The 1,153,433-nt window shown below is 46.3% G+C and overlaps 1 protein-coding gene across 1 annotated transcript; it reads right to left on the bottom strand.

Moving 5' to 3' along the window:
• Window positions 1-321,285: 321,285 nt before the first annotated feature.
• SLC16A2 (solute carrier family 16 member 2) lies at window positions 321,286-1,125,049 on the bottom strand. The gene is made up of 6 exons (XM_069612570.1): window positions 1,123,337-1,125,049; window positions 619,111-619,255; window positions 529,246-529,693; window positions 474,792-474,932; window positions 413,152-413,380; window positions 321,286-323,505 (listed from the first exon to the last, which is right to left on the bottom strand). The coding sequence occupies exons 1-6, from the start codon at window positions 1,123,704-1,123,706 to the stop codon at window positions 323,285-323,287; spliced, it is 1,554 nt and encodes a 517-aa protein (XP_069468671.1). The 5' UTR covers window positions 1,123,707-1,125,049; the 3' UTR covers window positions 321,286-323,284.
• Window positions 1,125,050-1,153,433: the final 28,384 nt, after the last annotated feature.

Here is a 1,153,433-nt window from a genome sequence, read left to right as displayed (position 1 = left end):
GATACTATGCCCCAGTACAAGTACAGGGGCAGGGTACAATTTTGGCACTGGTGGACACTGGATCCCAAGCTACCCTTCTGTCCAAAAGGGCCTTTGAGGAACTAAATTCAGGAAGGGGGGAGAATTACCGTATTCCTCTCACCTCTCTTCCTGGACAACTGCAGAACTTTGATGGGAAGGAAATTCCTGTCGAGGGGACTGCAGATTTGGACATCAAAATTGGGCGACACAAGGTGAAACACCCGGTCATAGTAGTGACTCCAGAGGGCACCCCTTGTTTACTAGGGAATGACCTCCTGAGAAGGTTGTCACCCCTAATTGATTGCGTAAACAAGTTCCTCTGGACCCAGACTAGCCGACCAATAAAATTAAAACAGAGTGTCAACCATGTTAGTTTAAATGGCACCTGCCACATGGTTGAACAAAAATCTGACCAAGTAGAATTTCACTTCCAGAACAACCAAATTCCAGACGTGACAGTAATAGCAGTAGGACAACAGACTGATGATGGGGGGTCCTCTCTATTTCTGAAAATCAACCTTCCTTCCAGTTTAAGGTGGTATTCCACACTGGAAGGAAACACCCTGAAATTCTTTACTAATCCACAATCAGAAACTCCCACTCCTATACTCCAGAAAGATATGAAATCAGCTCAGTCAGAGCCTGGCTGATATTCATTAAATTGGAGAGCAGTTGTTCATCCCTGTTCAGTTAAATGATGGGAAGGACTCTGTTCTCGCTCGAGTGTGAGTGAACAACGGTAAGAGCTTCATCAGCGAAGCCATGTTCCGCCAACTCCCAAAAGATCCAGCCATTCCCACATTCAAACTGCTAGACAAATGGGAAATGGACCTGGAAGCACCTAATTCCAAACATCTCCTGCCAAGCAGGTGTATTCTCAAAATATCCATTGGCAACAAGAACATAGTCCATAATTGTTGGGTCGTGCGAGACGTCACTGCCGCCTTTTACTTAGGTAGTGACATTCTCAATCGCTTTGCCATTATTACGGACCTAATAAACTTCAAAGCTTGGTCCCGATTAGCGGATAATCCCATGGGCTTTGATGATCCAGAAAAAGCATTTAGGTCAGCTCAATTGCTACCTTATGCAGTTGAAATTCAGATTAAAGAGGAAGTCACCATCCCAGAAAGGACCCGACAATTCTCCCTGGAAGTGAAGGTTAAAAGAGGACAAAAATTGAAAAACCCTGATGCTTACATACATCTAAATGCTTCTCTCCAACAGCAAGGGTTGGGGGTAAACCCAACTCCATTAGTCAACATAGAACATGACACCATTCCAATAGAGGTGGATAACAGCGACTTAAAGAGCATTACTCTAGCCGCAGGCACCATTATTGGAATGGCGGTTGATGACCAACATTTCTCCATTGATTTAGGAAATGAACTGTTAGGACCGATCCCCAAGGACTGTTTTGACAGTGACAGTGAGGACAATACAACACCAGACAGGATTTTCACCCGGCATGGGGGGAACTTCCTGGTGTACACTTCTTGCCCTTATGGTAAGGAAGATGTGACTTGTGACTTCAGGAGGGATGAGGTGATTTTCCAGGTCCATGAGGGCTGCCTTTCCCACCTGAAGCCTCCAGTCCAAATCAGCACTCTAACCAGGGACTTCTCCACCCAGCTGGAGGAGGCCGCTGAGATAGCCAAACCAGAAGTCTTTCCCGGCTTCAGGCAGATGGTGGAAGACAGGGTCAACCTAGCTGATCCCTGCGTGACTCTGGAACAGAAGCAAAAGTTGAAAAGAAGTTTTCTTGGATTTCCAAGATCTCTTTGCGGTAGACTCATATGACTGTGGTCGCACCGACATCCACACAACAACAATTCCCACGGACCCTGGAATGACGCCAGTGTTTGTGAAGCAATATCGTTTGCCTCTTGCATCCATGGAGTCCCTTACTGAAATAATTAAGAACCTTGAGTCCCGGGGAATAATCCGTCCAGTCCACAGCACTTTCAATAATCCGGTGCTGGGAATATTGAAGCCAAACGGCCAGTGGAGACTCTGCGCCGACCTTAGGGAGCTCAACAAACAGGTCCATACTTCCCGATGGCCTCTGCCCTACATTGACCAAGGGCTGGCCCAGATTCAGGGGTCACAGGTATTCACTGCAATAGACCTGACCAATGGATACTGGACCGTGCCTGTCAGTAGGGAGGACCAATACAAACTGGCTTTTACCTTTGGGGGCCAGCAGTACACATGGACCCGGTCTCCCTTCGGATACCTCAACTCCGGCAATGAATTCAACATTTTCCTACATAAGGCCATGCCCGACCTGGGTGCGAGGGGTAACCTGGCTTATGTAGATGATGTCCTCATCAAAAGTTCATCTGTGGAAGAACACATAGTGGAGATCCGTTATGTTCTGACACAGTTGAGGGCCGCCGGAGCAAAACTTTCCTTCCAGAAAGCACAGTGGTGTAGAACCCGTGTTAATTTCTTGGGGCATGAGATTACTCCTCAGGGTCTCTGTCCCCAAGAAAAGAAAGTGGAAGCACTCCAGAAACTGAAGGATCCTACAACTCTGCGGGAACTAAGGAGCCTCCTTGGACTGACTAATTACAGCAGAAAGTTCATTGAAGGCTACGCAGAGATCACTAGACCCCTGATTCATCTCTTGAAGGGGGGGTCAAGTGGGAATGGGGTCCAGAACAATCTGAGGCAGTAAGACAACTCAAGAGAAGCCTCTCACAGCCTGTCAGAAACAAGGAGTTCTTCCTGGAGACAGGGTTCTCTAATACGTGCTTGACGGAAGTATTATACCAAAAGCATGACAAGGTCAATAAAGTAATCTCCTATGCGAGCAAAACTTTATCCTCTGTGGAGGAAAAATTCAACGATTGTGAAAAGGCACTCCTGGCAACGGTGTGGGCATTGAAGAATTACCGCCCGTTCATCCAGGTGGAACACATCATAGTAGAGACTCCACACCAGCCTCTGCAATACCTCCAAAGTGACAGAATCCGGGCCGGAAATGTGAGTAATTCCCGAATTACTTCCTGGATTCTGTCAATGCAAGGCTTTCCTGTAGAGGTCAGATATGGCCAAAACAGGAAGAGTCCCCTGGTGCATGGTCTGGCTGACTTGCATGATTGTGCCAGAGAAAACTGCCTCGAGGACGAAAGTCTTAAAATCAAGGACAACATGGAGGCATACCCTAATTCCCCACACAAAGTCTTTGAAGAAGACAAGTGTGAGGCAATGCCCACTGTCTATGTGGATGGATGCTTTTACCATGTTGACAACAACGGGGAGAAAGAACTGGTGGCCGGCGTAGGGAACGCATGGGTGAATGAGTCCCCAGAACCCTCTGCTGGATACAAAATTGGTCCCCGAAGTAGTCAGGTGGCAGAGTTGATAGCTGTGCATCAAGCCATCCTCACTGCCGTCCAACATCAACTCCACGAACTAGTCATAATCACAGATTCGGATTATGTACGGAATGGGTTCGTGGAGCACCTGGTTAATTGGAAAACCCGATGCATGTTATGTGCTAATAACAAACCCTTGAAACATGGGAAGTTAATCCAAAACATTGATGATCTGGTCACATCGAATGGGATGACCATCTACTGGAAAAAGATCAAGGGTCATTCCAAAGTAGAGGGACCAGACAAAACTGGAAATGACTTAGCTGATCAGCTGGCCAAAACCGGGGCCATCCAAGGGGATCTAATAGAAATAGAGTCCCTGTTGGGGGAAATCAAGGTCACTGCTATCACTAGGTCCCAGACAAATGCTCACAATGATCTTTCAACTGTACAATGGAGTAAGGAGACCCCTGATGCTGATTTAATTACAGCTCATAAGGGGGATCCAATAATTGGTAAGTTTTACCAACACATTGAGGACCCTGAGAACTTTCCCCTGACGGATACCGATTACATTGGGAAAGAGGACCTAAGAGTGTTGATGAAATGTCCAAAAATGTTCCGAATCCAAGACGGTTTGTTGGTAAGGAAATCCCAAGCTGGCCATGATCAGTGGGTGGTCCCTACCTCATTCCGAAGCCTGATGTTAAGTCACGCCCATGATGCGGCCACCGCCGGTCATACGGGGTTTCACACAACACTGGAAATTTTAAGAGAGGTTGCATACTGGCCACACATGGGGCAGGACCTCGACCAATACTTGAAGGGGTGTCTTGTGTGTGCACAATTTCAGCCATCATCCCTCGCACACCGTGCGCCTCTCCAAAAGAGGGGGATGACACTGCCATGGTCAGATTTGCAAATCGACTTTGTAGGCCCTGTAATTCGCTCGTCTAGAGGAAACAAGTACATGTTGACTGTTACATGCTTGTTTACCAAGTGGGTGGAATGTCTCCCAGCCCCAAACTGCAAGGCAGAAACAGCAGCTGCCCTGATGATTAACCACATCTTTTCCCGTTTTCGTCTACCTCAAAGGATTGAGTCAGACAGAGGTAGCCACTTCACCAGTGAAGTAATGACAAAGATGTGGGAGATACTGGGGGTTAAAAGGAAGCTACACATTGCTTACAGGCCAGCTTCTTCGTAAGCAGTAGAGAGATATAACCGAACCATTGTGAGCATCTTAAAAAAGTTTGTGGTATATTCTGGGCCAAGTTGGGATATCCGATTACCTCTGGTCCTAATGGCCATCAGATCTACCCCTTCATCTGCAACTAAAATGTGACCATTTGAGTTGATGACTGGACGCAAGATGGTGCTTCCCCAGCATTTGCTCTACAGGATCCAAGAGCAGACACTGATAAATGCCTCCACAACTCATGAGTATGTGGAGAATTTAAGGAAACACCTTCAACATGCTTTTGCCTATGCTCAGCGGAATCTAGAAAGATCAGCCGAGAGCATGAAGACCCACTATGATTTGAAAACTACCCGAAAGGAATATAAGGTGGGTGATCGGGTCTATCTATACAATTTCCATAGGAAACAGGCCAAACAGTGAAAATTCTTGCCTACATGGAAGGGACTGTTTGAAATTATAGACAAGATCTCCCCTGTTGCCTATAAGATCTGCATCCCCAAAGGCAGTTTGGCAGAGGGGGAAGATAAGTGGGTCCATATAAATCAGCTAAAGTGTTGCCATCCCAGGCACACTCTGCAACAACTGGAGGAGTCCTCTGCAATACCAGAGGGGACCTCTCCAGAGTAATTCAATTCCAACCCTAAAATATCCCACATATAGTCTCTAAAATATTATGATTTGGAAAAAAAAATGTCTTATAATTGTATCTTGTTTTTTATTAAAATAAGAATGCCAGTGTTTTGACTATAAAATGTATATGCCACCCCACTATATCAATGGTGGGGAAGAAATGTCTACGAATAGGTATTGCCGCTTTCCTTTGTCGTCCTAGGAGAAAGAAAACCTGGAGACAGGCCAAGGAGGACAATCCGGGGACCCGGAGCAGAGACCCGAGGGGACCGGGGTACCGCCCAATATTCCCATCAGGACCGGCGAGGAGAACCGATCGATCCAACTGGGTGGAGGAAAAGATGCTAAACTGTGCCATCTACAGAATTGGAAGAAGATAATGCGGACATACCAGCGCAAGGGCTCAAAACCTCCTTTGCACCCGACTTCCCCTCGACTTGAATCAAAGTGCAGTCGGGCGGGGGGTTTTGTCAAGGGTTTTGACCCATGTTGAATCAATAGACTGGGTACATGTGGGGATGAGCTGTCGCCGCCCATTATTCTATCCCAGAACAAACTAAATCAATAGACTGGGTGGATGTGGGGATGAGCTATCGCCGCCCACATTCACGCCAAAATAGGAGAACTGCGCAGTTGGCACGAGACCACTCCAAAGATACAACCTTCTTGTGGGGGGTCCACATCACCACTCTACTGTAAGGATGCCATCAAAACAATGTTAAGCAAGGGTCCTATCCTATCAAGCAAAAGACCACTCTATTGAAATGCAGTAATTCAAGACAACTCGAAAATGGATGCAGTACCGACAAATTCCCCAAGGTGGCGCTGGCGGTCTAAACTCTGTCAGGGAAACTGTATTTAGGAGTTGCAAGAGGGGCAGGGATTTCAAAGCTTGTTGGTTAATTGAAAATCTAGCCACCTGCTGTTCCCAGAGGCCAAGAGGCTGAGAACTCTTAACAACCCAGAGACTCACCACAGGAGGCAGGATATCACATGGCCCTTCTGAGTGAGAGGGAGGGGGTTTCCCCTTCAGCCTGGAGGAGAGAGACAATAGCCCCTTTCTGTTGAATGGGGTATGTTAATTTTGAGTGTTTCCTGTCAACAGCCCTCTGCCAGCAAGGAGAGACATGTGATCACTGACCCACCCAGACTCCTGGAGGCGGACCCAAACACTTGGGGGAGTTGAATTGCAACAAATATATATTTTATAGAAACAGTGATAATTTATTGTAACCAAATGACAGGAATGTACAACTTTGAGAGTCTTAGTATGGAAAATGCCCTTACGATTTGAGTCAAAACTCCAATTTGTACCATGTTCTGGGACAAATCCCTGCTAATTATGATTATTGTAGACAATGTGTTTAGGCTAGACACATGGAAAGTTACTGGGATACATGTGGAAGGGAAATGTACCTTTGTATAATTTTTGATGAAAAACCCATATTGCAAAACCCACTAAAATCGAAAATAAGTTGCCATTTTTTAATGCAAGCTCCTAGAAACGCCAGAGTCGGGACAGGGACTATCTTTCGTAATATATGATGTGTGTATGTGATGTCAAGCAACTGTGTACCTGGGAAATATGTATTTGGATCAGGTATAGATTTGTGGGCAAATTGACCAGGGGAGGATCCTCTGACCCATAAACAGACCTCATCACTCTGACTCACAACCCAATTCCCCAATCATGGGAGAGGGGAGAATTGGGCCAATGACAAGTAGAGAGGGGCAGGCTCAGTTAGGCCACGCACACACCCACTTCCAAAACACATAAAAAGAGACTGCTGGGACAGGTAGGGACATTCAATTCCATTTTCTGCGGGACGCTCTGCCGGAGACTCCAGACTTCACATCCATCAATCTTCAGAGACCAGAAATTTACTTCAGAACTTAAAGCAAGGGCCTAAACCCACAAACTGAGAACTCTTCTCAGCAGGCCTCAGCATCCTTAAAATCATTTGCAAACTATTCCACAGCCGGGCGAGCTGTTTGAATTCTTTGCCAAGAACAATTGCCAGAGACCAGACCAGAGATCCAGAGAAACACAGACCGCTGTGAGCAGAACCGGTGCCTGATTGACCCGCCTAGCAGAGAGAACCGAAGTCCAGTCCAGTTGACCAGATCCGTGACGAGGCCCATTCATTTCAAAATTAGGAGTGAGTATCCGCCAGAACTGTGCAGAACCCAATCTCTTAGTTAAAATAATCTAATTCAAGCTATTTTAACCTAATTAGAACAGCCTCCTAGAAATCGTGTCATCTGTCATTTTTAAAGCTGCACAACTGTCACATGTCAATTCTGCAGCTGCAAGCTGTCACCTGCCATTTTGAGTTTTACTTTAAATCCGAAAATCTACCTTTATTAAATCATCCGTATCCCCGGAACCGTTTGTGCTAGGAACGAGATTTAACTTTCATCTCAAAGCTTAGAATCTAGGCTTTCCAACGAACCTAGAACCGACTTCCTACTCACTATACTTTTTCTGTAATTGCGAGACACGCACTCGCGAAATTTACAGCGATTTGCGATTTGGCCCGATTTCTTCATCTGTAGAAATCAGCAGCTTTTTGCTTCTCTTTGCTAAAATTCGTTTGCAATCTGCTAATCATTCATAGAGTATTGTTAAAGTGAGCCTGAACTAATATAAAGTAGCCATCACCTACCCTGAACCTCTAGAGGGAATTAAAAGCAATTTTAGCACCTTTTCACTTCCTTGCAAACCACATTAAAGTAATTCGCCTGTGTTTAAAACTCATCCCTGTTTTCCCTAAGCTTGCTGGGAGAACTGGAACTGTGTATTGCATTATAAAGTGTGATTTGTTGGGATTCTTGAAGACTGCGTGCTCCCCTTCCATTTCTTGTATTGCATAGGGGGGAGTGAATTGTCAAAAGAAAAAGTGATATAACCTTTTGCTAAAATCATAACATGTTATTTCTGTACTGCATTTTATTCCACCTTGCGTTTCTTTGAACCATATAAAGCATTCTTTCCCACCTTATTCTTCTGTTCCTATTCATAAGTTACCTCTTGCTGATTACTGCTCATATTCACAAGTGTAATATCCATTATCAATTTAATTATAGAAGTGTGATATATATATATATTGTTTATATTTCCAAATAAACCTTTTAATTTGCAAAACAAACCTACTTCTTGGCTCAGTGGGGTCAGGGGGATTCTAAGAGGGGGGTGTTATACAAGGGTTGTCATCCAGAGTACTGAACTGGATATAAAAATACATCAATAAGGGTTTTCCTCGGCATCCCAGACTAGGCATTGACTTAGCTGTAGTGTTGATTGAATATCGCTTACATTGTGGTAGGTACATCTGGGGTTTCTCTATCGTCCCTATTTTGTACTTTGTCAGGCTCTGTAAATTCATGCATCCAACCATAGGTGTTTGATGTTGGCCTGATCCAATAATCTGTATTTTAGGTTCTTGTGGCATAGTTCGTTAGGGTCTGAGTTCCAGCATTTCTTTAGTTTATACATTTTCTCTCTGGAAGAATTTGCAGAGATATAAATTCATTGGCCTTTTTTCAGTAAAGGAATGTTTTCTTTGGCCCTAAGGAACATTTGTTTGGCATGTTGAGGTTTTAAAGAGAGGTTAAGTTGTTCTCGTCTTGCTCCTTTGAAATCTATATACCATTCCTCTGTTCGCTTACTCTGTCTTCTTTCCTATCATGATTCTATTTCAGTATCACTTGCATCTCTTGGATGGTTACCTTTTCATTCTCAACTTAAATTTCATTTTCTCTGTCTAGTCTTTATATCTCTCTATGGGCTAGTTCCAGACTATCTTGCTGCTCTCCTGTCCTTTTATACTCCTTCTCGATCTCTTTCGTTATCTTGTCTTTTTAAGTTGACTGTTTTCCATCGACCCTGCGCTCAGTCTCGCTTACGTTCCTTACAGCTTCTTGCTCCTCTTCATTGGAACACTCTTCCTCTATCTTGTTTTATTTATTTCTTTATTTAAAATGTTATAGTTTACACAAGAAACTTTTTATTTGATCACATCTTAACTTATTTCCTTTTTACATCTAAAATCGTTCCAAATTAATTATTGTTTTTCTTAATGACAATCTCATTGCTTCTCATAATTTTGATCCAAAATTGAATGAGGGTATAAATCAAGTTTATGTCATGGCCTAAAAGGATATGTGCCCATCTTGTTTCAACACTTATTGTGTCTTCAATCTTAAAGTAGTTTCTGCAGAGCGTTTGCTCTGTTTGTAACTCAGGACACTCCATGATAATGTGGTAAATTGTCTCAATAGTTTCTGTGTTTTTACAGAATCTGCAGAATTGCTGCGAGCCAGCTGTTTGTTTTACTCTTACTAATCTGGATCTTGTAGGTAGTATGTTCAGCCGTAATAAAATTCAACTTGATCAGATTGATATTCGTCCCTACTTTCCGAACAAAGCCTGTTTGTCTTATCGCAAACCGGTTTGTTTTTCTGGCCCAGGCACATAAGTCCGTCAGCAAAATTGTCCCAAAATGTTTTCCCAATGGATCAAGCAGGGCAATAGGCCTATAGTTAAGCAGATTTTCTTTATTGCCCTGTTTGTATATGGGAATAAGAGTGGCATGTTTCCATGTAGTTGGGATTTGATTATGCAGGTTGATTAACGTCATGATTTGCATCAATATCTCGGACCATGTATCAGGCGCTTGCTTGATAATTTCGTTTGTTAAGCCATCTGGGCCAGGGGCGCATGAATTGTTCAGTTGTTCAATGTTATTGATGATATCTTCTTTATTGCAGCTCATTTTCCAGATCTCTTTCTGGGTCACTTCGTCTTCTGTCGTGGAATCCGGTCTTTTATGAAATAAAACAGAAAAATGATCTATCCATCTTTTTTCGGAAACGTTCTGTATCAAGTGATGTTGTTTACTGTGCGTCATATTCTGGAGACTCCGTAGCTCTTGCGTGTTTTGATGTTTGAGAATTTCAAGGATTCTTTCTGCATCTACTTGGTATAATGTGCTTCTGGACATTTTTGTCCAGTTTCGATCTCGCTGGTTGGCAGCCTCTATTTGCTTCCGATTCTCTTCAGTATTACTCTTTCTTAAATCTCTCACACATTTGCGTTTGATTTTCTTTTCTTTAATTTGCAAGTTAAAGTGGTGGTTATGATTCAAGGACTGTTTCGTGCTGGTCTTTAATTGATGTTGATAAGGGTCTTCGATCCATCACTGTCTACTCTCTTTTTCGGGTCTCCTCTAAAAAATCATCTTCCCCATTGTCCATGATTGTTTGCTTTCAGAACTGATACTTGAATTTCCTTATATTTCAATATGTTTGTATTTTTTTATAGCGCTTTGGACAAAAGCGCTATATAAGTATTAATAAAATTAAATAAAATCATATAGTCTCCAACTAATGCAACTTTTACAGTTCACCTCTTAGAGAGTGAAGCAGAGTCAGGCAGGTGCTGCACCTTGTGTCTAGGATCATGGGTGCATAAAAGACTATCTACTTGAACACACCTCTATGTCAGGCTCTCCACCTCCAGTGAGATTGTGGCCAGGGCCAGCACATGCATGTGCAGATGACAATAAGCCATCTAGTTGTGAAATAATAAATCACATCTTAGAAAACTGCATATGGCAGGAATGTGGGATAAATTGAGCCCAAAATAGTGCTAAAATGTGTCAGTGATCGGGCCAATAAAAAAAGAGTGATATGTAGAAATGTCTAACATGCCAATGCAAATCCTTTTCTTCCTTCCAATGTGTCACCTTTCTAGTTATGGAAAATCTGGACAATGTCCTTAATGGCCATGCATTGACTAATGTGAAGCCTCAACAGGAGGGAGCACATTAGGTTAGCTCTATGATCACTCCACTGGCTACTTGTCAAGAAAGGGACTCTGTTCGAAACCCTCTTCATCATCCCTAGAACCCTACAGAGCCACGGACTGAATGTATCCAATGAAAGATCATCTTGTACCAATCAAAGTGACTCACTAAGGAAAACACTGGGATCCAGCAATTATCTATTCTTAGAAACCACTTGATATGCATGAAAAAGATACATGGGTCCGGCTTTCTCTATCATCATGGCAAAACTCTGGAACTCCTTCCCAAAGGGTGCCTGCACAATCCAGGATCACTTGACTTTAAGGAAAACCTTGAAGAACTGGCTTTTTAAATCACCTAACTCGCCATGGCACCATCCTGGCAATCTATCACCAACAGACCTGTTGTACACTTTAAACCACCCAACGGGCTCATTACTAATCTCCCACACTAGCATCTTCAAACACTTATGCTCAAAAGCCATATACGCATACTATGCCATGTGCACAGGGGTGGACTGACCTACAGGGAACTTTGAAGCTGTCCTGGCGACCCTCTGCGCATGGGCCTTGTAGGTGGTTACCAATATGTTTCCAAATGTTCTTGTAGGAAAAACCCTTCTTAAAACGGTTGCGCTTGCTCACATGGTCTAATATTGCGGCCACTTTGAAATACATTTCCAGGGCCACTTGTGGCATCCAGTTCACCCCTGGATAAAGATTGTATTGCATTGGATTTGTCATTCATATAGCGCCCTTTCCCCATTTGTATGGCCTTTGTGGTTGGAATGCCCTCTGTGACCGCAGTCCATGTGTGGGTGGTTCTAAGAGTTACATTAAAGATGCATGTGTGTATTTTGCAAGGTTAGGACTTAGGTGGTTTGACTAGGCTCCAGTAATCAGCCACCAAGTCAGGCACGTGGGTGGCTGCTGCTGATTGTTTAGGATAGAATGCTAGTGCCAGAGATGTGATGTGTGCCCAGCTTAACTGACATTTTTTCATAGGTTGTCGCTGTACACTAATGGCAGAGGTGTTGAGGTACGTCAGGGGTTTCAGTGTGGACAGCTATGTCTGCTGCTAGAACGGAATATCATATCCATAGCTGCAATCTAGGGTGCATGTATGGGTGGCCGTACTTGTGGCCTGTGTCCACAGTTGTGGTGCAAGGTAAACATACTGTAAGTTTGGATGGAGTGCGGCTTCACTGTCATTTTTCTTGGTCTCATGTGATTGGCTGGTCTCGCTAGCCATTGTCTGGTGGGAGAGGGCCCAGGAGGGATGGGGGGGCAATTGTCTGTCAGTGAGGTGTGGGGGAAGGAGGGTAATTTGTCACGATATGCGGCTGCTAACGCTGCCGCTATCTGTGGGGGTAATGGTGGATAGGGGTGTTGTTGTGTTTGGGTCAGTGTTTCTGTGCGGCTATCAAAGTATAGAGTGTGAAAGGGTTTCAAGTGGAGGAAGAGAAGAGTCAGGTTTTGAGGTCCTTTCCGAATGCCATGTGATTGTCAATATTGCATATGTACAGGGGTAGAGAATTCCAGCTGATTGGCGCTTGGACGTAGAAGGTGGATCCGCACAGTCTGGAGGAATTGTACTGTGGGACAACTAGCAGAGGTGCTGTGCCAGATCTGAGTGTCCTTGAGGCGGGGTAGTGAGTGACTTTGTCTTGCAGGAATGGTGTTGTGGATGGCCTCGTGAGTGATGCAAATGGCTTTAAAGGTAGTGCATCGACCAATAGGGCGCCAACGGAGGACTCTTAGTTTAGGGCTGATGTGTTCTCTTGGAGGTAGGTTAATGAGCAGGCGGGCCATAGCGTTTTGGATTCTTTGCAGTTTCCTTAGCTCAAACGCTGCTGCGCCTAGGTAAAAGCAATTTTCATAGTCTAAGTGGGAGAGGATGATGGAGATGATGGCAGAGAAACGGTGAGGATAGGTGGGGTATGGGAAGTTACACCTGAAGATGTGTAGATGGAAGAAACAGGCGCTGGATCCAGATATGAAGTGTTGGGAGAAGGATATATCCATGTCCATCGAGGTGGAGGTTGCCAGTGGGGGGCTTAGGGATTGAGGACAGGCAAGAGGTTGGGGAAGGAGTGCTGTTTTCCCAAAGACTAGGATTTCTGTTATCCCAGGATTTAGGATGAGGTGGTTGGTCGTCATCCAGTAGTCAATATCCGAGAGGCATGATGACAGAGCAGGATGGTTGGAACCTGGTGATTTTGGGATTTTAACGATGATCTGAGAGTCATCTGCATAGTTGTAGCAGGTTAGATTGTGGGAGCGGATGAGTGTAGGGAGTGGGGTTAGATAGATGTTGAAGATGAGGAGAGATAGGGATGCTACTTGTGGAACCCCTTTTGTTACTGGTCGTGAGGTGGAGGTGAATGGTGTGAGGAGCATGATTTGTGAGCAATGTTATTTGAGGAGGGGTTTAATGTAGGAGGTTTTTAAGGCTTCCGGGAAAGATCTGATGGTAGGGAGTGGTTTAGGATTGAGCGTGGGATACTGATTGCACAGGTTAAGGCTAGGATGTTTTTGAGGAGGGTGGGTGGACAGGGGTGCTGAGGGAGCATGATGGGCAGCTTTGTGCTACGAGTGAGAGGAGCTCCTGGTGTGAGATTGGAGAGAAAGAGGTGAAGGTTTGTATCGAAAGGGGGAGTGGATAGGGGTTGGGATGTGGATGGGTAGAGGGCAGGGAGTGTGTTCCAAGTTAGAGATGATGGCAGCGTGTCTGTCGATAGCAACATTGTGGAAGTGTTCTGATAAGTTGACAGAGAGATGTGGAGGTCCGTGGTGGGTAGGTGTGGCCTTGCACATGGCCCGTGGTTGTGAGTGGTATGAAGAAGAAGATTGCTGAGTGATATGTCCATGAAAGTGGGCGCGGCGGTAGTGTGCAAATGATGTTTGTGGTGCTGAAGATCGCATCAAGGGTGTGACCTACAGTGTGGGTGGGCATGGAGATGCGTTGTGTCAGGTTGAAGGCTTCTAGGTTGTATGTGAGAGATTGGGTTATAGAGTTTGCAGGGGAGTCAAACCAGATGTTGAAATCACCTAGGATGGTGAGTGTTGGTTGTAGGTTGAGGTTAGTTGTGTGTCTGTGTCTGTGTGCATTCCAAGCAACCAGATTGGTTAAGGCACACACCTGGGGTGCATATGTATAATACTGGAGAGTATTGCAGGACTGGTTTATACCCAGTAGGTTCGTACAGAATTAGTATGCTGTAGCAGAGATGCATTTTCCTCTGTAAGCATAAAATGGCAATGTTTCCTCATCTGGATTCCAGGACTCACTTAGGGTGAAACCCCAAGTGATTCAAAGTTAGAAAACAATGTGAGGAAATCTCTAATGAGAAAAGTTAAAATAGCTTATTCTTTGGGAAGTAACTCAGGGAACTGGCTATGTTGTTACTGGGATTTATACCACGCACCACTGTCATTTGCATGGTCTCCAGGTGCTCCGGTGGATCAAATACACAAGGGAAGAGGTTGGGTTATAGGGAGGAGAGAGAAGAGGCAGATAGTGTTAGTGTTGGGTTGATAGGGCCAGACTGGAAATACCCTGAGTTGGGTGTGACGGCCTATTTCTAAGCGTCGTTTGAGAAGGGAACCTCGCGTATCTGTTGTGCTTGGATGCAATCGAATCGTGTGTGGTATGCTCGTTGGTTGTAGAGGTATAGCACTGTGTTGTATGAAGACTGGTGTGAGGGGTCGGGTTGGGTCACTACCATTTCCTTTCTTTTTGCGGGTATAACTAGAAACCGTTGATGGGGAGGCATACTTTTTCACGCATTATGTCTGTATTTTGCAGCATTGATTTGGTGTTCAATTATACATTAAAACTATTACTATCATTTGTATGTTTTAGCATTATTTTCTCCTTCACTGTCTGCAAACTGCTATTTGGGATGCTTAATATATTAGCATTTTCTACCTGATATATACCCATAGAATACAGCTGAGTTCCAGGAAAAAATGTGTCCAGCTCCAAAATAGTCCCTGACATAGCAGTCATAACTGCGCCTGAACACAATGCACTGCATGATTTTCAAAATGTTTTAAACTAGCCTTCTCTGGCACTGCTAGTAATTGAATAGTCACTAAATTGTAAGAACTATTTGCATGCAATTAGTTTAATGCTAATTTTTTCATGTTTGCACAGATCACATTCTTCTGAAGGTCCTTCATCTCAAACATGCCTTTCTTCGAGAAACCTCTGGAAAACAATCGTATATCGTTAACTCTGGGATTTTATAGAAACAAACCATCACTGAATGGAGCAGAGCACAGATTTAGGCCGTCCATCTGTGATACGCTTAAAACATAATGTGGATGAAAACTTAGAGAATGCGCTCATCCTGCTGGACATCTCAGCTGCTTTTGACACCATCAGTCACAAGATCCTAATGAAATGACTGGAAGATATTGGTATTAAAGAAACAGCTCTACACTGGATCGCCTTCTTCCTCACAGGTAGAACAGAAACCACTATCTCGGGCACCTATAATTCCCAGCCTCACCCACTTAACTGCAGAGTACCTCAAGGAGCTACACTCTTACCTCTACTTTGCAACATCTATATGACACCCCTACTAGACATCATCAATATATCTGGTCTCTTCTGCTACAGCTATGCGGATGACACACAAATAATCTACACATTTCTGAATCCCCTATCACCAAACACTGCAGACATAGAAATAAAACTACCTTGCACAGGTGGACACATGAATGACAGCAAACAGACTAAAACTCAACCCTAGGAAATAGAGCTGATGCTCTCTAATCCTACAGGATCTAACTCCACCACAATCCCTTGGCCGGACATAATAGGTCCATGCCCAAACCCATACACAATAGTAAGGAATCTTGGAATCATAGTGACAACATCCTTACTCTTGATCCACAGGTCAAAGTCATCGTCTGAAGCTGGTTCTCCCAGCTGTGCATGCTACACCGCATCTTACATTACTTAACATTCACCAACAGGGCCATGGGCACTATTTCTCTAATATCATCCAGACTATACTATGCAAACAGCCTCTATCTCGGACACCCAGACACCTAATGAGGGATCTCCAAATATTTCAAAATGCAGCGGCAAGACAACTTCTCGGAATGAAGCAATTTGAACATATCACGCCAGCATTACGTACTCTACAGTGGCTGCGCATCAAAAAAGGGTTAATTTCAAAACCTTGTGTATCGTTCATACCACAGGGGGACACTTCCTCCTTAAGAAGTACATTTCAATACTACAATCCTTCCAGAACACTTAGGTCCAGCAATGCTGCACTAGTAATATTCCCTAACTTCCTCAAGAAATGGTGAAGAGGATCCTTTTTTTAATTTCTGGACACAAAATGGTGGAACGCCCTACTCAAATCTCTCCACCTGGAAGTGAACCACCTGACTTTCAGGAAACAGCTCAAGACTTGGCTTTTCAACCAACCACTTTGAAAGAAATGAAAATAATAGCAATCAACTAAAAACTGTGCACAAGAAACGTGGGTTAATTTGCGACCTGCATTTTTTAAAACTCTTGGCACTACCTCTGTAGGAAACCAATTTAAGTCATGGAACCTCTGCTGCGTGACACTGGTCCGCACCTTATTCTCAGTGAAATTTACCACCAAGAGCAAGGAAGTGACAACACACTCATGCCCTCTCTCAGACCTCCATTTTCCCCAACTAACTCCTCAATTCTAAAATCTTGCATCCTTGCACCTCCCACATTCCTTCAGTTGACCTCCTAGGTCTAGTGTACTTAACAGAGTCAGACCCTATCTATCTTCTGTATGCAACCATGCTGGCTAACCAAACCATAAACAATCTAGAGATTTTCATATCGACACACAGCTAAAAGGTACTTCCCACTTGCATCCATCAACACCAATGTTTTCTGCATCTGCCTTCTCGCTATCCCACTAACTAACTCTTCTTACAGAACCATGTGCAGCAAGGGCAACATTATTGTCAGAATGGCACTATATAAGACCAATTTACATTACATTACCCACCCATGGGACATGGTAGGGCATTCCATAGGCCAGCTGCTACCACTGAAAAGATGCAGCCACCAATGCAGTAGTCAATAGAGGAGGAGACAAGAGCAGACACCACTGGTGCGTGAAGGTGCACAGGAATAAAAGGCAGAACCCAACATAGGAGTTTGAGTTGAACCCCATTGACAAACCACACAAACCATTGACAAATCAGAGGCATGCCCTGAAGTGGGGCAGAGCAGGAGGGAGGAGTGGGCAAGGTAGCCGAGGAATGAGAGGAGGGGACAACCAGAGATGAAAGGAAGTTGATGAGGCGAGGGAACCTCCTATCGAAGAGGATGAGATTGGCTTGTGGACCTTGGACTATGACAGTGCTATTTAGGTAGACATTGAGAATGACTCTGGAGGAGTCAAAGGAAGCCATGAGGACTTCCCAGCGAGTGCCACCATTAATGGGAGAGGAGGAGACAGGACAGAGCACAGAGATCATATGTGGGGTCAATAGATCCGGTGAAGGGACGACAAAGAGAATGTTGGTGAGTGTTTGTCTGGAAGAGGCGCTGGAATAGGTGTCAGCGATAGGGAGACCTGGGTTGGAGGCCCGGATATCCTTTTTAAACTTCTTGTTTCCAGACTTAGTGAGAAGGGAAGGATAGTTGATAGAGAAGCAATTGGAATAGATGGGAGAAACAGAAAGCGCCATGAGTGGGAAGAGATAGGAGGCAGAGGGAGGAGTATGCAAGTACAGCGGTATGGAACAGTCACTGGGCTACTGGATTACAATCAATGTGCAAAGTTAAATGCAGAATACACCCAAGTTTGATTTTCAATTCAAAATTCAGAATACACCCAAGTTTGATTTTCAATTCAAAACGCAGAATACACCCAAGTTTGATTTTCAATTCAAATGGTCTCATTGGTGGCATGTGGGTGGGAGCATCCTTTATTGTCAGGGTGGTCCTGGATGCTGAGGATATTTTGTTTCTGGTCACAGAGCTTCTGTGTAGGGGCCGCATTGATTGCAAGCCGTCAGGTTTTTCAATTCTCTGATGATCTTATGCATGCCCCTTCCTCTGTGATGCACCGATGCGTTTGGAGTAGTGTGCTTTCTTTGCTTTGAGTACTTCAGCTGTGTGTGTGTGTGTGTGTTAGTTTTCTTTTAAAAAAGAAGAACAATGAGCATGTGGTCCTAGACCATGTCCTTGCCCAGTTTGCAGGGCATCATGAGAAACCCTGTTTTCTCCTACATGTGCTGTGATTCCTGTCTGCACCGATCGGCTTCAGATCCCCACATTCTAGCAAACGTGGACATACTTCTTAGGAGTAGATTCAAAACAAGACCACATCAATAGTGCTCTCACTGCATAACAGGAAAACCAGAGCTTATGCAAGTTAATTTATCTGTAGGTGTTCTCTATCCTATAGGTAAAGTCTTCCCTCTGATTGCAGTGTTCGTCCAGGTGAAAAGTGCCTCCTGCACCCCCTCTTCCCCGTTTGAGAGCAATGCCTGTGTACATGGTGCAGAGAATCATGAGCGAAGCCCAGCCTCACTCAAGTCAAAAGTGGCATCTTATTTTAAAAGGGGAAAGAAGAGGCATTTGAAATCCTTCTGGCAGCTGTCTCGAGACTCCATTAAGCAGACAGTAGAGCTGCACTAACAGTGCAGGAGAAATCATATTCACCGATAAAGATGGTTATTGCGTAACTCTTGCACCAAATGTCCACTCGTATGATGCCTCTTTAGTCGTACAGTTCCCCCCAGGGATACTGAAAGTCATCATGTGGAGTCCCCCCGACCCAAACCTGCGTCGAGAATTGGATTGCTTGACTATTACAGTGGAGCCTAGATGCTCTCTCATGTGCCAAATATTTTGGTTGTTTCATATTTCTTTATTAGTATTGACCTGCAACAAGTACAGAACACTTGCTCTAAAAGTGGTATAAACAAATATTTCCCCATTACAAGTGTATATTACATTCCCCAACAGGTTAACCAACGAGCATTAATCATCCTGCATTGGTCAACACATCCATCACCTCTGGCCAATCACAATGTGAATAATCGTAGTTCCCTGTTGCTCTCCCGCCTCCTCCTTGCTGCACATGTGGGACTGAGAAAGGCTCCCACCGGTTTTCATTCCCCTTCCTCCTTTTATGGTAGTCGCCTCCGATAGTGAATGTTGTCCCTTATTGTGGGGTCTCACCCACATGCTTACCTAATATCTGCACTGTCCCCCCTTCAAGGTGGCCTTAAGTCAGGGGATTCAAATAACTCCTCTATGTATTCATCTCAAATAGTGTAGATCCTCTTCTCTTCTCCCATTGCAGTTTCATTCATCCTTGAATTCCTCTCTGCAGCTCTAACATACCCCTAGTCAACCTGTTTAATGAGAGGTGGGGACTTTGCAACCCCCCCATTGCTATTTGTCTTTTAGTCAGCGTCGGGCCTAATAAAGCCAACATGGGTAGTGCCTTTTCCATAAACCTCCTAAGTATATCCAATACCCCCTGCCACAATTTCGTCACCTTGGGACATTCCCACCACATATGCATGAAGTATATTCTTTGCAATGGGGCCTGCAAAAGATTTGCGCCCTGCAGCCACTTATAGTGTATCAACTTGAATTTCATTTTCCGTGACGCCAGGTTAGTGTTAAAACAGGCCCTCTTCCACTCTGTGTCCTTTAACTCCTGCCCCAGGTCTCTTTCCCATTTGATGTGCATCTCCTGAACCCGTCTTGGTGCTCTTCCCCACCATTTCCTTGTACAGAGATGTGATACATCTTCCCGATTCCCTCAGCTACAATATTGCTTGATTAATTGCATGTATCTGGGGTTCCTTATGGAAACCGTCCCATTTCCTCCTGCTATATATAGCCAGTCTTGCGTATGTCAAACAAATCTGTCCTATCCTGCATTGCTATATCTCCTTACCACTCCATCTATAATTTTCATATAATAGACCCCATTGCACATTATCCTGTTCCGGGCCACTCTTCCCCCTCCCTTCCACCCAAGCGTCAGAACCAGCTATGGCACTTCATATAGGCAACTGCCCCAAGTACATGCCCCTCTGCCCTTCCAATGTAGTCAATTTGCTCCAGAGAGCATGTATCGCTCTAACTTGGAATGGTCATTCTTTATTTGTTTGCCTCTCATTTGCGGTTTGTTGAGCAACTTATACAGCCCAACCATGTGGCAAATGTTTTGGTGTGTACAATCTCGTAAGCTAAGCAGATCTATCAATATGGATTTCAATGCGGGTCATTGTAATGCGTTTTCAAAATGAGCTAAAAAAACATGGCACAGTGTGTGGCCATTTTGGACATTCACTTCCAAACCGCAATGAAAGTCTACGTTTCTGTGAGCTCAGTTAGCAGACATGAGTTCTGCAACCGGCGCGATATTATATTATGAGGCAGATGAGCTCACTGTGGAGGATAGCTGTTGTATTGTTTGCTCAAGGACGAGCCAGGAAGGGAGTCAGAGCCATGCAGGTGCAGTGGTAAGGGGCTCTGGGAACGAGCGTGCGGGAGACGAGCTGTTTTTTTTCCACTTCTGTCTGGATTTTTCCACTCTTTGCTCCCCATGCTTGCTGTCTGTCCCTCAGCCGGGGGCAGTTTGCAACCCCTGACGGGTGGGGATTTGTCCTCCATAAGAGGAGAGGTATTCCTGCTGAGAAATCAGAGAATTGGAAGCCCGGGTAATCAGGTTGCGCTGAGAGGGAGGACGCTCCGCTCCAGACCCCGTTAGCACGTATGGTCTATCTGCCCACCTGACTGAGTAGTGTAGCTGTGGCCGAGCTTACTTTTTCTCCTACAACTGCACTAACAGTGATGTAGACCCAGTGTAACTATCCTTGTTTGTGTGTTTATGCATAACCAATTGCATTTATTTCATGGTTATTTGTGTGCTTATAACTTTTGTGAATAAAGGGCCTGTAAAGAGTCATCTATATTTTAACTATTGGTCTAAGTGTGTATCATTGCCTCCCTGCATCAAGAAATGTTGGTCCGTGTAATAGGGTCAGTAATTCTGAGGTCGTTACACGTGTTTGAAAAGCAAAACAGTCATTCATTGAATAATCAATGTATTTGTGAAGTTGATGGAGGCATGTTTATAAATGTGTGACCCGGTGATGAATTGCTATCTGCCAAGCGTGTTAAAGCCCTGGCCTTTTTAATTATTAAATAATAAAATGATGCAGGTAATTCCATCTCTGAAAGGGACACCTGATGTCCAGGTTTCCCCTTAATAAGTTCCATGCCAAAAGCAAAGTGTGAACTTATGCCTTCCTGCATCAGTACCCTTATTCGCAATGCTTGCTTGACAAGTGGCACAGGGCAGGTTCAGATGCCCTCTTGACAGCTGCAGTGACACCCAATTGTTGGCATTTAAATATGCACCCCTGTTCCAAAAACTACATACCTCTGAAGGTGTTAGCCTTGTGGCACATAAAACTGGGAATATAAGCTACACCATAGTTAGGGTATGGTAGCCAGCATCTCTGTTATCTCAGCCACATTGATATTCCACATGTGTCATCCCTGTGGGTCCAGTTCAGCTGTGGAAGGTGTGAGGGGTCATACATGAAAGCTGGTCGCAAATTTGTCCTGTTTTGATCAAAGATATTTATTAAATAGTAATGGTTTGGGAAAATGCCTCTCTGACCCTGTTCTAAAGAGGAAGTACCCTACCTAAAACCAACACTAACGATCTGTCTATGTCGGGATGTCAATAACTGAAAAGCTATCCTTGTGACCGAAATATTGTATCCTGAACCTCACACTACAAACAAAAACAATAACATGTGTAAGGACATATCTTCAACTTGATATTTATCAAAGAAAGTGTTCACAACTGAAAATAAGAATAGCTCCAATGAAAATGTTCTCCAAGGTGAAAGCCCTTGGATCCAGAGGGTGAACCCCTTCCCCTGGATTCTTAGGTAGGATGGCAATTGTCTCTTTTAGTAACAGTTCCTTTGTGTCTCTCCTTGATTCGCAAGGTTCCTGTTTAGGAAAAAAGTTCTGTAACAGTCTTTATTTAACACACATTTCTCCTTTGTTTAGAAAACACTGTCTTTCTTAATATTTCTGGAAGATTTGCACACTGCTTGGTCTACTCCCCTGCCAGAACTCTTTATGCAATTCCAATTGCCTGGTATACTCTCCAGCCAGGACACTTCATGCAATGTCAACTGCCTGGTTTACTCTCCTGCCAGGACCTCACTTGTGGTTTCCACTTGCGTACTATACTCCCCTGCTAGGACTTCTTGTATGATTCAATTGCCTGGTTTACTTCCCTTGTCAGGACTCCTCTTGTGGGTTTCACTTGCCTGGTTTCTTTTCCTTGCCAGGACACCACATGTGTTTCAATTTCCCCAAGACTATGGAACCTCCTCCCCATCAGCATTAGACTAGCCCCCACACTCCTACAATTCAGAAAAGACCACCCACCTCTTCAAGGAGTCTCTCCTCATCAACACCTAGCCCATCACGTTGCCCCTTGTGCCACCTGACTCGCTATACGCCACCTGCCCATCTCCTCCCCGGTAACCAATACTGCTGTACCACTCCTTTGTGCCCCTCTGTATTCTACCCCCGCTGTATATCTGTTGTTACCTATGAAAAACGCTCTGTTAGGCATAAAAGAAGGGGTCTCACACCACTTCTTCGAACCATCTAGACTCATCTTGAACCATCCTGAAGATTTCGTTGGACCCTGCTGAGAGATCAGTCCTTTCTAAAGTCCTCCAGTTGTGCGGTGTAGGCAAAGGTTCCAAAGGCAGAAGCAAGATCTGGCCCCTAATCAACCCCAGGCACCACTGGGGGTGAACGCTGTGGCTGGACCATAAACCTGCCTCTCTGCCAGCCATGATGTGCGTAGGACCGCATCATGCTACAGGTCCCATGAAAGTGTGTGCCAGCCTCCACCATATTTGGGAGCCAGAGAAATGGATTGCCATTGGCCCTCGCACCCTGTAGTGGTAAATTCAACTCTTGGTAGCCAGAACAGGTTAGATCCCGGGTGTCAACAACAATCCACTCCGAACTGCGATTTGAGCATACCTCGATACCGAGCGATCCAGCAAGACATGTTGATGCTGCCCTTTAGGTACCATTGTTCTCCAAGCCGCTGTCCAAAGTTCGACTTCATTCACCACCACACCAGCAAAAACACTTTGTTGCCCCGGCTCGAACTCCGAAGTACCACTGCCTTGCCTTGCTTGAGTAGCAATCCAAAATGCCAGCTTCTTCACTGCTGCTCCTGTGAGTTGAACAACCCGACCCTGGTGTGCCCTGAAACCATGACCTCCGAGCCTTCCCGTTGAGCCGACTCACCTGTACATCTGTGTTATGGCTCGGCCGTCCTCGAACCTCGATCGCCGAATCAGACTTGGTAACCACTCAATCCGCACAGTTTGAGTAGACGCTTCAAGACTGCAGCTCCCCTTCCATTTGACCCTGCCTCGATGTAATCCAGTCCACAAGATACTGCAATCGTCCTCTCCTGTATCACACAACCTAGACACCTCATATTCCAGTTGCTGGTTGATGGTGATCACAGGGGCGGTACTCGTGCCCTTCTGGATGAGGAATGATAAGGCTTCAGAAGAGAAGTGTGAAACACAGGATGTATGTGTGTCCAAGTAGCAGCTATTTCCAAACAGAAGGCTACCGGGTTGATGATCTTGTTTACAAGAAATGGACCATAGATGTGAGGGGAGAGTTTGCTTGGACATAAATGTCTGATAAATATTTGAATGATAACCAAAGCAAACTCCCGCTGCATAGGGACAAGACTCTCAACGTTTCCGGTGGTTTCTCTGGCCTTCAATAGTTGTTATCCAACCAATGTGTGTATGGATGACAACTCCGAGACCCAGGAATTAACAGTAGGGAAAATTGAAGATTCAGTGGTTATCGGAGGTAGAACGGAAGGATGAAACCCATATTTGCACAAAAAAAGGACTAGTCTTCAGAGAAGTGTGATTGATGTTGTTATATGCATATTCTGCAACCGGGATAAGCGCATCCCAGTCGTCATGTACTTGGGAAGAGAAACAATGAAGGAATTGCTGAAGGGTCTGATTGGCCCGTTCAGTAAGTCTGTTGCTCTGAAGGTGATAACCAGGTGATAGTGCTCTTTGGACTCCAAGTAAACGGCAAAGCTGGGGTCAAAATCGTGAAATATATTGACTACCTCTGTCCGAAATTATGGTGGATGGAAGTCCATGAAGTCGAAATATTTCTGTGAGGAAAATATTTGCCATTTCTGAGGCAGAGGGTAGTTTGGCCAATGGAGTGAAATGGGCCATGTGGGAATTGGCATCTATGGTGACCATTATGACAGTACATCCCCGGGAGGGGGAAGATCTATTATAATCTCTGTAGCTATGACTTTTTATGGTTATCATGTTTATTTTGAGCACAAACTACACACAAATTAATGTGTGTTCTAATGGATTGTGCCATTTTTAGCCACCAAAATAGCGTTTGGAGAGTTTGCAAGGTGACCCTTTCCCCTCAGTGACCCGCAAACTTAGAATCATGACACAATGAAAGAATCGTTCTTCTAGTAGATTCCATAGGTAGAAACAAACAATTTCCTTTGAAGAGCAGATCGGCAGCCCATCTTTGATAGTGAAGCCCTGATTATTAGATTGGAGGTACAACTGCCAGTCCTCGCTGATAACTGTGTCTTGACGATCCTGCTCTAGGAAATTATCAACATGACATAGAAACACTGTCTCAGGAAACATTCTGGGAAAGACTATTGATGTCTCCAAAAGAAGATCCGGGTGACATGAAAGAGCATCAGCAATGATATTCTGTTGTGCTAGAGTATGAGTCACCTGGAATTGAAACTGGGTGAAGAAATAAGCCCAACGGGCCTGTCTGCTATTTCTGCATTCCATGGATTGGAGAACTTGGAGATTCTGGTGATCCATTCTAAGTTCTACCGAATGTTTAGTACCCAACAATAAATGCCGCTGTTCAAGAACTGCTCATCGAATATCAAATAGATCTTTTTCCATTACGGAATAATCCTTTTCACAATCTGTAAGAGTTCTTGGAAGTTAATCCACAGGATGTTCTTTCGAGTCCTCTTGAAGTTGTTTAAGTACTGCAACTATAGCGGCATCTGAAGCGTCAGTCTCAACAATGAATGGTTTAGATATATCCGGTTGTCGAAGTACAGGCCCTTCAGTGAACTTCCTTTTCACAGGTTTCTATGGCACAGTGCTCAGGACAGTGCGAAGGTAGTGTCTGCACAAGAGATTCTGAAAAGATGTCAGCATATTCATGACATTCAATGGGTACATCATTCAGATTGGAAAGGAAACCTTACGGTCTTCAGAGCTGCTTATTGAGAGGTCTTGAGATGCGTCAAATATTTGAGAAAGACAGTGGTTCAGACAGTATTCAGAGCCCAAGAACAAGGAACTGATGTAGGGATTGTGCCTGTGTAGATAGGGCATTCCTCAGGCCACTGGCTAATGAGCTGCCTTGATGTCAAAACACAGGCATTCACAATGGTTGTTGATGGACAACAGAAGTGGTTTGGATCGTTGGGTGATTGGCCCGGATGTCAAGGGGCTGCCATCAATCCCTTTAACAGTTTGGGCTTGTTCCTTATCTTCTCGAGGTATTTGATGATGACATGCCCATTCATCATCCAGGAACAATCCCATGGCACTGCATTTTACCAGGGCATGGACAGTCAGGGAAACTCCTTGACTGGACTGCAAGGACACCTGCAGAACCACTAAAGAGGAACGCATAGGGGGTCTAAGGCAAGTGGAAAAAAGGAGCAATAGTCGTCCTCCCATTTCTCAGCTCCAATAAGGAATGGGAGGTGGTGTTTTGCGAATGCCGAGGAGGTACAATCGGGCAATTGCGGACAATGTGCTTTGGGGATGCACAATACAAACAAAGTCCTTTCTCTAGACATCTACTCCTCTCTTCAACAGTAAGTGGTCCCCAAAGAGAACCCATTTGCATGGGTTCAGGATCTCTGGAAGTAGTCAAGGGTGGTTCTCTAGGCGTGGGGTACACTGGTGTGGGTTTAGAAGTCAGTGTGCAATTCTTCCTCTTCTCAGCCTCCCTTCCTTATATTCTGAAGTCGATCTGCATGACCAGATCTAGGAGACTGTGAAAGGTGTCGGGTCTAGCAAACCAAGCCAACTTGTCTTTTATTTCTTCATTTAGACCCTTCCGAAATAGAGTAAAACAGGCATTGGCTGACCAATCTGCATTCTTATCTAACTGCTTAAACCGGGTTATGTAGGACAGCATATCCGGGGACCCTTGTTAAAATTCAAGCAGTTTCTCTTGGGCTGAAAAGACCACGTCCAGTCTATCATTGGCCTTAAATGAGGTCATAAATCCAGCATAGTTGTTCAAAACTGGGGTCTTCTGAGGCAACCAAAGGAGTGGACCAAGAAAGGGCACTGCCATCAAATTTGAAGATAACAAACCCCACCTTAGCCCTATCGGAGGAGTAAAAGATTGGTTTGAAGGTGAAATTAACTATACATGAGTCAAGAAATGCACAAAGATTCCTTGGGGATCTGTCATATTTGTCCAAGACTCCTCCCTTTGTTGAGCCTTCTTGGGCAAGTACATCCTGTGACAGGACCAGTTGTCGTAGGGCGGCATTCTCTGCCTTGAGGTTCTGTACCTCAGTAGAAAGCTCCTGCATACTACGTAGAAGACATATCCACAGGTTCAAGGGTATTTTGCCATCTCAAACTATCAGGATCTGAGGGTTCAGAGGTATGGCTCACCTGTGTTTTCTTATGCATTGATTTACTTGTTTTTTCTCCTTGCGTGGTTTCTGTTTGGTGTGGGTCTCATGAAGAAAGGGGTGAGCCTCCCCAGACGCCACCCTGCCTGAGAGATAAACAATCTGGCAAGCGGACTCCTGGAACACTGCCAAACAGGAAAAAACCTCAAGAGGGAAAAAACCTGTAGTGTGACCCGGCAGCAGTGGCTTGAAGAACTCAGCTGTTTGAACGGCTGGATCAAAGAAGAACCACGGAAGGAAGGGAGCACCACAAGAAGCCAGGAGGTCAGAGAGAAGAACGGGAAGCGAAGCAACAGCAAGCAAGGAACAAGCTACGGTAGCGCTGAGCTAGGTAACTGGATACCAAGCAATGAGACACGCTGAGCTATGGCAGCATCTGACTAAGGATCCGCGGGTGTGGTTGAATGAGCTAGGAGACTAGACCGTTGTGCCAACTTCCAGGAGTAAACATCGGGCACCATCTTGGATGGAAGAATGGCACCCAAGACTCGCTAACGGTGTCTCCAGGCTGCCCACAAGGACCAGGGTCGAAAAGGTATGACAACTAGTTGCTTTTTTGCTCCTTCATAATAGGTGAGAGGTCGATGGCCCATTGCCCATTAAGAATTAGCCATCTCTGAGTTCCGTGTACGTGGACTGCTGCTACCAACAGCCCGTGTATCACTTATCACTCCAAGCCAGATGATCATAAACAGAGAAACATCGGCTTTTCAGACCACCCGATGACTTTCTCTGTCTTTCTTTGTTGCCTGCCATGTAGCTCCCCTGGCAGCCTAGCCGAGTTTCACACCATATTCAATATAATGAAATATATAATGCAATAGCATACAATAAATACATATTGCTTAATTTACATAATTAAACAGAACAAGTATTACAAAAGCTGAGAAGAACCCCATTTATCACACATTTGTTAAATATAATGCACACGCAGAGCTGTAGTAGTGTCTGATTTGGTTGTATTGTGTCCATATATTAGATCAAGGTCTCAACGCCTGCTTAGTATCTGCTCTTCTCCTGGGAAATTTTGGGAAATTGTGTATCTTATTTGTGTTGTATCTTTCTACCAAAGATAATCTGTATTTTCTGTTCGTCCTTGGTTTTGGAAGTATGCAATCTTTTTTTCAAGGTCTCCAAAATAGTGCCTTCTCATTTCTTCGGATTTGCTGCACTGAAGAAGAAAGCAATGCTTGTCTTATGTGACTGTTATGTTGCACACGTAGCATCTCTAGTCTTCAGATTTGTCTGCGTCTGCTGGTTTCAATCTCTGGTCTACGATTGCTCATCCTGTATTTGGCCATTATTTGTTTATACATGTTAGTAAGCATTCTGAAAGTTTGTATCCTCTCTTAACATTTCGTTTTGTTCTTTGTCCCTTTTGGGGATCTTTCGACAGTGTTCTTTAGACTCAGGTTATATGAGTTTATTTTCTGGTTTTGTGCCCGTTGTATTTTGTGGGGTGGTTGTTTGATTTTATTTTTGCTTCATTGTGATATGATCTAACATTGCTTTCTTTGAGGTGTTTCCAGAACTTCAGTGATAAACCTTTTATGTCTTATATTAGGAGATAACGCCCCTTTTCAGCTCTTCATGCTTTGGTGCGTGAGTAGAATTATTTGGCTAAAGAGAAACCGGTAAAACTAGCAACTCCTCCAATCACAAAGCCATGATACAATGGGCCGATGAGAGACTATTGCCAAGATGCAAAGGACCGATCAGAAGCACTCTAAACTTCACGCAATAGCATAAGTATGCAGTAGGTCTGTGAGAGAGGAAAAGCTTTCTCTTGTAAGATCTAAAAAAGTATTGCAACTGTTTGAAAAGCTGCAGTGTTTACTATTTATTGCGCCCTTGCTGGGCTCAGTGTTTGCTGCAGTGCAGCCAATTTACACTGCTCTGCACCCTGTGTAAAATCAAAGCATTTAGGCCACGCAATTGTGCATACTGTTTAGTCACTGACATACTTTTGGGGGATGTACATTGACAACAACTATGTTTACTTACATAATATAGATTACCCCTGCTAACTGCGCAGGGAGTATTAATTCTATTAAAGACTAGGAGGCGAGCATTATGCTTCATCTTCATTTATTCTACTCTTCAGCAGTTCAACGAAACACATAAAAAACCATGAGAAAGTGTATAACAAAACTTTTCTCCTTTCCAAAACTACAACATCCATGAGTCCCTGTAGTCCATGCTCTTACCACCAGTCACAACCCACTTCCTGTGCTTGGACTCCTTCTCTGCTTTTACTCGCTCTGATAGTCTCTCATGGTCTTTAACTCCTCCTCGCTAACGGTGCAAAGGCCCTCCTAAACTTGAAACTCAACTGCCGGTGTGCTCCCGGCCTCTTGCCATACTCCGCTATGGTACTGGCTTCAGCTATTCTTCTGATCTTCCCCTATGAAAAAACAACAATAGGATATTTTAGGGTGGTGCGTATGTAGTGTACTCGCTCATATAATGCATTGACATTTTATACATAGTAAAATACTCGGGTGGGAATTTAATGCTCGCCTCCTAGTCTTTAATAGAATTAATACTCCCTGCGCAGTTAGCAGGGGTAATCTATATTCTATGACAAGACTGGAGGCGAGCATTATGCTTGTTCAAAGCTCCCCCAACACCGTACTAGCCAAACATTCTGCTGGCTTAAAGTAAAACTCTTTAAATGTACAGTCTGCTGCCAACATTATTTCACTTAAGGATACTCCTGCCCTCACGGCTGACGAGGCCATTGCCCCTCTCACTGAATGAGCTCCATACGTATTCACATTCACACCTGCTGCATGCATGACCTCCTTTAACCATCTAGCGATGGTAGCTGACGCAACTGCGTGATGGGGCTTCCTGCGCGCTATGAATAACTGGGTAGTATTCGCTGCCCTATTCTCTGCCGTTCTATTCTCGTACTCTTTAATACATCGTGCTACGCACCATTTCGGGTTGTTAGAGAAATACGGATAATGTACCGATGAGGTCCCTGTCTTGGTCCTCCTTACGATGAAGAATGTGACTCCCTCCGGTCCAAAAGACTGTCTGTTAATCTCGAGCGCTCTTACGTTTGACACTCGTTTGCAGAAAATTAAGCATAAAAGCATAGCTAGTTTGCCTGACAATTGTTTCAGCGAAAGGTACTTATCTGTCGGCCAACTTGACAATAAGTGCAGTACCGTCACCACGTCCCACGTTGTGTTGTACCTGGGCTCTGGAGGAACCTTAAATCTTGCTCCTCTGATGAGCCTCACTACTGCGGGATGTTCTCCTGCTGGGGCGCCCTCTATCGGTATGTGACCGGCTGAAATTGCCGATCTGTAGACTCCTATCGTACGGGAGGCCCTCCCGTTCTGCAACAGGCTTGCTAGGAAGCTCAGGATTTCCACTACAGGGGCTGAAACGGGATGAACACTTCTGTTCTTACACCAGCTTGTCCATTTTGCCCAAGCTGCGTCATAGCTCCTCGTAGTGGACGGAGCCCAGGATTCGGCGATAAACTGAGCAGCCTGCTCTGAAATTCCTGGCAGCACTCAACGTCTCCTGATATCCTGCATGCGACTAGCGGGAGTGTCCCTCTCACTCTCAGAGGATGACACGACCCAGCTGGGTCAGTGAGCAGTCGCTCTCCTTCGGGGAGAACTCTGGATATGTCCGTCACCAGTTCCACTAAAGTGGGAAACCAGACTTGTGATTTCCATAACGACGTCACTAACACCAGCTCCGCTCTCTCCCTCCGACATTTCGCCAGCACTCTGCTCAACATCACGAAGGGGGGAAAAGCGTAGTGCAGACCTCCTGTCCACTCTTGTAGGAACGCATCGGTTCCTTGCGCTTCCGGGTCCAGCCTCCAGCTGTAGTAGAGGCTCCTCTGCGCATTGAGCCGGGAAGCGAAAAGGTCCATCTGCAACGGTCCCCATATCATGTTCAGCCTCTGAAACACTGCTGGATCCAGTCTCCAATCGCTGGAGTCTGTCAGGTACCGAGAGTTCCAATCTGCTACTACGTTCAGTGTTCCTGGCAGGTACTCTGCTGTCTCTGATGTCCCTGATAGAAGGCAGAAATGCCACAGGTCTTTCTCTAGCTCTGCAAGCATCTTGGATCTCGTACCACTTAAATGGTTGATGTATCGCGCTGCTGATATGTTGTCCATCTTCAGCAGGACACAAGATCTTACTCTTTCTTTTCTAAAGTTCATCTTCGCTCCACATGCCCCCTGTCTGTAGATACCCACATCTCTAGCTCTGTAATGGAGTCTTGATCTAGAGTTATTGGTTGATGGTACCTCAGACCTTGCTGCAGATGCTTTATCTTCAGTCTCTGCAGCGCTCAGTAGTGTAGGGGGCCAGGGAATATGGCCTGGATAGAAGCTGCTAGTAGCCCCACTATTCTCGCTAATGTCCTGAGAGATACTTGCTGCTTTTCCAAGCATACTCTGATCTCTCTCTTGATGTCTCTCATCTTCCGAGCTGGAAGTTCCAATGTCGCCTTCCTGGTGGCTAGGACAAACCCTAGGAAGTCTAACCTCTGCGCTGGGGTGGTATCTGACTTTTCTGTGTTCACCAGGAAACCTAGTGAGGTCAGAAGGTCCTGCACCCATCTCGTTTGGTACACTAGCACTTCCCGATCTTCCGCCAGGAGCAAGAGATCGTCCAGGTAAATGATCATCCTGATGCCCTTCTCCCTGATCGCTGCTGTTACTGGCTTTATTAACTTCGTGAATGCTCAGGGTCCAGAGGCAAGCCGAATGGCATTGTCTTGAATTGCCAGAGTTGATTCTGCCAGCGAAAAGTCAGGAATGACGTGTACTCCTCGAGCACTGGAACTGTAAGGTAAGCGTCTTTCAGATCTAGGCGCGTCAGCCAGTCTCCTTCTCTAAAGGAGTCTCTGAACTGATGGACGCCCTCCATCTTGAAGTGCCGATATATAATCCAGCTGTTTAACTCCTTGAGATTTATAACCGGGCGCACCTTTTCTTTCCTGTGCACCAGGAACATATTGCTCACGAACTTCGGGGGAGTCTCGCATTTCTCTATCGCCTGTCTAAGCACGCTTGTTATATTTGTGCTAATCTCTGCTCTCGCGGCCTGCTCCGCTGAACCGGGGTCTCTATGAAATCTAACTGAAGACCTCTGACAGTCTGCAGTATCCAGGAATCGCTTGAAAGCTTGCGCCAATTTTCTAAAAACATGCGCGTCCTCCCCCCACTGGAGGGTACTGAATCGCTCTCACCTGGTGTAAATCCTTGACCTCGTCCTGATCCTCTGGACCTACGGCCCCTCGGGAACCTCCCTCTGGACGGGAAGAATGTGTCTTGACTTTTGTTCTCCCAGTATTGTGCCCTGGGCTTCTGGGGTTTTCTGCCTCCCTGGTTGCAACCGGCAGCACGACCTCTGAAGCGGCCGGTCCCTCCAAAAACTCTACTGGGGAATATCTTCCGGATTTGTGCCTGTGCTTTTTCTAATGAAGCGTATGTTCCGACAAAGCGGGCCATCTCCTTCCCAAAGGTCTCTCCGAACAAGAAGCCCTGGGCTCCTTCTCCTGCTTCATACAATGACAAATCGCTCAGCTTTGAATCTATCTTGAGTAATAGCCCCTTTCTTCTTTCTGACGCAATGGCAGAATTCGCGTTTCCGAGAAGACAGACCGCTCTCTGAGCCCACCTTGCGAGGGCTTCAGGGTCAACCTCTTCTCCTGTGTCCTTTGCCCTCTCTGCGAGGTCCATAATCTTGGTGAGAGGTCCTGCCAAATCTAACACCTTTTCCTGGCAGCTTTTCCAGGATCTATCAATACCCTTGCGGGGGTCCTTACTCGTTTTCGATACAAAGGTTAGCCTTTTCGGGTCGAGCTCGGGGGCTTTCGCCACTTTCCCTGGCAGGTCTGGTCACGGGCACTCCGCCCGTAGGCGCTGTCGTACCTCCTTGTCTAGTGGCTTGCGAAGTCTTGCTGCCATATATTGAGCTACCCAGGGGGATGGTTGCCACCCTCTTGAGGGCTAGCTTACTCCCCTTATGTCCCTCTTTCAAGGGTTCCGTGGGCGTGCGCTTACAGAATTTGGTGCTACTATCTGGCTGCGAAAGCATGGCTTCCAACGTCTCCAGCCTCTCCTGGAGGGGTCTCACCCCCTCTGCCACTGCGTCAATAAGAGAGCTACCCAGCACTTGTTTGAAGCTGGCAGCGAGGTCTTGGGATTGCTCCTCCTCGCTCCACTCGAATTCTGACATTCTTGCTGCTGTGCTGTGTGCCTAAAATACCTGGATCAGGTGTCTTAGCATGCCCACTGCTCTCTCTTGATGCTATTGACTTCCAACCCCTTTTTTTCTTTCATTTTTTTTTTTTGTGGCTGCACCTCTATAACAAGTCTGCCTTCTGGCTCTTGCGAGGGTCCTCGCTTTCATTGCGCCGATCTACTGCTATCAGCAGTGTAGGGGATCCACAGCCCCTTGCTTCTTAAGGCTCAATGTATGCTTGAATGAGTGTTATTTCACTGAGCACGGCGCGCAATCTAATCAATCGCTGGAATCTTAGACAAATGTTCTGTAATCTCCGGTTATTGAAATTCGTGATGCGCGTACGTGCGATTTGCAGCAGAGCGGGTAGTAAGGAGCCCGGCTCTGCGTCGTATTATTAAGCGTGACTCATCGCGCATAAACCCCTCCCACCCGCGGGTGGGTGCTAGGTCTGTGGAGTGCTGTACTCCGCGCTTTGAACACGCTGGCTCCGCCCACCCGCGGGTGGGGACTGCCGACGCGAGCATGTGTGACTCGGCGCGCTGCGAAACTCGGGGCTCTGGCTCCTCCTCCCCGAAGGTGGGTGCCGGGCCCCACGAGCGCCGCTGCGAACGAAGTCTGCGAGGCTGAGAGGAAACCCCTGGAGTGCCGGGAATACGGCACGGGGCCGTCAGCCTCACGGCCCATAATTTCTCAATAAAAATCAATTTCTAAAGCGATACGCGACTATCTAATGCTGCGGGTTACGACGAAGACGCCTAATCTTGAGCGCAAACGCGCGCCAATAAAACACGTACTGTACACTATTAACAAATGCTGAATAAAATTCTCTCACACACAATGCGCTGCGTTATCCTTCCTAAAGGGTTTTAGCTCCCTTATAACGAAATTTTCCACTCTCACACAGTCACTTTATCACTGGCATACAGAGAGGGAAAAATGTGCACTTATCTGCTTGAAGAGCAGTAAAAGAAGAGGAGGAGTCCAAGCACAGGAAGTGGGTTGTGACTGGTGGAAAGAGCATGGACTACAGAGACTCATGGATGTTGTAGTTTTGGAAAGGAGAAAAGTTTTGTTGTACACTTTTTCATGGTTTTTTATATGTGTTTCGTTGAACTGCTGAAGAGTAGAATAAATGGAGATGAAGCATAATGCTCGCCTCCAGTCTTGTCATAGAATTCCCAAATTATAATAACTTGTTCTGAGTCTGCAGCAGATAGGTTAAAAAGAAAACCCATGCACTGCCACCAGACCTAAATTACACAGCGCGAAAGCTCTGCCCTTGCCTTTTTTTTCCATATCCTACATTTGTGAGTTCCAGTTTGGCCGTCTGCCTCACAGTGCAAATAACAAAATATATTAAAGAAAGTCGTTGAAAAAAAAATAGTTTTATTGGAAACATAAATATCATTGTTAGCGTTGCATAACAACGAACAACCATTGTGTTTTCTTTTGTAATAGTCGTGCGAGCAAAGAGGAGGAAGTTGTAAAAAGCGCGCGTGGGAAGAGGAAACTCCCCGGCGTCGCATGAACAGGAAACCGGTGCCATATGGCGAGGGCTCGATGCATACAGCAGGCAGGAGGCGGCTCTCTCTGATCTGCGCCCTGAGGAAGAAAGAGAAAGGGGCTATTTTTCCCCTGGCTTCGAGTCAACGTTTTGTGATGGTCTACCACGAGGAGGCCTTGTATGCGTTTCCTGTTGCATTGTACTATTTTATTCTATATATGCTTTATTTTTGCATTCCATGAGAAGCGAAACGTGCTCTGCTCTTGTTGTGTACAGACTACTGTCCAGAGCATGAGAGCTATATACGTGTGGCTGTTGCTGCTTTGCAACACCTGTCTCTTACAAGTCAATTTGCCTTTAACGTGTGTTAAGTGAAGTACTTTTTTTTGTTTGTATCGGCTGTTCATCTTTGTTTATTGATATGCAGCCTCCTAGAGACTGTGATGGCCAGCCTTTGGGATTTAAGGTCCTGTGATGTCACTTCCTGTGTGCAGCATGCGTGAAGCCAGCACTGAATTAATGACAGAGACACCCATGTGTGTGGGAAGTTAGTTACATCGAACTTAGCCTAGGAAATGTGCAAACACGCTTTCCCCTGTAATCTTTGTTTCAGTGCATGAAAGTTAGTGAAGTTTCATCCATTTTTTCTTTCCAAAAAGGATTGCTGAGCAAAACCTGTTCTTTTCTGTGGGCCTTTCCATAGAGGCCAGAACATGCTCTTTTTAGCACACAGTGGGCCTGATTTACAAAGTGTTTTTCAATGGGATGTTTACGCGTTTTTTAAAGGGGGTTTCCCATTGAAAAACATATTCGTTGTAACAAAAAAAATAGGGCAAATATCTCAAAATTGGCAGTTTCCATTTTCAAAATAGTTGGTACAGGCCTAGTTATAGACTAATGTAGTGTATGCCGTAAATATTCTGAAAATCACATCAGCCAATCTTGAGATAGGACCAAAAACTATCCATCATTTTAAACATGTTCAGTAGGTGTGAAGGAAAAAACACAATGAAGGTTACACCTCCTAAACATGCGCGGTACGTATCAAGTAACAAAGTAAATGAAGTGTGTAGTGCTGAGTGCTGGACATACACACACATTCAGAAACAGCACAGCCAATGTGTGACACATGCTCAGTAAGACGGTCTGGATGAAAGTAACTCGGGGCTATAGTGAGCAGTGCATACAATCGTCAGCAGCAGGTAACACAAACTGAACAAAATGCAACACAGCACCACACACAACGTCCCTCATTTTTGCACCAGACAAAAGTAATCCAGAGCTAAACTATGGCGCACATTCAGTCATCCACAACACACTTAAAGTGTCATTTCAAAAGGGGTGGAGTGCAACGGGGAGGCTCAAAAGCAAGGAGTAAGCTGCTTAAATCCTACTTTTACACCCCAGCGTATTTTCAATGAATTTGCAGAAGGAACCGGGCATGGAACTTAATTAGCATTTACGCCATGTATTTCTCCTCTTCCTTCGAATGCCTCCTGGTTTGAGTCATGCATTTTCATTCAGACTTAAAACCAAGGGATTCCTATGGAATCTGCCTGCATTTAAGACCTGATAAAAGCAGGAAGATTACATAAGAATCCATTGTAGATGCTGTCCTCAAAGTATACATTGCAGGCGGCATCTACATTTTCTTCCATAGTAAAGAGTAAAATAGAGGAGTAATGGCAATTTTACCTGTTTTTACACTTTTATTCTGCCCTCTGGTTTGTAAAAGTGGGACATTACAGACAGGAGACCCGACCGTATGTGCTCCGTCTCGGTTTTCTTGTTTCTTTTGTGCCGAAATTGGATGATTGCCTGAAATATTATGCCAACTATATACGATGTTTAATGTGCTAACGTTAGTCGTGCCCTGCCTGCAATTACCACTATTAACAAAATGAACCCGATAGAAGAAAGTACAGACCATGCAGCTGTACAAGTTCACACACAATACACACACACACCCACCCATCTTGTTTGCTCAAACGAATGCATGGTTATCGGACCAAGATCAACTGCGCATGCTAAGGTGAGAGCCAGGAATGATGTGTCAGACACAAACACACAATGGAGTAAGTAATCACTGATCAATTCCTTTGTGTAACCACTCCCTCAAGTTGAGTCTGTGCGGTGCTGGTCACATGTATGCATATGTATTTTTCACAAGTCATCTGAAAAATGAGAATAATCCTGCACAACTGTTCCAAACATACCTTGTCTAAAGAATTTAAATAGAGCAAGGTTCCTATTAGGGTCACGCCTGAGTACCCAGACTTGAATCCGATTCAGATGGTGTGTATGCATCTGAAGGGAAATTTAAATCGGATTTATAAACTCATGAACTAGACCAGGGGTCTGCATCCTTTGGCTCTCCAGATGGTTTGGACTCCCATCAGCCCCAACCAGCAAAGTCAATGATGCAAAATCATGGGAGTTGTAATCCGAAATAGCTGAAAAGCTGCAGGTCGTATGTAGTTACCTGAACTAAACAGAGCACATTAATGACATCTGCAAGTTTTGGTATCAAGTACTCAGACATGTGGTTTGCTGCCAGAAAACATCCCAAAATGTAAGAGTACTCTCAGTGCTCACTGAAAGGAATGAGGTATTGTTGTAATGTAACTTTAGTCTCCTGTCTGGCCTGTGTGTGCAGCTGAGCTCTGGAACCTTGTGTGGAATGTTGATTGAGTGTTTTCCCTTGAGTGTTCCTTGGATGTCAAGAACAAAAGAGGTCCCAGTCGATCTGCGCCAAGTAATTGGAATTTATTGAAGGTGAAACGCCTAACATGTGTTTCAAGCTGCGTACAGCTCTTCTTCAGAGGCTTGAATTACAGCAATTAGTCGTCAAAATTAAACGTAGGACAATGCCAGGATGAATTCTCAAACTGCCTCGCTATTGCGGAAAGCGCGACGATCGTAAGTTTGTGTCTGCTCAGGATTCCATAACTTACCTCGTGGATTTATACTGGCAGTATACCCACACCACCCAGACACCTGCAGCCTTGGTTGATCTCTTTAATTGTTATACAAGCGCTGTGGACCTTGTGACTTTATCTGCCATAACCTCATTGTTTGTTCCTTGGATGTCAGTTGGAGGTTAGCTACCTCTGAGAGTGTGGACCGCTGTATATCCCTGGGTTCCTTTTAACACAATGTTCTTACCCGTGGCCTGTACTGATAACTCGTACCTGGAACCTGTAGTAAAGAAGTTGTCAGCTTACCTGAGGCTACAATGTCATCCTTGAAGGAACCTCTTTATTCCCTTTAACATTGGCGGCGAGCTGGCTGGAAACCCATGGGACCTGAAAGGAAGGACAGAGAGAAGAGGTCAGAAACCAATGATGGCTGTTCAAGTGGAACAGCAGAAGACACCGAAGGAGACATTCACCGCCCCCTACCCCATTTGAGAAGACCTCCTTTCCGGTGAGGTGGCAGGAAAGCAGGGGGAGGTAATACCAGGAGAGGAATGGTACGTTCAGACACCAGGAACCCGCACCTTGGTTTGCGTTCTTTCTCTGAGGATTTTTTCTTCTGGCCTCTCTGGGTTGGTTTCTTTCTTAAAAAGAGACCTGTCTATTAGATTCTTCTCCCTCTTCTTCTGTTTGCTCTTCGATCGTCTGTTCAACCCCTTTCTCCGGTCTCCCTTCGGCATCGCCACTGCAGATGTCTGATGAGACAGTTTTAGAGGTGCTCCGTCTCGGTTTTCTTGTTTCTTTTGTGCCGAAATTGGATGATTGCCTGAAATATTATGCCAACTATGTACGATGTTTAATTTATAATCCACCATGTTCCTTCTAAGCCTTCTGACTTTTTTGCACTCCCACCTATCAGTTTGGAACGGGTGGCGTATTGCAGAACGAACTGATGGGATGGTTTGCCCCCCTCAGGTTCACCTGCATGCGGCAACTCTGTACATGTTGACAAATCTGTGAATGAGAGAATGTAAATCTGTGAATGAGAGAATGTAAATCTGTGAATGGGAGAATGTAAATCTGTGAATGGGAGAATGTAAATCTGTGAATGAGAGAATGCAAATCTGTGAATGAGAGCATGCGAGCCTACGAGAAGGTGGGTACCGATCAGAGCACTACGGAATCTGTGGTTTTGGAAACGTGGAGGTTGGTTAGGTAATGAGTCGGTATATGGAGCTTGAGTTCCAAGGACTAGAGGCTAGTGACTGGGTGATCTGTTAATATGTAAATATATGGTGATATAGAATGAACATGGAACGATACAAGGAATTGTGTTTTCCTTATAGGCAACGATGTCTGTTGAGATTGATTTTAAAGCAACATTATAGCACTTGAAGAAGGATGTGACATGATATCCAAAACATGTCGACAAGGATACAGAGTCAGGGTGTATTGACTATATGTATTCAAAAATAATGTTGTCTGTGAAAGTTTTGTAATCACCTGTGTTTTTGAAAAAGAGTTTGGGTTTGAAAAATTACATGTAATAGATGTTATTTACATTTTGGTCTAAATTGAGATTGACCGTATATCTATTCACTGCAAAATGAATGCTTGAGTTTTCATGTATGAACATTTCGCGTATCGTTTTTAATGCATTACATAATGTAAATAGAAGGAAGGGGGGGGTCCCCTTTGAGAGTGCTTCGGGATTACCTGTGAGCTGTTTTGATTGGTAGCCCTCGGCTGTGGCTTCATCCTGATGAAGCTGACGCTGTTTCACCAGTAGATATGAAACGTATGGAGTTTAACACCAAGTCGGTTGTGCACCTCCATTTTTTTTCTCTTTATGGCCAAAAGCCCTGCCACAGCCTCTGCACCACTCGCATATCCTCAAAACAGCTCCAAAGTGACACCCACATACTGCTCCTGGATACAGGATCACGTATTTGCTGCAGGCCCATATCGTCCAACAAACTGTAGACCTCGAAATTCATCAGTAGGTTGTACATGGGTGGGGAACGAGGGATGAGAGAAAGGGGTGCAGCTATCACCTTGAGAGAGCTTTTGAACAAGCTGATGATGTGTTGGTGGGTTCACAGTGAAGTGAGCATAACTTCTGTGTTATGACAAAGTCCTGTGCCTGGTATTTACATCGAGGGCTTCTGAGGGCTCCTCTTTAAACCATACACCAACACCATGCGAAGATATACTGCAAACTAAAACACACATTGCAATGTAAACAATAGTCATAACATCGATATTAAATCACTTAGCAGGAAAACATTACACAAAGGATTATCTCACAAAAACATATGCTCTTACTGCTGTCGTCATGCTATATTTCACATCAAACAATAACTAACATTCAAATGCAAATTGTAAACAAGCAGACACACAACCACAATATACAAAGAAACCTATAGGTATGCACAGCCTACCTTTAGGATAGGTCGGGCAACATCCCATTTGTATTATATACTACTGAATGTAGAGAGCTGGCACATGGCAGAGTGTCTTGAAGTCATCATAAGACCAGAAAGTGACCATGATCCTGTACGTTTAATTATGCATATGTGAGATAATGGGCACGGGTTAGGGAGCGATCGTATTAACAAAAAGTCCAAAAAGTAAATCTTTCAAGAATAGAATTAAATGGCAAAACCTAAACCAGAATATTATCATTCCTAAAATGTATTAATTGAGACCTACTCCACAAACCGAACACAGGGATGAAGAAATATCAATAAATCTTATCATGATCTCTGTAAATCAATGATACCACATGTAAACGGAATCGGAGTCCGTCCCAAACTTAGAATTGAAACATGGGGGCTCATTACAGGGTTGCTGCTAATTACTAGCGGGATACCGGCAACCCTACTTTAGCGTCTCTGCCGGTAAGGCAGGGTTATCAGTGGGACATTACGGACGGTGTAGTGACAGGAAGTTCCCATTCCCATGGCGTCCATGGGATGGAATTTACTGAATCACAGTGCCAGTGATTCCGGCATTTGTTTGCCGGTACGGGCCTGAACTCCCAGGAGGCCAGGCCTGGCAGGAGAGCCGTGGCCCCCACCAGCAAACTTGAAGTGAGCCAGTCTGGTCAAATTGGCAGAGACGGAATTACCAGCATTTATACCGGAGCGGCACACTTGTAATGAGGCCCATGGAGTTTGTAATGGTTGGTTTGATATAGACTTTAGAAATATGAAGACCTGGTTCCATGCAGAATTAAGAAGATCCAATGATATGAACAAATACTTGGTTAAAGCTTTCAGGATTGAGTGTAAATCCCTAATTCCTCAAAGGAAAAGCGCCCTATCCAAGAAAAACTGGGAGGAAATCTTAAAGGCAGTGTATGGAAAAGACTCAACAGTGCTCTGGAGCTTAGTGTCGCAATTAAGTAGTCTGAATAAAACGTTGCAGTTACCATCAGATATCATAGGCGAGGATGGATAAGACATTTTTCCAGCATTTATTTTGACGATGTAACCACTAACAGTAGGGATCCTGAATCTAGAGCATGAATGGGGAAAGTCACTGATGTTTAGGAATTCCATCGACCAGAGTTCAGGAAAGCAATCTCATCACTGAAGTTAGACAAAGCCCTGGGTCCTGACATGATAGCGGGAGAAATATTTTGAAGTGACCTACAAAGAAACCCCAAAACCCTATTAACACACCAACACATTAACAGCAATCCAAACAAAAGGGTAAGTTAAGGTTCCAACAATGTTCGTTTTATTTTATCTGTAGTATTTAATAATAGGTTAAACCTTAACAGTGGCATTCAGAACATTTTAGATTTTTGCTTTTCGGCAGCGACTCAAAGGTGGCCCCATAATGATGTCTGAGGATATGGCTTGAGTCTATTCCCTGTTGCTCCTGTGCAAGATCCAGCAAGATTCTTTGGAGGTGCCCGGGAGCTACCGAGACAGAAAGGGGGCAACGTGGGTGCTACAGTGCTTGCTCAGCAGTCATAGCGGTCCCTTAGCGGAACCTTTGCCAGCTTCTGAGCTCTGGTCCGAAGACTAGATACTGCTGGTGGATCAAGACAGTTCAAAGTGGCTCAAGGTACCTTGAAGTTTCTTTATTTCCCTGACTTAGCCTGGGAAAGCCAGAAGATATTCCCGTTAAGAAGAGCGGGTTGAGGACCAATGGCTTGTGACAGTGAGCTGTGACGTGCTACCATGTCTGGCCTATGCCCCTTTAGCCTTCTCTATCTGTAATTATTTTCCAGCATCTTGTTTTCTCACTATGAATTCCTCTGCTTTTGTTTCCTTTTACACCAATCGTGTCTGTTGTGCCTGTTGCGCCATACTGCTCTAGCACTTTGTTTATGCTGTAAGGCCATTTTGCTGGATTGTGGGGAACACTGGCCTTTGGAAGAGCCGGTCTGTGGTGCCACATTGTGTAAGTAACTTAAGGGGGCTGAGGCTTGTAGCGTTTGATTCTCAAGTCATCAGGGATCATTCTTAAGGCATGTGATCTTGGGGATGGCTAGATAGCTGTGGTAAACAAACTTATAGCCCAACAAACTAGGTGCTGTAGCCTGCCATTTTCAGCAAATAGTACACTGAGTGCGAATCCAGTATGGTAATCAAAAGGAAAGCTCTTGGAGGTCTCTCGCCAGAGTCAAAGATGAGAAGATAAATCCCAAACAATCAACTTTCGACAAGGCCCATTATCCGCCATTATGTCAGTGCATGAAAGGGATCCCTCTGAACCTTCAATTCCCATTTATAGGCCCAATCCATTAAATGGTCTCCAGACTGATGATCCAGGAGAGGGATTGCTTACATTGAGCTCCCTAGATGTGTGCAAGAGAGAGGGAGAGGTCATCTTGCTCACTTGTGGCATGGTCGAGAGCCAAGGACTTACACCAGAATCCATAACGGGATCACAAGGGTGCAATGGAGCTGGTGCTTGGTGGTCATACACCCAGAGAGTAAGTGTGCAAAACAACTGTATTAATTAGCCTCCTTAAAGAGTCTATGGATAAAATGACAGCCAGAAGTGATCTGCTTCAAAGTCGGTTGGACTAAGAGGTTGGCAGTGGTTTTCGCAGTAGAACCAAAGCAGCCTCTGACATCAATCATTTATGATTACTCATCCTCAACCTATGCATGCCCTTAGGCCTATCAACGGGCATGTGGTTTAGCCGTAGGCTGTTTCCTGGGTTGACCCGTGTTGTATCATCCCTGGATAAGTGTTTGAATATTGCTCACAACGCTGCAAGACAGAGGACAGGCAGTGGTTCTTGAAACATCCAGCCACAGTACCAGCCTGATAAGTGCCTGATAAGTGTCAGCCCTGAGGATACTTGTTAGAGGGGGTCTTAGGACACCTGCAGGGTATCAAGTATTGTCACTGTATCACCCTCCAGCAGCAGTTACACTGGTGACAATCATGACAAGTTGGGTATCATTACCAGTTGGGAAAGCGGTGTCGAGTCTACCCACTCTCTAATTAATACATTTACTTACTGTGTAAACACTAGAAGAAGCTCCGGTGCTCAAAACTGACCAGATGCACTAAGAGAAAGGAGGGTTGCCCCAGTTGGGTCCAGCCTGAGAGATTATTGGGGGATTACATTGTGATAACATTTAGGTCATCCCATCTGGCTGCTTGGATCCTGACTGTTGAACCTACCTATCCCTCTAAGAATGGCATCTCCCAGACAATCTTGAGTTATTTTTACCCACCCTCCATCCACCTTATAGCCTAGTTGGGCTATCTCAATTAACAAACGATTGCAATAACCCAAACAGGTGGCTCAGCTGGGGATGTGGGACTCATATTTCCCAGTCAAGCGATATAGGAGGCTATCCAGTTGAGTAATAGGGGGGAGGAGTGCTGGAAGACCTGGATTGTTAATTCAGCAGTTTCTTACGAGGCAACTGTGTTGATAAGGGTCAGTGGAGGTGCATCAGGACCTTACATATCATAAAAGGTCATGTTTGCACCAAAGGCAGCGTAGGTACCTATGTTGTATGTTGGAATATTTCAAGGCTTGCTTATCGCTTCTGGGACCAAGTTGTTCAGACCTACCTCGAGAAGTTTGACATTGTTGTCAAACAGAAATCCCAGTCCTTCTATCCAGTTTGAAATGATAACCATTCAGCTTTCCCTTCTGCAGCCAGCCAGTCAAAAAATTGGCGTTGTCAGGGCAGAATTGCATGCATGAGTAAAATTGGAAGTCATCTGTGAGCAGGTTGAGACAGGTTCCACCGCCATAATGTCTGCACTCATTTGGTGTATAGACAATCCACTGGTGGAACTGTTTAATATTTACAATGGTGGCCTGATAGGAGATGCACCTCTGAGATATTCGGCAAGGCTCCCCTTTTGGAGATGTGGCACTTTAACTACTCTATGGTGTGAGATCGATTTAGTATGGAGTATTCCTGTTATGAGATGCCCCTTGTGTTATGGTGGATGCAACACGTTGGGACTACCAGTGTGAAAATAGGATCTCATGAAAAAAGTATGAGCCCTCAATGATAGTCAATTGATGACAGTTGACGGCTCCCTGGCCGCTTTCCCCTTTAAAGCCCATCGAAAAATTCGGGCCACGGTAGTAAGTGTTAGAATTGACCCTATAATTGAAAGTGCTCATGATCCCTTGATTGTTAATTTAGACCTACCGTACTTTGGCAGGAAAGTTCAACACCAGTGGCCACATTGTAATGGAAGATCTATTGAATTTATCTATTGACAGATCTATTAGGCTGATCTATTAAATTGTCTAGGGTAAATATGGAGTCAGTGCTTTCAGGATGATATAAGGGCATGTTTTCCCAATCTGGAAGTTTTGCTGGATCAGGGGCGTTCAGAGGGAGGTAATTACCCACCTGCGATGAATGTCTTGTCAGATACTAGTAGTTGTGCCACCTAACACAAGACATAGAAAGTTAAAGTACGTATCTAAGATATCCAAGTACTCGTGGTTCAACCAGATCATCTGAGCAAGAAAGGAAAACACCTATCCCAGATGGCCATGAGGGAAATGTCTAAGGTGTGATCACTGCTGATGGTGTGAAACTGGCCAGGTGACAATATTGTGCCTTGTTTAAGAGGGAAGATAATAAATCAAGAAACAAGGCATGGGAGGATCTTGAGTCCACCATTCTATCCAAAGATGTCAAATCATTGTGGTCCTTGGTTACTGTGGGGGTGAAGAATTATAGCCCCTAGCCCAGGAGTGTTATCTATGCTGAAATCAGTGAGGTCCACTTTAAAGCCTGTTAAGGCTGAGGGTCGTATGGGGGGAAGGATACCGAACTGAGCTATTGGATTGGGCCAGGCCGATGACCACAGCAGTGGATTCATTCGGCCAGTTACACCTGCCGAGATTACAGTTGGGCTAAGCTCATTAAGGTCCTGGCCCTTATCGAGTTGCAGAATATCAGTTTATGTCAGCACCCATTATTTGGATTTCCACCTCTCTAAATTCTTGTATGTCATTATATCTTCCGGAGGAAAATTGACATCATGGAGGGTGGCGGTAATAGTCCCTATGGAATTATCGACCCATTTCGCTGCTTGATGGCATATAATAGATCTATGGTAAGGTGATCCTGGCTAGAATCATGAGTTGGGTAGATGAGGCCTCATTTTTATTTCTTGTGCAGGGTGGCTCCAGGCAGAGGGCGGAGACAACACAGCAGGGTCTTAGAATCCTGGACTAATTATGTGGACAAGGACATTTCTGGGATACCACTACTAAAGGAAGGGATGGATAGTCCCCAGGTGTTCCTCATTCGGGAGCTGTTCAAAAACATCAAAGGCATGGGTGTGGGGAGTGGAGGAGGGCATTTGGGTCTAGATGTTAGGTAGAAGCCATTCCTTGAAGAGGAGGGTTCTGCACTTCTTTCTGAAATGTCGAGTCGAGGGGGGTCGAGTCTGGTGCTGATGGGGAGGTTTTAGAGTGTAGACAGAGAAGGCCTGTTTTCTGGTTCTTTCCTTCCTGAACCGGGAGAGCTTATACTTGCTTCTAGTGGAACGTAGGCCTCTGGAGATGCTGAGTTTCTCACTGAGGTTGTTTGCGTACTTGAAGGTGACAGCCCTGTTGATGATGCAGTAGGAGTTGAAGATAAGTGCTTGCAGCTGCAGCCAGTGCAGTTTGTTGAGGGTCGTGGTGAGGTGGTTGACTTTCCGGAGACCTTTGATGAACTGTGCTGCATCATGTAAGATGTATCAGGGTCCTCCCACGGAAGGCCTTCCAGAAGGGTATTGCTGCTATCCTGGTGGGAGAGGACCAAGGCTTGGACAGCAGATCTGAAGTTGTTTTCTGGGAAGTAGGGCTTGATTTTCCATAAATTGAAATGTTGCTACCAAGCCTTTTGTGTCTTCCTTGCTATGTGCTCCTTGAATGATAGGTGTCTGTCGATGACAAACCCAAGGGGCTTAGTGCAGGTGGTCAGCTGGGGTGTGAAGCTCACAGGGTTAATAGCGGAGAGCCAGGTGTGGATGCCAGCATGGAGTCACCCGCAGTTTTCCAATTGCGAATGGTGCCAGGCAGGTCTATGTCTTTGCTCGCATTTTGTTTGATTTTTTTCGTCAATGACCTAGATAGCTGGACTCAGGAGAAAGAAGGGGACTCCCCGTAGGATGGGAGCTGGAAGATTCTCATCCACCTGTTCATCTGCAGTGCAGTTTTCGTTTTGCAGACAGATAATAGCTTCATTAGTCTGATGAGCGTCTTTGAGCATTATTGTGCAGCCAAGACGCTGGAAATTAATAACGGTAAAACAAATGCGAAGGCAAAATATAACTGTACTGGGGAACCTTTGGAAGTTGACCAATGGTTTGTTTACTTAACTTGTTATGAGCAGGCTTACCATGAAACCAGTAGTTGAGATATCCTTTGTTTCAACTACAAGTTTGGGGATCGCTTGTTCTTGGTCCCCTTAACTGCTTAGAAGTTGATGGCTTCTTGGGGCGCCCTCTATGTGAGTAAGTGGTGAGGATAAGCCTTCAAGCCTCCGACAATTCCTTCAATACGGATTTGTTGAAACGCCCTGCGTCCTCTTTGACTAGTTTGGTCCACAAGGAGTTTGGCCAGAGGCCTATCAGTAAGAAAGCGGCCTTGGGACCTGCATTGCTCTGGGCTGCAGAACAGAAAGGGATACTATGTTCAAGACACATTTGCAGGAGTGGATGGCACTGAGGGGTGAGTTATCCATGTCTTGGTTTGGGCACATCACAACCATGCTAGCTTCCCTCCATCTTGGCCACCTATAGCACACACTTAACACCATTGCACTAGCTGATTTAAAGGTCTTTAAGGCATCATAGTGCCCTTTATAGAATGTTCCGTGGCTCAGTGAATCAGAAACGAGGATTTCAACTAAATTCTGGGCAGTGTGACCGGGTATTTGGTGAAACCCTAGACAAGAGGTGTATTATGACCTCCGGTACGATGAGGCCCGGGGACCAAATTTAGATAACTTCTGGCTTCTAGACATGCTGACCCTCGATATAAAAATGTTGCTTGTTTTTTTGGCCTCAAAAATCGATAAGAGGTAAATGAGCTAAGCTTGAGTTTCACAGGAGCTTCTGCCCATGTGGTCTGTGGCAGGAATCTGTGTCCTAGTTCCTCTTTTGCTGAAAAACACTTGAAACACTTGTGTATAGATGCGTTATAAATGCCATATCATATCATCTCAAAGATCACGCTGATAAGGGTTGGTCCATGCTTAGGCATCTCCCTGGTGGAAGCAAGGATAACACACCTGCATTGGGTCTTTTCCCGCTGCAAGTGCAGTCGTTTTTTCTGCAGCTATTCCTGATGCATGGAGACATCAGCAATTCTTGTTCTTGAGGTAGGGTGCCATGTAGCGCAGATGGACTGTGAGGGCAGTTCCTCCTTCTGTAGCGTTCTTCCCATTTTGCCCTCTGCCTTTATCAGGGCCATTATTGTACTGCTGTTGACCTGAATCAGGACGCATTATATGTTTGTATGTACTGCTCATCTCCGTTTTTATAAATCAGGGATTTAATGATGGGGCAAATTCTTCCCATTGTATGTACTATATTTTATCATATCTTAATAAAAGTGCGAAGGACGAGTATGCTCGTTCTTTTTGCATAGACTTGCATAATAGCCTGGCACTTAAGGGGTTAATATTTCTGCTCGTGTTTTTAACTGTTGTAATTGTCTCTGTGCTGAGCTACTACACTGGAATTGAATGAATTTATAAGTTTAGAGGTTTATACCTAGAAACCTGTTTTTCTTCTTTTGTAGAAAGATATTTCCCAGTGACATATAATACACACGCACACACTGTCAACCCTACAGTGTGTATATATTCGAGGGTGACAGTCGTCACACTCTAGTTAAGATGTAACCTATGATCCATTGACTTTGCAAAACACCTGTTGCTAATAACTTATGACTCCTTTGACGTATCTTTATGAAAGTTACCGAGCCCCACAAAAGCGAAACAGTTAGTACAAATTCAAGAGTGGTTTAAAAGTTATAAAGAGTTTTAAAAAAGGGGTTGTTTTTCAACTTTTGCCTTGGTTTTCTCACAGGGAAAAATGTGCGTTCGTTGAACATGGGCACAGTGAAAACAGGTGCAGCAGTTTCTCCAAATTCAAAAGAAATTTGGCAGAAAGCAGTGCAGATGTGCATTTTGTTGTGGCTTGGTGTAAATCCGTCTAGTAGTTTTTAGACGTATTTTGAGAATGAGAAATTACAACTTTCTCAAGCGCTATTAAAGGATGCCATCTGTGATGCGGCCATCGGCTGCAAAACGGGGCCTTATAGTTAAGGTGGTGCAGCTTCCAGTGCTCAAGAATTTTAAGGGTTTTACTTTGTTAAGTCATTACCTTAGCTTCACTTCAATTAAAGTTTTTGCAACCTTGCGGTTATGGTTAAGTTACACTACCCATAGAAAATGTTTTTTTTTTGGGAGGCTTATAACTTTGGCGCTGTTTGACGAATCCACCCAAGCTTTCCACAAACAAAAAATATAGACCTTTCCCTGAAGTTTCTGGGAAAGTTGTGTGCGGTTTCGTCAAGGGGATGGGGCAAAGTTATAGAAGGCGCCGCAAACTTTCTTTTCGTCATGAGTAAATTTGTGATGGTGTGGAGTATCCAGACCAATTTCATACTCCCACAGTGCTGTGGACTTTGCACATGCCATGTGGAAGTCTTTTTTCCAGTCCCTATTGAATGGGAAAATGTCAGCACATTGTTAGTTGATATTCCGTTCCTGAAGAAAAAAGCATGCAATGAAATTAATGTTGCCATGACAGCCACCATGTTGGCTACAGCGGACTGTTATTGCAGATCTCCGCCGCTCACACGCCACAGGTTCATAGCATGCACACCGTGAAAGCCACAGGAACCGGAACAGAGCCCAGGTTCCAGTGAATCTCACCTTATTTGCATTTTTTTAAAGCGCTCACACATCCCAGGGGCATCAAGGCACTGTTACAGGAATATGTCTTGTTGCGTATTTATAACACGCTTAATACCCAGAAGTTTCTAAGCCCGGACCAAACCTGTGTTGCTTCGTGTTGTCTTGTTTCCAAGGCGAGCATGTTGCCGCTGAGCTATCAGTAAACACCCTGATCTGCCTCCGTCATGTGTAAAGATGGATCAGAATTGGAGGTAGGAGCCCAAACACATGGATAAGCTAGCAGTGGACCTCCTTCCTCCTATGAGTCCTCAGCCCTCTGAAAGAGGCCGTGTTCTGCAAAATAATACCTGTTATTACGCCAAGATCCCGGTCCATGTGTGGTTTCCACTACATCAATATTGATTTCTTTTTAATACTCTATGGTAATTCATTGGGTTAACAGATGTAATGCAGACATCTGTGTGCAATGTGTAGATTGCAGATATAAATGTGGGGAGGACGAGCTCAGCCTTTTTACCCTTCTGAAGTCGGCAGAATAGTACCAATGGGAAAAGACTGCGAATTATGGGCCAAGGGAACATTCCAGCTGCGGTGCATACTATGTCAATACAACATTCCCATTACTGTTTCCATTTCAAGGCACATAAAAGAAAAACAGAAATCTCAATGCATAACTGTTCTTGAGTTATGGCCCCCAAAGAGCTTGTCTGTCCCCTGCTTCAACTATCTACTTAGTGTCATAACTCAAGAGTGTATTTGCTTAGAGTCTTCTGGATTTCGTAGCCACTGCTGCTGCACTGCTAATGTGAGCCTTTTATTCTTTCGCCAATTTAGTTCCTAGTCACTCCAGCTTGACCAAAAAAGTGAAATATCTCCGGCCAGGCTGGATACACTGTACCGACGACATACAATGGTTGGAAGGACCTGGGAAGAGTAGCCCAAATGCGGGTTATGATGGATGCCATCAGACCCCATGGACCCTACGGGACGAACAGTACAGCAGAAATCCTACAACAAGGGTGGATGCAGGGAGAATAAATGCCCAAACAGTAGTGAGTGCCTAAATGGGACAACACCATTAATACTTAGGGCTCAAATGGCAAAAGCTGTGGCTGAAACAATGATACACAAGCAGCAAACATCATCGATTTTACCAAGCTACTTTATAGATGCCCTTTTTGGTACTTAGAAATATTTGAAAAGCAGACTGAATTACAGTAAATATAACCATATGATCATAATTTTACAGAACAGTATAGAGTCCTGATGAAGGTTGGTATACAACATTGAGCCATCGAATGAAACGCTCAAGAGGCCGAAACATGGTTTGTCAACTTTTGAGCAAAGATCCAACCCTTTCCAGAATGCACAATGTCTCACAATTGCTGCTTTAGAAAGTTTTTCCAGATGTCCTGAGAATTAGGTCTATTATAATCACTGTCAGATATCTACACATTATGTTATTTTCTATCTTAGAGGAACTGAATGGCATACAAGATTTGTGCTAGTTTGTCTTTTTAATCTTTTATGACACACTTCATCACTTGCTAACGACATCACTGCAACAAGTTATCACCATCCATACCTTTTGCTATGCCACCTGTAAGTGATTTCAACCCGGCACTCCACCTAAGTCAATGGCTAGCGTGTGATGCACAACTGGAACCCTTAATTATATATTTGTGTCTATAAGTTCTTTTATTTCTGAATGATGTACCCTTATATCACGCCCCTCTCTTTGAATAATCCCCCCGGTCTCACTGAACCAGGAAGCAGGCTGTTTTGCAAAGTTGAAAGATTTATTTTATGAATTTGAACAATATATATATATATATAATTATATAATTATATATATATATATATATATATATATATATATATATATATATATATATATATATATATAACACACAATTTCATATTTATAAAAGGATCACCAATGGGTGATGTCACAACAATTAACAATCTCTTTAATCAGAAGGAGAAGGGGTGGGTTCTGTCAAATGCAATGTCACTTTTTCCCCCTGCACACTACTCAATCCCCCCAATATGCAATGTAGAGATGGAAGGAGAGAAACCAGGTTTTAGGAATAAACACTCCACAAATACGGTTTAATTTCTGATTTCAAACGGGTCAAATGCGTCTGAATGTGGCTTTGAATGAATGGGAAAAAACACTGACAAATGGATTTAATTTACTAAATTGAATACAAAACTAGTGGGAGCCGCTTTGTATAATTTCAGGTAAACACTAGCAATGATGATTGAATAACTAGCAGATTGAAAACTGAATTCTGAGGTCAGATGCAAAGAATAGCTGTTTTACACGTGATGAAATTGAGCCAAATGAAAAATTCACGGCAAACTTTTCCGCGCGTGAGAAACGCGATTGCGTAAAAACTATAAGGAGTTGGAATGCGGTTTGGGTTTGTTGGGAAGCTGGGGATGTTAGCTTCAATTTGACACTTTCTAGCATATACGGTACGGAAGTTACAGAGGTTTTAGTAGAGGTCGGTTTTTCTCAGAAAGAGTCAAGATTTTCAAATGACAGATGCACTTTGGAATTACAAACAGGATTTCTTTACACTAAGGAGTCTATGAAGCCACAAGCTACACAACAGCACAGCCACCAATCCAGCAACGTCTCCGGATGGTTTCTACCTGCCAAGACGCTTGTCTTTCTTCAGCAACTATATTAGCGCAAAGATGATATTATCACTACCATTACCAAAGGACTATATGGATGAGGGAAAGATTCAGGAAAGAGAAAAGAGATTTTCTATAATGCAGTTCTGAATATGATAGAATGGGTGGATAGCATTACTTAAGGATAAGATATTGGCTAGGGACAATTCTATGCTATAGATACTCACTACTACAGTTTGGAATAGACCCGTCAGGTATCTGGTCAAAGATTTCTGGACTGGAATTCTGCTAGCCCACCGGACAGGATTCGGGACGCTCGGATTCTGCACTCAGCACGGCACTCTGGACACTGCACAGCACTCTGGACTGGATCTGACGGGTTGGTTCTGGTTCACAGCTATCTGGTTACAGCTCTGCTCTGCTGGTTTGGATCTCTGGATCCTAGCAAGAGTTCTTGGCAGGAAAGCAGAAACAGCACAGCCAGGCTGTTCTTTTTGGTGTTCCTCTTGGAGGTCTGGGGTAAAATCTGTTTTCAGGATTTTAAAAGGCCAAGCCGAGAAGGGTTCAGCTTTGGAATTGGGCCTTTCTGCTTTCAAAAGTTCTGGAGTCTTGGATATGGGTTTCTCCTGCAGATCATTCGCCAGCAATCAGTTGATGGGTGAATCTGTGTGTGTCTGTAGGTCCTAAGCTGTCCCTATTTATGTATTTCCCTAAGGGGTGGCTAGGCTGAATTATACTAATCACACCCTCTAGGAATCCTATTGGTTGGTTAGGGTCTGTCCTCTCTCCTGATTTGAGAAGAACACATGGTGTCATGCTGATGCAGTATTTTACAATCCAGGTAGTACCCCCCTCTGTTTCTGTACAGTAAATCTATTTTTCACATAAAGCATATTTACAATATAACCAACTTGCTAACAATACATATTTACATCACAGATTTAGTAGAGCAAGTATCCGTCCGAGTCCCATCTCGGTGAGGGCTTTAGTTCAGATTTGACATTTTTTTGCGCCTTTGGTTGTGTACCTAGTGTCAGATTTGTCCACATGTTTCTACATATATGCGCATGACATCTGGGCATAATCCTGTGAAGTTTCATATTTCTAGCATCATCACAATTGCTACAAAATCAATATTTCAGTAGTCATGTCTCTGAACATAGCACAGAGTTCAGAGTAGTTTCAAACTGTGAGCAGAATTTTCATGTTAACAACCTATATTTTACAGATTTTTTCAAATTTTGCACAGTTCTCTGTGAGTCTTTTCCAAAAGATACTTTTTTGTGGTTTACAGATACACATATCTGTCTGGTCCCGCCCCATGGTTTTGCTGGGCCAAGAGCAATCCAGGCCTCTCTTCCTGCTGGCAGTATTTTCTGTTGACACTTGAATTTGCATTCCCTTTCAGTCCAGGAAGTCTATTGTCTCTCCCCAGAGAAGCAGAGCAAAATCTCCTCCCTTTCATTAGCATCTAACTGAGAGTTCCTGGGCAGAGAGCAAAATGAAGGCACCTTTGTTTGGGGCACGCTGTGGAATTTGACTTTGAAGTTCTGTGGTTGGCATCAGTTCACTTTAAAACACTTTGTTTAAATTGTCTTTGCTAAAATAAACCTTACATTTTCAAAAGTAGACACACAGATTTCTAATTCCAGTCTTTTAAAACATAGAAATTGAGCAACCTATATTGCTTTTGATAGCAAGTCTCTTCTTTTCCACAATTTGATCTTAATGTACAAGTTTAAACTCCCAGTGTAAGTAAATGACAGCTTTGACACAGGCGGGCGGCGGTACTGCGCCCATATTTGACAGATTTTTCTCAGGCAAGCACTTTTTTGAATGTGGATATTCTTGTGATGAAATTTGCTTCTCCTGACATTGTGCTTATGGGGATTATTTCAATAAGGTGATGGTTAGCACCCAACAAGGATGTTGGATCTTTTCGGATGTTTGGGAACCATTATTTTGCAATTTCAACAGCCAAGGAAAAACTGATTTTAGAGCACTTCTGGGTTTTCCTGGCAATGCAGCACTTGCTTTTCAGGTAGTTCCATTTCACTCTGTGGGCAGCCCAATGACACACAGTGATGTCATAGGGCAGAGCCTAGTGGGTCAATGCATCCCACAAGCCCCGCCTCGCGATTTGGCATTGACCATCCGTCAAGAGAAGTCACGAGACTGGGATGAACAGTTTCTTTTCTTTTGGTTCAATGTCAAAATTCATCAGCTTTTCTTTTGGTTCAAATGGCAAAATTCATCAGTTTCTCCCATCAGGGGTGGATTGACCAGTTCTCCTCGCCCAGTCCTGATGTGAGTATGGAGCTATACCCCGGCCCCCTGGATCTTTCCTTCCGTTCCCTGGGTGGTCCTCCTTGGTTTTAATCTCCATGGTTTTCAATTCTAGGGTGACAATGCAAAAACATATTTGTAGACATTTCTCCACCACTATTAATGTAGTGGGGCGGAAACATACATTTTGACAAATTAGAACACATTTTTCTATTTGCAATTTATTGATAATATAGATGGAATATTTTTATAGTTGGAATTCTAGGGAGCTGGAGTGACCTCCTCTTGGGTTCCAGAAGACTGCTCCAGTTGCTGCAGAGCGTATCTAGGATGGCAACACTTTAGTTGGTTGATATGGACCCGCTTATCTTCCCCCTCTGCCAAACTGCCTTTGGTGATGCGGATTTTGTAGGCGACTGGTGAGATTTTGTCTACAATTTCAAAAGGACCCCTCCAGCTAGGCAAAAATGTGCACTGTTTGGCCTGGTTCCTTTGGAAATTGTATAAGTAGACCTGGTCTCCTACATGGTATTCTTTTCTAGTAGTCTTTAAGCCACAGCAGGTCTTCATGCTGTCTGCAGATCTCTCTAGATTTCGCTGAGCATAGGAAAAAGCATGTTGAAGGTGTTTTCTTAGATTTTCAACATACTCATGAGTTGTAGAGGCATTGATCAATGTCTGCTCTTGGGTTCTGTAGAGCAGAAGCTGGGGAAGCACCATCCTGCATCCAGTCATCAACTCAAACGGTGACACTTTAGTTGCAGATGAAGGGGTAGATCTGATGGCCATTAGGACCAGAGGTAATCGGATATCCCAACTTGGCCCAGAATTTGCCACAAACTTTTTTAATATGCTCACAATTGTCTTGTTGTAACTCTCTACTGCACCACTAGAGGCTATCCGGTAGGCAATGTGTAATTTCCTTTTAACCCCAAGTATCTCCCACATCTTTGTCATTACTTCGCTACTGAAGTGGCTACCTCGGTCTGACTCGATTCTTTGGGGTAGTCCAAAATGCGAGTAGATGTGGTTGATCATCAGGGCAGCTGCTGTTTCTGCCTTGCAATTTGGGGCCGGAAGACATTCCACCCATTTAGTAAACAAGCATGTCACGGTCAACATGTACTTATTCCCCCTAGAGGAGCGAATCACGGCCCGATATAATTGACTTGTAAATCTGACCATGGCAGTGTCATCCCCCTCTTTTGGAGAGGCGCATGGTGTGTGAGGGATGTTGGCTGAAATTGTGCACACACAAGACACCCCTTCAAATATTGGTCGAGGTCCTGCCCCAGGTGTGGCCAGTATGCAACCTCTCTTAAGATTTCAAGCATTGTATGAAACCCCCTATGACCGGCTGTGGTCGCATCATGGGCGTGACTTAACATCAGACTTCGGAATGAGGTAGGGATCACCCACTGATCATGGCCAGCTAGGGATCTCCTTACCAACAAACTGTCTTGCATTCGGAACATTTTTGGACATTTCATCAACACTCTGAGGTCTTCTTTCCCAATGTAATCTGTATCCGTCAGGGGACAGTTCTCAGGCTCCTCAATATGTTGATAAAACTTACCAATTATTGGGTCCCCTTTTTGAGCCGTAATCAAATCAGCATCTGGGCTCTCCTTACTCCATTGTGCAGTTGAGAGTTCATTGCGAGAATTTGTCTGGGACCTAGTGATAGCAGTGACCTGGATTTCCCCCAACAGGGACTCGATATCAAGTAGATCCCCTTGGATGGCTCTGGTTTTGGCCAACTGATCAGCTAGGTCATTTCCAGTTTTGTCTGGTCCCTCTACTTTAGAATGACTCTTGATCTTTTTTCCAGTAGATGGTCATCCCAGTCGAGGTGTCCAGATCATCAACATTTTGAATTAATTTCCCATGTTTCAATGGTTTATTGTTCGCAGATAGCATGCCTCTGTTTTTCCAGTTAACTAGGTGCTCCACGAACCCGTTCCGTACATAATCCGAATCTGTGACTATGACCAGTTCGTGGAGTTGGTGTTGGACAGCAGTGAGGATGGCTTGATGCACAGCCATCAACTCTGCCACTTTACTATTTCAGGGACCAATCTTGTACCCAGCAGAAGGTTCTGGGGCCTCATTCACCCAGGCATTCCCTACGCCGGTCACAAGTTCTTTTTCCCCATTGTTGTCAACATGGTAGGAGCATCCAACCACAAAGACAGTGGGCATTCCCTCAAACATGTCTTCTTCAAAGACCTTGTGTGGGGAATTAAGGTATGCCTCCATGTTGTCCTTGATTTTAAGACTTTCGTCCTCGAGACAGTTTTCTCTGGCACAATCATGCAAGTTAGCCAGACCTTGCGCGAGGGGACTCTTCTTGTTTTGGCCATATCTGAACTCCACAGGAAAGCCTTGCATTGACAGAATCCAGGAAGTCATTTGGGAATTACTTACATTTCCGGCCCGGATTCTGTCACTTTGGAGATATTGCAGATGCTGGTGTGGAGTCTCCACTATGATGTGTTCCCCCAGCATGAACGGGCCGTAATTCTTCAATGCCCACACCGTTGCCAGGAGTGCTTTCTCACAATCATTGAATTTTTCCTCCACATAGGATAAAGTTTTACTCGCATAGGAGATTACTTTATTGACCTTGTGATGTTTTTGATATAATACTGCAGTCAAGCATGTATTTGAGAACCCTGTCTCCAAGAAGAACTCCTTGTTTTTGACAGGGTAAGCTAAGCAAGGTGCTTGTGAGAGGCTTCTTTTGAGTTGTCTTACTGCCTCGCTTGTTCTGGATCCCACTCTCACTTGACCTCCCCTTCAAAAGATGAATCAGGGGTCTTGTGATCTCTGCTTAGTCCTCAATGAACTTTCTGCTATAATTAGTCAGTCCAAGGAGGCTCCTTAGTTCCCGCGAGTTGTGGGGTCTTTCAATTTCTGGAGTGCTTCCACTTTCTTTTCCTGGGGACAGAGACCCTGAGGAGTAATCTCCTGCCCCAAGAAATTGACACGGGTTCTACACCACTGTGACTATTGAAAGGAGAGTTTTGCTCTGGCAGCCATCAACTGTCAGAACATAACAGATCTCCACTATGTGTTATCCACAGCTGAGCTTTTGATGAGAACATCATCTACATAGGCCAGGTTACCCCTTTCACCCAGGTCGGGCATGGCCTTATGTAGAAAAATGTGAAATTCATTGCCGGAGTTGATGTATTCCGAAGGGAGTCTGGGTCCATGTGTACTGCTGCCCCTCGAAGGTGAAAGCCAGCTTGTATTGGTCCTCCCTACTGACAGGTACAGTCCGGCATCCATTGGTCAGGTCTATTGCAGTGAATTTAGCAAAACAGAAAGGTGATGGCTGGAAGGTTTTGAATTAATCATAAACATGGGCAAAGCTCTGGGCAACCCTCCAGACCATCGTTTTTCAGCCTGCTAAGCCATTACAGAAGGGGAAAAACCATTTGCAAATCAGGCTTGGTCCTACCCCAAAAGGGGCAGTCCAGCCCGAACTGCTAGGCCACATACCTTCTGCACGAGACCACAAGCATCCCCAGACATGTTTCAGCCTTGTTGGGCGTCATCAGTGAGGAGTAGCTTGGGTCTCTACGCCCGGCATACTCGGGACCCACATCTGGGCATACACGTCCCGCTCGGGGTGACTTTAGCAATACAGAAAGGTGTTGGCTTGAAGGTTTTGAATTAATCATAACCACGGGCAAAGCTCTGGGCAACCCTCCAGACCATCGTTTTTCAGCCTGCCAAGCCATTACAGAAGGGGAAAAACCATATGCAAATCAGGCTTGGTCCTACCCCAACAGGGGCAGTCCAGCCCGAACTGCTAAGTCACATCCCTCTGCACGAGACCACAAGCATCCCCAGACATGTTTCAGCCTTGTTGGGCGTCATCAATGAGGAGTAGCTTGGGTCTCTAGGCCCGGCAGACTCGGGACCCACATCTGGGCATACCCGTCCCACTCGGGGTGACTTTAGCAAAACAGAAAGGTGATGGCTGGAAGGTTTTGAATTAATCATAACCACGGGCAAAGCTCTGGGCAACCCTCCAGACCATCGTTTTATAGCCTGCCAAGCCATTACAGAAGGGGAAAAACCATATGCAAATCAGGCTTGGTCCTACCCCAAAAGGGGCAGTCCAGCCCGAACTGCTAAGTCACATCCCTGCTGAACGAGACCACAAGCATCCCCAGACATGTTTCAGCCTTGTTGGGCGTCATCAGTGAGGAGTAGCTTGGGTCTCTAGGCCCGGCAGACTCGGGACGCACGTCTGGGCATACCCGTCCCACTCGGGGTGACTTTAGCAAAACAGAAAGGTGATGGCTGGAAGGTTTTGAATTAATCATAACCACGGGCAAAGCTCTGGGCAACCCTCCAGACCATCGTTTTTCAGCCTGCCAAGCCATTACAAAGGGGAAAAACCATATGCAAATCAGGCTTGGTCCTACCCCAAAAGGGGCAGTCCAGCCCGAACTGCTAGGTCACATCCCTTCTGCACGAGACCACAAGCATCCCCAGACATGTTTCAGCCTTGTTGGGCGTCATCAGTGAGGAGTAGCTTGGGGCTCTAGGCCCGGCAGACTCGGGATCCACGTCTGGGCATACCCGTCCCACTCGGGGTGACTTTAGCAAAACAGAAAGGTGATGGCTGGAAGGTTTTGAATTAATCAGGAGGAGGTCCAACAAGGCCGAAACATGTCTGGGGTTGCTTGGTTTTCTGTGCAGAGGGGACCTTGCCTAGCAGTTCGGGCTGGGCTGCTACCATTGGTGACGGCAGCTGACTGATTTGCACATGGCTGGAACCCTTTTGCAATGGCGCAGACGGGCTAAAAAACGGTGGTGTGGAAGGTTGCCCAGAGCAATTGCCAGTGGTTCAGATTCATTTGAAACCTTCCACCCATCACTTTTGTGGTCACAGTTTGTCTCTCCATGTGAGAGAGGGTATGCCCAGACGTGGGTCCCTTGCTCGCTGCGCCATAGGGAACCAGGCTGCACCTCACTGAGGAGGTCCAACAAGGCTGAAACATGTCTGGGGTTGCTTGGCTTTCTGTGCAGAGGGGACCTTGCCTAGCAGTTCGGGCTAGGCTGCTACCATTGGTGGCGGCAGCTGACTGATTTGCAAATGGCTGGACCCCTTTTGCAATGGCGCAGACGGGCTAAAAAACGGTGGTGTGAAAGGTTGCCCAGAGCAATTGCCAGTGGTTCAGATTCATTCGAAACCTTCCACCCATAACTTTTGTGGTCACAGTTTGTCTCTTCATGTGAGAGAGGGTATGCCCAGACGTGGGTCCCTTGCTCGCTGCGCCATAGGGAACCAGGCTGCACCTCACTAAGGAGCTCCAACAAGGCCGAAACATGTCTGGGGTTGCTTGGTTTTCTGTGCAGAGGGGACCTTGCCTAGCAGTTCGGGCTGGGCTGCTACCATTGGTGGTGGCAGCTGACTGATTTGCACATGGCTGGACCACTTTTGCAATGGCGCAGACGGGCTAAAATACGGTGGTGTGGAAGGTTGCCCAGAGCAATTGCCAGTGGTTCAGATTCATTCGAAACCTTCCACCCATCACTTTTGTGGTCACTATTGCAGTGAATACCTGTGACACCTGGATCTGGGCCAGCCCTTTGTCAATGTAGGGAAGAGGCCATCGGGAAGTATGGACCCGTTTGTTGAGCTCCCTAAGGTTGGCGCAGAGTCTTCACTGGCCAGTTGGCTTCATAATCCCCAGCACCGGATTATTGAAGGTGCTGTGGACTGGACGGATTATCCCACGGGACTCAAGGTTCTTAATTATTTCAGTAAGGGACTCCATTGATGTGAGAGGCAAGCGATATTGCTTCACAAACACTGGAGTCATGCCAGGGTCCGTGGGAATGGTTGTTGTGTGGATGTCGGTGCGACCACAGTCATATGAGTCCACCGCAAAGAGATCCTGAAAATCCAAGAAAACTTGTTTCAATTTTGTCTTCTGCTCCAGAGTCTCACAGGCATCAGCTAGGTTGACTCTCTCTTCAACCATCTGCCTGAAGCCTGGAAAGACTTTCGGTTTTGCTATCTCAGCCGCCTCCTCCAGCTGGGTGGAGAAGTCCCTGGTCAAAGTGCTGATTTGGACTGGTGGCTTCAGGTGGGTAAGGCATCCCTCATGGACCTGTAAAATTACCTCATCCCTCCTGAAGTCACAGGTCACATCTTCCTTACCAAAAGTGCAGGAAGTGTACACCAGGAGGTTCACCCCATGCCGGGTAAAGATCCTGTCTGGTGTTGTGTTGTCATCACTATCACTGTCAAAACAGTCCTTGGGGATTGGTCCTAACAGTTCATTGCCTAAATCTATGGACAAATGTCAGTCATCAACCGCCATTCCAATAATGGTGCCTGCGGCTAGAGTGATACTCTTTAAGTCGCTGTTATCCACCTATATTGGAATGGTGTCCTGTTCTATATTGACTAGTGGTGTTGGGTTTACCACCAACCTGTGCTGTTGGAAGTAAGCATTTAGATGAATATAGGCATCAGGGTTTTTCAATTTCTGTCCTCTTTTAACTTTCACCTCCAGGGAGAATTGTTGGGTCCTTTCTGGGATGGTGAATTCCTCTCCAATCTGAATTTCAACTGCATAAGGCAGCAGTTGAGCTGACCTAAATGCTTTCTCTGGGTCATCAAAGCCCATTGGATTATCCGCTAAACGGGACCAAGCTTTGAAGTTTATTAGGTCCAAACTAATGACAAAGTGATTGAGAATGTCACTGCCTAAGTAAAAGGCGGCAGTGACGTCTCGCACGACCCAACAATTATGGACTATGCTCTTGTTGCCTATGGAGATTTTGAGCATACACTTGCTTGGCAGGAGATGTTTGGAATTGGGTGTTTCCAGATCTATTTCCCATTTGTCTATCAGTTTAAATGTGGGAATGGCTGGATCCTTTGGGAGTTTGCGGAACATGGCTTCGCTGATGAAGCTCTTACCGTTGTTCACACACACTCGGGCGAGAACAGAGTCCTTCCCTTTATTTAACTGAACAGGGATGAACAACTGCTCTCCAATTTGCTGAATATCAGCTAGGCTTTGAGCTGATTTCTCATCTTTCTGGACTATAGGAGTGGGAATGTCTGATTGTGAATTGGTAAAGAATTTCACAGTATTTCCTTCCAATGTGAAATGCCACCTTAGACTGGAAGGAAGATTGATTTTCAGAAATACAGAGGACCCCCCATCACCAGTTGGTTGTGCTACTGCTATTACTGTCACGTCTGGGATTTGGTTGTTCTGGAAGTGAAATTCTACTTGGTCAGATTTTTTTTCAACCATGTGGCAGGTGCCGTTTAAGCTAACATGGTTGACACTCTGTTTTAATTTTATTGGTCGGCTAGTCTGGGTCCAGAGGACACAATCTATTAGGGGTGACAACCTTCACAGGAGGTCATTCCCTAGTAAACAAGGGGTGCCCTCTGGAGTTACAACTATGACCGGGTGCTTCACCTTGTGTTGCCCAATTTTAATGTCCAAATCCGCACTCTTCTCAATGGGAATTTCCTTCCTGTCGAGTTCTGAAGTTGTCCAGGAAGAGGGGTGAGAGGAATTTGGTAATTCTCCCCCGTTCCCGAATTTAGTTTATCAAAGGCCCTTTTTGACAGAAGGGTAACTTGGGATCCAGTGTCCACCAGTGCCAAAATCGTACACTGCCCCTGTATTTGGACCGGGGCATAGTATCTTCCCTCCTTCTCCTCAGATAATGCACATTTTTGGACAACTGGTGGGTTAGCTTTCTAGTTTTGGACACTGATAGAGAAGAGATTTGGGCAGAATTCTGTGGGGAGTCTTGGGAATCTGAAAAGAAAAGGTGGCAACTAGAAATGGGAGATGTTTTGGGTTCCCCTGGTTCTGGTTCTGGGCTGCCCCCCCCTTTGGAGGCAGTCACCAGGATGGGTTTGAACCAGGGGATTTTCATGTTGTTGTTTCTGGGGTTGGATGATGGGCGGTGCTAGCTCAGTCCCCACATCTACCCAGTCTGGATTTGGATCTTTTGGGACCCATTTTTCTTTGGGAGGAGTTCCCCCATCTCTGAAGGAGAAGATCTTTTTCCCAGAATCCTCTGAGGATCCCTCTCCTTCAAATTGGAAGATTTTTACCTCCTCCTCAAAATGGGTCTGTTTGGGTTCTTTGTTTCTCCTACCCCCCTCTGCTCCTTGGTTGGCAGACTTTCAGGGGCAGAATCTTTTGGTTCCGGTTCCTGGGTTTCCAGGAGCTTTTTACAAGTGGGGAAGGAAACTTCCTCCAAGGCTTTTCACCCCCCTTCCCCTTGTGCCGCCTCCCTGGGAACAGGTGGATTGTCTGGGTTCTTCCCCCGTCATTGCTCTGGAGCACCAGGTCCGGAGTTTGAGGCATTCTGCGCCGGCATGCTCATCTGAGGGTTCTGTTGAGCCCTCAGCATGCGATCCAGATTCTGTGCCATGTTCTGTACTTGGCGCTCTAGTTGTGACACCCGCTCAGGTTGATACGGGGTCCTGTTGTCTCCCCTGGGCTGATCCCAGGCTTGGGATTATTCTGAGTAGGCAGGTTTTTAGGCCCCCCATCTCCAAATCTAAAATGGGGGCAAGCTTCACCTCTGCCACCTTAGCAGCAGCAGGGGTGTTGGTTGGTTGGGGGCTTTTTGCGTTATTTTTGTTTTCTAGAGGTTGTGCACATCATAAATTTGTGTGGCCTGTTCAATGACCCAGTCTAGTGATCTTTTCTCGTGAAAATCTCTCACTAGCTGGATCATTATGTACTTGGGGAGAGCGTGGAAAAAAGTATTCACAAATTCTTTGCTGTCCGTGCGCACCCTTCTGGTGGTCTGCGCAAAGGCACGCTTTAATTCCTGAACAAATTCTTGTGGGGCCTGATCTTCCCCACATTGCAAGTTGTAGGCTGCCTTGTGAGCCTCCTGAGGATTTCTGTGCACAGAAAAATGTTTCCAGATGGCCGCCCTATAGTTGGACCATCTTAAATGATTTTGGTCCTCCAGCCCCGCAAAGAAGCTGGAGTATTCTGGTGAGAAGGTCCATTTCACATATTGAATACAGCTTTGGCTGTCCTTCAAATAGAACGTTTCCATCATCTGCTCAAAGAGCTCTAAGTGCTCCCAAACAGAATACTTTGCGTTCTTATAGTAGGGCGTGATGACGCTCCTTATCTCTTTGATTTGTTTAAGGGGGTCCTTGAGCAAGGCCCTTTTTGCCTTATTGAACTTTTTGGTTCGGGCAACCCTGGTCCACTCCTCCTCTGACTCAGAGGCACTGCTCCCAGGGGTGCCCATCTGGTCTTCTAAGCTCTCCTGGATTCTGCAAGCCTGGGAATGGCTGGAAGAATGTGGGGACCTAGTCTCCTGTGTCCTGGGGCGCTGAGAGGAGTCTTCTGATTCCTCCTTGCTCCCAGGATTTGATGAGTACCCCCCCCCACTGTCCTAGCTGGGCAGAGGGTTTCAGGGGTTCCATGTAATAATGTAACCACAAAAATCTCGCCATGCAAAAAAATCGCCGAAAAATGCCGGTTTTTTGTGGCGACATTATTGCATGGAACCCCATTTTTTGCCCCTGTCCCCATATATATGGTCACCCATATAATATTGCCACAACCTTTTCCCGGCGATATTATTTACGGTGACCATATATATGGGGATAATATTACCTGATACCGTTTCAGGATGCCCTTGGTGGGCCTACTCTCATGGAGTTCCCCACTAAATTTTACAGTACTTCGGAACCCATACCCAGATGCCCGCCCATCCATTCCTGGGAGGTGCTGGTCTATGAGCCCCATATTCCTGATTGGATTGAAATCTGGCATCCCCGTGGCCCTTGGCTCATGTGCACCAGTGGACATGGGGGTGGCAGAGTCCAGGGATTGGAAGAGATGAAGGCCTCTGGTACTAGGGTTCCTGAGGTTATGCTCAGGTGTTTCACTTTCCCAGCGAACGTCATCTCTCTCAGCCCCTTAATTATATATTTGTGTCTATAAGTTCTTTTATTTCTGAATGATGTACCCTTATATCACGCCCCTCTCTTTGAATCCCCCGGTCTCACTGAACCAGGAAGCAGGCTGTTTTGCAAAGTTAAAAGAATAATTTCATGAATTTGAACAATATATATATATATATATATATATCACACTATTTAATATTTATACAAGGATCACCAATGGGTGATGTCACAACAATCAACAATCTATTTAATGAGAATGAATATGGATAGGAAAAATAATGCAGCATATAATTAAACTTTGGGTGGGTTCAGTCAAATGCAATGTCACTTTTCCCCCCTGCACATTACTCAATCCCCCCAATATGCAATATGGAGATGGAAGGAGAGAAAACAGGTTTTAGGAATAAACACTTAACAAATACGGTTTCATTCCCAATTCCCCACAGCAAGCATAGAGAGAGTAACAGGAATGATTTCAAACAGGTCAAATGCTTTTGAATTTGGCTTTGAATGAGTGGGAAAAAACACTGAAAAATTGATTTAATTTACTAAATTGAATTCAAAACTAGTGGGAGCTGCTTTGTAAAGTTTCAGGTAAACACTAGCAATGATGATTGAATAACTGGCAGATTGAAAACTGAATTCTGAGGTCAGATGCAAAGAATAGCTGTTTTACATGTGATGAAATTAGGCCAAACGAAAAATACACGGCAAACTTTTCCGCGCGCGAGAAACGCGATTGTGGTAAAACTATAAGAGTTGGAATGCGGTTTTGGGTTTGTTGGAAAGCTGAGGATTTTAGCTTCAATTTGACACTTTCAAGCATATACGGTACGGAAGTTACAGAGGTTTTAGTAGAGGTCGGTTTTGCTCAGAAAGAGTCAAGATTTTCAAATGACAGATTCGCTTTGGAATTACAAACAGGATTTTTTTTACACTAAGGAGTCTATGAAGCCACAAGCTACACAACAGCACAGCCACCAATCCAGCAACGTCTCCGGATGGTTTCTACCTGCCGAGACACTTGTCTTTCTTCAGCAACTATATGAATGAGGGAAAGATTCAGGAAAGACAAAAGAGGTTCTACAATGCAGTTCTGGATAGGACAGAATGGTTTGGATAGGATTACTTAAGGATAAGATATTGGCTAGGGACAATACTATGCTATAGATACTCACAACTACAATTTGGAATAGGCCCTTCAGGTATCTGGTCAAAGATTTCTGGACTGGAATTCTGCTAACCCACCGGACAGGATTCAGGGCGCTCGGATTCTGCACTAAGCACGGCACTCTGGACACTGCACGGCACTCTAGACTGGATCCGATGGGTTGGTTCTGGTTCACAGCTATCTGGTTACAGCTCTGCTCTACTGGTTTGGATCTCTGGATTCTAGCAAGAGTTCTTGGCAAGAAAGCAGAAACAGCACAGCCAGGCTGTTCTTTTTGGTGTTCCTCTTGGAGGTCTGGGGTAAAATCTGGTTTCAGGATTTTAAAAGGCCAAGCTGAGAAGGGTTCAGCTTTGGAATTGGGCCTTTCTGCTTTCAAAAGTTCTGGAGTCTTGGATATGGGTTTCTCCTGCAGAGTGCTTTGCCAGCAATCAGTTGATGGGTGAATCTGTGTGTGTCTGTAGGTCCTAGGCTGTCCCTATTTATTTATTATTTATTTAGTTGATTTAATCAATTCAATGAGTTTTACAAAACATTGTAGAAGTAGAAAGAAAACTGACAATGAACAATGATGTGGGTAGAAGTTGGTTCGAAGAAGAGAAGGAAAAGAACGAAGAGAAGAGAGTTGAAACAAGCAGAAGAAGAAAGCAGAGGTTGAAAAGTAGAGAGCAGAGAAATGGTGAGGATAAAGGTGAAAATGAGGAAGAAGAAGTAGAAGTGAAGGAGAAGCATTTTTGTAAAGAAACGTTTATGTAAAGAGACATTTCTGTACTTTACTTGTCATTTAGCAGCTAGCTCTACTGGGTTTTGAGTAGCTGACTCTGCTGGCCATTTTTAACAGAATAGCTTTAAGAGTTTGTGTAGTGGCAATTGTCCAGGTTGTTCTTTCTCCGCTCATCAGGCAGCTCCACCATACTTCCTCTTCCTTCGTATAAGATGCCGAGAGGTGTGCTGACAAAAATTTCTCACCTATTTCTTTTGTTGCAGGGCAGTTTAGTAGCAAATGGCATATAGTTTCCACCTCTGCTTCGTTTTCACAGAAACGACATGAGTCTGAGGTGCTTTGACCTCTCAGCTTTAAAATCTCATTTGTTGCCAACAAGTTTAATCGTGCTCTCAAAAACAAGTTTCTGGCTGGTTTGCTAGGGAACTTGGTCAGGTAGTTTGGGACCGAGTTCAGTTTGGTTTCATATGGCCGAAGGTGGCTGACTGATTTCGCTTTTGTAGCAGTGTCCGAGGTTTTAATTCAGTCAAGCTCAGCCATTCTCCTTTTTATTTTTTTCAGGTACCGGACAAGGTCATCCTCTGAGAACTGGATTTCTAGCTTTTTTGCTTTGCACGCTGCTTCCCAAGAGTTTAGCACGTTGCAGCGTGCGGCTGTTATTTCCGCTCGTATTGTGGCTAGTAAGTGCGGACAATCCGGGAGCAACGTTTTCCTGTATAATGACATTGCTTTGATCTCTGTAGTCCCTCCCAGAGAGAGAAGACCTAGCTCTCTTCTGATTAAAGGCATAGATGTGGACTTTGGGAGGCCTAGTACCGTACGCCAGAAATGACCCTCTAATTTCGGCCACAGGTGTCCAGGTGTGTGTGGCAGGGCTTCCGCTGCGTAGGTAAGGAACGGAACCACTTTTGCGCGATAGAATTTGATCACTGGAAGCAAGGAAAATCGTCCGAATTTCTTATCCAGAGCGCATTATTGTGCCGCCAATTTGGCTGCCTTGGCCATTAACGAGCTCTGTAGGGTTGAATTTGTGTTCGAACAGTCGGGCATTATTCCCAGGTATTTAAAGTTGTGGACTTTTTCTAGGGCGACCACCTCCAGATGCCAGGACGTTTTTTCATTAGGTTGTTTCCTTTTTTCTAGGACCAGGATCTTTGTCTTCGATACATTGATGGTAAGATTGTTTTCTCTGGTGTAAGTAGCCAAGTTGTCTAACTGGCGCTGAAGGCCAATCGGAGTCAAGTCCATTAATATAAGGTGGTCTGCGTATAATAACCTTGTAGTTTTCTGGCTTCCCATGGAGGGGGGAAAGAGCGAATGGGTAGTTCAGATTCCTTGAAGTCACCAAGATATGCGATGAAGAGGGCCGGGGCTAATGGACAGCCCTGTTTTACCCCTCTTTCCACAGAAAGTTCCGCTGACAACAAACCCGCTTGGTTCAGCCTTACGCGGAGCTTAGTGTCTTTGTGGAGCGCTTGGATCGGTTGAAGGATGTCAGTCGGACATTTCCAGAGTCTCAGCTTTTGCCATAATTTTGCTCTGTTTACCTGATCAAAGGCTTGCGCCAGATCTACAAATGCAAGGAAGACACGTGGCCCACCTCCAAGAACTTTGCTTTTTAAAGCGCTAAGAAACAAGATGTTAGTCACCGTCCCATTGTCTTTGGTGAAGCCCGTTTGAAACGGGTTGGCATACACAGCGTGCTTTGCCCATCGCTGGAAATGTTGTAAAAGTAGTGCCCCAAAAACTTTGCCGATGGTATCAAGTAGCGCTATAGGGCGGTAGTTTTTGGGATCTTCCTTTCGCCCTTTTTTGAATATGGGCACCACAATAGATGTGGTCCATGACGCCGGAATTTGTCTGGATTGTTTGCAGCGTTTGAAAATCTCAGTGATCAATGATGTCCATTCTTTTACATTTTGTTTTAAGTCAAAGTTGGTGCTGCCGTCCGGGCCCGGAGCTCGCGATGGTTTGAGCCTTTGGAGGACCTTTGTTATTTCTGCTTTGTCGCTCAAATCAGCCCAGGACTCCAATTTGGTGTCGATTTCGAGAGGAATTTGGGCCAACGGTGACTGGAACCGATTTTTGTAGAAATGTGTCCACTCTGCCTCGCTTATTGCATTAATTTGAGCCGTTTCCAGTGGAGCAGATGACGATCTTAACACGGCCCAAAACTCCCGTGGATGATAGCCACTTACCAGCTTCAAGATAGTTTCCGCGTCCTATTGGTATAGATGGAGCCTGTGTTGTCTGATCCAGGTTTTGTAGGCTTTCTTGATCTTTGTTAAGCTGTCTTGATTTTCTGGAGATGGATAAATGCGGAGCTTTCTTTGCGCTTTCCTTACTAATCGCCTTTTTTCCACTAGTTCACGGCTGTACTCGTGTGGGTGAGGTTGGTTTCTGCATCCAGAGCTGTTTGATTTTGATATAAATGGTACCAGTAGAGGTTGATAGTCTGGTACTAGAGGGGCTTGCTGTTTACAAAGGTCAGTTCCTTTTTTTTGATAGTAGTCCTGTATCTTTAGAATTGAAGCCGCCGAGAGTTTTAGGAGGTTTTGCTGGTTATTTGTCTCCACTTGCGCGATCATGTGTAGATTCTCCTTTGGACAGCTCTTCCACTTTAAGGCCAGCAGGTTGTGATCACTGGCTGTAGACTTTAGGACATCAAACGAGTAGGTTAAAGTTGCCAGTGGTCTGCTTACGAAGATGTGGTCAATATCCGCTTCAGAGTTACCTCGTTCCCAAGTCGGTGGTCTGTTGTCTCTGGAGAATAATTCGCCGGCACAGAGCAGGTCTCTAGAGGACATCAAGGTCAGCCTCTTTGATCCACATCTTTTCCTAGGCGATGGGTGAGGTGTAGCGGAAGAGACTGTCTCCTGCGGGGACCACGTGGTGTTAAGATCGCCGCAGAGGATTAACAAGGCCTCTGGACAGTTTACGAGAGCTTCGTCAATGGTCTCTCCGATCAGGGCTATGAAAGCGGAGTCGCTCAGAGCTACGGGGTTCCAGTAGACATTCATAATAATCAGGAGTCGCTGGGAGGGGGTCCCCATTTCCCCCACTGACTGCTCCCAGCTTATCTCGATGGCTAGAAGGTAGGTAGTGGAGCGCAGTATTTTCTTTAGATGTAATCCACAGCCTCCACGAATGGCTGTTATGAGACCGGATGATGGCCGGCCAAAAATACCTTTAATTGCTGGAGCGCAGGTGATGTCGTATCCGTCCATGACTGGGCGTGCTGTCATCCAGGACTCTTGTAAACGAATTATATCAAAACCTCCAAGGTTTAGGTCTCCTTTCTTTGTTAAGTGTTGAAAACCACATTTGTTCCTTGACCCCAGGGATAGCTCTCCTTTCCCAGCAACTTGTCTGGTAGAAAGGGGAGTGCAGGGGTATTTGACGGATTGCTATTTATTCTTGCTAAGCATCAGGGCCTTCGGTAGCCAAGCCCATAGTTGCGCTAAAGGGGCAGGTTTAGAGGGTTGTTGAAGGCCTGGATCGTTTGCTTTAAGAGATTGAGTAACGATGCGTTGGATTTTTGACGTGGGGCCTGCCGGGACTCTTCCTATTCCCAGGGGATCTTTATAGGTTGGTTGACTTCGTTGCACTTCTTTCGCAGCTGAATGAGTAACTGTTTCTAGGCGAGGACTCGGAGACGTGCTCTGTGTGTTACTGGCCGGGGAAGGTTGCTCTTTGGTTGGGAATTGTTGTTTCTGGCGCGTCCGCTCCGTGTTTCTCTGGGGCAATTCCAGTTTGTGGCTTGATTTCGTGAGGAGAGAAGATTTTTTGGACCGAACCGTCTCAGATGTTTTCCTTTTTGAGGTGGAATCAGCGCTCTCTTCAAGTTCGAACAGGTCAAAACCCAGCTTCAGTAGGTTTTCGGATGCTTCCGAGATCCTGACTTTTGCCCAGTTTGTGTGGACATAGAGATAGGCACTAGCGATTTTCCCTTCATGAAAAGGCTCTACTCAGGCAAGATCTTTGGTTTCCACACGTCTGAGCGATGGGACACATTTGAAAAGTTGTAGCACAAACCCTCTATTTAGTACCACGTATTTCTTATTGTCCGGCAATTGTTCAATCTTAAAGCTATGTTCTGTTTTGGGTAGGCGAGCCACTGTCCGGGGAGTTTGCTTAGGACTGGATTTGAAAGTGTTTCTAGTCCTGTTTTCCTTTCTGGAAGGTTCTGGGTGTATTTGCCTTTCTGATGGCCGTTTGGCCCGAGTTGCGTGTACCCATCGTGCTGTAGAGGCGTTTTCAAGAACAGGGGCGAGGCAGAATTTGTTTTACGCCTGCAGGGGGAAAGAGAAGAACTTTGCTGTGCTCCTTCCCTTCTTTTGTTTGAATTTGGTTTGTTGTCCTTTGATTGGTTCCTGATGGGGCACTGCCCCCAGCAAGGCTTTTTTGTAAGCTTCTTGCATCGATTTTCTAGGGTTTGGAAGGGTGAAGACACCTCATTACCAAACTGAGGTTGGCTGCTGTCTTCCTAGTCATTGGATAGCGAATAGACGCTGAAGTTTAGCAGCTCTTCGACCACTTCGGGGCCTGACACCTTGGCTCCTTTTGGACTGCCTCTGATGGGTTCTCCTCTTCTTCTGTGTGAATTGTCCTGCAGAGCAGATAATTCTGATGGTTTTCGGGCAAGGGTGGTTCTCTGTCCAGATACGAGGGGCCGCATTCTTTGTGGGGAACTCCTCTTGGGTACCATTTGATTGAATGGAGGTAATGTTTACTGCTTTCCCAGTTTGGAGACTCCTGTGTCCTTTATTCGCAGGAGTTTTTTCTTTTCCTTTAGTTTCATTAGTCGGCTCGATCTCTGATAAAACGGAGATGTTTTCATTGCAAATAGCACCATTTGTGGTAACAGTTGTCTTCTTTTGTTTCTTCCCTGTGGTGCCTCTCTCAGAGAGACCTGCCCCTGATACTTCCGAGGATAGAGGAGTCGGCCTTACCTTTGGGGTCTGGGCATAGGCGTCAAATAGTGGGGCTAGTGTTGGTCTATTTGGGCTCAAGCATCTGGGAATTTCAACACCGTCTTCAGCTAAGGGGGGCAGCTCGTCCATTGAGAGTTTTTCCATTTTGTTGTTGAGCGCTTTTATATACCCTTCTAGGAAGATCAAACGACTGTTCATCATAGCTATGATGGAGGTGTGGTCTTTCAATGAGTCGTTTATCGTCTCGTATAGTTTACAGAAGGGCGCCATGGCCAATGTTACTGTGGACATAATTAACCTCAGGTCGGTCTTCTTTGACGGGGAGTCTTTTGGAGGGTTACTTGGCCGCTCACTTGTACAGCGAGTTCTCATAGGACTAGGTGTGGTCTGAGAGCTTGAGTTTTGAGCCCCTACTGAGACTCCGTTTGGGGCTGGGCTAACGTGGACCGAGGCCACGAAGCCCACGCTCAACCTTTCGGTTTCTCTGGTATCGGGTTCTTGCACTCGCAGGATTTGTGGAGAAGCCTCTGAACTTGTCTGACCATCATACCCGGACATCCCCAAGGAAAGAGGGGCCCGTGCTGAATCGCGATCGCAACTTCTTTTATTTGCTGCTCGGGTACAGATGGGGCAAGCCGAGCGGCATGCACTCTGAGTCTTTTTGAACGTTTCTGACTTTTTCCAAAGGTTGCTGGAAACCCATGTTCCCTGGTACAATCGTGGGTAAGGATGGTGTGGCCATCGGTGCACAGGGAGGGACAACTGGCCCCCCGACTTGTGGTTTTTGATATGGAGTGACCTTCTCGGGCATCTCAGAGCCTCTCAGAAGAGAAGAGTTAGTATCCTCCTCCCTGTCGTTCGGCTGTTTGTAGATTTACTAGGTGGGGGGAGGCTCTGGGTTGCGGCGAGCCAAAATGCCATCTGACTCTAGCATCGGGTACCATATTGGAGAATAAGAAACGGGCTGGTTCCAGCAAGAAGGCTGGGATCTCAGCGATGGTTCTCCCACATTTTGGCACAGTTGTTTGATTTAACACTGCGTTAAGAATCTCAGCATCCGAGAGTTCCTCCGAGACTGTTGGTTTATTTTTTAGGAAATTTGGCAAAAATTTGTTACTAGTCGCCGACAAGGTCGAGGCCCCCTTTTGGGGGGATTTCTGTACACTTTCCGTTTTTTTGGGGGGTCTTGTACATAGAGTCGACTGAGCTTTAAGTCCTGGCTTTTGTCGCTGATGGGCGCAACGTTTTCTGTGTGCGGGCGCTGCCTTTTTCTTTTGATGGAGGGCGTTCGTAGAAGCGTGCAATGGTTTTGCATTTCTGCCCTTTGCTGGATTTCACAGGGACATTGGAGACCGATCGGACTCAATTTTCTCCTTCGGCACCGATTTCTCCGGTGACACTTTCTGCTCGCCCCCCTCTCTGGTCAGACGGGGGTGAAATCCCCCCCTTCAGATCCTCCACCAGCTTTGTGCTAGGGTGGTGCAGAATTAGGGCCACTGTGATGGTGTGTGGGCCTCCATTTGTTTTGGCTGTATTTGGCAAAGTGGGTGGTTCCTCCTCCCCAGCTTGATCTAAAAGTCCCTCCATTATGGAGGAGGTGGCGGCTGATATGGGCAGAGATTGGGATGTGATCGCAGGAGCCGCACACACAACAGGTGAAAAGTCAAACTGTGCAGCCCGTTCAAGGTTGCCTCGTCTCCCAGTGCTCCCCCCGTCCCCATGGACCCCTCACTGTTTGTAGGCGGCTTTTCCTCTCCTCCGAGGGGCGACGCTAGACCCAGCTCACATGGCGAGGGGCGGCAAGCGGGCGTGAGGAGCTCGGGCAGGACAGGCCTTCGAGTGTCGCGATGGGGCTCCAAATGTTCAGAGTCTTCCAAGTCTTCCAACGAGCGGTCAATAGTGGTGTGGGGCACCTGCCGCGCTGCTGGGAGATCTGCCTCTCGACCACGGGGAGACGAACTTATCCCCGGATGGGCCATCTCCTTATTGGCACTTCATAGACGCGGATCCTTCACCTCGGACTGAATGGTGGAAAGGTTTACTGAGTCAAAAGGCAGCTGTAGCTGTTTGGCAGGGGCCGGGGCCGAAAGGACGCTAGTCTTCCTGTTTGTAGCTATAGCTACCTTAGCTGCCATAGACTGCAGAGACTGCCACTCTGCAGCCACTCCACGGCCGCTCCGTGGGAAAAGAGGGTTTTTGATGGTAAATCCGCCCCCAGTTTAGCAGGCAGTGTAGAAAGACTGCAAAACACACCACCAGGGAGCACGTAGGAAGCACTGCAGAGACTGCCACTCTGCAGCCACTCCGCGGTCGCTGCACGGGAAAAGAGGGTTTTTGATGATAAGTCCGCCCTCAGTTTAGCAGGCAGTGTAGAAAGACTGCAAAACACACAGTCACCAGGGAGCACGTAGGAAGCACTGCAGAGACTGCCACTCTGCAGCCACTCCGCGGCCGCTCGGCGGGAAAAGAGGGTTTTTGATGGTAAGTCCGCCCTCAGTTTAGCAGGCAGTGTAGAAAGACTGCAAAACACACAGTCACCAGGAAGCACGTAGGAAGCACTGCAGAGACTGCCACTCTGCAGCCACTCCGCGGCCGCTCTGTGGGAAAAGAGGGTTTTTGATGGTAAATCCGCCCTCAGTTTAGCAGGCAGTGTAGAAAGATTGCAAAACACACAGCCACCAGGAAGCACGTAGGAAGCACTGCAGAGACTGCCATCCAGCAACGTTTCCGGATGGTTTCTACCTGCCGAGACGCTTGTCTTTCTTCAGCAACTATATTAGCATAAAGATGATATTATCACTACAATTACCAAAGGACTATATGGATGAGGGAAAGATTCAGGAAAGGGAAAAGAGATTTTCTATAATGCAGTTCTGGATATGATAGAATGGGTTGTATAGGATTACTTAAGGATAAGATATTGGCTAGGGACAATTCTATGCTATAGATACTCACAACTTCAGTTTGGAATAGGCCCGTCAGGTATCTGGTCAAAGATTTCTGGACTGGAATTCTGCTAGCCCACCGGACAGGATTCAGGGCGCTTGGATTCTGCACTCAGCACGGCACTCTGGAGACTGCATGGCACTCTGGACTGGATCTGACGGGTTGGTTCTGGTTCACAGCTATCTGGTTACAGCTCTGCTCTACTGGTTTGGATCTCTGGATTCTAGCAAGAGTTCTTGGCAAGAAAGCAGAAACAGCACAGCCAGGCTGTTCTTTTTGGTGTTCCTCTTGGAGGTCTGGGGTAAAATCTGGTTTCAGGATTTTAAAAGGCCAAGCTGAGAAGGGTTCAGCTTTGGAATTGGGCCTTTCTGCTTTCAAAAGTTCTGGAGTCTTGGATATGGGTTTCTCTTGCAGATGCTTCGCCATCAATCAGTTGATGGGAGAATCTGTGTGTGTCTGTAGGTCCTAAGCTGTCCCTATTTATGTATTTCCCTAAGGGGTGGGTAGGCTGAATTATACTAATCACACCCTCTAGGAATCCTATTGGTTAGGGTCTGTCCTCTCTCCTGATTTGAGAAGAACACATGGTGTCATGCTGATGCGGTATTTTACAATCCAGGGAGTACCTCCCCTCTGTTTCTGTACAGTAAATCTATTTTCACATAAAGCATATTTACAATGTAACCAACTTGCTAACAATACATATTTACAGCACAGATTTAGTAGAGCAAGTATCCGTCCGAGTCCCATCTCGGTGAGGGCTTTAGTTCAGATTTGACAGTTTTTCGCGCTTTTGGTTGGGTACCCAGTGTCAGATTTGTCCACATTTCTTTTTTTACATATGTGCGCATGACATTGGGCATAATCCTGTGAGTTTCATATTTCTAGCATCATCACAATTGCTACAAAATCAAAATTCAGAGTAATTTCAAACTGTGAGCAGAATGTTCATGTTAAAAACCTATATTTTACAGATTTTTACAAATGTTGCACAGTTCCCTGTGAGTCTGTTTTAAAAGATACTTTTTGTGGTTTACAGATACACATATCTGTCTGGTCCCGCCCCCATGTTTTTGCTGTGCCAAGAGCAATCCAGGCCTCTCTTCCCGCTGGCAGTAGTTTCTGTTGACACTTGAATTTGCATTCCCTTTCAGTCCAGGAAGCCTATTGTCTCTTCACAGAGAAGCAGAGCAAAATGTCCTCCTCCTTTCATTAGCATCTAACTGAGAGTTCCTGGGCAGAGAGCAAAATGAAGGCATCTTTGTTTGGGGCTCTGTGGAATTTGCCTTTGTAGTTCTGTGGCTGGCATCAGTTCACTTTAAAACACTTTGTTTAAATTGTCTTTGCTAAAATATACCTTACATTTTCAAAGGTAGACACACAGATCTCTAATTCCAGTCGTTTTAAAACATAGAAATTGAATACTAGCAACCTATATTGCTTTTGATAGCAAGTCTCTTCTTTTCCACAATTTGATCTTAATGCATATGTTTAAACTCCCAGTGTAAGTAAATGACAGCTTTGACACAGGCGGGCAGTGGTACTGCACCCATATTTGACAGATTTTTTTCAGGCAAGCACCTTTTTGAATGTGGATATTCTTGTGATGAAATGTGCTTCTCCTGACATTGTGCTTATGGGGATTCTTTCAATAAGGTGATGGTTAACACCCAACAAGGATGTTGGATCTTTTCGGATGTTTGGGAACCATTATTTTGCAATTTCAACAGCCAAGGGAAAACGTATTTTAGAGCACTTCTGGGTTTTCCTGGCAATGCAGCACTGCATTTTCAGGTAGTTCCATTTCACTCTGTGGGCAGCCCAATGACAGGTTTTGGCAGTGTGATCTCCTGTTCTACCACTGACACAGGCAAAGTAGATTTGCAGCCTATTTTTCCGGTTTCCCTGCGCACTTCTCAGAGGTTTTCAGCACACATAGGGCTTTTTTGCGGCCATTCTGTTGTTTCTGGTGAAAGCAGCACACAGTGATGTCGCAGGGCAGAGCCTAGTGGGTCAATGCATCTCACACTGTGACACATATTTGAAGATTCAAGGAATATGTACTAAAAAGTCAATTGTGTCTGCATATAATAACGGTGAATGTCCGTAGAGAAGAGGAAATTAATACTTACTTTGAAAAAAATCAATGCATATGATCATTGTGATGAAGTCCCCTGTCTGCTCCTGGGAGTCACTAGTGCAGTGATTCAGGGATCCGGGTGACACCAGTTGATGTAGAGCACAGGGCAGGTGTGAGAAGGATCCCCTGATCACTTTGCCCTGCTCCCCACACTTGGCCGGGGGCAGTCACATTGTCTCACCACAGGTCAGACCCAGGTGGCCAGTCCCTTCCCACCTCACTGGCCATTGCTGCAGACCAGCCTTAGAGGCTTAAACCATGGCATATACCTGTGTAATAGCAAAAGGCACACACCTTCTCTCCAATTGAGAGACCCTAAACTTTGTACTAACAACACTGAAAATTTCCATACTGAAAATAAGTTTTTCTCTTGATGGGAAACCCTTGCAGTATTACCGATTATGGCAGTGCATACTTTTCTACTGTTGCTAGCTCGCCTGGCATATCAAAGAGTTTTTCTTTGAAGGTCCGTGGTAACCACATCAAACACTGTGGTCGCACGGATACACTATTCCAAACCAAAACCCTCCTGAATGTGGGGAAACTGACGTGAAAAGTGATGTTACAACTCCAGTATGCCCTGGCAACAGAATCTTAGGCTGGAGGATCAAAGTATTGCACTCCCTACTGGCACAATGCTACCAACTAATTAATCAGAAATCATATGCCCAGCCTGCAAATCACATGCTGGGAACACTACACATCCCACCTCAGCACAGGCAGCCCCAGCGAGGGTCAGAGAAATACATCTAAAATCCAAGATGGTGGACAGGCCAGATATAGGCTTCGTCCAATCCCCTTAAACCGAAACAGCCTCAGATCCACTCAGGGAAGATATCCTATCCCAGCCCTCACACAATCACCTTTCACAGTTACAAACCCTCAGTGAAAGAGCCACCTGTATGGAGGAGGGAACACACTATACATGCCACCAGCTCTGGTTGCTGAGTGTGAGTAGAAGGAGCAGGCCGCATACATTTGAAGAAGGATGAAGGATGGAGCGTAGTGGAAGAAGTGGAAGCTGGAGAGACGGCAGAGACTGGAGAGATGGCAGAAGTGGAGAGAAAGAGGGGGTGATGAGAGCTAAGAAGGTCATGCAGGAGGAAGGGGAGAGTGGACAAAAGGAGTGAGTAGTTAAGAAGTGCAAGGAGGAGTCATTTGACATAGGAGGGGAGAGTGGAAAGAAGACAGTTGTGGTAGTGAAGACGGTAAAAGAGGAGGTGGTAACATCAGGAGGGGAGAGTGGATAGCTGTAGTTGGTGAGAGTGAAGATGGTATAGGAGGAGGTGGTATCATCAGGAGAAAAAGTGGACAGAAGAAGGCTGTGGTAGAGAAGAAGGTCCAGGAAGAGGTGGCAACATCTTGAGGTGAGTGTGGACACAATGATGTGCCAGTAGTGAAGAAAGTCAAGGCAGCATCAGGCGGATCAGTGGGCAGGCGATGGTGGGGTAGGCTTAAGAACCAACCTTTTTCAAATCAGGTAAGTTTCAAGCAATCGATGGGTTCGATCGCTTCAGTTTGTGGTAGATGCGTTCAATCGGGTGCTGTCGTTTCTATGAAACGACTGCTTGAAACTTACATGATGCTCCATAAAGGGAACACAAATCTATTAAGTGACAATAATGCCCTGATTTGAAAAAGGCTGGTTCTTAAGCCGAAACACGTGTCATAAGCAAGGGCAATTGTTTAAATAAAACCAACAACTGGTTTTTCAATACTAATTTGGCGCAGTCTCATTTCTGAGTATTCTTCATACTTGTATTCAAAGACAACGTGTGTTACTGGTTGTACATTTACCCTATTGCTGTACCAGAAGGAGATCCAAAGCCGATAAGTCATGGTTACATGTTTTTCAAAGATTTCATGTTTTTATTCTTAGGCCTTTACATTGAAATCTGGTGGGATGCATGCAGGATATGACATCTTGAAGAGTTTTGTCATTAATGTAGCATTTATAGTCAGTTTTTTTAATTATTATATTAGATTGGTCCGGTAGATGATTATGTTCGTTTTTACTGCGCACATTTGTTCCCTCAGTAATAGCCCGAGCGCTGCATTTATTTCTTTTATATTCGGCGCATTTCCAGTATACACGCTCATTCTTCTCATATTCCTTATGGTAAACGTATCCATTTAATGCCAGCTGTTTTCCTCCCTTTTGGGTTTTCATAAATTCCATTTTGTATTCTAAAAAAAAACAGAAGAAACATTTTCTGTCATATATCTCTAAGTAAACATTGTTTTTACTGTTATTCCACCTGGTGTTTTGCGAAGTAAACTCAAGCGATTTCCTGCAGTACAGCATCAAATGTCGTCCTGTCAGGTAATGACGGTTTGGCAATATCGTTATTCCAATCGTGGTTCCTGAACAAGGTTCTTTACTCTTGCTTTTCACCTATCATTTTAACCCCTTCTAAACGCTTGATTCTAATACGTATGTTGATAGTACAGTGGGGGGGGGCGTGTGGGGGTAGTGGGGTGCCGGGTAAGGGGGTGGTCGACAGGGGGCGGAACCCCCCCATCATAAAATGCTAATTTCGTTTTTTTCTTTATTTCTATTTATGCACGTTCGGGGGTTTTTTTTCGACATATAAGTATTCGAGATATTGACCCTTTTATTGAGATGTATATATTTTCGATATTTTAATTTTCGATATTTTTTTTTCGAGATTTTGGTAGTTCGAGATTATGTTTTCGGTATTTTGACTATAAACCGTCTGTTTCTTATACGTTTGACATAGCGTTATGTAAATTGGATATACATTTAACCCCAACACCAGCACGATCCCCGAGAGCTATCATTTTGGCGTAAGAGTGTACTACTCGTGAGAAACAATGGAAGAATATCTGACTGCACTCGCCATTTGACCATGGCATGCACATTTTGTAACATGTTGGATGAGCGTAGAAGATACCAAGTTAGGATTCATTGTAGTAGAGATAAGATTAGAGAAGGGTTTTGGCTGAAGGATGAGCCGTGTTTGGATGAAGTGATAACGACAGCAAAAGGTGTGGAACACTCATTGGCTTGTGTGGAAAAGGTATCAAAGAAGGGAAGCAAAAAGAGTCATACCGAGATTATTAAAAAGGGATAGAAGAAAAAAAAAAGAAAGCGTGGTGGGACCGCCCCCGAAATAGTTCTTACTTGAAGGGTGAAGAGCATTGTGTTTTTGGTGTGCAAGTGCCTTGCATTCTGCAGGTTCTCCTGTCTGCACAGGAAGAAAGCTAACTTGTGTGCAAGAAGTGGGGCCATTGTGCCAACTGCTGTAAAAACGTTTCTGTGGGGTGACGGAAATACTATATGTTTCAGAGTAAGGTCAACCATCATTGGATGATGATGAAGAGCAACTAGAGTTAGTAACAGTGAACATGGTGCAATGTTTGGATGATGGTGCTTGTGCGAGCACATACACGAAAGTAAAGATTGATGGGAAAAAAGTGAAAATGATGCCTGACTCTGGTGCCAAGATTCCTTGATGTCACAGAAAGTGTTGGAACGAGATTTTGATGGACGGATCAAAAACCTGTCACCTCCGTACATAAGGCCTGTGGGGGTATCATTTCTCAAAAACTGAACTGTTGGGCTATTTTGCTGCCCTGTTGGAATTCAAAGGAAGGCACGCGTCTGGTAAAATATATGTCACTAAGGAGGGGGAGATGTTATTGGGATAAAAGGAGCAAAAGAAATTGAAAATAAGAATCGATCCAAATACAGTGGAGCAAGTGTTGCATGTGGACGAGAATGTGAGTGAAGTTGACCATTTTAGGAGTGTCTTTGCCAACAAAGTTGGGGGCTGTTCCTTTGGCATTGAGGGATGGTGTGAAAAGGAACTGGAGAAATTGAGAAATGCAGGTATCATTTACCAGGCAGGAAGTGTGGAGTGGGTGTCTCCTTTCGTTATTTTTAAGAAGCCCAGTGGGGAGCTGAGGCTATGCATCGATTCGCGAGAACTAAAGAGAATTGTAGTGGAGGGGCATCCTCTTCCTAATATGACAGAAATGTTAGCGATGGTTGGGAAGGCAAATACGTTTTTGAATCCTGACATGGCATACAACTACCACCGGATTGAATTGGATGAAGAGTCTCAGCAATTGACGGCTTTCATTATGCATGAGGGAATTTTTCAATATTGTATAAGGCTGTTTGGACTGGTATTAGCTTGGTCCAGGTTTCAAAAGATGATGGAAACATTCTTTAAAGGCAGGCAAGGTGTGCACTGTTTCCAGGACGATGTGTTGGTGTGTGGGGAGATGGTGGAGCTTCATGTGTGGGCACTAAAACGGGTGCTAGAAATTCTAAAACAAAGAGGCATGACTTTAAAGTAAGAGAAGTGTGTATTTTGAACGAGGGCTGTAGAGTACTTAGGTCATGAAATCTATGTGTTGGGGATAAAACCAAAAGCCAACATGGTAGATGCCATAAGTAAAGTCGCATTGCCCAAAGATAATGGAGAGCTAGGGTATTTCCTTGGAATGATTGAATTCCACCAAATCTTTGTCCTGAATTTTGCAGACAGAGTGGAGCAGATGAGGAGGCTGTTGAAAAAAGGGGAATAGTTCATATGGGATGGAGAATGCGAAAAGGTATTTGCAGGAATAAAGAATGAAATTGATTTGGCAAAGCCACTTGGGGGGTTTGACACAAATAAAAGATGTGTTGTCACTGTAGAGGCCAGTGATACGGCTCAGGACTGTTTTGTCCCAGAAAGGTAGAGATGACAGAGAATGTACACATGGCTCAAGGATGTTGAGGAGGCAGAGAAAATCTTTTCTGTGCTGGAGAAGGAGGCCCTAGCATGTCACTGTGTGGTAGAAAAGTTCAGGAATTGTGTTTGGGAGCAGAGTATACCATTAGAAATGATCATAAGCCTCTGAAAGGGATTTTTTAGGAAAAAGGCATTGATTGAATTTCGAGAAGGGTTGCATTATGGGTTGTCAGTATTCAAGGGCAACCATTTCCCATGGAAGTCATCCCTAGAAGGGCAAATTTTATGGCAGACCACTTATCGAGAATGCGTGGTATTGAAGAGGGCGACAATTTGGAGATAACTGATACAGTATTTGATACCCATGATGGGATAATATCTAAAGAAGAGTAGATTGAGGCTGTGAGGATAGATCCTGCGATGAGCAGGGTGATGGAATTTGTAAGTGAAGGATGACTGGAACAAAGAAGGCGGTTCAATGGAGATGAGAAGGCATATTGGGAAGTTCGAGCCGAGTTAAGTGAGAAAGGAGGTTTGGTGTATCGGTGGGATCGTGCGGTGATACCAAAGTTGATAAGAAGGAGGTTGGTTGGGATTGCTCCTGAAGGCCATATTAGCATCGCTAAGACCGAAGCAGTTTTGAGAAGTGAATATTTCTGACCTGGATTTGACCGCAAAGTTGAGAGATGGCTGGGAGAGTGTGTGGAAGGTGAGAAGTATGGGAAGGGGTTTGTGGCGCGTGTAAACCCTGTGGTTAAGGTGGATGTTCCGGAGAGGGTGTGGTGTGATTTGGAAATTGATGTTTTGGGGGCCAGTTGATCTCGGAGGAGGTTGTGGAAAGTTTATTCTGGTCATGATGGACCTTTTGTCACATTGGACCGAATTCAAGATTTAGCAAGAAGCAACCAGAGAAACAGTTGTGGAGTTTATGCTAAGTGTGTTTGCGGGAGAAAGCTTACCCAGTTTCATCCTTATGGATAATGGAAGGCAATTTATTGAGGGCTGTTTTGAAGTGTTTTTGGTGCAGTGTGGAATAAAACCAAAAAAAAGATTGCTGTTTATCACCTGCAAGGGAATGGAATAGTGGAGAGGATTAATAGATGTGTGATGGAGGCCGTAAGGATGGCTGGTGCATTTGGGAAAGATAAAAAGGTTACTTTGAGGGAGGGATTGAATGCCCTTCGGATGTTGCCTCCCTGGCAGAGCGAGGGAATCTGATTGTATGTGGAGAAATTAAGGTAAAGTCTTAAGAACGTGTGAGTGATGAAGGAGAATGAGAGAAGTGGACAGAGAGCGGTGGAGGTACGTGCCGGGAATTGCTTACGAATAAAGAAGGGTGTGGTGAAAAAGAAAGGGGACTTGTTATATTCAGAAACTGTACAAGTGAGAGTGGTGTTGAAGGGAGCTGTGAGAGTTAGTGGAGGCCAGGTATCGAAAAGTAGGGAGATGTCTTGCATTGCGTCTCCATAGTTACTGTTCCAAGTTGTTGTCAGACTGTTAGTGTTCAACCAGTTGCCTGCTGGAGTTGGTGGAGCAGGAAGTTGGGAGTCAGTTCTTATTCTGCAATAAAAAAGACAGAAAAACACTGATCGTGCATTACGTCATAACCCAAATGCACGTAAGTGCTAACGTTGACAGACCCCTGCACGTAAATAACACTTTTACAGACTGATTTTAAGGGGGCACAGTGGGAATGGACACGTAAAAGCGAGGTGCAAAGCTCTGCTCCATTGTGCTGCAGAGACAAGGTGGAAGCGGGACATGGAACAGAAGTAAGATCTCCGCCATACCGTCCTCTTCCGTCTTGCCAGTGCGTTTCATTTTACGCCTGCATGAGATAGTCTTTTTGGCATAAAACAAATGGCTTCCTATGGAGTTCACCTAACTTTCGCACCTACTCAATCCTGGTGGATATCTCAGGGCTCTACTAATAACTGCCACTTGCAAAGAGTCATTTGCAAGCGATATTGATTTCTTCACAAGACAGAAAGGAAAAACAAAGAGTAAACAGGAATAGTTTTCTCCGCTTTGTGAAATGTTTAAAATTGCATGCATGAGACCCGACAGGACGAAGGTGGCAACAGTGGTGGTCCAGTGCATGCACGTAACACTTTTGCAGCCTCATTTTAAACGGGGCGCAGCAGGAAATGGACACCTAAAAGAAAGGAGTAATGCTTGCAGGCCTCCCATTTTCCCTTCTGCCCCCTTCTGCTGCAGTAAGAAGGCAGAGAAATGACATGGAGTGGAGATCAGACCATTTTCATCAGTTTCATTTTACCCCTGCATGACATTTCCCCCCCACCTTGTGAATGTTTACACATGCATGCAGGTGACAACATAACAGCAAGCAAGTGCAAACGTTGGTGGTCCCCAGCCCGCACTTACCATTCAATAGAAAATACCCCCCATAATAAAATGAGCCCCTCTGACTCCGAGACATTTTTCTTCTGTCCATTATATTGATAGCTCCATTCGGGGTAAGACAGAAAATCCCACAAAACCTTGACGAACGTCCAGTTTCAATAATCAGAATGCTTGAAATCAGATAGCGGGATTTCTCTGACAGCCCCATCAAAAAACTTGACAACAAGCCGGCCAGTAAGGTTTAATAAAACAGACCTGAGCCAGCGAGCCAAACACTGCCTTTCAAGTATTTTGTTCACTGATTATTTTGGCATCAGAAATGATAACAGACGTTACAAATATTTCAGTGGCCACGGCACTAAAACAACGCGACACAGCAGGGGGGGCAGCCGGCAGGCATCCCTCGGTAGGAATATTTCAGTGAAAAAGCTGAGCCCAACTTTTTAGGAGAGTGAATGCTGTGTTTTGAAATATATAGGAACGCGCTGCTATTTCTGTGCACACTGAGTCTTTTGTTGCCTTTTTCAACCCTGCCTGGTGGACTCAAGGAGGGCGGGCGGAAGCAAAGTTCACCCCCAGACCAGCATGATGATAGTATTTATTTTCAAGTGGGTGGGAGGAAAGACGTGCCAAGGGTTTCTTTGGACAATCTCTGCCATTTAGCGTCTGCAGAGCAAAAATGCATCACCTGCACTGCAAAATGATGCATGCAGTGTAGGTAATGCAGGCTGCCACATGCCAGAAATACTGGTAACAAGAGGGACAGCCCGGGAACGGGCAGGACATAAAGGGCTGGAGAAATATTGTGTACAAGGGGGTTGTCCTGTCCTCAAAATATTTAGAACTGCAATAATTTGTTGCAGTAATTATTTTAAACCTTCTGAAACGCCCAGCAAAACAATAAGCATGTTTGTGTCACTGGGAAAGGAATGATCAACCACTTGGATTTAGCTACTGCTGCCTTTTTTAATTTGGCTAGACATGTAGGTTTCATATATTTTTTAGAAAAAGCAAACAATTAAATAAAAGTAACAAAGTTCTGAGACAGTATGTGAAAAACAAATCAATACACACAATCAGTTGCAAAACGTGTACCCACATAAACACGGTTTGGCTCAATAGTGCTTCATATTAGTCCATAAATTGTGCAATCATTACAAATTCAAAGGGTACTGTAGGTATCATAAAGTTGTTTTAACAGATATTTTTCAAAGATAGCAGACCCTTGATATCTTTGGTGTAGGAGTGTCACCACAGGGCCACGGACTGGGCCGAGTATGTTTTTTTTGGGGGTTTTTTGTCTGATGACGGGGTGACAGGTATACAGGAGTCTGATGTGATAATCCACTTCTGGGTTGAATTTAGACCTTATAAATAAGATTCACTATAGCCTGGCATTGGAGGGATGACCAAGAAACTGGTCGACGTCTGGATGAAAGTAGTAAAAGTTCATGTGGTCATAGTTCATGTTTGTCCCGGCGGGGACATGGTGACTATTGACGTTTCGGCTAGATTGTGTAGCAGCCTTTTTCTGGGGACAAGTGTTAGCAGGTCTCCCTAGAGATGAAACAAACAATATATGTGTGTGCAATTTTTCACAATGATCTGACCAGAATTTACTAACATTCATGATTTTTACTGTGACGGTGCTGTGAGAGAAACAGGGCACTCAGACACAATTCAACACTTTATTTATCATTAAAAATCTATGGGATTGGCAGCAAGGCTAATAAGGATTTTCTAACAGACACAGTATGACCACTTTGGCTTGCCTTAAAAACAGTGAATGGAATGCTTGAAACCACTGGCCATCACAGTACAAGAAGACGTCAAATCAGAAAAGTAAAAAAATGCACCTCACTATCGGGGGTCCTCCCTCAAACTCGCAATAGTTCATTCTCTGCCATGCCCGCGAGTTCATTCTGCCCGCCCCCGCGCCATTGCCTCTGCCAATCTGGAAGACACGACCCATGGCCCACTACCAGGCCATTTCCTCTCTGTCTTTTGAGTTGGCCCCAGCCCCTGCAGCCCATTTCACACACATATGCCACCCTTTAACCACTTTCTTCACCATCTGCCTATGTGCAATTTGGGATCTATGCCTGCCCCTACCTTACCTGCTTCCTGCAGCCTTTGCAGAAGCAGATGTTGCCTGCGCCATGCACCTAAGTACTGTCAATGATAGTGCCAACGAGCACTGTGTCTCTAGCTTTAAATAGATAATGTCTTCATGATGTTGGAACTTCTGTATTATTTTAGTAACTCACTATTTTGACACATTTTGAGTTTACTGAGTATTATTTATTTATTTGCTTGTTTGTTGTGCTTTTATAAGGTGCTTATACATCAAGTAAATTGTGTTTCAAAGCACCCACAAGTCCAAGAGGAGGGATCATGGGAATGAATGGCAAATATGATAACAATGAAGAGAGAGAAATAAGTGGACCTACTAGGCCTTGTGAGCATTCAGAGCGCGCAGCTGCAATATGAACGCGCAAGTGCATTATGAGGATACATACAGAATTGGTATAGTACTTCTTACGTGCTTAGCCTTAAAATCTCTAAGGCAACATTCAAACACACCTAGATCTTTGTTCTTGACAATAACTAGGCTTCCTCGTACATTACCTCCATAAAATACTACAGAGACTCCCAGAGTGTCCCCCATGATAATATCCATGACCACTCAGATCTTAATCCAGCCATTGCTCCTACTAATAATGCTGGCACTCAACCAGCCATTTCGGAACGGTGCTGATGACCCAGCCAATCAGCTTTCTGGTGTTCAGGCACTAATCTCTGTGTGTGTCTGCAATGTGGTCCTCACTGTAGATGGGCAGTCAGCAGCATCCTCAGCGGCTCTCTGCCCCCACTGCTGCTTGCGTCTTTCCCTCTCTCCAGGCTCCTCTGCTCGCCCCAGTATAGCCAGACTCTTTGCCTGTGTGCTGCCAGCGGCTTCCAGGGTCGCCCCAAATTCCATGGCCATGCATTGTTACCCCACTCATGCCGGACATGTCCTCCTGAAAGCATCACTGCCCCCATCAGGGCTGGGAGGTAAAGTCAGGCATCAATCAAATAACCAGAACCTTCAACAGTCCTGGCTTTTCTCTGGGCTGTTAAGGAGGATTTCCAGGCACAGAATGTAGGACATTGGTCCTCCTGGGGGCACCAAAATCTCATTCTGCCCCTGATAATGGAAAGACTTCGTCAGAATTCAATACCAGAGATTCACTCAAAGCGTTCATCATCATGGCATCCTGTAAATTCAGGGCTTATTCAGAGCTCTGCTCCCGAAAATACCAAGATGCGTTCACACCTGTAATCTCTGCTCCTGAAAATACCAAGATGCACTCGCACCTGTAATCTCTGCTCCTGAAATACCAAGATGCACTCGCACCTGTAATCTCTGTTCCTGAAATACCAGGATGCACTCGCACCTGTAATCTCTGCTCCTGAAATACCAAGATGCACTCGCACCTGTAATCTCTGCTCCTGAAAATACCAAGATGCACTCGCACCTGTAATCTCGGCTCCTGAAATACCAAGAATCACTCGCACCTGTAATCTCTGCTCCTGAAATACCAAGAAGCACTCGCACCTACAATCTCTGCTCCTGAAATACCAAGATGCACTCGCACCTGCAATCTCTGCTCCTGAAAATACCAAGATGCACCCGCACCTGCAATCTCTGCTCCTGAAATACCAAGATGCACTCGCACCTGCAATCTCTGCTCCTGAAATACCAAGATGCACTCGCACCTGTAATCTCTGCTCCTGAAATACCAAGATGAACTTGCACCTGTAATCTCTGCTCCTGAAATACCAAGATGCACTTGCACCTGTAATCTCTGCTCCTGAAAATACCAAGATGCACTCACACCTGTAATCTCTGCTTCTGAAATACCAAGAAGCACTCGCACCTGTAATCTCTGCTCCTGAAATACCAAGATGCACTCACACCTGTAATCTCTGCTCCTGAAAATACCAAGATGCACTCGCACCTGTAATCTCTGCTCCTGAAATACCAAGAAGCACTCGCACCTGTAATCTCTGCTCCTGAAATACCAAGAAGCACTCGCACCTGTAATCTCTGCTCCTGAAATACCAAAATGCACTTGCACCTGCAATCTCTGCTCCTGAAATACCAAGATGCACTTGCACCTGTAATCTCTGCTCCTGAAATACCAAGATGCACTTGCACCTGTAATCTCTGCTAATAAAATACCAAGATGCACTCGCACCTGTAATCTCTGCTCCTGAAATACCAAAATGCACTTGCACCTGCAATCTCTGCTCCTGAAATACCAAGATGCACTTGCACCTGTAATCTCTGCTCCTGAAATACCAAGATGCACTCGCACCTGTAATCTCTGCTCCTGAAATACCAAGAAGCACTCGCACCTGTAATCTCTGCTCCTGAAATACCAAGATGCACCCGCACCTACAATCCCTGCTCCTGAAATACCAAGATGCACTCGCACCTGCAATCTCTGCTCCTGAAATACCAAGATGCACTCGCACCTGTAATCTCTGCTCCTGAAATACCAAGATGAATTTGCACCTGTAATCTCTGCTCCTGAAATACCAAGATGCACTCGCACCTGTAATCTCTGCTCCTGAAAATACCAAGATGCACTCACACCTGTAATCTCTGCTTCTGAAATACCAAGAAGCACTCACACCTGTAATCTCTGCTCCTGAAGTACCAAGATGCACTCACACCTGTAATCTCTGCTCCTGAAAATACCAAGATGCACTCGCACCTGTAATCTCTGCTCCTGAAATACCAAGAAGCACTCGCACCTTTAATCTCTGCTCCTGAAATACCAAGAAGCACTCGCACCTGTAATCTCTGCTCCTGAAATACCAAAATGCACTTGCACCTGCAATCTCTGCTCCTGAAATATCAAGATGCACTTGCACCTGTAATCTCTGCTCCTGAAATACCAAGATGCACTCGCACCTGTAATCTCTGCTAATAAAATACCAAGATGCACTCACACCTGTAATCTCTGCTCCTGAAAACCAAAATGCACTTGCACCTGCGATTCTTCTAATACCCAAGCTACCACTCATCTCTGCTTCTGAAAATACAAAGATGCACCGGCACCTGTGATTCCTCTAATACCCAAGCTACCACTCATCTCTGCTCCTGAAAATACCAAGATGCACCGGCACCTGCGATTCCTCTAATACCCAAGCTACCACTCATCTCTGCTCCTGAAAATACCAAGATGCACCAGCACCTGCGATTCCTCTAATACCCAAGCTACTACTCATCTCTGCTCCTGAAAACACCAAGATGCACTTGCACCTGCGATTCCTCTAATACCCGAGCTACCACTCATCTCTGTTCCTGAAAACACCAAGATGCACCAGCACCTGCGATTCCTCTAATACCCAAGCTACCACTCATCTCTGCTCCTGAAAATACCAAGATGCACTCGCACCTGTGATTATTCTAATACCCAAGCTACCACTCATCTCTGCTCCTGAGAATACCAAGATGCACTTGCACCTGCGATTCCTCTAATACCCAAGCTGTCATGAACCGTCGGCTGCGTCCCTTCTGGATTTCCTGGTCCCTGACCCATAGGGGATTGAATACAGTGATCCTTCCAACATGCCGCTTGAAACAGAATGCTGCTGGCCAGTCTCTACGCTCCACGCTGTACGCTCTCCAAAACAGACACGCCCCGCGGCTCTGCCCATCTCAATGCTCCCGCTTGCTGTAGTTGGACGTGTGTTGCCGGAGTTCGCTCGGGGCTTTCTTCTGATTCCTGGTTCCCAGTTCCTTGAATTCCCCTTCCTTCCTCCCATTCCTCTACCTTACCTCCGAACTTCCTGGATTTTCTTCCGCGCTCGGGTCATGGCGTTCCGTGCCTCCGAGTGTGAGCATCATTCCTTCCTGGTATCCGCCTTGGACTTCTGAACGTTCCCGAAAGTTGGATTCTGAACCTCACGCTGGAATCCAAGGACCAGCGCTCGGGTTTGTACAAATCCCGGACCGTGAGAAAGAAGACATCACAGAAGGTCGCAAGCAAACAACAAAAGCAGGTGAGAAGGGGAGAGACTTGTGACACAAGCTACCACTCATCTCTGCTCCTGAAAACACCAAGATGCACTCGCACCTGCGATTCCTCTAATACCCAAGCTACCACTCATCTCTGCTCCTGAAAATACCAAGATGCACTTGCATCTGCCAGTCCTGTAATACCCAAGCTACCACTCATCTCTGCTCCTGAAAATACCAAGATACACTTGCAGCTGCGATTCTTCCAATACCCAAGCTATCACTGATCTCTGCTCCTGAAAATACCAAGATGCACCGGCACCTGCGATTCCTCTAATACCCAAGCTACCACTCATCTCTGCTCCTGAAAATACCAAGATGCACCGGCACCTGCGATTCCTCTAATACCCAAGCTACCACTCATCTCTGCTCCTGAAAATAGCAAGATGCACTCGCACCTGCGATTCCTCTAATACCCAAGCTACCACTCATCTCTGCTCCTGAAAATACCAAGATGCATTCGCACCTGCGATTCCTCTAATACCCAAGGTACCACTCATCTCTGCTCCTGATAATACCAAGATGCACTCGCACCTGCGATTCCTCTAATACCCAAGCTACCACTCATCTCTGCTCCTGAAAATACCAAGATGCACTCGCACCTGTGATTCCTCTAATAACCAAGCTACCACTCATCTCTGCTCCTGAAAATACCAAGATACACTTGCACCTGCGATTCTTCTAATACCCAAGCTACCACTCATCTCTGCTCCTGATAATACCAAGATGCACCAGCACCTGCGATTCCTCTAATACCCAAGCTACCACTCATCTCTGCTCCTGATAATACCAAGATGCACCGCCACCTGCGATTCCTCTAATACCCAAGTTACCACTCATCTCTGCTTCTGAAAATACCAAGATACACCGGCACCTGCGATTCCTCTAATACCCAAGTTACCACTCATCTCTGCTTCTGAAAATACCAAGATGCACTCGCACCTGTAATCTCTGCTCCTGAAATACGAAGATGCACTTGCACCTGCAATCTCTGCTCCTGAAATACCAAGATGCACTCGCATCTGTAATCTCTGCTCCTGAAATACCAAGATGCACTCACACCTGTAATCTCTGCTCCTGAAATACCAAGTTGCACTCACACCTGTAATCCCTGCTCCTGAAATACCAAAATGCACTTGCACCTGCGATTCTTCTAATACCCAAGCTACCACTCATCTCTGCTCCTGAAAATACCAAGATGCACCGGCACCTGCGATTCCTCTAATAGCCAAGCTACCACTCATCTCTGCTCATGAAAATACCAAGATGCACCAGCACCTGCGATTCCTCTAATACCCAAGCTACCACTCATCTCTGCTCCTGAAAATAGCAAGATGCACTCGCACCTGCGATTCCTCTAATACCCAAGCTACCACTCATCTCTGCTCCTGAAAATACCAAGATGCATTCGCACCTGCGCTTCCTCTAATACCCAAGGTACCACTCATCTCTGCTCCTGATAATACCAAGATGCACTCGCACCTGCGATTCCTCTAATACCCAAGCTACCACTCATCTCTGCTCCTGAAAATACCAAGATGCACTTGCACCTGCGATTCTTCTAATACCCAAGGTACCACTCATCTCTGCTCCTGATAATACCAAGATGCACTCGCACCTGTGATTCCTCTAATAACCAAGCTACCACTCATCTCTGCTCCTGAAAATACCAAGATGCACTTGCACCTGCGATTCTTCTAATACCCAAGGTACCACTCATCTCTGCTCCTGATAATACCAAGATGCATTCGCACCTGCGCTTCCTCTAATACCCAAGGTACCACTCATCTCTGCTCCTGATAATACCAAGATGCACTCGCACCTGTGATTCCTCTAATAACCAAGCTACCACTCATCTCTGCTCCTGAAAATACCAAGATGCACTTGCACCTGCGATTCTTCTAATACCCAAGGTACCACTCATCTCTGCTCCTGATAATACCAAGATGCACTCGCACCTGTGATTCCTCTAATAACCAAGCTACCACTCATCTCTGCTCCTGAAAATACCAAGATGCACTTGCACCTGCGATTCTTCTAATACCCAAGGTACCACTCATCTCTGCTCCTGATAATACCAAGATGCACCGGCACCTGCGATTCCTCTAATACCCAAGCTACCACTCATCTCTGCTCCTGATAATACCAAGATGCACCGGCACCTGCGATTCCTCTAATACCCAAGTTACCACTCATCTCTGCTTCTGAAAATACCAAGATGCACCGGCACCTGCGATTCCTCTAATACCCAAGTTACCACTCATCTCTGCTTCTGAAAATACCAAGATGCACTCGCACCTGTAATCTCTGCTCCTGAAATACCAATATGCACTCGCACCTGCAATCTCTGCTCCTGAAATACCAAGATGCACTCGCACCTGTAATCTCTGCTCCTGAAATACCAAGATGCACTCGCACCTGTAATCTCTGCTCCTGAAATACCAAGTTGCACTCACACCTGTAATCCCTGCTCCTGAAATACCAAAATGCACTTGCACCTGCGATTCTTCTAATACCCAAGCTACCACTCATCTCTGCTCCTGAAAATAGCAAGATGCACTCGCACCTGTGATTCCTCTAATACCCAAGCTACCACTCATCTCTGCTCCTGAAAATACCAAGATGCACCAGCACCTGCGATTCCTCTAATACCCAAGCTACTACTCATCTCTGCTCCTGAAAATACCAAGATGCACCGGCACCTGTGATTCCTCTAATACCCGAGCTACCACTCATCTCTGCTCCTGAAAATACCAAGATGCACTCGCACCTGTGATTATTCTAATACCCAAGCTATCACTGATCTCTGCTCCTGAGAATACCAAGATGCACTCGCACCTGCGATTCTTCTAATACCCAAGCTACCACTCATCTCTGCTTCTGATAATACCAAGATGCACTGGCACCTGCGATTCTTCTAATACCCAAGCTACCACTCATCTCTGCTCCTGAAAATACCAAGATGCACTTGCAGCTGCGATTCTTCCAATACCCAAGCTATCACTGATCTCTGCTCCTGAAAATACCAAGATGCACTTGCAGGTGCGATTCTTCCAATACCCAAGCTACCACTCATCTCTGCTCCTGAAAATACCAAGATGCACCGGCACCTGCGATTCCTCTAATACCCAAGCTACCACTCATCTCTGCTCCTGAAAATACCAAGATGCACTCGCACCTGCGATTCCTCTAATACCCAAGCTACCACTCATCTCTGCTCCTGAAAATACCAAGATGCATTCGCACCTGCGATTCCTCTAATACCCAAGCTACCACTCATCTCTGCTCCTGAAAATACCAAGATGCACTCGCACCTGTGATTCCTCTAATAACCAAGCTACCACTCATCTCTGCTCCTGAAAATACCAAGATACACTTGCACCTGCGATTCTTCTAATACCCAAGCTACCACTCATCTCTGCTCCTGATAATACCAAGATGCACCAGCACCTGCGATTCCTCTAATACCCAAGCTACCACTCATCTCTGCTCCTGATAATACCAAGATGCACCGCCACCTGCGATTCCTCTAATACCCAAGTTACCACTCATCTCTGCTTCTGAAAATACCAAAATGCACCGGCACCTGCGATTCCTCTAATACCCAAGTTACCACTCATCTCTGCTTCTGAAAATACCAAGATGCACTCGCACCTGTAATCTCTGCTCCTGAAATACGAAGATGCACTTGCACCTGCAATCTCTGCTCCTGAAATACCAAGATGCACTCGCACCTGTAATCTCTGCTCCTGAAATACCAAGATGCACTCACACCTGTAATCTCTGCTCCTGAAATACCAAGTTGCACTCACACCTATAATCCCTGCTCCTGAAATACCAAAATGCACTTGCACCTGCGATTCTTCTAATACCCAAGCTACCACTCATCTCTGCTCCTGATAATACCAAGATGCACCAGCACCTGCGATTCCTCTAATACCCAAGCTACCACTCATCTCTGCTCCTGATAATACCAAGATGCACCGCCACCTGCGATTCCTCTAATACCCAAGTTACCACTCATCTCTGCTTCTGAAAATACCAAAATGCACCGGAACCTGCGATTCCTCTAATACCCAAGTTACCACTCATCTCTGCTTCTGAAAATACCAAGATGCACTCGCACCTGTAATCTCTGCTCCTGAAATACGAAGATGCACTTGCACCTGCAATCTCTGCTCCTGAAATACCAAGATGCACTCGCACCTGTAATCTCTGCTCCTGAAATACCAAGATGCACTCACACCTGTAATCTCTGCTCCTGAAATACCAAGTTGCACTCACACCTATAATCCCTGCTCCTGAAATACCAAAATGCACTTGCACCTGCGATTCTTCTAATACCCAAGCTACCACTCATCTCTGCTCCTGAAAATACCAAGATGCACCGGCACCTGCGATTCCTCTAATAGCCAAGCTACCACTCATCTCTGCTCATGGAAATACCAAGATGCACCAGCACCTGCGATTCCTCTAATACCCAAGCTACCACTCATCTCTGCTCCTGAAAATAGCAAGATGCACTCGCACCTGCGATTCCTCTAATACCGAAGCTACCACTCATCTCTGCTCCTGAAAATACCAAGATGCATTCGCACCTGCGCTTCCTCTAATACCCAAGGTACCACTCATCTCTGCTCCTGATAATACCAAGATGCACTCGCACCTGCGATTCCTCTAATACCCAAACTACCACTCATCTCTGCTCCTGAAAATACCAAGATGCACTCGCACCTGTGATTCCTCTAATAACCAAGCTACCACTCATCTCGGCTCCTGAAAATACCAAGATGCACTTGCACCTGCGATTCTTCTAATACCCAAGGTACCACTCATCTCTGCTCCTGATAATACCAAGATGCACCGGCACCTGCGATTCCTCTAATACCCAAGCTACCACTCATCTCTGCTCCTGATAATACCAAGATGCACCGGCACCTGCGATTCCTCTAATACCCAAGTTACCACTCATCTCTGCTTCTGAAAATACCAAGATGCACCGGCACCTGCGATTCCTCTAATACCCAAGTTACCACTCATCTCTGCTTCTGAAAATACCAAGATGCACTCGCACCTGTAATCTCTGCTCCTGAAATACCAATATGCACTCGCACCTGCAATCTCTGCTCCTGAAATACCAAGATGCACTCGCACCTGTAATCTCTGCTCCTGAAATACCAAGATGCACTCGCACCTGTAATCTCTGCTCCTGAAATACCAAGTTGCACTCACACCTGTAATCCCTGCTCCTGAAATACCAAAATGCACTTGCACCTGCGATTCTTCTAATACCCAAGCTACCACTCATCTCTGCTCCTGAAAATAGCAAGATGCACTCGCACCTGTGATTCCTCTAATACCCAAGCTACCACTCATCTCTGCTCCTGAAAATACCAAGATGCACCAGCACCTGCGATTCCTCTAATACCCAAGCTACTACTCATCTCTGCTCCTGAAAATACCAAGATGCACCGGCACCTGTGATTCCTCTAATACCCGAGCTACCACTCATCTCTGCTCCTGAAAATACCAAGATGCACTCGCACCTGTGATTATTCTAATACCCAAGCTATCACTGATCTCTGCTCCTGAGAATACCAAGATGCACTCGCACCTGCGATTCTTCTAATACCCAAGCTACCACTCATCTCTGCTCCTGATAATACCAAGATGCACTGGCACCTGCAATTCTTCTAATACCCAAGCTACCACTCATCTCTGCTCCTGAAAATACCAAGATGCACTTGCAGCTGCGATTCTTCCAATACCCAAGCTATCACTGATCTCTGCTCCTGAAAATACCAAGATGCACTTGCACCTGCGATTCTTCTAATACCCAAGCTACCACTCATCTCTGCTCCTGATAATACCAAGATGCACCGGCACCTGCGATTCCTCTAATACCCAAGTTACCACTCATCTCTGCTTCTGAAAATACCAAGATGCACCGGCACCTGCGATTCCTCTAATACCAAGTTACCACTCATCTCTGCTTCTGAAAATACCAAGATGCACTCGCACCTGTAGTCTCTGCTCCTGAAATACCAAGATGCACTCGCACCTGTAATCTCTGCTCCTGAAATACCAAGTTGCACTCACACCTGTAATCCCTGCTCCTGAAATACCAAAATGCACTTGCACCTGCGATTCGTCTAATACCCAAGCTACCACTCATCTCTGCTCCTGAAAATACCAAGATGCACCCGCACCTGTGATTCCTCTAATACCCAAGCTACCACTCATCTCTGCTCCTGAAAATACCAAGATGCACTCGCACCTGTGATTATTCTAATACCCAAGCTATCACTGATCTCTGCTCCTGAGAATACCAAGATGCACTCGCACCTGCGATTCTTCTAATACCCAAGCTACCACTCATCTCTGCTCCTGATAATACCAAGATGCACTGGCACCTGCAATTCTTCTAATACCCAAGCTACCACTCATCTCTGCTCCTGAAAATACCAAGATGCACTTGCAGCTGCGATTCTTCCAATACCCAAGCTATCACTGATCTCTGCTCCTGAAAATACCAAGATGCACTTGCACCTGCGATTCTTCTAATACCCAAGCTACCACTCATCTCTGCTCCTGATAATACCAAGATGCACCGGCACCTGCGATTCCTCTAATACCCAAGTTACCACTCATCTCTGCTTCTGAAAATACCAAGATGCACCGGCACCTGCGATTCCTCTAATACCAAGTTACCACTCATCTCTGCTTCTGAAAATACCAAGATGCACTCGCACCTGTAGTCTCTGCTCCTGAAATACCAAGATGCACTCGCACCTGTAATCTCTGCTCCTGAAATACCAAGTTGCACTCACACCTGTAATCCCTGCTCCTGAAATACCAAAATGCACTTGCACCTGCGATTCGTCTAATACCCAAGCTACCACTCATCTCTGCTCCTGAAAATACCAAGATGCACCTGCACCTGTGATTCCTCTAATACCCAAGCTACCACTCATCTCTGCTCCTGAAAATACCAAGATGCATCAGCACCTGTGATTCCTCTAATACCCAAGCTACCACTCATCTCTGCTCCTGAAAATACCAAGATGCACTTGCACCTGCGATTCCTCTAATACCCAAGCTACCACTCATCTCTGCTCCTGAAATTACCAAGATGCACTTGCACCTGCGATTCTTCCAATACCTAAGCTATCACTGATCTCTGCTCCTGAAAATACCAAGATGCACCGGCACCTGCGATTCCTCTAATACCCAAGCTACCACTCATCTCTGCTCCTGAAAATAGCAAGATGCACTCGCACCTGCGAGTCCTCTAATACCCAAGCTACCACTCATCTCTGCTCCTGAAAATACCAAGATGCATTCGCACCTGCGATTCCTCTAATACCCAAGCTACCACTCATCTCTGCTCCTGATAATACCAAGATGCACTTGCAACTGTGATTCCTGTAATACCCAAGCTACCACTCATCTCTGCTCCTGAAAATACCAAGATGCACTTGCACCTGTGATTCCTCTAATACCCAAGCTACCACTCATCTCTGCTTCTGAAAATACCAAGATGCACTCGCACCTGCGATTCCTCTAATACCCAAGCTACCACTCATCTCTGCTCCTGAAAATACCAAGATGCATTCGCACCTGCGATTCCTCTAATACCCAAGGTACACTCATCTCTGCTCCTGATAATACCAAGATGCACTCGCACCTGGGATTCCTCTAATACCCAAGCTACCACTCATCTCTGCTCCTGAAAATACCAAGATGCACTCGCACCTGTGATTCCTCTAATAACCAAGCTACCACTCATCTCTGCTCCTGAAAATACCAAGATGCACTCGCACCTGCGATTCTTCTAATACCCAAGCTACCACTCATCTCTGCTCCTGATAATACCAAGATGCACCGGCACCTGCGATTCCTCTAATACCCAAGCTACCACTCATCTCTGCTCCTGATAATACCAAGATGCACCGGCACCTGCGATTCCTCTAATACCCAAGTTACCACTCATCTCTGCTTCTGAAAATACCAAGATGCACCGGCACCTGCGATTCCTCTAATACCAAGTTACCACTCATCTCTGCTTCTGAAAATACCAAGATGCACTCGCACCTGTAATCTCTGCTCCTGAAATACCAAGATGCACTCGCACCTGTAGTCTCTGCTCCTGAAATACCAAGATGCACTCGCACCTGTAATCTCTGCTCCTGAAATACCAAGTTGCACTCACACCTGTAATCCCTGCTCCTGAAATACCAAAATGCACTTGCACCTGCGATTCTTCTAATACCCAAGCTACCACTCATCTCTGCTCCTGAAAATACCAAGATGTACCGGCACCTGTGATTCCTCTAATACCCAAGCTACCACTCATCTCTGCTCCTGAAAATACCAAGATGCATCAGCACCTGCGATTCCTCTAATACCCAAGCTACTACTCATCTCTGCTCCTGAAAACACCAAGATGCACTTGCACCTGCGATTCCTCTAATACCCAAGCTACCACTCATCTCTGCTCCTGAAATTACCAAGATGCACTTGCACCTGCGATTCTTCCAATACCCAAGCTATCACGGATATCTGCTCCTGAAAATACCAAGATGCACCGGCACCTGCGATTCCTCTAATACCCAAGCTACCACTCATCTCTGCTCCTGATAATACCAAGATGCACTTGCACCTGCGATTCTTCTAATACCCAAGCTACCACTTATCTCTGCTCCTGATAATACCAAGATGCACCGGCACCTGCGATTCCTCTAATACCCAAGTTACCACTCATCTCTGCTTCTGAAAATACCAAGATGCACTCGCACCTGCGATTCCTCTAATACCCAAGTTACCACTCATCTCTGCTTCTGAAAATACCAAGATGCACCGGCACCTGCGATTCCTCTAATACCCAAGTTACCACTCATCTCTGCTTCTGAAAATACCAAGATGCACCGGCACCTGCGATTCCTCTAATACCCAAGCTACCACTCATCTCTGCTCCTGAAAATACCAAGATGCACTCGCACCTGCGATTCCTCTACCACTCATCTCTGCTCTTGATAATATATACAGAGTGGCGTGGACAGATTTCTGCTCCTGAGATTTCATGATAATGGTTGTCATCTGTACATTAAAATGTTTTTTACCCCCAATATATCACTTTTTTTCCTCAAAATAAAGCCATAATAAGTAGTTTCTTCTTTTAGTTTCTTCAAAGACACTATTAAAATAACTTCCACATAATCAGTTGTATCAGGTTGTGCGATTTAGGAGAAGTCTTCTCACTTGGAAATGCTTTTTCCCCATTGGCTGGTCGCAGTGGGGGTTATTCTGCAGCTTATTGGGGCAGCATCTAGTCAGCCATGGGAGCAGCCGCACTGGATCTGTCATAGGCCTGCTACGTACTCTTACTAATCCTACCTCCCGTAAATAAAGACAGGCCATTGATGTATTTTGTCCACTGTTAGCTATGTTTAACAGTAAAAATGGCTCACTCAGACTTGTGTTGGTAATGTTTTAGATCTCGCCACAGCAGTAAACTAGGTATAACAACTATGCAATCTTGAAATGTTGCATGGTTTTCTGCCCTACTCCATAGTGATGTGGGCAAGGGAGCCAGCAAGGGAAAGTAAGATGGGGTTCAGCGTTGATGCGCTGCTGTACCGGGCCACAGGTCTGCCTCTACACATCACAGAAGCCGGCGGGCTTGCGGCAAAGCCCAGGTGGCTAACGGAGTTGGCAGGGGAATTCGCATGGGCACATTGACATACCTGGCCATGCCCCCCACCTCTGCCAGAGTGGTTACGGGTGCCGGCAGGGTGAAGCAGGATGGGGCTCAGCGCTGATGGACTGGCATGCTGGCCCACACTCCCGCCTCTACACATTGCAGAAGCCGACGACCTAGCAGTGGAGCCCACGCGGCTAAGGGCATCGAAAGTTGGTCAGTTTTGTGGCTTTTGTGAATCTGCCTAGAGAAAGACCGGCCGGTCCACCTGGATCACGTCAGGTACTACTCCTGCTCTGGTGCTCAGCACCCTGACGTGTTTTATACCTGAATGAGTTGATGCCGAATCGCTTTGGTGCTTCTTTTATTTACTCACACTCCCAGTGGGTAGTAAGCACCCGTTAACGCCAAATACAGAGAAAACATTGGAATCATTTAATTAAAAGACTAATCTTCTGGACCTATTTATGAACTCTAGTATATTTCAAGCTTTTTAAGGCCTGGCAATTTTTAATTTTTTCAGTTTCTTTTTTTGCACATTTGATTAATAGACCATAAGCTAGTTGAAGAACTGGGATACTCTACAAGCAGACTTTCATCTTCGAGTAGCAGCACGTACAGCGACTGAGGAAAGGTAGATACACTCAAAGGCTGCTATCTCTCTGAATTTTCTCACATCTTTCTCTTAGTCTGACGTTCCCTCCCATCTCCCTCTTAGTCTGACATTCCCTCGCCTCTCTCTCTTAGTCTGACATTCCCTCGCATCTCTCTCCTAGTTTGACGTTCCCTCCCATCTCCCTCTTAGTCTGACATTCCCTCGCATCTCCCTCTTAGTCTGACATTCCCTCGCATCTCTCTCTTAGTCTGACATTCCCTCGCATCTCTCTCCTAGTCTAACGTTCACTCACATCTCTCTCCTAGTCTGATGTCCCTTCATATCTCCCTCTTAGTCGGACGTTCCCTTGCATCTCTCTCCTAGTTTGACGTTCCCTCGCATCTCCCTCTTAGTCTGACATTCCCTCGCATCTCTCTCCTAGTCTAACGTTCCCTCGCATCGCTCTCCTAGTCTAACGTTCACTCACATCTCTCTCTAAGTCTGATGTCCCCTCATATCTCCCTCTTAGTCTGACATTCCCTCGCATCTCCCTCTTAGTCTGACATTCCCTCGCATCTCTCTCCTAGTCTAACGTTCCCTCGCATCGCTCTCCTAGTCTAACGTTCACTCACATCTCTCTCTAAGTCTGATGTCCCCTCATATCACCCTCTTAGTCTGACATTCCCTCGCATCTCCCTCTTAGTCTGACATTCCCTCGCATCTCCCTCTTAGTCTGACATTCCCTCGCATCTCCCTCTTAGTCTGACATTCCCTCGCATCTCTCTCCTAGTCTAACGTTCACTCACATCTCTCTCCTAGTCTGATGTCCCCTCATATCTCCCTCTTAGTCTGACATTCCCTCGCATCTCTCTCTTACTCTGACATTCCCTCGCATCTCTCCCCTAGTCTAACGTTCACTCACATCTCTCTCTAAGTCTGATGTCCCCTCATATCTCCCTCTTAGTCTGACATTCCCTCGCATCTCTCTCTTAGTCTGACATTCCCTCGCATCTCTCTCCTAGTCTAACGTTCACTCACATCTCTCTCCTAGTCTGATGTCCCCTCATATCTCCCTCTTAGTCTGACATTCCCTCGCATCTCTCTCTTAGTCTGACATTCCCTCGCACCTCCCTCTTAGTCTCTCTGAATTTTCTAATTTATGATGATCTTATTACTCTGCATAATTTGCACAGCTAGCACAATGTACATATTGACAAGGGCTAGACTCTTTGCTGGCTGATATGGCGGGGATGGGAGGAGGTGACAGACTAAGCATCCCCCTGAGCGATTTGGCAATTCCCCATCACAACAAACATGTATATTGCTGTATACAGGACCCGGCTAGTAGGCGCTACATGCTTAGCGACCTTAGAAATATAGATATAGACACCAAGGTAATAAAAGTACTTTATTAAAAATGAAGTGTGTTTTTTATTTATTTATGTGGGTGGTGTGTTCATGCGTTGTTTCGTTGGATTAAACCAATCAGCCCATCAAGGGGCTGGATGGAATGTTTAAAAGTAAAAAAAAAGTAAAAGAAAAAAGGAATTCACCCCTACCCAAGAATGGGCTGGGTAAGGGAGAAAATAATTTTGAAAAGAGTTTGAAAGGAACAAAGGAATGTTAGAAAAACTGTTGGAAAAGGAGTAGGAGAGATATCTAAATCTATCGATGGTGCCGGGCGGCATGTGGGGGAGCCCCTTGGAGAGTGAGCCAGTCTGACGAGCTGCTTAGGCCAGTGATAGATCCGCTGCCCTGAGCTGTGGGGGGTGTTTACCCGCCCGGGGGCTAGATTGGATGGTACAGCTTTATAAAGGGCCCATGCAGCATGCCCAGCTGCTGCCTAGGCCAAAAGAATAAACAGTCTAGCCCGGGTCTCATGTGGGGGATGGCCCAGACCAAAAAACGAAAAGCCCAACAGAAAGTGAGGCGGGCCTGTTCTAAGATGTCCTCCTGGCTGCAGCCCGAGAAGTGAAGAGCGGGGAAGTAAATTCGGAGGCTGGCTCGCCGGGCAGCCCGTGTGAGGAGGAGGGAGAAGTCCCGGGCTGCTATATTAGGCAGCCTGGGTGAAGGAAAGTCCTGGGATACCTAGTGGAGTAGCCCAGGTGAAGGCAAGCAGCCCGCCACCTGCGTCTAGAAATGCATTGCTTAGGAGGCGGCTCAAAGAGCCCAACGGGCCATGGAGCACGGTGGTGAATGTAGCAGCGTCCCCGTTGCCTTTGGGATGCCACCTGAAGTTAAGATGGCCACAGAAGTGGTGGTGAAAACAGCGGCATCTCCACGGCACCGGGGACGCCACATGAAGCTGTAATGGCGGCACGAACCACATCAGTGACATGGGGCAGCTCCCACACTAGCAGGGCCTCACCAAAGATTTAAATTAAGCCGCTAGTGTGGCGGTGAATACGGGTGGGCCCCACAGCCTACACACAGAAGATTTAGAGGCGTGCGGGCCGTGTGGTGAGTGTGGGTGGCATCATGTGGTGGACGGGGCCACTCTGTAGAAAGAAGAGGGGGCAGGGCGCAACTTAACATCAGGGCACAGGCCATAAGCTTTACAGCCAGCCCTGAAGCAAGCCCGGCAGCCAGCCCTAAAGCCAGCCCTGAAGAGCCACCATAGACAGACCCATGGAAGATAATGTGAAGGAGGTGACTGACTGCAGCAGTCCCCCCATTGTGATATAGTGTTTATATATTTGTTAAATGTTAAATGTTAAAGGTATTTGTACCGCGCACCGTCATCAACGGGATTGGTCCCCAAGCGCATCTGTAAACGATAAGGTGGGATGGGTTAGTAGGTGAAGAGGGCGTAGGATAGTGAGAGGAGTGGTGTTCTGTTGGCAGCTTCAACTCGGTGTACACCGGGTGCTGAGCTTTGGTGCAGGTATTGGATCGGTGTCAGTCCGCGTGTGCTGTTGCTCCGGCTTATGTGTTGTTGCAGTGTTGTGAAGTGCGTGCGGCTTGTTGTGCGAGAGATGGTTGTGTGAGTTTTTTGAGTGAGATAAGTATGCATATTGTATATTTGTTGTATGTTAATGTATGTAGATATATGTATATATGTAAGTATTAAATGTTTACTGAATGTTATGTAGGGAGTAGGTGTTTTTAAGGCGGAATGCTTTGTAGGTTTAAAGTTAAGTTGGGGTAGGGTGTTAAATATACATAAGGACATTAGCAGAACGACATTAAGTAGAAAAAGGGGGCAGAGGGGAGGTAGCCTAGCGTGAGGTTTCAGGATAGTGTGACGGGCCTGCCTGACGCCACCTAGCAAGATGGGGCCACCCACAGAGGCCATCCTCTGGCCTCACACTCCGTGTGGGTGGTACCTGGGTTTAGTTAGGGGGTCTGCAACGTCAGACGTACCCTAAGGGTCACCAAGAACCCTCCAAGGAAGGTTGAGCTGACATAATTGGTCTCCATCTAGTGGGAGCGCACATCAAGGGAATCCTAGGGAATTGTAACGGGAAAGGAAGTATAAGTGTTTTTATAAATAAAGAGAGGTTCCATCGGGGTCCCTACTCTGGTGTCTGTGTCCAGTTAGTTATTCAAGAATTCAGGGTGTAGCCCATCGTCTGTAACAGCAACTTTATTTGGCAGGTGCATCGTTCCTCCCTACCCAACGGGTCTGAGGGGGGGGGGGGCTGGCGTTTTTAATGGGAACTTTCCCTGGTTTGAGTTAAGGAAGTGTACGCCTTTAGCCGAACCAAGCCCGGAAAACAGAGTCTACTTTGCCCATTTGCTCATTTGCTTTTTGGAGTTTCATATAGCCCTCCGTTTCAGTCAGAAAGCATATCCAAGCGCAAAGCAACAAGCAATATTACACCAGTCCCTGGGCCCAAAAGGGTTGCTCGAACCATTGCACCAATAAACGAAGTTAAGCTACTTATTGATGAGATTGAAAGCTTACTGAGCAACATCAACCATGAAGATGGTGACGCTATCCTGGATGGGATGGCGTTGATGAAGCAGGATAAAACCAAACATTGAGCTCCCTCAGCTGTATTAATTCTAAGAACAGTAGGATTTCCTAATTACCATTCCCTAAATTCAATGAGCCAGCTAAGCCGGTTGAAAGATTCTATGACTGTGAACCTGCTATGATTACCAACGCACCTGGCCAAGAAGGGCTGTCTAAATATGCTATCCCAGTGGAAATCAACAATGTTAAAGCAACAGCTATGACCCAAGCAACCTGGAGAGAAGAAAATGGAAAATGGCTTATGGGGTGTCACATTGATACTACACCATATGATTGCGTAATTGCGGAGGAGAGGGCGATATGGAACAGATGTGAATCATTAGCCCAGTTAGAAGCTTCAACTTGTGGAAACGTTGAGCCATCCACTGGTGCAAATAATAAAGAGATTGTGCTTATTTCGAGGGACTGGAAAGATTGTAGTTTAGTACCCGGCAAGGGGGGTGGCGGCCTCCAAGCTAATGAGGAGGGTCAGACCGTGGTCTTTACCACATGATATAGATCCCAGTCTGAGTCTCCTCAGAACGGGAGGCTGCCATCTTCCCTCGCTGGGAATCAGGTAACTGCACTCCCCCGTGTCCCTGTCCCCTTGCCCCTCTCCTCCACTGGGGCATTACCTGCTCGGGTTAAATGGCTTCAATAATAGATACTTCACATTTTACATGTTGCAAACATTGCTTTAGTTTACAACGAGACGTACTAGTCCTACGTTAGCAAGTTGAACATCTGAAAGTAGAATTTGTTTCTATCAGAAAGATGTTAAGGACATTAAGAATTCTGTGACAGAAGCCAATACACCCAGGGTCACCCTAGGTACAATCTCAAATTGAGTCAATAAGTAAAGTCATAAATAAACATATAAAAGGGTCCCCACCATCAAATAGGGAAGTGTATACATGACTGCGTGAAACAGTGGCTGCCTGTCTTTTCCCCATGTGTTCATCACCATGCAATATATACAGGTGAGAGAAGAAAAGCGTACAGGCATGTCCCAAAATCCACAAATATCTATCCCCCACCAGCAAACTCCTCAAATAAAGTGGGCATGATATTTCTGGTAATGCCCAGATATGAGAATCCGGTAAATATGAAGGAAGAGATACTCCAATAAACATACGCATACATGGTTTACGACCAAGGAGAAAGTGGGGATCATTATAAGTTTGCCACCCCCAGGATACTGGCAAACTGCAATACTGGTAATGGCACTCGGTCTGTTGCAATGTCCAGCGGATTACGAGTTACGGTATGCAGCATTAGTTCACATTCATGGAGTCCCGTAGGACTCCACGGGGGAATTTGCCGGTATTACACACACCGATATTACCGACGCCTGTCATACCGGTGATTTTTGCCAGTAGGGTGGCGGAAGTACCTCCAGCTGTTAGTTGGAGGTAAACCCTCCACCCCACCAGCATACTTGTAGTTGGCTGGTGCGGAAACGTGCCGGTATTTATTAATACCGGCATGTTCGTTCTGCACTGGCCAACTAATAGTGAGGCCCAGTACCTGTCTGTAATCAGAGATTTTATTTGTGATGCCAATCGTTTCCATGCTCTGGGGGGCCATCGAGCGAGACCATATTGTACTAGCCTTTAGAAATGCTCAGTTTGTTGATGATTTACGTTCCATTGATCTACGTGATTTCTCCCCGTTGAGGTACAAATTGAATTGATTAGTAAACCCTCATCCTTTGATTGCCCCTCTAATAGTTCAAAAAACCATGGACCACCCTAATCAGGCGGCTACCACGAATAAAGGCAAAGGAAATGTATGTGATTCAACTATTTGACATCCCGGGCCTCCCGTGATTGACATCTCTGTGGAACCCAATCTTAATCCTAAGGTCCAAAACATCTATAAACAGATATAGGTTAAAGAAATCATATGACGCCCAATTTAGCAGAAATAGCCCATCAATCATCGATATAATATTAACATTAAGAACAATATTAAGAAAATATTCACTTATCTAATTACACCCATAAATGCAATTCACGGAGGCATCGCAATTACTCTCAACCTGTAAAGAACCCAAACCATCTAAAAGTGCATTCGACAGTGGTTACATTAACGATTGTATGTGCTAGTGAATCATAATGTGATAGTTCAGTGTGGAAGGTAGCTTACTTATTATGTGCATGTTGATGCCTACACAGGGCCAATAAATGACTAAAGCATGGCAATTTCATGCTAAATCTGCATCTACTTTTGGGAGAAATAGGTCCATTGACCGTGTAGGATTTCAATGGGTAAACTCAATGCAGGAATATTGAATTGACATGTATGGTCTACATTTGAAGGATGAAAACACTAGACTGCACATGTGTATTGACGGTATCAGACCATATTGGCATCATCTTAGAGTGGTATCTATATAGAAATTAAATTCTTCCACTATATTTCTTACAAGTGAAAATGATATTACATTAACCAATGTGTAAGCAAGAAACACAATGAAATCAGAAAAGATGAATGCAGTTTCCAATCCCAGTATGTGCAGGGGATATTGTATTTGTATTTGTATTTGTATTTATTTATTTGTATAGCGCATCAGGCCCGAGGGCAACCGGGCGCATATCTTACAGCAAATAGGTACATGAATGGCAAGGATACAGTTACAGTTAGTCAAAATGCATTCACAAGGGCAGTATGAGACAGTAACAGTCAGTCAAACAGCATTCACAGGGGCAGACTAGTGCACTGTAGTGCAAGTTGGCAGGCAACGTAGAGGGCGTAAGGAGGGTGGAGAGGATCAGATGGCCTGGGAGGGTAGTTGGTCAGAAGTGGCAGAGACTCAGATCTTGGCTTTGTGTTTGAAAAGGGTAGGTGAAGGCAAAGTTCTAATAGTGAGTGGCAGTAAGTTCCAGGGTTTGGCTGCAAGGACTGGGAAGCTAACACCACCGGCTGTCTGTGCTTGTATCTGGTGATTGTGAGACAGTGTGCTTGGGAAGATCTGAGTGACCGTGCAGGAGTGTACTGAGAGAATCGAGAGGCTAGGTAGGTGGGGGCCAGATTGTTCATGCATTTGTGAGTAAGGGCCAAGGATTTGAGTGATATCCTTTGGGCAACTGAGAGCCAGTGTAGGCTCTTCCGGGTTTCAGTGATATGTGCAGATCTGGGAATATTGAGGGACACTCTAATCACATTGTTTTTAGTGATCTGTAGTTTGTTGAGGTTGCGTTGGTTAGTGCCTTGATAGATTGCATTGCAATAATCCAGTTTGGACATAACCAGTGTCCTAGCAAGGATGATGCAGTTCTGAGTGGAGAGGAAAGGGTGGCAGGCTGTGATCAGCTTGCTTGTGTAGGCTGAGGCAGCGACGACTGCATTGGTTTGTCTGTTTAGGGAGAGTGTAAAATCAAGGTAGATTCCCAATGTTTTAGTATCTTTGGCAACTTTGATGGAGTTGCCATTGATGTTGAAGGTGCTGAAAGAGGGGTCAAGCTTATTGAGTCTTTGTTGGGTGCCCAAGATGAGGAGCTCTGTCTTGTCATCGTTAAGACAAAGCTCATGTTGGGCCATCCAGGCTTGGACAACTTGGTAGATGTTGTTCAGTGCTTTGGAGTCTATGATGTAGTCACCAGTGATAGGGATGAGTATCTGGGTGTCATCCGCGTAGTTGGTGTAAGTGACACCCAGATAGTCAAGCACATCAAACAATGGTTTGGTAAATACATTGTAGAGTGTACGGGATACACACGACTCCTGTGGCACTCCACGGGGGTCCGGGATGGGTCAGCCGATGAGGTAGGTGAGAATACTCTCATATGTCTGTTGTCCAGGAAGGAGCTGATCCAGTTAGTGGCATTATCAGAGAAGTGGGAGGCTGATTTCAAGTGTCGGCAGAGGATTTGGTGGTTGACTAAATCGAAAGCTGCAGAGAGATCCAGAAGTAGTAGGAGGGCTAGTTTGCCATTGTCTTTTAAATCCTCTATTTGGGTTTTGAGATCTAAGAGAGCTGTTTCTGTCCCGTGCTTAGGTCTGAAGCCAGATTGTCTTGTGCCGAGTAGATTGTTGGTTTCTAGATACTTCTGTATCTGTAAGTAGGCTGCTCTTAGAAGGAATGGGACCGTGGTTATGGGTCTGTAATTGGTAGGTATTGACCGATGCAGTGTGGGATTTTTCAGCAAAGGGATGACCCATGCGTCCTTCAAATTGTTAGGGACAATTCCAGAATGAAATGAGGAATTGATGAAGGTGGTGATGTATGGGGCAAGGTCATGTGCCGATTCCTTGATGATCGATGCAGGGCAGGAGTCACCTTGGCAGTTGGATAGCTTAAGATTGCTAATGATTTTTTCAACCTCTGGTATGGTGAGGGGTACAAAGCCGAATGGAGTCTGGGTGAAGACGGTGGCTGTCTTGGGTGTAGGGAGTTTAGTTATGGAGGAGGTAAGGAGGGAGTTTTGTTTGCAATTGATTTTGGCTTGTAAGGTGGTCATTTTGGTGAGGAGAGCATTTTGTATATTTTTGCACCAAGTGCTGTCTTTGTTGCATGTATCAATGATGGGAGAGGGGGATTCTAATTCTTTAAGAATTTTAAATAACTCCTTTGTGTCGGATTCAGCTTGTGAGATACGCTGGTTGTAAGTCTCTTTTTTAGCTTGTATGATCGCTTCCTTGTAATTGAGGGATGCAATGAAGTTGTTGTCTTTGTTGGAGGCACAAGGAAGACTTTACCAAAGTGCTTCCGCTTTGCATTTTTCTTTGCGCAGGACTCTGAGATGTGGTGTGAACCACAAATTCAAATGGGCTCGTTGTTTAGCTTTCCGTACTTTAAGGGGGCTATGGTGTCACTAGCTTGAGCAATGTTTGGTTGAATGTGTCCACCAAAACAGTGGGGTAGTTATGCTGTGCGACACACTTGTTAAGAATGGGTAGGATGAGTGGGAGTAACTTGTCCCTAGTAATGTCCTTTTTGCTCCTGGTGGGAATAGGGGGCGCTATAATAGGTTTGTGGCATGGGTTGGTGGCTGGTAAGTGGAAGATAATGATGTGGTGATTGGACCAGGCACAGGCAGAGTTGGAGCTTATCGATGTATTGCAGTTTAAGTCTGCAATCCAAACAAGTGTTCTACCCTTGTTGTGGGTAGGTTCGAGGATGCGTTGCTGAAAGCCTAAATTAGTGATGATACTAGCAACCTCAGAAGCCATAAGATCTTTTGGGTCTGATAAGCCGAGATTGATGTCGTCCATTAGTAGCACTTGTGAGTTGGGCTTAGTATTGTCGGTAAGGATGGAAGTAATATCCTCTGCGAAGGAGGTGAGAGGTCCTGGTGGTCTATAAATGAGGTGTAGAGATGCTGTGTTGGTTGGAGATAAGGATAGTTTCACTGAGAGAGATTCAGCAGAACTAAATTGAGTGTTGGGGATGAGCCTCATATTGATATTATCCCTATGTATAAATGTGACGGCGCCCCCTTTGGATAGATTGGACTGGCAGTCGTTTCTAAGCATTGAGTAACCATCAGGGATGGCAAGTGCTAGAAGTGGGCCTGAGGCAGCATGTAGACAGGTTTCCGTGATGGCAATGAAGTCGAGGTTTTGGACAGTGATGAGATCTGTGATATCAAGGGCGTGGGCAGTGAGGGTTCTGGCATTGATGAGAGCTCCCTTTAGTTCTTTAATAGGAGTAGTCACGGGGTGGCCAGGTGAGGTCGGTGAAGTGGGCCATGAGCTGGTCCTGTGGAGGCGCTGGGCGCACGGTGTGCAAAGCTGTCTGGTTCTGAGTCTGGCATTCCTAAATTGGAGTGAGCAAGGTTGGTTGGGTGTGGGTTTTGTGGCAAAATGTTGGAGCCACAAGGCGGGTGCATTGAGGTAGAGGTTGGTGGAGAGGTTGATGGTGGGGTTAGTTGTAATGTTGTGCGTAGGTGTGCGGGGGGAGAAGGGGTGGGTCAGTGGAGATGTGCTGTGGAGCATCGTGAGGGAATATGTATTGGGGATGCGGTGGTGATTCTCGATGGTGCTGATGGATGGGGCAAAATGTGTATAGACTAAATACCCAATGAAGACAGGATGTATGAGAATAATGCTGGCAAAGGACCACAGCAGCTTGACGTGACACAGGGGCCTAACAATTGGATTAGGTAGAGTGCAGTCATTGCAGCGGGTCTGTTATGTGTGTTTGGAAGGTGCCGACGCGCAGTAAGGTCCGGGGCAGTGCAGTGATACAGTGTAAGTTCTCAATGTGCATGCTAGGCAGGCATAAACAGGCTCAAAGTGGCAAATCAATGAGTAGGGTGGCACAAATCAGATTTGGGAGGACTACGCGGGCACACAGTGGCAATACAAAGAGTAAGGTGGTACAAATCAGTGCGGATCCCACATGCATATCTCGGTATGGCAGAACATGGAGTCCAAGGGTACAATTCACATCTATCTCCCAATTCCAACAGTCCAAAGTGTGGGCAGTGCACGTCTGCAGGGATCTATGTCTGACTTGCAAGCCATGATTTAGTCCAATGCCAGAGAGCCAGAGCAGTGGGCTAGAGGGCCTGCTTCAGAGATGTGTATGTGTGTTAGCCCGCAGGTCACAGATTTGAATCTGATAATTGCAAGGCCAGCTTTTCATCTACCTAAATGTCTATGAATTCTTTAATACTTTAGAGCCTTATGAATAAGCATGTTTTATTTGTGTTATTCTCGCTTAAAATTACCTTTTCGTCTTTCCTAAATTGGGAAGTAGGAGCATGTGGCTGTTTATCCAACGACCCACCCCCACTTTCCGACAACAGAAAACCATGTCTCCCCCACACTGGAAAGTTTAGAAGGGAGACGTGTGGATGGATCATCCACAATGGGCGACAGGGCAGGCAATCTGACTCCACTGTGCATATGCAGCAAGCAGGAAGCTCTACCTGTTCTTGTCTGCATGTTGTGCGGGAGCTGGTGGCCTAGACAGCAGCAGAGGCAGCAGCTTCAAGACAGAAGTTGGAGCTGAGAAGGTAGGAAAATAATACGTTTTGTATGTGTGCGTACAAGCATGTGTATGTATTTATACATGTGTGTGTTAGAGTGAGGCCGTGTAAATGTGCCTATGTATGGGAATGCAGTGTGCATGGGTGGGATTGCGTGTCTGGATGAGAATACACTGTGAATGTTCTGTTTTTTTGTGTGAATGATTGAAAGAGATCTGTAGGGGTGTGTTACTGTGTGCATGATAACTGGTTATGAATGTGTGTGTGCAAGTAGGCTGGACGGAGCGTTGAAGCAGCATTAAAACTTGCTGGTGCATGGAATGTTTAATGACATTAAGGCAGAACCAACTTGATTAGTGTTATTACATGGAGAAGGGGGTGGGTGGGCAGTAGGGTACTACATTGGGCAGCTAGCACACATTTATTCTTACTGTGGCATAGCAGTTTTTACTGGCGTTAAAAGCAAAGCAAACATGATCAGTGTACTTACATGTGATGGATTAACTATATTTGTGCAGCCTGAAAGTACATATTTTCTTACTGTGGCTGGCGTTAAGGAAGAAGCCAACATGATCAATGTTCTTACAAAGGCGATTGAGTACTATATTTTCGCAGCCTGCAAGGCCATGTTTTCTTACTACGGCAAGGCATTTCTACTGGCTTTAAGGGTAAATCCTATGTGATGGGTGTCCTTGGATTGGGGGTGCATTTCTGCAGCCAGCAAGGACATGTTTACTTACAGTGGTAAGTATTTTTTTGCTGAAGTTAAATGTAAAGCCAAATTGAAAAGTATTATTATATCGGTGGGTGGAGGAACATTTGTGCATCTAGCAAGGACATGATTTCCCACTGAGGTTTAGGACGCATTATTGCTGGCATTAAGGGCAAAGCAACCAGAGTATGTTCTTATGTGGGCATGGCCTATATTGGCACAGCCAGCAGGGACATGTTTTCTTATAGAACCATTACTAGCATTGGAAAAACAAATAGGATTATCTTCATTTGACGGAATACTGGCATATATTGGTGCAGTCAACATGGACCTGTATGGGCACAGCCAGCAGGAAACCATGTTTTACACTGGAAGAATACTGGTATAGAGTTGGAAAGGGCATCATGAAAATGTGTTGGAAAATGGTCTGTGCACTCATGATGACTTTTTATTCTGATGGATTCTTCCATGACTCAATGCTTCATTTTAACCAATTTCTTAAAATTGTTTATCTTGGTGAGAGCCCTCTGAAACCTGTTTGATTAAAATGCATTGCATAGAAGGAATTGTTAAGAACACAAAGAAGCAAAATACATGATCTCATGTCCTGCCCTCCCAGTCACAGGGCATGACATCATGGTCCCACGAAGTGATGGGTTAACGGGAACATGGCTGTTATTGCAGGGGTTACGGCACATGCTTAGATGATGATGTATGGGCACAAAGCCTGCAAGGTGACACTAAGCAGTCAAATAAGTGGTCTGCTCTGAATAGCAAATAAAGCATCAGCTTTTTTTAACGATTTCTTGGGGTAACACCGTCTGGGGATCTACGTTGTAATACCAACACAACTACATCATTCAGATCCCATTTCCTTGCTCGCATCACTCCCAAGATGTACTCCCTCTTCACAGCTTGCTCCATCTTCCAGGTGCATGTATTCCCTGAATTCCTCGCATGGGCCCTCCTCCTACCCCTCCCAGCAGGATATCCCCATTGGCCCTTTCTCGTCAGCTGCCACTCCGCTTTGAGATATCAGAATCCAGCAACCTGAGTCCTCGTTGGTCTTGCTGGATGCAGGATTTCAAGGTTCCTGTCTCTGCCTTATACCTTGCCTGACAAAGAGTGAGCTGTTCTTACACCGTATTGGACTCGACATCAGAGACATGCCGCAAAGGCTTTCACTGCCACTTCTTAAAGGCAACCTAGATGTTTACTTCAAGCTGAAAAAGACCATTGACTACGAGCAGTACACTTTTTATTCTGCACTTCAGGCAAAGGAGAACTCCATGGACAGCTTTATGCTGAGCTTGTTGATCAAGCATCGTGATTTTCACCTGTTCCTAAAAGATGATGTGCCCAATTCTCAAGTTAGCGCAAGCAGAGTCTTCCACTCTCGAGAGGAAGATTCTGGAGAAACATATATCCCTTAAAGAGACCCCTGCCATGGCAGGTAATTCGATTACTGATAATCTCTATGATTAAGCAATGAAAGGATCGCCCACCACAAACGTCTCCTCTGACACTGATTCCGAAGCTGACAACAACTACCACATAATAGTACATACCCTGTACTAGGAAATCCTGGTCGCAACGGAAGCCCCTTTCAAAATGTGTGTCCATCTTCGTTGTGAGACATTAGTTTCAATTCCCGAGAAACACTTTGGGGCCGGGCGTGAATTTAGCTCAACAGGAGCCCAGTATCAATACTACGAGAACGATTGTTTCTTCTCACTGACATGGAACAATCCTACTCCCAGGCTGTCGAAGAAAGTTTGACCATTGTGTGGGCATGTGAGAACCATCAACGTGTTCTCTATGGAACGTCCTTCTCTTTTAGACGACCAGGCTCTGTTCATCTGATATGGAAATTCTCGTGCCAAGATACCACCTTGCATTGATAGAACATATCTGTGTACCCAAGACCACTGGTTTATGACCTTTCTCAAACAAGGTAAGGAACATAAGCCTGATACGTTATGCATCTGTACTGTTGTATACCTCTGTAAAGTGCTCCATTGCTTCTCGAAGCTAAGTCCGAACTCAATAAATACAATAATAATAATAATATTAATAATAATCATCTCAATACCGGTCATCTTGTCTTAAACCCATCCACCAGCTCATCTGTTGCTGGGAATATATCTCCTACATTTTCTGTAATTGCACACCCAGAAGTCCTTTGTACCCAAGCACTGATTCAATCATATACAAAAGCACTAATATATATCTATTTTAAAGATACAGTATATTTCACATTGCTAATCATAGACCAGCATATCCAATGTGTAGACTTAATACACGATTTAATAATCAAAACAAGGCAAGAAAATGAATAACAGCCTAACAGCCGACGCGTGTTTAAAATAGAGATATATATTTGTGCTTTTGTATATGATTGATTCAGCGCTTGGGAACACAGGAGTACTTAGTGTAAAATTATCCTTTACTCAGTGGTGTTGGGCATGGCCACCTAACATCTGCGTCCTAGAGGCTTAAGTCACCCTTTAAAGTATATGTGGACTTGGCGCAGTTAGAGAGTGGTCGGTGTGCCCCCGGTAATTGCCTTGGTACATTTTCTGAAATGCTCCTCTTCTATCCTTGAGGACATCATTGCTGCTGCAGCACTGGACCTCAGAGGGCTTTGACCATGCATCTGGTAAACGATCACTGGTTATGATACGCAGTGAAGATCAGTGCTTTGACTGATGGTATCAGCACAGATGATCGGCTGGCATTCAATCTGATTGAAGTGGAACTGTCAACCACATGTTGGGTTCCGACTCCCAGGTATGCCAGAGGGACACAGGAAGTCTGCGGACATGGAGAGCCCAACTCCCTCCTTCCCAAGATAAACAGAGGACTCAGTCAATGGCAAGTTCAAACTGTGGTTTATTACAGGCAAAACCAACAGGGATCAGCACAGAAACAGAGAAAATCCATGCACATCTCACTCTTCCTTGGCTCGCAGGCCGGTTTTACAATACAATTACATCAGAGCGATGTCACAACCTGGGCCTTTTCCAGGAAACTTATCAGGCCACACAATTTGGTATTGAGTATTTTAACACCTATAGTGGACTATATAGATGTTACTCTACTGGATCTCGCATTTCAGGTGTCTGGCCTGATCCATCCGCAAGTTACTTTCTATAACAATGTTGCAATGTGGTGGACTTACTATTGGTTCTTGCCCATTGCTACCCACCCCTAGGGTACTAAACTGTGATTGGCTAGAGCTGACGCCCACAGGCCTGGGACCTGCAAATGTTCTCAGCTCTCTGTGTACCTCTCCAAGGTAACAAGAACGACTATGTGTCTGCATTGTAACTTGTGTACACCACCTTAGCTTATGTGAGTGCTCTCCTCATTGGCACAATACTTGTAGCACATTGTTGCAGACCTGGGACCAGTGCTGCTTTCTCACCGCTGCTCGCTGTCCATTGTCTCCTTCGGCCGCGTCACGTGTTCAGATACCACAGATTTGAGATGTGCGGCTCTGAATTATGAGGATTTATTTGCATTTTCTGCAGCTGGTCCCCTTGTCGTTTGTGGATTGGAATTGAAGAGGAGGTCCCAGACATGGCCTGCACCCCTTCCCCTCATTTCGAGGTACCAGGAACGCGCTCGCCAAGGTATGTGACATATGAAGAGCAAATGAACCTACAAAGAGCTGCACTGGGACTGTGCCCAGTATGCATCAGAAGATCCATACCGGTTGAAGCACCCATAACCAGACAACCCTGGGCAGCACGGTACCCTATCAGACAGCCATACCAGCCACTGATATGAAATGAGGAGTACCTACACACGGTCCAGGAAGAGACCCCAAAAGCCTTAATGGAAGGCCAGTGAAAATGACACAAGGGCCTGAACAGATCCGAGAATGAACAAGAGCAGCTATCGAAGATAACATGCCAGTGCGATTAACTACGAAATTGAATGGAATAGGCACAGAGAGGAGACAATGTTACAATGTGAGGAAACAGTGTTACGAGACAAGATGGAAGCAACCGTCCTGTTAAACGTGTGTAAATAGGCTTGAAACGCAAGATGCTAAGAAATCGATACTGCTTGCAATGCTTAGTAGAAGATAGAGCGGCAAGCGCCAACCGTATATCTACCTCAATAAAGCACATTATACAGTGTGACTCCATTTTGTAAAATCAGAAAGGTACCCAGGAGGCCAGAGGCCTGACAGGCCAAGTTTCGAAACCCAGCCAAAGGCAAGAGAAGGAGCGGAATCGAAACTCAACAAAGAGTGGCTCATGCCTAGGAAATCGAGGTCAACCAGAGAAGGGAAGGAGAGCGTCATCTCACAAGACTCCAACTTCAGAGCATAGCAGCCTGCCTCATGAAGGTCAAGATAAGGGGGGCCCATGCAGGTGGCTGGGCCGACATAGAATTAAATGCACTAAAATCTGGAAACTGAAGCAGATTCATGGTGAACTAACACGTGACCAGCCAGGCACGAAGAAGTACCATCGCCTGATGTCATCCAGGACCCGAGGATGCCATAACTTTTCCCGATAAGAGACTACAGTTTCGAGGCCATCCTTAGCCGACTAATTGACACGTAGCCCTAAAACAATGATTGATGGAAGGGAGGCAGGGTGAAACTTGGAACACCAGGCACAGGGGTGTCCATTCTGCATGCTGCTAATTAAAAGTGGAAATTTATGTCTAGGGGTGCAACCTGCCCAATCACAATGGACCAAGTTATCTGGAGTCCTATAGATATTCTAACCAATAGGACATTGTAGTTGTAGTGACGTCTATCACACGTGATGTAGAGGGATGGGCGTAGACGCCCACCCGATAAGAGTTATCCAATCCGCATGCCCTATTATCATATACGGACATAACACCTATACTTAAGTTACCTTTCCTAACCAATTATATTGCATGTCAAATTTTGTAAAGTTAGACGTCAGCAATGACGATTTCTGCCTATAAGAAGTTCTGTCCGACTGAAGTTCGAAGAGGTCGGAGCAAGACCGGTGATCGCACTACAGCTGATTCCCATTTGTTTCCCTGTTTGATGTATGTTTCATTAAACGGACTTCCCTTTGCCAAACAGCTGAGTCCTCGTTATTGAGTCCTATCGGAGTAAGTGAATCCTGCACCCCCTTTCCTCACATGGTGCAGCTATCTTGTTTTACAAGTTCTAGAGTGTGAGTGCTGATTAATGGGCCTGTCAGTGAATTCCTCTCCTCGTGAACACTTGATAGCGTGAGGATGGTTCCGGCCATCGATTATAGATTATCGATTGATATAGTGTAAGAAACCCTTAGACCGAAGGCACAAAGTAACTCTGGGCCTTCGGTAAGATCACAAGTCCTTTCGTCATTCCGGCTGAGTAGACTGAGAAGCTTTCCATGGATAATGATAGAGTAACATTTCAAAAAATCTGCAATGGGTCTGAAGGAACCCGCCTTTTCAAGCATAACCCTTCTCATTCCCACGGGCAGCGGATCGGACAAAAACCTTAAAAGCAGGAAGAGGAAGGGGCGGTGATCCCGAAGTTCCAGAGAGGAAACAATGCAATTGGTGAGTAAAGCAATAAAACTCATTACTTTGGCAAATGTCGTGTGGGCATTAGAGCCAGTAAGGGAAAGGTAATGGAGGGTGGTGGAGAAACAATAAAATAGTTAGAAGTAGAGAAGACTGTATATATATATAGGGGGTAATGACTCGAGCATAAGAAATAAAACATAAAGAATATCAGGGGGGCACCTGAAGTAAAAATGTAAGGAATACCAGGAGGGCACCTAATATAAAAATGTAAAGAAAATCAGGGGGGCACCTGAAATAAAACCGTGAAGAATATCAGGGTGGCACCTGAATAAAAACGTAAAGAATATCAGGGGGGCACCTGAAGTAAAAACGTAAGGAATACCGAGGGGGCACCCGAGAAGAATAAAACGTAAGGAATACCAGGGGGGCACCTGAGCAAAAACATAAAGATTTGCCTTGTTCCTGTGCTTTAAAGAGTGGTCAGAAGGAACGTGAACCCAGAGCCCACAGTGGGGGGGACAATTTAGGCTACAATGACGTTTAAAGACGTCATAAAGAGGGTTCGTTCAAATCCCATGACGGGGTATTAATTAGAAGGCAGGTATACGTATGACCAGCTGGTGTCTGTCTAGTCTGTCAAACGTCTGTCATATGTGTTCTGTTGTAGGTCGAATGTAAAATAATTGTATTGGTGATTGTTTAAAATGCATTTTGGATTTACGCGATTCTGTGACTGAGAGGGAATCGCCACTGAATTGATGAAGTTTTGAGTAAATTGTTGGTATAAAATTTGGAGGGAAGAGATTGGATTTGAGCTTGCGTATTTGGTGCTCGCTCATACTAGTAAAAGAGTAAAAGAACTGTATAATCATTGTTGGTGACGAAATTAAGAATGGAGGAAGTTACCCTGCTTGCGCATTCATGCAAGCAACTGCCCAAGCATGCAACAAAGCTGAAGAAATATAGCCAGGAGTGGGTTAAGGGCACCGCAAATAAGATGTTTATGCCGTGGCCCAGAATGGGTCACTCTCTAAGGCTGTTTTACAGCACATGACCACCTTCCTACATGCCACATATACAGCAAAAGGCTAGAGAAACATCTTGCTGCGCTGGAACTGTGGAAAATGTTTGAAGAAACGAAGGTGGAAGAACCACCCACAGATTGGATATTAAATGTATGTACAGAGGGGGGTGAGACGGCTACCGCACCACCTGCCCCACCTGAACCAGTGATCGAAGGGAGTAAGTCAGAGGCTCTTTACCCGGTAAGAGAACTTAAGGCAGCCAAGGGGTACAGCAAACCGGGATATGAGTCACCTGCATGCAGTGGTGACAACATCAAAGAAAAAGAGCAGGAAAGTAATCTTGCCTCCGTAGTCTCGAGGGACAAGGAGAGATGCAGTGATGTAGGAAAGGATCAGGCACAGAGTTGTGCATCTCTTTAGAGAGAGGGAAAGAATCAGAAAAGAAGTAGCGAGTTAGCCTTCGCAAAGGACGAGTGGATGGAGGTCAGATATTACTAAAACTTGATGGTAAAGGGAGCAATGACATAAGACCGAGGGAATGGTCTGATGAGGTGCTGAGAAAGGGAAAAGAGAAAGAAAAGGACATGAGAGACGAGAGGATAAGAAAGAAGAATAGGTTGAGGCGAGAACAACTATATCGCGAAGAGCAAGGAATACTGCTCAGTCGCACACAATGCGCAGCCTACGAGAAGTACAGGCAGAACATGCTAAAGCTAGAGGAAGAAAGGAGAGTGCAAGAAAGGAAAGTAAAGAAACAAGAAGACGAGGAAAGTAGAAGGGCAAAGGAACGTACAAATGAACGGATGAGGGAATTATATAAGGCTAGAGAAGAAGCAAAAGGAAATAGATGAGGAAGTGGAACAACGGGAAGTTAAAAAACCCAATCCTGTTGTAGAATGGGAAGACATAGAATAATTCTTTCCTTCAAGTGATGCGGTACCAGGTACAAGCGGGACAAATATTGAAGATGACTTCGACACCAGAAGCATCAGGGAAACGATTGATAAAATCTACGATGAGATGGGCTGGAACTAATTTCCCAAGGGCGAAGGGAGGATGAGCGCTTAGAGACCACTCAGCTATATGACACTGAGGATGTCACCCGAAGTAGTGGGAGCAGGGGACTGTCCAAAGATGGGCTAGAGATTGGGCAGAATGAAGAAGATGCAAGAAGTTGTGTATACTGGGAGTATTCAGGATCTGACTCCAGTGAGGAAACGGAGGAAGTGGCACATGACGAAGGGAGACGATGCAGAAAACGGCTCCCAAGGGATCTAGAGGTACGATGGTTGGATGCTAGAGGGTCCACAAGTAGGGCACCGAAGTCCGCTGGACAATCCAGCCGACATGAAGAAACACCCCACGGTCAGAGGGGGGGCGTCAGCGCCTGCCTCTGCGGACAGGTTAAGGGCATTGCCGGGTAGATGGCAAGGCAGGAACATAACCCCGGCGATAGACCCGAGAACTATGGGGAAAGAGAAAGGGGACTGTGCATGCCAATTCCCGTTACTAGAAAAGGGGGGAGCAAGACCACAATATATTCCATGGCCACACATGGACCGAGAAAATCTTAAAAATAAGCTTCCAATACTGACATTGGGAGCCAGAAAGTGGGTACTTGAGTTAGAGAAAATGACGGGGGTGTCACCCTAGCCATAGGGGACATTAAGGGGCTCCTAATTGCTATACTGGGTGAAAGAGCAGACGACGTGTGGAAAAGGGCGGGCTACCCTATGGTAACCATAACTGACATCTCCCACGATGGAGCACCATTTAATAACTGTAGGTCAGCAGTGTGGAAAGCGCTGCGTACACTATATCCAAACACTTCTGATATGGGATCTATAATGACTCGGAAAATGAAGGAATCTGAGGATCCGTTGATTTATATCCAAAATGTTCAAGACGCGTGGGTACTTGAAACGCATGAGTCTTGGACGAAATCTATCCCTGCATTCTACCATATATTGTGCCAAGGGTTACCAGAACCAGTGCAAAAACAGCTCAAGAAATTGGTAGGAATAGAAGCTAAACCATGGGCCAAAATACAATTGACAATCGCGCACTATTGTAGATTGCTACAGGAAAAGAATCGGAAAAAGGTGGCAACGCGTAAGGGAGAGGAGGCAAAGCTGGTGCAAAGGAAGCTCTCAAAGTATGCTCTTGAGGGAGCAATATTCACCAGCCCGGCTGAACCAAGCATACAGCAAGCGACTGACCCATCGCAGAATAATCAAGGTAGCACATGATTTTACCTGAGGGGAAGAGGTTTTGGAAATAGAGTATGGCAGAGTAATCAGGGAGGGTTTCGAGGTAACCAAGGAGGGTTTCAGAATGTTCAAGGTGGCTTCCAGAACACACAGATGGGCAATCCAACTATGCCAGATGGACAGATGGCCCGACCACTGCCAGTATGTTGGCTGTGTGGAATGACTGGACACGTGGCGTGCATGTGCAGAAGTCATGGCATGTGGCAAAATAACCAAGGGATGGGGGCAGGCATGGCGAATCAACCTGCCATCCCGCAACAGGGCGGGGCCCAAAATTACATAATGCAGCAGCAGGCAGCAGGCTTGCAGCAAGGTGCACAGCAAGTGGTTCACCCACCGAACATGGGGAATATGCCATAAGGACAACCCCAGCAGGCACCGCCGCAGATGGCTCAGGGCAATAATCCCAGAGGGGGAATTAACCCTGGAAATGGGGGGAAACCCACAAGTGTACAGTGGACCGAACCTATATATAAAATAGGACAGCTCATGGGAGACTCTGATGTGTTCTATCCTATCAATGACACCAGGCCCTAATAGGTAACCTAGGGTGAATGTCACCATAGGGGGTAAAGAATATTCCTTCCTCGTTGACACAGGTGCAACGCGTATGGCATACGAGAAGGCAAATTTTCCTTGTCCGGCAAGGCCATAGATACCCAGAGTTTCACTGGAGCTCATAGTAGAGCTCCCTTTACAGATGCACTCCCTGTCTCAGTGGGAGAGCGCAAAATGAATGTACCTCTATTATTTTCACGCCAGACCCCAGTAAATATTCTGGGTCGGGACCTGATGACTAAATTAAACATGACCATCTCGTTTACCGAGGATGGTATAATATGCTCCACCCCAGGAATGCATTATTCAAACATGTGTGAAAAGATCAGAGCATACTCAGGACGTGTAGCAATGAGGGCTACACCATTGTAACCAGAAGTTTTCGCATATGGCGTGCGGTTGCTTATGGCGGAACTGCCAGGCCTTGCAGATAAATCTATGAGGACACCTGATGAGTTTCTATTCAGGCATAGAATATCCATACACGAAGAAGAGGGACAAGTATTTCCCTTAGTAATGCGATCTGCCACAGTGTGAGGAAAAGTGGTATTGGTTGAAGGATATGATGATGAAGGTAGACAATGGTGTGCGATTATTGCGATTGAAGAAGGGTATCGAGTGACTGACGTTACCGATGACAATCTGTTCGAAGAACACCCTGACCTGGAAGAGACAAGGGTGGAGGTGAGTCTCATATTTTGGGTCAAAATGATCAAATGAGAGGTGCCACAGAGAATGATGTCGGCACTGGTACAGCCAGAATACTTTGAGGACGACATGGCCCAAGTGCCTGCCGCAGTATGGACTACAGGGCCCTATGATGTAGATCTCCTGAAAGGGGCGGGTGAAGTGAAAATAAAACTGAAACCAGGAGCAATTTTACCACAAGCACGACAACATCCCATGTCCAGAGAGGCATATGAAGGAATAGCGAAGACAATCTCCGCCATGATGGAGCAGGGTATCCTAGTGACGTCAGAATCACCTTGCAACACAGTGATTTACCCAGTCAAAAATCAAAAGGAGGGTTTTGGCATTTAATCCAAGATTTACGAGCATTAAACGATATAGTTGAAGCCAAATTCCCTCTAGTCCCTAATCCATCCACAATTCTGTGCAACATACCCACTGAGGCAAAATATTTCAAGGTGATCGATTTGAAAAATGCGTTCTTCTCAATCCCGTTGCACCGTGACTCTCAAGACCTGACATCATTTACTTTCAGACAAATGCGCCTGAAAAGTATGAGGTTGCCACAGGGGTACTGTGGGCCTCATTACGAGTCCGGCGGTAACCGCGGTGGTAAAACTGCCTGGTTACCGCCGGACTCGTATTACCATTCCGCCTCCGTGACTCCCGGAAATACCAGGGCATTACGACCCTGGTGTCCTGGGAATACCGGAGGCGGAATGGTGTAAATCCCCATTCCCATTGAGTCCCATAGGACTCAAAGGGAATGGGGAAGTGGAAACACAGGCACCATCTTGTGATGGTGCCGATGTTTCCACGTCCACCTGCAGGCGGGAGGTGTTCAACCCGCCAGGTCAGACCTGGTGGGAAGATCACCTCCCGCCTGCAGGACTCGGGATCGGGCGGTCCGGAATTAACAGGGGTGGCGGGTTTACCGCCACTGTTAATTCCATACCGCCTGACCCGTAATGAGGCCCAGTCTCCATCCATTTTCAACAGAGTCCTGCAGATGGACCTAAGCAATATTGCGGTGGACAGTGTTGTTTTGCAGTATGTGGATGACATTCTGATCTGCAGCACCACTGAAGAGCAATGCAGGCATGACTCTGTGCTGCTATTGACTATACTGGCTGAGAAGGTTGATAAGGAGAATTTGCAGTACTGTCAGCCAGAAGTGTTATACATAGGCCAACTGATCTCTCATGAAGGGAAAAAGGTAACCCCAGAAAGGGCTGAAGCCATCATGAACACGGCCGAGCCGCGCACAATAAAACAGATGCAAAGCTTTTTAGGCCTGTGCAATTATGTCAGAGCAAGGGTCTTTGACTACAGCTCATACACCAAGCCCTTGCTTTAGGCCCTAAAAAAGGCCCAGACAACGGGGAAGAACCTCATCACATGCAGACAAGATCCATGGTGAGGAAGAAGGATGCATGAGCAGCAAAAACAGCGGCAAAGGAATCTGATAAATTGTGGCTTGCAGAACAAGGCATTTCCTCAAACCAAGTGAAAGGTGATAAAAAAGACAATGATATGGACATTCAGTACAGCCAAAGTTACAGAGCAAGAGAAGAGAGTTGCACATCCAAAGCTGCAGTGACGCTACTCATATGAACATTTAAAGGCACACAAATTATTGAAAAGACCCCAAGACTCTTTTAATCAGAGAATAAGACACTCTTGAAAAAAAAAAACGATATTTGTTCACCAGACTCATGATATCCCCCAGTAGGAATATTATAAAGGATTTGCTATCCTGTTTCCGGTTAGTATTAGAGACATATCCATCATTTGTAGGGAGAGACACCAGTATCCCAGATTTCATCCAAAATCCAGCTAACAAAAAGGTAATACAGCGACTGCTGACTGTCCTTGCAGAGGCATTTTCCGAAGTACCAGAGTACTGAAAATAAGAACAAATGCTCCCACCTCAAGTAATCATTGATGAACTTACATATACCCTATTTTTCCGCATCATTGAGGAATGCCCAGGACTCGTCGGAAGAACCACAAATACCCTAACCTTCATCAGAGATCCAAGAAACAATGAACTCCTTAACCAAGTGTGGTACAAATTAAATTACATGGTTGCAATCCACGCAGCAGGAAAGTGCAAAAACTGTTCACGTCGGAAGAAAGGATTGCGATCAGGACCCCTGCAAACAGGGCAAATGTCCCTATCACCCGAGGACACCCGGCTGGCACAGAATGTCCTTTTCAGATTAGTCACAGATTATCCAGAAATGGTAGGAAGACCTGCAGATGTTGACGTCATCACCTTCCTTAGAGATCCCGCCAACGCCCCATACATGGGCAGACTTCTCCATGGAATAATGCTCCAAGTGGAGCTGTCCAACTTCCAGCGAGAATTCCTAAGGAGATTCCAGTGAGACCTTTAGCCGAGGGACAGATCGAGGAGACAAAGATTGTTCACGCTGCAAGAAAGGCCTGTGATCTAGAGGCTAGAAAATCAGAGCAAATGTCATTAACACCAGAAGACAGCCAATATGCATACCGTGTTTTCTTCCACCTCATTGAAAACTTTCCAGAGCTAGTGGGTAGACCCAGCAATGTTGACATACCAGAATTCCTCAGAGATCCAGCAAAAAACGCACAATTAAACAGGCTCCTGAGGGCTATCATAGCGCAAATAAGAAGCAATTATGGACATCCACTGCTGAGGAGAGCCTTAGAAGGAGAAAATCCAAAATAGAACTTTGTCGTCATTGTTTCACTGTGGAGCAGATAGAGAAAAGAGACACTGTTCCTCAACTTGTCGCCGAGAGACCAAACGAAAGGAGCAGACACAAGAACTTCGCCATCGTATTTTTCCTGTTCTGCATCCTTCTCATTTTTCTATTTTTTCATATATATTGATTTCTGCTTTTATTTTTGTTCCTGTTGGTACAACATCTTATTTTTGCGATTTTGACTTATTTTCTATTTTTCCATATTTTTATTTCTTTTATTGTTGTTCCTATTTTTACAACTTTATTTTTGTACGATTAGCTCATTGTTTCCTATCTTGCCACACGTTCGCTTTTATTTTTATTTTTATTTTTTCAGCATTCCATTTTTTGTGTAATTTGTAGCAGTCCTTTCAGTTCTTCTTTCACATTGAACTGTCACCAGCATGTCCTCGGGACTGAGGCAAATCCGAGGCATCCACTGGCACCTCACCTACTTTACGCATAAATAAATGTGATGTATCAGAACTGCTAGCCTAACCCTTTTCCTTAGTCTAGCACAGGAACTGTACTGAGGACCTAGAGACTACCGTCGTCACTCACGTGAGGGGGGACATTGGAGAAGCATTCGTCCCTCTAAAAGTAACAAACTCTCGAAATACGAGACCAGAGCAAAAGAAGGAATAAATAATTGACTGTGAACTCATTCAAAATGGGGGCCCAGAACAGTAACTTGGTTTTACCCCCAGCAGAAGGGCGCCCCCGCTTTCCTGGAAGAAAATGCTGCAAACTTTCACTCAGAACGATTATGTGCATATGTACAGTGATCATAATTGTTTTTCTATTATTAACAATCAGACCTGCTTTCTTTATTGGTGCACAAAGTGTCCCCCTATCAGTACACCCACTGGATAACGACCGTGAGGGGCCTACAAGAGCACCCAGACCTTATATAGTGATTCCAGTTCCAAGAAAAGCTAATGATGAAGCAAATGACTTAAATTTGAATGTAATTAGCAGCGATACGTATACACATGAGGTGATGAATGAGATAAAAAGCTGGAGACAGGGTCAGCACAGAATGAATGATAATGTAGCACTTGCCTCGGCACACACCCACACACAGAATGCACACAAACAAGGGCAAGTGTCAATGGCTACACGGCCTCCAACGAAGGCAGCAGAGAAGGAGAAACTGCCTGCCGAACATTCAATTCCAGAAAATAGTGGAGATAACCAAGAAAAGCCAAGTGAAATGCCAAAGAAGGAGGGAATAGCAAGATCCCTCAAAAGAACAGAAGTGGCCACAAAAGAACTCACAGAGAAGACCCACATGCTAATAGAGTATTTGTTCCCATTCATAGTCCAAGCAAAGAAACTACATGAGGAGCTGAAAAACAGAACTATAGAAACAATAACTGCAAGCACACCTGCTCCAACGCGAGGAACAAGCCGCAGGCCTACAACACAGCCACAAGTTGGGAGGTTGATGAACCAATGGTAGTTACGGGAAGTTTTGGCAGACTGCAAAAGGGAAGGAAAGGAAGCACAAATCCTCCTCCTACCACAGCGATGCAGTCGAGGCAGCCTGCTGTATCGAGATACCCGAAGTGGAAAACCAGCACAGATGCATTCAGAGACGTAGTCATAGAAAACTACAGACGAACGCTGAGAATCAAGAGAAGCCCGCATGAAGATAACAATGAACTTAATGACTACCTGGACAGCACAGCCCATCTCGGAAACAACATATGGTACCAACACATGAAGGAAATAGGACAAAGGCAGTCAGAAGGAGATGCTTTGTCTGTGCACTCCTACCATACAGCATGGGAAAATCCAAGATCTTTGTGGCTGTAGAAATTGATGTCCCTACAGCACACTGTATGTCACATGTAGCAATGTGCAACACCAGGGGACAATTTATGGGAAGAGATGCCTTGTTGATATGAGGCAATGAAAAGGATTACCCGGATGAAGATGGCTATGTCCAGGACATTAAAACAAGAAACCAAGCGCACACCAGAAATCATGTGATCAGGTACGAGAACCCTGGCGTCAAAGGATCAGGGATTGGATGGGAAATAAACCGAAGACTGAACGTTCAAGGAAAAACTGCAGAAGAGGCTCAAATCTGGAAGAATAGAGGCCAAATGCAGATCTGGGGTCAGTGGTCTCCCCAGGTGGATGGGAAGACGGAGTAGTAATCTGCTGAGCGTGGATGGACCTTGGAGCCTGCAAGGGAGCAATAGAGAATTCACAGAGGTTATGAAAACCTCTGTGGCCAAAGCTAGTAAAGTTACTAACATGGGTCGAAGCTAGAGGGGGACTCCTGCAGATAGTGACACTGGAGAGCCCAAAACTATGCTTCAGAAACAATGGCACAATGAAGATGGGAGAGAATCAAAACTGCAGACGAATGACACAAGGAACCACAGTTATTATGGACCATTACTGGGCGTGTGGATCCAAGGCATACATAAGGTTGCCGAAAAACTGGGGAGGCATATGCACACTAGTAAACGCCCATGTTCCCGCACTAGTGATTCCTAAGAATGACCTAAAATTAGACAGTTTCCCGAAAGCAGATGCTCATCTAAGAAGAAGAAGATCTGTGGAACTGGTATCCAGGATGAAGAGGGAAAATAACTTTTCTCCCAAATCAGAAGGGCCATTCCATGCAATCCCGTACGAACACAGGCTGTTCAGCCTCACCTCAACAGTATTCACAACACTACTCCTGCCCCACATCCAAGTTGGAGTGAATGCTAAATGGTTGCAGATAACCAGATGGGCGTTATTGCAGAACATCAATACCACTATAAAATGATTCAACGCGATCAAAGAAGAGCTGAGAGCAATCAGACTGCTGACCCTGCAAAACAGATATGTGCTTGACATGATCACAGCAATGGATGGAGGGGATTGTGCAAAAATCAGAGAATCATGTTGCACATTTGAACCATCACACGATGAAGAAAATGGAACCCTAACAGAGGCCATAAGCATGCTGACAAGCCTGAAAAACCAGATGATCGATGAAAGTGATGAAGTAGACGATGACAGCTGGTTTGGAGACCTATTATCATGGGTCCCACAATGGATGGCAGATATATTCAAGTTTCTGGGAGCTCTACTAGCAATGGTCTTGCTAGGATTCTGGGTTATCAAGATAATCATGACACAGTGCCAGAAAACTGAAAAGAAAGCCATAGGGATAAAAATAATGATTGATGTCGAACCAGGATGGAAGCCCAGAGACCAGACTGATGAAGAAATAAGAGACTTTGTGAAAGCCAGCAAATTTGCACCAGAGGGAACAAAGTTCACATACCCTAAGAAACGAAGAAGGTATGAAGGAAAATGTATCTACTGCAGCCCAAATGGACACTGTCAGATAATGACGTGGAACAAAGATGAACATGTGAAGAGAGCAGGGAGTTTGAAGGGAGTGATAAAAATATGGACTCCAAAGGCTCACACATTCACACCATCATGTACCAATGCAGAGGACGATGAGCATGACACTGAAGAAGCAAAAGAAATGAATGCAAAGGAGATTGCAGAAGTGGTTGATGAACCGACCAGAGGGGGGGTGTGTAGAGAAGGTCCCAGACATGGCCTGCACCCCTTCCCCTCATTTCGAGGTACTAGGAATGCGCTTGCCAAGGTATGTGACGTATGAAGAGCAAATGAACCTACAAAGAGCTGCACTGGGACTCTGCCCAGTATACATCAGAAGATCCATAGCGGTTGAAGCACCCATAACCAGACAACACTGGGCAGCACGGTACCCTATCAGACAGCCATACCAGCCGCTGATACGAAATGAGGAGTACCTACAAGTGGTCCACGAAGAGACCCCAAAAGCCTTAATGGAAGGCCAGTGGAAATGACACAAGGGCCTGAACAGATCTGAGAATGAACAAGAGCAGCTATCGAAGATAACATGCCAGTGCGAGTAACTACGAAATTGAATGGAATAGGCACAGAGAGGAGACAATGGGCCTCATTACACGGTAGGCGGTGAGCCATGGCGCTATTAGAGCCATGGCTCATGCCGGTAAAATACCAGCACCGCCTTGGTGGAAAGGGGATTTACCGCTCCATTCCAAGGTTGGAGGGGCAGTAAATCCCCCTTCCAACATTGCCCTTCCCCATTCCCATTTCTGCCCCATAGGGCTCTATGGGAATGGGGAAGGTGCTAATTACGGCACCGCAATTTTGCGGTGCCGTAATTAGCTCCGAGGTCCCTTTGCGGGTTGGATTTTAACGCCTGCAAAAAGCAGGCGTTAAATCCCCCAACCCGCAAAGGGACCTCGTAGTAAGGCGGTAAGGATTTACCGGTACCGGTATTTTACCGGTACCGGTAAATTCTTACCGCCATCCATGTAATGAGGCCCAATGTTACGAAAACAGTGGAAACAGTGTTACGAGAAAAGATGGAAGCAACCGTCCTGTTAAACATGTGTAAATAGGCTTGAAATGCAAGATGCTAAGAAATCGATACTGCTTGCAATGCTTAGTAGAAGATAGAGCGGCAAGCGCCAACCGTATATCTACCTCAATAAGGCACATTATACAAGTGTGACTCCATTTTGTAAAAGCAGAAAGGTACCCAGGTGGCCAGAGGACTGACAGGCCAAGTTTCGAAACCCAGCCAAAGGCAAGAGAAGGAGCGGAATTGAAACTCAACAATGAGCGCTCATGCCTAGGAAATCGAGGTCAACCAGAGAAGGGGAGGAGAGGGTCAGCTCACACGACTTCAACTTCGGAGCATACCAGCCTGCCTCATGAAGGTCAAGATAAGGGGGGCCATGCAGGTGGCTAGGCCGAGACAGAATTAAATGCACTAAAAGCTGGAAACTGAAGCAGATGCATGGTGAACTAATACGTGACCAGCCAGGCACGAAGAAGTACCATCACCTGATGTCATCCAGGACCCGAGGATGCCATAACTTTTCCCGATAAGAGACTACAGTTTCAAGGCCATCCTTAGCCAACTAATTGACACGTCACCCTAAAACACTGATTGATGGAAGGGAGGCAGGGTGAAACTTGGGACACCAGGCACAAGGGTATCCATTCTGCATGCTACTAATTAAAAGTGGAAATGTATGTCTAGGGGTGTAACCTGCCCAATCACAATGGACCAAGTTATCTGGAGTCCTATAGATATTGTAAACAATAGGACGTCGTAGTTGTAGTGACGTCTATCACGTGTGATGTTGAGGGATGGGCGTAGACGCCCACCCGATAAGAGTTATCCAATCCGCATGCCCTATATTCATATACAGCTATAACACCTATGCTTAAGTTACCTTTCCTAACCAATTATATTGCATGTCGAAATTTGTAAAGTTAGAAGTCAGTAATGACGATTTCTACATATAAGAAGTTCTGTCCGACTGAAGTTCGAAGAAGTCGGAGCGAGACCGGTGATAGCACTACAGCTGATTCCCATTTGTTTCCCTGTTTGATGTATGCATCATTAAACAGACTTCCCTTTGCCATACTACTAAGTCCTCGTTATTGAGTCGTTTCGGAGTAAGTGAATCCTGCACCCTCTGTCCTCACATGGTGCAGCTATCTTGTCTTACAAGTTCTAGAGGGTGAGTGCTGACCAATGGGCCCATCAGCGAATTCCTCTCCTCGTGAACAGAATGTCACCCGTATCTCTTGGCCTTGGCAGCAGTCCAGTCTCACACGTCTTGCTCCCTGTTCAGACTGAATTACAGCTCAGCTCGTCTCTTGCTGGGGTGGCCTGTGCCCTGTTGTACTTTTCCTAAACCTTATAAAGTGTCCATACTATATGATATTTCCATAGGTTAGTCACACTTGGATCTGTCAGGTCCCATAGCTGCTCCTGCAGTTCCATTGGGTTATTCGCATGTAAGCATCTGCAAGCTGTGCTGCAGATCTCTTGGCTCTTGCGCATTCTGCGTTGCTGCGTTTGGCTAATGGTAAAATAATAACAGTAATGACAGTATGTATATGTATCTGTCCACTAACTATAGAACTGTACGCTTGTATTCTTCATGTATTCAAGTGTGTTTTTGTGTCCCGAAGTGCGGATGGCACGTGTGCTTCATGTCTAATGCTGCTATGTCGTGGTGTCTCTAACAACGTCAGCAACATGGTTGTTTGGTGCTTAGTCCAGGCTGTATATAGAGGTCTCCTTGATCATGGCCTGTGGCTCTTCATCCACGCTGGGATAAATCCATACAGCAACTGGTCTATAGGGTTAGTTAAGGGGATATGGTTGGCTGAGGGTGTCCCTCTCAACATACTTGTCAATCATGGGACCACTGGGAATCGGTCCAATATAGAATGGGTGCTTGCGGTTTTTCTTGGCCTTCTTCCATGTCATGAATTTTGTAGGAGGGGGAGAGGGTGGTATGCTTCCCCATCCCTCTTCAGTCCCCCCCTGGTTGACCTGTCGACCACATTCTTATAGGACAGTCCTTTTGCTCTTGGCTGCCATATCTTCATTATTCCTTCGAGGTGCTCATAGTAGTTGGTGTGGTCATCGAACGACCAATGCATGTAACAACACACTCATAGTAGTACTTGGGATCGAATGGGTTGTCCAGCTTCATGGATTTGGTTGGGAATAGTTTCCATTGAGCAATTCTTTCCCTGAGCTTATCCCTTTACGTAACAATCTTGTTCTTTTCTCCCCTATGTTTACATCCATCAAGATCTGAATTCCAATAGCCTCTTCTGCTGTTTTCTTGCATTTGGCCAGGCACATTTTGATCCCACACATTGACGTTGCTGCCAGTAAAAGAGCTCCCATTATCCCCTTCAGTCCATCTGACAGCCATGATGGCATCCACAATCATATATATGCTTTCCAGCTCTGGTCCTTCCCTGTCCCCCTTGCTTCATCTTCCATTTTGGCATGCATCTGTGCCAGTTACGCCACTGTATCTGATAGAGTCCCGTTATCTTCGTCATTGGCATGTGTGAATGTGCAACACAAACTCCCCATCTTTGCACAAACTCCTCCTTCCATAGCCATGAGGAGGTCCAGAACATATCTATTCTGGAGCACCACCAACCTTATCACTCTGAGCTCTTCCTTTATGGCATTGAACCCATTGACAGTAGAATTAATTGTTACCATCAGCTCCCAGCGAGTGATCTGTAACCACTTGGCATTTGTGTATGTCTGCACAGAGGGGATTATTGATGCGAAGTACATCTGGGTCCTGCTGAACAGACTGTGTTCTGCTAGAACCGCATCTAGTTCTGCTTACGATGCTCCTGAGAAGTAATTTCCTCCTCTCTTTACTCTGCTCAATCCTGCTTGCTTCTCTGCCTTCTCTATCTTGGCAGTTGGTGCCACCTCAATTGACCTCTTTCTTTTGTTGTTGCCCATTTTTGGGAACTCATCAAGCTTCGCATTCTTTGTTGGCATGACTAACGAAGACATGTTGATGTGTACCAATGAGCAAACTTCTCCACAATCAGGTGGCAGCTTCTCATATGCCTTCGATCCGCAAGCCCAATAGTAATCCATCAGTACTACTGTTCCCGCCTTCATGGTTGTGAGTTGTTCAATGTGTTTTTGAATCCGACATTCTCGCAAACTTCAACTTCGCCATTGTTCTGATAGCACAGTTCTGGTGTCTTCAGAGGTATTAACGGCATCGGACCAGCTTAATTCTCCACCCATGTCAAAAACTTTGCACTTGCTTCCTATTCTTTCAGGCATTTGTCATTTTCTTCCTGTTCACTGATGACTGTGTTATTGACTGTGCTTTGCTTCCCACAGCTCTATTTTGCCATCCATCGTTTGTGTATACATGGCCATACACTAGTATCTGTGGTCTTTCCCAGCAACCTGGCTCTTCTCCTGTCTCCCTCACTCTTGTCCAGGGACATGGTAGTTCCTTCAAGGTGATAGTCTTTGTCTCTCCCTTCTCAGGTCCATCAGTGATGTACTGTAACCCTTCATGTAGCTGCCAATAATTGTTCATCATGCCCAATGTCTTTATGTAATTATCTTCATATGGGAATGTTCCCTTTTACATCATCTCAGAGTGGCTGTCTTCCCTTGAAATCTTCCTCAAGTTTGCACCATCAAGAGATACATTAGGTAGTGTGCTCTTGCTGCAGGTATTTCAGTTTCTATAAACGTTCTGGAGGCACTCATTGCATAGGGGATTAAAGAGCAGACATAACAGCTCTCCCCAGTGGTTTCCTAACCTACTTTTGTCATGTGTTTGTACTACATGTTATTAGACACTCAAACGGTGTCGGTTTGATACATGTCAACCCCTTTCATGTCTGTGTCAAAACTGTGCTTACCTCTCATTACCTTGTCAGCAGTGTTCTCTTGTCCACCTGACATGGTCGTTCCACCTGCTTGTGTTGTAGAGGGTACAGCGGTAGCAGTAACAACAATATATATTTGCCAGAATACAAATCCTGCCAACCCACTTGGAAATAATAGATATGACGTAATAATAATATTCTTTATTGTTTCCATCATTTTCACGTACGCTGCTCGATCCTTGCAGCCTGAAGATATAGTTGCTTGCCTGAAATGCACAAAGAAATGCGTAACTTTGTTAGCATTGTAAAACACTCTTAAGCCCAGCGGACCATATAATCACTAATGGCAAAGGCAAACACTTCTTCCCACAGCTTTCTTACTGATGGGTCTCTTAGAGTGGCAAGTACTGGGGGATCACCGTGCTGAAGTGGAGGGTATGTTTGGGCCAGATACTCTATAAAGGCAAGATAATATACTCCGGGGGATGGGGCTGAGAATCTGCTGGGTCTCCAATGTGGACAAATTGGTTGGGGAATGTATCTGGGTGACGTGTGGAGGGCAACATGAATATATACAACAGTAACAGTTATATCGGCTTGCACGTAGACTGTGTGTGGAAAAGGAAAATAACAAACTGACAGTGTGCCCTAATCTATTTTCACAAGAGTTCCAGTCTCTACTTCTGCTGCTCGGGAGCATGTGACCATTGGATTCCCCGGTCTCTCTAGTCGTGTGAGTTCAGAATGCACTTTTAGCTCTCCTAGGTGCTGAACATTGGCCCTGTCAGTCACAGAGACTTTGTTGCCAGGTGAGGCTGCTGCTTTGTAGGGCTTGACATCTGACAAATGGTACCAGACTGTCTTACCCTCTAGTTTGACAGCCTGGTCGGCCACCTTTTCCACGATATGTGGGCCGATGAACCTGGGCGCATTCCAGCACCTCACAAAATTCCTGAGGAGGATGATATCCTCCACACTCACAGGATGTTTGAGTCCAGAGTCTTGTGGTGCGCTATCCTCTTTGCTCTCTTCGCTGTCTTCAGGGCCTTCCCGGTGTCGTCGTATCTGGCGAGAGATAAAAGAAGTGCTAGCCACCAGAGAAGTAATGTATTTATTCACTTCCTGACCTAACACATCTGCACTATTCTCACAGTCTTTCAGTGCCCTTGTGGGAGGAGCCAGGGGAAGATGCATGCACCGTCCATTCACCACCTCATGGGGCGTTAAAAGGTGGTCGGGCCCAGGCTTATTGAGCAATGCAAACAGTGCAAGACTTAAACAGTGCAGCTAATTCTTCTTGGTGCTCTGCTGTGTCTTGGCTATGCACTCTTAGAGAAGGCCATTCACATGTTCACACACCCCATTCGCTTGCAGGTGGAACGCACAGGCAAATTTGTGTTGGATACCTAACAATGCTGTGATATGCTGAAACACTTTGTTGGCAAAGTGAGGGCCGTTGTCAGACCGCAGGACCTCACACATGCCCCATCTTGGGAACACATCCCTAACTAAGAACTTGGCTGCTCTAAGGGCATCAGCATGTGAACAGGCCCCAGCCTCAATCCACCCGGAGAATGGGCATACAACCACTATCATGTAGCGGTATCCTTGACCAAGTTGGATCATGTCTCCATAATCCACATGTAAATGCTGGAATGGAGCCACTGGTCTTGGTATGGCTCCTCTCATCACTCTCAATATATGCCCTGCTGTAAGCTGTTGGCAGGTCAAGCAGTTGCTCACAAAGTCCGCCACATGTTCAGGTAGGTTGGGACAGAACCACGTTTCTCCAATGCATGTAGCAATTACCTCCTTCCCAGTGTGTGTAGGATAGTGCAATTGTGTTAATGCTGTGTTCAATAATGCTAGTGGAATCACCACTTTCCCCGTGTTATCTTGTCTCCATAGTACATCTGTGGGGGACATTGAACATCCTCCCCTTACCCATAGCTCCTTCATTTCCTTGGGTGCATCTCCCTGCAATTCCATAATTTGTGCTTCTGGCAGCACATTGTACCCTTCCTTGAGTACCATATTCCTGGTGCATTCTTTCACATTTGATGTTCCTCCCAGCTCCCACTGTTCACCAAAATATGCTGCACACTTGGCCTTAAAATCTGCTGCTTCATTTCCTCTTGAGATAGGATCTCTTCCTTTTGTATGTGCTTGGTGCTTAACTATTGCTATCTGTGTTTGATAAGCAATTAATTCAATCAGTCTGCCCAGTAAAAGTGCATGCTGTACTGGAGTCCCGTCTGCTCTCCTGAACCCGCTCCTGAGCCATCGTGCCAGTCCTGAATGTACTGTTGACGTCACGTAGGTGGAGTCAGAACAGATCGTCACTTCCTTCTCTATGCTGTTTTCTAGTGCTAATATGAGAGCCACTAGTTCTGCTGCTTGTGCTGAATAATGGGATGGCAGCTGCGCACTGGCTACCACTTCACTTGTCCCATCTTCCTTCAGTTTTACTACTGCAGTCCCAGTATGTCTAACCCCATCTGTCTGGTCAATTGTTGAAGGACCATCAATATAGAGCATGTCTCCACCCACAAGCGCATCCTCCTGTACCTTGGGAGTGCCACTGTACATCTCTATGTTTGCTGTACAGTCGTGTGCATAGTCTCCTACCTGTAGGACATCTGCCAAAAATGTTGCCGTGTTGACAGTCCTGCATCTCACTATTTTCAGGCCTACATTTGATACTATCACCTCATATCCTGATGCCCTTTGTGTTGTCAGTGTGCTCTTTGGCTTCTGCAGTCTTGCAATGAGAGCGTGCTCCATGTAAAGAGTAGTGGTGCACCCCATCATCACTGCTGCTGATTTCTCCACTCCAAATGCGACAGATGCCAAAGCTTTTTCGCACAGGTAGTGTCCTCGTATAACTGGGTCCATCACTACAAGGTCAGTGTGAGAAAATAGGAAAAAGTCCTTTGTATAGTATGGGATCCCTTGCACTGGTGCTGTGCTTATTGCTTCCTTCAGTTCCACAAAGTCCTCAGTCATCTCTGTGGTCCATGTCAGTGTCATGTTTCCTTTCTGTGCTTCCTTCAGTGTGCCCAGTAGTGGCCTTGTGTATGTTCTGTAGTCAAAGACCCATGCTCTGCAGTAGTTACATAACCCTAAGAACTGTTGCATTTCCCTCACTGTCATGGGCTTGGGTGTCTTGCGTCTTGTCTCTGCTCTCTTTGGGGTGATCTGTCAGCCATATTGTGATATTGTCTGTCCAATATATACAGCACCTCCTCAGTACTATAGTGTGGCCTTGTCCACCTTGCATCCCTTGTCAGCTAACACAGTCAGCATGTGTACTGGATCTTCCCTACACTTATCCTCTGTCGTGCTGCAGATCAAAATGTCATCTACATATTGCAAAACTGTGCTCTCCGTCTGTATGTTGCTTAAGTCAATCTGTATCACTCTAAAGATAGATAGTGACTCGCAGTACCCCTGTGGCAAATGAGTATGTCTCCACTTCTGGTTTCAATACATAAAGCTGGTCAAGTCTTGTGAGTCTGGGTGTAATAGCACTGACAAGAATGCATTCTTCAAATCAATGACCGTGAAACAGGCAGCGTCCAATGGAATACTGCACATAATTGTCGCTGGATTTGCAATTTATGGATACTCTGCTTCTACAATGTGGTTAAGAGGTTTTAAATCCTGTATGAAATGCCATGACTGCCCTGTGGCCTTGCACACTGGATACACCGCAGTGTTACATGCGGATCCTGATGGTACAAGAATGCCACTTTCAATCAGGGGTGTGATTGTCTCATACATGCCCTCATCTGCTTCTTTGGTTAGAGGATACTGCTTTACTCTTGGTAAAATTGCTCCTGGCTTCAACTTGATCTTCACTCCCCTATACTCTTTATGAAATCCACGTCATAGGTACTTGTAGTCCATAGGTTGTTGGATACCTTAGCCGTGTCCTCCTCCCAGAATGCTCGTGGCACCTCCAGTGCCAGTGCCATTCGCTGTGGCACTTCTCTGTAATGGATTTGTAGCCAGTAGGTCACACTCATTTTTAAACACCATCTCTATTTCTAGCCTTTCTTCCCTGAAAAGCTCTTTGTCTGTCACTGTGGTCAACCTGCATCTCTCTGCTACAGTAATCACTGCTTTCCATGCCCGTCCTGCGTCATCAATCCCATGCCATGCAGTCCAATCTTCCCTTGCAACCAATGCCTCTATTTCTATTGGCACTATTGTTCCCTCTGGCTCGTCCATGGGTAGCTCTGGCCTGAATAGGTACTTGTTCGGAACTCGCCACATTTTCCCTGCAATGCCCTGAAGCCATGCAATGGCAATTTCATTACCATACTGGAACATCTCTGGGTCCACTGGCACCCCCCTCTGTACCGTGTGTCCACAATATGCTCGAACAATCTCTCTTACATTGAGCATGTGTATTCCTGGTGTGGAGCACACTATTCCCTTGTCTGTGAATGAGATTGTCATGTTCATGCTCTCATAATATCTCGTCCCAGGATATCTCATCACTGCTGCAATTAATGCATCGTTTTTAGAGGGACTCATTCCTAGCCCACTGAAACATGCTCTGGTGTTGCCTCTGCTCAAAAAACCCACATTGGATCCTGGGTTGCCTGAACATTTCTGCCCCATTTCCCTTCTCCCTGTTCTTATGAAGGTTATGGAGACTCTTGTCTCACCTTTGTTGTCTTCCTTCCTAGAATCCTCTGGGTGTTTTGACATCTTTCAATAAGGCCTTCGGCCGGGGAGAGGCACTGAGTCGGTGTTAAATTCCGTATTAGATGACCTTGCCCACCTAGTCGAGTGGGAGCGGTACTTTTGTTGGACACGGTTGATCACACTATCTTGATCTCTCGCCTATCGGGTGCTGGGATATCTGACCAAGTATTGAGTTTTGAGCTGGTTTTCGTCTTTCTTGGCTGATCGCTCTCTATCGGTTCCCTTCCCCCTTTCTGCTCTGAACCGGTAAGGCTTACCTGAGAAGTCCCTCAGGGATGTGCACTTTCGCCTATAGTCTTCAATCTATATATTAGATGCCTTTTTCTCCTGTGCTCATGGGTTTTGATATTATTCATACACAATGATACACAGCTGTTGGTTCATTTGGACCTTACCTGTTTGGAGACTGCTTCCCGGCTGAGGAGTTATCATGAGGATTTGGGAGCTTGGATGGCAATCAACTCACTCAAATTGAACGGGAATAAGACTGAGGTCCTTGTAGTGGGCACCACCTGCCCCCTTTCCTTTTGAACCCCTGAATTCTGGCCTACTTCCCTTGGCCATTCCATTTACCATCTGTCACTGTGAAAAATCTGGGGGTCAAGTTATCCTCCTCCCTTCTGAAGGATGAGCAGGTTGCAGCTGTCAGCAAAGCTGGCCATTTTAAACTCTGTGTGTTAAGGAAAGTTCTTCCTTTCATTCCTTCTCAATTTCATGCCCCAGTAGTCACCGCACTGGTTCTTAGTACGGTAGACTACTGTAATTCGCTTTATCTTGGCCAACCTGTCTATTTGATAAACAGACTCCAACTGCTTCAAAATGCTGCGGCTAGAGCTATTCTTTGTCCCCCTTCACAGGCTCATATGACCCCTTTGCTCGGACATTCGCATTGGCTTCCGGTGGAGAAGCAGATTTTGTTTAAGTCACTGTGCATCGTCCACCGTGCCTTTTATAAGCAGGGAGCGGAATATCTCCAGCAAAAGTTCCCTCAATACATTCCTTTGCGTTCACTCAGGTCTCAGTCTACTCTCCTGTTATTGGTCCACCGGGTCAGACTATCCCAGACAGGGGGACATGCTTTTTCTATAGTGGCTGCGAGGTCCTGGAACAAGCTACCGCTCACTTTAGGAGCTACTGCTGACCATCCTTTTTTCCGTCGCTCGCTGAAAACATTGCTCTTCTCTTTCTTCACTGCTGATCCCCCTCGGGCGATCATTCGCTCTAGCAATAATTGTAACATTTACATGTTTACAGGTGTCTGTCAAGAGTTTGATTATGATTATGATTAGAGCAAAGAGTAAAGCAAAGGTAGTGATAGATCGTGATCTCCTATAGAAAGTGAGTTATTGTCTGTGAAAGGAACCACTCCCCGAGCCCCAGAGAATCCTTGAGTTTTCATGGCATCACCTGACAGTGTAAATGCTCCTTCCCTAATACAGGACCTAGCCGCCCCTGTGTCAATGAGAAAGGAAAACGTCTTGTCACCTATCACCACCCCCATGCAAGGTTCCTCCGCAGGATTGGGTGTGATCAACAGGATGGGACACATCAAGTTCATCTGTGGGCTGTCCTATTTAGGGTACAGGGACATCCCATTCCCTGTAAAGGGGTTGTGCCCCACCATGGTCACTCCACCCAGTTGTCTGATGGGTACATTCGTCACTGTGTCCACGTGTCCTGGTGTGTCATCGTTCTGTATCTGTGGTAATTGCTGTGCACTCCTTTGAACCTGTGGTGCTTGTAAATACTGTGGTACCACTGCTGGCATCTGTGGTATCGGTACATGTGCTGGTAGTGCTTGTGTTTGTGCTTGTTGACGCTGTTGATGTGCACCCTGCATCAGTCTTTGCTGTTGTTGATCCTGAGCATAATAGTCATCCTGGTCCCCTTGATAGGGCTGCTGGCCCTGGCCTCCTCAATTCTTCTGCATCCCTCTATATCTCCACACTCTTTAAGTGTGCCCTGTCTGCCCATGGTCCAAAACTGTGGTGGCTCCCTACCTTGCCACTGGAAACCCCCCAAAAAATCCCCTGGATTCTGCTGCATCGGCTGCCCATACACACCACTGGGAAACCTCCTTGGTTGTGATGAATCTGTGGTCCAAATCCATGCCCTCTCTGTTGGCCTCCGCTTCCTCTGAACCCTTGCTGTGGGCCGCCCCACACCATGTACTCTCCTCCCATGGGTGGTGCAAACTGCTGTGGTTGTGGTTGTAGCTGTTGATGCGGCAGCAGGTATGTGGGACGGGGCTGGTTATTAGCCCCCCCTCCATTGCATACTTTGATGGTTTTTTCTGAACTAGTTTCGCTTCATCTGCCTTCCTGTCCTCTGCCTTTTTCTTAACCCTCTCCTGCCACAGCCTGCAATGATGAACTATGGTGAGCTGTATTTTTGGCCATCCTTTAATCTCCATCCCTACTAATTCTCCAAATCTGCTAACCTGCGTTTTTTTCTTGCTCTGCTGCCTCTCTTCATCTTTCGTTCTTCTTCAGCTCCCTTTCCTCCCTCATCTCCCTTTCCGCTCTCTTCCTTTCCTTAAGATCTCTCTCGATACATTTGTAGGGGAGGAGCCAAATGCCTCTACCGGAAGTCCCGCCCCCAATTTACCTATATGTGGGGAACTGGAAATTGTTACCAGAAAAACACCAGTAATGATGCCTATATCACGAAAAGCCTTTGAGACAAGGTATCCACTGAAAAAAACGTATTTCATGTATCCTCGGAGAGCTGAAGATCTCCTAGGGGAGATCCATGAAGACGGTTAAAGATGAGCGAAAGAGGAGATTGGTGATGTCACATGAAGCAAAGATGATGCCCTAAGAAGAGGTGGCAAGAGAGAAGATGAGTAGGCCGAATAGAACCTGATGACGAAGTAAAGAAATACGAAGACTTTAGCACGCGGAATAACGATTGCACGTTTGAGGATCATTGAAGAAAATGAAAAACCTTTTTATAATAGTACAGATGCTGTAACGCAAGTAGACTAAGTAATCATAAAGGCTAGCTATACATAGTAAACAGAGTGCAACTGGTGCCGCCACTGTATAAATGCCAGTATATAGAGTCTGGATATTCAACGTCGCATTTTAGCAAGCCAGGACCCCTTTAACTAAAGGGCTGGAGGTGTGGCGCAGCAAGCAAAAACAGCTGCAGATCATGGAAGGATCGAAAAAGCTGTCTGGCCCAGTGTCAAGAGCTGGGGCAGCTGAAGACTGGTTATCTATCATGGAAATATACAGAGGGCGAGAGGAGTGAGGCAAGCCCCTGTTAAGGTGCGAAGAAAAGACACCATGAGTGCCAAGGCTTTTTCATCTAATATTATTTAATGTGAAAAAGGAGCCCAAACATGGTCTCCTGTCACATGGGCAAGCTACACCGAGACTTGCAGATAAGAACATGCTTGCACTCCCTTTTATTCTCAGGAGCAATGAAACTTTGCAAGGCCAAGTGCAAAGACTATTAAATTGGCAGAAGGCATGAGTGATGATGGATGATGGGCTAATTGGGTGGGAAGACATGGTCAAGTCCACCAACTGACAAATGGGGTACCAGCTTGCATTCTGCTAGCGAGTGGAATATTCCAGAAGGGTACAAGCGTGCCAACCAATTATAGAAGGCCACGTAGCAAAGAGCCCTATAGTTTGAGAGCCAATGAAACATCATGTATTTGATGACAATGAAGATGATTTCCACTAGGGGTGGGAATAGCTGTCCACCTGACTATAGAGACCCAATCACAATCCTATCCCGTATAGAAAGTATACCTAGATGTTCCCCATAGACAAATCACAATCCCAAGTAAGTTTTCTTAGTTTGCCACGTAGTATGATGTCAATGATGATGAGTTTTTACTATAAATGTTTGTTTTTTCATGTGATGTGTAGCGATTATTCTGGGAGACATCCGTTGAACTCCCTGTTTTAGATTATTGTTAATAAAACAAATTAACATTTTTCAACGTTCTGAGTCAGAGTTATTGTTTGGTGCAAGAGTTATTCTGCTTCCCCATCCATGTAATAAAGTGCTACTACATTTAAAGGGCAATAACGGTTCACTTTCTTCCCGTACCTTTTCCATTTGCTCCTTCTCCTCCTCCTTCCTTCGCTCCCTATGCTCCCTCTGCAACTTCTCTTCTCTCCTTCTTTCCCTGTTCTCTCGTGCCAATATCTCTTCCCTGTCCTTTTTCCTCCTGTCCTCTTCGTCCGTTATGTATGGCCAGTCTATTACCTTGCTGCTTCTCTTAAGGCCCTCCATTGCCTTAGTCGGCCCTTCTGCCTCCCCATCTGTCTTCCATTGCAACTTCAAGAGTGCCTATCCTCCTATCCACTTGTTTGTGGCTATTCCCTCGAGCCCCTCCTTTGTGCCCTGCTGCGCCTCACTGCTCGCAGCTAGATCAGTAGCTGATTACCCTGCGCCTTTCGGGGTTGCCTCTTTAGTATATGATGGTGGCTTATATGTTCGATTTGAGTACCCTTCTGCTGCCTTTAATTCTTGCATCAGTAACATCCCCTGCTCATCGTCTATGTCATTGGATGCTATGCTTGAGGGAACATGGGAAGGGGTGTGGAGGGATGAGTACCTGGGTCCTTCACCTGCTGCTGGCTCAGCATCCACTGACGCCTTGCGGCATCCCCCTCGCCCTCCTAAAACATGCGCCACAACTCAAATATGGCCATGCGTTTAGTTAATTTCTTCCTCTTATAGGTACCCTGTATATGTGCCAGTAATGATTGCTGCACATCTTTGGAGAAAGTTCAACAAGGTGGCCATGGTTTAGTCAACTTCCCCTCTGTACTTTTGGACCATTGTATGCTATACTTGCAAATCTTTTCTCGATAAGGTGGTAATGTCTTAGACAAGTGCTGAAGTAGCATGTCCCCCCGCATTTTCCCTGATACAGTATTCAGTACCTTTACCTGACGTCGAGTCGGGGCTTTCGATAGTCTGCAGTTAAGGGAGAAAAGCACAATATAGTGACAATACTCTTTAGTTTCCACAAGCTTCTCTTGCTCCGCAACTTAACAGGCGTGCTCACGCACCGCCCTTCCTTCACACGCATTGCCTCCTCAGGCATGCCCACAATCCTGCGCATGCGCCTTCCGCACACCACCGCTGGTTCACCATGTCTGCCAATCCCAAGTTTCCAATACTAGCTCCTCATCATCTCAAACTCTCTGTGTTCTATGTGCAAACCTAAGGCTGATGTCACCAGTTCTAGACAAGGTAGTATACAAACGGATACCGCATGCACACCATAGTAGCCTGTTACTCCCAAACCATACAAAAAAACCACAGCTGTCTTCCTGCACTCCAGGTGGAGTATACCAATATACTTTTGTGATCGAAGTGCATCCACTGTGTCACCTAACGTGCAAAACATCTCACTCCAGGAGACATAACCAATCAACTCACCTTCCACTATTTAGGCCAGCTCCCTTGCTAGCCCTTACGGGGATACCATCATCTATGACCCGAGGTAAAACTCCCAACCCACAGGAATACCTTTATTTACATATCTTCTGTCATCCCAGCCTTTGAGTCAATAGTCTAGGTTATTCCCAGGAACCTTTTACCTCTAAAGCCGAATGTTCCCTAAACATAGAAAAGGAACTTCCGACTCTGCTCCTGTCCCTACTGTTTGACTGTGCTAGACAATACTTTGACAATACTCACCACTACTAATACTAAACAATACTTCACAATACCCAATACCGTCCCACACCTACAGTTGCCATTAGACTGGGACAATACTTCCACTCCATGGTCTGCTGGCACTGCTCGGCTGCCGACTCCTCTCAAGGTGCTCACCTCCCCGTCCTGGTCTGCCCGGACAACTCGCTGACTTCAGGCAGGATGATTTCCAAGGAGCACCTGACAGCCTTTACACAGGCACGTGTTTTCCCATTTTCTCAAAACTCAAAATATGCAAGGGTCCTGCAGCCTCTCAGGTTCGAAGGCAGCGAAGGAGACATCCCATAGGTGCTCCTGCAGTTCCATTAGGTTATTTGCATGAAAGCCTCTGCAAGCTGTGCTCCAGATCTCTTGCCTCTTGCGGTTTCTGCATTGCTGCGTTTGGCTAATGGCAAAATAATAAAAGCAATGACAGTACGTATATGTATCTGTCCACTAACTATAGAACTGTATGCTCGTGTTCTTCATGTATTCAAATGCGTGTCTGTGTCCGAAGTGCGTTGTGCATGTGTTTCATGTCTAATGCTGTTATGTCGTGGTGTCTCTACCGACGTCAGCAACATGGCTTTTTGGTGCTTAGTCCAGGCTGTCAATAGAGGTGTCTTTGATCATGGCCTGTGGCTCTTCATCCACTCTGGGGTAAATCCGTACCGCACCTGGTCTGTAGGGTTGGTTGAGGGGATATGGTTGGCTGAGGTGGTATCTCTAGACATACTTGTCAATCATGGGACCACTGGGAATCGGTTTGAAATAGAATGGGTGCTTGAGGTTTTTCCTGGCCTTCTTCTGCATCAAGAATTTTGTAGGGGGGAGGGGTGGTATGCTTCCCCATCTCTCTTCACACACATGAATTTTCCTACTCAGGAGTAACTGCATCATCCTTTCTTCTAACCTCAGACAGCAGCAGGTCAACAGGTCAGCATAGCCTCAAAGCATTTCAAGCATCAGTAGATGGGGTTCACTACACTTGACGAAGTGGTGGAATCCACCTTCAACCAGTGTCACATTGTCAGAGCAAGTGGACGCACCAAACTCCAGAACCCCTACAACTGTGGCCTCATCTGAAAGGTATTTAATAGTTTACATTCAGGTTTACAGACCTCCGAGAGCAGGAACCTATATTTTGATTGTCCCACTAATCGCCAACCCTGACAATGTTCCTCAATGTTCCTCCATTCAGTGGAAAGGATTTCAAAGATTTTGCCACCTATCTTGAATACCATCATCTGAAAATCACTAAACTTTGGCCCGCAGCAAATGTACTCATAGAAAGGTTCCTGGAAAACATCAGAAAAATCGGCCAGACCTGCAGATTCACCAGTAAACCGCTAGCTCAGGGTCTATGCCAGCTCTAATGAGTCTACTGGAAAACCTTCCACATCACCAACAGGGTCCCCTCGGAAGTCATCTTTTGGTGCACAGTCAGAACACGGTTTTCACATGCATCCAACAATAAGCAAATCACGTGCCATGGGACTCTCCCTCAATAAAATTCAGAGATTTTAGTCAGAAATGGTAAATAACACAATATGCAGATCTTTGTCTCCAGGCTGAGCATGGCGATATCATAGTGGGCGACAGCATGCTACTGTGTCAGGTTCCCACACATAATAACATGCCTGCATTTGATCCCTGCTTTCTGATCATCTCTCATGTCACGGGAACCATGGTTACGGCCCGAAGAACTCAGGATTCCTTTCACTTTCATAATTTTGCAACCAAAGACGAGTCAGATGGTGAAGATACTCAGATAGCTTCCACCCCTGCTGTGGAACTTATAATGGGGGCTCTGATGCATGCAGCCCCTTTTATGGTGCAAGGTTTCATGTCCCGTCAGGTTAATTGACACTATGGACTGATAGCATGGGCGGTGCCAGCGTAGAGCTAGGAAGGGCTTAAGCCCTCCCACTTTGTGTCAGAAGGCATTACTCTGATGTGAAGCCCAGCCTGTGGCTCCAACGGCAAGAGCCTGTCAAATTTCTCACTTGGGACAGCGGTGTATTTACTTAAATGTAAACAATTCTTAACATAAAGGCTCAGAAGAAAATGTACAGTGACAGAGAACAAAGACATGCCCAGGCAATTTCAATAGACCCTCGAAAATGAAGCTAAAGGCTTAACTACTGCGCTCATCTTTTAGATGGCCACGCCTCCAATGACTAGTATATCTGTGAGACTAAATAGCCTCTGAATTTGGGCAAAAGGTGCATCCATTGGTGCAAAGGAGGATCAAATAGTTGGGTGGGTCAACAGCGGAATGGGCTCAAAGACCCCACTTACTACCAGCTTTCAAAACTGACATCCATCCTTCCCAAAACCTTTGAGGCTGGCTCTGCCACTGACTGATAGGAACATGTTGTTTAAAACTCCAGGGCTACGCCATGTCCTGCCCACCCAGTTACAAAGCATACTGTTACGCTCACTTGTTCTCTGCGGAAGTGTTGGGTAACGATCGCAGCCTCCCAGGGATGAAACTCCTCTTGTCTTTTCCTCCCTCTGCGTCTGTGTGGAGAAATGCAGTGATGAGCAGTGCGGTTCCTGCTGAATAATTATGTTGAGCTCTCCGTCCTACTGCTTCTGGCAGGGGCGCTTGTTGAAAGGAACCAAGTTCTTTCACTGGTCCATTGTCGTGGAAGTCCAGGCCAGCTGCGACTAGTCCACTTCTCTTGTGGGTAAGTGTTTCCCTTGTTTCCACTTGCCTGCTTGTCTTCAGACTGTTGTAATTGTATTTGTAAAGTTTGTTCTCTGTCCTTTGTATGTAATGTCTCTTTTCTCTGCTCTCTCCCCTTGCAGGTGGTGTAGCGGTGCCAGCGGTAGCTGGGGTAGAAGAAGCAGAGCCAGTGGAACGGTGGAGCGGGGCTGAGATGGTCTGATAGCTGGTAAGTAGCCTTTAATGGTGCCTTAGGCTGCGCGTTGGGTTTTAAATGCGGCGCGACCCTGGGTTGGGTGTTTTCGGGAGTTCTAACCTTGTCTTGTCTTCTTTTCTCGTTTCAGGGCTCTGGCTTTGTGGGACAGAGAGCACAGGTGCTGCGGCGTCGGTTCGGGATCTGCCAAGAAGATGGAGCGTTGCCGTGAAATGCGAGCCAGGGTCCAGGTAAGGATGCTGTTGTTGCAGGATCACAAGGTAAGTAGCTGGTCCAGGGGGCAGTGAGCGTCACGTTGCACGGAGTTGCAAAGTAACACAAAGTGTTTGCTTGAGGGATTGGTGGGTTTATATAGTCTTGTTCCTGGCCACGCCCAGTAGTTCTGGCCTGCTTGCTGCCACGCCCTGCCACACCTGATGAGTCAGCGCCTGAAGACCAGGCCTAGGGAGCCACGCCCGATGAGTCAGCACATGGGAATGTTCTCTGGAATAAAGGCTTCCAGCACCTGGAAAGTTCTTGTAAAATAAAGGCACCCCAGCACTGAAGTAAAATAAAAGCACTCCTGCACTGAAATCAAGTGTGCACTGAAGTAAAATAAAAGCACCCCTGCACTGAAATCTCTATATGAGCCTGGAAAGGCGCCAGGACTGAGTCCAGCCAGGGCCCCTGTGTTTATGAGTCCTAAAGGGACATAACTGAGTCAAGTGACCCATTGCCCCTGTCACTAGATGGTGTGGTTTTTGTGTTCTGGGCCCGTGGTCATGACAGCACTCCCCCTCAAGGCCCCTCTCAAGGGGGGTTCCCCTCCTGGCCCTGGTTTAGTGGGGCTATTGCAGTAGAACTGTCTGATCAATCCTGGGGTGTGGACATGTTCACTGGGCTCCCAGGTCCGATGTTGGGGTCCATAACCTTTCCAGTCTATAAGGTAGTATAGCTTGGACCGGACCATTTTAGAGTCTAGAATCCTTTTAACTTCGTATTCGGGTTCTCCTTCAACTATTTCGGGATGCGGTGGAGTATCAATCCGTGTACCTGGTCTCAATGGTTTTAGGAAGGAGACATGAAACACCGGGTGGATCTGCATGTGGCCGGTAATTCTAATTTCATGGCCGCAGGATTGATCATGACTTTCATGGATTAGGGTCCTAGGTATCTGAGATGGAAGATTTGTGGCCCCTTCAGAGAAATGTTTTTGGAAGCTAACCAAACTTTGTCCCCGACCTGATAACTTGGAGCCTCCTTTCGGTGTCGGTCTGCAAACTGTTTCTACTTTTCTTTGGCTCTGGTCAAATGTTCAGCTGCCTGCTTAAGGACTCGAGTGATGGTTTCATGTAAGGTCGATACCGCTGGCATCTTCAGTGCTTCAAGCAAATCAAAGACAGATGTTCGTGGATGTCGACCATATACTGTGTAAAATGGCGTTTGTCCTGTACTGGTGTGGATGGAATTGTTGTATGCATATTCGGCCAACCAGAGTATGTCCTTCCAGGTATCTTCAGTTTGTTGTAACATGCACCTTAAGTACTGCTCTAGAGTTTGATTGGTCCGTTCGGTCTGGCCATCGGTTTGGGGATGATGACTTGTGGACAATCGAAGGTCGATTTTGGCGATTCTGCAACATCTTCTCCAGAGAGCTGAGACAAACTGAGTTCCGCAGTCTGATATCAATATTGATGGGAATCCGTGTAGTAGGACAATTTGTTCCAAAAAGACGGTGGCCAGAGTAGAGGCCATCGGGACCCCTTTTAGAAGAATGAAATGGGCCATCTTAGAGAACAGATCCACAATGACCAGGATGGTGTTCTATCCGTTGCACGGGGGAAGATCAGTAATAAAATCCATACACAGCGTATGCCAAGGTGCCAGGGGCACCATCAAAGAACATAGGATGCCTGCAGGACCTTGTTTTTGAGACTTGTGCTGAGCGCAAACACCACAGCACAGGTCAACTGGCAGATATGCACTTTTAAAGGAGGTATCTGCTGACTTGATTGAGCATATTACCACTGCTGTTAATACCTCTTTTTCCACTGGGCTCATTCCCCCTTCTCTTAAGCACGCTTTGGTAGTTCCTCTTCTTAAGAAGCACTCCCACGATCCTGATGTTCTGTCTAATTACCCTCCTATATCACTTCTCCCTTTCCTTATGAAGCTGATGGAGGCACTGGTGTCCCCTCTTCTCTCCAACTTTCTTGAATCCTCTCACTTCTTTGACCCTTTTCTGTCTGGTTTCCGTCCAGGGAGGGGCACTGAATCTGTCCTGAACTCGGTACTCGATGATCTGGTATGTCTGGTGGACAGGGGTGGTGTCGGAGCAGTCCTGCTTTTGGATCTGTTGGCTGCTTTCGACACTGTCGATCATTCCATCCTGCTTTCTCGTCTCTACGACGCTGGTCTCTCCGGCTGGGTCCTTGACTGGTTCACTTCGTTTTTGTCTGATCGCTCCCAGTCTATTTCTCTTCTCCCATTCTGGTCCGATTTGGTTACGCTCCTTTGTGGCGTTCCTCAGGGTTCTGCACTGTCCCCTATTCTTTTGAATATTTATATTAGATCTCTTTTGCTTCTCATTCAGTCGCATGGTTTCCGTTACTATTGTCATGCGGACGACACACAGATCCTCGTCCGCCTTGATCTTACTCAAGCCGAGACTGGAGCACTGCTCAGGAGCAGCCTGGAGGATCTGGGGCAACGGATGAAGACTAACTGGCTAAAACTTAATGGTAGTAAGACTGAGGTCCTGGTTGTGGGTATTTCATCTCCCAACTTTTTTGGACCTCTCAATTTTGGCCATCGAGTCTTGGCCCTCTTCCTCTTCCGGTCCAATCGGTCTGAAAGTTGGGTGTTAAAATCTCTGCCTCTTTGTCCCTTGATAATCAGGTGGCTAGTGTATGTAGTGCCGGGCACTTCAAACTATGCATTTTGCAGAAAGTCCTACATTTTATTCCTGCTGAATGCCAGGCTCCGGTAGTGGCAGCCCTGGTTCTCAGAACTCTTGATAATTGTAACTCTCTTTATTTGGCCCAGCCTCGTTATCTGATCCAAAGGCTTCAACTGCTGCAAAATGATGCCGCCCGTTTTATACTTCGCCCTCCTTTTGGATCTCACCTTTCCCGTTTTCTTAAGAAACTGCACTGGCTTCCTGTGGCCAGCCCGATTCTGTTTAAATCTCTGTGTCTGGTGCACCGTGCCTTCTATGGTTTGGGCGCCACGTTTCTTCAAGCCAAGTTTCCTCACTACATCCCTCCCCGTTTGTTGAGATCTCAGTCTGCGTTTCTTGGCGTATTTCCCCGCTATCACCTGTCGCGCAAGGGTGGTCGTGCCTTTTCTGTGGCTGCTGCCAGAGCATGGAATGAGCAGCCCACTGCTCTCCGTGCTACTGAAGATCACCTCACTTTCCGCAGGCTGCTGAAAACCACTCTTTTTTAGGCTGCTCTTCTTCTCTCTGCTGTCAGTTTCTGACACTGATTCCCTCTCAGTAGCCAGTGCCAAGATGCCTTTGTGTGTACGTGCACTTTACTAAGTTCATATTATGTAACATAACATCTTTTCGCCAAGTGGGCCCCCATTAATTTTTCTTTATTTTAGCTTGAGTTTTAGCTATTTCTGGATGTCCTTCTATTAAAGAGTCATGGTAGTTTGCTATAATTTGGTTTTGCAGGTCTTGATCCGGAACGTACAGTCTCCCTTGAAAGTGCAGTAGATTGTTCACAATAGTGTATTGGTCTCCTCTTGACAGTCATTCCTGCTGTTCTGACACTTCATCAAGTGTTGAAGGTCAATTTTTAGGTCGTCCAAAGTGGCAGTTTCTGCAATCGCGTTCAGGATTCGTTCTTCAGGGATGTTTGCCATGGGGTCTGGTGTATTGAACGCCTTTTCGTCTTCGCTCATTCGTGATAGGGCGTCCGATTTTCCATTGCGTACTCTGGGTGGGTCTGTAGGTAATGACAAAGTCATATTCCGCAAAAAAGAGAGCCCAGGGGAATTGACGTGATGATTGTGCTTTTGCGGTTTTCAGATATTGTAGGGTACGATGGTTCGTAATGACGGTGACTGTGTGCTTGGCTCCAAGAAGGTAATGCCTCCATGCCTTGAATGACGCTTTTGTTGCTAACAGTTCTTTATTTGTGATTGCATAGTTGAATTCGGGAGCGGAGATCTTACGAGACCAGAAAGCCACGGGTCCTGTTTCGGGATCTCGCTGAGACAAAACCGCTCCCATTGCTATATTGGAAGCATCGGTTTCGACGACATATGGCAATTCGGGTCGGGGATGCTGTAAAATGGGTGCTGATGTGAATGCTCGTTTTAGGGTCTAGAAGGCTTCTTCAGCTTCTGTGGTCCACTGAAATCGTTTGTTCTTTCGCAGCAGGGATGTGATGGGGTGAACAATCTGGGAGAATCCTGGGATGAACCGACGATAAAAATTGGCGAACCCGAGCACACTTTGTACACCTTTCGTGGAAGTTGGTGAGGGCCATTGGAGGATGGTATCTACTTTGTGTGTGTCCATGTGTACCCCTTGCGGTGTGAGTATCAACCCGAGGAATTCAACCTCCGTCACGTGAAAGAAGCATTTCTCCAACTTGGCGTACAGCCGATGTTGTCGAAGTCTTTCTAAAACAGCCCGGACATGTCTGACATGATCCTGCTTGGTGGTTGAGTAAATGAGGATGTCGTCGATATGGGCGAGTGCGCACACGTCCAATAGTTCACGGAGCACATCGTTCATAAAATATTGGAACGCTGAGGGGCATTAAATAGCCCAAAGGGCATAACCTGATATTCGTAAAGGCCATATTTTGTGCGAAAGGCTGTCTTCCACCCATCCCCTTTTTTTGAATCTTACCAGATGGTAGGCCCCTCGTAAATCCAAATTGGTATAAATTTGCACGTTTTTTACTTGATCCAGAAGTGCTGGAATGAGGGGCAATGGGTACCGGTTTTTTACAGTGATCTGATTGAGGGCTCTGTAGTCAATGCAAGTTCTCAGGTCTCCCTCCTTCTTAGGCATGAAAAATAAGGCCGAGGAAGCAGGGGATTTTGACGGGCGAATGAAGCCGTTGGCTAAATACTGATCCAAGTATGTTTTTAAATGTTGGTTTTCTTGCTCCATTAGGACATAAATCCGACTGCAAGGAATCTGGGCTCCAGGTACAAGATCAATTTGGCAGTCGTACGTTCTATGTGGGGATAATGTATTTGCTTGCTCCTTTTGAACTACATCTTGGTAATCCAGGTTATCAGAGAGTAAAGAACTGGTGAGACCTAATACGATTCCTTTCTTTGAACTTGGTTTAGTGTGATCTTTCACTAATCATTCTTTGTTGAAACAGGTGTTAGCACAGTCTGGGGGAAAAGTCAGAACTCTTTTACGCCAGTCGATCTTGGGATTATGGGTTTCCAGCCAAGGCATCCCTAATATCATTTCGAACTGAGGAGCGCCAATGAGATCAAAGGTGATGTCCTCTTGGTGACCTCCCTGACACAGAAGCGTCACTGGGCCAAATGATAACTGAGATACATCAATCGCTGTAACATTTTCCGATCTCTGCTTCTGTCGGAGAGGAAGACCTATCCAGATAGCCAAATCTTGGTCAATGTAATTCCCCACAGATCCACTGTCAATATATGCTTCTAAAGCATGCATTTTCGATGGGTGTTTGTGGTCTACCAAGAGCACTGGGATGATTAGGTGTGAGGTCTGTATTGGTTCCTTTTCATCGCTTGGCAATTGGAGCCCTGCGCTTGCCAGGCGTTGGAGTTTCCCGAGTCCAGTTCTTCTGTCTTCACTCTTGTCAGTTTCTCCGACTGTTCTCCTGGGTGGTTTCACCGGACATTCTCGGAGAAAGTGTCCTGCTTTGCCACAGTACAAGCAGAGCTGCTGCTGTCTTCTTTTTTCTCTTTCCACCTTGGAGAGAGGGCTCCGCAAGACCCTGATCTGCATTGGTTCCGACCGTTCATGCGGCTTGTCCTGATTCACACGGGTTCACACATAGACCGACCGCCCTTCAGCTCTGGCTCTATCCATTTTCTGATTCTGCAATCTATGATCGAGTTGAACTGATAGGTTAATATATTCAGCACAGCCTTCCGGGGATTTACTACTTGGGCTAAAACGTCCTTAAGCTCCCCTCGTAATCCATGGTGAAAGAGCGTAGTTCTTTTTCCCTCTGGCCAATTTGTTTGGACTATAAAATGGTTGAAGGAGGTGATGTAGGTTAACAAATCTTGTTTACCCTGCCGGAGTGACAATAATTTGTTTTGCAGATCCTGACCTTGGGCATACAGTGCAAATAGTTTCTCCATTTTGCGCTGAAAACCCCCAAAGTCCCGAAGCAAGGGGTCATCTTGAGTTACCAAGGGTATAGACCAGTGCCGCACTTCCTCCCAAACATGAAAGTACAAATGCCACCCTAGATTGATCATTGGGGAAGACCCAGGTCAGAACAGGCGGCATTGATTCATGAATACAGCGTACTTATTTGGATCACCAGTGACGCGTTCGAGCGGAGCTAAGGGAACCGCCCCTGGAAGAACCACCTGTACGAGCGTTGGCGTCGACTGTGGTGGCGGAATAGGATGGGCCAGCCCCGGTAATGGGGCTTGGCCAGCCTGTGCTTGGAGCATCTGCCTTGCTAAATTGTCAGTGCATTCTCGATTAACTGGGCCAACTGGTCCGTTTCTGAAGTTTCCATAACGCCCAGGCAGAGATTCATAGGAGGCTTTGACTTCTGTTACGCTCACATGGTCTCTGCGAAGGTGTTGGGGCACGGTCGCAGCCTCCCAGGGATGAAACTCCTCTTGTCTGATCATCGCTCTGCGTCTGTGTGGGGAACTGCGGTGAGGAGCAGTGCAGTTCCTGCTGAATGATGATGATGTGCTCTCCGTCCTGCTGCTTCTGGCAGGGGCGCTTGTTGAAGGGACACGAGTTCCTTCACTGGTCCCTTGTCGTGGAAGTCCAGACCAGCTGCGACTAGTCCACTTCTCTTGTGGGTATGTGTTTTCCTTGTTCCATTTGCCCGCTTGTCTTCCGACTGTTGTAATTGTATTTGTAAAGTTTGTTCTCTGTCCTTTGTATGTAATGTCTCTTTTCTCTGCTCTCTCCCCTTGCAGGTGGTGTAGCGGTGCCGGCAGTAGCTGAGGAAGAAGAAGCGGTGCCCGCGGTACGGAGGAGCGGGGCTGAGATGGTCCGACAGCTGGTAAGTAGCCTTTAATGGTGCCTTAGGGTGCGTGTTGGGTTTTAAATGCAGCTCAACCCTGGGTTGGGTGGTTTCGGGAGTTCTACCCTTGTCTTGTCTTCTTTTCTTGTTTCAGGGCTTTGGCTGTGTGGGACAGAGAGCGCAGGTGCTGCGGCGTCGATTCGGGATCTGCCAAGAAGATGGAGCATTGCCGTGAGATGCGAGCTAGGGTCCATGTAAGAATGCTGTTGTTGCAGGATCATCAGAGGTAAGCAGCTGGTCCAGGCGACGGTAAGCGTCACGTTGCACGGAGGTGCAAAGTAGCGCAAAGCGTTTGCTTGAGGGATTGGTGGGTTTACATAGTCTTGTTCTTGGCCACGCCCAGTAGCTCTGGCCTGCCTGCTGCCACGCCCTGCCACACCCGATGAGTCAGCACCTGAAGACCAGGCCTAAGGAGCCACGCCCGATGAGTCAGCTCATGGGGATGTTCTCTGGAATAAAGGCTTCCAGCACCTGGAATGTTCTTGTAAAATAAAAGCCCTCCAGCACTGAAGTAAAATAAAAGCACCCCTGCACTGAAATAAAGTGTCCCTGCTCACATCTCTATAGGAGCATGGCACCAAAGGCGCCAGGACCGAGTCCAGCCAGGGCCCCTGTGTTTATGAGTACCAAAGGGACATAAGTGAGTCAAGTGACCCATTGCCCCCGTCACTAGATGGTGTGGTTTTGTGTTCTGGGGCCCATGGGCATGACACATACCATTCTGGTACAGGCCCGCGCTCCAACAGTAGGGGACAAGGTAAATGCTGAAGCGTGGAGGCACGGGCACTAAACCCCAGTGATTGAAGTGAGCGGGAACGGTCGGGAGGGGTATTCCACTACTTTTATTTTTTATCTGTTTACCATTCCTCTACTTTTTACGACTGTATTCACCATTCAATATAGAGGACTTATCCATTCATGTCCCTGTGCAAGTGTAAAGTTGTAGTATGAGCCTTAGTTACTAGTCACTTAGACTTTTGCAATTCCCCGACCGCAACACCTTGTCACATGTTGCACTATGCTTCCACCTACCCTTTCCCCATCCGAGACCACAGTTCCACTTCTTTTTTCAGTACAATTCTACCACTGCAAAGCCATGAGACTGTCAATAAGCACTGGCATTGGCAGTCTGCTTTGAAAAAAGAACAAAGCTTTGTTTTAAATTCTTTCACTCGTGTTCCAGTTGATTTTTATGTTGAAACATGGACAGGACCCATAAAAACCTTTGTAGATCAGATGCATCCCTCCTAAATTGATAGGCATCTGGGGAATACAAAATCACACACATGCATACACGAACACACAACATGTACCATTCAACTAGCTTCTCGTAAAACATATACAAATTAAAACATCTTCTCTTTTTTAGGATAAACAGAAACCGAGCAATGTTTTAGTGTAAAGGCCTGTGTTTCATGGCCTCCTGCACTGAAAGCTCAACCCTCCCTCAGAAAGAGGTGAGACCGGGATGTGTTTGGTGCAGTGGTGTTTCTGTAGAGAAAGGCGATACCTGTCTGTGGACTGGAGGAGGTCTCCATCTGCTTGGAGCTGGACTGCCATGTCAAGTTGGGCCCCCTTTAAGCCCTGCTGCATATTTCTAAGATGCTCTTACAGATAAAACTCTTCTGCCTCCTAGATGAAATCTCTCTCTCCCCAGATCAGGGAACTGCCACCCATTTTCAGAACCACCACCAGCCTTCAAGGATTCTGGCACTAGTTGTGACCTCCTTCACATAATACACATTCAAAAAACTGTTTTGCAAAAGCAAGGTGTAAATTAAGAGTAGTTGCACTGGCATACAGTGGAGTAACTTTGCTGAAAATGTTGCGGGCAGCACATGACATCTAAAGGAAAGGGGCCCTTTCAAATGAGGGGGACAAAATGGTGTGCCACCCTTGTCACTGCCTAAAATGATGCCCATGCTGGTGTAGCACAGTCCCTGCCAGCCCTGGTGGTGTGGGGGCCACCGCTGCTCCTGCTCCATGTGCCATGGGGTGCCGCCTCAAGGCTCTGACTTTAGAAAGAAATATTGTATTTCTGAAGACATAGTGTGAGCAGCAGTTGTGGTTTCAGCACGAGATGGAGGTGCCCCCTCTCCACTGTGCACGTCAAGGTCACTGGTTCCTGTCTGCGAGGAGCGCTGGAGACAGAGGCCTGCCTGTAGAGCAGCGCCCCAAATGAGAACTAGGTTAAGATTTGGGGTAGACTAGCATAACTTGGAGATGCTCTGATCCTGAGCCCCACCACACCTACTACATCACACTTCCTCTGCAGCGACTCAGACTTTGTCTCCTTCCTCTAATATCATAATCTATGATGTTTAAATGTTCTCGACTTATTGTAGATCTGAACCATATTCTTAACCCCCATTGACTTATATTTCAGCATGATTTCAAATCTGATATCATATTTACCAGCCATGCTCCTCTTGGGTTAACCCAGAGACTTGCAATGGCTTTTGGACAAGACTCCAACCCAACTTCCAAAGTGGACTGCGCAGTCATAAAGTGTTTCCTGCTAAATTGATCTTGGGTCCAGTGTTTAAGGTCTGAGAAGAAGGCGTTGGACATATGGTCCTGTGGCTTATGCTCACCTTTCAACTTTAAGACCTGAGTTTTCTATCCTGGCTTTGCCACCTCAAGAAAATGTTATGTTACGTTATGTCATGTTGATTTATAGCACACACCACTACCATTTGCATGGTCTCCAGGTGCCCACATGGCTATGTAAGAAAGCGGGTGGGGTAGGTTAGTGAGGGACGAAGGATGGGATAGTGGTTGTGTTCTTTTGTTGATTGGAGAACCAGGAGAAACTGGCCTCTGTGCATGTCAGCTTTCTGAGTGGGCGTTGATTCTGTGCACTCGGCTTGTAGTGTCCGGCGGGGTAACTTCTAGTGTCTGGGTTGTTTGTTCTTTGCAGCTGTTCTTTTGGCGGATGTGTGGCTTGTGTGTTTTTGTGTGTAGTATGACTGGCCCTTTGGGCGTGTGTGGTGCGTGTGTGGTATGATGGAGTGGAGCAGGAGCAGAGGGTGTTTAGTAGGTTGATCACAGCTGGGTTATGCCTGTAATTCACAGCAGTCTCTTCCTGTGCCTAAATTGCAAATATGTTGTAGCAGTTGTATCATGTTCTGATAGCGTCACAGGTATGTGTTCACGCCCATTTACTCCATCACATCCTGGTTCTTGAAATCCCGAAGTTCTCCTGGGATTTGTTCTATGTGTCGTACTGCACTTTTACTTCTGTGTGTCCAACTGTACTTTGCTCGCTGTGATTGTGCTCCTGGGCAAGAACAAAGTAGCCGTCAGGAATCTATCTTCAGAAAGGAAGGTGCAGAAAAGAAGAAACATTAGTTTGTGATATTTGGGCGAATGCAACCAAAATGGCCACCTGGATGTCTAAGAGCAAGTCAGAAAATGAAAGACGGAATGACTATGTGACAGCCATCATCCCCAGCAAGAGGTAAAACATGGGGGCACAAGGGGCAATAAAAGGAGATGTATTAAGAGATTGTGGATGGTACTCATGGGAGATACTCCACAGAGGAGGTGTTGCCTGGCAAAGTTAGAGTTGTTGGAAACTGAATGATGTGGTCCAGAAAGAGCACAAGAAACGCAGTCTGGTGCCTTGCCAGGATCCTCCGGTGTTAGCAATTGTGAAAAGGGCAGCATGCGTAAAACGATGCCCAAGGCGGCTGGCGTGATGGGATTCTCAGAAATCAAACAATTGCTACTTACAAACTGCTTTCGTGAGGCCGTGGATTGGTCCCTGGAGGAAGGAGCCGCGTTGACAGACCTGGAAGTTGACGTTTCCGACTCTGCAGATGGAACACTCATTAGAGTCCGTCTCAATTTCCAGTTCCAGATGAGAAGGATGCATTTCACAAAAAGAAAATGGCCGACAGCGGTTCCTTAGACATGGAAAGAGGCGGAGAAATCTCGCACCAAGGCCCAAGCTGCCTCATTAGAGCCCCTGACCTGTGTAGCAGACTGGCACCGCACTGCTCTGAGGACTGAAGTCAATCAGACGAAGATCTGACATTCCATTGCATTTAATCCATGATAAGCAAAGCACTTGTATTGCCAAGAGGATATCGGCACCAGTTAGCATAATATTATTTCTTATTTTCAAGGTAAAAATGTCATATGTATAATATAGAAACAATGTTATTATTGTCAAATGTATATAGCACAAACCTACCCCGAAGCATAGAGCGCTGTAAAGTGGGATTAGGCGTATACCGTGGTTTTAGCAAAGTAAATTACTCTGTGTTAATTTACTTCGACAGAATTACTTTTTGGAGAAGTGATCTTTATATCTATATATGTATGCATGTGTTTTTAATGGTTAGGGGATATGCAGGAGTCGTGGGGTGGTAGGTAGTGGTGGTAGTGGAGGAGAAGGGAGTATGAGTGGAGCCCCCTTTAAAAAATAAATAAACAAACATGGAAGTTACTTCAATAAAACCACATACATCTGGATTAGGGTAACATTCACAGGCAGGCGTGTTGAGGGGCAGACAGTAATGCAGAACTGTGTGTGTACACAAAACAACAGGGGAGCACTGTGTTGAGTTGCAGATGTACGACATAGAAATTCCTGTGATTACCTTTGGTGAGAAACAGGTACAACGTTTTTTTCTGAGAGTCAGAAAGAAACCTATGGTCTGGCTGGACTTTTCAGAACTTTTAAGGATCCAAAGACATTTTAGGTGGTAGCCGGGGTCCCTGCTAGTCACATACTATAGACAGCTTTTTTCATGAAGCCAGTCTTAATCAGTGTTCAACAGGGGATCAAAGGTCCCAGCTAAATTCCCTATTAATCTGGTACATCTAACCCCTTTGTTTGTTAAGCCTGTTGCAATCAGCGTGCATGCAAAGGACCTTGTGGCCCAAGTCACTCTCCCCTGTCAAAAGATGTTTTTGACACCCTTGGTGTTAGAGATAGTGGTCCTCATTACGAGTTTGGAGTTAGCCATGCTGTTTTTAGTGGCATTGCTACCCCTAAACTCAGGCCCCCATAAGGCTCAATGTGTATGGGGAGGATGCTAACAACGGACCCATTAATGGGACCCGCTGCAGAACTCGTAATGTGGCGGCGCGGTATGAACGGTGCCGGTACCTTACCGGCACCGTTCATACCCTGGCCGCCACAGTCGTATTGAGGCCCTGTCTCTTTATGCTGACTAATAAGAGGTCTGAGGGAAGCAAAGTTATTCAAGGTGCAAATAAAGCCAAATTGACTGGCTGAGTGAGAGGTTCATCAGGATCATGGTTTTTCTGTATGGTCTGCTGTCTGGAATATTGTCCTGGTTCTCCCATGTAGAATAGTTGCTATCTGAAAACCTATCCTGGCTCTATCTTGTAGAAAAGCAGCACTATGAAACATTGGTTCGGGGTCTAAGCCCTGCAAACAAAAGGCCAACTTTGCAGAAAGCAGCCATGAAGGCTTGCCCCCGCAAGGTTGGTCTTTTGCCTGCCCCCTCCTTTCCTCTGTCTATTTCGGCGAGCCCGCCTGGCAACCCCTTATCCATTGCGGCACTCCACCATCCATCCCCACCACTTATCCACAGCGGCTCTGGTTGACTCCCCTGACCGTCTCCATCAAGCTAACCCGGAAACCTGACGCCCTGAGTGGCGTGCACAGTGATGCAGCGTTTAGTGCCTTTGACTTCCGGGCGACGGCATAGAGATCTCAGTTAGAAAAATTGTTCATGCTCTCCCTCACTGAAAAGCCTCTGTCTGAAAATTGCTCTGACTCAGGGTCGGACTGGCCTATTGGGAAAGAGGGCAATGCCAGAACCAAAAACGCAAAATGCTAGTCTGAGCCAGTTTTTGTGGGTCAAAGTGGGCCACTTTTTCGGCCATTATGGGCCAGTTTGATGAGCTACTTCACTATGCGGCTAGTAGTTTTGACCAGTGTTGCTGAATACATATATTTTTTTAAATGCACAATTTGCATCACATCTTATCAAAAAACTCCCCCGTGGGTGCTATTCAAACAGGCTGTTACAAAAGGAATGAATTCCCATTTGCAACTGTGGGCCTCTTTTTATGCCCTAGTCTGACCCTGCTCTGGCTCACCTTTGCACAAAAAATGAAATGGTCTGTGTTAATTGTAAGGTCATGTTACGACAGGGCCAAACCTGCATTTCGATTAAAATTATATTTTACAATTATGTGTGGTGAGTTTAGTAGACCTCTTTGAATCTTTCTCATACTCAAATATATTTTCTTGGCTTCCATCAACAATTGCAAATGTCAATCTCCTCCTCAAATATAGGCAGTGTGAGAGCATATGAGCCAGGGTTGTATGACTTATTAGTACCCAATGTAGGGGGCGTGGCAGCCTAACAGCCAATGTGGAGGCTGGGTAAGGAGGCATTACCAGACAGTAATCCTGCCGCTCCTATCCTCCTCAGGGCTGGAGGCTGCCATCTTCCCTGCTGGGGAACAAGGTAAGTGCTCCCCTCTCCCGCTACCCACCCATTCAGAGATTTCCCTCCCCACTTACCTTCTTTTTGGATCCTTTTCAGGAGCAGACACCGGAATACTTCTATCCCCTGCATGTCCGTTCTCGATCTATGACACAGCGCTATGGAAAGGAAGAAGGGACTATGTATAGTCCCTTCTCTCCTTTCCTTGGTGGCCAGATTTTTGCCTACTTTTTTCCCTCCTTTTTTAATGGGTGCCATGGAAAGGGAGAAGGGACAACCTGTATTATTGTTGTCTTTTTTCAGTTCTGTAATGGCAGAGTGTTTCACAACTGAAAAAAATAGCTTTTAGTACAGCAAGTGCTAGGGAAAGGTCGTATGGCTCACGACTGAAACATCAGGGGTCTCGAATTATAGACTCATTGGACAGGCTTCATGAAAAATCAGATGCCATAGATGTGAGGATGGCAACCTTGGTGACTAAATCAAAATAAAATTAGAGTCTCTTGCTACCAGAATGGTGACAACTGGAAGGAACGTAATAGAGTAGAAGTCCCTTTATAAACAGAGGGAAGAGTTGAACTTTGGGACAACAGAGCTTGGGCAAGAAACATGTGGATTCTGGTGGCGCCACCCAAAATTTCAAACAAAGATGTGGGCACATTTATTCAGGATGTATTCTGCAAAGATCTGAGCCCAGGGAATTTAGAGTGAAATACAAAAAAAACAATTGATTGCTAATTGAAGGCCCTTATAGAGCTCCCAAACATGGTGGTACGGCTCTGACAATGTTGCGAGCCCCAGAAAAGAGAATTCGGGTTCATCCAAAATAAAACTTAGCCACCATGGTGATATGATATGACATTTGTAACGTGGCTATACACAAGTGTTTCAAGGCGCGACGAGGCAAGGGAGGGGGAACAGAGGGAAGAAAGACAACGATCTTACTAGGCCAAGTGTCAGTCAGATCGCACCAGTTCATGGGTAGGTGGAAGGGGTACAGTGCGGTATATGGGTTAATAGAATAAATAACAGTAGGTAAAGTACGGACATCAGGTGGCAAGTGCTGGTAGTGGAACTGAGGGGGTTAGAGAAACAGTTCCCAAGTGCGAGGGTTGCCAGGAAGGCAGTGCAGGTAAGCGCCTGGCAGGGGAGGGACCTGGCCCCGAAATCAGAGGGTTAAAGATGATTATGATGTTTGCCAACTTGTGTCTTCAATTAAAGCAGAAAAGGCGAGAGTTGCATTTAATTCTCCATCGATGATGCAAGAATTGGCACTGCAATTGGACAGACTGAGGGTACGGTATGAAGGCAAAACCTTCATGTGTACATATGTGGTGGCTGCAAGGGCAGTTTCTGGGACAGAAAGTGGGACATTGCATTATAGTAGCAGCATGGCAGGATGCTTACTAAGACTATAGTCATTGCTGAGTGTTGACCTTAAAGACTTGATTGGGTTTCAGCCCTGGAATGCACCTGCATATTTTCTACCTGTATTTTGTTAGACATGTGTTTGTTGGAAATATTTCATACAGCATTCAGCTTCACCCAGCCTCCACCCCCTCCGACCCACTTCCCCTCTGCCTTGGAGCAGGAAATGTAAGAGTAATGAACTATTCTTCATATCCGTATTGGCCACTGTGATGGTTTTACTGGAATATCTATTAGACATTGTACATTTCATGTTCTTCTGTCCCCCAAGACTGCCAGCATTTTATTCAATGCTGGATCTGACAGTCGGATTGGGCAGGAATTTGCGAGGCGCGGCTGGGTTAGAGATAGGATGTGAATTTCTAACATTCCATCTCCCTGTTCTCCACTCTAGCCCACTTCATTACCTGCCAAACCCTCCTCGTCTTCCAGAGTAATGAGGGATAGGACTTTAGTAGGTGTTTTTTAGGTGCGGTGTTTCTTAGGTGCCTTATATACACGACTAGCCGAAGTACCCATTTTCTGAACAGGTTATTTAGACAGACTGTAAGTGACTTCAATTCAGCACTCCAACTAAGTCAATGCCTAGTCTGGGATGCCCAATGGAAGCCCTTATTTATATATTTTTATGACAAGTTCATAAATCTGGATGATGAACCCTTATATAACGCCCCTCTCTTTGAATCCCCCTGACCTCACAGAGCCAAGAAGTAGGTTTGTTTTGCAAATTAAAAGATTTATTTGAAAAATTAAACAATATATATATATATATCACTTTTATGAATTTATGAATAAATTAATATTTGATAGCACTCTTATGAATATGACAGTGATCAACAATGGATAATATTATAGTAGCACAATTCTTTAATTACTTAGGAGTTGGTATAGAAAGGATAAGGTTGCAGAGAATACTTTGTATGGTTTCAATGAAAAGCAATGATGGAAAGAATGCAGCACAGAAATAAACTGATATGGTTTCAACAATAGATAAGATGATCACTTTTTTCTTTATGACAACTCACTCCCCCCCATGCAATATGAAGAGATGGAAATGAGGGCACACATGTTTTCAGGAATACAATCAAAAGCAGTTCAGTTCCCCCCTAGCAAGCTTAGAGCAACCGGTATGCTTTTAAACAGTCAAAAATACTTTTACATGTGATTTGCAATGAAGTGAAAAATATGCTAACAATGATTTTAATTCCCTATAGGAGATTCGGGGTAGGTGATAGCTAATTTGAATTAGTTCAGGTCAACACTAGCAATGATTCAGGAATGATTATCAGAGTGAAAACAAATTTCAGCAGTGGAAAGCAAGAAGCAGCTATTTTTACAAGTGGTGAAATTGAGCCAGTTTTCAATTCGCGGCACTTTTTCCGAGTGCGTCGATCGCGATTACGGAAAAACGCCAGAGCCTGTGCTTACAGTTCCTCAATCAAGGCCTTACTAGACTCTATCAGTCTCTCCTGCATGGCTACCTGTTGCTGGAGCCTATCATTGTGCTGGCAGAGAGCCTCATTCTCTCTCTGTGCTTCTTGGTTAGTCTTGGAGTACTGAGCCAGTCTTTGCTGCAGGAGGGTTACCTCCTGGGTACCGTCCCTACTGGCCTGCTCCTTTCTTGCCAGAATATCTTCCACCCTCCTGGTGTGCTCTATAAGGAGTTTGGATGTAGTATTAGGTTTGTTGGAAAGCTTAAGTTCTTAGCTTTAGAATGATAGTTAAATCTCGCTTCTAGGATATACGGTTCAAAAGAAACAGACGTTTTTGTGGAGGTAGATTTTCAGAAATAAAATCAAGATTTCAGAATGACAATTGCGCTTTGACAGATTCTGAAATCACAGAATGGACACACAATTCTATGGTGCAGTTCTGGACAGGTTTAAATGGTTTAAATAAGATTATTTTAAACTAAGAGATTGGTTCTGTACAGATCTGGCTGGATACTCACTCCTAATTTTGGACAGGAAGGGGCCTCAGACTGCACTCTCGCCACGGGACGGTCTCTGCCACTGGTTCTGCTCACAGCGTCCAATCTGGGTCTGCTATCGGCACTGCACAGTGGTCTGGTCCGGGTCTGCTACCGGCACTGCACAGCGGTCTGGTCTCGGTTCTGGAACAGAGTTCTAGCCAGAAGCAAAACAGCTCGCAGCTGTTGAATAGTTTGGTTAGGTTGCTGGATTCTGAGGCCTGCTGAGAAGAATTCAGCTTTTGGTTCAGGCCTCTCTGCTTCAGGTTCTGGAGTCTATATGGAGTCTCTGGTCCTTCTGGATATTGCCTGGTCCGGCAAAGTGCTGCACAAGAAAGTGGAAAGAGCAGTCCCTATCTGGCTTTCAGTGGTTCTTTTTGTGTCTTTTGAAAGTGGGTGGGAAGGCTTACTTTCTATGCCCAACCCACTAAGGGTTCTGATAGGTTAAAGGATTTACTGTCCTCTAACTGGAGAACGGAGCAGTGAGTCATCCTGTGTCATCAGGTATCATTTTTATGGCTTTAAGGAAAGAACACTCCCCTTTGGTTTCTTATAGAAAATCAATTTTACCCAAAACGCATATTTCCCAGATACACAAGTTGTTGAAATTACACGTACACATCATAGATTAATTAAGACAGGTCTCTGTTCAACCCTGATCTTCCTAAGCGCTTGGGTTCAGAAATGATACCATTTTGCACTTTTAGTGGGTTTCACCATATTGGTTTTTCATCAAATCTTTCACGGAGGTACATCCCCTCTCTGCACATATTACTGTAAGTTTGCATTGTCCTAGCATAAACACAGTGTCTACAATATCAATAAATCCAGGGTTTTGCCTCAGAACATCCCACAATGTCCAACTTCGTCTTCAACTGTGAGTGAATTTTTCATATTAAGAATCCCCAAATTGTACATTTCTGTCAGCTTGATACAATATTTTATAAGCAATTTAATAAAACATACATTTGCTCTCAATTCAGTACACCCATTTGTTTGCCCCCGCCCCCGTGAACTTGGCTTGACTCAGAGATCATTTGTCTTGTCTTCCCCAGAGCAGTGTTGACAGTTCACACCCAAAATCAGCATATTCTATTCAGCTGAAGGCATCCATTGTCACTTTCCTCCAGGCTGCAGGGAAACTCTCCTCCCCTTTTAATCAACAGGGCCCTGTGTTATCCTGTGCTGTTGGTGTAGGACCTGGTAAGAGTGGGTGTTAAGAATTCTCATTGACCAGCAAGCCTTTTGAAGTCTCAGCTAACTTAGGATGCTTTTTAGCTTCTGAAATACAGGTCTCCTGTCAGAATTTAGATCGCTAGCACCGGTTAGTGTCAAGCACTGGTATTGCAGCCATTTTTGACAACTGCCTTACCAGTAAGCAATCCTCAAATTATACTTTGTCAAATATAGATGCACTTCTGTGGATCTCAGATTCATGTAGATTCTTGCGGGAGAATGATGTTGACCCTCCCAACAAGGAGGTGGGACCTTTTTAGTGGTTCTGTGAGCCAGGATTTTAGCAATTTTTGATATCAATTAAAACGGATTTTGACCAGCACTATATTCCTTTGCACTGATTTTGCTCTGTGGGCAGCCAAAGGATGGGGCTGGCAATGGTCACCTGTATTAACACTGACAGAGGCAAAAGTGGATGGTGGCCTATCTGTCAGGTTTTCACTGCGCATTATTGGATGATCTCTGGCGGGCAGCATGCTTTCCGGCGCCCAGTATGATGTTTCCCATGTCAGTAATGCACAATGATGTGGTAGGGCTTTGATGCGTGAATGAAAACATCCCACAAGACATGATACCACTCTCATCAATTGTTGAAAATGAATGATCCTGTAGGTCGTTGTTCCGCCTCACCCTGGCATGGTGCAGTTTGTTATAGTGCAAATATCTCAGAAACCATGCATCCTAGGGCCTTGGAACTTGGTGAGCTTTTTTCTGCGTGTTGGGACTGGTTGAGAAATATAATGATTTGTTTCCCTTCCTTCTGAACATGTTTTATGGCTTTGTCGGCAGGCACCATCTTGCAAAGATCCCCTGGAAATCTAATTTCACCAAACAGTTGTGTTTCCCTTCCAGGTGAACATGATTTATGGCATTGTAAAGCTTGTTTAGAAAAAACATTTTTTGTTTCCCTTTCCAGCGAACATTGTTTACGGCTTTGTCGACTGGCCACAAACCTACAAACAAATGTTAACTTTGACTGAAATCCAAAAAAAGGGGCGAGGAGTCCAAAGAACATGTAGCCAGTAATGGCCAGAGGGTGTTAACAGGTAACTATGCAACATATGGTACAGATTGTTGAAACCATGTGGAATTGTATAAGTAGCAATGCTTTGCCAACCCACAAACACATTTTCACTTTTTATGAAATCCAGGGAAAGCGGTGGGGTGTCCAAATGTCATGTAGCCAGTACGTCCGGAGTGTCCCAACAGGAAAGTACGCAACATTTTGTGCAGATTGGTGAAACGGTGTGGTATTGCAGAAGGAACAACACTACGCCAAGCCACAAGCCCACAAACACATGTTGACTTGTGAGGGAAGCCAGGGAATGGGGTAAGGCATTCAAATGTCATGTAGCTAGTATTGTCCGCAGGCTCCTAACAGGTAACTATGCAAAACTTGGTGCAGATTGGTGAAACGGTGTGGAATTGCATAAGGAACAATGCTTTACCAAGCCACAAACCCACAAATCCCGCCACAAATCCACAGATACATTTTGACTTTTTACACAGCACACAGTAGTGGCAGTGTAGTTATGGTTAAGTTGCTAAACCCATAGGAAGAGCACTTTCTGGGCGGCTTATAACTTCGCTCCCCCTGGACGAATCTTCACCAAACTTTGCAAAAAAAGTATATGGCCCACTCTGAATTGTAAAATTGCAAAGTTTGGTGAGGTTTGGTACAGGGTGGGAAAAGTTATAGGGGGCCCCAAAATGTCTTTATTTCCCATAGACTGAATGGAGAAAAAATTTCTGTCGCCCCTACAGCCTAAGCACTGGATGGATTTTCACCAAATTTGCAGCAGGAGTGGCGGCTTTGGTCCGAAAGCGTGCTTTTGTAAATTTGGTGAAAATCCGACCAGTAGGTGTTTTAAAACGACCAAGAAGTAGGTCTAAAGAAATTGGTGATATCTATGTCCGCTTCGCGGACGCACTTCCCTCTTCGCTCCGCGGACAAGACACCAATTGGATAATCGGCTTGCGTCATGTCCACGGACACGCAACGTGTTCTCTGATTGGCTGGGATGAGGAGACCGGTGTGCCAAATTGTTTCGATGCGCTCGCCATATTGGATGCGCGGACATGCGCTGGAAGTGAGCATAAATCCAATTTTGGGGAGTGTGTTGGTGTATATGAGTGCTTGGAGAGAATGGGGGAGTAAGAGATGGGTCAAATGCTGTATTTGTTTAGGTGGGAGAAGGCAGTGATGTGTTTGCGGTGTCCACGGTCACTGTGGTTGTCCGCAGACATACTAACACTCGGACATACTAACACTGGATGCACTACTGGCTATTTTACTTTAGCATGATGTTGGTTTTTGGTTGTTAGAAGAGCATTGGGTGAAGAGGGTATGTATTGAAGAGTTTATACGTTGGTTGTAATTCTTTTTTAGAATGTTTACTGAAGTGGATAGTTTTGAGGTAGATGTATTATGTTTTTGGGTTGTGGTCATTTGGTAGGTGTTTGTTTCTATGGGTGTGTTATGCTGTGGTGGTTGTGGCCAGGGCCTATAGTCTTGGGTGCATGGCCTACGGCCTTATGTTGCAGTGTTTGTGAGTTTAATTATTATATACTTTCTGTTTCCTTTGTTGAGGCTGTATGAAGAGTTTTGGCCAGGCCATGCAGTCAAGAGGTGGATGTATTATGTTTTTGGGTTGTGGTCATTTGGTAGGTGTTTGTTTCTATGAGTGTGTTATGCTGCGGTGATTGTGAAGGTGTGGGAAATAAATCAGAAGGATTTGATGGGGTCAGCACGCTATTACTGAGTAGGTGATTATTAAAGTACTGGGTGATTCTGTGGTGCTTGGAGATGGGAGAGTCTGAAATAAAGTAAGGGTTGCAAGGAAGGACCTGGTGCTAGTGTTGCAGACTGAAAGGAAGGGGGGAGATGTTGAATGTCTTGCTGTACAACACTGTACATAGTTGTAGATGATGTGATAGATATGACTGCACCTGTACATAGTTGAATGCTGTTTTGAAATCTAGAACGGAATGGGCAAACAGCTGGAATGAGAGAGCTGTGTGGATTGGAAGAACAGTTGTAGAGGCAGTGGTGTTGTTTCGACTGGGAGCCTTTCAAATGATATTGGCTATCTGTGTGCATAAATAAAGATACATGTACTCATCCTGGCTGCATGTAATTTTATAACAAACTAGAAAACCTTTTTCCATAATTATATTGTTATTTCTCCTATCTTTTAACATGAAATGACACTTTGTTAGATAGCTGTGTGTGTTGTGTCTGATTACTAATATAGTCATTTGTAAAGGAATTTGAAATGATAGAATGTATGTGAAACATGCAGAATGTATAGAAAGGACATTGTATATACTATAATGCATTAAATGCTATCATGGTTCAAATGTGGTTAAATATGTGGCACTGGTTACAGAAATGATAGAATGAATGAAGAAAATAACAGTTTGCACATTTCAGTTAATAATATGGGTAAATAAAAATTTGGAGAGCAGATAACTTTGCAAGTGACACTTGATCATAGCAGATGGGAGAAATGACAGTAAGCTTGTTTTACAGGTTGCAAAGCGTAAGTGGCAGTTACTCTTTTTATACTCTGTTTATATGCATTTATACAAGAGATGTACATGTACCATACATGCCAATCCTCCCGATTTCGGCCAGAGAGTCCCAATTTTTCAGTAAAAAATATGGTTATTTTTTTCACGTTCTCCCGCCGAAAATACATCTTTGCCAATGCATTCTTAAGACACAAATGTTGTGTGCCGATTTTTCAGAGGAAATGTCCCTCCCAGGTGGGTCGGAATGTTGGCATGTATGAAGTACTGTGCAAAAAATATTCATACCTGTACTTTGTGTTCATGCATGTGGATGTGCAGAATCTGCAAGTAGAAATGTTGGAGAGTTTACTATTAGTTGCTGTAGGTGCTTTGCAGTCACAGCGCAATTGTACTCGGAGGGATCAACAGTACATCTAAAGTCCTGAATTGTGATGATGGAGTTAGATGTAGAGGTCTTGCATGTGATTGGTGGATGGTTCTGTGACTGCTTAACAGTAGCCAATTAGCGAATGGTGGAGAGAGTGAAGTGGAAAGGGTAGAATGCTGCCCCAGTGTTACTTACATGCTCCGCGGACAGCGCGGCTATTCGCAGACAGGAAATGCCACATCCGGGGCTTCCGAGCATGAAGTGGGAGTGTATTTTGAGGATTAGCCAATCAGGTGTTGAGGTTCTGCTTCGTATTGAGAGAGGCTGTGTGGAGTGAAGATGGCAAAGGTGGAAAAAGTCAGGTTGGTGGTGCTTGGAGATATGTTTGTGAATGGTTTGGAGTAGTATGCAAAATGTAGGAATGTGGGAAACAAGTTTGATGTAAAAGAAGTGGAGGTGGTGTGGAACACTGTGTCTGGTTTCAATTTGCAGCCAATGGTAGAAGTTTGCCATGATATGGCCAGGGCTAACAGTCCACATGTGGTTGTCCTGCACTCTGGTGCTTTTCATTTGGGCTATGTCTGTGCCCCTACTTTGTTAAAAGATCTAGAAAACTTGGTTCAGGCAGTAGTGAAACTACTTCCAAATGCCAAGGTCATATTTTATGGTTTGGTACCTGGGGCAATATGGGACAATAGTTCTGTTTTTTGTCCCTAGCAAAATATTGCTAGGTGTTTAATCAACCGAGGCATGTTTGCTTTTATGCTTAGAGCTGGCATGTTCTTTTGCAACAATGACAACATTGACTTTGGTAATGTTGATTACTGTAAAGAAGATGGCATGTCATTATCTTTTATGGGAAATACCTTTTGTTTTGGAACATAAGGGTTGCTTTGGAGAAGGTAATATGAAGATTTTTGGAGGAAAATAAGGAAAAAATAAAAATACAAAATAAAAGGTGTTTCTGAAGCATCTGCAAAAAAACCTCAAAGTGGAAATCAAGCACACTATTTCAATTTTAATTCCCCACGCTCAGATTTTATGATATGTCCGTGGACATCACGGTAGTCTGCGGACAGCGCGTATTACATACAGGATTGTTGAGGTTGAGAGGGATGCAAATGAGACGTAGCAAAGCACTTGATTGATTAATAGGGTTTACTGGGTGTGATGTGTGAGCAGAGAGTTTGTTAGAAAGTCTTTTTCCTGAGAGGAGAGGAGACAGCTATGGCTGTGTGTTTCAGAAAGCAGATTGTCTGGATTTTGGGAGATTTGTGGATAAATTGGTTGGAGGTGCATGTAGATCGCTGCTGAGTGGCTGTACATCTTGGATTACTTCATGTGGAAGTGTAATGGCATTGAGTGCGTGGAATGAAGTGGCTAGATTTGGTACTTCTTTGTTCTAATTTGGTGACACAGTGTCATCCAGACATTATTATTATTGATTGTGGAGGGAACAGTTTAGGACATGTGTCTGGAATTTATTTGCAATTTACAATGAAAGAAGGACTTGGGAAAGTCATGGAGATATATCCAAACACCAGAGTAATTTATTCCCATATTGCGCAGAGGCAAATGTGGTTGCGTTCTTCTTCATTTGGTCCACAAATAGAGAATGCAAGGTGCAATGTTAACAAGGCTGTCTGTGCCTTTTTGAGAGATGTTGGTATGTCCTCTTTTCACAATGAAAACATTATGTTTCGTATTGCACACATTTTTTTCGCAGAGATGGAGTACATCTTACGTATGCCGGCAATCAGATTTTTCTGCAAAATATACAAAATGCATTGCAACCTTTTTTGGAATTACAGAAATCAATTTACAGTGGGTGTTGACCACTTGAAGTTTTCAAAACACAAAAAAACTCCACAAAAGGCTCTTTTCAGAGCCACCACTTCCTCCCAGTGAAAAATGCAATGGTTGTGACAGGGCAGCACTGCAACGAATTTAGAGGTCCACGGACAGTGCGCAGACTTCTAAGAATACACAAGGCCCTGCGCATTTCATTGACACTTCTCTTTTTGAACTGTGAAAGGTGGCTCTGAAAAGAGCCTTTTTTTCTTTTTGGTTTTTGTTCTTTTTTTTTTTTTAAACACAACACACAAGGGAAGGAAGGGAAAGGAGGGTAAGGAAGGGACACCAACCACGGGGATAAGAAAGGGCAAGTGGAGAGAGTAAGATGTAGGGTGCAGTTCTTCTCATGCTCCTTGACCACATTCTCAAAAGCACTTCGAAGGTTCTCCCGCTGAAGAGTACTGTTTCGCAGTACATGCACAATGCTGTGACCCTCGAAAGGTAAGGATCAACAGCATCATGTATGGGCTGCGAGGCAGCTGGAGGGATGCGCTGCCCAACAGGAGTGTCTCTTGTGGTGGCAGGAGAGGAAGTGGAGGATGCTGCAGGGGAACTCAACCTACTACGTTTATCGCAAGGTACAACCTTACGAATAGCCCCACCGTGGGACGATTTTAGGTGTTGCTAGGCCATAAAGACCACATATGGAAACTAAGGCACACTAACCATATATTCATGTGATGCGATTGGTTTCTGGCCAACATACTATCCATACTATAGGGTCGTTTCTGGTCTAACAAACCCTCCTTTTGGCCATAAACCAAGAGCACCATCTATAAATTGCGCCTTCATCGGACCACGTGTCCGATTCCAAACTACCCATACTGCTGTAATCGTCATCAGAAATATGAATTGCCATGAATTCTTTAATTATTTCATTTTCGTGTTGTACACCTTCACTTAGCATGCAAGGAGGTTTTGTTTTGATTGCATGTACACACTCATTTGTAATTTGAGAGCAAAGGACTGGCAGGCATTGTATGCAGCAACAGCAGAACATGAGGATTCCAAATATCATAACCAAAATTGCAGTTAGTTTCCATCCCCATGATCCCAGCAGTTCCCAAAACTAAGAACCTATATTCAGATTCCAACCACCTGTAGGGACATGAATTTCAGAACTTCGGACATGTAATTTCTTGATCGCTTCAAATATCATGGGGGAGGAGTCACATACGAATACACAGCACACTGATCCCACCAATTTGCATACCGCTCCACGATCAGCCAAAATTATATCAAGGACCATTCTATTCTGAAGTGCAATTAATCTGATTGCTTTTTGTTCTAATGTCATATTATAGAGTATATATGTAGTTCCATGTATCGTTTTTTCTAACACCCTGGACAGTTTTCTTATAAACCATGAATTTATTGCTTGCCCCCAAAAATGGTATAAGTGATTTCGCTATATCCCCTACTATTTGTCCTGCCGTATCATCTCGACGTGGCCGAGATCTAGATAGTTTTGCTATCTCAGAGGTTTTGGAAAGAAATACACCAAGCAGAAGTATACCTAAATAACAGGTCTCTTCCCAAGTTCTAGGTATCCATGGATAGGCCTGATTTCCACATACAAAAGAGACAGAACCTCCTATATATAAAGGTTTCTCTTCTTGCTCAAGTACGGCAGTATTCATGCATCTAGTGAATGTTTTCCACCGGGTGGGAACCCTTTTTCCGTAAGCAAAATGGGACAGAACGTGGAATATGATTAATAGTATAGGAGGGAGGTACAGCATCTTTGTTTCCTACTGGAGCCATTTGAAAAGTGATTAGGGATTTGTAAGGCCTACAGAGCCTACTGGACTCGTTGTTACCATGTTTATTTTGCTTCTGCTTGTAAATACGGAACAACCCAATGGTCCCAATACCACTCTTTCAAACTTATTTATGTTTGTTCCATCAAACTGACCAGTAGCACTATCGTTCCACTTTCCATAAAATAACGCTCTCAATGATGCATAACAGGCAGTATTAAGTGGCAAATTATGTACATACTAACCCATTCCTCTTTCCCCAAGCTGGGGTAAATGGGAACAGACCCAACAATTCAACCTATTCAAGATAGCATGAGTCATATTCATAATCAATAGCAATGTATTATTATCATGCCCTTTTCTATGTTTCACTTCTTGTGAGGGGAGACTATAAGAGAGCACATGTACTGGGCTGCTCATAGTAGGAGCATCGGTAGCAGTCAAAAGGGAGTTCAAGGGATGTATAGTTTCTAGATACCAAAATATTGGGATCAGTGTAATCAAAATGCAAAGCGGTATCATAATCATTAGCATATTATTATTTCTGAACCAAGTCTTTCTAGGAACAGGCTTAGGCTCTATTTCTATATCATCAACAGCATTGGTGCAGGAGGGAGCAGGAGCGAATTTAGGCATTGTTTGTAATGTTTATCTCAGGCAAAGGCTTCAGTGTCCATCGGGGAAAGTTCTCCACAGCAACACATGTTAGCAGCAAAGCATTCAGGCCAGTTCAGGCTAGCCTGCTTGGCAGATGGCAGCAAGCTGATGTGAATTTGCACAGAGCTCCAAAAAAGGCAGGAGCTAATATCAATTCGATAGTGTCGGTACCTATTGCCCGCTTGTTCACACTAGGTTGCAATGGTCCTTCAATTTTCAATGGTAGCACCGGGAAACTGCGTGTCAGAGCTTTCAATTTGATCCAGCTTGATACAACTCATACACTCCTTTTCCCTAGGCCTCCGTTCCCACTTCATCCATGTTGGGAACAAAGGCAAAACAAAATGCTGATCACTTTCGATTTTGTGAATGTAGATTGTACCTTATAGCTCCAGGTACAGTATGATCGATGAACAATGCACTCTCATTTCCAGATGCAGGATCAGTGCCGGCTTGTGATGCAATGAGTGACGAGGCAGCAATCGGACAAAGTTGAGGCACCTTTGGCCTTTCGATCTTGGTTGCAATCTCTCCAGGCCCTTTCGTGGGGTTAGGAAGCACTTCTGGCAGAGAGCTGGCGATGGTATGTTTGTGATCAGGTGCAGCTGTATTTCTTTCGGTGTCAGGATCAAGCAGCTCTTTCAAAGGAAGTGGAATTCTTTTTGTGTGTGTTGCGTGGATCCAGTGCTTGGGGCCTTCCACTGCAGTCTGCATAGCCAGCAAGACCTGCAAGGGCCCCTTCCATCGTGGTGCGAGTGAGGTTTTTCTCTCAAAATCTTTAATCAATGTCCAGTCCGGAGGCTGCAGACAATGTCCTGGACCAGTATATCTGACAGGAATAGCCTCCTGCAACTGCTGATGAATTAAATGCAAGTTTTGAGTGAACTGTTTACAATAATTAATAAGCAATGGGTATTGTATGTCCCTCAGCCGTTTCGGTTGCAGAGCATTCCAAACATTTTCTGGTCTCCCCATCACGGTTTCATAAGGGGAGAGACCAGTCCTCGCCTGTACAGTTGTGCACATGCACAATAAAGCTAACGGTAATGCATCGGGCCATTTCAAATTGCTCCCTCAGCCGTTTCGGTTGCAGAGCATTCCAAACATTTTCTGGTCTCCCCATCACGGTTTCATAAGGGGAGAGACCAGTCCTCGCCTGTACAGTTGTGCACATGCACAATAAAGCTAACGGTAATGCATCGGGCCATTTCAAATTGCTCCCTGCACAGATCTTACTCAATTTATTTTTCAAGATACCGTTCTGAAGTTCCACCAAACCGGCACTCATCGGGTGTCTGGCCGAATGGAATCGTTTGTCAATTTGGAGTCCTGCACAAATATGTAATAGCACGGCTGCAATAAAGTGCAGACCGTTATCTGACCATATGACACAGGGTAGGTCAAAACGGGGAAAGTATTCTTTTAGCATGACTTTAGCTGTAGATGTAGCTGTGCAATCTTTAAGGGGATAGGCCTCTACCCATTTGCTGAATGCGCAGACCACCACAAGGACATATTTATAGTTTTGGCACCTTTCCATTTCTATGAAATCAAAATGGATTACTTCAAATGACATAGAGGAGGGGTCAAAACTTCCTACTGGTGTCGCTGTTCCCTTTCCAATGTTATGTTGTAAACAAGTCATACAAGTTTGAGTGATTCTTTCAGCAGTTTTTCTAATATGAGGATTCTGCCATACAGAATCCAGATGTTGAATCATTTTTCTAGCACATATGTATGTTGGACTGTGGGCCCTTGTGACCATTGCCATTACATAGGCATTTGGCAACATCCATCTTTTATTCTGTTTGTCTCCCCAACAACCTTCAGAATCTAATTCTGCTGGACCCTCAGACCAGGTTTTTATTTTATCTGCAGTAGCTTCTGCTTGCAATTCCTTAACTGTGCCAATGCCATTTTCTATCATGCAGGGTACTTCTTTAATTTTTTCAACATACACTTTTGTGTGTAAATCAGTGGCAGTTTGTTTCACAATTCTGTCTGCAAATGTGTTTCCATTTCCAACATTACATGTTACTCTTTTATATGCTTCACATTTCATTTTTGCTAATCGTTTGGGAAGCGCAAGTGCTGACAACAGTCTCACTATCAAAGTGCCATGTTGGATTTTGGTTCCATGCGATGTCAGGAAACCCCTTTCAGCCCATAACCGACCAAAATTGTGTACCACTCCAAAGGCATACTGACTGTCAGTGGCCCTCATTACGACCCTTGCGGAATTCGGAAAACGATGGCGGAAATGCAATACCGCCATCGAATAGCGCTCGGTGCGACTATGACCCGTCACCGCAAAGTACGAAGCCATTAGCGACACCGTAGTGAACGCCAACGCTAACTGCACCAAGCACGCGCGCGCGCGCCATGCCAAACCGCAAACACCACCATGGCGCAAGGGTACGCCAATTCCGACCCTAGCGGACATGTACCTAACGCCATCAAGCATGGCGGAATGTACCATTCCGCCATGGTGAGAAGTACGGCATCGCGAATCAACCGTAAACGGCCCCACTGAGTGCCTGTACACCGCTCCCTGCCCACAAAGTACAACTCCCCGTAGGTGCAATGAAGTCACAATGCAACCATTGAAATGTACAAGTCACCCATGCATGCCAACGAACAAAAGAAACACAACAGGGGCCAATGGGAGCTGCAGGGCACAGATGGCACGAATACAGAAGCCATCCCAATGGACATGACCACAGTCCCCCACCAAGAAACGCACGCAAACACAGGCACCTGTGACCAGCAATATTCCGAGAATCACATCATTCCACCAGTCCACCTGGCTGACCGGCATCTGTCACACAAAACCCAATCCCCCGCCCCTGAGCATGACAACATTCAAACTGTCATATTGGCAGCCCCCATCCCTGACCTCACGGGCTTCGTAGGCAAACGCGCCCAGTACAGTACCACGCAACTAAACTCCGAAGCTGGAACCCAATGCAGATCTCCTCACAATACATCGCCCCCCAAATAGGCATATGCCACATCACTTGCAAAGAAAAACGCTACACGGGCCAAATCAGAATAGAAATTTAATGCACATCAAAATCACCAAGCCCATACAGCCATCAGGCCATGAACTCCAAAACACTTTTCACCATTGTGGGCTGCATCCGCAAGAAATGACCAGCCACTACTTGTGTGACGCCCTGTTCCCTCATGGTACACAGAGCCACATTCACGTACGAAAAGGCAACATGGAAGCGCACTGAACCGCAGGGCCGTCCCAATGGGGAGGCACTAGTCCAGCTGAAAGGCCGAAATGTTGCTCGAGCCACCAGTACTGCGTAAGGGCATGTGGGCCATTGGCGATCGTCCCATAAGATCGTAATGCTGCTCCACTGATTAACACGAAGCAGCAGGTGTCGGGAGTAAAACCCATCTGCAGGAGTGGCATACAGATGGCAGTGGCAAAAGGGGAGGAGATACCTGTCAACCAAAAGAAAAGAAAAAGAACAGAATGGCCATCAGAACTACATTCGAACAACTCACTTCAATGATCACACTAAATCCACAGCCATATGCATGCTAGCCCACTCCAAAGGATCATCACCACCCCAAAACCACTTGCGACTCATAACCATCTATATCGAGGTGCAAACACCATCACAAACGAGTGTACCTGTGCATGCGTCTGTCAAAACAGAATCCATCAGATGGGAATGTTAACGTGCATGGACACAAGTGTCTGAGGGCGCGTCGAGACAGGGAGGGCTCAACAAGGCCAGATAGACGATGGTCCCACTATGGCAGCCCTGCATCACATAGCGTAGGGGAGGCGGAGAGATCCCAAGAAGCCCTGTACATGGCAAACTCTGTATCAAATCACCTGCCCATGCATCCATTCATCATTCCCTCATCCCGGGATCAAAACGCCTGAATAATTACTCACATAACATTAGAAACATCCATTGAGTCTGTGCGTTATGCAGCCTGCAAAATCCACAGTGCCCCAGCCCGTAATTCCAGTGTCGTGAAGTAACATGTATTTGGGAACGGCCGGCCTCATCGCCCACGTAGCTATTGCGCATCCCAAACTATTCATATCAATCATTGCTTCCTCGCCATGGCCCCTGTCTCAAGGACATTGAACAATAGAACGTTATATTTGCAGTCAGACCTGTGGGCATCTCCTCGCCGCTAGCTGGAAACCGAAAGCGCCGCCCTTCGAATTCCTCATTTGCAACATCACGTCGAAAAGGCATCTGTGGCCGTTTGAAATCACTAATTATTCCATCGAGTGCGGCTGTGTGTGAAAATGGCAACTGCCTTCACCCACAAATGGGACGCCCCGCCCGTCGTTGCAACTCGGTACAGTGATGCATGAGGGCCCACCGTTACTCGAGTACTACGTTCCACTGACCCTTCACAAGTCTGTTCGCGACTGCACAGATAGTATGGGAAACAATGGGACCACAGCAGAATGAACATATCAACCAATCTTACACGGCCATCGGGTACAAATACATGATTGCAATAGCAAGATGCCATTCCCCGAATTGCAGCGTTGTGCGCGGGACGTGCCCGGCCAAAGGGGAGAGCAGTTTGCACAGGTGGAATTAATCACCACAGGTGGAGGCCATACAGCCTGAAAACACATAAATTGCACACCCAGTCTCCTCCCACAACCACACCGAAATGCTACCGGCAGGACTCGCGATGTTGGCCCTGGGGGACCTGATAGCACTGCAAGTACCCCAACTCCAAGAAGAAGACGAACACCAACTACAACCGGCCGCACGGAGGAGACGCAGGAGGAGGAGGAGGCCAAGGCAGGGCCAGCAAGGGCCGCCAGCACAGCCACTACCACCACGCAGGCAGCCCGCAATCCCACGCCTCCGAGCACATCCGTTCAACCTCACTGATGAGCAGATCCACACCCTCTACCGTCTGGACCGGGACACCATAGCCGCCATTGTGGACATGACACAGGCTGACCTTGTCAGCATGATAGATAGCCCAACCTCCATCCCACCCCTACTGAAGGTGGTGTCTGTACTCCACTTCCTGGCCACAGGCACCTACCAGCACACAGTCGGACAGTTGCATGGCATTTCTCAGCCACTGTTCTCACGGACACTATTGCAAGTGCTCGATGCCCTCCTGCAGCACGCAGACGACTACATCTCTCTACCACGCTCGGAGCAGGAAATTACCAACACAAAAGTGGGATTCCATGCACTTGCCGGCATACCGGGTTGCATTGGTGCCATTGACTGCACCCATGTTGAATTGGTCGTCCCACATGCCATGGAGGCCCAGTACCGCAACCGAAAACAATTTCATTCCCTGAATGTACAAATGGTGTGTGACTCCAACAGGATCATTACACATTGTTGTGCCCGATTCCCTGGATCAACCCATGATTCTATGGTCTTGAGGAACTCTACAATACCACGCTACATGGAGCGACACGCAGGGAACAGATCCTGGCTACTCGGTGAGTCTCATTACATGCATGATTATGTGGGGTATGTGATTTGGCAATGACCTGGCAGGAAGGGGGGGGTGTGCGTACGTAGCAATGGCATTCCACATCATGCGTTTCTCGTCCACATACAGGTGATGCTGGATATCCACTGAAGAGATGGCTCCTCACACCAGTCCGGAACCCACGGGACCAGCATGAGGAGGACTACAACCATGCCCACTCACGTACCCGTGTAGTCATTGAACAGGCATTCGGCCTACTGAAGACTCGTTTCCGCTGCCTCAGCAGGTCTGGCGGGGCACTCCTGTACCGCCATGAGAAGGTTGCAAAGATGGTCATGGCATGTGTCATGCTCCACAACATGTGCGTACGTAGAAATGTGCCCATGCCCCCTGACGCAGAACTGCAAGCACCTGATGATGGTCATGATGAGGGTGGGGATGTGGCAGCACCTCATGGAGTCTGCGAGGCACCGGAGGCCCGTGACATTCGTCAGCATCTCATTGATGCATGCTTCTAGCACTCACGCCTGGTGGCTGATACATGGACACGGGACTCGTGGCACTGTGTGTGTCTGGGACATGCACAATATGGACTGTACGCCTATGATGGCCTAGTACACAAAGATCAATGTCCACACATCTCATTGGTTGATCGTGCACTGTTTATGGCATATGTGATATCATGTTGAACACCCTATCGACCCGCCACCCAAGTGAGCCCAACACACCCCCTCCACCCTCCTACCTCCCCCCCGAACACCAGTGTCCAAAGATGCTCATTGTCAGTGGGCAGTCGCTATTGCAAGCCCCCTCTGCGGGTATCAGGGGCACCCCTGCCTGTGGAGCGCAGGTTCCTCCCAGATCTACGTTGGGGGCTGCCCTGGACGGAACTTGCAACGGATGATGTGTCTGCCTGCTCACGTCCATGCATGTCCCTAAGGGTTTGCGAGAGCTCAGTGAGCACACGGCGCACTGCGGCAAGTTCGGCACATACGTCTTTGGACGTCGCATGCAGTTCCCCCCTCAGGCTCTCGGTGCTTCTCTCCATTTGGACTCTCAGGCTTTCGGTGCTACTCTCCATTTGGACTCTCAGGCTCTCGGTGCTACTCTCCATTTGTGCCCTTAGCGTCTCTGTACCTCTCTCCATTTCTGCCCTAAGTGTCTCAGTTGATGTTTCTATGTCTGCCTTAGTGCCCCCACATTCATCGGCATGGTCCTTGAGGAGCGTGGCCATTTGCTGCTGTTGCACGATTAACTGGTCGAGGGACTGTTGCCTCTGCTGGGCCATGGCCATTTGCGGGGGTGTCACAGAGGGGTTGTTGGGGGATGGCCAGTCGTCGTCTTGTGGGTGCCCCTGCGTGGTATCCTCATGTTGTACGGGATGGGACAGACAGGGGGATTGGGACAGGTCATGGATGGATCTGACTTCGACATCCCCGTCTTCGGTGTCCGAGCATGCTGCCATCAATGGGGTGTCACCTATGGTGCTGCTGCCACCAGGGGCAGTGCCTTCTGTGGCATCCATTGGGGGGACCTGTGGTGGTGGTGGTGTGGGCATGCTGGCTGCTGGGGTGCCTGTTGATGTTCCCTCCTCTGTGCTGCCACCTGATTTGTGCTGCTGCCGTGTCTTGATGCGTGCAGCTGAGGTGGAGGGTCTCTGGCCGTTGGTCTTGGCCCTCTTTGCAGGTGTGCTGGTAGGGGTGTCCTGAAGCTCGTCGTTTGGATCGGACCCTGTGGTGGAGTAAAGGAGGGCGAGGGTTATTGATGGGTCTGTGGGAATTGGAATGGCATTGTATCACATGCATTGGAGTGGTACCTGAGGGTGATTTGGGTCGGGGCCTTGGAGGTGCTTTCATTTGTGTGTGGAGTGAGGGTGCAGTTGTTTGGCAGCCTGCAGTTAGGGTGTGCCTGCTGCACGTGTAGTGCGTGTTTTAGGGGTTTTTAATTATTTATGTATTTATTGTGGGTTTTAACGTGCGCTATCAGGCCGATGTGTGTGGACGTTCTCCTGGACATGTGTTTCTGTTGCACTATGTGGACGCATGGTACTTCACATGGATGGACTGTGTGGATTTGGCATTGTTTTATTTGGCCCACCTACCTGAATCTTCGGATGTCTGCACTCCTTTCTCCATCCCTCCGACTCCCTCTATGCTCTCCATTCCGATGGTGGAGGCACAGATTTCTTCCCAGGGGGTCAACTTGATGGGTGATTCAGGGCCTCCCCCGGTGGCTGTGGCAATGTTGCGGTTGGCAGAGAGTATGCTGCGGACGCGTATCCGCAGGTCGTCCCATCGCTTGCGGCATTGCTGTGGGGTGCGGGGTGCGGTCCCCACCGCACTTACCCGCTGTGCCACCAGAGCCCATATGGCCTTCTTGTTTGCAAGTGCCGTTCTGGTCATTTGCGTGGAGAAGACGACGGCAGCATTCTCCTGGAGGGTCTCTGTTAGCACGGTGAGTTCCTCACGGGAGAAGTGGACCTGCCGCTTGCGGTCGCACGCTTTCTTCGCTACTTTTCCCATTTTTCTTGGTTTCGCTAGGGTGGATGACGGGTTGGGGTGTGTTTCAGGGTAGTGATTTTAGTGGTTGTGTGGTTTTAGTGGTTTTATAGGTGTACGGCGGGATGTTTCCCGTTCCGGGCCCATGTTTTAACTTCCGTTTCCGTATATTTCCGGTCACCGTACTTTCCGGTAGGCGCACACTGCGGTGACCGCTAAGAGGGGTGGCGGTATTGCACCTAGGGCGCCGTACGGCGGCGGTGTGGGCCGTTTTGGGGTCATTTCCGCCATTGCGGACTTTGCACTTCCGCCATGGCGTGGTGCTCGTGCCCGATGGGTCGGAATGGGCCGCACTTTGCTCCTTCGTGCAATGGCGGAAACGCTATTTACGCTGTGGCGGTCCGGTCAGTCACTTTCCGCCAGGGTCGTAATGAGGGCCAGTGTATATGTTTACATTGAGGTTTGCAGAGATTTCACATGTTCTTGTTAACGCTGTTATTTCTGCAGCTTGTGCTGAGTTATATGGAATTCATTTGCTCTGTACAATACTTTTCAGTGTAGTGATGGCATAATCAGCAGTTGCTGTACCATCGGGTAATTTAAAACAAGAACCGTCACAAAACAGTTCTCCATCTGGCTCTTTCTGTGGGGTGTTAGTGTTAGGGAGAATTCTCATGTTTGGCTAATTTCCCTCACCTAGTGAGTCCCTCAGCAGCTTTGCTGGATTACTGGGGTTTATTATTTCCACATGATAAGAGTGTGAGCCCTTTTCCCACTTTTACATGTGTTTTGTCATGTGTTTTCCTGCTGTTTGTGTGATCTTGGGCTCTGGAGCAAACCATTCCATGAGCCCCACTTTTTGTGTGTGTTACACAGTACCTTCAGTGCAGTGACACAGGGTTGTCTTTTCGACTTCCCAGTGAGTCAATTTTTCTGGGACTGTCTACTGTCCCCCAGAAACATGTAAAATTGCCATTGACTTTATATAGTCACTTTAAAGCTACAGACCCAGTACACCCTATCTTACATGGAATATTGGAAAGGGTTAATCCCTATCCCTTTTTGTCTGTGCCTTTCTGAGCTTTGATTTGCTCTTTTAACATTTAGACTTGGCTGGTGGCAGTGGTATCTACCCTTACTTTTCTACCGCGAATTTACTATATAAACGTGGTACTGTTCCAGGCTATTGTGGTAGCCTCGAACATAAACCCTGTGCCCAAATACTGTTTATTTCGGCTCCAGTCGGGTTTAGTCGCCATTTCTTTTTGTTAAAGTCCTTCTTGTGTTTTACTTTGCGCGGCAAGGTATCCGGTTACATTCTCGAAAACATATTTTCGAAATACCATTTGGTGAAAAAAAAGTGCCGAAAAAAAATGCAGAATGTATTCTTTTTTATTTTATATGTTTTATTTTTGTTTTGTAAGTAAAAAAAGTGTCAATAAAATAAAAAAACATTCACATTTTATTTTCAGCAATTTTGTGTCGACAAAATGGCATTTTGAAAATATGGCATTCGAAAATGTCACTATAAACCGTGCGGCAAACCAGGTTTTCCTTCTTTGTTCACTGTTTTTTGGCGGGCTTCTACGAAGAAGCCCTCCTTTGGCAACTGGGTTTCTAGGTGGGCTGAATGTGAGGGAGGGGTGTAGTCACCCCTGCACAGGGTCTCATTGGAGACCCAAGTCGCACTTTGTAATGATTGGCTGAGGCAGTTGTCTGGGCCAGACAACCCCCCTGATGAGTGATTGACAGCCAGGCTGTGTGAATGGGGGATTTTCGCATAAAAGGCAGGACTCTTGGGCTGGAATTCAGAGTCGCCACTGGAACTGCAAGGAACCGAAGAGAAGCGGAGAAGAAGACGGCTGCCGTCCCGGTGGAGCCCTGCTGCAGTCCTGAGCTATCTACCCTTCAAACGACCAGAGAAGATTCAGTCCGGAGTCTTCTTCCCTTGAGCCTGGTGGGGTCAACCAGCTCATCTTCCACAGCCAGAGGATCCTCTTCGTGGTCGAAATCGCTGCACACTGCTGTAGTGGTTCGGATAGCCATCTGAAGAGCCTCTTCTGTTTTAAAGGAGCGCATCTTTTATTCACTGTCGCTGATGCTGGCCTCATCCCTGGGTAGTGCAGATCACTCTGGGTGTCCTCCTTCTTGTCTCCACGTCTGAAGCTCCAGGAACCGTGAGTCTACAGGAAACTACCAGGAACAACTGCCGTGGCACCAATGTTCTGCAACTAATAAGATACTGTGTCCGACTTCGAGGAATTGGGGTAAACCCTTCTTCCTCACCAAAGGATCGTCCTTTTCTTCCTTCCCTCTTATAACTTTTGCCTCCTCTTCTGACAATATCTAAGTACTCCTGGCAATCTTGAATCGCAAACTGTTCTAACTGTGTGATCCTCGGCAACAGGAACCCTGTTCCACTTGACACTGGCGCAGGCCTATAGACTTTTATTTTCATGTTAGACAGTGCCCTCTGATTCTCTCTGCCTTGACAAAAGTATTGCCTATGGTTTTTATCCCCAACTCTCTTGTGTTAATTCATGTGCTAAGTATGCTTGACTACGGTTACATCTCTTCACGCGGGTATGCTTATCTTTAGTAAGACCGAACTGTTATTAGTGTCAAAAAGTGATCGCATATGTGCTCCCGGTAACATCTTTGTTTCATAACACCTGTCTGTCAAATCCTAAGGTACTTACCTTGAATTATTCTGCACAAGGGGAATTGGTTGTGTGTAGTGTATTTGAAGTGTGGTTTTATTTTACTAGGGGTGAAGTGTTTTGTGAACAAATGGTTTAAAAATAAATGTACTTATATTTTTTAACCAGAAACCTTGAGTCAGTGTTTGTTTGAGTCACAGCAATTATAGTCCTTTGTATAATCTCTACTACTGCTCATTTTCTCTTGAGATAAGTCTGGCTGCTCAGTCACTGCCACAAATCTTCCTGTGTAGTACAGGCTTGCACCACATGTGAACTTGTATTACCACTTGCAGTCTTAACTCTGTGCAGTGGTCCCTAAGGGCACTGCATAGTATTCTGCCTAACAGGTCAATTCTTCCTTTTGTCTTTTGTTCAGTAATCATTAAGCAATCATGGGGATATTGTTTTTCACCCCCTTTGTCATTCGGAGTGGGCATTAACTCGGCCGGATTTAAAGTACAACACCTCATGTGGTGCAAATAGGACAATTTTGTATCTTGTTAATCTGGCTGATGTAAGGTGTTGCGTCTGCGTTCTATTTAAAAGAACGTCCAATGAATGGGGTACCATAACGGTTAAAGCGTGACCTAAAACCATTCCCTCGGTTTGTTTTACTGACGCGGCGGCTGCAGCAACAGCTCGCAAGCAGCGTGGCAAAGCACATGCAACAGGATCCAACGTGGAAGAGAAGTAGCCGCATGGTCTATTTCTCCCTCCTTGTTCCTGAGTCAAAACAGCCAAAGCACATTCATTATTTTCATGCACAAATAACTTAAAACTTGTGTCGTAATTTGGCGTGCCCACAACTGGAGCTGAACATAATGCAGCTTTAAGCAGGTGAAATGCTTCTTGATATTGCATGCTCCATGGGAAAGTTAAGGTAACATCTTTCCTTGTCAATGCCACTCTCGGTTTCACAATCATAGAAAAATTAGCACTACAATATGAAGTCATGCCAATTAAAGCCCTGACCTCTTTCTGTGTGTTTGGAATAGGCATATCAGAGATACTTTCTATTCTTTCTGGTGTCAATCTCCTTCCCTCCTTCGAAAGGAGGGAGCCCTAGTAGGCCACTTCCTTTCGACAATATTGGAATTTATTTAGCAAAGCTTTGTGTCCATTTGCTGCTAAATGTGTCAATAATGCAACTGTATTTTCTTTACATATTTCTTCTGTGTCTGCTGCTATTAATAAATTGTCAATGTACTGTAATAAAACACAACCTGTCGGTAGTTCTAGGATATCTAATTGTTCTTTTAATGCTCTACTGCAGATACTTGGACTTTCAGTGTAGCCCTGCGGGATTCGTGTGACTGTAAATGAACATCCTCCTAAAGTAAAAGCAAACAAATATCTGCTATCTGGATGTACTGGAATACTAAAAAACGCATTCTTCAAATCTACAACACAAAAATATGATGCAGATGCTGGAATCATAGTCAAAATTGTAGTCACATCTTGGACTAATGGAAATGGCGGATCAATCAGTTTATTTACTCCGCGTAAATCAATTATAAAACGGTAAGGTATCGCATTACCTCCTTTCTTGTAAACCAGAAGAATCGGACTATTGCAAGTACTACCAGAAGTTTCTTCAATTACGTTTCTTTTAATCAAATCTGATACAATGCATTTCAACGCTTATTCTCCTTCCGCTGAAATTTTATATTGTGGAATTCACGGCAATGTAATACCTTCTTTCAAAACAATTTTCACTGGCTCTATTTTCAAACAGCCAACATCATTATTGTTCACTGCCCATATACAAGCTGGTACTTTACTCAATTCAGTCGGTAATGGCTTAGATAAGAATTGTGATACAGGAGTCTTTTGTGGCGATATTGTCAAATACACTCCATCAGGAGAACAATAAATGACTGCATTCAATTTCTTCAACAATCTTTAATACCAGCAAATTTTCGCCGCAATTTTTCGTCAAAAGAAATGGCCAAGATTCAGTGAATGGACCTAGTGTTATAGGTAGTGGTTGTGTCACTGGACTCATTACTGGTGTACCTGAGAACCCTACTGAGACATGTTTATGCCCTAACAGTGGTATATCTGGAACCTGCTGATGGTCAATCGAACATTTTTGTGCACCTGTGTCCACTAAAAAAATGTGTTCCCTATTCCCAACCTTCATTTCTACATAGGGCCCTTTCTGGTCTATGGGAATAGATACTGGTTCCAACCCCTGCCTGGTGCTGTCCTAGTAAAACAATACATCGTCAGATGTAAAGTCGCAGTGTAATGTGCATTGGACTGATTGTCAAAAATATTCCCATCACTTGTACTGTTTCACTGTTGGTTCTGATTTGGGTTCTGATTCTGGTTCTGATTACCCTGGTTATTCTGAAATTGTGGCGCTCTTTGGTTTCTATTCTGTCCTTGTATCCCCGGACGACCTCTATTCTGTCTTCTTGGTAAGGTCCCATTTCTATTCTGTACATGCGAGCACTGTGGTCAACCATGGCCTTCTGTCTACAATAGGCACATTGATTCATTCCTATTGGACCCCCCTGCATGTTGGATGTTAATGCAAATTGGACTCTGGATGGTGCATTCCCACCGCCTCTATTATTGTTCGCTACTTGCTGTAGCAATACTCTTGTCTTCAAATTTCCGTTGTCGCTCAGTTCTTTGTCCTTTTCTGAATTTACTCTATTTTCATAATACTGGGCCATGTGTAATACTTCATTTTGTGTTTTTGCTTGCCATGCACTTTCAGATGTCATTATTAAACTTTGAATTTTCGGTAACAACCCTCGCACAAACTTATCAACAAACAATCTCTTCCCGGGTTCAGTGCTCAAGTCTTGACCACTGAAATCTGCAAATATTTCTTCAAATCGATTAAAATAATCAGTCGCTCCTTCTTCTTTGCCCTGTAAATAATCAGTCAATTTCTTTATAGAATCCTGACGGGTTTTTCCTAATATCAGGGATCGTCTGCTTTATAGTATTTACCTCTTGTCTAGAAAAAGGGACATCTACAAACTGTGCAATATAAAGGGCTTCTATCGTTCGTGCTGGAGTTCCTCCAGAGGCAGCAACTTCTACTTTTGGGACAAACGTGGGAGGCACCTCCCTCATGGGTAATTGCAAACTGGGCGATTCTACATTTGTTCGTCTATTAAGCAACAAAGCTAAATCAAGTGAAAAAACAGCCGTTCCAGTTTTAGGCGAAAATGCTCTCTTATAAATTGTCATTAAATCAGCGGGACAACATATCTTATTCTTCATGCATTCATCTTGTAGATACTCTACCATAACTTGTAATACCTTTCTCTGCATTTCCGGTGTATACTGACTAAACGTATCATGCACTTCAATTGGGGAAATGGCCGCATCACTAATCCATCTAAGCGCATCTTGCGTACAAATTCTCATCCCTTCAGTAACGGGTTTCAACGGCGGAAAAAATCGCTGTTGGACATATGACATATGCGGTTTACTTTTTTTCAGTAGCTCTTTATGCAATCAATCAAGTTCTCGCTTAAACGCAAATATTGGGCCTACGTGATCTCGTACTTTCATCGCATCATCTCGCAAATTTGAAAGAACAACCAAATCGTGTAACTCTTGCAGTACCACTTTATCGGTCAAATCACCCCATATTTTCACAAGATAATTCCCCATGCATTCTAACAATACCTGTTGTTCACCAAGGCCTCTATGATCAGATATGGAGCTCTGCACAGCCACTTCATTCTCATCATTCATATACGTTTTGGCCCACTCTTTCCGGTCTTCTTTCCTTCCTTTGCTAATCGTGCTACGAGTCTGTCTAATGCTTCCTCGCGCAGGACCCATCTCTGTAGAACTGCCTGCTAAAGCGGATAACTCATGCTCTGGCGGTGGTGGAGGAAATTATGTCACAAGCACAGGGGGAGAGGAACTTATTACTGGTGCAGATGGAATAACGAGAATGGGAGATACATAAGGAGGAGGTGCACTGGGTCAGTACTTTGATGTTCATTTCTTCGCTCATTCAATATTTTGTTTATTAGCTCATCTGATGTATGCAAATCTTGCTGAGGATATATTTTCTGTACATCTAATTGGAAAGCCCTATCCATGCCCTGTCTGCTGATGATGATCATGCTCTAGCGCTTTCTCTACATTTGTTTTATGTCTGCGCGTGTGTTTCTCTCTACTTCTCAAATGGAGATTAGCTTCCTTCCTCCAGTCTCTCACAATGTCGAACGCTGCTGGTTTGGCCTTCTTGCGTAGCAATACTGATTATAGGTGTTCTATATGTGCTAATTCAAAGATCCCATTATTAGGCCACTGTAGGTACGATCCACGTCTGGTCTGCCTATGCCAAATCACATTAAACACTATTGCCCCTATACCATATTTTATGTACATTTCATGTGCCGGCGACCCCTCGGGTGGCGCGACCTGGCCAGTTTCCAAAGATTGTCTACCACAGTGGAAAAATCTCACTAGACAGGAAGACAATTTCCCAGGCATGGTTAATCCTTCCCCTTTTCTTACCCTGGGCATTTGATCTTGCAAAAGCAACACTTGACCAATATCAGGACATTTAAGAATCGGGGCACGACTCACCTGATCAACCAATTCGTCACTCAGGATGCAATTCGTCCGTATACAGACGCAACCAAGAATCATCGTGACTGCGTGTCTGGCTCAATCTTCCTCATTCCAGGACCCTTGCCTTGATGCTCTCTGGGTGCTGCGGCTGTGTACAGATCTGCAATGGAGTCTCTCATCACTTCTACAAGGGTGCCCCAAACACCTTCTGATCCCGGCTCAACAGCTTCGTCCTCGACTCGTTTTTGCCTTCTTCAACTTCAACGTAGACGATGGAGCATTAGTGGGAGGGTCCCTGTTCGGGTGCCATATTTGCTAGGCCATAAAGACCACACATGGAAACTAAGGCACAATAACCATATATTCAAGTGACACGTCAGACACGAGGTTCGTTTTCCAAACAAGTCTGGTTTATTTCAAAGTATTCTCAGTCGGCCGACTGGGTCTCAACGTCTCGCAACGTGTGTTTGCAGACCTTGTGAGACGCAAGAGAGTGAGCAACGCTCAAGCAGCAATATATATACTTAACATACAATGTTTACAAAGGCAATTCGATCCGCCCATAATCGTATCATTCAGGCTAGGGTTCAGTGATCGACTGCAGTGACAAATATGACACATTATGACAAGTCTTCATTCAGTCTAAACATAGTTATTCTAGCAATGGCAGCAGAGACAGCTTTCTTGTTATGGCGAACATAGAGCTCTTAGTTCGGCAAAGATATTATGTTCGTAGCAGAGAAAAATTCCTTAACACGTTATCTGTGTGTCTCGCTTCATGAGCTAAGGGTCAGACAGCTCTGAAACAGAAAATATCACTCTCCGCGAAGGAGTACTGCTAGAAGAATGTAATTCAAGCTTTTGCTGCTTTTTACTACAGCGTTTACAAGACAGGCTGCCACCTGGACTACTGATTAGATATGGCTTCTGCTCAACTTCAAGGACTTAGTGCGAGAGAAAAACAATGTATCTCTGTATAGTTTGACATTCCTGTCTGTGTTATTATTTCAGCATTCAGGCCGTGGCCTCGCACCGTGTGTGAGTTCGAAGCATAAAATACATTTGCAAAGCGTTTTGACAGAAAGGAAAAAAGCAAATGGCTGACATTTCACAAAATGGACGCCCTCTGGTTACATTGACGATTCTGCGATTGCGATGTTTGTCACATGATGCGATTGGTTTCTGGCCAACATACTATTCATACTATAGGGTTGTTTCTGGTCTAACAGTGTCGCTTCATTGAGATAGTACCATAGTTGTACAAACCCGATTTCCCATGACTCAGCACCATCTTGCACTGTTTGGAGGTCACCTTGTGTGCACGTGCTTTTGGTACTCCATCAATGGTGGTAAAAAACCTCCACACCCATGATTCGCGGTGAGAACCAGTAGTAGGGACTTCCACTACCTCATCCTCTTCATCACTCTCCTCTGTATCCTGATGCCTGTTCCCCTCTGCAGGCCCTCGGGGAGGTGTTGGTGGTGGAGGGGGTGCTGCTGAGACAGCAGTAGCACAAGCAGCAGCCATGGATGCCATCAGGATAGCTGTTTCAAAGAGCAAGAGCAATCCAATGCAACAAGGAGCAGTGTCTGTCCTGGAAGCCCAAAAACAGAATAAGGAGCAGCTCTGGGGTGTGGGCTTTTATAGGGGTGATGGGTCGTGCTTTGCAGACACTCGCGCTGTCCCCGAACATTTCAAAAACCAAGAAAGGGCTCAAAAAATTCCAAAAAGTAAGCAGATCACCAGGGACATAGTGTGGGACATGTGCAAAGGTGAAATTTCCCAGGAAAATACCTTGGATTGCTGAAAAAAACACTTATTTGTCCGGAGGCCCGGACAGTGTTCGGTACGCCTAGCGCGGGTGCTGTTGCATGATGACATCGAGGACACGTTGGCGAATGGGACGGCTGTCCATAGGACACCAAATGTGCGGGGTCGGGTCTACACATGCGTGCGGGTGTTCTACGGACGGTGTTCCAGTCCCCAAACTAATTAAAAGTGTGACACACATGCGGCGGACATTTGTGATGTCATCTTTGATGTCCTGAGTGTTAGTCTTAGCAGTGCACGGTTGTGGCGCGAGTTATGGTTGCTTAGCTTACCATAACTGGTGAATTTCAGGAGGTTTTTGGTTTTACTTGGAACCATAAGGTCCCTTTAACAAAGTTTTTTTTCACTGAATTTCATAGGTTTTTAGTAGTGCAACTTAACCATTTTACTGAATATATATATATATATATATATATATATATATATATATATATATATATATATATATATATATAGATGAAATGGGTAGCAAATGCAATGCATAGAATCCCTGGTTATTCTAGCATTCTTGTTTTGAGGGGTGATATGTGTTTGCCTATGATATGCGGGTGCTTGGGTTTGTGTTGCTAGTCTAATAAAAATGCTTTGGACATATTAAAATAGGAGTATTGAAGTCCCTGTGGGGAGCAAGATAATACTAAGAGCGCTATGCTTTTTTCTGTTGTATCGTGCGTACTCAACGGGCCATTGGTATGTTTTCCAGCGAGCTGTCACATGGACAGTAGTGTTCCTTCAACACTATGCGGTGAAAGCAGAGAACACAGCATCTTTAGTGATTGTGCAAAACATTGTTCATTTTAAGTGTAACTGTGTTGCTCAAGCCTGCTTCGTGCATATACTGGCGCTGAATCAAAGCTTGGTCATGCAATGCTACTATAAGGTTAAGCAGTGTGATAACTGGGGTTAAGATACACAGATATCCATGTTTGCCGGTGTTCTCTAGTAGAGGGAAGCACCCATTAGCAACATGGCTAGCCCTAAAATAAAGAATGTTTTGCATAGGCTCTAAACCTGTTGAGTCCTCTGCATTCAAGAACAAATCATGCCCAGTGTTTAGCAATGTACATATTTCCACGTGTGCCTGTTGATTTTATACAGTACGATAACTTACTCCAAAAAATGCTGATTTATGGTGGAAACACATTTTTCCACTGAACCTATTTTGGAAATCTCAGAAAAAAACATTTTTTATGCTTTTGGTGCTGGTTGCCAAAACAGTCTCTTAAAAATGTCCATGCATAATACACCTGAAGGGGAATGAAGCCAGCTTCTGAGACTCTGTCTCCTGTTGTTTTGCCATCAGGAATTCCATCAAAGTAATTTATTTCAAAGAAATTTCAATGGAAAAACTCATCGTAATATATAGGTGTGGGAATAAGGGGTAAAAAGGGGCGTGGAGGGGTTTGGGGTAGGAGGGCTTGTGTAGGGAAAAGGGTTGTTTGGTTGGGAACTCTTGCTCCAGCCTTGGCTGATTTTTGCAATCACTCCTTTGCCACTACTCGTCAAGCACTCCCTTGTGCACCCTGTCCTTAAAAAGACATCTGCCGACCCTTCCTGCCGAGATAGCTACCATCCTATCTCCATTACCCCCTTTCTGGGCAAACTCTTGGAGAAGGTGGTCATATCCACCACACTGAATCTGTTGGCTGTCACCACGACCACAATTCTGGCTTCAGAGCAGCCAGAGGCACAGAAACTGCTCTCCAAGACTCCTGTGAAGACTTGCTCTCAAAACACGATTCCAACTCTCCCTACATTCTCATCCTTCTTGATCTTTCCTCTGCCTTTGATAGGGTTAATCATGCTACCCTTATAAATTGGTTCAGTGATACCCTTGGCATCATGGACCTGGCACTGGTCTGGTTGACCTCCTTCCTCTAAGACTGACCAACTGGGCACTTTTCTCTTCACCATCACACTCTCCACCTGCAGCGTCCATCAGGGCTCTATCCTCTTGCTGTGGCTCTTCAACATCTACCTTACCCCTCTAACCCACTTGGTCCACCTTCTCTCCACACTTACAGTGTTATGCGGATGACACTCAGCACTCCTTCAAGCTTCCCTCCACTTCCTCCTCTTCTTCCACTCTTGTTCCTGACTATCTGACTGCTATCCTGGCATGGTCCGCTGCTAATGATCTGTGCCTTAATGCCAGTAAGACTGATATCCTTCTGATTGGGACCCCTGATCCCTCTTCCCTCCTACTCTCTGGCCGGCCTCCATGGGTGCCCCTTCCCTCACCCCCAAAAAACCTTGACGCAATCTTTGACTCCTCTCTCTCCTTCTCTCCTCACATCTTGGACCTTGCCAAGAAGGCCCACTGCAACAGCCTCTTCCTCAATCTGCCTTCATCCTCCCTTCACCCCCTTCAACTAATCCAGAACAGGACTGCAAGATTTATCCTTGGCCTCAAGCCCAGGGTTAACATCTCTCCAGCCCTAAAATCTCTCCACTGACTCCCGGTGGCTGCGAGGATCAAGTTCAAGACCCTCTGCATCATCCACAGGGGTTTCTGGGGCATGGGCCCCCAATACATCCAACTCTCTCACCCTAAATACCTCCCTGCTAGAGCCCTTCCATCTTCTAGCTCCAACTGTATGCAGAACAGATGATTCTCCAAGCAGAGAGTAGGGGTAGATATCTCTCTTTGGCAGGAGCTTCCTTCTAGAATGACCAGCCTGCCTCTCTCAGGCTTGAGTCGGATCTCTTTAAGTTTTGGAAGCTTCTCAAGCCCCTCCTTTTCTCTTCTACCTTCCCTCTGCCCCTCCCCTGCTAATTCTCCCCTTTGCCGGATTGACTGGCAGCCTGGTCCCTTTTGAGTCTTACAGGGCACCAGGCCCTCCTCGTCCAGTCTACCCCAGCACGCCTGCCTCCCTCACGTTTAGCATGTAGTCCTCACTCCCTGCCCTCCCTGCATCCCCTTAGCACTTTCCTGGCCCAAGGGGCCCTCTTCTTCCACTCCTCCTCTACCCACTTGTATCCCTCCACTCTGTGCTACACGTCCATCCCACGCTAGCATTATACCTTGCCCTCCGACCGGCACTCCCACCCCTCACCACTTCCCTGCCCCTGTACTTCTTGTTACTGCGATTTGAGGTTATTTTTCCGCGAATTAAATGTTCGAAGGAGAAACAGCCAAAGATTATTTGTTCAAAATAATCTACATTTGTTTCTCCCCTGAACATTCCTGATGTATCCAAACCCCCACCCACACTGCTACCCGCCCACCAACACACCCCCACCAACACACCCCCAACCCCTTACTTACCTTCAATTCCGTCTCGCTGGTCCCTGCAATGCCAGTTCCCTTTCACTTCCATGCTCGGGAGCCGGCGCCGCAGGGTCCTCTCCTTTTTTCTTTCTTCGGATCAGCTGTGGGGGTGCCCCCTACAGCCCCTGCTCACGATACAGTGCAGTATAGTGAGCAGGGTGTTCCGGGGGACACCCCTTCAGCACCTGCAGCCTTTTTCTTTCTTTTTTGGGTCTGATCAGCTGCGGGGGTTTCCCCCGCAACCCCCGCTCACTATACTGTATAGAATAGTGAGTGGGGTATGCGGGGGACACCCTTGCAGCCCCCGCAACCTTTTTTTAAATTAATGTATTTTTTGGGACTGCGAGACAGCTGCTCTGGCCTCACCGCAACCCATGCTCATAGTATCGTAAGTGGGGGTTGAGGGGGTCACCCCCGCAGTCCTAAACCGAATCCAAATGACCGACCCAACCAAAAGTCGACCTTTTAGAAGGTCCAACATTTGGTGGTACCTTCTTTCGGACTTTTGGTTGGTTAGGTAATTTTGTCCGAAACCATTATTGCACTTTCAACATCCGAATGACACGAGGACAGTTTAACCAATATTGTTTTCTGTACCCCCACCCCCCCCCCTTTTCTGTCTTGGGGCACCTTGAAACCCAATTTGCTGTATAAGCACTTTATAAATACCTAGTAAGTAATAAAAATACCCCCCCCCAAATAAAAAATAAATAATTGATTCCTTTTTTTTCCAGTAGAGTTCCTTTGAAGTAAATTACTTCGATGGAATTCCTGTCGGTAAAACAATATGGAACCTGTGACTCTCATTGGATTTCATGCTCGAACCCCACCTTTTAAGTTCATGAGGAGGAAATACACTGTGTGCATTCGTCTTTACATTTCACTTTTTCACCATGTAAGTGAAAAAGTGTAAATGCTGCCACTAAAGTACGCCTGGCAGGCGGCATTTACAATGAATCCCTGTGGAATCTGTCTGCTTTTACTGGATGGTAATTCCAAGCAGACTGCTTAGGAATCCATTGCATTAGCGGCTCAGTGAAAGTTCATGCAGCCATTCATGCACCCGCATTTTTAATGCTGAGTGAGAAATGGAGACCGTGGCATTATGCCTTACCCAGCTCCCCCAAACCACTATACAAATGCACCAAAATGATGCAGATCGGAACATATGGTGCTAAACACATTTGCCACCCACTTTACCAGGCCCATGAACCCCAATCTCTCTCTATGGATATGGTCAAATTATAAAGCAGTGCAGATCCCCCTCTTCCCAACCCTTGGTCATCAAGATGACATGCTTATGAAGGGTCTGTTTTGAGACAGCTGGTGCAGACTTTCTGCAGAGTCTGCGCAAGATCAGTAATTAAGAAGGGGCCAGGGAGTTTACCCCGCTTGTCGCACCCTACTCTGCCTCATTTAATTGAGTGTGGTTCAGTAAATCGTGACACTAGGATACATTTGTTATGCAGAACTTGGAAAAACAATACTTTATTTATTTATTTATTTATTTATTTATTTATTTATTTATGTATTTCATTTATAAAGCACACAAACAACCCGGAGAGATTGAGGCGCTGATACTATAAACGTATATGAATGATGAGAATGAAGTGGCTTGTGAGGAATATCAAAAGCAGCTCAATGACAAATTGGGATATTGACGAGTGTTGTAAAGGGATTTAACATGACATTGGAAGCAAAACCAAAGGGAAGGGCATTGCGAACGCGTCAGGAGTTGGCCTAGAAGAGAGGGCATTAGCATGCAAGAGAAGGAAGAATGGAGTGCGGGTTTGGTGTAGGATTGGGGCAAGGGCTGGAGGATAGAGTATAGAAATGAGGGGTTGGGGTGCATATGTTGGGTAAGAGGTGAGGAAAGACATGGACAATGTGAGGGTGTGGTCTGAGGGTTACAGGTAAGGTTAGATGGGAAGTGGACAGCATAAGGAATTAAAAGAATACAAAATATGTGGGGTGAAATAAAGCAGAAGAAACAGGGTCATTACGGTAACCTACCGCTCCCCAATTTTAAAAAAAGACACAAAAATATATCAGTAAAATAATCATCCAAAACATGCTTTAAGACATTTGTATCAGCAAGTTGCTGAAAAAAGTCTAGCTCAGAATCTCAAATGCACTCTCATTCATTTGGACAGACTCAGCAGCTATAAAACACAACAGATGGTAGAATGTGAATGGCTCCTGCCTCTGCCCTGGGGTGGCATGACTGGTCTCTGGCCACAGCATCCAGGCCCCGCACCCTCCCGCCTCGCTTCCCCACTGCCTTGGAGCAGGACATACACAAGTAATTAGCTGCTGCTCATATCCGTTGGCCGCAGTGACGGTTTTACTGGAATGTTAAGTAGATCTTGTCATTCCATGTTGTACTTTCACCCAAGGCCAGAATTCAACACCGCCGCGTAGCATAACGGATGACACACGTGTGGCTTCTTCCATAACAGGAAGGCTCAGGGGAAGGCAGGAAATGTGGAGGCAAATGCAAGGGGCCGGACTTACAAAGCGGTTTTCAATGGGATTTTCTCAACTCTGCAAAGCGGGCCGAGGGACTCTTTGAGGTCTGTTGTTTGTGAGGAGAGGAAGGGAAACTGGAAGTAGCAGGACTGGGAGAAACAGGAAGCAGCAGCACTGTTACACGCTCTTCCTGCTCCTTGTAAGATTCCACTTCTTTCTCTACTTCTCTGCACGCCTTGGCCCCGTAGGAGGTCAGAAGTATCAAACAAACACCTGGCCAACAAGGGCAAAATGGCTTCCCAGTGTTCTGGTGGCCGCAGAAACCATATTGTCTAAGTGGCCCTTAAAACCATGGACAAGGAGTTTCTCTTAGAATCATCAGGAATTGCAATCTTCTCAAAAGTTGGCTAAATAGATGGGAAAAATCAGAGCTTGATTTTCAGGAGCAAAGTACTGAAAAACAATAGCTACCTAACAAAGTACCCAGAATGCTTCCTGGTCTGGAAGTTACAAGTCATTGAAACTCTACTCATCTATGACCTTTTGTGTTAGGAAATCAAAGACGTGCTCAGTAACCTGTCTTTTCTTGGTTGTGTATATTATTCTTTGTGACACTTTGTGACACTTGATGCCTTGCCCAACACAAATCCAAAGCACATGCATTGTATTCCGCATGTACCTTTATTACATACCATGACGTCTGTCGTGTGTACTCTGTGTTCTATTCAGAACTGGAAATGGGCTCCTAAAGCATTGCCTACACCTACTAATCTTCAGGGCTGCTAAATCCAAACACTGACACAATACTGTATTACAGTTCGACTTTAGGATAGCCTATTGTCTGGAGTATAATTAGGAAATGATGGGTACTTTTTACACCTACGTATATCAATTGTCTATATATTACAGTTCAGTCATTCTAAAGAGTGAGTGCTAGTTCATGGCCAACTGTATAAAACCGAGCTTGCCTGCACATGCATCATGAGAAACCAAATTAATAATTGAGCCCTGAGGAAGGGCCTAGAGCACGAAACATGTGTAAATGTAAAGGTAAAAACCGGAGCAGACAAAAAAAATATTATTAGCATGCACCTTTTGACTGCCTTAAATTGATGCCTATTAATGATGCTAACAAAACTCGACAAAAACATTACACGACACCTGTAGCATGCACAAGCCATATGTACTTAACCCATGCAGGAAGTGTTTCACTTTTACTGCAGCGGGTCTAGGCTGCACGTTGAACTTTCCTTAAGGTCAGGGAGCACACTTTTTTTCTGCAGATTCCCTAAAGCGTTCAATGTAAAAACCACAGGCAACAATAAGCAAGCTTAGAAAATGTAGTGAAAAGCGCGCAGTGGTTGAACACATGCAGGCGGTGGAAAAAAAACACTTCATTAACATACATCTATAAAAGAACTCATACTTTCCAGCAAAAACCATGCGGCAACATTTTTCTTAAAGGTTCACAAGCCTGAAGGGAAAAGTTTGATGAAGTGCCTCTGACCTGACAGCAGAAATGTTAGTTACATATTGGACCCATTCAAGATTTATTAAAAAGCAATGCAAACATAAACATGCATGCAATGCATAGGCTGCTTTTAGATCTTGCACAGACGAATTGGCCTGTGATTGACACAGGCCCTGCTGTGGTCGCGTGCAAGCACCTCATGAAGAGAGTTGTATTACATGTTATTCTCCATAGATAGCCATCACAGGGTAAACTCTATTTTAACAATGTCGATTATTTGGGAATAAAAAGGCCCCATTAGCCCACTAAGGGGCCTCCCCTTTAGGCCTCAGTATTATGGATAGAGGGATTGAAAACATTTTCAATTTGGAAATCTCCATAGATTGTTTGGTGCTCAAAGATATCTTTCCAAAGGCTTACAGGAAATTACACGTTTGACGCGCGCCATATGTTTGAAACCGAGGAATGTGCTAGATACTGGTCTGTTTCCTTTACACCTCAGAGCATTAGGAAACCCCAAATAAATGATCAACTGGGGCAAAGGAAAACTGGCATTGCCCCTCAATTACATTTTATAGATGAATCCAAAATCGAAATTGTCTTTGGGTGGTAAAATCAGCAGAGCCCAAATATGTGTTGGAGCTGTGCACGTGCTACTAGCAAGAACATGAATGCATTAAAAATCCACAACGTTTACTCAAAAAGAAAACAAATCCAATTTCAACACGTATGGGGCTCATTGTATGTTTGCTGGTGCCGAAATAACGTGCCGATAATAAAGTTTACTGGGCCTCATTACGAGGAATGCAGTAGAGGGATAAGGGGGCCGGTATGGATGCCGGCCCCGTTATCCCTCTACCGCCCCATTACTAGGTCTCCTCGCGGGATCCGCTAAGGACATCTTGTAAAACCAGGCATCCTTAGCGGGTCCCGCGAGCACACCAGGATGCAAACAACGGGCCCGTCATTAACGGGCCCGTTGTTTGCATCCTCCCCATTCCCATTGAGCCCTATGGGGGCTCAAATGGGAATGGGGATGTGCAGGGTCTGGGTTCCCTGAATGGGGAAATACCGGGCCCTCCAACGTCGGAATGGCCCGGTATTTCCCCATTTCAGGGAACCCGGACCTGGTACCCGTTATGGGAGTAGCCATGCTGCAAATAGCAGCATGGCTACCTCCATACTCGGAATGAGGCCCACTGTCACGTTTCTGCACCGGCATACTATAAGTTTGCTGGTGGGGGGCCTGATTTACCTCCAGCCAAGGGCTAGCGGTAAATCAGGCACCCCACCAGTAGAAAACAGCCAGTATTACTGGCACTGATATTACCAATGCCAGTAATTCCAGCCAGTCCTATGCAACTCCTTGGAATGGGGATTAACATCCCTTCCAGGCACTTTTAATGTGCCGGTATTTCCAGCAGACCAAGTGGCAGGAATGGTATTACCGTGTTGTGGTATCCCGCCGGATTTACTGGTGGGATACCATCAAACTTGTAATGAGAGCCTATGTTAATGTACCCAAAAACACCAAGAATACTGTACAAAACGACTGGGTGTCATTACATGTTTCCCAGTGTGGGAAAAATATGGGAAAAGTGGCGGTAATACCACCATCAGCACTTTTGCCGCAGTGGGAAACTACAAGTTTGCTGGTGGGAGTGAATGATTTACCTCCAGCCAAGAGCTGGAGGTAAATCGGGTCCCCACCGGTAAACAAATGCCGGAATTGCCGGCACCGGTAATACCATTGCCAATAATTATGGCTATTCCCTCCATTGAGTCCCCAGGGACTCCATGGAGTGGGGAATTACTTACCTTACTGGAACTCGGAATTTGCTGGTAATTCCGACAAACCAAGCGCTGGTAATGGTAAATCAGTTTGTTGGTATCTCACCACGAATACCAGCGGGATACCACCAAACTTGTGATGACCCCATTAACATCAAGCTTGGAAATAAAACATCCAATTGGATAATTAAAAACAAAACCAAAACACGTTATTAAAAAGATAATTATCTGAAACATTAGGGTTTCAAATCTATCAATGCATTGACTAGGATTTAATTGAAATTATGCTAATGGTCCAATCTGAAATTAGAACAATACTGCAATTATCTCCGAATGCATTGCTGGTGACAACATACATGATATCCCTTAACAATAGATGCCATCAATTAATCCAGATTGTGAACAGATGTTTGGGTAAGTGATTGTCATGTGACTACGAGAAAGCCCCGGCTCTGAACTAATCAAAAGATCTCCCGACAGTGGCCAAAGTCAAGGGTAGGTCTGTCTGCATCAGTCTGTGATCTAAGGAAATGCCAGCAGTATGGAACACTGTGCTTCAGATTCCAGTAGTTGGCCAAGATCATTTGCGTCCAGTACTGAGTCCTGTATTAAAGGGCATCCAGAGATATGGAAGAAATATGGGCTGCATTGTGGATAGTGACATGGCGCTGCCACTTCTTGCATGAAGAATCAGAGTAGCTTGCATGCGTGCAAGGAAGGCACAGTGGTTGTGTCCGTTGGGAGACACAAGAAGAAAGAGGAAGTGGGAGCTGTCACGAGCCGAGGGATCAACAAAGACTCAAAGTCTCAGACCTGGGAAAGCTCTTTATTCTAAATTTATGAAGATCAGGCCAAATAACTTTCGGGATTACCAAAAATGAATAGATTACGTTCACGTTGATAGCCGATGGTCATAGGTACTCATGACCACCTTCCCTCGACACCACAACCAAATGGCACTCACAGTCCTTGGACTTCTTGTCCCAGCAGCATTACTAATTTTCACTCCGATGGATGATGGGCACATGCGGATCCCCAGGTTCTTTGGTCTGTTCCACTGGGCCCCTCTGGATTGAAGACTTGCCTGGCTCAGTGCCTTCTACCACCAGAGGGTCCTTGGGAGGACACAGCCTCCTAGCATACCATCTAATGTTTGTGGTACTTTTCCTGGGAAAACCCCTGCTGTGTGATCCACCGCACTGGCATTCATGCCCTCAGTGATCCCCTCTGCTCCCTTCGCCTCTAGCCAGGATTGCAGCTATACTTTGCTAGGGATCATCATTTCCCCACAGCTCTTGCTTTTTTGGGCCTCTACACATTTCCCCCTCATTCCTGCTCCTTTGTCCTCACCCCTACTTTCTTCTGTAAGCTCACTGCTTCTTTCAAATTACCTCTTAGTTCTCCTTTCTTCTTCTTTTCTCTCTCTGTCTCTTTTCAGTCCCTCACAAAAGGCAGATGTTTCTAACTCACTCTTGCCCTTGATGATGCCGCTCCACTTCTGCTTCTGTTTCTATCTCACTCTAGCTCTTGATACTGCTGCTCCACTTCTGCTTCCGTTTCTATTTCAATCTTGCTCTGGATACTGCCGCTCCACTTCTGCTTCCGTTTCTCTCTCACTCTTGCTCTGGATACTGCCGCTCCACTTCTGCTTCCATTTCTCTCTCACTCTTGCTCTGGATACTGCCGCTCCACTTCTGCTTCCATTTCTCTCTCACTCTTGCTCTGGATACTGCCGCCCGCTCCACTTCTGCTTCCGTTTCTCTCTCACTCTTGCTTAGGATACTGCCGCTCCACTTCTGCTTCCATTTCTATCTCACGCTTGCTCTCAATACTGCCACTCCACTTCTGCTTCCATTTCTATCTCACTCTTGCTCTTAATACTACCGCTCCACTTCTGCTTCCATTTCTATCTCATTCTTGAGCTTGATACTGCCGCTCCACTTCTGCTTCCATTTCTATCTCACTCTTGCTCTGGATACTGCCGCTCCACTTCTGCTTCCTGTGAGACTTGTGCTTGTTTTGTTTGGCTGCCCAGCGGATCTGCTCTTCTCCTCTCTATAACTCCCCCACAGTTGCACAATGCCGTGAGCTCTCCAGGCCTGCTCACACTTCAGTATCCCCACGCCTCTTCAAGCTGAGACATGCCGCTTATACACAGCTTCTACCCCTCATCTGTCAGCATTGAATCAGGATGGAAGTGCACCTGATTTGAGCAGACATAGTCAGGACTTCATTGGCTGGGTGTTAATGGGACTTCCAAATGTCTATGTTGTTGAATGATGCCAATGGAGGAACGGGTCGAGCCTTTTATCCAGATCATTTGCCATCTCAGATTATTAATGGGAAGGTGTGGTCTGTGTATGCGCTTGCTGGCTGGATCGCAAGATGGCAGTCTCTTAGCTGGCCCTGCTGATTTTATTCCAACACTCATCTGCGAACAACCCCACTGACCTACAAATTCTCCTGTGAGGACCATTTCAACCAATCATTTCCTTTAGCAGAGTGTGAGCCGTGGAAGTGACATATATTGGGTCCTCAATGTCAGATTCTCCCTCTGGTTGTGAAAGCAGGTCATCCTGCTCTTTCTAATTCTCTGGACCTATGTGGAGGTGAAAGGTGTTTATTCTCGGGAGGATAGCTCAGGGGCAATGTGCTCGCCTTGGAAGCAAGACGACACAAGCAACACAGGTTCGATCCCCGGGCCCGCTCTTAGAAACCTCTGGGCATTAAGCACGTTATAAATAACCTATCGCATCATATCATATCATATCATATCATTAAAGGCAGAAAATCCATCCGAGGTTATGAAGGGATTCACCTTCAGACCACCATATCCAAAGCTTTATGCCCGCCGTCCAACAGGTAACCTGCCACACAAGTACAGCAGCGTGGCAGTGGGAGCCATCTGGATAACCCTCAGTTAATCAACTAGAGTGGTCATTGCAGGACTGTCCCTCTCCTTTACCACAGGTGAGGGATGGATTGGACTGGGAAGCCTGGGGACCCTCACATCTGGGCTGACATTGCGTAACACCTGACTTGGTTCCCCATTTCAATATGTCTGCCCTTTTTGTGGCCTTAAATTCTTACAAGTTGTTAGGATGGGGTTTCCTGCAATCGGTATGGTAGTGGCGTTCCTCCTTTTTCTGACATAGCTCTGTGCATTATAAAAAGGCTGCTTGTGCTCACTTTTTCTGTGTGTCATAAGACCCGAGAGACAAAAACACTTATGTTGGTGAGTGTGAGAGGAGAGCTGGCACATGTGAATGCGGGAAAGGGTGAATATGGTGGCCCATGAGACAAATCTGGGTGTAGAGGGAATAGACATGTCACGTGGCAGTTAAACGACCAATGACAGTGTAGTGGGGAAAGACTGGAGTGATAGGACATCAACTGAGGATGTATTTAGGGCAATGAGAGTAACATGGGGTAAATGAGAGCGATAATGGGCTAATCGTAGGGGAGTGGGTCATGATATGGAGAACATTCTTGGGCATTGGACTAGGGATTTTTCTTGGGGCTATGGGGCAGGATGTGGGGTAGTTTTTCAGGCAATACGCGTAATAGGAAGCCGTTCTGGAGCAAAGGCACTTGACATGGGGCAGTTATTGGGGCATTAGAAAGTGAAATAGGACATGTTTGGGTTCTTGGGGCATGACATGGAGCTGTTCTTAGGTTATTGGGATGTGACAGGCAGTTTTGTGACAATGGTATGTAGCATGAGGCAATCTTCAGCAACTGGCAGTTTCTGCAGCAATGAAAGCGATATGAGGCAGTTCCTTGGACCATGGGATTTGTCAGTGGAATATCATTGATAGTTATTGAGGCAATGAGGTGTGACATGGGACAGTTCTTTGGGCAACAGTGCATTTTAGGAACAGTTATCGGGTCAAAGACCGGGATATGGGACTTTTCTTGTGCAACGACATGCAACTTAGACGACATGTCACAGGTCAGGGGCCTAAGGATGTGATATGGGGCCATTCCCCAATCAAAGCGTATCACATGGGACATTTCGTAAGATAATGGGATGTGATAGGGCCAGTTGTTGTGGTAACCACAGTTTCATTAGTAGTACATGGGGAAATGGGACACAGCTTCCTGGAGTTCCTCGGGCAATGAGAGAGATACAAGAAAGATGACATGTGACAGTTATTGAGGAAATGGGATGTGACGTGGAGCAATTCTAAGGTCTATGGAACGTGTGCTGGTGCCATCAGACGTAGCATGCAGCAGTTCTTGGGCAATGGCAGTGGTCTGGGACTTTCCTTATGTTAATGATAAGAAATGATATGGGGTAGTTAGTCTAACATTGGGCATTTATTGGTGAAATGTGGCATGACATGGGGGAGTTGTTTGGCAAATTGTATGTGACATATGGCATTTCCATGTGTAACGATTGACAGATGACGTGCGGCTGTTTCGGTGCACTGTAATTGCCAGCTTGACAATGTGCGTAACTGGGACACATGAATGGCACTGTTGAGGCTGGCATCACTATTTTCTGTGAGCAGTGTAGATGTATCTATATTGTCTATAAAAAATGGTGATGCCAGTTCAAAATGCCATGCAGGTGTTGCCTCACTAAAACATATCACAACTGGTATGGCTGCAATACTAGCAGTATTGCGTTTAGACAGAATCACAATTATTTAGGAACAATGGGGTCAACACAAGGCAGAGCGGTAACAATTTGGCAGAGCAGTAAAAATGTGGCGGTAACAGGGCTTCTTGTTCTTCCTCTGACAAACTGGCCTGTCGCCTGCTCCAAAGGCAATACCAACTCTCTGTCCTCACCAAGAAGAGAGTCCACATTCAAGGTTGTGTCTCTGCGGCATCTAACAACTTGGCCGAACTGTTTAAAATCTGCAAGGAGCTAGCCAAGCCTGCTGCAGTCTCTACCTCTCCTGTTGCCACCGAGGCTCTTTGCAATACCCTTGCCTCTCACTTTATCTCAAAAACCCAGGACATCCTGTCCACCCTCTCCACCTCTCCCGCTCCTCTCCCCTCTCCGTCTCTGCTTGCTGACCCTCCTTCTCGTCCTTTCCTCTTTTCTCCCCTGACGAGGTCGCTAGACAAGTCCGATCTATGAATGCCTCATCAAAACAGTTTCATCCCTGTTCCTCTAAAACCATCAAGGACCACATTGACACCCTCGCTCAGGCCCTTGCTGATTTTTGCAACCACTCCTTTGCCTCATGATCCTTTCCCTCCCCTCTGATGCACTCCCTTGTGCATCCTCTTCTCAAGAAACCCACAACTGATCCTTCTTGTCTGGCTAACTATCACCCAATTTCCATTACTCCCTTTCTGGGCAAACTCCTGGAAAAGGTTGGCCATCTCTCAGCTTAACCTTCATTCCAATTCTGTTGGCTGTCTCCATGACCACCAGTCTGGCTTCAGAGCTGCCAGAAGCATGGAAACTGCTCTCCTGAAGATCCGTGAAGATCTGCTCTCCAACCTTGACTCTAACATTCCCTCTGTCCTCATCCTCCTCAATCTCTCTTCTGCCTTCGACATGTTTAACCATACCATCCTGCTCAACCTGCTCAACCGTCTCCGTGATAACCTGGATATCACTGATCAGGCTCTGGCCTGGCTGATCTCTTTCCTATCATCTATCTTCAACTCTACCTATAGTGTTCCCCAGGGGTCTAACCTCTCGCGCTGCCTTTTCAACCAATACGTGGCAACTCTCACTCACTGCATTGCCATTTTCTGCTCAAATTTCCAGTACTACGCTGACGACACTCAACTCATTTTCAGGCTGCCCTCGGCCACCTACTCTTCCTCTCTCATCTCGGATTGCCTAACTGCCATTCAAGATTGGTGTGCCGCCAATGATCTTTGTCTGAATTCCAGCAAGATGGAGATCTTCCTCATCAGCACACCTTCACTATCCTTTCCCCTCACTCTCCGGCCGGCCTCCCTTGGCCATCCTCCTACCCCCACCTGCGAGGCTAAGAACCTCAGGGTCATCTTTGACTCCACACTTTCCTTCTCTGCTCACATCTCTGATGTCTCTAAAAAATCAAACTTCCTACTGCAACTCCTCAGAGGTACTCTGCCTTTCCTCTCCTTCCCCCAGAAGCTCATGGTCTACCAAGCTCTGGTTCCGTCTAGGTTGGACTATTGCAACAGCCTCTTTCTAAATCTACCTGCCTCTACTCTCCACCCTCTGCAACTAATCCAGAACAGGACTGCAAGACTTGTCCTTGGCCTCAAGCCCTGGGATCGTATCTCTCCATCTCTAGAATCTCTCCATTGGCTCCCAGTGGATGAAAGGATTAAATTCAAAACCCTCTGCATTGTCCACAAGGCTTTCTGGGGTCTGGGTCCAAAATACCTTCAGCTATCCCTTAGCAAATACCTCCCCTCTCTAGCTCTTCGCTCCTCTACCTCTATCTCCCTCAGGTTCAGTCGTTCTTCAAAGAAATGAGCTGGGGGTAGATCTCTGTCTTTGGCTGGGGCTCCCTTTGGAACAGCCTCCCTGCCACTCTAAAACTTGAGGAGAACCATCTCTGGTTTCGGAAGCACCTCAACACCTTCCTCTTTGCTTCTGCCTTCACTCCCCCTGTCCCCTGCTGATCTGTTCTCTCTTGGCAGCGTGCACCTGGCCCCCCTCTGTCCTTTGGGCCCACGTACCTGCTGACCGTGCAACCTTCCCGCACTGCCTACGGGCCACCCCTTGCACTGGGGTCTGTATCTGTACCCATACAGCCCCCCCTTTTTCCTCCTACACTTATCAGACCTACCCTGTTTGCTGCCTTAAACCCAGCACTTGCCAATTGCTGGCTGCACTATCACTGATTGTTACGAATTTATTTATTTATTATTATTTATCTGTTTCTCCTTTGCTCCACACTCTCCACTTCTCCACCCTTCCATGCACGTTTCCCATCCCCTTCTCCCATGCACTTGCGTGTTCTCAATGTCACTGGGCCTAGTAAGATCGTTGTTTTGTTCTCCCCTGCTCCCCTCCCTTGCCTTGTCGCGCTTGGAAACACTTATGTACGAGCGCAATGGAAATAAAATATCAATATCTGTATTACCACCACATTACCTCCAGCTTTGAGCTGGAGGTCAATCTGGCCACTTTCTGCCCATTTTTGGTGCTATTACCGAGTGCTATTAGTGCTGTGGTAATAGAACTGAAAATGCCCCATTGGGTCCAATGGACCCAATATGAATGAATTAGTGCCCCACTGCAACTCGGGATCCAGGCGCTAATTACACCGGGTTGAGTAGCAGTAACGCTATTTGCATTGGGCGTAACCCGGCGGATTAACCTCCTAGATACCACCCGCTTGTGACTAGGCCCAATGCAGGTTCTAACATGATCATTTGTTTTGATGCCTTCACATTACCAAAGTTTCTTCAGTTTGCTATTTCTGAAGGATGATGCAGAAATATGCATGAAAATGTATTTTACTTGGGTAATACTGCCATGGACATATTTTATTTTATTTTATTTATTGTTCATTTGTAATACACGCCAATACACAAGTCTTTCGAGGAACAGCAAGGCGGGGGGTGGGGGGGCAGGTAGGAAAAAGTAGCGATCCTAATAGGCCTTATGACATTCAGATTGTGCAAGTGCGGTAATGAGAAAGAGCATGGGGAGGATGTGGGGAAGTGCAAGAACTGGGTGGAAGGACCCATGAGAAGGAGAGTGCCAGGGAGGCCAGGTGGGCAGGGTCAGGAGAAGCGGCGAGTGGTGGGTCCACAATTAAGTGCAAGTTAGGGGGATGGGTTGGCTCCAAGAAGTGCAAGCCAACCAGCCAAGTGTAGGCAGGAGGGCCCAAGGGCAGGTGAAGGAAGACACTGTTAGAAGGGGGGGGGTCCACGGAACAAGTGCAAAGGTGGACTTGGCAGGGTACGGCCTGCCACCCTGTAAGACTCTGAAGGAACCAGGCTACCAGTTTCATGCAGAGGGGGCATTAGCAGGGGAGGGAAAACTAGGCAGAGAAAAGGAAGGTCTTGAGGAGCTTCGGGAACTTAAGGAGATCTGGCTGAAGTCTGTTAGGGACAGGGAGGGGAGTCCATAGGGTGGCACCTGCGGAGGAGAGAAATCTACCCCCCACTCTCTGCTTAGATAAATGTCTGATTTGCAGAGTTAGAACTGGAGGAAACAGGGAGGTATTTAGGGAGTGAGTGTTGGATATAGAGAGGTCCCAGACCACAGAAAGCCTTGTGGGTGATGCAGAGGGTATTGAATTGGATCCTCGCAGCCACAAGGAGCCAGTGGAGAGATCTAAGGGATGGAGTGATGCAGTCCCAGGGCTTGAGGTCAAGGATCATTCTTGCAGTCCTATTCTGGATTAGTTGAAGGGGACAAGGGGAAGAGTTAGGCAGATTGAGGAAGAGGCTGTTGCAGTAGTCCAGCCTAGAGAGAACCAGAGCTCTAGAGACAGTGAGTTTCTAGGGAAAGTGAGGAAGGGGAGAATGCAGCTGAAAGTGGGCCTTCTTGGCTAGGACCACGATGCGAGGAGAGAAGGAGAGTGCGGAATGAAAGATGACGTCAAGGTTTTTTGCTTCACACTAGAGAGAGGGGAGGCGGCCCAAGGAGGGTGACAAGAGGGTGGGAGTGAAAGAAGGAGCAAGGCTCCCAATGAGAAGGATCTCTGGCATTAAGGTAGAGAACGTTAGTAGTGCAACATGACTGAATAGCAGTCAGACAGTCAGGAATGGGAGAGTACGAAGAGGAGGTAGAAGAGAGTAGCTTGAATGAAAACTGCATGTCATCTGTCTAACACTGAAAATTAGGAGAGAAAGAGGGGATCCGATGGGCAAGAGGGGCCAGGTATATATTGAAGAGCCAGGGCGAGAGGATAGAGCCTAAGGGACACACCACACATGGAGAGTGATTTAATGAAGAGGAAAGGGGACAATTGAATTGGAAAGGATGGTCGGAGAGGAAGGAGGTGAACCAGTCCAGAGCCAGGTCTGTGATGCTTAGGGTGGCGTGATTGACCATGTCAAAGGCAGAGGAGAGGTCAAGAAGAAGAGCCGGAATTGAGATAAGTGAGCAAGTCTTCACAGGTGTTCAGGAGAGCAGTTTCCGTGCCTCTGGCAGCTCCAAAGCCATACTGGCAATCATGGAGGCAACCAACAGATTCAGTGTGATGGACACGCTGGTAGATGGCCATCTTCTCCAAGAGTTTGCCTTAGACAACGGTAGTGGAGATGGGGCATTAACTAGGACAGGAAGGGTCCGCAGGCGGGTTTTTGAGGAGATGGTTCACAAGGGAGTGCTTGAGGAGTGAAGGGAAGGATCCAGTGGCAAAGGAGTGATTGCAGAAATCGGCCAAGGCTGCATCAAGGGAGCCAATATTATCCTTGATAATTCTGGAGGAGCAGGGGAGCACTGGTTTGTAAGAGACTTTCATAAAGCAGACTTGTCTAGAAACCTTATCAGGTTTTATGGGAGAAAAGAAGGGGAATGGAAGGGGGAGCGATAAGGGAGCCAAGGGAGGACTGAGAGAAGGGGAGGGAGAGGGAAGTGGAGTAGAGGTGACTGAGGAGAGGATGCCCTGAGTTTTTGAAATGCCTTGAGAGGCCAGAGAAGTACAGAGTGCCAGGGAAGGCAGTGGGGCTTGAGAGTTCCTTGCAGATTTTGTTCAGTTCAGTTGTATTTTTAGTGGCTGTGGAGATGCAGGTCTGGATAACGACCAGATGGAAAGTCTGTATTGCCTTTGGAGAAGGCGACAGGCCAGTTTATCAGAAGATGTGCTCTCCGAATGTTGAGATTTCCATTCTTATTACGTTTGACACCAGCATAAAAAGGTGTTTTTATAGGGATACCAGTAGTATGGCGTTTACTATGGCACCGAACGTAGCACAAGTGTAATTGCAGTCTGGCAGTATGATGTTCGCAGCAGGAGCTCGAGTGCCATGGTGATTGCTTTGAGCTGGACGATTGGCCCTCCACAATCCGCCTTCTTTGGATATCTACTACAACGCAGCGCAGAGGCGTTGATAGGGGGGGCTAAGGGGGCTATAGCCCCTGGTCTTTTGGTTGTAGCCCCAGATAGAATCTCAGGACCTGCAATCAAAAGGCTAGCTAGCCCCCAGTCTCGACAGTTCTGACATTAGTGTAGCCCCGGGTGTTTTCCAAACCTAGCAACACCCCTGACGCAGCGCATGTTGTGCGTGCTTTGCAAGTGTGTCACAAGTAAAATTGCAGTCTGGCAGTCTGGAGTGAATGCAGATGAGATTTTATGGCAGGAGAGACAGAATCACCCTTATTTGTTATGGAGCGTAGCCTGCAAGCAGTAAGTAGACTAGAAGACAGTTATTCTGTTTGTACATTACTTTGTGGTGGTAATTCTTTCCAATATGCCTGGAAAATAGAAAAAAAAGAAAGGCACCTATAATTTACACTCCAAAAAAGCAGTAGTAACTAGTTCAAATAAACAGGATGCTAGATCATCTAACATCAACCCCCTGGTGTGGTCAAAGAAAGTACACATAGGCAACAAACTGTGGTGAATAGGGATTCAAATGGAAAAATTACTGATTTCTTTGAACCAGCGGTTGGGGACGGGTGTGAGGGGAAGGGGCACTCAGTATTCCGTTAATAAACAAACCCTTGAGGTTGCACATATGAGGAGCTTAAATCGCTCCAAACCAAGATTCTGTATAACCCGTAAAGGGAAAGTACTCAAGAGGGCAGTAACTGTTGGGGGGGCTGCTCCGGATCACCGGGCAGCCCCAGGCACAAGTCGGAATGACCCGACGGGGTCACACAGGGCGGCGATCACGCCGTGGATTCGTGGGTGGGGGTCACCCCACCCACTCCGGATCACCGGAGCTACACACGTGGCTGGGGGCACCCGGCGCATAGTGGCCCCGGCTCTGGAGGCACCCAGGACGGGGTTGCGTCATTGGCCATGGTCACATGGTGTTGGGATCACCCAGGGACGGCGTTGCCCAGCAGGGACACCGTCCACAAGCTGGGCCCCTTCCTTGGGCCCAGCGCATGCAGTGCTGCACCAGCAGGGTGCTTCAAGAACGACACTGGAGTCTCGTGATGGTCAGACTGTCGAGCCGGAAGCAGCTCGTAACTTTTATTAGGTTGGTCACGTGGCCACTGCCATGTGACCCATTACACCAACATGGGAGCTACCATGCTCCCAGGAGGGGTGCCATGCAACACTCCTCCTTTTCCATAACAACAAAACAAACCAAACCCAAAGTCTCAACACACCCCACACACTAATACTACTATCACCACTCTACTAGTCTACAGAAGACCCTTTATTAACCTGGGTGAGCGGTTCAACTAACACACAAAAACACCAGTGCGAGCCACTGGCACCGCATGAAGCATTCTGCATGTGCGGGTGTGCAAAACATCACTTTGCCCACCAACTGGGCCATTTTAAGCAAGTTCATGTGTGCAGGCCCGAGTCTTCCTGGGGGCGTCACTGTCCTTCTTCTGCCATCTTGAAGGTGCAGAAGACCAGGTTGAGTCCTCACTAGTGTTTGCTCTGGACAGCTACGCCAGAATCACAAAAAGGCCGGCAAAGCCGCACATGGGGAGGCCCAGGCGCCACATCGGCCCGGTCCACAGTCTGGAGGGCCCGCCTCATGGCAGGATGGCAGCGGTGGCCAGATGATTGCACTGTCTGGGTCTGGGATGATCGCCACTGGGAGGATCAGGGGCCGCATCTGCCTCCTTTGAGGCTGGTGCACCGCTCACCGCTGCACGATACTGGTGGTGGGATGGCAAGCCACTTAGACATCTCTCCTTTCACCCAAGGGCTGCTGACCGGGAGACATTGGGAGCCAGTGTCTGGGGCCACCCATCCTCATGTTGCTGTGGGGGCCTGCAGCACATTATGGCTTTCACTGCCTGTCGGGGACTGTTCACCCAATTGTTCTTCATCTGGGCACCTAGGGTGTTTATGCTGACCCTTGTGAGGGTGAAGTGCCCGCTGGATGACCCTCAGGTCTGCTGTGCTGTCTGTCCTCCTCATTATGGGGTTGGAGACTGTGATGGATCACCGCTGGGCCTATGCTTCGGAAGGACCACACTCTTGGGCCACACCTGTTCCCTTTGTGGCGGATGCGCCGGATGCTGCTCCACTCTCTTCATGAGGGCACGCACCTCCCCTCCCCCACCGCGGGCGACAACTTGCTTCTTGGACCACTCGGTGGGGGAGGGGCAGCACGCCACGCAGCCAGCACCGCCCCGATGCCACACTCGAGCCCGACTAGCACACGGGCCAAGCCTCTTCATGGTACGCGGGCCGCGGGTGGAGGCAAGGCAGCTCACCTCCATCTCGGTCTTCACCCAGCCGCCGCCGTTCCTTCTGCTCCGCGGGTAGCGGATGGGAGTGGCAGCGCCACCTCATCGCGATGCGGCTGCCCGCATGTTCCTCGTCCATGGGGGAAAAAGGCGCAGATCCACCCTCCGGGGGGGGGGAGCCGCATCAGCTGTTTGGCGGCCCCAGCACGGTGGAAGTTCTGCGGCCGACACTGCTCGTAGTTCAGGGCCGTCTCAGCTGTACGGCGGCCCCCTTCCCGGCTGACTCCTTCGCGGCTCGCGCCGCCTCTCCTTTCGTTGTGGCCGTCCTCCCCCCCATGGGGAATGGGGAGCAGCTCACGCGGCCACCGCGGCCGAGATCACTTCTCCTCGGATCGGAGAGGGGGGGCAGCAGTTCACACGGCTGACACCGCAGACCCTCTCCCACATGGGGGAAGGGTAGTCGCTCTTCTTTTCTTCTTTGCGGGCCCAGTTGGAGATGGGCCTGCCTCAACATATCATCTTCGGAGCACGCGGGGCCCCTTACCTCGTCGCCATTGTTGGGGGGCTGCTCCGGATCACCGGGCAGCCCCAGGCACATGTTGGGATGACCCGACGGGGTTACACAGGGTGGCGATCACGCCGTGGATTCGTAGGTGGGGGTCACCCCACCCGCTCTGGATCACCAGAGCTGCACACATGGTCAGGGGCACCCGGCGCACAGCGGCCCCGGCTCTGGGGGCACCCAGGCCGGGGTCGCGTCATTGGCCATGGTCACATGGTGTTGGGATCACCCAGGGACGGCCTTGCCTAGCAGATGCATCGACCTCAAGCTGGGCCCCGTCCTTGGGCCCAGCGCATGCAGTGCTGCACCAGCAGGGTTCTTCAAGAACGACACTGGAGCCTCGTGATGGTCAGACTGACGAGCCGGAAGCGGCTCGTAACTTTTATTAGGTTGGTCATGTGGGCACTGCCACGTGACCCATTACACCAACATGGGAGCTAGCATGCTCCCAGGAGGGGTGCCATGCAACAGTAACCATCATGGTGCAGTAGCTGACTAAGCTTTGGCCTGGTGGCTACTCCTGAGTTGATTTGTGGAAAGATCATGTGACGATAACGTCTGTCGGACCACAGCGGGTTTCGTGGAATCAGTGTCTACGATGGGCACATTGCAGTTTGCCATTTCAATTCTTTTGAAATTATGCAAAAAGATGCAACTGGACATCTGTACACATGGAATCATTTTATAACGTATTGAAAAGACACAGGCAAAACCTATTGCGACTAAAATCTAAGTGCTGGTGCTACCCCCAAATCTCAGATGACTGGTGGGGCTGTTGATATTCCCGTAATGGCTGAGGGGTCTCTTGATGTGGCAACCACGTCTTCTAAAGAGATTCTGGCAAACGATCATTTTGGCTGAAACCCGATGGCAACCCAGACAGCAGGAACATGGTACCCCCATTGCAGAAAAGTGAGGAAAAAGACCAACATCAGTTAAAAAGATAGTCCAAAAAAACGGGTGGTTTAACAAATTGGATGGTCAAAACGCATGAGGTGATTGCTGACACCAATGACCCCGAGACAATCGGCACACTCATTGATGAGTCAGCATATTTCATGCATTGCCTCAAAAGGGTCTGACAGGACGCCCAGAAGGAGGCTTACTGATTGGGATCAACAAAAGTACTCCTGCTGCTGAAATAAAGATGCCTGACAACGAAAGCAACGTCCAGGCTGTCGAGATTACGTTAAAGGATGTGCTTCCTGGTGAGAAACGGTGGCTCTTGAACGTTTATGACTACCTTGGTGGTCCTTTAATGGAATGTGTATCTAGGAGTCTACATCCAAAGTGTTGGTTAATTGGCAGTCAGACAACAGCGACATGGTGTTGCTGGGTTGGGACCTAAATGCTAATTTCCCTGACAAACAAGTAGCTGAAGAGATAGACAACGTTAAGGCCACGACTGCTACGCTCCAGAAAGACTCTACTAGGCAGGGAAGGTCTTGGTCGTGATCGATGTTCATCATGTTGAATGGGCGTTTGAGGGGAGATACTGCAGGCAATTATACATGACAAGGTGATGTGATATGATATGCCATTAAATGCGCGCCTGTACACAAGTGATTCTAGCCGTGACAAGACGAGGGAGGGATGACAGGTGGAGGACAAGACCAACGTTCTTACTAGGGCTTGTGTCATACAGATCGTGCAAGTGTGCAAATGCAAAGTGCACGGGTAAGGGAGAAGGGGGAAGTGCCAGGGAGAGGGATAGGGGGAAGTGCAATCAGGGCAGCATTGCTCTGAGTAAGTGCAGCCTGGACAGCGCAGCTCTGGGTAAGTGCAAGAGGGCAAGGGATTGTAGTGTTACAGTTACAGCCCCTAAGTGCGTGGTAGGCCTAGAGGTAGTCGAGGGGAGACTGATCATGAAGGAGCCTGCTACCCAGTGAGATTCCGAGGGTAGCCAAGCAACCAGTCAGCACAGTAAACAGGTAATTCAGCAGGGCGGAGAGAGAGAGAAAGCAGAGGAGAAAGGAAAGGTCTTGAGCTGCTTCCGGAATTTCAGGTGATCCGGCTCAAGCTTGAGAGGGCCAGGGAGGTGGGAATAAGAAGGCCACTGTTAGGAAAGATTTCGTAATTGTAGGGAATTTTCCTTCCATGTGGCAACCCCTAAACTTTTTGCTATTGTTTTTAACCTTGTTCTTGACTTTGCCAGAGAAGTACAACCTTCTGCCGCACTTCTCTGGGCTTTCGCTCCTTTCTTACGGGGAAACTGACATGCCCTTAAGACAGTCAGTACCGGGGAACGTGGTTTCCCGTAGTTTCTTTTATCGTGTCGCAGCTTTAGTGCAACACGACACAAGAGGGCACTGTAAGCTAAGTTACAGCTCTCTTGGGTCTTTAGCCTTCTACAGGCCCTCGATACTCTTTTAGGATGGTATTTGATCGGTGCAAGTCATTCAGGGACTCGAATGGTGGCAGCGATCGTTTTGTTTATTTTGAGCTCCTTTTGGCGTTCTGAGCACGTTTTTGCACTGAACCCAAAATGGTGGCCTGGCTCCCAAAATGGCCAGGCCGCGAGGCTCCTTTGTCTTGTCCACTGACCGTCTTGCTCCCTTCACCTTCCCCAGGTCCGGCGACCCGGGGCCTTCCTTATTTGGGCATGTACTTTCCCGCGAAACGTGGTTGCTTTCGCGGGCTTCTACATGTCGTTTGTGTGCCTCCAGGGTGTGGGCTGGGATGTCTGGTCCCAATACACATCCTGGGTGCCAGAGAGTCTAGGGTGGTGTGAATGCCTGGGACCACCGTGGTCCGTGATTGGTCCACGTATGGTATGTGTTTTGATGAGCGGATCTCCCATTGGCTCCCCTCCGTTTTGGCGCGAAGGGAACCGTGGATAAGAGGGGGCTGGAAACACCACTACCATGTCGATCTCCTGAGTTCTCACGAACGAAGGAATACAGGAGCCAAGTATCCTGCAACTACGAGGCTGGACCGAGGAATCGCTGGTGACCCGCTGAAGGAATCCTCCTTTGCACTGCTGTCGTCCGGAGAGCCCCTGTCCTCCTTTGATCGAACCAGAAGGCCTGTACTGGTGCTTCGACCTTTGGAATAGCAGGAACAGCTATTCCCGGCATCTTCAACCATCTCCTGCCAAGTAAGCCTTCGGAAGCGTCTCTGGGCCATCCAGTTGACTGACCAGTTTACGAAGGAGTTTGGCTCTGCAACCGCCGCCAGGTTGTGTTGTATTGCGAGTCCTTGTCACTCTCCCACGCTTCGTACGCTTGGCGTCCCCAGGTCTGAAGGGAGGAGTGTTCATTTGGCTCGAATACACACGGCCGCTCCGTTGTCCTGTGCGGCAACAAAACTGTGCCGGTTTCGTCGATTGGGACGTCTTTTTGCTCTGCACGACTACAAAGCGTTCCCTGCTCTTCTGAACCTGCCAGCTGCTGAAACTATCGTGGAGAAGCCTGGGTCTGCTTGCTTCGGGGACCGGTGAGTAGTATATCTAGGATCTGGTCGCCCTCCTGCAGTATCCCATTGCTTTTCCCTGCTGTGTAAAAACAGCACCCTTTTGCCGCGCTCGCGCTCTGCTTCTGCTCGCTGTGGAGGCTGCGCTTGAGTTGCGGAACCTGTTCTTCTTCTGCTGTGCACTAACCCGAACTGCCTGACTTCCTCCGAAGAGCTTCCCCTTTTGCCCGTTGGCACCGGCGTGGCAGGTACTTTGAGCACAAGGCTCCACTCTTCGCAGGGCTCGGACTTCCATCTAGTTAGGTGCCTCTGAAGGCGAACTGAGTCTAAAGCATTATCGCACTGCCTGTTTTCCTTCCCTGGCAGGTGGACTACATATTTCGTGCTTTAAACGCTTGCGACTGTGTATTTGTATATATATTGTGTTGATATGGTATGTGTTGGTTTAATATTGTGATATTGTGATTTTCTCGCTACGGTCATTATTTTAAAGGCCTTAAAATAAATGTGTATCTATTTTTGATATAACAACTGTTTGGAGTAGTTTGTAAGCGCTCTTGCTTTGTGTGCTCATTGCGGGCTTTCAGTCACCCTCACCCCTCTTGAGACCTAGTCTTGACCGCCGCGATCGCTTCCTTGATTGGTCTGGCTTGTCCAGAGGTTACCCTGTTCCAAGTAATTAGGTTGGCCTTCTGAACTTCTGCGCCACCAGGACAGAGTTCAGAAATCCGTCTTAACAAATTGGTGTACAGCGGTGGGATACGACTGAAGGTATCCAGTGTTGCGCTCGAACTAAGGCATTTCAGGTTATTCCAAACAGTACACGTAGTGAATTGTTATAGTATAACTTTAAAAAGGCCATAGTCCTATCAAACAGTATGGAAACAAGTACGTTGTTAACTTTAAATGCTTCCAAATCAGAAACGCTGAAAAAGATGTGTGCGGAGAGAGGTGTTTCCTCTCAAGGCACGAAATTGGAAATGATCCAAAGAATCGTGGCGTGGCAAGAAGCGCAGCTTGACGCTATTACTTCTGAGGACAGTGCGGAAGGTGGTGGGGCTGCTCTCACTGGTAGAACCGACGGTTCTGCCGCCGCACTGTTCCACCGCGACCACGAGGACGGGGAGGATGTAATGTCTAATGTTTCCTCTGCCAGTGTTGATGGGGAGGCTATGGTTGAATTCAAGAAGCAAGAGCTGCGGTTTAGGCAGCAGGAGCTTGAATTCAGCATAGCCAAACTAAAAATCGAACAGGCAGAAAAACAAAAAGACAGGGATCACCAGTTGGAACTGGCCAAGCTTCAGGTTGCAAATGGATCCAAGGGTCCTGGACATGGGTCTGGGGCCTCCTCTCATCCACGGTTTCCAAAAGATCTGCTCAGTGTGTATGAAGAGAGGAATGACATTATGGACTGGCTGAATGCGTTTGAGTATGCATGCGAGGTCCAGGAAGTTGACAATGCTGATAAGATTGCGTGGTTGCTCAGTAGACTGCCCCATTCTGGCTGTAGTGCCATTATGGAAATGTCGAAGGCTGAGCGGGCTGATTTCGCAATGTTAAAGCAGACTCTCATTTTAAAGTTTGGGAAGACTCCGGCCCAATATTTAAAGCGTTTTCGAGAGTATAAGAAAAAGGAAGGTGGTACTTGGGTATCTTATGTCGCTGAATCTTTGAAAAACTTAACTGGCTGGGTCGAAGGCTATAAGGTTTCTACCTTCGACGGCATGATAAATCTTGTCATGCTGGAACACATTTTTGCTTCTTCTTCCCCGGAGCTTAAGCAGCATTTGGCCGATTCGAAGGAGATAGATCCTAAGAAGCTGGCCATTGCAGCAGACTTATGGGTGTCACATCGAGTGTCCCATAAGGACAAAACTCATCCTGGTAAGCAGGAGGAGGGGAAAAAGTCCAAAGATATGGAGGGTGGGGAATCTGCTAAATCTTCTTCCCAAAAGGGCCACAAAAAGAAAAACAAGGGTAAGACACAAGAGAACTCACAGGGTAGTGGAGGTGCGCCTCCGAAACAGAACTCTGGTTACAATAAGCCTCCCTACGTAAACAGACCCACTGGGGCTTGTTTTTCTTGTGGAGCAACTGACCATGTGAAGGGGGATCCCCGTTGTAAGGTTAGACCTTTGGGGGTCCACTCCGCTAATCTGGCCTTCTCCTCCTACGAGGAAGAAGAGATTACAGGAGCATCCTTCTCCTCGGACTCATTTCCCAGCGGAATAGAGGCCGAGGTAGTTTTAGTGTCCCTGGGTTCCTGGGAGCCTAAAGTCGCAGAGGCGTATGCTAGGATTCCGGATAATACCAAGCACTACTTTAAAGACAGTGTGCTGATCAATGGAGTGGATACTCCAGCTCTTAGGGATAGTGGGTGCAGTCGAACTGTAGTGGATTCTACCTTGGTAGACTCAGAGGAAGTTGCCAGAGCTACTCTGATGCCCACTAAGTTGGCTGACGGCCCCCTCCGTATGTTTCCCGTGATCCCTGTTAATCTAACTTTAAATGGTACAGCAGTCAGGATTCCAGTGAGCATTCAGAGAAACGTCCCGGGAAAGGTCTTGTTGGGTAATGATCTCAGAGCTTTAGGGCTCGTAGGAGACACTGCCGAAAGACCCTACACACGGTCTCAAGCACGGGCAGCATTGGCCAAGTCCAATACGTCGCCCCAGCCAAAGGGGAAACCCAAGGCGAAAGGAGTCTACAAGTCAAGACGGGGGAAAGAGAATATTCCCCCGAGCTCGCCTACCACTGCGGTGGAGGAAGTTGGTCAATCGCCCGGGCCTGACGAGGAGGTGGCGATGCCTGAAGTATTCGACCCCAACGACCATCCGGAACTAAAAGACTTGTTAGTTGAAGGAGGTCCTGATAGGGACGAATTCAGTAAAGGCCAACGTGAGTGCCCATCTCTGGAAGGCCTAAGGAGACAGGCCTGCTCCCAGCTTGAGGGTGAACCTCCTGGGAAGCATAGGATTTATTGGGAAGGTGGACTCCTGTATAGTGAGCCCACAGAGTCTACAGAAGGAGACCATAGGAGGTTGGTGGTTCCCCTTGCTGTTAGACCCTTCCTCCTGCAGTTGGCGCATGAAGTTCCCCTTGCTGGTCACCTTGGTATGAAGAGGACCAAGCAAAGGTTATCCATGCACTTCTACTGGCCCAAATTGGGGGTGCAAGTAGAAAGTCACTGCAGGAGTTGCGCCTCCTGCCAGTTGTCTGGTAAGGTTGGCGCGACAATCCAAGCTCCGTTGGTACCGCTCCCAGTTGTGGGGGTACCATTTGAAAGGGTAGGGATCGACATCGTCGGTCCCCTTGACCCGCAAACATCCTCGGGCAATAGGTTTATCCTGGTGCTGGTCGACCATGCAACCAGGTATCCTGAGGCCATCCCATTGAAAACTGTAACTGCCAAGTCAGTTGCAAAAGCTTTACTCAGCGTATTTACTAGGGTTGGCTTCCCTAAAGAAGTTGTGTCAGATCGTGGCAGCAACTTTATGTCGAAGTATATGCAGGCTATGTGGAAAGAATGTGGGGTCACCTACAAGTTCTCTTCTGCATACCACCCCCAGACCAATGGTGTGGTGGAACGTTTCAACAGAACGTTAAAGAGCATGATTGGGGCTCTGGAGGAGCCCCAGAGGAGAAAATGGGATCTTCTTTTACCATGCTTGCTGTTTGCCTACCGAGAGGTACCACAGGAGGGTGTTGGCTTCAGCCCCTTCGAACGTCTGTTCGGTCATCCCGTACGGGGACCCTTAGCCATTGTCAAGGAGGGATGGGAGATGCCCACTCCCCCTGTTACTACCAATGTAGTCGACTATGTGCTAGGGCTCAGAAAACGGATGGTACTTCTGATGGGCTTGGCTAGTGATAAATTGAAGGCAGGGCAAGCGCTGGTGAAACATTGGTACGACCAGAAAGCTTCCCTCATCAACTTTACACCTGGTCAGCAAGTCCTGATCATGAATCCAATAAGGCCTCGCGCTTTACAGGACAAATGGTCAGGCCCTTACACAGTGGTGGAGCCCCTGGGTGAGGTAAACTATTTAGTGGACCTTGGAAGGCCTGGACAGGCTCCAAAAGTGTTCCACGTGAATAGGCTGAAGGCTTTCGTCCCAAGAGTCGAAATCGCAGCACTGCTACTGGCGTCAGACGTTGAGGAAGAGGAGTCTGAACCTCTCCCCGACCTGTTCCAGAGCGGTCCTTCAGATAGCTCCGTTGAGGGTGTCCGAGTGGCCCCTCACCTGACTTCTGATCAGCAGGCTGAGGTGAAAAGTTTGCTTAGGCAGTTTTCCCCCCTGTTTTCACAGTCCCCTGGTTTGACACCTTGGTGCAAACATAACATTGACACAGGAGACAGTGTACCTACCAAAAGTAGGGGATACAGGATGTCGGATAAAGTACGGTCTTATATTAAGACCGAGGTCAACAAAATGTTAGACCTTGGGGTGATTGAACCCTCTAGTAGTCCTTGGTCCAGTCCTGTGGTTCTGGTTCCAAAGGCAGGCACTTCTGAATTGAGGTTCTGCGTGGATTACAGGGCTCTGAATGCTGTCACCAAGACAGATGCCCACCCCTTGCCTCGAACAGATGAGCTGGTGGATACTTTGGGTGCCTCCAAGTACCTCAGCACGTTTGACCTCACTGCTGGCTATTGGCAAATAGCGTTAGCAGAACATGCCAGGGAGAAGACGGCATTTTCTACTCCAGACGGCCTTTACCAATTCCGGGTAATGCCGTTCGGGTTGAAGAATGCACCTGCCACTTTCCAGAGGCTTGTGAATCATGTGTTGAATGGGTTGGACGAATTCTGCCTTGCATATCTGGACGATATAGCAGTTTTCAGTGCCACCTGGGAAGACCATGTGAAACACCTCGGGATTGTGCTCCAGGCTCTTCGGAAAGCCCACTTGACCATAAAGGCTAGTAAATGCCAGATTGGACAAGGCTCAGTGGTTTACCTTGGACATGAAGTAGGTGGAGGGAGGATACAGCCTCTACCCAGTAAAGTACAAGCAGTACAAGACTGGCCTACCCCCACTACGCAAACCCAAGTGAGAGCCTTCTTAGGACTCACGGGGTATTATCGCAATTTTGTGGCAGACTATGGCACCATAGCTGCTCCTCTGACTGCCCTCACAACTCCGGAGAAACCCAAGAAGGTAACTTGGACCGACGAGTGTGAGAAGGCCTTCAATGGCTTAAAAGACTCCTTGTGCCAGGCCCCTGTGCTCAGGGCCCCTGATTATCAAAGACCTTTTATCGTGCAGACGGATGCCTCTGACACTGGGATAGGAGCTGTACTATCACAAGTAGATGAGAAGGGTAAGGAACACCCTATCGGTTTTATTAGTCGCCAGCTTAAGGACAGAGAGCTCAGGTGGTCCACGGTAGAGAAAGAATGTTTCTCTGTTGTGTGGGCCCTAAGGAAGCTGAGGCCCTACCTCTATGGGACCCACTTCACTGTGCAGACTGACCATAAGCCGTTAAAGTGGCTAATGAACATGAAGGGGGAGAATCCAAAGTTGCTTAGGTGGTCCATAAGTCTTCAAGGCTTCGACTTCACTATTGAGCATAGGCCAGGTGTCCAACATAGCAATGCTGATGGGTTGTCCAGAATGTTTAACCGGCCTGAACAAGAGACTCATCCAGGGGTGGATTAGTTCCCCCTGTCCATAGTCTGGGAGGGGCGAGTGTTAGGAAAGATTTCGTAATTGTAGGGAATTTTCCTTCCATGTGGCAACCCCTAAACTTTTTGCTATTGTTTTTAACCTTGTTCTTGACTTTGCCAGAGAAGTACAACCTTCTGCCGCACTTCTCTGGGCTTTCGCTCCTTTCTTACGGGGAAACTGACATGCCCTTAAGACAGTCAGTACCGGGGAACGTGGTTTCCCGTAGTTTCTTTTATCGTGTCGCAGCTTTAGTGCAACACGACACAAGAGGGCACTGTAAGCTAAGTTACAGCTCTCTTGGGTCTCTAGCCTTCTACAGGCCCTAGATACTCTTTTAGGATGGTATTTGATCGGTGCAAGTCATTCAGGGACTCGAATGGTGGCAGCGATCGTTTTGTTTATTTTGAGCTCCTTTTGGCGTTCTGAGCACGTTTTTGCACTGAACCCAAAATGGTGGCCTGGCTCCCAAAATGGCCAGGCCGCGAGGCTCCTTTGTCTTGTCCACTGACCGTCTTGCTCCCTTCACCTTCCCCAGGTCCGACGACCCGGGGCCTTCCTTATTTGGGCATGTACTTTCCCGCGAAACGTGGTTGCTTTCGCGGGCTTCTACATGTCGTTTGTGTGCCTCCAGGGTGTGGGCTGGGATGTCTGGTCCCAATACACATCCTGGGTGCCAGAGAGTCTAGGGTGGTGTGAATGCCTGGGACCACCGTGGTCCGTGATTGGTCCACGTATGGTATGTGTTTTGATGAGCGGATCTCCCATTGGCTCCCCTCCGTTTTGGCGCGAAGGGAACCGTGGATAAGAGGGGGCTGGAAACACCACTACCATGTCGATCTCCTGAGTTCTCACGAACGAAGGAATACAGGAGCCAAGTATCCTGCAACTACGAGGCTGGACCGAGGAATCGCTGGTGACCCGCTGAAGGAATCCTCCTTTGCACTGCTGTCGTCCGGAGAGCCCCTGTCCTCCTTTGATCGAACCAGAAGGCCTGTACTGGTGCTTCGACCTTTGGAATAGCAGGAACAGCTATTCCCGGCATCTTCAACCATCTCCTGCCAAGTAAGCCTTCGGAAGCGTCTCTGGGCCATCCAGTTGACTGACCAGCTTACGAAGGAGTTTGGCTCTGCAACCGCCGCCAGGTTGTGTTGTATTGCGAGTCCTTGTCACTCTCCCACGCTTCGTACGCTTGGCGTCCCCAGGTCTGAAGGGAGGAGTGTTCATTTGGCTCGAATACACACGGCCGCTCCGTTGTCCTGTGCGGCAACAAAACTGTGCCGGTTTCGTCGATTGGGACGTCTTTTTGCTCTGCACGACTACAAAGCGTTCCCTGCTCTTCTGAACCTGCCAGCTGCTGAAACTATCGTGGAGAAGCCTGGGTCTGCTTGCTTCGGGGACCGGTGAGTAGTATATCTAGGATCTGGTCGCCCTCCTGCAGTATCCCATTGCTTTTCCCTGCTGTGTAAAAACAGCACCCTTTTGCCGCGCTCGCGCTCTGCTTCTGCCCGCTGTGGAGGCTGTGCTTGAGTTGCGGAACCTGTTCTTCTTCTGCTGTGCACTAACCCGAACTGCCTGACTTCCTCCGAAGAGCTTCCCTTTTGCCCGTTGGCACCGGCGTGGCAGGTACTTTGAGCACAAGGCTCCACTCTTCGCAGGGCTCGGACTTCCATCTAGTTAGGTGCCTCTGAAGGCGAACTGAGTCTAAAGCATTATCGCACTGCCTGTTTTCCTTCCCTGGCAGGTGGACTACATATTTCGTGCTTTAAACGCTTGCGACTGTGTATTTGTATATATATTGTGTTGATATGGTATGTGTTGGTTTAATATTGTGATATTGTGATTTTCTCGCTACGGTCATTATTTTAAAGGCCTTAAAATAAATGTGTATCTATTTTTGATATAACAACTGTTTGGAGTAGTTTGTAAGCGCTCTTGCTTTGTGTGCTCATTGCGGGCTTTCAGTCACCCTCACCCCTCTTGAGACCTAGTCTTGACCGCCGCGATCGCTACCTTGATTGGTCTGGCTTGTCCAGAGGTTACCCTGTTCCAAGTAATTAGGTTGGCCTTCTGAACTTCTGCGCCACCAGGACAGAGTTCAGAAATCCGTCTTAACAGCCACACTTGACAATTTTTACAGCAATGCTGGAGTAGTCGCTTATGGTCTTCACTCCACCTACGACTATAGTGACCACGCTGCACTTACATTGTATTTAAGAGCGGACTGGAACAGGAAAAACAATATAAAGGTCGGAGACACTGATCAACAAGAGGATCGGAGGTAACATCAAAGCTAGGCTCCAACTGAGTTATGTTATGTAAAAACGCACCACTTCGGTGGATATCTGCCGCAGGCATGACGTTCCATCCACCACGCACTCTAGAAGGCAGCTATGACTATGACAAATTCGGTCTAGCTGGTCACATAACCATTTTGCACTGAAACACCAGACTTACCTCAACATCACTGTCATTAGAATAGAGCGACAACCTATGAGAAATTATTGGGTTTAGCTGGCTACATATTGAGTCTCCTGGACTAGTGCTCTGTTGTGACCACCCTCTGCACCCACCCACGTGCCTGACCTCTTGGGCTGCTTACTGGAGCCTCGCCAGCCCTCCTAAATCCTAATCTTGGCCAAATGCACACACGCATCTGAAGCCTCCTCTTAGAACTTTCCCATACCTGGACTACGGGCCCAAGGGCGTTCCTACCACAATGCACTTTGAGGCCATACAAATGGGGAAAGGCGTTATAGAAATGACTAATACAATACAATACAATCCATTCATATTGGAGGGAATAAGATTATATGGACTGATAGGAACTTAAAGGGACTCAGTGACCATTGTGTGGTGCTGGACGACGCCTCTATATCGCCACTTTACTTTTACTTTACTTTTATAAACTTGTAATGCGCTTCAATGGACCCGGAGGCATAATGGCGTGGACTAGATACGAACAGATACTTAAATTCAAATAGCCAGAACAGAAACAGCCATAAGAAGACGTCAGGAAGCGGAATTTAGGCAAACAGCCAGGTCTTTAGCTTTTTCTTAAATGGCTCGAGTTGTTGTTCAAGTCGTAAGTCCAACGGAAGGTTGAGCCAGGCGGTGGGAGCCGCTGCTCCAAAGGCTCCCTTTTCTGCCTTTTTTGTTGTACTTCTTGGAATGGTCAACACTTGATGTTTGTTGGATCTAAGCAATCTAGAGGGGATTTTATACACTAACAGATCCCTCAAGTAGTTTGGCATGTTCCCCTAAAGGCACTTAAATGTGATCATGATAAAACGGAAGCGGATTCTGGCCTCCACAGGGAGCCAGTGTAAAGCTCTTCTTGCCGCTGAGACATGATTATGACTCATCAGACCCATAACGGTCCTGACGGCCCCATTTTGGATCACCTGCAGGCGATTGATTTCGGCTCTGATAATGCCAGACAAAAGACTACAACAATAGTCCATTTGTGCGCCTATTGTGGCTCTCGCTAGTGTTTCAGCATTGGCCTGGGAGAAGAGGGGGCGCATGTGAAAGAAGAGTCTAAGATAGCAGGCTGCTCCCGACACCACAGCTTTCATAGAGAGATGTTAATCTAGAATGACCCCGAGGGATTTTACCTTTTTGAGTGTGTTGATCTTCACGTTGCCTAGATGGAAGCTCCCATAAACGGAGTCCTGTTTAGAGAGTACGCTGGAGGATCTCACAATCATTAGCTCAGTCTTAGATCTATTAAGGGCTAGACCGTTCGTAGCCATCCAGATTTCTATAGAAGTATAGGCCTTGTTCAATCTGGCTTCATCTAATGCGTGGGATCCTTCCAATGGGATGACACACTGGGTGTCATCAGCAAAGATGGTGACCCAAATCCCTTCCTGGTCCAGCATATGAAAAAATGGGACTGTGAAAATATTATAATAGCAGGGAGAAAGACTGGCTCCCTGAGGTACTTTGTATTTAATTGGTATTGCAGTAGCTTCTGCAATTTCTGAACAGACACAGCTTAACCTATTCTGAAGAAATGATGCGACCCAATGAGAGGCTGCAGTAGAGAAGAAAGCCACTCCTTCGAGCCTGGCGACCAACGTATTATGGTCGACCAGGTCGAAAGCAGCGGCAGAAAGATCTAAGAGCATAAGCATATAAGACAAGCCTTGGTCCATACGCGATAGAAGCCTAGATTTGAGTTCCAGCATAGCCGTCTCAGTACTGTGCTGGGCCCTAAAGCCTGATTGTCGGCCGTTAAGGATGGGAAACGTATTGAGATGTATGGCTATCTGGTTATAGGCAACCTTATCCAAAATCTTCAGTAAAAAGGCAGTGTTGGTTATGGGTCTATGATTCAACCGATCTTCCATAGACAGGTCAGGTTTCTTTAAAAGTGGTGTGACCCAAGATCGCTTGAGGTCGTCTGGAACAATGCCATCTCTAAATGATGCATTAAGAAACTGGAGAATAGCATCAAGGAGGGGGGGCAAGTTTTGATGATAATAGCCGAATATGGGTCCCCTTTGCAGCTGGTGGTCTTGAGATGCGCAACCACTTCCATCAACTCCACCAGGGAAAACGGGGAGAAGGTAAATTCGGGGACTGTAGGACAACGTTTAAACTCACTACAGCTTGAAGTATTAACCATATTGTCATCAGTGTTTTTTTTCCCCAGGATATTAGACTTAATGCCCTGTAACTTAGCACCCATTGTGTCCTGAATCCTTTCACACCACATCGTGTCTTTCACTACAGCACCCATATCGGGAGCTGAAGTGGACTTGAGCTCCTTAAGTATTTTAAATATTTCTTTTCGTCTCTGATTTTGCTGCGACAATCCTGTTGTTAAAGGAATTCTTTTTTGCTTCCAGAAGGGCTGTCATGTATGCTCTGGCGACCATTTTATATTTAATTAAACGGCTAGGAGTAGGATTCCCTTTCCAGCTGTAGTAGAGCTTAGACAGACCAGATTTAAGTCTGTGAAGAGCTGGTGTGAACCAAGGTTTGTTCTTAGGTTGCACTATTGCACTGAAGGATTTGACGGCTAACTAATGGCTTAAGTATTTCACCTCCACTACAGCCGTTGTCGGGGGACCTTATTTTGTAAAACAAGGTCAGCAACACGTAAAAGTGTATGACAAAGAAATACGCGATGCCAAACGCTCCTTAAGGCAAGACAGAAGACAAATGAATAGGAGACAAATTGACAAAATTGAGAGGGCAGTACTGACTAAGAAAATTCAAAACCAGTATAATAACTGGGTGAAGAGATGGCGTTTTTCAGTTAAAAATGCCCAGTGGCAAACTATGCGGGCGATATTATGAAAAAGTTAACTAAAATGAAATGTGCAGCATTTTAAAATCAGAGAAGGGTAATAAAGCAGGCATGATTACTAACCCCATTAGCGAGTAGGGATGGAAGATTCTAGGGCACTGTGGCCAGATGGCCTAGCCAATGCAGTTTTGCTGAGAGATCCAGAGATCTGGGAATCTATATTAGTGGAACTCTTTAACAAGGTCTGTGAAGAAGGGATAATAGCAGAGCCATGAAGAACAGCAGTGATTATTCCAGTATATAAAAATCCTCCCGTATGGACCCCTCCAACTGCAGGCTGTTATCCTGGCTGGATGTTTCCAGTAAGATGTTTGCAACTTTCATGCTAAAAGCAGTGGTCGAGGTGGGATTTTACTGGTCCTATGCTTTGAATTAAAAAAAAAAATCATTGAGGAATGGCTTTGTTTTTGAATAAAAGTGTAGGAAAATGTTTAAACTTCGAAGTCAACATTCCCTTAAACAGCAGGTGTGTTTGTTTGGGGGTTTGGATTGTGCGTGAGAGGGGGTATGGTGATGGGGTTTGTGTGGAGTGGGTGCAGGCCAGCAGGGAACATAGTTCCACTCCTTCTTTTTGTACACTTTGACCACTCACTATGAGTAGAAGGAGAAATGGAGGGAACTCCAGATGCATGATGGAGGGTAGACGAAATAGGCAAGTGAAGACAAAAAAAGAAAAGGTTCAGCACAAGAGAGAGAGAGAGAGGGTAGGCTTGTGAGTGGAAAGTGAAGGGGCGGATGGCTGGCTGAGAAGAAGCATGTTTCCATTCTGAGTTGGGCTAGCATGGAGCTATAGGTAAGCAAATGACAGGTAACAGACCCAGCACAGCAATCTTGCTCCTGTGCAGTAACAGAATCTCTGCAGTAAATTCATAGTCAATGGGTAAAAGGATTCCTGTGCATGAAAGCAGAAGCCAGGAAAAGGGTGTGCTAGTTGAAGCCATGACTTGAGCAGGGGTCCTGGTCTCAGGTCCTCTCTGGCCTCAACAGGCCCAAACAGGGAGCTGCCCTTTGGTGCTTTGGCCCTTGGCTGCCGATGCCAATGCTGGACGTCAAGCAGCATCTGAATCTTGGAGCTAGTCACAGTGTTCCAGATGGCTTCACCACTTGCAGGCAACGTCTAGGGTGTTGTAGGCCCAGGGAGCTTAGTTTTACAGGCAGGACCCTCATATGGTGCACAGAGTCTTCTGGCAAAGCAGGATGTGGCTAAGGATTAAACAAACACATCTTTAGTGAAAAACAAACATTCAGACCATCACATGTCCCTCCGGGGGTCAGTCACAGTGTTATAGAAGGCTTCCACAACTACAGGCAGAGTCCTTAGTGTTGTAGGCACAGGGAGATTCGTTTTGCATGCAGGACCCTACGAAGGTACACATTGTCCTCTGGTGCTCAGGTCCTCAGGTCTTCCATCCTCAAGTATTTTGCTCAGCCCACAAGTTTTACATCTTGCTTCTAACACCATCATTTCCAGCACCGCCCCAAGTAAAATGATCCCCTACCCTTGAGGTGGAAACTGATCATGGGCTACATGGTGGAGTGGAAGTTGCTTTTTGGTGGGGAGGTGGGGTTTCTTCCATCACAGGGTCTCTAAATGCTAAGCAATTGGGCATTAAAAATAAATGATGTGCTCATGGAAAGAGATGAGGAAACCTAGTTATTTGGAAATTGAAAGGGTAGGGTTGAAGGCTTTAAGATACACATAGGTTAGGCAGCCCGAAAGCTGGTGTTTGCCTCCATTTCAAAGGATGAGCGCAGACATGGTGGGGTTCAGTTTGAGATAGCATGTGGACATTAATATTTGGGTGCTATCCAAACAGGAATTGAGAACACGAATGCTATCAACTGATAACACCCTAAGTTCGATCTATATGTCATCAGCATACTGGAGAAGCAGCGTTCTGCTTCCAGAGGATCCATGTGTAGGACCAGTAAAGTAATATTGAGGTTAGGGACCAAATGCTTAATATTATGGACCAAGGTTTTTCCGGCCTCCTAATATTGCTGGATTTGGCGGCTGCATTCGACAGCCTAGATCACGCAATCCTTTTGGCTAGATGACTTGAGGTTCAGGGACGTCATTTCACCAAAATGCCAGGGGTAGCGGAAGTAACATCACATGATCCTTGACCCCTGATGACACCACAGGAAGTGATGTCATTTGACCCCACCCCAAAGTGATATCGCGGGAAGCGATGGAACACGAACTTTCGCCTGTTGACAAAACAGGAAGTGGCATCACATAGCATTGTACACTACGAAAAATATGGTTACGATATCACTATAATGTGATGCACATTTCATACAATAATGGATCGCCATACGTATCGTTAAGATCAGTGTGTATAGGCCCATATTACCAAATTACTGTGAATGCAAGCAGACATCCATGACCAAATGATAATGATGTTTTATTATATAGCACTTACCCTTAAGCGTTTTACATAAAAGAAGTATATACCCAATATCACCCAACCTGTGTGGGTAACCATTTATCGACCTCAGAAGGATGAAAGGCTGAGTTGAGGCGTTTAAGAACAGACTAAATCAGTGACTCACCACCTGAAGTGTGCCTGAAATAAACCTTTAAAGATTCTAGCAATTATTGCATAGAATTCCAGAAAGACACATGTTTTGGCATTCCTATTCTTTCTTATTTAGGGTCAGTGCTGAAAGTGTTAAACTTGTGGCACTCCTGTTCTTATTTTTCTTCTTTTTTAAGGGGCCTGAACAAGAGAGCCAGCCACTCCCAAAGTAAAGAGCCACATGCTGCTGGCCACAGCCCAGGAGCTTGCATTACAAATTACAAAAAAAAAACGTTTTTTAAAATCATTTTTTTTAGAGGTTGCAAGGGAGACCACAGAGGTCGCACTTGAGACCTCTGGCGACCCCCACATGACATCCCTAGTGAGGTTACTGGAGTGTCGGTCAGCACCATCAAAGGGTTGTCCTTGTTCCTAAGAGGCGGAATAGCTCATGTTAGAATCCATGAGTATATACCTCAAAGCATTAAAACAGAGTGCGGAGTCCCTCACGGAGCATGTTTATTACCTCTGTATGATTGGCTAGTGTTGCTAAATGTTTAATTGCAGAACTACGCAGACAATTAATGTTCTAACTGCACAAAGATGGTGAGAATTACTTCAAACCTATACAAATATTCTGTACAACATTGAAAATTGGATGGCCTTAAATTAGCTGTTTTGATCCCAACAATACAGCGTGTTTATCACTTCTCATAGCGACACAAACCCAAAAGGTAAAGCGCAGTATGAAAAATAATTTCTCTTAATAATCCCAATATTAAAATTCAAAAGGTAGTTCACAATTCATGAATTTACTTTGATTCTTCATTGACTATGAGAAATCAAGTCAACAAAGTGCTCAGTGGCACTAATCACCATTTGATGATCCTCAGGCAGATAAGCCATTTCCCACTGCAGGAACACAGTGCTGCCACTGTCCCAGGAGGATAGCTCAGCAGCAACGTGCTCGCCTTCAAAGCAAAATGACGCAAGGCAACACAGGTTCGATTCTCAGGACCACGCTCAGAAACCTCTGGGTATTTAGCGGTAACTTATCATATCACACAATCATAGCTGCTCCTCTTGACTATGGAACTGGACTTTCTAGACGACCCCCAATATGCTTTAGATTATCTACAATACTACGTGTGGATTGGGTCTTTTCTGAGCCATACCACACAGTATTCCTGTGTACGTTAGTGCGTTCCGCGCATGCTGGGTACTCTGTTCACGGCGAGGGGTGTGGCAGCCCCTTAGCCAATGAGGAGACTTGAAATGGGGCAATCCTCGCTCCGAGCCTCCCCATGGCTGGATGCTGCCTTTGTCCCCTGCCGGGGACTAAGGTAAGTTTTATTTTCCTCCACCTACCTCCCCTGCAAACTATTCCCGCCCCACCCTCCCAACCCCATGTACCTTCTTTTTTCTTCTTTTCTTGGGAGCGAACGCGCTGGAGACACTTCTGTTCCCAGCTCGTCCGCTCCCGATGGCCGCCACGGAAAGGGAAAATGGATATGTTTTCCCTTTCCCGACGGCCATTTTTTCCACTTTTTTTTCTGTTTCGAAACACGACTGTGTTTCAAAACAGACAAAAATGCCATTAGTACCCCGGTCTAACGGTATTGGCCCGCCGCCTCGGGTCTTATTGCCACAGTATAGCCATCACAATGATCACTCATGCCACGAAACAAGCACACATTACTCCTAAACTTTGCAAACGACACTGGTTTCCAGTTTCAGTCCGAGTCAAATCGAAAGTGGTAATAAGTGTGTGAGACCGACCCGCAATACCTTCATCAGAGGTTCTAATGCTACTGCCCTTGCAGATTTCTCAGATCTTTGGGCAGTAATACCCTCTGCCCCATTTTCTGTAAATGCGCTCGAGCACTCGGCAGATCTTTTCAAGTGTCAGTAGCTAAGCTTTGGGACTCACTTCCTAAAGAGTTCTGCAACATTAGGTCTCTTAGACAAGGCTTAAAACATTTCTCTTCTCTCACTGAACTTATTTCAACCTGATCAATGGCTTTTCAGATTGTATAGGTGCTTTGCCAAACCTAAAGTTAGTTAGTTGTGATTGGACCATTGGGGAATGTTTAGCATGCAAGAATAATCTGCTCCTATCTGAAATGTGAGTGTAAATTAAGCCATTTTTTATATCTCGAATGCTAATGTTTAATGTGAAATGTGAAGATGGGCAAAAGCATAAATATGTGTTATAGCTCAGCTAAAAATACAAAATTCTGTCTAGGCTGAAATAAATTGTTCCTTCATAAAGCACATCTGAAAATACATCTGAAATGGCAGCAACAAGTACAACATTCTGTCTCAGCAGCAGCCACAATGCAAACCCACTGCCACCATCCACACCATCAGCTTTCCACCATCCACACCCTATGCCAACATCCAGCCACTCCGTTCGCAGTATCCCCATCCTATAACATCACTCACAAAGAGCTAATGCAGCCTATAAAACCAGCCACACGGAGCTAATACATGCACCATTTCACTCGAGGCATGCTGATACCATACACACCCTCTTATTTTTTATTTATTTATTTGTATTTGTTGAGCGCACAGCGCCCGTGCGCATTGTGGCGCTTGTTACAGTTTTGTGCTTACTTAGTTACATATAGTTAACGTCCGTATATGTTACATTGGACGAGATGGCTTGGTTACATACATATATTGAAAGGTAGGTGTATGGGTACGAGTAGTTCATTGAAAAGAGCAGTTTTTAGTTTTTTGCGGAAGGTGTAGAGAGAAGTTTTGGCTCTGAGGTCACTAGGGAGACTATTCCATAGCTTAGGGGCGAGGTAAGGGAAGCCTATTCCCCCTGCCTTGGTCCTGTTGATGCGTGGTACCGTTAGTTGATTGGTGTATCGTAATCTAGTCGGTCTGGTAGATTGTGATCTAGATATGGTGTCCGATAGGTATGAGGGTGCTGAGAGGTTGATGCATTTGTGGTTGTGAGAATTTTGAAGGCGATACGGTCCATGACTGGGAGCCAGTGGGTAGTCTTTCTTGCTTGTGCAATATGGTCTCTTTTCGGTATGCTGAGGGCTGCTCTAAGAGCATTGTTTTGGGTTGTTTGGAGTTTGGCTAGAATTGTTTTGGAGGTGCCAGCTTGGAGCGCATTGCAATAATCGAGATTGGCTCCTATAGTTGCTCTAGCGATGGAGAGGCAATTATCCTTGGTTAGAAATGTTTTTATAGCATTGATAAGTTTTGTACTCAGTGCGGAGGCAGAGACTACTCTGACGCTGACTTGTTTATCCATGGATAGAGTCGCATCAATGTGGACATCAAGAGTTTTAACCGAGGATAATACTGGGATGACGCAGTCATCTATGCTGAAATTGAGGTAAAGCGGGTCAAGATTGGATAGTGTGGATTTCTGACCAAGAATGAGGATTTCAGTCTTGTCCCCGTTCAGACAGAGGCCGTTGGTAGCCATCCATGCTTGTGTGGTGGAGTAGATTTGCTGATGTGTTGTAGCGTCTTGATGATAGTACCCCGTTAGGGGAAGGAGCACTTGGGTGTCATCAGCACAGTTTGTGTATGTAGTCCCAAGTGCATCCAACTTATCAAAGAGAGGCTTGGTAAAAAGATTATATAAAGTAGGGGCAGTTCATGATCCTTGGGGGACACCGCAGTGGATGATAGAGGGTGCTGCATGAGCTGTGTTGGAGAACACTTTCATAGCTCTGCCCTCTAGGAAGGCGGTTACCCACGTCGCTTCTCCAACCCACATTGGAGAAGTGCGCAGCATGCGTGAGATGACTGGTGAGTGTGTTGTGATCTTCCAGATCAAACGCTGCTGAGAGGTCTAGGAGGAGGAGAAGTGCAGGCTTGCCTTTGTGGAGGATATTTGAAGGGCAGTTTCAGTTCCGTGACCTTTGCGGAACCCTGATTATCTTTTTCCTAGGATCGAGTTCGATTCAAGGTATAGTTGAATCTGTCTGTGGGCGGCCTTATCTAGTATTTTCAGAAGGAATGGGACTGTTGTTATGGGTCGGTAGTTATTGTGTTTAGAGGTGTCTAGCGTAGGTTTTTTTAAAAGAGGGCGCACCCAGGTCTCTTTCAGACTATCCGAGACTATGACTGTTTTGAATGAGGCGTTGATGAATGCCGTAAGGAGATGAGCAAGTGGGACTGCACATTCCTTAATGATTTTGCCACCATCCATACCATCAGTCTTCAACCCCTTGTTCACCACCATCCACTCATACACAGCATCATTTTATGTCACCATACACACCCAACTCACCGCCCACACACCCTCCTCTATCAAATGCCATCACCTATAACATGAGCCGCCAACACCATCCACACCAACTTCTGCACTTGCTCACCACCAGCCTGCACCACCAAATACACCAACATATGCATACCCCATCCATACACACATACTCACCATCAGCCTATGCTTCCATATGCTTCCTATACCACTATCCACACACAAAGCCACCATTGACACCCTGTGCAACTATCCACACAGAACCATAACATTCCCCATTCCACTCAACATTCTTGGCTGCCTTATGCACCTTCCGCATCCATCCACACCATTAACCTTTGCAACAATCCGTACCCTACGCCGCAATGCACACAGTCAAAACATGCCACATTTCCACTTATCAGCCTTTGCCATAATATAAACCATCCTCTATCATCCAACAATCATCCTCCAACATCATATGCGCTACCTTCCCACCATCAGTCTATGCCACTACATGCAATAGCATCCACACATACCCACCATCAGCCTACACCACCATACACACCGTACACCACAATCACACACTCCATGCCACTTACCAATCTATTTCACAACCCGCACCCTCTGCCACAACACAAACCCATGCACAACATCAATACCCTTTGCCACAATCCACACCATCCACCTCAATTTAATTCACATTATTCATAACCTCCACGACAAAAGGCCGTATGCACCTACACTGTAATTTAAAAATTATAGATACCAGTTCAATTGTGTTTTTTTCTTCAAAGGTTAATTTTACTAGCATTCAAAAGTATAGCAAAGTCCACAAACATTTAAATCCCAACATTTGCTATAAACACTCAATATAAATTAAATAGTCATATATATATATATACATGTAGTCTCACACAACAAATAAAACATTAACTTGTACTAGAGGGCGGAGCGGCCTCTGAAGGGGCCCATGAGATTCAGGGTAAGCCCTCCGGCACCTTAAAACGAGATAGCTGAACCTGAGGAGGATGGGGTGCAGGATACTCTTACTCCGACACCAATCAATAAGGACAAGTCAACGGTTTGGCAAAGGGAAGTCTGTTTAATGGCAAGTACAAAAAACGGGGAAACAAATGGTAATCATCAGTGATGCGATCGCCTGTCTCGCTTCAACTCCCAAATTCTTCATGCAATCAGTAACTTTTATAGTGAATTCTCGTCATCATTGACGTGTAAAACTCCTAAGTTTGACATGCAATTCTACTGGTTGGAAAAGGTAACTTAAGTATAGGTGCTATATCTGTATATGATAACAATGCGTGAGGATTGGATAACTCTTATCGGGTGGGCGCCTACGCCCATCCCTCTACATCACTCGTGATAGACGTCACTATAACTACAACGTCTAATTGGCTCTACAAGCTATAGGACCCAAGATTATTTGGTCCATTGTGATTGGGTGGGTTACAACCCTAAGCATACATCTCTACTTTAATTAGCAGTATGCAGAATGAACAGCCGGGTGCCTTGTGCCCCAAGATTCACCCTGCCTCCCTTCCATCAATCAGTACTTCAGGGCTGTGTCAATTAGTTGGCTAAGGATGGCCTCAAAACTGTAGCTTCTTATCAAGAAAGGTTATGGCATCCTCGGGTTCTGGGTGACATCAGACAGTGGTGCCTCTTAGTGCTTGGCAGGTCATGTGTCTGTTGACCGTGAATCTACTTCATTCTCCTTCTTTTTGTGTATTTGATTCTTTGTTCAGCCTCGCCACCTGCCTGGGGCCTCCTTATCTCGACCTTCACTGGCTGGCTTCAATGCTCTTAAGTTTTGATTCTTCCGAGTTGCTGCTCTCCTCCCTTCCTTGGAGTTCACCTCGAATTCCCAAGCATGAGCTACTTCTTGCTGAGTTTCGATTCTGCTCTTTCCTTCTAGCTTTTACTGGAATATAATTCTCGGCCTTGTTGGCCCCTTGCAGCCTGAGCTTAGTTCTGCTTTTACAAAATGGAGTTGCACTTGCATAGTGTGCTTCGTTGAGGTAGACATATAATTGGCGCTTGCCACTCTATTATTCTACTAAGCATTGCAAGCAGTACCGTTTCCTTGGCTTCTTGCGTTCCAAGCCTATTTATATGCATTTAGTTAGTTGCATATTTTCATCTCACTTCATGGCTACGTTTCTTTATATCAACATCGTTTTCTTCTTACACGTCCATTACATCATTATTCTTTACATTTCCCACTTGTATGTCAGTTTTCATTTGTCATTTAAGTTAATTTGTACATCTATCTGGGTTCTCTTGTTGTCACCATTTGTCCTCCATTAAGGCTCTTTGGGTCTCTTCAGGGACAGTTTGTAAGTAGTCTTCATTTTGTGTCAGCTGCTGGTACGGTTGTCTCAGTGGGTACCGAGCTGCCCATGGCTGTCTGGTTATAGGCACTTCGACAGGTATTGCATTTCTGATGGGCACTGGGTAGAGGCCTAAAATTGCTCTCTGTTGGCTCATTTGTTCCTCATACGTCACATACGTTGGCGAGTATGTCCCTGGTACCTCAAAATGGTGGGCTGGGATGCAGGGCATGTCTGGGACCTCCTCTACACTCCCCCCTCTGGTCGATTCATCGACCACTTCTGCATTCTCCTTTGGGTTTGTCTTATTTGGCTCTTCTGCTTCTTGTTCATCATCTTCTGCGTTTGTGCACGATGGTGTGAACATATGCATCTTTGGAGTCCATATTTTTATCACTCCTTTCAAACTTCCTGCTGGCTTTACATGTTCGTCTTTGTTCCAGGACATGAGCTGACATTGTCCATTTGGGCTGCAATAGATCCACTTTCCTTCATACCTTCGTCGTTTTCTGGGATACACAAACTTTGTTCCTTCTGGCGCAAATTCGCTAGCCCTCACACACTCTCTAATTTCTTCATGAGTCAGGTCTCTGCACTTCCATCCTGTTTTGACATCGACCATGATCTTCATTCCAATGGCTTTCTTCGCAGTCTTCTGGCATTGTGTGACAATTATCTTGAAAACACAGAATTCTAGTAGTATCATCATTAGCAGGGCTTCCAAAATTTTGAATATGTCTGCCATCCATTGTGGGACCCATAGTAATAGTGTTCCAAACCAGCTGTCATCATCAACTTCATCGGTTTCATTGATCATCTGGTTCTGTAGGTTTGTCAGCATACTTATGGCTTCTGTTAGGGTTCCATTTTCTTCATCATGCGAAGGATAAACATCTAACACGATTCTCCCATTTTTGCGCAAGCACCTCCATCCATTGCAGTGATCATGTCAAGTACATATCTGTTCTGGAGGGTCATCAATTGGATTGCTCTTAATTCTTCTTTGATTGCGTTGAATCCTTTTATGGTGGTGTTGATGGTCTGCAATAACTCCCATCTGGTGATCTGCAACCATTTCGTATTTACTCCAACTTGGATGTATGGCAAGATTATTGTTGTGAATACTGATGAGGTGAGGCTAAACAGCCTGTGTTCATATGATATTGCATAAAATGCTTCTTCTGATTTGGTAGAAAATTAATTCTCTCTCTTCATTCTGGATACCAGTTCCACAGACGTCCTCTTCCTCATGTGAGTGTCTGCCTTTGGGAAGCTGTCAGTACTCAGGTCACTTTTTGGGATATGTGGACGTTCACTAGTGTGCATATGCCTCCCCAAATTTTCGGTAGTTTATGTATCCCTTGGATCCACACGCCCAGTAATGATCCATAATTACTGCGGTTCCGTGAGTCATACCTGGAGCTTCAAAGATGCGTCCGCAGTTCTGATTCTCTCCCATCTTCCTCGTGCCATTGATTCTAAAGCACAATTTTGGGCTTTCAAGTGGCACTATCTGCAGGAGTCCTCCTCTGTCTTCGACCCATGTTAGTAACTTCACCAACTTTGGCCATAGAGGTTTGCACAGTTTTGTGAGTTTTCTATTGCTTCCTTGCCGGCTCCAAGGACCATCCATGCTCGGCATATCACTACTCCTTCTTCCCATCCGTTTGGAGAAAGCACTGTTCCCCAAATCTGCATCTGGTCTCTATTTTTCCAAATTTGAGCTTATCCTGGGGATTTTCCTTGGACGTTCAGTCTTGGGTTTATCTCCCATCTTGTTCCTGCTCTTTGCACTTCTGGCTTTGCATACCTGATTCCTGGTATGGGCTCTGTTTTTTGTCTTAATGTCCTAGACATAGGGGGTCATTCCGAGTAGGGCGGTAAGGGTTAACGGTCACCGGTAACGAGACCGGTGCCGTTAAACCCTTACCGCCCTATTCCGAGTTCCCTTTGCGGGTTGGTACTTAACGCCTGCTTTTTTCAGGCGTTTAAAAAACCAACCCGCAAAGGGACCTAGGAGCTAATTACGGCACCGTAATTTACGGTGCCGTAATTAGCGCCTTCCCCATCCCCATTGAGCACTATGGGGCAAAAATGGGAATGGGGAAGGGCCCATGGTGAATGGGGAATTACCGACCCCGCCAACCTTGGAATGGGGCGGTAATTCCGCCATTCACCATGGCGGAGTCGGAAAAATAACGGCGTCAACCAAGGCGCTAACAGCGCCTTGGTTAACGCCAGGGTCGCAATGAGGCCCATAGTCATCTTCATCGGGGTATGCTGTTTCTGTTGCCCATATCAGTGAAGCATCTTTTCCCATGAACTGTCCTCTAGTGTTGCACATTGCTACGTGTGACAAACAGTGCGCTGTCGGGACATCGATTTCTACAGCCACAAAGAGCTTGGATTTTCCCATGCTGTATGGTGGAAGTGCACAGACGTAGCATTCTCCTTCCGATTTTCTTCTTCCGACCTCTTTCATGTGTTGGTACCAAATGTTATTTCCTAGATGTGCTGTGCTGTCCAGGTAATCGTTTAGTTCATTGCTATCTTCGTGTGAGCTTCTCTTGCTTCTTAGTGTCTTTTTGTAGTTGTCTATAACTACGTCTCTAAATGCGTCTGTGTGAATTTTCCTTGCTGGTGGATTCTCGGACATGCTTGTCGGTGAAGCAGGTTTCCTTGTTCGAGGTTCTGCAGCCATTGACACTTGCCCTTGTTCGTGTGCATTCAGTGTGTGTGTGCGTGTCGTGGTGAGTGTTGTATTTTCATTCATTCCGTGCTGACCCTGTCTCCAGGTTTTTCTTCATTCGTTACCTCATGTGTGTATGAATCACTGTTAATTACATTCAATTTTAGTTAATTTACCTTATTATTAGATTTTCTTGGAACCGGAATGACTATATAGGGTCTGGGTGCTTTCGTGGGATTCATGCGCACATTATCTGGTGGGTGCACTGAAATTGGAGCACTTTGTGCACCAATAAAGAATGCAGTTCTGATTGTTAGTGACAGAAAAACTAAAATAATAATTATGCATATACACATGATCGTGCGATACGACAATTTGCAAAATTTTCTTCCAGGGAAGTCAGGGCATCCCTCTGTTTGAGGGAGGATCAAGTTACTGTTTTGGGCCCCCATTTCAATCATAGTAGCTTTATAAAGGTTCATACTTTTCACTTACTCCAATTTTGTCTCTCAGAAAGTTTGTAAAATAAAGAGTCTTGTGCTTCGTAAGTGTCCCCCTCTTGCGGGTGACAATTGTCTCGGATTACAGGATGCAGTTCCCTTGCTAGACTATGGGAAAAGATTAGACTAACATCTTTGGTGAGGTAGGTTCATTATGCATATTCAAAATAGGTCGATTCCCAGTCCACCTCCCGAATTTGCTTCAGTCCTGAAGACATGTTGGATACTGTTCAATGCGAAGAATGGAAAGATGGCAGTCAATCAAAATCAAGTAAAAAAATAAAATAATAAGAAAATAAGGCGGTGAAGTTCTCGTCTCGACTCTCTCGATCTGTCCCTCGACGGAAAGATGAAGAACTGTGTCTTTGCCTCCTGGATCTGTCCCTCATTGGAAAGATGAAGAACTGTGTCTCTGTCTCCTGGATCTGTCCTTCAGCGGAAAGATGAAGAACTGTCTGGGTTTCGATCTGTCCCTCGGCGGAAGATTTCACTGGAATCTTCGTAGATATTCTCCTTGAAAGTTCGACAGCTCCACTTGGAGCATGATTCCATGGTGGAGAGTTCCCATGTGTGCAGCATTAGCTGGATCTCTGATGAAGGTGATGACATCAACCTGGGCAGGTCTTCCCACCATTTCTGGATAGTCTGTGACTAGACGGAATAGGACATTATGTGCCAGGCGGCTGTCCTCGGGTGACAGGGACATTTGCCCTGCTTTGCTGGGTTCTGGATCACAGGCCTTTCTTTTGGCCTGAACAGTCTTTACAATTTCCTGCTGTGTGGATTGCCACTACGTAGTTGAGCTTGGTTCAAATGTTCAGTGTTTCTTAGATCTCTGATGTATGAAAGCGTATCCGTGATTCTCCCGACGAGTCCTGGGCATTCCTCTATGATACGAAAGAAAAGCGTGTACGTTAGTTCATCGAGGATCACTTCTGGTGGAAGCATTTGTGTCCTTATCACCGTACTTGGGCAGTACAATGAAGGCTTCCGCGATGACAGTCAGTAGTTGCCGGATTACTTTCTTGTTAGCAGGATCTTGAATAAAGTCTGTGACACTGGTTACTCTCCCTACAAGTGATGGATATGTCTCTAGTACCAACTGGAAACAGGACAGCACATCCTGTGTGTTATTTCTGCTGGGCGATACCATAAATTCTTTAAACAAAGTCTGGGTGCTGATTGCTTCTGGTTACTGTGTTAAGTTCTAAATGAACGGTCCTTGTTTATAGTCTATCAGAGTCTTCTCTTCCAATAATGGTTAGGTATGGTTTGATTCAGAGTTCGTATTATCAGTATGCTGTGGCTTAGATTCGCAATTCTCTTCTTCACCCCGCAACTATAATGCACAGAGTGTTTGTTATGTCCTTATCCACCTTTGCTTGGAGGAACTGTCCAGCTTTAAGCCACAACTTGCTAAGGGGTTCCTTTTGTCTTGGCTTTGCTTCTCATGCATCCTTCTTCCTCGTCCTGGATCTTGTATGCATGTGCTGAGTTTCTTCCTCGTTGTCTGTGATTTCTTCGTGGTGGGGTGCAGCTAGAGGGATCTCACCAATATAGGGTTTGATGTCATTAAGGAAGATCCATGCTCGCCTGCCGTACAGTTTGACGGCTGACGGAGTGCAGTCCACTACGATGAAAGGGCCGTTGAATCTTGGCTCGTCCCACCTTTTTCTCGTGTGGTTCTTTACCAACACGGCTTCACCAGGGAAGATGATAGGTGCACATAGACCTTGAACTGCATCTGTTTCAGCACTTCCTGCTGTATCTTGTGCTGTGCTACACCCTTTTCGTTGTCGCTGTACTTGGTCTGAAACGATAAGAAGGCTTGATGTCATGCAGCTCAGGTACTCCGACAATTCGGTTCCCAGGACCTCTCAGGTTTACTGGGCATCACTTCTAGCTCTATTTCGAGGGGTAAGGGGGGTCCTCATTCTTCTTCCCGTGACTATTTCGTGCGGCGTAAGAAGATGGTCGGAACCTGGTTGTTTCCGAAGCGCATACAATGCCAGTGGTAGACAGTGCAGCCGTCCCTTCTCTAGAGTAAGCTTCAACTTGGCTATCCTTTACTTTAACAAGCTGTTGAGCCTCTCACAAATCCCATTACTTTATGGATGATACGCCGACGAGAACTTGTGCTTTATACCAAGCAACAAGCTAATCTGCGCGAAGACAGAGTTTACAAAATGAGCCCCATTGTCTGACCTCATCGCCTCACACACTCCCCATCTAGGGAACACTGCCCTCACCAGAAATTTGGCAGCACAGGTTGAGTCTGGGTGTGTACAGGGACCTGCTTCTATCCATCTAGAGAATGGACACACCACTACAATTAAGTACCTGTACCCGTTACACACTTGAATCATGTCAACATAATCGATATGTAAGTGCTAAAAAGGCCCATTTGACCGCGGGATGACTCCTCTCACTACTTTTAATGTGTGCCCAGTGGTGAATTGCTGGCAGATTATGCAGTTCACCATAAAGAATGCAACATGCTCTGCTAAATTTGGTATAAACCAGTCTTCTGCGAGCGTTGCAGCAAGATTTTCTTTTGACATGTGGATTGGGTAATGCAACTGTTCTAATGCTATTTTTAGTAGGGCTACAGGCATTACTGTTTTACCAGTGCTGTCTTGCCACCACATCCCATCTGAGGGGTTTAAAGAACCCCGTTGACGCTTCCACAGGTTCTTTTCGTCCTGCGGTGCCTCCCCTTGAAGCTCCATCAGTTGAGTCTGCCCCATATTACTGTAGGCCTCTGGTGTGGCTCGAGCTACCATCATTCGTTCATGGTTGTGTGCCACTTCTACTTCCATGATCGTTTCACTCTTGGATGCCATACGTTTGGCTTCTGTGTCTGCCGTGTGATTTCCGCATGACACAAAATCTGACCCGTGGGTATGGGCGGCGCATTTCACGACAACTATGCCCACTGGGAGCTGTAGTGCCTTTATCAGCCTGTCTAATAAGGCTGCGTGCTGTGCTGGTGTGCCGTCTGCTCGGAGGTAGCCCCTCCTTTTCCAGCGTGCAAGCCCTGCGTGCACTGGTGATGTCACATAGGCGGAGTCACTGTACACCGTTACTTCCATCATTTAGCTCACGTTAGAATAATGCATTCCTGAGTGGAGCACACTATGCCCTCCTCCGTGAAAGATATTGGCAAATTCAATTTGGTCATTAAGTCTCGACCCAAAATGTTCACTGGGGTCTGACGTGAATATAATAATGGCACATTCATCTCGGACTCTCCTACAGAGACTGGGAGTGTGTCTGTAAAGGGAACTCTACTGCTACTGTGAGCTCCTGTAAAACTCTGAGTATCTATGGCCTGCCCGGATAAGGAAAACTTGCCATCTCGTATGCACGAGCGCGTCAAACCCGTGTCAACCAAGAAGGAATATTCTTTTCCCCCTATGATGACATTCACCCTAGGTTCCCTGTTAGGGTCTGGTGTCACTGATACGATCAAACACATCAGAGTTCCCAGTGAGCTGTCCTAGTTCATATATAAGTTTGATCCACTGTATATATTTGGATTTTCTACATTTCCAGGGTTGCCTCCCCTTCCGGAGTCTGCGCAGATTCCCCATGTTCGAGGGTTGAACCCCTTGTTTCGTACCTTGCTGCAATCCTCGTGCTTGCTGCTGTACTGTGTGATTTTGTGCACCGCCCTGTTGTGGGATTGCAGGCAGATTCACTGTGCTTGCTCCCATTCCTTGAGCATTTTGCCACGTGCCTTGGCTTCTGCATGCACGTGCCACATGTCCTGTTATTCCACACAGCCAACACACTGGCGGTGGTTGGGCTATCTGTCCATTTGACATATCTGGACTGCACATCTGTACATTTTGAAAGTCTCCTTGATTATTCTGGAAACCTCCCTGATGACTTTGAAACCCTCCCTGATTACTCTGCCATCCTCTTCCTCTTAATCCCCTTCCCCTCTGGTAAAGTCCTGCGTTACCCTGGTTGTTCTGTGGCAGGTTAATCGCTTGTACGTTTGATTCACCTGGGCTTGTCAGCATGGCTCCTTCGAGAGCATATTTTGATAATTTCTTTTGCACCAGCTTCGCTTCTTCACCCTTACGAGTTGTATCCTTTTTCCGATTCTTTTCTTGCAACAGTCTACAGTAATGTGCAATAGTCAACTGCCCATGGTTTAGCTTCTACTCCTACCAACTTCTTGAGCTGTTTCTGCATCGGTTCTGGCAACCCTTGGCACAATATATGGTAGAATACAGGGATAGATTTCATCCAAGATTCATGCGTTTCGAGCACCAACACATCTTGAAAATTCTGGATATAAATCAACGGGTCTTCTGACTCCTTCATTTTTCGAGTCATTATAGCTCCCATATCGGAAGTGTCTGGGTACAGCACTCGTAGCGCTTTCCACACTGTGGCTCTACAGTTATTAAATGGCGCTCCATCATGGGTAGTGTTAATTATGGTTACACCAGGGTATCCTGCTCGTTTCCACACATCATCTGCTCTCTCACCAAGTATGGCGATCAGGAGACCCTTAATATCCCCTATAGCTAACGTGACGCCCCCTGTCATTTTTTTATAACTCGTGTATCCACTTCCAGGCTCCCGATGTCAGCATTGGAAGCTTGTTTTTCAGGTTCTCTCGATCCATGTGTGGCCATGGAATATATTGTGGTCTTGCTCCTCCTTTTTCTAGCAGTGGAAATTGAAATGTGCAGTCTTCCTTCTCTTTCCCCATGGCTCTCCTGTCTATCACTGGGGTAACATTCCCGCCTTGCCGTCTACCTGGCAATGTCCTCAATCTGTATACATAGGCGGGTGCTGACACCCCCCTCTGACCGTGGGATGTTCTCACAAGTCGGTCTGACTGCATGGAAGACTTTGATGTCCTGGGTGCGGACTCGCTAGCGCCTGACTATCATACCCCTTTATCCTTTAAGGGGCGCTTTTCGTGCCGTCTCCCATCTTCATTAGTTTCGTCCTCCATTTCCCCTCCGGAGTCAGACATTGATCGTTCCGAATTCACACAACTTCTTGCATCTTCGTTGTTCCTACTAATTTCTAGCTTGTCCAGGGACAATCTCCCGCTCCCACTACTTCGGGTGACATCCTCTGTATCATATAACTGAGTGCTCTCCAAGCGCTTGTCTTCCCTTTCCCTGTGGGATATTAGTTCCAACCCCATTTCATCAAATATTTTATTGATTGTTTCCCCAATGCTTCTGGTATCGAAGTCATCTTAGCTATCTGCCCTACTCGAGCCTGGTACTGAGTCGTATGCAGAAAAGAATTCTTCGATATCTTCCCATTCTACAACAGGATTAGGTTTTTTAACTTCCCGCTTAAAATATTCGAGATTGTGTGCCCTCTGTCTATGCTTACCGTATCATCATCAACTTCCTAGCGCTATCTCACCTCTTCTCTGCCCTTATCTTCTTCCCTTCTTCTTTCATTTCTACGTTCATTTGCCCTTCTAGCTTCCTCATCTTCTCGCCTCTTTATTCTTCTTTCATGTACTCTTTGCTCTTCTTCCAGCCTTTTCAGGTTCTGCCTGTATTTGTCATAGGCTGCGCACGGCTTGCGACTGAGCAGCTTTCCTTGCTCTTTGCGATATAGCTGTTCTCGCCTCAGCCTATCTTTCCTCTTCATTCTTTGTTCCCTTACTCCCCTTTCCTTCTCTTTCTCCCTTCTCTGTGCCTCATTAGACCTCTCTCTCGGTCTCACATCATCACTTCCTTTACCATCGAGTTTCAACAATATCTGTCCTCCCATCCATTCGTCTTTTGCGAATGCTATCTCATCAGTTCTGTCTTCACTTCCTTTCCACTTCTTTCCCTCTCTCTCTTTATCATTCATCTCTCGATAAAGAGAGAGAGGGAAAGAAGCACTCTGTGCTTGATCCTTCCTTTCCTCATTGCGTCTCTTCTTGTCCCTCCGAACTGTGGAGATAATATTTTTATCCTGACCCTTCCCCTTCGTTTCGCCTTGAGCTCTCTTAGCAGGTAGAGTCCCTCTGACTTGCTCCCCTCGATCTCTGGCTCAAGCGGGGCTGGTGACGGGGTAGGTGGCTCACCCCCTTCCGTGCATACGTTTAATATCCAGTCTGCAGGATGTTCTTCCTCCTTTGGCTGTTCGAACATTTTCGAAAGTTCCAGAACAGCAAGGCGTTTCTCTAGGTTCTTGCCTGTATATGTGGCATGTAGATAAGTCGTCATATGCTGTAAGACTGCATTAGATAAGGACCCATTCTATGGCCACGGCATAAACATCTTGTGGCCGGTACGCTTAACCCACTCAGTGCTGTATTTTTTAAGCTTGGGTGCATGTTTAGGCAACTGCTTACATAGGTGGCCGAGTGGTGCAATATCCTCCATGCTTGATTTCTATTTCCAACAATATTTTCATGTGATTTCAAACTTCCAACAATATGAGCGAGCACCAAATACGCAAGCTCCAATCCAATCTTTTCCGCCAGAATTCTATATCATCAATTTACTCAAGAACATCAATCTATGTGCGATTCCCTCTTAGTTACAGAATCGCATAAAATCCAAACTTAATTTCAAACAATCAATGATACAGTTCTTTACATTTGACATATAGCAGAACACGCATGACAGACACTTGACAGACCTGACAGACACCAGCTGGACACATATATCTCTGCCTTCTAATCACTACCCCGACATGGAGTTGAAACAAACCCCTTTTGCGACATCTTTAATCGTCGCAGTAGTTTATCGTCCCCTATTATGTGGGCTCTGAGTTCAGGTTTCTTCTGACCGCTATATTAAAGCGCAGGAACAAGGCGAATCCTCTTACTTTTTTTATCTCAGGTGTCCTTCCTGGTATTCTCTGCTTTTTCTCTCAGGTGCCCTCCCGGTAACCACTTTTTCTCTCGGGTGTCCTCCCGGTAACCACTTTTTTCTCTCAGGTGTCCTCCCGGTAACCACTTTTTTCTTTTGGGTGTCCTACCGGTAACCACTTTTTCTCTAATATATTCGAGTCATTATCCCCTTATATATATACATTCTTCTCTACTTCTGACTATTTTATTTTCCGCCACCCTCCGTTACCTTTTCCCTTACTTGTTCTAATGCCTACACAACTTTTGCCAAAGTGCTGAGTCTTTTCATTCACTCAACGCTCGCATGGTTCCTCTCTGGATCTTCAGGATCACCTGCCCCTCTGTTGCTGCCTCTCTGGTCTTTTCGTCCGATCGGCTGCCCATAGGAATGAGAAGGGTATGCTCTGTAAAGCAGGTTCCTTCAGACCCACTGCAGATTTTATGGATTTACACTATCATTGTCCAAAGGAAGCTTCTCAGTCTACTCAGCCGAATGGCGACGGACTTGTGATATTGCCGAAAACCTAGAGTTACTTCATGCTGTCGGTCAATAGGTGCCTTATCAATAGTTAATCAATACTCGATGGTCAGTAAACCATCCTCTTCGCTACCAAGTGTACTGGAGGGTGGAGCAGCCTCTGAATGGGCCCATGAGTTTCAGAGCATGCCCTCCGGCACCTTAAAACGAGATAGCTGCACCTGAGGAGGATGGGGTGTAGGATACTCTTACTCCGACACCAATCAATAAGGACAAGTCAACGGTTTGGCAAAGGGAAGTCTGTTTAATGACAAGTACAAAAAACAGGGAAACAAATGGTAATCATCAGTAACGCGATCATCTGTCTCGCTTCAACTCCCAACTTCTTCATGCAATCAGTAACTTTTATAGCGAATTCTTGTCATCATTGACGTATAAAACTCCTAAGTTTGACATGCAATTCTATTGGTTGGAAAAGGTAACTTAAGTATAGGTGCTATATCTGTATATGGTAAAAATGCGTGAGGATTGGATAACTCTTATCGGGTGGGCATCTACGCCCATCCCTCTACATCACTCGTGATAGACGTCACTATAACTACAACCTCTAATTGGATCTACAAGCTATAGGACCCTCGATGATTTGGTCCATTATGATTGGGTGGGTTACACCCCTAAGCAAAAATCTCCACTTTAATAAGCAGCATGCAGAATGGACGCCCAGGTGCCTTGTGCCCCAAGATTCACCCTGCCTCCCTTCCATCAATCAGTACTTCAGGGCTATGTGTCAATTAGTTGTCTAGGGATGGCCTCGAAACTGTAGCTTCTTATCAAGAAATGTTATGGCATCCTTGGGTTCTGGGTGACAAAAGACGTTGGTGCCTCTTAGTGCTTGGCTGGTCACATGTCTGTTCACCGTGAATCTACTTCATTCTCCTTCTTTTCGTGTATTTGATTCTTTGTTCAGCCTCGCCACCTGCCTGGGGCCTTCTTATCTCGACATTCACTGGCTGGCTTCAATGCTCTTAAGTTTCAATTCTTTGGAGTTGCCGCTCTCCTCCCTTCCTTAGAGTTGAGCTTGAATTTCCAAGCATGAGCTACTTCTTGCTGAGTTTTGATTCCGCTCTTCCCTTCTGGCTTTAGCTGGAATCGAATTGTCAGCCTTGTTGGCCCCATGCAGCCTGAGCTTAGTTCTGCTTTTACAAAATGGAGTCGCACTTGCATAGTGTGCTTCGTTGAGGTAAACATATAATTGGTGCTTGCCGCTCTATTCTTCTACTAAGCATTGCAAGCAGTACTATTTCCCTGGCTTCTTGCGTTCCAAGCCTATTTACATGCATTTAGTTAGTTGCATATTTTCATCTCACTTCATGGCTACGTTTCTTTATATCAACATCGTGTTCTTCTTACACGTCCATTACATCGTTATTCTTTACATTTCGCCCTTGTGTGTCAGTTTTCATTCGTCATTTATGTTCATTTGTACATCTATCTGGGATCTCTTGTTGTCACCATTTGCCCTCCATTAAGGCTCTTTGGGTCTCTTCTGGGACAGTTTGTAAGTAGTCTTCATTTCGTGTCAGCTGCTGGTATGGTTGTCTCAGTGGGTACCGAGCTGCCCATGGCTGTCTGGTTATAGGCACTTTGACAGGTATTGCATTTCTGATGGGCACTGGGTAGAGGCCTAAAATTGCTCTCTGTTCGTTCATTTGTTCCTCATACGTCACATACCTTGGGGAGTATGTCCCTGGTACCTCGAAATGGGGGCTGGGGTGCAGGCCATGTCTGGGACTTCCTCTACAAACCCACACTACTACTTCACAAGACTCACTTTAGATACAGGGAAGTAAACATTGGGAATAGACCAGAGTTAGATACACATTGTGGATAGTAAGTTTAACGTTTTGAAAATATGTTGAACATGTTTATTCACTGAAATATATTAATTATGGAGTCGATGTTGCAACACTTTAGTTAAGGTGACATTTTTACATCGCAACATGCTAAATGCGTTCTTCTGTAACTTGTGTTCCCATCCATTAAGGTTCACCAACTTTGACTGGCTACTGATATGGGCAAATTCAATAACTCATGGCAAAGTTGGTGAGGTTTTAGCAACTTTTTAATTCCGAAGAACATTACTGAAAAAAAAGGGTTTTTTGTATGGGGCTTTCTATAGGGGCTGACACATGCACCATTTCGCTCTATGGCCTGATTCTGTTGCCCAGATGTTTGACAGATATACAAGCGCTGGGCAAAAGCAAAAAAGGTGCACCGTCAAACCCCCCCCCTATCACCCTCTCCCATCACCCCTCTCAACCCACCCAGTGATGCACTGTAGGATCGGACAGATGAAAGTGAGGAATTAATATTTTATCACAAAATGAAGACACCCGCCGCCTCCAATACACACACCCATACAGGAGAATCGCACACAGTGTCACGCTGCAACACAGGAACAGGAGACCAAAGCAAGCAATTTACGCTCAGAAGGAACCCAGCTACATATAGGAAATGTAAATACATGTTATCGTCAACAGTGACAGCTCATCACACACTTTTTACTGTGAACTGTGTCTACTGCCTTGTGCTGACATCTTGTTTTTTGTAATAAAAATAGCTCTGCAAAGTCTGGGGAATGTCATCCTCCGCTGGCAGATCTCGCCAAATCCGTCTGTTGTGTTTATTTTTCATCAATGACATATCCCTCGAAGGCACTATATGTTCTTTGCGCTTCAGACTCGTCTTGAAAACAAAAGAAAGAATGCTTCCCGTTGTCCTGTTTGGCCAGGCAGTACAAGCTGTTCCTTGTGCCCTGGCGCAGGGATGGGGGAATCTGGGCTTGCAGCACCGAGGATGCTAATGAGTCGACGACCCAGAGAACCACGCAGAAGGCCGCGTCCCCAGATGTACTCAGCCCAAAAATCCCTTTGGCGTTTCCGCTCCCAGTACATCTGATAGCCTCCATGAGGATGTCTTAGTAGAGATCTTGGTTTCAGAGCATGCCAGACCTTATCGGATTGTGTCCAAAAACCTGCTGATTTCTTTAAACATCAATTCATTATTAGTTTACAAAAGGCAACGCATCCGATAAAAAGAAAAGCGCGAACATATTTGAAAAAAATATAAAAGTACAAAGTGTTACAAAACGAGAATCAACATAATGAGGAGGCATTCACGATCTAATGAATACATTATGAACACTACTTTCTTTCCTAAAAAAGCACGCAGGTAATAACACAAAGATAGGGAAAGACTTTAAAGAAAGTGAATAAAAGTGAATGAAGATAGATCCACCCACAGGAATGGGAATCTGTTCACCAACACTACATTTCCATAATGCCAGAGTGTCAAAAAAGGAATGCGCTCTTTCCATTTGCACGCATTTCAGAAAGGCGCAGGTCACCTTATTCTCAATGGGTATCTGCACAATTCAAGCGCGGCTCCGCAGCGGCGCAAAGATGTGCTGTGTAGCCAACGTGCCTACATTAGTCTCTGGAGTCATGTAGGACTGGCTCCCAGCAACCATGTCGTTGGTGGGAGCGCTTGAGTGCATTTCAAAGGGCCTGTCTCTGTGAAATGCTTAAAAAAAATATATATTAGATCCATGTTTGGGGGTGTACATGCAAGTGTGACAGTCGCAGTTTAAGCCCTCATTCGGATTGCTTTCAGTATCAGCCTGCTCCTGTTTTTGGCCCTGTTTGGGGTTGCACATGCAAGTGTGACAGTCGCAGTTTAAGCGCTCATTCAGATGCCTTTCAGAATCAGCCTGCTCCTGTTTTTTGGCCCTGTTTGGGGTTGCCCATGCAAGTGTGACAGTCGCAGTTTAAGCGCTCATTCAGATGCCTTTCAGGATCGGCAGCTCCTGTTTTTCGCGCAAATGATGAGATGTGCTGCCGCTTCTCATTGTGTCTGCCTAAAAAAGTTGTGAGAATCTGGCTTATAGATTTTATTGTAAGACAAATGCAATAGCGACATACTTAAGAAGAACAAACTCCCTTTTACACGCATTTTCCTTATATTTTGCAAGCAATTTTCAAACCGGAATCACTCTTCAGTCCTGGGTACACACTTGAATTTCCAAGCCCCCTGTTTATTTGCATATTTGCGCCGGGTTTTAGAGCACCATGAGCGCAGCGTGGACATAGTACAGCTTGGTTTATAGCAAAATCTAACATGTTCAAGTATGTGTGTGCCTTATTCACACATTGTTTATCTGCACATATGCTGACCCGCCAACATTGCACCTTATGTCATCTATTTGTCATCTAGGTTTGTGGTAAAGGAGTCTTTAGTATTGATAACGGGTAGTTTGCTGACTATGTTTTTAGGATGCTCTGGTTTTCATATTATTGTGTAAGATTTTAAATTCAAATTGTCCCTGTGGACATTTTACGATCTTATGATGTGATTTGTAATAATGTTGTTGAAATGTGCATATATTTAAGTATTGTCTTTTGTGAAGATGATTTGTAAAAAGTTATTTTGGCTAACTACAATAAATAAATATATAAAATATCGTCAGAATCTGTTTTTTTTAGTTACAATTAAAGCCCCTGCAGTCCATTGTTTTTAATGCCGTGAAAGGCAAAGTGGTTACTTATGCAAATTCAATATTCTGTGGCACAGCACTGAGGATTTCGACTATGATGCAAACTCTTCTTGTCTCTGTTAGAAACAGCAGTAATAAAACCGAACATTTATTTCCCATAACCCCCGCTTCCCTCTATTCAAAGTTCACCAATCCTGGGAGAGTAGGTCCTATAAAATGGCTCCTCCCACACATTCAGACATCTTGTATAACTGCTTCAAAGATTTTAGATGAGTGGCAGAGGTCTTGGGGCATCTCCGTTACTTTATTCACTGTGTTTTGTGCATTTCATGGGGGAAATATGCCTATGGCTTCAACAAGGAAGCTGGCGTGCTGTGCATCTCGGTGCACCATGCCTGGGGGATCAAATCTTCCCAATTGATGCATTCGTTTGTGCATTTCACAGTGTTTGAGACGCGGGCTGGGTAAGAATAAAAACCATGGTGGCACTGAGCGCGCATTTTACTTCTACTCCCTTCTGAGTTCAATCTTTTCAGTGGTGAGTTTATTTAAGGCCTGAGTGGGTCATCCCAAACAAGGCTTGAGTAACTTGCCAGCTTAGGGAAAATTACCGGGAGGAGCGGGACATGCTTGCTCTCCCATCTCCCTTATGCCTTTGGATTATTCAACAAGGATTGTGTTTAGTACAGGCAAGCCTTCCTCTTGTTCATGAGGCAGCAATCTTCAGGCAGGAGCCTCATAGGATGCCTGTGGCAAATCCAGCTGCAAAACACAAGCCGTGATTGCTGGAAGCTTTAGAATTAATCTTAACCTCTGGTGTTGCTCTGGGCAACCTCCAAGACTATTGTTCTTCACCTGCCAAGCCATTATAAAAGGGGAAAGACCATATGCAAAGAAGACTTAGTCCTAGCTCAAAAAGTGCAGTCCAGCCCAAACTGCTATGTCACATCCCTTCCAGCCATCAACTCTTTGTCTTTGCTTTGTCACCCTGAGTGGGATGGTTATGCCCAGGCATAGGTTCCGTGCCTGCTCGGCCGAGAGACCCAACCTACTACTCACTGATAATGCCCACTGAGGCTGAAACCTGTTTGGGGATGCTTGTGGTCTCATGAAGAAGGGATGTGACCTAGCAATTTGGGCTGTACTGCCCTTTTGGGGTGGGACCAAGCCAGATGTTCATATGGTCTTTCCCCTTTTGTAATGGCTTGACAGGTGAAGAACGATGGTCTGGAGGGTTGTCCAGAGCAATTGCCAGAGGTTTAAGATGAATTCTAAACCTTCCAGCCATCAACTCTTTGTTTTAGCTATGGCAAATCCTACAGAAAATGATTTCAGCTCGCAGCCTCAGGCCCCGCTCTGTGAGGTGACCCCATACTCTGAGGGAGGAGGGGCATGTTTTTACTCTTCATTGACTCCACAACGAATACCTCTGTGTACAAAGCCCTTGATGTCCTCCGCATACCCCTCTCCTAGTCTGCTAGCCAGATATGGGGAGCGGTGCCTAGATCCTTGTCGGGGGAGTACCCAGTCCAAAGGAACCGCCTGGCGAAGGAGGGAGTCACGTGCAGTGATTTTACAGAACTCATGCACCCCAAGGTGATTACATAGGGTTAATCCTCCTTGCCGAAAGTGTTGCAGGCACTGATGTGACCATTAGTCTCCTCTGGAATTGTATCCTTGCTCTTCTCATACTTGTTCCTAGATCTCCTCAAGTTCCCAAAGCTCCTCAAGACCTTCCTTTTATCTTCTTCCTTTCCCCTCCACCTCCCCTGCTAATGTCCATGTGTGCCCTAGACTGGCAGCCTGGTTCCTTCAGAGTCATACAGGGCACCAGCCCCCCCCTTGCTCAGTCTACCCATGCACTTGGTCTCCCCTGATCCCCCATCATCCTGCACTTGCCCTCACAGGCCCCCCCCCCTGCCTGCACTTGTCTGGCTGGCCTGCACCCGTGGAGTCCTTCCAGCCCCTTACCTTGCACTTAGCTTGTGCCCCCCCATTCCCCTGACTCTCTGCTTTCCCCTGGCCCTGTCCACCTGGCCTCCCATGGCACTCTCCTCTCATGGGCCCTTGGGCCCTGTTCCTGCACTTCCCCCCTCTCACCCCTCCTGCATTTCTCGTTACTGCACTTGCATGAGCTGAATGTCGCAAGGCCCATTCGGATCGCTACATTTTTGTCCTCCCTGTCCCCCCTTCCTCTTGCCTTGCTGTGCCTCAAAACACTTGTGTATAGGCACATTATAAATGACCAATACAATAAAATAAAATAAATAAATCCGGTGAGCAGGAGGGACAGACTATGGCTTGGAAAGCCTGGATGGCTCTGCATTCAGGCTTGTTGCCAGAATAAGTAGGAGATCCCCTTTTACCACCTTTGTTCACTAGAAGGGGACATTGATTTTGAGGCTTTCATCCGGTTGCCTCCGGTTGATGATGAGGCAGAGGAGGATGAGGCAGATGAGGATGAAGCAGATGGCTGTGATGAGGAGTTAGTGGCAAATGGGCAGGCAGGCCTGTCGGGTCTAGTAGACTGTTTGGCAAACTGTATGGTTGTACCCACTTCCAAGGTAGAATGTAAATGCTAGTATGCACCACTCTTAGATACAATTCTTAACTTTATCCTGCATCACATCTAGATAGAAATGTGAATTTTAGCATCTGCCACACTTAGATGGAATTCTGAACTTTAGCCTGCGTCGCATCTAGACGGAAATGTGAATGTTAGTATGCACCACACTTAGATGGAATTCTGAACTTTAGCTCGCATCACATCTGGACAGGATTATGAAGGTTGGCATCTGCCACACTTAGATGAATTCTGAACTTTAGCCTCACGTCTAGATAGTGCTCAGTTGGAATAGTGAATGATAGCAAGCATCTACACCTAGACATAATTACAAGGACAGCAATGCCAACTAAGCAATCCACTAACAATTTCACCCCTCTGCATACACCTCTCAAATTCTAACCAAACACAACCACAAGCCTCTAACGCAACAATCCGCACAAACTTCACTACACTGCAACAACAAAACAAATCACACGTAGACTTGCACAACAGCACACAACGACTACCGACCGTAAAACACTGCAAGCCTAGCCAACGGACCCACCGAGCTTAGGCCACCAACAGCACATAACTGCTCTCTCCCACTTTTCCAGCTTATTCCCCCTAACTCACTCCCCCTTTTCCTTTTTCTGAGCCGCCAGAGCGCCAGGGGACCACTCCGGTGGTGATAGTGTGCGGTACAAATATCCTTTAACATTAACATTAACATTTTACATCCCAATTCCAAGGAATATGGTCCTTTAGAAAGAGTAGCTAGATATATAAATCATTTTTTAGGGTGCAAGAAATTAAGATAGAATGATCTCACTCCAAAACCCCCTTAAACCAGTCATGCTTCCTTCTATTGAACCTAAGGCATTGGTGTTTTCCCCAAATATGGTATGGATGTTTCTTAAGCAACTGGCGGACCCTGGCCTTTTTGCTGGGATCATAAGCTTAGTGCTACAGGGCAGCTGATAAAAATCCTACACTTCGCGGAGGAGGCCACTTTCTAGGAAACTCTTTGGCACTTTCTGAGGTTAGCAATTGGTCAATGTGAAAGAAACGAAGTGATCTACCTTAAGATTAACACGAAAGCTGGGTGATTCTCTTACTGAAGCACAGTTTTATCTTCAGGGGCGTTGTTTATTGGTGACATCTATGTTTAAGGTCTCTGGAAATATACAACTACTTTTACTTGGACAGGTTGCTTAAAGAAATATTATTAGCCGAGAGGTTTCTTCCAAGGCCGGTAAAAGTAGGGGTTGCTTGGCAGGCCACTTCTCCAGAGCTACATGTCTCTGAACCAGTCAGATTAACCCCCACAGAGGCCATCTTATTCCCCCAAAGAGGCCAATAAGGCAAGTCCAGGGAATTCTTAGGGAACAGAGGCCATGGACAGTTTACTGTGTGTAGGTATCTTTCTATTTTATTTCTAGAGTATATCTTTCTCTCGGACGTTTGGATTCAGTTTTTCTTTCAAAATTAGTTAGCTGTTTCCCAAGAGCCCTGTTTTTTTTTTTTTACCATTCAGGGGTTTGTGAACAATATATTTTTAGTCGAAGAAAGTAAAGGGGTTCCACCCAGTAATCACTCTTCGCAATCCCAACAACTTCATTGTGCGTCAGCATTTCAAGATGGTGTTCATCTTGATGCTACGGAATGTGTTGAGGCTAGCAGTTTGGTAGCTCAGATTGGACCTCGAAGGCACCTATCTTACAGTTCATTTTAGCAGCACAGGAGGTTTCTAGTGTTTTTATTGGCAGGGAAAGAGGTTTCTGTTTTTCTCCTTACTCTTCTGTCTCGCTTCAGCCCAGTGGTGTTTCACCAAACCTTAGAAATGAGAAGCTGTGTTTCTGAGGCCCAAGGAAATCCGTCTACTCATATATCTGGACATCATTCTTATCATGGCTCGGTCCCGGAAGGAATGTCTTTGCCTCTTGACTCTTACCATTCGTCTTTTGATGTGGCATCAATTGCAATCAGCATCAATTGGATTCAGGATCATTTGGGAGAAGTCTGTCACCTGGAAAAGAAGATCCTGTTTTTAAGCTTTGTGGTACATTGTATGACCTTCACATTATGTCACGCAAGGGCAAAGAGGACCTTCATCTGGAAGGAGCTGAAGAGGAGATTGAAACTTCATGCCTTCTCATTCAGGCTGCGGGTGAGTCTCATGGTCATTCTTTCATGACTAGGCCCTTCAAAATCAATGTCATTCCCAGGTGCTTATGTTACTCAAGTACGGTTTTACTTTCCATAGAAGCGGGGGAAGACATACGTGAAAACTAGAGTTCCACAATAGATATTCTATGATTGCTTCTGTCCCAGATGTTCACTTAGAGTCCCATGCCATTCTAAGCAGCGGGCGAAGGGCGTACAAGATGCATTTGTTCTTTGACTATAGAGAGGGGGTCTCATTAGGAGTTTTCCTGGCAGGCCAATCATTTGGAGATGCTTTCTGCAGCCTCCCAAAGGAGTGGTCCCAGTGCATTGCCAGTCTGCTTATGAAAAACCTGATGGCTGTCTGCTACATTAAGAAGATGTTGGGTACAAGAGACAGACATCTGTAGCATCTGTCAGTTCTTGCTGGGACATCTGCCTTTGTTCACACATCAAATTAAGGCAAGAATACCCCCTGAGAGTCTAAAACACAGGGCCGTGCTGGCGTTCCTGGCATTGGAGGGATGCCAGAAATGGGAGACTTTGCCGGTCACTCTTCAGAGAATTGTACCAGAAGTGGGGTACCTTCATGGTCGACCTCCTTACCCCCAGGCTCAATGTACAACTTCCCCTTTATTGCAGCTTGTGGCCAGATATGTTTGCAAAGAACAGAGGCACCTTCTTCCAGATGTCGTGGAGGGTTCTCTTTACGTTTTTCCTCCATTTACCATGATTGGGAGGAGCCCTTTTCAAGCTAAGCGTCAGGTTTCCTCTTTGGTTTTTAGATTAATTTCCTGGGCATGGGAATGGAGCTTCTAGTGTTATTGCTGAAATGTCAGTATCTTCTACTGGACTGCATTATTAGGTCCACGGGTGTGCATGGAACGCTTGGCTCTGTTGGTGTGATTCAAAGGGTTCTGATCCCTTATAAATAGATGGAACTGGTGGTAAACATTTTAACAACATTATCAACAAAATGTGCCTACCGTACTGTCAGCGCTGCTATCTCCTCTTTTGATAGTTTGATAGAAAATTGGGCTATTGTTTTTTATCGGCTGGTACGGAGGTTGCTTCAGGGTTTGTGCCATTCGCATCCTCCACTTCCCAGGCATTCTGGTATGGGATGTAGGCATAGTCTTGTCCGTTTTTTGGTGTTAGCCAAATAAACCTGATTGATCACTACAACAGTTGTGGGCCAAGTTGGTCATGTATTTGATGTCCCTTTTGAGGGTCTCAGAGGTCTGGGCGTAGGACCTGACAGTGCACTCTTATACTTTCGATGGGGTCCAATTCCAGTACTAATCCTGATTATTCTGTCATTACTCAGTGTTTTTTCTGTCTACTCCCTTGCTGTGTATGGTGAGATGTGCTAGGAACTATGAGGTTGGCACTGCTTCTTTGAACCTGACTACTTAAGAGCTGTTTTGCACAAATCCTACTCTAGCTCAGTGGGTTCGGAGGATCATGTCCTTTGAGGTTATTGACTTCTCTATCTTTGGGGTCATTCTTTGGCGGCCAAAGCCCTATGGGCAGGTGCAAGATTGGAGGACATTTGTAATGTACCAGATTGGTCTAATGGGCATGATTTCAATCAGTTATATTGCATGTTATTGTTTCTGCTTTTGTAATAGTGTATAAGAGGTTTTGAATTGGCATAATTGGGTCACATCTAGACAGAATTGTGAAGATTAGCATTGCGTCACATCGAGGCAGAATGTGTGAAGGTCAGCATTGCATCACATCTAGACAGAATTGCAATACTAGCTTGTGTCATATCTCGACAAAATTGTGAAGATTAGCATTGCGTCAGATCTAGACAGAATTGTAATACTAGCTTGCGTCACATCCAGATACAATTGTAAAAGATTTGCTTGCATCACAACTAGACAGAATTGTGAATGTCAGCTTGCATGACATCTAGATATAATTGTAAAGATTAGCATTGCACCACATCTAGACAAGATTGGGAAGATTAGCATGCATTGCCTTAAATAGCAATGCCACTACCCAACCGCACTAAACAATCTCACCCCTCTGCATACACCTGTCACACTCTATACAAACACACCCACACCTCCAAAGCATTACAAACCACACGCATGTCACTACATCGCAACAACAAAATATAAGACACATGGGGCCTCATTACGAGGTTGAAGGTAGCCATGACGCTATTATTAGTTCCGACTCCAGTCTGGTGGATGAAGCAATTACCGGTCCATTCCGAGGTCGGCGGGACCGGTAATTCCCCATTCACCAGAGCCATTCCCCATTCCCATTTGAGCCCCACAAGGCTCAATGGGAAGAGGGAAGGCGGCAATAACGGTACCGCAAATTGCCGTACCGTTATTGACCCCGGAAGGGATTTTGATCCCTTTGCGGGTCCCGTCTTTAACGCCTGGTAAAACTAGGCGTTAAGGAAGGACCCATAAAAAGGAACTCGTAGTAGGGCGGTAAGGGATTACCAGCACCAGTGCCCTTACCATTGCTGGTAATTCCTTACCACCTACCTCGTAATGAGGCCCATGGTCTCGCACAACAACACATGATGGCTACTAATGGAGAATCACACATAAGCTCAGAGAACAGTGTTAATCGAACTGAGGCTGCTAACAGCCCATCACAGCTCTCTTGCTCTTTTTCCCTGCTCGAACATTACTAACCCATCCTTCACACCCTCTTTCCTTTTCAGATCCGCCAGAGCGCCAGGGGACCACTACAGTGGCAATAGTGAGTGGTATAAATATCCTTTAACATAACATAACATAATTGAAAGCCTCTGTGCCATAGAATTTCGATTATCGCCAATACCTATAGATCATATAGGGGTTAAACATTGGATTGGGCTAGGCCTATCTGATGCCTCCACCTGAAACCACCCTTACTTCGATAAAGGTAAAAATACATAATTTCTATGTTACAGGATTGGTTGGCGTATGATCCGATGGGAGGCATGACTCTACGGATTTTGATAGGTTTTCATCTTACTAGTCAACCTTGGACACTTGACAGGTTGTCAAGATATGAGCCAGACAGGGTGCAGGTGGAGAGAAGCACATGGATTGTTCATTTAAAGAATATACCATGCCTCATCCTCAGGCCTATGTCTGCATGTACCTTTAGAGAGTCTTGTAGGTGTCCTATCTCATGGTGACGCCTAACTAACAGCCAGTGTTCACCAATTATAAGTCACGTGTTAGAGAACCGTGAATGAAATCCTATTTATTGGAGATTTAGCTAATATTAATGTGAGGGTTGTATTTTCTATTTCCAGGGACACCCCTGAGCTATTCCTCGTGGAGTTTATTGGCTTGCTATTCTACTGCACCTGGTTGACAAATACTGATTGTATTCTTATAAACCTCTAATTAATTTGGAAGTACCCAGCTTTTGTCTTGGGAATTGTTATGTTGTGCCTTTGTTCTTCTGTTCCCATCCTCCCTATCTCATTTTAACCTTGCCTCTAATTACCAGCTACCGTCGGAGGACTGCACAGCTCTGTATTTCTGTGGATTCAGCTTTTCGAGTTCTCTCAAAGTCTTGAGGTCTTTGGTCAATTTAAAAGCATACTGTGGTTCTATGCATTTTCAGTGGTGCTGGAACAGGGTGGCGTTCCCACCGTTGTTTCCCAAATCGGTGTATGGCCCTCTCCCAACGTACAATGTAGAGCTTGAGGGAGGAACCACCTTACAGGACCAACTCTCTCAGGGTTGGTGGACTTTGGATAGAAAAAAGAGGGGGTTATGGGAAATTACATTTTCATTTTTCTACTGCTGTTCATAATAAAGATACAGGTTTGCAGCATTATACTTGCCTCAGTGGCCTAAAGAGAATCTCCACTCTCTGTCATAAAAATATTAGCCGTTATTGAATTTGTCAACAAAGAAGTACTAGCTAAACATACACCAAGGACTCATTATATTCTGTACACAACCACCACTCTCTCACACTCCCACATTACATGTATCCAAGTACCAGGCAAATGACCGAATCTCAGTAAAGAGGTCCATTACTGCTGAGTTCTAAGGCTCATCCTGCAAACTTTCTATTAAACAACATATGGGGAACCGTGCATTTTTGGCTTCTTATTTGTATTTGTACTTTTTGGAGAAAGAATAATGGTATCAGTGTGTAGATGAGTGGACAAATCAGAACCTTGTGCCCCTCGCACAACTCTTGACACAATGACAGAGAAACAAACATTTTGCCTGGTTCTTAGGCCCATCACCGCAATCATCGATGTATTACATGTGTGAATAACAGTATTCTCTTAGACAAACATTCAGACCATACCCAATTGATGATTTGGACGATTTGATGATTTGGAAATGACATCAATAGACCAGGTTGACTGACTGGGAAATTAGAAGCCAATTACGTCATCACTGACATCACAACGTAACCACGTTATACATGAAGTACATATGCATCCATTCATGAAGCTACACAAACCTGCACTAGTTTATTGCATAAAGGCACAAAGCACATGCTTATGACACACTTAGGCAGGGGACGAACACACATACATATCTCTATATTCATATCTTCTGCCAAAGCTGAAACCGCAAGATGCACAGAATTCATATATTTAACTTTCACATGCTTAACTGCTACTAACATGGAAAATCAATAAGGAATACTATAGAAGTTGTAGGCCTCTGAAACTAATGAAAAAGGGGAGACAGATTCTGACTGCACAGACATGCTGGCAAGATTGCCGCTGCTCGAGGTGCGCAGAAACCCAACACCCAGCAAAGGAGAAAGGGGAAGCAGGAAAATTCCAGCTCCCGAGATAGTGATGCACCAGCAGAAATTAGGTCTAAAATCCTCTTAATTACAGATGAGAGGGCTTCATTTCATGGTCTCAACACATGTGACCCATACCGAGAAGATCGTTCCCAGAGAACTAGCGAGAAGAAGATACAAGTGTTGCCCACATTTCATTAACTGACTGCACTCTTACAGGTTTGGGTGATCAGAGAATAGCAACATTAGGGAATGCCTTGCACCTCCATGTTCTTTCTCATTATCTTGAAGAGGTACATTAAGTCTGAGAACTGTCTAGGATGCTAGGGCTGGGAGGACACGCTCTGCCCAATTCAAATTCAACTTTCTCAGGGGGATATGATTTGTTGCATGGGTCAATGGTTTGGCGGCGACCGTGCAGCATTGTAGACGGGTGCAGTAGAGTTGGTCCTAGCAGGAGCCACTAGATATGGCCAGCCAATTAGAAGATTAACCTATGGCAGTTCTATATGTAACCTTAAACAAACTGACCACTGTAAGTGTGTGAAAGTTTTTTGGGATGGAACCTGAACTTGTGACATCACAACAGAACAAAACTGGGTGACATACATGCATAGAAGCTGAGAGCTCTAGATGGACCTTGTTTTTTGGTGTGATCCCTGTTATGTTTATATGCTAATAAACAGTAGTAACTTTTCCCCATGGTTGTGTCCACCGTTCTTGTTGCTGGGAGTTTCTGAGGGGCCCAAGTGTTCTATGCAAATAATTGGGGTGACTGCTAAAGGAACCCGGCCATGCTTTACAATTGGGTCAATATTAGAAGGAGCGATGAGGGTAGATAGGAACAAAAACTAGAAGGGAGGTATTGAGTAGGCAAATCATACCATTACAAGACTGACGTACAGAAAGCATAAACGTGGTACGGATTGAGTGGGCCAACCAGGACCAGAATGGGGAGGAAAGATTGGTGGAAACTAGGACCAGCCAGTGATGGAGGGGGAGGCAACCAGGACAAGCCATGTTATGTTATGTTGTTTTATACCGTGCACCACTACCGTTTGCATGGTCAGCAGCCTCTCACATTATTCTGTAAGAATGTGGGTGGGGTAGGTTAGTGAGGGATGAGGGATAGGATAGAGGTTGTGCTCTTCTGTTGATGATTGCAGAACCAAGAGAAACTGGTGCATGTGTGTGTCGGCTTTCTGAATGTGCTTTGATTGTGTGCACTGGGCTTGGCGTGTCCGGAGGGGTAAGGTCCAGTGTCTGGGTTGTTTGTTGTTTGTGGTTGTTTGTTCTTGTGGCAAATGTGTGGTTTGTGTGTTTTTTGTGTAGTGTGGCTAGCCATTTTGGGCATGTGTGGTATTTGAGATTTATGCGGGAGAGGAGCCAGAAGCAGGAGTGTCTAGTACAGTGGCAAACTTCAGAGCATAGCCATCCTTCAACACAGTGGTAAGTTTCAAGGCAGTAGGGTTTACATCAGTGACAAATAGTGGTATATTTTAAAGGGCAGCAGTATTCTTCCTTTTGGCTATACTATATAATGCTGCTGAATTTAAACATGGTGCCATTACTCAAAGAGCACCTAAAATTACTACAGTGGTTATAGTTAAAATGCCCCTAAATTCAGTACTGCGGCTACCGATTCTCTGCTTTTTACTTTTAAGACAGTCTCTGAAGATGAGGTTATGGAAGTGGTTTGTGAGCTCAAACCTTCCCCTTGTAAAGGAGTTATGTTTCCTGCATCTCTGTTTCAATAATTTATCTCCACTCTCGTGCCATGGGTAACTAGATTTATAAATCAGTCTTTTCAGGAGTCTCTCGGTCCGGACAATATTAAGGAGGTGTGGGTAACACCTTTGCTTTAAAAGGATAACCTTGACGCAGCAGAAGCTGGTAACTAGCGACCGATAACCAATGCCTCTTACAGTCTAAAAATATTGGACAAAATTGTCTACTCACCGTACCAGGTATTTGTGGAGAACAACGATATATTAGCTGCTCAGCAATCCGGATTCCGCCCTAATCATGGGACTGAGTCTGCGTTACTTGATTTAAAGCCACATATTGCAGGCATCATAGATGAGGGCAACACAGCACTATTGTTACTATTAGATCTTTCTGCCGCCTTTCATCTTGTTGATCACCAACTTCTGACAGACAGATTGTCTACAGAGACGGCTGCTTGGTTCAAATCTTTTTTGGGACCTAGAAGTATGGATGTTACTAAGGACAGCGCCTTCTCTAACAGTTCGATTCTAACATGTGGTGTTCCCCAGGGGTCTTGCCTCTCGCCATTGCTTTTTAATATATATTCAAGACTCCTCTGCAATCTTCTCTCGGTTTTGGACAAATATTTTGTTAATTATGCCGATGCTATGTAGATAGTTATTAGGTTGTCTGGCATCTATATTGATGACTTGGAGCTTATCAATTATCTTTGTACTCAAATCCAGAACTGGATGGCTTTGAATTCATTTGCACTTAACCATGACAAACCAGAGCGCCTTATCTTGGGAACTCAGTAATGGCTTAAGAAGCTTGATGCAAGCTACGAGAAATGTATGATTGGCCAACATAATATCCAAGTTTCTAAGACTGCCAAGACTTTGGGAGTCTTTTTTGACCATCAATTGTCATTTAATCAGCAGACTAGCTACTAAAGATCTTCCTGATACTATTTTATACAATTACTTTGGAAGATCTGGCCTTTTCTCTCCAAAGAAATTCTTGCCATGATTGCTGCAGCTATTATAAAGTGCAAATTAGACTATTGCAACAGTCTGTTAATTGGCACTTCTCAGGCAAATATCAAGACTCCACAGGTCATTCAGAATGGTGCCGGGCGTGCAGTGAGTGGACTTAAAAGCAACGCGCATGTCTCTGAAGCTAGACAGAGTCTACATTGGCTTCCTGTTAAAAAAAGATTACAACAAAAGGGTCTAACAATTGTGTTTAAATACCTTCATGATGAAGCTCCACCCTATCTCAGTTCCAGGCTCAAAAAGAGATCAATTGGGCGCTCGTTGCGATCCAATGATACCGTCTGCTTGGTTCAACCTCTCTCTTTACTGAAAATAATGTGCGGTGCCAGCTTTAACCTCTGGGCTCCCTCTTAATGGAACTCAGTGCCTAAAAACTTTGCCAAAAGTGGCACAACGGCTCTTTTTAAGAAGCAGTTAAAAACGTACCTGTTTCATGCAGGACCTGGTTAATTGTTAATTTACACTTATATCTCTGGTGTCCACCCTCGATATTTGCCCTCTGTTAAGAATACCTACTGATTTCTCTGGCTGCTTTGAGGACGGTCCTGAACGTCCCCTTTTCTGTCTTTTTCTGGCTAGTCTTATTTGTCTGTCTGTTTTTTCTGTTGTGAGCGCCCGGAAGCCTTCGGATTTGTGGTGCACAAAAGCACAGAGAGACAGACAGATAGATATACTCAAAATGCACCTAAATTCAATACAGTGGCAATGCTCAAAATGTGAGTAGGGGATGGGACAACCAGCACCACTTGGTGGAGAGAGGGGCATCCAGGATCAGCTAGGGTACAGGGGGTGCTAGCAACTAAGACCAGTCAGTGAATGCAGGCAGGACCAGGGTAGGAGGGCATGGGGGCAACCAGGACTACCCAGGGGAGAAGAGGGTGGTGGCATCAAGTTCCTGCAGGGGCAGAGGGGAGAGACATTTGTAAGAGTTGGTTGATCGGTACCATCTGGCCAGTGCAGGGGATTAGTGAAGGATGAAGGGAGAGAGAACCAGGTGAATAGGCTAACAATGATGTTCCTTTGCATGTGCTCTTTGCCAGTCTGTGCAGGCTAGGATGTTCTAATCCAGATGTACAATGCAGAAGCAAGAGTAGGCAACATGGGCAGCAGGCAGCCAATACAGAGGTTTCCTCAGGTCTGGGTGATGGTAGGGAGCAGTGTGACGCCAGCAGGGACATGGGCAGCAGGCAGCCAATACAAAGGTTTCCTCAGGTCGAGGTGATAGTAGGGAGCAGTGTGACGCCAGCAGGGACTGTGCAGCTGCTATGCTGCAGTTACCATGGTCATCTGTTCCACTCAGTCATGGAAGACCACAGGCAGCTGGCATCACCTGTGATCTCAAAATGGTAAAGAAAACCCACATCCCGGTATCAGGGAGAAGGCTGGGGTTGATTGAGGGCACAACACAGAGTCGTTTTGAGCTCCGACCTAGGTTAAGGAAGCAATAGAGAGTCTACAAGTCATGGGGGGAAGCACATGGCGAGGAAAGCAGTTCACAGGGGATCGATACAAGGGAGTGTGTAGGGGCAGGCTAGGCAATTGGCAATAAGCAATTCACAAGCGACCTGGGGTGGAAACAGTGCGGAGTAAATACATTCTAAGGTTAGGTGTGGCACGGTGGGCTTGAGGACCTACGTGCTAGGAAGGGAACCATTCCTTGAAGAGGAGGATCATGAACTCCTTCCTGAAATGTAGCACATGACCATGACTCTAATTCCCACAGTCATTGAGGCGCACAGGCAGCTGGCATCCCATGCGGCTTTAGGATTGTGAATAAGATGGGCATTCATGCATCAAGGGGCAAGCCAGAGCGGATTGAGCATACAACAACAGAACACCTGTTTATTTATTTAGGATATGGGATGCTGGCTAAGCCAAATGTCTATTGGCTGGGCAGCAAAGAGCTGGTTGAGAAAACAGAGCACTTTTGCCAATGTAAGGGGAGATGATTGGCCCAGTCCCATGGTCACAGGACTCCTTAGGTCAGTGCTTGCGGTGGATGGAACGAGCAGGATGATGCCAACTGGGACTGTGTTGTGGCTGACATGTTGGATTGGTACTAAACAAATGATCCAGAAAGCCATGCAGGGCCGCAGGCAGCTGGTATGGTCTGTGGCCTCATGGTGTGAGCAGAACACGTAGCTAGGCATTGTGAGAAAGCGGGCGCAGACTGCTTGGTCCCATGGAAAGTGGACAGGAAATATACAGGTCTTCTCAGGTTCATGTTTTGGGTGGTGGGAGGCAGAAGGGTGATGCCGGCAGGGACTGTGTTGAAGCTGCATTGTTGGAATGGCTGTGATCATCTACTCCACAGACCATGACCCGCACAGGCAGCTGTCCTCTCACGTGGCCTCAGAATGGTAAGCGAAACAGACATCCTGGCATCAGGGAGAACACTGGAGTGGACTAAGAGCACAACAGAGTACTTTTTGTTACTGCTGTTGGCAACCCTCGGCCCGGTCACATGGATAGTGGCCAGCCTGAGGTTTATGCTGATTGTGGTGTGGAGCAGGGTGTCACACTGGCAGGGACTGTAGTGTGACCACCATGTTGGATTGGCTGCAGTCATCTGATCCATGCAGTCATGGTTGCCCATAGGCAACGGGCATCAGATGCAGCTACAGGATGGTGGCCTTAATGAGCAACAGGGAATCAAAGGACCCGCTGGTGTGGACTGAGAGCACAATAGGGTCCTTTTGTTGCTGCAGATGACCACCATTGGTCAATCAGTGGGTCTCTTCAGGTCTATGCCCGGGGGTGGAGAGTGGGAAAAGGATATTACCAGAAGGAACTGAGGTTTGGCCGCAATGTTGGAATGGACGCAATCACCCTATCCTCACAGTCCTTGATGCCCACAGGCAGCTGGCATTCCCTGCAGTCTCAGGCTGGTGAACAAAACGAGCCACCAGGAATCAAGGAGAAAGCTAGACTGAACTAAGGGCCCAACAACAGAGAACTTTGGTTACTGTGGATGTCCACACTCAGACACTGCATCTGTTGAACCTATTGCTCATGTTATTAGAGAATGGGATGCTCCATAAGTCAAACACATGTTTGCTGGTTGGCTAGTAGCTGGGTATGTTTGAATGACTAAATCGTTAGTGAAATAGTGGCGCATGGGCGCGCTGCAGTTGGCGGTCTTCAAGCACCTGTCTTGTCTCAGATATGTTAAGATGTGTCAGCATTTGACTTTTGTCTCTTGTAAGTTACCCAGAAAACTCTAAATATCTCTTTCCAGGTCACAATTTTATTTTTCTCAGCTATTTGTTATATTTTCCTATATTCAATTGCACAATATATATCGCTTGACAATGGACTAACAACATTAGTCATATTTTACACTTGAACAATGCTACCATATGGGCCATTGCCATTCCTATATGGTAATTTAAAATCAAAGCCACCATTACAAAAAAAGTCTTGAAATCTATTATTCAATGAATTCGTCACACAGCACTGGCATGGTCATTGCACAATGGAACAGCCTCCCTGCCTCTCTGAAACTTGAGCAGAACCATCTCTGGTTAAGGAAGCATCTCAGGACTTTCCTCTTTGCTTCTGCCTTCTACCTTCCACTTCCCTGCTGATCTCCTGTCTGATACTGCACTGGTTACCTGGCTACCCTCTGAACTAGGGGTCCAGGTCTCTGCCCTCCCAGCTGCACACCTGCACTGCCTTCTGGCACCACTGCTCTTGGGGCTGTATCTGTTACACTATAGTCCCCCTACCTGCACTATCACTTGCTGTTCTTCACTAAACCTTGCACTGCCACCTGCTGGCCGCACTTCTTGTTTCTTGATGTTTAGATCCTATGTCCTGCACTTCTCCCCTCCCTCACCACTTTCCCCCTTTCCTCTTTCCTGCACTTGCACGATCTCAATGTCTCTGGGCCTAGTAAGATCGTTGTCTCGCCCCCCCCCTGTTTCCCGTCCCCTGCCTCATCGCGCTTTGAAACACTTGTGTATGGGTGTGCTATACATAAAAGATCATAGCATATGATATCATATAACAAATTTGTACCTGACTAGTAATTGGGAGTCCAGGAGCACGAAATATAATTTGGAATAGTTCCCTAGGACAACAAATAGAGTACTTTATTCGGGTTGAAACCATAATCTACGATTACAGCGGGGCATTAGTCCCTGAAAAGGATGCTGTTGTGCACTGGGGGAGTGTGGGAGAGCCCTCAGGAAATAGGAACCAGGAAACGCCAATAGGACGTTGGATGTGGGCCTCTGCTCAGCGCTATGCATCAAAAGGTCTTCTGCCAAGCATGTGCAAAATCCCGCGCAAAGGCAGCTGTTGTGTGCTAGGGGCATGTACAGGAGAGCCCAGAGGAGAAAGGACCTTTGGTGCATGGTGCCCAGCGGTACTCAGTGTCCAACATTCAATTGGCTCCTCTGGCTCCTTTCTCTTCTGGGCTTTCTCTAGTTGCCCCTAACACACACCAGTGGCCTTTGCTCAGGCTTTTCCACGTGCTTCCTTCGGTAAGGAGCCATACTGGCGATCAATCATATGTACCTCAAATATTTGAGTGCTGTATATGTAGCTGATGTGTTACTCCCGAAGTTCTATTTCTGGCTTCCAGCTATTGACCAGCTGTTTTGATGAAGATTTGGATTGTAGTGGTGCCTGTCGGTCATTAGACCTCTGAGTCCTGGCTGTAGCCCTGTCGTACTGAACTTGGCAAGTCTGTGATCTTGGTATGGTGCTACATCTCTTGGGACTTTGTGATTGGATACTGGCTGGAGGACAGGGATGCCTGCTGACCTCTTGAATTTTGAGCCCCTGCTGCAGTTTTTAAACCACTGGGTTCGTTAAGTTTGCATATTCCAAATTGTCTAGTACGGAGGAGTGTGTGCACTGATATCATGTGTCCGTTCTGCAGCTTTATGGATATTCAGTCTCGTCCAGTGATTCTGACCAGACTCTGATCATTGTCTCATTTAATATACCGGGTCACCTGGAATGGAGGGAACTGTGCGGTATCAAGGAACCTGGAGTTTTGCTGGAGGAGTTTTGCGTGGCTGCTTGATATACTAGGGTGGTAACACAATGATCGAGTTTCAAAGTGTAAATCCCTTCTCTTCTTCATATGTTATCAAGATAGATTACATCTATTGGGAAGCAAAGGGGTGTTAACAAACTGTCTCCAGAGGATAAGGGAAGTCAATTAGCCAAACAGACAGTCCCCATTAAGGATGCCAATAATTTGATCAATGAAATTGAAACATTGTTATTCGATCTTGAGCATCCCTCTAGTTCTGTGGAACTCATAGAGTCTTTTGAGTGATCTGCCCTAACTACAATGGAGAGACCAGACCACAAACATAATGTACCCTCCCATGGCTGAAATATTCATGCAGAGCCTGATAAGGACCCACCTATGGTTGAACTACCTAGGAAGTTTTCTCAAACTGGAGGGCACATTATTGTCACCTGTCAATCCTAGAGACCTCTTGAAGACGAGGAGATTCCTCGGGAGCCACGGACATAATTGCTCTCCAACCCGGGAGAAAAGGCCAGCCAGTGGCATAGAATCCGACGGCATGGCAGTTCCCTAAAGGCAAGAGTGCCACTTGACACCCCCACCCCCCACCTGAGATTTGAATAATCAGGGCACAGGAGCTACAGTGAAGGAGACAAGACCAAACATGAAATAGTAGGAGTACAAAAGTAATGCAGTCACCCAAAGGTAAGGGCTTGCATGTATGCTTGCACTGCCCAGCCTTGAACCTGGAGTGTTGGGTGACAGTGAGTTACCAAATAATGCCACCAGGAATTAGGGAAGCCCTAAAATAAAGAAAGTAACTACTTATCTATAATAACCTAAGTACCTAAAGAGGCTTTAACAAACTAACGTAGCACTATGAGCAGGGTCCTTAAATAGGAATAAATGGTTAGTGTAGTAAGAATCCTGGTCTTATGATTCTTGCGAGTACAGAACACTGTCGTACTGGTGATCATTTTATACTTTGTACTCAGTGGGCGCTACTGGTGTCTGATGCAATGTGCCTGAAGCAGATCAGAGAAAGGCACCTATCCACTTCAATACCCACAACGCCAGAACTGGATATGGTGCTCTGTTATGCCGCTGCCCTGAACACTGCAATGGAACGAGTGTTTATCTTGCCCCCAATCTCCACAGTAAGCGGTGGGTCCAGGTTGTACTGGAGGAAGTCCTAACATCACCACAAACATAGGATTATACCTCGGCTGTTCCATCATTAAATGTGGCTGAGCCTGGTGTTCATGAGGCTGCGCGTTATCTTCACTTGGGACTAACAGGAGAAACTTCAGGCCTCGACTACGAGATAACCAATGATATTGTTATGAGGCGGAGAATGAGGGAGCTGCTAAAGAGGACCAAGAAGCAATAATCCATGAAGTTGTAATAACCACAATATTCACAACTGATCTATTATAAGGTAAGAATGGTTGCCTTACCAATGTTAACATCATCCATATTTCCCCTGCCATCCAAGACAGGAGCATTTGTCCCACTGCGGTAACTTCTACATCTGTATTCCACCCGAAACGTGAAGCATGCAGTGACGGAATGACTTATTTTCAGTCAGAAAGGATATTAGCCCGTTGGCTACTTTAGTCCAGGGTTTGTCAACACATCTTTGTGTAGTTGAGGTAGGAATGGCTACCCCAACTATTTTAGATAAGGGATGCACATGACTGTTAGTAAAAACTCAGGAATCTAACAGCACTGAGGGTGATTGATAATGGGATGCTCAACCTCCTGCGGAAAATGCGGGATCACCGAAAAGCCCAATAACCCATTCTTCCCAGTCTAAGGTGTCCACTGTCATTGAAACTTGTGTTCAAAATAATCCTTGTACCAGTAACTATGACAAAGCAATGACTATGACAGTTGGCCCCAGGTCTGCAATCTTCGAGCTCTGTAGACAGAAGCTGATAACCAACTTATGTAGATCCACCATTGCCTTCTGCATGTGCACCTAATGGAGAGGAATTGCACACTTTGTGTACGGTGGGAGAGCCCAAATTGCCCGAAGTGAGACTAAGACCTTATCCCTTGGATCCACCATCGAATAACTAAACGTCATTCAGAACAGAGCAGTCACAGCCATCATAGGGCTAAGGAGATCTCACCGTGCAAACAAAGCAAGAAGAGACTTGCATTGGTTACCCATTGTAGATAGGGTCCAATTTTGGGTACTTGTTATGACACATAAGTGCATCACAAGCACGGGACCTGTATATCTTTCAAGGGAAGTGCATGTGGTGCATGTGAAGTCGAATACAAGAAAACTCAGATCAAATAGCAAACTACAGCTCAAAAAGCCGAGATGCACACTGTCAGAGGTTAAACAGAGGGCTTTTTACGCAGCGGTCCCGAAGGCCTGGAACTCTCTGCCAGAAAAAATTAGAAAGATCGTCTGGTGGAAAACTTTAAGAAAAAATGTAAAACATATCTTTTCAACTAACCTGCTAGCTGCCTCTATGATAACCATGTCCCCCAGTTTCCCATAAGCAGAGCTCCATGTTTCTCTATTTGATTGTTAGTCCTTGTCGCGCCCATATGCCTCCGGGTTCTGAGGAGCACGTTATAAATTTGTAAAGTAAAGAAGGGTTATATATATCGATTTTAAGATCTGATATCAATAAACATTAGCTGTATTCCTGAGAACGTTTCCAAAACTGCAGACTTCATATTAATCTCCTTTACTAGCTTGATGCTAGCCAAAGGCCTGTTGTCAAATGATTTGAGAATTCTACTTCCACCAGATCTTTGTAAATGTCACGTCAGGTAACGTGAGGCCTGGAACGTTGCTGTGGGAAAATCCTGCACAATTCTGCGAGGCTCCTTATAAAGGGGAAGCTAATCTAATCAACCTTGATTTGCCCGCTACACTCGCCCCTGAGTTTCTCCGAGCGCGTGGCTAATATGGCACATCTCTTTGTTGCCACCACAAGGGATGTAGTAAAAAGCATTCCTTTTCTAGGTATACCCAGTTTAATAAAGACTGTAAAATTGCTACAATTGAATTGTTGCAAGCTTTAAAATGGGAGAAATCTATCCGGAAGATTAAATTAAGGATCAAGTACAGAGATATGGTAGCATGCAAAAAGGGTGAAGGTCATGGAGGGACATGGGAGTTGTTAAGAGTCTGCAATAAATTCTAAAACTCCAGGGCAGTTTCGCAGATTCTGATCACGGGTGAAGAGCCGGAATCCCCCCCGCCGCCCCTAGAAATATTAGTGAGGATAGTTAGCTTTCCTATTTTGAATCACATTATAGGTAACTTGTAATTGACAATGACGGTAGTAGGTTAGGAATGAACATTGAGTTATACGCAAATGATGAGAATGTTATACTATTCCCATCACTTGGATTTATATAATCCCCAGAGTCACAATTAACGATCAAAATGGGGGCAAGACGATCAAGCCAGCGCATGATATTAGTGCAGGGCAAAGGCCCTAACTTATACTCTATAGGGGGCTGATCCATGGGGGTTTGAAGATCTAGCCTCCATGATCAGAAGCGAGAATGTGATTGTTCAGTTGCTTTTCCGTCTGCCTCAAAGTACACCCCTAGTTTCTTGATTGAGGGGCCTGGAGGGTGAAGTGTAAGGCTAACCTCTGAGCTTAGGATAGCTCAGGGGCAATCCGTTTGTCTTGGAAGCAAGACAACACAGCGCTACACAGGTTAAAATCCCAATCCGATGTTTAGAAGCCAGTCATTGGTATTAAGCATGTTGTACGTTAACAACTAAATAAATTAATTGGATCAAGCTTTGGAGCACCCCCTTAGCAGGTTATAAATGGTGATTATTGATTTTATTTATTTTCCAGATGCTAGGGATTTGCCATGGATGACACTTGTTAAATATTTTGGATGACTGGAACTGTATAACGAGCTGCGTGTTAATCAAGTTGATGGAATGCCTGGAACATTATAGAAAATGTGAGACTTACCTAAACAGGTAGTTTGCTATCTTAATATATGACATACACAAAAGATTTGAAGAGAAAAGAATTGAACAGTATGTAAGTAGATTGAAGTCTTTTCATGTGAAAATACTTTATCCTAAAATGCGATTGGGAATTCTCCACTGGGTTCCTTCTTTTGTAAGTGGTCTTCTAGATCGCCGGTTGTCCATTTAGTAAGAATACGGAGGAACATCTTAAACAGTTTCTTTTGTGTTCTGTCCCACCAATGTGCTATTGAGTAGAGCTGCCTGAAACCCATGTGGTTGAAGCACAATGTCAGTTCCTGTGAAGGTGCACTTGCGCTTAGCTGGAGAATCCAATATCATCCTCCTTGGTGTTTCTTATTTCATCCTAAAGGCATGGCAAGCAAGAGTGAAGCTTATGTGAATCAGAGAATGCACTAAAGAAGGGCAGCAGACCCATTTTGTGGACATGGTGATAGCAGGAACAGGAACAGGAAGAGGAACACTCTGTATTTTAACTTTTTGATAATAAGAGTAATAGGAAGACGAACACTCTGCATTTTAACTTTTTGATAATAAGAGGAACAGGATGATGAACACTCTGCATTTTAATTTTTTGATAATAAGAGGAATAGGAAGACGAACACTCTGCATTTTAACTTTTTGATAATAAGAGGAACAGGATGATGAACACTCTGCATTTTAACTTTTTGATAATAAGAGGAATAGGAAGACGAACACTCTGCATTTGAACTTTTTGATAATAAGAATAAGTGGAATAGGAAGAGGAACACTCTGCATTTTAACTTTTTGATAATAAGAGGAATAGGAAGAGGAACACTCTGCATTTTAACTTTTTGATAATAAGAGGAATAGGAAGACAAACACTCTGCATTTTAACTTTTTGATAATAAGAATAAGTGGAATAGGAAGAGGAACACTCTGGGCCTCATTACGACCCTGGCGGAGTGAGTTTACGCCAGCGTTATTCGCGGCGGGCCCGTCCGCCCTACTACGAGTTCCCGTAGCGCCAAGGAACGTTTTCCGCCTGGTTTTTCCGGGCGGAGAAATCCATGGCGCTACGGGACCTTGATGTTAATTACGCCACCGTATTTTACGGTGGCGCAATTAACGCCTTCCCCACTCCCATTATACCCTATGGGGCAAAAATGGGAATGGGGAAGGGTAAAATGGGGAATGGGGATTTACCGCCCCGCCAAGGTCGGCATGGGGCGGAAAATCCGCCATCCCCCATGGCGCTATCGGCAGCTTTCCGCCGTGCTCCGCGGTGCATTTAGCACCGCGATTTCCGCCAGGGTCGTAATGAGGCCCTCTGTATTTTAACTTTTTGTTAATACGTGGAATAGGAAGAGGAACACTCTGCATTTTAACTTTTTGATAATAAGAATAAGTGGAATAGGAAGAGGAACACTCTGCATTTTAACTTTTTGATAATAAGAATAAGTGGAATAGGAAGAGGAACACTCTGTATTTTAACTTTTTGATAATAAGAATAAGTGGAATAGGAAGAGGAACACTCTGTATTTTAACTTTTTGATAATAAGAGGAATAGGAAGACAAACACTCTGCATTTTAACTTTTTGATAATAAGAATAAGTGGAATAGGAAGAGGAACACTCTGTATTTTAACTTTTTGATAATAAGAGGAATAGGAAGACAAACACTCTGCATTTTAACTTTTTGATAATAAGAATAAGTGGTATAGGAAGAGGAACACTCTGCATTTTAACTTTTTGATAATAAGAATAAGTGGAATAGGAAGAGGAACACTCTGTATTTTAACTTTTTGATAATAAGAATAAGTGGAATAGGAAGACGAACACTCTGCATTTTAACTTTTTGATAATAAGAATAAGTGGAATAGGAAGAGGAACACTCTGTATTTTAACTTTTTGTTAATAAGCGGAATAGGAAGATGAACACTCTGAATTTGAACTTTTTTGATAATAGCTCAATTTCTATAATTATGTTTCCAAACTGCAATTATGATTTGCATCTTAGAAATTGTAATTAACATGAACAATTCTTTAGTTATTTTTAATATGTGAGATCATTTAGTGAAACCCAATTGGTTTCTGTACGATGTTTGTTCTTGTCAAGATGCGCTGTGCTTACCTGGAGAATCCAACGTGATCCTCTTTGCTCTTTTTGATAACATTTTGGAGGCTAGTGAGTAAGAGATAAATTCATCAGAATGGGCCTACGTACTAAAGATCGGTCCCAAGCTACTTGTTTGGGCATTGTGATAGCGGAAGACAAAGGGGAATATTCAATATGTTTTATTTTTTAAAACAAAAGTTTTCTAATCATGTATTTAAACTTCAACCAAAACATTTTCTTTCGATTTTCTAATTAATGTAGAAACATAATTTTGTTATTTTCATTATGCAGGTGGATTCAGTGATCATTTTTCAATGATGAATATTTTATGGATTGTTTTATCTAAAACAAACTATATAGAATTACAACGGTGCAATCTTGCAACGTTCTGACATGTTGCATATATTGTTGACTCCTGAAAATGATGCAAGCAAAGGGCCTTCTGAGGTTACAATGCACCACAACCCGTAATAGCAATGGGTTGCGGCATCTGAAGCAGTCATGGCAAGTATCGGAGTGCTGTATTTTCATGTCTACCTGTAACTTTGAAAGCCTTTCATTTATGCCACACAAGTACCGACCCCACATATTGTGTACTTCCAATATGAGGAATAAATGTTCACTTTACGTTGACATACATGTGCTGGTAACACATGTATACACCTAAAAATCATATATATCAGAAGGATGATATATATGTTAAGTATGAAGGTAGTATTGGAAGCAAGACGATTCGGAGCAACACAGGTTTGAATCTGGGTCGGCGCTTAGAAACCTCATTGGTATTAAGTGCGTTTTTAAAAACAACTGCGATATAATTATGATTATACAAATACATGTGACATTTACATTCATAACACATATGTTGGATATGGTTTCTGTTGTGGGGCCCTAGTCGTGGAACCGTCCTTGCTGAGCTCTGTTGTTTGCTATGCTCTATTTTCTGATTAAATGCAAGGTCACAGGGTAAGTGTTCTGAGGTGCAGCCCACACCTCCTTTGTTGTACAGTCAAGGAATATCCTGGGTACCCTGCTTTGTTATTTGTCTTGCCAATAATTGGATCTGCCACACCGTTTATTTGGTGAAAAGTGCAAGTAGAGTTCTTGTTCTTTATTATTAACAGTTTGTACAGGGACTCATGGTCCCAGCAAGGTCAGCCGACACATGTTTCTGGTGAGTCACACCATCCAGGACGTATTAACTAGGATATCTTCATTTTCAGGGCCCATCTAGGAGCCCAGCTGTAAAAAAACAAGACGGAACACGTCTACCATCCCAGGACCCCATAAGGGGCTATTTCTAATACGCAACTAGCCTTGATAAAGACCCACAGGTCGAAACACGTGTCGGCTGACCTAAATGGGACCATGAGTCCATGTACAAACTGTTAATTATAAAGAAAAATAACTCTTCTTGCAGTTTTCACCAAATAAATGGTGTGGCAAATCCAATTATTGGCAAAACAAATAAAACCGCAAGGTATCCAGGATATTCCTTGACCATGTTGTATATGGTGCCCATTACTTGTGAGCGACGTCTGAAATTTCGTGTTACTCATGATTTACCCTTTGCCAAAATATGGTATCATTGGTCTTGCCAAGCAGCTTCCGCCACATAGATTTCATCTTTCCCCAATGTCAGTAGCCTCACGGCAATCTAACTGCATCTCTTCGCTCTCTCCGTGCTATGGCACTAGACAGAAACAACGCTGCCTATGCGCATGATTTGGACATAACCAACATGCCCAATGATCTACTGTATTGCAAATTGTTTATACAATGCCTGCCTCAAGATGGGGCTGAGTGCATAATGACATGTTGTTCTGGCAGTGTAGAGGTTTGAACACTCAACTTTAAAGAAAGGAGAAGCATTGGGAAGCCGGGTTTAAACCACTCCTTCAATGTCTTTATTTAATTGTGAACTGAAATGGCCCAAAAAAACCAACAATTAAACTAATGATAATAATAATAATAATAATAATAATAATAATAATAATAATAATAATAATAATAATAATAATGACTGTTGTACAAAGTATCATTTTCCAACTTAGATACAAATAATGCTAGATTGAAAGGTGCGCTTTTAGTAGAGCAAATTCATAGACCATATGTTTTCTTTAGAACTACAGAACTTTAGAACTACAGTTTCTATAGAACTACAACTACAAGTCCCTTAAACATTTGGCAAAGAAATGAAAGCCCATACTACTGCAGTGCTCTTATGGTGAGATAAGCAGCGACTAGCTACACCCAAGCCCATCGTCAATTGCCTAATGAAGCCTGAGAACACCCATACAATACTTCCACTGCTGACAAAAGAAATGTCAGGCCAACCACTCAGGCCTCATCCACTTCCGGTCTGAATTCAATGACAACCTACTCACTGTCACACTACAATCTGCTCTGATCTGGGCATCTGCTCTGGCCCGGGCAAGAACCGAGGCCCTTAAATGACTATGAAACCAGATCAGGTCAATACGAAACGGAATCTCAATAGCAATCCAAACACCCTATGTCCTCACCAAACCCCTTCTTAAACCCAGTTGCGCTCACCTTGATCTGATCCCCCAAACCTTTTGCTCTTGAGCGGGAACGCTCACCCTCGCCATGAAATGCTCATGCTATCTCTTCCTTTCCTTCCTTCTCTCTGCACTCTCCTCAGCTCAGAACCATCTCAACTCTCTTCCTATCACTATCATCTCTTCTCCTCGACACCACCCATCTTCTTACTCCAAAACTCTCTCCATTCCAACCCCAGCTTTCATTACACTTCCTCTACTCGCATATACCCCCAGCGCCTCGCTGTGTCTCAGACTCAACTTAGCTATGCTTCTGCATCTCACTCTCTTTCTATTGCTCTTTGGAATGTGCAGTCTGCAATAAAATGACCTTTACCTATGACTTCTTCCTTTCTCATTCTCCTTCTCTTGACCTTATGAACCGTACCAAAACATTCATCCCTCTCTCTGATTCTGGAACCCTTGCTGACCTTCATGACTCTGCCTACACCTACACCCACTCTCCCTTCCTCACTGGTGCAGTGGTGGTGTAGGACTGTTTTCATTTTCCAAACTTCCTAACTCGCCCACTCCCGCTAATTCTCCCTCTTTCGAATGCTGTATCTCTACAATCACTGCCCTGCACGGCATACATATTATCTCTCTCTATTGACCACCTGGTCCAGTAGGTCAATGTTATTTTTTATATATTTATTTATTAATTTATTACATTTGTTAGCGTGCCCAAGACCCAAAAGTATCACAAAGCAAGTATCAGTTACAAGACAATAGGTCATATAGCTGAGGCATCATGCAGCCAGTGCAGGGGACAATAGGTGAGACAGAGAGACATGTGGGTGTAAGTTTGTTGTAGTAGGCATGTCACTATACAGAGCCTCAGTCATACTTGTTGAATTCTTTGACCACCTCTCCCAACTAATTGACTCTCTCTCCCGATCACCACCTCATTGTCATTCGTGACGTGTATCTCCCCGTCTCTCTGCTGCTCTTTCCACTGATTTTAACTCTCTTCTCCTTACTCACTCACTTCTATCCACTCTCTACCCACCCATTCAAATGGAAATCCCCTCAACCTTATTATCATCTCTTCTCAACTCTCTGGCTCTAATATCTCCGCCGCTGCTTCTCCCTCTGATCACTCCATCGTCTTTGCCTCAATCTCCACGCCTGCTCTGTCCTCATTCTCTCCAACTAATGCTACTGTTACTAAGCACACATTCCCCTCCTCCAAACTCCCTGACTACCTCTCTGACCTACACCATTATCTCTCCTCCTATGCTGAACTCACTTTTCCATCCACTGGCAAAGCCTTCACTTACTTTACTGCTCTTAACACTTCCTTCTCCTCTCCTCTCACTTCCCTCTTTCCACATGTATTCCTAAATCCTCCACTCCACGGCCTTGGATTACACTTCTCATCCACAGCCTGATAAAAACAATGTGGAAAAAGCTTCACACTTGGCAAGGGTCAAGATACTCCTCAGATCTCTAACTCTACCTCACTGCTCTTCAAAACTATGATTTCTATCTCTCTATCCCTCTGTTTCTCATTTTGTCTCAATATTCCCAACCCAAACGCCTCCAAAAATCCCTCAACTCAATTCTCTCACCTCCTAAACCCTCCTCTATCTTCTCCACTATTTCTGCAAATGATCTTGCTCTCTACATTGCTTCTAACATCTCTACCATTTGCAGTACTCTCACTACTTAGCTTCTATCCCCTTCATCTGCTCACTTATCTCCACCACTCCTACCCTCATCTCCTGCTATGTCTTCCTTTGCCCGTACCAACTCTGATAAAATTCTTGACTTGCTCCTCATGGCTAACCCTTCCTGTGACCCCATTGACTCACTGTCCCTGCACATTGTGAAGCAATTATTTCCCAGTGTTGGTCCACATCTTACTTCCCTCTTCCACTCCTCCCTTCATAATGCTACTTTTCACTCATCCTAAAAGTCAGCTAATGTCATCCCTCCCCTTAAGCAACCTGGCCTTGATCCTAACTGTCCTGTCAAACTTCGTTCTGTGTCTCTTCCACCGCACTATTCCAAACCCTAGAGCAGGTAATATTCAATTAACTCACTGAGTTTCTTGATACAACCTCCGGTAACCTCTTCAATCTGGCTTCCGACCTCTGCATTCTACCGAGACAGCAAGTTCATCTTTTCCACATGACATGCAAACCCTTCATCTATTCTTATTCTTCTCGACCTCTCTGCTGCCTTCAATGCTGTTGACCATTCTGACCTTCTCTCTACATTATCTCTCCTTGAGATCAGAGATAAAGCCCTTGCTTGGTTTGCTTCATTCCTTGCCCCTAGACACTTTTAGGTGTCCTGGAACAGCCTTAACTCCCCACTCATCCTTTTACTGTTGGAATTCCCCAAGTGTCTGCCCTTGGTCCACTTTTCTTCACTCCTGAGCTTCCGTTTTAGCATCCTGATCTCCTCTTACCACTTCTCCTATCAACTCTTTGTTGATGAATCTCAGATCTTCTTCTCCTTTCCCTCCTTATCTGTTGAACTGTTGTCAAAAATGTCTAACTGTCTCTCCACCATCAGATATTGGAAGGCGTCTCACTCACTCATGCTTAACTCCACTAATACTGAAGTTGTTTACTTCCCAGCCAAACAGATTATCTCTCCCCATCATCATCTCTTCTCTGCTGACTTACTTCCTCACTCTGCTTCCGCTCATAAGCTTGGTGTCATCTTCGACCCATCACAGAACTTCGTGCTCTTCATCTCCAACTATGTCATGGCCGTAGACTCAACCTCCTCAATATCACAATAATCCATTATCTTCTTCCTTTCAAGACTGCTAAACAGCTACTCTCCTCCTAAATCCGTTCTAGCTCTAACTACTGTACCAGTGTCCTCTATGACTTCTCAGCTATGCTTTTTGACTTCTGGACAAAGTCCTCAACTTCAGGGTCCCCACACTTTTGAACCTTTCTCACTTTACCTGTACCTCCTTTGCTTGTCGCTAGATTGGCCTGCTATCTATGAAACAAAGACCTTAGTATAAGCTTCTTCTCATCATCTTCAAAACTATCCATGGACTTGCACCACCTTACCCATCTTCTCATCTCACTCCCTACTCTCCCCCTTGCTTCTTAAGGTCATCCTCGGCTCACCTCCTTGCCACTACTTAAGCCCCGAGCTCCCTCTCATTTTGGCTCTCTCCCTTTCATTGCTCCCCTACTGCAGAATGCTCTTCCTCTCCCCCTCCGTATCTGTTCTACTCCAACTCTACCACTATTTAAATCCAATCTCAAAGCCCTGCTCCTTTCTGAAGAACCTGTTTAGCATTCTACCTTACTCCATCACCCTGCTTATCTCTCTCCTTGCTCTCACAGGCAACCGTACAGCACTTTTCCATCACCGCATCATCGTTAATTTAGCACTTCCTCAATCATCCCGTTTCTATGTCATTTTGTTCTGTCCTGGCCCCTGGTTTATGTTTCCACCTTCCCCTGCAACATCTGGTCTTCAAGTCACATTAGCGCACCGGGAAAGACAGATTGACCAATCACAATCTGCCTTTCCCGGACACGACTGTGCCTTCACCTCCAGCACCCGGAGGGAAGAAAAACGGTAAATAAATGGCCACCATTGAAATAGAAAAGGCACAACATCCCTTTACGGATGCCGGCGGCCATTGTGGAAACATTTTTCCATGTCCCTTTTCCATGTTAATGGCGGTGGCCATTTTTTTAACCATTTTATTTTCTCTGACGGGAGATGGGGCCGCGCAGAGTTGACCTCCAGTCGGATGAAAAAGAAAGAAAACGATCTCCACCCTGGTAAATCCCAGGGTGCAAATAGCTTTCATGCCCCAGCTCCAGGGCGGACATGGGCTTTAACACCCAGCAGCCCGGGCAGCAGCCCCCAGCCAGGCATGTTATGTTATTTTATTTTATTAATAAGGTGCCAAAGCCCAAGGGCATCCAGGCACCATGAAAAAAAGATTAGGGCCCTATCTAATACAACCAGGTAGCTGGATCAGAACATTATGAGAATAAAAAGGTCTTCAACTGTTACCGGAAGATCAAAAGATTGGTTGTATTGCGTAGAAGAGCTGGTAGGGCATTCCAGGCCTGTGCGGTCTGCACATGAAAAGCGCAGCCATTTCCACAAGCTCTTTTAACTAAATCTACTTGTAGGGAGCAGGTCTTAGCTGAGAGAAGAGATCTACGAGGTGTGTATAGTTTCAGCCTGTTCTTAAGATATATAGGTGCGTCACCATAGACATATAGCTTGAAAGCCTTATTCTCTCACATCGTTGTCAAGGACCCATGCCCTCCACTCTGTTATCAAGTTTACATTTTTGAAAGGTTGCTGTGCCAAAAATGCATAGCTTTCCCTTTGATTTCGATAAATAAATAAATGTCCTGATGTTATCAACTCCTCACTCAATTGCCTTCCTTCAGATGTCACCATGTCCTCTGTCACCCTTTTAACTCTTACCAATGCCTTCTGTCTTCTTTATACCTCGTCTGTTGCCACCCCCTTCACCTTCATAACTCTCACCACATCCTCCTGTCCACCCTATCCCTCTGATGCTACCACCTCCTCTTTCACCATCTTAGCCCCCTCCACCTCCTCATGTTCCTTATTGTTGCCACGTCTCTGCTCTCCACTGTCTCTCCAGCCTCTTCTTCTTCCACCAATCTCCAGACTCCACACTTTGCAAGCCTCCTTCTCTTGCAACTCGTGTGGAATACCTGGGACTAGGTGCTTTGATCATGTGTCTCCTCCTCATGTGTGGTACTTTCAGCTAATACTTTAAGTAACTTCCAGTTACTTTCAGTTAATACTTGCAGTTACATTTAGCTAATCTCAGCCCTCACAAGCATGAAGCTTGTGAGGGCTGAGATTAGTTACCTGTCACCTAATACACCTTCGGCTGCTTTGGGTTCACAGGTCTGGGCATATCCTATGACTGGTCTTTCAGCCATCTTGGATGTTAGTTTTCCTCCCCCGACCCTCCCTTCTGCTTCCTGTATGGGCTTGTGTCTCCTGTGTTTCTACTGTGTGAATTGGGTGTGAAAACACGCTGGGAAAGCTGGCTAAGCATTTTGTTTCTATTTGCACATTGTGGGTGTGGTGATAGTGAACCACTGTATCTTTGACATGAGAATCTCTTGCTGCAGAGTTCACTGTGTGTCCCATAATCTTTATCATCATCATCATGTTTATTTTGGATATGCATGAAAAACAATCCATAAAAACAGTGCAAAATACAAAAATACACATTAATTATAACACAGTAAAACATATGATCATATAAACCTTGCCGAAATGCCAGCTAAAAAGAATCTCAAACAAAGATCATTAAAAGGGTGTACATAAACTAATTTCTAGGCGATATACTTTGCAATCATTTCTAGAGAAAAAGTGCTATTTTCAGGTATGTGAGTAGTGACCAACCCACGCAGGGCAGGCCGATAATGTGCGCAGCCCAATGCCTGCAATATGGGTCGTTTAAGCCGTCCTCTGGCTTGTGCATAAGGACGACAAAAGAAAACGAAATGGGACAGGTCCTTGTAAGGTGCTTCGCACAACAGGGAAAGACTGGTCTGCACCGCCATACCCCCAAACCCCCGAACCACGCTGCCACCACAGCCCTTAGGGAGATAGAGTTAAACGTTGCCCTAGATACGAGAACACGATCCGCGGGGAACTCCGCCCATAGCAAGTAAAGCTGGACACCCGGGGACATGATTGTCTTAACCCACGGTTCTTTGGCTTCAGTATTTCTGTACTTTCTCTATCCATTCTCACAGACTCATAGAGGCAAGCAGTCCATCGGTTTATCTCTCCCCAAGAAAGCATACTAGAGGTTTGGTATAGGTGCATGGTGTTAATCCCCCTGAGCTGTTTCTTGATATGGGACAGCCATGAGACCTTTGATTTCTATAAATAAATAAATGCCCCAAGTCCTTGTCTATCAGGAAGATGTGGGTGTGTGATGCTTTACCATTACCCCATAACCTGAGCTAGTGCAATACTGGCTGTAGGGAGACTATGGGGGTCATTACGACCTGGGCGGTAAGGGATACCGGGCACTGGTAAGGAGACCGGTGCTGGTAATCCCTTACCGCCCTATTCCAAGGTCCCTTGGCAGGGAGCGTAAGGAACGTGTGGTCTGACCACACGTCCCTTACGGGTCCCGCTAAGGGGCCAGGGTGCTAACAACGGGCTTGCAAGTGGCGAGCCCGTTATTAGCACCCTCCCCATTCCCATTGAGCCCTATGGGGGCTCAATGGGAATGGGGAATGGTTTGTGCAATGGGGACTTACCGGTCCTGCCAGGGTCGGACTAGACCGGTAAGTCCCCATTGCACAACACCGGACACGGGCATGGTATGGGAGGCAGCCATGGAGCTAATAGCTCCATGACTACCGCCCAGGTCGTGATGGCCCCCTATATCCCCGATTGGTGTGCAGCCCAATTCCATGTGTACTCCAAATGGCAACCCCAGCAGATTCTTGAGGAATTGACTCTCCAGAGTCTGGACCATACTGGCATTTGAATGGCCCCAAAATTCCATCCCAAATCTGGCAACCACGGCCGCTTTCCCCTTGTACAGCTGCAGCAATGGAGCAATTGGTTTAGCTCTAAACAAAGACATGGCCCTGGAAACCCCACCCAAAGCCTGCTTAAAGTACCAGGCCTGTTTGGTCAAATGGGCTGTGGCACCAACATTAGCAGAGAATCTTACCCCCAAGTAGTCAAAGAAATCGACCCTGGGAATAACACTGTTCCCGCAGTGCATGGCCCTAAAATTGATCCTCCTTCTCCCCTTCCAACAAACCATCAACGCCGCCTGTGCTTCATTTACCACCAGATCCAACCCCCCCATAATGTCAGCGTAGTTTGAAATGAGGGCCTGCAGATCTCTTGGTGTATGGGGCATCAGAGCAGATTCGTCTGAAATACACTAGGACCAGTAAAGGCCGGCCGCCCATTTTTGGTACGTCTGGAGAAGATTTTAGGAGGTACTGGTGGAGACCATTTATATAAAGGCAAACAAGTAGGGGCTGTCAGGAACTACAGAACACGCCCCTTTTGGACTTCCTGGTCCTTGTCTCAACGGGGCTTACACTCCCTTGTACTTCCAACATGGCCGTCCACTGTGAAACACCTTCCTCGCTCTACACCTTGGACGTAGCGTGTTCTATTAATAGACCACACCTCCCGCGGCTCTGCGCGTCTCAATGCTATTGCGAAGTAGCGACCTGACGTGTGCTCCGTAGCTCGCGGTATTGTTTTCCTTGCTTCTTTCCAACCAACCCCATTCCTAGTCCCTTTCCTTCCTTTTTTGATTCCTGGACTTGTGTGCTAGTAGCGCACTCTGTAAATTTCCCGGATTCCTGGATCCTTGCATTCTGGAACTTTGACCGCACGCTGGTGTTGGAAGAGACTGGTGCAGCCTTATTCAAGACTCGATCCGTCCGCAAGAAGGCATCGATCAAGAAATCCAGCAAAGATCGAACTCAGGTGAGAAGGGGGGACTCCTTGACAGTTTGAGACGCCACCCGACCGAACTCGATATGGACATGGAAGCGGCTGTCCAGGACCTGAAGCGTGGCATGCGAGAGCTATCAACCGAGGTGCAGAATCTAAAGGCTGAAAACTCTGCTCTCAAACAATTAGTTCTATCCCGTGATTCTGCCACATAAGCAAGTGTGTTGCTGGGCGGCATAGTGGTCAAATACGATGGGTTGGCAAAAACCCTTTGCGGATTCCTGGATTCATATTTGGCCCACTTTACTTTTAAGCCCTACTACTTTTCAACTCCCAGGGCTGAGGTGGGGTTCATAATTTCCCACCTTTCAGGAAACGTCTTAACCTGGGCTACGCCCCTCGTTAATTCCGGCGATGCTCTCCCAGATGACTATGATGGCTTCATACAAGCCCTTAAGACCATGTTTGACCGTCCAGAGCAGTTCTATAGTGTCCAGGAACGCCTGTTAGACTTTCAGCAAGGATCCCAGGATATGCTCACCTACGTTACACGATTCAAGCAATTAGTCAAGGAAGCTGATTGGTCCCCTGAAGTGAGTTTTACCCTTTCCAGGAGAGGACTGAATGAGGAGATTAAGGATGAGTTGGCCAGAGTGGCTCGCCCAAACTCATTCCAGGCACAAATGGACTTTGCCATGCAAATAGATTTCCGTATCCAGGAAAGGAAGGCAGAGAAGAAGAAATCCAGAGGTAATCCTCCGAAGCTGTCCTTTGAGAGTACCACCAAGACGGACAAAAACCCAGGCTCAGTCTCTGAACCAGAACCCATGCTGATAGGAGCCTTCCGTGGACCTATATCCCCGCAAGAAGGGATGAGAAGGATTCATACGGGGTTGTGCATGTACTGTGCCTCAGACAAACACTTGGTTAGGGAGTGTCCTCTAGCCCCTCCTCGGTGTTCGGGAAACGCCAGCTCCCGATCCTAGATGGAGCAGAGCTTCGGGAGAGAGATGTTTGCTCCACATCAATTCCATCCTTGAATTCTCCTGGACAAAACAATTTGGTGATACTACAGGCCTTCCTGTCGCCCTCCAAGAATAAGACCTATTCCATTCTGGCCTTGGTAGACTGCGGAGCTATGGGACTTTTCATTGATCAAGACTGGGTTGTTAGTCATCATATTCCGTATGAGACACAAAGCACCATGCAGCCGGTGGAAGCAATCGACGGAAGACCCCTCACTTCAGGACCCATAAGCCTGCAGACAAAAGAGATCCAGCTTTCCATAAACCATCACCAAGCGGATTAACATGGTATTGGGTATGCCCTGGTTACAGATGCACAATCTGTATATCAATTGGACAGCAGGATCACTATTCCTAGACTCAGAGTTTTGTATGTCCCACTGTCTATTCCTGGATCCCTCCACGACACCCTCTAAAGAACCACTAAGTGACCAGCAAACACCACTCATGGTTTCCAATATCATACAAGTCCCAGAGGCCTATCAGGGATATGCTGATGTATTTTCAACTGCCATAGTCCAGGCCTTATCCCCTCACAGACCTGAAGACTGTGGTATAGAAACAGATCCCTCAGCAGTGATTCCCTTCGGCAGAATGTTCATCCTTTCTGAACCAGAGAAAAAGGCCCTCCGAGAATACCTGGATACCAACCTTGAAAATGACACCATAAGACATTCAAAATCTTCAGCGGGTGCTTTGTTGTTCTTTGTTCCCAAGAAGGACACCAAGGAACTCAGACCTTGCCTCGACTATCGTGGCTTAAATCAATGCACCCTCAAAGATCGGTACCCACTGCCCCTGATCTCGGATATCCTGGAAGCTGTGAGAGGCGCTGTAATATTCACGAAGTTGGATCTCCGGGGTGCCTATCATTTGATCCGTGTCTGGGAAGGAGACGAATGGAAAACAGCCTTCTGAACACCCTTTGGTCACTATGAATATCTAGTCATGCCCTTTGGACTAGCTAATGCCCCCTCAGTTTTTCAACGTTTTATGGATAGGGTGTTTTCTGACATGTTATTCCTCTTCGTCATTGTCTATCTGGATGACATATTGATCTTTTCCAAGGATCCTCTAAAGCATGAAGAACATGTAAAGGCAGTATTACAACGACTCTGTGTACACAAACTTTTAGCCAAACCTGAAAAATGCTTGTTTCACGTCACTTCTGCTCACTACCTAGGATTCATCCTTAGCCCAGAAGGAATTGGTATGGACCCTTCAAAGGTAAAGGCCATACTGGCATGGCCCGCTCCCACGTCCGTGAAACAAGTTCAATCCTTCCTGGGGCTTGCCAACTTCTACTGGAAGTTCATTTCTACCTTTTCCGAGATCGTTCAGCCGATCGTTGCCCTCTTGAAGAAAGGCACCCCCTTTATCTGGTCTACACCGCAAGATAAGGCATTCCAACATTTAAAGACAGAGTTCACGCAAGCCCCCATCCTGGCCCAACCCGACATAAATCGGCCATTCCTAGTGGAAACGGATGCCTCTAACTACGCCATAGGAGCGGTCTTGAAGCAGGAACTTGAGGATAAACTGGAACACCCCATTGCTTACCTCTCACGAACCCTGACTCCCAGTGACACACAGTACTCCGTTCTGGAAAAGGAACTGTTAGCCATCCGCCAAGCCTTCACTGAATGGCGAAATCTACTTCTGGGTTCTAGATATCCAATTCAGGTCCGCACGGACCATCGGAATCTTCAAATTCTACAGTCGTTGGAGTGCAGGAACAGTCGTCAGGCGCGTTGGGCCTCCTTCTTTGCCCAGTACCAATTCCAAATCACTCATATTCCCGGATCACAAAACCTGATTGCTGATGCCTTATCTCGACGTCCTGACTATGTAACTACTGAAGACAGTGCCTATCCTAAGATGTTTCCCTACACGATCTTTGTAGCTCAAGCAGTCAACCTCCTGGAAGAAATTCGAGTGCAAACCCAATCCTCTGACCTCTGGAAGGATATTTGAAGGAAGAATCCATGGAACCTAAGAGTTAAGGAAGGATATTTATTCAAGGACAATGCACTGGTCATTCCCACACAGAAATTACAACAAAGAATAATAAACCTCTGTCGTGATACCCTTCACTGCGGACATCGTGGCATAACCAACACCCCCCGTCTCATACAAAGAAGGTTTTGGTGGCCTGGAATAAAGACCAACGTACAGCAGTACATCAAAGCTTGTACTATCTGCAGTCAAAATAAACATGATAACAAGAGACCGACGGGTCTTCTACTGCAACCTACACTGCCAACAATGCCATGGGAATTCATTGCTACAGACTTCATTGTGGAATTACCACCTTCCCGAGGATACACGACCATCATGGTTACCATAGACTTGTTCACTCATATGGCTCATTTTACACCCCTGTGTAAGCTACCATCCTCGTCCGAGCTTGCTGGAATCTTCCTGGAACACATATTCCGTTTATATGGACTTCCTTCCAAGATCATATCTGATCGAGGACCTCAATACGTCTCTCAATTCTGGAAACATCTCTGTCGCATTTTGGGAATCCAACGCGCCCTCTCATCTGGTTATCATCCCCAAACCAACGGGGCCACAGAACGTGCTAATCAGACCCTGCAGCAGTATCTTCGATGTTTCGCTACCAAGGTTAAGGATGACTGGTCGCTCCTGATACCCGTGGCTGAATTCGCCTACAACAATTCCGATCATTCAGCACTTAAGACCAGTCCCTTTTATTGTAGCCAAGGTTTCCATCCATCAGTTCTACCCTCTGTTCTCCCTCGTCCTACACCAGTACCTACTGTCGACTCCTGGAAAGAAACCCTCATCAACGTACACCAGGAGGCCAAAGAAAACTTAGAGAGGGCCAGAACACAGACTAAGAGGTATGTGGATTCCAAAAGAAGACCAGGTCCTTCTTATGCAATTGGTGATCAAGTCTGGTTGTCCTCGAAATTACTACCCCGACATCTACGGCCAAACCAGTTGGCCCCTCGGTACTATGGTCCATTTCCCATCAAGGAAATTATCAATCCAGTTTCATACCGGATCAGACTACCAGACTCCTGGAAGAAAATTCACCCAGTATTTCACACATCCTTATTAAAACCCTACACCCAATCCTCCCAGAAATCCTGCCGACCTCCTCCTCTGCTGGTCGACAACCAATTGGAATATGAAGTATCCCGAATATGTGACTCAAGGTATAAACGGGGTCAGCTTCAATACCTGATTGAATGGAAAGGATATCCTCCCAGTGAAAGAACCTGGGAAACACTTTCTAATCTCAAGGCCCCTCGACTGCTCAGAAGATTTCACCTTATACACCCGGGCAAACCCGGAGGAACGGGTCTTCGGAGGAGGCATGCTGTCATGAACTACAGAACACGCCACTTTTCAACTTCCTGGTCCTTGTCTCAACGGGGCTTACACTCCCTTGTACTCCCAACATGGCCGCCCACTGTGAAACACCTTCCTCGCTCTACACCTTGGACGTAGCGTGTTCTATTAATAGAACACGCCTCCTGCGGCTCTGCGCGTCTCAATGCTATTGTGAAGTAGCGACCTGACGTGTGCTCCATAGCTCGTGGTATTGTTTTCCTTGCTTCTTTCCAACCAACCCCATTCCTAGTCCCTTTCCTTCTTTCTTGATTCCTGGACTCGTGTGCTAGTAGCGCACTCTGTAAATTTCCCGGATTCCTGGATCCCTGCATCCCAGAACTTTGAACGCACGCTGGAGTCAGAAGAGACTCGTGCAGCCTTATTCAAGACTCGATCCGTCCGCAAGAAGTCATCGATCAAGAAATCCAGTAAAGATCGAACTCAGGTGAGAAGGGGGGAACTCCTTGACAGGAGCCAGAAGACATCCCGGGCGTACCCCCAGTTCAACTGGGAAGAAACCAGTGCAGTGTCCATTAGTACCACTCCTCACACATGCCTGTTAGGAGCCATGCAACCTGGCCAGAAGATTTATCAGGGCCCGAGGACAGTTCATGGACCTGAGCATATCCCACAGCTTGGTCCAATTGACTTTACCAAATGCCGTGAACTCAGATTCAGTAATGCCAAATAGATGGGCTCCCCTTTCAAATGAAGTGAGTGTGCCATTACCAAGTAAAGGTTGACTACCTGCTGAGCTGTACCCAACCCTGGCCGAAATCCTAACTGGACTGGAGAGAGGACCCCCCTGCTCACAACCCAGTGCTCTAGTTGATCTAAAATGGCACAACCTAATATTTTAAACAGACAATCCAAGAGTGATATTGGTCTGTAAGAAGCAGGGGAAGCCCGAGATCCCTTCTTCTAAATTGGGTGGATAACCGACATGGACCATGAAGGTGGGATGGCCCCGCCTGCCCATATTGCACTGAACCCTTGTGTTAGTACGGGGGCTCACAGGTCCGGAGCCATAACAAATAAATCAGTCGGGACATTATCCGGACCTGGAGCTCGGTTACAATGCTGGCAACCTACAGCCTTCTTTATTTCATCCACTGAGAATACAATTCTGGCCTTATCTGATACATTATTAATTGCGGTATCCATATTAAATGTATACTCAGAGTCAAAACACCCCCCTTCTCTTTCCTCCACATTTAACTGGGGTACCAGAAACCCTGCGGGAGAGCTGGGTCAGCATAGATCCAAACTCCTCTGTGATGATATCACTGTCCAAATTCCCCGACAGCAAATTCTCAAGTTCACGTGAGCTTGTTTGAACTGCCATTCTTAGTAGATCCTCCTTCTTATCCTCCCTCTATTTGAGCCTATGCAGGGAGGTATCAAGGGACACTTCCAGGGGATACACTTGTCTCAACATAACCACCCTAGTTGGAGCGGAGTCAATCTCAAGCTTGATGGGAAAATGGTCGCTATAGATGTTATCCACCACACCAAACCCTTTTATGAGGCCCCAGTGCTCAACTGGCACACAGAAATAGCCAATTGTTGAGCTACCCATAGTAGAAGAGAAAGTAACCCTACCTGGAATGTCCCCACCCAGTCGCTCATTTACTTTCTGCAGTGCCCAGTCATAGAGATAGTGCCAAAGGCACAGCCCTTCCCCACAGAATGGGAGGGGATATCCCTGCCACAGCAACTTCTGCCTCGCTCGTTTCTCTCCTCCAACCTCTGATGGGAAACAAAACCATCCACGTTAATATCATCCTGGGACCATCTTCTTGGAGCAGTATGATATCTACTTCACCAAATGTGATCTATGTCTCTGATTAGGCCAACCTTGTTTTTATTGTGGCCACATCACAACACAATAATACCACATGCTCCCCCACCCCGCAATCCCCATATTGGGAGAGCCCAGAGCAGCACTTAGTACCCCCTCTTAAGACTGTCTACGGACCACCCCAGGGGACTGGCACCATTCAATATCATCCATATCGGTAAAACAAGCAAATAGATTCCGGACATACACAGAGTCAAATACATTACCCTCGTGACCAGTCACACCCTCCTCCATGCGACCCGGACCATATGGGAACTGAGCCACTTGGAAGGGGGTCCGACATGGACCCACTGGCACTTTTGAGCAAACACGTCCCATGTCCCTTGGTACTAGTCCTCTCTTCTTTCTGTCCTGGGGGTAGAAGACGTTTAGCGGGCCCAACAAGGCCCTGAGATTATGGCTGGGGGTGCCCAGGTTAGACTCTAACAAGTACTTAGTCACCTGTGCATATTTGAAGGCTACCCACACACAGTCCCCAGCTATCGACTTGGCCATGGAGCCCACCCACGGTACTCTACGGCCCATTAGGATTAGACAAAGATCCATGGAGCCATCCAAATGTTTGAGTTAACCCATTGAGCTGATTTATTGATTGGGCCCCACAATCTTCAGAGAACCTAGTTTCCAAAATGTGAACATTCAGTATTACACCAACCAATGGTAAGGCTTTCAGGGGCAGCTGGAGCGGATACCGCCTTAATTTTACCTTATCCTGCACCGGCGGTGGCACCCCTCTTGTTATGGCTTGTTCCCTACATTGGGTACCTGAAGGTCTCGAGCGCTGGGGTAGAGTCAGGGGTCGTTCTAACATCGGGGGCAGCATTCGCTGGCTGGGAGGATGTTTAGAAGAGGCATGTATTTCCACAGGAACCACTAATTCTAGGCTCAAAGCACTCTCTCCACACACCCCCAGTCCTCATCCTGGATTAGCAAACTGCCCAGGGGGTAAACTATCAAATCCCTGACCGGCCCCCTTCCCTGATGAGTCGCAATCCAGGCATTGTCTGATCTGGGTGCTTAGTGCCTCAACCTTTTATTTTAGCGACCACACCTGGTCATCCAGGATCAGCAAGGTATTCATCAATAAATTCATCAAGGGGAAACATTATTTCACTATTTAGTTCCTCGCCACCCGACCCTCTTGCCGCGTTCTGAGATTAAAGACGGTGGGGAAAAATCCTCATTACTCTCATAGAGAACATTGTCCAGGCCAGCCTGGTTAAGGTCACCCGTGGCAGGGGATAAGGAGGGGATTACTGGTACAGCAGCCAGCCCAGATGCCGGACGAAGCACGATCGATAGGCGTGGACCATCTCTTGCCCTGGGTACTGGTCTGGCTGTCTCTTGGGTGCTTGCTGGGGTGGGCTTGCGCATGGTGGCCCGCCTCCCCCATGGAGGTAATTACCAGCTCTGCCACCCTGATCTGCTCATCCAGTCATATGGCTTTTTGCAAATATGAATCCAAGGTCCGCCACCCTTTGGAACCCTGCAACACCCCGGGTGCACCCTCTGCTAATTCCACTATGATCACCAAAAGAGGGTTTTTTTCCTTCTCCTTGGCTTTTCTAAGCTTCTTCAAGCCCTGGGTAGCCAAGAGGCTTGTGGTCGCTTTGCATTTCACCATGGTTAGCACCCCCTTCCCCCAAGGCACACTCACACAGTCGCTCTTCTCTGTAGCTCCTGCAGTAACCTTAATTTACCACATGCCAGATGCTATGAGTTTTCCTGGTGACCAGACTCAACAACAATAATTAAAAGAACAAAATACCAGACAAAAAGCTGTCTGGGAGAGTCCTAGTCAGTCGATGGGGGGCCAGTAAAATGTTCAAACAAAAGGGGAGAAAATGAGCAATGAAACACAGCAATAATTCCCTATAGCATGACGAACATGGCTGTCTTGTCGGCCCAAAAATGCTCTTCCGACATTTAACTATGATATATCACAGACTTGCACATGTCGGGTAAGGGGGTATGATCCCAACCATGAACCAGGCCTGGTTTACTCCAGACTTCCCCGCTATGGCCTAGGATTATTGCAGATGATGTCATTAAACAGTGCACACTAAGCACAGAACACATCCAACACCATGCTGTGCCTTTGTGAAACTGCAGGTGGACTTCGTCCAGCTGCCCCAGTGTAATAACTTGCAGTATCTGCTGGTGGTTCGTGATGTCTTCTCCGGCTGGTTAGAAGCGTAGCCATGCAGGGAAACCGGAGCTATATCTGTGGCCAGGGTGTTGCTAAAGGTGTTTATGTCCCGGCTTCGAATCCCAAGCACTATAAACAGTGACAGGGGCAGCCACTTCCGCAATCAGCTCATCAATGAACTGTGCTCAGCGCTGAATATACAGCAAACCTCCCCTGCCCATGCCATCCTCATTCAGCAGGGGCAGTTGAATGGCAAAATGGAGTCATTAAAAACAGACTTCAGAAGATTTGTGTTGAGACCGGTCTCATGTGGCCGGAATCGCTGCGGTTAGTCAGAATTACTGCAAACAGAAAGACAGGAATGAACACCCACGAGAATCTCTATGGCCAACCAGTGCGTCTACCAGCCTCACCACCAGGGAAAAATGTGCATGCCAACACTCAATTGACTGATGATTCATTTACTGATCATTGTAGAGCATTAATTTCTACTACCCAGAGTGCTCAGTCATATGCAGGTGTGAGAGGTGTTGCCAAAGGAACCAGAAGAAGACTGTCATTCCCTTCAACTTGGGCATTATAGTCTGATCCGACAGATCCAGTTTAAGGGACATTGGCCCTCATTACGACCCTGGCGGAAAGTAACCGACCGAACCGCCATAGCGTAAATAGCGTTTCCGCCATTGCACGACGGAGTAAAGTGCGGCTAATTCTGACCCATCGGGCACGAGCACTACGCCATGGTGGAAGTGCAAAGTCCGCGATGGCGGAAATGTCCCCAAAACGCCCCTCACCGCCGTCGTACGGCGCCCTAGGTGCAATTCCGCCACCCATCATAGCGGTCACCGTAATGAGCGGCAATCGGAAAATACGGTGACCGTAAATATACGGAAACGGAAGTAAAAACATGGTCCCGGAACGGGAAACCGCACGCCGTACACCTATAAAATCAGAATTTCCACACAACCATTAAAAATACTACCCTGAGACACATCCCAAACCGGTAGCCACCCCAGTGAAAACAATTAAAATGGGAAAAGTAGCGAAAAAAGCGTGCGACCGCAAGCGGCAGGTCCACTTCTCCCGTGAGGAACTCACCGTGCTCACAGAGACCCTCCAGGAGAATGCTGCCGTCGTCTTCTCGACGCAAATGACCAGGACGGCACTTGCGGACAAGAAGGCCATATGGGCCCTGGTGGCACAGCGGGTAAGTGCGGTGGGGACCGCACCCCGCAACCCACAGCAATGCAGAAAGCGATGGGACGACTTGCGGATACGCGTACGGAGCATACTATCCGCCAACCGTAACATTGCCACAGCTACCGGGGGAGGATCGGAATCACCCATCAAGTTGACCCCCTGGGAAGAAATCTGTGCCTCCACCATTGGAATGGAGAGTATAGAGGGAGTCGGAGGGATGGAGAAAGGAGTGCAGACATCCGAAGAATCAGGTAGGTGGGCCAAATAAAACAATGCCAAATCCACAATGTCCAATCATGTGAAGCACCACGTGTCCACATAGTGCAACAGAAACACATGTCCAGGAGAACGTCCACATATATAGGCCTGATAGCGCACTTTAAAAGTCACATTAAATACATAAATAATTTAAAATCCTAAAAACACCCTCTACACGTGCAGCAGGTACACCCTAACTGCAGGCTGCAAAACAACTGCATCCTCAATCCACACAAAAATTAAACCACCTCCAAGGCCCTGACCCAAATCACCCTCAGGTACCACCCCAATGCATGTGATACATTGCCATTCCAATTTCCACAGACCCATTAATAACGCTCGCCCTCCTTTACTCCACCACAGGGTCCGATTCAAATGACGAGCTCCAGGACACCCCTACCAGCACACCTGCAAAGAGGGCCAAGACCAACGGCCAAAGACCCTCCACCTCAGCTGCACGGATCAAGACACGGCAGCAGCACAAATCAAGTGGCAGCACACAGGAGGGAACTTCAACAGGCACCCCAGCAGCCAGCATGCCCACAACAGCACCACCACAGGTCCCCCCAATGGATGCCACAGAAGTCACTGCTTCTGGTGGCAGCAGCACCATAGGTGACACTGCATTAATGGCAGCATGCTCCGACACAGAAAACGGGGATGTCGATCTAGGATCCATCCGTGACCTGTCTCAATCCCCCTGTTTGTTTCATCCTGTACACCATGAGGATACCACGCAGGGGCACCCACAAGACGACGACTGGCCATCCCCCACAAGCCCTGTGGCAAGGCAACATGAGGTGACCAGCCCCTCTGTGACACCACCGCAAATGGCCATGGCACAGCAGAGGCAACAGTCCCTCGACCAGGTGATCGTGCAACAGCAGCAACTGGCCACGCTCCTCAAGGACCATGCTGATGAATGTGGGGGTACTAAGGCAGCCATAGAAACATCAACTGAGACACTTAGGGCAGAAATGGAGAGAAGTACAGAGACACTAAGGGCACAAATGGAGAGAAGCACCGAGAGCCTGAGAGTACAAATGGAGAGAAGCACCGAGAGCCTGAGGGGGGAACTGCATGCGACGTCCAAAGACGTATGTGCTGAACTTGCCGCTGTGCGCCGTGTGCTCACTGAGCTCTCACAAACCCTTAGGGACATGCATGGACGTGAGCAGGCAGAGACATCATCCGTTGCAAGTTCCGTCCAGGGCAGCCCCCAACGTAGATCTGGGAGGAACCTGCGCTCTACAGGCAGGGGTGCCCCTGATACCCGGAGAGGGGGCTTGCAATAGCGTCTGCCCAATGACAATGAGCATCTTTGGACACTGGTGTTCGGGGGGGAGGTAGGAGGGTGGAGGGGGTGTGTTGGGCTTACTTGGGTGGCGGGTCGATGGGGTGTGTAACATAATTTCACATATGCTATAAATATTTCACAATCATCCAATGAGATGTGTGGACATTGATCTTTGTGTACGAGGCCTTTATAGGCGTACAGTCCATATTGTGCATGTTCCAGACACACACAGTGCCACAAGTCCTGTGTCCATGTATCAGCCACCAGGCGTGAGTGCTAGAAGCATGAATCTATGAGAATCTGACGAATTTCACGGCCCTCCTGTGCCTCGCGGACTCCTTGAGGTGCTGCCACATCCCCACCCTCATCATGACCATCTTCAGGTGCTTGCAGTTCTGCGTCAGGGGGCATGGGCACATTTCTACGTACGCACATGTTGTGTAGCATGACACATGCCATGACCATCTTTGCAACCTTCTCATGGCGGTACAGGAGTGCCCCGCCAGACCTGCTGAGGCAGCGGAAACGAGTCTTCAGTAGGCCGAATGACTGTTCTATGACTACACGGGTACGTGAGTGGGCATGGTTGTAGTCCTCCTCATGCTGGTTCTGTGGGTTCCGGAGTGGTGTAAGGAGCCATCTCTTCAGTGGATACCCGGCATCACCTGTATGTGGACAATAAAGGATGTTTGTGGAATGACATTGCTACGTACGCACCCCCCCCCCTTCCTGCCAGGTCATTGCCGCATCACATACCCCACATTATCATGCATGGAATGAGACTCACCAAGTAGCCAGGATCTGTTCCCTGCGTGTCGCTCCATGTAGCGTGGTATTGTAGAGTTCCTCATGACCATGGAATCATGGGTTGATCCAGGAAATCGGGCACAACAATGTGTAATGATCCTGTTGGAGTCACACACCATTTGTACATTAAGAGAATGATATTGTTTTCGGTTGCGGTACTGGGCCTCCATGGCATGTGGGACAACCAATTCCACATGGGTGCAGTCGATGGCACCAATGCAACCCGGTATGCCGCCAAGTGCATGGAATCCCACTTTTGTGTTCGTAATTTCCTGCTCCGAGCGTGGTAGAGAGATGTAGTCGTCTGCGTGCTTCAGGAGGGCATCGAGCACTTGCAATAGTGTCCGTGAGAACACTGGCTGTGAAATGCCATGCAACTGTCCGACTGTGTGCTGGTAGGTGCCTGTGGCCAGGAAGTGGAGTACAGACACCACCTTCAGTAGGGGTGGGATGGCGGTTGGGCTATCTATCATGCTGACAAGGTCAGCGTGTCTCATGTCCACAATGGCGGTTATGGTGTCCCGGTCCAAACGGTAGAGGGTGTGGATCTGCTCATCAGTGAGGTTGAACGGATGTGCTCGGAGGCGTGGGATTGCGGGCTGCCTGCGTGGTGGTAGTGGCTGTGCTGGCGGCCCTTGCTGGCCCTGCCTTGCCCTCCTCCTCCTCCTGCGTCTCCTCTGTGCGGCCGGTTGTTGTAGTAGTTGGTGTTCGTCTTCTTCTTGAAGTTGGAGTACTTGCAGTGCTATCAGGTCCCCCAGGGCCAACATCGCTAGTCCTGCCGGTAGCATTCTGGAGTGGGTGTGGTTGTGGGAGGGGGTTGGGTGTGCAATTTATGTGTCTTCAGGCTGTATAGCCTCCACCTGTGGTGATTCATTCCACCTGTGCAAGCTGCTATCCCCTTTGGGCGAGCACGTCCCGCACACAACGCTGCAATTCGACGCATGGCATCTTGCTATTACAATCATGTATTTAATCCCGATGGCAGTGAAATATTGGTTCATATGTTCATTCTGCTATGGTCCCATTGTTTCACATACTATCTTTGCAGTCGCGAACAAACTTGTGAAGGGTCAGTGGAATGTAGTACTCGATTAACGGTGGACCCTCATGCAGCACTGTACCGAGGTTCACCGACGGGCGGGGCGTCCCATTTGTGAGTGAAGCCAGTTGCCATTTTCACACACTGCCGCACTACATGGATGAATTTGTGATTTCAAGCGGTCACAGATGCCTTTTCGACGTGATGTTGCAAATGAGGAATTCGAAGGACAGCGCTTTCGGTTTTCAGCTAGCGGCGAGGAGACGCCCACAGGTCTGACTGCAGATATGAAGTTCTATTGTTTAATGTCCTTCGGACAGGGGCCATGGCGAGAATGCAATGATTGACATGAATAGTATGGGATGCGCAATAGCGTAGTGGACGATAAGGCCGGACGTTCCCAAATACATGTTACTTCACAACACTGGAATTCCGGGCTGGCGCACAGTGGATTTTGCAGGCTGCATTACGCACAGACTCAATGGAAATTTCACATGTTATGTGAGTAAATAATCAGGCGTTTTCATACCGGGATGAGGGAATGATGCATGGATGCATGGACAGATGATTTAATAGTGAGTTTGCCATGTACATGGCTTTTTGGAATCTATCCACTTCCCCTGCGCTATGTGATGCAGGGCTGCCATAGTGGGACCATCGTCTGTCTGCCCTTGTTGAACCCTCCCTGTCTCGACGCGCCTTCAAACACTTGTGTCTATGCACGTTACTAATCCCATCTAATGTATTCTGTTTTGACAGACGCATGCACACAAACACTCGTTTGTAATAGTGTTTTCACCTCGATTTATATAGTTATGATTCGCAAGTGATTTTTGGGTGGGATTAATCCTTTTGAGTGGGCTAGCATGCATATGGCTGTGGATTTAGTGTGATCATTGAAGTGAGTGATTCAAATGAAGTTCTGATGGCCATACTATTCTTTTTCATTTCATTTGGGTGACAGGTATCTCCTCCCCTTTTGCCACTGCCATCTGTATGCCACTCCTGCAGATGGATTTTACTCCCGACACCTGCTGCTTCGTGTTAATCAGTGGAGCAGCATTACGATCTTATGGGACGATCGCCAATGGGCCACATGCCCTTACGCAGTACTAGTGGCTAGGAGCAACATATCGACCTTTCAGCTGGACTAGTGCCTACCTAATGGGACGGCCCTGCGGTTCTAGGCGCTTCCATGTTGCCTTTTTGGACGTGAATGTAGCCCCTGTGTACCATGAAGGAACAGGGCGTCACACAAGAAGAAGCTGGTCATTTATTGCGGATGCAGCCCACATTGATGAAATATATTTTGGAGTTCATGACCTAATAGCTGTATGGGCTTGGTGATTTTGTTGTGCATTAAATTTTGTTTATGATATTGACCGTGTAGTGTTATTCTTTGCAAGTAATGTGGCATATTCCTATTTGTGGAGCGATGTATTGTGAGGAGATCTGCATTGGGTTCCGGCTTCTGAGTATAGTTGCGTGGTACTGTGCTGGGCGCGTTTGCCTACGAAGCCCAGTGAGGTCAGGGATAGGGGCTGCCATTATGACTGTTTTAATGATGTCATGCTCAGGGGCGGGGGATTAGCTTTTGTGTAACAGATGCCGGTCAGCCAGGTGGATTGGTGGAATGATGTGATTATCAGAATATGGCTGGTCACAGGTGCCTGTGTTTGCGTGCGTTTCTTGGAGGGAGACTGAGGTCATGTCCATTGGAATGGCTTCTGTATTCGTGCCATCTGTGCCCTGCAGCTCCCATTGGCCCCTCTTGAGATGAGCCTGGCTGCTCATTCACTCTGCCAACTTGTGTGGTACATGCTTATGCTGATGGTTGGTTTGTTTACTGGCAGGAGTACAGGGCTGGTGCAGTCTCACTCAGGATACTGCTTTGAATGTTGCCTTACACTGGTGTCAGGCGATGGGGGGCCTGTTTCTGTTTGTCTCATATTTCAGTTCATGTTGCTGTACTTGAACCTTCACATGCCTGTGCTGCATCAGTACGGCAATGGTGCCATGGCAAATATGGATGGCCACTCACAAGGCACTTGGAGCCCCTAGATTCATTTGTCCGTTGGCATGCATGGGTGACTTGTACATTTCACTGGTTGCATTGTGTGACTTCATTGCACCTACGAGGAGTTGTGCAATGTGGCCAGGGAGTGGTGTACAGGCACTCAGTAGGGCCTTTTACGGTTGGTTTGCGATGCCGTACTTCTCACCATGGTGGAATGGTACTTTCCGCCATGCTTGATGGCGTTAGGTACATGTCCGCTAGGGTCAGAATTCGCGTACCGTTGCGCCATGGTGGTATTTACGGTTTGGCATGGCGCGCGTGCGCGTACTTGGTGCAGTTAGCGTTGGCGTTCACTACGGTGTCGCTAATGGCATCGTACTTTACGGTGACGGGTCATAATCGCACCGAGCGCTATTCGATGGCGGTATTGCATTTCTGCCATCGTTTTTCGATTTCCGCCAGGGTCCTAATGAGGGCCATTGGCACGCATGTTGAAAGGACTGGTTCAGGTATTGTTGGTTACTGGGTCTGCTGGATAAGTCAGTCTGTGGCGTGCACCCCACGTGGGTGCATGCCTCACAGTGTAAGGGAAGAATAGCACCTAGACATGAGGCCTAAGTGCTGTTTGAACTACATAGGCCCTCATTACGACCCTGGCGGAGAGGGGTTTACGCCAGCGTAATGCATGGCGTACCTCTCTGCCTTACTACGACTTTCCGTAGCGCCATGGTGATTTTTACGCCCGGATTTTCCGGGCGGAAAAATCCATGGCGCTACGGAACCTCTTGTTAATTACACCACCGTAACTTACGGTGGCGTAATTAACGCCTTCCCCACTCCCATTATACCCTATGGGGCAAAAATGGGAATGGGGAAGGGTAAATGGGGATTGGGGACTAACCGCCCCGCCAACCTCGGAATGGGGCGGTAAGTCCGCCAACCCCCATGGCGGAGTTGGCAGCTCTGCGCCATGGTCCATGGTGCAAATTGCACCATGGATCTCCGCCAGGGTCGTAATGAGGGCCATAGTCTTAGGATTCTATAATGTACTGTACATTGAAAAGGACTTTGGTCTCTCACAACGGTCACCAACTAGGCATGGACCTTGCAGGAGGCTAGGCCTCGCGTATGCCGTGCCCACCTCAGAAGTACGCTCTTGACCCTGGTATAAGCACTGAAACGTCATAACCTGGCAGGGATGGACAGGTGACTCGTGGGGGTCTCTAGATGGTGGGGGGCTTTATTTTGGAATTTCTTCCGAAACAAAGTGCGTGCCAACCAGGTCAGGTAGTTGACGTCTCCCATGCCCACCCCAATTAGATGTGTGACACAGACTTGTGAAAGGCTTGGCAACTGGTATCTAGCCCCTAACTCCAGCCCTAGTGTCCCAAGTTGAAACACAGACTGTCTCTACCTCTGTCTGGACCCTTCCGAATGAAGTGAGCGGGTCTAAACCGTTACACTTGTCTAACTTGCTCCTGTACTCTCTTTCTAATCTGTATTTTGTAGATTTGATTTGAATTATTTATAATTGCGCACCTGACAAAATTAATCGTATCTGGGCGCCGATGTTAGATGGTACCAAATCTCCAGTCTGTAAGTCACTTATCACTGAAAAAGGTTTCAGAATTTAAACATAGATGGTGGTTCACCTATGGAAAGGGAGTTATCTTGGTTCCATAATGCCTGTTTTATGTCCTGTTTTATATGTTCGGCCTGTGCCTGTCCTTTGTGTTCATGTCTCTGCGCCCGAAGCTTGCGAGCTACCGGCGCAATACAAATAAATAAATTAATAAATAAGTTAACATGTGGGATGTGACACCACACCGATCAGGTGGCCAAACAAATGATAGGAAAGTAGACCTCCCAGACGGAGTGAACATGGGGGTAACAACTAGAATGTCAAACATGGTTAGGGGGAGATGGAAACTGGGAATGAAACTAATCACTATTTTGACAATTACTGTTATTTGGCATTCTATCTGAATGCAAAGAACATGACACAAGTGCACTGAATATTTGTAAATGCCGATGACGGGCGATTCATGTATTTATCATATAACCTTCAGTATTACATGTACATTTATGTCTCTGGATTCCAAAGTGAAATTAGAATAAAGTCTCAATCCATCTGGTATGATACATTTAACAGGATAGATAGGTTAGGCGATAGAGAGTTCATTGTAAGTGCTTCATTGGGTGTTCCAACCTTCAGAGGAATTAGAGGCTAGAGCAGCAGCAGAAGGTATTCTTGGCTAGTAGGTGTAAGAGGGAAGTCTCTGATAAGGTGTAGGATGGACCAAAAATAGCCCTAACAGCGTGGAGTCATAGGACCCAGTCTCCCATTGACCTCTTAGGTCAGCTCGAATGAACCACATGGCGTATTCCTGGCGCACAGCCCACAAACACAGAGGCAAACGTTGATGAGCTTTGAGTTATTTCCTCACGCCTCTCCACTACCATAGACGTTCTGACTCAGCTCATGGGAAAGTCACAGCTTTAGGAACAGCACTGGAATTGCACTTTGCCCGTGCAGAGGTGCAAGATTTCCTAAACAGTCAACTCCTAAGTATCAGAGAAGGTGTGAGGCTTAGATGTGGCTAAGAGAACTCTGCAAGGATTCCATTATCTCAAAAGATTCATGGCCATGGAAAATGAAGTGTAAGTACAGCAGCAGCTGGCGATGCCGAGGACTGCGTTGCACCGTTCATGCCAAGGGCCCAATCGATGATGTGTGGGCCTCAACACATCAGTGCACAGACTGCATCATGATTGTAGGAGGTGCAACCTCCCGGAGGTCCAGCTCCATACATGACAACTGCCACAGGAATAAACCATGATTTGTGAACATGATCAATTGGATATTGTGGCCATTCCTGCCTCCACCGCTGCAATGGCTTAGCAGGTTAGCTAGATGCCATGTTTTGCTAGGAGGACATTGAATATGTTGGCAAGGATTCTGTTCAAGGTAGAGATTTCTTTTCAGGCAAATCAGAGTTGCAAACGCATGATTGCAATGACATCAGATGATGTCAATTTCTATTTAAAACTAGTACAAGGATGCGCCATGCATTCTGGTTAGAGGAGAGGACCCACATGATAAGCCTGCACCCAGAGTTTGTAAAGAATGGGACCAGTTCCATCTTTTATAGTTACTGCCACAGGTAGAGAACATTGAAGAGGTTAGACAAGAGCTAGTGTTGGAGTTTACATTCAACGAAGTGAAACAAGCATTTCATATCGCACACAGGTATACATACCATCGTGTGCACCCTCTCAGGTGTGTTGTGTCTTTTCACTGAAGTTGTTAAACATAATGCTTTAGTTTGAGTTGGATACTGCTCTCTGCCCTCTTGGCAGGTGTACTGTTATGCGGCCTGGTGTAAATGTAGAAACAATGGAAAGTCCATAACAGTGGTATCCTCCAGGCCCCTGCCATTTTCTGACAGCAATTTGCAAGGTTCCAGCATATGGTTTGATGATAATACACTTGATGTAGTAGATAAAGAAATTGATGCCCTGATGAATTTTGAATGTTCGATTGTAATTTATTGGAGATTAAAGACCTGTCTGTGTAACCCTGGTTCCCATGAAACCCATACAGGGCGTGGGACTAGTTTTGAATTTGAAAGAAAGTGTTGCTGCTTTTCTATAAATGGGTTATATTGAACAGTAGTGCAAAACAGGTGAGTGTGAGCCAATGAAATAAAATAAAGGGAAGAAAACCAAATGTTAGGCCACACCCCAATGACATCATGTGGCAATATTGGCTGAGCCGGCGGGCCATTACCGCCTATGGTAATGCCTCTGGGACTGAAGTTATTGCCATTAGTATTCTGGGGTTTGCAGTCTGGGGATACTAGTTTTCCCGAGTTTGCAGCCCCTGAACACTAATTGGCTGACGAAACCTTTTCAAGCAGCATTTCTTATGCCATTTGAAAAGGTTTTGTCGCAGTATGTGTTGGTTCTAGGACCACTAGAATGCGCGTACTGCTTCATTAGTACGGAGCAACAGGGCGCCATGTTGGCCCAAGTTGCTCTGTACTAATGAATGGGAGAAAAATAAAAATAAAAAAGGTCACCTTGGAAAAGGGAGAAGGGGCTACGTGTGGCCCCTTCTCCCTTTCCAAGGGTGCCTTGAAAAAAAAAAGAAAAAGAGTACCGGGCACACGAACGACATTCGTGCATCCAGGGGATTACACTGTGCTATGGGTCGTAAACGAGCCAATCCACGTTTGCCGTGGACGCACAGTGCCGGGTACTAATGTTATTAAAGTCTTTATGATGTTTCTATCCCACTAACAGACATTGTGATGCCCAAAGGATTTATTAAAGCTGGATTAGCTGCTACCTGTTTTCCCGAGCAGGCCCTTGACCATGCATACAAAGTAGGGCTGGAAAAAATCGGTTTTGCAGGAGACCAGCCAAGGACTTCTAGGTCCATGTGACCTCATGAACTGGTTAGGCCCTGTTTAGGCAAAGGATCACTCACAGAGCCCAAGTGACGACTCGATGAGAGGGGTGCCTACACCCATCTATGCCCTTGAGAAGAACTTGGTTGTGTGAGGCAGTAGCCGGAAGTTGATATCGAGTAAGGACTAAATCTGAATGACAGGATGAGTTGTATTGGTGGGATGCGGGATATGGCGGCAGAAGGGCTAGTGACGGTTTACAAAACATTCTAAGGTTTTGAATCTGTCAGGTGACCAGTGACCTATAAATATGGGCAGTCTGGATGGCGAGTTAGGGTACAGAGGTCAGTTCCAAGGAGAAGTAAGCTGCTTCTTTCCTTGTCTTGCAAGATAAAAATGAAGCTGTCTCTGTTTGAAATCACCCAAAGTGATGCATGAACCTAGTCTTTCCAGCACCCCACTTTCAGTCCCATTTTACTCAAAATGAACAGCCTGTTCTGATTTACATGCTGGAACCCCATTCTAGACTCCAGATACATATCTGTCATGCCTTGATTGAATTTACTGGGCATTTCCCAAATCTCTTGGAAACATTTATGACCTCTCCTGATCGGCCAAGATCTTGTCTTTACAAAAATGGCCTCAATCTCTCCAACATTATTCTCCATTTTGTACCTCTTCCTCCCTATGCTTCGACCTTCAATCAGACGCTCTTCTGGTTTCCCTCGATAACATGTATCCCCTGGGTTTAATGTTAATAACAAGGGACACCATGCCAATGCGTCATGAAATGTTTGTTGTTAGTAAGCTATTCATTAGCTGCTGTTTCTCTAACAAATCTTGTGTTCCCGCATGGGGGAGGGGCTTCTATCACTCTAGTCTCATTCTCTTAGGTTGGCCTGCAGGTGCTTGATAGTTATATGAATTTCCCCAAGTGCAGGCGCTTGAAAATCCTTCCCCCTTTCATTTTTACCACAGCTCTCTGTACTATGTCACATTCACCTGCTAGCATGCTCTTTCATCTTCACTCATGCAACAACCTGGCATTTTGTGCTGCTTGTTGCAATGACTGCGGGCCAACTGGGGGGGGGGGAGTATTTCGCCATCATCTGTCCCTTTATCTAGAAGTCTCATGGGAAGACAGGCAACGGGGTAGGTCATTGGTTTTGTCAGGGAGTAGAGCAAAGGGCACAGTTTGCTACAATTGTTGTGCTTTCGTCAACTTTTGCACTTTCCAGTGAGCACGAAGCACTTTCTTTCTACAATACGCATTCATACGGATGACCCCTCTAACCTGATACGGGTAATATCGCTCAGAGGCAACGCGCTCGTTTTGGAAGCAAGATGACACAGAGCAGCACAGGCTCGAATATCGGGTCCGAACTTACAAACCTCTGCATAGCAACACAGGTTCAAAAATCTCCAGTCCGCGAAACCTCTTCCGTATTAAGGGTGTTATAAAAATACAATTATCCCTCCTGTATCCGCCCCCCTCCCTCCGCCCGATCCTGCGGTTCATCTAGCGCATTAAGTGTCAAACCTTCAACTCCCACGGCTGTACTACTCAACCGCGTCATTAGAACTCTTTCACAGTGTTTCGCTATATCTACCTTCTCATGTCTTTTAATCTGCAACCCCTTCCATAAGGCTTGTATTATTAGAGTTTCTCTGCCCCTTTTGGGCTACTCTGAGTCTTGCGCATATACAACCTCTACAAATATTCTATTCTCAGACTCAACTATCAACATTGTGCCCTGGAAGACTGCCGGCCTTTTTGCTATTAACCCCAAAATGATGCCCCAAACCTTCTGTTCATCTTTCCCAGTGTGGGAAAATAGTAGCAGCAGATGCCATTCACTTATGGGTCACCAGCATACAACCTGCTGGCCAGTCTCTGTGCCTTTGCCCCTGGGACGCGTTGAAACAATTGTGTATATCACGCCTTGAAATACTTGTATATAGGTGCGTTATAAATGCCATATCATAAGACCTAGGATGTTCAAAGACAACACAATATTCTTTCTTCAATAACAAGGTCTCATTACATCACTTCAGTCCCTTTGGGAGGTTCAACATAAACGTTTATCTCTCATCTACCAATCAGAATCACTCACATGACCTATGTCCCTGCTGAGCAAAACTCAACTCAACAGACTAGTCCAGCATATCCGAGTCTTCCGTGAAACTAGTTTCCCTGTGGGACATTCACAAAACAAGTCAACAGAGTAGTCCAAGTAATCAAGAGTCTCCCATGAGGCTTGTGACCCCAAACAATGACAAGGTAAATCCGCACTTACCTATCACTCTCATGCTGGCCTCATGAGCCTGCCACCATGGCAGACAGTCTATCAGCTCTTCCCGCCACTACCACAAGATGGCATCGTGAAATGCCCACTGACAAGGTCACTCCTATTCAAAAGTGGTCAGCGGGCTTCCTCCTTCACAGAACATCAAGGCTGCACAGTCTGCAGCATGTCTACTGCCTGGTTACCAGGGGCTCATTTCGTGCCTGGCCAATACACTTTAGAGGAGCCACCATATTTCATCCCTCTCTCTCACTCTCTCTCACTCTCTCAAGCTCCCTCTCTGTCGTGCTCTCTTGATACCGGACCAAGAACCAAGATGAGACGATATCCACCGGGTGGAGCAAACATGATTTATTACAATAAGGAGATCTAAACACAGATCAAAGGCTAGCGGGAATCTCTACCCCACCCCTTAAACTGCTTACAACTTCATCTAGGATCATTGGGAGGTGCTTCCTTGTGCCGCCCTCTGACGTTTCTATCTTTAACAGCCCTGTGAGCAGAACCGACAATGAGTCAAGGTTGCCCAGAGTGAAGATGCTACTTTCACAGAATAATGACATAGCGCAAAGTGAGTACTTGGATAGCTCTGAATATGAGACATCCTTCATAGATGAAGGAAGACAAAAACATCTAGGAGAGTCAAACTGTTGGTCAATTAAAAGTACATAAAGTTATAGAATGAGCAAGTCTCTTTAGGCCAAAAGGAGCAACAGCACTTTGCATAAATAAATCAAATAGCAGTAAATGGAAGGTTTAAATGGACACATTTGTGGTCAACTCTTGCATGACTCAGATGTCAAAAGCAAAAGCTATTCATTAGAGCCTCGAGTTAAGATAGTGGTGTACCCACACTCCCTTGAATGTTCCAGGACAGTGAGCAACACTGATGGCCAACTACAAACAAGAGACTTTGGCTCGTGGCCTGCCGATGAGAGATGATGGACTAATTGGGAAAATGAACAGTAGTCTGATGGGATTCAAACGCCTAAGTTTTGTTGCATGTACGTGCTACTGAGGAGCCGAAAGTCCAAGGTTTGGATAGTATGCCAACCAAATAGTGGGTTTGGGGGACAACCTAACAAACAATATTGCAGGAGCCAATCCGCTGATGTTTTGTCTCGCTATTTTCAGTACTGCATCCATTGAGAGATATTTCAAGGCATGCCCTGCCAATAAGGGCTAACCAATGAAGCACTAATCCTTATATAGTCTATAAGTAGATATGTTCACTTCACCAATCTCTACAATTGATAGGTTTTGTATTTTGCCACGTAGAATGAAGTCATAGGTGGTGCATATTAGGGTATAAGACCTCCACGCAATCACAGTTGGATGTGAGTGTGCATGCATCAGTCTGATATCTGCCAGTTGACCCTGCTTTTATTAAACTGAAAATAAAGTAGTACTTTGCCATATTATTTGAGTCTGTCCGGTTATTTGGTTTGTGAACATTATTGTAATTCCATATTGCACAAAATACACTCCAAGGTTCTACAGCACTACACAGTACTTCAGTGACTTCTACCTGGTTCAATCACCTGCCAGGTCTACCACTACAAAGTCTCTGCCCAGCTAAACTCGCCTGCCAGGATCAATGAAAACCTCTAACACTGCTATAAGTACTTCTGTGGTAAAGTTTGCTTCAAACAATTTAGGAAAGTCTTTTGATTTTTCCAAAACATCAAGTTTGACTAATTCTTCTGGGAAGACATGGAACACATTGGTGCTGTTTGTTGCACACTTGTGATTGCCACCTTGTAATGCAGGTTATGCTCCTTTCTTCCTCAATACTTTATATGAGGAAGGCAGCTATCCTGCCACTCGTGTTTATTCCCAAAGCTCTTATTCTGACACTTTAGCTTCTTTGCACCAGTTTGTTATTTAAAAGCATTATTATTCTGCCATTTCAAGTTCTTTATATCAGCTTGTTATTCAAAAGCATTAGAAATGGCCAGTGGGCGATCACGGAGCGTTCCGCTGTCACATAACACTGCTGAACTCACTGGGTATCGCATGCTTGTCTGTACGCTCCGCTGGGTCCGGGTCATCTGCTTTCTCTGCTGTGCTCCACCCGGCAAACTGCTTCTTTCCATTTCCCGTGGCTCATGCTGGTCTGGAAAGGAGCATTTCTCACTCCAGGAACACTCCGGTACTCCAGTGTTCACCACGCAATGGGGAAAGCCTTTCAATTTAACGCTTCCTGCCACGTGACCTTTGCATTTATGGTTCTCAGGGGGGAGGCTTTCACACACAATGCTTTCCATTGCACAACTTCTGCAAACAAGGTTGTTTGAAGGTACAGACCCTCTCAGAAACGGCATCCGATTTGTGAATCACAGCAGCTCCGGCATCTCTGCTTTCCTTCAACTTCTAATGGAACTGCAAGGTGGAGTTACTGCAATTACTCCACCTCCCACCAGTGCACTCTATGGAATGCACCTGACAGGGTCTTTTATACTTCCCAGACCCCCTCAGGTGTGGGTCTTTAGAACAATTAAGGCTATATGACCTGAGGAAGGGGGCTATTATTGGTCAGGTAATGCCGCTGGGCCATAGTTAGAAGCCCTTGCAACCAGTAATGGCCCCCCTCTGAGGGTCAAATTGCCATTAGTGCCCCAGGAAGTTGTACCGGGGTACTGAATGCAATTGTTCTCGAGTGAGAATTGGTGCTGTGACCATTTCTCGACTCAAGAAAACCTAAGCAAAAAAATGGCCACCGGGATCGGGAGAAGGGACTGCATGTAGTCCCTTCTCCCTTTCCATGGCAGCAATTCAGACAAATGGAGAAAAAAAAGTAAACAAAATAAATGGTTGCCATGGAAAGGGAGAAGGGACAAAACGTTGTCCCTTCTCCCTTTCCATGGCGGTCAGTTACGTAAGGAACGCCGGAGCCGCGGTGGTGAAGCAGAGCCTTCTCAACCAGGTACCAGGTAAGGTCCGGGAGAGGACAATGAGCTTGCTTCTTACAAATGCATTGACCCTTGCAAGGTACTAATATACTGTAGCTTGCAATCCAGTGCCTCTGCATCCCTCTTCTTTGTCCAGGTACTTTGGGCATTATAGGACTTAAAGTCCATGATGTTCAAGTTACCTTTTCTATTCTGAATGTTGTTTTCAAATGTAACAATTTCATTTCTATTCTTAATTATATCTATCCTCTAAAGGAGTTTTATAAGAGCTTAATGAGTCGTTCTGATTTACAGGGGAATTAGAGTTTTCAGAATCTAAGATGTTAATGGTTTGAGATTCGCATTTAACATTCCCCTGTGGATCCCAGTGACTTTCACTCCCCTAAATATGGGTGACTTTATGAGGGGGGTTATTCCCAATAAATGATTGATTATGACAGTTTTCACAACGATCAAGACAATTACCTTTGGCAAAGAAAACTTCCCTGCGACAACAAGCCATTACATATCCTGGCATCACTGATATTTTTCCTCTGAGGAAGACAAATACTGTGTCACTCCCAACTGAGTCCTCCTGTTCCCCTTGGGCCCTTCTACTCCCAGGTGATCCTCCCGGCTAATACCACTCCCAGGATCAGATAGCGGCGGCCTTCCCCTGGCCACCTGGGAGGAGATTTTCGGTAGAGACTTTGTGAAGAGTCTGCAGGATTCATCACAGAGGGGAACCTCATATTCGGTCACATCATGATATATCATGGAAAAACATGGAAAAGTTGGCAGGTATTTTCTACTCACTGTGCACAGGATCCCAGGATGGATGAAATCCTGGACAGGTAAAGTATGATTTATGAATCGAATCACAGTTAGACTGTACCCAGCAAGTTCACCTGCGGAGAGCCTGGAGTGGGAATAATGGGAGCAGTCTATTTAGAATCTAACACAATAGACAGTCAAATGTATCATTTGAACATGGTACGTATTGAAAATGACAATCTTCATGATGCGTCTCCCTCACCTGCTCAATATAGGCTGGTACTAAAGGAAATATCCAGGAAGCTGCAAATGGACGATGATGATAGCATGACCCGCACAGGGAGTGGCTATAAGTAAAAGGAATCTCCTGATTCTTACAGCCTCTGCCTGTCTCTGAGGTAGCTTGGTTAAAATTCGACATGAACCGTCGTCTATTTTCCTGATGTTTCAAAATATTTTTTGTTGGCATTTTGAGATTTGCATTACATCAGTGTCAATTTCCCTTCCTACTGATTATCTCTGCCATTCTGCAGTTCGTCTATTTTCCTGATATGGCCTTCCTTGCTATGTTATATATTTCTCTATAGCAAGCTTCTATACATTTTCTTTCTACATTGCATTACTGCGTATTTACAGTTATTGGTCAGTAAGTTACGTAGATCCATGATTACTTTAGCTTCCGGTACATGTTACTCTTAGTGCTTCGGTTACATTGTTACTTAGTATTTTCATATTGTTTCAGCATAGGTTCATATATCTTCTTCATGAGATCATTTTGTCCTTGTTGGATTTCACTTTAACATCCATCCACGATATTCATTGATGCATTCTGACATCTTGGTAGACGACATCCTTCCTTGTAACTTTCTTCCATTCGATCTCCTTCCACACTTTCAATGCAAGGGTGTATTCTATATGGCTGTCTGAGTGCATAGCGTCTCTCATACACTCGATGCGGTATCGAAACGAAGTAGGAGGTACCCTCTATAGCATTTCTTCGACTGTTCCAATATGGCGGCAGTGAGGGGCGGGGACTGGAAGGATGGTGTCTACCTGCTCCTCTACATTGTTACGGTTAAAGACTGTGAAAAAGAAGAAGTGGCAATTCACCTAAAGTATTTTGTGAACTGGTGTGAAATCATCCTGACAAATCATTATTGCTGATTAAAGTATATTGTGAACTGTTGTGGAACAACCATGACAAAAGCATATATGTTGAAACAGATGAACTGTGGATGTACATTGTTTTCAAAGGAGAAATTATGTTGAAGCTTCTGCTTCAAGTGGAGGGATAAAGACGTGTTGAATATTTTTAACTGTTGGTCAATTCCAAGTGAGAGACGTTCTGGTGCACGAAGAACTTTACCATTAAATTTTGTTACGAGACAACACTTACCTATTTTGAACTGTTGATTCAAAATCCTGTTTGAATCTGGGGAAGGGGTTTGCACCCATCTTACAAGGAGAAACAGTTATTAGGCTTATTCGGAACATAACTGTTATTTCTGTTATATTTGGATTGCCATACAGTACCTTGTTACGTTTGTGCTATGAATAAGTGTTATGGACATAATCCTTTTGTTAGAGTGTTTCCTTTAGTTTATTTTAATAGGCAGGGAAATCCCTGTCAGGGTAGAGATAGTGAGGCATTTGTCAAACCCCATTTTGAGTTAATAAAATGTCATCTTATCAAAAACCTCTACAAAGTTGTCCACCTCACATTTCGGACCCCTCATATATGGTGTCAAGGTGGGATGAGGATCGGTTGCTAAAAACTAGGAACTTGCTCAAATTAAAATACATTTCTATCCATTTTCCCATGAAATTGATACTACAACCCATAGACGCAGATGAGTTTGTTCTGCATGTTAAACCACAGGATAACATTTTTAGAATTAAACGACAAATAGTCTTTAAATACTTTTCCTTTGAACCAACAAAAAGTTTTTGTTCATCATAAACTATTGAAAAACCTAAAAACAGTATTGGATTATAATTTAAAATCAAATAGTAAACTTACTGTAATACTTACAACTAGGACCACATTTTTATCTTCCTTTTCATCCATTAAGCCCAATTTCTCTGAAGATAGACAAGTTTCAGCAGAATTGGCAGAAGCAGAGGAACCAACAGAAATAGATTAATTATCTAAATCAGAAAGAAGTGAAGAATTTCAAACTCCGCCCGATGAACAAGAGTTAAGTCTCACAGAAAGGTCAGAGACCTCTCCAGAAGAAATCACAATGGCTACCTTAGAGGATCTTTTGACCAAGTTAACAGAACATCGAATACAGGCTGAAGTAAGTTTTCAAGAGGGTTTGAATAGAATAGCTGCCACCTACCAAAGACATATAATACCACACTGAATACTAGAACCCTATAAAGAGGGGAAAGACCTGGGGAATGTATTTCAAAATTGTGAGTGGTTTGCCCATCAACTAAACTGGAGTCGGGAATTAAAAACATGTTATCTGGTTATTAACTAAAAGGAGAACTTCAGAATTCATGCCATCTTTTGAAGCACGAATGCATAACACCATTTTCTGAAATCAAAGAAGGGTTGTTGAAAACAGTAGGTCAAACAGAAAACTTTTATAAACTAAATCTTAGGAATATTAAATTGAATCCCGAAGATAACCCTGTAGTATTATCCGACAGAATTCAGAACACGTTATCTTTATGGTTAGGAAAAAAAACATTAGAAGTAGTTCTGGAAATTCGGACAATAGAAAAATGTATTAATTTTGTATATCATTATTTACAAAGGGCTATAATACAACTAAATAAACCTAATTTAGCTTTGGTTGTTGAGAATGGGCCAAAGTGTTATGGAAGCTAATGGTATTGTGAGAAATCTACAAAACGGCGAGGAGATAAAAAGGGAACCTAAAAATACTTATTTTTCTTCTCATGTGGCCATTAAACCAAAGAATGATGGACATTTCCCTAAGCTAATAACTACAGAAAATACAGGTGGAGATAGGAGAACTAATTTTGTTAAAGAATAGGCTGAATTAAAAACCGAAGACACACAGGGTAAAAAAAACACTGACTGTATTATGATTTTCGTGCGGTCAAGGAGGGCATTTAGCAAAACATTGACATTGTCCTCCCAGTAAGCAAGAGGAGCCTATTAAAATTATATGAAAGGAGATTAATTGGAAGAAGAAGAGAAGAAAGCTAGAGAGGATGTAGACACCATAACTAATCTGTTTCTTGGAAATAAGAGCTTGAAAATTCATGATACATCCTTATTTAATAGAATTCCAGTCAAGGCTATGATCAATTCAGGAAGTAAACAGACAGCTATACTATCTAATTTAGTAACTCCAAAGAACTATAATAAAAACATCAGATCAAAGTAAAATGTGTACATGGGGATGAGGAGGTTTATCATAGAATCCCTATCACTATTGGGATTCAAGGAGAAAGTACTAGGATAAATGGCGCCATCATCCCAGGCTTAGCTGAGGAAATGAATATTGAAACCGACTTCACAAATTTTGAAAAATTACAGCAGAATGCAAATAGACCTTTTCATTTTTTCCTATTCTCCTCAAAACACTTGCCTACACGAAAAAACATTCCATGAAAGTCCAGTATGGGATTGGAAAATGTTTGAACACTCTTTGAATGCTGAGATGTTTAGAAAGGGGAAAGGAACCTGAATCGGGAGGTCAGGTCTTTAGGGAAAGGGTATGTGATGAATTCTGCAGCACCCTCACAAAGACCCTACCTAAAGTCTCTGCCCAGGTAACCAGGCGAAGGCAGTCGCTACCTGATCTGACCCTGGGGGTGGTGTTACCTGGGAAGATCACCTGGGAGCAGAAGGTCCACAGGGAACAAGAGAACTCTGTTGGGAGGGACGTGATATTTGACTTCCTCAGAGAAAGAAATATCAGTGATGCCAGAATATGTAATGGCTTCTTATCGATGGGAGGTTTTCTTTCCCAATGCTAATTGTCTTGATGGTGGTGAAAACTGTCATAATGAATCATTTATTAGGAAAAATTACCCTCATAAAGTCACCCATATTAATGGGAGTGAAAGTCCCTGTGATCAACAGGGGAATGTTAAATGTGAATCTCAAACCATTAACATCTTAGATTCTGAAAACTCTAATTCCCTGTAATTCAGAACCACTCATTAAGTTCTTATAAAACCCCTTTAGAGGATGTGATTAAGAATAGAAATGCATTTTTTTGCATTTGGAAACAACATTCAGTATAGAAGATTTAACTTGAACATTAGGGACTTCAAGTCCCATAATGCCCAAAGTACTGGAGCGAAGAAGAGGGATGCAGCAGCACTGGACTGTATCTTGCAGTCTAATAGTGCTAATGAACCACACCAGAGGGATCCTGGGAAGTATAAAGGATCCCCTCAGGTGCAGACCATAGAAGCAGTAGTGGGAGGTGCAGTGATTGCTGTAACTCCATGTTGCAGTTGCAGCAGAAGTTCATGGAAAGCAGTGACACCAGAGCTGCCGTAATTTACAGATCGGATGCTGGTTCTGAGAGGGTCTCTATCTTCAAAGACCTTGTATGCAGAAGTTGCGCAGCAGGCAGCTTTGTATGTGAAAGCTTTTCCCCTGTGAACGTAAATGCAGAGGTTGTGCATTGGGAAGAGTTAAATTGAAAGGCTTTCCCCGTTGTGACGTGCCCTCCGGTGGCAGGTGAGCACCGGAGTGTCCCTGGAGTGAGAAAGGCTCCTTTCCAGACTGGCGTGGGCCACAGGAAAAGGAAAGAAGCAGTTTGCCAGGCAGAGCGCAGCAGAGAAATCAGAAGACCCGTAGGCAGCGAAGCGAGTGGACACGTATGCAAGAGTGGCAGGATAGCTGTCTTCCTTATATGAAGTATTCAGGAAGAGAGGAACATAAGCTGCATTACAAGTGACAATCACAAGTGTGCAACAAACAGCACCAATGTGTTTCATGTCTTCCCAGAAAAAGTAGTCTAAGTTGATGTTGTGGAAAAATCTAAAGACTTTGCTAAATTGTTTGAAGAAAACTTTAACACAGAACTACTTCTAGCAATGTTAGAAGTTTTCACTGGTCCTGGCAGGCGAGTATACCAGGGTAGGGACTTTTGAGTGGTAGATCTGGCAGGTGAGTGGACCAGGTAGAGGTCATTGATGTTGTTGTTATGGAAGAAGAAGAAGAAGAAGAAGAAGAAGAAGAAGAAGAAGAAGAAGAAGAAGAAGAAGAAGAAGAAGAAGAAGAAGAAGAAGAAGAAGAAGAAGAAGAAGAAGAAGAAGAAGAAGAAGAAGAAGAAGAAGAAGAAGAAGAAGAAGAAGAAGAAGAAATAAAGATTTGTTGAATATTTTGAACTATTAGTCAAGTCCAAGTGAGAGACTTTCTGGAGGAAGAAGAACTTTATCACTATAACTTTGTTACGAGATGGAACTTTCCTATTTTGAACTGTGTATTGAAAATCCTGTTTGAATCTGAGGAAGGGCATCTCAACCATGTTACAAGGAGAAACAGTTATTAGGCTTGTAGGGAACATAACTGTTATTTCTGTTATATTTGAATTGCCATAGATTGCCTTGTTAAGTTTGTTGCATGAATCAGTGTAAGTGACAGAATCCTTTGGTTAGTGTTTCCCTTAGGAAATTTTAATAGGCTTGGAAATCCTTGTCAGGGTATGGTTATTGAGGCGTTTGTCAAATCCTTTTTGCGTTAATAAAATGGCATCTTATGAAAAACTTATACTGCATGTCTAGCATTTCTGACAACTCCCACCTCTTCCATGGGCATGATGCTATAGCTAACTCCACTTAACACCTGCATTTCCTGGTGTATTTTTGTCTCAGTGGGTGCTATTGACACTGAGTAAAAGGTAATGTAGTCTGGGCATTATGTAACAGATGCCCCTGGCGGCATGGAAATATGGAGAAAAAAGGTACAAATGTGGCCCTCATTACGAGTTTGAGGGTATTAGCAGTGCTACACTGACCACATCGAATGACTGTTCTCACTCTCTGATTATGGGTTTGATTACTCCACCATTCTGATGACCTATTGGACTTGATTATGTAAAGGCGGTATTATTATCACATATGTTAAAACGGCCTGCAACGTTACCACCATTGTCAGTCTAGCTAATACATCCACACACAAGAAGTCATTTATTTGGCAGATGGGGTGAAAAACCCATAATCAGACTGAGTGGTAAAACTGGCAGTACTTGGAAAAGCAGTCTGTTTAACCATTATTGCATACTCATAATGAAGCACAAATGTGTGCTTACCACTCTTGTCCCTGGACAGGCTTCACCTAATATCGTCCGCTGGAGCCACCATCACTAGCAAATGCACAATCGACAGGAAAAACGTGCGCACCTTCGGTGTCATTGCGTAATGTGGGAGCAATCATGTCCCGTCTGCACTTACTGGATGAGCCAGGTGTTAGGTTCCTTGAGCACGGCGGTCGGTCTGCCAGATGTTCCATTCACGTGCAACCAGCTCCACCCCGGCTCACATAAACGATCATCGCATGGATTCAAGGACGAGTACGCTCGTCCTTTTTGCATAGACTTGGATAATAGCCTGGCACTTAAGGGGTTAAATGGTGGAAGTGCAAAGAGGGGTGCATTGTAGCAGCACATGATCTGCTTATGATCTTGATTGGTTTCAGTATTTCCCTGATAGCTTGTGTAGGAGGCAATTGGTTCATGCCCTTGCATATACGCTCAACAGATTCCGGGATATTAGAAAAAAGGGCCGTTTCAGCCGTGCAGTGCTTAAAATGCACACAAAAAACAAATGTTATAGCGCTCTAAAGTATTTAAGTCTGCCATGCCAACAGCATCTTCAAGGTCGTACCGATCCGGTTTCTCGTCTCCCGCCAATGCAATATCAAAATCAAGAAGAGGTGTCATTCCATTTATTGCGTCACAACCTGCACATCCACCTTAAATGCATTAGAAAAATATACAGATATATTTTGATTACATGGTACTACAAAATATATATTTAATTTCGATTGCACATACGTTTCAAGCGATATTAGGCAGTAACAAGGTTCCAAAAAACATATATTTGGCAGAAGAAAGAAGAAGAGGTTATAAATCAACACTGTGGACCAAGCTCCCTAAGAAGGTGGCATCACCTTAAAATCTAGAACAGATTTTGTTTTCCTGTACTTGCCGTTTGACGGTTTCTAAAAGTGGGAAATTTAAATCAAATGTTTGTATCCATTTTCTCCTCCTCACAAAAAACGAGACGTTTCTCCTCAAGACAGGATTTTGGTTACCTTGTCTTTCCTTTTCCCCTCTTCAGCGCTTCTACAAGCTTTAAGCCACGCCCCGACTTTCTACAAGCTTTAAGCCACGCCCCGACTTTCTACAAGCTTTAAGCCACGCCCCGACTTTTTATGTGGTGGCCCTGGGTTGCAGAACGAAAGAACAGGCAGCAAAATACTCTGGATCTGACTGACACGCCAACTACCAAGTGATCCCGGATAATTTCACAGCTTTCTTTCTCTTTCTCTCTCTCTCTCTCTCTACACTGTTCCAAATCTCAGTTTCATCTGCCACACATTTAATTATCCACAGAATAAAACGATTGGGTATTGTTTACAAAAGTGGGCATATATTTGCAGAATCAGGTCATGTGTAAGTTATATCTACGCCTGGTTGAAAATCACTAGCGTTCATATTGTTAAAAAAAAGTCGTGCCGGCGTACACATAATTTATTCATAGAATACAATGCAAGTGTGAACGTCAGAATTCAATGCATATATCCAAACTTATCACCCCTTGTGGTATTAAGCTCGGAGCTGGAGGCAATTCTGGCACCCCACCAGCAAATATTGCTGGTATTACTGGTGCAGGTAATACTGGTAACTACCCCCATGGAGTCCTTACCGGCACTTGGAATCTGGCGGTAATTCCACCAGACTGACTGGCAGTAACGGTAATCCCATTTGGTGATATCCCACCAGATTTACGGGCGATATACCACCAAACATGTAATGAGGCCCTATGCTACACAGATACTTGATGGGAAATGGTTTTTGTAAATGTTTGCGAACACCCATGTAAGTTATGATTTCAAGGGTGGTTGCCCTCTCTAACGCCTCCATGGCACAACCATGGCACAACCACTGAAGCATTTTTTCATCTATTAATGAACTTCAGTAAAGTGATTGAAAAACACCTCGTGTTAATCCTGCACTGATCACTGTAATATGATATGATAGGTTATTTATAACGCGCTTAATACCCAGAGGTCCACGGATCGAACCTGTGTTGCTCTGTGTCCTTTTGCTTCCAAAGCCGAGCACGTTGCCCCTGAGCTATCCTCCCGAGACTGTACTGCACTGATCACTGTAAGAGGTCAATTACCCAAATCACCCAGTACAATAAAGACAATGAACAGCTTGCACTCTCCGATTCACGTACAACTTGGTGCAAAATGCATGTTGTGGCACACTTTCCTTCAGGCAAATTGCACGGCCATACCTGGTACAGTCAATCATCTACAATGGTGTGCCAAGGGGTGTGCTGGTGAATTTGTGGATGTGCCAAGTGGGGGCCGGAGGGGTGTCTTGAAAATAAGTACACACCCACAAAGGTGTAACTAAAACATGTAGGAAAAAAGACCACTATTGACAAAACACTATCTTCTGCTGCTTTACTGCCGCATACATGCTATTGGTGTGGTTGTGGTGTGAGACGCGTGAATGTTTAAAGGGTGCCTTACAAATGTATAGAATGTGTGTTGCAAGTGGAAATACGTCACGGATAAATATTCTGCAGTGTTGTGTTATGTTATGTTACTGGTTTATCCTGAGCCGCTGAGAAAGTATATTAGTTAATTGGGGCTTGCATTTTTTTCCACTTAAATTGGCATCAGCACAATTTGTGCCAGTGCAAGTAATGCTGGCACCATCACTAACAAATGCCACGCCGGCTATTGATTGTGAATAAGGTGAAACGTGCACTGTTTACGCCCAGATTCACTTGCGATTCATGAATCTCGTGTTCAAGCAATAGCTACAACCAGAGGTTGGTGTAACTAAGGAGAGTGTTTGGCTGCAAACAGGATTTTTTTGGGGGGGAGAGGGGGCTGGAGCGCAAAAGTGGTGAGCCCTAATGTTTCCTCACAAACTTCATTCTATACGGGTGGCCAAGTTCCCATGTGTTGTGTAGCCAACCACCACTATACAAGGGACGCTTGGATAGGTTATTACACTCTCCACAGTCGCTTCCCCTTTCGCCTTCATGGGAGCAAATGGGAAGCTGCCCACATCCATTCTGGGGCCAGACTAGCAAACCCTCTGGTGAGCAAATGAGAATCTGCCCACATCCATTCTGGGCCAGATTAGCAAGTCCTCAGGTGAGCAAATGGGAAGCTGCCCACATCCATTCTGGGGCCAGACTAGCAAACCCTCTGGCGAGCAAATGGGAAGCTGGCCACATCCATTCTGGGGCCAGACTAGCAAACCCTCTGGTGAGCAAATGAGAATCTGCCCACATCCATCCTGGGGCCAGATTAGCAAATCCTCAGGTGAGCAAATGGGAAGCTGCCCACATCCATTCTGGGGCCAGACTAGCAAGCCCTCTGGTGAGCAAATGGGAAGCTGCCCACATCCATTCTGGGGACAGATTAGCAAATGCTCTGGCGAGCAAATGGGAAGCTGCCCGAATCCATTCTGGGGCCAGATTAGCAAGCACTCTGGCGAGCAAATGGTAAACTGCCCGCATGCATTCTGGGGCCAGACGAGCAAGCGCTCTGACGAGCAAATGGGAAGCTGCCCACATCCATTCTGGGGCCAGATTAGCAAGCGCTCTGGCGAGCAAATGGGAAGCTGCCCAAATCCATTCTGGGGCCAGACTAGCAAGCGCTCTGGCAAGTAAATGGGAAGCTTCCCACATCCATTCTGGGGCCAGATTAGCAAGCGCTCTGGCGAGCAAATGGGAAGCTGTTCACATCCATTCTGGGGCCAGATTAGCAAGTGCTCTGGCGAAAAAATGGGAAGCTGCCCAAATCCATTTTGGGGCCAGGTTAGCAAGGGGCCAGAATAGCAAGTGCTCTGGAGAGCAAATGGGAAGCTGCCCAAATCCATTTTGGAACCAGGTTAGCAAGCGCTCTGGGGAGCGAATGGCCAGATTACCAATTGCTCTCTCTGGTGAGCAAATGGAAGCTGCCCACATGTATTCTGGGGCCAGGTTAGCAAGCGCTCGGGCGAGAAAATGGAAAACTGCCCAATTGCATTCTGGGACCAGATTAGCAAGTGTTCTGGCGAGCAAATGGGAAGCTGTATGAATCCATTCTGGGGCCAGATTAGCAAGCGCTCTGGCGAGCAAATGGGAAGCTCCCCAAATACATTTTGGGGCCAGGTTAGCACAGGGCCAGATTAGCAAGTGCTCTGGCGAGCAAATGGGAATCTGCCTGAATCCATTCTGGGGCCAGATTAGCAAGCGCTCTGGCGAGCAAATGGGAAACTGCCCAAATCCATTTTGGGGCCAGGTTAGCAAGCGCTCTGGCGAGCAAATGGCCAGATTATCAATCGCTCTCTCTGGCGAGCAAAGAGGAAGCTGCCCACATGTATTCTGGGGCCAGGTTAGCAAGCGCTCTGGCGAGCAAATGGAAAACTGCCCACATGCATTCTGGGGCCAGATTAGCAAATGCTCTGGCGAGCAAATGGGAAGCTGCCCAAATCCATTTTGGGGCCAGGTTAGCATGGGGCCAGATTAGCAAGTGCTCTGGTGAGCAAATGAGAAGCTGCCTGAATCCATTCTGGGGCCAGATTAGCAAGCGCTCTGGCGAGCAAATGGGAAGCTGCCCACATCCATTCTGGGGCCAGACTAGCAAGCCCTCTGGTGAGCAAATGGGAAGCTGCCCACATCCATTCTGGGGACAGATTAGCAAATGCTCTGGCGAGCAAATGGGAAGCTGCCCGAATCCATTCTGGGGCCAGATTAGCAAGCACTCTGGCGAGCAAATGGTAAACTGCCCGCATGCATTCTGGGGCCAGACGAGCAAGCGCTCTGACGAGCAAATGGGAAGCTGCCCACATCCATTCTGGGGCCAGATTAGCAAGCGCTCTGGCGAGCAAATGGGAAGCTGCCCAAATCCATTCTGGGGCCAGACTAGCAAGCGCTCTGGCAAGTAAATGGGAAGCTTCCCACATCCATTCTGGGGCCAGATTAGCAAGCGCTCTGGCGAGCAAATGGGAAGCTTTTCACATCCATTCTGGGGCCAGATTAGCAAGTGCTCTGGCGAAAAAATGGGAAGCTGCCCAAATCCATTTTGGGGCCAGGTTAGCAAGGGGCCAGATTAGCAAGTGCTCTGGAGAGCAAATGGGAAGCTGCCCAAATCCATTTTGGAACCAGGTTAGCAAGCGCTCTGGGGAGCGAATGGCCAGATTACCAATTGCTCTCTCTGGTGAGCAAATGGAAGCTGCCCACATGTATTCTGGGGCCAGGTTAGCAAGCGCTCGGGCGACAAAAATGGAAAACTGCCCAATTGCATTCTGGGACCAGATTAGCAAGTGTTCTGGCGAGCAAATGGGAAGCTGTATGAATCCATTCTGGGGCCAGATTAGCAAGCGCTCTGGCGAGCAAATGGGAAGCTCCCCAAATACATTTTGGGGCCAGGTTAGCACAGGGCCAGATTAGCAAGTGCTCTGGCGAGCAAATGGGAATCTGCCTGAATCCATTCTGGGGCCAGATTAGCAAGCGCTCTGGCGAGCAAATGGGAAACTGCCCAAATCCATTTTGGGGCCAGGTTAGCAAGCGCTCTGGCGAGCAAATGGCCAGATTATCAATCGCTCTCTCTGGCGAGCAAAGAGGAAGCTGCCCACATGTATTCTGGGGCCAGGTTAGCAAGCGCTCTGGCGAGCAAATGGAAAACTGCCCACATGCATTCTGGGGCCAGATTAGCAAATGCTCTGGCGAGCAAATGGGAAGCTGCCCAAATCCATTTTGGGGCCAGGTTAGCATGGGGCCAGATTAGCAAGTGCTCTGGTGAGCAAATGAGAAGCTGCCTGAATCCATTCTGGGGCCAGATTAGCAAGCGCTCTGGCGAGCAAATGGGAAACTGCTCAAATCCATTTTGGGGTCAGGTTAGCAAGCGCTCTGGCGAGCAAATGGACAGATTATCAATCGCTCTCTCAGGCGTGCAAATGGGAAGCTGCCCACATGTATTCTGGGGCCAGGTTAGCAAGCGCTCTGGTTAGCAAATGGAAAACTGCCCACATGCATTCTGGGGCCAGATTAGCAAGCGCTCTGGCGAGCAAATGGGAAGCTGCCCAAATCCATTTTGGGGCCAGGTTAGCACGGGGGCAGATTAGCAAGTGCTCTGGAGAGCAAATGGGAAGCTGCCTGAATACATTCTGGGGCCAGATTAGCAAGCGCTCTGGTGAGCAAATGGGAAGCTGCCTGAATCCATTCTGGGGCCAGATTAGCAAGCGCTCTGGTGAGCAAATGGGAAGCTGCCCAAATCCATTTTGGGGCCAGGTTAGCAAGCGCTCTGGCGAGCAAATGGCCAGATTACCAATCGCTCTCTCTGGTGAGCAAATGGGAAGCTGTCTACATGTAATCTGGGGCCAGGTTAGCAAGTGCTATGGCGAACAAATGGAAAACTGCCCACATGCATTCTGGGGCCAGACTAGCAAGCGCTCTGGCCCTAGAAAGTAAAGAAATTATTTGCTAATACGAATGGGGCAGACACGAGTTCTCACAAGCCGTATTATTGAAAAACTTTAGACTTAGACCAAAAATGAATCTGACTGGTTTTACTCCAGATTTGCTACATAATATAAAACGGAAAGGTTTTTTTACAAAGCGTGTTTATGTTATGCAGAAAACACACTAAATAAAGCAGGCTGCTTCATGTTTGTCCTGTTGTGAACATTTTTAGATAATACAGATTGGGGTCTGAAACGTTTTGCTCCATTCTGGGTGACCCAAGGAGAAACGGTATCACACCAAAAGCTCATGAATAAAAAGCCAATAGGCTTGGTAAAAAAAAAAAGAAACCTAGCCCAGCGGCGGTTGCGGGGGTGTCCCGCATATATCAAATGTAAAGCGGGGGACAAAAAGGCACATTTCGAAAAGCTCGAGTTACAAAATGCCAGCAAGTCGGCTCCACTATTTTGGAAATAGAGCTTTTCCAGTATGATCTGGTGACCCACACGCATCCAAACTGGGGAAGTGCTATACATCCTGGTCTCCGCCTTTCGTGACTTGTCTGATCAGTTGAAGGGTCTTCTCCCTTGCATTGCTCTATGTCCAAAACTGCACCGACCTGCTATAACGTTTCCCCGTGTGAAAATGATTTTCCTACAATACCTTGCTGGTTAAATGCACACGGCACGCTGCAGGCATCCTACCCAAGATTCACCTCGCAGATCTCCGATGAGACATGCGATCAGCAAATACTGCTGGCCGTGGGAAACACTTCCAGGTCACAGACCCTGCTCTGCGGCAGATAAATAAGGAAGTCATAAAATCAGTGTGTGGGTCCACTGCCAGCAGAATGGGATTACCGTCAGCGGTAAATACCACTCTGGGAAGACACATTTTATCATGTTCTGCAATGGTAAAAAATCCACTAATTCTCTTCAAGGGTGAAATCATACAAAATGACAATTGCTGGAGTTGCCTTCATACTCAAGACTCCTTCAAACATATTATTTCCGAATGTGCCCATGTTAAAGTATTTTGGGAAAATGTTTGGAAAACTCTTAAGCGTATTTTTCTTCTGCAACAACATTTCTGCCTTAGCTTTCTATATCCTGATAGTACAGTTATTCAGCCAGAAATTGACAAAAATAAATGATATGAGTTTGACATTTTATTGGTAGTAGCAATTCCAACTATGACCTCTAACTGGAAAGATCTGAAGCGTTTACATGTTCAAATATGGTGGAACTCTGTGTGTAATATCCATAGAATGGAAAAATGTTATGCTACGTCCCCATTTTTACTGCTGAAACATGAATTAAAATGGCAGCCGTTTTTAGAATTTTTAGAAAACACAACTTCTAGTCAGTAGAAAGGATAATATAGTCTGTTGTCATTGTTCATCTCGGTAAACACATTCCCCTCCCCTCCCTTCGTTCATTTTTGTCCTGTATGTCTTCTGTTTGTTGAGTTTAGGAAACATGTTTTATACAACTATGATCTTATCTTAAATTGCATTTTATGCTTTAGCTTATAGAATGTATATAACACCATACGGGCCTACGATACCGTTTAATCTACTTTGGATGATTTATTAGTTCTATCATCTGCTTATCTTCACTTGAGCTTGTATATGTTGTAAGAGCCTTATGTGATTATCGATCTCAATAAAATATTTAAACAGAAAAAAAATCCATTTGCAGTAAACTGTATTTTCCGGTGGTATTTTACAGCTAATGTTTAATTTCTGAGGCTGGGCCCCTGCAGGAATAGACACACTGCCCCACGATTATATGTGTGTTAAGCAACAACAAAAATACACAGTATACATTGGTAAAAAAAAGTTCAACAGTGAGATGATTTTTATTATACCATTTCCATATGTTATATTTTTCTGTGATGCAATTGCGTGTGGTTCCTTTCGCCTTACCACCAGGGCAGTATTTTGGCTGCAAACTGATGGTAACCCAGAGGTTCGGGTTTTGGCCATATTGCAATCTGTATTTACCACTTACCAAAGGCAGTAGAAATGACACATTCCAGAATGAAGCACAAGATATTGTAATAATCCATCTTAGTATAATTGAACACACAGGTGCAGTCGATGACACTTTTGACATTTGGAAAACATTTGGTGACCTTATTGCTATTTCTCTTTATTTCAACCATCTAGATAATCAAATGTGCCTATTAGGACAAAGCAATTTTCCTTGAATTTATTTTCACCCATTCAATTTCTTGTAGCATCATTAAGAGCTCCGTGCAATGAAGACAGCATGATGACACCAACCAGTGGGTGTGCCCAATGAGGTTTAGACTTCTATGATACTCCTAGGACAAAATATATTTAGTTATTTCTTCAACATAATTTGCTGTAAATTTAATGTCCATCTGCCACATCAGTACTCTTCTCACCGCAATGTGATACAATGTGTTACTATGCCACTCGCTCGGATATCCACAGATACTAACTTTTAAAAGGCTCGGCCCATCTTGGTCTGAAGAATTTCTAATAGGATGAGAAGAACTACTCAGTTGTCACACAAGACAAACATGGATCACCAACCACCAGTTTTTCAGATCCTTTGGATGACATCTCCCTCGTCATTGACTATGCTTGTGACGGCTGATAGGAGTTTCATCCAAAAACATCTGGAGAGCCAAAGGTTGCACACCCCAGTAGGACAATGGATTAAAATAAGACTTTGTAATACTTTTGTATTGAAGGTTGCCAAATGCATAGCTCAATGGTAGATATGTTGCAGATCTCCCCGGCCCCAACACTATATTCATAAGCAAACAAGATACTGAGACGCTATCCTAAGGGAAAAGAAGACAAGATCAATGGCCATACAAGCCACATTCGTTTCGTAGATGTCTGCAACCATAAGATAATGCTACACCACATAAAAAAATATATATATTTATAGGATCCTTGTGGCACAATGGCAAACCAATACAATCAAAAATGTCTCCTTAAAATGTCTCAGTCGCTGGAGGATTCCCATCCTCCCCTTCCCTGCAGAAAATGTTGTGAAAATGGGGGAAAGCGGGGTGTCATCTCCATAAACCTAGGGCGGTAAGAATGTGGGTATAAGCCCCACTCTTGCCCCGAGAGAAGCCAGTGCTTGGTTAAAAGGAAAGAGGCGGGGAAATGTTACACGCAAGCATCTGTCACGGGACTTCCGGGCAGGAGCTCGCCGTTCATGACCACCTCGGACGTCAGCATCTTGTCTTTGCCAGACTCCAGTTGCTGCCTCTTCATTTCTCTTTCGTGGATCAGTGGCACGAAGAATAGGACCACGGCCCCAACGATTGGGGGAATGCCGGCCAGGTAAAACGACACGTGGTAATCTCCAAAGTAATCACGGAGCAATCCTGCAAAACAGAAGTCAGGGCGATTACCTTTAAACATTCAGAGTGCAGGGGGTAACTCACAGTGTATGCCTGGAGGGTCAGAGTCCACTTTGGAGATATATTTACAAGGCATGCAGATATGGTCTGAGCTATTCTGCCAGTTAGGGCTGACCCCTTGGCTATACTTTTTTTTCAACAAATTTAAATATTTGTATTAACATGAAAATAATCATACTGTAAGTACAATAATACAACAAATTCAATCGGGAAGGACACAACCAACACAAAACAGAGCAGGTCAACACAAAACAAAAAAAATGCCGGGAAGATCACATGGCTGTGACCAGAGATCAAAGCCGCCAAATTCACTCACTTATATCACAACATGTTTGCAAATCATAGCCTGATCTCCCACTCTTCCAAAAGCACGTATCGACTTTGAAATACAAAGAATAAGCGAGGAGCATGTAGAAAATACACTGCACACACATACGAACGTAAGGAGTGGGTACAGTCCAAATAGACATCCTGGTGGACCCAAAAATAATAACATGTGTACAAGCTTACCACTGGAACCCCCACATGTCTCCCACTGCCCACCACCTTCCCTGACCCACCCAACTATCTCCCAATAGGGAGTCGGTGGTACCGACCCTGAGGACTGTTCAAATATACTGTCCATATAGCTCCCAATCTGTCATGCTTTCTCCATTCCACGCCGGTTAACATAGGCTTGTCTTTCCTGTCCACACAAGCTTGAGACCAGTCCTTCCCACATACACACAAGAGGGCCCTCTGGGGATTTACATTTAATAGGAATGGCTTTTCTGGCAGCGAACAGCAAGGTATGCACCGATCTTACCACATTACGTCATCATGCCAATCCTCCACCCCTTCCCCCGAACAGCATAGGCCTAGGTTCTTGTAACACCGTCACTCTGGGGATTGTACACATCTTCTTTTGAACCATACCCCAGAAACTGTGGACAATCGGGCAGGGCCAGAACATATGTCCCAATGACCCTTGCTGCCCACACCCCTCCAGAAGTCAGTGCACGTCAGCTTCATTGCGGCCATCTTGACCGGAGTGTAACAATATTTTTGAATGATTTTATACTGAATTTATCTATTTCCCAAGCTAAAGGACACCTCATTAATCAACAAAAAGAATGTGTATATATCTCCACAATTCAGGTGGATATCCAATTCTGCTGCCCATTTTTCAGCTATTATCGCCTTCCTCCACACATTATTTGGGATGCTAAGTAGCTATAAAGCCTTTAATTTGGGAAATTCTAACGGGTCGACCTCCAATTTTAGTTGACAGTTCGAAGGGCTGCGGGCAAACATGGTCACCTTAGTCTGTTCTCGGATCAGAGACATCAGTGGTCTGTGCTCCATGCAAGCCGTTTCCTCCAGTTCCAGCACTACTCTGGCCTGGTAAATGGTAGTGGAGCCACACCCTTGAACAGATCCATTATGCGCACATGTCGCCAGGTTTCACCTCGGGTCCATCTCTCTCCCATCATTGGACAGCCAAGGCGGCTCTGATTTTCTATCTATCCCAGTTATTCTGAGCATCTAGGCCAATATCACAGTGTAGAGCCCACAATGGGGTGCCAAGAGAAGTGGCATGGCAGGTGGGCCTGCTGTAAAGCCAGGGCCTCTTGCGGAGTGAGGGGTTGTAATATCGCCAGCTCAGATGCATGCCAGCTGGCAGTCTCAGTTGCCTTCAGCCATCTCTTGATCCAGCATGCCTGTGCCGCCAAGAAGTAAGAGTTCCACGAGGTAAGAGCTAGACCCCAGTCCTGCTTAGAGGCGTACAACCACTCTGATTTTAGTCTGGTCCTTCTATGTGCCCATATGAATTCCCCAATATGTCTACGAAGCTTACGTCATATCTTTGGGGGCATAAGGGATGGGATCATTTGTGCCGGATGCACCAATTTAGGTAGTGTATTCATTTTTACAATGTTAACCCTACCCTTTAGGGACAAGGGCAGCATGTTCCATTTGATAAAGTCCACTTGACTCTTCGATATCAATGCAGGATTGTTGTCACGGACCAAAGTAGCCACTGAGGAGCCTACTTGAATCTCCTTAATGGTATTTAGTTGTAGCCTAAATAGGGCAATCCCCCCAGGATCCCATGGGATATCAGTGCAGCGTTATCATATTTGACTTTATGTACTGCAATCAAGCCATGGTTTTACTAGATGGATTGGATCGGGGGGAGGTTAACGCACAATTTGGCCAAATATAATAGGACGTCATCGGCATATAAAGATATGCGATGTTCGATCCCCACTCTGGAGATACCCTCTAGCTCAGAGTCATGTCAGATCCTTGCTGCGAGTGGCTCAATGGCCAAGGCATATAGGAGTGGTGACAAGGGGCAAACCTATTGTGTGCCCGAATATAGACGGAAGGGGGCCAAGGTATATCCAGTGGTGACCACCGATACCTGAGGGTTACAGTACAGAAGCCCCACCATATCAAGGAAGTATCCCTCGATGCCAAAAGTCTGCAATACTGAAATCATATAGTCCCAATTGACCTTATGCTTTTTCGGTATCGAGGGATAGCACAATATCATCCTGGTCTGCCTTCGCTGCCACCACGTTCAGGAGTCGTCTTATATTGTTGCACGAATGCCAACCTTGGTTGACGACTGTCTGGTCTGGGTAGACCAGTCTTGGAAGGACATGATCTAGTCGCTGCACTAAGCATTTGGCCAGTACTTTTGCATCCGTAATGATGAGGGATATTGATCTATATGCACTACAGTCGGTAGGATCTGTTCCAGGTTTAGGGAACACTATGATATCGGCCACCAGCAGTGAAATGGGTAGTGACCCCACCTCGCTCGCTTCATTAAAGACTGTCGTCAGCCTCAGAGCAATTTTATATACCAATACCTTATGTAGATCAATTGGAAGACCATCAGGGCCAGTGGCCTTTCCTCCGGTCAGTCCTGCCATTTAGCAGCCTTGGATCTTTCTTGGATACAGTAGGTAGATTAACCCCATCCAGAAAGCTCAATGCCAATCCGGATGCGGAGAGCAGACGGTTCGACATAGATCTGATGATAGAATTCAACAAAACGATAATTTATTGCTTTAGAGTCTGAAAGCAAAGTCCCAGCCCCAGAATGAATGGCATTAATGAGCTGTGCCCGCTGTCGTCCTTTCAAAAGGACAGCCATCAGTTGCAGGGGGCGATTATTATTTTCAAAAAAGTATTGAGCACATTTGGGGGAAAACTCTGAGCTCTCATTGTGGTGCAGCTCTTAAATTCCCTCCGGCATCGTTTAATGGTACCCAGTAGAGCCCAATCACGTGTAGCTTTATGCACTCGTTCCATTCCCTGCAGGTCCCCCTGGAGCGGTTTTTCCATCGCTTCAACTTAAAGGCCCATTTAGTATTACATCGCCCCCTCAGGGAGGCTTTGAAAGCATCTCAACATCTCACCACTGTGAAGCCCTCAATCACATTTTCATCCTTGAACGTATCTATATGTTGCCCCAGATGCTCCACAAAGTCGGAATACTGCAGGACCGCAAGGTTCAGTTTCCAGGGCGGGCCTTGAAGCTACGCTGTCGGCAGTGATATCTGTAGAACTATTGGGCCATGATCCAAAATAGTGATAGGTCGGATCTCACACCTATCTACCATGGACAGCATAGGTGAAACGAACATCCAATTATTGAGATGAGCATAGCACCCATGATGATTTGAGTAAAATGAGAATCTCTTTGCTATGGATGCAACTCCCTCCACGCAGTCCACAGTCGGAGCTTGTCTATCAAGAGCAGAAGAGCCCTAGTTATTCTGGGAAGTGCAGCATGGGTTGGGGGAGGAGGCTGTCGATCCATGGCAGGCGCTAAAGAAATGTTCAGATCCCCCCAACAGATGTGAGTGGGCCCATGTAAGGGGCGCTCTGTTTGAGAACATGAGAAAAAGTCAGCAATTTCATCAGTCACACATAAATATTCAAGAGGGTGACACATTGTTGAACTAGTATGTCCATTAGTAAGACAAAGTGCCCAAAGCCAGCCTGGGTATTCTGTGGGGCAAAGGGCAAGCACTTGTGAATGAGGATAAACACCCCCCTGCTGCAAGTAAAGGTGCATGAAAGTCTTGTCCAACCCACCCCCGAACCAGCTTTCCCAATTCAACACCATCCAGATGGATCTCCTTAAGGAAGACAATCACTCCCTTCATCCTGCCACAGGATCAGCATTCTGTGGTGCTTAATTGGATCACCCAATCTTTGAATATTCAGGATAAGAAGCCTAACCGTAGTCCTGTCTGCAATCTAGCCCAACAAAGGCACATCTCAGCAGCATCGGCCTGCCAAGAGATGCACATATGGCCCACCAACTTCAGGTCAGTGCCCCCCTCTCCCTACACCAGCAAACCTCCAATCCATCAAGGGGCAAGATCAACCTTAGAATGTCCCACCAGTCACTTCCATATTTCCCCTGTAGCACCACCAAAGCACCAAAAGGCACCCCCAGCCTGCCCACCCTAATGTAACAGTACAAAAATATGAAAAGTAAGTAAACATTGAGTACTCAAGTTGGGACCCAATAAGAAAGAGATAAAACCAATGCGGAACAAGTGGGTGAAAATCTACAGATGTCACGTTTCGCAAGCAACAAAGAGCAATTACTCAGTCAAAACATTTGCTACATTAGAGGGGGAAGAAAAGCTACCTAGCTGCAAACAGAAATACTGGTTCAAATTATACCTATAACCGTCTCATAGAAAGTGAAAGAAAGCATGGGAGTCATGATACCCCAATACCATAACCCCAAGTGTCATGCATTGAGTGAGGGCATCCAGAACTTCATGTCAGTGATTTGTCCTGTACCTCCACACCCGCTGATCGCTGAGGGTCATTGGGTCATCTGCCATTTTTCTTCTGCCACTCCTTCTGGGGGGGTTGCACCCAAAATCTCCCTCCTTAGCAGGAGAGACCTGCGAGTCCAAAACAGGAATGCAGTCCGGGCCCAGAATATCATGTTCGCCCAAAAACTGCCATGCCTCCAAAGAAGAGTCAAAGGAGTCCCATTTTCAATCAAGTAAAAAGAACCAAATAGCTGGAAATCTCAGATAAAAGTGATGCGACAATCACTTGAGTGTCTCAAAGAGTGGATTGAACTCCCTGCGTCACTTGGATACTTCCACCAAGAAGTCGTTGAAGAGCTGTATCTGCACTCCATCTAACCAGATGGGACCATGCTGTCGCTAAGCCTCAGGACAGCTAACTTATGCTGGAAGTTCAGGAACGGTATAGTGATGACTAAGGGATGAACATCGTTGGCCGGCTTCAGGATTGGCGCCCTGTGGTCTGCTTCATTAAGGAATTCTCTGAGATTTTCAAGATGAAGAAAAGACTGCCATACAGAATACCGAAATCCATCAAGGTTGCTGTCTTCCACATCCTCCTGCAATTCGACCATCCGGACATTGTTGCAGCGTGATCGATTTTCTTGGTTATCCAGTTTGGACCCCAGACGCGAAATCTCCTAATTCTAGTGCCATATCCCATTGGTCGTCCTTCACTGCACTCATCCGCTGTTCATTATTAGTGGTCCGCTTGGCCTGGGCATTGAGATGGCTATTTGTCTTTAAGTTATTTCGCCACATCTTGCACCACTAAATCCGTCTCATGTGTGCGCTCGTTCGGGGTCTTCATTTCCATCAAAATTGCCTGAAACTGCAGTTGTATCCATGTCACCCTTATCTGCAGAATCTTGTGCCGAAATACAAGACCACGTTCTGACCTGCCGCCCTTTCGAACTGGTGGTACAGCGCTGTGGCTCTGATGTGTACCTTCACTGTACTCCACACAGTTCCCACTTCAGGGAAAGCACTATGCACTTTGTGGAGGACTATGCAATTAGGGTGGCAGTTTTCTTAGCCACTCTCCATTCTGAGCAAGGAGCCCTATCCGAAAATGCATGTAGCAAAGTTGCAGGCTCGTGTCCCCAGGGAGTTCACAGCTACAAAGCAGCATGTTGGCCCAGGGCTAGCAAGGCTCTTAAGGTACTCAGCACATGGAGAGAAGTGGCTATGCCCACTCAGTCCGCACTGGTCGTCAGGGCTCCAGCAGCATGCAGTTTGCTGGCTCACTCAATCATACCAGCACTGATACACACTGCGATCACCCTTGTGGGAAGGAGGCGTCTAATCCATCAGACCAAATCCCGATGTCGTGATAGGGGCCACCTCCAATCGCTTCTAGCCCTCCGCTGCAGTCTCAGCAGGAGTGCTCTGGCGTCCCAGGGCAGGGCATGCCGTACAGTAACGGCAGGGCGAAACACACATGGTCCGCTGTCACACCACCTCAGCACGCCGGTGGGTTCTGTGGCCCCCGCTATCCTTCAATGGCGCCCACTGGGTGTAGCACCTGATCTACAGCGCACTGTCAACCCAGAGTTGGAGCCGATCCCTCTCATTCCTTGGGGTGCTCTACTTGCCAGTCCCACGCCAGTAATGGACAGCCCACTTTGCTTCGGCCGGCGGCGTCTCTCGAGGTTGCGCCAGGCCTCCTGCAGGGCTCCAACGGTCGTGGTGATTGCGGGCAGCATCAGAGCACTCGGATAGGGGGATCCATGATAAATACGATCAGAGGCAGAATGCCTCCCGTTAATGAGCCGGGCATAATGTTAGTTACACAGCTCCATCATTTGGAGCTTCACATAAAGGCAGTCACCTTGCTTGGGCTCTCGAGCGCCACCCCTTCACTATTCTTTTTAAATAAATTATTGTGTTGGGACAGTGTTGCAAAAAAACGCAAGAGCTGTACTATGTTACCCAAACTGTAAGAGGTTCTCTAAAGTTGAAAGAAGAGGTCTCTTCCAACAGTAGCCCTTACCAAGGATACTAGCAAGGCTTTTCAAACCTACAACAATAAGCAAAACAACCTGCTTGAGGAAAGCACCCTATAAAGATGAGCAGCAATAAGAAAGTGGGGACAGACCATGGCTACAGCTGGTGCACCAATGCACTTATTGAACACAAGAAACAATTGATCGACATGCCTTTATCCCTTTGCTATAAAGCAACAGTAATCAACATTCACCTTCGAGTTGCCACTATGTGGAGGACAACAATATACAAGATTCAATCAAAGGTGACTTCTACTCATTGTGCAGCCCACAATGACTAGAGATCTCTGTGTTGGGTGACACACACAGAGTATTGACAGTGCCATGCCAGCATCTAGGTCTTGAAAGATGCAACCGGGGCTTTGACAATATGGATCATGCAGTTCTGCTGGGACATGTGATGAAACCCTTTCGGTCCTTGTCAGAAGGACCTGGGAATAATATGATCAGGTGCTGGTGGTCAGGAATTTCTGTCCAGATGACATGGAAGCCGAAGCGTATTTAGGATTTCTGCTGCTCTTGGCCCATCAAAGTTCATGCACCCCCACTCACTTGACTACACCTCTGTCAGAGTCTGCCCCTTCAGAAGATTATCTGCCCCTATGTCCCTGCATCATCATCCTGTCACAGTTTGGCTCCATAACAACATAAGGACGTTTTCAAGGCTGAGGCGCTGTCTTCCTCAGACTGTATTCACTCAAGCATGTTATCATCTATGTTATAACAGCTGAAGAAGCATTTCCAGACTCCTGCTGGATAAGGCAGGATGTCACAGTTAGGGTTCAGTGCACTAGAGCTACTTGTTGAGGCCATTTGCCTACTTTTGGTTAGGCCAGAGAATCATCTTTGTCCAAATCCAGGCCTCGAGGGCTGGATCCATGTCGGGTTTTCAGGATACCCCTCAATCATTTTCATGAGATACATTTGCATACACTGATTCTAAATGGATGCAATTTTTTCCCCATGAATATTAATGAGGGATATCCTGAAAGCCTGTCAGGATTCCGGCCCTCGAGGCCTGGTGTTGGACCACCCTGAACGAAGGTGATCAGAACACAAGTGTTCTGCCAACTGGACACAAATGAAGTCGGGGTCAACAAGGAATTTTAGTTTCAATGCTTATTCCTAGTACCTCATGAGTAACCTCCTGTTATATTGTAATATAAATGTTTCAGGCAACATAACTACCAATTTCTGCATGTGATCTTGTCAAATGGTAAGGTGGACGGAGGAAATATATGCAGGGGCTACAGGGTCATCTTAAAACAAGCATTGACAAAGCCAATAGTTTGGGCGTTTACTGTTTATTGTATTTTAGCTTTTTAGGCAAGAATGCAATAACCGCTGGGCACCCATACCCAGTATATTCTAAACATGTCTGCAAGTTAGTGCTTGTTTACAGACACATAACATTAGTGATGAGATAGTCAAATAACGTCATTTCACTGCGGTGCACAGATGTCTTTTTGCGATTCTTAGCACCAAGGGTGTGCCTGCAAACACCAACTTGCAGAAATGCTTGAGTCTTTACAGGTAATCATTGCACGTGTAGGGTCTATTTAAGTGGTCATGGTGAGTTTAAGTGTGAGCATGTGTCAGGGGAAGGTAGGGTTGGTAAAGGTAGGGTAGGTGGCTGGCTGGCTGGGGTAGGCAGGTTTCAGAGGAAGTGAGACTTGTGGTTGGGTAAGGTAAGGACGGCTGGCATGGGGTGGAGTAGTGTGATTGGGGGTAATAAGGAGTGAGGTGGGGTAGGGTGGGTGATGGCGGGGAGCCCTAGGGTGGCGTTGCATGTGTGGGTGAAAATAGACCAGCCTGGGGGTGTTGTGGGTAGGTGGGCGGGGTAGGCAGGGTTTTTGTAGACAGGCCTGTGGTTTGGTGGGTGTAGGCATGCATTAGGTTGGGTGTTTGGGGGTAGGCAAGTGGAAGTAGGTGGTCTTGGGGGTACTCTTATGGCTTATGGGGAGTGACCACAGAGATCTTTGGGAGGCACCTTCCTGCTAAGATTGGTTCCAGTGCAGCTAGGTTCCCAGTGCCATGGGCAAAACCATTGTCCTTTGGGAGCATGGAGAGACAGACCCTACCAATCATGGGGAACGCGTGCCCTGTAGGACTTCCAACTTCAGGAATCAAAGGGGCCTGAAGAATGCTTCCTGAGGAGGAAGTCAGGAATCACTAGAAAGAGGCTGAGACTGGCTTCCGTGAGTGACGAATGCAGGCCGGCCAAGCTTCCCATGATTACCCGGCAAGAGCCTCCAACTACATCAGGACATGTGTGATATCAGCATGGTGGTCTGCTCCGGCTCACCAGGTGCAAAGGTGAACTCCACTCACCTTCAAAAACATCACCTGGTCCACCAACCATAACATTTCAAGATGGGCGCTCTTGTCGTGAACTAACCTTTGCATGTCATCTCCTACTGTCCAAAGTATCTTTTTCAACCTGTACATCAAATGCCATCCTTCGCCCTTTAAAGACCTGGCAACATTATTTTCAACTAAATGTAATATTGATAGTGTGAACAGCAGCAGACATTATCTGGGACGAGTTTTTCTTACTGCACTTACGTGTAATATGAGGGCCCTCGTTTTTTGACGTTGGGATGTTTCACAGCGTTGGCCGAAGTAAACACACAACCACAAAAAATTCCCCTGTTCAGCTTTACAGTCCATTATCACTTGGCCAACTGTGTCGTAACGGAAAAGGAAAAAACATACACACATAAGCATACTTTCCAACATGACCCATTCCAATATGTAGGAGCTTATCCAGTCCGGGTTTTTTCTTTGCATTCTGGGACTCGTAGTACAATTTTTCCCATTAATAAACACAGACTGTACGTCCCAGAATGCAAAGAAAGAAACAGGACTGGATAAGAACCTACAGATTCGAATGGGTCATTTTGGCAACTATGCATAAATCCCAGTGCAACTTTAATAGTGTTAGCCAACTTCAAACCACTAGATCTCATCTCGGCTGGACAAGGCTACAACTACACTCAGGCATTCCATGGTCAAAACTACCTGGCCACCCTGTCTGATCTCGAGCGCAGGTACTGCCAGTTGCACACCTGTGCTGCCCCCTGGCAACCCTTGCACCTAGGGACTGTTTTTCTGTCTCCCTACAGTCCCCCTACCAGCACTTATGTCTGCACTTACCTTGCACTTGCCACCATCTGGCTGTTTTATTATCTTATGTATTCTACCACCCCTTGTACTGCATTTTCCCCTCTCCCTTCCCCCCTCACACTTTTCCCCTTTCCCCCTTCCCATGCACTTGCGCGATCTGTATGACAACTGGCCTAGTAGGATCGTTGTCTGCCGTCCCTTATTGTTCCCCCTCCCTTGCCTTGCCTCGTCGCGCCTTGTAACACTTGTGTATAGGCGCGTTATAAATGCCATATCACATCATATCATATCATAACATGCAGCCCAGCAACACGGAGACAGCCAGCTTTGGACCCACGTCTGGATAGACCAATACCACTCGATGAGGCTGCAACGCTAAAATGTGAGGGATCGAAATGTATTATTTATTCATAACCACAGAATATGATTCGTCTCTTCGGTAATGGCACATAATCTAGGAAAAAATATAATGACTGTTGCCCGCCAGAATCCCCGGTGGTTAGGAATAATTCAAAGCTATCCAGTCTTCAATGTTGAATGTTTACCTGTGAATCAGACACACGTCTCAGCAGTGTGCACTGCCTTGCCAGCTGCAGTTTCTGCTGACCTTGCCCATCGGGCATTCAACCCTGTCTGCCAGGCATCATATGCAGCAGAAGGATTGTACCCACTGCACTAACTAGAAGCAGAGTTCTTTCTTCATGTCCCTCCCTTACCCAGCGTTATTGGTCTGATTAATTACATATAATCCTCATTACTCCTAGTCCTACTCTTCCTCGTCCCAGTACTTTCCACATGAGGCCCATGCCTCCGACACAGGGCCTTCTTCTATTTATTTTATTTCCTATAACTCCTCCCCTAAACATACAGCATCCAGTTTAACATATGCAAGCTGGAGCATGGGACCTTCTCCTCAGGGAGGGAGAGGAGTGTCATCAGTACTGTGACAAGGAAGAGTAGGACTAGGAGTAATGAATATTACCAGTAAGTAATCGGATCATTACCTCCAGGTCCACTCTTCCTCGTCTCAGTACTTACCTCATGAGGCATACCATAGCAGCAACGGGGAGAGGTCCCAATGAGACACAGAGCCAGAAAAGTGCAGAACAAAAACTAACATCCCAACAGACAAAACCCCAACCCCCGAAGGAACCATCCCCAGAGCGGGAGACAGTCAATTGAAAGAGGGTGCTCTGATCTGCCCAGGTGGCCGCCCCAAAAGTCGCCTGCAGAGAAAACCCCCTAGCATCCGCCCAGGCCAAACCCCTAGTAGAGCAGCCCTGCGTGGGCCAGCCTGCCAGGAAAACCACAGAAGCCATGTAGAGAACAATACAGAGCCACCAGCTAATGGAAAACCACAGAGGTATTCCCATTGGCAGCAGCGGGGCAAAAAAGTAACCAAGTGACTACAAGACCGCCCGACAGGAGCAGTCCGAGCTAAATACACCAAAAAACCACCAGCCGCACAACAAAGGCAGGCCAAGCCACCCCTTCCCGTGACTGTGGGAACCGAAAACGCAGGGACAACCAGATCCTGAAAGGGGCGAAACCGAGACACAACCCTAGGCAGTAACCTTGGAGCACATTAAAACCACAGAGTCCGGGAGAACCCGCGAGAAAAAAAGGGGGGGCGACACAACAGAGCCCCAATCCCCCCCAGCCTACGGGCAGATGTGATAGCAATCAGGAAAACAGTCAGTAAAGTAAGGAGCTTGAAAACAAACCAAAGGTGGCCCCGAAGGAACCTCAAGACCAAAGGGAGATCCCAAGGGGGAAGGCCACTATTAGTGCAAGGACGGGAAGAAGAGACCTGTAAGCAACTTCCCCACCCAAAAAAATAAACCTGAAGTACAACAGGCCCCAGAGAGTGGCACACAATCTCTCCAAGTGGATGAACGACGGCCCTCCTTCGGAGCCCACAACCGCTGGGCCGAGAGGACACCCAACATGCCTCTCCCCTGCTGGCGCCTGGAGAAAAGAGGGGTCAAAGCAGGACGGACCAGGGACAGCCCCATCTGGAGATACGGAACCCGCAACCACCACAGTAAGGATGCCCACAGAGCCTGAGATACCAGGATCAAGGCAGCATAAGCCTGAGAATACAGCAGCCAGTGGGAAAGTAGGTAAGACACCCGAATATGCAGATTACTACGAGCCCACGGAACCAGAAAGATGTAAGACGGCATGGACCCCTGAAGCATGAACAACAGGTGAGTTGTGACACACCGCCACCTGAGAACCCTGCCCAGAACAGACAGCAGGTGCTGGACTCCATGAGCAAACCTGAGCCCTGACAAAAAACAGATCCCGAGAGGATTCACAAGAGACAAATGCCAGTACCCCAGAAAAGACCCAGTCAAGCAATGCCTGGAATACCAGCCAGAGACCAATCAGGATCGACCACCGGAGGGACACCTCGACCAACCAGGTGTCCATGTAGGGAAAAACTGAAGGCCCATCAGGCTAAGATCCGCCACCAGGGGAGCCACCAGCCCGGGGAACACCCTGGAAGTGCAACCCAAATGGAGCATTCAGAACTGAACACCGAGATCCCACTGTAAAGGGGATGAACTACATTTGGCGGGGGCGGAGAGACATGTGGTAACATGTAACACAGAGAACCAGGGAAACCAACCAGACCCCTGTGCACAACATCTGGAGAATGTCCTGCAAAGGACCCATCTTGAAGTGTTCCTCCCGGACGACACAGTACAGATCCTCGAGGTCCAAGATGAGGTAAAAAAAACACCCGAAGGATCGGGGACCAGAAACACCCACAATTAAAACCCCCCAACCCCGCTGTGGAAAAGGAATGGCCTTCCAGGTTTTTTCTTTGCATTCTGGGACGCGTAGTTCAATTTTTCCTATTAATAAACACAGACTACACGTCCCAGAATGCAAAGAAAAAAAAGATGACTGGATAAGAACCCACAGATTGGAATGAGTCATTTCGGCAACTATGCATAAGTCCCAGTGCAACTTTAATAGTGTTAGCCAACTTCAAACCACTAGATCTCATCTCGGCTGCACAAGGCTACAACCACACTCAGACATTCCATGTAGCCCGGCAACAAGGAGACAGCCAGCTTTGGACCAACGTCTGGATAGACCAATACCACTCGGGGTGAGGCTGCAACGCTAAAATGTGAGGGATCACTCGGTCTCATCTCGGGTCTTCAAACCACTCGTTTTCCATATGAAAAGTCGCCTTCAAAAGTAACTCGGTCAGAACCGTTGCCATCGCCAACTACTTGGGCTGCGAGCGGGGAACAGCAGTACGAACCATGCAAACCAGGACAGGGGGAGACAGGAAGTTCACCTGAGAACCCCTGCGGACAGTGTCTTGAGCCCAAGACTCCGAGCACCACTGGGCCCATATCAGAAAAACACTGCAAGCAAATCACCAAAAAGTTTGTAACCGTCAAAAGGAAGCTAAAGGGCAGCCACCCACTGAGACCTCTCCGTTTTCCAATCCCACAGACGAACATGCCTGCGGGCCGATACACCGCACTCCATCAAATGCCAGATTGGACAAAAGGGCGACCTGCCGTAGCATGTCAGCCAGCAGCGGGGCACAATCAGAGCCACCGTCAATGGCCACCTTCAACCTCCTGAACCACTCAGCACATCCTCCACAGTGTATGAACCATAGATATTCACCCGAGGGCCAGATGTGCACCAGCATGAACCTATTTCAGGCTGCAATCCACCCTGTGGTCCTGGACAGCTGCCTCCTCGGACGACCCAGAGGAGCTACCCACCAGGCTAGCGAGGACATCATTGATGGTAAAGTACAAACAAAGGAGTGCAACTGTGAGCCCCGGAGGGGGACAGAGTAGGAAGGAAGGGAGCAACGTGCAACACAGCATTCCAGGGCTGCAGCCATGCCAATAGACAGCCAATCGAATTGAAAACAGAGATTAGATTAGCTGCAACAGACATTGTGAAAAAAGGGTGCAAAAAGTAGAGGAGCTGTGAACAGCGTAACAAAGTAGCAGAACATCAGCGCCTGACCGTCCCCGCTCACTTTGACCACTGCACCCCCCTTTCCTTTCTATGTCCTTCCAGGTCAAACAACATATAGCCGATATTTTCTTCCTCCTCTTGCGAAGCTCAGAAGAGGAGGAAGATGAGGTAGAGGAAAAAGGGCAAGGGGCTGAAGAGGGAAAATCTGAGTGTCCCTTTCCTCCCGATGTGCCCCCCAACAGGAAGAAGCACCCCCGACAGAATAACCACCGACCGAATGAGGTTGCACCAATCTCCACCGCTCCCAGCACAAGCACGTACTACGAACAGTACCAAGCTACCCGACCATATAACCCGGCAATGGTACAGACTCTATCCAAACCAAGCAGCAACAGCCAAGACCGGGCTCGGGATGATTATCCTTCAAATCATGTTGCAGGTCGTTAGAGGCACCATGACAACATAGCAGCATTAGACAGGAAGCGCATGTGCAACCAGCACATTTAGGACATTCACACACCAATCCACATGAAGAACACACGCGTACAGTTCTATGAGCTAGAGGACAATGACATATACATACTGTCTGCATGTTTATTATTTTGCCACTCAGGCTCACTACAGCACCACAGATACGCAAGATGACAGAAGAGCTTGTGCCTATGCTTGCAGATGCTACACGCTATTAACCCTGTGGATGGATTGGAGCATTCAAGGAACCATGTTATGCCCTAGCCCTAACCCTAAGGACCATTATGCTGAATGCTTAATCGGGGCCGAAGTAGGCCTTAGGAAAATCCAGCAAGCCAGAGTAATTCACAGACATCCCAGGCCGCTAGATGCTGTGCAAGCAGAATAGCCCTGGCAGGGACCGCTGCTGCCAAGGCCATGATGTTGCAAGTGACATTCCTCCGCCACAGTGAGACAGGCTACAGGAGAGGATATTCCAAGCCAAAATGCAAATTAAATCGAAGTAATTCGGTCTCACCGACGGTCTCCTTACGAGTGACTCGGCCGAACTGACATGGTGCCAAGGCCTGGAAGCTGGGAAGACGCGGCCGTCTGACGACGAGGACCGAGCTTTCAACAAATTGCAACAATCCACCTGCAGCATGCGCTGGGAATGTACCGCTCTCATGGCATTAGTAGAAGCACCCCATTGTTATACACTGTCACATAGTCACACCTTGTTGATATACACTGTACGAGAGCATGTGTCTTGCAGGCTGGGAACAACGTTAGTCCCAGGCTTGGGGGCCCACAGCCTGACCAATGAGGACATTGGGGCCTAGGGGCTGACAGCTGGAATCCCCAGCCAATCCTCAGGGTTTTCAATGAACATTTTTTCACGTAGCGATTTTTAGGGATGATCCGAGTACACCACCTGACCCAGTGACCACCAATAACCTTACGCCCTATATGTCCCCATACTGGACCTACCACTCTGGGAGCCAACCCGGAGTGGCACTAGGTTCTGGGAAGGATTTTGGTAAGTGACGCTGATTGTGATGTCAAAAGTGTACAAAAGCAGCCTGCGAGCCCAAAATCGGCATGTCAGATTTCGAGGTGCGTGTACTCAAACAGGGTTCCAATGTGTATAGCGGGTTGCAGGAACATTTTACATGGGTGTGTACGTACATTTCCAGAGTTATTGCTGAGTTAAAAATGTTCATATGCTTGTTGTCGGGGTACCGGGTACAGTTACAGGGGACCCCGCGCAGGCTCCCTGAGTCGAAGGCCTGCTTACGGCACTGCTTGAAGGGTGTGTGTATTCGCACCCGGGGGAGCGCGCAAAGGTAGCTGATCTGGCAGTTTCCTGCTTTGCGTGTGGACATGTCAGGGGCGTTCCAGCCGTGACTTGCAAATATGGTTACTTTGCGCAAACAATCCCATGAATATGTGTTGTGCACAGATTCACTTAATCGCGCAGGATCACGCAGTGGCCTTTTCGGCACACAGAGTTTGCGCGATTTCTGCACTTAATTCCATTAATCTGCCCCACAATGCACACTGGGTTTATCCAAATTTCCTAATATTTACACTAAAGCATTTGTAAATATTACATATGTGAGAGAACATGACTGCCAATTACTTAATCTTGTACTTAATCTTAATCTTGGGCCTGCTGAGTGGGTTCCCTTCTTCATAAGAGAGCCAAAAAGCAGCACAGGTGCATACGCGCTGCCTGTGCGCTACTAAGCCTAATAGTAGATAGGCTGTCAGAACATTGTTGTGTATTGGCTAGACTTAGAGCACTAAAGGTAACTTTAATTATAAGATGACAAATCGTAAATTAATTGTAAAGTAAGTAAATATGACATTCCTGGGACAATCCGGTGCCCTAGGTCACGACCTAATTATATCTACACCGCTGCATAGAAGGCTTCACTTATACAAATACTTGGGTGATATGGTATAGTTCAGTTTAAAACTCACTTAGTAACCCTCAAGTACACTAAAGATAGGAGGCACACACCGGCCACCTCCCTTAACCTACGTCAGACACAAATAAACAACACACTGAAGAGTCACTCTCTCGCCATTCTCTGCGCTAGCCTTCACGCTCCTTCCTCTTTATTCAATCACACATTCACAGTACCAGGACGGGCACCAAAACCCGACAAAGGACTCTTAAGAACATATCCTAAGGGCAAGCTTCCCAGACCATGTTGAAAGACCAAACATATAATGACAACGGCCCTCATTACGACCCTGGCGGAAAGCAACCGACCGGACCGCCATAGCGTAAATAGCGTTTCCGCCATTGCACGACGGAGCAAAGTGCGGCTCATTCCGACCCATCGGGCACGAGCACCACGCCATGGCGGAAGTGCAAAGTCCGCGATGGCGGAAATGACCCCAAAACGGCCCACACCGCCGCCGTACGGCGCCCTAGGTGCAATTCCGCCACCCCTCTTAGCGGTCACCCAATGAGCGGCAATCGGAAAGTACGGTGACCGTAAATATACGGAAACGGAAGTAAAAACATGGTCCCGGAACGGGAAACATCACGCCGTACACCTATAAAAACACTATTTCCACACAACCATTAAAAATACTACCCTGAGACTCATCCCAACCCGACATCCACCCTAGTGAAACCAAGAAAAATGGGAAAAGTAGCGAAGAAAGCGTGCGACCGCAAGCGGCAGGTCCACTTCTCCCGTGAGGAACTCACCGTGCTCACAGAGACCCTCCAGGAGAATGCTGCCGTCGTCTTCTCCACTCAAATGACCAGGACGGCACTTGCGAACAAGAAGGCCATATGGGCCCTGGTGGCACAGCGGGTAAGTGCGGTGGGGACCGCACCCCTCAACCCACAGCAATGCAGAAAGCGATGGGACGACCTGAGGATCCGCGTCCGTAGCATACTTTCTGCCAACCGCAACATTGCCACAGCTACCGGGGGAGGATCGGAATCACCCATCAAGCTGACCCCCTGGGAAGAAATCTGTGCCTCCATCATTGGAATGGAGAGTATAGAGGGAGTCGGAGGGATGGAGAAAGGAGTGCAGACATCCGAAGAATCAGGTAGGTGTCCCAAATAAAACAATGCTAAAACCACAATGTCCAATCATGTGAAGTACCACGTGTCCACATAGTGCAACAGTAACACATGTCCAGGAGAACGTCCACATACATAGGCCCGATAGCACACTTTAAAACTCACATTAAATACATAAATAATTAAAAATCCTAAAAACACCCTATACACGTGCAGCAGGCACACCCTAACTGCAGGCTGCAAAACAACTGCACCCTCACTCCACACAAAAAAGAAACCACCTCCAAGGCCCCAACCCAAATCACCCTCAGGTACCACCCCAATGCATGTGATACATTGCCATTCCAATTCCCACAGACCCATCAATAACGCTCGCCCTCTTCTACTCCACCACAGGGTCCGATTCAAACGACGAGCTCCAGGACACCCCTACCAGCACACCTGCAAAGAGGGCCAAGACCAACGGCCAAAGACCTTCCACCTCAGCTGCACGCATCAAGACACGGCAGCAGGACAAATCAAGTGGCAGCACACAGGAGGGAACTCCAACAGGCACCCCAGCACCCAGCATGCCCACAACAGCACCACCACAGGTCCCCCCAATGGATGCCACAGTAGGCACTGCTTCTGGTGGCAGCAGCACCATAGGTGACACTGCATTAATGGCAGCATGCTCCGACACAGAAAACGGGGATGTCGAAGTCAGATCCATCCATGACCCGTCTCAATCCCCCTGTCTGTTCCATCCCGTACACCATGAGGATACCACGCAGGGGCACCCACAAGACGACGACTGGCCATCCCCCACAAGCCCTGTGGCAAGGCAACATGAGGTGACCAGCCCCTCTGTGACACCACCGCAAATGGCCATGGCACAGCAGAGGCAACAGTCCCTCGACCAGGTAATCGTGCAACAGCAGCAACTGGCCACGCTCCTCAAGGACCATGCCGATGAATGTGGGGGCACTAAGGCAGACATAGAAACATCAACTGAGACACTTAGGGCAGAAATGGAGAGAAGTACAGAGACACTAAGGGCACAAATGGAGAGTAGCACCGAGAGCCTGAGAGTAGAAATGGAGAGAAGCACCGAGAGCCTGAGAGTACAAATGGAGAGAAGCACCGAGAGCCTGAGGGGGGAACTGCATGCGACGTCCAAAGACGTATGTGCCGAACTTGCCGCTGTGCGCCGTGTGCTCACTGAGCTCTCACAAACCCTTAGGGACATGCATGGACGTGAGCAGGCAGAGACATCATCCGTTGCAAGTTCCGTCCAGGGCAGCCCCCAACGTAGATCAGGGAGGAACCTGCGCTCCACAGGCAGGGGTGCCCCTGATACCCGGAGAGGGGGCTTGCAATAGCGACTGCCCACTGACAATGAGCATCTCTGGACACTGGTGTTCGGGGGGGGAGGTAGGAGGGTGGAGGGGGTGTGTTGGGCTCACTTGGGTGGCGGGTCGATGGGGTGTGTAACATGATTTCACATATGCCATAAACAATGCACGATTATCCAATGAGATGTGTGGACATTGATCTTTGTGTACGAGGCCATTATAGGCGTACAGTCCCTATTGTGCATGTTCCGGACACACACAGTGCCACAAGTTCCGTGTCCATGTATCAGCCACCAGGCGTGAGTGCTAGAAGCATGCATCTATGATATGCTGACGAATGTCATGGCCCTCCTGTGCCTCGCAGACTCCTTGAGGTGCTGCCACATCCCCACCCTCATCATGACCATCTTCAGGTGCTTGCAGTTCTGCGTCAGGGGGCATGGGCACATTTCTACGTACGCACATGTTGTGTAGCATGACACATGCCATGACCATCTTTGCAACCTTCTCATGGCGGTACAGGAGTGCCCCGCCAGACCTGCTGAGGCAGCGGAAACGAGTCTTCAGTAGGCCGAATGCCTGTTCTATGACTACACGGGTACGTGAGTGGGCATGGTTGTAGTCCTCCTCATGCTGGTCCCGTGGGTTCCGGAGTGGTGTAAGGAGCCATCTCTTCAGTGGATACCCGGCATCACCTGTATGTGGACAATAAAGGATGTTTGAGGAATGCCATTGCTACGTACGCACCCCCCCCTTCCTGCTAGGTCATTGGCGCATCACATACCCCACATTATCATGCTTGAAATGAGACTCACCGAGTAGCCAGGATCTGTTCCCTGCGTGTCGCTCCATGTAGCGTGGTATTGTAGAGTTCCTCAAGACCATAGAATCATGGGTTGATCCAGGGAATCGGGCACAACAATGTGTAATGATCCTGTTGGAGTCACACACCATTTGTACATTCAGAGAATGAAATTGTTTTCGGTTGCGGTACTGGGCCTCCATGGCATGTGGGACGACCAATTCCACATGGGTGCAGTCGATGGCACCAATGCAACCCGGTATGCCGCCAAGTGCATGGAATCCCACTTTTGTGTTCGTAATTTCCTGCTCCGAGCGTGGTAGAGAGATGTAGTCGTCTGCGTGCCTCAGGAGGGCATCGAGCACTTGCAATAGTGTCCGTGAGAACAGTGGCTGTGAAATGCCATGCAACTGTCCGACTGTGTGCTGGTAGGTGCCTGTGGCCAGGAAGTGGAGTACAGACACCACCTTCAGTAGGGGTGGGATGGCGGTTGGGCTATCTATCATGCTGGCAAGGTCAGCCTGTGTCATGTCCACAATGGCGGTTATGGTGTCCCGGTCCAAACGGTAGAGGGTGTGGATCTGCTCATCAGTGAGGTCGAACGGATGTGCTCGGAGGCGTGGGATTGCGGGCTGCCTGCGTGGTGGTAGTGGCTGTGCTGGCGGCCCTTGCTGGCCCTGCCTTGCCCTCCTCCTCCTCCTGCGTCTCCTCCGTGCGGCCGGTTGTTGTAGTAGTTGGGGTTCGTCTTCTTCTTGAAGTTGGAGTACTTGCAGTGCTATCAGGTCCCCCAGGGCCAACATCGCTAGTCCTGCCGGTAGCATTTCGGAGTGGGTGTGGTTGTGTGAGGGGGTTGGGTGTGCAATTTATGTGTTTTCAGGCTGTATAGCCTCCACCTGTGGTGATTCATTCCACCTGTGCAAGCTGCAATCCCCTTTGGGCGAGCACGTCCCGCACACAACGCTGCAATTCGACGAATGGCATCTTGCTATTACAATCATGTATTTGTTCCCGATGGCAGTGTAATATTGGTTGATATGTTCATTCTGCTATGGTCCCATTGGTTCACATACTATCTTTGCAGTCGCGAACAGACTTGTGAAGGGTCAGTGGAATGTAGTACTCGAGTTACGGTGGACCCTCATGCAACACTGTACCGAGGTTCACCGACGGGCGGGGCGTCCCATTTGTGAGTGAAGGCAGTTGCCATTTTCACACACAGCCGCACTAGATGGATTAATTTGTGATTTCAAGCGGCCACAGATGCCTTTTCGACGTGATGTTGCAAATGAGGAATTCGAAGGACAGCGCTTTCGGTTTTCAGCTAGCGGCGAGGAGACGCCCACAGGTCTGACTGCAAATATAACGTTCTATTGTTCAATGTCCTTGGGACAGGGGCCATGGCGAGAATGCAATGATTGATATGAATGGTATGGGATGCGCAATAGCGTAGTGGACGATGAGGCCGGACGTTCCCAAATACATGTTACTTCACAACACTGGAATTACGGGCTGGAGCACAGTGGATTTAGCAGGCTGCATAACACACAGACTCAATGGAAATTTCACATGTTATGTGAGTATGAAATCAGGCGTTTTCATTACGGGATGAGGGACTGATGTATGGATGCATGGACAGATGATTTCATACAGAGTTTGCCATGTACGGGGCTTCTTGGAATCTATCCACCTCCCCTGCGCTATGTGATGCAGGGCTGCCATAGTGGGACCATCGTCTATCTGGCCTTGTTGAACCCTCCCTGTCTCGACGCGCCTTCAGACACTTGTGTCTATGCACGTTACTAATCCCATCTGATGGATTCTGTTTTGACAGACGCATGCACAGTAACACTCGTTTGTAATAGTGTTTTCACCTCGATATAGATAGTTATGATTCGCAAGTGGTTTTTGGGTGGTGATGATCCCTTGGAGTGGGCTAGCATGCATATGGCTGTGGATTTTGTGTGATCATTGAAGTGAGTAATTCAAATGCAGTTCTGATGCCCATACTATTCTTTTTCATTTCATTTGGGTGACAGGTATCTCCTCCCCTTTTGCCACTGCCATCTGTATGCCACTCCTGCAGATGGATTTTACTCCCGACACCTGCTGCTTCGTGTTAATCAGTGGAGCACCATTACGATCTTATGGGACGATCGCCAATGGGCCACATGCCGTTACGCAGTACTAGTGGCTAGGAGCAACATTTCGGCCTTTCAGCTGGACTAGTGCCTCCCTAATGGGACGGCCCTGCGGTTCGAGGCGCTTCCATGTTGCCTTTTCGTACGAGAATGTAGGCCCTGTGTACCATGAGGGAACAGGGCGTCACACAAGAAGTAGCTGGTCATTTATTGCGGATGCAGCCCACAATGGTGAATTATATTTTGGGGTTCATGGCCTAATGGCTGTATGGGCTTGGTGAATTTGTTGTGCATTAAATTTCTATTCTGATATGAACCGTGTAGCGTTCTTCTTTGCAAGTGATGTGGCATATTCCTATTTGGGGAGCGATGTATTGTGAGGAGATCTGCATTGGGTTCCAGCTTCGGAGTATAGTTGCGTGGTACTCCGTGCTGGGCGCGTTTGCCTACGGAGCCCAGTGAGGTCAGGGATTAGGGCTGCCAATATGACTGTTTTCATGGTGTCATGCTCAGGGGCGGGGGATTAGCTTTTGTGTAACAGATGCCGGTCAGCCAGGTGGATTGGTGGAATGATGTGATTATCAGAATATGGCTGGTCACAGGTGCCTGTGTTTGCGTGCGTTTCTTGGAGGGAGACTGAGGTCATGTCCATTTGTGTAGCTTCTGTATTTGTGCCATCTGTGCCCTGCAGCTCCCATTGGCCCCTCTTGAGGTTCATTTGTTCGTTGGCAGGCATGGATGACTTGTACATTTCACTGGTTGCATTGTGTGACTTCATTGCACCTACGAGGAGTTGTGCAATGTGGCCAGGGAGTGGTGTGCAGGCACTCAGTAGGGCCGTTTACGGTTGGTTCGCGATGCCGTACTTCTCACCATGGCGGAATGGTACTTTCCGCCGTGCTTGGTGGCGTTAGGTGCATGTCCGCTAGGGTCAGAATTCGCGTACCGTTGCGCCATGGTGGTAATTGCGGTTTGGCATGGCGCGCGTGCGCGTACTTGGTGCAGTTAGCGTTGGCGTTCACTACGGTGTCGCTGATGGCATCGTACTTTGCGGTGACGGGTCATGATCGCACCGAGCGCTATTCGATGGCGGTATTGCATTTCCGCCATCGTTTTTCGATTTCCGCCAGGGTCATAATGAGGGCCAACATGTTATAGACTCCTCCGCTCTCATAGAAAGTAAGCCCAGAGCAGGTTATGGAAACTCCATTACAGATCCAATGGAAGGAAAACTATGAGGAACTCTAGTCTATCCACACTCACACCTTACCCATAATGACGAGAACAATTAAGGGACACTCACATCTCTTCGACATTTGACACCCAATGGAACGGGGCAACTTCCTCTATGCAAGAATCAGTCCCACAGTGAGACCTCCAATTATTCCCCACACTACAGGGAAACTTGAGGGAAGCAAATCCTATATGCTCCCTACTCTGGTAGAAAGAGAATCTCTTGCAGCCAACACTACTTCTGAAATCAATGGGAGAAGCACCCACACAACATAGAACACAAGGGGAATATCTGTGGCGGCCCTCCGCCTCTCTCTCTCTCTCACTCTCTCTCTCACGCTCTTTCTCTCGTTCTCTCCCTGCCTCTCTCTCTCTCTCTCTCTCTCTCTCTCACGCTCTTTCTCTCTCTTTCTTTCGTTCTCTCCCTGCATCTCTCTCTCTCTGTCTCTCTCTCTCTCTTTCTCTCTCTCTCTCCCTGCCTCTCTCTCTCTCCCTGCCTCTCTCTCTCTCTTTTCCTCCCTCTCTCTCTCTCTCTCTCTCTCTCCGCCTCTCTCTCTCTCTCTCCCCTGCCTCTCTCTCTCCCCCCCTCCCTCTCTCTTTCTCTCTCTCTCTCTCTCTCTTGCTCTCCTGTCTTAATAAGCACCTCCTGCCTGACCCAGGTTGGTAGATATAGAAGGTTGACTCCTACTGAGACCTACTGTTCACATTTCTGTCACCCTATTGGATTCAATCTTTCTACCAGATTCACTCTCACCCCTCCCTCTCCTGCTCTCCCTTCTACTACCTTTCCTCAACCCTAGTCACTTCTTATCCCTCCCTCATATCTTCTGACCCTCCAATGACTTCCACTCGTTCCAGGCCTTGCCTCAACTATTTGATGTTAATCCTCCCTCCCCCGTACTACACTCTCCTTCTTCACACTACCACACCCTCCTACACAATACTAATCCCTCCTACACACACTACTATTACTACTACTCCACCCTCCCCTCTACTCACTCAGCATCATAAACTTCACATCCAGTCCTTACAATCTCATGACTCTTGGCACACACACACACATGCACTCTCATAGGACAGCACACAGCAGTACCACTTTCTCTCTCTAGCCAATAACTCAGCTTCTTCTGAAGTCCCCTCCACCAGGTGCTGCCCCTTCCTCCCTCCTGCTAGTCTCCTGATCGTCCACCTCCTCCTCCTCTGACCTCACACGAATAACCCACACTTCCTGCTTCCTTTTGCTCCCTTGTATGCCCCATTCTCTCCTGGTATTGGTCTTTTTTCCCTGACCAATCTGGCCCTGTCCACCACAGCCGGGGCATGTTAGAAAAGTGTTAGGTCATAAGTAGAGGGCTAAGCCCCACCCACTTTTTCTAAGTGGGTCTGCCACGGAACAACAATGGTGGGTAAGATGGGCACGTGTTCACGTTCCGGGGACCGAATCTGTGTGCCCCTGCGGTAAGTACACATGGCAGGTGTTCTTGGAGCTCCTTCTTTGGTCCCAGGTGGTCTAGGGACCTCCTGAGTTGTTGCATGATCTCACTGGTATCCCCCGAGAAGCCCTGCGTGGTCCTTGTGCTATCTGCGTCAAAACGTGGCATCTCTCTGAAGTTCTCATTTCCTTTGCCGCGGTCGCCTAATGTTGCAGCGCTAGACCGCACCGGTGCTGCAGCTCCTCTTCTGTTTGTGCTTCTCTTTCTCTGCAGCTGATCAATGTTGATCGATGGGGGTCAGGTGTCAGGCTTCTTAGTAGGAATGCACGGCAGATTCCCTAGTTTCTTGCTTATGTCCAAGGTGGACTGCACAGAAACATGCTTGCACAAGGGGGGAAGGGGTAGGCGTTGGGGCCATCACAGGGTGAGGACTGGCTCTGGACCTCTCCCTCCACCTCCAACCCCCGGCTGAGAGGGTGCCCTGGTGCATCTTGACAAGGTCAGAGTACTGGCCTTGTCGCACAGGTGTATCGTTTGTGGATGTAGCGCTCTCTCTTTCTCGCCCTCACTCGCTGCTCTTATTCTCTGCGTGGCTCTTGCTCTGCCTGTCTCGCTCTATCTCACTCCATGCCTCTGTCTCTCGGTGGGTGAGAGCATTGTTGTCCGCCGTGCTTTTGCTAGCGACGCCCCAGCTGTTGCTGACAGCAGGGCGACCAGAGAAAAATCAGAGATATCTTGAAGGAAAAAGGATGCTGTGTTCTTTTATTGTTAACATTAGAATGAAAGTAGCAGAAACAGAGGCGTCCCTCTAGGCGAATGGCATACAATGGCTTATGTTTGGAGACTTACTTTGTCATTGCCTGTGTGATACAGCAACACTGATATCACACCAAGGGTGAATTGTCCCTATAGAGGAATTAAGACGGACACAAATTGGTGATGCTCAGAGTGAGGGGGTTCTTAAAGACCTTGCAAGAATGACCACATATCTTTATATCTCTAACATGCTGTGAGAAAACAAGTACATGCTTCAATGACTGTGCACATAATACACGCTAGGCCTGATGTTTTCCGAAGACTCACCCTACCAATAAAGCGTTTGTAACATGTGCCAAGCGAATACATTTGGACAGCATCAGGATTCGGAGGCGAGCATAAAAGGGCTGCCACCTCTTTCCCTCTATGGAGGGTAGTGACCTGCTTCTCATTTGCAATGTTAAGGTGTTCTCTCCCATATGAGTTCATCTCAGAATTTAAGAAAAGGGGGTGCTGGGTCTTAGTGTAAGTGTGGATGTGTGCATGCACAGTTCCCAATGCACAGACATCCCCAGAGACCTATATGAAAAAGAAGTCGGTGAAAGCACATAGAACGCCTGGGATGTCCGAGTGGATGGACGGGACTAACTACTGCTTCCCGAAATGTACGCAGTCTATGCATGGTCCATACGTCAGAATGGAGACTTTGCATGTGCAGCAGGCCAGCTACGAAACGACGACACGCACGTAGACGCGCAAATCCCGAGATTGCACGACCCCCATGCTCCAGCAGAGAGCAGTGCTCGGAAATGCCCGTGCAATGCCTACAGAAAAGCCACATCTATTGGCTATACTAATGCTTGTTTACTTGCAGGATAACCGTTATCCACCAACGGTCCTGGGGACCCGGATGAGCAAAACATAGATGCGTTTGTCCTAACAGTTTACTTGGCCCCATTGCCGACTGAGCTAAGATGGCTGCCATGGAAAGGGAAGGCGTGGCACCATGTGGAGCTCCTCTTCTCTTTCCATGGCAGCCGACACCACTGCAACAAACTGGTATGTGGGGTTGGGGATGGTGGTGGGAAATGGGGAAAAATAAAAAAGGCAACGGAGGGTGGGGGGAAGCCAAGCTGAAGAAGCTTGGGCCTAGAGTCTTCTTACCCACTCAGACCTCTACAAATGGGTTACTCTATAACGGCAATGGCCCAAACATGCTTCATTTGTGGATTTTTGGGTTTGCTCCATGCAGCAAATTTATCATGGTTCTAAATTATTCTAGAAGTGACAAAATCATGAATTCTCCATTTGGTCCTGATTTAAAGAGGCAGGTTGAACTTGAAAGCCACCCCAAAGATTGTAGAGATGCAGAAATGATATCCGACGTGTTCAGGCTATGCTATGAAAATTGCCTTTATACTGCACCGCATCACCGCCACAGTAGTCTCAGAGCTCCAAGGCAATTCCACGAGTTGGCGCACTGTTCCCACACTAGAGGTATCCAGACCTTAGACTGCAGAAGGAAAAGGAGCCGGGAGACGTATGGGCGAAGTGGGAGAAGGGAGTGAGTGTTTAGGGATGGCATGGGAGCAAGTCAGTCCTGTTGTATAAACCACAGAATTCATGATGAAAAAGATGGGATGCTTGTAATGAGTATTGGGTTAAATACAGTGGTCGAAATGAGCGGGAACAGTCAGGAGCGGTGTTCCACTGCCTTATTTCTTACTGTTAACAGATCCACTACTTTTTTCACACTTCTCCACTTTAACATGCGATAGCGTTACAGCTAAAATTAGATCTGTTTCAAATCAATTGGATGGCAACGACCCTTGAAAAATGTGTTGCACGTTGCTCTCTTCCTGCCTACTCTGTCCTGTGCAGGGGTCACGACTCCCCTTTTTCTTTGGTACGCTTCTACCAGTGATTAAATGAGTGACAGTGCAGGTGACCAGGTTTCCTACCTAAAATTGCCACAACATCCTGGCTGCATTAATAATGTCAAATCGTTACACATTCCGGTTAAATGAAATAACACATTAAGCACAGCGCAAGGAATTGTACTTTAAACGTTATGGAACAAAAGCTCAATTTATAGCTGCCCAAACACGTAGGATAAACGCTCTATGCATAGCTGCCCAAACACGTAGGATAAACGCTCTATGCATAGCTGCCCAAACACGTAGGATAAACGCTCTATGCATAGCTGCCCAAACACGTAGGATCAAAGCTCTATGCATAGCTGCCCAAACACGTAGGATAAACGCTCTATGCATAGCTGCCCAAACACGTAGGATAAACGCTCTATGCATAGCTGCCCAAACACGTAGGATAAACGCTCTATGCATAGCTGCCCAAACACGTAGGATCAAAGCTCTATCTATAGCTGCCCAAACACATAGGATAAATGCTCTATCTATAGCTGCCCAAACACATAGGATAAATGCTCTATGTATAGCTGCCCAAACACGTAGGATCAAAGCTCTATGCATAGCTGCCCAAACACATAGGATAAAAGCTCTATGTATAGCTGCCCAAACACATAGGATCAAAGTTCTATGTATAGCTGCCCAAACAAGTAGGATAAACGCTCTATGCATAGCTGCCCAAACACCTGGGTAAAAGCTCTATGTATAGCTGCCCAAACACGTAGGATAAACGCTCTATGCATAGCTGCCCAAACACATAGGGTAAACGCTCTATGTATAGCTGCCCAAACACGTAGGATCAAAGCTCTATGCATAGCTGCCCAAACACATAGGATCAAAGCTCTATGTATAGCTTCCCAAACACATAGGATAAACGCTCTATGCATAGCCGCCCAAACACATAGGATAAACGCTCTATGCATAGCTGCCCAAACACATAAGATAAACGCTCTATGCATAGCTGCCCAAACACGTAGGATCAAAGCTCTATGCATAGCTGCCCAAACACATAGGATAAACGCTCTTATGTATAGCTGCCCAAACACGTAGGATCAAAGCTCTATGCATAGCTGCCCAAACACATAGGATAAACGCTCTATGTATAGCTGCCCAAACACATAGGATCAAAGCTCTATGCATAGCTGCCCAAACACATAGGATAAACGCTATATGCATAGCTGCCCAAACACGTAGCATAAAAGCTCTATGCATAACTGCCCAAACACGTAGGATCAAAGCTCTATGCATAGCGGTCCAAACACATAGGATAAACGCTCTTATGTATAGCTGCCCAAACACATCGGATCAAAGATCTATGCATAGCTGCCCAAACACATAGGATAAACGCTCTATGTATAGCTGCCCAAACACATAGGATAAACGCTCTATGTATAGCTGCCCAAACACATAGGATCAAAGCTCAATGCATAGCTGCCCAAACACATAGGATAAACGATCTATGCATAGCTGCCCAAACACATGGGATAAATGCTCTACGCATAGCTGCCCAAACACGTAGGATAAAATCTCTATGCATAGCTGCCCAAACACATAGAATAAACACTCTATGTATAGCTGCACAAACACGTGGGATAAAAGCTCTATGCATAGCTGCCCAAACACGTAGGATAAACGCTCTATGCATAGCTGCCCAAACACGTAGGGTAAACGGTCCATGTATAGCTGCCCAAACACCTGGGATAAACGCTTTATGTATAGCTGCCCAAACACATAGGATAAACGCTCTATGCATAGCTGCCCAAACACATAGGATAAACGCTCTATGCATAGCTGCCCAAACACATAGGGTAAACGCTCTATGTATAGCTGCCCAAACACGTAGGATCAAAGCTCTATGCATAGCTGCCCAAACACATAGGATCAAAGCTCTATGTATAGCTGCCCAAACACATAGGATCAAAGTTCTATGCATAGCTGCCCAAACAAGTACGATAAACGCTCTATGCATAGCTGCCCAAACACCTGGGATAAAAGCTCTATGTACAGCTGCCCAAACACGTAGGATAAATGCTCTATGCATAGCTGCCCAAACACATAGGGTAAACGCTCTATGTATAGCTGCCCAAACACGTAGGATCAAAGCTCTATGCATAGCTGCGCAAACACATAGGATCAAAGCTCTATGTATAGCTGCCCAAACACATAGGATAAACGCTCTATGCATAGCCGCCCAAACACATGGGATAAACGCTCTATGCATAGCTGCCCAAACACGTAGGATAAATGCTCTATGCATAGCTGCCCAAACACATAGGATAAACGCTCTATGCATAGCTGCCCAAACACGTAGGATAAATGCTCTATGCATAGCTGCCCAAACACATAGGGTCAAAGCTCTATGTATAGCTGCCCAAACACATAGGATAAACGCTCTATGCATAGCTGCCCAAACACGTAGGATAAACGCTCTATGCACAGCTGCCCAAACACGTAGGATAAATGCTCTATGCATAGCTGCCCAAACACGTAGGATCAAAGCTCTATGTATAGCTGCCCAAACACGTAGGATAAACGCTCTATGTATAGCTGCCCAAACACATAGGATAAACGCTCTCTATGCATAGCTGCCCAAAGACATAGGATAGCTGCCCAAACACCTGGGATAAACGCTCCATGTATAGCTGCCCAAACACATAGGATAAACGCTCTAGGCATAGCTGCCCAAACACATAGGATAAACGCTCTATGTATAGCTGCCCAAACACATAGGATAAACGCTCTATGCATAGCTGCCCAAACACATAGGATAAACGCTCTATGCATAGCTGCCCAAACACATAGGGTAAACGCTCTATGTATAGCTGCCCAAACACGTAGGATCAAAGCTCTATGCATAGCTGCCCAAACACATAGGATGAAAGTTCTATGTATAGCTGCCCAAACACATAGGATCAAAGTTCTATGCATAGCTGCCCAAACAAGTAGGATAAACGCTCTATGCATAGCTTCCCAAACACCTGGGATAAAAGCTCCATGTATAGCTGCCCAAACACGTAGGGTAAACGCTCTATGTATAGCTGCTCAAACACGTAGGATCAAAGCTCTATGCATAGCTGCCAAAACACATAGGATCAAAGCTCTATGTATAGCTGCCCAAACACGTAGGATAAATGCTCTATGCATAGCCGCCCAAACACATAGGATAAACGCTCTATGCATAGCTGCCCAAACACGTAGGATAAATGCTCTATGCATAGCTGCCCAAACACATAGGGTCAAAGCTCTATGTATAGCTGCCCAAGCACATAGGATAAACGCTCTATGCATAGCTGCCCAAACACGTAGGATCAAAGCTCTATGTATAGCTGCCCAAACACGTAGGATAAACGCTCTATGTATAGCTGCCCAAACACATAGGATAAACGCTCTATGCATAGCTGCCCAAACACATAGGATAAACGCTCTATGTATAGCTGACCAAACATAGGATAAACGCTCTATGCATAGCTGCCCAAATACGTAGGATAAACGCTCTATGTATAGCTGCCCAAACACATAGGATAAACGCTCTATATATAGCTGCCCAAACACATAGGATAAACGCTCTATGCATAGCTGCCCAAACACATAGGATAAACGCTCTATATATAGCTGCCCAAACACATAGGATAAACGCTCTATGCATAGCTGCCCAAACACATAGGATAAACGCTCTATGCATAGCTGCCCAAACACGTAGGATCAAAGCTCTATGTATAGCTGCCCAAACACGTAGGATAAACGCTCTATGTATAGCTGCCCAAACACATAGGATAAACGCTCTATGCATAGCTGCCCAAACACATAGGATAAACGCTCTATGTATAGCTGACCAAACATAGGATAAACGCTCTATGCATAGCTGCCCAAATACGTAGGATAAACGCTCTATGTATAGCTGACCAAACATAGGATAAACGCTCTATGCATAGCTGCCCAAATACGTAGGATAAACGCTCTATGTATAGCTGCCCAAACACATAGGATAAACGCTCTATATATAGCTGCCCAAACACATAGGATAAACGCTCTATGCATAGCTGCCCAAACACATAGGATAAACGCTCTATGTATAGCTGCCCAAACACATAGGATAAACGCTCTATGCATAGCTGCCCAAACACATAGGATAAAAGCTCTATGCATAGCTGCCCAAACACATAGGGTATATGCTCTATGTATAGCTGCCCAAACACGTAGGATCAAAGCTCTATGCATAGCTGCCCAAACACGTAGGATCAAAGCTCTATGCATAGCTGCCCAAACACATAGGATCAAAGCTCTATGTACAGCTGCCCAAACAAATAGGATAAACGCTCTATGCATAGCTGCCCAAATACCTGTGATAAAAGCTCTATGTATAGCTGCCCAAACACGTAGGATAAACGCTCTATGCATAGCTGCCCAAAGACATAGGGTAAACGCTCTATGTATAGCTGCCCAAACACGTAGGATCAAAGCTCTATGCATAGCTGCCCAAACACGTAGGATCAAAGCTCTATGTATAGCTGCCCAAACACATAGGATAAACGCTCTATGCATAGCTGCTCAAACACATAGGATAAACGCTCAATGTATAGCTGCCCAAACACATAGGATCAAAGCTCTATGCATAGCTGCCCAAACACATAGGATAAATGCTCTATGCATAGCTGCCCAAACACATAGGATAAACGCTCTATGCATAGCTGCCCAAACACATAGGATAAACGCTCAATGTATAGCTGCCCAAACACATAGGATCAACGCTCTATGCATAGCTGCCCAAACACATAGGATAAATGCTCTATGCATAGCTGCCCAAACACATAGGATCAAAGCTCTATGTACAGCTGCCCAAACACATAGGATCAAAGCTCTATGCATAGCTGCCCAAACACATAGGATAAACGCTCTATGCATAGCTGCCCAAATACATAGGATAAACGCTCTATGTATAGCTGCCCAAACACGTAGGTTCAAAGCTCTGTGCATAGCTGCCCAAACACAGAGGATCAAAGCTCTATGTATAGCTGCCCAAACACATAGGATCAAAGTTCTATGTATAGCTGCCCAAACAAGTAGGATAAACGCTCTATGCATAGCTGCCCAAACACCTGGGATAAAAGCTCTATGTATAGCTGCCCAAACACGTAGGATAAATGCTCTATGCATAGCCGCCCAAACACATAGGATAAACGCTCTATGCATAGCTGCCCAAACACGTAGGATAAATGCTCTATGCATAGCTGCCCAAACACATAGGGTCAAAGCTCTATGTATAGCTGCCCAAGCACATAGGATAAACGCTCTATGCATAGCTGCCCAAACACGTAGGATCAAAGCTCTATGCATAGCTGCCCAAACACATAGGGTCAAAGCTCTATGTATAGCTGCCCAAGCACATAGGATAAACGCTCTATGCATAGCTGCCCAAACACGTAGGATCAAAGCTCTATGTATAGCTGCCCAAACACGTAGGATAAACGCTCTATGTATAGCTGCCCAAACACATAGGATAAACGCTCTATGCATAGCTGCCCAAACACATAGGATAAACGCTCTATGCATAGCCGCCCAAACACATAGGATAAACGCTCTATGCATAGCTGCCCAAACACGTAGGATAAATGCTCTATGCATAGCTGCCCAAACACATAGGGTCAAAGCTCTATGTATAGCTGCCCAAGCACATAGGATAAACGCTCTATGCATAGCTGCCCAAACACGTAGGATCAAAGCTCTATGTATAGCTGCCCAAACACGTAGGATAAATGCTCTATGTATAGCTGCCCAAACACATAGGATAAACGCTCTATGCATAGCTGCCCAAACACATAGGATAAACGCTCTATGTATAGCTGACCAAACATAGGATAAACGCTCTATGCATAGCTGCCCAAATACGTAGGATAAACGCTCTATGTATAGCTGCCCAAACACATAGGATAAACACTCTATATATAGCTGCCCAAACACATAGGATAAACGCTCTATGCATAGCTGCCCAAACACATAGGATAAACGCTCTATATATAGCTGCCCAAACACATAGGATAAACGCTCTATGCATAGCTGCCCAAACACATAGGATAAACGCTCTATGCATAGCTGCCCAAACACGTAGGATCAAAGCTCTATGTATAGCTGCCCAAACACGTAGGATAAACGCTCTATGTATAGCTGCCCAAACACATAGGATAAACGCTCTATGCATAGCTGCCCAAACACATAGGATAAACGCTCTATGTATAGCTGACCAAACATAGGATAAACGCTCTATGCATAGCTGCCCAAATACGTAGGATAAACGCTCTATGTATAGCTGACTAAACATAGGATAAACGCTCTATGCATAGCTGCCCAAATACGTAGGATAAACGCTCTATGTATAGCTGCCCAAACACATAGGATAAACGCTCTATATATAGCTGCCCAAACACATAGGATAAACGCTCTATGCATAGCTGCCCAAACACATAGGATAAACGCTCTATGTATAGCTGCCCAAACACATAGGATAAACGCTCTATGCATAGCTGCCCAAACACATAGGATAAACGCTCTATGCATAGCTGCCCAAACACATAGGGTATATGCTCTATGTATAGCTGCCCAAACACGTAGGATCAAAGCTCTATGCATAGCTGCCCAAACACGTAGGATCAAAGCTCTATGCATAGCTGCCCAAACACATAGGATCAAAGCTCTATGTACAGCTGCCCAAACAAATAGGATAAACGCTCTATGCATAGCTGCCCAAACACCTGTGATAAAAGCTCTATGTATAGCTGCCCAAACACGTAGGATAAACGCTCTATGCATAGCTGCCCAAAGACATAGGGTAAACGCTCTATGTATAGCTGCCCAAACAAGTAGGATCAAAGCTCTATGCATAGCTGCCCAAACACGTAGGATCAAAGCTCTATGTATAGCTGCCCAAACACATAGGATAAACGCTCTATGCATAGCTGCTCAAACACATAGGATAAACGCTCAATGTATAGCTGCCCAAACACATAGGATCAAAGCTCTATGCATAGCTGCCCAAACACATAGGATAAATGCTCTATGCATAGCTGCCCAAACACATAGGATAAACGCTCTATGCATAGCTGCCCAAACACATAGGATAAACGCTCAATGTATAGCTGCCCAAACACATAGGATCAACGCTCTATGCATAGCTGCCCAAACACATAGGATAAATGCTCTATGCATAGCTGCCCAAACACATAGGATCAAAGCTCTATGTACAGCTGCCCAAACACATAGGATCAAAGCTCTATGCATAGCTGCCCAAACACATAGGATAAACGCTCTATGCATAGCTGCCCAAATACATAGGATAAACGCTCTATGTATAGCTGCCCAAACACGTAGGTTCAAAGCTCTGTGCATAGCTGCCCAAACACAGAGGATCAAAGCTCTATGTATAGCTGCCCAAACACATAGGATCAAAGTTCTATGTATAGCTGCCCAAACAAGTAGGATAAACGCTCTATGCATAGCTGCCCAAACACCTGGGATAAAAGCTCTATGTATAGCTGCCCAAACACGTAGGATAAACGCTCTATGCATAGCTGCCCAAACACGTAGGATCAAAGCTCTATGCATAGCTGCCCAAACACATAGGATCAAAGCTCTATGTATAGCTGCCCAAACACATAGGATAAACGCTCTATGCATAGCCGCCCAAACACATAGGATAAACGCTCTATGCATAGCTGCCCAAACACATAGGATCAAAGCTTTATGTACAGCTGCCCAAACACATAGGATCAAAGCTCTATGCATAGCTGCCCAAAAACATAGGATAAACGCTCTATGCATAGCAGCCCAAACACATAGGATAAAAGCTCTATGTACAGCTGCCCAAACACATAGGATCAAAGCTCCATGCATAGCTGCCCAAACACATAGGATAAACGCTCTATGCATAGATGCCCAAACACATAGGATAAATGCTCTATGTATAGCTGCCCAAACACGTAGGATCAAAGCTCTATGTACAGCTGCCCAAACAGATAGGATCAAAGATCTATGCATAGCTGCCCAAACACATAGGATAAACGCTCCATGCATAGATGCCCAAACACATAGGATAAACGCTCTATGCATAGCTGCCCAAACACATAGGATAAAAGCTCTATGTACAGCTGCCCAAACCCATAGGATCAAAGCTCTATGTATAGATGCCCAAACACGTAGGATAAACGCTCTATGCATAGCTGCCCAAACACATAGGGTAAACGCTCTATGTATAGCTGCCCAAACACGCAGGATCAAAGCTCTATGCATAGCTGCCCAAACACATAGGATCAAAGCTCTATGCATAGCTGCACAAACACATAGGATAAACGCTCTCTATCCATAGCTGCCCAAAGACATAGGAGAAACGCTCCATGTATAGCTGCCCAAACACCTGGGATAAACGCTCCATGTATAGCTGCCCAAACACATAGGATAAACGCTCTATGCATAGCTGCCCAAACACATAGGATAAACGCTCTATGTATAGCTGACCAAACATAGGATAAACGCTCTATGCATAGCTGCCCAAACACATAGGATAAACGCTCTATGCATAGCTGCCCAAATACGTAGGATAAACGCTCTATGTATAGCTGCCCAAACACATAGGATAAACGCTCTATATATAGCTGCCCAAACATATAGGATAAACGCTCTATGCATAGCTGCCCAAACACATAGGATAAACGCTCTATGTATAGCTGCCCAAACACATAGGATAAACGCTCTATGCATAGCTGCCCAAACACATAGGATAAACGCTCTATGCATAGCTGCCCAAACACATAGGGTATACGCTCTATGTATAGCTGCCCAAACACGTAGGATCAAAGCTCTATGCATAGCTGCCCAAACACATAGGATCAAAGCTCTATGTACAGCTGCCCAAACACATAGGATCAAAGTTCTATGTATAGCTGCCCAAACACGTAGGATAAACGCTCTATGCATAGCTGCCCAAACACATAGGGTAAACGCTCTATGTATAGCTGCCCAAACACGTAGGATCAAAGCTCTATGCATAGCTGCCCAAACACGTAGGATCAAAGCTCTATGTATAGCTGCCCAAACACATAGGATAAACGCTCTATGCATAGCTGCCCAAACACATAGGATAAACGCTCAATGTATAGCTGCCCAAACACATAGGATAAACGTTCTATGCATAGCTGCCCAAACACGTAGGATCAAAGCTCTATGCATAGCTGCCCAAACACATAGGATAAACGCTCTTATGTATAGCTGCCCAAACACATAGGATCAAAGCTCTATGCATAGCTGCCCAAACACATAGGATAAACGATCTATGTATAGCTGCCCAAACACATAGGATCAAAGCTCTATGCATAGCTGCCCAAACAAATAGGATAAACGCTCTATGCATAGCTGCCCAAACACGTAGTATAAAAGCTCTATGCATAGCTGCCCAAACACGTAGGATCAAAGCTCTATGCATAGCGGCCCAAACACATAGGATAAACGCTCTTATGTATAGCTGCCCAAACACATCGGATCAATGATCTATGCATAGCTGCCCAAACACATAGGATAAACGCTCTATGTATAGCTGCCCAAACACATAGGATCAAAGCTCAATGCATAGCTGCCCAAACACATAGGATAAACGATCTATGCATAGCTGCCCAAACACAATGGATAAATGCTCTATGCATAGCTGCCCAAACACGTAGGATAAAATCTCTATGCATAGCTGCCCAAACACATAGAATAAACACTCTATGCATAGCTGCCCAAACACGTGGGATAAAAGCTCTATGCATAGCTGCCCAAACACGTAGGATAAACGCTCTATGCATAGCTGCCCAAACACGTAGGATAAACGCTCTATGCATAGGTGCCCAAACACGTAGGATAAATGCTCTATGCATAGCTGCCCAAACCCGTAGGATCAAAGCTCTATGTATAGCTGCCCAAACACATAGGATAAACGCTCTATGTATAGCTGCCCAAACACATAGGATAAATGCTCTCTATGCATAGCTGCACAAAGACATAGGGTAAACGCTCCATGTATAGCTGCCCAAACACCTGGGATAAATGCTCTATGTATAGCTGCCCAAACACATAGGATAAACGCTCTATGCATAGCTGCCCAAATACATAGGATAAACGCTCTATGCATAGCTGCCCAAACACATAGGGTAAATGCTCTATGTATAGCTGCCCAAACACGTAGGATCAAAGCTCTATGCATAGCTGCCCAAACACATAGGATAAAAGCTCTATGTATAGCTGCCCAAACACATAGGATCAAAGTTCTATGTATAGCTGCCCAAACAAGTAGGATAAACGCTCTATGCATAGCTGCCCAAACACCTGGGACAAAAGCTCTATGTATAGCTGCCCAAACACGTAGGATAAACGCTCTATGCATAGCTGCCCAAACACATAGGGTAAACGCTCTATGTATAGCTGCCCAAAAACGTAGGATCAAAGCTCTATGCATAGCTGCCCAAACACATAGGATCAAAGCTCTATGTATAGCTTCCCAAACACATAGGATAAACGCTCTATGCATAGCCGCCCAAACACATAGGATAAACGCTCTATGCATAGCTGCCCAAACACATAGGATAAACGCTCTATGCATAGCTGCCCAAACACGTAGGATCAAAGCTCTAAGCATAGCTGCCCAAAAACATAGGATAAACGCTCTTATGTATAGCTGCCCAAACACATAGGATCAAAGCTCTATGCATAGCTGCCCAAACACATAGGATAAACACTCTATGTATAGCTGCCCGAACACATAGGATAAACGCTCTATGTATAGCTGCCCAAACACATAGGATAAACGCTTTATGTATAGCTGCCCAAACACATAGGAGTAAAGCTCAATGCATAGCTGCCCAAACACAGAGGATAAACGATCTATGCGTAGCTGCCCAAACACATGGGATAAATGCTCTATGCATAGCTGCCCAAACACGTAGGATAAAATCTCTATGCATAGCTGCCCAAACTCATACAATAAACACTCTATGTATAGCTGCACAAACACGTGGGATAAAAGCTCTATGCATAGCTGCCCAAACACGTAGGATAAACGCTCTATGCATAGCTGCCCAAACACGTAGGGTAAACGGTCCATGTATAGCTGCCCAAACACCTGGGATAAACGCTTTATGTATAGCTGCCCAAACACATAGGATAAACGCTCTATGCATAGCTGCCCAAACACATAGGATAAACGCTCTATGCATAGCTGCCCAAACACATAGGGTAAACGCTCTATGTATAGCTGCCCAAACACGTAGGATCAAAGCTCTATGCATAGCTGCCTAAACACATAGGATCAAAGCTCTATGTATAGCTGCCCAAACACATAGGATCAAAGTTCTATGCATAGCTGCCCAAACAAGTAGGATAAACGCTCTATGCATAGCTGCCCAAACACCTGGGATAAAAGCTCTATGTATAGCTGCCCAAACACGTAGGATAAACGCTCTATGCATAGCTGCCCAAACACATAGGGTAAACGCTCTATGTATAGCTGCCCAAACACATAGGATCAAAGCTCTATGCATAGCTGCCCAAACACATAGGATCAAAGCTCTATGTATAGCTGCCCAAACACATAGGATAAACGCTCTATGCATAGCCGCCCAAACACATAGGATAAACGCTCTATGCATAGCTGCCCAAACACGTAGGATAAATGCTCTATGCATAGCTGCCCAAACACGTAGGGTCAAATCTCTATGTATAGCTGCCCAAACACATAGGATAAACGCTCTATGCATAGCTGCCCAAACACGTAGGATAAATGCTCTATGCATAGCTGCCCAAACACGTAGGATCAAAGCTCTATGTATAGCTGCCCAAACACGTAGGATAAACGCTCTATGTATAGCTGCCCAAACACATAGGATAAACGCTCTCTATGCATAGCTGCCCAAAGACATAGGATAAACGCTCCATGTATAGCTGCCCAAACACCTGGGATAAACGCTCCATGTATAGCTGCCCAAACACATAGGATAAACGCTCTATGCATAGCTGCCCAAACACATAGGATAAACGCTCTATGTATAGCTGACCAAACATAGGATAAACGCTCTATGCATAGCTGCCCAAACACATAGGATAAACGCTCTATGCATAGCTGCCCAAATACGTAGGATAAACGCTCTATGTATAGCTGCCCAAACACATAGGATAAACGCTCTATATATAGCTGCACAAACACATAGGATAAACGCTCTATGCATAGCTGCCCAAACACATAGGATAAACGCTCTATGTATAGCTGCCCAAACACATAGGATAAACGCTCTATGCATAGCTGCCCAAACACATAGGATAAACGCTCTATGCATAGCTGCCCAAACACATAGGGTATACGATCTATGTATAGCTGCCCAAACACGTAGGATCAAAGCTCTATGCATAGCTGCCCAAACACATAGGATCAAAGCTCTATGTACAGCTGCCCAAACACATAGGATCAAAGTTCTATGTATAGCTGCCCAAACAAGTAGGATAAACGCTCTATGCATAGCTGCCCAAACATCTGGGATAAAAGCTCTATGTATAGCTGCCCAAACACGTAGGATAAATGCTCTATGCATAGCTGCCCAAACACGTAGGACAAACGCTCTATGCATAGCTGCCCAAACACGTAGGATAAATGCTCGATGCATAGCTGCCCAAACACGTAGGGTCAAAGCTCTATGTATAGCTGCCCAAACACATAGGATAAACGCTCTATGCATAGCTGCCCAAACACGTAGGATAAACGCTCTATGCATAGCTGCCCAAACACGTAGGATAAATGCTCTATGCATAGCTGCCCAAACACGTAGGATCAAAGCTCTATGTATAGCTGCCCAAACACGTAGGATAAACGCTCTATGTATAGCTGCCCAAACACATAGGATAAACGCTCTCTATGCATAGCTGCCCAAAGACATAGGATAAACGCTCCATGTATAGCTGCCCAAACACCTGGGATAAACGCTCCATGTATAGCTGCCCAAACACATAGGATAAACGCTCTATGCATAGCTGCCCAAACACATAGGATAAACGCTCTATGTATAGCAGACCAAACATAGGATAAACGCTCTATGCATAGCTGCCCAAACACATAGGATAAACGCTCTATGCATAGCTGCCCAAATACGTAGGATAAACGCTCTATGTATAGCTGCCCAAACACATAGGATAAACGCTCTATATATAGCTGCCCAAACACATAGGATAAACGCTCTATGCATAGCTGCCCAAACAAATAGGATAAACGCTCTATGCATAGCTGCCCAAACACATAGGGTAAACGCTCTATGTATAGCTGCCCAAACACATAGGATCAAAGCTCTATGCATAGCTGCCCAAACACATAGGATCAAAGCTCTATGTATAGCTTCCCAAACACATAGGATAAACGCTCTATGCATAGCCGCCCAAACACATAGGATAAACGCTCTATGCATAGCTGCCCAAACACGTAGGATAAATGCTCTATGCATAGCTGCCCAAACACGTAGGATAAACGCTCTATGCATAGCTGCCCAAACACGTAGGATAAATGCTCTATACATAGCTGCCCAAACACGTAGGGTCAAATCTCTATGTATAGCTGCCCAAACACATAGGATAAACGCTCTATGCATAGCTGCCCAAACACGTAGGATAAACGCTCTATGCATAGCTGCCCAAACACGTAGGATAAATGCTCTATGCATAGCTGCCCAAACACGTAGGATCAAAGCTCTATGTATAGCTGCCCAAACACGTAGGATAAACGCTCTATGTATAGCTGCCCAAACACATAGGATAAACGCTCTCTATGCATAGCTGCCCAAAGACATAGGATAAACGCTCCATGTATAGCTGCCCAAACACCTGGGATAAACGCTCCATGTATTGCTGCCCAAACACATAGGATAAACGCTCTATGCATAGCTGCCCAAACACATAGGATAAACGCTCTATGTATAGCTGACCAAACATAGGATAAACGCTCTATGCATAGCTGCCCAAACACATAGGATAAACGCTCTATGCATAGCTGCCCAAATACGTAGGATAAACGCTCTATGTATAGCTGCCCAAACACATAGGATAAACGCTCTATATATAGCTGCCCAAACACATAGGATAAACGCTCTATGCATAGCTGCCCAAACACATAGGATAAACGCTCTATGTATAGCTGCCCAAACACATAGGATAAACGCTCTATGCATAGCTGCCCAAACACATAGGATAAACGCTCTATGCATAGCTGCCCAAACACATAGGGTATACGATCTATGTATAGCTGCCCAAACACGTAGGATCAAAGCTCTATGCATAGCTGCCCAAACACATAGGATCAAAGCTCTATGTACAGCTGCCCAAACACATAGGATCAAAGTTCTATGTATAGCTGCCCAAACAAGTAGGATAAACGCTCTATGCATAGCTGCCCAAACACCTGGGATAAAAGCTCTATGTATAGCTGCCCAAACACGTAGGATAAATGCTCTATGCATAGCTGCCCAAACACGTAGGACAAACGCTCTATGCATAGCTGCCCAAACACGTAGGATAAATGCTCGATGCATAGCTGCCCAAACACGTAGGGTCAAAGCTCTATGTATAGCTGCCCAAACACATAGGATAAACGCTCTATGCATAGCTGCCCAAACACGTAGGATAAACGCTCTATGCATAGCTGCCCAAACACGTAGGATAAATGCTCTATGCATAGCTGCCCAAACACGTAGGATCAAAGCTCTATGTATAGCTGCCCAAACACGTAGGATAAACGCTCTATGTATAGCTGCCCAAACACATAGGATAAACGCTCTCTATGCATAGCTGCCCAAAGACATAGGATAAACGCTCCATGTATAGCTGCCCAAACACCTGGGATAAACGCTCCATGTATAGCTGCCCAAACACATAGGATAAACTCTCTATGCATAGCTGCCCAAACACATAGGATAAACGCTCTATGTATAGCTGACCAAACATAGGATAAACGCTCTATGCATAGCTGCCCAAACACATAGGATAAACGCTCTATGCATAGCTGCCCAAATACGTAGGATAAACGCTCTATGTATAGCTGCCCAAACACATAGGATAAACGCTCTATATATAGCTGCCCAAACACATAGGATAAACGCTCTATGCATAGCTGCCCAAACACATAGGATAAACGCTCTATGTATAGCTGCCCAAACACATAGGATAAACGCTATATGCATAGCTGCCCAAACACATAGGATAAACGCTCTATGCATAGCTGCCCAAACACATAGGGTATACGCTCTATGTATAGCTGCCCAAACACGTAGGATCAAATAGGATCAAAGCTCTATGTACAGCTGCCCAAACACATAGGATCAAAGTTCTATGTATAGCTGCCCAAACAAGTAGGATAAACGCTCTATGCATAGCTGCCCGAACACCTGGGATAAAAGCTCTATGTATAGCTGCCCAAACACTTAGGATAAACGCTCTATGCATAGCTGCCCAAACACATAGGATAAACGCTCTATGCATAGCTGCCCAAACACATAGGATAAACGCTCAATGTATAGCTGCCCAAACACATAGGATCAAAGCTCTATGTACAGCTGCCCAAACACATAGGATCAACGCTCTATGCATAGCTGCCCAAACACATAGGATAAATGCTCTATGCATAGCTTCCCAAACACATAGGATCAAAGCTCTATGTACAGCTGCCCAAACACATAGGATCAAAGCTCTATGCATAGCTTCCCAAACACATAGGATAAACGCTCTATGCATAGCTGCCCAAACACATAGGATAAACGCTCTATGTATAGCTGCCCAAACACGTAGGATAAACGCTCTATATATAGCTGCCCAAACACATAGGATAAACGCTCTATGCATAGCTGCCCAAATACGTAGGATAAACGCTCTATGTATAGCTGCCCAAACACATAGGATAAACGCTCTATATATAGCTGCCCAAACACATAGGATAAACGCTCTATGCATAGCTGCCCAAACACGTAGGATAAATGCTCTATGCATAGCTGCCCAAACACGTAGGATCAAAGCTCTATGTATAGCTGCCCAAACACGTAGGATAAACGCTCTATGTATAGCTGCCCAAACACATAGGATAAACGCTCTCTATGCATAGCTGCCCAAAGACATAGGATAAACGCTCCATGTATAGCTGCCCAAACACCTGGGATAAACGCTCCATGTATTGCTGCCCAAACACATAGGATAAACGCTCTATGCATAGCTGCCCAAACACATAGGATAAACGCTCTATGTATAGCTGACCAAACATAGGATAAACGCTCTATGCATAGCTGCCCAAACACATAGGATAAACGCTCTATGCATAGCTGCCCAAATACGTAGGATAAACGCTCTATGTATAGCTGCCCAAACACATAGGATAAACGCTCTATATATAGCTGCCCAAACACATAGGATAAACGCTCTATGCATAGCTGCCCAAACACATAGGATAAACGCTCTATGTATAGCTGCCCAAACACATAGGATAAACGCTCTATGCATAGCTGCCCAAACACATAGGATAAACGCTCTATGCATAGCTGCCCAAACACATAGGGTATACGATCTATGTATAGCTGCCCAAACACGTAGGATCAAAGCTCTATGCATAGCTGCCCAAACACATAGGATCAAAGCTCTATGTACAGCTGCCCAAACACATAGGATCAAAGTTCTATGTATAGCTGCCCAAACAAGTAGGATAAACGCTCTATGCATAGCTGCCCAAACACCTGGGATAAAAGCTCTATGTATAGCTGCCCAAACACGTAGGATAAATGCTCTATGCATAGCTGCCCAAACACGTAGGACAAACGCTCTATGCATAGCTGCCCAAACACGTAGGATAAATGCTCGATGCATAGCTGCCCAAACACGTAGGGTCAAAGCTCTATGTATAGCTGCCCAAACACATAGGATAAACGCTCTATGCATAGCTGCCCAAACACGTAGGATAAACGCTCTATGCATAGCTGCCCAAACACGTAGGATAAATGCTCTATGCATAGCTGCCCAAACACGTAGGATCAAAGCTCTATGTATAGCTGCCCAAACACGTAGGATAAACGCTCTATGTATAGCTGCCCAAACACATAGGATAAACGCTCTCTATGCATAGCTGCCCAAAGACATAGGATAAACGCTCCATGTATAGCTGCCCAAACACCTGGGATAAACGCTCCATGTATAGCTGCCCAAACACATAGGATAAACTCTCTATGCATAGCTGCCCAAACACATAGGATAAACGCTCTATGTATAGCTGACCAAACATAGGATAAACGCTCTATGCATAGCTGCCCAAACACATAGGATAAACGCTCTATGCATAGCTGCCCAAATACGTAGGATAAACGCTCTATGTATAGCTGCCCAAACACATAGGATAAACGCTCTATATATAGCTGCCCAAACACATAGGATAAACGCTCTATGCATAGCTGCCCAAACACATAGGATAAACGCTCTATGTATAGCTGCCCAAACACATAGGATAAACGCTATATGCATAGCTGCCCAAACACATAGGATAAACGCTCTATGCATAGCTGCCCAAACACATAGGGTATACGCTCTATGTATAGCTGCCCAAACACGTAGGATCAAATAGGATCAAAGCTCTATGTACAGCTGCCCAAACACATAGGATCAAAGTTCTATGTATAGCTGCCCAAACAAGTAGGATAAACGCTCTATGCATAGCTGCCCGAACACCTGGGATAAAAGCTCTATGTATAGCTGCCCAAACACTTAGGATAAACGCTCTATGCATAGCTGCCCAAACACATAGGATAAACGCTCTATGCATAGCTGCCCAAACACATAGGATAAACGCTCAATGTATAGCTGCCCAAACACATAGGATCAAAGCTCTATGTACAGCTGCCCAAACACATAGGATCAACGCTCTATGCATAGCTGCCCAAACACATAGGATAAATGCTCTATGCATAGCTTCCCAAACACATAGGATCAAAGCTCTATGTACAGCTGCCCAAACACATAGGATCAAAGCTCTATGCATAGCTTCCCAAACACATAGGATAAACGCTCTATGCATAGCTGCCCAAACACATAGGATAAACGCTCTATGTATAGCTGCCCAAACACGTAGGATCAAAGCTCTGTGCATAGCTGCCCAAACACATAGGATCAAAGCTCTATGTATAGGTGCCCAAACACATAGGATCAAAGTTCTATGTATAGCTGCCCAAACAAGTAGGATAAACGCTCTATGCATAGCTGCCCAAACACCTGGGATAAAAGCTCTATGTATAGCTGCCCAAACACGTAGGATAAACGCTCTCTGCATAGCTGCCCAAACACGTAGGATCAAAGCTCTATGCATAGCTGCCCAAACACATAGGATCAAAGCTCTATGTATAGCTGCCCAAACACATAGGATAAACGCTTTATGCATAGCTGCCCAAACACATAGGATAAACGCTCTATGCATAGCTGCCCAAACACATAGGATCAAAGCTTTATGTACAGCTGCCCAAACACATAGGATCAAAGCTCTATGCATAGCTGCCCAAAAACATAGGATACACGCTCTATGCATAGCAGCCCAAACACATAGGATCAAAGCTCTATGTACAGCTGCCCAAACACATAGGATAAACGCTCTATGCATAGATGCCCAAACACATGGGATAAACGCTCTATGTATAGCTGCCCAAACACATAGGATAAACGCTCTATGCATAGCTGCCCAAACACATAGGGTAAACGCTCTATGTATAGCTGCCCAAACACGTAGGATCAAAGCTCTATGCATAGCTGCCCAAACACGTAGGATCAAAGCTCTATGTATAGCTGCCCAAACACATAGGATAAACGCTCTATGCATAGCTGCCCAAACACATAGGATAAACGCTCAATGTATAGCTGCCCAAACACATAGGATCAAAGCTCTATGTACAGCTGCCCAAACACATAGGATCAACGCTCTATGCATAGCTGCCCAAACACATAGGATAAACGCTCTATGTATAGCTGCCCAAACACATAGGATAAACGCTCTATGCATAGCTGCCCAAACACATAGGATAAACGCTCAATGTATAGCTGCCCAAACACATAGGATCAAAGCTTTATGTACAGCTGCCCAAACACATAGGATCAACGCTCTATGCATAGCTGCCCAAACACATAGGATAAATGCTCTATGCATAGCTGCCCAAACACATAGGATCAAAGCTCTATGTACAGCTGCCCAAACACATAGGATCAAAGCTCTATGCATAGCTGCCCAAACACATAGGATAAACGCTCTATGCATAGCTGCCCAAACACATAGGATAAACGCTCTATGTATAGCTGCCCAAACACATAGGATAAACGCTCTATGCATAGCTGCCCAAACACATAGGATAAACGCTCTATGCATAGCTGCCCAAACACATAGGATAAACGCTCAATGTATAGCTGCCCAAACACATAGGATCAAAGCTCTATGTACAGCTGCCCAAACACATAGGATCAACGCTCTATGCATAGCTGCCCAAACACATAGGATAAATGCTCTATGCATAGCTGCCCAAACATGTAGGATAAACGCTCTATGCATGGCTGCCCAAACACGTAGGATCAAAGCTCTATGCATAGCTGCCCAAACACATAGGATCAAAGCTCTATGTATAGCTGCCCAAACACATAGGATAAAAGCTCTATGCATAGCTGCCCAAACACATAGGATAAACGCTCTATGCATAGCTGCCCAAACACATAGGATCAAAGCTTTATGTACAGCTGCCCAAACACATAGGATCAAAGCTCTATGCATAGCTGCCCAAAAACATAGGATAAACGCTCTATGCATAGCAGCCCAAACACATAGGATCAAAGCTCTATGTACAGCTGCCCAAACACATAGGATCAAAGCTCTATGCATAGCTGCCCAAACACATAGGATCAAAGCTCTATGTACAGCTGCCCAAACACATAGGATCAACGCTCTATGCATAGCTGCCCAAACACATAGGATAAACGCTCTATGTATAGCTGCCCAAACACATAGGATAAACGCTCTATGCATAGCTGCCCAAACACATAGGATAAACGCTCAATGTATAGCTGCCCAAACACATAGGATCAAAGCTCTATGTACAGCTGCCCAAACACATAGGATCAACGCTCTATGCATAGCTGCCCAAACACATAGGATAAATGCTCTATGCATAGCTGCCCAAACACATAGGATCAAAGCTCTATGTACAGCTGCCCAAACACATAGGATCAAAGCTCTATGCATAGCTGCCCAAACACATAGGATAAACGCTCTATGCATAGCTGCCCAAACACATAGGATAAACGCTCTATGTATAGCTGCCCAAACACGTAGGATCAAAGCTCTGTGCATAGCTGCCCAAACACATAGGATCAAAGCTCTATGTATAGCTGCCCAAACACATAGGATCAAAGTTCTATGTATAGCTGCCCAAACAAGTAGGATAAACGCTCTATGCATAGCTGCCCAAACACCTGGGATAAAAGCTCTATGTATAGCTGCCCAAACATGTAGGATAAACGCTCTATGCATGGCTGCCCAAACACGTAGGATCAAAGCTCTATGCATAGCTGCCCAAACACATAGGATCAAAGCTCTATGTATAGCTGCCCAAACACATAGGATAAAAGCTCTATGCATAGCTGCCCAAACACATAGGATAAACGCTCTATGCATAGCTGCCCAAACACATAGGATCAAAGCTTTATGTACAGCTGCCCAAACACATAGGATCAAAGCTCTATGCATAGCTGCCCAAAAACATAGGATAAACGCTCTATGCATAGCAGCCCAAACACATAGGATCAAAGCTCTATGTACAGCTGCCCAAACACATAGGATCAAAGCTCTATGCATAGCTGCCCAAACACATAGGATAAACGCTCTATGCATAGCTGCCCAAACACATAGGATAAACGCTCTATGTATAGCTGCCCAAACACGTAGGATCAAAGCTCTGTGCATAGCTGCCCAAACACATAGGATCAAAGCTCTATGTATAGGTGCCCAAACACATAGGATCAAAGTTCTATGTATAGCTGCCCAAACAAGTAGGATAAACGCTCTATGCATAGCTGCCCAAACACCTGGGATAAAAGCTCTATTTATAGCTGCCCAAACATGTAGGATAAACGCTCTATGCATAGCTGCCCAAACACGTAGGATCAAAGCTCTATGCATAGCTGCCCAAACACATAGGATCAAAGCTCTATGTATAGCTGCCCAAATACATAGGATAAACGCTTTATGCATAGCTGCCCAAACACATAGGATAAACGCTCTATGCATAGCTGCCCAAACACATAGGATCAAAGCTTTATGTACAGCTGCCCAAACACATAGGATCAAAGCTCTATGCATAGCTGCCCAAAAACATAGGATACACGCTCTATGCATAGCAGCCCAAACACATAGGATCAAAGCTCTATGTACAGCTGCCCAAACACATAGGATCAAATCTCTATGCATAGCTGCCCAAACACATAGGATAAACGCTCTATGCATAGATGCCCAAACACATAGGATAAATGCTCTATGTATAGCTGCCCAAACACGTAGGATCAAAGCTCTATGTACAGCTGCCCAAACACATAGGATCAAAGCTCTATGCATAGCTGCCCAAACACATAGGATAAACGCTCTATGCATAGATGCCCAAACACATGGGATAAACGCTCTATGTATAGCTGCCCAAACACATAGGATAAACGCTCTATGCATAGCTGCCCAAACACATAGGGTAAACGCTCTATGTATAGCTGCCCAAACACGTAGGATCAAAGCTCTATGCATAGCTGCCCAAACACGTAGGATCAAAGCTCTATGTATAGCTGCCCAAACACATAGGATAAACGCTCTATGCATAGCTGCCCAAACACATAGGATAAACGCTCAATGTATAGCTGCCCAAACATATAGGATCAAAGCTCTATGTACAGCTGCCCAAACACATAGGATCAACGCTCTATGCATAGCTGCCCAAACACATAGGATAAACGCTCTATGTATAGCTGCCCAAACACATAGGATAAACGCTCTATGCATAGCTGCCCAAACACATAGGATAAACGCTCAATGTATAGCTGCCCAAACACATAGGATCAAAGCTCTATGTACAGCTGCCCAAACACATAGGATCAACGCTCTATGCATAGCTGCCCAAACACATAGGATAAATGCTCTATGCATAGCTGCCCAAACACATAGGATCAAAGCTCTATGTACAGCTGCCCAAACACATAGGATCAAAGCTCTATGCATAGCTGCCCAAACACATAGGATAAACGCTCTATGCATAGCTGCCCAAACACATAGGATAAACGCTCTATGTATAGCTGCCCAAACACGTAGGATCAAAGCTCTGTGCATAGCTGCCCAAACACATAGGATCAAAGCTCTATGTATAGCTGCCCAAATACATAGGATCAAAGTTCTATGTATAGCTGCCCAAACAAGTAGGATAAACGCTCTATGCATAGCTGCCCAAACACCTGGGATAAAAGCTCTATGTATAGCTGCCCAAACATGTAGGATAAACGCTCTATGCATGGCTGCCCAAACACGTAGGATCAAAGCTCTATGCATAGCTGCCCAAACACATAGGATCAAAGCTCTATGTATAGCTGCCCAAACACATAGGATAAAAGCTCTATGCATAGCTGCCCAAACACATAGGATAAACGCTCTATGCATAGCTGCCCAAACACATAGGATCAAAGCTTTATGTACAGCTGCCCAAACACATAGGATCAAAGCTCTATGCATAGCTGCCCAAAAACATAGGATAAACGCTCTATGCATAGCAGCCCAAACACATAGGATCAAAGCTCTATGTACAGCTGCCCAAACACATAGGATCAAAGCTCTATGCATAGCTGGCCAAACACATAGGATAAACGCTCTATGCATAGATGCCCAAACACATAGGATAAATGCTCTATGTATAGCTGCCCAAACACGTAGGATCAAAGCTCTATGTACAGCTGCCCAAACACATAGGATCAAAGCTCTATGCATAGCTGCCCAAACACATAGGATAAACGCTCTATGTATAGATGCCCAAACACATAGGATAAATGCTCTATGTATAGCTGCCCAAACACATAGGATAAACGCTCTATGCATAGCTGCCCAAACACATAGGATAAAAGCTCTATGTACAGCTGCCCAAACCCATAGGATCAAAGCTCTATGTATAGCTGCCCAAACACGTAGGATAAACGCTCTATGCATAGCTGCCCAAACACATAGGGTAAGCGCTCTATGTATAGCTGCCCAAACACGTAGGATCAAAGCTCTATGCATAGCTGCCCAAACACATAGGATCAAAGCTCTATGTACAGCTGCCCAAACACATAGGATCAAGGCTTTATGCATAGCTGCCCAAACACATAGGATAAACACTCTATGCATAGCTGCCCAAACACATAGGATCAAAGCTCTATGTACAGCTGCCCAAACACATAGGATCAAAGCTCTATGCATAGCTGCCCAAACACATAGGATAAACGCTCTATGCATAGCTGCCCAAACACATAGGATAAACGCTCTATGTATAGCTGCCCAAACACGTACGATCAAAGCTCTATGCATAGCTGCCCAAACACATAGGATACACGCTCTATGCATAGCTGCCCAAACACATAGGATAAACACTCTATGCATAGCTGCCCAAACACATAGGATAAACGCTCTATGTATAGCTGCCCAAACACATAGGATAAATGCTCTATGCATAGCTGCCCACACACATAGGATCAAAGCTCTATGTATAGCTACCCAAACACATAGGATAAACGCTCTATGTATAGCTGCCCAAAAACGTACGATCAAAGCTCTATGCATAGCTGCCCAAACACATAGGATAAACGCTCTATGCATAGCTGCCCAAACACATAGGATAAATGCTCTATGCATAGCTGCCCAAACAAGTAGGATAAACGCTCTATGCATAGCTGCCCAAACACCTGGGATAAAAGCTCTATGTATAGCTGCCCAAACACGTAGGATAAACGCTCTATGCATAGCTGCCCAAACACATAGGGTAAACGCTCTATGTATAGCTGCCCAAACACGTAGGATCAAAGCTCTATGCATAGCTGCCCAAACACATAGGATCAAAGCTCTATGTATAGCTGCCCAAACACATAGGATAAACGCTCTATGCATAGCCGCCCAAACACATAGGATAAACGCTCTATGCATAGCTGCCCAAACACGTAGGATAAATGCTCTATGCATAGCTGCCCAAACACGTAGGATAAATGCTCTATGCATAGCTGCCCAAACAAGTAGGATAAACGCTCTATGCATAGCTGCCCAAACACCTGGGATAAAAGCTCTATGTATAGCTGCCCAAACACGTAGGATAAACGCTCTATGCATAGCTGCCCAAACACATAGGGTAAACGCTCTATGTATAGCTGCCCAAACACGTAGGATCAAAGCTCTATGCATAGCTGCCCAAACACATAGGATCAAAGCTCTATGTATAGCTGCCCAAACACATAGGATAAACGCTCTATGCATAGCCGCCCAAACACATAGGATAAACGCTCTATGCATAGCTGCCCAAACACATAGGATCAAAGATCTATGTATAGCTGCCCAAATACATAGGATAAACGCTCTATGCATAGCTGCCCAAACACATAGGATAAACGCTCTATGCATCGCTGCCCAAACACATAGGATAAACGCTCTATGCATAGCTGCCCAAACACATAGGATAAACGCTCTATGCATAGCTGCCCAAACACATAGGATAAATGCTCTATGCATAGCTGCCCAAACACATAGGATAGACGCTCCATGCATAGCTGCCCAAAGACATAGGATCAAAGCTCTATGCATAGCTGCCCAAACACATAGGATAAACGCTCTATGCATAGCTGCCCAAACACATAGGATAAACGCTCTATGCATAGCTGCCCAAACACATAGGATAAACGCTCTATTACATGGCAAGGCTATTGTAAGGTTAGAGTCAAGAGAAGAGAGGCAAGCAGTCCTTATCCTGCCACGCCCGACACTCTGGAACGCAAGCCTGGCAGAGGCTCAACGCGTCCAACCGTCCTCCAGTTCCCCAACACACTAGAAACGTGTCAATTTCAACAATACCTGGTGGTCGAATACAAATCCCAGCCTCCCTCCACCAACAGTACTGTGTTACTGCATAAAGTGCCAAGCCCAATTCTGGCACAATTCTGCTGCCACGAAGCACCCCACTGCTCCGGAGCAAACTATGCGCTATAAGCAATGACACACATTAAATGTTCCTTTCTTTGGCTCTCCCAACTTCCGTCCCACATAGTTTGCTGACATCCAAGTCTAAGAATCTGGTTTTCTCTTAGGCTGCGATATTCAGGTTTTCTCAACAAAAAGAGCATTCATTTGTCCAAGGCCATGTGGAAACGAAACCATGTACGTGTATTATCCTTCAGCAGTAAAACGCATTCGCTAAGATGAATTTTGTCATGTCTCGGCGAGTGGTCTCTGTTCTTTCACTTTGCCCGTCACGTGATTCACAATGGGGGAGGTGCAGTTCCAGTAAAGCAAACACCAGTCTTTCCATTTCAGACCATACAAAGAGTAGTGTATAGCCTGGACCGGGGCTGCCTGCTGTGTCTGAAATAGGCTGTGGGATTTGGGCCGTAGAGTGTATGGCAGCTTGGCCCCAGTGATGAAAAGCAAATACAGAATATAGACCTTAAACAGAAGTACAGATTTCTCTGAAAAAACTCCAGTGTCACAAACGACACAACATATGCCGACGGAAAGAAAAATACAAGGCGATTCCACTGGGCAGACTCGCCAAGTAGACTAAGAAGACGACTAAGGGCCTCATTACGAGTTGGGTGGTAAGTGGTAAACTTGGTGGTAACTGAGTTATCACCAATTTTAACACTACGCCAAATCATGAATTTTGGCTTTCAGTGGAGGATTTACCTCCAACATAACCCTGGAGGTAAATCTTATCACTCAATGTAAAAAATCGGCAGAATTGGTGGAATTACTGCAGTGGTACTTCCACCATAGTAATTCTGCAACAAAAAAAAACATTGGGTCCGAATGGACGCAAAATAAATGGGCAATTACACTGCCACCAGCACTTGTAACCAGGCGGAAATTCCACCTGTCCAAGTGGTGGTAACAGTAATTCGTTTTCCACTGATTTATCGCTGAATTACCGTCTAACTCGTAATGAGGCGCTAAGAACTGAGCCTCTCATCCCCATTACAAGTTTGGTGGTATCTCAGCAGTTTACCGCCAAGATACCGTTGGTGTTACGCTACCACTATCAGTGTCAAGGGAGGAAGAGGCCAAAACTCTGGGTGGATAATCAAAAAAATGGATTAAGAGCAAATGTAGTGGGTATGACTGTGCATTAGTCGGGTGGTCTTTCTATGATTAAAGAGTGGTTCATTTAAGTGACAAAAGAGAGGGAGAGAAAGAGAGATAGGGTGAGATGGCCCTTGAGATACAGGGATGACATGCGTGATAGTGAAGGAAGAGGGAAGACATGGAATGTGAGAGGGTGCCAGGGAGGAAGTACTAAATCAGGATACATTATGTTCCAATGAGTTCATTTTCAGCAGACAAAATGTAAAGAGCATTTTCTTCAGGGAGAGAACGAGAGTGGGTGATTGAGTAACGTCAGGCAATGGAGGGAGGCAGAGGTATGGTAGACGCCAGGAGCAATCAGGGGTGATTCATTGGTTGAAGAGCGTCATTTGAGTTTCTTTGATCGAAGAGGCATGCGAAGGGAGGAAAGGAAACACAAAATGGAGCGTGAAAGCGAAGGTTTGAGGGATTTCAGAGGATCGTGGGAAAAATGTGATTCAATGGGGCAGTAGTTTGGCCAGTATTGTGGCCGTAGTATTGAAAGAAAGGCGAGAAAGCTACGGAGATGATGTATAGAGAGAGTGGGAGAACCACAGGGCACACAGCTTGAGTGTCTTGAGGCCCACAGTCCTACTCTAAATCCCAGTCATGAGTATTCATATTCAGGTCAATATCCCACAGAAGCACCCACAGTATCTGGGAGTATGCAGCATCTGAGTAGACTTCTAGGTCTTAGGTTGAGTCTGGTTCTCCGAGCAGGTGTCTTCCTGTTCTTGTCTTGTCATGCCTTTGGCTACATTGGGGGTCATTACGACCCTGGTATTAAGGGTTTAAAAGCGCCATAAAAGGTTTCGGCGCCGTTAACCCCTTAACGCCTTACTACGAGGTCCCTTTGCGGCTCCTGGCCTTAACGGCTGGTCTGGACCAGCCGTTAAAGTAGGAACCCGCAAAGGGACTTCCGAGGCGATTTGCGGTACCGTAATTACCACCTTCCCCAGTCCCATTGAGCCCTATGGGGCAAAAATGGGAATGGGGAAGGGCCAATGGTAAATGGGGAATTACCGCCCCGCCAACCTTGGAATAGGGCGGTATTTCCCCATTTACCATTGGCGGACTCGTTACAATACCGGCAGCAACCATGGTGCTAATAGCGCCATTGGTTACCGCCGGTGTTGTAATGAGGGCCATTGCCTTTGGAGGGTGGCCAGGGAAGTTGTTTTACCCCTGTGATTTGTTCAAACCCCTCTCACAGCAAACATATGTCCCAGAGTGTGAAAAGTAGGAAGGAGGACTCACAAAGAGAGCAACATGTAAATGCCAAAATGTCCCGTCTATCGAAAAAGGTATGGGCTCCAATAGTCAATGAAGGCGTCCAGTCAGCAAAGCCTAGATGCCTCCGGGTTCAGTGCGCTACATAAATGTCCAAACAAACAAACAAACAAACAAACAAACAAATAAATAAATAAATACATAAATAAATAAAGCAGCAGCCCACGGTGAAGTAGAAACCGGGTGACAAGAACACAGGAATAACAGACTTGAAGCAGGGTCAGGGACAACAGACACCAACAATCCTATGTTGGGGTTTATGGCCTGTGAGCAAGCTGCTGAAATGAAAACCAGATCAAAGAGAAATAGGCTTCCTATGTAGCGGGCAGCGGGCCATATCAAGCATGGACTAGGCATGTTTCCAGGCCGCCAGGGGCAACTGTGGAAAGGCACCTTGCAATGGGAGATGCAAGGGGGTTCCAGAGGATGACCTGTGTGTGCGGTTCTCTCCACCACACTGCTTGCTCTTGGTCATATGAATGCTAGCTGGTTCTTTCTGAAGGGCTGGTCTGGTTTGGCGGGTATTACTGGAATATGGTGACGCGGCAAAGCTTTTGCATGGTGAACTTCGTGGTGGAGGCACAAGGTTTGGAAGTGGGCGCTTTCTCTGATAACGAGACAGTGCTGGAGAGATGTGACCGGCGGAAAAAAGCCCAACGATCACGAGGACAATATGGTCGCAGTCCTATTGGAGTGCGGCAAAATCGGCAAAGAAGACATCGGCAAAGTTACTATTCGGCAAACGTTCACAGAACCAGTACAGCAGCTGGTACCATGGCACGAGAAGAAAATGGCCAACCGTTTGGTATATTTCCAAAATACAAGCCCCGGTATGTCTCTTATGAATGCTGTGCTTTATCAGCTAGATTCGTGTAGTGTTCAATGTCTTTGAAGGTCCTTGTTCTTGAAATATACTTATTTGTTAGAATCTGACCAGGTACATGTGTCCTTTTTCCTGTCTTTTTTTGGGAAGTATTGTATTCCTTGGTCAGCAAAGCATCTTTATTGTTTTATTTTCTGCTTTTAACACTATTGTTTCTTTACTTTACCTTAGAGCAGGGATCTGCAACCTTGGACCCTACAGATTGTATGACTACAACTCCCATCATCCCTAACCAGCACAGTCGGTAGCCTTATATCATGGGAATTGTAGTCTGAAGCAACCGGAGAGCCAAAGGTTGCAGACCCCTGCCTTACAGTAATACTCCTCATGCTTCTATTAGCATTCTGTGTCCATAGCAGACCTGCCTACACATGCAAAAGAAAAACATGGAGGGTGATGTCATCGGACGTCCTCCTTTACTTTGAGACTAGGGCCACCGGCACTGCCCCAATTTTTACAAAATTCACAACTTCATAGGGGGCCAGTCTGAGTGGGATTTACTTTGTCTCTGCCCAGATCTCGCTGTGATTATTCACTATCGGTCTATTTGTAGCCAATCAAGTTGAGGTGTGGGCAGAGTTTCTCGAAGGGCCAGAAATCCTGCAGACTCCAGGCTCTTCCCCGGAGACCCGTAGAATAGCGTAAAACCCCAGAGTAGGCAGGCCTGGTCCATAGTTTCATTGGGTTGTTATCACAATTAAGAGACAGTGGATCTTTCTGGATGTATCCTGTGTGAAAGTCTCAAGGGGCGTGTCTTCACATAGACCTCCGTTCACTGAAATGCACCCGCATACCCTGCCCCGCCTGCACGCTGCCACCTGGGCAGGCAATGCAAACGGCTGGCCTTGCTGTGTCTTCCTCTTCGGACCACACCAGTCCTCGTGGTGGTCTCCTCGTGGTGGCCTACTTCGACCGCGTCTATGCCAGGCTCCTGACACCTTGCTTTTTCGTTCATTGAATCTTTGTCGACCAACTTCGCCGATTTATTTTACCACAAACAGCGGGTGTGGTGCGGTGGGACCAGGCATGCAGGTGCAACTCTGTTCAGCCCATTGCTTATTATGGAAGATGCAAAAATGGTGCAAAACCAATGCACGGTTTTTTACGAATGTGCACATTTCAATGAACCTGTTAATGCAGCTACTTGTCTGTTCATTTAATTTTAACTCCTGAACTGCTGGGAGCTTGTAGGCCACATGGCTGCTTGTGTTTCCATGCAGAGAATTCATAGCATAGGAGTGTGAGCTGAACTGTCCCTCTTGAGGGTTCAAGACTAAAGTGCATATTCTTGGTCCCCTTCTGTAACGGGGCAGACAAGATGCAAATGGTGGAATGCGCACAGGCCTTGGTGCGCTATACAAAAATAAATAAATAAGACTAAAGTACATATTCTTGGTCCCCTTCTGTAACGGGGCAGACAAGATGCAAATGGTGGAATGCGCACAGGCCTTGGGGCGCTATACAAATTGCAAAAATAAATAAATAAATAAGACTAAAGTACATATTCTTGGTCCCCTTCTGTAACGGGGCAGACAAGATGCAAATGGTGGGATGCGACACAAAGGAACTCCCAGTGTTTGAGAAACCTTGGCCCGAACCTTCCCCCCATCACATTGTGCTTTCCTATCTGAAGAGGCAGTTAAGAAAAAAAAGATTAAACAACACATTTAAAAACTTGGAATGGAAACAGATGTAGCTTAATAATAAACATGACATACGCTTTCTCTTAATGGTCCCAGATGCTGACTTATTACACAGCAGAAAAGGGGACGGGAAGCCAGAACATATAAGATCTCCACTTGGGAAACACCGGTGGTCATTGTAGCAAAGCTGTGGCAGAGAGACTCCCCGGGTACCTGCCACGGTGCACTGCGACTCTTGCAGCCACTCCACATCGTTATGTGGGTGGCTCTCACTGCTTAGTTTACCTGCATTTCATGAACATGCTTCGAGTGGCCCCTTTTTGTGGAGTCACCATGCCTCCCACCGCCCGGTGAACTGAAAGCCAGGAATGATGAGAAGCGAGGCGGCCTAATTGCGTGTTCGTTATCCTCAGGCGGATGCAGTGATGCTGTGACATCACGTCTGGGAATTGATGGAATTGCAAGGCCAGTAAAAGAGCTTTGTGTGCCTTCGCATGGCAGGTGGCAGTGAATGCGTCTCATGCTCTGCCCCGACACCCCCCCCCCGCTTCCGCCCTGGGAGCAAGAGGGCCGCTAGAAAAAGTACGGATGAGCAACACACACGTAAAGTGCGCAAAATAGACCACCCGGGGCACGATTATCAAAGATTTGCACCAGTCTAAAAAAGCAGAGGACATGAATTTAGCACCACTTTTGCGGCTTTGTTAATAGAGAATGGTGCAAAAAGGTTTAGCCCCAATCGGTATTATCTAAAATGCTTTCACCTGGGGAATACAGAAGGAGAATGCATTTATGATGTCTGCCGCGTAACATGAAAAGACGTTTAGTAGACACCTTTTCTTGTCTGCTATGAAGCAAACATAGTAAAAAAAATCTTCATTTTTGCACAAGTGCACATTTATTTAGATAATATGGATTTTGACCAAATCTGCTGTATTTTGTATTATGAAAGCATTTGCTCACTTTTTAGCACCGGTGCAAATCTTTGGTAGTCCAGCCCCTGATGCTCACTATCACACAGTGGGGGGTAACTTTCCAACTCCCGGGAGCGCCAAAAGTCTCATTAAAACTAGCCCTCGAAGCGTTACCCCCGTTTTCACGCCGTGTCTGTGCTCAAGGGAATTTTCATGGGTTTGGCAGGTGGAGTGCGGCACGGATTAGGATTGGATTCCCATTCCCAGCTCCCCATCCCACTCAGCCAGCGTGCTTTTCATGCCGGCGCAAAAGCATTGGATTTCACAGTACGTGGCAGGAGGCATACATGTTTCTTTGCACTGCAAAGTGCAAACTTCTGTGTAATTCCTAATTAGTAGAAACATTGGAAAGTGCACAGAGGGGGCTGCGGTGCACATAAATGCACACTTTGGCGACCCCCTCCGTGCCATTTAGAGTTTTACTAAATGGTCCACCATGGCTGGAAACAGCAGTAAATTGTGCACGTGTAAATGACCACGATTCTCAAAAGATGAAATGCGAGACTTAGGACACTTCATTAACGACAAACCAGTTCGGTGGTCATTCACAAGAGGTGGTGTTTAGGCAAAGCCCAAAGAGTGCAAAGAAAATGTTAGTGTACACCGATAGCCTCGTACCGTGTGTGGTTACTCTGGTAGCGGCCGAGCCCGATATGGCTCAGGCCGGCTCGGGCCGAGGGGCTGACTCGAGTCCGACCTGAGTTTCACTGCAAAAAAAAGACCTAGAAAGAACATCTTACCTTGCCTTGTCTAGTGGTCGATGTCTGCCCAAAGACCTGGCCGTCCGCACAGAACAGAACCTCGCTGCAGGGGGGCCGGCTGCCCTGCTTGCCTTTGGAGTCCTTTCCTTCGGTGAGGATACACACATCGCAGTGGCCCCAGCAACCCCAAGCACGATTTCACACCTTTTGTTTTTGCCAGTCGACGAGAAATGTGCAATGGTATTTGTAAGCCCCCTGCTCTGTGTGCCATTATCCGCTAGTCTCTGTAATTAAACCGATAGAGCTTTGCATGCCATAGCTGCGATGGGGGTTCCACCTGCATGCTTTCTTCCGTGTGATGGGGTTGGCATTGTTGCATACCTGCCTACATCTTTGTGGGCATTTCAGTAAAAAACATGGAGCAGCGCCAAACAATCCAAAACAGCGTGCTCCGCGCAGCCACTGGCATCCCAGGAAGGGACCATATATCTGCTGCTGCCAGGAAACAGGCCCACTGGCTAACCATCAAAGAACGCATCCTCTTTAAAACCCTAGCTCTTTATTTTATTTATTTATTCTCATTTCTAAAGCGCTCACACAGCCCGCGGGCATTGAGGCACTGTTACAGGAATTGTTTGTTTTTTAGTTGCGCAATTGTTTTTTTTTCCTAGTTGCGTATTTATAACGCGCTTAAATACCCAGAGGTTTCTAAGCACGGACCCGGGGATCGAACCTGTGTTGTTTCGTGTCGTCTTGCTTCCAAGGCGAACACGTTGTCGCTGAGCTATCCTCCCGGGACAACTCTAACTCACAAATGTGTCAATCACACGGCTCCTCAACACCTGATCCAAAGAATACACAGACCTGTATCCTCCAGACCAACCAGAACAGCTATGCCAACATGCTCACAGTACCCAAAATGAAACGAGCTAGAGCAGGTGGCACCAGCTTCCCTTGCTTAGCAGCCCTGCAATGGAAAGCACTCCCACTGCCCCTAAGAACGGGAACCTCCCACCTTGCCTTCTGCAAAGCCATCAAGACACTACTATTCGCCTAAATACTATATGAACACATGGTTTCTACTGTGTCTGCCCAGACTAATGGTATGTAATTGTTCTACAATGTGTTTGCCCAGGCTAGCTGCATGCAAGGTTTATACAAATGTTTCTACATATGTCTGATTTATGCCTCATGTAACTAAATTCATTAACTGTAACAGCGCCTCGATGCCTCTGGGCTGTTTGCGTGCTTCATATATTTAAGTAAATAAATAAAAACATTTAAAAAAGTAAAGCCCGGAGATTTGCATCACACAGCGCCCCACCCACATCCACTAAAGACTCCACCCACTGCCACGCCCCCAATGTTGCCCACCGGCCCCACCCATTTTTAAAAAGAAGCTATTAGCCTGATATGGCTGTCTGTTAATTGAAAGGACAGCACACACACAGACCTCACTTGCAGTCGCTTTCGCCGACACCTCCATATGATTGGCCACTAGCAGTCTGTTTCCAGCCAATTACTTTGAGGCGTGGGCGGAGTTGCTGGGATCTGAAAGGAGCCTCTCCTTTATGTTCACTTTACCTAAATTTGAACAATTTGAGGAAACAGTTCAAATGTTACCACCACATTGAAAGCAGACATGTACATGAGTTTAATATTTTTTGGACACAAAAGATCCCCGTAGATTGCGGCAAATGTCCGGCGTGAAACGTTTCACCTCTGATCCAACAAAAGGTCGCGCTACACTGATTTAGGAGCATATTTTTTGGAATACAATGGTCTTGCATAATTTAGTCTAGATGAGTTTGGCAAAAACTGACCCATTTAGTAGCTAACATTATTTTTATTGAAGATTTGTTAGTTTCCATGGGTAAGGAATGGGTTTTCGGTACCGATAAATCCTGGGTCGAACTCGCAGTGGACTTCCGGTTATCATGCAATGACTCATTCTCCATCAGGACCCTCGAATCTTGGGTTTATTCAATGGGTGTGTCCAGCCAATAAGAGCCCGCTCTAGCAGATACGTCAAGCTCGTTCAGAGGTTCACCCCTCGATACAAGGCCCTGCTCACTTTCCTGTTCCTGTGTGGGTTTTGCTAGGCTGTGAATGTGGGAGTACACAGGGCAGGTTCACACATGTAGAGTGGAGGATGCTTGGAGCACTGGACCAGTGTGTTGATGAGTTTTGTGGATTTCTAGCTGTTTGGTGTTGCTTTTGATCTAGTTTCTTGGTCTCTATTGGAGCCCATTTGTGCGCCACTTAGTTTTAGTGTTTATTCAGTACAATAGTGTGCTGTTAATTTCCTCCACACAAAAACATGTTGTCCTCCATTCCCTTTTACCTTCAGAGACCCCCTTTAAATTGGAAACATGCCAAAAAAGCTCCCTAACCCCAATCCTAGCCACAATACAATCTAATAAACCCACCCCCCAAATTTTGTTCGTTCGTCACACCAGCCGCTAGCTTTCCTATTGGTTTGTGGTGCAGATTTGTTTGTAAGAATATAGGGTAACACGACAGCAATTACTTCCAAGTAATTCAAAGTAATTTCTTGGAAGAAACTTCGAAAACAAAAGGGGTTGTGGGATAAGAGGTAAAAAGGGTGTGTGGAGAGGATTGGGGTAGGGATAGTAGTGTAGGGGAAGGGGGTAATAAAGGGTAAACCACCCACATTTTAAAAATCGTAGTTACATTTTCGAAGTAATTACTTCGAAGTAAATTACTTTGAAGTAATCACTGTCTTCAAAATCACATGGAACCCATGAGACAGTTCAAGGATTCAAAAACATTACTCATCCCCCAGTAATAATCAACTGGTCAGGGCATCGTAGTCGCCACTAGAGCTACAAAAACATTATATTAAAAAAAGACAGTCACAAGGGGGCTATCTGTTTCCCTACTCCATGCACCATGAAACAACCCTGCACCACTTTTCAGTATCTGACATGTACCGGTTGAAAAATCACCCCCATCGTCCGAGCTGGTGCTGGCTATGGGTAGGAGCCAGTCCACAGTTTCTGAAAGGCTTCTCTCTTGCGGTTATGAACAAGAACTCCAGCTACACTGTGGGGGCAGCTTAGTGATGCTACAGCAACTTGCAAAAGTGCCATTAGCCAGATGTACGGCTGAAAGAATAGCTTCTGGGCCAATTAGACCATTTCTTTACAGGCTCACAATTAAGAAGCATTTACCATACGGTAAAGCGCATGCGCAAAGGAGAGTATGTCCATTGCCCCCCCCCCCGCCCCCCCTTCATGAGGCAGCAAGGTTATATCAGTCATTGATTTCTGTAACAAAGCTGAAATGCAAACTATGAGTTCAAGGGCAACCTTTTCCCAGATGTGAACTTCCCCATGGCTTCTGCATGCATACTATTGCCTGGTGTCAAACTGCATACACCTGCCATCCTCTGGAATTACTCTGGAAGCCGTGGCGACCCCTCCAGTGTGCTGTGACAGCCATGTAGTCAATATTCACTCATCCACATGTCCATGGTGAAGTAACTGTGTGTCCCACTGACTGCTTATTGCCTCCCTCCCTCCAGCCATAACCTGTTTGTACAATTCTGGTACTGCTTTGGGAAAAAAATAAAAAAAACACCAGCTGGGACCTTCCCAGTGAGGATTGGCTTTTTGCCGCAAGTTGTTGGAATCCACACACACTAACGTATCCTCCACCCGAATCTCTGGTGCTCCTGCCCACCAAAGTGAGGTGAGGGTGACTCTTTCACAAGCTGCCCCCCGGCATTGCCAGCCGCACCTAGCCCTCAGGCATGTGAGGGCACGTGCTCATCTCTTCCACTCGTTTCAAGAGGCGGACACTGACTGGTGCATCCCCTGCCTCCCCGAATGTCTGGTGCGCACCCCACCAAAATTAAGTGAGTGTGTCTCTCCCACAAGCTGTCCTCAAGGAGTCAAACGTCAAAGGTGGGCATTTCTAGCAGTCCCCCACGCTGCTCTCCATCTCAGGGATTCCCTCTCCACGAACTCTCTGCAGGTGGCACTCGTGTCGTTTGGTCACTTCAAATCACCGAATGCGTCACACAGTACAACTCTCACTGCATCCCAGTCACTCATTATCTCGCAATACCCTTCTTCCTACTGAACCACTCTAACTTCCGTGCAGCTTGTTCCCCCTTCCCCAAATATCGAGGCCACCTCCAGAAACAACCTCCTGCCTCTCTAAAAGCGACCAGAGACTGAAAATGAGTTCCAGCCACCTTTTCCTATTTAAGCCATGTGGTCGAACTTCAGACAAACTTAAAAAAAAGTTTACCATAAGTTAGCCCTGTTTGAATCTCCAGAAAAGTGGGTGATTCGCGGTTCATCCTACTTGCCATAGTGTCTAAATTCATAATTTCTAGAATTTGGAACTAAATATAATCCCCCTTTTCTATCAAGTACCTTGCACACTCGGTGGGCTTTCACTAATAATATCCCCTTCTCCCCTGCTGCTCTGTTTACATGCACAGCTGACAAGACTGGCAACCAATGGCATTTGGGAGGCTCTGTGTGACTCTAGACTCGAGAGACAGGCAGTGCTGCCACGCCCCCAGCAGCTAGACTCGGTGCTGAGGGGCAGGACATGCCGCCGGGCAGATCCCGGCGGCTCCCAAGGCACCAGTTCTTTACTTTGCTTTGTGGTACTTGTAGTCTTGCTTTGGATGGGTAATCTAAAGCTCAGTCGCACCTCTTCCTTAAGGTAAGTAGTGTTAAGCTCTTTAAAGCCATGCATTAACACATACATGTATACTCAGGAGCGGTGAAGAAATATGGCTGCGTGTCTAAAGTGAAAAATGGGTTAATTGCACAGCTTCACCTCTTCACTCACTGTGTGATACTGGTCAAATCATTTGATCTCAGTGCTCTATCTGGCCAAATTAGGCCCACAGATAGGATGTTATGATGTATTGGCAGGGCACCAAGAAATGTTCGTATCCAGTGATAATGTTGCCGTGAGAATGGCCACTAGGTGGCAACATTTCCCTAAAAATGAACCCTTCAGACAAAGACTCTCCCCGATATTTTAGGATTGTGGATAATAATACATGATTATACCTCTCCTAGAATATTTGTGGAAAGAATTTTAGGGGTCAGGAAAAGAAAGTCGCCGATCTAGCGTCTTTTTCACGGCGCCATGATCACATGGGTCCGTATTTCTTTTTGTGGGCTCTGTGGAGGCAGAGACCAGGGATGGGTTCAGTTGTATGAGTTGGGGAGCCAGGATGACAGGCTTTGGCTCTGTTTTTTGGGGTGGTAGGCAGAACAGAAAGATTGGGTGTTGTGGGGAGGCATGACAGAAGGTGCACATGTTGTGGGGGCTGGCAAGGCAGGACAGCAGGTATGGGTGTTGTACTGTGAGCATTCAGGAGGCAGGATGCCAGGTTTCTGTTTTGTGCTATATAGTTCGTTCTGGAGGTTGGTTGGCTTCCGTTGGGATCTTAGAGGCAAAGCAGACCCCTGGCTTCGATCTCACCACACATGTCTTGCTCCCCCACATCTAGGGAATATACAAACACTTTCAAATGCATTTCCCACACTTCCCCGTATGAGTTACTTATATTGGAGTGATTATTATTATTCTCATTATTATATATTTATTGGGGCTTTACAAATCATACAGGCAAGTACACAGTGAGGGAAACGGAGATACAAGGGAATAGTAGCTAGCAATGGGGGAGAGGGTGGGCGGGCAGGACATTTGGCACCAAGGTATCACCAAGCAACTAGGGGGCAAGACCAAGGGTGAGGGGGCAGATTGCCCAGTCTCAGGTTAGGTGAGGAGTGCTTGTGGACCTCAGTGCTAGGGAGCAACCGTCTCTTGAAGAGGAGGCTCTTTGAGCTCCTTTCTGGAATGCAGAAGCAAGGCGGCGAGTTGGCGGGGAGGAGGTTCCAGATTCTGGGAGCCTAGACAGAGTAGGCCTGTCTTCTGGTTCTTTCCTCCTGCCCGCACCAGAGGAGATGTATGCACATCTCCTTACTTCTGGAATGATTAAAGTGTAACTGGTGCAATAGGTGGGAAAATGCAACAGTTGGTTCAGAATAGGCAGCAGATTGGTAGAAAGTCAAAAGTCCCTTGGAAAAAATATCTGCAGTCTCATTCTCGTATGGTGTTCCTATGCACACAGAGTACGCACTGCGTGAAGAGGACACAGAGTGTGCACTGCATGCAGTACACACACGAAAGGTCACAAATTCAGTTATGAGTGCATTTTCTTTGTGAACTCCTGCCAAATGCACTTGCTCTCTCCTAACATGTGGAAGTTACACAATTGTATATGGTTTTAAATGACTGCCATACCCAGTCGTAATTGATGGCCACGCAGAGGCGTACTTTGCACGTGCCATTTTCTGGCTGTGTGAATTTGGTGTAGCTGATTAAAAGCTATGAACACACATGCTGCACCTTGTAAAAAAAAGAAATGGGCAATTAAAGAGTTAGGAAATGGGCTGGCTGAACCCGCAGCATTTATAATTCATGCAATACATGCGGAAGTGGCCAATACCTCTATCAGGGTAATTATCCATATTCCGGCATTGCAGCGTGCAGCATGTGAGTGAGTGAATTCTTTATCAAAGACCTTCTTGAAAAATTCATGATTCCTGAAGTGCAAGAGCCACATAACATTAACTATGCAAGTGCTCAGGGAATATCATACATCAGTTATATTCGGAAAACTAGATATTGCAGGCAGAGTGCAAATTCACGAAAATACTGGCACCGAATGTGAGGGGGCCCTTAGATTCTGTCTGTATCACACTACATGCAAGTCCCCTGATTCACAGAGGGTACACTTGCGTGCAGCAGTTGGGACAGTCTGCAGGTGTACCAGAAACCGTCCATATAGGCGCGTTATACATGCCATATCATATCATATTATATCATATCAGTTAAGTGTTGGCCTCTGTGATGAATCTGAGTATCCCTTCTCCCCAAGGGGGAGACCATTCCCAGGGGGCATGGGCAGTTTGTCCACAGTTCAGAAACCTCCCTGTGGGCGGTGCACAGCAGGAGGATCACCAGGGATCACCAATATTGACATCGACTTATTACATCGCAAACCATGCACTGAGACGAGGAGGAGGACTGCAAGGATGATGATCACTCTGATAAACCATGCACTGAGACGAGGTAGAGGACTGCAAGGATGAAGATCACTCTGATAAACCATGCACTGAGACGAGGTAGAGGACTGCAAGGATGAAGATCACTCTGATAAACCATGCACTGAGACGAGGAGGAGGACTGCAAGGATGAAGATCTCTCTGATAAATCGAAGTGAGCAGTCTAGTTCTTCAACACATATGGTAGGCTCAGAACAACTCCCCATCCCACTTTGGGGGTTTAAATGTGGCACAGCTAAGAGCCAGAGGAGGATCCTTCCGGGTAGCGGTGACCAGGGAAGCCAAGTTGTCAGCTGGAAAGCAGAGTGCAGAGATGCCAGACCAACATGGAGACAAGACGCTGTTTACCAGGGAAGGAGAGAGAACCAATGTAGCCAAAGAGAAAGCTACTCTGAAGTTCACTTACCAAATAGAGGTGTGAAGAGGGATGGGGATGCCTACCCTCACCTCCCCCTCCCACGAAATTCATGACCTGGAAGAAGGCCAGGAAACACTGCAATCACCCGTTTTATTTTGGACGCATTCCCCTAACGGACCGATGGTTGACAAATATGTCAACAGGTACCCCCTCAGCCAGCCCTACAGACCAGGTGCGGTACACATTTACACCAGAGTGGACGAGGTGCCTCAGGCTGCAACTAAAGACACCCCAATTCACAGTCTCAATTAAAGCACTAAGACGCTATGTTGCTGACGTCGTTAGAGACACCACGACCTAGCAGTGTTAGGCATGAAGCACACGTGCCAGCCGCACTCCAGGACATAAACACACTCCAATAAATGAAGAACACAAGCGTACAGTTCTATAGTAAGAGGACAGACACATATATATATATACTGTCATTGCTTTTATTATTTTTGCCATTAGCCAGATGCAGCAACGCAGAAACTTCAAGAAGCAAGAGATCCCGAGCAAAGCTTGCAGATGCTTACATGCAAATAATCCTATGGAACTGCAGGAGCACTTATGGGACCTGACAGAAATAGGTATGACTAACCTATGGAGAATGTAGTATAGCACGAACTCTGTGGAAACTGCATTATAATGGTTTAGGAAAATTACAGCGGGCCACAGGTCTTTCAGCAAAAGCCACGTTGAGCTGAATTCAGGCTGGGCAAAGAGCAAAACGTGTGAGACAGGAACTGCTGCCAAGGGCACAAGATACGGATGAGATTCCATTCCTTGAATGTCAAAAGCACCAGCGGCAGTAAATACGAATAATTCCTCATACTTCAGAGCTGCAGAGCTCCAAATCATGGTCTCCAAACACACATGACCCGGCCAACGCAGGCAATGGACAGCGACCAGCACTGGGAAAGGGAGCCGATTTTAGGCTACCAGACAGAAGACTGCAACAAAGCCGTTACAATGTGAGATTAGTGTTGCACCAAGCAAAAGAGAACTCTCATAGACTAAGGTGGTTTCACACAAGTGACAATGCAGACACATATGGGGGTCATTCCGAGTTGGGTGGTAAGGGGTTACCGGCACCGGTAAGGATGTCGGTGCCGGTAACCCCTTACCGCCCTATTCCGAGGTTCCCTAACGGGACCCGCTAAGGACGTCTGGTCAAACCAGATGTCCTTAGCGTGTCCCATTAGGGGACCAGGGCGCTCATAACGGGCCCGCAATTTGCAGGCCCGTAATTAGCGCCTTCCCCATTCCCATCAAGCCCTATGGGGGCTCAAATCGGAATAGGGAATGGTTTTCTGAATGGGGACTTACCGGGTCCTCCAAGGTTGGAATGACCCGGTAAGTCCCCATTCAGAGACACCGGACCCAGACCTGGTTTTGGAGGCAGCCATGGTGCTAATAGCTAGCCAACCACAGTTCAGTATCCTAGGGGTGGGTAGCAAAGGGCAAGAAGCAATGGCAAGGCCCTCACACTGCAACATGGTTATAGTCACTTGGGGATGGACCAGGCCAGCCACCTGACATGGGAGAGCCAGTACAATAACACATATAGGTGACCATGTAGGTTATTAGGCTCCTGACGGCCCATCCCACACGTCAATAGGTTTTTGGAGACAGGCCAAAGTAGTGCCGGAGCAGTGACATCATTTTGCATCAAAACTGGCCTGCGAGCCAGGAGAAGTTGAGACGTCCACGGATTTCTTATGTCTCTGTGCTGATCCCTGTTGGTTTTGTTTGTAATAAACTGCAGTTTGAACTTGCCGTTGACTGAGTGCTCCGTTTATCCTGTGGAAGGGCCTTCTGAGGGTCTGAAAATTTCTAGTAGCCCTCTAGCATACGGGGGAGTTTGTCCCAACAGGCGGGAGTGTCTTACTGTGTCCACAGCAACACCTAGACTAAGGCAGACCACAAGAAGGGCGTGCATACCACAGATGAACAACCAAAATACGAGCAACCCCAAGGGCTGCCAGAGCATCGACCTGGAATCTCATTGACCAGATGACGCTAACCGAGAACAGAGGTACACAGGCTGGTGGGGATTAAAAGGGGGTCCGGGGAAGCCAGGTGAAGCACAGAAAGGAGCAAATAAGGGTCACTACGTATTATGGACTAATACACAGAAAGATATATGGAGAAGCACCAGAGCAGATACCCCAGTCATTAATAAATGCATGACAATTGAAAACATTGCTTGGCAGGAGAGTGAACCAGGCTCTTACAAAGAGCGATTGCGAATCTGGGACCCACACACATATAGCGCAGAAAGTATAAGGGAGTCAGAGACTCCATGTGGAAGCAAGATTGAAAACATGGAACGCTACGTTTAGCAGGAGAGTAAACCAAACAAACCAAAGGTTTGATTGCGAGTTGTGGACCCGCACCCATATAAATCAGAAAGTATAAGGGAATCAGAGACTCAATTTGGAAGCAAGATTTCAAACAAGGGAGCCTATGTTTGACAGGAGGGTAAACCAAATGAACCAAAGGGAAAGGCGACCCGCACCCGAAGGATAGAGAAAGGAGAAAAGGGTCTGGAACCCTAATCATAAGTAACCGGGGCTTGAATAGAGATAATATATGAGATAACTGGGTCTTGGCAGGAGAGTATACCGAGACCCCTCAAGTATTGCAAGTCTGGGATTCACACCCAAGTAAAAGCTTGGAAATAAAGGGATTCAGAATCCTGGGACCATAGAATGTGCTGTACTTTTGGAGAATCCTTTTTGTTTTGAATAAGAAGAAACTGGAAAGACACTTGTTCTTTAGAAGTCTAGGGGAAATGAGCAACCCCCTAGTGTTGGAACATTATCTTCTCTTGAATTCTTTGGAATCCTACCCGGCTGAGAACATTTATATTTCCTTGACGAACGCTATTTTCTTTAGAGAGAGCTCACCCTTAGCACCGTTTGTTAGTTTATAGAGTGAGGGAAAGAGATAGGTTTTGGAGACATGACTGGGACAGACTTTATACTTCTGGACATCCTGCCTGTTTTCACTAGTTCTTTTGAGGCAGGAAAAACCTATTTAGCTTCAGGGAGAGGTAGGGTATTCCCCAAACCCCACTATTTTAATAAAAGGTTCATCACAAGTTTGGTGGTTACAGAATTAGTGCCGCCAATATTGCTCCTCCGGATCATGACAGTAAAAACAGCCAATGCTATTACAGCCGGCACAATTACAGCCAGCGCTATTACAGCTTGCACTATTACAAACGGTCACACGAGGTGCAAACACAGTTGAATGACAAGGCCAGTTCGGCAGAATTAGCGCCGAAAACCGGCGGTAATACTGCCAAAAACACAGCACAGTTACTTCCTGCTTCCAGCTTTCAGTAAATGAAAACATGTGCCTGAAATGTAGCCACAGGTGATCCCAATCCACTCCAGAGAACTACATAAGACGCACCCCAACCCCAAACACTGTTTCCAACAGCATGCTGGCACTTGCCACTTTGAGCTGGGTCAGGCAGCTGCGCATGCTTCGGATGGAAGTAGAGGCAGGACAACAAGGCCAGGGCACAGGGAGTACAGGGAGTGGATTGGGGAGGAGGAGATGGATGTGGAGGAGAGCCCAGGCAAGGTGTGCACCAATCCCAAGGGTTAGGCCCTCAACCTGGAACCTCACCGACAGCCAGTTGTTCACCCTGTACCGCCTCAGCAGGGAGACCATAACAGAGATGCTCACCACAATACAGGATTGTGCAGTGTTGGGCCAGGTGCTTTAAGCCCTCTTGCGGCAAGTGCAACGCCACATCTCACTGCCTACCACCACAGCCCAGGTCAATACCATGGAGGCACAGTTGTATGCCGTTGCCCTAATACCAAATGTAATTGCTGCCCAGGACTGTACCCATGTCGCACTGGTGCCCCCCCTCCCGAAGGCCCACAAAGTAGTGTACTGTAACCGCAAGCACTACTACTCCCTGAATGTGCAGGTAACCTGAAACCCCAACCTGTACATCACTCACTGCTGTGCCTGCTACCCTGGTTCTTCCCACAATGCCATAGGGAGATGCTAATTACTACAGAAAGGATGTCATGACAAGTGAATGCGAAACCCGTACTTGACCACCTCCCGCACCAGCGTCACAGTACAGGCCAGGGAGCATGCACGTCAGACTTACCTACATGGAGAAGTAGTACTACACATACTGTAGCAACGATTTACACCAACATAACTACAGGTACCACAATGCAACATGCACTTATCAAAGCAATGCTGACAAATGGCCACATTGCAGCACACAACAACATCCCTGCCAGTGCCACAGCCATGCACCCATGTGTGGCCAGCCCACAATGCACATCTGTTGACACCAGATGTACAGGGAAGGCCCATGGGAGACCCAGCATGCCACATTCACGGTGTACATACACAGCCACATGACAGCCACCATGTCCGCTGAACATGTCACCAGCATACAACTTACATAAGATATGCTGCAAGGGAACAGGGTGCATGTGAAGCACAAACAATGCATGGCACGAGTGACACTGCATGCACAGACATAGAATAGACGCATGCGTGAAATGAAGGCCCATTCCCATGCACAAGTTACCTATTGACCTGAAATCGTGTAAATACACCCCCACACCTTACACCATGACTAATGCCTGTGCCTCCCCCATGCAGATGACTCCGGCTACCCACAGCTGCCCTGGCTAATGACCCTTGGGCGTGATCCACATACACTTCAGGAGAATGCCTACAACCGCAATCACAGCAGAACCCGTGTGCGCATCAAGCGTGCCTCTGGCCTCCCGAAGGCACGTTTTCGCTGCCTCGACCGGTCCGGAGGAGCCCTGATGTACGCTCTAGAGAAAGTGGGCAAAATTGTGCTTGTGTGTGTCATGCTGCACGATGTTTGCCTGAGGAGAAATGTTCTGCTACCCCCTGATGTAGACATACCACCCCAGAGGAAGAGGAGGCAATGACTGTGGCAGAGGCAAATCAACGCTTTGCCAGGGATGACGTGAGGGATGGGAGATTTGCGCACCAGGGACTGATAGACAATTTCTTTTGACACTTTCACATGGCACAAGTCATGTACAACTGTGACACCACCTCAAACAATTAACACAACAATGACACAATCAGGAATGTCCTCGCATTGATGTAGTTCAATGGTTTTTATGGAATGAAGTGTCCCAGCTATCCCCCCTCCCACCACCAACTCCCCATCACACTATCCCCACTCCCCCCTCCCACCACCAACTCCCCATCACACTAGTCCCCTTCCACCCTCCAACCACTAACTCCCCAGCATGGCCACTCATGGCAATTAGTGTCTCAGAGTCCTTTACAACCATGGCTTCTTTACCCCCCTCTGTGGGAGTGGTTGATGTGGAAGGTACAGAGCCTGTCCGCGGGATTTGTTGGCGTTGCACCTCTGTGCTCTGCCGGATGGCCTCTGCCAGTGCAGAGATGCATTCAGTCATCTCCCTCACCCTCTGGGCGAACAGTATCAGGGCGGCCACACTGGCAGTTGTCTTGGCCCTGTTCCGCGCGATGGCTTGCACACTCCTGCAGATGGCCACTTGGATGCTGTCCCTCATGATCTGCAGGTGTTCGTAGTGCGTGTGGCCAATTGCCTACATCTCCTGCTGTCTCTATCTCTTCAAGCCTCTGTAACAGCGTGCTGTGTGTTGGTGTTTGCTGTGTGGGAGAGGGGCTGTGCACTGTCCCTGGGCTGTAATCCGTGGAGCCATGCAAGGGTGTATCAACATCCAGCTCAGGTGACACTGTACGCCGGTGGCGAGAAGGGCTGCCTCGGGCCTGTGGATGCTGGTGGTGTGGGGGTGCTCTCTAGGGCCTGTGGACGCTGGCAGCGCGGGGGGCTGTCCGGGGTCTGTGGATGCTGGTGGCATGGGGGGCTCTCTGGGCTCTGTGGCCCTTTGACATGCGGTGACACCGGGCTGGTGTCCCCCTGTGACTCCACAATCGCCCTGCCAGCAGGGGTGGCCTTGGTCTCGGTGTCTGAGCCTCAGGCTGCTGGAGTGGGTGCAGTATTTCTTGGGCTGCTCCTGGTGGCCTGTGGTGTAGACGTTGACTTATCCCTGCTGTGTTGCGGTGTTACACAGTGGGACATCCGCCTCGGTGTAGCCCGGCTGGGCGTTTCCAGGGTGGTGGCAGAACTTGACGGCCTGGATGCGCCACTCCCAGATGGGCCTGCAACCTCCTCCTTCTCTGATGCCTCTGGTGATGCGCAAGTGCCTGTACAGGGACATGGGAAATGTCGTCAGGTATGGTTCCCCCATGTGTATTGGCATGCGAGACACATTTGCTATGGTATAGAGTGGGACCCCATGCATATGGGTATCCCCTCCCCGGGTGGCACTCACATGGTGGCGATGGGGGTGTTGGCTTAGTCCAGGGCACTGGCATGGTTCTATGGGGCACTGCTATGCAGCCAGCAAGGCTGAACGGTGGTGCACAGTGATTTGCAGGCTGAGCACATGTCAGTGTGGGGGATGTGTATTTCCCTGTGGCTTGTCTGCCATGCCAACATGGGGCAGGCCAACTGGGCCGCAGCAGGCTGGTGTGACTCCTGCACAGTGTTGTGGTCACTAACGCACCTCAATCCCGCTGGCACAGGGTGTGCCAGTAGGGCTGTGGTGTGCATGGCATTTGGTTAGGTCACTTGCAAACCCCTTCCCCTGCTGTGACGCTCAGGGGTGCCATTGATGCCCTGTCCCGTGGCTGCCGTGGAGGGTTGCTGATGGGCCACACCATCATTCCACCCTGTTGGCATGCCAAGCTTCTGGGTCTGCTGATATGTATTCCTGTCCACCCGGGCATCTTATGCTGGGCTGCCATTTGTGCTAGCACTTGTGTTGGGGGCAAGAGGGTTGACTCACCTCCTGCCTTCTGGCCCCCGCCTTCGCACTCCTGAATCCCTTCTATATCCACTGACTGCTCGCACTGCCACCGTGACATTTATCATTGATCCCATTTGCTGACAAATCATTCTGTGCATTCTGAAGCTCGCTTTCGCCCTCCCGCACCCCACCTTCTTCCTGCCTGCCCTGAAGTGTGGTGATGTCTTCGCTCTCCATGGACACCATGACGCCCTCGATATCGCAGACATTGCTCGAACATTCTAATGGTCTAGTAACATATGCCAGCCTTCCTTATTCGCGGGCATTCGAAACGAACTGTGTCCACTTTACTACTCTATAGCATCGCAGTATCATACAGTATGGCCGACTGCTTTCCGTATGCCTTGTTTGCTGCTACCCCCCGCAGTCTAAACATACTTGTTATCTAAGTGCTTCCGTAATGTTGCTGCTTGTGCCTCACCTGCTCTATACATCGCGGTCTCGCACGTTGTGAATGGGATGCCTTGCAATGGCCCTTGACTCGTCTTAAATGTACTTCTTCACTTGTTCATTCCCAATCTGTGCTGCATTGAGATTTCGAATCTAGATGCTGTTTTAAATCTGTGCATTAAGCGTCCTCTCTGAGTGAACAGTGCACTCTGCTATAATGTGGAATTTAGAAGTGACGTTAAACCTGCACATTGAATATATCTGCAATGCTCTATTTCCGTCCCATAATGTCTGCATGACTGCTGCAGCCCCGTAACATGAGGTGTGGCTTTGCCAGTCTATACACTTTTACCTATTTTTATCCTATGATGTCTGCATGACCGCTGCACCCCCGTAACATGAGGTGTGGCTTCACTTGTACCTAATTTTGCCCTATGATGTCTGCATGACCGCTGCACCCCCGTAACATGAGGTGTGGCTTCACTTGTACCTAATTTTTCCCTATGATGTCTGCATGACCGCTGCACCCCCGTAACATGAGGTGTGGCTTCACTTGTACCTAATTTTGTCCTATGATGTCTGCATGACCGCTGCACCCCCGTAACATGAGGTGTGGCTTCACTTGTACCTAATTTTGCCCTATGATGTCTGCATGACCGCTGCACCCCCGTAACATGAGGTGTGGCTTCACTTGTACCTATTTTTTCCTATGATGTCTGCACGACCGCTGCAGCCCTAGTAACATGAGGTGTGGCTTCACATGTACCTAATTTTGCCCTATGATGTCTGCATGACCGCTGCACCCCCGTAACATGAGGTGTGGCTTCACTTGTACCTATTTTTCCCTATGATGTCTGCACGACAGCTGCAGCCCTAGTAACATGAGGTGTGGCTCACTTGTACCTAATTTTGCCCTATGATGTCTGCATGACCGCTGCACCCCCGTAACATGAGGTGTGGCTTCACTTGTACCTATTTTTCCCTATGATGTCTGCACGACCGCTGCAGCCCTAGTAACATGAGGTGTGGCTTCACTTGTACCTATTTTTCCCTATGATGTCTGCACGACCGCTGCAGCCCTAGTAACATGAGGTGTGACTTTGCCAGTCTGTACACTTGTATCTATTTGTCCTATGGTGTCTGCATGCCTGATGTAGCCCCCCGCAACAGTAGTTGAGGCATGTCAGTGATGGCTTTCACCTACACCGTTATGCTGTAATCCCACTGCGTGTTCTTGCACCGAAGAGTTGTAACAATCACTTAATGTAACTAGCACCTAGATGCCTCAGGGTTTTGTGCGCTGAAATAAATGCAAAAAATACAATAAATAAATATCCAGCACCGTACCACACTTTTACTCCAAGGCGGTGAGGACCAGTGGCTCCACAGTGCCTCCTCCAGTCGCCATGGACTCCTGGCAGTGTTGAGGCAGCAGTCCCCGCACCCTGACCCTCAGGTCCTTCCACTGCTTGAGGCAGTCCTCTCCATCACTGGATACACTTCCCGCTGCTGTCACCTTCTGGTGATGGCATGCCAGATGGCTGTCCTGCGCTGTCTAGTGGTCTTCCGCTGCCGACTGCCAAATAGTTTGTCACAGTGGGCAATGACCTAATCTGTTAGGACCACCAGCCCCCCTCACTACATTTTGGTTTGCGCAGTCGATTTTCTACAATTTCCCTCTGATCCTCTCATGGGAAATTCTGGCTTCTTTCCAGGACGGGATGGCTGCAGGAAGTGGCGATAATTGATGGACTGTGTTTTTCAAAATGGCCAACGCAATGCTTCCCGTGCTGGCAATGCCGCAATTTCCGACGGCACCATTAGCGCCAGGATCGGTGGCGATAGCGCTATTACCTCTGTTTTTTTGGCGGTAATCCTTATTTCAGTGCAGTTTCCGCCAGGCACTAATAGCGTTACCACCGGAGTCGGGGACACCAGGTTTTGATACAGCGCTAATACAGACACATGAACCGGCGGTAGCGCTATATCTACTCTGCGGAAATTGCGCCAGATTACTGGCCAACTTGTGATGAGGCCCCATATTCAAAAGATACCGCCCTTGTGTCCAAGCTTTACTACTGGTACTTCACACCACACAGACCAACAGATGTGAAAAGGATATCTGCACCTACATGGTTGGAAGGGGCTGGGGCAGACCACATACAAGGCGATGCAGTGTTCACATTGGCAGTAATGGCCCATAAAGTGCAATAAAGTGCCAATCATTGCACCTCTACTTTTTATGTTTCCACCCGTGTTTGCACGAGCATTCATATTAGGCACTATAAAATGCAGATTGTGTCCATCCATATTACCAGTTTAGCGGTAAAGACAGCTGACTAATTCCGCTGGACAGAATTACCATTACCGTTGTGGCGTGAAACAGAATTAGCACCAAGTTGTGAGTCCCCATGTGCGCGACCCACCTGTAGAATCAGGCAGCAAGCAGGAGCAACGCAGGACCCAGGATAACGTAACAGGAAAGTAGTGAATAGTGACAGGTTACAAGGTAAGTGGTTAAGAAGGAGAGTGGGATATCAGCATCCACCGGCTATCTACTCCCATCCTGAATCCTTCCCGCCCCCCACTCGTGGAATGTAGAAAGCCCCAGATTCCAGGTCCCATCAGGCATTCCACCAGTACATACCAACTCATGCACCCAACACAGAACAGCCCAGCCACACAAGATAACACGCCGACAATCAACGGCCATCCCATGCAGCAAAACCAGCGCCAACAACCGATACCAATCTGTAAATCGCCCCCGTTACCACCGGAAAAGTGGTGGAATCACAGACCAGTTACTCCCCAAGTATAACATCATAAGATCATTCAGCAAATGGAAATCTCAACGGTGGGCGTCTTTGAAAGCTCAATCCATTTAGAACCACCCCATTCACTGTTGCCCTGACACCCTACAAGCAATGCCAAGCATCCCAGGAGGAAAAGGCAAATGAAAGTTGCTCGAAATGTGGGTCACGAAACCATGATTCAATGACTCAGAGCTCCGGGTTCTTGGTGGAGCGATGCTCAGCTGTGCTGATGAGTTGTTTGGGGCGCAGCAACAGACAACAACTGTCCAGAGTTGTTTGGGGTGTAGCAACAGAAAGCATCTTCCTTAACCTAAGTAGGTTTAAGCTCTTTAAAGCCATGCATTAACACATACATGTATCTGCTACAGCAGATAAGAGTGTCTTAAGTGGAAAATGGGTCAATTGCACAGCTGCACCTCTTAACTCACTGTGTGATACTGGCCAAATGAGTGTATCACAGTGCTTTACCTGGCCGAATTAGGGCCAAAGATATTTATTTATTGTATTCATGTGTATTTGTATAGCACACTTACAGCCAGGAGCCCAGAGGCCTGTAAATGATTTTATGATTTATTGGTTGAAGAGGCAGGAAACCAAGTATTGTTTTTGTGGCCTGGGCAGAGACCGGGCACGGGTTCAGTTTTACGGGTTGGAATGCCAGGATGACGGGCATTGGTTCTGTTTTGTGGGGTGATAGGCAGGACAGAAAGATTGGGTGCTGTGGGTAGGCATGACAGTAGGTATGCATGTTGTGGGGGCTGGGAAGGCAGGATACCAGGTATGGGTGTTGTACTGTGAGCATTCAGGAGACAGGAAAAATTCCTTCTGACATACATACGTGACAAGCTGGTAGCAAGTTGGCACCTGGGACAACAAAAACTGCCCGAAGAGGTGGAATGTCCTGAAGGTTAGGGTGCAGGCTCTAATTTCCACCCACCCACTGGAGACAGCTGCCACAGGAGGTGGCCCAGTAGAGTGTCTCACATTCATGCTCTGGGAGGAGAAGGTCAACAGTATCCGCCATGTGGCTGGCATAGAGGCAATTGGTCATCAGTTACCAGGGCGGAATTTCAAAGGTGTTGTTGCGTTAAATCTTATCACCTTCACTCTTTGTTAACTAAAGATTTTTACTGAATATCAAGGTTTTTGCTGTAATTTAGTTTCTTTGGGACACACAAGCGTTGGCCTTTGGGCATGGCCAGTGCCTACCAGAGGAGGCCCATAAGTGCCTAGCAACTTCAGAGTCCACTGCCCATTGGCCATTTCCAATGGCTCACTAGTCATAGTCTTCAGCGGTGGCCACTGTACATGTTACACCAATATGTTTAAAAGTGGGAAGGCCACAAAACCCCCTTTGGCCATGCCCACTGTCCCTTTTGCCCCAATTTTATGTAAACACAGAAGGCCTTAGCCAGAGTCCTCAGGGTCCACTGGCCATGACCTTCAACCGTGCCCACTGTCCATGTTGCCTCAAATGTGCACCTTTTAACTGGCAGGCTCAGTGTCCATTGGCTATGGCCGCGACTACTGTACATGTTGCATCAATTCTTTTTACCAAAGACCCATTGCCTCTTGCCTAATAGATGTCTACTCTGCAGGTGGAAAATCATTTGTTTCCACTTCCCATTCCTGCAATAATTTCCCAGGAATCATTGCTGCCCTTGCTGTTTTTAGCTCCGCAGTGTGACGATTTCTGCAAAAACACCCAAAAAGTCCTTAAATTAAAAAGTCTTCCCTGTCGCCACATACACTCACCATGTGTCTCCCTACTCTCTTCTTGGCCACCCCAATCCTTGCAATTGCCTTTTCTCTCCCTGGCCCTTTCCCTTTACCCCATCACTCTTCATTTTGTGTGACACATTTATTTTTTGAGTGCCTCTTGCAAAGTTACCACAGCACTCTAGCAACATTCCACGGATAAGCCAAACATTTTCTATCCAAAACTGGCTACCCAGCCCACCTCAACCCAACCACATTACATGTTGTCCTCTTTACCTCGTGATATGAATACAGCCTTTTTTTCTCCCCCAAATAGCATTTTAAGCATTTAGCTTTCCCTGGTATTATCGGGATTGCTTGCATCGATCAAAAAGACGAACAATGTGGCTTTTCATTTCTGAAAAGTCTCTCACTCTCTCTTTTGCAAAGCACCATGTGAGGTATATAAAAAGAACTGGGAGCAGGGGGCACTGACTTATCCATCTCATATTTCTTATGGAAACTACTGGATGGATTTACCCTATGACAGCAAAACAAATATCTACAATGCTTTATGCCCAAGTTGTTTCTTTTTTAGTAGAAATTAAATTGATTGAAAAGACAAGTTGAGGGGGATATGCCAGCAGCAGCTACTTGGAAACGCTGATCTACATCCTCCACAATTGATCATTTATTCTAATTTGTACAGTGTGCAGATGATTATGGATGTATCATTTAATGGTTACAGTGACCATGACATCCTCTGACAGTGGTAATCGATTCACCTATAAGGACAAATATGGATCGAGTAGGTGGCATTCAGACTAACAATGGCAAAAACAGGATTGGATGGACAGATGGGATGTGAGAGCCATTACCGAGTTTATGTCCACACTCGAAGATGAGGATAAGTACTTCAAGGCTAAAATCGTTAAATGTGTGGCCGAAATTACGGCTGGTTTTCTCCCCATAAGAGGTACAAAAATTGCCATTCCGAGAGGAAAGAAATAATAAGGCTAATGACAAAGTAATTAGAGAAAAGGAAAGGGAGTTAAGGCAGAAATTGAGAAGGATGTGCAAAAGTGACATCCTGCTCACTGAGAAAAACTGCTGTATTAGAACATTTGAAAGTTCTTATAATAATTATGTTAGACACTATAATGCATCCTGCAATTATAAGGTGTAGCAAGAAATGTATGTGTTCCTTAAAGAGGGTAGCTCGAAAAAATTGAGGGAACGGTTTAGGAATAGGAAAAATTAGGAAAGTGACATGTTCGTCAACAAAGCCACTTGGAGCAATTTCCTTGTCGAGAAATGTAGGACTGATCATACGCCACCTCTTTGAATGGGGATTATCAGAGTTGATTTTGATCCTTAAAGTTTCGCTGAGTTAATACAAAGACTAACGCAGTTGAGATCCCTGGGCCCTGATGGGGGCTCAAACGCCGTAATGAAAGCCAATCCTGTGGCCTGGACAGGCATTATATGCTGTGTGTTGGAGAAGGTGGACAAGCAAGGAGTTATCCCTGAGTCGTGGTATACGGCGCATCTAGTCCCGATTCACAATGAGGGCAAAAGAACGGACCCTGAGAATTAGTGCTTATTGCCACTACGAGACGGTGTGTTTTATCTTATGAGGACTGAATAAGTGGGTTCAGAGTAACTAGATAATGTGTGCGTACCAGACTGGGTTCAGAAAGGGACTGTCTACAGAGTACAGCATATTCGTTTTAAATACAGTGATACAACCAGCTCGAAGAAAGGTGCTGCCCATTTATCTGCCCTATTTGTTGATTTTTCAATGGCATTTGATGCTGTTGATAGAGGTACACTGTGGGCCAAGTTAACGTCTATGGATGTCCTTGGCGGTTTACTCCGTCCGTGTAAGATTATTCACCAAGACAACAAAGCCAGAATTCGCCTTAATGGTGCTGGAGAGCTTTATAGACCAGAGGAGATAGGAAGGGGGGGGCAGACAGGGCTGTGTGCTAGCCCCCTTCTGTTCAATCTCTATGTATCTGATCTAGGTGCCGTGTTCATGAAGGTCAGAACTTATCCGCCTAGGAAAGGTCACCCAGAGATTGGATGGCTTGGCTACGCGGATGACGCGATAATACTGGACAACACCTTGGTGGGCATCAGCAGGAGTGCACAGGCTGTTTTGAACTACGCTAAGAATAACGAAATATCTGTAAATATGCATAGAACCAAATGTATGTGCTTTGGTAAGTCCAGGATACTAAGAGAACGATTTGCACTGAGGGAGGAATTAATGAAAGAGTTAGTAATTGCGTATATTTAGGTTAGGAGATAGAGGAAAGGATGGGGGAAAGTGAAAACTGAGATTTAGAGCATGGTCGACTATGCTTATGATAAAACAGCTTGTGCAATGTACCGCTAGGTATAGTCTTGTTAGTATAATGAATATCTATAGGTGGCAGGTATATTATACAACTTGGAAGCATCCTAAATTCATCTTGACGAATATGCAAAAATAGTAGAGGGTCATCTATGTCAAACTTCTAGCTCTAGCTAATGGAGCCCACATAGAAGCGATACAGGTTGATCTGAGTCTCACGCCTCTGGCAGTCCGCATGAAGATCAGAAGAGGCAATCCATATATAAAAATGATGACTGCCGACGATAACTCTCTATTAGCCATAACAAAAAATCTTTGTTGGATGATTCTTCTTGGCTCTGTATGGCAATCCAAGGTAGTGTGATTAATCCTTGGATATTCATCACTTCTCTCTGAGGGGGAGCCCCTTTTCATGAGGCCAGGGAGGTGAGGCTGCTACTTCATAGTCCTCCTGAGGGTGGCACTCAGTGGGAGGATCTTATGGGGAGAGATTTCCCTTTAGGGACAAGGGAGATACTGTATAATAGCCCTCACCCAAAACCCTATACACTTCTCCAATGGGTAAGCCCCAGTCATATACCTAACCAACCCATGCATAGTTCCATAGACATGACTTCCACTGAGACGAAGAAGAACATGGACTACCCAGGCGAGAGTGATGATAGATATACTGGGACAACGAGGAGGTGCAGACAAATAAAGACCATTAAAACATAATACCAACCTTTGCCAACCAGTCGACATTAAAATAGACAAAGGACTACATGAATGGAACCAGCCAACCAGCAGGAGAGGCAGTGCAGCCTGGGAAGTTCAATGAGAGGACGTCAAGGAAGCCGCGAGCAACCCACTCTCCAAGGCAGAGGCTGGAGAGGGGAATCCTTGGTCCAGTGGTGTGGAATGAGTCCAGAGCAGAGCTGGGAGCTGGAAGGCAGAGGCGAACCCGAAGTGGGTGGACCGAATGGTCACTGAAGAATGCTGTGACTGCCAACAACATCCTGCAGCAGAGCCATGCAGGAGAGTACAGAATGGAAAGAGACAGCGCGAATCAAGACCCGCAGACCTTTCAAGAAGTGGTGAAGACCCCCGAAAATGAGGTAACTGGAGAATGAGAAAGTCTGGGTTGGTACCGAGTGTGACAGCAATAGTGAAAGAAGCGAGAGAGCGCCTCAGGAGCCACCTCCCTTGGCACAGTGGTTGGTTGCATACCACTACTAAAGATAAGCCTAATAGAGAGTGCCTAAGGAGTCATCCTCATTGGCTCAGTGGTTGATCGCAAACCACTGTGGAAGCAGACAGTACAAGAAATTATATTGCAAGACAATTTTCTCATGGCAGTACCTGGCAGGAGAGTGAACCAAACCAAGTCACAAAGAAGTATGGGCCTGGGACCCACACTCAAAAGAAAAGGAGATTGTGAACCATTTCCTACACTGCAGCACTTGGCAGGAGAGTATATCAAGTACCCCTGGTGAAGAAGAGAAACCTGGGTCTGGGATCCTCTTCACAATTGGATCTTTGCTTTATCTTAAAGGCCAGCAGGAGAGAGTCATTCCCCAGGGTGTTGTGAACTGTAAAGTAGAGCCTGAGAAAGGCCAGGAGAAGGGAGTCATTCCCTCTGGTGTTGTGAACTGTAAAGTAGAACCTGAGAAAGGCCACAAGAAGGGTGTCATTCCCTCTGGTGTTATGAACTGTAAAGTAGAGCCTGAGAAAGGCCAGCGGAAGGGAGGAGTCATTGCCCCTGGTCTTGTCAACGGTAAGGTAGAACCTGAGAAAGGCCAGGAGAAGGGAGTCATTCTCGCTGGTGTTGTGAACTGTAAAGTAGAGCCTGAGAAAGGCCAGCGGAAGGGAGTCATTCCCCCTGGTGTTGTGAACTGTGAAGTAGAACCTGAGAAAGGCCAGCAGAAGGGAGTCATTCCCCCTGGTGTTGTGAACTGTAAAGTAGAGCCTGAGAAAGGCCAGCAGAAGGGAGCCATTCCCCCTGGTGTTGTGAACTGTATTTTATTTATTTTTATTTATTGCATTTGTTGCAAGCCCAAACCCTTGGGTGTCACGGCGTAGGTTACATATATCATTTTGAGCTTATACAGTTACAAAGGTGTTAACGCTAGCAACTGTTAGGGTGTCTTGGTTGCTACTAGGGTATGTGCATAACAAAAGGGCACAAGATACAGGAATCATTTACCTTACATTTACTTTACATACAGTTACATGAGTTACATGAGTGGAGGGGGCAAGAGGATAGGATAGGAAGGTTAGTAGTTGTTAAATAGCCAGGTTTTTAATAATTTCTTAAACTGGGAAGGAGGTTTCTTTGCTAAGGTGGGCGGGGAGAGAGTTCAAAATGCAGGGAGCTGCTATTGGGAAGCTGGTGTTACCTGCTCGGGAGGTTGTGAAGCGAGGGATGTGGAGATGTGTGTTGGCACTGGATCTAAGGGTTCTGGTGGAGGTTTTGTGGGAAACGAGGTGGCTGAGGTAGGTAGGGGAATTGTCTGTAATGCATTTGTGGGTGAGGGTGAGAGTTTTGTGGAGAATTCTGGCTTGCACTGGAAGCCAGCGGGCATCCCTTCTGTGCTGGGATATGTGTTCTCTTCTGTTTATACCTCAAGCTGCTCTAAGGGCTTTATTTTGGAGGAGTTGAAGTTTGTTTAGGTTCTTTTTTGAAGTGCCTAATAGTAGGACGTTACAGTAGTCTATTTTTGTCAGGATGAGGGCTCTGGCTAGTGTAAGGCAGTTATCAGTGGAGAGGAGGGGTCTGCTAAGCGTGATGAGTTTTGCAGTGTATGCTTTGGAGGAGGTGAGTGTGCTGATGTGATTATTCATGGTGAGGCTGGAATCAATGTGAACTCCTATGGTTTTGACTTTACGGGAGATGGGGATGGGGCTGCCATCTATCATTATAGACGAGTAGTCAGGATGGAGTTTGCTGAGTCTGGCTGGAGAGCCAACTATGAGAATCTCTGTTTTTTCTCCATTAAGACAGAGACTATTGTTGGCCATCCAGTTTTGGATGAGAGAGTACATTTTGTTAATGGCAGCTGTGTCCTGATCGAGGTTGCCTGTGATTGGTATGAATATTTGGGTGTCGTCAGCGAAGTTTGTGTAGATGACTCCGATGGCATCAAGAGCCGTGAGGAGTAGTTTTGTATAGGCGTTGTAAAGGGTGGGGGAAAGGCAGGATCCTTGCGGTATGGGGTCAGCTGCTTCTTCTCCTATGAAGACTCTTGAGGTGCGGTCAGAAAGGAAGGATTTTACCCATGTGGTGGCTTTGGTGGAAAAGTGGAAATTGGTGGAGAGGGTTTGGAATAGTTTGTCGTGGTCGCCCAAGTCGATGGCCACCGAGAGGTCTAGTAGCAGTAGTATGCACAGTTTACCTGAGTCTCTGATGGAGTCCATCTGGTTTTTGAGGTCTAGGATGGCAGTCTCAGTACTGTGTCTAGGACGGAAGCCTGATTGTCTGTCTCCTAGCAGGTGGTGTTGTTGAAGGTGGGTTTGTACTTGGGTGTATGCAATTTTGTTGATGATTTTAAGGAGAAAGGGCACTGTTGTAATGGGTCTGTAGTTCGTAGGGATTTCTGGGTCTAAAGTAGGTTTTTTGAGCAGTGGGGTGACCCATGCTGTTTTGATGGAGGCTGGTATTTCGCTGGTGTTGAAAGACATGTTCACAAATGGGTGATAGAGTGGCTCTGCAATCTTTGACAATTTTGGCTGGGAAGCCGTCGCCTTTGCAATTGGAGGGCTTGAGGGATGCTATAGTTTTAAGGACCTGGTCATTAGTAACTTGGGTGAAATGGGACTCGGATACATCCAGTCTAGTAGATGGAGTACCTAGGGGGTGGGACGGGTTGGCTATGAGTTCTAGGAGTTTTTTTGTGAGGCAATTTTGCCTTGTAATGTATTTACTTTAGCAGAAGGTGCATCCTGAATTGTGGTGCACTAGGCTTTGCTCGTATTGATGGGGCCTGAGGGTAATATGGGGGATTCTAGTTCTCTGATAATCATGAATAGCTCTTTGGTGTTGGAGGCAGCGTCAGAGATGCGTTAGTTAAGCGCGTCAGCTTTGTGGGAGAGTACGCTATTTTTGTAATCTTTGGATAGTTGATGGAGTTTGGATTGTAGTTCGGAAGATGGGCTTTTCCTGTAGAGGTGTTCTATGGCTCTTTTTTTTCTGAGTTCTAAGAGTTCATCATTAAACCAGGGTGAGTTGCGTTTAGGTTTTTTGGTTTTAAGTGGGGCCACTTCATCTATAGCGGTTTTCAGACATTGATGGTAGTGGTCTGCGATACTTGCTGTGCTGGTGCTTTGTAGTGGTGTGGTGTTTATTAGGTTGCGTAGTAAGGGGTTGAGATTTTCTGGGGTGAGTTTGCGAGAGTTCCTGATCGGTATGGGTGCTGGGTTGCACGTTTTGGCTATTGGATCTGTGTCCAAATTAATGTTAAATTTAATAAGGTAGTGGTCTGTCCAGTTCATGTTGAGGATGTCAATTATAGTAACTGTGGTGTTAAGTGTGAGAATCCAGTCGAGGATTCTGCCTTTGGAGTGGGTGGGGGCATTCACAATTTGAGAAAATTGCATCTCTTGGAAGGCATTGTGGCAGGCCGTTGCTTTGCTGTCTGTGGAGTCATTATAGCCTAAATTGAGGTCTCCTAAGAGGATGTATTTGGTTTTGGGTTTGAGTGGTGGTGTAATTAGGAGAGGTACGTCTATGACTGGGCTGCTCAGGGCATTAGGTGCTCTGTAAGTAATAAGGACATTTATGGTGGTTTTGGGATTGATGGCTAGCTTAAGTGCGAGGAGTTCATAGCCTATGAGTTGTTCAATTTTGCATTCTCTGAAATGCACAGTGGCTTTGTGGATGATTGCTACTCTGCCACCTATGCCTTCTAGGCGGTCTGCCCTAAGAAGGGTATATTCAGTGGGGATTGCTAGGGTGATTTGGGGGCCTGAGGCTGAGTGTAGCCATGTTTCGGTGAGTACTACGAAGTAAAGTTTGGATTCTAGTATGTTGTCGTGTATGCCAATGACATGTGCTCCGAGGGATCTGACATTGAGTAGGGCTCCCAGTAAGGGTTGTATGGTAGTGGGAGTGCTCAGAACAGGGGTCAAGTTGGTCTTAGTGTGTGCCGCTATGGTGTTGGGTGAGTTTTGAAGGGTTTTGTTAGTGGTGGTGGTCCACTGGGGGTGGGTGATGTGGTTCTCCTGTGTCTGGTGGAGTTTAGATGTGGTCAAAGCGTTGGGACAGGGAGTGGTTATTTGATTTTTGGAGAGTGAGTGTTGGTGGTGCATACGTGTTAACAGTCTATCGTGTCTCTTAGCTATAGTGACGGGTCTGGTTAGAATGTATTTGTGTGCAGTTCTATTGGAGAGGCGTAAGCGTCGTGTTCTGCCTAGTAGTGGGAGGGTTTGGATGTGGTGGTGTAGTGGGGTAGGGAAGGCTGGGGTGTTAGGGAGGAATGGTGTGGGGCAGGGGAGAGGGTGGTGTCTAGAGCAATGTAGTCTGGCCAGGCCTGTGAGGTGTGAGATAAAGGCACCATTGGTAATGGGCATGATACTAGGATAATTGGAAGTAGTGTTACAATGACTATTGTTGTTGTTGGTAATGTTGTGGGTTGGGTGAGGTGGGGTGCAGAGTAATAGGATGAGGTGACTGATGATGGGAAGTGTTAAGTAGCATGTGTTGAGGGCTCTAAGGAGTAGGGGCTTGAGCCTGGTGGTAGGTGGTTCTATAGTGTGAGATTGGTATACATTGGCATTGGGTGGTGCGTGATTTTGCATTTGCGCGGGTGCTGTAGTGGGTTGCAGGAAGTGCTGTGTAATGCAATTCAAGCACCATGGGTCATGGGCACATGTTGTGGATGAGATGCACTTGACAATAGGGCAGTTGAATAAACAATGCTGAAGTACATAAGGGCTGGTTCAGGGGATATTCTTGCGTTTGGGTGTAAGGGTATCGAACAAATATGGGTAGTGCTAGTAGTATGTTATTTAGCACTATGGTGTTAGGTAACAAGCAAGAGGTCATGGTTAGGGATACATGAGGAGAGCTGGCAGTGAGTAAATCACAGTTTGACTTTAAAATCACCTGCAGAACTGACAATAATGTAGGTTATAGGTTCAAATGTAGAGTGTGTGCAGATGGTAGGTATTAAGCCAGGTGCACTGACTACTAGTATGGGAGACAATAGTGCTGTGACTGATTAAGTGCAGTGTTTTCCAAGCAGTGTAGTTGCTGCACCGGCAATGTTTTATATTGGAAGATGCTGCAATGAGAATGTTGGGTAATGACAGTGTTTCAAGTTGCTCCTCTTGTATGCTACAGTGAGGAAGTCCGTGTGAGATTACAATATTAGCACTTGTGGCAGCTTGGTATCTGCAGATATGAATGCGGCAGGCATATGATCATCATCGCCCATGCCTTGCAGTGTAGGTTTACCATGCAGGGCAGACATGCAGCGTGGATCGCTACACCGTGAAGCGGTGCAGTCTTCACAGATATGGCGAGAGGTCAATGTTGCAGTATAGGGTTATAAGATGAGGTGAATAGTTTAAACATGCCAACGGTTGAATCTTAGGGTGCGTCGGGATCGGATGGTAAAGTAGAGTCTGAGAAAGGCCAGGAGAAGGGAGACATTCCCCCTGGTATTTTGAACTGTGAAACAGAGCATAAGAAAGACCAGGAGAAGGGTGGCATTCTCTCTGATGTTGTGAACTGTAAAGTAGAACCTGAGAAAGGCCACGAGAAGGGAGTCATTCCCTCTGGTGTTGTGAACTGTAAAGTAGAACCTGAGAAAGGCCACGAGAAGGGAGTAATTCCCTCTGGTGTTGTGAACTGTAAAGTAGAACCTGAGAAAGGCCAGGAGAAGGGAGTCATTCCCTCTGATGTTGTGAACTGTAAAGTAGAACCTGAGAAAGGCCAGGAGAAGGGAGTCATTCTCTCTGATGTTGTGAACTGTAAAGTAGAACCTGAGAAAGGCCACAAAAAGGGAGGAATTCCCTCTGGTGTTGTGAACTGGAAAAACAAAGCTGACGAAGGAGAACTTTCAACCAGAACAGTGCCACCTAGGAGGGAGCATTGTCCTGGGCCAAGAACTTTGGTACAACTGTTAAGTTTAGTTATAAGTGTAAGGGACTTAGGGATATTTTGACACGTGACGTGGACACATTGAGTTACTAAGACATCCTGACAAACCCAGTTGCACTTTAGTTGGGGCAGAGAAACCCCTCACAGATATAGGGAGAGGTAGGCTTTCTCTTTATTTTCATCACAAATAATCTATAGCAACCGCCATGTCACATGCGTCTCAGTCTCCTCCTTCTGTGCCCTCTAAGTACCCTTTGATTATTTCTTTTATTAAATTAATTGGACCACATTGGGTGAAGACGGTGCTGGGTCACTGATAAACTGAAAAACAGGACTGGGCGGAAAATCATGATTATGTTGTTATGTTTGGAAATTAAAGTCACTGAGTACATTTGCCAGAATGTTTTTCCTTTAACAGTATATCTACCAGTTCCCTTCAACGAAGCTTAGAAAGGACTTTATGTTAATAAGATTTAATACATTGAAGGTGTTAGAGATCAGAGGTTTGGCATCCTCAGGGAGAAATGTACTTGTCGGTTATGCTGTGACCCTGAATTAGTAGAGACAGCACGGCATGTGTTAGCTGCCTGTCCTACATTCCCAAACATGTATGCCTGGCCTTACGCTCCGTATGTTGAGGATTTGAATGAGATTCGGAGGGAAGTCTTTTGGTTGCGCTGTGTCTCAGGCTTAAGTCTATCCCTATGTTGTCAATAACAAGGGTATGTTCATTGGTTGAAGATAAACTGGCCACGCTACCTCGATTACAGTCTTCGTGCATTTCAGTGGAGCCCTCTGTGTAGTTCTAAAATACACACGCTCTCGTAATATGCACTAAAGTGAAGTCCATTGTATGATTTTAATGCTCGACTTTAATGGGAACATCAACATATAAATTGATGTTTACAATGATCGATTATTTTGATAATGTGAGATTTTTATATGAATTCGACACGGAAATGTAATGCTTCTTTTTATTGCATTTTATGGTGATGTCTTTATCAATTACTGTGTGCGTAAAATTGTAATTAACGGAATTACCCCAATAAAAGTAAAAAAAAAACATTTGGTAGAAATTATACAAGAAGATTTCGTGCTACGTTTGTTCAATTGATGCACTTTTTCTAGATCGGAAAAAGAATTAGACTATTCTGAAAACAGCATTTTTTTGTTTTCTTAATAACTTTTTCATCTTTTAACAAATTTCGCCAAAACCACCCAGCGAGCCAAAATCTATTAGCAATAGATTTTTGTGAAAAGTCTATGTACACAGGATTCACCTTAACTATCGAGAGACGACCACCGTCTCATAGTCTACGATATATTCTGGAAAGTGTGTCTCTCTGTTTATCCACTAAATGAAAGGGAAACTAAGAGCTAAGAGATAAGGGGAACTAAGAGCGAAGAATTGGAAGTAATTCCGACCCCTACTGGCAAAAAACTGCTGGTATTACAGGCACGGTAACACCGTTGCCGATAATACAGACCAAATCACCCCATGAGGCCTATGGGACTCACCATTGAAGCTGGCACTTGCAATCTGCCGGTAATACCGGCAAACAAGTGCTCATAACGGTATCACTGTTTGCCAGTATCCCGGCGATGTTACCACCAGGATTCCAGCAAACTCGTAGTGAGGCTCACTGGGTGCTTACCACACATTTGTTTATGTAATGGCATTCACACTTCTCCTAGACTATTGCTTTATGCTTGAAGGCTCCTGAAATATAAGGTCCTAAATGTGTTTTCAAGGTGGCATTTAGAGCCTAACAAATCACCAAATAAATACATAAGAAAAACAGCAAAGAACATTTCCAAAATGTAAGACTCCCTTAAATGGCTTTCATCCTGGGGGTACTCCTACTGACCTGCGATTGGCGGGCCGGCTGTCATCGGAATCGCCATGAGGCCAAGGAGGAACCCAATGGCCTGTGATGCCTTTGCTGGTCCAACCAGCTCAAACGCGATAGGGCCCATGATGCTGATGAAGAATCCGTCGCAGAGTCCGAGGAAGAGGCAGACAGTGATGAGGGCTGCGAAAACCTGGCACTGCGGGATCATCATGCTCATGAGTCCGAGCAACGTAAATGCAGCGACCTGAGAAACCGGAAGTAATGCAGGCATTGAGATACAGGCGGGAAAAGGAAATACTTGCTCTAGTAAATACAGCGACCTGAGAAACCGGAAGCAATGCAGGCATTGAGATACAGGCGGGAAAAGGAAATACTTGCTCTAGTAAATGCAGCGACCTGAGAAACCGGAAGCAATGCAGGCATTGAGATACAGGCGGGAAAAGGAAATACTTGCTCTAGTAAATACAGCAACCTGAGAAACCGGAAGCAATGCAGGCAATGAGACGCGTGCAGGAAAAGGAAATACATGCACTAGTAAATGCAGAAACAGGAAGTAATGCAGGCTGTGAGACAAGGGCAGGAAAAGGAAATACCTGCTTTAGTAAATGCAGCGACCTGAGAAACAGGAAGTAATGCAGGCAGCGAGACACTGGCAGCAAAAGGAAATACATGCACTAGTAAATACAGCGACCTGAGAAACAGGAAGTAATGCAGTCAGTGAGAAGCAGTCAAGAAATGGAAATACATGCACTGGTACATGCAGTTATGTGTGAAACAGGAAGTAAATGCAAACAGTCAGACTCAAGCAGGAAAAGGAAATACATGCTCTAGTAAGTGCAGTGACTGTAGAAACAGGAAGTAATGCAGGCAGTGAGACACGGGCAGGAAAAGGAAATACCTGCTCTAGTAAATTTAGCGACCAGACAACCCGGAAGTGATGCAGGCAGTGAGAGGCGTGCAGGAAAAGGAAATACATGCACTAGTAAATGCAGCGACTTGAGAAACAAAGTAATGCAGGCAGTCAGACGCGGGCAGGAAATGGAAATACATGCACTGGTACATGCAGTGACATGAGAAACAGAAAGTAAATGTAAACAGACAAACGCAGGCAGGAAAAGGAAATACATGCACTAGTAAGTGCCATGACCATAGAAACTGGAAGTAATGCAGGCAGAGAGACGCGCGCAGGAAATGGAAATACATGCACTGGTAAATGCAGCAACCTGAGAAACAGGAAGTAATGCAGGCAGTGAGACACGGGCAGGAAATGGACATACAAGCACTAGTACATGCAGCAACCTGAAAACTGGAAGTAAATGCAAACAGTGAGAAGTGGGCAGGAAATGGAAATGCATGCACTAGTAAATGCAGCAACCTGAGAAACAGGAAGTAAAAGCAAACAGTGAGATGCGAGCAGGAAAAGGAAATACATGCACTAGTAAGTGCAGCAACCTTAGAAACGGGAAGTAATGCAGGCAGTGAGACACAGGCAAGAAATGGACATACAGCCACTAGTACATGCAGCAACCTGAGAAACAGGAAGTAAATGCAAACAGTGAGAAGTGGGCAGGAAATGGAAATGCATGCACTAGTAAATGCAGCAACCTGAGAAACAGGAAGTAAAAGCAAACAGTGAGATGCGAGCAGGAAAAGGAAATACATGCACTAGTAAGTGCAGCAACCTTAGAAACGGGAAGTAATGCAGGCAGTGAGACACAGGCAAGAAATGGACATACAGCCACTAGTACATGCAGCAACCTGAGAAACAGGAAGTAAATGCAAACAGTGAGAAGTGGGCAGGAAATGGAAATGCATGCACTAGTAAATGCAGCAACCTGAGAAACAGGAAGTAAAAACAAGCAGTGAGACGCAGGCAGGAAATGGAAATACATGCACTAGTAAATGCAGCAACCTGAGAAACAGGAAGTAAAAGCAAGCAGTGGGATGCGAGCAGGAAAAGGAAATACAAGAACTAGGGATTCTAAGCGGATAGACAGTAACAGACAATGGCATGGCATTGAGAACTTTTATATTGGTATGATTAACTCCTATTATAACAATACTTAGGAGTGTGAGAAAATATGATATTTACATTATTATTGACTTTGCATGATCGTTTTCAAAACCTCTTATTTTGGGCACCTGATGCCTTATGAGAGCATCTAGGTACCAACTCTGGTAGCAAGTACCTGTCACCATTGCAATAAATACCTGTAAGTACTTGCAACTATAACAGCAGGGAGCTTTGTGGGTGTAGTCCCTTCTACATCGGAGAGTGGTGGGCTGGGCATATCCTGCGAGTGCCAGGATTGTATGTCTTGTCAGAGTACTAGATTTTGGTCAAGGAGGTGTAGCGGTTTTTGATCATGGGCACTGAGCAACTTGCCATGTTATGAAAATGCTCTTGTATGCCATTTTGGTGGCTTCTTGCTGGGGCGTGATAGTCACAGTGTCAGCGGGACAGGAAGATTCCATTGCAGTTTTTTCCATTGAGGGAGAATTTGCCAAATTCTTTCCACTGCATTTTACAGCAAATGTTTGTGGGGGATGAGTTAGGGTAATAATAAAGGTAAGGGGAATTGGGGGGGGGCTCCTGGGCGTCTCCCCCGCATCAAGTTGTGGTCAAATTTCCTACAAAAAAAGATTTGAAGAAGTCTTCCTCAATAAAAGAAAACCGATGAAATCAGATAGAACCGTGCCAGGCATGGTAAAGGAAGTCAATAGATTTGATGAACTAGCAGCGGGCATCAAGGCGACAATTACTTTTCTCTTCTTTGAGCATAGGGATGGTGACATATATCAGGTAAACAAACAACACGTTATGGAAAATGTAGTGTCAAAACAACTAATTGGCGCAGGGTTGAAGTAGGATATACTTCAATCATGGCCAACAAGCTTTTTTTTGGCACCATTGTTTTCTTTTCTGTGGCATAAGATCAGATTGCAGTGAATTCATTTTTCCTTGCCCTTTCACAGAACTGTTCACCCATTGTAGGAAGCTGCTGAGTGACCTTGTGGGGATTGGTCACCTTACAGAGAGGTGCCATGGAGGGGAGTGTCCAGCATTGCAAATGTGGGGCGGAGGGGGCAAACCATGAAAAAAGTCCTGCTACTTGCCCCCCAAATGCAGTGCGCGCAAATCCAAATGGTCTCATTTGCGCCCACAAACCGCCCACCCCTTCCCCAATCTACTTTTTTGATAACATTAGTGGTAGATGGCATTTTAACACAAAAAAATAAAACTATAGAATCATTGCAGATGCGGGAAACGTATCTATTAGAGCGCTGTCCAGGTGCTATGGGGCAAAATTCATACAAACCTCCTAATTTGCATATGGATTGCACCAACAGAAATGACTTTACAGAAAAGTGCATTGTAAGGAGCATCATCAGTCTTTGATACTTGGAGGCAACATGGAAGTGACTTTAGAATAAGTTGCCACGAGTAAACCAAGTGGCAAATAACTTTGTGGTGAAAAATACCTACATTGTACTATCGTTATTTAAGGAGCAACTCTATAGTCAGGCCTTTTTAAAATAACAGCATGATATATTAACATAAGCTCTGAAGTGAATCACAGAGCTGCAGATAAATAGGCCTCATAACGGGTCTGGCGGTAACCGTGCCGGTTATATCGCTGGGCTGCCACTGGACCCGTACATATTTACCGGTGCCTGACTTCCCGGTAACACCGGGGGATTACAACCTAGAGTCCTATGGGACTCTATGGGAATGGGGACCACGGAAGCACCAGCACCATGTTAACGGTGCCAGTGCTTCAGTGAAAACTCTGCGGGCGGGTGCCATCCAGACTTATCGGCACCATTGTTTCCGGACTGGCAAACTTATAATGGGACCCAATGAGATTAAATGATCTGCCCAGGATCACACACTTTGGTTAAGTGGTGAAACCGGAATGTGGACAATTTAAAAAACTGTGCACATCTTCACAGGTTTAGTTGATATATTTATTAAGGTTTCCCTTTGCATTTAATGTGCTTAAATAATACTTTATTTATAGCAATGCAGTGGAAGCAAAGCACATTGCATAAGAAACTACCCTTTCAAAATCAACTTTACACTATATACATCATTATGGAAACATATTGAGTAACAAGAGGAGGGCTTTAGTTTAATCCTCCCCCTCCTTCATGCAAAGTCACAAATGCATCATGCAGATTAATGTGAGTCTAACAAATCTGCCTTGGGTAAAGCCATAGTCATAATTTCATAAAGCCTGCATCATTTTGCACCCTTCTCACTGCTGTTCACTCCCTCTCATGCACATTTCTAAAGGGACAGCAGTCCCTGCTAATAGCCCCCCTCACTCCCATCAGTGCCTAAAGGCTCACATTAGCTCACAGAGCTCCTTGGGACATTATCCTGGCAGCAGGACAACTCTCCCGTTCAGAAAGGGTAAGGTATCCTGCTGCCAGGACAATGACCGTTTCCCGTTGGACACCCACATTGAAGTGCCGAACGGGAGAGGTGTCTCAGTCAAGATCTCAAAAGAGCCTGAGGGGGGTGGGGAGGCAACTTGCACCCCTGCCATACTCCCCCCCCCCCAGCCTTCGCTCTTTACGCCAATGCTGCCATGCACTATGACTGTGTTTACATGTTTCAGCCAACTGCATCCTGAAATGTTCAACTACTTCCCAGGACTTGTCAGTGATTTTGCAATTAATTGGCTGCTGGTAGTGGGCTGGTGGTTGGTGCTGACGGGTTGAGATGACCATGTGATGCTCAGCCTCTGACCTGACCCATTGGGTCTTCAGGAAAAGGAGAGGAGCGGAGCCAAATCCCCTAGGAAATTACCTCTTTGCCCCAGAACTGCCCTAGGACTGACTCTGCAATCCCTGCCCTCAGAGGCTCTGGCAGTAGGTCCGGTGCCTTGGAAATTGCAACCGAGTTTTTTTCTAAGCTCTGTGCTGCATGAAATGACTGCACAGGTCTGACTGCATGTCAGTCTCTCCAATACAAATAAAAACTCAGAATATTTTTATTTTCACGTGTGTGTGCACACTGCGTGACTTCATGCAAGCGCGGTGTGCACTATCTTCTATATACGGACATGCAAGAATAAGGTTAAATTATGGTTGCGCTGATTAATACGCAGCTGCTAAGGACAAGAATAGTAAAGTTCACGTTTTATTATATAAATGAAGGGAACACAAAGGACTGTACAGTGGTAGTTTAGGCCCCTACCGGCAGAAAATTCTTAACGGTGCCAGTGCTTCAGTGTTCCCATACCCACGGAGTCCTGTGTAACTCCATGGGAATGGGAACTTACCATTCCGCCGCTGCCCGTACTACCAGCGGCCTACCACCAACCTCATAATGAGGGCCTAACATCAATAATCTGCTACTTGTAATATGGCGGATTGATGGCCAAAACAAGTGGAGGTAGTGGTGTATGAGTTTCGCTGAATTAGCAAAGGCTGCCACACTAACCGAGACCCAAAGCCTTTACCTATCATTTCTTCTCAATACATTATAAAATACGCTATTTATCCATGTTAGTGCTCGTATGTTCAATTTGTATAATGCGTCATATGTCAGGACACTTGGCATGTGTGGGTTGAGTATATCGTTGCACTTGATGACACTACCTGGCATGTGGTTGTTGTGATGGCAGGGGATGTCTATGGGCATTTTGAGACTGCATTTGGACAATGATTGTTGCACCCGAGTCAAAAAATAGGTACCGTGCAAGATGACCATACCTCACTAGTCAGGCATTACCTGGCATACATTGGCATTAGGTGGCCATTTGAGGCTGCAGGCGCACTGCACCTTGCATATGCTTGCTATATCTGGAATATGAGGCTGTAACTGAAATTGCACTGGTTACCTGGCCACCCCCTGATCTCGGGCCCAGGTCCCCTCCCCGCCAGTCGCACACCTGCACTGCCTTCCTGGCAACACCTGCAATTGGGGACTGTTTTCTGTATCCCTAAAGTCCCACTACCAGCACTTGACACCTGATGTCTGCTCTTACCCTTGCACTTGCCACAAACTGGCCGCTCTTTACTTATTGTTTATTTATTTTTTATCCCATGTACAGCACTTTCCCCCCTCCCCCGTCCCATGCACTTGTGTAATCTGAATGACACCTGGCCTAGTAGGATCATTGTCTGTCTTCCCTCTGTTCCCCCTCCCTAGCTTCGTCGCGCCTTGATAAAACTTTTGAATAGGCACGTTATAAATGCCATATCATATCATATCATATATCAAATCATATCTGGCATAGGATGGCAATATTTGGGTATTTAAAGCTGCACTTGCAGTACCTGGGCATATGACTATGCTGTACCCGGCATGTGATGCTATGGGCTTCATAGGGGATTACTGGTAATTCTTTGGTAAATTCACCAAATTACCACCAAACTCATTAACTTTACTGCCACTCGGTCCTGAGTTTACAAGTGGTTGAAAGGTGGTCTAAACACCAATTTCTGGAGTCTACCCATGGGAATTCTGACAGAATTTGACGGTGCAGTAAAAATTGCAGTAATTCTGTTGCCACCAAAAATGTGCGTTAACAATTACTGCCACTCTTCTACGGCATCACTGAACCATTTGGCCATTGGAAGCTGCACTACTCCCATTACGGTATCACCAGAGAATGGGAAGCTTTATCACGCCTATGAGAACTGCAGGCGTATGCATGTTTCCCATGAATATGCGACCCAACAAAGAGGGGCTCAGAAGGGGGGTCTCCTCCCGAGAATCAGTAGTGGTTTAAAATGGTGCATTTTACAGCAAACTATCTGTGACAAATTGCATGAAAAGACACACAGATTTGTAAGGTAGCACATGAACAAATCCAACAGATGCCAAGAGATGCCATATCTTCCACAGTGCACAGGAGCATTTTCTTACTCATTTCATGATGCCTTTCTGCCCTCAATATATGCAAGTACTTTTTAAAGCTGGCTGTGCTCCTTCATGTTCATGCTGGCTAAACCAGTACATGCTAGTATTCCCATGTATGTTCATACCCATTTTGGTTTAGCCTATAATTAAAAAACTTACAGAGGACTGGGTTTTTTTGGGAGACTCTGGGCCTCATTACAACCTTGGTGCTAAGTGCACCAACTTTACCACCATGGTGTAAACTCTGTTTACACCATGGTGGATGGCGGATTTACCGCCCCATTCCAAGGTGAGTGGGGCGGTAAATCCCCATTTCCCATTTTCCCTTCCCCATTCCCATTTTTGCCCCATAGGGCATAATGGGAGTGGGGAAGGCGCTAATTACGCCGCCGTAAATTACGGCGGCGTAATTAGCACCATGGCGGGTTAGCGCCATGGATTTTAACGCCTGCTAAAAGCAGGCGTTAAAATCAGAATCAGGCGTTAAGGGTTAACGGTGGCGTTAACCCTTAACGCCTGAGTTGTAATGAGGCCCAGAGGCTTAAGACAGTGTCCGGTACGAAGTGTTTAATCTACAAACAAAGGGCCTCATTACAACCTTGGTGCTAAGTGCACCAACTTTACCACCATGGTGTAAACTCCGTTTACACCATGGTGGATGGCGGATTTACCGCCCCATTACAAGGTGAGTGGGGCGGTAAATCCCCATTTCCCATTTTCCCTTCCCCATTCCCATTTTTGCCCCATAGGGCATAATGGGAGTGGGGAAGGCGCTAATTACGGCACCGTAAATTACGGTGCCGTAATTAGCACCAAGGTGCCTTAGCACCATGGAACTTAACGCCTGCAAAAAGCAGGCGTTAAGGTGGGAATCAGGCGTTAAGGGTTAACGGTGGCGTTAAACCTTAACGCCTGAGTTGTAATGAGGCCCAAAGGGTCTTAACTCCTCTCGAAAGCTCACCCTTAAAGATCCGAACTCATCTATGGGGAGACATTATGAACTCACCTCCTCAATTGCAACAAATGACACTCACAATCCTGATTGAAAAAATATATATATATCTTTTTATTTTATTATGATAGATTCTTAAACCCCTTTTATTAAAAAACTTTTTTTTAAAAAAGACAATGGGCCTCATTACGACCCAGGCGGACTTCGCGGTGCTAAATGCACCGCGAAGCATGGCGGAAAGCCGCCGATAGCGCCATGGGGTTTGGCGGATTTACCGCCCCATTCCGACCTTGGCGGGGCGGTAAATCCCCAATCCCCATTCTGCCCTTCCCCATTCCCATTTTTGCCCCATAGGGTATAATGGGAGTGGGGAAGGAGTTAATTACGCCACCGTAAAATACGGTGGCGTAATTAACAACGAGGTCCCGTAGCGCCATGGTTTTCTCCGCCTGGTAAAACCAGCCGGAAAAGGCCGCCATGGCGCTACGGGAACTCGTAGTATGGCGGAGAGGTACGCCATGCACTACGCTGGCGTAGAACCCTCTCCGCCAGGGTCCTAATGAGGCCCAATATATCAACCACAACAAATCCTAATGTGCTAAAAAATGAAACTAACAATGTAAAAATCAGCAGAAAAATTGCTTGGGAAGCAGTCCTAAGGTAGGACCTGGAAGATTCTATATACTTGTGAGATAGAAATCTACACCATTAAAAGATGAAAAAACAGAAACCCAATTATTACAGACAAAAAGTGTTTCTCTCTGTGGTTGCTATTGGAATTACAAGACAAAACAATCAATTGTATACCGAACAAAACACATGACATGAAAGAAATATAACATTAGCATCTAAGGTAAAACACACATATGATGTCTAATCTGGAATCCCTTATGTAATTACTGAGATACGTTCACTAGTTCTAAGTACATAGCAGCTATTAGTGCCTTATTATTCTTGCGACAACATTCTCACAAAAACATTAACCCGACATGTTTCATTCCCATTAACCTTAGAGAGGATAAGTAACGGGAAATTCATCAAGGGAATATTTTACAAACACCAGTTAGCATGTCAATTACTGATGAAATTCTGTATACATTCTGTGAAACTTGATGCAAAGGAGTGAGGGTAGCTCATTTAGGGTGGCTTCTTTTACTATGAAGTTCCAACCTGAGGGATGGAAAGGAAAACACAAGGGCGAATCAGTTGTGTACCTTCGGAGCTAACACTAAAAATAGTAGTTTGTTTACCTTTAAAACTATTGACAAATTAAAGGCTCATCTCTCTGCCAACTTATGAATAGTAGCAGGGGTAATTGCAAGGTCTACTTTAGAAGGAGGTCTGCTCTCTGAAAAGAAATGATGCAACAGGAGACCTGGTCAATGGTGGTAGGGGGATAACTAGGTGCATATAATCTTAAACACAACTTCAATTTGGAGTAAGTTCTGCAAAGTTGTGAACAGCAAGTCGGAAAATAAAGCTTCTATATTTTACTTATTTCTGCAATAAGATGTGCACTAAAAAAAGTGTATTGGGCTTTTAATATTGCGTTTTCGCGCTTGTATTCTGATTCTCTAAAACCCTGATTATTATGTGGGAAATAGCATTTAAAGCGAACAGTGGACCCAAATTGCGTCTGGTTACTTTATTTGCGGTGCCCAGGACTGAGCAATAAAACTCAAAGAACAAACACTAGTCATTTATACTATGGCAGCTGGTTAAATTTTGGGTAAAAAAATTGGGCTAACCTCTTGTTGAAATCCTTTGTGTTTACATAACGACTCGTACGTCGGTTTGATAATCAGCCGTGGCTGTATTAAAGTGTGCAGAGTTGGTTCATGTTCGCCGTGCTGTTTACATGCACGCCCTTCACTCCACCTGATAAAATGAAAAGAGTAACGAACGGTCTCTTACAAAAAGTGGATTTTTCTTAGGCACCCTTAAAATCTTCATGTGTACAGTGGCTCAGAACGTTCGGTGACGCTCGTGTGTGTTGTTAATGTACTTACAGCGTAGTTTTTTTGCTGTGTTTCATCGCTCCCCCGATCTCTTCTCAGTCGTACGTCTGCATCAAGACCACGTGACTGCTAGAAGTTGCAACGTGTCAGATTTATTATGCAAGTGCGTACCGACGGGACATGGAAACTGACAAAGGAGAAACAACTCCAGTGTTCGTGAGTTGTTTGTTTATTTATGGGGGCCATCTTGGATTGAGTCGAGTATCGACTGTGTTCTTTTTTCGGTGCTGCCCATAAAGCGAGAAAAAAACTCATCGCCATACTCCTAAACCACCGGTATGTTAATTATCTATATCCTTTAAATACCTTAGTGCTCCTATGACTCACTGTAATTATAAAGACATGTCCTTAAAATGCATTAGTCTCTTAATTAAAAACCGAAAGCTCTTCTATTTCGGTATGGATTTTCCACATGGATAACTATTCATACTGGAAGATGTTGAAGACGCCTTTCTGCTGCACTAAAATACAAACTTGAGGAGTGGACAATTCTTATTTTCTGGAGGTCCACAACTATGACATGCCCGACACAGTTTATATCTTCAAGGCTTTTCACTCGTTGTCCTTCACAGTCTATTCCAATCTATGGATTCATTAAGTCATGTCTCTACAGAGTTGCAGAGATAGATTAATCTTTGTTCTTTGTCAAATAGTCTCTTCTTGTTTAACACTGTGTCTTCCTTGTGATTTATTTGTGATAGAACACTCCACGTTAGGGATTCGGGTGTACGATCCATGGACAAAAAATGTCCCACCATGGGAGCTGTTATGTTCTTATTTGTGATGCAGCTTTTATGTTCTGTGATCCTTGTTTAGCCTATAATGCCAGTAAAAGATGTCATGGCACTGTAAGGAAACATGTTCACAAGGATGCCAACATGAGACCTGTTAGAACAGATGTTCAGAGGGCCACCTTTGTTTAGTGAAAAAGGGAACACTTCTGCGAAGTTAGCCAGGACAATTTCAAGGTAGCTTGCAGAGCTGGCAAGGCTAAGTCTCAGGAGTAGTGGGGGTGATCTGAGGTCTTGGAGGAGCACACACAGTAAGAGGACATGAATGACCCTTAGACAGTAGTATCTCAACAATATACAATTTATTAGGCCCAGAACAAGCACAAGTGAATAATGAAGAACACAGTAATACTACTACTTAAACGCACACTAGGTCAAATATATGCACAGTAATTTTTGTCCGGTCAATGCGGTAAAGCGCAGATTCCCACCAAAACCTGTGAGGAGGTAAAACAAACAAACTTTAACACAATGGTCAACTCCAGAAATGGATATCCCTAACTTAAGAAGTCCAGCCCTACAAAGATTGGAGCCTTGTGCTAATGTTATGTTAGAGCGTAAAAATGCTTGTTGATGTGTAAAGCTCACAAAGGACCAACTTCAATAGGAAGGAAAAGTTAGAAGAGGACACTGGACTGTGAGGAATTCAGTTCCAAGAGTCAGAGGGGAGTCTGCTATGTAGTATAAAGCTGTCCACAACTTTCGGACGAATATAGGAAGCAAGAGCCACCCAAGTCAAGACAAGGACCACAAGGGATCCTTTGTGCATAAAAACCGGATGGATGAACTAGGGTCCACCGGTGAGTGGTACAATTACTCACTGCCCTTAGCTCACTCCAGGTCCAAACTTGGCAGGTTTGAAGAGGTTGCCTGCACTACGTAATCCCCTCCTTGGTCACGCTTCAAAGTCCAGAGGCGCTGCAGGTGTGGATGCAGGTCTGATTTACATCTGGAGCCAGATCTCTCGTCACAAATGCAGGCCAAGGAAAGCACTGATGCAACTTGAAGGAAGGCGGGAAAGTTGCCAGCAGCGACCGCCACAGTCGCACAGTGACATAGTCTCACTGACTGATGCACGCTTCTCTCTCACGGCACAAAGCAGTAGCGATGACCAGATTTGGCAAGAAGAGGCTTTGCAGTGTGAACTTGCGTTCTCCTAACGCTCGAGCAGAAACTGGATGTAGAACGCCAAGGTACAAGCTGGTCTGTTCACCAGAGGGCCCTGTGATGCTTCCGGGAACGCTCATTTGCAGGGCACCAAGGAGTTGAGAGTGATTTGTCCCACCACTCCATAGGGTTGAAGCACCTTTGCAGGTCTTCGAAGATCGATTGCAGAGCAGGGCTCTACCAGGACAAAAGCGGGCTCAGGGTGCCAAAGCTTCTCTGCGCAGTTTCGGCCAGTCCTTGGATCTGCTTTGCTTCTCAGGATACTTTCCTCATATATAGGTTGATTCCGACCTAAGGGTGATCTTCGTGTCTGCACTCAGAGCCCCTCCTCATATCCTAAAATTCCAGGGTGGGCTAGCTTCCGGCTGGCCAATGAGGAGATCCGCCCACTCATGCCCACCAACAGGAATCAAAGCAGGGACTACTGCGGCTCTCACATACACAGGCACACTTGACATTCTGGCACCAGTAGTGTGGATTGTGACCAGACAGTCCCATCCCACTCTCTGGGTACCCACCCTTGTGACATGCATTAGCCTGCGAAAACCACTGGCTTTCACGGGAGAATGCATGCCCAAATAAGGACTCCACAGGATACAAAGAGCAAGGGGAAGGCCAACGGACAAAATGGCCAAAGGAGAAGACAAAATACCTCATGGAACGGCCATGACGAACACTGGCCACTGTCATGAGCCACATGCGGTAAGTGTGGTATGCTTGGTAAAAGTTAATAAAAATACAGGAAAAAGCTTTTGCTGCCACCAGTCTACTCCTAGGCACATTTCCAGCTACCAAAAAATCCTTTAAGGAATGTCTAAGGTTCGAAAAAGCAAGGACCCCAGTGCGCAGTAAAGTAAGGTACTTTGCGCACTGATATCCAGTTGTCAAAAGTGACAACAAAGTCATAAAACAATGTTTCCCAATGTTGACTGTTAGTAGGACAAGTCAATTACCCCAGAATGATGAGCGAAAGCCCAGAGGAGCAAAGCTGGCGATTGTGCTTCACAGGCAGAAAGTCAGGTCAGGAGGCTGAAACAAAAGCAAAACTTGGGGGACCACAAATATAGAAGTAAAATAGCAGTAACTGAAATTTTACCTAACAAGACCCAAGCTACTTCTCAGTGATATGATACGATATTTTATTTGTATCGTGCTCATACACACACATTTCACCCAATAAGACCGAAACATCTCTTGGGATGCTTGTGGTCCCATGCAGAAGGGATGTGACCTAGCAGTGCGGGCTGCAATGCCCCTCTAGGGGTGGGGCCAAGCCTGATTTGCATATGGTGTTTCCCCTTTCTGTAATGGCTTGGCAGGTGAGGAATGATGGTCTGGAGGGTTGCCCAGACCAATTGGCAGATGTTTAAGGTTAATTATAAACCTTCCAGCCATCACCTCTTTGTTTACATATGAGAACACTTGTCATGTTGGCTTTGCCATATTGCCAGTAGTAAAAAATGACATGCCACTGGAACAAAAATATGTGTATACTCGCTGCACCAATGTAGGCCATGTTTCTGCACGAATGTAGGCCATTACCACCATGTAACAACACTCCTGTTGGTTTTGTCCAGGATTCCAGTAAAAATTCCATGCCACTGTAATGTCGATGCTTCTTGCACCAATGTAGGCCCTAACTCAGGCACCCTTATGCAAGAACACTGATCATGTGGGCGTTGCCAATAATGCTTGTAAATATGTATTTCACTGTAAAAAAACACACACACACACAGATGGCCCGTGCCCTCGCCGAAGCCCATAACACCCCGAATTACAATGATCAACACCTACACTTCCGAACCCTGGCTTTAGTAAATCGGAAAACGATAAAAGCCCCATAATTGATGATCTAGCTCTGGTCTCCCTGACTTCACACCTGGGAAATACTGTGGAAACCAGCACCCTAAGTCAAGGGACACCTACCCCAGACCCAAAGGTTCTAAACAAATGGAACATAGTAGAACCCCCTGGCTCCTGCTCACCAAATATTCTTTAGCTAGCTCTGTTAAAAACTAGATCCCTTAATAAGCACTCTCTAGCTAGCCACGATTACATCATGAAAATGGATCTAGATATTTTGTGCCTAACTGAAACCTGGATTACTGATGCTAGTGGCCCAATGATCAACCTGACCAATCCCGAAGGATATATCATCACCTGCCAAAATCTACCCCCTGCTGAGATCCCCAGCTTCAACGAGGAAATCATGCAACATTTTGATTGTCTAAATGGCCCAAACAGCTCTACCTTACTTGTTGGGGAATTAACCGGTGGCGTAGTAACACCACCGATAAAGAGGTAATTGCACGTGAAATGGCCCTAAATATTGTTTACATTCTTAAGAGTGACCTTACTACAGCAAATGGTAACTTCCATGGAGGTTATACCTGGGAAGGAGAACAAGCTAGCCGACAATCTTTCAAGAGTAAGGGTTGCAACCCAGGAAGGGTTAGATGAGGAGATGGAAATGGAAATGGTGTTTGTTAACACAGAGGGAATTGTATCTAGAGAAGAGTGGCTGGTGGAGATTGCAAGAGACCCGATAATTAATAAGGCGATCACATATGTATCAACGTCTGTTGCAATCTCCACTTATATGTTTATTACAAGTACTTAAGTCACAGTATTTGTACTTGACTGGGTATTTGCAAGAAATCTAGCTTTACACATTAATAACCCCACAAGCATATGGTCAGACCACTATGTAATAGACTTTCAAATTCAATTACAATATCCCCCCACGAAAATTAATAACCCCCTGAAAAAACTTACCAGCTGTTACGTCAAGAAAGTACAGATTACGGACTTTCAGAAAAGTATGGTTCAGATTATGTCCTCTACTTGTGAACTTGAACCTCCCCAGATACCCTAGTTAACGCTTTGAACTCCACTGTGGGTCACCTGTTGGGCAGATTGGCCCCACTCAGGAACAAATCATGTAGGGACAATGAAGTTTACTCAAGAGTTTAGCTGACTGAAAAAAGACAAAATAAAAGCAGAAACTAGAAAATTCCTATAAATCCGCCAGTATGGATCCCAAAAAGAACTTTTTCAATAAACAGATCAATTGAGGACGAATAACAACTCAAAAAAGCATTTACAAAAACCCAAAGCCCAATTGGTATAATTTGTCCCAACCTACCAGGATTGCACCAAAGTACAGCTGGTGTTTGAAGCAAAAGTATCCAAAGCCGGGCAAAGATCAAAAGTCACCTGACTTAAGATAGGCAAGATAAAATCCCTACGTCCAAATCACCAACAAATGAAGACCAATCAAAATTCACATTTTCACCACTTTGGACCTGGTTGAAATCCTGGTTACAAATCATCCCCTCATTCCTGCCCAAGAAAAACAATACCTCCTAAAATTATTCTAGACAACAAAGAATTATTGGCCAGGTTTGTCATTTCCTCTTTCTGAAACAATCAGGTCCCTTAGTCCATCAAGGTGGTCATGGTCACCCCCCAACCCCGGTAAAGAAACTGGAACTGGAGCCAAAAGATACAAATAACCTAAGACCTACTACTAATTGCAATGTTGTGCTGAAAACCTTAGATAAAGTAGCAATGCTCCAACTCCAAACATTTGTGGAAGGTACTGGTATCTTACATCACAGACTATTCAGCTTTCAGGTATCTCACAGCACGAAATGGCCCTTATCAATCTCCAGTCCCACATGCTTGAAACCTCGGACAGAAGAAAAACAGGACTACTCGTCCTACCAGACCTGTCAGCAGCGTTCTACCTCCTTGACCACGAGCACCGCCTCCAAACCCAGAGTGAGGTAGGGATATGTGTTCAGGAAACAATTGATTGGTTCCAGTCCTTCCTATCACATTGGGTGTTTAGAATCTGTTGGGGGGGCCTCTTCTGCTCCAGCCCCCATTGATTGTGGTGTACGCCAGGGGGGTTGTATGTCCCCAATACTCTTCGATCTATAGATCAGGACCCTCTGTACCCTCCTGAAGGAGATATGGGTCTTTTTTACCAACTATGCTGACAACACCCAGTTAGTCCTAGAGATCACTGGTGACTATGATCTCGATGTGGCAAACCTGGAGCACACTTCCATCTTGATTGAAACCTGGATCACCCAAAAATTGGATGTTCTTAAATGGAAGTACAACAGAGCTACTTATTTTTGGATCATCCCAGGCTAGGGCCAAACTGAAGCCTAGTTACCAGTCTTTCTCAATCCCTGATTGCAGTATTTCAGTACTGGGAAAGGTCAAAACGTTAGGCGATTATCTTGAATCCTAACTAAGTGCTGAAGCCCATGTCAACCAGGTCTCCAAAAAAGTTACATACTACCGCCGCCAGCTGACAAATATTTGTCCTTTTCTCTGAGAGGCTAACTGTGCATCTGTAGTATGGGCCATTATACTATCTAGGCTCGACTACTGCAATGCCCTCCTAATTGGGGCTAATAGGAAATGCATGCATAAACTCCAAATCGCACAGCACAATGCTGTGTGTATAATAAAAGGGAAATCAAGGTGAGAACATATCTCCATCAGCCGGCAAACTGCATTGGCTTCCCGTTACCGCCCGCGTACAATTCAAGACAGCTGTTCTTGTTTACAGATCTCTTCAAGGAACAACTCAAGCATATCTGAAAACACTGGTGAACCCTTAAGTGCCAACAAGAACTCTCTGCTCGTCAAAAGTGGCAGAGGTTGAATATCCGAGCTTCAAACAAGCCAATGCTGTAGGAAGGTCCTTTCCAGTCCTTTCGACAAAGATCTGGAACTCGTTACACTTATCCCTGAGACAAGAAGGAAACACAAGAAGGTTCAGCCGATTGGTAAGTGGTTTGGCGTAAGCGCCATATAAATAAGAAATCATTATCATCATTAATGCCTCTAGAATTCAAGCAACTTTTCATCTGGACTCCAGTTACATACACCCCTTTGCCCACTCTTCTATATTCTCCTTCTGACCTCTTTAACTCAGCCCCAAGGACTCACTGTCAGGGAGTTCTCTTTGACAACATTTGAAACTTGAGCACTTCAGACTACTGCCCCAGCCTCCCCATGGGACTCCGCCCCCCTACACGGTCCCCATAAACAAGATTGAACTTTGATACCCGTGGCCTGAACAACCTACCCTGATCCTCGCCCATTTCCATGCACTGCCTAAAATCGTACTCTATTTTATCCATCGAGTAGCCCCAACAACCTGGCTGAATTTATCGCCAAATAGTCACTTCTTCACAGACCACTCTACCAAGTTGTCCTAAACTTAATCATCCCATCCTGAGTGCACCTTGTGCTGTCTGCTGCTTCGCTCCATCCCTCGCTAGGTTGCCCATCTGTTGAATGCCATCTCCTGAAATTGAGAACCTCCAAGAACCACCTTCTATCACTGGAGGTAGCTGCAGGGTCCTAACTGCTATCACCCCCCACAATTGATCCCAACCACTGCTACCAATTGATTACATATCGGAACTTAGCTGCAAATAGGGAAGATATATATCAACTCTGTATTGTGCGGTGCCAGGTTCCTTCTCCGCCATCATGGGGCAAAAATGGGAATGGGGAAGGGCAATGGAGGAAGGAGGAATTACCGCCTTCCCAACCTTGGAATAGGGCGGTAATTCCCCTTTCCTCCAAGGCAGTACCGGTAAATTACCGGCATGAACCATGGCGCTAATAGCCTACCGTGGCTAATACCGCCTACTGTGTAATGAGGCCCTATGATCGATATTCCATGCTAAAGTTGTCGACATATGTAAAGATACAGAACCGACTATTGGACAGTTGGAGTTTTGCATCACCTAGCAGTATCATTGTGCAAATCCCGAATTCTCCTCTGCCCCTTAAAACAGAGATTCCAGAATTCCACTCCTGTTTTCCACAATCCGAATAAGGGGACTCAGCTGGGCCATCGTTGGCAGAAGTGCCTATTATTCTGGCTGAACCTAGCAACGGAAGTAGACAAAGTTTTCTGGCTTGATGTTTAGTTGGCATCCTGGACTATCAGGTCATGTGGAAAGATCCGGACCCCTGATTGGCGGAAATCTTGCATGACATTATTGGTTGTAATGTTTCGCATCGTGATTGGGTAGACATAAGCAAAGGCAATACATTGAGTACCATTAATCCTCGCCTAGCAGGTGTAATATACTGGTAAATGGGCAATTAATAACAATATCTGTTTCATTATTATGACAATAACATGACCTTGTGGACTGTAATATTCTGTCTTGCTCGGGACCATTCAGGCATGGATGATCACATTTAATCTCAAACGTAGTCCAGCAAAAAATTACTTTTTGTTATTTTCTCTATTGATATGATAGGTTATTTATAACATGCTTAATACCCAGTGGTTTCTAATCGTGGACCCAGGGATCGAGCCCGTGTTGCTCTGTGTCGTCTTCGAGCACGTTGCCCCTGAGCTATCCCCCCGAGACATTCATCTACACCCTAAAAAATCTAGGACTAGATTTGCGCCTTTGATCTTAATTCCGTGCAGGCTTACACCTGGGTGTTTGAACTATGCCACTGGGGTTCCTTCTGGACCCCTTCATGAACTTAAAATCCCTAATTTCTAATAGAGATGAGGATGCCATGCTGGAGTTTACAAAGTAAAAAGACATCAATAGTAGTATTCCTCCACAACCTACTTCTTCCAGGCTGTCCAGTCGTTCGATCTTCCGACACTTATGGGAGGTACCTTCCCCACTCCCGCATTGAGCTATCCTGCACTCAGAGGCTTGCTGGGTCACGGCAGTCGGGACGTTTTCACGCATAGTCTTTATACACTTAACTGGCCCCCTTTGCCGGCATTTATTAAATTCAAGACTTGCTGCCTGATGTATTGTTTTTCTATTCATTGAAGAAGAACTGGGTGCCATTTCAAACAGAAATGACTTGACTGTAAGCAGCGTGGAGGCAGTCCTTAGGTAAGATGCCTTTACATAAGAGCACTGTTGGATTGAATGACTTATACCAGCGGGTGAAGAGGCAAGTGTAGAAACTGAGGCAGATTGGAAGGAGATGCACACTCGGAAGACATGATTCAATTTCTTTTAATGAAAAATATAAGTTGAAGGTCTAACATTCCCTATCACTAAATGGAGTACCCTACCTATATAAAGAATTAATGGTGCTTGTCCATTTGTTATTAAGTTCAAAAGGAAACATGTCCTCCGTCCAAACAATCCTATCTCGCTCTAACATTCACTAACTTAAATAGAACAAAGGAAGGATTTGTCTTCGCCTGATCTCTCCTCCAGTTCATTCAATAACTTGAAATACGCCCTGTTGCTAGAACTGATAGTCTCTGAGATCAACTCTTGCAGTTTCTCAAGAATACTTTTCTTTCTCATGCATTCTGCAGTCTCCTTTTTTGAATCTCGTCCAAGGTAACCTGTCTTAATGCTCAGATTGTTATTTGTACTTTCTACCAGGGCTTTCCCTCTAGGAGTACTTGGAAAGGGTTTTCCTCTGATCCTCTCTAACCTTCTGTTATCATCAGTAATACTCAGTCTTATAATGTCTCTGATCTGACTGGGTATATCTCAGCCGTTTTGATTCAGCACCTCTCTTCTAGGCTTTTAACCTGTGGGTTGATTATGTCTTGGCTTATTGGTTATGCAACACTAGTGATGACTCAGCCCTTCTCTTCTAGGCTTTTCACTCGTGACTTGGCTTTGTTGCGTACCTGATAGCTTGCCCTTTGTACTGGGACAAGGTGACAAATTCATGTAATAACTCTCGTCCCTCTATCGGTCACTGGTTATTTCTCTCCAGCTCCCATCAAATACCTTTAGCCCTGCTTTCTCATTCGTGTGACTGGGACGGGTTTTCTGTGAGTGATAGCGATATCCAGCGGGCCTCTCACTTCTCCCGGTCTCCAATGTACCTCTTACTTGGTAGGAGCTGGTGGTCGGGCTCGGCTCTCGCTCCGCAATGTCCTCCCTTTCTCTCGGCTTCTCACCTTCACCTTCTCTGGTCTGCGTGAGACTCCTGCTTCGCACTGGCGCTGCTCATTGGAAGCGTGCCTCAGCATTATTCTTGGGACATCTTGCACACCATGTCCAGCTTGTAATCACGCCACCACCGGGTTTCTTGCTTCTCTCTAGGCCGACCTTAGACTCTGCCTACGTCTGCACAGGCTGGCTCTCTGGCATCTACTCCTCATGTTATCTTACTCTCCACAAGCCGGTGGGTCCGTGACTAGTTTATGTTCTGCCTTCTGCTGGCCTAAAGATGTCAGGGGGCTTCCCCTTCGCATCACGTACCTCTCTCCTCTTCCTCCTCGTCACAGTTAAATATGCGTCTCGCATTAAAGAGGCATCCTCCTTTTCTCATGTCACTGGGTTTTTCTATTGCATTGCCTTCAGCCAAAGACAAGGATGCCACATTCTTAGGCTTCTCAGGTAGTCATATGTATGTCATTACATTCATTTGTGTAGGGAGTTCCTCACAGGAACGGGAGTCCTTGTCCCCAAAGTGGGAGTCTCTCTTGGTAAGGTCCCAGTTTCTTCGATCCATAGGGAGGGTTTTGCAGAGCAGGCTCACCTCCCTAGCTTCACAGGGAGTGGGAGGAATTCCCCTTGGGGAGAAGGAGAAAGTTGCTTACCTGTAACTCCGGTTCTCCAGCAGTGGTATATTTCATAGATTCACATCATGTGAATATTCCCTGGTGTCAAGCTGGGAATCCTCAGTTACTCTTTTAGGTTGACTTGTCTAAATATAAATGTTGGTCTATTTTGTATGCTATCTCCCTGTTTTTGGGTGCTTTTGGTCCTATCTAATGCTCCTCTTCAGATTCTGACCAGTCATGCTGGCTAGCTATATACTGATCTATGAGGCTTTTACCTTGTAGGGGTGCATGGAGGGCACCTGTGAATCTATGAAAGATACTAATGCTGGAGGACAGGAGTTACAGGTAAGCAAATTACCCCTTCTCCAGCATTCAATCGTTCATACATTCATATGCCGTGAATAGAATATGTAGCAGTAAAATCACTTGTGGCTCTAAGCTGGGATTACACCTACCTTATTGGAACAGATGCTGTAGGACGTTGTCATGATGCCTGCCCCCGGGAAGCCAGACCAGGCCCAGCAACCCCGGAAGCAGGCATCATGCCATTTGAAGTATGCCCAAAAACCACAGTTAGGGGCTGTTTGGGTACACTCCTGGCGCTTATGGCGCCAGGCACATAAGGATAAAGTCAGTCCTGGCGCCATGGGCGCCAGGCTCATTACAGAAAACGTACCTAATGCAGACCATGCTGCATACTCACCTGGTGCAGACCATGCTGCACGAAGCCACAAGCCAAATGGGGCCTAGGAGGGACTATTTTACCTAAGGGACTATTTTTCTCGGGTGGGGGCTGTGGAAGAATACTTACCTGGGACTTCTTCCTAGGCTATTTAAACCACGCCCGGACAGCCACACGTGCTTCGCGTTATTCTGCATTCAGCAGCGTAACGCTCACCGTGCCTCCAGCATCTTCCAGTCTTCAGCCACGCCCGCTTCAGTCCTGGACCACCTGGAAACGTAAAGAAAGAAGGAGAAGAGGTTCAAACTTGAAACCATACCTGAATTCTTGATCCAACGCGTCGTCGATCTTGAAGAAGGAGTCATCGCACGCGCATCGTCACGCACCTCGCAGCGCCGCACTGCACTCACCATCCAGTGCAGCTTTTCCTCACTCCATCGCAGACTCTGCATTTCCACACCGCTCTCCGATATCTAAGGGGACAAGAAAAGCCAGGTGAGCACGGGAATGCAAAAGGGCAATACAAACAACCCCCAAAGACTTACCGGATTACCACGGGGAGTACTCACCTCATCTCGGGTCGGCGCAGTTAACTCTGCATCACCGCCGCATCCCGGCCCCTAAGGTGAAACCACTGGACATTACAAGCAACCCCCCAAAGACTTACCTGATTTACCGCAGGGGGTATTCACCTCATATCGGGTTGGCGCAGTTAACATTGCATCATCGCCGTACCCCGGCCCCTAAGGGGAAAACCACCATAGACTTACCTGACTCTCACCAACTGCCCTTTGGTCTCTTCGTGGTGGTTACGTCGGCAACCTACAAAGAATCGGAAAGAGTGAAGATCAGACATTTGAACTCTTACAAACTATTGGATCCTAGAGTCAATACTGGAACTCACCAATTCCTCCACGCCAGTGAAGTAACTGGTCGTCTACACACCCCTGCGCTCCATGCAGGATGGAGAGCCCACCTTTCTAAACCATCAGGTGAGAACAAGAGGGAACATCGGGAGTGGTCAGTGGGCAGACAACGGGAGTGGAAGGTGGGTTAACGCTCGAATTACAGGAGGTTAATTCCCTTTCTCCTTTGCAGAAAGACATTCATACGAGCTGACAAACGAAGTAAGTGGGGGTGTCCAGTCAGTCATCTTGGCTCTACGTGGCACCAGGCCGGTCCAGATCTACGTCCCCGTGGGAACCAGGTGAGCGTAACAGACGTCTCTCCCTGTCTGAGCGTCCACTGCATGCTGTCCTTCCAGGCAGTAGAACCTTGGAAACGTGTGAGGCACTGCCCAGGTCGCTGCATGACAAATGTCCGTGAGCGGGATTCCCCACATAGGCCTGCCAACGGCGCTGTTTCTCTTGTAGAATGAGCATGGGGCAGCTTAACAAATGGCCTGCCTGCCTTTGCATGGCATAAAGAAATTTCTGATGCAATACACCCAGAGATCTCCTGTTTGGATAGCGCTTTGCCTTTGTTGGCAGGTCCAAACACTATGAAGAGCTGTTTTGTGGCTCTGAAAGACTTCTGTCCATGTAGTACTTAATGCCTCTTTTAACATCCAAATAATGTAATCAATCTTCCCCGGGGAAGTGGCATTCTGAAAGATAACTGGCAATGCAATGGTTGCATTCTTATGAAAATCAGTGGGAACCTTGGGAATGAACCATGGGTTGGTCATTAGCATAACCTTATCTTTACAAAAATGTAGGTAGGGCTTGTTGATGGCCGGTACCTGCTGCTCCGACACCCACCTGGCTGACGTGATAGCCATTAAGAATGCAACCTTCCTTGAAACATTTTATGTTCATTGTGGCTAGTGCTTCAAACGGTTTTCTCAGCAGCCCTGGTGGGCCTGTACTCAGGCTCCAATCTGGCAGAGTTTCCTTGTTGGAGGGAAAGCTCGAAAAAGGCCTTTTAGGATATGCTTAACCACTTTTTCACTGAACAAGGGTGTGCATCCCCTTTTTCTAGTGTATCCGAGGATGGCTGCTAGATGCACCTTGAGGGATTTGTGACAGATTTTCCTCTTTTGCCAGAGAGAGTGGATATGGGAGAAGCTGTTCGGGCTGAACGGTGAGTGGTTGAACTGCTTGCTGTTTCATGCACCATGCACAGCACGGCTTCCACTTAAAGCTATATGAACAGTTTGTGGAGGGTGCTCTGGCCACTGCAAGTATGTCTTTTTACAATCTTGATGAATGTCTAGTGTGACGAATCCTTGGATGTTGTCAATTCTCCCAGGGAGGGGGACCCTTCCCATGGGGCTAGGGAGGGGAGTCCGCTACCCGATAGCCCCCCTGTCAGTGGTACTCAGTGGGAGGATCCCATGGGTGGAGACCCCCTCTCTGGGAGAAGTGAGGACTGATAAAGGGAGAAGGCAGTACACACACCATCATGGTGTTAGATAGGAGGCATCCAGCCCTATTTATAGGACTCAGATACCCCCATCCTCTCTTTCTCCTTTTGCCTCCACTAATCTCCTTATACATAGTAATTGTGTTTATCGGGAAAATAACACTATGACAAGGAAGAGTGTGCGAAGAGTGGATATGGAAAACTTCAAAAGTACTGTCATGAGGAAGAGCGGTTGATGCAGAGCCCTATCCGGGATCAATATGAACATGCTAGCTATTGAAAGCTAGAAAGCAGTCAGGACATAAAATCTGACAAGGGACCACCCGCAGAGTCCGTCCTGCCCCAGAGTAGCATTCTGCCGGGGAGTGCAATGCTGAGGAGAGGTCCCGCAGCAAACTCAACTGCCTGGAACAGAGAGGCAGAGAACGGCAAGGCAGAGAAACACCACGACTTGCCTGGTTGTGGGATCCAGCATCCAGTGCCAGAAGCAAAGTCGCTTGAGTGGTCCAGGCAAGACCCGACACGCAGAGAGAAACCAGCATGGTAAAGCCAGCGAACACCGAACGAAGACTGCAAGAGCCCAGGGGAAACCTCAGAAGCTGTCCGGTGTTGCAGAGGAATGAAACCCTTGCAGAACATGTACAAAGGTACGCAGGGGGAACCGGGACGGCACAGAGATACCCCAGAGACTGTGGTTGGGAGGAAGTGCAGAGCTTTCTTCCTCATCCCAGTAGGAGCGAAGAGTTGAGAACAGAGGGGGTAAAAGAGCACCCCAAAGAGACTGAAAGAGAGGTCTGGCAGGATAGTGAACCAGGCCTAGTTAAAAAAGATTGCAGCGCTTAAAGAGGGGTCAAGGACCCAAACATCAAGATAGACCAATTGAGAATGAAGGGGGAGCAATAGCACCACAGAGAGAATGAAAGAGAGGCTTGGCAGGTTAGTAAACTGGGCCTAGTCAAGAGACATTACATAGTTGAACCAATGGGTCTGGGGCCCACAAAACGAGACAAGATGTCCAGAGCAAGAGAACCTTTGGCATAAAGCATGAGAAGTCCAGAGGAAGAGAACCTTTGGCACACAGCACGAGAAGTCCAGAGGAAGAGAACCTTTGACACACAGCATAAGAAGTCCAGAGGAAGAGAACCTTTTGCACACAGCACGAGAAGTCCAGAGGAAGAGAACCTTTGACACGCAGCACGAGAAGTCCAGAGGAAGAGAACCTTTGGCACACAGCACGCGAAGTCCAGAGGAAGAGAACCTTTGGCACACAGCACGAGAAGTCCAGAGGAAGAGAACCTTTGACACACAGCACAAGAAGTCCAGAGGAAGAGAACATTTGGCACACAGCACAAGAAGTCCTGAGGAAGAGAACCTTTGTCACACAGCACAAGAAGTCCAGATGAAGAGAACCTTTGGCACAACGCAAGAGAAGGCCAAGGGAAGAGAAATGGCACACAGCACAAGAAGTCCAGAGGAAGAGAATCTTTGGCACAAAGCAAGAGAAGGCCAAGGGAAGAGAACCTTTGGCACACAGCACAAGAAGTCCAGAGGAAGAGAACCTTTGGCACAAAGCAAGAGAATGCCAAGGGAAGAGAACCTTTGAATGGTTAATTTCAATGTAGTTAAGACAACTGTGATTAGTACAGATGTTGGACAGCCGCTAAAACCCTTATGCCACAAGGAGATTCCATTCAAATAAGTAGCATCATGTACAAATTTAATTAAAAAGAAATCTCTTTGGGGCTGAATCGCGGGACATTGAAGATGTATGTGCCTGAAAGATTCCACAGCCTGACGGCCGAACCTGCACTTCTTATCTGCACGCAGACTCTTGAGAAATAAGATTCCTCAAGTGTGTATAGATTCAACCTCCTTCTAACATAGTTTCTCATTACACGCTCGTCAGGGCATCGGGTAATATACGGAGGGAGGATTCCCCTGCGTTTGTTCTCAAGGCTGAGGTCATCAAACAATGTGTAAGAACCCCTTTAGTTAAACTCCAATCCAGTTCGTATATTTTCTTTTTTTCTTCTTCCGGGTCAGCGATAAGAAGCTCAAAGCTAATTATCGATTTGGCAACCCCATCAGTGCAGATGCATTGGAAACTAGTCAAACAGCCCGGATTGGTATTTTCCATCTGTATGCAAACCAGTTGATGTAGGGTATTACCAGCTTCCATAATGATTTTCCTGCTAGGGAAGTAGCTTTCCAAACAACTACAGAGTGCATTGATATCCCATCTGAAATGTAACCAATTCAACTACACAGTTTGGCAACTTCAAGGCCTTACTCCATATTCTCCCTTCAAGTTTTTTCAGAAGTCAACGCTTTGGTAAATGAGCTTGTTTCAAGTCCATAAAGGACTGCAGGGCGAACTTTAAGTTCATAAAAAGTTCTAAGTGGGGTCAAAGAAAATCGGCCACTCGTTATCACAAGCTTTGGCCCCTTTTTGATTGTTCCATGGTGAATCACAAGACAATAGCCATGGAAGAAAGACTCTCTCTATGTTGGCTGTTCACATGCTCTGATGGGTACTCGCATCCTAGGTGCATGACCAGATCCAAAAGATGTCTAGATAATGATTGTTGTGAAAAAGGCAAAGAGTTAAGGGCACATACAACCCATGGTTCATTAGATATACCACTTCAATGACTATCACTTAAACATGCCACATGTTTTACACTCCTGTGGGATCAGTGTCTGGGGCATATGGCAGACACTGTAGCATTATTGGCACCGATCCAGGCAGAATTTAGGTCTGTTTATATGTAAACCAAAACAATTTAACTTACTGTATTACTGAAGGATTCGGGTTTTTTCTGTCATTTTGTTGAGCAACTGAACAAAACTTAGAAACCTCTGGATCTTGGAGAATTTAAGATTTTGCCAAGACGCAGAGGCTTGGATTCGGCCCTTAATATCACTCCCCAAAGACGCGACTATGCCTGCAGTTCATTACATCCCTGTGGGTGTTATTAATAAGGCAGCTGTTTCCACTTGATTGCAATGGGAACACGGCTGCAGAAAGTCATGGACCGCACTGCCAAAAACTGGCTCCTTGTGAAAAATACATTACACATTGAAATGCTTTGCATCATCCATCGTGGACCCCAAGCAGGGGGCCCTTGTCTTATCTCTCTAAAATTCTCCCATTCCATGTGGAGGTGCCGGATTCAATCTTCTTTCAGTCAATGGGGGGGTCATTACGAGTTAGGAGGTAACCATGCCGCTATTAGAGGCATAGCTACCCCCTTACCAGCTACCTGGTCCGGGATCCTTGAATGAGGAATTACTGAGCCATTCCGACCTTGGAGGGCCCGGTAATTCCTCATTCAAGGAACCCATCCCCATTCCCATTCGAGCCCCCATAGGGCTCAATGGGAATGGGGAGGGTGCTAACAATGGGCCCGTTAATAACAGCCCCGTTGTTAGCACCCTGGTCTGCTCGCGGGACCCGCTAAGGGCGTCTGGTAAAACGCCCTTAGCGGAGTCCGTGAGCAGACTCATAATGGGGTGGTAAGGGGTTGACGGCTGCGGCACCTTTACCGGCGGCGTTAACCCCTTACCGCCTCACTCGAAATGACCCCCAATGTCTTGCCATGTCCAAATTAATCAGGCCAAGAACCAGGCTTTCTCAGTTCATGTCATTCTACTCTGGAACACTCTACTTAGCAATACATGCACTGAAATTAAATATTGCCATTCAGTGCTTCTTTGAGGCACAGATGCTGTGTGATTTGACTGATACATTTTTATTTTATTGGTCATATATTCTGCGCCTATACACGTGTACCTCAAAGCGCAACAAGGTAAGGGGGAGCAGGTAAGGGAGGAACGATCCAGCTAGGCCTTGTACATTCAGATCGTGCAAGTTCAGGTTATTTATAACGTGAACTCGGTGCGGATCCAGGATTCGAACCTGTGTTACTCAAAGTGGTCTTGCTTCCAAGACCCATGCATTGCCACAGAGCTATCCTCCCTTCACAAATGTTAGGAGTCCAAGGCACAGGCTCTGCGGAGATGGCCAGCATGCATGGGTCAAAGAAGCCCCACACAATAGAGGCCCTTCATGGGCTGCAGGTGGGAGCTGCTTCTGAGACACAGAACAAGCCTTGAAACCCAAACTATGAGGAAAAATGTGGAGGGACTCCCCCGGCTGAAGGAAACCAATACTGGGAGACTGCAACAAGAAACAGCCATCATTGGCAAAGGTGAGCATTTGGGGTGTTGGATAGTGGATTTGTTTTCTGTTTCTTTAGATGTTGGAAACCAGCAGTGACGGGACTCAAATCTCTTGCACTCGCATCATGTAGGGTATCCCCATGAACTGCTCGGATGCTCAGTAAATCAGGTGCGGATATTACCATAACATGCCAGGTACTAAGAGCACATGCTGGGTATTGCGGTCAAATGCCAGTTTCATCAAATTGAAGGATTTCTCCTGAAATAGCAGATACTCAGACAATAAGGTATTCCCAAGAAATGTGGAGGGGCTCACACCATATGCCATGTATTGCTGTCGAATGCTAGGAACCCAGATCTTATATCAGCTATTTGGATGAATGCATATGCCCTTTCATGTTGCCAGGTGTACCCATAAGATGCCAGATACGCTCACCTGACGGTTGCCATCACCAAATAGGAGGCATTAGAGCATATGTCAGGCTCTTCCACCAATTGGCAAATATGCACATTATAGCACGAATGTGGAAAAAGCAGCCGGATCACCGGTCGGGCTTCCACCCTTTTTGATGGACTGCATCTGCACCGCTATTAGTGAAGGATACACTTTTAAAGGCTCTTGATATCAACACTCCAGCCATACTCATCTTCATTCCTCTGTTGGCAGTCTTCGACGCAGTGATCCCCTCATCCCCCTTGATCATCTAAAGCATGCCTTTGGCATTGGTGGAGTGGGTCTCAACTGGCTTGCCTCATTCCTCTCTGATAGAGTATGTTGGTTCTTTTCTTCTCCGTGGCTAAAGCTCTCAGCCTGCAGGTGCCAAGTCTCCATTCTCTTCCCTGGCTTTTCTAAGTGTTCCCAAAATCTCTAGATGACAATGTATTCCTTCGCTACCATTTTTAGAAATGTATGCTCCTTTCTGGTCTCCACTGGCATCTGAAGACTAGATCAACAACAATTCCATTTGCTTGATTGCTTCTAAAACCAACATCATTCACTTTGGTTCTTCCATCACCTCTGAATCTTACATTGGTTGAGTTGTCTCCCCCGCTTGCTACTACGGGTTCAAACCCGGCATGGTTTTGATGGGCTTCTGTCTTACTCCCAGCTGATCCATGCAGCCACGAAATAAATCTCTTTTCTAGCTCCTTCTTTTAGATTGCATACGCCCTCTCTTGAACTAGTTCATTGCATTGTATTGTAATCGGGGGAAGAAAATGGCCGCTTAATATTTTCTAAGTGCTCTGGAATAGGCATATAAGTGTGACAGATGAAGAACACAGAAAGGGAGGACTAAAAGAGTTCAGAGAGAGAGCAGAACAGCATTACGTCTCATTTGAACTTTTTGAACGTGTTGCGAAGAGTGGAGGTCACTTCAGCTATGATCATCTCTCATGAAGACCACAGCAACAGCCTCCCGAGATGCCTAACCCACCGATTACAACATGAACCTTCTAAGCTGGTCCTTGGCTTGAAAGCCTGTGACCACAGGGCACAGACCCCTCGTCAACTGGCACTGGCTTCCAGTAGCTACTTCCTTTGAATATGAAATCCTTTGCATTCTACAAAGTCTTTTGGAATCAGACCCAATCCGAGCCGTAGGAATCCTTCATGGTCAGGAGTATGGTCATTCCTCCTATCAGAGGAGAAGGTCCAGTTTAAAAACACTAGACCATGCAGGCGCTCCCACTTCAAATGGTCTCCCTCAGGACTTAAGAGTGGAGAAAAACCACCTTTAATTTTCTGTAAAATGTTCTTTTTAAAAACTGTTTCATACTTGTTTTGTGATATGTTTTTCACCGGGCTGATGGCAAACCCGTTCCTCCCTTTCTCCACCTGTTTGTCCTTCGAATGCCCTTCTGACTGATTGCATCCTTTAACCCACCCTTCGGCACCTACCTATTATTTTTTGTTGCCCTTGTCTGATCTGAATTCTCCCAGAGTTTGCAAATGATCAGTTGCCCATTTCCCCTTCCCTTTTGTTTTAGTAGGGGTTCAAAGAGGTGGCTGGGGCTCCTGCACGCGAGATATCCGACTGGTGTGGCGAGACGGAAAGCGGAGCGAGGAGGCTGGTGACAGGTGCTAGCAGGCACCTCCAGGATAGAGAGTAGGCCCAGTGCCTGCAGGGGAGTTTCACTGAGCACAACCCTTGTCTGTCTCCACGGGCTCCCCCCAGTGAAGATCTCAGGTCTTCCCGCTCTTTGGGTGGGGGGTGCGCTCCCACTGACCTGTGTGTTGCCAGTCCCACGGGTCGCTTGCACTTGTTGGGCCCCTCTATCTCAGCGGGGGTCGCCTGCAGGTTCCACAGTGCCAAGGCTCAGCCACTCCCCAGCAGTCTCCGAGTGGCCGGGTTACTTCTCCGGCTCAGCTTTCGCAGCCTCCGTGAGGGCAGGAGCCGCTCTTTGTTTGTCCCAGTCAGGCAGTGAGTGCGCTCCCAACGTCGGGTCCCAGCAGCTCCAACCGGCTCTGTCCTTGCCCGTGGCCGCAACCCAGCCGGTGCCGTTCCCGCGGGAAACACGGGCGTCTCGCTGCCCTCCCGCTCAGAGATTCTGCGCCGCTGGGGCAGCGCGCAGCACAACCCGCCGCTCCTCTCCTCCAGCGATGGGAGCCCACAAGCGCTCCCGGGCGTTCCCTCACTGCGGTCGACAGCCGGGCACCAGCTGTTCGTGCCGCGACTGCTCCGTGGGTCCGTCCCCCCGCAGTCAGACAACGGAAAACGCCGGCGCCATTTTGAGGCCGCAGGGGCGTCTCAGTGAAGGAAACATTTCAGCAGTTTCCGGTTCCAATTCTCCTCAGGGCACGCACCGGATAGTTGACAAAAGGTTTATGCTAAGTATATTGGAATTTGAGGCCAGGTATCTCGCTTTGGGCGCTACCATAGGATCGTGTGTAGGATCACGGACGGGAGCTCAACCAGGCTGCATCCTTACTCCATGCGCGCTAGCCACGCCCCCCGGGGGTGGGGTATTTAAGTATGCCTGTGTGAAGGCTTTGGTGTGGGTTAGTTTGGTGAGGATGGGAGGTGGTGGAGGACATCTGAAAGACCAGAGGAGGCGAGATCAAAAGGAATGTGTAAACTATTATAAGAAGGGGGTCTGTGGAGTGAGTTTGAGTACTGGAGGTAGAGTAGAAGTAGCAGAGTGGTAATGGTAGTAGCAGTGGAGGTAGTAGTGGTAGTTGGGTTAAAGACAGTAGGTAGTAGGAGTAGCAGAGTAGTGAGTGAAAGAAATGGGTAGTAGAGTGGTAGTGTGTAGCAGTGGGCGGTAGTGCACACTCGTGATTAGAGAGATAAATAGATTGACCATAGTTGCAGTGGGAGGTAAAAGAAGCAAAGGGGTGAGCAGGGCACCATATCCCTGAGTGTCTTGGGGAAGTAAAGGTAGTAAAGGAATGCTGTTAGTAGCGAAGTGAGAACAGTAGTAGAAGAAGAGAAGTTAACACGACAGGGAGTGGGAGGACAGGAGTAGCTTTTCATAAGTGTAGAGAGAGGAAATGACCAGAAGAACAGCAAGCAGAAGGGAAGTAGAGTGGAAGGAAGGAGGGAAGAGATGACAACAGAGATAGAGGAATAGTTGGAAGTGTGAGCGTTAGTAAAGACAGGAGTAGGAAATGAAGAATGATCAAAGGGTGGAGGTGGAAAAGCAAAGTGAGAGGTAGGAGGGAGATTGAGGTGGTGGGAGGAGAACAGTTTAAGAGACCTATAAAGTGAAGGGTCAGGCACGAGTGGGTGTGAAAGACTGAACGTGACATTGGGCATTGTGAAGAAGGCACGACCCCTCCTTCCCTGAGGAGACAACTAAGTGGGGTAGCAGAGGGGAAGTTAGAAGACCCCTAGGGAGTCAGGTAGCCAATGATATAGAGAAAACACATAAAGCCCAAGAAGTGAAGGACAGATAGGGGTTACTGATCCCAGAGCTACTAGCATCCCATTAGGAACGCCTGGGTTAGGGAGGCCGGGACAAGGCCCTGGTAGACCAGAGAGAGGACCAGCCCTAGTGCCAAATTTCCAACTCTGTTAGGCCCAGACAACGTTGCCCAGAAAATACAGCCATCCTATCTGTAATTTTAAATAGTCATTTCTTGGAATTACTCTGAGAGTCAACATGATTCTTTGTGGTGGGCCGCCCCGTCACAGTGGATAATATTATTTAAATTAGAATATGCAATGTAACAAAGTTAAACCATTCAATAGGAATCCCACTTCAAAAAGCATATGTCACAGAAATTGTTTTCATTTTGGTAGAAAGTGAGTAACACATATGTAAGGGAGGGTTCGACTAAACACCTTTCTATAGTCCAATGTATTATAGTCCAATGTATTATTTTGTATTGAATCATACAGCTTGTGAAAACCAAACCAAGTGTTTTAAGTCACATAATGATTTTGCCTGCCAAAGCATTTTCCCGTGGACTAAGCGGTAATGATCTGACCTTAATATTCCTTTTTTAGTAATCACTTTATCACTTTTTCCTTATCTCTTTTTGTTGTCTGCTACCAGGCCATATTTTATGCAATGCAATGTTCATGTTGCCACCACTGTAAAATGCACCTTTCCTTTTTAGAGGATTTTCCCCAGCACCCCAAATCTCCCCTCGTTTCGCTTGCTTCCTTTGCACCCACTCATAATGAGATCCCAGATCCAGCCTTTTGGCCCACACTGCTTTTCTCCACTTTTAACCTTCTCCCCTCCCCCCATACCCGCCTGTGACGGGTATGGGGTAACAGGAGCCATTGCTCTGATGGCCTGCTACTACATAAACAGCCATCTATTTCCTGCTTGGTGTCTCCCCTACTCCGACAGTCCTGGCCTACTTTTCCGCTTATCCTCTGCAATCATTAGGGTACGTCCCGGGGTCGCAAGGTGGCCCACTCACTGCTTTGATAGCCCCCTCACATGCCAGCCTTTATCCACACCATGTTTCCCTGCTTGTCTTTTAATATGATTTCCGGCTATGCCACCAGGCTCCTAAATGCGCATGCGTCACGCCTTCCTTTGTAATCCTTTCTTATTTGGGAAGGCAGGTTAGTGTAAATGTGACCAAAGGACCATTTGCACATAAATCCATCTCCAGGTCTGCCCCCTCCCCCCTACTTAATGCGGAAAGTCACCATGTCCCAACTTTCCCGGCCCACCAGAACCCCTTACTCTCACAGGCTCGTGCAACCTAAATTAAAAACGTGCGAAAGCAGGAGGCACAAGCTTCCCAGTCTTTGCAGCCAAGCACTGGAACTCAATCCCGCCCACCCTCTGAGCTGAGGGTTCCCTCTGGGCCTTCCGCAAAGCACTGAAAACCTGGTTGTTCAACAAATCTGCGGTGTAAACTAAACAGTAACCTGCTTGGTACCGCATGAACGTTGTACACTGACTGCTCCTCTGTAACCTTACGACTTTCGTCTTCGGACCCCATGTAACTGGTTCTATGGCGCCCGGATACCTGTGGACTTGTGCGTGCTTTATAAGTGAAATAAAATAAAATAAATAAATAAAGAACAAAAACCAAAAGCTAGATTTAACACACCTCTATCGAGTAATTCACTGTTTGCATCAATTACCTTTATGTAGGTCCTTCATGTTCCAAACACATGTGTCGGTCCTTTCACTATCAGGAGACTGTCAGCTGCTTTCAATAACTGATGGTGGTACTGCCACATGACTCCTCCTTTACAGACGACATGGAGATGCCTAACTTTGACCAGTGTGCAATGCGAGTTGTGTTACTTGCTTGAAGAGCTGCATGCTGGAAATAAATAGGAAGCTGGTCTTCTCCTGCGGAAATATACAAAAATGTTGCCCTCAGTAGTGCGCCCCCGCAGTTACTCCGACTTTGTGGGCGCACAAAATATTGACTCCCATTACTGCACCCAAGCAGAGCAGTTGTTGCGGTAGTGTCACCCACTCTCCTTGCGTGTAGTAACGTCAGTCGGGGTTTGTGGGGGACAAGAAAGTAAAAAAAAGACAAGAAAAGCACCCTGTGGCGTCAGCTCTGACCAGGGGAGTTGCTAGGTCTGGAAAAGACCCGGGGACAAGCTGATGTCGGAACTGTTGGGACTGGGGGCTAGCTAGTCTTTTGGCTGTAGCTCCTGAGATTCTATCCGGGGCAACAACCAAAAGATCAGGGGCTATAGCCCCCTTAGCCCCCCCTAGCAACGCCCCTGGCTCTGACCTACGTAAGTGGGACGAACCAACGCCACAGGGATATCAGGGAGTCGGCGTTGCACACAAAAGTCTGCCCTCGTAAAGGCAAGTGGAGTGGTGGGGTCGGGTAAGGGAATTTGAGCCGGGGACGTGGGTAAAGTGATGTATTTGTTCACTGTGCTGCGCCGTAATTGGCGCCCACATTTTCATTGGCACAGGTATGGTGGGCGCAGTGATCACATAGATTCTCTCCTGCTATACATCCTATCTCTGAAACAGGTTACTAATGCAGATCAGTCTTGACCCATCCGTCCTGCACATCAGGAAGGAACAGAAAACCTTACTCTTCTCAGAACAGAACAGCTTGCCATTTGCTGATCACTGAACCCTACTTTGCTTCTCTCCCTCTGGGGTTCCCCTATCCCTGTACTTCCGTACCCCACCCCAGCCAACGCTGGTATCCGCTGGTTGCTGGGGTGATGTTGATTGGTGGGGCACTAGGGTTAGGTGCTGGAGTGTGTGGGTGGTGTGGGTACTGGAGTGAGCCTTTTGGATAGGTTGGTGGCAAGGATCTGTAGTGATGTTGGGTAGTCGAGATCTGGCCAGAGGTATTGGAGTTACATCTGGTCGTTGGGTGCTGGGGAGGTTAGCTGTCAGGGACCTAGGGTGACATGCACAGGTGATGTTGGGGTGTAGGAATGGGGTACTGTGGTGATGCCGGCTGGTGAGGGTGCTTGGATGAGGTTGAGTGATGGGGCACTAAGACGAGGTGCTGAGTGAGGTTGGATAGAGGGGAACAGGGGTGAGGTTTTGGAATGAAGTTGAGTGCTGGATGAGTCTGAGGGGATTTGGGTGCTGGGCATTCTTGGTTAGGTTGGCTGCTGGGGTTGCTGTGGCAAGGTTAGATATGAGGGCACTGGGGAGAAATGCTGCAGTGATTTTGAGTAGTGGGGTTGGGTGCTGGGATGAGGTTAGTAGGTGGAGGTGCTGGGATACTTGGGCTACTATGCACAGTGGGTTAAGGTGCTGGAGTGAGGGGTACTGGAGTCGGATTTTGGTGTATCTGAGTGAAGTGCTGGGATGAAGGTGGGGGTGGTGGGGTGAGGTTGGTTATTAGTGTTTGGGTGATTGGCTTGCTCGGGTTAAATCGGGTGTTGTGGGTAGTTGGTGCTGGGTGGCAGGGGTTCTGAATGAAGTTAGTAACAGAGGTACTGGCAAGCAAGCACTCTACGGAGGGTACTTTCTAACGCAGGGTACTTTTTTATCAACTGTATTTAGTCATCAATGTGCACATATCATCATCAGCAGTATCAGGTATCATCAGCAGCAGTATCAGGTATCATTGCAGCAGTATCAGATATCATCAGCAGCAGTATCAGGTATCATCAGCAGCAGTATCAGGTATCATCAGCAGCAGTATCAGATATCGTCAGCAGCAGTATCAGGTATCATCATCAGCAGTATCAGGTATCAACAGCAGCAGTATCAGGTATCATCAGCAGCAGTATCATATATCATCAGCAGCAGTATCAGGTATCATCAGCAGCAGTATCAGATATCATCAGCAGCAGTATCAGGTATCATCAGCAGCAGTATCAGATATCATTAGTAGCAGTATCAGGTATCAGCAGGAGCAGTATCAGGTATCATCGGCAGCAGTATCAGATATCATCGGCAGCAGTATCAGGTATCATCATCAGCAGTATCAGTTATCATCAGCAGTATCAGATATCATTAGCAGCAGTATAAGATAGCAGCAGCAGTATCAGGTATCAGCAGCAGCAGTATCAGTATCATTAGCAGCAGTATCAGGTATCATCAGCAGCAATATCAGATATCATCAGCAACAGTATCAGGTATCATTAGCAGCAGTATCAAGTATCAGCAGCAGCAGTATCAGATATCATCAGCAGCAGTATCAGGGATCATCAGCAGCAGTATCAGATATCATTAGCAGCAGTATCAGGTATCAGCAGCAGCATTATCAGGTATCATCGGCAGCAGTATCAGATATCATCAGCAGCAGTATCCGGTTTCATCAGCAGCAGTATCAGATATCATTAGCAGCAGTATCAGGTATCATCGCAGCAGTATCAGATATCATCAGCAGCAGTATCAGGTATCATCAGCAGCAGTATCAGATATCATTAGCAGCAGTATCAGGTATCATCAGCAGCGGTATCAGATATCATCAGCAGCAGTATCAGGTATCATCGGCAGCAGTAACAGATATCATCAGCAACAGTATAAGATATCATTAGCAGCAGTATCAGGTATCAGCAGCAGCAGTATCAGATATCATCGGCAGCAGTATCAGGCATCATCGGCAGCAGTATCAGATATCATTAACAGCAGTATCAGGTATCAGCAGCAGCAGTATCAGATATCATTAACAGCAGTATCAGGTATCAGCAGTATCAGATATCATTAGCAGCAGTATCAGGTATCAGCAGCAGCAGTATCAGGTATCAGCAGCAGCAGTATCAGGTATCATCGGCAGCAGTATCAGATATCATCGGCAGCAGTATCAGATATCATTAACAGCAGTATCAGGTATCAGCAGTAGCAGTATCAGATATCATTAGCAGCAGTATCAGGTATCAGCAGCAGCAGTATCAGGTATCATCAGCAGCAGTATCAGATATCATCGGCAGCAGTATCAGGTATCATCAGCAGCAGTATCAGGTATCATTAGCAGCAGTATCAGGTATCAGCAGCAGCAGTATCAGATATCATTAACAGCAGTATCAGGTATCAGCAGCAGCAGCATCAGATATCATTAGCAGCAGTATAAGGTATCAGCAGCAGCAGTATCAGGTATCATCGGCAGCAGTATCAGATATCATCGGCAGCAGTATCAGGTATCATCAGCAGCAGTATCAGGTATCATTAGCAGCAGTATCAGGTATCATCAGCAGCAGTATCAGGTATCATCAGCAGCAGTAGCAGGTATCATCAGCAGCAGTATCAGGTATCATCAGCAGCAGTAGCAGGTATCATCAGCAGCAGTATCAGGTATCATCAGCAGCAGTATCAGGTATCATCAGCAGCAGTATCAGATATTAGCAGCAGTATCAGGTATCATCAGCTGCAGTATCAGATATCATCGGCAGCAGTATCAGGTATCATCAGCAGCAGTATCAGGTATCAACAGCAGCAGGAGCACTTATCATCAGCAGCAGTAGCAGGTATCATCAGCAGCAGTATCAGGTATCATCAACAGCAGTATCAGGTATCAGCAGCAGCAGTAGCAGGTATCATCAGCAGCAGTATCAGGCACAGTTACCGGACATCGTCACATCTCATGGTCGGCTCTGGCGTTGGCCTCCCTGGTAGGATTACGCATGGGCAGCAATCCTGAGACGCTTTAGACATGCAAAAGCGCAAATTACACATTAGCAACAAGTCTTAAGTTTACATTGCGCCAATAGGCCTGCTATGCCTTCCATATATTCTTGGGGCGACAGAACAGTGGGACGGTGAAGATAAACGTCTCTTCCCTCGCGATCAAGTACACTCATTCTTTCATCCATAACCCGTGTGCAGGGGCTAAGTGAGGCTTTCACGCTGTGAGGATCAATTTCTTGGCGATTATACAAGCAAGATACACACGGAGGTAATTTAAAATATTACTGATAATAAAAAACAGTATTGGGCTTAGCAGTGCATTTTATGGTCGTTTTCAGAAAGAATTGAGAAAAAAATAGTAATTACATGCTCAACATGACAAAATAGCAACAATCAAACAACCTGCTGAGCTACCCTTCTAGCTTAGAGATTCTATGGGCCAGATTCATGGAATATTTGCCCGGTTCAAAGTGACTTTGCACTGCTGACACAAACCCTGATTCATGGAACCGTGCAAAGTGTATTTTTGGCGTGCCAAGTCCGGGCAAAGTCAGCGCATAGTCATTCTTTGCAGTACAAAATGACTTGGCCAGGTAAAAATACACTTTGCACAGTTCCATGAATCCGGGTTTGTGTCAGCAGTGCAAAGTGCCTTTTCAGTAGTGCAAAGTCACTTTGAACCGGGCAAATATTCCATGAATCGGGTCCTTTTGTGTCTGCTGCATGTGAACGTTATCTTGATAGTTCCACTCTGCCTGGACGGAAACATTGTTTTCTCGGACTGAGCACAGGTTTGTAACTATTCCGAGAGTAAACTTTGTGTGCTGTATTAACAGAAAAGTGAGCTCCTAAGCTTAAGTCTGCATGAGAAATTCAGTAATGGCAAATATATGTGCTAAAGAAAAGTATACGACTGTAGCCTTGTTTGTCCCATTTTGAATGGAAACTACAAGTCCCACAATGCAAAGTGCTGTGCAAAGAAGCAAAACTAAGGCTAATGTGTACTATTAGTTTGTAATTGGTTGTCAAACTGTCACCATTAAAGCTGATTGGCCTTTATGTAATTGGGCTATGTTTGTGCTAAGTTTTCAGGCACAATTGGGCTATAGATGAATCTCCATTTTATTTAACAACTAACTCTGCTGCCAGCCTGCATACAAATGACCTGGTTACTTGCCAGTAATCTTCATTACTCCTAGTCCTACTCTTCCTCATCAAAGTACTTACTGTTGAGGTCCAAACCTCCAGCCCAGGAATCCATTCCATCATTTAATTAGTACCCTTACCTGCCACACCCCTCCAGAGAGTACAGTACACCCCCACCCCGACAACATGCTAGTTTTATTACCCCTTAACACATCATGGAAGGTTTTTCACACTGCACCAGGGCGGGTGAGGAGGATCGTAAGTACTGTGACGTGGAAGAGTAGGACTAGGAGTAATGAAGAATACAGGTAAGAAACCGTGACATTACCTCTACATCCCTCTTCCTCGTCCCAGTACAGACTAGCGAGGCAAAGAAAGCGGTGAAAAATGGATCCAAGAACACAAAAACAGTGTGCAGATGCAACGCCCCATCACCATCTTTATTTCAAAACACCATGACAAATTACCACTGAGTCTCATTCCCAGCACTAAACACCCACTACACAAAGGAGGAAGACCCTTGCATGTGTAAATAGAGGCGATAGTGTCAGGTAAACGTATTTGGGTCACCCCAGCTAGTCGCTCTGCAGATCTCCTGAATCGACACTCCTCTTTTCTCTGCCAAGATGCTGCCATGCCTCATGTAGAGCGACCCTGAACTGAAGTCGCCAAAGAGACCTGCACACCAGCATAGGCTAAGGCTAATCCAATGGCTAATCGTAGGCACCAATGCCTTTAGGCCAGGCTTCGAACCCCGAAATGTCACAAATATACTGTTAGACTGTCGAAAAGATGGCCTTCTGTCTAGATGAGCCAATTTCACATCCAAATTATGCCATGCTCCTCCTCGGGAGAGGTGGGACTGGGAGAGGAGGACGGAAGCACAAGATTCTGTGCCTGATGGAACTTTGAAAGGACTTTAGGAAGAAAACTCAGAGAACCAGAGAATCTGGGTGAACTCACAGGAACAGAGCGATGTACAACAATTCTCCAATTTTACCCAGCCTCCTTGTGGAGGTAATGGCCACCAAGAACACTGTCTTCCGTGTGAGAAACGTGATATTATTGGACTCCACTGGTTCAAAGGGAGAGTCCTGCAATACATGCAAAACCAAAGGAAGGTCCCAAGAGGGAACACCAGCACACACCATGGGTTTAGACAAGAGGAACAATTTTAACAGCTGGGAGCCAACGGCTCACACCCAGAACTGAGAACCCAGGGCTCCCTCAAGGCCCTGATCGCCGCCCACTGAGCCCTAAAAGACGACACTGCCAGCCATCCTGCAGAAACGGCTAAATCAAAGGTACGGTACAGCCCAGAGCCCTCAGAGACTTCCTAGCGCACCATTTTGTGTGATTATTCCAATGTGCCTCATGTACGTTCAAAGTTGAGGGACGCCTGGACTTCTGAATCACCATCACCAACTGCAGAGTCCTGCTCTGTCTACGTAATCCCTGCCTCTCAACACCCAAACCCCCGATTCAGAGTCCGAGAGGCAGGAGGACCCAGCCCCATCCAGAGCGGGCATGGGAACAAGGGCAGGAACCATCCTGGAGCCACAAGACAGGTCGAGAAGAAAAGGGTACCAAGAGCGCCTTGGACACATCAGTGCCACCAGAACCACCTCTGACCGGAGTCCTGAATCTTCAGCAGAAACCTGGGAAGCAGCAGGAGTGGAGGAAAAGCATAAAAAAAGCCCCTGCGGCCAGTCCAGTGTCAAGACATCCACTCCCCAAGCCCCTGGAGATGGGAACCTGGAGCAAAACTGGGGCAGTTGAGTATCCATCAGCAATGCAACCAGGTCCAGCAACTGCAACCCGAAACAGATCAGGAGTAACACAGACCTGCACAAAATCCAATTGGATGCAGGAAAATCCTTCTCAGGCCATCGGCCTGGATAATGTCCTCCCCCCTGAAATAAACTGCTGACAAAGACAGCAGGTGGCTCTCTTCTCAGCATCCCAACCAGAACGCTAGAGACTCCAGTCGCTGTGACTTCGTACTACCCTGTCGATTGACATACGCCAATGCTGAGGTATTGTCTGTCCGGACCAGAGCAGTCGGCGCCTGGATGGAATGTGAAAATGCTATAAGAGCCAGGAAGTGCGCCGCCAGCTCCCTCAAATTGGACATTTGTGAAGTCTGCCTCAGCATCCATGGGCCCTGGGCACTAAGGCTCTAAAAACCTACCCCACCTGAGGCCACTGGCACCGGTAGTAACAATGTTTAATAAGAGAATAAAGTGAAAACCCTGTACAGATTGTCCAAGCCCATCCACCACTGGAGCTGAACCCTCAGATCCGGGCAAATGGCAATCCGTGCTTTGTACATCTGGGAATTCGTCCTCCAAGAGTGTTGCAAGTGTGACACCAGCAGACGGATGTAAAGCCGTGCACACAGAACCACAAAGAAACATCTTGCCATGTGAGCCTGCACCCCGAGAACTTCCCTGGCCGTACCCTACTCCTTGCTCAGCAGAAACCCCAAAAAACACGGCAGAAAACCCGCTCCTGTGCGGTCCAGAAATGGGCCGATATATAGTCTAGATCCTGAGAAGGTTCCAAACAAGATTTTTCCCAATTGATTAGGAACCCCAGAGATTTCAACACTTCACAGACAATGGCCACATGCTCCACCAACAGTTCCTTGTAAGAAGCCTTGATCAACCAGTCGTCCGGGTACGTAAACACCTACATCCCCCTGGCATGAACGAGCACCACCGCTGTATCCAACACCTTCATGAATACCCGGGGAGCTGTCTTCAGGCCAAAGCAAAGGACCTGGAACTGGAAATGACTTCACAGAAATCACAGATACTTCCAGTGCGAACTCTGATTGGGCACGTGAAATTATCAGTCCTGGTGATCCAAGGACGTCAAAAAGTCAACATTTTCGATCAATGAGATGATCTCCTGCAGCCACTCTATCTTGAAATGCAGAGACTGCACAAACTTATCCATCTTATTAAGGTCCATGTTTAGATGGAACCTGCCATTGGGTTTGGGCACCACAAATATAAGACTAGAACCCGATAACCTCTCCTTCCTGGGATCCTTCTGGATTTTCACCTTTTCCAGTAGTTCCAGGACACTCTGGGTCATGATCAGAGCGCACTATGCCCTCCTGGGAAGCAGAGTCGCCAACACCTCTGAGCACGGAGGAGGTGAGACAAATTTGATCCGTTATCGCCACCGAAAAATCCTGTTCACCCACAGATCGGCAGAGACAGCCCTCCAAGCTGGCAAGAACCAGCAGAGCCAAGCCCCAGAGAATTACCAAACAACACCATGCCCTCAAATGTAATCTTCAAAGCCAGTGCCTCCTGATGTCCATCAGAATGCCAGTCTCGGAGGTGCAAGTCACAGAGGCCCGAGACGGCAGCACCCACGGCCAATGCTGCAGCACGGACACCATCATATGCCAAATTCGACAGGAGCTCCACCCATGACTGCATAGACTGCAACAGCGGAGCACAGGCCTCCCCTTCCTGCACAAGCTGAGCCAACTTACAAAAACCACCCAAAGCAGTCTCAGTGTGTAGGAGGCATATGCTGCAGCCTGTTAGAGTATTTGTGACCCAACGTAAGCCCTTTTTAGAACTGAATCCACCTTTTTGTCCACAGGAGCCTAGACAGCCACCTCCACAGCCGCCAGCGATGAGTGACCCACCAGGCTCGACAGGATAGTATCCACCTGAAGCCCCTGTGCAAGTGGAACATCCTCTCCATATAAGGGATAAAGCGAGGAATCGTCACCTTTTCAGGTTCCCACCAATCCTTGAGGGCTTCCTCCCAAATCTCAGGAAGCAATAGCAGTCCTGCCCTGATAATGTGTTTAAACAGGCATGGAGGAGGACTGGCACCGTACGCCACACTAAGCGCGGCGGGCGGTTGATGAAACCCATGTATTCCGCCACCTGCACCAACACTGCAGCCGGCACCTCCTTATACAGATACTTCCCTCTCGGCTCCTCAGCATCAGCATCACCCCAGAAGAAGACAATGAGGACTCCGGGACAGAAGAAGAATCTGATGACAGCACCAGAGTCTTGGAATTCCTGGACTTCTGCACACTGGTCTCCTTCCTAAGGACCTTCTGGCAAATGCAGACCACCAACCTGACAGTACAGGAGCCATCTTACGCTTGGAGGAGGTATGTCGATCGGATTCCATAGAGGTAGACAGTGAGCTGCTGTGTCGCCTTTTTCCAGGAGCCATGGCAGCCAGGCAGAAAACTTCAGGGAAGCAGCAGCAAAAACTGCCAACAGTCTGCAGCAGAGAGCAAATAAACCTGCAGCAGGACCCGTACAAGAGCAGAGCACCAGGCACCAGCACAGAAAAACACCAGGAGCCAAAGGAACCTAAGGGGAGATCCTTAAAATAAGACCGCAAGGACAACCCAAGCTGTGGCCACCCCTCCTTCACTTGGGCCAAACACATGAGCAGCTGACCCAGTGAGGCAGCTGTGGGGCGTGCAACTGCCTGCCAGAAAGAATCAGTACACCCTCATGCCCCCCCCCCAGCATCCAAATGCTCGTAGGAACGAGCTGATCACACACCACTTTGTTTGGTAAACACCAAGGAGGGACCACACGGAGACATTGGGCTATGCATGCCTCCTCGAGAGGTCCAGGAAAAACGCATCGCCTGTAGAGGCGGCTGTGCACACCGTAGCCCCATCCCTGTCTCCGAGCAATGAAAATCAGCGTCAGAGACGGGGACCAGAGTCACCCGGCACGGCAGCACAGAAGAGGGAGGAGGAAGCCCCTCCCACCATTGACTTAATGACGACCGAGGGGCCCACCCCTATCCCCCACTCACTGTCACCCTGGCTCGGAGGGTCGGTCCGTCCTGGGCAGATTAAACAAGGCCATCCACGCCAGACTGCACAGCAGGGCCAGAAGTATAGGTGCAAGCTCAACCAGGCACCCTGCTCAGCAAAGGGGCCTGGAAGACCAACGTCCCAATGCCCAAACACCCACAAGCAGCACCTGTGTATGTTCAACGAAAAGACAATGTGGATCAAAATAAGTCAGGATGGCTGTAAGTTTCTCAGCAATGCCCTTCCCCTGTGGATAAGCCACAGGTCCAGAGAAAAGCTGCAAGGAGGATGGCTGGTACAGGCCTGCTACTTTGGTATCCTTCCAAGCAGCTAGGGGACAATTAATACAATTAACTTCCCAGGGCAACTTTCCTGGGCCAAGAGTCAAAATATCACAATAGGCTTCTATTGCCTCTTACAGTATTCACTCAATACAATTCTGTTCTCGTTATCTAAAATGTTTTCCCCTCAGGTTGCCTTCACCCAAGCTTCGACTTTCTTTGCATAGTATTCACAAATGTCACATAGGCCCAACCGGTTCACCTCGTTCGGACTTGAGCCTGTTAGTTTCAATAGACACCATTCACGACATGCTTCCCTCTGCCGGCTTCACACACATGAATTACTACCGACTTCTCTTTGTCGGACGCGGGCCTGCCACTTCACTTCAGGTTGTCCTCAAAGACTTTTGATACTGCACAAGCTGGCACACAGGTCTGCATGACAACTTCGAAACGGGTTTAACAAAGTTCACATAGGTTTTTCTCACAGGCCCCTCAAGTTTCTGGCTACGGAAACACTATGCCCTTGTAATGCTTTCACTTCACAACTCACAGTTCGCCACTTCACAGAAACCTTTGCCAAAAACACTATCAGAACATGTTGTCACCTTACTGCACTGCATGTTCCACAATGCACCTCTTTGTAGGGTCCTTTTTGGTTCTCCTGGGTCACTCCCCTCCTGGATAACCTCCCAGCCTAGGTGCTCTTCTGTGGTGGGGTCCTCGCGGTTGGAGGCCTACCCATGCAGGTTTCAGTCTCTTGGCTCTGTGTCTCCCGCTTCGCTCTCCTGATGCTGCATGCTCCCGAGTGTCTCTTGCCTTATTTCTCCGGACTCACCGGGCAGCGTCAGACTGAGAAGCGGGTCCCTGTGCATATGCAGGATTGGGGTCAGGGTCTTCACTGCCTGCCTCTCCGACCCTTTTTGGGTTGGTTGTGGAGCCAATGGAGTGCGCCCTCCCCTGGGCTTGACCAACAGAGTGCAAGTTGTGCGATTCCGGGTCCCTGGAGGCTCGGCTCCCTGCCACGCTATAGCCCTTAACAAGTATTCAGCCAGCGTTTCTGCGCATCACTCTCCTGAGGCCACCAGCTCCTGCTTCTTCTGTTCCTGGGTCTCCTGCCTGGGCAGTAACCCCAACTTGCTCCCACAGATTGCATGGAATTTAGGTAGAGATCCTCTGCCGGTCTCTTCCTTGCAGTCTCCCTCCTGGCTTCCCAAGAGCAACTGACCGTTTCCCCTTAACAGCCTCCTTTTATACACCTGTGTAGTGTTAAGGGTTTGCAGGTGTTTTGTCAGGGTTGGGTCTGCCTGACCTTGCCTGTCCTCGTTAGCGGGACAGTATGAAGAATGTCCATAGGAATTCATGGACTGTTTGTTTGTTTGTTTGTTTGTTTTATTCACTTTTTATGCGTACTAGACCCTGGGGTAGCAGGGCGCAATGGTAAAAAAATGCAAAACTTACATGGTTACAACATAGCATGATGGGCAGTATACAATAAAGGTATCTAGATCACAAATAATTACAAAACATACAATGTTCAAGGTATGGTCAATCAGAATTACAGAAATATACAGTAGAGATTGACGCGAGTGATTACAATGGGAGGTAGGTGACACAGGTCAGCTAAGGTCAGTGGAGGTGAGGAATTGAATGACATTTTTTCTGAAACGAAGGTAGGGCAAGTCCACTCTCAAGTCTTGTGGCAGTGAATTCCAAGTTTTTGCAGCCTTTACAGAGAAGCTATTTCCTCTGATCGTGGTGAGTCTAAAGCAGAGGTCTTCAAACTGAGGAGTGTGCCCCCCTAGGGGGGCGCGGCCGCATCCCAGAGGGGGCGCCAGAGCCCAGCATGAAAAGTGTAAAAAAAAAAAAAAAAGAATAATATATTCGTTTTTTTTTTTTTTTAGATGATTGGAGGAAATGGGAAGGGGCAGCTGACAGGGTAAGACTGGACCATAAAACGGTCTTAGGCACCAATGAAAAAATGGCTAGGAGTTGCAAATGGATATTCAGTCCTTTAGTCACAGACTGTTTGAATAGTACCTAAGGGGTGTTTTTTGTTCAAATGTAAACAATTTGTGATTTTTAAAGAATATTTATTCACAACAATGGTCAAAACTACTAGCTGCATAGTGAAGTAACTCCTCAAACTGGCCCACATTGGCCAAAAAAAGTGGCCCACTTTGATTGGCCTACACTAGCATTTTGCATTTTTGGTACGGTCATCGCCCTATTACCCTATAGGCCAGACCAAGCCTGGCGGCTCATCCATGATGGGCGAGGGGGCATCCACCCACTGGTCCGCCTCAACCATTATGGAGGAGCCAGCCAAGTGAAACACTGAGCACTCCCTCAGCTGCTTCTTCCAGCTGAGGGAGTGCTCCTGGGCTGGCTGAAATGTCAAAGGCAAACGCTGTTTGCCTTTGACAGTTCAGTTCCCCAGCCGCACATGACCACTGAGCCATGCAACGCTGGGGGCGTTTTGCTTCGCCAGCCTTGCATAGCTCATTGGAAATGCTGGCTGGGGCACTGCATGTATGTATGTGCGTGGGGGTGCACCTGCACCTCCTCGCACATGCGGGCAGAGCAACCTGAAGCGGGGCATTTTAGCAACCACGCGCAGGCCCCTGCAGAAGGTACGTTTGTGGTGATTTCTTTTTTATTTAAATATGTGTATGGATGCGTGTATGCTTGTGTTATGGGACTGTGGTGGGAGCAGGATGGGCGGGAGCACTGGAATAGTGGTGGAAGTAGGGTGGGGAGTGCCCAGGGTCTGTACTGGTAGTAGGGTGTGGTGACGGCACACAAAAATGAATCTGGTACATTTGGGGGGGGCAGAGCCTGCACAAATTTTGCTCAGGGGGGGCCGAGGCCTAAATAGTTTGAAGACCACTGGTCTAAAGTTAGGTATTGTCAAACTGTTAGAATTGACAGCTCTAGTCGGTCTGAGAGATGTTCTCCTGTGGAATTTGTCTATCAGGTATCTAGGGGCGGAGTTATTAAGGGCTTGATGGGTCAGAGATAGCATCTTGAGTTTTATTTTGTTGTCCGTGGTCAGCCATTTGTGATGGCGTCTGGCGGAGGAGATATGGGATCTTTTGTTTATGCCTAGTGCTGCTCTCAGGGAATTATTTTGTAGTATTTGTAATCTATGAATGATTGTTTTATTGGCTCCGGAATATAGTGCATTACAGTAATCAATTCTGGAGAGTATTAAGGCTCTAGCCAGGATTAAGCAACTATTATTAGAAAGGAATGGTTTACCGGCTCTTATCAATTTGCAGGTGTAAGCCGTAGAGGAGGCAAGGGATTTTACCTGTTTATCAAGTGATAGGGTGGAATCAAGATAGAATCCAAGGGTTTTTACATCCTTGGACACTTGGATGATATTCCCATCTATATTGAATAAGGAGAATTCCTGGCCTAGTTTTTTGATATTGGCTTGGGTGCCCAGGATTATCAACTCAGTCTTATCATCGTTCAGACAGAGGCCATGAGTGGCCATCCATGCCTGGATGATAAGATATACCTTGTTCATCAATTCCGTGTTGATTTCCATGGGCATTCGTCATACTCTCTGTTGCTCCTTCTTCCTCTCAGTACATATGGGAAACGGGAAAAGGGAGACGGAGTTCAGATGGAAATATCCCCTGGGTGTTAGTTTACATCTCCCTTGATATTCTAAGAGAAGAAGGGGATTATGGAATTTGTAGTGTTGTGGAGAGGCAACATTCATATTGGGGTTTAGAAATAATCTTGAGTTCCCCTGTTGTTTTCTCCTTCTTTTCCCTAACGGAAAAGGTTGGGGAAGGACAGGATGTTGATTCCAATGTCCAAAAACGACACAGGGGATGTCGGGTAGGGGTGAGTCAGAAAACAGAGGATACCGTATCTCGCTTGAGGGTGCTCTGCCCGCAGTCCCCAAAGACCCCCCGTCCAGGTGATCCTCCCCTACTCTCCCGCTCCCAGGGTCATTATCCAAACGGGATGGCTCTCCCCTGCCCCTGAACAAAGGATTCATGAGGTCTAAAGGAGAGAAAACTCTCAGGTTTCTCACAGGGTAGAGTGTCTGCGTGTGGGGGGGTGAGTGTGTGTGGGGGGGTGGAGTGTGCTTGTCTCGGAGGGTGGAGTGTGTGTGTGGAGTGTGTGTGTGGGGGGTGGAGTGTGTGTTTGGCGTGGACTGTGTGTGGGGGCTGGAGTGTGTGTGGGGGTGGAGTGTGTGTGGGGGGATAAAGTGTGTGTGGGGGTAGAGTGTGTGCAGGGTGGGGTGTGTGTATGGGGGTGGAGGGGTTGGGGGTGGGGGTGGAGTTTGTGAAGGGGTGGAGTGTATGTGGGGGGGAGTGTATGTGGGTGAAGTGTGTGTCTGTTGAGTGGAGTGTGTGTCGGGGGTGGAGTATGTGTGTCTGTATGGGTGAAGGGTTATGTGGAGGGATTGAGTGTGTGTGGGGGGTGGAGTGTGTGCGGGGAGTGGAGTGTGTGCGGGGGTGGAGTGGGTGGGGGTGGAATTTGTTTTTTGTGTGTGGGTGGATGCATGGAGGTATGTGGGGGGAGGAGTTTGTGGAGTATGTGTGTGGGGGGTAGAGTGTGTGTGGGGGTTGAGGTGTGTGTGTGGGGGTGGAGTGTGTGGTGAAGTGGGGTGTGTATGTGGGGGGAAAGTGTGTGGGGGTGGAGTGTGAGGGAGTGGAGTGTGGGTGGTAGTGTGTGTGGATGGGTGGAGTGTGTGTGGGGGGTGGTGTGTGTAAGTGGGGGGTGGAGTATGTGGGGGTGGAGTTTGTGGCAGATGCGTGTGTGTGGGGGTTGAGTGTGTGGGGGTGGAGTGTGTGGTGGGGTGTGGGTGGAGTGTGGAGGGGTGGAGTGACAGGCAGTGGAGTGTGTGGGAGTGGAGTGTGGGTGAGGTGTGTGTCAGGGGTTGGAGTGTGGTTGAGGGGTGGAGTGTATGTTTGTAGGTGGGAGAGTGTGTGTGTGGGGGTGGAGTGTGTGGTGAAGTGGGGTGTTGTATGTGGGGGGTGGAGTGTGTGGGGGTGGAATGTGAGGGAGTGGAGTGTGGGTGGTAGTGTGTGTGTGGATGGGTGGAGTGTGTGTGGGGGTGGTGTGTGTGGCAGAGGAGTGTGTGTGGGGGTTGAATGTGAGGGGTTGGAGTGTGTGGTTGGGTGTGGGTGGAGTGACAGGCAGTGGAGTGGGTGGGAGTGGAGTGTGGGTGAGGTGTGTGTGAGGGGTTGGAGTGTGGTTGAGGGGTGGAGTGCAGGTGGGAGAGTGTGTGTGTGTTTGTTTCTCCTGTGTGATGCCTGGTATATTTTCCAATGTTTTGCCCCTTTGTGACGCAGCCTATACCCCTCCTTATTTTGCTATATGGTCCACAACTGGTATTGTGTGCTGCTTGACTCGGGTTGATGCCCCAATTTTTGCAATACCTCATAAAAGCCCAAAACGTTGGCATGGCCCATAGGCGTGTGCCGGAGAACGCACTACAATAAACTAAATCCCCCTTAGTTACCTACCCCTTTTGAAGAAACCTCCTCATTTCTCTGCCTGTACAAATTGCAGATTTCTGTTGCACACCATGTAAATCTCCCAATATATGACCACAACTATCCTTACTGTTCTGTAATCAGTGTGTCGGTGATGATGCTTGCATTACTTATCGGAAAAGTTCATTAATCATACTTTTCCTCACCACAGTATTTTTGAAGTAACTCTACCTCCCATGCAGGAATCCTCATCTTTCCATGAACTATCTGGATGTGTACCCCCTTCCCTGGTTATACACACACCCTCGTTCCATCAGGAGACAGTTAGATACCACCTTTGAGTAGGTCTCTTCAATCCCAGATGTCTGGTAGAGGCAAGACATAGTACTATGACAGGGATGAGTAAAACTAAGAGTAATGAAAATGACTGGTAACTAAAGTAAGCATTACCTCCATTTCCCTCTTCCTCGTCCCAGTACTTACTTTTGAGGACTATCAATTTTATGTGGTGACTGACCCTACAACAAACCTAGCGCAGGATGCTTGATGCTATGTCCGGGGAGGATAGCTCAGTGGCAACGTGCTCACCTTGCAAACAAAAGGACACAAAGCAACACAGGTTCGATCCCTGGGTCCGCACTTATAAACCTCTGGGTATTAAGCGCGTTATAAATACGCATCTAAGAGACATATTGCTGTAACAGCGCCTCAATGCCCTGGGCTGTGTGAGTGCTTTAAAAATGCAAATGAAATAAAAATAAAATATGCACACTCCACCAGCATTCATTCATAAGCCCCAATTAGACCTGAAAGAGGTAGTGAGATGAGGCACTCAAAACCGCAGTGTAAAAAGCCTCTTAGATCATTGTTTCTTAATAAAGGTGATTGGGTCATGTTAAGTGGCCACCATACAAATGCCCTGCATGGAGACCCACTGTGCTTCTGCCCAGTAAGGTGTCGTAGCCCTTGTCGACCTGTGGGTGGAGGGGAGGGGAGGAGGCCAGACCCAGGGCATTCATGTGCCCGGGTGGTAGCTCTCTAAGGCACCAGCAAGCCAGGGGCACTGAGGCCTTTACAGAGGCCATCCGAACTGCGAAACCTGATACCTTTCCAGGTGATTTAAAACTGCTCTGCAAACATCTAGCTTGTCACATTCAGCCTCTTCAGGGCAGGAGGGGCCAGGAAACTAGGACAGGAGAACACTATCTCTTGGGACAAACACAGAGGAACATCTTTGTTATTTCACAGTCCTTTCCCTCAGTGAGCAGACTGTAAGACTCATCCAGGACACATTCTGAACGGGGCTACTACTCCACAGGGGTGTCTTGGATCACTGGCACTGCCAGCCAGTCCACAGAACTCTACAAGCGTGCCCGGCAAGCCCATCTCATGGTCCTTTCCCTGTAGGATCCCAATGCCAAAGGCCAAGGTGACCAGCAGGGCACTTACTCATGAAAAGCACTGCTTACCTGCTGTAACTCTCCTGCCATCGCTAACATGCACTGTTATTACTGGTGCACAGCATCATATAACAGGCATGATCATATAACAGGCATGATCATATAACAGACATTCAGATGGTCTGCACCATGCACTGGCAACTCGCAAAGCCCACCACGCCATAGCTGGGACCATGCTGCACAGTTTGGGATAGTCTGTTCTGCAAATGTATGCTCATCTGCACGCACTTTCAATGGCAATGCTCCCAGGATGTGTGTAACTAATGTGTACACTAGTTTTCCTACACTGTTGGGCAGCGGTCCTCGGGATACCAGAACTGTGGAAGTTGGGACAGCGACTGCCCTAAGTACTACAAGGTAATGCCAGTGGCAGGCGAGTGCTATGCAAATGACAGGTAACTTAATACAGCACTTATTTTCACAAGCAAAAGTATTTTTCCCTCTACTGGTTGCAAGGAAAAATACTGAAGTTTTGGTTTAATGACACCGCTACCTCACCTTTTCGTTAAAATAATAATTTGTTATTTATATTGAGCTTTCACCAAAGCACTATAGATCAGACATTTACATAAAATGATTGTCTCGCAACTGAAGTTTCACACACAGATCTCAGCAGCGAGCGCTCAACCCACAGAGCTATCTTATCCATTGCTTTTGTCCTGGCATCATGTTTCCCGCTGGGATGGCATGACAATACCTCTGCTAAACAAGCACCTCACTTTCCCCTGTACCCCCATATGCCTTAAGTGTGGTTTTAGCCTCTGGCAATAGCAGTTTCTTACCTGAGCCCATGCGCGAGAGCAGCGTCTAAAGGAGAGGTTTCCACACCTTTTCATGCTGAGCCCCCCCTTTGCAAAAATTCTGTTGTTGGAACCCTCTCCACCAAAAGCCAAAATTGCATATAGTTTCCATTAAATCCAGCTTCTGTCTTCCCATTTGAGAGACTGCAGATTTTCGAAAGTCTGGGTGAACTCTGTAAAATTAAGAATTGTGACGACTCCAAACAAGTTATAATCAGCAACTCAACACCCTCTGTGATAGACACCTGCTAAATCTTATATTTATATATTTAACAAAGAAGAATGAATGGAAAGCAGAAAAGTGAATTCCAATTGGCTAGTGGCTGTCTAGACGCTGTGAAAGCGCCATAAAGTACAGTTCAGAAAGAATGTTTTGAATAGGTCTGATCGATGGGGGTACAGTGGACATTCCTCTTTACATTTCTCACAACCGTCCCCGTAGCTGGCACACGTCTTCTCCAAATTCCAGTAACGTGTCGTCCTTTTCTGACTGGCTGTTTTAAACAGTTCTCTCACTTCCATTCTATGATATAGCTTTATAGACCTGCAGCGAGGGCCGTACTGGGCGTTATGGGCCCAGAAGACGGAGTTAACGAGGTATGAGGGACTATAACGCCCGGTACGGCCCAAACTGCAGGTCTATAAAGCTATTAGAACACCCCCAGTGTTTTATTAAAGTAGAATAAATGAGACATGTTTAATTAAAGCAGAAAAAATTGAAAATGCTACAATGCTGCTGCCATTGCCTTGGTCTGCTTTTTTATAGGGTGCTGGAAGGTGATTGGGTGGGAGGAGTATGCAATTCAGGAGTCAGGTGTGTGTATGTCTGCTGAGTGTTCTAATTAAGCACATTTCAGGTGTTTTTTTTTTACACACTACAAAAAACATGCATTCAAGCATTGAACATTCACATAGAGTAGCAAAACATTTCCAACGTGCATCTGAACACACATGAACTTATCATGCACAACTTACATTTTCAAGTTCTTCTCCATTACTCATTCCCCTGCAACGGTGCACGGAGGACGTCAGGGCAAGGTTGCACGTTCCTTTATTGTGGTGCGATATGCGAGAGGGCACGCTCCACTTTACTAAAACATTCAGCTTCTCCTTCTCGCCAACTTGAAACGCTTTCCTTGATAATGGAAAGCGTTTCTTCCAGCTTCAAATGAATGGGCGGGGCTACATGGCACACGTTGGTTTAGAACATGTCATACGGAACGGAACGTTAACTCTTTAAGTTAACTCATTCCGTTCCGAAATTACAAGGACATCAACGCAGCCACTTTACAGCCTTCAATGGGCGGCGGCAGCAGCGGCAAGACTACAGGTCAGCACCTGCAATTCAAATTAATACCAGTTCGTATAGGCCGCAGATTGACCAATCAAAAACTTCAAACGCCCTTCTAGAGTGTTCTAATGCTTGTTAAACACTGTTCCTCCAAGAGCTCCCTATTGGTTATACGTGTCTTACTTGATCTTTTGAAACTCTTTCAACAGCGCTTCATTCTTGCATTTCAGAGATATTCCCATTAAATAAGCAGAGAGTGGCTCTGCGGTGCTCTCCTTTGGATGAGTCCCACAATTACTGCAACAAGAGAAGTACGAGCCACTGAACGAAGCAGAAGGCACAATGTTGTTTTTTTTCTATGCATGTTAAACCACAGACCTAAAGAAATGCACTGTTGAACTACAATAAGATGGAGTGCCATACTGTATTATCATAAAACCGACCCGCACCTCGCACATCTTAAACCACCCCCAAGTCGTGTTGTCATGTTTAGTACAGCTACCCAGGCGGTTGCTGAATGCAAGGTGACCGAAAAAGGAATATTTTTCAAGGTGGTGATTGCGTGCCTTTTAAATGGTTAAACGTAGAATGAGAGCAACAAGGTCACCTACCAAGATAGGGACCTGGTCTGGTATTGGGCGAGGCATATTGTCACTGCAGCTGTTCTGCAGGAACGTTGCCGTCACACTGAGTTGCAGTTATTTTCCATTGATTCGTTTTCGTGTGCGTTCTTAGAAAAAATAAGGGTTTATGGTCATTTCATCTAAAACCATTGCATATAATGCCATTCCATGGACATTTTTCCATCAAAAAAATGTCCATCAACTTTTTGTCTATTTTTTGTTTCTTTTTTATCTTTTTATTTGCCCCCCCAACTGCCGTTTTTACCCTTTAAAACACACCTGAACAAAAATTAACGCTTTACCCCCCAAAAACATGCATTAGATGGAAATTATTGAGATGGAAACATTTCGATGGAAAGAGATTAGATGGAATGGTTTTAGATGAATTGACTAGATACCAAAATAAGCTATCTCGAAAAAAAAACTCTAGCCTTTTTTATTGTACAATGTTCATTTCTAATGATCACATTCAGCATATATTGCTGTTGTAATTGGACTAGAAAGCACATGATGCAAACCTATACTAAAGATATGCAATATTTTCTGATATACTGTTATCCTTCTAAGATGTACAGGTTGATTAAGACCTATTGTACTTTTTGTACTACCCCTATGAGATAGGGGAATATGGATAAATAGCTCCAATGAGGGTTCCTGGCTGTTTTTGGTAACATAAGAATTATTTTTTTTTAAATATATTTGACCAATGCGTCTGTTAAAAGGGATTTGGTTGCTTTTATCAGTGAGTACATAATGCTCACTGCTCATTTCATTGTTCACACCAAGCATAATTGTTTCAACATTTAGTATCTAATTAGGTTTTCTCCACTTTCATGGCCCTCTTCCAGCATACCATTGTCCTGTGCAGCTACATCTAAGCAATCTTTTTTTGGGTAGGTGGAAATGCAGTGTTGTAGTTAACATTGTTTTTCGATTTTAAACTCTGCAGTAATAATAATTGATCGTTCCTCTGCATTTAAACACCAAGTGATAAAAAAAAAATAATTACTGATTTATTGTCCTTGGATTATTAACCTATAAGGATTGCTTATTAAAGCACAAGTGATCCTAAAACAATGCACGCTGATTTTCTTAGGATTTTTTAGGGATTCCATTGTTTTTGGATTCTTTTAAAAATCCGAAACCATTGAGTATTGCCAATTAACATGTTTTGGGTGCATTAAGCCAAAAGTAAGACACTTGCAATCCAATGAATACAAAAAAGCCATTTCTGCATTGAAAGTGGATTTAAATAGAATTTTAATTGTTTGAAAAATTAAGTAGCACTGCACTTTCACACCAGATTTATTTGGTAGGGAAGGTGATAGAGTTCACCGCACAGCAGGGGACACGCCAAGGTGACCGTCGTCCTGGTTATGCAATGTCCAGCCAATACAAAATTCCTAGACAGTCAAGGCTACCGCCGCACAAGCAGTGTTGTAAATTGAACTTGACCGCCATCATGTCTAGCCGACATGTACACAAGGAGATAACCCTTTGGACATGAACTGTATTGTGAAATATATAGGTGGTTTTGCAACCTGCTTCCAGCTACCTTTTCTGTAAACAATCTCTCTAGATAAGAGTAACCAGGGGTCAAGTCCTAATAAAAAAGTGGGGCGACTCCTTCACACACCAATTGAATGTGGCGTCAACAGAAATTTGCATATCAAGATGCCCTCTGAAAAATGTTGGGGGAGCTTCTTAGATGACCCAACAATTCTTTACACATGTGATTCTCTGATATGAGAATACATATTTGTTTAATACAATTTGCAGACGATTTTGAATACTTTGAATCTCCATTTTACAGTCGGTGGGGCACCGTGGGGCGCCCTAAGGGTGGATCGTTAACAGAGTGTGATCCTCCACATTGCAGATAAAAAACGTGCCCGCGACTTCATATTCAGGCTACCAACAAACTGTTCATGCTACAATGTGCACAGAAAATGAGCTGTTTGTGATAAAATGTGCATGGAAAAGGAGCTGTGTGTGAGAGAGAGTGTGCACAGAAAAGGAGCTGTATGTGAGAGAGAGTGTGCACAGAAAAGGTGCTGTATGTGAGAGAGAGTGTGCACAGAAAAGGAGCTGTACGTGCTAGAATGTGCACAGAAAGGAACTGCACATGCTAGAATGTGCACAGAAAAGGAGCTGTATGTGAGTGTGCATAGAAAAGGAGTGTTGTGTGAGAGCGTGTGCACAGAAACGGAGCTGTATGTGATAGAATGTGCATGGAACAGGAGCTGTGTGTGAGAATGTGAACAGAAAAGGAGCTGTATGCGATAGAATGTGCATAGAAAAGGAGCTGTGTGTGAGTGTGCATAGAAAAGGAGTGTTGTGTGAGAGCGTGTGCACAGAAAAGGAGATGTATGTGATAGAATGTGCATGGAACAGGAGCTGTGTGTGAGAATGTGAACAGAAAAGGAGCTGTATGCGATAGAATGTGCATGGAAAAGGACCTCTGTGTGAGAGTGTGCACAGAAAAGGCAATGAATGTGCTACAATGTGCACAAACAAGTATCTGTATGTGTTAGAATGTGCACGGAAATGGAGCTATGTGTGATAGAATTGTGAACGGAAAAGGAGCTGGGTGTTTTAGAATGTGCACATAAAAAGTGTTGTATGTGTCATAATACTCACAGACAAGGAGCTGTGTGTGTTAGCATGTGCACAGAAAAGGAGTCATGTGTGCTAGCATGTGCACAGAAAACGATCTGTGCATGCTAGCATGTGCACGGAAAAGTAGCTGTGCTTGAAAGAATGAGCACAGAAAAATAGCTGTGTGTGATAGCATGTGCACAGAAAAGGAGCTCTGTGTTATAGAATGTGCACAGAAAAGGAGCTGTGTGTTATAGAATGTGCATGGAAAAGGATCTGTGCGTGATACAATGTGCACGGAAAAGGAGCTGTGTGCATGATAGAATGTGAACGGAAAAGGAGCTGGGTGGTGTAGAAGGTGCACAGAAAAAGTTCTGTATGTGCCATAATGTTCACAGACAAAGAGCTGTGTGTGTTAGCATGTGCACAGAAAAGGAGTCATGTGTGCTAGCATGTGCACAGAAAAGGAGCTGTGCGTGATAGCATGTGCACGGAAAAGGAGCTGTGCTTGAAAGAATAAGCACAGAAAAATAGCTGTGTGTGATAGCATGTGCACAGAAAAGGAGCTGTGTGTTATAGAATGTGCACAGAAAAGGAGTTGTGTGTTATAGAATGTGCACGGAAAAGGAGCTGTGCGTGATAGAATGTGCACGGAAAAGGAGCTGTGTGTGAGAATGTGAACAGAAAAGGAGCTGTATGCGATAGAATGCGCATGGAAAAGGAGCTCTGTGTGAGAGTGTGCACAGAAAAGGTACTGAATGTGCTACAATGTGCACAGAAAAGTATCTGTATGTGTTAGAATGTGCACGGAAATGGAGCAATGTGTGATAGAATGTGAACGGAAAAGGAGCTGGGTGGTTTAGAAGGTGCACAGAAAAAGTTCTGTATGTGTCATAATGTTCACAGACAAGGAGCTGATGTTGTTAGCATGTGCACAGAAAAGGAGTCATGTGTGCTAGCATGTGCACAGAAAAGGAGCTTTGCGTGATAGAATGTGCACAGACAAGGAGCTTTGCGTGATAGCATGTGCACAGAAAAGGAGCTGCGCGTGATAGCATGTGCACAGAAAAGGAGCTGTGCATGATAGCATGTGCACAGAAAAGGAGCTTTGTGTGATAGAATGTGCACAGTAAAGGAGCTTTGCGTGATAGCATGTGCATAGAAAAGGAGCTTTGCGTGATAGAATGTGCACAGAAAAGGAGCTGTGCATGATAGCATGTGCACAGAAAAGGAGCATTGCGTGATAGCATGTGCACAGAAAAGGAGCTGCGCGTGATAGCATGTGCACAGAAAAGGAGCTGTGCGTGATAGCATGTGCACAGAAAAGGAGCTTTGCGTGATAGAATGTGCACAGAAAAGGAGCTTTACGTGATAGCATGTGCACAGAAAAAGAGCTTTGCATGATAGAATGTGCACAGAAAAGGAGCTGTGCGTGATAGCATGTGCACAGAAAAGGAGCTTTGCGTGATAGAATGTGCACAGAAAAGGAGCTGCGCGTGATAGCATGTGCACAGAAAAGGAGCTTTGCGTGATAGAATGTGCACAGAAAAGGAGCTGTGCGTGATAGCATGTGCACAGAAAAGAAGCTTTGCGTGATAGAATGTGCCCAAAAAAGGAGCTGTGCGTGATAGCATGTGCACAGAAAAGGAGCTGTGCGTGATAGCATGTGCACAGAAAAGGAGCTTTGTGTGATAGCATGTGCATAGAAAAGGAGCTTTGCGTAATAGAATGTGCACAGAAAAGGACTTGTGCGTGATAGCATGTGCACAGAAAAGAAGCTTTGCGTGATAGCATGTGCACAGAAAAGGAGCTGCGCATGATAGCATGTGCACAAAAAAGGAGCTGTGCGTGATAGCATGTGCACAGAAAAGGAGCTGGGTGGTTTAGAAGGTGCACAGAAAAAGTTCTGTATGTGTCATAATGTTCACAGACAACGAGCTGTGTGTGTTAGCATGTGCACAGAAAAGGAGTCATGTGTGCTAGCATGTGCACAGAAAAGGAGCTTTGCGTGATAGAATGTGTACAGAAAAGGAGCTTTGCGTGAGAGCATGTGCACAGAAAAGGAGCTGCGCGTGATAGCATGTGCACGGAAAAGGAGCTTTGCGTGATAGAATGTGCACAGAAATGGAGCTGTGCATGATAGCATGTGCACAGAATAGGAGCTTTGCGTGATAGAATGTGCACGGAAAAGGAGCTGTGTGTGATAACGCTTGTAAAGAAGCTAACTGAAGCTTACATGCGCTCAATTGAACATTTGACTGACCCGCCATGAGAACATGAGTGTGCCACCTCTGAGCCATGTTTCCTGCAGTTCTCCATATGAAAGAAAGATAATGTTGAGCCTATACTTGAGCAACAAGGAACCCTGTGCTACTAGCCCCAGTGCCCGCGCTGTAACACTATCAGGTGTCCAGTCAGAAAGTAGATGGCAAAGGGCACAGCTCACAGCTAGTCATGCTCCAGATATGAAGTATTATAGGCTGGAGGCAAGAGCGAGGCCCACGCTCCCCACCTGGCCCTTCTCATGGTTTCTGATCACACCCACAGATACGTTCCTGTTCGTCATGCGCTACAGACGTAAGCATCCAGGGACTGTAATTCTGAGCGCTGTGCACTCTTCTTCCATATCTTCTAGCAACCTACAGTCACAGGTTCGAATCTAGGCAAGGCGGCCCAGACCACAATTCTTCAGTCATTGATAAATTGATTACCATTATTTAAGGTAGTGACAACTATGTTGATAGTGCCTAGAAGTAGGAGGAATCTGGCCTTAAGCACTATGAAAAAATGTGATGATAATAATATGTGCGCAGCATTTCGGATAGAGAAGTGTAACCAATAAATAACAAAAGCATGAACACCAAAAACTGTGTGATTTACATAGAAAACCATATGATATGATATGTTAGGTTTCTAAGCGCGGACCCAGGGATCGAACCTGTGTTGCTCCGTGTCTCTTGCTTCCAAGGTGAGCACGTTGCCCCTGAACTATCTTCCCGAGACATAGCACTATGCAGAAACATGAGCGCCTCATTGAAATCTGATTCTGTTATTATTATTGAAGACAGAAGCACTATCTAGATTCATGCCATAGTGTTGTCACCAGAGTTTAAAATATTGTCTAAAACATATCTGGCTTTTGCAGATTCCAAGACATAAAATATTTCGAATAGGGATTTACCTAACATTTTGTGAGCGCCTCGCTTGCCCTCATGATAGGTCTGTAGTTGGAGCACAAACAGGAGTTTTGACTAGTAGCATTTGTTTTTACCACCCACTTGGTTATGGTAGATACCGTATTTACTGCATCCAGCACTACTAAGAATACCGCTCGTGGTAAACACTTCCTGATTGTGAGGACAAATACTACATCAATAAATCTTCTTATTTTTCCTCCACCCAAAATGTTGAGGTACATATTTAAACAAGAACAGAAGTGTAAACCCTGTGTTTTAACTGCAGTGAGGGGGTGTGCTTGTGTATTAAGGGAGATCTTCAAAGGGGGGTGCAAAAGGCGGCATGTCTTTTTGGGGATTTTACAGGAATGCTCATTACTCGTCTGCTGAACTACTGTGCACAATCCATGCCCATTCTGATAGGAAGCCTTTGCAACTCAACTCTTATTCTGGCTTTTCTCTTCCTCTCCCCAGCTGATCTGTCTGATTTGGCACCGTGCACCTGGTTACCCTCTGATTTCGGGCTCAGCTCTTTGCCCTCCCAGCCACACACCTGCACTGTCCCCTGGCAACCATTGCACTTGGGTCTGTATCTGTTACCCTACAGCCCCCTTCCTGCACATATTTTGACACCCATTGTCTACACCTTATTCTTGCACTTACCACCTGCTGGCTGCACTACCTGTTGTTGTTCTTTCATGAGTTCACCACTTTCCCCTCCTCCCCTGCCCCTCGCTCTTTCCCCCTCCCCCTCCCCTGCACTTGCACGTTCTCAATGTCACTGGGCCAAGTAAGATCGTTTTCTGTCCCCCCTTGTTCCCTCTCCCTTGCCTCGTCACGCTTTGAAACACTTGTGAGGGGGGGCAATACAAATAAAACATTATATCATAACGTGCTTAATACCAGAGACCAGTCGTTAAGCGCAGGGCCGGGATTTGAACCTGTGCTGCTCTGCGTTGCTCTGCCACTGAGCTATCCTCCCGGCCCGGTAGAAACAGATTAAATACCATGTAATGGATATAATGCAGGCAGATTTTCAGAAACACCCTGCACAGTATTTCTGGGGCTCCACATCCGTTACCACTAACCCGGCAGAAGTCTCACAGCCCGGCGCAGACTCAATATGCCTGCATGCGGTAGCAGAGATTTCGGTCAAAATTCAGCAAATCTATAATGATCCCCTCTTTGTTTCATCTGTTTCAATACTTCTTTTAACAGAAAGAGGAATACATTAGCCTCATTACTTATTGAGTCCAAACTTAGTGCATACTCAAGCTCTTGAAGCCGCTCAGCTGAGGACTCGTGTCTGGCATTTGTGCATAGCCTGCTGTTGCCGGTTCTTATCCCGGCGGGTGCCCAAGGTAGATATATTGAGTACCACACATTGGGTAATGATATCAACTAGTATTACAGTGCTTTGATGCCCTCGGGTGAGCTATTGCCATATAGAAACTGGTAATATTATCATTAAAAGAGCTCCAAGAATGGATGTTATCGCTCTACTGCTACTCTTCCCAAATCTGCTGATAGGCGCTAAACTCTGGAATGTGAAGCCTCATCCTCTTGCAATGTAAAGGGCATTTCTTTAATAGATTCAGCGCCCAGATGCCTCCGGGTTTGGTGCGCTATACGAATTACAAAATAAACAAATAAGTAAATAAATATAAAAGCAGTAGATCTCCTTAACACCTGCAGTGCCTGATTCTCATAGATGTGCACTGTTGGAAATCAGAAGATCCCCATGAGGGATTCAGATTTGCCCCTGCTGCCTTGTAGCTGATTCTATCGAGTGGATGTGTCACTGGTTCATTGCTGGCCCACCACATGGGGGCAGCCTGCACTTTGCAAGTGGGATTCCTGCCAGAGATACCTCAAGACTATGGGCCTCATCACGAGTTTGGCGGTAACGCCGGCGCTAAAAGCACTGGCATTATTAGCCCTAACGCCAAACCCACCGACGCTATTAGTGCCGGATCACGGGTTTGGCGGAACGGGAATTGTCCATTTCCCATTGAGCCCATTCCCCATTGGGCTCAATGGGGACATTTTGCACTTTTACCGCTGGCGGAATTCCCGCCGAAGGTAAACGCGCCGAAATCGGCAAATACTCGTCAGATTTCCCCCCAGCTCAGAGCTGGGGGGAAATCAGCCGAAGCCGTGATTTGGCAGACCCTTAAATGCGGCGGTAACAGCGCTACCGCCGCATGTAAGGGCTACTGCCAAACTCATGATGATGCCCTTTATCTTTACAAAGGTCAATAGACTGACTGCTATTACATTGAATTCAATTAGCAGTAACACGCTTAGGTGAGGGAGGATAGCTCAGGGACAACACGTTTGTCTTGGAAGCAAGACAACACAGCAGAACACAGGTTTGAATACAGATCCTGCACTTAGAAACCACTCGTTGGCTTTAAGCACGTTATAAAAGAACAATTATAATCCAGCATAAAGTGGGACATGAAAAGCTGATATTTCTGTTACAAGCCAGAAAGCCTAAACCTGCAAATCATTATGTATCGCATTTGCACAAGAACATCTCCGAGATGCCCCAGGCCTCTCCAGATGTGTTCCAGTTGAGGGTTTGCAAATCAGGTACAAGCTAGCAGGTGCAAACCTGAGATACTCACTGGCCTCTCGTTATTTACTCCAGTGCAGGTCATTGTAAATTAGGCCCCGAGCGATATGCCCTGAGGGCCCCAAACCCGGGCACTCAAATCGCGGGTGCCCGTTTTATATTTGCCCTGAGGATCCCGGGTTTTGGGGAAGGTGGAGAGAGCGAGAGTAGGTTAAAAACATAACAAAGCGTGATATTTGGTGCAAACGATGTTCGACGAACTTGGAACTGCTCCGTCCAGCCCACTCCCCATTGCGAGATTGGCTTTAGTCAGTAGTAAGAGCAGCATGCGCGCAGTACCTGCAAGTAAATCTTTCTTAATCCAGGAATGCAGTCCCCGATTCTGCCTGAAGCCAGCCTTCCGATTCCTGAAGTCGCTCCAATGCATACCAAAAGGATCCATTCTGGTTCTCCATGAAACCTCTGCTCAACATGTTTCATCTAAAGGGAAAAGCAAAAAAGTGAGTACATTTTTTTGCCAAACGATTTGAACCATGCAGTTTGGGCAACGGGCAAGCAAAATTGGTTAGTTGGAAATTTGAAGCATCCATACTTGGAAAATGCACCCCAAAAAAAATCAGCAGCACAGGTTGTGACAAATTGACTTATGCTCTACAGGAGGTTCAGGGCGGGTAGTGCCTGAACTGTCTACACAGTACCCGCACTTCTACAAACCTACAGTGATCCCAATCATAAAAGTAAAACAGGCAGAGCTAAGAGATACAGCTCCTTTGCCTTTTGTGGTAATGTGGGCCGATGGGAAGGCTTTGGGAAGGTGATCCAGTAGCAACCCTATCACCAATTGTACAACAGTTCCAAAAAAAAAAAGAATGTCCAACTAAGATTCTATTAAAATGTATATTTTAATTACACAAATCAACTGTACACTCAACTATCAAAAATACTATAAAGACCCACCCATATAAAAGGAAGTCAGAGAAATGCAGAATACTTAGCAAGGAGGAAAAACAGGTTGGAAATGCAACAAGGAGGTCAAAAGGGATAAACCATTCTCTAGAGCCCTAAAAGTTGGATCTGGGGCACATGGTCACTTAAAGGGCCTGATTCCAATCTTTGTTGCTTCAATAGTGTTGAACCGGAGTTCGGACAGTGGTGCTTGCTGGGTTGAACAGGGGTTAGGGTGCCGAATTGCACCGATCCCAAATGAGTGATTACAACGAGTTTGCTGTGCGTTTCAAGGCGCTGTTGAGTGATTCAGTTCAAATGGATCACCAGGAGGGATTTGACGATCAAGCGTGATTCTAAAATACCCAATGGTCGAAGTTGGCGGGAGTGGTCGGGAGCAGTGTTCCTCTACTTCTTTTAATTACGTTTTACTGTTCCTATACTTTTATTTGAAAAAGAAACCGTTCCGGATCGGTTTCGTTTTAAAAAAAAAGTGTAGGAAGAAGTTGAATCTTGCACTTTCGGTGCACTGCACAGAACATTTCCTGAAAGAGCAGGCACATGTGTTTTGGGGTTTTTATTGTGCATGGGAGGGGGCGCCGTGATGGCGTCTGTGGGGAACGGTGCAGGCAAGTAGAGAACAAAGTTCCACTACTTCTTTTCGTACACTTCGACCACTGTGAATACCGCTGGGTTGAGACAATGTGTAATGCAATGGTCCAGTGGTCCGAGTCGAGCTGCAATGCAAAGTCCTGGTGATATGATATGATATGATATTTTATTTATATCGCGCTCGTACACAGGTGTTTCAGAGCACGACCAGGCAAAGGGAGGGGAACAGGGGAGAAAACAAAAACAACAATCTTACTAGGCCCAGTGACATTGAGAACGCGCAAGTGCATGGGGAAGGGGAAAGGGAGAGGACAAGATAAATGATAAGTAAATAAATAAATAAGGTGATCCAAAACAGTGGTAGTGCAGCCTGTGAGTGGCCAAGTGCAAGGTTAGTCAAATAGGGAGTATCTGATAAGTGCAGAACAAGAGTGGGGGGACCTGTATGGGTACAGATATAGGCCCCAGTGCAAGGGGTGGCCCGGAGGCAGTGCAGAAGGATGGCAGGGTGAACAGGTACCTGGGCCCGAAGGACAGAGGGTGGCCAGGTGCAGCATTGCCGAGAGAGAAAGCAGATCAGCAGCGGAGAATAGGGGCAAAGGCAGAGGCGAAGAGGAAGGTCTTGAGGAGCTTCCGGAACTGTAGATGGTTCTCCTCATGTGTCAAGGTGGCATGTAGGCAGTTCCAGGGGGAGGCCCTCACCGAAGACAGAGATCTACCACTAGCTTGTTTCTTTGAAAAACGACTGACCCTGAGGGAGTTAGAGGTAGAGGAGCGAAGGGCTCTGGAGGGGAGGTATTTACGGAGGGATAGTTGACGGTAATTTGGATCCAGGCCCCAGAAAGCCTTGTGGACAATGCAAAGGGTTTCAAATTTAATCCTTTCAACCACAGGGAGCCAACGAAGGGATTTCAGAGCTGGAGAGATACGGTATAATGATTCAGTGATTAGTACAAGGCAGCATTTCTAAGTTATCTACACTTGGCGCTCATGCTCAAGCCGGACAAGTGGCAGGTGTGAACGAGAGGGTGTTTCACTGCCTACACCCTGGGGATCCCTTACTCAGGTGGCCAGGGCACAGCCATCACCTTTGGATCCAGACCCTGTGGGTGAACAAGTGTGGGAGGATCACCTGGGTGAGGGGTCCTCGGGGAGTGGGGTAGGAATGCCTAATGGAGAGACATGGTATCCCCCCTTTCAAATACACCCATCCCATCCTATTTTATAGGATATTCCAACTTCCTAGAACCCCCCTTTCCACACAAACACTGAGCCGAGGAAGAGGAGGTTTGAGGCTGAAAGGAATACCATCCATGCAATACATTGGACTTGTCCCACTAATAAGATCAGGCAGTATCACGCACTTGACCATAATTACAAACACCTGGTACCTATTAACTCTCCCCACATGATTAAAAGGTGGAACACTGAGACACACTCTGCGCATGGTTATGTACAAGAAGGAACAGTTCTTCTAGGGTAACGATGAACCAGGTGGAGCAGAAAGACAGGCTGAGGGACGGAACAGAGGTACTGAGAAATCTTGGCCACCCCAGCGAGAGATCGTTACCTCCGAAGGGCCATGAAGGTTGTGCAAGGAAGCCCAGCCAGAGAGAAGAGACAAACCTCTTTTGTGTTTTTGTAGCAGCCACCCTCCCAGGTGAACGGCAGAGTTGGGGAGGTGCAGAGGCAGTTGTGGTATCAGCCGTGACTTCAGGATCAAAGCCACGAAAGATGAAAATGACTTAACACAGCCGGAGAGTGGTTTGAAAGCAATACAAGTCTGGTGTGTGTTAATGAAACTTGATGGCAACAGTATCCTACGAATCAAGGTTGCATGAATGCCGATAAGATGCAAGAGAAAGCAAAGCATTGTAAAGAACTGTAAATTAAAGATACAAAGTAATAGAGTGGTCCGGCCAAAGAATATTGCCCAATTGAAAGTCTCTGTGAAATGTCTGATGCAGTAGATGCGGCGTGAAGAGAAAGAAACTTAGATGCAAGAGTTGAACTTTAGTTAGGTTTGATCCTTGAACTTTGAAATAAGTACTGTGCTCAAAACTACATTTACCAAGGGGCCTTGGTGTAGGAGATGAAAAGTGATGTTTGAGGAAAGAAGGTCGAAGTGGTCATGCCGAGGTAAGAGCAAAAGCCTTGCAGTTTCAAAAGTCTTTGACAGCAGAAGGAAAGTGAAAGGAGGCTTGAGCCCGATGGAGGGAAGCCTATCAAGGTGTGATTGAAGCTTGGGGAAGGGAACCCCCACAAATTGTGATTGAAAGGTTTGAGCCCGGCGGAGGGAAACCTGTACTGAGTTGTGGTAACCAGAAGGAAAAACACTTTTGTTGATTTGTATTACAAGGTAAAAGGTGACCTGGGCTGGAGTGAGAGAAAGCAGAGAGGTCCAGCGGATAAACTAGTGACTTTTACTGAACTAAAAGTCACTAGTTTATCCGCTGCAGTAAAAGTCACTAGTTTATCCGCTGGACCTCTCTGCTTTCTCTCACTCCAGCCCAGGTCACCTTTTACCTTGTAATACAAATCAACAAAAGTTTTTTTCCTTCTGGTTACCACAAGTGAGCCCTTATCCACAAAACAAACAGCATCCTTGTGTCCGAAGCCAAAGTGTGTCACAAGGTCCAAGTGTGCCACCTTTCCCCATGCTACAAAACGTGCGGAAGGGAGTTTACTCAGCCATAATGACATTTCTTTTGAACACTGATTTTCCTTTTTGCATTACACATTCACTTTACACGTTTATAGTATTAGAAAGAGGGCATGCATTAGGTTTATTAGTATAGGCCATTTTATTTTGACTAAGGATTGACTAGGACTGTAGTTTCATTTTGTTTGATGGTCGAGAATACTCCAATGGCAAGATAGGAGTTTTCCAACCCCTTTTCAACCATCAATAAACGTTTTGAAACTTGCAGCGCTCGTGTCAGTTTCTACTTGTGATACCATGCCTGCCTCACACAGGGTTCTGGCGGGTTGATGCAGTGTTCCGCTTATTTTGATGATACGAACACAGAGGATTGAAGACCAAGTGAGTGCCAAAGGCATAAATGTTGGATCCTTCTGGTTCAAATTTGGTGAACATGGCTTGAATGCAGTTCGCTCAATGTGATGAAGTGAATACAGGCATCCTGGCTGTTCTGGCTCTCAGGATAATCTGAGATCCACTACAGACAGTTTAAAGGACCAGGTGAATCTTTTCTGCCTCTGTTCTCACAGCCAAGAGTGGTTTGCAAGCAGAATGGCAGGCCTTGGTCTACAGCAAGAGTCACCCCCAATGGGTGTTTTTAGGGATCAGAGGCTGTCCCTACCTTAGAGGACTCCGTCTTCAGCTCAATTGCTGAGGACTTTGGAATGATCAATGCTCCTAAAATAGACCCACATGAATTCTTTCTTAAATCCTAGATTGTCCAAAGGGAACAAATGAAAGTATGGGATACCCCCTCTTTTACAGGCAAAAAGCCACATTGGAAGAAAGCAAGTCTGCTTTAAGGTGTCCAATCCCTCTCTTTGTGACAAGAGGTCCTTGCCTGGCTGCATCAAACCCAAAGAGCTTTTTGCTAAAAGAAGTGTAGGAGACAAGAAGGAAGGAGAGGTACAGAGAAATGCAAGATGGTGCAATCCGTCCTCATTCATGCTGAACTCCTTCTTGCTACACTCGTAGCATTAAAGCTCTTTTGGTATGCCACACCCTGGGAGAGGCTAATCCTTGTGTTTAGTGGGTGTCCTCTAAAGCATGCTGCTGCTGAGAGCCTTTTGGGGTGGAGAGAGGTGTTACCTTTCCTCACAAAGGATCAAAGAGAGGCAGCTCCCACTGGCTACTGTCCTGCTAGTTGCAGCAGAGACAAGCCAGTGTAGTGAGAATTCTCACATCCTCTCCATGGCTGGCCTAGGTCTGCAGTGTTAACAATATGTATGATGCAGATCTGAGGTGGTTATAATAATTATGTAACGTACCAGCCGGGAAACCCAAAACTCAGGTAGGGCTGTTGTTTTTTGATGATCAAACTGCCACCAGGATTGTAGCCCACAAAAATATGTAGTATTGGAACAGAGGTGTAGATTTTAAATGCAGACCCTGCACTTCATTGCCTTTGCTGTCACCGCAGCTATCGAACAGGGCACCTGTGACCACCTAACTTGCTCTCTACCACTAAAGAGCAGGCACTGCCGATCAGGATACTGATGCAGAGGGACAGAAGTGTACACCAAGCTTTTGGCACAGAGTTTGATGAAAAGTGGGTCTGGTTAGCAGACCACCCTTTCTGAGATGGAATTACCTGCATCCTTTTATTCTTGATAAAAATCAAAAAGAGAGAGGGCTTATACACCCTTGCCAGATGGCAATCCTTCACACAAGTATGACACCTTTTACTCTTCCGACGATTTGGACTATAATGGACTACAATTGCCATCAGTCTGCATTGGTAATGGTGAGGTATCTTGGGAGTCAAAGTCCAAACCATCTGGCAAGCTGAATGTTACAAACTCCTGCGCTTGAGAAACGGGCACCATTTGGAGGTAGTTAAGGGCAATGATCACTACCCATCTGTTCCTACACCCCCCTGCAAGATTCTATGGAACACTCTGATTAAGACAATCAGATGAATGACTTCTTTATTAATTAAAAATGGCTTCAACTTGTTTCCAGTTTTAGTAAATGGTTGGTTTTGCCAATCAATAGCCAGTTAACATATGGAAAGTTTTCAGATTCATTTATTCTTTAACAAGATGTTTTTATTGAATGAAAAAAGTTGTATAGTGTTTGAAAAACAATAAATTGATGTGCTGTGACAGATTTGTATTAAAAAAACAGTTAATTAATGATTTCAAGGAATATATTCCACAGACACTTCATGTCTTGGGCTTTTAAAAAATAAAGGACATGTAGACAAGAGAATGAAGGCAGGTCAGTCAGTTTCAAGATAACCACATCTTTCACGTATATAAGGATATGCATAACCTCACTCCAGAATTATCTTAAGCGGAGTAGTCTGAGGTCAACACAATTTCAAAGCACATTATCTAGCTGCCAACCCACTAGTAAGAAATCCTGAAGCATGTAGTCTAAACATATCCGATTTGTTGTCCAATATGATATATGGGCTCCTTATTTTCAAATATTTAGAGAATCCATTTTTAATGATATAATATGATATGATATGATAAGGCATTTATAACGCACCTATACGCAAGTGTTTCAAGGCGCGACGCTACTAGGCCAAGTGTCATTTAGATCGCACAAGTGTATGGGAAGGCGGAAGAGGAAAAGTGCAGAGAAGGGTGGAGACAGTGCAGTACATGGGGGAAAAAATAAACAATGTGAGAAGTAGGGCCAGCTGGTGGCAACTGTAAGGGTAAGTGCAGACATCAGGTGTCAAGTGCTGGTGGGGGACTGTAGGGATACAGAAAACAGTCCCCAAGTGCAGGGGTTACCAGGGAGGCAGTGCAGGTGTGCAACTGGCAGGGGAGGGGACTTGGGCCCGAGATCAGAGGGTGCCCAGGTAACCAGTACAGTTCAGCCAGGAATTAAGCAGGGGAGAGGAGGAGAGAAAGCAGAAGCAAAGAGGAAGGTTTTGAGGTGCTTCCGGAACCGTAGATGGTTCTCCTCAAGTTTCAGGGAGGCAGGGAGGTTATTCCAAAATAGTCTCAATTGTTTCCATATGCACCACCTGCTGAATTCCAGTCCATCCTGCAGTGATTGTAGGCCGTCCCTTTGTCTTGCAAAACTGAGCCAGAGACACATGCTTAGCTACCAAAAGATGCCTGACCAAAGCACTCCTCGTCAACCCCAGGGAAGTGTCCTGTGTCCTCATACATGTGTCTCGGGAGACCCACCAAACAGCTGAGAGGAAGGTCGACCCCAAATGTGTTTCCAGTATATGTTTATAACCGGGAAAGTTTCCGATTACACAATAATACATGCATTGGCAGGCGTGATTGGCCGGTCGAATTGAAAGGCCTGAGCAAAGAGAGGATTATTACCGGTTGATCAATTCCTCTGCCGCGAGTGTTATTGCTATTAGCATCCGGGGTAAACTCCTGAGGCACACATTGCGTATTTACCCGAAAGAATAAAGTGCAGTAAGCACGTGGGTTGTGATATATATGACTGGCATTAAAATGGAAGAAGGAGCTCAGAGCAGAGGCACTTTTTCATGTCCATGGCCAGGCACGCTGAAGAAAGCGGATCAGAGGAGGAAGCAGCAAATAACATGGGATCACGTGGGAAAACCCCAAAAACAGAGGTAAGGAGGTGTGAGTTGGGGGAGGCAGCCGGGCGGTCAGAGGATAGGGATAGGGCCATTGAAAGCGTAAAGCAGGGAAATGCAAATGGGTGCGTGAAGCTCTCCACTCTCTTTGAATGCTGGCTTGGATTGTTAGTTTCAGCCCAGGATCCGAGTGAGCTGATTGGTCCGCGCTTTACCCTGGGTACTAATAAATATTGTTTCAAATAATCCATGCTATTATAGTCAGATTTCATGTGATTGGACTTCCTATGTTTTCATGGGGAAGAGAGGAAGGACTACAATACCCCTAGAGATTACAGGTGTTCCGTATTTTGTAGTTGTTCATTCTGCATAACATATTTCCTTCCCTGGACATTTCTTTTACAAATCATTGCTACCTAGTGCTAATTTAGGACTTCAATTCCCAGAATGCATTAGTCTACTAAAAGGAAGCCCCACCTGAAAACATGGGGCCTCATTCCGAGTAGGGCGGTAAGGGATACCGGGCACTGGTAAGGAGACCGGTGCCGGTAATCCCTTATCACCCTACTACGAGGTCCCTTAGCGGGTCCCTTCCTTACTGCCTGGTCTGACCAGGTGTTAAGGACAGGACCCGTTAAGGGACTTCAGAGCTAATAACGGTACCGCAAATTGCAGTACCATTATTAGCTACTTCCCCATTCCCATTGAGCCCTATAGGGGCTCAATTGGGAATGGGGAATGGTTTTTTCAATGGGGACTTACCGGTCCCACAAAGGTCGGACTACACCGGTAAGTCCCCATTGAACGAGACCGGTGCCGGTACCGGTATTGGAGGCAGTCATGGCACAAATAGCGCCATGACTACCTCCAATCTCGGAATGAGGCCCATGGTGTCTCTGTGGTATCATGTTTAAAGATGTTAAGGCAGGTGCTCTTTTACCAGTCTTTAGCTCCTCCTCCTAAAGCACGTTCTCATGACTTCATCAATCTTCAGGGAGGCTGAGTTTCTTAGTTATTTCAGGCAGGTCTGCATTTCTTTTTCAGGTGTGGCAAGTTAATTAGTTCTGAGGATTCTGGTACTTGTATTTTTTGCACTTGATTTTGCTGGCAGGTGACTGGAAACAACTCCCTCCATAGCACATAGCCTGTCTATACATTTATTAAGTGAACCCAATTGACTATCGGTGATAGTTGAATTTAGAAGTGTGCTCAACAACCTCTCTGTGAAACTCAGATTTAGAAATAACCAACAGTATAGCTGTGTAATTTAGAATCTAAATCGGTGACTAATAATCTACAAAGTTGATTTATATCCATGCCTAATACCCTCCCTGCATAAAGATGAATTGAAAGAAGTCCACCACTACCGTGCCCTATTCAATCCAAATAGTATAACTAACAGTGTAGCTGTGTAATATAGAATCTAAAATTGTGACTAATAATCTAATACCCCCTCTAAGCAAATTGAATCTAGAGGCTGACCGAATATCTTCTCTGTGTACAGGTGAACTTAGAAGTGTACCCAATAAACTAAAATCACCTCTGTTTACAATTCTATCTAGAAAACCACCAATAGTCTAGTATCATCTTCAAGCAATTGAACCTTGAGGTGTGCCTAAAAGAGTGTCACCACCACCGCTCCTCAGAACTACAATCAGAAAGCCCTCCTAAATCAACCTAAAAGCTCGCACCAATCATGAGTGCACCCACTCCTCAAGAGTCAGTCAGAAACAAACCCCGTGGACCACCCCCACTCTCCTATCTGCCTTCCCTCCCGCCCCCCCCTCCCAAATCTCTCCAACCTCCTTCGCACTCCCTGCCTTTCCCCTCTCCAAACACCAAGCCAGGGGGGCACGATGGCGAACCACTCACCCCAAGACCACTCATCCCCTGAACCCAACCCACCTCCCACCAGCATTACCCATACCCGCTCCCCTCACTATAATTCCTGGCACACCCCACCCTGCATTCTCCCACCTCCCACCCTCCCCTCATACCCCTGCCACCCTCCCCCCGACCTCACCCTTTCCCCTCCCTAAAAACTGCACGCCTAGCCCTAGCAAGAACTGAAGCTGCATTCCTCTCCCCCTCCGACCCCCCTACTCTCTCCCACACACCAGTCGCAGCAAAGAAACTAAAGAGGAAACGTTCCTTGTCCCCTTCAATCTCTCAGCACTCCTCACCTCCCTTGTCTCGACCCATCACCTCTATCCCGCAAACTCCTCCTTCCCCCATGGCTTCTCCCTGCCTGAAACCCCTCTCCCTCGATTTCACATCACCTGCAACTGAAACTCATAACCGCCAACACCCCTCCTTCAAATCCCCCAACCCAAACCCGATCATCCCATCACACGCAGCCTTCCAACCCCACCCGAAGCCTGCCAATCTCTCTGCTCGCCCACTATTCCCATCTATCATCACCCACCCTACCCACCTCCGTCCACCCTCTCCTCCATCGCCCCATCCCGCTCCAGCACCAAGACCATCCTTGGCTGCCGATGTGAACTGCACCCTATTTAACGCCCGATCTGTGGCAAAAAACAGACATTGCATCTTTGATCTCCTCGTCTCAGTCAAACCAGACCTAGTTTTCATCACTGAAACCTGGATCTCTGACGACTTCGGCCGAATCGCTAATGAAGCCTTTCCGCCTGACTACTCCCTCATCCCACTGAACCATCCGTCCAGGGGAGGGGGGATAGCATTCGTCTTCAAATCTCTCTTCCGCGCCTCAATCATCGACAACCAACCCTCCATTCCATCCTGCGATTCTCTCCTCGTTAAACTATCCCTCTCCCCGTCGCTCTCACACAGCTTCCTAATAATCTACAGGCCCCCTGGCTACGATAGACACTTCGCAAACAACCTTTGCGACTCTATTGCCACCTTCCAACTAAACCATCCCAACCTCATCCTTCTTGGAGACTTCAACATATGGCTCGACATCCCCACCAACCCTATGACATACTCCCTGGTTGACGGTTTAGATGCAATTAATCTCCAACCCCACATAAACGGCCCGACTCTCTATAAAGGACACACCCTAGATGCCATCTTTAGCTCCAACTCCCTGACCCATCTAATGCCGCCCACCCCTGTCATCTGGTCCGATCACTTCATTCTCTCGTTCGCCATCCACTCACCCGAACCCCTTCCTGTACTCGCATCTGAACCTCCAAACATACGCAAATGCTGGAAGAAACTAATAATCATCCCGGACCTAGCCGAGGCACTCCTCCAGTCTCCACCACCTACCTGCTATCTCAACAACCAACTAACCCCTGAGGCCTTTGATTCATGGCTCAACGCATCTCTGATGCGGCTCACCCCCTCGTGCAAACCATCAACCCGCCGTGGCCTTTTCCCCAGATGGTTCACCCCTGAGCTGAAGACCACTAAACGACAATACAAATACCTAGAACGCAAATGGCAGAAAGAGAAAACCCATGAGAGCAAGACCTCCTTACCCCGACACCTGTATCGGTACAAAGCCGAAATCCGGAAAGCAAAAAAGGCACACTACAACTCCCGAATCCTAAACTGCAAAAACCAAAGCAAAGAACTTCACAAAATTATCTCTGAATTCACCAATCCGGCTTGTAACACAACCATCCCGACCGCGTCACAATCACTGTGTGACTCTCTCTCCCTCCACTTTTACTCCACGGCTATCGAAAGGACAAAAACTCTAACCACCAAACTGGCTCTCTTACAGCCACCTGGCAATCCTCCGCCCGTACCGGCCAGCCCATCAGCTGCGACCTCTACGCAACCAACGTTCGAATCCTTCAGTCCAATATCACCAGAAGAATTCCTCAAGCTCCTATCCGCCCACAAACCATCTGGATCACCATTGGACCCCTGCCCAGCCACAACCCTAAAAGAAATCTTTGCCTCCACCTGCACAGGAGAACACGCAAGATCTATCATAAATGCCTCCCTTTCCGCTGGTATCTTTCCAGACGCATTCAAATTGGTGCACGTCAAACCTCTAATTAAAAAACCTTTGCTCGACCCTCTCGAGCCCAAAAACTACCGCCCCATCTCAAACACCAGGTTCCTTGCAAAACTCATTGACCGAACCGCCTACTCCCAACTAAATGCCTTTGTTGAAGCCAACAATCTCCTGGACCCCGCCCAATCAGGATTCAGAACCCGTCATGGAACTGAAACCACCCTAACCTCGATCTGGGATGACCTTAAAATGACAGCTGACTCCGCGGGATGCGCCGCTCTAATCCTTCTCGACCTATCGGCCGCCTTTGACACGATCAATCACTCAATCCTCCTGGACCGCCTCCACTCCCTAGGGATACGTGAAACCGCCCTTAAATGGATAGCTTCGTTCCTCAAAGACAGGCACCAAATAACGACACTCTCCGACTTTACCTCCCAAGCCCAACCAGTCGACACAGGAGTCCCACAAGGAGCATGTCTATCTGCCCTCCTGTTCAATCTCTACCTGATCATCCTCCCACCAATAATTCGTTCACACAACATCCTGTGTTACAATTACGCCGACGACACTCAACTAATTCTAAAAATCCTGAACGCAAAACCCAACTCCCGACCTGATATTGCATCCTGCCTCCTGAACATAGAACGCTGGATGACCCAAAGCCACCTCTTGTTAAACCCATCCAAAACAGAAATCATGGTTTGCGGCAACTCTGATCTTCTACCGCACCCACTACCCTGGCCACCCGCCATGGGCAACTCACCGACACCCTCCAACACAGTAAAAAATCTTTGATGCACCCTTGACTCCGACCTAACACTCTCGCGCCAAGTCAACAATGTCTCAAAGTCCTGCCACTACCACCTCAAAAACGTTAGGCGCATCTTTCCATATCTCTCATTTCCCAACAGAGTTTCCGCGGTCCAATCAATCGTCATATCAAGACTGGACTACGGAAACCCCCTATACCTCGGAATTCATGCCTACCAACTGAATAAACTCCAAAGAGCACAAAACGCGGCGGCCAAAGTGCTAGTCGCGCTCGGTCCAAGAGACCATGTATCCCCAGCCCTCAATACACTGCACTGGCTTCCAGTAGCCCGTAGAGTGGCCTTCAAAACCTTATGCCTCACCCATCGAGCACTACATAAAACTGGACCGCAATATCTTCAAGAAAAATGTATACCTTATCACCCCACTCACGCCCTTAGATCAAGCTCAGCCGGCCTCCTAGTAATTCCCAAGACAAACTCAGTCAGGTTAGGCGGAGCATCATTCTCAGCCCTGGCCCCAACCCTATGGAACTCGCTCCCTCCCCACATCCGCCTAACTAAGGACTTAACGGCATTCCGCAAACTACTAAAAACCTGGCTCTTTCCCTAAAACCAACCGGTTCCAAACCAGCAACATCAATCATCACAATAACACCGACCCAGCAAACCACAAAATAAATAAATAAATAAATGAATAAAGTACAGCTAAACTAACCAGACTGTAACCTACAATGACAAACAGAACTAAAACGAGTAATGTAGATCTAAAACAGTGAAGTGGACAATAGGAATAAATCACTGGGAATGTAGAAAGTGGAGACCGGACGAGCGTGGAGAGCAGAAGAGTGTGGAGGGCGTGATTGGACGAGTGGGGAGTACGAATTACTGTGATGAGTATAGATGAGTGTGGATGAATGTGGAGGATGAATGCTGTTGGCGGATGAGTGTGGAGGGCAGTTGAGTGTGTAGGACGGTTGAGTGTAAAGAGCGGACGAATATGAAGAGCAAATGAATGTGGAAGACGGATGAATGTGGAGAGCTCATAAATGTACAGAGCGGTTGAGTGTAGAGAGCGGATGAGCGTGGAGAGCGGATGAGCGTGGAGACCCGATAAGCGTGGAGAGCGGTTGACTGTGGAAAGCGGATGAGTGTGGATGACGTGAGCGGATGAGTAGGGAGAGCGAATGAGTAAGGATGAGTGTGGATAAGTATAGATGAGTTGTGGATGAGTTTTGGAGGATGAATACTATTGGCGGATGAGTGTGGAGAGCGGATGAATTTGAAGAGCAAATGAATGTGGAGGACGGAAGAGTGTGGAGAGCCATCGAGTGTAGAGAGCAGTCGAGTGTGGAGAGCGGCTATGTGCAGAGAGCAGAGGCAGGTGGAGAACGGAAGAGCGTGCTGAGCGGAGGAACGTGCAGAGTGAAGGAGCGTAGATAGCGGAGGCGCGTGGAGAGCAGAGAAGCATGAGAGCGACTGAATGGGGGGAACGACTGAGTGGGGGGAGCGACTGAGTGGGGAGAGCGACTGAGTGGGGAGAGCGGTTGAGTGTGCAAAGCGGTGGGGGGAGCGACTAAGTGGGGGAGCGACTGAGTGGGGGGAACGGATGAGTGTGGAGAGCGGATGAGTGTCAAGGGCGGATGAGTGTCGAGGGCGGATGAGTGTCGAGAGCGGATGAGTGTTGAGAGCGGATGAGTGTCGAGAGCTGATGAGTGTCGAGAGCGGATGAGTGTCGAGAGCGGATGAGTGTTGAGAACAGATGAATGAGGAGGGCAGATGAGTGCGGAGGATGAGAGAGCTGAATAGGAGACCGAATGAATATAGATGAGTGTAGATGAGCGTGGAGGAGGAGCGCTGCTGGCGGACGAATGTGGAGCACGGATGAGTGTGGAGGTTGGTTGAGAGTAAAGAGCGGACGAATATGAAGAGCCAATGAATGTGGAAGACAGATGAATGTGGAGAGCACATGAGTGTAGAGAGAGGTTGAGTGTAGAGAGAGGTTGAGTGCACAGAGGGGAGGTGCGTGGAGACCTGAAGAGCGTCCAGAACAGAGGACCGTGCAGAGCGGAGGAGCGTGGAGAGCGGCCGAGCGTGCGGAGAGCGAACGAGGATGTGGAGAGCGAACGAGGGTGTGGAGAGCGAACGAGGGTGTGGAGAGCGAATGAGGGTGTGGAGAGCGAACGAGGGTGTGGAGAGCGAACGAGGGTGCGGAGAGCGAACGAGGGTGCAGAGAACGAACGAGGCTACGGAGAGCGGACGAGTGTGTGGAGAGCGGACGAGTGTGTGGAGAGCGGACGAGTGTGTGGAGAGCGAACAAGTGTGTGGAGAGCGAACGAACGTGTGGAGAGTGAACGAGTGTGTAGAGAGCGAACGAGTGTATGGAACGAACGAATGTTGTGGAGCGGACGAACGCATGGAACAAATGAGTGTATGGGTGAATAGTGCATAGAGCGGATGTGAACCAAAACACATAGAACGGACCTGACCGCTCAGAATTGCGCGAAGTGCATATTTTGTTTTGGAATGCAAGGAATCTTTCAAAGAGCATACTGCATATCACACCCCACGCTTACTCTCTCCTTACACCACCATTCAACTAGAACACAGAGATACTATGACACCATTCGGTATAACTGTTCTCATATCAACATCTGCCGCTCACCCCCCATCACTCTAAGTAAACATGGCTGGTCTGACACCTCCAGCCAGGCGTTTTTCCTCAGGCCTAACGCCGCCACACTCGTTCTGGATAATTCCAGCCAGACCGAACACATATCCCTGATCTCTCAACCACCACACCTACCGCTAAGAAGCAGCTACCACATGAATTCCGCACCAGCTGCACACATACCGGTGCGCACACGCACCTTTGGACTCTCTCTAATCTTTCCACTGACCCGAACTTCGGTTCCCAAGGGCGTTCAACCTACCAGCGCCTTCAGACCATACCAATGGTATATAAGGCGCTATACAAATGCATAATAACAATAACAAAAACAATAACACAAATCTTCCCCTTGATGGGGTGAGGGGGAAAGCCATGGTTGTGGCTCTCCAATGTAAGGCAATCTCTGTGGTATCAGGTAATATTATCCCCATCAAAAATATCGCGGTATATATCGTCGTCGGGAATGGCCATAGGTGATATTTTTAGTGGGGATAATATTAGGGTGTTTTGGGAGCGGGGGGTGCCCCCCACTCCTTTTAAAATAATACAAGGGTTGCGGGGGTATCCCCCTCAGGTTCCATGCCTTAATATCGCTGCAAAAATATGGCAATATTTTCGTGGGCGTATTAACACATGGAACTGTCTCTGTGACATTAAGGGGGTCATTACGAGCTTGGAGGTAGCCCTGGTGCTTTTAGCGCCATGGCTGCTTCCAAAGTCGTGTCCGGATCCGGGTTCTCTGAATGGGGACTTACCGGGTCATTCCAACTTTGGAGGACCCGGTAAATTCCCATTCAGAAAACCCTTCCCTGTTCCCATTCGAGCCCCAATAGGGCTCAATGGGAATGGGGAGGGAGCTAATAACGGGCCTGTTATTAACAGGCCCGTTATTAGCTCCCAGGTCCCTGCGGGACCCACTAAGGACGTCTGGTCTGACCAGACGTTCTGAGCGGGTCCTGCGAGGGAACCTCACAATGCGGTGGTAAGGGGTTAACGGCACCGGCATCCTTACCGGTGCTGTTAACCCCTTACCGCTGCACTCGTAATTACCCCCTAAATTTTCTGGTCAGCATATTCAGACAATGGTAAGGCCTATGAACCTAGCTGGACAAGATGGTCCATTGAAACTATGAGGAAGGAAAGCTCAAGATTACAATGGTAGTATTATGGTCCATATTTCTGTTTTTACTACGAGCTTTTACGGTGAGCTATGTCGAGGGCAGACTAATATAACTTCTGGCTATCCTTCAGACCGATATATAGGTTCGTATTTTTTGGGATTATTTAGGCAATATTACCTGAGCAGGGGGGGCATTACTGGGCCAGGTAATGCTACAGGCCAGTTAGAACGCAGAGCGAAGCGGGGGCTTTTACGAAAGTCCGGGGCATTATGTGCCACAGTAATGCTCCAACTGTGAGGGTAATATTGCTATTAGCGTCCCAGGATACTAATAGTGTTTTTTTGTTAAGTTGAGAAACAACGTGCTCGCCGTTTCTCAACTTTAAAAAAAACTACAAAATAAGATGGCCACCATGGATCAGGGAGAAGGGAACTTGTGACAAATCAACTTGCGGGCACCAGTGGTCCAGGGATGAATATTAGCTTCTAACTCATCAATCAGCCCCACACCTCTAGTACACCAGAAGGGATCCGAACAGATTGGAAACAAGCAAATTATGAATCTCCTTGCCCGATTTTGGTAATATGGACTGAACGGCAGGCTCATCTCTGAAACGTTGTGGATCGTTGGTGAGTTGCAATACAGCGAAAATACAATTATTACCCAATGATAAAAGGGACTGTCCAGTCAAGGTTGTATACAAATATCTACTTTATTATTATCACAACAGACAGTTCTAGTTCACTACAAAATACAACCCACCATGTATAGAAATGCAGCGGGCAGACAGTTTAAAAGAAGGAAAATGTTTGTACTCTGGATACTGACAGGAGGGCAGTGGGTATAGTAATAATCGCAATAGTTCAAGGATTCTTGGTTTCAACACAAAGGGAGCAATGGGTCATAAAATGTCACTAGAGGTCTTTGGAGAAGGACCAGCGGGACAGAAACAAAATGTAACTTGTGCTGTAGGAGTTCTTGGTGCTCCACAGGGTCGAGTCGGTTTCAGGGCACTTTACAGCTTCTGCAACAGAGTTCAAGACAGGCGAGAACTGCATGTATCAGGCAGGTAGGCATTTCAGCCAGCGAAGCTGGATGGACGGCTGCAGGCTGGCCTATACAGCGGCTCGGGGACAGGAATCGCTGTCTCAGTGCTGGTCGGCGGTTCTGAAGAATAGTCCGTTCTCGCTTTCCATGGTGGCCATGGCTGGGTCAGGGATGGGCCGGGAACACTAGTGTTTCCTTCAATGGCGAGGGACATATCAGGGCCAGGTAAGTGGGGTGAGGGCAGGGGGGGAGAAGAGATGTGGAAAAGGGGGTTAGAGGGAGTGCAATGGGACATGCGGGAGGCACACTTACCTTTGCCCGATGGGGGAAGATGACTGCCTCTAGCTCTGAGGAGGCTTGGAGTGGTGGATTTACCATGTGGTAAAGCCCCCTCCGTTCTGAGCCTCCTCATTGGCTGTGAGTTTAAAGCCACGCCGCCGCCGGGTACTAATTTGCGATAAGGGCGCATATTTATTTTATTTATCTGTTTGGATTGGAGGAGGTTGCGTCACTCCCATCCTTATGCCAACTGCAGGCATTATTAAAGAAGTTAATGCCAGGCTAGAGATGGGCCCTTCAACCAGCTGAGTAGTATGGCACCGGATTACCAGATCAACGGGTACATTATCACAGCTGAAACCCATTATACCCATATTTATTTCAAACATATGCACTGTCTATTGGAAAAGTAGACTGGATTGGGTCGACGACCTCCAATGCAATATCAGGTATTATTGACCATTTAGAAGGTATTATTGCCAATTAGCAAGAAGTGGCCCTTCACAGGAATGCGTGGGAATATTCATAGAAAGAAGTCATTTGAATATTGTGGACTCGTGTCCAATTCTTTTCTGCATCTGTGCTGAAAGAGAGGGACAGAAATACACAGTGTACAAACACGCACAATGGTGGCACGTCGTGCAAGTCCTCAATTCGAAAAGATACTTGAGCACTGTTACAGAATGAGGCAGTGAGAGGAAAAGTTGCTGGGCTGCTAATTAATGGGCAGGAGCCGAGCCATTGCTGAGCTCCTGGCTTGCCCTGCACTCTTTGACTGAGGGCATGTTATTGTCCTGTGATGGCAGTCTTTAGTGCAGGGAAACAACACAACCACTTAGAACTATTTATTTTTAGCCTTCTCAAAGGGGTAGCTGTGTTTCTGCCCCCTTGAGAAGGCTAAAAATAAAACCACTGGCAAGGGCAACAGTTTTTGCCATACTAAAATAAACTCCTTCAGCCTGCACTGGCGAAGGGGGGGAACTAAGGTAGAGGAGTTTAGCATCCCTGCTCTCTCCCAGTCACCCCCTCCCCTGCTGCCACATTCCATATATCCCAGATATAGAGGGTCATTCAGAGGTTGGAGGTAATGGAAAAACGATGCCGGTAAAGGATTACCGGCATCGCATACACCTCTGGCCTATTCAGACCTGGTACACAGCTATTAGCGGTACCGTAATTAACGGAACCTCTAATAGCGGCATGGGCGCGGGCACGCGGCGCATCATACCGGCAATACCGGCATGTCGTAAATCCGAGGAAATCACAAGGTAGGCGGACAAGCAAATACCGGCATCATGAAGGCGCTAATTGGCGATACTGGCATGCCGGTAATACCGGCATTGCGAACCAACTGTAAAATGCCATGTGCAGTGTTCCCAACTGCCACAGATGCACACAATCAGCACAGGTGGAGGCAATGGAGCCTGGCCCAGTACAAAAGGAGCACACCCACAGACCACACCCCCTCCCACACCAAGATGATTCCAATAGTTGTAGCAATACTGGAGCTGGAGGACATGCTTGCATTGCCACACCAGCAACAACAACAGCTGGCACCATAAAGGAGATGCAGCAGGAGACGGAGGGTGAGACAGGCCCAGCATGCCCCACCAGTACAGCCAACGTTACCACGCAGGCAGCCCCCAATCCCTCGCATCAGAGTTAGTCCTTTCAACCTAACCCCTGAGCAGATCCACACCCTGTACTGTCTGGACCGGGACACCATCACCACCATCATGGACATGATACACAACGACATTGTCAGCCTCATTGAAATACACACCGCCATCAACCCTCTACTGAAGGTAGTGTCTGTGCTCCACTTCCTTGCTACAGGCAGCTACCAGCACACAGTGGGGCACATGCATGGCATATCACAACCCTTATTTTCTCGCATTCTGAACCAAGTGCTGGATGCCCTCCTGAAGCACACCAGGGACTACATATCCCTACCACGGACTGCCCAGGAGATTTTTGATACAAAAGTTGGCTTCCATCCACTGGCAGGCATGCCAAATTGTGTAGATGCCCTTGACTGCACCCACGTGGAGTTGGTGGTCCCGCATTCCATGGAGGTGGTGTACCGCAACCGCAAGCAATAGCACTCCATCAATGTGCAGATGGTATGCGACGCCAGCAAGGTCATCACACATTGTTGTACCCAATATCCTGGATCAACTCATGGCTCTATGGTCCTGCGGAACTCCACGCTGCCACGCTTCATGGAGCAACATGCTGGATGACGTGCCTGGCTGCTTAGTAATATGCATTACTGGCACATGGCATTGAAATGTGGGGAGAGATGCACACACCACCATGCTGTCAATGTTGATGTGACTGCACGATGTGCACATCACCAAACACTGTGCCCCAAAGCATCACAAACGGTACATGACACCCAAATCCCATAGGAATTAAGTAAGGTCGACACCTATCACCACATGACTATCAATAAACCACCCCACATCCCACAACACGTGCACCACTCATCAGCGGACCTCACCCTACGTAACGCCATCCAGCAACATGCAGTGCATATGCACTATGTTGCTGTCTCCAGCAAATCATCACACAGGACAAGCATCCCTGGGAGTGCATTGAACTGAACCAACAATGGAATCCACTGTCTGTCACAGGGCCACCACACCCACAGGAATGCTGCATGTCACCTGTGAAAAACCAGCGCTGAATGCCTAATATTGCACAGACTACTGCCAACGCCCCCTGTAAGTAAATCTCACAGAACACAACACATCACAAATTTGACACGAACACAGCTGTATGCGTACATGATGCATGTGCAACAAGACGGCAGTGCACACCGTGTATCATCTTGAAGATGCAACCCACATCATTAGTCCATGGCACAGGACACACTGAGGGCCTAAAAATGGAGTGCATACAACCAGGGACATGTGCATGTGACCAACGATAATCTGCAGGCATGTGTGACTAGCAGCTGTCCATCATGATTCGACTGACATGTACTTTTTGTTGCCTCCCATGCAGGTGACAGTGGCTATCCCTTGAAGCCGTGGCTCCTCACCCCTGTCTGAAACCCACAGAACAGGCATGAGGAGGACTACAATCACTCCCACACCCGTACCAGTGTGGTCATTGAGCAGACCTTTGGCCTGTTGAAGGCACAATTTCGCTGCCTTAGCCGGTCGGGTGGGGCACTCCTCTACAGGAATGAGAAGGTGGCCAAGATCATCATGGCATGTGTCATGCTGCACAATATCTGTATCCACCGGAACGTGCCCCCGCCCCCTGACATTGAACTGCTACTACCTGGTGATGATGAAGGGGATGAAGAAGATGGGGCTGGACATCATCATGGTGCTGATGCACAGGAGGGACGTGCTGTGCGTCAGTCAGTGATTGCACAATAGTTCTGACACACATGGGTGCAGAGGGTGACATGATAGTTGGACAGAGGGCACTGGGTGTGGGGGTTTTTCATTTAACACAACGGGTGTATTGAATTTTTGCAATGATAACTAAAGTGCACTAACCCACCACCGCCCTCACCCCCTCACCCTCGCCCCACAACTCCCCCACACATCCTCAACCCCCTCCCCTCCCACACAACTCCCCCACACATGTCCCAACAAGTGTCTAATGCCTTCATCAGGCTGGCCAGTCTACTTTTTTGCACTCCCTGGACCTGGTGGCGGCATGTACGGCCGGCGCAGGGTGCGCGATGACCTGCGCAGTGGGCTGGTCTGGGTTGAGCTTGATGAGGATGGTGTGGCCGCCTGCTCAAACTGGGGTGCCAGACGATCTGCCTCCATGGCATCGGCAATGCGGCTGAGGACCTGCCGCAGGGCGGATACCTCCTCACACAGTCGAATAGTATTGTCTGCAATAATCTTGCCCAGGGAGGCGGTGTTGTCAGTAATTGTCTTGCCCAGAGAGGCGATGTTTTCCCACCACTCCTGCCTTGCCTGGGCATTGTCTTCCACAAACTGACACATAAGGGCAGTCAGTTCCTCATGGCGCTGCGGCCCGGCTGGTACACCTGTGGAGGTCGAGGGTGCTTGTGTGTCATGGTGGACCTGGATGTGCGCCACTATGGGGCTCATGGGCCCTTGGGTAAACTCCCCCCCCAGACTGCTCCGGGGTGGTTGCGTGGTCTGATTCCAGAGATGTGATCTGGGGGGATGGTGCAGGACTTGGTGTGCAGGGATGTTCCGAGGATTCGTCCTCCACAGGCACCTACACGTCTTCCTGTTCCTCCGCCTCAGCCAGGGGTGCTGTGGCTGCCACTTCCCAACCGAACTGGACTCTGCCGAGTGTGGAGCCTCAGCTGTCTCGTGTGGCGGTGCGACAGGTGTTGGCGCTTCACTCTCAATGGCCCTTGGCAGCACCGGTGCCCTGACAACTTGAGGTGGTTTGATTGGTGGTGCATGGTGGGCCTTGGGTTGGCCCTTTGAGGTGGAAGGCCTGTTGGCCTCATCCCGGGCCCTCTTCCGGGGTGTGGTATGCTGTGGGGGTGAGTCCTAGGCATCGCTGTCATGGTCTGAGCCTGTGGGGGTCGAAGAGAGGGACGTCATGAGTGATGGTTTGATAGACATCATGCAAACATTTGTACAATTGATCATCTACACAATCGAGGGTAATAGGCATTTCAGTTTGGATGACCACGTTGCTTGCTACATGGGTGGGTGATGCAGGCATACATCGGGGTCACTCATGTTGGGGCTAACGTATGGTATGTGACATGCATATTTGTTGGGGCCTGCATGCAGTGTGATTTATGCCATTTGCATCTTTGTGTGGTATGTGTCATGTATGGCATTGCCTTGCTGCAGGCAACTACTTGTGTCTGTGCTGCGTCTGACAAATTTGCTGGGAATGTGTGTGTGTTGGGCCATGGCTTGCCTCTTTGGACAGACATATTGGTGGACTTTCATCAGACTCTGCATTACAGTTTGTCTTTAGGACACTCACCTCCATCCGCCGATGTTGTGGCGCCACACTCCATGTCTCCGACACCTTCTATGCCCTCCATGCCAATCAGGCAAGCACAGATGTCCTCCCATCGGGCCAGCTTAATGGGGGAGCTAGCTCTTCCGCCAGTTGCCATTGCCTGGCTCCTGTTGGCAGAGAGTATGTTGTGTACTCGCAGCCGCAAGTTGTCCCACCGCTTCCTGCAGTCTTTTATAGTACGTGGGGTGTTCCCGACTGCACTTACTTTCTGCGCCACAAGTGCCCAGATCTCTTTCTAGCGGATAATGGCCTCCCTCTTCATGCTCTGGGCAAACATGATATCAGCATGTTCCTGCAGGGTCTCAGCTAGCATGGCCAGCTCATCTTCACTGAAGCGCTCCTTGCGCTGGTGGGAGGCACCCTTCTTAACAGCCTTAGGCATTGTGGTGTGTTAGAGGATGAGTTTACACGAACAGCAGTATCCAACAGGTCCTGGCTGCTGAGGATGGCAATGGATTGTGTTTTTAAAGATAGCCGCCGTGCTCCTTCCCATTCCTGTGCGATGACGCTACTTCCGGTTCCGCTTATTTACAGTCATCGCTAATAGCGGTGACCGCTATTAGCGGTGGCCGCTAATGCTGCATTGGTTCATGCCGGTAGTGCAATCTGCGCTATACATGATGCCGCTAAGGGCCTTTTTGGGGCCTTTTACGGCATGGCGGTAATGCCCTTACCGGCATGGCACAAAGCTCGTGCCCGCGAAGTTGTAACAGCCCTCTATTAGCGGGCTTGTGACTACTCGGACACACTATTTGCGCCATGCCGGTAAGGACGGTTACTTACCTCCAACCTCAAAATGACCCCCATAGTCCTGGCTCCACCTGTTTGGCTCTAGAGGTTAACACATGAGCCAAAACTAATGGAGATGCTAAAGCTCAACCTATGATACCAGGAAGCGCTTCCCGAATATTAATGGTGGGATTCACCGTGGTGCTGAAGCTAAACCAATAAGTCAAACTATGCAGCCGGGGGACACCTGCACACTGTTTCTGCCTCTTCAATTCCACCCTCTCTCCCTGCACGCTCTGCACCACTATCTGTGCTTCACTAGGTGGTGCTATAGTAACACATATGGGCCAAAACGGTGGAGTGGATGTAAGTACTCAAAACACCCTTGCACCAACCCAAAGGCAGTCCAATGCCCCATGAGATGTAGGGGTGTGCAAAGAGAGCAGATCTCCTTCAGAGTAAATCATGACCTTCCACTGGGGGAGAGAATTACATTCCTGCATATCAGCCATCACTTGTGGAAAAAGGAAGATTGTTTTGCTTCAGTTCCTACATGTGGTGGTATTGTTTATGTTAGCGAAAGTTGCTTTTGTACAAGAATACTATTGTTGTAAAATGTCTCTAGTATATTTTGGCTATTGCTGGTAAATCTTCTACAAGTAAGTAATTTCTTCAATAGCAGCATTACTCTTAATCAAAATGGTGCATTAAAGACATGAACAAAATGGCTGCTACCGGCTTACTGTTTATGACATGCTCCTGCTTGAATGTGTGCAGTTTCTCTTGATGCGAATTCCACAGTCATCCGCCAAATTTAAAGCACTAGGGTGACTGGTCCTGCCACAGAGATACTGCAGCTCTGGTCCAGGGAACAGCAGCCCAGCCAGCCTGTGGGTGGGGGGCGGGGTCAATTGCCACCGTTTCCCCACTTCACAGCCCGCCCCAGCCTGCCACAGGAGTACTGGCTGATATCTGGAGGCTCCGGAATGCACAGCAGAGGTTTTATGAACTCCAAACAGTGTGGCAAAACAGATACTCTTCCATGACACACATGATGATATAAACTGATGGGTGCCACTAAACTGATAGTGAGATTTGCATGTGGCAAAGATAAGGGTCAAGAGAAGTGGAGAAGTTTACAAGACATGTCAATCACTCTGCATCCTGTTCTACGCAGCAGTCATTACAGTGTGAGGCTGTAGATTATGCCTGGTATGGAAATCAGGGTTTGTGTTTTGGTGGTCTAAAGGTCACACAAGTGACTGCATGTAGGGTGTGTTGGAGCTGGCCTCACCCTTCTTGTTGAATATTGCTGACATTGTTCCTCCCTAGGGCATTGAGGATGGGCTGATGGCTATGATGAGTCTTTCAATGTCCTTCCCACCGGTATGGGCACCTGTCTAATGAGATTATTGACCACAGAGATTAGGTTATGAACATACATGTTCTTGCCCTCTTCAAACTAAATATAGGCTGATTTAGTTTGGCTTTAAAAGACAAGCTCCTTTTGATAAGGACGGGAATTCTGGCAAAGTGGGCCAGGACCTCATCTGCACAACCCTAGTCTCTTGTCCTGGTTGCTTCTACTAGTCCCTTGTCCCAGTTTATCGCCCAAGTCCCAAATCCTTTATCCTAGTTCTTTGTACTAGAACTTTCTTCTTCTCCTAAAGAACGGGCAGCTAGCTCAGGGGCAAAGCACTCACCTTGAGAACAAGACATTTCTGTACAACATGGGTTTGATTCCTGGTCCGGTGCTTAGGAGTTTGCATTAAGTGTGATATAAATCAAGAATACAAATAATAATAATAATAATAATACTTCTTCTCTTTAAACCTAGTTTTTAACCTTTATTCTAAGTCTTGCTATCAATTTTTCTAGTACTTCATCCCATACACATTGTCCAGACTTTCTACAGAGTCTTTCTCCCTCCTAGCTGTTTTTGTCCATCTCTTTCATCATAGTCCTAGACGTTTTCCTCAAATCCTCATCCTTCAGCCAGGTCAATCTTCTTCATACTTTTTCTTCAGACTTCTCCTTCAACCTTCTCCATCATTTTATTCCTTTGTAATTGTATTAGGCCTCCGTCAATTCCCTAGCTATCATCCCAGTCCTTTGTCATAGTCCTTTGACCTAGTCCTTCGTGTTGTTCCTAGACCGGCATTCCCAATTCCTTCTTCATCCTAGTCATTGATCTTCATTCTAGTCCTTCCCCTTTTTCCAGGTCCTTTAAAATGTGTACCTCTGTACCCCTCTATCATCATATTCCTTTGTCTTCATTCTTGTCCTTTGTTCTCATTCTTCATCTAGTCCTTCTCCTTCATTTTAGTCCTTTGCTATAGTTCTTCTCCATCATTTTAGTCCTTTTTGTTCATACTTGTCCTTCCCTTTCCTAATATTCCTTTAGTTGTTGTTCTTTGTCTTTCTCCTTTTGTGCTAAACCTTTATCCTAGTCCTCCCCCTTCATCCAAGTTTCATCCAAATCCTTCTCCTTTATCCCTGTCCTTTTTCTTCATCTTCGTACTTACTATTTGTCCTGGTCTTTCACCTAGTGTTTCTTTTGTCCTAATTATTAGTTCTACTCCTAAACATTTGTACAAGTCTTTAATCCCAATTCTCCTTCTTTCTCCCACTCCTTCATCATAGCCCTTCTCTTTTGTCCAAATACTTCTACTTAATCCTTCCCCCCAAAACTCTTCTCTTTTGTTCCAGATCGCTGTCCGTGTCCTTCTTTTTCATACAAGGCTTTCCTTCTAGTCCTTCTCTTTTGTCCTAGTCCTTCTCCTTTGTCCCATTCCTTCGCTTTCATCCTGTCTCTTCTAGTCTTTCTCTTTCACCCTAATCCCTCACATTAATCCTAGTCATTCATCATCCTTCTCCTTTGGCATACTTCTTGTCCTTCCTGCTAGTCCTAGTCCTTCACGCTAGTCCTATTCCATAGAACTAATCCTACTCGTACTGCTACTCCTAGTTCTTCATTCTATTCCTTTGTCCCATTCCTTCAACGCAGCTCTTCTCCTTTGTCCTTCTCCTACATCCGACCCCTTCTCCTATGTCCTTGCCCTTCATTCCAAACCTTCACCCCAATGCTTCCCCATTGCCCTTATCATGTGTTCAAGTCCAGGATAAACCTAGTCCTATAGTTTGGTCCTTCTAATTTGCCCTAGACAGCTGACCCACAATGTTTCCTTTGTCCTAGTCATCTCCTTCATCGTTCGTGTTCATCATAGTCTTTCTTCTTCACCCTTCTCCTTCATCCTAGTATTTTTTGTACTAGTCTTCTCATACTCCATATTACTATTCCTTCTTCTTAGACCTTGGTCCCAGTCCTTCTCCTTTGTCGCAGTCCTTCTCCATTGTTCTTTTCCTTCATCCCAATCCTTTGCCTTGCTTTGCTCCTAGACCTTTGTGTTAATTCATAATTCTAGTCCTTTGTATTAGTTCTTCATACTAGTCTCTCTTATTCATCCTAAACCTTCAATGGTAACGTTCCTCTTCAATGTAATAACTCTCCTTCATTCTTCTCCTTCTCCCTGTTCTCTTTCATTCAGGGAGTCTCCTTCAGTTCCCCTTCCCCTGTCACTCCACCTAGACTCTGTTCTCCACTACCTCTGTGCAGCACCACTCCCAACCACACCTATACCCACTCGCTGTTACTCCTGCTCTGCCACCCGTCTCTTCCCCAATTATGACCATACACCCACTATACATTACACTGCCCACTCACCCCATCCCTCCACACATTACAAGCATATCCCCACCATACAATGCCCCAAACCCTTTCAACCTCAGCCTCTCCCCCACAACTACCATGCATACACCCACCATGCATTTACCTGCACACCTCACCTTGTAGATTTAGGTACCTACTTGTCACTAAATTGTCGACCAGTTGGACAGGTCAACCTCTTTAAAGGGTCTACCAATCCAAACTGGAAACCACTTAATGATGAGATGTTGGAGGGACGATCAGCTAGGTTCAAGTAATAGACCTGGTACCTTATCTGTCTCCTTCACTCTAACATGTGTCCATCATATTGGTTATTTGTCTGGGTTCTAAATTCTTCATCCTAGTTCTTCTTCCTAGTCCTTTGTCCTAGTCCTTCCCCTGTGTCCTAGTCCCTTCACCCTAAATCTTTCATTCTAGTCCTCGTTCCTAGCCCTTTGCCTAGCCCACACCCTCCATCTTCGGTCTCCTCACTCCTCTCTCTCTCTCCATCATTTAAGTCCTTCGTCTTCATTCTTCTTCTTTCTAATTCTTCGCCTTCAGTCCTTCTCCAACCCAGATCGTCTCCAACCCAATCCATCTTAGTCTTTGTCCTAGTCCTTTTCCTTCATACTAGTCCTTCTCATTACTCTCAACTCCTTCATCATAGTCATTCTCTTTAGTCCAAGTCCTTTTCTTCATCTTTCCTTTTCATCTTAATCCTTCTCCTTCATCTTAGCCCTTGTCCTAGTCTTTAATCCAAGTCATTCATCCTAGTCCTTCTCCTTCCTCCTAACTATTTTTCTATATCTTTCCTCTCCATCTTACTATTTCTTCTTCATCCTGGTCCTTTTCTTTCATCTTAGTCCTCTGTCCTAGTCCTTCTCCTTCATCCTAATCCTTCATTTTAGTCCTACTCCTTAGTCCTTCTCCTTCATTCTTGCACTTTGCCCTATTCCATCCTAGTTCTCCATCCTAGTCCTTCATCCTAGCACTGTTCTCTCCCTTTTGTTCCTCACATTGGTGTTAGACCTTACACCATAGTCCTTATACAATAGAGCTTCCATTCTAGTCCTCCATCCTAGTTGGTTGTCCTAGACCAGTTCCTTCATTTAAGCATTTAAGTCATTCTCGGGGGACGCTGTTGAACACCGAACAGCATGCAAGCCTCTGCGTTCGCTCTGTAGGCAATCCGCAGGGACGGCATGAATGCTGCATTAAATCACCCTGGTTCGCTACAAAAAGGAGAGGACAGCACTATAAACCGGTGGTGCAGGCACAGACCGAAGGCAGAAGAACTTCCCCCACCCAAGCTAGAGAAAAACATCGAGAAACATCGCCCCCCTGGGCCGGGCGCAGGAGGGCAGCAGAGTGGGTGGACCTAATTGTGCATGAGACTGCTGTTGCGGCCAGACCCATTGTGGCCTGGTGGTGAGGAGTGGGCCAACTGCACCGCTGTTGCTGAGACCGATGTGCCCCTGAAACACTGGGATGCCTCCCCTTACAACGCACCTCATCTGGATAAGACACGCAGACCCACGTATGCTCTGAGGATGCGGCCGCCTAACATGGAATGCGGTGCTGCTGCATACTGCGGAGACCCCAGCCTGCTTGTGAGCTCCGAGTTCGGGGTGCAGTACGGCGCAGCATAGGAGACCCCTCTGCCTTCATGAAGCACTGGCAGTAAGCGGCAATTAGGCGGTGGGCGGCCAATGGTGGAACCGACCAAGTGTGGCACAGATCTGAGCTGCGGACATGCACCCCCCACCCTGTCTGAGGCAGGACCTGGTAAGCTCACACGGATAAGAAGTCAGGGGGCCAGGGCCACGGCCCACGCATCCGGACTGCTTCTTACTCCATATGGGCCAGGGCACACGCCGGCTGTACGCGCTGCCGTCCTGGGTGCTAAGAGACGTGCAGCATCAGAATCGGGGGACGGTGGACCTGGGGTAACTCCTGAACTGTATTGGCAACCTGCACTAAGGTCATCTAAGGTAGCAGTGTTACTGGGAAACAGCAGATCCTCACGGATCAGGAACACAGAGGCTGCGTATTGTGAATAATAAAAATAAAAAAACAAAAAATAAAAAAAACAATCCTTGCAGACACCGTTGCAGCATGCACGGGGGCACCAGACCATGGTCCCGCTAGTGGATGTGGACTGAACCCGATGCGAGAGAGGAAGGTCCACGAGGACAGGTGGACATGGAGTACATGGAACTAAGCAACAGGTATTATTGGGTACATCCCTAGAGCAGATCAAGACGGTGGACTGGCCCACATGATAGCTGACGGGATAGCCCGGTCAGGACAGGCTGGGTGCATCACTCACCACATCTCTCATGGATTAACAACACTGCACGCTGCAAGCCCTGGGGAACACTCCAGATATAGCTGGCCCACAACCCTGGCACTGACAGCCATTTCACCCGACAATTAAGGTGCACAAAATTGGGCAATAGACTGCATATCATAAAGCACTGAGCATTTTTACAAGAAGTGCGCCCAGCAATCCGTTGGGCTCACTGCCTGTGGCAGGCGCCCCAGGCCTGGACAAACTAGGTGCATCGTTCACCAAAGTTTGCATGAACAATAAAGCTCCACGTTGTAAGCTCAAGGGAGCTCTGTAGACATAACTGGCCCACAACTCTGAATTGGATAGCCACTGTACCCGATATGTAAGGTGTGCAAGAGGGAGCAACGGTCGCAGTATTGTGTATTAAGTGTGGCCTGTGGGAAATACGCCTGGTGCTCCAGTGTGCCTACTGGTTGGGGCTGGTTCCCTGGACCCCCCTCATACGGTCAGGGCAGCAATGATACACGGAATGCCGGAGCAGTGTGCTGTACAGTAACGCCCACCAACCCACCTGACAAAACTTATAATCACACCCTCTTGATTGATAAGGATAATGTCCAAGAAGGCGCCTAACAAACAGAAAAGCAGTGCGATCGAACGGTACGACGTCCACCTCTAAGCTATCAGCTACCCCAGCTGGAACCACTGGCGGCCTGGAAATGGAGACTTTACCATCACCTACGGACCTACAGGGTGTTATTGATGCCATACAACAAGGATTCGCAGAGATGACCGACAAACTAGATGGAATCAACATCAATATACTGCGGACCCCTGATGGAGAAAGTGACAAAACGCATGGAGACCGAGACCTGGATAGGCACAGTGGTAGACGCAGTGGAAAGTTTGCAGTCCACTGTGACTGCCATGGCTAAAGACCTGGGTACCGTAAAGCTGAAGTGTGAGGACCTGGAGGCAAGGTCAAGGAGAAACAATATTCGTATAGTTGGGATACCCAAGGACGCTATGAAAGGTCCCATGGAACAAGAGGTAGAGGATTTCCTAAAAAGAACGCTGGGCGATACGGGATGGTCCCTTATGTTTGCAGTTGAGTGAGTGCACAGATCCCTTGTAGCGAAACCCAAACCTGATGCCTACCCTAGGCCTATCATTGCACGCTTGATGAACTACAGAGACAGAGATCTAGTACTAAGAGCAGCCAGAGACAAGAAAGAAATCCGGCTGGGATCGGATGTGATAAGAATATTCCCAGACTTCACACTGTCGGTACAGCAGGAAAGACGGACATTTATGGGTGTGAAGAAACTTCTGAGAGAGCGGCAGGTCCAATATGCTATGCTGTATCCTGCGAGGCTGCGGCTCCAGTTCAAGAATAAGACTATTTCTTCACATTTCCGGAAGGAGCCGCATCATTTGTGGAGGCTAATATCTCCTTGCCTGGGACCCGACCCGAAGCAGAAGCGGAAAGATGTAAAGAGACAAGCCACGGCCAAGATCCTACGGGTCAGATCTGACAAGATGGTCCTCTTAGCTTTTGCCATTCTGTCGGTGCTGTAACCATGCTTTTTCAGAGGTATACCTGCAACTAACAGCGGCAGCGGCGACCATGGTGTAGTCACTGAGACTATTTCATACGGTTGGGGATTATGGACATTAATGATATTAGTAGTAATATATGACATTAACAGGTATACGCATAGTGTGTTAAAAACGTATGTTAAGATTTCTGACCTGGCGAACCGGGGAAAAATGTATAGGATACCAGTAGCCGGTGCCCCCTGGTTGCCATGGAAACAGAAGTCCCCTAATGCAAGAGCATCGTTTAGATATGTTGGGTTTTGGGATGGGAAAGTTGTTGCGGGGAAGGGGTTGGAAAGTTGGAGTTCGGGGTACTATGAGGAAGGGGGAGGGAAGAAGGAATTAGTTGGGGCAAAACTGTTAAAAAAACTGCACAGACGAGATAAAACAGTTACAATTCACAGAATACACAGACACACACTGATGACATGCACACCTCAATACGTGAAGGGTGATGGCTAATGTCAAATGTGCTGGGGTTAAACTGATGAGCTGGAACGTCCGAGGCCTTTGCCACCCGATAAAAGCATGTAAGGTTGTTGCATATGCGAATCGGCAAGGGGCACAGATCCTATACTTGCAGGAGAAACATCTACAGGAATGCCAAGCCCATAAATTATCCCCTGGCTGGGGGAACACAGATATTATACTTCATATTCTACTATGGCCCGGGGCGTCTTGATCCTGATACACAAAAGTCTCCCCTACACACATAACAAAGCTGAAACTGACGACCAAGGCAAATATGTACTGGTACATGGTATTTGTATTTGTATTTGTATTTTGTTTATTTATATAGCGTGCCTGGCCCCAGGGTATCTGGGTGCATATCATAAGTTACTTGTTACAGAAAAAGGTAATTTACAGACATATCACATATGAGAGTACAGTAAGAAGACATGTTTACAGGCATAAAGAGGCAAAAGTACAGAATGGAATGTACAGGCATGATACGTATTGTACAGATGCAGCGATATGTAAATGGGCTAAGATACATTGACATTTACCAGTTACATATAAGTAGGATACAGAGTACAGTCCTGATGCAGGTCTGACATAAGAAGCAACAGGGTATAGTGCCAAGCTGTCTCAAATGTCTTGAGCTGTAAGCCACAGTTTGGTTTTGCACTTGAAGGTGTGAAAAGATGGCTCAGCTCTCATATGTTAGGTAAGGTATTCCATAATTTAGTAGCCAGGACTGGGAAGCTCACCCCGCCAGCTTTCTGCAGCTTAAATCTAGGAAGGGAGAGGTTATGAGCTTGGGCAGATCTAAGAGGTCGGTAGCAATGTGAGGGGTAAGTCGTTTTGGCAAGTAGGGAGGGGCCTGATTCGCTAGGCACCTGTGAGTGAGGGCAAGGGTTTTCAGTGAGATTCTTTTTGTATGTTAGAGCACCATATGCTATCTTTAATGCAAGAGTCAGGTGGGGGTGCTGGGGATTCAGGGTCTTTTAAAATCTTGAACAATTCTTTAGTGTTAGAATCCGCCTGCGAGATGCGCATGTTGTAGGTATCTTTTTTTACTTGGAGGATAGCATCTTTGTAGTTAAGGGAGGCTAGGAATAGGCTATCCTTGTGGGCATCAGAATGGTGACTTTTCCATCGGGCTTCAACATTTTGTTTTTCCTTACGTAGCACTCTCAAATGTGGTGTAAACCATGAGTTGAGATGTGCACGTGGTTTAGATTTCCTGAGTTTAATAGAAGCGATGGAGTTCAATGCAGCGGCTTTGTTACGAGAAGGAAGAATAAGTGGAAGTAGATTATCACTAGTGATGTCCTTTTTATTTCTAGTGTGTAGAGCAGAATCAGTATCCTGTTTGGGACGTTGGATTGCTTTAATGTTGAAGGTAATAATATGATGGTCTGACCAGGTGCAGGGTGAATTGGACTATAGGCTGATCTTACAGTTGGAATCAGCTAACCAGTCAAGTGTTCTCCCCTTGATATGGGTAGGTTCTTGAATGTGGTGAGTAAAGCCCAGGTCTGTTAGGGTGTTGGCAATGTCAGCTGCGGTGGGGTCGTTGAGGTCTTTGAAACCCAGATTGAGATCCCAGAGTAAGATAATTTGCGATTTATTTAGTTTTAGATTTGTCTACTAATAGGGATGTAATGTCATCCGAGAAGCTGATGATAGGGCCAGGTGGTCTGTATATAAGGTGCAGAGTGGCCGTTTAGTTGGTAGAGATAGGAAGTTTAACTGAGAGTAACTCAGCTGATGGGATTTGTTGGTTAGGCATTGCTCTGAGGCCAAGTGAATTTTTATGGATAAAAGCGACACAGCCGGCTCTCGATTTAGTGGTATTGTGGTCACACCTGGAAATGGCATAGCCTGAGGGTATGGTAAGGGAAAGAAGTGGGCCAGAGGCTGCATGTAACCATGTCTCGGATATGGCGAGGAAATCAAGATTTTGAGTAGTAATAACGTCTGCAATGTCCAGCGCGTGGGCAGGACGTGACCTAGCATTGACCAGGGAACCTCTAATCACCGTATCTTTGGGTGTGTTGGTAGAGAGGTCAGGAGTGGGTCTAGAAGAGAAGGTGGTAGGCACATGATTTCTCAGATTAAGTTTGGGCGCAGGTTGAGCAGTGGTGCAAGGCTTCTGTGTGTGGAAGGCTGCGTAGGGGATTCTCAAGCCCAATCTATTGTTTCTTAGGTGCAGTGCACAAGGTTGATTGGGTGTAGGTTTCATTGCAAAGTGTTCTAGCCATAAGGCTGGAGGGTTTAAATAGGGGTTGGTAGGCTGGGCACTGCGGAAGTGTTATTAGTCCCCAACATAGACGACCCCCAGTTCTATGATCAGCAGTTTCGGAGGTGTGCGGCGTACCCCATGGCTCAGATAATCTGCACGGGCGATTATAACACTATCCTAGACACGAACCTCGACCGCACTTCATCTATTCCCAGATCCCTAACTAACGCAGCCCATACGCTCCAAAAGCATATTGCAGACTTATCTGTGAGAGATGCCTGGCAAATTCTGCACCTGACACAGAGTGCCTTTACGTTTTATTCTTTAGTGAATGACATGCAGTCTCAGATAGACCTATGGTTGTTGTCCGACACTGCTATGGCATGGGTGACTGAGGCTCGGATTCTCCCCCGAACACTGTCAGATCACTCCCCTTTGACACTAACCATGGATATCCCAGAACGATCACCTAGAAGGGCACAATGGCGCTTCAAACCCACCGCACTAATGGACCTGGTCTTCAAGCTGAATATGGCATAATAGATTTCAGATTATTATGACAATAACGACTGCTCAGTGGCCAAACAAAGCGCCCTCTGGGAAGCTTTCAAGGTCTATATGAGAGGGATAGCAATGGCCACTGAATTCAGGGTCCTTCAGGACATCAAACAAGAACTCAAAAGAACCGAAGAAACCATAACCTGATTACAGCTATAATACCTAGTCTCTCCAACACCCCAGGTCACTTCTGAGATAAAAGTGCATTTAGACCGCTTCCGAGAAGCAGCAGATAGAGAGCTTTGCTACTCATGGCGGCGCGAAGATACGGCAAACAGAATAGAACGGGTAGGCTCTTGGCACGACTGGTGTGCACCGAACGAGGCAGAGTGACCATCCGATGTATCACTAGACAGGATGGGAGGTGGTCACTAAAATAAACGAGGTCACTGAGGTGTTCCATGAATTCTATAGTAGTCTATACTCTCCCCAAAGCGAAGCCACAGAAAGCAAGATTGATGACTAACTAGAGGCGATACCGATGACGTTATTGTCGGAGGAGACTCGCAATGCCCTTGACATGCCCATAACGCTGGGAGAAATCAAGGCTGCTATAAAGGACCTCCCTGGGGTCAATACGCAGGGATCTGATGGATTTGGGGTGGAATTCTACAAGGAGTTCGCCGAGACACAGGCCCCTCGACTCCTGGCAGTGTGGACAGAGGCCAAAGATACTTGCATTCTTCACATGTCAATGCATGAAGCCATTATAACCCTGCTCTTAAAGTTAGGGAAACCCCCAGAGGACTGCAGATTGTTCCGTCTGCTATCGCTCATCAACACGGACATGAACAGTTTCGCCAAGATCCTAGCATTGCGTCTTAACCCGGTGATGCCATATATGCTCCACGAAGACCAGGCTGGAATTGTCCTAGGCAGGTCAACTGCGTCCAATGTACGCAGGTTTTACAATGTAATGACAGGGATCCCAGCAGATTACGAGATCCCTAGATACGAGGAAGGCCTTTGACACGGTATACTGGCCATTTCTTTTTCGGCTGCTCCACAACTACGGCTTCGGTCCTAATTTCATTAAATGGGTACAACTCCTGTACATGCAACCATATGGAAGGCTGTTGGTAAATGGCACCCTGTCAGCAATGTTGGAATTAGCAGGAGGGACCAAGCAAGGATGCCCGCTCGCGCTGTTATTATTTGCTCTTGTAATCGAACGTTTAGCAGACTTCTTGAGGACGCGACACACTATAGCGGGTATCCCATTTGCTGGGCGGGTGATTACTCTATATGCCGATGACATTTTACTATTTGTCAGGCACCCTGAGAAAAACCTCTGTAGAGTACGGGAGGCAGTCCAGGACTTTGGGCGGTACTCAGGCTTGAGACTTAATGTGACAAAATCCGAGGTGTTTCCGCTAACAGACAGCATGAACCGCCCAGGGGACCTGTGTGGCCTGCCCTGGGCACTGCAGCAAATTAAATACTTGGGGGTGGAAATGTCACGGACAGCTGGATCAGCCCGAGCCCTCATTTATGAAGCATTGGCCATGGCACTTTGTACCAAACTTGCGTGTTGGAGCTTGCTCCCAATTTCACTCATGGCCCCAGCAGCTTTGGTAAAGATGATAATAATACCCAAAATGTTTTAACTCTTCAGGACGTTACCGTTGTGGCCTGGTAGATCCTTTTTTAAGACAATCTCCGCTGCCTGCTTTGCCTTCATGTGGAAGGGCAACGTGAGGCCCAGCTGGTGTCGTCTCATGCAGACATATGTGAGGGGAGGTCTCTCTGCTCCCGATTTTGAGATATACTATTTGCTGGCCCAAGTCCAATATGCCATGCACTGGGTCTCGGGGGCGTCGCGTACCTCTTTTACTGAGTTAGAGCTGCAGGGGAAACCTAGAGCCATACTACTACATGGGATAGCAGCTTGAACACTGGGAACGGGGACCACCTGAATCCGAGACTAGCCACGCAGCAGGCATGGGCAAAGTTCATGCAACATCCCAGTGGCACGGTACTGTGTAGCCCCCACATGCCGATCTGGAATGCCCCCTACCTGGCCCTCACAATGGACACTGAAATATCTACGTACTGGGAGGAGGCTGGTGTCATACAGTTCAGGGATCTATATCACGAGGGTACATTTAGAACATTGGAAGAGGTCAGACTCCAGGTGGCTGACACTCTGCTCCGTAAATTGCAATATCTCAGACTGAGGGCGGCAGTGGCTGCAAGGTGGGAAGGGTTCCCCAACCAAAGTCCGACCCTTGTCTTAACTATATAACCTCTGCAGGGGTGGCCAAAAAACCCACCTCACGACTCTATAAAGTGTCCCTCAAAACGAGGGTGGTACAACTGCTGGTTATTAAAGGGGAGTGGGAGAGAGACCTGGGGCATGGGCGTAATTTTGGGGGGGACAGGGGTGTTTGTCCCCCCAACTTTCATGGCACACTATTTTGTCCCCATTCATTTGTTTGGGGCACCTTTTCTTCGGATGTCATGTCCCCCCCAACATTTTCAGCAAAGTTACTCCACTGACCTGGGGGTCGAGTTCTCAGACACGCAGTGGACACACTTAGCCTCACGAAACAAGTGTCCTTCAATTCTAGATTTAGGTTAAAACACTTTAAAATAATAAACAGGGTACACTTCACCTCTGCACGATTGAAGAGAATGTATCTAACACACACAGGAAAATGTCCTAGGTGTGGAGAGACAGATGCAGACTTGAAACATATGCTGTGGTCATGTGGGAAACTCTCTGTATATTGGTCTGGGGTCTGTGAGGCACTGGATGTCATGGCAGAGCAACCTGTGAATTGGGATCAAACTACGGGTGTGTTGGGGTGTATACTCAAAATGAACACTCTGAAATGTAAACCTGTAAGTATTGGACTCCTCTTGGCCAAGAGTGCCATTTTGAAGCGATGGAAGATGGGAAATCCTCCCACGATAGATAATTGGATACACAATATGGCGTGGGCGAATGAGCAGGAGGAAACTTACTCCAGCCTACTACCTAGTACCAACGGGCCACGTGACATCTGGGGGCGACTTTCGCTGATATTTAAGTGACAGAACCGAAACTGCCAGCAGTGAAAGTGAAATGTGATAATTGCTCACTATGCAATGTCTGTACATGTCGTGGCATATACCATCTAAATTACTGTGAATTGTTCTGATGATGTTTAATGTGTTCAACTGTGCAATTTAAATAAAAGAAACTTTAAAAAAAAAAAGTAATTCTCATTACTCCCTCTCCTTCATTGAAGTTCTAATCTTTCATCCATATCTTTTGTCTTAGGCATTACTTCTAGTCCTTCGCTTTCATCCTTCTTCTTCCTAGTTTGTAGCCTTTATCCTTCTCCTTAATCCTAGCAATTCATCCCAGTCCTTCATCCTAGTCCTTTGCCTTAGTCTGCTTTCTTCATGCTAGTCAACTTTCTTCCTTTATCACCGCTCACGCTATCCTTCCCTGCTTTCAATCTGGTTTTTGTCCATGTCATTCCACTGAGAATGCTCTCCTCTCTGTCCGTGAATCATTCCTTTCCGCACGTTATGCAAAACGTCCTGATCCTTCTTGAATTGTCAGCAGCATTTCAAACTGTAGACCACTCTCTTCTTTCTTCTCTCTCCTCTCTTGGGTGTTATGGGGCTGTCCTGCGCTGGCTCCAGTCCTACCTCTCTGATCATACCTATCGTGTTTCTTGGGGTGGCAAATCTTCCCCCACCCTCTTCTTCGATCATGGTGTCCTTCAAGGCTCAGTCCTGGGCCTGTTTCCTTTCTCCCTCTACACCTGTCCCCTTGCCTTGGGTCTGTCTCATCATCGCTATACTGATAACACCCAGCTTTTCCTATCTGGTTCTGCATTCTCCTCCTCTATGCATAGCTCCTGCCTTCTGGCTATCCAGTCTTGGATGTCAGACCATTACCTCATTCTTAATTCCTCCAAGACAGAGGTCTCCTTCTTTCCTGCCTCAAGCATCCCTCATCCTCTGCACCCAGCTACAATCCATTTTCATCCCTCTTTGCTTCCCACCTCTCCTGAAATCTAGGCGTCTACCTTAATCCCTCTCTCTCTTCCTCCACAAAGATCTCATCTCTTTCTCGCTCTTGCAGGGTTCATTTGCTTAACATCCACAAAGCCCAGCCTTTTTTCCCTTTCCATGCCTCCACGTTATTAATCTCCTCAATTATTTTCTCTTATCTCTCTATTGCTCCTGTCTCTTCTTTGGTCTTCCTATCTCCCGCCTAAGCCCCCTAAAATCTATTTATAACTCTTCAGTTTGTCTTCCTTTTTCACTTCCCCCGTAGCATTCCATCCCTTCAGCTTTGTCTTCACTTCAATGGCTATCTTTTCACTCTCGGCTCAATTTACGTTTCCTATGTCTTGTCTTTAAGTCTATACATAATCTTGCCCCCTTGCCTTTCTTCCATGCGCTCATTTTATTTCCCCACATGATCAATCTGCGCCCAGTGTCAATTCCTTCTGTCTGTTCCCCGATGTCCTTATGTCCAATTCCGCTTTCGTTCCTTCCTTCTCTTGGCCCCTCTTCACTGGAATGCACTCCATCTCTCCCTCGCTCTCGTGCCCTCTCTCGCGGTCTGCCTTTAAGGCTCATCTTCATTCCCTGTAATTGTTGGTCACTGTGTCATTTTATCATTTGATGTGTACCGTTTTAAGAAATGATTATTACGCGCTTTGGTGTGAAGCTGTATAAATGCAAATAAAATAGCAAACAATACAAAAAATACTAGCCCTTCTTATTTCCTCTTCTCCTTCATCCTAGTCTTCTCCTTCTTTCAAGTCCTTCTTCTTTCTCTTTCCTCTTCATCCTAATCGTTCTCCTTCATCCTAATCCTTGTTTAAATCTGTCATTGTCATCCTAGTCATTAAACCTAGTCCTTCTCCTTCCTCCTAACCCTTCTTCATTTTTCTTCTTTGCCTTAATCCTTCATCCTAGTCCTTCTGCTATATAATAATACTTCGCCTTTACCCTAGTCCGTCATCCAAGCTCTTCATCAGAGTCCTTCATCCTACTACTTCTCTATTTCCTGTACCTTAATCCTACTGCTTTTCATTTGTCCTTTTCCCAGGTCACTTCCTTAATCCCAGTCCTTCTTTGTCTGAGTCCCCTGTTATAGTCTTTCATCATAGTTCTAGTCCTTCTGCTAGTCCTTCATCCCAATTCTCGTCCTTCATCTTAGTTCTTAACCTTCATCCTAGTTCTTCTCTCCTCTCCTTTGTCATGTGGCCCTCTCCTCCAACCTGGTCCTCCATACCAATGTTTCTCCTTTAACCTAGTCATTTGACCGAGCCCTTACTTCTAGTCCTATATCCTAATCCGAATCCTTCATTTTACTCCTTCACTTTAGCCCTTGTCCCAAACCCATTTGCCTTTCCTTCATCCTACTCCTGGTCATTCTTATTCATCATAGTCTTTCTTCTTCACCCTATCCCTTTGTCCTAGTCCTTTGATATAGCACTGACCCAGCCTTTGTCTTTCATCCTAGACTTCGTCCATCATCCTTGTTCTTCATCCTAGTTCCTTGTCCTACTTCTTCATTCGAGTCATTCTCCCTCAGCCTTGTTCTGTGTCCTAGACCTCCTCCTCCATCCTAGTCCATAGAGGAAGTCCTGGTACTTTATTTGAGTGCTTTGTCATAGTCCAGTGCTTTCATCCTAGTCCTTCTCTTTCATTCTAGTCCTTTATCATATCACTACTCCTTCATCCTATTCTACTCTTTCATCCAAGGCCTTCTCTTTCACCCTCGTGCTTCTCCTTCATGCTGGTTCTCTCAACCAAGTCCTTCAACTTCATCACCAGCACCTTCGAGTTTGTCCTAGTCCTTAGCCCTAGTCCTTCTCCTTCATCTCATTCCTTGTCATTCATCCGACTCTTTCTTTTTCCTTCATCCTAGCCCTAAGCCTTAGGCCTTCTCCAGTGTCTTAGTCCTTCTCCTTTGTCCTATCCATTAGCTCTAGGCCTTCTCCTTCTTCCCCTTACTTCATCTTCATCTATGTCATTCTCCCTCACCCCAGTCTTCCTCTTCTTCTGAGTCCTTCATTGTTCTCATTCATCCATCATCTTTCTCCTTTGCCCTCGTCCGAGTCCGTATCTCAATCTATTAGGCGCAGTCTAACAGTCACAGGAACAGTCTCGCTTTCTCTCATCAGACTCGCCGGTTTCACTTTATTGACCATTTCTGTTCTTTTCCTTTCCGTATGTCTCTCTTAGCCTAGTTCTCTCTGACCTCTTTCCCTGCCTTCCTCACACTGGGGAGTGTGGAGCCTGTTTGGATGGAAATGTTGAAAGAGAAGGCGAGGAGGAAATGAAAGTCTGACCTATGGAAGGTAAGGAGTCTGGGTGCAAAAAGCTGAATGTTGGTGTGTTCTGATCAAACAGCCATCTCCTAAGCTCGCAAATGGATATCCATGTGGCATTTCTACATCACACAACAGAGGGTTCTCTTAGTTGGAGAGTGCGAGTTATGCATGGAACCTACGCTCTGTTAAGCGCAAACCCAGGGTTCGAACCTGTGCTGCTCCTTGTTGTCTTGCTTCCACAGGGAGTACGTTACCCCTGAGCTATCCTCCCTTATGGGCCTTCGTAGCAGGCTGTGTAGGTTGAAGGTTTGGTGCCTCAGCCACAGATTCTAAATGTTAGAAGAATTCAATGAACCAGGAGACGCCCGCAGCCCACTTTCTAGTCATGCGATGACTGTCTCTTCCGTTTGCATGTTCATTGAACCGGGCCTGTTCTTTATGGGACTGACACAAATGAAAAATTCAAGGCTGTAAATGTACAATGCGATGAACACCTGACAAAAACCAAACGGGTTGGATTTCCCAACACTGGCTTTGCTGTCACCGATCTTCCCTTGATCTTAATTTATCTATCTCTATGGTCACCGAGCAGTTTGTGAAAAATAACACTCAACACTGCGACTTTAGAGCAATTATGTTGATGGTAGACATACAAAGAGTGGCCTTCAGACTTATTACTCAAGCATCATCGTTCTGAGCTTTTAGAATCTTTCAGAAAAGTGCCAGTCCTACGGGAGTGGTGAAATGGGTCCAGAGCGAAGGCGACATTAAGCTCTGTTCAAGGCTGGCCACGTGGAAGAGCATCGACATGGCGGCCATTTTGAATCAGGGTGTTCTAGTGAGGGGAAGGGATCCGTCTGCTTCACTGTTTGGCTCTCAGTCGGCGTGCACGCTGCTGACCCGCACATGCGCCTTTAATATATTTTCCTTTGTGGCGAGGGGCTTAGTCATCGTGGGCTCAGCTGTAATGACTTCACTGGGTTGCTTAAAGCGCAGACCACAGTGTGCTCGAAGGCATCGCCTTAGATTTATGAGTGCGGTTTCCTTTGCACTCAACCTCCTGTTCACTGGCCTGTGCTACAGCAAAGGACTGCAGCCAAAGGGATGCAACACTTTCTAGTATTTCACCAAATGTTCCGGACAGGCCAGTAAGCACATGTCCCTTTCAAATGTGCAAATAGGTTTGGGGTTTTGCAGCCAAGAAACACAATCGGTGAGTCATGCAACTAGGCCACTGAAGCAGTCTGTCGAGTGCCGGAGTAAATATTCATTTTAAGGCCCGCCTCCCAGTCTCCCTGTAACTGGAGAAACTTGTTGCATGCCTAATTGACTGTTCATCGCAATTAGGACAGCATGAGACAGCAACAATACTTTCCCCTAAATAGCAGTGGTCGAAGTGTACGAAAAGAAGTAGTGGAACTAGGTTCTCTGCTGGTCTGCCCCCGCTTCCCACAAAACCCATCGCCACGCCCCCTCCCAAGCCAAATCCAAACCCCCAAACACATCTGCTGTTTAAGAGAATATTCAGTGCAGTTGCACTGAAGCACAAGTTTCAACTTCTTCCTACACTTATTTCAAAACAAAAGCATTCCGGAATGGATTATTTTTAAAATAAAAGTATAGAAACAGTAAAACCTTTTTTCAAAAGTAGAGGAGCATCGCTACCCAACCACTTCGACCACGGCTAAGTACATTTTCTTCTTTGCGTTGTCAGATTTTCATCAGTACGGCATTGCGTATTAAGGTTTCAGTGCACTGAGAACTACATAAACAATAGTCTGAATGTATTATTTCTGTGTGGTGGGGCTGGTCGACGAGACCCGTTCAGAATAGCAATATCTGGGGTCAAAGGTTATGGCTGCCCAAAATGTGTGATAACCCTCGATGCAAGTCATGGACTACCTTTGTACATGTCACAACTTTTGTTAAACTTCAGAAGGTAAAAACATTATTACATTAGAAACATCTGCCTAATTATCGTGAGAAGGAAGACTACCATTCCCAAATCAAACATTAATAAGATAAATCATTATGGGAAATAATAACCTCAATGAGAAATAATTAACTGGGAAATTGGAAAATAAAGAGATTGAGAGAAAAATTAAAAATTTGACTGTGCACTTGATTTACTAAAAACTTTGAATTCTGATCAGTTGGGGCATGAGGATAGTACCCTTGGAAACGACAAATCAAACATTAGTTTGTCAGACGGCATCACAAATAGGCTTTATTGATGAACCTGGAAACCGCGCTCCTGATATTTTCCCGGCTCCGCCCCTTACCTCAGATATCTCCCTCCTCTAACGCGCACTCCTCCTTGGCAGTCACACTCTAACTTTGCGTGTTCTCTGTGTCATCACCGGTTTGTACGGTCTCTAGCAATGTCTGTGACTCAGTATATGTCTACCATACCCTGAAAAGAGCTGTGGGCACGGGAACTCGCCATATGAGAGGAGGTAGGGTCTATAATTGCAATCGTTATTCACTTTTTTTGTATTAACTATCAGTGACGTACACTGTAACAAATGCAGGGGTACCGCAACATTACCAGCCCATCAGTGGCCATTATGCACCATCGCTCCGATGCTCGCAAAAGATCAGATTGTTGGTTTAAATATGAGCGTGACTCTTTTGCAAGAACATAGGGCATTTTGAGAGTCAGAACAGGGTGTATGTTCGACAAAAAACGCTATTTAAAAAAGCACATTCTTGAATTGTATTAACATTGTAAAAAGGCTTTTTTAAACTTGTACAATTTTAATTTCTAATGAAAAGCACATTATGAAAACATAGAATAACAGTATAATGATTTTTTGATAGGTTATCATTGAAAGATGGACAGTCTGATACACTATTATTGTGCTCTTTCAAAAGAAAGCTATGAGAAAGGGGTAGGACACAAATAGCGCCAACAAGCTCCTAATATGCTGGTCGTTGGCGACTTTAATTTGACCTCTAATTCTCCCACTATTGGGCAGGTTGCTAACTTTTTGGCTGCCATGTCTGGTCTTGGGCTCCCTCAGAGAGTGACTGAACCCACCCACTCTCTGGGTAACATCTTAGACTTCATCTTTGGTCCTGAGACCATAATTGACACGGCCCCTCCCACTCCATTGGCCTGGTCCGACCATTTCACTGTTCCATTCTCTATCTCTATGAAGGTATCTCCCCCGCCGCTCTAGGCTCGCCATCTGCAAAAGCAGCTGGCGTGGGGTAGCTAACCATGAAGTGGTTGCGTCTGTGCAGGCGCATTGCAGCCTCACTGACATATGCTCTTTAGCCACTTTAGAAGCTTCTCCCCTAGCAACTACCAGCTTGCTAGCTCCTGTAAGAGCATGTAAACAAAAAAAGTGGACCCCCTGAACCTTGGTTCACTAAAGGACTCAAATCTAGTAAACTTTAGTGCAGACAGGCTGAAAGGAAATGGCGCTCCTCCTATTCTGAGGAAGCTAAAATTGCCTTTTGCAACGATCTCATCTCCTACCATAAAGAAATTGTTAATGCTAAGAAAGTCTACTTCAGTCTTATGGTCGAGAAGGCTCTGAACAAACCTAAGGTCCTTTTCGATCTGGTACATTCGCTCTCTACTCCAGAGACAGCTTGTCCTCTAGTGCCACCTACACAGGATGTATGCGATTCACTCTTCTCCTTTTTTGTAAACAAGATATCCACTATTAGAGACACCATTAAAGCTGAAGCTGATGCTTCCCCTTCTGGAAAGATACATATTGAACCTCCTCCCGCCTTAGGGGCCTGGTCCTCCTTCCCCCATTTCTCTGATGCTGACATCCTTCTTGCTATTCAGCACCTTAAATCGGCCTCCCCAGCGGACGCCATACCCCTGGCTCTGCTAAAGGAACTATCTGCCGACATGATCACCTACATTTTTTCTGCGGTTAATCATTCCTTTGCCACAGGCGTCATTCCGCCTTCTCGTAAACATGCCTTAGTCATTCCCTTATTGAAAAAGGCCTCCTTGGATCCTACAGTATTATCTAACTACCAACCTATCTTCCTCCTGCCCTGTATGATGAAAGTTATGGAAGCACTGGTCGCTCCTCTGTTGTCTAAATTCCTTGAGTCTTCTCAGTTCTTTGATGCTTTTCAATCTGGTTTTCGTCCCGGTCGGGGCACGGAATCCGTTCGTAATTCCATTCTTGACGACGTGTTACACTTGGTGGACCAGGGCAGTGTCGGAGCCGTCCTGCTTCTAGATTTATCGGTGGCTTTCGACACAGTGGATCATCACACCCTGATCTCTCAACTGTCCGCCGCCGGCTTGGCCGGTCATGTCCTTGACTGGTTCACCTCATTTCTTGCCGACCGCTCCCAGTCGGTCTCTCTTCCTCCTTTCCGTTCTTCTCCTGTTTCCCTGGTTTGTGGGGTTCCACAGGGATCGGCACTCTCCCCTATTCTTTTCAATATCTACATTAGACTCCTTCTTCTTCTTCTTCTTCAATCTCATGGTTTCCGCTACTATTCCTACGCGGACGACATTGTCCGGCTTGACCTGACTCAGCCGGAAACTTCTGCCCGTCTGTGGAAATGCTTGGAGCATCTGGGCAGCTGGATGTCATCCAACTGGCTGAAGCTCAATGCTGGCAAGACTGAGGTACTGGTTGTCGGTACATCCTCCTCCCAGCGGTTCTGGACCTCTGACTTCTGGCCACTCTCCCTACGCTCTCTCCCCATGCCAGTATCATCGGTCAGAAATATAGGGGTTAGACTCTCTGCTTCCCTGGCCTTGGAAGAACAGGTGGCGGCAGTTTGCAAGGCTGGCCATTTCAAACTTCGGAACTTACGCAAGGTACTCCCCTTTATTCTGACGGCCTGCCAAGCCCCTGTGGTGGCTGCCTTGGTATTGAGTAGCTTGCACTACTGTAACTCACTCTATCTGGGCCAACCTCTTTATTTAAATAAACGTCTGCAGCTCCTTCAAAATGCAGCTGCCAGATCTATCCTCCGCCTGTCCTTCGGCACTCATATGTCCCCGCTACTGAGGCAACTGTACTGGCTCCCCATTGAGGCCCGTGTCATGTTTAAATCTATGTGTATGGTCCACCGAGCTTTCTACGGTATTGGAGCTGAGTACCTTCAAGCCAAATGTGTCCACTACATACCTCCCCGCCCCCTACGTTCTCATTCAGCCCTTCTTCTTGTGGTTCCCTGTCACAGGCTGGCTCGTTTAGGTGGTCGTGCCATTTCTACTGTAGCTGCTAATACCTGGAACAAACTTCTGCATGCTCTGCGGAGCACTGCTGATCATTTCTGCTTTCTAAATTGGAAACATTATTATTCTAATGGCTCTCCTCCCTGTTCGGTTTCTGCTAGCTGCCTCTAGCGCCATGATGCCTTCGGCGTACGTGCGCTCAATAAATTCTTATAACAAAACATATGTTTCTAGCTGCTTGGCCAAAATCCAAGAGCATTGTGGGAACATACAAATGGTCACAGATCTTTATAGCTGGAAAATTGGTCTATGATAAAAAGAAATGGCATTATGGTTTAAACACAGAGTACATCATGAACACTACGCTTGGAGTTCATTGGATTTTCCACAACACACGCCCTAACATTAAAGTTTTCCTACCCATGAACTCTTTGGGACAACCTCAGAATTTTAAGAGCCTCACAGAATTTATTTCAGGTATCAGGTTAAGCCTGTGCATGCACATGGCCAGTTCCAAATGCACAACCATTCATAGAGAATTATATATATATATATATATATATATATATATATATATATATATGTATATGTATATATATATATATATATATATATATATATATATGTAAGATTTGTGTAAAGTGCTCACACTGTCATACAGTGGCTACGGGGTACCATGGGGGCATCGCTGAAAGGGAGAGATTGAAATAACTGGTTAATCCCAGGGCAGGCCAATGTTCGCTGTGTGTTAAGAAGATCTGCCAGTGTACTTGAATTAAACTGTCAGGAAGGGAGCAGAGCATGGCTGGCAACAATAGGAGGGTGACAGTCTCGGGAGGATAGCTCAGGGGCAATGTGCTCGCCTTGGAAGCCAGACGACACAGAGCACCACAGGTTCGATCCTCAGGCCTGCGCTTAGATACCTTTGGGTATTAAGTGTGTTATAAATAACCTACCGTATCATATCAATCGTCTAAACTCTTGAACAAGAGTCTCCAGGTTTGGTCACTGAGAGCACCAACTACACCAGGTGTTCAGGGTAACCATGGATGGCATAACTATCTCCCACTTAGTTTCCCAGTATCCAAACACATTTTTTTTGGCTATCTTGAAAAAACGAATTGAATTTCACGCTTAAAGATTAGACCTGGTGACCCTTGAACAACCTGAGAGACCATGGAATGCATAAAGCATGAATTGATATGCTTTCCCCTGGACTGCATTGGATGTGTGTCCCCTTCACTGGTTTCCCTGCTGTCAATTTCTGCGCTGTAAACAGCATGGGAACAATGCATTGGATGAGATTGCCTGTCCATTTGGTAGTGGTAGAGCTAGAGTAATGCTGACCAGTCTATTGAAGCCCCCTTTCTATAAAGTTACATAGTGCAATGCTGCGTTTCACTGTGTCAGTAACATAGTTGTTCCATATAAGTAAAAAAATAACCAGTGGATTCATGTTATTGTACTTCTACTCTAGGATCATTAATCTTGCAACCAGGGGCCCTATATTTTGTGCTGACCATATAGTCTTCACGCCCCAAAGTCTGGAGTCGCGGTCGCCCCTCTTTTACTGTATTTTCTATATCACAACTTTGTTTGACCTGACCCTAATCCAAATGTAAGTTACAATACCCACATGATTACATACGAAATAGGGACACTGTGATAGCAACAAAAAAGAGGTGATGACTGGAATGTTTGTAATTAATCTTAACCTCTGGCATTGCTCTGGCCAGCCCCCCGCCCCCCAGATCATCGTTCTTTGCCTGCCAACAGCGGTGTTGCTAGGTCTGGAAAAGATCCTGGGCTACACTAATGACAGGATTGTCGGACTCAGGGGTAGCTAGTCTTTTGGTTGTAGCTCCTGAGCTTCTATCTGGGGGTACAACCAAATGATCCGGGGCTATTGCCCCCTCAGCCCCCCTAACAATGCCTCTGCCTGCCAAGCCATTCCAGAAAGGGGAAAGATCATATGCAAATCTGGCTTGGCCCCACCACATAGGGAGTAGTCCAGCCCAAAGTGCTAGGTCACATCCGTTCTGCACAAGACCACAAACATCCCCCGACATGTGTTGGCCTCATTGGCATCATCAGTGAGGTGTAGCTTGGGTCTCTAGGCCCGGCAAGCATGGAACTCACGTCTAGGAATGCCCTGCCACTTTTGGAGTGTGACCAAGCCTGATTTGCATATGGTCTTTCCCCTTTTGTAATGGCTCAGCAGGCTGAAAAACGATGGTCTGGAGGGTTGCCCATAGCTGCGCCTGTGGGAATGATTGATTTAAAACCTTCCAGCCATCACCTTTTGGTTTCACTTAAGTCACCCCGAGTGGTACGGGTATGCCCAGACATGGGTCCAGAGCTTGCTGGTCCTAGAGACTCAAGCTACTCCTCACTGGTGATTACCAATGAGGCTGAAACATGTCTGGGGATGCTTGTGATCATGTGCAGAAGGGATGTGCAATAGCAGTTTGGGCTGCACTGCCCTTTATTTAGGGGTGGGACCAAACCTTATTTGCATATAGTCTTTCTAATTCTTCAATGGCTTGGCAGGCTGAAAAAAGATGATCTGGTGGGTTGCCCAGAGCTGTGCCAGTGATTAAGATTGATTCAAAACCTGCCAGTCATCACCTTTTGGTTTCAGGGTACTGTGATGACAGCTGTCACCTATTAACTCTTTGTGGATACAGATGAGTAACATAATGAAGCTATGGGCATCCCGCAAGATTGTCCTCATGGACTGCTGTGGCTTAGCGTATGGAATAATAGTAATAATGTTAATTGCGCCAGTATCTGCAAAGGGCCACCTAAGTCGTATTTATAGCTATGGAGTTGTCAGTGTACATTTTGCGTGTTTCTTTAGATAGCGAATGGCGACTCTTTCTTATCAAACAAAAACGTGAAAAGCTCAAACCAGTGAAGCACCTCATGGGCTCTGATGAAGAACTTTAAATGGTTGATGAAAACATTTGCATTATACTATTTTGCTGTTTTTAAACACCTTAATTGTCATATCTTTAACTGTGCAAAACTATAAACTAAACCTAAACTCTGCCATTGACATTAAGAGCTGAACCATCCTTCTGGTCCTTTAGAAAAAGCTTGACAACCTGGCTTTTTAAACAGGAGCGGTAATGTGCCACTGTTGTCATCGACAATCACACGATTTACCTGAAGTTACATGTAGACCTACCGCTATGCACTTCCATGTTAGCCCTCCACTGTAATTATGATGCACATGTAAACTGTACATACTGAATTTGTAGCTATCTACTCTGCTGTTCTAACCTTAACGTAATGTCTGTTCCCACTGTTAACTCAATGTATTCTCAAGAATTGTGCCTAGATACCTCTAGGTTATGTGTGCTTTATAAATGCATAAATAAATAAATAAATAAATACAACAAACTATGTTACTCATACTAGTGTCATGCGCCCTTGTCGTGGAGAAAAAAAGAAGATCACACAATGCCTCTTATTCTCCAAATTGTAAGCTTTGAGCTTTTAATTGTACATGAAATCAAGGCGTGCCCTTTGTGATTACACATGTTTCGACATCTGCGTCTTTTTCAAATCAGGGCTAATCAAGTTGCATTAACACAATTGGTATTGTCATTGCAAAAACAAAAAAACTAATGAACAATAGTTGTATACACATTCCAAATAAAACATAACAATTGCATGCATGCATGTTAAAGGATGACCGTTGAGGGAGGGGAAAAAGGTGGGATTGTTAGGGATGGTTGACAAAGAGAAAATGCAACAGATAATGAAAATAAAAGTAAAAAAGAAAGACATGAGAAAGTCATTAATGAATGATGTCCCGTTGCACTTTTCAAAACCTTTTCAATACTTAATCAACCCAAAAAAAGGGGGTGGTGTGTCTCTTCTTACCTAATAAGATTGATTCAAGGTTCCTGAGTTGGTAGTTTAGGTCAAATAGTCATGGGTTAAATCCCTAAAATAAAAACATCATGTGGCCCATTAATGAGCTGCCTTGCTTACAATTAGTGAAGTGCACTTTACCAGTGAATAGAGCGAGCTATAGATTGTTTAAAGAATATAATAATATAATTTCCCGGGCGACTTTAATTTTGAACTCAATGTTGTGAACCTACTAACTGGGCTAATCTGTTGGAGTTCATTTGTGAAAAACAGCGTTAGACCGGGTCTTCATATAAATCAACCATGGTCATGCAAATTGTGTTTGCACGCCATGTGTGCAAGTGTTTAACATAGCTACTTGAAACTAACGTTACGCTAGCACTCGTGCTTATCGGTCTTAAACATTAAACATTGTCGATCGTGCCAACACGTGTTTAACACGTGCGGTAGCATTATGTGAAATAAGCCCCCCTGCGGGAGCTCCTCCAGCACACTTACCTGTGTAAGCGTGTTCCGTATCAAAGAGTCCCCGTTCGCTCTGTGCCGTGTTTCTGTTATTATTGTGGCCATGGTAACTGGTCGGCTAAGTCCTACCTTTGTTTTAACTACGTTCGTCTAGTTCGTTTATTTTTAGTATTAGAATGCTAATATTACATATGTGGTTAAGGGCTTCCTTATGTGTTAGATGAATTTAGAAAATTAGAAAGCAATTGTAAATTGCTGTCTGGATCGAATCACAATTTATTAACGTTTCCAATTAAATTACATGTTCGGACACTACAATTTATCTTGAACTACAAATATATATTTCATGTTGTATATTATTACCAATTTTGGTATTAAATGTTAAAAATGCAAAAATCAAAGTGGATGCCTAAGCATCTGTGGTAGTCCTTTTGTAGTTTCTAATGTCGTGGCCATATTTTGGGAAAAACATGATTGTACATCGTGGGAGTCGTGCTCCCTTAATACATTTTATGGCGGATGCCCATCTAAAAATATTGTAGCTTGAATGGAGTGGGCATATGTTTTTTTGGGGTTTTTTTTGCGCAGGGCGGGTTTCTTCATTAACCTGTGTTTAGTGTTACAAAGACTTAAGTCTGACTGCAAATGGTACAAAACCTGGTATGTGTCTATGAGCACTTCTCAATAATATGAGGCATACATAGCTTAAGGTTGTCTGTAAAAAAGTAAAACAAGTTCAAACCCAGTATATAAAGCATGCTTTTGTAACATATTAGCCTCCGTCTAAATAAATGTTAGAAATTACAGATGGAAAAATCAATTGTTGACCAATTCTTGCTAACTTTTTGTACAAAGTTTGTTCTTTCATTTGTTATTAAAGAAATGAGGCCATCTCATGGTCTGAGTTCAAGCCTCTTTCCACTGCACGAAATGTGCAGATTAGTTTCGCTTCTTCTTGCCTCAATTTGATTTCAAGGTCTCCTCCTCTTGGTCCCAGGGTCACTTTTTTAAGTCCAATAAATTTCAATTGTTTTTTATCAACTAATTGGTGTTTTCTTTGCCAATGTTGGGCTAAAGGTAAGTTGGTATCTTGACTTCCGATGTTGGATAAGTGTTCCCTTATTCTTATCCTGAGTTCCCTAATGGTACTGCCTATGTAGATTTCTTCACAACAGCAGATTATTGCATAGACCACAAACTTGCTTCCACAGTTAATCTGATCCACTATCTAGTGAGTTATGTCATGTTTGTCTTTGAAGATCGCTGTATTATTTAAAGCATGTTTGCACATTGTACATGTCCCGCATTTCCAAAACCCTGTTGGTAATGGCGGGAGCCATGTAGTTGGGGTTTCTTTTTCCTCTTCTGGAAGCAGTGAAGGGCTTAAAATATTTTTCATGGTTTTGGCTCGTCTATAGGTTAATGTGGGATTGTCTCCTATGTACTTCCCCACATTTTCGTCCAATTGCAACAAATGCCAATTCTTCCTTAAAATCTTTCTCAATACTTTGTTGTCTGCACAGTAACTGGTAATGAAGCTGATTTCTTGTCTTTCATCTTGTATGGGTTTTGTTGTCTTGAGGGTAATCGTCCTATTGATTTTGGAGGCCTTATCCCTAGCTTGTGCTATTGTTTTGTTTCCATAGCCTCTTGTTTTGAATCTGCTGGTCAGTAGTTTGCATTCATCTTCAAAACTGCTTTGTTCAGAACAGTTTCTACGAGCTTTGTTCAGAACAGTTTCTACGAGCTCTCCCTTTGGTATATTCCTGATCACGGAATTGACATGGCAGCTTGTGGAGAATAAAGTAGAATTTGCCGCCGTGCTTGTCCTGAAGGTTTTGGTTTTAAGATGGTTATCTTCCACATGAATCTTCAAATCTAAGAAATGTATTTCGTTAGTGCTGACAGTTCCTGTGAATTCTATCCCCATTGTGTTCTGATTTGCTCTCCGTTTGAAATCCTCAAGGGATCCCTCCTCCCCTTTCCAAATGATAAGTACATCATCTATGTACCGCATCCATAGTATTCATAAATGTGTTTATCTTTGTACCTTGCCATCGTCAGATTGGCAAGGGCTGGGGCGTATTTAATCCCCATTGCCACCCCTTGTGTCTGCTTGAAAAATTGGCCATTGAAAATGAATACATTGTTTTGTAATGTCAATAAAAGCATTTCTTTCAACATACTTACAGATTGGTAATTGGATGCAGTTTGCTTTGAAAATGTATAGTCCATAGTTTCTATGGCGGTGTCGTGTCTGATTGATGTATATAGGGAACGTGGTTACCAGACATTTCGTTGAAAAAAATTAGCCGACAGGACATTTGGTCGAAACCATTTGGTCGAAAACCAAATGGTCGAATTTATTTTATTTTTTATTGTCACTATTTTTTTTTGGGGGGTCCCCCCAACCCCCTTTTTTAAAAAAATACAACTTTCTTTCCCTAAACTACAACCTAAAATATATATATATATATAAATTAAAAAAAATTCGACCATTTGGTTTTCGACCAAATTACGTCGACCAAATATCTTTTGATGAAATGACTTTCGACGAAATGTCCGGACACCAGGGAACGTACGTCCCAGGTGGCCAAACGATAACCTTGCTGCCATTCTATCATTGCTAATTTGTTTATTGTCTCAGTAGTATCTCTCAAATAGGATTTGGTTTTGATCGCCATGGGTCTTAAGATGTTGTCAATGTAATGTGCCATGTTCATGGTTGCCCAACCTATTCCACCTAGAATGGGTCTTCCTTCTGGAATCTTTGCATATTCTTTGTGTATTTTGGGTAAAAAATATACTGTTGGTAATATGGGTTGTTTGAGTTCCAAAAAGTATTTTTCTTCATCGGTGATGAGTCCTTGTCTGTGCCACATTGTGATCGCTTCTTTCAGTTCTAATAGTATCTCCAATTTTGGATTTGTTTTCAGTTTGATATAGCAATGCGGTGTGTTCAAATGGTTCATTGCCATTTTTACATAGTCCACTCTGTCCATTACTACTATTTTTCCTCCTTTGTCAGCTCCTTTGATTACCAAATTATGATCTTTTTTGAGTTGAAAAAGGGCTTTTCTTTCCATCCTTGTTAGGTTATCATATTGATATTTCAATTTGAATCTGTTTGAGAATTTAGCGTCATTGTAGTCATTTAGATCCATTGTAACTGTTTTATAAAAGGTGTCAACTAAATTATCTGGCATGAGCTGTGGCGTAAACTTAGATTTGGGTTTGAGTTCCTTTGCGGAAAGGCTTGTTTGTTGTATTTGAAGCTCATGCAATGTTTCATGAATTGGTCTTTCTTCTGTTTCTTGTAAAGATCTAAGTGCATTTATATTGGCCAAATCTTCAATAGTTATCACACTTTCCTGTACCGGTGGTTCCTTGGTATGGTGTACCTTAATTTGAGTGTTTCAAAATATTTCTTTAATTTCAACTTTCTCACAAATTTGAATAAATCTATATGTACTTCTGTATTGTTGAAGTTTGTGGTTGGTGCAAAAATAAATCCTTTGTTTAGTAGTGATGTTTCCTCGGGTTTGAGTTGATGATTCTTTCACTTGTTCTTTTTCACTGCTTCTCTGGCTCTTGCTCTTGTTAGTCTCCCAAAGTCTTCTAACCCCCGATAAGACTGATAAGCACGAGTGCTAGCGCAACGTTAGTTTCAAGTAGCTATGTTAAACACCCGCACACATGGCGTGCAAATACAATTTGCATGACCATGGTTGATTTATATGAAGACCCGGTCTAACGCACTTTTTCACAAATGAACTCCAACAGATTAGCCCAGTTAGTAGGTTCACAACATTGAGTTCAAAATTAAAGTCGCCCGGGAAATTATATTATTATATTCTTTAGACAATCTATAGCTCGCTCTATTCACTGGTAAAGTGCACCTCACTAATTGTAAGCAAGGCAGCTCATTAATGGGCCACATGATGTTTTTATTTTAGGGATTTAACCCATGACTATTTAACCTAAACTACCAACTCATGAACCTTGAATCAACCTTACTAGGTAAGAAGAAACACACCACCCCCTTTTTTTGGGTAAGTATTGAAAAGTTTTTGAAAAGTGCAACGGGACATCATTCATTAATGACTTTCTCATGTCTTTCTTTTTTACTTTTATTTTCATTATCTGTTGCAATTTCTCTTTGTCAACCATCCCTAACAATTCCACCTTTTTCCCCTCCCTCAACGGCCATCCCTTAACATGCATGTATGTAATTGTTATGTTTTATTTGGGATGTGTATACAACTATTATGCATTCATTTTTTCATTTTGCAATGACAATACCAATTGTGTTAATGCAACTTGATTTGCCCTGATTTGAAAAAGACGCAGATGTCGAAACACGTGTAATCACAAAGGGCACACCTTGATTTCATGTACAATTAAAAGCTCAAAGCTTACAATTTGGAGAATAAGAGGCATTGTGATTTTTTATTTTTTTCTCCACGACAAGGGCGCATGACACTAGTATAAGTAACATAGTTTGTTGTATCCTGAATTCAAACGGAGTAAGGGAGCCAAGGAAACTCCGTTGTTACACAGTCATGCGACCGTGACTTGTCAGTCAGCAATCATTAAGGAAAGGGCGCTGAGGTCCACCTGGAAAGGAACCCAAAAAAATAGGCTCCTCACACACAAAAAAATAAATAAATACATTAATTACATATAACTTTGCATAGCGCCAGTAGTCTTAAGTCTATGACGGCTATTTCAATGAGCAAGACAAAAGCTAAATGAATCATGAAGATACATTTACACATACAGAATATTCTTACCAGGTGAATATAGGGTACAAAGTACCCAAGGACCACAGTAGCAATCCCAAATGCCCAAACCCGATAGGTCTTCTGCCGGAACACTCTCAGGTTGAAATAGTTCCGAGTGTAGGCGAGGCATTTGCTCTTGGTCGCCTTCTCAGTTTCGCCACCATGTCCAAAAGATGCCGGCATGATAGGCTTGAAGGTCAGCGATAAAAGGACCTGGATGAACATGAAGACACTCAGGATCTGGAAGGTGTGGGCAAGCCCGATGGCTTGCCCGATGCTCTTCATGAAGAAAGGGAGGGTCATCGTGAATAGGCAGCTTCCGCCGGCCACTATGCCATTCACCAGGCCCAAGCGCCGTCTAAAGTAATGGCCAAGGATCACCAGGGAGGGCTGAAAGGCAAAGGAACATCCACATCCAAAAAGGATTCCATACGTAAAATATCGAACCTCAAGAGACCTGTCGGAGACAAAAGATTCAAGTGTGAATGGCATCTCTAGGTACACACATAAGTGCGTGATTCAGTCAATCAAGCTGCAACATCAAAGTCAAGCAGGATTTATGATTATTCTTAAACAAACAGCGATATTTGTAATGTATTGGGGAAAAGGGCTATCTAGTGAACAGTGCCACAATAGGATCCGAAGTCCAACTAGATATCACCCAGCCAACGGTCAACTTACAATCATTATTGGTGCCGATTATTGGCGAAGCAGTATTGTGTTATAAGAGATGGGGTTCTAGCGTTTACTAAAGGATCCTTTCAGGAATTAACCATGTTTAGCAACAAGAATAAACTACAATCTAGACAAGTTAGGAGTCTTTATACATTGCCGGATAAAAGCAGAGTAATTTCTTTTCAGGATTGCTAATGGCAATCAGGTAGACTATATATCAAGGATGGTAAGGAACTAGAGAGCCAGTGTGTCCAAAGGGTTTCTTAGCCAACTAACCTGTGAATATTACCCTCGCCACAATTGATATTGGAAACGCAGAACCCTTCCCCTATCCCTGAGAATTGCATGTCTACCAATGAGGCGTGAAACACTCTTCCGCTTTCCTACTATCAGCATAAGAGCCACCCATGTTGCAGCAAGGTGAGGTGATGAAGGCAGTGGTTAGGCTAATAATGTGACTACAGCCAAACCGGAAACCATGCACAATCTGAGGGCTGGGTTATTACACTGGAAATAAATACATTGGCATTCATTATGAGGTTGGCGGAATGGGTTTACCGGCACCAGTAATGGTGCCGGTGCCGGTAAACCCATTCCGCCCTATTACGAGGTCTCCTCGCGGGACCCGCAAGGGACGCCTGGCGTCCTTACCGGGTCCCGCGAGGAGACCAGGGAGCTAACAACGGGCCCGTTATTAGCTCCTTCCCCATTCCCATTGAGCCATATGGGGGCTCGAATAGGGATGGACCGGGTCCGGGTTCCTCGGACGAGGAATTACCGGGTCTGCCAAGGTTGGCATGGCCCGGTAAGTCCTCATTTGAGGAACCCGGGCCCGGTATGCGGTAAGGAGGCAACCATGCCGCTAAATGCGTTTCCTCAAACCTCGTAATGAGGGCCAATGTCCTGTTTAAAGGGACAAAGACATAAGCTTTTTATTTTTTATTTATTTGTGTTGTAGTAAAAAAATATGACTTTTCACAATTCGATATATGCACAACATTTCATTATACAAAAAATGTAAAAACAAAAGAATACCATCAAACACATAATTAATTCAGTTAAATATATAACATACAAAACAGACAAGAGAGCGAGTGCAATGGAAGCTGTACATGGCATCAATCTCATAAATGTCTATCCCGACCAGAATTAATGTGCATATAGTTTTATCAAGTTCAGTTCATTTAAGACTCTTAGCAGGTCAAGTGACAAAAAAGTGTCATTTCCGGCAGAACTCTTCTGATCCAAGCCATTCCATCTGATGTACAAACGAGCAAAGAATCTGTGTCTGAGAGATCCTGTTGACCCACATGAAATTAGTAGATGTTTAAGGTCTTGGGGCACACCTTCCCCTTGAGGTTCCATTTTCTGATGAACCCTCTCCTCTTCTCTTGTAACTGTAAGATCTACGCAGAATCTCAAGAGTTCCGATCTCCATTGAATCTTCGCAAGTTTGGTAAGATGGAGCACTAGGTTTATTATTGATCTGGGATGATGTAAAGGATTTCATTTCGATGAAAGCCGACCATGTCAATATCCAGTCTGTTCCCATCAGGGAATGCTTTACTTTGTCTGTATTCTCTGCCTTCTCTCAGATTGGTCACAGGATTCAAGAATTCAACAAGCATCTAATTTTAGACACGTCAGGAAAGTACACTTGTTTTGAACTAAGTGCTCTTTAATTTTTTAATGTAATGAGTTCTTATACAATGAGTCCCAGGAGTATAGCTCAGAGGCAACGTGCTTGCCATGGAAGCAAGACGACATGAAGCAACACAGGTTTGATCCCCGGGTCGATGTTTAGAAACCTCTGGGTATTAAGCACGTTATAATTAACCTATCATATCATATCATATACGGAAGCATCACAGGTCTGTACATGGCTTGAGTCTTCCAATCCCAGTAGGCTCGTAATGACTGTAGGCCAAACTCATAGCGTAGCCGGGCAATGGGAAGGATTATTGGTAGACTAAGTACCGTCTTCCATAAATGCTCATCTAAACGAGACCAGTTACGCTTCCGTGTCCAGAGATTCTATTCCAAACCATATAAAATAACCGGAATAACCTTCCCCTTATAAAATGTTAAAATGGCAATAGTGGGACTCTACAATACGTACTTAGGATCTTCTTCATTTGGCAAGTCAGTTGGAAGATTTTGCCCTCCAAATAAGTTTCCAACTCCTTTAATGACGGAAAGGATCTAATTTGTAGGCCCAAATATTTGAGTTTCTTTGTCACTGGTAGCAGTTGATTATTTAGCTTCCAGCTGAATCTTGGATTTTATTTGTGGTTTGCTAAAGGTCATAACAGTAGTTTAATCAGGGTTTACTATTAGATCATTCTGGTCTGCATGTTTCTCAAAAGCTGTAATCCTATGCTGCAGCCCTACAGGAGTATAGTCTAGTAAAACTATATCATCTGCATAGCCAGTTTATCCTACAAGCTCCTATTGTGGTGCTAGCCAATGCTAGTAGAGGCCAGTCTTCGGCCAGAACTGCAAGATATAAATTAAAGAGACAGGGGTCTAATATGCACCCCTGCCTCACACTTCTATTGTTCGAAATCTCTGAGGATAGATGCCCATGCAGATCCAGTGTAACCTGTGTGGTAGTATCATCATGTAGGTATATGATTATTACCAGCAGACCCTCCGGTATTCCCCAACCTCTTAATTTTGACCATAATCTTCCCCTATTCACAGAGTCAAATGCTTTGGAAAGATCGATCCATGCTGCATGAATGGACAATGAGCCTTTCTTCCCCACTTTGTCATTGATTATTCTCATTACAAGACCATTTAGAGCTGTTGAAAGCCCTTTCCTAAAGCCTATATGATGCTTATATAGAATACCAATGTGTTCTGCCCAGTCCTCCAGCTCTTTCAGAATTAAACCAGAGAAGACTTTGCTGTCTGCATCCAGAAGGGTGATAGGGCGATAGATCATCGGGTCAGACCTATCGCACTTCTTATAGAAGGGAGCAATCCTCTCGTTATCAAAATATTCTTGAACACATTGTGCAAAATATTTGCCTTGGTTTCAGTGTTTTTCTTTAGGATAAGGTTCACTAATCCATTCGGACCAGCTGCTTGCGACCTAGAGGCATGATTTATTAATCCTTCAATCAGTTCCACATCTATCTGGAGTTCCCAGCCTATGTTCCCAGGGGGTCTAGTCTTTAAATTATCAACATGTTCCACCACAACATTAGCCTCACTTGAACTTTGGGAGTGGTCCTGGGAGATTATTAACGGCAAATGCTTTTTGCACTGTCCGGCATTACCGTCTCTATCATACTCTGCCTTTCCTGTAGAGACGAATTTCGATATGCATTGTGCATTTATTTGAGTCATTTCAGATAATCCACTGTACTTAAGGTAACAGACCTCCTTTCTTAAAGCTTTTTTCCGCAAACAATTCTCTTCATCAAAATTATGTAGGTGTTTGCCAAACGGGGAACTTCGTTTAGGTCTGGGTGTACCTAAATCTCAAAGAAATTCCATGAAACTCCCTGGGCTTAAAAGACCTTTCATCATGATTCTCCCCTTAGATTGGATTATGTCCCCCAATCTAGCATTCAGAGTGGAACCATCACGTGTGAATAGTACCACTCGATTTCTTTTTATGTTAACAGCTATCTTTTCTGGAAAGGTTTCTTTCCTCTTGTTTGATTCAAATAAGAAGGTTGCCCGTAACAGGCAATGATCACTCGTACTCCGTTCATCAACTCTCAAGTTTCCACATAGTTGGAAGACCCCAGGGAAAGCCACCAAATAATCAATGGTTGATATCGTTTTGCCATTCCACCAAGTTACTGCTGGTTTTAGATCTCCCTCCATATTCCCATTCATGATTTGTAGGTTCCAATCTGAGAAAAATCGAACCCATCTCTCACCATGTCTCCTGGGAGAGGCCTCATATGCCTTATTAAAAATCAAAATAAGATCGACATTTAAATCACCTGCTAACAGAACTAGGGCATAGCCTGATTTGATGTAAACCTCGGTTTGCAGGGTGGATAGATCCTCCAGGAAAACAGGCAGAACACTTTTACCAGGGTCCAATATAAATGTATTACTACCAGACCATGAACTGGCTTACCCCCTTCAAGCTTATTCTAACCGACAATATGCCAGGGCTTGTTGAACAGATGCAGTCAGAGTTTACCACCAGGGAGTTCCGTACAGCGTTCATCAAACCCCTGATGGTCTATCCCGATTCGGGCACACTGCCACTTGTTCAAAAATTCTGAAACCATCTATTTTTATATTAAGCTGCAGCCAGGTCTCCTGGAGGAGTATCAAATCATGATTTAAGAATAAGAAACTACTAATGTTATCATTTCTGAAAGAGCTAGATCCTCGAGTATTCCAGCTATTTACTTTTACACACTCCTCAACTAAAGTAAATCATCCCGATCATTCATTTTCAGAAAGACCTGATTTCTGACATGATTTCTGTGAGAAGTGACCAGATTCTAGACTTACCATTTCCACAGGACTCATTCTCACCCCCATTTACGCTTCCCCCCTTTTCCTCCTTTTGGTTCTGTGAAGTATTAAGATTGCCACAGTTTCTATTAAACTCATCTTTTCCTTTCCTCTCATTTTGCCCCCTATCAAACCTAGGGAGGGCATCTGACACCACTGTACCCATGTTTGTTTGTTTGTTTGTTTATTTATTTGGTAATGCGCACCAAGCCCGTGGGTAGACGGGCGCAACAGAAACAAGAAATCTTAAAGCTTAGTTACAGTGCAAAGGTAGCAATACATAGAGCAGTGCTTGCAATCGGAGCAAAATACAATATACACGATACATCACGTACATAGCAATGGTCTTAGTAAGTCAAGGAAACATTCACATGAGTGTCAGTCTATGCACACATACATATACACATATGTATGTACAACCTTACATGTCAACGCCATCGTGTATCCATAGTGCATACAAATATGACAAAGCAGACAGCCATGCGTGCATGGTTAACCAAAGTACAGTGTAGTTTGGCAGAGCAGGGGTTTTGCGAAGGGCCGGAGAGGTAGAGGTGCAAGTCGTCAGGTATCATTGGTGTGTAGCCAATTGAGTATCTTATGTCTGAATTTAGGGTAGGGTTGTTCTAGTCTCAGGTCAACTTGTAATTTGTTCCAGCATTGTGCAGCTTTAACAGGGAAGCTGGTTCCTCCTGCTGTCGAGCGTTTGAACCTGGGAATCTTCAACATAGATGAGTTGGCAGATCTCGTAGGACGGTTAGCTGTTCTCCTAGTGTATTATCCATTAGGTATGGAGGTGCTAAGTTATTCAGGCATTTCGAGGTGAGGGATGCTGTTTTAAGGAGAATTCTGTCTGTTATTTTCAGCCAGTTAACCTCTTTCCTAAATTCGATAATATGCTCTCTGTACGGGATGTTCAATGCTGCCCTCAGGGCGTTATTCTGTAGTCTTTGAATTTTGTCTGTAATGTATTTGTTGGCTCCTGAGTACAGGGCATTACAATAATCTAATCTTGACATGATAAGAGCATTGGCAAGTGTGGTGCGGCTCGCTCTCGAAAGGTATGGTCTGGCAGCTCTGATGAGTTTGCAAGTATACGTTGTGGATGAGGCGAGGGAATTGACATCACCTTGATAGGGTTGTTATCAATGTTAAAGGATGTGTAGTTTGGGCTGAGTTTTTGGATATTAGCTTCAGAGCCTAAGATTAGTAACTCAGTTTTTTCGTCATTTAGGCAGAGGCCATGGGATGCCATCCATGCCTGAATGAGGGTGTATATTTTGTTCACCAGGGCTGAGTCTGCCTCCAAGTTGCCCGAAGGGGGCATGAGGATCTGTGTGTCATCTGCATAGTTAGTGTAGGTGACACCCAGTCTGTCCAACTTGTCGAACAGAGGCTTGGAGAAGATATTATACATGGTAGGGGAGACGGCGGAACCTTGTGGGACCCCGCAGGTGATTTTGATAGGGTCGGCCGAGGCTGAAGTAAAGAAGACTCTCATGGTCCGGTTAGCTAAGAAGGATTGGGCCCAAGCTATAGCATCTTTGGTGAAGTTGGCGGCAGATGGGAGGTGGTTGCATAACACTGCATGGTCCACCAAGTCGAACGCTACCAACAAGTCCAGTAGGAGTAGCAGAGTTATTTTTCCATTATCCTTTAATTCTTCAATTTGTGTCTTAAGGTCTATCAGCGCTGTTTCAGTGTCATGGAGAGGACGGATGTTGTTAAAGTCTATGTCAGAGTTTAGCATTGCTTGCACCCCCATATTTGTCTTTAGGGCAATTTCCACTATATGCGTTACTTCTTCATAGGGGAAGCGTATGTGGTTGATATCCTGTGTGGAAAATAAATATAAGTCTGGAATTTTCCTGACTAAGGTGAGGATTGTTCCTCGATTTAGAACTCTCCATCCTTCTTTTAGATCGAGCTGTCTCAACCAAACCTGTGGGATTGCAAATGGCTTGGAAGAGAGATTCCTTTGGTCTACCCTGTTTGTCATTTGTTGATCATCAGCATATTTATTTCATTTCGGCCCACAATGGCTATTGCTTTGCTGGATGACACCACTCAACGATTTTGGTTTGTTTGATTGTACCCACGTGTCATCAACTGTATAATCCGTCTTGTCTCTTTTTAAGCCTGATGATGAGGGTAACGAGCCATCAATATTGGTTACAAAGGCTCTTTCCGTGGAGAATATATCCTTGTGATGCTGGAAATACATTGGAGGGACAGGGCCTCCGTATCCTTGTCCTTTGCTGTTTTTATCGTATTTTCTGTCGTGTTTTCTGCGCAGGAGTTCATGTGGGACTCCTGGCGGTGCAGCTCTCTCTCCTATGGTTTGGTGAACAGACCCGTGGGATACCCTTATGGCACGCATGGGTAGGGGTACAACCCTGTGCCCTTAGTGTATGTTTTTGGGCACCTGTGTGTGACCCACAGAGCAGGGTATGGGCTGGTGGCAGCTCTGTGCTGAAATGACTGGTGCCCTGAGTGTCCTCCATTTTGGGATGCCCAGGCCCTGTCATTGGAATCAGTAGATTCCTGATGAAGACAAAATGGCCCCCATGGCCTCTTCCTTCCATCACCAGTTACCTTATCTTCTCGAAGTCCCGGGAAGCCCTGCCTCTGTCCCTTCCCCCTGACTGGCTGCTAGGTGGAAGTTCCATATATGGTAGTGTGGGGAAGTGCCGACCAGACTGGCTGGAGCCTTCTCAACGACTGTATGTTGTGGGTACGCCTGTGGGTGGGACCTGGGTGAATGGAGTGTGTGACGAATATACATTCGATGTTGTGACTGTTTAGTATCTGGTGTTTGACACAATGGTTGAGACAGCCCTGCCCGAAACCGATGTGAATGCAGCTTGGAGTGTTGAATGGCTCGGTACTTGTCCCAATACACATAACTTGTTGTGAGTGTCTGGAGAGAAGTGAATGGCCTGAATACCTCGTGTGCCTGATTGGCTGCCTGCCTGCATGAATGCCCGTAGATGCTTGAGTATGACCCAGCGGAATGAATGGGAGATCAACATTATATCTGGGGACCTCTCACTGCTAGGAATCGTGTTCAGAAGCTGAAGTCCACTTCGACGAGTAACTGGAGTGAAGCTTAACCTTGAGCCCTGCTGGACGAGAAGAATTGCTGTTGCTCTCCTTCGCAATCTGAAAGCTGCTGTGCTTCAAGAACTGACCCAGAGAGGACCTGGTAAGGCGCCCTCTTCCCGAGCCACGAGGGACCATCGTGCACAGCTGATCTTTGCCTAAGCTCCCTGGTAGACATACCTTCGACAGGCTGCCGACCCGATACTGGGACTGCTGCGGAACTCAAAGGAGAGGCGGCTGGACTGTTGTCCGCCACTGTCGCCGACCGCCGTCGCCCACCGGAGCCACTGTGATCCCGTTGCTTAAGAACTTCATTGATCCACAGACGCTCTCGTCCACATCGTCGCCGCTGTATCCTGCTGGAGAAGGCCTGACCGTCGACGCGCCGAGGAGCGTCCACCGGTGGGTTTCCCGCCACCGAAAGACCACATAGACGTCGACGACTCGAAGCCCTTGCTGGGCCACAGTTCTTCAACTCTTTGCGGTCCAGAACTATCGACACCGAGGTGCCCCGCACGCCTCTTCCTGGCAGGACGTTTACGCTTCCCCGTCAATGAGCACCGCTAGGAACGACGCAGCCCCTTCACTGCCGTAGCTCGACCTGTTCTCCGTCAGACGTTCGAGGACCCGTGACTCCTGCCTGAAAGGGAGGACACTCAAGAAGGGTTGTCAATTTCCCTGACGCGGAACGCTACAACACCAAGGTACTTTGGGGTTGCAGAACTATTGGGAAGAACAATATATGGACTGGGCTTGTATCTTTCTTCTACAGGTTGCCCAGGTGGGGGGATCTCCACACAGAGATGTGTTTAACGGTAGTTACTGGTATTCTGCCTATTGCTTGTCACGACCCACTTCCTGAAACACCGCCGGCAGGCCAATGGGCCAGGAGGGGTCTCGGCTCGGGCCCCCAACAAGCTTAGGCATCCTTTGCCTAGGCCCTCTTGGGGCCAGTCCTGGCGCCTTTGGCACCAGGCTCATACTTAATCAAGACTTGTGCTTGGGAACTACTTTATTTCAATGCCAGTCAACATGGAGACATCCAAATAGCTTGGCTCCTTGGAACCAAGCTATGCGGTATAGTGTTTTGGGTGTGGTAGCCTAGGGACTATTTTACCTGGACTACTTTCCTGATGCTATTTAAACCACACATGACTTGGAGAACAAGCTTAGCGTTACTTTGCAATCCTGCAACGTGACGCTCATCCTGTTCAGCAGCATCTGTGAACCTCGGAAGAACAGCACCTGAAAAACAAAAAGGACATCGTTATTAGCAGCAGTTTACCTGTGATTCCACCGCTAGCTGCCCTCTGCTCCTGCAAACAGCATCCAAGGAACAGCGAGGCTCCCGGACTGTCGGATCTGCAAAAGGAGAGAAACAAGACATTAGACATTTACAATTGTGCCGTCAGCTTACCTCTCAAGTCGCCCATCGACCAGCACTGCCTTGGGACTTCTTGCTCCGGGTGAGCACCGCAAGCTATGGGAACAAAAGACAACAGGTTAGCAAAGGCAATGCATCATAGCGATGTGCATAGCGCCTACTTACCGCATCAAGGTGCTCTCGAAACACCATCACCTGCCGGTGAGTCCAAATTCAGCCAACATTTCACAGTGAACTTCTGCGCACCTACGGAGAGAGAAAAGACACTATTGAATCCAATAAAGGCTTACAGTATAAGAGTAATAAGACCTACCTGAAAGACTCTAAAGGGCAGCATCAGTGAAGTAACTAGATCGCACTCGCCCACAAAGGACAAAGCGCCCCTGCCAAGAAGGCAGAACTGAGAGCACGCCAAAACCCATAACAAGGTGAGGAAAGGTCCGGGGAGGGGCTGCGGGCATATGGGGTGTTGGGAGGCTCTTACCCCAGTTACCCAGTCTTGAACATTGCCCACCTGTTTTCCAGGCAGAACTTCCCCGCTGATTATACCAGGGAGCGGCTGAGAAGGGCACCAGAGTCCCCGCAGCTGGGTGGCGTGCCCGTGGATACCAGGTGAGCGTAACAGAACACAAATCCTGCCAAACCAATCCACCTGGGCGCCATGGAAACATCAGAATTAGACCAATAGGCCCAATTGTTGGGAGAACTTCGTGCCGAGGTTCACTCTGCCAGACAGGAGACTAATGCTCTCCGGAGAGACTTATTGGTGACTAAAGAGCATACCGAAGATATCAGCAGGCAAGTCTTGCAATCACAAGCGGGTCAGACGCCTCTAACTGGGAACAGCCCACTGATGCAAAATCCTAGCATGTCATCCACTGTCTCTACTCCGGTACAAGGTGTGTTGCCAGGTACAGTTCCTTTGGCACCACCGGAGAGGTTTGCTGGTGATCCACGAAAATACGCAGCTTTCATGAATCAGTGTCGCCTTCATTTTCTTTGCAGGCCGGGAGCATTCCCAAATGACCAAGCCTGGGTAGCCTTTGTTTTATCATACCTAAGTGGCAGCGCCGCAGATTGGTCGATACCATTGGTGTCCCATGATGACCCTTTATTACATAACTTTGGAGACTTTCAGAGGGAGATGGAAAAACTCTTTTCTCGCCATACCCGAGAACAAGCTGTGGACAATGAACTCCTTTCCCTCCGACAGGGGAATCAGGATTTGTTAACATACATTCCTACTTTTAACCGATTGGTTGCTGAAGCTAGGTGGCCTGAACCTGAAAACAAAAGAACCACGTTGTTTCATTGGGGCTTACGAGGCGAATTAAAAGACTTTCTAGCTCAAGTGGTTAATCCTCCCAGAGATTGTTCTGAATTCATAGACTTGGTTGTGCAACTGGACCACCGGTTGCAAGACCGAAAAGCAGACCGTTCTAAAATGGACCCTCGGCCAGTGTATGTTCGGCCTAGAGACAATGTAACTCGAGTGCAAGAAAAAACTGTGGTTCCCATGCAAATCGGAGGGTACGACCCCCACTAACAAAACAAGAGTGAGATAAAAAGAGACAACAACAACTATGTCTGTATTGCGGAAAGTCAGGGCATTTCCTTAAGGGCTGCCCAGTGAAACCTCTGAGGAAGATCGTTGGAGCCACGGAAAAAGATGAAGAGAAGGAGTGTCAGTCGGGAAACTGCCCAGCTCGGCAAACGTAGAGGTCAGTTTGTCGAGTGAGGGAAAAGAGCCACCAACCTCACACTTTGCAATTCCAGTGATATTAATTAATAACCAACGGTCGTCAAGAATGCATGCCATTGAAGCATACATCGACAGTAGAGCAGTTGGGAATTATATAGATCTGGACCTAGCTACAGAGATGGGACTTCCCCTGTGTTCTAAGCCGACTACAGACAAGGTAACCACGGTGGATGGGACAGAAATCGCTTCCAGACCCGTAACGCAGCGCACAGCCGAGATAAACTTGTTGTGCCAGGACGGACATCGGGAACTTATTTTGTTCGATCTCATCAAGACACCTCAATTCCAGCTCATACTAGGGATGCCATGGTTAGTTGCTCACAACCCTTTGATTGACTGGCGGGTAAGAAAATTAACCTTTCCCAGCGACTGCTCTCCAGCCTGTTATTACCAAGAACAAAAACCTGCTTTCAGTATCTCTACAACTCCTGAAGTGGCAACTTTGGGAGTGACTAGTACCTTGCCTGAGGAATACCAAGATTTCCAGGATGTATTACAGAAGGACCAAGCAAACACGCTGCCGCCGCACAGGCCCTATGACTGCCAGATCAACCTTCTTCCCGGTGCTCAGGTTCCTTGCGGCAGAATCTATGCTCTCACGGAACCCGAAAACCTTCATCTGAAGGCTTATTTAGACCAGTACCTCGCAAATGGATTAATCCGCCCATCCAAGGCCCCTGCAGCTAGTCCTTTGTTCTTCGTACCAAAAAAAGAAGGGGACCTAAGAACCTGTATTGACTACCGCGCATTAAACCAGATCACTGTAAAGAACCGTTACCCCTTGACGCTCATCCCAGAAATGCTGGACCAGGTCAAAGATGCCCAAATTTACACCAAACTGGACCTTCGAGGAGCATACCACCTGGTGCGGGTCAGAAGCGGAGATGAATGGAAAACTGCTTTCCGCACCAAATATGGTGTGTTCGGATATCAAGTCATGCCCTTTGGGTTATGCAACGCTCCTGCAGCGTTTCAGTATTTTATGAATGACGTTTTGAGAGAGTTCATTGATGTCTGTGCCCTAGTGTACATAGATGATATCTTACTGTACTCAACTTCAAAACAGGATCACATCAAGCACGTCCGTTCAGTCCTCTCCAAGCTCCGGGCACATCGTTTATATGCAAAGCTGGAGAAGTGCTTTTTTCACGTCACCGAAGTTGAGTTTCTAGGTTTTATTCTTACTCCAGGAGGCATCAGAATGGACCTGCATAAAGTGGACGCCGTTTTGAAATGGCCATCACCAACGTCAGTAAAAGGGGTACAGAGCATGTTGGGCTTTGCAAACTTCTATCGCCAGTTCATATCAGACTTCTCACAGGTCGTACACCCGATCACCATATTGCTTAGAAAAAATAACAAGAAATTTGCCTGGACCGAAGAAGCAGAGAAGGCTTTTCAGGAATTCAAGAAAAGGTTCACCTCCGCACCAATCCTGCGATATCCTCGCCCCGATCTTCCGTATATCGTGGAAACAGACGCTTCCAGCATAGCAATGGGAGCTGTCCTCTCACAAAGAGATCCAGTAACAGGCCAGCTACATCCAGTGGCCTTTTGGTCGAAGAAATTTTCTCCCCCGGAGATGAATTATGCCATCACGGACAAAGAACTCTTGGCGATCGAATCCGCCTTTAAGGCCTGGCGGCACTACCTTCTGGGGGCCAGACACACCATAACAGTTATCACAGACCACCGAAACCTGCAATACCTTAAGACAGCTAAAGCCCAGTCTTCACGCCAATTGCGGTGGGCCCTTTTCTTCGCTGAATACGACTATGTCATCACTTTTCCACCAGGGGTCAAGAATGGAAAAGCTGACGCACTATCTCGTACAGGCACTGATGAATTGGTATATACGCCCCCAGATCCAGTCCTCATCATACCGGAAGACAAGCTCTTGGGCCTCACTACGGCCTTAACCCAAGTTGAACTGAGAGATAAGATTCAATGAACCATGAACCCAGATGCCTTCCTCGCATGGCAAGCGCAAGGAGAACAATATTCCATTAAAGATCACTTACCCTTTTTTAAGGATCGGTTGTATGTACCCACCAAAGACTTACAACAACAAATTGTTGCTAGTTATCATGATTCCCTGATCGAAGGGCACCCAGGAATCACCAAGACGCTAGCCAAGGTATAACAGAACTTCTGGTGGCCTGCCTGGCATAAGGATGTCATCCAATATGTTCAGTCCTGCAGAGTCTGCGCGCAAAACAAGTCGCAAAAACAAAAACCATCCGGTCTTCTGCAACCTTTAGACATTCCTCCCACTCCCTGGCACACTCTTTCCCTCGACTTCATCACTGACCTACCTCTCAGTCAAGGCTTTAACACCATCCTGGTAGTCGTGGACTTGTTCTCAAAGATGGCACACTTTTTTCCACTCAAAGGCCTCCCTGACGCACCCACTCTAGCCAAAGTGTTCCTGGATGGTATTGTAAAACGGCATGGCTTCCCATCAGTCCTGATCTCTGATCGAGGTAGCCAGTTCATCTCCAACTTCTGGAAAAAATGTTGTGCAATGGCACAAATTGACGCCAGGCTATCCACTAGCCATCACCCCCAAACGGACGGTCAGACCGAGAGGACCAACCAGACCCTCGAACAATACCTACGGTGCATGTTACACTATGAATTAAGAGACTGTAAAGATTTGGTATGGATAGCCGAGTACGCATATAACAACTCCCTGCACTCCAGTACCGGACAAACACCCTTTTATACCCTTTATGGTAGACACCCACGTACCACAGAACTAGATGTCCCAGCAACTTTGGAAATGCCAGCAGTAAAAACTCTTTACACCAACATCACTCAGGCTTTCAAAAAGGCCAAAGAACATCTTATTTTCGCCAAAGAAAAACAAAAGCAATTTGCCGACCAACACCGGAAAAATGCCCCAGACTATCAGGCAGAAGACAAGGTTTGGCTGGCTGCCAAGTTTGTACCCATCAAGGGAACCCGGACTTTTCAACCCAGGTACTTAGGACCTTACACCCTCAAGGCAATTATCAATCCAGCGGCCGTCAAACTAGACTTACCACCTAACCTACAGATTCACCCAGTATTTCATGTGTCCCTATTAAAACTGATGCAACCCGGTACACGGATTGGGACACCACCAAAACCCGCACTTATTGACGGAGAACCAGAATTCAAAGTCAGAAGCATCTTGGATTGCAAGTATTCGAGGGGAAGGTTATACTACCTAGTCGATTGGAAAGGATTTGGACCCCAAGACAGATCCTGGGAATCCTGTGAAAACATTCATGCACCACGTCTGATCAGAACATATCATCGCAACTTTCCAATTAAACCAGGGCCGGACAGAAGGAACACCTTGAGAGGGACCTTGGGGGGGAATGCTGTCACAACCCACTTCCTGAAACCCCCCCGGCAGGCCCATGGGCCAGGAGGGGTCTCGGCTCGGGCCACCAACAAGCTCAGGCATCCTTTGCTTAGGCCCTCTTGGGGCCAGTCCTGGCACCTTTGGCGCCAGGCTCACACTTAATGAAGACTTGTGCTTGGGAACCACTTTATTTCAATGCCGGTCAACATGTAGGCATCCACATTGCTTGGCTCCTTGGAACCAAGCTATGCGGTATAGTGTTTTGGGTGTGGTAGCCTAGGGACTATTTTACCTGGACTACTTTCTTGATGCTATTTAAACCACACCCGACGTGCAGAACAAGCTTCGCGTTACTTTGCAATCCTGCAACGTGACGCTCATCGTGTTCAGCAGCATCTGCGAACCTCGGAAGAACATCACCTGAAAAACAAAAAGGACATCGTTATTAGCAGCAGCTTACCTGTGATTCCACCGCTAGCTACCCTCTGCTCCTGCAAACAGCATCCAAGGAACAGCGAGCCTCCCGGACTGTCGGATCTTCATAAGGAGAGAAACAAGACATTAGACATTTACAATTGTGCCGGCAGCTTACCTCTCAAGTCGCCCATCGACCAGCACCGCCTTGGGACTTCTTCATCCGGGTGAGCACCGCAACCTACGGGAACAAAAGACAACAGGTTAGCAAAGGCAAGGCATCATAGCGCTGTGCATAGCGCCTACTTACCGCATCAAGGTGCTCTCAAAACACCATCACCTGCCGGTGAGTCCAAATTCAGACAACATTCCACAGCGAACTTCCGCGCACCTAAGGAGAGAGAAAAGACATTATTGAATCCAAGAAAGGCTTACAGTATAACAGTAATAAGACCTACCTGAAAGACTCTAAAGGGCAGCATCAGTGAAGTAACTAGATTGCACTTGCCCACAAAGGACAACGCGCCCCTGCCAAGAAGGCAGGACGGAGAGCACGCCAAAACCCATTTTAAGGTGAGGAAAGGTCCGGGGTGGGGCTGCTGGCATACAGGGTGTTGGGAGGCTCTTACCACAGTTGCCCAGTCTTGAACATTGCCCACCTGTTTTCCAGGCAGAACTTCCCCGCTGATTATACCAGGGAGCGGCTGAGAAGGGCACCAGAGTCCCCGCAGCTGGGTGGCGTCCCCGTGGATACCAGGTGAGCGTAACATTGTCCAACCATCCTGCTTTCCTTCCTCTCTCTACTGCTGGTTTCCTCTTTATTTTGATCTATGTGTCATTCTGACCGTATGCACTTGAATAAGATCTAATAACGTTAGTGGTACCAGTTTAGAATTGTACATATTTAACATTGTTGATTTTCGGAGTACAAAGTGAATTATCGTGATCGTGTATATGACCTTTAATATTAATTATATAAAGACTGTGTTTTAACCAATACAGTGTGTGGACATTCCTTCGTGGGTGCTCGGGGGCTACACTGTACTTAAGAACCAGCTTGCATCTCCTCCTGAGAAGCTAGGCCTTGATTGCTCAACTACGTTACCATAATAGACAATCTTGGCAGGGGTCTCTGTGCCTCCCCTCTACCATATAGAGAGCGGAAGTGCAGACCCCCTCCGGTATTTACAGCTGGTGGCAGCGGTGGGATGCTTATGGTTTTAAGACTCAGTGTATAACCGTGCCACTTACGAAGGATATCTGCACTTTGTTAAATTAAGGTTTAGTCGTGCACAAGATAACTGCATTACAAGCGATGGAATCTATTGCGAATGGTAAATTGACTCGGATGAGCTTAGAGGCTCTCCTGAGTACTTGTGAAGCCAGGGAATTAGACTTTGTGGATAAGTCTAGGGCTGAGCTGATAGCTGCCCTGGTGGACTACCAGATCGATTGTGAAACTCTTGAAGGGGGGGATACAACCAATGAGGGCTCTACCCCGGTGGTTGTCGCCGAAACTGATTCTGGGAATTCCACCATTCCTGCTGCTTCTGGTCCGAACCCAAGCAATTCTTTAGAGCTTGAGTTATTGAGGATGAAGTTAGCCTTTGAATATCGCAAGTTGGAACTAGATGCTGAGCTTAAGAAAGAGGAGTTGGCACAGCAAGTGGAACTCAAAAATAGGGATCTTGAACTCAAAGATAAGGACACTGAATGTCAGCGAATCCAGCTAGAGAAAGCTTGAGTGGAGACTTCAGCGAAACCAGTTGAGAGTGTCAGGTCCCCAGCAACCAAGTTTATGAAAGATTTGGTTGGTGTGTATGCGGAGGGTTCTGATATCCTCCAATGGATTGAAGCGTTTGAAATGGCTTGTGCAATTCACAATGTTGATAAGAGAGATTGGGCTAAGTGTTTGTTAAGTAGAATGCCTCAAACTGGATATGACTGTATTCTGAAACTGAGTGTGGAATAAAGGGGTCAGTATGAGTGCATCAAGTCTGCCTTAATCGCCAAGTTTGGCAAAGCGCCTACCCAATACCTTAAACGGTTCAGGGATTTTAAGAAACAAGAGAATGTGTCTTGGATTGACTGGGTGAGTGCTGCGCACATGAACATGATGGGGTGGATTGATGGTTACAAAGCAAAATCATTTGTTGAATTGTCTCACCTCCTGTTTTTTAGCATTTTTCGGAAGCCTGTTCAACGGAGCTGCGTCAGAATGTTGCTGACCACAACATTTTGGACCCCTTTAAGCTGGCTAGATTGGTTGACAAGTGGGTCTCCCACCGGGTGTCCCCTAAGGACTCCAGTGGGAAGGACAAGGACAAAGAAAAGGGGCCTCTCAGAAAGCTGAGGAGTCCCAAAAGCAGTCACAGTCGGGTAAACCAAAACCTTCCTCTCCAAAGACCCAAAAACCTAGTGGGGATAAGTCTGTTGTGGGTGGGAGTAAGAGTAGTGGTCCGCCTGCTGCAAAGCAGGGTCCCAGTGGTTCCAGTACCATACCCCGCACGCCCGGCATATGTTGGGATTGTGGGGCTCTGGATCACCAAGTGTAACGGTAAGGCACTTGGAGTCCAGGCTGTCAGCCTGACCTATCCCTACTCTGTACCTGAGGTGGAGGCTACCGTCCTCCCCTCCTCTACTGGGGTCACCTTCGGTGCTCCCGTAGAGATTTCCTTAGTGTCCCTTGGGGCCTGGGACCAGTATGCAAAAGTACTGGTGACTATACCGCAAAAAAGTTTTTGAGAAGTGTCCTCTTGAATGGCCAGCCTTCTACTGGCTTGATAGACTCTGGGGCAAGCATGACAGTGGTGGACAGGACCCTGCTCAAGCCAGAGGACTATGTAGGTGCTCCTCTAAGAACCACCAGGTTAGCTGGTGGGCCTCCCAAATTATCGCCTGTAGCCTTAGTCAACATTACGATTGGAGACAAGACAGCAAAACTTCCGGTCCTGGTTCAGGACAACGTGCCTGCAAATATTTTGTTGGGAAACATTTTGGTCGAATTGGGGATGATCACGGATGGTCTACACATGGCTGCTGTGGCAGTCACCCGATCGCAGGTCGCACAGATTCCGGCTGCCAGCACGGTATCCTTGCCGATGGGGAAAGCCAAGGCACAAAAGAAACGGAGGATTAAGAAGGCTGCCTCTGTAGAGGGAGCCCCTACTCCTCTCGCTGTTCCGACAGCACCCATTGGGATCCATGCTCCAGACGGGCTGGGTCCAGTGGTAAATCCCGGCTCAACTCCTGTGGGAGACGAGCCAGAAGACTTTCCTGTGGGAGAGGCTCTTAACCCGGAGGATCATCCCGACCTTCAATGCTTGTTGGCTGAAGGGGGACCCTCCCGGGCGGACCTCTGTAAGGGACAGAGAGAGTGCCACTCTCTCGAGGGTCTGAGGACACAGGCCCTGTCCCAGGCACAGGGAGAAGTGCCTAGGTCATTTCCGATTTATTGGGAGGGTGAGCTCCTTGTTAGTGAGCCCACTAAGCCTGAACCTGGTGCTGTAAAGAGGTTGGTGGTACCCCAGGTTTACCGGCCCTTCCTGCTGCAGTTGGCACATGAGGTGCCCTTGGCTGGTCATCTTGATACCAAGAAGACTAAGCAGTGGCTCCCGGCCCATTTCTACTGGCCACAGATGGGAGTAGAAGTGGAGTCCCACTGCAGGACCTGCCCAACTTGTCAGTTGTCTGGCAAGACTGGAGGCAGAGTCATCGCCCTACTGCAACCGTTGCCAGTGGTTGGCACACCATTTGAGAGGGTGGGCATCAACATCGTCGGACCCCTTGACCCTCCCACGGTGGGTGGACATCGGTTCATCCTAGTTTTGGTAGATCATGCCACCAGGTACCCTGAGGCTATACCCCTTCGGACGGTTACGGCCAAGCTGGTTGCCAGGGCTCTCCTGGGCATTTTCATCTGGGTTGGATTCCCTAAGGAGGTTGTCTCTGATAGAGGATCCAACTTCATGTCGAGTTACATGAAAACCATGTGGAAAGAATGCGGAGTAACTTACAAATTCTCCACCTCTTACCACCCCAGACCAACGGTTTGGTTGGAAGATTTAACAAAACTCTCAAGGGCATGTTAGGCACTTTGTAAGAGCCCCTCAGGAAGAAGTGGGATCTTCTCCTGCCATGCATGCTGTTTGCTTACAGAGAGGTACCTCAAGAGGGTGTTGGTTTCAGCCCCTTTGAGTTACTCTTTGGACATCCCGTGAGGGGGCCCCTCGCCTTGATCCGAGAAGGTTTGGAGGCCACCCCTCCAGGTCCCGCCAAGCAAGTGGGGGACTATGTGTTAGGCCTCAGATGGAGGATGACACAGATGATGGGTCAGGCAACAGCAAATCTTAAGGCCAGCCAGGAATTGAATAAGTACTGGCATGACCTTAAAGCATTGCAAGTGGATTGGACTCAGGGACAGGAGGTCCTCATGATGGAGCCTACCAAGCCTTTGGCTTTGGTGGATAAATGGACTGGACCCTTCAGGATAATCTCCAAGATGGGCAAGGTCAATTATCTGGTTGACATGGGAGCCTCTGGGGTAGCCCCTCAGATATTCCATGTTAACAGGCTCAAGCCTTTCCACAGGCGGTCCAAAGTCTCATGTCTCTTGCTATCTTCAGGGCAAGAAGAGGATGAGAGTGAGCCCCTTCCTGATTTGCTGCATAGCAACCCTCAGGATGGCTCAGTGGAGGGAGTGCATCTCTCTCCCGATCTGACGACAGAGCAGCAGAAGACCTGCCGGGCTTTGGTCCGGCAGTACGCCTCTCTGTTTTCACTGACACCAGGCCTTATACCATGGTGTAGGCACGATATTGACACTGGTGACAGTGTGCCTGTCAAAAGCAGGTGCTACCGAATGTCAGATACCATCAAGTACCACATCCAGGCTGAGGTCGCCAAGATGTTTGATCTGGTTGTTATTGAACCCTCAACCAGTCCCTGGTCCAGTCCCGTGGTCTTTGTCCCCACGGCAAGATCCCAGGCATTTACCAAGGATTGGAGGTTCTGTGTGGACTACTGAGGAGTCAATGCCGTCACAAAAACTGACGCACACCCTTTGCCCCGGGCTGATGAGCTCGTGGACACCATAGGTGCTGCCAAATTTGTGAGCACCTTTGACCTTACCTCAGGCTATTGGCAAATAGCTCTGATGGACAATGCCAAGGAAAAGACGGCGCTCTCAACACCAGAGGGACTCTACCAGTTTAGAGTCATGCCTTTCGGGTTGAATAACGCCACTGCCACTTTCCAGAGATTAGTCAACCATGCGCTCAGTGGGCTGGAAGCCTTTTGTGTGGCTTACTTAGACGACATTGCCGTCTACAGTTCCACTTGAGAAGAGCATTTGACTCATCTGGATAAAGTGTTGCAGGCGTTAAAAAGGGCTAACCTCACTATCAAGGCCACCAAGTCCCAGATAGCTCAGGGGAAATCATCTATCTTGGTCATGAGGTAGGAGGGGGTCAAATCCAACCTCTCGCAGTAAAGTACAGGATGTACATGACTGGGAGACTCCCACTACTTAAACCCAGATGAGAGCCTTTCTGGGCCTCACTGGGTATTATCGCAATTTCATGGCAGACTATGGAACCATAGATGCACCCCTGACAGCGTTGACTTTGCCCAAAAAACCTAGGAAAGTTAATTGGACTGAAGACTGTCAGAGGGCCTTCGATGGCTTGAAAGGAAGTCTGTGTCGGGCACCCGTGCTGTGTGCTCCTGATTACAGCAAGACCTTTATCGTTCAAACTGATGCCTGCAACACCGGAATTGGAGCTGTCTTGTCCCAGTTAGATGACAAAGGAAGAGAACATCCGATCATATTCATCAGTAGACAACTTAAGGGTAGGGAACTTAGGTGGGCTACTGTTGAAAAGGAATGTTTTAGTATTGTTTGGAGCCTTAGGCGTTTTCGACCCTACCTTACCGGGTCTACCTTCAAGGTCCAAACCGATCATAAGCCCCTGAAGTGGCTTATGCAGATGAAGGGTGAAAACCCGAAACTGCTCAGGTGGTCCAGTAGTCTGCAAGGACTAGACTTTACCATTGAGCACAGACCAGGGAAGAGTCACGATAATGCAGATGACCTTTCCAGAAGGTATGTTGACCGTCTGGATGAGGGTGTCTATCCTGTGGGAGATTAGACAACTTCCACCTCAGTCTGGGGGGGTGAATGTGATGCTGGAAATGCATCGGAGGGACAGGGCCTCCGTATCCTTGTCCTTTGCTGTTTTTATCATATGTTCTGTCGTGTTTTCTGCGCAGGAGTTCATGTGGGACTCCTGGCGGTGCAGCTCTCTCTCCTTTGGTTTGGTGAACAGACCCGTGGGATACCCTTATGGCACCCATGGGTAGGGGTACAACCCTGTGCCCCTAGTGCATATTTTTGGGAACCTGTGTGTGACCCACAGAGCAGGGTACGGGCTGGTGGCAGCTTCGTGCTGAAATGACTGGTGCCCTGAGCATCCTCCATTTTGGGATGCCCAAGCCCTGTCGTTGGAATCGGTAGATTCCTGATGGAGACAAAATCGCCCCCATGGCCTCTTGCCTTCCATCACCTGTTACCCTGATCCTGCCGAAGTCCCGGGAAGCCCTGCCTCTGTCCCTTCCCCCTGACTGGCTGCTGGGTGGAAGTTCCATATATGGTAGTGTGGGGAAGTGCCGACCAGACTGGCTGGAGCCTTCTCAATGACCGTATGTTGTGGGTACGCCTGTGGGTGGGACCTGGGTGAATGGAGTGTGTGACGAATATACATTCTATGTTGTGACTGTTTAGTATCTGGTGTTTAACACAATGGTTGAGACAGCCGTGCCCGAAACTGGTATGAATGCAGGGTGGAGTGTTGAATGGCTCGGTACTTGTACCAATACACATAACTTGTGTGAGTGTCTGGAGAGAAGTGAATGGCCTGAATACCTTGTGTCCCTGATTGGCTGCCTGCCTGCATGAATGCCCGTAGTCGTGAAGGGATGCTTGAGTATGACCCAGCGGAATGAATGGGAGATCAACAGTATATATGGGGACCTCTCACTGCTAGGAATCGTGTTCAGAAGCTGAAATCCACTACGACGAGTAACTGGAGTGAAGCTTAACCTTGAGCCCTGCTGGACGAGAAGAATTGCTGTTGCTCTCCTTCGCAATCTGAAAGCTGCTGTGCTTCAAGAACTGATCCAGAGAGGACCTAGTAAGGTGCCCTCTTCCCGAGCCACGAGGGACCATCGTGCACAGCTGATCTTTGCCTAAGCTCTCTGGTAGACAGACCTTCGACAGGCTGCCGACCCGATACGGGGATTGCTGCGGAACTCCAAGGAGAAGCGCCCGGACTGTTGTCCGCCACTGTCGCTGACCGCTGTCGCCGACCAGAGCCGCCGTGCTCCCATTGCCTAAGAACTTCATTGATCCACGGACGCTCTTGTCTGCATCGTCGCCGCTGTATCCTGCTCGAGAAGGCCTGACCGTCGACGCACCAAGGAGCATCCACCGATGGATTTCCCACCACCCAAAGACCACATAGACACCGACAACTCGACGCCCTTGCTGGGCCACAGTTCTTCAACTCTTTGCGGTCCAGAACTATCGACACCGAGGTGCCCCGCACGCCTCTTCCTGGCAGGACGTTTACGCTTCCCCGTCCACAAGCACCGCTAGGAACGATGCAGCCACTTCACCGTCGTAGCTCGACCTGTTCTCCGTCAGACGTTCAACGACCCGTGACGCCTGCCTGAAAGGGAGGACACTCAAGAAGGGTTGTCGATTTCCCCGATGCGGAACGCTACAACACCAAGGTACTTTGTGGTTGCAGAACTATTGGGAAGTCTAAGGGTAAACAATATATGGACTGGGCTTGTATCTTTCTTCTACAGGTTGCCCTGGTGGGGGGATTTCCACACAGAGCTGTGTTTAACAGTAGTTACCAGTATTCTGCCTATTGCTCAACCATCCTGCTTTCCTTCCTCTCTCTACTGCTGGTTTCCTCTTTATTTTGATCTATGTGTCATTTTGACCGTATGCACTTGAATAAGATCTAGTAACGTTAGTGGTACCACTTTAGAATTGTACATATTTATCATTGTTGATTTTCGGAGTACAAAGTGAGTTATCGATATTGTGTATATGACTTTGAATATTAATTATATAAAGACTGTGTTTTAACCGAAACAGGACATTCCTTCGTGGGTACTCAGGGACTACACTGTACTTAAGAACCAGCTTGCATCACCTCCTGAGAAGCTAGGCCTTGATTGCTCGACTACGTTACCATAATAGAGAATCTTGGCAGGGGTCTCTGTGCCTCCTCTCTACCATATAGAGAGCGGAAGTGCAGACCCCCTCTCCGGTCTTTACAATCCTTCTCTAGATTATTCAAGATCTTTTTACCTCAGCAAAATATTGGTGCAAGTCGGAAAGGCTTGCTAACTACTGTAGCTATTCATTGTCTGTAAGCCACGGCTGACTTTTGCTGGAGAGTCTGGATCTACACCACATTCTGCACTCATCAAATTATGTCCAGCATTCAATTCTGTTGAGTAAGCCAATTCCATATTCATATCTACCTGTTGAGAAAAGGTCTTAATTTTGGCTTTAGATTTTGATTTGGTTGGTCTGTTAGTCGTTGATGATTTTATTTAAATCATTAAAATAGTTATTTTTTCTGGACTTCTATAACTTTATTGAATTTTGATTTTCCTGCACATCTTCTAGTCTCTTTTCTTCCAATTGCATTTCCGCACTTTCTTTCCCCGTCTTGTTTCTCTTTTTTACATTTTTCTTCCTTTACTTCTTAGTCTCTTGAGCATCCTTTAAAGTCAAATGGATCCCGGAGGCAGTCTGAGGTAGTTCCTGGACTAAGGTATGAAGTGTTATTAGATCACAAGCCATTTGCGGGTTACTTTTGTTGGTATCTTGATCACCCTCAAAAATGGCTTGCCCTCCCGCAATGTCACCAATTTGCACCAATCTTATACATTCTTCCATCACTGATTCGGACAGCGGCGTATCATCAAATAATTGGTCAGCGGCCTCAAATTCACTATGCGTTATTATAATCTTCTCTCCAATTGCTTTTGAAAAAATGATTCCTTTACACTTTTCCATGTCTGAACCCATTCCATCTAGCCGTTCATCACATGTACTAAGATTGTCTTTCAGTGCCTTCATGGATATGGCCTGAATAGAGCCGAGAACTGTTAACGCTCTTAATGGGTCAGATACAAGAGTATTTTTCGCCCCTCTCAGGCCCATTAGGGAAAATTCACAGCCCCCACCTTTTTGGTAAGTTCCAACGGGATACCCAAATGTGCTTGCATTTCACTTTTAAGTGACTCAGACACCTTCACCAAAGAATTGAGGACAAAACTAAGCGCTGTCAGTGTAGACTCGGGGGCTTCTAAGGCTCTGTGGTTGTTACCTGATGCGGTGGACGATTATTATTTTCTGTAATATGGGTGCTTTCACTGTTGGGTATGAAGCCTGTAGCTGGCGGCGATATTGAGCTGTATTGATAACAAAAAGGGCCACTGCTCTTACTCTGACTGCTCATCACTTCCTCCCTTATATTTTGTGCATTATTTATTTCAATGCACATTGGTGCCTGAGAGTATTTAGATTAAATTCCAGATCCTCAAGTTCGTCTAGGCTTGGGGCCCTTTCTTGCCATTAGCCATGTTGATTATTGTTCTTTTTATGGAAGTTGTAGAGAGCGCATGCTCCTAGTTGTTTTTAAGAGTCTCTCCCAGAACAAAAGCTGCAAGCAGAGATGTCAATCGTAGTGGTGAATCAAAACTCTCTCACAATGGCTGTGTTTCAATACCAGCATACAGCAGTTCAACGGGGACGTTCAGAGAGCATGAATGAGTGGCTGAGAGTACACTCACCCATGATACAGTGTACTACTTCCACCTCTGGGGCTCTTAGATCATCCCTCAAATGTGAGCTTCTCAGATTATACAAAGTGCACAACAATCATTCTTCACCCAGTTTTATTTATTTAGATCTTGTTAAATTATTCGTGGGCTCAAGTCAGATGGATTTATCACAGGCTGAATTCAGAATGTCGGCAACCAGCTAGTACAAGATGTTAACTTTAACCAGAGTATTTATTGGAAGTGGAGAGCGTGCGAGCTGAGGACGAGGGATAGGGATAACACTTTGGTGAAAATTAGGTTCCATGTTTGTTTGTTTGTTTATTATTTATAATGCGCAAGCGTACCCGAGGGTATCAGGGCGCAGCCTTTACAAGGATTTGCGAAGCTTGGTTACAGAAGTCATAGGGTATACAAAGAGACAGTAAGGTACACCGATATTATATACATATCAACAATGAGGTACATGGATATTATATACATATAAACAAGTGGGCACACGTGGTTACATTGTGTGCGGGTAGCATGAAAAGGGAACAGCCTGGCACTGGAGTATCTTTGACGGCCTACGTTTTCAGCCATGAAACTACCTTGGATCGGAAGTTCTGGTAGGGCAAGTCCACTCTGAGATTGGGAGGTAAGGAGTTCCACAGTTTGGCTGCTTTCACTGGGAAGCTGTTGCCCTCTATGGTGGCACGTTTAAAGTTAGGGACAGAGAGGCAGTCTTTGTAGGCAGTTCTGGTGGGTCTCAGGGAGGACTGTCTATGGAATCTATTGATCATGTAAGTAGGGGCAGCGTTATTGAGGGATTTGTGAGTGAGCGATGCAGTTTTTAAGAGAATTATGTCATTGATGGAGAGCCAGTTGTTCTGTTGACTAAGTCCTGAGAGGTGCTCTCTTCTGGATAATAGAGAATTTTGTCGTTGATGGAGAGCCAGTTGTTCTGTTGACTAAGTCCTGAGATGTGCTCTCTTCTGATAATATCCCCGTATAAATATCGCCATACAAGTATGTCGCCATATTTTTGCGGCGATATTACCCCATGGAACCTGCAGGAAACACCCCCGCAACCCCTATATATTTTTAAAGGGAGCGGGGGCCACCCCCCTGCACCCATTTACCCCAAAAACGATCCACAATAATAATATTGCCTATGGCCATTCCCGACGACCATATATGTGGCGATATTATTAGTGGGGATAATATTACCTGATACCGAAAATTATAAGTCAGTTTTATAAAGTATCAATTGGTCCCAGACTCACCAGATTCATTTCTGGGCCCTCCAGTCACCAAAGGATCCCGTAGATGGTATAGTGTCACTCGTCGTAGCTGCCGCTAGTCACTGAGGTGCCCCCTCAATGCCTCAACACGATAACACAGCAACACACTCACGGCACTTCGCCACACTCCGCTAAGGAGCTATGTTGATAAAGGCTTTGACTTCCTCCTCAAAAGTATAGACAACAAAAACAGACTCTTCCAAAATCCCACCAAGACTCTCCCCACGGCCACACACTCGTTGCACTCTGCCAGATATATGCTGGTTGGTAGAGTTCTCAGGAAACTATGCATCAATATTGGCCTTTCCCTTGAGAGATGTAAACATATTGATGATTTATCAGCCACCCTACATGACTTGACTGTCAAACAGTATCACCTCCCTCTGACTAGACTGATAGATTGATTTTCTTGCGTTCATAAGCCTATTTGTGCGACACTAGAAGTATTATTCTGAGCCTCAAACTCAATAATGGCCCAGGAGACAACAGCCCTTCACAATTTAGTAAGGAATGTGTGGATGTTTTCCCACTTATTATTACTTCTACGCGCAATGCTTTACTTCAAGATTCGGACATCCCAGGTAGCATTAAGGAAGACCTGATGACTCCTTTGCTTAAAAAGCCTTCCTTGGATCCGGAAAACTGTGCTAAGTTTTGGCCCATAACTAATGTGCCATTTTTTGTTAAATATTCTGGACAAGGCTGCAAAAATCAATTCTCAGATTCATCTGGAATCTTTGCGTATTCTGGATGATTAACAATCAGGCTTCCGTCCATACAGGAGTAGGGAATTGGCCCTACTAGATATAAACGATACCCTCCTGAAGATTCCTGAGGATTTCAACACTGGCCTCTTTATGCCGCTGAACTTGTCTGTGGCTTCTGATGCCTTGGGCATCTCCATTCTACTACAGTGCCTCAACAATGTGACGATAACATCAGGGAGTGCCATTTCCTGAATAAACTCTTTCTTTAATCTATGAGACTATGTAGAGTCAAGATGGACGACTTTACACTGGAGCCTGCGAGCCTGAAATGGTGTGTCCCTCAGTGACTCAGCATCTCTCTGCCCCTTTGTAATATTTACATCAAAGCCTGGCATGACTTTTTGTTGGATCTGGGTGATAGTTTTCAGAATTTTGCAGGTGGCACCCAGATTCTTTTCCATTTAGAACGACATCCCCAAGACAATGTGTCTCGCATCCAAACCTTTTTTTCTTTATAGAAAACTGGATGTCTAGGAATTGGCGTGGGTTAAACCAGGACAAACCGAAGACTTTGTAGATTCTTCCGTCAACCATAACACCTTGGGAAATTGGGCAATTTCTGAAGTTATACTTTCGGACCGCGCCATCCCAATTCTTGGCCAAGTTCAATATCAAGGGATGATTTTAGATCCATCTTTGCTTATGGAACACCAGGTTAACAGTTTAGTTCGTTTGGCTAACAACTATCTTATGACACAGAGACAGCCAAGGCTGCTGTTATTAGAGGCCCATAGCATCACTATTGCCGGTGAGATCATAGGAGCCAAATATCTCCCTGTAATGCACCATGCACAGGATCTCCTATATATGTCATATAATGCTTGCAGGTTCTCCAAAGTATGTCTGCATTATGATTTATACTTATAAGGGAGACCATATATCACCAATTCTGGAGAAGCTACATTGGCATCCCATCAACACCAGAATATAATTCAAATGACTTATTCTGGTCCACAAAGCCCTTTATGGCTTTACTCCCTGTTACTTGAAGCAGAGTTTTTTATGGCACGCGTCACTGCGCCCACAATGCGCTGCAACACGGTTATGAGTGGTTAATCCAAGGTTTCAGAAAAGCAGGGCCTTTGGTAGATGTGGTTGCATCCTACCGGCGAAACTCTACAATGGCTTACCAGAAGAAATCTGTGGGACCGTGAATCGACTTCACTTTAGTGGGAAGATAAAAACATCCTTATTTAACCGTGCCGCAACACTTTAGCATATCTTACCTCTACTCTGCATGCTGTGATACCCTAGGGTTGCTGTACGCATGCGCTCATTTAAACAGAACAAATAAATGGTGACTGCATTTTTCTTCAGGAACCGTGGAAAAAAGAGAAGGTTAGAAACCTCGGCCTAAGATGAAGTTATGGAGTCAAGGCTAGTTCTACAATAGGGCAATTCTAGGGAGTTGCATAGTGTGCCACCCTCAAAGCGGCACCCCATTTTTAGTTCTAAAAACCTAAAATCTGGCTCCATTGTACGAGAGGAGGGGGTGTCAAAACAGTGCTCCGCCTATGGCGGTATCATTCCAATTAGAAATAGTTGGGGGGGACAAGATCTAAAGGAGGGGGGGCCCTGCCAAATAAAGGGGACAAAATGGTGTGCTACGAAAGTTGCGCGGACAAACACCCTCCACCCCCTATAATTACTCCCATGAGTATAGAAAGCAAACAGAAGCTCTATAAGCAAATGGGGGCTCTGATGTGAAAACAAAGGTTTTTGACATTTTTGAAATCTCAGTAACGAGGTAGCAGCGATAATCAATATATTTCTGTTTTCATAGATGCAAGCCGCGATCCGGCGGTAATGCATCGCTGCCGCTGTTTTTGCGAAAGCCGCGGGGCACTCTAGATCAGAAAGTGGTGTCATTTGAAACCTCTTTGTGTATGTTTCCGCCCTTTTCTGTTGAGACCCAGCTCTTATTCTGACATTACACTGATAATTCCCATCTGATTCATATTCCATGAGCGCCAGCTGCGCCTGCGATTATACCTGCACAAGGCATCTGTACATATTGATTCACAGCGGGTCAGCAGGTGCAAATGTCTATTTATATTCCACAATCCGCTTGTACTTCCATCTTGGCCATTCTCATTGGCTCTCAAGAAGTCATGTGACCTGTCATGTGACCTGCACGGCATTTCATCTGCAGCCTGTTTGGAAGGACACACTGTAATTTTACGTGATGCTGAGTGAACTAAAAGGCAGCCGCCCTGAGTGGAATCCTTGCAGACTAAATATTCAAATTTCAGACGAGCAAAAACATCGCAAGCAAACCTTTTTTCCCTGAGGTTCCCTGCTTGTGGAATTACCCGGCTGCGCTTGTCCATCTCTTTCCTAGATCATTGGCTTTCATAAAGACTTTGGAAATGTATTTACTTAGGGTGAACTTTCTAAAATTACAGAGTATGTTTATTTTCCGGTACAAGGGATTGTTTGACAATGGCCTTGATTGTTTTTCTCTGTCTTTTTTGTGAGAATTCGGCTTGCACAATGTCTGTTTATTTTTATAATTGTGTCTCTATTATTGATACATATATGGCATAATTCACGGAGCGTTTTCCAATGGGGTTTTGCCATTATAAAACGATCATGAGAATTAGGCCCATGGCCACTTGAGGTACAAGCATAATTGCCACCATGGTGCATTCCAATCTTTAGGTGCTTATCCAATCTATTTTTTTCTGTGCATTCCGGGACTTGTAGTCTGAGTTTTTAATGGGAAAAGCAGAACTACGATTCCCACAATGCAAAGAAAAAAACAGAACTGGGCAAGCACCTGCAGATTGGAATGGATCATGTTGGCAACTATGTACAGTGTGCTTTAATATTCTCTAGTTTACACAAACTAAAATTAAATAAACTAAAGTACTAATGGGAAGTAACTAACACGAAGGGCCTCAACAGCTGGGTCACATCCCTTCACAGTAAAAGCTTTGCTGAAAATCAAACAAACCAAGCACAATATGAGACTGCTGTGGGGTATCTCAAAGCAGAAAAGGAGTCGCTATGGCGCAGATTCTCAAAAACATGCGCCTCGCAATTAGACTCGCAATGGCGCAAGGATTTACTTGCGCCATTGCGCATCTCATTGTGACACGTATTCACAAATCAAACATTTTAAAAAATGTCACTTGCAAAAGTGCGTAAATTGTTGTGCAAAAAGAGACACAAATAAGTGTTCATTTATTGGCGCATCTGATAAGAAGTGCATTTTTCTGGCACGTCTGTCCGATGCACACTTTTTATGTTCACATGCCGACATGAGCAACGTTTTACACCAAAAACCTTGCTCATGATTTGGGAATTTAAAATGCCCCAAAAATGAGTGCATCAAACACAAGCAACGTATTTCAGATAATTTGCTTGATGTTTTCATTTGCATTACGCGCAGAATAGCCTTAAGAATAATACAATAATGCATATTGTTTTAAACTTCAGCTGCTTGGTGAGTCTACTTTTTAATGTGCATCACTTCCTCTGGGGGGGGGGGTAATATCTCAGGTGGTCGTTTTTACATTTCATTCAGAAATGTTATTGCGCTTTTCTACGACTGATGATGTAGCTTATACATTTAATTCTCATAATTGTGTTAAACTTTGCGATTTCTAGACAGCCACCTGGAAAGTGATCTATTTCCCAATGTCCTCATTCTTTTGACCGTAAACATTGCAAGATGAGGAAACTCTGAAATGAGGACAGGGCGTGTGCGCTGGCATCATGGATTGCCAGGACCCCCATGAGGACACTTGCAGGTCATTTACACTCAATGGCCATCTTTCAGTATAATAACCTGCCTCAAACTGATGCTCTGTAGTATAGCACCGATAAATGTAGCTGTTGGGTGTAGCTCTATAATACCAATTGCCCTCATGATTAGGTAGCGTGCATCACACATGATCTGTACAAGCAAGGAATGCCAGTGTCTCTTGTTCCTGTACATGTGTTCTCTGGCCACATGGGAATGATATGATATGATATGATATGGCATTTATAACGCGCCTATACACAAGTGTTTCAAGGCGCGACGAGGCAAGGGGGGGGAACAAAGGGATAACAGACAATGATCCTGCTAGCCTAGGTGCCCTTCAGATCGTGCAAGTGCATGGGAAGGGGGGAGAAGGAAAAGTGCGAGGGGTGGGAGAGGGGAAAGTGCAGTACATGGGAAAAGTGGAATAAATAAGATAAATAAAACGGCCAGCTGGTGGCAAGTGCAAGGAAGTGCAGACATAAGTGCTGTTAGAGGGACTTTAGGGATACAGAACAGCGGTCCCCAGGTGCATGGGTTGCCAGGGAGGCAGTGCAGGTGGGCAATAGACGGGGCCTGGGCCAGGGATCAGAAAGGGTGGCCAGGTAAGCAGTGCAGTTTCGGTCAGGAATTCAGCAGGGGAGAGGGGGAGAGAAAGCGGAAGCAAAGAGGAAGGTTTTGAGGTGCTTCCGGAACCAGAGATGGTTCTCCTCAAGTTTCAGAGAGGCAGGAAGGCTGTTCCAGAGGGAGGCACCTGCCGAAGAGAGTGATCTGCTACCAACTCGTTTCTTGGAGAAGCGGCGGACCCTGAGGGAGTTGGAGGCGGATGAGCGAAGAGCTCGAGAAGGAAGAAATTTAGGAAGAGAGAGTTGAAGGTATTGCGGCCCCAGACCCCAGAAGGAGGCACCACCTGGGTGCAATCAATGGCACCCCAAACACACTGAACAAAGCTATGTAGTAAAATGCCCTCAGTATTCCTGCCCTGCTACATATATAATGAGGAATGCCTATAAATACCCTGGCTGATGTAAGGATCACATTGAGGACCTTAGGTAGGGCTTATGACTGTGAGGATTATGATGTCACCACTGCAACACCAATGGTCCTCTGAAGGGAGCCTGTGGCTAAGAAAAGCATCTCTAACAGTACCTTGACTAGTGGTGGCAAGGCATGGGCTTGCAGTGTGGGTGTGGCAAGTGTCCCCTTCTACTGACTCACCATCTCCAGTATATGGGGTGTAAAGTGGTACCTCTGGGGGAACCTCTTAAAATAAGTTGATCCTTAGATATATAGATGTCGTTTACCTCAACAGCTGGATCAGCCAGTTTGGCAATAACCTGTCTCTCTGTGGTGGGCTTGTGTACCATGTTATTGTTTGTGATTGGGGTGCACTGTGTGCTTCTTCGGCTTGACAAATGAGTTGCGCTCTTTTCTTGGACACTTGCTCCACATTGTAAAAAGGAGCAAATGTTGAAGGACATTTTTGTAGCAAATCCAGGGGCCAGTTTTGTGAATCAGGGGTTCGGTGCATCTTTGCACACTTTCTCTGTTCACGCTACCTTGCTTAGCTAACAGTATTATCCATAATATAGCCTTATAGCTTACAAGAGCAGTTTATTCCAGCTGTTAAATTCCCAGAAGCCCAAGTCAATCAGCTGAGTGACGTGACAAGTGAGGGCTTTAATAAAGGATTTGGGAATTTAGTTGTCAACCTTTGTGGGATAAAAGAGTATTAGCACTTGTCCGGCTGCCGACGTGGCATATTATCATTCTGGAAACATGTCCGCGCACCAAACACACTGCGTTCAGAGTTTAATCATGTTCTCCAGACCCAGGAAAGAAAAAAAAAGATAGGTCAAATTCTAAAACCACATCAAGATGGCCACTAAGAAAAGGGAAACAATGCAGAGTGAGGGATCACAATGAGCTCCCTTTCTATTTCTAACAAAAAAAGGAATGCGGTTAAGGCCATGCTGTCATTATCCTAAGTAATACAGTCCTCTCGCGAGGCCACCTATCCAAAACACAAAATTCAGTCACACATAATTCTAGGTAACCTCAACACTCACACCTGTATTCAGGCTAGATTATAGGAAACAGATATCACTCTCTGCCAGTGATCTCAAATGTGTATCTCGAGAGCAACACGTTGCTTGCAGCACCCTAAATTGCTTGCCAGCTGCTCTGGACCGTGTGTGGAGAACCTAGAAGGAGGTGGGATAATACCTCAGCAGTATAGCCAGGACAGAGTCCTGGACTGTGCCAGAACACTGAACAATGAGCCTGCTGTGGCTCCAGTTGGCTTCGTTTTGCAGCTGGAAGATTTCAGTTTGTTGCCACCATGCAGATACTTTTTCAGCAAATGTCCTTACTCATTATATGAGTGTCATTGCTAAAACCCTGTCATCTTCAGATACTTTGCTCAGCTGACTGATGTATTAATGAGCAAAATAAATGAGCCATGTTCCCATGAATGTGGCCTGGGGAAAGCTCTTCCTTCATACACCTAGTAGGAGACTAATGGACTGCATACCCTCATTTCCTTTATTAACTAATATGCATGGACTGCTTTGTGTACAAGTGAGTTTCACGTTTGATGCCACCATGCATTATATTTATCTGAAATATTACTTTTAGTGTCACCTATATTTATCATTACAGAGTGGCCTAGTGGAACGATTATCATCGTTTGATACTCTGCCCATATGACACGTGGATAATGGGCAGATAAGGCAAATGAAATGCATGCCTCATCTTTCATACTTAATTTGCCCTTTATTTAAATCCAATTGGTTTGCTGTTGAAATGTTTAAATTAACAAGCCACATAATTAACCCAAATACGTAGTTAACCCCACCAAAGCCCTCTATGAAGTGATCGTCAAATGCTCAATGTTTGTCGGGCAGAGAGAAGAGACTCCACATCCTTCAAAAAAATGTTATTCGTATTCCTAACAACTTTTCACCAATGTAACAGGCCCCAGATGCTTTCAAATACATAACTTCTCATTATGTGCCACAGGAATTCATAGGAGGTACGCTCCAACGACCCCCCAGTAAAGTGGTCTGGAATGCCTACCGTGTAATGACCAGTATTACTCCATCATATTTCCCCATGATGGTGCTCAGAGTGAGGCAGTGGTCTACTGTAATAAGCTCCCCTGAAGCCTGATTGGGAGGGCTTGAATATATTGCTACTCCTACAGTCTGAGTAACAAACATTTGGAGAATATGTAACTGGCAATATTGAGTAAGGAAGTTGGCCTATAACCATGGGGCAATTGGTTCAAAGACTAATTGTCCAAGGAGATGACATAATATCTGTCTCGACAATTGCATTAAACATAAAACTATTTGGTGTCATTGGAAAACAAGTCCCTTTCTAAAAGCTCCCATTGTTTCACAATACATTTTTCTTGTCTTTTAGCAATTTTTATATGCCCCATTGAAAGTATTAATCTGGGCAGTCGTGTACACACCACTCATTAAATCATGGTTCTGTTTGCATTTGGAGATTCTGCATTCTGCATCGAACCATGGGGCATCCCTTTCTATAACATCAAACTCCTGAACTGGGCACTGTCGTTTGCCTATACCTGTGTCCGGGATAGTTTCAACCAAAGACTCAAATACACAGACAGTTTCCTTTGTGGCCTCTGAACTCTTCTAACAGTTTAAAGAGAATATATTTTAACTTCTTGTGAATTAGTAATTCTTTCCAATGTCTCCATGTTGAGCTTAGGCATCGCCAACCAGCCCTTCTGCTTGTCAGACATCTTCTTCACGATGCCTACCCCTGGCCATACGAAAATTAACTCGAAGATAGTGATCACTATGTGTTCAATCAGAAAGGCAAAATTTCATAACATTCCTGAAGAAGAAAACAGTCCACATTGACTGAGGAACAGTATTATTGTTCTTGTATGCTTAGGAATGCAGCGTTTGCTCTCAAGATCCCAGAAAATCCCAGGCAAAACCACAAAGTACACCTGAAAATCAGTACTCCATTTGTAACCAATTTTACTGTCCAAACATTTGCACCAATTCCTTTAACATTTTCTGCTTGAGAACCCAAAGCCCCTGGCAATGGTAATGTTTTGTAACCAACCACTTAATGTCAAATGAAGTTTAAAGGCCTTGCTAATTTTCTTTACTAGAATTGCTTGTGGTCTAGATAACTGTTAAGTACTGCAAATTTAAATGTTCTATTAGCAATCTTAAGTTTATTACATTCGTAATTTGTATTGCAATCATTTTTCCAGCAACTGAACGGCAATATGTTTGGTCGAAGAATGGATGTGGCCCACCATTTTAAATGATACGCACCATTTTGCTCATTGCGCACAAAAGGTTGGGGTCCCCTGCTCTATGCCATAGGTCTGCAACCTACAGCTCTCCAGATAATTTGTCACCATTGACTATGCTGGTTAGGGCATGTGGGAATTTACGTTCTAAGCATCTGGAGAGACATATGTTGCAGACCCTTGCTTTATGCACATCGGAGATTAAGAGAACCCCAATGCTGGTGTCCCAGACATCACCGGTCATCAGATGCCCCACTCTCCCCACAGTTTAGCTCAGTTCAAATTAGTTCAAGCACTAGTTTGGAGAATTCCTCTGACCTCCCCATACAACTGCAAGGTACCATGTATGGTTAATCAAAATTGAAGACAGCTGTCAACCAGATGCCACGTTCTGTTCATCAAACACCTGAGCAGTGCAGTGAGTACAGTTTTGAACAAAGATAGGGCACTGCAAAGCCATAGCCATGGCAGCTGTGTGCTGTACAAAACACCTTTGTGATGGGCATAGCACATTGCAGCCAACCCTATTTAGCCCCCAGTGGAGGTCTCAGCCTGCTCTGCTCTCCCTACCTTTGCCAGCTGCCTCTTCTCCTCGAGCATCCTGCCTGTAATGCCTTGGACATGTTCGATATGTTTAGAGCTCTATTGCTTGCAGATTCGATTTTTGTTGTTGTATAAATCTCCTACATACATATATACAAACATAGTTTGTTTGCTAGATATGCTGCTTTTACAAAGCCATTCCTTGTAAATACATAAGTAATTCAGTGACAGGAGGGGACTGAATAAAACATTTCATAGAACTCTATACAAATCCCGGAAAAAGTATGGTCAATCTGAAGGATAGCGTACAATGGTCATTACATCTGATAATTCCCTTAATAAAGGGAATTAATATCATAAATATAAAGAAGTCGTCGACCTGAAGAGCTGCGGGACCTAACGGTATTACTGGCGGCTTACCGACAATCTCAGTTTACGCTTTATGCTGTCTGATATCCCGGTATTCCCAGGATATTACGGGCGGCGGAGTAACAGTGGTAAGTTCCCATTCCCATGGAGTCCCATAAGACTTCATGGGTTGGGAACCACTGAAGCTGTGGCACCGTTGTTAACTGGTGCCGGTGCTTCAGTGAATTATCTGCTGGTAGGAGCCTAAACTACCAGCAGGTCAGGCCTGCCAGTAGTTTACTGCCCCTACCGGCAGACTCAGAGTAAGTCGATTCGGTAACAATACCAGAGCCGGTCGTACAAGCATTATTTCCGGCGTTGTCAAAGAGACCAACTCACTTGTAATGAGGCCCTTAGAGTACAACCAGTGCCCTATTTTCAGATGTTTTCTGGTAAGTAAATAGTTAAATGTGTCCAAGGGGGATTTTGATCAGGGCATACTGGCATACCCCAGAAACAAAACCTTCCAGCCATCGGCCTACAATTTTGCTTAAAGTCACCCGAGTGTGACAGGTATACCTAGACATTGGGCGCAAGACTTCTGGACACCTATGAGCTGAAAACCTCTTCGGGGTTGCTTGTGGTCCACTTCAGAAGGGATGCAACCACGCAGGTCAGGCTGGACAGCACCTTTTGGATTGGGACCAAGCCTGATTTGCCAATAGTGTTTCCCCTTCGTAATGGCTTAGCACACTGAATAACGATGGCATGCAGCGTTGCACATAGCAATGCCTGTGGTTACAATTAATTCAAAACCTTCCACCCATCACCCTTCAGTTTTGCTTAAATACTCCCGTCAATCAGCCTGGTCTGTTCGAGAAAGGTTATGGAGAAACCCAACTCAGAAGAGTGTCCGGCTCAGGAGAAGGCGTAAGAACCTGACGCCCGAAAGTATGTGTAGATCCATTTGGGCTTCTTCATTGTAAGGGCTTGCAAACGTTCTCTGACTATTTCTGCAGCAAAGAAATAACACCTCGTGATAATCCCTGAATGGTGGACTTCCTAAATATAGAGGGCCCAGACCCCAGGTGAGATAGTGCATGGAGGTAATCACTCCTCATACCATGACCACCTGAGGGCATGGCCATGCCTCACCGTAGAGCCACCCAAGAGGGAGAGACTGTTAGGGGTTTGTCATGCTTGAGTTTATGGAGGGACTCAGGTACTCGGCTTGCAGTGAAAATATAACTCCTGTTATGGTAGACTGCCTCGTTACAGAGTGCCTAGAACCCCTCTCTGGTGGTGCATGGAGGTTTTCACTCTGCATGCCGCGACCACCTAAGGGCAGGACCACGACTCACTGGGGAGTCAGCCAAGAGGGAGAGACTGTGGGGGGTTTGTCATGCTTGAGCTTGTGGATGGACTCAGGTACTCGGCTTGCAGTGAAAATATAACTGCTGTTAGGTTGGATGGCCTTGTTACATAGTGCCTAGAACCCCCTCTTCATGCCATGACCACCTAAGGGCAGGCCCACGACTCACTGGGGAGTCAGCCAAGAGGGAGAGACTGTTGGGGGTTTGTCATGCTTGAGGGACTCAAGTAATCGACAGAGATAAAGGACTGAAACTGGTTGGTGATCGAGTGCTAAGTAAAGGAAAAGAAAACTGTGCGAGTATTTCCACAAGACCATTCCCCTCTAGGTCTACCCTTCATATGCAAACGAGGATATGAATAACTGGTTCCCATCTTAATGCTTGTTCGTTATAGTTGGGTCAGTTCTATCCGATTTTATCAGTTTTATTTCATCAAATACATTTTTTATAGTACATTCTACCACACATGTATGTGGGGGGAAACCCCCACAAACTCCCGTAGCTTTATTATTACCCTAACCCACCTCCCACATACATGTGATGGAGTAACCTGCGATGGAATCTTCGTATCCCATTAGGTCTCCCGGTTTTCTGTTTTTACTGATAAATACAGACTGAACTCACTCTGAATCCTTTTAGTCTTTACATGTTTGTAACAAATCAAAATAAAAAGTGGACATTCATGTGTCTTCATTAGCTCTTCGGGTTGTCAATTACGCCTGGCAGGCAAATGGCAGTGCAAAGTATCACAATGCAGAAGCTAAACAACGGATTTATTGCCCTTGGAAATTGTTTAGTGGCCTATGGAGCTGTTTATTAATCACAACATTATAAGGGACAGCTGTTTGTTTTTAGGTTGAGCATGGATCTTGCCTTAACTGCTCTTCCCCAGCACCCGTACCAGCACTTGCCCTCGGGCACCCTTCCCTGACTAGCCTACTGAGTCGGGTCCTCCCCCGTCCTCCCACTAGTTGACCCCTAACCCTGTTCCCTTAGCACTTGCCCTCCTGTGCTCCCCTTAGCTTTTGCCCAGCCCCTGGGTCCCTCGCCTCCTGCACCTCTTCCTATTCTCCCTATCCATCTCTTTCCCCTTTCTACCCCCTCGCCTCCTGCACTTCTTCCTATTCTCCCTATCCATCCCTTCCCCTTTCTACCCCCTCGCTCTGCACCTCTTCCTATTCTCCCTATCCATCCCTTTCCCCTTTCTACCCCCTCGCCTCCTGCACTTCTTCCTATTCTCCCTATCCATCCCTTTCCCCTTTCTACCCCCTCGCCTCCTGCACTTCTTCCTATTCTCCCTATCCATCCCTTTCCCCTTTCTACCCCCTCGCCTCCTGCACTTCTTCCATTTCTCCCTATCCATCCCTTTCCCCTTTCTACCCCCCCGCCTCCTGCACTTCTTCCTATTCTCCCTATCCATCCCTTTCCCCTTTCTACCCCCTCGCCTCCTGCACTTCTTCCAATTCTCCCTATCCATCCCTTTCCCCTTTCTACCCCCTCGCCTCCTGCACTTCTTCCTATTCTCCCTATCCATCCCTTTCCCCTTTCTGCCCCCTCGCTCTGCACCTCTTCCTATTCTCCCTATCCATCCCTTTCCCCTTTCTACCCCCTCGCTCTGCACCTCTTCCTATTCTCCCTATCCATCCCTTTCCCCTTTCTACCCCCTCGCCTCATGCACTTCTTCCTATTCTCCCTATCCATCCCTTTCCCCTTTCTACCCCCTCGCCTCCTGCACTTCTTCCATTTCTTCCTATCCATCCCTTTCCCCTTTCTACCCCCTCGCCTCCTGCACTTCTTCCTATTCTCCCCATCCATCCCTTTCCCCTTTCTACGCCCTCGCCTCCTGCACCTCTTCCTATTCTCCCTATCCATCCCTTTCCCCTTTCTACCCCCTCGCTCTGCACCTCTTCCTATTCTCCCTATCCATCCCTTTCCCCTTTCTACCCCCTCGCTCTGCACCTCTTCATATTCTCCCTATCCATCCCTTTCCCCTTTCTACCCCCTCGCTCTGCACCTCTTCCTATTCTCCCTATCCATCCCTTTCCCCTTTCTACCCCCTCGCTCTGCACCTCTTCCTATTCTCCCTATCCATCCCTTTCCCCTTTCTACCCCCTCGCTCTGCACCTCTTCCTATTCTCCTATCCATCCCTTCCCCCTTTCTACCCCCTCGCCCTGCACTTTTTCTTACTGCACTTGCACGATCCGAATGTCACAAGGTCTAGTAGGATCGTTAATGTGCCTTAATGCCCCTGGGTTGCATGTGCGCTTTACAAATGAAATAAATAAATAATGTTGTTTTCTCCTCTGCCCCGCGTCCGCCTCTATTGTCACGTGGCGCCTGGAAACCCTTTTTGCTGTATAGGTGACATGCACATGTTCAATAAATAAATAAAATACATATGTGCAAGAACCCACCATATATACGAGCTTGCCATTACACACATCAAAGCAGCATATGTTTATTCTGAATACATGCTTTCTATGTCCATTCATCAACATTCCTTTTTCAATGGGTTTTTTGTCAAAATCTCTTTTTCTTGAAAAAACGAATTGAAAATGTATTTTTTTATCATTGGGGGTCGGGGGTCCCTCCCAGTCTTTTTTATTATTGGGGAACGTTTCCCCTGAGGGTCACTCCCAAGCTCCCCATCCCTATTTATTTTACACTGTTCACTACCCCACAGCCCTATATACGCCTGCCCACATCCCCATATATTTTTCGATTCGTTTTTTCAGACTTTGTAAAAAACCATCAAAAAATGCCAGTTGATGATTCAAAGTTATACTGAATACATGCGGAAAAGCCCTGGTTGCAATGTTTTCTTTTTTTTACAGAGCAAATATAAATGTGCATATATAAAGATGAAATGACAAAAAAATGAATATGGATACATTCAGATGGAAATGTTCAAAATATTTATCATAAAGCCGAGAGCCTTCATTACAGGCCACCCACACTGATCTGAACGCAGTAGTGCTTAAAATTCTTTAGCATAAGACTACTCACATGTTGGACTGCAGCTGAAACTGCCCCATATGTAACCGGACTGCGAGATTTCCCACAGAGGTCTGGCAAAGCATGGGGGTTCTTCCAAAATGGAAATAATATTCAGTTTGGAACTCCGACCACCCTTCCTCCATCTGGGTGTCCTGAATTTCAAATCTAGCACAGAGATTGAATGTCATGTTTCATATGTAAGCGATAAAGTAAGTTCCTCCCACGGGGATTTGAAGGCCTTAGATAATTGGAGACAACTACTATAATTGAAGGTCACAAACAACTCTAAGATTGACTATATTCATATCAATGGTTTGTACATAGTTCTCCTGGGGACCTTCCCCTGTAAGGGTTATGTCTATCCTCAAAATGATAAGGCAAGTAAACACATGTAAATCCCTGTACCTGAGCCACCCTCACATCTTACAGGGACGCGGTCCGCCCAACGTGACATTGGCCCACTTGCAGCTCACATCTTACAGGGACGCGGTCCGCCCAACGTGACATTGGCCCACTTGCAGCTCACATCTTACAGGGACGCGGTCCGCCCAACGTGACATTGGCCCACTTGCAGCTCACATCTTACGGTGACGCGGTCCGCCCAACGTGACATTGGCCCACTTGCAGCTCACATCTTACAGGGACGTGGTCCACCCAACGTGACATTGGCCCACTTGCAGCTCACATCTTACAGGGACGCGGTCCGCCCAACGTGACATTGGCCCACTTGCAGCTCACATCTTACGGTGACGCGGTCCGCCCAACGTGACATTGGCCCACTTGCAGCTCACATCTTACATGGACGCGGTCCGCCCAACGTGACATTGGCCCACTTGCAGCTCACATCTTACGGTGACGCGGTCCGCCCAACGTGACATTGGCCCACTTGCAGCTCACATCTTACAGGGACGTGGTCCACCCAACGTGACATTGGCCCACTTGCAGCTCACATCTTACAGGGACGCGGTCCGCCCAACGTGACATTGGCCCACTTGCAGCTCACATCTTACAGGGACGCGGTCCGCCCAACGTGACATTGGCCCACTTGCAGCTCACATCTTACAGGGACGCGGTCCGTCCAATGTGACAGTGGCCCACTTGCAGCTCACATCTTACAGGGACCCTGTCCGCCCAACGTGACATCAGCCCACTTGCAGCTCACATTTTACAGGGACGCGGTCCGCCCAATGTGACATTGGCCCACTTGCAGCTCACATCTTACAGGGACCCTGTCCGTCCAACGTGACATTGGTCCAGTCGCAGCTCACATCTTACAGGGACCATGTCCGCCTGTTGTGACATTGGCCCACTCGCAGCTCACATCTTACAGGGACGTGGCCCACCCAACGTGACATTGGCCCACTTGCAGCTCACATCTTACAGGGATGCGATCCGCCCAACGTGACATTGGCCCACTTGCAGCTCACATTTGACAAGGACCCTGTCCGTCCAACGTGACATTGGTCCACTCGCAGCTCACATCTTACAGGGACCATGTGCGCCTGTTGTGACATTTGCCCACTCGCAGCTCACATTTTACAGGGACGTGGTCCACCCAACGTGACATTGGCCCACTTGCAGCTCACATTTTACAGGGACGCGGTCCACCCAATGTGACATTGGCCCACTCGCAGCTCAGATCTTGCAGGGACCATGTCCGCCTGTCGTGACGTTGGCCCACTCGCAGCTCACATCTTACAGGGACCATGTCCGCCTGTCGTGACGTTGGCCCACTCGCAGCTCACATCTTACAGGGACCATGTCCGCCTGTCGTGACGTTGGCCCACTCGCAGCTCACATCTTACAGAGACCATGTCCGCCTGTCGTGACGTTGGCCCACTCGCAGCTCACATCTTACAGGGACCATGTCCGCCTGTCGTGACGTTGGCCCACTCGCAGCTCACATCTTACAGGGACCATGACCGCCTGTCGTGACGTTGGCCCACTCGCAGCACACATCTTACAGGGACCATGTCCGCCTGTCGTGACGTTGGCCCACTCGCAGCTCACATCTTACAGGGACCATGTCCGCCTGTCGTGACGTTGGCCCATTCGCAGCTCACATCTTACAGGGACCATGTCCGCCTGTCGTGACGTTGGCTCACTCGCAGCTCACATCTTACAGGGACCATGTCCGCCTGTCGTGACGTTGGCTCACTCGCAGCTCACATCTTACAGGGACCATGTCCGCCTGTTGTGACGTTGGCTCACTCGCAGCTCACATCTTACAGGGACCATGTCCGCCTGTTGTGACGTTGGCCCACTCGCAGCTCACACCATGTCCGCCTGTTGTGACTTGACGTTGGCCCACTCGCAGCTCACATCTTACAGGGACCATGTCCGCCTGTCGTGACGTTGGTCCACTCGCAGCTCACATCTTACAGGGACCATGTCCGCCTGTCGTGACGTTGGCCCACTCGCAGCTCACATCTTACAGGGACCATGTCCGCCTGTCGTGACGTTGGCCCACTCGCAGCACACATCTTACAGGGACCATGTCCGCCTGTCGTGACGTTGGCCCACTCGCAGCTCACATCTTACAGGGACCATGTCCGCCTGTCGTGACGTTGGCCCACTCGCAGCTCACATCTTACAGGGACCATGTCCGCCTGTCGTGACGTTGGCTCACTCGCAGCTCACATCTTACAGGGACCATTTCCGCCTGTCGTGACGTTGGCCCACTCGCAGCTCACATCTTACAGGGACCATGTCCGCCTGTCGTGACGTTGGCCCACTCGCAGCTCACATGTTACAGGGACCATGTCCGCCTGTCGTGACGTTGGCCCACTCGCAGCTCACATGTTACAGGGACCATGTCCGCCTGTCGTGACGTTGGCCCACTCGCAGCTCACATCTTACAGGTTCCATGTCCGCCTGTCGTGACGTTGGCCCACTCGCAGCTCACATCTTACAGGGACCATGTCCGCCTGTCGTGACGTTGGTCCACTCGCAGCTCACATCTTACAGGGACCATGTCCGCCTGTCGTGACGTTGGCCCACTCGCAGCTCACATCTTACAGGGACCATGTCCGCCTGTTGTGACTTGACGTTGGCCCACTCGCAGCTCACATCTTACAGGGACCATGTCCGCCTGTTGTGACGTTGGCCCACTCGCAGCTCACATCTTACAGGGACCATGTCCGCCTGTTGTGACGTTGGCCCACTCGCAGCTCACACCATGTCCGCCTGTTGTGACTTGACGTTGGCCCACTCGCAGCTCACATCTTACAGGGACCATGTCCGCCTGTCGTGACGTTGGTCCACTCGCAGCTCACATCTTACAGGGACCCTGCCCGCCCAATGTGACAGATTGAGGCACTAAAGCAGTATCTACCATGCCAAGCACTGTTATACCAGATGAATGTTTCTAACCCTGTAAATGGCCATATCTGCAATTTACTGGGTTAGAAAAGAGCCTGTAGCCCATCTCTAGTGCTTAGAAATAAGGAAGACAATGCACTTAAACAAAAAGAAAATGTTTACAGTTGTATTTCCATATAGACAGGTTGCACGCTGTATACAGGACTCAATGGGGTTAGGGAGGAGGCTGACAAGTCTTAATAGTGCACTGTCATCGAATTGCGCAAGACCAGATCCAGCACAGTGTTTTGGAAACTATCATCTGGAATACATGATATGATAAGATATGATATGATAGGTTATTGGGTGGTCTTGCAAACTAATTAAAGCTGATGCCATGACATTGTCTCTGCATGTGACATGTGCTCTTTGATCCCTGTGATTCTGAACACTACACACCATTTGGAGAAAAGAGCATTTCTATCACACACCAACACTCCACTCCTCAAACATCCACCTAACGAAGAGAAAGAGAGGCTATCCAAACTCAAACAAACTTTATTGTTTACAGAACAAGGATGATGGCAACCACAAGGAAAAGCGGCAGGACGATAGGGTCTGAGAAGGAGAAAGCAAACTAAAAAAAAAGGAAGGAAGGAGCAGAGGGTAACGTGATAAAGGGAGAGTGGATGCAGTTGTTGGGGTGATGAGAATGGCAGGTGAGAGGGAGGATATTCTTATTTACATGAAAACACTACAAAGGAAAAAGAGCTGAAACTAAAGGACGACAGAGAAAGAGGGTGGAGAAGGGTGAGGGATGAAAGACGGAGCGTTCTAAAATCCAATAGATAAAGGAAAGAGGGTGGAGAAGGGTGTGGGATGAAAGTCGGAGCGTTCAAAAATCAATAGATAAAGGGAAAGAGAGTGGAGAAGGGTGTGGGATGAAAGACGGAGCGTTCTAAAATCCAATAGATAAAGGGAAAGAGAGTGGAGAAGGGTGTGGGATGAAAGACGGAGCGTTCTAAAATCCAATAGATAAAGGGAAAGAGGGTGGAGAAGGGTGTGGGATGAAAGTCGGAGCGTTCTAAAATCCAATAGATAAAGGGAAAGAGAGTGGAGAAGGGTGTGGGATGAAAGACGGAGCGTTCTAAAATCCAATAGATAAAGGGAAAGAGGGTGGAGAAGAAAATAGCAGAAATTAAAGGGAAAGGGAGAAAGGTGGTACACAAACAACTCAACAAAAAAGGATATTGACCCAAAAAATCACTCGGGGAATACAAGCTGTGCAATGGCAAATTTTGTCAAGACTACTCGGCAAACGTAATTTGGGGAATTGGACATTCGATGGAAAACATGAGGCAAGACAATCCTTTTAGATGCCTGTAAGACAAGCAAATGATCATATATGTGACATGCTTACAATTTGCTAGCAGCATAAACTCCCTTTGTGTTTGGTCACGCTTGAGTCACGCAGTCTAGGTCCAGACATCTATGCACCAGGGGCACCTCTTGACCCAATGCACGTCCTCAGTAGATGGCACCATAATATATTATTGCCTGCCCTGGGCATATTGGTGGATGCTCGGGAGGATAGCTCAGAGGACTCGGGAGGATAGCTCAGAGGCGACGTGCTCGTCTTGGAAGCAAAACGACACGGAGCAGCACAGGTTCCGCTGGGTATTAAGCGCATTAAATAACCAATCATATCATGTCATGCACATACCCTGGCCATCTACTAGACCCAGTAGTGGCTACATCTAACGATTAAAACTCGAAGGGAACACTCTTGTCCCATGTGAGACTGAGGATGTGGAGGGGGACTGAACTGGATTACACCTGGAAAAATTGATTTCGATGTAACCACTACAGAAATGACAACTCGGTCCTTTCAACCTGATTAAAAATCTCCCTTGACTTCAGTGGCTGCTGGCCGATAGTGCCCGGGCAGCAACAGAAAGCTGATTAAACCTGTCTCAAAATGATGCCTGGGGGCGTTCAGAAAGAACCCCCCTAAGTATGCTTTGCCCCCTGCCCTGTTCCTCATACAGGCTGGGCTGGGTTCAGAAAATATGCAGCACGCCGATTCTTGCTGTGTATATATAAGAGGGAAAAAAAACATGTTTCTACAGTTTTTTAAATGCTAAAGACTAGACTGAGTTTAAGGCAAAATTAATTTCATCCTTTTTTTTATTTAACCATCAAACAGGTGGCACAGCGCGTGCTCCCATGAGGAGGGTATTCTTTTTTTAATCTCTATTATGCAAGGAGCACGACAATCCTAAAAATGATCATTTGCTATCAATGCTCGAAACAATTGGAAAGGTCTTCGCATCCTTATTATTAAGAGATCTAAAAAGATGGGAACAGTTAAAGCAAATCTTTTCCCCTTTCCAAACAGGATTCAGGGCTGGTTGCTCCACATTAGACAATAATTGAACCCTAGATCTGTTAGTAGCTGCAGCACGAATGCATGGTAGCCCTCTGCTTTATATGGTCTAGGTGGACTTTAAGTATGCATTAGATACAGTAAATAGATACTGATTGTGGGCCAAATTGAAGGCCTGGTGAGCTTAAGGAACTTGGAATGTGCATATGGTAATAGATGGGATGACACCAACATAATTCTGAGCCCAAACAACCAGACAAACTCAAGAAGATGGCAAGTTACTATTTTATTAACAAATATCTGAAAAAGGGAGGTTACAACGAACATCAACGGATGTATGCTCAGTCTCTCAATGATCTCCACAGAAAATATGATTATTAAACTTCATTATGCGTCAGAGTGACGTCATACTATGTGCAATAGTGAAAAACCTATCAAAGGTCGGGATTGGTTAAGGGAAACATCTAGAAATACAATCATAGAGCTAGGATTGTTATTGGCTGTCCTTTATCGGGTGGACAATTTATGGCTACCTCTTAAAACATGTCATTTTCGTAACATCAGATACACAGTTTCTCATTGGTCGTACAAGCTATAAGGTCCTTCATTATGTTGACTAATACAATTGGTTGGCACGCTTGTTTTGTTCCTCGCCTTCCTTTCTCACCCCTCTCCCTCACCTTTTGTTTTTTTCCGGCTCTACCAGAAATGTCATCAGGCCTAGTACGGTAGTCGCCTGTCTGTTTCCATTTCCTTCCCACTATCCCCCTCCCTTCCTTATCTATGTCTTAGCTCTTGCAATTTCTGAAATGTCATCAGACAGAGTACAATAGTTAATTTCACATCCTTACTGTTCATGGCCTGTAAGGATGTCATTGTATATTCCCTTGTTCCCTTCCTTGCCTTGAAGTGCTTTGAAACACATTGTGTATAGGCACTATATAAATAAACTATCATATCATATCATATCTGGAACATTTGGTTAATTTAGCAGCACGTAAGCCCAGACTCAGGTTCAGGGAGATAGGACATGACACTACGTCAACATCCAATTACCCCAGCATCTCTCATCAACAATGCCTTCTGCCATGAAATTGTCTTTGTACCTGGACTTGCAGATTGTTCTCGTCTTGGGAATGCACGGGAGTGAGGGCACTCGCTGTCGTGTCTGGAACTCCAAGTTCAAGCTCTATTTCCATCCTTGGCTCACATGGCAAGCAACCACGGTCTGGTCCATTTTGCAGCTTTTAAATACTTTAAAATGAAATAAAACTTGCCATCTCTTGTGTTCTCTCTTGCACCTTAACGTGAGAAGATTTATCCTACGCACACTCCTTCTTCAGACTAGATAGCTGACCTTGATTTCTTCGATCTTGACTTCAGGTCATGTCTCGCCACACAGCACCACGAACCTGCTATTCTGCTGTGACACAGCTTTTCCATTCCCCTTTCATGGTTTCTGGCTTATTTATTTCATGATACCAATGTCCAGTTTCTGTATAATGGCGGCTCTGCCTGCATTCTATATACTACTCATAGCTAGCCTATACGATGATATGATCTACCTTGCATTTCAGCGTCCATACTTTTATTGAACATCTGTTTTCTGCAGCACTTTGTTAACATGTAATCTTCTTCTTTTCCACATTGATAGTTCACTCGATTCTTTACTTCGTTATTTGTCCTCTTAGGATCCATACATTGTCTTCACTCTTAGGACGTTGTGCAAGCTTTCTTATGAATTCATCATTTCCTTTTCTTTCCTCTTTCTCATATCTCTTCAGGGAGTTCCTCATGTATCACTTCGAGTTCAATAGGGTTGTCTCAATGGGTATCTCCTTCTGAATTCTAGCTGCGGTATTGGCACGATAGCTGGTGTCAGGCAAGGCACAGTCTCATGTCTCCAATACAGGGGAGATGGGGGGGTGGGATCTCCTGTGGATGTATACATCTGCTCCTCTACATTGAGAAATGAACCAGTATATAGGTCAGGTTGGGCAGCATGGAAGATTGCATGCCTAAAATTCTCACTAAGAAAGGATTGAAACAGGGCTGCGTGCTTGCTCCCATGTTGTTCAATCTTTACCTAGCTGACGTGCCTTCCAGACTGGCCACTATACGCACCTTTCCACTTAGGATTAGCATTGCGAGGGTCCACTGGCTATTATATGCCGATGACATGGTCCTTATGGACCACACGTTAGTTGGGATCAGAAGGGCTTTCTGTTAATTGGTTACATATGCCCAGGAAAATGAACTGATCATCAACACAGAAAAGACCCAAGCTATGATAGCTAGTGGTTCCCGAGTGGTGATCAGGAGAGTGACTATGATACTGGCTGACATAAAAAGGGTGCCAGTATACAGGTATTTGGGGGTCCCGATGAGGGTGGACAATAAATAGAGGGACATGATTGAAATGAAAACTCACAATACAGTAGCCCGAAATGTGATACTCAGGGCCTAGGTGGACAAACTTCAGGATATACTATCGAAGAAGTCCTCCTGGTGTATAAACAGAGTATAGTGCCTTCCACTGTTTATGGTCTAGAAGCCACTCAACTGGCAGATATGAAATAGCCTGCAAGGGAAGGTATGGTGGTCCCTACTCGCTCTACCTCACTGTATACCAGTGGAAGCACTGAGGATAGAGCTAGGGTGGACATCAATGAAGGGTCTGTAACTACAGCGAAAGGGACTATCGTATAAAAAGTGCATAAAGACTCTTTATGTCCCCTCTACAGAATTTAGTAGGACTACAAATGTCAGTGAGAGGTAAAGCATTAAGAAGGGCTTATGTACTTCAGGTTGAAAGTCTCTTTGCGAAGGTCGGTTGGGCACCGTGCTGGGAAGATGACGTAAACACTATCACAAGAGCATTCAAGAACAAGCTTAGATTATGGGATTGGGGCTTCAACGTTGACCATCTGAGCTCATTGAGGTCCTACCATGAATACGTCAGAATCCAGTGCGATTATATGCACTCCCAAAGGTATCTAACTTGGGCCCCTTCACCTCCATTGAGGAGATGAATTCTTCTATTTCATATGAAACAACTCCCCACTCGATCAGTTACTGTCACTAGAATAGTTGTCCCTAAGAGCGAAGGATGGTGCCAATTGTGCAGAAGTAAAGAAATGCTGGAAACAAACAGACACGTTCTTACACAATGTAGCTCCGCGGGAGGCACTTATATGATGTAATTGGGGGAGTTCACTCATTAATTGAATAGAATAAAATCAGAATCTTTTCAGATTACTTGCAAGTTTGCAGTTAATAGTCATAGGAACATGGCCCTTTTTAAAATGTGGTGTAAATTAAAGGTATCATTAGTAGCATTCAAGTTTAGGAGAAAGGGAAGTTAGAGTAGGAGTGTTTAGTGACAGAATGATGTACTTGGAGTATGTAAAGATTCTTGGGCAAACGTGTTTCTTCTTTGTTTCTTTTGTTGTTTTATTTGATTGTTTTGATGAAGGAAAAGTAATGTATGAATTGGTTTATGAATTCCTTTTATATATACGAATATGTGAAAGGAAGAAAGGAGAATGTAATGTATGGATTTGTCTTATATATATAGAAATATGTGAAAAGTTATTTGAACTGTGACACATAATTAAATAAATATTTAAATAAAATGTTACAAGTGAAAGGATTCACAAGCAAAAGAGGGTTATATTGGACCTGTTGAGCAACAATAGGCCTATTATATATTTCCGTGGGAAACGGGCTTGCTTCAGCAATCTGATTGCAAATTGCAGTAACATCTTGGCCAGGTTGACTCAGCCCTTCATTCTTTGAGGAAATGGGTGCCATTAAATTGGATAGTAATAACACAAGTAGAGGGTGTGTTATTACAGTGCTTCTTGTAAGGAAGGCATGGTATCAAATAGTGAAGATAGACACAAGTGATCACAGTTCAATGGTGTTTATTGAAATTCAATGGGTTGGTTGAACGCCTATCTAAACCTAAATCTAAGGATGGGAGCAAGCTACGACCATCAAATAATAATAACGCAGTCCTAGTCGGGTCTGTCAAAATAATAATAAGACTTCCAATCCTTACTTCTAAATACAAAATGGTGTGTGACAATAGTGTATGCTAAAAGAAAAGTGTTCAAGAAATCATATGTCAGGATAGTTGAGCCGTTAGCTTTCCTTCCCCACGTTTTCAGCACAGGGCAAGGCGGCAGGTTCGAGCCTCACACACACTCTGGCTTCTCTGCCACAAGGATACGGTTCAAAGCATAGGTATCAAGGCTTTTTGCCAACGTCTCCTTTCCAAGAACAGTCTATTTCTGCAGAGCCCCCGCCGTAACTAATAAGAACCAAAGTTCCTTTCTTATTAAGGTTTTCACATATAGGAATTCTCGTTTCCAATATTCATCATGGGTTTCCTGCCTTCAGGCTTGGACCCCTTTTTACCACAATGTTCACAACTGGTCTCCCTCATTCGGGCTAGGACCATGAATCTCCATATTTCAGGCTTGTATCCCTTTAGCACAATATTCACATTTGGTCTGCCTAATACGGGCTCGGACCATGTAATCTCAGTTTCTATATTTTCCTCTTGATATCAAAAATCGAAAACCTTTGAATGTGCGATGGGTTTTGCTTAACCGTTGCAAGACCACTTCGATTCACTTCACACAATGTTCTTACTTTCGTTGCTGCCACCTCTTTCCTGGATACCTTCGATTGAGCATCCACGCAGTGCCGGAACACTCTGTCACTGGTATCGTATATTTCCTCCTGAAAGTTCAAATATTCCACAGCAATTTAGCTTTACTTGTGTCTTTCATCACAGGTGTTTAACAATGTTTGTTCCTGCGCTCGTTATACAATGTTGCTGCTTGCAACCTTGACTTCCACACAGACCGGTCTTGTATTGTCCTTCCCAACTCACCGGCACTGTTGATCTCTCTGGTGCTACTTTGTTCTTTGAACCAAGGACGATACCACAGTGGCTGCTGATCCTCCCCGACTTGGTCATCTACGTAAGAGGGCCTCCGATATCTTCGACACACAATGCAGGATTCTTTAGCCTGGTTTCCTGGCTTTACACTTTTTGATCATCTGCAGGGTACTTGAAAGTAATGGTTTCCTGCCAGAAAGGTCAAGGGCATTTCCCTCCATGCAAACTCTTCTTGGTTTGTCATCTTTCTCCCCTCGTTCAGCTGCCTTCTCAAAACTGCTGTTCCTTCATGTGCTTTGCCTCACTCAGAGCGCGCTCTCGTGCTCCGCCTTTTATCTGTGTGGGAAGTTTAATGGAAGTGACGTGTGAATGATTACCATTAATTGCCTGACCTTGCATGACCATAGTAATGGAACATGTCAGGTACAATGCTCGGGTGTGAGTATGTTTTCTTCCAGAGCGGGCTGTCCATGAGAAAGTGTTTGTGAAGGGAAAGGGGAGAGGGCTGCATTTCTAAATATCCTATCGAGTAGGATGGAGTAAAGGTGTTACAGGGAGGTGGATACCGCGTCTCACCATCAGGTGTCCCACTCCCACAAGACCCATCACCCAGGGTATCCTGCCTCACTGGTCCACCCCAGGCTCTGGATCCAAAGGTGATGCCCGTGCCCTGGCCACCTGAGAGAGAGATCCCCGGAGACTGGCGGGTGAGACACCTTCTGGCACATTGGAAGTGTACGTGTAAAGATCTGTTATTCGCACCCGGGGAAGGGCGCTCAGACAATCACATGGCGAGAACACACAGAGAGCACAGTGTATCGCCCACGTTTTTCCAGCTACGATTCCTCGGGTGCTGCCATCTTGATTGTGGGGAGGCAAGTCTGAGGAGGCCTGTAGGGCGGCCTCTCTCTGTTGCTTCGCCATGCCTCCTTCACCCCAAACCCCTCAAGACATACCACACTGCTTTCCCTCCCCCTCCCTCTCTCCCCACTTACCTCCTGGACCTGAGGTTTGTGCTTCGGTCTTGGTGCTCCTTCCCTCCTGCGCCTGCCATCATAGTAATAGAAAAGGGACTATGTCACTTTACAGATTTGTGGGCTTGCGTAATATGTAGAGAGGCCACATTCCTTTAGCAAAACTATTTCTTTTATTTGCGACCTGGATTATCCCTGAAGTGAGAATAGCAATCACCCTACTGGCGGCCCTGAGCCCTTGTCGAGACCGTGCTGGTGGGCCGTTACTGGCTCTGGACACACCCCTAACAGGGATGATTGCTACATTATTGTTATGCCTTTTTTCCATTTATGACTGGTGTTTAAATATGTCTTCTATATCGACTGGAACAACATATGCTTGATTATTGCAAAAGCAGGAAACATCCTGTTTGACGAATGGGGGTTTGCAGGCAAAATGGCACGCAAATCCCTGTTTTACACGCAAATAATTCCATGAATCAGGGTCAATATGTCCAATTCTGCAATTTCTAGTGATGATCAATTTAATATCCACATGAAATCTCAGGATGCAAACATGGAAATGGGTCAATTAGAAGCATTTACGCGGGAAAATACAACATGCCACAAAAGCACAACACAGACACAGAAATTAACGTTTATGCAACTGCTAAAGGAAGACATGTGCTCTGTCCCTCCAACAGCACAGCACAACACAGCACATACCATAAACTCCAGAGTGTTACTTCTGACCCCGATGCAGTTCTCTGCTTCCAAAACGTTCTCAACAATTGGCACCACATCACAGTTATTTGGGACGCTATGCAGCTGGTGGTGCTGTTCCTCAAATTATAAATAAATACTATGTAAATTGGGAAAAAAGTGTATGTTTTCCACTGATGTCGCAGATACCTGTTGGACCCCCCTTCCTTCCAGCCACATCCTGGTTTCTGTAATTCGTACTCAACCGCACCGCTCCCACTCTACTGCTCTATGCGCTGTAGCTCATTTCATGGGTAGCCTAGGACAGCAAATGCTCTCTGTATAGCGTTCACCTTCTTCTCCTTGGGGCAAGGCCAGCGCTACACCAAATGCCTTTAATTGACAGTGCAAAGGCTCAAATCCTGCTTCCTAATCCAGGTCCACCGGTCTGTCTTCCTCATTCCACAGGTCGTTTCTTGAGGGAGGGGCCGCATTGCCAAGCTGGTCACCCAAGTGCGCCTCTATAAGGCAGTTCATTTAAAAGCCCCCCAATTCATTGCCATAGTGCACACATATGCACTATATGTAGGTGTTCATTGTAAATCTCAACCGGTACTTTTCTGCTAGTACATAACCTAAGCGTGTTGGGAGCCCAATGGCGTGATATGTGATAACACCCCTCCAGACACATCTCCAACATTGCCATGGAAGCACAAGGCACCAGGCCACTCAGGCCTGCAGTGTCAACAACAACAATGCTCACACCCACACAACTACCCTAAGCTGCCTCAGCATGACACACAATTCTACAACCTTGTATCCTCACCTCCCACCATGGTCGATTGACACACACACACTTAAACACACCCACCCAACCCCCGACACACACACACACCTCTATCCTGTAAGACCCTTACTGCCCTGAACACACTGCCCTTGACTATTCTATAGGAGCTGAGGCAGCCCCCAGTCCCTCTATGCTGACCCTCCACCGAGCTATGGAACATACAACTGGTAGAGACATTTCAGCCACAATCTATGTCTGTGGAGTAAGACTGGACGATACAACCCCTCTGGGGTACATTTCAGTAAAGTGACCCACACCCTGCAGAAGCCATGCCGGAATACCTTTCCGGCATCCATCAGAACGAAGGGTCTGTGTAAATAGCAGACACTGCAAATGTATTAATTCTGTGTAACATATCAAAACCTGCAGACCACAGACTGGCATACTGTCCTTGCCGGTTCCATTGTTTAAACAAATCAAATAACAGAGAATTAATTAATAGCGAAGCTATAACAATGAAAAATATCAACTTATTAGCCCATCAAACCCGCTCCCCATCAAGTTTAACCCCTTTGCCCCCACCCCATATATATTTTTACCAAACCAATTAGTTATTTTTCATTGTTTTGGACTCGTTGTGAATTCATTCGTTATTTTGGATTTGTTTAAATCACTGTATACCTCCTTGCCGGCTTACCCGCCCTCTCCTCTTGTTAATCTCCGGCTCTACCAGAAATGTCGTCAGGCCTAGTAGGGTAGTCGCCTGTCTGTTGCCATTTCCTTCCTATCCGTGTTTTTCTGAAATGTTGTCAGGCCTAGTAGGGTAGTCGCCTGTCTGTTCCCATTTCCTTCCTATCTGTGTTTTAGCTCTTGCACTATCTGAAATTTCATCAGGCCTAGTAGGGTAGTCGCTTGTCTGTTCCAATTTCCTTCCTATCTGTGTTTTAGCTCTTGCACTATCTGAAATGTCGCCAGGCCGAGTACGATAGTTATTTTCACATTCTTGTTGTTCATGGCCTGTAAGAATGACATTGGCCCTCATTACGACCCTGGCGGAGAACCATGGTGCAATTTGCACCATGGTCCATGGCGCTAAGCTGCCAACTCCGCCATGGTGGTTGGCGGACTTACCGCCCCATTCCGACCTTGGCGGGGCGGTAAGTCCCCAATCCCCATTTACCCTTCCCCATTCCCATTTTTGCCCCATAGGGTATAATGGGAGTGGGGAAGGCGTTAATTACGCCACCGTAAATTACGGTGGCGTAATTAACAACAAGTCCCGTAGCGCCATGGATTTTTCCGCCTGCAAAAAGCAGGCGTAAAAATCACCATGGCGCTACGGGAACTCGTACTCAGGCGGAAAGGTGCGCCATGGTTTACGCCGGCGTAAACCCCTTTCCGCCAGGGTCGTAATGAGGGCCATTGTATTTTCCCTTGTTCCCTCCCTTGCTGTGAAGCGCTTTCAAACACATTGTGTATGGGCGCTATATAAATAAACTATGATATCATATCATATCCATCCAAAGCTGATGCCATGGGCACCATTAAGGTGAGGAATAGGGCCACTATTCATCATGGCATACATGCCACCTAAGTGATCAATCAACAATGTTCCTTCAGGTGTGACAGCGCAAACATTGATCGTGTGTGAAGCCATCGTGGAGAAATCCTAGACAGCAGACGTCATCGGGGTGCCAGTGAGCACACGTCCCTGTAGGCTCGGATTTCTTATTTACGAAAATATCCCAGTCATTTTTCTGAAGAAATGTGCATAAATCTGCGCTTACAGCAAAGACACTGAGGCAGGTGATATTTAGAGAGAGGCGTGACGCAGGGAAACCCTGGGCCGGCAGACTTGGAATGTCGCTCGGCGTTCCAAGGTCCGTACAGCGTGCACCATTTCCAAGTCTGGAATCTTCCATATTTCCCAAGGGCCGTGCAATGATGTCATCATTAAGCAGACCCTCCAGGATATTGCCCAGGAAATGTAAAATGCTGTGTCATGAATGCACATTTTGCGGCACAACATTGTATGTATTGCAGCATTTTTGTAGCACATTTTTCGACTGGAGGGTGTGAGATTGGCACATTGCAGGAAAGAGTCAGTGTGGAGGGCAAAGTTGTACATTTCCTGCCACAGTATCCTGGAGGGTCTGAAAGGATAGCACTGTTTAGTTTCATTTGTTTATTATAGCGTTAAAACCAATATGTGTTTTATTTTATTTCTGGTAACTTAGGGACATTACTGGCCGTGACCATCCCTGAATGCAGGACTTAATGCTTCTAGCACCTGGCACTCAGCCCTAGGTTGTGGGCCACCATGGCACGAAGAGTGATGGATGCGTCAGGGACAGTAGATTCCACCTGGTGCCACAATTTACCAGGGAGGATCCAGTGCAAGACTGTGGGAGAGTGGGCTGTTTGGTGTGGGGGGGAAGCAGAGCAGGACAAGAAGATGGCCCACTGTCACTGACTGGAAGACCACAAAATGCAGGTGTACACTGCGGCAACGGTACAACCAGCCCAGGTTCCCCGCAACCGGGTTGCTCAGCGCTGAGTGCTTATCGATGCATTGATTTTGTGGGGAATGTGTACATCCTTAAACGGAAAGGGGGGACAAGGGGAAGTTTAAGGGTCAAGGAAGGCAGAGAGGAAGGTACCATTGAAAGCTGAAATTTCAGGTGCCTTCCTGGATATATGGGAACACCTTTAGCAGGTACCAGCTATAAATCCCTTATTTTAAAGCATTTTTGGCTGGAAACATTTTGGCCCAAAAACCTTAGAGAAAGATTTTGAGCTTGAGAGAATTGAACGATGTTGGTGCATTTCTGAAGTCGATGATGTCTTCTTAATGATGAAAAAGTTGGAAAAGTTGATGGGCCTTTTCCCAGCTTTGGTCCCACTGCTGCCAATGTTTGCCTCCCAGGGTTCTATTTTTAATTTAGAATCGCAGATGAGCCACTCGTGTGGCGATGGGGGGTAGTTTGATGGGTTGTAAAGTTTGATCTTCTTCAGAAGGTAGTCTGGGCGAGTTGGCCATGGAGCCCTCCGGGTAAGGCACCAGTTTCCATTTTCATAAATTGAATTTCTCACTTACAGATACTGGAGCACATTTGGGAATCTGTCTGTTGTTTACCTTTCCATTGATTATTTGAATACTACAGGGGATAGGCCCTAGCGTGCAAGCACGATCCAGGTGTTATATGTGCCTTACCAAATAGTTTCCTTCAGTTCCAAACCTTGATCAAAAAGTATTGATTGTTGAAAGGTTTCCAAGAGCCTACCGCTCTGGAGACTCCTTCAAGGACCACTGAATGCATCACATAAATTGATTGCATTCACTGAAACAGGTCATAGAAGTGTTTCTTATAGTTGCATATCTAAAAGCGGTCACCCTCCTTTGCTGTTCAGATAAAGGAAACAAAGAGAATGACTCAAAGATAGTTTACTCTCCTTCAAAGACATCAGAATCCTAGTCAGATCATTGTCGGAGCGCGCACTAGCATACCGTTAAGGGACAAGATATAGGGACCAGATATTGAGACCACCAAACCTAGAACATCAGACTAAGAATAACAAGTACAATAAAAAACACATACATATCAAATACTTGAGCCACGCCAAGAAAAAATTGAGCTATTTCATATGTGAAAGAAGGGAATGATGTAAATCCCACATGTATTTTACCCCCATGATCCGTTCCTTATGTATACAAATATACAAATCTGGTATTGAAATGCATTACCTTGTCAATTGCTAAGGAAGTGAGGGAGACTGAAGGAAATCAAGATTAAAAAAATAATAATCTAGGACGGGACCCAATTGAGTAGTGGCTACACACAAATATTTCTGCAGTGTCTCTGCAATAAATAATGGGATGAATATTAGTGAGCCACAGACACAAGGATTGCATGAACCAAGGCAGGGCTTCCATAGTCCTTAGTATACAGCAATTGAGACAAGGCCTTCACACAGCTATATATTAATTTGCAATCTTTCGACAGCCCTTCCATGAGAAATTCATGAAATCTCTCTTCAGACAATCTTATCCAGTTTTGAGCTTTGAAAGTTTAGAAACAAAAGGGTTGCGTGCCATGGATCTACACATACAGAACTGAGATTTTCCAAATCTGCTGATGGGGGCCTTACAAACTACAGTATTACAGTAACTGACCAAAAAACCAGGATCAGCCATCTGGTAATTGACCAGTATAGGCATTGAAATTGACCAATTTTTGACACCTGATGTCATGTAATAAGAGCTAAATGAAGAGCACGAAATAAAATAAAAAGCCAGGTGCTGGGATGTGGGGTCTGGACAAAGGTTTAGGTTAGCACCTTTTCAGACGTCAAATTAATGAAAGGAGTAAAAACCCTTAAACAATGTACACAATCATATTTCATTTTGGAAATATGCCATGCTGGAAGTTCTTGATGGTTAACAACTCTCCTGAAAATTCGCAAGTTTCCCAATTGTACCAAAATTGGGGAAACCATTGATTATCTTGGTTTCCTTGTTTTCACCGACACACTGAAGGCACAGTCCTTAATCCTCTTTGGAGTTTGCAGCTCCTAAATAAAATCGCTTTTTGCATATTATTGGGTGCACATTTGGATCTGTTTTTTTCCCTCAGTATTTATTGCCGCTCTATGCATTTTCCATTGTTTGCTTTCATTCCTGCTACGTAGGATCGAACCACAAGCAACAAACACAGAATGGATGAGTCTTTTAAAGTTGAAACATGCCATCACAACTACAAGGCACCATACCATACAAAAGTTCGGAAAATGTATATCATACATTTATTAGCATTTTACATCAGTACATTGAATAACATAGGAGTTTGGCATGGTTTTGAAACACTTGCCACACAAAATGTCTTTTAATATTCCTACAAATAGCTTATAAGAACTTGCAAGAAACTGGTGAGATTTTGGAATCAATACTCATATAAAACACATTTTCATATTCAATTCTTACAAATATTTGTAAGATCTTAAAAGAGCCTGATAAAATCTTCATGAGAAAACCAATAAGAAGTGCTTTGATCACTTTGTCCATCATCCACAGAACATTGAGCCTTGGAAAAGGAACGGTGTTACAGGGTTCGAAACACTTCATAGACCTAGATGGAGTGGTTGGAGTTTGACATGGCTTTTGAGTATTTCATGGAATGGATGAACAACAGTATGATATGATATGACATTTATAACGCGCCTATACACAAGTGTTTCAAGGTGCGAAAACAAGCCTTTCCGTTAACTTTTTGTCCGAGTAAGTCATACAATTCCACGTCTAAAATCTTGGTAGTCAATTTATTTTTTTGTCAAAATACTTATTTGCTTAAAGTTTTGGGAGCAAATGGTATCCTTGAACAAAGGACATTTTCAATATTTAGGTCCAAGGTGAGATTTCTTTTGCCTTAGGTTTTCTGTTACAATGGAACAGAAAGTATCAGGTGCATTTATAAAAATGACAGTCTGTCACAGAGACTGTAAGGAGGGGCCCGGGAAGCATACAAAGGAAATAATACTATTGGCATGTCTAAAAATACTTCTGATGCTCCGAATGGGATGTAATAGTTTAAACAGAGTCCAATCTTTGGAATCCTTTGACTTCCTGGGCATAATTGTTTGGAGGTATATGGCTTTCTCTGGATTCACCCAAAAGACATGTAAGTGAAGCCCTGAGTTTATTTTTGTTTAAAAGTTCTAAATAAGCAAATACACTCCCCGTTGCTTGTAAAATCCCTTAATTGCTACCAAATTAAAAACAAAAAAATCAGAGTGACCATGCCACTATTAAGGGCCAAATATATTAATTTACAAGTATTGGTCCTTTCAATTGCTAGACCTATATTATTACTAGTCACTGATAGGTTGCAATAACTTGAATTGGATGGTATGTGAGCATGAAAAAATAAGGGCAAGTAGAAACAGTAACTCCATACAGGCATAAGCATGCAGTAGAATAAATAGACGCATGGCTGTTAGTTGAAACATTTTGAAGACATACATCATAAATCAAAAAAATAATGCTGGCATAGCCACTATAAGAACACACTCATGATGTTTTACTGAATAATTGCCAGTATTCACCAAAGCAAATACACACTTGTGACCGCTTTTCCAGAGTATTGCCAGCATTTTCCCCTGTAAGGACACACCTGTGATGGCTTGCACACATATTGACATCATTTTCCATCTAAAGATACACCTGTGATGGCCCAAATATGACCAGTATCAGCCCCTGAAAGACCACAACTGTGAGGACCTTGCGCCACAATTCCTCTATTTGCACCTTTTAGCACACAACTGTGATTGCTCTGATATGCTTTGAAGATATGCAATAGAGACAAAAGAAATAATGCCAGTATTGCGGATGTAAGAACAAACTCATGATTGCTTTGTCCAAATATTGGCAGTATTGTCCTCTTTAAGAACACACATGTGATGGCTTTGGCCAAATACTGCCAGCATTTGCTCTTGTAAGGACACCCACGTTATGGTTCTGTCCAAATATTGCTAGTATTTGCCCATGTAAGGATACATCAATGATAGTATTCCGCCAAAGTGCCGACATGTTTCCCCTGTAAGGAGATACAGCAAGAAAACAAATGGATGGCTTTGCCGCAACATGCCAGCATTTGTCCCTTTAAGGAAATATTTGTGATGACTATGCTCCATCATGCCTGTGTTTGTCACTCTAAGGACACATCTTCACTAACGGTGCCCCAATATACCAGCATTTACCCTAATGCTCCGCCCCAACATGCCAGAAATTGCCCCTGTAAGAACATACCTGTGTTGGCTTTGCTCCCACTGATCAGCATTTTCCTCTGTATGAATATGCAATGTCTTACATTAAGCATATACAGAGTAGACACTCATAACTATTTTATTTAATGTTTTACTATGCTTAAACTGAATGTAATAGTGTGCAAACCCTAACGTGCACACATTATTTTCCAGAGATAAAGAGATTTACTGGGTGTTGGCTTTTTCAAGTACTCGCTGTCAAATTACAGTAGGTTCTAAGATAGTGACATCACCACCTCAAAATGGTTTCTACAGAACCAACTTCAGTTCAGAACATCTATGAACAAAAAGTCTTTCATGAAGGTCAGCAACAGTTTTTTGAGATCATCTCAATCAGGATCAATTAAAAAACTTTAGCTGTGGCGCGTTTTCCTGCATTCAGATTTAGCACGGTTGGTAATTTTCGGTAATCGTCTACTTGTCCCATGACCCTTATCTTGTATGGGGGACATCCAACATCAGCCCCTCCCCAGACCCACTTCCTGCTCCTCTGTTGTGTGGTGGACACTCTTACAACCCACGATCTCCTGCTAGACCCCGCTCACTCCCTGCCCCAGCCCCTCCCCTCACCATGTTCTCCCTCCCTCACTCCACCCCCATCCCACTCCTTATCTGCTACTCCACCTTCCTTCCTGACTCTCCGCCAGGCATCCGTGAAAGGTGCTTGCAGCAATTTCCTTTCCTGAAAGGCAGATGGCAACAAAGCAACCTCTTGAGAAAGTGCCTGTAGCAAAAGCGGGCAGTCTACTCAAGCACACTACTCACACCACATGAATATGTTATTTGATGTGACTACGGGAACTTAAAAGAAGCTCAAACCGAGAAGAATGGATCAACAGCCTCTGTAACTACCATGTCATTGTCCAAATCACCTGACATTGTTTGCTTTGTAACCAGAAAGCATTACTGTAATCCTGTAATTTACCCCGTGATACCGCCGGCTTTGGGCGTATAATCAAATGTAATAAAATAAAATAAACAAGCTGGCAATAGAGACAAGTGACGTTCTCAGCAGAGGCCCTTCCAGAGCTGTGGATCTTCGGATGAGATAGCCTATTTCTTCATAAGCTGTAACTTGAGAGAATGTGGGCTGTGCAAGGCACATTGACCACCAGAAATCTTTCCTGTATCGAATAAATAGGATGACGAAATGAGCAGTCAATTCTTACCCAATAAAGTTCTGATTTCCAAAAACTTTTTAGCTCCATTAATTTAATTTTTAAAAACAGCATCTGATTAAGTACACACAGAAATAGGATCTTCAGAACTAATCACAGTCAAAATGCATTGCTGCAGATTTTTGACTAGGAAAAAGATGTAGCAAGTCACCGGCTTCTTTAATTTGATCCTTTCCCACCATGGAACAAATATATTTGGTGTGCAGTAATAAAATCGCTGCAAAAAAGTTATCTGTGCAAAAAATCGCAGAAAAAATGCTGTGGTTTGACCCGGTAAAGTTGTACCCCATTATAGCATTTAAGGGAAGCAGGAGTTGCGGGGGTGTCCCCCACTCCACTTAAATGGTATAACGGGTCCAGGGGTTGCCGGGGTGTCCCCAGCATCCATTACATGGATTGCAGCGGCAAAACCACAGCCTTTTTGCCGCAATTTTTTGTGTAAACGGCCATTTGTGCCACGATTTTAACACATGGAACCATATATTTGTGACCCGGGCAAACGAGCACAAATTTGCTTTTTAAAAACATCTTCCACTAAAAATGGTTCACTTCCCCGTCCATTTGACAGGAAAAACATGTAAATATTTGTTTCACTTTTCACCGTGCCATGTTTAGGTCAATTTCCAGGGACTTGGTGATTTGCTCTTTTCAACAATCATGGATACTTGATCATGCAAAGTGGGGCAGGTGCAAATTGCACAGGGTGCGTTTGAGGAGGTTTGTGAATCACGATGCACAGGCAATTTCCACGTGGTCGCATGTCCAAATTGCACCGACCACACTTGCAGTGCGCAAATTGTTTTCTTAGAAAATTGGCCAAAAATTCCTTGAGCACAGGAGCAAATCCTAAAATATTTATGTGACAGTAACCTGATTAGGAGCTCACTGCACTTGTGTGTTTTGCAACCATGGAAACATGGGGGAAAATAACACTAGTAGAAAAAGATTAGTGAAAACAGCCAGGTTCCCCATTATAAGCATGAACACTCTAGGGCAGTAAAATAACCATGCGGGGGTGAACATGCACTCTACAAATACACCAGTTATGTCTGCCTGCCAGAGTACAACAATCCTGAAACAGTCAAACTCAAAAATTCAATGTGCTAATGCAGAGAATAAGTATGGATGCCTGGAGAAGCCAAATAACTCTAGAGAATGGGGCACTCGGGCAATATGTTAGAACCCATACTGTAGAACCATTGGAAAAAGCCATGGCGCTATCGTGGTTAGATTCTGGTCAGAATAATAACTATGGTGAGATACTGACTGTCAATGCATACATTGTGTATTCCAGAATGCAGCGTCTTACTCTTTTTTGCTCCCATTTGACTCTCAACCTTCCAACGAGTGTGTAGAGGCCCAATGGATTCTCTCTTACGGTTAGCAGGGATCATAGTAGTGTCGGTCTCTCTGGTGATTCGCGCTTCGGCTGAGTCAGGTTTCTCGCTCCTCTACTTCATTTCCTCCTTCTGGGGCTCTGGGGTTCATGAGCTCCCTCGTACACCTCCCGTACACAGAAGAGCAGCCCGGCTCTTTCCTTCATTCTCCTGGTCTACCACTCCAGGCTCAGATTCGCCGACTCCCTTTCCCAGTCAGGCCTTCACTTTGGATGCACTGAGTGGTTGGTTCTCTCTGGGGCGGTCGGGCTCCAGAGGGCACACTCTTTGTTCTACCCAAGTTTATCCAATTGCTGCACAATCACTCTATGGGCTTTACATGCGCTGGGAGGATAGCTCAGGGGCAATGCGCTTGTCTTGGAAGCAAGACAACGCTGAGCTTCGAAACCCAAACCCGTGCTTAGAGGCTGGACTCTGGCAGGAAGCACGATATAAGAACCCAATTTTCTTTTCTTTTTTACATTCTGCCTCACTAGGTGGTCAGGTGCCTGGCACAAGTCTTCTCCCTTGTTGATTTTATCTGTGGTGCTGGCTCCTTCCCAAGCCAGTTGGTCTCCTGGGCACCTCCCTCTCTGTTCACCTGCTAGCTTAGGCCCCCAGCTTCGCTTCCTCCGAGTACCGCTTTCTTGACAGATGATAGGTTACTCCTCCTTCCACTCCTCTAACTATGCTTCTGACTATGCTCTTCACCCTCTATGCCGCATGCAGGCACACTAATCTGACCACTGTACTGCGTAGCACCTGTAAAGTACAGGGATGAGGTTTTCTCCTGTTCTCCCAGAGATAGTTTGTTCTTCTCATTTGATTTCCTCATTCTTGTGTTATACCTTATAAGATTCTTATGAGTAGCTTATAAGAGCCTGTGAGAGGCTATTGGGTTTTTGAGAACCATGATAAGAACTTTATAAGAACTTATATGACACCCACATACTTAATGAATTATTAGACTATCTTAAAGGTTTGACGTAGGATTCATGTAAGATCTTATAAGATTCTGAAAAGATACTTATTAGAAAATCAATAAGACATTTGTGTCTGGGATGTGGAACACTTTGCCGCTGTGCACGCCATTCAAGCTGCAAGGAAAAGACTAGAACTGGGGATCAGAGTTGCTATTGGAAGGTTTGTGAAATGACTAGTGGGTTAAGAAGCTCCTGTAACACCTATGCTGTTCCCCATGGCATGCTCTTCAACTTCAAGAAGCTTGCCCGGTGTAGTGGAGATCAGCTTTCTGGCTGCAACAGCTCCTTCTCCAGTGCGCTTTGAGGCGCAGGGGCGAGTAGCGCGTTACAAGAATTAAAAAATAAATAAATAATAGAATAAATAAATAAATAAGACCCAATCCTGTGCTCTGATTCTTAACTCTTCCTAGCCACATGGTCTTGAAATATTTCATTTTGTTTTATTCTGTTTGTCAGATGGAATAGACTCTTAAGTCCATAAAATCCATGGGGTCGATTGCTTGCCTTTAATCCTTGAGCGCATGATGTTTCAGTGTCATAGTGCAGTATTGCTTAAAACAGCAGCTCTGCCTTTAGCCTGGCCAAGAGGGTCACAGATGAAAGCAGAAACATAGAAATTCAATGAGCCGTTTTTTGTGATTTCAACTCGGTTTATGGTTGGCAGTGTGAGATTGGTATATATGCCTATTGGCACCAGGAGTTCATATACAACTGAAAATGTGCTCCTATCCAGGAAAATCTAAGACAAAGGGCAAAGGATAGGCTGCCCTATAAAGAGTCAGGGTTTTCCTTCTAATGGGGATACTGCTCTCCATCTAGCTCACTACTGGGGATTCGGTCTCAGGGATGAAGTGCCCAGAACTCTTCTTTGCTCTATTCAGATTCTCTGGTATGAAGTGGCCAGCTCACTTCTTAATCACAGTCTCTGGGATATAGATGCCAGCTTGCTTCTTTGCCACAATCACCCTTGTAGGAATGCAATTCCAATCTTGCTTCTTTGCCACAATCCTGCTTACAGGAATTCAGTTCCAAGCTTGCTTTTTTGCCACAATCACACTTAGGGGAATTTAGTTGCAAGCTTGCTTTTTTGCCACAATCACACTTAGGGGAATTTAGTTGCAAGCTTGCTTTTTTGCCAAAATCCCACTTACAGGAATTCAGTTTCAAGCTTGCTTTTTTGCCACAATCACACTTAGGGGAATGTAGTTCCAAGCTTGCTTCTTTGCCACTATCCTGCTTACAGGAATCCAGTTCCAGGCTTGCTTCTTTGCCGCAATCACACTTAGGTGAATGTAGTTCTAAACTTGCATTTTTGCCACAATCACACTTAGGGGAATGTAGTTCCAAGCTTGCTTCTTTGCCACTATCCTGCTTACAGGAATCCAGTTCCAGGCTTGCTTCTTTGCCACAATCACACTTAGGGGAATGTAGTTCTAAACTTGCTTCTTTGCCACAATCGCGCTTAGAGGCATGTAGTTCCAAGCTTGCTTCTTTATAACAATCACACTTGGGGGAATGTTCTAAACTTGCTTCTTTGCCACATTCATGCATACAGGAATGCAGCACCTAGCTCACTTCTTTGCTACAACGTAGCACCTAGCTCAGGTTTTTGCCACAATCACCCTTACAGCAATGTAGTGTCAAGCTTGCTTATTTGCCACAATCGCGCTTACAGGCATTTAGTTCCAAGCTTGCGTCTTTGCAACAATCAGAGGAAGAATGATATAGCACTTAGCGTGATAGTTGTAATCCATCCAAGGTTATAGTGCCTGTCTCATTTTTGTTATGCCCCAAGACATCTACTGCCCAGCTCACTACTCAGGGAGCTACTCAGTCTAGCTTAATCTCTGGCATCCCTCCTTCGGGTTCACTCTTGCCATCTCTTTTAACTTCTGCTTTGGAGTGATGACTTTGAACCTTGGATCCCCCTCTGCCGGGCTCCGATCCGTCTCAATTCTTAGCCTCCCTTCACTGGGTTTACTATGGTTCCCGAGCAGGGTGATAGTGGCTCATCCTTCTTTGCTTTCCTTGTTCCCTTTTATATCTTTTATACAGTTCAAAGGTTTTGGGATTCACTTCCCTTTCTTTCACAGTGCTTGTAGATGAAAGTCTTTCGATTGTACAGGGATTTTGCTTGACCCTCTGTATGACCAATTTAACCTACTTCGCTGGCCTCCCTACAGCCTTCTGGTATTTGCAGTTTTTCTCAGATGGGGCTCAACCAGAGTCTCTCGAGTTAGCACTCGTGTGGTGCCGCTTTCCCTCTACAGCTGGTCTCCCCTTCCCTTTCTTTCACACTTTAATTCAAAGTTCATTAGCCTTGGTTCGATGCTTGCCACTCCTGCGATTGTCACTCAACAGAACCCAGTCCTTATCGGTTCTCCCCTCGACTCACTGGTTGTAATGAACTGATTGGTTCCTGTCTTCTCTGGAGTCAAGGCCGGTACCACGGGCGCGGGAGCTTTCCTCGCTGCTGCTTATCAGCATACGCTTCTCCCGTGTACCGCTCACATCTGCTGCAGGACACTTGCGTTATTGTTTGCGGTCTTTGATTCTCCTTCATGAAGGTTACATGGGCCTCGGACGAAAAGGGCTAGGTTACTTCTCTCCTCGTGACCCTCTCGCTTCCTGACGCTTTTCTCCTTCTCTTGAACTGCCGCCTGGTAGCCGTCTCGTCATGATCTCTGCTATGCTTGCCGCTCTCACCTTGCTCATACTGCACTCTCCTGTTCCACCTTTTATCCCTGTGGGCAGAAGGAAGGGGCGGCAGGTGTGTGTGATTTGAGTAAATTGCCTGACTTTGCCAGACCCTCGGGTTGGGACATGTCAGGTATACACGTTTATTATAAGTCAGTTTTCTATCACAGTAACAAAAAGTAGTTGTGTTAGAAAAAGATTGTGTTAGAGGTTTCAAGTGTCTACGGTGTAGGATGGGGTAGTTTGCCAAATCGATGAGAATGACCAGGATGCAGAATGGAACATAGGGGATTGTGGGACCAGTAGTATTCTGTCATGAAAGATTGGGGTTCCAAAAGATGACAATCAGAGCGACAGTATTGTTAGGGTTTGCAAGGTAAGCGGGAATAGCAGGGATCGTAACATGAACCAAGGGGATTGTGGTAACCGTAGTGAGTTGGCAAAACAGCCTGGGATTTTGGAAAATGATACTCAGAGTGACGGGATTGGTGAGTTTTGTGAGGCAAAAATAAACAAGGGGGATTGTAGTATTTTACCTGAGTAGGTTGGGGACTTACAAAAGAGTGTCCGGGAATGTTTGGGGCAAACGTAGGAAAACAGGGATTCTGAGGGGGGGTTCGTTTTTGGATATAAAAGGATGCTGGTTTGGTGCGGAAGGATCATTGGATCCAGACGGGAGGGATGGAATGGAAGGAAGCAGGGCAGATGTATGATAGCCTATAAAGGTTTGAGGGAGTTCGCCCTCGTCTCTTCTCCATGGCTTCTGCCATACCGCATCTCACCTGGAGTATTTCCCCGGGCATTACCCCAGCCTCCCTTATCCAGGTGATCCTCTCCCACTGGTCCACCACCAAGAACTATATCCAACAGTGATGGCCATGTCCTGGCCGCCTAAATAAGGGAATTCCAGTGTATTACTGAGAGAACACCCTCAGGTCTCTGACATGACCTTCCCCTATGCTGGTTGGGCAAGGGGTTTTCATGTGGGAATTCCACCATGGAACACCTATACTGATGGTCCAGGTTTTCCAGCATACAACCTAGATTGGTATCGCCGGATTGCGTAGGGGATGTTTTAAGGTGTTCTTTCACCTCTCTTTTCCTTTGTAACCTTCTCTCCCTTGCTTGGATGTCCCTTAATTCTTCCTCTATAGCTTCCGGGCAAATCTCTTTGCTATGGCCCCTCTCACCACACAATAGGCATACCTCTAACTGCAAGATTTCTGACATACAGTAGATATTGATTCTCCCTTGTTCTTAATCAGGGAGCTAAAAAGATTTCTGAGGTATTAGGCATCTCTAGTTTTTGTCCCTCCTGGTTAAAGTAAGTTTATCCTCGCATTTCCTTGCTGGGGTACACCTCATTCTCTCTCTCTCTTGCACACCCTCTACTGTACCCCTTGGATAGGAAAGAAGAAGTTCTGGGGTTCTATTTTCAGCAGAAGGGATCTCGAGGTCTCCTCTTGATGTTTTCTCAGGGAGCATTACCCTTAAGGATTCACATATGAGGCTCTCTCAGGAGGTTTTCCAAGTGGTCTCATATGCTAGGATCCCTACTCAGCCTCCGCTATTGATTTTTACAGTGCTTGGGGAAAAGTTTAGACACACAAAAGTTAATTCCTCTTCGCGGGAGATAAGAGGTAGAATTTTTAATCTACATTCCTTATAAGACAAGATAAAAAAGGACAAACCTAAGGGATATTGCACTCTTATTTTTAACAAGATTAGAACCTTGTCCTTTCCCTGTAGGAAACAATCCTGAGGGCAAAAAAGATAGTAGCTATTACCCTCAATGCTCTTTCGGAGAGGTGAAATGGCTTCAGAGGTCAAGGGGAGAAATTGAATTCCCATTTTCTGTTCCATGGATGGAAAGGGTCGTCTCCGGCTCTCCGTTGATTCCTTACCATTGAGGGTGTGCTTATTGCTTCTAGATTTTCTGGGGATGTGACATGGACATTTCTATTTGGATTATCAACATGTAACAGGCTCTCCAAATATGATCAATTGCATCAAATCCCACTCTGCCACCATATGTGAGAAACTCAGGGTGACACAAGCAAGATCACAGTACAAGGGTGCTTATTGAACAAAAGAAATGGTATGCGGGTTGGATGAATGCCTAATCTATGGAAGGAAGCTGGACTAAATTGAAGCAGAGGCACACTGTCTATGCTCGCCCACCCTTTACTCCTATCCTTACTTGTTTGGGTCAGATCAGACTTTTCTGTGATGCTACTTCGGGTTCAGTAAAAGCGTGTGCTTATGGATTGAGTGCCCTCCCCTAAAACGAAATCTAGTAGTTGGCACTAATGTACTAGCTTAACTCCTGTCAGACTAGTAGTCAGGCATGTTATGTTGATGCACAATTAAGTATGTAATGGGAGAATGTGTAGTTTAAAATCAAAACAGAAAATGTGAACTGCGCATCAAGAAAAACCTGGGCTCGTTAGTATGCGTTCTCAAATATATGGAATTCTGGGTAAATCACTCTACCTCTTCAATTACCAACATTGATATCACTGATAAGTGATTCTGATAAGAGTGACATACACAAAGACCTCATTACAAAATTCATTATACTCTAGTGTATTGCTCTATATGTAATAATCATTGGGATAACATTTGTAGCACACGCCACAGACTGAATTGTCCATTATCTTGTTTCATGGTTCCGGTTTAACAGAAAGTGAAATACATTGGGCCTCATTCCGAGTATGGCGGTCCAGAAATAAGGGTGCCGGTAGCAATGTACACACCCTTTCTGGACCGCCATACTACAATGATACCAGTAGGGGTAACGGATCCCCCGGCAGGCCTGACCTGCCGGGTTTTCAGGCCCCTACTGGCATGGTTGTCACAGAAGCACCGGCACTGTATGGAACTCCATGGAAACGGGGAGTAACGGTTACTGCGGCCCTTGTGATATCCCTGTTTTACCGGGATATCAGGAGGCGGTACAGCTGTTACAGGGTTGCCGGAAACCCGACACCCACCGGCGGCCATTGTTATGTTATATTGCAGGGTTTTCTACCATGCTCCACTGCGATTTGCATGGTGTTGTGGCACTACTGCACCTTAAAAAGAGGCAGGCTGGGTTTGATTAGCACCGATTTAAATCATTCACTAAAATTTGCTCCTAAAAGAATATCAGTAATTTTAGGAAACTACTGGAGCTCACTTTAGAATTGCATGTGCCTAACCTTGAGAACATGTTATATTCAACAGTTACATGTGAGCAAGCTTTGTTTTCTCAAAATGCAACAATCAGTTAGAAATGTTGACTGTTTGCAGTGACAACTGCTGTGAGGCACCCAGTGCTTAATTTGTAAGAAAATAAGTGACAGTCCTCAAATATTTTAGAGCACGCTTGTGACACTGTCGGCGGGCAATTCCCTACCATTGCTGCAACCACCCACAGCTGCTCCTGACAGTATGGACATATTTGGGGTTTAACTACAGCTCACACCTGCTCATTGGGGTTGATGGATGCTCTGGCTATCATGACTTCATAATCAATCTGAGTCTGATACAATAAGTGCCGGGACTCAGAAATAAGTCCTGGGGCTGAGCCCTGGCAAACACCCAGACAAATTAAGGGCTGGTGTCTCCTGCTTCCCCAAATGTCTGTTCTTTAGATAAGGTAGCCATATCTGATATACATTCCATGCATACTATTCCTTCACCAGTTTAAGTTGGAAATGTTATTTATTTTTTGCTTTAAGAATGAGCAGACCAGTGGGTGCTTCATTTACAATCATCTGACTCTGCACCATCTGATGAAAAACTGTATGGGACTTCAAAAGCTAATGCATATTTCCAATTAGTCCAATAAAATGTTTACAAATCTGCATGGTTGTTATTTTAACACTGGACTAACACAGTGCCAAACTGTACCTTTACATTAAGGAAGAAGGGAAGGTGCAAGGAAGGTTGGATGTTGGTGTGCGTGCTATTTGGAATAAACAGAGCTCTGCATGTGGGTATGTTTCTAGGTGATGTGGGTCTGGGTCACTTGAGGTATCTGTAGCCAGAAGGGAATGTGTGCCTACCGTGTGAGGGTGAGTAGGTTCACATTGTCCTGCATGAGGTGATGGGTGCAAGTGTAGTGTTATAATGTTTTCAGGGAGTGTGGAGAGGGTTGTCAAGTAGCCATGTGTGGGCGTCTTAGTCAGAATGCATATTATGAGGTGGAAAGGAGAATGTGTGTGTTAGTGAGAGGAGAAGGTAGCCAAGACCCCACTGTGCATGGCTGGTGTAGCTGTAGAACCGTCCTACTGTTGGTGTGCCTTGGAGCAGAGTCATAGGTTCTTAGCCCACTAGCAGCCATGTTCCTCTTCACACCAACAAGAGGACATGAGCCATCTCAATGTTACTCATGTTATCAGCCTCAGAAGGATGACGTGCATTGCCAGCTGATCCAAGATACACGCATGTGACCATTAGCTTACACACAGATCCCTGAAGTAGGTTTAAAGTACCTATTCTGTGGGTTTACCTAGTGAAGCATAGGTAAAAGAAATGAAGTTGGTATGAGAAATGCAAATCAGGAGGGGGGAGCAGAGTCAAATCAAAATATGATGGATGCATGACCTTTGAAGTAATCAGTAACACTGTTATTTCTCAGGCACCTCTGCATAGCATGCTTTTCTATATAAATTGCGCCATTGCAGAAGGGCAGCAGCCATATGCAAATGAGGCTTGGTCCTGTATCCAAACAGAGCAGTCCAGTCTGAACTGCTAGGCCACATCACCTCTGCATGGGAGCATAAGTAACCCCAGTCATGTTTTGGTATAGAAGTCCAGGCCAGACTGCTCAAATTGGTGGCAGGACCAATATGTATTTGCATACAATAGAATAGAAGGTAGACCAGAGCAATGCCACTAGTTATGATTAATTCAAATACTTAAATCTAACCCTTTTTGGTTTCGGTTTTCTTCCTTAAATGAGTGTATGAACAAACACTTGCTTATTATACTTAGAGAATGGAGCTGCATCTCACTTATTAGGTTTAACAAGTCCCTGTCAAGGCTAAGATAATGAGTATGGGTCAGAGACGTCATTTTCATCAAAACGTCATCGGTGGCAAAAGCAACATCACACTCTCAATGCCATCACAGGGAGTGACATCACATAACTTCTGACTGTTATAAAAAAAAAGAGATGGCACACGTTGTTTGTCATTAGAGCAAGTGATGTTTCAAAAGTTAAAAAGTAAATAAGTTTAACAATAACATAACAAATAGTTATTAAATCAGCCAAAACTCTATTTCAATTAGCAAGCAATTTTTAGTAGGGGGCTGCCTTCATATGAAAAGGGTAGATGTATGATATGACTGGGTACACACGTCAGGAACAATACAGGCCTTGGGAACTTCCTTCATATGCCAGTTCAGTTTCATTTGGTAAATTACTACAATAATATGAAATGTGTAGGCTCTGTGCCGAACTGCAGGGTATTTTCACTGCTTCCATGGGGGAAGCCCGTTCCAATGAGGCCAGGGAGGTGAGGTCATTATCCAATAGTCCACTTGGGGGTGGTACTCAGTGGGTGGATCTCATGAGGAGGGAAACCCTTCATGGGACCAGTGACGATCATCTTGGGAGAACACAGTATTCCCCTCTCTCATTTCTGTCCCCTCCTTCCTTTCACCCCACTCAGTACCCTGTGGTCCCACACGTCTAGCTGTACAGAGTTGAGGAAACCAAGTCCCAAGAGACTACTGAGACAAAGTGGAATGCTACTGAACTCTATAATGATCATCAATTCAGTACTGTGATGAGGAGGCAGGGTGGAGCAATGAGAAATACCTATAGAAACCAAAATATGCAGTTTAGTTCATGCAGACTGCCTATTGGTCATCCGTGGTACAAATCAGAAGAAGCACTAACCCATTGGCCAAGCCTGCCCCAGAGGAACCGAGAACAAAATTTGAATGCTGCAAATCGGGAAACAGAGGAAGAAGCTGCAGACTGGGATGATGATGGAATGAAGCCGCTGTCTGAAAGGATGCTGAGAAGAACCGGCAGACCATGATAAACCAAAGAGAGGGTGCTGCCAAGAACTGGCAGACCACAAGAAACTGAAGAGAAACCAGGTATGTGGAAAGCGTGGGACACTTCCTGGAGGAATCCATGCAGCCGTTTTGCTGTTGCTGAAGGCAGAGCCGGGATGGGGACGAGAGAGCGAGCTGACAAAGGAGTGTCAGAAGGTCACTCAGAGAGTTGGAGGGTCCCGAGCAGGATCCCAAGCAGCGGGAACCTGGAAACAAGGCACGGGTGCTGCCTGCATCCATGAGAGGGGCTGGCAACCTATCAAAGGATGCCTAAAAGGGTCAGGGCCCAATACAAACAGAAACTGATAATAACTGGATCAAGGACCCTAAGAGAAAGATAAGGACATAGACATATAGCACATTAATAGGCACTTGGCAGGAGAGTAAAACAAGTATCTATGAAGGCCAATACCAAGGGGTCTGGGCCCAAAAAGGAAAAGCCAAAAGGTCTGAGACCAGAAAGAAGTAGCAGCTAAAACAGACTTTGTAAAGTGTCCTATGTGGAACAGTGCCTAGCAGGAGAGTACACAGGTCTGTTCAGTTGGAAATTGAGAGAGGCTTGGGTAGAGAACCTGCAGAAGCAACATACCAGGTTGTAGAACTCATATGAAGTTGGCCGAGTCCAACAAAAGCAAAGCACACATGCCAGGGACCCATAAAAGAGGGAAGAAACCAATAATCAAGGGGCTGAGGCCCAGAGCAAGTTGGGGAGATCCCAATAGAATATAATGGGGTCTGGGACCCACACAGAAGGAGTCAGAGAACAAGTCTGGGAGATCCTGACACAGCCCAGAGGTTTCTGGGGCCCATGTGAAAGAGAAAAAGAAGTGCAAAGAGCAGAAACAAGGAGTTGAGAGCCCATTGCCAAAGGAAGAGACATGTTATGGAATTCTGAGTTCTATGATCAAGTCTGGCAGGATAGTGCACCAGACTTGGTGCTACAATTGTTAATTGGAGGAAGAAAGAAGGGGAAGAGACCCTCACCCCCCAATAAGAAGAAAAATATGATTTGTGATAAAGAGGTTTACAGATAGGTCTGGCAGGATAGTGAACCAGACTTAACACCACGCTTGGAAGTTGAAGACAAGATCAAGGGGAGACTCCCCCTTGAAACTTGGGTGCTGTGTTTAAAGAGTCACTCATTGTGTTTTCACACCCCAAACTGAACTTTAAAGGTCTGTATCCAGAGGAAGAGATGCCTCCTTCTGGATCAAGAGGGCAACCAGTTTTTCCTTAGTTGGTGAAATAAAGCCGGTCCGCAGGCATTTCAGGTGAGTTACTGGTAAGTTGCTTTATTGTAGATATTTCAAGTATCTTGAAGCTATCTCATATGAGCCTATTGGCACCCATCACCCAGCTAAATTCTCTTCAACTGCAACATTCTCACAGCATTCTCTGTTACATCACTAATTCTATGCATCCATTCAATCAGATTGCAACAGTTGGTTTAGTGTAAGGGATGGAAATAGGTCTGGACATAGGGCCGTGGACATTTTGCTTTACAAGACATCCTGACAGAGTCCTTAGTGTAGGGTAACCCCTAATACAAATAGGACAAGATAGGTTTTTCCTTTTCTTTACCTTTATGATAAAAGTCTTTGTCAACAAGCATGCCACCACTGTGTCAGGCTCGTACTTCTGCACCCTTATATGTGGTGTCAGGAGTGGGATCTGACCTGGCTGACAGAAACCAGGAAACCCTAAAGTTTACAAAACATAGTGACATGCCTCCACCCCTCAGTGGCCACTTCAGCATCAATCGACTTTGATTTATCCAGCAGTCAAGATCTGATGAGAGAACCAGGGAAAGACACATTATATATACTGGTCTAGTCTTGTAGGCTCCCACGGGTACCTACATTAGGTTAACCTCCAAATTGGGGATAGCTTGGAAATATAGTTTGGATGTATTAGCTGGGGTGGTGGACCCCAATTATAAGGGAGATGTTAAAATCATTTTGCAAAATAATGGAAGGTATGCCTACCATATTAAGGTCGGATATAAAATTGCACAAGCAGAGATGTTTTTATGGGAGGGCAAAAGGTGCACTTGCTCCAGGTCCCCACTTTGGAGGAGCCCCACAATGCTGCCTGATCTAAAGAAGTCAGTTCCCATTGTTTACCAGACTTACAGAGCATTCACCAGGAAATGTTATGGCATGCTGCTCAGGCTCTTAACCTATTGCCTGTATGTTTGTGTCAAGTACATTCTGCTCTGATCAATTCATCCTGTAATGCATTCTGTGTTCAGTCCTACACATAGTTTGTGCATTCACTAGGATACAACTCCAGTGCATTCTCACCTTTCTATGGGAATGATATTGATCATGTGCAATAGCCAAAGTTCAAACGCATACTGATACATTAAATGATGTCTGGTTCAAAAGTTAGCTCAGAGTGTTAAAACACTCATTGCAGAGATATATATTCATATGCAAGATTACAATACTAATTTCCAGCAAGGTCAACTCAGCCTTTCCTATGTTTGAAGTTGATAAACTTGATATATATGTACTACGTTTTGTAGCACAACAGGTACTATTATCAGCAATGGTCCTGCGCCAGATAGTCCAGATAGTGGTTACTATAAATATCTAACATAGGATCAGTGTGGTGAAGGTCTCTAAACTGGTTTGTTCAGATGGAGACTTGTAAAACCTAGGCAGCCACCTCCAAGGAGCATAAAGTGTTAGCCAGAGAGCTGATTACGTATTCTAATTCAAGACTGTGAAACCAATGCGTTCATGCTTGTATCCTGGCTCAGCCAGCAGACAATAAAGTGATCCTGGAAAATCATCTTATATCACTGACATTAATGTTTTCCTGGAAAAAGTTTGTCTTCTGACATGCTGGTGCTGCTGGCAGGCATTGTTTAGCCTATTACCTGATCAGTCTTTTTGTGTAGGCCATTTCAGTGAAAGACCCTCTGGCATATTGTAAGATCTGCTCATGCTCATTTGGCACAAAAAACGGTTTGCTTTTCTGTACAACTCAAATATTTTACTTATGCTTATAAATAACAATTTTAAAAACCTGTGTTTTGGGCATATTTAAATCTTTAAAATATAAAAGAGAAACCCAGATGTAATATTTTGAATTCACAATTAGTATGATGGTAGTTATATACTTCACCTAATGATGGAAACAGGGAAGCTAGGAGCATTTCCCTTTTTGCCTAATACACTTCTATAACATTTTGTTTTTCAAAATTGTCATGTTAGGTCATGTGAGTTGTCTACTTTCCAAGCCAGTTCTATACAATTTACAATATTTGAGTTCATGGTAAATGCTAGAAAAGAAAATGGCAAAGTGTAGGAATTGCAAAGTAGGATCAAAACCAGGATCATCTCTTAATCAATGTGTGATCCTGGACATCTCATGTAATCTAGTATTACCTAACCTGTCAAAATTGTCACTCTTCAGAGTGATGTTATTCTCATGGTATGATCTTAAAAACAGCTTCACTCATGGTTTCTGTGACTGTAGTGTTGCCTCCTCTATAATATTATTGAGGTTTAAAATATTGGACACCCCAGCAACGTCTTTATTTGCTAGCTAATGGAAACTCTACTTGTAAACCATGTCCCTCTTCTAATCTCAGTCTGTCTGGACATGGACACCTTCCTGTGAGCTAATCGTCACCCACTATCTATGCTAGGGTATGTGTAGAGTTCTCCTTGCTGCCAGTTGATCTCCTGTATCCATGCTTGAATACTTTTGCATTCTGCGAGACAGCTAATCTGAGTTGTCTGTCTATTGTGCAATATGTGGACCTTTTTCATGCGATCTGTGTCCTGCATTTATACTGTGGCCGGTATACCTTCTTCGTGGCTGCTATTGGTGAAAAGGTGTCCTGTATCTATGCTAGAATGCAAGTGCCCTTGTTGTGGACTGCTTATGTTTGCCCTGAAATGCCACTTGTTTATCATTATTATTACAGCAAGAATAAAGAGTGTAAGGGCACTAACAGGGAGGATGCTTGGCTATTTTGATTACTGCTGGTAACATATTAATCTTTGTGTTTTGATTGCAATGAGTGGATGCACACAGATATTGTGGATCCCTTAATTCCTTTGGTTCGGTGGAGGGGGCCCCAAAGGTGTGTGTGCCCCGAGCCCCAAAAGTGCTTAAGATGTCCCTGTGCATAAGGGATATTAGAAAAGGCCGTATTCCCTGACCTACTGGAACTCCCTGTTCAAAATCAATCCGAAAGAGGGGAAAAGAGGTTTGGTGAAGCAGACATAAGAGAGGAGCCCTGCCCAGAAACACCAGCCCACATCGGGCAAAAGCAGAGGAGATTGAAATCATGCCAGATTTCGCCTTTGCTCAACACAATGATCCCATATTAGCCTAGGCCGTCCCCAAGGTAATAATGGAAGAAGGAAGGGAGATCCTCCCTTCTCTTTTCTCAAACAGGGCTTACTATATTGGGGAGCTCCAACCTCGAAGTTGTTATACGATCACAGTTTGTGGTTCCAAAAAGTCATTGTATAGCAGTCTTGGAGATCGCACACGCACACCTGATCTTGGGACACTTAGGGGCAGCTAAGACCCAAGGGCAAGTACTGAGTAGATTCTACTGTCCAGGGATTTTTGCGGAGATAACACATTTGGTCACAACCTTTTTCCTGTGCTAGAAGACAACCCAACACCTTCCCCTCAAGCCCTCCTTCAACCCTTGGCTATTATAAATAGACCATGTTCCCGCATAGGGGTAGATGTTGTAGTTCCACTCGAACCAACCTGGCTTGGAAATATATACATCTTAGTCATTTTAGACTATGTGACCCGCTACCTAGTAGATTTCCAAAGGCGGAACAGTTCAACCCAGAAAATCCTCAAACACCTGTAGAGGAGCAGTTGTGTGCATCTGCAGGAGATCCCGCCCCCCTACCTTCCGTGCATTGGAGACATGGAGACATGAGATCGTGCCGTGTCTAACACCCGCCATAATACCAATACCACAGCGATCTACATTCTGATTGGCCAAGAAATCTTGTCCTTGGTCCAGTAACAGGCGACTCTCGGAGGTCCTGTGCAGTAAGAACGCACAACAGAAATCAATGTGCCAGGGGGATTCTTATATCTAATGTGTGGTAAAATTAACCAGAAACCTGAAGAAATGTCAGGGTGTTCACTGTTCTAAGGGCATTCTGTAAAAGTAACGCCTTGCCGTGAAGGCTTGGCGACACCTACGAAAAAGCTACCATACAAGTGTAAGAGAATATATATCGCTGTCCCAAGAAACAGACCCACATGGTCTGCTATCAATGGTTATGGTAAGTCCACTTGTCTTAAAAGTCAATTAATTAAAATAAATGTGTTAGAATGAGCTGTCCTGAGTGAGGAAGTACTCTAAAGGCATGCTGGAAAATCCTGTTCTAAATGCCTTAGGTTGATTGGCTTAAACGGGGGAGTCCACTCTTTGCACGCTTTATGGAGACCCCACAGCTCTGTTTGCAATGAGTTCAGCTGTCTACTCGGACCAGACAATGAACGAATGATCTTGGAAAAATGACAGCAACTTATCTGTGTGGAAATCCCAATTCCCAGCGTGGGGGGAGAGGGGTCTGGGGCATGGCAGGACGGGAGATCCAGAAGGAAAGTGGTATTTTTTCCTGTGCAAAGTTTTTAATAGGCCAAGGCACACGCTGTGCACTTAGCCTCATTAACAAATCACAGCAATAACAATATAGAAATGTACAAAATGTTCTGCAAATGCAAAAATGTGCTCGTTCTTCATTCTGTAGTTTGTTCATTTAAAAAAGAGTGGGATTGTTTCTCCCGTGTGCATTCACTATTTGTGATTGAACAGGTTTAGTGAGCTGGGCATTGGCAAGTTCCTATTCGTGCATGTGCTGTCTTGTGTGCTCATCTGCTAACCCTTTGTGACCATGGCCTCATTTGTGTATTGCTTCATAGATCTGAGGCAATGAACACAAAGCCAGAAGCCAGTCCAATGCCACAAGTGACTGGCAGCATGTGCCAGCAGGTCATCTTAGCTATTATTCCATAACTACAGCTGGCGCATTAAAAATATTTTCATCACACAGAACAAGAACATAACAGGTCCTGAACAACTGCTACAGGATGACCCCGGGTACCGCAGGAATCTGGCAGCCACAGAAAACGTGAGCAGACCACCTGAGAAAAGGAAACAGCCCCAACGTCAACCGACGTCAAACCCAGCCCGGTGTAAGCACTAGGCAAAGCAGGCAGCTGCCTACGTTCCTGGCCAGCCGGGGGCGCCAAAGAGCAGTTTTCCTGTGCTTTCAAGAATTAAAAACGACGTAAACCAACCTGAATTAAAGAAGCTGCTGCATAATGTCTTCCTACAATTAGGGGGCGCCCAGCAGCACAACACAGTGCTCACATTTCTAGGAGCCTCTCACATGGCAGAGGAAGCAGGGCCATTGCCTAGTGGCAAATGTTTCTGAGCATCACTGTATAGTCTGTTTCAAATGAAGCATAGTGACCTGGCAGGTAAAACAAGGTGGCCAGGGCATTCACTCAGACCATGGGAGTCATTGTAGAACTCTCCTGAAACATCTGGCGGCAGATCATGGATCCAGCAAAGTACCCCTCGCAGGCAGGAGCCAGAGGGAGAGGGGGTGGGTATGGGGGACTCGTACGCCTTATCCACATAATCTCCGAATAGGTCAAAGTGTGCTGTGCTTGCAGCCCTTTTACTCAGAAGCACTTTCATTAGTATGAGCAATCTGAAAGCTATAACCTTTTAAGCAATGCTGGAAGGGCTGACTCCAAGAACTGACCCCATAATTGACGTGTTGCCGTTTTTTGCCCTAAAGTGGAATTCATGCAACTTTAAAACGACTTCATGAATAGACTTTATTTTGGGCGTACACAATATTTGAAAGTTGAATTTGTTCATATCTGTGATAATTCACAGCTGCAAGTATTATCTAGTATTTCTTGGAAAGTTAACCACGATGCCCAATTCATTTGCAATTTGATGTGCTTTCAAAGAAATACTGAATCGAACCTGGCCGTCTTTGCCAGTATATTTATATCCATTCCAGGTTATAAATTCAACATAGGCATGTTGGCGGAGAACATGTGTGCATTTTAAGGGTAAATGCATATCACTCCACCTGTCAGAGTTGTATGTGTGTCTTCTGATGTTAAAATGCTGGTCAAACTTTTAAGGAAATTGTACAGTTTGGAAGGTCACACTAGCAAGTTGATGATGGAACACGAGACTTGAACCTTCAGATTGATGGCACTTAAGAAGCAGGGCTGAAGCAACTAATAATCCACTGGTTGTGCTACTGAACACAGAGGACACTGATGACACTTTGCCTGCCATGCACTTGCGCTCCAAAGCGCCACATATGCGCAGCTACGCTGCACTGCCCTGAAGTCTTAGAACATGCACCCTGCTGCCCCCTCCCACCTCCCTCAACAGCCTGGGATTGGCTAGTGGCCATACTGGGCAGACTTGGGAGTAGAGACTTTTTGCAGTGGGCAGTGGTCGTGTGTGTATCTTCTTCACATCGCCCTTCCACCCACAACCAAATCTGACTGGTAAGAGACTGTGGAAAGCAGGCAGGCGTGCACAGTGCAGCCCCTGAACTTGCCCCACTGCCCATCCAGCACACAGTCACTGGTGGGAGCTGCTTATTGGGTTAGAGGGGCATATAAAAGGGGAGCTCTCCTCGTGCATGGGAGCGAGCAGGCATGGTCTAGAGCTCATGCTGTGCCTGTTCTTTGTAAGAGGAATGTGAACAGTCCATGCCTGAGCTGTGCAGCCTGTCTGTTCTGTTTGCGAGGGAAGCCTGTGCTGGTCCAATGGATCTCATGACTGTATGTGCTGTATTTGTGAGGGAATGCACTTTTGGAAACGTTGCAGCACTGTGATGTATGGGTGTCTGTGAGGCCATTTGGACCTGCTGCGTCCCATGCTGTACCTTCTTTGATGCGTGACAGTAACTTGCAGTGTTACTGACCGTCGATGCATCAGTCCAGTGTGAGACGGAAGCTTTCAGTACTGCTCCCTAGGTGGTTCCCGTTCTTTGTGTGAGGGTGACTTATTCTGATACCCATATTGTACGTTTCCTGCAGGTCAGGGAAGTTTCAACTTCTGCTGCATGTGTTTTCTTGTCTTTTCTGTGTGTGAATAACAGAGGCAGAAATATGGCACGCATAGCCAGTGGTATTTGTACTTTGTATTGCAATTTGAACTTATACAGCTTTTTGCACCAAAGTGCTGAACAAATTAAAGAGGTACATCAAATGTCAGTAAATGAAAATCAGAAGGTAAGACATTTAGGAGGATAAAATATAGTTTTTGAGAGGTGTACAAAAAAGAGAGTAAGAGGGAGGCGAACAAAGAACCAGTGGGAGCCAGGAGAACAAAAGCGCAAAATCAGGATGAAGACAGTGGTAGTTAAACCTTGAAAATCATGGGTACTCACAGAGAGCCAGTGGGATTGGTGGAAGGAAGCAATGGCCTCCTTCCAACAACCTTTAAATAGATGCCTTCTGTATGTAGATTAAGTGGTTCACGACAGCCCCGAAAAACGCCTCACAGTGGCAAACATGTGTGTTTGGGGGATGGGAGGGTGCAGGAAGGCGATGTCTGAGAGTCACTATTTTCACTTCTACCAATATCATAGATTCTGTTTTGATTCTGCCTATTTGTATTGCTAACCCTTCCCGATCTGGACATAGTTTGGAATACAGCCTCCATATCATGTATTGTGCGTGTAAGAGGGAGGGATTTAATGTTGCCTTGCTGTATAAAGGTCTAAAACATGATAGAGAAAACTGCAGCTTGTGAACATGGTGGGCAGGACACGCATGTGTGAGGTATTGAGGACACATCGGGGAAGAGGGGATTGTATTGGCAGGACGCATGGGGTTGGTAGTGTGGGCGGCAACATTACCATTTGCCTACGGTGCCAGAAATGCTTGCACCAGCCCCGCGTCAGACCTGGAACCACCACGTCAGGAGCTGCAATGAGGTATCTGGATGACGTGGAAATAACCGAGCTTCAGAGCAGAGATCACAGATGCAAGGCCATCCATCAAAGACAAAGAGAGAAAGAGGAAGAGACTGAGGAAGAGAGAAAAGGAGCAAGAGAAAGAGAAAGGGAGAGAGACCAGTGAAGAGAGTGACAAAAAAAGAGAGAGACTAAGGAACAGAGGAAGAGAGAAACAGAGCAAAAGAGAGAGAGCAAGAAAGAGAGACAGAGAAAGGGAAAGGGACGAGGGCAACAGAAAAAGTGAGAGAGAGCGAGAGAGAGCAAAAGAGAGACTAAGAAACAAAGCAAGAGAAATGGAGAGTGAGATGAGGGGAGAGAGAACGAGAAACAGAGGAAGAGAGAGAAAGGAAATACAATTGAAAGCGAGAGAGACAACTAGACAGACATAGAGAGAAACAGAGGGAGAGAAAAATAGTGTGAGAGAGAAATAGACAGGGGAAGAGAGAGGTAGAGAAAGGGGAAGAAGAGAGAGAGAGAGAGAGAGAGAGAGAGAAAACTTGAGAACGTGAGAGGGATAGAGAGAGAAAGAGAGAGAGAGAGAGAGAGAGAGAGAGAGAGAGAGAGAGAGAGAGAGAGAGAAAGACGAGGAGAAATCAAGAGAGAAATAAATGGGGAAGAGAGAGAACGAAAAAGAAAGAGAGGGCAGGAAAGCGAGAGAGAGGGGAAGAGACAAAGAAAGAAAGAGTGACTGTGAGGGAGCAAGGAACAGAGGAAGATAGAAAAAGAGAAAGAGAGAGAAGTAAAAGCACACTAGAGAAAGAGAGAGGGAGAGAGATAAGATATATCAAGAGACAGGAAGAGAGAAACCGAGAAAGATAAAGCAATAGTGAGGGGGAGAGTGATTGCGAGCAAGAGAGTGCGAACGAGAGAGACAGAGAGAGTGTGAGAGAGCAACAGCGAGAGTGAGAAAGAGCGAAAGTGAGAGCAAGAGAGTGAGTGTGAGAGAGAGACGACATGAACCTTGCACGGAGTGAGCAAAGCTGGCACGGACGTCAGTAAGCCAGTGACAAAGTGAATGCAAGCAGTTCACCTGGATGCTGGAATATAAAGTCACAGTTCCTAAAAGACCTTGGCCCTCATACGACCCTGGCGGAAATCGGAAAACGATGGCGGAAATGCAATACCGCCATCGAATAGCGCTCGGTGCGACTATGACCCGTCACCGCAAAGTACGAAGCCATTAGCGACACCGTAGTGAACGCCAACGCTAACTGCACCAAGCACGCGCGCGCGCCATGCGAAACCGCAAACACCACCATGGCGCAAGGGTACGCCAATTCCGACCCTAGCGGACATGTACCTAACGCCATCAGGCATGGCGTAATGTACCATTCCGCCATGGTGAGAAGTACGGCATCGCGAATCAACCGTAAACGGCCCCACTGAGTGCCTGTACACCGCTCCCTGCCCACAAAGTACAACTCCCCGTAGGTGCAATGAAGTCACAATGCAACCATTGAAATGTACAAGTCACCCATGCATGGCAACGAAGAAAAGAAACACAAGAGGGGCCAATGGGAGCTGCAGGGCACAGATGGCACGAATACAGAAGCCATACCAATGGACATGACCACAGTCCCCCACCAAGAAACGCACGCAAACACAGGCACCTGTGACCAGCAATATTCCGAGATTCACATCATTCCACCAGTCCACCTGGCTGACCGGCATCTGTTACACAAAACCCAATCCCCCGCCCCTGAGCATGACAACATTCAAACTGTCATCTTGGCAGCCCCCATCCCTGACCTCACGGGCCTAGTAGGCAAACGCGCCCAGTACAGTACCACGCAACTAAACTCCGAAGCTGGAACCCAATGCAGATCTCCTCACAATACATCGCCCCCCAAATAGGCATATGCCACATCACTTGCAAAGAAAAACGCTACACGGGCCAAATCAGAATAGAAATTTAATGCACATCAAAGTCACCAAGCCCATACAGCCATCAGGCCATGAACTCCAAAACACTAATCACCATTGTGGGCTGCATCCGCAAGAAATGACCAGCCACTACTTGTGTGTCGCCCTGTTCCCCCATGGTACACAGAGCCACATTCACGTACGAAAAGGCAACATGGAAGCGCACAGAACCGCAGGGCCGTCCCAATGGGGAGGCACTAGTCCAGCTGAAAGGCCGAAATGTTGCTCCGAGCCACCAGTACTGCGTAAGGGCATGTGGGCCATTGGCGATCGTCCCATAAGATCGTAATGCTGCTCCACTGATTAACACGAAGCAGCAGGTGTCGGGAGTAAAACCCATCTGCAGGAGTGGCATACAGATGGCAGTGGCAAAAGGGGAGGAGATACCTGTCAACCAAAAGAAAAGAAAAAGAACAGAATGGCCATCAGAACTACATTCCAACAACTCACTTCAATGATCACACGAAGTCCACAGCCATATGCATGCTAGCCCACTCCAAAGGATCATCACCACCCCAAAACCACTTGCGACTCATAACCATCTATATCGAGGTGCAAACACCATCACAAACGAGTGTACCTGTGCATGCGTCTGTCAAAACAGAATCCATCAGATGGGAATGTTAACGTGCATGGACACAAGTGTCTGAGGGCGCGTCGAGACAGGGAGGGCTCAACAAGGCCAGATAGACGATGGTCCCACTATGGCAGCCCTGCATCACATAGCGCAGGGGAGGCGGATAGATCCCAAGAAGCCCTGTACATGGAAAACTCTGTATCGAATCACCTGCCCATGCATCCATTCATCATTCCCTCATCCCGGGATCAAAACGCCTGAATAATTACTCACATAACATTAGAAACATCCATTGAGTCTGTGCGTTATGCAGCCTGCAAAATCCACAGTGCCCCAGCCCGTAATTCCAGTGTTGTGAAGTAACATGTATTTGGGAATGGCCGGCCTCATCGCCCACGTAGCTATTGCGCATCCCAAACTATTCATATCAATCATTGCTTCCTCGCCATGGGCCCTGTCTCAAGGACATTGAACAATAGAACGTTATATTTGCAGTCAGACCTGTGGGCATCTCCTCGCCGCTAGCTGGAAACCGAAAGCGCCGCCCTTCGAATTCCTCATTTGCAACATCACGTCGAAAAGGCATCTGTGGCCGTTTGAAATCACTAATTATTCCATCGAGTGCGGCTGTGTGTGAAAATGGCAACTGCCTTCACCCACAAATGGGACGCCCCGCCCGTCGTTGCAACTCGGTACAGTGATGCATGAGGGCCCACCGTTACTCGAGTACTACGTTCCACTGACCCTTCACAAGTCTGTTCGCGACTGCACAGATAGTATGTGAAACAATGGGACCACAGCAGAATGAACATATCAACCAATCTTACACGGCCATCGGGTACAAATACATGATTGCAATAGCAAGATGCCATTCCCCGAATTGCAGCGTTGTGCGCGGGACGTGCTCGGCCAAAGGGGAGAGCAGTTTGCACAGGTGGAATTAATCACCACAGGTGGAGGCCATACAGCCTGAAAACACATAAATTGCACAGCCAGTCTCCTCCCACAACCACACCGAAATGCTACCGGCAGGACTCGCGATGTTGGCCCTGGGGGACCTGATAGCACTGCAAGTGCTCCAACTCCAAGAAGAAGACGAACACCAACTACAACCAGCCGCACGGAGGAGACGCAGGAGGAGGAGGAGGGCAAGGCAGGGCCAGCAAGGCCCACCAGCACAGCCACTACCACCACGCAGGCAGCCCGCAATCCCACGCCTCCGAGCACATCCGTTCAACCTCACTGATGAGCAGATCCACACCCTCTACCGTCTGGACCGGGACACCATAGCCGCCATTGTGGACATGACACAGGCTGACCTTGTCAGCATGATAGATAGCCCAACCGCCATCCCACCCCTACTGAAGGTGGTGTCTGTGCTCCACTTCCTGGCCACAGGCACCTACCAGCACACAGTCGGACAGTTGCATGGCATTTCTCAGCCACTGTTCTCACGGACACTATTTCAAGTGCTCGATGCCCTCCTGCAGCACGCAGACGACTACATCTCTCTACCACGCTCGGAGCAGGAAATTACCAACACAAAAGTGGGATTCCATGCACTTGCCGGCATACCGGGTTGCATTGGTGCCATCGACTGCACCCATGTGGAATTGGTCGTCCCACATGCCATGGAGGCCCAGTACCGCAACCGAAAACAATTTCATTCCCTGAATGTACAAATGGTGTGTGACTCCAACAGGATCATTACACATTGTTGTGCCCGATTCCCTGGATCAACCCATGATTCTATGGTCTTGAGGAACTCCACAATACCACGCTACATGGAGCGACACGCAGGGAACAGATCCTGGCTACTCGGTGAGTCTCATTACATGCACGATTATGTGGGGTATGTGATTTGGCAATGACCTGGCAGGAAGGGGGGGGGGTGTGCGTACGTATCAATGGCATTCCACATCATACGTTTCTCGTCCACATACAGGTGATGCTGGATATCCACTGAAGAGATGGCTCCTCACACCAGTCCGGAACCCACGGGACCAGCATGAGGAGGACTACAACCATGCCCACTCACGTACCCGTGTAGTCATTGAACAGGCATTCGGCCTACTGAAGACTCGTTTCCGCTGCCTCAGCAGGTCTGGCGGGGCACTCCTGTACTGCCATGAGAAGGTTGCAAAGATGGTCATGGCATGTGTCATGCTCCACAACATGTGCGTACGTAGAAATGTGCCCATGCCCCCTGACGCAGAACTGCAAGCACCTGATGATGGTCATGATGGGGGTGGGGATGTGGCTGCACCTCATGGAGTCTGCGAGGCACCGGAGGCCCATGACATTCGTCAGCATCTCATTGATGCATGCTTCTAGTACTCACGCCTGGTGGCTGATACATGGACACGGGACTCGTGGCACTGCGTGTGTCTGGGACATGCACAATATGGACTGTACGCCTATGATGGCCTAGTACACAAAGATCAATGTCCACACATCTCATTGGTTGATCGTGCACTTTTTATGGCATATGTGATGTCATGTTGAACACCCTATCGACCCGCCACCCAAGTGAGCCCAACACACCCCCTCCACCCTCCTACCTCCCCCCCGAACACCAGTGTCCAAAGATGCTCATTGTCAGTGGGCTGTCGCTATTGCATGCCCCCTCTGCGGGTATCAGGGGCACCCCTGCCTGTGGAGCGCAGGTTCCTTCCAGATCTACGTTGGGGGCTGCCCTGGACGGAACTTGCAACGGATGATGTGTCTGCCTGCTCACGTCCATGCATGTCCCTAAGGGTTTGCGAGAGCTCAGTGAGCACACGGCGCACTGCGGCAAGTTCGGCACACACGTCTTTGGACGTCGCATGCAGTTCCCCCCTCAGGCTCTCGGTGCTTCTCTCCATTTGGACTCTCAGGCTCTCGGTGCTACTCTCCATTTGGACTCTCAGGCTCTCGGTGCTACTCTCCATTTGGACTCTCAGGCTCTCGGTGCTACTCTCCATTTGTGCCCTTAGCGTCTCTGTACCTCTCTCCATTTCTGCCCTAAGTGTCTCAGTTGATGTTTCTATGTCTGCCTAAGTGGCCCCACATTCATCGGCATGGTCCTTGAGGAGTGTGGCCAGTTGCTGCTGTTGTACGATTAACTGGTCGAGGGACTGTTGCCTCTGCTGGGCCATGGCCATTTGCGGGGGTGTCACAGAGGGGCTGTTGTCCTCATGTTGCCTTGCCACAGGGCTTGTGGGGGATGGCCAGTCGTCGTCTTGTGGGTGCCCCTGCGTGGTATCCTCATGTTGTACGGGATGGGACAGACAGGGGGATTGGGACAGGTTATGGATGGATCTGAATTCGACATCCCCGTTTTCTGTGTCCGAGCATGCTGCCATCAATGGGGTGTCACCTATGGTGCTGCTGCCACCAGAGGCAGTGCCTTCTGTGGCATCCATTGGGGGGACCTGTGGTGGTGGTGTTGTGGGCATGCTGGCTGCTGGGGTGCCTGTTGATGTTCCCTCCTCTGTGCTGCCACCTGATTTGTGCTGCTGCCGTGTCTTGATGCGTGCAGCTGAGGTGGAGGGTCTCTGGCCGTTGGTCTTGGCCCTCTTTGCAGGTGTGCTGGTAGGGGTGTCCTGTAGCTCGTCGTTTGGATCGGACCCTGTGGTGGATTAAAGGAGGGCGAGGGTTATTGATGGGTCTGTGGGAATTGGAATGGCATTGTATCACATGCTTTGGGGTGGTACCTGAGGGTGATTTGGGTCGGGGCCTTGGAGGTGCTTTAATTTGTGTGTGGAGTGAGGGTGCAGTTGTTTGGCAGCCTGCAGTTAGGGTGTGCCTGCTGCACGTGTAGTGCGTGTATTAGGGGTTTTTAATTATTTATGTATTTATTGTGGGTTTTAACGTGCGCTATCAGGCCGATGTGTGTGGACGTTCTCCTGGACATGTGTTTCTGTTGCTGTGGACGCATGGTACTTCACATGGATGGACTGTGTGGATTTGGCATTGTTTTATCTGGCCCACCTACCTGTATCTTCGGATGTCTGCACTCCTTTCTCCATCCCTCCGACTCCCTCTATGCTCTCCATTCCGATGGTGGAGGCACAGATTTCTTCCCAGGGGGTCAACTTGATGGGTGATTCAGGACCTCCCCCGGTGGCTGTGGCAATGTTGCGGTTGGCAGAGAGTATGCTGCGGACGCGTATCCGCAGGTCGTCCCATCGCTTGCGGCATTGCTGTGGGGTGCGGGGTGCGGTCCCCACCGCACTTACCCGCTGTGCCACCAGAGCCCATATGGTCTTCTTGTTTGCAAGTGCCGTTCTGGTCATTTGCGTGGAGAAGACGACGGCAGCATTCTCCTGGAGGGTCTCTGTTAGCACGGTGAGTTCCTCACGGGAGAAGTGGACCTGCCGCTTGCGGTCGCACGCTTTCTTCGCTACTTTTCCCATTTTTCTTGGTTTCGCTAGGGTGGGTGACGGGTTGGGGTGTGTTTCAGGGTAGTGATTTTAGTGGTTGTGTGGTTTTAGTGGTTTTATAGGTGTACGGCGGGATGTTTCCCGTTCCGGGCCCATGTTTTTACTTCCGTTTCCGTATATTTCCGGTCACCGTACTTTCCGGTAGGCGCACACTGCGGTGACCGCTAAGAGGGGTGGCGGTATAGCACCTAGGGCGCCGTACGGCGGCGGTGTGGGCCGTTTTGGGGTCATTTCCGCCATCGCGGACTTTGCACTTCCGCCGTGGCGTGGTGCTCGTGCCCGATGGGTCGGAATGGGCCGCACTTTGCTCCTTCGTGCAATGGCGGAAACGCTATTTACGCTGTGGCGCTCCGGTCAGTCACTTTCCGCCAGGGTCGTAATGAGGGCCCTTGTGATAATAAACCACACCAGTCATTGAGGAAGGGATGGCAAGGAGTGAAGCTGGCATCCAGGTCACAGCACCTATAGCATGATATTAAGATAGTACACACTAGGAGTAACGCCGCACCCTGGAACTGTGAATCCCAGCTCAGGGCGCACCTCTAGAGAAAGAATATGTATTTGATTTCTTATTTATTTGCATTTATAAAGCGCACAAGCGGCCCAGAGGCATTGTGGCGCTGTTACATGGAATCGGCTTAGTTCCAGGTAGGTGTACATACTTGGGTACATGATGTGTTACATGGGTAGCAATATGGTTATATAGTCAATAATACAGGGAAAGAACAGCAGTACAAAGGTTGCCAAAAACCCATTAAGCCAGCACAACCCCATGGGACTGTTACAAGGTGGAACCTGGAGTCAAAGTTCCCGAAAACCTGCAAACCCTCACATCTAGTCAACTGCTGCATGCTGGAACTTGGAGAATAAATCCCCTTTAGACATTTCAATTACCAAGGAGTCAAAGTGGCCAGCACCCCCACTGAGAAAGCATACTTACACATAATTATGGTGTGCTGTACCTGGAGGTCACTGTTCCCAGAATCCACTGCTGCATGCTGGTACTCAGAGTCAAAGTATCTAGAATCCCACTGAGAAAGTGTACTCCCAAGAACTGATGCATGCTGATACTTGGGAGTCAAAGGGGCCCACTGTATCCATTCTTATTGAACTGAATGCCTGCATACCAAACCAAAGTTACCAGAACCCCACTGGCAAAGTTCATTTACGAAGAACTGTTTCTCTGTGGAAGCAGTAGGAAGCGACATACAATAATTAGTGTGGCAACCACCGAGAGACAAAATGGAGTTCCCCACAACCTTACACTTTCCAACTGGATGAATGAAACGGTTGAACTCTATTTCCATCTCCCTTCTTATCCTTGTTTTACCACATTCTACAAGTTAAAGAAAAAGCCCAGACCCTTGGTGCAAGCTCTTCTAGCTTACCTTGTGAAGGAGCTCGAAAGAAGTCCAAGACAAGCCACTGCTGCTCCTCCGCATGACGTCAGGCGGCAGCCAATCCGGTCTGTGAAAATGCTCACAATAGGCGAGCAGAAGAATATCATTCCCATGGCCAACGCTCCAACCCAGGCTGCAAAGAGAGAGTGACAGAGTCTTAGGCAATCCCTTGAATGGATGAAAGCCAAAATAGAAGAGCATCTATGCCTCTATATAGCTATGAGATTCCTTTCTAAAAAAGAGTGCAGATTTATACCCAGACTGAAGCAAATGAATAACACATATGCATTATGAAATAGTAGGTACTTAGGAATGCAGGCATTAAGTTAATTGAAACATGTATAATTATCACAGTGTACAGTATCCACAGGTTGTAACACATTGAGGATATTAATACAATTCCATTCCTTTTTCACAGTGAAACCTCAGAAGATGTAAACTGAAGGAAAAATGCATCTGTCCAGTGCAATGAATAAAGGCAGAAATGATTAGTCTAAAAAGATGCCATCCTGCAGAATGTCCAGAACAGCAGCAGGAAAGAAACATGTTGATGTCTAAATAGGATGATAGAAAACTGTCAACTTTGCAGCAGGGGACCAAAAGAAGAGGTCCTCCACTTTTCAACTACCATGAATGCAAAGTGTGAAAATAAACAAAGACAATGCATTGTGGATTGGTTTATTATTAGTGCTTTAAACATGTTTTGTACAAAGTGCTAATGGTAGAGCCTCAAATAAATATACATGACCAATGCAAAATTATATATAATCAATCTTTGCTCCCGAAAATAGTAAATGAATACCTGATGTACCTGGTGTATCAAATGAGGGTCTACTCTCTCTGTCGCTGTCTCTGTCTCTCTATCTCACCCTATCTTTGGCTCACTCCTTGGCCCTCATTACGGGTGGGCCAGCCCGGTAAGAATGCTGGTAAAATGGCCGGTACTACTGGCTCTGCCATTATTACTGGACCGGCTCACTCTGAGTCTGCCAGTAGGGGAGTTCAGGCCCCTACCAGCAGAGAAATCACAGAATCACCGGCACCGTTTAACAACAGCGTTGATCAGAGGTGGGGCCTGTCCTGGCATTTGAAGACATACATTACAATTGAGTGCATAGTACCATCACATTGCATTGTCTATATGGGGTCATTTTGCACAGTTCCATGAATCAGGGTTTATGTCGGCAGTGCAAAGTCATTTTTCAGCAGTGCAAAGTCACTTTGAACCGGGCAAATATTCCCTGAATGGGGCCCAATATGTCCAGGACCAAACTTGTCCTACACACTGGCTTCAAAGAAGCTTCCGTTGACCGGGAGCCCTTTTCACTCTTCCGTCCGTCGCCTCTCTGCTGGGGACTGTGTGCTCGTTCTTCCTTTTTTGAACATGTCGTAGGAACCGGGAACCCTGGTTCGAACCCTCATAAACCAAAGGACTGAAAAGTGGAGTTTCAAGTGCAGAAAAGTCCCCCGAGGTGCCACATCTGCCAGATCCAGCGGAAGGTCGCTGATCGGGAACTTTGGGCTTGCCCTGTCCAAGTCATTCATTGTGGGGCATCCTGGGGAAGAGGGCAGACAATGTGTACTCCTCGCAGAAGGAAGTCCTCTTTAAAGCTCCAGGGAAGGCCTAGCCTTGGCATTCAAGACTTGAAAAGAATTGACGGGAGGGGCGAGATGAGGAAGGCCTGCATCCTGGCTACCTGCCCATGCCAGGCTTTTTTCCATTTGTTTTTTCAGTTTATTTCCCTGTGGGTGCCCTTTTCACTAGGATTTCATCCTTCCACAAATCATAGGGAAATAAGCCATTCCTGAGGGAGAGAACTTCTCAGGAAATGCATGTGTGATAGAAATGAGTAAGAAGGAGGAGCAAAGCACCAATACGTGTGCTTCCCCTAACTCCCTTCCTTGATGGAGTAGTGATCAGGGGCGTTCCTGCGCTTCAGCCATTATATGGGAGCCTCGTGATCCCCTTCATGATAGCTCTGTGAGTTAAGAGCTCACCATGGACATCTCAGAGTAAGCTGCAGGACACGGGTTTAAATGCCATCAGCGACTACCTCAGCCTGTTGATTTGATTTGTTTTTATCACGCACACCTGACGAACTTAATCATACTTGGGCGCCGATGACTCAACAAATAGTAATCAGAAAGAACAGGAGCACCAGAGTTTGAACCATGGGCAATGAGTAGGGTCCAGTGAAACTGAACGCAACCCCTAACAAGTGTCGAAATTAATTTAAATAAGTGGGTCTTTAACACTGTTCGAAAGAGACTCAGTGATTGGACTGATTGAGGGGTAGTCTGTTCCAGATTCCAGGTCCGTAGTCCGCAAAACACTGGTCGGCCCTGGACACACACGAGGATGATGTTACAGTGCTTAAAAGCAGGAGGAAGCCAGAATGAAGCGCTATATATAACAGTGATATTATCCCTATTAAGATAATATTGGGCTATCCAAATAATGTCAATGTTATCCATAAATGGTGTGACAGCTTTGGAGATACGTGATTTGCCATAAATAAAGATCAGATATCATTCTACCACCGTCCAATGGGGGCGACATTGGACTTTTATCGACGGGTGGCCCTTACGTATTGGATTTACTGTTTATGTTCTTAGAAACAGTACATTACATCCTGATGCAAATTGCATTTCCAGGAACATTGAGAAAGGGCACTACTGTCAGAGGAAAAGAGTTATGGCAACCAAAAAAATAAATAAAACAGTTGACACAGACGACTACAAACACAGTGGGCCTCATTCCGACTTTGGAGGTAACCACGCCGCTATTTGCGGCATGGCTGCCTCCAAAATCGTTCCGACTCCGCCCTGGTGAATGGAGTAATTACCGGTCCATTCCAAGGTTGGAGGGACCAGTAATTCCCCATTCACCAGGGCCCTTCCCCATTCCCATTGAGCCCCCATAGGGGGCTCAATGGGAAAGGGGAAGGGCCCTGGTGAATGGGGAATTACCGGCCCCGCCAACCTTGGAATCGGGCGATAATAGCCCCATTCACCAGGGCGGAGTAGGTAAGGATTTGGAGGCAGCCATGGCGCTAATAGCGCCATGGTTACCTCCAACCTCGTAATGAGGGCCATAATCAAGCAATCAGTTATCACAACACTCTAATAAGGAAAGATGACAATGCGGGCATTGATAAAAACATTTTAAAATACATTTAAAGTACATGGCATAATTCACCATTCCCTCAAAACACATACATGTCTTTAACTAGAGATTTTAAATGTGGAAAGGTTCTTTACAAATAAAAAACAATTAAGTCAAAATGGAAAGAATGAAAGAAAAAGAGCTGTAATAACATTTTTAGTTAATATTTTTTAGGCCCTGACTTTAAAAAACAAATCATCCTACTCTATATTACGAAACAAAGAGCAATGTTTATATTAGGCCAGACTATTTCCCAACAGAATTAAAGAAAACGCTTGGTTCCACGGAAAGCATTGTTACAAAAATGAAAATTTAAAACATAAACTGTACATATAAAAGTGGGATTTGGTGAGATTGTGTGATGATGCAAAGCTTTTCTTCATGCTGCTGTTTGTCATGAGCTGTTCTGGCCCCAGTTTCCTTCACCTGAGCCTTCGGCTTTGGACTATCTCTGGCTCCGGTGCTCTTCTGTCTCGCGCAGCACCACCACCTACTCGCCCCTTTTTTCCTTGTCCCCTCTGTGGCTATTTCCTCCTGCTGCTCCAGGAGTACCTGCACCTTCCCTGCCAACACCACGGTCAAGGCAGCCACCCACCTTCTGCAGGTACTCCTCAAGTGTCTCCACCACTACCACAAACTACTCCACATGTGTATCCTCCTCCTCCTCCTCATGCGCTGTCTCCTCATTCTCCATTTCCTGCTCCTCAGCCACTGTCTACTCCCACCTCAGCCATCATCTGCCCCCTACTCAAAGACCACCTCCTTTGTCAGCCATCTCTCGCTTCCTAAACAATTGGCTTTCCCATCTCAACAATCGACTCCCCCTTCCCAACCTTTCGTCACGACCATCACCTGCCCTTCCTCCTCTGGTTCTCTCTCTCTGCCTGCTGGTTAACTCCCTGAACTCTAACAGAGAGGAGGAGAAGTCAAGCTCCTCCTCTTTACCCCCACCACGCCCTTCAATTAAAGGGCCATGCTTTCCTAAGGTCCCCATGAGAAAAACAGGAATGTGCCTAATGGGAGTGAGGTTTCAATGGTAAAACATGAAACAAACAAAGGGATTTTCGCAAGACTCACACAATGGGAACGAGGTGTAAAAACACACACACACTAGGGAAGGTGAATGCACTGGAATACTTCTTGGATTCACAGAGAGAGACTTCTGTACAAATGTTGGAAGGGAAAGTTATTTTTGGTGTAGCACCAAGTCATCAAAGAAAATAATAAAAGGAACTTTGTTATACATTTATTTTTAAAAGGGAGCAAAGGTAAAAAGGGAAGATTAGAGAGAGAGTCTAAAGAATACAGGTGATAAAACGGATCTACGTGATCCGACCGTGGCTGATTTAACTGCGGCCGGAAAGTTCTCATGAGAAATGTGTGAACCACCAAAAGTTTGCACATTTCCCATGCAAACACACGTTGAAACCCCTACATATCCTCACCTCCAACCACACGCACAACACACCCCCACCCATACCCTCAACACACCACCACCCAGGCCCCCAACATACACAAACCCTACTTACCTTTTTCTTCACGCTGAGTCCCTGCAGCGCCAGTTCCCATTCACTTCCGTGAACGGGAACCGGCGCCGGAGGGTCCTTTTCTTTTTTTTTTTTTGTTGGGTGTGCTGCGGGGGTGTAAAGTATAGTGAGCGGGGTTTTGCGGGTGACACCCCAGCAGCCCCTGCAATCTTTTTTTTGTTAATACTTACCTACAAGACTACCACCAAAGGTTTGAACTTTTGGTGTTCGAACCTTTGGTGGTAGCATTTTTAGGACTTTTTGTACATGCAACCATTTGGATATGATAAAATCGTACAATACCGATAAAACAGGGGTCAGGAAACCCTAAGGAACAAAAAAAACCAACTAAAACTCCTTCACAATACCCCAAACTCTCCAAAACTCGCCAATAGCACTCCAAATCTCTTCCAAAACCAACAATTTGGTCAGCCTGTACTGTTCAGGTGGCTGCTAGGGCACCTGCGAGCAGGGCTCGTAGTATGGTGGTACGGAAACAACAGTGTCGGTAGCGATACCGGCGATGTTGTTGCCTTACCGCCATACTCGGATTGAGGCCCAATGTATTTTGTACAATGTTAGCTGGATAACATTAAAAGGAATGTCCGCTATATGCATTTTCCTTTCACACAGAAAATAAAGCAAATAAACTAATGTGCATCATTTTCCCCGGTGGAAACCTTTTTGGATAATACGAAATGGGGTTAAACCGGATTGCACCGGTTCCGGATATCTCAGCAGCACACATGGTGCTACATTCATTTGCTCACTTTCTTTGCATGATAATCTGCCCCTGATATTTGGCATTGAGAAACAGATCTAGGTTTTCCCACCTCTTTATTTCTGAGGCAGCAACAACTATGCAAAAGATTGTGCCATTTTTGCCTGGGCAATTATAAAACAAACTTACACTAAACTACTGTTTTCTGATGATGGCCCTGTGTTAGACTTGGAAGCTGCTCTAGTGCATGCAGGGCCCCCATCATTGCTATTACAGGCACACACTACTGTTAGAAATGCTCTAGGCACAGTCCTGACACTTACTGAAATAACATTAGCACTCTGGCGGGGGAAGCCAGCCAATCAGGTCACTAAGAACGTAGGCTTGAATCGAAAGTCAAAGCCTGTGTTCCATCCCACCTGACGACCGGCTCCCCCCACCACCATCTACCTCCACCCTCCATCCCGTTATTTTTTTTGTCCCCTCGCACCACTCACTTACCTTATTTCTGTGGTGAAGGCACTCCCTGCCGCCGCTACTCATCCCACTCCTGCTTGCCGACATGGAAAGGGAAGCGGGACTCTGTGTGGAGCCCCTCTTTCCTTTCCATGGCGGCCATCGTGGAAAAGTATTTTCCTTCGTTCAACTGGACGCCGCGGATGTCCCGTTGAATGAAGGAAAATATTTTTTTTTAGAACCCCGGCTTACTGCTTTGGCAGCCGGGGTGTTAATGGCCTTCAGCCCCCCTTCGATCGGGCTATTAACTTGGGCTGCCAGGCCGTTACCCCTCATTCCAGCTCTTGGAACGAAGGCTTAATGCTATAATAAGATACCTGAAGAATACGTGCAAAATATTATGTTTCCAACCCAGATTTAAAGATGTATATTTTCACTTCCTAAAGATGCAGGTGCCAGTGATTGCCCACCTTCAAATAGACCACTTGGACACCAAAGCATCCCTCCAACCAGCTACGACTGGCATCCAAACAACAATTTGGCATCTAGCGTCTTTATTCAGAAGTCAGGTAGCTCAGTAGGTTAAGCGCTCTCTCTGCTGACATCTCATTTACCTTTCAGGTCAGAGTATTAGATCCCAAATGTTCTGACTCAGCCTTTCACCATTCTGGGGTTGATAAGTGGAGTTCCATGAAAGGGGCTAAATGCATCAGTTATCAATTACATCGGCCAAAACAGAAGCCATTTTAAGGGAAAGATATGATTTGTCACAGCGATTGCATGTCTAAATAGTGTATTAATGAAGGCCCAGTTGGGCTGCCCTGTTAAGTACTTGCACGTGGCCTGCCCGTAGCTAATTTCATCCATAATGGAAAACCAGATGCACTCACCCGCCAGCTGCCTATTAATCCCTGCGGTTCAATGAACCAGCTGTTCCATCATTTAATTAAGAAATGACAATAAAATGCGGTATGCCAGTCTGTCGCCAGCATTATGACACGTCCGGCCTGCAGCAAGAGCTACTGAGCAGCCTAAATCCTTCCTATTTGCACAAAACAGGTCCTTAGCATATGTCTCCTTGCCACCCTTCCCAGTGCCCCATCTCCCTCACTACCACCCAACACTACTACCCCAAAGCTGCACCCCTCTCTCTGCCCCTGCAGCCTCTTTGCCTGGCTAAGATGTTTGCAGGCATCTGTGGGAAGTGCAGAGCCAGGTGGGAATCAACAGTGTCCTCTACAAAGAGGATGCATCCAGGGGGTTACACGTAGGGTCCTGGGGGTAACAGAGGAGCTGGGATGAGTAGCGGGAGCAAGGGCAGGAGGGAGCGATGGAGGGCGAGAAGTGGGGTTGAGTGGATCTATCAGCGATTGGCCAGTTTTCATGATCATTCACAACCTGAGATCCACAGTCGCTGCTTACTGTTGGCAATGGCCCATCCATGATGGATCATGAAACTTAAATAGCGCCCTTTATGTTAACTGTCTTTTATACTGCGCACATCACCCCCGTAGTGGTCTTATAGCACCAAAACCTTGTCCGTTTGGGCAAACAGTCACTCGCACCCAGGCTGTAAGCCAAGCCATGGTCGGTAGAGTCAAAAAGAAACCGGGAGAAGGTTAGCGGGAAATATTAAAGAGGAAGAAAGTGGCAGAACAAAACAGACATGTATGGGTCACAATGTTTGGTGATATGGGTAGAGGTCAAGAAAAGAAACAAGAACTTGCCATGTCGGACAGGGTCCCAAGGCTCCTGTCCTCCACCGTTCAAAGAGGCAACTGTTTCAAACTCCTTTTATTACGATAAACTTTGTTTTTGTGCGGGTCACCAACCCAAATGGCCAGTACATTTTCATCACCATAAAAATTGCAGACTATCTAGACAGCCCGGCCAGTAAAAGCTCAGCTGTGAGATAGGCCTGCAACCTTCACTCACAGGTTCGAATCCCGGCGCGGCCGACTGCGACCTTGACCCTTCCAAGCTTGATAACTTGAGTGCTGTTAAACTGGGTAATAACAACATCTATTGGTAGAGCGTTCAGACGGTGACGGAAACGGTCACATAACGCCCTGGATATTGAGATGGTATTGTGTGACGGAGCACTTAAGTAGCACATTTTGCAGCAGAAGATTCATTTGAGACATTTTTCACGAAGGATTGGAAAACGTATTCCTTGAAAATATTTTCAACAACTGTATCAAAAGAGCGTTTCACAAGCATGACGGTTGCCATGAGGTGGGCTTCTGAGATAATTTGACATAATTAAAATGAAAGCATTCTTTCAGACCGCGCTAGTTGGAATCCTCAGACGTTCCTTCAAATCGTTGGACAGCCCGATCGCAAGTCGCGTTGGATCCAATGCATTCCTCCGGAAAAAAGAGATCATTTTGAAACGTGAGTGGCCAACTTTGAGATATGCATTTCCCACCGGTGGCATCACATTGGCACCACCAGGACTTTCGGGTACTGGGTAGAAACACTAAATCTGCCCTGCCTAAGCCTGTTCTTGTTCCCAGTGGAAATCAAGGCCATCAGATGCAATCCACTCTTGAAATATAACTGTTGCAAAGTGACTTCCAGGCTTACTTGGATTACTTGTTAGGTTTATTACAGGAACTTAAGACACAGTTACATAAGGATAAGTACATGAGAGCATGGACTATAATCAGCACTGGCCCCATCACCCAGGCAGGGGAGCTCTGACTGCCTCAGTATGGAACCCTTGGATCAACATTCCATCATTCACACAGCAACACTCCATGTGACATCACAGACTCACATCATCACACAGACAGCCACTACATAACAATAACACACCTCAGAAATGCTACTGTTGAGTAGCTCCACCAAGATTTATACTGCTCTGTCTTTCATGCTTTTGCCTCAGCTCTCTGTATGTGCCCTGATGCCTGTGGGCCGTGGTGTGTAATAATAAATACATAAATGATCCAAATAAATAAAATGCTAGTGTTACATGGACAAGGAGATGTGATGCAAGTAGTCATTGCTCACATCTGTATTCATGCCTGGAGCGAATGCCCACATCAAGATTAATATCATAATGTGGTTGTGTGTTGCGATAGATTCCTCTTAAAAATGGATCCCATCAGGATAAATGCCGGCATACATTGCCCACATCAAAACTAATACCAATTCCTTTGTAAGAATTGGGGTTTCACCCTAAGTAACCCAAGGTAATCCAGACGTGGACCCCTTGCTCACTGTGCCTTAGAGAAGCACAGCTTCACTTCACTGATGAGGCCCGACAAGGCCGAAACACGTGTCTGGGGTTGCTGATGGTGCTCTTGTTCAGAGGAGACTTGCCTAGAATTTCGGTGCTGGACTGCCCAAGTGGGTGGGACCAGACTGATATGCAAATGGATATTTCTTCTCTGTGAAGGGTGCACTAAGCGAAAACGTAGTTGCAGACCTTCAAAAGTGGAAGAAATTCCAATAGAACAGGTTATTTGAACCATGTTCGTTCTCCGAAGAGGGGCTCCCACACTTTTGTTTAAATTGTTTTCATCAGTGCTGATGCCAGTAACTATAGCCCACATCTAGATGGATGTCAATGTTCTTTGCTTATATTGAGATTGCTGTCCTCTCCAGGATGGATGCCAGTAGGCATTGCTCATACTAGAATGCATGCCAATTTCAATTGTCCCCATGCGGAAAGATTCACATATTCAGTGCCTGTCCTAGGATTGACGCAAGCAATATTTCTCCTTGGTAGGACTGGAACCAGTATAACCACTGTAGCTCTCATGCTGGAGGCCTGTATTCATTGTGTATATCAGAATTAAGGCCAGGATCCATTGCCCAGACCTGGCCTTTACATGCAGGTAGTCCTACATTAGGACTGGTGCTGGTATGCATTGGTCGATTGAAGCCAGTATACATTTGCCATACCAGGATTGACTCCTCTTTCAGGACAGATTCCATTATTCATTTCCCCTTTGAGGATTATCATGTTTTAATACTGCCAGCACAATTTGTATTGCCCCATCTGGAACTACTACAATGATGATAAGCTCTCCTAAAACAGATGCTGCTAATTGCCCCCTTTGGGACTAATGAGAGCATTAACTTTCCAGATCAAGACAAGTGGCAGTATTAATTTCCCGCTTCCAGCCCTGCTCAGCTCCCCCTGAAGAAAACCACTTGAGGGGTGAGATCCCCCTCCCACCCACCATGTCTTTGCTCTGCAACAGTTCAGGAGGCAACCATTGGCACCTGCCTACTGAAGCAGGGAAGAGCAACAGGGAAGAGCAACATTGGACGGGCTATGTCCTGGTCAGCTGTATGTGACTATTATTCTCCACTTACATAATTGCATCAAACTCATAGCGGGAGCAAAAGTGATATCAAACGCCCGCTGACCACCTGATGACATAACAGAAGGAAGCATAGCGGATGGATAGCTCAGGGGCGAGGTGTTTGTCTTGGAAGCATAACAACATGGCGCAACACAGGTTTGAATGCCGATCCTGCGCTTAGAAACCACTCGCTAGTATTAAGCAAATTATAAATGAATAATAAAATAAAAATAATAAAGCACCAAATGACTGTTGACTCTGGTCATATGACAAGAAGGGACACCACCCAGCCTTGACCAAAGCTCATGATGTGGAAATACCTTGTAATACTTGTAGATGTTGGAAATCAGGGGAGGGAGTCAGGGATTACATTTGCAACCTTGGGTGAATCATAAATGGCAATGCTGTTGCTGTTTATTGTTGCTAAAAGAGTTATGCCACAGAATGCTCACAAGGTTTGCTACCCCTGGCATGATGGTGTACCGGGGTACCAGCAGTCCTAATCATATGTGTACCAGAATAATGTGTCAGTAAAACATTCCACAGGCTTTACCAGGGGCAAACGGACTGGCAGTCCGAGTTAATGATCGAGCAAAGCAGGGTGGTTAATAAGTGCACCGGGATGTTTACACGTGGTATAGCCCATAAAACGCGTTAGTAATGCTATTAGCTCCCCGGGTACCAAAGCGGTAACCCGGGGTGTTAAAAAAAAGCATTTTCAGTCATTGAACAGGAGGCCGCGTATCTCCCGATCAATGAATGAAAATACTTTTCTAAGATGGCCGCCATGGTTGTAGAAGGTCGGGCTCCTTAAGGAGTCCCTCTTCTATCTCATGGCGGCTAGAAAAGCAAAGCAGCAGCAGTGGAGGTGGGTGCACCATCACAACCAACTGTTAAGTGGGGTTGCGGAAGGGGGTTGTGATTTATTTTAAAAAATATTTAAATAAGGGAACGAAGGGTGGGGGTAAGATGGCAGGCTGGCGAGTGGGCCATCAGGTGGCCTGAAATGTGGGCTAGATCTGGAGTATCTGCCAGTGTTTCAAGCCTCCTGATTGGCTGGCTCCCACGTGCCGGGTGCTAATTTCAGGTAATGACTCATCTGAAAGCTTGGGTTCTCAGGCACATAGGGGTCGCGACCCCTGGCAATTCCATAATGACGTCTATAGTCGCTCATTGATATGCTCTTGACCATGTCAGTGCAGGGAGCTGGAGACAGGGATGAGGCGGTGAATCCAACTCTGCGGTAGCCATGGGCAGCGTAACAAAAGGGGACCTGTACAGGATTTTCACTAAAATGTAGTGTAGAGCTATTGTTGCTAAAAGAGTGTGCAATCCTACCTAACTCCCACCCGTTAACAACTAACTTATTCCTTCTCCACGTCCCCACTTCCTGCTGCCTGTCTGCATTCTCTTCGACCATCCTAGTGCAAGAGTGCACAGTTTAAGAAAAGTCACCTGGTTTGGCGTCATCAGGATAAAACTGTCAGAACCGATGGGCGTAGCCAGCCAATTTATGTAGGTCCATAACTTTACTGCACACCCTCATTACACCTCCGGCACGTGTTACAGGTGACATGCACATACAGAGCTTTGCTTCTTGTCTCTTCAGAGAAAGGAACATGAACTTAAAGGCCCACAGGCCCCGGGATTCTTGAGCCCCGTAAATCAAGCTGCATAAAGCTGTTGCGGCGCAGTCTTCTCACCAACTGCTTGACATTAGGACATTTACATCAATCGTATTTCATGTATTACACAAAACTTTTGTGTGATTTTCACGTTCCATCACAATTTTAAGAGTTCATTCAAATACTCAAGCCCCGCCATCGGCCAGCTGTCTAAGCACTCTAGAAAGAGCGCCACTAAATGTTCACTTACAGGAGGGAGCTGTCAGCGAAGCATTGGTCATAAATTTCTCACAGCCTATTCTTTATCCGGGGGAGCGAGGACACAATGAAAACTGAGTATGATCTTTTTTAAGTGCCGGGTAGCTCAGGAATTGATGAGAACAGTAGATCCAAATGGAGAACCTGTTCCCTAATCATCAGTGACACCCACACACCTGCTTGAGCTCTCCAACAACAGGACTGATAGTTCCATGAACTTCTTGCGGCCCCATGGTTCCTTGCAAGAGGTTTCTCCTGCTTGGCCCTTCACTTGAATCCAGAGCTGGGCCTAAAGTATTGGCGACTACGGGTCTAATTAGATGATCTCTTTTTTATTTGAAAATGAAATGTTCTTGTATTAATTCATTTTTCACATTCTACAAGTAGTTTATTGCAAAGATGCAAGGTTATTGGTCTTTGAGATCTTGGAGATAGAAAGAAAGGCTAGACCTTGTGACTGCTGCAATAGTTCTAGTCACTTGGTAAATCCATCTTGCATATTCGAATAAACCATTTTCTTGCATACCGATTTAATAAGCCTTATAAGACACGCTTTCCAAATACACACCCAACCATGTATATGCTAATATTTTTTAATTATTTAAAGCCAAATGAGGTACTTGCTGCATGTAGCAGCATTAACAGAAACCTCTGCCTGCACAGAATCTGAAAAGATGGTGTCTCGACAGAAACTTTCAAACATTTCTATTTTCAAGGTACAGCATTAGAACAACTCATGATATCACACTTTGGTCACTTTCTTCATGACATTTACCCAACACACTCTGATCATTTTTAGTTATGAATATTCAGTAAGAAACAGCGAGCAAGGCATTCTCTGCTGTCACGGTTGCATTGGTAATGGAGAATAGCTCAGGTAGGCAGCCCAGCATGCAGAATGTGGAGTTCTATCCGAGCTGAAGCAATGATTTCAGCTGTTGGTGTGGCCAGCTCCGGCATTTCCTCAATGTAGCCAATTTGTGCAATGCATCTCTGTATGACCAGCTGGTTTATGTTGCCTATGGGCTGGTAATCGCTGATAACATGTATCATACCAAGGGTGAGGTTATGAGTGGGAGTATGGGACCTTCATATCTTAGCAATCCTGTGGGGGATGTAACCACTCAGCCACTCCTGCTCCACAATCTCCAAGAGGTCAAATCACCTGTGCACTTAGCCATCAATACCTTGCATGCACAAAGTGGCCTAATGAAAAACAACGTAATCCTCCGTGATTAGTCTGTAGTCCTGTTGACTGGTAGACAGGGATGTCACCAAGAAGAATGGAAGCCCATCTAATCAGAACGTTAGCCAATGGGCAACATGCCGATAGGTAATTGGGGTGCTCCGGCCATCCAAAGGGCTAGAACAGCCTGGAATGTTTGACTCAAGGGGCTGGATGCTTATACTACCCTCAGCCAGTGGACGACAGGCTCCAAGTGATATATAGGAAGGATCCCCTGGTCACCTGCTCTTGGTCTCCGTCCTACGACAGGGGGCAGTCACAGGGACATTTTCAACAGATCTCTCTCTCAATGAGGGAGCCTAAAGCTCACACCAGCCAGACCCACAGTCCCCAAGAAGAAAATCAAATGCACTGCTGCAGTGAGAAGCAGCGTGGTAAGTAGAATACTCCAATGTAATCAGTCTAATCAATTCACTCAAATTGAAGTTTCCAAGGAGTAGGAGGAAATAAAAATGTTGATCCTCTTGGCAGGAAAGCATGCTAGAACTCGCTCACACCTTAAAGTGAAAAGCTTAACCGGGTCCAACTGAGCCCAATGCTGGCAGTTCAAACTAGTTAATCAGCTAATCAGCAGTACATGCAGATTAATGTGCTTGGAGGAGTTACTATGAAAAGCAATCCCTGATGGAGCATCATTTGAAGAGCACAAACCTGGATACAGGTCTCTGTAGCATGAAGGCAAAGCCGATCCCTTTCGGATGAAATATCTCCATTTGCCACTGCTACCAACTGACTACACCTGCCTCGGCTCCCACGACAGACCCATCACATTCTAAATAGGCCAACTCACTATGCCACTCGGCTCTTGTACTAATACTACAATCTCCAAATTTAATGTAAATGCCCCCAAGCAATTTACATAGTAGATCTAGAACACTTAACATGAGCAAACAATTACACGGGAAATTTCAACCTCAAATTTGACAACAGAACTTGTCTTCATGCACCTTAACCTACAATGCAATCCTTTAGGAATTGTACGGTCGGACCGAAAACAAAAGGTCCGACCGTACAAAAAGTCTGAAAAATGCTACCACGAAAGGTTCGAACACCAAATGTTTGAACCTTTGGTGGTAGCATTGTAGGTAAGTATAAAAAGAAATGACTGCGGGGGCTGCAGGGGTGTCCCCCGCAACATCCCGCTCACTATACTGTTTGATATAGTGAGCGGTGTGTTGCGGGGACACCCCCACAGCACATCCGAAAAAATAAAACAGGGGCTGCGGGAATGTCCCCTGCAACACCCCGATCACTATACTGTGTGGTATAGTGAGTGGGGTGTTGCGGCAGACACCCCCTCAGCACACCTGAAAAAAAAAAAAAAGAAAAAGAAAAGGATCCTGCAGCACCTTTTTTTTTGGTTCAATTTTATTTTTTGGTAGACCATGTCGGGATTTAGCAAAAAACTGCTCTTATTCGTCCCTGCATTCTCCAAAATCAAGTCACAGTCCTAACTAAAATCCTCTCATGGACCAAAGGAGCCTGCTTCAAGAGCTGCCTTTAATTCCCCGAAAAGAGAGCCAGGGCGGCAGGGGGCAAAATCTTACCAGTGGTAGTCTGTGATCTACAAGTGCCAAATAACACAAAACATTAAGTGGTTGTTGATGTCCTTCAACCCAATTCCGTCAATAGCATATCACGCGTGCGTGCACACAGTTAGACACACTGCTATTAACGCAAGGCATCTATCAACGTGCCATCAGATATGGCAATGCATCCTGGGATGTTTGCATCGTTGGCATAATTTGCATAATCAGTTTCCTGCTCCTGGATAGGTTGCTCTGATTTGGTTCTTACACTTGGTACGTCAATGGTCTCGCTTTCTTTGCTCCTAAACTTTTCAGGCGGTAACTGGATTTGCCTTCTACCTTTGAAGTGGTTGGGCAAGTATTGGGGTGAGGTTCAACCGTCCCAAAAATTACTAAATTGATTGACAGTTAAAATGCGGACCACAACACCACACCTGACCAAGGGACTATAATCAGGGCTGGAGTCGGAACCAGATGTGGCCCTGCAAATGTGTTTTGAAGTGTCTTCAATTTACACCGTGCGAGTAAGACCTAACCTCACAACACAGAGCCTGGGGGTTCTCGCCCCACAAAAATGTGCTATCATTTCTCCCTATGTAGGCATTAAAAAGGTGTTAAAAAGTAGCTAAAGTAACAAAAATAGGGGGAGTTGTTCAAACAATTCATCTGAAGGGGACGCAGTTTGTTGGGAAAGTTGGTCTTGTGCCCGACACAACTATGGACTGGTGGACACGCTTCCGGTGCAACATTTAAATGATACATCAAACTCCAAGTGGCCCTGTGTAAATTTACGCTATTGTAAGTTTTTTACCCTCTCCAGAGGGTGTAATGAACGTGTTTGCTAAGCTTTACTATTTGACGGGGGGTTGGTTTGGGAAATGGAGGGGTTGGGCAGGGGCTAAATTGACTTGTCGACAGGGGAGTCGGGAAAGCCACTAGACAGAGAGACTTTTTGACAGGATGTTGGTCCATAAGCTTTACAGTTGTCTGGGGCAAACCTGTGTTATTGACCAAGAGCATTTTGGCCTGTGCATGGATTATTCTCCCGCATTGTATTGTACCTCCTGTCGTGTTCATATTTTGTTATCAATAAAAAGATTTAAATCAAAACTCAAATTTATTTACAAAAAGAGTGGGTGACCGGCACTCCCTCCCCTCCCACTTCTTGTTTGCACTTGCACGACCCGAATGTCACAAGGCCTAGTAGGACTGTTATTGTTATCTTTCTCCCTTGCCCCTCTACCCTTTTTTTTGTCTTGTGATGCCATGAAACACCATTTCTTGTATAGCCGCCTTACAAATATATAAAATGATAAAACATTCATTAAGATTGAGGAAATACATACAGGAATGTGTATAGCACAATCTTTGCTTCAAAGGGATGGGAGAAATCAGGAGAGATGGCAGGAAAGGGAGAGAGGGAAAGAGGATCAGAAAACCAGGGCACTCACACAAAAGAGGCTTATGGGGTAGAGGCTCACCGGGAAATCTCCAGAGTCCACCGTGGAGTAGAAAAACTATTTTCATGTCAGGCAAAATGCCTACTTACTTATAGAATGTGCACTTTGCGCCTGGAAGCCTATTCTAATATTATGCATGACAAGATAACTAAACGTTAGCCCATAGACACATAGCGGCCGCGTTTCCAAGTTCGTGCAGAATCTTAGAGCCAGTCCTTTGTTTTTTTCTCACACTGCATGCTGGGATGTGTAGGCCCACCCGTGCAATGGGAAAAAGAAAACTACAAGTTCCAGCATGAAAAGGGACGCAAAAAGCAGGACTGGCTCGAGGCGTCATGCATGGAACTGGGAAACTTGGCAGGGAGTTAGACATGCCTGTCATGTTATCCGAACACATGATAAATTAGCGCTACAGCGGAGTAAGTCAGATTTTGATCACACTGAGCAGTGTCTTGTGCCTGTAGGGGCTGAACATCTGGGTTATCAAGGGAAAAGGAACGATAAAAAAAAATCTAAGTGATAAACGATTTAGTACATCGAGGAATGGAGAGCCAGAGCCACGGGCTATAGCTTGACTGGTCGCTGGATCGTAACTACTTCGCGACTTGCCACGTACATTGCTCTAGCAATGCACAAAAAGACAAAATCGACTTTACAGCAATGAAATGCAATGAAGCAAAATGATGTTGCTTCAAAGCTTCCCTAAGGGCCCGCCAGATTCATGGAATATTTGCCCGGTTCAAAATGAATTTGCACTAATGAAAAGTGACTTTGCCCTGCCGACACAAACCCTGATTCATGGAACCGTGCACAGTGTATTTTTGCAGTGCAAAGTCCGCACAGAGTAATTTTTGCAGTACAAAATGACTTTGGCCGCACTTTGCACGGCAAACCCTGATTCATGGAACCATGCAAAGTCACTTTTCAGCAGTGCAAATTCACTTTGAACTGGGCAAATATTCCATGAATCGGGCCTTAAGACTCTGGCCAGAGTAAAACAAATATGGTAACATTTATTTTGCTCTGTTTTTCCTGTTAATTTAATAAGGAAGATATAATTTGCCTCTTTTCAAGTTTAAACGATGTGACTAAGGTTGTGGCCAAAGTAATTTCCTACTTGCTAAGAAGCAAATAAAGTGCAAAGCCCCGTTTGGGTCAAGTAACATAGAGCGGGGCACTGTCTTCCATCTGCACTCCATATTACAGCAGCAGCAAAGCATTAGCAAAACCAATGTGCTCAGGCTATGCCCCAGTGCAGGTTGTATGCATTATGCCACGTTCATGTGCTGATCTAAGAGAGTTGTACACGAAAAGAAGCAGTGGAACGATGTCCCCTACTGGCCTGCCCCCACTCCTCACAAACCCCATCGCCACACCCCCTCACACACAATGCAAACCCCCAAACACACGCACCCGTTTAAGGAAACGTTCAGCGCAGTGCAATAAAAGTGCAAGTTTCAACTACTTCCTACTAAAAATTAAAGCATTCCGGAATGGTTTCTTTTTTAAAATAAAAGTATAGGAACAGTAAAACTTAATAGAAAACAGTAGAGGGGCACCAGTCCCAACCACTCCTGTCTACTTCGACTGTTGGTTGTAAGCCAGCGCTTAGAAGTGTGGCCGGGAAAGTGTTTTTGTTGGAGTGTGGCGTATGTCGAGCGAGGGGGCCAAGGATGCATTCCAATCGTGGTGGTAGGTTCCGGTCGCTGCATCCAAGGCACGCCAGTATTGGTGACACTGGTGCTAGGCGCCTCACTGGAGTGAAAAACACCAGTTATCGCAGCGCTTAGAACTGGGAGGTCTCCACCACAGAAGGGCACCCAATTGTTTTCGAAGTCTATCTTAAGGATCGAGAGGGGTGGGGGGCTGCCTGACTGTCAGGCATGAGTCCGGGGGAATTTCCAATACCGCAGTAGTGATGTGTGCATGCATGCATGGCATGTGTCCGGGCTTTATAATTCGCGCGTATTGCCTGTGGGCATCGAGGTGGTGCTCAGCAGGTCACTCATTAATTAATTCATTAATTCATTCATTCATTCATTCATTCATTCATTCATTAAGTGACGACGATTTAGCCTTAGAGGGGGTGGTAGTGCACTACACCTGGACAAGAAAAGAACCTGCCATCAACTTTTACCTTTCTGAACCTGACAGACCATTGGGCATCATTAAGAGTGCAGCAGTGCGGCAAAATGTGGAAGTTACTTGGCGGTAATTCTGTAAGCACCATGTTCCCACCACATTATCTCAATGAGTTTTGGCAGTAAGGTAGAGGATTTTTCTCCAGCAAAAACCTGGAGGTAAATCATCCACCTTACCACCATGAGTCTTTGTAATTACCGCCCATGGTAATTCCCACATATTCTCCATGGAGTCCTATAGAGTCTGAAAATGGGCACTGAACAGCACTTTTCCACCTCTGATAAGCTCATGGTAAGTCCATAGGACCGAGTGGCGGTAACGGGAATCGATTGTGGCAGTGAAGCTTCAGATTTGCCACCAATTTGCCACAGAACATGTGTGATGAGGGCCCTTGTCTATATCCATAGATGGCCTTTTGATCCGCGTCACCTCTTGGCTGCGTGTTATTGGATGCCACATCCCTTTTTGCAGTGGGCGCGGTGCCAAGTGGCATTGCTGAAGTTGCCGCATTATAAATCACCAACAACCAAACAAGTAAAAAAATGAGCCCAAGGATAGAGTCTTGGAGAGCACCCTCGTTCTCACTGCCAATCAATGCAGGGCGGCCTGATATAACCAAATAATTTTAAGGCTTGTGCCGAATTCTGGACCCTGAGTGTCATGACCCGGGATGTCATGAGTGATGTCCGGATGTTCGTCGATCATGGTGCGGGTCGTGTGTGCCTGCTGGCTATGCAGGCTGGGGCGGAATAGGTCAGAAATTGAAAATGAAAGCCAAGGGCCAGTTAAATACCTTTTTCTGTACTATTTCTTTTGTTTTTCATAACTCTGTTTATTAACATTTCTGTGAATAAACAACAAAACAAGATAATGCAGCACCAACATACACATTGTCCCGGGAGGATAGCTCACCAACAACGTGCTCACCTTGGAAGCAAGTGGACATAAAGCAACACAGGTTCGATCCCCGGGTCAACGCTTAGAAACCTCTGGGTATTTAAGCGTGTTATAAATACGCAACTAAGACAAAAAAAAAAACTATTACGCAACAAATAAACGAATAATTCCTGTAACAGCGCCTCGATGGCTGTGTGAGCGCTTTAAAAATGCAAAAATAATACAAATTGTGGTCTGTTTTATCCCCCCTTCTTGTAACAGACCCAAACCGTCCCCTCCCATCCACAGGGTCGTATTCCAGGCAGTTTGTGTCCGCCCCGACTCACAGGGTTGCGCTCTCTGCGTCATCCCAGAATTCCCTTCTACTTCCCCCATATTGTCCGATGTTTCCCGGGCAACCCTCTGTTTCGCTATATTATTTCTTCCATGCTGCCACAATGCTCCATGCCTATTTCCCAGTTGCCTATCTTGGTCATTTCCATAGGTACCCCCTTTATCGCTAGGTCTCTCTTAACCACCATTGCCGTGATGGAAATCAAACTCTCCATTGGTATGCAAGAGTAGCATTTTGGGATCCTTAGGGATTGTTTTGCCTAGTACTGTGGACAGTTTTCCGTGACCAATCGGCACTCCCAAAGCAGGTGGTAGAAGGTATCTCCCTCGCACCCTCACAGCTCCCCCATTCTGTATAGCCTGTCCCTCGAGTAGTACAGCCTGTGGAGTATCTTGTACTGTATTAACCTCAATACCTTTTGTAATTCCAGTTTTTACTATAATGGTAAAATTGGCACAAATGCATGACTTGTGTCGCAGGCGGGGACAGTTTGTGAGAATGCAACATTTTACATGTTGTGCTGCAATCCCAAATGAAACCGAATGCATATCTTAAAGTAGAATTCCTTCCTCTGGGAGTTAAATCTCTTCTGATTCGCCCAACTCAGAGGCGCTTCTCTTCCGGGCTCTCAGTTGCAGAGAGACAGGGGGAGAGTAGGTACTGCATGCATATAATACAGAGGCCCGTTCCTTCTCTATTGCAGGTATATTGACCAGGGCTGGACTGGGAACTAAAAGAGGCCCTGGAAATAATTACTGGGGACCAAAAGAGGCCCTGGAAATAAAGTTCAAAGTGGCCCCATATGACACATTTTCAGCAAGCCAAATGCTTTTCCTATGAGAAAATTTGGAAATACCACAGAAAAGAGGCCCAGGGTGCAGAGGCCCACCGGGAAATCTCCAGAGTACCCTAAAGGCCAGTCCACCCCTGATATTGACTCTCCTTTACAAATTCTGTATAATTTGCCTTCAGTCCGCCGCCCACATTTTCTGCAACACGGGTTGACATCTTGTCGTTGGCATTCCAGCTCACAAATCATACATTTGTGCCAATTCAACCTATATAGAAACTTGTCTAATGCCCCAAAAATGCACTAGGAAATTGTATTTTTTTTGTTAGCAATAAGGGACAGTGCTTCCACTAGAATGGGTTTACAATCACAAAGCATATAGAACACAGGTTAGTTGGGTGCCTTGCAGTAATGTGATATGTCAAGAGGTCAAGGAGTGGTCATTCTGGCCAGACATTCGATCAGGATATAATGGCAAGACATTACTTGGTGGTCAACAGGTTTAGATCTCCGACCGCTGGGCTCCTCCTTAAAACTCCTATCCCTGCCTTGTGTCTGCTTATTTGAGATTCCGAAGTTACTTTCTAGTTTTAAGGACATTCTGCTGAATTTTTTTATCCGCATGCTTCGAATCAAAAAGGATCAAAGGCTAAATGACGTCACATATTGTGATTTTGATTGGGGCCAATGTAATTTCTAGTACATTTATCTGATCGACAGTGAGCATTATTTATGAATTCTGGGGCCCAGAAAAATGACTCTGGCTTTGCCAGCTCTTGGCAGCAGCCATCTCTATCTCATCCAGTCTTGAGTGCAGAAACACAGGGCGGTGAACAGAGTATATGGCCTGGGATGGCAAACACGTCAATCCTGTCACTTGCATAGAAATGACATTGAAGCTCACAAATTGTGTAGAGCCTAGAGATCATAAGGCATGTAGATGCCAAGCAGTCAGCGGTGCGGTGAGTGCTGAGGACAGAAAAGAAAAAGAAAGGCAAACAAAACAGTCTACCTTCCCCATGGAGCAGGGACACTTAGGGGATGGTGTAATAATAGAAAGTCTGTGACTCACTCGGGTAGAAGAAGGTTCCTTTTAGGTAGGTCTTAATCCATAGGTGACAAGTAAAGGGGAAGGATAAGACCCACCGGTCCCCACCACCCAGGTAGCTCTCTCCAGCTGTAGCTCCTCGAAGCTCTTGGAAGGAACCTTCCATAAGATGCATGTATTCCATCACTCACGCATGACATCAAAGCAACAGGGCTAGCACACACAATGAGAAGGGAAGAGATCTAAGACACCATAGGTGGCTACATGAAACATGAGGCTATGCAGGATTTTAATTGGTTGTGACATGCCTTAGAGCAGCCAAGACCGTTTCCGTATAAGAAACCGAATGCAATTAGGCCGAATCCCACGTTTAAAAAAACAAAAAACATTCGAAATATACAATGCGCCCCATTACAAGTATGGCGCTAAGGCAACAACGGTGCCAGTAGCGCAACCGGCACCGTTGCTACCGTACCGGCATACTACGCGTTCTGCTCGTGGGTGGCTTTGCAGCCACCAGGTGTGACCTGGTGGCCGTACCGGCACCCGCGAGCAGAACAGGACTGTAGCACCGGTACCGTTATTAACGGTACCGGTGCTACCACCTTCCCCATACCCATTGAGCCCTATGGGGCTCAATGGGAATGGGGAAGATTTTTTTCCGGCTCCCAGAAAATGGCAATTACCGGGTCTGGCAAGGTCTTAATGACCCAGTAATTGCCCTTTTCTGGACGCCGGAAAAAAATTGAATACCAGCGGCAGCCGTGCCTGTACTACAGGCATAGTTGCCGCCAGCCTCGTAATGAGTCCCACTGTTTTTGAATATTCACCTGCTCTTCTATTGCAAGATAATGCATGCTTAGATTGTGTATGTTTCTCTTCTGCGCTTATACTCTTAGAGGACATTTGCATATCGAAACACTTTAACAGATTGGCAGACAAATGGGGAAAAAACAAAGCCGTAAAACCACACTGCATATAAGGGCCAAGAAAAAAAAAAAAAAAAAACGTTACCAGCACAACTATAGAGCTATTTTGCATCCCATGTACTCCCCCGCTAAGGACATCTTGAGTGGGTGACTTGTGGGGGGCAACACAAAAATGTTTTTTTTTGTAAATGAAGCTTGACCTAAAATAACCATTCCTTCAGTACATTCTTTTATCCACACTTCCAAATGTAATGCTATTTTTCATCCCCCATATCCTGCCCGGTTACTTGCAGAGGCAATGCAAAAAAGTGCTTTTACAAAAGCAGCTGGATGCCAAATAATCAGTCTATCAATCAAGTTTCCCCTGAAGAAGGATCAGCCATTCAAGGGCCTGTAGAACTGAAACACGTCACATGTCGAGAATATGGGCCTCATTACATGGTAGGCGGAGAACCATGGCGCTATTAGCGCCATGGTTCATGCTGGTAAAATACCGGCACCGCCTTGGTGGAAAGGGGAATAACCGCCCCATTCCAAGGTTGGTGGGGCGGTAATTCCCCCTTCCACCATTGCCCTTCCCCATTCCCATTTTTGCCCCATAGGGCTCTATGGGAATGGGGAAGGTGCTAATTACGGTACCGCAAATTGCGGTACCGTAATTAGCTCCACTGGTCCCTTTGCGGGTTGGTTTTTAACGCCTGCAAAAAGCAGGCGTTAAATTCCCCAACCCGCAAAGGGATCTCGTAGTACGGCGGTAAGGATTTACCGGTACTGGTAAAATACCGGTACCGGTAAACCCTTACCGCCTACCGTGTAATGAGGCCCTATGTGTTTTTATGAGTTGTTTAATTTTTGATGTTGTAATGTATTGTCATTCCGTGTCTAATGTTGGAGGTTTTATGAAAGAACAGTGATCTCTATGTATTAGACATAACCAACTTATGTGTGAGTCTAGGGTCTTGAAAACATTCATATATTTTTAGATATGTATGAGTATTAATAAATTATATTTTTTTGATACGTTTTATGTTATATTGTAGTATATCCTCTATTTCAAGATATAAGTACTGGATCATCACTTAGAGAGGTTTATTTGTTCTAAGAGAATGCCAGGATCTGTTCAAACATTTTTCACCTATCTCTTTTAGATTTGACATAAATGCATTACCCCTGATGGTAGAGATAGGAGATTTTTTGAAAATAGGGGAATTTCTTTGAACCTATTGAAAATCACTATCAATCTTACAGCACATATTTTTGTAAATACCTATTTGACTCCCTGTTGACCTCTGCCCACGCTAGGTTTGCTCTGACATGCATATGCCTTCTACGATAATTGTTGTTTCTATTTTATTGTTGCAGTTTTTATCGAACATGGTCCAGGCCCTACAGGTTATCAGAGCACTGTACATGTGGGGGTAGGGTGACATGGAGTTCTTATATCAGAATCGAGAGGGAGAGTAACACACAGAGAAGAAAGTGGTTTAGATATTGTACAAGGTAAACAATAGCACACTCGCTGTAGTCCTAATCCGGGACACTATTAGCCCCTTAACTGCAGAGGTTTAATCAAGTCTATGCAATACACGTCCTTAAGAGTGGGGCTTTAGAGGAACCAGCTGAAAGGAGTACAGGGTGAGGATTTGGGAATGGTGGCAAGGACGAGAGACTGCAATCGATGGTAGGTTACATACTAAGGAAGAAAAGGAAGAAAGAAAAGGCAAAGATATAGTAATTAAACCAAGAGAGCTCTATACTTTAGGAACATATCTCAGAGGAAATATCTGTTGTAAGGGGGAGGAAGGGAAGCCATAATGATGAGCCTTTTTTGGGGGCTCCGAGAGATGCCCTGCGTTTGCTGTCCGAGGGGAAACTCTACGACATTATACAGGATATATGAATATAATTGGTGGATGTCTTCTGTAGATTTAAATTCCTTAATACGCATGCAGATTAGACATTTCAAACACACTTTGTGTAAAAGAATAAAAATGCAATGAGGGCTAGGATATTTTCTTGAGCCGGTTTCAGAAAGAACTGCGAAGTGAAGATCATTTACGAATTTCAATTGGACATCAAAATTAAAAACTCAAGATTACATTCTTTTGTTTTATAAGAGATAAGCAAGAAATAGAACCAATATTTTTATAAAAAACATCTTCCCATTTTAGGAAGTACAACAGGGTTTCTCTATAATGTTCATTTAAAAAGATTTTTTTGGAACAATAAGCCTGAGAGAATTTGTTGAGCCGAGGTTTCCCGACGGGTGTGAGCGTGTCTCAGGCTAAGATCCAAATTAGTAGTCAGTATAGAAATAGTTAATAGTTTGGTGAACAAAAATGGCTCTTTTGAGATGGGTATCACATTGACTTTTACTGTTTCCCACTTGCCTTTGGCCTTCTGAACAGCTGTAGCACATCTCAGTGGTTCAGTGCATCCACTGCAGAGATCTGTGTGCAGGTAAAATAGCTACAAATCCCGGTCTGTCAGCATAAGCTTTCACACCGCCCTCCGCGATTAGTTATGAGGTGCTTTCCCCAAAGTGCTTTCCCCAGAGCGCTGCACAAAAGGGCTAACAATAAAGGGGACAGAATTATAAGAAACCAACATGGAGCCACATTTTTCTTCAGAGACAGCAAGAAGATGAACATTTAAAGAACAACAACAAGATAAAAGAATAGAGGCGGAATGTACAGAAAATGGAAGAGAATTCAAGCATTTAGGAGTGACAAGAGCAAATTATCGAAAGTGAGACTGAGCACAGGGAGGGCGTGGGAAACAAAGAGCGTGATTAGGAGTATAGACAGACACAAAAGAAGTAAGAAACGAGGACATGGACACATTATGGCAATAATAACTTGTTTTGTGGGTTTCACTGGCCGGTGCCGTTACTGGACCAGTGAAGCCCATGGAGCACGTTAATATTGCCATTAGCACCTCAAGGCAAACCCCTTGAGGTGCTAATAGTAATTTAAAAAAGAAACACAGCACGGCCGCCCTGCTTTGTTTACACCTCTGGCCAAGCAGAGTCAGGATTTTCATGGACATAGAAGGCAGGGCTCCGATCAGAGACCTTCTCCCATTTCCATGGCAGAAACAGGAAGACAAGTATTGCCGCCCGGACGGTGGAGGCCTGTTCAGGTAAGGAGAGGGACGTGGTGGGTGTTGAGCTGGATATGGGGTGGGGGGGTGAGAGGCAGGAGAGGAGGGATAACAACAGTGGTGGGGAGAGGGCGGGTGCACAGAGAGGTCGGGTTGCTCCGTACTCTGGCTGCATCGTTACATTCCGCCTGGGTTTGGAGCAAACTGATTGGCTGAAGCCAATGGTGCTAGTTGAAAAAAGAAAGCAAAGAAAGCAAAGGTCACAATAATAGGAACTAACAGTAAAATAGAGCTAGCTAAGAGCAGTGAGATGGATGGATCGGGGAACGCAGAGGGAGCAGACAAAGAAGACGTAACTGTATTAATAGTAAACTGAAGAGGAGCATGAGCGTTGGAAGGGTTGACTACAAGAAGAGCAGTAGTTGCGCCATGAGAAAACTTGGACAGATTTTACAAATTTTATAGAGTTGGAAACATCAAGAACGAGAAATAGAGAAAATGTGATTAGACGAAGAAAGTGTGGGCTTAAAAATAATATGAAAATTACGAGTAGATGATGAAAACGTAGAGAGTCAGGATGGAAACATATACAAGGGCGAAGCAGGCATATTTTGCTACTGTTTTCCGCTGTCATACTTGCTTTTCCTCCCTCAGGGTCCAGGTTGTGGGTTTTCCAACTGATTTTTGCCACTATTTTTCCACAGCCACACTTGTCCTCTTCCCTTAGGGTCCAGGGTGTGGGTTTCCCAACAGTATTTGCAACTATTTTTCCACAACCATACTTGCTCATCTTCCCTTGGGGTTCAGGGTGTGGGTTTCCCAACAGTATTTGTTACTATTTGTCCCTAGCCATACTTGCTCATCTTCCCGTGGGGTCCAGGTTGTGGGTTTCCCACCTGTATCGTGCTACTGTCAACAAAGGGGGACATATCACTACCCCCATTGAATGCATTCCAGTCAAGCCTTTATGATAAGCACTGCAAGATCCTTTGCAACCAGGAGTCAGTCTCTCTTCAATGGAACATCAAGCAGGCCTCCACAACAAAACATAACCGTATCCTGTACGGGCACGGTCCGCTCTCCTGCATTCCTTTCGATAAACACTACTCGATTACACACACTCAAAGCATGCATCACCTTCCCCAATAGAATACAGCTGTGACACACGCAAAATTTGGACCAGCCGTTCACACAATCTGACCCATCTGACTCTCCCTCTGCCCTGACAATTTGTCATGGCACCCATTCTCTCACCTGATAACTATGCGCTGCTGCTATTGACCTAGCCACTCCATACCCACCTTCGTGCTGGCTAAAAATGCACACATGCCTTTTAGTAATCCTTTCGTTAACACATCTCTGAAAACGATCTTCCGATGACATACCAATCGCAGTAGGTGCTAAACAAGTGACATATAACATAACAAGAAGAAAAAAGAGAATCTCAGCTTTAGTCGGATTAAGATGAAAGGAATGGGTGCTAACCATGGCTAAATGGTCGAGAGACAGTCAGGGACAGAAAAGTAATGTTGATCAGGAAATGTGGGGAAAGAGAAAAAGATCTGAGAAGCACCAGCATAAAAGTGACAACGAAAACCAAATAAAAAAATAGCAGGCGAGGGGGATTTATACAAAGAGAAAAGTACATAGCCAAGGACTAAGCTGTCTAGAATCCAAAAATGCTAAATACAGAGCAGGGAGAGTCACCAGCCCACAAAGCAGAAAAGGTGCGAGTCGAAGGGCAAAAGGAGAACAAGCACAGAACAGCTTCCGAGAGACCAAGAGAAGAAAGAGAAGAGCAAAGAATAAAATTACCCACACTGGAACATGCGTGCAGATCTCTGAGGTGATCATTGACCTATCATATCACCTTATTGTCGCCGGGGCATTACTCAGTAATAATGTTGTGCTACATAAGGGCACTAATGTAGTGATTATTTCATGAAATAGCTCATAGTCAGCTAGCGCATGCCGAATCAAGAAAAACAGCCGCAACCTTTAGAGAATTGATCAGGGAGTTCTGAAAAGGCCGTCCATTCAAACGTGTTCCGGGAACGAGCGGGGAATGGTAGCCATTATGGAGAAAAGAGGAATGAAAAGAGGCTAATTGGAACTTGGCGGGGGCGAGCGCACCCACATTGTACCCAATGCTTTCTTGGAAGGCTGTTTCTGTTGCCGATCGGGAGAAAAATCTTCTGGACACGGGCCACAGCCTATTAAATGGAGGGCATTGTGCAAGGAAAGTGTCTCTGATGGGATTTGAGTGCATAGAGGTGGTGTGACTCCAAGCAGGTCTCTGCGTTCTTATCACATTGCATATATGTTATCTGCCTGCTGTCAAGGTTGCATTATGCGATGTTCTTTGATTTCCGGTTGTTGACGCTCAATCTTCATAGCAGAGGTTAATGGCAAATGTGGTTGCCTTCCCTGGCCAGAACGCGACATCATGCCCTCCATTTTAAGCACGGCGGTAGATTGGACCCTGCCTACCACTTCTACAATAGGGTTTCCCCATACCATTACATTGTACAAAAAACCTACAGCCTTGTGCCCTTTCTATTTGATTGGATTGGCACGACACAGTGAATTGGCATGTTTCCTCCAACACAACTCAACTGTAGTTCCCCCTTGACAGACCACAGAGACTGAAATGCTTAAAGTTGCCAACCCTGCCTTATAAACCTCTCCCTCTGCCTACTTCAACAACCTCATCACGGCACTGAAAGTTGCCTTTTTATCATACACTCTTACTATAGAGTTGTGTGGCGTCAGTAGTACACAAATATGTAAACTGTGTGATTGACGGGCGAACCCCGCCCATGAAAAGTGGTCCTCTAGAATCATTGCCAAAACCTAGCTGTCTTACATTGGCCCTGATGGTTGCCAATTTGCTTTGTCTCACGCTCAGCCCCGAGCCTTTTCCTTTGCCCTAACTCTACCTTGGAATCTTTCCAGAATTGTTTTTCCTTTGTTTGTCAATGCCCCCGGGATTTAATGGTAAAATACCTTATTTTATACACCATAACATCACATAGTGGTAAATTTCATTGCGGGCATAATACTGAAAACACTGATTTTTTATTTTTATTTGGGGGGTCCACCTCAAGCCCCCATCTCATAACCCTTATAATGCCACCTCAATCCCATCCCAATCCATTTTAACCCCTTTACCCCACTACCCTTTATATATTTATTTAACATTTTCAGTTTTTTTTCGGTAATTGGGTCCTCAGTGAAATGTACCACTCTGTAATGTTTTTGGTAAATTGACTGGGTACCATAAATTAGCTCCTGGGGGTTGGTGTTTATGTTCACAAGTGTTTTTTTTGTTGCCCTTGCATTTTATGGAACCATCTCCATTCTTAATAAGATTGTTTCTTTCTTAGAGTGTTCTTGCTTGATGGGTTGAGTTTTAGATCAGCAATTCCATTTTAGTTTTTGTCGTGCAATGGGTTCTATCTGGGCGCCCACTCCATTCATTCATTGTCCAAGGTCTTCATACAGGCTTGCTGGTCAGAAAGTCTTAACCTGTTTATTTTAGTGGGATGTTGGCAATAGGATTCAACCCGATGGAGCTACAGTGAGAATGAGAATTATTTTCAACAATTTATGACCACTTTCAATCCAGTTTTAGATTTTAAATTCTCTAAATCTTTCCTAGACTTTCCCCACCCCCCATTGCAATGTAATATAGATGGGCTGCTGGTACAAAGTGCCAGCCAATCAGCATGCTGGAATGCCAGGTCAGATCTGTGAGTATATGCCCATATTCCAGGAGAGCTGACGGAGCTTCCCCTTGCTCTTGGCTCTTCCCGGCACCTTCTGTTCCCCACACAGTCCTCCATACTCCACCAGACCCTTTCCTCATTTCACTTAACTGCTGACCTGGGCCCGTCCTTGTGGCCACACCTCCCTCTGTCTTCCTTTGATGTCGCTGTTGAAAGAGAGATGGGGCTAACTCCCGAGTCCCATTTTCATTTCTATGGTGGCAATCTTACATCTGGCTGATGTTCCCTTTATAGGATGGGTGTAGCACTACATGTGGCCATTTAAAAAAGAAACTTTTACCACTCAACAAAATGAGCCGTGTGCTAAACCCCAACTCACGCCCCATCGTGGCTCGAGCATGTGGGCTGTTACTGCTCAAGCCCACCCCGGAACACTTAATGCTACATTGTTGTTCCTTCATATGAGTGAGGAAGGATAGCTGAGGGGCAAAGTATTTGTCTTGGATGCAAGACAACGCAGCGCAACACAGCTTCAAATCCCAATCCCGCACTTAGAAACCACTACTTGGTATTAAGCGCACTATAAAAGAACAATTATAATTTGAATTTTATGGTGTAAAGACCCTAATAGAAATGATGAGACACTTTCATTGTTACAATGCATCTTCTTCGTCATCTTTCCTTTGGAATCACACACTGATAAACTTTGCTTTAAGATTGGCCCACCACTACCCGGTAGTCTGTAGACTACACTGCATCTTACAAATTCCTTTAATTTGGTATGAAAGCTATCACATACAGTTGTTTCTCTTTAGTTTGTTCCCATCCTTAAATCCAAGGCACTTTTGATTCTAGTGTTTTTTTAAAATGCGTGAAATTCTTTGGCTGTCTTTAGAGGTTATAAATCATTCGTTAATTTAAACCTACTACTTCAGTACCCTGTGTGAGAAACCTGAAAGTGGCTCCTTAGCTGGTCCCAGGGGATCTGTCATCCAGGTGGCCAGGACACAGCCATCGCTATTGGATCCACTTCCTGGGGGTGGACCAGTGAGGGAGGCTCACCTGGATGGGAGGTCCTCAGGGAGTGGAACACCAATGGGTGAGATGCGGTATCCCCCTTCCTTCAAAACCTTTTCCCCATCCTCTCACGTAGGATAACCAAGAACACTGCCCTTCCCTTTTCTGACACAAACACTTTCGCACAACACAAAAGACAACGGACTAACATCACAGCCATTTACCTTGCATGACCCAATACAAGGGTCAGGCAAAATCAGGCAATTGACCACAATCACACACACCTCACAGTCCTTTCCCTTCCGCATAGGGATAAAAGGTGGAGCCAGAGAGCACAGTGTGAGAAAGGCAGACCACACGATGAGACAGCTATCCATGCACAGCAGTTCAAGAGGGGGAGAAAGGTAGCGAATATCGAAAGGCTGACAAGGAGGGACACGACCTTGCCCTTTTCGAATTAGACACGCAAAACCTCTGCAGAAGGAGTCGTAAGACCGAGGACAATAGCCCACGTGTATTGCAGCAGATGCCGGAGTAAACGGAGCATGCCTATGCTGATACGCAGGAGCGAGGGAAACTCCTGCTGCCGTGGTACCGGCCTTGACTCCAGATACAATGAAACTGTGATAATTGAAAGGTTGCAAAGTGGCATATTGAGAGGACTTCAAAGAACTATAAAGTGTAAAGGGAAGTCCAGCTGCAGAGGGAACTGGCACCACGTGGGTGCTAACTTGAAAGACTCTGGTTGATCCCTTGTTGAGTAAAACTACTGATTCCAGATGGCCATAGGAGGGCCCCCAAGACCCCAAAGGGGTCATACAGAAGGTCTAGCGAAATCCCCATAGAGTCGAAAGCCTTTGACCTAAGAACTGTAGAGAAAGCAAGGGAAGTGAATCCCGCAATCATTAAAAGCAAAGTGAACTGCAAAACAGCAAGGGTGAACCCGACAGAGGGATACCAGTAAAATGATATGATATGATAAGGCATTTATAACGCGCCTATACACAGGTGTTTCAAGGTGCGAAAAGGGGAGAAAAGTCTAAAGTGCTAAGAAGCAGAGCATCAACAAAGGTGAACCAGGCTGAGGGAAGTCCATTTGAACTGACATTAAGATGCCTGAAAGCAAGGAAACCAATAGTGAACCCTGCAGAGGGAGGCTGAAGGTAAAGAGGGGTCAGCGCCCGGAAGAGGGAGAATCAGGGGCGAGGATTCCCCCCATCCTAAGGAACACAAGGAAACAAACTTTCATTTGTTAAAGGAACTTTTATTTTGTTATCGTGAATACATGAGGTCCTCGAAGGAAAGAGACTTTCAAGAGAAACAAGACTGCACCATTGACAGCCCTGATAACTGAAAGTGGAACTGTCTTCTCGTGCTGGGGAAGTTCGAGAGTGTAGTGTGCTCCACGATCCCTCCTTACCCCGTGCTCAAAATGTCGGGAAGGGAGACCCAGGCTACCACATCCTGACATATTATTTGTAAACACTTCTTTCTTTTCTTGAAAACTATCCCACACCCCTTTTGTATTCGCTGTAAGGATTGGAAATAGGTGTAGTATAGGCCCTTTTATTTGACACAACGCCACTAGGACTGCCTTATTTTTCATTTGATGGTCGATGCTTGCTCTCATCATAGATTTAGGTTTAGATTAGGCATTTTTCCACCCCGCATACAGTTTAATAAACACCCTTGAACTGTGATCACTTGTGTCTGTCTTTACTGTTGCCACCATGAGTTCCTTACAACTGTCATATTGCAGATATTGTAAACCCATTTCTTGGAGTGTGAGTGGGATCCTATTTTCCATGCAGCAAATGGCTGGATGGAGTCTCAAATGTCCGCCCTTTGAGTTTGACTGTGCTTCGATGACATGCATGAGGAAACCCTTGAATGTAATACCAATGTCCATTGTTACTGCATTAACTCCAATGATATTAATCGTAAGCTAAAATACTGTAACTTATCCCCAGATTCTGTCTATGTGTAGATGAACCTGTGCTTCGATGACATGCATGAGGAAACCCTTGAATGTAATACCAATGTCCATTGTTACTGCATTAACTCCAATGATATTAATCGTAAGCTAAAATACTGTAACTTATCCCCAGATTCTGTCTATGTGTAGATGAACCCAACATGTGTTGGGGGTACAGATAGTTTCGGTCATAAACAGGTGACATGTATGTTGGGTATCTCCAAAGCCAGAGGGCTCTAAATGCTCTACAGGTCCATGGCTAATGACTGTGCAACCAATGGGAGCTGCGATATTGACCTAAAATGTTTGGCACCTCTGGATCCAGGTCTGATTTCAGAAACAAGGTTGTAAACTGAGGCCATGTGTAACAATGCTGAATTAAAGTGACACATTGAGAGAGCCGATTAGGGACGGGGCTGTAGAAACATTGAGAAATGTTGACTGCACGGAGTGGATTGGATTTATCTCTCCTGAACAAGTGAAGAGAGACTCCCAGAAGCTTTGTACATTTGTATCTATTGGCTGCATATCATTCAGCGCACAATCACTTTCTTTGTTTCTGCACACGGCGGCCCACCCTGTTAAATGCAACCCCCAATTACACTCCTTGCACACGATCACACATCAGCCACGGGCCTCCTTAGGTCTGACTGGTGCGCTATGGTTACCGGTATACAATGGCTCACAGTCTGATGGTACCTTGTACGTTACCACTGAAATATTTCTGGAGGGCCGGTCAGGTAATGAACAATGCACTTAGGTTGCGTACTTACTTCCGCCTCGGCTGCACACGACCCCTACTGGTAGCCCTCTCATTTCAAATATCTAAGGGGCTTGCCCAAAGCACTCAAAATGCTTGATTAGATGGATTGCTGGCGGTAGGAAATGTGGTGCGCCTAGATGGAGTTTTTGGGGGTAAGAACAGTGACGCAATTAGATGGATTTTGGGGGGAGGAATCGTGACGCACTTAGACGGATAGTTGGGGTGCGAAATGTGCCGCACCAAGATGGTTTTTTGGGGTAGGAAACATGACGCACGTGGATGGATGTTGGGGGTAGGAAATATGACGGACTGAGGTGGATTTTGGTGGTAAGAGGTGTGACGCACTTAGATGGAATATTGGAGGTAGGTGGTGCACTCAAATGGACTCTAGGCGGCAGTATATGTGACACACTAGAAGGATTGTAGGGGGGTTGGTACGCTGTCGCTAGTCTGTCCTTTCACGTAGATGCATTCTGAGGATATCCCAGCACTCTGAAAATCACAGGGAGATCCGTCCCAATACGCCTGAATTCCTCTGAGGACAGACTGCTAATTGCATCAAGAAGATGTATGAAGATTGCCCCTGCTATGCATATAAGACCTGTCAGGATAGCTTGCCACTGCTTAGGGTCCTTGGCACTGGACCTCTCAGTCTATTGATACCAGCCCGCTCATACACTTAGAACACCTGCAAGTATAGTCATGGAATTGTACTGAGCTATGCGGGAAACCGGGAAGTGCAACTAGAAGAAAACAAATTCAGGTTAACACATGTGTCACACTTAAACCATCTATGCCTTTAATGTTTAACCCCCCATTGACGCTCGAAGACACATGGTGGCAAGGCTCCATTGCACTGATAACTGCCATTATAACGCACAGTGGTAGTATGCAGGTATCCTTGATATCGCACCTAGTAGACTCCTGTTGCCAACACTTGTAGAATTTGCAAGATATGCAGTATGATTATAAAGGTAACCTGTCGATTGTGCTTAGAGATTCTCATCATCATAGTTTTTAGGGCAACCTGTCTGTTACACCGCATAAAATATAGGATCTGGGATCTCATGCCGCATCTTATATTTTATGGGAGCAGGTGCATCCACACGAGAAAAGGAGATTAATTAAATCAATGCAAAGACATTACTGTTTTGTAATACTGATGAGTTTGCACTGATGTTTTAACAAATTACCCGGCCCTATGCTTGCTGCATTAAGAAAAAGAGTTAAAGTTAATATTCCATCTTAGATCCCCGAAATGTATTTTTGAATTCCTAAAATATTAAATGAAGCGCCCCAGTGGTTTTGGTATTATTTATTTTATTTATTTACTACAGCACAGTTATGTTATTTATTTTTTATATACAGGAAGAAATATTGATCTTTTTATCACAAAAGAACAACAAAAGATGATTAATAAGATTCGATGGAAAGCAGTGAGCTTCTTACAATGGGGTGAGGTCAATCCTGTGGTGCTGCGAGAGCTGAGAGAAGCCGAGAAGTACAGCGTGCAGAATGTGAAGGCAGCGGGCATGCGAGAGGAACGCGAGAACAGCTAGAATCTGGAGAAACTGGGGAAAGGGAACCCAAACGTAGAAGCCGAACAGTGAGTGGTGGTGTTGCCGCGATGCTGTGGACTGTCCAATCCAGTAACAATGCTGAGACCATGGACCCTCCCACCTCACAAAATGGGCACCGAGGGAGAGAGCAAGAAGGAGAGAAGCCAACCTGACAGCGCAAGAAGAGTTCACGTCCTGCAGACAAGCCCGGTGAGACTAACCCCGAGGAAAGGCAGTAATGGGGATAGCAGGAGACCTGCGAGGGATAACGAATATAGGGAGCATATGAATCATACTCGTCCCAGTAAGAGTGAAGAGTGGAAGGCAAGTGACAATCATTACTGGAACCTTCCTACTCCTCCCAGTAATAGAGAAGAGTGGAAGCAAAGCAAGAAAACTGTTGAAGGTGTTGTTAACTGACCCAGCCAGGGGAGAGAGTGGACATTAAGTCAAGAAAGAGCAATAAATATAGAAAACCAAAAAAGAGAGAAGGAAGGAACCTCAGAAGGGAAAAGCGCAGTGTCAAGGACATGTTAGAAAAGCTGAAGAATCCTATTTCTGAACTCTATCAACTAGTGAAAGTAGTTGGCAAGAATTACCTGGGAATCAACTACTAAAGCGACTTTGCAGAGAAGCAGAACACAGGAGAAGGGAGTCATTCTCCTGCGCCTTCGTTCTCTGAATCATGGTGGGGACAGAGTAGGTTAGATTTGGATAGTTCTTCCTTTTGGAGTTTAGGGATAGCAAGAAGTTTACTTACTTTATTTTATAAAATGAAAACCCTTGAAATGGAAGACATTCATCGCTGTCCTTATTCTGACCCGCCACAGAGCCCACTACACAGGTTTAGATCACAAACCAGTATCTAAACCACTTCCATGCATTCACACCAACTCACGTTGTCGCTGGGTCCATATTACCTGCTGCAGCCACAGTATCCTCACCTTTAAAGAACCCCACAGGCCCGGTCCACTCCACTCCAAGAATCCATACCAGCACTGTATGCATTGCACGGCCCATGCCAATACCTCTCCTGTGTCCAGCCTCCTACATGCATACCAACCCAATGATCCAAAAAAAGTACCATGACCATCCAAAACACAAAGGCATGTGTGCACACACATGTATTTAGCCCACCACACCTCCCCTACTAAACCCCACACCCAATCCGCATCCCTACTGCACTAAAACATCTTCACTGGCTCCCGGTTGCTGCACTGATTAAATTCAAATCCCTCTGCATCATCCACAAGGCTGTTTGGGCCGGGGACCCCAATGCCTTCAACTTTATCTCACCAAATACTCTCCCTCTACACCACTTCGCTCCTCTGGCACCAACTCTTTGTGTGTACAGCGTTTTGCTAAACAAAGAGCAGGGGGGCACTCACTATCCTCTGTGGGCTCCCTCCTTTGGAATAACCTGCCTCTTTCCTTGCAGGATCTTCTCAAATTCCGGAAGCTCCTTAAGACTTTCCTCTTTTCCTCCTCCTTCCCTCCTTCTCTGCTCTGCTAATCCCACAGTTGCCTGAATCGGTGTCCTTGGCCCTTATGCATCTGGAGGGCCTTCACCTCCCACACCAATTCTTCCCAGCTCCTGTCTTCCACAGCTCTTGCATCTGCACCCCCCCACCCCCGCTCTGGAGACTCGCACTTATACCTCCCGTGGCCCAGGCCGTGTAGCATTCAACGCTACTAGCACTTCGTCCAGCGCTCACCCACAACTCGGACTCCCCAGCACTTACCCCCTCTTCCCTCTTCTTTTCTGCACTTGCATGCTCTGAATACTCACAAGGCATAGTGAGTTTGTCCTTCTCCCTCTTCCCTGTCTTCTCTCATTATTGTGTTGTAATGTATTTCCCTCCCTCCCTGTGGCGTTTTGAAACAGTATATTCTTATTGAATAAGCGCCTAACAAGCCAACAATAAAAAAATAAAAAACAAATCCCTATGTCCAAACATCCTTCCCCATGTCCATCACGCATTCCCACCACACACCATTTCACACATCCATTCCTTTCTGCATGCAGCACCCCACCCCCACATCCACGATTCTCAGTATCTACTGCATCCACCTCACATTGCATATCCAGTCCTCCCACAAATGCCTAAATCACCATTGCCCACACCTTTAATTCTCCTCTCATCACAGCCATATTGCTGCCAACAACACCTCCTCCATACTATATCTCACCATTGGCCCATCGGCTGCACATGGCACCATAACAACACACCTGAAGTTGGTAACCACCTCAAGACACCAATACATCTGCTAAAATACACACACTTACTTCTTCCCAACTTGATCACAACACCTCAGCTGAGAGGCATGAACAAATGCACAAACTAATCCACCGTAAGAACTGCACACGCCATCTCTGAGACCCAGATCTCACGGAAAGTCTTGCAAAGTCTGCCCCACCTTGCCAATTGCCATGCCCACCAAAGATCGATCAGATTAGGGTAGAGATATACTTCCTAGTTATGTCACCCACCATTAATACATTCCAATGTCAGGAAAGGTTGCAAAGCCTGCTCACCAGACGAACACCCTGACACCCAAAATAAATTCACAAACGCCTTTACATAGACTGACCACCCTGAACCACCCTAAACCAAATAACCCCTTTCACCACCACTATGTGGTGTTGGGTAACAAACACACTGCAACCCCCCCTCCGAAATGCATCCAACACTAACCGACCTTGGCCACAAAGCTCCACACAGTCCACACCCTGTAGTTGCCAAGAGCGCGCGGGACTGACACCTGTTGTACTTTAGAATGCTCCCCATTATAACCATGTGCAATACATCCCAGCCCCCCCACCCCCCGTCCACAGCTGCAAAAGAAGTCTAATGAAATTCAACACATGTACTGTGCACCACACAGTGCAGTGTATGTATTACAGACCCATATGTGCTTAACTAAATGAGAAGCAATTGGGGGAGTTACATACAGGCAGCCCAGACCTATGTGCGCAACCTGTCTTAGAATGGCTGCTTCAAAGTAAACAGAAAGAATGGTTTCCTTGGCCCCCATTCCTCAGTAAATTTTTGAGACATTCCATTCACTTGATAGATGAGGAATTCAACCAAACCATTGGCAGTGTCCACAAAATGAATTCTGAGAACCGCAGTATTAGTCAAAGAGATGGTTTTAATAGCCCCCCCATGGAGACATTTAATCCGATGTGGCGGGCACAGTCAAACCCAGTGGGGGTTTCACTTTTGCTTCCACATAAGCTTTTAAGCGTTCAGAAATGAGAAAATGGATGTAACTGAGAGTGCGCAGACTATCAAGCTGTTCCCCCACTTGGAGTGGTGCTGGGCGATGGTCATGGTCAAGCAGGCCTCTGCTGTGTGCTGCAGCTGTTGGCTTTAAACAAATAGACTCATTTCTCAATTTTGTTCAAGTGGATCATTGAGAACGGGTGCACGATGCGGTGTCCGTGTTTGGGATGCTTGCTGTCGTGTTCAGGCAGGCATGCTCTAACGCGGTGCTACAGACTGTAAATTAAAGTAGCACCCCCTTCACCCCGAGGCATCGCTGGGGGAGATCAACGGGGGTTATAGACTCGGATAGAAGCTCAGGGGCTACAACCAAAAGGCTAAGCTTGCCCCGACTCCCGAGTAGCCCCAGATCTTTTCCAGACCTAGCAACACCCCTGCCTTCACCTTAGTCTTTACAGCATCTGACATGGCCGTTTGTGAAAGCTTTTGTGCACTTTGCTTAACACCACAATGGAGAAGAGGCCTGCTGAACTCTAGCTACCATCGCAGCCTCGCCATGGCTATAAAGAACTGTGATGCTTCTGGTCGATCTTATTCACCCGCTACCGGGATCTGCCTACAGGATTCTAGTGACTGCCACCCTCTGGAAGGACAGTGAGCCCACCTCTGACACCATGGCAGGACATAGCAGAGGATATCCGAATCACCCATCCTGCTGGTAAACCAATGCCGCCATACCAGTGAGCCCACCTCTGACACCATGGCAGGCCACAGCAGAGGATATCCGAATCGCCCATCCTGCTGGTAAACCAATGCCGCCATAGGGCACAGGTCCCTCTGCAGCACCGTAACTCGGTATATGTAAGTCTAAGCAGCCTGGCAGCTCTGCTCCAACACTAGTGATGCCCCAGATACAGAGTCACCCATTGTCAGGACTCAACTTTGAGCTCCTGGTGAAATCCCCTAAAGCTCTGGACCTACCATGCTGATAGGCTGCGGTTGGCTCCAATTGCACCTCAAGATCCCACCCCAATGATGCAGCCTGGCCAGCAAACCTCGTCAATACGACCTAGATGGGTTCCATAATCCTATACCAACACTTAACCACCAACACCTCGGACTGTGTCACCTCCAAGGCTGCATGTGCCCAATGCCCACTAGCAGAGCGTTCTTGGAACTAACCCTCCCAATGCATTTCATCTGCACACAACACAAACCAAGGGGTACAATACCTCCTCATCTGATATCCGGAACTGCAAAGACATGCTACCTGCCACATTACATATGTCAGGAAAGGATCCAGCCATCTGGCAGCAGATGTGGGCAATCCCAGGGGCCTGCGGGCAGCACAGGCCCTAAGAAGGAGATCACCTTTCATGTAGTTTCTGAGGTCTAATTAGGCTCTGAGTGGCCTGAGGAGTTACCCAGAACCATACTGGGCCACCCCATGCAAAGGCTTAACCCACATAACACTTAGGAGCCAAGCACATCCTTCAGACACACTAAACAGACCCATTGCAAACTCATGAACCCACACTCCTCTGCCATATTCACCAACAGGCATACCAACGCAAAGGGAGCAAATCCCTATGCAGACTGGAAGAACAAGCCGCAGACAACCATGGCTCTAGCCGAAAAGCCTAAAAAGAACACTGCAAGTGCTACTTAAGGCTCTTCCATCTTTCCTCCACCACCAAAGGTCACCACACAGCATGCCACAGAAGCCAGTATCGCTCAACCACATCAACTGCAAAGCTTCACACAGGGCCCACTAGGCCATGCGGCCCATACCCAGTTTTCCACTGGGTGTAGAAATGTAGGACCTGCATACATGACAAAAGGGTGAGCAAACCTTATGAACTCTTCAAGTATGAGTTTCTACCAACAAGGTCCACTAAACATATGCTGCATTACAGGGCAACAGCTTTGACCACTCAGCCAAAACAGAGATCCAATCAAAAGAACCTTGGCCTTCACATTGCCCCATCAGACAGCCCAGGTCTAGAACACAGGCCCTACATCAAAAACCCTGGCACACAGGTGGTCCATGGCAGGCTTTAAAGTCCTTGCTCCCAGACACTGGAACTCTTTACCCACCAATATCAAGAACGTAACATCCTACCCACAATTAAAAGAAATCATTGAAAACTTGGTTATTCAACCAATATTAACTAAGCCATGATCACCAACCCTTCCCGACTTGACCCCCCTCATTTGTATATACACTGCATATAATATTTTGTAATGTTTTATTGTATCTCTGCTACAATATAAAGATTTTATTTACCCACTGTCTGTAACTACGCTGTGATACCTCCGGGTCTGCGCATATAATAAATGTAATTAATAAATAAATGGTGTCCACATGTGCTCTATGAAGTGGCTGCGCACACAGGTAGCCACTGATGACCCACCACAGGGCTCAACATGCAGCCTCACAAAGAAGAGCATTCTTGCATGTGGCCTTGTTAGGAAGGGAGCACCACAGTCGACTTGAACCCACAACAGTACTGGCGGACACGTGACCATCATCCTTAATAAGACAAGCACAATCACAGCCTCCGCGAGCATCAATAAAATAACAAGACAACAAAACAGCCCTTCTACACCCTACTTACATATATGCATGTACCCATGTATGTATACAAATGTGTTGTGCGCAGACCAAGGCCAGAATGCATCTGGGTGGTAAGAAGCCAACACATGAAGGATCAAACATAACGCTACACCACCTCAAAACAACAGCGTCTTAAGGGCCTTCCGAAAGCAGAAATGGTCCGAACTCTCCCCGTTATGTTGTTAAGGATTTCCAAAATATCAGTACCAGGACCGATAAAGAACGATCCACTTCTGGGACTTTACAAAAATGCTGAATCTGCAACAAATTTGCAGAGTCTGAGCGTAAAGCGCGAGAAGGGACGTAGTGAAAGAAAAGCCGGCCTGATAAAAAAGAAAGGCCGATGGGCAATACACAGAGCCTTAAACTTTATACGGCTTCTTAGAGGCAGTCAATGGACTTTAGCCAGTAGAAGCGAGGCAGAGGGCCGTCTAGGCGCATTCAAAACCAGTCGTGCTGGAGAGTTCTGTAGTATCTGAAGCCGTTGGATCAGGAAATCCGGCTGTCCCAGGTAGATACCATTACAGTAGTCCATTGCCCCCATTATGGCGGCTGGGACGACTGTAGCACGAAACTGCAGTGGAATGAAAGGAAGCACCTGCGTAAGAAGTCTCAGTTTGGCAAAAACGGTTTTGCAGATTGCTGCAATCTGCCCTACTCTAGGGCCAGATAGGAGATGTTTGATTGGACCCCTAGGCTCTAGACAGATGGGCTAGGTGCTGGGCAGAGTCCTTAGGATTCTGGCCAGAAATCATTATGCCAAAGTGAACTGCCCCAAAGCAGACTGACTACTAGGATCTCAGTTTTACCGCCATTTAGACTCAACCGGTTTTGGGCCAGCCAGCAGCCGATCTTCAGGCAGGATTTCAGCTCAGGGGAAGTAGCTTGAAGATGAATTGTGTATCATCGGCGTAGGTATAGAAACATACACCAGACTATGCAATAAGGTCGGCCAGGCAACCAGCGCACCTAGTCTGAAATGGCCAGGATGCCTAATCTGCGAAGCCACAGTCCTTAAGCCAGGGGAAACAAGACGTGCCAGACCAGTGTGTGCCTCAATGGGGTACATCCATGAGGTGTAACTCGTTGCCCCAGCAACACTGCTGTGTGCAAAAAGTCCCTGTCATTATTTAACACCTTCAATTTAGAAGGGCTCAGGAAGTATTCGAAACGAGGACACAATATCTAAAATGATAACTGAACTATGAAGTTTGTATTTGCCCACAGAAAATCATTCCATATTTTCAGCTCATCTGTACCACGATTGAAAGCGAAGAGTCCTGCTCGCTCCAACCTTTCTCCTTTCTGTAAAGGCTTGGCAGGCTGAAGAACAATGGTTTGGGTGAGTTCCCAGAACTGTGCCAGAGGTTCAGATTAATTCAAAACCTTCCAGCTGGCACTCCTTTGATTTTGTTCTGGTCACCCCGAGAGGGACGGATATGCCCAGATGTGTGTCCCGGGTTTGCTATGCCCAAGACACAAGCTTCACCTCACTGATAACGCCCAATGAGGCTGAAACATGTCTAGAGTTGCAATTTATTAAAAATATGCTTGTATTCACAGGCATGAACTCCCTTCTAATCCTGTCAATGGGATAGTCCCTTACGAAGATTGATTCACACATTCAGTGATTTATATAGATTACGTGTTTCGACCTGAGAAGGTCTTCTTCAAGGCTATTGAGATTTATGATCCATACTTAAAATTCTGATTTTGATTTCTATTGTGTGAGAGTGTAACTTTTTTTCTTGTTCTTCAGTTAATAGACACCTATATATTTGGACATACATAATGCATTATACGAATACGTTCCTGAGGTTCATTACTTTCTTCAATGGTCTATATAGGTGAATGGGGGTTGTGCAATGTCTACATGCGTTGAGATATTTTCTTATATATGTGCATGGACTTATTGTTCCATCACAAAGGGTCTACATGCAATTTGAGTATATGCCATGTTCGGCACATATGTGTGTTTGAGTAGATGCTATGTTCGGCACCGGGTGTGCCGCGCGTGTAGAAAATAGCTCAACGCATGCAGAAATTGCACAGCCAAAAAGCTCTGCTATTTTTAGTACATGAACCAGGGCCAATTCAGTCACTGCTCCAACAATAAGCAAACTGAAAAGCGAGTAATTGTTTTAGTGATACGTACTGCATGTATGCCATGAAGATGTTCCCAGCTGTAACTGATGTCAGAGGACCCACTCAGATGTGCCTGCAGGCAAACTGGCTGGAGCCGTCCAGATCTGGCAGGCCAGCCAACGATAGCTGTTTACAAGTTAAGAGTGGGGCCTGTCTGCAGGGCACAGGCGCTACTGCTCTACCCACTCATCTATTTCCACCTGCAACAAAAATTAAAACCTGCCTGGTGAGGGAAATTGGACAGTGAAGGGTTAAGTGATCATAATGGACATTGGCAGCAAGGTGAGGCTTAATAGAAACTGGACATTATTGCCAATGTGGACTTACTATAACCTAGCAAAGATATGGTAAGTGGGCATACTGGAAATCATCATTCAGATGCCAGCTGAGAAAAAAGGAAATGGACAATGATGTATTTAGTTGGCATGAAGTCATTTCATAACTAGGCATATGACGTGCAAGTGGGTGTGCTAGAAGCTGGCAATGATGTGCTGCCAAAGGATAATGTAGACTGGCAATGATGTGCTGCCAAAGGATAATGTAGACTGGCAATGATGTGCTGCCAAAGGATAATGTACACGGGTAATGGTGTGCTGACAAAGGATAATGTAGACTGGTAATGATGTGCTACCAAAGGATAATGTAAGCTGGCAATGATGTGCTGCCAAAGGATAATGTAGACTGGAAATGATGTGCTGCCAAAGGATAATGTAGACTGGAAATGATGTGCTGCCAAAGGATAATCTAGACGGTTAATGATGTGCTGACAAAGGATAATGTAGACTGGCAATGATGTGCTGCCAAAGGATAATGTAGACGGGTAATGACGTGCTGACAAAGGATAATGTAGACTGGCAATGGTGTGCTGCCAAAGGATAATGTAGACTGGTAATGATGTGCTGCCAAAGGATAATGTAGACGGGTAATGATGTGCTGACAAAGGATAATGTAGACTGGCAATGATGTGCTGCCAAAGGATAATGTAAACTGCTAATGATGTGCTGCCAAATATACTGCACACACACCAGAACCTGGAAGAAAAGCATGTATTCATTCAAATACGTGTTACCTCGGTTTGATGTTTAAAACAGTCTTTGGCTTCAGTACCTTCAGGGGTGTTGCTAGGTCTGGAAAAGACCCGGGGCTACGCTGATGTCAGAACTGTCGGGACTGGAGGTTAGCTAGCCTTTTGGTTCTAGCTCCTGAGATTCGATCCGGGGCTACAGCCAAAAGACCAGGGGCTATAGCCCCGTTAGCCCCCCCTAGCAACGCCTCTGAGTACCTTCAAAAGCATTTGCTCACTCGCTATGTTCTCTCAGACGGTGCCTTCTGTGGCAGGAAACCTAGGGCCACTTTTGGGTTCCATTTCAGCCTGCGGTAAGTGCGGGTGGCTAGCGTAATAGTAAACACGTATCAAAACAACGATCGCCTCTGTAACTAAGTCCTCAGACGGGGAAACGGATGCACTGCGCTCTGCCCGCTCGTCGTAGGCTGCAAGGAGCAGAGGTCAGCAGGGTTTAAGCCAATCAATGGCTCCTAGCTTTGCCTCTAGTTAATGGAGGTATAATGGACCTCTACTTTCATCCGGGCCCTCTTAGGCCTAGAGTACTGGGAAATCCACTTCGATGCACGGGCGGATCTGGCGTGAACAGGAAACATCGCGGCGACTTAATGTATGGGTCCCCGTTTCAATGGCTGCAGAGTACAGAGAAAGTGAGAACTATTTCTCGGCTCCCGGATATCTGTTTAAGTAGTGTCCTATATATATATATATGATCGAATTGTGGACACAATGTTATAGTTACGGATACATGACCTAGGAACATGCTAAAATGCTTTCATCTATACCGTCTTCTACCTTTGGCTCTCCAGACGTTTTGGACTGCAATTCCCACCAGTCCATAGCAGCATAGTGAATGGGGAGGGATCGTGGGAGTTGTAGTCCAAAACATCTGGAGAGGTACAGGTTGCAGACCCCTGCAAGTGAGGCAGCAGATCTCAAGGCTAATACAGTCGGGATGAAGTTTCATTGATGCTTCCATGCCCAAAAGGAAGAAAAAACAGGATATTTTTATTTGCATTGATATTTTCATCAAGCCAGAAAAAATCATACCTTTTCTTTCGTTTATTTACTGGATATTTGTTTGTACGGCGCCTAAACAACAACTGGTGTTTCAAGGCGCTACAAGACAAAAAGAGGGGGGACCAAGGGAGAAAAATAACATTGACATTCAGATCGTGCAAGTGCAAACAAGAAGCGTGAGGGAGAGGCGGGTGAGGAGGGGTTAAGTGCCGGGCTGCACGAATGCAAAGTGTTACAGTGGGAAGGGACGTGCAGGGTGGAGAGAGAGAGTGCACGTGAAAAAGGGGGGCGGTGGGGGAGAAGGGCCACAGGGGCTAGGCAGGTGCTAAGGGGAGGCCAGGAGGGCAAGTGGCAGGGATTGCATGGGTGCGGTGGGTGAGGGTCCACGTGCTGAATGTGTGCATTGCGTGGACTGTGTGGGGGGGGCCTGGTGCCCTGCAGAACTCAGAGGCAACCAGGCAGCCAGTCACTGCGGCCGATGGGGGTGTTAGCAGGGGAGGGGAAGAGAGAAGGAAGAAGAGAAAATCAGGGTCTTGAGGAGCTTCCGGAACATAAGGAGACCCGGCTCAAATCTGAGAGGGGCAGGGAGACCATTCCAGAGGGAGGCTCAAATGGAGGAGCGGGAAATCTCACATGCACACGTCATCATTGTCTGCTTTGATGTTTAGACATTTTTGGCACATGCCCTTATCACAAGGTCGTGCAAACCCAAATTATTCTGAAAATTGGGTCAGCCAAATTTCTAATTTAAAAAAACTGAATACATCAATAGAAGCACAATAGGGTTAGGGGGACAAAACAAAACGGAAAACAAACCACAACATGTACAAGATGATCAGAAGGGTCAGAAAAAGGAAATTTAAAATACAGTATGAAATGGAGAATATACTCTGAAACACGCAACATGGTCAGCAGTGTAAGGTGAGCGGAACACATGTAACACCAAAGAGTGAAATGTGCAAGATGATGCACCACAACCAACGTGCAGAAGATTGGGAGGGGCAAGACGAAATGAAAATACACACACAAAATGAAAAATATATAACAAAAAGTGCAACATGGTCAGCAGTGTCAGGCGGGAGGAACACATGTAACACCAAAGAGTGAAATGTGCAAGATGATGCACCACAACCAACGTGCAGAAGATTGGGAGGGGCAAGACGAAATGAAAAATACACACTTAAAATGAAAAATATATAACAAAAAGTGCAACATGGTCAGCAGTGTCAGGCGGTAGGAACACATGTAACACCAAAGAGTGAAATGTGCAAGATGATGCACCACAACCAACGTGCAGAAGATCGGGAGGGGCAAGACGAAATGAAAATACACACACAAAATGAAAAATATATAACAAAAAGTGCAAAATGGTCAGCAGTGTCAGGCGGGAGGAACACATGTAACACCAAAGAGTGAAATGTGCAAGATGATGCACCACAACCAACGTGCAGAAGATTGGGAGGGGCAAGACGAAATGAAAAATACACACACAAAATGAAAAATATATAACAAAAAGTGCAACATGGTCAGCAGTGTCAGGCGGGAGGAACACAGGTAACACCAAAGAGTGAAATGTGCAAGATGATGCACCACAACCAACGTGCAGAAGATTGGGAGGGGCAAGACGAAATGAAAATACACACACAAAATGAAAAATATATAACAAAAAGTGCAACATGGTCAGCAGTGTCAGGCGGGAGGAACACATGTAACACCAAAGAGTGAAATGTGCAAGATGATGCACCACAACCAATGTGCAGAAGATTGGGAGGGGCAAGACGAAATAAAAATTATACCATAAAATGACAAATATATCACAAAATTAAAAATATGCTGTGAAATGTGCAAGATGGTCAGTAGTGTCAGGTAGACAGAACAAATTTAGCAATACACAGTGAAATGTGCAAGATGGTACAGAAGAGCTGGAGGTGCAAAACAAACTGAAACATTATACCATAAAATGAAAAATATATAAAAAATGAAAAATATACCATGGAACGAACACGATCATTGGGCTCACCCAAAACACACCTCTCTACACCCGCTCCAAACACATACACAAACACACACACACACACACACACACACACACACACACACACACACACACACACACACACACACACACACACACACACACACACACACACACACACACACAAGCATCTTACTCCTTTACCAATGCTCTCTCACTCAATATGGTACAAGAAAGCATGATACACTTGGAATAATGTATGTATGTAGGTGATGTAGCGCTCAACCCTATCTAGAAAGCAACACCGCATTGTACAATGGTGGCAGTGGTACAAAGTGCGGGGGGGAGGATTGTTTCTCCAGTCTATGGTCCCCATTTGTCAGTGAAGCGTTCCTTGAAGAATAACATGCATGGGATACAATTCAGCACAATAGTCATACAACAGGCATGTTATACAAACCCACACCATGAGGACACCATGGCTAAGAAAAGTAGCATAAAAATATACATCCCATAACAATAAGATGGAAACAACACGTACAGTCCATTCAAACAATAAACCAAACATAACACACTTACAATGACAGGGAAAGAACACAATTGAGCACACTAGCCATTCACAACAGGCACTGCATCCCCGCCCACACCATGAACACCCTAGGACCCATACAATATGTTAGAACACAACACACTGAAAACAAAATCCTTAAAACAATACCTTGAAAACAATACACTAAAACGTGCATGTAATTTTGCACAACAGTCATACACAGCACGCGCTGCATGGTTCACACTGTGCGACAACATTGCCCACACGAATACTAAATTTGGAATAATACACTTGGAATAACATGTGTGTAATACAATTCATTAATAAGAGGAAAGCCATGGGAAAACACGTTTTAAAGAAGTGTTAGCGTTAGTACATCTAAATGATGTATACAAACCATGCCAACATTAAAATACAAACACTCAGTAGTATCTAATATTTCCTCACTACAAAGTCACCCTGTAATGCTAGAAGTTAAACCTTAACTCACACTCCCATACCACAAACACTCAGTACCAAAGAAGTATGTTCCTAGTACAAAGTCGATCACACTGCAAATCACACCTTAACTTTGTGAAAAGGTGGTGCCCTGTGGCATGACCAACACTTATTTGATTTTAGTTGGCACATGGGTAGAAAGGTTAGGAAAGGGTGGGCTTAACCCCAGTGAGGAAGCAGAAGGCATGCCGAACTACGCATTTGCACCCACCTGTTATTCTCTTTTGAAATAAACCTATGAAAAGGAGAAATGGGGCAAATAACACCAATGAAGGTTCCATCATGGTTTGCATAAAAAAGCAGTTGGGGAACATTTTCTTAGCAATGACCACTCATTTTTAGAGTTGACAAATATGTCTGTGATAAAAGGGTAATTTGCTTGAATCACTAAGTACATAATGCACGTTGGACCTGGTAAACATTTTTTTTTCACAGCACTTACCATTACATTCAAATGTTCGTAATACTGAACCATTCATACTGATTCAGACAGCCTGAGGCAAAAAGAATGTCTGGTACACCAGTCACTCCATTGAGGACCAAAAGATTTGAGAGAATTATATACAAGGTATTTGAGAAATAAATTATAGTTTTGTATAGACATACACTGTGCAGAACAGCAATTGCAAATTAGAGATGAAGAAAATGAGTACCCGGTGGATGCGAGGCCTAGTACTCCCAGCCAGTGTGGGGCTCGAAGAGGGGGCATTACCATAGGGAAATCCCACCACTCTGAGCCTCCTCAGTGCTGGTGGCCGCCATCTTCCCCTGTCGGGTCCTCAGGTAAGTGCTCCCATGTGCCCCGCGTCCTCTTTCGTCCCAACCCCATTTATAATATTTTCCCCCTCCCGCACCACTTATCTTGTGCTGCCTGGTCATGCGCCAGCGCTGGGAACAGCAGTGTTCACGGCCCGTCCCTGCGGCTGTGCGAATGGCTGCCATGGAACGGGAGAAGGCAGCCATCTTGTTTTTTTCACTTTTGAATACTCACCATGGAAAGGGAGAAGAGATTATGTGTAGTCCCTTCTCCCCGTTCTATGGTGGCTGTCTTGTTTGTTTATTTCTTTTTTACTTTTGAATGGCTCTATGGAAAGGGAGAATGGACTACATGTAGCCCCTTCTCCCTGTTCCATGGCAGCCATCATTTATGTTTATTCTGTTTTCAATTGTGAAACGCAAAATGGTTCTACTAGTACCCCAGTTAAACAGGATGGTGTACTAATAGCAATAAGCCCCTCGCTGGGGGGGCATTACCTGAAGCCGTAATGCCCCCCAGCTCAGGGATTATTGCTTAATTAGTACCCTGTGGGGGGGGACAGTCTCCCAGCCAATGTGGAGACTCAGAACTGGGGCATTGCCAGATGGTAATCCCACTGCACCAAGCCTCTTTAGGGATGGCCGACATTATCTTCCCCACTGGGGAACAAGGTAAATGCTCCCCTCCTCCGAATCCCCCTTCCCCCTCCCATCCACAGATCTCCCTCCCTCCCCTGACTTACTTTCCTTTTGGTTCCTTTTCGGGAGCAGACGCGCTGAGAACACATCTGTCCCCAGTGCGTACGGTCCCGATCTGCGACATGCTGCCATGGAAAGGGAGAACGTACTCTGTTTCCCCTTCCCTAGCAGCCATTTTCTTTTTTTTTTTCAGTTGGGAAACGCCAGAGCTACTGAATAAAATAGCTTTTGGTACCTCGGTCTTACGGGCCGGGGAACTAATAGTAATAAGCCTCTCGCAGGGGGGGCGATACTGCTTCAGGTAATTACCCGGGGCTTGCGTTAAGGCCCTCGCTTTGCTTGGGTCTGTATCTATGGGCCTCGGGCATTATCTGACGTGGTAATGCCCCCCTGCTCGTAGCTTATTGCCCAAATAACAATTCCTAGACCTCAACAGTTGACTATGCAACTTTTGTGCAACAGCTAGAAACTTTGATGTGCTTGCATACTGAAAAAGCACAATGAGAATACTAAGATATGCTAAGAGATACTTTACACTCTTTTCATTAAAAACAATATCGATTGCATTTTTCGGTGCATACAGAACGGTACCTTTCCCGTCGGGAGGTCAATATTCCATCCAAGAGCAATACCGCCCTGGCTCGTGGCCACAGGCGAAGAAATTGTGGGAATTATCAGATACACTAATAAGGGGTGCATCTCTCGGATCGCTTGTTATTTTGGTTGCTTGCCGTAAGAAATGCAACTGTTGCTTGATAGATGGATAGATAAACACATCAAGGGGGAGAAAGGCCGACTGACAAGCAGGCAGACAGACATTAAGACAGAGAGATAGAGATGTAGATGATAGACAGGCAGACAGACACATCAAGAGGGGGAAAGACAGACTGAGAGCACTGGCGTAACAGGGGTCCCGCAGCCCCCGTGGTGCAGCGGCCCCGCTAGCCCATGTCCTGGGAGGAGGCCCCATTAAGAGAAAATAAAATGAAAAAAATATATTTTTTCAAATATTCTTTTTTTAAAATCTTTTCTCTTTTAATTCATTCTGTATTCATAAAGAAATTATTTCTTTATGAAGGCAGAGTGACTACAAAAAGAAACTTTCTATTTGAAGTCTGAGGGCTCCCTCCACCCCATGACATTGAAGACCCCAGGCTGGAGGCCTCCATGTCATGGGTTGGGGGAGCCCTATGACTTCAAAAAGAAATAGTTTATTTTTGATGTCACTACCCCTTCATGAAGAAATTATTTCCATTATGGTTTGGTCCTTAACGTAAATAATTTCTTCATGAAGTCGGAGTGATTTAAAAAAGAAACAATTTCTTTTTGAAGTAATAGGGCTCCGCTCAACCACATGACGTGTGCGTTTGTGAGTACATTTTGAAATGGTGTATACTTAAATGTATAGGTGTCTGCCTGTGTGAGTGTATGGTGAAAGGGTGCATACAAATGTATGGGTGGCTGGGTGTGCGTGTGTGCGTGTACGTTGAAAGGGTGCACATTTAAATGTGAAGGTGGCTGCCTGGGTGTGTCTGCATGGTGAAAGGGTGCACACTTAAATGTATAGGTGGGTGCCTGGGTGTGTGTGCCTCTATGGTGAAAGTGTGCACATTTAAATGTGTGGGTGGCTGCTTGGGTGAGTGTATGGTGAAAGGGTGCACACTTAAATGTACGTGTGGCTGCTTGGGTGTGCCTGTATGGTGAAAGGGTGAACTCTTAAATGTATGGATGACTGCATGGGTGTACCTGTATTGTGAAAGAGTGCACACTTAAATGTATGGATGGCTGGGTGTGTGTGTGTGTATATGGTGAATGGTGTCTGTGCTTGTGTTCAGGGGTGCAACAAAACTTACATTTCGCGGGGCTAATCCTTGAAATGTTGAGATAGGCGCTAACTTCACGGGTGGTGGAGGAGGGGCAAACTTATTTGTGTGGGGGAATCTAACTTCTTTACACATTTTAATTAGACTAGTCTAGTGCTGCTTCAATGTTACAAGCAGTTAACTCTCCTTTATGTCTGAAAGCCCCCACTTATGGACTGCTCTCAAGTACTAAACCCACATCACAATTTAAACTGCCTAAAAAAATTGGCATTTGAATGGAGGTACTAGCAGTGAAATGCTTTACGCTAGTAATTGCTGGCCCCTTGTCAACAGCGAAACCCAGGTGCCGTTTAACATCTATGTCCTGTTCTGTCCGGCAACTGCTCTGAAGGTCAGCCAGGTTGAGTCAACATAGCCCAACATTTCAGGGGGGCAGTGCTGAAGCCCAGTCAACTCAATGGTGATACGCCACTACTTGTGTTTAATGCCTTGATTACTTACTGGTAATCATCATTACTCCTAGCCCTATTCTTCCTCGTCCCTGTACTTGTGTATGAGGCAGTACTTGTGTATGAGGCAATTTGCCTCATACACAAGTACTGGGATGAGGTAGAGGTACATGGAGGTCATGCCTGACTCAGCTAACTATAATCTTCATTACTCCTAGTCCCACTCTTCCTAATCACAGTACTTACCTATGAGGCAAGGAGTCTAATATGTAAGCTCTGGAACAAGCAAGAGGAACGTGAAGGAAATTCTGGGCAAATTAGCTGATTTTGGAGGTTGGGGTAGGGTGTGGTAGGCAGAAGGGATGTGTGGGGGGAAGGATTGTGCAATAAATGATAATGGTTGTCTATGTCCACACTAAGCAGGCATGATATGTGGTATTAGTGGCTAGAGAGGCATTTTGGTGCAGCCAGTCTGGTCATTCCTCTGTTTGGTATGACTGTTTTTTATCTGCGCATTTCTGATAAAGCAGTCCTGCTTAGTGTAATTACCTGGCTAGATTGGCATTTGGGTGCTGCCAGTCTATCCGTTTCTTACTGCAGCACTGTATATTTTTTTGGGCATCTGTGATAAAATTATATGATGTGATATGATATGATATAAGTAATTTATAACACACCTGTACACAAGTGTTTCTAGGCGCGACGATCTTACTAGGCCTTGTGTCATTCAGATTGTGCAAGTGCGAGAACGAGAAATGAAAGTTGAAAGGGAGGGGGAAGTCCAAGGAAGAGAGGAGGGGAAAACAGGGTAGTAATGCTCTGAGTAAGTGCAGCCAGGGCAGCATGGCTCTGGGTAGTGCAAGGAGAACAAGGGTCTGTAGTGTTACAGTTACAGCCCCTAAGTGCGTGGTAGGCCCGGAGGCAATGCAAGGGTGACTCATCAAGAAAGAGCCTGCACTCAGTGGGACTCTGGGCGTAGCCAAGCAACCAGTCGGTACAGCAGACAGGTAGGTCAGCAGACAGGTCGGTCAGGACGGGAGGAGAAGAGGAATGTTTTGATCTGTTTCCAGAACTTCAGGTGGCCCGCTCAAGTTTGAAAGGGGAAGGTAGGCCATTCCAGAGGGAGACACCTGCAGTGGAGAGATCAACCCCCCACTCTCTGCCTGGAGATGCCTCTAACCCTTAGAGAGTTGGAGGTAGCTGGGAGAAGGGCTCAAGAAGGAAGGTATTTTGGAAGAGAGCATTGGATGTATTGTGAGCCCCAACCCCAGAAAGCCTTGTAGACAATGCAAAGGGTCTTGAACTTGATCCTTGCAGCCACTGGGGGCCAGTGGAGAGATTTCAGGACTGGAGAGATACGATCCCTGGGCTTGAGGCCAAGGATAAGTCTCAAAGTCCTGTTCTGAATTAGTTGCAGAGAGCGAAGAGTAGAGGAAGGTGGATTGAGACAGAGGCTGTTGCAGTAGTCCAGCCTAGAGAGAAACAGGGCTTTGAGGAGGTGCAGCTGATAGTGGAAATTATTGGTGACATCCGAGATGTGAGGAGAGAAGGAGAGTGTGGAGTCGAAGATGACACCAACGTTTTTTGCCTCGCAGAAAGGCGAAGGAAGAGGACCCAAGGTGGGCGGCCAGAGTGAGAGAGGGGAAGCAGGGGCAGGGGTCCCAATGAGAAGGATCTCTGTCTTATTGGCATCAAGGCAGAGATAGTTGGAGGCGCACCAATCCTGAAACATGGATAGACAGTCAGGAATGAGCGAGAGAGGAGAGGAACCTGAAGGAAATCTAAGTGTCATCCGCATAACACTGAAAGTTAGAGGAGAAAGTAGAGATCAGGTGGGCCAAAGGGGCCAAGTAGAGGTTGAAAAACCAGTGTTAGAGGATAGAGCCCTGGGGAACACCACAGGTAGAGAGAGAGGTGGCAGAGAGAAAGGGACCAAGTTGGACCTGAGAGAGGCAGTCCAAGAGGAAGGAGATCAGCCACTCCAGGGCCTGATCCGTGATGCCCAGGTTCTCACGTAGTCGATTGACCAGGATGGCGTGGTTGACTCTGTCAAAAGTAGAGGAAAGCTCAAGGAGGATTAGGGCAGAAGGAATGCTGGAATCAAGGTTAGAGAGAAGATCTTCACAGGTGTTCAGGAAAGCAGTTTTCATGCCTCTGGTAGCTCTGAAACCAGACTGATAGTCATGGAGACAACCGATTCAGTGTGGAGAGTAAGCTGGGAGATGACCAGCTTTTCCAAGAGTTTTCCCAAGAAAGGGCTGATGGCGGATAGTTTGCCGGGCAGGTGGGATCGGCACATGGCTCCCTGAGGAGTGGGTGCACAAGGGAGTGCTTAAGGGAAGAGGGGAATGTTCCAGTGGCGAAAGAGTGATTACAGAAATCAGCCATGGTTGGAGCAAGGGTGTCAATACGGTCCTTGATGGTTCTGGAGGAGCATGGAACACCTGTTTGGATGACAATTTCATAGATGGGACTTTTCTAGAAACCTCATCAGGTGTTGTCAGAGAGAAAGAGGAGAAAGGAGGAGGAGAGGAAGAGATGGCCAAAGGGGCACCAAGAGAGGAAGAGGGAGAGGAAGAGGAGATAGAGGACAGGGTGTCCTGAGTTTTAGCGGAGAAGTGAGAGGCCAGAGCCATACAGAGAGCCTGGGAAGGAAAAGGAGAGGTTGAGATTGTAACAGGATTGACCAGTTCCTTGCAGATTTTAAAGAGTTTTGACTGTGTTGTTAGAGGCCACAGAGACACAGTCTTGAATGTGTGCTCTCTACTTGATGAGTGTTATTTCTTCGACTGGCATTTTTGGTGCATCCGGTCTAGGTATGTTTAAATGTGGCCTGGCATGCTTTACTGTGATGTTATTACGTGTCTACACTGGTCTACATTGTGCAGCCAGTTGGACATGTTTTCATTGTGGCATGGCATTTTTAATAGCAACACATTAATGTTCCTGTGCACTGTTGGTGACTTGCATGTATTGAATTGGTATTACCCTACAAAACAATTGCAAACACTCTGGCTTTTAGGTGATTTTTCTCAGAAACTGTGCTGTATATTGCATTAAAACACATAATTATATCCTTCTCCTAGTACAGTGTGCAGCATACCCCTTCAGCAGCACGTTCATGCGTATTGTGCAAGGGTGATAATCTAGGCCGGTCCAGAGTGTGGCACGACCCGTGATATGTGGCTGAGTTGGAGGTGGGGGGGGTCTTCAGCTTGGCTCGCAGGGGGGCCCCCACCTTTTGTGTTACGCCACTGACTGGCAGCTAGACAGATGGCCAGACAGATATTTAGACAGAGAGATAGCGAGATAGATGATAGACAGGCAGACAGACACATCGAGAGGGGGGAAGACAGACTGGCAGGCAGGCAGATAGACATTTAGAAAGAGAGATAGAGATATAGATGATAGACAGGCAGACAGACACATCGAGAGAGGGGAAGACAGACTGGCAGGCAGGCAGATAGACATTTAGAAAGAGAGATAGAGATATAGATGATAGACAGGCAGACAGACACATCGAGAGGGGGGAAGACAGACTGGCAGATAGACTGCTGGACATACAGAGCCTCATTACGGTGTATGGAGGTAGCCATGCCGCTTTTAGTGCCATGGCTACCCCATACCGGGTACCGGGTCCGGGTTCCTGGAATGGGGAATTACCGGGCCATTCTCACCTTGGAGGGCCCGGTAATTCCCTTTCCCGGGACCCGGACCCAGTATATCCTCATTCCCATTTGAGCCCCCATAGGGCTCAATGGGAATGGGGAGGATGCTAACAACAGGCCCGTTAATGACGGGCCTGTTGTTAGCATCCTGGTCTGCTAGCGGGTCCCGCTAAGGACGCCTGGTTTTACCTCAGATCAGTTATGTGCCAGCATACCTTATATATATATGAGAGCTATGTTCCAGGTATTGAAAGGCTGCCCTCTGCAGCTAAGTGCAATGGGAGATCCCATCTGCGGTACTCCAGCCGCCGCTGCTCTTCACTTTCAAGCATCCGTCAGTGCGGTGGTGCAGCGGTGCACTCTGGATCTATCAGTGGGACGGAAGGGGTCAGGGCAACCCGTGCAAGAGAAATATACATTCAAGCTTTTTTTTTTTTTTATTTCTTTTTTTTTTCAGTTAACAACATATATACATACAACATACAAACATACAAACTTCAACTGGCATTTTGGCTTCCGGCGGATTCTGCTATGGGGTCATCATCCTGGAGTGTCCAACAGCTTTGTCTTCTCTGCCTGTGGCTGCTTCCACTGGCTGCCTCGGTATCCATGCGATGTTGTCTATTCTTCAGTCCCTTGTGTCTCCCTGTCCTGGGCGCTCTGGTATCCCCCAGCCTCCTCCGGGTCCTCTTCGTCAGTTTCCTCTTCTTCTCGTCCAAATAGATTCTGCACTAGGGAGTTCCATGCTGCTATTTTTCCAGCCGTTTCCCCCTCCCCTCTCTGCACTGCTCTGATCCACACCGCAGTCTCTGCTAGTGTCCACTTTCGGAGGTCCGCCCACCATGCTTCTGTGGTCGGGCCTTCTCTAGATTTCCAGGACATGGCTATCCTTCTTTTGGCTAATATGCATATCAAGTCTTTCATTTTTGCTAGATGCACTCTGTCCCTCCCTCCTCGTGGGAAGAGGCCCAGCAGGTACCACTCGGGGTGCTCTGCCTGTATCTGAAGGCCGCTCTTCGCTATTTTAATCCTAATGTCTTCCCAGAAAGTCTGTACCACCGGGCATGTCCAAAACATGTGCACCATGTCTGCCTCATCGGCCGAGCACCTTGGGCACCCGCTGGGGTCGCCTCCGCGTATCACGTTCATCCTTTTAGGTGTGAGGTACGCCCTATGTGTCACGTACAACTGTGCTTGTTTGAACCTTGCGTTCCTGGACACTGTTTCTGGGTATCTCAGCACCCTGTTCCACTCTTGGTCACTGAGTGGCCTATGGAGTTCTTCTTCCCAACGTTGTTTTACATGCAACTCTTGTTCTGTGTGGGGTCTCAGCATTTGCTCGTATAGTCTGGAGGTCGTGTGTGTCCCCTCTGAGATGTCATACCACATATTCAATGCACCTGCTGGTTCTTCTTGGTCATCCCATTCTGGCCATCTATCTTTAATTCTGAGGATTAGTCTGTTATACAGGATGAATTGGCCCTCATGTATGTCGTATTCTTCCATCATCTCTTGGAAGTCTGCCCATCTCCCTTCTCTTCTCATATCTCCAATTTGCGCTACACCCTTGGCTTCCCATTGTGTTCGGAATGCTGCCAGCAAACTCAATCTTACCGCAAATAAAAATAACCCATCAGCCTGCTGGAGAAAGTAAAGAACATATAGGGACTCTGGACAGCATGTATGACAGGGGGCGTTAATCAGCACCTGCCCTTGGATTGGTTCATCAATGTGTGGGACTGCGGTGCATCCGCTATGAAAGCACCTGTGTCTTGGCTTCTCTGGAGGAAAGTGACCCATACACTCTCCGTAGCCTGAATGAAGTGGAACTTAATGAACAGTGGGCAATTTACAGCCAATGCGGATCTTAAGATACAGTTTCCAAACTTCGTGTTACGCCCCCTGCGCGGTCCTTCTGATGGGCCCTGAGGGAAGGAGGTATATCCCGCTGTGGGGGTTGAAGCCATTCAAGAACTAGGGACATGAGCGGCAGTGGCAGATTTAAGGCAAAGGGCCCTGTGGGCAAAACTGACAGAGGGTCACAAGTGGGCGGGTCATGGAGGCACCTTCTGCCCATGGCCCCAATGACCGCAGCCGCTGCCCCCCCCTAGTGCAGCCACACATGCTGCACACCAGCGCCAACCCTGTTCCAGCTCTTAAAGTACAATCTGATGAGTGTGGGAAGGGAAGGGGTGGGGAAGGGCACAGGGGCACGCTTGCCATTTGTCTGCATGGCGACTGTTAAATCCACCTCTGATGAGCGGGTTGGACAACTGGCATGCAGTGGACGTCACTCCCTCTTGGGACGGGGGGCTGAGAGGGTCTGTTTTCCACCCACCTAAGTGCTGCTGGGTGCACCTTGGCAGTTACAGACATTTAAAGAAATGAAACATATAGAAACTCTCAAGCCTTGCATGAGCATTTCTATTGATGGCACTGGAATGCATTTGTAAGTTTTAAAAGATGCTTCTTTGCCCTGGGACTGGGTCAGCGCGGAGCGTGAGCATCCTGGAGATTTGTCCACCAAAGATCAAAGCAATAGGATGCCGAAGGAGTCATTGGTGAATAGGAAGTTGTTTCAAAGGTGTTTTCTATTTCTTTGGATACAAAATCAAATTCTTCAGAATAAACAAATAATAATGTTGGTGGGGGTCTGGGCAAAAAATTACAAGAGAACTTTTTAAAAACCTATTCAAAAAGGGAAAGCTACATACATCTCATAAGTATGGCTTAATCTTTATACATCTCTTAGTCTATCAGTAAAGTATGGAAATCTAATATTTTCTATTAGTCACATTACGTTGTCATTATTATTATAATTATATTATTATTGTTTACATTAATAGCACTTGATGACGACGTTACGTTTCCGGTCCAATCAGGGCACTCAGAATGCGGGCATTACCTCTTGGTAGTGGGCACATATCCAGCTCCCTGATAGGTCCTTGCCAGGGGACACCAGCACACTCCACCAGGGCCCCTTCACCAAATCCACTCTCAGAACCCACTCACCTTCCTTTTGCAATCATCATCCCTGACACATGGCAACCCCTGCGCCTCCTCTGCACGCCATGCCTGTTGACCGCCCCTCCTCCTCCCCGGTCTGGATAGCCACCATAGAAACTGAGAAGAGACTATGAGTCGCTCCCTTCTCCCATTATTATCATTACCCATTTTGGAGTGCAGGGTTCTTTTAACTTTTCAAACGACCCCCTCACCATTTCACAACTTTAAAGCAGCTAGTAACACTGCCAAAGGCATGCCAGTGTGCCAATAGCTGGATTCTTCTTGGTGGGGAGCACTGGGGCCCTTGTGGACCCCGGCCATTACAGAACGTCACCTTCCCATCTCAGGGGTTATTGTTTAAATGATAACAAATAATTGCATCAATGTTATCTGAATGGCACAATCTTTTTCCCCTTGTGTTATGTACATCATTAGTACAATGGGCCTCATTGCATGTTGGGCGGTATCACGGCAATAAATCTGCTGGAATACAGCCCAATGGAATAACCGCTACTGCCACATGGTCCTGCGGATTAAATGCCAGATTACAAGTGATGTGGCGGTGTTAGTCTCCCTTGATTTGGAGTCAATCGGACTTCATTGGGGATTTCGGTAGCATTACCACAGGCGGAATTATTGCTGCAGTAATTCAGCCTATTTTGCCGTTTTTGTGTGGAAAGTGAGAGGATTTTCTTCCAGCACGATACTGGAGGTAAATCCCCATACTCGTAGCATGGCAGAGCGGGAAAATGTGGTTGCAATTCTGTTACAGCCACTTTTTTCCCACACCACCATACTCAATGAGCCCCAATAACTATTAAAAGAGCATTTAAAAACTGTAAAAGGTGGTGCGAAGAAAAGAGGTTAGGATGCTTTCAAGAGTGGCAAATAAAAGTAACTTGTGTAAGGATCGAAAAAATGCTTGTAGGGAAAAAAGGAGATATAAAAACTGGCGCCATCCCATCAGACTGTTAATGTATCAGAATGACTCTGACTCAATGCTTAGGGCGCTTGCAGGGAAGGGTTTAAGGGCTTTCTGGTCACTTGTAAAATCGGTGGGAATCGCGCCTGATGACGAGTAGATTAATCCCATAAGTGAAGCTGGCTGGACAAATCATTTTGAAAAACTGTACGCCGCGGAACAAAATAACAACTTAACTTATCATTTTATTTATTTATTTAATTCTAAAGCACTGAAAGCCTGCAGGCATCGGGGCACAAACATAAACACAAAGGACAAACATAATTACGGGACAATGGGCAAGCTAGTGCGCCCTTGATCTAAAGACAGAATATGGGATTTTGGGGCATAGAGCCCTAGGAATTTAGATGAAGAGGTGTGTTTTCAAGGTGTTTCTTAAATAACTCAATCTGGGTGTCTCTCTGATTGCTAACGGCAGGGAGTCCCAAAAGGAGGGTGCCAAAGCCCGGAATGATCTACCGAGGCCTCTGACTCTTTTGATTCTGATTACCTGCAGTTGGGCGAGAGCCGATGATCGCAGATCCGTAGTCGTTTGTATGGCATGATCATTGCTTTAAGGTATTCCGTGGCCTTTCCATAAAGGGAGCGATGTATTAATAAGCCCATTTTGAACATAATACGTTGCTTAACTGAAGCAAAATAAATAATAATAATAATACGTTGCTGTACTGAGGCAAAATAAATAATAATAATAATACGTTGCTGTACTGATACAGCTACGAGTGTAGCTCGTTCCTGATATTGGATATATGAGCTCTTCTTGGGATGGCCATTGCTACACAGATTGCGTCATTCTGAATGGTCTGGCATATCCGAAGATTAGATTTTGAGGCTCCGCTTAACAATATGTTGCAATAATCTAACCTCGACAAAATCATCGCACAAGCGATGGTCACTGAGTTATTTTTGTTGATGAATGGCCGTATAGTCCGCAGCAGCCTCAGATGGTAGTTACATATCTTAAGAAGATTTTGTACTTGGGCATCTGAGTTCAGGGAGGCCTCTAGGAAGACCCCCAGGGGCTTCACTTTCGATTGGGTCACGATCGTGTTGCCTTGTAACATAAAGTAGGCATGTGCAGGATCCAACTTGGCACGAGCCTGGGGAGAGCCAAAAATCAATAGCTCGATCTTATTCCTGCTCAGGCACAGCCAATTAGATGACATCCATCTCTCAATGGCATTGTAAATGTTATTTAATGTTAGCGAATCCTGGAGGTGACCGCTACTCAGCTCGATGACCAGCTGCGTGTCATCGGCGTAGTTGGTAAAGAAGAACCCTAGATCTTCCAACAATGTGCAGAAACAGCGCATATACAAATTGAAGAGGAGAGGTGATATTGATGCTTCTTGGGGGGTGCCATTTTTGATAGGGGAGACCGTGGAGGTGGCTGCACCCCATTCTATCTGGGACTTGTGTTGGATAAAAAAGACTTGACCCAATCGACCACTTGCAAAGAACAAGCCCCTTTCTATCATAAGCACTCGAGAAGACACAACGAGATTGAATGCTGTCGACAGATCTAACAGGATCAACATCCCGGCTTTCCCATTGTCTACAATGTCAAGCATAAGGGTTTGGAGATCCACAAGAGCACTCTCAGTGATATAGGAGGGGAAAACAACGGATTTCTGGCTATGGAAATTATTTTTGGTTTCCATAAAAGCTTGTAGCTGAAACGTGGCAGCCTTGTCCAGGATCTTTAAGAGGAACTGTCTGTTAGTTATTGGCCTGAGATTACTGGGGTCTGAGTGGTCTAGATTCAGTTTCTTAGGGATTGGTGTGATGGTGACTTTCTTGATGTCTAAAGGGACCTGTTGATCTCTAAAGGCATTAACAAACTGTGTTAGAAAAGGTCCAGGGGGATGGAGCCTTGGGTCTTTTCTAGTGACATCAGCGACATTCAGAAACGCATCCAAATGTTGAACAGTTCATAAGCACCTGGACTGGACGGTTTGTCAAACTGTATGTTGAAAGAACATCTGGAAGAATGGGCCAGTTTTATATATGCTTTGCTGACTCAATTAATCACAGTCCACCAAATCCCAAGTTCACGCAGGAGGGCAATAGTGGCCCCAATCTTCAAAAAAGCAGAGCAGGAGAATCCCAAGAACTTTCGACCCATCGCCAATCCAACCCATGTATTTCTGTAGGTCCAGAGACTTTGCTTCTACTGCGACGATGAAGAACAAGGACTGCCAAAGGGAAAGTAATAGTAGAAATACTGGGATAAGGAGGAGGCTTAGAGGAATAACAATTGAAAGGCCAAAGACACTGAAAAGGGACTTAGTAATTCATGCCAACCACTGCCAATCAGCCGATATAAAAATAGACGATATAAAAATAGATGAAGGACTCCATAAGAGGAGCCAGCGAACCATCAGGATAGACCGTCCAGCTCGGGAAGTTCAACTTGTGAATGCCAAGGAAGCTGCGAGCAAACCCGCTCCCAAAGCCAGGAGGCTGGAAGGGGATACCGCTGTCCCAGTGGCGTGGTGAAACTCTGAAACAGATCTTGGGGCTGAAAGACGGCAATGTAACCCAAAGCAGATGGACTAGGTGTCCCGAGAACAACGCTGTGGCGGTCAACAATATCCTACCACAGAGCCGGGTAGGATCAACAAAAGCAGTGAAGAGCACCAAAAATGAAGAGCCACTGTGCTGCAAAGAACCGAAGAAGAGCTCCCAAGACACAAGTAAAGGGAGAAGAAGAAAGTCTAGATGGGGACCAGATTTCATAGCCAAAAGTGAGGAAGAGTGATATGACATGAGTGCATCATGAATCATCTTCCTCTGCAAAGTGGTTGCACGGAGACCACTTTTGGGGATAAGAGTGAGAAAGAGTGCATCAAGAATCATCTTCCTCGGCACAGTGGTTGGTTGGAGACCACTTTTGGGAATAAGAGTGAGAAAGAGTGCATCAAGGATCATCTTCCTCGGCACAGTGCATGCTTGCAGATCACAATAGAGAACAATATTGAGAATAAGAGCGTCACAACAAACTCTGAAAACCCAGATGAACCTTGTGTGTCCTCCATTTTGAGGTACTACACCTTCAAAGTAAGGGGTTTCTACTTTCTGATAAAGTAAACCTTAGAAATTGTGGATAGGAAAGTGAGTTGTTCATAAACCTAAACATTTTAAAGGAGTTTTAGAAAAATTCTCACATTGAGTTAATGGAGTATGGTTATTTGGGAAAAGAATTGTGTTACAACATACCATGCCATGTGATGAAACTGTGCAGTTCCACACCTAAAGGCCAAATTGTACGACATATTTCAACTACGGCCACACTTACATCTGCCCCAATGGTTCTCCATTGTCTCTCAACGGAGTACAGAATTAATTCTTAAGATGACACATTACCTCTCTGCGAAAATGCACGCCTAGCTAAAAAAGCAAGGACACACCTCCCATCTAGGCCGCCCAAACCGCCACCAGACTCCAAATTGGAAGAACAAGGAGGCGGATCATGTGTGCAAAGCCCCAGGAGATGGAATGCTCTGGGACACTCAATCTAAGTACTTGTCTTCAGAAGTCCCCTGAAAACCAAGCTATTGAAAGAAGACTTGGAATTCTAGGATGGAATACGTGGATGCAGTGATGGAGTGACGTCAGGGAGGGGATCGCAACCCAGACCTGCTGCATTGACCAGATCTATCCCTCACAGAATGTGTGTCTCCCAGGGTTGTTACTTTGGATACTAAAGGTTTATAAGCTGTAACCTCCCCTTCCACCCTCCTCGCTTATCCTCAAAGTACTTATACAGTGCTCTGTCGCTTCCCAGCTAACTTCGCACTATATAAACCCAAATAGAAAAATCTGCGCTGATGACTGACTACACATTTCTTGCTCAATATTCCTTTTTTCTCCTATCATTTTACACTTAGCACACATTTGTCTGTTTTGATTTTGGGGGGGGTATTAGTGACAGAACCACCTATAAGCTGAAACTATTGCATTAGAGTACAGTTAGTTTGGGCTAGTCGGTAGCACTTGAGCACCAACTATAAGCAGAAACTATTGCATTAGAGTACAGATAGGGAAATGGCGTATGAGGAGGGACACACAGTCTGTAGGTGTTGTTTGGTTATGTGCCAACCCTTTGACTGGCCATGCTAATACTCTTTCAGCTTGCTTTAGTCAAGCCTTACCATCAAACTTTCAACTCAACATGCCTGCCAGTCTTTCTTCAAAGCAGTCTTCTGAGACATTATTATTATTATTATTATTATTATTATTATTATTATTATTATTATTATTATTATTATTGTTGTTGTTATTATTGTTATCATTATGGTATTTATTGACTTAATTGGAGCTGTAAACATTCAACTGGTGGAATAAAAATGTCTACACCAGGTCTGCCTTCAGCCACTCGATTTCTAAGCACCCTGTCTGTCCATTACTGAAGTCCTGTTAAAAACGAGCATAAGGCAAAACCGACAATTTTGGCTTTTGTATAGGTATTAGAGAGGCATTTACCAGGTACTGCTATTATATGCCCAGGCACTCGTACCATTTTGCACCTTCTACCAGCAATGGGCAGTTAGTTTAGTTTAGTTTAGTTTAGTTTAGTTTAGTTTATTAATTTGTATAGCGCGCCATACCCTGGAGTATCAGGGCGCAAGCGGACAAGGATATGCTCAACTTAGTTACAGGTACATAGAAATGGGGGTACAAAGATGTGCTGAGCTTGGTTACAGATATGCTCAGCCATTGCAAGTACAGAAAAAAAGGCAGGAAGTGTAGACATAGGCAATATTACAGCAATGGAATGTGAACAGGGAGACATAAGCAGAATTATAGCAAGCAAATATGAACAGGGAGAGATCCAGGACAGGGGTGCGAGGAGCATGCTCCTGTTCACGTAATATATAGTTATATACAGTATTGTACAATGTGACAAGTGGACTAGTTATTTGTCATTGGCTCTCAGCCACCTGGTGAGGTTTTGTCTGAATTTAGCAAAAGGCTGAGGTTCTCTGACGTCATGGGGGAGGGAGTTCCATAGCTGCGCCGCCTTAACCGGGAAGCTGTTACCTCCTATAGTGGCAAGTTTGAAACGCGGGACTTGAAGGCAGTTTGCGTTGGCTATTCTGGTAGGTCTGGAGGAGGTTCTTTTACGTAATCTATCCATGAGGTAAGGTGGAGCTTTGTTGTTGATACATTTGTGGGTGAGGGAAGCGATTTTAAGATGAATTTTGTCTATGGTGGTGAGCCATTTGTGTTCTCTTCTTGTGGAGGATATATGTTCGTTTCTGTTTATCTTGAGTGCTGCTCTCAAAGCATTGTTCTGGAGCACTTGAATTTTGTGGATGGTCTGTTTATTAGCTCCAATGTAAAGTCCATTACAATAGTCTAATTTGGATAGTATCAAGGCTCTGGCAAGTGTAATGCAACTGTCTGTGGAGAGGAATTGTTTGCTCGCTCTGATAAGTTTTCATGTATATGCTGTGGCAGAAGCTAGAGAGTTAACTTGTTTGGTAAAGTTCATGGTGGCGTCTAGGTAAAATCCTAAGGTTTTTACTTCATGGGCTACTCTTATGTTGTTCCCATCGATAATGAAGTTGTCATAATCATGGCTGAGTTTGGATATATAGGTAGTGGTGCCCAGGATGATAAGCTCAGTTTTATCATCGTTCAGGCATAGGCCGTGTGTGGCCATCCATGCCTGAACGATGCTATAAATTCTGTTCACTAGGGCCAGGTCCTTGGCGTAGTCTCCTGATAGCGGGAGGAGGATCTGGGTATCGTCTGCGTAGTTAGTGTAGGCGATACCCAGATGATCCAATTCATCAAAGAGAGGCTTCGTAAAGACATTATAGAGGGTAGGTGATACACAGGACCCTTGTGGAACACCGCAGGTTATGGGGACTGGATCTGCTGAGGCTGATGGCGCGAAGACTCTCATGGTCCGTTGCTCAGGAATGACTTGATCCAAATTATGGCCTCTTTTGAGAAGTGGGCTGCCGAGTCGAGGTGATTACAGAGGACTTTGTGGTCCACTAGGTCGAATGCCGCTGATAGGTCCAGGAGGAGAAGTAGGGCCGCTTGGCCATTGTCTCTGCAATCGTCTATTTGGGCCTTAAGGTCTATTAGCGCTGTCTCGGTCCCATGTTGCGGCCGGAAGCCTGATTGACGGGTTCCAAGTAAATGGTTAGTCTCTAGGAAGCTTTGAATTTGCGAGTAAGCCACTTTATCTAAGATTTTTAGAAGAAAGGGCACCGTCGTGATGGGCCTGAAGTTAGTCGGAATGGCAGGGTCAAGGGTTTGCTTCTTTAGTAGTGGCAGTACCCAGGACTCTTTTAGGTTGATCGGTACTGAGCCTGAGGTAAAGGAGGAGTTGATTAGTTTGGTTATAAATGGCGACAGTTCTCTCGCAGCATCCTTGATGAGTTGTGCTGGGCATTGGTCGCCTTTGCAGTTGGACGGTTTAAGTCCCAGGATGACCTTTTCTACCTCTATGGTCGATACCTTAGAGAAGCAGAATCGGGCTCCCAACTTGGGCTGGGGCGGTGGCGCTGAACTCTGAAGGATGTGTGGTGTTAGTGATGCCTTCTTGATGGCAATTTTGGTTTGTAGGTTTGCTACTTTGTTTATTAAGGCAAGTTGTATGCTAGAGCACCATTGTTTATCCTTGGTGCAATTTTCTTGGGGTACAACGGGTGTCTCTAATTCTTTCAGAATGCTGAACAGTTCTTTGACACTAGATTTTGAGTTGGATATTCTAGTATTGTAGGTTTCTTGTTTGGCTAATAGTATTTCTTTCTTGTATTGGGAGGAGGCTTTGGAGAGGTTGAGTTTATTTTTGACTGATGGGGAAAGTCTCCAAATGGTTTCAAGTTTTCTTTTAGCCAGCCTAAGATTTTTTAGGTGGGGCGTGAACCAAGAATTGAGGTGTTTTTTAGGTTTGCTGTTTCTTAGTTTGAGCGGGGCTATGTGATCCAAGGCTGAGGACATGGCTGCATTATAATGTTCGACTAGCAGATTAGGGTCCATGCAGTCAGATAGTGCGTTTAATTTAGGTAGTATAACGGGCATCAGATTTTCTGCTGTCATTAGTTTTTTATTCCTCGTTGGCATAGGTGGGGCAAGTGAGGGCGGGGCAGTGACCTGATAGGTTGTCACTGAGAATAATAGCAGGTGGTGGTCAGTCCAGATCTGCGGTACAGAATCTGTAATATTTACATCGCAATTATGTTCCGCTATCCAGTCAAGGATGCGACCTTTGTTGTGGGTGGGTAGTTTAACTTTTTGGGAGAATCCCAGCTCTTTCAAGGTCAGAGCAATCGCTGACGATTGGGTGTCCTTAATGTCATTGTACCCTAGATTAAAATCTCCTAGCACTATTGTTTGGGATGTATTTTTTAGGTTGTTGGACAGGGATGTCGAGATGTCCTCAGAGAAGGTTCCGATAGGACCTGGTGGTCTGTAGATGAGGATGATGTTTAGGGTTTGGGAGTTGGCGGTGGCTATTTTGACCGTGAGGGATTCACAGGATTGCATATTGGTAGCAGTGATGATCCTCATGTCCAGGCTAGTTTTAGCTATAATTGCTAGACCTCCACCTCTGGAGGTAAGTCTGTCCGCGCGTAGGATTGTATAGTTGTCTGGGACTGCTAGTGATAAGGCTGGGCCAGCCGCATCATGTAGCCAAGATTCTGAGATGGCCAAGAAGTCTAAGTTGTCTGTGACAATGATATCTGAGATCTCTGTAGCGTGTGCGACTAGCGACCTGGCATTTATAAGTGCGCCTTTGAGATGTGGTTTGTGGTTGGTTAAGTTAGGGCTGGAGATGTTGTGACTACCTTTGGTTGTCTGTTTGGAGTTATATATTTTAGGTCTGTTGGGCTTGGGCTGTTTCCTAGTGGGTTCCGCAATACCCTTCAGGGGTAATTGTAATTTATTGCGGGATTTTGATAGTTCAACCTTCTTGGCTGGTAGCTCATGCAGTTTGGACAAACGAGCACGTAGTCTAAGATTTCTGTCTGCAGTGTTACAAGGCCTTTGTAGAGTGGTGCTATCTGGATGATGAGTCATTTTAAGTTCAGTATTAGGTTGTTGTATGTTGAGCATGATATGGCAGGCGCGATGGATGGAATAAGTGCGAAGACTCAGAGTGTTAACTTTGGTGCTTATTTTAGGTGGTTGTATTCCTAATGTGAGGAGGAGGGCGATATATACAATGGTAGCCAAGGTGACCTGTAGGCAAAACCTAGGGAGTACATGCTAAGTGACTGGATAGTAATCCGGTAGGAGTAGTTTCGATGGCCGTTTAAGTGGCTAGGACTAGGCAGGCTAGAGGCAACTATCAGGTTGAGTACAGTTTCTGTAGGTGAGGGTTAGGAGAGTTCAGGCTATGGTCCCACGTGGGAGTGAGACGCCGGTAGTGGTGTGCATAATGTGGGAGCGAAGAGGTAATGCTTGTATTAGGTGAGATTGGAAGTGCGAGTGTACTATCAGTCTAGTTGGTAGATCCTGTTAGTATCTGTAAGGCGGATATGCTACAGCAAGGGTTCAGGCTTGGGAAGTCCTAAACGTGGCTAAAAATGCCAATATAGTGGGGCATGGCACATGGAAATTGACATGGGCATGGATCACACATAGTTTTGAGTAGTCTGAAAGCGACCATAAGGCACAACGCAATTTAAGAGTGGTCTGAAGGCGACCATAAGGCACAACACAATTTAAAGGTGGTCTGAAAGCGACCATAAGGCACAGCACAATTTAAAGGTGGTCTGAAAGCGACCATAAGGCACAACACAATATAAAAGGTGGTCTGAAAGCGACCATAAGGCACAACACAATTTAAAAGTGGTCTGAAAGCGACCATAAGGCACAGCACAATTTAAAGGTGGTCTGAAAGCGACCATAAGGCACAGCACAATTTAAAGGTGGTCTGAAAGCGACCATAAGGCACAACACAATATAAAAAGGTGGTCTGAAAGCGACCATAAGGCACAGCACAATTTAAAGGTGGTCTGAAAGCGACCATAAGGCATAACACAATATAAAAGGTGGTCTGAAAGCGACCATAAGGCACAACACAATTTAAAAGTGGTCTGAAAGCGACCATAAGGCACAGCACAATTTAAAGGTGGTCTGAAAGCGACCATAAGGCACAGCACAATTTAAAGGTGGTCTGAAAGCGACCATAAGGCACAACACAATATAAAAAGGTGGTCTGAAAGCGACCATAAGGCACAGCACAATTTAAAGGTGGTCTGAAAGCGACCATAAGGCATAACACAATATAAAAGGTGGTCTGAAAGCGACCATAAGGCACAGCGCAATTTAAAGTGGTCTGAAAGCGACCATAAGGCACAGCGCAATTTAAAAGTGGTCTGAAAGCGACCATAAGGTACAACACAATTTAAGAGGTGATCTGAAAGCGACCATAAAGCGACCATACGGCACAACACAGTTTAAAAGTGGTCTGAACGCGACCATACAGCACAATGCAGTTTGGAAATGGTGAGTATGCTCAGGTCACACAGTCATACATTGACGGTGCAATACGGTTGAAAAAAATAGTTGGGGAAGTATACTGGTATTGAGTTTCTTACCCTGAGTAGGTGCCGGCATAATCAGGAGGTTGTAAGTAAGTTTCAGAGGGAGCATGAGAGCTGGTACTCGGCACTTGATAAGACCTGGATTAAAGGTAATGTTGGTGGGAGGCAAGTTCTGTGGCAGGGTTCGAGGGGGGCGAGCGCCTTGCGCCTGCCAGCGGCGAACAGGGGCTAACAGGGTAGCTTGGCCTTAAAGGTGGCCACCGGCTATTCCTGTAGGTTTGTGCGCGTTGCTTAGCAACTAAAACGATGCCAAGCCTCACTTTCACCCCGCATCGCGCCCGACATTTTGTTTTTTTTTTCCTTTTTTTTTTTTTTTTCTTTCGTGTCGGCGCGAGCGGATTAGTGGGGCAGAGAAGGTGGTGGACCTGCAATGGTGGCAGGAGGGGTATGGGCTCCTACCCGCTCCGGTGGAGGGGTTCTGCTGGCTGGGAGTGGGGACTTACTTGGGCAGGGGTTCTGGCGGAAGGCTAGGAAGGCCAGGACAGGCTTGGACAGGCACTGGCCTTGCTGTTGAGGGCCTTCCTGGAGGTGGGCCGGCTCACGCCTCCGGTCGCGGGTTGGTGGCCAAGAAGGGGGCCTCAGCCAATGGGGCGACGGTGGGCAGTGCAGCTTCAGGCTGTGGCTGCCGATCCGAAACAGGGAGCCGCCATCTTGGAGCGGGTCAGGCCGCGTGTAAGCTGATGGTGGTGTTGTGCTTTCGGGCACATTTGCTTATGCTTAAAGTTGTATGGGCGGCATGTACACTAGCCTGCAAAGACTAGTGGTGAGGGTGATTACCGCGCTGAAGGCGCTAAGAGTAATCCAAATTCGGTGCGGTCACGAAGCAATCACGCTGCGGTCGGGGAAGTAGCCAGCAGGCTTACCTCGTGCAGCTGGTGCGGGGAAGGTGCGCGATGCTGCTCCTGCAGCACACCGGAGCTCCTGCTCCCACGGTGATCGCGGCCAGCAGGCTTGGACAGGCACTGGCCTTGCTGTTGAGGGCCTTCCTGGAGGTGGGCCGGCTCACGCCTCCGGTCGCGGGTTGGTGGCCAAGAAGGGGGCCTCAGCCAATGGGGCGACGGTGGGCAGTGCAGCTTCAGGCTGTGGCTGCCGATCCGAAACAGGGAGCCGCCATCTTGGAGCGGGTCAGGCCGCGTGTAAGCTGATGGTGGTGTTGTGCTTTCGGGCACATTTGCTTATGCTTAAAGTTGTATGGGCGGCATGTACACTAGCCTGCAAAGACTAGTGGTGAGGGTGATTACCGCGCTGAAGGCGCTAAGAGTAATCCAAATTCGGTGCGGTCACGAAGCAATCACGCTGCGGTCGGGGAAGTAGCCAGCAGGCTTACCTCGTGCAGCTGGTGCGGGGAAGGTGCGCGATGCTGCTCCTGCAGCACACCGGAGCTCCTGCTCCCACGGTGATCGCGGCCAGCAGGCTTGGACAGGCACTGGCCTTGCTGTTGAGGGCCTTCCTGGAGGTGGGCCGGCTCACGCCTCCGGTCGCGGGTTGGTGGCCAAGAAGGGGGCCTCAGCCAATGGGGCGACGGTGGGCAGTGCAGCTTCAGGCTGTGGCTGCCGATCCGAAACAGGGAGCCGCCATCTTGGAGCGGGTCAGGCCGCGTGTAAGCTGATGGTGGTGTTGTGCTTTCGGGCACATTTGCTTATGCTTAAAGTTGTATGGGCGGCATGTACACTAGCCTGCAAAGACTAGTGGTGAGGGTGATTACCGCGCTGAAGGCGCTAAGAGTAATCCAAATTCGGTGCGGTCACGAAGCAATCACGCTGCGGTCGGGGAAGTAGCCAGCAGGCTTACCTCGTGCAGCTGGTGCGGGGAAGGTGCGCGATGCTGCTCCTGCAGCACACCGGAGCTCCTGCTCCCACGGTGATCGCGGCCAGCAGGCTTGGACAGGCACTGGCCTTGCTGTTGAGGGCCTTCCTGGAGGTGGGCCGGCTCACGCCTCCGGTCGCGGGTTGGTGGCCAAGAAGGGGGCCTCAGCCAATGGGGCGACGGTGGGCAGTGCAGCTTCAGGCTGTGGCTGCCGATCCGAAACAGGGAGCCGCCATCTTGGAGCGGGTCAGGCCGCGTGTAAGCTGATGGTGGTGTTGTGCTTTCGGGCACATTTGCTTATGCTTAAAGTTGTATGGGCGGCATGTACACTAGCCTGCAAAGACTAGTGGTGAGGGTGATTACCGCGCTGAAGGCGCTAAGAGTAATCCAAATTCGGTGCGGTCACGAAGCAATCACGCTGCGGTCGGGGAAGTAGCCAGCAGGCTTACCTCGTGCAGCTGGTGCGGGGAAGGTGCGCGATGCTGCTCCTGCAGCACACCGGAGCTCCTGCTCCCACGGTGATCGCGGCCAGCAGGCTTGGACAGGCACTGGCCTTGCTGTTGAGGGCCTTCCTGGAGGTGGGCCGGCTCACGCCTCCGGTCGCGGGTTGGTGGCCAAGAAGGGGGCCTCAGCCAATGGGGCGACGGTGGGCAGTGCAGCTTCAGGCTGTGGCTGCCGATCCGAAACAGGGAGCCGCCATCTTGGAGCGGGTCAGGCCGCGTGTAAGCTGATGGTGGTGTTGTGCTTTCGGGCACATTTGCTTATGCTTAAAGTTGTATGGGCGGCATGTACACTAGCCTGCAAAGACTAGTGGTGAGGGTGATTACCGCGCTGAAGGCGCTAAGAGTAATCCAAATTCGGTGCGGTCACCAGTACCACTAAAGCAGTGCCTGACAAGTGCCTTTCCCATGCCTACACAAAAGCCCAAACTGTTGGCATTGCCCTTGCTTGTTTAATAAAGGTGTCTGAAGTGGGCCCTAAGCAACATGTTTGGCACTAAACAAAACCGTGACAAACGTTAATAATAATGACTGTGAGACTCCTGCCCGCCTGCAACGCTTGGCACCACCAGCATAGGCTCAAATGGATCTTGCTCCCTCCTATCAGAATATCGACTTTAAGTGGATTGCAAAAATCATCCAAGTGAAATGACCGATTATTTTGTCCACAATATGGACAGGCCAGGAAATATGAACTTGTAATCAATAGCGAGGCTCCTCAAAAGCGACCACAAACGCTCCTCCAGCCCGGCCAACTTAGAAAAAAAAACGCAGCTAGTGCTTATTTAAAAAAAAAAAAAAACAGCACTTACCGAGATGCAGCTGCAGCTTTTCTGCCTGTAGTCTCCGGTCCACGTCCTCCGAGTCCCAGCACAAATGAAGGAAAAGCCACCCAGTGGTAGCTTTTGTTTACTACAGCTGGATGGCTTTTCCTTCATTAGTGCCGCAAAAGCAAAAGCCAGTACAGGCGGGCATCCATTTCACAAAATGGACGTGCCCATGTGCTTGCTTTTGCAAATTTTGAGCTTGAATTGCTAAAAATTTTACATAGGAACTTGGAGAAAAAAAAATGCCAATCGTTTTTTTTTAATATTGCCTATCTATTTTTGAAATAAAACATTTTTGGGCAAACCATCCCTTTAATACCCAGAGGCGTCTAAGCGCGGAACCTGGGATCGAACCTGTGTTGCTCCGCATCATCTTGCTTCCTAGGTGAGCACGTTGCCGCTGAGCTATCCTCCCGAGACATGCTTGCGTGTTCCAGGCAAATGTAATTGCGAGTGCATAGAAGGCTCCATCTAGGTACATGACGTACGGTCAACTGAGGAGATTTGGAAAAATAGGATCCAATTTCTTGCTGGTTGCACAGACACACCACTAATTGGTACATATCTCAGTGGGCAGTGTATGGGAACACCATGTGGAGGCGGGAGGAATTTGCTTCTTGTGTACAACAAATTAGGATCCACACTTGGCTAAGTCTCCATGTACTGTCACAGCAATGACTTTATGCCCGAAATCTACTCTCCATCCACAAAACATATTACAAAATTTCAGTCAATAGTTTTTTCTATACCCTTTTTGTTTTGGACGGAGAAAAGTCAATAGCTCCTAAGGGATCCTGCTGGCATTTTATTTTTGCCCAAGATAAGAATCAACAGGAAATTCTTTATGTAATACCACAGAATTCTCCAGTGCTTATTGATGGCAGAGGAGGATGTTTACACCTCTCGGGCTTGAATGATCCTGTTTGGGTTTCGTGACTATGTTGTTTTCAATCCAGGCAGCGACATAGGTTTCCCGTGACGCTGAGAAGGAAGGTGTCAAATCTCGATGCGGCATCCACAGGACACCCAAGCGACTCTAATTGTCAACAAACAAACTCAGCTAGATAGAAGGTATGGTGGCAGTATAGAGAAAAGAGCACAATGTTCAAATCCAAAGATACTGAATTGGCACAAAAACAGATGACATTGATTCTTGAAAATTTCAGATACAACTAATATACGTATTATAGCAAACAAGAGGCACATGATCATTATTAGCATATGGAGATTGTTATTGACCTCCTCTGATCCAATCAGAATGTTCCAAGTGCATTCAATAACGACTGGTATTGAGCCACAGCTTTCTACTCATATACAGACCCCTTGGCTACAACAGGAACTTTGCAGAGTCTCTTAGTGACACACTATCAACTACCTTCATCCAGCATCGTGCTCTCACCATACTTGGAGACTTCATCATCTGGTTTGACTCCCCGTCAGTGGCTTAACACAAAATTACCACACTTTCACAATATGAAGGAACGTGCCGCTGCAGGGGCAAGCCGCACCCTGCACTAGGAGAAATATATAAATATGTGTTTTCATGCATTAAGCAGCATACTTTCTGAGAAAAATTGGCTAAAAGGCCAGAGCATTTGCAATTGTTTTGTAGGTAACACCAATCCAAAGATCCAATGCATGCAAGACACTAACGGTTCACAGGAACATTAATGCTTTAATTGATATAATTGGCTTCATTACAAGTTTGATGGTCCAGTAACAACGGTACCGGTAAGCTTGCTAGTACCGTTGTTACCGGACCGGCAAACTACGAGTTTTGCTTGCGGGTGCCATCCCGCCCGCCAGGTCTGACCATTCTGAATGGTGCCAGTGCATCTGACCTCCCCATTCCCATTGAGCTCTATGGGGCTCAAATGGGAATGGGGAGCATTTTTTTCTGCCGCCCGCAAATGGGCAATTACCGGGACCAGTGGGCCGTAATGACCCGGTAATTGCCCATTCGTGGGCGCCGGAAAAAAAATGATCCCAGCGGCAGCCGTGCCTGTTATACCGGCACGGCTACCGCCAGTATTGTTATGAGCCCCAATGCTTTGCTATTAAAAATGCCATGCCACAATGAAAACATGAACAAAGTATACAAATGAATAGGTCCCAAGGACGTTATGCTCAACGATACACTCCCAGACAAAAACAAACGAATTGGCCTCTGCATATATACACAAAGAATCACTCTTCACTACTGTCTAGTAGAGATAAAAAACACTTGTTTTTATATTCAGAATAAATTATTCAGAAAAAAGACATCACAAACAGGTTGGCTACACCTGAACAAGGAGAAAAGTTTTTTTGAAACACACACTGAACCAAAACCTTTTGGAACGAACTCCTAAAAGTGTGTGTATAACATAGACCAAAAAACAAATGGAGTTTGTTAACAGATTCACATAACAATGTCTACAGATTTAACATATACTTTTAAAAACATGTAAGACAAAAATAGTAACACAGATGAATGTTTTGCTCTTTGTGATTCTTTGTGTATATATGCAGAGGCCAATTCGTTTGTTTTTGTCTGGGAGTGTATCGTTGAGCATAACGTCCTTTGGACCTATTCATTTGTATACTTTGTTCTAATTTACCCCACTGGGTAGAATAGGTCCCCAACCAGGAGCCCTATTTTTGCGTCTACAATGAAAACATGTCCAACTGGCTGCAGAATGTAGACCAGTCTAGACACGTAAGAAAATATTACAGTAAAGCATGCCAGGCCACATTTAGACATACCTAGACTGGTTTCACCAGAATGAAAGTCTAAGCAGTAACTCTTATCTTGGTTATTTTATCACATATGCCCAGAAAAAATATACAACGCTGCAGTAAGAAACGGCTAGACTGGCAGCACCCAAATGCCATTCTAGCCAGGTAATTACACTTAGCAGGACTGATTTATCAAAGATGCCCAGTTAAAAAGAAAATCAAGCCAAATTAAGAAATGACTAGACTGGCCGCACCAAAAGGCCTCTCTAGTCACTAATATCACATATCATGCCTGCTTAGCCTGGACATGGATGACCATTATGATTTATCTCACAATCCCCATCTCACCCCTCCCCCCACAGATCCGCTCTCCCTCCCACCACCTGCCCCAACCCTCAAAATCAGCTTCTCAGCCCAGAATTACCCCCATGTCCTTTTTCCTTGTCTCAGTGCTTATGTATGAAGTTCCTTGACTCATAGGTAAGTACTGGGATAAGGAACAGTGAGACTAGGAGTAATGAAGGATACAGGAAACTAAGCCAGACCTTACCTCCATGTCCCTCTACCTCATCCCAGTACTTGTGTATGAGTCAAAGTGCCTCTTACACAAGTACTGGGTCAAGGAAGAATAGAGCTATGAGTAATGAAGATTACCAATAAGTAACCAAGGGATTAAACACCAGTAGTGGTGCAACACCATTGAGCTGACTGGGCTTCAGCCCTGCCGCCTGCACCACCAACCGACCCCCTCCTTGACATTTTTGGCTATGTTGACTCGTCCTGGCTGACCTACAGAGCAGTTGCCAGACAGAATAGGACACAGATGTTAAACGGCACCTGGGTTTTACTGTTGACAAAGGCCCAGCAATTACTAACGTAAAGCATTTCACTGTAAGTACCTGCATTCAAATGCAGCATTCTTTAGGTAATTGAAATCTTGATGTGGGTTTAGTACTTGCATGCCAGGAAGGGTAGAGAAGGGACAGGAGGCCGCTTATTCTCACAGCAGTCCATAAGTGGGTGCTTTCAGACTTAAAGGAGAGAGTTAACTGCTTGTAACATTGAAGCTGCACTAGAATAGTCTCATTAGAATGCATAAAGAAATTAGGTGCCCCACACAAATAAGTTTGCCCCTCCCCCACTGCCCGTGAAGTTAGCACCTCTCCCAACATTTGAAGGTTTAGCAGCCCCCCGAAATGTAGCTTTCTTTGCACCCCTGAACACCAGCACACACACCATTCACCATACACACACACACACAGAAACACCCAGCCACCTACACATTTGAGTGTCCACCCTTTCACCTAACAGGCACACCCAAGCAGCCACCCATACATTTAAGTGTGCACCCTTTCACCATACCGGCTCACCCAGGCAGCAATCCATACATTTAAGTATGCACCCTTTCACCATACAGGCACACCCAGGCAGCCACCCATACATTTAAGTGTGCACCCTTTCACCATACCGGCTCACCCAGGCAGCAATCCATACATTTAAGTATGCACCCTTTCACCATACAGGCACACCCAGGCAGCCACCCCTACATTTAAGTGTGCACCCTTTCACATACACTCACACACGCACACGTCATGGGGTTGAGGGGAGCCCTATTACTCCAAAAAGAAATGAAAGGACTGAACCATAATGGAAATATTTTTGTTATGAAGGAAGAGTGACTTCAAAAAGAAACATTTTTTTATTTTTTATTTACTTGATTAAATTGGTTTACAATTTTTCTTTTTGAAGTCATAGAGCTCCCTCACCCCATGACATGGAGGCCTCCAGCCCAGAGGCTTCCATGTCATGGAGTGGGGCGAGCCCTCGGGCTTCAAAATGAAATGTTTTCTTTTTTAGTCACTCTGCTTCCATAAAGAAATTATTTCTGTTAACAGAAAGAATTTAATTATGTCCAAGGGCCCCCCCAGGTCATGTGGTGGTGGGGCCCCCCACAGCATGGCGTCTGCGGAGGCACCCGTTACAACAGTGCTCCCCCTCAAACCCTATGACCCGCTCCCTCACAGATAACCTAAAAGCTCTCAACCAGTGTTAGAGGATAGAGCCCTGGGGAACACTACAGGTAGAGAGAGAGGTGGCAGAGAGAAAGGGACCAAGTTGGACCTGGGAGGGGCAGTCCAAGAGGAAGGAGATCAGCCACTCCAGGGCCTGATCCGTGATGCCCAGGTTCTCACGTAGTCGATTGACCAGGATGGCGTGGTTGACTCTGTCAAAAGTAGAGGAAAGCTCAAGGAGGATTAGGGCAGAAGGAATGCTGGAATCAAGGTTAGAGAGAAGATCTTCACAGGTGTTCAGGAAAGCAGTTTTCATGCCTCTGGTAGCTCTGAAGCCAGACTGATAGTCATGGAGACAACCGATTCAGTGTGGAGAGTAAGCTGGGAGATGACCAGCTTTTCCAAGAGTTTTCCCAAGAAAGGGCTGATGGCGGATAGTTTGCCGGGCAGGTGGGATCGGCACATGGCTCCCTGAGGAGTGGGTGCACAAGGGAGTGCTTAAGGGAAGAGGGGTACGTTCCAGTGGCGAAAGAGTGATTACAGAAATCAGCCATGGTTGGAGCAAGGGTGTCAATACGGTCCTTGATGGTTCTGGAGGAGCATGGAACACCTGTTTGGATGACAATTTCATAGATGGGACTTTTCTAGAAACCTCATCAGGTGTTGTCAGAGAGAAAGAGGAGAAAGGAGGAGGAGAGGAAGAGATGGCCAAAGGGGCACCAAGAGAGGAAGAGGGAGAGGAAGAGGAGATAGAGGACAGGGTGTCCTGAGTTTTAGCGGAGAAGTGAGAGGCCAGAGCCATACAGAGAGCCTGGGAAGGAAAAGGAGAGGTTGAGATTGCAACAGGATTGACCAGTTCCTTGCAGATTTTAAAGAGTTTTGACTGTGTTGTTAGAGGCCACAGAGACACAGTCTTGAATGTGTTCTCTCTACTTGATGAGTGTTATTTCTTCGACTGGCATTTTTGGTGCAACCGGTCTAGGTATGTTTAAATGTGGCCTGGCATGCTTTACTGTGATGTTATTACGTGTCTACACTGGTCTACATTGTGCAGCCAGTTGGACATGTTTCAATGTGGCATGGCATTTTTAATAGCAAAGCATTCATGTTCCTGTGCACTGTTGGTGACTTGCATGTATTGAATTGGTGTTACCCTACAAAACAATTGCAAACACTCTGGCTTTTAGGTGATTTTTCTCAGAAACTGTGCTGTATATTGCATTAAAACACATAATTATATCCTTCTCCTAGTACAGTGTGCAGCATACCCCTTCAGCAGCACGTTCATGCGTATTGTGCAAGCGTGATAATCTAGGCCGGTCCAGAGTGTGGCACGACCCGTGATATGTTGCTGACTTGGAGGTGGGGGGGGGTCTTCAGCTTGCCTCGCAGGGGGCCCCCACCTTTTGAGTTACGCCACTGACTGGCAGCTAGACAGATGGCCAGACAGATATTTAGACAGAGAGATAGCGAGATAGATGATAGACAGGCAGACAGACACATCGAGAGGGGGGAAGACAGACTGGCAGGCAGGCAGATAGACATTTAGAAAGAGAGATAGAGATATAGATGATAGACAGGCAGACAGACACATCGAGAGAGGGGAAGACAGACTGGCAGGCAGGCAGATAGACATTTAGAAAGAGAGATAGAGATATAGATGATAGACAGGCAGACAGACACATCGAGAGGGGGGAAGACAGACTGGCAGATAGACTGCTGGACATACAGAGCCTCATTACGGTGTATGGAGGTAGCCATACCGCTTTTAGTGCCATGGCTACCCCATACCGGGTACCGGGTCCGGGTTCCTGGAATGGGGAATTACCGGGCCATTCTGACCTTGGAGGGCCCGGTAATTCCCTTTCCCGGGACCCGGGCCCGGTATATCCTCATTCCCATTTGAGCCCCCATAGGGCTCAATGGGAATGGGGAGGATGCTAACAACGGGCCCGTTAATGACGGGCCTGTTGTTAGCATCCTGGTCTGCTAGCGTTCCCGCTAAGGACGCCTGGTTTTACCTCAGATCAGTTATGTGCCAGCATACCTTATATATATATGAGAGCTATGTTCCAGGTATTGAAAGGCTGCCCTCTGCAGCTAAGTGCAATGGCAGATCCCATCTGCGGTACTCTTCACTTTCAAGCATCCGTCAGTGCGGTGGTGCAGCGGTGCACTCTGGATCTATCAGTGGGACGGAAGGGGTCAGGGCAACCCGTGCAAGAGAAATATACATTCAATCTTTTTTTTTTTTTTTATTTCTTTTTTTTTTCAGTTAACAACATATATACATACAACATACAAACATACAAACTTCAACTGGCATTTTGGCTTCCGGCGGATTCTGCTATGGGGTCATCATCCTGGAGTGTCCAACAGCTTTGTCTTCTCTGCCTGTGGCCGCTTCCACTGGCTGCCTCGGTATCCATGCGATGTTGTCTATTCTTCAGTCCCTTGTGTCTCCCTGTCCTGGGCGCTCTGGTATCCCCCAGCCTCCTCCGGGTCCTCTTCGTCAGTTTCCTCTTCTTCTCGTCCAAATAGATTCTGCACTAGGGAGTTCCATGCTGCTATTTTTCCAGCCGTTTCCCCCTCCCCTCTCTGCACTGCTGTGATCCACACCGCAGTCTCTGCTAGTGTCCACTTTCGGAGGTCCGCCCACCATGCTTCTGTGGTCGGGCCTGCTCTAGATTTCCAGGACATGGCTATCCTTCTTTTGGCTAATATGCATATCAAGTCTTTCATTTTTGCTAGATGCACTCTGTCCCTGCCTCCTCGTGGGAAGAGGCCCAGCAGGTACCACTCGGGGTGCTCCGCCTGTATCTGAAGGCCGCTCTTCGCTATTTTAATCCTAATGTCTTCCCAGAAAGTCTGTACCACCGGGCATGTCCAAGACATGTGCACCATGTCTGCCTCATCGGCCGAGCACCTTGGGCACCCGCTGGGTTCGCCTCCGCGTATCACGTTCATCCTTTTAGGTGTGAGGTACGCCCTATGTGTCACGTACAACTGTGCTTGTTTGAACCTTGCATTCCTGGACACTGTTTCTGGGTATCTCAGCACCCTGTTCCACTCTTGGTCACTGAGTGGCCTATGGAGTTCTTCTTCCCAACGTTGTTTTACATGCAACTCTTGTTCTGTGTGGGGTCTCAGCATTTGCTCGTATAGTCTGGAGGTCGTGTGTGTCCCCTCTGAGATGTCATGCCACATATTCAATGCACCTGCTGGTTCTTCTTGGTCATCCCGTTCTGGCCATCTATCTTTAATTCTGAGGATCAGTCTGTTATACAGGATGAATTGGCCCTCATGTATGTCGTATTCTTCCATCATCTCTTGGAAGTCGGCCCATCTCCCTTCTCTTCTCATATATCCAATTTGCGCTACACCCTTGGCTTCCCATTGTGTTCGGAACGCTGCCAGCAAACTCAATCTTACCGCAAATAAAAATAACCCATCAGCCTGCTGGAGAAAGTAAAGAACATATAGGGACTCTGGACAGCATGTATGACAGGGGGGGTTAATCAGCACCTGCCCTTGGATTGGTTCATCAATGTGTGGGACTGCGGTGCATCCGCTATGAAAGCACCTGTGTCTTGGCTTCTCTGGAGGAAAGTGACCCATACACTCTCCGTAGCCTGAATGAAGTGGAACTTAATGAACAGTGGGCAATTTACAGCCAATGCGGATCTTAAGATACAGTTTCCAAACTTCGTGTTACGCCCCCTGCGCGGTCCTTCTGATGGGCCCTGAGGGAAGGAGGTATATCCCGCTGTGGGGGTTGAAGCCATTCAAGAACTAGGGACATGAGCGGCAGTGGCAGATTTAAGGCAAAGGGCCCTGTGGGCAAAACTGACAGAGGGTCCCAAGTGGGCGGGTCATGGAGGCACCTTCTGCCCATGGCCCCAATGACCGCAGCCGCTGCCCCCCCCCTAGTGCAGCCACACATGCTGCACACCAGCGCCAACCCTGTTCCAGCTCTTAAAGTACAATCTGATGACTGTGGGAAGGGAAGGGGTGGGGCAAGGCACAGGGGCACGCTTGCCATTTGTCTGCCTGGCGACTGTTAAATCCGCCTCTGATGAGCGGGTTGGACAACTGGCATGCAGTGGACGTCACTCCCTCTTGGGACGGGGGGCTGAGAGGGTCTGTTTTCCACCCACCTAAGTGCTGCTGGGTGCACCTTGCCAGTTACAGCCATTTAAAGAAATGAAACATATAGAAACTCTCAAGCCTTGCATGAGCATTTCTATTGATGGCACTGGAATGCATTTGTAAGTTTTAAAAGATGCTTCTTTGCCCTGGGACTGGGTCAGCGCGGAGCGTGAGCATCCTGGAGAGTTGTCCACCAAGGATCATAGCAATAGGATGCCGAAGGAGTCATTGGTGAATAAGAAGTTGTTTCAAAGGTGTTTTCTATTTCTTTGGATACAAAATCAAATTCTTCAGAATAAACAAATAATAATGTTGGTGGGGGTCTGGGCAAAAAATTACAAGAGAACTTTTTAAAAACCTATTCAAAAAGGGAAAGCTACATACATCTCATAAGTATGGCTTAATCTTTATACATCTCTTAGTCTATCAGTAAAGTATGGAAATCTAATATTTTCTATTAGTCACATTACGTTGTCATTACTATTATAATTATATTATTATTGTTTACATTAATAGCACTTGATGACGACGTTACGTTTCCGGTCCAATCAGGGCACTCAGAATTCGGGCATTACCTCTTGGTAGTGGGCACATATCCAGCTCCCTGATAGGTCCTTGCCAGGGGACACCAGCACACTCCACCAGGGCCCCTTCACCAAATCCACTCTCAGAACCCACTCACCTTCCTTTTGCAATCATCATCCCTGACACATTGCAACCCCTGCGCCTCCTCTGCACGCCATGCCTGTTGACCGCCCCTCCTCCTCCCCGGTCTGGATAGCCACCATAGAAACTGAGAAGAGACTATGAGTCGCTCCCTTCTCCCATTATTATCATTACCCATTTTGGAGTGCAGGGTTCTTTTAACTTTTCAAACGACCCCCTCACCATTTCACAACTTTAAAACAGCTAGTAACACTGCCAAAAGCATGCCAGTGTGCCAATAGCTGGATTCTTCTTGGTGGGGAGCACTGGGGCCCTTGTGGACCCCGGCCATTTCAGAACGTCACCTTCCCATCTCAGGGGTTATTGTTTAAATGATAACAAATAATTGCATCAATGTTATCTGAATGGCACAATCTTTTTCCCCTTGTGTTATGTACATCATTAGTACAATGGGCCTCATTGCATGTTGGGCGGTATCACGGCAATAAATCTGCTGGAATACAGCCCAATGGAATAACCGCTACTGCCACATGGTCCTGCGGATTAAATGCCAGATTACAAGTGATGTGGCGGTGTTAGTCTCCCTTGATTTGGAGTCAATCGGACTTCATTGGGGATTTCGGTAGCATTACCACAGGCGGAATTATTGCTGCAGTAATTCAGCCTATTTTGCCGTTTTTGTGTGGAAAGTGAGAGGATTTTCTTCCAGCACGATACTGGAGGTAAATCCCCATACTCGTAGCATGGCAGAGCGGGAAAATGTGGTTGCATATCTGTTACAGCCACTTTTTTCCCACACCACCATACTCAATGAGCCCCAATAACTATTAAAAGAGCATTTAAAAACTGTAAAAGGTGGTGCGAAGAAAAGAGGTTAGGATGCTTTCAAGAGTGGCAAATAAAAGTAACTTGTGTAAGGATCGAAAAAATGCTTGTAGGGAAAAAAGGAGATATAAAAACTGGCGCCATCCCATCAGACTGTTAATGTATCAGAATGACTCTGACTCAATGCTTAGGGCGCTTGCAGGGAAGGGTTTAAGGGCTTTCTGGTCACTTGTAAAATCGGTGGGAATCGCGCCTGATGACGAGTAGATTAATCCCATAAGTGAAGCTGGCTGGACAAATGATTTTGAAAAACTGTACGCCGCGGAACAAAATAACAACTTAACTTATCATTTTATTTATTTATTTAATTCTAAAGCACTGAAAGCCTGCAGGCATCGGGGCACAAACATAAACACAAAGGACAAACATAATTACGGGACAATGGGCAAGCTAGTGTGCCCTTGATCTAAAGACGGAATATGGGATTTTGGGGCATAGAGCCCTAGGAATTTAGATGAAGAGGTGTGTTTTCAAGGTGTTTCTTAAATAACTGGGTGTCTCTCTGATTGCTAACGGCAGGGAGTCCCAAAAGGAGGGTGCCAAAGCCCGGAATGATCTACCGAGGCCTCTGGCTCTTTTGATTCTGATTTCCTGCAGTTGGGCGAGAGCCGATGATCGCAGATCCGTAGTCGTTTGTATGGCATGATCATTGCTTTAAGGTATTCCGTGGCCTTTCCATAAAGGGAGCGATGTATTAATAAGCCCATTTTGAACATAATACGTTGCTGTACTGAAGCAAAATAAATAATAATAATAATACGTTGCTGTACTGATACAGCTACGAGTGTAGCTCGTTCCTGATATTGGATATATGAGCTCTTCTTGGGATGGCCATTGCTACACAGATTGCGTCATTCTGAATGGTCTGGCATATCCGAAGATTAGATTTTGAGGCTCCGCTTAACAATATGTTGCAATAATCTAACCTTGACAAAATCATCGCACAAGCGATGGTCACTGAGTTATTTTTGTTGATGAATGGCCGTATAGTCCGCAGCAGCCTCAGATGGTAGTTACATATCTTAAGAAGATTTTGTACTTGGGCATCTGAGTTCAGGGAGGCCTCTAGGAAGACCCCCAGGGTCTTCACTTTCGATTGGGTCATGATCGTGTTGCCTTGTAACATAAAGTAGGCATGTGCAGGATCCAACTTGGCACGAGCCTGGGGAGAGCCAAAAATCAATAGCTCGATCTTATTCCTGCTCAGGCACAGCCAATTAGATGACATCCATCTCTCAATGGCATTGTAAATGTTATTTAATGTTAGCGAATCCTGGAGGTGACCGCTACTCAGCTCGATGACCAGCTGCGTGTCATCGGCGTAGTTGGTAAAGAAGAACCCTAGATCTTCCAACAATGTGCAGAAACAGCGCATATACAAATTGAAGAGGAGAGGTGATATTGATGCTTCTTGGGGGGTGCCATATTTTATAGGGGAGACCGGGGAGGTGGCTGCACCCCATTCTACCTGGGACTTGTGTTGGATAAAAAAGACTTGACCCAATTGACCACTTGCAAAGAACAAGCCCCTTTCTATAATAAGCACTCGAGAAGACACAACGAGATTGAATGCTGTCGACAGATCTAACAGGATCAACATCCCGGCTTTCCCATTGTCTACAATGTCAAGCATAAGGGTTTGGAGATCCACAAGAGCACTCTCAGTGCTATAGGAGGGGAAAACAACGGATTTCTGGCTATGGAAATTATTTTTGGTTTCCATAAAAGCTTGTAGCTGAAACGTGGCAGCCTTGTCCAGGATCTTTAAGAGGAACTGTCTGTTAGTTATTGGCCTGAGATTACTGGGGTCTGAGTGGTCTAGATTCAGTTTCTTAGGGATTGGTGTGATGGTGACTTTCTTGATGTCTAAAGGGACCTGTTGATCTCTAAAGGCATTATCAAACTGTGTTAGAAAAGGTCCAGGGGGATGGAGCCTTGGGTCTTTTCTAGTGACATCAGCGACATTCAGAAACGCATCCAAATGTTGAACAGTTCATAAGCACCTGGACTGGACGGTTTGTCAAACTGTATGTTGAAAGAACATCTGGAAGAATGGGCCAGTTTTATATATGCTTTGCTGACTCAATTAATCACAGTCCACCAAATCCCAAGTTCACGCAGGAGGGCAATAGTGGCCCCAATCTTCAAAAAAGGAGAGCAGGAGAATCCCAAGAACTTTCGACCCATCGCCAATCCAACCCATGTATTTCTGTAGGTCCAGAGACTTTGCTTCTACTGCGACGATGAAGAACAAGGACTGCCAAAGGGAAAGTAATAGTAGAAATACTGGGATAAGGAGGAGGCTTAGAGGAATAACAATTGAAAGGCCAAAGACACTGAAAAGGGACTTAGTAATTCATGCCAACCACTGCCAATCAGCCGATATAAAAATAGACAATATAAAAATAGATGAAGGACTCCATAAGAGGAGCCAGCGAACCATCAGGATAGACCGTCCAGCTCGGGAAGTTCAACTTGTGAATGCCAAGGAAGCTGCGAGCAAACCCGCTCCCAAAGCCAGGAGGCTGGAAGGGGATACCGCTGTCCCAGTGGCGTGGTGAAACTCTGAAACAGATCTTGGGGCTGAAAGACGGCAATGTAACCCAAAGCAGATGGACTAGGTGTCCCAAGAACAACGCTGTGGCGGTCAACAATATCCTACCACAGAGCCGGGTAGGATCAACAAAAGCAGTGAAGAGCACCAAAAATGAAGAGCCACTGTGCTGCAGAGAACCGAAGAAGAGCTCCCAAGACACAAGTAAAGGGAGAAGAAGAAAGTCTAGATGGGGACCAGATTTCATAGCCAAAAGTGAGAAAGAGTGATATGACATGAGTGCATCATGAATCATCTTCCTCTGCAAAGTGGTTGCACGGAGACCACTTTTGGGGATAAGAGTGAGAAAGAGTGCATCAAGAATCATCTTCCTCGGCACAGTGGTTGGTTGGAGACCACTTTTGGGAATAAGACTGAGAAAGAGTGCATCAAGGATCATCTTCCTCGGCACAGTGCATGGTTGCAGATCGCAATAGAAAACAATATTGAGAATAAGAGCGTCACAACAAACTCTGAAAACCCAGATGAACCTTGTGTGTCCTCCATTTTGAGGTACTACACCTTCAAAGTAAGGGGTTTCTACTTTCTGATAAAGTAAACGTTAGAAATTGTGGATAGGAAAGTGAGTTGTTCATAAACCTAAACATTTTAAAGGAGTTTTGGAAAAATTCTCACATTGAGTTAATGGAGTATGGTTATTTGGGAAAAGAATTGTGTTACAACATACCATGCCATGTAACTGTGCAGTTCCACACCTAAAGGCCAAATTGTACGACATATTTCAACTACGGCCACACTTACATCTGCCCCAATGGTTCTCCATTGTCTCTCAACGGAGTACAGAATTAATTCTTAAGATGACACATTACCTCTCTGCGAAAATGCACGCCTAGCTAAAAAAGCAAGGACAACCTCCATTCTAGGCCGCCCAAACCGCCACCAGACTCCAAATTGGAAGAACAAGGAGGCGGATCATGTGTGCAAAGCCCCAGGAGATGGAATGCTCTGGGACACTCAAACTAAGTACTTGTCTTCAGAAGTCCCCTGAAAACCAAGCTATTGAAAGAAGACTTGGAATTCTAGGATGGAATACGTGGATGCAGTGATGGAGTGACGTCAGAGAGGGGAACGCAACCCAGACCTGCTGCATTGACCAGATCTATCCCTCACAGAATGTGTGTCTCCCAGGGTTGTTACTTTGGATACTAAAGGTTTATAAGCTGTAACCTCCCCTTCCACCCTCCTCGCTTATCCTCAAAGTACTTATACAGTGCTCTGTTGCTTCCCAGCTAACTTCGCACTATATAAACCCAAATAGAAAAATCTGCGCTGATGACTGACTACACATTTCGTGCTCAATATTCCTTTTTCCTCCTACCATTTTACACTTAGCACACATTTGTCTGCTTTGATTTTGGGGGGGGTATTAGTGACAGAGCCACCTATAAGCTGAAACTATTGCATTAGAGTACAGTTAGTTTGGGCTAGTCGGTAGTACTTGAGCACCAACTATAAGCAGAAACTATTGCATTAGAGTACAGATAGGGAGAAATGGCGTATGAGGAGGGACACACAGTCTGTAGGTGTTGTTTGGTCATGTGCCAACCCTTTGACTCTTTGCTAATACTCTTTCAGCTTGCTTTAGTCAAGCCTTACCATCAAACTTTTAACTCAAAATATGCCTGCCAGTCTTTCTTCAAAGCAGTCTTCTGAGACATAATTATTATTATTATTATTATTATTATTATTATTATTATTATTATTATTATTATTATTATTATTGTTGTTGTTGTTATTATTGTTATCATTATGGTATTTATTGACTTAATTGGAGCTGTAAACATTCAACTGGTGGAATAAAAATGTCTACACCAGGTCTGCCTTCAGCCACTCGATTTCTAAGCACCCTGTCTGTCCATAACTGAAGTCCTGTTAAAAAAGAGCATAAGGCAAAACCGACAATTTTGGCTTTTGTATAGGTATTAGAGAGGCATTTGCCAGGTACTGCTATTATATGCCCAGGCACTCGTACCATTTTGCACCTTGTACCAGCAATGGGCAGTTAGTACCACTAAAGCAGTGCCTGACAAGTGCCTTTCCCATGCCTACACAAAAGCCCAAACTGTTGGCATTACCCTTGCTTGTTTAATAAAGGTGTCTGAAGTAGGCCCTAAGCAACATGTTTGGCACTAAACAAAACCGTGACAAACGTTAATAATAATGACTGTGAGACTCCTGCCCGCCTGCAACGCTTGGCACCACCAGCATAGGCTCAAATGGATCTTGCTCCCTCCTATCAGAATATCGACTTTAAGTGGATTGCAAAAATCAGCCAAGTGAAATGACCGATTATTTTGTCCATAATATGGACAGGCCAGGAAATATGAACTTGTAATCAATAGCGAGGCTCCTCAAAAGCGACCACAAACGCTCCTCCAGCCCGGACAACTTAGTGCTTATTTAAAAAAAAAAAAATAGCACTTACCGAGATGCAGCTGCAGCTTTTCTGCCTGTAGTCTCCGGTCCACGTCCTCCGAGTCCCAGCACCAATGAAGGAAAAGCCACCCAGTGGTAGCTTTTGTTTACTACAGCTGGATGGCTTTTCCTTCATTAGTGCCGCAAAAGCAAAAGCCAGTACAGGCGGGCATCCATTTCACAAAATGGATGTGCCAATGTGCTTGCTTTTGCAAATTTTGAGCTTGAATTGCTAAAAATTTTACATAGGGACTTGGAGAAAAAAAATGCCAATCGTTTTTTTTTAATATTGCCTATCTATTTTTGAAATAAAACATTTTTGGGCGATCCATCCCTTTAATACCCAGAGGCGTCTAAGCGCGGAACCTGGGATCAAACCTGTGTTGCTCCGCATCATCTTGCTTCCTAGGTGAGCACGTTGCCGCTGAGCTATCCTCCCGAGACATGCTTGCGTGTTCCAGGCAAATGTAATTGCGAGTGCATAGAAGGCTCCATCTAGGTACATGAAGTACGGTCAACTGAGGAGATTTGGAAAAATAGGATCCAATTTCTTCGCTGGTTGCACAGACACACCACTAATTCGTACATATCTCAGTGGGCAGTGTATGGGAACACCATGTGGAGGCGGGAGGAATTTGCTTCTTGTGTACAACAAATTAGGATCCACACTTGGCTAAGTCTCCATGTACTGTCACAGCAATGACTTTATGCCCGAAATCTACTCTCCATCCACAAAACATATTACAAAATTTCAGTCAATAGTTTTTTCTATACCCTTTTTGTTCTGGACGGAGAAAAGTCAATAGCTCCTAAGGGATCCTGCTGGCATTTTATTTTTGCCCAAGATAAGAATCAACAGGAAATTCTTTATGTAATACCACAGAATTCTCCAGTGCTTATTGATGGCAGAGGAGGATGTTTACACCTCTTGGGCTTGAATGATCCTGTTTGGGTTTTGTGACTATGTTGTTTTCAATCCAGGCAGTGACATAGGTTTCCCGTGACGCTGAGGAAGAAGGTGTCAAATCTCGATGCGGCATCCACAGGACACCCAAGCGACTCTAATTGTCAACAAACAAACTCAGCTAGATAGAAGGTATGGTGGCAGTATAGAGAAAAGAGCACAATGTTCAAATCCAAAGATACTGAATTGGCACAAAAACAGATGACATTGATTCTTGAAAATTTCAGATACAACTAATATACGTATTATAGCAAACAAGAGGCACATGATCATTATTAGCATATGGAGATTGTTATTGACCTCCTCTGATCCAATCAGAATGTTCCAAGTGCATTCAATAACGACTGGTATTGAGCCACAGCTTTCTACTCATATACAGACCCTTTGGCTACAACAGGAACTTTGCAGAGTCTCTTAGTGACACACTATCAACTACCTTCATCCAGCATCGTGCTCTCACCATACTTGGAGACTTCATCATCTGGTTTGACTCCCCGTCAGTGGCTTAACACAAAATTACCACACTTTCACAATATGAAGGAACGTGCCGCTGCAGGGGCAAGCCGCACCCTGCACTAGGAGAAATATATAAATATGTGTTTTCATGCATTAAGCAGCATACTTTCTGAGAAAAATTGGCTAAAAGGCCAGAGCATTTGCAATTGTTTTGTAGGTAACACCAACCCAAAGATCCAATGCATGCAAGACTCTAACGGTTCACAGGAACATTAATGCTTTAATTGATATAATTGGCTTCATTACAAGTTTGATGGTCCAGTAACAACGGTACCGGTAAGCTTGCTAGTACCGTTGTTACCGGACCGGCAAACTACGAGTTTTGCTTGCGGGTGCCATCCCGCCCGCCAGGTCTGACATGGCGGGCGGACCGGCACCCGCGAGCAGAGCATGTAGGATGCACTGGCACCATTCTGAATGGTGCCAGTGCATCTGACCTCCCCATTCCCATTGAGCTCTATGGGGCTCAAATGGGAATGGGAGGCATTTTTTTCTGCCGCCCGCAAATGGGCAATTACCAGGACCAGTGGGCCGTAATGACCCGGTAATTGCCCATTCGTGGGCGCCGGAAAAAAAATGATCCCATCGGTAGCCGTGCCTGTTATACCGGGACGGCTACCGCCAGTATTGTTATGAGCCCCAATGCTTTGCTATTAAAAATGCCGTGCCACAATGAAAACATGAACAAAGTATACAAATGAATAGGTCCAAAGGACGTTATGCTCAACGATACAGTCCCAGAAAAAAAAAAACAAATTGGCCTCTGCATATATACACAAAGAATCACTCTTCACTACTGTCTAGTAGAGATAAAAAAACACTTGTTTTTATATTCAGAATAAATTATTCAGAAAAAAGACATCACAAACAGGTTGGCGACACCTGAACAAGGAGAAACGTTTTTTTGAAACACACACTGAACCAAAACCTTTTGGAACGAACTCCTATAACTGTGTGTATAACATAGACCAAAAAACAAATGGAGTTTGTTAACAGATTCATATAACAATGTCTACAGATTTAACATATACTTCTAAAAACATGTAAGACAAAAATAGTAACACAGATGAATGTTTTGCTCTTTGTGATTCTTTGTGTATATATGCGGAGGCCAATTTGTTTGTTTTTGTCTGGGAGTGTATCGTTGAGCATAATGTCCTTTGGACCTATTCATTTGTATACTTTGTTCTAATTTACCCCCCTGGGTAGGATAGGTCCCCAACCAGGAGCCCTATTTTTGCGTCTACAATGAAAACATGTCCAACTGGCTGCAGAATGTAGACCAGTCTAGACACGTAAGAAAATATTACAGTAAAGCATGCCAGGCCACATTTAGACATACCTAGACTGGTTTCACCAGAATGAAAGTCTAAGCAGTAACTCTTATCTTGGTTATTTTATCACATATGCCCAGAAAAAATATACAACGCTGCAGTAAGAAACGGCTAGACTGGCAGCACCCAAATGCCATTCTAGCCAGGTAATTACACTTAGCAGGACTGATTTATCAAAGATGCCCAGTTAAAAAGAAAATCAAGCCAAATTAAGAAATGACTAGACTGGCCGCACCAAAAGGCCTCTCTAGTCACTAATACCACATATCATGCCTGCTTGGCCTGGACATGGATGACCATTATGATTTGTCTCACAATCCCCATCTCACCCCTCCGCCCACAGATCCGCTCTCCCTCCCACCACCTGCCCCAACCCTCAAAATCAGCTTCTCAGCCCAGAATTACCCCCATGTCCTTTTTCCTTGTCTCAGTGCTTATGTATGAAGTTCCATGACTCATAGGTAAGTACTGGGATAAGGAACAGTGAGACTAGGAGTAATGAAGTATACAGGAAACTAAGCCAGACCTTACCTCCATGTCCCTCTACCTCATCCCAGTACTTGTTTATGAGTCAAAGTGCCTCTTACACAAGTACTGGGTCAAGGAAGAATAGAGCTATGAGTAATGAAGATTACCAATAAGTAACCAAGGGATTAAACACCAGTAGTGGTGCAACACCATTGAGCTGACTGGGCTTCAGCCCTGCCCCCTGCACCACCAACCGACCCCCTCCTTGACATTTTTGGCTATGTTGACTCGTCCTGGCTGACCTACAGAGCAGTTGCCAGACAGAATAGGACACAGATGTTAAATGGCACCTGGGTTTTACTGTTGACAAAGGCCCAGCAATTACTAACGTAAAGCATTTCACTGTAAGTACCTGCATTCAAATGCAGCATTCTTTAGGTAATTGAAATCTTGATGTGGGTTTAGTACTTGCATGCCAGGAAGGGTAGAGAAGGGACAGGAGGCCGCTTATTCTCACAGCAGTCCATATGTGGGTGCTTTCAGACCTATAGGAGAGTGTTAACTGCTTGTAACATTGAAGCTGCACTAGAATAGTCTCATTAGAATGCATAAAGAAATTAGGTGCCCCACACAAATAAGTTTGCCCCTCCCCCACTGCCCGTGAAGTTAGCACCTCTCCCAACATTTGAAGGTTTAGCAGCCCCCCCGAAATGTAGCTTTCTTTGCACCCCTGAACACCAGCACACACACCATTCACCATATACACACACACACAGAAACACCCAGCCACCTACACATTTGAGTGTCCACCCTTTCACCTAACAGGCACACCCAAGCAGCCACCCATACATTTAAGTGTGCACCCTTTCACCATACCGGCTCACCCAGGCAGCAATCCATACATTTAAGTGTGCACCCTTTCACCATACAGGCACACCGAGGCAGCAATCCATACATTTAAGTGTGCACCCTTTCACCATACAGGCACACCGAGGCAGCAATCCATACATTTAAGTGTGCACCCTTTCACCATACAGGCACACCCAAGCAGCCACCCATACATTTAAGTATGCACCCTTTCACCATACAGGCATACCCAGGCAGCCACCCATACATTTAAGTGTGCACCCTTTCAGCATATCGGCTCACCCAGGCAGCAATCCATACATTTAAGTGCGCACCCTTTCACATACACTCACACACGCACACGTCATGGGGTTGAGGGGAGCCCTATTACTTCAAAAAGAAATGAAAGGACTGAACCATAATGGAAATATTTTTGTTAAGAAGGAAGAGTGACTTCAAAAAGAAACATTTTTTTATTTTTTTATTTACTTGATTAAATTGGTTTACAATTTTTCTTTTTGAAGTCATAGAGCTCCCTCACCCCATGACATGGAGGCCTCCAGCCCAGAGGCTTCCATGTCATGGAGTGGGGCGAGCCCTCGGGCTTTAAAATGAAATGTTTTCTTTTTTTAGTCACTCTGCTTCCATAAAGAAATTATTTCTGTTAACAGAAAGAATTTAATTATGTCCAAGGGCCCCCCCAGGTCATGTGGTGGTGGGGCCCCTCACAGCATGGCGTCTGCGGAGGCACCCGTTACAACAGTGATCCCCCTCAAACCCTATGACCCGCTCCCTCACAGATAACCTAGAAGCTCTCAACCTGTCAACCTGACACAGCTTATTCCACTCCCCACTCATATCGCAGTCCAAACCCTTGATGCGGTTTTCGGCGCCACTAACTTCATAGCCACTCTCCCTCCCCACCCCCTAATCTGGACTGATCACTGTGCAATCTTCTTCTCCCTGCCAACCCCACCTCCCACCCCCTCCCAGGTCCTTCCCCAAATTTCGCCAACCTCCGTCCCCCTCTCCCTACTATGGATTAAAGTCATCATCACCCCGGCTCTAGCCAAATCCCTCCACAACTCACTCCCTGCACTCTCTCTCCAGAAAGGGCCTCCCTCCATCAAAGTCTTCGATCACTGGCTCTCCACCACCCTCATCCCATCACCCCATCACCCCAATAAATCAGATTTCACAAGAGACCAGGCCTCACCCTCAAATGGTACACCACCCACCTCAAATCTATCAAATCTCTCAAGCCCCGACTGGAGCAGACTTGGACGACCAACCCCACCCCAAAACCACACCTCCCTTGCCAGAATGGGCCTACCGATCAGAAATTAGAAAAGCCAAAGAAAACTACCATCGGAACAGAATCTTGAATTTTCGCAACCCAAGCAAGAAACTGCACAGAATCATATCTGAAATCATGTCGCCAGTTTGCTCAACCCCTCCCCCTTAACTCCCAAGCCCTATCTGACACCTTGTCCTAACACTTTCTCAACAACGCTATTGATAGACACAGTGACATTCTCTCTAAAATAGCAATGAAGCCCCCTCCCCCGCCCTCCACTTATCCACAGTCCCCAATTCCCTCACAATGCCAACCTTCTCGTCGTTCCCCCCATCTCACAACAGGAGCACCTCGCACTCCTAGTGCAAAGCCACCCATCAGGCTCTCCGCCCACCCTCCTCAAGAACATACTAACATCAACCTGGGCATGCAGCATTGCACAGTCAATCCTTAACCAATCCCTCACTTCAGGCATCTTCACAAATGCCTTCAAAACCTCCTATATCAATCCCTCCTCAAAAACCCATGCTCGACCCACTCATTCCCCAGAACTACCAGCCCATTTCCATCACCCGCTTCATTGCCAAACTCCTGGACCGCACAGCATGCAAGCAGCCGTGCCTCTTCACAGAAGACAATAACCTCCTTGACAGAGCCCGGCAGAGAAAGGGGGACTTACCTGTCTTCCAGTGACCACCCTTAAAAGTGGGTTTCCCTGCACCTCTCCCTCTTTCCTCACTGTGCTTTTTGATGTGTTCCCCCCTCGCTTCCGCATGTTGGTTCTCTGGGTTGTGACATCAGTATTTGGAGTGAATTTGGATGTAGAAGTGTTATGGATATCTGTTCTGCCAGATGTCAAGCTTTCCGAGTTGTGTATGAATATATTATGACCATGATCAATTTTGCACTTAGTATATACATCATGTTGTGCTACCGGGCTGTGGATGAGGGGTCCTCTCCTTTTCAATAGGACAGCAAGCAGGAGTGAATGGTTGGCAGGTCCCTCGGGTTGCCTATTAGGAATTAAGGCAAAAGTGGGTCCCAGGCTTGGGTCTTTGACTGACCGCTCGACATTTGACTTTTCATTCACCTGGGAGCAGTCAGACATCTGGTAGGCAAACAGGCTACTGGTGGGTCAGAGGCGGCTGCTCTGGACATGGTCATGTTATCATGTTAACTTGTTTTAAAAGGTAGCAATCAGGTGGTCCCTGTCAGGTTTTGAAAAATGTTTGTGCAATAAAATGCGGCCTGTTTACCTCCAAATGAGTTTAACTGTATTTTGGATGTAATCTGCATGAAGCCATGGGCATCCGCGAGTGCCCCCTCTATATTTTCAGACGTCGGCACAAGATGTATCAGGATCTAGGCACTCTCCCAGTGGCCCCTGTGCTGCCTCAGGTGGTGGCTCGATTGTGGCAAAATGCACAGTGGCAACATTCAAGGTGTTAAAACCTGACAGTGGCAAAACTCAAAGTGGCAAAACCTTACAGTGGCAAAATACAGGTGGCAAAACCTCACCACGGCACCTCACAGTGGCATATTTCAAAGTGGTAAAAATCAAAGTGACAAGATTCAAAGTGACAAGTTTCCAAGTGGCAAAACCTTGCTGTGGCAAAATTCAAAGCAGCAAAATTCAAAGTGGCAAGATTTAAAGTGGCAAAACATTACAGTGGTAAAATTCTCAGTGGTAAAATTGAAGGTGGCAAAACCTCACCATGGCAAAATTCAAAATGGAAAAACCTCAGTTGTGAAGGTGGAGGACAACAAGAGTTGCATACACCTAAGGGATCCTCAAAGGGATACCGGCAGCCCTCCACCTGCACAGGAGCAGTACCAGGCATAGAAGTTAAGTACGCCCTAAGGATTCACCATTCGTGTCAGTGTAAAGGGGGTGTGAATAGATATCTGGTATTTAATTAACTTTGGTATGGGAAAAAGAATGTCTAAGATTGTAAATTGTGTAAAAATGAATGTGCTTGTGGTTTTCTTGGTCCTTGGGCCATCGTGTGAGAAGATGGCAACTAGTATATAAAGGGGAAATTTGAAATTAACTAGTTTTATGAAGTCCGAGGAGAAAATGTTAACAGTGAAAATAAATGTCGATAATAATCTTTTTGATAATGACGATGATGAATTAGATCCTACAATGAATGCACATGGTTTCACAGTGATATGATATATGTCATAAATAACGCGCCTGTACACAAGTGTTTCTAGGTGCGACAAGACAAGGGAGGGAAAACAGAGGGACGACAAGACAAACGATCTTACTAGGTCTTGTGTCATTCAGATCGTGCAATTGCAAGATAGAGAAGTGCAAGGGGAAAGGGAGTTGGGAAGTGCAAGTGAGAGGGAAGGAGAAAACAGGGTAGCAATACTCTGAGTAAGAGCAGCCAGATCAGTGCAGCTCTGGTTAGTGCAAGGAGCACAAGGGACTGTAGGGTTACAGTTACAGCCCCTAAGTGTGTGGTAGGCCCAGAGGCGGTGCAAGGGTGACTGGTCAAGAAAGAGCCTGGTACCCAGTGAGACTCTGAGGGTAGCCCAGCAACCAGTTGGTACAGCAGACAGGTGGGTCAGGTAGGTCAGCAGGGGAGGGGGAGAGAGAAAGCAGAGTAGAAGAGGAAAGTTTTGAGCTGCTTATGGAACTTCAGGTAGTCCGGCTCAAGTTTGAGAGGGGCAGGGAGGCCATTCCAGGGGGAGGCACCTTCAGAGGAGAGAGGTCTACCCCCCTCTCTGCCTGGAGAAGCATCTAACCCTTAAAGAGTTGGAGCTGAGCGAAGGGCTCGAGAAGGAAGGTATTTTGGAAGGGAGCGTTGCATGTAGTGCGGTCCCGGGCTTACACTACATCCATATGGATAACATATGGTATAGCCATTTGAAGAAGGTGGAGAGAGAGTAATGCGTAGGATATTGCTACATCTACTCTCGCACCACCAATGCTTCTGGCATTCCGTGGGTATTTATCCAGAGAGTGGTAGAGGTACATGATGCGCTATGTCTAGTGCACCTAGCCCTGTGCAGAGTTCGATGGCAGTTTAAAGGGTAGTCAACAATGGCATCAATCATACCACGTGATGAGGATTGTTCAACTGCCAAGCATACAGAACACAAAAATATCAGGTGTATTCAAAGAGCGCAATTGATCTTGGAAGGAGCTATTTCTTTCTATAAATTGCTGGGAGCATTCTCAGGAGAAGGGGTGGCTCGAATAAACAAAGAGTGTTGGACAGTATGGAGAAATCATTTGCAGTATCTAACGTGACTCAATAGCCAGAAAAACCTGTTAATATACAGACACCCATTGTTCTCTGTGTTTTAAGGGCAATGGCACAGTGCCTGTTGGCACAAATGGGAACTGCAGCTGCACGCTTCGCATCAAAGACCTGGCTGGAGGTACAGCTGCTGTCCTAGACAACTTTTGGACCTGTGGACAGAATGCATACAGGCAGTTGGCTCCAGCCTGGTGAGGTGTGTGTAGTTTCTCTACCCTTTATATTCCCCTCATTATCCCTAAAGAACACCTGATTTCGGCCTGTTCAATGCCCAAAGTCTCTGCCCCCATTGTCCCCTGTACCTATTGCGTCCCTTTCACCACCTTATATGGATACATTACTGGCTATGTTTTATGGTGAAACTCACAAACAATTGCAATGCAGGAGACAATCAAGCTACCTTCACCACAGCAAATTGCATTATCCTGGCCAGAACCTTAATTATGGCTAAATTACATTACTGCAATGCGCTCTACTTAGGGACTAGTCAATGTAACCCGTGTAAACTTCAGGTCACACAAAATAATGCCATTAGGGCTGCGCTGAACATCCTTAGAAATAATCACATCTCGGATACTCGGCGTCATTTGCACTGGCTCTCTGTAGCACAAAGAGTTACTCTCAAAGCACTTGCCCCCACTCATAAGTGTCTGGCTGACAAGTCACCACAATACCTGGCCAGCCGGTCCATTCAACATACCGCCAACCGCCCACTGAGAGCAGCCCAAGCCCACTGCTTACCTATACCCAGATTCAAATTACAGAAATCTGGGGGTGTTAGCTTCCCGGTCCTTGCTTCCAAACTTTGGAACTCTCTAACTTCTACACTTAGATTTGAACCCTCATTCCAGGCTTTCAAGAGTAAAGCCAAATTGTGGCTCATTGCCCGAGATTCACATGACGCTTCATTTCAACCTTAACTCCATTCTGGTTAACTATCATACCTAGTATCCTGAGTCGCCTTTGCCACTCTAATCTGTTAACCATCTTCTATATACCTGACCAATATGTGACTTGTATTTCAACTATACTGATGTTTTTTACGAAAGTTATACGCCCAGTGACTTGAGTTCTTTCTTTGTACTGAACCTCGTTGTTAATTCAGTTCTGTAAAATCGATATGCAACTATCTGAGACTGTACTTGTATCCCTGTAACTGTTATTTCACAATGTCTATGTAACTTAAGATATGCACCCAGATGCCCTTGGGCCAGGCGCACTCTACAAATAAAGAAATACAATACATACAATACCTTTCAGCAGCATCATCACAGGCTTTAGCAGACATTCCTGATCGATATCGGCTATTTAGCTGCACCAAGCTTTTCTTTGCAGCACTCCTGGCACTTGGCACCCAAGCAGCCGCCAATTCCAAATGGCTCAAGGTGACAAGGTATGAACTTCTACTCTTTATGAATGCTTCCAAGTTAGCATTCAGTGCCATTATGGAAGAATTAAGGGCACTCAGGCTTTTGACTCTGCAAAACCAGTATATACTCAACCTCCTAACAGCAATGGAAGATGTGGTATGCCGGAAGATAGGAGTAGCTGTTGCACCTTTGTGCCTCCCAAAAATATTGAAAATCGGATGCATACCAGAACTATTTCTGCCCTGCATAAACTGAAAGTGAACATGGAAACAGAGGCTAGGATGACCAATGACTCATGGATCGACTCTCTGTTCTAGTTGGTGCCGTCTTGGTTGAGCCTCAGTGCAAAGAGCATGATACCTATTTTTGTATGTTTTCTCATTCTTTTTTGTTCTTGTCAATCACCCCTACGTTGTTGGTCTGCCCAGGTACCAACAGTTTTTGTCATGATGAGCGTAACACTGTCCAAGGCTAGGGCCACTATCACTTCAACCCATTGGGTGGGTACTCAAACTGAAGGTGTCTTGTGTCCTCCACCAAATTGCGATGTGTGAGTGGAGCAGCGGGTAGATTGCGGGAATACTGAGGGGATGAGTTGGGTTTGTTGGCAGCGAGCTGGGCACCATGTTGTAATTTCATAAGCATCAAGGGACCTCATTACGAGAAGTGCACAATAAACGGGGTAATTACCATCATGGAGGAACTAGCGGGTCTGTGCTCATTTGATGCCGCTAATTGGGGGTGATTACGAGTGCAATGGCACACACAAACCCCCATGCCGGTAATGGCCATACCGCCATGCCGCTAAAGGCCCTCCAAACCCCCAATAGCGCCATCACGGGACCCGCCGATACCGCCTCCTCCTAGGAGACACCCCTTAATACCGACCCGTTAATAACACCATGCTAATACCAGGCTCATAATACCGGACCCGGAAGTAACGTCATCGCGTCAGAACGGGAAATGCGCTGGTGGCCATCTTTAAAAACACAATCCATTGCAATCCTCCCAAACCACCAGTGTTGCACAGGAGAGACCAGGGCCTTCCAAATCAACATGTCCAAGGCAAGCAGAAAATCTAACCCCCGCCTCCGCAAGAAGCGTTTTTCTGATGAAGAACTTAACATGTTGGCGGACACCCTTGATGCCCATGCTGTAAAGGGAGGTGCAGCAGAGGAAGAAGGAGATATGGGAGGAGATAGGCCGCAAAGTATCTGCAGTTGGGACCACCCCACGGACAGTCAAAGACTGCAAAAAAAGGTGGGATGACCTCCACCTAAGGGTATGCAACATCCTGGCCAGCAATCAGAGGGAGGCCATAGCCACAGGCAGGGGTGCCCACTCCCCGACAAAACTAATGTGCTGGGAGGAGACGTGTAGTACCTTCATCCCGATTGAGTCTATCGAGGGCTTCGGGGAGATGGAGACGGGTGCCGCAACATCGGGAGTTGGAGGTGAGTGACCCTTCAGACCCCAGTAGGGCAAACCATGACGTAGCACAAGTAATCTGGAATAAAGCCTAGGCAAGGCAATACATGTCCCAACACACACACATCAACATGTCCATGCCCAGATGGAGGCCCAAACCCTGGCACACTGGAATGCATGCTGAGTGCCAATCCCATTACCAACAGACAGCCAACACACAGGGACCATTCCCATGTCATACATCACACAAACCCCAACACAACGGCATGCCGCCTGCCATGCAGCATTCCTGAATTGAGATGTCACGGCAAATGCCAAAATGCCCCGCTTCAAACTACCCTGTGTGACACACCTGTAAGATATGAATGCATGATAATAAGAAAATCTCAACAGCACCATATAATGCATATTGCATGTAACACCATCACTGATGCCCTGCATCTCTTCTACCCCCCCCAGGCACTGATGTAGAAGATGGCAGTGAAGATCCTGCCACAAGGGCATCCACGTCCTGGGCCAGAACAACTGCCACTGCCAAAACCACCTCTGGGCAAGCCTGCAGCCCACACCACAAGCTAGGGCCAGTGCACAGGCCATGCCGGCACATGAGGGCCCACAGCCACGGAAGAGACCGGAACCACAGAGCTGGCAACACCAGCGGAAGGGGAGGCCAGTGGCACACATTCTGCAGAAACAAGCTCTGTGGGCGAGGCAGCAGCCACAGCCCCACTGAGCGACATCGACATTGGAGCGGAGGAGCATGTGGACGAGGAAGGCCTAATCCATGTGGCATATCCACACACCCCAAGCCCCCTGTCCACCCCCCAACGACACACTTAGGTCACACCATCCAGCACCATTGCCGATCCTGCACTCCACAGTTCAGACCTCAGCACCACATCCGAGGCCAGCCCTGCAATTGGATGCCCGGCTGCAGCACCCTCAACCTCTGCTGCTTCCAAGGACTTTGGGGCACGGCTACCAAGGGTGGAGGCAAGGCAGGCGGGAGATTGTGCAGGCCATAGCAGGGAACACTGCCGCATCAATGCATCAGCGGTCATGAAGCGTGACAGTCTGGGGGCCGTCACGCAGGTCCTGACCGCAATACTGCAACAAATGCAGCAGCAACAACCAGCACCAGCCATGCCAATCAATACGGCATCCACCACATCCACCACACCCACATCCTCTGCACCCCCCAGCCCTGTGCGACAGACAAGGCGTAGTGCGAGTCAGTCGGAAATGCTGCCCCCGGACAATAAGAAAGCACGAAAATAGCATGGGACAACAATGGGAGTGTGGGAGGTGGTGTCAGTGGTCTGTAGGGGAATAAGGGGGTGTTCATGGGGGGTATGGGGAGTTAATTGGGGGTATGGGAGTTAATTGGGGGTATGGGGAGTTCATTGGGGGTATGTGGAGTTCATTGGGGGTATGGGGAGGTTTGGTGTGTTGGGAGGAGAGGGAGAGGGAGGGTATGTGAGTGGTGAGGTGTGGGGCACTTTTCTGTTGTTTACATTAATACACCCGTTGTGTACAAAAACATGCAATGCCTGGACATTGTTCATTTCACGTGTATTCATTTATTTCATGGCAGTGCACAGTGCCCAACTCCCCACATTCCCTGTGTGCATGTCCACATGGACCCAGTGTTCAGTTTAGTACTGACACATATCCATCAACATCCCTCTGGGTCAGAAGTATTCGTCAATCAGTGATTGGCGTACAGCACGGCCATCTTGTGCATCACGTACTGGCAGGGGTGCTGCTTCTCCTCCATCTTCATCCTCATCATCCTCACCCGGTGCATGCATGTCAATGTCAGGTGGCAGTGGTACATTTCTCCGGACGCACATGTTGTGCAGCATGACACAGGCCATGGTGATCCTTGCCACCTTCTCAGGCCTATAAAGGAGTGTCCACCAGATCTGCTTAGGCAGCGAAATCGCACCTTCAACAGGCCAAAGGTCTGCTCAATCACAACACGGGTACGTATATGTACCCGATTGTACTCCTCTTCATGGCTGTTACGCGGGTTCCGCATGGGGGTAAGTAGTCACGACTTCAAGGGATTTCCTCCATCACCTGCATGGGAGTACAGAGAGGTCTGCATGAGTCATTCTAAGCTGCCACCTTCAGGATTCACAGCTATGGCCGCAGCGATTTGCTGTTGACATGCACGTGTCCCTGTATGTATGTACTAAGATTATTTGGATGAAGTGTGTACTGCAATATGGTCTGCTAGTCTGAATGGCATTGTACAGATGATGCAGGGTGTGAACTTGCATGCTGATGCGGATGTACTGTGGATGCGGAACGATGTCTTGCCTCCCATGATTGCAATGTATGCTACACTGTGCCTAATCCCACTGGCCACATTGGCACAGTTGTAATCATGTTCAGTGATGCATCGCTTGACAGACCCATGGTGGCCTGGTTGTGCATCTTACATGTTGTCATTGATGTACAGCATTGGTCCAATGTGTGGCAGTGATGTGTCATGTTCAGGTTGGGAGGTTCAGGTCAGAAGTGTTTAGCTCTGAGCGCATTGTCCACTCACTGCCCATTCCCACCCAGGTGGAGTATGCATCCCCCCCATTCCCACCCAGGTGGAGTATGCATCCCCCCATTCCCACCCAGGTGGAGTATGCATCCCCCCCATTCCCACCCAGGTGGAGTATGCATCCCGCTGTCGCTCCATGTGATGGGGTAGAGTGAAGTTACGCCGCACCATGGAATCATGTGTCGATCCGGGATATCGGGCACAGCAATGTGTGATGATCTTGCTGGAGTCACATACCATCTGCACATTGATGGAGTGGTATTGCTTGCGATTGTGGTACACCGCCTCTATGGCATGAGGGACTACCAATTCAACATGGGTGCAGTCAAGGGCACTGACGCAATTGGGCATGCCTGCCAGTGCATGGAAGCCTACTTTGGTGTCGGCAATCTCCTGGGCAGTCTGTGGTAGGGATATGTGGGTGCTAGCGTGCTTCAGGAGGGCATCCATCACTTGGGTCAGCATGCGTAAAAAGAGTGGTTGTGATATACCATGCAGCTGGGCCACTGTGTGCTGGTAGGTGCCTGTGGCCAGGAAGTGGAGCACAGACACCACCTTTATTAGCGGGGGGATGGCAGTGCGTATTTCAATGAGGCTGACGATGTCATCATGTATCACAATGGTGGTGATGGTGGCCCGGTCTAACCGGTACAGGGTGTGGATCTGTTCAGGGGTTAGATTGAATGGACTGGGTCTGATGCGAGGGATTGGTGGCTACATACGAGGTACTACTGGCTGCACTGGTGGTTATTGCTGGGCCTGTCTCACCCTCCTTCTCCTCCTCCGTCTCCTCTGTGCTGCCTGTTGTTGCTGCTGTAGTTGTTGTTGTAGTTGCTGTTGTTGCTGTAGTTGTAGCAGTACAGGCATATCCTCTAGCCCCATGATTACAACAGCTAGTGGTATCATTTTGGTGTGGGAAGGGGTGTGGTGTGTGGGTGTACTCCTTTCATGCTGGGACAGGCTCCATTGACTCCACCTGTGGTGATTGTGTGCACCTGTGGCAGTTGCCTTCACTTATGGGTGGTCCGCGATGCCTGTATTAACGCCGTCATGCAGGCCCTATTTACCGCCTTCTGGATGCCGGTAAGTGCATGCCCGCGTTACTTGGGATGTCCTCCTATTACCGGCATCCCGGTATTTCCTCCGTGAAGGGGCGCCTTTACATGCACAGGCCGGTATGAAGGGGCATGGTATGGGTGGTGGCGGTATTGGCGGGTTGTCGGGTCATAATGGCCAGGATCCATTAACGATGCCTGTTATACCATTCCGCCTTCCTATTTTCATTACCTCCATTCTCGTAATGAGGCCCAAAGTGTATTTCATTATGGATGGGATATGCAACTTTAGTGTTCCTGTTGGTATAGAAATTGATACATATTAGCTTGCATGTATGCAGAAAGATAAAATGTTAAACCCACCAAATGTAAATACATACATATACAATAATACAAATACATGGGGAATTCAGGGATCTAACAAATGAATCAGAAACACAGTAGTTGGGACCCTTTTTGCAAAATGTACTTTTGACTTTTAAACTGACTTTTCCATGTTTTCAGACGGCAGAAGGCAGGAAATGATAGCATCACTAACTCAAAGAGAAATCAATCACCCAGCCTTCCTCATATCACAGGGAATATTCATGCGAGCCATGTGCAAATCCAGTATTCGGGTTTAAATGGCCCAGGCCAGTTATTGCTAGTGATTAATTATATTTCAATACCAATGTTTAACCATGTGTTGATGACATGACCTACTACGGATGAATCCTAAGAAGAGATGTGTTATGAATATGATGTGAAGATGACTATTAAGATAAAACTGGTCAATGAAAAAAAATGTAGGAATTGGGAACATTTGGGATTTCTTTGAAGAGGATTTTGTCCAATCTTGTTTGAGGGAGGGATTGCAATAAAGTATTTGGGGATGTTTTAACTGTTGTAAAACTGTATAAAAGATGGGAACTGATGTGGTTTGTTGAGACTTGGGTTCGTTTGGTGATGCAACATCATCTAACTGCTCCAGAGAGAATTATAAAATGAACATGTTTTATGTGCAACCGTACTTGCTTCTTAAGTCATGGATTAAGTTGATCAAAGGCCCATCTGCACATCACATAAAAAAAACTGGGTCCCAAGTTTCATTTCACTCCACCACTGTTATTTTGAATGATTAATTTATTGTTTTGATTTATCCCCTGCTTTTTATTGGATTTGTTTTTATATGCAAACATTTTTGGTTAAAAGGGCACACTGATAAATTGTTTAGTATTTTGTTCATCAATGTTTTGCCTTATTTTAGGTATTTCTTTTAGTGTGTTCATTACTTCTTGTTTTTCATTAGCTGACAGCTGTGTTTATGATTTTACTCTAGATGATTACATGTCCCTGAATGCATGGGAAATATATGTATGTACTAAACAAAACACACTGCCTGATATTGCAGAGGCATTCGGGGAGGCATCCCACAATGTACATAGAAACAATCCTCACTTGTCAGTAAGCCTCCACAAGACTCCAGTTAGTTAAAATGTGATGTGTAGCTCAAAGCTGCTCTTCCCTCACTTTCACATCTGCCTGAGCAAGAATGCGTGGGCCTGCAGTTACATTTTCGGTTGCCTGGGGTAGTGGACGCCGCAGCGGGCAGAGCAAATTGGCACCTTTCAAGTGAATCCCTGCCGCAGCGTGGTGGCACTGCTGACAGCACAAAGTAGGGCATTTGCATGATACATCTTCTGCTAATGTGCAATGGCCCATGCAGTGCTTAAAACGGACGGAGAAGTTGGAAAGAGCAACTTTGCTGCTGGTTTGTTTCTGAACATGCTATTTACTAAAACCCGATCCAATCCCATTGTCAGCCATTTTTAAATGAAAAGCAATACATTCTACAAGCGGCAGTCTATGACATGCAAGCACACTTTCAACTTTGTTGAAACCCCATCGTCGAGTTGAAGAAATGTTAGGGGCCTGAAAAACCAGCTTGAAGAAATGTTGGGGGCCCGAAAAACCAGCCTACAACACTGTGGAGTAGCAAAAAGGAACAAGGGTCAGAACTTGATCTCGTGGATGGGATGGAGATGCAAAGAGCAGCAAAGGCTGGTGAGGTTGGTGGACTTTAGAGGGCACATACAAATCCAGGCACCTGTGTTTCTAGATGCAGTCCATCTACTCTGACCTATGAACAGACACCTGCAATTGCGACTCTTGTGTCAGAATATGATCCTGCTAAGGCATAATGGGCAGCTATAGAGGTATCATTCAGGAACAACTCCAGCTGCCTTGAAGAGAACCAAACCATGAACCGGTATTCTACGACTTGCACCCCAGAACCTGTAAATGGCACTGCAGCCCCTCTGCATCTTTGCAAAGCTTCCTAGTGCCCCATTCTCCCACAGATCACCTGCCCCGCCAGGCAGACTGTATCCCCAGATGGCACTATTCATTGCCAGCCTCAATGCATGTCCCCCTGTCCCATTGTCAGCATAGCCGTGGCAGCTTCGCCCATAGCATGGCAAACCTATTTACTGGATATCAGCGACCATTAACACACATTCGCCCTTGCAACCAGTTGCCTGGTTACTCCCCGTAGCAACATGGATCCCTTGCCCCCACTCCAAGAACATAGAAGGACAAGATTATCAAATCCTTGAGCATCCTATGGAAATTTCCATGGTCCGATTTGCATCCCCAATCACCTGCTTCTCCCCCACCCCCATTTAGTCATGCAAGTGTTCATCACGCCACCTCAAGCCAACACATGACACACCGCAAACGCACCCACGTCAGAAGGAACGCGACCAGATGAATGCAGAGAGCTTCCAGCTGGTATTGTGTATCACTTATCAATAGCTGAAATATCTTTTAGAATCACTATTTGCAAATAAAGAAAACAAAAAACAAACTCTTCTTTTTGTCTGTGCACAGAGACAAACTGCAGCAGAGTGCGGGGAAATGACAAAAAGGCAGGGTCAATTGACCTGATTAGAAGGGGTTTGAAGAGGCTACCTGATCCTCTCCAAGTAATAATAACACCTAGGGCCTGATTCATGGAATTTGTCCCACGGTTCAAAGTGACTTTGCGCTGCCGACACAAACCTTGATTCATGGATCTGTGAAAAGTGTATTTTTGCAGTGCAAAGTGAGTGCAAAGTCATTGGGCCTGATTCACAGAAGCCTTTTATAAATGAGCAATCGCGTTGAAAAACGCACTATGAATCAGGCCCATTGTGTACTGCAAAAATTACTTTATACAGACTTTGCACCGCAAAAATACACTTTGCACAGTTCCGTGAATCAGGGTTTGTGTCTGCAGTGCAAAGACACTCTTCAGCAGTGCAAAGTCACTTTGAACTGTGTAAAGAAGTCCATGAATCAAGTCCGTAGAGTATTATTATAGACATGGAGTCATCAATTGTCAGCCGACACCTGTTTCCAGTTCAACCCGTAGCACCTTTACAACACAACATAAACACATGATATTACTAGTGTACATTATGCAGGCATACAGTCTGCATACCGTAGTCACGGATACATGCATGCAGCACTGCGTCCTACCTGCAACTGCTTCCGCTGCTCTGAAAGGTTATGCAACTGTAATGTTGTACACCTCTGTAAAGTGCTCAGTTATGTTTCTGTATTGTACACCTCTGTAAAGCACTCAGTTATGCATCTGTAATGTACACCTCTGTAAAGCACTCTGTTATGCATCTGTAATGTTGTACACTTTGTAAAGCGCTCGGTTATGCATCTGTAATGTTGTACACTTTGTAAAGCGCTCAGTTATGCATCTGTAATGTACAGCTCTGTAAAGCGCTCAGTTATGTATCTGTAATGTTATACTCTTTGTAAAGTGCTTGGTTATGCATCTGTAATGTACACCTCTGTAAAGCTCTCAGTTATGTATCTGTTATGTTGTACACCTCTGTAAAGCACTCAGTTATGCATCTGTGATGTACACCTCTGTAAAGCGCTTAGTTATCTGTAATGTTGTACACCTCTGTAAAGTGCTCAGTTATGCATCTGTATTGTACACCTCTGTAAAGCACTCTGTTATGCATCTGTAATGTACACCTCTGTAAAGCGCTCAGTTATGTATCTGTAATGTTGTACACTTTGTAAAGCGCTCAGTGATGCATCTGTAATGTACAGCTCTGTAAAGCGCTCAGTTATGTATCTGTAATGTACACCTCTGTAAAGCGCTCAGTTATGCATCTGTAATGTACACCTCTGTAAAGCTCTCAGTTATGTATCTGTTACGTTGTACACCTCTATAAAGCGCTCATTTATGCATCTGTAATGTACACCTCTGTAAAGCGCTCAGTTATGTATCTGTAATGTTGTACACCTCTGTAAAGTGCTCAGTTATGTATCCATAAAGTACACCTCTCTAAAGCGCTCATTTATGTTTCAGTAATGTTATATACCTCTGTAAAGCGCTCAGTCATGCATCTGCAATGTACACCTCTGTCAAGCGCCAAGTTATGCATCTGTAATGTTGTACACCTCTGTAAAGCACTCAGTTATGTATCTGTAATGTAGTACACCTCTGTAAAGCGCTCAGTTATGCATCTGTAATGTACACCTCTGTAAAGCTATCAGTTATGTATCTGTTATGTTGTACACCTCTGTAAAGTGCTCAGTTATGCATCTGTAATGCACACCTCTGTAAAGCACTCAGTTATGTATCTGTAATATTGTACACCTCTGTAAAGCACTCAGTTAGGCATCTGTAATGTACACCTCTGTAAAGCGCTCAGTTATGTATCTGTAATGTTGTACACCTCTCTAAAGCGCTCAGTCAGGCATCTGTAATATACACCTCTGTAAAGCACTCAGTTATGTATCTGTTATGGCCATTCCATAGATTTCACTTCTGCTAAACTCAACCAAAAATTAAATTCAAGAAATTTAAATGAAGAGAATATACAGAGCTCTTCACACAAATGGAGCCTTGGCTCACTAAGTGAACCAATCACATTACTAAGTACTAGCAATCACATCACATTACAGTACTAAGCAAGTTGCTGTGACCCAGCAGAAATCCAATCCAACATTCACACAAAAGCTACTGTATACTGTTAGTGCTCCTGGGAGGTAAACCATGTCGGTATTAATTAAAGAAAATACTCTACCATGCTGTGAGGATAATTGGGCTGGGCAAGAGTCATTCACACAAGTGCAGCTCTGGAATGGCAGGGCGTCTTGTGCAGTCATAGCATGTTTCAGTAGGTTGCTGCTTCTGGCATGTATGAAAAAGGTGACCAGCATCAGAAAAAATAAAATAAAAGCAGAGTGGTGGTGTAATTTGGTAGTAATTCAGTTGTGTGACCAGAGAATTAAGTAATAGGTGCCAGAAGATATCTAGGAGTCATGAATCTGTGTACTTTGATCCATTTTAGGATAACTTAAGCTTCTCCAGCATCATTGCACAGGTCCAACATCTCGCCTCAGGCTCAGCCAATAGGCTTTCAGCCAAATTCCTGCTCCATGCTGTAAGAGGATTCAATTGAGCACTACAGCCAAGTTAACGCCTAGTCTAGAATACTGAATGAAAACCCTTATTGATATATCTTTAGGTCCAGTTCATGCGTCCTGGATGACTACCCTTGTATAACACCCCTCTCTTGGAATCCCCCTGACCCCACTGAGCCAAGAAGTAGTTCTGTTTTGCAAGTTTAAAAGGTTTATTTGATAAATTAAAATATATATATCACACTTTATAATAAATTAATAATTGAATATCACACTTAATCTGAGATGGTAAATATTAACAACGGAGAATCTGGCACTAGCACACTTCTTTATAATGACTAATGAGTTGACCTGAAATGGATAAGGTAGCACACTGGTAAATAGGAACAAAAGTATAATGTGGTAGAGGATGCTTTATGTAGGCTCAGGTGGATGCAATATTCAATGAATACAGTACAGAAAATACGCAATATGATTTCAACCAAACAATGTAATCACTTTTCTCTGGCTACTCCCTCCCCCCCTCTTTATGCAATGCAAGGAAATGGAAGGAAAACACACAGTCCTCAGAAATGCAATCAACTGTAATTCAGTTCAATCCCAGCAAGCTTACAGAAAACAGATAGGAGTTTTGAAAACACAGGCAATGCTTGGATATGTGCTGGCAATGAATGAGAAATATGCTAAATTTGCTTTTAATTCCCTTATAGAGGTTCAGGGTGAGTGGTATCTAGTTAATATTAGTCCAGGCTCACACAAGCAATGATGCAGGAATGATTAGCAGGTTAAACGAATTTCTGGCAAATGGAAAGCAAAACTGCTGTCTTTTTACACGTGAAGAAATTTGCAAATCGCGGCAAAATTCGCGGATGCGCCGAGCGCTATTACAAAGGAACCGCAAGGACTATCTCTACCGTTTTGGGGTCCTAGAAAAGCCTGGGATCTCAGCTTCCAAATGAAAGTTATTGCAAGTCTCTAGCCCAAACGGTTGCGGAGATATGAGTAATTTAGTAAAGGTCGTTTTTGGTTTTGTAAATTTTAAACGCACACTTTTTCAAAATGACAAGTGACAAATTTTTGCAGCTAGAATGACAGGTGACAGCTAGGAGGCAGTTCTACTTAGGTTAAATAGATTGAATTAGATGAATTTAAACTAAGAGATGTGTTCTGAGTTTTGCTAAGTACTCACAAGAGATTTTGAACAGGAAAGCGACTTGGTCACGGACTTCAGTCTGGTCAGGTCTTTCCGGGTTCTGCTCACAGCGCCTGGCCTCTGGAACGGCTCACAGGGGTCTGGTCTCTGCTAGGCACCGGTTCTTTGGGTCTCTCTGCTCTGGATAGATTGAAGTCTCTAGTTTGGCTTTCTGGAGCTTGATGGAGGTAAGTATGGATTTTTCCGGCAGAGCTTTCAGCGGCAGATGAAAAATGAATCTCCCTATCTGTCCTGTCTGTCTGCTTTTATGTGTTTAGAATGTGGGTGTGTTCTAGCATCACTGACCCTACCTCTCTCTCAGCTTCTAATTGGTCAAACTTCCATTTCTTACTTGATTGGGGGAATGAAATGAAGTGTCATCATGATGAGGTCTGTTTATGATACAGAGAACCCACCCCTGTCAACTTTACACACAATCTAGATTTGAAACAAATACATATTTGCACAGGTACACATTTGTTTAAAATTACATATACATGGTGTGGCTGAATTTAGCCATGTCTATGTCCAAATCTGCTCATTCTCGGAGCTTGCATTCAAAGAGTGTACATAATTGACTTTTTAACTGCTTTTCCAATTTCCGACATGGACCCAACTTTACATACATGTGTGCAGGGGGTAGGGACATTAACTGATGAAGTTTCAGATTTTTAACATGCACACATTTAGAGTAATATCCACTTTTCCGCTAAAACCCCCCTGAACATACCACCGGTTCCTACCACGTCTTAAACTGTGGGCAGAAAAATCACAAGAATTATGGTATCATTTATAAAATTTTCACATGCCCGCTCTATGAATTATCCCCCTTTTTATAAAACCATATCCTTGCTGCAGGGGTGTGTCTTTTCAGGTCACATGGTACAGAAACCAGTCTTTCCAGTTTCTGCCAAGCCAGCTTGCTTCTCACAGGCAGTGCTCCTCCCAGCTCCTGCCAAGAGGAAGCTACAATTTACGACTGCGGTAATAAAAACCTTTGCCTGAGTGAAGAGGGCTTTGTTCACCCTCTTGCAGAGCACAGATAATTCAATTATCAGATAGATGGCATATCCTTAGCCTGGGCAGCAAAAGGAAGGTTGGCCTGGGAACACAGTGGTGACTCAAGTTTCACTGCTGATGGGTAGTTGCTAGGCAAAATCAAGTTCCTTAAGCCAGACCTTCAGCTAACTTTTTGTTGCTTTTAAAATAACTTGTAATTTTACACATGCAGCTAGAATGCTGATTCTAAGTGCAAAACTATGACATTTCAGCAGTTACAAAGGCATGTGACACCAAACATAGGTCACTCATTTAATTTAACATTTTCGATTTTAGTGGTTTTAAATCCAGTTGTAGTTAGGCTTAAGCTGCTGACTCCATAGCATTTTTGTTATAAGCATTGTTTTTGGGCTCTTCATTTCCCAGATTTTGTAGGCACACAAAACTCCATTCTGCCAAATGTCTGCTGGTGTTCAGTGAATATTTTGCACATGTTGCAAGGTTTGAAATAGGCATTTTGCTTGCCTTCAGAAAAACACACAGAGTGGTTTTAAAACGCCGGCTTTTGGATAGTGGTGAGTACTGGTACTGCACCCATTTTTGGGATTTAAGAAATGAATTCCCCACAATTCTAGGTTGCATTTGGCAATCAGCATTGCCATTCCCAATGGTTTCAGACTACTGTGCGGGTAGTCCAATGGTGGTTTTAAAGCGCTTTGAAGCTAACCGGCGCTACTGTTTTTCCTTTGGCAACCCATTTCCCTCATGGCAACCCGGCCTTTCATTCTCGCACTGGTGGGTGGCAAGTGAGGCAACCATTTTGGTGGGCGCACAAACTGCGCAGCTTTCCTGGATTTCAGCGCACATGTGGGTTTTCCGCCATCTTGAATTTTCTAAGCCCACAGCACCAAATGTTGTAGCAGGGTAGCTTAAACGTGGGTCAGGACACCCAACAATGCACACATAAGCTTCAGGCCCATATTGTCTACTGCATGTATGCCTATGTTGCATTTGTCAACAGGAAAACCAAAGCAACAAAATAATATAAAATAAAAATCAAAATGTGAAGGCAAATACAAAAAGACATTGGGTCTCATTATAAATTTGTAGGTCCGAAAAACAAGGGTAAGCTCACCAGCAAACTATGAGTCTTCCTGCCAGAGCCGCTGTGCATGACAGGTCTGACCCTGCTGGGCGCAGCGGGCACAGAAGATTTCACGGGAGCACCGCCACCGTTGTGTCCCCACTCACATAGAGTCCCATAGGGCTCTATGGGAATCGGGATTAACAAATATGCCGGTGCCCGACTTCCCGGCCACCGGGCTCGGTATGAGCCAGTGGCACCAGGAGGTCAGGCGCCAGTAAATTATTCTGAGTCTGGCGGCAACCGCGAGTAGCACCGGCAGGGTTACCGTCAGACTCGGAACGAGGCCCATTGAGGGTTATATTTGAAACCAGCTCCCACGACATCTCGTTAGGAGGTCCATATCCTAATAACTTCTCAACTAACCCCGTACACATGAAGACGTGTATATAAGCCTTAACACATCATCATACAAGGCCACGTGTGCGACCAACACCTTGTACTTGGGCAGCATGGTCTAGCGGAAAACCGTGGAGACAGTAGAGAGACACCATTTAATGTCTCATATTAGGCCTATTGGCGATGGACAAAAAAACCCAAACACCACTCGACGAGATAACAGGTTTCATATTGGGGCATGGATGCATTGTGTGTCGGCTGATAGTACAAATGTCGTTGACCAGTATCTTTAGTCAGAAATTCACGCTACGGCAATGCAGTGAAGAAGCCCACTTTTCACATTTGCCACGCCCCACTCTCTCCCTTGCGCTGCTTTTCCCCATTTCCTCCATATACTTACCTGCACTGCAAAGCTACATTTTTGTGTGAGTCATATTGGAAATCACCCATAAATAATATCAGGTTTTAGAAGGTTAAACATCATGATGGAGGCATCCCGCTTCTAGGTACTGTAATAGTATCTGTCATTATTAGCCAATGCCATCAAACTTGAATGAATGAAGGCCTGAGATTGCCATGTTATGGGTCGAACTTGCGAAGTACAGACTTGCCCTATGTCAGAGATTAACATTTTCCACAACAAGATGGCCACCTAAGATAAAAATGAGTGCGCTTTCAACACCCCCCTCCTGCTGCTTAACCCTGCAGCTAGTTTTTAGTTTTGGCTTTTAGGTGGCACTTAGGCACCAGCTATTTGCTGAAATTATTGCATTTGACTACAGTTAGGAGGGAGATAGGATGAGGAGGGACACACAGCTTGTTGGTGTTGTTTGGTTATTTATCCACCCATTGACTTCCCACTTCCACTTCCTCCCACTATCTGCACGGCCCCACCCAAAAAACGCATTCCCCTGAGATCTCTTGAAGCTAGCTTTGTCAAGCAGTAACATCAAATTTGTGCTTGAAGTGCCTGTCATGTTATTTCAAAGCAGTCTTCTGGGAGTTAAGCTTAATTGGAGCAATATATGTGCTACTGGTGTGATAAAAATGCCTTAACCTAGTGTGCCTCCAGCCACTTGATATATAAGCAGTGTGCATGCTCTTCACTAAGGTCCTGCTAACAACAGGCATTGACAAGTGCCTAAGTATTGGAAAGCATTTACCAGGCACTGCTATTATATATGCCCAGGTACTCTCACAGGTTTACAGCGCTCAACATTAATAGCCAGTTACTACCATTAAGGCAGTAACTGGTAAACATCTATCTCATGCCGACACAAAAGCAGAAACTGTTGCCATTGCCAATGCTTGTTTACGGATTTGCGTGATTTTTCCGTCATGGAAAAGTCAGTGATGGAAAAGTTTGCATGAGAAATGTACGCACCTCAAAAAACCACTACATACCAACACCCCCACCCCCACCCACAACACACCCCCCACCCACACCCTCAACACACCCCCACCCACACCCTCAACATAACCAAACCCTACTTACCTTTTCTTCATGCTGTGTCCCTGCGGCACCAGTTCCCTTTCACTTCCGTGATCGGGAACCGGCGCCGTGGGGTCCTTTTCTTTTTTTTTGTTTGCGGCAGCTGCAGTGGTTTCCCCGCAACCCCCGCTCACTATAGAGTAAAGTATAGTGAGCACCTTATAGTGAGCGGGGTGTTGAGGTGGACACCCCCGCAGCCCCTGTTTTTTCATTATTTTTTTCTCAGTTGTGCTGTGGGGGTGTCCCCGCAACACCCCGCTCACTATACTGTAAAGCATAGTGAGCGGGGTATTGCGGGGGACACCCCCGCAGCCCCTGGATTTAAAAAAAACATTTTCTTTTTCATTTGGCGGGGTTGTCTCCAACAAACACCCCGCTCACTACAGTGAGCAGGGGTTGCGGGGGACAATCCCCCAGCCCCAAGTCCGACCCCATCGAAACACCTAAACTCACTCCACGAAAAATGAAGACTTTTGGTAGTCCAAACTTTTCGTGGTGTTTGTTTTAGGTATTTTGGTGGGGTCGGACTTTTAAATTCGGTCAATTCGTCCTATACCCTTGTTTACGTGTGCAGTGAGTGGTGTTGAGTTGATGAAGAGAACAGAGATGCACCCATTTCTTCCGACACACCATGCTGCACATCCTCACCCCTATCCCAGAGGCCCACTGTGTAAACAGTCTCACCTGGTCCAGCTCAGACTCATACAACCATACAAATGCACAGTAAATACGTCAATAAATAAATAATGATTTACAGTGAAACCCACACGGATATCTTCCCCAGAAACCTTCTGAGTTACCGTCAAAAATATAAATGTCTTGGTGGCAGGTGGTGGGTGTGTGAAAAGCACACATGGAGCACAGCCAAGAGGTTCCGGTACCAGGAGCCATTAAGTAAGTCTCCCACTTGTAACCAGTTTGCTTACATTTCTGGCCGTTGCTAACACTTTGCAAGTGATGTTATAGTTCCCAGGAGATTCTTTACATTCTTAGCTTGGGGTGTATCACATTTATCTTTGGGGGTGGCTGGATGCGAGGCTGCCTGCTTGGGGGCGGTGTAGAGAGTGTACATTCCTGTCGACATGGCTTGAGACACCGCCTGCACGAAATGCACTGTGGTCTTTCAGTGTGGGCTTTGACGTTGCTAACTGCACAGGCAATGAAATCAATGCACCTTCTGGATTCGGAGCATTTTAAGATCACACAAGCTCAACCTGACTTATCATACGCCGACCAAGCGCACTCAATCTGGCTTGCGCGCTTTGTCTCTCTTTCTCTCTCTGCACTCTCTCTGCACTCTCTTTCTCTGCCCCGCTCTCTCTTACTGCTTCACCCTTTCTCTCGTCCCTCTCTCTCCCCCTTTGTGGCGGATCCCGTGCTGTCAGGTGCCTGTTTGCGAGAGAGCGATGCCAGCTGTTGCTGACAGCAAGGCAGCCCTACGTTGTTGGTCTGCCCAGGTACCAATAGTTTTTGTCATGATGAGCATAACACTGTCCAAGGCTAGGGCCACTACCGCTTCAACCCATTGGGTGGGTACTCAAACTGAAGGTGTCTTGTGTCCTCCACCAAATTGCGATGTGTGAGTGGAGCAGCGGGTAGATTGCGGGAATACTGAGGGGATGAGTTGGGTTTGTTGGCAGCGAGCTGGGCACCATGTTGTAATTTCATAAGCATCAAGGGACCTCATTACGAGAAGTGCACTAAAAATGGGGTAATTACCAGCATGGAGGAACTAGCGGGTCTGTGCTCATTTGATGCCGCTAATAGGGGGTGATTACGAGTGCGATGGCACACACAAACCCCCATGCCGGTAATGGCCATACCGCCATGCCGCTAAAGGCCCTCCAACACCCCAATAGCGCCATCACGGGACCCGCCGATACCGCCTCCTCCTAGGAGACACCCCTTAATACCGACCCGTTAATAACACCATGCTAATACCAGGCTCATAATACCGGACCCGGAAGTAACGTCATCGCGTCAGAACGGGAAATGCGCTGGTGGCCATCTTTAAAAACACAATCCATTGCAATCCTCCCAAACCACCAGTGTTGCACAGGAGAGACCAGGGCCTTCCAAATCAACATGTCCAAGGCAAGCAGAAAATCTAACCCCCACCTCCGCAAGAAGCGTTTTTCTGATGAAGAACTTAACATGTTGGCGGACACCCTTGATGCCCATGCTGTAAAGGGAGGTGCAGCAGAGGAAGAAGGAGATATGGGAGGAGATAGCCCGCAAAGTATCTGCAGTTGGGACCACCCCACGGACAGTCAAAGACTGCAAAAAAAGGTGGGATGACCTCCACCTAAGGGTATGCAACATCCTGGCCAGCAATCAGAGGGAGGCCATAGCCACAGGCGGGGGTGCCCACTCCCCGACAAAACTAATGTGCTGGGAGGAGACGTGTAGTACCTTCATCCCGATTGAGTCTATCGAGGGCTTCGGGGAGATGGAGACGGGTGCCGCAACATCTGGAGATGGAGGTTAGTGACCCTTCAGACCCCAGTAGGGCAAACCATGACGTAGCACAAGTAATCTGGAATAGAGCCTAGGCAAGGCAATGCATGTCCCAACACACACACACATCAACATGTCCATGCCCAGATGGAGGCCCAAACCCTGGCACACTGGAATGCATGCTGAGTGCCAATCCCATTACCAACAGACAGCCAACACACAGGGACCATTCCCATGTCATACATCACACAAACCCCAACACAACGGCATGCCGCCTGCCATGCAGCATTCCTGAATTGAGATGTCACGGCAAATGCCAAAATGCCCCGCTTCAAACTACCCTGTGTGACACACCTGTAAGATATGAATGCATGATAATAAGAAAATCTCAACAGCACCATATAATGCATATTGCATGTAACACCATCACTGATGCCCTGCATCTCTTCTACCCCCCCAGGCACTGATGTAGAAGATGGCAGTGAAGATCCTGCCACAAGGGCATCCACGTCCCGGACCAGAACAACTGCCACTGCCAAAACCACCTCTGGGCAAGCCTGCAGCCCACACCACAAGCTAGGGGCAGTGCACAGGCCATGCCAGCACATGAGGGCCCACAGCCACGGAAGAGACCGGAACCACAGAGCTGGCAACACCAGCGGAAGGGGAGGCCAGTGGCACACATTCTGCAGAAACAAGCTCTGTGGGCGAGGCAGCAGCCACAGCCCCACTGAGCGACATCGACATTGGAGCGGAGGAGCATGTGGACGAGGAAGGCCTAATCCATGTGGCATATCCACACACCCCAAGCCCCCTGTCCACCCCACAACCCCACACTTAGGTCACACCATCCAGCACCATTGCCGATCCTGCACTCCACAGTTCAGACATCAGCACCACATCCGAGGCCAGCCCTGCAATTGGATGCCCGGCCGCAGCACCCTCAACCTCTGCTGCTTCCAAGGACTTTGGGGCACGGCTACCAAGGGTGGAGGCAAGGCAGGCGGGAGATTGTGCAGGCCATAGCAGGGAATACTGCCGCCATCAATGCATCAGCGGTCATGAAGCGTGACAGTCTGGGGGCCGTCACGCAGGTCCTGACCGCAATACTGCAACAAATGCAGCAGCAACAACCAGCACCAGCCATGCCAATCACTACGGCATCCACCACATCCACCACACCCACATCCTCTGCACCCCCCAGCCCTGTGCGACAGACAAGGCGTAGTGCGAGTCAGTCGGAAATGCTGCCCCCGGACAATAAGAAAGCATGAAAATAGCATGGGACAACAATGGGAGTGTGGGAGGTGGTGTCAGTGGTGTGTAGGGGAATAAGGGGGTGCTCATGGGGGGTATGGGGAGTTAATTGGGGGTATGGGAGTTAATTGGGGGTATGGGGAGTTCATTGGGGGTATGTGGAGTTCATTGGGGGTATGGGGAGTTTTGGTGTGTTGGGAGGAGGGGGAGGGGGAGGGTATGTGAGTGGTGCAGGTGTGGGGCACTTTTCTGTTGTTTACATTAATACACCCGTTGTGTACAAAAACATTCAATGCCTGGACATTGTTCATTTCACGTGTATTCATTTATTTCATGACAGTGCACAGTGCCCAACTCCCCACATTCCCTGTGTGCATGTCCACATGGACCCAGTGTTCAGTTTAGTACTGACACATATCCATCAACGTCCCTGTGGGTCAGAAGTATTTGTCAATCAGTGATTGGCGTACAGCACGGCCATCTTGTGCATCACGTACTGGCAGGGGTGCTGCTTCTCCTCCATCTTCATCCTCATCATCCTCACCCGGTGCATGTATGTCAATGTCAGGTGGCAGTGGTACATTTCTCCGGATGCACATGTTGTGCAGCATGACACAGGCCATGGTGATCCTTGCCACCTTCTCAGGCCTATAAAGGAGTGTCCACCAGATCTGCTTAGGCAGCGGAATCGCACCTTCAACAGGCCAAAGGTCTGCTCAATCACAACACGGGTACGTATATGTACCCGATTGTACTCCTCTTCATGGCTGTTACGCGGGTTCCGCATTGGGGTAAGTAGTCACGACTTCAAGGGATTTCCTCCATCACCTGCATGGGAGTACAGAGAGGTCTGTGTGAGTCATTCTAAGCTGCCACCTTCAGGATTCACAGCTATGGCCGCAGCTATTTGCTGTTGACATGCACGTGTCCCTGTATGTATGTACTAAGATTATTTGGATGAAGTGTGTACTGCAATATGGTCTGCTAGTCTGAATGGCATTGTACAGATGATGCAGGGTGTTAACTTGCATGCTGATGCGGATGTACTGTGGATGCGGAACGATGTCTTGCCTCCCATGATTGCAATGTATGCTAGACTGTGCCTAATCCCACTGGCCACATTGGCACAGTTGTAATCATGTTCAGTGATGCATCGCTTGACAGACCCATGGTGGCCTGGTTGTGCATCTTACATGTTGTCATTGATGTACAGCATTGGTCCAATGTGTGGCAGTGATGTGTCATGTTCAGGTTGGGAGGTTCAGGTCAGAAGTGTTTAGCTCTGAGTGCATTGTCCACTCACCGCCCATTCCCACCCAGGTGGAGTATGCATCCCCCCCATTCCCACCCAGGTGGAGTATGCATCCCCCCATTCCCACCCAGGTGGAGTATGCATCCCCCCCATTCCCACCCAGGTGGAGTATGCATCCCCCCATTCCCACCCCGGTGGAGTATGCATCCCCCCATTCCCACCCAGGTGGAGTATGCATCCCCCCCATTCCCACCCAGGTGGAGTATGCATCCCGCTGTCGCTCCATGTGATGGGGTAGCGTGAAGTTACGCAGCACCATGGAATCATGTGTCGATCCGGGATATCGGGCACAGCAATGTGTGATGATCTTGCTGGAGTCACATACCATCTGCACATTGATGGAGTGGTATTGCTTGCGATTGTGGTACACCGCTTCTATGGCATGAGGGACTACCAATTCAACATGGGTGCAGTCAAGGGCACTGACGCAATTGGGCATGCCTGCCAGTGCATGGAAACCTACTTTGGTGTCGGCAATCTCCTGGGCAGTCTGTGGTAGGGATATGTGGGTGCTAGCGTGCTTCAGGAGGGCATCCAGCACTTGGGTCAGCATGCGTAAAAAGAGTGGTTGTGATATACCATGCAGCTGGGCCACTGTGTGCTGGTAGGTGCCTGTGGCCAGGAAGTGGAGCACAGACACCACCTTTATTAGCGGGGGGATGGCAGTGCATATTTCAATGAGGCTGACGATGTCATCATGTATCACAATGGTGGTGATGGTGGCCCGGTCTAACCGGTACAGGGTGTGGATCTGCTCAGGGGTTAGATTGAATGGACTGGGTCTGATGCGAGGGATTGGTGGCTGCCTACGAGGTACTACTGGCTGCACTGGTGGTTATTGCTGGGCCTGTCTCACCCTCCTTCTCCTCCTCCGTCTCCTCTGTGCTGCCTGTTGTTGCTGCTGTAGTTGTTGTTGTAGTTGCTGTTGTTGCTGTAGTTGTAGCAGTACAGGCATATCCTCTAGCCCCATGATTACAACAGCTAGTGGTATCATTTTGGTGTGGGAAGGGGTGTGGTGTGTGGGTGTACTCCTTTCATGCTGGGACAGGCTCCATTGACTCCACCTGTGGTGATTGTGTGCACCTGTGGCATTTGCCTTCACTTATGGGTGGTCCGCAATGCCTGTATTAACGCCGTCATGCAGGCCCTATTTACCGCCTTCTGGATCCCGGTAAGTGCATGCCCGCGTTACTTGGGATGTCCTCCTATTACCGGCATCAAGGGGCGCCTTTACATGCACAGGCCGGTATGAAGGGGCATGGTATGGGTGGTGGCGGTATTGGCGGGTTGTCGGGTCATAATGGCCAGGATCCGTTAACGATGCCTGTTATACCATTCCGCCTTCCTATTTTCATTACCTCCATTCTCGTAATGAGGCCCAAAGTGTAGTTCATTATGGATGGGATATGCAACTTTAGTGTTCCTGTTGGTATAGAAATTGATACATATTAGCTTGCATGTATGCAGAAAGATAAAATGTTAAACCCACCAAATGTAAATACATACATATACAATAATACAAATACATGGGGAATTCAGGGATCTAACAAATGAATCAGAAACACAGTAGTTGGGACCCTTTTTGCAAAATGTACTTTGACTTTTAAACTGACTTTTCCATGTTTTCAGACGGCAGAAAGCAGGTGAATGAGTAACTTCAACCTTCGCAGTCAGTACAACTGTAGAAAATAGCCATGCGTTTTTTATGGTGTGATAAGTCTGATGCCGGAGAGCGTGACAGAAGGTGTTTCATTATTTATTTTGACCAGTAGTCAAATGCAGGGTAAGCCTGTGCATGAGGCTATTTATGAGTGTGAATTGTGCGGTGAAGTGGGAGTTTTGTAGATTAGAAAGTTTCAATGGAATGGTGGCCTGGGGAATGAGATAGCATCACTAACTCAAAGAGAAATCAATCACCCAGCCTTCCTCATATCACAGGGAATATTCATGCGAGCCATGTGCAAATCCAGTATTAGGATTTAAATGGCCCAGGCTTGTTATTGCTAGTGATTAATTATATTTCAATACCAATGTTTAACCATGTGTTGATGACATGACCTACTACGGATGAATCCTAAGAAGAGATGTGTTATGAATATGATGTGAAGATGACTATTAAGATAAAACTGGTCAATGAAAAAAAATGTAGGAATTGGGAACATTTGGGATTTCTTTGAAGAGGATTTTGTCCAATCTTGTTTGAGGGAGGGATTGCAATAAAGTATTTGGGGATGTTTTAACTGTTGTAAAACTGTATAAAAGATGGGAACTGATGTGGTTTGTTGAGACTTGGGTTCGTTTGGTGATGCAACATCATCTAACTGCTCCAGAGAGAATTATAAAATGAACATATTTTATGTGCAACCGTACTCGCTTCTTAAGTCATGGATTAAGTTGATCAAAGGCCCATCTGCACATCACATAAAAAAACTGGGTCCCAAGTTTCATTTCACTCCACCACTATTATTTTGAATGATTAATTTATTGTTTTGATTTATCCCCTGCTTTTTATTGGATTTGTTTTTATATGCAAACATTTTTGGTTAAAAGGGCACAATGATAAATTGTTTAGTATTTTGTTCATCAATGTTTTGCCTTATTTTAGGTATTGCTTTTAGTGTGTTCATTACTTCTTGTTTTTCCTTAGCTGACAGCTGTGTTTATGATTTTACTCTAGATGACTACATGTCCCTGAATGCATGGGAAATATATGTATGTACTATACAAAACACACTGCCTGATATTGCAGAGGCATTCGGGGAGGCATCCCACAATGTACAAAGAAATAATCCTCACTTGTCAGTGAGCCTCCACAAGACTCCAGTTAGTTAAAATGTGATGTGTAGCTCAAAGCTGCTCTTCCCTCACTTTCACATCTGCCTGAGCAAGAATGCGTGGGCCTGCAGTTACATTTTCGGTTGCTTGGGGTAGTGGACGCCGCAGCGGGCAGAGCAAATTGGCACCTTTCAAGTGAATCCCTGCCGCAGCGTGGTGGCACTGCTGACAGCACAAAGTAGGGCATTTGCATGATACATCTTCTGCTAATGTGCAATGGCCCATGCAGTGCTTAAAACGGAGGGAGAAGTTGGAAGGAGCAACTTTGCTGCTGGTTTGTTTCTGAACATGCTATTTACTAAAACCCGATCCAATCCCATTGTCAGCCATTTTTAAATGAAAAACAATACATTCTACAAGCGGCAGTCTATGACATGCAAGCACACTTTCAACTTTGTTGAAACCCCATCGTCGAGTTGAAGAAATGTTAGGGGCCCGAAAAACCAGCTTGAAGAAATGTTGGGGGCCCGAAAAACCAGCCTACAACACTGTGGAGTAGCAAAAAGGAACAAGGGTCAGAACTTGATCTCGTGGATGGGATGGAGATGCAAAGAGCAGCAAAGGCTGGTGAGGTTGGTGGACTTTAGAGGGCACATACAAATCCAGGCACCTGTGTTTCTAGATGCAGTCCATCTACTCTGACCTATGAACAGACTCCTGCAATTGCGACTCTTGTGTCAGAATATGATCCTGCTAAGGCATAATGGGCAGCTATAGAGGTATCATTCAGGAACAACTCCAGCTGCCTTGAAGAGAACCCAACCATGACCCGGTATTCTACGACTTGCACCCCAGAACCTGTAAATGGCAATGCAGCCCCTCTGCATCTTTGCAAAGCTTCCTAGTGCCCCATTCTCCCACAGATCCCCTGCCCCGCCAGGCAGACTGTATCCCCACATGACACTATTCATTGCCAGCCTCAATGCATGTCCCCCTGTCCCATTGTCAGCATAGCCGTGGCAGCTTCGCCCATAGCATGGCAAACCTATTTACTGGATATCAGCGCCCATTAACACACATTCGCCCTTGCAACCAGTTGCCTGGTTACTCCCCGTAGCAACATGGATCCCTTGCCCCCACTCCAAGAACATAGAAGGACAAGATTATCAAATCCTTGAGCATCCTATGGAAATTTCCATGGTCCGATTTGCATCCCCAATCACCTGCTTCTCCCCCACCCCCATTTAGTCATGCAAGTGCTCATCACGCCACCTCAAGCCAACACATGACACACCGCAAACGCGCCCACGTCAGAAGGAACGCGACCAGATGAATGCAGACAGCTTCCAGCTGGTATTGTGTATCACTTATCAATAGCTGAAATATCTTTAAGAATCAATATTTGCAAATAAAGAAAACAAAAAACAAACTCTTCTTTTTGCCTGTGCACAGAGACAAACTGCAGCAGAGTGCGGGGAAATGACAAAAAGGCAGGGTCAATTGACCTGATTAGAAGGGGTTTGAAGATGCTACCTGATCCTCTCCAAGTAATAATAACACCTAGGGCCTGATTCATGGAATGTGTCCCACGGTTCAAAGTGACTTTGCGCTGCCGACACAAACCTTGATTCATGGATCTGTGAAAAGTGTATTTTTGCAGTGCAAAGTGAGTGCAAAGTCTTTGGGCCTGATTCACAGAAGCCTTTTATAAATGAGCAATCGCGTTGAAAAACGCACTATGAATCAGGCCCATTGTGTACTGCAACAATTACTTTATACAGACTTTGCACCGCAAAAATACACTTTGCACAGTTCCGTGAATCAGGGTTTGTGTCTGCAGTGCAAAGACACTCTTCAGCAGTGCAAAGTCACTTTGAACTGTGTAAAGAAGTCCATGAATCGAGTCCGTAGAGTATTATTATAGGCATGGAGTCATCAATTGGCATCCGACACCTGTTTCCAGTTCAACCCGTAGCACCTTTACAACACAACATAAACACATGATATTACTAGTGTACATTATGCAGGCATACAGTCTGCATACCGTAGTCACAGATACATGCATGCAGCACAGCGTCCTCCCCGCAACTGCTTCCGCTGCTCTGAAAGGTTATGCAACTGTAATGTTGTACACCTCTGTAAAGTGCTCAGTTATGTATCTGTATTGTACACCTCTGTAAAGCACTCAGTTATGCATCTGTAATGTACACCTCTGTAAAGCGCTCAGTTATGTATCTATAATGTTGTACACTTTGTAAAGCGCTCGGTTATGCATCTGTAATGTACAGCTCTGTAAAGCGCTCAGTTATGTATCTGTAATGTTATACTCTTTGTAAAGTGCTTCGTTATGCATCTGTAATGTACACCTCTGTAAAGCTCTCAGTTATGTATCTGTTATGTTGTACACCTCTGTAAAGCACTCAGTTATGCATCTGTGATGTACACCTCTGTAAAGCGCTTAGTTATCTGTAATGTTGTACACCTCTGTAAAGTGCTCAGTTATCCATCTGCATTGTACACCTCTGTAAAGCACTCTGTTATGCATTTGTAATGTACACCTCTGTAAAGCGCTCAGTTATGTATCTGTTATGTTGTACACCTCTGTAAAGCACTCAGTTATGCATCTGTGATGTACAGCTCTGTAAAGCGCTCAGTTATGTATCTGTAATGTTATACTCTTTGTAAAGTGCTTGGTTATGCATCTGTAATGTACACCTCTCTAAAGCTCTCAGTTATGTATCTGTTATGTTGCACACCTCTGTAAAGCACTCAGTTATGCATCTGTGATGTACACCGCTGTAAAGCGCTTAGTTATGTATCTGTAATGTTGTACACTTTGTAAAGCGCTCAGTGATGCATCTGTAATGTACAGCTCTGTAAAGCGCTCAGTTATGTATCTGTAATGTACACCTCTGTAAAGCGCTCAGTTATGCATCTGTAATGTACAGCTCTGTAAAGCGCTCAGTTAGGCATCTGTAATGTACACCTCTGTAAAGCTCTCAGTTATGTATCTGTTACGTTGTACACCTCTATAAAGCGCTCATTTATGCATCTGTAATGTACACCTCTGTAAAGCGCTCAGTTATGTATCTGTAATGTTGTACACCTCTGTAAAGTGCTCAGTTATGTATCCATAAAGTACACCTCTCTAAAGCGCTCATTTATGTTTCAGTAATGTTATACACCTCTGTAAAGCGCTCAGTCATGCATCTGCAATGTACACCTCTGTCAAGCGCCAAGTTATGCATCTGTAATGTTGTACACCTCTGTAAAGCACTCAGTTATGTATCTGTAATGTAGTACACCTCTGTAAAGCGCTCAGTTATGCATCTGTAATGTACACCTCTGTAAAGCTCTCAGTTATGTATCTGTTATGTTGTACACCTCTGTAAAGTGCTCAGTTATGCATCTGTAATGCACACCTCTGTAAAGCACTCAGTTATGTATCTGTAATATTGTACACCTCTGTAAAGCACTCAGTTAGGCATCTGTAATGCACACCTCTGTAAAGCGCTCAGTTATGTATCTGTAATGTTGTACACCTCTCTAAAGCGCTCAGTCAGGCATCTGTAATATACACCTCTGTAAAGCACTCAGTTATGTATCTGTTAGGGCCATTCCATAGATTTCACTTCTGCTAAACTCAACCAAAAATTAAATTCAAGAAATTTAAATGAAGAGAATATACAGAGCTCTTCACACAAATGGAGCCTTGGCTCACTAAGTGAACCAATCACATTACTAAGTACTAGCAATCACATCACATTACAGTACTAAGCAAGTTGCTGTGACCCAGCAGAAACCCAATCCAACATTCACACAAAAGCTACTGTATACTGTTAGTGCTCCTGGGAGGTAAACCATGTCGGTATTAATTAAAGAAAATACTCTACCATGCTGTGAGGATAATTGGGCTGGGCAAGAGTCATTCACACAAGTGCAGCTCTGGAATGGCAGGGCGTCTTGTGCAGTCATAGCGTGTTTCAGTAGGTTGCTTCTGGCATGTATGTAAAAGGTGACCAGCATCAGAAAAAATAAAATAAAAGCAGAGTGGTGGTGTAATTTGGTAGTAATTCAGTTGTGTGACCAGAGAATTAAGTAATAGGTGCCAGAAGATATCTAGGAGTCATGAATCTGTGTACTTTGATCCATTTTAGGATAACTTAAGCTTCTCCAGCATCATTGCACAGGTCCAACATCTCGCCTCAGGCTCAGCCAATAGGCTTTCAGCCAAATTCCTGCTCCATGCACACATAAGCTTCAGGCCCATATTGTCTACTGCATGTATGCCTATGTTGCATTTGTCAACAGGAAAACCAAAGCAACAAAATAATATAAAATAAAAATCAAAATGTGAAGGCAAATACAAAAAGACATTGGGTCTCATTATAAATTTGTAGGTCCGAAAAACAAGGGTAAGCTCACCAGCAAACTATGAGTCTTCCTGCCAGAGCCGCTGTGCCTGACAGGTCTGACCCTGCTGGGCGCAGCGGGCACAGAAGATTTCACGGGAGCACCGCCACCGTTGTGTCCCCACTCACATAGAGTCCCATAGGGTTCTATGGGAATCGGGATTAACAAATATGCCGGTGCCCGACTTCCCAGCCACCGGGCTCGGTATGAGCCGGTGGCAGCAGGAGGTCAGGCGCCAGTAAATTATTCTGAGTCTGGCGGCAACCGCGAGTAGCACCGGCAGGGTTACCGTCAGACTCGGAACGAGGCCCATTGAGGGTTATATTTGAATCCAGCTCCCACGACATCTCGTTAGGAGGTCCATATCCTAATAACTTCTCAACTAACCCCGTACACATGAAGACGTGTATATAAGCCTTAACACATCATTATACAAGGCCACGTGTGCGACCAACACCTTGTACTTGGGCAGCATGGTCTAGCGGAAAACCGTGGAGACAGTAGAGAGACACCATTTAATGTCTCATATTAGGCCTATTGGCGATGGACAAAAAAACCCAAACACCACTCGACGAGATAACAGGTTTCATATTGGGGCATGGATGCATTGTGTGTCGGCTGATAGTACAAATGTCGTTGACCAGTATCTTTAGTCAGAAATTCACGCTACGGCAATGCAGTGAAGAAGCCCACGTTTCACATTTGTCACGCCCCACTCTCTCCCTTGCGCTGCTTTTCCCCATTTCCTCCATATCCGTACCTGCACTGCAAAGCTAAATTTTTGTGTGACTCATATTGGAAATCACCCATAAATAATATCAGGTTTTAGAAGGTTAAACATCATGATGGAGGCATCCCGCTTCTAGGTACTGTAATAGTATCTGTCATTATTAGCCAATGCCATCAAACTTGAATGAATGAAGGCCTGAGATTGCCATGTTAGGGGTCGAACTTGCGAAGTACAGACTTGCCCTATGTCAGAGATTAACATTTTCCACAACAAGATGGCCACTTAAGATAAAAATGAGTGCACTTCCAACAGCCCCCTCCTGCTGCTTAACCCTGCAGCTAGTTTTTAGTTTTGGCTTTTAGGTGGCACTTAAGCACCAGCTATTTGCTGAAATTATTGCATTTGACTACAGTTAGGAGGGAGATAGGATGAGGAGGGACACACAGCTTGTTGGTGTTGTTTGGTTATTTATCCACCCATTGACTTCCCACTTCCACTTCCTCCCACTATCTGCACGGCCCCACCCAAAAAACGCATTCCCCTGAGATCTCTTGAAGCTAGCTTTGTCAAGCAGTAACATCAAACTTTGTGCTTGAAGTGCCTGTCATGTTATTTCAAAGCATTCTTCTGGGAGTTAAGCTTAATTGGAGCAATATATGTGCTACTGGTGTGATAAAAATGCCTTAACCTAGTGTGCCTCCAGCCACTTGATATATAAGCAGTGTGCATGCTCTTCACTAAGGTCCTGCTAACAACAGGCATTGACAAGTGCCTAAGTATTGGAAAGCATTTACCAGGCACTGCTATTATATATGCCCAGGTACTCTCACAAGTTTACAGCGCTCAACATTAATAGCCAGTTACTACCATTAAGGCAGTAACTGGTAAACATCTATCTCATGCCGACACAAAAGCGGAAACTGTTGCCATTGCCAATGCTTGTTTACGGATCTGCGTGATTTTTCCGTCATGGAAAAGTCAGTGACGGAAAAGTTTGCATGAGAAATGTACGCACCTCAAAAAACCACTACATACCAACACCCCCACCCACACCCACAACACACCCCCCACCCACACCCTCAACACACCCCCACCCACACCCTCAACATAACCAAACCCTACTTACCTTTTCTTCACGCTGTGTCCCTGCGGCACCAGTTTCCTTTCACTTCCGTGATCGGGAACCGGCGCCGTGGGGTCCTTTTCTTTTTTTTTGTTTGCGGCAGCTGCAGGGGTTTCCCCGCAACCCCCGCTCACTATACAGTAAAGTATAGTGAGCACCTTATAGTGAGCGGGGTGTTGCGGGGGACACCCCCGCAGCCACTGGATTTAAAAAAAAAATTATTTTTCATTTGAATGGGGTTGTCTCCAACAAACACCCCGCTCACTACAGTGAGCAGGGGTTGCGGGGGACAATCCCCCAGCCCCAAGTCCGACCCCATCGAAACACCTAAACTCACTCCACGAAAAATTAAGACTTTTGGTAGTCCAAACTTTTCGTGGTGTTTGTTTTAGGTATTTTGGTGGGGTCGGACTTTTAAATTCGGTCAATTAGTCCTATACCCTTGTTTACGTGTGCAGTGAGTGGTGTTGAGTTGATTAAGAGAACAGAGATGCACCCATTTCTTCCGACACACCATGCTGCACATCCTCACCCCTATCCCAGAGGCCCACTGTGTAAACAATCTCACCTGGTCCAGCTCAGACTCATACAACCATACAAATGCACAGTAAATACGTCAATACATAAATAATGATTTACAGTGAAACCCACACGGATATCTTCCCCAGAAACCTTCTGAGTTACCGTCAAAAATATAAATGTCTTGGTGGCAGGTGGTGGGTGTGTGAAAAGCACACATGGAGCACAGCCAAGAGGTTCCGGGACCAAGAGCCATTAAGTAAGTCTCCCACTTGTAACCAGTTTGCTTACATTTCTGGCCGTTGCTAACACTTTGCAAGTGATGTTATAGTTCCCAGGAGATTCTTTACATTCTTAGCTTGGGGTGTATCACATTTATCTTTGGTGGTGGCTGGATGCGAGGCTGCCTGCTTGGGGGCGGTGTAGAGAGTGTACATTCCTGTCGACATGGCTTGAGACACCGCCTGCCCGAAATGCACTGTGGTCTTTCAGTGTGGGCTTTGACGTTGCTAACTGCACAGGCAATGAAATCAATGCACCTTCTGCATTCGGAGCATTTTAAGATCACACAAGCTCAACCTGATTTATCATACGCCGACCAAGCGCACTCAATCTGGCTTGCGCGCTTTGTCTCTCTTTCTCTCTCTGCACTCTCTTTCTCTGCCCCGCTCTCTGTTACTGCTTCACCCTATCTCTCGTCCCTCTCTCTCCCCCTTTGTGGCGGATCCCGTGCTGTCAGGTGCCTGTTTGCGAAAGAGCGATGCCAGCTGTTGCTGACAGCAAGGCAGCCAAATTGTGGTGCTGTAGTTTTTAGCAAAAGAAGCTATTGAAAAGGTAAATGTTTTAATTGTACTAACAAGCGGCTCTTTTTAAAATTGTACAATGTTCATTTCTAATGATCACTTTCAGTACATATCATAGTTATAATTAAAATGTCACCTTTGTCTTGCTGCGGAAAACACATTATTTTAACCTAGAATAAACAAATAAACTGTTCTCTGACTGAAGGTTATTATGGACAGTTTGGTATTCTCCCATTGTACTCTTTCAAAAAGACCCGTGAGAACAGCACAAATAGCCCCAATTATGTTTTCTGGCTGCTTTGCATACAATTAAAGAGCATTTTGGCAACATAATAATAACACTAAAAAAACTGGATTTGTGCGCCATTCTGCCCGCAAAACCCCATTTCTTAAACAGGGATTTGCGGGCAGAATGGTGCACAAATCCATGAATAAGGGCCCAGATCTTTATATTCAAGAAATATTTCTTTGATAAAATGGTTGTATGCAAACAATTACGCTGCTACCAATGGCTCAGAGTTACATCAAGACATATAGAGCCCGATTCATGGAATTTTTTGCATGGTTCAAAGTGACTTTGCACTGCTGAAAGGTGACTTTGCAATGGCGACATAAACCCTGATTCATGGAACTTTGCAAAGTGTATTTTTGAAGTGCAAAGTCATTTTTCCAGTACAAATTGACTTTGCACTGCAGAAATACACTGCACAGTTCCATGAATCAGGGTTTGTATCAGCAGTGCAAAGTCACTTTGAACCATGCAAAAAATGCCATGAATCGGGTAAACAATTTTATGAATCTTCAACAAATTGGTGCTGGGAAATGATGCAGCATTACAATTCAGTGAGATGACTACAAACGTGTGACGGTGCTCTTCCTTTAAACCCTTAATTCACCTATTACACTTGGGACAGGAGTACAACAGTTGCTTCAACTGAACTAAGTGTGCTTGAGCAGCTGGTGTCCGTGATTTCTAAAAGGAAAGCTTGTTATGGTAAAGTGTTGTCCGCCCCCATGGCATCCAGGTAATAACCATACTCCTACATTGAAAAGAGTAAAAACAATGCTAGAAAGTGGAGGATGCCAGCTGTTTTTTCCTACACAGTTCACAAACGTCACCGTCTGACTGGCTCCGCAACATTTCACTGTGACTTTCAATAAGTCATGACAATGCAGAGCGGTCACGTGACTTGCAGAGACGCGCAGTTCTGCGCCGCTAGGAGCAGCTGCTAATGTCTGTTCTGGGCGACAATGCCGCGTACAAGGTGTTCCTGTTGCCATGGTCGGGAGGCTGCCCCACCACATTCCTGACACGTTTGTAAGCGGTGGTGGCGATGCCATGTGAGGTCGGGCGCTCCGTGTCTCCCTGCAGTCAGTGATGCTAAGCTCTGTACAGTAGCGCGCAGTGTGCATGACCTCAGAAGCTCTCCCCTTAGGAAATTTAGCCATGACTAATGCAAACGCCAAAAACCCTGGTGCCTGGAACAGTAGCGGAGGCAGCTTCTGGTGCGGGGGGGAGGGGAGGCTGCTATGGAGGGGGCGGGGGAGGGGGGGCTGCTGGCTCCGCCACTGGCATAGAAGAGAAAACCCTAACTTTCACACTCAGAGCTGACCAGCTGCACTACTGGATGCAGTATTGGGGTGTCTTTCGACCCACAGGCATTTGCTCTACCCACGAGCAATCAACATACCACACCTTACTTCCGGTGTGCCCATAGTCAGGACAGGAAATGGCGTAAGGGGCATCTCGTCAGCAGGCAGGCCATTGGCCGCATTTGCAAAGGCCACACACATGGCCTGATTCATGGAATATTTTGCACGGTGCAAAGTACTTTACACTGGTGCACAGTGACTTTGCACTGCCAACAAAAACCCGGATTCATGGAGCAGTGCAAAGTGTCTTTTTACCGTGCAAAATAGTCCATGAATCAGGCCCACAGAGAGGGCGTGTGTGCCTTGGATGTTGCAGCAGGACACGGCATTAATAAACACATGTTCCCTGTACCTATGAGTGAGCCTCAAGGTCCACATTTCGAGGTAGGTGAAATTAGGTGTTGAAATGTGCAGCCACAGGAGAACCTCAACATTTCCACCCTGCTCGAATGAACCAGGAAAGAACTGATAGTTATTTTTACCAAAAACACATTGAAAACATTTTTTTTATATTGGGGGAGGGTCCGGGGGGGAGACACCGCCAATGTAAATTGCATTACTGCTATGCGGTCCGGTGCTATTAGCACCGGATCACGAGTAGCGGGCTAGCGGTTATTTCCCATTCTCCAATGGGACATTCATGGCGCTATTAGCGCCGGCAGTAATAGCGCTGAAAACGGACGTAAAGCTGGATTTTTACCTCCAGCAAAGAGCTGGAGGTAAACCTCTAAACTTTCTGCCCAAGTCATAATAGGGCCAGCCCTTAAATGCGGCGGTAATAGCATTACCGCCGCATTCAAGGGTTACAACCCAACTCGTGATGAGGGCCAATATCATTTGGTTTTAAAAAGGTATTCACAATGAAAGAGAATTCAATATAAGGTAATCTGCTTGAGACATTATTGTACACAGCATGCAGCGTTATATTCCCACCCATTTATTATGACCTGCCAGTTGCACCTTCTATGAACAATAAACCTTACCCAGGCACCCCTGAGTCTGGGTCATCAATCTGTAATCGGTTTATTGAAAGATTGACACAAAGCTGAACCTGGGCGTGCTGGGGGAGCAGTGCGAAAGGCACTGTACTTCCTTGCACCTTTAACTGGCACACGAAAAGAGTGAGCTGGCAAGACTTTGGACAGTGGATCTTGCTTCAGAGAAAAGTCAGGCCTAATTCCTGTCCCAAGCTGGCTGTGTGTGAGACATGGCCTATAACATTGGGACAGGTCTGCAAAATGCGGGCTGGTTGGCCACCCTGCAGACACACCCAGCCCTGTTCCCCAACCTTGGGTTTCATCTGGGCTTGTTTAGCTGCCAGCTTGGTATATGGTGAACACTGAGAACTCGGACAAAGGGGATTTTCATGTGAATCTTTTTGGCCCATTTCAATACAGCCTAATTGAACTGGCTGTGTTTTGTTTCCCAGTTCATTTATCTACTGCAGCTGTGACTGGGTGTAGGCGGGCAGCTAGGGCAAGCACTTGCTCACCTCACAACGCAAATATGCTCCCCTTTTACTCCTTTCCCCCCTGCTTCCTTTTTACCAGCAATTTCCTCTCTACTATCTTACTTTCTCCTGCTCTTTGTAAACACTATGGGCCTCATTCCGAGGTGGGCGTTAAGGGATACCGGGCACCGGTAAGGAGACTGGTGCCGGTAATCCCTTACCACCCAATTCCGGGGTCCCTTAGCGGGAACCGCAAGGGACGTGTGGTCGGACCGCACATCCCTTACGGGTCCTGTTAGGGGACCAGGGTGCTAATTACGGGCCTGCCATTAGCAGGCCCATAATTAGCACCTTCCCCATTCTCATTGAGCCCTCTGGGGGCTCAAATGGGAATGGGGAATGGCATTTGGAATGGGGACTTACCGGGTCCGCCAAGGGCGGAATGTCCCGGTAAGTCCCCACTCCACCAGGTCGGACCCAGACACGATTTTGGAGGTAGCCATGGGGCTAATTGCGCCATGCCTGCCTCCAAAGACGTATTGAGGCCCTATGTCACCCCCTGTTCTTGCCTCATTCCCTTAATCCTATTGCCCTTTTCTTTCTCCATTTTTACCTAAGGTTCTTTGTTATAAAGATCCCGCTCTCTTCCTCATGTTGCTGCTGTTTGCCTACCTGCCTTCCTTCATTCACTTTTTCCCTCCCTCATTTACCCACTAGTTGCCTTTACATTGCTGCCCCTCCACTGCCCATTCCTCACTCACTTGCCTCACTTCTCTCCCTGTCTCCTGCCCTCCCTCACACTTCATTTTTCTCTGACTCTTTAGAACTCAGCTATTCCCCATACTCCTTACACTCCTGAACCCCCCTGCTCTCTGTTTCCCCTCCCTTTAATCCTTGTTAACCTGCATTTCCCCCTCACTATTGTGCCTTATTAACTGTTGCCCCATTCTCCTGCCCTTGTTCATTCTCTGTACCCGTTCACCCTTTTTTCCTCCCCTGGCTCTGTTCGATCACTTTATCCCCTGACTTCCCTTGCTCTCAATCTCTCCCTCACGCTTCTGCCCTCCTTCATTCTCCACTCTCCAGTCCCATCAGTCTTCATGTTACCTGCCCCTTCTCTACTTTTCCCCTCACTATCCCGCCCTTATTCTATCTCCATTTTCATTCACTGCTCTGCAGCAGGGCCCTGTGTAGCTAGAGGAGATATGGAGGTGGTGGGTTGGAGTTAAGGGGTATTTCAAGTGCCACAAGCAGCACCCACAAAAAAGGTAACCCCTGGTCTGTTTTAAGATTAAAAGGGGAACGCCTTTAAGTATGTGATGTTCAATGACCTTTCAAGTGTGTGGGCTAACAACACCGGAGACATGCACAACATGGTTCTGTATGCTGTAAGAATTATCCTGTGACATCACTTCCTGCAATGTCCCTTCCCATTGCCCATGTTATTGCCCATTGCCTTGAACCCTATCATTTCCATCATTGGCTTCAGGCTTGATCTTTCAATATTAAGAACCACTGACAGCAAAACCTGGCAAGGAGGCCCGCCTGTCTCTGGCTAGGTTCGGACGCCACAAAACACAGAAAACGGTAAAATAATTACGTATTTGTCCCTTAAGTTCATCATTGTGCAACTCTGCCCACTCTAGGCTCCGCCTCCATGGCCCGCCCACCTGGGGCCCTCTGTCATCTTTGCCCACTGGGCCCTTCACCTTATGTCTGCCACTGGCCGTACCCTCTGGCACACGGTATATGTGTTTATATTCATGTGAGAGAGATATCATAGTGCTTCGACCAGAAACGCTGCAAAGAGTTGCAACAGGAAGCTGAGCATTCACACCCCCAACCACTAGAATATGGCACACAGCAGGGAGCGTGTGCATGGACACAGGATGGAAGTAACACATGCATACGGCAGGTGTTGAGGCCCTTTACGGTACAGGTCACGTTGCCTGCTTTAATGAACGGTGGGCACTCAGGAAGGTCTATAATCATGCTTTAGCTCTCGTATCTAACAAGAGGAGAAATATCCACCAGCACAAGGGACAGCTCAGCCCTGAAATGCCAGGCAATTCCCCCCTGAGCAAGAGCACTAACAGCATCCCCAGACACGTGTTTCGGCCTTGATGGACATCAGGGAGAAGTGGCTGTGCTGCTGTGTTTCTAGGCAGAGACTGCAAGGGGTCCACGTCTGGATTACCCTTACAGATTTAGGGGGGAATCCAAACTAGTCCAAAATGTGCACAAATTGAGAGCCTCGTTACTGAGAATGAACATGACTACATAGTGTGTCTTCCGTGACGGCGCCCACTGAGGCGAGTCTACCATCAGGTGTTAGGCCACTCTGCTTTCTCCAGACGCCATTTGCATATCAGTTTGGTTCCATCTGGTGGGAATTACATCTGTGTTTGTTCCCTTCAGATGAGCTCTCGCATTTCTGGCTAATTCACGCAGCCAGGTTCGGGGGCACGCCAAGTGGAGGAAAGCAAAGCTGAAACACTGGGTATATGCGCAACACAGAGCTCAAAGAGATACAGTGAATCAGCATAGCATACAAGATGCATGCATGAGGCACGTATGCATTCTTGATCATGTCATCAGTGGACTGCCCTAATGCTTCAGTAGCTCACCCCCAATCCTGCTGCAAAACAAAAGTGGTGGTGGCTGGAAGATTTTGAATAAATCACAACCACTGGCACAGCTCTGGGCAAACTCCAAGACCATCGTTCTTCACCTGCCAAGTCATTACAAAAGGGGAAAGACTGTATGCAAATCGGGCTTTGTCTCACCCCAAAAGGGGCAGTCCATCCCAAACTGCTAGGTCACCCCCCTTCTGCATGAGACCACAAGCATCCCCCAACATGTTTCAGCCTCATAGGACAACATCAGTGAGGTGTAGATTGGGTTTCTAGGCCCAGCAGTCATAGGACACGCGCCTGGACATACCCGTCCCACTCAGGGTGACTATAGCAAAACAAAAGAGGTGATGGCTGGAAGGTTTTAGAATTAATCTTATCCTCTGGCATTGCTCTCGGCAACCCTCCAGACAAGCGTTATTCAACCTGCCAAGCCATTACAGAAGGGGAAAGACCATATTCAAATCAGGCTTGGTCGCACCCCAGGAGGAGGAGATGGGGGCAGCCCTCACAAGTGCCACATTTTTTATTGTTACTTGCAATCCTGCAAGAGGATGCTGCTGCCATGTTGTTTCCTCAGACGGTGGGTATTTAAACACACCCGCAGCATCCTGCATGCTCCTCAGTACAGAACCAGCAGCATACAGCGGTGATCAGGCAGAACCTGCTGCATCAGGAAATCAAGTAGGTGGGCCTCACTGGAAAACAGTACACTTAAGGCAGCACCCTTTGCAGAAGGGAGAAAATAAGAAAGGCGGACCCTTGCATCCCCTTGTACACAGGACCTTGAACAGATGGAGACAGAATAGTGTTGGCAATAATTTGACATGTCTTATAGGCAGCCGACAATGACATCTCAGAGGACAGCTTTGCAGCATTGACTTAGCAAATAAGCAAAGCATGGTATCAAACACAAACACCCTGATGTTAATCTTCAATATTTTAAACCATGTACTATCAGGACACAAAACTAACATTAATATGGCATAAATTGATCTGTTTAAATATATTTTCAAGCTCAACCTTAAAAAGGTTTGTTGCCAATACCATCAGTACCAATACTACAGACCCCCATGAAGAATCATGTCAGAACTAGCGTCAGTGAGTTTACCAATCAACGTGAATTGTCTGTTCAATGTTTTTTCTGATTTCCATATATTTATTTTTTACTGATTTATTTGCACATTTATAGCAGCGCTCACAGCCCGTGAGCATCTAGGTGCTAGTTACAGGTAAGGAGAAGAGAAATCGGTAGGGAGCGGATAGGGGATCGGGGGGAGTCAAGTCTGTTGAACAACAGTGTTCTGAGTACCTTTCTGAAAACATTGTAAGAGGGTTCTGTCCGCATGTGCCGCGGTAACTTGTTCCAGAGAGATGGTGATCATACTGGGAAGCTGGTGCCCCCAGCTTTGGCACGATTGAACCTTGGGGTGACGAGGCAGTGACTGTAGGCCTCCCTGGTGGGTCTTACTGAGGTTTGTTTTCTGAGACTGGTCACCAGGTAGCCCGGGGCGTTGGTCAAGAGACAGCAGTGAGTGAGGGAAAGGATTTTGAAGGTAATTCTGTCCTTTACTGCAAGCCAGTGGGTGAATTTCCTGGCCTCTGATATGTGTTCCCATTTGCCAATGTTCACTGCGGCTCTGAGAGCATTGTTCTGGGTGGTTTGAAGTTTGCAGAGGATTTTTCCTGAGGTGCCGCAGAGTAGGGATTTGCAGTAGTCTAGTTTCGAGCATATGAGTGCTCGAGCAACTTCCAGGCGGTTTGTGGTGGTGAGGAAGGATTTGCTGGCATTAATTAGTTTAATCACATAGCCTGAAGTCCAGGCGATGTGGTTGATGTGGCGGGACATGGAGAGCAATTTCTATAGTGATATTCATCTGGGTACCCTATTAAACACAAATCAAATCCACATTTACCCTGTTCCTTAGCACTGATCATACTAGAGATGCCTTCCACAAGATCGTGGAAAAAAAAGTTCTCATAAAAGAAGAATGTCTGCACAAAAACACTTACATGGCAAGAACATCACATGCATGGCCTGCTGTTCAATATAGACATTGTCATATGAGAAGCTGACATGGGTGGCAATAGAGGAATTCAGAACTTCTCAGGTTTTATGCGGAAGGGACACCGTCAATTTAGCGATCACCAAGCCTACACCAAATTAGCTAATAACCCCATCCGAGGCATGCAAAAAACCTTACTTACTCTCTTACATGAATGGATATCACTGGCTTACTCGCTAATAAAGAGTTTCAATCCTCAAGATGTCAATATCCTGTCATGACCTATGAAGGTGAATAATAACTGGGATTGGGTCATTTTCAGAAAAGACTATTGAAATGTATTGTTTCATTCCTACAGCAATATATCTCAACACTCCTGTTCTACCCTAGGGGCACCGTGGACATTCCTAATATAATTTACAATGTAAACTGGCCAACCAGACATGTCGCTGGTAACCGTAGGTCTTAAGCCTTTATACACTTCCATCAAAACTGACCAGGGTATTGCAGCAGTTAAAACGTTCCAGATTGGCAAGACTATTACAGAACAATAATACGCGATGTACTATGGACGGATTTGCACTTGGGAACAATGTTTTCATTTTTAACAGTGAACTATACCTTCAACAATGCGGGACAGCAATTGGGGCAACATTTGCTCCTCCACTTGCAAACTTGTTTATGGGATTATTTAAACACAACCATACATGGGGCATCAACAACAAATGTACAAATAAGATCTAACTATGGTCCAAGTACATAGATCTTTTTTTATAATTTGGTAAGGTACAGATGCATTACTTACTGATTTCATTGGACATCTCAATAACAACACCTACTGCAGTGCCAGGACGAACATTGTTTCACAGTGCACACATAAATGGCCTTACTCACACTCTTGAAGGGGCCCTTGAGGGACCCTCGGATGTGGAAACAAGGCACAATCACCACACACGAACTGATATGCTAGACACAAGTTTGTATTCCCAAAAACTAGGGTTTATTGCAAAACAAATAGTCCCAGTTGGCCAAATGGTCCCACGCCCCGCGACTTGTTTCTAACAGACGCAAGAGAGCGAAAATCGTACATCAGTTACATATATACAAAATGAGCATCTTACAATCAGTAATGAGACATTTGATACATTCGATGCCGCCCCTAATTCATTCCCTTTGAAGTGGAGGCGATGATCGACCATGGTGACGAAATATGACACTTTAGATCACCATATTTAGTAACAGTTTGCAATCTCGAATTTACACACACTATTCTTTATTTGTGAGAACACAGCACTTCTGTTTTCATGGACAAGCTGCGTGTAGGGGGACTGCCACATTCCAGGCCTTACTATCGCCTGGTTTCGATTCACGCTCTAGAGGTCAGCTTGCTCTCCGGGGCCTCACAGTGCTCAGAAGGGGGGCCGTAATGAAGAACATAATTCAAACCCTTTAATATTAGTTTCGTACATTGCTATTCTTTTAAGGAGACTCACTGGCATCCGTGTACTGATTAAAATGCCTTGCTCCTTGCCTTCAAGGTTATGTGCAGGAGGGAACCGGGCAATTCTGTCTGGCTCTCCAGCGTAATGTTTCAACATGTCTTTAGTAACCTTGGACCATTGAAGCGGAATAATATCTTCAGCAAAGCAGTTTTACATGAGGCAAAGTAGCAGCGTTAGAGAGAACAGAGATAGAAAACAAAATGGCGATTCTGGTCATCTAAAAATGGCCGCTCTCTAGTTAAGCTAGTAACTACGTAATGACTAATGAGCATATATTCTTAACACTTTAAATGAGGCGGTTGGTCTTCGGCCAACCAATTATCCTGCATTGCCTTCCGTTCGAGGGGTGTCTAATTTTCTAGACTGACACACGGACTCACACTGAATTCACTACACCGATCAGCAGAGCATTTTTTACTTTCCTTGACTTGGACATTTTCATCAATGGCAACAGCATACAGAGTTAACTATATCGTAAACACACAGTGACTAATTCTATTCTTAGGTTGAATAACTCACACCCCAACAACACCATTAAAACATCATATATGAGGAACACTTACGCACTTGAGGCAACTGTAGTCTTGGCAACGATCAGCAGACACAAACTGAATCCTTCAACAAGAAATGTCACCAGAAAGGGTTTGAACAAAGGATAATGAATGAGGCCATGAATAGGGCAGACACTCTCAATTGTTTTATACACCTTACGGCCAAACCCTAAACCAGTTCCAGTGAAGACAATGAGATAAGATACATCATGGCCTACCCTAGCCAAAGTGTTCATCTTTTTTCCATTCCAACTAAAAATGGCACTTGATCACCAGTGATGAAGATCTTAAACCCTTTGTGGAGTAAACCCGTTAATCACCCAACAATGAAACACAAACCTCACAAAATAAATTGCCTTGTAAAGGGATTTAAGTCGACAGTAGACTACTCGCATGGCTCCTGGAACCCAACAAATGATGCTTCCCTTGCACTCAATGGAGTAACTGCAAAAATGGTGTCAACAAAACAGGTTGGTGGCTTTTCTCTAATGGGACTAAACAATAGGGCAGCACTCCCGATGCACTGCATTTACTTCTTGAAAGCCCAGCCAGACTGCAGGGCCTGTCTATCAGGACAAGGAGCAAGCCCAGGCAGGGTTGCCATCGACTCACTGCCACACATACCCAAGAGTTCAGATCAGGGTTTTTCATGCAGTTATAGATGAGCTGGGGGCTGATCCTGTGGATGCTCAGGAAGATTAAACTGGCAACTGTAGCAGTGATGGGTAAAACTGGGGTTTGTGTAGGTTGCTATGAAAGATAACCATTAGGTTCAAAGGTTTGGGGAACTGGTCAAAAGGATGGGAATTCCGGGAAAATTGCATGGAAAAAATGCTGAATGCATGTTTACTGATCATTCGGCAGTTACGAAAATTCCGAACACCATTATACCGAACAAGGGGAGCGGGGTTTGCATGGTTGTCCCCCACGACCCTTGAATGGTCGAATGGGTTTGGGGGTAGCGGGGGTTTCCCCTGCTTCCAACACAAGGTTTGTGGCAGAGAATAAAATGAAAGAGAAAAAAAAACGGACCCTGCAAAGGAAGGTCCGTCCCACTTTAGGGACACAGAACTCACGTCAGATAGAGACGGGCGAGAGGAGGCACAGGAAAGAAGGTGAGTATGCAGCAAAGAAGAAAAGATGGGTAGAGGGGTGGCAGGTATTTGGAATGCAGGCAATTGTGATCTGCATGATCACTGCATGCCTCCATTTACGGCTACACCATTTTCATCAGCGAAATTACGGGGCTGCAGTGATCACATAGATCAGAGAGGATGTAGGGGAGGACGGATGATAATGTACTGTATGCATGGGGGATGGACAGCACATCTTTGCACCACTGCCCACCCCCTACTGAAATACGCAGGCCACCTTAGGAGCTGATTCATCGATTCACGTACAGAAATCGCGCAAGTACAGTCTGCTGAGAAAGACACTGCCCAAGCCTGTATGAAGAAAGAAAAATGCACACCACGCGTATTCATGGAATTGACAGCGCAAAGTAACCATATTCGCAAGTCACGGCCCAAACACCCCCGAAAAGTCCAAAGGCAAAGCAGAAAACTGCCAGATCAGCTACCTTTGCGTGCACCACCGGGTGCGAATAAACTCACCCGTCAACCGGTGCGTTTATAAGGAGGCCTATGACTCGCGATCCTGCGCGGGGTCCCCGTAAATGTGTCCGGCACCCCGACAACATGCATATAAAAATCTTAACTCAGTAAAAACTCAGGAAATCTGCGTGCAAACCCACATAAAATGTTCCTGCACCCTGCTCGACTGCTTACGCACACCCCTGAGTTACATCGAAACCCTGATTGAGTACACACACCCCAAAATACGACAGGTGAACCCACCTGCATGCTAAAAATCCTACGTGCAAGTGTACTTGGGATGGCAGATTGTATGAAGGACTTGCATTACCATTTCCCAGCCGAGACGTTGCACGATCGAATCAATGAATGCGTCTCGTGCCACACAATGTGGCCATGTGAGGAATGGGAACGGCCACTTTTTCTCGAGTTCTTCCCCATTTTTGGTGTTCCGCCCCCTTCACAACCCGCTGCACAAGCCATGCCCATGCTCTGCTTGGAGTCTCGCGCAAGGTCCTTGACGGGTTGTACAGACATGCCGAGCCAGCGCAAACTCCACGCAAGTCCAGGAAAAGTACAGCGCATTCGATTACATGAATCGACGAAGGGGGGTTTGCACGCAGTTGCGCACGCAGGTACTCTATTTCCTGCATCGAAAATTCCATGAATCGGCCCCTTATTCTGTTTGGAAAGTAGCTCAAATGAAAAAGCGCTTCCTATGCATTCCTTTCATTTTGTGCTTTTTGAGAACCTGCCTCTGTGTATTTTTCTGCACAGTGAAGGAACAGACACCATCGCTGCCTGCATCCAATTTTGCTGAAGGGGGTAGATACGAATCCCCGTGCATTCGTACGCGTAAAATAAAAAGCAGACGCAATTCACAGGGATTCATTTGAATGCTGGCTGCCCCGCACGCACATGGCATCTGGCACCAACGCTTAATACTCGACTGCTGCTGTCGAAGGCATCGGATCCATCTGGATTAGTGTGCCTTTTTCCTGCGTCAGGTGGCAAAGGATGAACATTAGTGGAGGCGGACCTCCTCTGCATAGCACTGTTTGCCTCGTGCAAAATGAGGCTGCTGTTATGATGAAAAGCCCACTTTATCAGAATGTACTTATGTGTCTTCGGTGCTGAAAGCCAGCTCTCTCCTCCTTTCTTGACCTGCGATTTTCAGCACCACCTCGCATTGAAGAAAACACTTAAAACATGCCCCCCACCCCCTTCTGGCACTTATAGATATCATCGGTGCCCAACACTCGAGGATGTTTTAGGCTATTCAGCAAAGGAGCCTTTGCGCCATTGCCCACTCCATGGCATTGCTTTCATGCCAGCGAGTATGCACAGTAACAGTTGCCTCCAGTTGCAGCTGGGCTCCCTCCCGCCACTCTCTCGCATGCTTGAAGAACCGTGATTAAAGCACATCAGCGGCCGTCATGGAAGAAGCAGGCGGCATGCTCCTGACACCTCTCACAGCCGTACAGGCGCCCCTGGGACAGAGCAACCAGACCGCAATAACAGCAAATGGCTGTTCAGTAGGCCGGGCATGAACCGTGCAGGACAGACTCCAGCCACGCGCTGCTCTCCCCAAGCGCCGGGATTCGGGCTCCAACGAATGCAGACAAACCTCTGCTGGTAGGACGCCAGGCAAATAAGAGCATGTGCGCTATTTACATATCAATTAGCATAACATACCATAACCGAGTTACTCTACTCTTCCTCCAGCAGCTAGAGTACTAGAAATGTGCCGGCTGGGTTGCACAGTGTGCTAAGCGCTCGCCCCTGATAGCTGCGCGCAGCCTGCTGTGGCAGGTGCGAATCCGGCAGCATCCACTCAGCCTCCCATCCTTCCAAGGTCAATAAATTGAGTATCACTCTATGGCATAATAATGTCCAGAAGCGTTGCTAAGGGAGGGGCTGCGGGGGCTGTAGCCCCGGGTCTTTTGGTTGTAACACCGGATAGAAGCTCAGGGGCTACGCCCAAAAGGCTAGCTAACCCCGGAGCCGGACAGTCCTGACATTAGCGTAGCCCGGGATTTTTTACCAGACCTAACAACAACCCTGATAATGTCTTCTGTTATTTGAGCGCTCGGAGACCTTTGCATGTGTAGCGCTATATAAGATATTCATTACAATTGATTATTACCATTACCGTTAATTAACTATAATAAAAAAAATAATAATAATTTGGTGATTTACATATCGCTCCGTGGCAGATTTCTCCAACTTCTATAGTGCTGAAATAATTAATGTCACACCTATTCCCCACGTGTGGTACCCTATTTATCTCATGGTTATTACTCTACGTATTATTCCAATTCTGGTGAAAGTGGTATCCCTGTTCTCTTAACATGAGGGATATAGTTTGGAGTTTTCATTGAGTTGAGCTTTGGATAAGCACACACGCAGAGCACCACTATCCTGTGGATAAGCACACACGCAGAGCACCACTATCCTGTGGATAAGCACACACGCAGACCACCGCTATCCTGTGGATAAGCACACACGCAGAGCACCGCTATCCTGTGGATAAGCACACACGCAGAGCACCGCTATCCTGTGGATAAGCACACACGCAGAGCACCGCTATCCTGTGGATAAGCACACACGCAGAGCACCGCTATCCTGTGGATAAGCACACACGCAGAGCACCACTATCCTGTGGATAAGCACACACGCAGAGCACCGCTATCCTGAAAGAAAAATGGCAGAGACAACTCCAAACTATATCTGCCATATGAAGACAACAGGGAGGATAGCTCAGGGGCATTGCGCTCGTCTTGGAAGCAAGATGGCGTGGAGCAACACTGGTTTGATCCCTGGGTCCGTGCTTAGAAACTCTGGGTATTAAGCGCGTTAAAATAAAAACGAATCAAATCAAATCATACCACCTTCACCAGAATTGGAAGAATACACAGATTAAGACTCAACGGAAGACCGATGTATGCATTGGTGGACTAAACTATTCAATAACGGAAGACCGATGTATGCATTGGTGGACTAAACTATTCAATAACGGAAGACCGATGTATACATTGGTGGACTAAACTATTCAATAACGGAAGACCGATGTATACATTGGTGGACTAAACTATTCAATAACGGAAGACCGATGTATACATTGGTGGACTAAACTATTCAATAACGGAAGACCGATGTATACATTGGTGGACTAAACTATTCAATAACGGAAGACCGATGTATACATTGGTGGACTAAACTATTCAATAACGGAAGACCGATGTATGCATTGGTGGACTAAACTATTCAATGACCGATACAAATGGACAAGAGGACTATATATTTATGGTCATAACACACCATGAAAATAGAAGCACTTGCCTTCCAGATATAATATAAAACAGATGATAATAATAGATACGATTTAGTAAACTCACTCACTGTGAATAAAGATGGGGAAGAGGTGTAATAAAAGGCAGGCATTTGTATAAACAGTTGTGATGAAACACTGAGGAAATGTGTACATATGTGATACAATAAGGTTCATATAAGATTCAGCATGCACACTTTTTATGTACTTATATAACCAATCAGGAATAAGACCTTTGTGTATTGAAAAGCTATAGTGCCTTTGTTCTGATATAACCGCATTTCACAGTGGGCCTCATTCCGAGTATGGCGGTAAGGGATAGCTGCCACCGGTAACGAGACCGGTGGCGGTAATCCCTTACCGCCATACTCCGAGTTCCCTCTGCGCCCTCGCCCTTAACGCCTGCTTTGAGCAGGTGTTAAAGTCGAGGGCGCAAAGGGGCCTCCAAGCCAATAACGGTGACCGTAATGAACGGTCACCGTTATTTGCATCTTCCCCATTGCCATTGAGCCCTATGGGGGCTCATTTGGGAATGGGGAAGAGCCTTGGTGAATGGGGAATTACCGCCCCGCCAACCTTGGAATGGGGCGGTGATTCCGCCATCCACCAAGGCGCTGCCGGTCCGGGTACGGCGTCAACCAAGGCGTTAATAGCGCCATTGGTTAGCGCCGTACTCGGAATGAGGCCCAGTAAGTTTTAGTGTGCTGGTATAGCTAATCCAAGAAAAGAAGGGACTTTGGGTATTGAAAACATATTCTTTCTTCTCACACACAACCTGTTTGGAAAAATACCTTTTGTTAAAAACTGTTGTGCCTTGAGAAAGCTCAGGTTTGGGAGAAAATTCTATTGGATAATGTTGGCACCAGTGTAAATAAACATGAGCAAATAAATAGTTGAGAGACGGCTATTGGTCAATTGACAAATTATTTTCGGAATAAATAAGCAGCGGCGCAGACTTCCCACCTGTTAAGTAGATTGCACATGTATCACAAGACACACATGTCCTCCCTGGAGTATGGAGTGTCTTCCCTTGCTGTCTTTGCACCTCTTAAGGATGCAATGTTTACAGTACAGCCAGAGACTTACTAGGTTCTCACACATTGCATGTGATCTGGGAATTGGCACACTTTTGTATGTTTTGTATGTGCACATGAATATAATTAACTTACGCATATGTTAATACTGTATTTGGGCTCCACAAATAAGAATACCCATAAGAATACTGGTCATAAGCAGTATTATTTGTATTTGTATAATAATAATCGATTGTGCTTCATCCATTCCACTTACTGCCACAGTTTAACAATGTCATCACTGTAAAATAACAACAGGCTCTTACTATTACCAAACACATTTGTGCTGATTCTTTCAGCCATGAACATATGAAAGGGTGTGTTTACTTAAGCAATAGGCCACGAGCAGGGGGGGGGCTATCCTCGGGCCTGTAACTATGTCCCCAAGGCATTACCTGAAGTGGTAATGCCCCCCCTGCGAAGGGCCTATTGCTATTAGTACCCTGGCCCGTAAGACCGGGGTACTAAGAGCATTTATTTTGTGTTCCAAAATGCTCCGGCGTTTCGGAACAGAAAAAAAAATGGACCAAATTTTGGCGCTGGGGATGGAAGTCCATTTTCCCTTTCCATGGCGGCCACTGAAAATGAATGTCAAAAAGTAAACAAATAAAATGTTCCCAGCGTGTCCGCTCCAGAAATGGACAGAATATGAGCTAAGTTGGGTTGGAAGGGCGGGGAGGGAATTCTTTGAATTTGGGGGGAGGGGAACAAGACTTACCTCGATCCCTGGCAGGGGAAGATGGCAGTCTCCAGCCGTGTGGTGGCTCAGAGCGGGGATTACCCCGTTCCGACCCTCCTCATTTTCTGAGTGGCTGCCACCCCCCATCCCCTGCTGGGGACAGAAAGAAAGGAATGTTGTGGGGAGAGGGATTCCCGGTCGGGTAACGCCCCAGTGAAGGCCAATGAAATAGCATGTTACAATATCATTGTCCCTCGCCGGGTACTAATTAACAGGTACTCAACACTGTACCCTGCAGTTTTCAAGGATGTCAGCAGGAAGCACAAACAAACACTAAAATCAGACGGATAATGGAAGTGACGTCACATAATTCTTCTCTCTGAAATGACACCACGACGTTCGAGATCACGTTAAATTTGAAACATGCTGGGCCGGCATGCATGCTTAAATAAAGATAGCGGGCTTCAATGTCTCTGTGTCGTTCACAAAATATAACATAAAGAAAAGGAGCAAAATCTCCCTGATCACCAAAACGCAAGTTGTGCTCAACACTGAAACACCCCCAAATAGAGCAGTGGAGCAGGGGTTAATGTAGGAGGTGAGGTGTGGGTGCAGGAGTGCAACACCTTAAGAATAGAAGTGGGGAACAACATGAAACAATTCAAATTCGTGAATAGAAACATATGTAACCTTTTTCTTTGAAATGGCACAGATCCACAGAAACGTCCAGCTACTGCAACCAGCAAAACTACATGCAAACTTATTTTAGAAAGCCAGTGGTCAGATTAGATCATATCCAGGTCCGGCCTTAGGGGCATCAGTGCCCTAGGTAAATTGGCACCACCACTTCCTCCACGCGCCCCTGTTTAACAGGGGGTGTGGCGGAGGGGAGGTGGGGCCAGGATGTGCCACTTTTTTTGTTTTTTCAACCTTCTTGCTCTGGAGAGGAGGTAATTATATGAATAGGGTGCATTACCACCCTATTGTTGTTAAATGCGCTCTGCTGCCACTTCTGTCTTTTAATAACAATGAGGCACCTGCCACGCCTGCTGCCACTATGCCATTTCGGGGGATCCCTTGAAAGACTCCACCGAGCTGGTGTGCTGGGGTGGCTAATGGCCCTTTTGTTATTAAATGCACCTGCAGAGGAGGGGCGCCAGTACCCTATTGTCATTAAATGTGCCCGCCGCCGCAGGCGCATTTAATAGCAACATCGCACCTTCTCGCACTACGCCAGCTCGGGGGAGCCCTTGAAAGACTCCCCAGAGCTGGCGTGGCGGGGGCTAATAGCACCCTGGGGGGTGTGGCACCTCAGGCGGTCGCCTCTCCCGCCCTTCCCTAAGGCCAGGCCTGATCAAATCCCTGGGGTTTTGAAGCCTCGTGTGTGGGGTTTGAGAGTGGCTTCATGGGGGGATGGAGGCTGGCTCTAGCTAACCCTAACTAACACCAATGGTCTTTTGTCCTTATGTCCACCTAGTTCAACTTATGTTGATGACAACATCTTAAACACGTCAAACCTAAATTGTGGTACTGCCTCAGCTTTTCAATGGGAAGGATTTGGCTGACCCGCCTTGGGGTGCTGCAATCTCACATCTTGCAGAAGAGCCGGTTAACAGCCCCGCAGACTGAACCGCTCAGCTCAACACGCGCTCACTTGCTCTGAACATGTCACTGCCAACGCCCTGACATACATGATTCACTGCTTATTCAGTGCTTGCTGGAGTGACAGCCTTTCTGATGCCAGAAACACCTGCATTCAAGAATTCTTTCAACGAAAGAGCTGCAAAGGAACGGCTGAACCCGAGGAGGCAGACACGCCGCTTAGGAACCTCCCGGCTGCCAATTTACGTCAAACAGGAGTTAAGTGGGAGCCGGAACATTATGTTCAGGGCTTGCGCTGAGTCAGTCAGCATTTCCATATAGCGACCAAAGTGAAAAATGACTCTGGAAAAAAGTGTGTGAAATGCAAAGCACGGTGCTGAAACTTGAATACTTAAGAGCATGCACTTGTCATTTTTTGCCTCTTGAAAAAGGGCAGAGGTAAGCTTTCCAGATTAAAAAGAGAAAAGTAACATTATTTGTAAAAGTTAATATAATTCAGCGATTCAATATAATTCGGACTCAATATGTTTTTGATAGGCCAAACATGTTAGCATGTGCTACACTTAGAACTGTAAACATTAGCCTGCGTAGCATCTAGATAAGATTGTGAATGTTAGCATGCCCACACCTAGATAGAATTCTGAACATTAGCCTGTGTCACATCTGGATAGGATTTTAAATATTTGCATGCCCACACTTAGGTGAAACTTGAATGTCAGCATGCCCACACTTAGATAGAATTCTGAACATTAGCCCACGTCGCATCTAGATAGGATTGTGAAGGTCAGCAAGTGCTACACATAGACACAACTGTGAATGTCAGCATGCTAAATGTCAGGTAACCCACTAACCAATATAAGCTCAAACTCTGCATACCTATCTCACCCAAAAACTCACACAACCATCTCTCGCACAACAAGCCACACGCACTTCACAACACTGCAACAACACATAAGCCGCACCAACAGCACACGCGGACTGACACCAATCCAATACCCGCACCAAAGCTCAGCACCCGGTGTATACCGAGTTGAAGCTACCAACAGAACACCACTCCTCTCACTATCCTACTCCCTCTTCACCTTACTAACCCATCCCACCTTATCATTTACTGATCCGCCAGAGCGCCTGGGGACCAAGAGAAAAAGACCGATTTACAATGCCCAATTTTCTTTTGATCGTAAAAACAGCACTATAAAGATCTTTTTCTCTTGATACCATTACAATGCGTTTAAAAAATAAATATGGAGGGTTTTACCTCCCCCCCTAGGCCCTCATTGTTCCCCCCTGCTCCTGTTCCTCCCTGCCCAACCCCCAACCCCACCCCACCACTACCCTGGCCCACAGGATTTCAGCCCCACCCTCTGCCCCATCATTGGATTTTGCCATAGTCAGGGTTCGGATGTGTGTAAGGTATTGTGTTACTCGTACTTAGTAAACTTAGAGTTGGATAACCACAGGACTCACTAAGGCTGCAGAAAGTATAGAATTCCATGGGTAGGCTCATCCTTGGCTGAAGAAAAGTAAACCCAGTCATCAACCAGCTCAAAATCATACACTGGCTTCCGGTGCAGGCCAGCATCTCCCCCTGGGAGGCTCTGAACTAAACTACCTACAAGAAAAGGTCTCATGGTGGCAACTCAACAGAGCTACCCACTGCGCACAGGCCAATCACTTGCTAATTCCAAAAACTGCATGCAAGACCCAAGGAGACAGAAGAATCACTGCATTTGCTCCCTGCCTAAGAAGACCTAAGACTTGTTCCAAACCTAATGTCTTTCAGGACACAACATTAGATGGATATATTCAAATAAGACTCTCAGGATGACCTAGCGGTGGAATATGCCAAAAGCACCAAAAAGTAGTGTCGTGAGCCCTATATCCATGAACATAATCATGCAAACAGATTCACACTTAACCAATGTATTTCCACGGAAGAAGTTTAGGATGAGTTTATCTCACATCATCATGCGGGCTGGATTCACTGTCCTGGTTACTCTCCCTCCCCCTCACTCTCCTCCACACTTGGCATTGGTACATGGCAGAGTATGGCCGTGTCTTGTAGCATTCAGCACAAGACCACTATATAGTGGGCTTCAATGCAGGTTTGGTGGTAATTTGGTGGTAAAATACTGGCAGGCTCGCTTATCATTACCAGCACCTGGACCTGTGGTGTACCAAGGGATTCAAAGTGGTGATATGGCGGTGTTAATCCCCATGTTCAGAGTTCACAGGTCTCCATGGGGATTTCGGCAGAATTACAGCCAGCATTTGACCTTAAAGTGGCAGATTTACCTCCAGCATGATGCAGTGTTCTGAAAACATGATACAGTTCTGTGAAAACAGTGCTAATTCTGTTATCACCAAAAAAAATGGTGGTAACAGAATTATCACCCACTTTTCCTATACAGCAAACTTGTAATGAGGCCCCCTTGCCTATTATTACACTGCAAGCGCCTCCTTTTTGTTTACATGTCATGTTCAGTTGATGGCCCCCCTCTTTATATTCATTAGCTGGATGTCACACTGGGGTGAACTGCCAAGGATACAGTGTGTTTCCTGCGTCGCCAGTGAAAGGTAAGTTTCACCACTGACTTAACAAATGTGGCCCCTATGAAGACAGATAGATATGGCAATATTCATTATTTCCTAGTGTTTCTCCTCTTTATTCTTTACTACCTTATATCCAGGGCATTGCCCGAATTTTCCTTTTCTCATAGGTACGATTTGTTAGAAATACCATAAATACCATAAGGTAGCTGTGCACTGTTCGGAAAGGCTCTGTAAGAACATTTTTTGATTATTATTTAATATTTAAAAAATGTTTTCTTATAAAGCCTAGACAACTTGTTTGTTCTTCTTAAAAATTAATTCTGAAACGTATAACTGTGCGTGAGAACAACATGCAGATTCCTGAGCAGCGTGATGGGTGACACGATTACCAAAGTACAGGTTCATTGTAAGGCTTGTTTATAAACATGTTTTGTTTTACCAGTTGGAGCAAAGATATAAAACTAATTCGGGCAACCCCCCCTCGAACACGCGAGATAGAACTGCCTGTGGGAGAAACGTGGATATTCCAAGTTGAGACCAGTACGCTTGATTGACTAGTCCTGTGCCTTGTTGATTGTGATACTGAATGCCAGCCTGACCGGGAACTGTGGGTGCTTGAAACTGAACGGCCTGTCTGTCGGAAAGAGTGGAATGCGGGGGATGACTACATCTTCGCCTTTCCCCTTCCTGGTCAACACTGTTGCTTCAATTACCTTGGGCAGCAATGTTTGATCATTTGGAAACCTCTGAAATGCTACCTGCCTTCACCTTCGCCTCTCAGGTCCATTTGCCTCCAATACGCCTTTGTCTTTCACCTTCCACATGCCTTTGCCTCCCATACACCAATGCTTCACTAAACCCACAAACAATATGCCTCACCTTCGCCTCCCATACGCCTTCACCTTTCACCTCTCATACGCCTTTGCCTCCCATACACCAATGCTTCACTAAACCCACAAACAATATGCCTCACCTTCGCCTCCCATACGCCTTAACCTTTCACCTCTCATACGCCTTTGCCTCCCATACACCAATGCTTCACTAAACCCACAAACAATATGCCTCGCCTTCGCCTCCCATACGCCTTCCCCTTTCACCTCTCATACGCCTTTGCCTCCCATACGGAAACGCTTGCCCAGCCAAAAACCCCTTGACTTTAATATATATAGATAGATTTGCAAATTCCAGTGCACATTCATAAACACTTGAGGCACAAAGAGGCACAAACAGAGATCCCACTAGACCACCTGCTCTCTGGCCAGGTTGCTCTCAGCTGGTTCCCCAAGGACATTTCTTCTTAACAATCATCAACATTCCAGTCACCTGCACGTTCAGAGTAGCATTCAATCAGGCCCAACACATCCACTTACGTTACATCACAACAAACATATTTAACATGACACAGGACATGATAAAACACACCTCCCTCCTTTACAATACACCACAAAATCTGAGACAGAATTACAACACATACAATTCAATTCACACTATCACTCGCACCCCAATAAACATCTTCAAACACAGAGACTGCGGGTCCTGACAGAGGATATGCAGCATCCCAGACATCACAGAACAAAACCAGTGCAAAGCCGGTGCAATTCAATTGACAAACGTTGTTACAGAGAGGTTATGGTTACAGGTAAAACTGAAGAAAAACCTGAAATTCGCCAGTTATGGTAAGCTAAGCAACCATAACTCGTGCTACCACCGTGCACTGCAAGGTCTAACACCCATGACATCAAAGATGACATTACAAATTCAAAATTAACAAAGCTCACTTCCTAGTGTGCGCTGAAAACTATAGCCTATAGTTTATATTAGGTATTCCTTGTTGTCCTGCTGACCCCAACCTCTTTAAGGAAGAGGGGTGTTTTTGTTCTTAAATCAATCCAACCTTTTTATCCAGCATCCCCAACACAGGCATTTCTGTAAGGGGTGGGGGTTTGAAATCCAAAATTCCCCAAAGCATTCCAATGTTTCTGTCTGACTTCCCAACCTAGACCAAAGCTAGGGGCGGTCTGAAAAACCAAGCGACAAATCACACTGTGTTTATTTTAAACTAAAAGTGTGGGAAAAATTATAATTGATATATTTATTTTTAACAATCTTGAAATCATACTGCTACCCTTTTAAGCCTGCAGGAACATCAAAATCGCACAACATTACATAAGTGCCTTTGTTATTGATCAGTGTAATTATTTTGTGAAGTGAAATTTGCAGAAAAGAAGAATTGCGATTGTGTTCTTTTTAAATCACTTTTGTGATTATTTATGCTGAGAGAAGTTGATTGTGTTGTGCCACGGTTAAAGTGGTTTTAAAAAGAAAATTGTGCTAATTTCTATTACTTTTAATTTAAATAAATACCAATATATTTCCCGTACACCGGCCTGGTTCTTGGGTCATTGTTAGCTCAGGGGAGAGCGATCCAGGGGCATGATATTTGTCTGAGATTGGGCTAAAAAGAAAATCTGTTAAATAGCTTGTTGCATCAAAGGTGGAGGTCTAGCGCTAATAGCAAAGACTGCCTATCCATTAGAAAGATTGATAAATCCATGACCAACAACAACAGCAACTACCTCCAACTGAAACTTAACCTCACTCATCACTCTACCATCACCATACACCTCGTCTACCGTCCACCAGGCCCCATAGGAGATTTTCAGGTCTCACTCATTCACCTCATGACAGACAACCTGAAGAAACCCTCCAAAGTCATCCTACTCGGTGACATCAACCTAGGTCATAATAACAAGAAAGATCCAGCAGCCAAATTGCTCAATGCAGCCCTTGAGACTCTAGGGTTCAGGAACACTATCTCAGACCCTACCCACACTCTAGGCAGAACTCTGGATTGGATCGCCCAACACAACTGTCCTCTCCTCATCACGAGCAACACCCCTACCCCCCGGTCTGACCACCATATCATCACATTTAGCATCCCCACCACCAATATCGCTGCCCCATCTCACTGCCTACCTCCAGCCCTTGCAAGAAGCTCCTGCCAACTTATCAAAGAAAGGCTACTCCCTGTTCCTCCAGGGGCCAACCTTCAGACCACCTTTTTCCACTGACCCAGAGGCCCTTGCCCTATCCTATGACACCACAATCAAATTAGCTGTCAACTCCATTGCCCCTTTCAAGCCTCGCAAAACTAAACCATCCAGTCATTCCAATGCCTGGTTCACCCCAGATCTCCTCAATCTCCGTACTGAAAAACAGTCCACCTTTACACGCTGGCAAACCTCCCTCCAAAGAGTACAAGAAGGCAATCATTCTCGCCAAAGCCAAATCCTTTGAATCCAGAATTTCTGATGCTAAATCCAAGATGAAAGAAATGTTCTCTATCTTCAGAGAGCTAGAGACCCCCACACCTGCCCCCCAGAAATTTACCAGAGATAGGACGTGATGAAATACAAACAGCCATGTGCAACAAGCTGGATTCACTCCCAACCAAAACCCAAACCACTAAACAATTGCTCACCAATCCTCCCACCCCCGCTCCCCTGCACTCTCCTGACACCTCCCCACTATTCTCATTTAAGGCCATACAAGAAAAAAAACAACGCTCGGCCCAACCTCTTCCAATGACTACAGGCCCATCACCACCGCCCCATTCTTACTGAAGATACTGGACAAAGCAGCCTACCTGCAGGTGCAACCCTTCATCGAAGAAAACAAGCTCTTAGGGCTACGGCAATCCGGCTTTCGGCCAAGGCACGGACAGAAACTGCCCTACTTGACTAAAAAAAACAGATGGACGATGGCAGAGACCTGGGTAAACCAACCCTACTCCTACTTCTCGACCTCTCTCCGGCATTTGACCTTGTTGACCACAACGTCCTTTGCCATCAACTCTCCCCCATGGCCAAATTCTCCCCCGATGCCACGGCCTGGATCACCTCCTTTTTGCAAGGCAGGACCATGCAAGTATTCTCTGACTCAGCCTCCGCCTCACCCACTATCATGCTATGTGGGGTGCCGCAAGGGTCCTGCCTCTCTCCCACTCTCTACAACATCTTTACACGCCCCCTCTTCCTCATCCTAGACGCACTGGGTATCTCCTACACCAACTACGCTGATGATACCCAGATCCTCCTCACCCTCACAGGGAACTATGACACAGACTCCACGACACTCAACTACATCTACAACACCATCGAGAGGTGGATGGCAGCCAACGGATTATGCCTTAACTCTGACAAGACAGAACTCCTTCTGGTAGGATCCTCTGACACACTCAAAAACCTCGACACTCAGTTTAGCCATTTCACCATTTACTCTATCAAAATCCCAGTATCCTCAGAGTTTATCTGGACTCAAACCTATCCAACAATAGACAAGTCAATGCAATCGCTTCTTCAGCTGCGTAACATGCTAAACTCATCAATGCAACTAGGCCTTTTCTCTCCAAGGAGAACTGCACTAACATAGCCAGAGCCATCAGTGGCTCAAGGCTAGACTATTGCAATGTACTCTTCTTGGGGACTTCCACTAAAAACCTGGAAAGACTGCAAGTCATCCAGAAAAATGCGCTCCGTGCAGCTCAAGGCATCTCCAAAAGAGAGCACATCACGGCGGCCAGAGAATCCAACCACTGGCTCCCAATAAAAGAAAGAATCATATTCAAAGTGCTGACACTGACCCACAAGTGCATCCACCTCTCCGCACCTGACTACCTATCGCAAAGAATCCACCCCTCCACCTCCACAAGGCCAACAAGAACACCTTACGCCAACATGCTTAGCGTGCTCCTGGTAAAAAGAGCTAGAGCAGGCAGCGCCAGCTTTCCCTACCTTGCACCTTCACCCTGGAATGCCCTACCTCCTTCTGTGCGAACGAGGTATCTCTCATGGCTTTCTGCAATGCCATGAAAACAGCACTGTTCATCTGATGTGCACCTCACTCATCACCTGTAAATGCGGAATGCATCTCATGGTAAACAGAAAAATGTTATATAAACTGGACCCTACTGTTTTATTGTATATCATGTAAATGCATTACCTACCTGTACCTGTACCCCCTGTAACTAAGTTCCCTGCAAGTAACAGCGCCTCGATGCCCAAGGGCTGTTTGTGCGCTATACAAATGTAAAAAATAAAATAAATAAATGACCACATGAGTGGGGAGGGAAGGAACTCCCTGTGTTGAGGGTGGCTTCTCAATAAACTGCCACAGCCATACATGTTATTTGTCATGTCATCTGTACTGTGTGACATTCTATTTGTACTCTGTGAGCCATACATGTTGTACATTACGTCATCTGTACTGTGAGCCATACATGTTCGTTGTCATGTCATCTGTACTTTATGAGCCATGCATGTTCTGCAGTATCTAATCTGCACTCTATGACCATACATGTTCTGCCATACATCATGCCATCTGTCATCTGCACTCTGTGAGCCATACATGTCATGTTCTACATCATGTCATCTGTGCTCTGTGAGGCATACATGTTCTTTGTCAAGTCATTTATACCCTGAGCCATACATGTTCTACATTACGTTATCTGTACTCTGTGAGCCATACATGTTATACATCATGCCATCTGTGCTCTGTGAGTCATGCGGATGGTCTCGATTTTATTGGTAGGTGGGAGAGGGAGGCACAATGTGTGAACATACTGACCTGAGTGGTTCAATAACTCTGTGTTATGTGATTATGAGACTGAATACATGGGCATATGACTTTCCCCATCCAGACAACAACAACAAAAATAGCTTGAACGTCAGAGTTTGTAATCTCTACTTTTCATACGTATAATAATTTTAGTAGTAATGTTATTGATATTCCTGATGCATTGTGACAGGGCCATCGATATGAACCTTTCAGTGGTTGTTAGGTACACTTTTCTAAAGGCCAACTGGTGTGGGACATTGTAAGACTTATCTCTTGATATTAGGGACCCAACTATTAATATAGAACTGTACTACACTAGTCGGTAGAGTGGCTGAGCAGCCAGGCTTATCTTAGAAGGGGTACTGTAAACTGTGGAGCAGTACACAGAAATCAGTAAACACAAGGATCCAAGAAAACACTTACACAATAAAAATATGTATGTATATATATATATACACAAGGCAAATCAATCAAATTTAAAAAGGCAGCAACTAGAAATAACATCCAATGGTAGATGGATTAATGCAGATGAGCAATTCCTTTCCATGCAACTCAGTACCAGCGCATGGAGTGATATCAGTAAAGGTCAGCAATAGCACTCATAAGTATCAACTTTACACATTGAGTTTGGGGGGGGTTCAGAGTTAGATAGAACACACTTTAGTAACTGTTACAAAAGTCTTTTCTCCCAGGGTGTTTTCCCACCAGAATAAAAGTGTTACACAATTTAAAACCTATGGGGAAACAATACTCCGCTTAACCCTATTGGTTATGGCAGCCTGTAGCAGCACTCTGGAGAGGGACTCAGCAGCAATGGATCGCACTCACTTCAGCGGCTCTTTGTGGTTTTGGTGCCTTAGTCTCAGCAGCAAGGAGGGACGAATATCTTTGGTTGGATTTTCCTCAGTCACTCGGTCCTGAACTCTGTTGAGGGGACTTTTGATGAAGAGTTCCTGCTTCCGTAGGACCCCACAGATGCCTGTACCCCATGTATTGGGATATTGCAGGTGAGGAAGCTTGCAGAAAGTCGGGGGTTGAGCCAAAATGATGCAGGCCTCGAGGCTAGTTGGTCCCACTACTTTAAGGGAGGTAGTCTTCCTTGACGTATCTTCCCTGTGGATGTGGAAACAGGGTCAGCAGAGCTGCAAGGCTTCACCAGTGCTTTTGGAGTCCTGGAAGGTGCTTCTGGCGTCTCTGCTCACCCGCTTCATCAGATGTCTTATTTCAGTGGCTGTCCCAAAATCCTTGCCTTTTATGCAGAATGTCACACAGCTATCAATCACCTGGATCGTGGCTTTCCTCTAGGACAGCCAACTGCCCAGCTAGAACTGGTTTCAGCCCGGCATTCCTACAGGCAAAGGAGAATGATGTTTCAGGATCCTCCCTCACTTCCTGCCTTCCAAGACACACTGGAGCCTGGGTGGGCTTCAGGGCTGAATTCCGCCAAAGGCAAATGACACAAAGAACTCAAACCTAGTCTAAACGATAAAGTAGAAACCTAGAAGGAACTGACAAATGAAAAATGGTGAAAAAAGAAGCCAGCAGCCATTTTGGAAAAATGGTCACCCATCGGTGCTGTACTGCAGATGAGAAATCAGCCTACTAGTACCCTGCACAAAAGGTAGTAAAAAGTAACCACTGCCACCAGCCATTTAAGTCATGCAGTGTAATGAAAAGTTACATGAGAGGTGGGTTGAGGATTTACAATGTAATCTCCCCAGGATCCCAAATAGGGTGTTGTGTGCGGCACCCACAAAGGAAAAGGTAAGACAAAAGTCATCCCACTATCATTGGGAAACTGTAGTTCTCACAGGAAAAGGTATTTAAACCTTAAGAGAAGTCCAAATGACTTCTCAGTGGCACTGCACACAGGGTGCTTTATGCCACTATGCAAAAAAGGAGAGGCCTATGGAGTTTACCAGACTCCATAAAACAGTAGAATCAAATCAGAAGAATCCTAGTCATAGAAAATACATGAGTGAGCGGTGAAAGGTCCCACTCAATCAGGAGTTGAAAAAATAAAATAAAAGGTCCAGAGTCCAGCAAAAGAGCTCAGCGTCTCTAAGGTTACAGGGAATTAGCACAGAACTGAACATTCTCCCTAACAGTGGGGCATAGAGCTCCCTCTCAATCTGGTGGAGGCAGGTTATCAGGGTACCGCCAAATCCAGTCCTACCAGAGAGGTGGTGTGGGGGAGGTGAGAGAGACCCCAGTCACTGGTTCCTAAGAGTGCTTGTTCGGAAGTAGTAACCCTGCCTCTAAACCTTTCAGCCTCTGTCCTGGCAATGTCTCCTTTTCTTTCTGTCAGAACACCCAAGGACCTGTGCACACCTAACCCCTGTGAAGCCTGGTTGTTATCGGGAGACTGGAAAAGCCACTCCCTGAATGCACTCTGGCTCAGCCGGGGAAACCCAGACCAGAATCAATGGAATGGACACGTGACCAGAATTAGAATGGACTGAAATTTGCCCTTCCCAAACTAAATAAGACATCCACCACCCAACCCATCAACTCCAGACAGACCCCAGTAGAATTGGGGATAACAGCAAAATGACTGTGCATGGAAAGAGACTGGAGGAGAAGAGGAGAGATGCACACATCCAATTGGCAGTAAAGTTCACTGTAGCTTGGAAATAATCTCAGAAAGAATGAGCAGCCTGAGAGCATGTATCCCTTCACACAAATAGAGATTGAAAAGGGGGCATGTCAGAGGCCTTTCTAAAGATTCCCATTAGAAGTCTCTGAAAACAGGGGACTAGCTCAGCTAAAGATTTGCCATGGGGACCAGATTTAAATGCACAATGGGAGCCAACAGAGAACATGGAAGTGTGACGAGTAGAGTGGATTTGCCCCTTCTCCCCAGGGGGAAAGCACCCCTTTGAGGCTGGGGAGGTGAGACCACTCTGCAAGACGCTCCTGTGGTCTGGGCAAGTGGGACCTCACTGGGAGTGACTCCCTCCTAGGGGACAAGGACTCTCATTACCACAAGGAACTCCCTCTACAACCTATTTTATCTGCATATATGCTACTATCTACAACAACAAATAAAATACCCTTTGTTCCCTTGGCTCCAGGCACTGCTGATTTCATTAAGAATCCTGAAACAAAGAGGATTGTGCCTTTAACAGAAAACCTGTATGTAAAGAAGATGAGTGGATCAGGAGGGGAGAGAGAGATCCATGCACAGGTGAAGCCCTGCAAGCTTGCAATGTCTTGGAGGGGCAGAGCAGCATCAAGCCGCGGAGCCCACAGCAATCCAGAAGCTAGGAATGGCAAGCGGAGAAGCTGGAGACTCAGATAAATCAGCAACAGGGTGAACCATTGCTTGAACGGAGGACCGACGGATGACCATTCTAACCAGTGGTGTGACTATGGAAGTACTGCTGTGGGATGGATGCCTGGAGAATTACGTAGATACCAGCACCAGCAGGAACGTTGGAACCTCCCATCAGCGGGAAGTCGCTGAACCATACACAAGACACTGAGAACAGGACAGAGCTGAAGACCGATGCAGAAGGAAAAGAAATCAATGGAAACCCAAGCAAGCGCCTCGCCCCAGAAAGTCAATCACACCGCAGGAAGGTACCAGGGAAATTTTCAGAAAGGGGTGGCTGCTGGGGAGGAGGAAGCAAAAGGAAACGACCCTTAAATAACTGAGAATCAGAAGTATAATCTCACACGAGTATATCTAGAAACGAGAAACCAGAAAACTAGTCCAGTAAAGAGAATACAGTGGTGGGTATGTTACGTCCTTTGCCAAAACATGACTAGACTGCAGAGGACTTGAATACAGAAAGAGTAAAATAGTCAGATTAAGAACTATGAGAGAATATTGTCAAAACGCTATTAAAGAGGTCCGTCAGAACACTGAGACATCTTATCAAGTATGGAACATTAAAACCCACGAGCCTCTTACAGGATTTAGAGGAGTTTATCATTAAGACAAGGACAATTAAAAGGAGATCACCTTTGTGAACTTTTATCTGGGAAAGTGATTTTGATACAGTTGATGAAAACACAAACCAAGCACAACACCTGAAAAAAAAGCCAAAGAGATATAGATGGCTGAAGGGAGGCAAGGAAAAGAGTTAAAAGAGACATTCTTTTTGCCCATATTTTTTAGTTGTTTGACTCAGTGGTAGGGTCAGGTACATTTAGGTTTTGGACTTTGGACATTTTTGATTTCACATCCTCATGACTGACGAGCAACATATTTCATTTTGATAGGCAGGGAATTCTGCTATAGAAATAGGGCAAAATAAGCATTCTCTTTATTATTTTTTTTAAAAAGCTGGAGAAATGTCTCAAGTGTGTCCGACTCCTTCTTCTGGCTCAACATAGACGTCTGGGCTATCTATCAAATGAAAACAGGGTCAGAGGAGGGAGAAAGGTGATCAGTTGAGGTCAGGAGCAGAGGAGGTGGACCAAGAGACCAGTGAGGAGGGTGTAACAGGTGGTGAAGAAGGTTTAGGGGACTATTAGAGTATAGAGACAGTGAGTGATGGGAAGGTGTTCGGTTTGAGAGGGTGGCTCTTATTGAGTAATTTGTAAATAAGTGAGAGATTGACTGGAGGAAGGAAAGGGATAATATGGAAGTTACGAGTAGGTGCGAGAAAGGTTGTGTGTGCATGCAAGAGAGAGGGTAGTGGGAGTAGGCAGGTGTAGTGGTGGGAACAAGGAGTATTAGAGAGAGAGAGGACGAGGAGGGAGGTGGCGGGTGGAAATGGAAGAGTGGAGATAGAGATAGACAGAGAGTGTGGCAAAAACAGGGGACGGAGTGTGGGAAGAGACAGCTAGAAGAAAATAGGTCCGACCAGGAAGGAAAAAAAGCACAGAAAGAGGAGGGAGACCAGGTGAAGGGGGGAGATAGGCGAAGGAGGAGAGCCCCATAGGATCAGTGCAGCGTATGACACTGAGGGAATCTGGGAGCTATTTAGCTCCTGCTTGTGGCCTAGAAGAGCCTGGTTAGCTTGAGGCCAAAAGCTACCAGGCGTCACTTTGGCTCCCCAGGCCAACTGATGCTGAACAAACACACATACATGAATTTAACAACGTTTTTGGAACAACATTAGGACACATTTGTACAGCATTTAAAGCATGATGGGTCATAAATAAGGGACAAAATGATAATTGTGCATTGTGTTATTTGGAAATTGGATTTGTGGAACGCTATGCACTAGTACCTGGTTCTCCACTGGTAGATCCTGGTCACTGGCTAATGCTGGATACCCAGGAGCTGGAGGAAAGGGGGAGGGGGAAGAGAGAGTGAGAGAGACTAAGCGAGAAAGCGAGAGAGAGAAAGAGCATGAGAGAGAGAGCGAGAGAAAGAAAGGAATCTGTGGAGTTCACCATTGAAAGAATTAAGACACAACAGCCAGGCAATCTTCTAGGTCTCTTAGGAATTGCCTAAAGGAGAGAGCTAAAGAAGGCAACATTATTTAACCCATACCCCTTTAGAGTAAGAATAGGCAAAAGTCTTCCAGTATTGAGACGTAGGGAGACGGAAGACAACCAATTGATTTGCCAAATGACTATTTCATGTCTAATTAAAAGTTAACAAAGTATTCAGGGTTGTTCCCAGAAAGACAAAATGACGCACTTGCCTTTTACAGGCTATATCTATCCTCAGGTGCCTTAACTAAACACAGATTACCCAATCACAACTGAGTAATTACAACCCGCTGCCCATTTGACCTCCCAAGTACAGACCCACATAAGAAGTCATGCCTAGAGTGAGAGATTACACACCTATAAAAACACACTGCCCCAGTCAGACAGTGCGGACTATGAGCGGGCAGTTGAAGTTAGGAGGAGGTTGGAGTGCCAGGAAGGAGTCTGGAAGAGGTTTTAGAGTGAGAAGGGAGTTTTGAGAAGTCTGGATGGAGAGGTAGGAGTCTGATCTAGAGTAGAGCTTTGAGAAAGGGTTGAGTTGGAGATTAGAGAGCAGATAAGGCAGGAGGAGGTTTAGGGGCATTGGATGAGGAGAGTCTGAACATCAAGTGAAAGTGATAGAAGATAGTCAGTTGGTAGAAGGAGTCAAACTTTAAAAGGATGTGGTTGAGGAAAATCAGGTATTGGAAGGAGGCGAACCTCAAGAGGCGGTGGTAGAGAAATATTAGTAAGGAGGTGTGCATTAAGAACAGCCATTTTAAGAATATTAGGAGGTGAAAGGAGGTGAACATTGATAGGTTACAGGAGGAAGCCCGGAGAGGGTGTCATGAACCAGAGGTAGTAGGGAATGCAGGATGAGAAGGTAAAGGAACATTGAGAGGATAAAAGAGAGAACTTAGCCAATCAGATAAAGAAGGTTTGAGAGGGCAAGCTTGGCCAAAAGTAGAGGACTGGGATGACGCACCAAGCTGAAGGGGACAAGCACATGGTGGAAGGTGGACCGAGCTTCTGGCATGGCCCTAAAGTAAGGAGGGGACAAAGACCCATCTAAACGCCTGCCATGTGGCTTTAGCAAGCCTTCATCTGGCAACTTGATTCTCACCCACAGATAGAGACAGAATGAGACAGAGAGAGAGACAAGAGAGAAAGAGAAAGATAGAAAAGGGACAGAAAGAGAGAAAGAGAGCAAGAGAAAGAGAGCGAGCGAGCGAGAGGGAGTGCTAGATCGCCATATGCTATGGAAAATGCAGCTAGTTCTTTTAGAAGAAGAAGGCTCCTGTTTATCCTTCAGCCTGAAGTTTGCATCAATTTGGAAAGCTGCCGCTACCGAGTGCTACACATCATCACTTGAAGTCCTTCGTGAAGGCTTAGCGTTGATTTTTCCAGTAGTGCCATCAGCGTAATCGCTCCTGAAAACGATCTCTAACCCCGTGTCTGCCTCTACTAGCTTAGAGTCACTGATCCCAGCGTAAGGCCATTTCCCTACCCTAGTTCAATCAGTCTTCTTGGTCTTGTTGTAATTAGCCCACGCTCCTATCTGGTTCTTTGTTGTTCATTGTGACAAGCCACACCTGTATGCAGGGCACCTTGCTTGTGCCTGCTCTCTTGTGCCTTTTGGCTTTACCCATATATTGTATAAACTGCAGATTTTGCTGCCAGGTGTGAACCGAATAGTTTGATTCCTGCAACTACAGTTTATTGTTTTTAATAGACCCCCACACCCAACCCCGAAACTCTCAGCAGCTCATTTCGGTCCAATGCTTACCTCTAAATATTTCAAAAGCAAAACAAAAGATGATTGTCTCTTGCAATTTCTTGAAGTGCATTTATGTGGAATGCATTTCTCATGTTTGTTTTTCCTTTCCCGGGCAGGGATTAGTACATACTACTTGTTTCATCGTTCCCCTCATTGCCTGTAATGTATGACATTATGCTGCAACTTCTTATTTCATTGCAGATTATTTAATGAATCATTATACATCTTTATGGTTGGTTTCCCTCAATTTCTCAATCATTACTTTTCCATTAAATAAGCCCTTGTATAAAGTGCTTTTTGTGTTTTTTTCCATGCATGTGAAATCCTGTTACTCTGACATTAAAGCAGCGATACAGTGCCCGTGTCTAATGGTTTGCAAAGGGTGACATACATACAATGCCAACCTCATAATATCTTTAGCTGCTCTCCCAATGTCTTGACAATACCCAAAGGTACAGCAACCATCTGTATTCTTTCCAATCGGTCAACGCCAATTACATATTTATGGAATAATCTGTGTGTAAAATAGAGGATTTGCACACCATTCTGCGTGCAAATCCCCGTTCGTCGATTCATGGAATTGACTGCACAGGACTTTTCCTGGACTTGCGTGGAGTTCATGCAGACTCGGCACGTCTCTGCGAGCTGTCGAGGGCCTTGCGCGATACACCACACAGAACGTGGGCGTGGCTTCTGCAGAGGGCTGGGAAGGGGGCAGAACACAGAAAATGGGGAATTCAATTCCATGAATACGCGGGCCGCGCATTTTTTATTCTGAGAGCAGGCTTGCGCACTGTACTTCTCACGTGCGGCCCTTGCAGGATTTCTGTGCACATTTCCATGAATCAGGCCCTATATAGCATGAAGATGGGCAAGAATAACACAGGAATTAATCATAGTGCTTACAAGCCGAAGGAATCTGCTATGAGGCGCTGCATACAAACTGATACCATTTTTGGACTCTCGCTGCTTATTCTTTTGCTTTATTCTGAAATTCCATCAGGATTTTACAATTCTGTTGGGTAAGCCCTAACAATCTCATAGGAGAATAATAACTGGTCAAATTAATTGAATTGCGCTATGACACTGCAGACCTAATTACAGTTGGGAGGTATTTCTGACCAACAAAACTGCTGTTACTTCATGCAGCAATCATGTAGTAACATGAAGGGTCTCGGGTGGATAGCTCAGGGGCAACGTGCTCGCCTTAGAAGCAAGACGACACAGAGCAACACAAGTTCGATCCCTGGGTCTGCTCTTAGAAACCTCTGGGTATTAAGCGCGTTATAAATAACCTCTCATATCATATCGCAAGGGTCTTAATTATTGGGAGTCATGCAGGCCCCTCAGTTAATCTCCATTTTGGAGCCCCATAGGACTCCATCGGGAAATGCCATATTGCATCATGCGGGGGAACACAAAAGCAGGTGGAATTGCAGCATTTCGGTAAGAAAACCGTAGTCATGTGATGTGGTAAAACATGACGTTTTTTCAAAGGCTTTATTTTTCGCTGTTGCAGTCACATTTTTAATCAGGCCCTTAATTTATACAATGGTAGGCCCTCAGAAGGACCATATGAGGGAAATCGCGACCCACTTCCAGTGTAGATACACACTGAATGGCATATGTTCAGACAACCTCTTCTAATTACTTGTGCGGTACATTTGTGCAGCTCGGTATCCAGTGATTTCATCGCTGGAAAAAAACATTGAGGGTGACTCGATATTTTTTAAAAGGCACTATCTAAACCTTTCTCTAAATATTCTAGGACTGGAGTTTCTTTATATAATTGCACCCGTTCTTAAATATGTGGGACCGGGCGAGTGTTCAGTCCCTTTAATCACCCTCGATTTTTTTTGCAGCGATTATATTAACATTTAACCGAGCAGGTCATTCTCAGCTCTGTGCTCCCAGTACAAGCGCAGAGAAGATGTGTTTTTTAAGTACCAATATTGAAAGCAACATCATTAATGCAACCAATGAACCATGGAGTGCTTTACCATCTGGCCGTATCCTTTCGCTCTACATCCTCTGGGGTCACTGCAGCTGGAATCAGGAGGGGAAGATTGGCGGCCCCATAAGAGTATCTCTGAGGGGGTTCATGTCAGCAGTGTACACACGTTCCCAGTTTTAAATCATTTAAGAAGATAATGAGGTTTTAATGTGAAGCTTACAAGTTCTGGGTGTTGAATATGACTGCTACTTCTATGTTGCTGCTTGCAACCCCTGAAATATGATTTACATCCCACATGACACTGCCAATCCTGGGTCCTGTGGCATTTTAAATGCATCCTATTTTTCAAATGCAATATGATTATGAGTTGGGATCGGCTAGGAGTTCACAAGTCTGTCACTGCTTGAGGAGGGCTGGGGATATCATCCGTCGAAGACACCGAACAACACAAAAGGTGTTACTGTAACTGGCCCTTTTTCTGCCAGTATTACCGGCAGATTACGAGTGCCGGCTTAAATGGTAAATCCCCATTCCATTTGGGATTTTGATGGTATTACCAGGCGTGTTATTTCTGTGCTGGTAATAGCAGTAGATTTTTGCCGGTAGGGGTCGGATTTACCTCAATCTTCCATCCCTACTAGAAAACCTGTAGTTTGCCGGTCCGGTAAAAGTACTGCTAAACGATATTATCAGCACTTTATTATCCAACTGGCAAACTTGTAATGATCAAGCCTTTCTCATGCTTTCAGCAACTTATTCAAACTAAAAGAAATTGGGGTTTTCCCTTCGTGCAGATCGTTTAATGATGGTCTAAGTGGGAGATAGCGGAAGGCTAACTATGGTTTACTTGATTTGATTTGATTCGATGTAAATGATGAAGTGGGACTTCACGTGTAGGTTCGGAATTTGTGTGTGTTATTTGTTGTTGTTTGTTTATGTGTTGTAACCAATTTTAAAGGTTTGATAAAAACCAATGAAATTAAAAAATGTTTAAAAAATTGGGGTTGAATTCTTGCATCAGATCAATACTATCCACCTCACACACATCAATCGCAGGACCTTGCTCTTCACCCCACAATGTGTCAAGTCTCTGCGAGTCCACATAGACATCTCTCCTTCAAAACAGACACAGTAAATACAACTCAGCATGGCACCAACCATGTCTCCTCTGGAAAACAAGCCCTTCCTAACAGACACCAGATTTTGTTCCACCGTACAAGTCCTGATCCTGTATCCCCGGGATGGACGAAACACTAGCCTATCCACCACCACCCGAGCGCCTATGAGAAATATTCTCCAACAGCCGCCTGCCTCATCGAAGATCTCCATCAATAAAACCAGAAGGCACCCACAATTACTCTCTACCTCTACGAGCACGCAACATCTTGCAAACCAGCTTTAACATATGCAAAGCTAAGACCATGCACGCTCCCGCCTGCCGGGCATAAAAAGTCTGAAATGCTGGAGAAGCAACAAAACTCAGGACCTTGCCAGGCTAGAGCCGCAGCAGTGCAACAAAGTAGGAACCCGTGGAAAAAAGCATTCTCGATCCAAGCCTCCACACTGTGGAACCTCATCTCCCACCATCCTTATGCACGTCACAGAAAACAAATCAAGACCCTCTTGTTCATGGAGGGCCATCCTCACACCCCACAAGATACAGCCCCAAACCCACCCACCCAACCCAGTACCCCTCCTGGTGACCAGCCCCGATTAGCCATTATCCCCCACATTCAGCACTGTCCCATGTTTCCAAATATCTGTAAGCATTAAGGGGCTCATGTTGGAGTTTCCTGTAAAAATGTGTCGGGGACCTTTTACGTTAATACTTTTGTGTAAACAGGTCCCCGCTACCTCATGTTCCTCAGCGGTGTCCACACTCCGCCGTGTAAATGAAGTAAATGCTCCCTGCCATGTTGTACTTAAAATGGATTCCTTTGGATTCTGCGGCTTTTTGCTGGTGTAAAATAGAGACGGACTCCATAGGGATCCACAGTATTTCACCCAGCAAGAAATTAGGTTTGAATGCTGTCAGTTTCATTCTGATGAGAGGTGTTTGGCTTTAAATCTTGATGCAGCAAGATGTCTTGTGTGATGGTTGAGCTATTGTGGAGGACAGGAAAGGGTTTTTCCACTGTCTTGATGTGATGTTGTTTTACTTTCCTGAGTGCCATGCGGTTTGTTTTAGGCAGAAGGTCAGAGGGCAAGAATGCTGTTCCCTTAGCCAGCACATGAAAGTCAAACTATTGAGGAGTGTCATAGAGAGGAATATATTGTAGGATTTTATTTTGGCCAGTAAAAAGCACCTCTCTTTATAAAGGACACTGAAGGGCAATGCAGATGTTAATGTCGGTTTGCACATTTTTCTTTACATTGATGTCATAGGCAAGCACTTCAAATGTGAGCACTTAGTATGGGTCCTGGGGCACACAGAGAGGAAATGATCTGGAGGCACACAGAGGTGACATGATCTGTGACGGATCACACATTATGGACAGGTGGGAACGCGGGAACTAGAAGCGTAGAGTAAAATGCAAACATTAGCAACATCATATACAAACGTACAGCAAGATAGGACACATGAAACTGCTCTGGCTCTAACATGAAGTAGTTCTAATTGCATTTGTTGTACTTTATTTTTTAATTCCTTTCACTCATATACTGACATTTATTCAGCATCCAATTACGGCAAGCAAGTGTTCTCAAAATACATTAAATTGCCCTGATTCCCACAATGAGCTCAATGGATTTATCAGATGTGTTTGTTTGTTTATTTATTTATTTATAACCCAGGGGTATCTGGGCGCATTACAAATTACAGAATGGCCGGATACAAGTTGCAAGATAAAGCACATGCATGAGATTATTTACAGAACATTAATAAGATATTTACATTACGCTGAATATTTGCAAAGTTATTTTTACAGAAATGTACAAGAAGGCAGAGTAATACAAATGTGTGCAAGGATAGCAAAGTATTATCTGGTTACATCATAAGAGAATAGCCATAGTTTGTATTTTTTTTCTAAAGCTGTAGTATGATGGTTCTGATTTTAAGACTACCGGCAGGGAGTTCCACAGTTGAGCTGCCATTACAGGAAAGCTACTTCCCCCTGGTTTTTTAAGCTTATATCTGGGGACCTTAAGGCAGTGTGAATGTAAGGTTCTTGTGGGATGTGCCAATGTGTTTTTGGAGAATTTGTCTGCTAAGTATTTAGGGGCCGAGTTGGAGAGACATTTGTGGGTGAGTGTTAATGCTTTAAATTAAATTCTATCCTCGACTGGTAGCCAATTAGAGTTCTGTCTGGCGGCAGAGATGTGCAGCATTCTTAGTGAAGTTCTTAGAGCATTGTTTTGCGGTATTTGCAAGTTCTTGACCTTATATTTACTGGACCCTAGGTATAGTGCATTACAGTGGTCTCATTCTGCGAGAGTTAATGCTCATGCCAGGGTAGTATAACCTGCTGTAGAAAGAAACGGTTTACAAGCATTCAGTAATTTACAAGTATAAACTGTAGCCAAGGCCATAGCATTGACTTGTCTGTTCAAGTTCATGGGAGAGGTGAGGTAAAAACCTGAGGTCAAGGTCATCGAAAAGAGGCTTGGTGAAGATATTATACATCGTGGGAGAGACACACAACCCCTCAGGTATGCCACATGTGATCGATGCGGACTCCGCTGATGTAGTAGGAGAAAATACTGTCATGGATCAATTGTCCAGGAAGGATTGTATCCAGGCAGTGGCTTCCGTAGAAAAGTGGGCAGCTGAGGTCAGATGATTACAAAGCACTTTATGGTTAACTAAATCAAATGCGGCAGAGAGGTCCAGTAGGAGTAGGAGGGCCGGTTTCCAATTATACTTTATCTCATCCATTTGATTTTTTAAGTCCATTAGGGCAGATTCTTTGCCAATTTTAGGTCTAAAGCCTGACTGACAAAGTCCTAGAAGGTTGTTCGCCTCCAGGTAGGCCTGCATCTGTAGGTAGGCCACCTTGTCTACGGTTTTCAGTAGAAATGGGATGGTCGTTATCGGTCTGTAATTGGTGGGAATATTGGGGTCAAGATTTGTTTTCTTTAGGAGAGGGAGGACCCATGCATCCTTTAGGTTGGTCGGGACAGTGCAAGAGTCAACGGAGGCGTTGATTAATGTAGTGATGAATGGGGCTAGATTCCTAACTGCCGCTTTAATAATAGTTGCTGGGCACGTGTATCCCTGACATTTAGATGGTTTAAGGGAGGCTGTTATATCTTCTATTTCCTGTATAGAAACCGAGGCAAATTTAAACGGATTGCATGTTTTAGTGGGAATCGTCTGCAACTCCTGCAACAGTAGGTCTCTAGAGAGATTTACAGGGTAATTCATAGAATTTCGCAGAAAAGTGTCGCAAGCGGCTGGCGCAGAGTGTCCACGTGCGAATGTCTGCGCCAGGCACGTGCGCTAAAACCGATTTCCGCGCACAGCGTATTCATGGATTTTAGGCTCCCAAACCAGCCGTGGCGCAGAGTATCGCAGCGACCCTGCAGCAGCGCCAGTAACGCCCCCAAGAACGCCCTCGCGCAAGGAAAAGCCATCAAAATCGCTAAATCATCGCAAAGGGCTGCGCTAACCCTGGACCAGTTTACAGGGCTGCCAAACAAGGAACGCAAAGCGGGTAACGTTCATATCAGGGGTACGCGGGAAGTTTTACACGCGATTAGCCAGGGTACGTGTATTACAGGGGTACGCGGGAAGTTTAACACGCGATTGGCCAGGGTACGTGTATTAGAGGGGTACGCGTGAAGTTTTACACGCGATTAGCCAGGGTACGTGTATTACAGGGGTACGCGGGAAGTTTAACACGCGATTAGCCAGGGCACGTGTATTACAGGGGTACGCGGGAATTATCACACGCGATTTGGCTGGGTAGGTGTATTACAGGGGTACACAGGAAGTTTTACACGCGATTTGGCTGGGTACGTGTATTACAGGGGTGCGCTGGAATTATCACACGCGATTTGGCCAGGTACGTGTATTACAGGGGTGCGCGGGAATTATCACACGCGATTTGGCCAGGTACGTGTATTACAGGGGTGCGCGGGAATTATCACACGCGATTTGGCTGGGTACGTGTATTACAGGGGTGCGTGGGAAGTTACACACGCGATTAGGCTGGGTGGGTCCTCACAGGTGTTCCCTGTACACCCTCCACGGCCCCTGCAGGCAGCCCACAAAACAGGGGACTACCCTGCACACCTGCTCATGTCTACCACCACCCCCACCCCCCAGCCACCAGGGGCAGCCTCCACCAGGCCCCCACCCATGTCTACCACCACCCCCACCCCCCAGCCACCAGGGGCAGCCTCCACCAGGCCCCCACCCATGTCTACCACCCCACCCCCACCCCCCAGCAGTGCAGGGGCACCCTCCATCAGGCCCCCACTCATGTCCCCTATCACCCCCACCCCCCAGCCACCAGGGGCAGCCTCCACCAGGCCCCCACTCATGTCTACCACCCCACCCCCACCCCCCAGCCACCAGGGGAAGCCTCCACCAGGCGCCCACCCATGTCCCCCTGCACCCCCACCCCCCAGCCACCAGGGGAAGCCTCCACCAGGCCCCCACCCATGTCTACCACCCTTCCCCCCCACCAGCAGTGCAGGGGCACCCTCCACCAGGCCCCCACTCATGTCTCCCAGCGTGCTACGTGTATTTCAGGGGTGCGCGGGAAGTCCCACTCGCGAATAGCCTGGGCGCGTGTATTTCAGGGGTGCGCGGGAAGTTCCACACGCGAATAGTCTGGGCGCATGCATTTCAGGGGTGCGCGGGAAGTTTTACACGCGACTTCAGCCGGGTACGTGTATTTCAGGTATGCGCGGGAATTCTCACACGCGATTTGGCTTGGTACGTGTATTACAGGGGTGCGTGGGAAGTTACACACGCGATTAGGCTGGGTGGGTCCTCACAGGTGTTCCCTGTACACCCTCCACGCTCCCCTGCAGGCAGCCCACAAAACAGGGGACTACCCTGCACACCTGCTCATGTCCCCCTGCACCCCCACCCCCCAGCCACCAGGGGCAGCCTCCACCAGGCCCCCACCCATGTCTACCACCACCCCCACCCCCCAGCCACCAGGGGCAGCCTCCACCAGGCCCCCACTCATGTCTACCACCTCACCCCCACCCCCCAGCAGTGCAGGGGCACCCTCCACCAGGCCCCCACTCATGTCCCCTATCACCCCCACCCCCCAGCCACCAGGGGCAGCCTCCACCAGGCCCCCACTCATGTCTACCACCCCACCCCCACCCCCCAGCAGTGCAGGGGCACCCTCCACCAGGCCCCCACTCATGTCCCCTATCACCCCCACCCCCCAGCCACCAGGGGCAGCCTCCACCAGGCCCCCACTCATGTCTACCACCCCACCCCCACCCCCCAGCCACCAGGGGAACCCTCCACCAGGCGCCCACCCATGTCCCCCTGCACCCCCACCCCCCAGCCACCAGGGGAAGCCTCCACCAGGCCCCCACCCATGTCTACCACCCTTCCCACCCCCCAGCAGTGCAGGGGCACCCTCCACCAGGCCCCCACTCATGTCTCCCAGCGTGCTACGTGTATTTCAGGGGTGCGCGGGAAGTCCCACTCGCGAATAGCCTGGGCGCGTGTATTTCAGGGGTGCGCGGGAAGTTCCACACGCGAATAGTCTGGGCGCATGCATTTCAGGGGTGCGCGGGAAGTTTTACACGCGACTTCAGCAGGGTACGTGTATTTCAGGTATGCGCGGGAATTCTCACACGCGATTTGGCTTGGTACGTGTATTACAGGGGTGCGTGGGAAGTTACACACGCGATTAGGCTGGGTGGGTCCTCACAGGTGTTCCATGTACACCCTCCACGCTCCCCTGCAGGCAGCCCACAAAACAGGGGACTACCCTGCACACCTGCTCATGTCCCCCTGCACCCCTACCCCCCAGCCACCAGGGGCAGCCTCCACCAGGCCCCCACCCATGTCTACCACCACCCCCACCCCCCAGCCACCAGGGGCAGCCTCCACCAGGCCCCCACTCATGTCTCCCACCACCCCCACACCCCAGCCACCAGGGGCACCCTCCACGAGGCCCCCACTCATGTCTCCCACCACCCCCACCCCCCAGCAGTGCAGGGGCAGCCTCCACCAGGCCCCCACTCATGTCCCCTATCACCCCCAACCCCCAGCCACCAGGGGCAGCCTCCACCAGGCCCCCACTCATGTCTCCCACCACCCCCACCCCCCAGCAGTGCAGGGGCAGCCTCCACCAGGCCCCCACTCATGTCCCCTATCACCCCCAACCCCCAGCCACCAGGGGCAGCCTCCACCAGGCCCCCACTCATGTCTCCCATCACCCCCACCCCCCAGCAGTGCAGGGGCAGCCTCCACCAGGCCTCCACTCATGTCCCCTATCACCCCCATCCCCCAGCCACCAGGGGCACCCTCCACCAGGCCCCCACTCATGTCTCCCACCACCCCCACCCCCCAGCAGTGCAGGGGCAGCCTCCACCAGGCCCCCACTCATGTCCCCTATCACCCCCACCCCCCAGCAGTGCAGGGGCAGCAGGCAGTCAGGCAGCAGCAGGTGGGAGCGTGCTCGGGCTCTGGGGGGCAGTAGTTCGGCCTTCCGGGCAGGAGCGTGGTATTCCGTGTGCGTACACGTGGCCAGCTTGGTACGGAGTGATTTTGCACGTGAAAATCCTGCACGTCAGCGTGAAAACTGAGGAAAGGCCCTCAGCGCGTAAGCGCTTCTGTGACGTGACCCGCACAGGTGTTTCCCACACAGCACGTGATGACAGAGCACACGTGGAAAGACTGCACGTCAGAGTGTAATCGCGTGTGATTGGTTGAAATGGCCCTACACGCAGAAGTGACAAAGCGTGTGATTGGTGGAAATGGCCCTACACGCAGAAGTGACAAAGCGTGTAATTGGTGGAAATAGCCCTTCACGCAGAAGTGACAAAGCATGTAATAGGTGGAAATGGCCCTAGCGCGTACACGCCGCGTAAGTGACGCTGGACGTGTGGGCCTGTATAAAAGGTACGTGTAGAACACGTTTTCCTTGTACGTGCTTTTCGTGGAGAGCGAGTGGGTGAATTCTGTACTTCTTGTCGTTTCACACGCGATTTACTTCACGGCGTTTCTAGTTCGTATTCCCTGTTACCTCTGACAGCTTTTTCTCTTTTTTCTCTTTTACTGGTTTACCTGGGCCTGTTCCCTCAAACAGTGTTCCCTTCTACTGTTGTCCTGTCTCCTCAGACAGCGTACAAATCTTCTTTTGGCGGGGGTGTTGCCAACCAAACGTGCTCCTTTTACACGCTCGTTTACCAGGCAGACGGTGAGTCACGCACGTATCTAACATCTGTGCTTGCCCCGTGTGTAGCCTACCCCTTCAGAGGTCATTCTAGGCTGCGTGTGACACGCATACGTTCATTCTTGTGTTTCTGGGTGCCACAGCGTAGTGCAGGTTTTTCTTTCTGCACACGTGGTCTAGGAGGGGTTGCGTGCACGTCATCTCCCTTTTTTGGGCCTCCTGTGCGTTGCGTGACCCGTCATCTTTCCCTAGGGGTTACATTCAGCCTTGCTAGAGCACTAGGGTACAATTACCATCTGGTACCCAACCCCTTTGACCCCCAATTGCCCAGGACAATAGTCTACATCCACTCCCATACGCACATTAACATCAGTGCCATGGCTGGGAGGCGAGGATTCCGTAAGGGTGGCAAAGGTGGAAGAGCCACAAGTGGTGGCCGTGGTGGATCCGGTAGGGGACGTGGTCGTAACTTGCAGGGTGAGCCTGTCCCCCCATGTGTGGAGGACCAGTCAAGGGCACCCATCATCCCCCCCCTCCCCCCCCTCCCCCCCTCCCGTTGAGGCTGAAGTGGCTGACACCATCCATGCTCAGCCCTTGTTGGACCAGCCCATTGTGGCACCAGACCTGGCTGACTCCATGGCTGACTTCCAGGTCAGCAGGGCTACGACACGTGCGCTGGTGCACGTTGATGCCATCATGCCACGTGGATCTGGGGCAGCAAGGTCATCTGCTGCACCAAGGAGGCAGGGCGGAGAGGCTGCAGGGGCAGCTGCGGCTCCATCCACCCCAGCCCTCACACACCCAGCCAGGACAGTGTCGGTCCTAGCCCATGCTGCTGACATTCCCCCTGACACCATCACACTAGAGCCAATGCCTGCACCAACTCCCATGCTGAGTGTGCAATCCCACACTCCTGATACAGAGTCCACCAGGGCTCCTGCCCCTAGTGTCCAGAGCGGCGCAGGACACTCAGGATCACCACCACCTTCCAAGCGGAAGAGGAAGAGTGCTCGTCCGGCACAGGCTGATGCCCCAGACACGGCTACACAGTCCGGCCCGTCCAGGAAGCCCAGCTTCACGGATGACGAACTGAATGCACTTGTCGAGTATGTGTCCGGACATGACAACGAGATGGTCATTGTTGCAGGATCCAAGACCACACCTGCACAACGCCAGGCACACTGGCAGACCGTTGCGGACATCGTAAGTGCCCTTGGAATCGTGAGGCGCACAGCCAATGATTGCTATAAGCGCTGGAATGACCTAAAGCGCAGGGCAAAGAGTAAGCTGGCCTCAAGTCATGCCGCAACTCTAGTGACTGGAGGTGGGTCTCCAGTAGTAGACATGGAACTCACTCCACATGAGTCAGTTGCTGGGACCTACGTCACGGAGGAACAGATCCAAGGCGTGGGAGATCTGGCTGATTACGAGGCATTGTCCGGTGAGTGCACATGCATGTGTGTGTCATCCATGTGCATGGTGTGTGTGTGAGGGCTTCTGTTCGGGTGCCAGGTGAGAGTGTGTGCGCCTGAGTCGTATGGGTCAGCCATGTGCTTCATGCAATCCTTCCTGCGCAGCTGCATTTGGCCATAGCAGTATCCCTTCTGCCAACAGTAGACATCTAGCACAACTGCACGCCAGTTGCCCTTGAAGTGTCACCTTGACACAACATATTTGCTTCTTTTTCACTGTTCATTCAGTCTGTTTGTTTGCATTCCACCACTTTCACTAGGCATGTCGCTGTCCACTAGTCACATGTCTGACATGGGTATGGTAAAGTGGAGTGACTTTGTTACCTGGATATCATTTGTACACACATGTCCCTGTGCAATTTGACCATTTCAGACTGGCAGCTCCAGGTGAAAAATCTGACCTGTTAGAATTAGAAAAGCTATTACATGCGGGAACTGGACTGAATGAATAGGTGCTGCCCTCCTCTCCATCTTCACTCAATAGCAATGGTACATGCCATCTGTGTGATGGCATGTGTGTCTCACCTGCCAATCACAGGCCAATGTGTGTGATGCCACTGCCAGGCAGCATGCAGAAAATTTGTTCATCTTCCATCTTGGTGTCATCAGTGTGTGCCATTTGCCTGCACTTCATACGCAGTGAGGGTGCATGCATGGGAGGGTTTTAGTCATGTGGGACATGTGTCAATCAAGTACTGGTTCTCTTGCTTCTCAGCCCTCAATGTGTGCCATGGTGCTAATGCCTGTTTCCATTTCTTTGTTTTCATGTCTTTGCAGGGGAAGACGCACCTGATACTGCTGGGGTTGTGGAGATGGTGCAGACCCAGGAGGTGTCCCAGGGCCGACCAACCACCAGTGAGGGACGTGGTGTGGTGGTGGGGGAGAACCCACAAGTGCTGCAGGTCGTGCTCTCAAGGGGTGTCTCTGGCTGCACCTCCCCCGAGCTGTACTCAGGTGTTGATTCGGATGAGACCTACGTGCCGTCGCAGGTGAGTGTTCCAGGGAGGGATTCTGTTCTGTCTCACCCACCTGCACCAGGGTCAGTACCCTCCATGGGGATGTCAGTGTTGGCAGCTACGCCTTCGGTGGTTACGGATGCAGGGTCACACTCCGCAACATCTGATCCTGTTCCTGGGCCAGCAGATCAGAGGGGGAATGCAGTCCTGCAGCCTCAGGCAGTGCCGGCACAGCAAGGCGCAGTTCGCCTTGCCCCAGACAGGTGTGGTGCCCGCCGACGTGGTGGCCGTACGCCACCCGGCAATACCGCATGGGAGCAATCCATTTACGGTATGGCTACCCAACAGGCTGCATCATCCGAGATGATGGCTCAGGCCATGGATAGGGTGGCCACTTCCATTGTCCCCCCAGAAAGGCTGATGGAGCGACTCGAGCAGGCAACCGACTCCATCTGCCAGTCACACAGGGAGGACATGTTGGGGTCCAACAGGGACAGGCGGGCGGCACTGGCGACTCTGCAGGAGGCCATCTCCATTGAGTCCCAGGGCCACAGGGAAGCCCTGAGGCAGGAGCTCCTACACCTCAGGACGACTCTTGTTGAGCTTGAGGCTTCAACACACCAAAGGACAGAACAGCAGCTGGAGCGTCTCACCCGTACGCTCTCAGCTGAGATGCAGGCAACGAGGGCGGAGGTCCGGGCATCCCGTGAGTTGTTGCATGGGGACCTCCGCACACTCATCCTCCAGAACCAGACCTACCACACCCGCATGCTTGCAGCCATGGAGGAGCAGACTAGGGCCTTGCGTGGGCTGCCTCCCATAGTGCAACCACCTCCGGATGCAGCTGCACAGGGTGATAATAGCGACAGCAGTGATACTCCCACAATAGGGTAGCCGTGTGGGCCATGAGCCCATGGAGGTGTTTTATCTTCCCAGGATCCACGCAGGTGGGTTCTGGTGTGCATCCTGTCCTCGGACCTCCTGGGTGGCCTCCCCAACCCCCCCGGGCCCATCAATGGCCATTTTTGATTGTTTCTTATTTTTATTTTTATTTTGATTTCTTTTATTCCCAATTTTTTTGGGACGATCTGTTGGCTTCGATCTGTTGGCTTCGATATGTTGGCTCCGATCTGTTGGCTCCGATCTGTTGGCTCCGATCTGTTGGCTCCGATCTGTTGGTTTCGATGTGTTGGCTTCGATGTGTTGGCTTCGATGTGTTGGCTTCGATGTGTTGGCTTCGATGTGTTGGCTTCGATGTGTTGGCTTCGATCTGTTGGCTTCGATCTGTTGGCTTCCGTGGTTCCTGTGGGCATACGCTGCATTGTGGCTGGGCACATGCAGGCTTGTAATGTATTTGGTTCAGATGCTTGGGTTTGAGTCACACACACCCCTCCTGCTTCCCGTTTCCATGGGCTTGCAAAGGGTGTGCCCAAGTGACAGTGAATTACACAGTGACGTTGGACTCCCATGAGCTGTGTGGCCAGTCTGTAGTCAATACTGTGTATACATTCATAGTGCATATTGCTGTTGTGTTGTACACTGCATGTTGCATTGATGTGTAACTCTTCTTCTGTGTCTACCTCCCAATTTGCAGGTCCCTTCCTCAAGTCCACACAAGGACCTCTAGTCTGGAGATGGGGACCATGTTGGCAGCAGTGCACCTACAACTCTACATGGCGCCAACACTGCACAGTTGGTAGTGGTGGGAGTGCAGGCATTTCCAGGTGGTGAGACTACTAATATGTAACATTTGTGATGTCATGTTAATGGTACTACGTGCTCAAGTATGTTGTTGGTCCGGCATTGCTGTGAGCATATCAGGTGTTGCAGGTTTCTAATAGTGCCACTGTACATAGTGAGAGTGATGTCATGTTGTGGGGATTACTTTGTTTACCTGCAATTAGCATGACATGGCACGGTGTGTCGTGTGGCAGTGCTGGGGTTGGGTTGGCTGACATGGCACTGTCCTCTTGTTGCATTTTGCAAGTGGGTATTCATTTTAGCTGCTTCAATGTGTAACTTCACAAAACTGCATTGGTGGTGTCTGTGTGGGTAGGGATGCACACATTGTGACACTTCCAGGTGAACAATCTCAGGCTGACATGGTATTCCCGGTTCATTCTCCAGACATTCATGATCAGTGTCAGGTTGAGTCATCATTGATTGTCAGATGGAATGTGCCAGGGCAGTGTGCACTCCACAGGGGTGTGATTTCTATGTGAAGTAATTAGCCACTAGCTGTGTACGGGCTGCCTCCCCCCGTGCCCTTTCCCCTCCCATGCGCAGCGGCTGTGCATGTGGTTGGGGATGTGGGGCCACCACCATGTCCATGGCCAGGCCCCGGCGTGTTGCAACGTTGTGCAGGACACATGCTGCCACTATGATCCTGCACACTACTGGGGGAGCGTATAACAGCTGCCCGCCAGAACGGTCAAGGGAGCGAAAGCGTGACTTTAGCACTCCGAATGTGCGCTCCACTATGCCCCTGGTTGTAATGTGGGCTGTGTTATATCTTACCTGGGGTGGCGTGGTGGGGTTCCGAATTGGCGTCATCATGTGGGGGCTGAGAGGGTAGGCACTGTCCCCTGTGGAGGTGGGGATTGGTATCATTGGTGAGGTTGTGACCTTGCTCAGTATCCAACATGCATGCATGTGCAGTGGCATACATACTCACCAAGCAGCCATGTATCGCCATGCCGCCCAGCTTCTAGGTCCCGGCTTAGGGTGGACATTCGGTAAATGAAGCTGTCGTGGGTGGAGCCGGGATAGTTGGCATATACTGAGGTGATGATTCCCTTGGCATTACATGCTACCTGCACGTTGATGGAATGCCAGTGCTTGCGGTTCCTATAGATGTGCTCAGATGCCCTGGGGGGACGTAGAGCCACATGGGTGCAGTCGATGGCACCTAGCACTTTGGGGAATCGTGCCACTGCGTAAAAATCCAGGGCGGCAGCATGCCTTTCTGCAGGTGTTCTGGGCAGGTATATGTGCCTGCGGACTGATGGGCGTGCAGTCATGATGTTCAAGACCTGGTGTAGGCAGCGTGACTGGGTGGCCTGTGACACCCCACCCACTATGGCACTTGTCCGCTGAAATGATCCAGTGGCTAAGAAGTGCAGTACATTGAGGACCTTCTCCAGGGGGCTGAGTGCTTGGGAGCACAGGGTGGGTGATGTGAGGTCATCCTCCCACTCACTCACCAGGTCCAGTATTATGTGTGGTGGAAACCTGTACCTCCCATACACCTGGTCATCAGGCATCCCGAAAAGGCTGGTTCTGGGTGTGAATATTCTGGCCCTGACTATCCTCCTCCTCCTCCTTTGGTAGCCCACTGCCACTGCTGCTAGGAACGGTATGTTCATCCTGGCGTCTGAGCTTGTAATTGTTAAAGTCCGCAATTTTATGCTTTGCGCGTGTTCTAGGCGAGCGTGTGACCCGCGCACCCCTGGAATCCAGTTCCCAGTCCAATAGCGTGTGGAAATTCACACGCACCACGGGATACAGCGTGTGACCCGCGCACCCCTGGAATCCAGTTCCCAGTCCAATAGCGTGTGGAAATTCACACGCACCACGGGATACAGCGTGTGACCCGCGCACCCCTGGAATCCAGTTCCCAGTCCAATAGCGTGTGGAAATTCACACGCACCACGGGATACAGCGTGTGACCCGCGCACCCCTGGAATCCAGTTCCCAGTCCAATAGCGTGTGGAAATTCACACGCACCACGGGATACAGCGTGTGACCCGCGCACCCCTGGAATCCAGTTCCCAGTCCAATAGCGTGTGGAAATTCACACGCACCACGGGATACAGGTTCGCTGACGTACTTGCGTGTGTAAGTGGCCGCGCACCCATTAAATACACGTACATAGGCCAATCACGCGATGACACTCTGACGTGCAGTATTTCCACGTGTGTTCCGTCATCACGTGCTGAGTGGGGAACGCCCGTGCGGGTCACGTCAGACGCGCTTACGCGCTGAGGGACTCTGGTCCAATAGAATCACGTATGCGTGCTGACGCGCTTACGCGCTAAGGGCCTTTCCTCGGATTTCACGCTGACGTGCAGGATTTTCACGTGCCAAATCACTCCGTATCAAGCTGGCCACCCGAAAACACACGGAACACCACGCTCCTGCCCAGAAGGCCGAGTTACTGCCCCCCAGTGCCCCGAGCAGCCTCCCACGTGCTATCTGCTGCTGCCTGCCTGCCTGCCTGCCTGCTGCCACCATGCCCTGCCATTTGGTGCCTGCACATCAGCCATCTGCAGGGGTCCAGTTGCTGTGTCCCCCCCTGCTGGAACTGAAGACTCCCAACTGGGATTACATTGCTCCACAGCCCAGCCCCAGGACCCAGTTGCCCACCCACACCTGCCTCTGGGGTTGCCATGTCGGGCACTTCCACATCTGGCACCAGTGGCAACCCCAGGCCAGAGGGGCAGAGGGGCACCAGCTTCACTGCCACCGAAGTTGGTGTCCTGGTGGAGCATGTCCTGGGGCAGTATGATGCCCTCTTTGGATCGTCCCGCGCCAGCAAGGAAGGACGGGAGAGGATCTGGGCCGACTGTGTGGTTGCCATCAACGCGGAGGGGGTGGCAACCCGCAACGTCCAGAAGATCAAGAAGCGCTGGGAGGACTTGAGGTCCAGGACCCTTGTGAAGGCCCGGCGCCTCGTGGAGGGGGGCCGGGGCCGCATGAGTTCCATCCAGAAGAGGGTCCTGGAACGCGTACGCCCAGCGCTCCACGCCCAGGTCCTTGAGAGGGAGGCCCGTCTGGAGTTGAGCGGTATGTGTCCAAGCATTACTGTGTGAGACAGGGCATGTTGCGGTGTGCTGGTTCTATGATACTTGCCTGTATGTGTGCCATGGGCCATGTATGCATGTATGTGTGCAGGGACATCATGGTAATGCATGTGCGACCAGTGATGTGTGACCCACATGGTTGTTGCATGTGTTGAAATGCGGCATGGGGAGCCCTATGCAGATTTTGGACATGAGAGCATGCCAGTCTCTGTACCTGGACATGGATGGGGGTGAAGGATGGGTGCTGATGCCAGGTACATATATGGTAGCCATGTCTGTGTGCCTGACCTGCGTGTCTGTGACTTGTGCATGCCATGGATGCATGACACATGTGTGTGACAATGCACAGATTCAGTGGCGCACCCAACTTACCCTTGTTTCGCCTGTGTTCGGTGTGTTTGGGGCCAGATGGATGTGACTGAGGTGAAGTGTGTGCATGTGATATGCATGAGCCATGATGCATGTGAGTTACATATCATTGAATGTTTCTAGAGTCCATTGGACATGCATGGAAATGTCCATGGCATGCACCATGCCTGTTACTGTGTGTGTTTTGCCTGGACTGACCCATGTGTTGTGGAGGGACATGATGGAAGTGTACTTTGACAGTGGTGCTCATCTGCTATTGCTTCCTGTCTAGGGGACCATTGTACAGTAGCCTGATGCTTGTGTCCTTTGTCTCCCTCTACGCAGCGGCTAGTGAAGAAGAGGGCGGAGACGGCGCTGTGGAGCAAGGCGGCGGGGATGCCCCCACGGCTGCAGCGGAAGGGGTGGGTGAGCCCCCACAGGGGCCTGCTACGGCGGGAGACGGTGAGGAGCCATCCAGGTTGGTGGTTTGCACAGAGGAGGAGGAGGCCGACACTGGTGCACACATGGGGCCTGGTGGGAGCATCCCTGCTGGTGCAAGTGGTGCAGTCCAGGGCCAGGGGCAGGAGGCAGCACAGGTCACCGTGGAGGGGCCTGTGCATGTCACTGTCCCTGACCCTGTGAGTGCACCACCATGCACCAGCAGGGATGCCCCGTCCCAGGCCCGTCCGCAGGTAGAGGGGATGTCCATGTCACCTGACTCCCCTCCACCTGCGGACGTGGTAACCCCTGGCCGCGTGGAGAAGGTCCTGATTGGGGTCGCGATGCGCACGGCTGTGATTCGTGATGACGTGCGTGCTTCCCGGGAGGAGCACGCACGTCATCACGAAGTGCACCGTGCCGACGTGGCCCAATTGGGATCGGCCATGTTCGGGGGTTTCCTGCATGTGTTGGCCAATCTGACGGCCCTCTCCTCCTCTGTGCAGGCTATCCACCGGTCGTTCTCCTTGCCGTCTTCCGGCCCAGATGCCACCAGGGCCCCCTGTGGACCTGCCCCGACCAATGCAGCCAGCTTGGTGGGGATCCCATCCCTGCCACAGTTGGGAGTCGGAGGTCCAGCAGGGGTGGACAACACAGCAAGTGGACCCCAGCAGATGGAAGATGTGACGGCATCATCGGGCAGGGCACGTGCACGACGGCGTCGGTGGTTTCCATCAGCCTGGATGCCGTCGTGCTGGCAGAGGCAGTGGCGTCGGAGGCAGCAGCGGGCTCGACGTGGGAGGCATCATGGCTCGGGGCCATCAAGATCAGAGGGGCAGGCATCGGCCGGAGGGCAGGGCAACCCTGGGATGGTGGTGTGTTCCGTGTGGGAGGAGTTTGGCCAGCGGATAGGTGCGGAGCGGCAGCGGGCAGAGGAGGAACGGCTCACGATGGTCAGGGCGGAGGACTCCATGCGGAGGGCGCTGAGGCGGGCTGAGTGCCTCGAGGGTCTTCGCAGGGAGTTTGAGCTTGACACTGCGTTATCCCTGCGGGACCTCGGGGCCAGGGAACATGCCCGCCTCCAAGCCATTGACCAGGAGTTCGATGATGCCCTGGCCCATGACAACAACCAGTGAGCCGTCCGAATAGCCCGCTGCCTTTGTATATAGTTGTATAGTTAGGGTTAGGTTTCCTTTGTTTTTTTGATTTTTTTTTGGTTGCGATTGGACAATGCACCACTTTTTTGTATATAGTTCACTTTTTAGTTAGTAGTCAGTTAGGTTTAATTTGGTAGGGCTCATGGACCCAGGATGATCTTCTTCATTGGCTTATTTTAATTTTTCAGATTATTTTCTTGGACATTCATCTTGTTTTGTTTTATTTGCTTTGTGTTTTTTCTTATTTCATTTCCATTCTACTTGCTGTTAAATACATATTATTTTTTTAATCTTCAATGTGTCGTATCATCTCATTGCTTTCAGGCATGTCATGTTGGGTGTTTTGTCATTCACTTGCAGCCATTGTGTGTGACAGACATGTGTTAAATTGCATTATTTAAATTGGGGGTGTAACATGTAATTGCCTTTGATATGTGGGTGGGTGTGATAGTTGGTTGGGCCTTTTGGCAGGGGAGGATGGGCATTACGGACATGATTGGGGAATGTTGGGACCCAGGTGCAGGGGGGCATGGATTGGACATGGGTGGGGGCCTGCTGGCAGGTGCCCCACAGTGCTGGGGGGGTGGGGGTGGTGGTAGACATGAGTGGGGGCCTGGTGGAGGCTGACCCTGGTGGCTGGGGGGTGGGGGTGGTGGTAGACATGAGTGGGGGCCTGGTGGAGGGTGACCCTGCACTGCTGGGGTGTGGGGGTGGTGGGTGACATGAGTGGGGGCCTGGTGGAGGGTGACCCTGCACTGCTGGGGTGTGGGGGTGGTGGGTGACATGAGTGGGGGCCTGGTGGAGGGTGACCCTGCACTGCTGGGGTGTGGGGGTGGTGGGTGACATGAGTGGGGGCCTGGTGGAGGGTGACCCTGCACTGCTGGGGTGTGGGGGTGGTGGGTGACATGAGTGGGGGCCTGGTGGAGGGTGCCCCTGGTGGCTGGGGTTTGGGGGTGGTGGGAGACATGAGTGGGGGCCTGGTGGAGGGTGCCCCTGGTGGCTGGGGGGTGGGGGTGGTGGGTGACATGAGTGGGGGCCTGGTGGAGGGTGCCCCTGGTGCCTGGGGGGGCGGGTGGTGGTAGACATGAGTGGGGGCCTGGTGGAGGGTGACCCTGCACTGCTGGGGTGTGGGGGTGGTGGGAGACATGGGTGACATGAGTGGGGGCCTGGTGGAGGGTGCCCCTGGTGGCTGGGGTTTGGGGGTGGTGGGAGACATGAGTGGGGGCCTGGTGGAGGGTGACCCTGCACTGCTGGGGTGTGGGGGTGGTGGGTGACATGAGTGGGGGCCTGGTGGAGGGTGACCCTGCACTGCTGGGGTGTGGGGGTGGTGGGAGACATGAGTGGGGGCCTGGTGGAGGCTGACCCTGGTGGCTGGGGGGTGGGGGTGGTGGTAGACATGAGTGGGGGCCTGGTGGAGGGTGCCCCTGGTGGCTGGGGGGTGGGGGTGGTGGGAGACATGAGTGGGGGCCTGGTGGAGGCTGACCCTGGTGGCTGGGGGGTGGGGGTGGTGGTAGACATGAGTGGGGGCCTGGTGGAGGGTGCCCCTGGTGGCTGGGGGGTGGGGGTGGTGGGAGACATGAGTGGGGGCCTGGTGGAGGCTGACCCTGGTGGCTGGGGGGTGGGGGTGGTGGGAGACATGAGTTGGACATGGGTGGGGGCCTGCTGGCAGGTGCCCCACAGTGCTGGGGGGTGGGGGTGGTGGGGGACATGATTTGGACATGGGTGGGGGCCTGCTGGCAGGTGCCCCACAGTGCTGGGGGGTGGGGGTGCAAGGGGACATGAGTTGGTGTTCATTAGTTCAAGGAGACATGTGCCTTTGCTGGGGGGCATGCCCATGGTGGGTGGGCTGCCTGCGGGACATGACCAGGGATGCAGGGTAGTCCCCTGTGGTGTGGGCTGCCTGCAGGGGCCGTGGAGGGTGTACAGGGTACACCTGGGAGGACCCACACTGTCAAATCACATGTGGAATTTCACGCGCACCCCTGATATACACGCGCCCAGGCTATTCGCGTGTGGAACTTCCCGCGCACCCCTGAAATACACGCGCCCAGGCTATTCGCGTGTGGAACTTCACGCGCACCCCTGAAATACACGCGCCCAGGCTATTCGCGTGTGGAACTTCACGCGCACCCCTGAAATACACGCGCCCAGGCTATTCGCGTGTGGAACTTCCCGCGCACCCCTGAAATACACGCGCCCAGGCTGTTCGCGTGTGGAACTTCCCGCGCACCCCTGGAATACACGCGCCCAGGCTGTTCGCGTGTGGAACTTCCCGCGCACCCCTGAAATACACGCGCCCCCAGGCTATTCGCGTGTGGAACTTCCCGCGCACCCCTGAAATACACGCGCCCCCAGGCTATTCGCGTGTGGAACTTCCCCCGCACCCCTGAAATACACGCGCCTAGGCTATTCGCGTGTGGAACTTCCTGCGCACCCCTGAAATACACGCACCCAGGCTATTCGCGTGTGGAACTTCCCGCGCACCCCTGAAATACACGCGCCCAGGCTGTTCGCGTGTGGAACTTCCCGCGCACCCCTGAAATACACGCGCCCAGGCTGTTCGCGTGTGGAACTTCACGCGAACCCCTGATATACACGTAGCCCGCTCCCCCAGACCCGATCGCGTGTGAAACTTCACGCGAACCCCTGTGATGCACGTACCCTGCTGAAATCGCGTGTTAGACTTCCCGCGCACCCCGGTATACACGCACACGTATTTTTTGTCAGCGGGTGTCCGTGTTTGTGGGTACCCCTTTGCACGTCATTTTTCCTGGAGGGCCACAGTATGGGACATTCATCATGGCAGTATATAGGTGCGATTTGTTGGCGCACCTTTTGGCGCACATTTCTTACAGCCGCAGAGACGCTACCGCCTGCTTTCTTGTGGCGGTCGTGTTTGTGCCTGTGCGCTGGTTTGAGCGTGCGCTTTTTTCCCCTATTCTATTCCATGAATACGTGTTGTAGGCGAGCGTGTGGGCGTTCCGCGCACTTGTGCCCTGTACTTCCCCCGTGACGCCCACGTTTTGGCAAGTTGTTCCCCATTCCGAGTGTTACGCCCGTGTTCCGCCTACTTTTGTTGCGTGCGCAGCGCTATGTGCGATTTTCGCTGTGGCCTGTGCGATTTTCGCAGGGACCTGGCGCACGCTGTTAGATGGCCTGTGCGCCAACGTGCGCCGCGCACTTTTTTTCGCACATCCGCTGGTTTTCTCGCGCACGGCCTTCCATGAATCGACGTGCGCTGCTTTTCGTGCGATTTTCGCAATTGCACTGCGATTTTCGCTATTCCACTGCGATTCGCACGTTTTTGCCCACTTGCGCCGCGCTAATTATTCCATGAATCGTGTTGTTAGTTTTTTGGTTTCAGTTTTTTCTTGTAACAAAGAGATTTTGTTAGCGAGTGCAGTTTGAATATTGACACACCAAGTCTTGTTCTTGATGCAAGTATCGGTCGGAGGAGTAGGGAACTCTAGTTCTCTTATAATGACGAACAATTCTCTTGTGCTTGAATTAGCTTTGTTAATCCTGTCATTATAAGTGCTTTTTTATTTGGATGGTCTCAGATTTATATCTTGTGGCGAGTTTATCCTTGTTCAAGGGTGTAGGGTTGTTTTTCCATAATGATTCGGCGGTCCTTTTTTCATTTCTTAAGGCTTTAAGATTCTGGGAGAACCAGGAGTTGAGGTGAGCTCGTGGTTTGCCTTTGCCTATTTTTAAAGGTGCTATTTTGTCAATGGCTTGTTTGAACGTTGCGTTGTATAAATCAAGTAGCGCTGTAGGGTCTGAACTGATGGCTATGGGATTGGTGATAGGATGGAGTGGCGGTAGTAGGTTTTCCGTTGTTATGTTACACCTCTTTTCTTGTGAGTGTTGGAGGGGCCTATCCAAACTTTTCTCTTAATATTCTAGTTCTGGAGTTTCTTTATATAATTGCACCAGTCTCAGGGACGTCATTTCACCAAAATGCCAGTGGTAGGGGAAGTGACATCACACGACCCTTGACCTCTGATGACATCAAAGAAGTTGTGTCATTTGACTCCACCCCGAAGTGAAGTCATGGGAGGGTGAAGGTTTGCCAAGATGGGTTGTAAACTGTCTTGGAGAGTGAAGGAGATAAAGTGATGATCGGTCCAGGCACATGGTAGTAGTAGTAGTAGTAGTATTAGTAGTAGTAGTAGTAGTAGTAGTAGTAGTAGTAGTAGTAGTAGTAGTAGTAGAAGTAGTAGTAGTAGTAGTAGAAGTAGTAGTAGTAGTAGTAGTAGTAGTAGAAGTAGTAGTAGTAGTATTAGTAGTAGTAGTAGTAGTAGTAGTAGTAGTAGTAGTAGTAGAAGTAGTAGTAGTAGTAGTAGTAGTAGTAGTAGTAGTAGTAGAAGTAGTACTATTACTACTACTAGTAGTAGTAGTAGTCTCGCAGTTGAGGCCTGCAACCCAGTCTAAAGTGCTACCTTTAGTTTGTATTGGAATGTTGATTCAATGAGTGAAGCCTCGTTTGGTGATAGTTTTAGCAAGTGCAAAATCATTAACATTCTTCAAGTCGTTGAGACCAAGATTAAAGTCTCCAAGTAATATAATTTGAGAGCTAGCCTTCGTGTTTGTGGTAAGTAGAGAGGTGATGTCTTCCTTAAACGTTAAAATAGGGCCAGGAGGCCTATATATGAGGTGAATTGTTATAGTGCGAGATGCTCAGAGTGGCATTTTGACAGTCAAGAGTTCAGAAGGGAATGTGAGTTGTGTGAAGTCCCTTAAGCACAATTTGGTTTTAGCAATGAAGGCAATGCCACCTCCTCTAGATGTTTCTCTATCTACCCTTAGCGTAGTATAATGTTCTGGTATAGTGAGCGAGAGTTGGTCCTGCTGCTACATGAGGCCAAGTCTCTGTTATAGCTAGCAAATCTAATTGGTTAGAGACAATAAGGTCAGCGATATCTAATGCATGAGCTACCATAGATCTGGCATTGATTCGCGCACCTTTGATATGGGGTGTGTTATTGTCACGTAGGTTGGGAGGGTCGAGTAAGGTTTTCCATCCTGTTAATTATAGGTAATGTGGTTAACATTGTGTTTAACACTCTTCTTGGATGAAGTTTGGGTTTTCAGTTTCTCACTATTGTTAGTTGAAGGGTGGTAGTTCTTGTTCAGTCTGGATCCAAGCCAAGTAGGATAGGTGTTGGCCTAGTGGCATATTGTTGTATCCATTGAGCTGGAGTGAGTGGGCAGGTGGGACTGGCGGTTGGTCTGCTGATGGGAGTTGGATTGCCAATGATTGGTTGTAGGGGTGGCAAGAATGTGGATGGTTTTATAAGTTAAGACTGAGGTAGCGGTACAGTTATGGACAGAGAGTCAGCGTTTATAGTGTGTGGCAATAGTAGCATTGGCTAAGAACCAGGAACTGTGTGTCTGGGGGTTGGCTACAGAGTCGGTAGGTGTGGAGATAGGGTTAGTCTGCTAATGGAGCTGGTTAGTAGCAGTGTGCCTAGAATAGTTATCGTGTGGAAGTGCATGACTTAGCCGAAAGTATGTTCCAGACAGGGAGAATAGAATTAGTTTAGCAGTTCATCACGGGCAGTAGCCGTAATTGGCAGTAAAATGAGGCAGAATACAATTTAATATTTCATAGGGGAATAATAATGGCTGGCAAATAAGATTAGCAAGGTGCATCTTTAGCATGGCATAGTGCAGCCACAGGTAAATGGTAAGAAACGAAAATGGTATATTATGCATGCAGCAAAAGTAACTAGCACATGGGAATGGCATGATACGAATAAGGCACCTCTTGCATGCAGCAAAGGTAGTATACGATTAAGGCATCTCTTGCATGCAGCAAAGCATGCAGCAAAGGTAACTAGCACATGGGAATGGCAGGATATGAATAAGGCATCTCATGCATGCAGCAAAAGTAACTAGAACATGGGAATGGCAGGATACGAATAAGGCACCTCTTGCATGCAGCAAAAGTAACTAGAACATGGGAATGGCAGGATACGAATAAGGCACCTCTTGCATGCAGCAAAGGTAGGATACGAATAAGGCATCTCTTACACGCAGCAAAGCATGCAGCAAAGGTAACTAGCATATGGGAATGGCAGGATACGAATATGGCATCTCATGCATGCAGCAAAAGTAACTAGCACATGGGAATGGCAGGATACGAATAAGGCACCTCTTGCATGCAGGAAAGGTAGTATACGAATAAGGCATCTCTTACATGCAGCAAAGGTAGGATACGATTAAGGCATCTCTTGCATGCAGCAAATCATGCAGCAAAGGTAACTAGCACATGGGAATGGCATGATATGAATAAGGCATCTCTTACATGCAGCAAAGGTAGGATACGAATAAGGCATCTCTTAAATGCAGCAAAGCATGCAGGAAAGGTAACTAGCACATTGGAATGGCAGGATACGAATATGGCATCTCATGCATGCAGCAAAAGTAACTAGCACATGGGAATGGCAGGATACGAATAAGGCATCTCATGCATGCAGCAAAGGTAGGATACGAATAAGGCATCTCTTACATGCCGCAAAGGTAGGATACGAATAAGGCATCTCTTGCATGCAGCAAAGGTAGGATACGAATAAGGCATCTCTTACATGCAGCCAAGGTAGGATACGAATAAGGATCTCTTGCATGCAGCAAAGGTAGGATACGAATAAGGCATCTCTTACATACAGCAAAGGTAGGATACGAATAAGGCATCTCTTGCATGACGCAAAGGTAGGATACGAATAAGGCATCTCTTACATGCAGCAAAGCATGCAGAAAAGATAACTAGCACATGGGACTGGCAGGATACGAATATGGCATCTCAGGCATGCAGCAAAAGTAACTAGCACATGGGAATAGCAGGATACGAATAAGGCATCTCATGCATGCAGCAAAGGTAGGATACAAATAAGGCATCTCTTACATGCAGCAAAGGTAGGATACGAATAAGGCATCTTTTGCATGCAGCAAAGGTAGGATACGAATAAGGCATCTCTTACATGCAGCAAAGCATGCAGCAAAGGTAACTAGCACATGGGAATGGCAGGATACGAATATGGCATCTCATGCATGCATCAAAAGTAACTAGCACATGGGAATGGCAGGATATATATAAGGCATCTCTTGCATGCAGCAAAGGCAGGATACAAATAAGGCATCTCTTACATGCAGCAAAGGTAGGATACGAATAAGGCATCTTTTGCATGCAGCAAAGGTCGGATAAGAATAAGGCAACTCTTACATGCAGCAAAGCATGCAGCAAAGGTAACTAGGACATGGGAATGGCAGGATACGAATATGGCATCTCATGCATGCAGCAAAAGTAACTAGCACATGGGAATGGCATGATACGAATAAGGCATCTCATGCATGCAGCAAAAGTAACAAGCCCATGGGAATGGCGGGATACGAATAAGGCATCTCCTGCATGCAGCAAAAGTAACTAGCACATGGGCATGGCAGGATACGAGTAGGGCATAACATGAGGGCAACAACGGTTATTGACAATTTGAGTATGGCAAGATACAAATTAGTCGCAAACGTCAGCGTGTTGATCAGAAAGTTAACCGTGGCGGTTGTCGGCTGAGCCCAGGCAGCGGCTGCTTTATTTGCGAGCGTCTCAAGTTGGTGGAGTTTGCCTCGTGCCGGAGGAGGTGCATGGGAGGCTATTGTACATGAGAGGAGGGGTTCTCTCAGTTCTTGTAACAATATAAGCAAGTTGGCGACAGAAGAACATAACTCTCGGGATGTGTGGTAGAATGAGAAAATGGCAGCGATGCGTGCCCTATGACCTGAAAGGCCCGGACAGGCACAGACAGAGGGGCCCTGTGCTTTGGAGCCTTAGGCGTAGGGGGCCGGCAATGTGATTACTGATGGCTGAGTCGGCACTGCTGGGATTCAAACCCGTGTCATAAAGGCCGAACACAGATGTTGAGGGTGAACGCTTAACGTGAACGCTTAACTCAATGAGTTGTCAACATATGATGTCATCCCTTCTGTATTGCTGCAGATGGACTAAACAGGGGTGGAATGGAAGGCTGCCCATTGAAATTGCCAGAGGTTATGGTTAATCCATAGCAGGCCTCCTATTGCTCTCTAGCAGTTGCAGAGATGCCCCAAGTAGCACTGGGATGCCCAGACGTGGGCACTGTGGCAGTTGTGCCTAAGACCCCAGGATACAAGTCACTGATGATACCTACCGATGCTGGAACTTGGAAGATGTCTCAGTTTGCATGTGGTCCTGTGCAGCAGGGGTGTGACCTGGTATTTAGTCTAGACTGCCACTTTTGGGATGGGGGCAACGGGTGGTTTGCATATGCGTTCCCGTCTGTAATGACATGGATGAGTTGAACCTCGGATTGTGTTTGATTTAAAGGACAATCAAACCTAACAAATTCACTGAACACCTGGACAAATAATGTTGATTACTAGCACTGGAGAACTCTTGAAAAAAAATGGGTATGGGTTTATTTCCACATGAAAAATGAGGGTGGCTCACAAACATGCTCAGGTAAGTCGAGGCTCAGACATAACAGTACACATTTCCTGTTGGATCCTGAAGCCTGCTGAACCGCTGCGGTACAAACAGAAGAAACACAATGTGCAATGCCGTGCCTGCACTATGAATAGTCTTTTTATTATTTCTATTGTAGGCCTGCACAGCGCGCATGCACTTGAAATTGAAAACTATAAACACATAAAGCCTCAGCAAGCTTCGAGACATTTTCTACACCTGGAAAATGTTTTCATAACCAGTGTGAGCAGGAGTTTGTGCTAGAAATTCAAATATTAAATACTGATTCCAGGGACGTGATTTGGGGATCGCCAGAGGTCACAAGTGTGACCTCTGAGGTCTCCCTTGCGACCTCTAAAAGAAAGACATCAACATTTTTTTTTGTTTTTTGCAATGCAAGCTCCTGGGCTGTGGCCAGCACAATGTGGCTCTTTAATTCTAGAATGGCTGGCTTTCTTGTTCAGGCCCCTTAAAAAAGAAGAAAAATAAGAACAGGAGAGCCACAAGTCCAACACTTTCATCACTGAACCTAAACAAGAAAGAATAGGTATGCCAAAAAATGTGGCTTTCTGGAATTCTACACAATAATTGCTAGACTCATTAAAGGATTATTTCAGGCACACTTCAGGGGGTGGGTCACTGACTTAGTCTGTTCTTAAATGCCTCAACTCAGCCTTTCATCCTTCTGAGGTCGATAAATGGGTACCAACACAGGTCGGGTGATATTGGGTGTATATTTTTTCTATGTAAAGTGCTTAAGCGTTAGTGCTATATAATAACACATCATTATCATTTGGTCATGGACGTCTGTTTGCATTCACAGTAATTTGGTAATATGGGCCTATACACATTCATCTTAACGATACATATGGCGATCTATTCTTGTATGAAATGTACATCACATTATAGTGATATCATAACCATATTTTTCGTAGTGTACAATGCTATGTGATGCCACTTCCTGTTTTGTCAACGGGTGAAAGGTCGTGTTCCATCGCTTCCCGTGATATCACTTAGGGGTGGGGTCAAATGACATCACTTCCTGTGATGTCATCAGTGGTCAAGGGTCGTGTGATGTCACTTCCGCTACCCCTGGCGTTTTGGTGAAATGACGTCCCTGACTGATTCCAGCCTGCCCCGATGAACATATATGGTTCCATTTTCAAGCAGGAGTGAACTTCTAGCCAGAAAGGCCCTATGTTAAAGTATTTATTTTTTTACATTTTGGGCGTGGACTATATTTTTTAATTTCCAGCGCGTGTGTGTGCATGTGCTTGACATTCTTTTTTTTAATGCGTTCAGGAAATTTCAACCACATGAAGTCTGGAAATATTGTTTTTTTAAATTTCTTCTGAATCGCTGGACTGGGAATTAAAACTTGCAGCAAAGGACAGTTCTACTATGCAAAGCCCGCCCGTGCCGGACACTTATTATACAGTAGCCTAGGAATCCCACAGTGGAAATGTATATATTTCCAATTTCCTCATAAATATAAATCATAGTATTCCCCTGACAAGGCTCGCCTGTGTAGAAAGAGAAAGGGTCATATATGCCAAAAACATGGGGCCATGGGATGGATGGAAACCTGCTATTCAAAGCATGCCCCACCCCCACTCCTGAGCAAATCCCTTAACGCGAAATTCACATTATCATCTCCACCGACTGCACGCAAAAAACCCACGCCTTGCTGACTGTGAACCACAGCATCAAACCGGTGCAAGCTCTCATCCTTTCAAATGTAATTATTCTGATGGTTGCCACCAGTGGAGAAACTTTGCTGAAAATGTTGGGAGGGACATGACCTCTGAAGAAAAGGTGCCCCATTCAAATGAATGGGGCCAAAATAGAGTGCCATGAAAGTTGGGGGGACAAACACCCCCGTCCCCCTCCTAAAATTACGCCCATGGTTGCCACGAGAGATAATCAGGAGGAGCCAGGTAGTCCAAAACAAAGCTACTGTGCTGACCCCCGGCCTTAACCCACATGGCCCCACTGCCCAAGCATTGCCCGCCTTACATTGGCTCCCTCTTGTAGAAGGAATGGACCTCAGATGTTCTGCCTGGCCGCCATATTGGTAGAACGGCTGTAAGCACATGACCAACGCTCAAACGGTGCACTCTTGCAAGAAATGGAGGATGCTCTTTATTCTTGCAAATGCAGAAGCCCCCACACCAAGAATTAGAATAATACGGGAAATAAACCTCGATCCGTACAGGGCCCATGGTTCTGCAACAAGCTACCGTGTGAACTCAAAGGCATGGACGTTCAGAAAAGAGAAAAACAGCTGGTACGTCAAAAACGTGCCACCTGGCAATGTCAACAGTTTGGGCTTTTGTGTAGGCATGGGAAAGGCGCTTGCCAGGGCCTGCCATAGTGGTATTAACTGGTCATTGATGGTAGTGGGGTGCAAAATGGTGTGAGTTCCTGGGCATCTAACATCAGTGTCGGGAAAATGTCTAATACCTAAAAACAAGCAACAGTTTTGGTTTGTGTGTAACAGGACTTCAGTGAAAGACACACATCGTGCTTATAAATCGAGTGGCTGAAGACAGACCTAGTTAAGCCATTTTTATTGCACCAGTAGCGTGTTTACTTCAATTACGTCATTAACTCTCAGAAGACTGCTTCTACAAAACACTGACAGGCACTTCGAGTACACATTTTTATGGGAAGGCTTGATTAAAGAAAGTTTAAAGAGTTGACATGAGAAGGTGTTTTGGGAGGGGAGGGTCAGAAATTGGGTGGGAATGGCCATGGGGATTAGCATGCCCATGGGCAGTCAATGAGAGTGCAAATAACTGAACAACACCTACAAGCTGCGTGTCCCTCCTCATATGCCATTTCCCCGAAGCTGTACTCTACTGCAAACGTTTTGGCTTATGGTGGCGCAAGCGCAACCTAATAGCCTAAACTAAAAAGTAATGCAGTTATGCCATACAGAGTTTTGGAGCTCCAGGGATGTGGGCTTCGGTACCCTGTGAATGATAGTCTTCTCGTTGACCCTCTCACTTCTTTTAACCCTGTGTTCCATCTCTTCTAACTGTCACTCCCGCCTCTTACCCATTCAGTTTTCTCAGTCTTGAAGTGAATTTGTAATTGCATGTTTGGCGCGTTCCAAATTACCAATAAAACAAATACAAAATTGTAATACTACATTGGAACAAGCCTGAAAAAGGCTTTGGGCCTCATTACACGGATGGCGGAGAACCATGGCGCTATTAGCGCCATGGTTCATGCCGGTAAAATACCGGCACCGCCTTGGCGGAAAGGGGAATTACCGTCCCATTCCAAGATTGGCGGGGCCGTAATTGCCCCTTCCACCTTTGCCCTTCCCCATTCCCATTTTTGCCCCATAGGGCTCAATGGGAATGGGGAAGGTGCTCATTACGGTACCGCAAATTGCGGTACCGTAATTAGCTCCCTGGGTCCCTTTGCGGGTTGGTTTTTAACGCCTGCAAAAAGCAGGCGTTAAATCCCCCAACCCGCAAAGGGACCTCATAGTAAGGCGATAAGGATTTACCGGTACCGGTATTTTACCGGTACCGGTAAATCCTTACCGCCATCCGTGTAATGAGGCCCTTTGTTTGGAATTTAGTTTGTCCTACTAGATGTAGTTAGGATTATTGCATTTTAATAGATATTTCTTTGAATGTGGGCTACTATTAAGAGCAAACGTCACTGGTCAAATACTCAAGTGAAATTGTTTTGTTCAATTTCATCAACCATTCCCGCTCAGTGGTAGTCTGAAAATTGAGGAGTGCTATCCACCATACACTAGTGCAAGGGTCTTCAACCTATGTCTCTCCATATGCATGTAATACTCCCATGACCCCTCACCTTTGACTATGCTGACTAGGGCTGATGGGGAGTATAGTTCAAAACATCAGGAAAGCCAAAGGTTACAGACTTCTCTTTTGGAAGAAGATGTAGCCCCACATGGCCCTTTAAACCCCAAGATTCGTGGAGTCAGCCTGGCATACATGCATACAAGGCTAAATGAAACGTATACATGTAATGCAGGTTTGCAGCAGCTGTGTTGCAAATGTAAAATGAGAAGGCATTATAAACAAGCTGGAGGGCCTAGCAGTCATCTGCTGGCCATGCATGCATAGATGCATGAGCAGCTGCGGCGTGCAGTGTAGCATGTGACATCAGTTGTGGGCCACCACACATGCACAGATGCATGAGCAGCTGTGGCCTGGAGTGTAGCATGTGACATCAGTTGTGGCCCACCACGCATGCATAGATGCACGAGCAGCTGTGGTGTGGAGTGTAGCATGTGACATCAGTTGTGGACCACCGCGCATGCATAGATGCAAGAGCAGCTGTGGAGTGGAGTGGAGTGTAGCATGTGACATCAGTTGAGGGCCACCACGCATGCATAGATGCACGGGCAGCTGTGGAGTGGAGTGTAGCTTGTGATATCAGTTTTGGGCCACCACGCATGCATAGATGCACGGGCAGCTGTGGAGTGGAGTGTAGCATGTCATATCAGTTGTGGGCCAGCACTCACTCATAGATGTATGAGCAGCTGTGGCTTGGAGTGTAGCATGTGTCATCAGTTGTGGAACTTGTGGACCACCACACACGCATAGATGCACGGGCAGCTGTGGAGTGGAGTGTAGCATGGGACATCAGTTGTGGGACACCACGCACGCATAGATGCACCGGCAGCTGTGGAGTGGAGTGTAGCATGTGACATCAGCTGTGGGCCACCACGCACGCATAGATGCACGGGCAGCTGTGGAGTGGAGTGTAGCTTGTGACATCAGTTGTGGGCCACCACGCACGCATAGATGCACGGGCAGCTGTGGAGTGGAGTGTAGCTTGTGACATCAGTTGTGGGCCCCCACGCACGCATAGATGCACGGGCAGCTGTGGAGTGGAGTGTAGCATGTGACATCAGCTGTGGGCCACCACGCACGCATAGATGCACGTGCAGCTGTGGAGTGGAGTGTAGCATGTGACATCAGCTGTGGGGCACCACGCACGCATAGATGCACGGGCAGCTGTGGAGTGGAGTGTAGCATGTGACATCAGCTGTGGGCCACCACGCACGCATAGATGCACGGGCAGCTGTGTAGTGCAGTGTAGCTTGTGACATCAGTTGTGGGCCATCACGCACGCATAGATGCACGGGCAGCTGTGGAGTGGAGTGTAGCATGTGACATCAGTTGTGGGCCACCACGCATGCATAGATGCAGTTGTGGGCCAGGCGCTTGAGTCTGAATCCAGGCGGTGTGATTGTTGATGGTGTGCAAGTCATTATTATGTTTCAGACGGGAAAACACTTTCTTTATAGGCACACCATGGTGTGTGTCTAGAAATGTTGGTCCCAGGTAATGAAATGCAGGGATATTTCATGTATTCTCCTTCGGAAGTGCATGTGAAGCTTGACATTTTTGGTCAAAGCGTTTCTAACATTGCACGGCACTTTGCCCCCCTTTCCACAATGCTCCCAACATTTCTTGGAAAGCAGAACCGCAACAAACTAAGCTCCCTCACTGAGGGAAATGCCATTTCTTCCAGGTCTGCTTTCAGTTCCCAGACCAGCCCTATATGCGTCTGCCCAGTGACGTACTTGAGCCGGAGGGACTGAGATATCTATCAGGCGGACCGAGGTATATAAGAGGCGAAACTCAGGTTTGGGCGAAAAGTGACAAAAGTATGCGTGCGGAGACACTGGGGTACATGAGATGAGGGACTGAGGTGCAAGAGAGGAGGCAATGAGGTGCATGAAACAAGGGACTGAGGTGCATGAGGTGGGGCAGAGGCATATGAGAGGAACGACTCGGTCATATGGAAGGAAAGATTGCTATGTCTCGGGAGGATAGCTCAGGGGCAACGTGCTCACCTTGGAAGCCAGACGACACTGAGCAACACAGGTTTGATCCCGGGGTCCCCGCTTATAAACCTCTGGGTAATAAGCGCGTTATACATAACCTATCATATCATACGTGTATGGAAGCACTGAGGCATATGTGGGAGGGACTGAAGTAAACTAGAGGAGGGAAAGAGCGATATGCGACGAGGGGATGGGGAATATGCGAGGAGATGCTGGGGTATATGCTGGGCTAATGGATGCGGACTCGTTAAACCCATTCCGTCTGATTACGAGGTCCCCTCGCGGGACCCGGTAACGACGCCTGGTAAAACCAGGCGTCGTTACCGGGTCCCGCGAGGGGACGAGGGCGCTAATTGTTAGCTCCCTGCACCCATTCCCATTGAACCCTATGGGGGCTCGAATGGGAATGGGGAAGGTCCGGGCCCGGGTTCCCTGAGGGAGGAATTACCGGGCCCTCCGAACTCGGAAATGCCAGGTAATTCCCCATTCAGGGAATCCGGACCCGGTTTTGGAGGCAGCCATGCCGCCAGTACCGGCATGGCTACCGCCAAAGCCGTAATGAGGCCCTGGCTCTTTTGTTAACGAGGGACTCACGAGAGAGACTGTGATATCTGTGTGGAGGGACTGTGTGGTATGTGTGCGTACAGAGACTGGAGTGTGTGTGAGGAGAGGCGGGTATTTGTGAGGAAGGAATGAGGTACTTCAGAGGAGAGACTAAGGAACGTGAGAAGAGACAGAGGTATGTGTTGTGAGGTGGGACTGAGGTATGTGTGAGGACGGACTGAGGTATATGTGAGCTGGTACTCGGGTATATGAGAAGAGAGACAGAGAATGTGTGATGAGGAAATATGGTATGTTTGAGAAGGAACTAAAATGTGTGTGAGCAGGGACTGAGGCATGTGTGAGGAGGGACTGATGAAATATGAAGAGAAACTTTAAAGATGAGAAGGGATATGTGTAAAGAGGGAGTGTGGTGTACATGGGATGAGGGTCTGAGGTATATGTGAGTAGAGACTGTGGTGCGTGTGAGGAGGGAATTATGTATAGGAGAGGAGTGACTGAGGCATATAGGAGGAGTGACTAAGGCATATGGGAGGAGTGACTGAGGCATATGGGAGGAGGGATTGAGGTATATGGGAGGAGTGACTGAGGCATATGGGAGGAGGGACTGAGGTATATGGGAGGAAGGACTGAGGCACAGGGGAGGAGGGACGGAGGTATATAGGAGAAGGGACTGGGATATATGAGAAGAGGAACTGAGGTATATGGGAGGAGGGACTGAGGTATATGGGAGGAGTGACTGAGGCATATGGGAGGAGGGACTGAGGTATATGGGAGGAAGGACTGAGGAACGGGGGAGGAGGGACTGAGGTATATAGAAGGGACTGGGATATATGAGAAGAGGAACTGAGGCGAGGAGAGACTGAGGTATATGTGAGAAGGCAGTGAGGTACATGACAGATGGGACTGAGTTATGGGTGAGGAAGTACTGAGGTACATGAGAGGATGGACTGGGGTATGAATGAGAGACTGAGGTATGTATGAAGTTGTACTGAGGTATGTGTGAGGAGGGACAGAGGTATATGAGAAGGGGAACTGAGATACATGTGAGGAGAGATTGAGGTATATATGGGAGGGCACTGAGGTATATGACAGCTGGGACTGAGGTATGTGTGAGGAGGTACTGAGGCATATGAGAGGAGTGACTGAGATAAATGTGAGGAGAGACAGAGATATGTGTGTGTATGAGAAAGGACTGAGGTATATGAGTAGAGGAACTGAGATGCATCTGAGGAGAGACTGAGGTATACGATAGAAGGCACTGAGGTAGATGAAAGCTGGGACTGGGGTATGTGTGAGGAAATAATGAGGTATGAATGAGAGACGGAAGCATTTATGAGGAGGGACTGTGGTAAGTGGGAGGACTTACTTCCGGTGGGAACATACGCCAATATTAATAACAACAGCTACCCAATACAGAGCTCCAAGCTAAAAACAAAAATGACTTTTTTGTTTACGGGGGACACTGTTTGTGTCCTGCTCTTCTTCGAAAGTCCCTTAAGGAATACGAATGTGGAATGTTCATGCCTAAAAATGCATTATATTGCTATCTGCGCAGAGCCCACAGCTGCCGCCAGCTGCACTGGGGTAGCCAGACACATGGCGTGGCTGAGTTATGCTCCTGTGCAAGTAGTACTCACGCTTTCAATTTCCAAACCCGAGCAGAGGCGATCCAGAGTTCATCCCAACTGTTAACATAGTATATGTCTTTATTCAATGCTGCAGCAGGTTCCTCCCACATAAATTCAAGATGTCTTAAAGTGACTTACCTGCAGTCTACCTTAAAGCTTCAAAGTCAAACCAGTGGTAGTTCAGTACTTTACACATGAGTCATAACATACACTCGGTGTTTGTTTATTACCCATCCCAATGGGGCCTGTTCTTATCAATCTCGAGTCATTCATCCTAGAATTCCGTCCAATCTGGGACCTCAGGGTAATGCAGCACAGGCGATGAAACCAGTGAGCTGCTTTACAAGCTTCTCTTATGACGAGCACGCACATACATAGTATTCATGGAAGTCTGATACAGGGCACGTCATTTAGGGGTCGCCCGATCCCTGAAGTCTCCCACTTTTTGTCATTGCGGCTCCAGGGCTGTGGCCAGCAGCATGTGGCTCTTTGTTTCTGTAGTGGCTGGTTTTCTGGTAGCTATAGCCGGTAAGATAGCTCAGTGGGTAGAGCGCTTGCTGCTGCAATGTGTGAGTGATCTGCAGGTGCAGGTTTGACTCCCGGCAAGGTCAATTCAGCCTTTCTTACTGCTGAGGTTGATAAATGAGTAGCAACATAGGTTGGGTGATAGTGTCTGTATATTTGTTCTATATGAAGCACTGAAGCGTAAATGCTACTTAATAACACATCATTATCGTTTGGCCTCGGACGTCTGCTTGCATTCACAGTAATTTGGTAATATGGGCCTATACACACTGATATAAATGATACATATGGTGATCCTTTCTTGTATGCAATGTATATCACTTCAGAGCAGTGGTCTTCAAACTTTTTTGGCCTGGGCCCCCCCTGAGCAAAGTTTGGGCAGGCCGGGCCCCCCCAAAAGTGCCAGATGGACAGTATGTAGAAATCGCCATGAACTTTTGCATGCCGTCACTGCACCCTACTCCCAGTACAGACCCTGGGCACTCCCCACCCTACTTCCACCACTATTCCAGTGCTGCCACCCATCCTGCTCCCAACACAGTCCCATAACAGAAGCATACACACATCCATACACATTTAAATAAAAAAAAAATCGCCATAAACGTACCTTCTGCAGGGGCCTGCACGTGGTTGCTAAAATGCCCCGCTCCAGTTTGCTCTGCCCGTATGTGCGAGGAGGCGCAGGAGCACCCCCTTGCACATACATACATGCAGTGCCCCAGCCAGCATTTCCAATGAGCTATGCAAGGCTGACGAAGCAAAACACGCCCAGCGTTGCATGGCTCAGTGATCATGCGCGGCTGGAGAAATGAACTGTCAAAGGCAAACAGTGTTTCCCTTTGACAGTTCAGCCAGCCCAGGAGCACTCTCTCAGCTGGAAAAAGCAGCTGAGGGAGTGCTCAGTGTTTCACTGGGCTGGCTCCTCGGCTCCTCCATAATGTGTGAGGTGGCCAGTGGTGGACGCCCCCTCACCCATTATGGATTAGCCAGCAGGCTTGGACTGGCCTATAGGGCAATAGGGCAATGACCTTACCAAAAATGCAAAATGCTAGTGTAGGCCACTGTTTCTCCACCTGATATACCTATCGTTTCGCTCAGTGGGTCCATTTTGGAACCAGTGGGGCAATATTTAGATTACTTTTTGAAACCACTGGCAAAAAACACTCCTACCTATCTTTCTGATTCTACTGATGTCATTAGAATCGTGGAGGCTTTTCCTTTCAATAGCGACCATGATATTTCTATCAATTTAGACGTGGAGTCGCTATATTCGAATATTCCTCAGGAGGACTCATTGGGGATTATGAATAGGTTTCTAGAAACTCGGACTGATACTATTTCAGTCACGAGTGAATTTTTGGTAGAATTACTGGAAATTGCACTCACCAAAAACTTCTTTAGATTTAAGAACATGTATTACATGCAGATTAAGGGGACGGCAATGGGGGCATCATTTGCACCCAATTGTGCCACTCTATATATATGTGGGACTTCGAGGAATCTAACATCATGATAGACTCAAATCCTTTTAGACAAGCTCTTAAATTATATAAGAGGTATATTGACGACATACTTATCATCTGGGATAGTTCCAAAGGGGACCACAATGCTTTTTTTCTTTGGATTAATAATTTAAATCCCAATTTGAAGTTCACTATTCAAACCAGCAATAAGGAGATCGCATTTTTCGACCTCCTGATTAAGGTGGACACAAATGTACTGAAATGTACTGGCAGTGGACCTTTACAGAAAGGAATCTGACAGAAATACTATACTGCACCACAAGAGTTTTCATGCTCAGTCCCTGAAATCCAATATTCCTTATGGGCAGTTTTTGAGGGCCAGGAGAAATTGTACTAAAGTTGAAGACTTTATCAAGCAAGCTTCGGTGATTGAGGAAAGGTTGTTAGAAAGAGGCTATCCCAAAAGATTGCTTAAACAGTCTAAAAAACGTGCAAGATATCAGCACAGAGATGTTCTTTTGAGAAAGGACATCAAAGAAAGAAAGCTGGGAGAGGATCAACTAGTATGTGCCCTCACGTTCAATACTCAACACAACAAAATCAAGAAGATAATATCGAATCACTGGCACTTACTTCAGCTTAATATGCTGAAATTGGCAAAGCCCATTTATGCTTTCAAAAGAGGTAAAAATATTAAGAACTGGGTTTCTAAGGCAGACAGAAATTTTGTTCAAGGCAGTCAACCGACCATCACTGTATCGTGGGGTATGCCATCTGTTATGGGACACTACCCTTGTGGTAATTGTTCCAATTGCCCCAGTACTTCTGTTACTACTACCATTGATATCCATGAAAGGGTTTGGGAACTGAGGCACCCTACCACCTGCCTTAGTGCCAATGTAATATATGCTATCATATGCCCTTGTAAGAAAGCTTACATTGGGAAGACATCTAGAGCAGTAAAATTACATATAAGCGAGCATAAATCGAAGATCAGAATGGGCCAGCGGAATGCTCCCTTAACTATGCATTTTTTGGAACTTAAACATAAGCCAGAAGATTTGAAATGGTGGGCAGTTGAAAAAGTGTTGGGCACAGATGCGGCGAATACCGCTGCACGTTTAGCGCAGAAGAAACAATGGTGGATATACCACACCAACAGTCTAGATAGGGGCCTCAATCAACAGGAGGAATGGAATTGATCTCCCATTTCCCATGAAGAAGGTCATAAACCTGCACTGCTATCTCCTTCCCCCTTCCGCCTTCCCCTTCCTCCTCCCCCCCACCCCTTCCCTCTTCCCTCTCTCGCTATTGCATTGAATGTCTTATTTACTCGTGAATTCGACTGGTACAGTCTTGGAGATGAGTTTGGAGTCCTTTTTCTAACTTTAGGACTCTTATAATCACCGGCATACTTGCCGCCTTCTGGCGGATTTTTTCATTGGTCCGTTGTTTGTGTTCACGACACAACCTTGAAATAAAAGAAGGACAGTGACGTATGTCATCCGGTCCTCATCCCCCAGATGCTTACGGTTTGCACTATTGGCTCGAGGCGATACTAGTAAGGTAAGCGGGTTTGCATCAGGCGACGGCTTGTTCCCCTAAGCAGTAGATGTTTCGTATTACAGCTGATTCGGTTTGTTTATTTTCAGATCGCTATATTAGCGAAGATATGCGCTTAGTTGTGAAGAGTCATCTTCTTTTTTTCACCGCCGCTGCAGAGGCAGCGCCGTGTTTAAGAGGAGTTACATTTTCTCCTTCGCTTAAACAGCGCCTTCTGCTCTTAAGGTAAGCGGGTCGGTGTTAGGCTACGACGGGTCCACCTAAGTAGCAGACATATGCTAATTGAGCTATTTTATAATTGAGCCTATCCAATTTGTTTACTTACAGATCGCTACACGAGCGATTGTAGGCGTTCATTCGTGAAGAGCCACGCCTTCTTCTACTTCACTCTTGCTGTGCATACTGTGCTGTGTCCGAGAAATGTGACGTTTCCTTTGTTTTCTTCGCTTTCACCGCGGCTGCACTGATAGCGTTATATTCCTCAGTGTGAACTAAAAGGAAGCGATGTAATAGGGAGAGAGGATTACAAAGCTGAATTTGTTTTTCCCCTTCCCTAATTAGGAAGGGGTTAGCTTGGGAGAGAAATCCAACGTACGAAGGTATCTATTTGTATTTGCTTTTGTCCCGTTTAGAGAGATTAACATGGGTAGTCTATGTTGTCTAATATTTATTTTTTTTCTTGGTTTTGCCTTAGATATTGTTTCTCTTTTGGGAGGTCTAGCATTTTTAGACACACACCAGAGGCTACTGGAACACAAGCCACCAGGCGAACCAAATGGGGTTTGTAGGTATGACTCCATTTTAAACTCTTTTCTGAAGCATGCCTTAGTGCAGGCGGGGGGTGTGACTAGATTGGGCTGTTTTAGCACAAATGGGAAAGTGCTTATAATTAGGAATATGGGAATAATTTACTCTTCCTGAACCCTGGAGCTCCAAATGAAATGGGGGTTTTCTGATGGGTAAATGAAACCAGACTGATTTGGTCAGCGGTGCTTTCTTCTAAATTTGGCTGTGTTAGGCTTAGTTTTAAACATTCTATGATGTTTATAAAACCGTGGTTAAAGAGATGTCCACCCGGACTTAGAGATAGTTTTGTTCTCTAATGTCTGGTTCTTATTGTTAGAGAGGTAATACTGATAGAGGGTTGACAGTACTATGTAATTTTAACAATGTTTTAACTGTATGTTTGTTTGCTTTTAGAATATTGTTAACATTCACCCAATCCTGACGAAGACCCACATAATCTGTCAAGTCGAAACTATTTACCAACTGGGAAGCCTTTTTCGCAAAGAAGATCGATATTTTTAGGCACCAATAGTCGATATTTTATCTGGAATGAACTGTTATCAATAATGATAGGTTGTTTGGAACCATTAATAACATAATGGAAAAGAAATGTATCAATGAAATGAATGGTATTTTTTGCGACATCTTAGCACATTTATATATTTTTTAGATATTCAATTAGTGAGTGAATGTATGAATGCATGATTAGCAAAATGTTTTTTAAGAATTGATTAAAAGGGTCTATATATTTTTTATACAAATCTAAATAAAATGAAAATAATGATTTGATCTTTACATCCTTCTGCCATCCTTCTTCAGTTTTCTCTCGTTTTTCCTAGTACCACTTCTGTTGTATTATGGCCAGTCAAAATGGGCCACTTTTTGGCCAATGTGGGCCAGTTTGAGGAGTTATTTCACTATGCAGCTAGTAGTTTTGACCATTGTTGCTGAATAAATATTCTTTAAATATCACAATTTGTATACATTTGAACAAAAAACAACCCCTTGGGTACTATTCAAACAGTGTGTGACTAAAGGACTGAATATCCATTTGCAACTGCTGGACATTTCGTTCTCCTCGCATCCCAGAACTGCCTAAATGTTGGTTTGGACACCTTTGCAGCCATCCATGCTACTGCAATGTAACTGTCGGAGACAGCTCTGAACTCTATCCTCAATCACCCCTGAATCTCTGAGTTTCACTCGATGCTGACATTGAAGCTCTGTTGTCTCTACACCCCAGATCTGCTGTGTCTTCTAGCTTCCCCAGTTAGACACTGCCGCCTGGTCACCAGCTTCTTCAAGCTACAAGCGACACTGGTGCAGTACCCCGACGCTGTGTTGAACAAGCAAACCCCACTCACTGACAATGGCAAGTCTCTGATTCTCACCATCCAAAGCTGTAAAGTCTTTCAGTGCTGCCAACCCAACAGCACCTGCCATTCCCAGTTTCTTTGAGCCACAAGACGTTGATGCAGGGAAGCAGCAGTGCATTGTTAGTTCCCGTCGCCAGCGCTCTCCGACCTTGACCCGGCTCGATGCTGAAAGCACTGAGACTGCTGGTTCAATGTCAAAAAGACTGGCCTGGTGCTGTTGAGCCTCAAGCAGAAGAGCATAAGGTATTTGACGAGGCCCTGTCCCACTAGTTGGTTTTTAAAGGACCCTTGTGACTTTTGAGCCCCCTTTCTCTAACTTTTGAGGGATATATTCATAACATGTGGCACTTTGCTGCTGAGATCTTTGCCCGAGTACCCCTGTCTTCAAACCTACAGTATCCCTTTAAGGCTGCTTTCTCTGTGTTATCCCTTACAGGGGTGGGCCAGTAGTGTTTTCAGTAGTGGTGTGCAGTTTTGTAAATGTTATTAAATTTCTTATTGTTACAGAACCTTGGTTTCACATTCTTTTATTTTGGTAACACAGTAATGTTGTTTGCATTGCTTCTGTACCAGCGTGCACCTCTCCTGAACACTATGGCCTGACCTTTGCCCATGTTCCCAAAAGTAGTGAAGCAGGTGTACCGGTCAGGCTGTGCCTGTTTCATCTTTAGGCTTAGGACCACTACTGGGTCAGTGGTAGTGTGGGGCTGAGTATACGCTTTAGCCACTACTCATCCCTGTACTCCTGCAGAGCAGTAGTCATTTCTTCAAAGCTGTTACCATAGCACCCCTAGACAAATAGAAATATTGCTTAACATTTCTCAAGCACTTGGCAAGCACTTAGAATGTTTAAATGACACTTTCCAAGCAGTGAAAATCATTTCCTTCTACAATGCGTTAATGTATTCTCTAAGTATTGGGTAAAGTAGAAGAGGTGCTGCGGGTGCACTGTTCATGCCCTGGATGGGCCTAGCAAATGCTGACGTAACGGATTTGGGATGTTATGTTATGGTAAAAGTCTTATAAAAGTCTTAAAAGTCTTATAAAGCGCAACTGTTGAGGAGGGGCCCTCCTGGTGCTAAGAGGGCCCCTCAATGAAGGAGGGCCCCTCAATGAAGGAGGGCCCCTCAATGAAGGAGGGCCTGAGAACCGGCCGAAAGAAAGACAGGAGGGGAAATACGCAGTACATTCAGTGATTAAACTGAAACGTTTTCAGAGCTTTTCTCAAACACACACGACCCTCAGTGCTCCTGAGATGCAAAGGGAGAGAGTTCCACAAAGAAGGAGCAGCAACCAAACAGTGGATTAGTGGAAGAAGGGTACAGGGAGCAGATATTGATTTGCGCAGTGAAGGTTCCGAGTGGGATATTATCTCCTAATTGTGTGACAAAGATAAGTTGCTCCACAGCCATGGAAGGCCCAATGGACCATGCAAAGAGTCTTAAACTTAATCTGGCTGTCAATAGGGAGCAAGTGCAACTTCCGAAGCACAGCAGAAGTTCGGGCAGATCTACGAAGCCCAATGGCCAAACGGGCTACTGCATTTTGCACCACCTGCAACCGATGAATACGAGTTTTTGGTTGCACGAATAAGAGGTTTGCACGCTTAGTCTGTGCCTACGAAATTCCTCTCATTTTGAGAAGGGGATATAAAGTATTGTTTCCATTAATCAATAGTTGCTTAGTATCCATATCTTTCACACTATCTATTAAAGCAAGGCACTGTGTAAATGCTCTGCCAACTATGCCGCAGGTCTTCAACAACCTGCATTTGCACTATGAGGGACAGATACCAATATCCATATCTACCGCACTATCTATTAAAGCAAGGCACTGTGGAAATGCTCTGCCAGCTATGCCGCAGGCATTCAACAACCTACTTTTGAACTATGAGGGACAGATACCAATATCCATATCTACCACACTATCTATTAAAGCAAGGCACTGTGTAAATGCTCTGCCAGCTATGCCGCAGGCATTCAACAACCTGCTTTTGAACTATGAGGGACAGATACCAATATCCATATCTACCACACTATCTACTAAAGCAAGGAACTGTGTAAATGCTCTGCCAGCTATGCCGCAGGCATTCAACAACCTGCATTTGAACTATGAGGGACAGATATAAATATCCATATCTACCACACTATCTACTAAAGCAAGGAACTGTGTAAATGCTCTGCCAGCTATGCCGCAGGCATTCAACAACCTGCATTTGAACTATGAGGGACAGATATAAATATCCATATCTACCACACTATCTATTAAAGCAAGGCACTGTGTAAATGCTCTGCCAGCTGGTCTTGAACAAACTGCATTTGAACTATGAGGGACAGATACCAATATCCATATCTACCACACTATCTTTTAAAGCAAGGCACTGTGTAAATGCTCTGCCAGCTATGCTGCAGGCATTCAACAACCTGCATTTGATCTATGAGGGACAGATACCAATACCCATATCTACCGCACTATCGATTAAAGCAAGGCACTGTGTAAATGCTTTGCAAGCTATGCCGCAGGCATTCAACAGCCTGCATTTGAACTATGAGGGACAGATACCAATATCCATATCTACCGCACTATCTATTAAAGCAAGGCACTGTGGAAATGCTCTGCCAGCTATGCCGCAGGCATTCAACAACCTGCATTTGAACTACGGGGGACAGATACCAGTATCCATATCTACCGCACTAGCTATTAAAGCTAGTAAAGGCTCTGCCAGCTATGCCGCAGGCATTCAACAACCTGCATTTGAACTATGAGGGACAGATACCAATATCCATATCTACCACACTATCTATTAAAGCAAGGCACTGTGTAAATGCTCTGCCAGCTGGTCTTGAACAAACTGCATTTGAACTATGAGGGACAGATACCAATATCCATATCTACCACACTATCTTTTAAAGCAAGGCACTGTGTAAATGCTCTGCCAGCTATGCTGCAGGCATTCAACAACCTGCATTTGATCTATGAGGGACAGATACCAATACCCATATCTACTGCACTATCGATTAAAGCAAGGCACTGTGTAAATGCTCTGCCAGCGATGCCGCAGGCATTCAACAACCTGCATTTGAACTATCAGGGAGAGATGTCCTCGTCTAATAGCTACTAGAATACAGTAAGGGGCGGGGCATTGGTGGAGTCGAACATGCATACGATACAACGCATCCAGTGTTCCTGTGACTCGTCCTGTCTTGCACTGCACACAGAACAATGCCCTGGCTTGTGCAGTAAACATGTACATTTTGTCCTGATGCTTAATCCTTGTCTTGGCATGAAAGGAAATATCCCTCTCTGCACACTCCTGAAAGATGATGACCTGGTTGTTTAGGCATGTACAACTGCTTCTGGGGCACTTAGTAGCAGATAAGAGAGCAAGCAAAGCAGAGGTAAATGTGTTCACAAAAATGCATTGTAGCAAGGGGCTTCCCATAGATTCAAGCTCCAAGCCGACGCTGATGCAGTACCCTGACGGCGTGTTGGTAAACATGCTTTGTAGCAAGGATCCCACACACTTTCCCTATCCGGTCATTTATATTATTCTATATACAGTTACTCCACCCTAGGGATGGTGCCATGCTACACTCCTTTTCATGGCTTTTGAAGGTTCTCCCCATATCTTTGACAAGGCTGCAATTTCTATACCTGACCAGAAACACGCCATCCAGCCTGTATGTATGCTGGAACCCCAACAAGGGCACAACATCCAAAACGAAACAAACCGAGTAAACACGTATGGGAACCACCATTCATAAATTGGATGTATCATACGTAAAACCGGAAATGCAATGAGACATGACACTCAAACTAGGCAAACCCCACCCAAGTCGCCTGTGCTTCTGTGCAGAAAAAGCCCTTGCCACAAAACCAGGAGCTTCAGCTAACAAAATGTACCCCACAACAGTGATGTGAAACCGTTCGATGTTTAACCACTAATGGGCAAGAATAGGCCGATGGCCAAACCTTAGTGTGAAAAAAATGTGCCACCCTACCAAGTTGCCACCCTCCAAAATGCAGGAGCAAAGGAAAACAGACCTTCAGAACTGCAAGCCTGATCCAAATGCCGATACTGGACTTGTACTGCAGCAAAACACGAGGGACCTCATACAGGCCGCAGATCAAACACATCAGGTATGTTTGTAGAATGCACGTTACCCCCAGAGGGACATCCTGGGGCTATTGTCAGATAACCGGTGTTTATTGTTACCCAACTTAATGGTACTCATTTTATCACCCTCAGAAGGATGAAGGGCTGAGTGGACTTGCCAGGATTCGAACCTGGGACCATGAGGTCAAACCCAGAACCCTCTAATGGATGCATTAGTCCACTGAGCCACAGACCTTGCTAACCAAACCAAAAAGGCCAGGAGGCCTCCTTGAGGGTATGCTGCTATCTATTCCAGAAGATAGCTGTCGCATGGGCCAGACAGGATCAATTGACACCCCAATATGCTTGACCTTCTGACCACTGGCAAGTCCGGCCTAAAAAGGAAATGTGTAGGTCGCACCACTAGGCAGGAATATTTCCACTAATGTGGTCTTTTGGTTTGAACAAAATCTCTCACCCCTGGTAACGGTCCGACGATGACTAGGGAAGCACGGGGTGCAAGAGAAACGTATCATGGGGCCCTTACAGGATGTTGAACAGGATCAAACGGGCCCTAAACCAGATAACAAGAAATCCTGAGCAGGGTCATTTTTTTTGAGTGAGGTACTAACAACCGGAGTCCTGGAAAAAACAGGCACCACGCCCAACTCAGGCCACCTTGTATTCCGAGGTATTCCGCAGTAGATTTTCAACAAAAGTACTAACCGGGGCATTTCCCTGAAGGCAGGTCACAGGGGGGAGCTACCTTCATTGACCCTGCTCCGAGCTGCTCTGAGCTGCATGATCCTGCCTCCATCTTGGCGGCTGGACAGGCAGGGAGGGTTGCTCTGAGCATGTGTCTGGAAGGAATGGCTCTTAGGTGGCGTGGGTCACTATAGAGCCAGTGTGGGCCAGCAAGACTGCTGTGGATGGCAGACTGCCCCATACACTCTGTCCCCATCCACCAACTTCAGATGAGACCAGGTGCCCTCAGTGTGGAGTGGCCTTGGGGTCTCAGGACTAGAAAGAAAGGTTTTGTGATTAATTAGATTCTGCTTCGCAGGAGCATAAGTATAGTAGGGGTAAAACCGCCCACTCAGATCTCCCAGTTATACAAACCAAAACACAGCATGATCATAAAGGTAAAACATGGACTGTTAAGAGATATAACTCCTTTTTCTTAAAGATAACAGGGGCAGAAGGAATGCTATAATCTTAAGAGGGGTGTGAAGGTGAACCAAACAACACAGTATCACAGTCCAAAATAAAGGAAACATCCAATGAAGGTTCTATAATATATATATATATATACTTTAATCAAACACACCATCTGCAATAGAACAAATAGAAACCACTGAACCAAAACACACCCCGTAGACAGAACAGAAACGATGCAACAGACTGAGGAAAGTAGCACTCTGAGCATAGTTCCAGGAGAGGTAGGTAAATCATTAGCCACAAAAAGGACATGTTGGTGAAACCAGGAGCGATCGTGATCTAAGCATTCTCCAGAGTCCACGTGGACTGAGGGAGCAGTTAGGAGTCAACAGTACCTGAATTCAGTTCTTGGTGGGTTTAGGGAGTCAGCCCCAGTGTTGAATGGTGATGCTGTAAAAAGGGCCACTTTGCCATTATGCCTCACAGGGAGCGCCGCCTAGTCCTCTGGCTTTACTTAACTAACAGTATCGGACATTCCCTTGTGTGAACTGTGTTTATCGGATCACCGGCTGTGCCCATGGTCTTACCTCATGCCAGCGATTCCTCTATCAGTCTACAACTCAAAACTCAGTTCCCTGGTTTCTATTCCATCGCTCCTTTCTGGTTCTCAAGGTATGGGAGTTGGGTATGTTCTTTCAGCCGTAATAATACTATAAATATTGGTATATGCCTACTGTCTTTGCTTTAAAATGATTTGCCAATGTTCTTTCTTTTCACAACCTCAGGGTATGTGAATCGGGTCCCTATTAGTACATCCCCACCTTTCTGTTGCCAAAGAGGTTGGGAATGTGAACTGCCTTGGTTGCTCCTTTGCAGTGCCAAGGTGTGCATGGCTTACGTTGGAACACTATGATAAACCCTGACACTAAAGAAATCCAGACCTTTATTTTTAGGTAGTCATTTTTGAAATTGACTAATATGTATTTGTCAACACTAGCCACTGACACCTACTACTTGCCCTACAACCATGCAAGTGACTTAGAGGGCACTTTTTATCCTAATCATTCTACAGAGAGACCAGGCCAATATCCGTTAGGCTACCACAGTACCTCATCTCCTATGCTTTGCAATGGCGGGGAAAAGGGGAAACCTACCATACAGCCAACTTACCATCACTCCCCCAACTAATTATCCTATTTCTGCTTTTAATTTCCTTACTGTGGATTACTTGTTTATGTCTTTCTATTACAGTAGCCTTTCCTTTTCTTCTACTAATTCAACGTCCTCTGTTATGCAATTTGACCTTTCGTCCCTTCGACCATGTCCTCACTTTTTTCTAATGTCCACTGGTCTCTTTCTCTGCTTGCCAACATTTCTCTACTTCATCATGACTCCCCTTCTTCTCTTTTGTCTTCTGCTATGACATTCGCTCTTGACCACCTGTTTCCTTCTTCACATAAACCTCCTCAACCTGTAGCCCCATTTCCTTTGTGACCTGGAAAATTGTTGTCAGTAATCTCTTTCTCTGCTAGACCGTACTGCATCTTGTACTTTCGTCTACTCACTCCTCTTACCACTGTGCTAAACCTTTTATGCTGAATGACTCTACCATGACTCTCGTATTGCCTCTCTTTCCCCACATCCATGCCGTCTATTCTCCCTTCCCAGCCAACATTCAGTTCCCAGGCTTCTGATCCTACTCTTGAATTCCTCCTTCTCGGCGTCTGAATTTGCTTCATCCTGTACCTCTAATATTGATAATTTGTGCTGCTTGTCTCCCCTGCTTCTCCTTCCTCTTCCTCCACTGCCCCTTCACCTGCTACTTCCTCTTCTTTCTTTAGCTTTATTTCCCTCTCCGAGACATTGCTTAGCCAATTGCCAGGAAATGATAATCATACTGCCCTCTCCCATGACCCTTCACCATCTTCCCTTATGTAAAAAAGAAGGGGTGAGGCGCGCACTCTAGTTCCCATCTTAGATACCTGCTGCAATTTACTGTGTTCTCCTCCAAGCGCTTTCATGTCTCTCACAATCATTAAGGAGGCAGTCTTTTCAGGTGTTGCTATTTAGTGTCCATTTTGTTCTTAAAGGATTCTGGTAGTTGTAGTTATTCTGGTATGCTGCTTACAAACAGGAACCAGGGTGAGGTTCTCTGTAGGATAGCTCAGGGGCATCGTGCTCACCTTGGAAGCAAGACGACACAGAGCAACTCAGGTTCGATTCCCGGGTCCGCGCTTAGAAACCTCTCGGTATTAAGCGCATTATAAATAACCTATCATATCATATGAGCTGCGAGGAAGCTGGAGAAGGGGTTGGAGCTGAACGCAGTATGTGACATGCACCACATCTCACGGTCAGCTACAACTCCTACTGCAGCACATAGGGTTGGTTACACAAGCTCAAGGTTTTTTGGCCATCTCAGGGTCAACGTTCTCAGTGTTTATTTGAGGGCTGATACAAAGCTACAGATATGGAGTCCATCCAATATTATACTGCTTTGCATGTACAAATCTTGTATGTTGTTGCTCTGTAATGCATATAATTCTGTGTGTAACTTTTTATGGCACCTACTGTAACTATGTAACCTTATGCTATGCAATGTGCCCAGTTACCCGAGGGTCAGATGCGCTATTCAAATAAACAAATCAAATCAAATAAAATCAAATCATCCATTTCTCTAAAATAATTCCCCATCCAGTATTAGGGTGTGAGAAGTCCCTATTGACCCGGTGTAACCATCAATCAACCCCACACCAGAAGGGATCTAAACAGATTGGAATACAAGTAAATTATAAGACCTCCTTATCCAATTTTGTTAACGTGGACGGAATGGCAAGCTTATCTCTGCAAGGTCATGGATCGTTGGTTAGTTGCAACATAGCAACAATACATTTATTACCCAATGATAAAAGGGAATGTCCAGTCAAGGTTGTATAAAAATATCTTCTTGTTTATTACTACAATAGACAGTTCTAGCACACTACAATTACAACCCACACTGTAAAGGAACACAGAGGACAGACAGTTTCACAAAGGAAAGGGATCCACTCTGGATACTGACAGGAGGGTAGTTGGTAAAGCAATCAGTCTTACTGTTCAAGGTTATTTGGTTTCAAAACCAAAGGGGCAAAGGTTCATAACTGTCTCTGGGGGACTTTCACAGAAGGACCAGGGGGGCAGAACCACAATGTACCTGGTACTGAAGACGTTCTTGGTGCTCAACGGCATCGAGGCAGTTCCAGGGCGCTTCACAGCTGGTGAGACAGACTGAGTGCTGAAAGACAGCTGAGGGTACCAGGGGGCAGGCAGTTCGGTAAGAGAGGCTAGACGTATGTCTGCAGGCTGTCTGGCGTGGAAGCTCAGGACCAAGAATCATTGTCTCTGTGCTGGTTGGTGGATCTAGAAGGCTAGTCGAGGCGTTTTGGACGGCTCTGGAGACTGTGCCATGACAACAGTCAGCGGTGCAGCCGGATACGGTTCGAGGTCTAAACTGTATCAAAATTGTCCTTAAAAAGATGGACGCTGGATGATGCTTGCGTGGTCCTCCTTCTAGCTTCTTTGCATGGCTCGTGTCCCGTGATGGCTCGTGTCGCGGATGGCCCAAAGCTCAGGAGAGCATTAGCAGGCAACGGCCTTGTCCTTTGTCCAGAGATTCTACGGTACGTACCACCTAAGTAGCTTGATGTCAAAACCTAGCAGGACACGCTGTGTGCTGGCTGGGTACTGGTTCATTTCCCTCTGTTCCCTGGGAGATGTTCGGGGGAGGGATCTTGCTTCCCTCTTGGAACTCCTGGCCTTTCTTCACTGGCAGAAGATTTAATGTAGACTGTACCTTCAGCTCTTGTCCAAATGAGTCCTTCATCTTACTCCTTGTGAAGTCTTCAGATGATCTGATCAGTGAGGGACACAGCCCTCTTTGAAAGCCAAACAGGGCCCAGGGATTGGTCTAGGCGAAGCCTAACTTAAATGAGCCAATCCTGGGTCTCCACCAACAATCTTCAGTGATGCTTCAGGTCAGAATCAGAACGCTTGGCAACAGGCAGGGGAAGCATGACAACATGACAAGTCCCACCCATCTTGTGAAAACAAGGAAATAATATGAGGCAGGGTAACCAAAAAGGAAACACACCAAACACAGGTTACAAAGGAACATACAAAGCACTTTATTTTATACTGAATCCAGTTACAAAAGAACAGAACAAAATTCAGATAGCTATCGACCCTCAGTACAACACAGCGAACTCCGGCGTGGTTCGGTGTGCTCAGTGAGTGCAAATATTCATTGAAACAGTCAGGCTTTTATACATTTCTCCAGCCTGTTGTCCAGCCTTTCTGCAGGTTAACCATTCCATAAATAAGTTACTGCTCTAGGGTCCCTTGCCAGGTCAAATCTAGTTCATCTTAGGTTTATACATTAACAAGAAGAAATGGTAATAATGTATGCTCTAGGCCTAACATTACAATGCGGGACTTAATTTATACAATATAGTTAAGCAGGTGTTCTCATTCAATTATAGATCAGTTTCGGTGATACAGGTAATCCATTGCACACAGGTCAGCAGAAGGACAAGGTCTCAGCTCATGACCCTAACAAGTGGCCTGCAGGCAAGTTATACATTAGCTGTACAGAAGTCATGACAATCGAGTTCTGTTCTGAATAACGTAGGCTACCATTTTAGCTCACATGGTGACTTTATAGAGCAAGAAAACCTAAAATGGCGGCTTGACCCAAAATGACAGTTTACATGGTTTCTAAGGTCAGGACCTTGCAATGCGAGTTTATTCACATGTAGTTTATAAGCAGCTTGTTAGCAGCTTGGCGTAGGGCAATATACATATATTCATAGCAATAGGAGGCACGATATAATTTCTAGTTTGACAATCTTCCTGTCTGCTGTAAATAAAAGTGTCTCCCAAATTAACTGAGCCCTATGCGGCGCTTGATCACAACATGGGCCTCCTTTGAAGTAGGGGGTTGCAGGAAGACTTTCGTCTCCTACAATTCACATACTTCCCTGTTCTGAAAAGAGTTGTTCCAGACAGGACATTCACTGCCCTTTCATACCAAGGAGGTGTGTTAGTACCAAGTTGACACATTGCATTACAAAGAGGTGTTGGTGTCTGGTCTCCATTGTCACTTCCTGAACCCAGGCCTTCCCTGAGGCCTGCTAATTAACATTCGTCAGTATTCTCCGCCACCAGCAAGGTTTGACAATGGAGATGTGAATCCCTGGGGCCTTTAAATTCTAATCAGGCTGCCCATGGCCAAAGGGTTTTGATGTACCTGCGGCTGTCAGGTGTCAGCTACACATGACATGGGGAGGGTGGCACTGGTAAACTGTGTCCTCTCCAGAGTACATGACTATTTTTATGCTGTGCAGTGAGTGTGGAAAATATGTGCAGGAATGGTCCCACATATTTTCAGAGGTCTATCTCCCATCATTCATTCTTTAAACAAACAAAAAAAGCCCAGGTGAGCGCACTCTTCCCCGGCAGATGGTCGAATCCCTCATTCCCGGGACTCCATAGGGTTTGAACACGTATAATACTGCATGCAGATGTTGCACTGAACAGGCTGGTACAGGGAATACGCTGGGAGAAAAGCACTGAGGTAGCACTACTCTAGCTGAGTGCTTGAGTGCCTCACTCTGTTGGCAAGTGTTTACTGAACCCTTCTTCTCTGTACTGCTTATAGCCACAAGCTAAATGTCTGATATTGCAATGGCAGCCTACGGTGTCTAAAGCAATTCCCACAAGGAAGGGAACTGCAGTGTTGCCTTGTGATCTTGGGCACACTATACCTTCTGTGTCCTTGTGTTCAATAGGAATGCATCACTTGGCATTTTCAACGCATCTATATAAATATTTGGTGAAATACCAAAACTGCGTTTCTTAAAAGTAAATTAAATTAGAATAGACCAGACATTCCTCCTTCTCCGTTTTAGCTCCTCTTTCCACACGTGATTTGCATGGCCCGCGTTCATAGATCTTAAGGCACAGATAGATGAGCTGAGAGATCAGGGTAAGGTGGCACTACTGCTACTTCTTGATCTCTCGGCTGCCTTCGACCTGGTCGACCACAAGATCCTATGCGACCACCTTCAAAAAGCCACCCACTTCTCTCAAGAGGCAACTGACTGGATCCAATCCTTTCTACATAACTGCACGATGAGAGTCTTTTCCCTACTAGCAGCAGCCGACCCAACACATATCACCTGTGGTGTGCCTCATGGATCGTGCGTCTCCCCGACCCTGTACAACATCTTCACGAAGCCCACTGTCAGGACCCTGGCAAGTGTTGGGATGGTGGCAGGGAAAAGGGTCCCTATGTGGGGTTATGGAGGGAGGAGGGGGCCTCTGTGGCGCCCAACAGGCTTCTCAAGACGTGTTCTCCACCCCTTTAGCAGGTCGTATGGCCAGGGGTGGAGAACAGCCAAGAGACTACATTTCCCAGCGACCCCGGCGGCAGGACACATGGGAACCGCGCCCATGCGAGAGCGCATGCGCGAGCCGCGCCCCACGAGCGCTGCTCGCAATACTGACCGGCAACCTGAGCAGACGTGCATCTGATGAGCTCCGGTCGGCAAGCATCAGCGGGGCACCAGCCCGCCTGAGAACACACCCCAGGCCCCGCGTCACAATCAAGAGATAAGTAGCGCATGGTCCTACGCGCAGCGGCTAACTGCATGGAAGAGATTTCTCATAAAACTAACTCGAAACCCACGAAAACCAAATCGCGTACAAAACGAAACTAACTGGGCACAAACTATTAACCTTGCATGGGTAGTGCTTGCATAACTACCGCATGCACTTTGGGGGGCATTGCATGGTCCTGACTACTAAGACCCGTGTGGGTAAAAAACGAAAGGCTCGGGCCGCTCGATCTCAGAACAATTAACCCTCTAGGGTAGAGCTAGCGCACGCATCCGTTCTGACATTCCTTGTTTGTTTCTAGTAGAAGACGACTCCGCAGAACGGTGCATGGATAGAAAAGACGGCAGTCGCCGCAGATCACCTGAAAACGAAGTTCAAGTTTGTGTTTTTTGTTGCTTTTACTGACAGAGCGAGTCTAGTGAGTCACGTATAGCAGAATTGCACCTCACATGAAGCAATGTGGGGCATGCTATTTCTTCATGCAGGAATGTGGGAATCTCGCATGCAATAATCTGGGAAATGTTTTGTAGTTGTTAGTGAATGACATTGGTATCCTCACAGGCTCTGCAGAAGCAGTTGGCCAAACTGGTTGGGGCTCCAGCACAAAGGCTCCCGAGTTCACTAGAGGTGGTAAGAGCATTGGAGTGACAGGTTACGACTCCATCGAATGGAAGCAGGAGCCAAGGAGCATGTTACCCTAATTCTCCCATTCCTATCCACAACTCCTTCCTCTACCTCTTTCCGGTGATCCTAAAACCCTCAACCCATCCATTCCACGGACCCTAACCCTCTTTCCCCGAAGGGTCGCGGAAGCCTGCGATGGTGTAATCTCCAGGCCCCAAGACCTAACGGGAAGGGAGGCGTTTGTGCTGCCTCTGCGCCAGGAGAAGAAGACTGAAGGCTCTGACAGAATTGCGAGCCCACGTGCAAATCAGGCGCCCAGGCAGTACAACCATGGCGGATGTGGTTACACTCCTTCAGGAATTGAAAGCGGAATTGACCGCAACCAGACAGGACTACCAGAATCTGGCGGGTCAGGTCCATACTTTAACAATCCAAAGCCAGGCCCAAGCTACGCCACTGCCAACCCCTAGAGTGTCATCCCCTATCCCAGTACAGGTGCAAGTGTCCACAGAATCACCAATACACCTAGCAGCCCCAGAGAGGTACCATGGAGAACCTCAGAACTTTAATCAGTTTATAATGCAATGTCAACTGCATTTCTTAACCAAACCAGCAGTTTTACGGACAGCTCAAGCGCGCACCGCGTTTGTAATTTCCTACCTTACGGGCGATGCGGCCTCATGGGCCACCCCCTTGGTCCGAAAGGACGACGGTTTGCTCTACGATTGGGAATTGTTCCTCGAAGAATTTGGCAAAATCTTCAATCGTAGGGCTGCAACTTTAGTGAAGGACCGAGAACTGTTGACACTAAAACAAGGCAACAGAGAACTGGTTACTTATGTCACGGCCTTTAATCGACTGGCTATGGAAACCGATTGGCCCCAGGAAAAAAGGATGGCTTTATTCTATCAAGGGCTAAGGGAGGATTTAAAAGACCTAGTAGCACAGGTTGACCCACAACCAGAGACCTGTTCAACAATGATCGATCTAACTCTTAGGTTGGACCAAAGGCAAAGTGAGAGGCAACAAGACCGGCGCAGGTGGGTGAACAAGCCTCTAGTTAGGCTCGATCAACAAAAGACCCCAAAAACATCGGAAAGAGGAACTGACGAACCAATGCAGATCGGGACTGTGCGTGGGCCCCTGTCTAAAGAGGAGAAAGAGAAGAGGCGAAGAGAGAAACTGTGTCTATATTGTGGCAAGGCCGGCCACTTTGTGCGGGAATGTACAAACAGGCCTGTCAAGGGAAGTCCTTCGGGAAACGAGACCGCTCGCCCATGAGGGTGGCAAGGACGAGCAAAGTTGAAGACACCCCCGAAATCTTAGCGAATGTGCAACATAGCCAGGCAGGTCATGTTTTGATAGCAGGTCACCTCAGGTGGGAAGAAAAGCAGACATCAGTGTCATTAATGGTAGATTCTGGAGCCACAGGGAGTTTCGTGGATCGTCAGGTGGCCTTGAAACTGGGTATTCCATTGTGTGACAAATCCCGTCCAGAAGAAGTCAAATCGGTGGATGGTTCGCAGTTGGTTTCAGGACCGATTACACAGCAAACGCTACCTTTACGCTTGAGTTGTGGAGTAACTCATCAGGAGACGATCCGCTTTGACGTAATAGCGGCTCCCCAGTTCGGGTTTATTTTGGGGTTAACTTGGCTGCGGCGGCACAACCCAACCATAGATTGGAGCACCGGGGTACTGGAATTTAATTCCACTCACTGTCACGCGAACTGTGGAGCATCAGAGAAGGTAACTCACTGTGTAGGAGGAAGTTCAGAAACCGACCTGCCTATGGAATATGAAGCATATCGGGACGTCTTTAGCAAAGCCGCGGCCGAGACCCTACCCCCACACCGACCTTTTGACTGCCGAATCGATCTAATGGAAGGAGCAGTATTACCCTGCAGTCGAATATACGCACTTACGGAAGCAGAAGACAAACATCTGAAAGAATATATCGAAAATAACTTGGCTAATGGGTTTATTAGACATTCCAAGTCTCCAGTTTCCTCACCCCTGTTTTTCGTGCCTAAGAAAACAGGGGATCTAAGAACGTGCATTGACTACAGGGCAATTAACAAGATAACCATCAAAAATCGTTACCCCCTGCCTTTGATACCTGTGTTGCTAGATCAGGTACGCGGATCCACAATTTACACCAAGCTAGATCTCCGTGGGGCATATCACCTGGTACGGGTAAAACAAGGCGACGAGTGGAAGACAGCATTCCGCACGAAGTTTGGCCTGTATGAATATCAGGTAATGCCCTTCGGGCTCTGCAATGCACCAGCAGCGTTTCAACATTTTCTAGATGAAGTTTTGCATGATTACATCAATGTATTCGCAGCAGTGTACATCGACGATATACTAATCTACTCACGAGACCCAAAAGAACACCAGGGTCATGTTAAGGCCATTCTGCAAAGGCTACGGGAACATCATTTGTACGCCAAATTAGAAAAATGTGAATTCCATCAAACAACAGTAGAATTCCTGGGGTTTATTCTGTCACCTCAAGGGGTCACCATGGATGAAAAGAAGGTGCAATCCATTCTAAACTGGCCCTCCCCTGGTTCAGTGAAAGACATTCAAACTGTCTTAGGATTTGCCAACTTCTATCGCCGTTTTATCGATGGCTTTGCTAAGAAGGTGCAGCCCATGACACGACTACTACGGAAAGGAGTTCCATTCCAGTGGGACGAGAAGGCAGAGGAAGGTTTTCAAGCTCTGAAGGCAGCCTTCACCACTGCGCCAGTTTTGCGACATCCGGATCCAGCCAAGCCATACATTGTGGAAACCGACGCTTCCAGTTATGCTGTTGGGTCAATATTATCACAAAGAGATGAAGACGGTCAGTTGCATCCAGTTGCCTTTTACTCCCGGATGTTGTTGCCAGCTGAACAAAACTATGCCATAGCAGACAAGGAGCTACTGGCTATCAAAACAGCCTTTGACGAATGGCGCCATTACTTAATGGGGGCTCGACACACTGTCACGATATATACAGACCACCGAAACTTACAATTTTTGAAATCAGCCAAAGCATTGAGTCCAAGACAGCTTCGGTGGGCAACGCAATTTTCGGAATACGATTTTGTGGTGACATACCGTCCGGGTATAGAAAATCGGAAAGCTGACATACTGTCACGGTACCCTGAACCTAGTCCGGATTCCAGTCAATCAGAACTCGTGCCAAAGACAGTTTTGGACCCAAGTCGTGTCATAGGTAGCATAGCTGTGGATACTATCTTTGAAGATATCAGAAAGGCCATGTCAGCACAGGAATTAGTGCATTGGACGGCCGGAGACAAAAACAAAACCGTGAAAGACGGGCTACCTTTCTTTAAATCAGCGTTGTATCTCCCAACAGTACCTCTTCGTCAACAGGCCATGCGATGGTGCCATGACTCACCCTTCGTGGGACATCCAGGGAAGAAAGAAACTGTAGAATTACTTCTCCGGCATTTCTGGTGGCCAGGGTTAAATCAGGAAGTTCAACAACACATCGCCAAATGTGAAACCTGCTTGAGAAATAAGTCGGAGCATCAGAAACCGGCAGGGGTTTTACAACCACTCCCAACACCACCCACCCCATGGCATACCGTGTCTATGGATCTGATAGTGGAGCTACCACAAAGTCACGGTTACAATGCCATCTTGGTTGTAGTGGATTATCTCACCAAAATGGCACACTTCATTCCTTGCCAAGGAACCCCCTCGGCTAGCACAGTGGCAGACTTGTTTCTACAACATATAATCCGTTTACATGGCATACCCTATAATGTAATTTCGGATTGAGGACCACAGTTCACATCGAGGTTCTGGCAGGCTTTTTGCAAATCAGTGGGAATGGAAATAAGGCTCTCAGCCAGCTATCACCCGGAGACAGACGGTCAAACTGAACGCTTGAACCAATCTTTAGAGCAATACCTTCGTTGTTTAACACAAGGTTTAGAGAACAATTGGGCAAAGGTGATATGGCTGGCTGAACTGGCGTATAATAACGCATTTCACACATCAACGAAAACCTCGCCCTTCTATAGTATGTATGGGCATCATCCTCGCTTTCAGCCGGTGCCTCAATACGAGTACCCAGAGGTACCAGCAGCGGTGACAAAAAAGAAGCAGCTAGAGGTAATCTGGCAGCAGGTACGAGACAATTTGGATAAAGCCAAACAGGCATACAAGCTACAGGCAGACAAGAAAAGGCGTCCCAGCCCGCAATACCGGATTGGGGACAGGGTTTGGCTGTCAACACGGAATCTTCGGTTACAGGGGTCGCCTAAGTTCAAACCTCGATTCATTGGCCCATTTAAAATCACAGCTCTGATTGGACCAGTAGCAGCAAAACTGGATCTACCGGCAAACATGAAAGTGCACCCAGTATTTCACGTTGCTTTGCTCAAACCAGCCCCGTCTTTCATTCCACCCACGAAGCCTCCACCTGTCCTGATCGATGGGTACCCTGAATTCGAGGCCCAGGCTATCCTAGATTCACGAGTAAGGCGAGATGCACTGTGGTATTTGGTGGATTGGGTGGGATATGGCCCTGAGGATAGGTCCTGGGAACCAGCGTCTAATATTCATGCTCCTCGGCTCCTCCGCCAATTCCATCGACGAAATCCCTCTAAACCTGGGCCCACCGGAGGGAGGGGAGGTACTGTCAGGACCCTGGCAAGTGTTGGGGTGGTGGCAGGGAAAAGGGTCCCTATGTGAGGTTATGGAGGGAGGAGGGGGCCTCTGTGGCGCCCAACAGGCTTCTCAAGACGTGTTCTCCACCCCTTTAGCAGGTCGTATGGCCAGGGGTGGAGAACAGCCAAGAGACTACATTTCCCAGCGACCCCGGCGGCAGGACACATGGGAACCGCGCCCACGCGAGAGCGCATGCGCGACCCGCGCCCCACGAGCGCTGCTCGCAATACTGACCGGCAACCTGAGCAGACGTGCATCTGATGAGCTCCGGTCGGCAAGCATCAGCGGGGCACCAGCCCGCCTGAGAACACACGCCAGGCCCCGCGTCACAATCAAGAGATAAGTAGCGCATGGTCCTACGCGCAGCGGCTAACTGCATGGAAGAGATTTCTCATAAAACTAACTCGAAACCCACGAAAACCAAATCGCGTACAAAACGAAACTAACTGGGCACAAACTATTAACCTTGCATGGGTAGTGCTTGCATAACTACCGCATGCACTTTGGGGGGCATTGCATGGTCCTGACTACTAAGACCCGTGTGGGTAAAAAACGAAAGGCTCGGGCCGCTCGATCTCAGAACAATTAACCCTCTAGGGTAGAGCTAGCGCACGCATCCGTTCTGACATTCCTTGTTTGTTTCTAGTGGAAGACGACTCCGCAGAACGGTGCGTGGATAGAAAAGACGGCAGTCGCCGCAGATCACCTGAAAACGAAGCTAAGTTCAAGTTTGTGTTTTTTGTTGCTTTTACTGACAGAGCGAGTCTAGTGAGTCACGTATAGCAGAATTGCACCTCACATGAAGCAATGTGGGGAATGCTATTTCTTCATGCAGGAATGTGGGAATCTCGCATGCAATAATCTGGGAAATGTTTTGTAGTTGTTAGTGAATGACATTGGTATCCTCACAGGCTCTGCAGAAGCAGTTGGCCAAACTGGTTGGGGCTCCAGCACAAAGGCTCCCGAGTTCACTAGAGGTGGTAAGAGCATTGGAGTGACAGGTTACGACTCCATCGAATGGAAGCAGGAGCCAAGGAGCATGTTACCCTAATTCTCCCATTCCTATCCACAACTCCTTCCTCTACCTCTTTCCGGTGATCCTAAAACCCTCAACCCATCCATTCCACGGACCCTAACCCTCTTTCCCCGAAGGGTCGCGGAAGCCTGCGATGGTGTAATCTCCAGGCCCCAAGACCTAACGGGAAGGGAGGCGTTTGTGCTGCCTCTGCGCCAGGAGAAGAAGACTGAAGGCTCTGACACCCCTTTTTGATGATCTAGATGGTCTGGGTATCACCTACGCTAACTATGCCGATGATACCCAGATCCTCATCCCGTTGACGGGGTTTATGGCAAGGATTTGGCCTTCGTCAACAAAGTATACCTCATCATCCAGGCATGGATGGCCTCACACGGTCTATGCCTGAATGACGACAAAACAGAACTCCTCATTCTAGGGTCCTCACATAACCTTAACAAACTAGACCAAAACTACTCCTCCTTCAAAATTGACAACAATAAGATCACAGTAGCCAAGGAGGTCAAAACCCTTGGCTTCTACCTTGACTCCACTCTCACCTTTAAAAAACAAGTTAATGCTATGGCATCCGCCACATTTTATACATGTAAACTCATCAGAGCAGCCAAACCTTTTCTCTCCCCGTCTAACTGTATCACCCTAGCCAGGGCTCTGACCCTGTCCAAGCTGGACTATTGCAACGCACTTTATGTAGGATGCAACAAATATATTACGAACAAAATTCAGATCCTCCAAAATAACGCCCTAAGAGCGGCCCTCAGTATCCCAAAGAAAGTCCACATCTCTGATTCTAGAGGGTCTGTCAACTGGCTTTCTACCAAAGACAAAATATTCCTCAAATCGGTTTCCTTGACCCACAAATGCTCCACCAAGCAGCCCCTCAATACCTTATCACTAGATTCACCAGTCCTACCTCCTCTCGCCCCTCTAGAATGGCCAACTCCAATCTCCTCCTGGTGCCCAGGTTTAAATGTTCTATGTCGGGTGGGAACAGCTTTCCTGTTAAAGCAGCACAATACTGGAACTCCCTTCCACCACCTTGCAGGGAGGACCTCCCCTACCGCCTATTCAGAACTAAGACCATTCATTGGCTCAAGACTCACGACACATAACGAACTCTTGCTCTCCTGCTACCCTAATGCTCCACCACTATGATTGTAAATATGTACATTTAGGTTGTCAACTGCTCAGTTTAGATACCTTTTCATGAGACAACCAATGTATTGTATATAGTATTACTTATATTGTATATTTCTGTAACCCATGCCTCATCGGCGTGCATAGTTTCTTTTTACGCGTCCAGCACTGTAACCACGGCTGGACTTCATTCCTTGTATGTAACCAAGCTTTGCATTTCTCTTGTTGCCTCTGCGCCTTGCTACCCCTCTAGGGGTAATATAAATAAATAAATACAAATACAAATTACTCTGTGAAATTCTTGTGACCTTAGGACATGCATTGTCAGATTAACCCAACCCTCAAAATAGTGAGGCGATGTGAAGGGTGTGCAGAAATGGGGCCCTGCTACACTCACTGAACTACCTCAAGTACATTTGCTTGGCTTGAAACCAGAGGGGTGCGTGAGAGTGACAGGGGACAACATTCCAAGAGAAGATGCACAAATCAATTAGTACAGTATTACAAGAGAAGGAACACGGGCCATTAGAGGAGGTATTTTCTAAATCTATCAATTATTATGAATGTATCTTGCTGCGTTGATGCTCCCCTCCATTTCCAGGAAGATGGCAGTGGGTCTTAAGACAGAAGGCAAATTGGGAGAAGGCACAGCAGGATATTGTTGATAGAGTTTTAGCCTTTGGCAGTTTGCAGCGCTTCTCCTTTGTTGGTTATATTGAATTTATTGATCTTTGTGCATACTGCAAATTGCAGACTCTTTGTCCTGAGACTGACCAGAAGTCTAAAATTGCTGAATTTTGAACTTTAGAGTCTGCGTGTTATGCGCATAGACATCCCTTTTTGTTCACTCTCGGTTCTCACAAATAATTGCATGATTCCTCGTGACGTTTTTCACCTCAGAATTTATTTTGCACATTTAGTTGAATTACCTTCATTCAGCTAATGTTGTTCTTGCTTGAAACAATTGAATTGACTTCATTCAATAATATCATTTGTAGTGACTAAAATGAGAATCACTTGTGACGTTTGAATTGCACTAGTTGCTGCTGAGAGCTGCTGCTGAGAGCTCACTCACATCGTTAGCTTCACCCAACTGTGACTCCCTGGACAGTTTGCTTCAAACAATGCACCTTTCATGGAGACATTCAAATGGGCTACTTCCTTTCACCGGTCCACTCCGTTACTTAATATCGATGATCCTGCAGTTGTATTTTACTTTAAAGTTAATTCACAGGTCTGCCTTTCTTCGCATCTCATCTACACGTGTGAAGCCTTCACTTTTGATACAATGGTGCTACTTCATTCACTGTGAATGAATGTATCTGTGGATAGAAGGTGAGCAATTGTTCCTTAAATGTTGTATGCTCTGCGCAGCAAGTCAATACTGAAGCATACAAGTATTTTTGTCTGCCCTCCTGCCCCCACCGGATGCCCAGACTCAAGAATCCATTTTAGGTCCAAGAAAACTCCCAGGAGGGAAACTTGCAAGGAGGACACGTCAAGCAGAGCCCCTACTAGATCTGGCACTGATGGCTCAGCTCTACATTGGGAGATGATCAAACAACGTGCAGGGAACTTCTGCTGACTAGAGGTCTGCTCCTCTAAAGTCATCGGTGTCGACTGTAAACGCGGATGCAGCCGTAGACGGAAATTCAAATGACTTTTTGGACTCAGTTGATTAGAACATATTGACATGGAGGATTTACACAACTGCCCAAATGTGGATTTCATTGTGGACGTATCTATCTTGGCTGCTATTGTTTCTCAGGATTAGCTAAAAGAGTTTGCATTACTCTGGGTTCAGGACTAGCAAATCCTCCCATGCTTGACAATAACAAAGAGGTTGTTCTCCATAGGCCCTTTTGCCGCACGGCAGGGAGTTTTCCCTTGTTCCTTTTGAGGAATCGATCAGAGTACGGCAGGTGTCTGAGACACTGTTATTTCGAGGCACTGTGGAATCGGCCTGTTCCCCGTTGAGCTTTTCTGAAACTGTAAATAATTAAAATGGGGAGGAAGTGGGTCATTTTAATAGTCCTATTGATAATAAGTCAGTTGAACAGAAGGTGGATGCATTTTCTTCTCCGGTCCTTTCATGAATTTTGAACGCAGTTATGACACTAAGAACTTTGAGATAAGAGAGGTGTGAGCTTTTTTTAAAAGAATTGTGCGCAAAATTAGTTTTTTGGAAGTGTTTATTGTAGCTTCACATAGAGGTGGAAATAATAGCTGCAGATGTAGCTGCAAAGGTACGGCTTTGGTTTGTGACCCTTCTTCTAATCCCGGTCATACGGGTCCTTTGCCTAATACTCCTTTTACAACTAAAGATAATAGTAAAGTGGCTACTACAGAGGCGGGTACTTGAGGCAGGATCTGTTGGAATTGGAAAGGGATGTATTATTGGTGCCTAATTCTTTCCCAGAGTCCCTGGTCAAGGTCCGAGGGACCATAGAATAATCCAAATTGCCTGAAATGGATATTCAGCATCTAAGAATCCTAATTTGGCAGTATGTACAGCTGGTAGCATGGGTAAGAAATTGAAATAAACTTGAAGTATCTGCCTACATACTGAAATAAAGGGTCGCAGACATTTCTCCACAACCTAAAAGCTCAATCAAATCAGAGCTCAATTAAAGCTGTGGGTGATTTGGAATTGAATATTTTGGGTGTTGTTCCTGGTAAATCCGAGACAGCTTTGACGGTGAAGGGAATTAAGGATATTGATGTAAATTCATCTTCACCAAAGAAGACTAAATGCAGAACTAATAATGTAATCCAAACAGTTAACAAGATGGATAGTACACATTATGTTAAGCCTGTAAACAATGAGGAGACCCTTCTGGATTTAAGCTTATTGTCAATTTGTTCTTTGGAGATATTACGGGAGATTGAGATACCACGGCCGACTGTGGATTTAGTGAGTCCACCAATTGGGGAGAAATATGCTCTTAAGTAAGGCGGCTTGCATTGAGCCAATTAAGGAAGCAGGGACTTTGGATAAAATTTGCTCACCACCAGCTCTTTCCAATCTTCTTGACATTCAACGAGAAGAGGAATGGGCTAATAAGGGAAACCGGTTCAGCCGCTGAAGTGGAGGCCAAATATGGTAAGGCAAAGGTAGCATACAAGGTACATAGCCCCCAAAGTAATACTATGCAAAGTGTTGCAAAACGAATGCAGCAGGGGGTGCAATCCAATGTGTCGGCCTTATCATTGGGCACAAATGTTTTATTCTTGGAATGCCTCTTTAGGAACCCTGAAGCTTGCCCGTTAAACAGAAAACAAGTGCTATTGCTCCTTTTTGAAATACCTACCCTGAGACTGATCTGAACTCACAATATTGCGCAAGTCGAGATCATATTCGAGGAATGTGTTTATATTGTTAAAGTTTTCATTCTAGGATGGTGAGGAATGCAATTCTGTTGGAAGCTGCTGCATTTTTGTCCATGGGATACGTATTTGAATCCACGGGTCATAATGGGGTTGTGCAGTATGAGGGTCCTGTTGGACAAACCCAGGAGGTTAAAGAAGTTGAGCCTTCAGAACCTCTTGTCATTCAAGTGAACGCACACGCTGCTAGTAGTCGGGTCGTGGTAAATCCATGGGTACGACCAACTTCTGAAAAAGCTGAGTATGAATGGGTTTCCATTTTGAACGCATTACACAGTGATCAGAAGAATACACAAGGAACGCAAAGAGGTAATTTAGTACTTCTCTCCTCCTGGAATACACAGGGGTATCTTCATCTACGCAACAGTATGATCTTTCGGGGACATTTTCCATCATATGCTTGCAAGAAATTTGGATCTTAGATCGACCAATAATTGACAGTTATGATGTTTGATTTGAAACGGGATACCGGGGCGAAAGGGTTAGGAAGGATTTAATAATGATTAAGTTACAGTGTTTGGGGGACTTTGACGCTTACTGAACATGTTTACTTATGAAGATATACTTCAACCCGAAATCTGCCAACGTGGACCATTTTTTTAATCATTATATTCCAATTTTAAATGATGGAAATTCTTGACAAGGGTGCTTTTACTATACATTTAGGAGATTTTAATAGTGAATTTATTGATCCAATCTATTATAGCACTGACCGGGGATGTCATGCCTCCATGACGTCCAAGGAACAGGGCTGGCAAATTAGATCTGTTATGCTGGCTTGGAATTTGTCTCTCTTAAACGGCAATGCTACTGGTGGCTGTCCTCAGTTTACATAGGATGGCTCTGGTACAAAATCCACTTTAGATTATACATGTGTTTCCATAGATATGATGAATGTATGCTCTAACCTAAATATTGTTAGATGCTCTAATAGTGATCATAGCTTATTAGCCCTGTCTATTGCAGGGATTGCGCGTAGTGATAGTGGAGACGGAAGGTCTTCCTCAGTAGGGATTACAGCTAAGGATTGCGCAGAAATCTGGCGTCCAGCAATGACTAATTATTTTAACTTATCTATAGAGCAATGTTGTCGGTGGGAAGATACAGTTTTTTTTTACCCCTGTGCGTTTATACCGACATTACAGCTATACTTAGAGGGTTAACTAAAGAAAAAAAGCTGAATGGATGGAAGAAGAGTCAAACTCATTCTTACGACGAGATGGTTCATATGAAAATGAAAGAGCTGAGGAAAAGAGTAAGGGAAGCAAGCTCGCTAGGTCGTTCGTCAAAGGACCATGTTGTTTTTACTGGAAAAAGAATACTGTCATTGGTTGAGCTCGCATAGATACCTGTTGGCTTTGAGGGATGAAGAAAACAAATTGCTCTGACGGAAAGGCCAGTATGTTAGTTCCTTTTGAGCACTGATTAAACTGCCCCTAGCACACGACTCTCTTCAGGCAAAACCAATTTCAGCAGTTGTTTGAGAGGACTACTTTATGATTAAGTTCACAAATATGCAGCGAGAGCAGTTCCTTAGTAATGATAATGTTTGGTGGGTAAATGAAATCCCTTCAGACTTAGAATCAATATATGGTGCTATTATGAAGCGCAAAGCCTCCAATGCTCCTGGACTTGTGGGTTGTCTAATGATATACTAAAATCTACTCCTGCATTTATGGTCTAGGCCTAGGGTATTGTTGGGATTGTTTAATAGCATCTTATCTAAGCAGCAAATTTCGCCCTCTTGGAAAAGTGCAATTATTATCTTAATCTATAAGCACAGGGACCACTCTCAGCTGTTAAACTATCACCCAATTTCATTACTAGATTCATTAAATAAAATGTTTGCAACCCTATTGTGAGGAAATTGCAGAACAGGGCAAATAGTACCAGCTGTGTAGACAGTTTCCAGGCAGGGTTTACAAAAGGAGTCGCATCATCTTTGAACTGCTTGCTGCTTCACTTGCTGACTAAACAGGTTGAGGTGACTAAACGGCCTACTTATCTGGCCTGCCTGGATCTAACACTGGAATGTGACTGTGTAATTAGGTCCAGGTTGGGGCAGAAACTTTTAATGATAGGGTGTCCCCTTTTTTATTTAGTATTTTGGCGGCTCTACACAACAAGAGTAAAGTCAATGTGAGATTAGATTTTAAAAAGGATCTTTTTTTAGATGAATTGACACTCACCTTGGCTTGCGTCAGGGTTGTGTGTTAGCCCCTTTTGTATTCAATATGTATATCTGTGATGTGGGACAGGTTTTACAAAAGGTAAGCGCTAATCCGCCTAAATTGGGAGGGATACCTATGCATTGTTTAATTTATGCTGATGATATTGTTTTATGAGACCGGACACCAATAGGTCTGAAAAGATCACGGACAGCTCTGAATGTTTAGTTGACTGAATTGGGTCTGAGATTAAACTTGGGCAAATCAAAAATACTGATTTTCGAGCTTTCTGTTCGATCTTCTTGTAGGAATGGTTTTAACTGGTTCATAGATCATAAAAATCTCAAGGTAGTAGATAGTTTTAGTTATTTGGGTATTACTATCTCAGTGGTGAAGCAGGTGATCAACAGTGTTGCTTGAGCCGATTTCTTGGGGACTGTGGTAAAGCATTGTCAATTCGATAAAAAATGTGGCCGCTTTCCACTTATTCCCGCTCTCTGGAATAGATTCCTAAATAGATTCCTAAATTAATGTATGGAGTGGAATTCCTAGAGAGGAATTTGAAATGGGCTAAACTTAAAGCACTTGTCTGGAGGAAAATACTTGCCCTATCACAATGGATCCATAGAGCGGCTATATGGCATGAATTGGGTCTGGCGTAGCTTCAAGCACGCTCTAGTTGGAGACTGTTGCAATTGTATAGGAACGTCTTGTCACCTCTCTCTGGGAGTCTGTTTGTCAGGCTTCAGGAGGAATTACTATGTAAAACTGCAAAGGAGTTAATCCTATGGCATATAAGAGAAATTGGCTCATCAGAGGAGGAGTTGTGCTTAGGCCCTGGAACAACAAAAAATACATGTTTTGAGGTAGATTGGATTTTGAACAGAAAATTATTGAAGGAATATTGTGTGTTTGAGCATTGCCTATGGGATATTAAACCTTTTAACACTGTTGCACCTCATTTGATTAAGCACCCGTCATGTGATTTTAGGGAATCAATTATAAGATTTAAATTGAATTTGTATCCGACTAAGGATACTTTAGGTTTGCGAGCGGACATGTTGAAGAATGATAGAAACTGTGGCCACTGTAACAACTCTGTCGAAAAAATTGAAGGCACTTATTAATTGAATGTTTGCCACTGACTGACTGACTGAAATTCGTAATCAACTGTTTGGTAATTTGTTTGAAACGGATTGTCTAATGCTAGAGGAATTTTGGAAACATATTTTAAATTTGAATTAAATTATCATCTGTATTGCTGTTATTAGATTTTTTAATTCTCTGTTGCTGTAAATGTTGATGGTGCTTGGCACTTGTGTATACCTATATGTTTGCCTACAATTACATTCAATATGGATTACTTATTGTGATTAATTTGGGTTGTTTTAAAACATTTTAAGTGTTGAACGTATGTCTATTTGAGGATGGTTTATATTTGAAAAGTTTCTTTTAAGCTATAACACACTAAATTAAAAGAAATAAACAGACAATGGCTACAGTAACTAACTAGTGCTGTACAAAGAATATACAGTGGGCTACAGTAACTTAATAGTGTTGTACAAAGAACAGACAAAGTGGACTACAGTAACTTGGTAGTGTGGTACACATAACAGACAGCAGGCTACAGTAACTCTGCAGCTTTGTACAAGGAGCAAACTGCTGCATAAAGCAACTTAGTAGTGTTGTTCAAAGACCAGAGAGTGGGCTACATTAACTTGGTAGCTTTGTACAAGACAGACAGTGAGCTACAGTAATTTAGGAGTGTTGTACAAACAAAAGACAGTGGTTACAGTGACTTGGTAGCTTTGTACAAAGAACACACAGTGGGCTACAGTTACACAGTAGTGTTGTGTAATGAACAGAGAGGGATACAGTAACTTAGTAGTGCTGTACAAAGAACAGACAGTTGGCTACAGTAACTTAGTACTGCTTAACCCATAGCCTGGCAAGTGGTGGAAATATGTGTTATTTGTTTAGCTGTCTGAAAAATATCAGGAAAATGTTTGATTTACATAGCTAAGCAAATAGTATAATTTGCATAGCTCAAATGGTCATACATTTCGGACATTCATTTAAACAACAGGGCCATCTTGAGTCTTGTAGTTTAAGGAACACGTAATTACATTGTAACATAACACTGGGCAATAGTAACTATTAGCACCCGGCCGTGACATCATATTTCGTCCCATCCAATCTGAGGATTGCAGGGGCTCAGAATGGAGACTGTTGCAATTGTATGGGAACGTCTTGTCACCTCTCTCTGGGAGTTTTTTTCAGGAAAAAATATTATACCATAAAATAGCTTGTTTGTAAAAATTCGATTTTGATACCAGTAGACAAACTGCTAAGGCAAATGTATAACATTGTTTGTCTAAGATCACACCGTTTGATCGTCTGAGGAAGTCTAGATTCTCATTATTGTCGAACTCTACTTCCTTAGTTCTAGTGTTCTAGAGTTGTCAAATTCACCTCCAGATCAGGCCACCAAGTGGGCAGGTTTCCACTGCTAGTCCCCTCCCTTCGCTCTAAACAAGTGACATCTGTTTAAAACCTGCCCCCTTAAGACCTTTTAGGTTGCATTTACAATATGTGCAAAGGAAAGTTAAACAACCTTTATAAAATGTATACTTTTAATGAGGAAACTGGGTGCTGCATTTAAAAACCGCCTGGAGCGTTGCCTGCTTCAGCTCATGCAAATGCATAAGCTACACAGTGGAGTTGGTAAGGGAACTGTGCTCCACAGATACAAAGTAGCAGCAAAAACTGATCTAGACATGCCTCGTGTCAATGCAATACAATGCTCAGTGGATTCCACACATAAATCTCCTAGATCCAGGAGTGGATTTCTATCAAAATGTTACTAGCTGGGTGTAGGAGCTAAACTCCATCCTGATTGTCTGCAACACAAGATATCCTGGCCAATCGTGTCTTGCATACCATTCCGACCCCTTGTTTGGCTGAAATCCAGCCGATCAAAGAGAACAATGGGGGCTCAAAACCAGCTTCCCACAGTGGGCTGCCCGCTAGCGGAGGCGGGTTAGGCCCCACGCTGACATTCAAACTTCCAGAATTAAAAACAAGGTAACCACTGACAGCCAATGTCCAGTAGTGGGTCTTCCTTTAACTTTATCATAATCATGAACTGTGTTAGAGCAACTGAGTCATCTGAAACTAAGCAAGACTAAAATGCCCAAAATGCATTGATTAAATTAACCCCCAGGACAGGAAACATGAATATCAATGACTTGGAGACACCTGATCAGCAGATGCGAAGCAGGTCCGGGAGCTGGCTATGCAACCATTACCATATAATATAGGGAGACCAGACTTTCAAAATTAAAAAAATACGGGGTCACCCACAAACATAAAAGTAGACTATCCGGTCCCCAGTCCTCACCACCTCCCACCCCATAAATACTTTTCATTTCCAGCACTCCTCCTAGATTAAATTATGCAATTTGTTTGTGCCCGTTAATTTTAATTCCTACTACAGGCTGCTTTGTGATGTTATTTTCCCAAGCAGTTAGTGTATGGGGCTTCTAACTGAAAGTTTGAGGGATCGAGGCCACATTGGGATGGAAACAATGTGCTTTAAGTGATTATATTTAACTGCCAAACTGTTAAAATTATTATTTGGTTTGTTAATGATGTGCTGAATAGGATTATACTTGATCTTACCGACCACAATTACAGAGTGGTACATTTCATAGTGGAAAAAAAGAACAAAAAACACTGATTTGTTTTTGTTTTTTTTTATTTGCGAGGACTTCCCTACGCCCCCCATTTTTTAACCCTTGAAACGCCACCCCAACCCCATTCCGACCCATTTTAAGCCCTTTTCCCCACTAACCTTTATTTATTTAATTAAAGGGCGCTGTGTTTTTCAGTGTTTGTGTCCACTCTGAAATGTACCACCCTGTTTTGTTTCAGATATTTTGACTGGATACCAGTGAATTGTTGCCAATGCCTCCCTTACAATCTACAAAACCGGAATGGGGTTTTTAAATTAAAAAATCTCTCAGAATGGGGTAACAGAGGGCCAAAGTCCAGACAAAATGGGGCGTCTGGTCACCGCAGCTCAGTTGTTTTCTTGTTTGCTTCTAGTGAGGACTTTCTTGAAGTCAAGGCTTTCTGGTTTTCATGAGATGAATTAGCATATTATTCATTTCAGTGGATAGCTTGCTGATCCTTGTGAAAACCCAATGGGATTATACCATTACAGTTAGCGGCAAATCCCTCCACTCATAGTGAGGCACCAGTAAAGCAAATGTTGCTGCAGCCGATCCACCGTTGACGACGAGTAAAGCAAAAGGAACGTAAAAGCCGGCAGAGCATTTAACTTTGGTTTCACCTCAAAATGGGGTCAGTCAGGGGCAAAGCGGTGCAGGTTCCTCCTTCAGTATGTTAGGGAGACTGGGAAGTGGGAGGTGCGTGGCTGACAAGGCTGACTAAGGCCGAACATCATCTCTCCAGATGGAAATCACTACCTCCGGCCCTTGAGGAGCCATACCATCAAGAAGAAGTGGCATCACTTTATCCAAACCGTGTACGTAGTGCAAGTCACGCTGCATGGCCTTTGGCCCTCCCCCCTGATGACATCACCGGAAGTGACATCACATGACTATTGACTCTCAAAATCTTGATTGAATACTCTAGGCTGCAGCATATTAATAGAAGTTAATGATAGCAAGTATAAATGTGCAGCTACTTAAACTAAGCTAGCAGGATCTGAAAGCGGTCTTAACTTTAATAAATTATTACATGATATTAGTATAATCTTAACTGTCTACAGTCATGTGGGGTTGCAGTTAGAAATAATATATGCCAACATTATCCATTCCATTTAGGAGGTAGGAGTCCAGTCCGGGTTTTAATTCTGCATTCCGGGCTCTGGGTTTCCCCATTATAAACCCAGGACTAAAAAGTCTCAGAATAATAAATTAAAACCAGGCCTGGACTCCTGTTTCCCAAATGGAAAGAATAATCTTGCCATGTATGCAGCGAAGTCGTGTAGTTTGTGCTACCCCATGTCTACCCCCAATCAACAGCCATAGGTTGCATGGAGCACGTTGTAAACTAACCATAAACCAGCTCCATATGACGCACTTAAGTGTCCGCGTGCAGGCTCGCCTCACATGCGACAGGCAGGTGCCCGGTGGCACAGGGGTGGAGGTGGCCCCAGTTGGAAGGCCCCAGTTGGCACCCACCTTGGCCTTTTTGAGTTCCAGCTGGTGGGGGAGGGGTTGTGCATCTTTCAACCCGGGAGCGTTGCCAACAAGGGAATAAAAACATGAAGAGAAAGGAACCTTTTGGTATTTTTAGCCTCGGGCTGGGATGACTGAGGAGATTCACCGCTCTTTTTTCTACGTTGAAGTGGTAGCATAACAGAGGACGATTTGTGTTTTCGACTCAGCAGAGAGAAGGGAAAAAAAAACCTTCGCTCAGCCTTTGCAGCCGTGGTGGAGCATGTGAGTTATGAAGTGGTGGGGCGCGCCATTGCATAACCGGGTTCCCAGCCATATGCACACTATACGTTGGGCCTCTCTGTCAGGCGTGACGCTTGATCGGCTGCCAGCGTCCTAATCCGTGCGTTACTGCAGCATTCCGGACATTCCCGGCATCCCCCGCTCAAGCTGCACAGGAACAATGAGGCCCTGATGTATATGGACCCCGACAGCGGGACATCCTGTGCGCGCGCGCGCGCGCAGGGGAAGGAGGCACCTTCGGCTGGCGCCGGAAGTGCCGCCGGGCCGCACATGAAAGGGCCCGCTGGTGGTGGTGGGAAGTGCAAGCTGGCATCGGTTCCACTCCATTTCGCCCTAATGATACAGCTGCAGGCCCGAGGCGGGGGTTTATGGGCAGTGGTTCCGTGCGAATAACCCAGGGCCTCTCCGACGGCCAATGTACACTGGGGGGGGGGGGGGTTTCCAGTAAAGCCAGGCAGGAAATCGGCTCCCCTCGTGCTATTGGAATAGCCCGGTCGTACAGTAACAGCCAACGTGATTTAATGCCACGGCCCTGCCAATTTTTTTCGCCTGGAATCTTAACTCAAAACAACTACCATCTAAATTTCTCCATCCTTGCCATGTGCTGTACATACTGGACATGCAGCTGGGCAGCAGCTCTCCCAGTAACCATGCATGACTGGGCTCATAACTGATTTGGAGAAGAAAGGCCCCTCGGTGCATTTTCAATAACAGTTGCGCTGGAGATGACCCATGCACAAGAAGTTGAATACGTCACACCAATCCCATTCCAGTTGCCCTCTCACTGCCTGCGGGCTCCCCCAGTAACTTAAGGGTCTGTATCTGCAACCCTACAGTCCCTTCTCTCTGCACTTATGAGCCACCCGCTGACTGCACTTATTGAGCTACCCGCACTTCTCCTTCCCCACCGCCCCGGGAACTTCTCCCCTTCCCTCTTCCCCGTACTTACGCAATCTGAATGAAAAAAAGGCCTAGTAAGATCGTTGATTTGTCCTCCCTTTGTTTCCCCCTCCTTGTCTTGTCACGCCTAGAAACACTTGTGTATAGGTGCTTTATGAATGCCATATCATAAAAGGCCTGAGGTCAACCCAAAATAAAGACAGGCCCAAGGACACTGTAAAACACAGTGTACCTTTTAATACCAAGTATGCAAAAAATGGCCATCATGAAAGAGATGACTGCAGGACCTGGGCTGGCAAAAGCATGGTCAGGACGTCCAGGCAGTGAAAGGCGATAGTGATAAGCATGCTCTCGGTAACCCGGGAAACCGCCCTACAGATATCAGTTAAGCAGACTCTCCATGATATTGCGGCATGAAATGGCAAATTGTGCGGCATGAAATGGCAATTTTTGTGGAACAAACCTTCATTGCAGCATTTCTGCTTCACATTTTATTATTTATTGGAGGGTGTATGATTGGAACATTGCAGGAAAGAGGCAGTGTGCAAGGCTACAACATATTCAGAGTGTCCTTATTTGTACCCTTTGTATTTCAATTTTATAGGAAGAGTCCCAGATATCTATGGCTTGGCAGAACAGGGCTTGTTTTGGCTATGTTTTTGGTTTAATGTGGACGTTTATTTAATATTATCAACAGTATTGATCATTATCCATTGTAATGCTGATAATATTCCCCTTCTATGTTCCCTTATCCATAAGCACCCATACACCTCTGTCACCAACACACTCTGCACGTCTCACCAATTCCCCATCACTTGCATTCCTGAACCTCTCACTCTGTCATACACATACACACATGCTCTGTCATCCTGCCAAGCCACAATGTGCACTCCCCAGTCGCTGCCACACTCCAAATCATACTCCTAAATCCTTACTCTCTCCAATTCCTCCTGCAGTATACAGTCCTTCATTCTTTCGTGCTACTTCTGCATCGTGCATCCTTTCTCCCATTCTATCGCACACTACCCTCATCCTTGCTCCCAATCTGAATGGCTCACTGCCTATTTCCAACCAACCGCTCCCTCTCTGCTTTTTGGCCCACTGCTCCAACTGAGCCCACACTCCCTCTACTTTCTGTACCTTCGCTCCCGCTCTGATTTCTGGCCCGCTGTTCCCCCACTGATGCCTGGCCCACTGCTTCCGCTCTGCTCTCTTGCCCATCGCTTCCCCCTCTGACCCACTGCTCTCCCTCTACTTTCTTACCTACCACTCCACATCTCGCCCATTACCCCCCTCTCTCATATTGTGACCATTTTGAAATTTAAAAAAAAAATAGATTTTGGCCAGATCCTAAAATTATTGAGCATCTAAAAATAGAGTAGAGGATATGCTATTTATAAATAACTAATTTCTGGAAATGAGCAGGTAACCTTATTCTCAAAGGTGACCTCCGCATTTCAACAGGTCTGAGCTGTAGTGCAAATAATGCGCTGGCCAGCTGCCTTGAATATGTTTGTGTTGGAAGCGCTCTCCCGACAATGTTCTAGGGGCTCCTAGCACATTTCTCTGTGATGGGCATTTAAGGGCCCTGCCACTGTAAAATGTGACCTAAAAAACACATTTCTATCACATTTGAGGAACAGAAATGCAACTGAGACAACAGCGGTTCATAACTCCCTATGTCACATAAAACATTTTATTTTTATTTTATTGCAATGCCCGGGTCAAGAAAGACCCTATTATGCAGTGGCACCCAATGTGTACCTATTCGAATCAGGCGCATACGGTTGCCTACAATTTAAGCACATTTAAAACCGCATCTTGTTTGTAAATTTGGGATGCACTTTTAAATGTGCAGAAACACCCCCTGATTTGCACAAAGGGGTGAAAATGGCAATTTGAATGGGTGCATATAAGATGCACCCATTCAGATTTCCATTGTGGATTGGGCTGGTATTTTCTTTGGCACAAGTGATGAGATTTACTTGCGCATTTAATTTCTTGCGTCAAAAAAAGTTTGGAGAATCTTACCCCTTGTGTCTTTTCTTTTTTTTTTAAACTGTTGGGATCTCAAAATCGCTATAAGCTGGAGGGTCTGGTTAAGCCCCCGTGCCTCTGCACAGAAAGCAGAAACCCCTCTGGGAGATTTGCCAACCACGTTCCCAGGGAGATGAATGCAAGAAGGAATACAATGACTGTGAGCAAGGCCAGACTTAAGCACACTGTTAGGGCAAGAGTCGGGGAGGCGAGTATGTGTTGGTTCGAAAATAAAAGCATGGGTGCCTAGGAGAAGTTGTAGGGCCTTCCTTAGCGCTGGGATGAGTAAGAGAGGACGTGGTGATAATAGTCCTAGGACAACCTTTAATGTGAAAATCTGTTATCTAGCAAGGGGGGAAATGGCAAAAATCTGTAGAAACCACAGTAAAAATGTATACTACTATTTCTCAATTTAATAGTGAAGTTAACAAAACAAGTGACACCAAACCATGCTCAATTCATTCCTGAATGTTGAGAAATCTGTGCCAGGTGTGGTTGTAAGGGGATCGTAGCAAAATACTGAATGCAGAAATTTCAAAGTACAAAATGCCGACATTCTATATATATATATATATATATATATATATATATATATATATGGGATACATTACTCACCGTAATCGTATTTCTGATGCTTGTATCTGCTTAGATTCACATGCTGTGCATAGGCCGACATCTAGTGGAAGCTGCGGAGTATTACAGTTTGTTTTTCGAAAGTCGAAAAAGGGCGTTGACAAAGGGCGTGCCAGTAATGCTATCCCTAGTGTGACGTCCACTGTACCCATGATCCCTCACGCGTCTAGGATCCCCAGATTGTGTTTTTCCTGACATGAGGTAGCATAAGGAGTAGCGTGAGTACAGATAGACCAAGCAGATAGACAGAAAGGTAAGACTACAAGCAACCATGCGCCTTCTCTCGGAGGGGAGGAAGGGTGGGTCGCATGTGAATCTAAGCAGATACAAGCATCAGAAATACGATTACGGTGAGTAATGTATCCCTTCTGAGGCTTGTGGAATCTGCTTAGATCACATGCTGTGCATAGATTAGCGAGCAGTACCAGAAGAAGGAGGTGGGATGTGAGAAGGGTCATGAGCAAACAGGTGTCTTAGAACCGCTTGTCCCACTTGTGTATCTGTCTTGGAATGAGTGTCAATGCAGTAATGCTGAGTAAAAGTGTGAATAGAGCTCCAAGTAGCTGCTTTGCAAATGGTGTCGAGGGGAACATTTGCAATGAAAGCCAGAGTGGCCCCAATGCCTCTAGTAGAGTGGGCCCTTGGTGTAAACGGCAGAGTCTTTTCAGAAAGAGAGTAACACAGCTGTATACAGTTGATAATCCACTTAGAGATAGCGCCCTTAGAGACGCGATCCCCCTCTCTGCCTGTAGCTACGGAGACAAACAGTTGATCTGTTTTCCTTAGCGGTCTGGTTTTATTTACATAGTATAAGACCGCCCTACGCACATCTAGGGTGTGTAGTTTCACCTCAGCCGAGCTTTGTGGGTTTTGGAAGAAAGCCGGAAGCTCGATGGACTGGTTTACATGGAACTTGGATATGAATTTAGGTGAGAACCTAGGGTGTGTGCGTAAAACCAGTTTGTCCTTGTGGATAGTAAAGAAAGGATCTTGCACTGACAGAGCCTGAATTTCACTGAGCCTTCTTATGGAGGCAATGGCTACTAAGAAGGCCGTTTTATAAGTCAGGTGTTTGAGACTACTTTTATGCATGGGTTCGAAGGGGGGCCCCATGAGCTTAGCTAGCACCACGTTGAGGTCCCATCCTGGCGGTGGGTTCGAAATAGGAGGGTGAAGTCTCTTTACTCCGTCCATGAAGGCTTTAACCACTGGTACTTTCCACCACGAGACCCTGTTATGGGATGTGGTGTAAGCCGAGAGGGCTGCCAGGTGTACTTTCAGAGAGTTAAAGACCAACCCTGCATCCAGCAGGTGGAGCATGTATGTTACAACGTTGGAAGGAGTGCAATCAACCGGGTTGATTTGTTTATTCTGGCACCAGATAACGAATCTTTTCCACTTGTCAAAGTAACAGTGTCTTGTATTTGGTTTCCTGGACTCTTTTAGAATGTCCATACACCTCTGTGGTAATTTGAGATGTCCAAACTCTATGACTTCAGGAGCCATGCTGCTAGGTTCATAGAGTTGGGTTCCTGATGCAGTGTTTGACCTTGTTGCTGGGACAGAAGGTTGTACCAGGCTGGGAGTCTGATGGGGTCGCACACCGCCATCCTGCGTAGGTGTGGAAACCATGGTTGTCTCGCCCACATGGGAGCAACTAGGATGAGCGTCATTGATTCCTTGTTCATCTTGCACACCACCTTCCTGATGAGAGGAGTTGGTGGAAAAGCGTACGCAAACCTCCCTGACCAGTTCATCCACAGGGCATTCCCCTGGGAGTCCGTTTGGGGGAACCTGGATGCAAATCCTGGGCATTGTTTGTTTTCGCTTGTGGCGAATAGGTCTATAGTGGGGAAACCCCACTGAGAGAAGAGATCTTCTACTACGTCTCTGTGAAGGACCCATTCGTGTTCTTCTGGGAGGGGGTCTCTGCTTAGAGCATCCGCTAGGGAATTGAGCTCCCCTGGAACATGTTGCGATGACAGGAAGATGTTCCGTCTGAGTGCCCATATCCATATTTTCTGGGCAAGCTTGGACAGATTTGGCGAACGAGTCCCTCCTTGCTTGTTCAGATAGAACATGGCTGTCGTGCTGTCCGTCCTGATTTGCACCGACAAGTTCAGTAGATGGGGCTCGAACGCCTGTAGCGCTCGGAATACTGCCAGAAGCTCTAGCAGATTGATGTGGTTCTTGGCTACTGAGTGAGACCAGAGACCCTGCGCTGTGTGGTGGAGATGGTGAGCTCCCCAACCAGTCAGGCATGCGTCTGTAGTAACCACTGCCTGTACTTCGGGATCGTAAAAGGATTTCCCCTTTGCGATATTCTCTCTTGTCCACCAGTGTAGGCTTTGTACGAGTGTTGGCGAAACGACCACTAGATCGTCCCACTGACCACTTGCCTGAGACCACTGTTTCGCCAACCATTCCTGCATGGGACGCATGCGCAGACGCGCGTGGGGGACCAGGTAAATGCATGACGCCATCATGCCCAGTAACCGCATAGCTTTGCGTACTGTTATCTGTTGACCTGACTGATAATGCGGAATTTGCAGAAGTATATTCCGAATTCTTTCTTCCGAAGGGAAGGTCAATTCTCTCTGAGTATCTAGGATCGCTCCTAGAAACTGTTTTGAGGTGCTTGGCACCAGACTTGACTTCTTCTCGTTGATAGAGAAGCCTAATTCGTGGAGGAGGTCGATAGTCCTCTGAATGTTTGATCTGCAGATTCCTGGGGTTTCCCCCGTTATGAGCCAATCGTCTAGATAAGGGTACACTGGGATTGCCTCCCTGCATAGGTGTGCAGCTGCCGCCGCCAGTACCTTGGTGAATACCCTTGGTGCTGAAGCTATCCCGAAGGGCAGTACCTTGAATTGGTAGTGGCGACTGTCCACCTTGAAGCGCAAGTATTTTCTGTGCGCCGGGAGCATGGAAATATGAAAATAGGCATCTTTCATATCCAAGGTTGCCATGTAATCCCCCTTTTTTAGGAGTGGGATTACCTCTTGTAGCGTGGTCATACGGAATTTTTGGGGCTTGACATACTTGTTGGCAGGCCGTAAGTCCAATACTGGGCGCATTGTTAAATCTTTCTTTGGCACAAGGAAGTAAGTTGAATAGATACCCTTGTTTACCTGGTGTCCTGGGACGAGTTCTATCGCGTCCTTTAGGAGCAGATTGTAGACTTCCTCGAGGAGGATCTTTTGATGTTCCAAAGAGTGGACTTTTTGTCTTGGAGGGTGGTTTCGGGGACGTTGCAGTAATTCTATACAGTACCCCTTGGATACTGTCGACAGCACCCATCTGTCGGATGTTATCCCTTCCCATGCCTGGGTGAAGCTGGATATTCGTCCCCCTACTGGGGTTGCATGGGAAGGGACCCTGAAATGAGCGTCACTGCTTCGGTGGAGGCGTGCCGCCTCCTTTACTGGGGCTGCCTCTGCCTCTACCACGTCCTCTTCTACTAGCCCTACCATACCCCTGGGTAGACTGTTGTGAGTTGGTGTTCCACTGTGTACCCTGGGTGTGGGAATAGCTATTACCTCTATTGGAATTTTGGCCGCGGGGGCGACGAAAATTGCCGTTCCCTCTTTGGTTAGGTGGTTTTGTAGTTAACTGGCCAAGGGATTTGAGGGTGTCGAATTCCTCCTTAGCGTTTTTTAGTGCGTCCTCGACTGCCTTTCCAAACAGGAGATCACTTTCCACTGGTTTGTCTAAGAGTGCAGCTTGTGTTTCTGCTCTGAATCCCGACTGCCTCAACCAAGCATGTCTTTTGATGACAGTCCCCTCTGCTATAATTCTACCCGCATTGTCTGCGGCGTCTAAAGTTGCTTTTAAAATGCAGCCTGAGACGTTTCTTCCCTCTGCACAAATGCGAGCTAGCTGGCCTTTAAGGGGTTCGGGAGCGGAATCTATTAGTGCTGCCACTTCTTCCCACTGATGGCAGTTGTAGCTGGCCAACAGTGTGGTGGAATTCGCGATTCTGGTTTGGTAGGCTGCCGTGGAAGCTACTTTTCTACCAAAACCATAGAGTTTCTTACTTTCCTTGTCGGGGGGAGCCTCCGAGGAAGATAATGGGGTTCCAGCTCTCTTGCGGGTGTTAGTTACGACTAGAGAGTCTGGCTTAAGTTGGCCTCTAATATATAGAGGGTCCGACTGGGCTGCTTTAAACAGCTTCTCTACTCTCGGGTTTACAGGTCTTGTCAAGTTTGGGTTGACAAGGGATGGTGCTATTCTGCGTTGAATAGATTTCAGGATGGGAATGGTTTGGGCTACTGTCTTCCGTTCCCCTATTAGTTCCTCCGCGAAGTCCCTCTCTTCTTGGACACCTTGTGTGTCTATGTGGAAGTGGTTAGCTGCCCGAGAGAGCAGTTCATTTAGGAGGGGCTGATTATCTATTGGGGAATCAGACACTGGGGCTTCCCTTTCGACTGGTGAGTCCATTCTAAAAATATCTTGGCTATTTCCTGGCTCATCCTCGTCTTCGTCCTCCCCGTAATAGTCTGACACTGCGAGATCTTCTGGTGTCTCAAAATCCTGGCCCTCTAAAAGGGAAGAGTCTCCTTGGCCTGTAGGGAAAAGGCAAGAATAGGGTTGGACCTCGAAGGGTTCTGAAGCCTTTACTGGTGTCTCGACCCGGGGCCTTTTATTTGAAGGGATAGGGTCCCTTGAACCTGAGGGAGAAGATTCCTGAGGGTTTAAAGCTAGTAGTTGGTCAGGGTGTCTTTCGAAGAAATTTGCTAAGGAGGACATCCTTGACATTACTCTGTCAATGTCCTCGCATGACCAGAGTTTAGAGCTTGGGGTGACCCTGCTGGAACTCTCTAAGGACTGTCCCTGAGAAGACTTGGACGGGGAAGTCAGTTCTATTGTTGTGGGGGATTGCAAGGGTTGTTTCCTTTGTTGCTTACCCCCTTCCCCGTGGGTGGAAGTGTGTTTACCCTTTCCCCTATCTTTCGACGCCTGGCGTCGAGGATCGGATGTGGAATCCCTGTGTTTCGAACTAGGCTTCGAAACTGGGCCCTCCTCACTCCCAAGAGATGTACCCTTTCCCTGGGGTGTGGGCTGGGGATGGAAGCCGTGTTCGTCTCCGGACGAGTGATCTTCCGTGATGTTAATGGGCGAGGCACTCTGTGCAAGTGTGGAGGCTTGCCTGACGTCGTGCGGCGACCTCGACCGGGACCGCCCAGAGGACGTCCTTTCGGACCGCTCCTTTTGTGCCTCTTTCCGAGGTTTCGACGACGTCGAATCTCGGGTGGGTTTTTTGTGTTTAGTGTGTGTATGTGTAACGCTCTTGTCGCCGGGGGACTTCCCCATAGTCGCCGGGACGGACGACCTTCCGAGGCCGGGGACGTGCGTTAGGCTGTCTTTCGACGCCTTGGTGCCCTCGCCGTCCGAAAGTCCGGCGTCGCTGCCGTCGCTGAAGGTACCCTCCGCCTCCATAGCTGCTAGCTTGGCGTGGTGGGCCCAACGCTTGGTGGAGCGGTCCTTAAGAGTTTTTGTCTTAAACCTGCTACAGGCCCTGCAACCCGCCTCGGGGTGGTCTCTGGGCAGGCAAAGGTTGCACGTAGCGTGCTTATCTACCCAAGGGTATTTTTTATTACACTTGGGGCAAAACTGAAAGGGCGTACCCTCCATACGCACCTGTGGGCAGCGGGCAAGTGTGTGTAGGTAAGAAGGTGTTTCTAACCGAGTGTGGAAGTGTACCACCCCCCACTCTCCCTACTGTAGGGCCGAGGCCAGCGGCCCACGCCCGAGCCGAGGCGGAGCCTCAAGGCCCAATCCGTCGGGTTTCGACGTTGATCTCCTCCCCGGTTCGGCGTCGAGATGCTGGTCGACGTAGGGGTGAGAAAATGGGGCAAATTAGAATTAGTTTTAAGTGTAAATATGGCAAAGCCAGGGAACTCCGATGAAGTGCTTCCGACCAGAATGGCGGAAAAAAACAATCTGGGGATCCTAGACGCGTGAGGGATCATGGGTACAGTGGACGTCACACTAGGGATAGTATTACTGGCACGCCCTGTGTCGACGCCCTTTTTCGACTTTCGAAAAACAAACTGTAATACTCCGCAGCTTCCACTAGATGTCGGCCTATGCACAGCATGTGATCTAAGCAGATTCCACAAGCCTCAGAAATATATATATATATGATGTATGCGGGGGGTTAAGTTAAGTGAATACAAATGTGGAGGGATATTGAGGGAGCTGTGGAGTAAGACATATGTGTAAAAAGAGAAATGGGTATTTTGGCTACAAATACATTTTTCGCAATATTCACATAGATCCGTTGTAAGACTATGCTCAAGGCTGCTGCAGCCCGCCTCCATGGATCTAGGGAGTTCACTGCGTTTTATGCTTCTTAGTGCATACTCTCTGCCTGAATGCATTTACAAGAGTGAGACATTCCATAGGCACAGATAGAAAATCTGTGGATAATTTCCAACATTTCCAAATCTAGATAAATGTGGGTGATTTTGTAAAGGTGCTTCCCTTAAGAAATCTGCATGTTCTGCATAACATTCTGTGCTGCAGAATAAGACTGCCTCTGGAAATGGCGTGGCTTCCATTAGCTTTGAGGTTCCTACTGAGCCATGGAGCCGACGTCAGCCTTTGCGTCTCTTTCTGTCGGAGCTGCATGCGCTGCATCTTCATGGGTTGTTCGACCAACAATTATGTACAGGTGGTGTGGTCTAGTGACAGTTTTGCTCACCAGGCGACTTTTTGGTTCTAATCCCACCTTGTACTTGACCTAAAACATGATGTTTCTGGGCAAATGGCTTTTATCTCCCTGCCTCAATTTATAAAAATAATGCAATACTAATATCAGGCGGGCAGTGTAGCCCCAAGTTTAGTCTCACCCACTTTCACTCCCCATTATGTTCTGGTTTCTGCTTGGTAGCGGCCCCATTATTGAGGCAAATTATTTGTGGTGAAAGGTGAGTGTGTGTCCATTCCACACAGTATAGAAAGAAATACTCTGTATGGAAGGTTTATAGACTCTGAGGTGAGTGCAGCAATGTCCTGTAAACGGAAAGACAGTTTACTATTGATGACTTTTGTTTACCCTATAATTTAACTTCCGTCATTATCTTTTTGTAGATGTTATTCTGCTAAAACCAATGCTCTTCTGAATCTTGCTTGTCTTTTTATTTAATTGCAAATTAATGTCTGAGCCAGCTTGTGTTTCGCAGCTAGAGTACTCATCAGGGATATTATCACAATCAACTGTGCTCTAGCACCTTAAAGCATTTCCTGTACTAGATGGAATTACCAATGAAAATCTCAGACCAAATAACTGGACAGACTCAAGGAATATGGCAAAGTACTACTTTATTCTCAGTTTAATAAAGCAGGGTCAACTGGCAAACATAAGACTGATGCGTGCACACTCACACACAAACAAACATGATTACACAGGGGTCTTATACCCCAACATGCGTCATCTATGGCGTCATCCTATGTGGCAAAGCATAAAACCTACTAGCGGGAGGGATTGGTTAGGGGAAAATATCTACTTATAGAATATATATAATAAATACGGTCTGGGCGTATAACAAATGTAATAAAAAATAAATAAATATATGGGTTAATATTGTATTGGCTATCTCTTATCTGTAAGACAACCCTCAAACTACCTCTAAATATGTATAATACTGATTATAGCGAACACAATAACAGCAGATTGGTCTATGCAACATTGTATAGCAGGTTGCCCCATAGACCCACTGATTGGTTGGCATTCTTACCCAACCTTTGACATTCGGCTTGTAAGGAAACCGAAACCCAGGTGCTTGGATCACATCAGATTACTTCCTACTTTCCCAATTATTCCATTATCTCTCATCAGACCGGCCATGAACTAAAGTTTCCCATCTGTAGTTGACGCTGTAGCCTGTTCTCTGTTGTAGGACATTCAAGGGAGTGAAAGCACATCACTATCTTCATCGCAGGCTTAATAAATAGCCCTTGTTTTCGATTTCTGAGTCACACGTGAAGAGACCACAAATGTGTCCATTTCAGCCTCTTATTTACTGCTACTTGACTTAATTATATTGGGTGTCATTGCTCATCTTTGCCTGTAGAGACTTGATCACTATACATTGTATACATTTTATATACATTTTATTCTCCAATACGTGGCTCTTGCAGATGTTTTCTTCTTCTTTAATATAAGAGAAACATGTCTCATCTATGGCTTATCCGTCTGCCTTTCTTTGTGCTTTGCAGCTTTTTCTTAAAAATGGCATTCTTGATCCCAAGTCATTGACTTGTTTCGCACACAAAGCTGTTCTTCCAGCTTCTCCTGACTCTACACCCTGATCGGCTTCTGAGGTATGCGAGACAGGCATGGTGTCATGAGTGAAACACAGAAATAATGGGCCTCATCACGGGTCCAGAGGTAACCATTCGGGTGCTAACGGCAGGTTGCTGCTGGACCCATAATAAATTACTGGCGCCTGACTGCCCGGTATAACCAGGCTATTCCAAGCCCGGCAGCCGGGGAGTCAGGCACTGGTAATTTCGTTAATTCCCATTCCCATAGAGTACCATAGGACTCTATGGGAGTGGGGACACAGAAGCACCGGCACCGCTCTTAACGGTGCCGGTGCTTCCGTGATGGCTTTGCCTGCCATGACCGCTGTGCCCGGCAGGGTCAGAGCTGTTGGGCACAGCAGCTCCGGAGGCAAACTGTAGTTTGCCGGTTCAGAAACAACAGTGCCGGTAAGCTTACCGGCACCATTGTTTCCGGACCGGAAAACTTAGAATGAGGCTCAATGACTCAAATCTATGAAAACCTTTATTTTATAAAGAAAGGGGATTGGAGGCTGCCTAGCTTGCCCTATGTCTATAAAGGTAGTAGTCTCACCATCAACACAAATATAAGTCCAAAGTAAGTCAAGTTAGTCAAAACAAAAGTGTCTGTGTTAAACTTATGCTTGGCCTCACACTCTTTAATACAATAATGTGCATGGGATTGGACTACATAAAAAAGGTGCTTCAAAGTAAAGGTCAGGATAGTATTGAAGCTGGTCCACAGCTTCCTTTCCCCAAGTCTTGAGACACTTTGGATACAGCATGTGTTCCTCGGCTTTCAAAGGAACTGCATAAAATTCCTTTTACAAAGTTAAAACAGTTCTGGTCGCACAAGTTCAAAGTTCCTTTAGGTATCAATTCCTCTGTGTCACCTCTCCTCAGAAAGTCCACTACTTATCAATAGTTCATAAGACTTTCACAGTTCACAACAGGTTGGTATATTGGTGTATCAGAGCATTTCGACAATGCACACTATTGCACAGTATTGCACAGACGGGACCACTCTGACTCCTTGGCTCTCCTCACACAGTTATTCAGCAGTTCAACATATCAGAGACTTTCGGTGAACACACAGTACTTTTGCCCATTAGTGGGACCACTCTGATACTTAGGCCTCTCTTTTAGTTTTTTCTTCTTATCGTGCCCCCAGCATCTTTCTGCAATTAGATCTTGGATTACTTTCATCAGTGTGCCCCGGCACCTTTTTATAGTTCAACTTCAGCTTTTCTCAATATCATGCTCCCGGTACCTTTTACAATTCATCACCCAGTTTTAATGGGGTCGCCATGTGCCTTTTCCCTCAAGCATAGCCCCCCTTCACTTATTTCCATATGCGCTCCCTCCTTGAGCGTCACTCCTATACACACTGGGCCTCATTATGACCCTGGCGCTAAGGGATTACCGGTACCAGTAAGAGTACCCGTACCAGTAATCCCTTAGCGCCTGATTACGAGGTCCCTTTGTGGGACCCGACCTTAACGGCTGGTTTTTCCAGCCGTTAAAGTAGGGACCCGCAAAGGGACTTTGGTGCTAATAACGGTACCACAATTTGCGGTACCGTTATTAGGGCCTTCCCCATTCCCATTGAGCCCTATGGGGCAAAAATGGGGAAGGGCCATGGCGGCATGGGAATTACCGCCCCACCAACCTCGGAATGGGGTGGTAATTCCCCATTCCGCCATGGCGGACACCGGCATGGACCATGGTGCTAATAGCACCATGGTCCTCCGCCTGGGTCATAATGAGGCCCACTATCTCTGTTTACTAGAATTCCTTTCCCCACGTGTTAACGTACATGCAAACGTTCTCTACTTTGTTTTTCTCGCCTTTCAACGAACAATCAAAGCTTTCCTCTTCAGCATGCTTCTTATCCTACACTCGTCCTTGTGATTATCTTACTGCTTGCAACATTCTATTGCTCGTGCTTTGCTGCTATCATCAACCAGGTTCCCCTCTTGCTTTGAACTCACCGGTTGTGATTTCTTTAACGTTGCTGTTGCGATCTCATTGACTGAAGACCACGGGCTCCTCGCCAGCCCCTCCAACTCTCCTGGGCAGCCTCTCTGGCCCAGGATAACGTACACACTTACAGATACTTCACTCTGTAGAGCAGCTTTGCACATAACCCCCTTCTGGCTCCTTGGAGACACGGCTCCCATGCCATGCTTTTGTTAGCCCTTTTACCGCATAGGCTCTCAGCGTCTAGGCCCTCCGTTCTCCCCGAGCAGGTCTCTGGTTCTCTGGGTGTCCCATTTTGCCTATGCTCTTGTACTCTGATTCGTGGACCTCCACGGGCTCCAGCTCGCTCATTCTTTCTGTTTCTCTGGCTCACTACTTTTATGCACCTGTGGTGTGTTTACAGTCATCAGGTGTGTTGCTTCTGTATTCAGTGCCTGACTTCTCCTGTCCTTGTTAATGGGACATTGATAGAAATTGAAAAGTGCCTTGTTGGTTTCCACCTTGTTTTAGCAGAGTGGGGAGGTTTTGTCAAAGGGAAAAGGGGGCAGTCTGCGGTCATGTAATAGGAGGGAATGTCGGGTAGAGGGTTATTGGACAAAGGGGGATACCATGTCTCGCCTTCCGGCAATCTCTACCCAATTCCAAAGGACCCTCCACCCAGGTGATCCTCCCCCACTTGCCCACCCCCACGGTCAGGGTCCAACAGCGATGGCCCTCCCATGGCCACCAGTTTAGAAGATTTTCCGGGAGTAGGGAGGGAAAGACACTCAGGTTTACCATCCCCCTATGAGATTTGGACAAACCTGATTCACAGGGGAAGCTCAAAAGAAAGTCCCTTTCATTGTTCCACCGAGAAGCAGTAGGGCTGGATGTCCAAGAACCATTGCATAACGGTTGGGTTTGATTCTTTTCTTTGGCTGATCCAGACAAGAGGAGAATGTTGGGTTATTAGACTGAACTTTCAGCCTAGCAGATAATAGTTTGAATGCAATCAAGGCCTTTAATTCTAAAACAGAATAGTTCTTCTCCCTAGGAAATAGTTTCCTGCTGCTATAAAGGATAGGATGTTCCAATCCATTGAAATTTTGGGAAAAGACTGCACCTAGGCCTGTTAAAGAGGCATCCGTCTGAAGCATAAATTCCTTTGAGAAGTCAGCTACCTTTAGAATTTGGCTCTGACATAGTGTTTGTTTAAAGAGACTGTAACAGGTTTCATCATCCTCTTCCCATTTGATCTTTTGTGTCTCATCGTTTCTTAATGTATGTGTTAGTGTAGCTGTTTTTTCAAAGAGGTTAGGAATACAACTTCAATAGTATCCTATCAGTCCTAAAAAGGCCTGTATTTCATTTTTTGGGGTAGATGTTTAAAGGACTGCACATACTTTTTCCTCCTCGGGTTGGACACAACTGTTCCCTACAACGAATCCTAAATATTTCACAGTGGGTTCTGCCAATTTACATTTCTGGGGATTTTCTGTTAGCCCGGCTTGCCTCAAGTCTCTCATAATGGTATGCAAAGGATATAGATGGTCCTTCCAGGTATGACTATAGATGACTAAATCATCTACATATGCTCGGCAGAAATCTGAATAGGGTCTTAAAATTCAGTCCTTTAACTTTTGGAACTTTGCCAGAGCCACATGCAGACCGAATGGTAAAACTTTAAAGTGGAACAATCCCTTGAGTGTGGAAAATGGGGTTTTCTCTCTGTCAGTTCCCCATAAGGGGACCTACCAATAGCCTTAAGTAAGTTCCAAACCTGACAGTTATACAACACTCCTTATTTGTCTTTTGGGTCATCTATGTGAGGCGTAGGGTAGGCATCAAGAGCCGAAAGGGAGTTGACTTTTCTGAAGTCTATGCAGAACCTCCAGCTGTCAGGCTTAACCACCAATACAATGGCAGAGGAACATGGACTAGAAGAGAGCTCAATGATTTCGGCTTTGAGGATCATCTCCACTTCCTTATCAACAATTGCCTTGTGGGCTTCTGGCAGGTGGTATGATTTTAAATTCATCACCTTGTCTTCTGGGATACGAATAAGATGGAAGGTATTTCTAGCTCGTCCTGGTCTATTACAGAATGCATCGAGGAATTGATTTATGAGATCACTAAGATCTTCCTTTTGGTTATTCGTGAGTTCTGGTGAGATTAAGGACTGATTGTCATCTTCACCTGGTATTAAGCAAGACAGGATCGTGGCATTAGATTCAGAAGGGTTTTCACTCCACTCTTTTAATAAGTTGACATGGTAAATTTGAGATTTCAAACAATGGTCAAGTTGAGACATAATTGTAAGGGCCTGTTTGTTCCGTCACGGTGTAAGGTACATGCCACTTGGAAATCAACTTGCTGTCGGATGTTGGTAAGAGTACTATGACCTTGCGTCCAACAGAAAAGGTCCTAATGGATACCTTCTTATCATAGGTGTTTTTCTGATGGGTTTGGGCCTTCTTCATATGAGTCTTTACCAGGCTTCTGATGGTTGCCATATGTTGTCTTATCTTGTGGGCTGCTTTTGAGAGTGGTATTGGGGCCTCCACTCTCTCCTCCCAGGTCTCCCTGAGCATGTCCAAGACATCATGGGCTGCTCTCTTATACAGTAATTCGAAAGAGGAAAACCCAGTGAACGTTTGACAGATTTTTTTGATGGCAAAGAGGGCCCAAGGAAACATTTGATCGCAGTTTTTCCCGTCTTCACTCATTAACTTTCTAAGTATGGTTTTCAGTGTCTTATTGTAGCTTTCCACAAGACCATCCATTTGAGGGTCGTAAACAGAGGTTTTAAGGTGGAGATATGTAATAGTTATTTTACTTCTGCCATCAGTTTACTCAAAGTTTATTCCCTGTTCGGTCAAAATTTCTCTTGGAAACGTCACTCTTAAGTAATAAGCAAGTGGGAATTAAAGGGCAATATTAGGTGTCCACAATGAGGTTACTTGTGTTTTAGCAGATGTACAGGGCATCCTCTAAAAATAGCAACCTCAAGGAAGGTATTCCAGCTGTAGTATAGATGCAGGGCACAGACCAGTAGGCATATGACAAAGGTACGCATACCCCAGCATGGGTCTAGAACTCAGATTACCAGCCTCACAGAATGTACAACCGTTGAAGCATGGGTGAAGGCAACAGATTGGAAGAAGCAAGTAAGGTACACCTACCACAGCATAGACAACGGATGCAGATTGCAATATATCAGGAACATGCACATGCAGACTGAGATTCAAAGAGGCTGTCATGTTTTAAGTAGTGTTGCCATGAGTGTGCCGAGAAAGAAGTATGCATAAGAGTGCATTTTGAGAATGAAATTACTTTTAGAGGCTGACGATTTTGAAATATTATTGACTGGCAATTATGGAAGGCTAAGCACTGTGTGATGAGTTGCACAGGATGGACCACTTTTTGCCCAGTCTGCAATGTTGGCACTTGACCGCATTGTGTCCCCAATTCTGGTCATAGAGCAAATATTTGTGAATGTTTGACTTTCATGAACTAAAAATAATAAGATTCTCTTTTGTAGACCTGATTTGGAAAGTACACAAATCACAATATAAACCAAAATCAAAATATATAAAGTCTGTGTAGAATAAAGCAATGCAGAATAAGAATGATTGAAACTTTATCTTCTTCCTCAGTCTGCAAGTATCAGAATAATAATGGATGTACACCTGCAGGATATCATCTAGATCGGCAAAGTATTTTAAAGATATAAATACACTCAGCAAAAGAAAGTCTGATAGGATTACCTGCTTATAGTCATTGTTTGACACAGACTTGCATATTGCTATTCATGATGTGAAGAAAAAAACATTTGAAATTGTAGACATAAGGAAACTGCATTTGAGTCAAATGCGCAGCATTAAAATACACGTGCAAAAGACTGGTGAAATGTGGTCCTCTCCTGTCGCTCCGCGCAAATGGCTTAAATGAAAAGAAAGAGTAGGTAGAGGATGAAACAGTGGCATCAGAATGTGAGACGACAAGTCCTTTCACCAAGTACTGCACAGTGAGATAAGATGATCGGTCCAGGATCACAGTATCATCCGGTAGGAAAGCCGGGATATGGGCCATGTCTCTTTAGCTCCAGGCAGTGTCTCTAATTTTGGTACCTAAACACCTATTTTGGTGTTCAATGGAATGGCTAAATAAATTAAAAAATACATTAAAAATAAATGGCTAACCAGTGATTGCAAACTTTGGTTGGAAGGCAATGTTCGAGAACTGCACCATACTGTGGCTACGTTTGCTTTTACAGCTTGCGTTTTCCGGTGCAGGTGCAGTGTTTTGCAGCACAGGCGGTTAAACTGGCACCAGAGTTTATATACTCAAGATTATCAACCTCACAGAGAGGAAAGGCTAACTCAGCCTTGCTGGGATTTGGCTCTATGATCCAGCATATGAACACGGGGCTCACAAGGACTTGACACACTGAGCTATCTTCTGAATCATTGTGGCTCACAACTCTTTAACATGCATTTCAATTTTGGTTACAACACGTGATCAATATATTCCCAATGAAAAGTGAAAATGTGACATGAGATGTGTTACACAAACGATGCACTATTGAATATGGAAAGCATTGCAGCATCATTTATCAGATCGGATCTTAGTAATCGACTACTGTCAGAAAGCACAATCAGGGCCTCAGCAGCACAATATGCAATGTCATACATGTTATTTGCTTTTATAAAACATGTGCTACAAGACAACTAGGTTGGTTGGGGGTTTTATGTGTGTTCTCTATCAGCACACCATTAGTATTCTGTGCTCCCACGAGCAGGGTAGCTTCCCACTCCACACTCTTTCGCTTGCCTCTGTTTAAAGGTTGGGCCTTGGGTAATAGAAGGCTGGCTTTGTCCCTCAGGCCACAGCATGTCTACATCACTGTTACTGCATTGCATACAAGATTCAACAGGTATATCTTTATTTCTTTCTAGAAAAGAGGCAAAAGCAAAGCTACGCAACTTCTCGTTTCCTGTTTCAAACTATCCCCCATCACAAGGACCCTGCAAGCGACCTTCCCACAGAGTAAACAAGGGGCGACGCAAGAACGAATGGGGTCCTGTGGCCGGGTGAGTGGGGCCTGTAGTCTGAATATGCAGGAATTGAGTTGGAACAAGTCGCTGCTTATCTTCCATAGCTCCCAGTTACGCTGCATGGGCAGAGCTGTCTGACACTTGGATCTCAATGTGAAAGTGAGGGGACCAGGACAGGTTATTCAGGGACAGCGACTGCGTTAACAGCTGCGAGCAAATGAAACACACAGCAGAGCCTCGACTGTCATGAACTCAGGAGAGGAGCTGCACAGCAGACATCAGGCCCCTGTCTTAGCCCAAGGTTATTTCAATGTTGCATTTGGCTGTGAGCAGAGGTGTGCACTCTGGGGCCTATGGTTCTCCTGGCAAAAACATACATGTCCCAACTAAAGGGGTTTGTAGACACACCTGAGGGTGAGTGTCTACCCAGTTGGAACTATTGGTGCTCGTACAGCTGATATTATTTGTGGAATTATGTTTGGTCAACATGGTCCACCAGATGTCCCATGTTTTGGACTTCATTTCCATCTAGCTCTTGAAGGACCACTCCACATTCACACCGCTCCCTCCATCTGCACTTTCTGAGCAAGCCTCACATGCCTCTTTCCCCACACTCAATCCAGCCAGACAACCGCCCTGCCACCTCTTCCTTATCCTGATCTTCCCATCCTGCCCTGGAAAGGTTGCAACTTCTGTTTCACCTCCTCCCCTTTTGAACTTTGTAAGGTGCTCCGAGACCCTCTGGTTAGGGTCAGCACTGGGCAAATATTCAGATAAAATAAATAAATAGATCAAGCCAGCAAAGTCAGTGGTAAAGGATTACTGGAGGTCAAGTTCAAAACGTCTGGGGGGAGGGCTACCTAGTGAGTAACCATGTCCTACACTGGAACATCAGAATTAAGCTTCTCTTTCAAGGCACTGCAGAATTCCTGTGTATTGGTGAATTAGAGCCTGGACGGATGTCCAGCCAAGACAGACAGGATGTGGAATCCTAATCCAGCTTGCCCGACACACCACTGTGAATACGGTGGAGGCAGCGGTGTGTATGTGGCCATTTCTACTAGCACTGAGGTGCGCCGGTGGAGGGCAAACCCCAAAGAGACCCATGTCTTCCTTTTCAGAGAAGCCTATCCTGCCCAAAGGGGCAGGCATTGCCATAACTAGAAGAAACTCGGATGGATAGGTGGATAGGAGCAGTTGAGCTCTTGTGGGAAGGAGCTAACACCTTGAGGAGCTTGTTCTTCTCTGAATGGGCCGGGGTGAGAGGACGGTCCCAGCGTATGACCATAGGGTCGCAGTGGATGTAGTGGGGACACCATCCTGACCTTTACCCCGGGGTGCAGCTGAGAATGGAAGGGCATCCGCGAAGAGGAACCACAAAGGATCCGGACCAAGCTTCTTTCTCCTCTCTTCCTACCGCAGACAACTCATCTGTGATTGTGAGGAGCAGGAAGAGGGCTTACAAGATGCCAGACCTCCAGATTAAATAAGTGATCTGACCTGAGTGTACCTTAAAGTTCTGTGAACAGATCAGCAGGTCATTGTGGATCCTCCCAGGAGCAACGCACAAGAAACAGTGGGCCTCGTTCCGAGTATAGCAGAATTAAGCACCAGTATTTTCCCCATATCCTATTAACATTACCACCATAATACCGCCTCGTAACTAGAGGTAAATCCTTCAGATTCCTGGCTGGTGGTATTCCACACTATGTAGCCCTGTAGGACACCATTTGGGTTATAAAAAGTTATGGCTAGTGGCAATTCCACTGCTGGTATTATTCCTGCATGTGGTATTGCTGCTTACACCATTACTGCCACTCCAATCACAAGCAGGCACTATGGGTTTCCAAACCATAAACCTCAGGTGGAAAAGTAAAACAGCAGGTATTTGGAAACACTGCCTGTTAGATTCTTACCGCCATCTTGTGATGAGGCTTTAAGAATGGAACCAGTGACCTGTGAACGGCATTGAGGCCTCTACGGTTAGCGTCTACATATACTGAGCTCTCTTTCTGGCAATGCCACAGCGGAACTCCAGGGGTACCTTAATGTGATCGGAATCTGTGCCAATGGGCCCCATACTGAGATGGGACTCGGTGGCTTGAAATCTCTCTGCAGCAGCCACAATCATTTGCTAAGATATTTTCCCTAGAACCATGGAACCCGGTGGACCAGTGTGGCTCAACCGCAGCCCTACCTACAGCCAGTCAGCGCTTTACAGGGCTGGCGGTAGCCTTGTGGCTGTTACACGTCTGGGGGTCATTGTATCATCCTCAGTGGGGGGCGAAAGGCTTTGACAAGTAAGCCTGAAATGTTAACACCTGCACCCAGACATAGGGCCTCCTGTTCAGCCCCTTAGGATTTTCCTATCATATCTTCTTGATGCCTGTGAGTTAAGAGCGCTTAACAAATGCAAAAATAAATAAAAAGACAATTACAAATATACAGAGACATGTGACTTCCCCTACCTCATCCACCTTTCAGAGGCGCCGGCTAGTAATGCCATTTATCAGTTTTTATTTACACACACTAATATTACTTTATGTATTTCGTGGACATTTGTATGGCGCCTATACAGAGGTGTTTCCAGGTGCCACAAGACAAGATGTGAGGGGGGAGGAGGGGCATGGGAATCACAACACCAAAAAACGGTTATATTGGCCTTGTGTTAATCCTACCGTGCAAGTGCTTGACAAGATGATAAGAGTGGGTGGGGGAAGAGGGAGAAGTGCAGGAGTAGGGTGGCCCAGGGAAGGGGGCTGGGCAAGTGCTGGGTGGCTCAAGGTGGCAAGTGCTAGACGAAAGAGGGGGAAAGGGAATATGAGTGCAGTGGACAGGGAGGACCACGTTGGGCTAGTCCAGAAAAGGGATTCCAAGGGCAAGTGCTGGCAAGAATACAGGGGGATTAGGAGGGGGCGGTCTGGTACCTGTATGACTTCGAAGGGTTCCAGGCCCCAGTCAAAGCTGCAGAGTGAAAGATAGCAGGGGAGGGGGAGAGGGAAGGAAGAAGAGAAAAGGAAAGTCTTGAGAAGCTTCCTACACTTAAGATGATCTGGATCAAGTCTGAGGGGGGAGGGAGGCCATTCCAGAGGGAGGAGCCAGCCGAGGAAAGGGATCTACCTCCCACTCTCTGCTTGGAGGAACGATTGACAGGCAGAGAGTTGGAGCCAGAGGACCGAAGGACTCTTGCAGGGAGGTATGTAGGGAGGAAGAGCTGGATGTAAAGGTCCCAGGCCCTAGACAGCCTTGTGAATGATGCACAGGGTCTTCAATATGACCCTTGCAGTCATTGGGAGGCAGTGGAGAGATTTTAGGGCTGGAGAGATGCAGTCCCTGGGCTTGAGGCCAAGGATAAGTCCCACAGTCCTGTTCTGGATTAGTTGAAGGGGGTGAAGGGAGGAAAGAGGCAGATTGACGAAGAGGATGTTACAGTAGTCTAGCCTAAAGAGAACCAGGGCTCTGGAGACGTGAGGTTGAGCTTCTGAGGAAAGATAGTATGCCCCTGAGAAGGTAGAGCTGAAAGTTGGACTTTTTGCAAAGTCTGTGATGTGTGGAGAGAAAGACAGAGAGGAGTCAAAGATGATCCCAAGGTCTTTTGGCCCACAGGTGGGTGAGGGGTGGGGGCCCAAGGAGTCTGGCCAGAGAAACAAGGAGCAGGCATCCCAATGAGAAGCATCTCTGTCTTGCTGGCATTAAGGCAGAGATCATTGGCACAGCACCATGCCTGAATAGCAGTCAGGCAGTCAGGTATGAGGGAAGCGGAGGTAGATGATGGCAACTTGAAAGAGAGCTGTGTGTCATCTGCATAACCCTGGAAATGAAGGGAGAAAGTGGAGATCAGGTGGGCCAGAGGGCTCAGGTAGAAGGTGAAAAGCCATGGCCATAGGATAGGGCCCTGAGGGACGCCACAGGTAGGGAGTGTGGAGGAGGACCCATTTGCACTTGGAAAGGTCTGTATGAGAGGAAGGAGGTAAGCAACGCCAGAACCCTGTCTGTGATGCCTAGGATATCATGGAGACGGTTTATGAGGATGGAGTGGTTGACTGTGCCAAAGGCAGAAGAAAGATCAATGAGGATCAGAACAGAGGGGTGTGAGAGTCTAGGTGAGAGCCACTTCTGTGTGGATGGTCAGTTGGGGGATGACCAGCTTCTCCATGAGTTTGCCGAAAAAAGGGGTGATAGAGATAGGGCGATAATTAGTTGGGCAAGAAGGGTCAGCAGACAGATTTTTTAGGAGAGGGTGCACAGGAGAGTGCTTAACGGGTTGAGGGAAGGAGCCAGTGGCGAATGTGTGGTTGCAGAGGTCAGCCAGGGCTGGGACGAGAGGGGTGATGTTGATGGTTCTGGAGGAGCAGGGGAGCACCTGTTTAGAGGAGACTTTCATAGGGCAGCCAACTCTAGAGATCTCATCTGGTGCAATGGGAGAGAAGGAAGAGAGTATGGGGAGGGGAGGCAAGGGAGGTGAGAGAAGGAGGGGTGGGAACAGTGGGGTAGCAGATTACAGAGAAGATAGGATGTCCAGAGTTTTGGAGAAAAAAAGGGTGGCCAGTGCAGAGCAGTGGGCATGGGAGGGAGGAGGAGAGGAGGAGACTGCGGTAAGATTGGCAAGTTCTTTGCAGATTTTAAAGAGTTCAGCCGTGTTATTGGTGGCACCAGACATGCAGTCTTGAACATGAGCTCTCTTCTTGGAGCAGATGGAGAGACGATATTGCCTTTGGAGTAAGCGGCAGGCCATTTTGTCAGAGGATGAGCTAGATGCTTGCCACTTCTGCTCTGCAGCTTTTGATTTACGTTTCAAAGCGGCTAAATTGGAGTCATATCAAGAAATGCATTTGGAGGCACGCTTCATGCGGATCCTCATGACAGGGGCAAGGATGTCCAGGGTGTTGGAGACATAAAGGTGGAAGTTAGATAGAATAGAGTCAGAAGAAGTGTCAAAAGAAGGGGGAGGAGGAATGGAGAAAGAGGTAAATGCAGCGACTCCGACATGCTACATCAGTCGAATGACGGAGAAGGAGACTGGTATTGTGGGCAGAAGCATCATCAGGGGGCAGGGGAGGTCAAAGTGAGAAGAGAGGAGAGAGTGGTAATCCTAGAAGGGGTAATAAGAGGGTTGGAGAGGGGTATGTCTGTTGAGATGAAAGCATCCGAGGTGTGTCTGGTAGGGTGGGCTGGGCCAGAGGGAAGGATAGTGAGGGAAAAAGAGTCGCAGAGGTCGCTAAAGAGAACAGTGGCCCCATCGGGAGAGTCGAGATGGATGCTAAAGTCCCCAAGGAAGATACGTTTGGGGGAGGAGGCAAGAAGAGTGAAGGACAGATTGGCCCATTCTGAGAGGAAGACGGGGATTGGTCCGGGGGGTCTGAAGATGGTAGCAATAGTAAGACAGAAGGTAGCTGAAACAGAATGCCTGCTGACTAGGCTTTCCAACACCAGGCCAGGAAGGCCTGGGATTGGACAGGAACTTGTAGCCCTCAGGGAGAAGAGTGTCAAAAGCCGTGATGAAGCTGGCCTTGAACCACGTCTCGGTGAGAGCAATGACGTCAAGGTCAAGGTCTTCAAAGAGGTGAAAGATGCCAGAGGAGTGTTTGGGAACAGAGTGAGAATTGAGGGTAGCTAAGTGAAGCTGGATGCCCCCTTTAAAAGATTTGCGGGGTGCACAGGGGTGGGGCGCCACCACTGGGGGTGATGTGGGAGGGGGAATGGGGGATGGAAGGGTGGCAGGAGAGGGGGAGAAGTGGTAGAGAGATGGAAGACACCTGTCAAGAAGGGGGAGGTTGGGCTGAGACCCCTGGGCCATGATAGTGCCGTTATGATAGTCATTAATGGTGCACTTGGAAGATGCGCAGTGAGCCGAAAGCACTTCTCATCTGGTGCCGCCATAATGGGTGAGGAGGAGAAAGGGGAGAGGATAGAGACCATATGGGGAGTCCATAAGTCAGAAGAAGGAACAGCAAAGAGAATGCCAGTGATAGTCTGTCTGGAAGAAGCATTGATATAGGTGTCTGCAATGGGCAGACCAGAGTTGGAACTAAGGAGTGCCTTTGTAAGTTTCTGTTTTTCCTGACTTCATGAGAGAGGGAGGATAGGTGATGGAGAAGCTGTTAGAAATGATAGTGGAAACGGAGAGCACCATGGGGGAAGAGGTAGGTGGGAGGGGACCAGAAGACATCCTGCTGGCTTTGAAAATGTGACCTGCAGGATACACAGAGATCGCTGCAGCCGGAAATTCACCCACTGGACTATTAAAGGACTGAGTTTAATGACCTGTGCTGTCTTACCGAGACATTGAGCTCCTCCCACTCTCCAACCAGCCTGATCCCCAATCCTCATTCTCCCCAAATTATCCTCTCCTCCATTTATCTTGCTCCCTGTATATTTTTTACTGTTATTTTTTTCTTCAGTTTCAGCTTTAAGTCCCTGCACTTCACTTAAAGATTCAGGGGCTCAGAAACATAAAATCGGTCACTGTGACAAGTGCATTGACCCCGCAAATCCCCTGGATTTAAAAAGGTGATCCAAGGTGACCTGCTAGTCAATTCTGAACCGGTTCGAACGGGCCAAGAAGTGTGTAGGGGATTGTAATTATCACCCCAATTCACAGCCTCAGCTCACAACCTGCCTCACAACCTACCTGAACACTGAGGCCCTCATTAAGAGTGCGATAGAAACTGCCAAATCAGGCGGTAATTTCAAAACCACCCATTTGTACCACTTGCCACATTAAGGGTTATTGGGTATTTTTTTCATGCATAGGGACCCACAGGAATACTGAATGCAGTAAATAATGCCTTGTTATTAGGTGAAATGACATATTATATTTCACTTATATTTTTACCCCACCAAAGAGGTGGAAGTAAACATTTTGAAAAGTCCCCATCATTTGTGAAACTTTTTCTGTCGTTAAAGGAGAGTTCCGGGACTTTTTTTTTATTGTCCCTACGGTTCGGCCATGTGTTTTTAAGCATAACTCGGTAGATCGTAGAAAACTTTCCTATGGACCTTACCCGACTTTTCGTCCATTAACGCACTCGAAATCAGCCGCCATTTTATGATAATCCTATCATTTCCCCCCATCGCCCTGGCTCACCTGCTTTTGCGGCACTAAATCAAATCCCCCGCCCCTGAGCCTGACATCAGCAGACGCGTACCGCCCATTTCCCAACGCCAAAGCACGTTTCGTGTCAACAATCGCTGCGCCTCAGCTAATGAAGTGTCGCCATGGAAATGGCAGGACGCCTCTTTCCTCAATAAGTATAAACACACCGTTTCACAACACACAGCAGCAGATTTTCGATTCCATTCCTCTCTCTGTGTTACTTTGAGTATTCTGTGACTCGTTTCTGTGCTCTGGTCAGCTACCTTCGCCGCTTCTAGGCCTTGTGAACACCTATACCATCTCTGTAAATTATTTTACTTTCTTTACCACACAATGGCTACAATAATGCCGTATATGTACGAGCCCGAGTACACCGAGGAAGAACTACTGGAAAGGCAAGCACGCGAAAACGATGGGGATTCGGACGGCAGTTGGGAGGACCAGTCAACGGATGAAGAGCCTGGACCATGTCGCATGGACGGCGTCTCCACCTGGTGCACGTGCAATCGGTGCGAGCTAATGCCAACTGAGGAGGAGAACTGCTGCTGCCGTGAAAATTCCGGGTGCTTGGCCTACATTTCAGAAGGCGAGCCAAGTCCGCAATGCATCACCGAGCTGCCAGAGTTCAGGGAAGCCTGCCTCTCACGGACCGTGTTGAGGATGATGATGGTGCTTATGCACGAACTTCGCGGCACTGTTCGTCCGCGTAATCCGAGTAACGAGTAAGTATACTCTGGTTGTGATGTCAGTGATGCCACTACTATGTCATGGTCGTCTCCCACATATAAAATTACATCTACATATCATTCGAATGCATGTAAACTGGTTCCATATTGTGCATTTTCTAGATAGAATTTTTTTCTAAGCAGAATGACATTTTTTACCTGAATCGACAGTGATAAGAAAGTTTTGTCATTTTAATACAGTTTGCATCTTTCATATTCACAGGTGGTACAGGCTGGTGGCCTATCGTTGCTTCACTTGGTGGCTTCACGGGAGGCTCGGACACCGCGTTCGGAGAGTAATACCTGCCTGTGCGGTACTTGCCATTAGACAACATTTCCCCAGCGACAGTGGACAATACCGCGGATTTTCCCTGGATGTGCTGCAACCCGAACTTTTCAATGTGTAATGTTTATTATTTATGTTCAATTGAAATTAAGATCTAAAATAAAACCCAACATATATTTTAACAATGGTTGTTTAGATTTTTTAAATGAATCTAGTGTGTCTCCATTGAATAGTCTTCCTGTGCCTTGTCTTGTCACACCACATGTCTCCGGCCAGCATCCTCCCTCAAAATGGCCGCCCACCTTCAATCCACATAACTGTTGAACCCATATGCAGCAGACATACATATGCAATTTTGCGGGTTGGCATCAAGCCTCCCGGCCTTGCCTCCTCCCCCAAAAATACTTACCACACCACTTTGTTCAAGCGTTGGCAATAAAAGGCCGTTGGATTTTATTGATACAAAACATGGTTATAGGTAAATAATCAATATGGTTGATCATAATAAATCATCCTTTTGGGCACCGGGTACAGAGATGACCCCCTCTGGCCCGTGCCGCCTTGCCACCACAGGCCAGCCTGCTGCTGATTAACTGCCTAGGCATCCAGGGTCTCCAGGGTGAACTGCACCCATATATTCTCCTGGGAGGGTGAGGTATTTATAAACTCACCCCCCTGCCTTCCAAGTATTAGATCCTGCAGCCTGCCTCTTACATGCAGTTAGATGGCCTCTCCTTGGTGAGGCCCTGCGGCAAACGAGTCTTGTCTGCACGACCACCGCCCCAATCCACCCCCCCGCCCGCCCTATCAAAGGCAGTTCGCACCGGGGTACTTGCGCTGGCAAGTGGAGCTGTCAGGGAGCGATAAAGGCCAAGAGGTGCCAAAGACCATGTACACTTCAAAGTGGTCCATAGAGCATGGGTTGTTGTTCCCATGTCTACCTCCAGACCCCGTGTCTCCTGCCAAGCATCCCCCCTCACGCTGGACGGCCCCCTGCAATCCACATAAGTGTGTCTCCATTCACGGGTCTTCCTGTGTCTTGTCTGCACGACCACCGCCCCAATCCACCCCCCCGCCCGCCCTATCAAAGGCAGTTCGCACCGGGGTACTTGCGCTGGCAAGTGGAGCTGTCAGGGAGCGATAAAGGCCAAGAGGTGCCAAAGACCATGTACACTTCAAAGTGGTCCATAGAGCATGGGTTGTTGTTCCCATGTCTACCTCCAGACCCCGTGTCTCCTGCCAAGCATCCCCCCTCACGCTGGACGGCCCCCTGCAAACCGCATAATGCCACGACATATACACGTCATTCATTCACAAACACACCCCTGTTTCGAATTCTTTATAACCCACTTCATATTTCTAATGAGAACTTCTTTGCGCTTTGCTAGTCAACCTGTGAAGGTGCTGGTTATCTGCTCTTCGTCTCTGTGAACTTCCGTGACCACTTCGAGCAAACTCGTCAGTTTGCAACCTGTGAACTGCTCCCTGTTCTACGACAAGAAACTACTCTGATCCCTGCATCTAACTGTTTGTTCGTCAAGGTAAGGCCATGTACCATAATCATTTTGCGTGCAATTTCTTTTCGTTCAAGACAGTACATGCAAGTAACTAGTCACATGTTCTGAGTTTAGTCAAATTATTTTTCAATTTTTTTAAAGTTATTCAAATACTTATCCGCATGTGAATAACGTGTATAGTTCCAAGAACCAAAACGAACCTTGCGTTGAACCTTTTATGTGTCATTTAATTTTTTAACACATTGGTATTCATAGAGAAATGTTGATCTTTACTTTTCAGAACTTTCCACAATGCCTGCCTGTTCCATTGGCGGTTGCCCTTCGAAGACCCATAATAAATCTGAAGGTATTATAATGCATGTTTTCCCTAAGACAATATATCAGATAAGAGAATGGGTCCGATATTGCGGATGTCCACCGTCTGAGCTTGAAAGTAGAGTCCTAGAAGTCTTTGCGGACAAGAGGGGTGATCGATACCGCATCTGCAGCAGGCACTTTAGCTCAGACATGTACTCCACATCATTGCTAATAAAGAAGAACACACCGCGAGCGAGGCGAAAATTGCTCGCAACCGCTATTCCCACTCTATTCGTCCACATCCCTCCACTGGTGAGTCAAGTTTATGTATTTATCTCTCGGCCTTGCGGTAGTGTGTAGCATTAGCTAACAATAATTTCCCCATTTATGTATCCACTCAATATGAAGGCGGAAGATTCTCCATCCGTGTCGTTATTGCAGTCATCAGCCACTTCAAGCGCCTATCGGGTAATCTTACTTGGCTATTCTGCCACTGACTTGTTTTAGGCATGTAAATCAATAGTTTTAATTTATCGTGTAATTATTTTACCTAATGGTACACCCTTGTACTCGTCCTCTAGTCTTTGTTTTCAGTTATAATTATTGTTATCCAAAATAATGCAAGTACTGTCTTTCAGGGAGATGCTGAGGAGTCCAACGTATTGACGACTACCGTTGATGTCACTCAGATGCTCGAGGTACGTTTCAGGACAGTTCCATCGATGGAGATCATCAGATCTTGCATTCTTGTAGCGTGATTGTTACACACAATGTTTCTTTCGTTTTTAGCCATTGATATGTCCTTCTGTCGTCGCCCTCCTATGTGTCTTCTTTTTTCAATATTGTGTTCATTACTAATGAAAGTCCTATGTTTCAGGGAGTCGATGGAGCATTAGTCCAAGAAGAAGGGGGAGCGTGCAGTTACGGGTCGGCGCAACAGCTTGCAGAAGTGTGCACCGCAGTTACATCGTCCCTTGATGTTCTTATGCATTTCGAGGTATGGATACTGACAGTTCAATCAAGCGAAATCATATGACGTGATTACATCCGCTATACTTCCTTCTTTATTAACGCAAGTACTATGTTTCAGGGAGATGACGGAGCTTCTTCTACAAGAACATCACCCCTAGTAGTTGATGCAGATCTCTGGGTGGTGACACTTCCAACGATCGAGCAAATCGAATCATATTTACATATCCATTATTTATTTTAGACAACTGATCATTTGTGCAGGTCTATTTAGATGAGCCGTTCACGCCTGCACAAAGTTTCTGTTCTTTTTATCAAAATAGAAAACCATACTAATGCAATTACTGTGTTTCAGGGAGTCACTGAAGCATCATCTTCAATAATATCATCAATGGAAGTCTATGAGGAGCCCGAGGTATGGATCTTGACAGTTCCATCTAACTAGATCAACAATGCGTGAATAATTGTCGTTTGAATGTTCTACACAAAGCGTTCATTCGTGTTTTGCTATTGAGATGTGCGTGGGTATTGGTCCCCAAGTACATTTTGTGTTTTCGATATTATTATACATACTAATGAAAGTTCTATGTTTCAGGGAGTCGATGGAGCGTCAGTGCGTGTTGGATGTGCTTATCAGGAAAACATAGTCGTTGCAGCGCAAGAGGAAGTGGAGACATGCACACACGAGTCGGAGCAACAGCGTCCTGATGTTGAAGTTCGAGGCAAGAAAGTTTCAAAGAAAAGAAAGCAAAAGAAGGTTAGTGTCCTGGTCACTATATTATGTTGTTTTTCACTGTTAATAGTTCAATACTGTAAGTTGTGTTTAAACTGAACATCCCTTTTCCAATCTGTCCTCTAGTTGCGAGTGGGTGTACGAACTAGATCTACACAGACAGTGAAGCGAACGAGAGATGTTGCTTGTCAAACCTTTTGGCAGGGACTTGAGACTGGAGATGCATCGTGCCAATGGGAAGAATATGAAGTGATTGACAACAGAGCTATACCACCACCAGCCATTGATAGTGAATGTCCTCCTGGTAGTTCGGATGCAGTCGGAGATCAATTCACAGAATCCACACCCGCAAAAACTAAGACCGCGAGAAAGTTGAAGAAATTGTTTTATTCACCCATCGCCGGAGAAGGAACAGATGTTGCAATGGAAGAGAATGAAGTGGACGACAATGAAACACCATCAATATCACTGAACATAGCGGAAGACGATATCAGAGATTCTACCTTTCATGTGAGTGACATGTCCTCAACGTTACAGGCCGAACCAGCTGGGATGCAGAGTGACAGTATAAGGAAAGAGGCCAAATTCATTGTATTCGATAGTTGTTTGATTGATATTATTATTCGGATGAAATGTGGGCATTCGGTTGGTGGGGAAGTATGTGGGGAGCCATTGATTAATGTGACTCGTGCAATTCGAGGCACTAACCTTAAAATACATGCCACCTGTACAAAATATCATCCTTTCACATGGTCTGCACAACCTATGCTGGGACAACTGCCAGCAGGCAATCTACTTTGTGCAGCGGCTGCACTTTTTAGTGGTTCAAGTTTTAAAAAATTAGAGTCTTTCTTTCAGTTTGTGGGAATCCATTTCATTGCGAAAACTCAGTTCTACAAATACCAAACCGATTATCTATTTCCAGCCATTAGCGAAGCTTGGAGAATGGAAAAAATGTCTATTGATAGTACATTCGCGGGCAAACGGTTCAGGCTAGCCGGTGATGGACAGTGCGACAGCCCAGGATTTTCAGCCAAGTACTGCACCTACCACTTTCAGGACATGGAAAGTAAGAAAATTGTGAGTTCGGTGGTCGTGCAGGTGTCACAAAGTACATCCTCAGTGGCCATGGAGAAAGTTGGCTTTGTAGCATCATTGCAAGAACTACAATCGCGGGGAATGGTGATCGACCTGATAGCCACGGACAGACACGTTTCAATTGCCAAGACAATGAGAGAACAGTACAAAAATATAAATCACCAATTTGACGTTTGGCATCTTGCAAAAACAATCAATAAAAAATTGTCGGCTGCAGGTAAAAAAAAAGAATTGCAAGGTATTTCACAGTGGTCCAAGTCAATCAGCAACCATCTTTGGTGGAGCTCAAAAACATGTGGAGGGTCGTTGGAAATTCTACTGGAAAAATGGCGGTCAGTAATGCCACACTGTACAAACGTTCACCGATGGAACACGAACCAACATTTCCACAATTGTGAACATGGCCATTTGTCCACAGAGGAGGCACGGAAGAAGAAGTGGTTGATTCCTTCATCACCCACTCACAAAGCCATTGAAAAGATTGTATTTGATAAAACTATAACAAAAGCTTTGAGGGGACTCACGGAATTCTGCCACACAGGAGATTTGGAGGTGTTCCACAATATGTGCCTAAAGTACAGGCCAAAACGATTGCATTTTGGCATGGAAGGCATGATAAATCGGACTCTTCTAGCGGTCTTGACACATAACCATAATGTTGGCCGTCAACAAAGTAGGACGACCGGAACTTTAGGGACGCTTCGCTACAATAAGGCCTTCACTAAAAGAAGTAAACAATGGGTGATCAAACCAGTGTTTGAGGATATGCAATATGAGTTTATTGAAAGACTTATTGTTGACGTCCTAGATAGGCACATAAATGGAGTTGTGAACGAACCTGTGCAGGGGACAACTGCATTGCCACCCAACATTGCCTGTGTTCCATGTCCACCTAAAGAAGAGCTCATTGAGAAATACACATCACGGTTTAAATGATTGTAATTTGATTGTCTGTTCTCTCGAGTCTCCTCATGTTGCAGGCCCATTGAATATGTGTATCTATGTAATGTGTAAATAAAAGTGATTGCTCAGTGTACATGCAATGTGTCTCTCAACCGTTGCCCCTCCCTTCACTGTGCAGTTGTGCGAACCACCCGGGTGTCACCTGTGACTTTGCTCTGGAGTCTCCTCATGTCGCAGGCCCATTGAATATGTGTAGCTATGTATTGTGTAAATAAAATTGATTGCTCAGTGTACATGCAATGTGTCTATCCAACCTTGTTCATTTGCGCATTAAATTAAACCAAACAGTAATATAAATCATTTTTCAAAAAATATAGAATGTCTCCGTATTTATGGTTCTGTGGGGCTGCAAAGCACGCAGACAAAATGCAAAGATGGAGTGTAAATTTCAAGTCCTGTGAGATGGCCTTACACTGAATGTAGCTAACTAGGAATGTGTGCTCGTTCAAAGTGAAGGTCAGCTGCTTTGATTTTTTCTCGGGTGCCAGAATGGCCCACGACTCAGTATAAGGTTCTATTGTTATTTGACCTTGACAGGCCGGGACCACGTAAGAAACGATAATGAATATAATTTCAGAAACGAAAGCCATTTAATGTTCGTTCATTAGAAGAAATAACGTCGGCATAGAAGGAGTGGTATTTCGGGGCTGCCCTACGCACAGACACAATGGAAAATGCAAATATAATGTAAGTAACTCTTTAGATGAGTTTATACCGCAATTTAATTACTATAGAGTAGCTTACCGCGCACTAGAACCGTCTCCTTTTACGGAAGCACCTCAAAACCTTCCTCTTTGCTTCTGCTTTCTCTCTCCCTCTCCCCTGCTACAACTGGTCCACTGTCTGCGATCTCGGTCCTGGGCCCTTCCACTCTCCACCTGCACTCCCTGTCAACCCCTGCACTGGGGGACTGTCTCAGTATCCTATAGCCCCCCCTTGACGTATAAAACCCAGTTGCACTGTCCTAGCTATGAAATAATTTCCCGACCTAATATATAAAATGAATAATTTTAATAAAGATCTGATGGTGAGACTAATTTCATTTTTTATGTTTTTCAAACAGGTACTTCATCCATTATTGTCTGTGTCACGAGTACCAGACACCGGCGGATGGCTTCTATAATCGCCAATTGCTTCTCCGCGTGAACAACGTTAGCACCCTGACCATTTTGTGGGACGATCGCCAAGTACAAGTATGCCCTTACGCGGTACTAACGGCTAGATGCAACATACAGACCGTTGTGGTGGCCTAGTGCCTCGTTGTTGGAACAGCCATGCGATTATCAGTGCGACCAAAGAGCTTATTTTATCGTAAACCAACACCCTGTGTACTGCACACGAACATCGCTTGCCTCAAGACGAACTATTTTGGATCGAGAGCAAAGAAAAATGCAAATCGCTGAATATTCTCTAAAAATTTGATGTCCAATAAATGTACTTTGCCAAATGTACAATCTTGCAGTTTGCTTTTAAACCACAGTTTCATATTCCGAATTGTGGCGCTGTATTGTGAGATGATCTAAGACCCTGTGTACAGCAAAGGAACATCGCGTGCCTCAAAACGAACTTTTTGGAACGTGAGCAAATAAAAATGAAAATCGCTGAATATTCTCTAAACATTTGATGTCAAATAAATGTACTTTACCAAATTTACAATCTTGCGGTTTGATTTAAAAGTACAGTTTCATATTCCGAATTGTGGCGCGCTGTGTTGTGAGCTGATCTGTGTTGATTTCCGGGTTCTGTGTGGAGTCGCGTAGAAGACGCCTGGGCGCGTTTGCCTACGCAGCACAGTCACGTCACGGATAGAGGCGGGGAATATGAATGTTTTGATAAAGTCTGTTTCAGGGGCGGGGGATTTGATTTAGTGCCGCAAAAGCAGGTGAGCTAGGGCGATGGGGGGAAATGATAGGATTATCATAAAATGGCGGCTGATTTCGAGTGCGTTAATGGACGAAAAGTCGGGTAAGGTCCATAGGAAAGTTTTCTACGATCTACCGAGTTATGCTTAAAAACACATGGCCGAACCGTAGGGACAATAAAAAAAAAGTCCCGGAACTCTCCTTTAAGTAAAGCGAAGGGCCAATCAACATAAAGGTGGCGTATGCAGGTGGGAGAAAGTAGAGTGTATGGGTGGTAAAGTTAAGTACCTTATCAAGCAGAAAGGAGTAAAGAGGATGCCAAGAAGGAGGTTGTTACAGCAGTCAAAGTGGCTGGATGAGTACCGGGGCCAGTATGAGGGTTTTGCCAGGGTCAAGGAAGGTCCAGATTTTTCTGATCTTAATTATATCAAGCTGGGCCACAAATGCAGAGCAAGTGAGATATGGGTGATGGTTGAGGTTTCATAAAAGACCTCTAAGTTGTGATCCTTAGGTGAGAGGGAGAGTAAGTCCGGAGGAAATTAGATTTGTGAGGGCCGGAGAGGGGGGAGCTAGAAGAGGAAGGTAAATTACTTCAGGATTGGGGGCGATAAGCATAGGATAATCAAGTGCCAGCCAGTGGCAGATAGCAGATACATAAACAGATATGCTATGCTGGCAGAGAGGCCAGGAGTAAAAGTAAGGATAAGATGATTAAACTTTCATCTGCAGAGAGGTGGCAGGAGACTATAAAGCAGGAGATGAGTTGACATATAGGACTAGAGGACTAATGGCAGAGCATTGAGGGACATCAAAAGGACAGGGGATGGATTAGAGATGTCAGGGTTCAACAACATGGTGATGATTCAATTGGTGAGATAACATGAAATGTATGCAAGGGCAGTATCTTGGATAACAAGAGCAGCCAGCCTCTGAAAAAGACATGAGTGGTCCACTGTATCGAGGCAGCTGATAAATCAAAGTGAAGTAGTATTAGGTGGTTAGGAAGTAGATATGTAGGTATGGGCAGAGTGACGGCTTTGAAAGCCAGATTAGAGAAGGTCCCTGAGATTGTTGGGCTCCAGGTAGGAGGAGTTTCTGTTAAAGAGGAGGAATTGAAGGATTTTAGTGTAGTGGATGAGGAGAGATGTAGGCCGATAGGATGGTTGCTGCTTTGTAATCGACTAAAAAGATTCCAAGTGAGAGGGATAGGTTAAATAGGGAGTAGAGATATGAGCAGAGGAGAGGTGCCAGTTCCTTGATCGTCTGGGGGAATGGGGTCAAATGGGGTCCATGTGGGCTTCAATGAGGATAAGGAGGAGAATGTAGAGCTAGGAGGTGGGGATTTATCCCATGCCAAGAAGAGTAGCATGTTTGCTCATTTTCTGATGGTTTCTTCGGTTGAAAAAGGATGGGTGATTGAGATAAGAATAAAGAGGTGCTGGGTATACCATGTGACATGCAAGGATCCTTTAATCACAATAAAGTTAAGTGGATAAAAATGACACACTACCGAAACGGTACACCAAGGAAAAAGCTGGGGTTAACAAGTCTTCCCTACTACCTGTGGCACAATCAACATGACAACATTTTAATGAAAAGATACGTCCCAAGTCACAGGTCTAGCAGGGTACCTCTGTTAATACATAGCTAGTAGAAAGCTGTCCTGAATACTTGGACATGTTCAGCAAGTATCAATGTTTTACAAAGTTACTTTAATGCTTATAACTAGATATTAAAATGTAACACATAACAACTCAAAATCTGTACATAAAAAATCAAAGGCACTTTCATGTGATACAAAAATCATATGCAAACCAAGAAAGTCAATTAACATTTAAATATTCTTGGGTAAAGAACACCAGTCTTGTACTCATACAACAATCTGTGTTCAAAAATTGCCCAACATGTTTCTGTCCCACTGTTGTCACTGTATACAGGACATTCCTCAGGGGCTGAGATATTTACAAGGCATTTGTTCCTCGGGTGAATATATCCACATCTGAAGTGATGTTTTTGGTGAACCATGATCGCCTGTGATGTACCATGGCTTATTAGCCAGGTATTTGTACATTTGTGTTTCTATATGGGGTAGTACCAGGTCTAATGAGATTCTCTTTTGAAATTCATCAATTATTGGGACTAAGTCAGCGTTCCTCTGTTTTGTTTTTAGTTAAAGAACCATGTGGCATTTCAATTGATTGCTAAGGAGCATACTCAGGAGGAAAGCTCAGGGGCAACTTGCTCGTCTTGGAAGCAAGACGACGCAGAGCAACACAGGTTTGATTCCCGGGTCCATGCTAAGAAACCTCTGGGTATTAAGCATGTTATTATTATTATATATTATATATGCCTTCTAAATATCTCAGCCTCTGAGGAATGTCTGGTATTCAGTGACAACAGTGGGACAGAAACACGTTGGGCAGTTTTTAAACACAAATTGTTTTAGGAGTACTAGACTGATGTTCTTTACCCACACATATTTCAATGTTAATTTACTTTCTTGGTTTGTGTAGGATTTTGTATCACATGAAAGTGCCTGTGATTTGTTATGTTACACATTAACTTTGTACGACATTGATAATTGCTGAACATGTCCATTTATTCAGGACAATTTGCTACTAGCTATGTATTAACAAAGGAACCCTGCTAGACCCATGACCTGGAACGTATCTTTCCGTTAGTATGTTGCCATGATAAAAAGGAAGCCACATTTTTAAAGCAATTGGAAAAATGTTGTAGGAAAGATAACAAATCGAAATAATGAAGAAAAACATGGTAACACATAGAATGTAGCAATTACCCCCTCTCAGTGGGGCGTAGAGGGACGCTATGGGCCCTGTACTCCCACCCTGAGCGCAGGGGACTGCTACTTGCACCCCAGGGTTCATCCGGGTGCGAATAGTTTATTTAAAAAAACATTTGTGAGTTGGGCTCTTCTTGTATTGCGTGAGCCCAATCTCCCATAAAAAGAAACAAACAACAATATGGCTGCCACTATAGGAAAGGGATTTAGTCCGTTTTCTATTACAATGGCAGCAACAGGTGTGAGGAGCACCGCAGCACAAACATACGAGTACGGAATGACTTTGGCGGTGGAGGAGAGGGTGGGGATGGGGGAAGGCAACAGGAAGAGTATCCCTGTTGCCTATCCACAGTTAAGAGGGAAGAAGGGGCTCTGGTGGCTGAAAAAAAACGGACGGTACACTGTGTGTTCTCGCTAACATTTTTTGCCACTTGATTGGCTGAGAGCCCTTCCTCAGGTGCAAATATATAAATATCCTCTCGGGAGGATAGCATAGCATAGCGGCAATGTGCTCGCCTTGGAAGCAAGACGACACGGAGCAACACAGGTTCGATCCCTGGGTCCGCGCGCGTTATAAATAACCTATCATATCATATCAATATGCACATACTGGCCTGTGCACTTCTGCTTCCACTTGCACTTCTTGCATTTGACGTGCTTTGGGCCTGTTAAATTTAGGAAGAGCTGCAACTGTTCATAATCCCCTACAATAAATGTAGTCTGCTGATCAGGCAGCCCACACAACAGGCGAGGAAAAGTACTGCACAACTTCATGCATCATTTAGCCTGCTTCTCAACGCTGACAATTTTGCTTGATATGAGAACAAAGACACGGGAGAGATGAAAACATTCAACACTAGTGCCAAGTGGGGAAGCCACGCTTATAACACATTTCCGCCACTAGAGCACTTAGTCACTAAATCAATCAGTCAGAAGACCCTGCTCCATCACACCTTTCAAAAGAGTGCTGCTGTTTTCAAGCTCTTTCGCTGGTAGAGCTAGAAATACAGCCGCTTCTACTGGTGCTTCAGAAAACGTTGAAGGGCCTTTTTTTTTATTGCCGGTCATTTTCTATCCTATTAAAAATGTCTTCCTCGTCGGATGACATGTTCATTTCCATTAAGCATAAGTATACAGCTTTATTGATACTTGGCATGTTAAATGGTACAATCTTTGCAGTAAATGTGAATGCAGAGTAATACTCTAAAAATGTGTGTGGCAGGACGCCACCCTCATGTTATAATATGTTCATTTCTGGCTTCCCATTGCCTCTACCTGAACAACGCAAACTAAATGATTCTGAAGCAAAGCTGAGACACTTTTGTGTTAGATTACACCACAGTAGTCTCAGAGCGCCTTGTCTTTGCCATTGAGTAATGGCAAACAAGAGCCGTCTTTTTTCCTACACGAAGCCATGCAAAAAGTAACCTCTGTTCAATCATAGTTTAATCCCAGAGACACTGTCGTCAGGATCGTATGGAAAAAATATGACGTTTTCTGCAGCATCTCCTGGATGATTACAAGAATGTTAACTCCCAAAGAAAAGAATTTCAACCAAAATAGAACACTTTCGAAGTGTCACAACTTTTGTTTGTGATCTGGGGCTGCTAAAACCGTGCTCACAAACGAATCAGATGCTTCGGATTACAGCAGATTTTACAGTAATGCTTGCTTCAACTTCAAAGCGGAATCAAAAAGCCCCACTCCGAGTCAATTAATCACATGAGATGAGTACTGCACAGTCTCAATTTATCTGTGTCAATTTTGCGAAAATGCTTACACACATGTAGACAGGCCAGACAAACTGACACACTTTCTCTAGGAAACTATGCCATATTTTATTGCATAATGCTGATTATTACATGTTTGATAACAGTAGTAGACCAGTGGTTATGATTGCTCCAAAACCTCCCATCCATCATCCTTCGGTGTTGCATAAATCACCCAAAGAGGCACGCATGTGCCTGCAGACCCAATCTGCGCGCCTCTTCTGATGCCCAATGAGGACGTGGGGAGGTGTGGTGTGCGCTGTTGTGTGGTTGAAGGGGTGGTGGTTTGGGGGTTGATGTGGTGTTGGAGTGTAATGGTTGGGGTATGGCGTGGCATTGTGGAGGGGTAGAGAGGAGGTGTGGAGCTTTAATCTTTAATGTGGCAAGGTGATGGGGCAATAGAGTGCTGTGGAGTTTGGTGGTGTGAAGCATAGGTGTGGAGTGTTGTGAGGTGTGGCTGTGTATAGTGGTGGAGTAGTGGGTTAGTGGTGTGGAGCGCTAGTGCGGTGGGGAGTGGTGTGTAGTGCAGTGATGGGGTTTTGGTGGTGCGGCATGGTGGAGTGGTGGTGGGGTGGTGTGATGGAGTGGAGTGGAGGGTTGTTGTGGCGTGTAGTGGTGGTGTGGTTGTGGTGTGCATTGTTTGTGTGGGGTGGTTGGGAGGTAGCGCTGGTGTGGAGTGGGGTGGGGTGAGGTGAGATAGTTCCCATGCAGGCAACCAAACAAAAGAAGAAGAGTAGGTCGTGTACCTCTGTGGACACAGGAGTGTGCTGCAGCCAGCTTAGAGTGAGTGTTGTAGAGCTTCATGTTTAGTTCGAACTGTAGTTGGCGGAGGGAGAAAACGAAAAAAACATGCAATTCCCCTCTTTCTGCTGCACCCTAGAACTAACACGCTCAAGTTGGGCCTGATTGTCAGACCATTTAGCTGCCCCTGCAAAGAGGATTATTTTTGTAATGGTGCAGCGGTCTGCAGGGTGAGTAACACACAACCATGTGTTACATGTATGCAGGCGCTCCAAAACTTCAAATATTGGGAAGGAGTATTTTAACCAGTTTATAAACAACTCAGCAAAAAATACGACTGGCTGCAACACACTTTCATGTTCTCTTTGTGAAAGTGTTAGTAAGTGACACTTGGTACGTAAATCAAATAACAAGAAAGAAGGCAATTAACATGGTTTGGAAATAGCTACTAGGTTTAGTGGAAAATAAAGGAACTGCCAACACTAGAGCCAACAGTTTCACCCAAACAGGCTTTGTCAAGGCAAAAAGAACATGCAGTCAATTCAACATGTTTAAAGGGGTAGTTGGCAAGTATTCGAGTTCACTGCAGTTATAAGGCGGGCCGGTCGATGCAGGTGGTGTGCAGGCCTGGTTGCCATGCAGCGCCGGCAGAGATGGCTCGTTTCCCTCGGTAGTGGGCGAGAACGAACACGCCTTTCTGCCTCTCTTTAATGGTATAGGGCAGTGAGAAGCAGGCGGCCAGGTATCGAGCGTGGAGTACAAAACCAGGGCCTGGGGGCTACAAGAATGAGTCATGGCATAAAGGGGGCGCCACCTGATGCCAACAATACACATGCACTTTGGCTCAGTCACATGGTACTGTTTGCATCGAGTCTGCATTTCGTAAATTAACATATCTGGTGTTTGTAAATGAATCGCTCTATCAAACAGCAGCTTAACAATTGCATCAGTGAGTAAATCAATCGCCCTCCTTCTGTAAAAAACATCACCTATGAGAAGGGGAGGGGGGAAATGGCACCCATGTCTTTTAGTAGCGATTTGCATGAAATCAAAGAGAATTTGGAGAACTTAATTAAGACAGGGTTTCGCATTTGAAATATGTCTGCGATAGTGATTCAAACGTGAACCCTTCTGGGCACCCTGCTCAATCCATTTGTCAGAAGCAGAAGTGTGGCGGGTCTGACTGGAAGAGATACGGGTGGCGGGGTGGCAACGACTCCTCCGCATGCCAAGGTCGTGCCTATTACCATATTGGGGAGTCGGAGGTTGGAATGCGCAACGTTCGAGGATCCGCGGATCAATGTATATTTAAATCCAGATTGATCCTTGATGCTGTTATGAAGGAACACGATACTGTCTGCACCTTTGGCTTTGATATAAGGCCGCCAAAGGATTGGGGTTTTAATCAGGACCAGGATGGAGGTATGTCCGTGGTTTTGCCCAAGGACATCTTTGGTTCTTTTGATCAGGCGCCGTAACTAGGTCAATACAATTAGTCCTTCCGAAAGATGATGGGGATATTTTGTCATGGCTTGGTCGTGGATCTCAGGTGCATTAAGCGGGTGCAATGCAGTACCCGCCCCGCCTTTAGCTTAACATTAAGACATATGCTTTGTCCGTTTTATCTTGGAACGCCCGGGGCCACATCCACCTGTTCACAAACCCGGCTCTGAATTATCCTTTTGAAATGAATTCAATAATTCATCTGCAGGAAACTTAGCCGATGAAGGTTGGCTTATTCCTTCCAACCAGCACAAAAGGGACTTTTATGCCGCCCCTTTGGGGGTCTTTTAAAATTAATTAAATCTACCAATACAATAGCCATAATTGGTCATGTTAACGTCCGATTTGGGATATTGGCTACGCACATTCAAATGTAACTTAAACATAGAACTGGCATTCTCGGTCTGAATGTTTACTGGTATGCTGGTCTTGGTGATATACATAGCTTTGTTGAGGAACTCTTGGGCTTTATTGATGAGTGGTTGGACACATGGGAAAGAGGACGTATTCTCTTCTCTAGGGACCTCAATGCCTCTGGGAGTTGGTTTGACCAAAGAAGTGAAATTGCATTTGGGTCATACTTGCTATAATCCCTGAACTGGGATTTGCTGTGTCATGTTGAATGGGGGATGTTCTGAATCGCTTTACCTGGTTTAGTGGCTTGCGTTATGCAACACTGGACTATATATTTGTCAGTCAATGTCTGTTTGAGAGATGTCTGCATTTAAATATTAGTCCTGCAGAGCTCAGTGATCACTGCACGGATTACCGTGAATTGAACGAATGCGAAATGTTCGAGGGTGAACAAACCGAAAGTCATTTGAACGAAAATGACTTTTGGTTTTTACTCCCCCGAATATTTCTGACAACCCACTGCTCCCCACCCCCTTACTTACCTCTTGGTGGCACACCCCCTTGTGTGCCACCGTCCGCTGCTTCTTTTTTTTCATATTTTATTGAACAGGGAGCGGAGAACACACCTGCAATCCTCGATGGGATTATAGTGACACCCCCACAGCCTCCGCAGCACATGTTCTCTATAATGACACCGAATGGGGGATTTATTTGAGATTTTCGCCTGCAGTAATTTTCGTACAGCCGATTTTCGAATCAAATCTCCCATTCGTTTTTTTTTCTATTCGATTTAATCTCACGATACCTGGCTGTAGGCTATCAGCTACATTTACGTTGGGTGAAGTATTGGGTTTGGCCCCAAATCATATGACATCGGGTTTGAGAGTGAACGTATCCGGCCACAGAGTTAGTTGGAATCCCTTAGCAGTGTTATAGGTTAATACCTCAATTGCTGCGTGTGTTAATCTGAATTCACAAGCAAATTATTATCAGAGCTTTTCAGTGGACAATTTTGAGGATTCTGTTAAATATCTAATTGATCAAAGCCTGCCAAGACATTAAAACAACCTTTAGGGACTTGGAAAGGAAACACATGTACCTTTACGATGGCGAAGGGTCACTGAGGGTGGAAGTTGGAAGATGAACAGATCCTCCGAACTCTACACACTTGGGAAGGTGAGGTGCAACCTAAAACTTGAAAAAGCATACACAAATTGGCTCAAAGGTCATCGCTTCTTGAGGATTCAGTGGGAGGCCAAACACATGTTTTCTATCTATCTTACTAAAAACAAATTCTCAGGCCTTTTGGCAGGGAATAAGTGGGTTAGATAACACAGACTCTAGTAGCTCCATAAACCCGATCCCAGAGAAAACTGGGTGATGCATTATACATCTCTATTCGCCCTTCCCGTAAGTCTGGGTGGGATTTTGAGCCAGCATCCAAGATTAGGGAATGGGGAGTAGTCTCTACCTGTTAAACCTGTGGAATTAGAAGACATCATTGGCAAAATGAGTTCCTCAAAGGCTCCGGGGCCAAACAAGCTTTCAAACCTGTTATTTAAAGGATGTCCAGCTTTATGGGCTGGTATTTTGGCAACTTTATTTGAACAGATCGATTCTTCTCAGCAGCTCCCCCCTTCTTGGTGTAATGCTTTTGTTTTACCTATTTTCAAAAAGGGACATAGATCTTACCCGCTTAATTATCAACCCGTTGCCATGACAGATGCTGATAGCAAGGTCTTTTCATCCTTGCTGTTGGTGCATCTTGAGGAATGGCAATTAAAGGTGGGGACTGGGGTTCGTAGACACCTGGGTACCAGTATCAATGGCTTTATTTTGAAAGGCGTTATGAATCAGGAATGGTCTTAAAAATAAGACTCCGGGCCTCATTACATGGATGGCGGTAAGGATTTACCGGTACCGGTAAAATACCGGTACCAGTAAATCCTTACCGCCTTACTACGAGGTCCCTTTGCGGGTTGGGGGATTTAACGCCTGCTTTTTGCAGGCGTTAAAAACCAACCCGCAAAGGGACCCAGGGAGCTAATTACGGTACTGCAATTTGCGGCACCGTAATTAGCGCCTTCCCCATTCCCATTATGCCCTATGGGGCAAAAATGGGAATGGGGAAGGGCAATGGTGGAAGGGGGAATTACCACCCCGCCAACCTTGGAATGGGGCGGTAATTCCCCTTTCCGCCAAGGCGGTGCCGGTATTTTACCGGCATGAACCATGGCGCTAATAGCGCCATGGTTCTCCGCCAACCGTGTAATGAGGCCCTCCATCTTCCTTGCTACGATTGACCTTTCAGCCGCATTTGATTCAGTCGACTGAGGTCTGCTACGGACCAAATTGTAAAATTGTGGAATTCCGATGGTCTGTTGTGCCTTATAATTGGTCTGTATCAAGGCTGAAATGTCCAAGTCAGACTGCATCAACAGTGTGCCCTCTCTCAGAAAATTATGACATATCGGAGTGTGAGGCAAGGCTGTGTGTTGGCGCCCACCCTTTTCAACTTGTATATTTCTGATATTGGTGAATCATTGAATCCAGCTGAGTTTATCTCCCCTAAAATTTGTAATTTGAAAGTTCTATAGTTGGCCTATGAATATGATTTTATTATTTTTGACTGCACTCAAATAGGTCTTCAGCGCCTGATTACAGGATTTCTGAATTTCGTCGATGTACACTCTGAAGGTGAATCCCAAAAAGACAAAAGTAATGCAGTGTTCTCGGTGTCGATTGCTCCAAAATATAGGTGGCATGTTAAATGAACCGCGATTGAACCACAAGATAATTCTATCTATTTAGGTGTTCCAATCTTGGGCAAACCTCACAAAGAATACATCAAAGTTTGGCTAAAAACCCGGGTGACCAAAATGTTTAACCAATTGCGCAGAATTGATGTTACATATGGAACGTTCTCCCTGAGCCCTGCTTTGAGATACTACGAGCAGAAGATTGTGCCTAAAATTCTATATGGGTTGGAAATGCAGGATATTTGGGTGTTGGACTTTCTATCATCTTTGGAAAGCGTCGTTTGGAAAAACTGTTTCGGCTATCGAACTGCATGCCTCGCTGTGATACGATTTGAACTGGGAATTTACTCTCTGAAAGAAAGGGCCAGCTGGAAATTTCAAAATTTTTATTATGAAATCCTAAATCCACCCAAGGACTCCCTCTTTATAGACTTAGGACCTATGTTGGACAATAAGGGGGATTGTTTTATAAATACATTCTTGAATTTCGGCAGCAATCTTCTTGAACAAATTGGGTAATCCGCGGTTGAATAAACTACAAACTCGGGGAGAGTAAAATCTCATCTGCTTTACAACGATTCGGCTCTCACATGGAGGACATTAAATCGTGCAAGTCCTTGATTCATAAAGTGGAGATGTGATAAAAGCAGCTGTTCTTGCTTCTTATTTATCAATGTATGCCCACATCAGAATTAGAGGAAACTTTCTGCACTTTCGCTTGAACCTACTCCCCACTAGGGTGATTTTAATCCGATATGGTCAGTTACCTCCTGAATCTAGTATGTGAAGATTTTGTCAGGCGCTGGAAGATATTGAAACACTTAAGGACTTAATTATGTCTTGTCCTGCACTGACTGCTAAAATATCAATCTATTTTAATAGGTTTAATAATTTGTTTGCTTTGTCGATTTGGTAGTTTTGCATGTCGGACCGAACCACTGCCATCTTGATTGCGCTGACTAACTATATGGACTCTCTGGTATGAGACCATTCGATACCGGTATGATGCGCTTTACTACAATGCACGTTCTTTGTCAAGTCTTTTTATATATTAATTGTTTTAAGGGTATGTATTTTAATGTATGGTAATTGTATAATAGTATAATATGTGTTTTTTATATGTTTGTTTATTGCAATATTGTAAACATGTGTTTTGGTAAAGGTTATTTATAACCATACAATACAAATAAAAACATTTGTCACACAACTCACCCTAACAGTAAAATGTCTGCTAACCACATGCCACATGTACTCATTTGGAGGGCATCAGGTGCTGGGTGTGAGGTTGTAAATCAAGCACTCAATCCCTTAGATTACACTTACCACAAGTCTCCATAAGAGCGCTTCCAATGCAGGTGGAATCTCATGGGGTGCTTATGGGTGATAGAGGGAGCCTTGAAATTTCACATTCCCACCAGCTACAACATGGGAGTAATGAACACTATAAGGGGTGTGGGCATCAAAATGAACAGCTGCCAGGCCCAAATTGCACCCTCCAGATGTTGGTATCCTGCTCTTGCTCACAGGTTGCCATCAGAGGACGAGGTGCCTCTTTGGTCACAATGCCGGCTGCAGAAAACAAAACAATGGGCCTCATTACGCGTTTGGAGGCAGCCATGGTGCTATAAGCACCATGGCTGCCTCCAAAATCGTGTCCGGGTCTTGGTAGTCGGAATGGGGACTTATCTGTTCATTCCAACTTTGGAGGACCCGGTAAGTCCCCATTCTGAAAACCATTCCCCATTCCCATTCGAGCTCCCATAGGGCTCAATGGGAATGGGGAAGGAGCTGATAACGTGCCCGCTATTTGCAGGCCCGTTATTAGCTCCCTGGCCCCTTAGAGGCTCCCGCTAAGGGCGGCTGGTAAAACCAGCCGGCCTTAGCTGGACGCGCTAAGGGTCCTCAGAATGCGGCGGCACGGGATTATCGGCACCGGCATTCTTACCGGTGCCGTTAACCCTTACCGCCAGCCTCGTAATGAGGCCCAAGGTGTTTCTGATGTTAATGTCCTTTCCTACTACAAGCATTGCCAGTTGAAATGCCAACAAGAGAGTCTGCTTACTTAAACCCTGATACTCCGCCAAAACTCAGCAATAACTCAAAGTGAATTGTACTCCAGGCATTCCATGACTCATTTGGCCTGCCTCCATCCAAGCTTGGATGGTGAGTACCTACCTGAAATTGAGGTGCACCAAAACAGAATTCATCCTATGAAAAAGGAGGCCACCCAAAGTCTCTTGAATGGCAGGCATCTTGATGGATTCACCATGTCCCAAATCACTCAGGTTCATTATTGCGGCAATCATGACAAAATGTTCAAACCAGCTAGTATCAACTAGCCCTCCTCTGGCAGATCAAACCTTCATCCCGACTAGTAATAACACACCTCGATGGAGGGAACGCCCTCCTCACTGGCATTCATGTCAAATATCTGGCCTCATTAGGGCATTTCAACAGGCTGCTTGCATGCCTCATAATGGGAACTAAGAAATATGACGACCTCTCCCTCGTCCTAAGACAATTATACTGGCTATCCATCGCAGTCGGGGTAATCTTCAAAGGTCCTGAATCACATACAAGGCAGCTAGTGCATGAATTCCAGCCTACCTAGCTACCAACCTCACAGGGTCAAGTGGGAAGTACTTCTCTAGGAGCAAGACCATTGCAAGGCATGAGGCTGAACTTGCACACATACAGAAAATCAGGAAACAAGCCTTCTTTTGATACACCACAGACCACTCCAGCACCATCCCGGTCGTTGTCAGCTCCAACACTCCCTTATTTCAGCAGGGAACTCAAAACCTTGCTACTCAGGACAAACATAAAGGTTATTTAGGACATAGGAGGTGTGGCCTGAGCCAATGCCGTAAGACCTAGCTGTGCGGAGCTCCCACCAAGATCCTGCTACGATCCTTCTAACGGCAGCCAAACCTTTATGATCTAACATTGAAACATACGCCTAAATGGGGGAAAGCAATGCCTGACGGACTCAGTCCATCCAGGAAGAAACCAGAGCCGAGAGATGAAAGATATTGGGCAGAAGCTGGAGCCCCCCTGCACACCAAGATGGTGACCACAGCGTGGAGTAGGATGTAAGATGCTTTAATCTACAGCCACTTGCACGGTCCAGCGCACCCCACGGTTCGCTGGCTGCGGGCTCGTATAACGCACCCTGACTGCCACCTGGGAAACGTGGAAGCAACCTATTGCCAGCCTCCACGAACATCAAGGGACACGGCCTGGAACTTGTGCACTGCTGGGCAGAGCCAGCCGTGGCATACGCGACATTGCCTGGCCTCTACACTGGAAGCAACAGAGGAGGCACCTGACAGCCTGACACACTGTGGACACTGTCTGGAATGCTATCTCTTGAGCCTTACCCCAGACCCACTGCACCTTCCTACGCGGTAGGTGTCTCCCGCTGCTGCGCTACCTCAGAGCCTGCAAATTCCACACAACTTTGTGAGCCCCAGCGAAGTTGCTAATTATCCACACACCATGTCCCGTGGCTGGACTGGGTAGGTCTTCTGTGTCTCCCCATTTTCTCTGGAGGACAGTTGCACACCGCCCACTTCAGCACTGATAGCCCATGTCTGCGTTGCGCTGCCCAAAGCACCACTCTCACTACCTCACCTCGGATCCGCTGCTACTCACCACATGACTGGTGCCCCCTGCTGCCACGACATCCTAGGGCCCTTAACCTGCACAGAAGATTGTGAGGTTCCAGCAGGAACTTCAATCCTCCACGGAATAAGCCTCACAACTGGGCGAGGAAGGCCCACTCTGGTTCCCCTACCCCCACACCACCATCCCTTTGCCTTCCCTGCTGGCTGCTGCACGTCGGCAATCGTTGCGCCCACGGAGTCGTGCTGCTCCACCTTTCCACTACTGGGGGCAGGGAATCAGGAACTGGAACACTGCAGTTATAAATCAGACCCACTTCAAAGACCTCTTGGCACTAACATTTGCCAAGAAGTCTGTCAGGGACACGGGCAACTACAGCAGAGACAAACACTCAGACCTCAGAAACATTGAGTGCAAAACGCCCACGCTCCAAGCGACAGGAACCCACAAAGCTCACCACTAAATCAATGGTTCACAGGTAAACCACTGACCCCTGGAGTATAGGCACCACTCTGAGAAATCCTATTGCTTGCACCCTGGTGTTGTGCCAAACTGGAAATTGGACTGTTGCTACCTACTGAAGAACTGTGAAGCCTAGACAGCCCCACTACAGAGGTGTCTGCCTGGTTTGCGCCCGGAGAAGTGCTGCAAGCACAGTTAGGCACCCCCGGGCAGTGTGACAAGACGTAGCGTGCCCAACATAGCTCACTAAGCAGCACTACAAGATGTCATCACCAAAAACAAGAACAAGTCCATGGCAATGGAATCATTCATGGTATTGGGTAAAACCAGCAGCGCCACGCAAGCGGACAACCTAAACCAACACATGATCCCCGTGACCCCACAAGATCCACAGGAGAACCAGAGCCTTGCAGCGATAGCAGCCCTCTGCTCATCCTTGGAATCGAGGAGAGACAAGGTCAAAATTGATGTACAGCTCCTCCGACAAGACGTCAGACAGCTGGCTGAAAGGGTCATGTCCGCTGAAGTGCTCCTGAAAGAGACACCAGACTCTACTAACGACCTAGAAAGGAGTGTCAAGGAGCTTGAGAGACAGAATACCACAATGGAGATGCGAGTGGAGGATGCAGAGGGCAGGTCACGTAGGAACAATGTGCGGGTACTTGGTGTGCCGGAGGGAACTGAAGAATCAGACCCCACCTCCCATATAGAAAACCTGTTGCTCCAGTAGATTGGACCAATAAAACTTTCACAAAGATTTGCTGTTCAAAGGGCCCACCGATCCCTCCAAAAAAGACCCCCACCTGGATCGCACCCGAACCAATGATTGCCAGGATCCTCAACCTCTGGGATAGAGAAGTCATCCTACAGCACTCCAGAGAAGGGGGCAAGATAATACGAGATAACTCAAAGATTGCTATTTACCCAGACTATACGCCAACAGTCCAAAGGGCCAGGAATTTGTTCATTTCCATAAAAGCAAGGCTAAGACAACTGAGTCTTAAGTACATGTTACTGTACCTCACAACACTCAAAATCCTCTACAAAGGAAGCTGCTGCCATGTGGATGGACCACAATGACCTATCTAGCAAAAAAGACTCTGACCCATGACAACAGAGGCGCAAAAGTAAGTTACTCATAATAACTGGGGTCCTGGGCTACAAACCCAACACACACGCAAATTATGCATCGGGGCAATGTCATCACCGAACCACAAGATGCGTTTACTTCACAAGTAGAAGTGAACCAGACTCCACTAGCCACATCATAAGTATGACTACTGCCGCAATACCGTATTCTAATGCCGGTGGGGGCAGAGCCCAGCCGCACACTGTTGGTTTACACCACCCACCCCAAAGTTACAAAAGGACGCCAGTTGCGTCCTGGAAACAAGTGTTTGGGTTATGGGTGGCACAACCGCCACATAGTGCAATGTGAACCACTGTAAGAATAATGTCATGGGATGTGCGAGGCCTGGGTTCCTACCTTCGCCGCAACAGAGCGAAATCATACATACAACTCAAATAAATATCCATAGCACTACTTCAGGAATTTCACCTGCTCCCCGAGGGTCATGAAGCACTATTGACTCGCTGGGGTGGGACGAGATATGGGGCCACCTATTCTAAGTTCGAGAGAGGAGTGCTCACCTGGATAGACGGTTCGCTGACCTTCCAGGTACTGGAAATAGAAAGAGATAAGGAGGGGAGGTAGCTAATGATTAGAGGGTATCTAGAGCATAGGGAGATCTGCATTGTCAACTCATACTTCCTGAATCACACGTTCCTGGAGCACATACATGCTTTAAGTAAACTGGTAATAGCAAGAAGTGAAGGCGCTGTCCTGTGGGGTGGAGATTTCAATTGTGCAAGTAATCCTGTGCTAGACAGATCGTCCCCAGTCTCTATTCCATTGAATGCGACACTAACAGACCTTGACCTAGTTGATGTCTGGAGGGAAATACACCCAGAAAAGCGGAGTTACTCTTACTACTCTCCCCCTCATAAACAGCATACATGTATTGATTATTTATTTGTGGGACCAGCACATCTTCCAGAAATTACCAATGCAGAATACATGGGCTGCACAATATCTGGCCACTACCCTCTGGTGATTAAATGGTGCCTTGCATATCCTAGACCGCCTATACCGATGTGGCTCCGACCTACAGGGGCATTTACAGATGTAGCTTTTAAAAAGTCACTGTCAGACTTCCTGTTCGATTTCCTAGAGAATAATGTCAGGAGCGTAAACAGTTGGGGCACCGTACGTCTGGGAAGCCATGAAGGTGGTGACAAGAGATGAGGTTATAGCTAGTGCTGGGGGCATCCGCCGGGTGCTGTGTGAGGCACTAGAATCCAATCCACAGAAGAGGAAATTAAAATACTAGAGACCCAACACCCTGGCCAGCAGTCCACTGAGGATAAACTGACCGAGGCACGATCCAGGTGTCACAACACCTGGCAGAGGCTGTCTAAATTTAATTATACTGGCCAGACAGCCAGATCACACATAGATAGAGATAGACCCGGGATATTATTGGCGTGGCTCTGCAAACAGGTGCATCCCAGACCACAGACCAAGTTGCTTTATGAAGAATGCAGGGCTCCATGGAGATCTCAATTGGCAATTAACGAGACCTTTACATCTTTCTACACACATTTGTACAGACATGATAACCCAGTGCCCCAAGAAGACCTAGACGAGGTGTTCTCCCAGATTCATCTTCCAAAACTCTCGGCCAGTCAGCGCGACACCCTGAATTTACCTATCACTACTGAGGAACTGGGTGAAGCTATCACATCCTTTCCCACTGGCAAAACCCCGGGCACAGACGGGCTCCCCTCAGAATTTTAGAAAGCTTATACTGCTACACTGACACCAACACTCCTGAAATTATTTGTTGAAGCTTACGACACAGACGTGCTCCCAGCGGGCATGAGGGAGACCCTAGTGATACCCATCCCCAAACCTGGGAAACCAGTAGACAGGTGTGACTCATACTGACCTCTAGCAATGGTAAACTGCGACATAAAGATACTTACAACAGTGCTAGCTAGACGCCTCCATAAAGTCATCACAACATTGATGCACGCGGATCAGACAGGGTTTATACCCGGACGCAGCATGGCCCTAAACCTTTGGAGACTCCAACACATTATTGACCAAACGCACACCCACAAAGTACAATATGTGGTGGCATCCATGGATGCCACTAAGGCCTTTGATTCGGTGTACTGGGAGTGGTTGCTTACATCACTGAACAACTTTGGGCTGGCCCCGGGAATTTGTCCTTTGGGTTAAACTTCTATACATCTCCCCGTTGGCTAGACTGAAGTCTGGTAAACAGATATCCGGTATATGGAACATACACTGAGGAACCCGTCAAGGCTACCCGCTCTCGTCTGTGCTATACATACTGGTAATGGAACTCATAGCGGCATTCCTGTGCCAAGAATATTTAGATGCAGGCATACAGATAGGCCTTGTTCTACCTTTGTGAGCCACAACACAACCTCCCTATCATTGTGCACGTACTAGATCGATTTGCTGAACTATCATTCAATAGATAGAAGTTCTGTCTCTTCCCACTGGCCAGCCTCCGTCAGGTGGACCTGACTGCCAAACTGGGACTCCCTTGGGAGACTAAGCGTTCAGGAACCTGGGTATTTGGATAGCACATACACCCATAGAAAAACATAACTGCAATACGCTCCAAGTACTGGGCGGCCTAGAGAGATCTATGCCCTTCTGGGCCAGACTGCCGCTATCAGCCATGGGTAGGATTGCCATTATCAAAATGATAGTACTCCCAAGATTTCTTTATGGCTTCACAAACATCCACCATTACATACGGCCATTTTTCTTTTCGCCGTCTAGACTCAGTAATCAGAGACTTCTTATGGGGCGCAGGTCGCCACAAACTAGCCCTCAGCGTATTGTAATTACCATACAAGGATGGTGGGGTACAACTACCTAATCTCGAACTTTATTAATTGGCTGCTCAGTTAAGTTCGGTCACCATGGTTGGCAAACTCACCTACATCGGAATTGCGGCTGCTACAACAACTGGTGACCCCAGACAGACTTAGCAAAATCCTATGGCTCCTGATGAGCTGTGCAAACACAGCCCCTATGTTGGTGCGACTGGGTAGGCGGATCTGGTGCAGGACAATGCAGCTACTTAAATTGCACAACCCATACTCACCTAATGTACTGATAATCACAGATGTGTGCGCAAGCATAGCAGCCCTGGGAGCTGCCAGGTCTGGGAAGAATGTTGTTTATATGCATGGGGGGACATGTACAAAAACGGCCAGTTCTGAGATATAGGGCCTCATTACACGGTATGCGGTAACCAAACACGGTATGCGGTAACCATGGCGCTATTAGCGCCATGGTTGCCGCCGGTATTTTACCGTTTCTGCCTTGGTGGATGGCGGAATTACCCCCCTACTCCAAGGTGAGCGGGGGTGGTAATTCCCCATTCACCAAGGCACTTCCCCATTCCCATTTGTGCCCCCGTAGGTCTCAATGGGAATGGGAAAGGAGCTAATTACGGTACCGCAAATTGCGGTACCGTAATTAGCACAAAGGTCCCTTTGCGGGCCCGTTCCTTAACGGCTGATAAAACCAGCCGTTAAGGTCGGGTCCCGCAAAGGGAACTCGTAGTAAGGCGGTAAAGTTTTACCGGTGCCGGTGCCCTTACCGGTACCAGTAAACCCTTACCGCATTCTGTGTAATGAGGCCCATAGACAATCTATCACTAAAGTCGGGTCTACCCAAAGGACAATTCTTGCAATACATTAGAGTGAGGGGTATAGCAAGACACAAATGGGGGAGATGGCCCGAATAACCAGAGGAGTCAGGACTTCTGGCCCTCATGTGCATGCTGCAGAATGGCTGGAGACCCATGACCAGACGACACAGTCTCCTACTCGAAGGAGTTAGCGTTAGAGACCCCAAACTGAAACTGAAATGGGAGGTGGACTTAGGTGCTGTTATGACTGACCCAGAGTGGGAACGGGCGTTTAGCTCCTCTAGAAGCAGATTTTATACAGATGTTTTGGAAATGCACCCAAGGACAACCTTTGTGGTCGCAAATCGAACAGGCTTGCAGGGCGGTGGGGGTCATTAGATACACCTGGAACCCATTGAAATGCCTATTGGAAGCACACCCCAAACAAAGTAAACATAAGCACATCACTAGATTCATGAAGCTGGCATGCATACTCGCGAAGCGGCAGATTGCTATGTTATGGAAATCTCCAAAGGGTCCCCATTACAAGCACTGGCTACATGACTTTAAAATCTGGTGCGAAGCAGAGACGTGGGCCTGGGAAAATCAGTATTAACTCAGGATGATGATCTTGCTGTCTCCTTGGAGGCATGGAAATTGCTAGTGGTAGCCATGTTCCACCCATCGGATGACAAACCACCATGACAATAAAATAATGATACAAGTGAGATATAGCACGGATACCTTAGATTACCGGCCCAGAACAACTCGACTAGAGGGAGTCCCTCCTGTAAAAGGATTTAACACTGTCACTTTTGACACAGCCCTTGAATCAGTGGGTAGCCCCACATCTGACTGCCAAATGAGTATGACCTTGTATGGAACGTTGTTTGTAGTTTAAGTTTAACTGTATTGTTGGCCTTTTGACCTACTGTACTAACAAACAGAGATGCAAATGCTCAATTATCCTACAAATGCGACTTCCTGTTACTGTCAGATTATATATATGATTAATGCCAATAAACCAAATTTAAATTAAATAAAGGTGATTTTTGACCTGCTGTTCCTAGTAGTGCCCCCCTGTATTGTGGGGTAGCTAAGCTAACGTAACGTGAAACCTTCCTTTCCACCAACCTTTGTTAACCCCACATTACTTGTACAGTGCTGCATTGCATCCAGTCTAGATGTATACTATATAAACCCAAATACAAAAATGAATACAAATGCAAAATACAGGCAGTGATGGTTCATGTTGTGACTAGAGGCAGCATCACTGCAGTTGTGAAGGGGCTCCTGTTGCATAAGGATCATATGAGCCCTCATTATTACACAGTAGACAGTTCTCCAGGCTTCCAGCAGTATAGCCGCTCTCGTTCTTGTACAGCTACTGCTGAACCCAACTGGCTCTGCCTGGTGCCACCTTTCAGTCCGACAGCAGGTTGCCCAGCTTTTAGCTGGCAGGAGGTTGAACTGGATTAGGAAAGAAAGAAGTCTTCTGTGCAAGTCAATGGCGTGCATAACCTGGGCGGGTCTGTGAGCGTCAGATGAGCAGCTCAGTACTAGCAGCAAGGGTGCTTAGATGGGCGTGGGAGAAGGCACCTGGCTTGTCCATGACATTGTGTAAATTGGGAGGCGTGTGCTTGAGGCACGGAGAAACATGTCTTAGTTTCCCACAAAAGCAGAAAGTAAAGGTGATACACTGCTGTAGAAGAGCAGTTGGACGCATTATCCCTAACTCCCACCCCTTCCCCGCCATCATACTGGAACAGCAGGAGAAGGGCCATATATGGAACCCCATGTGTTGTTCCTATAGCGCATCAAGGGTATAAGAGACGATATACACTCGGGCAACTGTACCAAATGTACCCTTGCACTGAAAGTGTGAAGGATGCCATGTGGAAGGATGTCATGCCAGCACGCACCTTTGGACATCATGGAGCGCTGAGTGAAACCTGATGAGGCCAGATTGATGTCATAAAGCAAATATACAAAGCCATACTGAAACGATGTGAAAATACTTAAGAGAGACGATATAACTGGAGTAACAAGAGAAACATGTATGAAATTATAAAGTAATCATGAATGCAAAAGAAGACAAAGTAACTTGCTGACCAATAAGTGTAAATACGCAGTAAAGCAAGGTGGAAAAGACATGTAGAAACTTGCTATAGAGGAATATATAAAGTGGCAAAAACAGCCATAATTGGAAAATGGACGCAGACTTGGGTCAATATTCAATTCAGCTACCTCAGAAACAGATCTGGGTTGAAGAGTCAGGAGATGCTGGAAGAAGAGCTTTGTTTGTTTGTTTATTGATTTGTAGGGCGCACCAAACCCTTAGGTAACTGGGCGCAACAGAATACAAGGGATACTTATAGCTTAGTTACAGAAGTAAGGATAGATAAAGATAGGTACATAGATGAAGAGTTACATAGTCAGAATAATGTACAATAAATAGCTGAGTACAGGGGTATAAGGGCGCAGGACACAGGACAAGGACACAGGTTCCGGGGCTAGTGCAGGTCTGTTACTCATAATGGTCATTGGATCGTATCCAGTTAAGGGTGTTAGGTCTGAAGCTGTAGTGGGACTGTTCTATTCTATGCTCGAGTGGGAGTGCATTCCAGTACTGGGCAGCTTTTACTGGAAAGCTGTTTCTGCCTGTTTATTTAAGCCTGAATCTAGGAATTTGTAGGCAGTGGGAGTTAACCGCTCTAGAGGGGTGGGTTGAAAATCTTCTAATTATTCGTTCCGTGAGGTAAGGTGGGGCAGCATTATTTAGGCATTTGAAAGTTAATGACATTGTTTTGAGGAGGATCCTGTCACTAATTTTGAGCCAGTGATAGTCTCTTCTCATATTAGAAATATGTTCTCTAGTCGGGAGGTTCAAGGCCGTTCTAAGGGCATTGTTCTGCAATATCTGGATTTTATTAATGGTGTATTTATTGGCTCCCAGATATAGGGCGTTGCAATAGTCGAGTTTGGATAATATTAGGGCATTGGCTAAGATAATGCAGCTAGCTTGTGTAAGGAATGGCCTACATGATCTAATAAGTTTGCAGGTAAAGGCGGTTGATGAAGCCAGAGAGTTTACCTGTTTTTTTAAAGTTAGGTTAGAGTCCAGGTAGAACCCTAGCGTTTTCACTTCTTTGGCTACTGTAATTATGTTACCATCGATGTTGAAGGCGGAGTAGTTAGAGTCAAGTTTTTTTAGGTTAGTGGCAGAGCCAGTATCAGAATCTCTGTTTTATCTTCATTCAGGCAAAGGCCATGGGTTGCCATCCATGCCTGAATGATGATGTATATTTCATTTACCAAGGCCATATCAGAGGTGAAATTTCCCGAAAGGGGAATGAGGATCTGGGTGTCATCTGCGTAGTTCATGTGGGTGACACCGAGTCTGTCTAATTTGTCAAATAAGGGCTTGATAAAAATATTATACATGGTTGGCGAGACACAAGAACATTATGGGACACCACATGTTGTTTGAATAGGGTCTGCCGAACCCGAGGTGGAGAATAGTTCTGTTGTCTAGGAATGACTGGACCCAGACTATGGCCTCGCTTGAGAAGTGGGCGGCCGATGCTAGGTGTTTACATAAAACTGCGTGGTCCACCAAGTCGAAGGCTGCTGAAAGATCAAGGAGAAGCAGCATAGCAGTGTTTCCTTTATCGTTGAGCTCATCAATTTGTGCCTTGAGGTCAATTAATGCCATCTCCGTACCATGTTGAGGTCTGAATCCGGATTGGTGGGAACCCAGGAGCTGGTTAGCCTCAAGATAGTTATGGATGTGAAGATAGGCTACTCTATCTATTATCTTGAGGACAAAGGGGACCGTGGTAATGGGCCTATAGTTGGGAGGGATAGAACAGTCTAGCATTTGTTTCTTAAGAGGAGGTAAAACCCAGGACTCTTTTAAGTTACTTGGTACAGTATTGGACGAAAAAGAAGCATTAATTAATTTGGAGATGAATGGGGCTAAATCTCTTGCAGAGTCTTTAATTATTTGGGCAGGGCAGTTATCTCCTTTGCAATTGGAAGGTTTTAGGGATGCAAGGATTTTTTCAGTTTCCAGAATGGATACTTTTGTGAATTTAAATGGTGCTAGGCTCGCCTTGTCTTCAGTCGTGGTGGTAATAGACGTCTCAGTAGGTGGCAGGGAGGCTTTTTTATGGCAATTTTGGTTTGTAGTGTTCTTATTTTATTAGCTAGGGCACTCTGGATGCTGGTGCACCATTGTTTGTCTTTGGGTAAGTTGTCCGGAGGAGGTACGGGAGATTCTAGTTCCCGAAGGATCACAAACAGTTCCTTGGTATTAGAACTGGCATTTGAGATTCTTTGGTTGAAGAGATTTTTTTTGTACGGATAATTTCTTTCTTATAGTTGTTAGCCAGGAGTTTTAATTGCAATTTATTTTCGTTTGTCGGGGAGTGTCGCCATAGCGTTTCTAGTTTTCTCTTCTGCAATCTTAATTCTTTAAGGTGGGGTGTAAACCAGGCATTGAGGGGTTCCTGCTGTTTACTCTTGCGTAGCTTAAGAGGCGCAATAGCGTCCAGGGCCTTGGTCAAAGTGTTGTTGTAGAGATCCACAAGAGGTTCGGAATCTGAGTTATTTGCGAGAGCATTAATAGCAGGGAGGAGGAGGGGTAGAAATTTGTCGAGTGTGATATTTTTCTTTGACCTAGTGTGGAGAGGGGGTGCCATAGTTTTATTGTTGGCTATTTGTTTGTCTAAGGTTAGATGGAAGTCAATATGGTGGTGGTAATCTTAGTAATATTGGTAGGACAGTTCAAGGTAGCTACCCAGTCTAAGCTCCTACCTTTGTCATGGGTTGGGGAGAGTATTGTTTTGGTTTAGGCCATGTTCAGCAAGCATGGTTGCTATTGCTTGGGCTTGTTTATCCTCTGGATCATTGAATCCTAGGTTAAAGTCGGCCAGCACGAGTAATTGAGAAGAGTCTTTGGTGTTATTAGCTATAAGGTTAGAGAGATCCTCTTCAAAAGTGCTGATAGGTCCTGGTGGCCTGTATATTAGGTAAATGGTTAAGGTACGACAGGGGTATATGGGAAGTTTTGCAGTGAGTAATTCACATGATTTTAGTGGCAGTAGAGTTGAAAGTCTTAGGTCAAGGTTGGCTTAAGCAATCATAGCTAAGACACCTCCTCTAGCATTTGGTCTGTCCATTCGGATTAAGTGATAATCCTCCGGAATCGCGAAGGAAAGTGCAGGGCCCGCTGCCTCGTGCAGCCAGGTTTCAGTAACAGCTAGGTTATCAGAGGTTAGGATGTCAGCAATTTCCGTAGCATGAGCCACTACAGATCTAGCGTTAATCAACCCTCCAGATACTGTAGTTATGCTAGGTAGTCTCTGTAGTTCTGTACAGGCTAGTGTTTGTTGTTTAGGTTTAGCACCTGGAGTCATTTGTATAGAGACTTGTTCAGGGTATTGTCATGATCTCTGCTTCCAAAAGGTCAGGGTTTTCCCAACTCCCTTGGAAGCAGATCCATAACCCAGGTTCCGAGTGCCAACCAGTCCCAATTGGGACCTTTTGGACCCAGTCCTGGCGCCAGTGGCACCAGGCTCATAAATATGCCCAGTCCCAGCGCTGGAAGCGCCGGGCTCATAATGCTTGGGTGGACTTACCTGCAGCAGACCATGCTGCTTACTTGCCTGCCAGTTGAGCCTCTGATCCTCTTCTGTTTGGAACTACTTTTCCTGTTGGGTGGGGCAGGAGCCACTCCCTAGATTCAGAACACTGGAACTCTTCTGGAAAGCAGGAACTCTTTTCTTACCTAGGCGTGGCTGTGGAAGGAGACACCTAAGCACTACAGGAGGCTATTTAAACCACACCCGATGGATGAATCTTGCTTTGCGTTATTCTGCATCCTCTGCAGCAGAACGCTCATCGTGTCTTCTGCATCTGATCCTGGACCTAAGGAAAAAGGCTTACCATCCTGAATCCAGTCTTCAGCAACACCTATAAAGACAAGAAAGAACAGGTTAGCATTACGGTCTTCAGTGACAGCTCTTCACTTACCTGGTCCATCGGCTGTCACCAACGCCTCGCGCTGCATTCGGCATCTGAAAGACAAAGGCTTACCTACTCTTCGTGCGCTCCAGAGGTCTTCACACTGCATCACGCATCTGAAAGACAAAACAAGGTGCGTTTAAAGACATTGGGGAACTTTAATACTCACGTGCCATTACTCCTTTCCACATCTAACCCAGTGGGTATTCCGGCACCCTGCAGCCGCTCCGAACTTGTACCTGCAAAATAAAAAGACAGTTAGAGCGCATCGTGAAGCAGGCAACAAGTGCTTACTTACGTGCTTCCAGGCGCTTCTATTCATCACACGGGCTCCATCTTCAACTCACTTCAGCCCGTCATCCGCCATCGCCGGAACCCTGCAAAACAAGAGACATCATTACTAAAGACTTTAAAGACATTAGAATTACTCGAAACTTACCGTTCGTGCAGTAAACGACGGACAGCAGTCCTCTGAAGTCAAGAGGCCTGCTCCCCTTATCCAGTGAAGAAACTGGTTACAGCACCCTGCCCCGAGGCAGATGGAGAGCACAGCGTTCACTTACCTAAGGTGAGAGCGTTAACCTTTGGGGTTCTACAGGAGAAGAGAAAGGGAAGAAGAGAGAGACATTCAATAACCCAGTTCCTTAATCCCATATTTTCTATCTGCAGACATCTTACCCTTCGAGTCAGACATACAGTGCACAGAGGTCCAGCCCAAAGAGCCAGCCGTGTGTTACACATCACCTTTGAAGATACGGTATACGCCCAGTCAAGACCGGCGCCTCTACGGGAGTCAGGTGAGCGTTACAGAACGCAAAGCCTACCACAAAACTCCCGTCCAGGCGCTATGGAAACCTCGGATACCGACCAGCTAGCCCAGTTACTTGGGGAACTAAGGGCAGAAGTGCATGCAGCCCGTCAGGAAACGAACGCTCTAAGAAGGGAACTGATTATTTCCAAGGAGCGAACAGATGATCTCGCTAGACAATTGCTACAGTCACAAGCCGGACAGACCCCGTTACCGGCATCTGGGGGAAATCTTGCTTCTACATCCTCTATGAATCCAGTGCAGATCAACCTACCTGGGAATGTACCTCTGGCTACGCCCGAACGATTTTCTGGTGACCCAAAGAGGTTTGCAGTATTTATCAATCAGTGCCGGTTGCATTTCTTATGCCGGCCAGCAGCCTTTCCAACTGATCAAGCTAAAGTAGCTTTCGTACCTTAGTGGCAATGCGGCAGACTGGTCGATCCCTCTAGTAAATCAAGATGATCCGGTCCTCCATGATTTTCAAGCTTTTCAGCTCAGTATGGAAAAACTGTTCGCAAGACATTCACAGGGGCAGGCCTTGGACAATGAGCTTCTTTCGTTGCGACAAGGTAATCAAGACCTTTTGGCTTATATTGCGTCTTTCAACAGACTGATAGTGGAAACTCAATGGCCTGAGGACAAAAGGATTACGCTGTTTTATAGAGGTCTACGTGGAGAGCTCAAAGATGTGTTAGCCTAAGTAGTGAATCCCCCACAAGATTGTTCGGACTATATAGACTTAGTTGTTCAAATAGATCACAGACTGCAGAACAGGAAGGCCGATCGTTCCAAGTTTGATGCTCGAGTATTTTCCAAACCGCCAACTCCTTCCAAAGGAGTAGACTCCGGGGAACCCATGCAAATAGGGGGTCTGAAAGGTCCTCTAACACAAAAGGAGCGGGAAAGGAGAAAACAGTTGCAATTATGCCTCTATTGCGGAAACTCAGGGCACTTTCTTCGAGACTGTCCGGTGAAACCTGCCAAGAAGGCAGTAGGAGCTGCAGTTACCAAAGTTACAAACTCTGAGCAGGAAAACGACCTCGCCCGACAAGAATAGAGGTCCTCTTGCCGAGCGTGAAAACCAGTTCCGTGACCTCGCATTTCGTGATACCTATGGTCCTCATTAGCCCTGATAATCCGGATCGATTACATGCAATTGAAGCTTACGTCGACAGCGGTGCCATCGGCAATTATGTGGATCATGAAATGGTTTTGAGGATGAATCTAACTCTTTGTCCCAAGGCTGTAAAGGAAAGGACGTCATTACTACGGAGGATGGTACAGAGATAGCCTCCGGGCCAGTAACGCATACCACTCAAGAGGTGACGCTAGTAAGTCAAGATGGACACCATGAGAAGATCATGTTCGATGTGATCAAGGCCCCTCAGTTTCAGATTATTCTAGGAATACCTTGGTTAGAGAAACACAATCCTCTGATCGATTGGCGAGCAAGAACGGTCCAGTTTCCAGAATGTGTCTCTACTTGTCACCCTCCACCTGGTGTTGCACTGGCAGCAATTTCTTCAGAGACTCCCCAGTTACCTCCCGAATACCTAGAATACCAAGATGTTTTCCGGAAGGATCAGGCTAACTCTCTACCTCCTCATAGGTCTTATGACTGCCAGATAGACCTGATACCTGGATCTACTCCTCCTTGTAGTAGAATTTATGCCCTCACCGAGCCTGAGAACCTTCACCTTCGACAATACCTGGATCAATACCTGGCGAATGGGTTTATTCGTCCTTCCAAGTCCCCTGCTTCTTCAGCTTTGTTCTTCGTTCCAAAAAAGGAAGGAGACCTTAGAACTTGTATAGATTATCGCTCCCTGAACCAGATCACCGTTAAGAATAGATATCCGTTACCTTTGATCCCTGAACTCCTGGACCAAGTCAGAAAAGCATGCATATATACAAAGCTGGATCTTAGAGGAGCTTACCACTTGGTACGAGTAAAAGAGGGCAATGAATGGAAGACGGCCTTCCGCACCAAGTATGGGCTATTTGAATATCAGGTCATGCCCTTCGGACTTTGCAATGCCCCGGCCGCCTTTCAATATTTTATGAACGATGTCCTCAGAGAGCTCATAGATGGATGAGCATCTGGGGGAAATCTTGCTTCTACATCCTCTATGAATCCAGTGCAGATCAACCTACCTGGGAATGTACCTCTGGCTCCGCCCGAACGATTTTCTGGTGACCCAAAGAGGTTTGCAGTATTTATCAATCAGTGCCGGTTGCATTTCTTATGCCGGCCAGCAGCCTTTCCAACTGATCAAGCTAAAGTAGCTTTCGTACCTTAGTGGCAATGCGGCAGACTGGTCGATCCCTCTAGTAAATCAAGATGATCCGGTCCTCCATGATTTTCAAGCTTTTCAGCTCAGTATGGAAAAACTGTTCGCAAGACATTCACAGGGGCAGGCCTTGGACAATGAGCTTCTTTCGTTGCGACAAGGTAATCAAGACCTTTTGGCTTATATTGCGTCTTTCAACAGACTGATAGTGGAAACTCAATGGCCTGAGGACAAAAGGATTACGCTGTTTTATAGAGGTCTACGTGGAGAGCTCAAAGATGTGTTAGCCTAAGTAGTGAATCCCCCACAAGATTGTTCGGACTATATAGACTTAGTTGTTCAAATAGATCACAGACTGCAGAACAGGAAGGCCGATCGTTCCAAGTTTGATGCTCGAGTATTTTCCAAACCGCCAACTCCTTCCAAAGGAGTAGACTCCGGGGAACCCATGCAAATAGGGGGTCTGAAAGGTCCTCTAACACAAAAGGAGCGGGAAAGGAGAAAACAGTTGCAATTATGCCTCTATTGCGGAAACTCAGGGCACTTTCTTCGAGACTGTCCGGTGAAACCTGCCAAGAAGGCAGTAGGAGCTGCAGTTACCAAAGTTACAAACTCTGAGCAGGAAAACGACCTCGCCCGACAAGAATAGAGGTCCTCTTGCCGAGCGTGAAAACCAGTTCCGTGACCTCGCATTTCGTGATACCTATGGTCCTCATTAGCCCTGATAATCCGGATCGATTACATGCAATTGAAGCTTACGTCGACAGCGGTGCCATCAGCAATTATGTGGATCATGAAATGGTTTTGAGGATGAATCTAACTCTTTGTCCCAAGGCTGTAAAGGACGTCATTACTACGGTGGATGGTACGGAGATAGCCTCCGGGCCAGTAACGCATACCACTCAAGAGGTGACGCTAGTAAGTCAAGATGGACACCATGAGAAGATCATGTTCGATGTGATCAAGGCCCCTCAGTTTCAGATTATTCTAGGAATACCTTGGTTAGAGAAACACAATCCTCTGATCGATTGGCGAGCAAGAACGGTCCAGTTTCCAGAATGTGTCTCTACTTGTCACCCTCCACCTGGTGTTGCACTGGCAGCAATTTCTTCAGAGACTCCCCAGTTACCTCCCGAATACCTAGAATACCAAGATGTTTTCCGGAAGGATCAGGCTAACTCTCTACCTCCTCATAGGTCTTATGACTGCCAGATAGACCTGATACCTGGATCTACTCCTCCTTGTAGTAGAATTTATGCCCTCACCGAGCCTGAGAACCTTCACCTTCGACAATACCTGGATCAATACCTGGCAAATGGGTTTATTCGTCCTTCCAAGTCCCCTGCTTCTTCAGCTTTGTTCTTCGTTCCAAAAAAGGAAGGAGACCTTAGAACTTGTATAGATTATCGCTCCCTGAACCAGTTCACCGTTAAGAATAGATATCCGTTACCTTTGATCCCTGAACTCCTGGACCAAGTCAGAAAAGCATGCATATATACAAAGCTGGATCTTAGAGGAGCTTACCACTTGGTACGAGTAAAAGAGGGCAATGAATGGAAGACGGCCTTCCGCACCAAGTATGGGCTATTTGAATATCAGGTCATGCCCTTCGGACTTTGCAATGCCCCGGCCGCCTTTCAATATTTTATGAACGATGTCCTCAGAGAGCTCATAGATGTGTGTGTTGTTGTTTACATTGACGACATCCTCGTTTATTCTTCATCGGAATCTGAACATCGGAAACACGTGAAAATGGTCCTCGAAAGATTGCGTCAACACAAACTTTTCGCTAAGTTGGAAAAATGTGTTTTCAACGTGACTGAAGTTGAATTCTTGGGATTCATATTATCACCTGGCGGAGTGCGTATGGATTCAAAGAAGGTCGATGCAGTTCTCAAATGGCCATCACCATCCTCCGTAAAAGGTGTGCAAAGCATGTTAGGCTTCGCTAACTTTTACCGCAGGTTTATCCCCGAATACTCTTGAATAGTCCAGCCCATCACTGCCTTGTTAAAGAAAAACAAACGTTTTGAATGGTCTACCGAGGCGGAACAAGCTTTCCAGGATTTGAAGACTAAATTTATCTCTGCACCAATCTTAAAACACCCTCGCCCCGAACTCCCCTACATCGTGGAAACTGATGCTTCAAGCCTTGCCATGGGGGCAGTTCTATCACAAAAGGACCCGGTAACCAATCAGTTGCATCCCGTGGCATTTTGGTCCCGCAAATTCTCGCCTCCTGAAATCAATTACACGATTACTGACAAGGAACTTCTGGCTATCAAGTCTGCCTTTAAGGCTTGGCGGCATTATCTGCTGGGGGCCCGACACACCGTTACTGTGATTACGGATCACCGAAACCTGCAATATTTGAAAACAGCAAAAGTCCAATCCTCTAGACAACTCCGTTGGGCATTATTCTTTGCCGAGTTTGACTTCATAATTACCTATCGACCTGGTACAAAGAACGGTAAAGCTGATGCCCTTTCTCGGATGGGAGTGGAAGAACACTTGATCAACCCTAAACCTGTACCAATCATTCCCGAACAAAGAATTCTGGGTGTAATCGCCACAGAATCCATAGAGGAAGTTAAGGATAAAGCCAGGCAACTTGTAACTCCAGCAGACATACAGAATTGGCATCTGCAGGGAAAGGACTTTGCAGTAAAGGACAACTTATTGTATTTCCAAGAACGATTATACCTACCCAGCACAGATTTACAGAAAAAAGTAATCTCTTGTTATCACGATTCTTTAATGGAAGGACATCCCGGTATGGCCAAGACCTCAGAAAAGATCAAGCGCTACTTCTGGTGGCCGTCTTGGAAAAAAGATATCAGAGACTTTATACTGTCCTGTGGAGTATGCGCCCAAAACAAGAGTCAAAAGGAAAGACCAGCAGGCCTCTTACGCCCTATTGACATCCCACCTCGCCCTTGGCATACGCTTTCTATGGACTTCATCACCGATCTACCTCCATGCTCCGGATACAATACGATTCTAGTAATCGTGGACTTATTCTCCAAGATGGCGCATTTCATTCCGCTCAAAGGCTTGCCAACAGCAGCAACTCTGGCCCGAGAATTTCTCGAAAACATCGTCCGACTGCACGGTTTTCCTTCGGTTCTAATTTCGGATCGAGGTAGTCAATTTATTTCTCATTTTTGGCGAAGTTGCTGTCGGTCGGCTCAAATTGATGTGAGACTATCGACCAGTCACCACCCTCAGACCGACGGACAAACCGAGAGGACCAATCAAACTCTGGAACAGTATGTACGCTGCATGCTGCAACAAACTGAAAAAACTTGGAAAGACATCCTTTGGATAGCCGAATATGCCTACAATAACTTGTTTTTTCTTTTGTACGGCAGTCACCCTCGAACCTCGGAGTTGGATCCCCTCCAAGATCTTGAAACACCAGCAGTAGACTACCTGCATTCTACAATCACCCAAGCCTTTAAGGAAGCTGTTTCTCACCTTCAAAGGGCTAAAGAACAATACAAGAAAGGAGCAGATCAACATCGGAAGGAAGCCCCTCAATATCAAGTAGGGGATCAAGTCTGGTTATCCACCAAATATCTACCTCTAAAAGGGCCACGCACATTCAACCCAAGATACCTTGGTCCCTATTCCATCACTACCATAGTAAACCCAGTAGCGGTCAAGTTGGACTTGCCCCCGCACATGAAGATACATCTGGTCTTCCACGTCTCTCTATTAAAACCCGTGCAACCTCAAACCCGACTAACTAAATCTCCAAAACCTATCCTAGTTGATGGAGAACTCGAGTTTGAAGTCAAAAGCATTCTGGACTCCAAGGTCTCCAAATCTAAACTATTTTACCTAATTGACTGGAAAGGCTCCGGCCCCCAAGAGAGATCCTGGGAACCTGCTGAATATGTCCACGCTCCTCGCCTAATCAAAAGATTCCACCAAACATTTCCTGACAAGCCAAAACCCCCGGAGAAGCCCGGTTTGGGAGGGGCCTTGAGGGGGGGTACTGTCATGATCTCTGCTTCCAAAAGGTCAGGGTTTTCCCAACTCCCTTAGAAGCAGATCCATAACCCAGGTTCCGAGTGCCAACCAGTCCCAATTGGGACCTTTTGGACCCAGTCCTGGCGCCAGTGGCACCAGGCTCATAAATATGCCCAGTCCCAGCGCTGGAAGCGCCGGGCTCATAATGCTTGGGTGGACTTACCTGCAGCAGACCATGCTGCTTACATGCCTGCCAGTTGAGCCTCTGATCCTCTTCTGTTTGGAACTACTTTTCCTGTTGGGTGGGGCAGGAGCCACTCCCTAGATTCAGAAAAAAGGAACTCTTCTGGAAAGCAGGAACTCTTTTCTTACCTAGGCGTGGCTGTGAAGGAGACACCTAAGCACTACAGGAGGCTATTTAAACCACACCCGATGGATGAATCTTGCTTTGCGTTATTCTGCATCCTCTGCAGCAGAATGCTCATCGTGTCTTCTGCATCTGATCCTGGGCCTAAGGAAAAGGCTTACCATCCTGAATCCAGTCTTCAGCAACACCTATAAAGACAAGAAAGAACAGGTTAGCATTACGGTCTTCAGTGACAGCTCTTCACTTACCTGGTCCATCGGCTGTCACCAACGCCTCGCGCTGCATTCCGGCATCTGAAAGACAAAGGCTTACCTACTCTTCGTGCGCTCCGGAGGTCTTCACACTGCATTCCGGCATCTGAAAGACAAAAGCTTACCAACTCTTCGCACGCTCCGGAGGCCTTCGGCGCTGCATCCCGCATCTGAAAGACAAAACAAGGTGCGTTTAAAGACATTGGGGAACTTTAATACTCACGTGCCATTACTCCTTTCCACATCTAACCCAGTGGGTATTCCGGCACCCTGCAGCCGCTCCGAACTTGTACCTGCAAAATAAAAAGACAGTTAGAGCGCATCGTGAAGCAGGCAACAAGCGCTTACTTACGTGCTTCCAGGCGCTTCTATTAATCCACGGGCTCCATCTTCAACTCACTTCAGCCCGTCATCCGCCATCGCCGGAACCCTGCAAAACAAGAGACATCATTATTAAAGACTTTAAAGACATTAGAATTACTCGAAACTTACCGTTCGTGCAGTAAACGACGGACAGCAGTCCTCTGAAGTCAAGAGGCCTGTTCCCCTTATCCAGTGAAGAAACTGGTTACAGCACCCTGCCCCGAGGCAGATGGAGAGCACAGCGTTCACTTACCTAAGGTGAGAGCGTTAACCTTTGGGGTTCTACAGGAGAAGAGAAAGGGAAGAAGAGAGAGACATTCAATAACCCAGTTCCTTAATCCCATTTTTTCTATCTGCAGACATCTTACCCTTCGAGTCAGACATACAGTGCACAGAGGTCCAGCCCAAAGAGCCAGCCGTGTGTTACACATCACCTTTGAAGATACGGTATACGTCCAGTCAAGACCGGCGCCTCTACGGGAATCAGGTGAGCGTTACAGGTATGAGGTATTTTGTTTGTAATTCGAGCTGAGGTTTCGGTACTTGTCAGTGATGGGCTTAGGCTCGTGGAGGTAGGAACGTCTAGCTCATAGCCTGGTATTTCTGTCAGTAGTGGACACGGTGTATACTTGGTTTGGGACATCATTAAACAGATAATTAGTAGGGTGAGCAACAGCAGAAGGAGCATAAGGGTCCTTCTGATAAACATCGTTTTGAGTAGGGGTAGAATAGTTAAGGTGTGGCAATATAGTATCGTCTAGGGGCTAGTCATTCAGAATGTAGCTAAGGTATACTAATCTAATCTAGTTAGGGTAGTAGTAACTCAAGATGGGCTAGTCCGGCATGCATAGCAAGTGCACATTTCAATTAGACTAGGCAGACATAGGCTGGACGTTATATGTCAAAGGTGGACAGGTCTAAGAAATGCAAGGCTAGTACAGTAGTAGGTAGGCTAATCTGACCCAAGTGGGGCGGTGGTACATCAAATAGTCAGGTCTAAACCTAAGCAGGGCAAACAGGGCAAATACAGTTGTAGATAGGCTAGTCTGACCTAAGTAGGGCTGTTATGCATCAAATAATCAAGTCTAGCATAAGCAAGGCACGTGTCGTTTGAGTAGGCTACTATGATAAAAGGTAAAGTCGATATAGGACAGAAATATGCTAGAGCAATTTAGTATTAGTGTAGGATGGTCACAGTTAGCACGGTTAGAATATCTTCATTTGCTTTCATATAATGTTGATCTGTGGTAGGCTAGATCGACATATGTGAACTTTGTTCAAATGTGGTAGGGTATAGGCTTTGCAGACCAGTAATTTTCGACCTTAGTGAGCATATGCAGGTTAATCAGATCATGAACATTTGGTTGTAGTGGTAGACTACAGATACGTCATACATAAGAACATTGGGCCTAGCGGTGATAATATAGACACGGGAAAGATCATAAGAATTCTTGCTACATGTAAAGTGCAGCTAGGTAAGCTGTGCAACTATGACGGCGAATGCGTCGTGGTCAGTTTGGGGCCTGTTTAAATTAAAGTCACTAGGGTTTCAAACAACGAGTGTCTGCCACCAATTAAACACCATGTTAGGGTATTTGCTATTATTAGCATAGGGTACTCATACACTTGTGGCATGACAAACAAATGTAGCATTGGTACAACTGGTGACTGTACTCACACGTCTTTGCTGCTTTGGCTGGAAACAAAGAGGAATCAATGTTGGCTTGGGATCAAGGATGCTATTTTTAAGAAATAGCTACAATGCAGAAAGGCAGGTAGTTGGATAAGCCATGGACGAGACATATTTCTCTTAGAATAAAGAAGATGAAAACATCTATAGTATAAATCTAGATTGCAAGAGCCAAGTATTGGACAATTAAAAGTGTATAAAGTCTATACAAGATAGAGTGAGCAAGTCTCTAGAGGCCAAGAAGAGCAATGACACTCAGTATAATTAAATCAAAAAGCAGTAAATAGGCCAAAATGGAAAATGTGTGGTCTCTACACATGTGACTCAGAAGTCAAAAACAAGGGCTATTCATTAAGCCTCGGATGAAGATCGTGATATGCTTACACTCCCTTGAATGTCCCAGAACAGAGAGCAGGCTACAAGGTCAACTACAGACTTGAAACTTTGGCTCATGACCGGACAGATGAGAGATGATGTACGTATTGGGAACATGGGGAGTAATCTGATGTGATTCAAGCACCTGGGTTTTGTTTCGCTTACGTGATGTTAATAGGCCAAAAAGTCCAAGGTTGCGTGAGAATGCCAACCAATCGGTGGGTCTATGGGGCAAACAGCTATACAATGTTCATTAGACCAATCTGCTGCCAATTTGTTTTGCTATATTCAGTTTTATACATAGTTGGATGTAGTTTGAGGCGTGCATCACAGATAAGAGACACCCAATGATAAACTAAACCCTATGTATTCTATAAGTAGATATGTTCCCCTAACCAATCCTTCCAGCTAATAAGTTTTACAGTTTCCCAGGTAGGATGAAATCATAGATGACGCATATTGGGGTATAAGACCTCTGTGTAATGAAGTTTGTGTGTGAGTGTGCAAGCATCAGTCTGATGTCTGCCAGTTGACCCTGCATTATTAAATTGAGAATAATGTAGTACTTTTCCATATTCTTTGAGTCTGTCCGGTTATTTGGTCTGCGATCTTTATTGGTAATTCCATCTAGCACAAGAAACACTTCAGGTGCTAAAGCACACTGCTCTTTCACCCGGCCTGTAAAATCTATCCCACAAAACAGACACCAAAAAGTCACTTTAAAAGGTAGTTTAGCCCCAATGAAAGACAGAGTTCATAGGACTGGCTGAAACTAGTTGTCAGTTTAACAAATGTGCAAAATTTTGGAATATTGTGTGGAGTGAGTACTTACTGTAATATTCATAAGGAAAAATTTGCACACATTTAGAATCATTGTATGCAAATTTATCGCCTGAATATTAATGAGGGGTATCCTGAAAACCCAGGATGGATTCGGCCATCAAGGCCTGGAGTTGGACAACCATGGCATAGAGGATCACTGATGGGAAATAGGTTGATAGGGGTCCACCGAGCCTGTTGTGAATCCTTGAGCAATATGGGTAACTATGGGTTATCTGTTAATGAGGTATGATACCTGTCTCTTTATCTCCTGTCTGACTCCTGCCTCAGCACTCATCAAACCCCAGCACCCCAGGAACCTGGCATCTCACACTATCCTGCCGGCCCTCTTCTCACTCGACTCCTGAATTCGCAATGTGTTCTCCAGACCCTGATTAACCGGCATGACTGCGTATAGCTCTAAATGTACCGTTAATTTTTCTGGCAGCCACCACAACCCAGAACTCTCCGATCTTCCACACAAATTCTGCTGAGAGTCCTGCAATACCATAAGGCTCCGACTGGGAGATGTTCCTTTTCAGCTCTCACCCCTACGCCATGGAACTCTCTCCCGAGGAACCTCTGCGATACTGCTGATAATTTCCAGTTTTGTACGATTCTGAAGCCATGTCTCTTCTAACATCTTTGACATCTTGGACAAGTTCTTACCACCCTATCTGTTTCAGTGTCTAGATGCTGTTGGGAAGGGGACCCAATCTTCCAGCACACGCAGGCACTTTAGAATAAGGCAAAGGCTGTCATTGGTAATGTAAGAAACGAGGGATGGGGGTTTACAGGCTTCTACACAATCATAGTATTGTATATTATGTAGGTGTAGTGCACACGCAGGAATAACAGCCATTTTAGATATTAGTAGCCATACTGTGGCACAAAGCTTAAATGTAGCATTGTAATCAGTACTCCAGGCCTAGGCCGCGAAAAGGAGCAGCAGAATAGGTTGGGTCCCACACACTGATGAGAAAGGCGAGAGCTGCACCGATCCATCAATCCTTCATTGTCCTAAAATGTTGCCAACCTTTGCGCCCTGAGAAGAATGAGCCCTGCAAGGACCTCAGGAGGAGGGCTCTGTGCCTGCGAATGGTGCGATTCCATGAGAAGTACGGCTCGGGTCATCCAACCCCCACCAGTCCCAATCCTAAATGATAGCATCCAAATGCCTTCGTGTTAGGAGCCCTGAATTTTCAATGTACCAGATAATCCCAGACCACTGACAATGAACCTGTTGGACCCTCGATTGATCAAAAAGATCAGAAAGCATGGCCTTCCTGCCCTCACTCCTAGGCCACTTGATTTGCACTGCGAGGTGAAGAGAGGGATGAAATGATAGCCAAAAACAAGGGTGGGAGACCTTGGAGAAGTGCCAGCCTGTCTGGGAGTGAGTGGAGTGTGTGAATTAGTGTGACCTCGGCTTTCCCCCTAGGCCCCCGTCTGTTTGCACTAGGTGCACTATTACATAGATATTGATGAGTTGCTCTGAGTTACTAATGCAATTGCTATTTGGTTGTCTGCCGACCGATGACGACTGCAACATCGCCCACATGGAAGAAGATGGACTGACGGGGCTGGAACCAATGGCCTGGCATCCCCTATGGAGCAGGTGACCTTTGTGTAGAGTCTCATCAACCAGCAGCGCGTGTTTCTACTGTATGTGATGATGTCAGTGATGACACTATGTACCTTCATAATGTGCTGCTCATGCAGACTTTTCCAGAACGTTCCTCAACAGCAGAGTTCTTTGTTGCAGTTCTTTCCTTTTTGTATGGAAATCAAACGTGTTATCCTTGCAAGAGGTGTATTGCGTCCTTTTCCCTAGTGGGTTGTCTTTTTCCTGGTGTGAGCGTCTAAAAGTTCTGATTGCATACCATACCAATCCAATGGAGCCAGAGGAGCATGCACACGGCCTCCTAGATGCATTTACACTTTTCAGTACCATGAGCTCTGGTCCTCTGCCATCCATCATACATGCACATGTCCACAATAGAAAAATGCCACACTTAGGGTAGAGAAACGTAGACACAGATTAAATATTATAGATTCTAAACCTACCCACCACAAAGTCTGGCAGAGCCCACGCATCTCTCCATTGTCTCCACAGAGTTCAAACATCATCTGTAAGTTCTACTTAGGATAGAACTGTGCCCATTAAATAGCCACTGAGACAGTGGCCCTCGTTACAAGCTGGGCGCAAAGGGATACCAGGCACCGGTAATGCACCGGTGCCGGTAATCCCTTTGTGCCCTATTCCAAAGTCCCTTTGCGGGTCCTTCCTTAAAGGCATGGTCTAGTAAACATTTTTATTGTCCCTACGGGTCAGCCATGTTTTTTTAAGGCTAAGTGGCTCGATTTTAGAAAACTTTCCTATGGACCTTACCCGAGTTTTCGTCCATTAAACGCACGCGAAAACAAGCACCAGGGAGCTGCCATTTTCTGATAATCCTATCTTTTCCCCCATCGCCCTGGCTGACATGCTTTTGCGGCACTAAATCAATTCCCCCGCCCCTGAGCCTGACATTATCAAAACATTCATATTCCCCACCTCTCTCCGTGACGTTACTGTGCTGCGTAGGCAAACGCGCCCAGTCGTCTTCCGCGCGACTCCACATAGAACCCGGGAACCAACACAGATCAACTCACAACACAGCACGCCACAATTCGGAATATGAAACTGTACTTTAAAATGAAACAGCAACACGGTACATTTGGTAAAGTACATTTATTTGACATTCAATGTTTAGAGAATATTCAGCAATTGCCATATGAACTCCGAAAGCCATTTATTTTCTTTTATCTGTATCCGCAATAACTGTTCCGTTTCATCTTGAGTCACGCGCTGTTCCTTTATGGTACACAGGGTGTTCATTTTCGTAAAAAGAATCACTTTGGAAGCACGGTGAACCGCAAGGCTGTTCCATCAACTAGGCACTAGTCCAGCCTAAAGGTTGATATGTTGCTTCTAGCCACTAGTACAGCTGAAGGACATGTGGGCCCTTGGCGATCGTCCCATAATATGGTGATCGTGCTCCAGTTGTTGACACAAAGCTGCAGGTGTCTGCTGAAGAATCCATCCGCCGGTGTCTCAAACAGATGGCAGTGGCAGAATGGGATCAAATACCTGTTATGAAAACAAAAAAATTATAATTAGTCTCGCTAGCCGAACTTCATTAATATTACTCATTTTATTTATTACGGCCGATCAGAAACTATTTGCTTGCAGGATAGTTCAATGGAGTATGTTCGTCTCTAAAATCAATGCGAAAAGTAACAAGATAAATCGAGGCAAACACACAATGATAAACGACAGTTAGTCTACATGCGTGAGGAATGATATGATATATGATGTGGCATTTGTAACGCGCCTATACTCAAGTGTTTCTAGGCGTGACGAGGCAGGTGGGGAACAAGGGCAGACAGACAACGATCCTACTAGGCCAGGTGTCTTTCTGATCGCGCATGGGGATGGGCTGTACATGGTTAGTTGAATACAAATTAAATAATAGGGCCAGCTGGTGGCAAGTGCAAGGTAAATGCCGGGAGAAGGGGGTGAAGGATACAGAGACAGTCCCGTAGTGCAGGTAGGCAGTGCAGGGAAAAGCGGCTGGGCCAAGGACTGAGATCGGTGAGACCAGTGGACCTGCATGCCCATGTGCCCACTACGAACACGTTTTACTTGCTTTTCCTAGCTCTTCATTCATTCATTTATTCATGCATCCATTCATTAAATCTTCATTCCGGTATAAAAGCGTGTAAAGATTTACTTACATTATATTTGAAATTTCCATAGTGTCTCTTCGTAATGCAGTCTGTAAAACGGACTGTGCTCTTGACAACGATTTTTCGTATACTGAACTAAAATGAAACTCGGTCTAGTTTCTGAATTTTCTGCCTTATCGTCTCTTACGTTATTGCGCACTCCCTTCAAATGTAGTTCTTTCGGCATGGTCCCTGTCTCAAGGTCAAAAAACAATAGACCCTTATACTTCCAGTGCGACTTGTGGGCCTCATCTTGGCGCTGTCCTTCGCATTCTTTATTTGCAACATCACGTAGTATAGGCATCTGTGAGAACTTGAAGTTTAGAATCCGTCTATGTAGTGTGCCTCAATGTGCAAATGCGAACTGGCTTCTCTCCCAAATGCCTCGGCCCGCTTGGCTGGCGCGTTCTAAGTGCCCCAATTTTGTCCCCGTTGTCTGTGAGCTTTGCAGCCCAAATTGAGACATTTAATTTTTTGCAGAAGGTCAGGGAAAGTATAAAGTACCACAGGAGTTGAGTTAAAATTGAGATTTATTGTTTGTTTGTTTGTTTGTTTGTTTTATTATTTGCAATACGCAAGCCTCCCCTCTGTTAACAGTGCACAGCATTTATATTTACATGAGATGAGACATGAGAAAAATATATACATACACATATGTGAGGTGAATAGAGAGAATTCAAAGATGACACCCAGCTTGTTCGCCACCCATGATGGTGAAGGTAGGGGTTAGGTTTACAGGTACACTGTACAATAACATTTATTTACAAAAAGACAATCGTATTGCATTTATTTAAACCGGGATTTGTACTTCACAATCAGCTGTGCTTCGGGTGGGCATGGCACAGTCGCAATGTTCGGTGGCAATGGATCACTGCTCTGCACAGAAACGTCCAAAATTCCATATCTGTGCACAGCAACAATAAGGCCTTTCACAAAGTCGAACTGCATTTCATCATAGACTGGTTTGATAACCCATTGCTTACTTCGTTTTGAAAACACCTTAGTGTAGCGAGGCATCCTTACTTTACCCCTAGTCCTAGATTGTTCACGTCCGACATTGCTGTTATGGGCCAAGACCGCTAGTAGAGTGCGATGTTTCATGCCCCGAAAGCTAAAATGCAAGCGCTTTGGCCTGTACTTTAGGCACATATTGTGGAACACCTCCAAATCTCCTGTGTGACAGAATTCTGTCAGTCCTCTCAAATCTCTTGATAGAGTTTTGTCGAAAACAATCTTCTCAATGGTTTTGTGTGTCGGTGAAGATGGAATCAACCACTTCTTCTTCCGTGCCTCCTCTGGGGACAAAGGGCCATGTTCACATTGGTGGAAATGTTCATTTGCTGTCCAGCGGTGAACGTTGGTACAGTGGTGCATCAGTGACCGCCATTTTTCAAGTAGTATTTCCACTGACCCCTCACAAGTTTTTGAACTCCACCAAAGATGGTTGGTGATAGAATGTGACCACTGCAAAATACTTTCAAAACCTTTTTTTTTCCCTGCAGCCGAGATTTTCTTATTGATTGATTTAGCAAGATGCCATACGTCAAATTGATGTTTAATATGTGGGAATTGCTCTCTCATTGTCTTGGCAATTGAAACGTGTCTATCCGTGGCTATGAGGTCGATGTGCATTCCCCTTGATTGTAGATATTCCACTAATTTTATAAATCCTAGTTTCTCCATGGCCACTGACGATGTACATTGTGTTACCTGCACGACCACCGAACTCACAATTTTCTTACTATCCATGTCCTGAAAGTGGTAGGTGCAGTACTTGGCAGAAAATCCGGGGCTGTCGCACTGTCCATCGCCGGCTAGCCTGAATCGTTTGCCTTCGAATGTACTTGCTAGAGACAACTGTTCAATTTTCCAAGCATCACTAATGGCCGGAAACAGATAATCACGTTGGTATATGTAGTACAGCGCTTTAGAAATGAAATGGAGTCCCACAAACTGAAAGAAAGCCTCTAACTTTCTAAAACTGGAGCCACTAAAAAGTGATGCAGCTGCACACAGTAGATTGCCTGCTGGCAGTTTCCCCAGCATCGGTTGTGCAGACCATGAGAACCTATGATTTAATCTACAGGCTGCATTCATTTGGACGTTACTGTCTTTTATTTGACGAGTCACATTAATCAATGGCTTCCCACATACTTTCCCTCTAATGGAATGCACACATTTCAGCATACTTATAATTTCCATCAAACAACTGTCGAATACAATGTATTTGCTCTCTTTCATTAGACTGTCATCCTGCCTCAACGTTGTTTCGGCCTGTGACGTTGTGGAGATTTCAACACATTGGAAAGTAATATCGCTGATATCAAGTTCTGATGCCTCTATGGATGCTGCGGCTAGTTCATTCTCTGTCATTTCAACATCTATTACTTCAACATTGATGGGAGAACACAACAATGTCGACAAGTTTTTTGGTGGCAAATTTTTGGCGGGTGTAGATTGTGTAAATTGATCTGCAACTACTTCAGAGCTATCTTCAATACATTCAATAACATCTTCTTGTGGTGGTGCGGTCGCACTGTAGCTATGGTCCAATGCAACTTTGCTGTAGTCTCCAAACACAGTTAATTCATGTTCTGGCCATTGGACATGAGCATCTCGAGCCTGAACACGCCTCGCCTCAATTAATAGTTCCTCCATAGTGTACACGGTCTGGCAAGCCACATCTCTCATTCGCTTCACTGTCTGTGTGTGTATAGTTCTGACACCCACGGGAAACTGGAGGAGAGATTGGAAAAGGGATGTTCAGTTTAAACACAAGATGGAGTGTAGTAGAATTGACTGGAAAAAAACATAAAATAGTCCGCAGCACAAACATTTTTTTAAAGTTATGAACTGTTTGTAACTAACCTTTTTTTGTTTTTTTTTCTTTGCAACTTTTTTGACTCAACCTTCAACATCTGCACGCTGTAGCTCCGATTCGTTTCCGCATGTCCTCCCTTCCTCTTGCGCTGCAACGACTATATTTTCTGTATCCGCATAGACAGCACGGAATGAGGCTCCATCGTCTCCCTGAAACATAGTACTTTCATTACTATGTATCAAAATATTGTTAGCATAAAACACACATGAGGACGAACACACAGGTACATCTCAATAGCCAAACATGATTTAAACATTGTGTGCAATAATCAAAGGACAAGTATTCGACCAGTGATGATCTATTTCGATGGAACTGTCAGTATCCATACCTCTGGCTCTGCTTGGACTGCCATGAATGGTTGTATTTGAGAGGAAACATCCGCATCTCCCTGAAACACAGTACTTGCATTAGTATGCTTTTCAATATTGGAAACACAACACACACTTGGGGTCGACGGCACAGGTACATATAAAGAGATAACCACAAATGATGCATTGTCCAAAAGAATCAAGGAAAATCCAAATATGATCACATTTCATCGACTTATTGCAACGATTCCTTTACATCTGCATCATCTTAATGAGATGTTGTGATTGTGGTGGAAGCTCCATCGTCTCCCTTAAACACAGTACTTGGATTAGTATGGTTTTCAATATTGGAAACATAACACACACTTGGGGTCGAACGCACAGGTACATATAAAGAGATAACCGCAAATGATGCATTGTCCAAAAGAATCAAGGAAAATCTAAATATGATCACATTTCATCGACTTATTTCTCCGATTTATTTACATCTGCATCATCTAAATTGGATGTTGTGATTGTAGTGGAAGCTTCGTCGTCTCCCTGAAACACAGCACTTGCGTTAATAGGGAAGAAAGTATAGCAAATGGAATCACGTTATATGATCACGCATGATGGAGCTGTCATTATCCATACCTCGTGCTGCTGAAGAATATCTATGAATGTTGCAAATGTAGTGCGCACTTCCGAAAGCTGTTGCGCCGATTCGTATACGCATGGTCCCGCTTCCACTTCCCCTGGAATTACTTGAATGTCAGGCTCTGCATCAAGTGCAGGGGTTGACGCTCCATCAACTGCCTGAAACATAGTACTTGCATTAGTGAGGATTACAATAGTGAAAACATAACACACACCTGGGGTCGACAGCACAGGTACATATCAACGGCTAACCACGAATGAAACATTGTGTAGAACAATCAAACGACAAGAATTCCAGCTCTGATGATGACGCTCGATGGAGCTGTCAGTATCCATACCTCCTGCTGTTGAAGAACATCTAGAAATGTTGTAGATGTGGCACACGCTTCAGCATCTCCCTGAAAGACAGTACTTGCATTAGTATGGATAACACTAATTATAACCGAAAACAAACACCAGTGGACGATAACTAAGGTGTATATCAATTGGAAAGCACTAACCAAACATTCGGTAAAATGATTACACGATAAAATAAAAATATTACTTGACATGCATAAAACAGGTCTGTAGCGGATTAGCCTAGTAAGATTACCTGATACGCGCTAGAAGTGGTTGATAACTGCGACCACGTCAAGGATGTAGAATGTTCTTGCTTCAGATTCAAGGGATAGTCAAGAAGTTGTAAAGGTAAATTAATGATTGATAATGAAATGCCAATATTAAAAATAGCCATATAAGGCGACAGAATACTTGTAAAATGCTCAATACAGCACAGTTCCCTGTTCCCATATATATACATTGCGTTTGTGGGTTATGAAATCGAAAAAGAATATATTGGTAAATGTCATTATTCAAAAAACTATACATTCATATCAATATCGAAATTATTACAAGGGATAGAACACCTACAATATCAATTAATCCGTTTGGATACCTACACACTACCGCAAGGCCTAAAGCTAAATCCGGACACTTGACTCACCGGTGGCGGAATGTGGACGAATAGAGTGGGAATAGCGTTTTCGAGCAATTTCCGTGTCGTTCGCCGTTTATTCTTCTTTGTTACCCAATATGTTGTGTACATGTCCAAGGAAAAGTGCCGGCTGCAGATGCGGTATCGATCACCCCTCTTGTCCTGTAAGACTTGTTGGACACTACTTTCCAGCTCATCCAGTGGATATCCGCAATGTCTGACCCATTCTCTTATTCGATCAACAGTTTTCGGGAATACATGCATTGTAGTGCCTTCAGATTTCGCATGGGTCTTCAAAGGGCAACCGCTAATCGAACAGGCAGGCATTGTTGATAAATCTGAAAAGTAAATACCGACATTATTATACAATCTTCAAGAATAAAGATTTGATACAAAAGTAAATGAATCATACAATGATCAATGCAAGGTTTGTTTTGGTCGCAGGAACTATACCAGTTCATTATGTGCGGCTTAGTATTTGCATAAGTTGCAGAAATGTATAAATGATGTGACTAAAAACTGAACATGTGACTCATCCCTTGGATGTTCTGTATTGCACGAGAAGGAAACATGCTTACATCATAGACTGGACCCCCGAAGGATGCAATTCGATGACAATTGACACAGATGAAAATAAATAGATCTATTGATAGCATAGCAATGGAAATTCAAGTCAATAGCAATGAGACCAATGAACATAGCACTATTGGGTACTCTACTCGCAAATAGATAGAAATTTAAAAATCTGCGAAATATGACCAGGATACATGGCCTTACCTTGACCAACAAACAGTTGGATTCAGCAAGCAGAGCAGTATGTTGCGGGAGAATAGGTGGATGGCCACAGGTAGCGCACTGATGGGTATGCTCGAAGCGGTCACAGAAGTTCACGGATAGCACGACGACGAGCAGATTAGCATAGATCTCAGTGGTTCCCAGGTAGCACGTTCAGGAGTTGACTTGCAAAGCACAAAGATGTTCTCATGAGACATATCGAGTGGTTTTTAAAGTATTAGAAACTGGGGTGTGTTTGTGAATGAATGACGTATGTATGTCGTGGTATTAGGGGGGCCGGCCTGCTTTAAGGGGAGGCCTGGCTGGAGACACGGGGTCTGAGGAGGCCATGTGACCGATGGCCCCTTGGCGTGGAACACCTTTTGAAGTGTACATGTAGTTTGGCACCTTGGCCTTTCGCGCCCCTGACAGCCCCCCATGCCAGCGCGCATCCACCGGCGCGAACCGCCTTTGATACAGGGGGGTGGGATGGATGGGCCTGGGGCGTGCAGATAAGGCACAGGAAGACTGCTGAATGGAGACACACTTATGTGGATTGCAGGGGGGCGGCCTGCCTCAGGAGAGGCCTGCCTGGAGACACAGGGTCTGAGGAGACCATGTGAGCAATGGCCCCTTGGCGTGGGACACCTTTTGAAGTGTACATGTAGTTTGGCACCTTGGCCGTTTGCGCCCGTCACAGCCCCCCATGCCAGCGTGCATCCACCGGCGCGAACCGCCTTTGATACAGGGGTGTGGGATGGATGGGCCTGGGGCGTGCAGATAAGACACAGGAAGACTGCTGAATGGAGACACACTTATGTGGATTGAAGGGGGGCAGCCTGCCTCAGGGGAGGCCTGCCTGGAGACACGGGGTCTGAGGAGACCATGTGAACAATGGCTCCTTGGCGTGGGACACCTTTTGAAGTGTACATGTAGTTTGGCACCTTGGCCGTTTGCGCCCGTCACAGCACCCCATGCCAGCGCGCATCCACCGGCGCGAACCGCCTTTGATACAGGGGGGTGGGATGGATGGCCCTGGGGCTTGCAGATAAGGCACAGGAAGACTGCTGAATGGAGACACACTTATGTGGATTGCAGGGGGGCGGCCTGCTTCAAGGGGAGGCCTGGCTGGAGACACGGGGTCTGAGGAGGCCATGTGACTGATGGCCCCTTGGCGTGGGACACCTTTTGAAGTGTACATGTAGTTTGGCACCTTGGCCTTTCGCGCCCCTGACAGCCCCCCATGCCAGCGCGCATCCACCGGCGCGAACCGCCTTTATATCAATATATAGTATATCGCCTTTATATCAATGATAGTATATTGTTGCTTATCAATAACAAATGCCACATACCGGAGATTCTTGTGAGCACAGACCCACACTTCAACCGGTGTATTATAGTGGTCAAGACCCTAAGGCCTGTATAATCCAATGGTAATTGTTAGTATAGATATATGTGTGACTTTTATAGAGACATAACCTACTGAAAGACTTTGAACAAGTGTTATTTAGTGCATGCAGTATCGAGAATATGTTATGTTAGCTTAGATAGATAGTGACCACCCTGCTTCACAGCGACCAGACCTTCACCCATTCGGAGCACAGATGTCTGACGTCCATCCTTGAATGGAGACACACTTGATTCATTTAAAAAATGGAAACAAACGTTGTTAAAATATATGTGGTGTTTTATTTTGTATCTTATTTTCATGACACAAAAATACAAGACTTTAAAGATTATACAGGTCAGGTTGCAGCACAGCGAGAGAAAATCCCCTGTACTGACCGCTGTCACTCGGGAACGTTTCTCTAATGGCACGAACGGCACAGGCGGGTATCACTCTTCGAACGCGGTGTCCAAGCCTCCTGTGGAGCCACCATGTAAAGGAACGATAGGCCACCAGCCTGTACCACCTGTGAAAAGGAATGAAACAAACTGTTTTTAAATGACCAAGATAAGTTTAATAAACGTTTGTTGTCAATGACAATTCTTGTAACTAATGGCATTCTGCACGGACAAATGCTATCTAGACAATGCACACTATTGAACGACTTACATGCGTTACAATGATATGTAGATGTAATTTTGGATACAGTAGAAGATCATGAAATAGGAGTGGCATGACAAGCAGAGTATACTTACTCGTTACTGGGATTACGAGGACGAACAGTTGCGCGAAGTTCGTGCATAAGCACCATCATTATTCTCAACACGGCCCATGTGAGGCAGGCTGCCCTGAAGTCTGGCAGCTCGGTGATGCATTGCGGTCGTGGCTCGCCTTCCGAAATGTAGGCCAGGCATCCCGAGTTTTCTCGGCAGTAGCAGTTCTCGTCCTCAGTTGGCATTAGCTTGCACCGATTGCATGTGCACCAGGTGGAGATGCCGTCCATTCAACTAGGCTCAGGCTCTTCATCTGTTGATTCGTCCTGCCAACTGCCGTCCGAATCCCCATCGTTTTCGCGTGCTTCCCTTTCCAGTAGTTCCTCCTCGGTATACTCGGGCTCGTACATGTAGGGCATTATTGTAGCCATTGTGTGGTAAACAGAGTAAAATAATTTACCGAGATGGTACAGGTGTTCACACGGGCTACAAGCGGCGAAGGTAGCTGACCAAAGCACTGAAACGAGTCACAGAATACTCAAAGTAACACAGAGAGAGGAATGGAATCGAAAATCTGCTGCTGTGTGTTGTGAAACGGTCTGTTTATACTTATTGAGGAAAGAGGCGTCCTGCCATTTCCATGGCGACACGTCATTAGCTGAAGCGCAGCGAATGTTGACACGAGACGTGCTTTTGCATTGGGAAATGGGCGGTACGAGTCTGCTGCTGATGACAGGCTCAGGGGCGGGGGAATTGATTTAGTGCCGCAAAAGCAGGTCAGCCAGGGCGATGGGGGAAAAGATAGGATTATCAGAAAATGGCGGCCCCTTGGTGCTTGTTTTCGTGTGCGTTTAATGGACGAAAACTCGGGTAAGGTCCATAGGAAAGTTTTCTAAAATCGAGCCACTTAGGCTTAAAAAAACATGGCCGACCCGTAGGGACAATAAAAATTTTTACTAGACCATGCCTTTAAGGACGGGACCCGCAAAGGGATACCAGGGTCAATAACAGTACCGTTATTTACGGTACCGTTATTGCCGCCTTCCCCCTTCCCATTGAGCCCTATGGGGGCTCGAATGAGAATGGGGAATGGCTTTTCAAATGGGGACTTACCGGTCCTGCAATGGTCGGAATAGACCGGTAAGTCCCCATACCACCAAGTTGGTGGCGGTACCGGTATTGGTGCTAGTCATGGCGCTAATAGCGCCATGACTAGCACAAACCTCAGAATGAGGGCCTTTTTCTTTATAGGCAACCTATTAAATAAATAACACATATTTGGTCTAACCTTAAATTGCAGACAAGGCTATGAGCCTCTTCCGTGAGCTAGTATATTGGCATGCAAAACTATTTACAAAAACAGAGATCGAAATAGCAGGAAGAGCAGAGACAACTTGCATGGTGACACCAGTCACGGGGGCCTCTTTCTTTGCATGTGTAGTTTCTGAGGTCAATACTAGTAGTTCATGTATTGCCATTCGCGACACAACCCGACATTCCTGGATGAAACAGTCCGGAAAGTGCAATTCCTTAAGATTACAATGTATGGGTTACCAGGCCTTAGAGGACGCGGCCTTCAAATCTGATTGAACACCTGTATAACTTTTGCGATACAGCCAAGATGTGGCCCAGCGTACCTAGCTGGCCCCATACCCCAAAAGAGTGCTCACAAAGGGCATTGTAATGGCTGCCCCTGAGAGTGACGTCACGGGTATGGTTGCATCCATCAGCCATCACCTTTCATCTCTCAAATATCCTCATTACACAATGGTTACACAATCAATGAGAGCAAGACAATCCGACAAAGTGAACAAGGTAGACTTTGACCGGACGTTCAAAGCTCTGTTGGAAAGAACTCACTGATCACATCTGATCTGGAGGTCTCGTGCGAAGACACGCACAGCAACATCTTGATGACTTTTCAAGACTAGCCCGCTGACCCCCAGATCTGGAATACTAAAAGATGGACTGCACACAACCAACGAATGGTAAAGCGAAGAGGCAACCAAGCTAGAAAGGACTGTGCAGTAGAATACCAGTGATCCAAAGATCATTCTGGTCGACCATAAAAATATTAAGAGAGTCAAAAAAGCCTGGTTTTGCCAGGCATGTAAGTTAGAATGCCAACCAATCAATGGACTGCTGAAAATGAACAGGAACACCTTAAACCCTGCACTGAGAATGTCCACTAACCCTCTCTTTACCATCAGCACACTCCCCTCAGCTCACCATCCTTACACTCATCCTCCTTTAAATTCAAGAGGAGGGGCAGGTGATGATGCTGGTCCCAAACAATAACACTAAAAGCATTGGACCTGCCAGGGAAGGCATGTAAAGTCTCTTCATGTAAGAAGCAGCTCCGCTGTGCTCCTGCAACAGACTTTGCAAATATGCAAGGAGTTCTGTGTAAAGGCAATTGTACCTAGCCTCATATTGTTCACAACCATACTCAGTCTTCGGGGCATTAGGAGCAATAGAAACTACACGGGATGATAGAATGCAGGTGCAAATAGTCCAGATTCTCTCAGCCTCCCTGAACCCAATCATACCATGGCTCATGACATGTTACTGAAATGGCTACTTCACCCAGCCTTAGGAAACTGACATGTCCCTAGGGCATACTCATTCTTTTCTCCTCAAAAATGATAGAGTGGACTGGTAAACTGTTCGAACGACAGGGTTCCATTGGCTCCCTTCACTGGCTTCCAATTGCCCGTTGTGTTGAGTTCAAAGCACTCTGCATTGTTCATCGTGCCTTTTATGGCAATGCTTCCAGGAAATGTTCTGCCCGCATATCCCCTTTCAAGCTTTAAGATCTGAGTACGCTCTCTTGATTCATGTGCCAAGGTTTAAATGGTGACGGGTGGGAGAAAGAACCTTCTCGCCGGCTGCAACAGTTCTCCGGAACAAACTCGCTCGCTCCTTACATGCGATAGAAAGTCATCTCTTATTCCGTCGATATCTTAAAACTCTCTTTTTCTAGTCTCGTTTTCCTCCCTACTTCAACTGATTCCTTCCTCAGTTCTTTACAGTGCCATGATTTATTTATGTATTTATTTATATATTTATATTTATATAGCGCGCAGACAACCCAGGGGCATTGTGGCGCTGTTACTTGCAGGAACTTAGTTACAGGTGGTACAAGATTTGTAGCAGTCTTTGGCACATTATGATTGCTACAAACAGTTTAGTAATTACAGCTCATGACTCTTTGGTTATTACATTATAATCAGTTTGTTGGCACGCATGGTGCTGCGAGAGACCTTATGTGAAGAGGATGGTTTTCGTAGCTTCCCGGAAGGCAATGAGGGAGGGCTCACCTCGGATTGTGGGAGGTAGGGCATTCCAGTGTGATGGTGCGAGATAAGGGAAGCTGGATCCTCCAGCTCTGGCTCTTTTTACTAGTTGTACACAGAGCATGTTGGTATATGGTGACCTGGTTGACCTTGTGGAGGAGACTGGGTGGATTCTTTGTGAGAGGTAGACTGGGGCGGTGAGGTGGATGCACTTGTGGGTCAGTGTTAGAGCTTTGAATATGATTCTTTCCCTTATGATGCCTTAATTGGTGAAGGATGTACTTTACAAAAGCTCTTAACATAACATAAACGGTGCTCCAGGGTTCCTCACACTCCATATGTGTGCCTTCATGTGCAGGAGATATCTACCGAATTGGTCAATACCCTAGGAAAGCAGGCACCACCTATGTCGAGAAATAGTTTCAATTCTTTTTTGAATTTTTTTATTGTGCATTGGTTCGATCTTAAGAACGTTTAGCACAGCAAGTAAAATACATAATAATACAGTAAATTGTAAACATACACTATTAAGTTAACCTGTTTGATTCTAAAGTACTAGAGCTCCAATCAATCTAATACATTGTGTAGACTAGTACTATAAATCTCATGATCCGCACGCTAATACCATCAATTTAGAAGCAGCTTCCCAGACATGGTAAGCAGAAGCTGAAACGACCATCGAATCTGCACCAACAATATTACTCCAAATCTGCTCAGTGGTCATAGAATTAATGCTGTAGACACAAGTAGTGTAAATCATCGCATAACTGTGCTGCAATTTAGGACAATTAGTAAGCAAATGACGCGCCGTTTCAATGGTTAACTTACATAATCAGCAAATCCGCTCCTCAGGGGAAGGCTCAACCACCTGCCCGTAGGTTCTCTAGATGGTAAAATATTAAAGCGTAGATATGTAAGAAAACAACAAAGTTTAGGTGAGCAGAATTTGGCCAAATGGGTTCTGGGAGTATTTAATTTAAAATCTTGTGTACTGTACATAGTGTACATTTTCTTTTTAGCTAGTAGGTCAAGATTGGTAATTATGTCCACAACTCTAGTTTTTTCCTTTAAAATATCTGAAAAATTAGGGAATTGAATAATTTCATTATAGACAATATCGAGGTTAATAAGATGATTGCGAACAATACTACACCGATCAAGTAAAATGTATTAACAGACTACAGAGTACAGCGTGCATAGTAAGCCAATTATTGTATTCATTTCAATTCTATTAAATCATTCGATTGGTTTATTAGGCCCAATCGCAGACCGTGGCAAAACAACTATGAAAACATTGGACCTGGTACAACCTCCCCCCATGATGTGTGTCCATTGCAGAAATACTGTTGCTTAATTAATCATCGACATCTAAATCATTTCATTCTAGAGTATAAAAGAACTTCTTAGAATGCACATGTACAAGTTAAAAAACTGTTTTAATGTGGAGACAAATTGAGGTAGGAAAAAGTCCAAAGTCCAGGGATGTTGTCCTTGGTCCTATGCTTCCACACCTACAGAATTGATCACCACACTATTTACTAGGCAGGAACCTATGTTCAGCCCAGGGCACACCTGTTTAACTGCAGAACACTTGAGGGAGTGAAACCTGAAGTTAGAACCACGCGAGTGCAAGAACCAAGACTCTAGAATATGCTGAATATTAGCCCAAGAGCATCACTCAACAATCTGCCTTTTAGGAATCATCTGGACATTGACTCGTTGAGGAAAGCCATGAACTGGCAACAATCTTGACAACGTACAGTGACGGACAAATACCAGATTGGGGCGACTCCTCAAACTGAGTGGGATTCTAACTACCATCTGCTTTAAGAAGTCAGGCCTCGTTGACGGCTTTTAAGAAAGGCCTGAAAACCCTTCTATTCTCTTGGATCATCACCTCGGACTCATTTTAAGTACCTCAGCTTGCTGAGGGCTGGTATCTTTTTTTGTTATATTTTCTGTTCTGTCTTGTACGCGCCCTAATGCCTCAGGGTTCAAGGGATGCGCATTACAAGTATTAAAAGCAAAATAACGATTATGCCTAGTCTGCGTTGCCACCTAGCTCCTCGAAGCAACCTCAAGATGACAAGTGCTACATATCAAAAATAACACATGAATGTATAAAAGCTCTGCTGTCAATATTAGCGGGATCCTGTCAATGGAACAGTATTCCTCTCCCCTCTTACATATAGACCAGGGATAAAGTCATGGTACCAGGGGAACATCCATCGAGGCAAAGAACGATGGATTTATTGGCCAACAAGGAGAGAATACATTGTGGGCCTCGTGTTTTAGAAGTAGAATATTTATATTTTTCAAAGTGGTATTGCATTTAAACGTCTCCCGCCATGTTTATACAAATATATTTAAAGTTGTTCTATTACATCAGTCATGCTATCATGGTCCAAGTGTGGACCTCAAAAGAGGTGATTAAGAAGACCTGGAGAAGTCGAAGTGATATGTGAAAGTTATTTGCCAATAGCACAAGGCAAAGAAGGTTTGGTATGAGTGTAGTGTGTTTTTATGACTCTTTTTTACTATGCACCTATGGGAAGATGTTCAGTTCAAAATAAGCATTTACAGCAGCCTGTGCAGACAGTGAAATAATGACTGCGGACAAGTGTAATGCTGCTACTGACATCTTTTTAATTCCCTAACACTGGAGAAAACATTCCTTTCCCCTGGCAAAGAGTCTGCGGAGCCCACATGGCTGGGCCCAGAAATATACGGCTCTGTGCCATTTCCTAGCTCATCTTGCCCAAACGTCGGTGGTGGGAGCGAAGTTCTCGTTTTACACCTGGACAGCATAATGATGATACTAATAATGCATTTCTTATATCGCGCTACACACCCGTAGGTCTCAGAGAGCTGAAATAACAAAATACATCATTATCCCACAGTGTGGTGCTCAATTTATCGGCCTCGGAAGGATGAAAGGTTGAGTTGACCCTGCCGTGATTCGAACCTGCACAGCAGGCTGCACACAGATACCATGAGTGAGCGCTTAGCTCACTCTGCTAAAAACCGGCTGTAATGAGACATGTTGGTGGTGTGACAGCTGCATGCCAGATTTCCATCATCCCAGTCAAGGGGAGCATGGATGATTTAAGAGACAACATTCTAAGGTAAATAGGCAAACATGAAAAGCCATGCAGATGTTTTGTGTCACATGTGAAGTGATAAGCTACTTACTGTGGCAGGTGGAGCGAGGGGGCAGACAACGGGATGGCCTTTTGGCTATAGACATTTATTATCAGGAAAAGGAACCTATCTTTACCTATTTCTATAAGGTTAGCCCTACCTAAACAAATAATAGCTAGGGTGCTCATCGTCAGGATGTATGTCAAAACCAAAACACTGTCCTCTGTCCAAACCGACTCCCTTCCAATAGTAAACAAACCAAAGAAATCAATAAGCTCTTGACAAGGATACCAGGAGAACTCATCCCTTCTCCTGGTGTAAGAATACAGTCTTATACTGTGTTAACAGCATTCTCTGGCAATTGGGTCTGATTTACCAGGGTGTTGCTAGATCTGGAAAAGTTACGGGGCTATGCTAATTTTGGGATTGTCTGGACTGGGGGCTAGCTAGTTGTAACCCCTCAACTTCTATCGGGGGCTACAACCAAAAGACCGGGTGCTATAGCCCCCTCAGCCCCCCCCCCCAGCAACGCCCCATATGACCAGGATATTGCCTCCCTTGTCCTGGTCTGTCCATTACAGTCTTTTGCACAAGTCTTTAAAAGTCTCTTGACCTCCTCCCAGTGGGTCTTGATTCACAATTGCAAAGTTTTCTCAATTCTTCTTCTTATATCTCTTCTTTTGTCATGGCTTTCTATATCTAATCTTTATCATTCTGGAATTTGCTCCCTGACAGTTCTTGACTTACAGATGTTTTCCAGGCTTATTAGGTTCACCATTGTGATGAGGGAGTACACTCCAGAGGCACTCTTTGTTTTTAATACTTTTGTTGTCACCACTGTGACGAGGGAGATCATACCCAATGCACTCTGCACTTTGGCTGTATTGTAGATTACTAGTGTAACAAGGGCGATTCCTCCCATGACTTCCTTGACTCTTGGTTCGCTGGGTGTCTCTATTATGATGAGAGACATTACTCCCGGAGAAGACTTGACTCTTGGTTCTCTGGTTATCACTACTGTGTTGAGGGAGTTCACTCCTGAGGAATGCTTGACTCTCTGACCTCCCCGGACCTCACTCAATTTACCAGCACCTCTTGTTACATTCACCTTGATTAGGGAGTGTGACCAGTTCTTCCTGGGGTCTCAGTTCAATGTTGCTGCTGCATGCTTCCCCAGAGTGCTCTTCTGCGGCTTCTCTTGGTTTGCATTCGGCTCCGCAGAGCCATTTCCACCGCAGTCTCTACGTTGTTAATGGACCACGCAGTCCACCTCCTGGAGGTCACGCCACCACCGAATGCTTCCATTTTCAGTAGCGAGTCGGTCTACTACTGGCTCACGTAGCTTCTCTTTCCTTCTTGTCTGAGGACTGACTGTCTCAGGTGCCATGAGTTTGAACTTCCTCCGTGTAATGTTGAACTGACGCCGGCTTCCCTCTCAGCTGTTCCTGCTCCCGCTACAACATGAGTCCTTCCTCAGTCTTCATTTTATGTAGCTGAGCCCTCCCCTGTGCAACATCAACGTCTTTCTTTGATATTTTTGATGCAATCCTCATGCCTCCTGGAGGCTACCTCGTCACAGTCTCTTGATAATACAGTCTGAGCTAACTCTGCATTATTCCTTGGCTCTTACTTGTCTCAGTCAAAGCAAATCTTGAAGGTAAGATAGAAGAGACTTTACAACAACTAAAAGTGCCCTGTCAGGTTGGATGTTAGTTGGTTTTACGAGGGTCATGCCTTCTGCGGAAACGGGTATAAGGAGGTCCTTCGCTGGACGGGAGTCCTTATCACCAGGAGGGGAGTCTCTACCTCTGAGGTTCCACATTCTACCACCCCTAGCAGGGCTATTGGGTAGTGACCTCTTGCCTCATAGCGAAGGGCTTCCCTCTGGGGAGAAGTGACGAGATCATGTGAATGGTTGCAGCATAATATCTGTTAAAGATTCACATGTTTTACAAATCTTGCCCTCTTGTGTTCGGGTCTGGAATTGTAACTTTTATTTCACATTAATGTGCACGTATTTAACGAGACTACCTTAAGGGGTGACTAGCCTTTCGCAAGAGTTAAGGCATGTGACTCCATGGAAGCTTAGTCTTCCAAAATGATATTTCCTTGCAGACATTGCAAGGCTGTGGTTATATGTGTTATCATTGGAAAATGGAGAGGAAAGTCCTATGCCTAGGTGTAAAACAAATCACTAACTTTGAAATCTCATAGAAAAAACACAGCCATAGTACTTGAAAGAAACACGTAGATTGCAGTTCCATCCGTTGGTGAGCCCTAAATAACAGCCCTGCTTCAGTGCGGCTTTGCACCCCAGTCACTGAATTCATTTGCAGTTTAAAGGTACTGGATGTATTCACTCAATTTGGCAGCACCCGCTCATCTTCACAGTCAAATTAGTTACTTTTAATTGCGTTCAATCGTTTTTTCCTGTCACTGAAACGTGTGAACTATGTTCACTGAATGCTACGATGCGAGAGTCTCTGCCTGGCATTTCCTGCATAGTTGTATAACTTATATGAACAACCAGGGCACCGGAAAGGGTCCAGGCAGCAGCTACTCTGAGGAGCACCGTCGCAGCTTTTGGCAGCTGGGAAGCCATTTCGCTATGAGCAGTGGTCGACGTGTATGAAAAGCTGGCCTGGCCCACTCCCCAGAAACATGCATCGCCGTGCACACTCCCATGCACAATACACACCCCCAAACACATGCGCCTGCTGTTTAAGGGAACGTCCATTTTAAAACTAAAGCATTCCGGAACGGTTCTTTTTAAAATATAAATATAGTAAGAGTAAAACCTAATTAAAGAATGCAGAGGAGCACGGCTCCCAACCGCTCCCGTCCACTTCGACCACTGGCTATGAGCAGCGGGGGGATGAAGGTTGTCCACAAGGAGGTGGGTTAACGTTCGTGTTACGTTGTACTGTATTTGTAACACATCACATTATGCATTTTTATTTTCTTAAAAGGAGTTTAGAGCCACAGGGAGGGGTGCTAATTCACTCCCGTCAGAGAATTCGGGTCCTTCCATCTCTCTCCGTGAATTTCTGTTACTACCCATCCAAGGATAGCGGTGGAATGGCTTAAGGGGGTCTTCACTGATAGGTCAGTCCTTCTGTAAAGTTTAGAGAATATCAATTATCACAAAGTCAGTGCACTTGATTGATCAGTTTTTCCCAATGCCTATCTCTATCTATCTCTCTGTCTCTATCTTTTTTTCTCTCTCTCTTTGTCCCTGCATCCCTCTATCACTATCCCACCCTCTCTCTCTGTCTCTATCTTTCTCTCTCTCTTTATCCCTGTATCCCTCTATCACTATCCCACCCTCTCTCTCTGTCTCTATCTTTTTCTCTCTCTCTCTTTGTCCCTGTATCCCTCTATCACTATCCCACCCTCTCTCTCTGTCTCTATCTTTTTCTCTCTCTCTCTTTATCCCTGTATCCCTCTATCACTATCCCACCCTCTCTCTGTCTCTCTCTCTCTCTGTCTCTCTCTCCATCTCTAGCTCTCTATCTCTCTCACTCTCTGCCCCTCTCTAGCCCCATCAATCTCACCCTGTCTCTCTCTGTCTCACACTTTCTCTGTCTCTCTCTCTCTATGCCTCTGTCTGTGGTAGGTTTGTATTGTTTTGTTTTTTCCTGGCACCTCCCAAACTCAAATCCTCATAATGCTGCCTTCTTCCATTCTGCCTCATTCGACAGTAATGGTTACTATTACCCGGCGAGGGACAATGAGATTGTAACATGCGATCTCATGGGCCCTCAGCCAGATAGTTACCAGGCCGACAAAACCTTACCCGCACTTCTTCTGCATCCCTCGATGTGCGCATCTGTCCACCAAGGAAAGAGAGAAGGGACTACATGTAGTATCTTATCCCCATTCCATGGTGGGCATCTTTTCTAAAAATGTACTTTGTTTTTCATTTTTGAATGTCTGCCATGGAAAGGAAGAAGGAGCTACCTAGTCCCTTCTCACTGTACCATGGCGGCCATCTTTTCTCCTTTTTTATCTTTTCGATTGTGAAACCACAATGGTGTTTCACAACTTCTGAAAAGATTGTATTAGTACTGTGGTCCTGTATTAGTACCCCGGCTTTGCTCAGGACTGTAACTATGGGCTCCGGGCCATTACCTGAAGCTGTAATGTACCCCCAGCTCGGGGCTTATTGCTTAATTATGGCCTCACCCACAGACAGAGTTTAACACACAGAACGGGCTCTGCGTATCATAACATTATCTACACTCATGACCTCCACTAGAAACCATAATGCATACACATCCCCACAAGACACACCTACACACAACATGCTCAATCATCCCAGAACTCCCACATAGTGCTAACACGTGACTTCTCCATTGGGACAATACCTTAAAGATCCTGGGATCTGATCTGCCTCTCCCTACCATGAACCAAACACATTACTACAGAATACGTATTCCCTGGCATGCCATTACACAAAGCGCATTGCACAAGGCAAACATCCAATTATAGCTCCTCACAGTGCAGTGACACTGCACGGGACAGAACTGTACCAAAACCAAAACACTCAGACTGGGACCTAGCTTAGCACCTTATGGGCCCCATCACTGCTGAAGTGTCATGATTGGTTCAGGTTTTAGACCTACATTTGTGAGAGGCAGAACTGCGTAGTTGTACAGATCGAATACTTCTTGAGGGGGAACAAATACCATGCGTGTTCCCTCTATCGCGAGGGCCTGCAACCTGCAGCTCTCCAGATGTTTGAGACTATGAAATGACCTGTGGGTTAAGAAGACGCCTGAAGGGGCTACATGTGATTTTAACGAATCACAAAACAATAAATTCATTTTTAACAAACCAAAAATATTTTTTTTCTTTGTTTTTAGGGGGGTATCCCCTCGAAAGCGCCCCCCCTTTTTTAATTCAAACGTTTCCCCCACCCCCAGAACTACTATTTCCATTCCTAACTAAATATATAGTGTTTTAAAAATTGTGTCCTTTTTTATTAAAAATTCCATTCGTTGTTTTGTATTCGTTAAACTCACTGAATAGCGCCTGGACTCACTCGTGTATTAGGTAGGTTTATTGTCTGTGTTCCGCACCAGGTAAATTAAATGCAAGGTAAGTAAGACGGTAGTTACAAGAGTACAGGACACTGGCACATCCACTCCAGCCAGCCTTAAATTCGAACGGACCCTTTTGGAACACACCACTCAGTCACTCACTCCAACACTCCAAGGTGACAAGACAGCATTCCATGCACCTTGCTATGCACACAAAGAGTGCACACTCAACCCAAACTACAACAGACTACTTCTTCCATGACCCTCAGCATGCACTGTGTTATATCGGGCTGATGAAAGATGCAGTCCAAAACATCTGGAGAGCCACAGGTTACGGGCCCTGGTTAAGGAATCCCTGATGCTGATTCACAAGTCGTACGGCAAGGGATGTCATTTCACCAAACAACCAAGGGCAGCGGAAGTGACGTCGCACACCCGGCAACTTCACGGGAAGTGACAGTGCATGACCTTTGACCCTATCCCTCCCACTCATGATAACATCACAAGAAGTGGCATCTCGCATGTAAAACACCTGATACAGGTGTCAGATTAATACAACAATAAACAGTCAGGGTGTGTTACTATGCCATGAATGCAGTCAAGTTAGACCAGGGGCACGCAGAGCAGAGCCATCATAGAGTGACGCCTTCTTTTGAAACTAAGCCGCGTATGGCCAGTTACTGCCATTCTGTGCAAGTTAGATCCTGAAGTAGCAGGTTTATGCATATTATGCAAAACACGGGTTCAACTACACAGGAACATATTCCTCCGTGATACGCAAAAGCTAGCCACAGCTTGACATACTGATTATTGTTCTCTTGTGTAAGGTACTCCCTCCCATGCATAGGGCCTGCTAACAGTATGGCATAACAACGACACGGAATATATTACGGCACAGCTTTAATGGGAGGGGGGGTATAATATAAAGGGCTGCATAGACACACTTGTCAATAAGAGCCTGCTGTGGGCATCATGTGGCAGTGGTGTATGTGATGGGGTGGGATTTGGGGTGAAAAGGGTACATGTAGGATCACATGAGTCCGCGTGTTTATTGATATGTTGGAACTGAACGGAATCACTTCTAGTTGATCTCCTTTAATACGTTCTCCAGACCGTTACGCCATTCGCAATAAAGCGATTTGCCCAGGATCACACAGCTTGCACATGTCTAGAAGCTGGGATTTCAGCCCAAGTGTCCTGGTTTCACAGTATGTCATTTCTAACAGAACTACTTTGCTCCCATCCCATGTTTAGTTGTTCACCAATATGCCGTGTGTTTTCATTGTTTACTGGAAGGATGAAAGTTCACTTTGGGCTTGCTGGGATTCAAGCTTCATGGTGAACAGTTACACGCAGCAAGCACTTAAGTTACTGACCGATCTCCATCCCTTTATAAACCCTGAATTAAAAAAGGGTCATCTCTGGAAAATAGTAAATAAAACCGAGATAAGTGATGTGCAGTTTAAAAACAAATGATATGAAAAATGCATTTAAGAAACTTGCAGACCGGGAAATGTAACCCACATTCCACATGCATGTAGAGTGACATAAGGGTGTGCCAAATAATATTTCCGATGATGTAATGCCAGGGGTTATTGCGGAAAATGTTATTATCGCTTGTTAAGAAATTGAAACCAACGTTATTTCCACCCAACGTCTATTCCACAGAGCAAGACACACATTTGACTGTAATAAATGGTTCTATGTCTTTATAATGAAATATTTGATAAAGAATGAACATTTATCGAATATTCTATTACACATTTTTTTAGGGGGGGTCCCCACATCAACCCCCCCGTCCCCACCTCTAAAAGCCCACTCCAACCGTTTCCCAAAAATATTTAACCCTTTACCCCAGCCATAGAATGCATTCTCTATAAAAAAAAGTAGTTATAAAATATTCAATATACGTTCATTCCATATAAAATATTCGATATAAACACTGCATGCCAAATAAATGCATTTGACACTCCCAGTGGTGGGGCATTTGTGACGCGGGCTGCCAGAGAGTTTGCTAGGGGGCGCTAGGTCCCCGTGTACGGCACGCATGACACGTGACAGACATGCAAAATTGGCATCCACATATTCTGCAAAATCATTAACCCAATGCAATGAAAAGATTTTGGACACATGAAAATATACTCGTTACCAAATATGTGTAGGAACATGATTTCCAATTAGCATAGGCTGGCCGATTCAAAATCAAATTATTAACAAGTACAATGTATGAAGCTCTCCAATGAAATACTTAGTAGATATTTTCAAACTGTTCCAGTGATATTTCAAACTGAGAAGTTAACCTGGAAGTAGCAACTTAAAGTCGTGGAGGCAAACACATGTTGGGCTTTTGTGTAGGCATGGAAAAGGCACTTGCCAGGCACTGCCATAGTGGTATTAACTGGCCATTGATGGTAGCAGCTGCAAAATGTTGTGAGTGACCGGGCATCTAATTGCTTGCCTGGCAAATGCCCGATACTTATACACAACCAAAACTGTTGGCTTTGCCAATGATTTTTTTAACGGGGCTTCAGTGCAGGACAAACCAAGTGCTTATAAATCGAGTGGCTGAAGGCAGGCCTGGTAAGACATTTTTATTAGACCAGTAGCTGGTTTACAGCTCCAATTATGTCATTGGCTCTAAGAAAACTTCTTAAAAAAACACTGGCAGACACTTTGAGTGCAACGTTTGATGGTAAGGCTTGAATAAAGGAGCTCAAAGAGTTCGTATGAGAAGGCGATTTGGGCGGGTAGGGGCAGGAACTGGCTGGGAATGGCCTTAGGGATTAGCATGGCCCTGGGCAGCCAATGGGTAGGCAAATAAACGAACAACACTTACACGCAATGTGTCCCTCCTCATTTGCCATTCCACCCCCCCCATCTGTACTCTGATGTAATAGTTTTGGCTTATAGATGGTGCAGGCGCCACATAACAGGCCAAACTAAAAGGAGCATGTGCAAGCAGTCCTGTGGGGGGTATGACAGCTTTGAAGGTGGTGCGCCCTTAGATGAGGTGGATTCAATCTACAATCATATTTAAGGCTACCAACGACTCCATTTCCCCGGCCACACCATGCGCCACTCATGGGCTCTCATTTCTTCAACTGCAGTGCATTTTGGGAGCTCTATTCGTAGCTCACTTTAATTTAATAAAAAACGAACATGAAACTGAAGTAAAAACAAAGCACAGGATTTTGACAGGATGTCACCGCTGGTACAGAGGCAACTGGTCATCTCACTAACTAAACAGAAACTCCTGATGTTGCTGGACAACATCAGAGATTGGCCAGGCTTAGCAACAGGTTGGGAAAATTCAGGCTGCATTTCGAAATGACTACAGAACTACACATTCGCTCCATTGAAATACCTATTAAGTACATCACACTAGTACACATTCACTGTGGATATCCAGAAATCCCAATAATAGCCTGTGTATCACACCCCGATCTAGCCATCCAACTCGCTCTCACTCTCTGTGCTCTCTTTCTCCCTCTCTCTTTTTGTCTCACTCCATGTCTGTCTCTGTGGGTGGGGCCCTCGCTAGTAGGTGGGTTTGCCAGAGGCTCTGCAGCCCTTGGCTGACAGCAGCATGATCAGAGGACGAATCATGGATATTCGGAAGTGGGGTCAGTCGGTCGGTGTTGTGCTATGGTTTACGGTAGCATTCAGCGCTGTAGCGACAGAGGCATCCCCCGAGATGAGATGGAGACCAGCCTCATACTGGAGACATACATTACCATCCTGGGTGTCCTACAGGAATGCTACCCTCACCCTCTGGGTGCATTGTCCATACAGGGAAGAGCGTATAGCCTCTGCTGGAGGGACTGGGCTCTGACATCCCTCGTGATTGCAGGTACGAGAGGACCAGCCACCAGGCTCTATAACTTTTTTTTTTATTATTACTGTACTATTGTATTAACTAAATTTATTTTCTATATACTGTTCATTTATAGTGTTTGTACATACTATTGTAAATGCACAGGCCCTGCCACAAATGCCTGCCAGCATGCAAAATTAAACATTGCCTTGGTGCTCAAAAAGGAAACAGATCATTGGTTTTAATCTGAGCATGATCCTCAACAAGAAGGAAAGACATTTTGGCATGAGAAGCTATATTAAAAAAGGAAAATATTCAATTGTACTAATAATGTCAACAGGCTGCCTTTGACATTTTACCATATTGTAGTCATTGTCCGAAGGATACACTTATCTTACTGAGCAAAGCTGAATACCAAATCATAAAATAACCATATACATTATTTTCTTATAGAAGGTTATTACAATTAGAAAGGAGAATGGCAGGAGGCCACCAGGGGGCGCGCAGGCAATGGCTGCCTGAACGTGCTGCTCTCCCCGAAGCCAGGCGTCCAGCGGGATTTGAGCCCCCCCGAGACCCCCCCGGCGGGCCCGACACAGCGGACGGAGCGAGTGTACCCCCGGGGCGCCCTGCGGGAGAAAGAGCGGAGTCCGCAGACCCCGGGGTCCCCGAGAAAGGCCCCAGCGGAGGAGGACGCGGCCCGGACGCGCGAACGCGGCCGGGCGAGCACCGCATCAGAGGCCCCCTCGCCGCGACGTGCATCCGGAGGTCCAGAAGGCCCGGCGGCGGCTCGGGGGACGGGCTCCCCCCCCGCCCCATCACCCGGAACAGAGAAGCGGAGGCACAGCGACCGGCCCGGAGCCCCCTTGGCTGGACCCGCTCGAGCGGAGGGGGCTGGCGCTCGGCCGCCCCCGCCCCCATCGGGCTGCCGCGGACCGCGGGGTCCCGGAGGAGGGGGGCGAGAAGAGTGAGCGGCGGTGGCGCGGAGGGGCCCGGGCCGGCCCCCCCCCCGCCGGCGCGAGTGGGGACAACCACCCGTGCCCCAAGAACACCACGGGGAGGACCCCCGAAACATATCGATTCCGCCCCCCCCCCGCGGAAAGAAGAACTCGGGGCGGACGGGGTGAGAGGCCCCCACCCGCCGTTGGTGGGGCGTGTGCCCACCCCCCCCCACACACCACAAGAGCCTTCGGGCGCGGCGCCGAGGCAGAGGTGCCCTCCGCGCCCGCTGGCCCTGCCCCCATAGGGCCGCCGCGGACCGTGGGGTCCCGGAGGAGGGGGGCAAAAAGAGTGAGTGGCAGCGCCGCGGAGGGGCCCGGACCTGCACCCCCCCCCGCCGGCGCGAGTGGGGACAACCACCCGCGCCCCAAAAACACCGCGGGGAGGACCCCCGGGGCATATCGATTCCGCCCTGCCCCCCCCCCCTGCGGAAAGAAGAACTCGGGGCGGACGGGGTGAGAGGCCCCCACCCGCCATTGGTGGGGCGTGTGCCCGCCCCCCCCCCCACACACCACAAGAGCCCTCGGGCGCGGCGCCGAGGCGGAGGTGCCCTCCGCGTCCGCGGGCCCGGGCCGCACGGGACACCCTCCTACGGGGCTGGCCAGAAGAAGCCCCGGATCACGGCGGAGGACACCGAGAGGGGTGTGAGGCCCCCACGCAGGAACGGGTGGGGCGTGTGCCCGCCCCCCCCAAGCAAAGGCTAACCCCCAGGAAAGAGCTAAGCCCCCATCTGAATCGCGGAGGGAGTTCGGACACTGACCCGGAGCAGGTGGGATCGACACTGCTAGTTGCAGGTGACTATCAGATGAACTGGCGGGAAGCCCTACAGGGATACCGTTTCCAGGAGACCCCCAGAGGCAACATGAGCACGGACCCCAGGGAAACCATGGCCCGACAGGAAGACGCGGCCCCCTCATCGGCAGCAATGGAAAGAGGCTCGATCTTGCAGGAAATCAGGGACATGCGTTCAGATATAGCCCAGAAATTTGAAAAAAAGGACCAGAGGGTGGACAAGGTCGAAGATAGACTATTACAAGTAGAGGCCAACCAATCATCAACAGCAGCCCAGGACATACAACTATGTATGAGGCTGGAAGCCCTGGAGAAGAGGGACGAGGAAAGGGCCCGACAGATGGATGACTTTGAAAACAGAGAGAGGCGGAACAACCTCAGAATCTTCGGTGTCCCTGAAGCGGAGGGGGAGACGGAGAGGGACGTCACCCGAATAGTGAGGGACATCATCACCCTCCTATTTGCAGAGGCAATGACAACCGAGCCAACATTCGACAGAGTGCATAGGGCAGGGGGCAGAACGGGGGCCCCCCGGTCAATCTTGGTCCGATTCCACTATTACTCCGAGAAGACAAAGGTGCTGGAGGAGGCCCGAAAGACCAGAGAAATCACCTACAACAATGCCCAGGTCTCAATATACCAGGATCTTTCCTCCTACACGCTGGCCAAGCGCAGACTATGCCGACCCCTCACACTACTATTCAAGGAAAAGGGCGTGCGTTATAGATGGGGCTACCCCTTCTCCCTGAACTTTGAATACATGGGCCGACGCTCAACCCTGATCACGGAAGAAGACATCCGGAGCGCTATCCAAGAATACACAGCGGATCCGCACCCCCGGAGAGGTCCAGTGGGACCAGAAAACCTCAGAACGACCAGCCCCGGTCCATCCGGAGAGAGGAGAAGGCGCACCGGCGCAAGGAAATTTCGGAAAATGAACACTCCATCTCCAGCAAAAGAGGGAGAACGGCATGACTCCGAGGACTGAGAACGGGGGTAACCTACTGAATCCGGGACGGATATGCGCAGATTCGGAGAGTCTACCACTACTACCGTCCCCACGAACAGCAAGTACAGGGGACCCATGGTCGGGTTACGACCGGGGGGGAACGTTGGGGGCTCGAGGGGATGAGCTTTATGGGTGAAATGCCTGGCCGAGGTGGGCAGGCTGGTGGTTCGGCCAAAAGCCAGCAATGGCAGAACTAATTGGCTGGACGCCGGGGAGGGGGGTGGGGGTATATTCGGGAGTGGGGGTTGTTCAGACACGGTTGGGACACGGGGGGCAGTTGGGGTGTTTTAGGCCCACCGGGGGGGGAGGGGAAGAGATCCGTAAAGTAGAACCAAGGGAGCGCGCGAAGGAAAGAGTCACGTGGGTAATGACCGAGAGGGAGGGAATCTGGGACTATGGCTGATAGTCTACCTGCCCTGGGAGTGGGCTCCCTCAATGTACGGGGCTTAAATACGCCCACAAAGAGATCCCTGGTCTGTAGAGAGTTCAGAAGGGCCAACCTCGACATCCTCTTCTTGCAGGAAACCCACTGGCCACGGGGGAAGGAACCCAAAATCCGGGGAGGAGGTATTGGGGAGGTCATCAGTGCATCCCACAAAAACAAAAAGAGAGGGGTGGCCATCTTGGTAGCGAGGAACGTGGGGCTCGAGAAAGAGGCTGTGCTGAAGGACCCAGAGGGGCGCTACCTGATGGTGCGGGGATCCCTACAGGGAGCCCCACTTACCCTAGCCGTCGTCTACGGCCCAAATGAGGGCCAAATCCAGTTCTGGGAAGAGGTGAGGGACAAACTTAAAGGCTTTGTCCATGGGACGGTGGTGGTGGGGGGGGATTTTAACATGGTCCTGGACCCAATACGGGACAGGAAACGAGCGGGCCCCCAGGCCCCCAGGGCACTCGATGAGATCATGGCACGGGGCTTCCAGAGGGTCAACTCGGAGCTGGGCCTGGTGGACACGGTCCCGTCCCCTAGAACGGACACCCCCATATTCACTTACTACTCATCCGTACACACATCATTTTCCCGGATAGATTATGTCCTGGTGGATGAGACCTTGTACCCATTTATCTCTGGCCATAGGGTGGACCCAGTCCCCTGGTCTGACCACGACCTGGTTCGAGTCACCATAGCGAGAGGGGGCTTTAATGAACACAGGGGAAGATGGAAATGTAACGATGCCCTCCTGAAGGACGAGGTCCTAGCCCAGGAGGTCCTTGACGCCATTACAGAATTCTTTGAATTCAATGACAACGGTGAGGTGCGCACACACACCTTGTGGGACGCGTTTAAAGCAACCCTGCGGGGAGTCCTGATCCAATTGGGAACCCGGAGGAAAAGAGAAAGGGAAGCCCAGGAGAGGCATCTGAGGGGAAAAATTGCCCAACTTCAACCGGGAGGCTCCCCCACGGAGCCCTTAGACCGGGACCGGGTGGCAGCCCTGGACGACTATAGGCTCCAACTAAAAGACCTCCTCCTCCACAAAACAGAGAGAAGCCTCCACCTGGTCAAACAAAAGTATTATGAGAAGGGGGACAGGGCGGACAGGATCCTAGCTTGGAGGCTGAGGGAAGTACAGAAGAGTAGAATGGTGAAGGCAGTGAAGAACGAGGGGGGGGAGCTGGGGCACGGTACTCCCCACATTGGAGAGGCCTTCCGCCGATACTACGAAAGGCTATACTCGTCTGAGTACAGAGGGGACGGGGGGGAGATTGAGGAATTCCTAAACTCCATACAGGTCCCGTCTCTGACTAGGGAGATGGCGGAGGGGTTGGAGGGTCCGGTGACCGAGGAGGAGGTGGACCATGCGATCAGTGGCATGAAGGTGGGCACTTCCCCGGGCGAAGATGGCTACTCAGTGTACTTTTATAAAAGGTTTCGGTCGACCCTCGCCCCCCACCTGGTCAGGGTGTTCAATGCGGTCCTGGAGGGGGGCCCTCTCCCGGACTCCATGATGGAGGCAATCATTGTGGTGCTCCCCAAGGACGGTAGAGACCCCTCGGAGTGTTCCTCCTACCGCCCGATCTCCCTGCTGAACGTCGATGTTAAGATCCTGGCCAAGGTCATCGGGAGCCGGGTGGAGGGGGTCCTACCGAAGCTGGTCCATGGTGACCAGGTGGGGTTTGTTAGGGGGAGACAGGGCTCAGATAATATTCGCAAGACCATAGACCTGTTTCATTACGCCCAGGTGTCGGATCTAGACGCGAGCGTCCTCTCCCTGGACTCAGAAAAGGCATTCGACAGGGTCGAGTGGAGGTTTATGGAGCTCACTCTCCAGAAGATGGGCTTCGGGACCCACATTAGGGACTGGGTGGCCGCACTGTACAGGGCCCCAAAGGCCAGAGTCCAAGTGAATGGTAGATTGTCGGACCCACTCCTTCTATCACGAGGAACAAGACAGGGATGCCCACTATCCCCGTTGATCTATGTCCTAACTATGGAACCCCTGGCAATAGCAATCAGATCACACCCAGACATAAAGGGGATCAGGAGAGGTGATGTAGAATTCAAGCTCTCCCTGTTTGCAGACGATATCTTGGCCTATCTGGTGGACCCAAGATCCTCACTCCCCCCTCTCCTGTCCCTGTTGTCCGCGTTTGGGCGATTCTCAGGTCTAAAGATCAACACATCTAAATCAGTCCTCCTCCCCATGAGAACTCGGGACCCGGGACTAGACTCCCGGGACAGTCTGGGGGGAATAGCGGTGGGGAAGAACTCAATCCGATACCTGGGGATCCTTCTGACCAGGGACCTGCACAAACTCGCCCCTGCCAACTACGACCCTGTTATGTCACAGGTCACCGCCGATTTAAGGAGATGGGGCTCCATGATCTTGTCCTGGTATGGTCGCATGACGGCAGTGAAAATGAATATACTCCCGCGCCTACTATATCTTTTCACCGCCCTCCCCACCAACGTCCCCGACCAAACATTCAGGGTCCTCCAGAATGCGGTGCGCGAGTTTGTATGGCAGGGTAGGACCCCGAGAACCGCGAAGGCCATTCTTACCTTACCTAGAGAGGAGGGGGGGTTCGGGCTCCCAGACTTTCACCTCTACTTCCGCGCCGCTCAATTGCGCGTCCTCCTGGAACACATGAGGGAAGGGATGGGCACATACTGGGCGTATCTGGAGGACATGGATGCGCACCCACTTAAGGTACGCGACCTCCTATGGGCCCCACCTAAATTCATCCCGAACAGACTCAAATCCCACCCAACACTGGGAGTTCTCTGGGCAATATGGAGGGAGGGCCCCCAAACGGCTCATCTGACATCATGGCCGTCCCCGATGTCATCCCTTTGGGGCCACCCACTTAGTCTGGGAAACAAGGGGTTCCGTAACGCACAGTCCTGGTCGGACTCGGGGATGGAATACCTCCGCCTGAAGGGTATCCTGTGCGATCAATCATGGGGCCAGCGGCTAAAGAGGCAGTTGACCCCCTTTGAGAAACTACTTGATACTGCAACCTCCAGGAAGGGGGCGGTATCTGCAATGTACAGAATCCTCAACGCGGTTAACCTGGAGAGAAGGAGGGGGTTCCGCACTTTCTGGAACGAGCTGGCCGGGGGAGAAATCTCGGAGGACTCCTGGTCGAGGATATTCAAAATAGCATTCCACGGGAACCTGTTCACTGCAGACATGGAGCACAACTTTAAAATTCTACAGGGGTGGCACAGAGATCCCGTCAAACTGTCAAAAATGTTCACGGGAATATCCCCCGCCTGCCCGAGGGGATGCGACCAAGCAGGCACGAGGGGCCACATGTGGTGGCACTGTCCGAAAGCGCAAACATACTGGGAGAGGGTAAGGGGTTGGATCGCTGAAGTCACGGAGGAATTGCTCCCCCATAATCCCCTAACAGTGCTGCTGGGCCTCCCCCCAGAGGATACGGAGGTACACAGATACCCGAGAATGTGGGAAACAATGCTGAGGGCCGGGAGGGTGGCATTGGCCCAGAAATGGAAGAGCAGGGAGACGCCCACAAAGGAGGACTGGATACACAAGGTTAAAAACATGTTCTTGATGGACAAATTAACAGCGATGATGAACAATGACATGAACTCTTTTCAGGCTAACTGGTACGGGGTTCAGCAGATCTGGGGATGGGAGGTCCACTGAGGCTCGGGGAGGGAACATGGATGGAAATGAGGACTCACGTCCCGGGTGAGATTGGACGACATACAGCCTAACACGCAGTTGGAATCTTCTTGCTTTTTTCCCGAACTCCGGTCACACAAAGTTTGCAACGCATCTCCCTGTGAAGGGGGTTTTACTGGATCCAAGTTAATGGGGGGGAGGGTTCGTTCGTTTCTGGGAGGGCGGGGGGAGGGGCTCTTCATCTTTTCTCTTATTTTGGGGGCTGATGACATGTTTATTCTATGGTAAAGCTTCCAGCCTGTTTGTTATATTATGAAAATGTTAATAAAACAAAGTTTAAAAAAAAAAAAAAAGAAAGGAGAATGGGACGAATAGCACCAATGAGAGTTCATGGCCGCTTTGCATACAATCAGCAATCTTTTTAGAAACAGGAGAATGACCACCAATCTTCATATTTGACGAATAATGCTCTGATTAAAAGGTCTATACTTGAATCAGAAAATACACAATGCACATGTCGTTTGGTTCCCATTTCATTCTTCACAAGACTCACTAGAACCATGAGCCATATAACGCAATTTAGACAGCCTCAAGATTTGCACGAGGAGGATACAATATATGTGAAACCTTTCCTTCCGCTGGGTTCCAAGGGATTCTTGTTTCTTGGATATAATGTTTCCATGGGCCAAAACCAGGATGGCTTTGTGTTGGAGGAGCTTGCTGAATTTTAAAAGAGGAGGAGCTGAGAGGGAAAGCAGGGTCTCAGGGAACAGGTGGCTGTGCCCATGTCAGTCCCCAATGCACAGAGGTCTTTCTAGAAATATACCTACAGGCTGATATTGCATTGTTACATAGAGCAGTGGGTCCACAGTGAGCGCCTGGAGACCACCCCTGGGGTGGAAGCATAACATAACATAACACAGACTAAGGGGGTCTTTCCGAGTTTGGAGATAGCCATGGTGGCATTAGCACCATGGCACCTCCAATTCCGGATCCAGGTCTGGGTCCGGTCTGGCTGAATGGGGACTTACCGGGTCATTCCGACCCTGGAGGACCCGGTAAGTCCCCATTCAGTAAACCATTCCCCATTCCCATTTGAGCCCCCATAGGGCTCTATGGGAATGGGGAAGGCGCTAATAACGGTTCTGCAAATTGCAGTACCGTAATTACCTTCAAGGTCCCTTAACGGGAACCGCAGAGAACGGGCGGTCAGACCACCTGTTCCTGCTGGGACCCGCTAAGGGACCTCGGAATAGGGCGGTAGGGGGTTACCGGCACCGGCATCATTACCGGTGCCCGTTAACCCTTACGGCCCAACTCGGAATGACCCCCTAATCCCTAGTAAGAGTTTGCTCTGCCACTTCAGACCAGTAGCCTTGTGTCCTGTCTTGTAGCTTCCTCCATGGTAAAACTTGGAATAATAAAGTAGAGAGTAATCATCAAGGGGGGATGAGTACCTGCCCCCCAGGGTGTTAAATCATTGTAAGACTAAACTCCTTTAAAAAATTGACTCAGAGGCGCAGGAAGGGGTGCCCGCTGCTTGTCCGTTTCCCTTGGTGCGCAGCTCCTGGTTTCCATCCTTTTCCACCCCATCTTCCCCAATTGACCCGGATTTCATGAAGTTCTGAAAGTTATTGACAGAGTACTCTCTAAAGATCCAAGTGGTGTGCTTTCAGATGGGCAAGACTGCGCTTTCACAAGTGTACTGCTAATGGGGGCGGGGGAGTAAAAGATTCTGTGCTAGAAGCAAAGTGTCTGACAGTGCAGTGTCTGACTGTATATACACCAGCGTTGCCCAACACCAAGACTAGAGGGTGGGAAACGGTGGATTTTCAGAATACCCCTCAATAATATTCACGAGATAAAATTGCATACACTGAGTCTAAATGTATGCACATTTCTAGTAGGGATATCCAGAAAACACGTCAGGATTCTAGGCTTCGAGGTCTGGAGTTCGACATCCCTGGTATATACGAATAGTGCCGACTGGAAACACTGCGTGGACGTGACCAAGCCCAAGGGGCCGCATAATTACCACTGCATGGGAGCCCAGACTACTGGTGCACAACACGTTATCGATTCTTAGCAGAGTGAGAGAATCTGAACTTCCAACCATGTATGATAGATGCAGGAACCTAAGGATTTCCGCCGGCCGGACCCTCTGAAATGCAAGGGAGACCGTTGATGACCAGGAGAACGGTGCAGGAAGACACAAAGCATCTGATTCACAAGCCGGCAAGAGCGGGCTTGGATTCATGTGTGGAAAGCCTTTCAGAGACAGGCAGGCGCTAGAACAGATCGTCAGATACAAGGAGAAGGAGTTACATGCCTGAAAATTGAGTTCAACCAAAGGAGAACTCTGAAAAGTTTACAGCAAGGCTCATAATGGGCTCACAAGTCGCCCCATGCCAGGTTTATTTGATGTTTATGAGTCTTATAAAGTGAACTTTCCCTTGGAGGTCTATTGGCACTATTTCAGAACGAGAAGCCACAAATTAGCAAAAGACTTTAAGGAAAAAGCCAGGCTTTCAAGGGCCTTCTAAAAGCCTGTTAATTAGAAACAGCCCGGATTTCTGAGGGTAAAGGAGTTCTTCACGTAGGGTCCGAATGCCAAGAAAGCAGAGCTGGCAAGTCTTTTCCTATGGAATGTGGGCACGTATGGGGCAAGAGCAGATCCAGAATGTAAAGGGGGGCGAGTGGGAATGGAATGGCCAATTTCTTTGAAATGGAAGGCCGGAGTCATAAAATGCCCCACGACTTGCAGAGAGCACCCTAAATTGGACTCGATGCTGAAAAGGGAGCAAGTGCAGAACAGGGGACCTGGGATGCATTTTGCGTGCAGCAGACAGAGGTCGAGTAGCAGCTTCCTTTATAATCTGTAGGCTTGCTATAAAAGAGGAATGCGCGATGATCACATGAAACGGATCACGTCCATATTCTACTAGAAAGGATTGGCAGCATCACAACCTAGCATCATAAGCAGGTCCACGTCAATCCATCTTTCACTACCTATGCATAGTGCCTCACTTTAACTACTACCCACATATGAGGGGACTGATTACTTGGGTCCATTTCTTTTTAGCACACGGGGCGGGGATGCAGCCAATCAGGTTCCTTGGATTGAGGGCAGAAACTGCTAATCTCAGCCCACGTTCTATGGAACCTGGAGGCTGCTTCCCCTGCCCACTGCGCCATCCACCCTCCCCCACCTGTATCTTTTATTTTTTCAGTTCCCTCCAACCCCTGCACCACTTATTTATTTGGCGGCGGCAGCGGCCCCTTGTCCGCCGCGCTTTTGCTGCTGATCCGTGGCCGCCATGGACATGGAAGAGGGACTCTGTGTGGAGCTCTGCCTTCCATATCCATGGCGGCCATCTTGAGCCAGTATTTTCATTTATCGAACGGGACACGGCGTGCCTCCCGTTTGTTGAATGAAAATACAATTTTCTTAGCACCCTGGCTTACTGGATTCGCAACCCGGGATGCTAATAGATTTACGCTCAGGCCTTTAACTCGGGCCCCAGGCTGTTACCACCCGTTCCAGCCCTTGGAACGGGCAGTTAACGCTTAAATAAGGCTCACCAAATCCATCTTGAACTTAATCAATACTGGAATTATCTCAGAAGCACAAATCTCGTCAACAGCTGGCTTCCTCTGTCCATATATCAAACACACAATAAAACCAGTAAAATATCAGATGAAATCTACAGAATGAAAACATACCCACTGCCTACTGTGAGCAACATCATTGTCATAATCAACCAAAATTAAAAATGGTCCACATATTCTATAAAAACAGACAGAAAACGTAGTGTTAGCAAGGTGTGGACGTGTACTAGTCAAAATGAATGCCTGTCAAATGAAATTTGCTGTTGTTTTTTTTCTCCAAGTTATATCTGTGGTTCCTTGCTTCAAAGGTGCTGCCACCAAAATCAAATGAGCGCGTGAAAAGATGTTGCCATTTTGTGGAGGTTAGCAAAGGGAATACGCTGGGATTTACACACATTGGGAAGGGATACGTGCCACGTAATGGCGCAGAACATGATGGCACAAACGGATTTCGCTCAAATTCCACCCTTTTGCTCCTCCGCAGTCCAGAGCCCTCTCTCGCCCCGCCAAGTCAAGCAAGCAGTATTTTGCCCAACTGTCTGCTTTCAGTAATCTTTACCTCCCCTGTCCGCCTTAACGAACTCAAACGTTTCTAAAAGTCCATTTTTCGGACTGTGCCAATTCTCAGTTTGGAACCTTATCTTTTCGCAGGGGAGCGTTTTCCAATTCAGTATATCAGGCACCCATTGCTGCCCAGGACCTCCCTCATTCACAGAATGGCAGTCAGCTGTCCATTTTCAAATGATTACTACCTTGCACCCTTTCCATTCCCTTTATACTCACTCACTCAGGCGGCGAATGAATGCTTGTGGAAAAGGCCCTCCACTCCCCAAAGCCCGACCAAACAATTCTTTAGACTTTAGTTCCGGAGTCCGCAGAAGTCATCTCCAGTAGGAGATGGGAAATATTCCCTCATCACAAAGCCAAACAGCTGACTTTCCTCCACAGATTTAGCCTTCGCATTGTTCGCGGAAACACGTGTTTCATGTGAAAGATCACACGATGTCAAATCTGCAATCTGTACATGGTCTCTGTTGACCCATGTGAACATTTTGCGATTTATCATTAAAAACAAGGTACAGCCACAGGGAAAATGTGCAATTTCGTCCATTTCATTGATTTCTTGGGACATATAGACGTTTAATACCTTGCTCGTTGATAACCAATGAACAACACTGGAAACGGGCCAATCACTGGAATGTGGCTCCTTCTGGACCAATAGCTGGGAGTTCCTAGAGTCTACCCGCACCGGAAGCTTGGCGCACATTCATACGCTTGCGGAGCTTTCGTACCGACATACTGCCACGCCCCTCCCCGCCATTTCACCATTCCATGCACAGAGAAAAATGACAAGGCACAGTGAACTTTTGGGGGTTCATTGGAAACCTTTTGGGGATGAATTTAGCATTTCCGTCCACCTATACACATACGGGCTGCTGCCTGAAAAACCATTTAGAAAAGAAAGAACACACATTGTAGGTACGCCAATAATACCCTCTGCCAGCCCCCTACTGGAGAGGCCGAGTGCCCCCTTGATCCTTGAAATCCTAGTGACATGGCCCTCCTTTTACTAGGAAGCTTCACCTCTCTCTCGAATTAGCGGTTAGTTGCTAGATAGGTACAGTACCCAATATGTTTGCCTAACTGTCTTCAGCGAGACAGACTCAGTTTGACACTTGGTTTAAGAATATGGCGAGATTAATAATAATAATAATTTAGCACTTATATAGCGCTACAAGCCCTCAGGCATCTGAACGCTGCTTATTATTACTACCCACAGTGTGTGGTGCTCATTTATCGACCTCGGAAGGATGAAAGGCTGAGTTTGGCCCTGCCAGGATTCAAACCTGCGTCAGCAGGCTCTGCACAGATGTCAAAGCGAGCGCTCTACTCGCTGTGCTATCAGACCGTCGTAGACGTAATAAATCAAAAACGGGCAACTCTATGCAAAGAGGAACCCCTTTTAACACCTTCCCACCACATAAACTGAAGATTAGACCAGTACACAGACCTCACTGGCCAACCAGTACAGATTTGGTGCTTCAAAGCGCTTGTATTCTAAAATGATAAACCTTCTCGGAGCTGGAGTGGCTAGAACAGAAGTTGGGACTAGATGCTGGACACCAAACTTGTACACGTTGATTCACCACAGACACCTACAATTTAGCAACTGACATATCGGAAGGATATGACATTAGGCGCATGTTGTTGACTGACAGTATATGGGGCCATGCAGAGTTTTCAAGATTGTCCAACTCCAGGCCTAGAGGCCTGGATCCATGTTGAGTTTTCAGGATACCCCTCATTAATATTCATGAGATACATTTGCATACAATGATTCTAAATGTATACCCATTTTGTCTCATGAATATTAATGAGGGATATCCTGAAAACCTGTCAGGAGCCCGGCCCTCGAGGCCTGCAGTTGGACAACACTGAAGGAGCTACTTAACTGGATGGCAAGTTTGTGCATGTGATCAGGGCTTTAACAGTGTGAAGATATGTAATTCGTGAGTCAAGATCGTGCTCATCCATAAGAGCCTTGACTTTCCTAAAAGGGTAACAGCCCTCAGTATGGTGAACACCAGCACAGCTTTCCAGACAGAAATCTTTAGGAATTACCGCCAAACTCGTTTATCGTTAGTACCACTCAGTCCCACAAATTTACAGCAGGATTACAAGTGGGGCAATGGCGGTGTTTGCCCCCATGTTGGGAGATTGTAGGACTCTGCAAGGATTTTGTTGTATTTACTGCAATAAGTAATTCCACCGTATTAAATCAAACGATTTTCAGAGGTCAGGTGGAGGGTTAACCTCTAGTCATATGCTAGAGGCTAATCCTCCACCTTACCTCAGCTTCTAGCCATATGCTGGAGGCTAATCCTCCACTTTACCTCAACCTTTACCTCAACCTCTAGCCATATGCTGGAAGCTAATCCTCCACTTTACCTCAACCTTTATCTCAACCTCTAGCCATATGCTGGAGGCTAATCCTCCACCTTACCTCAGCCTCTAGCCATATGCTGGAGGCTAATCCTCCACTTTACCTCAACCTTTACCTCAACCTCTAGCCATATGCTGGAGGCTAATCCTCCACTTTACCTCAACCTTTATCTCAACCTCTAGCCATTTGCTGGAGGCTAATCCTCCACCTTACCACAACCTCTAGCCATATGCTGGAGGCTAATCCTCCACCTTACCTCAACCTCTAGCCATATGCTGGAGGCTAATCCTCCACCTTACCTCAACCTTTACTTCACCCTCTAGCCATATGCTGGAGGCTAATCCTCCACCTTACCTCAACCTCTAGCCATATGCTGGAGGCTAATCCTCCACTTTACCTCAACCTTTACCTCAACCTCTAGCCATATGCTGGAGGCTAATCCTCCACCTTACCTCAACCTCTAGCCATATGCTGGAGGCTAATCCTCCACTTAACCTCAACCTTTAGCTCAACCTCTAGCCATATGCTGGAGGCTAATCCTCCACCTTACCTCAACCTTTACCTCAACCTCTAGCCATATGCTGGAGGCTAATCCTCCACCTTACCTCAACCTCTAGCCATATGATGGAGGCTAATCCTCCACATTACCTCAAGCTCTAGCCATATGCTGGAGGCTAATCCTCCACTTTACCTTAACCTTTAGCTCAACCTCTAGCCATATGCTGGAGGCTACTCCTCCACCCTATCTCAACATCTAGCCATATGCTGGAGGCTACTCCTCCACCCTATCTCAACCTCTAGCCATATGCTGGAGGCTAATCCTCCACCTTACCTCAACCTCTAGCCATATGCTGGAGGCTACTCCTCCACCCTATTGCAACCTCTAGCCATATGCTGGAGGCTAATCCTCCACTTTACCTCAACCTCTAGCCATGTGCCGGAGGCTAATCCTCCACCTTACCTCAACCTCTAGCCATTTGCTGGAGGCTAATCCTCCACCTTACCTCAACCTCTAGCCATTTGCTGGATGCTAATCCTCCACATTACTTCTGAGTGCAGAATTCAACGGTGAGGGAAACTGTCCATAGAGTGGCAATAAAACCGATACCCTCACTGCTGAACCTCGTAATTCAGCCGGTAGAGTTAGGCCAGCCTAGTACTTGGAACTTGGACATGCCTTTTTTATAAAAGTGATGTTCTTGATCAGGTGCCAGGTTATCTATAGTTCCCACTGCTGCTAAACTTGATAACATGCACTTAGTGGCAGACTCCTGAGCTCTCCCTTGCTACCCCTGTGGTCTCACTTGCTACCCCAAAAAAATATAAATATATTATAAAATGGAAGCTCCTGGGCTATGGCCAGCACCGTGTGGCTCTTTGTTTCTGGAGTGGCTGGATTTCTTGTTCAGGCCTCTTAAAAAAAACAGGGGGTTCCACAAGTGAAATACTTTGAGCAGTGACGCTAAATAAGAAAGAATAGGAATAACAAATAATTAGTCTTTCTGGAATTCTATACAATAATTAATAGATGTTTATTTCAGGCACACTTCATAGGGTGAGTCACTGATTTGGTCTGTTCATAAACACCTCAAATTCACAATGCAGACCAAAACATCCAGAAAGCATTGAGTAGAATAAGCATCCATTTCGGACTAGGTATTTTGCGTTTCGCAAGATGCAGATGTAGCATGTTTTTTTCTGCCATTGTCTCTGTTACGATCATCAGAAGACATTGAACTCTTACTCCTAAGAGCCCTTTAAGATGAGGTAGCAATACTCAGAGGCGGATGGGGGTGCAGAGGTTACTCAGACATCAATAATCAAAACAACTCAGGACGTTTGGTAAAGTGCGTTTCTGTTTTAATATCAATTGTCTAAAACAGGGAGTACAACGGGCACCATCCGACGCCGCAAAGCTCGATCTCGAAACATTTCATAAAAACATCTCTTTTATAACAAACATTTGTCACTGCTGACATCATAATACGTACAAACTTCAAAACGTATGAGTACCTGTGGTTGGCTCTCAGTGAACATCTACATATACATTCTATATAGCCACTGGTTATGATTGGGTACCTAAGTCAGGTGGGCATCAAAACCCAACCCCAAAAACTGGTCATCATTGTCGTCACTAAATACACAACGATTAATTGGTTCTTTAACTATAGGGCTCTTCATTACACAACCCACTATGATTGGTTTGGCACCCTTGTACCCCTCTAGAATCTTACACACGTTAGCAGCAAGCAGGCTACGATCCCAGGTGCATGGAGGCTCGGCGTGATCATGCCCCCCCTCCAATTAACTTCAGTCTATCAGACAATTAAGCTTTTGAACTTGGCCTTGTAGCTGTTGACTTCGTCTGGGAAAGAAAAGGAGTATAGCTTCACTCTGTCTTTTAGTTTCAGTACACCCTGACCCAAGCTATTTCGATCTCACCCATGTGACTTGAAGATCACCCTTTTCAAGCTTTTGCCGCATTTGATCCTATTAAATGATGAACTATAGAAACCTTTAGTGTTTTTTCATGCTGCTTCAAACAGAAGTCTGTTCCTTTCTCACATTCATTGTAGCCTTCTTGACAGGCATCAGTTTCACTGTGGTCTTATTTCCTTGGTTCTGAGCCAGCCCCATCTGCTCTGAAACTTGCCTTGCCATCAGTAATTTCCAACTGCGCCTCTCATTTTGAAAGTCTTTTTCTTGTTCATTGGGGTTCAGGCCCGCTAAAGTGCGTTGTGGAATCATCCAGGTTATATAAATTCCTATGTATAAACATTGGCGCATCGCCGCAATCTAATTCACTACGTAGCAAGCCTTATGAATATTTTTCCCTACTTGCGTTTCAGCACTGTACACGTTTCTTCAGCGTTTCTGCAGCATGAGCATCTTCATCTCGAGCCTGAAATTCTGCTTATCTGTACCACCTGTTCTTCAACTCTTAGAGAATACTGTTACCTTCCTTCTCTCCATACAGTCTCTAGATACGTCAACTCCCATTACATATGCCGTCATGAGGCTCCTTTCTTTGTTTAAATGCACATTTCTTCCTGTGCTTCATCCAAAAGAATACTATTTCTCTGTGCATTTAGGTAGGGTTTCCTCAATGGATATGTTGTCTCGAAGGTTCTCTGCAGTATTGGTATACTGACTGGTTCCATGTGTTAATATCCCCGCAAAAATATCGCCATACAAAAATATCACTATATTTTTGCTGCAATATTAAGGCATGGAACCTGCGGGGGACACCTCTGCAACGCCCATATTATTTTAAAGGGAGCGGGGGACAACCCCGCAACCCCTGCTCCTAAAACCCCCAAATATTATCTCACTAAAAATATCGCCTATGACCGTTCCCGATGACCTATACAGCGATATTTCTGGTGGGGATAATATTACCTGATACCTACTGACTGGGACTGCACATGTCATCATCTCTGGCTCCCAACATATAGGCAGCATAAGGCCGGAGCTTGGAGTGAGGATGTCTGACTGTACCTCTACAACATTCCATCTCGGTGTCCTCGGTCACTTGACAAAATCTTTGTGCCTAAAAGCTTGTACACAGTGTAAAAATGTTTGGCCGTAGCACATAAAGCGGCCCTCGATTTCATTGTGCCACAATTAATGCTTTGTTGTAACGTATCTATCTTTCCTATCTCCCTGGCATGCTATTCAGGATGTTTGTTTGCATGTATGAAGTAACGAGTGTCCAGAGTACGGGATGCCCTGTGAGTGCGCTGCTTTCCCTGTACTACTCTAAATCCTTTAATACACAGTTATGAACCCTCCCAATGGTATGTATTTTGCCAACCTCTGAAGCCTGAAAAGTAGATCCACACAGGCTTATGCGGCCAACTTTGCACCAGACCTGCAGATGAACTTGTCTGCTGTTGAATCTCAGTTACCAGTTTAATGGTATCGACTACAGATTATAATTTGCTTTCTGACTTTGAGAACATTCAGACATGTAATTGCTCATTTTTCTAGAGACAGTAATATAGCAATAGCCGGTAAGATAGCTCAGTGGGTTGAGTGTGTGCTGCTATGATGTGTGTGTGTGATCTGCAGGTTGCAGGTTTCAATCCCGGCAAGAGCAACTCAGCCTTTCATCCTTCTGAGGTTGATAAATGAGTGCCAACACAGGTTGGGTGATATTGTATTTATATGTGTTCTATATAAAGCGCGTAAGCGTGAGTGCTATATATTAACACATCATCATCATTTGGCCTTGGATATCTGCTTGCATTCACAGTAAGTTGGTAATATGGGCCTATACACACTGATAATAATGATACATCTGGTGATCTATTCTTGTAGGAAATGTATATCACATTATAGTCATATCGTAACCATATTTCTCGTAGTGTACTTAGGAACAAAGCTATGTGATGCCACTTCCTGTTTTGTCAAGGGGTGAAAGGTCATATTCCATCGCTTCCCATGATGTCCCTTCCGCTACCCCTTGCATTTTGATGAAATGACGTCCCTGGTGTAATAGACTGGCGAAACAGGATTCGCCCTGGTCTATATCACATAACAACTGTTGCACAGGTTCAAAGAATGACACACTCTGATTTGCGTGATGCATTTCCAGCAGGATAAAAAAAGGAGCCCATCCTGCCTCCAAAGACCCATCTTTCACTTTCATAAGTGAAGCCATTTGTTTTTTTTTCCATATTTTCAGAAGGAAACACAATGAAAATAATCCTTTCATTTATGAAAATATTATGTGCTGTAACAGGCTCTTCGCTAAATTCAGCGCAATCTCCATTTCACTGCTTTGCAAAATACTTGGAGCTCATTTTCAATAAGCCTGTAACATAAATGAATGCTCCAAAAGCCCAGTGCAAGGCTTTTATGCCATTCATCCATGGCCCGGCTCGTTTTTATGTATGGTGGAGAAGAGGGGCTGAGCGTAATTCACATTTCCCCCGCTCCCTTCCTCTCTGCCATACAAATACTACAACATTTTGCGGGGTCATGGATTTTCATGCCGGCCCAAAAACTGTGGATCCCTTTGACATCCATAGACCTTTACACCATAAAAAGCAGGCAGGGTCCCTAGGGATCCACTGCAACTGCGGCGTGCCATGCGTGTACGCTGCCTTTGTAGCCTCCCCTTTTGCATTCCACGGTGCAAATGAGGACAATTCGGCACCGGGGACCCATGTACATAAACGTGTACACGTATCGGGTCCCTGACACCGCAGATGCCTAAGGGCTTGGTGCGCTATATAAACAAATACAATACAATACAATGAGCCCCTTTATGTAATATGGAGTGGGAACATCCTGTTCGCCACATTCCATATTACACAAACAGGAAAGCTGGTGCTAAGTGCATCTGATCATTCTTAAGCACCGGCGCAAATGTTAAATCATTTTCTGTCACCAGTTACTGACAGATGGAATGAATGCTCTTTTCCATAGTTTGCAATATACAGACATGCCATCCTGGTATATTATGTGTAAAGCACAAGCTATTGAGCAGATGTTAAGTTTAATATCTAATTTATATCGATACTTCAGCATTTCTTCTTATTTTTTATAAGGTTATAAGGCCCATTCACTGGTTCCTTGACAAATTTGCTTGCGCCTCCTGGATACCCCTTCCACCCCAGGCCACAGAAATGAAAGAGGGGCAGACTGGCAGGTTTTCATTTCTTTCTATGATATGATATGGTATATAATATGGCATTTGTAACGCGCCTATACACAAGTGTTTCAAGGCGGGACGAGGCAAGGAGGGGGAACTGAGGGAATGTCACTTGGCCTATCTTACTAGGCCAAGTGACATTGAGATTGTGCAAGTGCAGGGTAGTCACGCAAGTGCAGGGGAGCTTGCCAGCTTTTTTATTTTGAAAAATTATAAAACATACTATCAGCACGTGCACATGCATCGAATGCTTCTAGCATTAAATCCCACGCTCTGGGTGGGACTTGGGCGGAAAGGGCACTGTGTCCTTGCCTAGGCCCTTGCATCCTTAGCTTGGAGTGAAGTACTTTTACTCCCCAAGCCTGCACCTGCACGCATTGCTTAATACTATAATATCACTGTATAAAGTACACACTGTATGTTGTGTGATGTCTGTGAGCCTTAAAACAACACTATGAAAATTATCGTTTCATTCTGGCCCTGTGCTTATGTGTCAAGACCTGCTTCACCTTAGGAGAATGTAAGGAGACAACCATACGCAGAGGCGTCACTAGGGGGTGCTTATAGCCCCGGGTCCTTTGGTTGTAGGCCTGGATAGAAGCTCAGGGGCTACAAACAAAAGGCTAGCTAGCCCCGAGTCCCAAAAATCCCGACATCGGCGTAGCCCTGGATCTTTTCCAGACCTAGCAACACCCCTGACCAGAAACAAGAGGATAGCCGGGAAAGTGAGAACGCGAGATATGCCACAGCCTACTATCCCATATGCGGATGAGGCAGATGCTGGAGTGGGGAGAAAATGAGTGAGGGAGTAGAAACCTTTGCTTGCGTTCTTATACATAAAGGTTCGGCAGTAGGGAAGTGTCCAAGAGCGAAAAACAACTGGGAGAACAATGAGAAGCCAGACGAAGTAGAGGGAGACATCCAGGAATAGAGCCAGATCCCATATGCTGAAATATGGCATAGGTGGAAGTCAACAGATGGGATATAGAAGTAGTGAGCTGGAGCTAGAGAGCATAGCTGCATTTCTATGGCAAGAGCAGAGACAGAGCCGGTTCAAGAAGGGAAGTGGAGCTAGAGTTAAGGACTGTGCACTGATTTTGCACAGACTTTGCACTGCAAAATTACATTTTGCATAGTTGCATGAATCAGGGTTTGTGTTGGCAGTGCAAAGTCACTTTTCAGCAGTGCAAAGTCACTTTGAACCATGCAAAAATTCCATGAATGGGGCACGTAGTATATTCAAATCTTCAATGAAAGCGGTTTACAACACAGGCACACAAGCTCCCTAGTGCTTTAAACACGAGAGAAGACACCTCTGTGAAGGATGTGGAGTTTTCTAGAACCAACACTGAAGTACTCAGCACATTCATCATGCAGGTTGCGTTTTCAAATGAGAAACAATCATACAGGCTTCCTTATTTGCCAAGTAATTAGATGTCGTATCGAGGAGGCAGAAATTACAGTTCCTGTCCAGCTGGTTCAGAGAATATATGCAAGCTAATCAACGCAACCTTTGTCTGAATTCTAAAAAACAACTTCCTTATTCTTTTAATTGGGCCATGTGGTGCATTTCACAATAAAGCGATTGAGAGTATGGTCAGAAAGAACATGCACTGGTTTATCATTCAGAGTAGGTCTTATCCTAGAAAACTCACAATAAGCTTATTATGGATAAGCCTTTGCCATGACCCACTTTGGAAAACGGGTTGCATTTGGGACGATAAGGACGAGCCCTGAGGATCTGGACCTTTCTGGAAATAAAAACAAAGATAATGGGCCTTATTTACCCACTCAGCGGTACTTCCCCACATCACCAAGCTGCACTTCAGCAGAACCAGCAAAATGGCTGCACTGGATCCTTTGAGCACCATTGCCTTGCCTCAAAACTGCGTTTTGCAGACACAAAAGGATGGCTGCACCATCTTGCCAAAAACCTATTGGAACAGGTGTTCTTAGATGTTCAAGATCTCTTTGCTGTGGACTTGTACGACTGTGGTCGCACCAAGATCCATGCTACAACAATTCCCACGGATCCTGGAATGACTCCCGTGTTTGTGAAGAAATATCGCTTGCCTCTCGCATCCGTGAAGTCCCTGATGGAAATCATCAAAACCTTGAGTCCTGTGGGATAATTCGTCCAGTCCACAGCACATTTAACAATCTGGTGCTGGGGATTTTAAAACCAAACGGCCAGTGGAGACTATGTGCTGACCTTAGGGAGCTCAATACACGGGTTCCCATGTCCCAATGGCCTCTCCCATACATTGACCAAGGACTGGCCCAGATCCAGGGGTCAAAGGTATACACTGCCATTGACCTGACCAATGGGTACTGGACCGTGCCTGTCAGTAGGGAGGACCAATACAACCTGGCCTTTACCTTTGGGGCAGCAGTACACGTGGACCTGGACTCCCTTTGGATACATCAACTCCGACAACAAATTCAACATCTTCCTACATAGGGCCATGCCAGACTTGGGTAAAAGGGGTAACCTGGCCTGTGTGGATGATGTCCTGATAAAAAGCTCAACTGTGGAGGAAATAATAGTGGAAATCCGTTATGTTCTGACCCAGTTGAGGGTTGCCGGGGCAAAACTGTCCTTCCAAAAGGCACAGTGGTGCAGGACCCATGTCAACTTCTTGGGACATGAGATAACTCCTGAGGGATTCGTTCCCAGGTGAAGAAAGTTGAAGCACTCCCAAAATTAAAAGACCCCACAACTCTGCGTGAGCTAAGAAGCCTCCTTGGACTGACTAATTATAGTAGGAAGTTCATTGAGGATTACGCAGAGGTCACAAGACCCCTGATCCATCTGTTGAAGTGGGGGTCAAGTTGGAGTGGGATCCAGAACAAGCCGAGACAGTAAAACAACTCAAAAGAAGCCTTTCACAAGCACCTGGTCTAGCTTACTCTGTCAAAAACAAGGAGTTCTTCTTGGAGACAGGGTTCTCGAATACATGCTTGACAGCAGTATTATATCAAAAGCATGACAAGGTCAACAAAATCATCTCCTATGCAAGTAAGACTTTATCCTCTGTGGAGGAAAAATTCAACGATTGTGAGAAGGCACTCCTGGCAACGGTGTGGGCATTGAAGAATTACCGCCCGTACATCGAGGGGGAACACATCATAGTGGAGACTCCAAACCAGCCTCTGCAAACCTCCAGAGTGACAGAATACAGGCCGGAAATGTGAGTAATTCCAGAATTACTTCCTGGATTCTGTCAATGCAAGGCTATCCTGTGGAGGTCCGATATGGCCAAAACAAGAAGAGTTCGCTCACGCAAGGTCTGGCTGACTTGCATGATTGTGCCAGAGAAAACTGTCTTGACGACGAAAGTCTTAAAATCCAGGACAACATGGAGGTATACCTGAATGGCCTGCACAAAGTCTATGAAGAAGACAAGTCAGAGGGAAAGGCCACGGTTTATGTGGATGGGTGCTCCTACCATGTTTACAACAATGGGAAAAGGAACTGGTGGCCGGCGTTGGGAATGCCTGGGTGAATGATGCCCCGGAACACTCTGCTGGGTACAAAATCGGTCCCCGTAGTAGTCAGGTGGCAGAGTTGATGGCAGTTCACCGGGCCATTCTCACTGCCGTCCAACACCACCTCCACGAACTGGTCATAATCACTGATTCAGATTATGTCCGGAACGGGTTTGTGGAGCAGCTGGTTAATTGGAAAACCAGAGGCATGCTATGTGCTAATAACAAACTGTTCAAACATGGCAAGCTAATCCAAAATATTGATGATCTGGTCACCTCTAGTGGGATGACCATCTATTGGAAGAATATCAAGGGTCATTCCAGAATAGAGGGGCCAGACAAAACTGGAAATGACCTAGCTGATCAGCTGGCCAAAACTTTAGACAGCCAGGGGGATCTCCTCGAGATCGAGTCCCTGTTGAGGGAAATCCAGGTCACTGCTGTCACTAGGTCCCCGACAAATGCTCACAATGAACTCTCAACTGCCCGATGGAATCAGGAGACCCCAGATGCTGATTTAATCATGGCACAAAAAGGGGATCCAATTATTGGGAAATGTTATCAACACATTGAGGATCCTGAGAACTTTCCTCTGACGAATACCCTTTACATTGGGAAAGAGGACCTCAGGGTGTTGATGAAGTGTCCCAAAATGTTCCGAATCCAAGACGCTTTGTTGGTAAGGAGATCCATCTCTGGCTGTGACCAGTGGGTGGTACCTACCTCATTCCTAAGCCTGATGCTAAGTCACGCCCATGACGCTGCCTCAGCCGGTCATCGGGGGTTTCACACTACTCTTGAAATCCTGCGGTAGGTCGCATACAGGCCACACATGGGGCAGGACATCGACCAATATTTAAAGGGGTGTCTTGTGTGTGCACAATTTCAGCCAACTTCACTCACACACCGAGCTCCCCTGCAGAAGAAGGGGAGGACACTGCCTTGGTCAGATTTACAAGTAGATGTTATCATGTCCGTGATTCGCTCCTCTAGGGGGAACAAGTACATGTTAACAGTGACATGCTTGTTTACTAAATGAGTGGAGTGTCTCTCGGCCCCAAATTGCAAGGCATAAACAGCAGCTGCTCTGATGATCAACCACATCTTCTCGTGTTTTGGACTACTCCAAAGGATTGAGTCAGACCGAGGTAGTCACTTCACCAGTGAAGTGATGACAAAGATTTGGGAGATACTTGGGGTAAAAAGGAAACTTCACATTGCATACCACCAGTCCTATAGTGGGGGAGTAGAGAGGTACAACAAAACAATTGTGAGCATTCTAAAAAAGTTTGTGGCAGACTCTGGGCCAAGTTGGGACATCCGATTACCGTTTGTCCTGATGGCCATCAGATTTACCCCATCTTCTGCAAACAAGAGGTCTCCATTTGAGCTAACGGCTGGGCGAAGGATGGTGCTACCTCAGCATCTGCTCTACATAACAAAAGAGCAGACACTGATAAACACCTCCACAACACATGAGTATGTTGAGAATCTAAGAAAACACCTTCAACATGCTTTTGCGTACGCTCAGCGGAATCTGGAAAAATCTGCAGAGGGGATGAAGACTCAATATGATTTATAAACAACCAAAAAGGAATACCAAGTAGGAGACAGGTTTACTTGTACAATTTCCAAAGGAACCAGACCAAGGAGCCTACAGAATCCACATCCCCAGAGGAGAGCTGGCAGAATAGAAATGGGTCCATATTAATCAGTTAAAAAAGTTGTCACTCTAGGCACACTTTGCAGCTTATTGAGGAGCCAAGAGAAAATCAAATAGAGGAGACATCAGGAGCATAAGAACAAGAAAAAAGTAGAACCTGAAGGGAACAGATAGGTTTATAGGATAATTTTTTAACAGGGAGTATTTTTCTTCATTGTCAGGACGAAAGGGATTCTCAAAAATTCTAGTCAAACCAGTAGTTATCTGTGTCTTGTAAGTGATATTGTCTTTATCATCAAAGTACTGTCATTATTACAATGCATGTGTGTCCCACTGCTTTCAACCTTCTTGGAAGGCAGTCAGTGAGAAAATGTAGTACAGGTTTTTATTTATTTAATAGATTCGTACTGGTTTCGCCCTTCACAGACCAAGGAGGACCTCCCTGGGGACCTGGAAAGAAAAGATCAAAGATAAATCCTGGGGTGTCGCTCCACAGCACGAAGAAAGAACTAAGGGGAAGCTGTGTGTGTCGCTCTTCACTCCAACGAGAGATAACGGGAGGATTGTGGTGTACCGCCCCATGTTGGAAGAAGGACTCCACCTGATGAACCCCACGTTGCCCTACTGATGAACCTCACGTTGCCCTACCGACGAATCCCACTTTGCCCTACTCTCCCTCGACAAGGAATCTCAGAAGAGTCGGGGTGGTTTGTGGGATATATTTACCCACTCAGCGGTACTTCCCCACATCAACAAACTGCACTTCAGCAGAACCAGCAAAATGGCTGAGCTGGCTCCTTTAAGCCCCATTGCCTTGCCTCAAAACTGCGTTTTGCAGACACAAAAGGATGGCTGCATCATCTTGCCAACCACCTATTAGGCGAGTTGGAACAGGGAGCACACCAAGAAAGGTGCCAGTGTGTGTTCTTGTGTGCACCAAAACAAGTGAATTCAAAAGCGGCTCTGCTCTTCGGCTTGCAAAAAGTTCCCATTGAAAAGGGAGCATTTTACACTAAAAAGGATGCTGCCCTGACACTATTTTCATCTATTCCACATCACACCACTTTCATCAGCGAGACCCTGCCATGCCCATCCATATTGACATTGTGCTCCCTCAGAAAAGAGAATTATTCCTGAATGACAGGCTGTGTCAGCCAAATCTGAGAAATCAAAAGAAGCTTTACTTTCAGCTACACGGGAAAACGCTTGACTTTTGGGCTACAAAAGGTCAAAAATCAATGCTTCAAAGAGGCCCTGGCTCTCTGGGCCTATGTCAATTTCAGTGGATCTGTATTTTAAACAAATGGCTCTATAAAAGAAACTGACTATGGCTGCAGAACAATATTGGGAAATCAGATGGAAGAGCAAACCTTTAAAAAGAGAAATCCTAGCAGACTGCACCATGTGTTAAAATGCGCTTTTTCAAATAAGGAAAAATGCCTGTTTTAAAAGTGTAATTTTGAAAGAAGGACCTGTTTTGTCCTAAGCAATGTAAAGGATGTTTTGCTGGGAAATATATATGGGATGTTTTATTTTAATAGGCTTGATTTTGATTCAGAACAAAAACAACATTAAATAAGATATAAAGACATGGGCTGCTTTCTGAAACCAGTCAAACAGGTTTCTGTTTTGGGGGTTGTTAGCAACAGAAGGAGCCACAATAGATTCTAGGACACATGAATGTTGATCGTACCTTGGAAAACTTTGAATGGACCAAAAGCACTGAACAGCCTAGGCTCATCAGAATTTTGTCTGGGCTGAGGCCTCATACAATAGGGATTCTGGGACACGGACCTGTGAAAAAGGAAATCACACGTCCCCGCGACTTCTACTGGGAGCTTCAAAGCCAACTCAAGAGTAGCCTGGAAGTACATGACCATATTTGGAAAGCAAAGGAAGACCATTTGTTTCAAAAGACTATTTTATTAATACACTTTTAAGACTTTTATCTTTGCAACAGGAGTTCGCAGGAATGTAAAACGTTAACAGTTTAAATGTAATTTTTGTGGTTTTCAAACAAGATGTGGTAGCCTTCACTGCCATATCGGGAACAGAAATGGCAGATAATTGGACATGTTGAGAAAAGTGTACATGATGCCACTGTGAAATTCAATACTTACATGCCTGATGATAATCTCTACACATGTATAAAGTTATAGGATTTTATGTCTAATATTTATCACTGAAAATCCCGAAAAACTGTTAGACAGGCCAAACAAAGTCCTACAACTGTGTGAATTGGACTGACATGCTCTGCGTAAAATATGTAAGCTGCCCATGTAATTTGTTCAAATGCCACAACTGCAAAAATGTGCCATTTATGTCAAAACTGGGTTGTGGCAAAATTAACTGTGGGAGGTTCTGGAGATAGGAAACCCACATCATAAAGCTGATCTCATGTCCTTAAGAATCCAACTAGCAAGGCAGTAAAAATGACCCCTGACCAATCCAGTTGTTTAGAGCCGTGTAAAGCTAAGCCTGCCCCACCATAAATTCTATGATGTCACCATGCTTTAGAAATAAGGGTGGCTGACAGAACTCTAGACTCATCCTCTCCTGAATTTCCAGCACCTGCGTATCCTGACATTCCAGATCCACCTTTGAAAGATTCCAGACTCTACTGGAAGGCCAAAGCATAGCTGATCCTATCCTAGCAAGGCCAACGCATAGCTGATCCTATCCAGCAAGGCCTAGATCCAGAAATCCCACTAAAACCCCATAACAAAATCCCACTTACTTCAGGGAGAAAGGGGAAAGGTGGCTGAGCCTGCAGTGGGATTCTCCATACCGCCTGCTTGCCCTGCTTACCCGCTCCATCCCGCTAAGGCGTTGCTGTGCCATGACCAGACCTTTGCCCAGCTGTCTTTTGCCAGGAGAGCCCGCTATCTGGTGACCCGAGCCTTGGAGTCCAGAACCCGGTTGGCTGTTCCTAATCCCAAATCCAGGAGCGGATTGTGAGTTTTTCCCATCCCATAGCAATCCATAGCCTACCCCATCTTGATACTTTGTCTTTGTTCTACTCTCTAAGTAATCCTATCCATACCCTGGTAACTTGTCCAAAACTGTTAGAATTATCTGTGCACCCTGTCCTTGTTTTTCTAGTGTTAGCGCAATTGTTTCATTCACCTCATCTTGTAACTCCTTAGCAATATTTGGAATAATTTAAATTCCCACATAGATCTGAACCCGGGGTGAAAGGGTTAAGTTGCAAATTAACCTGAGATCGTACAAAGGTTTTTTGCCACCTATTTTGTGAGGGAAGGTTGGATTGTGATTCTGTTTTCTGCTTCATATCCCTGACTACCTGCTGCTTCTTTCTATTCACTCAGAATTCGATTAATTGTGGGTTAAGGGAACATTGCAGGGGGAAACCTTAACTCGGGTGCTATCTATCCTAATTGAAAAAGTGCTCCTATTCATTTGTGCTTTTGATATGTTCTTGTATTCTAGCAGGTTAACCAAGTGTATTTCGGTGGTTTTCATTGTAATTATCACCCCATTGATGATTGCTGCCCAATATTAAAATTTGTGATTTCTTTGAATTTTAAAATAAATAAATATTGCATTCCCACCAACCTGCCTGGTTCATGCTCCATTGTGACCTGCAGTATTTGTAAAAGGCGGTGTGACACGGGTTGTGTGCCATCTCAAATTGAATTCGTAGAAAGTAAAGAGAAAGCATTCCTATTGTGCACTACATCCTAGGCTAAGACCAAGGTGTGTCGCCCGATTGAAATCCTTAACAGAGTCTGGCGGTAGCCGTGCGGGTAAAGCCAGCAGGCTGCCGCCGGACTCGTGGGGATTTAATGGCTCCGGAGTTGCCAGATTTACCGCACCATTACAGCCCGGTGGTCCGGTAATTCCTGAGCCGGCATTCCGTTACTCCCCATTCCCGTGGAGTCCCATAGGACTACATGGGAATGGTGGCTGTGGAAACACTGGCACTATGCAGTAATGGTGCCAGTGTTACCACGTCCATCTGCGGCCAGTAGCGTTACGCCCACCAGGACAGACCTAGCAGGTGTAACACCACACAGCACAAAACTCTTAGATAGCCGGTCCTGAAAACCGTGCTGGTACGGTTTTATCAGCACCATTAAATCCGCACCAGCTAACATGTAATGAGGCCCAATGTCTTTTTTTTTTAGGCAGGGCTTTTGGACCTAGGTACTGGCCAAACTCAGTCTGTTTTTCACAATATCCACCATGGGAAGGTATGAGAACTTGTAATCCAGCACCTCCCCCTCCTTTGCTGCCACTTGTCTATTCTTATCTTCGTATCACATCCTGAAAATATTTTGTTACTTCTGTTTCACATCCCACCTTTTGAACCTTTGAACCTTGTAAGAGGCTCCAAGACACTATGGGTAGGACCAGTGCTTAATAATAATAATAATAATAATAATAATAATAATAATAATAATAATAATAACAATAATAATAATAATAATAACAATAATAATAATAATAATAATAATAATAATAATAATAATAATAATGCTATTTATTTCATTTGTGTGTGAAAATTGTTAAATATAATTTTGCACACTATCAATTAAAAAATGCATGCAATTCTAAATAAAATGATAACAACCATAAAAAGAGAATCTTACTTTACAACTAAAAACAACACCTTAAGTGCCAAGGATGAGTATGCTTGTCTTTTTTTGCATAGACTTGCATAGTAGCCTGGCAGTTAAGGGTAAAACCACCATAGATGTATAAGTATATATATACCTCCATCAATAATAACTTATGTCAATTCATCTATTGACCATAATATCAATATATATATTGACCCAACAACAATAGCATAACTCATTTCATCCATTAACCATGATGCCAACCTTCATCCATAAATACATTACGGTAATAGTCAGATCCACAGATCTACTAGAGACAGAATGGGCCCACAATTTATCAGAAATAATCCACTGGTAATTATCAACAAAACCCTCCAAGTAGCTAATTTGTAGGGCCTGCCGATTTAAACATTGGGAAAGAATTATAATTGTAATTGGTTATGTATAACACGCTTAATACGGAAGAGGTTTCAAAGCGCAGGCCTGGGATTCAAACCTATGTTGCTCTGCGTCGACTTGCTTCCAAGACAATAGGCCTCATTACGAATTTGGAGGTAGCCATGCTGTCATTACCGGCATGGCTACCTCCAAACTCGTGTCCGGGTCCCAAAAAAGGGAATTCTGACTTTTGCGGGCCTGGTAATTCCCATTTTTGGGACCTGGGACCTGGACCCGGTACGTCCCCATTCCCATTTGAGCCCCCATAGGTCTCAATGGGAATGGGGAGGATGCTAACAACGGACCCGTAATGACGGGTCCGTTGTTAGCATCCTGGTCTGCTTGCGGGTGCCGGTATGTGCATACCGCCACCTGCGAGCAAACTCGTAATGTGGCGTCCCGGTATGAATGGTGCCGGTACCTTACAGGCACCGTTCATACCGCGGCCACCAGGGTCGTAATGAGGCCCAATGCCCTCACTGGGATGCTCTCCTCCATAAAATGTGAAGCTACATATGTTCTTTTCCTGGTTTTGCCCAATGCTTATGACTGTTGGTTTCACTTCTGCCGAGAGCACTGTTCTTGCATGGATTATCTATAATCCTTTGCTGAGTGAATGAGTTATCAGGGGCAGCTTTAAGTGTCATTTGCGGACTCACCACCTAAATCCGGAACTTAAGAGTCTTCCTGGTCTGGCATAAGGTATGCACACCATATTCTTCCAGGGGGTTGATTTCAGTTGTGCCAGGTGCCTTGTGCCTCTCTGGAGTAGCCACACTCATCAGATGAGCTCTAATCAGGGAAAACAAGTCAGCAGTTGCATATACTTAAGTCCAACTGGCGTGGATGGCATTACACTAATTAAATAGCGGTAATACTTTGACTGAAATGGTAAATGCCTACATGATTACAAGTTTGGCATCATTGGTAAAAGAACCAGTATTTTTGAATACTGGACATTTTTACCACTCTGTTAAACCCCTAGTTTCAAACTTGAAACTCTTCTTCTCCGCTTGCTTTTGTGAGGCTGTAATTACTGCATGTGGTAATTAGCACATGTCGTAACCGAAATCCCCATGCAGGACTCTAAAATGAGGAATGCATTTCGGGTCCCTAGGAATCGAAATCATGGGGACACAAAGTTACATCTTGCTTGCAGCATGCAGTAACAGTATTACTGTTTCCAGAGGAAATACAGCCAAACGCCTGTCACCCGGTACAGCTGTACCCCTCCTCTGTGCCCCTCCCTATCCTGCCCCCGCTGTATATCTGTTCTGTTGTTACCTCTGAAAAGCACTCTGTTATGCATCTGTACTGTTGTATACCTCTGTAAAGCGCTCAGCTATGCATCTGTAATGTACACGGGTAATGTACACCGCTGTAAAGCGCTCAGCTATGCATCTGTAATGTACACTGGTAATGTACACCGCTGTAAAGTGCTCAGCTATGCATCTGTAATGTACACCACTGTTAAGCGCTCAGCTATGCATCTGTAATGTACACCGGTAATGTACACTGCTGTAAAGTGCTCAGCTATGCATCTGTAATGTACACCACTGTAAAGTGCTCAGCTATGCATCTGTAATGTACACCGGTAATGTACCCGCTGTAAAGCGCTCAGCTATGCATCTGTAATGTACACCGGTAATGCACACTGCTGTAAAGTGCTCAGCTATGCATCTGTAATGTACACCACTGTAAAGCGCTCAGCTATGCACCTGTAATGTACACCGGTAATGTACACTGCTGTAAAGTGCTCAGCTATGCATCTGTAATGTACACCACTGTAAAGCGCTCAGCTATGCATCTGTAATGTACACCACTGTAAAGCGCTCAGCTATGCACCTGTAATGTACACCTTTACACTGCTGTAAAGTGCTCAGCTATGCATCTGTAATGTACACCACTGTAAAGTGCTCAGCTATGCATCTGTAATGTACACCACTGTAAAGCGCTCAGCTATGCATCTGTAATGTACACCGCTGTAACGCGCTCAGCTATGCATCTGTAATATACACCGGTAATGTACACTGCTGTAAAGTGCTCAGCTATGCATCTGTAATGTACACCACTGTAAAGCACTCAGCTATGAATCAGTAATGTACACCGCTGTAAAGCACTCAGCTATGCATCTGTAATGTACACCACTGTAAAGCGCTCAGCTATGCATCTGTAATGTACACCACTGTAAAGCGCTCAGCTATGCATCTGTAATGTACACCGCTGTGAAGCGCTCAGTTATGTATCTGTATTGTTGAATACCTCTGTAAAGTGCTATGTTGCTTCTTGAAACTAGTTCCGTGCTCAATAGATACAATAATAATAATAATAATAAGTAATTCCACTGTTAACAGTGCCGGTCATTTCCACATAGAGGCAAAGGGGTCACAATCACGATCAACATACTAATTGATACCCCAGGCAGACAGAGCTGACATATGCTCACCTTCTCTAGGTTTGGTGAGCTATTCACAATGGCCTGCACCCACTTACTAGTTTGTTCATTTTACTATAGCCTTCTATTATAAGGAGTTATTGCAGTTAGGCACCTAACCACCTTATCTATTAACGATAGCTCTTTCGCCGACGACACAGGTTTCTTCATTTCAGACTTAATGCAATCACAAGGAAGTATTGCACTAAAGAGTGCCAGGCTTTCACCATACACTAGTGTTGATTCCAACTGTCCCCGACCAACCTTTCTTACCTCATCTTCTCAATCTACACTTGTCTTATACGCAGTCTGTTTTTGACTGGGCCACTCCTGGCCTCGACGGTGACAGTACTAGAAGAGTATTCTAGAGCTTGCCCATAGAAAATTTAAAAGTAAGCCTGGGCAAAAAATCATCACAATTCAAGGGCCTGCTTGAGCACATCTCAAGTTCGTCTCACAGTCAAATTCTACTTTTTGTCAATAGCGTTTTGCTCTTCGAAACTGCCTTTTGCGTACAGTCCCTTTATCTTCAGGCACTTTAGAATATACCTTCACATTTTCTTCAATTCTGATTGAAGGTCGATGGACGCTGGACCCACATTTGTTGTATTTTTTATTTTTTTAATTCATTTAGCGCTTTTTTGACAAAAACGCTTGTACAACAAAGGTTGAAAACCAGTACAATCAAAGTGAAAATACAATCCAGGTAAATCAGAGCAGAAGAGGGGAGAGAAGATGGAGTTTAATTGTTGGAGAGAGCGGATAGATAGACTGGTCTGTAAGATACAGGGAGAGGAGGAAGAACGAATAGAGAGAGGGGGACAATTCCAATTCTTGGGGGCAAGGAGAAACTTGAAGACAACAGAGAGGAAATGATAAAGCTGAGATTCGAAGGGGGGAAGAGATATAGAGAGTACAGAAGGTGGGATAGACGATCGAGAAGAGAGGGAAAAGAGAAGACAAATAGAGGAGTTATAAACAGAGCAAAGGGGGAGAAGATAAGAAGCGGGAAGACCAAGAAGAAGAACAGAACAATAATCAAGTTGGGAGAAAAAAAAGACAGGAAAGAAGAAGTTTGGTGGCATAGAAAGAAAGGGTTGAGCACGATGGATGGTAAAGAGATCATAGCGATGGAATCAGGAAGTAGAAGAAACTTGTACAGAAAAGGAGAGAGAGTAGTCAAAGATGACACACAGATTGCGAGCACGGAAGGAAAGCAGGGGAGAAAGAAAGAGAGAGGGTGGGAATAGTGGGAGGAATCATAGTGAGCAGAGAGAATAAAACCTCTGTTGAGTAATTGGGGTGAAGATAGTATGAATACAACCAATTGTGAACTGCAGCTAGGCAGCTAGAAACAGTAGAGTGTAAGGTGTCAGTAAAGGAGGAAAAGAAGATTTGTGTGGCCTCGGCATATAGATGACAAGAAAGATTAAAAGAAGAAATAGGAGCAGAGAGGGGTGCTGTGTAGAGCGAGAAGAGCAGGGGGCCAAGGACAGACCCTTTAGGCACTCCTTAAAAAAGAGGATGGGCAGGGAGGTTTGGCCAGCCCAGGTTACAGAGTAAGAACAGTAAGAAAGGTAAGAGTGAAACCATTTAAGAACCGAACCAGATAGACCATGATTGGAAAAGGAGGAAATTAGAAGATAGTGATCAACAGTATCAAACGCTGCAGAAAAGTCACGAAGGATAAGGATAGAACATTTAGAGTCACGAGCCGTAAGGAGAGCAGTGGAGAAATGCAAGAGAGCAGTCTACATTGAATTGGACGGTCGGATTCCCCGACTGAAGAGGCAGAAGAGAGTGAAGAAACTTGAGAATTGACAGCATGCTGGAGAAGTGTAGATAGAAAAGGAAGAAGAGAAATTGTCCGAAAGTTAGCAGGAACTGAGGGATCGCGAGACGGTTTCTTCAAGAGATGGAGAATGTTGGAAGGGAGAAGGAAGAGAATAATTATTTAGGGAGGAGTTGATAAGGGAAGCAAGATAAGAAAGAAGGTGAGGATACATTTGGGGAATACAGGTAAAAGTTAGAGGGTCAGGTGGTGCAGCGGTAGGATGGGCACGAGTGAGAAGGGCAGAAGTTCAAGGTCGGAAAGAGAAGAGAAGGAAGATAGTGAGGAAGGTGGTGGGATTACAGGAGGTGGGCAAGGAGGTGTAGAAAAGGAAGAGCAAAGAGTAGCCACTTTAGATGTGAATTCGTTTGCAAAGTCAGAAGATGAGAGAGATGAACAGAGGGAAGGATCCAGCGGTTCAGGGGAGAGAATTGTGTGAATAAGCTGAAAGAGACAATGAGGATGATAAGAGAGATAATAAACTCAGAGAAATCATTTCTTTTAGTATTGAGTAAAGCAAGATCATAGGAGGAATGTATATAAGAGCGTGAGGTATGTTTGCATGGAGACTAAGACTTTCTTTAAGCATCCCACATGCACCCAAGCTATCACAAACCATGCACCCCTCTTGTTTTGTCTTAGTTTATTTTCGTCTAACCCACACCATCCTCCCATCACCTCTCAATCTCCCTCCCTGCTTTGTTTCACCCACAGACTGAGGTCTGGATGAACCCTGGCAGGGTCACAGGGAGCCACCTCCAGGAAAGCCTCTGTGCTCTGAGACCACTGTGCTTTTGATTTGGAGCAGCCTAAGAGCAAGTGGATTTGGTGAACTGTTCCAAATATGCCTTCTACTACAAAGAAATGTCATCAACACTCTTTGAAAGAGTATGCTGTGAACCTTTTAACATGTGACTGTTTCCAGACAGACTACCTTTCGACATTTCCTGAAGACCGATGAAACTACATTTCAGACATTTCATGTCTTTCATGCAAAGTGCATACATTTTAAGGTCAGAGAGATTCAAATTAAATAATTGAACTGGAATGTCTTTGATTAGTAAATACTCATCTATTACTATCTGACTCAGAATCTGATAGCTAAAAAGTTAAATTAATTGAAACTATGAGGATGTAGATATACAATTATACAAAAAACACCTTTTTTAAGTGTGTCATAGAATTATTTATTTAAACATTGCAAGTGTCTCAGTTTCAGTTTTAAATAGTGCTTTCTGTGTTATTAGATTCATGATATGATTGATGACAATGAAGTAAACAGTGATGTCATTAGTGTGCTCTAGTTTCTAATGAAGTCATCAATGACATAATGGATGCTACAAGCGGTATGACCTATCCTTTGTGATCTCATCAGGGTGCGCACTGGCTGCGGAGCATGGCAGCACAGAGTGAAGGTGGCATAGCTTTCAACACATGCGGAATTTCTGGGGGTTATTTGGTATCAAATAGGCACCTTAACGTTACTTCGACTAATGTTTTTCACTACTTATATTTTAGAGGGACAGAGGAAGATAGGGAGAGAAAGAGAGAGGGGGAGAGATCAAGAAAGAGATGGAAGTAGTGTTTCACTTGGCGACGCAGACTCAGGTTTGCCTGCACATAAATACTAACCCACACCAGTGAACCTCAAGACATCTCCTCACAAGCACCTGACCTGAAGGCCACCGCTACAGAGACGTTGCCCCAGGGGCCTCCCTACCAAAACATCACCATGGCAACACCTAATGAATGTTCCAAGTTGCCTAACCGCCCCCCCAATCAACTTTCCCCCACACGCATTCCCAACCTGTAGGATCAGACAAACTATAAGCATAGCGAATAAGCTACTCGCACACAGCAATTGAATAACCCTCCTAACAGACAACAAACATCAGAATACAATAAATCTATATTCAACTTATATTCCATGGTCCTGGCCAATGCATGCTAGTACCACAGGCACACAAGGCTCAACTCTAGGTGCAAATGCCTCCATGCTCTTGACACACAACACCTAGTCACACACCTGCACGCAGAGCTCACAGTACTTCTCGTCTGCTTGCATCAGCAAAGCTATCTTGCATTTTCACTCTCCCAACACTAATCTAACCAGTCCCTCTCTCGTTCGGAGCTGCTAGAGCACGTGGAGCGTGCAGTGCTTATTTTGTGGGTGTGTTTTCCAGGGCTGAGCCCTGGGACTTATTTCGGATCCCTGGCACTCATTTTGTCAGACTCAGTCTGATTATGATGTTGTGCTTTTGTAACATTATTAAATCTCATTCAGCAGTTGTCACACAACAAATAGCAGTGTGCACTGGCCACATTCTCTATGTCAGTGCATCGTTAATCAGGTGCGCTACAAAATATCTGGGCCCTTACAAATTAAGCACTGGGAGGCTGTGTAAACCGCAGCGGTGAATGATATAAATCCAAGTGACAAAACATAGCGGGACAGTGTATGGACTTGGACATTTCATGGACCTGTAGTCTCGGGAGGATAGCTCAGGGGCAACGTGCTCACCTTGGAAACAAGACGACACAGAGCACCACAGGTTCGATCCCCAGGAACACGCTTAGAAACCTCTGGGTATTAAGTACGTTATAAATAACCTATCATATCATACATAACCTGTATCCAACCCATACCAACAGGAACCCAGCGCTACAATGCACTGCAGTCTGTTTTCTCTCTCCCATGTTTGTGGTGCAAACCGACCCTCTGTGCGGTATTCCCTGAAGTGCTGTAGCACGCTTTCATTCGAAATCTAGGTCATCTGCCCTTTTAACTGGTGCTGCCAGCTTCAGCTGCCATGCTGCCCAGTTAAGGGAATTGTGCGTAGACTAATGTTTCATGGTAGCATCTTGCCAACTCTCAAACTGGTTAAGTATATTAGGCGCACTTGCTTTCCTCCTAAAACCATAAGCACATGTGCGCGTGCGATAAGGCGCCATCTTGTCCGGTCTCATTTTCCTGACAGAAGGCATGCGCGCGCCTTCAAACACACATTTCCCGGTAGAGGAAAGCAGTTGGTTAACAGGCCTGTAAAACGTTCCCTGTACAGTATTTGAAAGGGGGGAAAAAAACATGTCAGTTGTTAAGGCTGACGTGCGAGACGGAACGCTGTATTTGTGGGCCTTTCCTAGAAAGAACGTGTACAGTGGGGGCACGGCTGCTCTGTCTCCAAGATACAGCGTGCATGCACCAACAATGCCAGTGCAAGCCTGCCAAGGATAAGAGGCTGTTCAGAGGCAGTGACGGCAAGACAAACGACTATCACCCAGGGCTGAGGTCTCCATTCCTTGGGACACGCAAAAACACTTAGAGGTTAACAATAGTTCCCAAGCTGTGAATGCGCACGTAATCCAGTGTGTGGGTGACTGTGTGAGTGAGTGACACTGCACAGAGTGCCATTCTACCAACAAGCCATCTCATGGCAGTGTGTTCGAAGAATACATTCCTGCTATTCAGGCACCCAGGCTGACTACTTGCCATGTGCAGGAAAGGCGCCCCGGCTGGGACACACACTCACTGACCCGCATGAACAGTTCCTGCATGCCAAGACTACATCCTGCACATCTGCCTGCCACTGGCGTGCGCTTTCCCAGCCTCAGTCTGTGCACAGAGGGCTGTAGGCCAGATCTCTGCACTTGGCTAGAAGGGTGCATGGTTGGAATGTGTCCTGTGTGGATTGTGTTGGATGCTGTGTGCGATGGCCAGAAATGTGTTCCAAACGTGGTGATGTTTTCTTGTCACTGCATCGAGAGGGTGCCTGTGTGCATGTAAAGGATGTTATGCGCTCGATATAGACTCGCTAAATCGAACCAGACAGATGGATAGTGCGTGCAGTGCCTAGTTGTTAATGTGTAGGGTTCTATGTGGCATGCTTGATGCTGCGTATGACTGGCATGAGTCTGAGCCAATCAGGGTGCTGCGATGCAAGAAGCAACTTTCACCCTCTCATATTCCTATCTTTCGCCCTAGTCTCCTCTGCTCCCACAATTTAAGCACTCCCTTTAGTACACTGGGCCTCATTACGCGGTAGGTGGTAAGGGATTACCGGCACCGGTAAGGTCACCAGTGCCGGTAATCCCTTACCACCCTATTCCGAGGTCCCTTAGCGGGTCCCTTTCTCAACGCCTGGTTTTACCAGGCGTTATGGATGGGACCCGTTAAGGGACTTCATAGCTAATAACGGTACCGCAAATTGCGGTACCGTTATTAGCTCCATCCCTATTCCCATTGAGCCCTATGGGGGCTCGAATGGGAATGGAGAATGGGTCCCAGAATGGGGACTTACCGGGTCCTCCAAGGTTGGAATGACCCGGTAAATCCCTATTTCGGGAACCCGGACCCGGAATGCGGTAAGGGGTAGCCATGGTGCTAATAGCACCATGGCTACCTCCTACCGCGTAATGAGGCCCACTGTCTCTATCACCCAACTCCCTCTTTGGCTATCACCAAACATAAATGATCCTCTACCTCCACAAAGTCAACATCTTGCTCCAAGCCCTTGCTCTTCCATTTGCTCACTTCATTGAATTGGCCTTTACGGAATTCAACTCTCCAATGTACACTCGATTTAAAGAATTTAAATAACCACCATTGTTTGGTCATCGTCCCCCACAGGATGCAGCTTTTAGCAGCCCCCCCCTTCCAATCACCCACCATTCCCACCTCTTACGGGACATTCCCAGCTAACCCTCTGCTCGTCCATCCAACCGCTCAGGACAACGATGCATCGCCACTTATTGAGCACAAATACTGACCCTCCAATGACTACACAGACTCTCGAGTGACCCTGACCACAACTTTCGAAGCAGCCAAATCCTCCTACATCACTAATCATACTCTGCGCGCAACCTCAAACTACCCAGGGCCCTCCAAGCCATGCTTTCTCCTGCTAAAACCCACTCCATTTCCTCCTATCTGCTGATGAGGCTGCCTCCTATTTTTCCTCTAAAATAACCATAATCGGGGACAAGCTGTCCATTCTTCTTTCTCTCTCCCTCATTGTCCTCTTCTCCCATCTTCCCAAGGTCGCCTCTCTTTCCCATTTCTCCCTCTAATCCCTAACTCAACTTCTACCCATTCTTTACTCCTCCAACGCATGCTGCGCTCCAAATGACCTCTTGACCACTTTGCACACAAACTAATAAAGGAATATGCACTTGTCACCTCCGCTCACCTTGCTGCCATATTCAACCTTTCTCTCTTAAATGGCATCTCCCCAGCTGGCCACAAAACAGCCTCTGACACAACTCTACTAAAGAAACCAAGTGCTGACCCCAACAGCCCCTCATTTTAGAGTTCGGTCTCTTCCCTTACCCACCACTCTAAAATCCTTCAGAGAGTTGTCTTCAATCAAACAGTGAACTATCTTGAGATACGCTCACTTGATGGCCTCCCCTAAACATCTGGATTCTAGTCTAAACACTGCACTGAGACAGGACTCACCCAGGTCACATATTCTCAAGGTCAACCAATATCACTCCCCTCCATCCTCTTTCTTCCAATCCTTTTTGCAGCCTTTGACACTCTGTACCATCCCTTCTTCCTGAAAATGCTTTCCCTGTGTGGCTTCAATGATACAATACTTAACTCTGTATCCTCCAATCTCCTTGATAGCTCCTTCTACAGCTCCTGGATCACCAGCACCTCCACCAAGACACACCTGCTCATTGATGTGCTTCGGCGATCAGGCTTAGGCCCACTTCTCTTTGCCCTCTATACATCCTTCCTCTGCAAACTCAATTCCTTCTTCGCTTAAAAGATCACCTATTTGCTGATGATACCCAGATCTTCTTCTCCTTCTTCCCCTCCTTTACCCCTGCAGTCTTTGAGTGTATAGCAATCTGCCAAACAGGAATAAGATTAGGGGTCCACGTAGAGACTGCGCATTTCTTTTGGAAAGTGCCACCCTGGAGTAGCAAAATATCGCATACAGATGGCAGTGAAGTGATGGACTGCTCCGTGGTTCTTTTTGGCTGGGAGCGTTGTACGCTGTGCAGATTGACAGTATGAAGATCTGACACAATTTACACAGTAGCTACATCTACACTTGGGTTGAAGGCAGGAGAGATGACCCCAATAAATTATTAAAATAATTTAAAGATTAAGAATAAATTAAAGATGAATGGTTTGGTCCTGAGGAAAGTGACGCACTCTGAAGTCACTGAAACCGGTCGACACGTATTCCGGATATCCTTTTGCAGGGTTGAACTGGGCCATAAAATTGTCTCAGGCACCAATGAAAAAGTAGCCCACAGTTGTAAATGGCTATTCATTCCTTTGGTGACAGACTGTTTGAATAGTACCTAAGAGGGAGTTTTTTGATAAAATGGATTGCAAATTGTGAATTTTAAAGAATAGTTATCAGCAACACTGTTCAAAACTACTAGCCGCATAGTGAAGTAACACATCAAATTGTAAAGACTGTGCAGAACTAACGGTCTCTTTTAATGTCGAGGCCACTCTAAGATGGCGCTCTTCATTTTGAAAGAAGCCGGCAAAATAGACAAAGTCTATTTGACTCAGGGATGAACTCGTTGCCGTGACTACAGTTGCTAACCCACCTAGATGTGCACTGCTACGAGAACGTGTACATGCCTTATTCTAGCTGAATAAGCGGGATCACAAGAGATTCACCCTTATATCTCCTGTAGCCATGCCGATGAATGACGCGAGACGCCATCGGGACCAGAGACACCGCACAGACTTTGGGTTCCGCACACTTACTAAAAAGGTATTTAGTTTTACTTGTGTACCTCCAACCAACACATATACTATATCCAGTTATATGGCACGGATCATGACTTAGTTTATCTCATGTCCCCCCCCCCCTGAGTCATGAGTTCTTATGGGCGCCACCGGCTAAGACAAGATAGATCAGGGACAGACGCCCGTTTATTTCCCCGCCCCCAGCAATCATCAGTGGGGCCACAGTTCCTCCAGAAGAGAGGTGAGTTTTTTAACCTCCAAATGAATACGGGCCCCCTCTAAACTAGATGGACTGTTTATTGTGTAGCACACGGGGACTTGATCCCTTTGGCTTTGTTATTAGCGAAATTGAAAGGCAGACCTGACATCTGCTTTTTCTATTTAATAGGCACAAGGAAGGACGCATACTGCACCTACCTCGACGAGTAGTCACTGGCTTCACCCTCTAAAACACACCAACACAGATCATTTTCAACCTATTCAGGTGTAGTACTCATTTAAAGAGTCTGACTGGAATTTTGAGAAAGCATAGCTTACTCTAGTCATTGTTTCTGCTTTGTCAGATAGGAAAAGGAAGATACGAAATTCCACTAACACACTGGCGTAGTCTAAACGCTTGTACTGAAACCAGGGTATTACTCTTGATGAATGTTCCGGATTGATTGCCTTTTGCGAACTGAAACATGTGAGAGAATATACTGCTTAATGAAAAAGCAGTGAAAATTGATGCAAATGAATACACAGTTTCATGCAAAAATCCTATGTTTTCTTAGAGAAGTTAAAAACTAGGAGTCTACAAAGTGTGCAATCTATGGTTGCTATGTTACCCTGGCCATAGAGATGGCATTTTTGGAAATGTTTTTAACCAATAAGCAATTAATATAGACTTTGTTTTTTTATGTTATTTTAGAGAAACTATATGTATGATGATTAATTTTGTAATTATTAAATAGGTTTTTACCTACTGCAATCAGTTCTCCTATCCTATCAGACTTGCCTCTATCTCTCCCTGTTTGTTTCACACATCACACTGGCCCACATTGGCTAAAGTAGTGGCCCACTTTGTCCCAAAAAACTGGCCCACACCAGCATTTTGTGTTTTTGGTTCAGCCGTGGGCCTATTGCCCTATAGGCCAGTCCGAATCTGTTGCATGCGCACTCAAGGGTGGGTGAAATAAAGCACTTAAAAGCACCCCTCTGAAATGCCTGGCATTCTGCTCCTGTGACACGCAGCCCTTGGTTTTTAATATATTCTTTTGGTTTTTTTTATTGACTGTCCTGAGCTTGGCTGCCATCATGCTGGTAACTCAAAACATGTTTTTGCTCGCTACCATTATGGGGGTCTTTGTCAGAGGAGACGATCACAGTTGGTAAATTCAGAGATAGTTCTCTGGACACACACATGAACTATGCACCTTTGAGTCAGTCCCGAGTTCAGTGGAGGTACATATTGCTCTCTGGCCATCCCCGTTAGACCGGCAGCACACCACCGCTCCCTAAGGTCATTTCTTTCCCCAGGGAGAGTTGAGTTCTCTTTTTTAGGGACACAGACAGTTTATTATGTTTTTGGATTGAATCCTGGCACAAAGGTTTTGTTGTTTTAAGTCACCTGTGTGTGCTACAGTATGTCTTTGGTGACATTATTATTGTAACGATCTGCCAAACCACCATCCACGCTGGGTGTCTCTATGCTGCTTCATGCTCAACTCCTGAAAGATCCCACCCCACCCTTGTATCTCTAATCGCTTTCGCTCCTGACCTCCGCACCCCTCACCCACGGATCACAACTCTATGTGTCTCTTTGACGGTGACCTGAAACTCTTACAGTTCATTATGGCCACTGCTGCCCTTAGCTTTACTCTTGTACTCAGCAAACTGGATTACATGCGCCTTCTTGATCTACCACTCTACTCGTTTGTTCACCTCAATAAAGTTCTCATCTTTGAGACACACACCCTTTCCAACCTACAGAGCTCCTCCCCAACCTCTAGCTACCATCACCCCTCCAGATGGCTGTCCGTGCAGAATCGCCCTCTCTACAAACTCATTGCTCTTCCTATTAGGGATGAGTCTTAAAGTGCCCCTTGTGGTGCTACAGTTCAACCTTTATACTACAGTATACATTGGGATATTCTCTTCAAACACACCAGCTTATAGTGATTTTGCGATGCCGCAAAAGGCATGAAAACGGCTGTTTAAAAGAAAAGTGCAATTTTTGCAAAAACACCAGCAAAACGGCCGTTTTTGCAAGAATGACTGTTTTTTTTAAATAGGACCACAAAAAAAAGACACAAGGGGCTAGGTTCTCAAAACTATTTTTGACGCAAAAATTAAATGCAAAATCACATCTCATCACTTGCGCCAAATGCAACAAATGTGCCGATATTGTAGGCAACCCTATGCGCCAGCGTTCAATGGTATGATATGGCATCTATACGCTTGTGTTTCAAGGCACGAATACACAAGTGTTCCAATTGGCACACAGAGGTGCCACTACATGAATGGGTCTTTCCTAACCCTGTCATGCAATTTATTTTTTAAGTGACACAGCAGAGTTATGAACCGCTGATGTCTAACTTGCATTTCTGTTCCTCAAACGGGATAGAAAAGCTCTTTTTTGGGTCACATTTTACAGTGGCAGGCCACATTGATTTGCCTCGGGGGCCTGTAGAACATTGTCAGTAGAGCACTTGTGCCACAAACATATTCAAGGCAGCTGGCCAGCGCACCATTTGCACTACAGCTCAGCCGCGTGGAAATGCATAGGTCACCTTTGAGAATAAAGAGACCAGCTTATCCACTGCTGTATTTTTAGATACCCAATTTCTGGAGGATACGGGCCAAAATCTACATTTTAAATTAATGAAAAAATGGTCACTCTATGAGAGGGAAATGAGAGAGAGGGGGAGCGATGGGTGAGATGTTGAGTGATAGGCACGAAAACAAAGTGAGAGCTGTAGGTCAGAGGGGAAGCAAGAGAGCAGAGAGGAAGCAGTGGGGCAGTGGGCCAGTAAGCAGAGAGGGAGCGGAGGTACAGAAAGTAAAGTGAACGTGGGCTCAGCTGGAGCAGTGAGCCAGAAAGCAGAGAGGGAGCAGAGGTACAGAAAGTAAAGAGAACGTGGGCTCAGCCGGAGCAGTGAGACAGAAAGCAGAGAGGGAGCAGAGGTGCAGAAGGTTAAGGGAACGTGAGCCAGAAAGCAGAGAGGGGGCAGAGGTACAGAAAGTAAAGGGAACGTGGGCTAAGCCAGAGCAGTGAGCCAGAAAACAGAGAGGGAGCGGAGGTACAGAAAGTAAAGAGAACGTGGGCTCATCCAGATTAGTGACCCAGAAAGCAGAGAGGGAGCAGAGGTAAAGAGAGTAAAGGGAACGTGAGCCAGAAAGCAGTGAGGGAGCGGAGGTACAGAAAGTAAAGAGAACATGGGCTCAGCTGGAGCAGTTAGACAGAAAGCAGAGAGGGAGCAGAGGTACAGAAAGTAAAGGTAACGTGAGCCAGAAAGCAGAGAGGGGGCGGAGGTACAGAAAGTAAAGGGAACGTGGGCTAAGCCGGAGCAGTGAGCCAGAAAGCAGAGAGGAAGCGGAGGTACAGAAAGTAAAGGGAACGTGGGCCAGAAAGCAGAGAGGGAGCAGTGAGCCAGAAAGCAGAGAGGGAGCAGAGGTATAGAAAGTAAAGGCAATGTGGGCTCAGCAGGAGCAGTGAGCCAGAAAGCAGAGAGGGAGCAGTTGGCAAGAAAGAGGCTCTGATCTACAGATTGGGGGAAAGGATGAGGGAAGAGTGTGATAGAGTGGGAGAAACGATGCGAGATGTAGCAAGAAGGAATGAAGGGCTGTAGACTGCGGGAGGAATTGGGGAGCGTAGGTGTGAGTTGGGGTATGATTCGGAGTATGTTAGGGACTGGGGAGTGAAAATTGTGACTTTGTGGTGTGATAGAGCACGGGAGTATGTTTATGACTAAGAGTGCGTAGTTCGGAAATGCAAGTTGTGATGGAGAATTGGTGAAATGTGTGAGGTGTGTTGGTGAGAGAGGTGTGTGGGTGTTTGGGGGATTGGAGAACAGAAGGGGAATATTTTCAGCATTACAACTGATAATTATCAAAACAGTTAATAATCAAAACAGTTAATAATATTAAATAGGCATGCACATTAAACCAAAAACGTAGCCAAAACAAACACTGTTCTGCCAAGCCATAGACATCTAAGACTCTTCCTGTCAAATTGCTACAAAAGGTACACATAATGACACTCTGGCTCTCTTGCAGCCTTGCACACAGCCGCTTTCCTGCAATGTGGCAATCTTACACCCTCCAGTCAATAAAAAATATGCCACAAAAATGCTGCAACAAAGGATTGTGCCACAAAATCTGCCACTTCATGCCACAATATCCTGGAGGGCCTATCCCTTCACTTCCATTACTGGATGGATACGAGTGAAAACTTCTCATTGGTGGACTACCAATTGTTCTGTAGCAGATGCATCGAGATTTGCTCTCTTCTAAAGAGGTATGGAAAGTGTGAAAATGCACATTGAGGAACCCAGGTCAGACCGTCATGATGCAACTTTGTGGGCTACATTCACACTGACCTGATCAGTGGAACCACTCGCCTGTGCTTGAAGCACATGAAGCATATGCACCTTAGTTGCCATCTTCTTTACACCACTGGCCCGTCACTAGGCCCGCACTTGGTCACTAGCTAACTTTGGGCTGGCTTCTAGGATAGCTCTGCCACACTCCTTCATGGACAGCGCCCCTCCTCAAGGCATCACCACTATTTAGCTACACGAGAGGGGTCTTTAAAAGCAGATGGCAACTCTGGGCCTCTTGAAAGACAAAGACATGATCTGTAGGTCCCTTGCTGTACCTTGGCTCCATGTGAGTATGCCCTCCCGAGCGCTCTGAGGCCGGCGATAGATGGCACACAGCGCTCTACAAACCCCTAATGGATAATGCAACTAACTTAGTGGAGACAGAAAAGGGACTGAATATATTGCACCATATTTACAATGTTTTGTGGTGTTCTCCATGGATGTCATGTGCCCACAATAGAAAACCTAGAAGTGAGTTAGGCTGAAAAGTATTGTTGGGTGTATCCCAGTGCTTCTGCAGATGTCTTCGTGGCAAGATGCCTACACAAGGTGCCACTGAACCGGCTCTAGGAAGGCGTTCCTCCCACGGAGTAGCTGAATAGTATCAGGACACAGGACCCATTTTTTAATGTGAACTATCAAGGTAAATGCACATGAATTTGCTGATTATTGTTGGTGCAGCTGGTTCCCTATCTCTACCTCCTGAGATCTCGTAGTGGCGGGTCTGAGCAATCAGTAGTCACATGCCCAAGAATCAATCTAAGATCCGACATCGAAAGGAAGCGTGGGGCGTATTGAGAAATGCATAACCAGAGCAAATGGGGACCTAGCGTCCCCTGACCTACGCCAGAGAACATTACTTGGGTACACTAGAAAATGGCTGGCGCCAATCTGAACTGCTCCAGGTATCTTCTGGTCTGCTCCAGAGCAAGTTCTAGATACTCTAAAAGATGGCTGCTGACAATATGAAATGCCCACAACATTACCTGATTTGCTCCAGAGCAAATGGCTGTAAACAAAACCACAGGATTTAAACCTGTGTATGTGTCTTATATGATGACATCACCAGCGTTGGGAAATGGCCATTTAATGCTTTATTAATGCTTCTAGTTGGTCCAATATGTAATTTAAGGTAAATAAATAATACTTCTCTGTCATTGTCGATTCCTAACCTTGAGGAGGTAGGCACTATAATTATAATTGGTTAATTACAACGCGCTTACTACCCAGAGGTTTCTAGGCGCGGACCCGGGGATCGAACCTTTATTCCTCTGCGTCAGACCAAGGGATCAAACCAGTGTTGCTCTGAGTCGTCTTGCCTCCAAGGCAAGCGTGCTGCCCCCGAGCAATCCTCCCAAGACTATAGACAGCTTAGTAAATGAGGCATGTATTCAGTTCCATGAAATAGTTCAATCCACAATGGAACAATAGTACTGCCCCCTTCAGACTAAATCAATTTAGAATAAAATATCTGCACCTTGGTTATCATCCTCATACTTGTATAGCGCAGCAAATCACCAAAGGCATCAAGGCGCTAAAATGCAAACGAGCGGACAAGGATTATAAGGATTACAAAAACAGGTGAGTCTTAAGGCGAGCTTTAAACAGCTCGAAGTCAGGCAAGCTTCGTAGGGGCAGAGGAAGCGAGTTCCTCAATTTGGGATCTGCCACCAAAAAAGTTGGTTCACTGAGAAATTCAATTCTCAGAGAAAAGCAGGGAGATGTTTGGAACGTAAACGACGTTCCCATCATTCTGAAGAACATTTCATTTTATTGTAGTCTGCACGACGTCAATGACTCATTCAGTATTATTAAAGCAAAACAAGTGTATTATACTACAAACATTGCAGTGGCATAAAATAAATTGAAAACAGTATTTTCACTGTTAAAAGTAATAACAAATCCACGGGTGTCCAACCCGAGCACTCCCACAAAACTGACTGGTTATGATTTTGCCCAATTTTTTTTATGAGAAAATCTCATCTATATGGAATGAAATTTCTGGGGCTTCTTCTAACAGAATTGAGGTATCGTGTGAAGTGACTCTATAGAAGTAGGGGAACCCAAATCCTCACTCAACAGTTTGGAACATCTACTTCCATTTTGGGATTTATAAATATTTAAAAAAACAGAGAGAAGTAGAAGGAATATTTTAGCAACAGTTAACCCCTTTATATTTCACACCACGAGGAATTTTTCATTATTTTATTAAAGTACAAAATCTCTCAATTAAAAATCTCATTATATGAAACCAACAACATTTTAATATGTCATCGTGTAACTACTCATAAAAACATATACAAATATAAATGATATGAAAAAAAGGACATCTAGAATGCGTCCATTCCTTAAGAGCACAGCATTAAACTACAGGAGCTCAATCCTTCCGTTAATTAAATTCTGTGCACCTATATATGGTCCTTTAGTGCAGTTGTTTTCGCTAGTATCCGAAGACATTAACTCATCGTGTAAAGTGATTAATAACTGGGAATCTTTTGTCCTACCTGATTGTATTTCACTTTGCTCTCCGATTGCAAACATAAAACCGACTCAGTGCGGTAATGACCCATGCCAAGCTAGCATCAAATATGAAAGAATATTTACTTTTGCCTGTTTTTTTTTAATGAAACTGATTAATTAATGGCTCTTTAGAACATGGGTGTTTTGCTGATTTTTTAAAAACATAAAATGTATGTCCTTTGTTGAAAAAAACAAAACCTTGATATTGATCATTTACAAAATTATCGCCCAGTTACTTCACTCCCTTTTTTGGAAAAGCTCTTGGAGAAATGGTTGCCTTGCAATTAAATGATTGGATAAAAAAGCATAATTTATTGGCAGCTTTTCAAGCAGGTTTTAAGGAAGGTTCCAGTATTGAAACTACAACATGTAATGTCTTGGATGATGTATTAAAAATGTTAGATGATGGAGGCGAATGTCTCGTGCTACTGTTAGATCTATCAGCGGCATTCTACACGATTTCCAATGAGGTACTGCTAGAAACGCTTGATATCAGATTATTTGAAGTTCCGAAAATTGGTAAAAGATTGGACGTGAACCCTTGACATGTTGCTTTGTTTACTTATAACTGATGTGGCAGTGACAGTTAATTTGAAATAAATGTATACAATGCATAGAAGAAATCGTTTTTCTGTTTACTATCTACAGTTTTGCTCCTGAAGAAGGGTATTTATTCCCCGAAACGTGTTGAGCATCGACTGTATCGTTGTATTTAACATCGATTGTGAACATCGAAAGATGAAAGGCAAATCATTTGTTTTATCTGAACTATAAGAAAAGTTTTTGAGGTAATCGGTGTGTTTACTGTTATAAGTGTTCTCAGCCAGTATTCAGGCATTAAGGTGTGCATGGGACGCGAGGGCTCATAGACTGGGCTCTTTTGTTTCGGTATAAGGTCAGGATAGATTATCTGTATATCCTTCACCACCACCAGAACGAACAATGCACGCTCAGTGTGATGGAGGCTTTCCTGCTCGAGGCATGCAATGGCAGTGTGTGTCAGGCCGGAACCCACCTTGGCGGATGCCTCTCTCGCTGCTGCTCTCATTCAACTTTTAATCATAAAAAAAGCAGGCAAATTTTGCCTCCTTCAAAATATTCGGAGTTTTTCTCTGGATGCACTGATGTGAGCAATGGCTGAGGTGCCTGTGGCAACCGCAGACAGGACAAAGTGGTTTTCATGAGAGAGAAAGAGAGCGAGAGAGAGAGAGGGGTGAGGGTGTTAGATTTGCATATGATATGCAGGGCACCAACATGCAATACAAAATACAAAATATATTAAATCCAGGCACACCGTCTAACATGAGAATTACATTAGGAACAAATGCTGGCACTTCTCAGCCTATTCCGAGCCAGATGGCAATGTCCCAGATTCTGGCCCAATCCTATGTCTTCATGGCGGTGCTATGCATGTGCAAGTATCACCACAGTCTCCTGTAGTCATCTATGAATAAAAAAGAGAAGGGGAGCTCCGGTCCTACAGTCAATAAAAAAAACATACAGGTTGAGTATCTGGGGTGTGCCACACCCCTTGCCTATCAATCTAGAACAGCATCAATAAACTGGCAGCATATCTATATCGGACACAGTTGGAGGACAGATATTGCAGGCCACATATTGCGCAAAGGACCCTTCACATTTCTACATTCCATACCCTCACATAGCAAGGTGAGGATATCGGCACAATCTATCAGGGTGTGTAGGACTCCAGATCTCTCATCACAAAACTCGGTGCAAATCGGAGCACGGATCCCGGGTGCTGCAGCATGCCAAGATGCCACCTACTTGCCAACATGAACCGTTCCAATCTGTAGGTGCTTATCCAGTCCTGCTTTTTTCTTTGCATTCTGGGACGTGTAGTCCTAGTTTTATAATGGGAAAAGTGGAACTACAAGTCCCAGAATGAAGCGGGAAAGAAAACAGGACTGGATAAGCATCTACAGATTGGAATGGGTTATGTTGGCAAGTATAAAATGGCATACTCTCTGGTGCCAGCTATAAGCAATGCATAGGTGAGCTACGGAACACCTCCCCCACTTGCAAATTACATTCTCTATGAAGACCTTAGCATCGTGTGTATGGTACCCTTCACATTCCTAGAGTGAATGCATGTTTGTGCAGTGAGGTTCAAGGCCACCACATGGGTTTAAGCCCTAAATTCACAGGTTGCGTTCAGGAGCGCGTTCTGTGGGATCGATGTGCAGCAAGAAGACTTGCTTAATTTAGGTCCTGGCACACCAAGCCCTATTTCTCAAGGCCTTGAATGCAATGCTTCAACGAGGGGAGAGCATAATTAATGCAGATATAGTGCACGTGACGCTCTTAGTGTTGCTAGGCATGCCCTCACTAGTCCCAGTAATTCATAGCACGGGCCCAGAGGGGGCGCAAAGCGGCATTACTTCAAAACTATTTGCAAGATTCGATGAGAATTGAACAGTGACTGCAAATGGAATTGTACATTGATAGCTATCAACAAGGGGGCTGTATTCCACAACCGATGGATTTCAAGGGACATCAGACACAGAACGACAGTGGCAATGTGATTCAGACCAGTGGCAGAAGTGCACCCAAAAAAGTAGTGGAACTGTGGTCTCGGCAGGAGAAGGTAGGTGGAAGCATAGTGCAACATGTGACAAGGTGTTGTGGCTGGGGCATTGCAATGCTCTAAGTGACTAGTAACTAAGGCTTCTATTTCAACTTTACACTTGCACTAGGACATACATAGACAAATCATGTGTACAAAAAGGTGAATATGGTTGTAAACAGAAAAAATAAAAGTAGAGGGACCCCGCTCCCGACCGTTCCCACTCACTTCGATCACTGACCCAGACCTTCGAGGTTGCAGCCACTGAGACAACAGCTGGTCTCCCTACTTAATAAATGGGTAAATTGACCTGAATCATTCGTAAACGTATTCGTTTTTTTCATGAACCCATGGACGTAAACATGACTTAAGTTCTTCCAATCTCTTTGTACAATTCACAAAATGGTGGGTTGGAGACCAAAGGTGACTGTTGGATCATTCTAGTCAAAGATGCCTCCGATGAAGCGGAGGATACAGGAAAGCAAACAGTATCTCTCCTATGGGCTAATATATTGCCCATGGCTTCCCAGGTTACATCTTCCTCCCCAGATTCAGTTGTCCTCATGGGTAGAAAAAGGAGGAATAGGGGAGGAGGCAGGTAAGGACGAGCACTCACCGGGTGCCTAGAGCAGACCAGAAATTGGTCTCCCTAGTACCACAATTCCTAGCATTTGTCATTATGTGTGTTTTGCAGAAATGTCTCCATCACACTCAGGGCGCATTGTTCATACAGGGATGGTAAGAGGGACACGGATAGGCTTTGAGACGAAGAGGGGGTTCCACAAGACCTTGTATGGCTCAAAAGAGCCAGGCTGCAAGGCCACACATCTGTTTTAGCTATTTTCATTTTTTTTTAATTTGTTAGTGTTTGTGTCGTGTCTACTGTAACAAATGCGTGTATTCAGCTGCACCATCAAAAAGTCTATGGTCAGCAAGCCAAATGAACGCGCTCATAAGAAACAGATCATTGGTTTTAATCTGAGCATGAAACTTCCCAAGAAGGAAGGAATGAGATTTTCATAGACAAAAGGGTGTGTATTCTTGCCAAAAAAAAGCTAACAAAAGAAAGGAAATTATTTTGGCCTAAGAATGCAGGATGCAGCTGAGGTTTGATAGAAGTGAGTGTTAACACACTCAGAAAAGCCAAGAGTTCATTACCCTCAGTCTGATTGGATACAGGCCACCTGCGTGTTAGACATCTTCACGCCAATCAAGTTTGAAAGCAGGACTGCTTAACCCACACAAAAGCAACAATGGCCACTACACCCACCTGAAATCGGGTCTAAAAGCCCATACAAAGACTGTATAGGACACAAGGAGAGGAAATGGGTTGTAGCAAGAAGCTATAACATAGGGTGCAATCTTTGTAAAAAAGGGATACAGTTGGCTTGGTCTAACCGTGCCACGGGGGCTCAAAAACAGGATTCATGACATTTTGAAAGCATTGATACAGTACTAAATAACACACCGATTGGTGAAAAAATGGCATATGAAGGTTTATAGTGAAAGCACCGAATGCAAAAGCATCGAATGCAAAGGCCTCGAAAAAATGCATTGAAAAAATGCATTTTTTTCCATTTTTTTAAACCCCCAACCACTGTATTTTTACCCCTTAAAACCCATTTTTATTAGAAAAAAACCTTTACCTACAAAAAAATGCATTTTTTCGAGGCTTTTGCATTTGATGCTTTTGCATTCGATACATTGCATTTGATGGAATCACCGGATACCTATATTTACCATTTGAGACATTTGTTTGGCACAGTTGAGAGTTGTGGTGAATTAGGCTTTTGAGGATTTGTAGTAAATCGGTGTGGAATTCCTTGCCATCACTACTTTCAACATTATGTTCTAGCCAAATAAAGGACCCCCTGTAGGAAATCCACTGCTTTGTTAAATAACTTGCCAACAACACAAAATCCTGTACTATTCGCAAAATTAATTTTGTGACTTTTTAGTTGTTTTGTGTTATCTTGTGTTCTTTTCACCATTGGAATCATGTATATACAATGTAGATTGCTTTGTAATGTGTCCTATTGCTTTTGCTTTTGTAACAAGCCTCTGCTGAGCTATTTTAAACTTGTGAAAACCTATGCACTATGATAATTGAGACTCATGCTCAAATTAAATATTTAAAATGCTTGATTGAATCAAGGCACTGATAGTGCATCCAATGAGCTCACGTTCATTGAATGAGATGCCAATATGTTTTGAATTGAATGTATACAAAGAAACTGCTAAACAGATTTTTCATGAACTAGTGGTAGGAACATTTCTCTTTGTGTATCAGTTATTCTTCCCAGTTCCTACCAACGTAGGGGATACCCTTCCTGTACCCCAATGACACAAAATCTATCAGAGAAGATAATCAACCCTGCTGAAGACAGAGAAGAAATACTAAATAATCTACAGCAGGTGTCTGCAGCCTTTGGCTCTCCAGATGATTTGGACTACAGCTACCATAATCCCTAGCCAACATAGTCAATAGTGAGGAGTCATAGTCCAAAGTAGTTGGGGAGCAGCAGGTTTCTGGCTTCTGATCTACAGAGACTTGATAAAGAGCCAATAAAAAGCACTCATTCATATTTCCTGGTTATTTGGTTCCTGAGACTGCTCTGCCTGACAGGTGAGCCCAATTTAGTTTTCGTACATCTCTTTTCCACTGCGATTCTGTGGCTTTTCTCATCGGTGCACCTATTGTACTGCCCCTCACCTGCTAGTGGAGCTGACGGCACCTATTTAGGGCCGTCCTAGCTCTTCCCGAGTCGATACATTGAGTACCATTAGATTGGGTAATAATAACACCAGTTATTACAGCGCTCAGAAGCAGGCGAAATCCAGAAACAGGCACTATGCAAGACCACAATTACTATCATTATTGTTGCCAGAAAAGCAAGGTGCAAACAGAATCTAGTGCTCTCTCCAGAGCCGCTATTTCCAGCAAACACCACTTTTAGCAAATGGGGAACATGTGGGTCAACAGGATGCATTTTCTTGTATTTTGTTTCCTAGAAAAGGAGGGACTATGTGCAGGAGACATATGGCCTAATTATGAGTCTGGCGGTACCCGTGCTGGTCGCCGGAGTAATTTTTTCACGCCGGCCCGGCCATGGGGTCCTACCGGGGCATTACAGCCCCGGCGGTCCCGGTAATTCTCTATTGGTGGGCGCCGGAAAAAATGACTCCTCATTCCCATTCGAGTCCCATTGGACTCAATGGGAATGGGGAGAACGGATGCACCGGCACCATTCATGAATGGTGCCGGTGCATCCGTCAAGGTCTGCGAGCGGATGCCGTTCTGCCCGCCTGGTCAGACCTGGCAGGCGGAAAGGCACCTGCTCGCAGACCTTGTAGTTTGCCGGTTCGATAACAACGGTGCCGGTAGCTTACCGGCACCGTTGTTACTGGACCGGCAAACTTGTAATGAGGCCCATATTCACTGTAGCAGGAAGGCCTTTGCTCTTTTTTGCATTCATGTGTAATGGAGGAAAGCCTCTGTCAGAGAAGCATAAAGCAGCAAATCTCCAGCACGCGACATAAGGCTTTCATTGCAAAGCTCACATCTGGGGGCCAGTCCAGGTTTATTACCACAGTCATGTGCGCTGCAATATGCTTGCAGCGCAGGGAGGGCAGGACAAGATATGCATTTACAGAAGTCGTGTGCATGATGTAATGGTATGGGCTCTGTACCTCTTAGACTCCCCTGGTATTCATGCAGTGAGTCAGTGTTGTTATATTGTTCAGTCACATGGGAGGAATGCAAAACCCTGTAGTAAAAACCCGGAAAGTGCCCGCACCATCAGGGACTCATTAGCTGTATTGGAAAAAGTTATGCTGTTACTGTTAATCGGGGCTCCGAGTGCCTCTGCGGCATGCACAGCTCTCAGCCCGAAGAAAAGAAAGGCCATGAAACTGCGGACTTCCCAATGCTCATCCAGTCCTTATAAAGATGCTGATCACGCTGCTGATGTCACATTCGAATGAGCATAATCGGATGTCGGCAAGAGTGTGACGAAATGACTTCTGCTCTGCAGGAGTTTAAGGGTGAGTAGTGAATAAACCACTGACTCCGCCGCTGCACTTCTACAAACCAACAATGATCGCAATCATAAAGGTAAAACAAGCAGAGTGGCGAGAAAGACCTCCTTTGCCTTTTGGGGTAACGTGGGCCGAGAGAAGGCTTTACTCTGAAGCGGGGTGTGAAGGAGATTCAGTAGTGACCCAAACAGCTAATTATCACAGCTAAAAATAAAGGGAATGTCCAATCAAGGTTCTATTAAAAAGGATATACTTTAATAAAACACACCATCTGCAAAATAACTAAATAGAACAACACGACACAAAACCCACCCTGTGGAAAGAACATAGAATGTGCAGAAAAGAGGGAATGCAGCAATTTGGGTGAGAAACAGGATGTGAAAGGCAATTTCAATGACCACAATGTTCTGTTAAAAGGATATGTCTTGAGGAAAAAGGCACACAGGTGACCTAACCAGTCTCTAAGGCCCACAATGGGCCAGGGGGGCAGGGTCAGACTGGGCCATAAACTTGTTTCAGGCACCAATAAAAAAGTGGCCCACAGTTGCAAATGGCTATTAATTCCTTTTGTGACACTGTTTGAATAGTAAGCAAGGGGGAGTTTTTGGATAAGGTGTGATGCAAATTGTGCATTTTAAAGAATATTTATTAAGCAACACTGGTCAAAACTACTAGCCGCAGATTGAATTAAATCATCAAACAGGCCCAAGTTAGCCAAAAAAAGTGGCCCACTTTGACCAGGAAAACTGGCCCACAACTGCATTTTGTGTTTTTGGTTCGGCCATGGGCCTATTGCCCTATGGGCCAGTCCGAGCCTGCAAGCGGGTAGTTACGGCCCATTTGTAACTTCTTTATGGTTCGACTATGGTATTTGCTGTTCGTGTGGTTTGTTTGTGTGTGTGCCTGGTCGGGAGCGGTGTTGTGCAGCAATCAAACTGGGCTTGTTACGGTACAAAGGGGATTTTTGGAGACCAGCAGATTGTGATGACTTCCATAATTGTATCAATGATAATTCGAAGAGGCCTGTAACTGGATGTGTTGCTCTGCAGGATCCATTTGATGAAGCGCTTGAGGAGATGCGGATCATGAGGGCCACAAGGATTGGTTTGAAAACTGAGTAGATGGGAAAGATGTTGGTGATTGGATGTGCAGGTTCGGTTCGAGCTGTTTGATGCGGTGGTTGATGGTTGGGGCTTGAGGATCCACCAGGGTTGGTCCGAATGGCAATGGCAATCGGCTGTGAGGAGGCTGGTGGGGTGAGTGGCAGTGGCAGATGCAACAAAGAGCATTTAGTTCGAGCTGAAATGATGATGTGCTCTGCTGGTTTGGTGTTGGCGATGAACAGGTACGAACATGCAGTCCGAGCTCGAAGAGCTTGGTGTGCGCCAAAGGTAGCCCGGAGGTCCTGCTGGTTCAAGATGCGTTGAAACTGATTCGACAACAGATTAACTGATTTCATGCAGTGAAACACAGGGCTCTTGGATGTCTTGGCTCTCAGGAAGCTGTCAGTCCCATTCCAGAGTCTCAGGGACAAGTTCAGTACCTGATCTCGGGCTCTCAGCAAGCGAAGCCCGTGCACACCTTCAGGGGTCCTTCACCAAGTTGAGGTCCTGGCAGCGGTGTGGCTGGCAGAGCGTCAGGTCTTGTTCCAGCAGCAGGTTCACCACCAATGTGCCCTGGGGTCGCCTCTACCTTGGAACTCAATCTTCACCTCACTGGTGGAGGGCTCTGGAAAGTCAATTCTCTCACAACAGAGGTCCAACAAAATATTTCTTAGGTGTTTATTTTTTTTCATTTTTTTTATTACTTGTGTATAATCAAAGGAAATGATTTTTACAAGGATGAGTCAACGCAGAGCTCACCACGTATACTGCTACTATCTTGCAAGTAAGGTAGTTCGTGCAATCATTAACAGAGTGTTCGAAGTTGATTGCGTTTAAGTCATACTGTTGAGGTCCACAGGGTCTAGGTGTGTGACTTGTCATCTTTAGCCGCCCTGGTGCGTTACATCTCGGATATTTCTTGCATAGTCGGGAGGGCCGAGATGTGATCCACTGGATAAGCATGCTCTTTAGCATTTATTTTTGTAAAGGCCACTTCCAAGAGTTTGGAGGTAGCTACAGCCCAGTGTGTTTTTTCACCCGAGATGAGGCGGCACCACCATATGTCTTCTTCCACCAGAACAGAGTTGCCCCATAGGGGTTCCAAGTAAGCCAGGCGTTCAACTTTGAGAATGTGACAGTTTAGTAGGAGATGACAAATTGACTCCGTAACACCCTCAACCTGACACAACCTGCACGTGGTTACCGCGGCCTGGTTTCTTAGCCTCATGATTTCTCTTGTATGGAGCAAATTCAGTCTTGCTCTTAGGAAGAAAGTTCGTAGCTTTCTGTTTGGAAATTTTTCACAGTAGGCCAGAGGCGATTTGAGCCTGTTGTATGTCGATGGCAGGTGATTTAAAAATTTGATTGCTCTGGCTTGCTCACCTGTAGAGATCCAGTCTTGGTTTTTCAATTTTTGTGACACTCTTTGTGGGTTGTTTTTCAGGTCCTCTGTAGACCAAGCCACTTCATGTAGATTTTTTTCTTGACAGGAGATCCACTTCTTGATCTCCGGGCATTTTGTCGATTCCAGCTCCTTATTGATAATATTGAAAATTGGGAGTACGTTTTGAATGAGAGTCTTTCTGAAGATAGCCAGAGAGGCGACGGCGACCGTTGCTTCCAGCGAGAGTAATCCCAACTCTCTTCTGATGGCTGTGATAAGAATAGAGTTCGGGAGACCCAAAGTTGTTTTCCAAATGTAGCCCTCTAGCTTAGGCCAAATTGAGCTGGGCATGTTGATCGTGGCCTCCATACCATATGTGAGTGCCGGGACTACTTTCCCCTTATAGAAGTTGATTGTGGGATTCCAGGAAAATTTGCCGAACTTGCGATCGATCATCTTCATTTGCGAGGTTAGATTTTTCGCTTTCTCCCAAAGATGCAGTTGCATTTTAGTTTCCTTGGATGACCCATCGATGTAAGTTCCCAAGTATTTAAAATGGGGAACAACTTCAATACGGCAATTGTTCACTGACCAAGAATACAGTGGTTTTTTTACTCTTGGATTCTTGGCAAAGATCATAATTTTTGTCTTAGCGTTGTTTATCGTGAGGTTGTTGACGGCCATGTAGACTGCCAAGTTGTCGAGTTGACGTTGAAGGCCTATTTGCGTCTGGTCCAAGAGGATCATGTCGTCAGCGTAGAGGATCCGGGACAGCGCGGTGCTGCCCAGCTTTGGCGGAAAGCTGCGAACCGTTGTTTCGGATTCTTGGAAGTCTCCCAGAAAAGCTACGAAGAGTGCAGGCGCCAACGGGCAGCCCTGTTTCACTCCTCTTTCTACAGGAATTACATTTGTAAGAGAGCCTTGTTTGTTCAAGCGGACACGTAGAGTGGTCTTTGAATTGAGAGCTATGATCGGTTGAAGGATGTTATCTGGGCAGCTCCATCCCTGTAGCTTTTTCCATAGACGCGTTCTGTCGACTCTGTCGAAAGCCTGTGACAGGTCTATAAAGGCTACGTAGGTAGTTGGTGCCCCCCGCTTTATCTTGGCCTTAAGAATGCTGAGAATGAGGATGTTCACTCCCATCCCGCCGTTCTTCTTGAATCCCGTCTGGAATCGGTCTTCACAAGGTGCGGTTTTGGCCCAGCGCCGAAAGTGGTCGAGAAGAAGCGTAGCGAACAGTTTGCCCATGATATCTAGTAGGGCTATCGGCCTATAGTTGGCAGGATCTTCTCTGCTTCCCTTTTTGAAGATCGGGATCACAACGGCTTTCGTCCATGACGATGGTATCAGTCTGGTTGCTCTGCAATGCTCGAACAGGAGACTGATGAAATCTGTCCATTCAGCAGTATGTTTTTTTAAGTCCGTATTCGTAAGCCCATCAGGTCCCGGAGCTCTCGATGTTTTGAGCTTTTGAATACAGTCAAAGATGTCAGCTTTTTACGAGACATCAACCCATGGGCTTTGGTTCGGTTCTGGGTTTGGGGTTGCAGTTGTAGGTGGAGTAGCGAAGAGCTTAGTGAAGAAATCAACCCAGGTGGCTGCCGGAACGGCATTGATCATGTTGGCTCTTGTGTCGCCTTGCGAGGTGTTGATCAGGGCCCAGAAGTCAGCAGATTTTTTCGACGCCAGCGTTCTCATCATGGTTTCTGCGTCGATTTGGTATAATGTGGCCCTCCGTAGTCTTATCCATGATTTATAGCTTTTCTTTTCTTTTGCCCACATTTCCCAGCCCAGAATGGTGTTCTCGGCTTTGGCAGTACGCTTCATTTTTCTCAGATCCTTCTTCTTTTCTGCTATGACTTTGTCATAGGAGTGGTTGAAGGTACCGTTAGGCTTCTGACTCTTCTTCTGGCTAGACTTGTATTTAGTTAGAAGGGGGATGTAGTTGGGTCTCCGGAGTAGGTCATCCGGTGTAATATCGTCCTCACTGGTGATATATTGTCGAGTCATCGCTCTGACGCTGGCAGCCATCAGGCGAAGGCGCGTATGCTGGGGATTTGCTTCCACTGACAATGTATAGGAGGGGTTTTCTTGAGAAATGGAGGACCAGGTAAGGGTGAGCATGTTATGGTCACTAGGGAACGTTTTGATCACCTCAAAGCTTTCGATCTCTGTGGACATAAGTTCGGAAATAAAGATATAGTCCAACGTAGCTGTTGAAGAACCTCTTTCCCAGGTTGGAATTTGCGGGAGCCAGTCTTTGATCTATGCCGCGTTATGTATGTTTCTGGCCAACATCAGTTTCATCCAGGCCTCTCCTCTCATTTCCGTTGATACAGCAGCTGCTGGTTTCGGCAAAGCTCCTTTTGGATGGGGACAATTGGCGTTCAAGTCTCCACAAATTATGAAATGGTCAATTTTCCACTCGATAAAAATTGTGTCGATAGTTTCAACCATGGATTGGCAGAAGGCTGTAGACGACGTCCTTTGCGGGTTCCAGTATACAGTTACGATTGCCAAGTTGGTCACCGACCATTGGTTTGATGGTTCCATAAGGTGTGTCCATTCGATGACAGATGCCAGTAGCCCGTAGGATCTCACAATGGTACTGACAATCCTTAAATTGTGGCCTGTTTTCACGGCGATGAGTAGGCCTACCGAGGGGCGCCCTAGAAGGCCCCTAAACGCTGGGGCAGTCTCAATTTCAAATCCATCCATGGATGGTTTCTCTAGGAGCCACTTCTCTTGCAGACATAGAATATCAAAGCGGCCCAAATCCTCACTGTTGGGATCCGTTAAGTGGGCATGCCCTCTGGTGTTCCATGAGGCTAGTGACAACGACTTTTTGAGAGATGGAGGTCTGGCTCCGTTAGATGATTGCTATTTACTCCTGCTTGTGGAAAGGGCTCCTTTTAGCCAGTGCCATGGGCCAGTTGAAGACGGGTCTTTGTTGAGATTAACCGGAGCACCCAGAGATCCTGTAGCTGGCAGTTGATTCATGCTATTTGTGTAGCTGTTAAGTCTTCTTCGTGGCTGGGAGTTGTCTCGTTTCCTTTCGCTTCTTTGGTGCCCGTAGTGTCTTGAGGTAGAGTGGACCGACGGGCTATACCTGGATCTATTATGAGGACCTCGCGGTAAAAAGACCTCTGGTTCGTCAGCCGAGTATTTGCGACGATCGTTCGTGTCTGGTCTCCTCTTGTGGGACTGCGACTCCGTTTGGCTCGGTATTCTTCGTACTTCCTCACGTCGTGCCCTTCCCCTGTCAGGACTCACCCTGAAATGGGCTTTTAGCTCCGCTCTGCGAGTGTATTGGTGATCTGGTGAAGTTCGTTTATCTTTTGTTATAGTGCATGAGTGATCGCCCTCAGTGCCTTTATTTGTTGATGAAGCTGAGCTTTTTATCTCCGATAGGAGAAAACCGGCTGATTTTAGTTCGGATTCAGCTCTCCGAGTTAGGTGTTGGATTGCGTCTGGTTTAATGTGCAGATATGCTTTCGCCTTATTATCTTTATGATAAGGTTCGATTAGTTCAAAGTCATCTGTTCTCAAGGTCTTTAGCTCAGAGGTGGATGCTGTAATTTGTAGCACCGTTCTTCAATTGAGCACCATATATTTCTCTCTATTTGAGATCTGTTCAATTTTGAATATTCAAGTGTTTTCCCCAATTCTGCCAGGAGCTTTTGTTTTTCCTGGAGCTCGGGAGAGTGGCAGATATTGTGCTGGCCGGTTTCCATGGGCAGATTCAATTGGAGAAGTCGTTTGTCGTTTGGGTGCTGGTGAAGATCCTGTTGGCGACGAAGAATCATCGTCCAGTGTGGGTTGCTGATGTGAGAGCCCTTCTCCTTTTTGAGTTTTTGCGAGATGTTGAGGTGCTGGCTTCTCAGGAGAAGTTATGTTCAGCCGTGGTTCTGTGTTTGCGCTATCCTGCCTGTGCCTCAGATCCGTGTGGCTGACTCGGTCCAAATGCTGAGGAGCGTTGGTATCGAGGCTAGGATCGTTTCTGCTTTTGGGGGAAAGGGTTAGATCTATCGGGTGGGCAGCAGACATGGACGCTGGGGCTGAAGTGGCAGTGTCCTTCCTTGAGGTAGTTTTCAGTGTGGACGGAGTGTCGTCTGCATTGCAGTAATGTCTATTTGAAGGATTTGGTCGCTCTTTTTCAGCTAGTTTAAGAGCTTTTTTCTCTGGCTCCGGCTTTTGCGAATGGCCAGCGTTATTGGCGATCGTGGTAGTGCTCTTCGTGCATGGTCTTTTTAAGGTTGGTACAAGATTCATTTTGTTCTGGAAAATGGGAGCGAGCTCCTCGTTCCCTTTTGCACTCGCTGTCTGTGTTGATTTGGATTCTTGCCGCCCCGATGGCACGGGGTCTGGGCTTGTGGCAGCCGTACCATAAATTGGCTCGAGATTGGATCTGAATTTATGTGTTTCTGCAATACGTATTTCAAGTCAATGGCCGTGATGAAACCTTCCAGATATGACAGCTTCGATTGAATAATTACCAAAGTTGCTGTGTTATCTCTCGAGGCGTCGCCTATGGCCTCGTAGAGTTTGCAAAATGGGGCCATAGCAATTGTAATGGCTGACATTATCGTAGTCATGTCTCACTTATGTTTCGGCGAGTCCTTTAGTGACGATTTTTTAAACACAGTTTGACTTCCCTTTTTTGTTGGAGAGTAGTCTCTACTGTCTGATTGTAGGAAGCTTGAAATTGAATGCCGCCATTCAGGTAGAGAGCACCCTGCCTCTGGGAGATTGAAGGTCCTTGGCGAAGAGTTCCATGGTTCGTGGCTTGTGACTGATTGTAGTACTGGAGCAGTTGGATAGAGTTGAAGGGAAGGCCGGGCGTTAGGTGTGGCCACGTGGGCTTTAGTCCAAGGTTGAGGGCTCAAACTTTTGTTGGCCGGGTATGCTTTGGGCTGTATTAAGTCCAGAATATCCAGCATTCCCTGCTGGTGCGTTCGCGCTTCTGTTAGCGAAGAATCCCTTGTTGTTCTAGTTGCCAGAGCCTCTGGGTTTGACGATGTCAAAACTTGGGCTGTTTGGTGTTTACTACGAGTCTCGTCGACTTGTGAGTTCTTCCCGCTCCCTTTAGGCTGTAATTGCTCCGCAGTGGTCATTATTGGAAGTTCAGGTTGAGCAGTGAAAAATATGTCGGTACATATTTCTTGTGATTGTTGGCCTGGCAAGTCGCCTATCTTGTCCGTTGAGTCAGATTGATTTCCAGGAAGTGGGGGTATGCTGATTTCCTCAGCAGGCTGCCGGTAAGGTGGTTCTGGGGACATATTGGGGACAGATTGATTCTCAGGAAGTGAAGGTGTGGTGATTTCCTCAGCTGGCTGCCGGTGAGGGAGTTCTGGGGACATCGCATTCTTGTTTGGTGATTGAGACAGTAATGTTTTCCTGCATTTGGCCGAGGGTGGAGTCTCATCCAGTGCCTCTAGAATTTCAGTGTCTGAAAGTTCAGAATCGTTAGATAGTTTACGCTTTCCTTGTAATTTAAAGAAGTTCATGAGAGCGTTGGAGAGGAGCGGGTTGGGAAGCAGGCGTTTCCCAATAGACCGTTTTTTGAGAGGCGATAGTGAGGCCGAACCTTTGCCTAATTTGATTTCTTTTATTTTCGGCTCTTTTTTTTTTGAACAGTGGTTTTATCCGCAGAACAATGGGCTGGGTGAAGTTTGGATTTGGACTTCCCTCTTTTGGAATATTAGGTTCTTTTCTTGCAATTCCCTGAGTTCACTTTGATGTTCAGGGTAGATGCCTTAGGCTGATGATCGCCGTCATGGTCCGAGTTTGATGTGGAACTGACGTTGTGAATGTGGGCATCTCGATCTAGGTCCAGGTCCTCGGTCACCTCTTGTACCGGATCCAGGGCCCGGGACACCGGTGCAGCAGACGGAGGCAAGTTTGGCTTAACAGATGTCTTCGATGGAATTGGAAGGGGAGCGGATAGAGCTAGAGAAGCTACTTTGGCCACTTGAGCAGCCGCTCCCTCCTGCAAGTCGTTATGCACCAAAGCCAATGTGGTTTGTTGTGACATTGATCTTGTTTGGCCTTCCTGTAGTTCGGTTGTGAAGGCGTGTTTGGGGCAGTTTTCCTGGTCCTGGTTACAGGTCTTGGTCGTCAGTGTGGAATCCACTTCTAACTGTGCCTGTGCATTCGCTTGAAGTAAGAGCCGGTTGGTGGAGGCGGACTGCAGGTGGAGTGTCACGCCGATGTGGCCCCCAGCTGTGCCGAGCAGTTCCGCTGGGGATATCAAGACGGCGTCTTCTGCCACGGACCCCGCCCTCAGACCTGCCGCGAGGGATCCTCCGATCCGCTTGACGGTATGGTCACTCGCTGAGGCGGTACCGGGGCGGGGGGCATTGGCAGGAGGCGCCAACTGGGCTGGTTGTGACGGTATGCATCCCCCATCCTCCGAGTCATGCCGCCTGGGCGCCCGGGCGAGGGAGGAGAGAGCCCGGGAGTCTTCGGATGAGTTGAGGAGTTGACAGTTCAAAAAGGCATCAGGCGTCCTCACTGGCGGACTCACTGTCCTAAGTGTGGGGCAAAGGCTTAGTGCAGAGGGAGAGTTGAGTGTGACCAGGGGATTTCTTTTCACATGGCTGCGTAGTTTGCGTGAGTCAGGATCGTCCTCCATAATAAACGCAAGTTATAGCGCTAGCGCCGCCTCTCTCACCTCGTAATCAGGTTGCTCCCTGAATGGGACGGTGGCCAGCAGGTTGACAGCAAATTGACGATGTTGAAGCTCGTGGACCAGCGACCAGCGACCAGTGCGGACTGGTGCAGACTGGTACTCTGCACGGTACTCCGCGCACGCTCCGCGCTGAGGAAGAGTTTTTATAGCCAGTAGAGCCTGTTTTTCTTAAAGAAACAGGTAAAAAAAAGCAGAAGCAGCAGCTCAGAGAAACACGTTCTTCTCCTCCGGTGCAGACTGGTACTCTGCACGGTACTCTTAGGTGTTTATTACAAAAGAGTATTTGAGAAGTGGTGGGAGACACCTTTGTTTAAAGACCAAACATAAACATGTGATTGGACTAAAGCTAGCCCACTTTATGGGGCCCAAAGCCTGCTCTTGGAACCAGTAGACATTGCCTTTTGACATTACACCCGAAGTGCTTTGTGCTACAGGAAGTGGAGGGGACAGAAAGAGGCAGAGAGAAAAAAGATGGTGGAACCTCACTCCAACCTCAAAGTGCTTCCCCGGCCTACACTAACCCCGGTTGCCAGTTATAGGGTCGAAAACAAAAGGATCGAATGCCTTTTGATCGACAGTCAAAGGACCGAAAAAAAGGGTCGTATTTTTTTTGGGGGGGGTTTCCCCCGAACCCCCTGTTTTCTTTATTAAATTTTTTCTTTATTAAATTTTTTTTTTTACCAACCCGAACTATAAATCTTTTTTTTAAAAAATAAAAAAAAAAATCGACCCTTTTTTTTCTCGATCTTTTGACTGTCGATCAAAAGGTCATTCGATCCTTCATTTTCGATTCTTTGACTGGACACCACTAACCCCACCCACTTTCATTCCCAATAGAATCAAAGCACTTTAGATATGAGCAACCTGTTTCAATGGATGTGCTCCTTTGATTCCTGTTCTCAGGGCAGTTTCCAGTGGAGGGACTGTCTTCTGGGGAGGGTGTTAACTGCCCTCACAAAAGGAACAAAGAGAACCAATCCCTAAGGCTGCAGTCCTGCTAGCAGAAGCAGAGACAGCCTGGTCTAGGGAGACTACACATAGTACATTCACAGGTGAGCTGGGCTCACAAGGCTGATATGTGTGATGCGAAAACTCCTGTGGCTGTAAAATATGAGAATACCATCCACCATATCATAACTTAGGTATGGCTTATATTTTACTACTTCTCTGCCACCGAGAAACTAGCTTATAATTATAGGGTATTGTTGCAGGGGTGCATGTCTTAAATGCCCCTCTATGCTGCAAGGTCAGCGACTTGATGAAAACATCAGAAACTGAGTGGAGAGGTGGGAAAAGTGCTCAAAGTCCGACAGAAACATCTACTGACCCAATTCAGACTGCTTTTTTCTTTAATGAATATCTGAAACTCACTTTCATTTTCGTGCATTCTTTGGGACATCCTGTCAAAAAAGAGATTAATAATCATAATCATTTGTTATATATATATATATATATATATATATATATATATATATATATATATATATATATATATATATATATATATATATATATATATATATATATATATATATATATATAGAGCTTTCATCAATGTGCTGTGTAGCGAACAATTTTACATACAATTATTATTATCCAACGACATTTGGTGCTCATTTATCTACGTTGGAAGGATGAAAGGCTGAGTTGGCCCTGCCAGGAATTTGAACCTGCAACCTGCAGATCAAATGCTGATTTCAGCAGCAAGCGCTCAACCGGCTGAGTTATCTTACAGTGATGATAAACATAAGCGAGCAGCCAACTCACAGAATATGCTATGCTATAGAGAAACAGAAGTACGCTCATGTAATGGGATAAAAAGCATATTTCTTGCACATTTACTGTGAAGAATCCCACTGCATGTCATATAGAGAGAACCCTGGACGTCCTTGGGGCAGCCACAGGAGGCCACTGCTACCCCTGGCATTATCCTTTGTAAACCTGGCACTCCTCTTCAAGCCCTTACCCATTTCCATACCCAATTAGATGCCTATAAAGTGATTAATCACTCAGTAAAAATGCACTTTGCCGAAAAAACTTCTTGTTCTGTGGAAGCGAGCACCTCACACGTGTATCGCTTGGCTAGGAAACTGAACAATTTCCGAAATAACATTTGCCAAGGCATTTTCAGCATTATTGTTATGTAGGTAGCTTTATTTGTCTGTGTAATGTCAATGTTTATGTGTGTTATCTGTGTTTGTAGTTTGATTAATGTGACTTGTATATTTCTTGTAAATTACTGTTTTTTTTGTGTGTGATGTACTTGCAAAGGGGTGAAGATAGCTCAGTAAGTAAAGTGATTGCTGCTTGTAAATGAATTCATTTTGCAGCCAGTCATAGGTTAGTATTCCAGCAGAGCCCACTCAGGGGTCCAGCCTTATGATGTTGATACATTTATACCATAAGCATTCATATCTGTTAATTGCATTGCTAAATGTGAAAAGATTACATTGGCAAGCATTGTACAGACAACACAAGAATAAATCATGCTTATTTTACCCAATACGTTTTGAGGAATTTCGTTTCTTATTTTCAGTTTGATTTAGAACATGCTTTGGTGCTTTGCAAATCTTCTTTGTTAAACACGAGCAACTGATTATGTGCATGAAAAAAAAATCCAGAAATATTAGTATGTTGATGTAAAGCTAGGATGGCAGAAGTTGGGGTCTACTAGGTGAAATTTAAGACGGTAAAATAAGGGCAGTTGTTCACAAATCTTGGCTTCTCTTCTTATCTAAATTGTGTGGTCCTGAACAAATCACTTCTCCATAGAGCCTTATTTTACTTAACTGCTCAAATCGAGAGCACTCAAAAGTTATTCAGTTCAGTTTTCAAACCAACAAGTTGGATTTTTTACCCTTAAATGTGCCCTCATCATATTCAAACCCCACCCCTTTCACCTCCCAATCCTCCTTCCTTGGCATACCCTTCTCTTTTTCTCCCAGCCCTCCTCTCTCCATGTATTCTCCCTCTGTTTTTGCACAGTTCTCCATTGCTTTCGAGGTAGGTTCATGGTATTTCAATCCCTTTAATTCACAAACAAATACATACATACATTCCTAAACGCCATTCACCAGTGAGGTTTTCTTATCCCTTCACTGGCTCCCCGTGGCTGCAAGGCCTTTACATTGTTCACAAGGCTTTCTGGGGTCTGGGCCCACTCTATCTTCCTAAATACTCTCCTTCCCAAGCCCAAAGCTTGTATTCCTCCAACTCTCTGCGGGTGAGCTGCTTCTCCAAGCAGGGACTTGGGAGGGGGAATCTTTATCCACTGCAGGTGCCTCGCCTCCCTGCCCCTGTCCGTCTTGAGTCAGATCTACTTAAGTTCCTGAAACTTCTCAAGACTTTTCTCTTTGCCTCCTCCTTGTCTCTCTCCCCTGCTAACCACCTCTTTCTGCTCTCTCTCTCTCTTCCTCTACTTCTGCTCCGTTTTGCTGATTTGTTGCCTGGTGTATCTTCAGAGCCTCACAGGTCCCACGCGTCCCTCGCCAGTCTCCTGCACTTGCCTCCGGGCCTTGCACTTAATGCAGCAGTACTGCACTGCGGTTACGACCCATGAGAGTGGTATCTCTCTGCACTTAATCCATGTTCTGACGCTACCGGGCTCACTTGGTCCCTATTGCGCCCCCACCAATGCACTGCCTGTTCTGTGCACTTGCATGATCTGAATGTACCACGCCTAGTAAGATGGTTTGTCTTGTCCTCCTTATGTCTTCCCCTCCCATGCATGGTTGCACTTTGAAACACTTGTGTATAAGCGCATAACAAATAAACAACCACTCAATAAATCAATTATGCACCAAGCTGGTAGTTGCAACTTTTGTTAGGATTGTGTTTTAATTCCATAATTGCCCAGATTCTGAGGTTTGATAGGATTTAGTAGTGAGGTGACCAGATCTTCTTTTGGACTGCCAAGTAAGTACAATTGAAGAAGCTGATCAAGGCTTTACTGGATATAGGTGGTGCTAACATCTCAGGCTTGTAGTTGTTTCTGCACTGTAGGATGCTGCTTTTGGTTGCATAACAATGTTGTGTTTCACGTCCAGTGTTATGGGATATTGGGAGGAAACAATGTTATGTTCTGGACTAAAAGTAACTGCTTTTGCCTGTAAACCAGGCAATCATTCCAAGTCATTATTTAAAGCTTTAATATTTACAATGATTAAAGAGCTATTTTGCACAAAACACGGCTGATGCCTGAAAGTTATTGGTTTAGTGTAGCAACATTGGCATAGTGGAATGTATGTTTTGCTTGCAGCATTTCCTTCCTATATGGTTGCCTCACTTGCTTAAGTGGATGTTTGTGGTGTTGATTCTTATAGTTGCACCAGTGTAACCTGCATAACCCGGCCTAACGGTTTGCCCCTGAAAGTGCAGTGCACCGCTTCTTCATTGGTGAGGAAGGATAGCTCAGGTGCAACGCAGCACAACACAGGTTGGAATCCCAATCATGCACTTAGAAACCAATCTCTGGTATTAAGCACGCTATAAAAGAAGAATTATAATTATAATATTAAGAATGACAGCATGTGCTACTTGACCGCTGCAAATCTATCCTAGGAAAGAGATGGAGAAACCAGGATCTTCCGTAGAATACCACAGACTTTGCACACCACATATCAAAGTCTTACATGATTACAAAGCACAAATCTGCCAAAAACTCAGCTCATTGAGAGTTCCCTCAAACTACTTTCTCCCCAATTCATGACAAATGTCTCTGAGCAACTAATGCACAACAGGTATGACAGGGTCAAACTCACACCCCTATTAGTGACTGCTACAGAGGCAAAGTTTACTTGAACTCAGGTGTGCAATGTCTTTCATATAGTGGCATAAAGAAGTTCTTAATGTGTTAATGGCAGTTAAAGACAACATGGAAAGGGGGAACACGGTATAATATAAAGAAAATGACATGTTGAAGAAGAAAGAGAGATTGAGCATATGAGATTAATGGAGACACAAGAGGCGCCTACTGATGAAAACCTTTTAGGGACCCTCTCCACATGCAGTAAGGCTGTTGGATCTCCACAACTAGACGGGCATTGGCATTGCTCTGCATGGTCTAGACAGGGTCTGGCAGTACTGTGCATGGTCTAGACGGGACTGGCAGTACTCTGCATGGTCTAGACAGGGACTGGCAGTACTCTGCATGGTCTAGACGGGACTGGCAGTACTCTGCATGGTCTAGACAGGGTCTGTCAGTGCACTGCATGGTCTAGACAGGTACTGGCAGTACTCTGCATGGTCTAGACAGGGACTGGCAGTACTCTGCATGGTATAGACAAGGTCTGGCCGTACTCTGCATGGTCTAGACAGGGTCTGGCAGTGCACTGCATGGTCTAGACAGGGACTGGCAGTACTCTGCATGGTCTAGACAGGGACTGGCAGTACTCTGCATGGTCTAGACGGGACTGGCAGTACTCTGCATGGTATAGACAAGGTCTGGCCGTACTCTGCATGGTCTAGACAGGGCCTGGTAGTGCTCTACATGGCCAAAACAGGCATTAGCATTGCTTTGCATGGTCAAGACAGGGACTGGTAGTGCTCTACATGGTCTAGACAGGGACTGGCAGTACTCTGCATGGTCTAGACAGGAACTGGCTGTACTCTGCATGGTCTAGCCAGGGTCTGGCAGTGCACTGCATGGTCTAGACAGGGTCTGGCAGTACTCTGCATGGTCTAGACAGGCATGCCTAGACAGGCATTGGCATTGCTTTGCATGGTCAAGACAGGGACTGGCAGTGTTCTGCATGGTCTAGACAGGGCCTGGTAGTGCTCTACATGGCCTAGACAGGCATTGGCATTGCTTTGCATGGTCAAGGCAGAGACTGGTAGTGCTCTACATGGTCTAGACAGGGACTGGCAGTACTCTGCATGGTCTAGACAGGGTCTGGCAGTGCACTGCATGGTATAGAAAGAAAGGGTCTGGCAGTACTCTGCATGGTCTAGACAGGGACTGGCAGTGTTCTGCATGGTCTAGACAGGGACTGGCAGTACTCTGCATGGTATAGACAGGGTCTAGCCGTACTCTGCATGGTCTAGACAGGGCCTGGTAGTGCTACACAAGGCCAAAACAGGCATTAGCATTGCTTTGCAAGGTCAAGACAGGGACTGGTAGTGCTCTACATGGTCTAGACAGGGACTGGCAGTACTCTGCATGGTCTAGACAGGAACTGGCTGTACTCTGCATGGTCTAGACAGGGTCTGGCAGTGCACTACATGGTCTAGACAGGGTCTGGCAGTACTCTGCATGGTCTAGACAGGGCCTGGTAGTGCTCTACATGGCCTAGACAGGCATTGGCATTGCTTTGCATGGTCAAGGCAGGGCCTGGTAGTGCTCTACATGGTCTAGACAGGGACTGGCAGTACTCTGCATGGTCTAGACAGGGTCTGGCAGTGCACTGCATGGTCTAGAAAGGGTCTGGCAGTACTCTGCATGGTCTAGACAGGGCCTGGTAGTGCTCTACTGGGCCTAGACAGGCATTGGCATTGCTTTGCATGGTCAAGACAGGGGCTGGCAGTGTTCTGCATGGTCTAGACAGGCACTGGCAGTACTCTGCCTGGTCTAGACAGGGTTTGGCAGTGCTGTATATGGTCTCTTTTTCGACCATGCAAAGTCCTTCTTGTTTGCGTCTAGACTATGAAGAGCAATGCTGATCCCCTGACTACATGATGTAGACCACTGCCAGCCCCTATCTAGACAATGCAGGGCACGGACTGTCCGTTTCTGTGCCACGCAGAGCACTTCTGCAATACCCTGTCTACACGGCACAGAGCACTTCCGGTCCCTGCCTAGATCGCCCTGAGCTGCCTAAGCTCCCTTTTAGACCAGACACACCAATGCTGACCCCCATCTAGATGATGCACAGAGCATGCTGGTCCCTGTCCATAGCATGCAGAGCACCTGTCTACAGTATGCTTTGCCTGTCTAGACAGGGACGAGCATCGCTCTACATCGTTACTCCTGGAAATAGCTTTTTTTTGGAGATGTGAAACCTATTGCCTTGTTGGCCACAGTCATGGGTGGACTTTCCCCTTGCCTATCATACTGCTGAGCAGCTGAAAAACATGTTAATAATTACACATTTTCTGCTGACCACACAGTGGGCGCACTGCATTAGTTACACGTCCAATGCCACAGTCAAGCCAGCCAGAAGGACGGCTTCTGCTTCGATAGGGCCTTTCCTCCGGAGGACGCCACTTCTGCTCATCTTGCCCAGGGTGATTCTTCGGGAGCTAGTGTGCCCTCACCATAGAGGAAGAAAGGAATATGTTCAGTCCACAAGAACATATATTACTGCATATATAAAACTGCAAGCCAGGTGTAGACACACCTTGTGGATAGGGTGACTGCTTTGTTACTACTGGAAAATATAGGCTCCAGTCTGGCCCAAATGGAACCTCCTAAAATAAATGAATGTCTCAGCTTCAGATCCTTCCTACCCTTGCGATACAGGATTCTGCTCTCGACTGGGATGCCATTTTCCTCTCTGCTTGTACATTTTCGAACTCTTGGAACATGGCTGCCACCGACCTGACCTCCCTCCTGGTCAGTGTCTCCCGGGGCTCTGTGCTAGGCCCTCCACCTTTCACCCTCTAAACTTCCTCCTTCCCTGTCAGTGCCCCCTGGGGCTGTGTGATAGGCCCTCCACATTTTACCCTCTATACTTCCTCCCTCCCTGTCAGTGCCCACCCCCAGGGCACTGTGCTAGGCCTCCAACTTTCAGCCTCTACACTTCCTCCCTCCCAGTCAATGTCCCCCATGGAACTGTGCTAGGCCCTCCCCCTTTCACCCTCTATACTTCCTCCCTCCACGTCAGTGTCTCGCAGGGCTCTGTGCTAGGCCTCCACCTTTCATCCTCTATACTCCCTCCCGGTAAGTGTCTCGCAGAGCTCTGTGCTAGGCCTCCACCTTTCATCCTCTATACTCCCTCCTGGTCAGTGTCTCCCAGGGATCTGTGCTAGGCCTCCACCTTTCATCCTCTATACTCCCTCCCTGTCAGTGTCTCCCAGGGCTCTGTGCTAGGCCTCCACCTTTCACCCTCTATACTTCCTCCCTCCAGGTCAGTGTCTCCCAAGTCTCTGTGCTAGGCCTCCACCTTTCACCCTCTATACTTCCTCCTTCGTTGTCAGTGCCCCTTGGGCCTCTGTGCTAGCCCTTCCACATTTCACCCTCTATACTTCCTCTCTCCACGTCAGTGTCTCCAGGTCTCTGTGCCAGGCCTCCACCTTTCACCCTCTATACTTCCTCCCTCCCGGTCAGTGTCTCCCAGGTCTCTGTGCTAGGCCTCCACCTTTCACCCTCTATACTTCCTCCCTCCTGGTCAGTGTCCCCCCAGGGCTCTGTGCCAGGCCTCCACCTTTCACCTTCTATACTTCCGCCCTCCCGGTCAGTATACCCCATTGCTCTGTGCTAGGCCCCCCCTCTTTCACCCTCTATACTTCCTCTCGCTGCCATCTCATCTCAGCTCCTCCATGGGGTTCACCTTTCAACACTTTGTTTTCTTGCAGATCTTCACAACCTTCTTCACTGTCACTTCGGATCTATGACCAAAGCCATCCAGCCCTCCACCTGAAAAGCTCCCCTCTACCTCTGTCATCTATCTTTTCCCCCCAACATGCTTTCCCCATCCCCATATTCACGCAACCTTGGGAGCCTATTTAGACAGCACCCTTCATCTCCAACATGTTATCACTGCTGACTCCACTGCGCCTGGATATAGTTTCCTTAACAACTGCATAATCTGACATCTTCTCACCTAGCACTCTACCAAAACCACCATGCTATCTCTGGTATCTGCTAACCTCATACATGCCAACATACTGTGACCGGAAATCTGTAGGAGTCTTAAAGATTGAAAAATATTCCGGCGATGAGGTAATGATAGGAATAGGGCGTGTCATTGAATGAGCACGTCGCCGCAGGTGCATTCAATGACAATGAGGCACCTGCCACGCCTTCTGCCACCATGCCAGCTCGGGGGAGCCCTTGAAAGACTCCCCGAGCTGGCCTGGTGAGGGGCTAATGGTGCCTTTTGTCAAAGGCACCCGCGGCAGAACGGCACATTTAGCCCGCCACTGTGGGCCCCTTTCACATCAAAAGCCTGCATGCCGCGCCTTCGCCCGCTATGCCAGCTCGGGGAGTCGTGGCGGGGGCTAATAGTGCCCTGCGGGGCACGGTGTCCCGGGTGGTCGCCCGGCTCGCCTCCCCCTAAGGCTGGCTCTGCACCAGGTGTCCCGGGTAGTCGCCCGGCTCGCCTCCTCCTAAGGCTGGCTCTGCACCAGAGGATGCTGATCATGCTGTTCTGGGCCTCAGGCAGCCAGGCCAAAAGAAAATTATCAGTATTTGTTGTCACTAAATCGGTAGGCGGTAGGGCTGCTTAGAAAGCGGTATCCTACTGCCTAAATCAGTAGAGTTGGCAAGTATGTAACCGCCCCCGTGCCTTCCCGCCATTCTCTCCACCTGGCAAAATACAAATCTTTGATGCATGCACCTTCCATAATCTCGCTCACTCTTCTCTCACTTCCTGTTGCCGCCACCATGTTGGTTTGTACTTCATGGAAAAAACGGATCCGTTTTCAATTTCCAACTGTTTGTTTTCACATCCATTCATTAGCTCCACCCTCTGTCTTGACTTAGCAGACACAATCTCTCGTTACTTTCCTCTGCGCAACGTTCCCTCGAACGCCCTCCTTCATCTCTCTGTTCCCGGCCCAGCCTGACCTTCCGCTCGCTCTTGCACCTTCCCCCCTTTTTGCTCCACCGACTGGACCACACCACCCTCTCCATGTGGAAAACACTGCTATCATTCCTTTATGTCTACAGTGAGGCTCCATCTCCTAAGCCTTGAGGCTGCCCTCTTCACTCAAAACAACAGGACAGTGGATGTAATGCCAGTGGTGAGAGTTGCACTCCCTTAGTCTAGCTCCAAAAGCTAGATGACATAACTTTAATCTAAATGTACACATTTCTGCCTTTTTCGACAATATCGGAAAAGTAATTCACAATTTACTCTGGATTTGAGAAGCTAAACATACTTTAATCAGCCAGTGTTAGAGGCAATAGCCAGAATGCCAATGCATTTTGGGTGAAAAAGTCCTTCATCAGGGAAACAACTTGGAAATAGCAACAATCATAGGATAGCTTATATATTTAAAAGTTAGGGTTTGGTGGACCGAGCACAAGTCGTGCATTTGCACTGGGAATAGGAACTCCACAGTAGCAAGACACTTCAAGGAATGCAGCCACTCAACTGCCCAGATGAGATTTCAAGTCCTCGAGGTCCTCAGCGCCACAGACTTTCGAGGAAACATTGAGTGTAGAAGAGGACAAAGAGAAGCATTTTGGATACACAGACTGTACGCCATGGTTCCCAACGGCATGAATGAAGAGTTCAATGTACACTGCTTTTTAAGAAGAAAATGCATTACTTGTTTCTAATAATGAACAATGGGATCGCCTCAACGTGGTTGGATAATTACATGTCAGGACATTTGTGTTTTTACTTAATGGCTGCTCCTTTTGACTTGTGTGATTTGAATACTACATATTGTCACATGAGGGCTTGAACTCAAGGACTAGTCTTTATGTACAGATGCTCTGGAGATGCAGTACTGGTTTCCAGTAATGAACAATGGGATCGCCTTGCCGTTCCACATGCTTCTCTAGTTCTTTCACTACCTACGACTACTTGCTTTCTTCTTTTGCTATTGGTACAGCATTTTCAGATTTGAACTTTGTCAGTCCTAGTATAGGACTATTGACTTAATAGTAACATGGATTCATTTAGAACTGTATCGCCTGGCCTGTATCTCGTACGACCCATCCTTATATGGGTAGAGATGTGTGCATAATTCAATAGTAGGAAGATACCCACACATGTTGTCAATATATGTATGCACAGCTAAAGCCGGTGTGTGATATAGGTAGAAGCAGTTGCCCAGGTTAGATATATGGGTTTAAGTGCAGAATTGGACATATCTTTGGCTCAAAATAGCTACTTATTCAGTTCAATTCAGCCTCGGAATCTCTTGTGCATTTGCTAATTGAAGTCGTGTTACATCATTGGTATACATGAGGATGAGTTGGTTTCTATTTCCTAGTTTGGATATGTCACGTGACTCTACACGTTGACGGCAGGCAACGCGGGTCTCGAGTGACGCAATTTCAATATGGTGCACCTATAAACCGAGCGTTCAGCTTGAGTAAGACAGTCCAGCACTCTTGCCCTCCCCCGCATATTACAGACGTATGCTCTATTGTTGGGTGGCAGCATACGAATTCTTCCACCATTGCTGGCGGTCGGCTGACTGCAGCATGGCACTGGGTACCGTCGAAAACATGAGCAGTACACTTTAATGACACTCAATTTCCGAATTTGCTTACTTCATCTATTTCTTTCTCGAGTAGACCATACCTTGGAAGAACCAAAGTTCTTACCTTTTCAGAAGGCGATCAGCACGCTGCATCTGCACTCTGCCAGGCTGGCATTTTTTTTCTTCTAGTTTTCGGGTGTAGGATGAATCCTGGTTTGACTTAACCAACTGTAGGCCCCTTAGAAGTGGCTATTCGTTTGCCGGATGGCCGCTTGTTGATATGTAGGCTTTGAATAGGTGATGAGCTTTCTGAATGCACATGGAGGACGGGATGTTGCAGAGTTCTTTCTAATGCGGCTTTACTGACAAGATGTTCTCTTTTCCTCTCTGCCCTCTCTTTTTTTGAAAACTTGTTTTTCTTTGTACAATCCGCAATCGCAACTTGGCTATCAATAAACATTAAGTCCTATTACTGGATGTCTACCTCTAAAGTACTCATTCATATGTGATCCTCAATATTCGAATCGAATATGGTGGTTCTGCGCATCAGCTACCTGGATTTGCTTTGTTGATATCATGCATTACGTTGAGGGGCTTTCTTTGCAAACAGTTAAACACTATCCAACATGCGATTGTTTTTGTATTACATGTCGTTTGCGTCACATGTCACGATATGTTCATGACAATGAATTTGTTTCCATGAATAATATGTTCTCTATCTGGGAGGTGCCTTTTTTCTAAATATATAATCTATCTGTTGCTATTTCCAAGAGTTTGCCCTGATGAAGGATTTTTTAGTCCGAAACAGATTGGCATTCTGGCTATTGCCTTTACCACAAGCTAATTAAAATAGGTTTGACTTCTCAAATCCAGAATGAGTTGTGAATTACTTTCCCAATATTATCGAAAAAAAGGCAGCAATTTGCATATTAAGATTAAAGTTATGTCATCTAGCTTTTGGAGCTAGACTAAAGGAGTGCAACCCTCCCCGCTGGCTTCTCAGTCAAGGTCCTGTTTTTGTATGTATGTGAATGCCAGGTGCGCAGGCACTCGTAGAGGTTGTGCACCCAATATGTGAATTAATTTGTCATAAAAATACAAACTAAGAAATTGTTGAGTAACGGAAGCTTACCTAATGGTTTTGGGCCCTCTTAACTCCCCATTCTCCCCCTTAACAGCCCAGTCACTTGCCCTCACTGCGTTTGATTATTATATATTTATTTTTCTATAAAGGCCCAACAAACCCTGCCGCCATCAGGGTGCATGACGTTTAACATCAAAACACACTAGACAGGACCCACATAAACCACAACATATCAATGGCATTAAATCAGAGAAAAAAGAGGATCGAGAAGACAAATAAAGCTGAGCTGACATATCTCTAGTCCTATTGGACTACTGCCTGTGTGTCCCTCTTCCTTTCCCTCGTGTATGTATATTGCATGCCCTAACGTCAGCTGGCCAATCACTGTCTATCATGAGCTCTTATGCAAGGCACCCATTGCAGGATTGCCTCATTGACTGGCTCTCTTCTGTAATGTTTCTGGCCGAACCACCCTGTTTACTCATTAGGGATCCACCCCTGACTTCTTCTAAGTTAAGAGTACAGAACTGGTTTAGACTTGCTCTGCAGGGTGTCATCTGGTTTGTGTGGTTGATGCACAAAGCTTCATTTCAAAGTGTTTTTCTAATGAGAACCCGCCTGCCTGCTAGGTTTACCAAGAGCCCCAGGTTTTGAGTTAAGTTTATAAACACATCAGATTGTACATTTAAAGTGTTAAGTAGATAAAGGCCATCCAGTTGTGAGACCTTCAAATATTGGTTTTCTGGCACTATTCACTGGTTAACATGGTAACCTATGGGCAATTCATTAGCAAAGCAGGGTAATGCAATTCTATGTTATTTATTCTATTAAGCTTTATGCTACAGGCTTTTAATGCTTGTTATTCAAGAAAAATGAATACAGCATTAAAAAAGCATAAGGTGTAAGGTGAGAGGGTGGCTATCGTAGTGGTTACTTATGAGGACTACACTAATCAACGTGTTGAGAACATGCTTGGGAAATGTTGAAAAAGTGGGATGTAGGAGTGAATCTCATGGCCACATTTATTTATCATAAATGTGCATAGGCTTTCAAATAACATGGACTAGGTCTGACAGATGCTGCGTGTTTATAAACTAATGAAAGGGAACAGAACATGCCTAAGATCAACTAAAGAACCCAAAATATGTAAAGAATTTATTTATTTATTTATTTATTTTGTTTACAACTTCAAAGGTTTAAAAAGATGGATCCAGAAACAGTTCAAATAAATGTACATTACTTGCAATTTACATTTCTGTGTTTTTCTTTCGCTCAATGAAAAACTGATGAAAACTTCATTTTGGAATAATGACTGCACAATTAATGAATCATTACGTCTCACATTGGCTAACATTGAATGCTGGCATAGCCAATCAACAAATATTTCCATGACCTTGACATTTATCTATGTTTTTAAATATGGGGAAAAAAGCAGGAACAATGAATACATTTGAAGTGTAAACGCGCAATTGAACCACATGGTGGCAGGATTGTGAAGCTAGGGTAAACAAGAAGTACACCCGGAAGCTGCCAGATAGAAATAACAACTCCCATCAGACCTAGCCAGCATATTCAATGTTGAGGGATCATGGGAATTGAAGTCAAAAACATCTACGGCCTTTAAATTATTAAAAAAAGGGTAGCGTCATGAGTGCTGTGCACAGAAATAGACCATGACAAAATAAGGGGGGAATCTCTGCAACCCACTACCCAAACCAGCTGCAGGATAGCCTATCAATGGAATAACTCCAAAACATGCTCACAATGTGTAGAGCCATCATTCGAAAAACTCCCTAACAATCTCAAATAAACGGTTAGTGTTCAAGTTATTAACATTAGTGTTTCTGTTTTCTGGTTAAAATTACTTCCTCAAGGTGTCTTTATAATTACATAAGTCACAGCCATTTGAAAATCGCTTCTGCAGTTGAACACTGCGAACGTAAACAAGCATTAGCAGTGTGCTACGATGGGGCCAACATGGGTTTACAAGTTCTTTATTCAGCTCACAAAGCACAGCTTCAGCTGTGGCCTCAACCACCAACCGACAACTGAACAGAAACCATTCCAGAAGACCAGAAGAGAACGGAATGCAGACCATGGAGAGAAAGCAAGGTAGGGAGTTAGAGAGATGAACATGGCATAATATAAACTGGACATAACATATCTTCCTCCTTAAGGAGTGAACAACAACAAAAGGAAACACAATTGGGGATGAACAAATTGATGAGGTATGATGGTGAACACACTGGTGTGCACTGACCACACATGACTTAGCTGTCACAGTGACAGAATGAAAAGTTACTGAACACAATCTTTCAGGTATCCTTGGGCTTTTCTCGCCCTTCCAGTAGAACTGATGCCACTGCGACATCCCTTTCGGCTGCCGACATACCTGGAAATAAGGCACATCCTTCACGAAACAAGGCTCATCATTGACTCCTTCTTCCCTTTCCTCGGTATTACTTGCCAACATCCTCTCCTTGAAGGAAGCTGGTCTGCAAATTGACCAACCCTCTCCTTCATCCACCACCACAGCACTCCTTAGAGCTGTAATCCTTTTGGGACCCAAACATTTGCTTACATAACATTTGCGACCCAACCTGTTTTTAAATTTTTTTTTTTTACCAGAACCAAATCACCAACCATCCATTTGCGATCCTTCACACCATGGCACACATCAAATACCTTTTTATAATGAGCCTTTCCCTCTCTTGCTACCCTCATAACTTTCTCACGATGCACCCAAACGGGAACCACTGAGCCCACCCAACCAGAGCATAACTTAGTCCCTGGCTCACGGCCCTTTAATGAAACAAAAGGTGAAACTTTAGTCACTGAGTGTGGGGTGGTGCAATAACCCCAAATCAGCTGTCTCAAAACTGCACACCACGACAACACAGCTTTCAATGCCAATTCAATTTCCCCTTAAATGAATCTATTGCCCCTCTCCACTAAGCCATTCACCCTGGGATGATATAGTGCCACGTTCACTTGGGATACAGAATATTCTTCCAGAAGCTTTCTCATCATCTCAGAGGCAAATTGCACACCATTATCTGTAACCAAAATTCTCAGAAAACCTTCTCTAAAGAACACTGTTTCCTAAAATCTGATACACTCAACCATGGTTGCTTCTCTTACACACTCCCACTCCACCCACTTTGAATGATAATCCAGCATGACGAGCACACATTTTAATTCATCTCCCAACCCTTGAAAGGGCCCCATCACATCCACAGACATTTTTTGCCAGGGCTGGGCAGGCACTTCAACCGGAATCAATGGTGTTTCATGTGCTACCTTGTTCTTGTCACTTAACACACACACTCCACTATTCCTCACTATACCTCACTACTCTCTCAGCTGCACCATCCATGGTAGGCGACCAACAGCTCTGACGTAACTTCCTTTCTGTGACATTCACCTCCATGTGACCTAGATGGGCCAAATGAATGAATTGTCTCCTAAGCCCCTCACGAGGAATATGTTTTGTCCCCCTCCCCACCTTTGGCCCCACCAAGGACAATTCATCTCTCACTTCAAAATAATGTTGACATATCTTAACACATCCGTTCGGGCCACCCTTGATTGTCTACTCAGAAATCATCTTTAAAACCTCATCCTCTGCCACTGCACATTCCCATTCTGACTCATCAATGGCACTAACCTCAATGCTGGTAATCTTGACAACTGCAACCAAATTACTCTTGCTAGGCAAATAAAAAACTTAAAAATCATATCCTTGCAGACCTAACACCATTTAGAAACTCTAGGGGATCCTCTACTCCAACACACACTAGATAATATCTGTACCAAGGTTTTGTGATCTGTTCTCACTATGAAGCGCTGCCCCACAAGAAGAACTTGAAGTGTAACATGGCCCAATACTGAGCTAAAGTCTCCCTCTCCACCACTGAATGGTTGCTCTCTGCACCTCTCAAAGCCCTGAAGGCAAACACCACTACGCGTTCTTCCCCTTCTCCTTCACTCTGCATTAACCATGCTCCTAAACCGAAAATGCTAGTGTCAACTGTAAGATATTTCTTGCTTCCAGTGGAAAACTTCCCCAAGGATGGGGCACTGGCAATGCACTTTCCTTGAATGCTTCCTTAAATTCCTCTGACCATACATATCTTACTCCTTTCTTTAACAACGCTCTAAGGGGTGCTGATAAAGCTACATATTTCTCCACAAACTCATGATAATACTCTGACAAACCTAAAAAAGAACAAAGCTGCTTCTTATTCTTGGGTTCAGGGTGCCAGACTTATCGTTTCAACCAAACTATGCGTGGGAACAATTCCTTCAGCTGATATACAATGACCCAAATATATCACTCTCTGCACACCTATTTTGCACTTACTCCTGTGGACTGTAAGCCCCACTTCCCTCAATTTGCCCTATACGTCTCTCAACACTTTGTCATGCTCCTCAGCAGAGCTGGCATGGATTAATAAAACATCTTGAAGAACAATCATGCTCCCCACACACTCAAGCACTTATTACATAACTTGCTGAAAGAGAGAAGTCGCTGATGCTAGCATTCTGTGGTGCTTGAAGGTTCCTTTTGGTATAATGAAAGAAGTGAGTTCTTGACAATTGTGTTTAAGTGGCACTTGATGCTAAGCCGAACAAAGGATGATCACTGTAAATTGTCTGACATCCCCCAAAAGAGCCAAAACTTCTGATATCACAGGTAAGGGATGCCTGCCCACCAATATGTTCCTGTTCAAATCTCTAAGATCAACACACATCCTCAGACTTTCATTTTCCTTTGCCACCAGAACCATAGGAGATAGCCATTCCGTGCCCTCAATCCTTTCTATCACACCTTTCTGCAACAATTTGTGAAGTTCCTCCTTGAGATGACAACAAAGGTGGTGGGGCACAGGACATACTTTGTGAACCGCCGGAGTAGAATTTTATTTCAATCTGATGCAATGTTCAAAATTTTTGAGCCGGCCCAAGTTGTCAGAGAAAACATCTAGAAATTAATTTGCCCATCTATCATGAAATTCTGCTATGGGTTCCGGCACCTCCAGGTTTGCTTGAATCCAAATTTCCAGGCTCCTCTGCTCCTCCCATCCCATGAGAGATTAACTTTTCTGCAACACAATTCCAACCTTTGTATCCTTTTGTGACCTCTGCGACTCTCTCTCACTCACCATTCTCCTCTCCGGCCAGACTCATTCTGCAAGGCATACTCTCGATGCTCTGATCTCCTCTGACCTTCCCCCCTCTGTCCCTCTCTCCACTCCTCTCTCCTGGAGTGATCACTTTCTCCTATCCTCCTACCTCACCCTCCCTACCCCTCAGGCCAAGCCACCTTCATCACTGCCACGTACCTTCTCGGTCATCCGACCCATGAAGCGTGTGTCAGTTGAGGCTTTCGCCACCACCTTCTCATCCCCTCGTCCCCCTTTGGCTGACTCTCATCCTGACACAGCCCTCTCCATGCTCCACTCTGCTATATCTGATACTCTTGATATCCTTGCCCCTGTCATGAGAATCTGCCTGAAGCCCAAAGCCAAGTGTAACTCCTGGTGTGACTCAGATCTCGTCACGCTAAAACGCAAGTGCAGGGAGGCCGAGAGGAAATGGCGTGCTTCATGTTCATCCTCTGACAAACTGGCCTGTAGCCTGCTGCAAAGGCAATACCGGCTGTCCTTTCTCACCAAGAAAAGAGCCCATATCCAAGCCTGCATCTCTTCGGCATCTAACAACTCGGCTGAACTCTTTAAAATCTGCAAGGAACTTGCCAATCCTTGCCAAGCCACAGACTCTACCTCTGCAGTCTCTTCCGAGGCCCTCTGCACGGCACTGGCTTCTCACTTCATTTGAAAAACTCTGGACATCCTGTCCTCACTCTCCCCCTATCGCCTCCCTCCCTCTACTCCCTGCTCTTCCTCTGGCCCTTCTGCAGCCACCCCCCTCTTTCTCTGCCTTTCCCCTTTTATCTGCAGACAAGGTTTCTCGACAAGTCCGATCTATGAAAGTCTTGTCGAAACAGGTTCACCCCTGTTCCTCCAAAACTATCAAGGACCACATCGACTCCCTGGCTCCTGCCCTGGCTGATTTCTGCAATCACTCCTTCGCCACCGGAGTCTTCCCATCCCCCCTGAAGCACTCCCTTGTGCACCCTCTTCTTAAGAAACCCTCTGCTGACCCCTCCTGCCTGACTATCACCCAATCTCCTTCACTCCCTTCCTGGGCAAGCTCCTGGAGAAACTGGCTATCTCCCATCTAAATTTCCACACCGAACCTGTTGGCTGTCTTCATGACAATCAGTCTGGCTTCAGGGCTGCCAGAAGCATGGAAACTGCTCTCCTGAACATCCGTGAAGACCTGCTCTCCAACCTTGACTCCAACACTCTGTGTGTCCTCATCCTGCTTGATCTCTCTTCTGCCTTTGACACTGTCAACCATGCTATCCTGCTCAACCATCTCCGTGATAACCTAGGTACCACTGGACAGGCTCCTCGTGGCTGATTTCTTTCCTCTCCAACCGACCCTCCCAGGTCCAACTTGGGTCCTTCCTCTCTCCGATATCTTTTTCTCTACCTGTGGTGTCCCCCAGGGGTCTAACCTCTCTCCCCGGCTGCTCAACCAATACCTGGCACTCCTTGCCCACCGCATCACCGCTCACTGCCCCAACTTTCAGTGCTATGCTGATGATACCCAGCTCACTTTCAGGCTACCCTCGGCCTCCTCCTCTCCTTCCCTCATCACTGACTTTCTGTCTTCTATCCAGGAGTGGTGTGCCGCCAATGACCTCTGCCTTAATGCCAGTAAGACTGAGATTCTACTCATCGGCACACCCACTCCCTCCTTCCCTGCAGCTCTCCGGCCTGCCTCTCTTGGCCCTCTTCCTGCTCCCACCTGCAAGGCTAAAAACCTCAGGGTCATCTTCGACTCCACACTCTCCTTCTCTCCTCACATCTCTGACGTCTCTAAGAAGTCACACTACCAGCTGCACCTCCTCAGAGGTATTCTTCCTTTCCTCTCCTTCCCCCAGAAGCTCACCGTCTCCAGAGCCCTGGTTCTCTCTAGGCTGGACTATTGCAACAGTCTCTATCTTAATCTGCCTGCCTCTACTCTCCGCCCTCTGCAACTTATCCAAAACAGGACTGCGAGACTTGTCCTTGGCCTCAAGCCCAGGGATCGTATCTCTCCAGGACTGAAATCTCTGCACTGGCTCACAGTGGCTGCAAGGATTAAGTTCAAAACCCTTTGCATTGTCCACAAGGCCTTCTGGGACCTGGGGCCACAATACCTTCAACTCTCTCTTTCCAACTACCTTCCTTCTCGGGCTCTTTGCTCATCTGCCTCCGACTCCTTCAGGGTCAGTCGCTTCTCCAAGCAACGCGTTGGTGGTCGATCTCTCTCTTCAGCAGGGGCCTCCCTCTGGAACAGCCTTCCTGCCTCCCCGAAACTTGAGGAGAACCATCTCTGGTTCCAGAAACACCTCAAAACCTCCCTCTTTGCTTCTGCTTTCTCTGCCTCTCTCCCCTGCTGAAATACCTGGCTGAAACTGCACTGGTTACCTGGCCACCCTTTCTGATCTGGGAGCCAGGCCCCGCTTTTGCACACCTGCCCTGCCCCTCTGGCAAACCCTGCACCTGGGGACTGTTTTCTGTATCCCTACAGTCCCCCTACCAGCACTTATTTCTGCTCTTACCCTGCACTTGCCAGCATCTGGCCACTTTTATTTATCTTATTTATTCTTATATCCCATGCACTGCACTTTCCCCTCTCCCTTCCCCCAGGCACTTTCCCTTTCTCCCTACCCATGCACTTGCGCAATCTGAATGACACCTGAATGACGCTTGGCCTAGTAGGATCATTGTCTGTCTTCTCACTGTTTCCCCTCCCTTGCCTCGCCACGTCTTGTAACACTTGTGTATAGGTGTGTTATAAATGCCACATCATATCATATGATATCATATTACAACCTTGAATTTTCCAAGCATCTCAATCTCCACATCACCATAACCATGTGTGCCGATATGACATCGGCATAATATAAACTGGACATAACACAATGCCAACAGTTTTGGCTTTTGTGTATGCATGGGCTAGGGGAATTTGCCAAGCACTGCAATAATGGCACTATCTGTCCATAAAATGGCAACAGCTGATGCATGTTATGAGTAACTGCAACTATGATACCAGTGCATAGCAAATGTCTGTTTAATAGCTATGCACAAGCTACAAATGTGGGCATTGTCATGCCTGTTTTTAACAGGACTTCAGTGCAAGGAACATATATAAATCAAGTGGCTGAAGGCACATTTGGTTAATCCATTAACTCTCAGCAGACTGCTAAGAAATAACACTGGCAAGTTAAAGCTTGATGTTATTGCTTGATGAGGCTAGCAAAAAGAGATCTCAGGACGTTGTGTTTTGGGTAAAGAGGGGCAGGTAATTGGTGGGAATGGCCATATGGATTATTAGCATGGCCTTGTGAAGTCAGTGTGGGTGGGTAAATAACTGAACAACACCCACAAGCATTGTGTCCATCCTCACCGGCCCTCTCCCTCTGAGCTATACCCCAAAGCATTAGTTTTGGTTTACCAGTGACCCTAAGCACCACCTAATAGCCAAAACTAAGACAGGACACTCCAGAAATTATTACGCACACGTTGGGTCATTACACACAAGTCAAATTAAAATAGAAACAAGCAAAGGATTAAGTTGAAAGGTGTAGCTTCTCATTTGGCCTTTTCTTTTCTGAATTTTCTAACACAATGTATTTATTAAAAATTACATTAAAAAAATACTATGGTGTCCTTGAAATAAAATTAAAAACATTTTTTTGAGTACAGTGTAAAATGTGTGATACCAAACAAACATGCTCAGGAAGCTCAGCTTCAATGGGTCTTAGGCCTTTCATCGTTAGTTTACTTTCCTTTTACCTTCTTATTCTGTACTTTCTAAGACTGATGAACTAGAATCCATCCGCGTGCCACTGTTAAGGAGGTTGTGCCACGGCACAGGTTTTTTTATGGAATGTTTGCTATCGGTTTTAAAATCTAACACCACTTCGGGTATGTTGCTAAATAGATGAAGGCCCAACTAATTGCACATATAAATGGTATCAATGTAAGTTTCTTCACAAGCTCTGCCTGAGACCGTCCTGGCATCCCAGAGATTTCGCCCCAAACATAGGCACTAGATAAACCGGTTTCTATGTAAAATAGAAGCAGCGCGTGCGCAATTCTAAAAGACTTCTGATCTTGGACCCAGGAACCTTTAAATTGCCATTACTGAATGGCATGCATCAACGTTGACCATACACTTCATATGAGTGACGAGGTTGCAAAAGTGGCTATTTCTTGTCACAGTCAGAAATCTGCTGCTTCGCATGTAGTGTACCGACCTAGAATTAATAATCCATGCTATTGGGTTGAAGGGTTTGGACAACACAAAATAGCTATATGCAAAACTGCATGGGTGCCAATGGAGACTACAGCTTTCACTGAATGCTAGGGACTGAATGCGTCTTTCTCTATTACAACCAAGTATGTGCAGCCTGCACTGGTTGCCAGTAGTTTTCCTTCTGTAGGACATGTTTCCCATTGTGTCTTTCAGATTTTTGCAGGAAAAGGGCACTTTTTGGACTCTTGTGTATTGTGCCAGAGAGCATCTCTACCCAAAGGAAAGTCATCACTGGGGATGTGCACAGCCAAGCAATGGGAATGTGCATAGCCAAGCCACTGGGAATGTGCATAGCCAAGCCACAGGAATGCACATAGCCAAGACAACGAGGATGTGCATAGCCAGGACAATGGGGATGTGCGTAGCCAAGCCACCAGGGATATGCATAGCCAAGCCAAGGGGATGTGCATAGCCAAGACAACGGGAATGTGCATAACCAAGACAACAGGGATGTGCATAGCCAAAACACTGGGGATGTGCATAGCCAAGCCACTGGGGATGTGCATAGCCAAGCCACAGGGATGTGCATAGCCAAGCCACTCGGATATGCATAGCCAAGACAATGGGGATGTGCATAGCCAAACCTCCGGGGATGTGCATAGCCAAGCCACTGGGGATTGGCATAGCCAAGCCACAGGGATGTGCATAGTCAAGACAACAGGGGTGAGCATAGCCAAGCTACCAGGGATGTGCGTAGCCAAGACAACAGGAATGTGCATAGCCAAACCTCTGGGGATGTGCATAGCAAAGCCACTGGGGATGGGCATACCCAAGCCACAGGGATGTGCATAGTCAAGACAACAGGGATGTGTATAGCCAAGCCACCAGGGATGTGCATAGCCAAGACAACAGGGATGTGCATAGCCAAGCCACAGGGGATGTGTATAGCCAAGCCAAAGGGGATATGCATAGCCAAGCCACCAGGGATGTGCATAGCCAAGCCACCGAGGATGCGCATAACCAAGCCACCAGGGATGTTCTTAACCAAGACACTGGGGATGTGCATAGCCAAGACAACACGGATGTGCATAGCCACGTCAATGGGGATGTGCATAGCCAAGCCACCATGAATCTGCATAGCCAAGCCACTGGGGATGTGCATAGCCAAGTCACAGGGATGTGCATAGCCAAGTCACAGGGATGTGCATAGCCAAGACAACAGGGATGTGCATATCCAAGACAACAGTGATGTACATAGCCAAGCCACAGGGATGTGCATATCCAAGACAACTGGGATATGCATAGTCAAGCCACCAGGGATGTGCATAGCCAAGCCACCAGAGATGTGCATAGCCAAGCCACCAGAGAAGTGCACAGCCAAGCCGCTGGGGATGTGCATAGTCAAGATAACAGGGATGTGCATAGCCAAGCCACAGGGGATATGCATAGCCAAGCCACCAGGGATGTGCATAGCCAAGTCACTGGGGATGTGCATAACCAAGCCGCCAGGGATGTTCTTAACCAAGACACTGGGGATGTGCATAGCCAAGACAACAAGGATGTGCATAGCCACGGCAATGGGGATGTGCATAGCCAAGCCACCAGGAATCTGCATAGCCAAGCCAGTGGGGGTGTGCATGGCCAAGTCACAGGGATGTGCATATCCAAGACAACAGGGATGTGCATATCCAAGACAACAGTGATGTGCATAGCCAAGCCACAGGGATGTGCATATCCAAGACAACTGGGATATGCATAGTCAAGCCACCAGGGATGTGCATAGCCAAGCCACCAGAGATGTGCATAGCCAAGCCACCAGAGAAGTGCACAGCCAAGCTGCTGGGGATGTGCATAGCCAAGATAACAGGGATGTGCATAGCCAAGCCACCAGGGATGTGCATACCCAAGCTACCGAAGATGTGCATAGCCAAGCCACTGGGGACGTGCATAGCCACGACAACAGGGGTGTGCATAGCAAAGCCACTGGGGTTGTGCATAGTCAAGGCACCAGGGATGTGCATAGTCAAGCTACTGGGGATGTGCATAGCTAAGCTACTGGGGATGTGCATAGCCAAGCTACTGGGGATGTGCATAGCCAAGACAACAGTGATGTGCATAGCCAAGTCAAAAGGGATGTGCATAGCCAAGTCAAAAGGGATGTGCATAGCCAAGCTACTGGGCATTTGCATAGCCAAGCCACTGGGGATGTGCATAGCCAAGACAACGGGAATGTGCATAACCAAGACAACAGGGATGTGCATAGCCAAACCTCTGGGGATGTGCATAACCAAACCACTGGGGATGTGCATAGCCAAGCCACGGGGATGTGCATAGCCAAGTCACGGGGATGTGCATAGCCAAGACAACGGGGATGTGCATAGCCAAACCTCCGGGGATGTGCATAGCCAAGCTACTGGCAATGGGCATAGCCAAGCCACAGGGATGTGCATAGTCAAGACAACAGGGATGTGCATAGGCAAGCCACCTGGGATGTGTATAGCCAAGACAACAGGGATGTGCATAGCCAAGCCACAGGGGATGTGCATAGCCAGGCCACCAGGGATGTGCATAGTCAAGCCACTGAGGATGTGCATAACCAAGCCACCAGGGATGTGCTTAACGAAGCCACTGGGGATGTGCATAACCAAGCCACCAGGGATGTGCTTAACGAAGCCACTGGGGATGTGCATAGCCAAGACAACAAGGATGTGCATAGTCAAGCTAATGGGCATGTGCATAGCCAAGCCACTGGGGATGTTCATAGCCAAGACAACGGGAATGTGTATAACCAAGACAACAGGGATGTGCATAGCCAAACCTCCGGGGATGTGCATAGCCAAGCCACTGGGGATGTGCATAGCCAGGCCACTGGGGATGGGCATAGCCAAGCCACAGGGATGTGCATGGTCAAGACAACAGGGATGTGCATAGCCAAGCCACCAGGAATGTGCATTGCCAAGACAACAGGGATGTGCATAGCCAAGCCACTGGGAATGTGCATAGCAAAGCCACAGGGGTTGTGCATAGCCAAGCCACTGGGGATGTGCATAGCCAAGCCACCGAGGATGTGCATAACCAAGCCACCAGGGATGTGCTTAACCAAGCCACTGGGGATGTGCATTGCCAAGACAACAAGGATGTGCATAGCTACGGCAATGGGGATGTGCATAGCCAAGCCACCAGGAATCTGCAGAGCCAAGCCTCTGGGGATGTGCATAGCCAAGTCAGGGATGTGCATAGCCAAGACAACAGGGATGTGCATATCCAAGACAACAGTGATGTGCATAGCCAAGCCACATGGATGTGCATATCCGAGACAACTGGGATATGCATAGTCAAGCCACCAGGGATGTGCATAGCCAAGCCACCAGGGATCTGCATGGCCAAGCCACCAAAGAAGTGCACAGCCAAGCCGCTGGGGATGTGCATAGCCAAGATAACAGGATGTGCATAGCCAAGCCACCGAGGATGTGCATTGCCAAGCCACCTAGAATGTGCATAGCCAAGCCACTGGGGATGTGCATAGCCAAGACAACAAGGGTGTGCATAGCCAAGCCACTGGGGTTGTGCATAGTCAAGGCACCAGGGATGTGCATAGCCAAGCTACTGGGGATGTGCATAGCCAAAGCACTGTGGATGTGCATAGCCAAGCCACTGGGGATGTGCATAGCCAAGACAACAGTGATGTGCATAACCAAGCCACAGGGATGTGCATAGCCAAGCCACTGGGGATGTACAAAGCCAAGCCACTGGGGATGTACATAGCCAAGACAACAGGGATGTGCATAGCCAAGCCACTGGGGATGTGCATAACCAAGCCACAGAGGATGTGCATAGCCAAGCCACCGGGAATGTGCATAGCCAAGCCACAGGGATGTGCATAGCCAAGACAACAGGGATTTGCATAGCCAAGCCCCCAGGGATGTGCATAGCCAAGCCACAAGGATGTGCATAGCCAAGCCACTGAGGATGTGCATAGCCAATGCACTGGGGATGTGCATAGCCAAGCCACTGGGGATGTGAATAACCAAGCCACTGGGGATGTGCATACCCAACCCACTGGTGATGTGCATAGCCAAGCCACCAGGGATGTGCATAGTCAAGACAACAGTTGTGTGCATAGCCAAGCCACTGGGGATGTGCATAGCCATGCCACTGGGGATGTGCATAGCCAAGCCACTGGGGATATGCATAGCCAGGCCACTGGGGATATGCATAGCCAAGCCACTGGCAAAGTGCATAGCCAAGCCTCTGGCGATGTGCATAGCCAAGCCACTGGGGATGTGCATAGCCAAGTCACAGGGATGTGCATAGCCAAGACAACAGGGATGTGCATAGGCAAGCCACATGGATGTGCATATCCAAGACAGCTGGGATATGCATAGTCAAGCCACCAGGGATGTGCATAGCCAACCCACCAGGGATGTGCACGGCCAAGCCACCAGAGAAGTGCACAGCCAAGCCGCTGGGGATGTGCATAGCCAAGATAACAGGATGTGCATAGCCAAGCCACCGGGGATGTGCATAGCCAAGCCACCTAGAATGTGCATTGCCAAGCCACTGGGGATGTGCATAGCCAAGACAACAAGGGTGCGCATAGCCAAGCCACTGGGGTTGTGCATAGTCAAGGCACCAGGGATGTGCATAGCCAAGCTACTGGGGATGTGCATAGCCAAGGCACTGTGGATGTGCATAGCCAAGACAACAGTGATGTGCATAACCAAGCCACAGGGATGTGCATAGCCAAGCCACTGGGGATGTACAAAGCCAAGCCACTGGGGATGTACATAGCCAAGACAACAGGGATGTGCATAGCCAAGCCACTGGGGATGTGCATAACCAAGCCACAGAGGATGTGCATAGCCAAGCCACCGGGAATGTGCATAGCCAAGCCACAGGGATGTGCATAGCCAAGACAACAGGGATTTGCATAGCCAAGCCCCCAGGGATGTGCATAGCCAAGCCCCCAGGAATGTGCACAGTCAAGACACCAAAGATGTCCATAGTCAAGCCATGGGGATGTGCATAGCCAAGCCACAAGGATGTGCATAGCCAAGCCACTGAGGATGTGCATAGCCAAGGCACTGGGGATGTGCATAGCCAAGCCACTGGGGATGTGAATAACCAAGCCACTGGGGATGTGCATAGCCAACCCACCGGCGATGTGCATAGCCAAGCCACCAGGGATGTGCATAGTCAAGACAACAGGGGTGTGCATAGTCAAGACAACAGGGGTGTGCATAGCCAAGCCACTGGGGATGTGCATAGCCATGCCACTGGGGATGTGCATAGCCAGGCCACTGGGGATATGCATAGCCAGGCCATTGGGGATATGCATAGCCAAGCCACTGGCGATGTGCATAGCCAAGCCTCTGGCGATGTGCATAGCCAAGCCACCAGGGGTGTGCATAGTCAAGCCACTGGGGATGTGCATAGCCAAGCCACTGGGGATATGCATAGCCAAGCCACTGGGGATGTGCATAGTCAAGCCACTGGGGATATGCATAGCCAAGCCACTGGGGATATGCATAGCCAGGCCACTGGGGATATGCATAGCCAAGCCACTGGCAATGTGCATAGCCAAGCCACTGGCGATGTGCATAGCCAAGCCACCAGTGATGTGCATAGTCAAGACAACAGGGGTGTGCATAGCCAGGCCACTGGGGATGTGCATAGCCAAGCCACTGGGGATATGCCTAGCCAAGCCACTGGGGATGTGCATAGCCAAGCCACAGGCGATGTGCTTAGCCAAGCCACCAGGGATGTGCATATTCAAGACAACAGTGGTGTGCATAGTCAAGCCACTGGGGATGGGAATAGCATGCTTCTTATGATTCGGGGAGGGTGCACCCTTTCAAATACAGCTCCAGAACTTTCCAGGGTCTTTGCCTGTCATATCAAGATTGTTAAGACGGATTTCTGAACTCTGTCCTGGTGGCGCAGAGGTTCAGAAGGCCAACCTAATTACTTGGAACAGGGTAACCTCTGGACAAGCCAGACCAATCAAGGTAGCGATCGCGGCGGTCAAGACTAGGTCTCAAGAGGGGTGAGGGTGACTGAAAGCCCGCAATGAGCACACAAAGCAAGAGCGCTTACAAACTACTCCAAACAGTTGTTTATATCAAAAATAGATACACATTTATTATAAGGCCTTGAAACTAATAACCACAGTAAAAGCAGCAATATACAACGATATTAAACCAACACATACACTATCCACCCAATATATATACAGAATACACAGTTTCACAGCATTAGCAGCACGAAATATGTTATCCACCTGCAGGGGAAGGAAAACAGGCAGTGCGAACCAATGCGAGTGATATGTCCGCCTTCTGAGGCCCCTAACTGGATGGTAGTCCAATCCCTACGAAGAGTGGAGCCTAGCGCTCAAAAGTACCTGCACACGCCGGTGCCAATGGGCAGAAGGTGAAGCTCTTCGGAGGACGTTGAACAGCTCTGTAGGGAGCTCTAATGAAGGAGAACACGGTCCGCGACTCTAGCGCAGCCTCCACTGTGAGGCAGAAGCAGGGCGCGAGTACGGACAAGGGGTGCTGTATTCACAGCGGGGAAAAGCAAGGGGCACTGCAGGAGGGCGACCAGATCCTAGCTAATCTACTCACCGGTCCCCGAAGCAAGCAGGCCCGAGCTTCTCCTCGATAGATGCAGCTTCTGGCAGGTTCTGAAGAGCAGGGAACGTCTCGTCGTCGTGCAGAGTAAAAAGACGTCCCGATCGAAGAAACAAGCACAGTTTTGTCGCCACAGCAGGGCAACGGAACGGCCGGGTGTATTCAAGCCAAACGAGCACCGCTCACCTCTAGCTTAGGACTGCTAAGCAAACGAAGCGTGTGAGCATGCCCCGGACTCAGAATACCACCCAACCTGTCGGCGATTACAGAGCAGGCCTCCTTAGTAAGCTGGTCAGTCAACTGGATGGCCCAGAGACACTTCCGAAGGCTTACAGCAGGAGTTGATGAAGGTGCCGGGAATAGCTGGTCCTGCTATTCCAATAGGTCGAAGCGCCAGTACAGGCCTTCTTGTTCGATCTTAGGTGGAAAGGGCTTCACCGGACGACAGCAATGAGGAGCAGAAGTTCTTCAGGGGGTCACCAGTGATTCCTCGGTCCAGCCTCGTGTTCGCAGGATACTTGGCTCCTGTATCCCTGGGTTCGTAAGAACTCAGGAGATCGACCTGGTAGTGGTGTTTCCAGCTCCCTCTTATCCACGGTTCCCTTCGCGCCAAAACGGAGGGGAGCCAATGGGAGATCCGCTCATCAACACACATACCATACGTGGACCAATCACGGACCACAGTGGTCCCAGGCATTCACACCACCCTAGACTCTCTGGCACCCAGGATGTGTATTGGGACCAGACAGCCCAGCCCACATCCTGGGGGCACTCAAACGACATGTAGAAGCCCGCGAAAGCAACCGTGTTTCGCGGGAAACTACATGCCCAAATAAGGAAGGCCCCGGGTCGCCTGACCTGGGGGAAGGTAAAGGGAGCAAGACGGACAGTGGACGAGACAAAGGAGCCTCGTGGTCCGGCCATTTTGTGTAGCCGGGCCACCCTTTTGTGTTCGCGGCAAAAACGTGCTCAGAACGGCAAAAGGAGCTCAAAATAAACCAAATGATCGCTGCCACCAGCCCAGTCCCTGAATGACTTGCACCGATCCAAAAACCATCCTATAAGAGTGTCTAGGGTCTGTAGAAGGCTAGAGACCCAAGAGAGCTGTAACTTAGCTTACAGTGCCCTCTTGTGTCGTGTTGCACTAAAATGGCGACACGATAAAAGAAACTACGGGAAACAGCGTTCCCCGGTACTGACTGTCTTAAGGGCATGTCAGTTTCCCCGTAAGAAAGGAGCGAAAGCCCAGAGGAGTACAGCAGAAGGCTGCACTTCTCTGGCAAAGTCAAGAAAACAGGTTGAAAACAATAGCAAAAAGTTTAGGGGTTGCCACATGGAAGGAAAGTTCCCTACAATAACGAAATCTTTCCTAACACTCGCCCCTCCCAGACTATGGACAGGGGGAACTAATCCACCCCTGGATGAGTCTCTTGTTCAGGTCGGTAAAACATTCTGGACAACCCATCAGCATTGCTATGTTGGACACCTGGCCTATGCTCAATAGTGAAGTCGAAGCCTTGTAGACTTATGGACCACCTAAGCAACTTTGGATTCTCCCCCTTCATGTTCATTAGCCACTTTAACGGCTTATGGTCAGTCTGCACAGTGAAGTGGGTCCCATAGAGGTAGGGCCGCAGCTTCCTTAGGGCCCACACAACAGAGAAACATTCTTTCTCTACCGTGGACCATCTGAGCTCTCTGTCCTTAAGCTGGCGACTAATAAAACCGATAGGGTGTTCCTTACCCTTCTCATCTACTTGTGATAGTACAGCTCCTATCCCAGTGTCAGAGGCATCCGTCTGCACGATAAAAGGTCTTTGATAATCAGGGGCCCTGAGCACAGGGGCCTGGCACAAGGAGTCTTTCAAGCCATTGAAGGCCTTCTCACACTCGTCAGTCCAAGTTACCTTCTTGGGTTTCTTCGGAGTTGTGAGGGCAGTCAGAGGAGCAGCTATGGTGCCATAGTCTGCCATAAAATTGCGGTAATAACCCGTGAGTCCTAAGAAGGCTCTCACTTGGGTTTGTGTAGTGGGGGTAGGCCAGTCTTGTACTGCTTGTACTTTACTGGGGAGAGGCTGTATCCTTCCTCCACCTACTTCATGCCCAAGGTAAACCACTGAGCCTTGTCCAATCTGGCATTTACTCGCCTTTATGGTCAAGTGGGCTTTCTGAAGAGCCTGGAGCACAATCCCAAGGTGTTTCACATGGTCTTCCCAGGTGGCACTGAAAACTGCTATATCGTCCAGATATGCAAGACAGAATTCGTCCAACCCATTCAACACATGATTCACAAGCCTCTGGAAAGTGGCAGGTGCATTCTTCAATCCGAACGGCATTACCCGGAATTGGTAAAGCCCGTCGGGAGTTGAAAATGCTGTCTTCTCCTTGGCATGTTCTGCTAAAGCTATTTGCCAATAGCCCGCAGTCAGGTCAAACGTGCTGAGGTACTTGGAGGCACCCAAGGTATCCACCAGCTCGTCAGTTCGAGGCAAGGGGTGAGCGTCTGTCTTGGTGACAGCATTCAGAGCCCTGTAATCCACGCAGAACCTCAATTCAGAAGTGCCTGCTTTTGGAACCAGAACCACAGGACTGGACCAAGGACTACTAGAGGGTTCAATCACCCCAAGGTCTAACATCTTGTTGACCTCGGTCTTAATATAAGACCGTACTTTATCCGACATCCTGTATCCCCTACTTTTGGTAGGTACACTGTCTCCTGTGTCAATGTTATGTTTGCACCAAGGTGTCAAACCAGGCGACTGTGAAAACAGGGGGGAAAACTGCCTAAGCAAACTTTTCACCTCAGCCTGCTGATCAGAAGTCAGGTGAGGGGCCACTCGGACACCCTCAACGGAGCTATCTGAAGGACCGCTTTGGAACAGGTCGGGAAGAGGTTCTGACTCCTCTTCCTCAACGTCTGACGCCAGTAGCAGTGCTGCGATTTCGACTCTTGGGACGAAAGCCTTCAGCCTATTTACGTGGAACACTTTTGGAGCCTGTCCAGGCCTTCCAAGGTCCACTAAATAGTTCACCTCACCCAGGGGCTCCACCACTGTGTAAGGGCCTGACCATTTGTCCTGTAAAGCGCGAGGCCTTATAGGGTTCATGATCAGGACTTGCTGACCAGGGGTAAAGTGAATTAAGGAAGCTTTCTGGTCGTACCAATGTTTCACCAGCGCTTGTCCGGCCTTCAACTTTTCACTAGCCAAGCCCATCAGGAGTACCATCCGTTTTCTGAGCCCTAGCACATAGTCAACTACATTGGTAGTAACAGGGGGAGTGGGCATCTCCCATCCCTCTTTGACGATGGCTAAGGGTCCCCGTACGGGATGACCGAACAGAAGTTCGAAGGGGCTGAAGCCAACACCCTCCTGTGGTACCTCTCTGTAGGCAAACAACAAGCATGGTAAAAGAAGGTCCCATTTCCTCCTCTGGGGCTCCTCCAGAGCCCCAATCATGCTCTTTAGCGTTCTGTTGAAACGCTCCACCAGACCATTGGTCTGGGGGTGGTATGCAGAAGAGAACTTGTAGGTGACCCCACATTCTTTCCACATAGCCTGCATATACTTCGACATAAAGTTGCTGCCACGATCTGACACAACTTCTTTAGGGAAGCCAACCCTAGTAAATATGCCGAGTAACGCTTTTGCAACTGACTTGGCAGTTACAGTCTTTAATGGGATGGCCTCAGGATACCTGGTTGCATGGTCGACCAGCACCAGGATAAACCTATTGCCTGAGGATGTTTGCGGGTCAAGGGGACCAACGATGTCGATCCCTACCCTTTCAAATGGTACCCCCACAACTGGGAGCGGTACCAACGGAGCTTGGATTGTCGCGCCAACCTTACCAGACAACTGGCAGGAGGCACAACTCCGGCAGTGACTTTCTACTTGCACCCCCATCTTGGGCCAGTAGAAGTGCATAGATAACCTTTGCTTGGTCCTCTTCATTCCAAGGTGACCAGCAAGGGGAACTTCATGCGCCAACTGCAGGAGGAAGGGTCTAACAGAAAGGGGAACCACCAACCTCCTATGGTCTCCTTCTGTAGACTCTGTGGGCTCACTGTACAGGAGTCCACCTTCCCAATAAATCCGATGCTTCCCAGGAGGTTCACCCTCAAGCTGGGAGCAGGCCTGTCTCCTTAGGCCTTCCAGAGATGGGCACTCACGTTGGCCCTTACTGAAGTCGTCCCTATCAGGACCTCCTTCAACTAACAAGTCTTTTAGTTCAGGATGGTCGTTGGGGTCGAACACTTCAGGCATCGCCACCTCCTCGTCAGGCTCGGGCGATTGACCAACTCCCTCCACCGCAGTGGTAGGCGAGTTCGGGGGAATATTCTCTTTCCCCCGTCGGGACTTGTTGACTCCTTTCGCCTTGGGTTTCCCCTTCGGCTGGGGCGGCGTATTGGACTTGGCCAATGCTGCCCGTGCTTGAGACCGTGTGTAGGGTCTTTCGGCAGTGTCTCCTACGAGCCCTAGAGCTCTGAGATCATTGCCCAACAAGACCTTTCCCGGGACGTTTCTCTGAATGCTCACTGGAATCCTAACTGCTGTACCATTTAAAGTTAGATTAACAGGGATCACGGGAAACATACGGAGGGGGCCGTCAGCCAACTTAGTGGGCATCAGAGTAGCTCTGGCAACTTCCTCTGAGTCTACCAAGGTAGAATCCACTACAGTTCGACTGCACCCACTATCCCTAAGAGCTGGAGTATCCACTCCATTGATCAGCACACTGTCTTTAAAGTAGTGCTTGGTATTATCCGGAATCCTAGCATACGCCTCTGCGACTTTAGGCTCCCAGGAACCCAGGGACACTAAAACTACCTCAGCCTCTATTCCGCTGGGAAATGAGTCTGAGGAGAAGGATGCTCCTGTAATCTCTTCTTCCTCGTAGGAGGAGAAGGCCAGATTAGCGGAGTGGACCCCCAAAGGTCTAACCTTACAACGGGGATCCCCCTTCACATGGTCAGTTGCTCCACAAGAAAAACAAGCCCCATTGGGTCTGTTTACGTAGGGAGGCTTATTATAACCAGAGTTCTGTTTCGGAGGCGAACCTCCACTACCCTGTGAGTTCTCGGATGGCTTACCCTTATTTTTCTTTTTGTGGCCCTTATGGGAAGAAGATTTAGCAGATTCCCCACCCTCCACATCTTTGGACTTTTTCCCTTCCTCCTGCTTACCAGGATGAGTTTTGTCCTTATGGGACACTCGATGTGACACCCATAAGTCTGCTGCAATGGCCAGCTTCTTAGGATCTATCTCCTTTGAATCGGCCAAATGCTGCTTAAGCTCCGGGGAAGAAGAAGCAAAAATGTGTTCCAGCATGACCAGATTGATCATGCCTTCGAAGGTAGAAACCTTATAACCTTCAACCCAGCCAGTCAAGTTTTTCAGGGACTCAGCTACATACGACACCCAAGTACCACCTTCCTTTTTCTTATACTCTCTAAACCTTTTCAAATATTGGGTCGGAGTCTTCCCAAACTTTAAAATGAGAGTCTGCTTCAACATTGCAAAATCAGCGCGCTCAGCCTTCGACATTTCCATAATGGCACTGCAACCAGAATGGGGCAGTCTGCTGAGTAACCATGCAATCTTATCCGCATTATCAACCTCTTGAACCTCGCATGCATATTCAAACGCATTCAACCAGTCCATAATGTCATTTCGTTCCTCATACACACTGAGCAGATCTTTTGGAAACCGTGGATGAGAGGAAGCCCCAGAACCATGTCCAGGACCCTTGGACCCATTTGCGAACTGAAGCTTGGCCAGTTCCAACTGGTGATCCCTGTCTTTTTGTTTTTCTGCCTGGTCGATTTTCAGTTTGGCTATGCTGAATTCAAGCTCCTGCTGCCTAAACCGCAGCTCTTGCTTCTTGAATTCAAGCATAGCCTCCCCATCAACACTGGCAGAGGAAACATTAGACATTACATCCTCCCTGTCCTCGTGGTCGTGATGGATCAGTGCAGCGGCAGAACCGTCGGTTCTGCCAGTGAGAGCAGCCCCACCACCTTCTGCACTGTCCTCGGAAGTTATAGCGTCAAGCTGCGCTTCTTGCCACGCCACGATTCTCTGGATCATTTCCAATTTAGTGCCTTGAGAGGAAACCCCTCTCTCCGCACACATCTTCTTCAATGTTTCAGATTTCGAAGCATTTAAGGTTAACAAAGTATTCGTTTCCATACTGTTGATAGGACTATGGCCTTTTTAACGTTATATTCAATACTTTACTGCGTGTCCTGGTTGGAATAACCTGAAAACGCCTTAGCTCGTGCGCAACACTGGATACCTTCAGTCGTATCCCACCGCTGTACACCAATTTGTTAAGACGGATTTCTGAACTCTGTCCTGGTGGCGCAGAGGTTCAGAAGGCCAACCTAATTACTTGGAACAGGGTAACCTCTGGACAAGCCAGACCAATCAAGGTAGCGATCGCGGCGGTCAAGACTAGGTCTCAAGAGGGGTGAGGGTGACTGAAAGCCCGCAATGAGCACACAAAGCAAGAGCGCTTACAAACTACTCCAAACAGTTGTTTATATCAAAAATAGATACACATTTATTATAAGGCCTTGAAACTAATAACCACAGTAAAAGCAGCAATATACAACGATATTAAACCAACACATACACTATCCACCCAATATATATACAGAATACACAGTTTCACAGCATTAGCAGCACGAAATATGTTATCCACCTGCAGGGGAAGGAAAACAGGCAGTGCGAACCAATGCGAGTGATATGTCCGCCTTCTGAGGCCCCTAACTGGATGGTAGTCCAATCCCTACGAAGAGTGGAGCCTAGCGCTCAAAAGTACCTGCACACGCCGGTGCCAATGGGCAGAAGGTGAAGCTCTTCGGAGGACGTTGAACAGCTCTGTAGGGAGCTCTAATGAAGGAGAACACGGTCCGCGACTCTAGCGCAGCCTCCACTGTGAGGCAGAAGCAGGGCGCGAGTACGGACAAGGGGTGCTGTATTCACAGCGGGGAAAAGCAAGGGGCACTGCAGGAGGGCGACCAGATCCTAGCTAATCTACTCACCGGTCCCCGAAGCAAGCAGGCCCGAGCTTCTCCTCGATAGATGCAGCTTCTGGCAGGTTCTGAAGAGCAGGGAACGTCTCGTCGTCGTGCAGAGTAAAAAGACGTCCCGATCGAAGAAACAAGCACAGTTTTGTCGCCACAGCAGGGCAACGGAACGGCCGGGTGTATTCAAGCCAAACGAGCACCGCTCACCTCTAGCTTAGGACTGCTAAGCAAACGAAGCGTGTGAGCATGCCCCGGACTCAGAATACCACCCAACCTGTCGGCGATTACAGAGCAGGCCTCCTTAGTAAGCTGGTCAGTCAACTGGATGGCCCAGAGACACTTCCGAAGGCTTACAGCAGGAGTTGATGAAGGTGCCGGGAATAGCTGGTCCTGCTATTCCAATAGGTCGAAGCGCCAGTACAGGCCTTCTTGTTCGATCTTAGGTGGAAAGGGCTTCACCGGACGACAGCAATGAGGAGCAGAAGTTCTTCAGGGGGTCACCAGTGATTCCTCGGTCCAGCCTCGTGTTCGCAGGATACTTGGCTCCTGTATCCCTGGGTTCGTAAGAACTCAGGAGATCGACCTGGTAGTGGTGTTTCCAGCTCCCTCTTATCCACGGTTCCCTTCGCGCCAAAACGGAGGGGAGCCAATGGGAGATCCGCTCATCAACACACATACCATACGTGGACCAATCACGGACCACAGTGGTCCCAGGCATTCACACCACCCTAGACTCTCTGGCACCCAGGATGTGTATTGGGACCAGACAGCCCAGCCCACATCCTGGGGGCACTCAAACGACATGTAGAAGCCCGCGAAAGCAACCGTGTTTCGCGGGAAACTACATGCCCAAATAAGGAAGGCCCCGGGTCGCCTGACCTGGGGGAAGGTAAAGGGAGCAAGACGGACAGTGGACGAGACAAAGGAGCCTCGTGGTCCGGCCATTTTGTGTAGCCGGGCCACCCTTTTGTGTTCGCGGCAAAAACGTGCTCAGAACGGCAAAAGGAGCTCAAAATAAACCAAATGATCGCTGCCACCAGCCCAGTCCCTGAATGACTTGCACCGATCCAAAAACCATCCTATAAGAGTGTCTAGGGTCTGTAGAAGGCTAGAGACCCAAGAGAGCTGTAACTTAGCTTACAGTGCCCTCTTGTGTCGTGTTGCACTAAAATGGCGACACGATAAAAGAAACTACGGGAAACAGCGTTCCCCGGTACTGACTGTCTTAAGGGCATGTCAGTTTCCCCGTAAGAAAGGAGCGAAAGCCCAGAGGAGTACAGCAGAAGGCTGCACTTCTCTGGCAAAGTCAAGAAAACAGGTTGAAAACAATAGCAAAAAGTTTAGGGGTTGCCACATGGAAGGAAAGTTCCCTACAATAACGAAATCTTTCCTAACAAAGATGACCCCTGTTCCAGGGTCGCTGGAAAACCCTTGTTCCTGCATTTGATTTTCTTCCGAGACGTGAAGATTATTGATCTATGTTTACATTCTCTTGTGCCCCTCTCCCATTAAGAGGGGGAGTTAAAACCGTTTAAGTGATATAGATCAAACGTTCCGAAAATATATCTTTACAGAAAAGTGGAAATCTGAACACATAACCCAGTATATAACACTGACAGAAGCAGATATGGCAACGTGTGCTCGCATGCTTTGTCAGACAGGGAAGCTGTGCATTAGGTTTATAGTGAGATATGTGACAGACATCAGGATGCCATTGGCCGATTACGTATCATGTTTAAGGGTAACTTACTGCGCCATATCTCCTTGGCCAAAACCACTTTTCGTAATAGGACTTGTAGACCAATAGATATGTAGTAAACCTAAAGTACATGTTACAGCATGCTAAGTGCTATAGGCAAAAATAAGCCAGGATTGGAGAAAAGTGACCCACATTACAGGGGCCTTGCCTAAATTTTCACTACTATGTGTATAGCCACTGTGACAATGTCCCCTGCCTGAGTCTTGGGGTCTTTGCGTGCGAGGGGGGGCCAGGGGGCAGCCTTCTGCTCCGTGATGCAGGGTCCTGGAGTCAGGTAGAGGATGAGCCACTGGTCACCCTCATAACACCCAGATCAGAAGGCACACACTTGTCATAACGCTGCCATGAATACACCCAGCCCATAAAGGGATTTCTAGAACACTGCTCAATATGTTTGTGAAGTTGTCAGCCTGACAGCATCTTTAAGACAAGCCCCTGATTGGAAAATACTTAACGTTTTAAAAGTGGAAATTGGAATTTGACAAGAAAGGAGGCACTGCTGACCAGTGCCAAAAAGCGAGGACAATCTGCAAAATGGCTGCCGCCAGAGCAACACTGGCCCTGCTTGCCCGACGTGGAGCTCCAGATTTCAGTCTGACCGTGTATAGATTCAGTCCAGTAGACATGGGAGACCCAAACAAATCAAATAGACACACCTGAGGCAGAGAATCAATTAGGAACATTCTTTTCTCGCACTAGCAAGACAAAGCATACACATGCGCAGACCCTCAAGGGGGACTCACCATAGGGGTGGGGGCAGGAGCATGTAAAACAATGTGCATGGGTGAGGGCGCATGAACTTGGTGGAGGCTGGAGGAAGGAAAGACTCGGGACCGAGAGGCTGAAGGGGAAAGGAGATGGTGGAGTGTGTAAGAGCTGGAGGAGACGACGACATGGGAAGCAAGAAAGGAGTGGACAGAGTAAGCGCTAAGGAGGAAGAGGTGATAAGAGGAGCAGAGGAGAAAGTGGTGAGAAGAAGTGCAGAGGAGCTGATGGCGAAGCAAGCACTGAGGAGGAGGTGGGAATGATAAAATCAATAGAGCAGAGTCGATGAAAGAAGGAACTGGAGAAAAAGAGAGACCTGAAGAAGAAAGCTATTGGAGACCAGACAGGGTAGGTCCTAAAAGGGTATGCAGGTGATGTAGGAGGAGGTACAACCAGGTGCTGAGGTTTTCAGGAGGTCCACAAGGAGCTAGAGTAAAGGGAAGGTGAAGGGAAGACCCCAGAAAGAGTTCCCCTAAAGAAAGGGTCACATTGTGTAGCAAGGAGGTCACAGGGAGAGGGATGGTGGGCTGCTGACCCAGGGCCCATAGGCATGAAGGTGATCAGGAGCCTAGACACCAACCTGAGGAACCTGAAACCAGGCCCCACCTTTAGAGGAAATTATAGGCACTATAGACGGCCCGCTCCACCAACCGGAAGCACTGGAAGCAATACAACCAACAACTGGATACAGCAGATGAAGAAGACCAATGTTCTGTCCACTGACGGGGAACTTCTGCTTGGCACAAGAGACTGATTGACACCATGGCTGACCCATGGAGAGACCCGGAGAGAATGAGAGACTATCAATTGTACGCTGAAAATGTGGCACAGCCAGAGAGATTGACGTGACCCCTCTTCACTTGAGTTATCCTTTGCTCCATTCTTCGTGGTACACCCCAATAAAACAATGGTCTTCTAATTATTTTGTAGAGACCACTCAACCGCATGATGCCCTGTAGACTAGTGCTTGCAGACTCCTCTTCTAGTCGCTTTCACACTTGCACGTATGTGTTACACATTAGAATTACCAGGATTTCAATTTGTTTGGCAACGTGGTGGTACATCTTGAAATTGTTTTGGAGTTTTGCCAATTGATAGCTCTTTCATTACACAATCCGGCCCTTAGAGAAAGAAAGGCCTTGCAAAATATTGTTATTAGATGAACAGTGTACACAATAAAAATTAACTAACATTCACAAACAGGTCTGGGAGCCCCCCTACCAAGAATGAATACAGCCAAATAACCGGTTGTATGGGAAGGATCCCACTCTACCTCTCACATAGAAATACCCATTTGCATATCAGTCTGGTCCCACCCACTTGGGAGCTACAGCACTACAGCAATAAAATGCTAGACAATACTCCTCTGTACAAGAGTACTGTAAGGATATATGGCAGTATTTTTAAAAGAAGCCATTGTGAAAGGTGTGCAGGTGACAGTTTTGTTTTTCAATAGCAGCCAGTAAAATGGGTGTTCATTTTAAAAGCACTCAGCATAGGTCTCTAGTGTAAATAAACTAGTGACACAAGCTATATGCAAAATGTGACATTAATTATGATCTTACTGGATTCTCTAAAAAATGTACTAAGCCTGGGGGTTGTCCATAGTCCGCCTGAAGTGTATCATATTTATAAAGAGGGAAGATTTGTCTTATCATAGGGTTGTATTAATGAAAGTATGCTCACCACTAAAATTACCACAAAAATAAGATACCACTAAATTACCAACAAATAGCATAATACTAAACTGCTACCAAAATAGGGTAACACTAAACTACCACCCAAAATGAGGTAAGGCCAATTCCCAGCCAAAATACCACAATACTAAAATAGCTCCAAAGACAAAAACCTCCTACAGTACCAACAGTAACACCAAACACGTGACTAGTCGGGCCTCATCAGTGAGGTGAAGCTGTGCCTCCCTAAGGACAGTGAGCAAGCGGTCCACATTTGGATTACCCCAGGTAATTTAGGGTGAAACCCCAAGTTCCTATAAATTCACAAAAAGGTCTGAGAGCCCCTCTACCAAGAGCCTACAAAGCCAAATAACCTGTTTTATGGGAAGGTGAACACGCAGCGGGGACTATAACCATGTTTTAGCTCCCTGTACTTTTCACAGAGGAGAAAAACCATTTGCATATCAGTCTGGTCTCGCCACTTATGCAGTCCAAAACCGAAATGCTTGGCAATTCTCCTAAGATGTGGTTGTAGATCCTCCGGAGTGTGAACCTACCCCGAGAACAGGTTACTTGGCTGTGTTCTTTCTTGGTAGAAGGGCTCGCAGGCCTTTTTGTTAAGTCCTAGATAACGCACTAGCAGCCATCGCGCAGCAGTGATTAAATCACTGACACAATTCTAAGCGTACAGAGAAAAATTGGCACATGTACTTTAAGAAACTCAACCACTCTTGATAAGATATTAATAACACAGTCAGTTTCATATTGGTTTTATTTAGTGTACTGTTCCACATGAAAGCCCGTAGGCTAAAAGTATTACAAAAACACATAATCAGCCCACTCACATTACCTAATTCCACAGGCATCCTAATATAGTGTTTAGATCAAGCAAGATCCAGAATATGATCCAGACCTTACTAAGGAATAAGAAAAAGGCCGGTCCTGACACATACAGCACAAGGGACCTCATTCCGAGTTTGGCGGTAGCCGTGCCCTTTTTAAAGGCACGGCTACCGCCAAACTTGCTAGCGCCCCGGCACCCATGAATGGCCCATTACCAGCCCATTACGAGATGAATGGGCCGGTAATTGTCCATTCGTGGTTAATATCGGTGCTAGTGCAATCACGAGTTCTGCTCGCGGGTGCCGGTCTGCAATGCCTGGTCAGACCACGCGTGCAGTCCGGCACCAGCAAGCAAAACTCGCAATGTGGCGGAGAGGTATCAATGGCGCCGGCAGCACTACCTGCGCCATTTTTGCCATTCCGCCACATTCGTAATGAGGCCCAATAATTCACATGGTGGTCATGCACGCCTGTTCATTGAATGGTTTCTGCAGGGGCTTTGTCTAGAAAATGTCCCTAGAGTCTGGTCACCCTCAATAGGTATTGCAAGTTGACATGCCGTACGAGGAAGTGCAAAACAAGGACCAAGCGGGGAAAGCATGAGGGGTTGTCAAAGCGGGAGGAGTAGCAGCTACATTAGTCCCACACCTGATTTAGATTGGGCAGTGGTAGGATACAGCCAACAGAGCTGGGTTGGAGAACAATGCACGCGGTACACTGCCCCACGCGGTTTCCATTTATATTCCGTACTGGTGCAATCATGAGAAGGAAAAAGTACGAAAATTTTGCAGTGCTGCAAAATATCCATTTTGCAAATGTGTTAGTGCTTCTGTCGTAGTGAAAAACAAGACTGTTTTAGTGAAAACAGAAAACTGTTTTTTCCTGACAATACTAAAAAATTATTGTTGCACCACAGTCAAAACGGAGCGAAGGCATTTCCACTTTGCTGATGTCAACTTAACAGGAAATTGAGCAAAGTGATTCTGGGTGGAAGTTAGGATCAGAGTCTCAACACTTACCATCATGCAAACTAAGGAGTACAACCTGCATCTCTCCAGGTGTTTGGACTGATCTATTACCACTGACCATTCAGGGTCAGGGCTCAAGGAAGTTGTAGTCCAAAACATCTAGTGAACCAGAGGCTCCAGCCCACTGACCTAGCGTATCCCTTCACTTGGGTGATACGAGACTTCCTTCCCCCTCCGTAGGCCTCTGCCTTCTCCACTCAGGTCTTCTCTCGCCCATGAACTCAAAGTGCATTGAACATTTTAAAGGATTTTCTGGGAAATCCAATTACGAAGCGCTGGAACGTGTCCTGGATCTGAATTCCATCCCCCCAGCTTCCTTAACTTCTGTGTTGCCTCTATGCCAGGATTCTGTCACACAGGAGCACTGGATCATGACATTTGGGTGTGGCCATTACCTTACAGCTAAGACCCATTATCTCATTACACTACTGGATATGCTTCGAAATAAAATGTCAGCAAATGGCATGTAATAGACCCAGATATATGCTCTTTCCCCTTCATATCTTCTAAAACATAGAAACATACTTTATCACATATCAGCACCCTTGAAAGGTACAGCCGCTGCCCAGCGAAAGGAGTCAGAAAGAAAGGAGTACTGGCGGATGATTAGAACTGCTTGAGGAAAGGTCTATGTTACCCCAAAACATGTGCTAAGCCAATAAATTTGTCTAGACTTGTTGGCAAATCAAGTAGTACAATGGAGTAATAGTTTCAAAAAGTACCCCACAAATATGAAAATATTTGACAATTAAAATCTTTATAAGTACATTTTTCTTACAAAAAATAATTGTGGCTAGCCTAAAACCAAGTTTGGAATGTGCTATTTTCTGGATCAGCAAGTCGATCCCGATTTACAAAAGTATCAAACTTTCAAAATCTCTAAAGGTTTTCTGTGTTCTTAGACAAACACATGTTTCCCATATTTTGTAGTAATTTGACAAGCTATGACATTTGCAATATTACTAAACACACCATCATATTTTTTATTAATTTTATGTATTTATTGTTCACTTGTCAGGCGCTTATACAGGAAGTAAATACTGTTTCAAAGCGCTCACAGGGCATCAGGGAGGCGACATGGGAATGAGACACATTAAATACATAGAGATATTAAATGCCGTGGAGGGGAAAAAGGACAACCCTACTACGTCTTGTGAGTATTCAGAACGTGCAAGTGCGGAAGGGAGGGGGCAGTGGGGTGAAGTGCTGGGGAGTCCATGCTCGTGGGTGAGCAACAGATGAAGTGCAGGGTATGGTAAGTGCAAGCCTTCAGGACGGAGGGTGTGCTGAGGCAAGTGCTAAGTATAGACAGCAACTGGGGGCGACTGGTGTAGGAGGTCAGGGCCCCAAGGATGCATAAGGGCCCTGGACACCAATCAAAGCAACTGTGAAACTAGCAGAGCAAAAGATATTTAATGTAATACAAATTAGGCCACAGAGACAACTCCTTCCCATAGCAAATTTGCACAAAATCCATAAGACCCTCAGGACATATGATATGATAAGTCATTTATAACACGCATGTACACATGTGTTACTAAGTGTGTTTCTAAAACACCCAAAACACCCTTTATGTAATAAAGCTTATCTTTTTGAGGGATGCAACAATAAACCCCACAATTGTATGGCAGTGAATTCAAGGTTAGACAAAAAACATATAGTTGAACCTCATCAATATTGATCCCAACCTTATCTCGACATTATTGATCAGGGTTTAAGGAGCATATTCTTAAGGATGATATTGTGGGGGCAGTTGGGAAGGTATCCAGCAGAGAGACAAGTTCAAAACATGGCAAAATCACAAAGAGACAACTTGTGTAGGAAGTCTGAGTTGAAGCAAGAAGGTCTGGGAGAAAGTAAAATAGCATTTCTTTGTGCACAGCCATTACACAGGTTTAGCGATGTGGATCTAGCGCAAAGGGTTAAGGAAAGAAGGTGAGAAGAGATCTGTAGTAAGAAGGGAGTCTGGCATAGGAGGAAATATGCAGGATATTAGGAATCAGGGGCCTGCATCTCAAGCTGTTTTGGATTACAACTCCCATCAGCCCTAGCCACCATATTCAATGGTGAGGAATTATGGGATTCGTTGTCCAAAACGTCTGAAGAGCCGCAGCTTGCAGAACCCTGGTATATCATCATCCACCCATCATAAACCTCCCTTTAACCTAATCTCAACACACAATATCCCTATAAATGAACTTTAACATGCACTTATTTCTATGCTATAATGTTGACATGACACCAGTAGGAGAAACCCACCATCGAACAGTCGCGTCCGTTCTAAGACTTACTCCCTTTACAACTCTAACTCAAGAGTTTCTTTATATGGAGGTGTAAAGGAGGTCCCAGACATGGCCTGCACCCCTTCCCCTCATTTTGAGGTACCAGGAGCGCGCTCGCCAAGGTACGTGACGTATGAAGAGCAAATGAACCTACAAAGAGCTGCACTGGGACTCTGCCCAGTATACATCAGAAGATCCATACCGGTTGAAGCACCCATAACCAGACAACCCTGGGCAGCACGGTACCCTATCAGACAGCCATACCAGCCGCTGATACGAAATGAGGAGTACCTACACACAGTCCACGAAGAGACCCCAAAAGCCTTAATGGAAGGCCAGTGGAAATGACACAAGGGCCTGAACAGATTCTAGAATGAACAAGAGCAGCTATCGAAGATAACATGCCAGTGCGAGTAACTACAAAATTGAATGGAATAGACACAGGAGACAATGTTACAACATGAGGAAACAGTGTTACGAGACAAGATGGAAGCAACCATCCTGTTAAACGTGTGTAAATAGGCTTGAAACGCAAGATGCTAAGAAATCGATATTGCTTGCAATGCTTAGTAGAAGATAGAGTGGCAAGCGCCAACCGTATATCTACCTCAATAAGGCACATTATACAAGTATGACTCCATTTTGTAAAAGCAGAAAGGTACCCAGGTGGCCAAAGGCCTGCCAGGCCAAGTTTTGAAACCCAGCCAAAGGCAAGAAAAGGAGCCTAATCGAAACTCAGCAAAAAGAGCGGCTCATGCCTAGGAAATCGAGGTCAACAGGAGAAGGGGAGGAGAGTGTCAGCTCACAAGACTCCAACTTCAGAGCATACCAGCCTGCCGCATGAAGGTCAAGATAAGGGGGGCCCATGCAGGTGGCTAGGCCGACACAGAATTAAATGCACTAAAAGCTGGAAACTGAAGCAGATTCATGGTGAACTAACAAGTGACCAGCCAGGCGCGAAGAAGTACCATCGCCTGATGTCATCCAGGACCCGAGGATGCCATAACTTTTCCCGATAAGAGACTACAGTTTGGAGGCCATCCTTAGCCAACTAATTGACACGTCGCCCTAAAACACTGATTGATGGAAGTGAGGCAGGGTGAAACTTGAGACACCAGCCACAGGGATGTCCACTCTGCATGCTGCTAATTAAAAGTGGAAATTTATTCTAGGGGTGTAACCTGCCCAATCACAATGGACCAAGTTATCTTAAGTCCTATAGATATTGTAACCAATAGGACGTCGTAGTTGTAGCAACGTCTATCTCGCGTGATGTAGAGGGATGGGCGTAGACGCCCACCCGATAAGGGTTATCCAATCCGTATGCCCTATTATCACATACACATATAACACCTATACTTAAGTTACCTTTCCTAACCAATTATATTGCATGTCGAGTTTTGTAAAGTTAGACGTCAATGATGACGAACATTGCCTATAAGAATCTCTGTTTAATCGAAATTCAAGGAAGTCGGAGCGTGACCAGTGATCGCACTACAGCTGATTCCAATTTGTTTCCCTGTTTGATGTATGTATCATTAAACGGACTTCCCTTTGCCAAACTATTGAGTCCTCGTTATTGAGTCGTGTCGGAGTAAGTGAATCCTGCACCTCCTGTCCTCACATGGTGCAGCTATCTTGTCTTACAAGTTCTAGAGGGTGAGTGCTGACCAATGGGCCCGTCAGCAAATTCCTCTCCTCGTGAACAGAGGGAAGAGTTTCATTGTGGGTTTGAAATTCATTTCATGTCAATAGTCGGGTGCAGTGCTACTAAGTGCATGTGGCGATAAGTGCTGGGTGATGCTTGTTTTAAGACTGTGGCCGAATACCATACAGAGAAGGGCGAAAGAGGTTGGCCACACTTTCCAGCCAACCACACCACAACAAAACACACAAATCCCCAATCCCAAAATATCCCATCTTCAACAACTTCTGACTAATCGCTGAGGCAGAAAAGGTAAAGGTGGTCAACCAAGTGAAAGATCTTGCTCTGCAAACAATGTCCTTTGTTGGGCATGAAAGGAGAAATCCATGCATCAGATCCCTGCCTTAAACTATTTAGCTCATCCCTCCAGATAGGCTATGAATCAACTTCCATGAAATGGGTTACAATCAGACCATTACTAAAAAAGAGCTTGGATGAGCCAGCCATATTGAAGACCTTCCATTCATGGATAATGATCTCTAATGACTAACCATGGCACAATTCCCAAACCACAGCGATTAACACAATCTTGATTCTCTGTCGAGGAATAGGTTACAACTGAGCTGGAGCATAGAAGGAACTCTAGTAGACATCAAATAATCCATTCTTAAAACCATGCATGAAAATGAGAGTGCAGAATTCATTATGCTAGGTGGTTTGGCAGCGTACAACACAGTAGATCACAAAATACCTCTTGATAGACGTGGGGTCAGTTAGAACATTAATATTTCAAGAATAAAAGTATACTAAAGGTACTAATTCAGCGCCAGATAGGGGGAGCGCATGTACCACCTTCAGGAGCAAACAAGGGGAGCGACAGGACACCTGCTAGGGAGGAATAACAAGGGAACTCCAAGCCACAGTCACCTGATAAAACATGAGCTCACTGGGAAGGGTAGCAGTAATGATATGTGCGTTGTATAGTCTGCCCAAAGGATTGTCTATAGAATAGCACAAGACAAGAAATAAACAATATCTTTGGTAAACACATGCACTAAGTGAACCCCAGAGGCTGGCTCAACCCAGGAAACCCCAATCTGAAACACGTTACCAATACTCCAGGTGCCAAGGAGGAAGGGTGACAGAGCTCCAGTTGCTCATCATAAGCACATCGAAGCAGCTAGAATGGCACTGGGTGATGTAATCATAAGGCGGTCAGCCAATCCAGCCATCACATGGGGTAGAGGGGAAATAGACCTGAGCCAGTGTACCAGTCACATGGCCGCCCATGCCCATCGGCAGGTATTTATAGGAAAGGGACACTGGAGAAAGTAGCGTTCCTGGGAGAACCAATCATATGGTTCTCCCAGGACAGGTTCTCCTGTGTTCTGGGGAGGTGGCCAGCCTTCAGAGTATCCACCACCAGACTTGAGAAGGTCATCATTTAGCAGGTGTCATATGAATGTCTCCTTTTTCACCCGAAACAGGGTGCTCCTGTCCCTGTCTCAATGATGCTGACCAATGGCAGTGTATTAAAGTTCTGGCTGTCAGCACAAATGTTATTTTACTAATTGCTAATTGCTCCGGGGTGGGTTGAGAATCGATGTGGATGTGGCACCTCATGGGGAGGTGATGTGCTGGGATGATGTTCAACTATTTGCAACAATTGGATTTTACTAACATATGTTTAGCACTAGGGATATGATGTATACACACCAGTAACATCTCTGGGAAATATCGAGAATGCGAATATGCCGCAATTGCAAGTGTTACAATGAGTTCAGACTTTTGTATTCTATGGTAAAAAAACGAATGTTCACAGCGCATTCAGATGTCAGCTCACATCGATCAGTGCGATTACACTGTTCTGTTTGTTGTGTGCTTACCTGGCTGTAATGAACAGCATAGCTTCTTGCCCGGTGTGTGCTCCCTTTTTTTAGTACATGTTTTTATGGTGTGAACTGGTTACCTCTGAGTACAGAAGCATGTATGTACAAACAGGACAATTCTTAGTGGAAGCAAAAGCTTTAGAATGTGGAGTCCCTCAAGGTGCTCCCATTTCACCCTGGCTGTTCAAAGTATACCTGCATCCAGTTGATGATATAACCAACTTCATCAAAAGGGGAAATGTGAATATAGAATCAGCAGGCAAATGATGAACACTGTGGGGGGAATGGGTGAAGTGTAAATTCTCTCGGCCCCTTATTGGTGCGTTTCAGTAGGAATAGCGTTTTATGTTTTTCTGTTATTAATTGCTGTTTGGACTGTGCTTTTATTTTATTGTTTGTTTTTGATTTTTTTCCTTTTTTTTTCTCTCTTTCTCTTTTAATGTTGTATGTGAAGACTTAGAAACTTAAAATGTTTGTGCTGTTTTTCTTTTTCTCTTTGTTTCGATTGTCATTTTTAATTGTTAAAGGTTTGAAATAAACCAATTAAACAAAAAAATAATCAACTTCTTTATGACCTCTTTCTAGTACTCTGATGTCATCCAAATAGTTTTCAACACATGCCCGGATCAGACAAAAGGAAACATCATTGAGATCCATCTAGTGTCAATCAAAGTGTGGATGGTGACAAGTAAACTGTGTTTTAACACAGGAAAAACAGTCATCCTAAGTCTGTGCAGCAGCCCTTCCATAAACATCACATTCAATTGACTGATTACACTGGGATCCATTCCAAACCTCAGTCATCAACCACAACAAAAAGCCTGGACTCATTATTGACTTAGCGATCACCTTTAAACAGCACATCAATTCCCTGACAAAAACCACCAACTTACAACGTCACACCATAATAAAGATTTGGGTCTCCCTCTGCAGGGAGAGGGCACATAATTACATCTCCCACATGAGTTTAATCTGGTCCTTCTTTGATTCCCAGAATAGAGAGGTGCGGCGCATCACAGCGCATCATTCACAGGTTTGAGTGCCATCCTCCTTGACTCCTGAGTGGGCCCGTACTTCACTGTTCCTGAACATGACACAGACAGTAAAACTTGTGGCCTTGGCCACCTGATTGGCTGCTGCCTTTCCACGGCTGCTATGTTCTTGTATGTCTTTTGGGGCAAGGCCAGTCTGAACTTTATGGATCTGTGACTGTAGGTTCAGGTTTGCAGTTAAGAGCAGTTTGCAACTGTAGCATTTTGAAGCTTTTCGATCGGGCAGACTTCCTCTTCAGGCAAATTGGTGGACAGTACGTTGCCCTATTCAATTCTCCCTTCCACCGCTAATGCGGCCGCTGTGGCCCACTCTTGTTATCCCAGGAAAATTCTCAATTTCTTCAGAGGTTGATTTCAGCAATAGTTCCTTTGAGTTACGCGGCTCACATGGGAGCCAACTGGCACTCATACGTCTTGATCTGCTTGGTCAGGCAACAAGGTTATTGGTGAATCGAGTTTCCGAGCCAACGGCAGTATTTCTGTCTGATCACTGTTGGGGCGGTGCCACATAGCATCTGGCCAGCGTTTAAAGGTTGAGAGCCGGTTACTGAGTCTGTTCACAGCTGGGAGTTTGCTGAGCCCCAGAAGCAGCGCTGCCTCCTGTTGGTGTGTTATTCCAAGCTGGCTGTGGCTGGAAAATCGCGTGCAGAATCTCTAGCTTTCTGTATATCGTATGCTATTATGCCTCACAACCACATAGTGTATTATCTTTTGTTATGTTTGTAATTTTCAAAAATGTGATGTTGATATGACATTTTATGATGCCATTCATGGTTGCATTAAAAATTTTGGGTATATGATTATGTCAGTTATATGGAGAACCTCACACTTTTCATCATCTCCAAATCCAGGCCCTGAGGGCCGGATCCATACTGGGTTTTCAGGACACCCCCCCATTAATATTAATGATATAAATGTGCATACAATAATTCTAAAAGTATGCAAATATTTCCTCATGAATGTTGATGAGGGATATCTTGAAAACTTGTCAGGATTCCGGCCCTCGGGGCCTGGAGTTGGACAACCATTAGTGTATTTAGAGGAGGTATTGTAATTACATTCAATGTGACTTTAGTGGTTTCACAAAAATACTCTCAGTAATATTAAGGACATTTGACCTATCCTCATTTAGTGCACTGAAACACATACTTGAACTCTTTGATGAACAAACAAGAGTATGCTACAAGGACACCATTATAATTCTTCTAATTGAATAAGAAATGGGCATATTTTTCAAATACACTATTCTTAGAAGCGGCCACAGATTGTTTTCGCATATGTCCTGATGATTGGTCATTACATTAATAAATAAAAGGAGGGGATAATCGACAACAATTCGACTAGATAAAGATGCAAGCGGTTGGGCGAAACGCCTCAGTGAATGTAATGGCCTGATTTGCAATTTTTAGTAGGTATTTTTGCGCCCTTGAGTGCATAGCGATTTTTGGTGTTTAGATTATGTAGGCGAATCATGTTTATACTTCATAGGACAGGTGAGAGGGTTGACCCTTGAGGGACCTCTGCTTGCTGTGAGTGTGTTGGGCAAAGTTGAATTTGCCCAAGGTGAATTGTATCTGTTGGTCAGTGAGGATGTCCGGATTGGGTCAATATTCTGTGGCTGCGATTTCATCGACCACATTTCTGACGGAAGAAAAAGGACTGGGGATCAAGGGAGTGTCGACAGGACTCCTGGTAAGGAAAACAAGACAATGGATACGTGTGGTGTGGTGCCAGGACATCAAGAAACAAGCATTGGCAAAGCCAATAGTTTTGGTGTTTACTGCTGTGTTTTTGCATTTTTAGGCACTAGTGTGCAAGGAGGAGCATGCATATGTTCAAGTGAGGATGGGAGAAGGGATGCAGGTGTGCAAGAGCATGAGAAGAGGAATAGAGAAAGGGAGAAAGCCCTTGAGAGAGGGTGCCATTGATGAGGAGCAAGATCAAATATGAGCGAGAAAGGCAGAGAGTGGGAGGATAATAGAAAAATCGACAATGCGAGAGGAAGGATGAGAGAAAAAGTAAAGGCCGTGAGCAAAGGCAAGAGCTCGAGAAGATGGAGGGTGCATGAGGGAATATCTTAGTGGGTGCAGAGGTGAGAGGGAGAGGAAAGCCACAAAGAGGAAGGGTGTGAATAGAGTGACAGCGCAAGCAGAGAAAGAGAGCGAGCGCACAAGCAGAGAGAGAGTGCATAATAAGAAGGCGAGCAGGCGAGAGATAACGCAATGAGAGAGAGAGCACAAGGAAAGAGAGAGTGCAAGTCGAGAGAGAGTGCAAGGAGAGCGAGCGCAAGGAGAGGGAGCAAGAGAGTGAGAGAGCGTGCAAAGAGTGAGAGAGCAAGCAGGCTTAAGGAGAGAGAGTGCAAAGAGCCAGAGAAAGAGTGTGCAAGGGGAGAGAGTGCAAGGAGAGAGCGAGAGTGTAAGGGGAGAGAGAGCACAGGGAGAAAGGGAGAGAGAGAGGGAGCGAGAGAGGGAGTGCAAGGAGAGAGAGAGAGAAAGCATTTAAGAGAACGCAGGAGAGAGAGCAAGGAGAGATAGAGAAAGAGCACAAGGTGAGAGAGCCTAAGGGGACAGAGCCCAGGGAGAGGGACGGCAGAGTTAGAGAGTGACAGCACAGAGAGAGAGAGAGAGAGAGAGAGAGAAAGAGAGCACAGAGAGTGACAGCACAGAGAGAGAGAGAAGAGAGAAGGCGTGACAGTGCAGAGTGATAGTAATGGCAATGCAGGATACAAATCGCATGACAAAGTCTGCCAGTTTCCAACTTTAACACAATGCACACACCGGATTGCCCTTCTAACAACGTGATAACATATGTGTTTATCAGTGGAAAAGTAGCTCCACAAGAAAGTACCGGCATGGACATGCTTAACAGTAATACTACTCTGCACACTGATAAACACACCAATGGAAACACATAACGATGCAGGACCCTCCCGGCCCTCATCCACATAAACCTCTAGTTTTAAACTGGAAGACCCGGATTGGAAAGGATTCATTCCTGGCCACGATCTAATCTGTACCCAAGATCCCTGCCCTGTGGAGCCGATAGAGATCCCGGGCTACACGACCTATGCAACTCAGGCAGCAACGGGCATCAGAGGCCGACCAAGAGGCAGGCTTCTGATCTGGGTGGACTCTAATTTAAATTGGCCAATTGACTATAGCCCTAATGGTACGCCTGACCTCCAACACGGTCAAGCAACCACTACTGAAGGCATACAAATTAAGTTATTTAACATATATAACCGGCCCAATGGGCAGGTCCCCTCGAAAAGCTGGCTTATTATTCAAGATCTTATGCTACATGGGGAGCAAACAAGTAAACCCTCCCCACTTATTCTGGCTTTGGGGGATCTCCAATAGCACCCCCTGAGAGCACTTTATGACATGTGGGATGAGCTGGATGCACTCTGGGGGATCCCCACACTGGTGGCCGACTATGCACAGAAGGGACACCCCCAGGGCATCCAGGATGCCCCAATCTTGTATGATTTATATATGTGGGGATGTAATGGACGCCTCAAGCAAGATCAACCGCTCAGAATACGTTCCAGGACCATAATGATTCTTCAAGGATCGACCGTATTCTGAAAAGTGTTCAAGAGTGGGGTTTGGGTGACACCTTTGAGTTTCTTAATCGGCGTGAGTGTGATCACAAGCCCCGTGCATGTTCTATTCATATCCCAAAGTGAGCTCTGGAGGAAGCGAGGGCAGCTGAAATTGAAGTCGTTGGTCATGCTAGGCGATCGATCCATAACATGGGTTTCCATTGAAGAATGTAATCTTAAACCTACCATCTAGGGCGCCATTGGTGAGAACGTCACAGCAATCTGTGCCCCGGCGACCAACGCCCAATCAATACTGGGGGAGTAAGTATTAAGCTCTAGTTCTAAGGTTTTTTTACCTTCTTCACCAAACCAGCCGAGAAGATCAAACACAGTATGCTGAACAAACAGGCTTGGTTTGATGAGGATTGTAAGATCATTAGGGAAGGAATCCTATCCTGTCTAAAGAAGAGACCACCAGTAGATAAACAGCGTCTTCATAACCTCTGTGCCACATATAAATACACCATGCAAAGGAAAATTCAATCCTTCCACAGGGATAAAAAAAGGACACTCTGCTAGACGCCTGCAGGAACAACGATTCATGTTTATTTTGGAAGCTTGTGGTGGGTAAAGACACAAATTAATCTCACGTCTTTCAATGCTCCCAATATATGGTGTAATTGCTGTACAAAGATCCATCAGTATCCCACCATGAAGATCCTATATGATATGATATGGCATTTATAACGCGCATATACACAAGCGTTTCAAGGCGCAATGAGGCAAAGGAGGGGAACCAGAGGGAAGACAGAGACAACAATCCTACTAGGCCAGGTGATATTGAGATTGTGCAAGTGCTGGGGTGGGGGGAAGGGGAAAAGTGTGGGGGAAAGGGGAGGGGGCATTGCAGTACATAGGATAACATTGAAATAAAGACAATTATTAAAAGTGCGGCAATCTCGTGGTAAGTGCAAGGGTAAGTGCAGACATCAGGTGTCAAGTGCTAGTAGAGGCTGTAGGGATACAGAAACAGTCCCCGAGTGCAACGGATGCTAGGGGGGCAGTGCAGGTGTGCAACTGGCAGGGAGGGGACCAGGCCTGAGATCATATGGTAGCCGGGTAACCAGTGCAGTTTCAGAATCAGCCAGGAGATCAGCAGGGGAGAGGAGGAGAGAAAGCAGAAGCAAAGAGGAAGGTCTTGAAGTGCTTCCAGAACTGGAGATGGTTCTCCTCAAGTTTCAGAGAGGCAGGAAGGCTGTTCTAGAGGGCGGCCCCAGCAGAGGAAAGAGATCTACCACCAATTCACTGCTTGGAGAAGTGACTGACCCTGAGGGAGTTGGAGGCGGATGAGCGAAGAGCTTGAGAAGGAAGATAGTTAGGAAGAGAGTTGAATGTATTTAGGTACCAGGCCCCAGAAGGCCTTGTGGACAATGCAGAGGGTTTTTACTACAGCAAGCCAAAGGTCTCGGGGAGTAGGAAAGCTCCCGGTCCTGGTAAAATCCCAATAGACTTATACGCATATGAACTAACAGTCTGAGGGCCCATATGCTGTGCTTTTAATGCTGTAATTCTCCTGGGAACAGTCCCCAAATCCTGCAGTGAGGCGGAGATAGTTGCCATTTACAAACAGGGTGGGAGGGAATCCCCAGGAAACCATGGCCCCATCTCTTTATTAGATGAGACACGGACAATCTACATCAAAGTGGTCCTTGGATGCCTTCAGGGCTGGGTTGATTCTGCTGGGATTGTAAGCCATCTCCAGGCAGGCTTCCACCAGGGTATCGGCACTTTGGAGCTGAGCTTTAGGCTTGATATAATTTTGAAGAAGTACTCAGTCCTCAATAAAATTAAGATGTATGCATTCTTTCTTGATTGTATTCCAAGAAGGCAGCTGTGGCAGGTTCTGGCCGTTTATAACATCCTCTGCTATTTATTGGACATGATCAAGGAATTATATTCTGGTAATAAAGCATCAGTACGCTAGGGCATAGGTGGTGAATTTACCTAGCCTTTTGATGTCCAGCGTGGTGAGCACCAGCTGTGTGTTTTGCCCTCTCTCCTCTTTTGCCTATATGTCAATACGGTAATCAATGAGTTGGTGGCGCACTTCCTGGACCCTCCTAAAATGGTCAATGTTCATTACCCAGCGCTATTCTTTGCAGATGGCACAGTGTTGCTGTCAAGTACTCCAATGGGCCTTAAACACACTGGCCCTCATTACGACCCTGGCGGAAAGTGACTGACCGGACCGCCACAGCGTAAATAGCGTTTCCGCCATTGCACGATGGAGCAAAGTGCGGCCCATTCCGACCCATCGGGCACGAGCACCACGGCATGGCGGAAGTGCAAAGTCCGCGATGGCGGAAATGAACCCAAAACGGCCCACACCGCCGCCGTACGGCGCCCTAGGTGCAATACCGCCACCCATCTTAGCGGACACCGCAGTGAGCGCCAACCGGAAAGTACGGTGACCGGAAATATACGGAAACGGAAGTTAAAACATGGGCCCGGAACGGGAAACATCCCGCCGTACACCTATAAAACCACTAAAACCACACAACCACTAAAATCACTACCCTGAGACACACCCCAACCCGTCATCCACCCTAGCGAAACCAAGAAAAATGGGAAAAGTAGCGAAGAAAGCGTGCGACCGCAAGCGGCAGGTCCACTTCTCCCGTGAGGAACTCACCGTGCTAACAGAGACCCTCCAGGAGAATGCTGCCGTCGTCTTCTGCACGCAAATGACCAGGACGGCACTTGCAAACAAGAAGGCCATATGGGCTCTGGTGGCACAGCGGGTAAGTGCGGTGGGGACCGCACCCCGCACCCCACAGCAATGCCGTAAGCGATGGGACGACCTGCGGATACGCGTCCGCAGCATACTCTCTGCCAACCGCAACATTGCCACAGCCACCGGGGGAGGTCCTGAATCACCCATCAAGTTGACCCCCTGGGAAGAAATCTGTGCCTCCACCATCGGAATGGAGAGCATAGAGGGAGTCGGAGGGATGGAGAAAGGAGTGCAGACATCCGAAGATTCAGGTAGGTGGGCCAAATAAAACAATGCCAAATCCACAAAGTCCATCCATGTGAAGTACCATGCGTCCACATAGTGCAACAGAAACACATGTCCAGGAGAACGGCCACACACATCGGCCTGATAGCGCACGTTAAAACCCACAATAAATACATAAATAATTAAAAACCCCTAAAACACGCACTACACGTGCAGCAGGCACACCCTAACTGCAGGCTGCCAAACAACTGCACCCTCACTCCACACACAAATGAAAGCACCTCCAAGGCCCGACCCAAATCACCCTCAGGTACCACCCCAATGCATGTGCTACAATGCCATTCCAATTCCCACAGACCCATCAATAACCCTCGCCCTCCTTTACTCCACCACAGGGTCCGATCCAAACGACGAGCTTCAGGACACCCCTACCAGCACACCTGCAAAGAGGGCCAAGACCAACGGCCAAAGACCCTCCACCTCAGCTGCACGCATCAAGACACGGCAGCAGCACAAATCAGGTGGCAGCACAGAGGAGGGAACATCAACAGGCACCCCAGCAGCCAGCATGCCCACAACACCACCACCACAGGTCCCCCCAACGGATGCCACAGAAGGCACTGCCTCCGGTGGCAGCAGCACCATAGGTGACACCCCATTGATGGCAGCATGCTCCGACACAGAAGACGGGGATGTCGAAGTCAGATCCATCCATGACCTGTCCCAATCCCCCTGTCTGTCCCATCCCATACAACATGAGGATACCACGCAGGGGCACCCACAAGACGACGACTGGCCATCCCCCACAAGCCCTGTGGCAGGGCAACATGAGGACAACAGCCCCTCTGTGACACCCCCGCAAATGGCCATGGCCCAGCAGAGGCAACAGTCCCTCGACCAGTTAATCGTGCAACAGCAGCAACTGGCCACGCTCCTCAAGGACCATGCCGATGAATGTGGGGGCACTAAGGCAGACATAGAAACATCAACTGAGACACTTAGGGCAGAAATGGAGAGAGGTACAGAGACACTAAGGGCACAAATGGAGAGAAGCACCGAGAGCCTGAGGGGGGAACTGCATGCGACGTCCAAGGACGTATGTGCCGAACTTGCCGCAGTGCGCCGTGTGCTCACTGAGCTCTCGCAAACCCTTAGGGACATGCATGGACGTGAGCAGGCAGAGACATCATCCGTTGCAAGTTCCGTCCAGGGCAGCCCCCAACGTAGATCTGGGAGGAACCTGCGCTCCACAGGCAGGGGTGCCCCTGATACCCGCAGAGGGGGCTTGCAATAGCGACTGCCCACTGACAATGAGCATCTTTGGACACTGGTGTTCGGGGGGGAGGTAGGAGGGTGGAGGGGGTGTGTTGGGCTCACTTGGGTGGCGGGTCGATAGGGTGTACAACATGATATCACATATGCCATAAAAAGTGCACGATCAACCAATGAGATGTGTGGACATTGATCTTTGTGTACTAGGCCATCATAGGCGTACAGTCCATATTGTGCATGTCCCAGACACACACAGTGCCACGAGTCCCGTGTCCATGTATCAGCCACCAGGCGTGAGTGCTAGAAGCATACATCAATGAGATGCTGACGAATGTCACGGGCCTCCGGTGCCTCGCAGACTCCTTGAGGTGCTGCCACATCCCCACCCTCATCATGACCATCATCAGGTGCTTGCAGTTCTGCGTCAGGGGGCATGGGCACATTTCTACGTACGCACATGTTGTGGAGCATGACACATGCCATCACCATCTTTGCAACCTTCTCATGGCGGTACAGGAGTGCCCCGGCAGACCTGCTGAGGCAGCGGAAACGACCCTTCAGTAGGCCGAATGCCTGTTCAATGACTACACGGGTACGTGAGTGGGCATGGTTGTAGTCCTCCTCATGCTGGTCCCGTGGGTTCCGGACTGGTGTGAGGAGCCATCTCTTCAGTGGATATCCAGCATCACCTGTATGTGGACGAGAAACGTATGATGTGGAATGCCATTGCTACGTACGCACACCCCCCCCCCCTTCCTGCCAGGTCATTGCCGAATCACATACCCCACATTATCATGCATGTAATGTGACTCACCGAGTAGCCAGGATCTGTTCCCTGCGTGTCGCTCCATGTAGCGTGGTATTGTAGAGTTCCTCAAGACCATAGAATCATGGGTTGATCCAGGAAATCGGGCACAACAATGTGTAATGATCCTGTTGGAGTCACACACCATTTGTACATTCAGAGAATGAAATTGTTTTCGGTTGCGGTACTGGGCCTCCATGGCATGTGGGACGACCAATTCCACATGGGTGCAGTCGATGGCACCAATGCAACCCGGTATGCCGGCAAGTGCATGGAATCCCACTTTTGTGTTGGTAATTTCCTGCTCCGAGCGTGGTAGAGAGATGTAGTCGTCTGCGTGCTGCAGGAGGGCATCGAGCACTTGCAATAGTGTCCGTGAGAACAGTGGCTGAGAAATGCCATGCAACTGTCCGACTGTGTGCTGGTAGGTGCCTGTGGCCAGGAAGTGGAGTACAGACACCACCTTCAGTAGGGGTGGGATGGCGGTTGGGCTATCTATCATGCTGACAAGGTCAGCCTGTGTCATGTCCACAATGGCGGCTATGGTGTCCCGGTCCAGACGGTAGAGGGTGTGGATCTGCTCATCAGTGAGGTTGAACGGATGTGCTCGGAGGCGTGGGATTGCGGGCTGCCTGCGTGGTGGTAGTGGCTGTGCTGGCGGCCCTTGCTGGCCCTGCCTTGCCCTCCTCCTCCTCCTGCGTCTCCTCCGTGCGGCCGGTTGTAGTTGGTGTTCGTCTTCTTCTTGGAGTTGGAGTACTTGCAGTGCTATCAGGTCCCCCAGGGCCAACATCGCGAGTCCTGCCGGTAGCATTTCGGTGTGGTTGTGGGAGGAGACTGGCTGTGCAATTTATGTGTTTTATGGGGCCAGATCGGATGGGGCTATGGGGAAAAGCAATAGCGGCACAGGCTTCGAACAGGGGGGGCCTGCCTCTCCTTTTACGTACTTGGATAAGTAGGCAATTCGGATAAAACGCTGCAGTCCTCGCAGGGTCTGCACGCTGAGACACTAACAGACCTGCGAAAGGCGATGGGGTAGTGCAGAGGTTATTCCAAAATGGCTATAGAGCACTTCATTCTTCCATTATCGGCGGCCTCCTCTCTCTCTTTCTCTCCATACATCATGGACCTTGCCGAGAAGTCCAACTTTCCACAACACTTTCTCAGGGGCGCTCTACCTTTCCTCACATTCCCCACAGAAGCTCAATGTCTCCAGAGCCCTGGTTCTCTCTAGGCTTGACTATTACAACAGCATCTTCCTCAGTCAGCCTCTTTCCTCCCTTTGTCCCCTTCAACTAATCCAGAATAGGACTCTGAGTAATATCCTTGGCCTCAGGCCCTGGGACCACATCTCTCGAGTCCTAAAATTTCTCCACTGGTTTCCGGTGACTGCAAGGATCAAATTCAAGACCCTTTGCACCATCTACAAGGCTGTCTGGGTACTGGGACCTCTTTACATCCAACTTTCCCTCCCTAAATACCTCCTGGCCAAAGTCCTTTGGTCCTCTGGCTCCAACTCTCTGCAGATCAAATGCTTCTGCAAGCAGAGAGTGGGGGTAGATCCCTTTCCTCAGCTAGCTCCTCCCTCTGGAACGGCCTCCCTCGCACTCTCAGACTTGAGCCAGATCTTCTAAATTCTGGAAACTTCTCAAGACTTTCCTTTTCTCCTTTTCCTTTTCCCTCACTTTCCCATTTCTCACCGATTGTCCCTACTAAACTCTTATCCATCATACACTCGGCCAACTCATCCTGTGCACTTATCACCCATGTCTCCAACTTCCTAGTTGCTGATCACCACTCTCACCTCTCTTCTGATTCTACTGGGTCGCTTTGCATCCTTTGGCACTGTGGACCATCCTTCCCTTCTCCAAACCTGTTCCTCTTGGGTTAAAGGATATGTCACTCGACTGGGTGGCTCCCTATATTTATGACTACACATTCTCCATCTTTGGGAATGCCAACACCTTCACTCCCAGACCACTCCCTGTGGGCATCCCTCAAGGATTAGACCTTAGCCTACTTTCCTACACTCTGTACACCTCCTTCCTGGATACACTAACTTCTTCCTTTTGCTTCCACTATCCCTTCTCTGACACTACCCAGCTCGTGTTCTCCTTTCCTTCCTTCAACCTTATTTTCTCTGAATGCACAACCCACTGCCCCACCACCATCCACCACCTCTGAATTCCTCTGATGCCTTATGCTTTTTTTTAAAAAAATATTTATTTTTAACTTTTTACTGCATCAAGTAAACAGTGCTCCAACAGGGAGCCGCATAATGCAATTCCCAACAACAGTTCCCCCGACCCTCCGCCCCCCGCCCCCCATGTCCACTATAACTTTGATTGCCTCCATCCTTTGTCTGAGTTGGAAGGAAAGCTTTCCACGTTGCCCTTGTGTACCTTCATCCCATGGCCTCTCACTCTAGGGGCTCGGATTGTCCGAGTCTGAAGCTTCAGCATTGTTCATCAGGTAAGTGATGTATGGCCCCCAGATGTCGGGAGGGCACGCATGCAAAGGCAGCGTTCGAATAAATTCGGTGTCCATATCTTGGCAGTATGTTATATCCTTTTCCCAGTCTACAATCTTGGGGAGTGGGCCACGACCCCACGACATAGCAATTCTTCTTCGTGCCAGCACCATGAGGAGTGCCGCCAACTTGCGTGACGCTGGCTGTAGATATTTAGTGAGGCCGAGGAGCGGTCCCAGCGGTAAGGGGGTCATCTGCTCACCTATAATGTCAGATGTTATTTGTATAACGGAAGTCCAGAAGCGCTGAATGCCAGGACAGCCCCATGCCAGATGAAGAAAATCAGCGTTGGCAAATGCGCATCTCTCGCACTGGGCTGACGCTTCTGGGTGGTGCCTATGTTTCCTGACTGGAGTGTAGTATGTTTGGTGCACAAAGTTAAAGTGTATTAGCTTATATCCAGAATGTAACGCTACCTTTTGAGTCTGTCGAAGAATATAGGCCCAGTCTTCCTCATTAATCGGTTCTTGTATAGCCGATTCCCACTTTCGTTGCACTTTAGGTTGAAGTTTCCGGGTGTCTCTTAACAAAGTTTTGTACAGAGTTGACACCAGTCTACCTTCACCTTGTGCTAAAATTGTGCTATGTAACAGATCCCACGTGGGGGGTTGCTTAGGGAATGTGGGACATAGCCCCTGAAGGGTGTGGCGGAGTCTAAAATAGAGAAAGACATCCAAGGATGTGTTCCCTCCTCTGTCTTTAGCCATTTGAGGGGTCAGAAAGGTGCCCTCTGGGAAGAGGTCTCCCAGCGATTTTATCCCTATTTTGTCTATCCATATCAGGAATACTCTTTCATTCGTGAGGGGGATGCCGGGGATGAATTTTATCGGTAGCAGGGGGGAAAATCGTATAGCCACTCCGTATTCGCTAGCGATCTTCTTCCATATCGCATATGTGGATAGGACTGTGTTCAGTGTTTTATGCGGCACGGGAATGTGGCTTATTATGACTGCAGTTAACAGGTCAGGGGAAGCTAGGGCCCGTTCCACTTGCACATGTGGTCTGATGTAGTGGGTTGAGTACCAGTGGCTTAGGAATTGGGCTTGGGCCGCCCAGTAGTATTTCTCTATATCGGGGAGAGCCAAGCCTCCACTTGATATTGGTAATGTAAGTGTGTTGTACGCTACCCGTGCTGGTTTCCCCGCCCATAGTAACTCTAGGATCAGGCTCTTGATTTTTGATAAGAAGGATTTGGGGAGGAGTAGCGGGATATTCGTAAAGAGATACAGAAGTTTGGGGAGAATAACCATTTTTGTTAGTGAGGTCCTGCCCCACAGCGTTAGTGGTAGAGATTTCCATCTCTGGATACGTTCTTGTAATAACTGCAGTGTAGTTACATAATTGTCTCTAAATATCTCGTGATGTCTTCGCGACATATTGATCCCCAAATAGCGCACCTTTGAGTTTTCCGATTTAAACCCGTGGTCATCTGCAAACTCTGAAGTGCAAGGGGTCAGGGGGAACACTATCGATTTGGAATGATTGGTTTTAAGGCCTGACATTAACCCGAATTTTATCACCTCCTGCATTACAAGGTTGAGATTGGTTTGGGGGTCACTGACGAACAGCATGACGTCGTCAGCATATAAAGAGACGATTAGTCTGTGAGGACCCAGCTTTAACCCTCGACATAACTGCTCTGCTCTCAGCCTTGAGGCCAGGGGTTCCATCACCAGGGCAAAGATAAGGGCCGAGAGTGGGCAACCCTGTCTCGTTCCGCGCTCCAATGTGATCCCAGTGGATCTGGTGTTCCCTAATGTGATGTATGAGCGTGGTTCGTTATATAACAAAGCTACTAGTTTCAGGAAGAAGTTACCCAGACCCATCTGCCTTAGTGTTGCGAACATGAAGGGCCACTCTACTGAATCAAACGCCTTCTCGGCATCTAACAGAACTGCTATTGCCTGTTGCGTCGGGTCCAGGGCCTCAATGACGCCAAATAGTCTCCCGATGCCGTATGTAGTACTACGCCCCGGGATGAACCCGGCTTGGTCGCCCAGCACCAGTGCCGGCATCAAGGGGAGTAATCTGGTCGCCAGAATTTTAGCTAGGATTTTGTTGTCTAAGTTGATTAATGAGATCGGCCTGTACGAAGCGCAGTTTTCTGTAGGTTTGCCAGCTTTGTGCAACATCATTATGTTAGCCTCACGCATCATGGGAGGGAGTTTCCCTCGCTCCACCGCCTCTTCATAGACTTGAAGAAGAAGGGGGGCCACCATTTCCACGTGTGCTTTATAGAACTCACCATTGAGTCCATCAGGTCCGGGGGCTTTGGTGTTAGGCAAGGATTTGATTGCTATCTGAATTTCTTCGAGTGATATGGGCGCGTTCAAGGGTTCACGCAGGTCTTGGCTCACCCAATATAGTTCCGTGTCATTGAGGTACTCTTGTATCGCGTTGGGATCTGATGCTCCTTTTGAGCTATACAGGTTTTGATAGAATTCTCGGAATACGTTGGAGATCTCCTCTTCTGTGTAAACCTTCTGACCTTGCGTATCCGCGATACATTCAATGCGGGGTGGGACTTTGTCTATCGTTAGTAGCCGGGCCAGCAGTGCACCTGGTTTTTGCCCCTCTCCATACTGTCTGATCTGTTGCCTGCGACCCAGGAACTTCAATTCGCGGTCCGCTGTCTCCCTGAACCCCAAGAGTTCTTTTTTGAGCTCGGCTTGAGTGCGTGGATCTGGGGCATTGGAGAGTTTGTGCTCTAGTTCCTTCAGACGAAGCTCTTTACTGAATAATTCCCCCCGGATCGATTTCAATAAGCTATTTTCTTTAGTCAGGCAAATTCCTCGTACATAGCACTTGAGCGTTTCCCAGATGGTGCACGCCGAGTCGACTGAGTCTTGGTTGATGTCCAGGAAGGAGACTATCTCTTGTCGCAGTTCTCCTGCAAATACGGCGTCTGTGAGTGAACCGGGCTTGAACCTCCAATTGAGGCCAGGTACTGCGACGCCCGCCAGGGTAACCTCTAGTACAACCATCGAATGGTCGGAGTAAGACCTTGGAAGGATATGGCACGCACCCCATTTGAATGGGCTATGGGAGGATGCCAGGATATAATCGATTCTGGAACTGGTGTTGTGCATGGCTGATCGGAAGGTGTAGTCCCTGCTGTCTCGGTTGTGTCTTCTCCACATGTCAGATAGATTGAAGGTCTGACAAATCTCTCGAACCTGAGTACTGGCCTTGGATGGGTTTCCCGATGTATTATGGGATTTGTCGAGCCTGGGATCAAGTGTAGTATTGAGGTCCGCACCCCACACCACAGTCGTCGCGTTGGTCGCGTCTAGATGGGACATTATCCAGTTGAAATTATCAGGTCCATCTGTGTTCGGTGTGTATGAGTTCACCAACACCACCTCTTTCCCGGCGATTATTCCTTTCACCATTAGGGCCCTCCCCTCAGAGTCTTTCTTTGACTCAATAAAGCTGAAATTAGTTCTCTTGTCGATCAGGATCGCGACACCTCTGGCGAATGAGGAGTAGGAGGAGAAGTACCGATGGCATCCCCATGAACTGGCCCAATGTTGTTCCGACGAGGGCAGCAGATGAGTCTCTTGGAGTATCGCTATGTTGATTTTGTGTCTCCAAAGATATTGAAGAATTCTCCTCATTTTCGTAGGCTGGTTGCCGCCACGTATGTTCCAGGTCGCGATTTTCAATGTTGCCGATGCCATCTAGAGGGGTCAATGTAATCATGTCGAGCAGGGGCTCGCGGGATTGACTGGAGTCGCTTTCCATAGAGGAACAGGGAAGACTTGACAGTTGTTAGGTACATAGTTCTTCGTGTGACTGTCGTGGAACGGGGGTATGCGGGTTGTGGCGGTTTTGCTGAACTAACTTCCCTCCCCTGCACGGGCAACCCCCAACAGGCCCGTGATGAACAATCCCATGTTAACAGTACAACTAGCATTGCTGTGCTCGGGGCGCAGGTGGCCCTCCAAGAGGAGGCTGGCTCCCTTCTTCGGATGCAATATTGATCTGTGGTGGTTGTTTCTAGTCAACCATGAAGTCTCGTGCTGCCGCTTTGGGTATCCTATGGGTAAATTTTACGGCGGGTTTCTTCTTGGTCTGTCGCCCCTTTGTGGTCTTCCGTTGAGAGTGGCGGGTCTACAGCCGGAGCGATCCAGGTAGTCGCTTGTCTCCTCTGGGGTGTTAAAAAACTGAGTTCCGCCCTCGTGTTGAATACGAAGTTTGGCCGGGAAGAGCATGGAATATTGTATCTGGTTCTCTTGTAACCTGCGCTTCACTGCTGTAAACGATCTTCTTTGCACTTGGACAGCTTGGGAGAAGTCCGGGAAAAACTGGATCTTGTCGCCATCGTACTGGAGATCCCCTTTTTCCCTAGCCGCCCGTAGGATAGCATCTCGATCCTTATAGTTGAGCAATCTCACTATGATTGGGCGGGGATTTGCCCCCGGGATCGGTCTGGCATTGGGGACTCGATGAGCTCTCTCCACGACAAACAGTTTGGACAGGATCTCTGTACCAAAGAGGTCCATACATAACTTTTCAACGTAGTCTTCCATTTTCGCGGTGAGTTGTTGCTCCCTAACTCCCACGATACTGATGTTGTTGCGCCGAGAGCGGCCTTCCAAGTCCTCGTTCTTTGCGTTTACTGCTTTCATTTGCACTTCTAGCGAGGCCACTATGGATGTTAGGTCCGCTGCACCATCGTCGAGGTCAGACACTCTCTGCTCGACTGTGTCCAGTCTGTCGGCGTGTTTGTCCAGCCGGTGTTGGAGTAGGTCGACCTTGGAGGAGAGTGCGTCGAGTTTGCTTCCTAGACCCCCGATCCCGGCCTTAAGTTCAAGGAGGATTTCACTGATGTCGAACCCGTGGGCCTCCTCTTCGTCCTGGGCTGCAACCTGGATGGGAGACTGCGCTCTGCTGTTCGAGGTGGTTGCTTTGGTCGTGAAGCTACCCTCGAAGTTCAACTTTTTTTGAGATCTGTCCGTTTTCCTCGAGGTCGCCATTGGTGCCTGCGTTGCGGGAGCCAGGGGGCAGAGGGAGGCAGGTCAGGGGTCCGGGGGCGCCCGGCTTGTCGTTTTTCCAGCGGTGTGACTTTCTGTAGGTCTTGCCGTTTGGCCACAGTCCGTGCTGTCTATTACGCTTCCTCGAGTTCTGGCGGTGTTACACGGAGGTGTCGGGGATTCACATGGGGTCTCCTTTGCGAATGAGTGCTTGCGAAAGCGGGGGGGCGCCGGATTTTCCCGCCGATCCACCGTGGGCGTTAGATACAGCTTGCTATCGGCTGAGCAGCGCGCCCGTAGGAGGCCCTGGGTCGCGTCACCCTGAGTATGTCTTTCCGGTATGTTGTTTACTGTTCATGTGGGCCCAGGCTCGTGGACCCCCGCGCTCCTGCGCTTTCTCGTAAACTGAATGTCACTCGGGAGAGCCGGGGATCCACCTGGGACGTGCGAGCGAGGGTACGAGGGTGCACGGTGCGCGCGTACCTGTCCCTCGGTGGCGTTCGGAGAGCCCCCCGGCGCTCGTCCGTGTTGGTTCTTCCAGGACTCTGCAGGATTTTCCTTTGTCTCGGCAGCACCGCGCCCGCCGACTTCTCGGGGGGCCAATGCACCGACGGGGCTCAGCCGGCGCCGCCCGATCGGCACCCTCGAGTCCCAGGCACGCTCCGCTGCCAGCAGTCCTCCTCACGCGGGCTCCTCTGCGCTTGGCCTGTGACTGTGCCTTGCTCGCACGGGGATGAGGGGGGGGGCTCTTCACCGTCGAGGAATCGGGACTCGGCGTCCGAGGGTCGACGGATGAAATACCACGTTCTGCTCGGATTCGCCTTGGCTACAAACCGGAGGCGACTGCGGACAATTTGCACACCACAGATGCTTCGATTGGTCAGGATTTTAGGGGAGCTCAGCGGAGCTCACAGGGAGGCCGCCATCTTGGACGGCTCTCTAGCGCCCTCTCTCTGATGCCTTATGCTTAACTCCTCCAAGATGGAATCATTGTTCTCCCAGCCTCCAACATGAACCTCACTCTTCATTCAACCATCACCTTTCTCTCTGACTGTGTCAGCCCTTCGCACATGACTTGCAACCTTGTGGGTTACCTTTGAGAGTGATGCGAAATTCTTCCAGTTCAAGAGAGCTACTACCCCTACGGATAGGGTGTGGACAGATTTCTCTTATTTTGAGGGCAACATAAGAAACCTCTTTCCACATCTCCACACCTCTCCCACCACTCTGCCAAACTGACTAGTGTGGGAGCCTACTTTTTTGTCTCCCACTTTGTACACCTCAACACAGTTCTCTGGTTTGCCACGTGCACCATTTTCAACTCACACAGACCCTCGCTCACATCAACCTACGGTCACCACGCGAGATGGATCACCATACAAAAATCCCTCCCTCGAAGAATTCCTGCTTCTTGTCTTCAAATCTATCAAGGGTCTTTCCTCCCGGTTCCTTGATCTCGCACTGCTCCCCGTCTCTCACTCTGCCCTTCTATTCCCTCACCACTTGCCCGTATCCACTGGAATGTGCTTTCTGCACCACCAAAGACCTTCCAAAGTGGAAATGCTCAAGACCAGACTCATGCCTCACTTATTAGCAAGCAAAGGAGAATCCCATGTCACCATTCCCCAAATGACCACCCAGCCCAGCTCTCCTGCTAACGCCTCACATGAATACACACATGTAAATTGCTTCCAGGTCCTCAATTTCACATCATTAAGCTGTTCTCCCTTAGTCCCAGTCTATGTTTCTTATATTACCTCTTTACCACCTGGTCGACTTCATACATTCTACTAACGAACCGTATATTTATTTATTTATTTATTTTTATATTTGTAATGCGCCGAATGCCCGCAGGCATCAGGCTGCCCAAAAACATACGAGACAGAAACATCAAAAAACGAGACAGAGGAAAGAAGAAGGCCTATTCTGTGAGTGACGCGAGGCAGGGATTAGTTGAAATAATTCAGTTTTCAGCAATCTTCGGAAGGAGGAGAAATTCTTCTCCTGCCTTATGTTCGGAGTTAGTGTATTCCAAACTATGCCTGCCGAACTGGGCAAGATCTTCCTTGTCCTTTGATCCATTTAAATCTAGGACAACACAAGAGATTAGGGCTCCAGGAACGCAGGGCCCTTTTCCGTTCATATTTGACCAGCTTTTGCCAAAGATAAACAGGGGCTTTACCGTACAAAGTTTCTGTACCTAGGGACATGCTCCACCTCCTGTGATGTATGCTCAGTATGTCGCTACTGTTCAGAATGAAATCCTTGCTTTTAGTCAACAACAGCACAAAGTGCTAATGTTGTATCCAAAATTAAGTGAAGATTGCGCACAGGTGGAGGTGTTGAGAGGTACCGCCAACGACACCGCTCTTCGGATCAGTGTCGGACAGAAAAGAGGGGGGGCAGCCGACCACAAGACACCATTGTGGAGCAGCACAATGGTTAGGAAAGAAAACGAAAAATTAAAGTATTGGTATAAAGTTAGGCAGGATGGAAAAATATATATGAGATGCTTGCCCATTGCAAATGGGGGAGGGAGTTGCTGGAAGATAAATTGCAGAAAGCAACTATATGACATACAACCCCAAAAGCACAGATGATATAAGGGAAATGTAAAGGGACAGTGCCAACTTTCTGGCAATTTAAACGTTAACTGAAAGCAAAGTGGGAGATAACATGGTTGAAGTGAATGACCTGCCAAAAACATACAAACGAGAAGAAAATGCAAAATAAAAAAGCACATTTTGTGTTTTTGAGTAAAGATATATTAAAAAACACTGTTTAAGTTGAAGACCTTTTCTTTCCTTCTTGTAGCTGAAGCATACTCGGTGTAGCATTTCCAGGAAATGTTCATTTAATCAAAAGTAAATAGTTGCAATTGAAACAAATGGCACAAGTACAAACAAAATGGCTGGCAGCGCTCAGGAGCAAAGGGCAAGGGCACAGTGTCTGAACAGATCTGCCAGACAGCGACAAATGTTGCCAGAAGTGAAGCCGTCCATGTGACCGAATGTTCGGAACCAGCAACGACTAGAGTAGATGTGGTTCAGACCAAATGTAGGTGAGGAAGGAGGCAATTGGGACTCCACCAACAACATCTAGGGTAGAGACCGTACAGAATTAGCATAGACGAAAGTGGGGACGGTTGAGTCCACAATAAGGAGAATGAAAGGAGAGATGGTCCAGGCCAAGCGTATGAGGAAATTGTGATAACAGTGTCATGTGGAGTGGAGATGATGCATAGCTATCATTGACAAAGGAGAAGGCAATAGACAACACACCAGTGACATCTTCTGCAGAGTGTATCATTGCATAGCCAAAAGTGAGGGTTATTGAGACCATACATGCAAGATCGAGGGTAGAGGTGATGCAGGCCTAGTAGACGGAAAGACAGAGTTCATAGAGATCATTACATGGACATTGACGGAAGTGTGGCACAAGGCTAAGTGCAGCTATGGAGGAGGCGATTGGGGGTATGTCAGCAACTTCTAGAATCTAGGGTAAGTTTGGGACAAATCCAAGGCAGACAAAGAAAGGGGTGATTAAGAGCATACCAGGGACAGTTATAGCTGTCCAGGCTCAGTGTAGAGGCAAGTGATGCTATGGCACGGACATTGGGTTAACCACATCTGAGATCATCTCTGACTGTGAGCAACGGAATGTAGCTCCAGAATCCCAGAATCCTTGATAGGATTGCTCGACAGAAGAACTTCGAAAGGTAAGAAAATTGGGACACATCTTGTGCCTCATGCAATCGCGTTACCGAAACGTTTTAATATGTTTCACCTTAAATCAAAACTGCTCAACATTTAGATAACACATATACATGAACCAGAGAAAAACTCTCCATAGCTGGAAATGTCTCCTTCTGAACCCTTCCTTAGCAGCAGCTGAAAAGCAATAGATTTTTTATCTAACGCCACCATCTACAATTGACCTGTTGTTTCTAACTGAAACATATCTTTGAGCATTGCTATTCTCTTTAGATTTGAATTCTAGCAACTATCATATTTCTTATCTGAATCACCCCGTAGGACGTGGTGGGGGGATTTCTCTTATTGCTAATAAGAACATCTGCTTAACTGAATTACCACTACCATCCATTTCTGCAAATCTTACCCTTTTCAATATTTTGGATCATCCTCATTACAGCATATTTTGTACTTGTTATAGACTGCCTAAAACCTCTAACAGCTATGCTGATAATCGTACTGAGATATTGGCCGAGAGTCTAGAGCAATATCCACACAATCATTTTATATGATCTTTCTGACCGGCTCCAGAGGTTTCAACCCAATTACTAGTCAGACGTTGATGGACATCCTGACAAACCATTTTAGTATTCGTTTTGAGACAGGGAAACCCCTCTTGATAGTAAGGTCATTTTTCACACAGAAATATGTCTGTTACCAAAATCATGCCACCTTTGTGTCTGTCTCCTTATAGAAGGCGTTCCACAACTCTGGGCCTGCTACATCTAGTCTTCTTTCCCAACACCATCAGAGCCTGTAAGCTCCATGGGCAAGTTTGCTTGCTTGCACTTGAACTCAGGGCTCTCTTTGGGAGGTATTTACTTAAGAGGTCCTACAGACAGTTTTACCAGTTGTCCAGGCCGCCCTCATCATGTATATTCTCTTCTTCTCCAAATAGGTAGCAAATGGAGGCTCTTCATAGCTTGTATTAAGTGGTTATCTTTCTTCAGTCGAATGATGGGAGGAACCCTATTTTGAACTGCCTACAGCCTATTTTATTTCCTTTTTGGGAGACGGAAGATGGGGCTGGTACATTAGTTCCTCTTAGAGAGAATCAATGACTCTACCATTCAGATGTTGTGCTTCATCTCCAGAGCAGCGAGGGTTCTGCGCTACACACTGTGATGGATATGTATTTGCTAAAGGAGCGGTTTCAATCAAATGGGGCGGCAGGTTCTTCATTGGTATTGATGATATAGGCATTTTTCTTTCTTAATAACACATTTTATTACATTTTGTGCAATAATACAAGAACATACAAAACGCAACCATATAACATTGCATACAAATAGCAGAGTAGTACGAGCAGGTGTAATTTGAATATAAGCGAACGTAGAAACACATATGTAGTAAGGTATAGATGCGGACAAGTCAGCAAATGGTCTTTTACATACTGGTCACACTCAAGCAGCCACAAAAAGTGATGTTAACGTGTGTGGCCTTTGCAGAGTTGCGCGACAAAGCCTGTTGTCCATGTTGTATCTGAGTTATAATGTCTGTTCCCATTTTCCCGATGATATAGGTGTTTGACTGAGGTGGCTGAACATGTGTTCTTACAGTGGCATCCTGGCTTACATTGGGCACCTCCAACATGAACATGTGTTCTCACAATGGAGTGCTGGCATATATTGGGCACAGATGTCGCTGGCCATAGTTTAGGAATGGTAGCTGACGAAGCTGGGCATCACAACAGGATTTCAGTTTTTCTAGGGGTCAAACATACGTGATCTTCTCACATCCAAGAGTCAGTTGTGTAGAGACAATGGGGACATTAGAGATTTGGGGGCCGTGTATCATGTTCAGGTGGAATCTCAGTTGGGCATCATCTGCTTAGATACTGAACCCAAACTTGAAGGGACTGATGACATATGTCAATGGTGCAATGGAGGCAAATGTTAAAAAGCTGCAGTAGTCACTACCCCTTAGATGTCACCCTAAAATGACACTTGGTCAAAAGTTGTGAGAAACAAAAACAAAATAATTACTGTAAATCGTACCTGCCTCAAGCTGTTGAATGACGGAGCAGTAATTGGGCTGTACCTCCCGGCATCCTTTAAATGTGATCCACGTCAGGTTCCCCCATACCTGCCTCCTCATCTCCCCTCACTCCTGCCCCCCATTGCTGCCCCATGCCCTGCCCATGAACAGTGCCCTCAACTGATATCTTAGGAATGGCTTCAGTTTCCTGTAGTTCCCTCTGGAAGTGGCCCTATCGCTTAATCCATGCAAATGGTCTCCCTAGCATAACACTGTCCTCACCAGGGAGGCGTCTGTTTCCTGCACCCTTGTCGCTTTACCTGCCAAGAGAGAGCGGGTGTGTCACACCTTTACTATATCACATCAGGGATATGCGAAGAATGGTTACTTCAGTCTTGCCTGTCACTCAGTAACATGTAGAAAAGAGCACAGGGGCTATAGCTTTAGAATAGAGTATGGTGCAGTAGTGTGAGAGGGACCTGCAAATACACATACAGCATGGGGATATATGGGAGAAATCTGCAGATACAGATACCGCATGGAATATAGCGTAACAGATAAATCTGCAGACACGGCAAATACAGCACAGCTCTGTAGCACAAGAAAAGTCTGCTGATACACATGCAGTATGGAGTTCTAGCATAATAGAGACATTTGCAGACACAGCACATACAAAGCATAAGAAAAGTAAGCTAATGCACATTGCGTAAGAGAGATGTCTCCAGATACACAAACAGCATGGCGATATAGCATAAGGGATAAATCTGCATATGCACATGAAGTATGGAGATATAGGCCCTCATTACGACCCTGGCGGAGGACCATGGTGCAATTTGCACCATGGTCCATGGCGCAGAGCTGCCAACTCCGCCATGGGGGTTGGCGGACTTACCGCCCCATTCCGACCTTGGCGGGGCGGTAAGTCCCCAATCCCCATTTACCCTTCCCCATTCCCATTTTTGCCCCATAGGGTATAATGGGAGTGGGGAAGGCGTTAATTACGCCACCGTAAATTACGGTGGCGTAATTAACAACAGGTCCCGTAGCGCCATGGATTTTTCCGCCCGGAAAAACCAGGCGAAAAAACCACCATGGCGCTACGGGAACTCGTAGTAAGGCGGAAAGGTACGCCATGCATTACGCTGGCGTAAAACCCTTTCCGCCAGGGTCGTAATGAGGGCCATAGTGTAAGGGATACATCTGCATATAAACATACAACATGGTGATATAACGTAAGAGATACATCTGCAGATACACATACAGCATGGTGATATAACATAAGGGATACATCCGGTGATACACACACAGCATAGTGCTAAAAGACATATGCAGATAGACATACAGCATGGTGTTATAGCGTTAAAGATAAATCTGCAGATACACATACAGAATGGTGAAATAGCATAAGAGAGAAATCTGCTGATACCCATAGAGCGTGAGGATATAAGAGATACATCTGCTGATACACATAGTGCATGGGGATATAGAGAAAGAAAGAAATCTACAGATACACATACAGTGGTGATATAGCGTAAGGAATACATCTGCAGATATACATACAGCATGGTGCTATAGCATAAAAGAGAAATATGCAGATACACATACAGCATGGGGATATAGCGCGAGAGAGAAATCTGCAGATACACATTCAGCATGGTGTTATATAGCAAGAGAAAAATCTGCAGATACACATACAGAATGGTGTTATAGCATAAGAGATACATCTGAAGATACACATACAGCATGGTGTTATAGCATAAGACATAAATCACCAGATACACATACAGTATTGGACTATAGCGCAAGAGAGAAATCTGCTTATACACATACATCATGGGGATATAGCACAAGAGAGAAATCTGCTGATACACATACAGAATGGGAATATAGTGTAAGAGAGAAATCTGAAGATTCACATACAGCATGGCACAATAGCATAGGAGAGAAATCTGCAGATATGCATACAACATGGTGCTAGAACATGAGAGAAATCTGCAGATATGCATAAAACATGCAGATACAGAATGGTGCTATAGTTTAGAAGAAATCTGCAGATACACATTCAGCATGGTGCTATAGTAGAAGAGATAATTCTGCAGATACACGTACCGTATGGAGCTCTGGCATAAGAGATAAATCTGTAGATACACATACATCATGGAGTTATAGCATAAGAGATAAGTCTGCAGATGCACATAGAGTATGGTGCAATAGAGTGAGAGAAATCTGCAGATACACATTCAGCATGGTGCTATAGCGTAAGAGATAAATCTGCAGATACACAATCAGTACGGAGCTCTGCGATAAGAGATAATTTTGAAGATGCATTTATAGCATTGTGGTAGAGCATAAGAGAATAAGTCTGCAAATACACATAGAGTATGGTGCAATAACGTAAGAGAGAAATCGGCAGATACACATGCAGCATGGTGAAATATGGGAGAAACCTGCAGATACACATTGTGATGATCCTCCAGATAGCGTCACTTCTCAACAGAGGGGAGTCCCTTTCCATGAGGTTAGGGAGGTGCAGCTGCTAACAAATATTCCCCCAAGGGGTGGTGATATGTGGGAGGACCTCATGGGAATGAACTCCCCTCCTGGGGATAAGGACGTGAGTCTGGGACACGGCCCCTTTAACTCCCAACCCCACAGGGTAATAACACCCAAACCTTCTCTACCTAGGATACAGCCAGAAACCATGTGTAAACTTCAGACAATCTCACTGTAATGAGTACAGGGACAAAGAAGAACCTTATAGGTTACAATCATGTAGGAAGAGTGCTCGACCTGCTGTTGTCAATTGAACTGGCGTTATGCTGGGGCAGTCCCCGCTTTTCAAACCAAACAGAAAAGAAGGACTTTGTTCTGTTCCGAATCTGAAAAGAGAATCCGGCGAGCGAGGATGCCGTCAAAAAGCTTGTGAAGTTGGAACTTGGCTTCAGGAGACTGCTGTGAGGCAGCTCTCCAGTGTAGCAGAGACGAGCAGCGTGATGCCCGGACTGTGTCTTGTGAGTCAGCTGGGAACCGGCGCACTTGAAATAGAGAAACTGAGAGGTGGTGGCGTGACCTGTCATGGGTGGACCGTCCGGTCCAGAACTTGCAACGAGACCGTAAGCAGTACCTGGGTGCGAAGACAAGCGGGTCTACGAAGAGAAACCAAAGTAGAAGTAGAAGGCATAAGAACAAATCCGCGGGCCCAGGCGAAACCGTTGACTCATTCCCTGAGAAAAGGTAACAGGAATAATAGTAAGTTTGGGAGGGGGCCGGGAAAGTCTGAGACTGTGAGTCAAGAAGCAGAAGTCGAAAAAGAAGAGAAAGTAGTGAAGCAGTTTGTGAGGCATTTCCCTGGCTAGCTCCACAAGAGAGTGGTACTGGAGACTCAAGAAGGACTCAGGGAGCCTCTTCATCGTCCCAGTGGGGGAAAGTTAAAGAAAGTAGAGAACGTAGAGAGTGGAAGAAGCCCTTGGAGGGACTACAAGAATTGTTAAAGAAGTTGAAGTTAAGATAGCCAGGAAGAGGTCTACAAAGAACTGGGGAGCACGCTAGGAGAAAGAAGTCATTCTGTTAGCCCCACCTGGAAATTGAGAGACTTTGTTTCTTTTGATGGTGAACTTGGGAACCTCTCCTTTGTTTGTGAACTTTGGAACATTTCATGAGCTTGAGAACGCTGCACCTTGGGATACTCATACCTAGGAGAAGGGAAGATTAGCCTTTATGTTTAATTGGTAGGTATAGAATGGGAGTTTGGACTAGGACAGTGAACTTTTGATTTGGATCACACAGACTTCCTGACTACCCTTGTTTTAGTTTGCTTGATGTCGGGAAACCACCTCTAGTTAAGGATAGATACGTTACTTCATTCTATAGATAAAGGTCTATAATAACCACTACGCCACTGTTTGGTCAGACTCCTCATTACATGCCGCCACAACATACAGCAAAGAACTATAGTGTAAGGCAAATCTGCAGATACAGATATAGTATGGAGCTCTAGATATAAATCTGCAGTCACACATAGAGTATGGTACAGTGCAGTTCAGCAGCGTACGAGAGAAACCTGCAGATTCACATACAGTGTGGTGCTACAGCGTACGAGAGAAACCTTCAGATACACATACAGTGTGGTGCAATAGCGTATGAGAGAAACTTGCAGATACACATATAGTGTGGTGCAACAGCGTACGAGAAACCTGATGATACACATACAGTGCGGTGCAATAGCATACGAGAGAAACCTGCAGATTCACATACAGTGTGGTGCAACAGCGTACGAGAAACCTGCAGATACACATACAGTGCGGTGCAATAGCGTAAGAGAGAAACCTGCAGATAAACATACAGTGCAGTGCAACAGCGTACGAGAGAAACCTGCAGATACACATACAGTGCGGTGCAACGGCGTACGAGAGAAACCTGCAGATACACATACAGTGCAGTGCAATAGCGTAAGAGAGAAACCTGCAGATACCCATACAGTGCAGTGCAACAGCGTACGAGAGAAACCTGCAGATACACATACAGTGCGGTGCAACAGCATACAAGAGAAACCTGCAGATACACATACAGTGCAGTGCAATAGCGTAAGAGAGAAACCTGCAGATACCCATACAGTGCAGTGCAACAGCGTACGAGAGAAACCTGCAGATACACATACAGTGCGGTGCAACGGCGTACGAGAGAAACCTGCAGATACACATGCAGTGCAGTGCAATGGCGTACGAGAGAAACCTGCAGATACACATACAGTGCGGTGCAATAGCGTAAGAGAGAAACCTGCAGATACACATACAGTGCGGTGCAACAGCATACAAGAGAAACCTGCAGATACACATACAGTGCGGTGCAATAGCGTAAGAGAGAAACCTGCAGATACACATACAGTGCGGTGCAATAGCGTAAGAGAGAAACCTGCAGATACACATACAGTGTGGGGCAATAGCATAAGAAAGAAACCTGCAGATACACATACAGTGCATTGCAATAGCGTAAAATAGAAACCTGCAGATACACATACAGTGCAGTGCAATAGCATACAAGAGAAACCTGCAGATACACATACAGTGCGGTGCAATAGCGTAAGAGAGAAACCTGCAGATACACATACAGTGTGCTGCAATAGCATAAGAAAGAAACCTGCAGATACACATACAGTGCATTGCAATAGCGTAAAATAGAAACCTGCAGATACACATACAGTGCATTGCAATAGCGTAAAATAGAAACCTGCAGATACACATACAGTGCAGTGCAATAGCATACAAGAGAAACCTGCAGATACACATACAGTGTGGTGCTATTGTGTAAGAGATACATTTGCAGATGCACATACAGTATGGTGCTATACTTGAGGAGAAATCTACAGATACACACACAGTATGGTCCCATAGCAGGAGAGAGCAACATGCAAGTACATATGTTGTAACACTGATCACTGCATTAGAGTATGCTGGAATTGCGGAAGAGGGACGCCTACAGTTACAAAGACAGTTTGGAGCTATAGTGGAAGACAAACACTCACAGGCACATATATATAGTATGGTGCTATAATGAAAGCACTATACCTACAGTTACTTTATGTTTATGTGATGGTGCTATAATGGAAGTGTGATACATACGGCTTCATACACAGTATGGTACTATACCGGAAGAGTGGAAACTATAACATATAGTTCTATATCATTAATAGTGCAAGAGGAAAGGCAGTTTTCACAAAATCATTAAGGTGCAATTTTGCCAAGCGTCCAGCCGCAACAGAGCAAAGTTGTGCATTTAGTTTATTTAAGGTGCCTTCCATATTGCAGACTTAGTTCCAAGTACTGCTTTACATAGAACGTTGATCTTATCAGCAACATTTTAAGAATTAGGGGTTGTACATGGAACAGTATGGAGTGTGGGATCACTTTATAACAATAATTCATATTTCTGTTGATTTATATAGTGCTTCATGTTGGAATCTTCCAGTTTCTAAGCACTGCAATAATTGATGTCACCATTCTTACCCACTTGTGGCACTCAGTGTATTGACCGCAGAAGAATGAAGAGGTGAATCAGCACCAGGTGGGGTATTGAACCTATGTCGGATGATATTTTGTTATTCCTAAAGGGAGCATATTATGCTTAAGCTATGTTCAGGGGTGTGAATTATTGAAGCAGGAACTGGTGAGTAGAGCACCAGGGGCCACGGGTAATTTCTTATAATACATAGAGTTATAATTAGACAATGGCCCTTGTTACGAGGTTTGCCGGTACTTGCAGCTTAACTGCAACCATCGGCTCACCGTTTCCAGCACCCGATAGCCCGGTAATACTGCGATATTACGGGCAGCGGCGGAACAGTAAGTTCCCATTCTCGTGGACTCTCATAGAACTCCACTATAATGGGAAGACTGAAGCACCAGCACCATTGATAACGGTGCGTCCGTGATTTTTCTGCCGGGAAGGGGTTTGTACTACCGGCAGGTCAGGACTGCCGGTAGTTCACAGCCCCTACTGGCTGACTAGGAGTGAGCCGGTCCGGAAAAGGTGCCGGTAACTGTGCTACGGCACCTTATTTCCAAACCGGCTCACATGTAATCAGGGCCATGCCTCCAAAACCATTTTACCCCAGATCACACTTCAACATTGGACCTCTAAATGCCAGTCAGTGAACAAACATGCGGCTCACATGCATGCTTTCCTGGACGATTATGACATGGCCTTCTTGGGGTAAAAAAGATCACTGATGCCTACACTACCCGAGTGGACGCCCTTCTACCTGCTTGCTACAGAATCCACATGAAGAACGGACCAAATAAAGCAGGGGAGTACGCTGCGCTCATCCCTCCAGTGTATGTATCACCCATCATGAGATCTTTTCTACCAACACAGTCCTTAAGTGCTTGGCCTGCAAATGTCTACAACCCCAATACCGCACTCACTACTTATCATCTACAGGCCTCCAGGGCAGTGCTTCAATGCTGTTCAGTGAATAGTCTGACCTCATGGGCACTTTACAGATTTCTTCCAACTTTTAGTCTCTAGATAGAATGCCTTGAGAATATCTCCACTACTCACTTTATTAACCTCGCTCTTTCTACCTTGCCCTCTTCCATATCCCATTCACGGGGCCACATCCTAAACTGTGTTCTGAAGTTGGGTTCTTAACATGGGGACGATTGACAGTGAACTGTCTAATGTCTTGGGTACTCATGTAGGAAGGTGAGATCACTACTTTCTCTTGACCAAGGCTCATAGATGTGATCTCTCCTGCCTCTCTCCGCCTTCAGCCGGGTCTCCCTAAGTGCCGGAAGCTCCTCAAGACCTCCCTTTTCTCCTCTTCTTTCTGGCCCCCTCTCCCTTGCTCCTGCTCCATCTGCTGACTGGCTGCTTAGTGTCCTCTGAGTCTTTCAGGCCACCAGCATCCCCCCTGACCAGTCCCCCTGCACTTCCCGTCTTGCCCAACTTGCACTTGCACCTGGCTACCTTGCACTACCGGCTGGGATTGCCCCCTGTATTCTCAGCCTTCCTTGCACTTAACTCAGGGACCTGCTGCTCTGGGTGCACTTCTCCCTCTACCCTCCCCCCTTGCACTTCTTGTTGTGCACTTGCATGATCTCAATCACACAAGGTCTAGTATAATCGTTGTCTTGTTCTCCCTTAGTTCCCCCTCCCTTGCCTTGTGTATAGGTGCATAATAAATAACAAATCAATCAATCAATCTCCATGAGGTTTAGACCCATGAGACGTGTCATTACCGCTATTTTCCCCAAACACCTTTACCAACTCAACCATCTCCCTGGGCAACCTGGAGGATGTCCTCCCCTATCTACGCAATGAGATCACCAGATCCTTCGACATCCTGGCATCCATCACAAAAAAAACAAATTAAACAATTGCAGAAACAGGCCTTGAAAAATCTATGGCCTGTAGAAGAGCAAGGTGAACTGCATAATTATGTGCCAAGGACGAGTAAGCTCGTCTTTTATGCATAGACTTGCATAATAGCCTGGCACTTAACTAAAGCCCCCAAGAGGCTAGCACTCTACTGTAAACCAGAAGAAGTAAGCCTTCCTTCATAGCCACATCACACAGGTCTCAAAGCTGCGGGCAGACACGTGTAAAAACTGAGGGTCTCTGTCTTCCCTATCATACCAAGTTAATTCCTTGGAGATCTATTTACAAAACTATTCTGACCACGAATCTCGTACAAAACAGATACAACACTTCTTGAAAGTAAAAAGCAAAAGTGTATTTTTTTTCTTCCAAAAAAAACATCAATACTTAAATATATCAATATTAAGCTTAAACCGGATAAAGGCACAGGAGTCGAAACAGCGAGATGGCCATCTCAGGTCATGGATTTACCAAGAGCCGGATCAAATTCACATGTTGATGAAGACCACGAGAAAGCAGCACGCAAGTAAGCAATCTCTAAAATATTACGCCAACTACGCCCCACCTCAATTCACCCATTACATTTCCTAGCGAGACATTCACTTCCTCCATGGAACGCTGCACTCCAGCACCACCGCCTCTTCGTGGCGGCCATTTCCATTCCATTGGTTTTGCTGCCCTTTCCTAATGGCTCACAGGTGATCCGTTTGGAGCAGCATTTATAAAGAGAATGAAGTTTTATGTATTTGTTTATCATTTGTATAGCGCACAAAGCCCGCAGGCATGTCTGCGCTTTTTGCTTAAGAGGGTTGGTTACAGTGGTTGCTTGCAAAGGTGAATAGGTTACAGACTTTGCGTGATATCCTTGCGTAGGTGATAGGTTACACACACGTTGCTTACATTAGTTACAGGCAAATTTACATGAATTTCAGACGTTAGTTAGTTTTATTTTAGATGTTTTCATAATCTTCTGTCCCAACTAGTCTGGACCATCTGGTCCTTGCAGCTATTACCAGAAGACGTTCTGCGTCAATGGGAAGCAATGTTTCTGGGATGAGTGATTTCTATCTGGCGTGTGTTGCCAACTGTGATGTGAGTAAATGCAAAAAAACATACATTGCCTTCCTCTTTTCCTTGCTGCAGATTTGCATCTAGTTGGTTCAACCACCTACCAAAAAAAAGGAAGTTAATCCATCATTTCCATATGTTCAAGCAACATGTCACGCAAGCCTTACTCCTCTCCTGTATTGACCATTGAAACTGCCTTTATTTCAGGTTCACAAAAGAATTGACTCACCAGTTGCAAATAAAGCAGAACAAAGCTGCCAGGCTGATTCTGGGCTTCACGACCATCACACGAGAACTCACATCTATGCTATGCTATGCTATGCGCTGATTACTTGTGGAGCTGCGGCCATCCTTCAATACCCTGTGCTTCATTCACTGCGCTTACTAGGGCAGTGACCAAGGCTATATCAGCCAGAACGCACCAATCAATCTAAGATTAGCCAACTCCTTCTTCTGTGCTCCGGCTTGTGATTAAAAAAAGAAAATTGGTGGCCGGTTACTCCAGAAGGACGTATGCAAGGATCTCTTATTCATCGTGAAGTTCTTGGATAAGCATCTTCTGTTTAGGAGACGATTATAGGCACTCTTGGTCAAAGGTGGCTTTGATGATCCATGAAGACGAGGTTGTCTGACCCTGAGGCGACACTGCAGACCTGCGCTTTCTAGGGGATCCTGCACCACTTGAACCAACGCAAGTATGTTTAGGGTTGTTAATTGAGGGCAGCTGGGAGGTATTCAGCTCCTGCATGAAGCCTAAAATAGCCTGGCTAGCTAGATACCAACAGGTACCCGAAGCTACTTTTGGCTCCCCAGGTCAACTGATGCCGAACAAAAACACGTATGTGAATTTAACTTGGAGTATTTTAGAATGTATAACTAAACATTGCAGTACATTAGGGCACATCTATACAACATTTAAAGCATAAGGGTTCTAAATAATGACCAAAATGATATGTTTGCATCTTATCTGGGAGTTCGATGTGTGGAACACTATCTACTAGCTGCTTGTTCCCCAGGGGAAGCTCCTGGTAACTGACAAATGCTGGATACCCAACCTGTAGCTCCTGCTTATCCAATCTTAATTTTCTAATCTCAATTGGCAGTTACCTCTTCTTGAATACTACAGTGTTTCTAAAGCCCAACCCCCTCCTTCGTTCCCCTTCTCCTCTTTTGAACTCTCCTTCCATTTGGGGGACACCGAAGGAACTGGGCTTGCGGTTGGTGATATACAAAACGGTAAATGAATAACCTAAATGTCGCTGCTTAATGAGGTTAACCATACACGGGAAGTCTAGCTCAGTGGCAACACACAGGTCTTGTAAACAAGACAATGCAGAGCAACACAGGTTCCAATCCCGGGAGGAAGGATAGCTCAGCGGCAACGTGTCGTATTGGAAGCAAGACGACGCAGAGCAACACAGGTTCAAGCGCATTATAAATAACCACTTATACATTTATGTAGCAGTGGTTGGCAATGGAAGCTAGGCAATGTATACACATCTATGTCACGTGACCACTTCTCCAGGTTTGAAGATAGGTGCTTTAGACAGAACATACACGAGTTCTTGAGGCAGGGCTCATCCGGGCCCAGTGGAAAATGACAGAGTGGTGTGGCACTAGAAAAGTGGCATTAACATCGTAAATGCCCACACAGTGCTGCTGAGTGGGCATTAACAGATTTTGGGTGGGCCTTGCCCGCTCAGGCCCTACCCTGTCCACGCCTCTGGTTTATATGAGGCATACATGCATGGCATCTTGCTATGTGATATTGTATGTCATGGGAAAATGCTTCTCTGGTTTGTGGGCCTGGGCTTGCGATCAGGAATCTCGTGGCCAGTTGGTGTCATACTCGGGAATTGCTTCCTTATCCCAAAAGTGAGGTCGACCCTCAGAGGGGTGCTGGAGAGACAGGTGGCCAGGTCTGCTCTGTTAAGTGGAATGGTTCGGGAAGAACCCAGGAAAACGCCCCCTCCCAAATGGAGGGCAGCAACGGGCACTTGTGTTGGCAATGGCTGGCCACGGCTCTCCCATGATGAGGCGTCTTCATGGTGCATCGCCATGTGTGGTGAGCTGCATTTGAGAGCGAGCTTTGAGGGAGGGAGAGTACAGTGAGAATATGTGTATTAACCGATGGCAGGAACATGGGCTCCTTTGCACTCTCGTGTAGCTTTCTGGCCTTGAGACATCCAAGTATTATCAGGAGACATTGAGAAATGAAGACAGAAACAGCAGGCAGGCTTCCTAGAGCCCAGCATTTGGGTACGGATTTGGGATCCCAATGGATAAAATCAGTGCTTAAAGTGGGCCGGGGCCTGCCGGGGCCGGGCCCGGCAGTCTCCAAAAAGTGGGACTGAGCCGGGGCCCTGCCGGGACCCCCGTCCTACAGCAACATTGGCGGGAATCGCGGGAGGCATTAGCCGCGACGGGAGATGCGCCTGCAACGAAGTCAGGCAAGCTGACAGAAGTGGCAGCCAGCCACAGCTACGCTGTGACTGGCTGCCACTTCCATCAGTCATAGTAACTGCGTCTGGTGACCCCTCGCTCGAGAGGTCACCAGAGGCAGTTACTGACTACTATCCCTTTGTTTCCCCAGGTTGCCGAGGCGTCTTTAACCCTCGGCGAACCTGGGGATTCCTCGACATATTTCGAGGTTTATAAAAGATGGCTTTGAAAGTACACATTTCAAGCCATCTTTTATAAAGCTTTGCCGACGGACAATTTTGTCCGTAGTCAAAGCTTTATAAAAGATGGCTTGAATTGTGTACTTTCAAAGCCATCTTTTATAAACCCGAAATGTTTAAAAAAGATGGCCTGAAAACTAGGCAAACCGTAGGGTATGCACCAAATATATATAAATGTTATATATTTGTGTGCGTACCTTACTATGGTTTGTGTACTTTGCGAGCCATCTTTTATAAACGTAGAAATATGTTACATATTTCTATGTTTAGAAAAGATGGCTTGCATAGTGCACACACCATATTAAGGTACGCACACAAATATATAACATTTATATATATTTGTGTGTATACCCTACGATTTGCGTACTTTTAGGCCACGCCCCTCCCACAAGACACGCCCCCAAATGAGGCCCCCCCCCCTCGATTTCTTACCCCACTTAAAGCCCTGGATAAAATTCCAGAGAGATGGCCACTGGGTTTTGGAAATGGAATACTCAAAAATGAAAAGATTTAAATCTCCAACCCCAGGCTGGTCTCTTGGAGGAATGTAGAACTGGATGGGGCTGTGGGGGGGCAGTGGGTGGGGGAGCGGCCATAACCCTGGTATGACCACAAACTGGCTTTTGCCATCACCTAGGTCACAGGGGATCAAGAAGGATGACCACACCAAGCATTGTTGACGAGCCACCTTTATTTGAGGTTATGTACAAGAAGGAACCAAAGTAAATAGAAAACCGGGATCTTCAACAATAACAAAGTGTAGACAGTGTTGGCCTGAATATTCATATGAAGTATGCGGCAATACTACGTGAAGGGCACCCGCAGACACATATACAGTATGGTGCCATCGTGGGTAGACCTGATAATTACCCTTTGCGTTTTCATTTAGCCCTTTGTGCCAGATTCCTCTCGCTTCTAGACACTATAATAATCGGTGGTGTTGTCACCCAGTTTCACAGTAATCCATTTCGCGATTGAGAAATGACAAAAGGCTTAGGTGGTCTTCTTACCCCTGTCCTCAACCTGTGACGGTGTTACACACACAGATCTCTGAGGCGAGTGCTTAACTCTCGGGGTTATCCGTCCGGATATTGGAGTACCTTTGCGAATTATAACAGGTGATCTGCACGAATCACAGCTCTCCCCAGACTCCGGATCCTTTGCTGGGAAATTACCTGGCCCTTCTTATGTGAATGGCTCAGTTCTCGCGAGACTGCTGGTCATGAGTTTGCAAAGGAATGTGCCAAGGGGATTTGCAAACGGTCTCCGGACCCAGCCAACCCCCAAACCGCACCAGTCCGACCCACTATCTTATGTTCAAATAATCTCTTCCGAGCTTGCATCTTGGACCGCCCCCATGCCACCTCCCTTGAAGAAACACAAGCCGTCGCTGCCAAAAATAGCCAACTTTTGGAAACTCAGACTTCTTTAGCGAGACAGGTATTCAGAGGACGACCTGACCCCTGAAGCAAGGAATTGAAAGCAAGGGCAAATGTCTGACTGGTTCAAATGTGCAAGGAATCTGTTGCGGAAAAGCTGGTCAACAACAAGGAACAGATGGTGTATTCATTTTCACTGTTACATTCGGAAATAGGAAGAGCTTGGTACATGCCCAGCAATACCCTCGCCAACCCATAAAAGGAAACCCCGCATGCTCAGATGCTTCAGTACTGCTGCAATACAAGTGCCGTACCTGCCAGTACTGTCTCTTGACATGGAAGGGATCTCATTCTTTGGCATAGTAGCTCTTTTCAGATGTGCCAGAATTACCTCTAAAAGGTAGAGCAATCTTTCTCAGAAGTGCCAGTACTGTTCTACTCAGAAGTGCCCGTACTGTGCTGCTACAGATGTTGCCTTGTGATGAGACATGGCCTCGCCATTCCATCAAATGCACAAGCACCCCACCCCTGGAGAAAACAGCACTGCCAATTCAAAATATCATGGCCCCCCTACTGAAAGGGCGTGAACTTGCTGATTCAAAATAAATCAGTGCATAGAAGAAGCGGCCGTACTACCTCAATGAATGACAACTTCTGCTGATTATTCGGAGGATAGCAGGCTAGCTAACAGGTGAGAGTACTGCCTCACTGAACGCATGGAAGCCTTGGTCACAAGGAAGGCCATCTTCTGCCCAGTATCGGAAAATATGCCAGGCCGCCTAAAAGGTGACAGTGCTGTCCCACTGGCCCTGAAGAATCCCGGCTACACCAAAGTCAGAGCAGTGCTTAATTAATAGCACAGCAGCCCTGCATTGGCATGCCAGTACCGCTTCTCCACTTGAAGCTCCTGCCTAGAAGTGCTGCTGGCCCTCTTTCCTGGAAAGTGCTGGGAGGTACCAATACGATTTCATTAACAGCCAATCATGTTTTCACTTCTGTACATGGCGAGTTCGCTGAGCAATTCTAGTTATATCCCTTGCCCTCCAAGGAAGTGACACTATTGCCATATTAACAGCAGAGCTTTTCTCTTGAGAGGTGCCTTTGCGGCCCTGCTGATGGTGCAGCTGTCTGTGCCGAAGATCCCCATTACATGGCCCCTTTAAATGTACATACTACTAAAATCTCTTGAGGGGACCCTCAGAAGATGGTAAAACCTCTCTCAACAATTGAGCTAGGGTCTACGCTAATAAAAAAGGGCCTCCCTCTCAAAGTACTGTCTATGCCTCAATTACTCCCTCTGGTGGTTAAAAAATGCCATGTGTTAAAAGTTAACTCCTTGAAAGGATTTTTATTGGAGAAAACTATACACTGCTGTGTTTTCAGAAGAATGCAAGAAAGGGAGGGCTTGGATTCCCCAAATCTTGTAAAATATCACAGCATGCCTGCCTAGTCTCCGGGCTTATCCAGATGACTACGGGTTTTTACGCTCTTCTTCAGGTCTCGTTGGAAGAGCGTAGAGTCTCTGGGATTTCTGGCCCTTCAAGTACCTCAGCCCACACCACGATGTGAATGGCTATAAACAGACTGATAGTGGGCAATCACATCGAGGTATGCGCAGATGAGCGTAAATCTTGCTCAGATTGGCGTTATTTGACGTTGATTTTATTTCTTTTTAAATGTGGGTGTTGTGGGTGGGCGGAGTCTCAGGAATAGGGACGGGGCATCCAATGAGGACATCCTCCGGGTTTTTCTTTGGCAAATGTAGGCAGGTATGTATCACAGGGCTTTTCTTTTCTTCATACACAAATGGCCACTACGAGTGCAGGTCACACGGGGAAGAAAAACCTGACTAGAGGAACATGGCCTCTCCCCTAGATGGGTAGGGCGCCCCCCTGTCAAAGGCTTCTGAGCTCAGGGTTGGATTCAGCCATTAGGCCTTCTTGTTACACAAAGGAGACCCATTAAGGTACAGCTCTGCAGGCTAAAAACATAATGTAATTCTGGAAGAGTTGATTGACCACAAAGCAATGGTAGTGCAGGACGTGGGGTGGCCACATCACACCGCATGGCTCTTGATTCCCAGTGGCCACGCCGACTCTCTTCCACCGCAGCCTCCTACACATGTGAGGCTGCGAAGGTCCATTTAAATGCAATTCTGAAAACAAAGAAAGGCGACACTGCATGGCCTCTCAGGTGGGGGTGGTGGGGTGCCTTGTCTCCCAATTACACGTCAATGCTGACTAAAAACAGGAAGAACAGCATTTGCTTCTGAAAGCGACAGACAACTACAATATGCGACGCAAATCTCTGCCTTCTCGCAAATTAACTGCATTACAAAATAAGCCCTTCTTTTTAGACTACATATTTATTTTGTTTTATATTACATTAATGTATACATCGATGTTATACATTATATACATAATCAGTGATTACAATAAAAAGGAATACACATGTACATTTAAATAATTTCTTACTGGTACTTCATCAATAACCACATTTAATCATTCAATTAATTAGTACCTGTCGAGGGGGGTGTGGTGGCCTCCGAGCCAATGGGAAGGCTCAGAATTCGGCCATTACCACATGGTAATCCCGCTGCCCTGACCCTCCTCAAGACCGGCGGCCGCCATCTCCCCTCGCCGGGGAATCAGGTCTGTCTTCTCCACCGTCCCCCCACTGCAGGCCATTACCGCATATGGTAATGCCCCTGGGGCCTTCGTTACTATGGGCCCCGGGGGCATTACCTTATGCAGTAATGGCCCGCAGTCTCGGGGCTTATTGCCTCATTAAAAACTCTATTTCGTTCTACAATTTTATCATAGGATACCTCACGTATGCATCTTCACCACCCATAAATAGTTTCCATAATTGAAATGAAATTAAGCGCTGGACCAGTATCGAACCCGTGCTGCTCAGCATTGTTTTGTTTCCAAGATGCTTCTTTACTTGCAGCAATCAGTGAATGGACGCCTTGCAGTCTCAAGTTTAGCCCAGGCACCCATATCTCATAAAGTCACCAATATACTGAATTTCAGCCGTGAATAGCATTGCCTGATATTATATCAAGGGAACTCCTTCACAGGAAAAAATGGGAAGTATTCCCAACTATGCGATTCGGTTGGCTAACTCTAAGCCAGCTTGTTCATGGGCTAGTATGGCAATATCTTGCAGATGTGGCTATGGCGTCTAATGTAGAAATAAACCGCTGTACTCCAACCCTGAGTGGGGTGGGGAAGTGATTGCCATTCGCACCCATGGAGTCTAATGTAGCAATAACCCGCTGTACTCCAACCCTGAGTGGGGTGGGGAAGTGATTGCTATTTGCACCCATGGAGTCTAATGTAGCAATAACCCGCTGTACTCCAACCCTGAGTGGGGTGGGGAAGTGATTGCTATTCGCACCCGGGGGTTCATCCAGGGATGCAAATAGTAATTTTTAAAACATTTTATGGGGGGGGGGCTACGTGTGTATTGTGCAAGCCTAATATCCCATAAAAAACAACAGGATGGCTGCCACCCTATTTCCATGGCAGCAGCCGCAGGCGGGAGGAGTGCCGGTACTGTAGCACAAAGTTCTGGTCCAGCAGGAAGTGGGGAGGGAAGGAGATAGGGAAGGTGTTGGTATGTGTTTTGGGGATGGGGAGGGCGGGGACGTGGTGAGGTAACACGAAAGCTCCCTGTTGCCTGCCCACAATCAAGATGGCGCCACCCGGAGAAGGGACTTCAGTGGCTGCAAAACGCGGGCGGTACACAGTGTATTCCTTTCCGCTTTTCGATATAAGCTACACCACGCCCCCTCTAGTGTACACTCAAACAAGCTCAGACTTTTTTCTTGAAGATTTGTCTTATTTTTATTCTTGGGAATTCTTGTGCGAGACACAGCTTTCCGGATTTCCTATCCTCAGATTGATGCAATTTATTGTTTTACACTTTCTTCTATTTTTGCTCATTGTCTAAATATTTCCTTTTAGAATTGTTCTTATTATTTTAAGTGGCAAATAGTTTACTAAATAATTCTTCATTTAGAACTGGCTTTAATTATTTGTTCTTTTAACTGGATTGCTGGTTAAATGATTGCTCTCCCTTCTAGATACCAGATTCCTGCTCATAGTTAGGTTTGAACTTGGCCCATGCTACCCAACGGTGAGTCCAGGTAATGTTAAGGTGTGTTCCGAATAATTACTGGAGGTTCACCTGATCAAACTGTTGTGCAAGCCTTACTCTTGCCTTTAGTTAAATCTCTGGCAACTGTTTGACCTCAAATTTCGAGTTAACATTTTGTCAGTTTACAAAGCCTTTGGGTAAGCTTCATAATATGCGAGGCAACTCTTTCCCATTTAGTCTCTAGCCAAAATCACTGGTTCGGTAACTAAAATCTTCTTATTATATTTAATTTCAAAAAGGTAATACACATGGCGGTACATGTATACAGTTGCGATGACTTGCTGGGATGCCCTATGCTCTAACCTGACAGCATTACATAGGGCCTAATCACGACTTTGGCGGTAACGCAGTGGTATTACCGCTGTCGGTATTAGCCCTACCGCCGAAATCCCCGGCGCTAATAGCGCCGGATCACGAGTTCAGCGGTAATGTAATTCCCCATTCCCCATTGAGCCCATTCGGGAATGCACCATTCCTCATTGGGCTCAATGGGGAAAATTTGCACTCTTACCGCCGGCGGATTACCCGCCGGCGGTAATAGCGCACATTTTTGGCGGATTTCCCCCCAGCCAAGAGCTGGGGCGAATACGCCGAAGTCCTGATTTGGCGGACCCTTAAATCCGGCGGTAATAGCGTGACCACCGGATTTAAGGGTTACCGCCAAAGTCGTGATTAGGCCCATAGTCTGGTTTAATTCAAGGAAACACTGGAAGCCAAAGTTTTCAAAACAGCCTTTTACACCCAGCGAGGGCATGATTCTGGCCTCCATGCAAAATAAGAAGTGTTCTTCAGGGATGGAACAACACTTTCCTTATTTGCTCCATATTCTGTATCTTTATGAATATAGCCACAATATTTGGAGCACATTAAAAAGAAGTTGTCACTTAACAAAATTACACTTTACTTTTCTTATTTTAAGTGGGGCTCAGGCCCCAGAGTGGTGCACACTCCCACCTCCACATAAGGATAAAGCAAGTCACTGAGGGGTTCCCTGACCAAATCAGTCGCACTTATGTACAAGCTCAATAACACTGAGATGACCTACAATATCATTGTGACGTACAGTGCCCCCCGTCCCATTCTTTTCGACAATTGGTATTTTGCTTGCAAGAGACGTTCAGGTCATGACATGTGTGACAAAATTAGAATATATTTGGTTACCAAAGTACGGAATAAATCATTCAAGCAATTCAATAAATATGCATTTAAGGATCCGTTTTGTATTTTAAAATGCGTTTAACCTGTTACTCTGTCAAGCCAAATTTCATTAGTTGAAAAGAAAGGAAACGAACTAGCAGTCAGCCTTTACTTACGTGCTTTATTTGCAGCTGGAGGTCCACTTTGTGCTCCCTTTGGCGGGAAACGTTATGACATCACAACCAAACTGTAATAAATGGTTGCAGTTGGGTTGACATGATATTGTCGAATTACAGGTGAGTTGTGATGTCATAAATAGTGATGGGGAAAGTATGTACTTGCTTTTGGCGGCTATCAAAGCCTTCCATGAATTATACATTGGAGAACACGCTCACTGTGGTATATGTCATGCTATTGCAAGTGTCAGCATTCTGCGAGCAGGCAGAGGCATTAGGCAGCATGCCGAGTGCCTTAACAAAGGTCACAGACCTCGGAGGTGACTTGCCTTATAATACATGGCAGCTTGCAATGCCAGTAGCAAAGCCTGTCACCAATGGTCTTACTATGAGCCAGCGGGGACATGGCTGCTGACCTGTAAGAATATGCCGTCGCTACCGCTAAGCAATCAGTTATTGCGATTCAGTTGCGACATCACAGGGCCTGCAGATTGAAACGGCACAGAGCAGAGTGACAGAGGTCACTGCAGCACTTACTCAAAGCAGTAAAACCTTAACACATTCCTTTCTTGTGAAATTGCTCTACAGCCGTTAACCAATAAGGAGCTGTTTATGGTAGTATGTTTCATGTGTGCACTGCTGGCGTTAAACATATGGTATCAGAAATCTGCATGTAATCACTTATTTTAAAGCACAAAGCAAAAACGTTTTTAGATGCATTTTTATTAAACTGCTTAAACTTAACGTTTTTTCTTAAACACAATAGAAGCTGGACAGTAACACAGCTTTTTAATATAACCGAATTCTTCTTTGTTTATATGCATCAGCAATTGGATGATATCTTACAACAAACCTGGGGGTGGAGGGAGGTGTAACAAATTACCACCAGCGAAACACAAGGGACGAAATTTGTCAACAATTTCATTCCACTGGCTGGGTGGATTTCTAACTCTTCTAACACATCGTGTGGTAATTTTTTTTAATGGAATTTTCAATTTGGAAGAAAAAAAATGTGTGGGAGGTCAAAACACCCGAAATTTCGTTTTTCCAAAAACTACATTTTGAAAAACAAAATTTCGGGCGGTAGAAAAAAAAACACAAACTGTCAATTCTGCTCGTCAGGGGAAACTGGCAGATCAGGCGAATTTTGCCTGAAATCTGTGAATTTTCCCATGTAGCGGAATTGATCAATTTCGCCTACCCCGAAATACAACAAATTAAGCTACAGACCAGTTGTCAAAGGGGGTGACAGTGTAGAGTCGTGCATTATAAGGACTAAAATATTATCCGCTATCGTATGTAGAAAAGATATTACAAGTCACCTTGGAGTTCAGTGGCCTTAAGTAGGACAAAAGTAGGACTCCGCTTTCTGCCTCATTCCTTTATTTGGTGTTGGAACTTCTCTGTGACTTGCACTGTCCTTCTAATGTACGGTCAGGTTACTGTATCCCATATATAATTTATAGCATTAGTAAGGCATATTCTATGCATACTTATTTGTTTACAGCCCTTGCTGTGAGCATCAGCTTGTGGTAGGAAGTGATATAAGCAGTTTAGGGTGATTTCAATATTTTTTTTTTTTTTTTTTTTTTTTTTTATTTGTTTGGCTGATATTCAACCTTTCAAATATTTAATATAAAACAAACACAATAAAACACAATATTTTTTTCTGTAGTGTGGGTAAAAAATGTGTGACAACAAAAAAAAAACGGATAATGTAGCTTCGTCTAAATTATTGTAAAGGCACAGTTGTAAAATGGAGTAGGCGGGACAAAGACTGATAAGCAAATGGATATTTTCCATCTGTGAAAGGTACAGTGAGCAAAAAGCGTGTGCTGCAAACTCTCATCTCAGAACAGGTTATCATGCCATGTTCTTTCTGGAGAGGAGCGCCTGCTACCTTTTTTGAAATATTTGAAAGGAACTTGGGGTTGGTCACCCCGAGTTACCTGGGGAAAACCAGACTTGGACTCCCTGCTCACTGTTCTCAGAGAGACAAAGCTTCACCTCACTGATGAAGCTCAAGAAGGCTGAAACACGTGTATGGGGTTGCTTTTGGTACTCTTGTTCAGAGAGGAATTGCCATAGCATTTCGGTGCTGGACTGGCCATGTGGGAAGGACAAAGACTGATATGCAAATGGATATTTCCCATCTGTGAAAGGTACAGTGAGCAAAAAGCGTGTGCTGCAAACTCTCATCTCAGAACAGGTTATCATGCCATGTTCTTTCTGGAAAGGAGAACCTGCTACCTTTTTTGTAAAATTGAGTATAACTTATGAATGAATAATATCGACTTAGCGACTAATAAGCGTACTTCCTATATAGCTCTTTATACCATGTACGGAATGTTTGTGAAACGTACAGCACAACGGCAATACGCTGAAAGTTTATTTGATCACAATTGTTCATTAAAAACCCACATACATTTCCAAACCCCACGGGATTCTAGCGTTTCAATTATGTACACAAACATTTACAAGTTTCGCGCTGCGGTAAAATAGGGGCAGTAATTCCGTTACTGTTGACGGTGTCTGGGTTGGGATGACCCAGGCGTTTGGAAGGACCTTGCATGAGTAACTCACACATAGTTTATACATTAGGTAAACAGTTCAATTGCATAGACATTACACATGTAATTCAGTGTTGGGTTCTGTGTTTCCTTGCACAAACCTTTCAGAATCATCAATGGATCATCCATAAAGTGGTGTTTACTCATTCCAAAGACATGGGCTCTCTTAAAAAGTCCAATGCATTTCGGTCTAGAGGACCAAATTGTACAAACACATCATAAAATACACCTTATAAATGCTATCTAAATATTTGTTTCAAATCATTCTTGTGTGTTCATATAAGAAACTTGATTAACTTGCCTGAGATGTCTTTATTTCTATGAGTGCTCCTTTGTCTGTTCCTTTCTACCAAGCTGTTTATTGGCTTGATTTCCTATGGCCTGCTTTCTAGTCCTAGGGATCCCTTGCAACGCCTAATATTATATGATATGATGGGTCATTTATAACGCGCGTAATACCCAGAGGTTTCTAAGCGCGGACCCGAGGATGCGTCTTGCTTCCAAGATGAGCATGTTGCCCCTGAGCTATCCTCCCGAGACAACGGGTATCCGTTATGTCATTATCCATACGTTTCTGTATGGACATTTTCAATTGTCTAGTCTATTAAGTGGATCTTGGAATTATTGGTTAAAACCATACCTTCTAAAGTCAAGCATGTTCTAAATCAGCCGTGTCGTCTTTCCTTATATCCTATAAATGGACATTGTGTTAGGTAAAATATACCCAAGAAAAATAGAATAACCAAAGTAGATTTGAAATATTTGGAATTAGCAATCATCCAGGTTCTTTCAGTCATTCCATTACTGCCTCTTTATTTTTGGTAACTGAATTACTGCAGCGTGGTGCTGGAGGTAAATTCTCCACTTTAAGGCCATAAATCCCCAAGGAGACCCCGAGACTCCAACAATGGGGCTTTCCACCGCCATACCCCACTCATTATCCCTTGGCAATGCCAGGGGGCCGAGCGTCAGTAATAGTAAATGATTTTGCAGTAATTCAGTGGATTTAGCGCCGATTTACTGCCAAACGTGCAATAAGGCGCTGTGTCTCTGGCAATGTAAAAAGAAACACTGCAGTGCCTGGGGGAAGTATGGTGATGGGTCAACAGTGGAAAGTCATGGCTTCTCCAGTACATAAAAGGTTTAATGCAGTGTGGTACACAGACCAATTTCAAAACAATGTTCACAGAGCACTAATAATCTATTTGAATTACAGGCATTATCTGCTTAGTCAGTATTATTCACAGATACGTTATATTCAATTTTGCGACTATGACAGTAGCATTTTTTAGACTAGCTGGTGTTATTGATTTCGTTGTATAAATGTTGTTAGTCCAAATCTGTGGTTCAAAGTACTTGGGCCTTCCTTGTTGGTATTTATAGAACATATCTAAAGCAGATTTCTAAAAGGAAATTGCTAAAAACACATCTATTTGAGCTGGGCTAATGTAACCATCTCATTCCTTGGTACTGACTCTACCGTTCCGACATTGTTTTTTTGTTTTCTGTTGGTCTCTGCCTTGTGAGCGCACTGAGGCCTATGGGTGAATGGCGCTATATAACAACATGATAGATAGCTAGATAGATAGATAGATAGATAGATAGATAGATAGATAGATAGATAGATAGATAGATAGATAGAGAGAGAGAGATAGATGAGAGAGAGAGATAGATGAGAGAGAGAGATAGAGAGAGAGAGATAGATGAGAGAGAGAGAGAGAGAGAGAGATAGATAGATAGATAGATAGATAGATAGATAGATAGATAGATAGATATAGATAGAGAGAGAGAGAGAGATAGATAGATAGATAGATAGATAGATAGATAGATAGATAGATAGATAGATAGATAGATAGAGAGATGGATAGAGAGATAGATAGATAGATAGATAGAGAGATAGATAGATAGAGAGATAGATAGAGAGAGAGAGAGAGAGAGAGAGAGAGAGAGAGAGATATAGATAGATAGATAGATAGATAGATAGATAGATAGATAGATAGATAGATAGATAGAGAGAGAGATAGATAGATAGATAGATAGAGAGATAGAGAGATAGATAGATAGATAGATAGATAGATAGATAGAGAGATAGAGAGATAGATAGATAGATAGATAGATAGATAGATAGATAGATAGATAGATAGATAGATAGATAGATAGATAGATAGATAGATAGATCACTGACGGGTCAGAAGAGGAACTCCTGCTCATTTTTTTTTTAGTCAGACCAGCATTGGCTTGAATGTGTGGCTAGGCCCGGGCAAACTTACCTGGCCAAATTCTGAAGCACCTGACTTTTTGGCCAATAATATTTTGTTGGGCTTCGCGCAAAGTTCGGACTAAAAGGATATAGATAGGACATGCACGGTTGGAGTTTGTGATCAGTCTTGTAGGAAGAGGAAAAAGCTTGTTAGAGAAGTCCAGGAACAGGTACACAATTGAAATAGGACTGAGTAGAGGGAGAGAGAGAACATTAAACTAGGCTTGAGTTGAGGGAGAGAGAAGCAATTCAGTAGGATAGACCCACTTTTTAGTGACTAGTAAAGATGGGATGCCAGTGGCCGCCTTCAGCCCCACTTGGTAGACAATCCTGGCTACACCTCTGCTTGCATGACCTACACACACATGTCTTTTCTTGTCAGTGACCAGGGAGTGATGAGAAGATCCCCGCACTGGTTGATAGCAGGAATAAGATTACCTGCCCTGGATGTCACTGGGTGTGCCATTTTTTGTGATGGGTGATACAAAATACTGGTTCTGCGGAAGAGTACTGTTTGGAGGGAAAAGAGTACACCCACGGGCTGCAACTGATTATGTTAACTTTTTGTGTTGTGACGGACAAGATAAAATACTAGTTACGAGGGAAAAATGTGTAGACTAGTTTGAACGCAGCCACTGTAACTTAGTGAGCCACCTTTTTGTGATGGACGAAACAAAATACTAATCGTGGAGACGTGTTCTTAATATTGTTCCCAGGGTAGTCATAGATTTATTGGCTGTAAATGAGTGTGTAAGGAAACATTCTTGGATTTTTTCTGAGGCAGAAGTTACATTCAGAAGATGTAACTGGGTGTGCAATTGGTTTGTCGAAAATGAAACATAAATACTGTGTTGGAAGAAACATTTACAGAATTATTTCAAGGCAGGCGAATTTATTCAGTGGCTGCAACTGGGAGTGCCAACTTTATGTGACAGACAAGACAAAATGATAGTTGCAAAGAGAAATGTAGCAGTCACAAAGGGATTCTCAAAGGGGATGACAATCTTTCAGGAACTTCACAAAACGAGCAAAATAGAAAATCGAAGGTCGCAAACAGGGAATGAAAATACACAAAAATGCTCTCAGTGTCTTCAGCACAAGCTTTCGCTCCTTCCTATGGATGTCCAGCTCTGTTCCTCCACTAACAGTCAGGCACAGCTTTTATCTGGCCACTTAATGTCCCTAAATGTTGTAGGGCTCTGATTGGGCTGTCAAATCTTTCGTGAGGAGGTTTGGTGGTTCTGATTGGTCGGTTGAAGTAGGACACTCACATCGGACTCGCACAGGAATCTGAGTGTGCTTTTGGGCTGGGTGTGAATCCTGTGTTCCGCTGAATGTGTAATTTGGTTCACCTCCCAAGTTCTGCAAAGCAAAAGTCTGCCAGGTTTACGCATTCTGTAAACTCATTACACTTTCTTTTTAGAGTTCATGAAAGCTAGCAACTTTGGGATAAGTGCAGGCAGATGTCCTTCGTGCACTGGGGAAGCCCTGCTCGGCTGTCCTTAGTGACAATGGTGTGAGATATGGGGTCTATCAGGATGAGAGAGCTGTGATGTCTCTGCCCACCTGCAATAACATTTCAAATAGGTAGTGATGTCTCTTCCCTATTATAGGTGAGCTCTGATGTCAGAACTCGCTTTTTATTTATATATATATATATATATATATATATATATATATATATATATATATATATATATATATATATATAAAACGGAAAATCTGTTTGTTTGTTTGCTCCTTATACAATTCCACACTGTTCCTCCAATCTTGGATACCCCACCCCGTTCCCAGATTTCAGCCCCTGCACAGATGAGATGGTTGCCTGGAAGCGGCTAAACATCCATTTTAAGCGCACAATCATAGAAATTTGGTCGCAGAAGATCTGGATAAAGATAATTTGAAGAGTCTCGACACCAGGAACAAAACTTGCGGGAAAACACATTTCAAGGCTCTAGGATGCACCGTTTCTGAGATATTTACACCACAACGCACAAAATCGGCGAAACATCGATGTGTCATAGAAGCAAATTTTAAGCTTTTCAACGCCTATGGTGCACAGTTGCCAGGATATTTGCACTGCAACGCACGCAACACACCAGAGTGAGGGGAGAGGGCACAGAAGGTGCGAGTATGTTGCAGCACGCCAACTCTCGCCTTCCCCCAATGTCTTCTCCGTGGTATGTCAGTCAGCCACACGCACCCATTCTCAATGCAGTTTACTTCAGAGTGCAAAGCACATCAAGCAAGAAGCGACTCGGAACAGCGACCAACAGGATCATTGATTTTCAATAATGAATGAGAGTGGTATAATATCTACAGAACCTGGGCGGAGTACGGGTACGTTTTGCTAGTAAGGAATAAAGTACCCCCTGCCATTGTGTTCTAAGTCTTTTTCAAGCCACTGAGGAGTTCCATGACTAAGGTTGTGCACTAGACGCAGACACTGTCTGACCAAGATGGGGTAAATAGTGTATTTTCTTGGTATTCTAGTAGACAGGATTTCAGGTATCAGGTAATAGACATAGGGAGACATCCACAGGCACCCTCTCGATCAAACTGACACTCAGGGAACACTCAAACACAAACACTCACTCCACATGCCAGAGGGAGGCATTCCACAGGGAAAGCACACAGGCGCACAGCACTGGCACAGGGAAGCACCCCTTACGAGAATCTCTTGCACCACGCAGTGCCTTATGGCACTGTCCGGCAGTGCTAGAATACTTTAAGCACCCCAACCGAGACAGGTCAGGAAGTAGTGCTGGTCGATCAAAGTTAGAGCATTCCCAGTGAAAATGACCTGTACAGCCAGATACAAAGTATAGCATGCCTGCTGAGAATGACAAGCACTGGCCCAGCAAAAGTGTTTCATACTTGGTCAGGAGGGCCAGCATCCAACCAAAGTACAGTCTCGGGAGGATAGCTCAGGGGCAACGTGCTTTCCTTGGAAAAAAACAAGACGATACCGTGCAACACAGGTTCGATCCCCGGGTCTGCGCTTAGAAACGTCTGGGTATTAAGGGTGCTATAAACAAACAATTATAGTATTACTGAATACACGGTACCATGGATAGGCAGTATAGCATCCCGCAGGGAAGCAGTAGCGCCGCCTCCTTGCACGTAAGGAAACACGGCTGCGAATGCATAGCTGCCTGCCTGCTATGATAATCTGTCCATACCTATCACGAATTGCTGGTCTGTTGTGATACGGTCATGCTGTTCTATTAAATGCACGGCAGCGCTATGTAGAACAGGGGTCTGCAACCTTTGGCTCCCCAGATGTTTTGGACTACAACCGGGGGTCAAGTCCTAAAAAAGAATTGGGGGCCTCATTAACATACCAATTGAATGTGTCGTCACCAGAAATCAGCATATCAAGGTGCCCTCTGGAAAAAGTGGGGGACTCGTGAAAAAAGTGGGGGGACTTCATCTACCCAGGTGTACGCTGGACTTGAGCCCTACTGCCATCAGCCCAAGCCAGCAGAGTCAATGGTGAGGGATCGTGGGAGTCACAGTTGCAGACATCTGGAGAGGCACAGGTTTCAGACACCTAATCTAGAGGTACCTGCATTGCCACACTAGAGGTATATCAGCAATGGTGAGAAATGAGGCTACTGTGCTGACAAGGGTAACGAGGCGCTACTGAGACGAGCTGGCCCTGCTTTATTAAAATCACGCTAAGACGAGACGTGTCTACATTGTTCACTTAAAAGTATGGATGCTGACACATTAAAAGTAAAGCAGGCGTGTGCTGGGAAATGCTGGTAATTCAGCATTACAACTTTGGCGTAACATTCCTGTCAGGCTCTGGTGTAGTGCCCCAGTAGAGGTCTAGCATTCCTCCTAAGAAGTACTGGCCTTAGCCTATTCAATGGCTTGCGACCCTGCTGAGACGCAATGGGGTTACCCCATTTGAAGTATCATGTACCTGCTGAGAAGTACTAGCATTAAGCAATTAATGGATGAGCATCGCTGTCCACATGCAATGACATCATAGTATGGTATTGTTTGTTTGTTTGTTTGTTTGTTTATTCACTTTTTATGCGCACCAGACCCAGAGGAAGCAGGGCGCAGCAACAAGAAAATGCAAGGCTTACATGGTTACACAATATATGTTTATTTATAAAGCGTCTATACACAGGCAAGTGTTTAAGGAGTGTGGGAACATGGGGAAAAAACAACAGCCATTCAGAGCCCTTGAAATTCTGAGACGATAATAGTTTGCACAGGCAGAGTTAGTGCGTAAAAAAAACATTTCACAGTTTGAGATACTGCAAATAGGCCTGACGGCGATTCTGCAGTTTTACCAGTGCAATTAAGGGGTGAAGACCGGGGAGAAGAGACAAACGATCTTCAGGCGCGGTGCGTACGGGTCGTGCAAGTGCACACAGTCACAGGGAGGTGGAGGTCCAAGTGCACCCGGGTTGGTGGAGACTGGGGTAAGTGCAGAGAGAGCCACTCTCTTAGGTTAATTCTCAGGTGCAGTGGGTGTGGGTGGGGTGTGGGGCCCGGAGGCAAGGGCGAAAGAGGACTGGTGGGGTGCCAGGAACCTGTGAGACTCTGAACTCATCACACTAACAACATAATATCCATGTTCAAAAGTATTAGTGTTACTCCATTACAAGTGTAGCATCTCTGAAGGGAACTGCTCGTACTCGCCCACTGAAAGTATGTAATCCCTGCAGAGAGGTACTGCCATTGCCCCATGACAAGTATACCATCTCTCATGGCATGTACTGGCAAGCATGTAGTGGCCCATTGACAGTGTAGGACTCCTGTATTCAAAGTACTGGTTGCATCTCATGCTATTACTGCATGCGATATACAGACCCCTAAAGGTACTCATGTTATCCCGTTCAAAATAGCATTATTGCTGAGAAGAACTTGAATTACCATTGATTATTCCATTTGCACTAGAGTATCCTACTAAAAATACCCATTAATGGTAAAGGATCCTTGCTGAGATATACTTGTGTATTCCATTAAAGGTAGAGCATCCGTACTAAGATGCACTGGTGTTATCCCAAAAAAAAACATGGCATCCCTACTACAACGTAGTGGCCTTCTGGCACTAGAGTAATAGCATGCCTGCTCAGAAGTAATGGTACTATTTTATTAAATGTAGAGTATATCTGCTTAGATACACTGGTGTTCCCCCACTGAAGGTTTAGCATCTCTGCTGAGAGGTACTGGCATTATTCTATTAAAAGTATAATATACCTGCTAGTATGCCAGTGGTGTGGTCCCACTGAAGGTATTGCATCCCTGTTGAGAGGTACTGCCATTGTTCCATTGAAGGTATAATATGCCTACTGAGATGCACTGATGTGGCTCCACTGAAGGAATATCAGCCCAGCTGAAAAGTACTGGCATTGTTCTATTAAAAGTATAATATACCTACTGAGATGTACTGATGTGGCTCTGGTAAAGGTATTGAAGCCCCGCCGAGCAGAACTGGCATTGTTCTATTAAAACAAAATACCTGCTGTGATGCACTGGTGTGGTCCCACTGAAGGTATAGAAACCCTGCTGATAAATACTGGTATTGTTCTATTAAAAGTAAAGTATACTTGCTTAGGTAAACTGGTGTTCCCCCACTTAAGGTGTAGCATCCCAGCTGAAAGGTACTGGCATTGTTCTATAGACGTATAATATACCTGCTGAGATGTGGCTCCACTGAAGGTATATCAGCCCTGCTGAGAAGTACTGGCATTGTTCTATAGACGTATAATATACATGCTGAGATGTGGCTCCACTGAAGGTATATCAGCCCTGCTGAGAAGTACTGGCATTGTTCTATAGACGTATAATATACATGCTGAGATGTGGCTCCACTGAGGGTATATCAGCCCTGCTGAGAAGTACTGGCATTGTTCTATAGACGTATAATATACCTGCTGAGATGTGGCTCCACTGAAGGTATATCAGCCCTGCTGAGAAGTACTGGCATTGTTCTATAGACGTATAATATACATGCTGAGATGTGGCTCCACTGAAGGTATATCAGCCCTGCTGAGAAGTACTGGCATTGTTCTATAGACGTATAATATACATGCTGAGATGTGGCTCCACTGAAGGTATATCAGCCCTGCTGAGAAGTACTGGCATTGTTCTATAGACGTATAATATACATGCTGAGATGTGGCTCCACTGAAGGTATATCAGCCCTGCTGAGAAGTACTGGCATTGTTCTATAGACGTATAATATACCTGCTGAGATGTGGCTCCACTGAAGGTATATCAGCCCTGCTGAGAAGTACTGGCATTGTTCTATAGACGTATAATATACATGCTGAGATGTGGCTCCACTGAAGGTATATCAGCCCTGCTGAGAAGTACTGGCATTGTTCTATAGACGTATAATATACATGCTGAGATGTGGCTCCACTGAAGGTATATCAGCCCTGCTGAGAAGTACTGGCATTGTTCTATAGACGTATAATATACCTGCTGAGATGTGGCTCCACTGAAGGTATATCAGCCCTGCTGAGAAGTACTGGCATTGTTCTATTAAAACAATATACCAAAACTTCCTTCTCCTACTACTAAAAGCTCTCTTCACATTGTGGCCATCCACCTGCACGCCTTATTTATCACCCCCGAGCACACTGGCACCCATCACTCTGCACTTTGCAACTATGGCTCCTACCTGCAGACTTGCTGACACTTGCTCTAGCATCGCTCCCCAGCATCCTAATATCTACCTTAACGCACCGGCCCTATGGCTCGAACATTTTGCTAAAAAACCTACACCTAATCAACCTTGCACTACCGCCTTAAGAAATCTAAGACTAGGTTCTAGACTCATGGGCAAGAAGGGCCACCCTACGTACCCTAACATATCTTTGCAAACCATGAAGCCCAGCTCGTCCCCACAAACCGTCACCCCACCTATGCCCCAAGGCCCTCAGACAAACCTTGCTGCCTCAGGCAACAACAGCCGGATTAAGGCAAAGCCTAGCAACACTGGCCCAATCAAGGCCGCCATGATTAACACACGGTCCCTAGCAGCCCACGCCCTGGACATTGCAGATCTCATCAAGACTCATGAGCTTGACTTCATCGCCATCTCTGAGACCTGGCTGCACCCTGCCTCCGGCCCAGCTCTTTCACTGGCTATCCCACCTAATTATGCCATTACCAGATGCGACCATACCTCCAAAGGTGGAGGTGTTGCTTTCATCTACAAAAACTCACTAGGACTTACAACTCTACCGAGTACTAAGTTGGAAACAGCAGAAACAGTCAAACTCACATTATCAGCCAACAAAACGGCCACTATCCACTTACTCTACAGACCACCTGGTCCTCCCACATCCTTTGTGGATGACATCACCGCTCTAGTACTTGATAAAGCTAAAACGAACTCTCAAATGATTATCCTCAGTGATCTCAATCTAGGCTACCAAGACCCCAATGACCCGGCGGCACTCGATCTTGCTAACACCTTAACAGATCTATGTTTCTCCCACCACATACAAGAACCCACCCACAACAAAGGGCGAGCCTTAGATGGGCTCAGTGACACCAACTGCAACATCTGCCTACTCTCCAGCGCTCCTTGCGTTTGGTCGGACCATCACATTATCACCTTCAGCATTGAAGCAGCCACACCACCAGCGCCTCCTGTTGCCCCAGCCATCCTCACCAGAAACAAAAAGAACATAACTACTGAAAAGCTACTCCCTCTCATCCTCCCTACACTCAATAATGTCTCTGACTCCTGCTCTGACCCCACTATCCTAGCCAACATTTACAACCAGTCAGTTCTCACAGCCATAAACTCCATCGCCCCACTCAAACTCAGGAGACCCAAACAACGCGCGCACCTTAACACGTGGTTCACACCACAGCTCAGAGTGCTACGCAAAGAGAAACGTAATGCAGAGGCACGTTGGAAAGGTCACCCTTCTGACACACACAAGGACAGCCTCCTACTAGCCACCCTTAATTACAAAGAAGCTCTACTACAGGCCAAAAAAGTCTCTTACAATAACCGTATTGCATCTGCACAATCAAATACCAAGGGATTATTCAAAATCCTTAAGGAACTAGAGTCACCTGTAGCCTCCCCAGACTCCTGTCCCAAAGATAGCAACTGGTGCACTAACATCCAGTCAGCACTCCTGGGCAAAATTGCCACACTTCAAACTAAAATTAATAATAATCAAAAGTCATTACAGCCGGACCAACCACTGCTCACAGCCACACTTAGCTCCCAACACCAAGCTAACCTATCCATTAAACCATTCGCCTTCTCCCCTCTCACCATCCCTGAAGTAGAAGGAATCATAAACAACCTCAAACCATCCAATAGCCAAGGAGAACCCTGCCCAGCTCCTATCATTAAGGAAGCCTCGCACCACCTTGCCCCGTTCATCACATCTTTCATAAACGCCTCCTTCAAAACGGGTATAGTCCCTGACAACCTTAAGGATGCGTGGGTAATCCCACTACTTAAAAAACCTTCCCTTGACCCCAACATCCCAACTAACTTCAGACCCATCACCACGGTCCCGTTCCTGCTTAAGATTCTTGATTGCGCAGCCTACCTGCAGATCCAAGACTACCTAGAATGCAACAAACTCCTGGGGCTAAGACAATCAGGCTTCCGCCCTAAACACGGCACCGAATCAGCCCTGATTGATCTGAAAACCCAGATGGAGACACTAAAGGACAACGGGAAGCTTGCTCTACTCCTCCTCCTCGACCTTTCTGCGGCATTTGATCTGGTCAACCACCAAATACTCTGCCAACATCTCAAATCTGCTGCATACTTTTCTGACTCTGCCAATGCCTGGATCCATTCGTTCCTAAGTAACAGATCTATGCGGGTATTCTCACCTTCAGCATCGGCAGACCCCTCTCCCATTTTCTGCGGCATCCCCCAAGGCTCTTGTGTGTCGCCCACACTGTACAATGTATTCACTAAACCCCTCTTCGATGTGCTTGACTATCTGGGTGTATCTTACACTAACTATGCGGATGACACCCAGATACTCATCCCCATCACTGGTGACTACACAGCCGACACCAAAGCTTTGAATGATGTCTATTTGGTCATCCAGGCCTGGATGGCTCAACATGAACTATGCCTCAACGACGATAAGACGGAGCTCCTACTACTAGGATCCACTTATCGTCTCAACAAACTAAACCAAGCCTATAAATCCTTCACTATTGACGGCAACGTCATCAAGGTCTCCAAAGACACCAAAACATTAGGTGTCTATTTAGACTCCACCTTATCCCTAAACAGACAAACAAATGCTGTTAGGTCGGCCTCAGCTTACACATGCAAACTTATCACCGCCTGCAGACCATTCCTGAACACTCACAATTGCACTCCACTAGCCAGAACTGTTATCATGTCCAAAATAGACTATTGTAGTGCCCTCTACCTAGGGACTAGCCAGTCTAACCTCAATAAACTAAAAACTATTCAAAATAATGCTATAAGGGCAGCCCTCAATATTCCCAGACGGTCCCATATCTCTACTTTCAGATCTGACCTTCGCTGGCTCCCGGTAAAACACAGAATTGCCTTGAAAACGCTAGCCCTGACCCACAAATGCCTGAACAACGATGCCCCACCCTACCTCTCATCGCATCTTGCACTTCATTTCTCCTCCCGTCCTATCAGATCAGCCCAAACTCCCAGCCTAATTCTGCCCAGATTCAAACTCCAAAAAGCGGGCGGCGTGAGCTTCCCTGTCCTAGCTTCCAAACTGTGGAACACTCTGCCAACCCACATAAGAACTGAACCGTCCTTTCTAATGTTCAAAAACAAAGCCAAAGCCTGGCTGTTCACCCAGAAAGCATAAGGTCCCACGCCAGCCGGTTCCTTATCTGTATATTTTTCATTTGTGTATGTATGTATGTATGTATACATGCCACACTGTATCGTTCTTAATTTGTATCCTGTTCTTATGCACTACCTGTAAATCTCGCCCTGTGTATATTGCTGTAACCTTTACTCAAGATTATGCGCCCGGTTGCCCACGGGCCTGGTGCGCTTTACAAATAAATCAAACTTCAAACCTGCTGAGATGCAATGGCGTGGTTGCACTGAAGGTATAGCATTCCAGCTGAAAAGTACTGGCATTTTTCAATTAAAAGTATGATATACCTGCTGAGATACACTGGTCTTCCTCCACTGAAGGTATAGCATCCCTGCTGAGAAGTGATTGCTTTATTCTATTTAAAGTATAACTGCTAGGATGCACTAGTGTGGTCCCACTGAAGGTTTAGCATCCCCGCTGAGAAGTACTGGTTTTATTCTATTAAATTTATAATACAGCTTAGATGCTTAGATGTACTTGTTTTGAACCCCGGAAAGTATAGCATTTCTGCTGAGAAGTACTGGCATTGTTCTATTAAAAGTATAATATACCTGCTGCTGATATGCGCTGGTGTGATCTCCCTGAAGGTATAGCATCCCTAAAATGCACTGGTGTGGTTCAACAGAAGGTAAAGCATCTCTGCTGAGAAGTACTGGCATTGTTCTATTAAATGTATAATATACTGGCTGTCGCTTATGTGGCCCCAATGAAGGAATAGCATTCCTGCCTAGAAGTAATGGTATTGAAAGTATAGCATCCGTGCTGAGAAGCAATGGAATTATTCTACTAAATGTATAATATGTATGCTGAGATGCCCTGATGTTGCCCGACTGAAGGTGTACCATCCCTGCTGAGAAGTACTGCCATTATTCTATTAATAGTATAATATACCTACTAGGATGCACTGGTGTGGCCCCACTGAAGGTACAGCATCCCTGCTCAGAAGAAATTGTGTCAAAGGGATTATTAAATGTTTGTTCCATGTCATCATGTCATGTCAGACTTTATTTTAGTTCATGGTAAGACGGGCAGTGCCTCACTTGAAAGTAGGCTATCAATGTGTACTAATGCATAGCTGTCTATAGTGAGAAAATCTGCCTCTAGCTCCCTGTGCAGGCTGTGTTCATTAGTCTGTGTGAAAGGCGGAGGGGGACGTGTAACACACAGGGCAGGCAGGGAGAGAAGGGCCAGATACCTGCCCTTATGTATGCAGTGACAATCTGCCACCCTTCTGCAGGGGTGGAAATAAAGATCTGAATAGCAGGGACTAAAAGCAGTTCCTAGCTACCCAGCATCATCCAGTAACGAGGCGCTACCACTGCAGAATGAGTCCATTGTAAGTTGCAAATCAAATTTTTAGATGAGATGTACATTTTAAGCTTCAAACTATTCAATATGACCTATTATGATTTCAATGGATCCTGTAAGTATCCTAATGATCCTTTACACGGATTCCTAAATACACAGTTCGAGTTGTGTAGGTATGTTTCTATGGCACCGTGTAGCCTGGTGAGTCAAACATAGCTCCTAGTTCCTGCTGGTTTAACCTAACCAGGCTTCTCTACTACAAGCAGGGGCTACATAGCTGCCAGCTCCTGGCAACGTTGAACCCTGTACTGTATGTAGTGATGTAATGGTGTGTGTGTGTCTTTGGCCCACCGATGGTCAGGCTTTAATCCTTCCACAATGCCCAGGGTGTTATTGGACGACTAGGCGTGTTAAAACCACGCCCAAATATAGTGGAGTGCAAAATGCCCTTCTACTTTCTCCGTAGGCCACAATTTGCCAGGTTCTATAGACTGGAAAACTGGGAAGAACTAAAGGCACTTTTAACTGAGGGTGGGTTTTAAACTGTAGCCTCGCTCAGAGCAAAGGCCTGGGCCGGGCTTCCTGGGAGTTCTTAATGCCAGCTAGGAACTTCACTAGGGTGGTTATGTTTGTGGGAGAGTCAGGATACCTTTTGGGGCGATACTGTGCTCCCCTGGGAGCTCATCTACATAATCCAGACTGGTCTACGCTTCTCAACCTGGGCTGCAGTTACCTTATTCTGCCTATAGAGGGCAGCATGCACATCTTCAGTTCTAGAGTCTGTTTATCAGCGTGCCTGTGCAAGTCTACACTGGGCGTTCTGGCCCTATTCATGAACTAAGTGCTGCTCCTGCAAATTATTTATTTTATGTTGCTGTTTTGTGATACGCTACCTGCTACCATGCGGCTGCTTCAAAGCGCTTGACAGTAACATAAAACAACGGAACGGAATATGACATACTAAAAACTGTCATAAAATGCCTTAAGAACTATCATTTTCCCATTGAAGGTATTATATCTGTGCTGGGAAGCACTAGCATCACCCCATTAAAAGTATAGTGTCCCTGTTAAGAAGGAAAGAGAATGTCCAATTAAAAATATAACACATCAGTTTATAACGACTGATATTATCTCTTTAAAAGTTTATCATCCTGGCTAAGAAGTACCAATACTATGCCGTTAAAAGTATATGATTTCATCTGAGAAGTACTGATACAAAAAAGTGCAGTTTCCCTGCTGAGCAGTGCAGGTATTATGACATAGCTACTGAGATTCTACTTGCAATAAGTGTATTGCCTCTTTGCTAGCAAGTGGAATAGGGGATGCCCTCTCTGCACTACCCTCCTTGCTTTCCCAGTTGGAGCTCATTACCCTCTGACATGAAGGCATCAAATCCAGGACCACTTTACCAGCCAATACTTGCCAACATGACCAATTCCAATCTGTAGGTGCTTATCCAGTCTGGTTCTTTCTTTGCATTCTAGGACTTGTAGTCCGAGTTTTATAATGGGAACAGTGGAACTACAAATTCCAGAATGCAAAGAAAAAAAACAGGACTGGATGAGCACTTAGAGACTGGAATGGGTCATATTGGCAAGTATGCCTGCCTTCAAGAGTGTCCCAAAAAGACACCACCTTTTACCTGGAAGGAGCACCCACGCTATCTGGTGGTATCACCCCCACTGCCCTCTCTCTATGCACATCTTGCCCTTTCCCCATGTTTTTATTTGTGATTCTCCAGCAAGGGGTCTGGCATGGATTCACATGCTCATGAATATTTCCCTTCCTCAGGCTGGGAATTCAATGTAAAAGAAATAACAGTGTCACTTTCCCTTTAAAATTGTATTTTTCCTCTAAACCAATCATGGTCCTCTGGGTCATACTGCCCCATCCAGTGGCAATCCTCTCCATGAGCCCCACCCCTGGTGGCCATCTTCAGATTTTTACCGCGTTCTTCAGTGTTGGGAGTCCTCAAATTGCTCTCCGAACTTTTACCACAACACCAAATTCTGAGAATGGAGGTAAAGGGGAGGGGATACCTCCAGTATATAGCTGGGAATTTGTCTTTACCTCCAAATATTTCTGTACTTACTGCTGGCAGAATTACTACCCACAGTAAATCCTCCAAAATACCCATAGAGTCCCATGGACCCAAAGAATGTGGAATAAATATGCTTTACTGCAGCTCATAATCTGCCAGAGTGGCAGTAATAATAGCTGAGTTTGGCAGTATTTCTTCAGAAATACTGCCAAACTCGTCATGAGGCCCACTGTCCTGTAAATCGGCATGATTGATTGATTGATTGTTTATTTGTAGAGCGCCTATACACAATGTGTTTCAAAGCACTTTAAGGAAGGAGGGAACAAGGGAGAATACAATTACATTCTTTCAGGTCTTTGAAACAAAATAGAATGTGAAAAAAACGATCATATCATAACAGATAGTACAAGTGATATTCGTTAATTCCAACTTTTCGTTATTCCCCAGTATTGGGGATATGGGAATTCTGCTTACACCTTTACCATTGCTTTTCTTGGGGCTACACCTAGAAGTAAAAGTGGGCTGTTCACACATACAGGACCCTGAATCCTAGAACCTGGCTCAGTTGTAAAACTGGTGGTATAAGGAAATACTGTTGGTGTTAGCGTTTCCGCCACCCTCAGAATAAGGCTTTTAATAGCAATGCTTTAAAGACATGGGGTGTCGACTAATGGGACGGACACAGGCACAGCCCACCAACAACACCCACCAGTCCTTATCTCCCTGTGTCTAGTTACAGGGGCATGAGAGAGGGGCGTATGGAGGAAAGAGGACTATGGACTAGGAGTACAGCAGTCACTACGGCTAGAACCTTTTCCTTACTCCAGTTTCACACATTTATGCTGCACTTCACGCGCGGTGCACTTGATTAGATGGATTTGGAATGACTGACAGCCCTTGGATGCAGAGTCATAAGCGCTACACATATAACCTACCACACGATATAACACAAAGTAGGCAGGGAAAGATTATGGGTGCAGTATTTTCATAATGAGAAACAGGTATTTGCGACAATTCATCTTAGTGAAATAACGCTACTTGTGGAACCAGAGTTTAATGAAGGATGGTCAGGATAAAAAGGTGCTACCCTTTAATTGACAAAATGACACGTGCTGAAAATAAACGAGAACATTGTAACTGTTTTTATTATTATTGTTATCATTATTGGGGTGTTTATTGAGCTCGGACCTAGCTTTGGGAAGCACCGGAGCACTTTACAATCATAGGGGGAAGAATAAGGTGGGGGAGCAGAGAAACAAGGGAGTGGGGATCAAACAACAGGAGAGGGAGGGTAATAGTCAGCAATGGGTCTACAAGTAACCAGGGGAGGAAACAGTGGGATGAGACTACCCAGTCTCAGGTATGGTGGGGAGTGGATGGTGTAAGGACGTAGGCGTTAGGGAGGACCCATTCCCTGAAGATGAGGGTCTCGTGCTCCCCCTTGAACTGTAGAAGTGAGGGAGGGAGTCAGATGTTGATGGGGAGGAGGTCCCAGAGTCTTAGTGCACAGACAGAAAAGGCCCATCATCTGTTTTTTTCCTTCCTGAACAGTACATTTTGACTATTTAATGACAGGTGGCCAGGATAAAAAGGTTCTAACCTTTAATTGAAAAAATGGCACGTGTTGAAAATAAAAAGAAAATGTGGACTGTAATGGGAAGTTGCATTTGTCAGCAGTATGAAACTTTTTTAGTTTGGTTATTTGGTGGTGCTTAAGCGCCATCTATAAGCCGAAACACATGCACTGGAGTACACAAATGTGGGAGATGACATGTGAGGACGGACACACAGCTTGTTGATGTTGTTTGGTTATTTAACCATCCTTTGACTTCCAATGGCTATGCTTATCTCTCTCCCACTACCTGCTCCTCCCCTCCCAAAAGACACCCTCCTGGGATCGCTTTGAGTTTGTCGTATCAACCAGTAGCATCAAACGTTAGACTGCCCTTTTTCTTTCTAGGTATTCTGCTGAGAGTTAAAGGTGACTGGTGTAATAAAAATGCCTTAACCAATTCTGCCATCAACCAGTTGATTTATTTATTTATCTTCCATGCATTGAAGTCCTTTTAAAATAAGCATTGACAAAGCCAACAGTTTTGTCTTGAGGTTTAAGACAGGCCTTTGCCAGGTACTGCCATCATATGCCCAGGTAATCACTCCACTTTTCCGCAGTTGCAATCTTATGGCCAGGTACTCCCATTATATCACTGGCTAGCAAATGGTTCTGCGACAACTACACAAAAGCCCAAACTGTTCGCTTTGCCAATGCTTGTTTTATAAAGCAGCAGTACCTTGAGAAGATTATGAAATACAGCACATGGGAACACACTGCCAATAGAAACCTATTCGGAGCCAGGGAAGTAGCTATGGTGTAGCTTCTATGACACCACTTGCAATTATGCGTCGTGTGCTAAGAAAAAAAAAGGTTCACACCTTTAATTCCAACATCCTATGCAAATGGTTTTGGAAACAGCCGTGTTAACATATAGTTGGACACATTTGTGTTCTTGTTTTCTACGAGAAGATGACTCCATAAAGAAAGTGCGCTTAGAAGGCACCGCGTGACTGTGCCAATGTGCCTCACATTGAGCGCACACCTGTAATTCAAAGTCACCCTGGTCTGGTCAGAAGTATGGAATGACATTATACTATAAGTAGCCTGCACTGGGACATGTACCGGTCATTATAGGAACATCAATTTAAAGCACTGTGAATCCAGGACTCCAACTGGGGCATTTTAAAACCCTTAGGCACGCATGCTTTTTTTTTTTTTAATTAAAATGCGCTCCATTTGTATGTCTTAAAAAAAGCACGTGTCTTGTATTCCTCAACACACACACAGAGGCGCATAAAAAGTCCAATAGATTCAATTCGGACGGAAATGGTTCCAAAAAGCGCCAAGAAGCCGATCTTTTGCGCCGCGCGACACATTGCATGGATGCACACTCGCTGCTATAAGACATGCGGCCAGAGAAGGACTCGGGCACGTGTATTTTGGGAAGAGACTGGCGCCGATCGCGCAGGTGTTGCTCTAACTGGGTGATGAGTATTCGGCGAATGCTGGTTTTAAATGCAGGTAACGCCGCCGGTATAATTAGGCGCACAGCTTTGATTTCAGAGGGAAAGCACGCACGCATTCACGGCATTGAACAGAACAGGGTGTGACTGGCGAGACAAAGGAACACGACACAGCTTCAAAGGCAACGATAAGTGTGACATTTGTTCGTTTAGGACAACGCGCCGTTCAAAAGTGGGGGTAGTCTATGCAGGTACCGGTGAATGAATAAAAGGGGTCAACCTTTTATTACAAAACAATATGTACGCGTGTTGCAATGAGGTAGGACTGTATTGAGTGGTAATGGAGCCACCCTATGGCTGTCACGGTTCGGTCACACAGGTTGTTTGAGCACAACATCACCCATAACTTCCAGTGTGCCAAGGAGCGCTACCAATGAATGAAGTCATGCATGCATGCGACATCGTGCCCTTCCAAGCGGTTAATTCAGTAATGCGTACACTCTCTGTGCCATGGCAAGCACCCCTCCCCTCCTTCATTCACTTATTCATCCCGCAGTTTTCACTCACCAGTTTTGAACTCTAGCGCCTTGTCCTTCGGCCCCTCCAAGTCGTCCTGCAGCATCACGTAAAGGATCCCAAAGGAGTTCTGGATTCCGAAGATCGAGCCGCTGCACCAGGTGGCGGCGAAGACCACCAGCCAGCCGTAGCCCCCCTCGGGAGGCTGGAAGCCCATGTGCGGCGGAGCATTGCCGGCTGCCGGTGCCCCCGGCGTGGCATCCTTCGGGCCGCCGCCCGCCGGCTCCTGCGCCTCCAGCAGCCTGTCTCGCACCCCGGGGGGCGGCATCATCTCTCCCTTCTGGTCCTCCTCCTGGTTGCGCGGCGGCGCGGTGCTCGGCTGTCCCCGGGCCGGGTGCCCGCTGCTGCCCTCGGCGCTCATGCTGCCTCGTCCACCTGCTGCTCCTCAATGCCCGGCTGCGAGCAGAGCGGCAGAAAGAAGAGCACCAGGTGCCCCCAGAGAGCAAGGGCAGGAAGTTCAGCTCAGCCTAGGGCACATGCAGGGGGGGGGGTGCAACCCCCCTCCCCGCTAAAGAGTACACCAATGCCAAGAGTATCCCTGGCATGTGTGTGTCAGAGCTGCAGCCACTCAGGGGGGACACAGAGCCTCCCTCCCTTCCACATCTGCCCTTTAAAAGGGAGGCATGGCTCGTTCAGGGACCACTGTGCCACGGTGACAGCCCGGCGGTGCTGTGCCGAGGTGAGAGGCAGCGTGGCCAGTCTCGCAGGGGCGCGCCGTGGCTGTGGCTACACTGCCTGCACAAGGTTTATCCGGGGGACCCTCTTTTATGACCCGGGCCACTCTGCGTGGCACACCGTGTGTGTGGGGGGCAGGGAACCACGCACGGAGTGCACGCCGTGAACTTCATGGATGCACAGGGCGCACCACAGGGATACAGTGCATTATGGCAGGACTGCATGCGCAGCGTGGGGTACGTTGTCTCTCCTGCACATACCGCGTGTAACACAGCAGGGATAGCGCCACTAAGGCAGGGGGACAGAAACGCTATTTCATAGAAGCCTTTTATAATGGCAAACCCTTTATTGGGACACGCTCTGTGAATGAGAGGCACGCTGTCCACTCGGCGTGCACCACAGACACCGACAGCAGTTATCAGGGACACACAGTGACGCAGTCTGTATTACGGCGAGAAACTATATGACAGGAGCGCGCCTCGCGCTGACACATCGCACGGGAGGCGGGAACACCCTATGGAAAGGACGCACTGTGTCTAGCTGTGCCCGGGGCGTACAGTGCGCAACACATGCTGTGCACACAGTAGGAGACGCATGCAGGCAAAACGTGTCTATGAGCTGCGTCCGCAGTGCCAGGGCATGGCAGGGACACACCGTGCCCAATGACGCATCACATAGCGCCCAGACTGCCGCCCCGGCTTGGGGGTACCAGGACGTCTGACCTGTCTGGGGAGGCCGGGCCAGCTCACCTCTACAGGGCTGCGGCAGGCAGGTTACACCTCGGGCACACGCACCTCTTCCTGGAAGCCCCTAACACACCACTAAATACGCCCCACCCTGCCTCCCACCCACCACAAGAGAAGGGGAACCCACACCCAGTGCCCCCGTGTTTGCTGCAGGCTATAGGAAAGGCGTGCAGGCAGCATGGATCGTGCCTCTTCCTAGCCGCACGGCCCGTCTGCATGCGATGAGGAGACAGAGGGGGAGGAGAGCAGAGCAGACACCGCCCTCTCCCCCCCTCCCACCTGAGCTCTGCCTGTCATGCCTGCTCCCCCTCCCTGGTCTGTATGCACAGTATATAAGAAGGGGGTGTTGGGAAACCGGGGCACAGGAAGGGGAGGCTCGGCCCCCTCGCGCTTTCATCAGGGAAGCGGATACAAAGGAAGGTTTCTCGGCTTCTTGAGCTCAGGAAAAACACCGAGGAAGCAGAGAAGTTCTTGTGAAAAAAAGCAGCCACGCCCCTTCTGGGAGTCCGGCCAACCCCAGGCATTGTTGTTGTACTGTACGAGCAGCATGGCGCAGGAGTGTGGGCCAAGTCTTACTGCACAACTGTACCTAGATTGGAGATAGGAGGTTGTGCTGCGCCCGGTCACCCCCTCACACACGTGCACTGGACCGCAATTGCAGCCCACTCGAGTGTTCTGACTCTCCCAGTATCACCAACCTCGCCTCTCCAGTCTTCAATTGCACACATGCGTTTTAAGGTCGTGTCACATCATACATTTGGGATTACAGGTCCCAGAATTCAGAGTAAACAAGCACATTCTCTGGAGACCCGGCAGTCACTGGATAATACCTGTCCTGCTGTCCTGTCTTGCGTGACCTGTCTTCTGCCTTTGGACACTGTCAGCCATTCCACCCTTCCTGGTGGCCACAAGAGCGCTGTAGCCCTCAAGAGCGCTGTCGCCTCGAGCGGTTTCCGTCTTTTCTTCTGGACAAGGATCAGGCGAAGTTACTCTCCCATCCTAGTGTCTACAATGACAGGGCTTCCTAGGTCTACCTCCCTCGCTGCCTCTTCAACGCCTCCCTGGAAGCCTTTCCAAGCTTATCTCCTCTTTCTTGTGCTCCTTTCAGTCTTATGTTAATGACACACAACGTACATTCAGGCTTGTTGACGCCCGTCATTGGCCAATTGAATTTGGACCTGTTTTTCTCCCATTCAGGCTTGGATGTTCCAAAAGCATTTGTGTCTCAATGTGGCTAAGGCCCTGATTACGAGTGTGACAGTATTTCTTCTAGAGGTGATGCCAAACCCATCTACCACTGCTTCACAGGGAAAGGGTCCACATGATTCTGAGTCTTGCAGACCTTGCAGTCAGTCCTTATTTTAGAGTCCTATAGGGATCCATGGGGAAATGACATATTACTGCAGGCAGTGACATCACATGCCTTAATGCTTTTGTGTGGAGGTGGTAAAGCATCACATCTTGTGGTTAGGCGTTCCAGGAAACGGAAGTGAATTACAGGCGAGGGACTTGTTAATCTCCCTGATTATCAGCGAGAGGAACCGGGCTGAGGAAATCCCCTGCACTCAAGAACAGAGAAGTCCAACAATATAACAGTCATCTCACATAAGAGCTGCATAACGCACGGCCAACCAACCATCAGCCTAACCAGGCAAAATACCCAGCCCAGACAGACACAGGGCGAACACCTCTAATACAACCTACACAGGAACCAACCACCCAGGAAACACTTGGGCCCCAATTACCTACACAATAGCCTTGATAAGGACCCTAGAGGCCGAAACACGTGTCGGCTGACCACACTAGACTATATCTCTTCTCTTCAATAACCACTGGAAATCACTCAAACAATTGTGTGGATATTCATCTTTCTCCTAAAAACAAGTGCGAGGTATCCGGGACCCTGCCCATTACTCTCAACAATGTAACAACGTTCAATTGCTTTATTGGAGAGCTCTCATACAGGGGTTCGGCAATGGACAATACGGAAATGCTCCATAACTTCTTACAATGATCTCAAGCTTGTCAGCCCTTTTTGTCGATGTATGATGTCACAAAATAATGATACATCATAAAACTTCACAACGCCATGAGAGAAGAGGGTTATTTAACAACCTCGTATTGCAATCCCTCTATAGGACATTTTCCTTACAAATACACACATGCTATACAGTCTAGTCGTTTCAATAGAATCTACGTGTTACATTCACAAAGACCATATTTTAATATAAAATTGAACAATGTATTATTTCACAATGGAATATTCCAATTAATACAATTTCAACACACAAATCTGCAGCATTTTCTCTTAATTTGACAGTAAACAGATCTTCAAACATTACAATGTTGATCCACAACTACATTCATTGCAATTATATTTAACAACAGTGGTCACCAGCTCTAAACCAACAATTTGTGTTAAAGTGCTAATGCTTCCTGTATAAAGTGCAATTGTTTAGACTAAAAATAGTTTTACCTCATTCTCAGACACAAATTCTGCCATTCAAACCACATTCACCCTACATGCTTCATTCTTCTATACATCATAACAAATTACTGAACATTTCTTCCGGGGTATGCTGATTCCCACGTTTCTTTGAAGCAGACTACTTCGACTGAGGGCTGCACTCTGTGCCTGCTGGGCCTAGAGACCCAAGCTGCTCCTCACTGATGAGGCCCAACAAGGCCGAAGCATGTTTGGGGATGCTTGTGGTCTCGTGCAGAAGGGATGTGACCTAGCAGTTCGGGCCGGATTGCCCCATTTGGAGTGGGACAATGCCTGATTTGCATATGGTCTTTCCCCTTCTGTAATGGCGTGGCACGCAAAGAACGATGGTCTGTAGGGTGGCCCAGAGCAGTGCCAGATGTTACGATTCATTCTAAACCTTACAGCCATGACCTCTTTGTTTTTGGGCTGCACTCTGTTACAGCTTCAACACAACCGCTTCTTCTAATTTGTTCGGTCCTATCCACAAGTGTGGTCATTCTTAACAGCACTTGTTCCCCTGAAATGACTTTTTATGGATATTAATTCTCATGTTATAATTTATCAATAAACATAACGGGCTATAATTCCCCATAATTCAACAATCAGAGGACCTCTTACTCTGCTCATGCACTACATCGTTCGGAAGCTTCATCTCAATTCTCTCTTTATTTGTGTTCAATTAATTCCTTTAAATGCTTAAAGCATGAAAACCTAGCATGGAGCGGGATTGGTCAGTAAGGTCAACTATGTAATGGATATCTAGGGTATTAGTTCAGGGATTGGGTGGGCATATCCGGTGGCTCCTCCTGCGACCACCCTCTAAATATAGCGACTATGATATCTCAGGTTAGTGTACTGCCATTTATTTATTTATTTATTTATTTATTTGCATTTATAAAGCGCACAAAACTGCCCTGGGGCATCGTGGCGCTGTTACAGCAGACTTAGTCTTGAACACAAACATAGGGCTGTGTTCTACCTCCCTCGCTGCCTCTTCAACGCCTCCCTGGAAGCCTTTCCAAGCTTATCTCCTCTTTCTTGTGCTCCTTTCAGTCTTATGTTAATGACACACAACGTACATTCAGGCTTGTTGACGCGCCGTCATTGGCCAATTGAATTTGGACCTGTTTTTCTCCCATTCAGGCTTGGATGTTCCAAAAGCATGTGTGTCTCAATGTGGCTAAGCCCCTGATTACGAGTGTGACAGTATTTCTTCTAGAGGTGATGCCAAAACAAATCAGCCATTGGGCTGTGCAACATAGTGTGAGCTTAACGTGAAGGTGAGAATGGATTGGTCAGAGAGTGTCTTCTCAGCCATGGCCTTTGGAAAGTCACCAGCTAAGTGCAACTATTAAAGGTAGTGAGAACAACCCTGAAGGTGCTGCATGTCCCTATAAGTCACCATCTACAACCCTCCAGGCCTTGAGACAGAACATTTAAACTTTGAACCTGGTATTTCTTTTGTATCACCCTGCTTTCGGTCGGCTAGGAACAGCGGTTTAGGTTGAAATGACCTAAAAAAAATGGTCGCATTGACCAAAAGTTCTAAAAATGCTACCACCAAAGGTTCGAACACCAAAAGTTCTTACCTTTGGTGGTAGCATTGAAAAAAAAACGGGGGCTGCTAGGGTGTCCCCCGCATCGCCTCGCTCACTATACTTCATGGTATAGTGAGCGGGGGCTGCGGGGGACACCCCCGCAGCCTTCTGTTTAAAAAAAAAGAATAATAATTTTAAAAAACGGAGGATGTGGGGGTGTCCCCCGCATCGTCCTGCTCACTATACTTCATGGTATAGTGAGTGGTGGTTGCGGGGGACACCCCTGCAGCCTTCCGTCACAAATAAAGAAAAGAAAAGGACCCTGCAGCGCTGGTTCCCAATCACGGAAGTGAAAGGGAACTGGCGCTGCAGGGATCCAGCGTGAAGATGAAGGTAAGTGGGGTTTATTTATGTTGGGGGTGCGGGTGGGGGTGTGCTGAGGCTGTGGGTGGGGGGTGTGTTATGGGTGTGTTGTGGGTGTGGTGTGTGTGTGTGCGTGGGTGTGGAAGTGGGAGAATGGAAGAAAAGGCTCCCACCAATCCCCTCTCTCCCTTGGCCTAGAGGATCACGGCCCAGGCACCCGCCACGAGAGGAGTTTGCCCATCTACCAGACGACCAAATATCCTGGTGCAAGAACATACGGATGTGCCCTCCCACGTGCCCGCCAGCCTGCCATACCCTTGCCGACGCCTGCGGCATGGGGGACTCGACTGAATCATCCAGAACTAACTCAGCACATCGTTAGAGATGCCATGACGACCCAGCCAACGGTCAGAATACCCGTGCAACATACACACTGGACACTCCCACATCAATCCACACGAAGAACATACTCAGTGCTATGACGTAGGTGACGGACACACCCACAGACGCGCATCTTTATTATTTTTCACATAGGCTTCTCAAAATGCAGAAACGCAAGACGCACAATGAACTCATCTAAAACGCTTGCTGACGCTTCTCCTAAACCCACGCATTGCAATAAGAAATATAACAAAGACACGATACTGGGGATAAAGCAATATGATACCATAACCTAAAGCGCTGTGTATCAAATGTTTCCACCTATGCACCAGGCCCAAGTAGGCCGCAAGCAAGAGCTTCCATGAACATTGAATGAGCAAGAGTACAGTTGCTGACCCTGCAGAATGAGCCCGGCGATGACTGACAGTCAAGGGCACAATGTTGCAATCTCGCATGCCGCAAGCCGACGCCGAGGTCACACCTGCAATTAAAACCAGGCTCACAGTGGAAAATACAATATTAATTGTGCAGAATTCTGCCTCGACCACGGCCCCACCTCACGTGACCAAGCCAAACCTGACAGGATGCAAGGCCCAGGAGGAGGGAGGCACCGAAACCCCCCGTTTCAAGACATATGCAGATACAATTAAGTGATTCAATGGACATCTGCGGTGGTGGGAGTAGTCGGCCTTCAGGCATACCAATAAATCTTCACGTTGTCTGCACATAACCATAGTGAAACATTGTTGTAAATGACAGGTGCACCGCGAGCTGGGAACAACGATGGTCCCAGATTGGGGGGCTCGTGCGTGGACCAATCAGAACATGGGGCTCTTATCACTGACGCCATTAACATTGACCAATCCCCAGGGATCTTCATGTAACAATTTTCATGTATCAATTTGAAGGGACAACCCAATTATGCCACCTGACTAACCCTCAACCACTAACTATGCTCTCTATAGTATGCTATACTAACCCTACCACTCGAGGAACCAATCCAGAGTGGCGATAGGTTTTTTTGCTAACTTTCCAAGGTGACGCAAGTAGCGCGTCATACTAAGGTAAAAAGGGCCTGCGAGCCCATGATGAGGAGAGAGAGTCAGGACGGACGCGTACGTTCCTTGACCCATCCCTGCCGTTTGTTCAATATACAGCAGAATCACCTTGCTTCTTGCGTGTGCCTCATACTATTTTTTTGGGATACACAGGAGGAGTTGGGGCCTCCCTGCCCGGAGGTCCGCGGACGGCTCAGCCGACCCCGGGAGAATTTCCCCCCGACAAGTTGGAGGCACTGCTGAGATCTGTTTGAGGTCTGCTTTTATTTTTATTTTTCCGAGTGCTCCCGTTGCGAGGAGGCCCGGCGGCGCGGCCCCCTCTGCCGCTGCCCCCTTTTGAGGACTACAGGACCATCGCGGAACTGCGAGAAGACCGGACAGCGCAATCCGGATATTGGCCTTCGGGAGCCGGTTGAGAAGTATCCCACCCACGGTTGGCGAGTGTCCAGACGTGCTCCAGACGAGGGGAGGTGGCGAGCCGCTTGGAGGGGTGCACGCAGTCGAGCGACCCCGCATCAAGAGCACTTGGTGAGTATGCCACGCACAACAAGCAATGTGAAATTGTGAGGGAGGGGGGAGGATTTGAAAGAGGGAGGCGGGAGGTGTTGCACAGGTGCGCGGCGAAGGTTTGACAAATTAGTGTTGGCAATGAATGAATGGTAGCCGGACAAGTGCGAGAGCAGTCCGCTACGCTACGGGAGAGAAGGGGGCGGAGCACGAAAACATCACGTGCGGCCGCTCGGAGACACTGATTGGCCTAGGTCGCGACCACGTGTAAGGGTGTGTGTGCATGCACGGTTTCCTACGATTTGGTGATTATTGATCAATGAGTAGATGAGGATCCCTATTGATCAAGCAGGAAACTCGATAGATAGATGACGTTTCCCTGTAGGCGGTAGCTAGCTGGTTGCCCAATACGGAAGATAATTGGCTGGTTGAGCCCTCCTGTCGAGGGGCGTATCACACGCGAGGCGACGCAGCATGCGCAGTCCGATTATATTGTTGATTACCTTGTTCCAGGCGTGACAGGAAGACAGCTGTGGGATTAACGGGGGTGGACTAGTTTGAACTTTTGAAGAACTTACCAGTAGTTTGAAGAAATCGGTGACGTCACCAGTAGGGTTTTCATAGGATATCTCGAGCACAAGGCATCTTTATTTTTGAAAGTGGAGGGGAAGAGAGTTGTGGTAGGAGAGTGGAAACAAAGGTAAATGGTAATGAATTGATTGGGGGGAAGGCGGAAACGGGGACGTGGCTGCGCACGAAGAACGCCGGCCACGGCAAGTGTAAAGGAGGGAGGAGGAGCAAGTGGAAGTGGGGCGGCTGTATAAGAACGTAATAAGGGGCACGCAGCCACAGGGGGCTACGTGCGCCTCGGCCGCAGGGGGCCGTAAAGGTGGAAAAGAAAGAAAAGAATATACAAACGTGAATGCTATATTTTACGTTATTGGATTATCACAAGACCCCAAAATTTACGGGGCCAGGTAAGAGGCTGTACATTATAAACTGTCAGTAAGATAACGGCTACCAAATAGGGGAAGGACAACAAGTAAAGAGCTACCATGTCATACGGGGCAGGATCGGGAGGGTGGGGGAACACCCTCACTAACCCGTTACAACACATATGTAAAACATTATCGCCCCATAGGGAGAAACTGATCAAGTATAGCATTGAATGGACACAGGGGACGGACAACAAAATGACGACACCATGGCCACCTAATGGTAGTTTCGATCCATATACCCAACATTCGCTACTGACCTATCTGCATAACACATACAAGGGGAAGAAGTTGGCACACCACGTGGAGGTGTTTAACTTATGGAGAATGTTCCAAGGGTCCCGACCAGGACCAAACGGAATGTTTATTATGGGTGGAACAACGGAGGAGGAGAAGATTTAAGAGGGAGGAGAGAATGGGGAAAAGGAGAGTGAAAGCCCACAGAACACGGGGAATGGAGAAGAGGGAGAGAAGAGTAACAACATAAAAGAAAAGGAAATAAAAAAGGAACAGAGCGACGATATACCCCTAGAGAAGGTAGTGAAAAAGGAGGAAGGGGGGTTATATCCTTTAACAGAACTACAAGACATGGTTCAATTAAGGGCAGCTGAGGGGTACTCGAACCCGGCATACAGCCCGCCACCATATGCAGCCACAGGTAGCCACACAGAAAGGGAGCAGAGTAACACGACTGGATCAGCTCGCTCAAAAATACCCACAGGGGAAGGGGGGATTGACAAAGAGCAAATAGCAGGAATAGGACAGGATGACTGGGTAGCTGCGCAGGTATTATTAAAATTACGAGGTTCATTAACAGAAGAAGAGGAAGAGGTGGTAAGGAAAATGGACGAGGAAAACATTAGAAAGAGCGAAAAGAAAAGAGAAGAGGGGAAAAGAAAGAGGGAGGAGCTGTTACGACAAAAGGAAGAGATTTTGGAAGAACGATTAGCAGAATTAAGGGATGAGCAGAATACACTGATCAAGCAGCTCGAGAGAGAGGAAAGAGAGAGAGCACGGGAAAGGAAAGAAAGCAAGGATGAGTTGGACAGAATGAGGGAACGAACTGAGGAGAAAAAGAGAGAAGCAGAAAGGGCAAAGGCAGTAGCAGAAAGGGTATCGAGAGCAGCACTGCGTGAAAAGAAAAGTAAAGAAGAAGAGAAAGAAAAGGAAGTGGAAATATGGAGAAGGGTATTACTATCAGAAACGACAAGGAAATATGAAGAAAGAAGGATGATAGAAGGTATATTAGAGCAGGAAAGAGCGAAATGGGAAAAGAAGAAAGAAGAAGAAAGGATAATGGAAAAGATGAGTATTGAAGTAATGGAAGAATTGAAAAGGAAAAGAGAGGAAATTGATAGAGAAATAGCGGAGAAAAATGAAGGGGAAAGAGAAGAACGGGGATGGGGGAGTGAAGTAAGGAGGTATGTATACGGAGACACAGAAGTAGCAACAACCTCAGCACAAAGGGGAGCAATTGGCAATGAAGACAAGGGAGGAACGGATCTAATAGACTTAAGAACAGTGATGATTAAGGGGAAAAAGATAGATTTGGGGTTGCCATTAATGGAGGACCTTTGCAGTGAGGAAGGAGAAGGGATAGAAAAGGAAGGGAGAGACAGTGAAAGGGAAAGCTTAGACAAATTATACATCACCCGGACAAACGGAGAATCACCATGGATCTGCAGGAGAAAGGAAGAACTGGAGGGAAGTGAGGAGGAAGAGCAAGGAATAGCGGAAAGGCAGACACGCGCAACCACACCGTCGCCATCCCGTCCCACATGCTCCACTACCTCACGTTCATTACGTGCAACATACCCAATTTAGACCACAATACGTCCCCTGGAAGCATGCAGACAAGGAAAATATAAAGTGCAGGCTCCCATCATTAAGTGGAGGTGCGGGAAAATGGATATATGAAATGGAAAAACACACTGCAGGACAGAAATTGGCAGTGGGGGATGTAAAGGGCCTTCTAATATCAATATTAGGGGATGCAGCAGATGACATCTGGAAGAGAGCAGGCTTCCCCGGGGTCACAATAACAAACACATCACACGATGGGGCACCATTCGCAAACTGCAGAAATGCTTTATGGCAGGCACTGAGGGTACAGTACCCGGACACATCAGACATAGGAGCTATTACCTCACGCAAGATGCGTGAGAACGAAGATCCTGTTGATTATATCCAGGAAATTCAAGAGAAGTGGCGTATGGAAACTAGAGAACAATGGGACAAGACACCAGCAATATTTTATCATATACTAGTACAAGGGCTCCCAGAAGCAGTCCAGAAACATCTGAAGAAAGTAGTGGGGATGAAAGCAAAAGCATGGCCAGAAATACAACTGACAATAGTGCATCATTGTAGGACATGGCAAGAAAAAATGAAGCAAAAGGAAGACGATAGGAAAACGGGAGAGGCTAAATTAGTACAGAAAAAACTTACTAAATATACAATGGAAGGCGCACTAATAACTACACTTGCAACAATGACTCAAAACACTGCACAAGTAGTAGCTGCACAAGATCCCTCCCAAATACAATCATCACAGACTGTAACACAACAGCTGCCGCCACTCCAACCATACACGACTAACATGGGAGGAGGATACTCAACGCCAGGAGCTGGGTACTATAATTACAACAGGGGAAGGGGAGGAATAATGAGGGGGAGAGGATACGGATATAGCACACAACAGCAGTGGGGAGGATTTCAAAATTTCTACCCCACCGTGCAACTAGTATACCAGGACAACCCAGGAAGCTTTCCATGGCAGAACAGGGAACCACCGGTGTGTTGGATTTGTGGATTAGTAGGGCACATGTCACGCACGTGTAGAGTGAGACCAGGCACACCATCATGGAGTGAACAGGGACAACAAGGGCCCACACAGGAACAGCAGGGCATCCAGCAACAGCAGATATTGCAACAGGGAAATGGGCAGCAACAACCAGTAACACAACAACAGTCACAGACATATTCGCTGCCACAACAACAGGTAGCAATGACACAACAACCCCAAGTACAGCAAGCACAGCAACCTGCCCAAATCCAAGACCATAACATAACCTCTACCAATACACAACTACAGCAAACGCAACTGGGAAGGGTGACGGTCCTGGGACACAACCCTTACACAGGAAGTGGTCAATCATTATACCCTCAATAGGACAGCCCACAGACGGCCTTGGTGTGTCCCATCCTGTCGGTAACACCTAATAGTGCGGAGGAACCACGCATAGAGGTAACGATAGGTGACAAAAGATTATCATTCCTTGTTGACACCGGAGCGACCCGGTCATGCATAAGGGAAGGTAAATTTAAGATGTCAGGTGAAGCCATGAACACCCAAGGATATTCTGGGGCTAGGGGATTGGTTCCCTTTACTGATAACATTCCCTTATCGATTGGGGATTATGACATGTCAGTCCCGCTTTTATATTCTAGGGCCTCACCAGTAAACATACTGGGGAGAGACATAATGAGCAGGTTGAATATGACGATCTCCTTTACGGAGGACGGCATAGTTTGCTCCACTCCAGGAATTAACATGCTCACTGCATGACAAATTATGCAAGCATACTGTGGACAGACAGTGATTAGGGCTGAGCCAGTAGATGGTGAACTGTTCCAGTACGGGACAGACATGGCATTTGCATGGATGCCAGGAATTGAAGGAAAGATCTGGAGGAGGCCAGCAGCCTATTTGTTTAGACCAGAAACACCAGCCAATGAACCAGAAGGAAATGTGATTGCAGTGAACATAGAGAGCATTATAGCAACTGCTGATTACATTGCAGTACACGCCCATGACGGAGAAGGGAGAGCATGGAGGGCAGTGATAGCAGTAGCAGAGGGATGTAGACTCACCCAGGTGTCAGATGAGGAGCTCTTCTCAGAAGAAAAGGAAGAAGGTGAAATGGTGTTTATGATGAGTGTAGAAATATGGCTTAGAGTGACGTACAAACAAGTGGCACAGAAAATTGCAATGGCACTTGAAGCACCCACATCCACCCCAGCTTCCTTCTTTGAGGAGGATATGGCAAAGGTACCGACATCATTATGGACTACTAGTTCCTATGACGTGGGGTGTATAAAAAGTATAGGGGGAGTAAGAATAAAATTGAAAAAAGGTGCAATACTCCCCAGAGTGAAACAGTACCCACTATCAAAAGAGGCAGATGAGGGCATATATGAAACAATAACGGCCCTTATAAATAGTGGCATATTGGTACCATCCGGATCACCATGTAACACAGCTGTATACCCAGTGCGCAAAGTCAAAGGGGGGTCTTGGCGCTTCATACAGGACCTCAGGCCCTTGAACAACATAGTGGAAGCAGAATACCCCATAGCAGCGAACCCGGTCACAATATTGTGCGGCATTCCAGCAGAGGCATCACGATTTACAGTGATAGACCTAAAAAATGCCTTTTTCTCAATACCCCTGCACCCAGACTCACAAGATCTGACAAGCTTCACGAACAGGAACACAAAGTGGAAACACACCAGATTGCCACAAGGCTTCTGCGAGTCACCCTCAATCTTCAACAGGGTAATACAGATGGATTTGGGTAACATTGAAGTGGAAAGCACAGTGTTGCAGTACGTTGATGACATAATAATTTGCAGCACAAGCGAAAGAAGATGTAGAGAGGACTCATTGAAGATGCTGACGGTATTGGCTGAAAAGGGTTACAAAGTAGACAAGGAGAAGTTACAGTACTGTCAGGAACAGGTACTTTACATTGTCAGCTCATATCTCAATACGGGAGAAAGATTGCACCACAAAGAGCACATGCTATTTCAAAAACGCCGCCGCCCCACACAGTGAGGGAACTGCAGCAGTTCCTGGGATTGTGCAACTACTGTAGAGCCTGGGTATTTGATTACAGCTCATATATAAGACCCCTACTTGAGGCATTAAAAGAAGCTAACAAAGGGGAGAAAAAGTTGGGGTGGACAATGGACATGAAAGAGGCTTTTGATGAACTGAAAGATGCAATATCAACTGCTCCGGTGCTGGCCACCCCAGATTATGAGCGACAATTTTTTATATTTTCACATTGCGACTCAGCAGTAATGAAAGCAGTGTTGGCTCAAAAAACAAGCATGGGCTACAAACCAGTAGCGTTTTACAGTGGTCACTTGGATCCTGTGATGTTAGGACATTTCCCTTGCAAACAAGGTCTCGCCGCAGCTGCCTTTGCGGTAGAGAAAGCATCAACAATCACAATGGGGTGCTCAACCACACTATTTGTGGAACATGCACTATTTGCGATATTGAACAAGCCTAAGTCCACATTAACCACGCAGAGGGCGTCAGGTTATGAGATCATCCTATCTAGACCAGAACTATCAATTTTTAGATGCAGCACGGTTAACCCTGCAAGGTTTATAGCAGAAGTAATTGAGGAGGGAGATTATGCACACGATTGTACGCAGACTACCGAAATGCACTTGTGTACTAGAAAGGTTGAAGAGAACGCACTAGATGGAGGTGAGCTCTTGTTCATTGATGGGTCCTCAACGATAGACCAAAGTGATGGGATAAGGAGAACTGGGGCAGCAGTGGTAAAAATGACAGAGGAACCGGTGTGTGTGGCGATGAAATGTGTACAATTACCACAGCATTACTCTGCTCAAGCAGCCGAATTGGTTGCACTGATCTTGGCGTTGAAGGAAAGTTTCGACAAACGAGTGACTATATATTGTGACAGCCCATCTGTCACGTCTACTGTCCACTCCGGATTGTCCAAATGGAGGAGAAGAGGGTTTAGGAGAGCTCACGGCACCCCAGTGCAACATGCTCTCTTGTTGGCTGAACTAATTGAAGTAATAAATGACCCCCAAGAATTAGCTTTAGTCAAATGTACCGCACACACCAATGGAGAAGATCATATCTCAAAAGGGAATGCAGCAGCTGACGCGCATGCGAAGTATGCTGCATATTTTGGTGAGATATGGAACCCCCCAGAGTCAGAGAGAGGGAGAGGGAGGGGAATAGCTAAGGAGATGTTGATAAGAGAAGGATACACCCATCTCCCAGCCGCAGAGATAATGGAGCTACAAGCGGCTGCACCAATGGCAGAAAAAGAAATATGGGTAAGAAGAGGATGTACAATATCACCAACGGACGCACTATGGCGCCAGGGTAACACTGGAAAGATGGTAATGCCATTGGCACTATTGAACACCGCCCTGAGCCAACTCCACCACCCAGCCCACACAGGCAAGGAAGTTATCACAGCACGAATTAGGGAAGATTGGTTCTGTCCCGAGTTAGATTCCCATGTGACGAATTTTATCAGCAATTGTCTCACATGTCAACAGCTCACGGCCGGTCACACGCTGAAGGTGATAAAAGGTACTATACCCCGGCCTGAGGGACCCTTCCTGCACATCCATATTGACTATGTTGATATGATCAACGTATGTCAAGGAAATAGGTATATGATTGTAGTAGTATGCCCATTCTCCAGGTGGTTTGAGGCAGGACCTCCTCACACCCAGATGCATTCAGAGCAGCTACATTTCTAGTGAGGGAGGTTTTCCCCAGGTGGGGAGTGTGCGAGGTACTGCGGTCAGACAATGGTCCGCATTTCGCTAATGAAATGTTCCAGCACATCACATCCTTACTGAATATCAAGCACAAATTTGCCTGTGCATATCAACCGCAGGCCAACGGTATATGCGAACGCCTGAATGGCCTACTGAAGGAGGCAATTGCAAAGATACAGCAGACAACAAAGAAAAGTTGGCTGTATTGCCTTCCGCTAGCCCTATTTGAGCTAAGGAATAGACCAGGCTCCGATCACCACCTCACCCCTCACGAGGTGGTGACCGGACGACAAATGTGCCTTCCTCTAACGCCTACATCAAGAGCATTCACAGACTATGAAAATACAGCAATTGTTCTTGGTGATGAAATGTACCAATATGTGTCTTCCTTGATTACTAGTGTGGTGTTTGTGTCTCAACAGCTCGAGCGCACGCGGGGCGGGTCTAAGAGTGATCAACAAGAAGACGCGGATAAAGAATTGGAAACGTTTAAACTGTGCAAAATTGCTAAAGGTGACCACGTACTACTCCGCAATTTCAACAGAAAGTGGAACAGCCCACGCTTTACTGGCCCCCACCTGGTAGAGGAAGTATCAACGAGAGCAGTAAAGCTACAGGACAAACGTGCCTGGAATCATCTACACGACGTAAAGGTCTGCAAACTCCAGACCCGCCCTAGCGTCACCGACAGGGCCATTGGAAGAACAGCAACAGCGTCTCCCACGGAGGAAGAGACTTTTACCACAGCTAACGACCCAAGTGTCCCCCTACCTTACCACCCCCCTGATTCCCCAGAGACAACTACTGGCATACAGAAGGGTAATTCCCACACCGCCCACCCCATGGTCATACGATCAAAGAGTAAAGTGACTTCCGCCAGTTGAGCCCTAAGCCCCCTGCCTGAATAACCCAACTGAAGGACATTTGAAGGACATTGTTTTGCACATATACACATGTAAACACTTGAATGTTCTCTCTTCTTTTTTTCTCTCGCACATGCAGGTACCGTGTATTATTGTACTGCCAAGAATATAAATAACTAACAAGGTTCACTGCCCAGGAGTAGATGCTACCCTCAGACGATAACTACCCTGAAGAATTATCACACCAATTTGTCCATCACATAAAAAGGCCAAAGTACCTTAAAAGAAGGAGGGTGCGTGTCTACTACACAGCATTTCTCTTGGCCATAGAACAATCAATGCCCCATCTCCACCCTTACTTGCCTGCCCTAAGAGATAGATCACTTAGATTGGCGTGGGAACAGCTCTTTGCCTGGGCACTGAACTGATAGGGAGAGCTTGAAAACAACAACTAACACTAATAACAAGCATATTGAGAATTTTCAGGCGGGCAACTTTAACGTCGCAAGAATTAGCTGCCGGACTGCAGCAAGGTAAGAGCAAAAATGCCGGTGAGATTAGCATCTGTAATAAAACTGATAGGGATCTTGATGATCACCGGGTTCTTGGCTGCCTCTGTATGGCAGAACAGTTGTGCTATCAATATTTTGGCTGTTCCCAAATCTAATATACCCCCACCCCCGGCTGCAACAGGTGTTACGTCAGGTGGTACTAGCAAAATCCCACACAAGGGAAATAGAGTTAAACGCAGCACATACTCAGACCGTAAAGGTATTGACAACTACATACAAGATTCAGCACACGTCTCGAATAACATGTGGTACCAACACATGACCCAAATAGGTAAGCAGACAACGGAAGACAGCTGCTATGTCTGCTCATTGATCCCATACGCCATGAGCGCTTCCAGAACTTTCGTTGCCACGGAAATTGATGAAAAAACAGCACAATGTATAATATACTTGACACTGTTCCAAACGAAAGGGAGATTCCAAGGGAACACGGTGCACCTGGTATGGAAAACACGAGACACATACCCGTACGAAAACAATTTCCTCAAGGTTTATTTGAGTTAAAACAAGGCCAGTTTACATGCTGAAGCATTCAAATACATAACAAGCAGCCCTGAAAAAGGAGAAACAAAGAAAGTAACATTACAGTACCTGCCATGTGATTGGTACGCCACTGAAGTCCCTGGTAAACAAGGATGTTGGGAAAGACCACTGATAATAATAACATCGAAGTTGTACCTGGGTGACAAATGGGACATAGGAGTGGCTGGCAGCAACATGGTAACGAGAGAGGATACTAAGAGTATTGCTGAACACAACGACAGATGTTGGATGACTTGGGTCAAATACGTACCCATGCTAACATGGTTAGAGAAGGATGAAGACCCAATAACAATACTGCCGCTGACTGCGTCTAAGGTATGCTACCAACATAAAGGAGAAGTGGACGTGGGATACAACACCAACTGTGCAAGTGTGACGGAGTTACCTGAGGGGGGAGCAGGAACAGCAGTGGTAATGGACCATTACTGGGCCTGCGGAAACAAGGCATACCACACACTGCCCCCTCTGTGGAATGGTATATGCACAATGGTACACGTTAATGTACCATCACTAGTGGTGCCCCAGAAACATGTGAATGTGGCAAGCTTTCCCAAAATGGATGAAGGAAACAAGAGGAAGAAGAGATCTGTACACACTCAAAAGGAGCCAGAGAACCAAAACAGCGGCAACAATTCTGTCCTGAATAGGAAGAAGAGACAAGGAGAACCTCTGACAGGAAATTACCTAAGGGGACGGTCGGAAACAGCACTATCTTCAATCCCACCAGAACACAGACTATTCAGCAGCGCAGCAATGTTCTTCTCCTCAATAATACATCTGGGACTACAGGCTTACGCAAACGCAAAATGGCTCCAGATAACTAGGTGGGAACTAATGATGACAATTAATTCTACAGTAAATGGATTCAACGCAATAAAAGAAGAACTGCGAGCAGTGAGGATGGTAGCACTACAGAACAGATATGTACTGGACCTCCTCACAGCAATGGAAGGAGGAGTTTGCGCAAAGATAGGACAATCATGCTGCACATTCATTCCTGCTAACGATGCTGACAATGGTACACTGACAGAAGCAGTATCACAATTGGCCCAGATGCACTCCAAGATGGTGGATGAAAGTAAAGGTGTGAAAAAGGATGAGAGCTGGTTTTCAATATTATGGTCATGGATGCCATCTTGGTTGTCGGACGGACTGAAGATTATAGTTGGGTGCATTATTTTGGCTGGAGCTGCACTGATCTTGATAAGATTTTGGAAGGCCCGGAAGGCACGCACCACTGACGAAATGATAGAAATGGTTGGTATGCACCCCTTGATGCCAGCAGCTGATGGCCAACACACTGGCATAATAATAAAAGAGAGAGAGAAGTTGCGCAACCAGATCATCACCAACCATCTGGACCCACCATCTGTGAAGCTCGAAAACCCAAGAAACCCAAGGAGCTACATAGGAATGTGGGTATACTGCACACCTGGAGGAACATGTGTATATATGTATTGGTCATTTGAAACCATGTTAACCACTATGGACATTTGGGAGGAGTAACTAAAATATGGAGGGTGAGAGGAGATAAGGAAAAGGATATGTTTGTGGTCGACAAGTCGACTAGAGGGGGGACTGAAGTGGGAGAATGGAAGAAAAGGCTCCCACCAATCCCCTCTCTCCCTTGGCCTAGAGGATCACGGCCCAGGCACATGCCACGAGAGGAGTTTGCCCATCTACCAGACGACCAAATACCCTGGTACAAGAACATACGGATGTGCCCTCCCGCGTGCCCGCCAGCCTGCCATACCCTTGCCGCCGCCTGCGGCATGGAGGGACTCGACTGAATCATCCAGCACTAACTCAACACATCGTTAGAGATGCCATGACGACCCAGCCAACGGCTAGAATACCCGTGCAACATACACTCTGGACGCTCCCACACCAATCCACACGAAGAACATACTCAGTGCTATGACGTAGGTGACGGACACACCCACAGACGCGCAACTTTATTATTTTTCACATAGGCTTCACAAAATGCAGAAACGCAAGACGCACAATGAACTCATCTAAAACGCTTGCTGACGCTTCTCCTAAACCCACGCATTGCAATAAGAAATATAACTAAGACACGATACTGGGGATAAAGCAATATGATACCATAACCTAAAGCGCTGTGTATCAAATGTTTCCACCTATGCACCAGGCCCAAGTAGGCCGCAAGCAAGAGCTTCCATGAACATTGAATGAGCAAGAGTACAGTTGCTGACACTGCAGAATGAGCCCGGCGATGACTGACAGTCAAGGGCACAATGTTGCAATCTCGCATGCCGCAAGCCGATGCCGAGGTCACACCTGCAATTAAAACCAGGCACACATTGGAAAATACAATATTAATTGTGCAGAATTCTGCCTCGACCACGGTCCCACCTCACGTGACCAAGCCAAACCTGACAGGGTGCCAGGCCCAGGAGGAGGGAGGCACCGAAACCCCCCGTTTCAAGACATAGGCAGATACAATTAAGTGATTCAATGGACATCTGCGGCTTTGGGAGTAGTCGGCCTTCAGGCATACCAATAAATCTTCACGTTGTCTGCACATAACCATAGTGAAACATTGTTGCAAATGACAGGTGCACCGCGAGCTGGGAACAACAATGGTCTCAGACTGGGGGGGCTCATGCGTGGACCAATCAGAACATGGGGCTCTTATCACTGACACCATTAACATTGACCAATCCCCAGGGATCTTCATGTAACAATTTTCATGCATCAATTTGAAGGGACAACCCAATTATACCACCTGACTAACCCTCAACCACTAACAATGCTCTCTATATGTATGCTATACTAACCCTACCACTCGAGGAACCAATCCAGAGTGGCGATAGGTTTTTTTGCTAACTTTCCAAGGTGACGCAAGTAGCGCGTCATACTAAGGTAAAAAGGGCCTGCAAGCCCATGATGAGGAGAGAGAGTCAGGACGGACGCGTACGTTCCTTGACCCATCCCTGCCGTTTGTTCAATAAACAGCAGAATCACCTTGCTTCTTGCGTGTGCCTCATACTCATTTTTTGGGGTACACGGGAGGAGTTGGGGCCTCCCTGCCCGGAGGTCTGCGGACGGCTCAGCCGACCCCGGGAGAATTTCCCCCCGACAGTGTGAGAATGTATGTGTGTTCGCATGAGAAATGTGCAAACTTTTGGTAGTTTGCACCTTCCTCATGTGAACAATTTGCCCTCGGTACTTTCCGCCGCAGGCAAATCACTCGGATTCAGGAACAACTGCCTCTGTCTTGCTCGAATGAATAGGCTTTGTTGCTCAGCTGTCAATTACATGTGCAGGGACTTTCTCCTGCCTGTATTTATGTGGATTTTCACCTTTTACTCATGCAGATGTCCAATCTCGTCTACTAATATGAAACATGTCCCTTTCAGCGTCCTTGGCAAGGTTGAGCAAAGTAGCAGAACTGGAAATAGGGTCTGCACGCCTCTGCAAATTCAGCACTTCTGTCTTTCTCTGTATTCCCAAATCCTTACAGCATCTACCATTCACCCCAATGTGCTCGTAGCCTCCATTTTGATTTACATGGTCGCCCATGTTAGTTGAGTTTAGCGTCAGCAAGCAGGTCATATGTATGTGTATGCGACTTGCAGATTTTTGCTCAGCAAAAGTGCGTGTGCCTCTTCTAGCTAAGTGAGTCATAAGCATGTTCTTCATGTCTGCCAGCAATTTAATCTAAAGTGTTCGTGTAGCTTCATGCAGGGATGCATAATTGCTTTGAAGTGGGAGTCCCGGGCGTCCAGAGACCACCTTTGCACCCTCCGAAGTTCATGACGATCCGAAAGGCCAGAAACGCTAGCAGCAACCCATCTTATTTTGGACAGTACACTGAAAGGTATCCTCTCATCCAGCCATACAGACCGAATTCTGTACATATCTTAACAGGTATAGGAGAAGAAACAGAGATCGTGGACAGAAGTACCCACATGGACTGCTCGACTGAGCAGCAAGAAGCCATAATACTGACATCATTAGTGACACCACAACGTAGTATCGTTAGACTTGAAGCACATTCGCCTTCCTGCACTGCACCACATAAACACACACTCGTATACATGAATAACATGAGCGCACAGTTTTATAGCTAGAGGACAGATACATATACATACTGTCAATACATTTACTATTTGGCATTAGCCAAATGCAGTAACTCAGAACCGTAAAGCACAGGAGATCCTGAGCAAGCTTGCTGATGCTTGAAGCTAATGTTCACATGGAGACACAGGAGTATATATGTAACCTGATCGAACCACGTATAGCTAACCCATAGGGAACGTAGCACAACATGGACAATGTAGAAACCATATTATAAGGTTTAGGAAAATTACAGCAGGCCTCAGTCACTGAACATGAGACAAGCCGAGCTGACTAAGGCTGCGCAGAGAGCAAGACGTGCAAAGACAGGCTCACAGCGAAGGTTAGAGATACAAGGACATTCCAACCTCCAGACGACAAGGGGATCAGCTGCAGAGAAACAGAATGAACCCTCATAATTGTGAGCTACAGAACTCAATTTCATGGTCTCTAAACACGTGACGCAGCCAGACAAGAAAATGGACTGTCATCCACGGTGAGAAAGGGGAGTCGATCCCAGAAAACCAGATAGAAACTGCAACAAGTGTTGAAACGTAAGGAGAATATTGTCATAGGCAAAGGTGGTACACACAAGTTACAATACAGACACATAATCGTTCACATCACCTTGATGAGGTGCACAGCGAGCTGAAAACTCGATCGAGTGCCAGGCCTGGGGGCATCAGCTCTGACCAATCACAGTTTAGTATTCCAGGGGTGGATGGCCAGCGTCAAGAACCAATGGTAAGCCCACTACTCTGCAACAATATAATAGAAAGTTATTGGGGATGGGCCTGGCCAGCCACCTAACATGTGAGGCCGAGTAGAGTAACATCTATAGGATCCACTATAGGTAGTAGAGACTCCCAGTAACCAATCCCCAATGCTAATAGGTTTTTATGGGAAGGGCCCGAGTGATGACGCCATAATGATAGAAAACAAGCCTGCGTGCCGTGGAACATCAAGCTGTACCTGAATTTCTGTGTGTTCTTGTACTGATCCCTGTTGGTTTTATTTGCAATAAACCACAGTTTGTACTTGCTGTTGACTGAGTCCTCCGTTTGTCCTGAGGAGGGCGTTGGGCCCTCCAAGTCCGTGGACCCCAGCCTCACTCTGGCATACCTGGGAGTCCCTCCCAACAAGTTGGTCGCAGATCTGATGGTTCGCTGCGCCAGCCCGGTACGAAGCAGTCTTCTCTGCTGCAGAACCTGAGAGGGTGCAGGTATATTTCAAGAAAGGCGGGAAACACATAGCTGTGGAAAGGCCATCAGGAGCCAGCTTGAAAAATATCCTGCCGAGGTCGGCAAGGAGACCGTCCGGACCAAGACGGGGACGTGGCAGTTTTGGGGGACTCGGCAGCCGAGCAACGACAGCAGACCACAGAGTGTAAGTATTGACCCACTCACACAAAAAACTGTGGTCTGAAGGAGAGTATTGAGTAGTATGGAGTTTTGTTTAGTAGCGTTTAGCACTGTCGAGTATCATGCAAGTATTGTCTAGCATTGTCAAACTTAGTAGGGATGGGAGCAGAGGTAGACTTCATTATTTGTGGGTAGGGCATATTCGAGTTTAGAGGTAAACTGTTCTGGTGAACAACCTAGACTATTGACTCGAAAGCATGGATGACAGAAGTATGTAAATAGCAAATTTCCTGTGGGTTGCGCATTTTAGCTGAGGTCATAGATGATGGTATCCCCAAAAGGTTTAGCAAAGGAAGCTGGCCTGAATTGCGGAAGGTGATATGACTGGTTAAGTCTCGAGAGGAGGCGTATTGTTTGCTAAGCGTCGCAACAGGTACAGATCGAACACAAGAGAATAGTGATATACTCTGCCTGGAGGCACAAAGACAGCTGTGGGGGTTTGTGTTGGGGAATTGTGGGAGTGACAAGCTGTAACATTGTGCACGCGGTATTTGATTTCTTAGCACTACGTGGTTAGCAAATTGGTGACGTCACCCGTAGGTTGGTACATAAGACACAGAGAGCACGAGGCGGTCAGAAGCTAGCATTGGAAAACTTGCAATTGCCAGGCGAGGTGAACAAGTGATGGTGCTCGGAAGGCACATGCGCAAGATTGTGGGTGTGCCCGAGGAGGCAGCAAATTTGTAAAGGGGTGGTGCGCGGATCACGCCTGGCAGGTTGTTGAGCCAGAGAGGTTTGCAGCAAATTGATAACATTGTGATTACATTGTGTTTCTCCCTTAAACAGCAGACTGTCAAAAGCGTCAATTTGAGGTCAGTTAAACTCAAGAACAAGTGAAGTGCGGGGGGAAATGCCCCTAAGTGCCCCTTCTGCCTTAGCTCTTCCTCTCCCCTGCTGATCTGTCTGATTCGGCAATGGGAACCTGGTTACCCTCTAATTTTTGAGCCCAGGTCCCTGACCACTCAGCCACACACCCGCACTGCCTCCTGGCAACCCTTCCACTTGGGTCTGTATCTGTAACCCTACAGACCCTTTACCTGCACTTACCAGACACCCCTTTTCTGTGCTTTAACATTGCACTTTCCACCTTGCTGGCTGCACTACCAGTTGTTGTTGCTTTATCCCTTGGTCAGCACTTTCCACTCCTCCCCACTCCCTTGCACTTTCCCCCTTCCCTATCCCCTGCACTTTCATGTTATCAATGTCACTGGCCCTAGTAAGATCATTGTTTTGTCGTCCATTGTTCCCCTTCCCTTGCCTCGTCGCCCACTGAAATACTTGTGTATGAGCGCGATACAAATGAAATATCATATCATATCATACAGCACCTGTCCAAGACACCCCCACCCTATAAGGACAAAATCTGTAAATATTGCATATAATAGTCTAAAAGCACTGAGGGAAAGTTAACTAAACCATGGCCACCTTGCGGAAGTTTCTCCAAAGATGTGCAGCAATAATACTGACACACATACAGGGTGCCTATAAGGGGAAGAAGTTAGCAAGCCGCATGGCTATATTCGAGCTCTGGAGAATGTTCCAGACGGAGGAGGGGAACGCAGCAAGGCTTCAGTGGATGCTGAGCCAGCAGCAGACGCAGGGGCCTGCAACTCCACCTTCACTTCCCCACATGCCCCTCCGGGCATGGTCTCCAATGACACAGACAAGGAGCAAGGGAATTAAGAGCAGCAGAGGGGTACTCAAATCCGACATATAAACCAACACCATCCACAAGGGAAGAGGGACAGAGGGGCTCAGGGCAGCTAACTACTGGGAAAGGAGCAAGCGGCAAAGCGCAGCAGTATGCAAAGGTGGGGCTAAGGAGCATAGTGTTACACCTCGCCCTCGGCCGCGCCACGTTTCCAGGGTTCTGCCTCGTTGCTCTCGTATGAGCAAGAACAATTGGGGAATTCCGGTTAAAACCAGAATAAGGGACAGGAAAGTGATCGCCCTTCATAAAGGGTTACGGCGCCGGCATGCGCCCTTCTTATCGCGCTGGCAGCTGCCATGGCAAATTTCTACACGAACTACAGCATCCAGAAAACCTGCTACGTTGTAGTTCTTGGCGTTGAGAGGGGAGCCTCATTTTCAAACGATACGCCTTTTGTTGTTATTTATTCCACAGCGGCATACAGAACGCTGCTTCTGTTTAAAGTTACAACCGGCATACTTTCCGAAGTGCTCTCCCTGTATCTTGAATTGTGAAGTCCTTGTTTTTCCCGTGTACCGGCCCTGCCTGCACACGGACTCCTTCTTCTGAATCCCCGATTGAACTGTTTTCTGACCACCCGTGTACCAGACCCCTTGCCTGCTTTCCGGAACTCTTGGACACTGATTCTGCTGTGTTTCGTGACCGCCTGTGTACCAGACCCCTGCCTGCTTCCTGGACTCTGAGATAGTAACTACTCCGGTAAGAAAGACTCTAATTGGAATCCCTTATTCTGTGGAATTCGACTTCATTCCTAAGTGCATCTTTTGAACGCTTTGCTGTGGTGCACCATCCCGAAACCAGTGCGACCCTCGTTCCGTTCGGGGATAGCTACCCTACTAACCTCCCTATTTTTTATTTTATACTTTCGTTGTTTCCCAGGACTCTTTACGTCAATCCTATTTCCATCAGGGGTAAAGTATAGTTTTTCTTGGTTTTTCCATACTGCAGAATTATACATTAGCCATATACTAAGACCTCTCTACTTTATAGGTTACTCCGGTTCCTTTGGCTTAAGGGGAGACTAAACCAGGTACTACTAAAGGGGAATAGTCTTGGGAATAAACCAGTTTCATTATTGGCAGATTATTAACTTGTTATCCTTTCCTTTACAGCCTGGGTTTGAGACGGTCTGTTCTCCCCGCTTTTTTGATCGATCGGTCCCCTTGTCTGTACAGTTCAGCAGGTGGTCATATCGGTTTAAAGAGCTCATTCCCTCACAGAGAGGAGGCTTGGGTAGGAGGCTCCAAACCTAGCTCCTTCAAGCAACTCCCCAGCAATAGAGGTCTGGCCTGTTTACGTACTCTCCATTCCGGTGAGTAACAGAAACAGAAGCCATGGAAGAAGTTGATCCTTTAACCACCTTGGTTCGCTTGGTATCTGAACTTCGTTCTGATATGACAGCCGCACATAGTGCTCTCCATCAAAGGATCGACAATTTTCAGAGTTTCCCAAGCCCCCGCACCCTGGGGGTGGATACGTCTGCTGCTACGGCATCAGGTTCAACCGGTCCCATACCCTCTGCCTCTGGCTTTACGACTACCCCAGTGCTTATGGCTACTCAATTCCCACTGGCCCCCCCAGAATGATTCTCTGGGGATCCTAAACATTATCGCACGTTTATCAACCAGTGCAAATTACATTTTCTCTGTCGGCCCACTGCTTTCCCTAATTCTACAACGAAGGCAGCCTTTGTTCTCTCTCATCTTGGGGGTACCGCAGCCGCTTGGGCTAATCCGTTACTGGAATCTAATAGTTACGTCCTTTATGACTGTGATGCTCTCATCACGGCCATGAACAGAGTATTTGACACCCGCTATAAATCCCAGGCTACTGACCTGGAGTTCCTCAATCTGCGTCAAGGCACATCCTCTTTGTTTACATACCTTACTAAATTCAATCAGTTGGCAGCTGAAACTGATTGGCCGGAGGAGAAAAAATCAGCCGTGTTTTACAAAGGGTTGTCAGATGAGTTAAAGGACGTTTTGGCCACAGTACCAGTGGTTCCAACCACCTTTGGTGAACTATTAGACCTGGTATTACAAATAGATGCTAGAAGAACCGAAAGAAGGGGTGAACGCAAGTCACCAGCCCCTGTTACTCTGCAGGTGGAACAGTCTTCTCCTTCTACTTCGCTTCCAGAACCTATGCAGATCGGGGCAGTAAGAGGTCCTTTGACTTCTGCACAACGGGATTATCGCAGAACGCATAATTTATGCATGTATTGCGGATCTGCTGAACACCTCTTGAAGGATTGCCCTAAGAGACCTGTCAAAAAGCCGGGAAACGCCAGAACCCGGCGATAGACAGGGTCCCTACGCCGGGGGTGCTTTCCTTGGACTCTCATGGTGCTGTTTCTGTTCCTGTTAGCCTTCCTGTGGTATTTACCACCGAAGACAGTACCTTTTCTTCATTGGCGATCATTGATTCCGGGGCCACCGGGAATTATATGGATTACGATTACACCACAAGTAAGAACGTTTCGGTTGTCTCTAAAGCCCAACCCGAGGCTGTTCACGCTGTGGACGGTACATCCTTGGTCTCTGGCCTAGTCACACAAAATACCTCCTTAATTCATATGCAAACCAGGGAAGGACATGCTGAGTCGATCTCCTTCGATCTCATTAAAGCCCCTCAATTCCAGGTCATCTTGGGCATCCCTTGGTTGCAACATCATAATCCAGCCATCGACTGGACAAGAAAAACGGTGCAGTTTCCTTCCACTGAGTGTAACGAAAAGTGTTTCCTAGACACTAATGTGTCCTCTGAGTCTTCTTGTCAAGCCTTGGTAGCATCTATGTCCATGATTGGAGCCATCACTAAATCTCCCGAAACCGAAATCCCTCCTGAATACAAGTCTTTCTGTGATGTGTTTGACAAGGGAGGGGCAGACCAATTGCCACCTCATAGGCCTTACGACTGCCCAATCGATTTACTGCCAGGTGCTAAGGTCCCGGCGGGTAGGGTCTATTCCCTTACGGTTCCAGAAGATAAAGTATTAAAGGAGTATATTGACAAGGCATTGGCCACTGGGTTCATTAGACCTTCCAGGTCCCCTGCGGCTTCTCCGCTCTTTTTTGTTCCAAAAAAGGAGGGCGACCTCCGCCCCTGTATTGATTATCGGGCATTAAACGCGGTGACGGTAAAAAATCAATATCCCCTCCCGCTCATTTCAGTGCTCTTAGACCAGCTCGGTTCTTCTGTAGTCTTTACCAAGCTGGATCTTAGGGGTGCATATAATCTCGTTCGAATGCGAAAAGGGGACGAGTGGAAGACCGCATTCAAAACACGCTACGGACTGTATGAATATCTGGTGATGCCGTTTGGTCTCTGTAATGCCCCGGCCACCTTCCAGGCATTCATGAATGATATTTTCCATGACTGTTTGGATCAGTTTGTTGTAGTATATTTGGACGATATCCTCATATATTCACCCTCCAGTGAGGAGCACACGAGGCACGTGCAAATTGTCTTGCAACGATTGAGGGAAAACCACCTATTTGTCAAAGCTGAAAAATGTGTCTTCAACTCAACTGAAGTGGAGTTTCTTGGTTACGACCTGACTAGTAGGGGTATAAGAATGAGTCGCTCTAAAGTCAGGGCTGTCGTGGATTGGCCTGTTCCTACGTCGATTAAAGCCTTGCAATCCTTTTTGGGGTTCTCGAACTTCTATAGGCGCTTCATCCGTTCTTTTTCTTCTATATCAGCGCCGTTGACGGCTTTGACCAGCTCTAAGAAATCCTATCAATGGAACCAGGAGGCACAAGGAGCCTTTGACACCCTTAAGGCAGCCTTCACTTCCGCCCCAGTGTTACAGCACCCTAATCCGTTACTCCCATTTTTGGTGGAGACCGACGCCTCTGGCTCGGCTATTGGGGCGGTTCTATCTCAAAAGTGTCCAGATTCAGGGGAAGCCCATCCGATTGCATTCTTCTCAAGAAAATTGACGCCCTATGAGCGCAACTATCCAATCACAGAAAGGGAACTCCTAGCCATAAAAGACGCCTTTTCCGAATGGCGGCACCATCTTTTGGGGGCTCGACATCAGGTCACAGTTTTTTCGGATCATCTGAGCCTTTTGGCGTTTAAATCAATGAAATGTCTTACTGCACGACAGGCTCGCTGGCATCTTTTCTTTTCCCAGTTTTATTTCACCATCACATATCGACCGGCCCGATTGAATACTTGTGCAGATGCTTTGTCACGCATTGCCTTCCATTCTGACAACAAAACCTCTGACAAACCACTCTTGTTACCTGGTAACGTTGTTTGTGCCTGCACTCCTCAACCTAGCCTGCGGACTTTGATTTCGGATTGGGTCTCCGCGCATAAAGAAGAATGTGAGACTCTCAATCTTGATGTGGTTCAAGGCCTACCCTACATCCAAGGACGCTTGTTTGTGCCTCCAGGACAGGCACGATTACGTGCTCTAGCCTGGTCTCATGATTCCCTATGTGCGGCTCATCCGGGTCAGCAAAAGACGCTGGAGGGATTACGCCTTTGGTCCTGGTGGCCTACCATGTTAAGGGATGTGATTGACTATCTGGCATCCTGTTCTGTATGTTCCCAATGCAAGGTCTCCCGTTCTAAACCTGTGGGTTTGTTACGCCCTCTCCCTGTGCCTCACAAACCATGGTACATGGTTTCCATGGACTTTATTGTGGATCTACCTCCTGTGAAAGGTCTTGACACTATCTGGGTAGTAATTGATTATTTCACCAAGATGGCGTTGTTCATTCCCTGTACAGGTCTGCCTTCTGCCCCTGTGTTGGCTTCCCTTTTTCTCCAGAACGTTTTTCGGTTCTTTGGATTGCCTGCCATCCTGGTTTCGGGTCGTGGCTCTCAATTTACATCACGTTTCTGGAGGGCTTTGACTGCTTCATTGGGTATTGACGATCGGTTCAGTTCTGCTTATCATCCTCAGACGGACGGGCAAACCGAGAGGGTAAATTCCACCCTTGAACAATATCTCCGGTGTCTCTGCCTTCGTTTCCAAGCATCCTGGTTGACGATGCTTCCCTCTGCTGAATTCGCTTACAATAATTCCATGCATACCGCCTCAGGGGTCTCCCCGTTTTTTGCCCTATATGGTTGCCATCCACAATCTTTACCGTTTGATCCTACGCTTCCCATTGATAACCCGGCGGCTCGGGACTGTGTAAGGGAATTGGTGACGACCCGTAGTACGGTTCGCTCTCATCTGCTTCTAGCTCAGGCCAGGGCAAAGAAAAATGCTGATCGTCACAGAAAACCGGCACCTACTTACAAGGTGGGCATGAAAGTTTGGTTGTCCACCCGTAATTTGCGGATTCCTGGCAAACGCTTGTTGTTACCTAAATTCGTGGGTCCTTTTCCCATTATTGAGATCATTAATCCGGTGGCTGTACGCCTTTCTTTACCTTCCTCGTGGAATCAACATCCGGTATTTCACGTATGTCTCCTGAAGCCTTGTCCACCCTCTGTTCGGCTGCCCGATCGCCCTCCTCCGATTCAGGTGGATGGGGATGATGAATACGAAGTGGCTGACATCCTGGATTTTCGTCTCCGTAGGGGGCGCCCCTTTTATTTGGTGGATTGGAAGGG

The sequence above is a fragment of the Ambystoma mexicanum genome, chromosome 5p (genome assembly GCF_040938575.1).
Source record: "Ambystoma mexicanum isolate Mex_15411 chromosome 5p, UKY_AmexF1_1, whole genome shotgun sequence".
In the NCBI taxonomy this organism is placed as follows: domain Eukaryota; kingdom Metazoa; phylum Chordata; class Amphibia; order Caudata; family Ambystomatidae; genus Ambystoma; species Ambystoma mexicanum.
Note: the sequence above shows the minus strand (reverse complement) of the source record. Positions and strands in the feature narration are given on the sequence as shown.

Coding starts and splice junctions, on each gene's coding strand:
- SLC16A2 (XM_069612570.1), bottom strand. CDS start 1,123,706: ATGAGCGCCGAGGGCAGCAGCGGGCACCCGGCCCGGGGACAGCCGAGC. Junction 529,694..619,110: donor CTTTCGAGCTCCTTCACAAG/GTAAGCTAGAAG, acceptor TGTCTCCGACAG/GTCTCTTGAGGTTCGATATT. Junction 413,381..474,791: donor TAAGAAAGATTTACTTGCAG/GTACTGCGCGCA, acceptor CCGGTTTCTCAG/GTCGCTGCATTTACGTTGCT.